This window comes from Muntiacus reevesi, chromosome 8 (assembly GCF_963930625.1).
Source record: "Muntiacus reevesi chromosome 8, mMunRee1.1, whole genome shotgun sequence".
Lineage (NCBI taxonomy): Eukaryota > Metazoa > Chordata > Mammalia > Artiodactyla > Cervidae > Muntiacus > Muntiacus reevesi.
Genome location: NC_089256.1, coordinates 17,415,773 through 18,484,155, shown reverse-complemented (window position 1 = coordinate 18,484,155; position 1,068,383 = coordinate 17,415,773). Strand labels below are relative to the sequence as shown.

The 1,068,383-nt window shown below is 40.3% G+C and overlaps 3 protein-coding genes and 2 pseudogenes across 4 annotated transcripts; 2 read left to right on the top strand and 3 right to left on the bottom strand.

Moving 5' to 3' along the window:
- Window positions 1–11,925: 11,925 nt before the first annotated feature.
- On the top strand, window positions 11,926–13,445 carry NUDT16 (nudix hydrolase 16). 2 transcript variants are annotated; one of them, XM_065942531.1, is made up of 3 exons: window positions 11,926–12,087; window positions 12,182–12,451; window positions 13,121–13,445. In XM_065942531.1, exons 1-3 carry the CDS (start codon window positions 11,950–11,952, stop codon window positions 13,298–13,300), a joined length of 588 nt encoding a protein of 195 aa, XP_065798603.1. In that variant the 5' UTR covers window positions 11,926–11,949; the 3' UTR covers window positions 13,301–13,445. The 2 variants fall into 2 exon arrangements, with proteins under 2 accessions (XP_065798603.1, XP_065798602.1); XM_065942530.1 differs by lacking the exon at window positions 13,121–13,445 and having other exon boundaries at window positions 12,182–12,786.
- Window positions 13,446–114,210: 100,765 nt separating this feature from the next.
- MRPL3 (mitochondrial ribosomal protein L3) lies at window positions 114,211–163,040 on the bottom strand. Its single transcript, XM_065942950.1, has 10 exons — window positions 162,808–163,040; window positions 161,603–161,787; window positions 160,579–160,670; window positions 158,605–158,703; window positions 145,682–145,781; window positions 144,028–144,088; window positions 129,745–129,853; window positions 127,694–127,771; window positions 125,460–125,537; window positions 114,211–114,539 (listed from the first exon to the last, which is right to left on the bottom strand). Exons 1-10 carry the CDS (start codon window positions 162,897–162,899, stop codon window positions 114,387–114,389), a joined length of 1,047 nt encoding a protein of 348 aa, XP_065799022.1. The 5' UTR covers window positions 162,900–163,040; the 3' UTR covers window positions 114,211–114,386.
- On the top strand, window positions 136,568–138,819 carry LOC136173434 (ATP synthase subunit d, mitochondrial pseudogene; annotated as a pseudogene).
- A 32,331-nt stretch (window positions 163,041–195,371) lies between the features above and the next one.
- On the bottom strand, window positions 195,372–849,357 carry CPNE4 (copine 4). Its single transcript, XM_065942642.1, has 16 exons — window positions 849,284–849,357; window positions 702,740–702,920; window positions 418,837–419,016; window positions 373,578–373,649; window positions 370,843–370,917; window positions 351,453–351,536; window positions 348,003–348,092; window positions 248,331–248,429; window positions 236,496–236,582; window positions 232,529–232,588; window positions 218,965–219,098; window positions 211,834–211,888; window positions 208,786–208,837; window positions 206,252–206,385; window positions 200,622–200,858; window positions 195,372–195,905 (listed from the first exon to the last, which is right to left on the bottom strand). Exons 2-16 carry the CDS (start codon window positions 702,917–702,919, stop codon window positions 195,771–195,773), a joined length of 1,674 nt encoding a protein of 557 aa, XP_065798714.1. The 5' UTR covers window position 702,920; window positions 849,284–849,357; the 3' UTR covers window positions 195,372–195,770.
- Window positions 657,299–700,726, bottom strand: LOC136173512 (activity-dependent neuroprotector homeobox protein-like; annotated as a pseudogene).
- Window positions 849,358–1,068,383: the final 219,026 nt, after the last annotated feature.

Genomic DNA, 1,068,383 nt, shown 5'->3' with positions numbered 1-1,068,383 from the left:
CGTGAAGACATACCCCACGTCCAAGGTAAGAGAAACCCCAGTAAGACAGTAGGCACTGAGAGAGGGCATCAGATGGCAGACAGACTGAAACTACAATCACAGAAAACTAGCCAATCTGATCACATGGACCACAGCCTCGTCTAACTCAGTGAAAGTAAGCCATCCTGTGTAGGGCCACCCAAGACAGGTGGGTCATGGTGGAGAGTTCTGACAAAATGTGGTCCACTGGAGAAGGGAATGGCAAACCACTTCAGTATTCTTGCCTTGAGAACCCCATGAACAATATGATGTGAAATAGTGGAAACAGTGTCTGAGTTTATTTTTGGGAGGTCTAAAATCACTGCAGATGGTGACTACAGCCATGAAATTAAAACACACTTACTCCTTGGAAAGAAAGTTATGACCAACCTAGACAGCATATTAAAAAGCAGAGACATTACTTACCCAACAAAGGTCTGTCTAGTCAAGGCTATCGTTTTTCCAGTGGTCATGTATGGATGTGAGAGTAGGACCACAAAGAAAGCTGAGCACTGAAGAATTGATGCTTTTGAACTGTGGTGTTGGAGAAGACTCTTGAGAGTCCCTTGGACTGCAAGGCGATCCAATCAGTCCATCCTAAGGGAGATCAGCCCTGAGTGTTCATTGGAAGGACTGATGTTGAAACTGAAACTCCAATACTTTGGCCACCTGATGCGAAGAGCTGACTCATTTGAAAAGACCCTGATGCTGGGAAAGATTGAGGGTGGGGGGAGAAGGGGATGACAGAGGATGAGATAGTTGGATGGCATCATGGACTCAACGGACATGAGTTTGGGTAAACTCCAGGAGTTGGTGATAGACAGGGAGGCCTGGCGTGCTGCGGTCCATGGGATCACAAAGAGTTGGATAGGACTGAGTGACTGAACTGAACTTACCCTCTTAGGTTCTGTAGCTGTAGTCTTCAAAGTAAACTGACCACAAACAGTAGAAGAAAAAGGATACACATTTTATTTGATTTAATGTTTTAACATGGCATATGTGTGGGGGGGGCGGGGTTCTTTTTAGAAAGAAGTGAAACTGCCAAAGAAACAGGCCTGACAAGTTAAACACTATTTTGACGAAAGAGCAGGGATCAATATGTGGAGATGTGACAAAACAGAGGGAAAAGAGATTTGAGCTCCAAGGAGGGTGAATTCTGGGGCTGTGACAAGAAGACATACGGAACTGGTGGCAGATATGGGGTGAGTTAGGAGTCTGCACAGATCCATCTCGGCATCAGTGTCCCATCTCCAGTGATAAAAATGTTATCCTTTCCCCAGTCCAGGGAGGGTGCTTTTTTCATGTGAAATGATGCTTTTAACAGAGCTCTTCCTGCATCTGCTGTTTCTTAATTACTTTCAGCTCAAAATAATCCTTATTGCCAAAGTGGCATATTTGGAGGTGGCCTATTCTTGTCCCCTACAATGTCTAGGAAGACAGGTGCAGAAGGAAAACATATTATCCCCCAGGATTTATGCTGTGCACTCTATCAGTCATCACAGAAAGGAAAGCTAGGAAGAAATACCATCTTGGATCAGAGCTCCATGTCTTATAAAAGAAGCTCACTTTGCTTACTTTCCAGCTGGTTTACTGGGAATGGCAGCACAGACTTAAAATGACTAGAAAGTTCCTTTTGGATTTTATCATTGGGAAAATGCTTTGTCCCTCAGCCATACTCAGTGTGGGCATTAATCACTGACCAGATTGCAAGATGGTGAGTGGAAATTGGCTTAGCAATTGGAGAGCCAGGAAGCTGCTTGTTATGAATCAGTCACAGGAATGAAGGAATAAAGAAGCCCTGCTAGTGCGTGGCTTTGTAAAATACATATATATTTCAGAAATGCCAACTGACCTCTCTGCTTCCTCTTTATGCAGGGGAAATGCCACCAGCTATTCTGGGTGATGTAGAAATAAGGTGCACAAAGGAGAGTGATGGGAATTAATTATTTAATGTATTTGGGGCTGGGGCCAAAGTGAAAGCTCTCAGTCCATTATATGGGCTCAGGATAAAGGAGGCAAGCAACTTAGATAGCAGCTCAAGGAGGGAAGATACTCCACTCTTCTTTCAAGATGGTGGGGCAACTCATGTGCCTTAACTACTGTGTCAGAAGGGAAGGGGGCCAGGCCATCAACATGATAAAGGAGGAAAAATGAAAAATGGAAGAGAAGAAGAAAGGGGTGAGAGAGAGGCAGAGACAGAGAGAGGGGAGGGGAGAGGGACAGGAGTGACCACACAGCAAAGAATATTTTAAAATGATCTTCCTGGGTCTTCCCTGGCAGTCTAGTGGTTAAGAATCTGCCTTCCAATACAGGGGGTGCAAGTTCAATCCCTGGTTGGGGAGCTAAGATCTCACATGCCTTGTGGCAAAAAAACCCTAAAATATGAAACAGAAACAGTACTGCAGCAAATTCAAAAGACTTTAAAAATGGTCCACATAAAAAAATAGTGATCTTTGCTTGCATAAGGAAAACAATTGAACTTGCTTCTAGATGATTTCCCTCATAGCTCAGTTGGTAAATAATCTGCCTGCAATGCAGGAGACCTGGATTTGATTCATGGATTGGAAAGATCCCCTGGAGAAGGAAATAGCAACCCCCTCCAGTAGTCTTGGCTGAAGAATCCCAGGGACAGAGGAGCCTGGCAGGCTACAGTCCATGGGTACAGGCTACAAAGAGTCGGACACGACTTAGCAACTAAACCACCAACCACCACCCAGATGTCTAGGACTCTGGACCCACTCTCACCATGTACTGTGAGATCAAGCACAAGTCATTTCCTTGGAAGCTCAGCTTCCTGCCTTTGCCTGAAGAGTGACATAAAAAATAAGCAAGATAATGTCGCATGTTGAATCATGGGGAATTGCTCATGGGGCTCATATGGACATGCTTTAAATGCTGTTAAGATGCTCTTGACTTTGGAGGAGGAATTATTAATTTTATTATCAGGCTGCCTGATATCCCACCATTGGAGATTCATCCCTGAAGTCCTCCTTAGGTGGTTAAAGTTCTAGTACTGACATCCAAACACACCCCAAAAGTCAACACTTTAAGCCATTTTCAGTCAGCTCTTTGATTAGGAATTTGCTTACAGTCAGTTGAGAGCTGAGAGGCTGGGAAGAAAGCAGCTCTGGGAAGGCCTTCGAGTGGTGCCAAGGACCAGCTCCACGTCCTGCCCAGGCCTCAACACACTTCACATGCAGGAACCCACAACATGAGCTGCATCCCCAGGGCCCTCAGAACAGTCAGCTCTCCCCCAACTTCAGAAGGAAATTCAGAAATGTAGTCCAACAAATAAATCTTATGAAATAATATATCCGTAAATACTCATCAGGAGGGCTGTGCTGCGTTTAGTTGCTCGGTGGTGTCCCAACTCTTTGTGATCCCATGGACTGCAGCCCACCAGGCTCCTCTATCCACAGGGATTCTCCCGGAGCCATTAAGATCTACGCAGAAAACAAAGCTTAATGCTAATAGAGTATTTGCAAAGCAGATTTGTCAGTTTAGCTGGGAAACAATCATTCAGCAACTAGAATTTTTTCCTCCCAAAATATTACGCTTTTTCCTGCTCTTAAAGATTGAATTTTTGGCTCCAGCTCACCCCTCCCTGGACCCTTGACTGCTCTTTAACTTCTTAGTTCTTCCACTACCATTGGAGGGGGGTATTTTCCTATCCCCAGACTCTGAGTTTGGCCACAGAACTGTTCTGGCTGTGTTATCACTCAGGAGCAGGAAACTTACAGGGACAGTTGGTTAAAGGGCACGATGTTTCAGTTATATGCAGTGAGTAAGTTCTAGAGATTTTATGTACATGAGGACTGTAGTTAACAAAACTGTATTATTGTAGACTTACAATTTGCCAAGAAATAAATCTTAAGTATTCTCACCACACACACACATAAAATAGTAACTATGTGAGGTGATGAGATACATTAATTAGCCTGACTGTAGTAATTTCACAATGTAAATGTCTAGCAAATACATCAAATCATCATGTTGTACCCCTCAAATACATACAATTTTTCTTGGCCAATTATACCTCAATAAAGCTGGGGACACGACTGAGTGACTGAACTGAACTGAAAGCTGAGGGAAAATTCAGGTAAGTAAGAAGGAGACAAAGATCTTACAGGCATGAAGAACATGCTATCTTTCCAGGCTATTAGTTCGTCGAGTGTGAGGGTGACCACGGCAGGTTTGAGTGGAAGGTGTGCGGCTGGTCTCCAAGACACCCACAGTGGTCCCTCACCTCTGGGAGGCATCCTGCTCTGTCTGAGCAGCTGCATCTCACGTGGCATCAGGGATGGCCTCGTGGTCAGGAGGATCCTGTAGAAGTAGTGTATGACTTCTGACACTAGACCTAAAAGATATGGATCCCACGTTGCTTTCCCTTGGGTGCCTCACTCTGAAAGAAGCCAGCCGCTGTCATGGGGTCACTCAAGCAACCCCATGGTGAGATCTATGTGGCGTGAAACAGAGGCTTCTGCTGCCAGCTCTAACTTCCAGTCAAAACAGTGAGTCACCTGAGAAGCAAATTCTTCTGCCCTAGTCAAGCCTTCATCTGACGCAGCCCCTGCTGACTGCTTGACTAAAACAGCATGAGAAACTCTGAGCCAGACCATCTAGGGAGCCATTCTGGAATTCCTGAGCATCAGCCACTGTGAGATGTGTTTATTGTTAAGTCACTACCTTTTACAGTACATTTCAGCAACAGATCACCAATACAGAAGGCAAAGTTCACACGTGAGCTGTTTTTTAATTCATTTATTTTCATTTCTATTTTTGACCATATAGCACAGCATGTGGGATCTTAGTTCCCTGACCTGATGAAACCCATGCCCCCTTCATTGGAAGCACAGAATCTTAACCTCTGCTCCACCAGGGAAGTAGGTTCCTAAACACTACTTTTTGGCCATGTCACACAGCTTGTGGGATCTCAGCTTTCCAAGCAGGGACTGAATCCTGGCCACGGCAGTGAATGGCCAGAACCCTAACCACTAGGAACCACAGAACTCCACACGTAAGCTGTTGTTTACTCTGCTGAATCCCTAGAAATGCACAGCCCCTGAGGAGGACATGGCTTTGAGCTGTAACTTAAGACTGTGTGGAGGGCAGGTTTGAAAATGTCTCAGATAAAGCAATATTTGGCTGATCCAGGTGCAAAGATGAAGCCTGATGCCATGTGATGAGTCTGAGCATCGAGGGTGGAGACCAGGAGGGAGCTGAGGAGTGAGGGCTGCCTGGGGTGGGCAAAGGCGCAGGGTGTTGGGGAGGCTCCTAGGTTTCCAGAAGTCGGGCTGGACAGGCATTCACAGAGGTGAGGGTATAAGAGACGCAGGTAGGGGAGAAGTAGCTCATTCCTGGGTATGCTGGATTTGAGGCATTTGTGGGGTATTCAGCGGGGAGAGGTCCAGATATGAAGCTGGAAGTATCTGAAAAATTCTGTCCTCTAACTGAAATGGACCCACCTGATGAGCTCCAGATAACACAGCTGTAGATATTTTTGATGCTGTGCCTGCAAATAATCAAGAAAAGAGCTGGCTTCTGTAGAATGCCACCTCCTTGAAGGCTGCTGGATGTAACTGCAGGTATGTGAATGCCTAAAAATTAATAATAACAGCAGCAGCATCTAGCCCTTTCAGTAAGTACTGCTGGATAAACCTCAATGGGCTCCTGCTGGTAGCTCTCTGTAGGTGGCACCTCCTCTCACTCCCTCCTCCTCCCATCCTATAGTCTTCAAAATCAGCGGTTCTTAATCTTGGTTCTATATTTGAAACACCTGGCAACTTTTATGAGGATTAAATAGGATGGTGTAAAGTTTTCTGACAAATGGGTGATACTTGTAGTCTTCTTTTGCCTAAAAAGTAAAACCAAACTCATACCTCTCTCTCCCCCTCTGCTGGACCAAAAGAGATCCTCTCTGTGAAAGGGTTTTGTGAAATGCAAAGCTTTATTCAAATGTAAATTATAACCTTTACCTTTAACTTCATGAGAAGTCAAAGAGCTTTTTAACTTTTTACTATGAAAAACATCAAACTATATACAAAGTAAAGAGAATAATATAGTATACCTTAGGGAACTATCCCTCAGCTTCAGAAATAATCAATTTGTGGCCAATCTTGATTTTATTTATAGTCTCACCATTACTCCCTTGCTGGTTACTTTTTTTTATTATTCATAAATATTTCAGCATGTATCTCTAAAAGATAAAGAATCTTTTTTTTTTGTAGAAAGCCACACTACTATTATTACACTTAAAAGTGTTAGTCGCTAGTCGTGTCTGGCACTTTGTGACCCCAGGGACTGTAGCCCACCAGGCTCCTGTGTCCATGGAATTCTCCAGGCAAGAATAGTGGAGTGGGTTGCCGTTTCCTTATCCAATTACACTTACAACATGATCAATAATTCCTATATATCAAATATCCACTCAGTATTCACATCTCCCCCACAGTCTTTGTTTCTTCAGATTAGGATCTAAATAATCCCTTCACTAGATATGTTTCCTCAATCTCTCTTAATGTATGGATTCTGCCCCCACCTCCTCTTCCCTTGTAATTAATTTACTGAAGAAACCAGCTCATTTCTTTTGTAGAGTTTCCTTCAGTCTAGATTGCATCATTCTGAATTAAAAAAAAAACAAAACTTTATTTTTTAGAAGTATTAGATTTACAGAAAAATTGTGAAGACAGCACAGAGATCCCAGATAGTTCACGCAGTCACCCCTATAATCACCATCATACCACGAGTGACGTACCACAGTTGATGCTGCTCTGGACCGCCTGGCAGAGGTGCAGAGGTAATAGTGTCAGGTCTCCCCACAGTTACAGAGCCCTCACCCTCGCGGTTCTAAGTGCTCACAGCCCACACTGGAGAAGCGGCAGTTTTACGTACCCCTTCAGGGCAGAGCCTCTATATAAATTATTTTAACTACTACCAAGTAAGAGATTTGTTTCTTTTCTATTTATGTACTTTTTCATAATTTATATCAGTGTAAACCTGTGGAGATTTATTTCATCTTTGGGTTATAACCCAACAGAGCTTTATTTTCTTGCCCAGACTGTTTCAACTTTGGTTGTAGGGAGTTCTTTCAGTTGGCTCCTGTGTTCCTATCACTTTGACAAACTCCCATCAGTATGGTGGTTTTTCTTTTTTCCCATCATTGATTGATTGATGAATTTTTAGTGTACTTCCTAACTTTCCGGTGTCACAAGATGCTCTGAGCTCATTATCTATCTACTGTGTATATTTCCTGGCCCAGCACTTGAATCAGCATTTCTCCAAGGAGTCCTGGTTCCTTTTACTGGGAAATAGTAACAGAAATCAAGATCTGCGCACTGGGTGTGCCTGTTGCTCCCAGGGAATCACTTCATTTAGGCCCTCCCAGCTGACAGAGCAAGGACATTTGTATGTATACTAACTGTATATTATCCAAAAATGTTTCTGTATATAACCCTCAACATTTAAACTAAACAAATTCTTAACTGATGTTTCCAATTCTAATCCACTACTACCTGGATCACCCTAGCTTCTTCCTGATATTTGAAAAAGTATTTTTTTTTTGTAGTTCTTATAATATGGTAGCTAGATTCAAATTCATTTTTGGGTCAAGAATATTTCATAGGTGGGACATTTTTCTATCATTTTAATGATGTTGGCAGCCATTGATGATCATTTCCTAGGATCTCTTAATTCTTTAAAGTTTAAAAAACAGCAAAGTTTTAATTGACTTCATCTTTCTTCTGGAGAAGGCAATGGCACCCCACTCCAGTACTCTTGCCTGGAGAATCCCATGGACAGAGGGGCCTGGTAGGCTGCAATCCTTGGGATCACTAAGAGTCAGACATGACTAAGCAACTTCAGTTTCACTTTTCACTTTCCTGCATTGGAGAAGGAAATGGCAACCCACTCCAGTGTTCTTGCCTGGAGAATCCCAGGGACAGGGGAGCCTGGTGGGCTGCCGTCTATGGGGTCACACAGAGTCGGACACGATTGAAGCGATTTAGCAGCAGCAGCAGCATCTTTCTTCTCTGAATAACTGGAATTCTCTATAGAAAGAAAAACCTGTTTTTTCCAGTAGTCATGTATGGATGTGAAAGTTGGACCATCAAGTGCTAAGCGCTGAAGAATTGATTGCTTTTTAGCTGTGGTGTTGGAGAAGACTGTTGAGAATCCCTTGGACTGCAAGGAGATCAAGTCAGTCAATCCTCAAAGAAATCAGTCCTGAATATTCATTGGAAGGACTGATGCTGAAGCTGAAGCTCCAATACTGTGGCCACCTAATTGGAAGAGCTGACTCATTTAAAGAGACCCTGATGCTGGGAAAGATTGAAGGCGGGAGGAGAAGGGGACGACAGAGGTTGAGATGGTTGGATGGCATCACCGACTGAATGGACATGAGTCTGAGCAAACCCTGGGAGGTACTGAAGGACAGAGAAGCCTGGCATGCTACAGTCCATGCAAAGAGTCGGACACAACTGGGCAACTGAACAACAATAACATCAACTATTTGGTTGCCTGAGGTAGAGCTCTTTTCTCATTTACTTAAAAATCATGAATAAGTTCCCTAGCAGTCTCTGAGGCTGAACACTGAGCTATTTTTGCTATTGAACTGGGAGCATCCCTGGAGGCACGTGGCTCGGCTCTGGACCTTTAGCCCCCACTGCTGGGCAATCAGCCTCAGGAGGTGGACAAGGAGAGGTGGGGTAGGGGCTGGGCTCCCTCAGCAGAGGCCGAGAGCAGTTTGGAAAGGCAGGCCAGGCCGGACGGTCTTGATGGCTTCCATGTTCATCCATCCTGAAAAAGCTCCGGTCTCCAGTCATGTTCTTGTAGAGCTATTCTCTTGGTTTCATAGTTGTTCACATTGCTATAGAAATAGCTAAATTAAAAGTCTCTTTCAAGCAACCATTAAAGAATAAGAATACAATCTCTCGAAGCCCGGGAAAAGGTATGTTCAACCCTAAATCCCCAACGAAGCCCTTCTAGAGAGAAACCAAGTCACCTTTAGAGTGTTAGGGGTAAGGGTTAAGTTTAGGGCACAGTTTTTAGCCCTGGTTCCTTACCAAGAGTCACCTCAAACACATATAAAAACCACTTATGGGACTTCCCTGGTGGTCCAATGGTCAAGAGTCTGCCTGCCAGTGCTAGGGACGTGGTTCAGTCCCTGGTCCGGGAAGGTCCTACATGCAGTGGGGCATCTGAGCCTGTGTCACAACTACTAGCCTATGCTCTGGAGCCTGTGTACTGCAACAAGAGAAACCACCACCAGAGTAGTCCCCACTCACTGCAACTAAAGAAAGCCCAAGTGCAGCAATGAAGACCCAGCACAGCCAAAAATAAATAAATAGCTGAAAAAAAAAAATCCACTTACGCCTCAGTGCCACCTCTGGAGATTCTGAATCCCTTTGTCTGGGGTGGAATCTTGGAATTGGCAAGGTTTTTCCTTTTATTATATTTTTGTTATTGATGTATAGTTGACATGTAATATTATACAAATTACAGGTATATAATATAGTGATTCTTAAGTTTTAAAGCTTATACTCCATTTAGTTATTATAAAATGTTTGCTATATTCTCCATGTTGTACAACATATACTTGTAGTTTATTTCATACCTAATATTTGTACCTCATAGTCCCCTGCCCCTCTATTGCCACTCCCCTTTCCCTCTCCCCACTCGTAACCACTGGTTTGTTCTCTAAATTGGTGAGTCTGCCTCTTTTTTGTTATATTCACTAGTTTATGGCATTTTTATTAGATTCTATAAAGTGGTATAATACAGTATTTGTCTCTGTTTGACTCATTTCACTTAACACAACACCCTCCAAGTCATTCTTTTTTATGGCTGAGTAGTATCCCACTGTATTTATACCACATCTTTATTCATTTGTCTGTCAGTGGACATTCTGGTTGCTTGCCAATTGTAAATAGTGCTTCCACAAATACTGGAGTGCATGTATCTCTTTCAGTTTCAATAAGTGTTTTTTTGTTTGTCTTTGCCTTCTTTTTGGATATATACCCAGGAGTGGAATTGTTGGGTCATATGGTAGCTCTATTTTCAGTTTTTTGAGAAAACATCATACTGTCTTCCTCAGTGGCTACACCAATTTACCTTCTGGAATTGGCAGTTTTTGAGCTTTTTGCAAAGTTTAATCATTTAACCTTGGCAATTTCCAGACCCCTGGAAATTTCTTAGATTTTTCTAGAACTCTAAGAGGGGAATGACTTATATCACACATACAGTCTCAACACTTTGATTCACTTGCCTCTGTCAGTAGATGCCATCTGTGCCATTTATTAAGAAGACTAAGCTAGAAAAGACGATTCCTGGGACACCTCACTCCATCCCCACCCTCTACCCCACCCCGCCCCAGGCTGAGGCCTGGTGAGCTCCAAGTGCCGGCCTTTACACAGCTCTCTGGCTCACCCTGAACTCCAAAGATAGCTACATTTACTGTGCCTAGCACTGTTCTGAGTGCTCTAAGTCTCTTAATATCCCTAATAGGTTGGTATGTGCCTACCTGCTCAGTGTCAGGCTCTTTGCCTGACATGGACTGCAGTCTGCCAGCCATCTCTGTCCATGGGATTATCCTGGCAAGGATACTGGCGTAGGTTACCATGCCCTCCTTCATGGGATCTTCCACACCCAGGGATCAAACCTGCATCTCTTGTGTCCCCTGCATTGGCAAGTAGATTCTTTATCGCTGAACCATCTAGGAAGCCCAATAGGTTGGTATACGCTCTACTTAACAGAGAAAGAGTTGACTGACTTTTGCTAAAGCCAGCCTGTGCTTGGGAGGATTTTTCTTACCACATGCTGTCATTTAAAGGCTGTGACTCCAAGCCCAGCCTCTCTCAAGAAGCTGACTCCTCCTATCCTTTGTGTAACAAATACTGACTGCTGATGAAGAGAGAACCTACATAGAATGCAGGGCCTGAAAAAAAGGTGGGGAGGTTTAGGATGAGGGATCCTGAACCCCTGTTCCTCACTCAGCATCAGGCCCTGAGGAGCCCCCAGTTCTGGGGGTGCGCTGTTCCCCACCTTCCTTCTTTCAATGGTCTGAGCCTGGAAAGCCTTGGACACTTCTACCTATGACTGACTTTGGCTCTGTCTCCTTCCTGCGCCCACAGGGTTTCAAGCACAGCCCTCTCCTCACCCTTTCTGGGAAAATCTTGGGGTCCTGTCCATTCTATCCACCACTAACCGCCACCCCCAAGTCTTAACCAGAACTACACCCCCACACCCCATCCTATGATACCCATCCCAGAAAGTGACAGCGCCATCCATCCAGGCCGGAAACCCTGCCATCACCCTGGCAAAGTATCCCTCCCCACCCACTCAATCAGCTACTGAGTCCCTCAGTTCCACCCTCAGGATGGCTCTTGAACCCATCTCTGTCCCCACTGCACAGGATAGGTCGAGGCTCTGGGCCAATTCTGCTCTATTTCCTTCCCACCGCAGGCCAGGGGAACCATCTAGACTAACCAGGTGTGGTTCCCAGGACGCATCCCTGTCCCTAATTAGATACTTAAACTCTACTCAGGCAGAAAACCTCTGCGCACGACTCAGCAATCCCAACACTGGTGAAGTACCCTGAAGGCAGACTGTGACTGCAGCACTATCACGGTGGCGGGGCAGAGGGGGAGACTCCCGCGTCCAGGATCGCGCCACTCTGCAGCCCCCGCCCCGGCCCGGTGCCACTTTCCCGACGCTCCACCGGGCCTTCGCCTTCCCCGCAGGTCCCACTCTGATTGGCTGCCGCCGCTTCCGCGTCCCGCCCCCCCCCCCGAGCCCCGCAGGGATTGGCCCTGGCCGCCGGGCCCTGCAGGGATTGGTCCGTGCCACCGCACCCCGCCCCGGGCCCTGCAGGGATTGGTTCTGGTGGCCCACGCCTGCCCACCTGGGCCTTCCGCACCGCAGAGCTGGGGAAGGCAGGCCATGGCCGGCATGCGTAGGCTTGAGCTGGCGGAGGCCCTGCAACTGGGGCCGGGCTGGCGGCACGCGTGCCACGCGCTGCTCTACGCACCGGACCCAGGGCTGCTCTTTGGTCGCATTCCGCTACGCTACGCAGTGCTGGTGAGGAGGGGGCGCTCCTGGCCCCCGCCCGCCCCCGCCCCACGGCCAAGCCGCCTTGGGCGTCCCCGGGCATCCCAGCTTCCCTCTTCCACAGATGCAGATGCGCTTTGATGGGCGTCTGGGCTTCCCTGGCGGCTTCGTGGACTTGCGCGACGGCAGCTTGGAGGACGGGCTGAATCGCGAGTTGTGCGAGGAGCTGGGCGAGGCTGCGGCCGCCTTTCGCGTGGAGCGCGCTGACTACCGCAGCTCCCACGCTGGGTCCCGGCCGCGCGTTGTGGCGCACTTCTACACTAAGCTCCTGTCCCTGGAGCAGCTGACTGCGGTGGAGATAGGCGCGCCGCGCGCCCGAGACCACGGGCTGGAGGTGGGGCCAACCCAGGACCCCACCCCGTCTCCTCCAGCCCCGGAAGGCCTTTCCTCGTGTATTGGGGTCTGGGTGATTAGTTACAGCCATCCTGGCCGCCCTGCAAAGATCTTGCCCTCTCCCAAGTTTGCAGGCCTCTGCATCGCCTTTCTAAAACTCAGCCACCCAAGTCACTCTTCTGCTACCACTTTATAATGGCAGACTTGGCACTTTAGGCCCTAGTTTTTCTTGCCTGTTTTTTGGAAAACTTTGGCACTTAGGCTAGGGGAGAGAGGGATAGATTGTATATGCTAATCAGGATCATCTAAGAGGCTTATTAAAACAGTGATTATTGACCCCACTCCCATAATTGCTCAGCTGGGGAGGGGAGAAAGACATGAGAATTTGAATTTTTCAGAAGTTCCTAAATAGTGCTAATGTGGCTGCTTTGGGTACCAAATTTTGAGAACTACTGGTGTAGCATGCGTTTTGGAGGTGGGAGCCACTAAGGTGGTGTGGGAAGGGTTGGCATTTGTGAGATGTATATAGCATGACCTGGGTTATTTGTCTGCAAAGACCTGTGCCCTCTACGTCCCCAGAGGTGTGCATGCTCAGGCCTCTGATCTAGAAAGATCTGGCTGGGATGAGCTCCCTGAATTTCCAGAGTCTCCTGTCTCCTTCCTTTCCCAGGTGCTGGGCCTGGTGCGGGTGCCCCTGTATACCCTGCGGGATGGTGTGGGAGGCCTGCCTGCCTTCCTGGAGAATACCTTTATTGGAAATGCACGGGAACAGCTGCTGGAAGCCATCCAGAACTTGGGACTGCTGGAACCTGGCTCTTTTGCACGCCTTAAGATTTCAGCTCCTCCCTAGAGGCACCCCTCCATGGACCCATGAAACCTGCCTGAGATCAGGGCCTTTGTACTGGGGAGGCAGGGAGGAAAAAAGGAATGTTTTCTCTTCTGGGCCTGGGCTTGATGGATGATAACAGATTAAAAGAGTATGTAATGTGTTCTAAGCAGAGGACCCCGTGGTGACTCATGGCATCAATGGCAAAAATCTGCAGCTCATCCCGGGGGCCTGGCTGCTTCTCAGAGCCTGCCTCTTTTCTTTATATTTGTGCACACGCTTCCCTGGTGGCTCAGACAGAAAAAATCCGCGGGCAATGTGGGAGACCTGGGTTCTATCTTTGGGTTGGTAAGATCCCCTGGAGGACAGCATGGCAACCCACTCTAGTGTTCTTGGCTGGAGAATCCCCATGGACAGAGGAACCTGGTGGGCTACAGTCCATGGGGTCACAAAGCGTCGGACACAGCTGGGCCACTAAGGACACACATAAGCTGATGCCTCCCCCATCCCTTGTGATGTCCAGTTTAAGCAGGAAGTGGCATATCAGCATACCCACTTCCTTGCTCGGGAGGAGCTTCTGAACCAGGGAAAGTCTTTCTCCATATTCCTACATGACTGTTCCCAGGGTCTAGTCCAGCCCATACTTGTCAGAGAAAGCAGAGAAGAGGGACCTGTTTTTCCCCGTGAAAGTATGGTCTCATCCTTGCCTAAGGGGTTGGTCAGAGCAGTATCCCCCAAAAGGTGGTAGAGGCCCTAACCTACCCCCTGTCCTCTTCTGAACCTGAGCAGAAGGGATGAGGAAAGTGTTTGGCCTCCTTGGACTGACCTTGGACTTAAGACTCCTGGGTTCTGGTGCATCTCCTCCAGGGTTTTCACTTGGGACCCCTTAGACTCTGAGGACAGTGAAGGGAGCTGGCCATGCCCTGCTGCAACATCCCCCTAGTAAAGAAGGGCTATAGCCAGGCTTCAGAGTTCTTCAATCCCTTCAACCAATTAACTATATTGGGTACTGTTGATCTAAGGATGAAAGAGCCAAATATTTTACTCTCTGTGCAGCCAGGATATTTAAAGAGCCAAATGATAGGTATCTGAGGCTGGGTAGGATCCATGGCATTTGTAGCAACTGCATAACTGCCATGGCAGAAGTAGCAATGGACAATGGGTGTGACTGTTTCAGTAAAACCGTTTAAAAAAACCATTTAAAAAGGTGTGGGCCACAGTTTGCCAACCCCTGCTCTAGAGAGGAAGATACAATAAATTATGATGCTTATTTGCTTGTTTTATTTATGTCTGTGTATCAAACCAGTCAATCTTAAGGGAACTCAACCCTGAATACTCAGAAGGACTGATGCTGAAACTGAAGCTCCAGTCTTTTGGTCATCTGATACGCACAGTTGTCTCATTGGAAATGTCCCTGATGCTGGGAAAGATTGAGGGCAGAAGAAGAGGGCTTCAGAGGATGAGATGGCTGGATGGCATCACTGATGCAATAGACATGAAATTGGACAAACTTTGGGAGAGGGTGAGGGACAGGGTGGCCTGGTGTGTTGCAGTCCATGAGGTCACACAGTCTGACATGACTGGGCAACTGAACAACATTAAGAAGGAAATAAAGGCCAGCTGCAGGTTCCACCTTGTTATTTTCACTTTTAGTTGAGGTGATCTGGAAGGGCCTCTGAAGAGCATTTAGGTTGAAGGATGGAGCCAGAGAGGAGTGTTGGGAGAGGCTTCTGGATATTAAGGCCCTGAGGAGGAAGGAATCTTGGCAAATTATCCTAAAACAAAGGTAGGAAATGAAACTCCACTTCTCAATTGAGGGTAGCAGGGGGTGATGCCAAGAATTTGCAGCCTTCTTTACCAGAACATGGTCTGGGGAATTGAAAGGACCAGTATAATTAGACTAAAGTATGCAAGGGGAGGGGCCTCCCTGGTGGTCCAGTGGGTGGGAATCACCAGTCAATGCAGGGGACTCAAGTTTGAACCTTGGTCCAGGAAGATCCCACATGCTGCATGGAAGCTAAGCCCAAGTGCCACAATGAAAGATCCCACATGCTGGAACTAAGAACTGATACAGCCAAATAAATACTTAAAAAATAAAGAAATAAAGTAAGCAAGGGAAAGTAAAGCAGGAACCAGACGTGCAGAGGCCCACAGTCTGTGGTCATGGGTAAGGAGTGTGGAACGAGGCCTGGAGAGGGTGGGAGGGGTGTGGGAAGTGGTGCTGATCTGGGCCCGGATGACAGAGGAGATGGAGAAGTGGGGATGCTTGAGAGATGGCAGCAGCATTAACAAGCCCTTGATGGGCTGGCTGGAGGACAGAGAGAGGACTCGGGTGACTTTTCAGTTGGTGTCTTAAGTTGTTCAAATTATTGTTCAGTCACCAAGTCGTGTCTGGCTGCGACCTCATGAACTGCAGCATGTCAGGCTTCCCCGTCCTTCACTATCTTCCTGAGTTTGCTCAAACTCATGTCCTTTGAGTCAGTAATTCCATTCAACCTTGTTCTCTGTCACCACCTTCTCTCCTTGCCCTCAATCTTTCCCAGCATCAGGGTCTTTTCCAATGAGTCAGCTCTTCACATCAGGTGGCCAAAGTATTGAAGCTTCTGCTTCAGCATCAGTCCTTCCAATGAATATTCAGGGTTGATTTCCTTTAGGATTGACTGGTTTGACCTTGCTGTCCAAAGGACTCTCAACAATCTTATCCAGCACCACAGTTCCAAAGCATCAATTTTTTGGCACTCAGCCAAAGAATCCACCTGCAATACAGGAGACCCTGGTTTGATTCCTGAGTTGGGAAGATCCCCTGGAGAAGGAATAGTCTACCCACTCCAGTATTCCTGGGCTTTCCTGATGGCTCAGATGGTAAAGAAGTCACCTGCAATGCAGGAGACCTGGGTTTGATCCTTGTGTTGGGAAGATCCCCTGGAGGAGGGCATGGCAACCCATTCCAGTATTCTTGCCTGGAGGATCCACATGGACAGAGGAGCCTGGCAGTCTATGGGGTTGCAGAGTCAGACAAGACTGAGTGACTAAACGCACACACACTTCTTTATGGTCCAACTCTCATATCTGTACATGACACTGGAAAAGCTATAGCTTTGACTGTGCGGTTGAAATTATGGATTAAGGAGAAGCCCGGCAGAGCTGAAAGGGAATCACATGAGCTTTTGGAGGGGGTGGAATCAAGGTAATTTTGGATGTGTTGAGACCTAAATTTGAGTCATTTGCAGAAACATGGTGCGATCAAGTTTTTGGTACAGCTGCTGCTTTGATCAGAAATGTTTGAGGAGAGTGCCCGCCACCTTCCTGGTTGCTCAGCCCAAAGGCTTCTGAGTGAACCAGACCAGGGCAGACACGCAGATGTGGGAAGAGGTGCCTGTGACTTTAATGGCACAGGGTACTTTTTCCCCTCAAACACTTTCCTCCACACAGAAAAAGGAACAGGAGAAAAAAAAAAACTAGAGAAACTGATGAAATTAGTGAATGGCAACAGAATTTGAGCCCAACTAATGAATGCTGGACTTTGACCTGCCTTAGAGATGGGTAGAGAGCAGGAGGTGGGGGATTATACCTAAACCACATTCACTTCTGAGGAGGAAGGACATGGCATAGAGAAACACCCACCGTGGCCTTAAGGTCACAGAAAACTCCCAGGAAGAGAAATCGCATGGCCTCGTCCCTTCCCCCCCCCCCCCCCCCCCATTCCCCTACTTCTATCTGATTCTGAGGGAGGCGGATGCAGGAAAGGGAAAGTTCAGATTCCCTCCAGGTAAAGGCAGCCGGGCAGAAGCCTGAAAGCAGAGAAAGGAGGCTGTCTTGTGGGCATCTCACCCCTGCTACCCACCAGGTTCTGTTACTCTCCACAGGCATTCCTAGCAGAGACAGTGGCAAGGGTTTCTCTCCTTCCACTCAGATGACTTTGGTGGGGTTTTCAGTAAAACAAAACAAAACAACAACAACAACAACAAAAAACAGCCTTTGGAAAAACTTCAGGGAGGGCAACTTACCCATAGCCCTGGACCCTCAGGCTCTTCTGTCTGCTGAAGGACAGACTGATCAGTTCACAACATCCAGTTGTCCAGGACTCGTTCCAGGTAAGGATATAGGTAGAGTTGGGGTTAACAGGGAGGGGAGAGCAGATGAGTGAACCTGTGCTTGTTTGAGGGCAAAGGAGTGAAAAAATCACCTCTAATTCACTGAAGTAAACAGGAGATAACACGCATCTGTTCATAAAGGCGCACAAACACCGGCAGTAAATAAGAAAGAGCCTGCTCCAGAAAACTGATCCCAACCCACAGAGGCAGTTTTGCTCAGGAAATTTGAGGAAAACATGGACTAAGAGGAAAGATGGGGTAAGACACAAATAGCTGGCAGCGTGGAGGAAAGTGTTTAAGGGGCTAGATTTCCATCAGCTTGAAATTACACAAGGATTCTTTAATTACGATTTTATGCACTATGATCCCATGAATTTCAGATTGCATACAGAAAATCTATGGAAAATACAAGGAGAAATCAACAGGAAATGACTGGGAAGCCACAAACCCAGTTCCTTAATCCTTGGCAGACAAAATTCCATTTAAGTACAGAATCTAGGATATAAAAATAATGACCATGATGGCAACAATTAAGCATGCTTACTGTGTAAGCACTTACTGTGTTGCGGACACTATTCCCAGCTCTTTTCATGTATTAACATCTGTAACTTAGCCCAGCCACATCAGATAGAGACACTATTATGTTGTCTCCATATTCCAGATAAAAAACTTTGGCACAAAGTCCGACAGAATAATATACTTTGCCTAAAAGAGAAATTCTGAACTCTGTTGACTGTGGGAGAGAATCTACCTTTAAACATTTACCAAATTAGCCCATCAGCAGAGGAATGGATAAGGAAGCTATGGTACATATACACAATGGAATATTACTCAGCCATTAAAAAGAATTCATTTGAATCAGTTCTAATGAGGTGGATGAAACTGGAGCCCATTATACAGAGTGAAGTAAGCCAGAAAGATAAAGACCAATACAGTATACTAACGCACATATATGGAATTTAAAATGATGATAACGATAACCCTATATGCAAAACAGAAAAAGAGACACAGATGTACAGAACAGACTTTGGGACTCTGTGGGAGAAGGGAGGGTGGGATGTTCAGAGAGAACAGCATTGAAACAAGTATACTATCAAGGGTGAAACAGATCACCAGCCCAGGTTGGATGCATGAGATGGGTGCTCAGGGCTGGTGCACTGGGAAGAACCAGAGGGATGGGATGGAGAGGGAGGTGGGAGGGGGGATCAGGATGGGGAACACATGTAAATCCATGGCTGATTCACGTCAATGTATGGCAAAAACCACTACAATATTGTAAAGTAATTAGCCTCCAACTAATAAAAAGAAATGAAAAAAAGAAAAAGAAAATAATAAATAAATAAATAAACATTTACCAAATTACTCATTGATTGGGCCTTAGAAAACCTCCAGTAAATCCTATCCAGTCTGTAACACCTCTGAAATGACAGAGTACACGTCATGTTCTCTGAGCACTACGTGGTAAAACTGGAATAAATGACAGAGAGCAACCCTCTGAATCTTTCTTCTTTACCTGAACCTTCTAAAATGTGTATGCATTTTGCTTATAAAGTGACCGGTTAAAGTAATAAGAGCGAAACTGCTTTTTTTCTTGTGAGTTTACAGAAACGGGACCCAAATAAGTCTAAAGAAACAAGGAAAGGATTGAGGGCGGGCACAGGACCCATGCCAGGAAGAATGCTGGGTCCGCTTGCTGAGCCGAGGGGGGACGGAAGTTCTTCAGTCCCAAATGTGAAAGTCACGTGCTCACCTGGCCCCTCCCGGCGGCACCTGGACTGAGAACCCGACCGGCGGCCTGGCTCCCGGGCTTCGCAGTGGCTGGGCGGGAGGGGACGCAGCAGGTTCCCGGGGAGGGGGCAGGGATGCTGTGCCGCGCAAACAGTCCACGCCCCCCACAGGTGGGAAAAAGGACTAGGGACTCAAACTTACTCTTTGTTCCACTAGGGACCTTGTTGGTGAGATTCCACAATTCTTCACGTGGCTGTACTTTCCTGTAGAAATTCATTTTCCCCCTGCAATTTTCCCCCAAGGTTTTGCTCCATGTTGCTGCGTAGACCCCGCAGAATCCCTTTTAATGGCTGCATAATGTTCCATGGAGGTATTTCCCCTGCATTTTGATCACCTCCTCTCTCGTTTTTCATCCTCTGACGCACCAGAGATCAGAAAGCCATTTCCACCTCAGGCTTCTTACAGTGGGACCCGCTTCCCCGGGCCATGCCCCTTCCCATCCCTCCACCCCTGCCCCAGCTCCGCCTCCTACCTGCACATTTTGCCTCATTAACTTCAATCCTTTCTTATTTTTAATGTCACTCCCTAATGGAAGCAGTCTCTAGTCCTGATCTTCTGGACTAGGTGAATTTACCATACACTGTGTAGAAAATAATAGTATAAAATGGAATAAAGGGATATCCACCCTCCTATAAGTAGGAAAGAATACTATAAAAGCATGTCAGGTGATTAACTCATATTTTTTTTCCCCTAGATTTTGTCATGTTTGTGATATTTTTTAGCTTTTTAAAGTTATAATTGGTTGTGCTTTTGCATCCTATATCAATATCTCCTTTGGTTTTCTTTTTATAATTTTGGTTTCTTTTTTTATCTAAAGAACATTCCCCAAGTTGCATAAGATTCAGATCCCAAGAGGCTGGGTCCTGCCTTATGTTGCTGTCTGGACACTCTTGCTATTTTAGTGGTGGAAGCCAGGCAGGGCTTGTCACCACCTCCTACCCGCTAAAGCCCCCAATCCCAGGATGGTGGAACCCAAAGTGAAGGCCAGGGTTTAATTACATAGGGTATGAGCTTTCATCCGTTTGACCTTTTTAAGCTTCTAGTGCTAGCTCAAATTATTCCCTTTGTATGCAATAGATGACAAGTGATCTAAATTTTCCATCCTGGGACTTAGGAGTGATGAAGAGAAGAAGGAATGGAGAGGGTCACTGAAGCTCTGTGAGCAGGAAGCAACTGAAAATAGTGGTCACTGAGCTCCAAGTCTTTCCCTGGTGTCACTGTTCTTGGTGGTCATAAGTTCAGTTCAGCTCAGTTCGGTCACTCAGTCGTGTCTGACTCTTTGCGACCCTGTGGACTGCAGCACACCAGGCTTCCCTGTCCATCACCAACTCCTGGAGTTTAATCAAACTCATGTCCATTGAATCAATGATGCCATCCAGCCATCTCATCCTCTGTCATCCCCTTCTCCTACCTTCGGTCTTTCCCAGCATCAGGGTCTTTTCCAAGGAGTCAGTTCTTTGCATCAGGTGGCCAAAGTATTGGAGTTTCAACTTTAGCATCAGTCCTTCCAATGAATATTCAGGACTGATCTCCTTCAGGATGGACTGGTTGGATCTCCTTGCAGTCCAAGGGACTCTCAAGAATCTTCTCCAATACCACATCAAAAGCATCAATTGTTTGGTGCTCAGCTTTCTTTATAGTCCAGCTCTCACATCTGAACATGACTACTGAAAAAACCACAGCCTTGACTAGATGAACTCTCATTGGCAACTATGGTGGTCATGTGGAGGCCTTAATGGCTCTAGGCTAGTCACTCCCCTGTGCAATGGCACTCCATTTCCAAAGGGTGGTTCCGTTTGCTACAGTCATGTAACAAATCATCCCCAAATGCAGTGGCTTAGAGGAAAAGCAGTTGCTTTCTCTTTCATGACTGGGGTCAACTCCAGTCTGAATTTGAGCAGCTGAGGGCTGGCCAGGCCTCTCTTCCCCCACACAGTCTCAGGCTTTTTTATGGCAACTGTCTTGGGCTCCTCTGTGGTCACCTCAGGGTGGTCGGATTGCTTACCTGGCCATCAGGGCTCTAGCAAGCCAAATGGAAGTCACACAGCCTTGTCTGAAGTAGCCTCAAAAGTCAACTTCATTTCTGCCATGTTCTACTTGTCACAAATAAGACAAAACTCACATAGATTTGAGTGGTGGGGAGACTGACTCCAATCTCTGAATAAGAGAGTAACCAATCTCTAGAAGATCATGTGAGGCAGATAGCTTTGCAGCCATCTTTGGTGTCTAGAAGTGTTGATTATAAAAAGAGGATATTGGTGTGAGGACTCTCCTTGTGGGCCTACCCTACTCAGCATGCAGCTCCAGGAACTCTTCAGAGGGATCCAGGTGTGAATTTGACAGGGTTGAAATCAGAGTTCTTGCTCCCAGAACTCTGGGAACTCTGGCACCAACTGCTGTAATGCCAGTTCTGAAGCTCATTCTTCTCCCTCTGGGGCAGGCATGATAGGAATGAGGCTGCCAGGAAAAGCCAGTCACATCTGAGACCAGGGGTCTCCAACCCCCAGGCCATGGACCACAGTACTGTTTTGTGGCCTGTTGGGAGCTGGACTGCACAGCAGGAAGTGAGCAGGGGGTCAGCTAGCCAAGATTCATCTGTTTTTACAGCCCCTCCTCACCATTCTCTCATCACCCCCAGATGTGACATTCTAGTTGCTGGAAAACAAGCTCATGACTCCCCCTTATTCTGCATTATGGTGAGTTGTATTAATATGTTTATTTCATTATTATAATATTAGAAATAAAGTACACAATAAATGTAATGCTCTTGAATCATCCTGAAACTATCTCCTTACCCTCACCCCGGTCCGTGGAAAAGTTGTCTTCCATGAAACCAGTCCCTGGTTGCCAAAAAGATTGGGGGCCACTGGCTTCAACATCTCCAGAGAGGCACAGAGGGTGGTGCCTTGTCAAAAGGCTGAGGAGCCAAGTTCAGTTCCTGGACTGTTCCCCTGGCGAGTTTTGCAGCAGTGATTGTCTGCAGAGGACAGAAGTCTGACTTCCCCTTGCTTCCATTATTCTAAGACTTACATTAAACTCTCTGAAGTCAGGATGGGTCTTACAACTGATGTCAGGCAGTGGCCTTGATATGGCTGTCACCTGCTACATGTGGCCTGAAAAGTTGTGGGATAAATGTCAGCAGCCTGGGAGGAAATCCCAGAGACTCAGGTGGAGAACTCTTCAGAAACATTGCTCTGGATGCACAGAGATAGATGTTTTGTAGAAAAACATGAACACCCATGACCTCAAGATGAAAAATTATTCAAAAGAGTTGGACACTCTGCAGAAGTTTTAGGAATATTTAAATCATTTTGTGTGTGTGTTAGTGGCTCAGTCGTGTCCAACTTTGTGATCCCACGGAGTGTAGCCCACCAGGCTCCGTGCATGGGATTCTCTGGTCAAGAATACTGGAGTGGGTTGCTATTCCCTTCTCCAGGGAGTCTTCCTGACCCAGGGATTGAACCCAGGTCTCTTGCATTGCAGGCAGATTCTGTATGGCCTGAACTACCAGGGAAGCCTCATAAAACCATATCTTAGTTCTTAAGCTATGTGATACAGTTTAACAAAGTCAGTTTAGATGGCTGCTGGGAGGTATCCTAGCAACTTATTACCATGGCAATATCATACTTGCTAGTCTTCAAATATAGGTACTCTCTGAGATCAGCTAACCTAGTATTTACATTGAGGTTTGGAACTCAAGACCAGCCTTGCTGATTGCTATGTGATAAGGTTTTAGTGGTCCCTAGGGATATGCCTCAGATTCTCCTCCCCTTATCAAATGATATGAAGGGCTTTATGCTCTTCAAGAAGCATAGAATATTTTTTTAAAAAAACAGTGTCCAGTATCAGAACAAACATCTTTGTGTACTGGCTGCATGGAACTTTTAAAGACAACACTGGTGAGTTGAGATGTCATATTGCTTCAGTTTCATGATATTATTTTCAGGGAATTAAAGTCACATATCATTGTTTCGGGTCTGCAGCATGACAGCTGGTGGCAATTTTTCAGACTGCAGGATAGGTCTCCAAGTGCATTCATTATAGGTAATTGTAATTACACTAAGATCTAAGCTATTTATAGAAAGCATGACTTCCGTACATTTTAACAGATAAATGAAGCTGAATGATAGATTTTTAGGTATGATTTGATATGACTGAAAACCTGCTAGCTCAGCTTGCGGTCTGCCATCTTATCCTTTCCAGCTAGAATATTCTGGGCTTTGTAAGAACAGACTTTTAAAAGTTACTAGAATTATCCACTTGTTACTGCCTTCATATTTATTTTTATTCATATCTGGGCACCTGAATGATTCTGACTGAGTTTCTTACGAGAAGAAGCAAACTTACTTCATAGCTTTAATTTAGGGAGATTGTAATTAAATGCTGCTTACTAATCATGTGAAACCAAACAAGATGGACAGGTAGAAAAGGGCAGGTAAATCTGCTGGTAAACTTCATCCAACAGCAAAGATGAGAAGCCTTTTGAGGCTGGCCAACAGAGGCTGTGGGCACCTCCTATGTTTCTGCTGACCCACTCATTGGCTAATGGATGTTAAGGTGCTTTGCCTGTCTGATTGCCTCATTGATGCTGAACCAACCAGGCAGTTTCCAGATCTAATTCAGGTTTTGCATGACTTTCTGAGCTTTTACTAATCAGAGGCAGTTAGAATGTGCAGTGCTTACTTACAAACAAGCTGCAATATTAGGATACATAGTCTACTTCAGATGTGAAAAAAAATCATTTGGCATAAGTAAAATTGTCTACCTTGATTATGCACTCCACTTAAGGAATTTGGGGCTGGGATGAAATGCAGGAAGTCAAATATAGTTTTGGAAATGCATATACATTATCATCTGCTGATGGGCATATATTATTTATGAGGTTTTGGGTTGTAACAGAAGCTCCAATTTAAGCCATATTAGCTCATATATCTGGAAATCTGAGAAGTATATAGATTTCAGGAATAGTTGATCCAAAGTCTCAGTGACTTAGTTTTATTCTCTTTCTCTCTCTACACTGTACTACTCTAGTGAGGGCTGCATCTCAAGGTTGGTTCCCCTTATTTGTATCCAAAGCAAGAGTTATGAGCTTTGCCATGGTTGATCAGCCCTGCCCAACCCCTGTGGTCAAAGGATTGAGAGGGTAACAGGCAGGAAGGCCAGGGGTCTCCAAATGGAGGAAATAGGCTGCGAGTGTGAGACATTTCTTATCTCTCCCTTAAGTGGCAGGAGGAATCAAACTACAAGTGTCAGATTTTTTTTCCTTCTCCATACTAAATTAAAAGCAGGTTTCTCTATGCTCTCTATGGAAATGTTTTTCTTAAGCTATGTTAGTGAAACTACGTATATGCTTTGGAATTTGCCTTTCTTCAAAATGGTTCCCCCTAACTTTTTTTTCTTTTATCAAATCTTGGGCTAATAATAGCTCAACAAACCAGTTTTCATATCAGTTGTTTTGTGGCTACATGATGGTGATGACAGACCTCGTGCCATCCTGTCTCAAAAATGCATATTGTGAGATAGGGGCCTGGTGAAACTCTGTCCGCCTTGAGGTGTCTCTCTTATCTAATTAATAACTTTCTAACAGGCATAAAACAGCTTGCTAAAACTAGCATGGGGCATTCTCTGTCTCCCTTCTGATGTCTATGTCAGAAGCTTTCCCTGTCCCTTTTTATATTTTAATAAAACTCTGCTATACAAAAGCTCTTGAGTGATCAAGCCTGGCCCCTGGTCCCAAAGCTAAATCTTCTTTGGAGATCAAGAATCCGACACCGTTCACCAATCAGGATGACCATGAAGTTTGGTTTTAGAGGCCTCAGTGACTGTGCCCAAGTGAATAGGCTTAAGTGAGGGTCAGTGCTATTCACATCTCATGACTACTATTCAATGAGGGAGGAAAGAAAATCACAAATGTCCAAACAGCCAGTAATGGTACCATGGGAGACAGAACATTATCCCTGAATAAGTATATAATTATTTCTGTCAGTCGAAGTGGAAAGGGGATACCAAGGAAACTTGTATTGTTCTGCCTGATTTCAAACAATTCCTTGTAATTGAAGAATTTATGTAAAACCATTGGCTCTCTGGCAGCTTTCCCAATTCCGTCCCATATTCAATTAGAGACTGAAGTCAGAAATGGATTTTGTAGCTTATTTACTATGAAAACTAGAGGCCGCAGCTAATCTTGTATCCTAGCTTTCCTTGTTTAGAATGCTTGAGCGGAAAGAGTGAAATGACCTGTCCTTTGTCTGAAACAAGCATTCTTGCTCTAAGTCAGAGCAGAATAGTCAAGCCTCAGCGGGAACATTTCAAATGGCCAATTTAGAAAAATTACTCACAAATTAGGCTGTTCTCCAAAGTGTGTCTCGAAACATTTATTTGCTCAAGTGACTATAAAATCAGTAATATGGTTAGGACTCAAATTAATGAGCTGGCATAGCCTTTCGAGTTTATTTCAAAGGCTCTACTTGGCCAGAACATTTTGCACTGATTCTCACCATCCTTAATGCCAATATGTTGCAATGAACAAAGCACCACCCTCCTTCCTCTGGAAATACAGAATTAAGACAGTCACCCTCGAGTCTCTGGAGATGATGTGAGTGTGTACGTGTGTGTGTGTATGTGTACCCAATGTGTTCCCTTATGAACAGAGAATTGTGTCTACTATGTACAAGCACTTAATTGAAATCATTTTACTTCATCTGCAGAGTCACTGTATTAAGTATGAGTCCCATTTCACGGGCAAGGAAACAGCTCAGTATTGGACCCACCGAGCTCCACTGTCTCAATCTTTCTCTAGGACTTGAATTAAGTTACAGATTTTTTACTTTCCTTTTAGCTTTGCCTCCTTCCCTGCCCTGTCAAACTCTGTATTCATTGACTAGATACTGACTGAGCACCTCCCATAAGCCAGATGCTATTTCAGGAGACATAGCAGCGAACACTGCAGACAGAAGTCCTCCTTATTGGAGCTTGCGTTTTATAAAAAATAAGCTCAGTTGTCTGGGTCCTGCTCTCCCAGATTTTCACTCTAACAATCCTTTTTCCTTTCAATAGTAAATTCCAATAAGGAATTCAATAAACTCAGGGCCTCTTTCCCAAAAGCTACTTGCCCTGAAATATGATCAACATTTCAGATTCATAAGGGCAGTGGGAATTTGTTTAGTCTTGATCCAGGTTACTCAGCTGCCCCATTGTTTTGGCTTCAGAGGAGACATTGGCCCTGAATTGGCTGCTTGCTCAGTGGCACATGGGTATAGGAGCACTGGAGGGACTGGTGCTTCAAGAGATGGGTGTTTGGACTTAATGTTGTGGATCCAGTTTCCAGGGGAGCAGGTCATGAGCCAGAGATTTTCAGGTAAGAAGTTGGTTGAGATGGGTTTTCAGGCACAAACTGGTCAGAGGGACCTGTTGGACTGCTGTGCACCTACTAGACTTTCAACTGGCTACCTCATTTTGGTGATACCAGAGACATTTATTAGACTGACTTCTGTTTGTGTAGTTCCTTTTTCTCTTAAGGACTATGATATTATTTTGCTTAATTGTAGTTAACATTTGGACCTCAAGTTATGCAGATGATCTTCTTTATGCCTCTAAACCACCCCATGAGATAGATGTCACCATCCCCATTTAACAGAGGAAAAGACTGAGGCACAGAGATGTTTTGGAATATCCACATGGTTACACTACGGGGTGGCAGAACTGATATCTGAACCCAAGTCTACCTAACACTGGGTCCCGAGCTCTTACCACGGAGCTACCCTGCCTCTCCCCATTTCTCAAGGTTGGCCTGAGTCTCCTCCAGGTTTATTGTTTATTTATTTTGGTTGTGCTACATCTTCGCTGCGGCACACAGGCTTCTCTAGTCATGGCGCATGGGCTTAGTTGTCACGCAACATGTGGAATCTTAGTTCCCTGATCCTAATTGAACCTGTGTTCCATATATTGGAAGGTGGGTTCTTAACCGCTCAACTACCAGGGAAGTCCCTCCTCTAAGTTTGGTAGTTAAGATATACTCTTGGACTGCTGATTTATTTATCAAATTATTCAACAAGCGCATGATATTCTGGACAGTGTCCAGGGCACCAGAGCTATGATATATAAGACAGATCTTTAGAATACCTCACAGGATGGTGAGGGGCTTCAGAGACGTAAAAAGTCACTTAGGTGATGGAGTATAGGTGCTGAGCTGTGGGAAGTTCTGTGTACAACGTGGTACATAGGAGGGGAGCCTCACAGTCATGGGGTAGGGAGATGCTGGGCAGGAGTACATAGGAGGTACATAGGAGGGGATGTCTGGGCAGGAGCCTAAAGCAGGTATCGGGTAAATATGTGTGCACATGCAGAATTGGGTGCAAGTGGGATGTTCCAAGAAGCAGAGTATTGCACATGATTGGAGTGGAGCCAGGAATTGGGAGAAATTGAAGATATCTGGGGCCCCATGAGAAGTTGGACATGGTAAGAGTTGCATTGAGATCAGCAGAGCCAGATCAGGAAAGCCTTCCAAATCGCATTATAGACTGGGTTTTTCCCTGAGAGTACTGGGAAACCACTGCAGGGTGTTAAATAGGGTGACATTATCCAATTTGCTTTTTGTTTTGTCAATATGTTTTTATTTCCTTTTCTTTTTAACAGTTTTATTGTGATAAAATTGACACATAATAAACTATACATATTTAAGTATCCAGTTGGGTGAGTTTCTACATACATATATTCTACTGAAACCATAAACACCATCAGGAGAGGGAACATGTCTATCATCCCAAGCATTTTCTCCTGCCCCTTTTTAAATACTCTGTCCCTTTTAAAATGCTTCTAGTCCCAGACAACTGCTGATCTGCATTCTGTCAGTGGAGATTAGTTTTTATTTTCTAGAGCTTTACATAAATGGAATCAAAATGCATATGACTATATTCCAAAGAGTACACATTTTAAAAAATTATTTTAGCAAGATTGTGGAGACTGCCAAATCAAAAGTGGACAAGAAGAAAAGAAGCTTTAGCCAGTGAATTATTAGCTTAAGTAACGCCTTCAGAAAGGGGCTCTTTGTGAAATCGCTCTGTTCATTGCATCACAAAGTGGCAGAACTAAAAGCAGGGTTAGTGATGTCTAGTCCTACCCTCTGTCCCATCCCCTCTTAGGTCCCTGTCTGTAAACTGTCTATCGTGTGTATGCATGTGTGTGTGTGCACACACACGCACACACACACACACACACACATGCACGCACACAGGATTTTATTGGCACATGCCATTGGGAAGTTCATCAGTGGTTGGCTTTAGCTGTTGATGCTCAGACGACCTGATTAGGACTTGGTTTTTCCTGATCACTTAGCTCACTTCTCCTTCACCTCCCACAACCACCGTTTCTGTTGCTGTTGTTGTGAGAACATTTAAGATCTCATAACAACTTTTAAGTACACAACCCAGTGCTGTTAACTATAGTCATCAGGTGATACACTAGCTCCTTGAACCTTATTCATCTTGTAACTGGAAGTTTGTCCCTTTGGCCATAATTCTCACCTTTTCCCCAACCTCCAGCCCTGTAGAGAATATTTGTTGTGCTTATTTAAGTTTTGCCCCATGAGTTCCAATCAATGTCTGTTGTTCTGTTTGTCATCCTTAGGTGCACTGTTATTTTGCCCGGGGAATTCATGTTACTGTTTTAAGCTACTCTAGTTTTGAAGAAGAGTCAGATTTCTCCAGGGCAGCGTAATGACATGGGAAGGGATGAGCCCCCTGGCAGACTGCTCTGGACCCCAGAGAACTCTGTAAACTATGACTTTGGTGTCACGCTGCCAGGTCCTTCCTGTGATCAGGGGTCTCTTAGGCTAGAATCCCTCTTCCTGGGAAGCTTGAAGGGGGAGAGGTGAGTGAATGAATGCTAAATATTCGCTGTCAGTCCTGTTTTTTATCAGACCCTCACCCCCGCAGGGCTTCACATTCCCTGACAACACTGGCTACCTGCTTAGATACTACAGGTTTCTGTAGTCAAAGGCCACGCTGACTCAAAGGCTCAAGCTCAGGCCGTGGAGAGGCAAGAGAATTGAGTCTTTCCTCCACCCTTGCCATCCATCTGCTCTGCCCTCCCGCTGCCTCCCTGCAACACGTCTGCCTTCTCCCCAGGGGCATCTCACACTTTGGAGGTGTTTTTAATAGTTTTTTCAGATCCATGATTCCATCTGTTTCTGTGGCTTTTCTAGGGTACATCTGGGTGGAGGGAGCCAGAAAGGTGGTCAGTATACTACCTTAACAGAAATAGGAAAAGGCCTGGACACACGTCTCATTTCACAGAGCAGTCGGTCTGCCTCTGAGCACCTCCTCTCTCAGAAGGAGTGAGGGGGAGGGCAGCCCAGGAAACAGGACCAAGGACCAGTATGTTTTAAGGAAGAAGAAAAATATTATATTTGAACCATTTATTTTCTCCTCAAATTAAACCCAAGGGAAATCTTCTTTTAGGTAATGACTCAGACACTCTGAAAAAGGATTAATAATAGCTCTTGGTGATTCATATGAATATTTTACTCTGAAGTTGCTTGTATTTGAGGAATGTTTGCTGTGAAACTTTTGCTCCCAGGAAGTTGAGGTGAAGGTCTAAGTACTCACTGCTTTGTGAAGTGGTTATGATAATAGCAATTAATAATTGTATTTCTCTTTGCTCTGCCAAAGCATTTAGGCATTGCAGAAGCACTTTATAATAAAGCAATAAATAGATAAGTAGTTAAAACTTTAATTAAACTGCTTAAAATAAAGTACTATTTCATTGCCTTTTTTTACCCCCCGAGTCTACAAACTTTAAAAAATAGTGTTTTTTGCTTCAGTAGATAACAAAGATTATCACTTGCAGAAGTACAAAATAAAACTCTGAGATTCTAAAATGCATTTGATAACAATGCTTCAATATGAGGCAAAACGTTTTTCTAATGATAGACTCAAGAGAGTTTTCAGTCCGACAGCTTTAGGCCTCCTCTGCCACCAGCTAGTTGTGTGACCCAATGCAAGTCACTTACCTCTGAGCCTCAGTTTCCTCATCTGTTAAATGAGGTAACTGGAATAAATCTCTTAGACTCTTTACTGCTTTAGAATTCATTCAGTTCACTTCAGTTCAGTCGCTGAGTCATGTCCGACTCTTTGCGACCCCATGAATCGCAGCACGCCAGACCTCCCTCCCTGTCCATCACAAACTCCCGGAGTTTACTCAAACTCATGCCCATCGAGTCAGTGATGCCATCCAGCCATCTCATCCTCTGTCGTCCCCTTCTCCTCCTGCCCCCAATCCCTCCAAGCATCAAGGTCTTTTCCAATGAGTCAACTCTTCGCATGAGATGGCCAAAGTATTGGAGTTTCAGCTTCAGCATCAGTCCTTCCAATGAACACCCAGGAATGATCTCCTTTAGGATGGAATGATTGGATCTCTTTGCAGTCCAAGGGACTCTCAAGAGTCTTCTCCAACACCACAGTTCAAAAGCATCAATTCTTCAATGCTCAGCTTTCTTCAGAGTCCAACTCTCACATCCATACATAACCACTGGAAAAACCATAGCGTTGACTAAATGGACCTTTGTTGCCAAAGTAATGTCTCTGCTATTTAATAGACTATCTAGGTTCATCATAACTTTGCTTCCAAGGAATAAGCGTCTTTTAATTTCATGGCTGCAATCACCTTCTGCAGTGATTTTGGAGCCCAAAAAATAAAGTCTGACACTGCTTCCACTGTTTCCCCATCTATTTGGCATGAAGTGATGGGAACAGATGCCATGATCTTAGTTTTCTGAATGTTGAGCTTTAAGCCAACTTTTTCACGCTCCTCTTTCACTTTCATCAAGAGGCTTTTTAGTTCCTCTTCACTTTCTGCCATAAGGATGGTGTCATCTGCATATCTGAGGTTATTGATATTTCTCCTGGCAATCTTGATTCCAGCTTGTGCCTCTTCCAGCCCAGCATTTCTCATGATGTACTCTGCATATAAGTTAAATAAACAGGGTGACAATATACAGCCTTGATGTACTCCTTTTCCTATTTGGAACCAGTCTGTTGTTCCATGTCCAGTTCTAACTGTTGCTTCCTGACCTGCATACAGATTTCTCAAGAGGCAGATCAGGTGGTCTGGTATTCCCATCTCTTTCAGAATTTCTCACAGTTTATTGTGATCCACACAGTCAAAGACTTTGGCATAGTCAAAGCAGAAATACATGTTTTTCTGGAACTCTTGCTTTTTTGATGATCCAGTGGATGTTGGCAATTTGATGTCTGGTTCCTCTACCTTTTCTAAAACCAGCTTGAACATCTGGAAGTTCATGGTTTGTGTATTGCTGAAGCCTGGCTTGGAGAATTTGAGCATTACTTTACTAGCGTGTGAGATGAGTGCAATTGTGCGGTAGTTTGAGCATTCTTTGGCATTGCCTTTCTTTGAGACTGGAATGAAAACTGTCCTTTTCCAGTCCTGTGGCCACTGCTGAGTTTTCCAAATTTGCTGGCTCAATAGAGTGCAGCACTTTCACAGCATCATCTTTTAGGATTTGAAATAGCTCAACTGGAATTCCATCACCTCCACTAGCTTTGTTCATAGTGATGCTTTCTAAGACCCACCTGACTTCACATTCCAGGATGTCAGGCTCTAGGTGAGTGATCACACCATCGTGATTATCTGGATCATGAAGATCTTTTTTGTACAGTTCTTCTGTGTTTTCTTGCCACCTCTTCTTAATATCTTCTTTTTCTCTTAGGTCCATACCATTTCTGTCCTTTATCGAACCCATCTTTGCATGAAATGTTCCCTTGGTATCTCTAATTTTCTTGAAGAGATCTCTAGTCTTTCCCATTCTGTTTTTTTCCTCTATTTCTTTGCATTGATCTCTGAGGAAGGCTTTCTTATCTCTCCTTGCTATTCTTTGGAACTCTGCATTCAGATGGGAGTATCTTTCCTTTTCTCCTTTGTTTTTCACTTCTCTTCTTTTCACAGCTATTTGTAAGGCCTCCTCAGACAACCATTTTGCCTTTTTGCATTTCTTTTCCATGGGGATGGTCTTGATCCCTGTCTCCTGTACAATGTCACGAACCTCCATCCATAGTTCATCAGGCACTCTGTCTATCAGATCTAGTCCCTTAAATCTATTTCTTACTTCCTCTGTATAGTCATAAGGGATTTGATTTAGGTCATAACTGAATGGTCTAGTAGTTTTCCCCACTTTCTTCAATTTAAGTCTGAATTTGGCAATAAGAAGTTCATGATCTGAGCCACAGTCACCTCCTGATCTTGTTTTTGCTGACTGTATAGAGCTTCTCCATCTTTGGCTGTGAAGAATATGATCAATCTGATTTCGGTGTTGACCATGTGATGATGTCCATGTGTAGAGTCTTCTCTTGTGTTGTTGGAAGAAGGTATTTGCTATGACCAGTGTGTTCTCTTGGCAGAATTCTATTAGCCTTTTCCTTGCTTCATTCTGTCCTCCAAGGCCAAATTTGTCTGTTACTCCAGGTGTTTCTTGACTTCCTACTTTTGAATTCCAGTCCCCTATAATGAAAAGGATGTCTTTTTTGGGTGTTCTAAAAGGTCTTGTAGGTCTTCATAGAACCGTTCAACTTCAGCTTCTTCAGTGTTACTGGTTGGGATATAGGCTTGAATTACCGTGATAGTGAATGGTTTGCCTTGGAAACGAGTCCAAGAGATGCTCAAGAGTCCCCTCCAACACCACAGTTCAAAAGCATCAATTCTTTGGTGCTCAGCTTTCTTTATAGTCCAACTCTCACATCCATACATGACTACCCTACCCTGAGTACAGTCAACTATTTATATAAATTGCCCACATGTTTTCTCTAACATTTTGCTATAAAAAGTTTCAAGCATAAATAAAAATTTAAAGAATTGTACAGAAGGTAGCCAAATACCCATTATCTAGATTTTACTACTGAGATTTTCCTTTATTTGTTCTATGACATTTGCAGTCATCTATCCTTCCCTTTATCCAGACATCATTTCATCATATTTTGTGATATAATTAGACGTAATGTGCGGATGCCAGCATACTCTACCCTAAATGGTTCAGAACACATAGTACTAGCAGGTAGAGGTTCAATATTATTTTTTTTAAATGAAGCTTATGTACTATGAAATGTGTCAGTCTTTTCTTTTTCTTTTTTTTAAACCAGTTTTTAAAAAAACTGAAGTAAACTTAAAATGTTGTGTTGGTTTCAGGTGTACCATTTAAGAGTGCTGTCTCTGTTCAACCCAGGCCTTTGGGGCTGCTGAAGTTAAACCTGGGCGATGGTGAAGGACAGGGAGGCCTGGTGTGCTGCAGTCCATGGAGTTGCAAAGAGTTGGACATGACTGAGCAAATGAACAACTGGGGGCTGGCCTTCCTGCTGCAGAACCCCTGGGCTGGGGACAGCTCAGAACTCTCCTTCCTCTGGAATAACCTACACACTATATTGATTCTCACTTGTGGATCCCGCCCCTGGGGGTACTGGACTTGACGGCATATTGAATGTACCCCCCTTCCCTATCTTGTTGTGGTTCCTTTCTTGTGTTTTACTGTAGAAAATCTTCCCTGGTAATTTCTGATCTTTTTCATTGATGTCCTGTGAATAACTGTGATTTTCATATACTCATGAGAAGAAGTAAGCTCAGTTCTTTCTACTCTGCCAGTTTGGCTGATCTCTCCTGAATTATGTTTTGAATAATTCGGGAGGTGGCTGAGAATCCATTTTGGTTCCTCGAGTTGAGGTTAGAGGTTTCTCTGGGCTTCCTCACTTCTCCCTTATCTTTGGGTCAGAGAAGTAGTAGAAACTGGTGGCATGTCTATTTCCCAGGGACTGGAACCTGTTCCTTCATCTCGCACATAGAGGTCCCATAGCCCTTTCATCTTCGAATTTCCTTCAATGCCTGGATAGGTGTCTGGAACCATGGTGAAGGAAAGCGTCAGGTAGCGTGTTGGCCTGTGGTCCCCTGTTCACATGTGATAGTGAGGATTTTTAAGTCACTGCCGATGCCTGTGGCAACAAGACCCTGATTGAGGAGTGGAGGGAAGGAGAAACAGCATTTTCACCTAATGAATGGTGTGGGAGCTGGGGTAGGTGGTGTGGTGCTGTTCCCCGGAAGGAAGTAATCTCCAACATTTCCAGCTGGATGGTAACTCCTCTTGGAGAAGGTCAGGAAGGAAGACAGGAACTGGGCTTCCCTGGGGAAAGGGTAGAGTGCCCTCCAGAGCTCTGCTCTGTCAAGAAGCCTCAGACACTCGCTGCTGCCATGAGGGGAGCCAGCTCTGTCTCCCAGCTTCGATATGCCACCAACCCCATCCAGGAGGAGATTGAAATGCCTACAAAGTAGGTTTGATCACCCCCATTTTAGAAGTGAAGTGGCAGAGACAATAATGGTGAAGAGACTGGCACAAGTTTCACTGTTGTAAAAAGTGGGAGAGCTAAGGCTCCAGTCAGATTTCTGGCCCCAACTCCAGGGCTCTCACATCTGTAATTCAGCTTGGAGGCTTGGAAAGCTCTTCTACTTTAGTATTTGTAGGGCCTTGGACAAGGCACTTGAGATTATAGTACAGATGATGTGTAAGTGTCTGCCACAGTGCTAGCAGTGATAGGAGCTCAATAAATGTGCTAGGTGTGGTGGATGGGAGTGGGGGAGGTTAAAACAAGAATAACACTGGGTCTTGGCCCTGAGGAAGTTTATAGTTATGAGCAGTTAGGCTCATGACCTGGTTTTGAAGCATGACTTACTATGAAGCTATTTCACTTTGGGAAAGTTGCTTATTCTCTCTGTACCTTTGTTTCCTCATCTGTAAACTGGGCCTAATTGCAGTGTCTTCTTCCATAGGTTATTGTGGAGATTAAATGAGTGAATGCATGTTTGTTCTGCTTTGGTCAGTGCCTGATACACAGAAGGTTTGTGATACAGGGTAGTTGTCAGTACTATTTTATAAATATGCAAAAATATAAACAAAAGATTTAGGTAACAAGTCAACAAAAACAATAGAAGGAAAAGTACAAGAGAAAAATGGGAACTTTTCAAGTATGTTCTAAGGAGAGAATTTGCTACTATGTTTGGAAGCATCTGCAGGTGCAATTCATGACCAGATGGGATGGCAAATGATCTTGTTCTTAGCTGATCACAAAGCAGAATCCAGAGGATGATGCCCAATCTTTCTTTAAAAAGAACAAAACAAACAAAAAAAACAAACACCCTGTTGCTCTTGGTTCATTCTGAGCATCTTCTGCAAGGTCAAGTCATCTGAACTTTCATGGATCATCTGGAGAAAGTCTTCAGTATAAAGAGCATTGTATTCTTTTATGGTTCATACTGTAACTAATCAGTGTGAAGCTAGTGACTTTAAGCAACACAGATTTACCAACTTATAGTTCCAGAGGTCAGAAGTCAAAAATCAAGGGTGCATTCCTTCTGGAGGCTTAAAGGAGACTCTATTTTTTTTTTTTTTTTTTTGCATGTACCAGCTTCTACGGGCTGCCTCCATCCTTTGACTCACAGTCCCTCCTTTCATCTTCAAAGTCATCACTGTAGCATCTTCCCTCCTCTCTGACCTCCTGCCTACCTCTTATGAAGATTCTGATGATTATACTGGCCCATGAGGATAATCCAGGATAATCTTCCTATCTCAAGGTCCTTAACTTAATCACACCTACCTTATTTATATATATATATGGTAACATATTCACCAGGTTCTGGTGAATCCCCAGGCTCTGGGAATTAACATGGGACGTCTTTCAAAGGTCATTATTCAGGCCTATCACAAGTGTCTCTAAGCCAAACACATCCTTCTCTTGTTAACATGGGTGATCTTGCTTAGAATAACCAGCAGGATCTATTATGTAAATTCTTCAACCCACCATGTGTAAAGAGAGAAAAAATGCCAATGGTAAAGGGGAAGTAGGAATCCTGTCCTAGTACTTACCAGTATAAAACTTGTTCTGTGAATTCTGGCGAGAGCAGTAAGTAAGGGCAGTCTTTTTTATTGGGAACAAAATTTTTTAAATATCTTGAGGAAGGAGCCAGTCCAATGAAATTTTTATTTACCTGTCAAAACACTTTTATAGAACTTGATGTATGGCTAGGCACTGCTCTAAGTGCTTCAGATATGACCATGCAATCTGCTAACAACTTCATGATAATAGAAGAACATTCTATTAACATGACCCTCATTCTATAGATGAGGAAACTGAGACACAGCCAAGGTTTAAGGGTGAGCCCAAGTTCACAGTGCTAGAAGTAGTAGCTCCTCAAAAAGTGTTATTGCATGACTGTGAACAGCAGAGCCCCTGTTTCCAATGACCTTGGACACTCACCACTCAGGACTTTATGTGTCCTTGAACCCACATTCTGAGTGTCCCATCTGGGTGGCTTTTTGTGTAGACGGTACAGCACAAACATGGTGAGAAGTAGATTTCACCTACTGGAATATTTTTGTCTCACTTCTGAAAGGGCTTCCCCCAGATAGCGCTAGTGGTAAAGAATCCACCTACCAACGCAGGAGACACAAGAGATGTGGGTTCATTCCCTGGTCAGGAAGATTGCTTTGAGGAGGGTTTGGCTATGCACTCCTGTATTCTTGCCTAGAGAACCCCATGGACAGAGGAGGGCTGGGCTATTGTCAGGTGGGCTATGGTCCACAAGGTCACAAAGAGTCAGACACAACTGAAGCAACTTAGTACGCACCCTTGCACTCCCATCATAGAGCCACCTCCCTGACAGAAGCTGAATTAACAAGATAGAGGACTTGCTAGTACAGATTCCCTTCAGCCAGGGCTCTGGCCCAGACTCATGATCTAGGATATGTCAACCTGATGCATTCGACAGGACTTTCACTTGGGAACCAACGATGAAACAGAGCAGGGCCCTATGTTCCTCCCCTCACCCCTCGATGTCCGCTGCCTGCCTTATATCTGTGGAAAGACTTCAGCCAAAGAAAAAGTTTAACCAGAGAAGTGAGAACATGCAAAAACAAAGGAAGACAAAATAATAATTAGGCACAATCAAGGACATTTAATTCTTTCTCAAGGGCTATAGATTATCAGCTCAGTTCAGTTCAGTTGCTCAGTAGTGCTGATTCTTTGTGATCTCATGGACTGCAGCACACCAGGCTTCCCCATCCATCACCAACTCACGGAGCTTGCTCAAACTCATGTCCATTGAGTCAGTGATGCCATTCAACGATCTCATTCTCTGCTCTCCCCTTCTCCTCCTGCCTTCAATCTTTCCCAACATCAGAGCCTTTTCCAAGGAGTTATTCTCATCTCATGGCCAAAGTATTGGAGCTTCAGCATCAGTCCTTCCAATGAATATTCAGGACTGATTTCCTTTAGGATTGATTGGTTGGATCTCCTTGCAGTCCAAGGGACTCTCAAGAGTCTTCTCCAACACCACAGTTCAAAAGCATCAGTTCTTCGGCCCACAGCTTTCTTTATAGTCCAGCTCTCACATCCGAACATGACTACTGGAAAAACCATGGCTTTGACTATATGGATCTTTGTTGGTAAAGTAATATCTCTGCTTTTTAATATGCTGTCTAGGTTGGTAATAGTTTTTCTATAGATTTTGAGCCATATCCTGTGAGCTGCCTTATAGATACTGAAACTCCCAGGTAGAAGAAGTTAACTAAATGATGACCAGACTGTAGCCATGACATAAGCTGCCACTATTCTGAGAACTGACCTTGAGAAAATGGGAACAAACTTACCCTGGAACTTAAGATTAGCTGTACCTAAAACAATCAAGGTGATGCTGGTTAGACCGCTGATGACCAATTTCAAGATGACAGTTAGAGCTGACTGTGCTCTTTCTGCCTGTAGCCCCTGCCTTCAGCCTAGAAAAGCTCTTATCCACTGACTGTCAGGGGCAGAGGAGGGTGGTCAGCCTTTGGACAGGAACTGTTCCCCCTCCCCCACATTGCCAGCATCCAAATAATGCAAACTTTCCCTTCCAACAACATTGCTCTTTCAGGGCTTTTTAAGGCAATGGCACCCCACTCCAGTACTCTTGCCTGGAAAATCCCATGGACGAAGGAGCCTGGTAGGCTGCAGTCCATGGGGTCGCAAAGAGTCAGACATGACTGAGCGACTTCACTTTCACTTTTCACTTTTATGCATTAGAGAAGGAAATGGCAACCCACTCCAGTGTTCTTGCCTGGAGAATCCCAGGGATGGGGTTGCATAGAGTCAGACACAATTGAAGTGACTTGGCAGTAGCAGCAGCTGAACCCTACTTTTGGTTACAAAGGGAAGCAATGGCCCCCGACCACTTAGGTTGGTATCAGAACAGCAGTGAGGCATCAGTTCCTGGGCTTGACACCTGGTCCTCCAGACATCTCAACATTTTTGCAAGCCAACAAGTATCCAATTAGTACATCCTTTAGCCAGAGTCTCCTACCACTTGCAACTAAACCCTTGGTAATACTGATGTGAAGAACTGACTCATTGAAAAAGACCTTGATGTTGGGAAGGATTGAAGGCAGGAGGAGGAAGAGATGACAGAGGATGAGATGGTTGGATGGCATCACCGACTTGATGCACATGAGTTTGAACAAGCTCTGGGAGTTGGTGGTGGACAGGGAAGCCCGGCGTGCTGTAGTCCATGGGGTCGCAAAGAGTTGGACACAACTGAGTGACAGAACTGAATACTTACATTTGCAAATACTTAACAAATATTATGTACCAGGAGTTGGTCTTAAAACCTCCTCATGTACAGACTCACTTCACCCTCACAGTAATCCCATGAGGTAGGTACTATGATTATGCCCATTTTACTGGTGAGGAGACTGAGGCATAGTAGAGAAAGTAATTTGAGGCTAAGTCATTTGCCTCAAATGATAAGCAATGAAGTCACAAGGCTAGGATTTGAACCAAGCTGTGTGGACCTAAATCTGAACTCTTAATCACCACACATATTGCTTCTCTACAGGTTTTTAAGTTTATTTATTTATTTATTTAATTGATTACATAATAGTTTCATCATAGAACCATTCATACACTATAGAAGAGTAGAAAAAAGAAAATAGGACTTCCCTGGTGGTCCAATTGTTAAGAATCTGCCTGCCAGGTGAGATGCATGAGACAAGTGCTCGGGCCTGGTGCACTGGGAAGACCCAGAGGAGTCGGGTGGAGCGGGAGGTGGGAGGGGGGATCGGGATGGGGAATACATGTAAATCCATGGCTGATTCATGTCAATGTATGACAAAACTCACTGAAATGTTGTGAAGTAATTAGCCTCCAACTAATAAAAAAATAAAATAAGATAAAATAAAATCTCCAACTATAAAAAAATAAAAAGTTAAAAAAAAAAAAAGAATCTGCCTGCCAATGCAGGGGACACAGGTTTGATTGCTGGTCCGGGAAGGTTACACATGCTGTGGGGCAATGAACCTAAATGCCACAACTACTGAAGCCCTTATGCCCTAGAGCCTGTATTCCACAAGAGAAGCCACGACAATCAGAATTCTGCAGACTGCAACTATTGAAAGCCCTCATGCAGTGTCAAGGACCCAGCACAACTGAAAATAACTAAGTTTCTTTAAAAAGCAGCTGTATTGTTGATGGTAAACCATTGTCTATAAATGTATTAACTTCTTAAATTTAATTAAAATTAAATATATTAAAGATTTGGTTCCTTGGTCACACTCACCACATTTCACAGGTTCAGTAGCCACATGCATCTCCTGGCTACTGGTTTGGATGACAAAGCACAAACAGAAAATGTTTTCATCATCACAGAAAGTTCTGATTGGTAGCCCTGAGTAACTTGGCCTTTTTTCCCACAGGTCTCTGAGACAGTGAACATGCAATTTTATATAAAAGGAATGTTTTACATGCTGTTTTTGTTATCTTCTTGTCTATGGCTCATTTTCTGGCTTTGACATCTCCCCTCTCTCACTGGGATAATCCAGGTGTGTAGGAGCCATTCTGGCCCTTCCCCTGTGCTATCACCCTCATGGGAAGTTTCATAGCACATGTAGAAAGGCTTGTGGTTGGTAAACACTAGCTTTTTAATAAAACATTGTGGAAATACTTCTGAGTCAATCAATCCAGATCTAACTTATTCTTGTTTGTGGCCTTGTGGAATTTCACTGTTCAGATGTAAGACAATATTTTGAGGTGCCTTCAGCTTCTTTCCCCAGAGAAGGCAATGGCACCCCACTCCAGTACTCTTGCCTGGAAAATCCCATGGACAGAGGAGCCTGGTAGGCTGCAGTCCATGGGGTCGCTACAAGTCGGAAACGACTGAGTGACTTCACTTTCACTTTTCACTTTCTTGCCTTGGAGGAGGAAATGGCAACCCTCGCCAGTATTCTTGCCTGGAGAATCCCAGGGACGGGGTAGCCTGGTGGGCTGCCGTCTATGGGGTCTCACAGAGTCAGACACAACTGAAGCGACTTAGCAGCAGCAGCAGCAACTTCTTTCCCAGGGGTAGGGTGATTGGATTGAAAAGCATTTTTATGTTTAATTTTCATAGATATTACCAGATTCCAGCCCAAAGGTGAGACTGACCCCCATTTTCTCCAGTAATGAGTGAGTATATTCTGCCTTTCCCCAGTGTCCCCAGACACTCCACATTCTGATCCAGCATTAGGTGCTATTGATAGCTTATGGTGAACAGATTCAAATTCATGATCTTCGAAGAAGAAGTTTTAGCTTCGGGACCAGGGTCCAGGATTGCTCACTAAAGAGCTTTTGTATCATTTCAGTTCAGTTCAGTTCACTCGCTCAGTCGTGTCCGACTCTTTGAGACCCCATGAACTGTAGCACGCCAAGCCTCCATGTCCATCACCAACTCCTGGAGCCTACCTAAACTCTTGTCCATTGAGTCAGTGATGCCGTTCAACAATCTCATGCTCTGTCATCCCCTTCTCCTCCTGCCCTCAATCTTTCCCAGCATCAGTGTCTTTTCGAATGAGTCAGCTCTCTGCATCAGGTAGCCAAAATATTGGAGTTTCAGCTTCAACTTTAGTCTTTCCAATGAACACCCAAGCATGATCTCTTTTAGGATGGACTGGTTGGATCTCCTTGCAGTTCAAGGGACTCTCAAGAGTCTTCTCCAACATCACAGTTCAAAAGCATCAATTCCTTAGCACTCAGCTTTCTTTATAGTCCAACTCTCACATCCATACATGACTACTGTAAAAACCATAGCTTTGACGAGGTGGACCTTTGTTGGCAAAGTAATGTCTCTGCTTTTTAATATGCTATCTAGGTTGGTCATAACTTTCCTTCCAAGGAGTAAGCATCTTTTAATTTCATTTCATGGCTGCAATCACCATCTGCAGTGATTTTGGAGCCCCCCAAAATAAAGTCAGCCATGGTTTCAACTGTTTGCCCATCTATTTGCCATGAAGTAATGGGACCAGATGCCATGATCTTCGTTTTCTGAATGTTGAGCTTTAAGCCAACTTTTTCACTCTCCTCTTTCAACAAGAGGCTCATTAGTTCTTCTTCACTTTCTGCCATAAGGGTGGTGTCATTTGCATATCTGAGGTTATTGATATTTCTCTCAGTAATCTTGATTCCAGCTTGAGCTTCATCCAACCCAGTGTTTCTCATGATGTACTCTGCATATAAGTTAAATAAGCAGGGTGACAGTATACAGCCTTCACATACTCCTTTGCCTATTTGGAACCAGTCTGTTGTTCCATGTCCAGTTCTAACTGTTGCTTACAGATTTCTCAAGAGGCAGGTCAGGTGGTCTGGTATGCCCATCTCTTTCAGAATTTTCAACAGTTTATTGTGATCCATACAGTCAAAAGCTATGGCATAGTCAATAAAGCAGAAATAGATGTTTTTCTGGAACTCTCTTGCTTTTTCGATGATCCAGCAGATGTTGGCAATTTGATCTCTGGTTCCTCTGCCTTTTCTAAAACCAGCTTGAACATCTGGAAGTTCACAGTTCACATATTGCTGAAGCCTGGCTTGGAGAATTTTGAGCATTACTTGGCTAGCGTGTGAAACGAGTGCAATTGTGTGGTGGTTTGAGCATTCTTTGGCGTTTCCTCTCTTTGGGGTTGACATGAAAACTGACCTTTTCCAGTCCTGTGGCTACTGCTGAGTTTTCCAAATTTGCTGGCATATTGAGTGCACCACTTTCACAGCATCATCTTTTAAGGTTTGAAATAGCTCAACTGGAATTCCATCACCTCTACTAGCTTTGTTCATAGTGATGCTTCCGTTTTTTTTTTAATTGGGGCTGCTCCTCCGCCGGCGGGTACTCGGCCTTCCTCCGGCGGGACACGGCGGCGGTGGCGGCCGCGGCGGCGCGGCCCCGGTCCCGGCCTCCCCTCAGCACGCGGCTGCTGGGGGCCCCCGCCTCAAGGGGCTGTGGCTGGGGCTCCGCCGCCGCCGGCCCCCATCCCTGGTCCTGCCGCTCCGGGGGTCGCGGCTCTTCCGTCTCCCCCGGTATCGGGACGAGTCCGCCCCCCCACCCCCTGGTCCCGGCGGCAGCGGCGGCCGCGGCGCTGCTCCCCCCGCCCCCCGGAGCGGCCGGCTCACTCACTCTGCGCGCCTCTCTTCCCCCCTCCCCTCCGCCGGGCTCCAATAGTGATGCTTCCTAAGGCCCACCTGACTTCACATTCCAGGATGTTTGACTCTAGGTGAATTATCACATTATTGTGATTAACTGGGTCATGAAGATCTTTTATGTATAGTTCTTCTGTGTATTCTTGCCACCTCTTCTTAACATCTTCTGCTTCTGTCAGGTTCATACCATTTCTGTTCTTTATTGAGCCCATCTTTGCATGAAATGTTCCCTTGGTATCTCTAATTTTCTTGAAGAGATCTCTAGGCTTTCCCATTCTATTGTCTTCCTCTATTTCTTTGCATTGATCTCTGAGGAAGGCTTTCTTATGTCTCCTTGTTATTCTTTGGAACTGTGCATTGAAATGGGTATATTTTCCCCTTTCTCCTTTGCTTTTGACTTCTCTTCTTTTCTCAGCTATTTGTGAGGCCTCCTCAGACAGTCATTTTGCTTTTTTGCATATCTTTTTCTTGGGAATACTGTTGATCCCTGTCTCCTGTACAATGTCACAAACCTCTGTCCATAGTTCCATGAGACACTCTGTCTATCAGATCTAGTCCCTTAAATCTATTTTCTTCTTCCACTGTATAATCATAAAGGATTTGATTTAGGTCATACCTAAATGGTTTAGTGGTTTTCCCCACTTTCTTCAATTTAAGTCTAAATTTGGCCATAAGGAGTTCATGATCTGAGCCACTGCCAGCTCCCGGTCTTGTTTTTGCTGACTGTATAGAGCTTCTCCACCTTTGGCTGAAAAGAATATAATCAATCTGATTTCGGTGTTGACCATCTGGTGATGTCCATGTGTAGAGTCTTCTCTTGTGTTGTTGGAAGAGGGTGTTTGCTGTGACCAGTGCATTCTCTTGGCAAAACTCTATTAGCCTTTGCCCTGCTTCATTCTGTACTCCAAGGCCAAATTTGCCTTTTACTCCAGGTGTTTCTTGACTTCCTACTTTTGCATTCCAGTCCCCTATAATGAAAAGAACATCTTTTTGTGGTGTTATTTTTAAAAGGTCTTGTAGGTCTTCGTAGAACTGTTCAACTTCAGCCTCTTCAGCATTACTGGTCGGGGCATAACCTTGGATTACCATTATATTGTATGGTTTGCCTTGGCAATGAACAGAGATCATTCTGTTGTTTCTGAGATTGCATCCAAGTACTGCATTTCAGACTCTTTTGTTGACTATGATGGCTACTCCATTTCTTCTAAGGGATTCCTGCCCACAGTAGTAGATATAATGGTCATCTGAGTAAAATTCACCCATTCTGCTTTTGTGTAGCAGAGTTTTATTAAAGTGAGAAGGGAGAGAGAAAGGTTCTGACCTAGACATCAGAAGGGAGCTGGAGAATTCTCGCCCCCCCCCCGCCCCCCGCCCCGCTAGTTTTATCAAGGTGTTTTATGTCTGTTAGAAAGCCATTAATCAGATAAGAGAGACATCTCAACACTGACGGAGTTTCACCAGGCCCCTCTCCCGCAATATGCATTTTTGAGACTTGATGGCATGAGGTATTTCATCCTCCAGCCATAAAACAATTAATATGAATACTGGTTTGTTCAGTTATTATTAACCCAAGGTTTGAGAAATGAAAAAAAGTTAGTCTTAGGTGGTACCATTTTGAAGAAAGGCAAATTCCAAAGCAAACACATGGTTTCATTAACATAGCTTAAGAAAGCATTTCCGTAGAGAAACCTCCTTTTAATTTTGTATGGAGAAGAAAAAAAAATCTGACACTTGTAGTTTGTTTCCTCCTGCCAATTAGGGGAGAGATAAAAAATGTCTGATGCTTGCAGCCTATTTCCTCTGTTTGGAGACCCCTGGCCTTCCTGCCTGTTACCCTTTCACTATCGCCCCTCTGGACTTTTTTCAGAATTATGATTAAAAGTGGTTTATCTCAACAATGGCAAACTGACTCCTGTGAGCGTTGTTGCCAAGGTACAGGCAGTGAAAGATCGAAAACAGGGTCAGTTTGCCTTTAGCAATCACCACATGTAGGCCGTTATAACAATGTTAGTGCTAATGTACTCCTCTCTCAAAAATCTTCTGTTGCTGTTGGTGGGAACATAAACTGGTGCAGCCACCATGCAAAACAGTATGGAGGTTCCTCAAAAAAGTAAAAGTAGAGTTGCAATACACTCCAGCAGCCCCACTCCCAGGCATATATCCAGAAAAAATGATAATTCAAAAAGATAAATGTACCCCTATGCTCATAGCACTATTCATTATAACCAAGATACGGAAAGAACCTAAGTGTCCATGGACAGATGAATGGATAAAGAAGATGTGGTGCTGGGACTTCCCTGGTAGTCCAGTGGTTGAGAATCTGCCTTCCGATGCAGGGGACCCAGGTTCCATTCCTGGTCAGGTAACTGAGATCCCACATGCCGCAGGGCAGCTAAGCCCATGTGACACAACTACTGAGCCCACATGCTCTATAGCCTGCACTCCACAACCAAAGAAAACCACACACTGCAACAACGACCCAGCACAGCCAAAAAAGAGAAAAGATGTGGTACATATACACAATGGAATAGTACTCAGCCATAAAAAAGATGGAAATAATGCCATTTACAGCAAGATGAATGGACCTAGAGATGATCATGCTAAGTGAAGTAAGTCAGAAAGAGGAAGACAAGTACCATATCAAACACCATATGATATCACTTATTTGTGAAATGTAAAATATGACACAAATGAATTTATGTACAAAATAGAAACAGACTGTCAGACATAGAGAACAGACTGGTTGTCAAGGGGGAGCTGGTTGGGGAAATGAGGGATTGGGAGTTTGGGATTAACAGATGCAAACTATTATATATAGAATGAACAAACAGCTAAGTTCTACTGTATGGCACAGGGAACTATATTCAATATCCCGTGATAAATCATAATGGAAAAGAAAGTGAAAGAATTTTTATGTATAACTGAACAACTTTGCAGTATAGTGGAAATTAACACAGCACTGTAAATCAACACTTCAATAACATAAATGTTAAAAATCTTTTTGGCCTACCTTCTAAACTATTGCTGTGGGTACTGTTGAGTTTTGATAATACATGTAAACATCATATCCCAGCTACACAATTGGCATCAAATGCACATGAATTCAGCCACACATATTTGTTTCAAACTTGGATTATGATGGTTCTCAATAATCTTAGTGCAATTCAGTTGTGGCTTTTGCCTTCAGCCCCTGCAGTACCACACATTGAAGAGTTCAGTTCAGTTCAGTTGCTCAGTTTTGTCTGACTCTCTGTGACCTCATGAGATGCAGCATGACAGACTTCCCTATCCATCACCAACTCCCAGACTTTACTCAAACTCATGTCCACTGAGTCGGTGATGCCATTCAACCATCTCATCCTCTGTCATCCCCTTTTCTTCCCACCTTCAGTCTTTCCCAGAATCAGGGTCTTTTCCAATGAGTCAGTTCTTCACATCAGGTGACCAAAGGATTGGAGTTTCAGCTTCAGCATCAGTGCTTCCAATGAATATTCAGGACTGATTTCCTTTAGGATTGACTCCTTGACTCCTTGCAGTTCAAGGGACTCTCAAGAGTCTTCCCCAACACCACAGTTCAAAAGCATCAATTCTCCAGCATTCAGCTTTCTTTATAGTTCAACGTTCACATCCATACATGACTACTGGAAAAACCATAGCTTTGACTAGATGGACCTTTGTCGACAAAATAATGTCTCTGCCTTTTAACATGCTGTCTAGGTTGGTCATAGCTTTTCTTTCAAGGAGCAAGTGTCTTTTAATTTCATGGCTGCAGTCACCATCTTCAGTGATTTTGGAGCCTAAGAAAATAAAGTCTTTCACAGTTTCCTTTGTTTCTCCATCCGTTTGCCATGACGTGATGGGACTGGGTGCCATGATCTTTGTTTTCTTAATGTTGATTTTTAAGCCAACTTTTTCACTCTCCTCTTTCACTTTCATCAAGAGGCTCTTTAGTTCCTCTTCGCTTTCTGCCATAAGGGTGGTGTCATCTGCATATCTGAGGTTATTCATATTTCTCCTAGCAATCTTGATTCCAGCTTGTGCTTCATCCAGCCCAACATTTCACATGATGTGCAGGGTGACAATATACAGACTTGAAGTATTCCTTTCCCGAATTGGTACCAGTCTGTTGTTCCATGTCCAATTCTAACTGTTGCTTCTTGACCTGCATACAGATTTCTCAAGAGGCTGGTAAGGTGGTCTGGTATTCCCCTCTCTTTAAGGATTTTCCATAGTTTGTTGTGATCTACACAGTCAAAGGCTTTGGTATAGTCAATGAAGCAGATGTAGATGTTTTTCTGGAACTCTCTTGCTTTTTCAATTATCCAATGGAAGTTAAAGAGTACACAACAATTTTTTCAAATAGAATGGATTTGAATCACATATTCTGAAGCACCAAGCTTTAACATTGTTCTTCAAGGGTCAGGGCACAGAAACTGTGCAGAAGGTTAGGGGCAATGCAACAACAATGCAAGTAAGGAAACAGACAATCCATGGAAAATAGAGTCAAATTTTGAAGAAGAATGTCAGGAAACATGATGAAAGTGTGGTCTTTTGTTGCCAAAAGAAATTAGAAGGACAGTTTTTGAACACCTGAATCATTTTTACCAGCAACAAGACACTCATTCTAAAGAAATGGATCAAATAATGTCAGTGTTTGCTCTTTAGTCATTTTCTCTAAATTCAGTATAAGAGGAAAATCTTTAGAGATCTTACTAAATGTAATAGAATTGTGGGCTTCCCAGGTGGTGCTAGGGGTAAAGAAACTGCCTGACAATGCAGGACACCTAAGAGATGCAGTTTCAATCCTTGAGCCAGGAAGATCCCTTGGAGGAGGGCTTGGCAACTCGCTCCAATATTCTTGCCTGGAAATCCCATGGACAGAGGAGCCTGGCTGGATACAGTCTATAGGGTCACAAAGAGTTGGACCCGACTGAAGCTATTTAGCACACACGCACACACACAATAGCAACTTATTGATAGCTTATGGTGAATGGTGTTGGATTCCTGATCTTCAAAGGAGAGAATTTTGCTTTGGGACTCAGTCACTCAGTCACTCAGAGCTTTATGGGGCAAAAGTTTTATTACAGTGAAAAAGGGACAGAGAAAGCTTCTGACAGACATCAGAAGGGGGCAGAGAGTGCCCCCCTCACAAGTTTGGGTAGGGCTTTATATACTTTTCCAATTGTGTGAAAGTCGGTCAGTCATATAGGACTGTTTGTGATCCCATGATCTATACAGTCCATGGAATTCTTCACACCAGAACACTGGAGTAGATAGCTGTTCTCCTCTCCAGGGGTTTTTCCCAACCCAGGGATTAACCCAGATCTCCCACATTGCAGACTGATTCTTTTTTTTTTTTTTTTTTTATTAGTTGGAGGCTAATTACTTCACAACATTTCAGTGGGCAGGCTGATTCTTTACCAACTCAGCCGTCAAGGAAGTCCACTTTTTCAGTTGGTTACAAACAATAGATCAAATGAATATCTCAAGTTTGTAAAGGTCTTACCAGGCTCACTCCCACAACACACATCTTATGATAACAGGATTAGTCAGAAGATTTTTGTTAAGAAGGGGAAACACATCCTTGAGCAAGATACACTGTTGTTGAAAAATTATTAGTACAGAGCTTAAGGAAAAACATACTCTTGAGCAAGATGTGTTGTTTTGCTGTGTTATATTTAAAGTTAAGTCACTCAGTCCTGTCCGACTCTTTTCGACCCCGTGGACTGTAGCCCACCAGGCTCCTCTGTCCATGAGATTCTCCAGGCAAGAATACTGGAGTGGGTTGCCATTTCCTTCTCCAGGGGATCTTCCCGACCCAGGGATCGAACCCAGGTCTCCCACATTGCAGTCAGACGCTTTAACTTCTGAGCCACCACTCTGGGCTTAAAGAAAGTTAGTCTTAGGCAAAATAGATTGTTGCCATAACTCAGAGCTTAAGAAAAAAAGTCTTGGGTGATTAAGATGAAGGAATGTAGAGAAAAAAAAAATGTTTTCCCCTTCCTCCTCCTCAAGGGCCCTGGTCTTCTTATCAATCTACCTAAGAATGAGCTCTCTCACTTATGATGAATCTTCTGCTGAAACTCTTTCAAGGGAAATGTTTCAGCTACAGAGACATATGAAAACCACTGAGAACAATCCTGAAGAAATAAAGATGTGGTGAATGCTGCAGTTTCTGAAATTCATTGTAAATTAAGGTTTTTTATGAGTCAGTCAAATTTATCTTTAAGACTTTTTAAATGATTTGAATAACTTACTTCAGGTGAAAGAAAAATTTCAGAATTAAGATGAATAAACCTGGGACTTCCCTGGCAGTCCAGTGGTTAAGACTTCACCTCCTAGTGCAGTAAGTGTGGGTTTGATCCTTGGTTGAGCGCTAAGACCTCACATGTGTAGGAGCCAAAAAACCAAAACATAAATAAACCAGAGCAATGTTGTAACAAATTCAAAAAAGGCTTTACCAAAGGTTCACATCAAAAAATCTTTTAAAAAAATTAATAAAAACTGTCTTCTGTGAACTGTAAATGAAGAGATTGGTAGACAAATCTGGATATTCTATTTAACATGAAGATGCAAATTTTGACCAACTCGTTGACATTTTCATAAGTTAGGGTTTAAGCACAAGAACTATAATGTTATTTCACCATTGAGATGGACTAGGTAATTTTTTCTTTTTCAAAAATTGCACCAATGTGTTTTAAAATATTATCTTTTATCTTTTGTAATATAATCCTTCATTGGTTTAAAATGTATTTACTGACATAATTATGCATGTGCAATTCAACAACAGAAACATTTACTGTTAGAAACATTCTGCATTTCCCTTCTGATCATTATCATCATCAGTTTCATTTCATAGTTATCACTGAAAATCCTTTTGCTATAGAGAGGAGGTAGGATGTTACAAAATGAATCAAAAGATAGAAAATATTTTCAAACAGCTAGAATTGGCCTTGAATTATATCCTGATACACTGAGCTTTATAATTGTTCCTTGAAGGCTGGTGCACAGAAAACATGCAGCCAGTGGGCACTTGTTGGTGGGATTAGTGCTAGGGTGGCCACGGATGCCAAGCAGCAGAGGCCAGCCATCAAAGCAGCCATAACTGATTGATTGACCCATTTTGTTATAGCCATGCTTTCTGGGAAACAAACTCACTCAGAAGGACAATGTAGATAAGTGGAGTGCAGTTTATTACACCGGCGGGCCCAAAGCAGAGTCTCCTCTTAGCCAAGGACCCCGACCAGCATTTGTGAAAAATCTTTTATACCCCATGTGTACGTGTCCAAACCCACCAGCCCAAATTCTTTGAGGCTTACATAAACTAAGGAAGGGTAGACACAATCACAATAACCCCATCATTCACGTGTTATGTGTTCAAACAGTTAATAATCAATAAGCCTGCGGTTACATTCTGATAGATACTGTCCGGAGGCAGGGGTGATTAGTGTCTGTTTTCTCTTAACCTGGATGTGATCTTCAAGATTCCCCTGCCCAGAGGGGGTCTTATCCTTCCATTGTCATTCCCACAGGCGCTAAGCACAGAGTTCAGAGTCCACTGGAGAGGTGGCCGCGCACAACCAGCATGGACAGGCCTGAGATGGAGTCCAGGCCCTATGAATTCCTTCTTCAATCTGCAGCTTTGCTGCACCACCTCAAGTCCTTGAATCCACTTGGCTTATCTTTGAAATAAACCCATTTCACATGCATTTCCCTGACTGCAGTTAAATTGAGCCATTTTTCATTTTTATTGGACATCTAACAACCTTCTTCTGCAAATTCCTCATCACCTGGGATGGTGATGCTCAAGCTGTTTGGGTCAGAGATCCCTTTGAGAACATGATGAAGCTTTTGCATCCTTTTTTGAGAAAAATACACACACGTTAACTTGGTCAGACCTTCACATTCAACTTCAGGGGGCTCAGAAACCCCCTCTTTCTCATTTTACAGATATAGAAACTCAGGCCCAAGATCTCAGACTAACTGGGAGCAAATTCCATGCCCTGGGAGGCTCAGTTTTCTCCTCTGCAGAATGGGAAAGCTCTCACTTATCCTAATAGGACTAATGCTAAGAATGGCTTAATGTCTAAACACACTAGTCTAGAAGTTTCAAGATTACTGCAAGGGTACTGCAAAGGGTTGACCTCGTTTTTTCTTTTCTGCTCCCCTACCCCCTGTCTTGGAGGGTTTTTTTTTTTTTTTTTCCCGTTTAGTATGAATTAGTCCCAATGTTTAAAAATGAGTGTTCTCACACTTAAAATAAATCCATCTTAGAAAACTGTAAGCTGTAGCAGTACTGTCATGAGTGAGGGAGGGGTTTGGCTGGAGAAGCAGCATGCTCTTGCTAACAAAGCAATAGCACAGGTTGCAGTTTATCCTCTGCAAGAGTATTGGCATCACTCATTCACTTTACCTACCAGGCTGGGTGGTCCCTTGGACTGGGAACTCTTGCCCTGGGCACGTTCCCCTGCACATACCTTTGGTCAGGTTTCAGTCAAATTAGTCACACAAAGGTGATAAGGCTTGATACAGATTGAGGTGATGCTATCTTTCTCTGGGAAATTGTCATTCTAATGGGATTTAGCAGCAGGACTGTCCTAATCCTATCACTCCTTGGCCATGAAAAATTCCAGTAATGATGTGAGAACTTTCTTGCACTCTTGGCCAGGGACTAAAGCCCCTTCACATTCAGTTTGTTCCTCTCCATCACCACTTTCTGAGATGCTGAAAGCTGGATCAAGAGTTCAGTTTTGGAGAAATGTATTGGAGTTGAAAGGCTTCCCTCATAGCTCAGTCAGTAAAGAATTTGCTTGCAATGCAGGAGACCTGGGACCGATTCCTGGGTTGGAAATATGCCCTAGAGAAGGAAATGGCAACCCACTCCATTCTTGCCTAGAGAATCCCAGGGACAGGGGAGCCTGGTGGACTACTATTTATGGGGTCGCATAGAGTCAGACAGGACTGAAGCGACTTAGCAGCATCAGTCACAGCAAGTTTGAGAACTACTGTTCTTGAGTATCACTGCAAATCTGAAGCCTGAAAGAACACTAGAACCCAGGGAGGTAAGAAGGATGCTTGAAAGGGGGGTCAGAGGCAGAGGAAAATGGTGAAGGATGAGCAGCTCCGTGTGTAAATCTGTAAGCAGCTAGAATAGGGGATCCCAAGGAAGGCGAACCAGGCATTACTTTCTTGATGTAACAGAGGCGATTTTGGTATCCAAGCCATTTTGGAATCTGAGCCTGACTTCAAAGCTTGCCCCTGAATAGATTTCAGTAATTAGTGATCTTAAGGGAACAAAAGAACAAAGACTGTTATCAGGCAAGAGGGGTAACAAGAGCAAAGAAAATAAATTAGGTGTAAAGTTTCCCACTTCTGTTTCAAAGATAAAAATTTGTCTGAAGCTTAACCACCCAGATCAACTGGACCTAAGGGATGATGATGTTGACCTTTCCTGACCCTCCTCACTGTAATCAATTATCGCTTAGACTCTGTTGACCTTTGCCCTAACTTTGTGCTGATTCTCTTCTGCCCAAGCATCTTCATGAATGTGTGTACACCACCCAAACCCCTTCAGTTCAGTTCAGTTCAGCCTCTGAGTCAAGTCTGACTCTTTGTGACCCCATGAACTGTAGCATGCCAGGCCTCCCTGTTCATCACCAACTCCTGGAGTTCACCCAAACCCATGTCCATCGTGTTGGTGATGCCATCCAACCATCTCATCCTCTGTCGTCCCCTTCTCCTCCTGCCCTCAATCTTTCCCAGCATCAGGGTCTTTTCAAATGAATCAGCTTTCAGCATCAGGTGGCCAAAGTATTAGAGTTTCAGCTTCAACGTCAGTCCCTACAAGGAACAAACAAGACTGATCTCCTTTAGGATGGACTGGTTGGATCTCCTTGCAGTCTAAGGGACTCTCAAGAGTCTTCTCCAACACCACAGTTCAAAAGCATCAAATCTGTGGTGCTCAGCTTTCTTTATAGTCCAACTCTCAGATCCATACATGATTAGTGGAAAAACCATAGCCTTGATGAGACGGACCTTTGTTGCCAAAGTAACGTCTGCGTTTTAATATGCTGTCTAGTTTGGTCATAACTTTCCTTCCAAGAAGAAAACATCTTTTAATTTCATGGCTGCAATCACCACCTGCACTTATTTTGGAGCCCAGAAAAATAAAGTCAGCCACTGTTTCCACTGTTTTCCCATCTATTTGCTATGAAGTGATGGGACTAGATGTTATGATCTTAGTTTTCTGAATGTTGAGTTTTAAGCCAACTTTTTCACTCTCCTCTTTCACTTTCTTCGAGAGGCTCTTTAGTTCTTCATTTTCTGCCATACGGGTGGTGTCATCTGCATATCTGAGGTTATTGATATTCTTCCTGGCAATCTTGATTCCGGCTTGTGCTTCATCCAGCTCAGGGTTCCTCATGATGTATTCTGCATATAAGTTAAATAAGCAGGGTGACAATATACAGCCTTGACGTACTCCTTTTCCTATTTGGTACCAGTCTTGTGTTCCATGTCCAGTTCTAACTACTTCTTCCTGACCTGCATACAGGTTTCTCAAGAGGCAGTTCAGGTGGTCTGGTATGCCCATCTCTTTCAGAATTTTCCACAGTTTATTGTGATCCACACAGTCGAAGTCTTTGGCATAGTCAATACAGCAGAAATAGATATTTTTCTGGAACTCTTGCATTTTCAATGATCCAGTAAATGTTGACAATTTGATCTCTGGTTCCTCTGCCTTTTCTAAAACCAGCTTGAACATCTGGAAGTTCATGGTTTGTGTATTGCTGAAGCCTGGCTTGGAGAATTTTGAGCATGGCTTTACTAGTGTGTGAGATGAGTGCAATTGTGAGGTAGTTTGAGCATTCTTTGGCATTTCCTTTCTTTGGGATTGAAATGAAAACTGACCTTTTCCAGTCCTGTGGCTACTGCTGAGTTTTACAAATTTGCTGGCATATTGAGTGCACCACTGTCACAGCATCATCTTTTAAGGTTTGAAATAGCTCAACTGAGATTCCATCACCTCTATTAGCTTTGTTCATAGTGATGCTTCCTAAGGCCCACTTGACTTCACATTCCAGGAGGTCTGGCTCTAGGTGTGTGATCACACCATCGTGATTAACTGGGTCATGACGACCTTTTTTGTACAGTTCTTCTGTGTATTCTTGCCACCTCTTCTTAATGTCTTCTGCTTCTGTCAGGTCCATACCATTTCTATTCTTTATTGAGCCCATCTTTGCATTAAATGTTCCCTTGATATCTCTAATTTTCTTGAAGAGATCTCTAGTCTTTCCCATTCTATTGTTTTCCTCTATTTCTTTGCATTGATCGCTGAGGAAGACTTTGTTATCTCTCCCTGCTATTCTTTGGAACTCTGCATTCAAATGGGTATATATTTCCTTTTCTTCTTTGCTTTTCACTTCTTTTCTTTTTACAGCTATTTGTAAGCCCTCCTCAGACAGCCATTTTGCTTTTTGCATTTCTTTTTCTTGGGGGCGGTCTTGATCCCTGTCTCCTGTACACTGTCACGAACCTGCGTCCATATTTCATCAGGCACTCTGTCTATCAGATCTAGTCCCTTAAATCTATTACTCAGTTCCACTGTATAGTCATAAGGGATTTTATTTGGGTCATACTTGAATGGTCTAGTGCTTTTCCCCACTTTCTTCAATTGAAGTCTGAATTTGGCAATAAGGAGCTCATGATCTGAGCCACAGTCCGCTCCCAGTCTTGTTTTTGCTGACTGTATAGAGCTTCTTCATCTTTGGCTGCAAAGGATATAATCAATCTGATTTTGGTGTTGACCATCTGTGATGTCCATGTGTAGAGCCTTCTCTTGTGTTGTTGGAAGAGGGTGTTTGCTATGACCAGTGCATGCTCTTGGCAAAACTCTATTAGCCTTTGCCTTGTTTCATTCTGTCCTCCAAGGCCAAATTTGTCTGTTACTACAGGTGTTTCTTGACTTCTTCCTTTTGCATTCCAGTCCCCTGTAATGAAAAGGACATCTTTTTTGGATGGTAGTTCTGAAGGTCTTGTAGGTCTTCTTAGAACTGTTCAGCTTCTTCAGAGTTACTGGTCAGGGCATAGACTTGCATTACCGTGATTTTGAATGGTTTGCCTTGGAAATGAACAGAGATCATTCTGTTGTTTTTGAGATTGCATCCAAGTACTGCATTTTGGACACTTTTGTTGACTATATTGGCTACTCCATTTCTTCTAAGGGATTCCTGCCTACAGTAGTAGATATAATGGTCATCTGAGTTAAATTCACCTATTCCAGTCCATCTTAGTTCACTGATTCCTAGAATGTCCATGTTCACTCTTGCCATCTCCTGTTTGACCACTTCCAATTTGCCTTGATTCATGGACCTAACATTCCAGGTTCCTATGCAATATTGCTCTTTACAGCATCAAATCATGCTTCTATCACCAGTCCCATGCAGAACTTGGTGTTGGTTTGCTTTGGCTCCATCCCTTCATTCTTTCTGCAGTTATTTCTCCACTGATCTTCAGTAGTGTATTGGGTACCCACTGACCTGGGGAGTTCATCTTTCAATGTCCTATCTTTTTGCCTTTTCATACTGTTTATGGGGTTCTCAAGGCAAGAATACTGAAGTGGTTTGCCATTCCCTTCTCCAGTGGACCACATTCTGTCAGACCTCTCCACCATGACTTGTCTGTCTCGGGTGGCCCCACACGGCATGGCTCAGTTTCATTGAGTTAGAGAAAGTTGTGGTTCATGTGATCAGATTGGCTAGTTGTCTGTGATTGTGGTTTCAGTCTGTCTGCCCTCTAATGCCCTCTCTCAGCGCCTACCGTCTTACCTGGGTTTCTCTTACCTTGGACATGGGGTATCTCTTCACGGCGGCTGTGCCGCCGCTCCATACCTTGGAAGTGGGGTAGCTCCTCACGGCCGCTGCCCCACCCTTCAAAGTCCTTCATGAATATGCAAATACATTTAGCTTAAAACTTCCCTAAGTTTGCTGTTCAGGGTGACACTACTTTGGGAAAGATTTCAGGTGATCTCTTTACTTGCTACAAGTAATACGTCCTTCTTTCTTCTGCTCTTTGGCTTGGCTGTGTCTTTTGGCTCAACACTCACCAAGAGGTGAGCTCAGTTTGGGGGTAATATATCCACAGATTACAGCATTTCTCCAAGTATAATTCCCCAACTGAACGGGGAGTTAGCCTCTTCCAAACACAAGTCCATGTGCCTAATGCTCAGTGAGGCCAAACAAACCGAAACATCAGAGGTTTAAACAGAACAAGGTTTATTGCAGGGCCATAAAAGGATGTGTGACTCATGTCTCTCAAAATCCCAAAGTCCTTAAAGGGTTTCAGCAAGGCAGGGTTCTAGGGTATGTGATCAGCTCCTGCATGATTGTTTGAATCGTTGATTTTGAGATAACAGAGCAGTTAACATTATCAATCCATAGGTGCCAGTAGGTCTGGGGCCTCCATTAATATTTATTTTTATTTATTTTATTTGTTTGGCTGTGCTAGGTCTAAGTTGTGACATGTGGGATCTTTTAGTTGCGGCATGTGAAATCTGGTTCTCTGACCAGGGATCAAATCCAGATCCCCTGCATTGGGAGCACAGAGTCTTGGCCACTGGACCATCAGGGAAGTCCCCACTAGTTTTTTCCTTTTGTTAGGGAAAGCACACTGACTGAAGCCTCCCGCCCTGACCAGGTGCCATAGTAATCATTTGTGTGAGTTATTTTATGACAGGAGGTCCTAGTAAGGAACATGGAACTAACAAGCCACCACCAATCAAAGAGTTTGGGAAAGGTCAACAGGAGATGCCATGTGCCCTTCCACCTCCCAGAATCCCTCTCATTGACATCAATCTTGGCTGAGCAATGTATATACCACCATGAAGGACCTTGAGTCATAATGACTGGCCAAAGATAACCCAGAAACTAATCCCATCACCATAAAACCCAAGGCTTCAAGCCATGCAGCAGAGCAGCTCTCCTGGGTTCCCTCACCCTACTGCTTTCTGCCCAGGAGCCCCTTTCCCAATAAAGGGGTACTTTGTCAGCATGCATGTCTCCTTGGACAATTCATTTCTGAGTGTTAGATAGGAGCCTGATTTCGGGCCTGGGAAAGAGATCCCCCTTCCTGCAACACTTTTGGGTGTGGTTTTTAGGATCTGTAAAACTCAGGATATATGCATGAGATACTGTTATCTGGGCACTTTGGAAAAGAGCCATGGCACAGGATGTGGCAAAGGGGTGTGTTCAGGGAAGGCCCTGAAGGGTCCTGCTTGGTTACAAGCCTTGTTCCACCGGTATTGAAGACAACTGTAGTTAAATTTTTATCACCACCTGAAATTTCTCGTGACTCAATGTGTTCCCAAAACCACATTTGATCTGGTTCTATTCCATCCCAGAGATGAACAGTGACCTGTTTGTGATTGGTTTTCAAGTATCTCCTGCAGAGAGATTTGAGCCTCCCCACTTTCTTTCCTCATTTACATGCAGAGTATCTTTTAATGAAGATGATTCAGGTTTCCAGCATTTGGCCTCTTCCCTCCCCTCCCGTCTGCTTCCCCACACTGTAAGCTGCAATGCTAAATAACACCCAAAGGGAGCACATTAAATGCACAGAGAAGTAATGACATGAAGGCAAGCAGGAGTCCCAACCAATCTCATTTTGCTTGTAATTGACACATTATACAATCTTAAAAAACAAAACTGCCAATATCTAACTGCCTTTATTGCCAAACACTAATGAGTCCAGACTCCTGAGACCCTTCAATATATTCCAAAGCCATATCACCTAAATCTAGGACTGCAACAGAACTCAATAGTGATAGAATATAATCAGAAAAAAATTTGGTTTCTGAAAGAACAATGTTAAGAGAGAGGAGCCTGTCTTAATCTGTAGGAAATACATTGAATCACTTGGTTCAGAATTTCTGCAGGATTGCAGCCTGGGCTTTTGGTGCCCTAAAGGCTGCTTACTGGGAAGGCTTGTGACTTTGCTTGAGCATTTCTGTCTGGAGGAGGGAGCCATGTGCAGAGCAGCTGCAAGTGTCAGGAGACAATGTCCACAGAAGCAACACTCAACTTAAGTAACAGATGGGGAATCAGTCAATAAATACCCACCATGTTCTCACCTCCTGGTTGGGACAGCTCTGAAGGCAGTCTTCTCTTCCTCAGGACACCCAGTAGACGCTATCTACAGTTGTTATGGAATCAGATCCCACAGATTCTCTTGCTCCTTGCTCTTTACAAAATCAGTACTCACAGATGATGGTAGAGAGGAAAGTTACCTTTAATCAGAAACCTGGCTATCTGGGGAGATGGTGGCCACAGGGTCCCCCAAAACCATCTCTGAAGATTCTGCTCAGCCATGAAAGCGTCTAAAGAGAAACTAGGAAGTAATCTCAGTTACTCATTGAGATGGAGGGAGAGACATCACCATCCCCTATTGTGTGCAGGCTTATTGACTTCTCCTGATCTTTCTTCGGACGTTATTTCCCTCACTTTCTTCATGAGAATATTGACAGGGAAGCTGAGGAAGAGATCTGGTCATCTGTTAATTCCTTATTCTTTCTACTTTTTTGATCTACAGAAAGAGCTAATAAGTTAGGCAAAGTATTTATTGTGTGATCAAAATATTTGAAAAGTATGCTAGAGCCAGAGATGAGTAGATGGGGGTGTCTGATTTAAGATTAGTGAAGAGAAAAGGGGCCTGTTACAGGGAACTCTTTCCTACAGAGTTTTTTTTTTTTCTGCCAAAATTTGCTTACAAATCCCCACTTCTCAGAACATCATTTTGTTTCTATGGAAAAATGGGTGAAAATCTGTTTTCTGTAACTTTATGCTGACACAGATTGCCATATTCTTAGACTGGAAAATGTCGAGGTGAAAGTGAAAGCCGATTCTTTGCGACCCCATGGACTGTAAAGTCCATGAAATTCTCCAGACAAGAATACTGGAGTGCGTAGCCTTTCCCTTCTTCAGGGGATCTTCCCAACCCAGGGATAGAACCCAGGTCTCCTGCATTGCAGGCAGATTCTTTACCAGCTGAGCCACCAGGGAAGCCCAGGAATACTGGAATGTGTAGTCTATCCCTTCTCCAGTGGATCTTCCTAACCCAGGAATTGAACTGGGGTTTCTTGCACTGCAGCTGGATTCTTTACCAGCTGAGCTACCACCTGCAGCATCTCTTTGCTGACAGTGCCCACTTACATATACAGGGAGAACAGGCTACATTATTTTGGCGCTCACAAAGATATAGATTATTATGAGTAATAGTGTTAACCCCACTCTCCTAAGGTTAGTTCTTGGAATTGTACTAGCCATGGATTCTGTACTTCTCAAGATGGAGCAGCTTAAGTCATAGCTATAGTCTGGTTATCATGCAGTTAGCTTTTCCTCTCTGGTGGGCAGTTACAGGATCTGCAAGACAACACAGGAATATTCATCAGACCCTGAGTCTGTGACTCTAATGTCCTAATTATTAGCTGGTTGAACCTGCTCTTTTGTGACTTAAAGAGGCATGGGAGACTTCAGCTTTTCAAGAAACATGGAGAGGCCTTTGTACTTTAGGGGATGGGGTGTGGGGTTCTGTTTTGGATCCACAGCTATTACCATGGGAACTGGCTTCATGACATACCCTCTGTCACACTGCTCTCTTACTGCTTTGCTGGAGTTTTCTCAGATCATTTCTCAAACTACTGATCCCTGAATCCCTGTCTTGGGCTCTACACCTGGGGAAAGCCAAATGAGAAATACTTTAGGTGGGATACCCAATAAAGGAAAGGGACAACAGCTTTTACTCTTAACAGCAGAAAGTAAGCCATTATATGCAGGTAAATGATATTAATGAATTTAATTATCCATTTGTTACCAAACATTAATTAGGTACCTACTGTCTTCCTGAAGTCAAGGATAGATCTAGAGAGGTTGAGGTATGATTGTAAGAGGCCTGGGATACCAATCTAATGCATTTGAACCTTCTTGCATCAAGAGGAGGCAACTATTGAAGAGTCTTAAACATGGGGGTCATATAGCCCAAGCTAGACAATGGAAAGCTTAATCTGTCTCCATGGTATGGACTGGAGCTTAAGATTGGGCAAAGGAGACACATTAAAAAAACCACTGGAATATTTTTAATGCATGTGTGATGCAGAAACCTGGCCTCTGTGCAACCAGCACCAAATTGAATCTCAAAGACACAGTTTTGGATGATGTAAAATGAATAGTTTTATTGTTTTGCCAGGCAAAGGGGGCTGCAGCAGGCTAATGCCCTCAAAACTGTGTCCCAACCGGGGGTGGAATAAGCGGATTGTGAGGAGTCTTGTAGTAAGAGGGAGAGGGGCTGATAAGGATCAGGGTGCATGCAGGGCCTTCACTCCTTCAATCTAGAGATCATCTGGCATCAGGTGGTCTTGTGAAGGGTTCAATGGTTCTCAAGGTTATTGAATGGTGACCTTGTCTCTGGAATAAAGAATATTTCACCAAGTAGTTAGCATCTTCCATTTTGGTGAGGGTTTTAGTTCTGCTCAAAGATATTGTTATGTATACCCCTTGAGGAGGAAACAGGACCCTGCCCCAAGCTCGCACTACTTTTAACCTTTTCTTACTCCTCCTTTGCTTCTGCATCTGCTCTCTTCCCTGTTTGTAACTCAGGGAAGTTCAAGGAGGCTGAATGAAACCTATTTCCTACAAACAAGAAACGGGACACAGAAAGGATTTGTATCCAGGAGAACCACAGGATCTGCTTCATTTCAACATGAGCTACTATGCTCATTTTAATTGTTTAAAAAGCTCTATTCTCTCTGCCTAGGATTGTGAGTAGATGTGTTTATATGAAAATTAAATCATAAGTCATATTTTGAGTAGAGAGAATAGAGCTTCCATGTAGAGCTGTGCAGCAGCCCCCAGAACCTGCACATGTAGGATCTTACAAGTCTTTGCTATTCACACAGACCTAGGAAGGAACAAGAACTCCAGCAAGTTTTAGGACTAGTCCCAAATGCTGAATATGCTTCCAGGTGGTAGCTTAAATAGCAGTGAGCAAGGAGTGTTGAAAGGAGAGACTTGGGAACTGGTCATTTGAAGAGACAGGTCAAAGATCCTCAGCCATGTTCCAGCAATTTCACAACCTCAACTGCAGGAAGTCAGTGTATATTTGCAACCTGATCTGTGCTTCGGAAAAAGAAACGAGTGATATACCATCAAAGGAATTGTGGTTTGAATTCTCTCTGGATGTACATTTATTTCTTTTATCTGGGATGCATCTGTATACACCTTGTTGTGAAACAGCATAATTAACCACTGGGTTTCAGAGAGAGAGAGAGGTGATCATCTGCACTTTTTTCCAGATCATTTTCAGCCCAAATTTTAGCTTGAAAATGCTTTTTCTTCTCCCTTTGGCAGCAGCTTTCAAAAGTGGATTTTGCTGGAAGTTTTCTATTTTCATCACTCTGATTGCTTTATTTATGTTGCAAATCACTGATTTGGTGTTTGAGAAATTGCCATGTTTGGGGCAGCAAAGCTTTTAGTTAATGGATTGATAAGTTTTAAATTTGTTTATAATTTTTTTTAATACAGACTCTTAAAGTTCCACTCATCATGCCTTACATTCAGGATAGTAATAAACAATAACCTCTTGCCATTGACTTCAACACTTGGTACTGGAACTGTGTAACTCAGGTGGGACTTGAACCTAGCCAAAGTCCAGCTTGAAACTTGAAACTCATGCTGTTTTAATTTGATCACTTGCCTGGTGTCTGGATTTACTGAGGCTCAGGTGCTTTATGAAAAGAAATAGAGGAAAACAATAAAATGGGAAAGACTAGAGATCTCTTCAAGAAAATTAGAGATACCAAGGGAACATTTCACACAAAGATGGGCTCAATAAAGGACAGAAATGGTATGGACCTAACAGAAAAAGAAGATATTAAGAAGAGGTGGCAAGAATACACAGAAGAGCTATACAAAAAAGATCTTCATGACCCAGATAATCATAATGGTGTGATCACTCACCTAGAGCTAGACATCCTGGAATGTGAAGTCAAGTGGGCCTTAGGAAGCATCACTATGAACAAATCTAGTGGAGGTGATGGAATTCCAGTTGAGCTATTTCAAATCCTAAAAGGTGATGCTGTGAAAGTGGTGCACTCAATATGCCAGCAAATTTGTAAAACTCAGCAGTAGCCACAGGACTGGGAAAGGTCAGTTTTCATTTCAATCCCAAAGAAGGACAATGCCAAAGAATGCTCAAACTACTGCACAATTGCACTTATCTCACATCTCAAAATTCTCCAAGTCAGGCTTCAACAATACGTGAACCATGAACTTCCAGATGCTCAAGCTGGTTTTAGAAAAGGCAGAGGAACCAGACATGAAAATGCCAACATCTGCTGGATCATCGAAAAAGGAAGAGCGTTCCAGAAAAATATCTATTTCTGCTTTATTGACTATGCCAAAGCCTTTGACTGTGTGGATCACAACAAACTATGGAAAATTCTGAAAGAGAGGGGTATATCAGACCACCTGATCTGCCTCTTGAGAAAGCTGTAAGCAGATCAGAAAGCAACAGTTAGAACTGGACATGGAACAACAGACTGGTTCCAAATAGGAAAAGGAATATGTCAAGGCTGTATGTTGTCACCCTGCTTATTTAACTTATATGCAGAGTACATCATGAGAAACGCTGGGCTGGATGAAGCACAAGCTGGAATCAAGGTTGTTGGGAGAAATATCAATAACCTCAGATATGCAGATGACACCACCCTTATGGCAGAAAGTGAAGAAAAATTAAAGAACCTCTTGTTGAAAGTGAAAGAGGTGAGTGAAAAACCTGATTTAAAACTCAACATTCAAAAAAACAAAGATCATGGCATACAGTCCCATCATTTCATGGCAAATAGAAGGGGATACAGTGGAAACAGTGACAGACTTTATTTTTTGGGCTCCCAAATCACTGCAGATGGTGACTGCAGTCATGAAATTAAAAGATGCTTACTCCTTGGAAGGAAAGTTATGACCAACATAGACAGCATATTAAAAAGCAGAGACATTACTTTGGCAAAAAAGGTCCATCTACTCAAGGCTATGGTTTTTCCAGTGGTCATGTATGGATGTGAGAGATTTACCACGAAGAAAGCTGAGTGTCGAAGAATTGATGCTTTTGAACTGTGGTGTTGGAGAAGACTCTTGAGACTCCCTTGGAATACAAAGAGATCCAACCAGTCCATCTTAAAGGAAATCAGCCCTGAATATTCACTGGAAAGATTGATGTTGAATTTGAAACTCCACCTGATGGGAAGGACTGACTCATTTGCAAAGACCCTGATGCTGGGAAAGATTGAAGGTGGGTGGAGAAGGTGATGACAGAGGATGAGATGGTTGGATGGCATCACTGACTCGATGGACATGGGTTTGAGTAATCTCTGGGAGTTGGTGATGGACAGGGATGCCTGGCATGCTGCAGTCCATGGGGTCACAAAAGAGTCAGACAAAACTGAGCGACTGAACTGAACTGAACTGAACTGAGGTGCTTTGTTTCTCTTCGCAGAAAGAATTCAGTGAGAGATAAAGTGTCGGGTAAAAAGTGGATTTATGCTTCCCTCATAGCTCAGTTGGTAAAGAATCTGCCTGCAATGCAGGAGACCCGGGTTTGATTTCTGGATTGGAAAGATCCCCTGGAGAAGGAAGTGGTAACCCACTCCAGTATGCTTGCCTGGAGAATCCCGTGGACAAAGGAGCCTGACAGGCTACAGTCCATGTGGTCACAAGAGTTGGACATGACTTAGTGACTAAAGAGAGTGACACTCCACAGACAGATTGTAATTGTACTTAATGGCTTGCCTGGAAGACACTGTAAGAAGACACCTCTGCTTGACTGTAAACTAAAGCATTTTTAGTTTGTCCCTGCCCACCTGTGAATAGAAGAAATTAACACACCTCTTCGGAGAAGGAAATGGCATTCCACTCCGGTATTCTTGCCTGGAGAATCCCATGGACAGAGGAGCCTGGCAGGCTACAGTCCATGGGGTCGCAAAGAGTTGGACACGACTGGGTGACTAAGCACATACACCCAACACAGCCCTTCCAAAGGCTTGCTAATCCCTTGCAGATGTTTTGCAAGACTGAAAACCCTTTCATTTTAGTTCCCCACTGCTTCTCCCTCTCTATTCTGCTTTTTGACTTTAGTTCCTCACTGCTTCTTTATGATCTATAAAAAGGTGGCATCCAGACCTCAATAAGATGGTTATTTTGAGGTGCTAGCCTGCCATCTTCTCAGTCATCTCGCTTTCCAAATAAAGGCATTTCCCTTGCCTCAACACCTCGTTGCTGGGAATCATTGGCCCATCGTGCAGTGAGCAGAGTGAGCTTGGATTCAGTAAAAAGTGGGATGAGATGGTTGGATGCCATCACTGACTCAATGGACATGAGTTGGAGCAAACTCCGGGAGATGGTGAAGGACAGGAAAACCTAGCATGCTGTAGTCCATGGGGTCCCAGAGAGTGAGACATGACTGAGCGACTGGACAACAACAACAAAAAGTGGTAGGATTATTTCAATTATTTTGGGGTGGAGATTTCCAGGAATTGGGTAACCACCCATTTCTGACCTTTATGCTTGGCCTCAGAACTGTCGTGGCATCTGATGGCATGTCACTGTTTGCTGATGTGCTATGATGAGCGTATATTGAGGTTCAAGGTCTAGTGGAAATTGACTTGTCTCTCTTGGACTCATTTGGTTCTAATGAGCTTATGTGTGTCCTTGAGGTTTGTCATTCTTTTAAAGTTTGTGCCCTGCTCTCTTCCCTCCTGTTTTAAACTGAAGACCAGACTTATCTAACCTTCTCTCATGAACATCTTGGTACCTGTTTTCTCAACCAGGGTGGATAAATCAGTCTTCTCCCTCAACCAAACTCTGAATACCTTGTTACCCAATATCTGATCTTGTTGAATGGGATGGAATAAAGTAGTCATGGAAATCCTATGCTGGTTTGTCTGTGCCTTGACTTGATTATGTCAAACGAAATATTTCCTGCCATATCAGTGGGCAAGAAATGTCACAGTCATCAGTGATTTCTGCCCTCCAAATGTGAATGGGGGCTCCCAAAAGGGAACATAATACTTGTGATCCAGCAGCTGCCGCCACTCCCACGGTGATTGCTGAGGAACACAGGGGAATGCAAGAAGCAGCCATCTGCCACAGTTGCCACCCCTTACAGTGAACAATGACTTTTTTGTTGCTCAGTCATGTCCCACTCTGCAACTCCACAGACTTTAGTATGCCAGGCTCCTATGTCCATGGAATTCTTCAGGCAAGAATAGCCATTCCTTTCTCCAGGGGTTCTTCCCAACCCAGGGATGAAACCTAGCTCTCCTGCATTGCAGGCAGGTTCTTTACCATCTGAGCCACCAGGGAAGCCCATAAACAATGAAGAAACAGGATTTGGCCCCAGATAACTGAGATGCATATGAAAGGAATGAATTTAGTAAGCCCAGAGGCTTGCATCTTCCCATACATCTTTCTCATTCAGTGACTCAGTCTTGTCCTCCTCTTTGTGATCCCATGGATTGTAGCAAGCCAGGCTTCCCTGTCCTTCACCATCTCCCAGAACTTGCTTAAATTTATGTCTACTGAGTCAGTGATGCCATCCAAACATCTTGTCCTGTCGTCCCCTTCTCCTCCTGCCCTCAATCTTTCCCAGCATCAAGAACTTTTCAAATGAGTTGGCTCTTTGTATCAGGTGGCCAAAGTGTTGGAGCTTCCACTTCAGCATTAGTCCTTCCAATGAATGTTCAGGATTGATTTCTTTTATGATTGACTGGTTTGATCTCCTTGCAGTTCAAGGGACTCTCAAGAGTCTGCTCCAACACCACAGTTCAAAAGCATCAATCCTCTGGTGTTCAGCCTTCTTTATGGTTCAACTCTTACATCCATGCATGACTACTGGAAAAACCATAGCTTTGACTAGATGGACTTTTGTCAGTAAAGTAATGTCTCTGATTTTTAATATGCTGTCTAGGTTGGTCATAGCTTTTCTTCCAGGGAGCAAGTGTCTTTTAATTTCATGGCTGCAGTCACCATCTGCAGTAATTTTGGAGCCCAAGAAAATAAGTCTGTCACTGTTTCCATTGTTTCCCCATCTGCCACGAAGTGATGGGACCAGATGCCACGACCTTCATTTTTTGAATGTTGAGTTTTAAGCCAGTTTTTTCACTCTCCTCTTGCACTTTCATCAAGAGGCTCTTTAGTTCTTTTCTGCTTTCTGCCATAAGGGTGGTGTCATCTGCATATCTGAGGTTATTGATATTTCTCCCAGCAATCTTGATTCCAGCTTGTGCTTCATCCAGCCCAGCATTTTGCATGATGTACTCTGCATATAAGTTAAATAAGCAGGGTGACAATATATGGCCTTGATGTACTCCTTTCCCAATTTTGAACCAGTCTGTTGTTCCATGTCCAGTTCTAACTGTTGCTCCTTGACCTGCATACAGGTTTTGCAGGAGGCAGGTAAAGTGGTATGGTATTCCTGTCTCTTTAAGAATTTTCCACAGTTTGTTGTGGTCTCCACACAGTCAAAGGCTTTAGTGTAGTCAATGAAGCAAAGGTAGATGTTTTTCTGGAATTCTCTTGCTTTTTCTATGATCCAGTGGATGTTGGCAATTTGATCTCAGGTTCCTCTGCCTTTTCTAAATCCAGCTTGAACATCTGGAAGTTCTCAGAGTAATCACTCACCTAGAGCCAGATATCCTGGAGTGCAAAGTGAAGTGGGCCTTAGGAAGCAGCACTACTAACAACGCTGGAGGAGGTGATGGAATTCCAGCTGAGCTATTTCAAATCCTAAAATATTATGCTGTTAAAGTTCTGCACTCAATATACCAGGAAATTTGGGAAACTCAGTGGTGGTCACAGGACTGGAAAAAGTCAGTTTTTGTTCTAACCCAAAAGAAAGGCAATACCAACGAATGTTCAAGCTTTCCATACATAGAAGAATACTAAGTTTCTTAGCTTGATATCTGGTCTTCCTTACTACTTAATAATAATCTTTGATGTTCAGACTGCCTTCCCTGTTTGTTGTAAACTTCTGAATAGCCTAACTCCCTCTCCTGCCTCCTCGGAGAAGTTTTCTCAGAGCTACTGAGATGCTGTGCCCTGGGCTCAGAGTTCTTAAAATTTACACCAAATAAAATAACCTCTATTTACAGGTTGTAACTAATATTTTTTAGTCAACAGTTATGTCACCATATCTTGATCTTTCTTGGTTCTAATTCTAATTAGTGAATTAAGAAAGTTGTGTTACATGTAAATGTCTGTTGACGGATGAATGGATAAAGAAGTTGTCATACAAACACAATGGAATATTACTCAGCCATAAAAGGAAAGCATTTGAGTCAGTTCTAATGAGGTGGATGAACCTAGAGCCTATTATACAGAGTGAAGTAAGCAGAATGAGAAAGATAAATATCATATACTAATGCATATATATGGAACCTAGAAAGATGGTACTGAAAAATTTATTTGCAGTGCAACAATGGAAAAACAGACATAGAGAACAGCCTTATGGACATGGGGAGAGGGTGAGATGTATGGAGAGAGTAACATGGAAACTTACATTATCATATGTAAAATAGATAACAAACAGGAATATGCTGTATGTCTTAGGAAACGCAAACAGGGGCTCTGTATCAATCTAGAAGAGTGGGATGGGGAGGGAGATGGGAGGGAGGTTCAAGAGGGAGGGGATATATGTACACCTAAGGCTGATTCATGCTGAAGCTTGAGAAAAAAACAGCAAAATTCTGTAAAGCAATTATCCTTCAATTAAAAAATAAATTAATTAAAAAAAAGAAAGTTGGGTTACATGAATACTTTGCAAAGTTTCTTTGTTTGGTATTGTTTTCTTTCATGCAACAGAGTTCTTCAGAGAGTTCTTCAAGAAAAATTTTACTTGGACTTTTGATGTATAAAATCATTTATTGGTTTTTTTATTACTGCTAAACATATCTCCCCAATACTTTAGTGACCTAAAGCAAGTAATAATTTATGATGCCTCACAGTGTTACAGAACCAAACCAAAACATGGAAACGTTTGAGTTTGGAACAGAGTAATGATTATTGCAGGGCTATGCAAGGAGACAGGTGACTTGTATTAAAAAATCACAAACTCCTAGATAGTTTTTGGGAAAAAGATTTTATAGGCAAATATGTGGTGAGAGTTGCAGAATGTTTGATTGGTTGCTGGTAAGGTAACAGGGTGGTTCTCCAGGAATCTTGTGCTGAGTCTAAAGTTACCATCCTCCACCTGGGTGGGGGCCTTAATTCTGTAGAAGAACTCAAAGATACTATTATGTATATCCCTCAAGGAGGAACCAAGATTTTTGCCCCAAAGTTGCACTACTGTTTCTTGACTGCTCCACCCTAGTTTCTGTATCTCCTCCTTTCCCTGATCAGCAACTGTTATCAGTTCAGTCAGTTCAGTCACTCAGTGTGACTGACTATTTGCGACCCAATGGACTGCAGCACGCCAGGCCTCCCTGTCCATCACCAACTCCCAGAGCTTACTCAAACTCATGCCCATTGAGTCAGTGATGCCATCCAACCATCTCATCCGCTGTTGTCCCCTTCACCTCCTGCCTTCAATGTTTTCCAGCATCAGGGTTTTTCAAATGAGTCACTTCTTCACACCAGGTGGCCAAAGTATTGGAGTTTCAGCTTCAATATCAGTACTTCCACTGAATATTCAGGACTGATTTCCTTTAGGATTGACTGGTTGGATGTCCTTGCAGTCCAAGGGACTCTCAAGAGTCTTCTCCAACACCACAGTTCAAAAGCATCAATTCTTCGGTGCTCAGCTTTCTTTATGGTAAAGCTCTCACATCCATGCATGACCACTGGAGAAACCATAGCCTTGACTAGATGGACCTTTGTTGGCAGAATAATGTCTCTGCTTTTTAATATGCTGTCTAGTTGGTCATAACTTTTCTGTTTTAGCCTGTCTTTTGGAATTCAGGGAAGGTCAGGAGGTTGAATGAACACTATTTTCTACAAACAAGAAATTGATGCTGAGCAGGGCCCTGTGGGATTCCAGGGCTCAGAAGCTTCCCGCCAGCCACCCCCCCCCCCCCCCCCCGGCACACACCGCCCATTCCTCATAAGCATGGAGGATTCCAGCCTCCATGATCTTCTCTGTGTTCCAAAGGGCAGAACAGTTGCTAATCAAGGGAGAAGCAGCAACGAAACCAACTGAGGCAGAGGCTCATCAAGACTAGGGTATAGACCACCTGGGATCCTTGCTGCTGTTCAGTTGCTTGGTCGTGTCTGACTCTTTGCGACTCCATGGACTGAAGCATGCAAGGCGTCCCTGTCCTTCAGTATTTCCCAGAGTCTCCTCAAACTCATGACCATTAAGTCGGTGATGCCATCCAACCATCTCATCCTCTGTTGTCCCTTTCTCCTCCTGTCTTCAATCTTTCCCAGCACCAGGGGCTTTCCCAATGAGTTAACTGTTCACATCAGATGACTAAAGTATTGGAACTTCAGTTTCAGTCCTTCCAATGAATATTCAGGGTTGAAACCTAGGATTCTGTGTACACGCTAACTTGTCAGCAACCTCGTCCTTTTGCAACTGCAGAAGTATAGAGGACTATTCCTGCCTTGATTCTTATCACACACTCCTGTATAACTATATAACCTTCCCCTACTCACCAGGGATGGAGTGGCACAGTTCTCAAGGTGCTAGCCTACTGTGTTCCCACTTTGCCTGGCAAAGTAATAAAAACAGTCTTTTTTTCTCCTCCAGAACTCTGTCTTGATACTTCTGTTTGTCACTGATGCACAGGGAGCCAAGATTTTGGCAGTGGAACTGGGTAAACAGAAAGGATTTGTACCAGAGAAGGCCCCACAGGGTCCTGGTTGGTTTTAACTCCCATGGGTGAAGAATTTGGGACCAAATTGACTGGATGGTTTAGCGTGGTATTTCTTATGAGGTCAAAATCAGTTGTTAACCAAATGCTGCTTGGGTAGCATTTCTAAGGTGTATTACTCATATAGCTGGCAAGGACATGCTGGCTCTTGAGGCCACAGAGGTTGGGGTGGAGGTGGGGGGCTGTTGGTGGTGGTGAAAGTGAAAGTGAAAATTGCTCAGTTGTGTCTGACTGTTTGTGACTCCATTGACTATTCAATCTATGGAATTCTCCTGACCAGAATACTGGAGTGGGTAGCCTTTCCCTTCTCTAGGGGATCTTCCCAATCCAGGGGTCAAACCCAGGTCTCCTGCATTGCAGGCAGATTCTTTACCAGCTATCAGGGAAGCCCATTGGTGGTGGTGTCAACTTAAAAAAAATGCACAATATCAGAGTTGTGAGTTAAGTTTTATTTGGGGGCAAAATGGGGACTGTAGTCCAGGAGACAGCACCTAAGATAGCTCTGAGAAATTGCAACATGAGGGAAAGGGGCAGGGCACAACTTTTGAAAGAATGACATAGCCGAAGGAGACAACATAAACTGATTAGAATCAAATGGAACCAAGATGGAAGACAAGACTAGATCTTATCCTCAATCAGCAAGTGAAATGACATACTCAGAGGTGCCATGACAGTTCCAAGGCACTGCTAAAAGACCAAGGAGTGGGCAGTGGTCCAAATTCTGGAAATCTCCACTCCTTCCCCAAAATAGTTGAATAATCCTCCCACTCACTAGTATATGAAATTACCCAGCCTACAAAAACTAACCACACCGCATTTCGCGTCTGCACTTGTCCTCTGCAATGGCCCACACTCTGTGGAGTATGCTTCTCTCTGAATCTGAATAAATCCACTTATTACCTATCACTTTGTCTCTCACTGAATTCTTTCTGTGATGAGACAGCAAGAACTTGAGCTTCCTTAGATCCTGAAACCAGGTACCATGGGTTTTGGCTGAGTTTGAGACTCAGCCATGTGGGTTTGAGTCCCAAGCAGGGTTTCAGCTGGATTTGAGTCCCTGTCACATGGGTTCAAGTCCCAAGCAGGGTTTTGGCTGGGTCAGAGCCCTAGCCATGTGGGTTCAAGTCTCAAGCAGGGTTTTGGCTGGGTTTGAGTACCAACCAGCACATGGGTTCAATTCCCAATCTGTGGTAAACAGTTTCAAAATTGCACCAAAATGGTAGGGAGGGAAGGTCAATAGATGTGATTGTGGTGAAGGGGAAGTTCTTGTGATCAAGTACTTATCTAACAAAACTAAGTGAAAGTTGCTCAGTCAGGTCTGACTCTTTGTGATCCCATGGTTATAGAGTCCATGGAATTCTCCAGGCCAGAATACTGGAGTGGGTAGCCTTTCCCTTCTCCAGGGGATCTTCCCAACCCAGGGATCGAACCCAGGTCTCCTGCATTGCAGGCAGACTCTTTACCAGCTGAGCCACATAAGGAGCTGATGTACCCATAAAGAGATTTAGTGCTTTTCTAGATATGAGGAGATACAAGGCCTGGACTATAAAATCAGTTCCTGAAAATATTTAACTATCTAAGACTTTTTCTGTTAGGGGAAACACACTGACTGAAAACACCCACCCTGGCTAGGCACCATAGTAACCATTTGCATGAGTTTTGGATGCATGTGAGTTACTAGGATGACAAGAGGTCTTAGTAAGGAACAAGGAACTAATAAGCTACCACTAATTGGAAGAGTTCAGAAAAAGTCAAAGAGAGACACCACATGTATGACTACCTCCCAGAATCCTTTTGGATGGCATCCATCTAGGCTGAGCAATGCATGCAACACAAGAAAGGACTCTTGAGTCAGAATGATTGGCCAAAGACAACCTGGAAACTAATCCCATTACCATAAAACCCGAGACTGCAAGTCAGGTGGCAGAGCAGTTCTCCTAAGTTCCCTTACCCTACTGCTCTCTGCCTGTGTGCCCTTTCCAATAAAATCTCTTGCTTTCTCAGCTCATATGTCTCCTCAGACAATTCATTTCTGAGTCCACTCTTGGGCCCTAGAAGGGGTCCCCTTTCCTGCAACAGTTCCACTGCCTGATGTCTGAATCCCCGAGCGGGAAGAGAGGAAGGCCTTCAAGACAATGCAACTCGCAAAAAGGGAAGTTTATTGCTGACTCGAGTCAAGGCTCCTGCCGCATCCAACGCAGTGGTGTGGGGTCAGAGAGCCCTGAGCCCAAGCTGTTACACAAATTTATAGGGTGAGCACATGCCGTTGGTAGTTGGTTTAAGCGAATTGCAAAGCAATTTCATTGGTCAAAACTTTCGCGTGCGTGGGACTTTCCCGGGGGTTTCCGCCCCGTTCCTAATTGGCAAACAGCGGTCATTGTTAAGTGAAAGCTGATCCAGGTGGCCTGATAATCTTACCACCCAGAAGTAGGAAGGCCTACTCCTAATCTAAGCTGCCTGTCATGGCATTACTTCTGCTCGCCTCACATCACCAGTTTTCCTAGAGCACAAAGTGCCTTATTCTTGCTCTCCACATGAACTTCCTTCAGGGTGTGTTGTAGGTCAACAGTTGCATCAGCACAAGATTTGGTCCCCACAGAGGCAGATGGCAAATGCCCTTGGCAAGTGCCAGTTTGCAGTTGACAGGGGAGTAGAGTGGGGAGACGGCTCAGTTTTTCTTTACAAGAGCCTCTCCAGAGGGCTGGTTGAGTGTTTTCACAGAGCAGCAGCTCCCTTCCCCCAAGACAGGTTTCTGTCCTTTAAGCTACAGTAGAATTTTTCTTCCATCCTTCCTCCATATATATGGATCTTTGTACCCTGGAGGCAGGAAGCTCTGCTGCCCCTCAGCCAGCAGTGTAAGGCTTTTGTTTTGTAGGAAACTCTGGTTCAAGGAGAGACTGGAGCCTTTTGCCTGCTCCCACTCCCAGTTATTGTAAGACAATGAGGTCAGTTCAATGAGGCCAGCAGTTTGCACCCCATTTCATTCTCTCTTGATTTCCTCCAGAAGGTCAAGAGACTGGGAGCAGAGATGGGCTCTGCTCTAAGCTTTGTACATCATCCTGAGCAAACCCTTTGTCGTTTTCAGCTTTTCTCTCTTGGAAAATAAAGGGCCACAGGTTGGGTTTGGGAGTGGGACATGAAGGGGACAGGGCACAACCTCTAAAAGAATAACACAGCCCAAGGATAGGACATGAACTCAGTTCAGTTCAGTCGCTCAGTCATGTCCAACTCTTTGCAATCCCATGGACTGCAGCATGCCAGGCTTCCCTGTCCATCACCAACTCCCGGAGCTTGCTCAAACTCATGTCCATCGAGTTGGTGATGCCATCCGACATTTTCATCCTCTGTTGTCCCCTTCTCCTCCCACTTTCAATCTTTCCCAGAATCAAGGTCTTTTCCAATGAATCAGTTCTTCTCATCAAGTGGCCAAAGTGTTGGCGTTTCAGCTTCAACATCAGTCCTTCCAATGAATATTCAAGACTGATTTCCCCTAGGATTGACTAGTTAAATCTCCTTGCAGTCCAAGGGACTCTCAAGAGTCTTCTCCAACACCACAGTTCAAAAGCATCCATTCTTCGACACTCAGCTTTCTTTATACTCCTACTCTCACATCCATATATGATTACTGGAAAAACCATAGCTTTGACTAGATGGACCTTTGTTGGCAAAGTAATGCCTCTGCTTTTTAATATGCTGTCTAGGTTAGTCATAACTTTCCTTCCAAGGAGTAAATGTCTTTTAACTTCATGGCTGCAGTCACCACGTGCAGTGATTTTAGAACCCAGAAAAATAAAGTCTCTCACTGATTCCAGTGTTTCCTCATCTATTTGCCATGAAGTGCTGGGACCAGATGCCATGATCTTCATTTTTCGAATGCTGAGTTTTAAGCCAGCTTTTTCACTCTCCTCTTTCACTTTCATCAAGAGGCTCTTTAGTTTCTTCACTTTCTGCCATAAGGGTGGTGTCATCTGGTTATCTGGGGTTATTGATATTTCTCCTGGAAATCTTGATTCCTGCTTGTGTCTCATCCAGCTCGGCATTTCACATGATGTACCCTGCATATAAGTTAAATAAGCAAGGTGACAAAAATACAGCTTTGACATACTCCTTTCCTGATTTGGAACCAGTCTGTTGTTTCATGTCCTGTTCTAACTGCTGCCTCCTGATCTGCATACAGGTTTCTCAGGAGGCAGATCAGGTGGTCTGGTATTCCCATCTCTTGAAGAATTTTCCGCAGTTTATTGTGATCCACACAAAGACTTTGGCATCGTCAATAAAGAAGAAACAGATGTTTTTCTGGAACTCTCTTGCTTTTTGATGATTCAATGGATGTTGGCAATTTGATGTCTGGTTCCTCTGCCTTTTCTAAAACCAGCTTGAACATCTGGAAGTTCACAGTTCACATACTGTTGAAGCCTGGCGTGAAGAATTTTGAGCATTACTTTGCTAGCATGTGAGATGAGTGCAATTGTGCAGTAGTTTGAGCATTGTTTGGCGTTGCCTTTCCTTGGGATTGGAATGCAGTCCTCTGGCCACTGCTGAGTTTTACAAATTTGCTGGCATATTGAGTGCAGTACTTTCACAGCATCATCTTTTAGGACTTGAAGTAGCTCAACTGGAATTCCATCACCTCCACTAGATTTGTGGATGCTAAGCTCCACTAGCATGTCGTGATGCTTCCTAAGGCCCGCTTGACTTTGCATTCCAGGATGTCTGGCTCTAGGTGAATTATCACACCATTGTGGTTATCTGGGTCATGAAGATCTTTTTTGTATAGTTCTTCTGTGTATTCTTGCCACCTCTTCTTAATATCTTCTGCTTCTGTTAGGTCCATACAGTTTCTGTCTTTCATTGTGCCCATCTTTGCATGAAATGTTCCCTTGGTATCTCTAATTTTCTTGAAGTGATCTCTAGTCTTTCCCATTCTATTATTTTCCTCTATTTCTTAGCATTGATCACCGAGGAAGGCTTCCTTATCTCTCCTTGCTCTTCTTTGGAACTCCGCATTCAAATTAGTATATCTTTCCCTTTCTCCCATTTTGCCTTTTTGCATTCCTTTTTCTTGGGGATGGTCTTGATCACTGCCACTTGTACAGTGGCATGAACCTCCATCCATAGCTCTTCAGGCACTCTGTCTATCAGATCTAACCTCTTGAATCTCTTTGTCACCTCTACGGTATAATCATAAGGGATTTGATTTAGGTCATACCTGAATGGTCTACTGGTTTTGCCTACTTTCTTCAATTGAAGTCTGAATTTGGCAATAAGGGGTTTATGATCTGAGCCACAGTCAGCTCCCAGTCTTGTTTTTGCTGACTGTATAGAGCTTCTCCATCTTTGGCTGCAAAGAATATAATCAATCTGATTTCAGTATTTACCATCTGGTGATGTCCATGTGTAGAGTCTTCTCTTGTGTTGTTGGAAGAGGGTTTAAACCTCTGGTTTAAGAGGGACATAAACTGATTATAATCAAATAAGTCCAAGATGATGGATGAATCAACTTCCCCTTGACTCTGAGCCTCAGCACATACTTGTAACACATCGGCACTCTAAATAACACACCTATAGATGCCATGACTATAAAGGTAAAACTGGGTGGTGGCCCAATTCCTGGAAATCTCCACCCCCCTCCTCAAAATAGCTGGAATAATCTATCCACTCTTTAATGTATAAAATTATCTACCCCTATAAAAACTGACAACCCCATACCTTAGAGCCTCTTACCTTCTAAGATGGCCCACACTTTATGAAACGTGTATCTCCCTGAATACATCTTTCACTTTACTATGGTTCCTTCTCAAATTCTTTCCTGCAAAAAGCCAAAAACCCACACTTGGTGGCCTGTCCCAGAGACTTGGACGCACTTTATTCCCCACAACAGGAGGGTGGGCTTCTTGATCCCATCCCACACACACCTGTTTTGTTAGGAAGCTTTTTTGTTAGTAAGGTTCACAGCCTGTACTTAAAGCTCAACATTCATAAACTAAAATCATGGCATCCAGTCCCATTACTTCATGGCAAATAGATGGGAAAAAATGGAAACAGTGACAGATTTAATTTTCTTAGGGTCCAAAATCACTGCAAATGGTGACTGCAGCCATGAAATTAAAAGACGCTTGCTCCTTGGAAGAAAAGCTATGATACACCTAGACAGTATATTAACAAGCAGAGACATTACTTTACCAACAAAGATCCGTCTAGTCAAAACTATGGTTTTTCCAGTAGTCGTGTATGGATGTGAGAGTTGGACCATAAAGAAGGCTGAGGGCTGAAGCATAGATGCTTTTGAATTGTGGTGTTAGAGATGACTCTTGGACTGCAAGGAGATCAAACCAGTCAATCCTAAAAGAAATCAATCCTGAATATTCATTGGGAGGGCTAATGCTGAAATGGAAGCTCCAATACTTTGGCCACCTGATGCGAAGAGCCGACTCATTAGAAACGTCCTTGATGCTAGGAAAGATTGAAGGCAGGAGGAAAAGGGGACAACAGGATGAGATGGTTGGATGGCATCACCGAGTCAATGGACATGAGTTTGAGCAAACTCTGGGAAATAGTGAAGGACAGGGAAGCCTGGCATGCCTGTAAAGAATGGGGTTGTAAAGAATCGGACATGACTGAGCGACTGAACAACAGCCTGTGCAATTCATGGTGTATGCTTGCAAACACTGACTTTCCTTCATGTCAAATGATGACCCTCTATTGCCTTTTCAAGTTGACTTGGGGGAAAGAGTAAGTGGTGGGGAAGACTTTGGGTCTTCCATAGAAAATATAAACTGCTATCTGCTGAGCACCAGCTCTGCTCCAGGCATGTCATGTTCACAATCTTATCCTTAGAGCCCCACTGTGAGAACAGGATTGAGTGGGAGGGAAACTTCCCTTCTTCTTTTCTAGATCATTTGGCTGGTCTAACAGTTAAATTGACATAAGTCAGACTGAGAGTGGGGGAAAAGAAATTTAGTTTACTATGTGTAGGAGTCCCATAAAAACATGAGGCTCAAAGAAGTGACCAAAGCAGGAGGCTTTTGTACATTTTAGACAAAGAAATAATATATTTGTGAAGAATTGACAAGACAAGGGGTTTGGGCTTGGGGCAGTGAAGTGGTGAAGAAGTAACAGGTTTGTTCATACAGACTACTGGGCCCTGTATTCCCTACTTGTGGTGATGAGGGTGCCTTCTGCCTTACTGGCACTGGGAGGGTACATTTGACGTGGAAGATTCAGAGTGTCTTTTACTGGCTGCCTCTCAAATATCTTTAATTCAGAATTATCAATATGCCCAAATGGTATGTTTTGAGGTGAGATATTCTGAACTCCCACAACCACTATTTCTACTGGTGAGGAAACGGGCATCAGGAGTTGCTGCTTTCACAATGCCTCCCATCTCTCAGGCGCTGGGCCAGGTATGCACCCCAGGCTGTCCAGTCTTCCTGCTCCAGGCTGCTGCCTCCTAGCCTGGGAAGGCCGGATCCAGGCAGGATTAGCTTTGTGCGTGCTGTGGAAGTGGTATGGACCCTGCCACAGCTGCTTTTCCTTCTTGCCTCTCCAGGCCACTATATACGTTGGGGGAAGAGGCAGGTAGAACAGGGGTGTCTGGTTTGATGAAGGGGATGGCCAGGAGAGGGTCAGGTCTCTGTCCCCTTACCCGCCTGCTTTCTGCCGCACAGAAGAACTTAGCAGGCTCTCTTCTGGGTGGTGTGTGAGGGCTTCCCACAGGGCCTTTGAGGGAAGCGGTCTGGCAGGTGGATAGCTGATAAGTCCCCATGTATTTCTCCCTCCAGGTGGCTCCTCTGCAGAGGTGTTCATTGGCAGGCAAGGCCTAGTCCTATTAATGGCAGGAGCATTTACTTTTACAGTGGCTGGAGAAGGGAAAATGTTAGGTCCTGGCAGGGCCCACTCATAGGCGTGATTCCCTTAAGCCCTCAGCAGCCCTCTTTCTGCAGTTCCCCCTCCTCAGCACTTGAAGGTTTAGCCCAAGGGGAGGGGAAGGCAGGGTCAACTCCAGTCCCAGAAAATCCTTCTTGCCCCTACACACACACACACACAACACACACACACATGTGGAATCACACTTGCACTCTCTTTCTCTCAGGTAACTTGGGATGGGGCACCATCTCTCTTTCCAATTAGGATTCTTGAAGGGACCTGTTCAGAGGACATCTCGGCTCTGCCGTTGCAGAAGCAGCAGATGCTGAGCTGGAGGCATCCAGCCAGTTTCCAGTCAGTCTGACCTAGTGCCCCCTGGATGTGTCAAGCCCAAGATCTTGGCCTCCTTAGCATCTGGGGGAGACTCTTAGAGGCACGTGTTTCTCCTACTTCTCACTTATTCTGATTTCCTGTTTTTGCTCATTTCTGGATCCCACTCTGTCTTTTGTGGCCATTCCTACTTTTGGATGTGCTCGACCCCCCAAACACCAGCACCCGCCTCCTTTCCCTGCTGCCTCCCAAACCACCCACACCACCATGAAGTCTCTGCCACCAACACTTTGCAGATCACTGTGGGGCTGGGCACCTGGGTCAGACCAGCAGGTCAGTAAACACCAGATACCAGGGATCTCTGTTCTTACAAGTCCCCCAGCACAGCGGCTGCCTGGGCTCTGCCCCTCACTGTCCCTTCTGGCTCCCACTGTCCCGTCCAGTTTGACCTGCACCCTGTTCCTCCTCCCCTTTCTCTGTATTTCCAGCCCCTTCACTCCCTCCCGCTGGGGTACGCAGAGGAGCTTCACTTGAGAGCAGTTGCACTCTTCAGTCATGCCCTAGTTTGATTGAGAGCATGTGTTGAGGATTATCTTTTCCAAGCCAAAATCAATAAATATAGATAATAGAAGCAGATACCGATCTGTATCTGCATCCTCCCTGAGGCTTTCCCTGCCTAGCATCAAACTAGCAATCATCATTTCAGTCCCTGCTACTTTGGGGAGGGATTGATACAGAGACAGAGCCAGGGGCATGGGGGCTGTGCAGCAAAGTGGTCAGCCTCTGAGGTTTGTCCAGGATGGGCACACGCTGAGCTTCTTGCTCCCCACACAGAACACTTTGCTTCGGACACTTCTGGTCCCCAAGTGTCTGGGCATATTTTCCTTCACCAAGTAATTCTCTGCAACCTGTTGAGTGTTCCACAATTCAGTTCAAGTCTGACCCTAATTGGAGTTAGCACAGACCCCGCAGATTAGGGGCTAAGTTCCACATGACTGTCCCCTGAATGTTAGATGCCAGTCACAAGCAGTAGGTCCCCAGGTGACACACAACTTCTATTCAACTTGCTTACAAATTGAATGCTTGCACAGTCCCTTCCTTGGATTCCATAATTGGCTAGAACAGCTCACAGAACCAACTGAGCACCCAAACCTAACTTTGTCTTGTTAATTCCTTTCAAATTTACTGTTTCTTTGTCTAAAAAGTACAAAAGCTGTCTGCTTTGCAGGTACCCTTTCTATGAGACCTTCCTGCTCACCATTTAAACTGTTTCTTTTCCTCCTGTTAATCTGTCCTGTGTTAATTTCATTATTAGTCCAGCTGCAAGAACCCATGAGAGGTAGGGTGGGGGGAAGTTCTTCCTCCCTGACAGGTGTGCAAATAGCCCAGTACCTGGATGAGTTTGCTAACCCAGAAGCTCCCCATATGTACTATTCAGATTTTTATGAAACCTCATCACATAGTAAAGTAATGCTCAAAATTCTCCAAGCCAGTCTTCAATAATACATGAACTGTGAACTTCCAGATGTTCAAGCTGGTTTTCGAAAAGGCAGGGGAACCAGAGATCAAATTGCCAACATCCATTGGATCATCAAAAAAGCAAGACAGTTCCAGAAAAACATCTATTTCTGCTTTATTTACTATGCCAAAACCTTTGACTGTGTGGATCACAATGAACTGTGGAAAATTCTGAAAGAGATGGGAATACCAGACCACCTGACCTGCCTCTTGAGAAATCTGTATGCAGGTCAGGAAGCAACAGTTAGAACTGGACATGGAACAACAGACTGATTTCAAATAGGAAAAGGAGTATGTCAAGGCTGTATTTTGCCACCCTGCTTATTTAACTTATATGCAGAGTACATCATGAGAAATGCTGGGCTGGATAAAGCACAAGCTGGAATCAAGATTTCTGGGAGAAATATCAATAACCTCATTATGCAGATGATACCACCCTTATGGCAGAAAGTGAAGAAGAACTAAATAGACTCTTGATGAAAGTGAAAGAGGAGAGTGAAAAAGTTGGCTTAAAGCTCAACATTCAGAAAACTAAGATCATGGCATCTGGTCCCATCACTTCATGGCAAATAGATGGGAAAACAGTGGAAACAGTGACTGACTTTATTTTTTTGGGCTTCCAAATCACTGCAGATGGTGACTGCAGTCATGAAATTAAAAGATCCTTGCTCCTTGCAAGAAAAAATTATGACCAACCTAGACAGTATATTAAAATGCAGAGGCATTACTTTGGCAACAAAGGTCCATCTAGTCAAGGCTATGGTTTTTCCAGTAGTCATGTATGGATGTGAGAGTTGGACTATAAAGAAAGCTGAACATCGAAGAACTGATGCTTTTGAACTGTGGTGTTGGAGAAGGCTCTTGAGACTCCTTTGGACTGTAAGGAGATCCAACCAGTCCATCCTAAAGGAAATCAGTCCTGAATATTCATTGGAAGCACTGATGTTGAAGCTGAAACTCCAGTGCTTTGGTCACCTGATGTGAAGAACTGACTCATTTGAAAAGACCCTGATTCTGCGAAAGATTGAAGGTGGGAGGAGAGGATGACAGAGGATGAGATGGTTGGATGGCATCACTGACTCATTGGACATGAGTTTGTGTAAGCTCCGGGAGTTGGTGATGGACAGGGATGCCTGGCGTGCTGCAGTCCACGGGGTCGAAAAGAGTCGAACATGACTGAGCAACTGAACTGAATTGAACATCACATAGCCATGATCAATTAGGAATTCTGATTTCAGCTCCTCTCTGCTCTTTGGAGAATGAAGAGAGGGGCTGAAAGTTCCAAGCCTCTAGTCATGTCTTGGTCTTCCCTGTGATCAGACCTCATCCAAGAGCCCACACAGAGTCACCTTATTTAAACAAAAGATGTTCTTACCTCACAGGAAATTCCAGGGGATTTAGAAACTCAGTATCAGGAACAAGGGTCAAAAAGACTAAATATTAGAACTAAAGATTCTCCCAGCCACCCTATCTATGAGGATTTTAGGAACTCTGTGTTAGAATCTTGAAGCAGAGACCAGTACATGTATTTCTTATTATTTTGCACTCTGGACACACAGAGACCCAGATTTGAATCTCGGCTGCATGACTTACGGGCTTTGTGAGCTCGGGCAAGTTACTCAATCTCTCTGAACCTCAAGTTTTGCATCTGTAAAATGGAGATATTAATGGCAACCAGCTTGTAAGTTTCCCAGGAAGATTAAATGGGAAAATACACATAAATCCTAGTGTTTGTTGCTTCATGTACCCTTGTTAAGGAGATCTTTTATGGGAATCACTGTGTGAAGTTGAAAGGACAGGAGGCTTTTGCCAAAGGAAGAGTTATAATAATGTTATTAGCCTATGCCCTTCTTTTGGCCAGGCACTCCACATGCATTTGCTTAGTTAATCCATACAATAACTGTCTAAAAACCACAAAATGCAAGTGGTGTGTTGCAGGGCCATGCAAAGAGAAGGTAGCTCATGTCCCCCAAACCCAGAACTCCCTGTAGGGTTTCAACAAAGTATTTCTTAAGGCAAGGAAAGGGAGGGACCTGATCAGCTGTTACTAACTTCTTGGTGTTGGAATCCTTTGTTCTTACATCATGTAGGTCAGGTCATGATGTTCCTGTAAACCTCCAACAAATGTTATTCTTTTTTCTGCAAATTTTACTTCTGACTCTTAAAGGTCAGCACCCTGAGAATAGGCTCTCCTCTATATTTCAGGCTAGAGACAACATTCTTTTACAAAAGGTGCAGAGCAGTGTGACTAAGCACAGGCAACACAGCACAAAGTTTAAAGTAACAGGAATGCATCTAAATCTCACTCCTGGGCATACACCCAGACAACACCATAATTCAAAAGATACATGCATCCTGATGTTCATGCAGCACTATTCACAATAGCCAAGATGTGGAAACAAGCTAAATGTCCATCAACAGATGAGTGGATAAAGAAGATGTGAGATATATACATAATGGAATACTACTCAGCCATAAAAAGAATGAAATAATGCCATTTGTAGCAACATGGATGGACCTAGAGATTATCCTGCTAAGTGAAGTAAGTCAGAAAGACAAAGATAAATATCATGATATCGTTTATTTGTGGAACATAAAAGAATCACAAATGTCCACTGATTTGTGGATGCCAAGGGGGAGGGGTGGTGGGGGAGGGAAGGATTAGGAATTCAGGGTTAGCAGATGCAAACCAGTGTTTCTGATCCAACCAATGTTACCCCAGGATGGAGGTCAGTACTAAGGGAGGTGTGTCAGGACCAGTTTTGGCTAAGTATCAGAGATCACTCTAACCTCACAAGACAAATGAGGGACTGAATTTTTCTCTCACACGAAGGATACCTGGCTATCACCACCTCTATAGTACACTTCATGATGTGACCAGGGAAACTTCTCTTTGTGTTTAGTGCCTAGTCCCCATTCTCAAAGTGCCTTCAATTCTAAGACAGTTGCTGAAGCTCCAGTCATTACATCCACATTCAGAGAGAAAGTAAAGGAAGCAGGGAAAAGTAAAAAATTCACCCCCTGATAGAGGTGACTTTGAAGGACTATCTTAAAAGCATCACTAGCAGGTTTGTCAAAAAAAAGTAAACACAGAATTGCCAAATGATCAAGTAATTCCACTTCTCGGTATAGACCCAGAATAATGGAAAGAGGGATCTGAACACATATTTGTACACTAATAGTCATAATAGAATTGTTCACAATAACTAAAAGGTAGAAACAATTCAAATATATATCGACAGACGAATCAATGAAAAAAATGTGGTATATACACATGCTATGTGTAACCTTCCTTCATGGATCTCAACCTTGTCACGGAGAAGGGGCTTGTGTAACTCAATGAAGCTGTGCAGGGTCACCTAAGACGGACAGGTCATAGTGAAGAGTTCTGACAAATTGTGGTCCCTTGGAAATGGAAATGGCAACCCCCTCTAGTATTCTTGTTGTAAGAACTCCATGAACAATATGAAAAGGCAAAAAGATATGACACCAGAAGATGAGCGCCAGCTTTGCAGCCAAGATGGAGAAGCTTTATACCACCAACAAAAATAAGACCTGGAGCTGACTGTGGCTCAGATCATGAGTTTCTTATTAAAAAAAAAAATGGAGTTTAAATTGAAGAAAGTAGGGAAAACCACTAGGTCATTCAGATACAACCTAAATCAAATCCCTCATGATGTTACAGTGGAGGTGATGAATAGATTCAAGGGATTAGATCTGGTAGACAGAGTGCCTAAATAACTATGGACAGAAGTTTGTAACACTGTACAAGAGGCAATGACCAAGACCAAATCCAAAGGAAAGGAAATGCAAGAAGGCAAAGTGGTTGTCTGAGAAGGCTTTATAAATAACTGAGGGAAGGAGAGAAGTGAAAGTCAAGGGAGAAAGGGAAAGATATCCAACCAAATGCAGATCTCCAGAGAATAGCAAGAAGAGATAAGGAGACCTTCATGAATTAACAATGCAAAGAAATAGAGGAAATCAACAGGCCAGGAAAGACTACAGATCTTTCAAGAAAATTGGAGCTATAAAGGGAATATTTCACGCAAGGATGGGCATGATAAAAGAAATAGTAAGGACCTAACAGAAGCAGAAGATATTAAGAAGGGGTGACAAGAATACACAGAAGAACTATACAAGAAAGATCTTAATGACCCAGATAATCATGATGGTGTGGTCACTCACCTAGAGCCAGTCATGCTGGAGTGTGAAGTCAAGGAGACCTTAGGAAGAATTACAATGAACAAAGCTAGTGGAGATGATGGAATTCCAGCTGAACGATTTCAAATCCTAAAAGATGATGCTATAAAGTGCTGCACACAATACGTCAGCAAATTTGGAAAACTCAGCAGTGATCACAGGACTGGAAAAGGTCAGTTTTCATTCCAATCCCAAAGAAAGGCAATGACAACGAATGTTCCAACTACCACACAATTGTTCATTTCACATGCTAAAAATGTTTTGCTCAGAATCCTTCAAGCTAGGCCTCAACAGTATGTGAATTGAGAAATTCCAAATGTACAAGCTGGATTTTGAAGAGGCAGAGAAACCAGAGATCAAAAGGCCAACATTCATTGGCTCATAGGGAAGGCAGGAAATTCTAGAAAAACATCTACTTCTGCTTCATTGACTACACTGAAACCTTTGACTGTGTGGATCACAAAAAAATCTGTGGAAAATTCTTTTTTTTTTTCATTTATTTTTTTTAGTTGGAGGCTAATTACTTTACAATATTGTAGTGGTTTATGCCATACATTGACATGAATCAGCCATAGATTTACATCTGGGAAAATTCTTAAATAGATGGAAATACCAGGTCACCTTACCTTCCTCCTGAGAAAACTGTATGCAAGACAAGAAGCAACAGTTAGAACTGGACATGAAACAACAGACTGGTTCAAAATCGGGAAAGGAGTATATCAAGGTTGTATATTGCCACCTTCCTTATTGAACATATTCAGAGTACATCCTATCACTTCATGGCAAATAGATGGGGAAACAATGGGAACAGTCACAGACTCTATTTTTGGGGGCTCCAAAATCACTGTAGATTGTGACCACAGCCATGAAATTAAAAGACACTTGCTCTTTGGAAGAAAAGCTATGACAAATCTAGACAGCATATTAAAAAGCAGAGACATTATTTTACTGACAAAGTTGTCTATCTAGTCAAAGCTACGGTTTTTCCAGTAGTCATGTATGGATGTAGGAGTTGGACCATAAAGAAAGCTGAGTGCCAAAAAATTGATGCTTTTGAACTGTGGTGTTGGAGAAGACTCTTGAGAGTCTTTTGGACTGCAAGGAGATCGAACCAGTCAATCCTAGGGGAAATCAGTCCTGAATATTCATTGGAATGACTGATATTGAAGTTGAAACTCCAATACTTTGGCCACCTGATGTGAAGAACTGACTCATTGGGAAAGACTCTGATGCTGGGAAAGATTGAAGGCAGGAGGAGAAGGGCATGACAGAGGATGAGATTGTTGGATGACATCACCAACTCGATGGACATAAGTTTGAGCAAGCTCTGGGAATTGGTGAAGGACAGGGAAACCTGGCATGCTGAAGTCCATGAGGCTGCAAAGAGTTGGACATGACTGAGCAACTGAACAGAACTGAGAGTACATCATGTGAAATTCTTGGCTGGTTGAACAAGCAGGATTCAAGATTGCCAGGAGATATATCAAAAACCTCAGATATGCAGATGATACCACCCTAATGGCAGAAAGTGAAGAGGAACTAAAGAGCCTCTTGATGAAGGTGGAAGAGGAGAGTGAAAAAGCTGGCTTAAAATTCAGTGTTCAAGAAACTAAGCTCATGGCATTCAGTCCCATTATTTCATGGCAAATAGAAGGGGAAAATGTGGAAACAATAACAGACTTTATTTCCTTGTGCTCCAAAATCATTGCTGCCATGAAATTAAAAGATGCTTGCTCTTTGCAAGGAAAGCTGTTGCAAACCTAGACAGCATATTCAAAAGCAGGGACATCACTTTGTTAACAATGGTCCGTATAGTCAAAGCTATGGTTTTTCAGTTGTCATGTACGGATGTGAGAGTTGGACCATAAAGAAGGCTGAGCCCACAGAATTGATGCTTTTGAACTGTGGTGCTGGAGAAGACTTGAGAGTTCCTTGGACTGCAAAGAGATCAAGCCAGTCAATACTAAGGGAAATCAACCCCGAATATTCATTGGAAGGACTGATGCTGAAGGTGAAGTTCCAGCACTTCAGCTGCCTGATGTGAAGAGCCATCTCACTGGAAAGACCATGATGCTGAGAAAGACTGAAGTCAGGAGGAGAAGGGAGAATGAGGATGCCATCACCAACTCAATGGACGTGGGTTTGAGCAAACTTCGGAAGATGGTGAAGGATAGGGAAGTCTGGTGTGCTATAGTCCACGAGGTTTCAAAGTGTCAGACGTGACTTAGAGGCTGCACAACAACATTGCATATAGTTCCCTGTATGTACAACTTTCCTGGTGGCTCAGATGGTAAAGAGTTTGTCTGCAATGCAGGAGACCTGAGTTCGATCCCTGGGTCAGGAAGATTACCTGGAGAAGGAAATGGTAACCCACTCCAGTATTCTTGCCTGGGCAATCCCATGCACAAAGGAGTCTGGCAGGCTATAGCCCATGGGGTTGCAAAGAGTCTGACATGACTGAGTGACTAACACATTCATTCACATGTACAACAGGTACTTGCTGTTTATCCATTCTATATATAGTAGTTTGCATCTGCTACCTCCAAACTTTCAAGCTCTCCAGCCCCCATCCTGGTCTATTTTCCCTGTCCGTGACTTCATTTCATAAATAAGCTCATTTGTGTCATGTTTTGGATTCTACATATGAATGATATCATATGGTTATTTGTCTTTGTCTGACCTACTTCACTTAGTATCATAATCCCTAGGTCCCTCCATGCTGCTGCAAATAGCATTATTTCATTTTTTATGGCTGAATAATATTCCACTGTGTATATGTACCATATCTTCTTTGTCCATTCATCTATCAATGGACATTTAGGCAGTTTCTATGTCCTGGCTATTGTAACTAGTGCTGTTATGAACATAGGGGTACATGTATCTTTTCAAATTAGAATTTTCGCCTGATATATGCCCAGGAGTGGGACTGCAGGATCATATGCCAACTCTATTTTTAGTTTTTTGTTTTTTTTTTTTAACGGAAAGAATTTTTTAAAAGGTGTCTAATTGAATCTTGTTATTCGTGGTCATGATGTTATACAAAGCTGCCGTGGACACTGGATTCATGAACCTGGAACCACCCCCACCCTCCACCCACCGCTGGTAGAAATACAGGATTAGAGTCCTGTAGGTCTGTAGTCTGTAGTAGTCCTGTAGGTCCTGTAGGTCTTCTGGTCGTAGTGTTTTGTCAATCGATTGATACACACTTTGTTTACTGTGTGTTTCTGTCTAAAGACACCTTTTAATATATTTGGTTGATTCATAAGGGTTGAACTCATGGCCAACAGCACTAGAACTTATTCTGGCATGAAGTTTACCCAACACGTGCATTTTCTCTGTAAGATTCATTACAGCCTTCTGCATTTGGGATCCTAGACAGCACTTTAGCACTAGGCTCAGAAAACAGCAACATCACCGACACATAGTGCAAACATGTACAAATACAGCACCAAATAGAACTCAGAAAGACCCTTGTTTACAGGAGGACCTGAAGCAAGGAGGTAGTTTCACTTTGTGTGACCTCAGCTGGGAATGTGTAGCAGAGTCTCAAGGTTTTCACTCCTTCCTGGGTGTCTGTAAATGACCCCAGGCCCATGAGTATTGATTGTCAGGTTACAGAGGAAGTTTGGTATGTAGGTGAATTCACAAATCCAAGAACAACGAGAATCAACTGTATAAAGTCAGTGTTTTCACTTTTGCCACTTGCATTTAACATTACCAACGAATACCATTTATCCAAATTGAGCTTAATTTTGCTTTGGCAGTCTATACCAACTTTCAGTCCCCTTCTCCTTGTCCCTTCTCCCTACAATGTCTGTGACTGGGCTGCAGGTGAGTGTTCCAAAAGATGATGTGGGCTACAAGGAACATAAAAATAGAAGTGACAGGTAACTGTCTCAGAGTGGGTGGTCAGGTGCAAGCTCTCAGAATTTGAGAATCTAGTCCTCTCTGATTGTAGTTTTCTAAAATCAAAGAACAATGCTCTGGAAGAGGGAAATACTCTGAAATCCCACCAGCGTATAGGTGCATTAGAGAGATGGGTGTGTGATTTTTTCCCCTTCTAGTCCCTATTTTACAAATTTTCTGTAAGATGCTTATATATTTTAATTTTGAAAAGTAACTATCAAGAGAAAGAAGCATCGGTTTAAGAGATCCCAGATTCTTTGGGGAACAGCATAGCTCACAGACCCCCAAAGGGATTATTTTTTGCCATTCACACTAGCCTGGGAAAGGGTAGGTCTGAAAAGCTAGAAACATTTTTATTCATTGAAAGTTTTTAGTTCCTCAGTTCCTGCTGGGCAACACTGCGTTTAGGTGAACTAAGGAAAGGAAGCAGTTTTCTGCACACAGTTTCAGCCGCTGGTGCTTCCAGTCCCTTTTAAACCAACAGCCCTCATTAGCATCAGCTTATCCTGTGCCTTCCTCTCCTGCCACAGAGCTCTTCATTTTCCAAACTGAACACTGGGAGTTTGCACAGGCCATGACATTTCAAGAAAGGTCACCTCCCTGAAGGCATTCCCTTAAACTCTTTCTATTCAAAAAAAAATTTTTTTTTTCTCCCCCAAAAGAAGCTGACTTGTAGCTGAGGACTTCTGGTTCATCTGAAGTAATGGACTTTCTGCCTCTTGTTGGGAAGAAACCTTCATTGCTAGGGACAGGTTAAGAACAGAAACAAACACTTCAGCTGGAAACCCTTTGCTGCTCTGCACACATTTCTTTGTCTTTTTGTGTCTGATGCCCATTCTCGGCTCCAGGCAGGCTGCTCCCCAGCTTGCTGACAGAGTTGGGGCTGCCTCTAGAGGAAGCCACAGCTGAGGCAGGAGATGGGGACGTGGGACCTCCCTGCACTGGTTTCCTAGGGTGGCCGTGACAAATTATCACAATCTCGGTGGCTCAGAGAGAAATATATTCTCTCCAGTTTAGGGGGCAGAGGTTTATATTAAGGTGTCAGCCTGTTGGGCTTCCTCTGGGGTCTCCAGGTGTGAATCCATTCCTGCCTCTTCCAGCCTCTGGGGGCTGTGGGTCTTCCTTGTTGTGTGACTGCACTCCTGTAACCCCTCCCTCCATCCTCACTCTGCTTCTCTTCTGCCTGTCATCTCTTTGCCTCCATCCTGGGAGGATACATGTGATTGCATTTAGGCTTCACTCCCATTATCCAGAACAATCTCCTCATCTCGAAATCCTGAACTTCATCACTTCTTAAAGTTCTGCTTTGCCAGATAAGGTTTAACTTTCACAGATTCCAGGGATTAGAACAGTATATCTTTGGGGGCCTGTTTTCAGTCTACCACACTCTGTAAGAAAGAATGCCTTCCTACTGCCATATATGGGCATCGCCACTAGATGCTCTGTGACTGTGGTTTGAGAAGAATTGTTTATTTTTTTTTTAATTAACACTGGGGTGTCTTTGGGAAAGAGGCAGGTGACTGGAGAATTTGAAAGGAGAAGCCTCTAGAGTGGCCCAAATTAAGAGAAGAGATATTCTAAGTCCCAGATGAGCTGGGAGTAGAGGATGGCACATGGGATGAGGCAGAGGGCTTGTGGATTGAGGGGGGCGATTCCAGGCTGGCTAGTGCTATGGGGTAGCCACAACAGTGGGCTCTCCAGAGACGAGGTGCTATGAGACTCTCTGCCCCTGTGAACAACGGCAGCACTAAGCAAGTTGCTAGTGCTTTTTTTTTTTTTAATTAAACAAACTTCTTTCTAAAATATATAACGGGTTTATGTAAAAGGGCTTATGAATGGGACGGTTAGGATTTTGGAGGATGAAGGGTAAAAGGTCACACTTCCAAAAGGAATTTTTTCTTTCTATGTAAGTGTTATTTTCTTCCACTGGAAGCCAGTGTTTCTGAAAATGACCCCTCACTCCTGATCCCCTTTCCTCCCTGTATTCTCCCCCTGGAAACTTTCTCTTCTATCTCAAACCCCTCTTCCCTTCTCTCGAGGTTGAAGAACTCAAATCACTCTGGGGAAATCACCTGCCTGGTATGTCACACAGTCTGAAAGCACATGGGAGTATCAGTAGTCATCCTGCCAGTGAGCCTAAGGTGAGGCAACTCAATTGATGCTCTGAGCTTCTCCAGTCTCCCAGTGGCAGAGGCCAGGCCTGGGGAAGGTGAAAAACCTGGCTTTGTATCTGTAAGATCCATGCATCTGAGATCAGGCCAGAAGAATGGAAAGTGGTGGTCCAAGAAGAGGATTTGTGGAATCAGATATTAGGAGATTCATTCCACAATTAGATCCTGAGTGGCTGGGAGATGTATGTGCTGGGAGAATTCTGTGATTGTATACCCAAGTAATCTCACCTAGAGGTGTGGAGGAAAAGCCCAAGGCTGATGTTTGGAAAACCAGGATAGGGAACATCGGTCAGTTTATGATTTGGATGATGATCACAACTTGTCTGTGTTCAGACATGATCATAGGGTGGTCTTGTTTTCGTCTCTATCCATCAACGTCACAGAATGGCCTCGTCTGATGCTGATGGTCTGTGTAAGTATTAAGCTCCACTAGAGGACCACAGCCCAGCAGAGAGCACCAAGCCAGCTCCCAGATGTCAAAGACAACTTTTCTCTTTTTCACCTTACACAACTGACCAGGCACGGAGGGCAAGAAAACCCCATCTTTCATTAAATTGGCTCTGTTGGTATAACATCCAGGAGAAACAAAAAAGGCAGGGTTATCAAATTCCCCATCTTCCAGCAGCAGACATACAATGTTTTTTGAAGACTAATTAAAATTTCATGTCAAAATCATTAAATGCAAGAGCAGTAAACATAGTTGAATTTCAGTTAGGTACAGTCTAGAAACACATAGCCCAGAGTTTGACCTACTTTAAAAGTGTGATAATCTTTAGGGGAATTCTTTCATGGATGCTAAATAATTTACATTGAAATTCCATTACATTTGCTGTGATGTTTTAAAAATGACAACATTTTCGATTTTCATGACCTTGAATATATTGTATTTTCTTTTCCCCATGTTATAGTTGTCTTAGTGAAAAAAAAAAAAAAAAAGAAAGCCTCTGGAATAAATATATGCTTCCCAAATTCATACTATTCAGGAGAAAATCAAATAATAAAATATTGATGCTGCAAGGAAGTTACCAGGGCCTGACCATCACAAGGGTGCAAGCTAGAGGGGAAGAGTAGGGGCTGACCGTGGGTCAGGCAGATGACAAGACCCTGCCCTCAGTCCTGAGAAAGTCAGCTCGGGGGGCGGGGGGGGGGGGGGGGCAGAAACATCTATCTGGTTTCCTGCTGGATTCCTCAGAGCCAAGCATGATGTTGATGAATCATAGGTGCTCAATAAATAAACAAAGGTACTTTTCTGAATGAATAGAGATACAAAACACATTTCTGGAAAGTCAGCGCTTTGGAGGTGTTCAGTTCAGTCGCTCAGTCATGTCTGATCCTTTGCGACCCCATGGACTGCAGCACGCCAGGCCTCCCTGTCCATCTCCAACTTCTGGAGTTTACTCAAACTCATGTCCATCGAGTTGGTGATGACATCCAACCATCTCATCCTCTGCCATTCCTTTCTTCCACCTTCAATCTTTCCTAACATCAGGGTCTTTTCAAATGAGTCAGCTCTTCGCATCAGGTGGCCAAAGCATTGGAGTTTCAGCTTCAGCATCAGTCCTTCCAATGAATATTCAGGACTGAGTTCCTTTAGGATGGACTGATTGGATTTCTTTCTGTTCAAGGAACTCAAGAGTTTTCCCCAACGCCACAGTTCGAAAGCATCAATTTTCGGTGCTCAGTTTTCTTTATAGTCCAAATCTAACATTCATACATGACTACTGGAAAAACCATAGCTCTAACTAGATAGACTTTTGTTGGCAAAGTAATGTCTCTGCTTTCTAATAAGCTATCTAGGTTGGTCATAGCTTTTCTTCCAACGAGCAAGCGTCTTTTAATTTCATGGCTGCAGTCACCATCTGCAGTGATTTTGGAGTCCAAGAAAATAAAGTCTGCCACTGTTTCCATTGTTTCCTCATCTATTTGCCATGAAGTGATGGGACTGGATGCCTTGATCTTCGTTTTCTGAATGTTGAGTTTTAAGCCAGCTTTTTCACTCTCCTCTTTCACTTTCATCAAGAGGCTCTTTAGTTCTTCGCTTTCTGCCATAAGAGTGGTGTCATCTGCATATCTGAGGTTACTGATATTTCTCCCAGCAATCTTGATTCCAACTTGTGCTTCGTCCAGTCTGGCATTTCACATGATGTAATCTGCATATAAATTAAATAAACAGGGTGACAATACACAGCCTTGATGTACTCCTTCCCCTATTTGCGTTCAGTCCACTGTTCCATGTCTAGTTCTAACTGTTGCTTCCTGGACTGCATACAGATTTCTCAGGAGGCAGGTCAGGTGCTCCAGTATTCCCATCTTTTGAAGAATATTCCACAGTTTGTTGTGATACACACAGTCAAAGGCTTTAGGGTAGTCAATGAAGCAGATGTTTTTCTGGAATTCTCTGGCTTTTTATATGATCCAACGGGTGCTGGCAATTTGATCTCTGGTTCCTCTGACTTTTCTAACACCAGCTAGAACATCTGGAAGTTCATGGTTCATGTACTGTTGAAGCCTGGCTTGTAGAATTTTGAGCATTACTTTGCTAGCATGTGAAGTGAGTGCAATTGTGCAGTAGTTTGAGCATTTTTTGGCATTGCCTTTCTTTGGGATTGGAATGAAAACTAACCTTTTCCAGTCCTGTGGCCACTGCTGAGTTTTCAAAATTACTGGCTATTAAGTGCAGTACTTTAACATCATTTATGATTTGAAATAGTTCAGCTGGAATTCCATCACCTCCTCTAGTGTTGTTCGTAGTGCTGCTTCCTAAGGCCCACTTGACTTTGCACTCCAGGATATGTGGCTCTAGGTGAATGATCACACCATTGTTATCTGGGTCATGAAGGTCTTTTTTGAACAGTTCTTCTGTGTATTCTTGCCACCTCCTCTTAATATCTTCTGCTTCTGTTAGGCCCATACCGCTTCTGTCATTTATTGTGCTCATCTTTGCATGAAATGTTCCCTTGGTATCTCTAATTTTCTTGAAGAGTTCTCTAATCTTTCCCATTCTGTTGTTTTCCTCTATTTCTTCACAATGATCACTTAGGAAGGCTTTCTTATCTCTCTTTGCTATTCTTTGGAACTCTGCTTTCAAATGGATATATCTTTCCTATTCTCCTTTGGCTTTCACCTCTCTTCTTTTCTCAGCTATTTGTAAGGTCTCCTCAGACAATTATATTGCCATTTTGCATTTCTTTTTCTTGGAGATGGTTTTGATCACCGTCTTCTGTACAGTGTTAACCTCCGAACCTCCGTAATTCTGCAGGCACTCTCTATCAGATCTAATCCCTTTATCTATTTGTCACTTCCACTGTATAATCATAGGTATTTTGGGAGAGAGCATAAAGGCTTCCCATTGGTAAAGAATCTGCCTGTCAATGCAAGAGATACAAGAGACTCAGGTTGGATTCTTGGGTCGTGAAGATCACCTGGAGAAGAGAATGGCTACCCACTCCAGGATTCTTGCCTGAAGAATTCCATAGACAGAGGACCTGGTGGGCTAAAGTCCATGGGGTCACAAGAGTGGCAAATGACTTAGCAGCTAAACAGCAGCAACAGCATAGGGGGAAAGAATCTAGAAAAGAATATACAAATACATAAATACATAGGTGTGTATAATCATATAATTGGCTGTACACCTGAAATTAACATTGTAAATCAACTATATTAAAATAAAACAAAAAATAAAGCCCATGTTCCAGTTTTACCAATTGCCCCAGTAATGTTCTCTCTTGAACCCTTCCCACCTCTTCCTCCTCCTATACAGGATCTAGTTCAGGATCAGGTATTATATTTGGTTGTCATGTCTCTAATATCTTTTAACCTAGTATCTACACCCAGTCTTTTTTGTTTTAATGCACTTGACATTTTTTTGAAAGCATTCAGTCTCTTTTTCCTTTGGGGGGAATTGCCTGACATTCCTAAATGATTACATTCAAATTATACATTCCAGCTGGGATATGGCAGAAGTGACATTTTGTCTCAATGTATTATACCTGGTTTCACAATATTCATTTGGCCCTCAGTGGTGCTATTAATTTTGATCACCTGGTAATTACTGTATAGTTAGCACTTTCCCCTTTTAATTAATAAGCAATCCATGGTGGGGGGCACTTTGTTTTTCTCAATTAAATGTAAAAAAAATAAACAACAAAGTTGGATATACAGTGGGACCTTGTTATTTATCCATTCTACACATAATAGTTTGCATCTGTTAACTCCTAACTCCCAATTCCTTCCCCGCCACCCTAACAACCACAAGCCTGTTCTGTGTGTCTGTGAGTCTGTTTTTGTTTTGAAGCTCATTTGTGTCAAATTTTGGATTTCACATATAAGTGCTATCCTATGGTATTTGTCTTACTCTGTTTGACTTGAAAAGTGAAAATTGCTCAGTCGTGTCCAACTCTTTGCAACCCCATTGACTGCATATATAATCCATGGAATTCTCCAGGCCAGAATACTGGAGTGGGTATCCTTTCCCTTCCCCAGGGGATCTTCCCAACCCAGGGATTGAACCCAGGTCTTTCACATTGCATGTGGATTCTTTACCAGCTGAGCCACAGGGAAGCCCAAGAACACTGGAGTGGGTAACCTATCCCTTCTTCAGCGGATCTTCCCAACTGAGGAATCGGGCTGAGATCTCCTACATTGCAGGCAGATTCTTTACTAACTGAGCTATCAGGGAAGCTTATTTCACTTAATATGATAATCTCCAGGCCCATCCATGTTGTTGCCTGGGGGACCAGTTACTCTTGTGTTCCACAGAGGAGACTTTGAGCACATGTAACTTGGTACAGTCTTCCTATTCCACATCTTTGATTCAGTCATTTCCCTTTCAGTAATTTACTTAAGAACAATTAATGATGTCCACAAAGGTTTAGCTATAAGGATGCCCATCATAGGCCTGTTTCCAACTGAAAAAACAAAAGCCCTCAAACTTTAAGACACTGAAAGATGAATTATCTACTGATAAAATACTATGAAATAGCTTTCACAGCATAATCTTATATATTACACAAATTTACACATACATAGGCACAGAAGTTCTAGAAGATGTTAACATTCTTAGTAACACTACAAGGTAGGATCATGAAGTGCTTTTCTCTTTAAAAAAATTTTTTTGTAATAAAATATTTTATACTACAGTCTATTTTTAAGTTTTAAATATAGTTATTCCTTTTCTTTTGTGTCCTCTTATGTGGTCAAACAGGAGATGGCAAGAGTGAACATCAACATCTTAGGAATCAGTGAACTAAGATGGATGGGAATAGGTGAATTTAATTCAGATGACCATTATATATACTATCGTGGGCAAGAATTTCTTGAAGAAATGGAGTAGCCCTCATAGTCAACAAAAGAGTCCAAAATGCAGTAGTTGGATGTAACCTCAAAAATGACAGAATGATCTCAGTTTCTTTCCAAGGCAAATCATTCAATATCACAGTAATCCAAGCCTATGCCCCAACAACTGATGCTGAAGAAACTGAAGCTGACTGGATCTATGAAGACCTACAACACCTTCTAGAACTAACACCAAAAAAAGATGTTCTTTTCATCATAGTGGATTGGAATGCAAAAGTACGAAGTCAAGAGATAACAGGCAAGTTTGGCCTTGGAGTACAAAATGAAGCAGGGCAAAGTCTAACAAACAGTTTTGTCAAATGAACATGCTGGTCATAACAAACATCCTTTTCCAACAACCCAAGAGACGACTCTACACATGGACATCACAAGGTGATCAATGCCAAAATCAGATTAATTATGTTCTTTGCATCCAAAGATGGAGAAGCTCTATGTTGCCAGTTAAAACAATTTGAAACTGATTGTGAGCACCTTGTTGCAAAATTCAGACTTAAATTGAAGACAGTGGGGAAAACCACTAGGCTATTCAGTTATGACTAAATCAAATCACTTATGATTATACAGTGGAGGTGATGAACAGATTCAAGGTATTGGATTTGGTAGACAGAGTGCCTGAAAAACTATGGACAGAGGTTCATAACACTGTACATGAGTCAGTGACCAAAATCATCCCAAAGAAACAGAAATGCAAAATGGCAAAGTGATTGTATGAGGAGGCTTTCCAAATAGCTGAGGAAAGAAGAGAAGCAAAAGGCAAGGGAGAAAAGGAAAGATATATCCATCTGAATGAAGAGTTCCAGAGAATAGCAAGGAGAGATAAGCAAGTCTTCTGAAGTGAACAATGCAAAAAAATAGAGGAAAACAACAAGATGGGAAAGACTAATGATCTCATCAAGAAAATCGGAGATATCAAAGGAGTATTTCCTGAAAGGATGGGCACAATAAAGGAAAGAAATGGTAAGGACTTAGCAGAAGCAGAAGAAATTAAGAAGAGGTGGCAAGAGTACACAGAAGAACTATATAAAAAGATCTTCATGACCCAGATAACCACGATGGTGTGATCACTCACCTAGAACCAGACATCCTGAAATGTGAAGTCAAATGGACCTTAGTAAGCATTACTATGAACAAAGCTAATGGAAGTGATAGAATCATAGCTGAGCTATTTAAAATCCTAAAAGGTGATGCTGTTAAAGTGCTGCACTCAATATGTCAGCAAATTTGGAAATGTCAGCAGTGGCCACTGGAAAAGGTTAGTTTTCATTCCAATCCCAAAGAAGGGCGATGCCAACAAATGTTCCAACTACTGTACCACTGTGTTCTTTTCACATGTTAGCAAGGTTATGTTCAGAATCCTTCAAGCTAGGTTCAGTAGTATGTGAACCAAGAACTTCTTATGTACAAGTTTGATTTAAAAGGCAGAGGAACCAGAGATCAAATTGCCAACATTCTTTGGGTCACAGAGAAAGCGAGGGAATTCCAGAAAAACATCTACTTCTGCTTCATGGACTATCTAAACACTTTGATGGTGTGGATCACAACAAACTGTGAAAAAATTTTTTCTTAAAGAGATAGAAATACCAGATCACCTTACCTGTCTCCTAAGAAACCTATATGCAGATCAAGAAGGAACAATTAGAACTGGACATGGAACAATTGACTGGTTCAAAGTTGGGAAAGGAGTATGACAAGACTGGATATTGTCACCGTGCTTATTACACTTCTATGCAGAGTACATCATGTGAAGTGCTGGGCTGAATTAATCACAAGCTGGAATCAAAATTGCCGGGAAAAATATCAATAACCTCAGATATGTAGATGATACCACTCTAGTGGCAGAAAGTGAAGAGGAACTAAGGAGCCTCTTGATAAAGATGAAAAAGGAAAGTGAGAAATCTGGCTTAAAGCTCAAAATTAAAAACAAAACAAAACAAAACCTAAGATCACAGCATCCAGTACCATTACTTCAAGGCAATTAGAAGGAGAAAAAGTGGAAGCAGTGACAAATTTTATTTTCTTGGGTTCCAAAATCACTGTGGACTGTGACTGAAATGAAATTAAAAGACACTTGTTCTTTGGAAGGAAAGCTATGACAGACCTAGACAATGTATTAAAAAGCAACAGCACTACTTTGGTGACAAAGGTCTGTGTAGTCAAAGGTATGGTTTTTCCAGTAGTTATGTATGGATGTGAGAGTTGGACCATAAAGAAGGCTGAGCACTGAAAAATTGATGCTTTTGAATTGTGGTGCTGGAGAAGACTCTTGAGAGTCGCTTGGAATGTAAGGAGATCCAATAAATCAATCTTAAAGGAAATCATCCTTGAATATTCATTGGAAGGACTGATGTTGAAACTAAAGCGCCAATACTTTGGCCACCAAAAGGGAAGAGCTGATTCATTAGAAAAGATCCTGATGCTGGGAAAAATTGAGGGCAAGAAGAGAAGGAAGCAACAGAAGATATGACGGTTGGATGACATCACTGACTCAAAGGACATGAGTTTGAGCCAACTCCTGGAGATAGTTAAGGACAGGGAAGCCTGACATGCTGCAGCCCATGAGGTCACAAAGAGTCAGACAGGACCAAGTGACTGAATAACAACAACAAAATCCAACTGGATGATTGACCTATATTGATTTTTTCCCCTAATTTTTATTTATACAGTCAGTGGGTTCTCTCAACTTCTCTATAATTTCAATGAGAATAAGAAATACCCGTATCTCAAGGTAGAATCAACACACCAAGAGCTTAGGAGGTAACAAAGAAGAACCACTCCCCTCACCATTGTCAGACAAATACACACAGAGACAAGCAAATAAGAAATGATGGAGCTTCCCTGGTGGTCCAGTGGTTAAGAGTCTGCCTGCCAATGCAGAAGACATGGGTTCTATCCCTGTTCTGGGAGGATCCATATGCTGAGGGGCAGCTAAGCCCATGCACCACAACTCCTGAAACCCACTCTCTCTAGAACCTGTGCTCTGCAATGAGAGAAGATACCACAAAGAGAAATCCTCGTACCCCAACTAGAGAGTAACTGCCATTCTCTGTAACTATGGAAAGCCCACTTGCAACAATTAAGCCTCAGGGCACCCATAAATAAATATTTTGTAAAAAAGGAAATGGTGGGGGGTCTTCCCTGGTGGCCCAGTGGTTAACAATAAACCTTCAATATAAGGGACATGGGTTCCATTCCTGGTTGGGGAACTATGATCCCACATGTCTCAGGACAACTAAGTATGAGCACTGCAACTAAGACCTGAAGCAGTCAAAAAGAAAATAAAGAAAGAAATGTTAAAAAAAAAAAGTAGGATCCATGCCTGGGAGCGTCACAGTCCTTTTAGGACACTTTTCTGATTGATAGTGAAATAGAAGGGTCACTAGATGATTCCTCAAATTCGGTCTGATTTTAACCTTCTGTGCCTCATAATTAGGTCAACCTAACTTATTCAACATTCAGAAAACTAAGATCATGGCATCTGTTTCCATCACTTCATGCCAAATAGATGGGGAAACAGTGGAAACAGTGCCAGAACTTTATTTTGGGGGGCTCCAAAATCACTGCAGATGGTGACTGCAGCCATGAAATTAAAAGATGCTTACTCCTTGGAAGGAAAGTTATGACCAACCTAGATAGCATATTAAAAAGCAGAGACATTACTTTGCCAACAAAGGTCCATCTAGTCAAGGCTATGGTTTTTCCAGTGGTCATGTATGGATGTGAGAGTTGGACTGTGAAGAAAGCTGAGCACCGAAAAATTGATGCTTTTGAACTGTGGTGTTGGAGAAGACTCTTGAGAGTCCCTTGGACTGCAAGGAGATCCAACCAGTCCATCCTGAAGGAGATCAGTCCTGGCTGTTCATTGGAAGGACTGATGCTGAAGCTGAAACTCCAATACTTTGGCCACCTCATGTGAAGACTTGACTCACTAGAAAAGACCCTGATGCTGGGAGGGATTGGGGGCAGGAGAAGAAGGGGACAACAGAGGATGAGATGGCTGGATGGCATCACTGACTCGATGGACATGAGTTTGAGTCAACTCCGGGAGTTGGTGATTGACAGGGAGACCTGGCATGCTGCGATTCATGGGGTCGCAAAGAGTCGGACATGACTGAACGACTGAACTGAACTGAACTGAACTTATTCCATAAACAGGTTTGACTAATCCATACATTCTTCATAGGCCACCCAGGCATGAAAAGGCAGAGGCCAAGGGCGCCTATCTGTCCTGTCCAGTGTCCTACTCCCCTCATTAGATGGAGAGAAAATTGGGAAGACACCCTTAAAAAGCTGCAAGTGTTCTCTATTCAATGACATTTTGAATCAATGCTCATTTTTAAAGAAGTTGGTTCAGCAGTTTTAGCTGGTATGACCGCTAGTATTCTAGAACTTCAGGGTTTTATAAAGTTTTACTACCTGAAGCTGTTTTGCAGGTCTAATCAATATCTGTTAGTCAGGCTTAAGACCTCTCAGGTGAAAACAGTAATTTTAGAGTTGATCAAGAGGGTGCTGTAACTATTTTGACTTATGACATGGAGTGTTACATTATCACGTATTCACCACCATCTGCATCTGACTCCTCAGATGCATATTCAGCCCTCTTGCTCTTTGAAGATGGAAAGCTCAGGTAGCCCTGCCATGAGAGCTCAGTTGTAAATATGAGTGGTGTCAACCAGAGCTCCGGTCTAGCAGTAGGTGATCCCACACACAAGGCCTTCTTACACTCACTCCCACACAGGTCTCATCAGGCCTGGCTCTTGTGAACCAGTCTTCTTTCCACTCTCTTCCCATCTCAAGTGATGGGAGAAGAGGTGATAAGTGGTGAATTTAAGAGACATGACACCCACTGTTTATTCTGCACACTTGGGAGAAACTGCCTTCCAGAAAATTTGTCTAAAGTATGTCAACAGGTATGGCCAGGGGAAAGGAACTCCCTCTCTCCACAGCTGAAGAGAAGGCTTTTCCACCAGAATGATTACAAAGCCGGGGCCCTGCCCAGAATGCAGGGCCACGAGTCCACAGGTAAGTGGCCTTCAGCTCTCAGCCCAGCTTGGCCATTCACTGGATATTTGATTTGGAGATGACATAGTCTCTGAGTCACAAATCCTCATCTATAAGTAGAGGTGGTAACAACGGACTCGCAGGGTGGTTGAGGATTAAATGAGAGGCTGTGTGAAAAACAGCTGACATTGGTGAGTTCAGTAAATGCCATGCAGTTATTACCTTTGAGTCCTGAGGGAGAGAAGCCCTGATGAGGCCTGAGAGAGGGACTCACTGATCAGTCAGTCAGCTTCATCCCCACCCAAAACCTTCCACTTCCACATCTATTCCAATTTGCATCCAAAGAAACTAACTTCATAAAGTTCTCTCTGTTTCCATTTTTCCTCTCAGTAGTTTTTCCTAAACCTCTGATACTTGCTGCAAGTGCAGGACAAGTGAAACAAACACAATTGCAAATATTACAAAAACAGTAACCAAACTTTGAAAACTTCAGATGAGCTAAAATTGAGCTTGTCTCACTCATGACCTTATCATGTAGACACTGAAGCAACATATTTCTAAGGCAACTTAGAGCAATTTTTAATACATGCTTGCATATGAGGCTAGGTCACAGCTCATAATAGAGGAAACCAAATGTGTCAGTCTTTTAGGGAGATCTTCTGACTAAAAGAGTCAGGAGTCAGGAGATAATCCTGACTCCCAGGTTGTCACAGGAAAGTCAGGGGCCCAATTCTGGTACAAGGTCTGCCAACACTTGTTTGCTGAGACCCTGACCTCGTCCCAGGCCCATTATTCCTTACTGATCAAACAGGCTGATTACATCTTATTTACTTATTTTTTGGCTGCGAGGCATGTGAGAGCTTAGTTCCCTGACCAGCGACTGACCCCTTGTTTCCTACAGTGGAAGCACAGAGTCTTAACCACTTAACCCCGGGGAAGTCCCATACTGACTACACCTAACATGTGTATAGTTTTAAGCCTATTCCTGGGGGGCACTCTCACAAGGACGTAAAAACACTTTATAATATAAAGTAGTACTGTGTACATATACACGTTACTATTACTACATTTTTGTGGCATGCTGGATCTTCAGTTGCAGTATGTGTGCTCTGGTTCTCTTACCAGGGATCAAACCCAGTTCCCCTACACTGGGAGAATGGAACCTTAGCCACTGGACCACCAGGAAAGTCCCTATTACTACATTTTAATAAAATTTTCTCCACCGTGACTTGCTCTAGGGAGGTTCCCCAATAACTGGCAGAGGTGTCCTACATGACTTGCCTGTCTGTGCATCGTGCTAGGGGTTTTGAATCTCCACTGTCCATTGTATTACCCGAGACTTAAGAAACACTGGCATCTGGCGACCAGCCCCAGAGATTCTGAGGACACTGGGTTTTAGAAGCTCCCTGTGTGGTTCTAAGGTGCAGCCAACATTGACAAGCAATGTGTCAGGTGAAGGTAAAACTTGCCTTTGTAAACCATAGTGAGCATTTCTTTTGTTTGACATAGTTTGGATGAGCCTCATCATAAAAACACACCTTGATGTTTCCTGGGGAACAGATTCTTGAACCTCTCTTTTTATGAGAAATGGCATTGAAAACTATGTATTTATTTGGCTGCATAGGGTTTCATTGCATCACACGGGCTCTCTGGTTGCAGTGCAGGGGCTTAGCTGCCCCATAACAAATGGGATCTTAGTTCCCCCATCAGGGATCAAACCTGTGTCCTCGGCACTGGAAGGTGGATTCTTAACCACGAATGACCAGGGAAGTCCTAGGAAGTGGCATTTAACAAAGAACTTTGGTTCATTAAATCACAATATTATTCCCATGGTAAGGGCATCCTCACGGTTATGGACTAGAGAAAAGGAACCATGTACACGGGGAGGAGATGCTGCTTGTTCTAATTTTACAGTCAGAAAAGGTCTACAGTATTTATAGATCTTTTCCTTATTTACTTCCTTTTCATCAGTTCTTTGTCCTTTGCCTACTTCCTCTGCTTTGACTCATGTTTTTCTAAATAGCCATGTCCTCTGTGCATACTATAACTCAGTTCTTCCTTAAGATGACATTTTTAGCATCAGGCTGGCTGTTATTGGCAGCTGGTAAAACTCTCTGTTGGAGGAGGGGACGGGCCCCCTCCTCACAATTCCCAGTACTCCTTTATAAGATGAAACATCACATTCAATGTTTCTGCAGTTAACAGATAAAAACGGACAATCAACAGTTCTGATGCCATCTTTGCTTAATCATCTCAACACACCATTTTAGATAAGGACCTCTTTGTCGGATACCCAAGAAAATCATTTATTATTACTTATTCTGATGAGTGGATTAATACAGAATCCATGTATTTTTGTTGGGACTTTTGTGATGCAGTGTTTAGTTCCTTCTCAAATAAAGCAGTGACAGAACTTGATGGACATCTTATCCTTTTTCTTTAAAAATAACAACAAACTTTCTAAATGTCTTGACACATACTTGATGTTCATAAAAAATGTTTTAGGAGAAGCAAGATCACAACTGTCACTTTCACTCTTTCTGTCAAATGTCAAGAAAGAACAATTAGGCAACTCCCATGCCAGGCAAGTGGAGTTAAAGTCATTTATTTACTTTTATGGTGTTGTGAGTTGCATTCATTGAGATTAATTTGGCTCATCTAACTTGAGCAGGCTACCTCATTAATTTAAAAACAATGAAAAACAATGCATGACAGGGACTGCTGTAAGTTCTTTGAAAGCAAAATTTAAAAGCAGGAAAGCAAATGATGGGGTAGAGGCTGGCAATCATGCACAACTAGGGCTTTGGCTGTTTTCCAAAGTGACACTTCTGTTGGGTCCTCTCACTTCAGGGGAGCCTGGGCAGTTGCTAGAGGCAGGATGTGTATAGTGGCTGTCTTGTACCATATGCTTTGAGGGATCATTGTTGTTTGTACCATATGCTTTGAGGGATCATTGTTGTTTTGGGGGGCTAGTTCCTATTAGTCCTCAGGAGTTATGACTGAAAACTGGCAGATGTGGCTCTATAGCAGATACAGCAGTAGTAACACTGGATGCTGAAGGGGAAAGGTCTCACATTACAGAAGAGTCAACCTGACAGAAAATCCCTGAAAGCAGGGGAAACTTCATTCATCATCAGTCAAGTAAACTTTTCTGTGAAGAACTAGTTCCTGTACAGAAGATAGGAAGCCAACAAGTGACATGTGATTACAAAGTTCCCAACTAAAGATGTCTGCCTAAGGGGGCTTCACAGCACAAGACTTACTTCTGTCTGTGTTTACCTGCTTTAGAGATGGCACTTCAGCAACACCAGTATCAGTAATGTTCCCCCCCCCATCACAAAAGTGCTTCATTATGAAACAAATTATAGAAACCAGGTCACCACAAGCCCATTCTCCTGCCATACCTCCTGCAAGAGTGTGGGGACGGGACTTCCAAAGCAGTGACTTTCAGCCAAAATTCACACTTATGGGCATTAAAAAAATTTTCTTGAAATATAGCTGATTTACAATGTTCTGTTAATTTCTTCAGTACAGGAACATAATTCAGGTATATATACTCTTCTCCACTATGTTTTATCACAGGATATTGTTCCTTGTGCTATATAGGACCTTGTTGTCTATGTATTCTATATACAATAGTTTGCATCTGATAATCCCAAACTCCCAATCCATCCCTCCCCTGCCTCTCCTCCCCCTTGGCAACCACAGGTCTGTTTTCTATGTCTCTTCCTGTTTTGTAAATCAGTTCGTGTCACATTTTAGATTCCACACATAAGTGATATTGTATGGTATTTGTCTTACTCTTTCTGACTTATTTTGCTTGGTATTACAGTCTCTAGTTGCATCCAGTTCAGTTCAGTCACTCAGTCGTGTCCGACTCTTTGTGACCTCATGCACTGCAGCACGCCAGGCTACCCTGTCTTTCACTATGTCCCAGAGCTTGCTCAAACTCATGTCCATTGAGTTGGTGATGCCATCCAACCATCTCATCCTCTGTCATCCCCTTCTCGTCCTGCCTTCAATCTTTCCCAGCATCAGTGTTTTGCCCAATGAGTCAATTTTTCGAATCAGGTGGGGAGCTTCAGTTTCAGCATCAGTCCTTTCGATGAATATTCAGGATTGCTTTCCTTTGGGATTGGCTGGTTTGATTTCCTTGCAATCCAGGGGACTCTCAAGAGTCTTCTCCAACACCACAGTTCAAAAGCATCAATTCTTCGGTGCTCAGCTTTCTTTATGGTCCAACTCTCAAATCCATACATAACTACTAGGAAAACCATAGTTTTGACTACACAGACCTTTGTTGGTGAAGTAATGTCTCTGCTTTTTAATATGCTATCTAGGTTTGTCATAGCTTTTCTTCCAAGGAGCGAGCGTCTTTTAATTTCATGGCTGCAGTTGCATCCATGTTGCTGCAAATGGCATTATTTCATTCTTTTTTATGGCTGAACAGTATTCTCTGTGTGTGTGTGTATCTTCTTTATCCATTCCTCTGTCAATGGACATTTAGGTTTTCTTATCTTGGCTATTGTGAATAATGTAAAGCAGGTTGTGTTTTGACCAACTGGCCTTCCTGAGCCTTTCAGAATTTATAGAAGGTCCAGTATTTACCAATTTTATAACTAATAGCTAGTACCAACTAAGGAAGAAACGTCTAATCTGAAAGAAGTTTGGTTACAGAAAGTTCCCTCATTTCAAGACAAAATCTAAAACAGTAGATCAAGTCCAAGCCCACTTGAACTCCATGTCTTCCCACCTACCCAGCAGCCAACACAGCTCATGAGCTGGTCACTGTTACTGCATGGGCTCCAAACAGAAAGGCAAGTGAATGGCCTGTGTCCAGACCATGTACTGCTTATCTATAGCAGGTAGAGTTCTGTTTTCCTCAAGTTGAATATTGGATTAAAAAAGCTGGAGCTGGAAATGGTGACCCAAGTTTCTTAGCAGATTATATCTGTTTTCCTTAGTGTCTGTTCGACCAGGCAGATATGGGCTTTTGTATCCCGTAAGGGTAGAGAAGGCATCCTCCTCTACCACCTGGCTCAGTAGAACTCATGTCACTTCTAAGCAACTGAAATATTCTGCAGGAATGGGGCCTGATCTTCTTCAAAGATAGGTACCTGTACAAGGTGCTGGTGGTGGAGAGTGGGGTGGAGTGGATGCTCTGCTCTCTGGCTGTAAGTGGCAGGGCTCACATTTGGGATCCTAAGAGGTGATCAGAAAATTTCTCCTTCAAACTCAAATGCTGACACACAGTCCATCTGCAGTTGTAGTGGGGAACCTTTGTATTTGTATTTGACTTTGTATTTGTATTAAACCTTTGTATTTGACTATGAGTTAATCACCAAAGGCATGTTGCCTATAAGTTTATATTTTACATAACGGCCCCTCTTTGGGAACCCTGACTCCCAGGAAATGAGCACTAAGGTAAAACACCTTTGTTTGGAGTACACTTTTGGAGGGACAAAGAGTTGTTAGACTTCTTCTCGCTTTGTGAACTGGTTTATTTGTTTCTTTGAATGCTAGTATTTGTATATGCCATTCGTGTTTTGTCTTGAATTTCTGTCTTAAAAAAGAGGAATATTTCAACTATTCCTTAGAGAAAAGTCCTCTCAGGTGGATTTTGGATAAGTGATCTTAATTTCTGATTATATAAATTAGCCCATGAGTGAGAAGAAGATGATATTTTATTGTAAAAATATGTGGCCAGAGTACCTGTTAGGATCTCCACGATGGGTTTAGGTAGGGTTATCTTGGAAGCCTGTGCACCATGCTCTGCTAACCTTGCTGGGTTAATTACATCATTTATGGTCTCCAATGTCATTGTACATGTAAAACCCCAAGACCAAACTTAAGGGTTGTCTGTCCTCTGGGTTCTTTGTTTCATTTTGTTTGCTAAAGCTTCTCCATTTACAGCGGAGTCAATTTTGTGATGTTTAAAAATTGTACTGATGTCAAATGAAAGAAAGAAACAGAAGATTCCACTTCATTCCTATAATCACCAAAAGCCTCAACTCAGAATCAGCTCTGTTGGTGGAGGCCAAGACAAAAAGGCATCCTGTGAAAGGTTAGAGGTGATCAATAGATATTTATGGTTTTATGGTGGCTATTCCGTGAAGAAGCAGATAAGACTGATGATCACATCCTGGGCCATAAATCTAGCCTTAGTAAATTTTAAAAAAATGAAATCATTTCAAGAATCTTTTCTCATCACAATACAGAAAGATTAGATGTAAACTAAAGGAAAAAAAAAAACCAAACTATTAAAAACACGAACATATGGAGACTAAACAACACACTTCTGAATAATCAACAGATCATGGAAGAAATCAAAAGGAAATGGAAATATGCATAAAAACAAATGAAAATGGAAACACAATAATCTGAAACCAATGGAATTCAGTAAAAGCAATACTAAGAGCAATACAAAGTTCATAGCAATAGAAGCCTACCTCAAGAAACAAGAGAAACATCAAATAAACAACCTAACTCTACACCTAACGCAACTAGAAAAAGAAGAAAAGAAACCCCAAAGTTAGTAGAAGGAATGAAATCATAAAAATGAGAGTAGAAATAAATGAAAAGAAATGAAAGAGACTATAGCAAAAATCAACAAAACTAAAAGCTGGTTCTTTGAGAAGATAAATAAAATAGACAAACCATTAGCCAGACTCATCAAAAAAAGGTGTGGGGGGGAGAAGAATCAAATCAATAAAATTAGAAATGAAAATGAAGAAATCTAAGTCAGTGTTCCCTGAAAGATCTCATGAACCCATGTTAGGTCTGGTGTGCTATTATTTGGAGACAGGAGCCCTGAGACTCTAGGCAAAGGGAGGGGGGTGGTGTGTAATATATGGGTCTTGTCGCCTCTAACCATCCGTGTAGAGTTTTTCCTTTCCTTGATGGCAGTAGAAAGACCTCACTTCCATAACATACTACTCTTGATACTTTCTTTAAAGCTACTTTTTCATTGAAGATTTCTCTCATGAGGTATTTAACCCGGGAGCCGGGAGGCTAAGGCGCTCAGGTCCTGGCTCTTCAGTGAATTTAACTGTGTGACCTTGGGCAAGTCACTTAACCTCTGTGTGCTTCAGTCTCCCTATCTTGTAAAATGGGAGCAATACCTACCTCACAGGGTTGTTGTGGGGGTTAATTAGATACAATGTCTGTAAAGCATCTAAGGTTCTTGAAGAAGGCGCTATATAAATACAAAATAATATCTATTAAAGTTGGTCTATTTGTGCCTGAAAAAAAAAAAAAAAGAAAATGAAGAAATCACAACAGACAACACAGAAATACAAAAGATCATAAGAGACCACTATGAGCAATTATATGCCCCCAAAATGGACAATTAGGAAGAAATGGACAAAGTTCACTTCCAGAACTGAACCAGGAAAAGTAGAAAATCTTAACAGACTCATCTCAAGGATGGAAATCGAAACTGAATAAAAAATCTTCCAACAAACAAAAGCCCAGGACCAGAAGGCTTCACAGGTGAAACCTACCAAAAATTTAGAGAAAAGCTGGCACATATCCTACTCAAAATCTTCCAGGAAACTGCGGAGGAAGGTAAACTGCCAAACTCATTCTATGAGGCCACCGTCACCCTGATACCAAAGCCAGACAAAGATGCCACAAAAAAAAGAAACTTTACAGGCCAATATCACTGATGAACATATGTGCAAAAATCCTCAACAAAATTCTAGCAAACACAATCCAACAACACATTAAAAAGATCATACATATATCATGACCAAGTGGGCTTTATCCCAGAGATGCAAGGATTCTTCAATATCTGCAATTCAATCAAGGTGATACACCATATTAACAAACTGAAAGATAAAAACCATATGATTATCTCAATAGATGCAGAGAAAGCCTTTGACAAAATTCAACACCGATTTACAATAAAAATTTCCAGAACGCAGACAAAGAAGGAACATACCACAACATAATAGAAGCCACATACGACAAACCCATAGCAAACATTATCCTCAGTGGCGAAAAATTGAAAGCATTTCCTCTAAAATCAGGAATAAGACAAGGGTGCCCACTCTCACCACACTATCCAACATAGTTTTGGAAGTCCTAGCCACAGCAATCAGAGAAGAAAAAGAAATAAAAGGAATCCAGATTGGAAAAGAAGTAAACTCTCACTGTTTGCAGAAGACCTGATCCTCTACATAGAAAACCCTAAAGACACTACCAGAAAATTACTAGAGCTAATCAATGAAAATAGTAAAGTTGCAGGATATAAAATTAATACACAGAACTCCCTTGCATTTCTATATACTAACAATGAAAAAACAGAAAGAAATTAAGGAAACAATGCCATTCACCATTGCAATGTAAAGAATAAAATACTTAGGAAAAAATTTACCTAAAGAAATGAAAGACCTACATGTAGAAAACAATAAAACACTGATGAAAGAAATCAAAGATGACACAAATAGATGGAGACATATACCATGTTCATGGATTGGAAGAATCAATATAGTAAAAATGAGTTTACTACTCAAAGCAATCTATAGATTCAATGCAATCCCTACAGAGCCACCAATGGCATTTTTCACAGAACTTGAACAAATAATTTCACAATTTGTATGGAAACACAAAAAAACTTTCGATAGCAAAATCAATCTTGAGAAAGAAGAATGGAACTGGAGGAATCAACCTTCCTGACTTCAGACTATACCACAAAGCTACAGTTATCAAGATGGTATGGTACAGGCACAAAGACAGAAATATAGATCAATGGAATATAGAAAGCCCAGAGATAAATCCACGCACCTATGGACAACTTATCTTTGACAAAGGAGGCAAAAATATACAATGGAGAAAAGGCAATCTCTTTAACAAGTGGTGCTGGGAAAACTGGTCAACCACCTGTAAAACAATGAAACCAGAACACTTTCTAACATCATACATAAAAATAAACTCAAAATGGTCTAAAGATTTAACTGTAAGACCAGAAACTATAAACCCCTTAGAGGAAAACAGGCAGAATATTCTCCAACATAAATCACAGCAAGATCCTCTATGACCCACTTTCCAGAGTAATGGAAATAAAAACAAAAACAAACAAGTGGGACCTAATTAAACTTTTTTGCACAACAAAGTAAACTGTAATTAAGGTGAAAGGCAGCCTTCAGAATGGGAGAACATAGTAGCAAATGAAACAACTGACAAAGAATTAATATCCAAAATATACAAACAGCTCATGCAGCTCAATACCAGAAAAATAAACCAATCAATCAAAAAGTGGGCCAAAAAACTAAACAGACATTTCCCCAAAGAGATATACAGAAGGCTGAGAAACAATGAGAAGAGGCTCAACATCACTCATTATCAGAGAAATGCAAATCAAAACCACAATGAGGTACCATCTCATGCCAGTCAGAATGGCTGCTATCAAAAAGTCAACAAACAACAAATGCTGGAAAGGGTGTGGAGAAAAGGAAACCCTCTTACACTGTTGGTGGGAATGAAAAATAGTACAGCCACTATGGAGAACAGTGCAGAGATTCCTTAAAAAACTGGAAATACAACTGCCATAAGACCCAGCAATCCCACTTCTGGGCATACACACTGAGGAAACCAGAATTGAAATAGACAGATGTACTCCAATGTTCATGGCAGCACTGTTTACAATAGCTAGGACGTGGAAGCAACCTAGATGCCCATCAGCACACGAATGGGTAAGGAAGTAGTGGCACATAAACACAATGGAATATTACTCAGCTATAAAAAAGAACACATTTGAGTCAGTTCTAATGAGGTGGATAAAACTGGAGCCTATTACACAAAGTGAAGTATATCAGAAACAGAAACACCAATACAGCATATTATACATATATATGCAATTTAGAAAGATGGTGATGACCCTATATGCAAGACAGCAAGAGACACAGATGTAAAGAACAGACTTTTGGACTCTGTGGGAGAAGATGAGGGTGGGATGATTTGTGAATAGCACTGAGACATGTATATTACCACATATAAAATAGATGACCAGCGCAAACTGTTGCATGAAGAGGGCGCTCAAAGCTGGTGCTCTGGGACAACCCAAAGCGATGGGGTGGAGAGGGAGGTAGGAGGGAGGGCTCAGGAATGGGGGGACACATGTACACCCATGGCTGATTCATGTTGATGAATGGCAAAAAAAAAATCACAATATTGTAAAGCAATTAGCCTCCAATTAAAATAAACAAAAAAACAAACAAACAAACAATAAAACTAAGATCACAGCATCTGTTCCTATCACTTCCTGGCAAACAGAAGGGAAAAAGTAGACGTAGTGATAGATTTTACTTTTTGGGGCTCCCAAATCACTGCAGACGTTGATTGCAGTCATGATATTCAGACACTTGTTCCTTGGAAAGATCGCTATAGAAATCTAGATTAAATATTAAAAAGCAGAGACATCACTTTGCTGACAAAGTTCCATGTAGTTAATGCTATGGTATTCCCAGTAATCATGTACAGATGCGAGAATTGGTCCATAAAGAAGGCTGAGTGCTGAAGAATTGATGCTTTTGAATTGTGGTGCTGGAGAAAACTCTTGAGAGTTCCTTGTACTACAAACAGATCAAATCAGTCAATCCTAAAGGATATCAACCCTGAATATTCATTGGAAGGACTGTTGCTAAAGGTGAAGTTCCAAAACTTTGGTCACCTGATGTGAAGAGCTAACTCATTAGAAAAGACCCTGATGCTACGAAAGATTAAGGGCAGGAGAAGACAGGGACGACAGAGGAAAAGATGTTTAGATAGCATCACTGACTCAATGGCTATGAATTTGGGAGAATGAATGAATCTGGGAGACAGTGGAGGACAGATGTACCTGGCATGCTGCAGTCCATGGGGTCGCAAAGAGTCAGGCATGACTTAGCGACTGAACAATGACAACAAGGCTTGCGGCGGATCAGTTGCTCTCAGAAACTGGATTAAATTACGTCCCTTTGAAATACTGTATGGTTGTCTTTTCTAAGCATCTACCTGGATGGGATAAATCTATAAATGAAAGACCTAGAAGTTGACAATTATATTAAAACTTTGCACATTATACTAAACATTCCTCATGAATTTGCCTCCAACAGGTCTGCCTACTCAACTGAAGTAAATGGTAATTTCATTATGGCTGGAGAGGAGTCAATGTATTTGTTTTATTTTATAGCATAGGCATTTAGTATATATGTATTGAGAACTGGAGCCTGAGTCCATCCCTATGTCCAACCCTATGTTCAATTACAAATTAGAAACAAAGAGCTAAGAGTTTCCATCAGGTCTAAATAGTTGTAGATAATAAAGGAAAGACGATTTTACTACTAAAGATTCTAAAGAATATTCATTGCCCCTGTTGAGCAGGAAGTAGACACAACTGTCTTTATCCCTTTTCTCAAGGGAATGGATGCTGATTATAGGGAATTTTAATGGGTAAGAAACTGTATTCTGTTACAAGTTAATCACTAACTAACTAACGCTGCCTATAAGGTTAAATTTTCCTGCCTCGCAGTAAGCTAAAATACCTCTGTTTAGCTCAGAGGAAACACAGTAACCAGGCCCATCTGTGAATGACTGAAGGAAGGAAGAAATTAAAACATCCTCTCAAGAGTCTGACCAGAACCTGGGTGGGGGTTTTTGACTTTACTCCCTATCCTTTTAGTATAAAAGAAACTTGAATTCTAATTCAGGCAACATTACTTTTTTGGGACATGAGCCCAGCATCTTCTTGGTCTGCTGGGCTTCCTTGCCCCAACTCATCTCCTGATTTGCTGGCCTGTTGTGGGGTGAGCAGTACAAGGTTGGACTGGGTAACACAGACTCTGGTGAAAGATGATGATGGTTATGGGGCAGGTTCTCTGGTATAGAGGATTTCCTGACTTCTTCAAAAGGCCACATATTCTGCCCTTCTGTCATCTGGCTGCTTTCAGATGATATGATTAGTTTCCTGCACTGTGTAAAGTATCCTTTCTGAGTAATGATTTCCCCCATCAATGCCTTCTGGGAAATTAAACAGTTTTTCATTCAGAAGAGCCTGGGGACTCCTGATACAAACCTCAGCAAATACCTTATTCAGAAACAAGATTTTATGTTCTCCAGCAATAACTGTTCATTTGTCTTGTAGGTTAACAACTACTTCCCATCATTTCATCAGCAACCTTGATACATCTATAAGTTTACTAAAATCTTTTCATCAAATGCAGTTAAAGGAGTGAACTGACGTACACAATATTCTGAGTTTCAAAATTAAATAGATATAAACAATCCCTAAACAAACAATGGGGCAAACCTAATGAATGGGTACCATTTTAAGTTTTGGTTATTCTTGAATTTATGCATTTGTTCCAATTTTACAATCAGTTTGTATGGTAAGTCATATTGAAATTTAAAAAATAGGATTAAGCTAAATTCTTTACAATATTACATCTTCACATTCATAACTTAAATAATAGAGAGGACCATCATAGTTTTCTTTCATGTTCTTCAACTACATTTTTAGTTCTCCAGTAAGACCTTAGAATACGTTAGGCTTCTTTCCTCAGTAACTTTTAAAAAAATTGCTGCTGGTGGATGGTATTCACTTCCATACCATAGAATTTCCTAATATTGCTATTATATGTTTGTATACAGTGTGTTAGTCACTCAGTTATTTATACTTTGTGACCCATGGACTGTAGCCCACTAGGCTCCTCTGTTCATGTTTGTATGTTGATGCTGTATTTAGTCACCAGAACTGTCTTCATTGGTTCTGACAGCTTATCAGTTGACTGTCTTAAATCTTCTAGGTAGATCATATTTCTTACAAATGAGATTTATTCTCATTTCCCTGTATCACTACTCTTTCTTGTTTTACTGCATTGGCTAAGATCTCCAAAACCATTGTTGTCTAGAAGTAGTAAAGGATAGCCTTATTTGATCTCTGACAAGAATGTGTCTAATATTTTACCCTGGAATATGTTTATTTTTAACAAGTTCAGATATTTCTAGTTTGATAAATTATTTTTAATAAAAAATAATGTGCTAAACAAGATTTACTGCAGTTTAAAATGACTCCTCTTGAGGACCTCGTAATTAAAGAGAAACATGGAACAAATCAATGTTATTTGTTTTCAGCCTGCTCAACTGTATTATATTGGCACCATTCCTTCTCAACTCCCCACCAATACTAATTTATATCATCCTACATGTTTTCCCCTTACTTTACTATTTTAATGCATGGCTCTGTCAACTACCACAAATCTTTAATAAAAAAGAGATGAAGTATAAATGAAAACTTTAAGAGAGATGTGACTTCAGCTGGATTTAAAATTAAGAATAAGAAACGCAATGTGGACCTGAAAATACTGGTAGGTCTTTGTGTGATTTCCTGATAACTAATGAATTTGTTATTAAAAGGTGTAACACTGTGGTTAGTAAGTCTCTTGGGTGGTTATGTGCATCAAGTCTTAGAAGACACCTGAAGTTTAAAAAGTTAAAATTCTGTGTATCCTCAGGAATCTAGTCCAGAGGAAATCCAGTAGTTAAGTAAGGCCTGCTTCTAGTTACATTGGCCTGGAGCATGGCTCAGAGGTAAAGAATCTGCTTGCCAATTCAAGAGATGCAAGAGACTCGGGTTTGATCTCTGGGTTGGGAATATCCCCTGGAACAGGAAATGGTAACCCACTCCAGTATCCTTGCCTGGAAAATTCCATAGACAGAGGAGCCTGGCAGTCTACATCCATGAAATTGCAAAGAGTCGGACATGACTGAACAACTGAACATGAGCATGATACTAACATTGTTAGGCTTAATTATCTGTCATAAGTAGCCATTAGTAAATATTTTCATTTCATACAATGAAGAGAAACCTAGGAGCTATTAACATTTTGAGTAACAGGTGGTTAATAAATTTGTTGAATGCACACCCAGGTTGTTTCAAATTCCTTTTGGAAGACATCAAGGAAAAATGATTACAAGACTTCCCTGGTGATTCAGTGCAGAGCCTTAACCACTGTATGCTGTGAGACACAGCAAAAAAAAAAGTTATAGTTGAGTGATCAAGCTAAAAAATAACTATACCTCCCAACACAATTATAATATATAAGACCCATAATTTGTGATTTTATTATGAGTCAGGCCTTTAACTATGACATAAATATTTCTATAGTTTAGATAAAGATCTGAATTCCCCTGCTTTTGAGGTTCAAGAAATGGTTTTCTATTTTCTTTAATCTAGGTAAGTTATCTAGTCTCCATATGACTTGACACCATTCAACAACCACCTTTTCACAAAGACAGACAAATCTTTAGTAGAAGTTAAATTTATAAACATTTAAGATAATTTGAGAAATACACAGCTTAAAAGATAACCAGTGTGGTATGTTGTAACTAAGGAAAAAACCCCCATAATTCCTGGTTATATTACTGTTCTGGCTCATCAGAATTCACCGCATATGTGGGGTTCTCTCATGGCCAATGAGGTCAAGCAAATGTAATAGAAGGTGCTCCAGGCTGACACACTTCTTCATCATACAAATCTTCTGGTAGCTCCTTTTCGTCCTCATCAGGAAAATATGTTGGAAATGGTAGATTTTTACAGAAATCCTTATATGCAGGCAGTATAGAATCTTTGATCTGTGGGGTGAGGGAAGCAAAGATCTTATTAATAAGTTATTTAAAGATGGTCTGGTTTACTTATTCATAATCCTAGAATATCTGTTCTCTCATTTTGTTTTTCTTTGTTTTTTGTTTCTACATTTTCTAATGTGAATAATATAGCTGTTATACACTGAGTTCCTCTTACTTTATATATATGTATATGTATATTTATTCCAATAAACTTAACTAATCCAAAGGCACAGAAACATAGACTTCCTCAAGTTAATCAACTACCTCGTGAGAATTCCATGGATAGAGGAGGCTGCTGGGCTACAGTCCATAGGATTGCAGAGTCGGACACAACTGAAGTGACTGAGCACAAATGCACACAAGTGCTGAGAATCATCTTATGGGGAAAAAATGAACTGAACCAACTTTTTTGCCAACCAACATTATTATTATTCTATATTCTACCACAGAATTTTTTGAGCTCAGATTAAAGAAAATAAAATTTATCCAGTACTTTTGTTAGTCTTAATTTTAAAAAATAACCCCGAATTCTAACACATAACCCCAAATGACAAGTTTTATTAAGGAAATTAGCATATGTTTAACAAGTAGTGTTCTCTCTGAGTAGCTAAGGATAGAGTAGTATTTAACAAAAACAATAATAAACCCAGAGTTTCTAAATTAGCTCTATTAACTAATCTTTATATTCTAAAAATATTCTAATTACATTTGTGAATTCATAAACTGAGGAATAGTACAGATATTGATATGATATAAAATGTGGTTACATTTTTGGAAAATATTATTGGATTCTTTAAAGCTTCTGACTCATTCCACAACCTCCATTCAGAGATAAATAAAAATTACATGTTAATTATACACACAGATTAAAATAAGACATTTTGGCAATAAGAAATGAATAATTTGGTTGACGTTAGTACACAGCTGCTAGGAATAGCAAAGTACAGGAAAACATCTATATTCATTTCTCTTATTAAAATTGTTAGAAATTATCAGTCAGTTGCCCAAAAGGAAACACTTGTTTTAATTTTTTTTCCAATTCACCAGTCCTGGGTTCAACTTTAACTTGGAAAAGAAAAAGTTATTCTTACCAGTTAAACTGGCTCAGAATTTATAAAAGAAAACCCAAGCAAATACACAATAAAGTGAACAACAAAACTTTCTGTGGCAACTTACTGCATGATATTGAGTATACTTCCTTTTGCCATACAGTAGGTCCTTGTTGGTTATCTGTTTTGATATTTAGTAGTCTGCATCTGCTAGTTCCAAACTACTAATTTATCCCTCTCCTACTTGTTTCCCCTTTGGTAACCACAAGTTTGTGTTCTATGTTTGTGAGTCTATTTCTGTTTTTGTAAATAAGTTCATTTATATAATATTTTTAGATGCCACATATAAGTGACATATGATATTTCTCTTTGAGTGGTAATCTCTAGGTTCACCCATGTTGCTGCAAATGGCATTTTCTTTTTTTATAGCTGAGTAATATTTCACTGTGGGCTTCCCAGGTGGTACAGTGGTAAAGAATTCTCCTGTCAATGCAGGAGACACAGATTTGATCCCAGGATTGGGAAGATCCCCTGGAGTAGGAAATGGCAACCCACTCCAGTATTCTTGCCTGGAAAACGCCATGGACAGAGGAGCCTGGTGGGTTATAGTACATGGGATTGCAAAGAGTTGGACATGACTGAGTAACTGAGTGCGCGCACACACACACACACACACACACACACACACACACACACACACACACACACACACACACACACACACACACACACACACAATTTTCCACTGTATAAATGTACCATGGATTCTTTATATCTTTTTCTATGGACATTTAGGTTGTTTCCATGTCTTGGCTACTGTAAATAGGGTTGTGATGAACAATGGCAAGCATGTACCTCTTCGAATTATCATTTTCTCTGGTTATACATCCAGCAGTCAGACTGCTGGGCTATATGGTAACTCAGATTTTTAGTTTAAGGAATTTTCATACTGTTTCCTATAGTAGCTGCACCAATTTACATTCCCACCAACAGTGTAGGAGGGTTCCCTTATCTCCATACCAACTCCAGCATTTATTACTGACAGACATTTTAATGATGGTCATTCTGACTGGTATGAGGTGATTTTCTTACTGTAGTTTTGATTTGCATTTCTCTACTAATTAACGACGTTGAGCATTTTTTTTTTTCATATGCCTTTTAGCTATCTGTATGTCTTCTTTGGAGAAATGCCTACTTAGATCTTTTGCCTTTTATTTGATTGGGCTGTTCGTTTTTTTGAAGTTGAGCTGTATGAACTGTTTATATATTTTGGAAATTATTCCCTGTTGGTAGCACCATTTGCTAATATTTTCTTCCATTCTCCAGGTTGTTTTTTCACTTTGTTTATGGCTTCCTTTGTTGTGAAAAGCTTTTAAGTTTCATTAGGTTCCATTTGTTTATTTTTGTATCTCCATTACTCTATGAGATGGATCAAAAAAGATATTGCTGTGATTTATGTCAGAGTGTTTTGCCTCTTTTCCTCTAAAAGTTTATAGCATCCCATATTATTTTTAGATCTTTAATCCAATTCATTTCTGTAAATGGTGTCAGCGAATGCTCTAATCTTATATATACAACTGTCCAGTTCTACCAGCACTACTTATTGAAAAGACTATCTTTCTTCATTGTATATTATTGTCTCTTTTATGTAGGTTAGCTGACCATAGGTATGTGCCTTTATTTTGGGGCTTTCTATCCTACTCTGTTGATCTATACGTGTCTTTGTGCCAGTACCAAACTGTTTGGATTACTGTAACTTTGTAGTATGAAGTCAGGTAACCTGATTCCCTCAGCTCTGTACTTTCTTCTTAAGATTGAATTTGCCTATACTGGATTTTGTGTTTCCATACAAAATTTAAAATTTCTAGTTCTGTGAAAAATGTCATTGTAGATTTCATAGGAATACACTGAGTCTATAGATTGCCTTGGACAGTATGATCATTTTAATAATGTTGATACCTCCAATCCAAGAACACGGTATATCTTTTCATCTGTTTGTGTCTTCTTCAATTTTCTTCATCAGCATCTCAATTTTCTGAGTATAGGTATTTTGCCTCCTTAAGTAGGTTTGTTCCTAAATATTTTATTCTTTCTGATGTGATAATAAATGGGATTATTTCCATAATTTTATCATTTGATTTTTGTTATTAGTGTGAAGAAGTACAACAGACTTCTGTGTATTAATTTTGTATCTTGTAATTTTACTAACTTCATTGACGAGATCTAGTAGTTTTCTGATAGCATCTTCAGGATTTTCTATGTATAGTCTCATTTCATCTGCAAACAGTGACAATTTTATTACGTCTTTTGCAATCTGGATTCTTTTTCTTCTGATTGTTGTGGCCAGAAGTTCCAAAACTATGTTGAATAGAAGTGGCAAGACTGGGTATTTGTCTTCTACCTGATCTTAGAGGAAATGCTTTCAGCTTTTTGCTGTTGATTATGATGCTAGCTGTGGGTTTGTCATATATGGCCTTTATTATGTTGAGGCAGTTTCCCTCAATGGCTGCTTTCTGGAGAGTTTTTACCATAAATGGATGTTGAATTTTATCAAAAGCTTTTTCTGCACATATTGAGATGACCATATTGTTTTTATTCTTCAACTTGTTAATGTGCTGTATGACACTAATTGATTTGCAGATACTGAAAAATCATTGGGATAAATACCACTTGATTGTGGTGTATGATCCTTTTAATGTATTTTTTGATTCAGCTGGCTAGATTTTTTTTTTTTTTAATTTTATGTGGGAGTTTTACACCTATGATCATCAGTGATATTGGCCTGTAATTTTCTTTTTGTGTAATTATCTTTGACTTTGGTATCAGGGTGATGGTGCATGTGTGCTAAGTTGTTTCACTCATCTCAGACTCTGTATGACCCTATGGACTTGTAGCCTGCCAGCTCCTCTGTCTATGGAATTCTCCAGTCAAGAGTACTGGAGTGGGTTGCCATGTCCTTCTCCAGGGGATCTTCCCAACTCAGGGACTGAACCTGTGTCTCGTGTCTCCTGCACTGGCAGGTTAGTTCTTTACCACCAGCACCACCTGGGAAGCCCAGGGTGATGGTAGCTTCATAGAATGAGTTCAAAAGTGCTCCTTCCTCTGCAATTTTCTGAAACTCCTTCAGAAGGATAGGTGTTAACTCTTCTTTCAATGTTTGATAGAATTTTTCTGTAAAGTTATCTGGTTCTGGACTTCTGCCTGTTCAGTTTTTAAATTACTGCTTCAATTTCAATATTGGTAATTGGTCTGTTCATATTCTCTGTTTCTTCCTTGCTTAGTCTTGGGAGACTGCACCTTCTTAAGAATTTGTCCATTTCTTCCAGGTTCTCCATTTTATGGTTACATACTTGCTTGTGGTGGTGGTGGTTTAGTCGCTAATTCATGTCCAACTCTTGCAACCCCATGGACGCACACCAGGCTCCCCCATCCATGGGATTCTGCATGCCAGAATACTCAAGTGAGTTGCCATTTACCTCTGTAATACTTGCTTGTAGCAGCCTCTTATGATCTTTTGTATTTCTGTGGTATAGGCTTTAACTTCTGCTTTTTCATTTCTGATTTGGGTCCTTCTGTTTTTTTTCCATAGTGAATCTAGCTAAAAGTTTATCAATTTTATCTTTTTAAGAATCAGCTTTTAGTTTCATTGATCTTTTCTACTATTTTTTTGTTTTTAGTGTCTATTTCATTTATTTCTGCTCTGATCTTCATGATTTCTTACTTTCTACTATCTTTGGATTTCAATTGTTTTTCTTTCTCTAGTTGCTTTAGGTGTAAAGCTATGTCGATATTTTTCCTATTTCCTACAGCAAGTTTGTACTGCTATAGATTTCCTTCTTAGAACTGCTTTTGTTCAATAGGTTTTCAATTATTGTGATTTCATTTTCATTTTTCTCTAGTTATTTTTTTATTTCTTCAGTGACCCATTGGTCGTTTAGTAGCATATTGTTTAGCTTTCATGTGTTTCTGTTTTTTGATTTTTTTCTTGTGGTTGTTTTCTTTTTCATTGTCTGTACCAAACAGCTTGTGGGATATTAGTTCCACCATGGCCAAGGAATGAATCCACATCCTCAGCAGAGAAAGTGCTGAGTCCTAACCACTGGGTCACTAGGGAATTCCCTGGTTGCTTTCTAATCTCATAGCATTGTGATCAGAAAAGATGCTTGATGCAATTTCAGTTTTCTTAACTTTACCAAGGCTTGCTTTGTGACCCAACACATGACCAAACCTGAAGAATGTTACATGTGCCCTTGACATGTATATTTCCATCTGGTCTAGTGTGTCATTTAAGCCTGTGTTTCCTTAGTGATTTTTCTGTCTGGATGATCTGTCCATTGATGTAAGTGAGGCATTAAAGTTCCCCACTAGTATTACTGTAAATTTCCACTTTTATGTCTATTAATATCTGCCTTGTTGCGGTGATCCTATGTTGGGAGTGTATATACTCATGATTGTTACATCTTCTTGCTTGACAATTATGTAATGTCTTTGTCTCTTTCAACATTTCTTTATTTTTAAAAGTGGTCTTATATGAATATCGCTACTCCAGCTTTCTTTTAATTTCCATTTACATGGATTGACTTTTTCCATCCTACTGCTTTCAGTCTGTATGTCTCTAGAACTGAAGTGGGTCTCCTCTAGACAACACACATACATGTCTAGTTTCTGTATCCATTTAGCCAGTCTACGCCTTCCGATTAAAGCAATTAATCCCCTTCAGTTCAGTTCAGTCGCTCAGTTGTGTCTGACTCTTTGCGACCCCATGGACTGCTGCACACCAGGCATCCCTGTCCATCACCAACTCCTGGAGTTTACACAAACTCGTGTCCACTGAGTCGGTGATGTCAACAACAATCTCATCCTCTGTCATCCCCTTCCCCTCCTGTCTTCAATCTTTCCCAGCATCAGGGTCTTTTCACATCAGGTGGCCAAAGTATTGGAGTTTCAGGTTCAATATCAGTCCTTCCAATGAATATTTAGGACTGATTCTCTTTAGGATGGACTGGTTGGATCTCCTTGCAGTTCAAGGGACACTCAAGAGTCTTCTCCAACACCACAGTTCAAAAGCATCAATTCTTCAGCACTCAGCTTTCTTTATGGTCCAACTCTCATATCCGTATGTGACTACTGGAAAAACCATAGCTTTTACTAGACCTTTGTTGGCAAAGTAATGTCTCTGCTTTTTAATATGCTGTCTAGGTTGGTCATAGCTTTTCTTCCAAGAAGCCAAGTGTCTTTTAATTTCATGGCTGCAGTCACCATCTGCAGTGATTTTGGAGCCCCCAAAATAAAGTCTGTCACTGTTTCCCTTGGTTCCCCACCTATATGCCATGAAGTGATGGGACCAGATGCCATGATCTTAGTTTTCTGAATGTTGAGCTTTAAGCCAACTTTTTCACTCTCCTCTTTTACTTTCATCAAGAGGCTCTTTAGTTCTTCACTTTCTGCTATAAGTGTGGTGTCATCTGCATATCTGTGGTTATTGATAATTCTCCCAGCAATCCTGATTAGAGAACTTCTTTTAGGATTTGCTATAAAGCTGGTTTGATGCTGAAATGAAATCTGTATCTTTTGCTCGTTAGTAAAACTTCTGAGTTCTCCATTAAATTTGAATGCGAGTCTTGCTGGCTATTTTTGGTTGTAGATTTTTTCATCACTTTAACTATATCATGTCATTCTTTTCTGGCCTGCAGAATTTCTGTTCAAAAATCAGCCGACAGTCTTATGGGAGTTCCCTTGCATGTTATAGTTTTTCCCTTGTAGCTGTTAATATTTTATCTATCTTTAATTATTGTCAATTTGATTCTTATGTGTCCTGGTGTGTCCCCTTTCTGGATTAATCCTATATGAGACTTTCTTCACCTCTTGGACTTGGGTGATTGTTTCCTTTCCCAGGTTATAGAAATTTTCAGCTATTATCTCTTCAAATATTTTCTCATGCCCTTTCTCTCTTCTATGATCCCTATAATAAGAATTTTAGTGTGCCTGATGTTGTACCAAAGGTCTCTTCAACTGTCCTCATTATTCATCTCTGCTTGCTTGTTTTCTATTTTCTGACTCTGTTAAAAACTTCTAACTTCTTGCTCTGCATATCGATTCTTTTTCTAAGTTCTTGGATCATCTTTCAATCATTACTTTGAACTCCTTGAATACAATGCCTAAATTTCACTTCACTTAGTTGTTCTTCAGGGGTTTTATCTTGTTCCTCCATCTGAAACATACTCCTCTGTTGCCTCATTTGTCTAAATTTCTACTTGTATTTTTATGTGTGTGGTAGGTTAGTTAGGTTTCTCAATCTTGGAGAAGTGACCCTCTATATTCGATGTCCTGTATATACCAGCAGTACAGTTCTAGCTTATCATCGAAGGCTCAGGGACCAGTTGGTCCCAGCGGGTGGTCTGATTTGTTTGCAGACTCAGTTCCATAGGCTGTGTGATTTAGTTTTCTTGTTTCTGGTATCTGTCCCCTGCTGGATGGGGCTGCTCTATAAACTTGTGCAGGCTTCTTGGAGGGAGAGGGGTTGGTGACTGCTCACTGATGGGTAGAGCTGGTTCTTGGCCCTCTGGTGGGTAGGTGTGTCAAGAGGTGTGTCCAAAGGTGGCTATGGGCTCAGAAAGTCTTTAGGTAGCCTGTCTGTTGATGGATGCAGCGGTGTCTTTGCCCACTTGGTTGCTTGGCCCCCAGGTGTCCTAGCACTGGAGCCTACAGGCTGTTGGATGGGGCCAGGTCTTTGTACTAAAGACCCAAGCAAGACATCAGCCTCCAATGAGAATTCATGATGAATATTCCCTAATATATCTGCCACTGGTTTTTACATCCCCAGGTTGAACCACAGCTGCCTGACAACTTCCAGGAAATCCTCCAAGACCACCAGGTAGGTCTGACCCAGGCTCCTATGAAATCACTGCTTTTGCCATGGTTCCAGGTGCACATGAGATTTTGCATGTTTCCTTCAAGAATAAGGTCTCTGCTTCCCCCAGTTCTGTGGAGCTCCTGCTATCTAGCTCTGCTGGCCTTCAAAGCCAAATGCTCTCTCTGGGAGCTTCTCTTTCTGATGTCAGGCCTCCCCAGGCCTGACATTAGGTTCAGAACTCACTCCTGTGGGAGAACTTCTGTGATATACTCATTCTCCAGTTTGTGGGTAGCCAGGTGGTAAAGGATTTGATTATATCACAAGTGCACTCTCTACCATCTCATTGTGGTTTCTTCTTTATATCATTGGATGTAGAGTATCTTTTTTGGGAGGATCCAGTCTTTTTTTTTTTTTAATTGATGTTTGGTCAGCAGTTAGCTGTGATTTTGGTATGCTCATAAGAGGTGAACTCAAGGTCCCTCTACTCCACCATCTTTTGCCAAAGTTCCTGGTACATGTTTTTGTGTACTGAATCTTACCACTGGCTTTATTATTTCCCTGCCTTCAGGATTCTCTCTTTCATTCTTTTATATTTATGTATAATGGCAAACCAGTTCAAATCCTTTTTAGGAAAGCTGGAGGTAGAACACACACACGAAACAGGCAAAAATAAACAGGAAAATAAACTCACATTATAAATCAGGATATAGGGACAAGCACACATGCATAGTAAGTACATTATGTTGTAAAAAACTGTTCTTTAGGCTCTCTTAATACAGTTAGCGAATTCCAACAACAAAAAGCTTACATTAATTAAACAGGTTTTATTATCCCTAAGATACTTACTAACTTTAGAATGAAAAAAAAAAGTTATTGGCAGCCTAGCACTCTGTATTCTGATGGGGCCAAAAGCTCCAGTGGAGTGAGTGGATTAATGAGGCTGCCAGTCCAGCAAGAAGAACCTCAACCCCCAAGGACAAGGGGCTTATACACCTGCTATGGAATCACTGGGAAGAATGGACAGAGTGGGGTGAATATTTTCAGAAGATTTACCAAACTTTTGACCTTTAAAGCACAAGCCCACAAAACACTCCCCTAAACCCACACTTTAATATTTGGGATGGACATTTAAGGTTATAAAAGACAGTTAAAGGATACTATATTTCAAAGACTTTTTTCAAGATCAGTTCTGTTATCAAAATCTGTTTGTTGGAAATATATTCACTCATGTGCTAACACTTCAAAGTGGCCAGACATTTCTCTGATGGTACAGTTTCTCAAAATGTATTTGGATTCCTCTTTTGGAATTGCCTTCAGTGTACTTTCTGAACATCTTTAGAGGTAGCTAGCCACCAGTCATTAAGTGGATTGAGTTTTTGGAGGCAATCTTTGTTGAAGTGGATGGAAAATCTAAGTAGTAAGTGTTGTTGATTCTAAATTGTTTATAACAACCAGATCTAAACCCTGCACATATGGTATTTCAAGGTAGTTGACCTTTTCATCCTTGTTGGTGTCAAGGACAATACTGAGGTAAACCTGAGCAGCTCTTAGCTGGAAGCTAGCCTAGAACTGTATGCAGCAAATGGAGAGAAAAGGAGGATTTGGTAATGTTTAAAATTTCATCTGCTATCCAGTATAATTTATTATGAAAAATGATCATTTTCCTTTTTTCTCTTTTATTAGGTTGTGATATTTAAAATGATGTACTAAAATCTGGAGATAGAAATGCATTGAATTCTGAGGTCAAAATGTTAGGAGAAGCACAATGACAATCTGCTGGCTTCCAGTACCAGTATGACTTGGGTGACCTGGAGCTTGGAAGCACTTAAACCTAAAAACCTGAAAACAAACAAACAAAAAAAAAACAAACAACCAAACAAACAAAAAGCAAAAACCCACCCAAATCTTGCAATAATCAATCAAATGCATTTTCCTTAAAGAAAAAAAAACAAATGAGAATTCAATCAAAGAAGTGAAGAGCTCCAGAAAAGTGAAAGTTTTAGTCACTTAGTCATGCCCAGCTCTTTGTGACCTTTTGAACTGCAGCCTGCCAGGCTCCTCCATCCATGGGATTCTCTAGGCAAGAATACTGGAGTGGGTTGCCATGCCCTCCTCCAGGGATCTTTCCAACTCAGGGATCGAACACAAGGTGCCTGCATTGCAGGTGGATTCTTTACCATCTGAGCTGCCTGAGAAGCCAGAAAGTGAATTTTAATTACTGTAAGACTGAAACAAATTTGGTACCTTATGCTAGTAATGCAACCTATTTGACCTGACTGGAAAAATCTGGGATTTAAGTTTCAGCCTATTTTGTTGTTCTTGTTAGAAAATTAATGAAGAGTCTATTTCTGGGAACTGCAGACACACTTCTACTACAAGTTGATTTTTCAGAATGGACGATTCAAAATTCAAAAGTGATCTCTCATTTTGTATTATGTTGACTTAAATTCCAGGTTGAATGTTTATTTTGTTTTTATTTGATGGAAAAAAAAAGTCTCTAAGAGCTTAAGAACTTTTTTCAAGTCTATCTTGTATGAAATGTTTTCTTCTCTTCATGTTTGAACATAAAAATGCGTTTTCAAGGAAAAGACAGAGCAATGGTAGTGATAATAATAAATCTCTCAAAATGTCCACTTCAAACCACCTTTTTTGTTGACTTTTATTTAACTTTCACCTCACATAATTCCAGTTCCCATGTCAAAGTACTCTTAAAAAATGAAAAAGTTTTTGGAAGGACGGAGATATATTGGTATTTTTTATAAGTAGTTTTGCTAATAACCTTTTTGTATTTCTAAAGAGCCTCTTAACAGACCTACCCTTTGTGTGCGTCTATGGTTTTAGAGACATAACCTATAGGTTACTTTATGCAATTTTCTCACTCAGGTGCTACTACTTAGTAGAAAAATTAGCAAAGAACACGTGGGGCAACGGCTACTTATTTTCAAGTCACACATGGGTAAAAAGAGAACTTATGGCACACATCCACATCTCTGAACAAGAGAAAATAAGGACAGTTATACATACCTTTACTAAGCAGTTTTTGTGTCCGGGTACAGAACCATTGACATAGATTATATTGTGCTTTGTGTTTATTCGCCACACCTAAAGTAGAAATAAAATCAAACTTTAAGAGTTGAAAGTATGACAATATACTTACATTAATACAAACAAAAGTTGAGGCTATAAGTAGCCTGGAGTCAGAATCATGTTAGCAACTCAAAATATTGAATGAGAATAAAAAAATCCTATGGATGACTTGTGTTATAATACCACAACATGTGTCTCATATAAGTGGTAGAAAACTCTCATTTTAAATATAAATGTGACTGAACAATCAAGACAACTAGGATATCTCAATATTCTGCTGGCACCATTAAGAGTAACAAGTGGAAATTTAAGTTTATTTTTAGTTAATATGAGTTTGCAACTAGAAACTGGGGAGCCATCATCTCTCTGGGTCTAATTTTTTAAAAAAGTGTGCTGAGCAGATGGTCTTCAAACAGATCTTTACACGGGGACATTTACACAAGTGAGAATAGTCAAGAAATAGTACTGAGAAAGGGTTTGGGGGAAAATCCAGCTTGACCCACACCTCATGGGTAAATGTTAAAAACTAGGGAAACTGAAATCTCTCCTGTCCCACACATGCATACACGAAAAGAAAATACACAGAGTAGATACAAATAGATGTCTGTGTAAAGAGGAGAGTGAAGAAGTTGACTTAAAACTCAACATTCAGAAAATGAAGATAATGGCATCCGGTCCCATCACTTCATGGCAAATACATGAGGAAACAATGGAAATAGTGAGAGTATTTTCTTGGGCTCCAGAATTACTGCAGATAGTGACTGCAGCCATGAAATTAAAAGATGCTAGCTCCATGGAAGAAAAGCTATGACCAACCCACACAGCATATTAAAAAGCAGATTTGTCGACAAAGGTCCATCTAGTCAAAGCTATGGTTTTTCTAATAGTCATGTATGGATGTGAGAGTTGGACTATAAAGAAAGCTGAGTGCCGAAGAATTGATGCTTTTGACCTGTGGTGTTGGAGAAGACTCTTCAGAGTCTCTTGGACTGCAAGGAGATCCAACCAGTCCATCCTAGAGGAAATCAGTCCTGAATATACATTGGAAGGACTGATGCTGAAGCTGAAACCTCTAATATTTTGGCCACCTGATGTGAAGAACTGACTCATTGGAAAAGACCTTGATGCTGGGAAAGAGTGAAGGTGGGAAGAGAAGGGGACGACAGAGGGTGAGATGGTTGGATGGCATCACCAACTTGATAGACATAAGTCTGAGTAAGCTCTGGGAGCTGGTGATAGACAGGGAAGCCTGGCATGCTGCAGTTCATGGGGTCACAAAGAGTTGGACACGACTGAGAGACTGAACTGAACTGGCACATATAAAAGTACCAGAAGAAGAAAAATAATCTTATATTTAATTATATGAAATTTAAAAAACTTCTGCTGGTTAAAATTTATAAATAACATATATGTAGAACAAGAATGAAAGAATGTACACCAAAATGTTACCAATGATTATCTTCGGAGGTGGTTCTTTTGAATGGCTTATTTTCTTCTTTGTACTTTCTATGTGTTTCATACATATACACAGATTAGTTGTTTTAACAAAAATATAATTATATGGCACCTATTATCTACAACTCATTTTTACTTAGATATTACATATATTCCTCAAGTTCAAAGAGAGTGAATTTAACTCCCCCCTTTTAAATATATAATTACTTTACAACAATGGATGCAGAGCACAATGCTTTTTTAGTACTTTTTCCCTTAACCTGATTGTCTCTATTGTCTCCCTCTCTTTTCCTCACCCACATCCACCCACACATTTGACATTTAATAAAAAATAATCTGGTATATAACCATCTACTCTGTGTTTACATGGCGTGGCAACATATATGTAGGAAGCTTATGTTTATTATAAGAGTATTACATATAATGTTCTGAATATTTATTTTTTCACATAACACCTTGTGGAAATCTTCCAGGTCAAATAATAGATAATTAACTTTTTCTTTTTAATGACTGCATTTTCCATGGCTTGGATGTTAAATGAATATATATGATAGCAACTCCAACGCATGCACACACACACACGCACACACAGCTCATGTAGTCCCACCCCTCGATAACTGTAAAACCATACACTGACACATGTTAAAATACATATACTGGTATATTTGCATTTAGGCATTAATTTATTCCTAAAAAGAGTCACTCCAGAAACTTACTTTTAGTCCAAATGCTGTCCTATCCACATTCCCCAATTGTCCAGGCATTTTAGTTCCAGGCCAGACTCTGGCAACATCCTAAAGAAGAGAACCCAAATTAGCATTTTTCAAGTAGTGCCTCTCAATTTCAAACAGTACCAATCAAACCAAAATGCAAATAAGAAATAAGTCATAAAAATATTCCACGCCTTCTCCCCCATTTTGCTAGGTCCCAGTAAAAAACTAAACATGGATTTAGTCACATTTACCCCTAGAAAATTCCCTTTCTAAATTAGAACAATAAAAACACAGAGAGAGAGAACATCTTTAGGAGAAAACTTCAGTAACAAGAGAGCAGCAAACGAGCTGGTAAGAAGGACATACAAACATACATCTCACTATCATTCAAAGAAAAAATGTGGACTGCCTGGCCTGTTTTCATGAATCTTCTGTAATAACTGACTTGAACTCCATCCATTCACTGCAGCTGGAATGGTCCTACTCTCCCACCCCTGCTTTTGATGTTACTATCTTTCTGCAGAGTGACTGAAGGACAGACTCAGTCACCTCCAACTGTGAGAAACTTGGCTTCCATTATCAATATATTTATTCATCTGGTCAGTCCTACAGTTCACAGAAAATTATCTCAGAATGTCTAATTAACACTACTTCAAAAAACATAATTAGAACTCAATACTTGCACAAAGAACATTTTAAATTTAGTTTCTGGGTATACAGCCAACAACTGTGTTCACAAGTTACTTGAGTTAGTCCACTCCAGTCCTCCACTTTAGTGAGAGTCTGTTACTCATCTGAAACAGGTTCATTTTCTAATTATATTCCATTATGGATCCCTCCACCCCTGTTTTTATTTTACTTTGAATATGTAAAACATTAACATGGTTCCAAAGTAAAAAGTGTAATAAAAAAATACATCTTCAGCTTCACTCCTGCCACTACTGAGTTCTTCAACGCTGTTCTAACTCATAATTAGTAGGTAATCCATCTCATTAGTTTCTGGTTTGTCTTTTCTGTTCTTCTTTTTGCAAAAATAAGCAGGTAACATGTGCATTTGTTATATGCTGGAAATCATGTCATTGTTTCACAATGACCTTGCTGTTTGTTTTTCAGGAGCATAGTATTCCACTATACCTGGGAGTTCAGATGAGTTCATCCAAACTCCCAGGTATGGACATTTATGCTTACAAATTAGAAATAATGTTACAATGACTAATTTTGTACAACTGCATCTTTATATTTTTGGGAGAATATCTTCAGGGTAAATTCTGAGAAGTAGGATTGCTGTGTCAAAAGCAAATACATGGGTAGTTTGTTAGATATCACCACATTTCCCCCCATAAAGAATACACTCTTTTATATTTCCATCAGCAATGGATGAGAGAACATCCTTGTCAAGAGAGTGGAAAAAATTAAACAGCTTGACAGCACAATCTGCTAGGTGAGAAATTAACTCAAGAGTGTTTTTAAACTGCATCTCTCTTGTAAGAAGTAGAATTGCACTGCATCCTCTGATGCGCCAAAGAGTAACATTCCCGCAGGTTCTTTAGGCTATACCTTTGGGAGGTGTTCACTAGGGCTGAATTAGTAGTAGGAAACTCCTTCTCTTCTTCCTATGCACCTATTGTCTATTTCTCATTTCTTTCTCTACTACTTTCCCCTTTATCATTATATTGTCCTTGACAACTTTTACCAATGGTCTCTTTTAGGGCAGAAACAAACCTGTTAAGGAACCAGTGAGGCCAGATGGAAGAGCACTGATTCCTGATCCCTTTAGCAGACTTCAGAGCATAGCATGGGAGGCAGAGATGGGAAAGAAAGTAGGCAGACAGTACTGAAAACATTGGCTGTAAGTACATAGGATATAACCAGATAATTCACATCTGGCTTTGGCAAGTAATAAAGGCCAGAACCCATGGAAGTGTGACTTTTACTAGGACCCACCTGAAATAATATTCAAATTATGTGACTTGATCCTAAAGACAGACCAAAGCACCATATACACAAAAGCTGAATGTTCACCACTAAAAAGAGGATCACTAAGTTATACTTACACCAGTTGAAATAGCTCCAGGCCTCCTGTGGGTTTTTGTTTGACCATGAGTAGCCGGCTGGCCTTTAAATCCCCATCTTTTCATGACACCTTGAAAACCTTTACCAATACTGAGCAAGATAAATGGGTTACAATTTACATAATGAAGAGAGGTAAAATATCCCCAACTGCATACTTTGACAGTATTTTAGAATTTCAGCAAAGTTCCTTATCTAAATAACTAGAAAAGGCCATATAAGCAAAATTGCAAAAGAACATGCCTTTATCTTTCTCCTGATTGCACCACTTCCTGGAGTCTCATTCTATATAAAGATTGTAAGACAATAGCAAGTTAAGCAGAAGTTCTACCATCCTAATCCTATGTAACAACACAGTAAAAGTGGGACATTTTAGAAGTTCATTGCAAGAGATGCAGCAGGCAACCATTAGGATTCCCACCTCCTATAAAGCAACTGTACGCCAATAAAAATTAAAAAAGCAAAACAAAATAAAAAAATCCCCTACCTCCCAGTATGCATGCCCCTGTATGATCAATCACCTCCCCTTGAGTCTGTGTAGACCAGCAACTCACCTCTAAGCAATAAACTATGGCAGAAGTGATAAACATCACTTCTGACTCTACATTGCAAAGAGACTGGCTTCATCTCTGTGCTCTCGGCTCTGAAAGAAGCCAGGTGCCATAACATAAGCTATCCTATTGAGAGTCATGCAGCAAAGATTTCTGTAGCCAACAACTGTGGGCCTGATGCTCACCAGTGGCCACATTAATGAGCTTGTAGGCAATTCTCCCCAAGTTGAACTTGGAGATGACTGCAGTCTTGAGTGATGCGTCAGTTGCAGCTTCGTGAGAGACCCTGAGCCAGAGACACCCAGCTAAGCTGTACTGGGAGCCATGATCACAGAAACTGTGAGGTAATAAATGCTTATTGTTTCAGGCAATTGTGTTTTAAAACTCCAGGCAGGAATATACAATAGAACATGAAATAAAATATTAATAATGCCCTAAATGCTCAGCAAGATGAGAAGTTGGATCTTGGCTTCAAGGTCTGAATCAGAAGCCAATGGAGAAATAAAATCAGACACTAACAATTTCTTAAAAGTCTAGTATTTCAATTTTTAAACAAAACCATTCTATTTTCAAATTCTGCTAACTAGAGAAACAATATGCAATGTAGACAGAAACAATATTAAGGTTCAAAAAGTATTAAAGTTTGTCTCTGATTGTCAAATATATCAGGACGAATGATACAAAGAAATGCCTAGAATGAGCTGTAAGACTCTATCAGGTATATTTTATAGACCTTTAAGATAAAAACAATTTCTCTACCTTTCATTAGATATTAATAATATGTCAACCTTTTTAAATGTTATGTTCCCTTAATTTAACAAAGCTATCACTAAATAAATAATCATCAGAGAGTAACGAGTTGAAGTAAACAAGCTCACCTGACTTAAGACGACTTGTTTTAGACAAATGAAGATGATATCAACATAAAAACAATACAAATATGTATAGGATATAACAGCTAAATATTACCAAATCACAGCTCAAAGCTATTTGTATATGAATAATTTAAATGTAGCTTTTTTACACATTAATCAACTAACACATCACTTATGGTATACACTGACCAGCATACTTTGTTTTATTGGGCTCCACAGATACTGTGGATTTTACAATTTGAAAGGCTGTGGCAACCTTGTGTGATCAAATGATGGTTTCTTTTTAAAAAGCCATGAAGTATTTTTAAATTAAGGTACATACATTGTTTTTTTAGACATAATGCTATTGCACACTTAACAGACTATAGTACAGTGTAAACATAACTTCTACATGCACTAGGAAACGAAAAAATCTGTTTGACTTGCTTTACCACAGTGGTCTGGAACTGAACTGTAATATATCCAAGGCGTGCCTGTACATAATTCTTTTTGGCCTCAAGAACTCAAAATAATGCTTATCATTGATCAAAGAGGTAAAGTAGAAATTTAATAAATTTCAATATTCACTGAAAAGTCACCATAAACTTTGGAAGATTAGAATCTAGGAAGTAAATAATAAGATATTTTACTGCAGTTTAGGTTCAGAAACTTAACACTGAATTTTAGAATGTATTTGAAAAATAAATACTTTGCAATTTAAAAATAGAAAAGTACCTAAAAAGCCACTTGAACTTATGATACTGTTCAGCAAATAACACTTTAAAGAAAAAAAGGGAAGGGAGTGGCAATGCCAAATCTACAGTGAGCATGGTTTCAAAATACTAACAGTGGTCATTCTTGGTAGAAAGTTTGTTGGTACCTTCTGAGTTCTCAAACTGATTCAGCCCCTGCTTACAGAGAGAGCATGCATGTGTGCACTGGTTAAAAAAAAAAAAAAAACATTCTGGGTAAATTTCAGAAGATAATTTAGCTCATTTTACCAGCAGATGATTACAAAATCAAAGTGGTATCCTGAAAGTGTTAATTACTGTCAGCTAATTACAGACTGTTTTTCAATCTAGTTCTAGAACACATCATGCTGTTATACTGCATACAATGGGAGCCTCTTCAATAAATAACCTTTAAACAAAAGGATAAGACACATATGATGTGACAAATCACTGGCTGAATTGAGACCGTAGAGAACAAAAGGCACCTGTTGCTCCAGGGTGGGGGGTAGGGGTGCAGAACAGGTGTCTATTCCTTTGTTTCTCTCAGTTGTCACCCAACTGGAGAACAAAAACAAAACAAAAGCAGGAAATGAAGGAATATACACTTAGTATACCCATGCACAGTTCCAACATAGGATTTTCACAGGTCGCATAAAATAAAACCTTCATCTCACTAAAAGGGATACAAACTACATAATATGCTTTAGTCTCACCCACCCCTTTTTTGCTGCCATTTTTAATGACAGTGGAATAAATGAAATAAAGGAAAATTCAAATCAGCTAAGAACACAACATTAAGGTCCAAATCTAGTGAAACATATATGAAAATTAGGAAAACAAAAAGTGTACTTTATTTCAGCATTCATACTTGCGAAAACAAAATGTCAAAAAATCTCAGAGATACAATTTAAATTTAGACTTTATTCTCCTTGTTTCTTGGTGTTTTTCCTCACTATACTTTAAGTTCATGAAGCACAGGGATTGTGCAGCATCTAAAAGTAGTGCCCTACCTAACAGAACTCAGAGTAACTCTGTTACTGGCTTTAACTGTGTCTGGAAGAAATAATTATTTCCTTGATTTGGTTCTATAGTTTCCAAATGCTGTATATAACAGGCTTTTTAATAAAAGTTTAAGAAGACTGTATTAAGAAAAGGGGAGGAAGGGCGTGAAGGTCTGACTATTAAGAACTTTGCAGAAGACAATGCATAATTTAGTGTTTCTAACTGTATTTCATAAATCTCCAGAGATTACTACTATGAATTTCATTTCCCTGTCACAGTCTGATAAACACCTAAATGTCTACCAGCAGATATAAAGATTTAATACACATCCATCAAATATTTCCCTACTTAGTGGGTTCAGTTCAGTTCAGTTCAGTCACTCAGTTGTGTCTGACTCTTTGTGACCCCACCAATTGCAGCACGCCAGGCCTCCCTGTCCATTACCAATTCCCGAAGTCTACCCAAACCCATGTCCATCGAGTCGGTGATGCCATCCAGCCACCTCATCCTCTGTCGTCCCCTTCTCCTCCTGCCCCCAATCCCTCCCAGCATCAGGGTCTTTTCCAATGAGTCAACTCTTCACATGAGCTGGCCAAAGTACTGGAGTTTCAGCTTCAACATCAGTCCTTCCAATGAACACCCAGGAATGATCTCCTTTAGGATGAACTGGTTGGATCTTCTTGCAGTGCAAGGGACTCTGAAGAGTCTTCTCCAACACCACAGTTCAAAAGCATCAATTCTTCGGTGCTCAGCTTTCTTCACTGTCCAACTCTCACATCCATACATGACTACTGGAAAAACCATAGCCTTGACTAGACGGACCTTTGGTAACTACCTTTGACTGTATAGTTCTGGATACACTTGTATATGAGGACAAAATAAAAGATCTATAGGTGAGTAGTACTCTTAGGTCCATCCATTCTGAGTCCTCTGAGGAATTTTGAAGGAATTTCACCAAGTCTTGCCCTGGCCACTGAAGACCCCTGTAAATGTCTGAAGTCAGTTTCCACCCAATGCAGCATTCTTGTCTAATCCTATTCAATCAGAGATGTAAAACAGCTCCTGAGCACACAGGTAAGTCACCGTGGAATGTTTCAGGTGCTCTGTGTTTCATCACACACAAGGTAAAAGCTAGCATGGAAGATCTGTTTGGTTGTTACTCTCCAGGATGATTTTGAGACAGCATGACCTGAACAGGAGGTATTCTGTTTCTGTAGAAAAACTATAAAGCTCCCATCAATATCTGGGCATATTTTTATCAACAACTGACTGCTAAGTGTGCCCTACTTACAGTTTTCTGACATTAGATCTAGATCATTCATTAGTTGTTGTTTAAGTTGCTAAGTTGTGTCCGACTCATTGGCGACCCTATGGATTGTATCCTGCCAGGCTCCCCTGTCCATGGGATTCTCCAGGCAAGAATACTAGAGTGGGTTGCCACTCCTTCTCCGGGGATCTTCCCGACACAGGGATTGAACCTGCATCTCCTGCATTGCAGGCAGATTCTTTACCATTTGAGTCACCAGGGAAGTCCCTCATTCAGTAGGACAAAGAGCCAAATGTGCAGTGATTCTTTTCGGCCCTTTTATAGAAGGGAACATTTTCTGGCTGTCCTAATTAAACCCAGACACCATGTTTGCTGTCCTAAGTTCAATCTGTTCTTCTCCAAACAGAAAACTCAAATAATTTAAGTAAGATCATGAAAAGACAAAACAGTTTTCTGAGTATTACTTTTTCATTAATATAGAAAACAGTGAATTACGCCACTCGGGAAATTGAGGGATTATTTTTTGGAAACAGATTTATATAACTGAAAGGAACTTAGAAATATGTAGAATCTAAAAATAAAAACTCTAATACAAATGAACTTATTTAAAAAACAGAAACAGACTCACAGATACAGAACACAAACGTACGGTTACTGAAGGGGAAAAGGGTAGGAGAGGGATAAATTGGCAGTTTGGGATTAGCAGACACAAACTACTATGTATACAACAGATAACCAACAAAGTCCGACCATACAGTACAGGGAACTATACTCAGTATCTTGTGATAAACCATGATGAAAAAGAATATGAAAAAGGATGCATATGTATAACGCAATCACCTTGCTGTACACCTGAAACTAACATAATATTGTCAATTGACTGTACTTTAAAAAAAAAACTAAATAAAACTTTTTAAAAAAACCCAAAACCCACATTTAAAAAAAAAAAGAAGAAACTTAGAAACCATTTAATCCTAAACCTTTATGTTAAAGATAATGAAATGTATCCAGAGAAGTTAAGTCACTTGTCCAAGGTTAAATCCCTGGTAAACGAAAGCATCTGGTTATGCTTTCAACCCAGGTCACACTGCCTCCTGATAAACAGAGTAAAGCAAAAATAAAGCAGCATATCAGAGAAGCATGGAGCTATTTCAAGGGCATCCTCATTACACTGTAAATTCTAAATGTGGCAGGTATTATGTATTCTTAAAATTACCTAGAGTGCTTTGTAAGATTACTACTTGGCTATACAAAACAGTTTAAGAGGCAATAACTTGATGTATCAGAAAACACCACAATCGAATTCTAAATAACTTAATGTAGTTAATTCATTTTAAAAGATATTTCCTATTGAGGAAAACATAGATTTTTCCTTTAAAATTTTGAAACCAAAACACAATATTTGAAACAAATGAAAAAACAGTAATAGTGACAGCAGCCAATACTTTCGAGCATTTACTACATCCCAGATCTTGAGCTAAGAGCCTTATGTGCATTATTTCATTCACTCTTAACACTAGGAGGCTATGAGGCAGGTAGTATGATTAGTCTCATGTTAAAGATGAGGCTCTTGATGAAAGTGAAAGAGGTGAGTGAAAAAGCTGGCTTAAAACTCAACATTCAAAAAAACAGATCATGGCATCCAGTCCCATCACTTCATGGCAAACACAACAGAGAAAAAATGAAAACAGTGAGAGACTTTATTTTCTTGGGCTCCAAAATCACTGCAGATGGTGACTGCAGTCATGAAATTAAAAGACGCTTGCTGCTTGGAAGGAAAGTTATGACCAATCTAGACAGCATATGAAAACAGGAGAATTATCACTTTGCCAATAAAAGTCCATATAGTCAAAGCTATGGTTTCTCCAGCAGTCATGTATGGATGTGAGAGTTGGACCATAAAGAAGGCTGAGCGCTGAAGAATTGATGCTTTCTAACTGTGATGCTAGAGAAGACTCTTGAGAGTCCTGTGGACAGCAAGGAGATCAAATCAGTCAATCCTAAAGGAAATCAATCCTGAATATTCACTGGAAGGACTGATGCTGAAGCTCCAATACTTTGGCCACCTGATGCGAAGAGACAACTCATTGGAAAGGACCCTGATGCTGGGAAAGACTGACGGCAAGAGAAGGGGGAGACAGAGGATGAGATGGTTGGATGGCATCACTGATTCAATGGACATGAGTTTGAGCAAACTCCAGGAGACAATGAAGGACAGGGAAGCCTGGTGTGCTGCAGTCTGTGGGGTGGCAAAGAGTCGGACATAACTAAGCAACTGAACAACAACAAAGATGAGTTGACAGAGAGGTTAAGAAAGCTGTCTAGGTCACAGAGCTGCTGAGAAGCAGAGCCATACTTTAACCACGCTCCCTAGACCACCTCACTTTGACTGACTGAGAAAATAGTTTTTTCACAGAGACTATTTCCCTCTATAGTTTATTCATTTAGAAATTTTTTTCACTAGTATACTTAAAATTTTACTGTTTTGAATAACCAGTAAGTAAAGTAACTTATTAAAATGTGCAAGGCTGGAGAACAATTGTTCCCTGAAGGCAGCATGTATCTTGTTTTCCCTCGAGCTTCTGAGAGCGTGGAAGCACCCTTCTCTGGACAGTATGTAGGACTGAGCACACAGCTCAAAACAGTCTCCATTTTGTTAGGACCTACCTAGCTTTTTAATCACCTGAAGGCTCTGCTGAACAATATTTCTGTATATATTTTGATGTTTTAATGAAAGAACCCAAATTAACTCTTCCCTACTCCTTTCATTTTTACTACCAGTGGCAACATTATCAAAGTAAGTACCCTATCTGTCTCTCCTGGCAGCTGCTTCTCTTTGGGCTTCCCAGGTGGCTCAGTGGTAAAGAATCTGCCTGCCAATGCAGGAGACACAAGAGATGTGGGTTCGATCCCTGGGTCAGGAAGACCCCTTGGAGAAGGAAATGGCAACCCATTTCAGTATTCTTGCCTGGGAAATCCCATGGACAGAGGAGCCTGGTGGGCTACAGTCCACTGCGTCACAGAGTCGAACATGACTGAGCATACATACATATTTTTCTACTTTGAGCCAAAGGGTAATGAGGATTTAAAGGACACTGATAACTTCAAAAATTCTAAGATTATGTCAGAAATTGCTATTTAAGTAATAAGATTATCCCTGAAAACATATGGGCTGTTTTCATTAGCCCAGACTCATAGACAAGATTTTTAGATGATCTTAACATACAGAAAGAAAAAAATATTTTAAGTAACTGAATGACCTGTTTTCTAATTTCAATCTGAGATTTGAGAAATTACTTCAGGCATGCCACTGTCATGAATTCAAAGTTCAGTAAGACACCTGACAGGAAAGTGTCCCATGCCCACCAGTATGGGCTCATCACTATCACCAGTGTCTTCCAAGTTCTTTAAGAGAGACCTAACATTTTTCTCCTAAACAATGCAGAATGTGTATTTACAGCTTTCTTTTTGTTTATCTTACTTTCATTCTTTCCTGAGTTTTCTCCTTTAAAAAAAAAAAAAAAAGAAAAAAGAAAAACTCAAAAGTTAAAATAAGCACTGCTAAAATTCAACAGAAAACAATGGACTAAACATCGTATGTTAAGGGTAGAATCAACAGTCATATTTTATCTTAGTGACTCTTTCTACATTATCTAGATATGTTTCCTCCTCAAAATTGAGAGAGAAAGAAAAGGAAAAACATTGAACTTCCAAACCCATCATGTTAGAAATTACAGTGGAATATAATCGCCATCACAGAACAAGAATATAGTCTTTAAAAGGGTCCTAGTACACCAGGTAGTACCACTACCTAGTGGCAGTCGTGGTAGAGTGGGGAACGAGTCATTATATATGTTAGACTTTAATTAGAATAAGTTACATAAAACTGATACTTATTATCCATTTATAGAATAAAGAAAACTGAAAAATTATTCTGATAGAATAGTTTTATATATTAGGTGTTAAGGATCTTTCCCACATAATCTAAATAGAATTTGTATTCTCAGACTCTAGATAAAAAACTATTTCTGGTTTAAAAATACAGCACAGGTAAACACAAAGTTTTTTTTCAATGTAAGCAGATTTTCCAACATAATCATTAAGAGGGGAACATTTTAAAAATGCAGGGAAGCCTGTTGTGGACTGTGGGCCCCGGGTCAATAAAGGTCCTCAAGATAGCTGGGTGGAAACTTGCTCTAAAAGCCATTGACGGGGTAGCTTTCAGGGAGATTATCTCCCAAAGGCCACTGCTAATTCCTTGAAATTCTGGAATGAGACCCTCACCTCCAGGTTGGCTAACCTGCCTGAGAAACCACCTGCCGTTGACTGGGCTTACAAGGCCAATGTGGCAAAGGCTGGCTTGAAAGATGACTTTGAGAAGAAGTTAATGCCCCGAAGGTTCCTATGCCAGAGGATAAATACACTGCCCAGGTAGACACTGAAGAAAAAGAAGATGTGAAAAGTTATGCTGAGTTTCTGTCTCTCTCAAAGACCAGAATTGAGGAATATGAGAAAGAGCTGGAGAAGATGAGGAACATAATAACACTTGATCAGATGACCACTGAGGACCTTCTTGAATGAAGTTTTCCCAGAAACCATATTAGACAAGAAAAAGTACTCCTATTAGCCTCACAAGTCAAACGAGAATTTATAAATTTCAGTCTGGGAGAAAGCTCTGGCCCCTGAATTATAAACTCTGGACATTACAGATAATTACATAGTGAAAAGACAATTTATGGAAGTCTTCAAGAAGAGACTCCAAGCCATAAAAAGGAATACATTTGAGCCAGTTCTAATGAGGCAGATGAACCTAGAGCCTATTATGCAGAATGAAGTAAGTCAGAAAGAGAAAAACAAATATTGTATATTAATGCATATATATGGAATGTAGAAAGACGGTACTGATGAACCTATTTGCAGAGCAGCAATGGAGATGCAGACATAGAGAACAGATTTGGAGACACAGTGGGCGAAGGAGACGGTGGGACAAATGGAGAGAGTAGCATGAAAATATATACATTTACCATATGTAAAACAGATAGCCAGTGGGAATTTGCTGTATGACGCATGGAACTCGAGCTGGGGCTTTGTGACAACCTAGAGGGGTGAGCTAGAGGTTCAAAAGGGAAGGGACGTATGTATGCCTATGGCTGATTCATGTTGATGCATGGCAGAAATCAATGCAATACTGTAAAGCGATTATCTTCCAATTAAAAATAAATAATTTTTTTTTAAATGTTAAAAAGAGGGGGTTGCTAGTGTTGGTTACTGGTCACTTAAAAGACAATGTCTGTGGACAATTTTGTTCTTCAAGTAGATAGATTCTATTAACACTATATTTTCTTAAATTAGTATTTTTCTATTTTAAATTTTTCTTAAGGTATTTCTAACATATATTTAATCCAGTAATTAAAACTGAAAATATATGGTAAAAAATTTGAAATACTCAAAATATAAGTGTACACTTAATAATTAAGTGTAGTTATTACAACATGAGAAAAGTAAATTTCAATTAGAAACAAGTCTCAAATTAATTTCTAATGGAAAGGAGATGATGAAGCCAGTTACTAAAGAGACCAGTTTTCAGTTTCATGCTAACTAAAATGCAGGTGATACACAGGCTTGCTATTACTGCAATGTTATTTGAAATCAGATTGATTAGACTTGTGTACTTTAAAACAGATGTCCATATGTTATCATTTGAGTTCAGTTCAGTTCAGTTCCTCAGTTGTGTCCGACCCCATGTAGTGCAGCACACCAGGCTTCCCTGCCCATCACCAAGCTTGCTCAAACACATGTCCATAGAGTTGGTGATGCCACCTAACCATCTCATCATCTGTCACCCCCTTCTTCTGCCTTCAATCTTTCCCAGCATCAGTGTCTTTCCCAATGGGTCAGCTCTTCACATCAGGTGGCCAAAGTACTGGAACTTCAGCTTCAGCATCAGTCCTTCCACTGAATATTCAGGACTGATTTCCTTTAGGACGGACTGGTTGGATCTCCTTGCAGTCCAAGGGACTCTCAAGAATCTTCTCCAACACCACATTTCAAAAGCATCAATTCTTTCGTGCTCAGCTTTCTTTATGATCCAACTCTCACATCCATACATGACTACTGGAAAAACCATAGCTTTGACTAGATGGACCTTTGTGGGTCAAGAAATGTTCCTGCTTTTTAAGATGTTGTCTAGGTTGGTCATAGCTTTTATTCCAACGAGCAAGCATTTTTTAATTTCATGGCTGCAGTCACCATCTGCAGTGATTTTGGAGCCCCCAAAAAATAAAGTCTGCCACTGTTTCCATTGTTTCCCCATCTAATTGCCATGTAGTGATGGGACTGGATGCTATGATCTTTGTTTTTTGAATGCTGAGTTTTAAGCCAACTTGTTTACTCTCCTCTTTCACTTTCATCAAGAGGTTCTTTAGTTCTTCTTCACTTTCTACCATAAGGATGGTGTCATCTGCATATCTGAGGTTATTGGTATTTCTCCTGGCAATCCTGATTCCAGCTTGTGCTTCATCCAGCTCAGCATTTCACATGATTTACTCTGCATATAATTTAAATAAGCAGGGTGACAATATTCAGCCTTGACATACTCCTTTCCCAATTTGGAACCAGTCTGTTGTTCCATGTCTGGTTCTAGCTGCTGCTTCTTGACCTACATACAGATTTCTCAGGACTAATTTGAGTAGAGCTGAGAAAAGGCCGGCGCTGGGACTCCATGCTGGGTAATGGAGCATAGAAAAGCAAGTTCACTGATGAGCTCCTGACTGTTCTTCAGTCCAGTGGTTCTCAGGGTGGCCCCTGGACTAGCAGCATCCACACAACCTGGGAACTTGCTGGAAATGCAAATTCTCAGGTACTTCCCCAGATCTAATGAATCTGAAGACAGGCAGGAGATAGAAGATTGTGTAACAAGCCTTCTTGGAGATGCTGAAGCCCAATCAAGCATGGGAACTGATACTCCAGGCTATGAACCCTTGTCCCTCATCTGACCCAGCTATGTCAGTGCAACACTTTTTCTCCAGTGTGTACATCTGTAACATCATTAATAATCAAGATGATGGAGCCCAGAAGTTTCAAAATATTAAAACAGGGGCTGCAAAAGGAAGACAAAGTACAAAAAAGGAGGACAAAGTTGACTGCCACAACTTGGAGCCTATGTCCAAAAGATAATGGTTCCGTTTATAGTCAACAAGGAAAAAACATTCTCACTGGCTGTAAAGGACTAAAACTCCAAGCTGGGGGAACTGTTCAAAAAGAGAGAAGCATCATGGAAGGAGACAGAAGAATTTAAAGAGCAGAAAGAAAAGCAAGCAGATTCATGTGTGCGTACATGGACACAGGTACACACATATATGGGGAAAGTCAATGGCAGTGACAGCTGCCACTAGAACCGTGTGTAGCTTAGATGCAAGCCTGCTCAGGAGAAATCCAAAACACCTCCACATGAGGAGGACACAGTTCTGTAAATCTGAAAGCACTTACAAGCACCCTGAGGCCATAATAACACGCCAGCTATGAAAACTACAGCTATCAGCAGCATTCAGCGAAAGATCAGTCTGTTTCACTTTGATCTCAGGTAACACCCCCAAAAGGTACACACTCTAGACTACCGTGCACACATTACACAGTCAGACAGAAGGCAGTACAACAGCCGCACAACAAACGTAGATCCCCATTCTCCACAGTTTAAAGCCCAAGGCTAGTTCCTCTCTCAGTTCTCATCAGTTGTTTAGTCCTGAGGCTGAAACACACATGGCTGTACACACTCTTGTCTTCTAGATACATGCTCTTAAAACACAAAACCAACACACTCTCACAAGAAGGCTGAAGTTTTAAAAACAGCTTCTGAGAAGCTAAGGAATGGGGGGAGGGGAGGGAGGCTCGAGAGGGAAGTGATGTATGTGTAACTCTGGCTGATTTGCACTGCTGTACGGCAGAAACCAACATGACATGGTAGAGCAATTTTCCTTCAATTAAAAAAAAAAAGTCAAAGAAACCCAACAACAGCATATGAAATAAAAGCATCTACTGAACACAGACACTAAAAAGGCCAGGCTCCAATCCAAGCTAGTCACCAACACTGCCATAAGGCATCTGCTAACAAAGGAAACTGATTTTGTGGGGCTTCCTGAATATCTCATTTATCCTACAACATATGCAGTGGAAAGCATACATTATTAACTATAGGTTAACAAATTACCATGAAGTATTTTATTATAAGTAATAATTTAGTAATTTAAAAAATAAAACCATCTGATTCATAACACATGTCTCCCTATCTACCCAAACCAAAGTTTTATAATTCCAATATTTTGACTTCTTCACAAGGGTATGCAGGACAAACGTTACCATGAGACCAGTAATTTCAGAGGCCCCAGGGAGTAGGAATGAGTTCACAACAATCAGGAAGAAGGGAGAAGAGGACGGTTCACAGTCTCTTTAAAGCCTTACTCTCCTCTCCAGGCCAAACCCCCTCCATTTCTAAACAGCTAATCAAAACCTAAGGTCCCTAGGACCTGTGTGCCATGGCCCATATTTGAAAGTAGGCAGTAATAATGAGGAAGTGAAGAAGTATCACACTGCATTTAGGAAACTGACACTAGATTTATCTGGTTTCCGTGGACACAAGCAGCAGCTCTGGCTCAGTCACTATGATCTAAGGTTATACCAGAGCACCTCGAGGCTATTTTCATTTTCAAACGGTTCTCAGTCAGAATATTCCTGGAACACAGGCTGCATACCTTGTGAAATGACAAAAGGAAAACTGAGACACGCAAAGCAGTGAAACTCTCGTCAATGTTAATAGAACAAGAAATAAGAGTGAATGAGAGCTTGGGAATTCCCTGGCAGTCCAGTAGTTAGGACTACGCGCTTTCACTACCATGGATTGGGGGTTCAATCCCTGTAGGGGAACTTAAGATCTCACAAGCCTTACGGCATGGCCAAACAAAAGAATGGACGAGAGCTGATATCTGGAGTTAAGCTTAGCCTAGATCATATGGATTGTAAGAAATGGTACTGAAAAGGGCTTGGTGACTTTATTCCATAGTGAGTTAGCATCAACTCATTTTTTAAAATGTTTAACTGGACAATAACTGCTTTACAATGTTGTAAAGCATTCACACTCACACAATGTGAATTAGCCGAAGTACAGATATATCCCTTCCACTTGAGCCTCCCCTGTCCTTCCCATTCCATTCCTCTAGGTTGTCACAACTGATTTTTAAAAAACTACCTCTATACGTTCTAAAGTTTCCTGGAGATTATCTAGCCAGTGCTGAACTTAAAGTATGATACAAAGTCAGCATTTCTATTAGAGTGACAAATAAGTGTTCATTTCTACCAAATCTGAACTCTTCTTTATGTATGACAAAATATTTTGTCCCTTCTAGTGCCAAAAGATGATGTCATGCTACTGAAGAGGCCTAAGGTGTGATTCTGTTTTCTTCTCCCAGTTTCTAATGGGATTTTAACACAGTTCCAAAAATGCTCTACAATACTAGATGTTTGTAATTTAACTACTTCCTGTATCTTTTACCAACATAATATATGCAGCCTTTTGTCTTCAAATAGATGTGGGCCTAGCCCACAAGGAACTTGAATAATGTAACCTTTCTTAGTCCCATCTCAAGAAGCACACATCTCAATTTAAAATGTAAACTCTTCAGGCACAACTAATTCGGTGCAATTTAAAAACTGGTACCATCAGTTACATTAAAGATTAGAATTATGAATGAGAATAATGATTACTTATCTTTTATTCACTGACTCTGAAAGACTGCACGTCTTTCACTCACTCTGCTGTTTTTTAATGTACAAGGAAAACAAAATGAAAAAACCTGTTATGTGGACCTACGTTTTGGCTGTGACATCCACATATTGTCCTGGGCGAAAGTGAGCAGCATAAAGAGGAGTGCCTTTATGAAAAGAAAACAAAAAATCAATATGAAATTTGTCAGCTCAGGAACAACTTCATTAAACAAACTAGACAGGAAGCTTTCTAGCTACCAGATTTCAAAATGTCAGGATAGTCTCTTCTGCAATTTTAATGATTAGAAACATCAATAATAAAATCATAAAACTGCTCAATAAATGCATTTTAATGGACAGTGCGGAGGCTGAAGCATGGGGCACAGGGTGCTCGAGTGGGCAGCAAAAGCCACAGCCACTGACGTGCTCGTGCACTCAGAGGCCACTGCGATACTGGGTGAAGCAGGCAACTCCTGTGACAGCATTGTTCCTGCTGGTAAATACATGAGATTCTCTGTTTTTTTCTTGTGAGTAACAATATATTAAGATGTATTTCCCATTTCTAATAAGAAAAATAAAAATAAGAGAATGACTAAAAAAACGTAGGATATCAAAGGCTTTTCTTTTTTTCCTACTGGAGGTAAGTTATCCAAAAATAGGAATCAACATTAACATCACTCAGTAAGACTTCAAAAAAAAAAAAAAACTGCAACCAATGTAGTAGACAATATAATCAAAAGCTAATTTGTGTTTGCTTTAAAACAAGGAGTAAAGTGCTGCAGGGTTTCAGAGGATAGGGTCCTTTAAGTAGGACCCAACGTGGATTTATATGGGCAGAGAAAAACCTTGAATTAAGAAAAAATAGAGAGATTGAAAATGATCAAATTTCTATGAGGCTGAATCACCTGAATTGATATTTCGCCATTTTTCATCCACAAAAAAACCCAGTATCATACAGTCTGAGCTATAGCAAAAGTTAATGCAGACTTCATGTTTATACTAGTTAACTCCATTTACTTTACCTCAAAGATGAAAAATTTGCACTTAAAAAAAAAACCTTCAATTCTAGCTTTTATCAAGGTTGACTCTATCACCCCAATTAACAAGGCCTACTGCAACTGTATTCTATCTCAAGAAATTCAGTTCAGGTAGTAAAATATCAAATCTTAAAACATCCTTCTACAGTCCACTTCTCAAGAACCCAAGTTCAAGACATTAGGAAGCTTTTCTAAAGTTCAAAGACATCAAAATGCCATTAACTAATATAATCATATTGCCAAATGTGACTTTTTGATATTCCATGGAGTAGGTAAAATACTTTGGAATTTTTAAGTAAGAATCTTTACATCAAGGTGTCATGGTCAGTCACTTTTCTGTTTCTGGCTATATTTTCTTATTCTATCGCAGTGAGAATCTATTCCTCACTTAATAAAATACCAGCCTACAAACAGTGAACTTCACATCTTAAAAGTTCACTTACTTATTTGGAGAGGCTTTTCCAAATGTGAAACACTCTGTACATTAAAAACAAAAGCGTTCCTCCTCCTTTCATGGAAAACAAAGAGTTCTCTACAGTTCCTTCCACTTAAAAAAGAAAAAGACCTGTTTGTCCCTAGTGATTAAATCAGACACGGTTTTATATTTAAAAATAAATGTTTGGGACTTTGTATTGTGAACTCAGCTTTATTGAAAGGGCTGACATTAAACAAATCACATATTTGGGTATTTTTACCTCCCTCCTCTCCCCGATCTCAGATTACCTGGCTTAATAACAGCATTATCTGTTACGTTAAACATTTTAACTTTCTGCTTTGGTGGCAATCCAAGTTCCTGGTAAAATTCCAATATAGATGTAGATTTCTAGAGGAAAAACAGCACATATAAACAACACATTAAATATGCAGAATTTAATGCATAGAAAATTTAATAAAAAGGTGGAATTTAATGCACAGAAATCTAAATTACTAACAGCCCAGAAAACAAATCAGAGTGCACTCTGCTTCGCTAATGAACAAACAGTACCTCATTCCCCTTATTTAAGGGAGGTGTGAGTTTCATCCATCACACTCTTCCCTTCTCCTCCCCGCTTTGAGCTGATAATGTTGCTTCTCACTTCACTGAAAAAAGAAAACTGAGAGACCTTCCCCAAGCTTTTTCACCAAGCTGATCAAACTGCCTGCATCAGCCTTACACACTGTCATCCTCCCACCCCTCTCCAGGTGCCAAGAGGCACAGAGGGAGCTCTCAGAGAACACCAGTGCCAGGGCCTCAGCTTGGAGCCTAATCACTGGTCTGGGGGGCAGCCAGGCAGCAGTGTGTTTTCAGCATTCCCTATGTTTCTGATGTGAATCTGGGGCTGGGAACCACAATGACAGATGAACTGTCATTAAATGCTCTCATTAAAGCCAAATCCTCCACTGTGGACTAATTCTTAAGCCCTCTCACCATCAGTGGCTTTACTCCTGAAATCATCCCCACCACCATCTAAATCAATAATTTCCCCCTTTCCACTGAAACTTTCCTATCAGCATATAAAGAATCACAATAACTCACATTAAAACAAAAACTTTTCTTCAGCCACAAACACGCCTCCGTTTCTCAGACCCACTTTCACCAAGGGCTTCTAGCCCCTGTGAAACATGCTGGTTAAAAATCACCAGACACTGGTAAACGTGAGGAAAAATTGGCACAGGCAGTCACTCTCTCCTTGGAAGGCCTCCACTTGACTTCCAGCTACTACCCTCTGGTTTTTGGACAAGTTAATGACCCACTTCTCCAATATCCATCCCAAATTCTACTCTGAACTACAGATTCTTCTGCCCTACTACCAAGGCAACATTTCACTTTGATATTATAGAACAACTCAAGTTCAACACATCTTAAACTTGAACTCAACATGCCTCCTACCCTATGAGGTCCGCTCACCTCTTCTGAGTCTCAACAGCAGCTCTGTACTTCTGTTTAGACCAAACAGAAGTACACCTACAACTCCTGTCGTCACCTACAACTCCTCTCTTCTGCACATCTCATGTCCATCCAACAGCCATTCCTGTAGCCTCTATTTAAACACACAGGCCACATCAGCCACTTCTCACCCCCATCCCAGCCAGTTGTATATTGTCTGGATTATTTCAGTAGCCTCCTATTAGTTCTCCAACTTCCATAATCCTGACTGACTCCCTGGTCTATTTTCCATTCACAGGCTGGTACAATCCTAAACTCAAGCTACATCAATCTCCACAATGGTGTGCATCTTATGCAGAATCAAGTCTTAACTGCTCACCACGGTTTACAAGGTTCTAACACCACCTACTCTCCCAACCTGCCCTGCCTCAGGGACAATGTGCTCCTTACCAGTCTAAGAACTCACTAAACAACCACCTCAGGTCCTCCACACCTACTGGCCCTCTGCCTAGAAGGCCATTCTGCCAGATTTGTTTTCCCCTTTCCTTTTCTTCTTCAAAGTCTTAAACTGCCTATCCTATTTACAGCTGTGGAAAATGTCTGCCTCACTATTTTAAAAAAGGGCAAGAAGGAAACATTTTCTATGCTTTTCCAGGATTTCAGTCTTCTCCCCCGGTAGACTATGGATTCTATATGAATTCTATATGTTATGCAAATTTAACATGTCTGTTCTTTTTAAGTTTGTACCACTTCTATCCACTGTAGACAGGAGATTTACTTTCTTTTAATTTAGGAGTACACTTTTGTTAAGGAAAATTTCAAACATATGCATGAATGCTGACATTCAGAGTCAATAATTATCAAAATCTGGTCCATTTGTTTCTATTTTTCCTTCCAGTTTTACTGAGATGTAACTGACATACCATACTGTGTAAGTTTAAGGTCTACAGAACAATGATCTGACTTACACACATCACAGAATGCTTATCACAGTAAGTTTAGTGACCAGCCATCATCTCACGTAGATAAAAAATTAAAGGAAAACAAATGTTTTCTTTTTGATGAAAACTGTTAGAAGATTAGCTTACACATGTAATGCACCGTAGCGTTAATTATACTTATCATATTGTACATTTTAACCCTGGTATTTATTTACCTTATAACTGAAAACTTGTATCTTTTGACCGACTTCATCCAATTCCCCTTTCCACTATCGCCTGCCTCTGGTAACCACAAATCGGGAAACTTTTTCTATGAATTTGTTTGTTAAAGTATAACTGACCTATAACACTATTAGTTCCTGGTATAAAACAAAGTGATGCAATATTCCTATACATTACATAAGGATCAGTATGATAAGCCTGGTTACCATCTGTCACATACAAAGATATTACATAATTACTGACTGTCTTCCCCACACTGTACATTTCATACTCATGACTCATTTATTTTGCAACTGGAAGTCTGTACCTCTTAACCTCCCTCACTTTATGTCTCTCCTCATGCCTCTGCCAGATTTTGGTATGATATGCTCCCCCATTTTATTCAGGTCTCCACCCAAATATCAATCTACCTTTCCTAATTATTTTACCTAAAACAGATGGCACCATTTTCTGTCTCTTGCAATATCCTGAACTCACTTTAATAAACTTCAAAGCACTTCCCTCCATCTGTCATAATATATATTTCTGAGTTGTTTATTTTCTGTATAATAGCTTCTGACTCACACCCAACTACACCAAAATGTACGCTTCCAGAGAGCAGACACTAATGGCTGTTCCATCCCCAGCTCCTGGTAGGTCCTGCTGTCTGCTCTTCCCTCCACTCTCACTTTTTTGTGTGTGCTATTGTGAATACTCTTGAACAGAAGATTTTATGGACAACTTATTTCCTTAACATAATGTCCTATCTTTTTAAATTAACACTATTGACATAGATTGCTGTAAGACTTACCCAAAAATTGTACCACTTTACACCCCCTGATGTGAAGAGCCTCTTTCATGAGAATATGATCAACAGTATTTGTCTTCCTGCTGTTTCCTCTCCCTCAGCTTCCCCCCTGATCCTACACAAAGCACTTGCAGGGCCCTGGTGAGCCAGAGTACTCTATATATGCCTACCTGTGCCTGCCTGTCCCAGTCTCTTGGTCCATAATCTCCTCCCTCTATGTATCACTTTCTGTTAAATACATGCCCAGAAAAGTTTACTGCAAGTCTGTTAAATTCATGTCCAGTTCCAGCTCCAGTGATAAGCCACTCTTATCTGAAGAACATGTATTTGAATATGCAGCAAACTTAAGGTACTTGCTAATTTCAGTTTGAAATATGAACAGTGCCCCTTTATAACTTACTGAGCAGGCTGCCCTTAGGTGACATGAAATCGGGGGGCACTGGCCTGAGGGCAGAGAACTTTGGTTTTGGATCGGTCCCCACACCACCCCCCTCCCCAGCCTGAGAATCCCCCTGGAGCCCCCACACTGAGACCACGTAACAAATACTGAGCAGTTCTGCTCTGGATGTCCACAGAAGACTGTTTTCTACCTCAAAGGCCCCTCGGAAGCTGTCCTTTCCTCCAAGAGTGATAATATACATTCATTCCTGTCACTCTCTATGGTTTCACTTCCCATATGCTGAAACCTAAGACTGATATTCAACATCACCAAGGACCCTGCTTTCCATCTTCAATCATACTCAATTCTTCTATGAAAGCAAACATAAAAGTTTTCATTTAAAAATATAGCTCCTTGAAAGAGAAATAAAAGGAATCCAGACAGGAAAGGAAGAAGTAAAACTATCACTGTTGGGAGATGGCATAATACTATATATGGAAAAATTTTTAAAAACTTTTAGAAAAAATGAATTCAGTAAAGAGGCAGCAAACAAAATTAACATACAGAAATCTGTTGTTTTTCTATATACTAACAATGAACAGAAAGAAAAATTAAGAAAACAAATTCCATATGCAATTGTACCCAAACTTGGACAACTAAAAGACACTGATGAAAGAAACTGAAGATGACACAAAGAAATGGAAAGATATACTGTGCTAATGGACTGAAAGAATACTGTTAAGATAATCATACTACCCCAGGAGTGATGGTGCACTGTGCAGCGCCAAAGCAGCCAAGAGGAGATACCCCACATCCAAGGTCAGGAGAGGCGGCCCAGAGGAGATACCCCGCGTCCAAGGTCGGGAGCGGCAGCTTTTGAGAAGATACCCCACGTCCAAGGTAACGAGGAAGGGCGGCACTTTGCTGGAGCAGCCATGAAGAGATATTCCACATCCAAGGTAAGAGAAACCCCAGTAAGACAGTAGGTGCTGAGAGAGGGCGTCAGAGGGCATAGACTGAAACCACAATCACAGAAAACTGGCCAATCTGATCACATGGACCACAGCCTTGTCTAACTCAATGAAACGAAGCCACTCCGTGTAGGGCCATCCAAGATGGATGGGTCACAGTGGAGAATTCTGACAAAATGTGGTCCACTGGAGAAGGGAATGGCAAACCACTTCAGTATTCTTGCCTTGAGAATCCCATGATCAGTATGAAAAGGCAAAAAGATATGACACTGAAAGATGAACTCCCCAGTTTGGTAGGTGCCCAATATGCTACTGGAGATCAGCAGAGAAAGAACTCCAGAAAGAATGAAGGGACGGAGCCAAAGCAAAAAGAACACCCAGTTGTGGATAGGACTGGTGATAGAAGCAAGGTCCAATGATGCAAAGAGCAATATTACGCAGGAACCTGGAATGTTAGGTCCATGAATCAAGGCAAATTGGAAGTGGTCAAACAGGAGATGGCAAGAGTGAAAGTCGACATTCTAGGAATCAGCAAACTAAAATGGACTGGAATAGGTGAATTTAACTCAGATGACCATTATATCTACTACCATGGGCAGGAATCCCTTAGAAGAAATGAAGTAGCCATCATAGTCAACAAGAGTCCGAAATGCAGTACCTGGATGCAACCTTAAAACGACAGAATGATCTCTGCTCGTTTTCAAGGCAAACCATTCAATATCATGGTAATCCAAGTCTATGCCCAACCAGTAATGATGAAGCAGCTGAAGTTGAAAGGTTCTATGAAGACCTACAAGACCTTTTAGAACCAACACCCAAAAAAGATGTCCTTTTCATTATAGGGGGCTGGAATGTAAAGGTAGGAAGTCAAGAAACACCTGGAGTAACAGGCAAATTTGACCTTGGAGTACAGAAAGAAGCAGGGCAAAGGCTAACAGAGTTCTTCCAGGAGAACGCACTGGTCATAGCAAACACCCTCTTCCAACAACATAAGAGAAGACTCTACACATGGACATCACCAGATGGCCAACATTGAAATTAAGATTCATTATATTCTTTGCAGCCAAAGATGGAAAAGCTCTATAAAGTCAGCAAAAACAAGATCAGGAGCTGACTGTGGCTCAGATCATAAACCCCTTATTGCCAAATTCAGACTTAAATTGAAGAAAGTGGGGAAAAGCCCTAGACCATTCAGGTATGACCTAAATCAAACCCCTTATGACTCTATAGAGTGGAAGTGAGAAATAGATTTAAGGGACTAGATCTGATAGACAGAGTGCCTGATGAATTATGGATGGAGGTCCACGACATTGTACAGGAGACAGCAATCAAGACCATCCCCAAGAAAAAGAACTCAAGAAAAGCAAAATGGCTGTCTGAGGAGGCCTTACAAATAGCTGTGAAAAGAGAAGCGAAAAGCAAAGGAGAAAAGGAAAGATATACGCATTTGAATGCAGAGTTCCAAAGAACAGCAAGGAGAGATAAGAAAGCCTTCTTCAGCGATGAAAGCAAAGAAATAGAGGAAAACAATAGAATGGGAAAGACTAGAGATCTCTTCAAGAAAATTAGAGATAACAAGGGTTCATTGCATGCAAAGATGGGCTCAATAAAGGACAGAAATGGTAGGGACCTAACAGAAGCAGAAGATATTAAGAAGAGGTGGCAAGAATACACCGAAGAACTGTACAAAAAAAGATCTTCATGACCCAAATAATCACGATGGTCTGATCACTTACCTAGAGCCAGACAGCTTGGAATGTGAAGTCAAGAGGGCCTTAGGAAGCGTCACTATGAACAAAGCTAGCGGAGGTGATGGAATTCCAGTTGAGCTATTTCAAATCCTGAAAGATGATGCTGTGAAAGTGCTGCACTCAATATGCCAGCAAATTTGGAAAACTCAGCAGTGGCCACAGAACTGGAAAAGGTCAGTTTTCATTCCAATCCCAAAGAAAGTTAATGCCAAAGAATGCTCAAACTATTGCACAATTGCACTCATCTCACATGCTAGCAAAGTAATGCTCAAAATTCTCCAAGCCAGGCTTCAGCAATACGTGAACCATGAACCACCAGATGTTCAAGCTGGTTTTAGAAAAGCCAGAGGAACCAGAGATAAATTGCCAACATCCACTGGATCATTGAAAAAGCAAGAGAGTTCCAGAAAAATATCTATTTCTGCTGTATTGACTATGCCAAAGCTTTTGACTGTATGGATCACAATAAACTGTGGAAAATTCTGAAAGAGATGGGAACACCAGACCATTTGACCTGCCTCTTGACAAATCTGTATGCAGGTCAGGAAGCAACAGTTAGAACTGGACATGGAACAACAGACTGGTTCCAAATAGGAAAAGGAGTATGTCAAGGCTGTATAATGTCACCCTGCTTATTTAACTTATATGCAGAGTGCATCATGAGAAACGCTGGGATGGAGGAAGCACAAGCTAGAATGAAGATTGCCAGGAGAAACATCAATAACCTCAGATATGCAGATGACACCACCCTTATGGCAGAAAGTGAAGAACTAAAGAGCCTCTTTACTTCTCTGATGAAAGTGAAAGAGGAGAGTGTAAAAGTTGGCTTAAAGCTCAACATTCAGAAAACTAAGATTAAGGCATCTGGTCCCATCATTTCATGGGAAATAGATGGGGAAATAGTGGAAACAGTGGCTGACTTTATTTTTTTGGGCTCCAAAATTACTGCAGATGGTGACTGCAGCCATGAAATTAAAAGATGCTTACTCCTTGGAAGGAAAGTTATGACCAACCTAGATAGCATATTAAAATGCAGAGACATTACTTTGCCAACAAAGGTCCATCTAGTCAAGGCTATGGTTTTTCCAGTGGTCATGCATGGATGTGAGAGTTGGACTGTGAAGCAAGGTGAGCGCCGAAGAATTGATGATTTGAACTGTGGTGTTGGAGAAGACTCTTGAGAGTCCCTTGGACTGCAGGGAGATCCAACCAGTCCATCCTGAAGGAGATCAGTCCTGGGTGTTCATTGGAAGGACTGATGCTGAAGCTGAAACTCCAATACTTTGGCCACCTTATGAGAAGAGTTGACTCATTGGAAAAGACCCTGATGCTGGGAGGGATTGGGGGCAGGAGGAAAAGGGGACGACAGAGGATGAGATGGCTGGATGGCATCACCGACTTGATGGACATGAGTTTGAGTAAACTCTGGGAGTTGGTGATGGACAGGGAGGCCTGGCGTGCTACAATTCATGGGGGTGCAAAGAGTAGGATAGGAGTGAGCCACTGAACTGAACTGCACACATACACACACACACACACACACACACACACACACACACACACACACACACAGACAAAATGGAGTATTACTCAGCCATGAAAAAAGAATATCTTGCCATTTGCAACAACATGTATGGGTCTAGAGGATATTATGCGAAGTGAAGTAAGTCAGATGGAGAAAGACAAATACCATATGATTTCACTTATATGCAGAATCTAAAAAACAAATGAATGGAAGGTAACAAAACAGAAATAGACTCATAGATACAGAGAACAAACAGGTGGTTGCCAGATGGGAGAGGTGGGGGCATGAATGAAATAGTGAGGGCAGTTAAGAGGTAAACTTCCAGTTACAAAAGAAATGAGTGTTGAGGATGAAACGTATAGCATGGAGGATATAGTCAACAATATTATAATAACTTTGAATGGCAACATATGGTAACTATACTGATCATGGGAATCATTTTGTAATGTACAGAAATACTGAATCAGTATGTTGCACATCTGTAACTAACAGTGTTTTAGATCAATTTAACTTCAATAAAACATCTAAAAATGTGGATACTTAAAATTATTTCCGTGATGTGTCAGATTTAGATTTATTAAATTTTAGAACAGAATTTCAATTTTATATTTGACCTTCACATATTCTACTTGGCAATTTAAAAAACATATTTTATTAATATCAGTTTTTAAGTATTCCAGGAGGCTAATGAGAAAAATCTTGTTTTTTAGTAATACAAAATGGACAAGACAAACATCCTAAGTAACTCTACACTGAGACATAAGGAGGAGAAAGGTAATACATACTTCCTGATTATCTTCCAATTTCACTAAAGTTAAATCATTTTTTATTTTAAATAAAAATACCATAAAACTAATCAGGCATCTGTCCTGAGAAAAACCAAATGTTCAAGCTGAGCTGAAGTCAACTGTAGTGTTACAGAGGGTTTTTTCCCTAACTTCCAAATACATGATTTCAAAAGGCAATTTAAAAGACTGACAGCAGTGTCACACTTGGATAATCCCATCTACAAGGTTCCATTTTTTTCTCCCTCTCCAATTATCCTTCTCACAATGAAAATGCTTCTCTGCCCCAAATATGAATTGATTTAATCAACTTGTAAGGCCACTTAAACTTCTTTATTCAAAAACATTATGTACCACATCAGTTTTTATTTATAATATGGTACACAAATAGTAAAAGCCAAGTAGCCTAATTTCTTGGAGGCATAAATTCTTTACAGATTAAGAAAAATAACATTCTAGCCTTAGTATAAATAAAACTGATTTAATCAACTCATTAAAAAATGCTAAACTATTTAATATTCATAGATCTCTCTCTTCTCTCTCTCTCTCTCTCTCAGATCCTCTAAAATCAATCTACTTGCAGTTTCACTGAGGATTACAATGTGCAAATGAAAGTTTGAAGTTTGTATACATTGAATTTCAAAAATCTTTCTTTCTAAACCAAAATGCTTTACTTCTGAAGAATTCTAGAACTTCATTTTCACATCCTATTATGACAAAATGTCATTCAAAGACCAAACTTGTTTCTTAATATTGCAATACATGACCTCTAGACCTAGAAAATTAATATTTGAAGAATGGGCCTCTGAAGAACTTCCTATACCACAGTAGTGAATAGTTTAAAAAATTCATGTCAGTTATGTGTTTAAAATTCACTACAGTATAAGAGTCAGCATCCAAATCGGCATCCTGCTGTGCTATACATTCACTGGTGAGATAAAATTTAAGGTATGAAGACCAGTCTCTAGTACAAAAGCAGAAATAAAAGTACTAACATTTCTCTAATAGTTTAGTTATCAAGATTTTATCAATAAGACTGTCTTCATCATTAAGGAAAATAAATAAATTGAGCTGGCAAGTAGGAGGGGAACTTTTTTTTGTTAAAAATGAAAGTATTTGAGAATCAATGTGAAACTTCTAGAACTGGGAAGGAATTCAGAGACCATCAAGTCCAATTGCTTGTTTTGGTGGGTAAGAAAATGGATGTTCTGAAAGGTGGAGTAAAGGAGCTAATAGCAGCCACAGAAACAGAACTCAGCTCTTCTGATGCCATGCCCACTCATTTCCCACTATCTCATAGTCCTGAGGAAGTAATGTTCACAAATCTGCTACTGCAGAATGGATTACCCCAACATGATACCTGATTTACAAATATGGAGGCTATAGAGCCAGAAACTTACAAAATTGGTAATGAAATAAAGATGACAGTGCTAGCCCTAACAAAAACACAGAAATATAATCAATTAGAAAACAGTGGTATCTAGCAAACTAAAGAATTGTTCATATGATTCACAGGAGGTCTGGCAAATATTTACACTTAAAAATTCAAACATTTATGACATTTTTTAAAAAAGTTTCCAAAAATATCACACTGTACTTTTAACTACATTATCTGAACTCCATAATTATTAGTCAATAAACTGTCAAGAGCAGCAGATATTACTATGAAGTCTTAATGAAAAATAAGCTAACCATACTACCATAATATGCAAAAATAAGTCCTCTAATACTTATGAGATAGGCCTATTAAACCATAGGACTTCAACCATTGCCAATTTACTGATCAGTATATCCCCTGTGGCGCTAGTGGTAAAGTATCCGCCTGCCAATGCAAGAGACATAAGAGATTCTATCCCTGGGTCCGGGAGATCTCATGGAGGAGTCATGACAACCCACGCTCAGTATTCTTGCCTGAGAATCTCCATGGACAGAGGACCCTGATGGGCTGTAGTCCTTGGGGTCACGAACAGTCGAACACGACTGAAGTGACTTAGCACACATACCCCACTACCTATAGGACAGTTCCACCTGGTTTTTCTGTAAACTCTTTACATCTTTCCTCCAAAGCAATCCGTTCCTTGTCTCTGTCCCAGGTCACAGCATCAGCACTGACCTGCTGGGTCCTGTCCCACCAGATCATCCAAACCTGGTTTTATAATGCTTGCCTCTCCCAAGTCCAAAGCAACTGCTCCAGGGCAAAAGACTTTTATGAACTCTCACAGAGGGCTCACCCCTTAAGTGTCCTCCCAGCATGGGGGATTTTCTAATTTAGTTAACCATGATAACAATATGACTACAGTTCAGTTTAGTCGCTCAGTCGTGTCTGACTTTTTGCAGCCCCGTGGACTGCAGCACACCAGGCCTTCCTGTCCATCACCAACTCCTGAAGTTTACTCAAAGTCATGTCCATTGAGTTGGGATGCCATCCAAACACCTTATCTTCTGTCATCCCCTTCCCCTCCTGTCTTCAATCTTTCTCAGCATCAGAGTCTTTTCCAATGAGTCAGCTCTTTACATCAGGTGGCCATATACTGTTGCTTCAGCTTTAGCATCAGTCCTTTCAGTGAGTATTCAGGGTTGATTTCCCTTAAGATTGACTGGTTTGATCTCCTTGCTGTCCAAGGGACTCTCAGGAGTCTTCTCCAGATCACAGTTTGAAGACATCAATTCTTTGGTGCTCTGTCTGTCTGCTTTACAGGCCAGCTCTCACAACCGCATGTGACCATTGAAAAGACTATAGCCTTGATATACTAATCTTTGTCAGCACAGTTATGTTTTGGCTTTTCAGCACACTGCCTACATTTGTCATAGCTCTTCCGCCAAGAAGCAAACATCTTCTGATTTGGCTGCAGTCACCATCCAGTGATTTTAGAGCCCAAGAGGAGGAAATCTGTCACTACTTCCACTTTTTCCCCTTCTATTTACCATGAAGTAATGGGGCTGATGCCAAGATCTTAGTGTGTTTTTTCCCTAATATTTAGTTTAAGCCTGCTCTTTCACTCTCCTCCTTCACCCTCATCAAGAGGCTCTTTGGTTCCTTTTCACTTTCTGCCATTAGAGTGGTACCATCTGCATATCTGAGGTTGTTGATGTTTCTCCTGCCTATCTTGATTCCAGCTTGTACCTCATCCAGCCCAGCATTTCTCATGCTGTGCTCAGTATGAGTTAAACAAACAGGGTGACAGCAGACAGCCCTGTCGCACTCCTTTCTCAATCCTGAGCCAATCAGTTGTTCCATACAGGATTCTAACTGTTGCTCCTGACCCGCACACAGGTTTCTCAGGAGACAGGTAAGATGGTCTAGTATTCCCATCTCTTTAAAAGCTTTCCACAGTTTGTTATGATCCACACAGCCAAAGGCGAAGTTAGTGAAACAGAGTAGATGTTTCTCTGGAATTCCCTTGCTTTCTCTATGATCCAGCAAACGTTGGCAATTTGATCTCTGGTTCCCCTGCCTTTTCTAAACCCAGCCTGGACATCTGGAAGTTCTTGGTTCGCATGATACTAAAGCCTGGCATGCAAGATTTTAAGCATGACCTTACTAGCATGAGAGATGAGTGGAACTGTCAGATGGTTAGAACATTCTTTATTACTTTAGTACTAAAGTACTAAACATGCTTTAGTCCCATCCCTTCTTGGGAATTGGGGTGAGGACTGGCCTTTTCCAGTCCTGTGGCCACTGCTAAGTCTTCCAGATTTGCTGACATATTCAGTGCAACACTTTGATGGCATCATTCTTTAGGGTTCTGAATAGCTCTACTGGAATTCCATTGCATCCACTAGCTTTATTCACAGCAGTGCTTCCTAAGGACCACTTGACTTCATACTCCAGAATGCCTAGCTCTGGGTAATATGAACTAGTTATTCAGTTCACTAAGATCATTTTGGACAGTCCTTCTGTGTGTTCTTTCCATCTCTTCTTGATCTCTTCAGCATCTACTAGATCTCTACCACTTCTGTCCTTTATTGTGCCCAACTATGGGTGAAATGTTCCCTTGGTATTTCCAATTTTCCAGAAGAGATCTCTAGTCTTTCTCCTTCTGTTGTTTTCCTCTATTTTTTTTTTTCCCTCTCTTTTTATGCACTGTTCATTGAAGAAGGCCTTCTTGTCTCTCCTTGGCTTCTCTGTCTATGGAATTCTCCAGGCAAGAATATTGGAGTGGGTTGCCATTCCCTTCTCTAGGGGATCTTCCCAATCCAGGGACTGAATCCAGGTCTCCTGCATCGCAGGCAGATTCTTTACCATCTGAGCCAACAGGGAAGCCCCTCTATCAGACTGTCTTCCCCCAAATCCACAGTTTACCTCCAGGACAAGTTTATGACTATGGGATAGCCTCAAAACTTAATTCAGAATTTCAAAGAATTCAGATCTAAAGCTAATGAAATGCTGTGTTCTAGGAATGAAAATGCATCCTTACATGGAAACGTGACACAGTTTTTCCTCCTACAGTCAGGGCTGCCATTTTTCCATTATGATTTTCCTTTGGAGTATATTTTAGGACATGACAGTCTTGTACCTAGAAAACAAAAACACACACAAAAAATCAATGTGCTGGAATACATGTTAATATTACATACCAGCCACATTGAGTCCCTAGGACAGTTAGGAATTCTCTAAAGTTTCTGATCTCATCCCTCTAAAACCAATCACAATCTAAAAAAACTATTAACCACAGTACACAACATGCATAAAACACAAATATAAAACAAAATGGAGTATTTACAAAGAAAATATGCGTATAACCACTACCCATATCAAAAACCCCCCAAACCTCTGTGTCTCTTCCCAATCCCCACCTCACACCCATTCCTCCCTGTCCTTTTTACCCCTTGGGCAGTGGTTCTTAAAGTGTGGTCCCTAGACAAGCAGCATCAGCATTACCTGGGAACTCAGGCCCCTGTCAGAACCCACTACAACAGAACCTGTGTTTTCTGAGCCTCCCAGGTGATTCTGAGGTACAGAAAAGTTTGAGATGCACTGCCCCTCAAATAAATAACCATCCCTCTTGACACTGTGATAATAATTCATTTAACTTTTCATTATAATTACTGCCTTTGAAAGCACTGCTTAATCCTATAGTTTAGTGCTATCTGTTGAAACTTCATGCAAGTCATCAGACCACATAGACTTCTCCAAATTTTCCTGCTTTTGCTCAAGATTCTATTGGTAAGGTTCACCCACACTGCTTTTTGCAGCTCCATTCTGTACATTTTCACTGCCACCCAGCACTTTATCATGTAAATATACCATGATTTCTTTATCCATTCTACCACGATGGAAACATGAGTTATTTCTATTTTCGGAGTATTAAGAATAATGCTGCTATAACTCGTCTGTTTGAGTTTTCTAGTAACACTCAGGAGTGAAACTGGAAGACCATAGGTTCACCTACCTCAACTTTCCCTAATGCTAAGCTATTTCCTGAAGTAGCTGTTCCAATTTACAATCCTACCCATCATTCCCGAAAGTTCCCAAAGTTCTGTAGAGTTCTAGAAACTATTGATATAATTCTTTCCTTGATCATTCAGAGTCAGTAAAAACTTATTAAGGGCTTGCAGGCCACCTATGCCTGACAGTACTGGAAGCACTTCCATGTATGGGCTCTCACTTTAATCTCCATTACTTGCCTAATCACTTGTTCAAGGCTTAACTCCAAAGATGAAGCGAGCAGTTCAAAGTGATCTGGAGAATGATGGTCTCAACTTACCAGTGATTTTTGTAATAATGATAAAGACAACAACAGCTAATGCTGGATGGACACTGAACATTGTTTTAAATTTTAAGTGCCTGACATTTATCATCTTGTGCAAGCCTCACAGTAACCCTTTGAGGGAGGTCATAGTGATTTCTCCTGAAGAATAAAATCCTATCTTTTACAGATGAGGCAGTGCTTCAAAAAACACAGCTAGGAAATGGCATAACCAAGATATGAGATATTCAGGTTCCAGGGCCTACATTCTTAACCATTAACCTTATTTTAGACAACAAAATGCTGCTTCTCCAGGTAAGTGTTACACTATGAGGTAGTAAAGAGATGAAAATTACAACTTGGAATTGAAAGAACTGCATAAATGAAAATAAGATGGGACTGAGACTTTTTCCTGACTGTGAGTTAAACTAGTAGATCTGTAAGAAGTTAGGTTACACATTTTTTTTTTTTTAATTTATTGCTCCAGTTATCCCAACACCAGTATCAAGAAAGCCACCACTCAGGTATGAGTAAGAACATTCACGGACATCCTCAGAAGTAAACCTCTTTCACAGAATTTATGCTCCATTCTACCTCTTCTTCACATGTTTCAGGACACAAATATTGTCTATTGTGTAACAGGTTTGCACAAAAAGATAGCACACACAACAGATTTGTTATTATCTTCTATTTCTTTCTCACCTGAAGTAATGTGACCACATGCTTCTTACCATCTTTGGTCCATAAAGGCATCATGCCTAACTTCAGTGCAATAAGGCCCACTCTAGAGGAACCTGGCGATTAAAGACAAATCAGTATTCACACAGTTTTTTCAACATTTTTCAACTTGATACTACAGGATTTCCTAAATTTTGGTTTCATATAAGGAGTAGGTAGATAACTAACATGCTGATATATCCATAGAGTAAAATACAACTATTCCTTTCAGATATAAGTGCCTTCAACCATGCCTGACATAGTATTACTCAATAAACCTCTGTAAAACAAAAAATATAAGACAACTATACAAAATAAAGAAAACAGTTAAAGTGATATATCCAACCTCATTAATCAGGAAATATCTACTACTCAAACTCTAAGAAGTTAGCTGGAGTTACAGAGATGACATAAGTGGTTTTGTGGCTAAAAAATGTTAGCATCAACCATACCACTCAGTCTGTTGTATAAATTGATGAAGTTGCTTCACTAAGATGTCTAGCCATTAAACAATTTGACAGCCACAATAACTCCCAATCAAAGACAACACCCTCAACAGGAAAGGTCTTATGCTTTTTGGTCTGGCCACAGATGGATATAGCACTCTGTGTGGCACTAAGAGCTGATTCTGGGGTTATGCTTGGCAGGCATTGAGTGCTAGAACACCTCAAAAGCAAATCTCTGAGTGATACATTTTAGTTCACCACACTCTTCCAGCTTTTCTTTTCTATTTTATTTTTTATCTGAAGAAAATAAGAAAACATTTGCAGAATGATTCTCTTTTCACCTACTATGCAATTTCTTGAGGAAGTTTTGATGATCATCAGATATTCACTAACAATAGACTAGGATGCTGGAAATATACTTGCAAACCAAACCACAATGAAACAGACTCAGTTATTTCATGAAAAACAGAAATGACAAATTTATCCAGAAGTCACTATGACTTTAAATGTGCCAGTCAGACAGTAATCAGGCAATGAGAACACAACATACACAAAATAACCACCTGGTTCCCAAGGATGTATAGGCCACGGCTCATCTTTCAGAGGACAGAGTTTACTTGCTAATTGGGCTTTATTTTCATCAGAGACCAATTGCTTAACAAAGGAAACATTCTCTTCAGAAAGATGCTCATCCCACCAAGTACCACTCTTGCCATGGAGACTTCTAACCAAAACCCAGATGTCTGTTCTGTAAAAATAAAATTAGAGAACAAAGCACAATTCAAAAGTTTCCCCATTTAATGTACAGGAGGTTACATGAGCTGGAAAGTATAGTCAGGGCCTTAGGAAAAGGTTTGCATCCTGTTCCAGTTTTTTTCACTGACATTCCTCATGAAAATAATGGGGCTCATATTTTAACTGTTAATACATATCCTGGAGGAAAAGTTCTCCCTTTCTCCTCTGGGATAAACAGATTTCCAACAGGGTAGTCCTATGTAGACAAAAGAAGTCACAGGTCCATCTGAACATGTACCTTAACAGTTTACATCCAGTGGCGGTGACAGAATGTGGGCTTACTGATATTTTTCTGATAAACTCACCTCGTATCTGTAACGACATGGCCTAGGCTCAGAATGGTGAAAAAATGGAGTGTGCAAATTCTAAAAATCCATAAAAGACCTGAACTCTATTAGTTGAACACCCCAAGAAAGACTTTAGGGGACGGAGGTCAGGAAAGAGGTGTATAATTCTCGAGAGGAGGGTCAGAAAAGAAGTAAAGCTTTCTGAGGTCTATCTCTTTTGTAGACAGGAAGATATATATCCAGGATACAGTCTCAATTCTGCACTTATTAGTTAAGTGACCTTGGGCAAAGCGCTTGTCTCTTTAAGACTCTTCATCTGTAATACTGAATAATGATAGGACGGAATAATGGTGGCATCTGTAAAACGGATGATAACAGCTCTCATAAAGCTACATGAGCCAAGGCGCCTAATGTTTCTAACAGAACATTTATTAGAGAGTAAACGCTCACTAACTGGAAGATAGTATCATTGCTGTTGGTACTGCTTGCTGCCAGTCGCTGGCTCATCAGCATTAAAAATAAAAAACCTACCCCTTCAACCCTTCAAAGGGCACGTACTTTGAGTAGTGATTCTTAACGCTTCAGGCCTGGACGGTGCTCCCTCCTACCCTGGGCCGGGCCAGACCACAGCCCGTGAACGCGAGTGCAAGGATAATCCCCCACGCCCGTCTCTCCCCAGCACCCACCTGTTTCCCGAGCCCAGGGCAGTGCCCAGGCCACCCGTGCCGCGGTCCAGCACCCGGGCGCCGGCCCAAGCCAGCAGCCTCCAACTGGGCATGGTGAGGCCGGGAGAACGCAGCCCCTTCACCCTCGGGCGCCCTGCCGCTCAGCTTGGCTTTCACGGCGCCCCAGAGACCATGTCCCAGTCCTGTGAACCGTCCGGAGCTGTCCCGCAGCCTCTCACACTGCCTTCCCGGACGAGAAAGAACTGCCAGAGCCTTTTCCGGTCCGCTCGCAAAGCGCGCCGGTGCCGGGGTCGGATCCAAGAACTAGAGTTCCGCCTCCGAAATAGTCCTAACTTTGGCTCTGAGTGGGGTGTGGACGGTGGGATCTGGCTCTCCATGGGATGGAAAAAAAAAACTGAATTTAAACTTTAGGAGAATGAGGCAAACTAGGGACAGGCTTCTTAAGGAAGCGAAGTCACTTCTAAGTAGTGCCCCTTGTGGGGCGGCTCATTGTACTAAGCAGCTCTTGATATTCTTATATTGGGTTATGTTCAAAACATCCCTGAACGAAGGTCGTTACTTTTATATTACAAATGAAGGAATACAGACAGTGCTGGTCCAGAACAGATGGAAGAATTGGTACTGAAACAGGACTGACATGTGCTAGTAGAATATGGCCAAGTTGATATGGTATGACCTCCAGGGGTGGATCCTAAAATGTATTTGCTAGTGTGTCTTGGGCTCTTGGACGGCTCTCTATGAGGGAAGCCATTAGTCTTGTCCTGCAGGCACTCAAACATCCCTGTGGAGGGGCCCATGTGAAGAGGAACCATCTTTCCAACTAGGAATTAACCACTTAGGAAGGGATTCCTCTGGTTCCAGGCAACATCTCCAATGACTGCAGTCATGAAAGACTGGGTCTGAACCACTCAGCCAAGAAACTCCTGGGTTCCTGACCAGGAGAAACTCCTGGAGAGAGTAAATGATTACTAAATTATTTTGCGCAAGCATTTATTCCTAATATACTTTCAGTACAAATAAACCCTTGTCCTGGGTTCCAGAGTCAGCCTAATCACCATGTGTGATCTTGAGTATTCATTCTATTACTTCGTTTCCTTCTTTATCAAATGAGTGCTTGTAGAAATTCAGAAATAAAAAGACTTAAGCTATTTCAAGACCCTCTTTTATCTGAGATATGGCTATGCTGGCTTAAGAAGTCCAGGCCATGGTCAATTCCTGATAACTACTTGAACTGTTCTGTAGAGATAAAAGAAAACAAAGAATGTTCTCAAAATCTTTGTTTGCTTATGCTAGCCTGGCTTCCCAGTTATTTGAGAATAGCCCTTTACTGAACAAGCATGTCTTGAGGTATGCTGTATACAAGAAGCTGGGAATAAAAAGACTTGCCTACAACTGCCAATGGCTAGCATTTCTTGAGCATATAATATGGGGTGAGTATTGTGGAAGCCCTGGAAATCTCAGTCAGAGACTACCAGGAGCAAACTTGAATTCATAAGTTTAAGTTTCACTAGCTTCCTGCAGTGAGAGAGAGCATACACCTACAAATGAGTTGTAATATTTGGACTTACACTGGGTAGTATGAAGGAAACAGACTTCTTTTGAAATGGATACTATTCAGCAAAAGTTCAGCATTTGGGCATCACAGTAATTTTGTTGGAGGTAGGAAGGACAACGTGAAACTAGGGATAATGATGGTGAGGGAGCAGATCTGTTTTGAGGATAAGATGTTTTGAGGAAAGAAGTGTTTTGTAACTGGAGTGTGGCCTTGGGTGTGGTCTGTTAGAAGTATTGTGTTGACATTCCATTATAAATTAAACACAAGTCTGATTCCTAACAGAATTCATGTTCACTCTTCAGTGTATTTCCTCATTTGATCTTTATAATAACCCCATATGATAATACAATAATTATCTCCATTTTACAGTTTAGAAGATAAACACAGAGAGACTACATGACTTAAGTTTATTTGACTAGTTAGGGCCAAGATTTAAATCTCAGCAGTATGATCACAGAGCCTGTGTTCCTAGCCATTCTGTTTCTTTGATTCTCTAAGACAAGTATGTTATTACCCTTGCATTGGAATTCCTATATTGCTGAGAGGAAAATTGGTAAGTACTCATATCACACATGGCAGTCTGTGAGGCCTGAGGAGGCAGCCAGTCAGTCTAACCTTTGCTTCTAGTGCCAAAACTCTCCTAGCCCATGATGGCAACCTTGAGCAAAGAAATCGTTAGCAGACAACATTGCTAAACCAAATCAAAGCAAAACATGCTCTGTCTGCTGTCACATATTTCCTGATTGACAGCTGGGTCTGGGAAGTATTAATTTCATCACTACAGTATACTGCTAATCGACAAGAACCAATCCAGTTCTTGAGGGACCTAGCCAGGGCTTCTCTAGGGCACTGATCTCCAGCTTCCAGCATTTCTGACATCATCCTTCAGAGAGTACCATGGGCCCTTGGACCCCAAGACCATTTTGCGTCTCTGGGACTTCAGTTTCTCACTGGAAAAAAGATAACCCTGTTATCTTCTTTTAACGCTTTGCTGTCATTGTTCAGTCACTAAGTCATGTCTGACTCCTAGTGACTTAATGCCAGCCTCCTCTGTCCTCCACTATCTCCCAGAGTTTGCTTCAAGTCTATTGAGTTGGTGATGCTATCTAACCACCTTATCCTCTGCCACTCCTTCTCCTTTTGCCTTCAATCTTTCCCAACATCAGTGTCTTTTCCAATGAGTCGACTCTACCATTAGGTGACCAAAGTTTTGGAGCTTCAGCTTCAACATCAGTCCTTCCAGTCAATATACAGGGTTGATTTCCTTTAGGATTGACTGGTTTGATCCCCGTGTATTCCAAGGGACTCTCAGGAGTCTTCTCCAGCACTACGATTCAGAAGTTAGTGCTTACTCTTCCTTATGGTCCAACTCCCACATCTGTACATGACTACTGGAAAAACCATAGCTTTGACTATCCCAACCTTTGTTGGCAAAGTGATGTTTCTGTTTTTTTAATACACTGTTTAGGTTTGTCAAGCTTCCTTTCCAAGGAACAAACATCTTTTAATTTCATGGCTACAGTCACTGTCTACAGTTATTTTGGAGTCCAAGAAAAGAAAATCTGTCACTGCTTCCACTTTTTCCCTTTCTATTTGCCATGAAGTGATGGGACCATGTGCCATAAACTTAGTTTTTCTATTATTTTTTTCATGTATAATTTTATTTTTAATTTTTAAATAAATTTATTCATTTTAATTGGAGGCTAATTACTTTACAATATTATAGTAGTTTTGCCATACATTGACATGGATCAGCCACGGGTGTACATGTGTTCCCCATCCTGAAGCCCCCTCCCACCACCCTCCCCATCTCATCCCTCTGGGTCATCCCAGTGCACCAGCCCCAAGCACCCTGTCTCATGCATCAAACCTGGACTGGTGATCCATTTCACATATGATAATATTCATGTTTCAATGCCATTCTCTCGAATCATCTCACCCTCACCCTCTCCCACAGAGTCCAAAAGACTGTTCTATACATCTGTGTCTCTTTTGCTGTCTCGCATATAGGGTTATGGTTATCTAATTTCTAGTTTTATTAATTTTGAGTTTTAAACCAGCTTTTTCACTCTACTCTTTCACCCTCATCAAGAGGCTCTTTAGTTCCTCTTCACTTTCTGCATTACAATGGTATCATCTGTGTATCTGAGGTTGTTGATGTTTCTCCTGGCAATCTTAATTCTTGCTTGTGATTCATCCAGTCCAGCATTTCACATAGAAGTGAAATAATCAGCCTTGTCATATATGTTTCCCAATTTTGAACCAGTCTGTTGTCCCACATCCGGTTCTAACTATTGTTTCTTGACCTGCATACAGTTTTCTCAGGAGACGAGTAAGGGATCTGGTACTCCCATCTCTTTAAGAACTTTCCACAGTTTGTTGTGATCCACACAGTCAAAGGCTTTAGAATAGTCAGTGAAGTAAGTGTTTTTCTGAAATTCCCTTGCTTTCTCTGTGATCCAATTGATGTTGGCAATTTGACCTTTGGTTCCTCTACTGCTTTGAAACCCAGCTTGTACATCTGGAAGTTCTTGGTTCATGTAATGGTGAAGGCTAGCTTGAAGGATTTTGAGCATAACCTTGTTAGCATGTGAATTCAGTGCAAGTGTGTGATGGTTTGAACATTCTTTGGCATTACCTTTCTTCAGAGTTGGAATGAAAACTGGTATTTTCCAGTCCTATGGCCCCTGCTGAGTTTTCCAAATTTGCTGCCATATTGAGTGCAGCACTTCCACAGCATGATCTTTCAGAATTTTGAATAGCTCATCTGGAATTCTGTTACTTCCACTGGCTTTGAGTGTAGTAATAATTCCTAAGATCCACTGGACTTCACACTCCAGGATTTCTGGCTCTAGGTGAATGAGCACACCATCATGGTTATCCAGATCATAAAGGCTTTTGGGGTATACGTCTGTGTATTCTTGCCACCTCTTCTTAATCTCTTCTTCTGGTTTAGGTCTTTACCATGTCTGTCCTTTATCGAGCCCATCTTTGCATGAAGTGTTCCCTTATATCTCAATTTTCTTGAAGAGATCTCTAGTCTTTCCCATTCTATTGTTTTCCTCTATTTCTTAGCATTGTTCATTGAAAAAGGCCTTCTTATCTCTCCTTACTATTCTCTGGAACTCTGCATTCAGTTCAGTGATGTCTTTCCCTTTCTCTAAATCATCACAAACTTTTTGGCATAGAATAATTTCTCTTACTTTTTGCATGCTTTCTGTTGGTCAGGAATTCAGAAAGGGCATAGTGAGGACAACTTTTTTCTGCTTCGTTATGTTTTGGAGCTCTGCTGAGATGATGGAAGACTGGGGGTAATGTCAGCTATGGGGCTGAAGTATTTTGAAGGCTTCTTCACTTCACATCTGGTGTCTGATGCTACGTGTCAGTCAGGACCTCTACTAGGCTGTTCTCTGGAACATCTGTAAGTGGTCCTGTCATGTGGTTGCTTGGGGTTCCTCATAACATGAGCATTGGATCCCAAGAACAAGCATCCCAAGAAAACCAGATATAATCTGTGTTACCTTTTATGACCTAAGCTTAGAAATCACATCACTACTTCACTTCAGATACACACTGGCCCAGATTTGAAGAAGATAGATCCATGCCTCAATGTGAGCATTGAGTTGAATTGTTGAAGAGCACGAGATGGAAGACATGGTTACTGCCATCTTTAGAAAGCACTGTTGCTCACAAACACTATGTGCATCCACGTGAAAGGGTAGAATGGCACCTAGGCAATTGCAGGGATTGATCAATTGCTGGTCAATTGTTGATTGACCAATACCATGACAGGTGTCCTCTGTGAAAAAGCTTCAGATTATGTCTGACTACACATAATCTGGCTGGAAAGAGAATAAGATTCATTCAAGATTTTCTCCTGCTTCCTAGTGCAACTTCTTGGTAAATATCTAGTGTTTCCTCTATTTGGGGAGAAGGCAATGGCACCCCACTCCAGTACTCTTGCCTGGAAAATCCCATGAATGGAGGAGCCTGGGAGGCTGCAGTCCATTGGGTCACGAAGAGTCGGATACGACTGAGCGACTTCACTTTCACTTTTCACTTTCATGCATTGGAGAAGGAAATGACAACCCACTCCAGTGTTCTTACCTGGAGAATCCCAGGGACGGGGGAGCCTGGTGGGCTGCTGTCTATGGGGTCGCACAGAGCCAGACACGACTGAAGCGACTTAGCAGCAGCAGCAGCAGCCTCTATTTGGAGAGACAAAGGCCAGGCTTGAGGGACTCTGAGCATTCAGGAAGACTTGAATATGACTCAGCATGAACAGCACATTCTGGGACGCAAGAGGAGACTGGCCATCGAACAGGTTGAGCTACTGACCCTTGAATGCCCACAGCCACGCCTGTGCCTGCTAGTGGCAAGGACTGTGCAGCAGAGGTGGGTCCAGGAGGAGTGACTGGCTGCAGGGGTGGGGAGGACACTGCCAAGCTGCTCAGGGGTCAGGCAGTGACAGCATTTCCTACCTCTGTGGTATTTAGACTCCAACCAGGCCTAGCAGGATTGTCATGGCAACTCGCCTGTCTCCACCACTGAGCTGAGACAGGATTCTCTTAGTAACTGAGAAGCCCAGGAGATGATGCTTAAAATAATCTTTTATGCCCAGGCAGAATTGCCTTTGCAGTTTTGTTAACCATGAAGCATCGTGGGGCATGACTTTCACTCCCACTTTATTTCAAAATGGAACAAAATGGCTTTTTAAAGCAGGAATTTCCACTAAGAGCCAAATGCTGTCTTTGCTCTGCAAAACATACATCCTGCTGAAACCAACGAGCATCACATCCTAGTTTCTGAGAGGAGCTGCTGGTCACTATTATATAAATTACCTTCAAATAGGCCAGGCCATCTCTGGCTGATATCAATGGTCTTCATCTCATCTCTTTTCTATTTCCTATTGCAGTCCCAGCTAGTCTCTCAGTAGGGCAAATAGTTAGCTTGGCAAGAGTTTAACACTTTGGCTGTTTAGACTGACAGTTTCTTGCATCTGATGCCCTCCTGCTCACACCACTTCTCCATTTTTCCTCATCTCCAAGGCCTGCCCCCCCACTGAAGACTCCCTTATCATCACTAGCCCTGCCTGTTAATTCTTCTCTCTTAGCATTTTATGTATTACAATCCTATACAATATTGTTCTCTTTTATTATAAGTAGTGAGTAGCCTTAAGTTTACAAGCCATTGCAAACTTTTTCAAGGCAGGGTAATATATTTCCTCAGTTCTCCCAGAAATCTTATATTTATAATAAGATCTCCAGGGGAGTTCCCTGGCAGTTCAGTCATTAAGACTCCATACTTTCACTGCCAAGGGTGCAGGTTCCATTCCTGGTTGGCGAATTAAGATCCTGCAAGCCACGTGGCACCTCGCCATATCATTAAAAAAGGAAAAAAATATATATAATAAGAGCTCCAGAAACACTTGAAAATTTTAGTGGTGATGGTGGCACAACTTTGTGAATATACTAAAAACCACTGAGGTATACACTTTGAAAGGGAGGATTTGAAGTATGTGAGTTATGCCTCAGTAACAAATACTTGAATCTGATGTGAAAAATCAAAAGTAGTCAGAACCATCACCCCAACAGAAATAGACACAACTCTAGAACAATAGCTTGGGTGAAAGGGCCTGAACTTGGGTGACCAAATGACCAACAAAAGGAAAAGAGTCTGTCTTGCTCACCAACATGCTTCTTTTGTCTCCTCCACCAACATCAGGGGCAAAGGATTTGGTCTACTCACATAATACCTACCAGATCCTGTGTCTCTACTATTTCCATGCACCTGGAGGAATCGCTTAGTTTCTTTGAGTTTCCTCATCTATAAAATCAGGAAAAAAAAAAAAAAAAAACCCCTCTCGAGGCAACAATACAGGGGAAATGATGCATGGAAAATGCTTAACACAGTAGTGGGCATATAGTAATAACCAAAAGGAAAAAGTCAGCTACTCTTACTATTAATAATATTTACATTTACTTTCTGTTAGATACTGCAATAATAACGAAAAGTCTCGGCTTATCCTTTTCAAACTTTCTCATTAATATTTTCTTCATGAACAAATTCATCTTGATCCAATCAGACAAGATTCCTAACAGGTGTTAGATCTCTTTGTCCTTGATTTGCCTACGCCATGTTTGCTGATCTCCTTCCAATACTACAGAAATACAACAAATGAAAGGACAGTATTTTTGTTGTTTAAAAGCATCACCATTAAAAAAAATAAAAATAAAAAGATAAAAGCATCACCATTATCATAGTCATAGTTATTTTATTACCTGCAGCAGCAGCACTACCACCATCACCACCATTATCAGCCTTATCACCATAACCACCACCTTCTTTATCATCTTTATTATAATCACCACAATCTTCATCATCATCTTTATTATCATCATCATCACACTACCATCAAAGAGCCTGGGCTCCTTTTTGGACAAGGTGTAGTATGCTAAGCCTATTCCTTCCTCTCTCTTCCTTCCATTTCTTTATTTACTCTTGGACTCCACGTTCTCTAGTCTAGGAACAGTGCAGAGAATGCCAGATGTGGGTCAGCAAACTTTGCCTTAAAGTTTCCTTCAAATGCATCAGTCATTATGGGAGCAGTAATTTGTACAACAGAATATGAGTATTCTGGAAAACAAACCACTTATATCGCAGCAATACTAATAGTAGTAGTGAAAAGGCTCATAGTAATTTTTTGAATCACTTATATAGTGTTGGGTGCAATGTTAAATGTTTTGCAAATATTACTTCATTTAATTCCTGCAATAATCTATGGAGAAAGTACTGTGACTGGAGAGGTTAGATAAATTGTCCAAGATGGACAATAGGACAAACATGGACAAACATCCAAGGAAAGCCTTGTACCTAGCCCAGTCAGCTTTAAAACCAGGTGTCTTAATTCCTGTTCTATTTCACCACTTTATATGTTGCTGTGCCCTTGGGTTTGCTGTTTTAGGTGACTGAAAACAGAAGTTATGCCAGTAGAAAAGCGGGGAGGGATGATCTTTAAAATGAAATATCAGCTAGATTGGAACTAATGTAAAATGTCATTCTGAGTAGGCAAGGTTTCTGCAAAAGGGAGTTTGAGATTTGGTCACAAACAAAATAAAATATATCAGAAATTGATTCTTGGGGAAATTAACTTTGCCACCAAAACTTGGCTCTTCCTTCCATGAACAGAGGGGAGCATCCTGTCACTGGAAAGTTGGCGGTCTCAGGTAGCAGAAAGATGCCAGTCCTGATGGATGCTTTCTTGGACTTCAAAACAGAGTGGCTTTTCTTGAGAAGGAAAAAGAGGCTAGGCCATGGACAAGGAGCCATTCTCCCAGTTTCCCCCCTTGAACGTCTAGCAAATTTAGAATGTCCTTCCTGCTTTCAAGGATGTGAGAAAGATTTTAATCTCTTCCTTGTTTCTGAATTATCTTATTCCATATCCTGAAATGAGAAGTGTAATGGGCCATCATATAATAAACACCAAGATAAATAGTAAGAGGTGGTAGATATAGAATGTTAAGAAGGAATATGGTGGGTTCCTGTAGGCAGAGGACAGGAAGACTTTGTTCTTTCCCTGCAGTGACAACTTTCATGATTTGGTCCATTCCAGAAACAAGTTGTATATCCTCTGTTTCTTTTCTGTCTCACACAAGGGAGAGGTCCTGATGAATGGGCAACATATCTGTTTCATTCAATGAACATGGAAGGACTTCTTTTGTTTCACATTCCACCTGCTATCTTTATGCGAAATCCTTCAGGGACAGAGCCTGTTCTCCAGAGTCCAAAGGCAGAAGACCTACAACAAAATATTAATAGATGAGTAATTCTTATTAAGTTAGATACTTCTCATCCTTGCAAGGGTTCAGCAACCAGAAAGAAGTGAGGGGAATGGGTTCCATTCATGGCTAGTGAGAGAAGGAATAGCCATGTAGCACCACCTCCCTCCACTGCTTCCCTGCCGGCTTTCCTCTCTGCCCAAAGTTGAGTTCCATCTCTGGTTGTGAGCAACAGAAGTCCAACTTCAACCAGACTAGGTGAAAGGATAACTAAGGGCTTTGATTGTTGAGAATTCCAGGGGCAAGTTTGTATCCAGAGCCTGGCTGAAGTCATTCCTTTCCCCTTTTCACCTCTTCCTTCTGCACTGGACTCATTCCCATGAGGCAGTGAGGATGCTTCTGTACCTGCAGGATCATGTCCTTACAGAGCAGCAGCATCAAGGCACGGTTACTCTCTCCTGGGAGCTCCAGTCAAAGTCCTGGGTTTGGAATTTTTGGCCTGGTTCTGGTCACATGTTTATCCTTGAGTCAGTCACTGTGAGAAGGACCATCAAATGCTATAGTTTTGTGCTTACTTGAATAAGTTTTTAGCCACCTTTTTGTCTTTCAGGCTACACATCTGGCCCATTATGCTACAAATACTTACTTAGAGACTGCTTATTAGATGCCATGTATCAAGATCAATATTTTAAAGATATTATTTCCTGGAGTGTTCACAACGACTCTTAGAGACAGTATCATTTCCACTTTAGAGATGAGAAATCTGAGGATCAGAGAAGATAACTAAATTTATATTCTCCACAAAATATATTTGGGCCTGACACCAAAAGTCTTGCTCATAACCATCAGAAGTCAGCCTTCTTCAAGAGGGTTGGACCAGCTTCTTAACTCCTCTCTCTCGAATGATGCATATTCCAGAATAAATTGAGACCTGAAGGATGGCATATCAGTTCAGTTCGGTCGCTCAGTCATGTCCAATTCTTTGTGACCCATGAACTGCAGCACACCAGGCCTCACTGTCCATCACCAACTCCCGGAGCCTACCCAAACCCATGTCTGTCGAGTCAGTGATGCCATCCAACCATCTCATCCTCTGTTGTCCCCTTCTCCTCCTGCCCTCAATCTTCCCCAGCATCAGGATCTTTTCAAATGAGTTACCTCTTCACATCAGGTGACCAAAGGATTGAAGTTTCAGCTTCAACATCAGTCCTTTCAATGAACACCCAGGACTGATCTTCTTTAGGATGGACTGGTTGGATCTCCTTGCAATCCTAGGGACTCTCAAGAGTCTTCACCAACACCACAGTTCAAAAGCATCAATTCTTCATCACTCAGCTTTCTTTATAGTCCAACTCTCACATCCATGCATGACCACTGGAAAAACCATAGCCTTGACTAGATGGATCTTTATTGGCAAAGTAATGTCTATGCTTTTTAATATGCTGTCTAGGTTGGTCATAACTTTCCTTCCAAGAAGTAAGTGTCTTTTAATTTCATGGCTGCAATCACCATCTGCAGTGATTTTGGAGGCCAGAAAAATAAAGTCAGCCACTGTTTCCACTGTTTTCCTATCTATTTGCCATGAAGTGGTGGGACTGGATGCCATGATCTTAGTTTTCTGAATGTTGAGCTTTAAGCCAACTTTTTCACTCTCTTCTTTCACTTTCATCAAGAGTCTCTTTAGTTCTTCTTCACTTTCTGCCATAAGTTCATTCTGATCCTGAAGTTATTAAATAAAGTGTTGGTGGAAGTGTGTAATTTCCTTGGTTCTATCTTGCCACAGCAAAAATTTGAAATGGCAGACCAGTGTTACAGTTTGGTTACAGCTCAGTTTTATTTGGCAAGCAAAGGAAAATACATCTTCAAGTCATGAAGGCAGGCTGACTCAAAAGAGCAGAAGGGCTCAATTTTGGCTCCTCTTATATGTCTCTTCTCCTCCCTCTGAGCCTTCCCTATGTAGATTGGACTAGCCAGGAGGGCTGTTTGTTTCACCTGAGGTTCTTACTCCAGTCCTTGGACCTTTCTTTGTTCCATTTTTATGGGCTTCTCTTTTCTTTGTCTTTTATCCACCACCATTTTGGACTCTTTTTCCTATTCTAACTATCTAACATTCCCCCCTCAAGAGATGGAAGGCCCAATTCTTTGGGAGTAGGGGCATTGAGGTTTCTCTGGCTACTTCCTTCTGAGCTGAGATGGTGAGGGGCATTTGGCCTCCCCTTTTGCTAGTCTCAAGCCTCAGAGTCTTTATAGTGGTGTCCATCTAAGGGTGAATGATATTTTCTGTGGTTGGGTGTAGTTTCATATATCCTTGTTGAACTGGCATTGCATGTTGTAGCTTGTTGACCTGGGCAAGACAAAATGGGTTAGACAATTGATAATATGTGGAGTGATCATAAGCAGCATCAATATGGTGATAACAGGGATTAGTAGGGGCATTAGCCAACTCCAAATTCCCCCTTGCTAGGAGAAGGAGCCCCCAAAGAAAGATTGTAGCCATCCTGAGAACTCTCCAGCTCATTCTTTGAGATCCTGTAGGATCTGAATGCTTTTCTTGAGGACTGTGAGGCTTTCTTTAACTTAGCTGGAAGTATTTATCCAGAAACAACATGTCTCACTCGAGATGCCCCAAGTCCCTCCTTGTTCAGGGGTTGGGAGATCTATCTCCTGTCTATTTTGGAGTACAACCCCTACCAAGCTATGTTGGCTTTTTAGAGCTATTCTGAGAAATCTTACCTCCAGAAATTTAATTTTGGGGGTGTTCATTAGAATGGTGCTCATTTGTAGTCCTGAATAGGTATCTGAGATCTCCCAAGGGCTCACAGATGTATTGAATGTCCTCTTCTGCTTTCTTCCACAGCTTGACTCCTGAGTAGGGAATCCAGGAGTCATGTCCTGGTACCTTGGCTGTTGTGGAGGTAGAAAGTATTACAGGGTAGGGGCCCTTCCATGTGAGCTGGGATTGAACCTTTGGAGACCCATCTTTCCAGACTTTAATTAGAACTTGAGTCCCTGGAGCATATAGTGGTAGTTCTTTAGACACTTTTGGGTCCTGGTTGACACCCCACAAGTGTATATCCTTTTGGAATTGCCCAATGGCCATGGTATAAGACTGGAGGGTCTGAGCCTCTGGATCTAAGAAGAGGTCATTGACATAAACAAAAGGTCTCCCATATAGCATTTCATAAGGACTAAAACCAGCCTGTTTCTTAGGGGCAATATGGGTGCAGAGGAGAGCTATTGGTAAAGCCTCCTTTCATCCCAGGGAGGTCTCCTGGGTTATCTTTGGCTTTATCTACTTTTCTTGAAGACTGAGGCCTCCAGGCACAATGGAGGTAATAAGTAATGCCCAATGCTTTAGAGACCCCTTGGGTGACCCTAGAAGAAAATAATGTCCCATTGTCATTTTGTAATGACCTGGGTAGACCAAATGTCAGAATGAATTCATGGAGCTGTTTCTTTACCACTCTCTCAGCCTTCTCAGTCTGGATGGGAAAGCCTTCAACCCACCCTGTGAATGTATTGGTCATAACTAGTAGGTCTTTATACCCTTAAGAAACTGACATCTGGGTGAAGTCCATCTGCCAGCCCTCTCCTGAGTAGATCCCACACTGTTGGGCATGCTGGACAAGCTGGAGTCTTCGAGCTCCTTAGGGGTTGTTTAATTGGCAAGTGGGACAGGAGGAGACCACTTGCCTTATATTCTTTTGAGGCCTGTTCCTCTGAAAGTCCTTTCCAGTAATCTTTGGAGGGTCTTCTCCCTTAAATGAGCGGTGGCATGTAAGGAGTTTACCAACTTCCACTGGAGGTTCCCAGGCAGAAAAAGGAGTCCCTCATTTTGGAACCACCCCATAGGATCCTCTTGAAAGCCCTCACTCTTAGCTTTAAGAGTCTCACCTTCAGTATATGAAGCAGTTTCTGGCAAATTAGTCTGTGGAACTAAGGTAGCAACTCCTATTAGGTCATGGTCCTGTAATGTTTCTCTCTTAGTTGCCTGATCAGCTGCTTGGTTCCCTCGTGCCACTTCCGAGCTCCCTTTCTGGTGTCCTTTACAATGGGAGACTGAAACCTCAGTGGGCAGATGGACTGCCTCCAAGAGCCTAAGAATTTGATCACCGTTTTTGATTGGGGACCCTCGGGTGGTCAAGTGTCCTCTTTCTTTCCAAATAGCTGCATGTGCATGTAGCACCAGAAAGGCATATTTGGATTCAGTGTAAATGGCTGCTCTTTTTCCTTTTCCCAGCTCTAAAGCTTGAGTCAGGGTTAGGAGCTCAGCCAACTGGGCTGAAGTACCTGGTGTCAAAGACTTAGCCTCTATGGTCTTGAAATTGGAGACTACTGCATATCTGGCTCTTCTTTTTCCATCTAAGACAAAGCTGCTTCCATCAGAGTACCAAATTTCCTTAGAATTGGTCAGAGGAACTTCTGACAACTCCTCTTGGGGTTTTGTCCAATGGTCCAAAGTTTCTTGGCAAGAGTGAAAGGGGAGAGAGCCCTCGGGTAAGTAGGAGGGTAGCTGGGTTAAGAATCTCACAAGGGGATATAGTCAGGCCCGGATTTTTCATCAGCACTACTTGATATCTGAGGATCCTTTGATCAGACTTCCATAAATGGCTTCTCGCATTCAAGAGTTTTTTCACTTGGTGGCTGGTAAAAATAGTTAGTTTGCCCCCAAAGGAGAGTTTCAAAGCATCTTCTATCAGGATTGCAGTAGCTGCAAGATTTCAAAGGCAGGGGAAAATCTCTTCCCAATGAGAGAGTAGGACACTCAGGGACCACCAGAAACTGGGGAGAAAATATTTGTCCATCCCAACAGCAAAGTGCTCAGGTGAATCTTTTTCTAATTATTTTTCTTGTAGCAACCAAAATGGTACAGGTTTGGGAGGAGAAGACTCTGGAGCAGGAGGTCAGGACAGAGTAGGTAGCCCCTGTGTCAAACAAGAAATTCTCAGACCTACCTGCCACATTCAGTTGCACCCTTGGCTCCAGTCCCATGATGGCTATCCAGGCGGGCTGGCTGGAGTGGGCCACTTCAGTTCTGTTGAACCATCATGAGTGAAGGCTTGGCACTTGACCTTGGGGCTCTTGGGTCCTGAGGGCAGAGTGCCACCCAATGTCCCAATTGATGGCATTTGTAGCAAGCCATTTTAGGAGACTTACCATGGTTTGGACACTTCTGGGCCCAATGTCCCACCTATCTAGATTTGGCATTTTCCTCATGCCTTGTCCTTCAAGGAAGCTATAGGCCTTCCTTGGAGGGTGGCCAGCAACTGGGCATGCCTTGTCTCTTTGCTTTTCTCCTTTTCCTGGGCACTGGTCTTCCTCTCTTATTCTGTTATAAAAAGTATTGGTGGCTGTGTGGACCATCTCATCTTAAGAGGCAGCGGGGTCCTGCTGCTGTAGCTGTTGTAACCTTATCCTGAAATCTGAGGTATATTGGGATAGGAATTTGTCCTTTAAAACTACCTGTCCCTCGTAAGAATCTAAGTCCAGTTTAGTAAACTTTTGGAGGGCCTCTTTTAGACTTTCCAGAAAGGCAGTGGGGTTCTCATTGGACTCCTGAGTTATTGCTAAGAACAGTCACAGTCCCACAACTAATAGGCTTCCATCTATTTCCATGGGTGGACTTTCTTAAGGTGAGTCTTTCTGAAGCTTATCCTTCCCAGTACTGTTGCAACCAGAGAGCCAGGTGTCCCCAGGTCAGGGTGCAGATCCCCAGGCAGGCTGAGGCATTACAGCCTCCTGGAGATTGAATCCCCCGGCAGGTCAAGGCATGTCAGCCTCCTGAGAATTGAGTCCCTGGGTAGGTCAAGGCATGTCAGCCTCCTGGAACCCCTGTACTGGTGGATCCCCAAGCAGGTTTAGGCATGACAACCTCCCAAGGACCTGATCCTAGGCAGGTCGAAGCAGGTTGAGTTCCTGGGATCCCGGGCTGGTGGATCCCTGAGCAGGCTGAGGTGTGACAATCTTCCAGGAACCAGATCCCTAGGCAGGTTGAGGCAGATTGACCTCCTAGGACCCCAGGCTGGAGTTGGGCATCCCCAGGCCCTCTAGCATGACTAGTGTTGGGTAGGATTAAGGCATTGTAATCTTACATCATTGCTGGCTTGTCCACCGTGGATGGGAATAGATACCATGATGTAAAGCAATGCAAACCTGTGCCCTGAGACTGGGAACCTGGCTAAACAGCCATAAGCCTTATCATTTTAATGCTGTGAAGGAATGCAAGTCACTGATTTCTTCCCTTAATCCTCCACAAGAGCAGTTTAGGGTGTTTCCAATGGTAAACATTTCATTGTCATGGGCTCCCTCTAAGTAATAACAGAAGTAATGACAAAAGAGTGGGTTATCTGGTCCTGTTGGGGCATTAACAGTATTTTAATAATAAGTGGGGTGGAGTGAAGTTGCCTACAAGGGGGCAGGGTCCTAGTCATAGGAGTTAGTAAGTGGCTTAAGGACAAATTGATAAGAGGCAACAGACCAGATGTTACATAAAAGTGGAGTGGAGATTTGATCCAGGGGTATGTTTGTAACTTTAGGAGAAGAGTGGTAAGGGTTTGGGCCCAAATGGCCTGCAGGCCTAACTCTCGAGGTGGCAAACACCATCCCCAGAAGCCCAATTGCCCTTGAGGGGATGCCACCAACAGATGGACTTCTAGCAGGGATTGTGTGCCTGTCACCTGCTGTAGCAGGTTCACTGAGAGATGCTGTTGTTGCACATGTTGTAGGAAACATGGAAGATGAAGGCCTGAATATAATATCTAGAGGGATTGGATATTATACAGTATTTCCCTCCCAAGGGCCAGCTACTTTCTGGTTGTCCCTCCAAAAGATTATAGAGGCAACACTGTGGGTCTCCACAGAACTCAGGAAAAGAGCATGAAACAGGAACAAAGGGGTCAGGGCACAGCTTTTGAAAGAATGAGACAGCCCAAGGGCATAACATAAACTGATTAAAATCAAATGGGTCCAAAATGACAGACAAGTCAAATTCAACTAAACCTTGCTTCTCAATCTGCAAGCTAAATGACACACCCAGAAGCACCATGATAGTTCCAAAGCACTATCAAAAGACCAAGGAGTGGGTGGTTCCCCAATTGTTGGAATGATCTTCCCACTCATTAGCATAGAAATCACCCAGCTCAGGAAAACACCACATTTCATGGCCTCCGGATACACCCTCTGTGATGGTATATACTCTGTGAACTGTGCTTCTCTCTGAATCCGAACAAATCTACCTCTTACCTATCACTGTGCCTCTCACTGAATTTTTTTGCAATGAGACATCAAAAACCTGAACTTCATTAGGTCCTGAAACCAGGCATTGTGGGTTTAGGCCAGGCTCAAGTCCCAGTTGAATATGACTAAATGACTAAGCATAGCAGAGTCCCTGCCACGTGGGTTTGAGTCTCAATCTTAGGTAAACAATTTCAAACACAACTTTCAGAAATGGGAAGATTATGAGCTGCCCAATACTTTGGAAGCAGTGGAATAGATGGAGAGAGGAGCTGAAGGACAAGAGGAAAAAGCAGTGGGAAAAACATGTTGAGGAATCCCTTTCATAACCTGTTGGAAAATCTGCTTAATGCCTGACCTGTGCCCACAATTTTCATTGACCTGATCCTTGGCACAAAGGAGGTTAAGGACAGAAGAACCCTCACCCACTTGGGCAACAGCTACTAGGTCATAGTAGATAGTGGAGCCTTCAGGACACACTGGGGAGTAGCCCCTGCCAGAGTTCTTCAGTTGCACCCACTGCTGCTCACCTGTTCACAGGGGGTTCAAGGAAATAAGAAACAAGAGATTGTAAAGGAACTAAGATTTTGTTAGCCATATGTCCTTCCAGCCATAGGAGCAAGGACCTCCTACCTTAACCAGAGGTCTTCTGGAATCAGAGACTGAGCTGCATGAGCCCTCTGCTGAGTTTGTTTTTGCTGTCCCTGTTTCCAGCATGCTGGGCTTCTTATCACTTCCACTGCACTGCGTTTTCTTTGCGTTCAGCTTCCACTTCACCAGCTTTCACCGAGTTGGGCTTCTGCTGTGCTTGGCCACCGCCTTACGGGGGCCAAGTCAAGGTTGTTTCAGCCAGGTGAAATCCGAGAAATGGCACCAGATATGTCGGGGGAGTGTGTAATTTTCTTGGTTCTGTCTCACCGCAATAAAAATTTGAAACAGTGGACCAGTATTACAGCTCTGTTACAGCTCAGTTTTATTTGGCAAGCAAAGGAAAATACATCCTTGAGGTGTTCCAAAAGAAGAGAGGGGCTCAATTTTGGCTCCTTAGATGTGTTTTTTCTCCTCTCCCTGAACCTGCCCTATGTAAACTGGGCCAGCCAGCATGACTGTTTGTTTTACCTGAGGTTCTCACTCTAGTCCTCAGACCTTCCTTTGTTCCACTTTTTGTGTGCTTCTCCCTTCTTTGTCTTTTATTCACCGCCGTTTTGGACTCCTTTTTTCCTCTTCTAACTACCTAACAAAAGAAACTTAAACTGAACATGATGTTAATTTTTGGACCGTGGTTATATTTGATGATATTTTTAATCACCTCTAATTAATTTGATTTGTATTCAACTCTAAATGAATTAGTTTAGATTATGAAATTATTTTCTCAGGCTAATTCAGTCCCTGTGGGTATACATATTTTTCGTATCCTGCACTCCAGTCCACCTGAGTTTGACTTTGGTGGCTTTCTGTAATGCAGGGATTGCAGTCTCAGTGGGTCCCAGTTGCCAAAGATTTACCTGTGGATTGTTAATGTATGCAGAAGGTCCTCTTTAGCATTTTATGTCACTTAGAAAAATCATTCAATATGCAAGAGGGAAGAAAAGATCTTTCTTTTGAAGTATGCCATGTCTTTTAATCATCTGTGAAAAAAATTCCTTTCTTAGAAATCTCATAATGGCCATCAGGATGGGGTGATAATGGGGGAAGTCCTGTCTGTTTATATTAGAGGGAATTCAGCCAACCTTCAGCTCTGCTTTAAATTTTACAAAGTGAAAGCTAATGACTACATGTGCATATGTGTACATAGATGTATAAAAGAAAAAAGCACTCCATATACTATAAGAAAACAATGTATGCTTGAATCTGTTTTATTTTTCTTTTAGAAATTTTTGGGCAAAACTAGAGAAATTATTCATGCCATCTGAACTTGAAGCTGTGTTTACGTTCTGGGGAAAGGTTTTTCATTCCATCAACACAACTGCAACTTTAGGACCCTTTTGTGTTCTCAGGAGTCACAGAAACAGGCAGGAATGAAATGGCAGACTGGTATTCCTTTGTGAATCCACCCTGGGCTATTAAAATTAGAAATCACTAATTTTAATTTTAACTTTTAATTTTAATTTTAACTAAAGTTTCACCAAATTGGAACCACGTTTGAAACAGCAACGGTCTTGGGTAAACTGCAGAATTATATTATCTGCCCTCAAGACCTCAAAAGGTCAAGGTCCGAAGCAGTTACAAATCTCAATATTTATTCCTGATGTTCTGCTTACATATAGGGCTTCCCAAGTGGCACTAGTGGTAAAGAATCTGCCAGCCAACGCAGGAGACTCAAGAAATGTGGGTTCGATCCCTGTGTTGGGAGGAGACCCAGGAGTAGGAAATAGCAACCCACTTCAGTATGCTTGCCTGGAAAATTTCAGCCACAGAAGAGACTGGAAAACTACAGTCCATAGGGCCAAAGAGAATCAGACAAGACTAAGCGACTAAGCAGTAGCTTACTTGTAAGTAGCAGGAGCACATCACAATGTGAAGAAGGCTTAGATGCATTTTGACTATGAAGAAGAAAGAAGAATGGGATTGTGGGGATGAATGTGTGCTCTTATGGGCAAATGTGAAATTCTTGTAAATATTTTATGGTGTTTCTTTTTCTCCTCAGAGTTATTAGATAAATGATTTATCTTGTAATCCATGAGTTCTAAGAGCAAACAGTGCATTCCCCTTAAAAACGTATCTCCATCATATTAAAAATGTTCTTTGTTCAGTACAAACATTTAGGAAAGCTTTGCTGAGTGCTGTTCTCTTCTTGGCTATATTTTGGAAAATTAAGCATGACTGTGTCCATGGTGGTGATGGTGGTGGTTATTGCACCAGAATCTGATATGGGCTTGGCAGTTGTGTTTCTCAAAAGACTGTGGGGAGGTCTGTCACTGACAAGAAGGGCACCTCCTCTTACTGGTTTAGCCCTGCACACTCTGATATTGTATCTGTGCTGACATTAGGACCCGAGGGTTCTACTCTCTGGGAGAAACTCAGGTCCTAGTTGGAGAGAGTTCTGACAGAGTCATGCCCAGATGAAAAGGGAACTGGTAGGAAGAATACTTAGCTACGACTTGGTTTGGGAGGGCTTCTGAGAGGAGTTGTCACCTTAGCTGAGAACTGAAAGATAAGCAGAAGCCAACTAAGTGAACAGAAGAGTGGGGGAAACTTCAACAAATGGCGTGTGAAGAGGTGATTAGGTAGCAGAGAGATGGTTGAGGTAGGTGGGGAAAGTGGGCAAAGATCAGATGGAAATGTCACGTACATATTATGTTCAAGGTCACTTTAAAGTGAGCTATTTTATTCTGAAGTTGGTGGGGAGCAACTGGAGGTTTTAAGCAGGGTGGTGAGAGGCTTAGCTTATAATCATCACTCTGGAAGGGTATGGAGGACAGGTCTGAGGGAGACAATGTAAATGAGGAAAAGCAGTTAGGAGGCTCTTTTATATTCCAGACAAGAGATGATGAAGACTTAAACTGAGTCAGGGCAGTGACTATGAAAAGAAGGATTAAAATGCTGCTGACAATTAAAATAGTAAGTGTTACAATATGATACATAATTGCGATAGGCCAGGTGTCATGGGTGTTGTGCTGTGCAACTCAGATTTCCCCTCCAGGATTGAAGGATTTGACTCCAAACCACCTCTCATCTTGAGGCAGCTCACATCACTGTCTGGTCTATAAGGGAGTATAAAGACCTGGCTGTCTTGCCCCACCTCGAGGTAACTTGGAAAGACTATCCCAGCTTCAAATCCACCTGTTGCAACCCAACATTTCCTCTGTCCAGGATCACTTACTTCTCTCTCCTTCCACAGGTCTTACTTCCAAGAATTTTCTCTTAACAGCACTTAATAACCTACCTGCACACTAATCTTATTCTTTGAGTTCATTTCTTGGGAAACATGCAATAGGATTCTAAGTGCTTACACACATTATCTCACACCCTACGGAAACATGTCAAGGTAGAAATTATTCTCACATCTCCCATTTCACAGATGGGAAAGTTGAGGCTCAGAGATATCAACCAGCTCTCCAGTACTATGGAACAAAGCGCTGTATCCAAATTGGGGAAGGAGTACATCAAGGCTGTATATTGTCACCCTACTATTTAACTTATATGTAGAGTACATCATGAGAAATATTGGACTGGATGATACACAAGCTGGAATCAAGATTGCCACGAGAAATATCAATAACTTCAGATACACAGATGACACCACCCTTATGGCAGAAAGGGAAGAGGAACTAAAGAGCCTCTTGGTGAGGGTGAAAGAGGAGAACGAAAAAGCTGGCATAAAACTCAACATTCAGAAAATGAAGATCATGGCGTCTGGTCCCATCATTTCATGGCAAATAGATGGTGAAACAATGGAAACAGTGACAGACTTTATTTTCTTGTGCTCCAAAATCATTGTGAATGGTGACTGCAGCCATGAAATTAAAAGAGGCTTGCTCCTTGGAAGAAAAGTTATGGCAAACTTGGACAGCATATTAAAAAACAGAGAGATTACTTTGTAGACGAAGGTCCATATAGTCAAAGCTATGATTCTTCCACTAGTCACGTATGGATGTGACAGTTGGACCATAAAACAGGCTGAGTACCAAAGAATGGATGCTTTTGAACTGTGGTGTTGGAGAAGACTCTTGAGAGTCCCTTGGACTGCAAGGAAATCAAACCAGTCAGTTTTAAAGGATATTCATAGGAAGGACTGATGCTGAAGCTGAAGTTCCAATATTTTGGCCACCTGATGCAAAATTGCATCAGAAGCACGGCGGCTGCGATGGCACAGAAGCGCTGCCGAGAGGAGCTACCCCATGTCCAAGGTCAGGGGCAGTGGCTGAGAGGAGCTACCCCACGTCCAAGGTAACGAGCAGCGGCTGTGCTTGACTGGAGCAGCCATGAAGAGATACCCCACGTCCAAGGTAAGAGAAACACAAGTAAGATGGTAGGCATTGAGAGAGGGCATCAGAGGGCAGACAGAATGAAACCACAATCACAAACAACTAGCCAATCTAATCATACAGGCCACAGCCTTGTTTAACTCAATGAAACAGCCATGCCGTGTGGGGCAACCCAAGACAGACACTACATGGTAGAGAAGTCTGACAGAATATGGTCCACTGGAGGAGGGAATGGTAAACCACTTCAGTATTCTTGCCTTGAGAACTGGATGAACAGTATGAAAAGGCAAAAGGACAGGACATTGAAAGATGAACTTCTCAGGTCGGTAAGTTCCCAATATGCTACTGGAGATCAGTGGAGAAATAAATCCAGAAAGAATGAAGGAATGCAGCCAAAGCAAAAACAACACCCAGTTGTGGATGGGACTGGTGATAGAAGCAAGGTCCGATGCTGTAAAGAACAATATTGTATAGGAACCTGGAATGTTAGGTCCATGAATCAAGGCAAATTGGAAGTGGTCAAACAGGAGATGGCAAGAGTGAATGTGGCCATTCTAGGAATCAGCGAACTAATATGCACTGGAATAGGTGAATTTAACTCAGATGACCATTATATCTACTACTGTGGGCAGGAATCCCTTAGAAGAAATGGAGTAGCCATCACAGTCATCAAAAGAGTCCAAAATACAGTACTTGTATGCAATCTCAAAAATGAGAGAATGATCTCTGTTTGTTTCCAAGGCAAACCATTCAATATCATGGTAATCCAAGTCTATGCCCTGACCAGTGATGTTGAAGAAGCTGAAGTTGAACAGTTCTATGAAGACCTACAGATGTCCTTTTCATTATAGGGGACTGGAATGCAAAAGTAAGAAGTCAAGAAACACCTGGAGTAACAGGAAAATTTGGCCTTGGGGTACAGAATGAAGCAGGGCAAAGGCTAACAGAGTTCTTCCAGGAGAACGCACTGGTCATAGCAAACACCCTCTTCGAAAAACACAAGAGAAGATTCTACACATGGACATCACCAGATGGTCGACTCCAAAATCAGATTCATTATATTGCTTGGAACCAAAGATGGAGAAGCTCTAATCTGTCAGCAAAAACAAGACTGGGAATTGACTGTGGCTCAGATCATGAACTCCTTATTGCCAAATTCAGACTGAAATTGAAGAAAGTGGAGAAAACCACTAGACCATGCAGGTGTGATCTAAGTCAAATCCCTTATAACTCTAGAGTGGAAGTGAGAAATAGATTTAAGGGACTAGATCTGATAGACAGAGTGCCTGATGAACTATGGACAGAGGTTCATGACATTGTACACGAGACAGGAATCAAGACAACCCCAAGAAAAAGAACTGCAAAAAAGCAAAATGGCTGTCTGAGGAGGCCTTACAAATAGCTGTGAAAAGGAGAAAAGAAAAGATATACCCATTTGAATGCACAGTACCAAAGAATATCAAGGAGAGATAAGAAAGTCTTCCTCAGTGATCAATGCAAAGAAATAGAGGAAAACAATAGAATTGGAAAGACTAGAGATCTCTTCAAGAAAATTAGAGATACCAAGGGAATATGTAATGCAAAGAAGGGCTCAATAAAGGACAGAATGGTAGGGACCTAAGAGAAGCAGAAGATATTAAGAAGAGGTGGCAATAATACACAGAAGAACTGTACAAAAAAAGATCTTCACAACCCAGATAATCACGATGGTGTGATCACTCACCTAGAGTCAGACACCTTAGAATGTTAAGTCAAGTGGGCCTTAGGAAGCATCACTACGAAGAGGTGATGGAATTCCTAGTAGAGGTGATGGAATTCCAGTTGAGCTATTTAAAGTCCTGAAAGATGATGCTGTTAAAGGGCTGTACTCAATAAGCCAGCAAATTTGGAAAACTCAGCAGTGGTCACAGAACTGGAAAAGGTCAGTTTTCATTCCAATCCCAAAGAAAGGCAATGCCAAAGAATGCTCAAACTACCACACAATTGTACTTATCTCACACACTAGTAAAGTAATGCTCAAAATTCTCCAAGCCAGGCTTCAGCAATACATGAACTGTGAACTTGCAGATGTTCAGTCTGGTTTTAGAAAAGGCAGAGGAACCAGAGATCAAATTGCCAACATCAACCGGATCATCGAAAAAGCAAGAGAGTTCCAGAAAAACATCTATTTCTGCTTTATTGACTATGCCAAAGCTTTTGACTGTATGGATCACAATAAACTGTGGAAAATTCTGAAAGAGATGGGCATACCAGAACACCTGACCTGCCTCTTGAGAAACCTGTATGTAGGCCAGGAAGCTACAATTAGAACTGGACATGGAACAACAGACTGGTTCCAAATAGGAAAAGGAGTACGTCAAGGTTGTATATTGTCACCCTGCTTATTTAACTTATATGCAGAGTACATCATGAGAAACCCTGGACTGGATGAAGCACAAGCTGGAATCAAGATTGCTGGGAGAAATATCAATAACCTCAGATATGCAGATGACACCACCCTTATGGCAGAAAGTGAAGAACTAAAGAGCCTCTTGGTGAAAGTGAAAGAGGAGAGTGAAAAAGTTGGGTTAAAGCTCAATATTCAGAAAACTAAGATCTTGGCACCTGGCCCCATCACTTCATGGCAAATAGATGGGGAAATAGTGGAAACAGTGGCTGACTTTATTTTTTTGGGCTCCAAAATCACTGCAGATGGTGATTGCAGCCATGAAATTAAAAGATGCTTGCTTCTTGGAAGGAAAGTTATGACCAACCTAGACAGCATATTAAAAAGAAGAAACTTTACTTTGTCAATAAAGGTCTGTCTAGTCAAGGTTATGGTTTTTCATGTGGTCATGTATGGGTGTTGGAGTTGGACTAGAAAGAAAGCTGAGCACTGAAGAATTGATATTTTTGAACTGTGGTGTTGGAGAAGACTCTTGAGGGTTCCTTGGACTGCAAGGAGATCCAACTAGTCTATCCTAAAGGAGATCAGTCCTGGGTGTTCATTGGAAGGAGTGATGTTGAAGACGAAACTCCAATACTATGGCCACCTGATGCGAAGAGTTGACTCATTGGAAAAGACCCTGATGCTGGGAGGGATTGGGGGCAGGAGGAGAAGGGGACGACAGAGGATGAGATGGTTGGATGGCATCACCAATCTTTGGACTTGGGTTTGGGTGGACCATGGGAGTTGGTTATGGACAGGGAGGCCTGGCGTGTTGAGGTTCATGGGGTCGCAAAGAATCGGACATGACTGAGCGACTGAACTGAACTGAACTGATGCAAAGAGATGGCTCATTGGAAAAGACCCTGATGCTGGGAAAGGTTGAAGGCAGGAGGAAAAGGGGATGACAGAGGATGAGATGGTTGGATGGCATCACTGACTCAATGGACATGAGTTTGATCAAACTCTAGGAGATAGTGAAGGACAGGGAAGCGTGGTGTGCTCCAGTTCATGGAGTCACAAAGAGTCTGACACTACTGAGCATCTGAAGAAGAATAAGACACTCTCAATGTATGTGAAATAAGCAAGGTGGCAACATACAACCTTGTCATTCTCCTTTCCTAATTTTGAACCAGTCACCTGTTCCATGTCTGGTTCTAACTGTTGCTTCTTTACCTGCATATAGGTTTCTCAGGAGACAAGCATGGTGATCTGGTATTCTCATCTCTTTAGGAATATTCCGGTTTGTTTTGATTGACACAGTCAAAGCGTTTATTGTAGTCAATGAGGCAGAAGTAGGTGTTTTTCTGGAATTTCCTTGTTTTCTCTATGATCCAATGAACATTGACAATTTGATCTCTGGTTCCTCTCCCTCTTCGACACCTAGCTTGTACATCTGGATGTTCCCCGGTTCACATATTGCTGAAGCCTAGCTTGAAGGATTTTGAGCCTAACCTTGCTAGCGTGTTGTATGGTGGTTTGAACATTCTTTAGTATTACCCTTCTTTGAGACTGGGGTGAAAACTGGCCTTTTCCAGTCCTGTGGCCACTGTTGAGTTTTCCAAATTTGCTGGCATACTGAGTGCAGCACTTTAACAGCATGATCTTTTAGGTCTTTAAATAGCTCAGCTGGAATCCCATCATCTCCACTAGCTTTGTTCCTAGTAGTGCTTCCTAACCCTCACTTGATATCACATTCCAGGATGCCTGGCTCTAGGTAAGTGACCACACCATTGTGGTTATCTGAGTCATTAAGACCTGTTTTGTAGAAGTCTTCTGTGTATCCTTGCCACCTCTTCTTAACCTCTTCTGCTTCTGTTAGGTCTTTACTATATGTGTCTTTTATTGTGCTCATCTTTCTATGAAAATTATAATTTTTTTTCAGAACTGATTTGAAGGTCTGTCTCATGCTGGGGCAGGGAGGAGGAGGATCATGAGAATGGTTGGTCAGCCTCATGTTTCCTCTCACATGTGTCCCCACCTATCTCCTTCCACTACTCTTCTCCTTTTAATATTTAAGAGGATCTTCATGAGAAAGTCCTTAAATATTGTGTGTTTTAATGTTAAGTCATGTACGGTATGTCTAGCAGGACCCAAAGCCATAGAATAAGCAGTTCTGGGTTGGGAGCTCCTCTGGACACAGAGATCATGTATTTCCTCTGCTTCCTTTATTCCTAACTGCTCCCTTCTACATGCCCATCCCCACTCCCAAACTTAGTACAGGATGGTATTTAACAAGTGATGGAAAGCCTGAAGCAAGATGTTTAAACAGACGCAGAGGAAGCTCTCCTGGGCAGCAATGTGGAATCAATGTATATTTTTACCATCATTCCTTGTCTTTGTCTGGATTCTCTTTCTTTTTCCTGGGAGCCTTTTTACAGTTCTTGAAAACCCAATGTTTCCTTATAGAGTCATCTGGCAATATCCTGTGCTCCCTCTGGGATAGGCAGAATAGCCCTCCAAAGATGTCCAGGCCTTACTCTTTAGAAGCTTTAAACATGTTATATCCATGACATCAGGGACTTTGCAGGTGTTATTGAGGTTATAGATTTTCAGATAGTGAATCCTGGATTATCCAATATTTCCTTATAGAGTCATCTGGCAATACCCTGCGCTCCCTCTGGGATAAGCAGAATGGCCCCCCAAAGATGTCCAGGCTTTACTCTTTAGAAGCTTTAAACATGTTATATCCATGACATCAGGGACTTTGCAGGTGTTATTAAGGTTATAGATTTTCGGATAGTGAATCCTGGATTATCTGGTGGTTCAATGTGATCACATGAACCTTAAAGGCAGAGAAATTTCTTTTGCTGGAGTAAGAGGGATGCTGCAGAAGAAGTGAGGGAGTGTCAGTGTTTCAGAGGAGTTTGACACACCAATGCAAGGCTGGACGGGCACGTGGGAACAGATAAGGGGGATCAGGGGCCTCTAGGAGTAAAGACCACTCCCCTCCACCCCCACCTCCCAGCTGACAGCTAGTGAGGAAATGGGACTTCAACCTGAATGAGCCAGGAAGCAGATTTTTTTCTCTGGGCATTCAGTGAGGAATGCAGTCCCATTGACACCTTGATTTCAGCCTTAGGAGGCTGAGAGGACCCAGCTGATTCTGCCTGGACTATTTTTTTCTTTAATTTTTTATTTTATATGAGAATATAACTAATTAACAATGTTGTTTCATGTGGACAGCAAAGGGACTCAGCCATACATAGACATGTGTTCATTCTCCTTCAGATTCCCTTCCCATCCAGGCTGCCATATAACATTGAACAGTTTCCTGGCTACCCTGTATAGCCAAGTCCTGTTGGTTCTGTTGGTTATCCAGTGTACGCATGTCCATCCCTGACTCCCTAATTATCCCTTTCCCTATCCATCCCCCTGGCAACCGTATGGTTATTCTCTAAGTCTGTGAATCTGTTTCTGTTTTGTAAATAAGTTCATTTGCATCATCACTTTTTAGATTCTGCATGTAAGCGATGTCCTATTTTTCCCTCTCTGAGTTAATTTACTCAGTAAGGCAATCTCTAGGTCCATCCCTGTAGCTCCAAATGACATGATTTCTTTCTCTTTAATGGCTGAGTACTATTCTAGTGTGCATATGTACCACACCTTTATTCATTCCTCTAGAGCAAGCACTTCTTAAAGTGTGATTCCTGAAGGTCCCTCAGACTCTCTCAGAAAGTCTGTGGAGGGAAGATGATTTTCACAGTAACACTAAGATGTTATTTGCCTTTTTCACGTTGTTGACATTTGCACCAGTAGTGCAAAAGCATCGATGGGGAAAACCACTGGTGTCTTGGCTCATGTCAAGGCAGCATCACTTTACCAGTGGTCATTCTGGTTTTGCCAGCACAACCTTGAAGGAAAGAACATGAAGTTTCACTTAAGGATGCTCTTAAGGAGCAGAAAAATTCTTAGTGTTATTAAATGGATATAAGTTTGAGCAAACTCCGAGAGACAGTGAAGGATAGGGAAGCCTGGCATGCTGCAGTCAATGGGGTCGCAGAGTCGGACATGACTGAGCTACTGAACAGAACAAAACAAATTAAATCTTGACCCTTAAATCCATGTCTTCTCCATATGCTGGGTGATGAAAGCGCCAGAAAGTGCCTTGAAGACAGTGCCTTTTCTTTCATGGAACATCATTTTTATTTAACAAAAGACTGACACAGAAATGAGAGTTACTCAGACATGGGTATTCAGGAGATATTTTCTTGAAAATGAATGAAGTGAGCCTGCTACTTCAAGAAAAACAACTGACAGTATGTAGTTTCCGATGACAGTATTTGAGCTTTCAAGCAAAGAATAGAATTTTGGAAAATCTGAGTCTGCCGCTGGAATTTGACTGATCCTCAATACTCAGACTATCTGATGAGATCAACTGTGATATTGCACAGCAAAAGAGTGTGATTTCTTTTTTAGACTGTAAAATAAAGTGTGTAAGGATTTGCAGCATGTGAATAACAGTAGGTCATTATTTTCCAAATGACCAATGTTACAGAATCATGCATGGGTAAAGGAACCATGGAAAATGCCAGAAGTGTTTATTGATATGCTTCCATATTCCAAATTGCAACTAACCTTTAAGAAACTTGTTGAGTTTTGTTGTGGTAAAAAGAAGAATAGCACAATTATCTTAAAAATATTCCTCCCCTTACCAACTACAAAGCCACATGAGGCTAGATTTGCTTCATTGTACATTAGCCAAGACCTCATTTCACAACAGGTTGAATGCAGAGGCAGAAATAAGAATCCAGCGGTCTTTTGTTAAGCAAGAGACACAATGCATCTTGTCTCACTAATTTTTGGTTTTGAAAATATAGATTTTTTCTAAAAATATTTTATGTTAATATATAATGGGTTCATTATTGATATAAATGAATCAATCAATTAATTATAATTTCTGTTTCAACTTCAAATAGTGCAAATATTAATAGACAGAAATAAAATCTTTTTGGAGTCCTCAGAAATTTTAGAGTGGATGGTATCTACTGAGGCTTGCTGGAGGACAGGCCACACATGTATGTAACTCAATAGTTCCAAATTTGCACTTCCAGAGCCAATGTAAAACCAGAGTACTTTTCATTTGACTTTAGCCCTTTTACTATGTAAGACAATTGTTGAATTTTGAATGAGTTTTCTCTATTTACAAATTGGCAGTTTTTATGTGAAATATCACATTTTTCAGTTGTCTTGAAAAACTGAATGGCCTGGCTTTACTGGGTCCACATCCTGTCTGGCCCCTGCAGTTGGGTGGAGTAGCCTTCCTCTGCATGCATGCCTTCCAGGGTCCCTCCATTCTTACCACATCCCATTCTTTACATTCCTCCCTTTAAACCCGCTCCTCCTCAGTTGTCCACACGGTTTCTCAGGTCCTAGAAACATCTGTGTTTGAAATATCTCATTTACATGGTATCCTCAGTAGCAAGAAGCTGGGAAGACCTGGGTGTGTCGAGACTCTTCCACTGCTCCTTGGGGAATGTTATATATCACAAGATGCCAAGAGCCCATGAAGAGAAGATAAGATCACCAGATGAGACAGGGATTTTTTTTTTTTTTTTTAGAGACAGGGATTTTTGAAATGGAGGCAAAAGTCATATTTTAAGACTCATTTTCTCAAATATCTTTATAACCTGCTGCTGAATATGGCAAGTGGATGGGTAAGGTGTCAGGAGAGTAGCTGAAATGGGGGTTTAAAAATGAGTTTGTGCTCAAGAGCCAGAGCATTTGTGTTCAAATCCTGGTTATAAACCTTTTGATAGTCGTGTGACCTTGGATGAGTTATCCAAACTCTGTGTGTTTAGTTTCAATAAATAAATAAATGAAAAACGAGACTCATATTATCTACCTCATTGGGTTATTGGAAAAATTAAATGAGGCAGTATGTGACAGGCACTTAGAATAGTGGCTGGCACAAAAGAGGCTTTCAATGATTGTTAGCTGTTATTTTCATTATTCTTTTGAGCTGGGCCCGAGTCTGGCTATGAAAGGGAAAGTCGGCTGCCTTAGGTTCTGCCAGAAAACCTGGACTTTGTCCTTTCCATCCTACCTCCCAGATCCCAGGCATCCTGATATGAATGCAGTGGATCCCAAAAGATATTTGAGAATGACATGGTGACTCATCTTGATTGACAGGCACAGTTATTCAATTCATACCTGTTAAATCTACAGTGGATTTGGCAGAAGTACCTAAATAGACATTTCTCCAAAGAAGACATACAGATGGCCAACAGGTACATGAAAAGACATTCAACACCACTAATTATTAGAGAAATGCAAATCAAAATTACAATGAGCTGTCACTTCAATCAGTCAGAATGGAAATCAGCAAAATAATCCACAAAGGAGAGGGTAAGGAGAAAAGGGAACCCTCCTGCACTGTTGGTGGAAATGTAAATTGGTGCAGTCACTATGGAGAACAGTACGGAGGTTTCTCAAAAAATTAAAAATAGAGCTACTATTTATCAGTAGCATTATGCTTAGTTGCTCAGTCATGTTTGACTCTTTGCGACCCATTGGACTGTAGCCCTTCAGAGTCTTCTGTTCATGAAATTCCCCAGACAAGAATACTGGAGTTGTTGTCATTTCCTTCTCCAGGGGATCTTCCCGACCCAGAGACTGAACCTGCATCTCCTGTGTCTCCTGCATTGCAGGCAGATTCTTTACCTGCTGAATATGATTCAGCAATCCAACTCCTGGGCATGTATCTAGAGAAACCATAAATCAAAAAGATATATACACCACAATTTCACTGCAGGACTATTGGCAATAGCCAAGTCATGGAAACAGCCTAACTGTCCATCGACAGCTGAATGGATAAAGAAGACGTGGCACATACATATGAAACGAAATAATGCCATTTGCAGCAACATGGATGAACCTAGAGATGATCACACCAAGTGAAGTAAGCCAGACAGAGAGAACTACCACATGATACTGCTTATATGTGGAATCTAAAAAATGATACAAATGAGCTTATTTACAAGACAGAAACAGACTGATAGACATGGAAAGCAAACTTATGATCACCAAAGGAGAAAGGGAGGAATGGAGAGATAAATTAGGAGTTTGGGACTAGAACATGCACACTCCTATATAGAAAATAGATAGTAAGCAAGGACCTACTCTATGGCACAGAGGAACTATACTCAATATCTTGTAATAATTTATAATGGGAAAGAATCTAAAAAGGAATATATATATTATATATATATATATATATATAAAGCTAAATCACTTTGCTGTATGCCTGAAACTAACACAATATTGTAAATCAACTATACTTCAATAAAATTTAAAACAATTAAAAAAAATCTATAGTGGATTTGATGTTGCTCATGAGGCATGTTAATAAGTCCATTCATTTGTTCTTTCATGCATTTACCCAGTTGATTAGCATTCTATTTATTCTTTAAGCATCAATCTATTGGATTTATTTTTTTTATTCATTTTTTATTCATTAAACATATTGCTTACTATGTTCCTGGCATATAGACATGGAAGCTCATGTCCTTGTTTTAGGTTAGAAACAACCACCAGCTATTTCTGGTGAACAGGGTCTAAGTATTTTAATTCCTTGTCTGTTACAAACAACGATCCACATGTTTCTATGGGACTGTTGAAAGATTTATTCCTAACCTGAGACCAGGTAACATACTTGAAATAAATCACTTGTTCAGAAACAGCCTTGAAAAGATAAACAAGACTATAACTCTTAGAAAAAATTCTGTAAGTACCCAATTTATTCATAAAATAATACACTTTCAATATTTATGATTTTTTTTCAGTCATATATTTACCATCATTCCCAAATATGCTTTTGGCCGACATATATTTGTAAGGTTAAGATCTATATTTATAATACTGGAAATCGTACAAGGCATTTGATTTGCACGTTAAATACTACCCCCCCTTATCAAACAACAAACAGATCTATTGTGCCTTGTCATTTACCTTCCTGTACCTCTGAACAAAAGTAGGCTTCTTCCCCTAGGGCATTTTATACTTGCAAAAAGCTTGCCAATTTCTCTGTAAGACGATTATACAAGTGAAACATTCATTCTTTAGGTTCAAGGGTGGCCAGGTTATATCAAAACAAAACACCTCTACCCAAAACAGTCCCAAGCATTTGTGTTGATGATTCAATTTGCTCTCAGGAGTGATAAGAAGCACAAAGAATCCCAAGACTAAGCTTAAAGATCAGTCTGGTGGGCCACCTCTCTGAGGAGCCACACCCCATGGCCATTTTCTGTGGACAAGTCTCCACTGTCACGGGTCTATTGAAGACTCTTCGAGGTCACATCTAAGGATTGACATAAACATGGGGCCTGAATTGGCATCACCTGGGATTCTGTTACAGCTGCTTGGATCTTGGGCTCACACAGACCTATTGTATTACAGTCTAAATTTTAACAAGATCCTCTGTTGAACTGTATACACAAGGAAGTCTAAGAAGTGCTGGACTGGGTACCCCAGCCCCACTTTAAGAAGATCACCTCTAGCTGGATAAACCTCTTCTTCAGGGGAGACACCATTCCTAGCAGGGAGGAATTATAGATGACAACTGCAAAAACAGTATGGGTTTTTTTTTTTTTATTTTAAACATGCAAAATACAGTCCATGCATCTGCCATTTTAAAAAGTCTCTCATCCTGTAGCAGATAAAACCAAATATGTTTTGGCTATCAACATTCAAGAAATGTTTCAAAATGCTTTACAGTGTAAAGATAATAAGAAATTTAGCAAAATTTCAACAAACCTGTATAAAAAACAGATACAGATAACTTTTTATTTCAAGGCAACATGCTGTAATGTAAAGAGTAAGTTATAATTATCTGTGTTTCTTTGTAAAAAGTCTTTAACAATACAAGGGATTAACAGATCCAGGCCTCAGGGCTACACATGCAAAAAAAATTGTCAGTTAGTTAAAAATCACCAAACGTGCTATTTTTAAATGTGTATTTGTGTGTCTTTTTAAGTACAGGAGTAATAGAAGTATTAAATATTACCAGGAATAGTATCTGAGAACTCAGTAAAAGTGTGTACAGTTCATGGAGCCAGTGTCCGGGAAGATTCATACATTTCTGATGAACATTTTGGCTTAATCCCTTTGCCATTGTAATAGTCCACGACTTGGTTTGGGACTTCAGCCAACACGCTCTTTGCCAGGGCAGCTGGAGATGCCTGCAGGGAAGAAGAAATCAGCATGACTCCGGCACCTGGTTGAACTAATCTGACCCAAATCAGCCTAAAACACTTGAATCCTGCTCTGAACAGCAGGTTTCATTCACTCATTCATTCATTCCGTACTTGTCAGCATCTACTCCAAGCAAGAGTTGTCAGATTGTTGGAAAGTGAGCTTTTAATTTCATAACTGTGATTTTTTCATATCTGTCTCAAAATAAGGAACTATTCACATCTGAGGATGGGTGAACATTGGATGGCAGAAAGAACTGCCTTGCAGTTTTGTGTTTGAATTACATTCAAATCCAGACACCTATTTATGTTCCAGGCACTCTGGGAATGTTCATAGTGTCTGTGGTTCTTGCCATTAGGGAAGTTGCGAAGGATTTTCTTGGTGGCTTGCTGCTGCTGCTAAGTCGCACCAGTCGTGTCCGACTTTGTGCGACCCCATAGACGGCAGCCCACCAGGCTCCTCCATCCCTGGGATTCTCCAGGCAAGAACCCTGGAGTGGGTTGCCATTGCCTTCTCCCTCCTTGGTGGCTTAGACGTTAAAGAATATGATAGCCATGTAGGAGATGCAGGTTTTATCCCTGGGTTTGGGAAGATCCTCTGGGGGAGGAAATAGCAACCCACTCCAGTATTCTTGCTTGGAGAATTCCATGGACAGAGGAGTCTGGTAGGTTACAGTCCATGGGGTAACAAAGAGACACAACTGAGTGACTAACACACATGCACACACACACACACAGAGTCATGTGAGGGGAGCCTGGTGGGGCCGAAATAAACCCTCCCATGAGGCAGAACACGATCCATGCCACAGAGCAGCAGATCACATCACATGTGAACTTATTAGAAGCTAAGATCCTTAAACCCATCCCAGAGCTAATGAATCAGAATCTGAGTTTTAACTCAATGCCTAGGTGACTCCTATGCATATTGAAATTTAAGAAGCACTGCCCTAGGGAGTCACAAACACTGTGTGACCAGAGCACAGAAAATCAATAGAGTAAGTCATCTAAGAGATCACAGCAGGCTTCCAAGAAGAGATAGCATTTAAGTTGGGTATGTTTTGAAACAGGGAGGAGAGGACTGGCGTTTGATCATTCTAGGGACAGTGAGTCATCTGATGGGGCTCTGAAGGAAGTGTATATTAGGGATGCAGGATTCGCTGTGCATTCGGCTGGAAAATGAGCTCGTGTCTGAGTGACGGAATGTCTTGAATACTGCGCTAGTTTCTGTAGCCTTTCTTCTATCAGCATTATAGACTCTAAGCCTTGGGGCAGAGGAAGGTGGAGGCTGATATTCTGCATGGACTCTGGACTCATGCAGAGCTGGGCCTGACCTCTGACCCTGGCACTCTTATTAACTGCCCAGCCCCTGGGCAAGTAAGATTGCCTGAATCTCATTGTTAGCAGTTACTGCAGAGGTTGAGAACTTGAGGCTGAGTGAAACGTTTGAAGTCCCTCAGGAAAAATCCTGAAGGAAAGAGGGCTGGCCTAAATGCCAGGTGACGAGGTTTCTAGCTCTTGCCTTCCTTGTCACTCAGCCATTCAACCTTGCTAAGCCCTGATGTTTTGAGACAAGAAAGGAAAGAATAGGAATTCATTCTACCTCAAATATTCTAGGTGGCTCAAAATGCAAGAAATCTTAAAAATTTCAAAAACAATCTGAAAATACTGTGCTTCTAAAGTGACTGCTCACATTTTGAAGATGTCAGTATGCTGGCCATTGGCATCCATTAATACTCTTTTATTTTATAAATAACTGCTCAGGTGTTAGATCATGGCCAACTTGTACACTGGGGAAAACACGAGTCATTTCCTCCCTTTTCTCTCTGGTTGTTGCTCACACAAAGGTTAGAAAGATAAAGACTTGATTTTCCAGTCTTCCTGGCATGTAGGGATGCCATGTGACCCAATTTCATTATTTGAGACCCAAGTGAAGTTTCCTGGGGGTGTTTCTTGGAAAGCTCTTCAATAGGCATCATCAGTTCTATATCTCTTTCCCCTTCCTTTTTACCTTGAATTAGAATGTGATTTCTAGCGCTTTGGCAACCATTTTATCATTATGAGGGAATAGCAAAAAGAATCTCCAAGTGGTACTGACACTATTGAATCATTGAAAAAACTAGCCAGTAACCACTAGCCCCTAATATTTAGTTACATGAGAAAAGAAAAGTATATTTGTACTTATATAATCAATTGTGGCACTATTTCTATTTTGCTATACTAGATATGCTTGATTATTTTTCATGTGGGGACTATTCCTCTGGAAGAGGACTATTCCTCTTATAAGCATAGGATGCTTACAAGCCTCTCTGGCCTCTGCCTATTGGATGCAAGTAGCCGTCAAAAATGTCTCTAGCCATTGCCAAGTTTTTCTGGGGAGAAAAATCATCCTTGGTTAAGAACAACTCATGTGATCCACTATGATATGGGTTTGCTGTTATTTTAAGACAAAAATATTCCTGACCAGTGTGTCAAATAGAACTTGCTTGGGTGATAAAAGTATTCTGTATCTATGCTGTCCAATGTGGTAGTCACCAGACACATGGTGTCTCTGAGCTCCTGTGATATGGCTAGTATGACTGAAAAACTAATTTTTAAATTTTAATGAATTTAAATAACCACATGTGGCCCTTTGCTACTGTGTTGGATGGCACAGCTCCCAGTGATTCTCCTGCCCTTTGCATATCTGTACTGGTGGTTCTGGTGAGCAAAGACTGCTTAGAGGTCCTTAGGTTGGGAAAAGGAAAAAAAATATGAAAGTATCTGGCAACAACAGTAATAACAGCTGCATTTATTAACCTCCTACATGCACCAGGCACTGTGCTGAGCTTTATATAGGCCCTTCCTCTAATCTTCCAAAGTGTGTATCATTTACCCCATTTTACAAATGAAAGTCTGTGACACAGAGAGGTTAAGTAAATTGCCTTGAGTCACAACAGCCCACAGCCTCTGCCTGTCTGAAGGTCTGAGTTACTTTGCAGAGCAGAAAAAGAGAGGCAATTCATGGGTTCCTGGCTGTATGAAATGATATCAGCACCTCATCTTGTGCTTTATTTATGGTTTATTGAATTCAGAGTAGATTAGTTTGGATAATGAAATGGTTCTCAGAATCTAATTTGAAATTCAGGAAGATAAGATGGGTGTTGAGCTCCTGGTGCTCTGCTCTGCGGTCCACAGGAAGCTAGGGCCCTGGGGCAGAGGGACAGCCAGCACACCCCCTTCCTGGCCCCATGAGGCACTTCCTTATTGCAGGTGTCCCTCTTCCCCTCCCGCCACCCCACCAAGGTCTGCCCCCTTCATGTCCCAACTCCACCAAGGTCTGCCTCCTTCATGTCCCAACTCCGGCCACGTCTCTGAAGTTTTGTAGTGACAGGGTAGCCCTCCTCAACCACCCATGGATCACTTAAGTGGACACCTGTGTTCCAACTGGGCAATTCTCCAGTCAGTTCCTGGAGGAGGTTGGGCCCATGGCTCCTTATCTCCCTGTGGTCCCAGTGCAAGCACGCAGCAGGCAGTCTGTAAGTGTGTGAGGGGGAGCAGGGGCTGGAGCAAAGGCTGCAGCCCTACATGGCAATGAGGCATGTTTGTGTGTGCTTGTGTGTGTGTGTGTGTGTGTGTGAGCGTGTGTCTGCAGCGGGTAGGCAGAGGGTGGTTTGGGGAAACTCCTGGACCCCTCATCACTCAGGCAATATTGCGGGTGGTGGTCACTCCTATGGTACTTCTGTCAGCTGACAAGATGAGGCAGGACATTATGGTCTGAAAGAACACTCTCTCCCACTTTGGCATCACCCTAGCAACTAGCTTCATTGATGGACACAACTGTAGGGGCTTCAGTTCCAGCACACCCCGACTTGACAAAGATGCCCCTCCTTGCTTTCCTGTGCAGACACTTTGGGGGCTTGAAACCTCCTTTTGGGCAAGTTGAAGACAGACTATGGTAGCCGAGGGACCCTTCCCCCAGGCTTACTGCCCACACTTGTGGCAGCTTTCACAAGGGGCATGGAATGAAAGAACACAGGGGACTATAACCCAGCAGGGCTCTTCAGGGCCACCACCAACCCAGAGGGAAACTTCGTGTGAGTCAGAAAAAAAAAACACATTTCTTTTTAAACTCATTGGTCATGAACCAGTTTTGAGTCTACCTTGGCAAACCGATTCCAGCATTTTCCCCGACTGATCACAATCAACTGTTTAATATTATCCTTTAAACTAACTTTGTCATCTTGCTGGTTCTTTCACTACTGAATTAAATAAATCTCTGATACTGCTTACTATATATTTATAGAGGATTTAGGATTCTATCATTTTGAAAACATACTTTGCCAAGGCAGACACAGGTCTCTGCCAGGGCACATGGCTTGACAAGGAAAACTGAGGCTGCATTTCAGCTCCTCTTTACTACTTCAGCCGGGCACCCTTGAGCAGGAAACAACCTGTCCAACTGTATATGCCAGCCTTGGGAACACTGAAGACCTTAAATTATGTAGACGAGGCCAGGTTCCAATGAAAGTTTTGGCTACATAGTTAGCATGACTCCTCATCCATAACTTGCGGCATACATCTTTCTCCAATGAGTCAAGCTTTACATGTTCTAGCTGGGAGTTGGCCTGGCCCAGGCCGGTACGGCTGGCATTGCTTCACTACCAACACTGGTAGAAAAATGGGGTGTTTCTGCTCTCCCAAGGGAAGCCCCCAAAATATGCGTACGTGTTTGAAGTTCCTGAAGGGCACGAACTGGACGATGTCACGGAGGACAGGCTCTCCCTTGGGTGATCTCAGAATCCCATCATCACCGTCCAGCATCTGCATGTCGCTGAAGTCTGCGTTGCCTACTCCCACGATGATGACTGACATGGGGAGGTGGGAGGCATGGACGATGGCCTCCCGCGTGTCGGCCATGTCTGTGATGACGCCGTCAGTCAGGATCAGCAGGATGAAATATTGCTGCCATAGCCGGACATCAGGGGACAACAGGGACAGGGAGGTGGGGGAGGCAAGGACAAAGCCAGTTACACACTCAGGTGGCTCCAGTGCACACCGACCGCAGCAAAAGTGATGACTACCTTTTCCCGAATGCCTCAGTGTACAGCCCTAAACACCAAAGACTTAGGGTGAATGGAGCTTAAAGGCCGGCTCAGTAATTGCAAGTAAATCCAAATAATCACCTTAGTGCTGTTTATAAAGACAGAATAGTAGAGGAGTCAGGGGGCTGGTTTCAAAGCCTCATTCTCTGAGATGGTGGAATTTTCCCCTGAATCCTCTGGGTCTCACCCTTTTCATCTCTCAAGTGAGTGGTGGAGCTGGATCATTCATAGGCTCCTCTTCAGCTTGGAAATTTGCAAGTCTAAAGTGGAGCTGTCTAATTTAGCCAACAGCTCCTTGTGACTACTGAGGGCTTGAAATGCCATGCAAGCAATGGAGAAACAGAATTTTAAATTTTATCTCATTCAAATAAATTAAAATTTAACTTAAAAAATGATTGATTTACTGGAAATCTTTTTAAGTATATTTGCACAACTATAAATATGTGAATCTAGGGAACATATGTATACCTATGTCTGATTCTTGTTGATGTTTGACAGAAAACAACAAAATTCTGTAAAGCAATTATCCTTCGATTAAAAAATAAATTTAAAAATATGTGAATATACTTTTTCAATTATCAATGTATTGAATCTATATAAGGATCAAGTATTTTTGATGATAATTTAGCATCCAAATTGAGATGATATAAGGATAAAATACACACTAGATTTTGAAGACTTAGTACAAAAAATAACTTAAAATACTTTATTAATAATTTTTATATGGAGTACCTCTTAAGATGGTGGTTTTAGTTATGCTGGGTTAAATAAAATATGTTACTAAAATGAATTCCCCTGTTTCTGTTCAGCTTTAAACTGTGACTACTGGAGAATTAAAAATTTCTGCACACCTCCCACTCTATTTCTAGAGGATGGCACTGCACTAAAGCCCAAGGAGAGGTGAGGATTGTGGGCTCTCCTTCTTTAGGTCGTGTGCCCTGGACTGGTGAATGGTCTGCTGGTGGCTGCCCTTCTCCGAGGATGGGGGCCGAAGGCTCTTACTGCTCTGTTATGGCTGAACAGGCTTGTGGGAGTCTCATCTGAGACGGAGATGGGCAGGAGGCTCCATACTCACCAGCACACGGAGGGCTAGGGAAGGGCTATGGGGTCTGAAGAGGGAACGTTCAGGAAGGACCTCATTGTCCTTAGTTGATAGATGCATCATGACAGCCTCTCGGATGAGAGGGGATTCAGAAATGAGGTTAATGAGATGCTGCTCACACCAAACTCTAAAGAACTTTTAATGTAACCTTCGCAATATGCTCATCTACAGGGAATAAATGTGGGATGGTGAAATCACTCCAAGTTGCCACATTTCAAAGGAGAAAGACTAGATAGAAAAATCACATGTTGAACACATCTGGTTTTGAGAATCACACTTAAAAGGTTGCACATAGGGCTGGCAGTGCTAGAGAGTTCCCATTTTTCTCTGTGAGTCTGAAAAAAATATTTTTTAAACAAAACAACCCGGTCAAAATACAATTGGAGAGAAGAGAAATTCATACTATGGTGAAGACAGACATGTGTCCTCAATGCTTTTCATACAGTTTAATATAGAGGCAAATTCTGTTCCATGTCTGCTATTTACCCACCCCTAGTTCTAACTGAACAATTTTAAATTCATTTGAGTTATCAATTTTCATCCATACTGATGCTTTTGGAGTCTTATATATTCACAGAGAAAGTGGCCTGGGAGTTTGGAGGAAGGTTTTAATCAGGGAAAGTGATGGAGGAGCTAGGGAGGTGCAGGGAGAAGGGGCCAAAGGAGGCAACTTGGTGCCTTAGGGATGGATGGATATGATGTAGGAAATACCAGAGCCATAAATGACTCTTTGCAGGGTGCGTCTTGGAGGCTATAACAGGTACCAAATCTGGTTGGAGACTTCTCCTGATCCCTGAGCAGGTGGCCTTGTGAGTGAATCACACTTCTGCACCCCCACCATTCACTCCTCACCCTTCCCTAATTCCTGTCTGATCTGATCTTCATGGTTCAGGGCATGGATCTCCCCTACCTGTCCCCTACAATACCTCTAGGAGCAAACAACCTGACAATCACACCACCATATGGAGGAATTTAGAGTTGTCACCATCTAGATGGGGCGTTGGGAAAATATTTTCTGTAAAGGGGCTATAGTAAATACTTTAGGCTCTGTGGGCCATGATCATGTCCATGGCAATGACCTAACTCTGCCGGTTAGAATGAAAATAGCCATAGATATTACTTAACAGGAATGTGCATGGCTGTGTTCCAATAAAACTTTATTGAGGGACACAAGTTTGAATGTCATATAACTTTTGCGTGTCATGAAATATGATTCTCCTTTTGATTTTTTTTCAACCATTTAAAACTGTAGAAGCCATTCTAGCTAACTGAAAAACAGATTCCAGAATGCTGCTGGCTTTTCATTTAGAGCAGGGATTCCTTTTTTTCCCGTAGTATTATTTATTCATTCTTTACTTCTCTCTCATTTGCCTTGATTTCATTTTTTTTAATTTATTTTTTTTAACTGAAGGACAATTGCTATACAGATTTTTTTTTGTTTCTGCCAAACATCAGGATGAAGCAGCCATAGGTATACATATGTGACAACCTAGAGAGGTGGGATGGTGAGGGAGATGGGAGGAAGGTTCAAGAGGTAGAGCAGGAATTCTTAACTTGGGCTTGCAGACTGTTGAATTGAAATAATTTCAGGCCATCTGCATAGTTGGGGTAAATTAAAGTTCTGTTTTCACTTACCTTTAACTAAAAATGTATCATTTTTCAATTCTGAGTATAATCAACAAATGGTTCTAACTGTACTTATGACTGAGTCACCAATAGAAATCACAGAATATGTTCCTGTTATAATAGAGTGTATCATTTACATTCAGTATTACTTAGAAATAACAGAATTATTAGGCCAGCCACTAATTCTCATAATTTAAATTTATTGCTATATTTATGATGCTTCTATGTCACATTTAAAAATATTTAGTTAACTGCATTTCAACATAATTGGTTTATTTTATAACATATAAAGTAATGTTCATTTAAAGGCCATTCTGAGGAGGGAGTCCATGGGCTTCACCAGCTGCTAATGGTGTCCATGGATCAAAAAGGGTTAAGAAGCTCTGGTCTGAAGAGACTGTCAAGATTCTAGGCCTGATCCTTCCAGGTTTAATCTAGCTGAAGGTAGTAGGCTGCAGACTGCTGGATCGAAACCCTGATGGAAATTCCCAATAAAGCTCGCAGTAACAGTTGCTTCCAAAGTCAGGCTAGGAAAATGCTCATGGGTGAAACATTATGGTCTGAATGTACTTCAGGTCCTGTTTAAATAAGGAGGGGATTTTTTTTTTTGTTTCTAGAAGAGTTTCATAAAACTGGGGAGAAAATCCTATAGCCACAGACTTCCTGACACCACTTGCCTACAAGGTTCAAGGTTAGGGCACTTAGCAATCAGTGATAACAAGGGGCCCTGCACCACACTCTGTTAATAAGATAACAGAAACTCTGGGGGAAAGCATCAGAGTTCCTGGAATACAGGAATGAGTTATTTGAGAAGATGTGGATTAGATCCTTCCAGTACTGTTTTCTGATCTGTCCTTTCAGAGCAGATCCACCTGATCCTGGAGGAGTAAGTGATGCCAAAACCTCATTCTGGTTTCTATTAATCCAGAACGCACACTTATGTCAGATTCTCTTTACTCCTGTGAGTGTTGGTACCCTAGAGAGGCTGAGATAACTCAGTTCTCAAACTGGGCTCCATGGAGCCCTAGGGATGCCTTGGATCCTCTTAAGGATAAAGCAGCTAAGGAAAATAGACAAGTGTGGACCCCACCCCTTAGGCCAGATTCAGTCAGAACAGTCTGTTTTCTTAAAATCTATATGTTTGGTTTCTAAACAAGATATGATTTGAAGAACTTGAGGTTCTGGTGATTTAAAAGGGGTTAAAATAAATGAAATACTGATCGTGTCCAGCCCTATCCCTAAACCTTGCATCTGTGAGGATTCAAAATTTCTCCAAGGCCTCTTGGGTTTGGTAAGACGGAGCTGCTACTGACTTTGACAAGTGTGGTTTTCAGAGTGGTGTCAGGAGCAAAGTTTGGGTGGTATGGGTAGAGGCACCAGTGGAAAGAGAGATGGAGATGGTGAGTATGGGCAGTTCTTTCAATGAATTTTGCTCAGAAAGAGTAAAATAAGGGACAGTAACTGAAGGGCAGAGTGGTGTCAAGGGAGAGCTTTGAACTTAAGAGATATTACAACATGTTTTGTTTGCTAATAGGAGTGAGTCTTCAGTAGAAAGAGAAATAGACGATAAGGAGAAGTGTTCTTTACACAAATCCAGTGGTGTGGAACCCAGGATAAAATCATAAAGAAAATGTCAGACATCATTAATATTCTGCTAAATCTGAAAAAAATTTCATAAAACCATAAAAAGGGACACAATGATGGTATTGAAAAAAGATACATAGAAAAATTATTATATTATGGTAATATATGTAACTCTAATGTAATTGGGTGGCACTTCCCAGGTGGTGCTAGTATTAAAGAACCTGTGCAGGAGATGTAAGAGACACAAGTTTGATCCCTGGGTTGGGAAGATCCCTTGGAAAAGGGCATGGCAATCCATTCCAGTATTCTTGTTTGGAGAATCTCATGGACAGACAGTCTGGCAGGCTACAGTCCATGAGGTCACAAAGAGTCAGACAAAACTGAAGTGACTTAGCATGCACACCACATATTAGGAAAAAAACCAAACTCTGGCCTTTCAGCTTTGGTTTGCATTTTTCTTAAGAAAACCACCAATAGGACCTCAAACAAATCTTCCCCATGATGTTGTGTGCTACCTCACTTGACTACTAGGTAGAAGAATAACCCATCATTTTATTTCACTTCCATCTGTAGTCTGGATACCCTGGAAGTTAAGCTTAGTTTTGGACAGTTTTTCTTTTCTTTCCCAGGAACTGAAGTTGGGTTGAGCATTGTGACGTAGACCTACACTCCAGAGAGTATAAAGGCTTCCCTTGTTCGGTGCCTCCTGCGTTCAGGTAATGTTGAAGACATTTGAGTTGTGTCATCCCTAAACCTCATGTTAACGCAGCAGATTATCCCCATTTTTCAGATGAGGAGACTGAGGACTGGGTTAACTGGTTTATTCAAACTTATGCAGGTAAAAGTACAAATTCATTGTCAGAGTGAGGTGGGTGCTATGGCCAGTATCCAGGGGAGGAAGGGTAGGTACCGACTAGCAGGTAGACCACCCGTCTCCTTACCGACGCCTCCTTGGTGTTGGTCTCCTCTGATGCTGACTTGGCCACCTTCTGGATGATAGGAGCGATGTTGGTGGGGCCGTAGAGCTGGAGTTTGGGAAGGCAGCTCTGATAGGCTTCCACAACTCCTTGAATCCCTGAGGTAAAATCGGCAAAGATCAATAGTTAGTCTTCTGAATATATTTAAATTCAAACACACACACACACACACACACACGAAACATTAACTTCTCTCAAAGAGTCCTTATCAACAGCACATTTATGTCCTTAAGATAAAAAAGAAAACATCACATCTGGGCTGGTGTTACTGCCTCCATTCCACTAAAATCATCCTCTTTATGCATTTTTTGAAATTGGTTTGAGAAGAATTTATTAATGAATGATTGTGTTTCCTACAGAATACGACCAAGTTTTTTTTATGACAAAAAGAATATTCTAGACCCAGTTAAAAAAAATGTCAGTTACAAACCTATGTATTCCCAAAACTTTTCTACACTTTCAAAAATAAGGGGTTCATGCTGGGGATATTTTGCAACCCTACAACTTAAAACTCAGAGAAATTTTTTGGTCAGAACTCATCCTCTTAAAAGGTTCACGTCAAAAGCGATCCTTTTTACAGGTGAAGAAACTGAGGCTCAGAGAGGTTTGTTGCAGACTCAAGATTCACACCAGGTGTGTTTGGCTCTAAGGGCCAGGCTCAAGGCTTTAACATTTCTCCAGTTCTTGGACCACCCTGTTGACTGTAGTACACCCACCCCCGGCCACCTATGTGAGTAATGCGTACACACAGCCGTCTCTCCAGAGCCTAAAGTCTTTGTGGGCAGGAATTGCACCTTCCTCTCTCATCAGCTCAAGGCATGTCAGGCACATAGTAGTTGCTCCCTAAATGTGTGATGGACGAGGAAAATGACTGCTACTGTTATCTGTTGGGGACTGTAATACAGACAAGTGACACTCATCACCATAGGCACCCCTCATTTAAGGGGGCTTCCACCCAAACATCATGACAGGTAGGCTTTGTTTGTGGAGCTTCTCCCAGCCTGAGTCTTGACTGCACAGTGAAGGTTCTAATCATGATCCCACAGTGACACAGTCCCGTTACCAGTGATTTTTGTTCAAAGGGTCCTGTCCATGCCTGTGCCTCTGTTCCCTCTTCCTTCCCCTGTTTCATCTCATCCTCCTAAAGCCCTCTGTACCCTAAAACAGCATACTGGTCCTGTTTCAGGCCAGAGAGATTCACAAAGTCCCTCCTGTGATTGTTTTCTGTCCATATCTTTTCTAACCAACTTTTGGGCATCTTGGATGTAGCTGTATTCTGTTTTACCTTTATACACACGCATGTAACAAATGTGTATGAAAATGACTGAAAGTGTTCCATTCTCTTTAGTCTGCCATTCTAAAGACAGATACCAAATCAATATACACAGCCTGATTTTGAAGTTAAGTGATACTGAATAGAAGTTCTTTATCTTTTTTGGCCCTTGAGTTTTTGCTTAAGATAAGCAAGTTTGAATTCTCTTTCAAAGGTAGCAGGCAGATAAATTCTAACATGTGAAACAGGTTAACATGGGATATGTCCTTCACTCTGCTTTGATGGAAAATCACTGTTACAGTTGAAGAGTAGGGATGGTTCCAGATGAGGGAAGCTTAAATTGTAATAAACTTGGCATGAAGGATGGTGAAAGGGAATAAGAGCTGAATGGAGATCTGGTCTCAGAGGTCGTTCTGTGCAGATCTGGGGATACTGATGTCATGTTCTTGGACAGTTAGTGCCAGATTTGTGAAAGAAACTGCAGAAAGTTTCTTTCTGCAGATGCAGATGCAGAAAGACATCCCCCACAGGATCTGAATGAACTCTGTTCTGGGTTCCTCCTTGACAGGAAGGAGGAGAGACACGAACATTTCCACCAGCCCACTGTAAAAATGTCTTACCATTTTCATAGCAACAGGTGTGCTTGGCTCTATTTATCAATTAGAAACCAGGGAAAATGATTCTAGGATACAATTTATCATCATAGTCATCATCATTATTTTGTGGAATGTGTTGGAGACTCTCCAGCTGGAAATAACAGAATAGGGATCAAAGCCTTTGAGGAGCTCTTTCTGGCACAAAACCATTGAAACGACTCCATTACCAATATGGTAAGATTGTCATATGATGCCCATACTTCCCCCTCTTCTTATTACTACACAGGAAGCTGTGAAAAATAAATACTTGAGAACAACTTGGAAAGCAGAAAGGGGGTTACCTCATCACTGCCCATCAGGTGACCCTTCCCTCAAGTGGTGTTTTTTTTTTTTTTTGGCCGGAGGAATCCAGAATTGGGATTGATATTCTTGCTCTAAGCTCGAGACCTCTTCTGCATTCTGTCTTTTCCAGCTCTTATACGTCTGCTCTGTTGTTATTTGGGTCCAGGGAGCCTAATTCTCTGCTGCGGGCAATCATCACTGACATACTGTATCAGGAGAAACTAAGACGGGAAAAGGGGGAAGGGGAGGGCTGTGGGACCCTGGCTTCGTTTCACATCATGATTTACCTGCACATTCCGGGTTGTCTTCATTAAAGTTGATGGCGAAATCATGAGAGACCTGGACACCAATTAAAATTTACAAAAGGAAGACAGGAGAATGACAACATTAATCCAGTCAGGAGGCACTGGGGTTAGAGTCTGCAAACAGACGCTCATTACATTCATTTTGTGTCAAGCAGCAGGAACCACTTTAAGCCTTTACAGAATCTCTCTGAGATGGAGGGTGGATTCTAAGCTCCCTGTGGAGTTGAGGTGACAGAGAGATTTTCTAGAACCAGATAAATGCTGGCAGGGGAGGGACAATAAGGTATATGAAAAAAAAAGTACAAGGAAAGATTTCAGAAAAATATTAACTCCAAATAGCTTCAAGAGAGAAATGGCCTCAGAACAGAGGCTAGATTTGGCTGAATTCTATTTGGACCAAGTGATTAAAAAATGATAACTCAATAACCCAAGCTGTCTGCTGGAGATGGCTATGCTTACAAAGGCTCCAGCTAAGCTGTTGACATTTACGACTCATTCTAACATAATATATAGAACTGCTGGGCCAGAGGATTTTCACATACATACAGGTAAAAATAGATTCTAGCTTTTGGAAAAGTAATAAAGTAACATAATTTGGAAACTTCCAACACAGATTCCTCTACCTGGTGGGACCTACATATAAGGTCAAATAATACGTGGCTTATTTTTTTCTTTCTAAAACTTGAGGTGTGCCCTGGCATCTAGACATTTTTATTGGGTCACATGGAATTTTACTGAGGTTTCCATTTCAAAGGCTATTTCCCAAAGCACTGACTCTCTGGGGCCTAGAAAATAGGTCATTGTGGTAAAAATCCGTTTTTTCTGAGTATGGGTGAGAGCTGATACTATTGGTGCCTTACCCACATTCCCTTGCCCTTGGCTCTTCCAGGTAACTCAATCAACTGTCAGTCATCTTACCTGGTTTATTTACCTTAAGTTTTTCTTGGGCTTCCAGAGCTGGTGTGGCTTACCCAAGTGACAGGCAAAAAGTGTTGGGGAATTAATGTCCCCTGAGAGTAATGTCCCTAGAGAGTAGCTCTTCATCATGGGCTGTCAGGAGGCTGTGAATCAGTATCCCAGTCCTCTAATCCCTTGGGGTCTGTGTGTACTCTGCTCTGTCTCCCAGGATTTGGCTTTGTCTGTCCATGCTGGTAATGACTTGTTAGTAAACCCTGTGTTGACTTCTTCCCATTTCCCCTCTGTCTACTGAGGCTGTCTACACCTCTCAAACAAACTGCTTGGATCCTAATCCTTGCTGCAAGGTCCCTGGAGAGTGCAAACTAAGACAGAGGTGATTGTGACTCAGTTTCAATGCAAACTGAGATTTTATCCTGAAGAAGTAAGTCATGGTAACCTTATATAAATTCTCTGGGGGCACCTGAGTTGCTGAGACCATCAGGGCCTGTCTGGGGCAGAGGGGAGATGAGGCATGGAGATGAGGCATGGCAAAGGGGTATCTGAATGGCTTTGAAGGAATAGAGTGAAGATGCATGAGGGATGCCTGGTAGGGTAGCAGGAAGAAGAAGTTAGCTGTCAGGCAGAGTGGATCAGGATGGGGATCAGGACTTTAGCTAACAGCTAGAAGAAGAAGTTGCTTTAGGAGGAGGACCAGGCGGATGTCAGGGATGAGGACAGGAAGGCTTGGAGCCAGGTATGCTGCGCACCTCTATCCTCAGCCCCACTGGGTCAAGGCTACCTAGGGGAATTGGGGAGTATGCTTACGCATCTCAGGGCAGCTGGACTGGTGGTTGTTCAGGTTCAATTCCAGGCTACTGGCTTAGCAGTTCTGTGAGGAAGGTGGGCACCCACCTGCCCACATCCTGGAACTGATACCCCCTCTGAAGGGGACTGCATCTCCTGGGCTCTGGTTAATTCTTTTATGTATGATCTTATAATTTTAGTATTGCCAGGCCTTTCAGTTTTTCTAGAGAAGCCAGAAATCTGACATTTTCATGAAATTGTCTAATTCTTTAAAAAAAAAACAACCAAAACTATATGTCGAATATATTTGTGGCCTGATTAACATCTATAAGCCAACAGTTGACAACACTTGATCTATATTCTTCCCCCACCATGTGCTCCATTTCCAACAAATGCTTCCAGAATTCTGTAGCATGGCCAGCAGGGAGAACAGTGTGGGCCATAGGCAAACAAGGAGGAGGACAGGTCATGGAGACAGTTTACTCCATCACTGCTCACTCCAGCAGGAAAAGGAAGGTGGACTCCTTTTTTCCTGAAGGGCCTTTGGTCTGACTGCTGTGGGGTGGGAGCAAAAGTTGGCATCTGCCTCTTGATGTGCAGCTCAGATTAGGTCAGTAAAAGAGAAATTGATGGCTGGATAGTATTGCTTGCATTTATCTGGGACCTCAGAGGCCTCCTGAGGAACAGAAGACCCTGCTTCTCCCCAAGATTCTCCCACGCGGGCCATCTGGTATACCATAGGAGAGTGCCTCAGCCCCACTGCAGCACAAATCTCTCCATATACAGTCTTTACCTTCTTTGTGTTATGAGAAATCAGCATCAAGGTCCAATAGGATTCCAGTGTTTTTACAGTAGCCTTTCAGCTCCAAATTCTTTGAACCCAAGTAGCTCTTTCCTCAGGATTTCTATGTTTCTCCCACACAAGGCTGGTACTTATGAACTTGGGGTGAGGGAGTCTGTAGACTTCACTGTTATGGACTTTCACTGTCAGAATGGTCAATAGGGTCTTTCTCCAGGGGAGAGCTGAATAGATGGGCTCTGAGCCATTGAAGATCAACTTCCAAGTGTTTCCACTTGGAAGTGTCTCTGACTTGTCTGTATGAAGCTAAACAATGGAAGTTTTCATTTGGAATTGACTCTGAGACAGCCCATCAAGAACCCCAGGTGAAGGGGTGGCATCTACACACAAGCTCAAGGAGCTAACCTCACTGGTTGTAAAGATCATTTCTGACTATGGGCCTTTACATAGTTATGCTAAAGGTTGAAACTGTGAGACTCCTGGGAGGGAAACCCATGCCATCCTTTGTTTATAGTAAAACACCCACTCACCGTGTACTCTGGGGGTATCCTGGCACCGAACCCAAAGGCTGGGAACATCTTGTCACTGCAATTAAAAAAAGAAGTTGCTGCATTTTTTCATCTAATGAGAAAGAAAAACATAACCCTGCATTGCCTCCCTGGAACAGGTCACTATGCCAAATGCTAACTCATGCTTTTTGATAGCCTGTGATAACAGGGCACAGCAATAGAGTGGAAAACTGAAATAAAGAAATAATCCCCAAAGCTCATCACTTTACTGCTTTTCTATACTATAAGTGAGAAGTGAGTAGGAGAAGAATGAACATTGATTGGCACTACAATACACCAGATATGATGCTAGGCCAAGTCTATACTTAGTTAATTTTCATACAACATTTGAAGGTACACCTACTTTTTATTCCTATTTTACTGATGAATAAACTGAGTCTCAGAAAGTCTAACAAAGTGAACTAAGGTGTTTACCAGCAAGCACTGTCTAATTCCAAAGCCTATGAATTTTCTATTATACCACCAAAACTTAATGAATATGTACAGCATTAAATGTGGTTTCCTCTTGTGCTTTCTGTAACTGGGCCCCTGATCAGACCACAAACAAAACACTTCTTAAGTGAATTTTGTGTTGCCAGGGGACTGTTGCAGTGGAGCTCAGGAATATTGCTCTTTGAAGAGGGCATGTCCTTCTCAGGACACCTACTTTTTATTTTCTCTCCCATTAAAGGCTCATTTGAGATTTGTTCTTGGAACAATTCCTTCATTTCTCAATTCTTGCAGAGTCAGTCAGGGAGAAGAAGAAATTCAGATAAGGGCTCACTGTCCCTGGAATGTCTCTGGAAGCAAAAGGGGAGCCCCAGGCTGAGAAGTCAAAGGATCAAAGTCAGACTGTCACTCATCACCATCTACTGATTTAGATAGAGGTCACTGGTAGCCAAAGATGGCTTTGATAGAACTTCACCAAAATACATTCAATTTGACCAAATTTGGGGCAGGTGTTGGGAGATTCAGGGAAATCAGAATTCTTTGAAATCAGAGGCTAAATTTGTCAGAAAATTACCAGTTCCTCCTTTCCCTTTCTGTTATAATAGATATGGACTTTGCATACATCTAGAAGGTATCTAGGGCTTCCCTGGTGGCTCAGATGGTAAAGCGTCTGCCTGCAGTGTGGGAGACCTGGGTTCAATCCAGGTTGGGAAGGTCCCTTGGAGAAGGAAATGGCAACCCACTCCAGTACTCTTGCCTGGAAAATTCCTTGGACTGAGGAGCCTGGTAGGCTATATAGTCCATGGTGTCGCAAAGAGTCGGACACGACTGAGCGACTTCACTTTCACTTTCAGAAGGTATTAGGGTATTAATGATGATAAACAGAAAATCATAAAAGCTTATAAACGATTAGACACAGGTCTGAAAGACTTCTGGGCCTTGGAAATATTGAAATGCTTTGTTTCAGAGATTCCTTCTTAGCTGTGGTAAGGGTGATTAATGTGAGGGAGTTTTTAGAGGTACTTTCTAGTTAGGTCTGGAAGAAAGCTGTTCTGGGTGGAGGATGGGTCCAGCTTCTTCCAACTCAGATGGCTCAGAAGTCAAAGCAGAGAAAATTAGGAAGCTCCACACCTTTTATTTTCTTTGATGAGTTTAAGAGAGGTGAGATCTAGTATTCTGTTTCTAATCAGCAAACCAGTGTTTCAGATTTTATACCTTCAAGCCACCCTTGGGGATTTGAAGTTTACTGAGCATGAGGCACTGTTACACAATTGAGTTTCAACAGCAGGAAGGTAGGGAAAATGTCTCACCTACAAGGGGAATAATTAATGAGTCATGAGGGTGTCAATTCTTTGAAGTTAACTACCACACAGACTCTAATAAGCATACTAAAGAAATAAAAAAATCAAGCCTAAGGACAATAGATTTAAGCATTCACTTTCCCTGATTAAAAATAAAACTAGACAGAGAAAGGGAAGGCAAGGTGAGCACACAGGCAGTAAAGGCTTGCCAACACATCAGAGAACTTGAAAACGAGACCTACCAGCACTTATAAAGGGGCCGTTTAGAAACTACTGAGATGACTGGTGGAACCTCCCAACCTGGAAACTTCAAGGCAGATTGAATTTTCTGAAGGTAGTATTTCTTACTATTGGAATAAAATAGTATAAAATACGATCAAAGAGCCCAGGATTTTCAGTGGCAATGAACTTGCGGTCTTGAACTTAGGGAAAGACCTTGGTCAGATGATCTGCCAATGGGAGATGCATTTTTATCTTCCCAGGTAAGGAAGAGGGGGCTAAAGCAAGAGATGATTCAAAGGAAAGACTGTCCCTAAGGAAATGGAGATGAACTCAGTAAAATCGCATTTTTAGAACAGCTAGACATTAAATAAAGGCTGTTCTCTAAAGCGGTGGTCTTCATGTTGGGGTTATGTGGAGGTGCAAAGCCCTTCTATAGAAATAAGAGCATGACTTCTTTTAAAGGAAATCAACATTCAGCTCCTTTACCTCTCCATGTATTTTTTGCTGAAATTGATCTTCTGGGAATGTCTGTGATTGAAGTATCTGCTCTTCATCCACACCTCCCCTTTCCCAGTTGCCCTCTGCTCACCCACTCAGAATCTCAGGCACTGTGTGCACTGCTCCCCTTTGTAGAAGCTCCACAGCAGAATACAAAGGGACATTTCCTGATGAGAATGACTTGCTAGCAAACAAATCCTTTTGTGAGTCAGGTAGTTGCCAGTTTTTACTTAAAAGAATTGTTGGAAGAGCTGGTAGACCATTAAAAACATCTTTTAATGATAGATATGTAATTTTTTATATAAAACTTTGAATTGAAAGAAATGCATAACACTGCTAGGCAAACTCTTTTCGTTACCATGGACTTATAAAAACAAGCTTTCTTAGTATTTACATTGATAAAACAAAAAATTGAATTAGAATTGATGCTGGACTTTTCCATTCTGGTCAGAGGTGGCAGTAACCAACAGATATGTAAACTAACTGAGGAAAAAACCTAGTATCTGTTTCATTAAGATTTTAAAAAAGTTTTTATAGGCAATAATCAGTTACTGAAATTTCCCAAATATTTATGATCAATTAGGCAACAATAATGATTATAATAAAAACTAAACCAGAAGATATTTTTAAATGCTTCAAATCTTTTCATTACAGTAAATTTTAGAAATTGGAAATTTAAAAATTTATATTCATATTTTAATTAAAGAATAATATAGTGATCAATTAAGGATTTTCAAAGCAAATTTTAAAGATACATTGGGATGAAATTCTATAGGAGAAGGGAATGAAAATATGACCTCATGAAAAAGAAGAAACAGAATTCTCAACTCAAACTGATGAACTTGTTCATGCAGTTTTTAAATGGATGATGGTGGGTATCAAGCAGTGTTTAGTTCTGCTGTATGCATTCAATAGAGTTATGTAAGAGTTTTATTTTTAAATGTCTGTATTTACATTATATTAGAATTTTCATTCTTTGTCACTATTTAAACTCATGATGGAAAATGTTAGATTTCAATGTAATAGGGTGTGAAGGTTATATATTTAAACATTCTTTTTAGGGGTATGTGAGCCAAAAATTAAAGGTCATTGGTCCAAAACGACTTTTAGGTCTGACACTATTGTTCTTTCCCCTTTGTGTCAGTTGCTGTTTTAAGTAAAGAGTATAAGCCTCTATCACTTAATAAGCCTTTATTATTTATTAAGAATGTACAAAAGGCAGAACTTTTATATCTAATTCTTACAACTACTCTGCAGGGGAAGTTAGCTGAATCTTTCACTTGCTGTCAGGGAAACAAGGCCCAAGGAGTTACCTCAGGATATGCACCAGACTAATTAAATCTGGGGATAGGGCCCAGGCACTAGCCTGCGTCAAGGCTTCCCTAGTGGTTCCAAAGTGGAGCCAAGAGAACAATGGATTGGTGTCTGCAGAGTAAAAAAGACAGCACTGTGATGTGACTTCTGACTTCTAACCCAATCCTCTGCATTCCAGCCTGTTTCAGTTCTAACTGTCCCTCGCAGCACCCTACCCAGCACGCTTTGGAAGAGACGCTTGTCAGAGACTCACATCTCTGCCGAGCCCTAGGAATCGATGCCTCCCTGGCCTTGAGCAGCCTAAAGAGACCACGTTGCTTGTAGGAGCTGGGGGGAGGGCTACAACCGACTGGGAACAGATGAGCTCGTTTGTGGGGTGCACACTTGGGGAGCTGGAGGAGACAGAAGGCAGGGGTCTCTCTCTCAGAAGCACAGAGAAAACGGGCTCGCAGACCTGCCTTCCAGGCTTAGGAGCTGAGCCTCCCCTCAAGACTGCCCTGAGAACGCTGAGCTTCACGCGTCTCTCAAGCTGTTCAGCTTCATGGATCAGCTCGTCACGACCCATGAGCAGTGAATGTACAAGGCAGGAAGAAAACTCTTGGCTGTCAGAGGCTGAGAGGAATTTCAAGGTTCCTGGGGATTAAATGCCTCTGTGTCGCTGCAGGTGGGCAAATGGAGCCTTCTGTCAGTTTTTACTCAACTGTTTCTTTTTCAGCAGCAACCTCTCTGACTTTGATGCAAGAATAAATTAATTCCAAAGCCCCTACTTGCAATGTCCTGACTGTCTGTCTATTGTCTTTCCACCCACACAGAGAAGCGAGGGAAACTTGTCAGTTTTCATGAAGTGATTAGTGTGCTGATTTCAATGCTGAGGTGCTTTCTTTACATGAAAAATAAAAATGCTCCACTGAGTTGAAGAAATCTGATTTTCTTGGCCAGTTGGGACCAACAACTTTGGTATTTTCCTTTAAAATTTTTTAAAAAATTTATTTATTTGAATTGGAGAATATTTTGATGGTTTTTGCCACATATAACATGAATCAGTTTTTTCAAAGAATCATCTAAGATGATTCTTTACGTAACCCGAAGGTGTCATCTCTTACTTTTATCTGTACTTTTGAGGAAATACAAAAATCCTCCCCAGGTTTGTCTGGCTCATATTATAAAGGGATAATAGCTCCAAAAGATGTGTGGGTCCCTCTGACTGTCTTATCTGCATTTGGAGTTTGAGGTAATCAGGAAACAGAAGCTCTGTAGCCTGTCCAATAAATCTGCTGCAGAACCACAGCAAGGGCTCTGGGTGTTGGCACCTTAATTTCTGGCCAAGCCGCCAATTTGCTCTTTGGAATTCATTACTAGGCTGCCTTGTGTCTGCAGAGTCAGTCAAGGTCAACTTTACTGACTCAACTAAGTGTCTGTTGTGTTGTATTAAGTGCTTTCACCTACTTTACTTTATGAGCATTTCAATATTTAAAAGTTGTTAAGAATCCTGAAGAAGTTCTAACTATTTTTCTCTTAAATGGACACATTATGACACTAGATAACATTTTGTGTATTTGGGGGGGGGGGCAGGGTAGAGAGAAAGAGAAAGAAAGAAAGGAAGGAATTACTGTGGTGGTATTTTGGGGGCTATTTGGAGGAGTTTCCAACACTGGGAATTGCAATCTGTCTGTTTTTTTCCCTCTTAGTAAAAATCTCCACATGACTTGAGACTTCTAAGAATCCTTCCTGAATTGGGGCCTGAAGAAATCAGAGCTGAAATTCAAGTTGCCCTCACAGACAATATTTCAAGGTTAAGTACAAGTATCATTTCAACAGGGTAATTTAAAATGCTATTACTGCTCTCTGTTCCAAACGTGGAGGGGAAGTGTTGGCAAGGGCCTCAGGTTTAGCACTGTCTGATTTGACTGCATCTGTTAGTTCATCCCCAGCGAGCTTCGTACACATCTGAGTTACTGGTGACGACCAATTCGAATCCAGAGACTCGCCAGTGGGAGGGACACTCATGCACCTTCTGGTCACTAGGTTGTGTCACTCCCTAAGTGCCTGGGTACCAGGTTTTTAATATGGTTATCACCAATTATGAGACTAGAAAGAATAGAAATCAGGCTACTTCATGAAATCTCTCTGAAAGTGGAGGACAGAGTCACTTCCTTTATTTTCCTGGTCAATTAGTTACAGCTTGGGCTTCCCTGGTGGCTCAGCTGGTAAAGAATCTGCCTGCAATGCAGGAGACCTGGGTTCAATTCCTGGGTTGGGAAGATCCCCTGGAGAAGGGAAAGGCTACCCACTCCAGTATTCTGGCCTGGAGAATTCCATGGATGGTATAGTCCATGGGGTCGCAAAGAGTTGGACATGACTGAGCAACTTTCACGTCACTTAGTTACTGCTTATTACTAACTAGTCATGTTTTACAATCACATCAGGCTGTCAAGTGAGATTTACCCATAATATATTTACACTGGTTCTATTTCAAAGAGCTGTCTTAATCAAACAAGTGAACAACTTCACCTCAATCTAGAAATACTGGAAAGGCAAAATAAATTCAGTTCAATGTAGTTTATGTAAATCACTTCTTACAAGGAATTCTCTTGGTGGGCAAGGTCAATGTTTGCCAACAAGTAAAAATAAATATAATACCGATCTGAACTCAAAATTGTGTTTTCTATACAGGCATACAAACACATATAAACACTGTCGTGGGCACACACACACCCTCTGCTAAAGTTACCAATAGCTCCTGAGGTCAGTGAAATCCCATGATTACGAGCTTATGCTGTGGAAGGAGCTGACTCTGGGTTTAAATCCTGCCCTTGGCTGTAGGTCAGGGTACACACCACTTCCTCTCCCTGCACAGTTTTCCTCTTCGGTTAAACAACACCCATGACAGAAGGGTTAGTATGAGGACCATAAAGAATAGTGCCCAATAAACCGGTGCTTCTCAAATCTCAAATTGCACATAAATCATCTGGGAATCATGTTAGAGTGCAGATGCTGACTTAGATGTTCAAGTGGAGCTTGATGTTCTGTGACATTATGTTGCTAGTCAATGCACCCAACTTTGCAAGTTTCTGTATGTAGTAAGGCACATAATGAAACTTCACAAAAGAGAAACCAAAATCTCTATCCAGTGGTCCTGCCAGCCAAGTAAGAGAAGAAAGGATTTTTTGGTGGCCAATGTGAGGTTGGCATGAACTCAGTTCCTCCAGAGGTGAAGAGCCAGGCTTTATTTTGTCCCCTCATGAGCCTCAGCATAACTTCATTTCCATTATTCTGCCCAGGATCAGTTAGGGGCCATAAGAACCCCCAGAGATGGGAAGTCTCATACCTGTCATAGTCTTGGCAAATCTCTCCCACTGCCACCAAAGCCTTCAGGTACTCATTGGGCTGGTAGGGGTGGATGTAGTGCAGGGAACAGCTGTTCCTGGGGTCCCCATTTGAGGCCGTGAAATCTATAGCTACCTGGAAGAAAAGATAGGAGAGTGGGTGGATTTAAAGTGAACATATTTCATTTAACCTTGACAGTGATGCAGCCTGAGGGAGGGGGAAAGTGGTATGTTACACATCCTGCTGACAAGCAGAGTTAGAGAAGAAATTCATTAGCTTTAAAAACTAGTTGTTCAAATGTTGGAGAGGATGTGGCGAGAAGGGCACCCTCCTATACTCTTGGCAGGAATGTAAATTGGTGCAGCCACTATGGAAAACAGTATGGAGGTTCCTCAGAATACTAAAAATAGAGTTACCATATGATCTAGCAATCCCACTCCTGAGCATATATCCAGACAAAACTTTATTTCAAAAAGATACATGCACCCTCTATGTTCATAGCAGTGGTATTCACAATAGCCATGACAGGGAATCAACCTAAATGTCCATCCACAGATAAAAGGATAAAGAAGATATGGTACATATATACAGTGGAATACTAATTGACCATAAAAAGAATGAAATAATGCATTTGTAGCAACATGGATGCAACTAGAGATTCTCATACTAAGCAAAAAGTTAAGTCAGAAAGAGAAAGACAAATATTATCACTTACATGTGGAATCTTAAATATGACACAGATGAGCTTATGTACAAACAGAAACATACTCAGAGGCATGGGGAACAGACTTGTGGTTACCAAGGGGGAGAGGGTGTGGGGGAAGGATGGAGTGGGAGTTTGGGGTTTGCAGCTGTAAACTAAAGGACGTCAACCCTGGATGTTCACTGGAAGGACGGATGCTGAAGCTGAAGCTCCAACACTGATGTGAAGAGCCAACTCATTGGAAAAGACACTGATGATGGGAAAGATTGAGGGCAGGAGAAAGGGGCAACAGGATGAGACAGTTGGATGGCATCACTGACTCAATGGACATGAGTTTGAGCAACCTCCGGGAGATAGTGAAGGACAGGGAAGTCTGGTGTGCTAGAGTCCATGGGATTGTAGAGAGTCGGACACAACTTGATGACTCAACAACAACAAACTGGAAACCATTGTATATAGACTGGATAAACAGCAAGGTCCTACTGTATATTGCAGATGACTGTATTCAGTATCCTATGATAAACTGTAATGGAAAATAATATTTTAAAAAAGAATGTATATATATGCATAACTGAATTACTTTACTATAGAGTAGAAATTAAAACAACATTGTAAATCAACTATAATTCAATAAAAACATTAAAATAAAATAATTTTTAAAAAGAAAAAAAACAGTGCGATAATAGATGACTGAGGATGATTGGGAGTGACCTAAAAGGACCAGTGAAATCCAATATCTTCTGAGATAGACTTCATCCCAAAGGTGAAAGCCAAGCCAGTGAAAAGAGAGAGGAAGACAACATGAACTGTGGTGAAAAGTTACTTGGGGGTGGGGAGTCTACATGCATTTTGCAATCAAAGGGCATTCTAGGTCACACCTATGGGACACCAATCAGACAAATGTCCAGATACATTCAGACAATCCCTGGAAATTTTCTCCAAGGAAGACACTCGAAAGGTACCCAAGAGACAGGATTTGGAAAAATCAAGCATCTCAGGCCTCCTAGATTTGCTAAGCTTCAACACATACCCACCACTCTTGACTTCTGTCCTGACAAGAAACACTTAAGAGATCATGGCACCTCACAGGTGTACACAGTGTATAAAAAATAAAAATAGTGCTGGGAAGGCTAGAAGTAAAACATCTTTATCTTTCCTACTGTGGAAAGCACTTTAGAACTGTAGAAAATTCTAGAAACTGCAAGGATGTTGCAGAGATAAACTTGATTCTCAGATAGCGTTAGTGGTAAAGAACCCGCCTGCCAATGCAGGAAACATAAGAGATGTGGGTTCGATCCGTGGGTCAGGAAGATCACCTGGAGAAGGAAATGGCAACTCACTCCAGTGTTCTTGCCTGGAATATCCCATGGACAGAGGAGCCTGGTGGGCTATAGTCCATAGGGTCACAGAGCCAGACATGACTGAAGTGACAACACACACACACAAACTTGATTCTGCTCTGATTTATCAGCATCACTGCAAATATTGCAAATCACTGACATTCCAATCTACCTGTGTTTTTAAATACTGCAGTTGTCCCATGTGTGTTGATTACCTGATTGTCAAGGGTGTCTCATGATGACAAAAACATGCTGGTATTCTGATGGCAAACCAGAGAACGAAATAAGATAAATCAGATAATATAAAGAATAGAGGGGAAAACCTCCATAAAGAAAAATGGCAATTCAAGAAACATAATTGAACATCTAATCCTCCTAAGCACGGGTGAGATGCTCCAAGCATGTAGGTACCAAGAGGCAGCATTTGAGCCCAGGTGTATCACATGGATGAGTCCCTGTGGTGTGGGAAGAAGTGTATGTAACATCTGGATGAGCGTTAAAAATTTTGGCAACAACTATATTAAATTTTGAAAAAAATCATAGGGCTGGGATTAGGGTAAGACAAGAGAAGTGACTAGGGCATAAACTCAGGAAGGGACTCATTTGAGCTGATCCTACACTTGCCCAATTCAAGTGATGCCTCCTTAAATTTTGCATCCTAGGAGCCTTCCTCTCTTTCTTCATTCTGGTCCCAGTGCTCTACATCTTTTCATTTCTATTAACTCTTCCCTCTTAGGCTTGGAATAATTCCCTTATGCTTAACAAACTAGGGGGAGGCAGAGATGGTGGTGAGAAGAGGATTGTGATGGAATATATTAAGCATGGAACAGAAATAGGATATTCATTGACTGATTCTGAAGTTGGATGCCAGTTAGGGAAGGGAGTGGCCAGATCTCCTTGGGGATGGAGGAGATTATGAAGGGGGGTAACTTGAAGTTCAAGGTTAGTAGGCAGTATTGAGCTGCCTGTTCCTGGTGGTGCTGTAGAGAAAAACATGCCCAATGGAAATTGCTTTTTATTTTTCTGCAGGCCTCTGGGGTTTGCACTCTTTCTGTGGGGATGGCCCCCTTATTTATGACAACCACAGAGGCTAGTCAAGCTCAGGAGATGCTGATGAAACTTTGAGGAAGTGTATTAACCTAAAATTATCTGACAAAAAAAGGAAATAAAATAATGATCCCTATCACATGCTGCTTTCTATAGTTCCCTCTGCTCATAAAAATATTTTATCATTTGTTGTTGTTGTTCCACTCAGTTGTGTCCAATTCTTTGCGACTCCATGAACTCCAGTATGGCAGGCTTCCCTGTCCTTTATCAACTCCTAGAGCTTGCTCAAACTCATGTCCATGAGTCAGTGATGCCATCCAACCATCTCATCCTTTGTCGTCCCCTTCTCTTCTTGCCTTCAATCTTTCCCAGCATCAGGGTCTTTTCTAATGAGTTAGCTCTTCACATCAGGTGGCCAAAATATTGGAGCGTCAGCTTCAGCATCAGTCCTTCTGATGAATATTCAGGGTTGATTTCCTTTAGGATTGACTGGTTTGATCTCCTCGCAGTCCAAGGGACTCTCAGGAGTTTTCTCCAGCACCACAGTTCAAAGGCATCAATCCTTCGGCACTCAGCTTTCTTTATAGTCCAACTCTCACATCTATACATGACTACTGGAAAAACCATAGCTTTGACTAGACAGACCTTTGTTGGCAAAGTAATGTCTCTGCTTTTTAACATGCTGTCTAGGTTGGTCATAGCTTTTCTTCCAAGGAGCAAGCATCTTTTAATTTCATGGCTGTAGTCAACACCTGCAGTGATTTTGAAGCCCAAGAAAATAAAGACTTTCACTGTTTCCATTTTTTCCCCCATCTATTTGCCATGAAGTGATGGGGCCAGATGCCATGATATTAGTTTTTTGAAAGTTGAGGTTTAAGCCAGCTTTTCCACTCTCCTTTTTCACCTTCATCAAGAGGCTCTTTAGTGTTCCTCTTTGCTTTCTGTCATAAGGGTGGTGTCATCTGCATATCTGAGATTATTCATATTTCTCCTGGGAATCTTGATTCCAGCTTGTGCTTCATTCAGCCCAGCATTTTGCATGATGTACTCTGCATGGAAGTTAAATAAGCCAGGTGACAATATACAGCCCTGATGTACTCTTTTCCTAATTTGGAACCAGTCTGTTGTTCCATGTCTGGTTCTAACAGTTGCTTCTTGACCTGCATGCAGGTTTCAGGAGTCAGGTAAGTGGCCTGGTACTCCCATCTCCTGAAGAATTTTCCACAGTTTGTTGTGATCCACAAAGTCAGAGGTTTTAGCGTAGTCAATGAAGCAGAAGTAGATAAGTTTCTGGAATTCTCTTGCTTTTTCAATGATCCAAAGGATGTTGGCAATTTGATCTCTGGTTCCTCTGCCTTTTCTAAATCCAGTTTGAACATCTGGAAGTTCTCGGTTCACATACTCTTGACGCCTAGCTTGGAGAATTTTGAGCATTACTTTACTAGTGTGTGAGATGAATGCAATTGTGTAATAGCTTTAACTTTCCTTGGCATTACCTTTCTCTGGGATTGGAATGAAAACTGACCTTTTCCAGTCCTGTGGCCACTGCTGAGTTTTCCAAATTTGCTGGTATAATGAGTGCAGCACTTTCACAGCATCATCTTTTAGGATTTGAAATAGCTCAACTGGAATTCCATCGCCTCCACTAGCTTTGTTTGTAGTGATGCTTCCTAAGGCCCACTTGACTTCACACTTCCTCCAAGATGTCTGGCTCTAGATGAGTGATCACACCATCGTGGTTATCTGGGTCATTAAGATCTTTTTATATAGTTCTCGGCTACCTCGTCTCACTTTATCATTTGACTTTACAGTAAATAGACAGTCTCAGGTACATGGCAGCTCAAAGGTTTTTCCCCCCCCCCCCTGGCAAGTGATGGCTCCTAAAGTCTCCCTGATGAAGCTGGAGATAAGAATTTTGTCTTTAGGAGGTGGTCTTCTACCATGAATTCTCTGTGCTCTTTAAGTTAGCATGAGTGCAAAGAGAACAGCGAGAAAGGTTAGATTTATTTTAAAAAGCAACAGGGAGGCTGTGAAAGATGGGACTAAGTTGAGAAATAAAGGCAAGAAAATGACTGAAAAATGCCAATTTGTGGAGGAGGCTCTTGATTCCTGGCTTCCTGAATGTGGCAGGCTTGCAGAGCTACTGTTTTCATCTTCTGCTATGAAGCATTTAGGAAAGCCTGTGGTTTTGGTGTGCACGCCCATCTTCCCAGTGGGCAGCCCCAGAGCAGGCCTCCTTTGTCTCCCCTTCTGTCCAGGAGGCCTCGCTGTTCATTAAGCAGAGCCATGGAGCGGTTTTGCAAAATCTTGTAAAGTATGAGAGCAAAGTGCTTACTTTCTCTATGCTGCCAAGTCCCCAGTGTGAGGAACTGCTTCCGAAAAAGGCTGGATGCTAACAATGTTATCTTTCCTTGGATATTTTTAGCTTCTTACCTGAGCTGAGCCCATGCCTCAGATCCATTCCCTGTTTCTAACAATTGGGCCATTTGAGACCCACCTGGATGTTTTTTTGGGGAAAGCTGCTGTGAACCCATCTCCGGTTAGTTGTCTTATCTCTCTGAAACCTTTGTGATATCATCTGCTATAGGGCAGCTGTTCATTTTTCTTTTTAAGTCTGTATATAGTTTGGGCCTATACAATGAACCTTATAGGTGGTGATACTGTTCAGTTTGGACCATTTCTTAAATAACACATATAATTCTTGTGCTTTTCTGCTTCCTCAAAACTCCATAGCAGGAAAGAAATAGGAACCAAGACAAGATGAGAAAGAACCTGGATGTTGTCTGGTTCACTTCCTGGGATGTGCAAAACATTCTCCTCTTCAACCCAGGACTCAGTCTCACGTCTCAGAGGTCTACACAAGAGTCCCTCACTATTTAGCCTGGCATTTAAAATCAGGATTTAAAACTAAACTGAGACACAGTGTGGGCATAGGATATCCTAAGTGTATTAAGGTCAGAAAAGATGACATGAGAGGACGTTTAATAGGTGATCTTTTCTTAGGTTTGAAGGCTAATCTTCAAGCTTAGCCACATTTAGCTTGTTATATCATATTATTAAAAAATAGATAATGAAATCAGAGATAATGAAAAGTGATACTCGCCCTTTTTAAGACTTTTTTGATGTGGGCCATTTTTAAAGCCTTTATTGAATTTGTAACAATATTGTTTCTGTTTTATGCTTTGGTTCCCTGGCTGCAAGGCATGTGGCATCTAAGCTTCCTGACCAGGGATTGAACCCCCACCCCCTGCATTGGAAGGCAAAGTCCCAACCACTGGACCACCAGGGAAGTCCTAGCAATACCCCTTTTAATTTAAAAATATTACAAATAATAAAAAGGATCATCTGAATATAATAAGAGAAAAATGACCACTCAGGATTCTACTAGTTCAGTAAGTCATATTTTTCCTTTTGAGTCTTACATATATATAAATACAAAATATTTAAAAATTTTATATGTAATATATATATATATATAATACATAAAGACATTTAACATAGTTGTAATCATAGGGTAGCTTTGCTTTATATTCTCTTTTTCTTCACTTAATATTATGACATTAACATATCCCCATGTGATTACGAATCATTATAATTATCTCTTAAAATGGCTTTATCATAGTCCACCTAAATGAGCTATTATGATTTATATAGCCGTTACCTCATTGTTGGACGCTTGTGTTGCTTACAACCTGATTCAGTGAAAATCCATTTTACAGTGAACGTTTTTTTGCATCTGGAAAGGCAGTAACTTTCAAAAGAAAGATTTAACTCTCCTACCATTGCCTTCCCAGATATCTTAGGAGCCTGGTCTCATCTGTGCTGTCTACAGCTGTGGACTGTAGGTGAAATTCTAGTGTCTGGTTTCCTTTCGGCTGCTGTGCTTTGTGCCGAATGCAGGGAACCCAATCTCTCTCCCTCAATCTCTGCTATCCCTCTTTCCAGCTCTTCCAAGACCACGACATGACTGCTGCTCCAGAGTCCTTATGACTCAAGAATTCACACAAGGAACAAAGGTTCCTCATGGGTGTCCTTGACATCCTGTAGCTGTGTGTGGGGTGGAGTGTGTGCACTTTCCAGTGAGAGGGTATAGACCTTGTGTCAGATTTCAAGTGGTCCATGGGACTGAAAAAGGGGAAGAATCATTGATGGGGGCTCTTTTTAGCATCCTTTATCTGCTTCCCTCCCTGGGATCTTTTCTGCTTCTTTTATTACTTAAAATCCCCCTCTTCTCATCCTCAGGTTGGCAACAACTTTCTGCCTCTTGTCTTTCCTTCACCGTCGGCTGTCTTGAACGAGTAGCTATACCCACTGTGTTCATGTCCTCACTGTCTGTTGCACCCCAACACCTGGGCCTCCTATTTCATTCTGCTGAAGTTGCTCTTCTGAAGATGACTTGTGCTTACTCATCACATGGCCCAGTCACTGATTTTCATTCTTCACTTTATCTTTTCTTTAGCATATGAGATTATTGCCCTTGATCCTATAAGACTTTCTCCTGATCATCTGAGTTACCGTCTCCTCTGGGACTTTTTCCTCTGGTGTATCCTATCTTACTGTTGGTTCCTCTTTCCCCTGTTGCTGAATGCAGATTTTCCAAAACATTCTGTTACCAGGCCCCCTATCTTTCTGTCTTCTTCTCTTTAGCTGTCTCCTCCAGACCTATATATGTGCAGCTTCCACCTTTCTCCTGAAACCAACGCCCATATTTATAAATGCCATCTCACTGGGATGCCTGAAAACACCCCCATCACATCTGCGGGGAAGTTCATTCTGCTGTCTGGCAGCTAATCTTGAGTTCTATATTTCTGTGAATGGGGCTGACATGCTTTGTCTTCAGGCACAAAACATTTGAGTCATCCTGGACTCACTTCCTCTGTTCTGCCCATATCCACACAAGGAAGCCCTCTTCTCATTTCTTATCCCTCTGCAATGTTCCTTTCATTTTGCCAGATGGCTTCAATGAAATGACTGGGCAGATAATAAATACTTAGAGGCCAAATTAAGTAAGGCAGGTCAATTTTTATTAATAGTTTGCATTACAGCTGATCATTTACATTAGCTGGCAATGCTTGAGTAATAAGAAATTATTGACTTAATTTTAGAGAAAATGACAGTGAGGTGGTTCTTAAGCTTTCTTTAACAGAAACCTCAAAATAGAACCTAGCACCTTCTCCTGCATCCCTGGCCTGGAGCCCTCCAGGAGGAAGGGCTTTGTTTTAGGCACTGCTTATGGTCTGGCCCCTTCTCCTTGGCATTTATCTGCACCTGCTCTCCTTCTTCAGAGGTCTTGCTCCTCACTCACTGCAGACTTCCTGCAGGTCCCTCTGTGGACCCTGGAGGGCTGAGAAGTGGAGGCTGGGGAAGTGGTGGTGATAACTGCTGAGGTGGTCCCTCCAAGTTGGGGAAGATCAGCAAAAGTGAGAAGGATGGGGCATCTGGTGATCCGGTGGTTTAGTATCTGCCTGCCAATGCAGGGGACGCAGGTTTGATCCCTGCTCCAGGAAGATTCCGCACGCAACTAAGCCTGTTCTCTAGAGCCTGCTAGCCACAACTACTGAAGCCACAACAATGAGAAATCTGTGCACTGCAATGAAGAGTAACCCCTACTTGCCACAACTAGAGAAAGCCCACATGTAGCAACAAAGACCCAGTGCAGCCAAAATAAATAGAGTTAAAAAATAAAAAAGTTAATTGGCAAGTAACTAGTTTTAAAAAACAGGTTTCTTATTACTCAAGCACTTTTTTTAAAAGTGAGAAGGAGGGGAGAGCAATGACAGAAGGATAATCTCCTTGGGTCAGGGGGACCACACGACCTCCTCTGTGAGCCAGGGTGTAGAGCTGGAAACCCTCTGGGCTCAAACTTCCAGTTTTCACTGGGGCTGATTCTTTGTAGCCCAGCTCCAAGGGCAAAGCAAGTCCCTGAAGGTTGACTAAAGGGTTGTTCAAAATCTTGGGATCTATAGAACCGAAAACAGACCCAAATCAATAGAGCTTTCACTTGAAAATCTATAAATAGTTTCCTGAAACCAGCCCTTTGCCTAAGATCATGGGACACTGTCTCCTCTGTGACATTGCTGGCTCCTCCACCTCCAAGAGCCCAGGACAGACAGGGGTCGGGGTGTTTGCCCACAATGTACATGGTTGCTACCTTCTAAACAAGCCAGTGTATATGGGGGTAGGATGCTCCATGGGTGTGACTTTAGAGACCCTTAAATTTTAAAGAAATGACCATAATCTATAATTAACTCCTATAAGTATTCAGTGGCAAATGAACAATGACCTGAGTTTAGGCAGGACATAGGTAGACCCCTCTGAGCTTACAGCAAACGCCCAGCCTCTATCTAGGGAGAGGCCTTATTTCATCCCATTGGAGAACCTCCCTCTAATCCTTTGGGTTCCACTATCTTTAGTCTTCAGTGCGGGGCCATCCAAGATGGATGGGTCATGGTGGAGAGGTCTGACAGAATGCGGTCCACTGGAGAAGGGAATGGCAAACCATTTCAGTATTCTTGCCTTGAGAACCCCATGAACAGTATGAAAAGGCAAAAAGATAGGACACTGAAAGATGAACTCCCCAGGTCAGTAGGTGCCCAATATGATACTGGAGATCATTGGAGAAATAACTTAAAGAATGAAGGGATGGAGCCAAAGCAAAAACAACACCCAGTTGTGGATGGGACTGGTGATAGAAGTATGATTTGATGCTGTAAAGAGCAATATTGCATAGGAACCTGGAATGTTAGGTCCATGAATCAAGGCAAATTGGAAGGGGTCAAACAGGAGATGGCAAGAGTGAATGTGGAAATTCTAGGAATCAGCGAACTAAAATGAACTGGAATGGGTGAGTTTAACTCAGATGACCATTATATCTACTACTGTGGATAGGAATCCCTTAGAAGAAATGGAGTAGCCATCATAGTCAACAAAAGAGTCTGAAATGCAGTACTTCGATGCAATCTCAAAAATGACAGATTGATCTCTGTTTGTTTCCAAGGCAAACCATTCAATATCACGGTAATCCAAGTCTATGCCCCAACCAGTAATGTTGAAGAAGCTGAAGTTGAACGGTTCTATGAAGACCTACAAGACCTTTTAGTTCTAAAAGATGTCCTTTTCATTATAGGGGACTGGAATGCAAAAGTAGGAAGTCAGAAAACACCTGGAGTAACAGGCAAATTTGGCCTTGGAGTACAGAATGAAACAGGACAAAGGCTATTAGAGTTTTGCCAAGAGAACACATTGGTCATAGCAAACACCCTCTTCCAACAACACAAGAGAAGACTCTACACATGGACATCACCAGCTGGCCAACACGGAAATCTGATTATATTCTTTGCAGCCAAAGATGGAGAAGCTCTATACAGTCAGCAAAAACAAGACCAGGAGCAGACTGTGGCTGAGATCATGAACTCCTTATTGCCAAATTCAGACTGAAATTGAAGAAAGTAGGGAAAACCACTAGACCATTCGGGTATGACCTAAATCAAATCTTTTATGATTATACAGTGGAAGTGAGAAATAGATTTAAGGGACTAGATCTGATAGACAGAGTGCCTCATGAACCATGGATGGAGATTCATGATATTGTACAGGAAATAGGGATCAAGACCATTCCCAGGATAAAGAAACACAAAAAAGCAAAATGGCTTTTCACAAATAGCTGTGAAAAGAAGAGAAGTGAAAAGCAAAGGAGAAAAGGAAAGATAGACCTATTTGAATGCAGAGTTCCAAAGAATAGCAAGGAGAGATAAGAAAGCCTTCTTCAGCGATGAATGCAAAGAAATAGAGGGAAACAATAGAATGGGAAAGACTAGAGATCTCTTTAAGAAAATTTGAGATACCAAGGGAACATTTCATGCAAAGATGGGCTCAATAAAGGACAGAAATGGTATGGACCTGACAGAAGCAGAAGATATTAAGAAGAGGTGGCAAAAATACACAAAAGAACTGTACAAAAAAGATCTTCACGACCCAATTAATCACAGTGGTGTGATCATTCACCTAGAGCCAGACATCCTGGAATGCGAAGTCAAGTGGGCCTTAGGAAGCATCGCTGCAAACAAAGCTAGTGGAGGTGATGGAATTCCAGTTGAGCTATTTCAAATCCTAAAAGACAATGCTGTGAAAGTGCTGCAGTCCATGCACCAGCAAATTTGGAAAACTCACCAGAGGCCACAGGACTGGAAAAGGTCAATTTTCATTCCATTCCCAAAGAAAGGCAAAGCCAAAGAATGCTCAAACTACAGCACAATTGTACTCATCTCACATGCTAGCAAAGTAATGCTCAAAATTCTCCAAGCCAGGCTTCAGTAATACATGAACTGTGAACTTCCAGATGTTCAAGCTGGTTTTAGAAAAGGCAGAGGAACCAGAGATCAAATTGACAACATCCGTTGGATCTTCAAAAAAGCAAGAGTTCCAGAAAAACATCTATTTCTGCTTTACTGACTATGCCAAAGTCTTCGACTGTGTGGATCACCATATACTGTGGAAAATTCTGAAAGAGATGGGAATACTGGGCCACCTGACATGCCCCATAAAAAACCTGTATGCAGGTCAGGAAGCAACAGTTAGAACTGGACATGGAACAACAGACTGGTTCCAAATAGGAAAAGGAGTATGTCAAGGCTGAATATTGTCACCCTACTTATTTAACTTATATGCAGAGTACATCATGAGAAATGCTGGGCTGGTGGAAGCACAAGTTGGAATCAAGATTGCCAGGAGAAATATCAATAACTTCAGATATACAGATGACACCACCCTAATGGCAGAAAGTGAAGAAGAACTAAAGAGCCTCTTGGTGAAACTGAAAGAGGACACTAAAAATGTTGGCTTGAAGTTCAACATTCAGAAAACTAAGGTCATGGCATCTGGTCCCATCACTTCATGGCAAATAGATGGGGAAACAGTGGAAATAGTGAGAGATTGTATTTTTGGGGGCTCCAAAATCACTGCAGATTGTGATTGCAGCCATGAAATTAAAAGACACTTGCTCCTTGGAAGGAAAGTTATGACCAACTTAGACAGCATATTAAAAAGCAGAGACCTTACTTTGTTGACAATGGTCCATCTAGTCAAGGCTATGGTTTCTCCAGTGGTCATATATGCATGTGAGAGTTGGACTATAAAGAAAGCTGAGGGCCGAAGAATTGATACTTTTGAACTGTGGTTTTGGAGAAGACTCTTGAGAGTCCCTTGGCCTGCAAGGAGAACCAACCAGTCCATCCTAAAGGGGATCAGTCCTGGGTGTTGATTGGAATGTTTGATATTGAAGCTGAAACTCCAATACTTTGGCCACCTGATGCGAAGAGCTGACTTATTGGAAAAGACCCTGATGCTGGGAAAGTTTGAGGGCAGGAGGAAAAGGGGATGAGAGAGGATGAGATGGTTGGATGGCATCTCCGACTCAATGGACATGAGTCTGGGTGGGCTCCGGGAGTCGGTGTTGGATAGGGAGGCCTGCGTGCTGCAGATTATGGGGTTGCAAAGAGTCGGACACGACTGAGAGACTGAACTGAACTGACCTTTAGTCTCAGGAGCACATTGGTCCAGTTGACTCTCTTGGGCTCAAACTATTCTCTTTTTCTGCCTCACATGATTGAGCCCATCTAGGGAGCTAAATAGGGCTGAACTTCACAAGTACCCTTCTGTAAGATGGGGCACAGATGCTGCACAACTTGTTTATATCCACATGACTTTCCCACAGGTTTTAACTGATTTATTTCTTGTCATCTGGGTATTCTCTCTTTGCAGGTCATGTCTGCTGGAAACTAGGAGGATTTTGAATATGTAGCCACTGAGAGCAAATTGTGCCAGGGCAGGTGGACTTACAATCTTGGCCCACCCAGACACTTAACAAAGACCCAGCCCACCACCAAATACATTATTAGGAGTATACAAATCCCATGGGCTCACAGAGAAGATCCTTAGTCCACTCATTAATTTTATTTCTCAACATTGACAGACTGGTTCTCCAGTCTTTTGGAATTCACTTTTTCATTGCCCAGTGAATCATCTGGATGGCTTACTCTTGGCACTGACCATTGGGCTTGACATGTGAGCTTTTGTTCTGTCTACATGAACACAACCAAGATGTCAGCCATGGTTCAGTGGGACGTTTTAGCACGATTCACTCCTCCCTCAGCCCTTTTCGCCCAGTGATGGAATCTGGCAACCCACCCACTGCCTCCTGCCTCCTGCAGTTACTGAAGGAATGGAAAGCATAATAGACTGGTTCCCCAGCCCTCCCAAGGTTAAATGGCATGCATTTCCTGATAGGATGCTGAAAAAATAGTCATGGGGAAAACAGAAGTGTGACCCATTGCAAAGACATGTTACTGTATGATATTTCAGCAGTGAAACCTGAGCAAAGCCAGCCCAGGGTCTTAACAGACTGTGGGTCCTTGTGCCCCACACCCAGTACTGACCCCCAACCTCGCTCCCTGAGTAAGAACAAACAAACAACTCACTGTAAACTGGATTTGGCAGCCACCCATGATGTAGTCCAAGAAAGAATGCATCTTGTGGATCTGCAGGGGAGGAGAGGAAGCTCTATTAGAACAGTGTGATCCAAGTACTTACACATTAGAGGCCTAAACATGGGGTTTGCTGACCTAGAGGGAAGAGCAGAGAAAGTTCTGTGGGGAAAAGATGAGTCAGCTGATTATCTTTCATGAGAGGAGAGAAAGAAAACAGATGGGCCTGTGAGGGCTGCAACCATCCATCCTCTTTCTCACTCTTCTTGGGTTTACATGATTTTAATCAGCCTCTGCCTCTGGAGTGAGACTGGTACTGTGTTTTCATGGGTCACCACTGGTTTGAAATACATGAAGTCTCATGCTTAGCTTCAGTCTTGCTGCCCGTGTCTAAGTCCCAGTTCTGGTAACGTTCCTAACACCACAGTGAAAAAGACGAGCAGCTTCAAGGTCAAAATTGTCCAAGAAGCTCTCCACTGTGAGCTGCCAGTGAGTGAGATTCCTCCCTTGCCATGAAGAACAAGGATTAATATTTACTGAGCACTAAGTGTATGCCAAGCTCTTAACATACATGATCTCATTTAATTCTTAGAATGAGCCTGTGAAGGTGATGCTATGATTATTATTGTGTCCATTTTATCCACGAGGAAACTGAGGATAAGATCACCTATCTAGATGGTGGAGGTGGGATGCAAATGCATCCTTTTAACCTCTGGACTGGAAGTCAATAGTCTTCCTGCTTCCTGCCCCACCCCTAGCTTCTGTGTTCTCACACACTTTACTGATTTCTAGTCTTCATTTCTGCTAAATTATGATTCTGCTGCTTGAGTCTTGGTGACATTCATCTACGCAGTTATTTGACAAGGATTGATTGAGCCTCCACCATGCCCTGCATGCTAAGGATACAGGGAGAAGAGAAACAGGCATGGTACCTGCAGTTATAGAGCTCACGATCTGGATCGTTTTACTGGTGCAACCATCAGCTGATTTTTGACGCTGACTTCTCATATTCCATCTGAGGCTCAGGGCAGCTTCTCAAAGACCCGCAAAACCCCGTGGTGGCATTTCCAGGCATCACCTCCAGGTGGCACACATCTATCAGCAGACTTGTCTCAGGGCTGATGTTTCCTGGGCCCTCAGAGCAGTGCCTGCTCCCGGCTTCCTTATGGGGATGCTTTGCCTGATAGTTGAGATGTTGTGTTGTACCTAGTCACTCAGTCGTGTCTGACTCTTTGCAGCCTCATGGACTGTAGCCCACCAGGCTCCTCTGTCCATGGGGATTCTCCAGGCAAGAATACTGGAGTGGGTTGCCATGCCCTCCTTCAGAGGATCTTCCCAACCCAGGGATCAAACCCAGAACTCCCCCAGTGCAGGCAGATTCTTTACTGTCTGAGCCACCATGGAAACCCAAGAATGCTGGAGTGGGTGGCCCTTCTACTATATCCCTACCAATAATATGTCCTCTGAGTGCCAGACTCTTAGATCGAAACTGTTATATGCACAGTCACCTTACAGACAGGGACAGTTGAACTGACTCATCTGGATCGTCTTTTCTCCTGCTTCTATGGGCACAGGACTGTTCTGAATACACCAGGATTTGGTCTGTATATGTAGGTAGGTAATATGACCAGAGACAATTGCCTTTGAAAGAAGAGTTTATTATTCACAGCTCTCCAAAGGACTGAAGGCATGTCCTGCCACACAAGGGGGCCACATGGGGTAGCACTGGGTTAGTCAGGAGGCAGGAGGCATGCAGGGGAAGCACAGACAAAAGTCACTATGGTGGTTTTTGTTGGGAGGAATGAGTGAGGCAAGGTAAGCAGTTAAACAGGTTTAGGATTGAATAGTGAGTGATTCTGGAGGCTCTGGGCAATAGGGATGGTCTCTAATTGTCTGAAGCTGGCTCTGGGGTGACACAGGGCAGGGGGAATATTGGCTTGGTGTGTGAGAGCTCAGGAAAGGGGGTGGCTAGGGATACAGGCTCTGGATTGCTCTGTCTGCATGTCAAAGATGGGCTCATAGGCACGCTGATTGCTATCTCGAGGAATTAGCTAAACCTAAGAGGGGTAGTTCCTATCAGTATGCAAGTCCCCAAGATATCAAAGCATCATAAATTCAGCAAACATTATCAAAACAATGACCCCAGATGGCCAATTGTAAGCATTGTTATTGTCTAGTTCCGCTGATTAATTCACAAGATAGCCTCTGACTTAAGCTAGACCCATCAGTCTTTTCCCCAACTCTTCCGTTATGTGAGAATGGGCTCCTACAGCCCCTGGCAGCCAGGAATGCCAACTCTGAGAAAAGGAACCTGATATATTTAGATAGAGACTGGATGGCATGGAAGTCTTACATCATGGAGTCAGACAGACAGAGATTAAAATCTCAGCTCTTGCCATGTGTGTGACAATGAACTAGTTACAATCACATTCGAAGGTAGAAATCTCAGAATTGTGGTAAGAATAACAGAATGTATTGTAGTTATTTTTACCATAGTAAGTACTCAACCGGTGGCAAAATTATTCTCAAAGGGGATTTTCTGCAAAGTTAGAGCCCTCTGGGAGAAATTTTTAGGTGCTTTACTCATCCCCCATGTCTTGTTTTCATGGTATCGCTTCAGTATGGAGGAGGTGCCACATACAAAGCATTAAGTGGTAAGTACTAGTGATTATCACTTTGTGTGATAAGCACAGAGTAGGTGATTTAGAATGTGTCTAAAAGTGACACTTTAGAAAGTGTCAGCAGGAAGGAAAGTGTCTTCCAGAGACAGAGGTGGCACGCAGAATATACATAAGGAAGATAAATCTTTAAGTCTGAGTATGCCTGTGGTTACGGAAGAGGAAATGGAGAATGAAAGTTTTAGTGAAACAGAGTTCACAGCACCCAAGAGGAGAAGAAAACATAGAACAAAAAAGCCTGGTGTAGAGTACTTAATATTGAGCTCTCTGACAAGAAAAGATTTATATTGGTGTGTATTGAACAGGACGACTGCCAGTATTAAAACTAGTTCTTCTGGGAAGCTGTAGATGTTTCTTTGAAATGGCAATACTTTAATGTAGTTATGGAATAAAAGTACAAAAAAATAAGAGTAAAAATTTACTCTAAAACTTAATATTAGTGTTTTCTTTTGTGAAATATACATAAGTGAAGATAAAATTTGAATTTAGAATATAATAGAAATAATCCTGTTATTGGCAGATTATTGCTATTTTCCATAACTTTTTATGGTATTACATTGTCTTGGCAAGGTTCTGGTAATATTAACTATTATATTTAAAATCTTTTTTTGTTAAAAACTTAGTGCTTATTACATGTAAATGGGGGCTTCCATTTAGCAGCTGGTAAAGAATCTGCCTGCAATGCAGGAGACCCTGGTTTGATTCCTGGGTCAGGAAGATCCCCTGAAGAAGGGAAGGGCTACCCACTCCAGTATTCTTGGGCTTTCCTGGTGGTTCAGCTGGTGAGAAATTCGCCTGCAATGCAGGAGACCTGTGTTCGATTCCTGGGTTGGAATGATCCTCTGAAGAAGGGGACAGCTACCCACTCCAGTATTCTGGCCTGGAGAATTCCATGGACTGTATAGTCCATGGGGTTGCAAAGAGTTGGACTCAACTGAACGACTTTCACTCACTCACTCAGGTGCTTTAGAAATGTTGGTTGCCCCCATCTGGGGACCTCCCTCTGGTGTTGTCCTGGGCAGAGAAGAACCTGACTTGTGACCAAGACTCTGTTATTTTGGGGCAGGACTGTCTTTGTTGAGGTGATGGAGGCATTGGCCTACCAGAGCTCCAAAGCCACCCAAACATATACTGTATGTCCACTAATACCTTGAATTTCTGATTTTTTTATTTTAAAAAGATCATATCTTCTTGACATTCTCTCTTTCTGTGCAGACAACCTGGGCCTTCCTCCCAGACAGCCTTAGTTTCATACTCCTGGAAGACAGGGGCTATGTTTATACCTTGCACTGATTCAAAATCACAATGCCCGAGTTCTTATAATTCTTCTTCTTGGCTTTGTACTTGGGGTTGATACACTCCCACTGCACCTGCAATAAGAAAGGTTATTCTATGATTGCCAGCTCAGGAAGAAGTAGAGTCATTAATGAGGAGGACCCTGGCTGCTGTTGCGGGTGGTCTGAGGGCTGACACCTGCTCTCTAGCTTATCCCCTTGCATCTGGAGGGGAAGAAAGGAGAAGCGGTGAGAGGAAGACTCTGATATCGTCTGCCTGGTTTGAAACCCAGCTCCTCACTTTCCAGCTGTGTGACCTTTGACAAATGACTCGATTCACTCACACCTTGCATATTGCCTCTGTAAAATGGAGCCCATAATTATAGCTATCTCATAGGGTTACTTGTGAGGATTGAATGAGTAGCCCCTATAATACATTTAGAACTGTGCCTGACACTTATAAATGCTTGCTATGAATGGGATCAAATCAAAAAGCAGAGGGAAGGAGAGATCTTGGGATACATAGCTGAGTAACCCAAATGCTGAGTCTTAGTGTCTGGGAATGGACTTAAGAGGCAGGAAAACTGAGGAACGTTGAATACCGGTTATAGGAAGCTGATGGGGATAATGAGTTTGCTTAACTTCGCAGAGGACTAAAATGATGGATTGATACATGTCACAATGGTGGCACTTTCTCCAGACGGGCTTCTGTGAGGGATAGAATCAGAACTGAGGAGGTAGTTGAAAGTTAATGGGTGAACAGAGCTCAACCTTTCTACACAAGACTTCATGGGACAAAGCTAACTGCATTTTGACCACTGACAAAGTCAAACATCCAAGAGTCACCAAATTGCTCCTGCCCACTGTCCTACAGGAGTCATCCTTGGATTTCCACTCAGAAGACAAATTTTCACCCCCTGACAACTGGAAGTGTCTGAAAACAAAGACATTTCTGAGGCAGATGTTCGTGGATAGGCTGATACAGCACTGTCCGCAATGACCCATTCTTCCCAGCGCACAATGACTCTGAACTTCGTCAGGTGACTTGTTCTGACCGATGGGACATTAACAAACGTGATATGAGCAGAGGTTTCACAAGTGCCCGTGTACTGGGGCTTGCCCTGCTCTTGCTGACTGGATGTTTCACCACCATGTGAAATTAGCCTAGGCTGGTGTCCCAGAGGACGAAAGAGCACGTTGAGAAACATCTCAGCTACCCCAGCTGCAGAGGCACTAATGCAGGAGTCAGTCCTCTTGGCATTGTTTGGAGCCGAGAGGCGTTTCCCAGAGGAACTCAGCCCAGATTGCTGACCTCTTGTCCTGCCTATAGCTGTGGCTTCCTGAAATATCTCCCTGCCTCACTCTCATCTCATTATAACTGATTCTCTATACAATAGCCAGAGTAATCTTGAAAAAAATTAATGTCATTCTCCAGTCTTTTCATTCTCCAGCCTAGACTCCTTCATAGCATTGCCCAATAAAACTTTCTATAATAATGAGAAGATTCCACATCTGTACAAACCAATGTGAAAGACACTAGCCACATGAGCACTTGATATGCGTGTGTATGTGTGTGTGTGAGTGAGAGAGAGAGAATTGAAATTTAACTGAATTTAACTTAAAACTTATTAAAACTGAGAGAGGTGTATATAGGTAGTGGCTGCTAAATTGGAGAGTCTTCAGTGTGCTCTCAACACATTTATAGGAAAATATAAACTCTTTTCTCCAAGCTATCAGAACCTTCTTTTCTTGGCCTCTGCCTCTGTCCTTGATCACATCTCATGCATGGCTCCCTCACCCTCTCTGCTACAGATAAACTGGTCTCTTTACAGATCCTTAAACACACCAAACTCTTTTCTGAGTCAGTAATTTGCAAAGTTCCCTCTACCTGAAACACTATTTCTTTGCTTTTTACATGGTTGACATTTCATTTTTAAGGGCCCTCATGTTCAGTTTCATTTTTTTTCAGGTGATCTCTTTTACGTTACATCTTTATAACTAAAATGGCTCAGTTTTTTAAATAACATTTGTCACAATGTATAATTACAGTTTTTGTTTTGTTGTTGTTCAGTCATTAAGTCATGTTTGACACTTTACAATTCCATGGACTGTAGCACCCACTCGGGGCTCCTCTGTCCTCCACTACGTCCTGGAGCTTGAATAGACTCCCGTCCATTGAGTTGTCGATGTTATCTAACCACCTCATCCTCTGCCACCCCTTCTCTTTTGCCTTCAATGTTTCCCAGCATCAGGGTATTTTCCATTGAGTCTGCTCTTTGCATCAGGTGGCCAAACTATTGGAGCTTAAGCTTCACCATCAGTCTTTCCAATGAATAGTCAGGGTTGACTTCCTTTTTCGGGATTGACTGGTTTGATCTCCTTGTAGTGCAAGAAACTCTCAAGGGTCTTCTCAGAACCAAAATTCCAAACTATCAATTCTTCTAGACTCAGACACTTCTTTACTATTCAAGTCTCACATCCACATATGACTACTGGCAAAACCAAAGCATTACCTATACTGACCTTTGTCAGCAAAGTGATACCTCTGCCTTTTAATATGCTAGGTTTGTCACAGCTTTCCTTACAAGGAGCAGGGTCTTTTAATTCCATGGCTGCAATAACCTCCACAGTGACTTTTGGAAGCCAAGGAAAGAAAATCTGCCACTGCTTCCACTTTCCCCCCTTCTGTTTGCCATGAAGTGATGGAACTGCATGCCATGATATTAGTTTTTGAAATGCTGCATTTCAAGCCAACTTTTTCATTCTCCTCTTTCACCTTCATCAAGAGGCTCTTTAATTCCTCTTCACTTTCTGCCACTAGAATGGTATCATCTGCATACTGAGGTTGTTGATATTTCTCTTGGCAATCGTGATTACAGCTTGTGATTCATCTAGTCCAGCATTCATATAATGTACTCTGCATATATTAATAAGTGAAAGAAGTAGGGTAACAATATACAGCCTTGAAGTACTCCGTTCCCATTTTTTAACCAGTCAATTGTTCCAAGTCCAGTTCAAATTGTTGCTTCTTGACCCACACACAGGTTTCTCAGGAGACAGGTAAGGTGGTCTGGTACTCCCATCTCTTTAAGAATTTACTACATTTTGTTGTGATTCATACAGTCAAAGGATTTAGTGTAGTCAATGAAGCAGAAGTAGGTGTTTTTCTGGAACACCCATGATCTAATGAATGGCCTCAATTTGATCTCCGGTATCTCTGCCTCTTGGAAACCCAAATCATACATCTGGAAGATCTTGGCTGACATACTGCTGAAGCCTAGCTTGAAGGATTTTGAGCATAACCCTGTTAGCATATGAAATGAATGCAATTGTACAGTAGTTTGAACATTCCTTGGCATTGCCCTTTGGGATTGGAATGAAAACTGACCTTTTCCAGTTCCGTGGCCACTGCTGTGCAGTGTTGCTGTGCTTAGCCTCTCAGTCGTGTCTACTCTTTACCACCCCAGTAGCCTGCCAGGCTCCTTTGTCCATGGGGATTCTCCAGGCAAGAGTACTGGAGTGGGTTGCCATACCCTTCTCCAGGGGATCTTCCAACCCTGGGATCAAACCCAGGTCTCCCGCATTGCAGGTAGATTCTATACCAGCTAAGCCACAAGGAAGCCTGAGAATACTGGAGTGGGTAGCCTATCCCTTCTCCAGGGCAATTTTCCAACCCAGGAATCAAACTGGGGTCTCCTGCACCGCAGGCAGATTCTTTACCAGTGGCCACTGTTGAGTTTTCCAAATTTGCTGACATATTGAGTGCAGCACTTTAACAGCATCATCTTTTATGATTTTAAATAGCTCAGATGGAATTTCATCACCTCTACCAGCTTTGTTTGTAGTAATGTTTTCTTGACTTCTTACTCTAGGATGTCCAGCTCAGGAAGAGGGAGCACACCATCATTGTTTTCTGGGTCATTAAGATCTTAATTGTACAATTTTTCTGTTTATTCTTGCCACCTCTTCTTAATCTCTCCTGCTTCTTTAGGTCCTTGCTGTTTCTGTCCTTTATTATACCCATCCCTGCATGAAAATTTCCCTTGATATCTCCACTTTTCTTGAAGAGGTTTTTAGTCTTTCCCATTCTATTGTTTCCCCCTATTTCTTTTATTGTTCATTTAAGAAGGCCTTCTTATCTTTCCTTGCTATTCTCTGCAACTCTGCATTCAGTTTGGTATATCTATCCCTCTCTCCCTTGCTTTTTGCTTTTCTTCTTTCCTCAAGTATTTGTAAAGCCTCCTCAGACAACCACTTTGCCCTTGAGCATTCCTTTTTCTTGGGGATGGTTTTGGTCACTGACTCCTGTACAGTGTTACAAACTTCTGTCCCCAGTTCTTCAAGTACTCTGCCTACCAGATCTAATCCCTTGAATCTATTTGTCACCTCCATTGTAAAATCATAAGGGATTTGATTTAGGTCATATCTGAATGGCCTAGTGGTTTTCCCTACTTTCTTCAATTTAAGCCTGAATTTTGCAATAAGCAGTTTATGATCTGAGCCACAGTTAGCACCAAGATCTTGTTTTTACTGACTGTATAGAGATTCTCCACCTTTGGCTGCAAAGAACATAGTCAATCTGATTTTGATTTTGACCATCTGATGATGTCCATTTGTAGAGACATCTCTAGTGTTGTTGGCAAAGGGTATATGCTATGATCAGCCTGTTCTCTTGACAAAAGTCTGTTAGCCTTTGCCCTGCTTTATTTTGTACCCAAAGGCCAAACTTCCATGTTAATCTGGGTATCTCTCGACTTCCTACTTTTGCATTCCAATCCATAATGATGAAAAGGACACCTTTTTTGAGTGTTAGTTCTAGAAGTTGTTGTAGGTCTTCATAGAACTGGTCAACTTCAGCTCGGCATCAGTTGTTGGGGTATAGATATGGATTACTGTGATGTTGAATGGTTTGCTTGGGAAAAAAAAATCAAGATCATTCTGTTGTTTTTGAGATTGCACCCAAGTACTGCATTTTAGATTCTCTTATTGGGCTTCCATGGTAGCTCAGTCGGTAAAGAATCTGCCTGCAGTGCAGGAGACCCTGATTTGAATCCTGGGTTGTGAAGATTGCCTGGAGAAGGGATAGGCTACCCACTCCAGTGTTCTTGGGCTTCCCTGGTAGCTCAGATGGTAAATAATCCTCCTGCAATGTGGGAGATCTGGGTTCGATTCCTGGGTTGGGAAGATCCCCTGGAGGAGGTCATGACAACCCACTCCCGTATTCTTGCCTGGAGAATCCCCATGGACAGAGGAGCCTGGCAGGCTGCAGTCCATGGGGTCACAAAAAGTCAGACATGACTGAGCAACTGAGCACACAGTACATTGACTGTGAGGGCTACTCTTTCTTCTAAAGGATTGTTGCCCACAGTAGGCGATGTAATGGTCATGTGAATTAAACTCACCCATTCCCATCCACTTTAGTTCATTTAGTTCTAAGATGTTAGTGTTCAATCTTGCTGTCTCCTGCTTGACCACATCCAATTCATGGACCTAACATTTCAGGTGCCTATGCAGCATTTTTCTTTACTGCATTGGATTTTACTTTGACCTAGTGGTTACACATCCACAACTGAGTGTTGTTTCTGTTTTGGCCCAGCCTCTTCATTCTTTCTGGAGCTATTTCTCCACTCTTCCCCACAGCATACTTACTGACCTGGGGGTGGGGTGGGAGTGTGGGCTCATCTTCAGGTGTCATATATTTTTGTCTTTTCATACTATTCATGGGTTTCTTGAGGCAAGAACACTAATGTGATTTGCCATTCCCTTCTCCAGTGAACCACATTTTGTCAGAATTCTCCACTATGACCTGTCCATCTTGAGTGGCCCTGGATGGCCTGGTCATAGCTTCATTGAGTTACACAAGGATGTGATCCATGTAATCGCTTTGGTTAGCTTTCTGTGATATTTGCTTTCATTCCAAAGGCAGTGGTATTGTAGTTCTTGCTTATTCTGTCTGCCTTCTGATGGATGAGGATAAAAGGCAAGCTTCCTGATGGGAGAGATTGACTGTGGGGAAAACTGGGTCTTACTCTGGTAGAAGAGACAAATAGATTCAAGGGGTTAGATATGGGATACAGAGTGCCTGAAGAACTATGGACAGCATTTCATAACATTGTAGAGGAGGTGGTGACCAAAACCATCTCAAAGAAAAAGAAATGCCAAGAAGGCAAAATGGTTGCCTGAGGAGGCCTTATAAATAGCTGAGAAAAGAAGAGAAACACAAGGCAAGGAGAAAGGGAAAGATATACTCAACTGAATGCATAGTTCTAGAGAATAGCAAGGAGACATTAGAAAACTTCTTAAGTGAATAATGCAAAGAAACAGAGGAAAATAATAGAATGGGAAAGACTAGTGATCTCTTCAAGCAAATTGGAGATACCAAGGGAACATTTCTTACAAGGGTGGGGCACAATGAAGGACAGAAATGGCAAGGAATTAACAGAAGCAGAAGAGATTAAAAGAGATTCTGGCAAGAATACACAGAAAAACTATATATATATAAAAAAAAAAGCCTTAATGACCTGGATAACCATGGTGGTGTGGAAACTCACCTGGACCAGGCATCTTGGAGTGTGAAGTCAAGTGGGCCTTAGGAAGCATTACTACAAACAAAGCTAGTGGAGGTGATGGAATTCCAGTTGAGTTATTTAAAATCCTAAAAAAATGATGCTGTTAAAGTACTGCACTCATTATGAAAGCAAATTTAGAAAACTTAGCAGTGGCCACAGGGCTGAAAAAATTCAGTTTTCATTCCAATCTTAAAGAAAGCAATGCCAAAGAATGTTCAAACTACTGTATAATTGCACTTATCTCACCTCAAGATAATGCTCAAAATCCTTCAAGTTAGGCTTCAACACTACGTGAACTGAGAACTTCCGATATACAAGCTGGAATAGAAAAGGCAGAGGAAGCAGAGATCAAATTGCCAAAATCCATTGGATCACAGAAAAAGGGAATTACAGAAAAAATCCACTGCCGCTTCATTGACTAGGTGAAAGCTTTTGTGTGGATCACAACAAACTGTGGAAAATTCTTCAAGAAATGGAAATACTACACCACCTTTACCTGTCTCCTGAGAAACTGGAGGTTAAGAATGTCAAGAAGTAACAGTTCAAACTAGACATCAAACAATGTACTGGGGTCCAGATTGGGAAAGGAGTATGTCAAGGCTGTATATTGTCACCCTGCTTATTTAACTTATATACAGAGTACATCATGCAAAAATGCTGGGCTAGATGAAGCACAAGCTGGAATCAAGATTCCCAGGAGAAATATCAACAACCTCAGATATGCAGATGATAGCACTCTAATGGCAGAAAGCAAAGAGGAATTAAAGGGCCTCTTGATGAGGGTGAAAGAGGAGAGTGAAAAGCTGGCTTAAAACTCAATATTGAAAAGACTAATTCATGGCATCCAGTCATCACTTCATGGCTAATAGAAGGGGAAAAGTGTAGAACCACTGGCAGATTTCCTCTTCCTAGGCTCCAAAATCAGTGGATACCATGACTGAGCCATGAAATTAAATGATGCTTGCTCCTTTGAAGAAAAGATATGACAAATCTAGTTCAGTTCAGTTCAGTTGATCAGTCATGTCCGACTCTTTGCGATCCCATGGACTGCAGCACGCCAAGCTTCCCTATCCATTACCAACTCCTGGAGCTTGCTCAAACTCATGTCCATTGAGTCGGTGATGCCATCCAACCATCTCATCCTATGTCGTCCCCTTCTCCTCCCGTCTTCAGTCTTTTCCAGCATCAGGGTCTTTTCCAGTGAGTCAGTTCTTCACATCAGGTGGCCAAAGTATTAGAGATTCATCTTCAGCATCAGTCCTTACAATGAATATTCAGAACTGATTTTCTTTAGGATGGACTGGTTGGATTTCATTGCAGTCAAAGGGACTGTCAAGAGTCTTCTCCAACACCACAGTTCAAACCTAGACAGCGTATTAAAAAAGGAGAGACATCACTTTGCCAACAAGGGTCCACATAGTAAAAGCTATGGTTTTTCCAGTAGTCACGTACAGATTCACATCTCATGAGTTGGACCATAGAGAAGGGGCTGAGTGCTGAAGAATTGATGCTTTCAAATTGTGGTGTTGGAAAAGACTTCTGAGAGTCCCTTGGGCAGCAAGGAGATCAAACCAGTCAATCCTGAGGGAAATCAACCCTGAATATTCATTTGAAGGACTGATACTGAAGCTGAATCTCCAGTACTTTAGCCACCTGATGCGAAGAGTCAACTCATTGGAAAACACTCTGATACTGGGAAGGATTGAGGTCAGGAGGAAAAGGGAATGACAGAAGATGAGATGGTTTGATGGCATCACTGACTAAATGGACATGAGCTTGAACAAACTCAGGGAGATAGTGAAAGACTGGGAAGCCTGGCATGCTGCAGTCCTTGGGGTTGCAGAGATTTGGACACATCTTAATGCCTGAACAAGAACATATGATTCATTTCCTCAGAGGCACTTAAAGACTCTTTCTTGTTTGTTTTAAAACATCAGACTTCAGTATGTTTCCATTTTGATGTATGGTATAATCTTACTTTTAATATGTTCCCAGCATTCTAAAGATGTAATATTTCCCATGTTTATTGGTTTGTTTATTTCTCTTTGGAAAGGAGAACAAGGCAAAACTGTATAACTATTTAAAACTCCAGAGGGAGATGTGGATAACTGTCATTAATTTATTAACTCAAAGGGGCCTTGTCTTGTGCATTCAAAGAACCAACAACATCTGTGGATAAATTCCTAGTTATTTGGCGAGTCACTTTATTTATAGCTTACTGTTGGTTTTAATTATAGTCCTGAAACTCAGAAAGCCTGCTCATGGGTGAAGGCCTCTGTGTATCTGAAAAATTTCTTGCAATGCTGGGTGTACAACAGTATATAGAGTGGGTTGTGGAAGCTATGTGGAGAACTGCCCTTGACTTCTCAGGCCAATGGAAGGTATTCAACAAATGGTCTGATTCTGATTAAGCCTCTGATCCTAAAGGATATTAATTTATGTCCATCCAGGCTGGTTATATGTTGACGTAATATCTGAAAGGAGAGACTTGAACAATGAGTTGGGACATTTTCCCTAAGCAATAATTCTGAGCAGACCAGGCACAGTCTTATCTCTTACAGAAAAAGTCTTTCTTTGCTATCATTCTTTTCTGGTCTATGGGTCTCATGGTCCCAGAGTAAGGATGGCAGGTATCTTGGTTTGAGTTTTTCCAGAAGCTAATGCTGAAGCAAAGATTTAAGTTCAAGTAGTTGAGCTATTTAAAATCCTAAAAGATGATGCTGTTAAAGTGTTGTACTCAATATGCCAGCAAATTTGGAAAAACTCAGCAGTGGCTATAGGACTGGAAAAGGTCAGCTTTCATTCCAATCCCAAAGGAGGTCAATGTCAAAGAATGTTCAAACTAACACAAAATTGTGATTTGACATGCTAACAAAGTTAAGCTCAAAATTCTTCAAGTTAGGCTTCAGCAGTATGTGAACTGATAATTTCCAGATATACAATCTGGGTTTTGAAGAAGAGTAGAGATCAAATTGCCAACATTCATTGGATCTTGGGGGAAGCAAGGGAGTTCCCAAAAAACAGTTACTTCTGCTTCATTGACTGTGCTAAAACCTTTGAATGTGTGAACCACAACAAACTATGGAAGTTCTTAAAGAGATAGGAGAACCAGACCACCTTATCTGTCTCCTGAGAAACCTGTGTGTGGGTCAAGAAGCACAGTTCAAACTGGACATGGAACAATGGACTGGTTCAGAACTGGGAAGGGAGTATGACAAGGCTGTATATTGTCACCCTGCTTATTTCACTTACATGCAGAGTACATCATGTGAAATGCTGGGCTAGATGAATTACAAGCTGTAATCAAGACTGCCAGGAGAAATATCAACAACCCAAGATATGCAGATGATATCACTCTAGTGATCAAAAGTGAAGAGGAACTAAAGAGCCTTTTGATGAAGGTGAAAGAGGAGAGTGAAAAAGCTGGTTTAGAACTCAACGTTCAAAAATGAAGATCATGGCATCTGGTCTCATCACTTCATGGCAAATAGAAGGGGAAAAGTAGAGACAGTGACAGATTTCATTTTCTTGGTCTCCAAAATCACTGTGGATGGTGACTGTACCTATGAAATTAAATGATGCTTGCTCCTTGTAAGGAAAGTTATGACAAACCTAGACTGTGTATTAAAAAGCTGAAACACCACTTTGCCAACAAAGGTCAATATAGTCAAAACTATTGTTTATCCAGTAGTCATAAATAGATGTGAGAGCTGGACCATAAAGAAGGGGTTGAGCCCCGAAGAATAGGTGCTTTTGGTTTGTGGTACTGGAGAAGACTCTTGAGAGTTCCTTGGATGACAAGGAGATCAAACCAGTCAATCCTGAAGGAAATCAACCCTGAATGTTCATTGGAAAGACTGGTACTGAAGCTGAAGCTTCAGTACTTTGGCCACCTGATATGAAGAGCTGATTCACTGGAAAAGACTTTGATGTTGGGAAAGATTGAAGGCAAAAGGAGAAAGTGGTGGCAGAAGATGAGATGGTTAGATAGCATCACCGACTCAATAGACATGAATTTGAGCAAGCTCCAGGAGATAGTGGAAGACAGAGGAGCCTGGTGTGCTGCTGCTGCCATCCATGGGGTCACAAAGAGTCACATATGACTTAGCAACTGCACAACAACAACAAGAACAATTCATCTAGTCGGTATTTCCAGGAAACAACAGTAGAAGAGTGGGGAACTGGGAGAGGGAAGCAGCCAAAAAGGAGTGTGTGATCAAGTCAGGGATGCCATTGTCAGCCAGGGCCACTCCCTGATGGTGAGCTGTGGGCAGCTGCTCAGAGCACACCTCAGAGTTCTGCCGCCTGAAGGGCAATAGAGATGGGCTGTTATATTCTGCTTACCACTAGCTAGTTTTTGAGGGCAGCTGTCTGAAATACGTACATCTTCCCCGACACATTCAGCCTGCTGTTGGCAGGTGCAGAGCAGGATTCAGCAGCCAGAAAAAGCTCTCAAGCAAAGAGATTCAGGTTCTGTAGCTGAAGCTGAGCAGGCGAACCCTGAACAGGTCACAGCAGAAGTTACATGGTCAGGGTCCAGATGACAGCAACTAAATAATAGATGCATGTATGTATCTATCAAAGTACAGATGCCTGAAAGATACACAGAGAAGGGGCAGGCTTCTGCATGATGCAATGAAATCCCTATGTGCCCCTGTGGTATGTGGTAGTGTTCAGATTTGTGTCTTGGTATCAAGAGCATAAGAATGAAATGGTGAGACTAGATGAAAATCTGGTGCCCAAAATTCAAACTTGAAGGAATCAATTTATCCAAAGCATTAAATGTGTAATTAATGCTATCAGGTTATGGAAATGTAGATCTGGAAAGAGTACTGATACTAGATAATAGCAATAGTACATATTTTGTAAGTGCCAGATATCCTGCCAAATGCAAATCATGAATTATCTCATTTAGTCTTCACAGGTAGGTACCATTATCACCTTAATTTTTTTAAGTGAGAAAGCTGAGGCACAGAGAGACTCAGTAACCTGTCCAGGGCTACACAGCTAAAGAATATTTGAACCATCCTTATTTGACTTCTCCACTTTGCCAGTGGAGGAATGGTTTCACAATGGGCAGGGTCCTATCCAAAGTCACACTATTTGCTGCAGGCTGGGTTGGCACTAGAACCTGGGTTTTGGATCCCTCCATGCTCCCTCCTGGCCTCATTTAATTATACACTAATATTTCACCTCTAGCTGCTCTGTCTGGGTGCTAACGAGGCACCGTGACAGGCGAGTCTTGGAGAAATACCACAGGGTGCTCACCACGTACCTGTTTGCCTTCCATTGCTCCTCTCATCTCCTTGAAGGTTGAAGTGAATTCTCCAATGAAGTCGTGTTTGCCATTGGAGTCCCAGTCCCATACTATGCACTGCAATAGAAAAGAAGGTTTTTGTTTTTTTTTTTAAACTTAAGAATGTGTCCACAGCAGCTGAAGACAATGAAAACTTTCTGGGTCAAAAGCCTAAGATCGCAGCCTGTGGGATGATGTATGCCTTTGGTTTCCACTGGCTTTACTTAGCATTTTTGCTATGATCTCCAGAAGCCCTGTTCTGCAACAGTGACTAATAATTTGCCCATTTTTCAGATAAGGCCAGTAAGACCTAAAGGAGATAAGTGACTTGCCAAAGGTACCACGCAGTGAATGAAAAGTCTGGGATTTGAAAGTAGGTATCCTGACTCCAACTCTATTGCTTTTCCCACAGCGGAGCCTCTGTGGTTTGCAGGTGGAACCAGGTGCCTGAGTTCATGCCTGTAGCTTCCACAGTGGCAGCAATGATTTGATCATATGAATCACATGTTCTTTTTCTTTTTTTCCTGCAGGCAAAAGAGCGATGCTAACAAAAATGAGTAAGAGAGCCAAAAAGTGAAATCATTAATTATACCCAAGCAAAAAATGAGTGAAAAACAGAGGTGAGTTACATTGGTTAAAAAGCAGGGATCCACCAGTTAAGACACGACCTTCCAACAGGAGGGCTCCATCTAATAGTGCTAATGCTATCTTCTGGGGTCCCAAGTAACACTTTGCAGAGTAATGCAGGTTTAATCAATAGCCACCCCTTTGCTTGGTCACATGCTCTTAGATAAAGAGGGAGTCCCCATATTTTCTAGTGTGGAGGTTGGACTAGGATCTCAAGCACTTCAAATATCACTTCTACATCTTAAACCAGGGATTTGCAATCAGGAACCCCAGACCTCAGGTAAGCTCAAGGGAGTAAATGAGACATTTACCTCAGAGGTTTTCCCTGGAATATTGGGGTACATGGGGCATCCTGGCTTTTTCTTGGAATGAAGAACATGCTGGTCATTCCTTCCTGGCAAACTTGATGTGTGAATATATTTTCTGACTCTGTGGGACACTGCACAGACCTAAAATGAAACACTGCCCCAAACAAAACATAATCTCCCCGCTAAACTTATTCCTGGGCTTCCCTTGTGGCTCAGATGGTAAAGAATCTGCATGCAACGCAGAAGACCTGGATTCAACCCCTGGGTTGGGAAGATCTCCTGGAGACGGGAAAGGCTACCCACTCCAGTATTCTGGCCTGGAGAATTCCATGGACTGTATAGTCCTTGAGGTCGCAAAGAGTCAGACACGACTGAGCAACTTTCACTTTCTTTTCTTTCAAATTTATTCCTACTCATTTATTTTCTGTCACAGTGGATTTATCAACCTCCATCCAGTGGGTAACATCACTCAGGAAGCGCTCTGTGAACCGCACACTGTCAAACACTTGTCCACTGATCTCAGCTACTCACCACAGGGGTTTTTCTCTCTCTCTGTCAGCTCCTGCCCACTGACCCTGGCACTCACACAGTCATTGCCTGGAGCCAGAAGCAAAGGAAAGCTTGTCCAGCTTGGACACAGAAAGAGAAGGAAGTGTGTTCCTGGGGCTCTTTCTTTTAGGCTCTTAACTTTGCCCAGGAGTGAATTCAGCCCTGGGACACCTGAGTCTGTTGGCCAGATACCCAGTCTTCTGTCTTGGGGAGAAGCAGATAAAAATGCAAAGGGGTCAAAACCAGTAAGTGAAGAGAAGAGAAAGCAGACTATTCTACACTCCCTTGTGTCTTACTGTGTTTCTTTTTAACTCTTCCCTAAGATACAGGAAAAACAGGAGAGTAGGATTGACATATGTATACACTACCATGTGTAAAATAGCTAGCTAGTGGGAAGCTGCTGTGTATATAGCACAGGGACCTCAGCCTTGTGTTCTGTGATGACCTAGGTGGGTGGGGTAGGGAGGGCAGAGGTCCAAGAGGGTGGAGATATATGTATACTTACGGCTGATTTCACTTTGTTGTATAGCAGAAACTGACACGTCATTGTAAAGCAATTATCTGAGAGAATAGCTTTGAAACATGTATATTATCAAGTGTGAAACAGATCACCAGTCCAGGCTGGATGTTTGAGACAAGTGCTCAGGGCTGGTGCACTAGGATGACCCAGAGGGATGGGGTGGGGAGGGAGGTGGGGGGGGGGTTCAGGATGGGGAACACATGTAAATCCATGGCTGATTCATATCAATGTATGGCAAAAACCACTACAATATTGTAAAGTAATTAGCCTCCAACTAATATAAATAAATGAAACAAAAACAAAAACAAACAAAGAAGAATATAGGCAAAGCAGGAGAGAATGTATATAATACTTTGGTTTGTCACTGAATCTGAAGTAAAACTATCACTTCTTCTCTGCCCTGTCTTAGGTTTCCAATCATGCTTCCGTTAGTTACTGCCCTTCTTCCATCTGCTGCCTTAACGTTCAAGACGTTTGCTCTCTTTAGGGGCAGAACCCCCATGGGGTGGAGGATGAGTCAGGCCCAGCAGGGCTCCAGGCCCTGCCTCGTTGGGCGGGCACAACTGCTTACATAGACTCTGCTTCTTCAATCAGTGTCATTTCTCATCAGGGCAGTTGCAGAATTCTGTTTTGACCTTTTTCAGAAGGGATCCCAGAGGAAGGAAGACACAGTGAGGCATAAACATAAAAACACTATTTTCCTCTCTCTCCCTGCCATGAAGCTGGCTTATATGACAGCTCTGATGCAACTGACAGAGGAATGCATCTTGGTGAAGAGTAAACAGATCAACTGCTCTGCAGAAAAGTTGAGACAGAGGCAGGGTTCTTGTTGTAAATCAATAAGGAAACCTTGACAGACTGGTGAGAGAGTAGCAGCTCAAAACTATCTACAAGCCAGGAGGTCTTCTCGAGTTCTTAAGCTCACAGTGGAGTTTATCATCTTAAAATGTCTAAGCTTGATAGATGGTCTTATCAATGCCCTTGTTTACCAGGAAGGAAATTAATGAAAGAGAAGGGAAGTGACTCCTACAAGTTCATCCAGTACAGGATGGAGATGGAGTCCAGGTTTCCTACCTACCTAATTTCCACCCGGTCACAAAACATCAAATTACAATAATTACAACACATATAGTGCTTACTATGTGCCAGAAACTGTTCTGAATACTTTACCCATATTCACGTATTACCCAGAACAATTTTCATTATGCCCATTTTACAGATGAGGAAACCAAGGCACAGATAGGTGAAGTAAGTTTTCTAAACTACATATCTAACAATAGGTAATCTTTGAATGAACAGAAGTTAAACTTTAGAGTTTGATCTAACTGATCATTTCATATGAACCCAAGCAATTCGTTTTTATGGTCTCTAATCCTGTACATTAATCTTCAAGTGACAATATTATTGTTATCATTTACAGATATCAGTCACAGGGTTCAGTTCAGTTCACTTCAGTCACTCAGTCATGTCTGACTTTTTGTGACCCCATGGACTGAGCAGGTCAGGCTTCCCTGTCCATCACTAACTCCCAAAGCTTGCTCAAACTCACATGTATCAAGTTGGTGATGCCATCCAACCATCTCATCCTCTGTAGTCTCTTTCTCTTCCTGCCTTCAATCTTTCCCAGCATCAGGGTCTTTTCAAGGAGTCAGTTCTTTGCATCAAGGGCCAAAGGATTGGAGTTTCAGCTTCAGCATCAGTCCTTCCAAAGAATATTCAGGACTGATTTCCTTTAGGATGGACTGTTTGGATCTCTTTGCAGTCCAAGGGACTCTCAAAAGCATCAATTCTTCAGTGCTCAACTTTCTTTATAGTCCAACTCTCACATCCACACATGACCATTGGAAAACCCATAGATTTAACTAGATGGACCTTTGTCGGCAAAGTAATGTTTCCACTTTTTAACATGTTGACTAGGTTGGTCATAGCTTTTTTTTTCAAGGAGCAAGCCCCTTTTAATTTTATGGCTGCAGTCACCATCTGCAGTCATTTTGGAGCCTTCAAAAATAAAATCTCTCACTGTTTCCACTGTTTCCCCATCTATTTGCCATGAAGTGATGGGACCAGATGTCATGATCTTAGTTTTTTGAATGCTGAGTTTTAAGCCAGCTTTTCCACTCTTCTCTTTCACTTTCACTTCTCTTTCAAGAGGCTCTTTAGGTCCTCTTCACTTTCTGCCATAAGGGTGGTGTCATGTGCATATCTGAGGTTATTGGTATTTCTCCCCAAAATCTTGATTCCAGTTTGTGTTTCACCCAGTCTGACATTTCACATGATATACTCTGCATATAAGCTAAATAAGCAGGGTGACAATATACAGCCTTGATGTACTCCTTTCCCAATTTGGAACCAGTCTGTTGTTCCATGTCTGGTTCTAACTATTCCTTCTTGACCTACATACAGATTACTCAGAAGTCCTGTAAGGTGGTCTGGTATTTCCGTTCCTTGTAGAATTTTCCACAGTTTATTGTCATCCACACAGTCAAAGGCTTTGGCATAAAATAAATAAATAAAGCAGAAATAGATGCTTTTCTGGAACTCTCTTGCTTTTTCGATGATCCAGCAGATGTTGGCAATTTGATCTCTGATTCCTCTGCCTTTTCTAAACCAGCTTGAACATCTGGAAGTTCACAGTTCACATATTGCTGAAGCCTGGCTTGGAGAATTTTGAGCATTACTTTACTAGCGTGTGAGATGAATGCAATTGTGTGGTAGTTTGAACATTCTTTGGCATTGTCTTTATTTGGGATTGGAATGAAAACCGACCTTTTCCACTTCTGTGGCCACTGCTGAGTTTTCCAAATTTGCTGACATATTAAGTGCAGCACTTTACCAGTATCATCTTTTAGGATTTGAAATAACTCAACTAGAATTCCATCACATCCTCTAGCTTTTTCGGTAGTGGTGCTTCCTAAGGTCCACTTGACTTTGCATTCCAGGATGTCTGGTTCTAGGTGAGTGATCACACCATGGCGGTTATCTGGGTCATGATCTTTTTTGTATAGTTCTTGTGTGTATTCTTGCCACCTCTTCTTCATATCTTCTGCTTTTGTTAGGTCCATACCATTTCTGTCCTTTATTGAGCCCATCTTTGCATGAAATATTCCTTTTGTATCTCTACTTTTCTGGAAGAGATCTCTAGTCTTTCCCAGTCTATTGTTTTCCTCTGTTTCTTTGCATTGATCACTTATGAAGGCTTTCTTAACTATCCTTGCTATTCTTTGGAACTCTGCATTCAAATGGGTATATCTTTCCTTTTCTCCTTTGCCTTTAGCTCCTCTTCTTTTCTCAGCTATTTGTAAGGCCTCCTCAGACAACCATTTTGGCTTTTTCCATTTCTTTTTTCTTGCGGATGGTCTTGATTACTACCTCCTACACAAAGTTATCAACCTCCACCCATAGTCCTTCAGGCACTGTCTATCAGATATAATTCCTTGAATCTATTTGTCACTTCCACTGTATAATTGTAAGGGATTTGATTTACATCATATCTGAATGATTTAGTGGTTTTCCCTACTTCCTTCAAGTCAAGTCTGAATTTTACAATAAAGAGTTCATGATCTCAGCCACAGTCAGCTCCTGGTCTTTTTTTTGCTGATGTATAGAGCTTCTCCATCTTTGGCTGCAAAGAATATAATCAAACTGATTTCAATATTGACCATCTGGTGAGGTCCTTGTGTAGAGTCTTCTCTTGTGATGTTGGAAGAGGGTGTTTGCTATGATCAGTGTGTTCTCTTGGTAAAACTCCATTAGGCTTTGGCCTGCTTCATTTTTTATCCCACGGCCAAATTTGCCTTTTACTCCAGGTGTCTCTTGACTTCCTATTTTTGCATTCCAGTCCTTTGTGATGAAACGGACATCTTTTGGGGGTGTTAATTCTAGAAGGTCTTGTAGGTCTTCATAGAACTGTCAGCATTACTGATGGGCATAGACTTGGATTACTGCAATATTGAATGACTTGACTTGGAAATGAACAGAGATCATTCTGTTCCTGTTGGGAGAGCTTCCCTTTGGGAGAGACTGACTATAGGGTATAGAGTCTTGTTCTGATGGGCAGGGCCATGCTCAGTAAATCTTTAATCCAATTTTCTGTTGATGGTTGGGCCTGTGTTCCCTCCCTGTTGTTTGACCTGAGACCAAACTATGGTGGAAGTTACCACGATAATGGTGACCTCCTTCAAAAGATTCCATACATGTACTGCCACACTCAGTGCCCCAACCCTGCAGCAGACCACTGCCAACCCACGCCAGAGACTCCTGGACCCTCACAGGCAAGTCTGGCTCAATCTCTTGTAGGGTCACTGCTCCTCCCTCCTGGGTCCTGGTGTACACAAGGTTTTTTTGTGCTCTCCAAGAGTCTGTTTCCCCAGTCCTGTATAAGTTCTGTAATCAAATCCCAGTGACCTCCAAAGTCAAATTCGCTAGGGGTTCTCAGTCCCTTTGCCAGATCCCCAGGTGGCGAAATCTGTTGTGGGTCTTAGAACTTTCTTAACAGTGAGAGAATTTCTTTCATATAATTGTTCTGCAGTTTGTGGGCCATCTGCTCGGTGGCTCTGTGGTGGGGTTAATGGTGACTTCCTCCAAGAGGGCTTATGCCACAGGATGTGTGACCAGGTCAGAGCCCTTGCCGCTGTGTCAAGCCGCTGCTGACCTGTAGTTCCACGGGAGACACTCAAACATATTTCTGGCTCAGTCGTTGTGGGGTCTCTGGGTCCTGGTGCACACAAGGTTTTGTTTGAGCCCTCTGAGCATCTCTGGTGCATATGGGGTTTGATTTTCAATGTGATTTCACCCCTCCTTCCATCTTGCTGGGGCTTCTCCTTTGCCCTTGGGTGTGGGGTATCTTTTTTGGTGGGATCCAACAGTCTCCTGTTGATGGTTGTTCAGCAGTGAGTTTTAATTTTGGAGTTCTCACAGGAGAAGATGAGTGCATGTCCTTCTACTCAGCCATCTTAGACTCCACATTGGTCACAGGCTTAGAGAGATTAAAGACTTGACTAGACATATAGAAAGTGAAAAGATGGATTTTATTTCTTGTTCTTGTCCAGTTGCTCTGACATGGACTTTCAGCATTATGTTGAAAAGAAGGGGCAAGAGCAGGCATTCTTGTCTCATTTCTAATCTTGGAGAAAAAGCTTTAACATTTTCACAGTTGAGTAAGATATTAGCTGTGGGCTTGTCATATGCAGCCTTTATTATGTTGAAGTAATCTCTAATTTTTTGAGCATTTTTACCATGAAAAGTTGTTTAATTCTGTCGACACAGAATTGCTAAAGCAATCGAGAGAAAGAATGAGGCTGAAGATGTCACTTCCTGATTTCAAAATATATTACAAAGCCATAGGAATTAAAACATCATGGTACTCCCATAAAGACAGATCTGTAGGCCAATGGAACAGAATAGATAGCCCAGAAATAGTCATGCATATATGGTCAGCTGATATTTGATAAGGTGTCATAAATACACAGTGGGGAAAATGTAGTCCCTTTAAGAGGTGATTTTTTGAAAATTGAATATCCCCATGCCAAAAAAATGAAATTGAATCCCTACCTTACATCATACATAAAAATCAACTCAAAATGGATTGAAGGCTTAATCATGAGACTTGAAACTGTAAAACTCCTAGAAAAAAAAAAACAGGGGGGAAAATATTCTTGATGTTTGCCTAGGCAATGATTTCTTGGCTATGATACCAAAAGCACACGCAACAAAAGCAAAAATAGACAAGTGAGACTACATCAAACTCCTACAGGAACTATAAAAATCTTCTGCATAGCAAAGGAAACCATCAATAAAGTGAAAAGTCATCCTACAGAATGGGAGAAGATATTTTCAAACTGTATGTCTAATAAGGGATTAATTTCCAAAATATATAAGGAAATCCTACAACTCATTACCAAAAAATTCCCCAATAACCTGATTTAAAAATTGACAAAGAACTTGAACATGTTTCTCCAAAGAAGATATACAAATGGCCAACAGGTAGATGAAAATATGCTCACAGTCATTAACTATTAGGAAATGCAAACCAAAATGACAATGAGATACAACCTCATATTTATTAGGATAACTGTTATGCAAAAGATAACAATTGTTGACAAAGATATGGAAAAATTCAAGCCATTGTAACTGTTGGTGGGAATATAAAACAATGCAGCATCCAAGGAAAAGAGTACAGTGGTAGTTCCTTAAAAAATTAAAAATAGAACCACTATGTGATCCAACAATCTCATTTTTGTGTATATATTCAAAGAACTGAAGTCAAGATCTCAAAAAGATACCTTCATTCCCAAGCTAACTTCAGCAGCATTATTCATGACAGCTAAGATATGATAACAACCCATGTATAACTAAAGAAAATGTGGTATACCTGTACAATAGAATATTATTTAGCCTTAGAGATTGACTCAAGATGGCAGAATAGAAGGATGTGCACTCATCTGCTCCTGTGAAAGCACCAAAATTGCAACTTTTGAACAACTATTGACAGAAGGATGCTGGAACCCACCAGAAAAGATACCCCGTGTCCAAAGACAAAGGAGAAACTGCAGTGAGATGGTAGGAGGGGGTGCAATCATGGTAAAATCAAATCCCAAGTATGCTGAGTAGGTAACCTACAAACTGTAGAACAATAATACCAAAAAAGTTCTCCCACTGTTGTGAGGGTTCTGAGCCCCACCTCTGGCTTCCCAGCCTAGAGATCTGGCAAAGAGGCTAGGAGTCCCCAGAGAATCTGACTTTGAAGGCCAGTGGGATTTGATTACAGACCTTTCAAAGGACCAAGGGAAACAGAGATTCCACTTTTGAGGGGCATAAACAAAATCTTATGTGCACCAGGTCCCAGGGGAACGGAGTAGTGAACCCACAGGAGACTAAACCAGACCTACCTTCTAGGGTTGTAGAGTCTTCTGTGGAGGCATGCATCAGTGGTGGCTCACTGTGGGGATGGGGGCACTGGCAGCAGCAGCTCTGGGAGGTGCCCCTTGGCATAAGCCCTCTTAGAGGTCACCATTAACTCTACCATAGAGCCTGTAGACCTCAGGGTTGGGTCACCTCAGGCAAAACAACTAACAGGGAAGGAGTACAGCCCCACCCATCAGCAGACAACCAGATTGAAGTTTTACTGAGCATTGCCCTACCCACCAGAGCAAGACCCAATTTTCCCTACCACTAGGTCCTCCCATCAGGAAGCTTACACAAGGCCCTTAGCCTCATCCACCAAAGGACAGATAGAAGAAGCAAGAATTACAATTTTCCTTTTACCAGAAGAAAACCACATCACAGAAAGTTAATCAAAATGAAAAAGCAACAGATTATTTCCCAGATGAAGGGACAAGATAAAGCATCAGAAAAACAACTAAATGAAGTAAAGATAGGCAACCTTCCAGAAAAGAAAATCAGAAAAATGATAGTGAAAATGATCCAGAATCTTGGAAAAAGAATAGAGAAGATGCAAGGAGTGTTTATCAAAGACTTAGAAGAACCAAAGAACAAACAGACAGATGAACAATACTCTGGAAGGAATCAGTAGCAGAATAATTGAGGCAGAAGAATGGATATGTTACTTGGAAGACAGAATGGTAGAAATCACTGCCACAAAACAGAATATAGAAAAAGGAATGAAAGAAAAAAGACTGTAGACAGTCTTAAGAGACCTCTGGGACAACATTAAATACATCAATATCTGCATTATAGGGGTCCCAGGAGGAGAAGAGAGGGAGAAAAGACCTGAGAAAATATTTGAAGTGATAGTAGTTGAAAACTTCCCTAACATGGGAGAGGAAATAGTCAACCAACCCCAAGAAATGCAGAGTGTCTCAGGCAGGATAAACCCAAGGAGGAATATACCAAGACACATTGTAATCAAATTGCCAAAATTAAAGACAGAGATAAAATATTAAAAACAAGGGAAAATGATAAAATAACATACAAAGGAACTCCCACAAGTTTATCAGCTGATTTCTCAGTAGAAGCTCTACAAGCCAGAAGAGAATAGTATGATATACTTAAAGGGATGAAAGGGAAGAACCTACAACCAAAAATACTTTACCCAGCAAGACTCTTATTCTGATTTGACAAGAGAAACTAAAGGCTTTACAGACAAGCCAAAGTTAAGAGAATTTGGCACCACCAAACCAGCTTTATCACCAATCGTGATAGAACTTCTCTAAGAAGTAGACCTATAAAAGTAAACAAGAGAAGGAAATGACCTATAAAAGTAAACTCTGAACAATTAAGAAAATAGTAATAGGACCTTACATATTGATAATTACCTTAAATGTAAATGGATTAAATGCACCAACCAAAATACCTAGATGGGCCACGTGGATGAAAACATGTATATGTATGCATTTCTACTTATCATATCACTCTCCTTAACCCCCTAAATTGTATGAAATTATTTTATGTTGTTGGAGAAGGAAATGTAACCCATTCCAGTGTCCCTGCCTGGAAAATCCTATGGGCAGAGTAGCCTGGAAGGCTGCAGTCCAGGGGGTCACAAGAGTTGGACACGACTTAGCAACTAAACATCGCCACCATTTTATATTGTTAGGTTAATCATGCTTCCATTATGGCTCAGAATTGTAATTATCTCTTATTTTTTCTCATATTATTGATTGTGAAAACTGATAAGCATTTTTTAATACTGTGATTTTGTAACTATCACGATTGGTCAACAGAAAATAATAGACTTCTATATCAATAAAAGTATCATTTAATAGAAAAACCTGTAGTCACTTTTAAAAATCCAGATGCACATTAGAATTATCTTGGAATTTTTTGAAAAATGCAAGTGCCCAGGTATTTTTTTTTTTCTTCCAAAGCTCCAGATGTGATTCTAATGAGCATGGTGTTTTTTTAAAAGTATCTTTGATATTAATTTCTAATATTGATATTAGTTCCTCATTTATAAGCTTTCTTCTCTGCAATCACCCTCTGTGTCTTTTCAGTCTTTTAAATTTATTGAGGCTTTCAATAGCTAAGTCAAGGTCTTTCTTGGTAAATGTCACATTGTACTTGAAAATATGTGGGTTATTCTCAAGTATCTTATGATATTGATTTCTAACATAATTCCACAGTAATAGAACAGATTCTGTATAATTTCAATACCTTTAAACCATGAAAGTTTTGCACTTTGTTTTATGTCCCTGGATGTGTTCCTGTGTCTCCTGGTTTATAGTCTATAAGAACTAGAGTAGAATTTGTATACTGCTGTTGTGTGAAAATTATATAACTCTTATGTTCAACTGGTTCATAGTGCTTTTCAGATCTACTATATCCTTCTACTTTTCTGTATTGAGTCTATTAATTTTTGAGAGTTTGATATTGAAACTATAGCTAAAAATCTTAATTTATCTACTTAAAAATAATTATATAGTGGAGCTATATGTAACTTTTTTCTATATTTTCCAAGTCACTTGTAAATGTGTTACCATAGTTTTGTAATTAAAAAAAAATTTTTAAAGAGTATTATTCAGCCTTAAAGAAGAAAATCTTGCCATTTGTAACACGGATGGACATTATGTTAACTGAAATAAGCCAGTTACTGATGGATGATAGTGCCTGATTCCACTTTTATGAGGCATCTATAACAGTCAAACTCATAGAAGCAGATAATACAGTAGAGGCTGCTGAGTGGTGGGGGAAATTGGGTGCTATTGTAGTGTGTACAAAGTTTTAGTCACTCAAGTTAATTAGCTCTAGAGACCTGCTGTACAGCACTGTGCCTATGGCTTATAACATAGTGCTGTGCACTTCAAAACTTGTTAAGAGTATAGATCTCATGTCACATGTTTATATCACGAAACAAGCCAAAAAGACATAAAGAAACATTGGGATGTGTAGGATCTGTCTGTTACCTTGATTCTGGTGATGGTTTCACAGGTCCAAATTCATAAAATCATATGATTAAATATGTATAATTCTTTATATGTCAACTAAATAAAGCTGTCAAAGAATCTCAAATAGAGATTTTCCTCAACAATCTGGGTGGGTCTGATATAATCGGTTGAAAGCCTTAAGAGCAGAATGAGGCTTCCCTGAGGGAGGAGAAATTTTGCCTTGGGATCATAACTTAACTTTAGTTCCACTGGAGGGTACCAGTCTGACCTTCCTGAGGGGCTGCTCTAGGGATTTCAGACTTGTGCAGCTAGCCCCCCACAACAGCATAAGCCAGTTCCTTGCAATAAATCTATTAATGTCTATCATCCACTGGTTCTGTTTCTCTGGTTAATCTGACCTACGCATTTCCCCTCACCTTCTGCCTTGACATTCATAAATTCATGTGAGTTTTCAGTGACAATTGGTCCTCTTGCACTGATATGCCAATGTCTGTTGAACCCTTAACTTTGTCCTGGGCATTGTTCTAAGCTCTGATACTTAATCTTCACAGTAACACCATTAGTGGTACACTATTATTGTCATCTCCACTTTACAGATAGGAAGTTTAGACACAGAGAGAAGTCATCTACTGTTATGGAATATTTTGGTGTTTAAACTACAACTGGCTTTGAGATCAAAGCTCTTGGGATCTGAATGTGATTCATTTCCTGGAAGGCCAGGACAAGTTAGCTACCCAAACTGTGTTTATGAAACTACATAACTGAAGCTCATCACTGCAGAGTCCTTATAGTAAAATGGAATCTATTCTTCTTCCCTTGCTTTTTAAATTTTTACATATGTTTAACATTGTAACCTGTCATTTGTCCAGGTAAAGTAGGGTTCACTGTTGACTTTCTCTAGGCTCCTTGGTTATACCATCCCCAAAGCTTCCAGTGCAATCTGTTTATATGTGCTTTGACATGTCTCTGGCTACATGGTCACCACTGGTCTATATCCACGGCTTGAAGGAAACTTCTGAGTACTGAGCTTTCTATCAGATTTAGCTAAGTTCTTGGTCACTAGCAAGAACTCAGATAAATCTGTGATGAGTTCATGAAAAAGGTCTTTCTCCTTAAGTTAAGTGGATGGCAGTTCTCAAATCGGTCCAGTTGCCACACTGCAAAGGGAAGGTATCAAAATCAACTGGTTAATTTTTATTAAAAGAGATGATATGATTAAACTAGGTAATATGTTTTGAAATAGTTATTTATTTTGGCTATGCTGAATCTTTGCTGTTATGTGCAGTCTTTCTTTAGTTATGGTGAGTGGGAGTTACTCTCTAGTTGTGGTGGGCAGGCTTATTGTGGTGGCTTTGGTAATTGTGGCATGTGGGCTGTAGAGGGTGGGCTCAGTAGTTGTGGCACAGGTTTAGTTGCCCTGAGGCAAGTGGGATCTTCTCAGACCAGAGATCAAACTTGTGTCCCCTGCATTGCCAGGAGGATTCTTAACCACTGGACCAGCAGGGAAGTCCTTTATTCCTTTTGCAATTTTCTGTTCCAAAGTCTGAGATGATCATATTAAACTTATAAAATTATTAACTATCTGATTAATGTAACACTACTGCCTTTATTGTATTTGCAAGGTATCTTTACACCCCTTGAACAATTGAAATTCAATTATTAATCTTCTCATGGTGATCCTCACAAGAGCATCATGACATGGCAGGTCCATTTTCACAGGTGATGTTGCTAAAATGCAATAACACAACTAAAAGTGGCCTATTCTCAAGAATTGAATTAGCCTGTGGACCTGGGTTTATTTCTCCATATCCAGGGTCCTTTTCATTACACAACATAGCTTCATAATATACTCATGCCAGGTGCCTTTTCAATGGCAGGCTTTTCTTCTTCCTTTTTTATTCCTTTCTTTTTAAATTAAAAAAAATTTTTTTTAAACTGGAGGCTAATTACTTTACAATATTGTAGTGGTTTTTGCCATACATTGACATGAATCAGCCATGGGTGTACATGTGTTCCCCATCTTGAACCCCCCCCACCTCCCTCCCCATGCTATCCCTCTGGGTCATCCCAGTGCGCCAGCCCTGAGCATCCTGTCTCATGCATCAAACCTGGACTGGTGATCTGTTTCACACATGATAATATACATGTTTCAATGCTATTCTCTCAGATCATCCTACCCTCGCCTTCTCCCACAGAGTCCAAAAGACTGTTCTATACATCTGTGTCTCTTTTGCTGTCTAGCATATAGGCTTATCAGTACTATGTTTCTAAATTCCATATATGTGTGTTAGTATACGGTGTTGGTATTTTTCTTTCTGACTTACTTCGCTCTGTATAACAGGCTCCACTTTCATCCACCTCGTTAGAACTGACTCAAATGTGTTCTTTTTAATGGCTGAGTAATACTCCATTGTATATATGTATTATAGCTTTCTTATTCATTCGTCTGCTAAGACATCTAGGTTACTTCCATGTCCTGGATATTACAAACAGTGCTGTGATAAACAGTGGAGTACACGTGTCTCTCTCTCTCTCTTTTTTTTTTACGTGTCTCTTTTAATTCTAGTTTCCTTGGTGTGCATGCCCAGCAGTGGGATTGCTGGATCATATGGCAGTTCTATTCCCAGTTTTTTAAGGAATCTCCACACAATTCTCCATAGTGGCTGTACTAGTTTGCATTCCCACCAACAGTGTAAGAGGGTTCCCTTTTCTCCACACCCTCTCCAGCGTTTATTGCTTGTAGTGTTTTTGGATAACACCCATTCTGACTGGCGTGAGATGGTACCTCATTGTGGTTTTGATTTGCGTTTCTCTGATAATGAGTGATGTTTCATGTGTTTGTTAGCCATCTGTATGTCTTTGGAGAAATCCCTGTTTGTTCTTTGGCCCATTTTTTTTGATTGGGTTGTTTATTTTTCTGGAATTGAGCTGCAGGAGTTGCTTGTATATTTTTGAGATTAATTGTTTGTCAGTTGCTTCATTTGTTATTATTTTCTCCCATTCTGAAGGCTGTCTTTTCCCCTTGCTTATAGTTTCCTTCCTTGTGCAAAAGCTTCTAAGTTTAATTAGGTCCCATTTGTTTATTTTTGCTTTCATTCCCATTACTCTGGGAGGTGGGTCATAGAGGATCCTGCTGTGATATATGTCGGAGAGTGTTTTGCCTATGTTTTCCTCTAGGAGTTTTATAGTTTCTGGTCTTATGTTTAGATCTTTAATCCATTTTGAGATTATTTTTGCATATGATGTTAGAAAGTGTTCTAGCTTCATTCTTTTACAAGTGGTTGACCAGTTTTCCCAGCACCACTTGTTAAAGAGATTATCTTTTCTCCATCATATATTCTTGCCTCCTTTGTCAAGATAAAGTGTCCATAGGTGCATGGATTCATCTCTGTGCTTTCTATTTTGTTCCATTGATCTATATTTCTGTCTTTGTGCCAATCCCATACTGTCCTGATGACTGTGGCTTTGTAGTAGAGACTGAAGTCAGGCAGGTTGATTCCTCCAGTTCCATTCTTCTTTCTCAAGATTACTTTGGCTATTCGAGATTTTTTGTATTTCCATACAAATTGTGAAATTATTTGTTCTAGTTCTGTGAAAAATACCGTTGGTAGCTTGATAGGGATTGTACTGAATCTATAGACTGCTTTGGGTAGTACACTCGTTTTCACTATATTGATGCTTCCAATCCATGAACACGGAACATTTCTCCATCTATTTGTGTCCTCTTTGATTTCTTTCATCAGTGTTTTATAGTTTTCTATATATAGGTCTTTCGTTTCTTTAGGTAGATATACTCCTAAGTATTTTATTCTTTTTGTTGCAATGGTGAATGGCATTGTTTCCTTAATTTCTCTTTCTGTTTTCTCATTGTTAGTGTATAGGAATGCAAGGGATTTCTGTGTGTTAATTTTATATCCTGCAACTTTACTATATTCATTGATTAGCTCTAGTAATTTTCTGGTGGAGTGTTTAGGGTTTTCTATGTAGAAGATCATGTCATCTGCAAACAGCGAGAGTTTTACTTCTTCTTTTCTTATCTGGATTCCTTTTATTTCTTTTTCTGCTCTGATTGCTGTGGCCAACACTTCCAAAACAATGTTGAATAGTAGTGGTGAGAGTGGGCACCCTTGTCTTGTTCCTGACTTTAAGGGAGATGTTTTTAACTTCTCACCATTGAGGATAATGTTTGCTGTGTGTTTCTCATACATAGCTTTTATTATGTTGAGGTATGTTCCTTCTATTTCTGCTTTCTGGAGAGTTTTTATCGTAAATGGGTGCTGAATTTTGTCAAAGGCTTTCTCTGGATCTATTGAGATAATCATATGCTTTTTATCTTTCAATTTGTTAATGTGGTGTATTACATTGATTGACTTGCGGATATTAAAGAATCCTTGCATTCCTGGGATAAAGCCCACTTTGTCATGATGTATGATCTTTTTAATATGTTGTTGGATTCTGTTTGCTAGAATTTTGTTAAGGATTTTTGCATCTATGTTCATCAGTGATATTGGCCTGTAGTTTTCTTTTTTCTGTGGCATCTTTGTCTAGTTTTGGTATTAGGGTGATGGTGGCCTCATAGAATGAGTTTGGAAGTTTGCCTTCTTCTGCAATTTTCCAGAAGAGTTTGAGTAAGATAGGTGTTAGCTCTTCTTTAAATTTTTGGTAGAATTCAGCTGTGAAGCCATCTGGTCCTGGGCTTTTGTTTACTGGTCAACCACTTGTAAAAGAATGAAACTAGAACACTTTCTAACACCATACACAAAAATAAACTCAAAATGGATTAAAGATCTAAACATAAGACCAGAAACTATAAAACTCCTAGAGGAGAACATAGGCCAAACACCCTCCGACATAAATCACAGCAGGATCCTCTATGACCCACTTCCCAAAATATTGGAAATAAAAGCAAAAATAAACAAATGAGGCCTAATTAAACTTAAAAGCTTTTGCACAACAAAGGAACCTATAAGCAAGGCGAAAAGACAGCCCTCAGATTGGGAGAAAATAATAGCAAACGAAGCAACAGTAAAAGGATTAATATAAAAAAAATACAAGCAACTCCTGCAACTCAATTCCAGAAAAAAGTCATGACCCAATCAAAAAATGGGCCAAAGATCTAAACAGACATATCTCCAAAGAAGACATACAGATGGCTAACAAACATGAGAAAAGATGCTCAATATCACTCATTATCAGAGAAATGCAAATCAAAACCACAATGAGGTACCATTACACGCCAGTCAGGATGGCTGCTATCCAAAAGTCTACAAGCAATAAATGCTGGAGAGGGTGTGGAGAAAAGGGAGCCCTCTTACACTGATGGTGGGAATGCAAACTAGTACAGCCACTATGGAGAATAGTGTGGAGATTCCTTAAAAAACTGGAAATAGAACTGCCATATGACCCAGCATTACCACTCCTGGGCATCCACACTGAGGAAACTAGATCTGAAAGAGACACATGCACCCCAATGTTCATTGCAGTACTGTTTATAATAGCCAGGACATGGAAGCAACCTAGATGCCCATCAGCAGACGAATGGGTAAGGAAGCTATGGTACATATACACAATGGAATATTACTCAGCCATTGAAAAGAATTCATTTGAATCAATTCTAATGAGATGGATGAAACTGGAGCCCATTATACAGAGTGAAGTAAACCAGAAAGATAAAGACCAATACAGTATACTAACGCATATATGTGAATTTTAAAAAGATGGTAACGTTAACCCTATATGCAAAACAGAAAAAGAGACACAGATGTACACAACAGACTTTGGGACTCTGTGGGAGAAGGTGAGGGTGGGATGTTCTGAGAGAATATCATTGAAACAAGTATATTATCAAGGGTGAAGCAGACTACCAGCCCAGGTTGGATGCATGAGACAAGTGCTCAGGCCTGGTGCACTGGGAAGACCCAGAGGGATGGGATGGGGAGGGAGGTGGGAAGGGGGGATCGGGATGGGAAATACATGTAAATCCATGCTGATTCATGTCAATGTATGGCAAAAACCACTACAATATTGTAAAGTAATTAGTCTCCAACTAATAAAAATAAGTGAAAATAAATAAATAAATAGAGACCATTAAAATTAAATGCTAACAGAATCAGTAATATAGGAATCAGACTGTGTTTTCATATTACTTAGTCCAGACCAGTCTCCTAACTGCAACTTTTTGGAAATCAGTCAATGCTCTGTCATTTTAAGGATTTTTAGGCAAATATACACAACTGTATTTCAGGAGAGTATGACTAAGCATTTGGGAGAATTTCATTCATAGTTTAGTACTTGAAATGTCTTCTTTTTTGTTAAAATTCAATGACAACCCTTACCATAAAATTGGTTTAATGATTTACACAGGACTGTAAACATCTATTAAAAGGAGTATTAAATGTCTGTTTATTTGGTGGTTGTGACGTGGACACAGACAGACCTAGGTGAGGTATGTCCATGAGAAGAGGGTCCACACTCCTTTGATTATTTTATCATTACTTGGTTGTTTTTTACTTACTGCAGACTTGGTAGTAACTTTCCAACATCAATTCAGTTACTAGGATGGGAGTTAAAGTAGTTTCTCCATTTGTAATGTGAACACTCTGATTTGGATCTCTGAGTTTGGCAGGACAGGCTGCATAAGGAGTTAAGAAAGAAATCTTCCCAATAGAGCAGGGATGAAGCCTAACCCTGGGAGATGGGCACATGCAGCATCTGCATGGAGGGAAGAGTCTCTCAAATGAACATACTGTAGGGATAGCCACAGGAATGCGGCAGGGCTGGGGCCTCAGCCATCTGCATCTCTGGAGTCACCTTTGCTGGGCTGGTGGGCAGGACTAGTGGCCGTCTGTCTATCTGAGAGCCTGACTATCTTCTGCGGACTCAACCTAAGGGGAAGAGAGAGTAGGACAACAAGATGGGCCCAGAAACAAAGAACTGTTTTTTCAACAATTCGGCAAGGCTGCACAGAATTTGGTGACCATCACTCAGAATTTTCCATAAGTTTAACCCCATAGATTCATGTCTGAGTTCTAGGGAGGGAGTTGTAAGTAGAAAGGTTGTCTGAGCAGTTTTCACAAAATAGCAGGGTCATATGTAGGTCGGGAGAAGAGAGGGAGTTAGATGCACGAAGAGGCCCAGATTTGAGCATGCTGAAGACTCAGTGTATCTACATGCAGGGTATGTGCTGCTGGGGGCTGAGGGCAGGGGGATGGCAGGGCAGACATAGCAGGGTGGTCTGGCAGCTTAGAGAGCACAGTCTGGGCCTCCACACACTCAGGCACCTAGGTACCAAGGCAGGAGCAGTAGCAGTGGAGAGAAAATGTTGCTGAAATCTTAGGTATCCATGGAAGATGACTCCCTTTGGTCTGGGGGGCTAATACTTCCCATGAGCTTCTGATACAGTGAGAATGGGGAAGGGCCCTCAGTGGGCTTCAGGGGAGGCAGAAGCAGGAGGTGACACACAGGAAGAGGCATGGCCCAAGCTAGAGGTAGCAGAAATGACATGTGGGTGAATATATGCAAGAACCAGCTTGAAAAATTCAAGAAATAGTTGAAGGGTGGCCTTTAAAGGGAAGGGGAGGTCAGAGATCCTGCTTTAGTTGATGGAGCAAGACAAAGAAAAATGTAGTTTCTACCACCAGTCTTTATTTTCAAATCCATACTAAATATTTGATACATCAACTTGTCTTAACTCAGATGCAGACCCTTACATGAGTCTGTGCACAGTCATCCACCACCTGTTTTCCCTGCCCAGCCTGCCCTCACTTGCTGACTCCACCTCAAGAGGAAATACAGAGTGTCTGGGACATGCAGTACAGCAGCAATGGGGAGGTGCGCTGTGTCCATCCCGGGGGTACACCACCTTCCCTGTCAGTGCCCTGTGTCCAGACTGATGGGGATTCCTCTAATCCTGAAAATGAACTCAGGTATTCAGTGGGAGAAGCAGTCCAAAGCACAAGTCTCCCTGCAGACTTGGGTCAGAGCCATGTACCTCAACCTGCTCCTTAGGTCTTGATCTTCAGGTTCCAGACTCTACTGCTGTCGACTTCATTGCTTTTTCTTTTAAATATGCTCTTGATTTATATTTTGCATTTGCCTCACTACCTTTCCAAAGTGGGGCACAGTTTCCTTTTCTAAATTATAGAGTTGTTGGTTAAAAACTTACATGCCTCCAAGGGAGGAAATACCTTGATCTTGGGAGGAATTTGCTAGTGGAATCATTCAGAATTTGATTCAAATCTCCTCTCTTTCCCTAGACAATTGTGTAATCATTCCCAGGTCACGCTGTCTCCCTCCCCCTGCCATCAGTTTACTCATCTCTAAGGTAGGGATGATAACTCCTCTCCACTCGCTAGGTTGTAGTGAGGACTTATTAGACATTTACATGTTCTTTATTCACCACCAACCATAGACATTTACATGTTACTTATTTATCACCTACCATGGATCTTCACAACCCAGATAATCACAATGGTGTGATAACTCACCTAGGATCAGACATCCTAGAATGTGAAGTCAAGTGGGCTTTAGGAAGCATCACTATGAGCAAAGCTAGTGAGGTGATGGAATTCCAGTTGAGCTATTTCAAGTCCTGAAAGATGATGCTGTGAAAGTGCTGCAGTCAGTATGACAGCAAATATGGAAATCTCAGCAGTAGCCACAGGACTGGAAAAGGTCAGTTTTCATTCCAATCCCAAAGAAAGACAATGCCAAAGAATGTTCCAACTACCACACAATTGCACTCATCGCACACGCTAGTAAAGTAATGCTCAAAACTCTCCAATCCAGGCTTCAGCAAAACATGAACCATGAACTTCCAGATGTTCAAGCTGGTTTAGAAAAGGCAGAGGAATCAGAGATCAAGTTGCCAACATCTGCTGGATCATCAAAAAAGCAAGAGAGTTCCAGAAAAATATCTATTTATGCTTTATTGACTATGCCAAAGCATTTGACTGTGTGGATCACAATAAACTGTGGAAAATTCTGAAAGAGATGGGCATACCAGAACACCTTACCTGCCTCTTGAGAAACCTGTATACAGGTCAGGAAGCAACAGTAAGAACTGGACATGAAACAACAGACTGGTTCCAAATAGGAAAAGGAGTACGTCAAGGCTGTATATGGTCACCCTGCTTACTTAACTTATATGCAGAATACATTATGAGAAACGCTGGGCTGGAGGAATCGCAAGCTGGAATCAAGATTGCTGGGAGAAATATCAATAACTTCAGATATGCAGATGACACTACCTTAATGGCAGAAAGTGAAGAAGAACTAAAGAGCCGCTTGATGAAAGTGAAAGAGGAGAGTGAAAATGTTGGCTTAAAGGTCAACATTCAGAAAACTAAGATCAAGGCATCCGGTCCCATCACTTCATGGCAGATAGATGGGGAAACAGTGGAAACAGTGGCTGACTTTATTTTTCTGGGCTCCAAAATTACTGCAGATGGTGATTGCAGCCATGAAATTAAAAGATGCTTGCTCCTTGGAAGGAAAGTTATGACCAACCTAGATAGCATTTTAAAAAGCAGAGACATTACTTTGCCAACAAAGGTCTGTCTAGTCAAGGCTATGGTTTTTCCAGTGGTCATGTATGGATGTGAGAGTTGGACAGGAAAGAAAGCTTAGCAATGAAGAATTGGTGCTTTTGAACTGTGGTTTTGGGGAAGACGCTTGAGAGTCCCTTGAGCTGCAAGGAGATCCAACCAGTCCATCCTGAAGGAGATCAGTCCTGGGTATTCACTGGAAGGACTGATGTTGAAGCTGAAATTCCAATACTTTGGCCAACTGATGTGAGGAGCTGACTCATTGGAAAAGACCCTGATGCTGGGAAAGATTGAGGGCAGGAGGAGAAGGGGATGACAGAGGATGAGATGGTTGGATGGCATCATAGACTCAATGGACATGGGTTTGGGTGGACTCCGGGAGTTGGTGATGGACAGGGAGGCCTGGCATGCTGCGATTCATGGGGTCGCAAAGAGTCGGACATGACTGAGTGACTGAATTGAACTGAACCATGGACAAGTAATCACGCTGGCAATGGGGAAAAGAAATGAGGGGCTTAGCTCCTGTTCTCAAGATGCTGATGATGTTGTGCAGGAAATGAATGTGCAAATAGAGCAGAAATGGCCAAACTGGAGGTTTACACCAAGTCTGGGAGTCTTCACTGAGGACAGGCAAGTCAGAGAACAAATCAGAAAAGAGCCCTCAGAGAACAGCATATGGAAGCATGAAGGGGTCTTGATCTCATCCACACAGAAAGGCAAATAACTAAAATCAGACCTTTCTGTGGGGCAGGGACAGACACAGCAGGGGAGCATCTGCCTGATGGGACCAGTGGAGGATGCAGAGGTACTTTCTTCCTCCTCTTGTTCACACTCAAGCCTGCATGCAACAGGAATGTGACCGAAGTGAGTCTCTCCTCCTCCCTCAAATTACACGTCCCAGCAAAAGGACAAGGCTGTCAGAACGCATCTCTGCAGGACATTGTACTATGCTATGATGAATGTCCCAAGATGTGGGTCCTGTGATGCTAATATCTGGGAGATATTGGGCAGGTCATTCCATCTCCCTGGGTTTCAGTTCTCATTGTTAGAATGACTATCTTGTATTGGAGGAAGAGTGATATAATTTTTATGCCTATGATTTTAATATGTCTCAGTCAGTTCAGTTCAGTTGCTCAGTTGTGACCCCATGGACTGCAGTATGCCAGGCTTCCCTGTCCATCACTAACTCCAGAGTTTACTCAAACTCATGTCCATCGAGTTGGTGATGCCATCCAACTATCTCATCTTCTGTCATCCTCTTCTCCTCTTGCCTTCAATCTTTCCCAGCATCAGGGTCTTTTCCAAGGAGTCAGTTCTTTGCATCAGGTGGTGAAAGTATTGGAATTTCAGCTTCAGCATGAGTCCTTCCAATGAATATTCAGGACTGCTTTCCTTTTGGATGGACTGGTTGGATCTCCTTGCAGTTCAAGGGACTCTCAAGAGTCTTCTCCAACATCACATTTCAAAAGAATCAATTCTTCGGCACTCAGCTTTCTTTCTAGTCCAACTCTCACATCCATAAATGACTACTGGAAAAACCATAGCCTTGACTAGATGGACCTTAGTTGGCAAAGTAACGTCTCTGCTTTTTAATATGCTGTCTAGGTTGGTCATAGCTTTTCTTCTAAGGAGCAAGTGTCTTTTAATTTCATGGCTGCAGTCATCATCTGCAGTGATTTTGGAGCCCAAGAAAATAAAGTCTCTCACTGTTTCCATTGTTTTCCCATCTATTTGCCATGAAGTGATGGGACCAGATACCATGATCTTAGTTTTCTGAATGTTGAGCTTTAAGCCAGCTTTTTCACTCTCCTCTTTCACTTTCATCAAGAGGTTCTTTAGTTCTTAGCTTTCTGCCATAAAGGTAATGTCATCTGCATATCTGAGGTTATTGATACTTCTCCAGGCAATCTTGACTTCAGCCTGAGCTCCACCCAGCCCGGCATTTTGCATGATGTACTCTGCATATAATTTAAATAAGCAGGGTGACAATACACAGCCTTGATGCACTGCTTTCCCTGTTTGAAACCAGTCTATTGTTTCATGTACAGCTCTAACTTGTTTCCTGACCTGCAACGGTCAAGAGTCAACTCTTTAATATTTCTAAGGAGAGCTTATTAATTTTCAGATTTCTGGAATTTACCTTCAGAGATTCTGATTCAGTTTTCTGGAGGAGGGCCCTAAGAACCTGATTTAGAAGCAAACAATTTGTCAGTTCGGATGTATGTAGTCTCTGGACACATTGGGAAACACTGGACAGAAAATTCAGGAGTCCATGGCTTGTGAAAATGGTGGCAGTAATTACAATTATATCCTTATAAAAGACCCTGATACTGGGAAAGGTTGAAGGCAGAAGGATAAGAGGATGACAGGATAAGAAGGTTGGATGGCATCACAGATTTAATGGACATGAACTTGGGCAAACTCCAGGAGATGGTGAGGGACAGGGAAGCCTGGCATGCTGCAGTCCATGGGGTTGCAAAAAGTCAGACACAACTTGTTGACTTAACAACAACATTCTGGCTTACACTCTGTTTTCTTCAAATCAATAAGAAACCTGATCGCAGATGGAAAACAATATTCAAGGGCCATCCTCATTCCTTAAGGGTCATTCAATGTAGCACCACTCTAAATAGGCAGCGAAAAATCATGAAATGCTATGCTCATGAGAGCTGGACTGAGAGATGCCCAGGAGGAAGGGCCATGCACCTGTCTGTTTATCTTGCTAGTGCATACATCTCTTCTCTTCTGGACTGCAGCCAAGCCTGGAGACAGTCAACAGTGAGGTGTGTCACCCTTGGAAGCTTGGAAATGTATGACTTTGGGAGATTTGATTAGTTCAGATAAGCTTCAGGGGCCTCCAAATGCTTGTTCAAACCATTTTAACTTCACACCTCACGAGTCTTTAGGAAGATTGAAAGCCCTAGAGTTGTGTGGGTGGAGTGAAGAGGCCAGCTTTGATAGTGACTTGTGTCCCAAGCTTTTGTCAGGAACTCCAACTCCATGATTTGTTACTTTGTGTTGGCTCAACCTGTTCTATACTTCTACCAAATTTACAGGTGTTAGATCTATCTGAGAAACTGATAGTCAATAAGAGGACTGATGAGTTGTTGAACCTAGGAAACTTCCTTGGGTGAACTGCAAATTTGAATATAATCCCTACTCAAAAAACAGATATTTGATAATACCAGGCAGTCCAGTGGGCTGTTGCAGTATGATGCATACTCTTCTGAACATCTGATGAAGCACTTCTGTCCTCAAGGAATTCTGAAATTGCAAGTGTCTCTCCTTTCTCTCTTTGGTCCCTCTGCCTATTATATCTATATCTCCATCCTCTCTATGTATTTCCTGAGACCTATGTTGGATGAATTTGATGTATTCTATAATAGGAGGTGAAAAAATAAGTTTCATTTTTCCTATCTGACGGTTTCCTTTCATTCATTATCAAACCTTTATTGACTACTTCTAATGTGTCAGGAAATGAACTAGATGTAGTCCATGGAGCAACACATGGGACAGATAGATGAACTGGTCTCTACCTATTTAACATTCACAGCCTAGCATGGAAGGAACCATGCGAAATGTCCATCAACAGATGAATGAATAAAAAAAAAGTGTGGTACATTTTTCAATGGAATATTACTCAGCCATAAAAAGGAACAAAATTGGGTTATTTGTAGTGATGTGGATGAATCTAGGGTCTGTTGTACAGGGTGAAGTAAGACAGAAAGAGAAAAACAAATACCATATATATGAAGAAAAATGGCACAGATAAACCTATTTGCAGGACAGGAATAGAGACACAGATATAGAGAACAGATGAGTGAACACAGGGTTGGATGGAGAGGGTGGGAAAATTGAGAGAGTAACACTGACATATATACACTATCATGTGATCGTGTATAGAGAACTAGTGGGAATCTGCTGTATAGAACAATGAGCTCAGCTCAGTGCTCTGTAGTGATGTAGAGGAGTGGGATGGAGTGGGAGGAAGAGTGAAGAGGGAGGGGATATATGTATACATACAGCAGATTCACTTCATTGTACAGTAGCAACCAACACTATATTGTAAAAAAAAAATTATACTACAATTAAAAAAAAATCTCACAGTCCAGTGGTAAAAGCAGACATTAATCACATATAGAAAAAAATGTAAAATTAAAGTGAGTATATCATTGGGTCTCAGTAAGAGTTGGCTAGATAAACGAATGTGTAATGACACCAACATTCAAAGGAGATCTTTTATTTAAGGATCTGGGAGAACTTCACAAATGCTAAGCCATAATTCCCTCCAAATATTTTGGAGGATCAGTGGGATCCGGTACAAAACCACTTTCATTTAGAATTCAGATTAGGTACATAACCCACAGCCTCAACCTGAACCTCAGAGTTTTAAGACAGAAAAGCCATCCTAGGACTCCAAGGTCAGATATAGTATCCACAATATGTGCTGTGTTAGATTCTTTAGCTCTGTTCAAAAAGCCCAGTTTGTAGCTGCATGATGAGCCTTGAGTAAGTGCTCTCTGTGCAATGTAGGTTTTAAGTCCTGCAGGTCAGAGGTCACAACTCCCCCATTTCCTTGTAAAGTACCCTATATGCTGCTGCTGCTGCTAAGTCGCTTCAGTCGTGTCCGACTCTGTACCACCCCAAAGATGGCAGCCCACCAGGCTCTGCTGTCTGTGAGATTCTCCAGGCAAGAACACTGGAGTGGGTTGCCATTTCCTTCTCCAATGCATGAAAGTGAAAAGTGAAAGGGAAGTCACTCAGTCGTGTCCGACTCTTAGAGACCCTATGGACTGCAGCCCATCAGGCTCCTCTGTCCATGGGATTTTCCAGGCAAGAGTACTGTAGTGGGGTGCCATTGCCTAGGTGATGCCTAATGGATACATGCTTATTGCCCTGTTAGTTTATCTGTTTTATAATACAATTGGTGTTTGAGTTATTTCTAAGCACCAGGCACTCACTGACCAAGTCCTCTAAGTACATCTCATTTAATCCTCATAACAAACCTATTAGGCAAGAGTTGATAACAACATTTGAAGAAAACTGAAGCCCAGTGACATAAGGTAATTTTCCAGAGGTCACTCAGCTAGAAAGTGATAAAGTTGAGGTTTGAACCCTGATCTCTTGGGAAATACCCCATGCTTTTTCGTATACCATATTGCATTTTTACTCATCATTAAATGGATATTTATTAACTGTTGTGTTTTCTGTAACTTTCTGGGAACATTACAATTGAGACAGGATGCCATTCACTATTTTTATGAAGTCTATCCACCCTAGCATTTATCAAGTCCCAGAGAATCCTATAGAATTCCTTAGCTGCAGGCGAGTCTGAGATGTAAACTATTTTTAAAAAATTTTTTTCATTTATTTATATTAGTTGGAAGTGAATTACTTTACAATATTGTAGTGGTTTTGCCATACATTGATATGAATCGGCCTTGGATTTACATGTGTTCCCCATCCTGAACCCCCCCCCCCCACCTCCCTCCCCATCCCATCCCTCTGGGTCATCCTAATGCACCAGCCCTGAGCACTTGTCTCATGCATCAAACCTGGACTGGTGATCTGTTGTAAACTATTCTAAACAGGGGAATGACATAATCAGACTAGAAGTGCAGAGAAAGTATTGTGACTGCCAAGTGGAGTAAGAATAAAAGGAGTGGGGGCTAGAAGTCCAGAGATGGCCTGCAGTAAATACGGCATGGGAACAGAGGTATTACAGAAGTGGCAGCTATGGGTCTCAATCTCTAAGTAGAGGTTGGAGTTGAGCGAGAAGAAAAAGAAGAAATTGATATTACATGCAAGCTGCTGGTCTGAGCGATCCAATGTACCATTCACCTGAGTGCCAGTCACTGGCAGGCCCAAGGGGTGGTTTAGTATTTGGCTTTGTCGAATGTAGACTCCCACGTTTCTGACCTCTAATAAACACCATGAATCTCTGTACTCGAGACAGGTAATCATTGTTTCTTCTAGAAAAATGCCTGTGTCTCTCTTTCTAAATGAGCCATGCTGCTCATGGTTTATTGATTGCTCTAATTTAATGCCTGGAGGCAACCTCCTATTGGTCCCTGAGGAGGAAAAGGCACTTGAAGACCAGAAAAGAACAGATGACTCCATTCATATGGCTTAATCAGTCTGGAAACCACAAGCTGGCAGCATGGGGCTCACTGACAGCCAGGAGCGAGTTTTGGCTCAGCCAGGCAACTTCATTACTGTGTGCTTCCCACGTAAGCTCATTTACTCACTTCTCTTGTTTAATTATTGCCCTTGGAACCATCACAGTGAAGTGAAAGTCACTCAGTTGTGTCTGACTGTTTGCGACCCCATGAACTATAGAATCCATGGGATTCTCCAGGCCAGAATACTGGAGTGGGTAGCCCTTCCTTTCTCCAGGGGGTCTTCCCAGCCAAGGAATCAAACTCAGGGCTCCCACATTGCAGACAAATTCTTTACCAGCTGAGCCATGAGGGAAACCCTTGGGACCATCATAGATGTTCAAGATTTGGAGGTTTTAAAACAAGGGGACATCCTACCCTAGCCTCCCACAGAGTCCAAAATCTGTTCTATACATCTGTGTCTCTTTTTCTGTTTTGCATATAGGGTTATATTATCAAGGGTGAAACAGATCACCAACCCAGGTTGGATGCATGAGACAAGTGCTAGGGGCTGGTGCACTGGGAAGACCTAGAGGGATGGGCTGGGGAGGCAGGCAGAAGGGGGGTCGGGATGGGGAACACATGTAAATCCATGGCTGATTCATGTCAATGTATGGCAAAAACAACTACAATATTGTAAAGTAATTAGCCTCCAACTAATAAAAATAAATGAAAAAGCATAAAACAAGGAGACAAAATTTAGAACCTAAAATCATGGAGATGGGAGCCGTTCCTAACCAATCCCAAGAAATGATTTATGGAAAACAGTTTTGTGGCTGCCACATCCAAGCCAATTCTGGGAGTTTGAATTCAACTGAAAATGGAAACAGTGGCAGATTTACTTTCTTGGGCTCCAAAATCACTGTGGACAGTTACTGCAGTCATGAAATAAAAAGTTGCTTTCTCCTTGGAAGGAAAGTTATGATAAACATAGATAGTGTATTAAAAAGCAGAGACATCACTTTGCTGACAAAGGTACATATAGTCAAAGCTATGGTTTCTCCAGTAGTCACACATGGATGTGAGAATTGGACCATAAAGAAGGCTGAGAGCTGAAGAACTGATGCTTTTGAACTGTGGTGCTGGAGAAGACTCTTGAGAGTCCCTTGGACAGCAAGAAGATCCAATCAGTCCATCCTAAAGGAAATCAACCCTGAATATTCATTGGAAGGACTGTTGCTGAAGCTGAAGCTCCAATACTTTGGCTACCTGATGCGAAAAGCCAAATCATTGTAAAAGACCCTGATGCTGGGAAAGACTGAGGGCAGGAGGAGGAGGGGGCAACAGAGGATGAGATGGTTGAATGGCATCACTGACTCAATGGACATGAATTTAAGCAAACGTTGGGAAATGGTGAAGGACAGGGAAGACTGGTGTGCTGCAGTCCAGGAGGTTTCAAAGAGTTAGACATGATTTAGTGACTGAACAACACCAATCTATCCATGCTGCTGCTTCTGCTAAGTCGCTTCAGTCGTGTCCGACTCTGTGCAACCCCATAGACAGCAGCCCAGCAGGCTCCACTGTCCCTGGGATTCTCCAGGCAAAAACACTGGAGTGGTTTGCCATTTCCTTCTACAATGCATGAAAGTGAAAAGTGAAAGTGAAGTCACTCAGTCGTGTCCGACTCTTCATGACCCCATGAACTGCAGCCTACCAGGCTCCTTCGTCCATGGGATTTTCCAGGCAAGAGTACTGGAATGGGTTGCCATTGCCTTCTCCATAGACAGTATAAAATATCTCAGGCATCCCAGTCAGATTCACAAATATTGTTCTGGATTCTCCTGCCTTATCACCACCACAGACTGGCCCATGCTATGTCCTTGTGTTTTTAATGTTTCCTTGGCTTCTTTGGGCATCCTAATTTATCCTTTGGGCCCCCATGCATGGCTCATCTCTTCAGGTTCTGACTCCACCTTGGGACACTCTCACCCAGGTCTCTTGTGGGCAGACATCACATCTGACCTTGGTGTGGCTCCTGAGTACTCATCCAGGAATTGACTTTTTTTTTTTTTTTAATATTATTTTATTAGTTGGAGGCCAATCACTTTACAACATTTCAGTGGGTCTTGTCATACATTGACATGAATCAGCCATATAGTTACACGTATTCCCCATCCCGATCCCCCCTCCCACCTCCCTCCCCACCCGACTCCTCAGGGTCCTCCCAGTGCACCAGGCCCGAGCACCTGACTCATGTATCCCACCTGGGCTGGTGGTCCGCTTCACCATAGATAATATACAGGAATTGACTTTTGACTGAAGTCTTGTTAAGATTTACTCCAACACCTTTGAAACCAAGCTTCAGTTCAGTTCAGTTCAGTTTAGTCGCTCAGTCATGTCCGACTCTTTGTGACCCCATGAATCACAGCACACCAGACCTCCCTGTCCATCACCAACTCCCAGAGTCCACTCAAACTCATGTCCATTGAGTCGGTGATGCCATCCAGCCATCTCATCCTCTGTTGTCCCCTTCTCCTCCTGCCTTCAATCCCTCCGAGCATCAGGGTCTTTTCCAATGAGTCAAGTCTTCACATGAGGTGGCCAAAGTATTGGAGTTTCAGCTTCAGCATCAGTCCTTCCAATGAACACCCAGGACTGATCTCCTTTAGGATGAACTGGTTGGATCACCTTGCAGTCCAAGGGACTCTCAAGAGTCTTCTCCAACACCACAGTTCAAAAGCATCAATTCTTCGATGCTCAGCTTTCCTCACAGTCCAACTCTCACATCCATACATGACCACTGGAAAAACCATAGCCTTGACCAGACGAACCTTTGTGGGTAAAGTAATGTCTCTGCTTTTTAATATGCTATCGAGGTTGGTCATCACTTTCCTTCCAAGGAGTAAGCGTCTTTTAATTTCATGGCTGCAATCACCATCTGCAGTGATTTTGGAGCCCAAGAAAATAAAGTCTGACACTGTTTCAATTGTCTCCCCATCTACTTCCCATGAAGTGATGGGACCAGATGCCATGATCTTAGTTTTCTGAATGTTGAACTTTAAGCCAACTTTTTCACTCTCCTCTTTCACTTTCATCAAGAGGCTCTTTAGTTCCTCTTCACTTTCTGCCATAAGTGTGGTGTCATCTGCATATCTGAGCTTATTGATATTTCTCCTGGCAATCTTGATTCCAGCTTCTTCCAGCCCAGCATTTCTCATATGAGAAACCAAGCTTAGGGAAATCCAAAACTTTGGTTTCAGTTTCATTTAGTTCCTTGTGAAGAGGTTCCTCTGTCACTCAGCCTTTCTACATAGTTTTTTCTTTCTACATAGCTGTTCCTGGTCAATCTGTGCCTCTCTGAGCAACGCTGCCTAGTAAGTGAATGTTAAGGAGAAGAGTATGGAGTTCCAGGATGAAACAAGAAAACCAAACAATGGTACTAAGTAGCTAGCTTACATTGGCTACTGGTGAAACTCTCCTGGCCAGAGAGAATCATTTTTCCTCTTCTAAGCAGTAATTATTATAGACATACTTTTGAGTTGAACACTTCCCTGAGAGATAGGAGGGCTTGATTCTGAATTATCCAAGAAGAAACCCTATTTTTTCATCTGGATGAAGTCAGAAACACATTTGGAAGATGGACAAGCGAAAGCTGAGATTTTGACAGTGTTAAGCAGGGCCACTGACCTATCTTATCAAGCTTATTTCCCAAGTAATTGAACCTTTTTTCTTCTCATTCCATTTCTATCACCAAACAGACCAATAGTTTTATTTGTCTCTGGGGAGGTGACATAGAATTTCTTCACCTGGAAGTGTAAATTTGTCCATTCACTGATGGGAAGGCCCTCCTAGTAACAGGGTCATCAATAACTACTTTAAAAGCCAGGAAAAGTAGTGGAAACCAGTTAGATTTCTTTCTGGCTTTCATAATAGCACATTTTCAATGGTGGTATTTGATAAATGGACCCAAGTTTTCATCTAAATTCCATTCTCCACATTAAGGTTATTATTTTAAAGAGCAGAAATCAAAATCTATACGGTAGCAAAGCATTTTAAAAGTTCATTTCATAGAGGACCTATTTTATGGGAGGTTAATAAGGTATCAACGAAAAAGGGCTGAATCCTCAAATAATCTTGGGTTATCAAGTTAAACAGTTTTCCCTGTTTTGCAGACTTTGAAATGCGAGCATGAGGCTAACCAGTCAACAAGGGCACAAAATTTAAGGAAGCACTTGGTCTTAGGGCACCATAAACACAGGGTTGTCACTTGCATGAAGCTGAGAAAGAGTTCTTCCTTAAATTTTGCATCAATACTCCTTTTGTCTTCTCTTACTCCACATCCTACTAATTTGTATTGTGAATAACTTCCAAGATTAGGGCATATATGCAGTATATAATACACAACTTACTTGGTCAAGGAACTTGGATATGTATTTGTGGAATAGGTAGAAAAGAAGGATGTCCTTGGCAGGTGGACAGCACATTCTGGAGAAGCTGTGCTTGGGTGCAAATTCTTTCTCCTGAATCCATCTTATTTTTACTGTTTTGGAAATTTTATGGTGAGCTCACATTTTCTGTAACCTCTGTGTCAGCGATGCAAAAATCCCTGTTTCCTCATGAGCAGCATTTATTAGATTTCTTTTTTTAAAAAATGTATTTGTTTCTTCTTTGTTGATGGATTTATTGCCTGTATCAGTGTGAATGATGCCTTGGCAAAAATGGGAGCGGGATAGCCCATTAGACATAGGGATACAAATTATCCTTGATAGAGAAAATCCCTGTTCATCAATACTGATGCTGCATCATCAATTTCATAGCTGAATGTGAAGGACCATTAAACCTAGCTGTGCTTGCCATATCATTATTTATAATAGTGTCCAAGAATAACATGTACTTAACTCCATGACTGATTGACATAACAAACTGCATGGTGATCAATCATATTTTATAAACACTTGTTACCAGGCTACATGTGGAATGTGAAGGTTGACTTGTGGTATTTCAGTGCTTCCCTATCTAGACTGTTCCTCTGGGTTGGTGTGGGGCCACCACTGAAGGGAACTTTATTCTTAGATCCAGAGTCAAAGCTGGTAGTTATACTTTGATATTCAGTATCATCTTGCCATCTAGCTTATTTAGGTCCCCACCAACTCATGAGTTTTTCCTTTGCTCATGAATCTCTGCTTTTACTGTTTTCCTTTTGCCATTCACCTTTAAAGCAATCAATTTCCACTCTTCTCCAAGTTTCCCCTCACTGCAGCTATTTCATGTTTCCCTTCACTAGAGCTATTTTTTAACTTGTCCTTCTCTTTAAGCTGATCAGGAACAACTTCACCATGAGCAAGGGTAGAGGAGACTGTGTCAGAGTTTCCCTCCCATGCAGGAACTGTTTTGTAAAGTTTAGTTACCCTGCGGGGTTAGCCCTCTGCCTGTGACAGTTACTTGTAACTTAGAAATTCCATATCTTGTGGGGCCAGAAGAAAGACTGAGATAGTTATTGAGAGTTATTCCAGAGAGAAAAACGTCTGATGGAAAGATATGCCTCTCCCATCAGAATGAGTTTTTTTTTTTTTTTTTCCTGTGTGAATACTGAGGCTGATATGCAAGAATCTGACAAGGATGCCTATAGAAACTGGACCCTGTGCTTAGGTGGAGTCTTCCCTGAAATGCAGAGGCATTATTTCAAATATCAATAATAGAAGAAGAGACAGGTCCTCAGAGTGGAGAGAGAGAGGATTCTATACCTCCGTTTTGGCATTTCTTTCTTAGGTCTTGGTCAGGATGGCAAATACCTGGCACGGACATAGCATTCCCCTACTACTCCCTGTCCATCCTCTTATCCTCACCCATTGCAGACATCACCAATCAATCATTATACTTTCCTCACTCAGACTCTTCCTCAATCCAGCATCCCAGGCAGTCCTTATCTATTATTCATTGTTGGACTATAAGATTAAAACCTTTTTCCTGTTGTCAGTTTCAAGTTTGATGAGTCAGGATGCATGTTTGTAGGGTGGTTTCTAGGAGGAAAGGAACTACCTGAATGTCATTGTCTTACTCATTGAAGCAGGGATAGAAGCCCTGAAGAGTGAGCCATATCTTGTAAACCACATCATTTTCACATAACTGTACTCACTGGGTTTATTTTCTTTGTTCCTACCTGCCTTTTAGCAACATGTGGTTTGAATAATTTGACTTTGTCATAGCTAGACCACATAACACCCAGAGGAGAAGCGTATAGCCATGCTTGGGTCAGAGTTAAGTGGGAAGCTGGTTACCTTGAGACTACTAATTAATATACACTCCTAGGAAATGTAGGTCCTATAGTTCAGCTGCTTTTCCTTGCTCTTTGATTCTTCCTCCTACTGACAACTTTAGTGATCCATAGTGTTCTATTTTATTAAAGAAAGTAGCTTTCATTTTTGCCACCTTGACAAGACTCAAGAATCATAATGAGGCAGCAAAAAAATATTTCTTTCACAGAAATTACCATCCTATCCATCTTCTTCCCACCTCTCATTTTCACAGAGTCATGTGTTTTCCATGACAAGTCCTTCTAATTTTAGGTCAGGTACCAAATCTCAGAGCTCCCTAATGACTCAAGACCCAACATCCAATGGATATAGTATTGATGATGATGATTTCCCTGGCATGAGTTTCTAAGAGAACCACAGGAAACTTGTCTTCTTCTCCTGTTCTACTCAAAAGGTTAGCTTTTAAGATGCTCTCTGGAGCGTTGATCTATGAAGAGGTGAACAAATTGGCACATGTAGACTTTTTATTATTCATATTCACAAGCAATTACCTTGGCAAGCAAGTATGTGCTCTCTAAGCCTAAGCACTGATTTGACATGTGAATCAAAGGAGAATTTGTAAGCTACCTCCAGGCAGGTACTCTTGGAAAGTTCAGTTTGGCGTGTAATCTAGGTCTCTTAAAAGATTTGGACACATAATAACTACTAAATGGACCATCATTCTCCTCTGTGTCTCTCTGGTTTTATACAAATCATTCATTTGGCAGGATCTTTGTAATTCCACTAATTAAGGGCAAACTGTTGGTCTTTTTGGCCCTGAGTCAGGATTCTACAAAATTTTTCTTCAAAGCCCAAACATCATCACAACCAAAAGCACAGGGTGGAATTAAGATACAGATTTAAGATACATTTTTTAAACTTTTAATTGGCATTTGACCTGATGTCTAACTTGGCACTTCTTGGTATTCCCCTCCCCTCTGCAGCTCAGAACTGAGAAACATGAATTCACTTTCATTCAAACGAGTTGTCTTTGGGATTTTATTGGTTTCATACCCTAGGTAAGAGTCAATCAAAGGACTGATGAAGAAAAGACAGAGAGATTCACTATGAAGGTGCTAAGTCCACTCTGTGCACATCTATACTATTGTTTCAACCATTACCTCATTCATTCAAGTCAATAACATCCCCTAACACATTCCTCCACAGTCTGCCAAGAAACACAAAATGTACAAAGTGAGTTTAAAACTGTGTCACTGGCCTCAAGGAGCTTGCTATCTAGTAGGGAAGCTGAAACACATATTGGAAGTAAGCTAAAACCAGAGTGAAGTTGTCTGGCAGTTTATTAGGAACTGTGGAGAAAGGTCAGAGTGAAAGCAACAGAAGCATGTTGTGTTGTGGGTTCTCACTGCACATGAGAACAGGGACAAAGTCTCTTCTTTGAAATGTGTGCCAGGAAAAAAAGTAAGTGTATTTAATAAATACTTGATGAATGCAACTGAGAGGAAACATGGAAGATTCTTGAAGGAGATCTTTTTTGAAGCAGAACTTGAAGGAAATATGGAGGTTGGGTCAACAAAGAGGAAGGAGGAGAAATTCTATGTAGGAAACTGAAGGAGCTTAGAAATAGTGAGCTGCTGGAGCTGAAGGGAAGGACAGAGAATACAGAAAGAGAAACAGCGTACATTGGTGACACTGATCTTTGGTTTGGACTTCTCCCCAAATCTGACCCCAGTCAGAAGTACTTAGAGAAACAATACATGCTCTTGTTCCTAACCACATGATGAGGATGTTGTGCTGTTCTCATGTCTTCCTGGGGGTCTTTTGGAGCTCACAAAAGTCTTAGCTCAGCATTCTCAAATGTTAGTATACACAAGAATCTTTCGGAAGGATTGTTAAAACATAGATTTCTGGGTCCCATCAACAAAATTTCTGACTCAGCACATTTGGGGTAAGGCATGAGGATTTGTACTTCTAACACATCCTCTGGTGATGCCGATCTGCTGGATCTGGGACCACAGTTTGAAAACCACTGTTTTAGATAAATACACAGCTATCTTTCCCTCATATTTACACCATTCCCCAAGACATAGAATCAAATGCCATAAGATATCTGTGATGATCAGACCTTTTAAAAATGTTTGCTGAAGGCAGTTGTTTCAAAGTTGCTCAGATGGTGTAAGATTTCTGGAATAAAACTGCATTGATTTTCAATGTATAAATGGTTGTAACTCAGAAATTCCTGCTGTTAATTGGATGCTAGGAATTCAGAACAACAAAGTTAAATAGTATTTAGGTCTCCAGGTCACCATAAAAGCCCAGGTCACCTGAAATATAGCTAATGCACTCAGTTCTTAATGGAAAATCACAAAAAATAACACCATGGCCAAACCACCAGTTAAATCAAACACAATCTTGAACATGTGTGCTTCACTCTATCTGACAGATTGATACTAAGAAGTTACATACCACTAAGTTTAGATAAATTTATTTCAGTACATTGGGAACTTAACTAATTGAATGATCTTTAACCAAAGAATAATAGAGTAGCATGGCATAAAAATAATGAAATTGTGCATAAAGGAGTTCTTAGAGTCTTTGTGCCTTTTAAGTTGGATTTATACTGAAGGCTGGGCTTCAAAACATCTGCTTCTTGTATATATCTCTTCTGAGGGCTTCTGTCCACAGAAGTTGCCACAATGGTAGAGCATGAGAATAGGTATTTGTGAACTCCTGTTGCTTAGGAGGTTGACCAGGTGACTCAGTCACTTTTGCCACTCTGAATTCTGAATGATTTATTGAGTCTTGAACTATTTAGTAAGTTCTGTGAGACCTGGTAGTTTAGCAGTTCCCAGAATCCTGAGACTGTAGCAAAACCCATACTATCTTCTTCCTTTTATTCAGGTGAATTCCTACTTAACTCACCCAAACTAAAGGCCATCAAAATTCCTTTTAATAAAAGTAGCCTAAATGACATAAACGCCAATGGAAATCCCCTAGTGACAGATTTGGCACATAGTTGCAGAATTGGGATAGTTATTTCTCTCTTCTCCCCGCTGATCACTGCAACTGATGGATGGGGACATTAAAATCCTCAGAGCTTTGAATTCATCAGAACTGAAGGCACATCAAAATGCAAGGAATTAAGGCACAGACAGTATATAAAAGAGAAATGAAGAATGGGAATCAGGAGATCAGCCCTCAACACAAAAGAAGGTGCAAAGCGTTGATGAGTTGCATCTAGAAATAATTAGCTCTGCCAGCCTCTGTGAGGCTTTGGCCAATTGGTCCAGGCCCACTAGGGATAATGAGGGCTAGGACTGCTGCCAACAAGCTCAGTTATAACATGAGCCAGAGGACAGTGTGTTCCAGATACTTACTCTGCACTCATGTAATGTAGATTTATAGGGTCTGCGCACTGTTCTGAGGAGTTCTGATATTCTTAGATTCATTGAATGGGGACTTACTCACCATGCCTGTCTCAAGTGTCACCAGAATTTTAGTAGTTCAATAGTAATTTGGGGATCATTGCATTAGGACTCTCTAATTTTAAGGATAAGAAAATGAGAGCAAACATCACTAAATTTATTCATGATAGTATTGTTTTAAAGTCTTGTTCTACTTATTCTTAGCTCAAAGGAAGTAAAAACTTCATCTTAACAATCTATTCAGTCACTTAATTTGTGGGGCCATTTATAATATCTCCCCACAGTCACTCTTCCACACCAGCAGCTACACTTGTAAGTTTTAAAATAGCTGTCATATATCTTATCTCATTTGCTCCTTTCAACCACCCTTTGAGATGGGCAGAGGTATCATTTCCATTTTACAGTTGAAGAGGATAAAGCTGAGAAAGGCTAGGCCAGTTTTCTGAAACCCAGATTTTCTGATGTGTAGTCCAGATGCCTTTCCAATGGAGAACATATTTGAAAACAATTTGTAAACTAAAATTTGAAATAGAAATGCTAGTCTTTATTACAGCCCTCACCTTAAGCCCCATGTTATATTCTCTGGACTACTGCAAAGGTCCATCCTTAGATGGAGTGTCTTAGATGGAGAAGACAGTGTCTTCTTTGCATCTTCAGTTCTCTGCACACTTTGAAATTACAGGGATTTTCCACAAATTAAGTCAGAATCTCCACTGGATTATAAATAAGATCCTTTGGAATGTTGGTGACTTTAAAAATTTCTCCCAAAACCATTCTGAGTCTTGGTTAAATCACTGTGACCATTTTCTTCAGATACTTCTTTTTGACACCAGCATTAACCTACCACCACCAAAACCATTTGTTTATTCATCCATTCATCATTTTGTAGGCAACTACTATGTGCCAGACACTGTATTAAAGGCTGAAGATACAAAGATGACAGGCAGAATACCTCTTTTCCTAGGAGGTTATAATTTACTGCAATTTAGGGAGGTGAGGTGCTAAGTGGAGGAGGGGGAAAAACGTGAGACAGGAAACTACACCAACAATGAAAATATCTTTGCTATAGTAAAGGTGAGGACAGGATACTGTGAAAACACAGAAGGTTCTAAATCAGAAAGAGGGGTCAGAGAAGGCATTTTGGAGAAGATAACACTCTTCCTGGGAACAAGCCCTCTGTAAGGACCACCTGCCTTTCTGAATCTGCAGGAGAGCTCTTGGTGCAAGTCAAGATGGCTACAGATGGCAGGGAATGCTTTTTTATAGCTCTATATTCTACCGTATGAGGGAAACTTCTATGGCAAAAGGGGAAGGATCAAGGAGGAATAATAATGAAGTCTTGCTGATATCTCAGCCTAAAGTTATATTAAGTTATATAACTTTTTTTCTTTTTTTTAAAAAAAATTTTATTTAGTTATTTTTTTTCCAGTGGGTTTTGTCATACATTGATATAGTTTATAAAAGTTATATAACTTTTCTTAAAAGTGTTTTGTCCAAGGATTCATTTTACAGATAAGCAGACACTCATTGAAATTAAGTGAGTACCCCAAAGACAGGCAGTCATTGACTGGGATAACTCAAGCCCAAGTCTCAGGCTTCCCTGGTGGCTCAGATGGTAAAGACTCTGCCTGCAATGTGGAAAGACCTGGTTCGATTCCTGGGTTGGGAAGATCCCCTGTAGGAGGGCATGGCAACCCACCCCAATATTCTTGCCTTGAGAATTCCATGGACAGAGGAGCCTGGTGGACTACACTTCAGTTCAGTCACTCAGTTGTGTCTGACTCTTTGCAACCCCATGGACTGCAGCTCATCAGGCCTCCCTGTCCATCACCGGAGCTTGCTCAAACTCATGTCCATCAAGTTGGTGAGACCATCCAACCATCTTATCTTCTGTCATCCCCTTCTCCTCCTGCCTTCAATTTTTCCTAGCATCAGGGTCTTTTCCAGTGAGTCACTTCTTCTTTGGACTGTGTGAAGCCCAAACTTATTCCTTTTGGCCTGTCAGTGTGCACAGAAAACAAAGACAAAAGAGCCTATTTCTAATTTAAAGAAAAACATATTTGGGGAGGGGGCAGCAGTGCTCAGGATATTTAGTGATAGTGATAATGTTGGTCTCTCAGTCATGTCCGACTTGTTGTGATCCCATGAAGTGTCTCTTGAGAAATCTGTATGCAGGTCAAGAACCAAAAGCTAGAGCTGGACATGGAACAACAGACAAAGTATTGGAATTTCAGCTTCAGCATCAATCCTTCCAATGAATATTCAGCACTGATTTCCTTTAGGACTGACTAGCTGGATCTCCTTGCAGTCCAAGGGACTCTCAAGGGTCTTCTCCACACCACAGTTCAAAAGCATCAATTCTTTGGCGCTCAGCTTTCTTTATAGTACGACTCTTACATCCATACATTACTACTGGAAAAACTATAGCTTTGATTAGATGGACCTATGTTGGCAAAGCAATGTCTGTGCTTTTTAATATGCTGTCTAGGTTGGTCATAGATTTTATTTCAAGGAGCAAGCATCTTTTAATTTCATGGTTTCAGTTACCATCTGCAGTGATTTTGGAGCCCCCCAAAATAAAATTTCTCATGGTTTCCACTATTTTCCCAACTATTTGCCATGAAGTGATGGGACTGGATGCAATGATCTTTGTTTTTTGAATGTTGAGTTTAAAGTCAGCTTTTTCACTCTCCTCTTTCACTTTCATCAAGAGGCTCTTTAGTTCTTCGCTTTCTGTCATAAGGGTGGTGTCAATTGCACATCTGAGGTTATTGATATTTCTCCCGGCAACCTTGATTCCAGCTTGTGCTTCATCCAGCCTGGCACTTTGCATGATATACTCTGTATATCTCTATTACATACATATTATATATATTATGTTATTATATATTATATATAATTATGTTATTATATATTATATATGTACATATATATTATAAATTATATACTCTATAATTTAAATAAGCAGGGTGACAATATACAGCCTTGATGTATTCCTTTCCCAATTTGGAACCAGTCTATTGTTCCATGTCTGGTTCTAACTGTTGCTTCTTGACCTGCATACAGATTTCTTAGGAGACACTTCATGGGGTCACACAGAGTCGAACACTACTGATAGACTAACGCTATCCTTATCACTAAGTATCCTGAGCACTGCTGCACCCTCCTCAAATATGTTTCTCTTTAAATTAGAAATAGGCTCTTCTATCTTTATTTTCTGTGTGCACTGACAGGTCAAAAGGAATAAGATTGAGCTTCATACAGTCCTGAGCTATTTAACTGCACAGTAATTTGGGAGAATAAGCTTCTCTTGGTCTTATGATCTTACATAAATACAGAAAAGACCTGTCTGATAGGTTCAAATGAGCATTCCCCAAGGATTCCTCTGCTTCTAAAATATTTCTCTCTAAATATTTAGAGATAAAGATTTAGAGATGGCCAAAGTGTCCACCATAAGTGGGGCAAAGTTTAATGGCAGAACTTCTGATAAGAGCACAGTCTATTTGTCACAACCTTACAGTTCATTATTTTATCAATTATGAGCAGCTTTGTCACCACCAAAAACTGTAAGAGAACTGAGACATCAACTTGGAGTTGGGTAAAAAAAAAGGTAAAAAATAAATCCTGGATCTATAGGGAATTTCTGAAGGGGTTAATAATCAGAGACTTTGAGTAACTCTAAGGGGCTTGGGGGTGAGTACATAGATGATTTGGGAGGACAGAGCCAATGCTAAAAGTGTAGTAAGGGATGACACTCAAGATATCTCTGCTTTTACTGTCCTATGTGCTTCTGAGAACTATATTGGTTTTCCACCTGTATGTACTGTAGTATCTGGGACTTCTTGGAGCATTTCAAGGATATTCTTGGAGAAAGTGCCATTATGGCAGAATGCATTTTCTTCCCTTGTTCTAAACTTCCAGGAACCTGTTCTATTTTCTATCATTGTAGTTCATTCACTCAGTCATGTCCGACTCTTTGTGACTCCATGGACTGCAGCACACCAGACTTCCCTGTCCTTCACTGTCTCCTGGAGTTTGCTCAGACTCATGTCCATTGAGTTGATGGTGCCATCCAACTGTCTCATCCTCTGTCACCACCTTATCCTCCTACCCTCCATCTTTCCCAGCATCAGGGTCTTTTCAGTGAGCTGGCTCTTTGCATCAGGTAGCCAAAGTATTGGAACTTCAGTTCAGTATCATCCTTTCAAGGGGTATTTGGGTTGATTTCATTTAGGATTGACTGGTTTGATTTCTTCACAGTCCAAGGGACTCTCAAGAATCTTCTCCAGCACCACAGTTCAAAGGCATCAATTTTTGGAACTCAGCCTTCTTTATGGTCCAACTCCTAGATGTCCAAGTATGTCTACATTAGAAAAGACATTTCCCAAATACTTGAGTACCCATCAAAACCCTATATGTTCATGGGATATCCATTACTGGGGCAAGGGAAGAAGAGGCCCCTGTCCCCAAGGAGGGAGACCTCATTGGCCTATGACCACTGGCTGAGCGAGCAATAAACGATGGTTCACATCCAAGGGTTTGTGTGTAACCCAGGATTAGGGACCACTGACTTTACCCTAGGGAGGCTGGGGAAGGTCTTATGGCAAACAGTAAAGTTTGAACTTGAAGAACAAGCAGTGTGGCCAGTGAAAGGGTAGGAAGCATTGCAGATGAGCTTGTGAAGTGGCTGCCCACATAATAGGGGCGGGGGGGATAATCTTTCTGAGCAAAGAGAGCTTGGAAGAAAGGAATTGTTGGGCAAGGGAGTTGCAACTATAGGTAAAATATGGAGAGTATAAGGAAGGCTGGGCTTAAAAGACCCAGAAAGGACTTCCTAACAGGGCTGGAAAAAGTCCCAAGTTTCCACAGTTGTGTACAGAACTTTACACAAGGCATCCCTCCAGAAATTCCCTAGTGACATCTTCTACCACCTCTGCCCTTGCTCATTCTGCTCCACATATGGTTCCTCCTATCCCCCCAAAGCTGTTTGGAACATGCTTGTCTCATGGACTTGGTGCTTGCATTCGCTCATCCTAACACATTTTCCTCACAGATTGTGTGTGGCCTGCTCCCTTCCCTCCTGGTTTGTGTTAACATGTCACTTCCCCTGAGACCTTCTCTGACCATCCTAGTGACAACTGTCCTCCCCTCTGCTCCTCTTATTTGTCTTGCCTGTTTAATTTGTCTCTGTAAGACTTGTTGCCATCTGACATGCCACATATTCTGCTTAATTATTTGTTTTCTGTCTTCCTTACTAGAATTCAAGGACCATGAAGGCAGAATTTTTTTTGGTGTTTTATTAATGCTGTACTCTGAGCTTATACAAATGCCTGGACTTAATATGTACCCAACAAAAATTTATTGCTGAAAGAAAGTAAAGAAGGAGGAGAGAAAGAAGGAAAGAAAAGGAAGAAACGCATGTTTACTTTCATGTGGTAGAGAGATTGATGGGGAAGACCCACAGCATTTTTAAAAATTCTTATTTATTTGTTTATTTTTGGATTTTTGGCTGCACTGGGTCTTCATTACTGTGCAGGCTTTCTCTAGTTGTGGTGCATAGGCTTAGTTGCCCCACAGCATGTGGAATCTTCCTGGATCAGGAATTGAACCCATGTTCCCTGCATTGGTAGGTGGATTCTTAGCCACTGGATCACCAGGGAAGTCCCCCATAGCACATTATATGGAGCAATTGGTTTCCACCTGTCCTCTCTTCAAGACTCCTCAGTATAAAGGAGCTCAGTCTGTTGATTGTCACCACTCCACCCCCATTTCCTTGATTCATTTGTGGTAATCATGTTAATGATGAGCAGAAAGTCTTCAAGTGTGATGGAGAGTCAAGAAAAGGAGAAACAGAGGGAGAGCAAAGGGAAAGAACATGGGTCTTGTGAGAAGGGCATATTCATGGTTTCAAGAAGCATCTCTACCATCACTCACTGTGAGACTTTACACAATTCACTTCCTTTCCCTGGGCCTCGGTTTCCTCCCCTAAAATCCTGGGCTATGGGTAGTCTACATTGGTAAAGCTTATGTAGGGCACTTCGCTGCCACTTTCCCTTATAACCTCAATAGTACCCACCAGTAACTGCCAGATTTACTAACTGAACTTGGACAAGACTTCAGAATACCATTGGCAGTCTAAGTAGCTTACTACCAGTGGCTCAGAACTCACAACTGAGACATCACTGCCACATTTGGCTTAGATTATCTCTCAGGTGATTTCCAGTTTAGCTTTTTGTGCCTTAAAGTTTGGGGAGGTGGGTATGGAGAATGAGATAGTGGCCCATGTACATGGGGTGGGAGAAAAGGGAAGTAAAATGAGATCAGTTGGAATGGTGGGGAGGATTCCTAAGCATTCTGTGGAGACATTGGTGGCATTCCAAGCTACTAAAAGCAAGCTATATTGTAAAGGTGCTTTCAGGAGATGGCTGATAGGAAATGGCTACAGGATGACGAACCTCAAACTAGAGAGCATGTGAATCACCTAAGGCTTTTCTAAAAATTTATTTTGATTGGAGAATAATTACTTTACAATATTGTGGTGGTTTTTGCCACACATCGACATGAATTGGCCACAGGTATACATATGTCCCCCCATCCTGACACCTAGGGCTTTTAAAGTGCAGATCTTTGAACCTCATTCTCAGAATTTCTGACTCAGCAGATCTGGGGTATAGCCCAAATTTGCATTTCTAACAAGTACTCAGGTAATGCTGCTGGCCTAGAGGCTAACTTTGACACTTTGTAGTGTCAGGAGTGGGAAATATAGAGAGAAAGAGATATCAGTGATTTGGGGAAGAATTTCTCAAAAAACTAAAAATAGAACTACCATATGGCCAAGCAATTCCACTCCTGAGTATATAATGGGAAAAAAACAAAAACACTAATTTGAAAATGTTCATAGAAGCATTATTTACAATAGTCAAGGTATGGAGGCAGCCTAAGTGTCCATCAACAGATGGGATGAATGGATAAAGAAGATATGGTACATATATACAATGGAATCCTACATACATATGTGCATATGTAGTCATGTTTGACACTTTGCAACCCTATAGATTGTAGCCCACAAGGCTCCTCTGTCCTTGGTACTTCCCAGGCAAGAATACTGGAATGAATTGCCATTTCCTCCTCCAAGTAATCTTCCTGACCAAGGGATTGAATCCGCATCTCCTGAGTCTCCTGCATTGCAGGCAAATTCTTTACCACTGTACCACCTGGGAAGCACTGATAGAATCTTACTCAGCTATAAAAAAGAATTAAATTTTGCCATTTACAACAACACACGTGGATTTGTAGGGTATTATGCTAAATGAAATAAATCAGACAGAGAAAGAGGAATACTGTATGATATCACTTATATGTGGAATATAAAAAATACAACAAACTAGTGAATATAACAAAAAAAAAGGAGCAGATTCATAGGTACAGAGAACAAACCAGTGGTTATGAGTGGGGAGAGGGTGAGGGGCAATATAGGGGTGGGGGTTAAGAGATACAAACTACTATAAGAGTGTGATCATCACTCTGTACCCATTGCTATAACTTTAAGAATAAAAAGAAAATTGAGATAAGTGGTTAAAAAAAAAAGGATAAAAGAGCACCAGTCATCATATACTCCTAAGATTCTTTGGAGCCACTAAAAAATAAAATTGCTCCCTCATTCATACCAAGCCTAAAATTGCCAAAAATAAAATGGGAATGGTACTTAAAAACTGAGCTGATTCTACAGCATATGCTAAATGTATATATCACAGCAGCATGTGGCCTGTGGCTTGTGACATACATTCTTAATGCAGGGAGACATGAAACTTTGGGAATGGTAAAGAAACTCTCCAGCCAACAGGTGCCCCTGTCTAGGGTCCATTCCTAGTCTCAGCCTGCTGAGGAGTAAAACTGTATTGATTCTTTCTCTTGAAGAATAAAAGTCAAGCACTTCCTGGAGACAATTCCTAGAACTATGAAGCTGGTTGACTAAGAATGACACAGCTATGGGGGAATATTAGCTTTCTTTGGGTACTGTGAAGAAAGGGGAATCTTTGTGGACATTTCCTTGTAGACTAGAGGAAGCTTTATGGCAGGGAAACCTCTGAAAGCCCATGTAATTATACCATAATGTTGATAACTGGGTAGTGTAGGGAGGTTCCTGGCAAAAAGATTAACCAAGTGTTGCTCATTGTCATTTTTGACATTTGCAGAGTCAGCCAACATCTCTCAGCTATGAAAATCACCATATGGCAGGCACTGAGGGGGAGAGGCATGAAGGGCAGGGAAAGAAGATAATTCACAATTATTAAACTCTGGGCTCTGTGTTCAGTGAAATGTGCACATGATTCTATCAAATTATCCAAATAACCTGTGAACTCTTCACTGTACAGGTTCTGGGAAGCTTAAATAACTTGCCCAAGTTCACCAGTTTGAGGAACATTAAAAAAAAAATGTGCCTGATTTCTTGGCTCAGGGTGGAAATGCATCTTGCCCATTCTAGCCAGATAATAAGAATTGCTTGCAAATTCCAAGCCCCCTGCAAGAGTTAGAATCAGATTTTCTAAGTGGAGTGTCTGGGATGTTTTATACACATCCTAGGCATTTTGTAAGATCAGGTCATTTGGGAGAAGTCTTACAATGTATCACATTGCCTTGACAAGTGGCATGAGTTTGGAGAGGAAGCGGGATGGCATAGAGAGAGATTGTGCTGTGCTGTGCTTAGCTGTTCAGTCACATCCAACTCTTTGCGACCTCATGGACTGTAGCCCGCCAGACTCCTCTGCTCATGGGGATTCTCCAGGCAAGGATACTGGAGTGGGTTGCCATGCCCTCCTCCAGGCGACCTTCCCAACCCAGGGATCGAACCTAGGTGTCCCACATTGCAGGCGGATTCTTTACTGTCTGAGCCAAGCAGGGAAGCCCAAGAATCCTGGAGTGGGTAGCTTATCCTTTCTCCAGGGAATCTTCCTGACCAGGAATCGGACTTAGATCTCCTGCCTTGCAGGTGGATTCTTTGCCAGGTGAGCTACCAGAGAAGCCCAGAAAGAGATTAAGAAGGTAGAACTGTCTGATTGGACTGTGACTGTAAGAAAGCAAAGTCTCCAATAACTCATCAACATGTTCTGTGGGCTCTAAGTCCCTGCCTCCCACCCACATCCTTCTCTGAGCAGGACAAAAGCAGAGAATGGCCCTGCCACATTCCCCTGAGTGTGAGCCCTCAAGAGAGCTTCAGCCAGAGCATAGTAGCATGCAGGTGTACATGTCTGGAGATGATATTCATCATACTCATAAGTGGAAAGCAATGTAAGAGGGTTTTGGGAGAGTAGCCAACTATCATGTCCATGTTTTCAGAACACAAAAATTACTGTAATTGTTTGGTTGATTTAGAAACTAATGATGATGATGTATTGCAATGAGATGATTTGAAGAGAGAGTTTCTTGGAGCAAGAAATAACGTAAGTTTTAAAAGGTTTTAAATTGACCAAATTGTACCAGGGTAAATCCTTTTCCTTTTGGCACAGCAGGTTGTTTTCCCTGAGGCCTTGGGTCCAGAGTTACCAGCTACTTGAAGATCAGATTAATATTTGCTAATTTTTGGGGGGCTTCAGTGAAGATATCACCATCTTCAGTGAAGGTATCTTCAGTGAAGACAGGCAAAGTAATGGTTCCTCAAAATACCTACATCCTAACCCCTGGAACCTGTGAATATGTTACTTTATAAGGCAATAGGGAATTTGCAGATGTGATGAAGTTAAAAATATTGAGATGGGAAGATCCCTCTAGATTATCCTGGTAAGACCAATGTAACCTAAAGTGTCCTTAAAAGAGGGAGGCAAGAGGGTCAGAATCAGAGAAGAAGATGTGATGATGGAAGCAGAGGTCAGAGTGATGTGAGTGCTGGAAAGAGGCCATGAACCAAGGGGTACAGGCATCCTCCAGAAGCTGAAAAAGGCAACGAAACATATCCTTCCCTTGAGACTTCATAAGAGATACAGCTCTGATGGCACTTAGTTTAGCCTACAGAGAGACTCATTTTAGATTTCAGATCTCCAGAACTGTAAAATAATAGATTTGTGTTGTGTTAAACCACCAAGTTTGTAGTACTTTGTTACAGAAGAAATAGGAAACTAATACACCATCAGGCTTTTGTTCGTTATTTCCATGTTGACTAGGAAGGCTCTTGAGGCCAAGTGGGATCCTTAGGAAAAGCCAGCATGGGGGTCAAATTAAGCCTCAAGTTCGAAGTCCATGGCATTGACTCTGACTTAGAACCACTATTGGGCAAAAAGCCCCAATTTCCTCCCTCAACTACAAGATCCATGGGGTTTTTAGTCTTTTTAAAAAATTTATTATTATTATTATTTTGGCTGTGCTGGGTCTTTGCTGCTGCATGCAGGGTTTCTCTAGTTGCAGTGCATGGGCTTCTCATTTTGGTGGCCTCTCTTGCTGTGGAGCATGGGCTCTGAGACATGCAGGGCTCAGTAGCTATGGCACACGGGCTTAGTTTGCTCTGAGGCATGTGGAATCTTCCTGGACTGGGGATCAATGTTCTCTGCGTCGGCAAGTGGATTTTTAACCACTAAACAACCAGGAAAGTCCCAGTGCTTTTATTCTGTATGGCTACTAGTGACAGTGTCCCATCTCAAGACTTTCCCTATGGCCACCTACTCTTACTTCTCCGGATGCTGCCACTTCAGGTGTCCCCTAGGCCATTATCCCTTTGAAACTGCAGTGCTCATGGCCAGCTTCAGAAAATCTTTCCCATTGACCATTTCAGTCTGCAAATCTCATTCTGAGGAAATTAAATGTTTGCTAGAAACAAGGCAATTTGTGTCTAGGTGTCTCATTCTAATGTGTCCTTTCCTAGTTATAATCAACAGCTCCCTTAGCTGAGACCTATGTCTCATGACTCTCTGTAAGTCAGAGAGTTTCTTATATGTAGTCATCAGCACTAATTTTGGTTTTTGTCTTCTGCCTGGTTTCACCACTCTCAGGAACCTTTTTTAACTTCACTTTCTTAGTGGGGTGCATGCAGTAATCCCCTGCTCTAAAGGGGATTTCACATGCTATACTATACTAAGAAGAGTGGCAGGTTGATTTTGTTCAGTTTGTAAATGGATTAGAATATCTAAGTACCCACACACGACCTTAAGATTGTTGTGCTGTGAAACATGTCATTGATTGTCACAAAGTGTGCCTCAAGTAAAAGTCTTGAAGACCATCTCCTGCTCCAACGTACATGAGCAGATGTCATCTGACAGCTAATAGCTGAGACACCAAAGCAGAGTAGACAATCAGTATTAAACAGTCTATGAGCTAGTGATGCATCCTGGAAAACTTGTTTGACATATGAATGCCTAATTCCTGGAATTAAAATGGCAAAGTCTGCCCATGGGAAAAGGAGTATGTTGTCTTATATGCATAAGCATAGCAGGGAACAGTCATATAAAGAATGGGAACATGATTGGCAGGGAAGGTGTGAACTTGATAGGGCAGGTCAGAAGTGACTGTGCTCTGCACAGTGTCAAGAGGGTCAAGATGCTCTGAAAGCCTCATACTGAAATCAGAGTTGTATGTTCACCGGGATTTGCCTCTGTCCCTGGTGCGGAAGTTGCTGATCGCAGAACACAGGATTTCATCGCAGTCAATTTGGGGTTGATTCTGCACCACTGCTTGGAATTGTTGCTTTGTAGCCACACCTAGGGTCATCTATTAGAGATGAAGGTATTCTCCAAGTTATCTTTAAGCCCAGATTGCATGCTATAGTCCACATAAGACAATAGGTATGAGGTAAAGGAGGGACCAGTAAATGGGAGACTAGAGAGTTCATGTGACAATTCTCTGTCTGCAGTGTCTACAGCTTCCCATTTCTATCCTTTTGCTACACACACAACTCTATATCAGCTTTCTTTGTCACTAAACTCCACAGTAGTGATATACTCAAACTAAAGAAAATAAACCTGAGGTTTTACTTTTACGCAGTAAGATAGGTGGGGCATGCTGAAATAAACTCCATCATTGGGTAATGACTTCTGTCAGGTTCTGAAAAATTGTAATGGCTACAGTGGATAAGCCATTTTACAAATTTTGCACTCCTCCAAATCTGCATGTATCAATATAATTCTGGACCACCATGGTATCCTCTTTCTGGGCACAAGGCTGTTGGCAGCCACTGTCCCAGGAAAGTTCCCCAAATCATTCTATTCAGAAATTGTTATTCTTGTCCAAACTTGACTTCCTTACTCCTGGAAAATACTTTCCTTATTTCCACTTGCAGTCTTTCTTGCAATAGATTTCTGTCTTAACAAAAAGCTAATACAAGTTGCTGAGTTGAGTCAAGGCCCTTAATATTCAAATTATGGGGTGAATAAGTGTATCTGTGGATCAGGAGCATTATAGTCACAGGTGCAGTCACACTTAGGCCCCACCCCAGACTTACCCCAGGCACCCTGGGAGATCCCTGAGTGATATGTGTGCACATTAAAGTTCGAGAAACTTTAGGCTTCTCAATTTAGACTGTTAGTTGGTTGAATTAGAAAAGTCAGTTTTCAGTATCCTGTTTCTGGGTTTATGCATTCATTTAGTAGTGGGTCTCTACTCTATATTAGGCACTTCCCTAGGTTCTATGGATAAAAGGTAGAGAGGGTACAGTTCCTTTTCTTTCTATTTGCTATGACATTTGTTCACTACCTTGCCCTGTCATTTGGCTCTGATTTGCCTTCCCCTTCCCATTCTCTTTAATTTTGGGTTTCTGACCCGGCTTTATTCTCTGCGACATGTATTTTTCTAAAACTTTCCTGATAATTTGACTGTTTTTCTCTTTTGTGCTGTCATGAATCCATCTGAATTTTCTGATTATAATTTGTGACACCTTTCTGATCATCATGTTCTGCCTTATTTACCAAGTTTCTTGAGGCTCTCTTCTCTGTGCCCATGTGCCGTTGTTACATCTGGCCTTGGGACATAACTTTCTCATTAAAAAAAAAAAATCATTTACTTGTTTATTTTGACTGCACTGGGTCTTCATTGCCACGCACAGGCATTCCTCTAGTTGTGGCGAGCAGACTCTACTCTCTAGCTGTGGTGGGTGGGCTTCTCACTGTGTGGCTTCTCTTGTGGAGCACAGGTTCAAGGGCACAGGCTCAGTAGCTGTGGCACATGGGCCTCGTTGCCCCATGGCATGTGGGGTCTTCTTGGACCAGGGATTGAAGCCGTGTCCCTTGCATTGGCAAGCAGATTCTTAACAAGTGGACCACCAGAGAAGTCCAACTTTCTCACTTTTAACTATGAGACATATACTATCCTAGCTGCTACTGAGATCTGTGTCCAGGTTCTAGGAATTGTGGCTGTCCCTAGAGACTTTTAGCAACATACCTTTGGGAGAAGTAACCTGCCCTTGACAGGGAGACAAAAAGCTTTATTTTCCAACCACACAAAGTAGATCCTTTTTCCAGAGCTGCTTTTTGTCCCTTCTCTAATTTAAGTGTTTCTTTCCAATAGTAGAGTAATGAGCCACAACTGGAATAGCAAATAGGTCTAGTTTTTAGAAAGCCTGTTAACTTTCCACATCCTTTTCATTCTCTTTTATCACTGACAGAACTTACTGTATATTCAATTCAACCCCAAATACATGTAGATTCAATAAGTTGATAGAGTTGGACTCACAACTACAGATTTTAATTTGGAGTAATTTTTCAGGTGAGCATCATTTGTGCTTTTTACTCTCTTTAATGGAATAATATTTCACCAAAGATGACAGAAGCCATAAAATTAAAAGATACTTGCTCCTTGGAAGAAAATCTATCACAAACCTAGACAGTGCATTAAAAAGCAGAGAAATCATTTTGCTGACAAAGTCCATATAGTCAAAGCTATGTTTTTTCCAGTAGTCAAGTATGGATGTAAGAGTTGAACCATAAAGAAGGCTGAGAGCCCAAGAATTGATGCTTTTGAACTATGGTATGGGAGAAGATTCTTGAGAGTTCCTTGGACAGTGAGGAGATTAAACCAGTCAATCCGAAAGGAAATCAACCCTGAATATACATTGAAAGGAATGATGCTGAAGCTGAAGTTCTAGTACTTTGGCTACCTGATTCAAAGAGTTGACACATTGGAAAAGACCCTGATGCTGGGAAAGATTGAAGATGGAAGGGGAAAGGGGCAACAGAGGATGAGATGGTCGGATGGCATCACTGACTCAATGGAAATGAGTTTGAGCAACCTCCAGGAGATGGTGAAGGACAGGGAAGCTTGGTGTGTCTCAATCCATGGGGTTGAAATGAGTTGGACACAACTTAGCAACTGAGCAACAACATAGAGGGGCTCTGTTTAAAACATACTCTTTCCCTCCTACATTCATATAGGACTTTACTGAATTTCTATTGTCTCATTTGATGACATTACAGAAATTTTGAAGTCTCATAGGAGTGTATCATATCCTATTTTCAGATGAGGATCTCATAGTTGGCAAGTTAAGTGAATTCACTGTACCTTTGACAGAATTGACTCAAATTCAAGTCTCAACCCAAAGCTTGTGCTGTCTGTCTATAATGCCTGATATGCCCTAGTGGAGACAAAGGATTGTTACTTCGATGCCCAACAACCCAGATGCCAAAAATGGACTCTGCAAAAATTCTGGTCTTATGTCTTGGGCCCACAGGCTTACAACTTTCCAGTAATCCTCAAATGGGTTTCCCAGTTTTTGCATTTGCTGGATAAAATCTGAATGAATCAGACAAAAAGGGACATACACATTTTCCTCCACAATTTCAATTTCAGCCTTGGGAATAGATAACTACACTTTTTCCTTTATTTTCCTTCTCTCATGATCTGAATATACGAGTTCTCATCCTCTCCTCAACTGAAGTGAGATTACATAAATATTATGAACTAAAATCTTTCTGGGTCTTCCCAGGTGGCTCAGTGGTAAAGAATTTGCCTGCAATGCAGGAGCTGTGGGTTTGGTCCCTTGGTCAGGAAGATCCCCTGGAGAAGAAAATGGCAACCCACTCCAGTATTCTTGCCTGGGAAATCCCATGGGCAGAGGAGACTTGCAGACTACAGTACATGGGGCTGCAAAGAGTCAGACATGACAGTGACTAAACAACAACAACAGAAAAATCTTTCTGTCAATGAGTACATGTGTTCAAGCATAAATGATGGTAATTTGCAGAGTTACATAGTCACCCTCATACCCCAAGTATCTTAGAGAGTCTTCAGTTACATACAGAAGCCAACCTGTCCAGTCACATCCCCATGGGGTATGGTCACGTTTCTTCCTTTTTTGTTCAGCCTCCTCCTTAGTCACTTTGGATTGCCTTGTGATTACAGCTGTCATTGGCATCCAGAATGATGCCTCCATGAAGGAGAAGTGAAAGTGTTAGTCATTCAGTCTTGTCTGACTCTTTGCGACCCCATGAACTGTAGCCCACCAGGTTCTTCTGTCCATAGAACTCTCCAGGAAAGAATACTGGAGTGGATTGCCATGTCCTTCTCCAGGGGATCATCCCGGTCCAGAGACTGAACCTGGGTCTCCCATACTGCAGGCAGATTCTTTACCATCTAAGCCACCAGGGAAACGCCCATCAAGGAAAGTGGCCCTCAAAGTTCTCTAAGCTCCAAGACATGGCAGGTCAGCACCCAGAAGGATGGATTTTGCATAAGTAAAGAGGAACCCCTGCTTGCACCCTGCACTTGTGAGCCCCAAATTTGTGCTTCTTACACACAGAAGCTTATAAAGATGCTCATGAAACAGTGTCTTTAGCTTCCAGTCTCCCCCTGTGCAAACAGAGCTCCAGCTCAGTTCAAGAAACCAGGCCAGGGTGATGCTGTCTCATTTCCCTGTTGTGTACCAACTCTTTGTTGCCTGGACTCTGACTGATACATTAAGTATTAACTTTTCTCTTTCCTGTACCCTATAAGAAAGAAAGAAAAGAAAGTGAAGCCACTCAGTCATGTCCGATTCTTTGTGACCCCATGGACTGCAGCCTACCAGGCTCCTCAGTCCATGGAATTTTCCAGGCAAGAGTACTGGAGTGGGTTTCCATTCCCTTCTCCAGGGGATCTTCCTGACCTAGGAATTGAGCCTAGGTCTCCTGCATTGCAGGCAGACACTTTACCATCTGAGCCACCAGAGAAGCGTTGTACCCTATAAGGATTCTATATACATACTCTCTCTCCAATTTCTCTCTTTTTTATTCAAACAGAAGTTAACAGTGCATTTAACACCTCCTTTCTTTAAAACAGCTAGGTGGTCACAGAACCATCACTTTTAGAAACAAATTCTGTGACCAAATATGGTCTTCCCTTGCTCTTCTCTCTCTCTCTCTCTCTCACACACACACACACACATCCCAAGACTTATTTATTTTAGAACTAGAAAATCACACTTCTGGATTCCCTTCATCCATTTTATTTACCTCCAATCCCACTGCTGGCAAACACCAATTTGTTCTCTGTATCTTTAAGCTTGTTTTTGTGTGTTTTTGTTTTGTTTCTATATTCCACTTATAAATGAGATCATATGGTATTTTCTTTCCCTGTCCAACTTATTTCATTTAGCATAATGCTGACAGAGTTAACTTAGGCAGGTTGATAGGGAGTCCAAGGTCCCTTTCAGGAGGAGGTGAACATTCTTTCTTTTTCACATTCTTTTGCCTTAGTCACATAGGCCTTGTAAGCAATATCTCTTCCTTAAGGACATGCTTTTATTAAGCTCAAGATGTATGTTATGGGAAAAGACATTTGATGAAACTTTCACAACTTTGAGATTTTTTTTAATCTATTCTCAGCAGCCAGTTGAAAAGTATATAATGTTCTGCTGAAACTAGAGAGGCAGGTACTCTTTCTACCCTCTTCTGCTGTCTATGTCAGAAGTTTTTTCTATCACTTTCACTTTAATAAAATCTACACAAAGCTCTGAGTGACTAAGATTGTGTCTTTGGCCCAAGAGTGAGATATTCTCCTTCAGAGACCACAAATCTAGCACCATTCACCAAACACTGTATCACTATCAATGCCCTCAAGGTCCAACCATCTGGTCACAAATGACAGTATTTCTTTCTTTATTATGGCTGAATAGTATTCCATGTGTATTCTTCCTTATCCATTCATACACCAGTGGACATTTAGGTTTTTCCCATAGCTTGGCTATTGTAAATGGGGATGCGTACATGTTTTTGAATTAATGTTTTCATTTTCTTTGGATGTACCCGTAAGTGGGATTGCTAGATTATATGGTAGTTCTTTTCTCAATTTTTTGAGGAAAAAAATTGCCATACTATTTTCCATAGTGGCTACACCAATTTACATTCTCACTAAAGGTGCACAAGTATTCCCTTCTCTCTACATCCTCAACAAGATTTGTTATTTCTTGTCTTTTTGATAATAGCCATTCTAACAGGTGTGAAGTGACATCACATCATTGTTTTGATTTCCATTTCCTTGATGATTAGTAATGCTGAACATCTTTTCACGTGCCTATTGGCCATATGTGTATCTTTGGGAAAATGTCTGTTCAGTTTCTCTGACCATTTAAAAATGAGATTTTTTGATATCGAGTTGTGTAAGTTCTTTATACATTTTGGATATTAATCCCTGCTCAGGTATATAATTTGCAAATATTTTCTCTTACTTAATAGGTTGCTTTTTATTTTGTTACTGTTTTCCTTTGCTGTATGCCTTTTCTCTTTAAATATCTATTAAGCTTCTACTATCCATCAGAAATTATATTACTATATTTCATTTGTTCTTAGTTATTACTGGTTGAAAGAAGCATCATTGATTTGGTTTCAATATGAAACTAAAAAAATCCATGATATTTTTTAATAGTAAATTATTTCTGCATGTTGGAACTCAAGGGCCACTCTCTGAGGGTAGGAGCAAATGAGTACAAAAATAAGCCCACCATGCAGGAAGGGATGGCAGGAAAATTTACATATGTCAATACTGGCACTGCTTAAATGGAGGAAAAGAAAAATCCCCTCTGAGAATTTCAGCCAAACCTGGTATTTACTCAGGGCCATGATCTGAAATTGTGCCACCAGAGTAGTGCAAAAAAGCCTCAAGCAGAGAATTTAATTTAAAAGACTCTCAAGCTCATCATTCCTCCAGTGTGTAGAAGAAACAAATGTAAATACTCCTTAGAAGAATTCAACTTGACTTGTGTTGTCCAATATGGTGGCCACTAGCCCCATGTGGCTATTTAAATTCAAAACAATGAAAATTAAATAAAATTTAAAATTCACTTATTCAATTGCACCAGCTACATTTCAAGTGTTCAAAAGCTATGAGTGACTAATGGTGTTCATATTAGATAGAACAAACCAGCAGCATTTGAATAATTCCAACATAGAAAGTGTTCTTTTGGACAGGACAGACCAACAGCAACGGTAAAAGCCATTGATTGTATGATATACTCTGATTTCTGAGACAAGAATTTGAGAAAAGTGTGCTCCTTGAGACTCAGTGGAGTACAGGAGGTGCAGAAGTAGAGAGATGATTGAAAGCTTTGCTTTGAGGAACTGGCAGATATGAGAATCAGGCTGCCTGAGAATCACTTGGAACTGAGTCCAGGTATCCAGAACTTCCAAATCATGGAGAATTCCTCTTCAGTTTTCTGAGTTTCTGGAGCAGTCAGGAGCCACTTGGGCTGACAGCTATTGTTTGTATTGGGCTGGGAGTTAGCACAAAGTCTCATTACTTGGATGACCTTCCAGGGACCTTAGTTCTGTGAAAATTAGAATTGAATACAGAATAACAACTTTTTGGATAGTTTTTTTCCACAGTATAGCTACCTTTGACCTCTTGAAATTCAATTCATTTTTGTAAAGTTATTATGCAGTCATTAGAGTGATATAATTATTTTCCAAGTCCCAAGAGAAAAAATATCAGTGGGAGTTTCTAGAGTAAAAGGTTTTAAAGAGTGAATATCCACCTTTCTAGATTTCCCCCAATCTCCATCCTTTGACATCTCTCTGGGGGGGGGGGGGGGTTATTTTGACTGTGAGTTTGAAATATAAGAGTTTTATGTGAGGAAAATGTGTGAAGCTATAAGTAGACTTAGAAAATGGGGTTACTGTTTCAGGCTTGCACAGTTCCAAAACCTGAGACTTCATACATAATGCAACTTAACAAGAGAATGCTTAAATTCATGAAAAATTACTTTGTGATTATCTATATTTTCAAATTGCTGCCTGGTTCTCTCAGTACACTTTATCACCTTATACAGAAAACCTGAAGTTATTAACACATTTCTTTTTCTTTGATTCATGATAGATAATTGAAATATAGTTCCTATCATAAAGTGTGTTTCAATGCAAGAACTGCCTCTTGTAATACTATAGTGTGTGATAAAACACTGAAGCAGTGGATTTGTATGTGAGTGTAGAGGTGCAGAAGGATAGAAGTTGGAAATGATGCAAAAATTGTGGAAGAAGATCTTACATTTCCTGAGTACCTACTTGGTGCCAATTCTGAGCTGGTGCTTTACATACCTTGTTTACATCATCTCATGCAACTCTGTGATATAGGCAATTATTTTCATCTTATAAGTGAGGAAACTAAAACTTAGAGAGGCTAAGTAGTTTGCCCAAGGTCACTCAATGAACTTTTGCTAATATCACTCTGGTAAACTACTCTTGTCAACGTGCGGGTCTTGTTAATGACACTATGATGAAAAATTCAATGGCTGATTTTCAGTCCTCATCTTTCTTGACTTATCTTAAGCATTTGATATAGCTGATCACTTTCTACTCTGTAATAGACTTTCTAGATGTGGTTTCTAGTGTATGGACATAAACCCACCCATTCCTTTGACTGTTTCTCATCTTCTTGAATGCCTAGGAAGGAGTACCCCAGAGTTGCGTCTCTAAGTAGCTCCTCTTCTCCAGCTATGCTCATGTTCTCATTTCCCAGGGTCGTGTTTTATCAACCTTGGGAGTACTGACGTCTGGGCCAGATAATTCTCTTTTTAAAAATTAATAACTCGATTTTATTTGTTTTTTAAAATTAAAAAATATTTTTAATTGAAAAATAATTGCTTTACAATATTGTATTAATTTCTGCCATGCATCAGTATGAATCAGCCATAGGTATACATATGTCCCCTCTCTCTTGAACCTTCCTCCCACCTCTCACCCCATCTCACTCTTCTAGGTTGTCACAGAGCCGCAGTTTGAGCTCCCTAAGTCACAGAGCAAATTCCCACTATCTGTTTTACATATGATGATGTATATGTTTCCATGCTCCTTTCTCCATTTGTCCCACCCTCTCATTCCCCACTCTGTGTCCAAGGTCTGTTCTCTATGTCTGCGCCTACACTGCTGCCCTGCAAATAGGTTCATCAGTACCATATTTCTAGACTTCATATACATGCATTAATATACAATGTTTGTTTTTCTCTTTCCAACTGAATTCACTTCGGATGATAGGCTCTAGGTTCATCTACCTCATTAGAACTGACTCAAATGCACTCATTTTTATAGCTGAGTAATCCTGTGGACAGAGGAGCCTAGTGGGCTACAGTCCATCAGGTCGCAAAGAGTCGGACACGACTGAAGTGACTGAGCATGAGCATGAATATTCCATTGTGTATATGTACCACAACTTCTTTATCCATTCATCTGTCAGTGGACATCTAGGTTGTTTCCATGATCTAACTATTGTAAATATTGCTGCAATGAACATTGGGGTACATGTGCCTTTTTCAATTCTGGTTTCCTGAGAGTAGCAGTATTTCTGGATCAAATGGTAATTTTGGTCCTAGTTTTTTTTTTAAGGAATCTCCATACTCTTCTCCATATTGGCTGTATCAATTTGCATTCCCACCAAGAGGGTTGCTTTTTCTCCACACCCTCTCCAGCATTTATTATTTGTAGACTTTTTGGTGATCGCCATTCTGACTGGTGTGCGAAGGTATCTACGTGTAGTTCTGATTTCTCTAATAATAAGCAATGTTGAGCATATTTTCATATGTTTATTAGCCATATGTATGTCTTCTTTGGAGAAATGTCTATTTAGGTCTTCTGGGCCAGATATTTCCTTGTTATGATGGGACAATCCAGTGCTTTAACAGGATGTTTAGCAGCATGCATGCTTGCAAGCTAAGTTGCTTCAGTTGCATCCAACTTTTTGAGACCCTATGGACTGTAGCCTGCCAGGCTCCTCTGTCCACGGGATTCTTCAGGCAAGAATTCTGGAATGTGTTGCCACATCCTCCTCCAGGGGATCTGCCTCACCCAGGGATCGAACCTGCATCTCTTATGACTCCTGCATTGGCAAGTGGGTTCTTTACCACTAGCCCCATTTGGGAAGCCCTGTTTAGCAGCATTCCATCCCTTCTAGTGGAATCATTCCATTTCAGTAGCAACCACCTCAGTCACTCCCAGTTGAAAACCATTGTCCTAGGTATTCTCAGCTAATTTTATGGCTTTAAAAACCACCAGCAAGTGCAAAATACCCAAGCTTATATTCCAAGTTTGAATCTTCAGTTCAGACCTCTCCTCTGCCTCCTCGACCTCTCAATCTGGGTGTGTAATATGAACTCTCCTTGAGTCTTTGACCCTAAATCAGTTCCACCTATGGTCCAATCCATTTCAGTTGCTCAGGCAAGACTTTTCTCTCCCACATTCAGTCCTTTAGGAAATTCTGCTTGGTTTTACTTTGAAAATGCATCCATAATCCAGTTGCATCTCATCACTTCCACTACTCACTTCCTGGTCCAAGCCACCATTTTAAAATCATAATAGCCTCCTAACTTGTCTCTTTCCTTCCATGCTTTCCCCTTTCTAATTCTATCACCTCCCCACAATCATTTCCACTCTACCATAGGAATACCTTCCATGTTGAGGAATCATACTCTTCTCAAGTGCACATGAAATATTTATGAAAATTGACCTCTGGCTCAAAAAGTCAAAGAATCAGTACAAGCAGATTTGTTCTGTCTTATTACTTATCTGTATTATACTTATGTCTTTTCTTGTGGCTTTAAAACATTTACTTTTTTTTTTTTTTACTTTTTCATAGTACACATATTTATATTTTATTGAAGTATAGTTGACTTAATATTTCAGGTACACTTTCAGTTATACATATACACATGTATTATTTTTCAGATTATTTTCCATTACAGGTTATTACAAGATATCGACTATAGCTCCTTGTGTTATACCGTAAGTATTTGTTGCTTGTTATATATCTATTTTTTAAATTAGAAATCTAGCATTCAACTCATACTAAGTCAAACAAGTGGAGTCAAAGTGTCATAAATTTTTTAGTTAGGCAAAAATTCAGAAGTTTTCTTAAGATAAATTATATATATATTTATATATATATATACACATACACACACACACACACAAGCTTTTATACTATGCTTGATAAAGGTTTGAGAAAGAACATCAAAAAATAAGAAGAGATGGAAAATTGGAAAACATAAACTAAATGAAATGAAAGCAGTGAATATATAATAGAAAACGTGAAACAAACTAGATAAAAGTATAAGATCATCATATAATCCAGTTGGTTTTAAATATGACTGCTCATTAGAAACATATCTGGAGCTGTGGAGGAAAAAAACAGTATCTGGGCATTTATATTTTGCAAAACATTCCAAGATAGTTCTGATATGTCCCTGGATTTTAAAAAGTGATTACATGTTTTTCTATTAAATGGTAGTTTTGGTGATATAAGATTCTATTATTTTTCCATTGACCAGTCATGATACAATGGTATTAAGTAAGTAACAGTTACAAAATCACAACAGTAAAAGATGCTTATCAATTTTCACAATCAATAGCCAGATAAAAAATAAAAGATAATTACAGTTGCAAGCCATAATGGGAACATGATTAATCTAACAATAGAATATAATTATGTACAGTTTGGGTGTCAAGCAGAGTGATGTGGTAAGTAGAAGTGCATACATGCACATGTTTTCATCTACCCAGCCAGTCTATGTCTTTTGGTTGGTGCATTTAATCCATTTATATTTAAGGTAATTATCAATATGTATGATCCTACTCCCATCTTCATAATTGTTTGGGGTTTCTTTTCTGTAGGGCTTTTCCTTCCTGTTTCCTGCCTAGAGAAATTCCTTTAGCATTTGTTGCAAAGCTGGTTTGGTGGTGCTGAATTCTCTTAACATTTGCTTGTCTGGAAAGCTTTTGATCTCTCCATCAGATCTGAAGGAGAGTCTTACTGGGTATAATGTTCTTGGTTGTAGGTTCTTGCTTTTCATCACTTAAAACGTATCATGCCATTCCTTTCTGGTTTGTAGAGTTTCTGTTGAGAAATCAGTTGATAGACTGAAAGGAGTTCCCTTGTATGTTATCTGTCATTTTCCCCTTGTTTCTTTTAATATTTTATCTCTGTCTTTAATTTTTGTAAGTTTGATTACTATGTGTCTTGGTGTGTTCCTCCTTGGGTTTATCCTGCCTGAGACTCTCTGTACTTCCTGGACTTAGTTGACTATTTCCTTTCCCATACTCAGGAAGTTTTCAGCTATTATCTCTTCAAATATTTTCTCAGATCCTTTCTCTCTTCCTTCTCCTTACAGGACTCCTATAATGCAAATGTTGGTGCATTTAATGTTGTCCCAGAGGTCTCTTAGGCTTCCTTCATTTCTTTTCATTCTTTTTTCTATTTTCTGTTCTGTGGCAGTGATTTCCACTATTCTGTTCTCCAGGTCATTCATCCATTCTTCTGCCTCAGTTATTCTGCTACTGATTCCTTCTAGTATATTAGTCATCTGTGTTGGTTCTCTAGTTCTTGTAGGCCTTTGGTAAACATTTACTACATCTTCTCCATTGTTTTCCTGAGATCATGACATCTTCACTATCATTATTCTCAATTCTTTTTCTGAAAAATTGCCTATCTACACTTCATTTAGTTGTTTTTCTGGGGGAATCTTAAAGACAAAGAAGAATCCACAGCAAGATGGTAGGAGGGGCACAATCATGATAAAATCAAATCCCATACCTGCTGGGTGGGTGACCCACAAACTGCAGAACAATAATACTAAAAAAGTTCTCCCACTTTTGTAAAGGGGAGAAATGATCCCTTCATCTGGGGTATAATTTTCTGCTTTTTCATCCTGATTAATGTTCTGTAATGTGGTTTTGCTCTAGCTGTGGGATTGTGGTTCTTCCTGCTTCTTCTGTCTGATTTCTCATGGAGGAGGCTAAGAAGCTTGTGTAAGCTTCTTGACGGGATGGACTGGCAGTGGGAAAAAGCTGGGTCTTGCTCTGGTGGGCAAGACCTTGCTCAGTGAAGTTTTAATCCAATTATCTGTTGATGGGTGGGGTTGTGCTTCCTCCCTGTTAGTTGTTTGGCCTGAGGTGACCCAGCCCTGGGATCTAAGGCTCTATGGCAGGGTTAATGGTGACCTCCAAGAGGGCTTATGCCAAGTGAGACCTTCCAGGACTGCTGCTGCCAGTGCCCCCATCCCTGTGGTGAGCCCCTGCTGACCCACACCTCCACAGGAGACCCTCCAACACTAGCAGATAGTTTGGATCAGTTTCCTGTGGACTCACTGCTCCTTCCCTCTGGGTCTTTTCAAGATTTTGTTTGTGTCCTCCAAGACTGGTCTTTGTTTCCCCTGGTCCTATGAAGTCCTATAAGCAAATCCTGCTGGTCTTCAAGGTCAGATGCCCTGTACTGGGATTCCCAGTCCCTTTGTCAAATCCATAGGCTGGGAAGCCTGACATGCAGTTCAGAATCTTTACAACAGTTGGAGAATTTTTAGTATTATTGTTCTGCAGTTTGTGGGTCATCCACCCTGTGGGTATGGAAATTGATTTTATCATGATTGTGCCCCTCCTGCCATCTTTCTGTGGCTTCTTTATTTTCTTTGAATGTAGGGTAAATTTTTCTGATGGGTTACAGCATCCTCCTGTTGATAGCTGTTCAACAGCTAATTGCAACTTTGGTGCTTTCACAGGAGGAGATGAGCGCACATCCTTCTACTCTGCCATCTTGAACCAGAAGCCTCTTTCTGATATTTATGTCTTACTTATTACTACTAAGTTAAAACTTGATTTTAAAACACAACTACATCTTCAGATTCTAATTTTAAAATAAATTTTATTAATCAATATAGTTCATGAAAAAAGAAGTAATAATGATAGCTGAAAATAACTCAGAACTAGATAGCAATGAAGATACTAAATATCAGAATTTGTACAATGTGGTTAAATTTTCCTTCAATGAAAATTTAAAGCCTTAAATATTTATATTATTGATAAAGAGGACTTCCCTGGTGGCTTCTGCCTCCCTAAGTCTTGGGTGGAGCATGAGATTCTGAATTTCTAACAAGTTCCTCACTGGTGCTGATGCTACTGGTTAGAGGATCACACTTTGAGAAATACTAGCTTCTTGTTAATGCTTGCTAATCATTATTTTTAACTTAGGCCATTTCCCATGTCCAGTTTGGAGTTCTGAGTCACATTCATGTTTATGGAAGAAAGGATCATCCACATAGAAAGTAAAATGATTCTAAAATGATGAATTAGGAGTTCTTGCTTCTTGTTTCAGCCTGGGGATTGAATCTTTGATTTCAAGTAAGCCATACAATCCTCTTGACCATAGGAGGTTTAAGGTCTAAGGATGATATGAACTCTAGATAAAATTAGCATGAATGGAAGAGAGGCAAAATAAAAAAAAAAGTCAAGAATAGTTGGGAACAATTTAAAGTTTAAAAGGCTTTCTGGTAATGGACAGAAAAAAGAAACAGCAAACAAATTATTCCAGCTTTATATAATCCAACCACAGCTCAATATAAAACAGCTTGCAGATAAGGGAAGAGACGGAGAGTGATACTGAACTAATGATTTGCCTCTGATGAACCAGGCCTGGGAATCTATTGCCAAGAGAGATGCTTGAGGTACCAAACCATCATTGCCTGGAAGAGGAAACAGGAAAAAGTTGGAAGGCTGAAATCACCTTGGGAAGTCCTCCAACTTAAAGGACACAGTTGACTTAAATCACATTTCTGTGTTGTTAGCCATCCAATATTGCATAGGCACCTGGAATGTTAGGTCCATGAATCAAGGCAAATTGGAAATAGTCAAACAGGAGATGGCAAGAGTGAATGTCGACATTTTAGGAATCAGTGAACTAAAATGGACTGGAATGGGTGATTTTAACTCAGATGACCATTATATCTACTACTGTGGGCAAGAATTCCTTAGAAGAATTGGAGTAGCCATCATAGTAAACAAAATACTCTGAAATGCAGTACTTGGATGCAATCTCAAAAACGACAGAACGATCTCTGTTTGTTTCCAAGGCAAATCATTCAGTAGCAAGGTAATCCAAGTCTATGCCCTGACTAGTAATGCTGAAGAAGCTGAAGTTGAATGATTCTATGAAGATTTACAAGACCTTTTAGAATTAACACCCCCAAAAGATGTACTTTTCATTATGGGGGACTGGAATGCAAAAGTAGGAAGTCAAGAAACACCTGGAATAACAGGCAAATTTGGCCTTGGAGTACAGAACGAAGCAGGGCAAAGGCTAATAGAGTTTTGCCAAGAGAACACACTGGTCATAGCAAATACCCTCTTCCAACAACATAAGAGAAGACTCTACACATGGACGTCACCAGAGAGCCAACACCGAAATAAGGTTGATTATATTCTTTGCAGCCAAAGATGGAGAACCTCTATACAGTCAGCAAAAACAAGACCAGGAGCAGACTGTGGCTCAGATCATGAACTCCTTATTGCCAAATTCAGACTGAAATTGAAGAAAGTGGAGAAAACCACTAGACCATTCAGGTATGACCTAAGTCAAATCCCTTATGACTCTAGAGTGGAAGTGAGAAATAGATTTAAGGGACTAGATCTGATAGACAGAGTGCCTGATGAACTATGGACAGAGGTTCATGACATTGTACAGGAGACAGGGATCAAGACTATCTATCCCCAAGAAAAAGAAATGCAAAAAAGCAAAATGGCTGTCTGAGGAGGCCATACAAATAGCTGTGAAAAGAAGAGAAGTGAAGAGCAAAGGAGAAAAGGAAAGATATACCAATCTGAATGCACAGTTCCAAAGAATAGCAAGAAGAGATAAGAAAGCCTTCTTCAGTGATCAGTGCAAAGAAATAGAGGGAAACAATAGAGTGGGAAAGACTAGAGACCTCTTCAAGAAAATTAGAGATACCAAAGGAATATTTCATGCAAAGACGGGCTCAATAAAGGACAGAAATGGTATGGATCTAACAGAAGCAGAAGATATTAAAAATAGGTGGCAAGAATACACAGAACTGTACAAGAAAGATCTTCACTATCCATATAATCAGGATAGTGTGATCACTCACCTAGAGCCAGACATCCTGGAATGTGAAGTCAAGTGGGCTTTAGGAAGCATCACTATAAACAAAGCAATTGGAGGTGATGGAATTCCAGCTGAACTATTTCAAATTCTAAAAGATGATGATGCTGTGAAAGTGCTGCACTCAATATGCCAGCAAATTTGGAAAACTCAGCAGAGGCCACAGGACTGGAAAAGGTCAGTTTTCATTCCAATTCCAAAGAAAGGCAATGCTAAAGAATGCTCAAACTACCGCACAATTGCACTCTCATCTCACACGCTAGTAAAGTAATGCTCAAAATTCTCCAAGCCAGGCTTCAATAGTACGTGGCCTGAGAAGTTCCAGATGTTCAAGCTGGATTTAGAAAAGGCAGAGGAACCAGAGATCAAATTGCCAACATCCGTTGGATCATTGAAAAAGCAAGAGTTCCAGAGAAACATCTACTTCTGCTTTATCGACTATGCCAAAGCCTTTGACTGTGTATATCACAGTAAACTGTGGAAAATTCTTCAAGAGATAGAAATACTGGATCACCTGACCTACCTCTTGAGAAATCTGTATGCAGGTCAGGAAGCAACAGAACTGGAAATTGAACAACAGACTGGTTCCAAATAGGGAAAGGAGTACGTCAAGGCTGTATATTGTCACCCTGCTTATTTAAATTATATGCAGAGTACATCATGAGAAATGCTGGGCTGGGTGAAGCACAGCTGGAATCAAGAATGCCAGGAGAAATATGAATATCCTCAGATATGCAGATGACACCACCCTTATGGCACAAAGTGAAGAACTAAAGAGCCTCTTGATGAAAGTGAAAGAGGAGAGTTAAAAAGTTGGGTTAAAGCTCAACATTCAGAAAACTAAGATCATGGGACCTGGTCTCATCATTTCATGGCAAATAGATGGGGAAACCGTGGAAACAGTGGCTGACTTTAATTTTTGGGGCTCCAAAATCACTGCAGATAATGACTGCAGCCATGAAATTAGAAGACACTTACCCCTTGGAAGGAAAGTTATGACCAACCTAGACAGCATATTAAAAAGCAGAGACATTACTTTGCCAAGAAAGGTCCGTCTAGTCAAGGCTATGGTTTTTCCAGCAGTCATGTTTGGATGTAAGATTTGGACTATAAAGATAGCTGAGCACCAAAGATTTGATGCTTTTGAACTGTGTTGTTGGAGAAGACTCTTGAGAGTTCCTTTGACTGCAAGGAGATCCAACCAGTCCATCCTAAAGGAGATCATTCTTGAGTGTTCATTGGAAGGGCTGATGTTGAAGCTGAAACTCTAATACTGTGGCCACCTAATGTGAAGAGCTGACTCATTTGAAAAGACCCTGATGCTGGGAAAGATTGAAGGCAGGAGGAGAAGGGGACAACTGAGGATTAGATGGTTGGATGGTATCACCAACTCAACAGACATGAATTTCGATAAACTCTGGGAGTTGGTGATGGACAGGGAGGCCTGACATTCTGCGGTCCATGGGATTGAGAAGGGTCAGACATGACTGAGCAACTGAACTGACTGACTGACTGATCCATCCACTGTCCATCTGTAATGTTCAAACTAACACTGCATATACCTTGAGAGGAGATGAGGTCTTCACCATTAAGAGCTGGAGTTATCTACACAGATGCCTTCTTGGTGACCAGTTACAGATAGTATTGCTACATCTTTCAGGATTAGCCATATTTTTTCTTGGAAATCCTGACACTGTTTGTGGCAGTGGCTGCTGGTACCTCAGAGAACATAGGTACATTTGATTTTATTTGGCCCCTGGCCAATAAAACATCTTAATGAGTGATCTGTCATAACATATAATACAGGTAATGTAGCCTATGTTTCCTGAGCACTTATATGCTGCGTGAGTTGTCTGCATTTCTTCCTTTAATCTGACAACATCTCTACAAAGCAGGTACTATTTTATGCCAATGATGAAAGTTGAGAGAAGTATCTGCCTGGTTATAAATTAAATAAGTCCAAACTTTCAAGTATAGAGTTTGGATAAAGTGATCTATGAGCTCGGTTTTCATTATTTGAAGTCTCAGCATTTGAGCCTTTGTGGCATCTGTCTGACTGTCCCGGCTGCTAATAAAGCATTTCTAAAATAGGTCCCATAGAGCAATCCAAGTGCTTTCAGACTTTCTCATTGACTGAAAAAAATTGGGATGGGGTGGGGGGCAGACATTATCATCTTTCTTTTGTAGGCGATGCAATTTAAGCACAAGAAAGCTATTAATCCAAAGTCAGTAAGGAGAGTTTCAGAATTGTGAGTGGAAATCAGACCTTGACTTGGAGAGGACTCAGGAAACTGCCCATAAAAGACCTCTTTTCAACAGCTGCAGAATATCCAGTTTCTAACATAGGAGGTTACTGTGCCCAGAAAGAAGTCAGAATCACTCTTTGTGACTAACTAAGAATACAAACTCTGCTGCAAAAAGGGTGACAAACCACATACAAATAGAAGGAAAATAAAAGAAAACCTTTTGGTGCATATCAGGCTAAAATGCTGAAGAGTTCTGGTTACATTTCTCTTAAAACTTACAGTGCCCCAAGAATTAAGAGTTAAGCCAAAGGATTTCCCCCCCATCCATAGCAATGTATTTCTTATTATAAAATGGAATGAAATTATCTAAATGTTTTAGATAATTGTATTGATGACTTTCATTGAAACCACCTACTCTGTGAAACAAGGAAAATTCCTCTCCTACTATGACAGCAGAAGAGTTCACAAGTTAGAATTCTGTCCTCAGTAAATTTCCTCAAAAACCCTCTCCCAGGTCTCCAAAGGCTCAACAAATGCCACAGGCTAAATTCAGAGAGTGAGTCCTGCCAAGGACACCTACAGTGTGTCCAGTATTAGAAACCCATCTCAAATCTGGGCTACTAGCATTATTTGATATTTTCATTGGCAATTTGGAGCAGTAGTAAATAGACAAGTTGAAGAAGAGAAATGAGACACATCGGGATGAGGAAAAAGGCGGAGCAGCCAGTGAGCTCTGTTACTGCTAGGTAACATCTTTGCTACCTTGGAAATCATTGATGATGCAGAACTTCAGTCCACAGATGACACCATCCTGTCATTTGAACCATTAGCCCCCAGTCTTTGGGAGCAGAGCATCATGGAAAAGATGGAGAAAGAAAGCCTTTCCACTCTGCCCCCAGAAATTTTAAAACTGCTGTGCAGATCCAGAGGAAACTCTGAAGGCTAAAATGGCTCCCATCCACTTGTCAAGATACTGCTTTGGCCAGAAAGAAAATTCTGCCTTGCATGTGACAACTGGAGTGAGGATGGAGCCTAAGAATGCTGGTAAGCAAACAGCAAACGAGAGTTTCTTGATTCTCGTCTCTTAAACCATTCCCTTTGGTGCACATTAGATATCCCCAAACCTGGTAATGCTGTGAGAAACCCCATCAAATTGACTGTCAGGGGACACTACAGAGACTGACTGTGTTGATTCCTATAGAGAGGACCAGGTTATCAGGAGGGCCCTGAGCTCCAAGAATCATGCATCTGCTGGTAGAGAAGAGAGGTGGGGAAGGGACTCAGATGATGGAAGGGAGATAAGACTGGTTAGCAGCCCCACATGTCTCCTTCCCTCTGTCATCTCCAATCCTGCCATACCCTTTCTTTTCCCTTGTCGCATCTAATGGTCCAGGGAGCAGACTTCTGAATCTAAGAAGAGGGTTTCATGGAAAGACTGATAAGAAGATCCTGGAGGGGGATGGGTTTGTAGTACAAAAACATGTGCTTTGGAATCAGGCTGTGGGTATGAATCTTGGCCCTGACCTTACTAGCTACTTGATCTTGAGGCTCTGAGTAAAATGCTAATAAGAATACCTACCCTGTAGGGCTGATGAGGGGAATTAATAAGATTACTCAAGCAAGAAATCAGAGAGGAATACTAGTCCCCCTTCCCTTTCTCTTCTTCCCCATGTGATATCAAGGTCGTCATAGTTTACTGTAAAACATACTATCTAGTCTCCAAAAGACTACTTTGCTCTCTTACACTCAACATTGCTGCACTGCAGGACCTCTATCTCTTGCCTGGACCACAGAAACACAATTGCTTTTTTTCTTGTTCAAGTTCAGGGAGTCAGATTAACTATCAGAAATGCGAACCTGACTACAGTTGCCATGTCTCATGTCCCATCTCAGGATGGGTGTCCTATAGATTTTTCTTTTTCTGGTATCTCTGCACTTTAAAGATATATCTGTCTGCTTATATGCTGTGATCAAGTTTCCTCATCACACTCATTGAACTCTCTACTTCCAGAAACTGGCATGGTGCTTCACAGAGAGGAGATCTCTCTCTCTCTCTCTCTTTTTTTTGATTTGCAATGTTGTGTTAGTTTCAGGTTTATAGCAAAGTCATTTGTGTGTGTGTGTGTGTGTGTGTGTGTGTGTGTATTAGTTGTTCAGTCCTGTTCGACTCTTTGTGACCTCATGGACTATAGCCTACTAGGCTCCTCTGTCCATGTGATTCTCCAGGCAGGAATACTGGAGTGGGTAAGGAAATAGCAACCCAGGGATTGAACCCATGTCTCTTGCATCTTCTGCACTGCAAGCCAATTCTTTATAGCTGGGCCACCAGGGAAGCTCTATATATACATATATACATATATGTGTGTGTGTGTGTGTGTGTGTGTGTGTGTGTATGTATGTGTATATACATATATATACAAATATACCTTTTCAGATTATTTTTCCTTATAGGTTATTACAAAATATTGAGTATATTCCCTAGTGCTATACAGATCCTTGCTGGTTATCTAGTTTGTATATAGTAGTGTGTTTATGTTATGCCAAACTCCTAATTTATCCCTGCACCCCCATTTCCCCTTTGATAACCTTAAGCTTCTTTTCTATGTCTGTGGGTCTATTTCTGTTTTGTATAGAAGTTCATTTGTATTATTTTTTAGATTCTACTTATAAGTAATATCTGTCTTTCTATATCTGATTTACTTTACTTGTTATGATAATCTCTAGGTCCATCCATGTTGCTGCAAATGATATTAGTTCATTCTTTCTTATATTTATGAGTAATTTGATTATGATTATAATTTGACTATATTTGAGTAATTTGAGTAATTATGATTATATTTACGAGTAATATTCCACTGTGTGTGTATATATATGTATATATGAAATCTTTATAGGGCTTGAATGGAAACATATATAATTAAATAAATGATCACACATTTAATGTATTAAAAAGCTGGCACTTAAAGCTATTCAGCAAATGATTATCACTTTCAGGGACTAAATGGTTTGAATACTTAAAATTGAGATGGTTCTGAAAATGCTGGTTTTGCTCCTTTTTTTCAAAATAATTTATTTATTTGTTTGTTTATTTTTGGTAACGCTGGATCTTTGAGATTGTGCGGGCCTTTCTCTAGTTGCGGCGAGCAGGGCCTACTCCCTATTGCAGTGCCTGGGCTTCTCACTGTGGGGCCTGCTCTTGCTGCAGAGCATGGGCTCTACCAGTTTCTAGTAGTGCAGGCTCCAGTAGTTTCTGCCTGTGGGCTCATTAGTAGTTGCAGCTCCCAGGCTCCAGAGCACAGGCTCAGTAGTTGTAGTGCATGGGCTTAGTTGCTCTATGGCACATGGGATCTTCCTGGACCAGGGATCAATATGTACTTCCCGCACTGGCAGGCAGATTCTTCGGCACTGAGGCACCAGAGAAGCACTGGTTTTGCTACTTGATGACAATTTTTTTTTTTCATGTGAATTGTTAAGACTGTCTAGGGGATCCAAGATTTGTTGAATGAATGAATGAATCCTCTGGAATAAGGGAAAGGACTATTATCTCCATTTGACTGAGGAAGAGAGTAAGGCTTAGCCTAGATAAATTGCTGCTAAGCTTTGGGACATGTCCAAGGAGGCCCATCACGTGGAAGTAGGTGGCAGGGCCTGAACTAAGGGCTGATGGCTGGCCTGCCACTATGTTCTGCAAAAGTCCTTCCTCACCAGAACACAATGTAACCAGCTGGGCAAGTATGGAAATGAAGAATTTTTCTCAGTTCTTTTAAGTCACTCAGTCATGTTTGACTCTTTGCGACCCCATGGACTGCAGCAGGCCAGGTTTCCCTGTCCATCACCAACCCCCAGAGCTTGTTCAAACTCATGTCCATTGAGTCAGTGATCCCATCCAACCATCTCATCCTCTGTCGTCCCCTTCTCCTCCTGCCTTCAATCTTTCCCAGCATCAGGGTCTTTTCCAAGGAGTCAGTTCTTCACATCAGGTGGCCAAAGTATTGGAGTTTCAGCTTCAGCATCAGTCCTTCAAAAGAATATTCAGGACTGATTTCCTTTAGGATTGACTGGTTTGAACTCCTTGCACTTCAAGGGACTCTCAAGAGTCTTCTCCAACATCACAGTTCAAAAGCATCAATTCTTCAGCACTCAGCTTTCTTTATAGTCCAAATTTCACATCCATACATGACTACTGGAAAAACCATAGCTTTGACTAGATGGACCTTTGTTAGCAAAGTAATGTCTCTGCTTTTTAATATGCTGTCTAGGTTGGTCACAGCTTTTCTTCCAAGAAGCAAATGTCTTTTAAAGTCAAGGCTGCAGTCACCATCTGCAGTGATTTTGAAGCACAGGAAAGTAAAGGCTGTCACTGTTTTCATTGTTTCCCCCATCTATTTTCCATGAAGGGATGGGACTTGGTGCCATGATCTTCATTTTTTGAATGTTGAGTTTTAAGCCAGCTTTAAGGTAGAATACCAGACCACCTTACCTGCCTCCTGAGAAATCTTTATGCAGGTCAAGAGGCAACAGTTTGAACTGGACATGGAACAACAGACTGCTTCCAAGTTGGGAAAGGACTGCCATATGACCCAGCAATCCCACTGCTGGGCATCCACACAGAAGAAACCAGAATTGAAAGAGACATGTGTACCCCAGTGTTCATCACAGCACTGTTTACAATAGCCGGGGCATGGAAGCAACCAAGATGTACATTCGCAGATGAATGGATAAGAAAGCTGTGATACATATACAGAATGGAATATTACCCAGTCATTAAAAAGAATACATTTGAATCAGTTCTAATGAGGTGGATGAAACCGGAGACTATTATACAGAGTGAAGTAAGTCAGAAAGAAAAACACCAATACAGTATACTAACACATATATATGGAATTTAGAAAGAAAGATGGTAACAATAACCCTATATGAAAGACAGCAAAAGAGACACAGATGTAAAGAACAGACTTTTGGACTCTGTGGGAGAAGGACAGAGTGGGATGATTTGAGAGAATAGCATTGAAACATGTATATTATCATATGTGAAACAGATCACCAGTCAAGGTTCAATGAATGAGACAGGGTGTTCAGGGTTGGTGAACTGGGATGACCCTGAGGGATGGGATGGGGAAGGAGGATCGGGATGGGGAACACATGTACATCCATGGCTGATTCATGTCAATGTATGGCAAAAACCACTATAATATTGTAATTAGCCTCCAATTAAATAAATTAAAAAAATAACAAATTGAGAAAGGAGTATGTCAAGGCTGTATGTTGTCACCCTGCTTATTTAACTTATATACAGAGTATATCATGTGAAATGCTGGGCTGGATGAAGCACAAGCTGGAATCAAGATTGCCAGGGGAAATATCAGTAATCTCAAATATGAAGATGACACTACCCTTATGGCAGAAAATGAAGAGGACCTAAAAAGCCTCTTGATGAATGTGAAAGAATTTTCCTACCTTGCTCTATTTTCTTGGTGTTGATTAGTGATGGATTTGCAAGGTTTGGAACATGGAAATGCAGAAACAGCAGCTGCTAGGATAGCTGTTGACAGGTGAAAAGCTGATTTGCAGTAAACAGCAGTTTGGGGCACATTGTTCTATTTTATCAACACATCACAATAGAATGAAAGGGAGGTCATATCAAATTGTTTCCAAGAGCTCCAAGCCCCATTGATACTCAATCATTCAACTGTTTGAACTTCCCACCTCAATATATTTTTTGGCCTGGACAGATGGTTCTCACACAGACCCATTCTCATGAGTAACTACTACATACAGAGCCCGTTGATGCAAGTGAAGCGTTTTGGACACACAATGCATCAGTGCTACAATAAATTTATTCAGGACAGAGTGAATAGCATGAATGGAAATCCAGTAGAAAAGCTAGTGAAAGGCTGACTCCCTTCCTATAATAGGAAGCACCATCAGGAGAGGGGAGTATCAGGGCATCTACTTCTGCTCCCTCCCTGCCATGCTGAGGTTGTGGTGGGACCTGTGTTTTTTTGTTGCTACAGCTCCTGGGTGTGGGGAAAGGAGATGAGTTCTACAGCTTCACTCTCTCGTAACATAATCCCCTGTCCTTGTTCCTTTAGACCTGGGATGGTAAAAGCTTCCTGCTATTGTTATTCCTGGACACTTAAACATCTCTCATTTTACATCTGTAGAGTAGTCCTTCATTAAATGCTCTGTCAGCATCCTGAAAGGTACAGAGGAGAAAATAGTTTTCAGCTCTCTCCTTAAGAGAACAAGCTGCTAGCTCGGCCCTAGAAAAATGTGGAAAGAAAACACACTGCCAGAGACTTAGTATTAAAACATGTTTGTGAGACTCACAGACTTAGAGAATGAACTTATGGTTGCTAGGGAGAAGGACAGCAGAAAGGACAGCTGGGAGTTTGGGGCCAACACATACACACTGCTATGTTTAAAATGGATAACCAACAAGAACCTACTGTATAGCACAGAGAACTCTGCTCAATGTAACATGGCAGCCTGGATGGGAAAAGAGTTTGGGAGAGAATGGATACATGTGTATCTATAGCTGAGTCCCTTTGCTGTTCACCTGAAACTCACATTGTTAATCAGCTATATTGCAATATAAAATAGAAACTTTAGAAGCAAAAAAAAAAAAAAAAAAAAAAAAAAAAGATGGTTGCGGACTAGATCCTTTAAGTGATAAACATTTTGTTGTTATTCTTTTAGCCACATTGTGGGCAAAAATGGGTGGTCTGGCATGTGTAAATTTTCATATTTAGTGTAGTTGAACATGATCAGCATTTCACGAGTAGACAAAGCTGTGGGAAATAAGTTTACCATTGTTGTCTTCTGTAATGTCATCTGGATGCAACAGATGGAGGGAAGAGAGTAACTGGCTTTATTCTCAGCTCCAAGCTGAGGGTCATGACCCTTGACTTTCATTTCTGACTGTGGAAGATTGCTTAATCCTACTGATTTCGGATTTAGCACTCCCAACTAGGTACAGAAATACTAACTCCTTAAGGTAGGGAGGATTAAATGACATCTTACAGGTAAAGTGCTGAGCAGAATGCCTAGAGCTCGGTGCTCAGATTTTTTAATTGAAAATAAATTCTACAAAAACAAGGGGGTGCAGAGACCACCCTCTGGTGTATTCATCTGATGTCATTGTGTAACAAATTACTACAACATAGTGACTTATGACACACACTTGCTATCTCACAATATCTGTGTATCAGGAGTCCAGACACATCTTAGCTGCGTCCTTGCTAAGGCTCTCACAGGCTGAGGTCTAGGTGTGGGCTGGGCTGCATTATCATCTGGATGCTTGACTAGGGAGAATTTGTGGCTGTAGAATTCATAGCAGTTTGTTTCTTGAAAGACAGAAACAGAGATATGGGGTGTCTGCTACTTGAAGTCTCTGATTGCAGGGAAGGCACAGGCCCTCTTTTAAAGGGCTTATAATTAGATCAGGTTCACGAGGATAATCTACCTTCTGAGCAATTAATGTCAACTGATTAGGGATCTTAATGACACTTTCACCTTTGCCATATAATGTAACACAACCACAAGAATAATGTCCCACCACCTTTGATATATTTACTGGCTAGAAGGTCACAGGTCCTGCCCACACTCAAGGGGAGGCAAATACACAAAGACATGGATACTGGAGGGTGGCAATCACCATATCCTGGTTGTTCACAACTGGAGTCAATGGGGAAAATATTAGCACTTGCATTTGTATTCATTTTTATCATAGCCTTGAAAATTCTATTATTGTATACAATTTAAAGTGTGCATACTGTATTTGTATAAGAGAAAAGGTGTATAATTAATAAACTATGTATATATTAAAAGTGCTTTTATAGATAGAAATACATCATAAAAAATTATAAATGATTTCAAGCAACAGATCTTTCCCCACTGTCTCTTCTCACTTTTGCTAATTATCTGTGATATCCTATGCAAATTACTTAACCTACGACTCAGCTTCTTCATGTGCAGAAATGGGAATAATAATTCCGGCCTTGTCTACTTCCCTGATGAGGTCCTGAAGAGAAAATGTTGGGAAACATTTGGAAATAGACACAATACATACAAAGTAGGCAGAAAAGCAGAAAACCTAAAAGTAGGTTATAATCTCTAAATTTACACTAAGGAAAGCAAGAAAGAACTGTTCAAGATGCATCTCCTTTCTGGCTATACTTGATTTCTCCAACATATATACAGAGTTCCCCCCAGGAGATTGAAAATACCATAGGGCTCTCCGGGATTTTACAAAAAGCTTACAAAATCCCTTTAGGTTCCTGTTTCCTGGCTGTTTGCTGCAAGGGCACTTCACCTGATATGTGATGGGTGATATTAAGTTGCAGGAAAGTTTTTGGCATTTCTCCTCTTCCCTCGTCCTTTAATCATCGACAATGATGGGAAAATAAATCTCCTATTTTGTTTTTTCTCCTTCCTTGAAGACAGCAGTTGAACCCGTTTTTCCATTTCTCCCAGGCATCAGTTCAGTTCAGTTCAGTTCAGTTCAGTCGCTCGGTAGTGTCTGACTCTTTGCGACCCCAGGGACTGCAGCATGCCAGGCTTCCCTGTCCATCATCAACTCCCAGAGCTTATTCAAACTCATGTCCATTGAGTCGGTGATGCCATCCAACCATGTCATTCTCTATTGTCCCCTTCTCCTTCTCCTTCTGCCTTCAATCTTCAGAATAAGAAATATAAAAGAAGGACCTCTGGAAAACTTCAGGAAGTATCAGATAGACTTTGGAATCAATCAGATCTGGGCTCGGGTCTTAAGAGATCTGTGAATTTTGAGGGGATTGTTCAACTCTCTGAGCTTTAGCTTCCCTCTTTGTTAGCCTTGAAATTTTGTGTGGATTAGAGGGAATGGAAAGTGGGAAAGTACCTGGCATGGTTCCTGGCATACACTAGGCACACAGTAGTGGCTTAATGCTCTTTTCTCTTCTGTTAAGTCCAGGTTCAAGTCATGATTTGGCTTCTAATGAGCCATGTGGTCCAGGGCCAGTACTTTCTCCTCACTGGGGCTCTATTCCATCATTCTAAGGAGCACCAGGTTCAAACAGCACTGCTGCATGAGATCCCACAAGATCCGGGACAAGTCATGGCAGTGTCCTCCATGTTATCCTCCTCATTTCAGTGTCATCATTCCCAGTCCACTGATTTTAAAGAACAATTGATGAAATCTGTGGTCACACAGCTTGTGCAGAAGTTAGATGCTGTAGCTACAGTTTCAAATGCACACTCAGTCCTCAGAATAGGTTGTGGTCAAGACTGAAGAATGCAGAAATGGGGTAAAGACAAACCCATTTCAGAAAACTAACACAAGTATAGAGGGACAGTACTTTTCTTGTGTGAGTTTGTGTCACCAGATAATCACTCTATATTGCCAGATTTCTCTAACCCTAAGAAGACAATGGAATTTAAGAGAAGATAAGCTACATTGATTTATAGTCTATTTCCTAATTTTGTATAAGGTATGCAAAATTATACAAAGATAAGGCATAAATACAGAAACAAATTTTGTATACAAAAATAAGGTATGTTTGCCTATCACTAGGAAAACCCTCAGGGATTTTAAAAATAATTACTTCAAATTTTACTTTTTTAATAGGAAGTAAAAAGGACTAAGCAAATAGACAGTGTTGGCATGGATACTAAAAATTGTGTGTGTATTTTAAACTGGTCTTGTCTTCATTACCCTCAATGGTGAAAAATTGAAAGCATTTCCCCTAAAATCAGGAACAAGACAAGGGTGCCCACTCTCACCACTACTATTCAACATAGTGTTGGAAGTTTTGGCAGCAATCAGAGCAGAAAAAGAAGTAAAAGTAATCCAGATAGGAAAAGAAGTGAAACTCTTGCTGTTTGCAGATGACATGATCCTCTACATAGAAAACCCTAAAGACTCTACCAGAAAATTACTAGAGCTAATCAACAAATATAGTAAAGTTGCAGGATATAAAATTAACACACAGAAATCCCTTGCATTCCTATACACTAGGAATGAGAAAACAGAAAGAGAAATTAAGGAAACAATGCCTTTCACCATTGCAACAAAAAGAATAAAATACTTAGGAGTATATCTACCTAAAGAAACAAAAGACCTATACATAGAAAACTATAAAACACTGATGAAAGAAATCAAAGAGGACACAAACAGATGGAGAAACATACCGTGTTCATGGATTGGAAGAATCAATATTGTCAAAATGGCTATTCTATCCAAAGCAATCTATAGATTCAATGCAATCCCTATTAAACTACCAACGGTATTTTTCACAGAACTAGAACAAATAATTTCACAATTTGTATGGAAATACAAAAAACCTCGAATAGCCAAAGTAATCTTGAGAAAGAAGAACGGAACTGGAGGAATCAAGCTGCCTGATTTCAGACTCTACTACAAAGCCACAGTCATCAAGACAGTATGCTACTGGCACAAAGACAGAAATATAGATCAATGGAACAGAATAGAAAGCACAGAGATAAATCCATGAACCTATGGACACCTTATCTTCGACAAAGGAGGCAAGGATATACAATGGAAAAAATACAACCTCTTTAACAAGTGGTGCTGGGAAAACTGGTCAATCACTTGTAAAAGAATGAAACTAGAACACTTTCTAACACCATACACAAAAATAAACTGAAAATGGATTAAAGATCTAAATGTAAGACCAGAAACTATACAACTCCTAGAGGAGAACATAGGCAAAACACTCTCCGACATGAATCACAGCAGAATCCTCTATGACCCACCTCCCAGAATATTGGAAATAAAAGCAAAAATAAACAGATGGGACCTAATGAAACTTAAAAGCTTTTGCACAACAAAGGAAACTATAAGCAAGGTGAAAAGACAGCCCTCAGATTGGGAGAAAATAATAGCAAACGAAGCAACAGACAAAGGATTAATCTCAAAAATATACAAGTAAAACCTGCAGCTCAATTCCAGAAAAATAAATGAACCAATCAAAAAATGGGCCAAAGAAGTAAACAGACATTTCTCCAAAGAAGACATACAGATGGCTAACAAACACATGAAAAGATGCTCAACATCACTCATTATCAGAGAAATGCAAATCAAAACCACAATGAGGTACCATTACACGCCAGTCAGGATGGCTGCTATCCAAAAGTCTACAAGCAATAAATGCTGGAGAGGGTGTGGAGAAAAGGGAACCCTCTTACACTGTTGGTGGGAATGCAAACTAGTACAGCCACTATGGAGAACAGTGTGGAGATTTCTTAAAAAACTGGAAATAGAACTGCCATATGACCCAGCAATCCCACTTCTGGGCATATACACTGAGGAAACCAGATCTGAAAGAGACATGTGCACCCCAATGTTCATCGCAGCACTGTTTATAATAGCCAGGACATGGAAGCAACCTAGATGCCCATCAGCAGATGAATGGATAAGGAAGCCGTTGTACATATACACCATGGAATATTACTCAGCCGTTAAAAAGAATTCATTTGAAGCAGTTCTAATGAGATGGATGAAACTGGAGCCCATTATACAGAGTGAAGTAAGCCAGAAAGATAAAGAACATTACAGCATACTAACACATATATATGGAATTTAGAAAGATGGTAATGATAACCCTATATGCAAAACAGAAAAAGAGACACAGACGTACAGAACAGACTTTTGGACTCTATGGGAGAATTGAGGGTGGGATGTTTCAAGAGGGCAGCATTGAAACATGTATATTATCTAGGGTGAAACAGATCACCAGCCCAGGTTGCATCCATGAGACAAGTGCTTGGGCCTGGTGCACTGGGAAGACCCAGAGGGATCGGGTAGAGAGGGAGGTGGGAGGGGGGATCGGGATGGGGAACACAAGTAAATCCATGGCTGATTCATGTCAATGTATGACAAAACCCACTGCAATATTGTAAAGTAATTAGTCTCCAACTAATAAAAATAAATGAAAAAAAAACTGGTCTGGTCTTTTTCCTTGTTGCAATTCTTAAGGTAGAATATTTTTTTAATTCTTAAAAATTGCTTTATTTATTCAGTCACTGAATAATATGGACTGTTAACATCATTTTGATGTGTTTCCTTCTAATCATATGCACATGTGTACTTCACACATGCTCACACACACACACACACAGAGCCACAGACACCATCTATTCATTAACAACTCTTATATTCAGCCAGCTTTCTCTTCTGAGAGTCAAACTCACCTAGATATCTGCCAGGTCCAAGTGTCCTGGTTTGCCTAAGACCAGTGATGAAACCAGACAGGGATGATAAGACTTGGTACCAGATTGGCTGTTGGATGGAGAAACAGGACGAACAAGGCTTCAAGCATCAGTCTCTAACTCTTGGCTTAGTCACATGGATGGAAAATGGTACCAGTGCATAGAAACTCCAGTGCCTCCCATTGCTCTCGGGATAACAATACAAAAGTAGTTTCCTAGGATGCAGAACTTTCTGTGCTAAAACTGGGACAACCTTGGGCCAACTGTCACTGGATGACCCATACATACCTCAAGCTTATCAGGTACAAAACAGAGCTCATCATTCCCACCTTAAAACTCCTGTTCCTTTGATGGTCAGATCTCAAGGAATGATACTATTTTCCATCCACTGGACCATGCCAGGAGTTAGGAACTGATGCTTGAGGCCTTCTTCTTCCTGTCTCTCCATCCAACAGCCAATCTGGTATCAAGTCTCATCATCCCTGTCTGGTAAGTAACTCTTACCTAGATGACTGCTGTGACTTCCAACTAGAAGTTCTGCTTCAAGCCTTCCTCCTTCAATCCAAATTCCACAAATAGGCAGAGTACTGATCCCAAGAATTCAAATATGATCATGTAACTCTCCTGTATAGACACTCCAGTGCCTCTCAGTGCTCTCAGGATAAAAATCCAAATTCCTTAACGTGACCCATAGGGTTCTGTTTGCCCACCTCGAATCCTCCCCTGGGCCCTCTTCCTCAACACATTAAAATATTGAAGCATTGGGCCTATTAACAATGAACTTCTGTGTTTTTTTAATATATCTTCAAGGTCCTGACTTAGATGCTCTACTCTCACATGAAGCCTGCTTTGAAGCCTGTAAATATTTTATGCTCCTTATAATAAATTTAAGTTACATGGCAGCAGAAGTTTGAAGACTAGTTGACTAAAAAAGACTTACAAAACTTCCTGGGAGATCTTGTATCAGACTGTTCTCTCTTCATTACCTTTAAGATATAACCAACCAGGGACTCTGGTTAAAGCAGTGGTCCTCCACCTTGGGTGGACATTAGAATCACTTTGGCAGCTTTTCAAAATTTCTGATGCTCTGGGCGCATACCCAGAAATTACTTAATTAGTCTGAAGTGGGATCAATACTTTTTAAAGGTCCCCAGGTGATTTCAGTATGTATCCATAAAAAAGAATGAAATAATGCCATTTGCAGCAACATGGATGAAACTAGAGATTATCATACTAAGTGAAGTACGTCAGAAAGAGAAAGACAAATACCATATGAACTTTCCTACAGAAACAGACTCAGAGACACAGAGAACAAACTTGGTTTGTGGTTCCCAAGGGGGAGGGGACTAGTGGAGGGATGGATTGTGAGTTTGGGATTAGTAGATGCAAACTGTTATATGTAGAATGGATAAACAGCAAGGTCCTACTGATGGCACAGAGAACTATATTCAATATCCTGTGATAAAACATAATGGTAAAGAATATTAAAAAGAATACATGTACATGTGTAACTAAATCACTTTGCTCCACAGAAGAAATTAACACAACATTGTAAATAAGCTTTACTTTAAATAAATTTTAAAAATACTTATATCAATGACTAGCCATGGAAGAGTCCTTGAGTATTATGAGAAACTAGAGTGAATAAATGAATAAGAGTTTTGGCAAGAAGGAAACAATGGATGCAGATATTGAGAAAGTTTAAGGTGGAGATGGATGACTTGAAGGAAATGTTGTTGAGGTTGTCTCTGAACTGCTGCTTCAATGTTAGTGATTCTCTGAATGTGAACCCTGGACCAGCAGCATCAGCATACCATGGTAAATGTGAGAAATAGAAATTCTTTGGCTCTACCCTGGAGGGACTGAGTCAGAAACTCTGGGGTTAGAACCCAGATATGTGTATTTTAACAAGCCCTCCAGGAGATTCTGATGCATGCCCAAGTTTGACAACACTGTTCTAGATCATATCAGTTCAGTTCAGTTGCTCAGTTGTGTCCAACTCTTTGCCACCCCATGGACTGCAGATCATATGTTGACCTGTAAAAAGGTCTGTTCTGGTTTGGCCTCCAAGAGTTGGTTTCATTATAGGGAGCAGCACAGGTTAGTGAATTGTAAGAGAGCGTATGAAGAGGACCAGCTGGTCTGCAGGGGAGATGAGCTGGAGGTAATGCTTCCTGACAAGTCCATTTAGTGATTTTACTCTTTCGTGGGATAGCTGTCATAACATATTTTAAATGAGTGCAGCCAGGCATCTGGATGGTCAACAGCAATAAAATTTGGATAGATGTTTAATTGCCAAGGGAAATACAAATAAAAAAAAGAAAATGAAATTATAGAAAAAGTTCTGAGAATCAGAATATAGAAGATGGTCCTTTCTTTTCTCACCTACTCTGGGGGACTTAATTGAATCCTGCTTGTTTCATTCACCCTACCTCTGTCTCCTGACTTTTTCCATTGAAAATCTTACTGCTTACAGATGAGCTAGAATTTTTCATTCCCAGTCCTAGATTTGGTCCCTGCTATTTGAGAGATTGTCTGAGACTTAGCATTTGGAAAATTCACAAGGCTACTTTCCTTACCTTTCTTTTCTGAGAGGAATTTTGGCCCCACTGGCCTCCAAGAGCTATGCCGTGAGAGCTAGCTGAGGCCAAGATCTAGTTTATCGTCTTTGTGGCTTTCATTCTAGCTCTTCCTCCTGAAGGAGTGTCTTTTCCTCTTTGTTTCCCCTTCATTCAGACTGCCCTCTTCCTTTCTTTCCTTCTTGCAATCCTACATGCCTGGTAGAAGGAAAGACGTGTTTAAATTTAAGGGAGAAACTATCAGGAGAGGGACATGATGGTAAATGGGCTGTAGTAGGGTGTTCTCCAAGACATTGGCAATGAGGAAGGAATGTTTCTGTAATGCATTTAGACTTGCCTTACATAAAAGGAAGTGTTCCAGGTCAAAGTGATGGATGGCAATAAGAAGTTAATAGTGTCAATATATGTGGGAGTAAGAGTAAGTAAGTGGATGAGAGGAGTGTTTTTCTTGGAACTCTTAAAAGGGTAGACCAAAGAGCAAAAACTTGCAGAATGCTTCCAAAAGATCTTGCTAGTGTAACTGTGGGCATGCATATACATCATCTATCCATGCATTAATCCATGCATGCCTGCATCCATCCATTAGGCAAATATTTATCAAGCATCAACTATAATGCTCAGTACTGCTTTAGGAGCTAAGGATATAAAGGTGATTTAGATAGGCCAATTCCTTTCCCTTGGACTTTGGTACATGCATTTCAGGATAGGAGACAGACAATAAACATGTAAACAAGTAAACATGAGGATGACAGATGATGATAAGTGCCATCAGAAAGATTAATAGGGTGGTGAGACAGACAGTACTTGAACAAATGTATGTATGAACCCCTCAGACATTTCTGAGTGGCTGGGTTTTGAGCTGACATCTGAAAGTTAAGAATGTTACAGTCATTCGGAGATGGAGAGGGGGCGAAGGAGGACAGACAGAAATTTCAAGCATATATCAAGTTCCAGAAATGTGCACTAGGGGGCCAATGAATTAAAAAAAAATTATCCATAACCTGGAAACACATCAAGAGTGACTCTGCAAGTCCTTTCAAAGGTATACTGAAGCTTTGTTTAACAGGTCCAAGGATGATTGATTTTTCTACAAGAATGTACCATCGCAAGATTTTGCTATTTATTACTTATTAATTGAGAGCTCAGACTCTGCAAAGTTGTATATGTTAAACTTATATATGATGCAGTGATTTCTATATAAGAGCAAAGATAACCTTGAAATTTATGATTTGTTGCTGTGAGGAACACTGACCAATTTTGTGTTTAGAAATTTTAGTCTAGTCATGTTTAAATAAAAAGACTGTGTAAACCCTATTCCTCTTAGAAAATAGTGTATCATCATATTGGTTTCCTCAACAATGAATGAGTTGATTAAAATTTTTGATATGTGATCACTGATAGTCAAATGAGTCATGCTTTTAACTTTTGGAAAATTATATTTTGACAAGACTCTCCATAGCTCAGCCCAGGGCTCTGGGCCAGAGATCAGCCTTAATGAGTATGTGTAGCCCTGAAATTGTCTGCATTTTAAAAGGCAAATATTCTATTACTCAGACTCTCCAAGGGGGTTTTTTCTGTCCACTGCTAAGCACAGTAGTATCTCTCAAGATTCCTCATATGCCCTGGCCTTGATTTTTCAAGCAATGTTCTGATGGCTAACTCTGCTTCTTAAAGTTTTAGATATCAGGAAATGAGTACCTTGTGTGGAGCATGGAGATTATAGTTTTGTTAAATTATTGAATACTTTATAAATTCATATATTGGTCTCCTGAGGTATGCATCTAATTTTAACTGGGGTCACTTCTTCCAGGACCCATCAAGTCTGAGTGGCTGTCTAAAAAAAGAAGCTAGAGACAGACCACAGCAGGTGGACAGGGGCCCGGCTGGAGTTGTTTAGCTGAGCGGCCAATCTAGGCAACACGAAAAGCATCTCACTTGTTACTAACTTGTTGGGTAGAGGTGGGGTGATGATCATTCTAGCTTTATTTTCCTCATTGGGATGGACATCTGCAATCTTTGTCATGAGTTTAAGGTCACAGGAAGGAAGGAACTCACATGCTCCCAGGGGACAAATATTTTATTTCTTATGATGTCAGTCAGTCTGCTCTCCCCTGACAATTGTTTCATGTACTTCCCACAGACAAAATCTTAGCCTTCTCCAACCCTTTTTTAGAAGCCTGAGCACCTTTTAGCAGCTGGGATTTCATGAGCACAGTGGTTATGAAGAGATGTTGCCACCTCCTCCAGCTCCTGAGAAGGAAGGCCTGTGGACCCTCAGCACCTGTGAAAAGGTTATTTATCTAGGCCTCAATAACTCTCTATAAAAGTTATCCTTCCTCATAAAAGAGAGCTCTGTTAATGTTTTATTTGAAATTCTATTGAAAAGACTTTTCACAAGAAACACCCAGGATGGCTGCAGATTGCAATCCTTATTTATTTAAACCTACATTCCTCTTTAATGTTTAAAATTTTGGAGAGTAGCTGAATGCCCTACGGAAATGGACTCAATATAATGGTCTCAGGATGTCAACCCAGTTTATGAAAACTTTCCTATTGACAAGGCTACATTTAAAAACGTTTTCGAAAGTACAAACATGAAAATTGAGATCTTGAGGCAACAACTTTTTCAGCTTCAACGCTAACACAGTGGTACAATGAGCGATGAACAGTGACCTAAATAAATACAAACACATGAGCAAACAAGAGCAACCAGCATAAGGGAAATGCCCATGTCACCCTCAGACAGCATCATTCATTGGAGCAGGGAGCCCCGTCGGGTTGAATTGTGCCTGAAGGCTGTAGAGAGCATCCCCATAGTTAGTGCATTCCTTCCTTGCCTTCATTCAGCAACTTGGTCCAGCTGCCTAGTTCTCCCTACGCATCTTCCCAGGAGTTAGTTAGTTATCTTAATTTTCAGTGAAGATGCAGGAATTGATGGGTTAAATAATGTGAGGAAATTGCTTCTCATCAGAGCAATAAATTACAATTTATTGAAATAGATGTTCTCTCTAGTGGGAAATGTCCACCGTGGATGGCAAGAGGGCTCCCTCTTTACTTTACATGAGAGATCTCACCAGGGCACTGATTAGTGTTTATTTGGTTTTCTTAGTTCAGAACGTCAAAGTATTTTCCAAAGGTAGTTTCCTCAAAAATCTTTTTTGAGTTAACTGGAGCATAACCATTGACAATTATCCCCACAAAACAGTTGGGCTAGATCGTGCCAACTCTTCTACCGTTTTCACTCATAATGTGGCAAGGAAGGACCTCCCCTACACCCCACAAGGGTTTCTGAGAGGGAAAGGGAAGAGTCTGGGGGTCTGAGGAGTTGCCACACCCTCATCTCAGGTTACTGTGCAAGCAAGAGCCATCCTAGGTGCGGTGTCCCAGTGTGGGCAGCACTCAAATGCTCTTTAGTACAGTAATGCCAAGCAGGTGTTTCACAAGCAGCAAGTTCTAAGTCACATCAGCAGGAAGAAGATTCTTTTTTTTTTTTTTTTTAAGAAGATTCTTTTTTTGCACACATTTTTTTTCCATTGTAGAAAAAGCTAAATAACACAAAATCTACTTTTAACCATTTTAAGTGCATAGCTCTGTGGCATTAGGTATATTCACACTGCTGTGTACCCATCACCACCATCCATCTTCAAACTTTTTCATCTTCCCCACTGAAAATGTATACCCATTAAGTATTAAGCACTAACTTGCAAGGTTCCTTTTTTATGGAAGACCAGATGGTATAGCTTCCTAGGGGAGGAACACAGCACTTTGAAAAGGTGTTCTCTTTTCTTAGATATTGAGGAAATCAGACTTGATTCCCCATGATGAAAAAATTATCTTTGCATTGAAGTACCTACTTTTGACCTGATTTTCAGGACACCCATTTCTCCCCATTTGGAATCATTGGAGACTGGGCAGAGAATGTCTCCCATGAACAGTGAGTACTCAACACATGAAGAGGGGGAAATTTTCTCCTGGGATGGTGTTTTTTGGAGAAGAAAGAATGGGTTCCCAGGATGGGATGAGTGGATATAGGAAGGCTTCTTGAAGAGAAAGAGAGGAGAGGGTGAGAGAGGATTGCTCTGGCCCCATATGGGCAGTGGCTACTTTCTTGATCATCACACATACAAAATATTCCGTCACAGAGAGTTTTATCGGACAGAGTCAGACAGACACGATTCTGGTTATGTCTCTTCCAAGTTCTGTGAATTGAGTCAAATGATTTCCCTTTTCCAAGCCTCAGTTTTCTCATCTGCAAAATGGGGATATTGAGTGTCACCCTGTGGAAAAGCCAGCTCACTAGCCATCAAAAAACCACACAAAATCCAACTAGACCACATTTCTCAGTCTCTACTGTAGTTCAGTGTGGCCATTTGACTGAGCTCTAATCATTGGAATATAGGCAGCAGGGCCAAGTGCTGTTTTCCCCTAAAACTTCTACAGAGTGTACTCTCCCCGTTTTTTACCTTTCTTCCTGTCAATGCAAGTAACACTGAGGCCCTAGAGTCTGGAGGGGCCACAAGACAGAAGCAACTTGGGTTCTGAATCACTGCACAGAGGACAGGCTTTCTAATCAGACACTGATTAGAAAGTTCTAGTTCTAATTGTTATGTGAGCAAGACATAAGCTTATATTGCATGGAGGCTCTTTGTTACTGCAGCATTATTTAACCTAAGATAATTATAGGCTTAAATGAGATAATTTAAGCAGTGTCCAACATAGCACCCGGGAGCTGGTGGGTGCATGCTCAGTGAATATTAACTGTCCTTTAACGGTGAAGAACCACAATGATACAGCATGTGAGACCTGGTTTTAAACTAAGGCTGTACTTAGTTTGCTAAGTAATCTTAAGCAATTTCCTCAAACAGACTTTTAAATTACTGATCTATAAAAAGGGAAATAATATTAATGAAAAGGAAAAATATTATTAAAATTAAGAGAATGTGTAGTTTTTCTCTCATTCAGAAACCTCTCTTCCTGCATGATTGAACATTCCTTAAGCTAGCTGTTGCTTTTTCTTGCTGCAGTACTGTATTGATTACAGATCTCAGGAGGGGCAGCCTGCTGGGCTCAGGTGCCATTTACTTAAAGTAGCATTGAGAATTCTTGAGCCAGGGCTGATCCAATACAGAGACACCTGGGTGAGTGCAGTCTTCTGGTAATTGCAGGGCATCTAGGTTAAGCAGGTTATCGACAGGCATAAAACCAGCAGCCCTAGAGTCCAAAGGCCATCAAGAAAGCACTTACATTTTATTTTATTTTTTTTAAGAAAGCACTTACATTTTAACAGATATTGAGAAAGCTTCCCAGGACCCTGAGCCACCCCCCAATTTTCCCCTTTCTATTATCAGGTAGGCAGAGAAGAAAGCGAACTTACTTCCCAACTGCCTGGGAATGTCAGGTTCTTTATTAGGGGGGTTTCCAGCAACACTGAACATAGTGATGAACCTCTCAGTTCCAACTTGCTCTGTTTTTTACCAAGAATAAGGAAATGCTGGTGTAAGCCATGGGTTTTCTAATGATTAAAACCCCTTCTATGAGTTTGGGGCAACTATGGGGCTGAATTGGGGCCACTGCCAAGGATTGAGATCCTGGGGTTGGAGCAGGGGTGGCGTTTCTTCCTTTCCAAGCAGTAAGAAGTGGGGTTTGTTAAGGATGAAAAAAATATGGCAACTAAATCCAAAAGTTCAGCAACACTTAGGGTCCGGGAGTAAGGAGTCACATGGGGGTTGGGAATAAAGGGGGAATGTTCTGGGCAAACTCCAGGAGCATACTCCAGGAGTCCAATCCATTAAGCAGTTGTGTGACAGTCTGACTCAGAGAGTCCAAAGCAAAAACATGGATTTTGTGGAGTAGATGGCCTAGTCACACGTGAGAAGAGAGGACAGGAACAGCTGGATAGAAGCCAAGGATGAATGCTCAGATTGCCTATAGAGGAGGAGCAAACATTAGCTTTGCAGTGAGGTGGCAGGAAAAACCCTGAGCTACCTAAGAGAAGTACCAGGAAGCCAGCTTAATTTGGAGATTCAGTAAGAAGACTGTTTATCCACGTATGCTTGGCAAATGGCCTGCACCAGCACTGCTTAGGAAAACCTTTACACTGAAACTTCTGGGACCACTGGGATTCTGATTCCACAGAGCACTTTGCTGACTGACCAGGAATCTGACTTTGAGGTGTTAGGAGGGAGCTTGTAAACATGCTACTTTAAATCACCCAGGCATGGCTGCAGAAGAGGGAGGGTGTGAAGAAAGAGCAAGATGAGCAGTGGGTGAAGATGCCATTGTATGCCAAGATGCCATTGCTTTAGATGTGTGTCCAGGCCTCCTCTCAACCCTCAGGGTTTCCTGGGATTCTCGCTCTGCTTTGACTTTGGGGGCCTGCTTCTCTTTCTTTTCCACTACTTATGTCTCCTGGTTCTGCCTAGCTTGTGGCCACACCACCATGACCTCAGTTAATAACCTGGGCCTCTCTGCTGAATAAGGCTGGGTGGCAAGTTTATACAGAAACAACTGGTCTTCATCACCCTAGATGCCTCTTCAAAGCAACTAGCTTCTATCAGTTATCCTCAGAGGATGCCTGATAAACTCACTAGGGGAAAATCTACAAGTTACCTGTACAGTTTGAGCACCAGAGAACAGGACAGGAAATGGCCTCAGGGTGCTTACACGGTATTTGGGTTGCTCTGCATGGTCTCTCCCCCAGTGTTAGGGTGTTAATAATACTTGCCGGTGGTCTCCTTTCCCTCTCTTCCTCTTTAAGATTCTCTTCTGTAAGAATCTATTCTAAATACCAGCAGTGTCTCCTAACAAATATATACTAGATATTAATCATGTGTTGATAAAATCAAAGGAAATGATTCATATCATATTTCACAGGATCAAAGAGACACATATTAATTTTCTTAACAACCCACAAATTGGTAGGAAAGCACTGTGTTATAGCTTCACTGAGAGTGTTTTCTCTCCCTTTAGTGGTATAGTGAATAGTTGATAGCTTCTCAGATTTTATGAAATATGTTACATAGAGACAAGTCTTTCTATTAAATATTTGAATGATGATAAACATTTTGGTTGGGTGAGAGTAATGGGATATGGATATAATGATATTATAAAGTAAGGATGATTTGTTTTATAAGAAATACAACAAAATATAGGCAGTACAATTCAACAAAAAGCATGAAATTTGGCATTTGAATGCACGGGATTTTGAGCCTTAGTTTTTTTCATCTGTAAAATGAACACATGGAATCTACCTCATAATTTGGTTAGAAGTAAATGAAGTTGTGATTTTGATGGTTTTTCCAGTAGTCATATATGGATGTGAGAGTTGGACTGTGAAGAAAGCTGAGCACTGAAGATTTGATGCTTTTGAACTGTGGTGTTGGAGAAGACTCTTGAGAGTCCCTTGGACTGCAAGGAGATCCAAGCAGTCCATCCTAAAGGAAATCAGTCCAGAATATTCATTGGAAGGACTGATGCTGAAGCTGAAACTCCAATATTTTGGCTAGCTGATGCGAAGAAATGACTCATTGGAAAAGACCCTGATGCTGGGAAAAATTGAAGGTGGGAGGAGAAGGGAATGACAGAGGATGAGATGGTTGGATGGCATCACCAACTTGATGGACATGAGTCTGAGTAATCTCTGGGAGTTGGTGATGGACAGGGAGGCCTGGCATGCTACAGTCCATGGGGTTTCAAAAAGCTAGACATGACTGAGTTACTGAACTGAACAGAACCAATATGCCATAGAAATCATGGATAATTTCATTCAATTGCTAATGTTAAATATATTTCACTGAATAGCTAATATAAAATATGAATTTCATTAAATAACTAATATCAATTATTAAACATATTTCATTAAATAGGTAGTATTAGATATTAAATACATCAGTTCAGTTTTAGGGCTTCACTCCAGGCTTCCCTGTCCATCACTGACTCCTGCACCTTGCTCAAACTCATGTCAATCAAGTCGGTGATCCCATCCAACCATCTCAACCTCTGTTGTCCCCTTCTTCTGCTGCCTTCGATCTTTCCCAGCATCAGAGTCTTTTCCAAGGAGTCAGTTCTTTGTATCAGGTGGCCAAAGCTTCAGTTTCAGCATCAGTCCTTCCAATGAATATTCTGGACTGATTTCCTTTAGGATGGACTGGTTGGATCTCCTTGCAGTTCAAGGGACTCTCAAGAGTCTTCTCCAACACCACAGTTCAAAAGCATCAATTCTTTGGTGCTCAGCTTTCTTTGTGGTCCAACTCTCACATCTATACATGACTACTAGAATACTTTGTTAAATCAATAATATTAAGTGTAACCCTAAATCTACTCAGGAAGTGGTGCAAAGTCTTTTACATACTTCAGAAGACATTTCAGCTGGTTGCAGCATCGTCTCTTGAGTTACCAAGAAAGAATCTTCTATGAATCCTACCACAGGTATTTAGGGCTCAGTAGACATGGTTGAGAAAATTCTAAGTCTCTGACACCTTCACAATTACTTTAGAAAATTAACCTCTCAGAATTAATAGGGAAACACCAGAGGTTTTTCCATTATAGTGATGGATAAGGCTAACGAGGATGCCCTCCATTCTCTACTACTATTTAACACTGTGTTGGGAGCACTGGTCCACAAAATAAAGAAATAAGGAGAATCACTAGGTAAGTAAGTAGGGGCAAAACTATCACTATTTCCAGATGAAATATATTTTTAAAACTCCAAAAAGTTACAGAAAATTACTATAAACAACAATAAAACAGTAAAACAGTAATTTGAGAAAACAATTCAATAGCTTTTATGTTTACAAACAATAGTCTGAAGGAGTAATGGAAGAGAAAGAAAGACACACACAAATAAACTAGGCATAAATTTAAAGATTCTAAATGTCTAAGAGGAACACAAGTGCTCTTGCAAACACAAAAGGAGACTTGAGGGAACTGGAAGAAAAGTCATGTTCTGGGCTGGGAATACAGCATTAGAATAGATTTCCTTTGCAATTTCAATAAAAATACTGTCAGTTTTTGCCTTCTGGTACTAGTTGCTTATATCAGCAAATTTGGAAAACCCGGCAGTGTCCACAGGACTGGAAAAGGTCTATCCTCATTCCAATTCTCAAGAAGGGCGGTGCTGTACTAAAGAATGTTCAAACCACTGGACAATTGCACTCATCTCCCATGCTAGTAAGCTTATGCTCGATATCCTGCAGGTTAGGCTTCAGCATTAAATGAACCAAAACTTACAGATGTCCAAGATGGGTTTCAAAAAGACAGGGGAAACAGAGATCAAATTGCCAACATTTGCTGGATCATAGAGAAAGCAAGGGAAATCCAGAAAAAACCTCTACCTTTGTTTCATTGACTATGCTAAAGCCTTTGACTGTGTGGATAATAACAAACTGTGGAAAACTCTTAAAGAGATGGGAATTCCAGATCATCTTACCTGTCTCCTGAGAAACCTGTATGCAGGTCAAGAAGCAACTATTAGAACTCTGTATGGAACAACTGACTGGTTCAGGATTGAGAAAGGAGTATGACAAATCTGCTTATTGTCACCATGTTTATTTAACTTACACACAGAGCACATGATGAGAAATGCCAGGCTGGATGAGTTATAAGCTGGACTCAAGATTGCCGGGAGAAATATCAACAACCTCAGTGACATGCAGATGATACCACTCTAATGGCAGAAAGTGAAGAGGAACTAAAGAACTTCTTGATGAGGGTAAAGGAGGAGGTGATAAAGCCAGCTTAAAACTAAATATTAAAAAAATAAGATCATGGCATCTGGTCCCATCACTTCATGGCAAATAGAAGGGGAAAGGTGGCAGCAGTGACAGATTTCCCTTCTTGGACTCTAAAATCACTGTGGATGGTGACTGCAGTTATTAAATTAGAATATGGTTGCTTCTCGGCAGGAATATTATGCAAAGCTAGATAGCGTGTCACTCTTCCGACAAAGGTCAATATAGGCAAGGCTGTGGTCTTTCCAGTAGTCATGTGTGGATGTGAGAACTGGACCACAAAGAAGGCAGAGCACCAAAGAATTGATGCTTTCTAACTGTGGTGCTGGAGAAGACTCTTGAGAGTCCACTGGACAGCAAGGAGATCAAACCAGTCAAATTTAAAGGAAATCAACATTGAATACTCATTGAGAGGACTGATGCTGAAGCTGAAGCTCTAATACTTTGGCCACCTGATGTGAAGAGCTGACTCACTGGAAAAGACCTTGTTGCTGGGAAAGATTGAAGGCAGATGGAGAAGAGGGTGACAGAGGATGCGATGGTCAGATGGCATCACCAATTCAGTGGGACATGAACTTGAGCAGACTCTGGGAGATGGTGATGGATAGAGAGGCCTGGCATGCTGCAGTCTCTGGGGTCACGAAGAGTCAGACATGGCTAGGTGACTGAACAACTAGTTGCTTATAAATGCAATGAAAGAACTGACTGGAAAGAGTAACAAGAAAATATTCTATCATACATCAACATGAATCAGCCATAGGATACATATGTCCCGTCCCACTTGAACCTCCCTCCCACCCCCTACCCTATTCAAATTACTAAGCTTACATCAAAAGAACTCAAGAGACAATTTAAAGAGGTTTTAACCGATGAAACATGGAACGATATAAGATTTCAAAGGAATAATATTAACTGAAATAGATTGAAACACTAGAATACATTAAAAAATCATGAATTTTTGATAATATGAGGGATCCCATTAGTCACCAATGAAGGATGCTAGAATAGAAACGTGTTATTCTGAAAATTATTTTTAAAAAAGAAAGAATAAAGAATTTTCCTGTCTTTCTTATACAAATCACACCTCTGGGAACCAAATAGGTGTTGAACTGTTAACCAAACAGTTTTTCTGTAAAGAACTCTAAATAATAAAGAAGGAATAACAGAATTAGAGAACTACCATTTTGGAAATTCTAATCAAATAATGTATCTAGGCAATATGCCTTAGTGACTGTTAAGATCATAAAAGAGCATCATCCCTTGTAAAACATTCTTGCTACAAAACAATCCCTGAAACTGATCAAACCCAGCTAGTTATTTACAGGGTACACAGAAAAAAACAGGCTGGTTTCTTCAGTAAGTTGCAAGGATAAAAAAGAGGGAGAGAGACTGAAAGAGAATGGAGACATTTCAGTCAAATGCAATGCTTGAACCTTGTTCACATATCAATTTGAAAAAATACCCCACAAACCCCAAATTTAGCATTCCTGCCTTGAGAACCCCATGGACAGTATGGAAAGGCAAAAAGATATGACACTGCAAGATGAGCCCCTCAGGTTGGTAGGTGACCAATATGCTACAGGGGAAGAGCAGAAAAATAACTCCAGAAAGAACGAAGAAGTTGAGCCAAAGTGGAAACAACAATACCCAGTTAAGGATGTGTCTAATCGTGAAAGTAAATTCCAAAGCTGTAAAGAACAATATTGCATAGGAACCTGGAATGTTAGGTCCATGAATCGAGGTAAATTGAACTTGGTGAAACAGGAGATGACAAGAGTGAACATTGACATTTTAGGAGTGAATTAAAATGGACAGGAATGGGTGAATTTAATTCACATGACCATTATGTCTGCTACTGTGGGTAAGAATCCTTTGGAAGAAATGGAGTAGCCCTCATAGTCAACAAAAGAGTCCAAAATGCACTAATTTGGTGCAATCTCAAAAGCAACAGAATGATATTGGATTATTTCCAAGCAAAACATTCAACATTACAGTAATCCAAGTCTATGCCCCAACCACTAGTGCCAAAGAAGCTGAAGCTGAGTGGTTCTATGATGACCTGAAAGACTTTCTAGAACTAACACCAATAGAAGATGTCCTTTTCATCCTAGGGGACTGGAATGCAAAAGTAGGAAGTCAAGAGACACCTGGAGTAATGGGCAAGTTTGGCCTTGGAGTACAGAATGAAGTGGGTCAAAGACTAACAGAGTTTTGCCAATAGAATGCATTGGTCATAGCAAAGACCCTCTTCCAACAACACAAGAGACAATTCTACACAGGAACGTCACTAGATGGTTAATACCAAAATCATATTGTTTATATTCTTTGTAGCTGAAGATGGAGAAGTTCTATACAGTCTGCAAAAACAAGACCTGGAGTTGACTGTGGCTCAGATCATGAGCTCCTTATTGCAAAATTCAGACATAACTTGAAGAAAGTAGGGAAAACCACTAAGCCATTCTGGTGTGACCTAAACCAAATGCCTTATGATTATACAGTAAAAGTGACAAATAGATTCAAGGGATTAGATCTGATAGATAGAGTGCCTGAAGAACTATGGACAGAGGTTTATACGGGAGACAGTGACCAAAACAATCCCCAAGAAAAAGAAATGCAAAAAGGTAAAATGGTTGTCTGAGGAGGCCTTACAAATAGCTGAGAAAAAAAGAGAAGCAAAAGGCAAAGGAAAAAAGGAGAGATATACCCAACTGAATGCAGAGTTCCAGAGAATAGCAAGGAGAGATAAGAATGCCTCCTTAAGTGAACAGTACAAAGAAATAGAGAAAATGATAGAATGGGAAAGACTATAGATCCCTTTAAGAAAATTGGAGATATCAAGGGGACATTTCATGCAAAGATGGGCACAATAAAGGACAGAAATGGTAAGGACCTAACAGAAGCAGAAGAGACTAAGAAGAAGTGGCAAGGATACACAGATGAGCTGTACAAGAAAAGTCTTAATGACCCAGATAACTATGACGGTTTGGCCACTCACCCAGAACCAGACATCCTGTAGTGTGAAGTCAAGTCGTCTTAGGAACCATTACTATGAACAAAGCTAGAGGAGGTGATGGAACTCCAACTGAGTTATTTCAAATATCAAAAAATGATGCTGTTAAAGTGCTGCACTCAATGGAAAACTCAGCAGTGGCCACAGGACTGGAAAAAGTCAGTTTTCATTCCAGTCCCAAAGAAGGGCAATGCCAAAGGATGTTCAAACTACTGCCCAATTGCACTCATTTCACATGCTAGCAAGGTAATGCTCAAAATCCTTCAAGCTAGACTTCAACAGTACATGAACTGAGAACTTCCAGTTGCACAAGCTGGATTTAGAAAAGGCAGAAGAACCAGAGATCAAATTGCCAACATTTGTTCAATCATATATAAGGGAAGAGAATTCCAGAAAAAAATGTACTTCTGCTTCATTGACTATGCTAATACCTTTGATTATGTGGATTACAACAAACTGGAAAATTCTTAAAGAGATGGGAATGCCCGAACACCTGTCTCCTGAGAAACCTGTATGCAGGATAAGGAGCAACAATTAGAACTGGACATGGAACAACAGATTCAAAATTGGGAAACGAGTATGTCAAAGCTGTTGTCACCCTGCTTATTTAACTTCTATATAGAGTACATCATGTGAAATGCTGGGCTGAATGAGTCATAAACTGGAATCAACATTGCCAGGAGAAATATCAATAACCTCAGATACACAGATGAAACAACCCTTATTACAGAAAGCGAAGAGGAAATAAAGAGCCTCTTGATGAAAGTAAAAGAGGAAAAAAACTGGCTTAAAACTCAACATTCAAAAAACTAAGATCATGGTATTCAGCCCCATCACTTCATGGCAAATAGGGAAACAATGGAAACAGTGACAGACTTTATTATCTTGGGCTCCAAAATCACTGCAGATGGTGATTAAAGCAATGAAATTAAAGATACTTGCACCTTGGAAGAAAAACTATGATAAACCTAGACAGTGTATTAAAAAGCAGAAACATCACTCTGTGCCAAAGTTCTGTATAGTCAGAGGTAATGCTTTTCTAGTAGTCATGCATGGATGTGAGAGTTGGACAATAAAAGGCTGAGCACCAAAGAATTGATGCCTTGAAACTGTGGTGCTGGGGAAGTCTCTTGAGAGTCTCTTGAACCGCAAGGAAATGAAACCAGTCAATCCTAAAGGAAATCAACACTGAATATTCATTGGAAAGATTGATGCTGAAGCTCCAATACTTTGGCCACCTGATGTGAAGAACCATCTTATTGGAAAGACCGTGATGCTGGGAAAGATTAAGGGTGAGAGGAATATAGCTGAGTAACAATGTTGTAACAGTTTCAGTGGACAGCAAAGGGACTTAACTATGCATATACATGTGTCCAATCTCTCTCAAACTCCCCTCTTATCCAGCCTGCCACATAACATTGATCAGAATTCCTTGTACTATACAGTAGGTCATTGCTGGTTATCTATTTTAAACATAATAGTGTGTACATGTCCATGTTCTCATCCATTCCAAACTCCCTAACTATCTCTATTCCCTATTCTTCCTACCTGGCAACCATAAATTCATTTTCTAAGTCTATGAGTCTTTCTGTTTTGTAAATAAGTTCATTTGTATCATTTCTTTTTAGATTCTGCATAAAAGAGGTGTCATACAATATTTCTCCTTCTCTGTCTCACTTACTTCACTCAGCATGATAATCCCCAGGTATTTCCATGTTGCTACAAATGGCATTATCTCATTATTTTTTTAGGTTGAGTAGTATTCCATTGTCTATATGCACCACATCTTTTTTTATCCATTCCTCTGTTGATGGACATTAAGTTTGCATCCATGTCTTGGCTATTGTAAACAGATAACTCACTACTTTTATGGATGTTTAAAATTTTTCATAATAAATAAATCAAAACATTAATTTCTGAAAAATACTTATTTGCTTAATTTTTTTTCCCCACAAAGGAGGAATAGGAAAAATAAAACAAAAGAAAACCCTGGCTTTACTTCAACTTGGTGTTACTGTGACCCTGAATAAATGAGAGCTAAAGATATCAAGTCTCATTTGGGACCAAGATCTCATTGTTAGAGTTTTTCTAAGACTGAGAATATAAATGGACAGAGGGCTTAAAACTTTTTTTAATTTAAAAGTTCACTTTCTTTTTTTTAAATTTTATGGTGGCAAGGAGGTGCTGCCTTCCAACATGTCATATGGCACCATTTTATATTAGGGAAAGCTAAAGGGGAACAACACTATCAGGATTTCACAATGGCATTTGTGACAAAATAATGAATACAAATAAAGAATAATATAGGAAGTCTCTCCTGCCTCTCAAAAAAGCTGCAGGTGAGTGATGATATTGGGTTGGTCACCTAGGGAGCTCAGCACACCTGGGTATCCCTTCTCGCCCAGTGGGGTGCTGTCAACCTTTTAGCACCTCCCTGTTCTCCATCCATTCCCTCTAGAAACAGCTTCTGTGTATCCCCTGTGCCAAGCACTGGGCTGGATGCTTGGATATGCGTGGAAAGAAACATGGTCCTCATGCTGCAGGAGCAATCCAGGAATGAGTCACCTGCTCAGGAAAGAGACGGAAACAGAAAGGTTCTAAACAAGTGGAGAGGTGTCTCCCTGAGGTGCTGCAGAGAACTGGAGGGCACCCTTAGAAGATAAAGACATCAGGGAAAGTTTCTGGAAGTGGAGGGACATTGAAGAGACCTGAAGGAAAGTAGCAGATGATGATAATCCAAGAAAAGTAGGAGAGTGAGGAAAGCATCCCAGGCAGGGAGAGGCATGTGCCCAGTCCTGAAGGCCTGGGGAGGACAGGGTGGGCATGAGTGCCGGGCAGAGAAAAGATTGTGGAGGGGAGACTGGGTGGTGGAAAGTGGTGGGGGGCAGTGAGCTGAGGAAGGGCTATAATGAAGGAGAAATGTCTGTACCGGGGGTCTCAGTGTGGTCTGGGGCCAGCAACATTAGCATCACCCAGGAAGTTCTAGAATGCAAATTCTCAGGCTCAACCCAGACCTGCTTAATCAGAAACCCTGTGGGTAATGCCCAAGAATCTGCTTTAACTAGCCTTCTAGGTGATTCTCCAAACGATTTTATCCTCCATGGGACATTTAGTAGTGTCTGAATACACTTTGGTCTGTATGATTGATGGGGCTACTAGTGTTTAGTAGCCTGGATGATGCTAAACATCCTACAGTGCACAGGACAACCTCCCCCCACCCCGCCCCGCCCCTGCCAAAAAAATCCAAATGTCAATGGTGCGGCTGCTGAGAAATCCCGATCCTCCCTTTCTCTGTCTGTGTCTTCCTTCCTTCTTGTCTCTTTTTTATTCCCACTTGTCCTTTACAGACAGACAGCAGAGCACTCAAAAAACCACCAAATGCCCCTTTTCCACATTTTTGTTATTTACTCAGTTACAGATAACCATCTCCTTTTATTGAATTAGCAATTCCCCATGACTAAGTTGACCTGTGGTTAATAGAGGCATTATCTTATTTTTGCCCCAAAGGGCCCATTTCTCTTCCTAGGAGTGGATGGGGTGGCTCAGAGTATAGGTGACAGGCTCCACCTCAGACCTGAAGCTGTAGGTCTTGGCCACCCTGCACATAAGCTTACACCTGAGGCCCAAAAACCAGGAATCTTGATTTTGGCACAAAAGACAGTTGCAGTGAAATTGGAGGCTTCCACAAGAGATATCAGGGGTAACTCTGAACTCTTCCTCAAGACCACAGAAGTAAGCATGTCCACAGATAGTACAAAGTCCATACAGAATGTTTTTAGGCAAAGATGTAAAGTCACATGAAGAGTCTGGGAGTAACTGACAGATAGGATTCTGATCTGAAGGATAACATTGACAAATCCAATAATTATATATCCAATAAACCACTAGAAGAAGGTTTACAGGGCAAAAAGAGTAAGGAAAGTGTAAAGTTACAAATATAGGCATTAGCAGTGCCCATCCAACATTTTCCAGGGGAGCTGGTGCCTCCAATATGAATGTTTCATCTGCTTATTATTATTCCACCGTGGTAGTAGGTGCCCCAGGATTTTAAAGTCTGAAGCCATTAACCATTTCCATTGTCCAGCTTCCTTGGCTCTGTTTTCAGGCTCTCACACCACCCCCTAATAACCGTCCTCTCCATAGTTAACCCACATGGAGAAAATGACCTGATAAAGCTGATACGAATGTTGAGTCTGCTTGAGGGTTTTTCACTAAACATGAACCAACTGGTCTTTTGGTTTATAGCTCTGGCCTCTATTGAATCTACTTAGTCATCCTGATAGATAGAATAACTTCTGGGACCCTGACAACATGGAGTTCTGGACTTCCAAGGTAGAGTGAAAGCCAGACCAAGAACCAAAAGGAACGCCTCTGGGCATTTGCTTCTGGCACTTTATTTTTCTTTTTTTAATTGTCCTCTTTGGTCATCCTGATTGTCATAACACATCTTTTCTTCCAACTTCTACATTCCCACGATACTCAAAAAACATGTGTGGTAGATTGAAAAAAGTGGCCACCATACTCTGCAGCTCCATGTCCTATTTCCTCATCCCTGAATCTCAGATGGCCATGTGACTGGCCAGTAGAACACAGAGGAAGTGACCTCATATGAATCTGAGACTGGGTCTCAAGACATGTGCATCTTCTGTCCTGGATCCTTTGGACCTTAAAGTTGCTTAGTGTATCAGTCCAAGCTAACCTGCTGAATGATGAGAAACAAATGTGCCCACCACCTTGATCATTCCAGAGGATAGCCAGACAAACCCCAGGAAGAGAGGCATTCTGCTTGGTACAGCTGACTGCATGTATATGAGGAAGTCTACCCGAGACCAAGAGAAGATCCTCTTGTGGCATGGTGTGCATGTGCTCAGTCATGTCCAGCTCTTTGTGACCCCATAGACTATAGCCCACCAGACTCCTCTGTCCATGAGAGTTTCTAGGCAAGAGATAGTGGAGTGGGTTGCCATTGCCTTTCTCCAGAAAAGCCTCTTAGATGAACTCAGCTTGCCAATGCACAGAATCATAAGCTAAATAAATGGCTATAGTTTTAAATATTAAATTTTGGAGTAGTATTTTATGCAGCAGTAGATAACTGACAACAACAGTATTTGTGTTTATAATAACTCCTAATTAGTCCTTGAACTTATTGCCACATTTCTCTCTGAGAAGCCATGGGATTTGCCTCTCAACCTAACACAACTGGGATTTATCTCTTATTATCTCAGGAGCCTCAAAGGCTCTAGCAGAAGGAAACCCCTTGTTTTTTTCCATCAAAATGCTAAGAGATCTAGGTAAAAGCTACAGAAAATTTTGAGTCTGCCAACATTCACTTGAGGAGAAACAGGAGGATTAAATATGTAAAACTGCATTTCTTAGACATAGACAGATTTCTGACCTTCAGCCGGCGGTCGGGATCTCCACTGCATAGAGAGTTTACAGATACTTTGAATGATTTCCAGGCTGGGCTTAAGTTATTCATCACAACCTGAGGAAAAAAGAAAGGAGTGGTGGGTAGGAGAGGAAATGCTTGACAATTTCACTTTCTTTTTTTTTTTTTTTTTTTTTTTTTTTTTTTTTTTTTTTTTTTTATTTTTTTTATTTTTTTTATTTTTTTTTTTTTAATTTTTTTTTTTAATATTATTTTATTAGTTGGAGGCCAATCACTTTACAACATTTCAGTGGGTTTTGTCATACATTGACATGAATCAGCCATATAGTTACATGTATTCCCCATCCCGATCCCCCCTCCCACCTCCCTCCCCACCCGACTCCTCAGGGTCCTCCCAGTGCACCAGGCCCGAGCACCTGACTCATGTATCCCACCTGGGCTGGTGGTCCGTTTCACCATAGATAATATACATGCTGTTCTTTCAAAACATCCCACCCTCACGTTCTCCCCCAGAGTTCAAAAGTCTGTTCTGTATTTCTGTGTCTCTTTTTCTGTTTTGCATATAGGGTTATCGCCACCATCTATCTAAATTCCGTATATATGTGTTAGTATACTGTAATGTTCTTTATCTTTCTGACAATTTCACTTTCAACATAAAAACTACTTGAGAAGCATTGAAAGCTTGAGAAGCTTATGAAACAGACAATTGTCTGCAACAGGTGCCTTAATGAAAACTTGAAGAAGTAAACCTTTGACAGCTGCTCACTAAGTGAACATTATGGGCAGAACTCCTGTGATCACTAGCCTGGATGCTGTTAATAATAACAATAATATTGTACAGTATGTGGGTGTTGGAGATGACCCCTTCTGTATCAAAAGAGGGTAGGATTAAGGAGATGGGCTGCCTCTGCCTCTGGTAAAGGATCAGCTCAGTGCTATGGCATAAATTCCCTTCTACTGAGGTCAGCATATATAAAGCCTATAGGTGGGAAATTCTATTGCTGAAGTTGAGTGATCTTTGGTGGCCCGTGACCTTGGTTAGATCAGATTGCAAGTCAGAAGAAAAATCCTAGGAGTATGCTTGGAAGGCATGAAGGTAGATCTTCAGAATTTCAGGATCACAAACTAAGACTATAATGGAGTGTAATCCTTTTAAAAGCAGTTTACTGATCATGAACTTGGTTAAATCCTGCCTGAGGGTCCATTGGAGTCAAGTCTTATTCTGCCATCAAGTGATTCAAATAATTCATTTTGGTTTAGAATGTGTGAGTATTTGCTCTGTATCTAGGATTGTACTGTATGCTCTGGGGGCGCATCCCAAAATGTGATTCTTGGAACTTCAGGAACTTGTTAAATACAAATTCCTAGGTTTCAACCAGATATACTGACAGAAACTCCCTAGGTGGGTCATTAGGTGATCCTGATGCATGATATTTGAGAACCACTGTTCCAGGGGACATACAAATGAAGTTAAATGGAATTCTGTCATATTGATTTCTCTTCATAAGAAGTTTTTAGTTAGCAGAAATCTTAGTATTGTAAAAAAAATTAATTCTCTATCCAACATAATTATTTTATAAGTGATTCCCTCTTCTTCTGAATTTCTTAATATAATGATGAATTATTGAGTATACTGCAGGCTCATTATTCAATTTCCTGTAGTGCATTAAAGAGTAGAAAAATAATGTTCCTGTGTGACTTTGCTTTTTGTTCTCATTCCTTGAATGATCAAAGTGATAGTGAGAAGAAAAGTTAGATAAAATTATTTTGGTTAAATCTCTCACCTTTATAGAAATATTAAGAGTAAAGATGTTTTATTGCAACAGTTATGTAAAACTCAATAGCAAATCAAAATTTCTACTAGAAATTTCCTCTGAAATTAAAATCTGTATGTGTGTGTGTGCACATGTGCTTACCCAGGGAGAATAGTATTGCTTGGTTATTTTCTATCTATTGAGTAAGAAAGAGGAAAAAGCAATGTTATGTTGATTGATTCACTGGAAACTTTACAATCACATTTCTGTGAGACTCTAGGATCCCCTCACAATGGGGTATGCGGAAGTGTTAGAGACTCTAGGAACAGCGGAATTTACCAGCGTTAAAACTGAGAGGAGGGCCGCTGTCAGAATAGAAGTCTAATATGATGCCACCCCTCTTCCTTCTCCCCGTACATTCAAGTCCCCGTGCACTGGCTGGGCAAAGGCATGAATGGCTACCACTTCTGATTCTCTCCAACATTTAGTTACTTCTTCTGAAAGAACTTTGTTCCATCAAAGGAACCTTTATGTGGGGAAAAAGTTCTACTTGGTGGTGGTAATGAGGTGCCACTCAGGGTGACCATCCAAGTTGCATTTGAAACTATTCCCTAGGGAATAGTTTGTGACTGTCCAAAGAGTCACACTGTACTATTACAGGGACTGGACATACTATCTATATTCAACTCCATTCATGTATTCTTTCTTTTATTAAATGCTAACCATGTACCAAACGACATTCACAGACTAGCCTGTCCAAGATTATTCGGTTTTTGCTTACCTTATATATGACATGAAATGTGCCCCTAATGCTACGTGCAACTCTACCACTTCAGGAAAAAGGAACTGGATTTCCAGTGTGAGGTGTGGGAACACAGCCCCCGCTATAACCCTGTAGGAGGCATGACAGTCCCTTCCTCCTCTACCCTATCCTGCAAGCGCAACAGTCCTCTCAGCTCCAACCATCTCTCCTCACCCCAGCAAGTCTCTCTCTTGAACTAGCTTATACGTAAAATACAATACAAAGTGGAGTCTAGGGTTGGTTGTGAAGTGGGTGTGTGGTGACGGGCAATGGTGGGTGGGACACTGAAGGATGAGGTTCACAGACATGTGGCGAGAAGGTGGGAGTACGCAAGCGAGATACAGCCAGATCAAGTGCCTGCTGACACAGGGCAGCTGTTCATATGCAGACCTGACATCAGTACTGTGTGTGGACTTCCCCGGGGAGGCTGACTGGCTTCTCAATTACAGCAAAACTCAGGGTCAAACACACATAATTCAAACCTTAGCTCTGCCTCTTGCTCACTATGAGAACTGGAAGGTGAACTAACCTCCTCAGAGTTCAGCTTCTTCATCTGTAATATGCGGTAATAATAACCATGTCAGGGCATAGTTGTGAGAAGTAAATAAAATGACGTATGTAAAATCACTTGGTAGATTGCTTGGCACCTAGTCACGCTCCTTAAATGTTAATTAGGATTCATATTTTTATTATTAATAAGTTGCTGGCTTTCTGTATTAAAGGTCAGTAGTGGAGAATATGGGTGAGAAAGGGTCTCCTCTTATAACACCCACATTCAGAAGAAAGAGAGGACTGGGAGGACCGCAGGTCTTGGGGGAGAGCTACAGACATTAAGAAAGGTAAGGTCAGTGTATCATCTTAAGGAAATGAGATGGCAAAACTGAAGATGGCACTTCTCACCTCGGTTCGGTGCACAAGCTGCTGAGTTGCATCATCATTCATTCGAAAAATTTCCAGAAATGGGTCAGATTTACTGAAGAAATCCTAAAACAGATAAGCAAAAATGAGTTTTTTTCTCTCCCCCTTGCACAAACTCATTCAGTACAGCCCTGGATAAAATACCACTGAATTTGACCCTTCCTTGCTTTTGTCTTCATCACCTTTGGCTAGAAGGAGCTGTATCTGAACCCCCAAGTTCTTTGAGAAGAAAGGACTTGGTTGATTGAAGTCCCAAGCAGTCTTCAAAGATCAGCTCAAATGCCAGTTCTCTAAGAAGCAGTGTATCTGCTGTCTTAAACAGGTTCGTCCTAGTTATTGTAAAGCCTGTGTCTGATGTTTGAAACAGAGTATTTCTTGCCATAGTAAACAAGGATGTCACAGTCATCAGCTACTCTGAGCCTCTAAATTTAATTTCTAGGCCCGGGGGGCACCGAGGAAGAGCAATGCCTCCAATCTGGCAGCCATTAAGCTGCTGCCACAAGCTGCCCCACTCCCTATGGTGAATGAGGAACTAAGGATGTGAAAAATCAAGTTGCAGGATGCTGGCCCCAGTAGCTGAGATGCATATTAAAGGAATGATTGCATTAAGTACAGACTCTTGCATCTTCCTATACATAGAAAAGCACTAAATTTCTTAACTCAAAAGATCTAAAGAAATATTTCCTTAATAAATTATAAGGAAATAATTGTCCTTAATTAACAATAATCTTCTTTGTTCAGACTACCTGCCCCTAGTGGCAAACTTCTTTATAACCTGACACCCCAGCCCACCTGACTCCGTGAAACAGATGGAGAGACCCTCCATCTCTCAGGGTCATGTGAGATGCTGTCTCCCAGGCTTGAAATCCTTAAAATTCCCACAAAATAAAACATAATTCTCAAATTTAAGGTTTTGGCTATTTTTTAAGTTGACAATGACTACAGATACTGTGGGTCTGCTATTATCTGTTTCTCTGTTCTGCCTCTTGTTATGCTTGTTAATTTTTATTTAATACTAGACAGTTCAGTTCAGCCACTCAGTCATGTCTGACTCTTTCTGATCCCATGGACTGCGGCACACCAGGCTTCCCTTTCCATCACCAACTCCCAGAGATTACTCAAACTTATGTCCATCAAGTCGGTGATGCCATCCAACCATCTCATCCTCTTTCGTCCCCTTCTTCTGCCTTCAATCTTTTCCAGCATCAGGGTCTTTTCCAAGGAATCAGTTCTTTTCATCAGGTGGCCAAAGGATTGGAGATTCAGCTTCAAGACCAGTCCTTCCAATGAATATTCAGGGCTGATTTCCTTTAGGATTGACTAGTTCGATCTCCTTGCAGTCCAAGGGACTCTCAAGAGTCTTCTCCAAAACCACAGTTCAAAAGCATCAGTTCTTCAGCGCTCAACTTTCTTTATATTCCAACTCTCGCATCCATACATGACTACTGGAAAAACCATAGCTTTGACTATATGGACCTTTGTTGGCAAAGTAATGTCTCTGTTATGCTGTCTAGGTTGGTCAGCTTTTCTTCCAAGGAGCAAGTATGTTTTAATTTCATGGCTACAGTCACCATCTGCAGTGATTTTGGAGCCCCCAAAAATAAACTCTCTCACTTATCCATTGTTTCCCCATCTATTTGCATGAAGTGATGAGACCAGATGCCATGATCTTAGTTTTTTGAATGTTGAGTTTTAAATCAGGTTTTTACTCTCCTCTTTCACTTTCATCAAGAGGCTCTTTAGTTCTTTGCTTTCTGCCATAAGGGTGGTATCATCTGCATATCTGAGATTATTGATATTTCTCCCAGCAATCTTCATTCCAGCTTGTGCTTCATCCATTCTAGTGTTTCTCATGATGTACTCTGCATATAAGTTAAATAAGCAGGGTGACAATATACAGCCTTGACATACTCCTTTCCCAATTTGGAGCCAGTCTGTTGTTCCATGTCCAGTTCTAACTGTTGCTTCGTGACCTGCATACAGATTTCTCAAGAGGCAGGTCGAGTGGTCTGGTATTCCCATCTCTTTCAGAATTTTCCACAGTTTGTTGTGATCCACACAGTCAAAGGCTTTGTCACAGTCAATAAAGCAGAAGTAGATGTTTTTCTGGAACTCTCTCGCTTTTTCGATGATCCAGTGGATGTTGGCAATTTGATCTCTGGTTCTTCTGCCTTTTCTGAAACCAGCTTGAACATCTGAAAGTTCATGGTTCATGTATTGTTGAAGCCTAGCTTGGAGAATTTTGAGCATTACTTTACTAGTGTGAGATGAGTGCAACTGTGTGGTAGTTTGAGCATTCTTTGGCATTTCCTTTCTTTGGGATTGGAAAGAAAATTGACCTTTTCCAGTCTGGCCACTGCTGAGTTTTCCAAATTTGCTGGCATACTGAGTGCAGCACTTTCACAGCATCACCTTTTAGGATTTGAAATAGCTCAACTGGAATTCCATCACCTCCAGTAGCTTTGTTCGTAGTGATGTTTCTTAAGGCCCACTTGACTTCACATTCCAGAATGTCTGGATCTAGGTGAGTGATCACAGCATCGTGGTTATCTGGGTCATGAAGATCTTTTATGCATAGTTCTTCTGTGTATTCTTGCCACCTCTTCTTAATATCTTCTGCTTCTGTTAGGTAGACATCGTGTAATACTAGATACCATATAAAACACTTATAAAGGTTTTAGATGAGAGTTTAGCTCTAATAAGCTGTTAGAAGGGGGCAGTCACCTGATTCCAATTAGGATTGAGTTCTTTAGGGGTTGGTTTTTTCGAAAGTCTTTAGAAGTCCGAGGTAGTTCTGATTTCTTTATTCCTTATGTATAGTCCTTTAAGACTCTCATTCAAAAACTCATTGTTTATGAGGGATGCTTCTCCTTGAAAAGCCATCAATACTCATTTTTGTTTGTGAGAGTCTCTGAAAGACTGTTTATTTCTGTTATTTCTTTTATTCTCTTTTACTTAAAAAAACTTCTTAAATTGGAGGATAATTCCTTTACAGTGTTGTACTGATTTCTGCCATACAACAATGTGAATCAGCCATAAGTATATATATGTATATGTACATGAGTATATGTATATGTATATAAGTATATATACACACACACACATATATATTCCCCTCCCTCTTGAGCCTTCCTTCTACCCCTCCTCCATCCCACCCCTCTAGGTCATCACAGAGCACCAGGCTGGGCTCCCTGTGTTATAAAGCAGTTTCCCACTAGCTGTTTTACACATGGTAGTGTATATGTCAATGCTACTCTCTCAGTTCACCCTACCCTATCCTTCCCCATACTGTGTCCCCAAGTCTGTCTGTTCTCTATGTCTGTGTTTCTATTCCTTCCCTGCAAATAGGTTCATTTGTACCATTTTTCTAGATTTCATGTATATGTGTTATTTGTTTTTCTCTTTCTGACGTACTTCACTCTGTATAACAGGCTCTAGGCCATAATCTCTTGGCTCCACTGTTCTTGGTTCAGTTTCTCTCTAAGTTGCTATTTGCTAATTAGTGAATGCCCTGAGAGAGTAAGTCACTCCAACTGTTGGGCTGCTTCCCTCCTCTGAAGCCTCTACAAATAACCCAAGCTGTCCCTGTAACCCTGAGTTCCAGCTTTGCTTCCCCAAGCCCATGAGACTATCAAAACCACGGCTCAGTTTCTTATTTCTTAGTAATTGTTTTCTGCTAGGCTTCCCAGGTTCTCCATCCCTAGGTTTTATGACTCAGTCTTATGGAATTGCCTTGATTGGAAAATCTGCACAGACTATCTGAATCATCTCAATGGATTTCTTTTCTTCCCAGCTTCTCCACTCCTAAATCTTGACTGCCTTTAAAGACTCCCAAAGAGACATCCCTTGTATCTTGCTCAATATTTATAGTTGTTTTCAGTGGCAGAATAACATAAAACAAACAGGCATTTTAATACTGGAAGTAGCATACCTTTCTTTTAAGTTTGCTTTTTACCCCAATAGATTATAAACTCTTCAGAGAAGAGGAATTATGACTTATTTTCCTTTATATTTCTACATTTTCCTTAGCATCTTCTATAGCATCCAGTTTTTAGTGGCAGACATATTTACTGGATATATGAATGAATACATAGGTGAATGAATGAGTGACATGAACACTGTGTATATAATAGGAGGTTATCTGAGAAGCAGCTTTAGTCATCACATTCTTACTATGTATTTCACTAGGTTATTCCCTGTCCCAGAAATCCAGGTGGCAGCAAAGTAGAATAAAGCCTACAGCCATCTTAGTCATTAGGTAAAAAAAAAATACTCTCAGCAAATATACTGATCATGGAAACTTGTGCTTGATATCAAGATTCAAAGAAGGGTAAAAACTTTTCTCAGCCTTCCAACGTGTTATCTAGTTTGGTGCTGAGTATACACATAAACATCACCAAGGGTTAAGTATGAATGAATGAATGAACAGCAGAGAAGAGGGCAAGTTGACGGATTGTGACTATAAAATATGGTTTTGAGAAAAGGAAAACAAAGGATGTCACAGTCATCAGCAGTTGCAGCCACCAGGGATGGTGAGCTGGTGAACCCTGAGGGGACTCATGAAGGTAAGAATACTAGCCATCTCGTAGCCATCAGACCACAGCCACTCTCTGCAGTGAACCCTGAGGAAACTCAGGATGAGAAAACAGAGGATACTGGTCCCAGATAGCTGAGGTGCATATCAAAGAGATTATTTCAGTGAGCCCAGACTCCTTCATCTTCCCATACATAGAAAAGTATTTAGTTCCTTAACTTGGGATATCTGTTTTCTTTAATTAACAATAATCTTTTGATGTTAAGACTACCTGGACTTTGTAGAAAACTTCTATATACTTGGCTCCTCTCCAGGGCTTGAAGTCCTAAAACTTTTCACCAAATAAAACATAACTCTTAACTTTTAGGTTATGAATATTAAGTACACAGTTGTGAGGAGGATGTTTCTAGGGAGGGAATAGACTGACTGAAGGTGTAAAAGAGAAAAGACACACCAAATAGCTAAATTATGCTGCAGCCTAAGGTTGTGTAGGGGAGGAGTTGGAGGCAATACTGGTGGAGCAGCTCCATGAAGTGGAGGACCTTACAGGTGCATCCCAAGTGTTTGCATTCACCTGAGCGGCAGTGGGGAGCCACTGGAGGATTTTGAGCGGGGAAGTAATGTGATTGGCTCTATAGTGAAAACTTTGTAGGATACTTTAGAAAGAGGAGGGAGGTGGGGATATCTGCCTTCCAACCCAACCAGGACCAAATGCCCAGAGTCTGGAAAATACCCTTCCTCTCTATTTTTGAAGGTGCCTGATTGACACTTGCGTTCATCAGTAAGTCTGCCCTGCAAACCGTGTCTCTCCACAGAAACAACTCCTGCCTCCTCCCAGACACATTTCTATCTGATGGCCACCTCTGTGTAATTGAGCAGGATTCTATGGGGCCTTTCTGAGACAAACCCTTCCACCACATCCTGTACTTTAGCTCCTCTCTGAAGTACCCAGATAATAGTATTTGATGCACATGTTCTGAGTTGTTCCACAGATGTGAAAACCTTCCACCCAACAGAAGACGTGAACTACAGAATGACCTTCAGCACGTAGCACCCAGGCCTCCTGGAACCCAAGGATTGATCATGTTAACCCCTGTGACACCTTCCTGTTATCTCACCACCATCAACCAATCCGAGAATTGTGCATGAGCTGATTGCATACCTGGGACCCTCTTCCTTCACCTGGCATTTTAAAAATGCTTTGCTGAGGAAATTCCCTGGTGGTGCAGTGTGTGCAGCGGTTAGGGCTCCGGGTTTTCACTGTCAATGGTACGAGTTCAATTCCTGGTCAGGGGACTAAGATTCTACAAGCTAAGTGGTGTAGCCAAAAAAAAAAAAAGTTTTGTCAAACTTTAGAGCATAAGCCACCCATCTCTCCTTGTTTGGCCCTGAAAGAAATCTTTCTCTGCTCCAAACTCCAATGTTTTGGTTTGTTTGGCCTCTCTGTGCAGGGACACACAAACATGCATCTGCTCAAGACATTCACCCCTCAAGTCTATTTGTGTTTCATCCCTTATGTTAAAGAACTGGAGCCCCCTCCCCACTTCCTAGTATGGACACACTAGCATGTTCTGCGTGCCCTTGGGGCCCTCCTCCAGGGGGGACAGACTGTTGGTCCCTAATATATTGGAGGAACTCTTATCAGTGATTTCTATTTTTCCTTTTATTGATCATTTTAAACTTTTTGCTATCATTATTTTAAAAAATAGAAAATATATATAAAAATAGAAACATATACACAATGGGATATTATTACTGAGCCATTAAAAAGAAATTCATTTGAATCAGTTCTAATGAGAAGGATGAAACTGGAGCCCATTATACAGAGTGAAGTAAGCCAGAAAGATAAAGACCAATACAGTATACTAACTCATATATATGGAATTTAAAAAGATGGTAACGATAACTCTATATGCAAAACAGAAAAAGAGACACCGAAGTACAGAATAGACTTTGGGACTGTGGGAGAAGGCTAGGGTGGGATGTTCTGAGAGAACAGCATTGAAACAGTATACTATCAAGGGTGAAACAGATCACCAGCCCAGGTTGGATGCATGAGACAAGTGCTCAGGGCTGGTGCACTCGGAAGACCCAGAGGGATGGGGTGGGGAGGGAGGTGGGAGGGGGGATCGGGATGGGGAATATATGTAAATTCATGGCTGATTCATGTCAATGTATGGCGAAAACCACTACAATATTGTAAAGTAATTAGCCTCCAACTAATAAAAATAAATGAAAAGAAAAGAAAATAGAAATATGAGAAAAATAGAAGGAAAAAAGGTCCATAATCTCACCCATAATACCAAAACTATCAATAACAGTTTGATAATTTTTTCTAGAATCTACATATAATTTTCTTTTTTTTCTTATTAAAAAATACTTGTAACTGTACTCTATATTCACTTTAGTATCTTATTTTTCCTAATGGAAGCATATTGTAATCTTTTTTAACTTCATTTCATATTCTTTTAAGATACTATTTAGGATTGGCATGGAATTGTCAGAAGGAGGTACGATAAATCAAGAAAAGAAAGATCAGATACAATCTTCACCTTCAAGCAACTAAAAATCTAATGTGTAGTGCACTGTCTTTCAAATCCTGATTCCACCATATACAATTGGGATGATCTAGAACAGGATATTTAGTTTTTTCACATCTCAGTTTTCTTATCCATTAATTGGAGAGGATAGCAGCCTTTCCTCATAGCAATGCAGAAGGATTAGAGGAAGTGATGCACATAAAGTTTTGAGTCCAGTGCCTGGCACATGATCAGTGCTCAGAAAGCATTACGGCTATTTATTATTACCAATAAAAGATAGAATACATGAGGACACTTAGAAAAGCACTATACAAATACCAGGGATATTTACTATTAAGAATTTAGCAGTACTTCCATCTGATTTCTGGAAATAAAACTAGTTATACGCAGCTCAAAAGCATCTCAAATGTACATTCAGAGATTCATAGCTAAAAACAACAAATCTGCATCTAATTGTATAGTTACTTGACCACAATCTGGAATTTTCAGCTTTCTTGTTTTGACCATCAGTATTAAGAAGGCCTTTAGGGCAGTTCAGTACAATGAAAATTAATGATAGAGGCATTTTACTAAAGTTTTGCTATAGTGAAATGTTCACAGTGAAATAACTTGGAGGCTATATGCCCTTCCTCTTTTAGTCCAATATGAAAGAAATTTAGTTAAGAGAGATGTCAGTTGAGGTTTGAAAGAGAAAAAAGGAAGCAGTGCACTGCCATGACAGTGACCATGAAAATAGAATATTGGAACTGGAAAGGACTGAATGATTTGGGGTCATATTCAGACACTGTGACTTCTTCACCTTGGGAAAATTGTTTGGCCTCACTGTGCTTCATCTGTAGACTGGAAATAATAAGACCCATTGTTAAGAATATGGTTATGTTTTGGGAGTGATGCAGGCTGACGCCTGACACCTGGTATACTGTAGATGCTCACGAATGAAAATTTGTATCACTAATGTAGGTGGATTAGTGTTCAGGCAGGCATATTTGAACATAGTAAAATCACAGCACAGCATGACAGTTACCATTGCTATAGAACAGGGGTCAGCAAACTATGGCATATGGCCCAAATTCAGCCCACTGCTTGTTTTGTAAATAAAGCTTATTGGAACATTGTCATGCTCATCCACTCGTGCATTGTCATGACTGAGCAATGAAGCACAGCACAGGACATGGCTGTTTTCATGTTGCGAAAGCAAAGATGCGTTGTTGGGACAGAGACCATAAAATCTGCAAAGTCTAAACTATTCACCATCTGGTCCTCTATAGGAAAAGTTTACCAACCTCTACTTTAGAGACATTTAGCTGCTTATATAGCACCCCATCAAACTAGCATCATGGCAACATTAAAAAAATGCAACATATAATGATCATGATTACAGATGTGAAGAGCACCAGTGCAAGAATCAGTTCTCACATACCAACAAGAATACTTTCTCAGGAAAGAGAGGGGAAAGAACACTTTGTCAGCTTGAATGTTCCAAAGTAATTCAATTCATATCGCTACTTGTTAGATTAATCACCAACTAACTGCTAATGTAATGAGGAGTTTTAGGAGTTAAAAAGTCCATCTAAGTGAATTACATTAAGTGAATTACACTTAGTGTGGAATGTAATTCACTCCACTAAGTGAATTACATTAACATTATACTAAAACCATTATTTCCTGCAAACCTCACTTATTTTATGTGTGAATCTCATGAAGCCTACTGGATTTCTGTCTTGAGTAGATAGCTGCTGGTCTGGACAGCATTGGAAAGGACTTATCAGGCACTAGTGAGGGATCTCTGGCAGACAGCCTGCCGGGAAGAGTCCCAGAGGGGACCAGGTACCAGGAAGTGGGGGGTGAGGGAAGGTCCAGGCCAGAGGACCAGAGACAGAGGGGCTGCTGGGGGTGGGGGAGCAGTTGGGGCTCGGGGAACATCTGGGTGCCAGGAGCTGCTTAGGTGCCTTTGGGTGCCTGCAGCAGTGTGCCTGCTTGGCTGGGAGAGGGGAAGCAGTTTGGGTGCAGAAGCCATCGGGCACATTGGGAGAGGTTTGGGAGCCCTTGGGTGCCAAGAGCAGCACGCCTGCTCGGCCGGGAGGGGGAGGGATCCTCAAGGGTTGGAGAAAGCCCGTGGGGTTTCCCTTTCATTCCAACAGAAGGAGTGCAGGGCTGCTGGGGGATGGGAAGAGGTTTGGGCGACAAGCTGGGAATGGTTTGGGTGCCTTTGGGCATCCAGAGCAGCGTGCCTGCTCGACTGGAGGAGGAGGGACCCCTGGGAGGGCTGGAGGATCCAGTGGGGAACCCTCCTGGGGTTCCCGTTGCACTTGACCCCAGGGAGTCTTCTAGGGCCAGGGGTCAGGGTATCTGCCTTCTGGGAGCTCCTCTGCCCTCCGTGGCCCTCTCTACTCTCCCACTGAGCCATCTTCCCTTTGTTCTCTGGGGTGACTTGCTCTTCAGGGATTCCCCACCCCCACTGCTTACCCCCAACACATGTGGGTCATCTGCATATGAGGAGTGCGGAGGCTCCTGTGGGCTTCCAGGAATAGGGAACTGCCCTGTGGACCCCTGCCCATGGGCCCTGGGAAGCTTCCTAAGGCCCCCAGGCTGACCTTTCTGCCCTTTGGGACCACTTCTGCCCTCCAGGGCCCAGGTCACCTTCCAAGGACTTCTCCAGGCCTCCCTCTGCTCTCCACCTTCCATTTTCCTCCCTCCCTCTGGGAACCCCCTGGGGTTCCCCTCTACCCTTGAAGGCCCTTCCCCCTCTCTCAGGCACCGTCATCCCTCCAGGCTGAGCCCTCAGCCATACAGGACACCCCCCTCCACCCTCCAGAGTCCTTCTCTGTTCTCCATGTTCTTCTTCCCTCCAGGGTTCCTGTCCTCTGTGGGTCTCTCACCCCTCCAAGGGCCCTGACTGCCCTCTGGACCTGGCTCTCCACCATCTGGGACCCCCTTAAACCCTCTGGTTCCCTCCTCCATCCAGGGGGCACCCCCTCCATCCTCCAGGGCCCCTCTCCCTCTGACCTCCCCTCTGCTTTCCAGGCTGAGCCCTCTGCCCTCTGGGGATCCATCTCCATTCTCTGGGGCCCCCTCTGTCCTTCAGAGCCACTGTCAAGGGCACACACTGCCCACATAGGGCCTGCAGGTGCAGGAGAGAGGGAAGACAGAACAGGGCCAGCAGAGAAGGGGGTCCCTGCAGGTGTGGAGGAAAGGGGAATCCATCTGGTGTTCCACCACCCACTCAGCCCTGGGAGCCTCCTGTGACCTGGACCTTATCTTCTACTCCCCAAAGCCAAAGGCAATGCAGAGGCCACCTCAGTTGCGTGGAGCCTGGGTCTCCCTCCATCCCCATCCAGGGCCTTTTCTGGAGGCTTGGGTCCTGAGTCAGGACCTCACCCTCATGTGACTCCTACCTCCACCTAAAAACTGTCACCCCTTAAGCCATTCCCCACCTAAGCCCCGCCCTTTACAGCCAAGGTTTGTTCTGCCTTTTGGTTTTTATTATCTTTACTATTTACCAGTGGAGCTTGGTTTTACTCTCCAGTAGTTGTTTCATATATATATACTTAATTTTTCTACTATTTCTGTTAGTTTTCTAAACTTATTTTAGTACATTTTAGTCTTTGTTATTATTCTGCCCCCCCTTATTTATACATGTATATATATATATTTTTTCCCCCCCTTTTTTTCTTCTCTGTCTTTAATAATGAAATACATTTTTACCTTTGGGGGTTTGCTATTTTTTGTTATTTTCTGCCCCCACCTTTTTTGTAAATTTTTTTCCCCACAGCTCATGGCTTGTGGGATCCCAGTTCACTGGCCAGAGATTAGGCCTGAGCCTCTGAGGTGGAAGCACTGAGTTTGAACTGCTGAAATAATAGAGAATGTCAGGCCCAGAGAATATTCATCAGAGTGAGGGATGTCAGAGGTCTACATCTCAACACTAAGACCCAGATCTATCCAACTGCTTGCAAACTCCACTTCTGGAAACCTCAGGTCAAACAACTAGTAAGACAGGAACACAGTTCCACTCATCAAAAAGGAAAATGAAATGACAAAAAAAAAAAAAAGTTACAGATGAACGAGTAAGGGAAAAAACTACAAGACCAAATAAATGAAGAGGAAATAGGCAACCTATCTGAAAAATAATTTCGAGTAATGATAGTAAAGAATTTTCAAAATATTGAAAATAAAATGGAGAAAATGCAAGAGACATTTAAAACATTTAACAAAGACCTAGAAGAAATAAAGAATAAACAGTGAAGAAGAACACATTCATTGAAATTAAAAATGCTCTATTGATAGCAGAGTAACTGAGGCAGAACGGATAAGTGAGCTGGAAATTAGAATGACAGAAATAGCTGCCAAGGAGCAGGGTAAAGAAAAAAGAATGAAAAGAATTTAGGACAGTCTTAGAGACCGCTGGGACAATATTAAATGTACCAACACTCAAATTATAGAGGTCCCAGAAGAAGAGTAAAAGAAAGGGTATGAGAAAATATTTGAGGAGATTATTGTTGAAAACTTCCTTAACATGGAAAAGGAAATAGCCACCCAGATCCAGGAAGCCCAGAGAGTCCCATAAGGGATAAATCCAAAAAGAAGTACACCAAGACAATATTAATAAAACTACCAAAAAATAAACATAAGAAGCTACAAGTGAAAAGCAAAAGGAATCCCCATACAAACATACAAAGGAATCTCCATAAGGCTAATAGCGAATTTTTCAACAGAAAATCTGCAGGCCAGAAGTGAGTGGCAGAATATATTTAAACTCATTCTACGAGGCCAATAGCACCATGATACCAAAACCAGACAAATATACCACAAAAATATATATGCCAATATCACTGATGGACATAGATGCAAAAATTCTCAAAAAAATTCTAGCAAACAGAATCCAACAATGCATAAAAGGATTGTACACCATGGTTAAGTGGGATTTATCCAGAGATGCAAGAATTCTTCAATATACATAAATCAATCAGTGTGACGTATCATATCAACAAACTGAAAGATAAAAGTCATATGATCTTCTCGATACATACAGATAAATCTTTTGATAAAATTCAATGCCCATGTATGATAAAAGCTCTCCAGAAAGTGGGCATAGAAGGAACCTACCTTAATCAAGGCCATATAAAACAAACCCAGAGCAAACACTATTCTCAATAATGAAAAACTGAAAACATTTCCTCTAAGATCAGAAATAAGACAGGGGTGCCCAGTCTCACCACTATCATTCAATATAGTTTTGGAATTCCTAGCCACAGAAATCAGAGAAGAAATAAAAGGAATCATAACTGGAAAAGAAGTAAAACACACACAGTTTGCTGATGACATGATTCCCTACATAGAAAACCCTAAAGATTCTGCCAGAAAATTACTAGAGTTAATCAGTGAATATAGTAAAGTTTCAGGATATAAAATTAATACACAGAAATCCCTTGTATTCCTTTACACTAACATTGAAATTTCAGAAATACACATTAAGGAAATATTATCATTGACCATTGTAACAAAGAGAATATACTTAGGAATAAACCCACCTAAAGAGAAAAAAAGCCCTGTATGCAAAAAACTATAAGACACTGATAAAAGAAATCAAAGATGATACAAACAGATGGAGAGATATACCACATTCTTGGATTGGAAGAATCAATACTGTGATATACTACCCAAAGCAATCTACAGATTCAATGCAACCCCTATCAAACTACCAATGATATATATTTTTTAACAGAACTAGAACAAAAAATTTCACAATTTGTATGGAAACACAAAAGACCCCAAATAGCCAAGGCAATCTTGAGAAAGAAGAATACAACTGGAGGACTCAACCTTCCTGACTTCAGACTATCCTACAAAGCTACAGTCATCAAGACAGTATGATACTGGCACAGAAACAGAAATATAGACCAATGGAACAAAATGGAAAGCTCAAAGATAAACCCACACACCTATGGGCAGCTTATCTTTGACAAAGGATGCAAGAATATACAATGGAGAAAAGACAGCCTCTTTAATAAGTAGTTCTGGGAAAACTGGACAGCTACATGCAAAAGAATGAAACTAGAACACTTCCTAACACCCTATACAAAATAAACTCAAAATAAGTTAAAGACTTAAATTTAAATGTAAGGCCAGAAACATAAAGCTCTTAGTGTAAAACATAGGCAGTACACTCTTCAACATACATCAATCACAGCAATGACCCACCTCATTGGGTCATTGTAATGGAAATAAAAACAAACATAAACAAATGGGACCTAATTAAACTTCAAAGCTCTTGCACAATGAAGGAAACTATAAACAAGGTGAAAAGACAACCCTCAGAATGGGAGGAAATAACTGCAAGTTGAAACAACTGACAAATGATTAATCTCCAGAATATACAAGCAGATCATGCAGCTGAATACCAGGAAAACAAACAACCCAATTAAAAAAAAAATTATGTGGCAGATCTAAGCAGACATTTCTCTAAAGAAGAGATACAGATGACCAACAAACACATGAAAAGATGCTCTTCATCACTCATTATTAGAGAAATGCAAATCAAAACTAAAATGAAGTATCACCTCACACCTGTCAAAAAGGCCATCATTAAAAAACCTACAAAGAATAAATATTGGAGAAGATGTGGAGAAATGGGAATCCTCTTGCACCGTTGGTAAGAATGTAAAATGATACAGCCACTTTGGAGAACAGTATGGCAATTCCTTAAAAATTAGGAATAGAACTATCATATGACCCAACAATCCCGCTACTGCTCATATACCCTGAGGAAACCATAACTGAAAAAGACACATGTACTCTAATGTTCACTACAGTACTATTTACAATAGATATGACATGGAAGCAAGTAGATGTCTATTAACAGATAAATGGATAAAAAAAATTGTGGTACATATATACAATGGAGTATTTCTCAGCCATAACAAGGAAAACATTTGATTCAATTCTAATAAGGTGGATAAACTTAGAGCCTGTTATACAGAGTGAAGTAAGTCAGAAAAAGAAAGAAATATTGCATATTAACACATATATAGCTACATTCCATGGGGTTGCAAAGAGTTAGACATGACTAAGCACACACACACACATAGAATCTAGAAAGATGCTACTGATGAAAATATTTGCAGGGCAACAATAGAGACACACACATAGAGAACAGATATGTGGACATGGAGGGTAGGATTAATTCAGAGAGTAGCATTTAAACATATACATTACCATATATAAAATTAGATAGCCAGTGGAAATTTTTGTATGACCCATGGAGCTCAAATCTGGTGTTCTGTGACAACCTAGTGGGATGGCATGGAGTGGGAGGTGGGAGGAAGGGTCAGGAAGGAGGGGACATGTGTGTACCTATGGCTGATACATGTTGATGTATGGAAGAAACCAACACAATATTGTAAAGCCATTACAAGTTCTGAAAAAATGAATGATTCTCATCTGCCATTTTTTTCTTTTTAAACTACTTCTATCAAAAGAAAAGAGACATTTACTTGTCTTCGTGGTTTGCAAAAGTAATATACTCAAACTTTTTGGTCTTAGGACCGTTTTATACACTTAAATTATTGAGGACACCAAGGAGCTTTTGTTTATGTGGATAATATCTAACAATATTTTACCATATTATAAGCTAAAGCTGAGAAATTTTAAAAATATTCATTTGTCATATCATTTTTAAAATAATAAAGATAAATCCATCATATCATAATAAAATAGCATTTTAATGGAATATAATTATATTTTCCAAATGTATAAAATTTTCAGAAGAATGCCATTATGTTACATCTTTGTAAATTAATTTAATGATTGGATCAGTAGAAGGCAGTGGGATTCTCATATCTGCTGCTGCATTTAATCTCTTGTGATACTAGGCATCAAGTAATTTCTGGAAAATCACTGTACACATGTGATAGAATGAGAATGAAGATAGAAAATAATGTCCTAGCATTGCTATGAAAATGGTTTTGACCTTATACATTCTTCTGAAAGGGTCTTGGGACCTGGGACCACACCTTGAGGACTGCTGCCTAATAGCATACATACCCTCATCTTCCTCTTCCCTGAATCCCCTCTTCCCTGAAATACATGGGAATATAACCAAGTTCTCCACAGCCCAAGACCAGTCTAACCTGTCTTCATTAAGTCTCTGCCCCAAAAAAAAGATTTTCAGGCAAACTGATTGGGTCCCTCTCTGTCATTGATTGTGCATGTGGGTGTAAGCGTCTGTGACCTTGGGTAAGTCATTTCACATCCCTAAACTTTGACATTTTCATATGTAAAAGAAGGCTATTTGCATTAGGCCAGAGTTTTCAACCAGAGGTATGTGGATAACTGGAGAATTACTTCAAGGAGACTGGGGGCCCAGATGTCCATAACTATTCTGAATTGGATATAGCATATTCATACTGCAATTTTTCAAATGTAGGTAGAAATTAGTTGCTCTCATGATGCTACTTAGCAAAATGTTTTAAATTAAGAGATCTGTTTACCTCTGTGGCTTTTAGTCATGGTCTGTTTTCTCAATTAATAGACATAAGCTTAACTGTTAACATGAAGGGGGCGACAACCTAATTTGGTGCTAAGGCTAGAAGGAGGTCTTCCTTGAGAACCACTGGGAACTATTTTACTAGCTGTGACATGAAATAATTGTCCTCTCTTATTCTGATTCTGTCACAAAAATACTGTGGCAGGTTGCATTTTCCACTACAACATCCACACGCTTTGTTATGCATTATGATTTTGCCACACCCCGACCAAGACATGGAGTCATTTTCCTCCCCTCGACTCTGGGCAGCCTTATGACTCACTTGCAACCAACAGAAGCAGCAGAAGGGCTAATGCATGACTTTCAAGGCTAGGTCAGAAAAGGCCATACACATGACAGTGTTTTTATGTCAGTGCAACTTTCTCAGTCCGTCCTACCATCTCCTTCCCCTGCTGTGTACAGCAGAAACTAACACGACACTGTAAAGCAATTATCCTTGAAATAAAAAATTAAAAAAAGGAAAGAGCACATGGCTTTCAGTGGCTTCTCTTGGAATGATATCTCAAGCTAGCCACCATATAGAAAATGTGATAAACCTAAGACCACCATGAAGGCACTCCGACTGACCAACCTGGTGGAGCCCAGCCTTCCAGCAATCCTATGTGCCAAGCATGCAAGTAAAGCTCTTCCACCAGCTGAATATAACTGAGTGACCTCTTTTTAATTTTATTAGTTATTTATTTTTGACTAGGTCTTCGTTGCTGGGCACATGCTTCCTCTAGTTTTAGCAAGCAGGGGCTACTCTCTACTTATGGTGGGCAGACTTCTCAAGGCAGTAGCTTATCATGTTGTGGAGCACGAGCTCCAGGGTGCATGGGTTTCAGTAGCTGTGGTTCACAGGCTCTAGAGTTCAGGCTCCATAATTGTGGTGCATGGGCTTAGTTGCCCCACAGAATGTGGAATCTTCTTAGACAAGGGATTGAACCCACATCCCCTGCGTTGGCAGGTGAACTGGGAACAATCGGGAACAATTCAACAAGGGAAGTCCTTAACTGAGTGACTTCTGTCAATGTCATAAGGAACAGAAGAATTGCCCAGTTGAACCCTGCCTGAATTTCTGACCCTCAAAATGATGACATATAAAAAAGTAGCTGTTAATCAAAGTCACCAGGTTTGAGGTAGTTTGTGACACAGTAATAAATAACCAGACAGCAGTGTCTTGGTGCTAATCATCAGGCCTTGCTGAGCCTCTGCTTGCTGAAGAGGTTGTGTGAGCTGATCATCATGGTATTATCTTGCTCCTCATCTCTACAATCTCTATCCATCTGAGACCATTCACCTCCTAGTCCACACTGGAGCAATGGCTTCTACTTTGTTATGAACAGGGCCCACTCCTCTCTGGGTGACTGAGTCTGGGAAAGACCCCACCTCATTATAGAGGACCTGTGGTCTGTGGCTCCAGGGCATTGGGGTCTCAGTAATGAGCAATCTACACAGTCCAAGGTGGGCACAGCCATCGAGAACCATGGCAGGTGTGGATGGGATCTTTCAGTTCTGTGAGCAAGTGCTCATTTGGATAAAGGGAAACTGCTTATACACCTTAGAGCTGATGGGCCCACTGACAAACCCCCCATGTCCTCTAGCTCTGTAACATAAATCAGTTGGGGTGCAAGACTAAGTGGAAAGAAGTCATGAGAAGCCATGAAGTGAGTAGTTTAAAACTGCTACACATTGACCCAGTGGCTTATAATGTTCCCAGGCAAGATACTACAAAGGAGTCTGGTAAATTATTCTGAAACTTGAAGATGATAGAGAGAAAGAGCCTGATAAGCACAGGAAGTGAGTGGTAAGATCTTATACTCCATTGACACCATTGCACTCTATAGTTCCCAGTACCTCATTCAGCTAATGTCAAAAGGTGACAGTGTGTGAAAGTGTCACATAATCCACTCAGGATAACAAGAAAATTCAACTATAATTTCTTCTTAAGAACAAAGTTTTTCCTATTATTCCAAGGCAGAATGGATTACCCTTTTCAGGACACTCTGATTTTGAATCATCCTCTTATAGCTTTAGTATCATGTCATTTGTTGTTTAAATTGATGTGTCACTTGGATGGTGAATTACAGGTTTTGGATATAAGAATGGTTCCTGGGATGCCCATTTCCCACCAATGGATGCATGACAACTACACGACAAAGATTTGGTAAATGAATGATGAAGGAGTGAATAAATGAACAGATAGGAGAGTGAATTAATGAACACATAATTAGGCTGAGTACTATTGGTGTGTGAAAATGAGCTATGCCAGGATATGAGCTGCTGCTTAATACTATGGGGAGCTGTGAAAAAAGTTTTTCCTTTTTCTAACTCCTACAAGCAATTGTTTGAAAAAGTAGCGCCACATCCCCAAATTGCCTCTTTAGTTGTATGCTAGGAAAATGGAGTCCTCTGTGAATACACTGGTGGATATGATGTTATGGTTGTGAATGAGTGAAGTCACTCAGTCGTGTCTGACTCTTTGTGACCCCATGGATTGTAGCCTATCAGGCTCCTACATCCATGGAATTTTCCAGGCAAGAGTACTGGAGTGGGTTGCCATTTCCTTCTCCAGGGGATCTTCCCAACCCAGGGATGGAACCCAGGTCTTCTGCATTGCAGGTGGATGCTTTTACTGTCTGAGCCACCAGGGATGCTGATGTTATGGTTGGAGAGGAAACATTTTTTTAAAGGGGTGGAGTCTATAGGATTTTTTCTGTATATACAAGACTAACATGACCTGTGACTGCATGGAAGCTTCGAGATATAACCAGAAGAGTACAGATGGAAGTCAGGCTGACTGGGGACTGAGTCCTCAGAGTTACCACCAACTAGCACTTTGGCACGTGCTTTGCAGACCTCCCACTTAGGAAATGTAACTGAGTGCTTTTGTACTCTGAAATCTGGTCCTGCCCTCATTCCAAGGCCAGGCTGCACATGGCTGCTCCTAGCCATTGCTGTGTGTGTAGGGGCTATAAAGGCACTCATGGGAGACACACAGGACTCCTTGTTGGCTTTGTAGAACCTTCCTTAGACTACGTGGTGTTGCAGAAACTGCCACCTCTTTCCCTCTCTTCCTTACTTATATTCATACTTGCACTGTGGTCTGTCAGCTCTCCTAGATTTCCTTCCTGTGTTCCCTACACAGGCATTTCTCCTAATAAAATCCTTCTTGCATCATTAACTCTTCCTTGGTGTCTATTTCTTGGATTATTTGGACTAACACATGGAGTGACTTTAGACAATTACTTCATCTTTCAATCTGTTACTTCACCTGTAAAACAGAGTTAATATACCTGTTACAAGGGTGCCATAAGAATGATTAACTATGATCACGCTTGAAAGGCTCTTAACCCCATGCCTGCAAATACGACGCTTAAAAAATGTCACTTTTCTTCCCTTTCCCATCTTCTTTTTTCCTTTGAAAAGTTCCTAGCAATGGGTTTAAATCGCATTCTCCTATGCCATGTGACCTGTAGCATTTGGGAACAAATGAAGTCTTAGTGTAATAAAATTGTCTTAATTATAAATTAAATTAATTATAATTATTAATTATAAACTTAATTATAAAATTGTTTTAATTATAGTCCTTCCTTCTTCTCATTAACTGCCTCTCAATTGGGAGGAAGTCTTACTTTCCATCCTCTCTGAAATCATTGATCTGTTTAATAACGTGAGTTGAAAGGGAAAAAATAGCTGTGAGGGGAAATCTTATTAAGCTTTGTGTGCTAGCTTTATTACTTTCTTCAATAAGGCTGATGCCAAACACTTTACCTTATCATCCAGTTTCCGTGCATTGAAGGCAAGTTCCACATAGTCATCATTACCAGATAATTCCTCAGCAATCACCTAAAGGAAAAAATGCATTCATCAGATGCAGTGGCAGTTGGACCACTCAACCCAGGGATTCATGAACAATTTAGCTCATGTTTGATCCAAAAATCAACAAAGACTGACACCTGGCATGGAGTTTCCCATAATCCAGTGAATGTGGCGCAGCATCTCCAAGTGTACAAGGGAACTCCCTAGAACAGACCACAGGAGATAAGTAGACCTCACTGGTGCTGAGCATGAGAACATGAAAATATGGGGTGTAAGCTGGAGGAAGAAGTTTTAGAGGAGTAATTAGTAAGAGCTTCTCCTTCAAAGGCCACACAGCACTGAACAGCACATCCATAAATAATTATATGTATTTTCTTCTTTGGGAAGTGGTCAAAAAATGAGGAGCAGGCAACAATATTCCTCCACTGTTTTCAACCAGACCCACAAAGGATTGTGAAATAAACTGGTCTGTATGGCTCTTCCAGACCAAAGGTTATAAGGTTATCAAAGAAAAAGTTCTAATTACAATGCTTCAAAAAAGACTGTCCCTGGGCTTTTTGAGATGGAGAGAGAAAGAGGAGGGGGGAGAGGGAAGAAGGAGAACAAGGATCTAAACCCTTAACTCCAAAGAAAAGAATTCTTGACAACAACTTTGACATAAGCAAAGAGACAATAGTATCTAAAAGCCTGTTTCATAAAAAGATCACTTCCTAATATTGAATAATGATTCTTAAACCCTTAAAGCAGAAATTGATGGGAAAAGAAGGAGAAAAACAATGACAACAATCAAATATGGGACCAATATAGTTGCATACAGGTTAAACTGCTTCTAAGTCATGTTAAGACTTCACTATGCATTCAGAGGCCATAGTGCCTCTGACCTGGTGGACACCCTTATCAAAGTTATTATGTGAAGACACTGAGTTTTAATTCAATTTTATCTCCATTCTATCTGAGCTAAACTGTTTCATTATGAGTTGCATTCATCTGTTCTGAGTACACATTAGTAGCCTCTGGAAAATTTTATTTTATGCATAAAATTAAAGCTAAAAGAGCTATCTAAAGAGGGAAGGACCCTTCCAAAGGTATAAGCACCCAAGGAGTAGAGAACATGGGTCCAGACAAAACTCAAAAACTCAAGTTTTACAGCAAAAACTCAAGAATAACTTGATAAACCAGGAATGACCATATTTAGGTTGCTCATTTGATTCTCTTTTGTCCTTTAATGCCTCTTATACTCCACTTGAGCTATGGTCTTCAACTATCCTGTGTTATAGACACCTTTGTAAAGATGATGAAAGTTATGACTTTCATCTGCAAAGCCTAGAAAAATTTGCACTTATTTTCAAGTGTTTTCCAGAAGCTATGGAAGTTGTTCTGACCCAAGGATCCAAAATCAAGAGGAGTTTTTAAATATTTAAACTTAGGAAGGAGATTGAGTTTTTATGGGCTGTGTAGAGAAAGGAAATTCCCAATACTTCTTAGAGAAAAGGTGGGCAGATGAGCTTTTGTTTTCCTGGGAAGGAACTGTGGCAGATTTCATAAGTGGGTTCACCATCCCAAGTCTTTTCTAGGACCGTGGGCTTTGGGTGTGAGATTTTTAGAGCACTAGTGGCATCGTCAAAGACCATTTGAACCACTTGTTCATGATCGAAAATGGTAGTCAAGAAACAGATCTGATATGACTGCTCATTTAAAATATCCAAACCAACAAACTCAGCTAAGTTCTTGTGAGAACAGTCCTAACTTTCACCAGTAGAAATAAAATATTTTAAAATTCTTCCTTAAAAAATGGCTTAATTTTTTTTAATGAATCAGTCACTTTTGAGTTAAAAAGGAATGTTCAAAGAACTTAGGTTTTCCTCCTAAGGCAATTTGCCTTGCGAGCAGCTCAAATCCTTCTGGCACTTTTTTAACCTATTATTGTTTTTTGCCCACACAACTAAATGGTTAGACTACTTTATCTTTCTCAAGAACTTCGATATAAGATGCCAAAGTTTTAAATCTTGGAGTTTGTCTTGAACATTGTATGTTTTATTTAGAAATACTTCCAGTTTTGCCCAAGAGAACATTCTGTAATGACAGAAATGTTCTGTAATCTGCACTGTCCAGTATATGGATCTACTGAGCACTTGATACGTGGCCAGTGTAAGGAATGACTATTTGCTCTTATTTAATTTTAAATAATTTTAAGTTGAAAAAATCACATGGCTACCAAATAGAACAATGCAGCTCCAAACTATCATATTAAAAAGAAGAGTTAAATGCTGGGCTCTCTGATCATTAGGCAACAGACCAAACCTTGGACTAAATGCTATTAGATATTTTTTCTCAAGAAACTGAGAAGCTGGGATAGGTAGTTTTGATAATTTGAAAATGCCAGGCAATTCCATAGTCTTACTATGATCAATAACTTCTTTCTTTGTTCCCTGTTAAAACCTATATTTAAATATAGAAGTGCTAGTTGAAGTGAATGGCCTCACTTTCAAATCCTTTTTCCTACAGTGAAAAGGTCAAAATTGTATTATTAGGAAGGAGAAAGATTGAAAAAAAAAGAGGCGACTGGTATAACTGAGCAGTTATGGGATCAACCCTAACATCGAGAGGGTCAGCTCCCCATGAGGCTGGGTTAGACCAGCAGGCTCCATCTGGGCACCTGAGCAGGTGACTGCTGAGGGAGGGCTCACCGTGATGGAAGATTTCCCTGCCGTGTTCCCGTGCTTCAATAAGGATTTGGACAGCTTTCTCTGGGAAACAATCTGTATGAAGGAAACACAAGGTGGAGATACTAGTCATATACTTGCAGGTATGCACTTCAGTATTTTTCTTACAGAATTCTACATTTACAGTTCTCCTTTAAATTAAGACATCAATGTTCACTTATTTTCCAAAGTTTTTCCACAAACCTCTGCTAAATACAGGTCACTCTCTCCTTCCCTCTTACAGCCTGAGCTGTGTGAGTGAAGGATTATGGATAATTTAGTCACTTAGGAGGTGGCTTAATCATTGCTGAGACATTTATATTAAAATTAGACAAAACATGTTGGGTATGTAAATTAAGATAAAGAAGATGAAATTTCAGAATGATCTCAAATTAGCACTAAAACCTCTGTGCAGAGTGGGGGATGGGGTGAGGGGAGGAAAGAAAGTCAAGGTCTAAATCTATATCTATAACCTCTAGAGTTCTATTTTTAATATATTCATTATGAAGCTACAAAGCAAGTCATCAGGAGACTGATGTTCAGACAAGCCAAAAGGAGTAATTGGGGTCCTCTCCGCAATTCAGTATCAACTAAAAGTATCAGACCACTGGCAGTTATTCTCATTAGAACCCACCCCATCTTGTTTTCTTGAACAAGAAAACGAGAATAGAACCCACCCTCTTGTTTTCTTTTCTGGAAGGGAAAGATGGCAAGGCATTGAGGCCCAGATGTACCCAGTGATTCCTAAAGGAAACAAGGTTTAAAAGACTTGAGCGAAAGCCATGCTCTCAGGAGGGAGAAGACCCCGGTTGCAGGTGGTGCTTTCTATCTGCAATGGCCCCAGTGATCCTTGCTTCCTGGAGTTCTTGCCTTTGTATAATTCCCTCTCCCGAGTGTTGGGTGGATCCAGTGATTTGCTGGATTCTGTTAGAATCCAGCTAGATTTTTTTTGCTAGAAAGTGAACAGAATACCACAAAAGTGATGGGATATCACTTTGAAGATTAGTTTCTGAAATCACCATGACTTCTTTCTTGCTCACCATCTCTCTCTGTCTCAGAATCTTTGCTCTGGGGAATGCAGGCTGCTAGGTTGTGAAGAGCCCTCTAAGAGCAGCCCGCATGACCAGGAATTTATGTCCCCACTCAATAGCCAGTGAGAACAAGAAGCTGATCTGCAGCCACATAGGTAAGCAAGGAGTAGGTCCTCCCCACAGACGAGCTTTGAGATAACTGTACCTTGACAATAGCCCGTGAGAGACACTGGTCCAGAGGACCATTGCTGCAACTCCTGACACACAAAAACTGTGAGATAATAAATGTTTGTTTTTAAGCTTTCAAGTTTTGGGGTAATCTTTGATGCAGTAATTGGTAAAAGTACACATCAGATAGGGAAGGAGATCACTGTGAAAAGTGGGGGCATAACCTTATTCTCTGAAATCCTTATTTCGTCTCTGTGTTAGAGCAATGTCAGGAGTGTGCTAATATCCAATGCAAAAAAGTTCAGAGAACTTCCCTAGGCCAAGCAGATTGAAATATCCTAATGTTCAGTTTGCTATCCTCTGAAGAGGAAGGAGTGTTTCTGTAAAAAATCACCACTGATGATGATGATGATGATGATGACATCAAGGAAAACAACGGGAGCTCCCATGTAAGAACACAGATTATGTGGCAGATGCCTTATTCATCCCAAAAATAATTATCTAGCCCCTATTGTATGACAAACTTGGTGCTACGCCCTAAGAATAGAGTGGTAAGCAAAGTCAGATACAATCTCTGACCTCATGGAGCTTACATTTTTAGCAGAGGAGATAGCAATAAACCAGGGCTTCCCAGGTGAAGCTAGTGGTAAATAAGCTGCCAATGCAGGAGGTGTAAGAGATGAGGGTTTGATCCCTGGGTCGGGAAGATCCCCTGGAAGAGGAAACAGCAACCCTCTCTAGTATTCTTGCCTAGAGAATCCCATAGACAGAGGAACCTGGCAGACTACTGTCCAAGGGTCACAAAGAGTCAGACATGACTGAAGCGACTCAGCACAAGCACAAGTAACAAACCAAATGGTCAAACAAATATAACTTGTCACAAAGGAGAGATGTACTGGCCATGGTGGGGATGGTGAATGGGATAATTGAAGGTGAACCATTTATAAATCTCTGGCAACAGGCCAGGTGAGAGGTAACAGTGACTGTGGAGATGAGGGAAAAGACTGGACCTATGAGATAAATGTAAAATAGTCAAAATTTGGAAATGGATTGAATATGGAGACAATGGAAGGCATCCTAAAGGCATCATTGAATCAGACAGAAATGCCCTTCATTGAGTTGAGTCAACGAAAGAGGATATTAAGTTGGAAGGCAAAGAACAAAGTTTGAGGCAGAAAACACACTGGAGTAAGTTGATGAGAAAAAGAGGAAGGGAATGAATAAGAAGATAATTCTTTCAATAAGTTTTGCTATAAAGTGGAGAAGAGAGAATAGACCCTGATGGGAAGGAGAAATTCACTAAGGTTTTTGTCTTAGTGGTCACTTTGTTGCTAACTTTACAGCCCTACAAATTTGGTATTATTAGTTTCTTTTGATAGAGGAGCAAAGTTGGACACAGAGAGTTTAAGTAACTCTCCTAAGGTTATAGAGATAAGAGGGAATGTAGCTGGGATTTGAACCTGGGTCTGACTCCAGAAACTGATCTCCAGTTACATTATGACTGGTAAGGAAACTCCTAAAAGAGATTCAGAAAATGTTCACAGTGGGGTTTGTACTACATGTGTTTGCTTTTAAGCCCTAGATCTCATGTTAGTGCTTAAGTCTCAATGTTTAAGCATGGAGAAGATGGTAACGAAATAATTAAGTTAAACCTTAAGAATGAAGTAATCTAAAGGCACTGGCTTTGGTTAAGCTGACTGTGGCATAAGACTAAGAACATAGGTCTTCCATTGTAAATATGTAACATATTTTCTTTATCCACTCATCTATTGATGGATATATATGTATATATATATATATATATATATTATATATATTTAATATATATAATGGAATATTACTCAGCCATTAAAAGGAATTAAATTGGGTCATTTGTAGTTACCTAGATGGACCTAGAATCTGTCATATGGAGTGAAGTAAGTCAGAAAGAGTAAAAATAAATATTAACACACATATATAGAACCTAGAATAATGATTCAGATGAAACTATTTGCAGCTTAGGAGTAGAGACACAGATGTAGAGATTGGACATGTGTACACAGGGTGGGAAGGAGAGAGTGGGATGAACTGAGAGAGTAGCACTGACATATATACACTATCATGTGCAAAATATATAGCTAGTGGGAAGCTGCTATATAATACAGAGAGCTCAGCTCAGTGCTCTGTGATGACCTAGAGGGGTGGGATATGGGGATGGGGTGGGAGGGAGGCTCAAGAGGGAGGGAATATATGTGTACATATAGCTGATTCACTTTGTTATTCAGCACAAACTAATAAAACATTGTAAAACAATTATATTTCAAAAAAAAAAGAACAGGATTTTTATGTATAGCTATCAATAAAATGACATGAAAAATTAAGATGATAAAGGAATTGGCTTTCCTTCCCAAAGTTAATTTTGAACCCAAACTCCTCACCTTTCCCACCCTATCATTAGAATATTTCAATGTTTTTAGTCTTATTGGCAAAATCATTATCCCCCTTACCTCATTCCCAGATTATCACTCATTGTAGAAAAGCTACCATTTCCTAGAATAATGTAGACATTATTTTTTAAACTTGAAATAAACCAAAGCACAGAACACAAACAGTAAAACAACATTAGGAAGACTTTCTCTCCAGGGGCTTTTAAGTAGGGGGGTAGAGGGGAAGACACACAAATAGACGACAAAACAAGAGTCATTGATAAGAAGTAGCCAGGTCAATATCTGTCTAAAGAAAGGCAATATTATTCCCTTTTTCCAAATAAATCTGGTCTCAGGAATACTTTGGTTAGGACTTCCCTGTAGTCCAATGGTTAAAAATCCACCTTGCAAAGCAGGGGATGCAGGTTCAATTCCTGGTTGGGGAACTAAGATCTCACATGTCACGGAGCAACTAAGTTCAGATGCTGCAACTACTAAGCCCATGCACTCCAGAGGCCATGCACCACAACTAGAGATTCTGTGTGCCTCAATGAAAGAACACACATGAAGCAACAAAGAACCCATGTGATGCAACTAAGATATGACATGATAAAATAAATTTCAAAAAATAATTTGGTCCAGTGTTATTGTGTTCCATCTGCATCCAATAGCTCCAAATGACCCCAACAATCCTCTCAGCACTGAGATGATCCATGCATTAGATTACCACATGTTGGTAGATTGCCTTTACAGATTGTGTCTTCCAAGATCCACAATCTCTTCAAGGAAGGTCAATTATGGTCTTAGGTCTCTCTTCTCACTCTTACTTAGCCAGTAAGTCAGTTCAGTAACTCAGTTGTGTCAGACTCTTTGCTACCCTTTGGACTGCAGCACACCAGGCTTCCCTATCCATCACCAACTCCCACAGTTTACTCACCCTCATGTCCATCAAGTCGGTGATACCAGGCAACAATTTCATCCTCTGTCATCCCCTTATCCTTCTGCCTTCCATCTTTCCCAGCATCAGAGTCAGTTCCAATGAGTCACTTCTTCACATCAGGTGGACAAAGTATTGGAATTTCAGCTTCAGTATCAGTCCTTCCAGTGAATATTCAGGACTGATTTCCTTTAGGATTTACTGGTTGGATCTGCTTGCAGAAGACTCTCAGGAGTGTTCTCCAAAACCACAGTTCAAAAGCAACAATTCTTTGGCACTCAGCTTTCTTTATAGCCCAACTCTCACATCCATACATGACCACCAGAAAAACCATAGCTTTGACTAGATGGATCTTTGTTGTCAAAGTAATGTCTCTGCTTTTTAATATGCTGCCTAAGTTGGTCATAGCTTTTCTTCCAAGGAGCAAGCATTTTTTAATTTCATGGCTGCAGTCACCATCTGCAGTGATTTTGGAGCCCAAGAAAATAAAGTCTGTCACTGTTTCCACTGTTTCCCCATCTATTTGCCATGAAGCGATGGGACCAGATGCCATGATCTTAGTTTTCTGAATGCTGAGTTTTAAGCCAACATTTTCACTCTCCTCTTTCACTTTCATCAAGAGGCTCTTTTGTTCTTCTTCACTTTCTGCCATAAGGGTGATGTCATCTGCATATCTGAGGTTATTGATATTTCTCCCGGCAATCTTGATTCCATCTTGTGTTTCATCCAGCCCAGTATTTCCCATGATGTACTCTATGTATAGGTTAAATAAACAGGGTGACATTATACAGCCTTGACATACTCCTTTCCCAATTTGAAAACAGCCTGTTGTTCCATGTCCAGTTCTACCTGTTGCTTCCTGACCTGCATACATATTTCTCAGGAGGCAGGTCGGATGGTCTGGTATTCCCATCTCTTTCAGAATTTTCCACAGTTTGTTGTGATCCACACAGTCAAAGGCTTTGGCATATTTAATAAAGCAGAAGTAGATGTTTTTCTGGAACTCTCTTGGGTTTTCAATGATACAACAGATGTTGGCAATTTGATCTCTGGTTCCTCAACCTTTTCTAAATCTAGCTTGAACATTTGGAAGTTCACAGTTCATGTACAGTTGAAACCTGACTTGGAGAATTTTGAGCATTACTTTGCTAGCCTGTGAGATAAGTGCAACTGTGTAGTAGTTTGAACATTCTTTGGCATTGCCTTTCCTTGGGACTGGAATGAAAACTGATCTTTTCCAGTCCTGTGGTCACTGCTGAGTTTTCCAAATTTGCTGGCATACTGAGTGCAGAACATTTACAGCATCATCTTTTAGGATTTGAAAGAGCTCAACTGGAATTCCATCACCTCCACTAGCTTCATTCATAGTGATGTTTCCTAAGATCCACTAGACTTTGCATTCCAGGATGTCTGGCTCTAGGTGAGTGATCACACCATCATGGTTATCTGGGTTATGAAGATCTTTTCTGGGTCTGGGTCAGAAGTTCTTCTGTATATTCTTGCCACCTCTTCTTACTATCTTCTGCTTCTGTTAGGTCCATACCATTTCTGTTCTTTATTGTGCCCATCGTTGTATGAAATGTTCCCTTGGTGTCTCAAATTTTCTTGAAGAGATCTCTAGTCTTTCCCATTCTATTGTTTTCCTCTATTTCTTTGCATTGATCACTGAGGAAGACTTTCTTATCTCTCCTTCCTATTCTTTGAAACTCTGCATTGAAATGGGTATATCTTTCCTTTTCTCCTTTGCCTTTAACTTCTCTTCTTTTCTCATCTATTTGTAAGGCCTCCTCAGACAATCATTTTGCCTTTCTTTTTCTTAGAGATGGTCTTGATCATTGCCTACCATACACTGTCATGAACCTCCATCCATAGTCTTCAAGTTCTCTGTCAGATCTAATCCCTTGAATCTATTTGTCCTTTCCACTGTATAGTTGTAAGTCATTTGATTTAGGTCATACCTGGATATTCCAGTGGTTTTCCCTACTTCCTTCAATTTAAGTCTGAATGTGGCAATAAGGAGTTCATGATGTGAGTCACAGTCAGCTCCCAGTCTTGTTCTTGCTGACTGTATAGAGCTTCTAAAACTTTGGCTGCAAAGAATATAATCAATCTGATTTCGGTGTTGACCATCTGGTGATGTCCATGTGTGGAGCCTTCTCTTGTGTTGTTGGAAGAGGGTGTTTGCTAGGGCCAGTGTGTTCTCTTGGCAAAACGCTGTTAGCCTTTCCCCTGCTTCATTTTGTACTTCAAAGTCAAATTTGCGTGTTACTCCAGGTATCTCTTGACTTCCTACTTTTGCATTCCATTGCCCTATAATGAAATGGATATCTTTTTTTGGTGTTAGTTCTAGAAGGTCTTGTAGGCCTTCACAGAATCATTCAACTTCAGCGTCTTCAGCATTACTGGTTGGGGAATAGACTTGGATTATTGTGCTGTTGAATGATTTGCCTTGGAAATGAACAGAGATCATTATATCATTTTTGAGATTGCATACAAGTACTGCATTTTAGACTCTTTTGTTGACTCTGACTATGAAGGCTACTCCATTTCTTTGAAGGGATTCTTGCCCATCGTAGTGTATCTAATGGTCATCTGAGTTAAATTCACTGATTCCAGTCTATTTTAGTTCACTGATTCCTAAAATGTTGATATTCACTCTTGCTATGTCGTGTTTGACCACTTAAAATTTGCCTTGATTCATGGACTTAACAATCCAGGTTCCTATGGGTATTGCTCTTTACAGCATCAGACTTTACTTCCATCACCAGTCACATCCACAACTGGGTGTTGTTTTTGCTGTGGCTCTGTCTCTTCATTCTTTCTGGAGTTATTTCTCCACTGATCTCCAGTAGCGTATTGGGCACCTACCGACATGGGGAGTTCATCTTTCAATATCCTATATTTTTTGCCTTTTCATGCTGTTCATGGGGTTCTCAAAGCAATAATACTGAAGTGGTTTGCCATTCTCTTCTCCAGTGGACCATGTTTTGTCAAAACTGTCCACTATGACCTGTCCATCTTGAGTGGCCCTATGCGGCATGGCTCATAGTTTCACTGAGTTAGACAAGGCTGTGGTCCATGTGATCAGTTTGGTTAGTTTTCTGTGATTGTGGTTTTCATTCTCTCTACCCTCTGATGTATAAGGATAAGAGGCTTATGGAAGCTTCCTGATGGGAGAGACTGACTGAGGGGGAAACTGGGTCTTGTTCTGATGGGCCAGGCTATGCTTAGTAAATCTTTAATCCAATTTTCTGTTGATGGGCTGGGATGTGTTCCCTCCCTGTTGTTTGACCTGAGGCCAAACTATGATGGAGGTACCTCCTTCAAAATGTCCCATGCATGCACTGCTGAACTCAGTGCCCCCGACCCTGCAGCAGGACACCGTTGACCCATGCCTCTGCCAGAGACTTCTGGACACTCAAGGGCAAGTCTGGGTCTGTCTCTTGTGGGGTCACTGCTCCTCTCTCCTGGGTCCTGAAGTACACAAGGTTCTGTTTGTGCCCTTTAAGAGTCTGTTTCCCCAGTCTGCAGCGTTCTTTTCAGGCCCTACCAATGGAAATGTTAGCATGTCTAAATAAGTTCTTCTTCTCCTGCGAGAACTCCAAAACAACAGCTTGCTGCTGAACAACCGTCTGCTAGAAATCTGCGGCTCAAAGGTGGGATTAATGGCGATGTCCTCCAAGAGGGCTTATGTCATACCCAAGTCTGTTGCACCTGGAGCCCCTGCCTCTGCGGCAGGCACTGCTGACCCGCACCCTCACAGGTAACACTCAAGCACAGTCCTGGCTCAGTCTCTGTGGGGTCTCTGGCTCCTGGTGCACACAAGGTGGTTTGAACCCTCTGAGCGTCTCTGGTGGGTAAGGGGTTTGTTTGATTCTAAATATGATTTCACCCTTCCTACTATCATGCTGGGGGTTCTCCTTTGCCCTTGGACATGGGATATCTTTTTTTTTTTGGTGGGATCCAACATTCTCTAGTAGACAGTTGTTCAGCAGCAAATTGTTGTTTTGGAGTTCTCGCAGGAGAAGAAGAAGAATTTATTTCAAAATGCTAACATTTCCATTAGTAGGGCCTGAAAAGAATGCTACCATGTACCACCTCCTGCCTTTTATGAATGCTAGGAAGACAAGCAATATCCCAGAAAATATTCCTTCTTAAGAAATGGGCCTTTGAGTACATAAGTGGCTAATCAAGCAGGTATTCAAAAAAACATATTTTACAGTTCCAGGCCTCCATCTTAGCTCCAAAAAATGAGTAACAATTAAAGTCTCAAATCTCTCATTGTAATAATGATTGACAATGAGTTCCCATTGGCACTGCTGTTTTTGGGCATTTGGGCAAGAACAGTAGGATACCCAGCTGGAGCAGTGATCTTTGAAGAAAAGCCTATTCATGCCAATCCCCATCTCACGCAGGCTTTGTTGCAACTGAAGCAACTGCATCGGGCTGAAGAAAAACCTTTTCTCTTGTCAGAGGATGAGGGGATTTGAATGACAAGGACTCACCCTCGTCCCAGCTGACATTGATGCCAATAAATAGGCAGTATTTAGCACTGGGCTGAAGGGGATACACTTGTCAGAAGTCCTCTCATTTGATTCTTCTCACCCTAGAGTGGGGTCGCAGCTGCAATCCTGAGAAAGGTGAAGTATAGGGGGAGCAAACACTCTTATTAGCAAAGTCAGATCAGAGGGACACTACCACCGTTAAGTCTCTGATCTGCATTCACACATGAATCTATAGAGGAAATGCTTCTCTCCTTCTGAAGTGAACAGTATTCTAAGAGCAGGCATCCTCATTTTTTAGGCAAGTCCACTGTTTCACTTAGATAAATGGAAAAAAATCCAGGTGAATAAAAAACATTTTGGTCAATATTTTAACATGTATATTCAGCTGGATTTGCATACAAAGGCTTTCAAAGCAGTCATTTTGGGGACTAGACAGTTGCTTTTCATGAGCTCCTTTTACTGAAAATATCTCCAGATCATTTCTGGAAATTCCTTTAGGAATTTATTGCAAAGCAAACATTTATTGAACATCTTTTCTGTGCTGGATGCTGCTCTGAGACAACAGAGGTGGACAGATGAGAACATATTTACAATACAGGACAATCACACTTCTGTTGGCCAGAGCTGAGAATGCCCAAAGCATGCGTTGGCTTCCCCAGTAGCTTTACTACTCCCAGGTAAAAAAGAATCTTCCTGCCAATGCTGGATTTGTCCTTTCCACTGTATAGCTCCTGATTCAATCCCTGGATCAGGAAGATCCCCTGCAGAAGGAAATGGCAACCGACTCCAGTATTCTCAACTGGAAAATCCCATGGACAGAGGAGACTGGCAGGCTACAGTTCATGGGGTTGCAAAAGATTCAGACACAACTTAGTGACTCAACAATAACAACAGCAAAGCATATGTCAGAGAACATTCATCCCTTAAAAGGTAAGTAAATATTGTATGAGAAAGTCTTTGTGTAGATAAGTTTGGAAATCATAGGATTATTACAAAGCTTGACATCTTAACCGAAGGACATCCACAGAGCTCTAGTTTTGAATCACCCTGAGCACAGCCATGGTAGGAGTATTCTTTACACTTTTTTGGCCCCAGAACCTTTTGTCAAGGAGCATCCCTGATGCTCTGTAAAGTAGCAGTTACTACTCCCATCACTACAGTGTATAACCAAGCATTCCTGATGGCTCCTATAGCAACAGAAGGGGACAGTCCCAGGTCCCCTCAGGCTGGATTCTTGCAGGGCTGGCTGGGCTCCCAACATCCCAACAGCATCCCAACAGATGCTGACAATGGCATCTCTTTGCCTGCAGGTTCCCCTGGAGTCTGTGTCCACTGTCCACTGGCTCAGAAAGCTGCAAATGGAGGGGATTAACACCCTTGGGAGCAGACAGAAACACCCCAGCTCCTTTCGCCCAGGTATGGGGGTAACTCTGTGGTGTTTGCTCTCCACAGAAGCTGTTTCCCCCGTGGATGTAGCTCCAGTTACTCCCAGTGGTGATTCCTTAGACATCACAGCCTTTGCTTTATTGACTCCTCCTCCTTTCCTGCCACTTCTCTACTCCCTTTCTAGTGTTTCTTTTACTTTCCAAATAATCTTTTCTCAATGCTTGTCTGCTTCTGGGAGACACTACTGACATTCTACTCTGTCAGATAATGTGCTGAGTGTTTCACATACATGATATCATTTACTGTCATTTAATGAGCAAAATGTTAAATCCGCCTGCAACGCAGGAAACCCCAGTTCTATTCCTGGGTTGGGAAGATCCCCTGGAGGAGGACATGGCAACCCACTCCAGTCTTCTTGCCTGGAGAATCCCTGTTGACAAAGGAGCCTGGCAGGTTATAGTCTATGGCGTCGCAAAGAGTTGGACACGACTGAGCAACTCAGCACAATGCACAAAATTCTCTCTTGCCCAGACAAACAGGGATGAGAGAAGTAAGACTTTGAGAAATTAGGGTGTTAATCTAAGTTCACAGAGCATTATGGACTGAACTGTGTCCCTTCCCACAATGTATTTGAAGACAGGGCTTATAATGGAGATAACCGAGGTTAAATGAGGTCATAAGTGTGGGGCCCTAATCCAATAGGACTAGTGTCCTTATAAAAGAGAATGATATATTAGAAGTCCCTCTTTCTCTGTCTCTCTCTATGTATGTGCACAGAGGAAAAGGTTTATGAGGAGACCATGAGAAGGCAGGAGAGGCCTCACCATGAATTCACCCTGCTGTCACCTTGATCTTGGAATTCCAGGCTCCAGAAATATGATAAATAAATTGCAGTTGTTGAAGTCACTAGTGTGTGATGTTTTGTTATGGCAGTTCTAACAGACTAATACACAAAGCTATAAGATTTGAGGCCAAGGTTTGCTCCTTCACTGAACATCCTATTTATTGAGTATCTATCATGTGCTGGATATTGAGAATAACATGATGGCACAAGGCAGGCACGCACTGCTCTCTAGAGATAGCAACACAAAGCACGTGTCAAATTCCGACTCTGCAAGAAGCAATGCCATGCCATGAGAGGAGGCTCACCTGAACCAGAAAGTCAGGTGAGGCACTTCTGAAGAAATTGCTCCTGACCTGAAGGCTCCTGGATGACAACTGAGGAGACAAAGAGGAGAGGGAATGGTAGCTACCAAGGCCATGTATGAATACGAGGATCAGGGTGAATATACAAGGCAGAAAAGAAGACTTTTCATTTATTTCTACAGACCAGGTTCCTGGCAGTGTTGTCCTCTGACTGACACTAGGTACTTTAGCAATGTTGGCTGGGGTAGGTTAAAAATGACCCCTTAAAGATATCCATGGGGGTCCCAAGTGGCTCAGTAGTAAAGAATCTGCCTGCCAATGCAGGAGATGTGGATTCAATCCCTAGGTCTGGAATATCCCCTGGAAGAGGAAATGGCAATCTACTCTAGTATTTTTGCCTGGAAAATCCGAAGGACAGAGGAGCCTGGTGCTACAGTCCAGGGTGTCACAAAGAGTCAGACACAACTAAACACAAAGATATCCATACCCTAAATCACTGAAACCTGTGTGTATTACTTAATATGGCAAAAAAGTCATTATAGATATAATTAAGTTAAGGATCTTAAAATGTGGAGATAATCCTGGATTATCTGGGTGGACTCTAAATGTAATCTAAGGAATCAGAAGGAGATATGATAACATACACTTAGAAAGGACAGAAATATGAAGACAGAGCAGAGAAATATTTGAAGATGATGGACAAGGCAAAGAATGGATTCTCCCCTAAAGCCTTCAGAAGGAGCATGGCCCTGCTCACACCCTGATTTTGGACTTATTCCCCCAGAATTGTGAGAGAATAAATTTTTTGTTTCAAGCCACCAAGCTCGTGATCATTTGTAACAGTAAACACAGGGAACTAATACTGACCTAGCCCATGACCAGGTTCAAAGTCCCAGGAAAAGATGTGATGATGGCTTTGATGATGACTGATTTTAGGGAAATCCCTACCTTCTCATTTCCCTCCCAAGACTGCTGGGCAATAGAACTTCACCTAGTAGACATCAGACTTGCTAAGATAAATATGCCTGAAGGCCCTAGCCTTTACACTCTCCCTCCCTTTTCTGGTCACCTGGCTTCTACAACTGACCCAGAGGAGCCACAATCCTATCTGAACACAGAATAATGCCTGAGAAACTTGGCATCTTGTATGCACTACCAGTAAAGGGAAACTTTACCATTGTTTTAAAGATCATTTTAAAATAGCCTTTGAAGAGCTATGCTTTTTCTTATGCTGTTCCCTTTCCCCTCAATTGGCAAATTTCATTCATTTTTATGATCCTCATTAGGAGCTTGGAGTGGTTGCTGTGATAGGAGGGATGTGAACTCACCCGTAGGAGAGAGAATTATTCCTTCTCCCCTCACTTGTCCTCCCCTCCTCATCCTAGCTGGCTACTAACCAGGTGCAGCAGCACAGCCTGCATGGCTAGAAAGGCAGACTCTCAGGGCCCACTGCAGACCTACTGAGCCAGAATCTTCATTTTGATGAGGTCGCCAGGTGACCTGCATGTACATTAAAAGTGATAAGCACTGAGCTAAAAGTGAGAATTACATGTCGACATTTCATGTCAAATTTCAGTACAGTATGATCAGATTTAAAGAATTTTTAGAAAAGCGTTTTAAAATGAATCCATTCTGCTGATTTAGACTTTGATTAAGAGTAAAGTTATAGTAGCTTAGAAGCTTTCTCAGATATTCAGGAGTGAGAATGGCAACACATGTGTGCATGCACGTTTTACATAAACTCAGTCTGGTCCCCAGCTCCCCAATGGAGACCTACGTGGACCAGCCCAGTAAGAATGATTTCAAGTGACAGGCATGATGGGTAATCTGCTCGCTTGGGCTTCCTGTCTCCGGCTTTCTATTAAGCAGTGTTCTAATTACTTCCAGTGTAATTACAGGCTTTTACCCTTTCTCTGACTTCATTAGTAAGGGATGGAGAGATGTTTAGAGAAGGATTTAAGGACTGCCTGTGTATTCTGCACCTTTGCCTCCTCATCACCAATGATCTGGCCCAGAGGCCATCTGCCCACCCCAAGCTGAGGAATACCACACGGCGATCAGGAGAAAGAGGAAGAGCTGCATCTCCAAGCAGCCGCTGCCCAGGGGAGGGCCTCGTGTCAGGTCAAGGGCACAAAGCAGCTTTTCAACCATCCTCACCTTTGGCAGGGGGTGACTCATCACTGAGGTTGGCAAGTAGGTACTAGTAGTCTACAGGAAGAGAAGGATGGGAGAAATCCTTGGACTACTTTTAAGTGAAGGATGCAAATTCCAACTTTCAGGTTATTAGATCAAGTATTTTTATTATCAGTTAACAGGTGAAGAGACCGGAAGCTCAGAGATAATTAAGTCACACAACTGTCAAAGTGTAATAATCCTACTGCAGGAAGAGCCCTTAATGTGTGCCAGCCACTCTCTGTAGTGACTTAAGTGTATTGATTAATTTAATTCTCATAACAGCCCTATAAAGTAAGTATTATGCCCATTTGCAGATAAGAAAACAAAGTATAAAGAGTGTATTGGTTTGCTAGGGCTGCTATAACAAATTACCATAAATTGACATAAAAAAACAGAACCATCTTCTCTCATGGTTTTAAGGGCAGAGTTTGAAATCAAGGTGTCTGTGGGGGCCATGCTCCCTCCAGGGGCTCTGAAGGTGGTTTCTATTTCTTGTCCCTGTTCCAGAGTCCGGTGCCTGCCACTGTCCCCTGGCCTGTGGCTGCATCACTCCACCTCCTTCCTGTGGCCTTCTCCTGTCTGTGGGCTTCCTCTGTGGTTCCTTTGTATGGACACTTGTTATTGGAATTATCCCACATGGATAACTCAGGATGACCTCTGCATGTTGCTAACCCTTACTTAACTAGATCTGCAGAGACTTTTTGTCCAAATAAGGTCACATTCACAGACTGCAGGGTTGATAATGCAGACATATTTTGGGGGTGGCCACGATTCAGCCCACTATACAGAGGCTAGGTGACTTGCTCAAGGTTCCACAGCCAGAGATTTGAATCCAGTCAGTCCAGCCAGAGTCCATCCCTTCTCTGCTGCCTCCTGTAAATGACAGAGGCTAGACTTGATCCTGCACTGAACCCTGCCAGATGTATGCAGTAATTCATACTCACTCCTCACCTCAGAGGGGTGTTCCCTCTCCCTCAGACCACTGCAGAAGCCACTTAACTTGTGCCCTAGCTTCATGCTTCACTCTTGCTATATAATGTTGAGTAAGAAACATGGAGGGGCCTAGAGATTATCTTACTAAGTGAAATCAGACAGAGAAAGACAAATAATATATGATGCCACTTATATGTGGAATCTAAAAAAATGATACAAATAAACTTATTTATAAAACAGGAACAGACTTACAGACATAAAAACAAGCTTATGGTTACCAAAGAGGAAAGGGGAGAGGGACAAATTGGGAGTTTGAGATTAACATATAGACACTACTACATATAAAATAGATAACCAATAAGGTCCTATTGTATAGCACACGGAACTATATTCAATATCTTATAATAATCTATAAGGGAAAAATCTGAAAAAAAGGATATATAATGAATCACTTTGCTACACACTTGAAGTTAACACACTATTCTAAATCAACTATATTTCAATTAAAAATGAAGATACATTAATCTTAAAAAGAATCACACATGAGGCTCCAAATGCTGAACCTGGTGTAGGGCAAGCAGGGTAACCTCCTCAAGCCTCAGTTTTCTTTTCTGTGAAATGGTGACAATACTATCCACTCCATTGGTTTATTATCATGTGCACAATGAGTACCAATAAAGTTCCAGCATCAGGTACATGAGATGCTAAGGAAATGCTCTTTCCTCTTCTTTTCTCTCCCATCTAATCAATTCCCACAAAGAGATGATTATAGTCATTGACTAGCTTGGACTGGGGTCCTGGAGGTAGACTGGAAAAAGAGGAAGAGAGTAAAGATATTTAAGACACTGAGTTGATCTCAGTGTGGATAACAATGGGCATTGGGAAAGTGGAATGGGTGGGCTGTGGGGCAGAGGGAGTGAGTGGCACAAGGGAAGGCTCCCAGTGTGTTGTTCTTCCTAATCCATCTACTACAGGCCTGGCCCCAGATCAAAGATTCCTGCTTGCCTATGGCTTGATTGGTGAACCTGGGACATGGAGAGTTAAACTTTCCAAATTTATGGGCCTTGAGGGTCCTTAACTTATCCATTATTAGTGCTCCAAGCCCACTAGGGTCTCTTCTATAATCAAAAATATGTAACAAAGGTCAGAACCAGATGCAGAATAAGATGGATGATGCAGGCTTTACAGAGGTTGCTTCATGGTCAACCTCTAAATCTTGTGTTGAAAGCCTGGTGGGTGTCACCCACAGGCAAAGACAAAGAAGTGCCCAGGAGCTGCAGTGGAGACATCATCTGGGTGTCTGGGTTTATCTTCACCCACTTGAAAACGGCTTGCATTTAAGTAAGTCACTTCAAGGTTTGGGTGTTTAGCAGAAAATGTGAAAATATGGCACTTTCCCCTCAGGGATTCTGTTAGAATGAAATGAGATGGTTGGTTGGCACAGTTTTCAGCATAGGGCAGTATGTATGGGTGGTTACTGTGCTCTCTGCCTGGACTGCTTTCCTATAATTCTCTGCATGGATTATGCCCATACTTTATTCTGATCTCAGCTCAGAAAGGGCCTCCCAGAACCCTTATTTAAATTAGCACCCATCCTTCCCATCACTCTTTATTCCTTACACTGCCAAGATTTTTTCCTTCATCGGACTATCGCTGTTGTTATTTTATGTAGCAACAGGTAAACTCCATGATAACAGGGCTTTGTATCCTTTGTTCACAGCTGATGCTCCAGAGTCTAGAGGAGAGTCTGGCATATAGTAAGGGCTCAATAAACGAATGAATAGATACATATTTATTTGAATGAGTGAATAAATATATATTAGCTTACTATTATTATTGTTTGCATTGAATGTGTTATTCACTGAATGGATGAATAAATGAATATATATCAGCTATTTTTATCTGATTGTTATCCATATCTGGTACATGAACAAAAGGTCTGTGCCCAGGAAACGGTGAGGCCTGAATACTGTAAGTGGCTCAGATTCTGTGGTCCAGGAGTATTGAAGATAAACACTTACAGATGGATGTCTAAGGTTTTCCTGAGCTGGGAAAAAGATACAGAAGTCAATTTATTAACATACGGAAAGGGTCGCTTTCTTCCTGACCTCACTGAGCAGTTATTGCAGTTTACATTTAGTGAGAATTAGTCTCCAGTTTTTCCAATTTGCAAAGAGTTGTAGAAACTGAATGCAACGGGGATAGGAAAATGGTATACTGGGAAGGCAAGTAGCGATACCAGGTCTACTTGGGTTTGAATTTTAGTTCCACAACTTGCTGTCAACATGAGTGCAGATGAATTAATTGAGCTCTCAGAGCCCAGTTCTTGATTTATCAGGTAACAGAGCACCTGATATATGCAAGGCCCTCAGATATCATTCAGTCTCCTCCCTCAACTGAGCACTTAAGAGAAAGTCAGTGGTGTGGACATCTGGAGAGAGATATGGATGTTTTTCTTTAGGTATACAAAACAGAAGTTCAGAGGTAGTGAAGTTTAGAGATAAGAGAGGAAGAACTTAGGGCTCTGACTCTGAATACAGAAGCCAGCTATTACATCTTGACTCTGACTCAGGAGGTGTGGATCTTGGTCTGGTGATGATGATGATGATCTGTGATGAACTATGATGATGGTGTTGACAGCACCAAGCTCATGAATGCCTGGCATATGATCAACATTTGATAAATATCAGCTATGAAAATGATTTATTATAATGAACGGACTGTAAAATATATTGTCCTAATTTGGACACTTGAAAATGAAAGAGAACAGTGTTAGTAATAAAACCATAATATAGTAAAGTCACAGGATATAAAATTAACACACAGAAATCCCTTGCATTCCTATATACTAACAATGAGAAAACAGAAGGAGAAATTAAGGAAACAATACCATTCACCATTGCAACAAAAAGAATAAAATACTTAGGAGTATATCTACCTAAAGAAACAAAAGACCTATACATAGAAAACTATAAAAACACTGATGAAAGAATTCAAAGAGGACATAAACAAATGGAGAAACATACCGTGTTCATGGATTGGAAGAATCAATATTGTCAAAATGGCTATACTACCCAAAGCAGTCTATAGATTCAATGCAATCCCTATCAAGCTACCAACGGTATTTTTCACAGAACTAGAACAAATAATTTCACAATTTGTATGGAAATACAAAAAACCTCGAATAGCCAAAGTAATCTTGAGAAAGAAGAACGGAACTGGAGGAATCAACCTGCCTGATTTCAGACTCTACTACAAAGCCACAGTCATCAAGACAGTGTGCTATTGGCACAAAGACAGAAATATAGATCAATGGAACAGAATAGAAAGCCCAGAGATAAATCCACGAACCTATGAACACCTTATCTTTGACAAAGGAGGCAAGGATATACAATGGAAAAAAGACAACCTTTTTAACAAGTGGTGCTAGGAAAACAGGTCAACCACTTGTAAAAGAATGAAACTAGAACACTTTCTAACATCATACACAAAAATAAACTCAAAATGGATTAAAGATCTAAATGTAAGACCAGAAACTATACAACTCCTAGAGGAGAACATAGGCAAAACACTCTCCGACATGAATCACAGCAGAATCCTCTATGACCCACCTCCCAGAATATTGGAAATAAAAGCAAAAATAAACAAATGGGACCTAATGAAACTTAATAGCTTTTGCACAACAAAGGAAACTATAAGCAAGGTGAAAAGACAGCCCTCAGATTGGGAGAAAATAATAGCAAACGAAGCAACAGACAAAGGATTAATCTCAAAAATATACAAGCAACTCCTGAAGCTCAATTCCAGAAAAATAAATGACCCAATCAAAAAATGGGCCAAAGAATTAAACAGACATTTCTCCAAAGAAGACATACAGATGGCTAACAAACACATGAAAAGATGCTCAACATCACTCATTATCAGAGAAATGCAAATCAAAACCACATTGAGGTACCATTACACGCCAGTCAGGATGGCTGCTATCCAAAAGTCTACAAGCAATAAATGCTGGAGAGGATGTGGAGAAAAGGGAACCCTCTTACACTGTTGGCGGGAATGCAAACTAGTATAGCCACTATGGAGAACAGTGTGGAGATTTCTTAAAAAACTGGAAATAGAACTTCCATATGACCCAGCAATCCCACTTCTGGGCATACACACTGAGGAAACCAGATCTGAAAGAGACACGTGCACCCCAATGTTCATCACAGCACTGTTTATAATAGCCAGGACATGGAAGTAACCTAGATGCCCATCAGCAGACGAATGGATAAGGAAGCTGTGGTACATACACACCATGGAATATTACTCAGCTGTTAAAAAGAATTCATTTGAATCAGTTCCAATGAGATGAATGAAAGTGGAGCCCATTATACAGAGTGAAGTAAGCCAGAAAGACAAAGACCAATACAACATACTAACACATATATATGGAATTTAGAAAGATGGTAACGATAACCCTATATGCAAAACAGAAAAAGAGACACAGATGTACAGAACAGACTTTTGAACTCTGTGGGAGAAGGCGAGGGTGGGATGTTTCGAGAGAATAGCATGTATATTATCTATGGTGAAACAGATCACCAGCCCAGGTGGGATGCATGAGACAAGTGCTCGGGTCTGGTGCACTGGGAAGACCCAGAGGAATCGGGTGGAGAGGGAGATGGGAGGGGGGATCGGGATGGGGAATACATGTAACTCCATGGCTGATTCATGTCAACGTATGACAAAACCCACTGCAATGTTGTGAAGTAATTAGCCTCCAAATAATAAAAATAAATGAAAAAAAATAATAATTAAACCATGACAATAGGTGTGAACCAAGATGGCCTAGGGCAAATGGAATCTAGGTTACCATATCCTTATGGGATACCTTACAGTAAGGATGAATTCCCCTCCTTGGAAGTACTTAAGCTGAAGCCAGGAGCATGAGGGCTGACACCTGCATAATGCTGTCTGAACCCAAGCTGGACTTTGGTCTTCCTCCCAATTTCAAGCTTTTCTGATTCCACTGGAACTATGTCTGCAAGTTCACCATAGTGTTAGTTTTCCTGGTTCAAGTCTCATTGTGGGGAGACAGGTCTGAATGATTTCCATTCATTTGTTGCTGAAAACTGGCTTGGGAGTATGTGATGCCCTCAGTCTCCTGGTGGGCAGATGCCAGGAAAGAGTGGTGAGCACTATAATCAGTTCACTTGAGGCCTCACCTGACCTGCCCAGGAGGACAGAGGAACCTCAAAGGCTCACATTCCATCCAAAACAAAGTTAACGAATTCATACTTGGCCTCATTTTGCCCTTGAATCTGAACCCAAGACTCTTGGGAATGATTTTGTAACCCAAGCAGTTATTGTTTTCTCTCCCTTTAAACTTTATTAGTTTAATTCAAAATAAAATATTCTCTTTTTCAAATTAGGCTTGAACTGGAGTTTGGGGGAATGTCAGAACCTCTTTGCGATTCTAATGAAGCTTGCTTAACTTATTTCTTACTAGTTCTCCAAGTCCTCTTGGGTCTCTTCTGTAATCAAAAGCAATACTATGAAAGATCAGAAACAGATTACCCAAGGAAAACATCCTCCCTGTGGGCAGTGGCGTGGGAATCAAGGCTTTACCTGCAGCACCTGCAAAATTCTTTCTCAAAAAGCTAACAAAAAGGACAGCCTCATCATAAAAAAGTACACAAGTAACAAATCCTGAAGTGGGCTGTGCAGAAAAAGGAACCCTCCTACACTGTTGGTGAAGATATATGTTGGTGCAGCCACTATGGAGAGCAATATAGAGGTTCCTTAAAAAACTAAAAATAAGAGTTACCATACATTCCTGCAATCACACTCCTGGGTGGATATCTGGATAAAACTCTAATTTTAAAAGATTCACGAATGCCAATGTTCAAACACAGAAAACTAACCATCTAATCACATGGATCACTGCCTTGTCTAACTCAATGAAACTATAAGCCATGTTGTGTAGGGCCATCCAGGACGGACGGGTAATGGTAGAGAGTTCTGAGAAAATGTAGTCCACTGGAAAGGGAATGGAAAACCACTTCAATATTCTTGCCTTGAGAATCCATGAACAGCATGAAAAGGCAAAAAGTTTAGGACAGTGAAAGATGAAATCCCCAGGTCAGTAAGGTGCCCTATGCTATGGGAGATTGGTGGAGGAATAACTCCAGAAAGAATGAAGAGACAGAACCAAAGCAAAAACACCCAGTTGTGAATGTGACTGGTGATGGAAGCAAGGTCTGATGCTGTAAGAGCAATATTGCATAGGAACCTGGAATGTTAGGTCTAGGAGATGACAAGAGTGAACATCGACATTCTAGGAATCAGCGAACTAAGATGGACTGGACTGGGTGAATTTAACTCAGATGACCATTACATCTACTACTGGGGGCAAGAATCCCTTAGAAAAAAATGGAGTTTCCCTCATAAGTCAATAAAATAATGCAAAATGCAGTACTTGGATGCATTCTCAAAAACGACAGAATGATCTCTGTTCATTTCCAAGGCAAACCATTCAATATCACAGTAATACAAGTCTATGCCCTGACCAGTAATGCTGAAGCTCAAGTTGAACGCTTCTATGAAGACCTACAAGACTTTCTAGGAATAACACCCAAAAAGGATGTCCTTTTCATTATAGGGGACTGGAATGCAAAAGTAGGAAGTCAAGAGATACCTGGAGTAACAGGCAAATTTGGCCCTTGAGTACAGAATGAAGCAGGGTAAAGGCTATTAGAGTTTTGCCAAGAGATGCACTGATCATAGCAAACACCCTCTTCAAATGACACAGGAGAAGACTCTACACATGGACATCACCAGATGGTCAACACTGAAATCAGACTGATTATATTATTTGCAGCCAAAGTTGTAGAAGCTCTATACAGTCAGCAAAAACAAGACTAGGAGCTGACTGTGGCTCAGATCATGAACTCCTTACTGCCAAATTCAGACTTAAATTGAAGAAAGTAGGGAAAATCACTAGACCATTCATGTATAACCTAAATCAAATCCCTTACGATTAAACAGTGGAAGTGAGAAGTAAATTTAAGGGACTAGATCTGATACACAGAGTGCCTGATAAACTATGGAGGGAGGTTCATGACATTGTACAGGAGACAGTGATCAAGACCATCCCAAGCAAACTGGCTGTCTGAGGAGGCCTTACAAATAGCCATGAAGAGAAGAGAAGTGAAAAGCAAAAAAGAAAAGGAAAGATATACCCATTTGAATGCAGACTTCCAAAGAATAGCAAGGAGAGGTAAAAAAGCCTTCCTCAGTGATCAGTGCAAAGAAATAGAGGAAAACAATAGGATGGGAAAGACTAGAGATCTCTTCAAGAAAATTAGAGATACCAAGGGAACATTTCATGCAAAGATGGGCACAATAAAGTACAGAAATGGTATGGACCCACAGAAAAAGAAGATATTAAGGAGAGGTGGCAAGAATACACAGAACTGTACAAAAATGATCTTCATGACTCAGATAATCACGATGGTGTGATCGCTCACCTAGAACAAACATCCTGGAATGTGAAGTCAAGTGGACCTTAGGAAGCATCACTATGAACAAAGCTAGTGGAGGTGATGTAATTCCAGTTGAGCTATTTCAAATCCTAAAAGACAATGCTGTGAAAGTGCTGCAGTCCATGTACCAGCAAATTTGGAAAACTCAGCAGTGGCCACAGGACTGGAAAAGGTCAGTTTCATTCCAACCCCAAAGAAAGGCAATGCCAAAGAATGCTCAAACTACTGCACAATTGCACTCATCTCACACTCTAGTAAAGTAATGCTCAAAATTCTCCAAGCCAGGCTTCAGCAATACATGAACCATGAACTTCCAGATGTTCAAGCTGGTTTTATAAAAGGCAGAGGAACAAGACGCCAAATTGCCAACATCTGCTGGATCATCAAAAAAGCAAGAGAGTTCCAGAAAAAACATCTATTTCTGCTTTATTGACTATGCCAAAGCCTTTGACTGTGTGGATCACCATAAAGTGTGGAAAATTCTGAAAGAGATGGGTATACCAGACCACCTGACCAGCCTCTTGAGAAACCTATATGCAGGTCAGGAAGCAACAGTTAGAACTGGACATGGAACAACAGACTGGTTCCAAATAGGAAAAGGAGAACGTCAAAGTTGTATATTGTCACCCTGCTTATTTAACTTACATGCAGAGTACATCATGAGAAACGCTGGAATGGATGAAGCACAAGCTGGAATCAAGATTGCCAGGAGAAATATTAATAACCTCAGATATGCAGATAACACCACCCTTATGGCAGAAAGTGGAGAAGAACTAAACAGCCTCTTGATGAAAGTGAAAGAGGTGAGTGAAAAACCTGATTTAAAACTCAACATTCAAAAAACAAAGATCATGGCATACAGTCCCATCATTTCATGGCAAATAGTTGGGAAACAGTGGAAACAGTTGCTGACTTTATTTTTCTGGGCTCCAAAATCACTGCAGATGGTGACTGCAGCCTCCTTGGAAGGAAAGTTATGACCAACCTAGGCAGCATGTTAAAAAGCAAGGACATTACTTTGCCAAGAAAGGTCTGTCTAGTCTAGGCTATGGTTTTTCCAGTGATCATGTATGAATGTGAGAGTTGAACTATAAAGAAAGTTGAGCACCAAAGAATTGATGCTTTTGAACTGTGGTGTTGGAGAAGACTCCTGAGAGTCCCTTGGACTGCAAGGAGATCTAACCTGTCCATCTTAAATGAAATCAGTCCTGAATATTCATTCGAAGGACTGATGTTGAAGCTGAAACTCCAATACTTTGGCCACCTGATTCGAAGAGGTGACTCATCTGAAAAGACCCTGATGCTGGGAAAGATTGAAGGTGGGTGGAGAATGGGAAGACAGAGGATGAGATGGTTGGATGGCATCATCAGTTCAATGGACATGAATTTGAGCAAACTCTAGGAATTAGGTGATGCACAGGGAGGCCTGGTGTGCTGCAGTTCATGCGGTCGCAAAGAGTTGGACATGACTGAACAACTGAACTGAACTGAATATTCATAGCAAGCACTGTTTAAAATATCTATGACATGGAAGCAACCTAAATGTCCATCAGCAGAGGAATGGATAAAGATGTGCGATATATATAACAAATGGAACATTGGATGGACTGAGAGTTTACTATACTAAGTAAAGTAAGCCAGAAAGAGAAAGATAAGTACCATATTATACCACTTACATGTGGAATAAAAAAAAAAAGATACAAATAAACTTATTTACAAAACAGACCACAGACTTAGAAAACAAATTTATGGCGAGGAAAATAAATTAGGAGGTTAAGATCAACATATACATACTACTATATATAAAATAGGGTTTTCTTGGTGGTTTGGTGGTAGAGAATCCCCCTCCAGTGCAGGAGATTAAGGTTTGATCTGTGGGTTGGGACCATCCCCTGGAATCCCCCAGAGAAGGAAATAGTAACCCACTCAAGTATTCTTGCCTGGGAAACCCTGTGGACAAAAGAGTCTGGCAGGCTACAGTCTGTGGTGTTGCAAGAGTTTGACATGACTTTGCAACCAAACAACAACATATACAAAATAGATAACCAACAAGAATCTACAAATAGCTTGGGGAACTATGCTTGATATTTTGTAATAACTTATAAGGGAAAAGAATCTGAAAAAGAATATATATCTATAGATTGCTATCTCAGTCACTGTGGCATATATACCTAAAATAAGACAACATTGTAAATCAACCATACTTCAACAAAAATATACATAAACATAAAGCACAAACTCAGCAGATAGCTCACTCAAAAGCATTTCTGATCAATTCCCTAAATTAAGCACCTTTACACATTTTAAGTTATTCAAAATTTGAAATTTATACAATACTAGGTGTCATATTTTTCTGTGTGAATATGAATTCTTCCAAGGCATCATGCAGGCCTGGCTTTTTAAAAAAAATTACTATGTTTTTACTAATATTCATTGTAATTTTTTTCCTGATTATAAAGGTGATAAATATTCTTTTTAGAAAATATAAAAAATTATGGAGGTGACACTAAAAATCACTCATAACCCTACACTCCACATTTTCATTCTTGTCATTTAAAATTGACAAGTCATAGTCCTTTGGCCTATGAAGAAATTAGGACTTTAAGAGCTAGTAACATCCCCACCCCCCCCTGCCCCATGCACACATTTTAGAGAGAAGACCAAGAAGAGTTCCTCTTCTGATGGCTACATTTAATGTTCAGGGGAGTTTATGGTAACTGATAACTAAGTTTCATAAGCAGCCAAGCTAAAAAAAATTCAGTAATCTTCTCAAGTTTTAAAATAATGTCAATAAAACACAAATATATTAAAAACTATTTTTGCTAAATAAAAATATTTGGTAGAGAATTAATTTGGGGGCTACTATATTATTTGGTGGATTGACTTTCTGGTTATTTGACTTCAGCAAATTGGCCATTTGGCATATTGAAGATTTGGTTCATAGTGTTGTAGTGTCTCAGCCTTAAGAGTTGAGACAAGTCTAGGACACTTTTGTTTAAGGTGCTCAGAATGCTGATAATTGAGAAGGTGTATCCAGACATCGCTGAGAATATAGGCCAGGCCCACATAGTGAAGCAAGCCTGTGTGAATACCGAAAAGACAGGGTCAGGGTGGGTTTTTACAGTCAGTAGTTGTGTTGGGTGGAAGACTGATTGGAATGAAGGCTAGCTGGGAATAAGCAGAAGTGGTAAGTCTGGTCCCAGTAGCTGCCTTCAAACCCAGCTGGTACTTGTGGCTCCCCGTATGCGTACACAGGCCCAGGGCACCCTGACCAGGTAGGCTGAAGGTTGAGTGCCTGCACTGGCCGATTTCAACGTGTTGAGACCAGGTCAAACACGTGGAGCTGCTTTTCAGCAGTAATATGTCAGATCTTGCAATTCTCACTCAGTTTCAGGTCACTTGCCCTCCTCTCTTTTACTTATATTGAGATAGGAGAGGTATCATATTCCTGTGAATGTGTGTGGGAGAGGGCCTGTATACACAGACTCAGTTTAATTGTCACTAAATATATCTTTTGAAAGTTATCTTTGAAATTAAGTAGACACGAGGAGCTGCTTCCCGGGGGGCACTCATGTGGGAGAGACAATATGTGGCTGAATGACGTCTGTGATTGGCAGGGTCAGTCCTGGATGAGAAGAGAAGCGTTGGGGTGGGGAGTTGAGGGAAAGTGAGCAGAGAGCACCCTGCAAAGGGATGAGGGGGCAGGGAGGGATGCTTTACTTTCAGAAACAAGGGGGAGATAAGAGATGAGTGAGAATCACTTACTAGTAGAACTGGAAGGAACTTGGAGATTAATCAATACAAAACCTTCCCTCTACAGATGAGGTCTAGTCAATGCTATGGCTTTTCCAGTAGTCATGTATGGATGTGAGAGTTGGACCATAAAGAACACTCACCAATGAGGAACTGTGCTGTTGGAGAAGACGCTTGAAAGTCCCTTGCACAGCCAGGAGATCAAACCAGTCAATCCTAAAGGAAATCAGTCCTGAATATTCACTGGAAAGACTGATGCTGAAGCTGAAACTCCAATACTTTGACCACCTGCTGGGAAGAACTGACTCATTGGAAAAGACCCTGATGCTGGGAAAGATTGAAGGCAGGAAGAGAATGGAACGACAGAGGATGAGATGGTTGGATGGCATCATCAGTTCAATGAATATGAGTTTGAGTAAACTCGGAGATAGTGAAGGACAGGGAAGCCTGGTGTGACGCAGTCCATGGGATGGCAAAGAGTTGGACATGACTGAGCAACGTAACAACAACAACAACAACAACAACAGATGAGGTCACTACATCACTAAGATCCCACAGGGGCTTGGTGGCAGATCCAGGCCTGGGCTTATGATGCCAGTCTAGGAGACCATAGAGGAGATTTAAAGGTACAAAAGTAGACTCTAGAGAAAGCAGAGGGGTTTCCCTAGTAGTCAAATGTAAGAAGACTACTTGCTGGGCAAAGATAGCAAAGAAAAAGGCAAGAATTAGTTTTCTTCTTCTTGGAGATCTGAGGTGTGCTCACTCACAATTCCACTATGTGAATCCCACAGTCAGCATGGAAGCAGCACTGCTTCCCAAGATTTCTCAACTGGTCCATGAGAGCCAAGATAGTGACATTTATTGATGACATTATCACTCATGTGGCTTCTGCTTGCAGCAATTCTGCAAAATTAGAGAAAGCTTTCTATGTGAGCAGCAGAAGGAAAATGAGCTGCCTACCTTAAACTGTAAATTTGACTTCCCGGGGCCATCAGTTTTATGTCATGAGGATACTGCATGTTATGTAGCAAAGAGTCAACCTTGGGAATCTCACTTTGGACTTTACATTGAGTTTGCATAGCACCCTATGTACCATTAAACCTCCACAGTGCCCACTGATTGAGCCCATCCCAGCCTGAAACCAAATGCATGTAGATCGTTGACAGCTTGTGGTCTAAAATCCTTTCAGGGGTCACTGTAGCTTATCTAAGCCTAGCATTCACTTGTGTCAGGAGAGGAACCAATAGTCTAAATAACAGGTCCATTCAACTACATTGAGTGGTTAGGAGAAACAAACTTCAGAAATCAAGATTCACCCAAAGCCAAATGCATGCTTCTTTGGGTGACTGAACACTTCATGAAGTAATTTTTTTTCCTGCTCTCCAGATGCTTTCTTTATTCTCCTTAATTTCTCTAGATAATTGCCCCCAGACATTAGTTCTTTTGCTATTATGAGATGGACATTTCTTCAAGTTAGCATTCTTCCCCCAAGACTCTGGGGCAGTGATTCTCAAAGTGTGACCAGCAGCCTCTCCATCACCTGGGAACTCAGAAAGGCAAATCACTTGTGTTCTTGCTAAAGCTTCTGAATCAGAAACTCTGAGAGTGGGTCCCATACTCCATGTTTTAATAAGCCTCCAGGTGACTCTGGTAAGTTCAAGTTTGAGGACCCCTGCTTTGTGGGAAGATGGCACATGATTCTTCTTTCATGAGTAAGAGTCAGAGTCCCCAGAGAGTCTCAGACTCCTCTGAGGGGTTAAAGATTTCCTGCTCACTTATGATGACAGGGAGTTCTTGGTGTTAACATGTGTTCTCTGACATTTAGAGGAGAAATATACAAAGAACAGTCACAGGACAATGAGGAGAGGACTCCACACAGAGTAACTGTCCTCCCAGCCATGAGGAGAGAAAGTGCCTGCAAAAACAGCAATGATGAAATTCAGGGCAAGCACTGAAGTTGGATAATGGGCTTATACAACATTGTTGAGGGTGAAAAGACCAGGAAGGACCACCTCTGGGTACTGAATTTGTAAGGTTGTTGTTTTGTGAGGTTAACACACTATATAAGAAGTCAGTCAGTTCAGTCGTGTCTGACTCTTTTCAACCCCATGGACTGCAGCACACCAGGCTTCCCTGTCCCTCACCAAACTCCTGGAGCTTGCTCAAACTCACGTCCATCGAGTCGGTGATGCCATCCAACCATCTGATTCTCTGTTATCCCTTCTCCTCCTGCCTTCAATATTTCCCAGCATCAGGGTCTTTTCAAGGAGTCAGTTCTTTGCATCAGTGGCCAAAGTATTGGAGTTTCAGCTTCAACATCAGTCCTTCCAAAGAATATTCAGGACTGATTTCCTTTAGGATGGACTGGTTGGATCTCCTTGCAGTTCAAGGGACTCTCAGGAGTTTTCTCCAACACCACAGTTCAAAAGCATCAATTCTTTGGTGCTCAGCTTTCTTTATAGTCCAACCCTCTCATCCATAAATGACTACTGGAAAAACCATAGCTTTGATTAGATGGATCTTTGTTGGCAAAGTAACGTCTCTGCTTTTTAATATACTGTCTAGATTGGTCATAGCTTTTCTTCCAAGGTGCAAGTGTCTTTTAATTTCATGGCTGCAGTCACCATCTGCAGTGATTTGGGGGCCCATGAAAATAAAATCTGTCACTGTTTCCATTGTTTCCCCATCTATTTGCCATGAAGTAATGGAACCAGATGCCATGATCTTAGTTTTCTTCATGTTGAGTTTTAAGCCAGCTTTTTCACTCTCTTCTTTCACTTTCATCAAGAGGCTATTCAGTTCCTGTTCACCTTCTGCCATAAGGGTGGTATCATCTGCATTTCTGAAGTTATTGATATTTCTCCTGGCAATCTTGATTTCAGCTTGTGCTTCAACTGTTAAAGTGCTGCACTGAATATGCCAGCAAATTTGGAAAATTCAGCAGTGGCCACAGGACTGGAAAAAGGTCAGTTTTCATTCCAATCCCAAAGAAAGGCAATGCCAAAGAATGTTCAAACTACTGCACAATTGCGCTCCTCTCACATGCTAAGAAAGTAATGCACAGAATTCTCCAAGCTAGGCTTCAACGTATGTGACCCGAGAACTTCCAGATGTTCATGCTGGATTTAGAAAAGGCAGAGGGACCAGAGATCAAATTGCCAACATCCATTGGATCATTGAAAAAGCAAGAGTTCCAGAAAAACATCTACTTCTGCTTTATTGAGTATGCTGAAGACTTTGACTGTGTGGATCACATCAAACTGTGGAAAATTCTTAAAGAGATGGGAATACCAGACCACCTTACCTGCCTCCTGAGAAATCTGTATGCAGGTCAAGAAACACCTGTTAGAAATGGATATGGAATGACAGACTGGTTCTATATTGGGAAAGGAGTATGTCAAGGCTATATACTGTCACCCTGCTTATTTAACTTATATGCAGAGCACATTATGAAAAACTTAAGAAGTCATGTTATATTTAAAGTGAATTCAATGTGCAAATCTTGAGGAGAGATAACCAAAGCTATTTTTCATCCCAAGAAGATTCCTATATTGCCTCTATCAATTTTGCACAAGACAAACAAACTAAAAAAAAAAACAAAAACAAACAAACAAAAAGAAAAAAAAAAAACCAAAAAACAAACCAGCAAGGTAAACTCCAATATGGATTTGCATTAATAGCCATTATATCATAATTTATAGTAGTTAGTGATAAGTTATTAGGTAAATATAAAAGACCCTGGGGGTCTTAGGAGCCCAAAGAGATCTGTATTCAGATTCCAGCTAGACCCCTCAGCAGCTACATGACTTTGAAGAACCTACCAAGCTTTACTGTATCAGCTTCCTCAAATGGAAGTAGAGATAATGGTAGTGTCTACCTTGCAGGGATGCTGTGCTGATCAATGAGTTGAAGTCTAGTGAGTACCCAGGCCAGTGGCTGGTAAATAAAAATGCTTCCCAGGTGGCGCTTGTGGTAAAGAACCTACCCACCAATGCAGGTAACATAAGAGATGCCTGCTCAATCCCTGGGTCCTGGGTCAGGAAGATCCCCTGGAGAAGGGCATAGTAATCCACTCCAGTATTCTTGCCTGGAGAATCCCCTGGACAGAGGAGCCTTGCAGGCTACAATTCATGGGGTTGCAAGAGTCAGACACAACTTAGTGACTAAACCACCACAGAGAAAGTTGGCTGCTATGCTTATTATTTTTATTATTTCTGACTCACTGTCCACTGTATAGGTGCATGACAGAGTGGAGGAATATGGGGATGAATGAATGAGTTTATAAGCAGTGACAGAAAATGAAAGCATCACATTAAAGTTCAGCTTGGATAATTGAGAACAAGATGGCAGAGGAGTAGGTAGACATGGAGTACATCTCTCTGCAAGGATATATCAGTAATATACTTTCAGACACAGAAGATCTTGAAGAACACCAGTTGAGAGTGGGCAGGAATATCTGACCACTGGAAAAGAATATATAGACTGATGCAAAAACTCAGTAGGATAAAGGAAGGAAGGGAAAAAAGAAGAGGAGGGTGAGCAGGACAGGATCTGCACCTGGGGCGGGAGTAGGATGGGGGAACTGAAGTAGGGGTCAGTCCCCATATCAGGGCAATTATTTGGGACAGAAGAGAAGCATTTGAGGCTGTTGGAGAGTGAAGCAGCTGATCTGTGACAGTTTGAATGGAATGAGAATCACACAGACAATCCTTGTCACAGTCCTACATACCCTGGGCATGCAAGTCCCCTAAAAAGTGCAGTTCTTGGGACCTGGAGTGTAGGGATTGAAGAGCAATCCCAGGGCAAGGGCTGCTGTTGACTACCAGGAGACTGCACGAGGGGATGTGAGGGAGGAGACTGGTGGGAAATGCCTGTGGAGGAAAATCAGGCAGCCACAGAGGCAAAGTGATACTACGGAGTCAAGTTCAGGGGGTGGAGCCACACAATAGCCACACCAGCACTGACAGCTGAACAATAAAGAAGAACCCACAGAGGGTGGTCCTTTAAGTGCCTAACTCGTGGAGCAATAGTGGAGGACCACAGGAGACCTGGGTTCGATCCCTGGGTTGGGAAGATTCCCTGGAGTAAGGAATGGCTACCCACTCCAGTATTCTTGCCTGAAGAATTCCATGGACAGAGGAGCCTGGGGTCCACGGGGTCACAAAGAGTCAAACACAACTGGATGACTAACAGTTTCACATTTGGGCTTCCCTCACAGCTCAGTTGCTAAAGAATCTGCCTGCAATACAGGAGAACTGGGTTGGAGTCCTGGGTCGAGAAGATCCCCTGGAGAAGGAAATGGCAACCCACTCCAGTATTCTTGCCTGGAGAATGGCATGGACAGAGCAGCCTGACAGGCTACAGTCCATGGGATTGCAAGGGTTGGATACAACTTAGCGACTAAACTACCACCAGTCAGCTGGCCATTTAAGTGCCTGAAGTGCCAAGCAATAGCAAAGGACCCCAGCCAGGGTAGCCATTTAAATGCCTGATGTGCCAAACAACAGAGAAGGACCAGCTAAAGAGGCCCTCTGATTGCCAGCTACCAGAGGCTATGAAAAGACTCTATAAGGCCATAGCTCCTATGGCTGAGGCAGTCAGTGTCTCTGGACATTTGGCACCACCAGGGTCCCCATGAACCAAGCAGCTGTGCTATCTCCACACTCAATCCTCACTAGGGCAGATCTGTCAGAGGCCAGGAAAAAAACCCCTAATAGCACCATATCTTCTGTGATAATAGAGGCCCTTGCCCCTGTGTACCAGGCATTGCCAGGGTCCCTGTGACCCAAGCAATCACACCACCTTCACAGTGGATTCTGACTGGGACAGAGCTGCCAGAGACTAGCAAAAAAATCCCATAAGAGCACCATATTTTCTGCTTCCCTAGCTGCCAGCTCCCTTACATACCTAGTGCTGTCATGGCCCCTGTGATCTAAGCAGCTGTGCCACTTCCACACCTGGTCCTCACTGGGGCATGCCCAAGTCCTCCAGGGCAACCTCAGGAGCAAATCCCTGTGGATGACTCATATACAGAGGCGGATATAAAAACACAATTGAAACTCAGGGGCGGTGTGGCTAAGAAAGAGGACCCAAAACTTTCCCACCAGCTATACAAGCTGCAGATTAAATCCACATGATCAACTAGGCAGAGTGTCTATGGAATATGTAAAAGGACAATGAGAGTTCCCACATAAGAAAACTCACTAGCTCTGGCAGCTGTGGACACTGGAGGCAAGAACATGCAGAAATAAGACCAGATTAGAGTTTGAGCTGCCCCCACAGCAGGTCTGAGGCCAGTGCAGCACTGGATGGCATCCTAGGGAGGTGAGGTAGAAAGTGACTCAAAGCAAGGGAAAGGACTCTGACAGCTGAGATCCAAGAAAAACAGTTTATTATTATTCTTATGTTTTGACTTGTTCTGTAGCTGCTTCTGGATTTTCTTCTTTTTCTTTCTTTTTCCCCCCTCTGTGACTGTATTTGTTGATTTTATTAGTACTATTAAATCTATTTAAGCTTTGGAAATTTTTTTATATTACAATTTTTATTTCCTTTATTTGCTTCTGCCTCTATATTGGCTTTTTGTGGTTCTGTGGGGTTTTTTCCTTTAAAAAATGTATTTTTTAAAATATTTATTCTTTTGTTTACTTTTCTTATTGATCTTTACTGCTGCAGTTATTCTTTAATATATATAAACCTTTTTTTATCTACCTCTATTTAATCTTGATTTTCTATTCTTTCTTTTCTTCCTTTTTCTCACTATGTTTATTAGTTTGTTTTGTTTTTGCTGCTTTTCCTCCAGTTGGTACCTTGCTTTGGTTTTGCTTTCCTGTGTGTTTTAGTTAGTTTTGTTTTTAACTGATTGATATCATTTTTAGTTTCTTTTGTTTGCTGGGTCAATCTCTTGTACTTTATTCTTTTGGGATGTTTTGGTTTTGTTTATGTGTGTACATGTGTGTGTATATTCTATTATTTTTGTTATTATTTGCTTGATTTTGTATTTGCCATTTGTCTAGGGTTCATTTTTGTTTCTTGTTTTTTTTTTTCTTTTTTCTGTGTGTGTTTTAATCCCCTTTAATGCCATAACAAACCACTTGTGGAATCTCAGTTCCCCAGCCAGAGTTTAGGCTGTGAGCCCTTGGAGTAGGCGTTTTGATGCAAAACCTTAGGCTGACAGAGAACTTCTAAACACAGGGAGTTTTAATAAGAGAGAACTCCCCAAAAGGCCTCCACCTGTATGCAAGACCAGGACCACCCAACTGCCCAATGAAAGATGCCTCACCTAAACAATAAACAAGGAAAAAACACAAACCAATCATCAGCAGGCAGGGTTACCACCTCACACAGCCCTGCACATCAGAGGGGGAGAAAATACCCACCACCTCCTCCCACAAGCACAAGTCACACCCAACACATAGCCTACACAAACCACTGAGCCAAACCTACCCACCGAGAGCAGAAACCAAAAGGAAGAAGGAATTTGACCTTGAACCCTGGGAAAAGGAGACCTCAAACACAATAAGATAAAAAAAGAAAACAAAAGGCAGAAAAATATTGTGAAAATGAAGGGACAAGCTAGAAACACACAAGACCAAATAAACAAAGAGGAAATAGGCAAACTACCTGAAAAAGAATTCAGAATAATGATAGTAAAGATGATCCAAAACCTCAAAAATAGAATGGAGAAAATGCAAGAATCAATTAACACATTTAACAAGGACTCAGAATAAATAAAGTATAAACAGAGATGAACAACACAATTACTGAAATTAAAAATACTCTGGAAGGAATCAATAGCAGAATATACAAGGCAGAAGAATCCATAAGTGGGCCAGAAGACAGAATGGTGGAAATAACTGCTGAAGAGCAGAATAAAGGAAAAAGAATGAAAAGGACTGAGGATAGCCTCAGAGACCCCTGGGACAATATTAAATTCACCAACATTCAAATTACATGGGTCCCAGAAGAAGAGAAAAAGAAAGGGTCTGAGAGAAATGTTGAAGAGAGTATAATTAAAAATTTTCCCAACATGGGAAAGGAAATGATTAATCAAGTCCAAGAAGTGCAGAGAGTCCCATACAGGATAAATTCAAGTAGAAACATGCCAAGATACATACTAATCAAACTAACAAAGATTAAACACAAAGAAAGACTATTAAAAGCAGCAAGGGAAAAGCAACAAGTAACATACAAAGGAAACCCCATATGATTAACAAAGGGTCTTTCAGCAAAAACTCTGCAAGCCAGAAGGGAACGACAGGATATACTTAAAGTAGTAAAAGTGAAAAATCTACAACCAAGATTACTCTACCCAGTAAGGATTTCATTCAAAATTGATGGAGAAATCAAAAACTTTATAGGCAAGCAAAAGTGAATTTAGTACCACCAAACTGCTTGACAACAGATACTAAAGAGATTTATATGGACAGGAAACACAAGAGAAGGAAAATACCTACAAAAACAAACCCTAAACAACTAAGAAAATGGCAACAGGAATACAAATATCAATAATTACTTTAAATGTAAATGGTTTAAATGCTCCAGTCAAAAGACACAGACTGCCTGAATGGATACAAAAATAAGACCCATATATACGCTATCTATGAGACCCACTTCAGACCTAGAGACACGTACAGACTGAAAGTGAGAGGATGGAAGAAAACATTTCATGCAAATGGAAATCAAAAGAAAGTCAGAGTAACCATCCTCTTATCAGACAAAATAGGCCTTAAAATAAAGAGTATTACAAGAGATAAGGAAGGACACTACATAATGATCAAGGGATCAATCCAAGAGGAAGACATAACAACTGTAATCATCTATGCACCCAACATAGGAGTACCTCAATGCATAAGATAAACACTAACAGAATAAAAGAAGAAATTTACAGTAACACAATAAAGGTAGTGGACTTTAACACCCCACTTACACCAATGGACAAATCACCAAAACAGAAAATTAGTAAGGAAAAACTAGTCTTAAACGACACATTATATCAAAAGGATCTAATTGATATCTTCAGGACATTCCATCCAAATACAAAAGAATATGCTTTCTTCTCAAATACACATGGAACATTCTCCAGGATAGACCATATCACATATCAAACCTCAGTAAATCTAAGAAAATTAATCATATGAAGCATCATTTCTGACCAAAATGCTATGACACTAGATATAAATTACAGGGGGAAAAAAAACTGTAAAAAACACAAACAAACAGAGATTAAATAATATATTTCTAAATAACAAACAGGTTACTAAAGAAGTCAAAAGGGAAATAAAAAATTCCTAGAAACAAATGACAATAAAAGCATGACAACTCAAAAGCTATGGGGAGCAGCAAAAGCAGTTCTAAGAGTAAAGTTTATAGTGATACAACTATACTGCAAGAAACAAGAAAAACATCAAACATACAAACTAACTTTACATCTAAAACAAGTGAAAGAAGAAGGACATGAATCCCTAAAGTTAGTAGAAGAAAAAAAAATCATAAAGCTCAGAGTGGAAATAGTAAAGATTAATAAAACTAAAAGCTGGTTCTTTGAGAATATAAACAAAATTGAGAAACCATTAGCCAGACTCATCAAGAAAAAAGGGAGAAGAATCAAATCAACAAAATTATAAACAAAAGGGAGAGGTTACAACAGACAATGCAGAAATACAAAGGATCATTAGAGACTATTACAAACAACTACATGCCAATAAAATGGAAAACCTGGAAGAAATAGACAGATACTTAGAAAACTTCAAACTTCCAAGACTGATCCAGGAAGAAAGAGAAATCATGAACAAGCCAACTACAAGCATTGAAATTGAAACTATGATAAAAAAAAAATTCCCAAAAAACAAAAACCCAGGGCCACATGGCTTTAAAGCTGAATTCTGCCATACATTTAGAGAAAAGCTGATTTCTATTCTTCTAAAACTCTTGCAAAAAATTTCAGAGGAAGAAACACTTCTAAACTCGTTCTGTGAGGCCACTATCACCCTGATACAAAAACCAGAGAGAGACAAGGCACAAAAAAGAAAATTATAGGCCAAAATAACTGATGAAAATAGATGCAAAAATCCTCAACAAAATCCTAGCAAACAGAATTCAACAACACATTAAAAAGATCATACACCATGGTCAAGTTGAGCTTAGCCCAGGGATGCAAGGGTTCTTCAGTATATACAAATCAATCAATATGATACACCATATTAATGAGTTGGAAGATAAAAACCATATGATCATTTCAATAGATGCAGAAAAAGTGTTTGACAAAATTCAGTACCAATTTATGATAAAAACTCTTAAAAAATGGGCATAGAAGGAACCTACCTTAACTAATACAGGCCATATGTGATAAAACCACATCAAACATTATTCTCAATGCTGAAAAACTTAAGGCATTCCCTGTAACATCAGGAACAAAAAAAGTGCATCCACTCTCACCACGATTACTCAACAAAGTTTTGAAAGTCCTAGCCACCGCATTTAGAGAAGAAAAAGAAATAAAAGGAAATCAGATTGGAAACGAAGAAATAAAACTCTGTTTGCATATACATGATAATATACATAGAAAACCATAAATATATTATCAGAAAATAACTAGAGCTAATCAGTAAATTCAGCACAGTTGAGGGTACAAAATCAATACATAGAAATCACTTGCATTCCTATGCACTAACAATGAAAAAGCAGAAAGAGAAACTAAGGATTCAATCTCATTTACCATTGCAATAAAAAGAACAAAATGCCTAGGAATAAACCTACCTAAGGAGACAAAAGAGCTGTATACAGAAAATTATAAAACACTGATAAAAAAATCAAAGACAACATAACCAAATGGAGAGATATCCCATGTTCCTGGGTTGGAAGAATCAATGTTGTGAAAATGACTATACTACCTAATGCAATCTACAGGTTCAGTGTGATGTCTGTCAAATTACCCATGATATTTCCCACAGAACTAGAACAAAAACTCTCACATTTCATAAGGAAGCATATAAGACCATAAAGAGCCAAAGTAATCTTGAGAAAGAAGAATGGAGCTGGAGGAATCAACCTTCCTGACTTCAGACTACACTACAGATATACAGTCATCAAGACAGTAAGTTAATGGCATAAAAACAGAAACATAGACCAGTGGAATAAGATAGAAAGACCAGAGATAAATTCACACACCTATGGGTACCTTAATTTTGACAAAGTGGGGCAAAGATATCAAGTCTCCTCAAGAAGTGCTGCTGGGAAAACTGGAAAGCTACATGTAAAAGAATGAAATCAGAACACTTCCTAACACCATATACAAAGATAATCTCAAAATGGATTAAAGGCCTAAATGTAAGACCAGAAACTATAAAACTAGGAAAACATTGTTAGTGCATAGGAATGCAAGTTATTTCTGTGTAGGACAACATAGGCAGAATACTCTATGACATAAATCACAGCAAGACCCTCTATGACTCACCTCCTAGAGCAATGGAAATAAAAATAAAAACAAACAAGTGGGACTTAATTAAACTTAAAAGTTTTTGCACAGCAAAGGAAACTATTAACAAGGTAAAAAGACAGTCCTTGGAATGTGAGAAAATGATAGCAAATGAAACAACTGACAAAGGATTAATTTCCAAAATATACAAGCAGTTCATACAACTCAATACCAGAGAAACAAAGAAACAATCAAAAAGCAGGCAAAAGACCTAAGCAGACATTTCTCCAAGAAAGACATACAGATGGCTAACAAACACATGAAAAGATGCTCAACTTTGCTCATGAGAAATGCAAATCAAACTACACTGGATATCACCTCACACCAGTTAGAATGACCATCATAAAAAGTCTCCAAACATTAAATGCTGGAGAGGGTGTGGAGAAAAGGGAACCCTCTGTACTGTTGGTGGGAATATAAACTGATACAGCCACTATGAAAGACAAATGGAGATTCCTTAAAAAATGAGGAATAAAACCAGCACATGACCCAGTAATCTCACTACTAGGCTTATACCCTCAGGAAACCAAAACTGTAAAAGGCACATGTACCCCAATGTTTATTGCAGCACAATTAACAATGGTAGAACACGGAGGTAGCCTAGATGTCCATCGGCAGATGAATGGATGAAGAAGCTGTGGTATATATATATAACACACACACACACACACACACACACATACATATATAATGGAATATTTCTCAGCCATAAAATGGAACACATTTGAGTCAGTTCTAATCAGATGGATGAACCTACAGCCTCTTATACAGAATGAAGTAAGTAAAAAAGAGAAAAATATTGTATGTTAACGCATATGTGTGGAATCTAGAAATGAACCTATTTGTATTGTATAAATGGAGGCACAGACAATGAGAATAGACATATGGACAGGGTTGGGAGGAGGAGAGAGTGGGTGGGATAATGGCGTGAGTAACATGGAAACATATACATTACCATATGTAAAACAGACAGCCAATGGGAATTTGCTGAATGACTCAGGGAATTCAAACCTGTGCTCTGTAACAACCTAGAGGGGTGGGATGGGGAGTGAAGTGAAAGGCAGGTTCAGAAGGAGGGGGCATAGATATACATATGGCTAATTCATCTTGACGTTTGGCAGAAACCAACACAATGTTGAAAGCCATTATATTTCAATTAAGAATAAATACATTTATATAAAATAATAAAGAAATAAAGTAAAATAAAAAAGAAGGTTGGCTTGCTGTTCGAGATGATAAGGGGTCGAGTTTCTCCCTAGCATGCCCTCTGGTGGGTGCAGCAGGAGCAGGGTTTAGTTTCTGGTCTTCTTTCAGCCAACAGCAACCCAAGGAAGGTCTCCACACTGACACAGAAGGCATACACAGCTTTCTGAACACCCTGCATCTATGATTCACCCTCTCCATTCATCTGCTGAGAACACACAGTTCTGCCTTGACTGCTTTTAGAGGACATGAAGCCTCATCTGGCACCACCACTCACTGGGTACTTGCACTGCTGGTACCCAATGTTATGGCCAATGCCAGTTTCTAGCATGCTGAGGGCTGCTATTTTCCCTTCCCAAATACCATAAGCCCTGCTGATTCACATGGCAGAATGGAAATGTGACAAATTTAGACAGAGTAGGTACTTGAGAGGCTCTGAATGTGTGACTTTCTGGATGGGTTCTGGTAAGTCATTTTATCTTTTGTCTTGGGCTTCAGTTGTGGAAGACAGGATCAGGAACATATGTCCCAAATTATTTCAGAGAAACTATTTTTTTACTAAAAGTAGCATGATAAGAGTAAATATTACACACACTGAATCTTTAACTATATAAATTATGCAACAATCTTAAGGCAAAATTATAAGTTCAGTTTTACTAATTGCCCAGGACATGGGTTCTATCATAATGTTTTCACTTTTTTTTTCCTTCCACATTTACTCCTGAAACAATGTTGGTCCTTACCAGTGTCCATAGTGGTATCTCCTTAACAACAGGTTTCAGATGCTGAAAGCCAGGGACGCTGCTTAGCACCTTATATGTATTTTTTTCATTTGATCTTCACACTCTTTCTTGAGGTCAGAACTATTATAATCACTGTGCAAATGAAGAGACTGAGGTTTAAATGGCTGCAGGAGTTTGCCTCTGGACATACAACTGAGCATGGCTGAGCTGGGATCTGACACTAGTCTACTCAGCTCCGTGGTGCAGCATCATGAAACTGCAACTTGGGCCCCCACCACACTGTTCCTACAGCTCCCATGTCCACCATTCCCTGCCCAACTAAGCAGTGCAAGGAAAAGGAATCTTCTCTCACTGCTGAAGTTACAAAGAAGGAAAATGCTGATTTTTTTTTTTTTTTTTTTTATGCTTGATCACATTAGAGAGAATAATTTGGAAAAAGTGACAAAATTCCCATTCTCACCAAAGGGTAACAAACTGTCAAACTGTAAAGAGTGAAGGAGGTCTGCTTACCCTTTGCAGAGCTCTCATGACAAATGCATTTGTCTGTTGTGTTAGCCACTAAGTCGTGTCTGACTCTTGTGACCCCATGGACTGTAGCCTTCCAGGCTCTTCTGTCCATGGGATTCTCCAGGGAAGAATACTGGAGTGGGTTGCCATTTACTTCTCCAGGGGATCTTCCTGAACCATGAATCTAACCCAGGTCTCCTGCATTGCAGGCAAATTCTTTACCTATTGAGCTATGAGGGAAGCCCCCTTTATGTAGTATAGCAATATCAAATCTTGTTTTAATCACATGACTGTTTTACTTATCCGATTCTAAATAACCATCAAAAGAACTCTACATATAGAAAAGGATTTTGACTTTCTGCTACCAACTACCACATGTAGGGAGTCAGCTTCCAAATCTGTGTCATCATCAGATCCATGTGGTAAAGCCACCAAGTGGCAACTTCCTCTGGACTTTTCACAGACATCCTGAGCTTAAGGTGTTGGCACCACATCCTACTCCCCATCTCATTCCTCAATCTGATTCCCCTCAATGACAGCAAGTTGCTCCTACAGTAAACTTTTTCAGATGCCAGAAGACCCTGCATTCCTCACCCAGGTTCGAAAACTTGTTGGTTGTGCTCTCAGACACATTCCCCTCTGTACCTCCTCTTCTCAACTTTCATCATGACTTTCCTCCCCAACTCTTCTTTATTGTTTTAACAGCCTTCTAACTTGCTTATCTGCCTCCACATCAGTCCTCTCCCATCCACCATTTACAGGAATACCATAGTGATCTTTCCAGTACACACATTCAGTCCTGACCCTCCCCTTGTTAAAGCCCCTCAGGGCCTTTTGTGCATCCAGTCCAAGCTCTCCAAACTTTAATGAAAAGCTCATAAAAGCATGTGGTCAGCTCAGCTCACCTTCTCCTGTCTGGCCTCTTTTATCCCTTTCCCAACTCACTTGCCCATCCCACCAAGCTGATTCACTCAGAGTTCTCTGACATTCTCATACTGCTGTGCATTGATGTATACCAGTCATTTTGCCCAGAGAGTCCTTATTTCTTTTCTCTGCTGGTGAATCCCTACTCACTCTTTGAGACTCAGGTCCAGACTGAGACAATTTTCTTGTAAGACCTCCTCGATTGCCTTTAGGCAGAGGTAAGTCTTTCCCTCAGAGCCCTTGAAGCACAACTCATTATGTAGCACTTAGTAATATGCATTTTGATGATTTCTTTATTAGTCTGTATCTCCTACCTAATTATAAGCTCTTCTGGAACAGGGCCCCTGTTTTTTTCATCTTTGTGCCTGTAGCACCTAGCATGGTATTTTTTTATGCCTGGGGTCCTTCCTAAATATTTGCTGAAAAAAATGAATACATAAAAGAATTAAATTTATCATGTCAAAGTATAAGTTCATACTGATCTGAAATTTTCAAAATTAACTGATCAATAAATTTGACTTGAGCACATGATATATAAAGCATGATATTACTTTAGACCCAAAGAAGTGCTGAATGTGGCCTGCGGCCTCTGGCTCTAAAAACTTGTAATCTGGGGATGGACCAGGTAACTATAACAAAAAGTGCTAATTAAGAGAGAAATTATTTTAGTGAACTGATAAAAAGAAACTTCTCAGTGCAATGTAGAATGATTTACATGAATGAAATAAAGTTGGGTTATAGGAGTTTGGAGTTTAAAGAGATCACTATGGTCTGGGAAAGGGGTTCTGTGGAACATAATTCAATATATTAGACTTCACTTTGCAAGCGGCAAAATGAATTAGCCTATAGTGGTTCAAACAGCAAAGAGAAGATAATGGTTGAAATTTTGAGGACAGGCTGGCTTCAGACAGACTCTATCTAGGATGCAAAGAACACCATTCAGTTTCTCTCTTTTTCTCCAACAGCACCTACATTTTTCTTTTGCAGGGTCCATTTCCACCTCACAACCCTACCTTTTCTTTCTTATAAGGCTCCGGCCAATATATATTTACATCTCATTATGCCTGATGAGTTACATAGCTTCCCTGAATCAATCACGGTTGCCACAAAATTGAGACATTCTGATTGGTTTAAGTCAGTGGCATCCCAAAGTGTTGGCCAGGTCAATAGCACCAATCACATGGCTGATATTATGAGAGGGTGGTTGTTTAAAAATATACAGGATACCCAGTCAGGCCAGCAAATCACCAGGGGGTGCAGTAGTATGGCTCAGGAAGCATGGCTGACTTGCTGCTCATGTCTTTTTTTCCTCCTAAGCCACCATGTCAACAAAATTTCTCACAACATGCAGCCTCCCTGCATTATCCTTTCCTAAATCATGGCAGAAGAAAGAGCTTTGAATTAAAGATAAAGAGCTCTTGACTTCTGGTCTTGGCTCTGTCAAGGCATGGAATCTTTCTGATTCTTAGTTTTCTCAACTCAGATGCAAACTAGCATATATAAGATAGATAAAGAACAAGGCCCTATTGTATATCACAGGGAACTATATTCAACACCTTGTGATAAACCAGAATGGAAAAGAATATGAAAAAGAATGTATATACATGTACAGCTGAGTCCCTTTGCCATACAGCAGAAATTAACACAACATTGTAACTCAACTATACTTCAAAAAAAAATTTTTTTTTTTTTTAAAGCCAAGAGAAATGATCAGTTTGAAAGCCCTTTCAAAAGCATCACAGTATACTTAGGAAGGACTATTGGTAATTCACTTTAAGTGCTCAGGTCTACATATGTCTCATCTCGACAGATTAAGAAGATTGCGTGAATGAACCCCTCAGTTTCTCTGTTTCTCCCACTCTAGGCCCTCTGGCCATTTCTCCATATCAACCCTGATGCTTTTCACTTGAGTAATGGGAAACCTCATCCCAAAGGGCTTTGACAGCAGGACACCTTATTCCCTCCTGAGAAGTCCACAAGAAGGTGGGTTCCAGGGATGTTCTCCATCATATATTACATAATCATCATTGTATATCTCTCTCGTTACTTTTGGAAAGAGTCAAGAGCACGTAGTTCTTGATAGGTACAGTGCACTAAAAGTAGGCAATGAATGAATGAATGAATAGTGGATTTGAGGTGAAATTCTGTAATGTATAAATAAACTTCAGTTCAGTTCAGTTCAGTTACTCAGTTGTGTCTGACTCTTTGCGACACCATGAACCACAGCACGCCAGGCCTCCTCGTCCATCACCAACTCCCGGAGTCCACCCAAACCCATGTCCATTGAGTCACTGATGCCAACCAACCATCTCATCCTCTGTCATCCCCTTCTCTTCCTGCCCTAAATCTTTCCCAGCACCAGGGTCTTTTCCAATAAGTCAGCTCTTTGCATCAGGTGGCCAAAGTATTGGAGTTTCAGCTTCAACATCAGCCCTTCCAACTTAAGTAAACTTAAATAAATAATAAATAAACTTAAAAGGTGATTAAAATGGCATTTTGCAGATATAAAGGAACCATTTTAAGATTCTCACTTAGCAATGAGCATCCCACCTATGCATAAAAGTTATATGCTATCCTAAGAAGTAACTGTAGATCCACTAAGTCACGTGAATAAAAGATCTTGTTTATCCAAAGCTTTCACAATTTTGTCTGTGTGAATGATCCTCAAAACTACCTCTTTTGTAAGGCTTATCTTCCCATGTCCAAACAGTTCTTGACCCTCTACCTCATGCCAGGCAGTGTGCCAGGGGCCAGGGACATTGTCTTTGCCTTCAAACAGCTCACAACTAGTTGGGGATAAAGATGTAAAACAAATAATTACACAAATAAATCACAGCCATTCTTAGGGAGAAGCACAGAAGAGGAAGCAAACATTGACAGGATCGTATCAAGCAGACAAGAGTTCAGAGAAGGCTTCCAGAAAGAAGTGACATTTCCACTGAATTTGGGAAGGGAGCATGAGTGTGAGCAGGGAAAGGAAGCACATTCTGAGCAGATGGGAACACTGCATACAGTCTGGATTCAGGAAGGAGTTTGGCATATGCTGCAGAGTATCTTTGCTTGGATTTACCAAAAAACTGACTCTGAGACTGAAAGTCAAAGAAGGTGAAGGAAGCACCACAGTGGAGTAGAGAAGTGAGGCAGGAAGAGGAGTGCAGCTTTCTAGTCCAACCCTCACATCCATACATGAACACTGGAAAAACCATAGCTTTGACTAGATGGACCTTTGCTGGCATAGTAATCTCTCTGCTTTTTAATATGCTGTCTAGGTTGGTCATAACTTTTCTTCCAAGGAGCAAGTGTGTTTTAATCTCATGGCTGCAGTAAACATCTGCAGTGATACTGGAGAACCCCCCCCCCCCCCCCCAAATAAAGTCTGTCACTGTTTCCATTGTTTCCCCACCTATTTGCCATGAAGTGATGGGACTGGATGCCATGATCTTAAGTTTTCTGAATGTTGAGTTTTAAGACAACTTAAACTCTTTCTTACTAGTCCCTAAACAAGATCCTTACCTCTACATAGGATTAATGCAGGTTTTGTGAGGCTTGAGGCTTATATAATTTGGAATCTTTCTTTGTGGAAAAAGTACAACACTACAAATAAAAACATGATATAGAACTTTGGAAGTGTCTACATAAGTGAAGTTCTCTGAATTTTAAGCTGCACTAGTTTCCCAGTAAATCAGCCTCTGACCTTGATTAAGGGTGGCTGGTCCTCTCAACCCTTAGCTCTGCATGGTTGCTATGACCTCTATGCCTTGTTTGCATTGCCTTTTTACCTGAAGACATCCCTCCTCCTTCTTCAACCCCTGGACCATATTTTTTCAAAGTTTGGTTCCACAATGCCTTTTGTCATTCTCCCCAGCAGAAAGCTCTCCCTTCCCTGCAGGCCCATAACCGTATATAGCTCCCAGGATGAGTTCTCATGAGAGCTTAGAGCACATCATGAGTGGCTCAGTTTGAGGGGCATGCACTGAGCCTTCTCCAATTAGTCTTGAGCACAGGGACTATTTCCACTTAGATCCCACCTCAGCACTTATTCGAGTTCTGGGTACAGCAAGAAGGAAGGGAAAAAGGAAAGGAAGATTATGATGTATCAGGATAAGGCAATAGCAGACATACAACTGGAGCAGAGCAGGTGCTCCATAAATAGTTGTTAAATAAATGATTGACAGAATGAAGGAATTCAGAAACAAAAATGATTAACTGTGCAAAATAAGTGACACCTGACATATCTGCAACCATCATCCACATGAAAGTGTAACACTGAATATAATGGACATGGCAGTGCATGTCACACAATGCTACCTGTTAAAGGAAATAAATCAACAGGAGAAAGAAAGCAAAGACTGAATGAGGGGAGAGGGGAAAAAAGGAGGGTGAAAGGCCCTCAGAAGGCTAAAGGGGAGGGAGGGTGTCACGGACCCACCTGGCCAAGCGTGCACTCCATGCTGCCCAGAAAGTCGGCCTCCTTCAGCCCATTGTGGGTGCTGCTGATGTCATGGACCTCAAACCGCAGGCGCTGCACCTCCTCGAAGTAAAAGTCCACTGTGAACAGTTTTGAATAGACTGGGTTGATGCAGGTGCGAATCACCTCTGTTCTGTCAACCTGCGGGACAGAGGAAGAGAAAACCCATCAGGGGATCAAGGCCTTGTATTGTTATCCTTCAGGAAGCTTCATTTTATGGTGCTCTGTCTCCTTCCAAACTGTCAGTGCCCTCCACCAAGTCACCAGGGTGAGCAGTCTGGACATCTTCAAGGATACACCTTCTGAGAATGAGTCATGGTTCGAGGAGGAAAATCACAGAATCATCTGAGCTTTATGTCTAAGGGGTTTAGAGCACCTTGTATTGTTAAGTAATAGGGCAAGAAGATGGATTGATTATTAGGGGCCACCTGGAGCCTCAGGAAAAAGTCTGAGGGCATGTTTTGGTTCAGGAGGAAAAAAATTCACACTCAATTCCTGATGTCTTAGGGGCACAGTTGGGCAAATAACCTCATAGATGTGCCTTTTAGCCAACCCTCTTCTAGCGTTAGAGTCATATGAATCCCGGTGTCATATTGATTCCTGTGGTCTCAAGTGTGCCTCTTATTGGGTTTACACACGTTGACTCAGTAGTTCAGTCCCTCTGTCCCAGTCCCCTCATCAACCAGTGAGGGCTAGAGGATTAGGGCAGTGGTCCCCATTCTGTCACCAGGGACTGGTTTCCTGGAAGACAATTTTTCCACAGACCAGGGTAAGGGGGAGGGGGCTTGGGGATGATTCAGATACATTACATTTACTGTGCATTCTACTTCTATTATTATTATATTGTGATATATGATGAAATAAACATACAACTCACTATAATGCAGAATACGTGGGAGCCCTGAGTTTCTTTTCCTGCAATTAGACAGTCCCATCTAGGGGGATGTGAGCAATGGAGAGTAGTGGTAAGTATGGATGAAACTTTGCTCACTTACCTGCCATTCACCTCCTGTGTGGCTCAGTTCTTTACATGCCATGGGCTGGTACCAGTTCATGGCCTGGGTATTGGGGACCTCTATATTAGAGGTTGAAAGACCCTTAGTCTCTAATGTTCCAGGAGTGAAGATTTCCCCAACCTTATGAGATAATAACTCTCATTTCTCTCTCACTCTCTGCCCCACTCTGTGCCCTAGGAGACTGACTGGCCTCTATGGATTCCTGGGTTCCCTGGACCTCTGGGTGTCAGAGGAGGGAGGAAGCCTGAGGGGGACTTGGCAGGAGATCAGAAGGACATGGGCAGTGTCTCTGCACCTCTCTACACAGTCTGCTAGCAACTCCGTTCCATAGAGGGAGCTACCACCAGGATCTGGTGACACGGACCTGACCTTCAGATCAAGGGGTGGTGATGGCTTTCTGCAGCTGCCACAGCATCCTTGGTTGACTCCCTTATCCCATGCCCATGCAAAGAGTTTCTGTGTGAAGGGTTCAGCCTTTTGAGGGAAACTCTGGGAATGTCAATAGGTTACTCTGCTCTCTGCTAGTACCCCAACCACTAAAGTTTAACTCTTCCACATCTGTCCCAAACGAGAATACCCAACACCACTTATATTCTGTAAAGTCTTAGAAGACCAAGTTACAGATAACCCAAGATCCTACAGTAGTTCTCAACTGGAGATATCCATCACTCACATTTCATAGGTCAATTGGACCTTACAAGTACTCTCAGATTTCAAACAGAAACATCATTTTGTGAATGAAAAATATTGTCTGTCATACCAGCAAACAAAGGATGTTGCAGCCACCAAGCCATCACAATACAGTCACCCTGATGGTGAGCCCTGAGGGAACTCAGGATGGAGAAAAATGGACTGCCAGCTGCCAAGCCTTCAGCCACTGCAGCAGCCCCATGGGGTACCCTGAGGGGACTCAGGATGGAGAGAAGCAGTGTTCTGGCCCCAGGTAGCTGAAGTGTATATCAAAGGAGTGGCTTCAGTGAGCCCCGACTGTTGCATCTTCCCATACATAGGAAAGTGCTAAATTTCATTAGCTTGAGATAGCTGTTTTTCTTTAATTAATAGTTATCTTTTGATGTTCCCACTACCTGGTCTTTGTTGCAAAAACTCCTGTATATACTGGCTCCTCACGTTGCTTCTTGGGAGCAGTTTCTCAGAGTTATTTGAGATGTTATTTCTCAGGTTTGAAGTGCTCAGAATGTCCTCTGAATAAAACATAATTCTCAACATTTATGTTGTGCAATTTTTTTCAGTTGACAGTTTATTGGATACTTCCCAAGAGTCATTCATTAGCACCAACTGTGAAAACACCTCCCCACTTTCATTACAGTTCAAAGAGAGTTTCTCAACAAAATGAGGGAAGTCATTTTTGACCATATCATGCAGGTACATGTTATCCAGCAAAGAAAAAATATGATACACTCTTGATCTTGGGGTTTGATCCCTGGCCCCATTTCTTCCTATGCAGGGCCCTGTGTGAGATAGGGCTACCCTGTAAGGAGTACCTTCTGCTATTTCTGGTGGGATGGATGATCCTGGTTGTGAGGAGAAGGAGAATATGGTTCTTTTACATCCTGCTGCAAGAGACAGAAAACCAAACCTCAATCCACTGCCGATTAGGATTCAACAACAAGCTACTGTTCGGACCAATGGTTATTTGATTCTTTCCATGAAGAGTCAGCTATTTGAGCTTAATTTATATTCTTTAAAATGTTCATTATAGGAGGTAGAATTGTATATGTTATTGACTGATTATGTGTGTACAAGATTTATTATATTGGTATACTTTTCTTGTTGTTATTAAGAGATTGTACTTTTGAATAATAGTAAGAATAAGAGGCCTATAAGTTCACAGTGACCTGGAGGTGTTTCATTCATTCCACTTAAAAGTAGTTTTCAGCCTCTCCTTTGGCGTCGGCCTGCCCTTGTGCCTTGCTGCTGCTGCTGCTGCTAAGTCACTTCAGTCGTGTTCGACTCTGTGTGACCCCACAGACGGCAGCCCACCATGCACCCCAATCCCTGTGATTTCCTTCTCCAATGCATGAAAGTGAAAAGTGAAAGAGAAGTCACTCAGTCATGTCTGACCCTCAGCGACCCCATGGACTGCAGCCTTCTAGGCTCCTCTATCCATGGGATTTTCCAGGCAAGAGTACTGGAGTAGGGTGCTATTGCCTTCTCCTCTTGTGCCCTGAGTTTTTCCTAATAAAACTGAGCTGCAACCCAGCTGTAAAACTGGTCTGCCATTTCAAATCTTTCCTGTGGTGAGACAGAATCAGGAAATTACCCACTCCTCCGACATATATGGTGCCATTTCTCGGATCTAATCTGTCTGAAACAACCTTGGCTCGGCCTCTGTGAAGCAGAGGCCAAGCACAGCAGAAGCCCAACTTAGTGAAATCTCACGCAGTGGAAGCTGAACACAAAGAAAACATAGTCCAGTGGAAATAACAAGAAGCCCAGAAGGCTGAAGACCAGGACAGCAAAAACAAACTGGGCAGAAAGCTCATGCAACTCAGTCTCAGATTCCAGAAGACCTGCAGTTAAGAAACCTTGGACCACTGGACAAAACCCAGAGAGGGACTGTCAGAAGATCCTTTGACCAATCCTGAGGAAATCTGCTACACTGATGGAAGCAGCTTTGTCTTAGATGGAAAAAGAAGAATTGGATATGCAGTAGCCTCCAATTTTGAGATCATAGAGGCCAAACTTTTGCCACCGGGTACTTCAGCCCAATTGGCTGAGCTCATAGCCCTGACTCAAGCTTAAGAGCTGGGAAAAGGAAAAGGAATAGCCATTTACACTGAATCCAAGTATGCCTTTCTGGTGCTACATGCACATGCTGCTATTTGGAAAGAAAGGGGCCACTTGACCACCCAAGGGTCCACAATCAAATATGATGATCAAATCCTTAGGCTCTTGGAAGCAGTCCATCTGCCTGCTGAGGTTTCAGTCTCTCATTGAAAAGGACACCAAAACGGGAGCACAGAAGTGGCACGAGGGAACCAAGCAGACAATCAGGCAGCTAAGAGAGCAGCATTACAGAACAATGACCTAATAGGGGTTGCCACCTTAGTTTCACAGACTAATTTGCCAGAAACTCCTTCATATACTGAAGGTGATACTTTTAAAGCTAAGAGTGAGGACTTTTAAGAAGATCATATGAGGTGGTTCCAAAAGGAGGGACTCCGTTTTCTGCATGGGAACCTTCAGTGGAAGTTGGTTAACTCCTTACATGCCACCACTCATTTAGGGGAGAAGGCCCTCCAAAGATTACTAGAAAGGTCCTTCAGAGGAACAGGCCTGCAGATGACTATAAGGCAAATGGTTTCCCCTTGTCTCACTTGCCAATTAAACAACCCCCAGGGAGCTTGAAGACCCCAGCTGGCCCAGCCCATCCGAAGGGGTAGGACCTACTCAGGAGAGGACTGGCAGATGGACTTCACCCAGATGTCAGTTTCTCAAGGGTATAAATACCTATTAGTTATGATAGATACATTCACAGGATGGATTGAAGGCTTTCCCACCCAGACTGAGAAGGCTGAGGAGGTGGTAAAACAACAACAACAACAACAACAACAACAACAACAACAACAAAACAAGCAAAAAACTGCTCCATGAAATAATTCCGAGATTTGGTCTGTGCAAGTCATAACAAAGTGACAACGGGGCATCATTTTCTTCTAAGGTCACCCAAGGGGTCTCTAAAGCATTGGGCATTACTTATTACCTCCATTGTGCCAGGAGGCCTCAGTCTTTAGGAAAAGTAGAAAGAGGCAACCAATTCTTAAAATCAGCGATAAAAAAGATAACCCAGGAGACCTCCCTGGGATAGAAGGCGGCTTTACCAATAGCTCTCATCTGCATCCATATTGCCCCTAAGGAACTAGTTGGTCTTAGTCCTTATGAAATGGTATATAGGAGACCTTTTGCTTATGCCAATGACCTCTTCCTAGATCCAGAGGCTCACACCCTCCAGTCTTATACTATGGCCATTGGGCAACTCCAATGAAATATACAGTTGCGGGTGTCAACTAGGACCCAAAAGATTCTAAAGAGCTATCACTATATGCTCCAGGGACTCAAGTCCTAATTAAAGTCTGGAAAGATGGGTCCACAAAGGCTCAGCTCCAGCCCAAATGGAAGGGCCCCTACCCTGTAATACTTTCTACCCCCAAAGCAATCAAGGTACCAGGACACAACTCCTGGATTCCCTACTCATGAGTCAATCTGTGGAAGAAAACAGAAGACGACACTCAATACACCTGTGAGCCCCTGGGAGATTCAGAACTACAAATGAGTGTCATTCTAATGAAAACTCCCAAAATTAAGTTTCTGGAGATAAGATCTCTCAGGCTAGCTCTAAACAGCCAAAACAGCTTGCAGGGGTGGTACTCCAAAATAGACAGGAGATAGATCTCCTGATCCCTGAAAATGGAGGGACTTGAACCACCCTGAATGAGACATATTGTTTCTGGGTAAATACCTCCAGTTAAGTTGAAGAAAGTCTTACAGACCTCAAGAAAAACATTCAGATCCTACAGGATCTCCAAGAATGAGCTGGAGAGTTCTTGGGGTGGCTACAACCTCTCTTTGGGGGATCTTTCTCCTGGCAAAGGGGAATTTGGAGTTGGCTAATGCGCCTACTAATCCCTGTTATCACCATATTGATGCTGCTTATGATTACTCCATATATTATCAATTGTCTAACCCATTTTGTCTCTGCCCAGGTCAACAAGCTACAACATGCTACGCCAGTTCAACAAGGATATATGAAACTACACCCAACCACAGAAAATATCATTCACCCTTAGATGGACATTGCTATAAGGACTCTGAGGCTTGAGACTAGCAAGAGGGGGAGGCCCAATGGCCCTCGCTGTCCCAGCTCAGCAGGAAGTAGCCAGAGAGACCATGGCACTCCATTGCCAAAGAATTGGGCCTCCCATCTCTTGAGGGGGGAATGTTAGGTAGTTAGAATAGGAAAAGGGAGTCTAAAATGGCAGTGGCTAAAAGACAAAAAAAGGAAAAAGTCCGCGAAAGTGGAACAGAAGGAAATCGGTGGATGGGAGTGAGAACTTCAGGTGAAACAAACACTCCCCCTTCTTGGCTAGCCCAGTTTGCAAAGGGCAGGCTCAGGGGGGAGGAGTATAAAAAGAAGAAGCCTAGAAGGATCGAGCCCTCTCCTCGGCCCGCCCTCACTCCTCGTGGGTGTACTATCCTTTGTTTTTCCCAATAAAACTGAGCTGTCACCAAAAAAAAAAAAAAAAAAAAAAAAAAGTAGTTTTCCCTTAATTTGCCAACAGAACAGAAGTACTATTTCTATTGCCCTACCTTTGGGAGATAAAAAAAAAAAAAAAAAAAAAACAGATTATCTGGCAACCTGGGGCTGGATTTGTACATGGAAACCAATTGGGGGCTGCCCCATTCAGATGGACATTCTTTCTCCATTTTCCAAGCACTTAATCTTCAATGAATTCTCCCATCTGACTCCTAGAGGCATTGTTGCAACACTTGGTCAAACTTCATAGAATCATGAACCATATGATAAGAGATTTAACTGCATTCATGTAGTGCCTGTCAATAGAGGGTTTTCAAACAACAATCCCCAAGAAGTAACTTATAGGTGGATTCTCAAGATACAGAAAAGATTCTTTTCTTGTGGCTGAAGGAATAGAGTCCCCGGACAGGTTTAGCTTATAAGAGATAGGAGATGGAAACTCAGGTCTTTATTGCTCTGCTTTAACCACCCTAAATGGCACAAATGACTGATGTGCATCAGTCCTGCTGGTTTTCTTCTCACTTCTTGATTTTCAAATGCTGATTCCACACAAACATCACACCACACCTCAGATGGACCATCCAAGGCAATACTGAATGACTTCATTTTGTGAGGGAAAGGACTGATTTGGAAAGAAGTTAAGTAACACACATTTGCATTACCAACATAGATAATTACAAGGGTAATCTCAGGACCAGTGAGACTCCTGAGTGTGGTGCTCAGGACCAGAAGGAGAATGGTGATGGGGAAATGCTTGTAACACTTGCTGATGTTTTAAAACATCTGGCATTCCTAGTCTTTATGGGAGGTATATTATCTTTTCTGGAGACTGAAGTCAGGTTTAACCTGAGCAACACAGCCTAGGATGGCTGTTGTTTCTCATTGAGAGGCCTCAAGGTCAAGGCAGTTGTTTCCAAAGGACCACCCTTTGACTGGTGCTGCCAGTTGCATCAGAATCACTGGGGCAGTTTTCCTTACACTCGATTCATGATCCCTACACTTGGGGTTCTGATTCAATAAGAGTAGGGGATCCTAGAAATGTGTATTTTAAAGGTGTCCTAGGCAATCTGAACACGAGAATATCAGAGTAAAAGAATTGAAGAGATGGAGGGTCTAGCTCTTGCTCTTATGTGGGGTTTTGTTTTGTTTTTTTGGTCAAGGTTTTAAAAATTTTGCTTTCTTTCTGTTACCGAGTCTACAAAACTGTCAACACTTCTCTCTGCTTCTTTCCTCTGCAGTTGTAATGACTGATATCCTAGTGTTGCTTATGGTTTGCAGAACATATTCACACCCATTTTTGCTTGATTCTTAGAACAACTGTATGCTGTAGATTTATATTATTTTATATAAGAGTAAAATCAAGGTCAGACATCAGGACAAAGTACTGGATGACAGAATGGGCAATGAGCTCGGGCCTTTTGACTGTAAAGTCTGGACTATTTTCTTAATTCATCTTTATTCATAAGCATCCCTAGAAGGAAAGAAAAAATGTAGCTGTGTTATGATATCATGATGATAGAATTAATCATTGAATATTGCTTTTGATGAGATACTCTTTTAAAGACTTTCATCTAAAACATTTTTCAGTATACCAGTAAAGTTTATGATAACTAATGTTTATGGAAGGCCTGGTGTGTCACAGGCACTCACTTTTAAAAAATGCATTATTGCGGTATAATTTACATAAAATAAACCACATCTATTTAAAGTATGCAATTCAGTAAGGTTTGATATGTGAAACCATCCCCACAAGCAAGTGAAGGCACCATGACCCCCTACAGTGTCTTCATGTCCCCTTAAAACCTTCCTCTCACCCCTCCCTGCCTTTGTTCCCAAGCAACTACCAATCTGTTCTGTTACCATAATCAGTTTGTATCCTCTATCCTGGCCTATAAATTAATTGCACATTGTGTATGTAGTCTTTTTGCCTTTATTCTCTCATTCACTGTAATTATTTTGAAATTTATTCATTGTGCATCAGTGGTTCATCTTTTTTATTTCAGAATAATATTTCATTGATGAACTGTTTCCAGTTTGGCCATTACACATAAAACTGCCACAAATATTCATTTAAAAAATTTGTATGGACTTTATATTTCTTCCCTCTAGGAGTGAAATAGGTATATGTTTCACTTCTAAAGTACTAACTGGTGTGTAGTGGTATCACATTGTGGTTTTAATCTGTGTTTTCCTAGTAACTCATGAGGGCTGTAATAGCATCTTTTCAAGTGCTTATTTGCTATCTGTCTCTTTTGGTGAAGTGTATGTTCAAATCTTCTGACTCTCTTTTCATCCTTATGACAACATTGTGATGTAGGTACTATTATCATCCCCTATCCTGAGAGGTAGAGAGATCCCCATACCTTTCCCAATTTCATACAGCTTATGAGAGGGAGGATTTTTCATCTTTATCTTAAACAGTCATGCAAATTTGAAGCTTTTTCACCTAAATCCTCTTGTACAAAATAAACAACAGACATGGGTATGGAACTAATGGGGAAAGTTAGTGAATGAGGCTGTAGTTGGGTCTCTAGTTTGTCTGCTGGCATATTGGAGATACAATGGGGGCCCCACACACTGCCCAGGGAATTGTGTATGAGACAAGCTCAGTCTGTCATCAAATATAATTCAACACAGATAATGGCCATCTGCTCCCTGAGGCCCCCAAGGGCTGGGACTGACAGAGGCAAAGGAGGTGAGGGGACTGAGAGGTGAGCACTAAACAATGTGATGCTATTAATGGGGAAAAACTAAAGCCAGGAGTCAAAACTGATGTCTCACTGAATGGTCTAAGGTTTCCTGGAGAAGTACAAGTCTTTATCCCAAGGATAACAGGGCTGGAGAAGAGTGATATCATGTGCCAGAGAGAGACATAACCTAACCCCTAGGGCAGGCTTATAATTAGATATTATTTAAAACTTATATTCCTTAAATATTTTCTCAATATTTATTTAGTGAGGGTGAGGAGAAACTAACTTTCTCTGAATAAAGAAAGGATAATGTTAGGAACAAAGGATTGATCAATCCTAGAGGATTGATTACACACAGTTTTTCAAAGCATGGAACTTCCAAAGGGACATATTAAACCACATAGAATTTAGATATTAAGATAAGTCACCGAGTCACAGGAATTAGCATTATTCAGCTTCAGATGCTTTCAAGTGCTGGCTGTGGGGTCAGTGGGCTTGCCCTACAGCTGCAGGAAACACATCATTGGTCTTGAAAATCACTCAACAGGGGGAGATAGGTTGGTGCTGGTGAGATATGGCTTTTATTTTCATTGTAGTGGGTTTTCTACTTGAACAGGACTAACACTCTGTAACATTTTGCTGGTTGCGTAAGAAGTCACACATGGGAACCCGAGTTTCCTGATGCCATTTTTGCGCTGTCTTTGTGCTTGCATCCTCCTGGCGGCTTGCCGCATGGATGGTTCCTGCTCACTAGGAATGAAAATACGCCTGAGTATTTGTCAGCCTTTGCTTCTCCCTCACTTATAATATCCTGGGCGAAAGCTGACCTTGCACCTGGACATATATGGTCCTCAGTGGGGGCAATAATCACTTTCCTAGGGAGCATGTGGAAATGCATAGAGGTGTCTGGAGTTGTCACAATTATGGGGTAACATCACTGGATGCCAAATATCCTACAATGTGGAGATTAGTTCTAGTCAACCCAGAACTAAACACTCTCCAAAGCTAGTGGTATCTTCTATTTGTCCAACCCACTTTCAACTCCAACTAAACAAATAAAGAAACTTATCCAAGGGTGTTTGGGCCTCAGAACCAAGATTATGAGTGGACTTACTAGCCAAGAGAGGAATAAAGATATATAATTGTATAATTATAAAATAATTACAATTTTATTAAATAAATTATGTTTTATTTATATATTATATGAAATATATATTATAAATAATATATAATTATAAAATAATTATAATTTTATTATATAAATTATATTTTATTTATATATAATTATATATAATTATACTATTTTATTTATTATAAAATTGTAATATAAATTATATTTATTTATTATAAAATTGTAATATAAGTTATATTATTTATAATTATATATAAATAATAATAATTATATGTTTATTATTTAACCAATAAATCTATTAAAGCATCATCCTTATTTTGCAGGTGACAAAATAAAACTGAATCAGAAAAGCATTGCTAAAGGAAAGGATCAAACTCAGTTTGTCCAACTAAAAAAATATATGCTATTTCTACCTGAAGATTTATTATGGGTTGAATTACGTCCCTCAAAGTTCATATGTTGAGTACATCAGAATGTGATCTTATTTGAAGATACAGTTGTTACTGAAGTTAGAAGTTAGGGTGAAGTCATACTAGAATAGGGAGGAGCCCTGATGTTATATGACTGGTGTCCTATAAATAGGGATATTCAGATATGAATACAGGGAGATGCCATTTGGACATGAAGGAAGAGATTGGAGTGATGCACTTACAACCAATGAAACAACAATGATGGCCAGCAAACTACTGGAAGCCAGAAGAGACATATAGAGCAGATTCTCCCTAATGCCCTCAGAAGGATCAAAACCTGGTTATACCTTGATCTTGGACTTCTAGCCTCCAGAACTGTGAGACAACAAGTTTCTGTCTTCTAAGCCACCCAGTTTATAGTAATTTCTTACTACAGTCCTATTAAAATAGACGTCATTCTACCTATCTCAAGAAATGTAAATTGATATAGCAACTGTGGAGAACAATATGGAGAGCCTTTAAAAAGTAAACATAGAACAACCATATGATCCAGAAAACCATAATTCAAAAGGATACATGTACTTCAATGTTCAGTGCAGTAACATTTACAATAGCCAGGTCATGTATATTTACAATATTATAATACCAGAACATGGCCATGGATCTCTTGCCTCGAGAACCCCATGAACAGTATGAAAAGGCAAAATGATATGACACCAGAAGGTGTCATATTGCTGTAACCCCCTAGGTCAGTAGGTGTCCAGTATGCTATGGGGAAGAGGGGAGAAATAGTTCCAGGAAGAATGAAGAGGATGGGCCAAAGCTGAAACAATGCTCAGTGGTGGATGTGTCTGGTGGTGAAAGCATAATCTGATGTTGTAAAGAATAATACTGCATAGGCACCTCGAGTATTTGGTCCATGAATCAAGGTAAATTGGATGTGATCAAGGAGGAGATGGTAAAATTGAACATCAACATCTTAGGAATCAATGAACTAAAATGGATGGGAATGGTGAGTTTAACTAACATGACCATTTTACCTAATACTGTGGGCAAAAAGCCCTAGAAGAAATGAAACAGCCTTCATAGTCAATAAGGGAGTTTACAATGCAGTACTTGGGTGCAGTCTCAAAAATGACAGTAATCTCAGTTCATTTCCAAGGCAAACCATTCAACATCACATAATCCAAGTCTATGCCCCAACCATTAATGCCAAAGAAGGTGAGGTTGAATGGTTCTATGAAGACCTACAACAGCTTCTAGAACTAACACCAAAAAAAGATGTTTTTCATCATAGAGGATTGGAATGCAAAAGTAGGAAGTCAACAGATACCTGGAGTAACAGGCAGGTATGGCCTTGGAGTACACAATGAAGCAGGGCAAAGGCTAACAGAGTTTAGTCAAGAGAATGCACTGGTCATAGCAAACACCCTCTTCCATGTGATGTCCACACAAGGACATCACCAGATGGTCAATACTGAAATCAGATTGATTATATTCTTTGCAGCCAAAGATGGAGAAGATCTATACAGTCAGCAAAAACAAGACTTGGAATAGCTGTGGCTCAGATCATGAGCTCCTTATTGCAAAATCCAGGATTAAAATGAAGAAAGCAGGGAAAACCAGTAGGCCATTCTGGTATGACTTAAATCAAATCCCTCATGATTATACAGTGGAGGTGAGGAATAGATTCAAGGGATTAGATCTGGTAGATGGAATATTGTACAGGAGGCAGGGACCAAAACTAACCCAAAGAAAAAGAAATGCAAGAAGGCAAAGTGTCTTAGGAGGCCTTACAAATAGATGAGAAAAGGAAAGAAGTGAAAGGCACAGGAGATAAGAGAAGATATATCCATCTGAATGCAGAGTTCCAAAGAAGAGTGAGATAAGAAAGCCTTCTTAACAGCATGTATATTATCTGTGGTGAAACAGACCACCAGCCCAGGTGGGAGGCATGAGTCAAGTGCTCAGGCCTGTTGGGCTGGGAAGATCCAGAGGAATCGGGTGGAGAGGGAGGTGGGATGGGAGACCGGGATGGGGAATTCGTGTAACTCTATGGCTGATTCACATCAATGTATGACAAAACCCACTGAAAAAAAAAAAAAAAAAAAAAGAAAGCCTTCTTAGGTGAACAATGCAAAGAAATAGAGGAAAACAATAGAGTGGTAAAAGACTAGAGATCTCTTAAAGGAAACTGGAGATACCATGGGAACATTTCATGCAAGAATGAACGTGATAAAGAATAGAAATGGCAAGGACCTAACAGAAGCAGAAGATATTATGAAGAGGTGGCAAGAATACACAGAAGAACTGTACAAAAAAGATATTCATGACCCAGATAACCATGATAGTGTGGTCACTCACCTAGAGCCAGATATCCTGGAGTGTGAAGTCAAGTAGGCCTCAGGAAGCATTACTTTGAACAAAGCTAGTGGAGGTGATAAAATTCTATCTGAGCTATTTAAAATCCTAAAAAATGATACTGTTAAAGTGTTACATTCAATATGCCAGCAAATTTAGAAGACTTGGCAGTGGCCACAGGACTGGAAAAGGTCAGTTTTCATTTCAGTCCCAAAGAAGGGAAATGCCAAAGAATGTTCAAACTACCATACAATTGTACTCATTTCACATGCTAGCAAAGTAATGCTCAAAAAAATACTTCAGGCTAGATTTCACCAGTATGTGAAATGAGAAATTCCAGATGTACAAGCTGGATTTAGAAAAGAGATTAAATTGCCAATATCCTTTGGATCATAGAGAAAGTATGGGAATTCCAGAAATATATCTACTTCTGCTTCACTGACTATGCTAAAGCCTTTGACTGTGTGGATCACAACCAACTGTGGAAAATTCTTAAAGAGATGGGAATCCCACACCACCTTACCTATCTTCTGAGAAACCTGTATGCAGGTCAAGAAATAACAACTAGAACTGGGCATGGAGGAATGGGCTGGTTCCAAATTGGGAAAGGAGTACGTCAAGGCTGTATATGGTCACCGTGCTTATTTAACTTATATGCAGAGTATACTGTGTGAAGGCCAAGCTGGATGACTCACAAGCTGGAATCAAGATTGCCAGGAGAAGTATCAACAACCTCAGATATGCAGATGATATCACTAATGGCAGAAAGCTAAGAGGAACGAAAGAGCCTTTTGATGAGGGTGAAAGAGGAGAGTGAAAAAGTTGGCTTAAAATTCAACATTCAAAAAAATGAAAATCATGGCAACTGGTCCCATCACTTCATCACAAATAGAAGGAGAAAAGGGAACAGTGGCAGACTTTATTGTCTTGGGCTCCAAACTCACTGTGGATGGTGACTGTAGCCATGAAATTAAAAGACGTTTGCTCCTTGGAAGGAGAGCAATGACAAATCTAGAAAGCATATTAAAAAGCAGTGGCATCACTTGGCTGAAAAAGTTCTTCATAGTCAAAGCTATGGTTTTTCCAGTAGTCATGAACAGATATGAGCTGGACGATAAAGAAGCTGAGTGCCAAAGAATTGATGCTTTGGAGCTGTGGTGTTGGAGAAGACTCTTGTGAGTCCCTTGGACAGTAAGGAGATCAAACCAGTTAACCCCAAAGGAAATCAACTCTGAATTATCATTATAAGGACTGATGCTGAAGCTGAGTGCCAATACTTTGGCCACCTGATGTGAAGAGCCAAATCGTTGGAAAAAATCCTGGTTCTAGGAAATATTAAGGGCAGAAAATAAGGGGGTGACAGAGGATAAGATGCTTGGATGGCATTAATGACTCAATGGACTTGAGTTAGAGAAAACTACAGGAGATAGTGAAGAACAGAAAAGCCTGGCATGGTGCAGTCCCTAGGGTCACAAAGAGTTGGACACAACTTAGGCACTGAACAACATCAAGAGAACGGAAACAATCTAAATATCCAATAAAAGATGAATGGATAAAGATGATGTGATACGTATATACAGGCTTCCAAAATGGTGCTAATGGTAAAGAACCCACACGCCAATGCAGGAGATATAAGAGATGTGGGTTCAGTCTCTGGGTTGGGAAGATCCCCTTGAGGAGAGCACAGCAACCCACTCCAGTATTGTTGCCTGGAGAGAATCCCATGGATAGAGTAGCCTCACCAGCCACAGTCCATAGGGTCACAAAGAGTCAGACACGACTGAAGTGACTTAGCGTGTGTGCACGTGGTACATATATACAATGGAATATAGTCACTAAAAGGAATGACATTGAATCATTTGGAGTGATGTGAAAGAACACAGAGTCTGTTGTACAGACTGAAGTAAGTCAGAAAGAGAAAAACAAATGTATATTAACACATATACATGGAATCTCTCTAACTGGTACAGATAAACCTATTTGCAGGCAGGAATAGAGATACAGACATAGAGAATTGACTTGTAGACATGGGAGGGGGGGAAAGCAGGAGGGACAAATTGGGAGTGTGGCACTGACATATACACTACTACATGTGAAATAGTTAGCGGGAAGCTTCTGTATCACACAGGGAGCTCAGCTCGGTGCTCTGTGGTGACCTAGAGGGGTGGGATGGGGGTGAGGTGGAGGGAGACTCAAGAGGAAGGGGATATCTGTATACACATACCTGATTCACAATGCTATCCAGTAGAAACTAACACAACATTGTAAAGCAATTTTAGTCCAATTAAAAAAAGATTAATCTCTGAAAAGGCATTCCTCACCCACCCCACAGAAAAATCTTCAAATGTTCTAGATTAAATTGAGTGAATTTAATCTAGAATTACCAAAGTAAATTCATTGCCAATCCCCACCCCACCCCACCCCACCCCCAACACACACATCATTTATCTTTCTGCTCTGCACATCGTCTTCCTCTCAAGGAACAGAGTTCCTTGTGTGAGCTGGGTTCTCTTTATGCAGCCCGTGGGATTAGCCTGCTGGAGGACCTGGTGTGAGGCAGTCCTTTAACCATTAGTCTCAGCTGGGTTTGTACTGCTCAGAGTAAACATTGGAGCCACATCACCTGATTGAAGAGTGTAGCTCAGAAATGAATGAAATGAGAATCACCTAGAAGCACCTTCAGAGAGGTCTCAAGGGCCACAGGCAGGGTTCCTGGGTCTTCCTCTTCCTTTGCTGGCCTCCTCAGCCCCTATTGGCAGGGGTCCCAAGTATCCACCTCTGCATCCTCATCAGGTGTTCCTGTCCCCAATATGAGTGCCCAGTGTGTGTGCCTTAGTTTCCATGGTCAAAAATTCCTATTTAAAAGAGAAGTCCCAGTGTGACGTTATTAGGAAACGGGGCTTTGTGGAGGTAATTAAGTCATGAGGGTGGAATGCTCACAAATGGGATTACTGCCCTTAAAAAAAGAGCCCCCAAAGAGCTCCCTTGCCCCTTCTGCAACATGAAGACATGGCAAGAAGACACCTCAGTGTTTAGTAGCCAGGAAGCAGGCTCTCACCAGACACCAAATCTGCTGATGCCTTGATTTGGACTTCCAGTCTCCAGAACTGTAAGAAACAAATTTCTTTTGTTTACAAATTGTCCAGTCTATGGTATTCTGCTATAGCAGCCCTAACAGACTAAGACACAAGGTGATCTTTAAACTTTTTATGTAACTAAAATTATGTAATTACATAATTTAGAAATCTTAACCAATGCACAGTTAAGTTTGAGAACTAGTAGTATTACATTGTCAGGTGCTATGGCTCAGCTCCAAGATCATGGGGACCAGAAGGTACCACGTGATCTACTCTGAGCACCCCCACCTCCTGGTCAATTGTGTGTTGGCACATTTCTGCTTTCTTGGGAGCTGCCATGTTGACTGCTGCTCATTGTGCTACAGGATATGAAGACTGAAGGAAATAACTGTGAGCTGATTTAGTTGAAGGTTTATCCATTCACGCACTCCATTAACTGGAACACTCTGAGTTTGTGAGATGACTTAGTGAATGTGGTGATTAGCCTCCTTTGCATCCACAGATTTTCTGCTCTACTCTATGCCCCCAGCAGACTGGATGCATGAATTGCTTTGTTAGGATTTCTTTGCCAGCTTGCCTCCTTCAGCCAGTGGGAGATTAGAAAGGGGGAGGAAAGAGAGGTCAGTGTGTTTTTCTTGTCCCTCTCCCTGTCCCCCACTACAACTGTACAGTGACTATTCTTCCCATCCCACAGTCCTCTGCTAGTAGCCTGCCTGCAAGGTTCTAGCTCTCACTGGGTTCTAGTAACACTGCCATCTCCACCTGCCCATCAAGCCTAGTGGCACCTTCCCACTATTGCTATTCCCAGAGCATCTCAGCATCCCTTGCTGATCCCTTTAACTCTGCACACACATCCCTATGTGTGTCATAACATGTCTTCTGAAAGAACCTTCAGAATCCCAAGGGCAGGCAAAATTGAGTCCAGTCTGGTGGCTCACGATGAATGCATTATATGCTCTTTTAAGAGTCTGAAAACTGGTGATCAATATATGATTCATGTGGTAACTTCCTCTTAGCCTCAACGTCTATTCCTCAACCAGGTTCTGTAATAGATCACAAGGAACATTGCTGAACACTTAATATGCCACAGGCATTTTTCTAACCAATTCACAAGTATTATCCCATTAGTCCTCCCAACAACCATATAGTAGTACCACTATCACTATTTTACACATGAGAAAACATAGGGCCAAGGGGTTAACCTGCCACAGTCACCCAGGTGTAAGTGATTAAGCCATGTGGAATTTCCTTTAAAGCTTTTCCCTGGGACATGACCATCTTTCTTGAAGAGGACACATCTCTTCAGGTACCTTCTGAACATAATGGTTTCAAGCAGAGTTCATCCCAACACTCCAGACTCTAAATATTCTTTGAAAGGAAAAAAATCTCTACCGTCTTAAGCTGGGTGACAGACCCAGAAAAGATTTCTTGATGTGACTGTGAGGGTGTCCAGCATGCCTCTCCCTGTCTTCAAACCTTCTCTTCCCCCTCCTTTATATTTTGCTCTTCCACTTAGCTCATTTCCCTTGAGGACGGTTCAGGAGAAATCTGGATGCTTTAAGTGGATAGGACTTAAGAAGAGTCTATAACATGAATGATGTTTTCAATCCTAAACTAACTGCCTTCTATTGGACTCCAGCTATAAGCTGGCACATGAATATCAAACAATCAGAAACTCCCTTACAAGACTCATACCTGTCTTCTAAAGTGAGTTAGACCCTGCTGAGACAGGAATGGGAAGGGGATGGATTGCAGGCCACTCTGAGTTTGCAGCTCCTGTCAGATCCTCCTCATAAGGGAGCTTGAAGGTTAAGCCCACACAAGTGGAAAGAAATTTGCACTACACTCAGATGCTGGTTATAAACAGAATGGTCCCATCATCTCATCTCTCTACCACAGTTCTAGAGACCTTGGGAAAGGTCATCCAAGGCTGGAGAGCATTAGCTTTCTTATTGACTGACGTGAAATAGTGAACAGAAACTCATCTGCAGGATGCTGCATATGCGTGCCAAGTCCCACATGTGCACCAACTAGCTGACTATGCAGGTGGGCTCTAGAGGCTGCCTCCTCATCCTTACAACAGGGGCCCACATGCAGGAATGAAGCAGTGGGGGTGGTCCTGTGGCTTGGGGTCAACCTTCTAGGCTCCAGCTCCTCCTCCCCTGACTCCTTTAGAATAATCAACATCCACTCTGCTTTTAAGTCAGCTCTTGACTGCCCAGATTGTGAAATGATCCAAATGGACCTTCTCTGAATGCCAATGACGAGGGAGGAGCAGATCATCCTATGCCTGAGGTTCTTCCCCACAGTGCTCCCCCATTCACTGGGGGCACTCATCTCTCCTTGGCTTTTCTCAGAAAGTAGATGTTGTTGATAGTGATAATCTCAGATCTTAGTATTCATCCAGTCCGACGATGGCAGCAGCTAATGAGAGATAGGTTGCTCAGACGGTAAAGCGTCTGCTTACAACGTGGGAGACTCGGGTTCGATCCCTGGGTCGGGAAGATCTTCTGGAGAAGGAAATGGCAACCCACTCCAGTAGTCTTGCCTGGAAAATACCATGGACAGAGGAGCATGGTAGGCTACAGTCCATGGGGTCTCAAAGAGTCTGTCTCGAGTGAGGGACTTCACTTTCACTTTTCAGTCTTCCTCTTGGTTCTGAGTGGTTGGTGGGAATAGTGTACTGCAAAAGTGCCTGATGCCATCTCTATGTTTACAAGGAAGATGGTTACTTAGCAACGTCGGCCCTAGGTGTGGGAGGGGTAGGATGGCTCAGGTGTCAAATATGTGTCATTCTTCTTCTACTCTGGTGATTCAACTTGTAACAGAGGAAACTGAGGCCCACAGATAGTAAAACAATATTTGCAAACTCCTAAAGCTATAGACTGATAGGTAGGCATGTGGATAAACTAGGTTCCCTGCCTGCTGGTTCAGCACTTGGTCTCCCCACGCCAAACTGCTTATTTCACAACTACCTACACAGCTACACAGATGCTTATGGGTCCCAGGCCCCAGCATTTTGACTTCAAAGTTCAAAACAAACACTGACATATTCAATCATTTTTTGTGGTTTTGGTTAATGAGGGCTAATCCCACAACATCTGAAACAACGTTCTAAAATCCAGGTTCCCTAAAGGGGACAACACTATGGAATCAGGCCATGCCAGGGAATGCAATCTTAGGAAATGAGCTAAACCACTCCAGATGCCTCTCAACCCAAGCATCATTCAGAGGTGACCATGCAGCCAGATAGATTAGGATGCTTGGTTAACAGAGCAGTGCCCAGCCAGGCATCCTGCCTACCCCAAATGGGATGATCAGTGCTTTATTATTATTATTTAACTTATTCTTTTGTTGCACTGCACAGCATCAGTTCAGTTCAGTCGCTCATTGTATCTGACTCTTTCCAACCCCATGGACTGCAGCATGTCAGGCTACCCTACAAACAACAACTCTTGAAGCTTGCTCAAACTCATGTCCATTGAGTTGGTGATGCCATCCAAAAATCTCATCCTCTTTGTCCCCTTCTCCTCCTGCCTTCAATCTTTCCCAGCATCAGGGTCTTATCCAAGCAGTCAGTTCTTTGCATCAGGTAACCAAAGTATTGGAGTTTCAGCTTCAGGATCAGTCCTTCCAATGAATATTCAGGACTGATTTCTTTAGGATTCACTGGTTTGATCTCCTTTCAGTCCAGTGGGCTCTCAAGAGTCTTCCCCAACACCACAGTTCAAAAGCATCAATAAACACTTTGACACTCAGCTTTCTTTATAGTCCAACTCTCACATCAATTCATGATTACTTGAAAAACCACAGCTTTGACTAGATAGACCTTTGTTGGCAAAGTAGTGTCTCTGCTTTTTAATATACTGTCTAGGTTGGTCATAGGTTTTCTTCCGAGGATAAAGTGAAGTGAAGTTTGCTCAGTCGTGTCCGACTCTTTGCAACTCCATGGACTATACAGTCCATGGAATTCTCCAGGCCAGAATACTGGAGTGGGTAGCCATTCCCTTCTCCAGGGGACCTTACCAACCCAGGGATCGAACCCAGGTCTCCTACATTGCAGGTGAATTCTTTACCAGCTGAGCCACAAGGGAAGCCCTCCAGGGATAAAGCATCTTTTAATTTCATGGCTGCAGTCAACATCTGCAGTGATTTTGGAGCACAAGAAAATAAAGTCTGTCACTGTTTCCATTGTTTCTCCATCTATTTGCCATGAAATGATGGGACTATATGCCATGATCTTTTTTTTTTTTGAATGTTGAGTTTTAAATCAGGTTTTTCACTATCCTCTTTCACTTTCATCAAGAGGTTCTTTAGTTCTTTTTCACTTTCTGCCATAAGGGTGGTGTCATCTGCATATCTGAGGTTATTGGTATTTCTCCCAGCAATTTTGATTTCAGCTTGTGCTTCATCCAGCCCAGAATTTTGCATGATATAATCTTCATATAAGTTAAATAAGCAAGGTGACAATATACAGCCTTGACATACTCCTTTCCCTATTTGGAACCACTGCTGTTCCATGTTCAGTTCTAACTGTTGCTTCTGGACCTGCATACAGATTTTTCAGGGGGCAGGTAAGGTGGTTGGGTATTCTTATCTCTTGAAAAATTTTCCACTGTTTGTTGTGATCCACATAGTCAAAGGCATTGGCATATCAATAAGGCAGAAGTAGATGTTTTTCTGGAACTCTCTTGCTTTTTTCATGATCCAATGGATGCTGGCAATTTGATGTCTGGTTCCCCTACATTTTCTAAGTTGGATTGGAAATCTGGAAGTTCATTGTTCATGTACTGTTGAAGCCTGGCTTGGAGAATTTTCAGCATTACTTTGCTAGCGTTTGAGATGAGTGCAATCGTGTACATTCTTTGGCATGGACTTTCTTTGGGATTAGAATGCAAGTCAATCTTTTCCAGTCCTGTGGCCACTGCTGAATTTTCCAAATTGGCTGGCATATTGAAGGCAGCACTCTCACAGCATCCTCTTTTAAGATTTGAAATAGCTCAACTTGAATTCTATCACCTCTACTAGCTTTGCTCGTAGTGATGCTTCCTAAGGCCCACTTGACTTCACATTCCAGGATGTCTGCCTCTAGGTGAGTGAGCACACCATCGTGGTTATCTGGGTCATGAAGATTTTTTTTTGCATAGTTCTTCTGTGTATTCTTGCCACCTCTTCTTAATATCCTCTGCTTCTGTTAGGTTCATACTCTTTCTGTCCTTTATTGAGCCCATCTTTGGATGAAATCTTCCCTTGGTATCTCTAATTTTCTTGAAGAGATCTGTAGTCTTTCCCATTCTATTGTTTCCCTCTATTTCTTTGCATTGATGACTGAGGAAGGCTTTCTTACCTCTCCTTGCTATTCTTTGGAACTCTGCATTCAAATGGGTTTATCTTTCCTTTTCTCCTTTGCCTTTAGCTTCTCTTCTTTTCTGATCTATTTATAAGGCCTCCTCAGTCAACCATTTTGCCTGTTTGCATTTCCTTTTCTTGGGGATGGTCTTGATCACTGCCTCCAGTACAATGTCAAAAACCTCTGTTCATAGTTCTTCATGCACTCTGTTTGTCAGATCTAATTCCTTGAACCTGTTTATTACTTTCACTGTATAATCATAAGGGATGTGATTTAGGTCCTAAGTGAATGGTCTAATGGTTTTCCCTACTTTCTTCAATCTAAGTCTGAATTTTGCAACAAGGAGTTCATGATCTGAGCCACAGATCTTGTTTTTCCTGACTGTATCTTTGGCTGCAAAGAATATAATCAATGTGATTTCTGTATTGATCATCTGGTGATGTCCATGTATAGAGTCTTCTCTTGTGTTGTTGGAAGAGGGTGTTTGCTATGCCCAGTATGTTCTCTTGGTAAAACTCTGTTAGCCTTTGTCCTACTTTGTTTTGTACTCCTAGGCCAAATTTTCCTGTTACCCAGGTATCTTTTTACTTTCTACTTTTGCACTCCAGTCCCCTATAATGAAAATGATATCTATATTTGTGGTTAGTTCTAGAAGGTCTTGTAGGTCTTCATAGAACCATTCAACTTCAGCTTCTTGAGTTTACTGATTGGGGCACAGACTTGAATTACTGTGATATTGAAGGGTTTGCCTTGGAAACAAACAGAGATCATTCTGTCATTTTTGAGATTGCACCCAAGTACTGCATTTTGGACTCTTGTTGACTATGAGGGCTGTTCCATTTCTTCAAAGGGTTTCTTACCCACAGTAGTAGATATAATGGTCTTCTGAATTAAATTCACTGATTCCAGTCAATTTTAGTTCACTGACTTCTAAAATGTTGATGTCCACTCTTGCCATCTCCCATTTGACTACTTTCAATTTACCTTGATTAATGGACCTAACATTCCAGGTTCTTATGCAATATTGTTCTTTACAGCGTCGGACTTTACTTCCATCACCAGTCACATCCACAACTTGGTGTTGTTTTCCCTTTGGCTCCATCTCTTCATTCTTTCTGGTGTTATTTCTCCACTGATCTCCAGTAGCATATTGGGCACCTACAGACGAGGGAATTCATCTTTCAATGTCATATCTTTCTGCCTTTTCATACTGTTCATGGGATTCTCAAGGCAAGAATACTGAAGTGGTTTGCCATTCCCTTCTCCAGTGGACCACATTTTGTCAGAACTCTCCACCATGACCCGTTCATCTTGTGTGGCCCTACACAGCATGGCTTATAGTTTCATGAGTTAGACAAGGCTGTGGTCCATGTGATCAGTTTTATTAGTTTTCTGTGATTGTAGTTTTCATTCCGTTTGCCTTCTGAGGTATAAGGATAATAGCATCTTATCCCTGCACAGCATATGAGATCATAATTCCCCAACCAGGGAAATAACCCGTGTCCTCTCAGTGGAAGCACAGAGTCTTAACCACTAGACAACCAGGGAAATTCCTGATCAGAACTTCACAGCAGAATCCACACAGAAGCGTGCTATACAACATTGAGTTCAACAAGCACCTCCTAGATATAAGGCATCTGCAGTCAAAAGAATTTTGGAAGTCTTGTCCACTGTTTTAGTCTCTCAGTCATGTCTGACTCTTTGTGACAGCATGGACTGTAGTCCACCAGACTCCTCTACCCATGAAATTCTCTGGGCAAGAATACTGGTGACTCAGATGGTAAAGAATCTACCTGCAGTGCAGGAGACACAGGTTCAATCCCTGCATTGGGAAGATTCCGTGGAGAAGGGAATGGCAACCCACTCCCGAATTCCTGCCTGAAGAATTCCATGGACAGAGGAGCCTGTCAATCTATAGTCCATGGGGTTGCAAAGAGTCAGACATGACTGAGCGACTAACACTGTCACTTTATACTTCACTGTCCACTGTACCCTTTTTTTAGAAAGTTGTCATGTATAGTGTAGTATGTTACAGGCTCCTGAGGGATTCTGCTGTAATTAATGTGTTAACTTGCCTAAAATTTTCCAAGTGTACTTAACCCTCCTTTCCCCTTTTCCCAAAATATATATATTAATATCCAACAAAACACACTTGAAGGAGTTTGCACTGAAGTATTAAGAAAATAGATATCTTTTACTTTCTCTAAGGGCAAAGAAGTTACAACACAAGTAAGATGTGTTGACTTACATGCTCCACACAGGCACAGTGCCAAACACAAACTGTTTGCTCAGTATTTATTAAATTAATGATACATAATAAACCACTGAGTGTGTTCAATGTTTTGCAGTTTCTGTGGTCCTTGCCTCTCATCTTGCCTGAAGTTTGTCTTGATCAGCTTCTCTCTCCAAGCTCCTCTTTAAAGGGTTGAACTTCTACCTGAAGCAAAACCCAAGTTACCATAAGTTGTTATCATCATGAAACTCTAGCTCAGTTACTAGAAGACAGTAGGAGAGCTGAGTTTCTTCTCAGCCTAGGGTGGATCCTGACATGTGTCACAGCTCCCTGCCTTCTTGCCACACTCAATTCAGATCAAACAGCTTTGTTTAGACACAGGCCACACCCGGTGACAAGTCTGGGAGATGTCTGTCAGTCCAGCCATTCAACCAGGTTCTCCTTCCACTGAGACTCAACAATCAGCCTCCCCTCACCACCCCCCGCCTTCTTTTTGTCCCATTTCCACATATTTTACTTTTCATTTTACCAGTCCCTGAAAGACTTCTTTTAGAATCCAAGAAATTGGATTCATTATATTATGAGAAAGCTGAAGGTCCAACACTTTGGTCACCTCATTGGAAAAGATGCTGATGCTGGGAAAGATTGAAGGCAAAAGGAGAAGGGAGTGGCAGAGGATGACATGGTTAGATAGCATCACCAACTCAGTGGACATGAATTTGAGCATGGGAAACTCTGGGACATAGTGGAGGACAGAGGAGACTGGTGTGCTGCAGTCCATGGGAACACAAAGAGTCGGACACAACTTAGTGACTGAATATATTTACTGTATTAATTAATTTAAAAGTTGAAGCTGCCGACACAGGGCTGAGAGAGAACATGGTGGGACGGACACCCAGAGTGTAGGAGGTACATTCTCCTTGTCAAGTCCTGAGTCTACCCTACGGTAAGCTGAATACTGGAATGTTCAAGGCCAATGTGGATGGTGACTGCTCTGGCATCACCCCAGAAGATTCAAGCCACTCCACATACCACAAAGCTCTTTAATTGTATATATATTTCCCCCTATTCCTATATTTCCTTGTAAATGACACAGAGAGATTCTGATAAATGAAAAGGACTGGTAATCCTAAAATTAATCTAAATGGATTTTTAAATTTACTGCCAACCACTTGGGCAGACTGATTCTTTTTTTTTTTTTAATAAAAATATTTTTCAATGAGGACCATTTTAAAATTTTATTTATTTATTTATTTTTGGCTGTGCTGGGTCTTTGCTGTTGCACAGGCTTTTCTCTAGTTGTGACAAGTGGGGGTTACTCTTCGTTACAGCGCTCAGGCTTCTCACTGTGGTGGCTTCTCTTGTGGCAGAGCAAGGGCTCTAGGGCCTGTGGGGTTTAGTAGTTGCAGTGCATGGACTCAATAATTGTGGTTCCCAGGCTCTAGAGAATAGGCTCAAGAGCTGAGGCACACAGGTTTAGTTGCTCATGTAGGATCTTCTTGGACCAGGGACTGAATCTGTGTCTCTTGCCTTGGCAGGCAGATTCTTTACCACAGAGACACCAGGGAAGACCCCAGACTGATTCTTTATGATCACTTTATGACCACAGTTATTCTAAGACTGTCACAAGATAACATCAGAAGAGGTAAAAATAATCAATCGCTTTCTTTTTATCTTTCACATTCTCAAACATCTACTTCCTCTAACTTTAAATAAACATATATATACAGCATACATCACTTCTTTACAAAGCACAAGTCTCTCTTAGAGGCATCTTCTAGAGATGCTGTGACACCCCTCTTATTTGTCACTAATTATGTTGACACTGAAAAGCTTACATTGCTGGGTCCTTCACTATGTACAAGCACTATCAGGAGTGGAGTCACACTCTCATCACCATCAGCATCATTCAAATGATCATCCGTGACTAATATTTATTGTATGCCTACATTTTATAAGCATAGGGGTTAGACACTCTTATGATTACAGCTGGCCCTTGAACAATACGGGTTTGAAATGCAAGGGTGTCAGGGAATGTTTAACAGTAGGATTCCTGTGTGCTGTTTCCTATCTCTCTTGAGCCCTCTCTTCCTTATCAGTCCCTATCAGGGGCGAGAGGAGCTGGCAAGCCACTCCCAGGACTGAGATCATAGAGATGGGATGCTTGCATAGCATTTCTGTCATTAGCTTTTCCATTTGGTGATAGGGATTATTTATAACCCTCTTTTGATATGGATTGCCTTTTGGCCTTATGGCCTCTATTGCTCCTTGTTTCCTTGGTAACTTGTAAAATCGGGTCTTTTGATCTTTATCTGAAGCAGCTACCTTGTGATATGTTATATATACTCTTACAGAATTCAATAAAGCACCCTTGCTCCACCAGAGACTTGGGTCCCCGTGTCCTTCTCTCTCTCTCTCTTTACTTCTGACTGATTCCCTGGAGTGCGAAGGCTGGCTGTGTAACCCAGGGAACATTAGCCTCTTTCCTTCTTTCATTTTCTTATCGTCAACTCCAGACCACCAGGTTCCGGTCCATTAAAAGACCCCAACAAGTGGCGCCCAGAACAGGGGCCTGGTATACGTGGCACTTTGGACGGAGTGACTCAGGGCCTATTGAGGTCGGTAAGTACAAGGACATGGGTCAAATGGCTGGAAAGCCCCATCACTTTTCTACTTTACTTCATCACTTATTTAAAGTTCAGGGACTTTTGGTTTCATGCCAGCGAATAGAGGTTTGCCTTCAAACAATAGTTGAACATAATCCCTGATTCCCTGATGAAGGCAGTTTTGATTTAGAAATTTGGCACCGGGTCAAAGAGAATGTTGAACAACACCAGACGGGGAAAAAATATTCCAATTGATTTCTGGCCCCTGTGGGCTCTCATTAAAGCTGCAATTCTGCCATTTCAAGGCAATTCTAGCCCTCCCAATATTCGACAACAGAGAGAGCTTATTACATGAATATGAATTAGATGATGTAACTTTACAAAAGGCCCAATTAGAACAACATAAAATATTTCAGAATTTTCCTACAAGCTCTGCCCCGGCTGCTCCAAATGCTCCTCCTCTGCCAACAGGCGTGAATCCAAAAGTCTCTCCTTTACTAGAACCTAACAACGACTCTCCTGAAACACTTTTTTACACCAAAACTGGCAATACTTTTCTGGATAACAATGATAAGTCCTTAGCACAAACTCATATTTGCAAAAAATTGCTACCTACTCACTCTCCTTCGCGACAGAGGCTCTCTGAATTGCTGACTTTGCAATCACATGTCTCTGAAGCTGATGGTTTTTCCACTTTCCAGTTTTAAGAAATGCTGACGCTCAAGGGCAAATAATACCTCAATATGAAGGTATTAACTTTTTTCACATGCAACAAATGAAAAATGCTGTAACTATGTATGGCCCACATTCACCTTTTACTAGAGAGATTCTAAATGCTATGGTGTCTTCTATTGGAACCTTTATTCCCTATGATTGGCAATTTTAATAAAAGCTCTCCTTAAACTGGAGAATATCTTCAGTGGACAATGCGGTTTCAAGATATAGCCAGAGATCGTGCTAACAAAAATGCTCGAGCTGGTGCTCCCCAAAATCAAATTACTTTTGAAATGTTAACTGGCACCGGACAACTTGATGCTATAGAAACTCAAATACAATGCCCTCCTTTGTTGCATGAACAATTAAAAACAGTGGCCCTTGAAGCCTGGGGTCGAATTACTCCTCAAGGGGAACCTACAGGTAGCTACACTAAAATATTGCTAGGACCTAATGAAATTTATGCTGATTTTTTAGCTAGATTAGAAACTGCTATTTCCCATACTATAATTGGAGAAGAAGCTAAAAGGCAGCTAGAGAAATTACTTGCTTATGAAAATGTAAATCAGGAATTTCAAAAGGCTCTAGCCCCAATTCGTGAGACAGGGATTATTATTGATTATTTGAGGGCTTTTTGCAATCTAGGATCAGAAACTCAAAAAATGCAAATGCTAGCTGAAACAATGGCTGCTTGCTTTAAAAGAGAAATGAGGGATGTTTTATATGCAGGGAAAAGAACCATTTAAAAAGGGACTGCCCTAAGAAAGCTAATAAAAAACCTACAAAAGTCTGCCCCCACTGTCGTAGGGGAATGCATTGGGCCAAAGAGTGCAAATTTAAAATTGATATTGTAGGAAAGCCTATATTGGGAAACTCCAAGCAAGGGATCCCCCAGGCCCCCTTCAACAAAAACCAGGGGGCAAAATCTATCTTTTCCCTCAAAACCTCAACATCTGGCAGCGCTGCTGCCAGCCTAAATGATTTTCTCCTTCACCCTCAAGCAGTCCCTTCTAGAATATCTACAGGACTTTTTGGGCCCCTGTGCCCACAAACCTTTGGTCTTTTACTTGGCCGATCTAGTTTGACTTCTAAAGGGATTACTGTTCACCCTGGAGTAAGTGATTCAGATTATAAAAGAGAAATTCAAATTATGATGTCATCTCAGATTTTTGGCAACTCAAAATGGGGGACAAAATTGCTCAGCTACTCCTTTTACCTTACATTTCTATTAACTCCTCTAATGATGTACAGACAGGTGGATTCGGCAATACAGATCAAAAACAGTCCTTACAGACATCATTGATATCTGAATTTGCCTGACTGAATATAAATATCAAAATTAATGGTAAAAGACTTTCTGGTCTCCTCGATACTGGATCTGCTACTACTATTATATACAAACATTTATGGCCCAAACCCTGCCTATACAAAAAATCTCTTGCCAAATTGCAGGAATCTCTCAAACCAAAATACAAAAGTTTATCAAAGTGTTCAAATCTACCCATGTGAGGGACCAAAAGGCCAACCTACAACATTAAAACCTTATGTGATAGATGCACCCCTTAATTTAATAGAAAGGGATTTACTTATGCAATGGCAAACTCAGATTTACGTTCCACATTTTTCCTAGGGGCCACTGCTCATTTAACAAATAATCATTAAAATAACTTGGAAGTACGATGAGCTCATTTGGACAGAGCAGTGGCCCCTTACGAAAGAGAAACTACAGGCTGCTAAAGAACTTATAGATATACCATTAGAATTGAAACATATCGAGAAATCTTGCTCTCCTTGAAACTCTCCTATTTTTGTTGTAAAAAAGAAATTTAACAAATGGCATCTCTTAATAGACCTTGGAAAAGTTAGTGCATCTATAATACCTATGGGTGTATTACAACCAGGAATCCCCTCACCTACCACTATTCCTCAAAATTATTATTGATTTGCAAGACTGCTTTTTAAATATACCTCTACACCCTTTAGACCGAGAGAGATTCACTTTCTCTCTCCTTTATCCTAATCATATTGGGCCTCATAAACGATACCAATGGACTGTACTGCCTCAAGGAATGATGAATTCTCCCACCATGTGTCAGTACTATGTAGCTAAAGCCCTTGAGCCTGTGAGAAAACAATTTCCTGACTTTCTTGTTATCCATTATACGGATGATATCTTGTTTTCGGCTCCATTCATTTTAGAAACTCAACACATGTTTGATATAGCTCAACAATGCTTAGAAAACTCTGGATTAATTATTGCTCCTGAAAAAATCCAAACCTCTCCTCCTTATCATTACTTAAGATTTGTTGTTAATAGACAACGTATTATTCCCCAAGTAACTCAGATTCGTACTGATAAATTATCACCATTAAATGATTTTCAGAAACTCTTAGGTGATATAAATTGGATTAGACCCTCTTTAGGCATTGCTAATTAACAACTGACTCATCTATTTAATACTTTGGGAAAGAGATCCTGATTTAAATAGCCCCGGAGCACTTTCTCAAGAGGCACTCTATTTGGTACAAAATAAATTATAAAAGTAATTTCTTACTCACATTAAACTAGATTTACCATTAGAACTATTTGTACTCCCCTCTCTTCATTCTCCCACAGGGCTTCTTGCCCAAAAAGAACACCCAATAGAATGGATCTATACTTATTTTAGAGGAATAAAGTCACTTACACCCTACCTTGATTTAATTGCTGTAATCATTATCAATGGAAGAAATAGGATTAAAACTCTAATTGGCTCCATCCCCATAAAATTGTGATACCTGTCAATAAATCTCAATTCGAGAAAGCCTTACAAACTTCTACTGATTTCCAAATAGCTTTCCCGGGATATTTTGAAGAAATTTCATTTCATTATCCCTCTAACAAGCTATGGAATTTCTTCAAAAATACTGAATTTATTATTTCCCGCATCGTCAGCTCACAGTCAATACCTCAAGCTGAAGTTTTCTATATAGATGGGACTAAGAACGCTAAAGCCTCAATTTGGTCTCTCACAGAATATAAAGTTTTTTACACTAAATTCCACTTTGCTCACCAAAACGAATTATATGCTCTTATTCACATCACACACTAAAATTGCAAATAAAAAAAATTAAAAAGGGGGAATATACTGGAACATTGCTACCTTCCCTTTCTAAAGCAGACTGTACTATATTCCAACATAAGATATTCTCTAAACCTATAACTATTGTTAATACAGCTTTATTTGTTTTAATTTTTTTAAACTTACCACAAGCAGATATCTTGACAAGAGCAGAAAAACATTTCGAGGAATTGAAGGACAGTTCTCTTCCTCTGCCCATTCGGTAACAAGACGGGTTCAATAAACAATGGAAATATAGAAAATTAATCTTACAGGGAAAGGCATATGCTTGTATTTCCCCAGATGGATCCAACGAACTCACATGGCTTCCTCTTCGGAAGATTCGACCCAAGGGGGCCCACGGCATTCAAAATGAAGATGAAACAACAAAAACTCCAGGAGGAAGAAATTCCAATATGGGCCATATTGGCTCTAAAGATCTCCAGGAAGCACGGCCCTCAGCGACATCAACATTATGACCTCCCCTCTTGGGGACAGATAAAAACCCTTACTAATCAAGCTGAAAATCTGGTTTCTCAACAGGGAATGCCTCCGAGTCCTGAAAACCTTCTTATCCCTATGCTTGCTCTGTTGAACCCGCTTAAGCCAGATTAACTAATCACATTTACTGGGCTTACTTACCCCCCCCCCCTTACTGCAGGTCATAGAATGGATGGAAAAACGACCAATCGTATGAACCAATGACTCCAGAGACCCTCACGCCCTGGGGAGGAGGGAAAACTAATTAACATTTCTTTAGGCTATGAAGTCCTTTCATTGTGCCTGGGCTCAGGTGTATTATGCATAAATGTCAGCCGACAAACTTGGGCTTTCATCCTGCCTCCAAAAGAAAACTTTCGGACATTGCTTGGATTATTTACTGCCCTTTCTTTGTCTGTGAACCATGTTTATACTACTGAAACTTTAGGGAAAGAGTTAGGGAAAGAACAAAGAATATTATGTAAGGGGTTCACTTATAAGAACTTTAAATATAGTCCTGTTCATTGGGCCAAATGTCAAGCCAAATCAGGAAAACTAATATTTGTGGCTAGCCACACCACTGTCAATTGGGGACCCCATGGTATGTGGTTGTCTAACTGCTCAAATGATATTAACAGCACTGTGTGTGATTATGCTACTCAAATGGCTTGGAAAGTTACTAACACTACGGTGGAACATTACCATGACAAGGACTTCTTGGCTGGCTTGACAGTGGAATGGCAACCCTTTTTCCTCAGATCATCCTCGGTAAACAAATTGGGCCTGAACAATGGGACTTGTGGAAACTTGCTGCAAGCACCGAAGAAGAACTTGGAACTTCGACTGGCCATTTTACAGGAACCAGTCATAGTCATAGTAATTATTTCTTTTGCTTTAATCAGTCATATTTCATACAAGCTTGTAGTCCCCTTCCTTTTGTTTTAGTTAAAGGAAACTTACAATTTAATAAGACTTTGTGTTCTGTAACTTGTATAAATTGCAAAAGGACTCTATACATGGACATCACCAGATGGTCAACACCGAAATCAGATTGATTATATTCCTTGCAGCCAAAGATGGAGAAGCTCTATACAGTCAGCAAAAACAAGACCGGGAGCTGATTATGGCTCAGATCATGAACTCCTTATTGCCAAATTCAGACTTTAACTGAAAAAAAATAGGGGAAACCACTAGACCATTCAGGTATGACCTAAATCAAATTCCTGATTTGATACAGTGGAAGTGAGAAATAGATTTAAGGGACTGGATCTGATAGACAGAGAGCCTGATGAACTATGGATGGAGGTTTGTGACATTGTACAGGAGACAGGGATCAAGACCATCCCCATGAAAAAGAAATGCAAAAAGGCAAAATGGTTGTCTGAGGAGAACTTACAAATAGCTGTGAAAAGAAGAGAAGCAAAAAGCAAAGGAGAAAAGGAAAGATATTCCCATTTGAATGCAGAGTTCCAAACAATAGCCAAGAGAGATAAGAAAGCCTTCCTTAGTGATCAATGCAAAGAAATAGAGGGAAACAACAGAATGGGAAAGACTAGAGACCTCTTCAAGAAAATTAGAGATATCAAGTGAATATTTCATGCAAACATGGGTTCGATAAAGGACAGAAATGGTATGGATGTAACAGAAGCAGAAGATATTAAGAAGAGGTGGCAAGAATACACAAAAGAACTGTACAAAAAATATCTTCACGACCCAGATAATCACAATGGTGTGATCACTCCTCTAGAGCCAGACATCCTGGAATGTGAAGTCAAGTGGGCCTTAGAAAGCATCACTAAGAACAAAGCCAGTGGATGTGATGGAATTCCAGTTGAGCTATTTCAAATTCTGAAAGATGATATTGTGAAATCAATATGCCAGCAAAATTGGAAAACTCAGCAGTGGCCACAGGATTGGAAAAGGTCAGTTTTCATTTCAATCCCTAAGAAAGGCAATTCCAAAGAATGCTCAAACTACTACACAGTTGCACTCATCTCACATGCTAGTAAAGTAATGCTCAAAATTCTCCAAGCCAGGCTTCAGCAATACATGAACCAAGTACTTCCAGATGTTCAAGCTGGTTTTGAAAAGGCAGAGGAACCAGAGATCAAATTGCCAACATCCACTGGATCATCAAAAAGCAAGAGAGTTCCAGAAAACATCTATTTCTGCTCTATTGACTATGCCAAAGCCTTTGACTGTATGGATCACAATAAACTATGGAAAATTCTGAAAGAGATGGGCATACCAAACCACCTGACCTGCCTCTTGAGAAACCTGTATGTAGGTCAGGAAGCAACAGTTAGAACTGGACATGGAACAACAGACTGGTTCCAAATAGGAAAAGTAGTACGTCAAGGCTGTATATTGTCACCCTGCTTATTTAACTTGTATGCTGAGTACATCATGAGAAACACTGGGCTGGAAGAAGCACAAGATGGAATCAAGATTTCTGGGAGAAATATTAATAACCTCAGATATGCAGATGACACCACCCTTACGGCAGACAGAGAAGAGGAACTAAAAACTCTCTTGATGAAAGTGAAAGAGGAGAGTTAAAAAGTTGGCTTAAAGCCTAACATTCAGAAAACTAAGATTACTGCATCTGGTCCCATCACTTCATGGGAAATAGATGGGAAGACAGTGGAAACAGTGTCAGACTTTATTTTTTTGGGTTCCAAAATCACTGCAGATGGTGATTGCAGTCATGAAATTAAAAGACGCTTACTCCTTGGAAGGAAAGTTATGACCAATCTAGACAGCATATTAAAAAGCAGAGACATTACTTTGCCAACAAAGGTCCGTCTAGTCAAGGCTATGGTTTTTCCAGTGGTCATGTATGGATGTGAGAGTTGGACTATAAAGAAAGCTGAGCACCGAAAAATTGATGCTTTTGAACTGTAGTGTTGGAGAAGACTCTTGAGAGTCCCTTGGACTGCAAGGAGATCCAGCCAGTCCATCCTAAAGGAGATCAGTCCTGGGTGTTCATTGGAAGGACTGATGCTGAAGCCGAAACTCCAATACTTTGGCCACCTCATGAGAAGAGTTGACTCATTGGTAAAGACCCTGATGCTGGGAGGGATTGGGGGCAGGAGGAGAAGGGGACGACAGAGGACGAGATGGTTGGATGGCATCACTGACTCGATGGACATGGGTTTGAGTAAACCCCGGGAGTTGGTGATGGACAGGGAGACCTGGCATGCTGCGATTCATGGGGTTGCAAAGAGTCAGACACGACTGAGTGGCTGATCTGACCCGAACTGATACCTGTCTTAACTCTTCTATTTCCTTAAGAAATGAATCCCTTTTGATTCTTCAATCTCTACGTAATTTGTGGTTACCAGTAAATCTCCAACGGCCCTGGGAAGAAGGTCCCAAGGCTGGGCTTGCTTCCTGGTTACTTACTAAATTACTTCGATGATCTAAACGATTCACTGGATGGCTGATTCTTGGCATTTTGGGATTAATAGCTATTTGCATCACTGCTGCCCTCACTTGTGTTGCTTTACAAACCTCAATTCAAATACATAAGTCTATCCACAATTGTACTAAAGATGCTCATACTATGTGGGCCACTCATGTTCAGATAGATGAGGATATTCAAGGTGAAACAGAGGAACTAAAAACAGCCATCAGATGGGTTGGAGATCAATTACTAGATGTACAAAAACAAGTGATACTAAAATGTGATTGGAATTCTACTCAATTTTGTGTTACTCTTGTTGAATTCAATCATAGTGCCTATAACTGGGGGCAAATCAAATTTCATTTACAAAATATACATGATAATGCCTCTCTGAATGTACAATTATTGCAAAAAGAAATCTTTGAAACCTTCTCTAAAAGTCTGCCCTCATCCACCAATCTGAAAATTTTAGCTGAACAACTAGCTGATCAATTATCTGGGCTAGACCCACGAGGATGGTTTCAAAGCATCATCCACAGCATCGGGTCTGAAACTCTAGCAATTTTCTTGGCAATCATATTTGTTTTTTACCATTGCCTTTCTGCAAAAACCGTTAAAACTAAACAAATTCAAATGGTCAGAACCTTTTCTACAAATATAATAAAATAGGGGGAACTATCAGAGCATGTTTAAGAGTAGGATTCCTGTGTGCTGTTTCCTATCTCTCTTGAGCCCTCTCTTCCTTATCAGTCCCTATCAGGGGTGAGAGGAGCTGGCAAGCCACTCCCAGGACTGAGATCATAGAGATGGGATGCTTGCATAGATTTCCTTTATTAGCTTTTCCATTTGGTGATAGGGATTATTTACAACCCTCTTTGGATATGGATTGCCTTTTGGCCTTATGGCCTCTATTGCTCCTTGTTTCCTTGGTAACTTGTAAAGTCGGGTCTTTTGATCTTTATCTGAAGAAGCTGCCTTGTAATATGGTATACATACTCTTACAGAATTCAATAAAGTACCCTTGCTCCACCAGAGACTTGGGTCCCAGTGTCCTTCTCTCTCTCTCTCTTCATCTCTCTATCTCTGGATAATTCCCTGGAGCATGAAGGCTGGCTGTGTAACCCAGGGAACATTAGCCTCTTTCCTTCTTTCACTTTCTTATCGTCAACTCCAGACCACCAGGTTCCGGTCCATTAAAGAACTCCAACACAAGGGTCCACTTATAAGTGGATTTTTTTCAATAAATATATTGGAAAATATTTTGAAGATCTGTGACAATTTGGAAAACTCACATACTGCACGATCTAGAAATATTGGAAAAAATAAGGAAAAGTTAGATATGTCATTAATGCATAAAATATATGTAGATACTAGTCTATTTCATTATTTACCACCATAAAACATATACAAATCTAATCTAAAAAGTTAAAATTTGTCAAAAGTTACATACAGAAACACTTTCAGACCATCATGCTGCCATTCTCAGTTGAGAGAAATATAAACAAATGTACAGATGGAGTATTCAGTCATATCTGCAGAAAGTGATCTGTAGTACATACTGCGCTACTATAATAATTTGTAGTCTTCTGTTGCTATTGTGATGAGCTCAAGTGTTTTCAAGTATCTGCTTAAGATGCCATGTTATGCTAGTCATCTCCATGTGAATAGTTTGTCTCTAGTAAATTGCACATGGCAGTAGAAAGTGACCCCTTGCAGTTGTTGAGTATTTTTCATCATGTTTATTAGTTCAATGACATGAACCTTAGCACCTATGGGGCCCACAGAAAGTGCCACTGGTGATGCTGGCAGTGCTCTCAAGTAGCAGAGAAAGTCATGGCATTACAAGGAAAAGTTCAGTTGCTTGATATGTACCCTAGATTGAGGCCTGCAACTGTGATTACCATCTCTCAAGATGAATGAATCCAGTGTAAAGTGCAAGTTGCTCAGTCGTGTTTGACTCTTTGCAACCCCATGGATAGGTCCATGGAACTCTCCAGGCCAGAATATTGGAGTGGGTAGACGTTTCCTTCTCCAGGGGATCTTCCCAACCCAGGGATCGAACCCAGGTCTCCCACATTACAGGTGGATTCTTTGCCAGCTGAGCCACAAGGGAAGCCCAAATCCAGTGTAAGGACCATTGTAAAAAAAGAAAAGGAAATTTGTGAAGCGATTGCTTCTGCTACATCAGCAGCTGTGAAAATCTTGCACTTTTTGGGAAATAGCATTTAATTTTTTGAGAAAAGGCAGCATCTGGATGCATATATAGAGAATCTGGGAAAACAGTACTGATGAACCTATTTGCGGGGCAGGAATAGAGATGCAGATGTAGAGAATGGACTTATAGACACAGAGGGGGAAGGAGAGAGTGGGTTGAACTGGGAGAGTAGCATTGACATATATACACTACCATGTATAAAACAGATAGCTAGTGGGAAGCTACTGTATAGCACAAGGAGCTCAGCTCGGGGCTCTGTGATCGTCTAGATGCATGGGATGGGGGAGGTGGGAGGGAGGTCCAAAAGGGAGGGATATACGTATACATGTAGCTTATTAACTTCATTGTACAGCAGACACTGGCACAACATTGTAAAGCAAATGTTCTCCAATAAAAATATAAAAATAAAAGAGAAGCCACTGTAATGAGAAGGCTGCAAATCACAACTAGAGAGTGCCACAGAGAAAGCCCATGTGCAGCAATGAAGACCTAGCACAGCCAAAAATAAAATAAAATAAATAGGTAAAAATTTTAAAAGAGAGGTACACCTAAGACTGCAATATGATTTGAGAAAACACAAAATCATTATATGACAACTTAAAATAAATGGAAGATGAAGAATTTAAAACTGGAGAATTTAATGCCAATAAAGGACGGATTGATAATTTTAGAAAGAGGCTTGGTTTTAAAAATGTCGACATAACAGTAGAAGCAAATTCTGCCAACCAAGAGACCACAGATAAGTGTCCAGTGACCATTAAGAAAATCACTGAGGGACTTCCCTGGTGGTCCACTGATTAAGAATCCACCTGATGGGAAGATTTCACATATCATGGGATAACTAAGTCCCTGCACCCCAACTACTGAGCCTGTGCTCTAAAGGAGGTGGTGATCAAAACCATCCTCAAGAAAATTAAATGCAAGAAAAGAAAAATGGTTGTGTGAGGAGACCTTACAAATAGTTGAGAAGAAGGGAAGCAAAAGGCAAAGGAGAAAAGGAAAAATATCTGAATGCAGAGTTCCAAAGAATAGCAAGGAGATATAAGAAAGCTTCCTCAGTGATTAATGCAAAGAAATAGAGGAAAACAATAGAATGGGAAAGACTAGAGACTCTTCAAGAAAATTAGAGATACCAAGGGAACATTTCAAGCAAAGATGGGCTCAATAAAGGACAGAAACAGTATGGACCTAACAGAAGCAGAAGATATTAAGAAGAGGTGGCAAGAATACACAGAAGAACTATACAAAAAAGATCTTCATGAACCAGCTAACCACGATGGTGTGGTCACTCACATAGAGTCAGACACCCTGGAGTGTTAAGTCAAGTGAGCCTTAGGAAGGGTCACTACAAGCAAAGCTAGTGGAGGTGGTGGAATTCCAGTTGAGCTATTTCAAATCCTAAAAGATGATGCTGTGAAAGTGCTGCACTGGATATGCCAGCCAATTTGGAAAATTCAACAGTGGCCACAGGACTGGAAAGGTCAGTTTTCATTCCAATTCCAAAGAAAGTCCATGTCAAAGAATGTTCAAACTACTGCACAATTGTACTCATTTCACATGCTAGCAAAGTAATGCTCAAAATTCTCCAAGCTATGTTTCAACAGAATGTGAATTGAGAAAGCACAGATGTTCAATCTGGATTTAGAAAAGGCAGAGGAACCAGCGATCCAATTGCCAACATCTGTTGGATCATCAAAAAAGCAAAAGAGTTCCAGAAAAACATTTACTTCTGCTTCATTGACTACGATAAAGCCTTTGACTGTGTGGATCACAACAAACTGGAAAATTCTGAAAGAGATGGGAATACCTGACTACCTTACCTGCCACCTGAGGAATCTGATGCGGGTCAAAAAGCAACAGCTAGAAACTAGGAAAGGAGTCTGTCAAGGCTGTATGTTGTCACCTTGCTTATTTAATTTATATACAGCATACATCACGCAAAATGCCAGCCTGCATAAAGTACAAGGTGGAATCAAGGTTGCCGGGAGAAATATCAATGATCTGAAATACGCAGAGGACACCACCCTTATGGCAGAAAGGGAACAGCAACTGAATAGCCTCTTGATGAAAGTGAAAGAGGAAAGTGAAAAAGTTGACTTAAAGCTCAACTTTCAAAAAACAAAGATCATAGCATCTGGTCCCATCACTTCATGGCTAATAGATGGGGAACAACGGAAACGGTGACAGACTTTACTCTTGGGCTCCAAAGTCACTGCAGATGGTGACTGCAGCCATGAAATTAAAAGACGCTTGCTCCTTGGAAAAAAATCTATGACCAACCTAGATAGCGTATTAAAAAGCAGAGAGATTACTTTGCCAACAAAAGTCCACCTAGTCAAAGCTATGGATTTTCCAGTAGTCATGTATGGATGTGAGAGTTGGACTATAAAGAAAGCTGAGCACAGAAGAATTGATGCTTTTGAACTGTGGTGTTGGAGAAGACCCTTGAGAGTCTCTTGGAGTGCAAGGAGATCCAACCAGTCCATCCTAAATGAAATCACTCCTGAATATTCATTGGAAGGACTCATGCTGAGGCTGAAACTCCAATACTTTGGCCACCTGATGTGAAGAACTGACTCCTTGGGAAAGGCCATGATTATGGGAAAGACTGACAGCAGGAGGAGAAGGGGATGATGGAGGATGAGATGGTTGGATGGCATCACCAACTCGATGGACACGAGTTTGAGCAAGCTCCGGGAGTTGGTGATGGACACGGAAGCCTGGAATGTTGCAGTCCATGGGGTCACAACAAGTTGGGTGTGACTGAGTGACAGAACTGAACTGAGAAAAGTCAGAAGCTATGATGTATTTCTATATGATCTGTAATATACATATAAACTATGATGTATAAGTTTACACTCAGTGTGGCTGCCTCCTGTCTGCACTTCCACCGCCTTCACCTCTGCCACCCAAGCAGGACAGCAAGACCAATGCCTTCTCCTCCCACTCAGCTCACTCAGTGTGCACACATGAGATAAAGATGATCCACTTTCACAAAATGAATAGTAAATAATTATCATGTCATACAGTTGATAAACTTACCTGCCAGGAGTACGTATGCGTTTTGGTGTGAACTCTAATAACTATTCAGCAAGAACGGTATAGGCATTTTTGTATTATCATTGTCACCATCTCCTAAGTGTTCATCATGTAGAACACTGTGTATAAGACTTGTATTGAAGTGGATAACCTATCATTACATAAGCACTAGGTGAGTAGTATGGAATATAAAGTTGATAATATGCTAGTTTTTTTTTTTTTTTTTTTTTTTACTGTTTTACAACTTTGCTTTCAAAGAATTATGTTACTGTACAGTATACCTCTTTCTCTGTCTCATAGTTGGAGAAACTGCATATCAGCCTATCATCATAGGTAGTAAGTTTTTTTTAAAATGCACTAATATGTTTCCAATACTGTATTATGAATATGATTGTAATACTGTATGCCACAAACATTTTATAACAATTCATTCTTAGGTGACCATGAAGAAATATTTCTACTGCTTCTCTATTATCGATGAATGATTCGTTATACCTGTATCTAAATATAACTTGCTTTTTCAAATCATCTTTTCATTTTTGATGCCTAGTGGTAGTAATACATTTAACAGCTACAATCTTTTATATCGTATAAGACAATATTGATATAGGTACTAACAGATTATTCATTTTGCAAAGAGATGATGTAGTTTACAGTTTAATACTGTACTGTAAATGTATTTTCTCTTCTTTATAATTTTTAACATTTTATTTTCTCTAGCTTACTTTATTTTAATAATAGTAGATAATACATGTAACATACAAAATATGTGTTAATTGACTGTTTATGTTATTGGTAAGGCTTCCAGTCAACAGTAGGCTATTAGTAGTTCAGTTTTAGTCAAAAGTTATATGTTACTTTTTGGTTGCATGCAGGGGTTGGCACCCCCAACCCCCAAGTTGTTCAAGAGTCCCCTGTATACAGAAGTAGCAAATCAACAATAGCTGGAGTGCTTTGACTATTCATCATGGGCTCTGTGCAAAGTTTCTAATGCTCATTCTTTCTTTAAAGCTAAACAACAATCTTCTATGTCGGCCTTCACTCAACAGGTGAGAAAACCTAATAAAATTAGATAGCCAGTGGAAATTTGTTGTATTATGCAGGGAGCTCAAATCTAGTCTTCTGTGACAGCCTAGAGGGGTGAGATGGGGTGGGAGGGAGGTTCAAGAGGGGGGAAAGCATAGCCACACACCTATGTCTGATTCATGGTGATATATGGCAGAAACCCACACAATATTGCAAAGCAATTATCCTCCAACTAAAAATAAATAAATTTAAATTTAAAAAGAATATATTGCCTTCTTGGAGCAACACTAGTGATTTCAGTGCCTAACTTCGGTTCCCTGGAGGACTGCTTTTTCCTTCTATTAGCAACCCAAAGCTTCTTTTCTTGTTTTACTTATTTGCAATGCCTTTGATTAGCACTTCATATTCATTTCCATGTATCCTCTCATTCACTCGATGAAGATGTTTTTAGCTGCATTGAGCATGCGAGATCTTAGCTCCCCCACCAGGGTTCAAACCCACGCCCCCTGCAATGGAAGCACAACTCGATGAAGATTTAATGAGCACCTGTGATTTTTCCAGCACTTAGCTAGACCTTAGGGATTCAGCATTAAACTATACACCATACCTCTCAAAGTCAAGACTTCAATTTATAATACAGGTGTCCTACTCAATGTCCCATCTGTTCTGTGGGAAGGAAACTTTATGTAGCAGTGGCTATTGGCAACACCCTGGGGTTCCCTACAGTGGACATTTTCCTGCCCCACTCAGAGAAAGAAAATACAAGTGTCCTTTGTCAGTTCCACAAGCTCACTACACATAGTTTGATCCGGCAGTTATTCAGGGGGCTGGGCCGAGTGTTTTTTTGTGTTTGTACAGAAAGTCATCAGGCTTTTAGGAATTAATAGGCCAAGGACAAAGCAAAGCAAATCTTGGCTCCATAAAGAGAGGAATTTTACTTACAGTCAGAAAAACCTGAAGGAGGTTTTTCAGGTTTTTTTCATGCCACCTTAGCAGAAACGGGGGCTTCCCTGGTGGCTCAGATGGTAAAGTTTCTGCCTGCAATGCGGGAGACCCGGGTTTGATCCCTGGGTCAGGAAGATCCTCTGGGGAAGGAAATGGCAAGCCACTCCAGTACTGTTGCCTGGAAAATCCCATGGATGGAGGAGCCTTGTAGGCTACAGTCCATGAGTTTGCAGAGTCAGACATGACTGAGTGACTTCACTTTCACTTTTGCAGAAATAAGGAAGAGATTAAACAACAGGTGTGGGTGTGGGGGAGGAACAGATTAATTCTTAAGTTTTATTCTAGCTCTGCAGTTCTAATCTTATCCCTAAATCTAAATATGGACTTTTTAAAAACTGGCTTTGATATCCAGAGAATGGATAGTTTTAATTACCTCAAGAATAATTTAGTGTTATGGATTCTCCCTGATTTTGCTTGCTCCAACATAAGACCTATTTTTTTCTTGGTCCAGCAAATATGCACAAACATAAATGAAACAGAATATGTGTATTAATTGTGACATCTTTTTTTCTACGTTTTTATGCTTTGACACCTTGGTCCTCGCTGACCCTGGAGAGACTGTCCTTGTCAGGACTGGCCAATTCTGAGAGAGTAAGAAACCTGGACAGCACACTTTCACATGCAAACCAACCAACCCAGAGCCTCCCCCACCCCCATCACCTCCTTATCCAGCTTTCTCACTCTCCACCATGACTCCCCTGCCCTGATCACTCCAGAACCATGATTCAGACAACTAGGAACAGCCCCTATTGGCTGGTATTCATTTGACATTTTTCAAACCAGCCAATCCTAAACCTGCTTACCCCTGTGTCCATTCTTTCTTATGAAAACTACAATAAAGGCTCCTCCTGCCTCTGTTTGCCTCAGGCTCCCTCTGCCTTCTGACTGAACCCAGTGCCGTTCCATGTGCCCCGTGTGCCAGGCTGTTCCTCCTGTTTCTAGCGAAATGTGAGTACAGACTTCCCCCTTTATAAAAATCATTTTGTGTCTTCATGTTTTACTATGCCTGCTTGAAATAACTCCTTAAAGCATCCTTCAGTTACCCTTAAAAACAATGTAGCTATAGGAAGGTAGACAGCTTGATAAAGAAAGAATAGCATTCAGAAATTCAGAGATTACTTTGTGGATTTAAGTAGCTTTTCTGTGGCCTCTGAAGTCAGTAAAGGAAACAAGGCGACATTTATTAAGCACTTACTGCATGTTACTGCACTTACATTACATTACTTAGGTCTCAGAAAGTGATAGCATTGCAAGGTAGAGACGATAAATATTGGGGAAACTGACACCTGAGGAAGTTAAGTAACTTGCCCCTGGTGGTGTTGAGTCCAGGTTTTAATTATTTATTTTTACCATATTCCAGTTACCTTTTTCTAAACCAAATATGAATGTCATAGCAGCCTGCCTTGATTTTTTTCAAGGTCACAAACACAGAATGGGAAAGGACTCCGTTCATCTACTACAAGTAGAGTCAGTTGTATTCTTGAGACAATAGCATAAACTAGACTTGGTGAATGGAAAACATGTTTATAACCAAGTGGTATGGGTACAGGATGAGACACAAAAGGTATGGAACTCAGTCTGTCCCCTGTGGCTTGAGATGGAGCTGGCCCATGGCTACTGAACCAAGGTTTCCTGGCCCTGGTCTCAGGCAGGAAACCCTTCATCTATTCATAGCTAAATGCCTTAGCCTAGCCCTACAAGAGGGCATGAGCCAAGACTTAATTCTTCAATTGCTCTTATTTCCCTCTACACAGCTAATCTAACCTCATGGTTTTAAATAAAATTGATAAACTGATGACTTCCATCCCTACTGACATCTCAAAGCTAGATGAACTTCTTCCCTGAAGCTCAGATGTTGAAACGTGAACCCCAGCCCACCTTGGTACAACAGCACAGAGGTTCTGCCCAAGTTGGGAGGAACCTTAAGGAAGAGAGCTCTGGTGGAGGGAGCTGACTTTACTTGCAACAAAGCCTGGAAAAGTTCTGTTTAAATGCCTTGATGTTAAATATCATGGAGATCTTGGTGGAGAGCAATTAAGAAAGGGTTAGTAATCATGATACTAGTAGCAACAGGCTACCTGGTAGAACAGCAAGAAATTTAACACTGAGAACCAGGGAAAAAGTCAGACAAGAAAAACCCTTCTGGGGGTCAGGAAGGCTGTGGACATTCACTGGGCTGCACCTATTCAGAAACATTCAGAGCAGAAAATGGAATAGACTCAAATGCATGTTCCTAGTCACATTCAATTCATCAGCAAATACAGGGGCCTTATGAGCTCAAGGCGATTAAGAACAAATTCAGACCAACCTTAGATGAATATTAAGCTATGCTGACCCAGAGATGACTCCAAGGAAGCCAGGCTTTCAAAATAAAATCACACATACCCCTAATGGTCTGAGAAACTGGGCATACTCAAGGATGAGCCCTCTCAGGTCACCCTGGAGATATGGCCTCAGAGCTACTGCCTTGTGGTTGAAAAGGAGGCAAAACTGAAACTTCCTGAACTCTATAGGCAGTCTCCAAGCCCCTGCCCTGCTTAATGTTTTGCAGGCATTTCAAACTTTGCATTCCTAAACAGAGTTCCTGATAACCACTCCTGATTTTTCTAAGAAAAATAAGGAAACAATTTTACCAAATTGATGAAGAGAAATGAGTAGCAACTTTATCATATGAGTAAAAACAAAGAAAATAAACAAGAAGAAATAAAAATGTAAAATATAGGGTTATCATTACCATCTTTCTAAATTCCATATATATGTGTTAGTATGCTGTAATGTTCTTTATCTTTCTGGCTTACTTCACTCTGTATAATGGGCTCCAGTTTCATCCATCTTGTTAGAACTGATTCAAATGAATTCTTTTTAATGGCTGAGTAATATTCCATGGTGTATATGTACCACAGCTTCCTTATCCATTCGTCTACTGATGGGCATCTAGGTTGCTTCCATGTCCTGGCTATTATAAACAGTGCTGCAATGAACATTGGGGTGCACGTGTCTCTTTCAGATCTGGTTTCCTCGGTGTGTATGCCCAGAAGTGGGATTGCTAGGTCATATGGCAGTTCTATTTCCAGTTTTTAAAGAAATCTCCACACTGTTCTCCACAGTGGCTGTACTAGTTTGCATTCCCACCAACAGTGTAAGAGGGTTCCCTTTTCTTCACACCCTCTCCAGCATTTATTGCTTGTAGACTTTTGGATAGCAGCCATCCTGACTGGCGTGTAATGGTACCTCATTGTGGTTTAACTACTACTAATAAAAAAAATTAAAAAAAAATAAAATTCAAAAAAAAGTAAAATAATAAATCAAGATAAAAGAAAAAAATAAGCATAAAAATCAATGAATAGATGTAAACAGATTTATTTCTCCAGTTAAAATACAAAGACCATATTACTGCTTAAAAAGAAAACAGTTTGAATGCAGTTTACAAGAAACACAAAGAAAATAATAAAGATTAAACATAGAGAAGGAAGTCAGTAAAATAAAAACCTAAAGAAAGCAGGATTGCCAGTATTGATAGCAAATAAGATGGACAGAGTAAACAGGTGCTGTGTAATTATGTTGCATAATTTGTGAAAAAGATATGTGCTATAAACCTGAATGCACACACACATAAAGATCACCCATATATTAAAACAAAACCTATGCAAGAGAATGCTGCAAAAATGGAATTACTATTGGATTCTTCAATACACAAGCCTCAGAAAGAGCTGATTTATTAGATAATAAGTAAAGCCACAGAGGTATTTGTTATATATACAAAGAATAACTGTATATATATATATATATATATATATATATATATATATATATACACACACACATACACACTTGTATGCATGTATATTTGTGAATATATACACATGCATACACATACAGACATACGTGTTGTTATATATATATAGGCCTTATCCTTATTGAATAGAAGGTTATTTTTCTTTACGTCTATGGAACATTTATGCAAATTGGCTTTATAATTATCCACCAACTGAAACTTAGTAAGAAGAAATGGTACATTTATACAACGGAACATTACTCAGCCATAAAAATGAACAAAATTGGGTTATTTGCAAAACTACGATGAGATACCATCTCACATCAGTCAGAATGGCTGCCATCAAAGTCTACAAGCAATAAATGCTGGAGAGGATGTGCAGAAAAGAGAACCCTCCTACACTGTTGGTGGGAATGCAAACTATATACAGCCACTATGGAGAACAGTGTGGAGATTCCTTAAAAACCTTGAAATAGAACTGCCATATGACCCAGCAATCACACTGCTGGGCATACACACCGAGGAAACCAGAATTGAAAGAGGCACATATATCCCAATGTACACTGTAGCCCTGTTCACAATAGCTAGGACATGAAAGCAACCTAGAGGTCCATTTGCAGACAAATGGATAATGAAGTTGTGGTACATATACACAATGGAATGTTACTCAGCTAAAACAAAGAATGCATTTGAGTCAGTTCTAATGAGGTGGAAGAAACTGGAGCCTATTATACAGAGTGAAGTAAACCAGAAAGAAAAACACCAATACAGTATACTACTGCATATATATGGAATTTAGAAAGACAGTAACGATGACCCTATATGCAAGTCAGCAAATGAGACACAGATGTAAAGAACAGATTTTTGGACTCTGTGGGAGAAGGAGAGGGTGGGACAATATGAGAGAATAGCACTGAAACATGTATAATACCATATGTAAAATAGATCAACAGTACAAATTCAATGCATGAAGCGGGGCACCCAAAGTCGGTACACTGGAACAACATAGAGGGATGGGGTGGGGAGGGAGGTGGGAGGGGGTTTCAGGATGGTGGAAGACATGTACACCTGTGGCTGATTCATGGTGATACATGGCAAAGACCACCACAATATCATAAAGCAATTAGCCACCAATTAAAATAAATAAATAAATTTTAAAAATTGGGTCATTGGTAGAGACATGGATAAACCTAGAGACTGTCATACAGAGTGAAGTCAGAAAGATAAAAACAAATTAATTAATATTAACACATATATGTGGAATACAGAAAAATGATATAGATGATCTTATTTGCAAAGCAGAAATAGAGACTCAGATGTAGAGAACAAGCATATGGACACCAAGGTGGGAAGGGGAGGTGGAATGGATTGGAAAATAAGTATGAAACAGATAGCTATTGAGAATCTACCGATAGCTCAGGAACCCTATTCAGTGCTCTATGGTGACTCAGATGGAAAGGAAATAAAAAAAGAGGGGATATATGTATACTTACAGCTGACCCACTTCGTTCTACAACAGAAGCTAACACAATGTTATAAGCAAATATACTCCAATAAAAATTAATTCAGAAAATGTAAACAGTAAAGACTCTATAGACACATTCTCTGAGCCAACTCCAACAAAAATAAAAGTAAAAAAATGAAAATGTGACCAAAAATCTTACTTACTTTGAAAGTTAGAAACAAATGAAAAAAAGAAAGTTAGAAACAAAATTTATAGACATGTATATGTTAAGAGGAAATAAATAGAAATTTCAAACATTCTAGAAAGCAACTAAATGAATAATCAAAACTTATGGGACTCTGAAAATTTTACTCTTTGGAAAAAATTTAGCCTTAAATGCTTTTACCACCAAAGAATAAAAAAATTTCTTAGAAACTTGGTACCACTCATCTTAAGAAACTAGAAGAATAAAATAAATCAGAAGAAACTAGGAGAAGGAACTAATGAAAATGGGAGCTTATGTCAACAAAACAGAAAATAAGGCAATACAAATATTAGAAAGGATAAACAAATTTGAGAGACAGCTCTTTGGAAAACAATGTAAAGTAAAACAGACCAACACCTAGCAGCCTAATTATAGATACAAGAGAAAGAACAATCACAGACACAAAAGGATTAAAGGAATATTAAGAAGACTAAAACAATACTTAATATTAAATATTTCCAAGAGGAAATTATTTTATAGCAAAATATAAATTACTCAAACTTATCTAAGAAGAAATGGAAAACCTGAATAGACTAGCAAATATAGACAAGCTTGTGAAGGTGGTTAGAGATCTAACATTGAGGAGGGCACTGGGACCAGATGGGATCACAGCTGAGATTGAGCTAAACTTTATAGAATAATTATAATGCTACTTTAACTCTTCCAGGCTATAGAAAAAAGTACACAGCTCCCCAATTAATTTTATGGAACAAGCACAAATGTCATACTAAAATCTGAGAAGGAATAGTAGAAAAACAGAAAAATATACACTAACCTCATTTGGAATATTGTGAAAATTATAAATCAAATATTGGCAAAAGAATCCAGCATGTACACAAAAATACATTATGACCACATAATTTATTCCTGTGATACAAATGAAGGATTAGGAAATTTATTAATGTAATTAATTATATCAAAACATCAAATGGAGGAAACCATGTGATCAGATCTATAGAAGCTGAAAACAATGTTACTAAGTAAAAGAGGAATGGCTGAAAACTACTTTAAAAAGCAGAAACAAATCAAATCTAAATAGAATAAATAAAAATAAAAGCCATTTAACAACATCTATTTTTAAAAAATTAATGTGAACATGTCCTTCAGCACAACAATTCTACACCTAAGAATGTAACCCTTAGAAATAAAACCACTGAGTATGTGAGAAAATATGAACAAAGTTGTGGACTGTAGAGCTGTTTTAGGGCTGGATAAACTGAAAACATGGTGAATGCTCATTAACAAGAGCATGGCTGGATACACTGTCATCCACACCATGGGATATTATACAGCCATTTGAAAAAATAAGTTAACATATCAAGCAACCTGGCACTTTGCATTTAAAAATGCAAGACACAAGAGACAGTGTATATATAAATGCACATAACGTAAAACTTACTCTGTTAGTAATTTTCAGGTGTATAATTTAGAAATATTAAGTATAGTCACTTTGTTGGGCAACCATCACCAATCCAACTCTATAACTCTTCTAAACTTGTGACACTGAAATTTTCTGCCCATTAAACAATAACCTACAAAGTACTTTCTCACATGTTATTTTATATTCCAGGCTCTTCTCTATAGCCTTGCAAGTCTGAGGGAAGGTGTTATTTTTTTCTTTGGACTTTTTGTTGTGTATTGAAGTGTAGCTGACTGACACTGTTGTGATGGTTTTGGGTGGGCAGTGAGGGGACTCAATCATGCATATACATGTATCCATTCTCCCCCAAGAATATAAAAAAACAAACAGAAACCCATATATATATATATATATATATATATATATATCCATCATGTAAATCAATGATTAGTGTCCATATCACTGTGTTTGTCAACACAGTGTTTAAGATTACATGAAAAAAGAGAAAAATCTAAAAGCTTATAAGCTAAGTTGTTTATATCAGAGTAAGAACACACATTGAAAGACTGAAGAAGATGATGGTGAAATCAAGCAAAAAAGTACAAGAAAAAGAGAGATTGTTCTTATAAGGTAAAGATAGGCTCTCACTTGTACATTTATATAAAACTATATACACATTTGTGTGTATAAATATCATGTAATTTTTTTTTATTTTTTATTTTTTGCATGATAATGAAACTTGAATGCCTTTATTTCTTGTTTTCAAGTAAAATGGAACAATCAGGTGATTACATACTGGAAGCCAAAACATCATCCTACCAATAAGATTATAATAGTAAAATTTACTACTGAAAAATAAAAAATTTAAAAAAATAAAAAAATAAAAAAAAATAAAAGAAGAAAAATAAGTTACCAGAAGCATATAGCAATGCTGCATTATATAGAACACTTATAACAACTTATATTGCATTCAAACTTGTAATTAAAGTGTTAAATATGCTCATGTGATTAAAGGTTATTAAAATGTGCATATCACCAATTAGCATGTAATTTTTTTAAGTTTAAAAATTTTAAAAATACCCAAATTACCCATAAAATATAGACATAACCTTTCAGTATATCCAAAGCAATTAACTTTTCTGCCCATGTTGGAATAGACTCTGATTCTTTGTGTGAGGTAAGTTGAATTAGTTGATTTACATTTGTAGACGATGCTGTATTAAAAATATGTAACTGTGAAAAAAAAATATGTAACTTTGAACACAGGAATAGCTTTTAGCAGCAAGGGAGGCTACAGTAGTCCCCTGTTATGTGTGGTTTGCTTTCTACAGTTTCAGTTACCTACTATCAACCGTGGTCCAAAAATATTAAATGGAAAATCCCAGAAATAAACAATCAGTTTTAATTTGCTTTATGTGGTTCTGAGCAGAGTGATGAAATCTCATGCCATACTGTTCTGTCCCACCTGGGATCCCCCACCACTGATATCATCTACTCCTGACGTCCAACCATTAACTCACGGCTCCATAAAACAGGATCACCCAAGCAGGCGATGCTCCTTGGGACACACTGGCAGAATTTCAATAGCAGCCTAAAGCTATTTCATAATGTCTATGTCATTCACCTTACTTCAGCTCATAAAGGAGGCATTTTATCATCTCACACCATCACAAGAGGAAGGCTGAGTATATAGTACAATAAGATATTTTGATAAAGAGACCACATTCACATAACTGATTACAGTATTATAACTTCTATTTAATTATCAGTTACTGTTGTTACTCTTTAAAATCTCTATAAATCTCTAATTTTTTTCCCATTTATTTTTATTAGTTGGAGGCTAATTACTCTACAATATTGTAGTGGTGTTTGTACACAATGGACCAGCTAGACCTAACTGATATCTATATGACATTTCACCCCAAAACAATCAACGTCACCTTTTTCTCAAGTGCACATGGAACCTTTTCCAGAATATATCACATCTTGGGCCATAAATCTAGCCTTGGTAAATTCAAAAAAATTGAAATCATTCCAGTTATCTTTTCTGACCACAGTGCAGTAAGATTAGACCTCAATTACAAGAAAAAAATTATTAAAAATTCAAACATATGGAGGCTAAATAACTCGCTTCTGAATAACCAACAAATCATAGAAGAAATCAAAAAAGAAATCAAAATATGCATAGAAACAAATCAAAATGAAAACACAACAACCCAAAACCTATGGGACACTGTAAAAGCAGTGCTAAGGGGAAGGTTCATAGCATTACAGGCTTACCTAAAGAAGCAAGAAAAAAGTCAAATAAAATCTCTATAAATCTCTAATTTATAAAATAAACTTTACCATAGACATGTATGCTTCCTGGTGGCTCAGATGATAAAGCATCTGCCTGCAATGAAGGAGATCCAGGTTTGATCCCTGGGTGGGGAAGATCCCCTGGAGAAGGAAATGGGGGGGGGGGGTGCAATCCACTCAAGTACTCTTGCCTGGAAAATTCCATGGACAGAGAAGCCTGGTGGGCTACAGTCCGTGGGGTTGCAAAGAGTTGGACACGACAGCGACTTCACTTCACTTTAGATATATATGCATAGGAAAAAACATAGTATATATTGGGTTCAGTACTGTCCGTGGTTTCAGACTTCCCTTGTAGCTCAGTCAGAAAAGCATCTGCCTGCAATAAAGAAGACCTAGGTTTGATTTCTAGGTCGGGAAGATCCTCTGCAGAAGGAAGTGGCAACCGACTCCAGTATTCTTGCCTGAAAAATCCCATGGGCAGAGGAGTCTGGAGGGCTACAGTTCCTGGGGTCACAAGAGTCGGACATGACTCAGCGACTAAACCACCACCTGAAGGTCTTAGAACATATGACCCATAGATAAGAGGGAGATACTGGAGTTGAATTTATATAAGTAAGGTGCTCCTGCAACACGAATCTATGCGTTATGGCTCCAAACTGTGTACATCATGGCACCCAGGGTATTACAGTGAGCTCACAGCAACATATATTTTCAAGAGAAGTACAGGGACATTTGATATCTGATATCTGATGGATATCTTGCAGACTTTAAGTAGTTTACATTTTCAACATTAAATCAACTTTACTATATTTCTTTCAAAGTCATGATATCCTTGTGAAACTAGGTGCTTTGGCAGTTGCTAAAATGTGAAACAGGAAATAAGAGTGGTGTGGTCTGACAGCATTTCAAGGTCTAAAAATGTGTGCCCAAAGGTCACATACATTCTGCTATCGAGTATCTATGATTACTAAAGAATACAATTTTGAATATTTTTTCTTTCAATTTATGTGTATTACTTTTTCAAATACCTTGTTTAGTTGCTTGGACCTAATTACTTAATAGATGGAACTGGTATTTCTTTCAGCCTAGATACATTGTAAGAAATTTATTTTTAGTTGCTAAGTCGTTTTGGACTCTTTGCAACCTGTAGGCTGTAGCCTGCTAGGCTCCTTTGTCCATAGGATTTCCCAGGTAAGAATACTGGAGTGGGTTGCCATTTCCTTCTCCAGGGCATCTTCCCGACCCTCAGATCGAACTGTGTCGCCTTCATTTGCAGGTGGATTCTTTCCCACTGAACCACCAGAGAAGCTCATAAGAAAATTACTGAGCCACTAAAAAGGCTGTGAGAGCATCCCCTGCTACAAGATGATAGAGATGAAGCTAAGCAACTCAAACCTCCACAAGGAAGGAGGCCAATGGTGGCAACTGCTATGAAGATCATTAATGGGCCTGGGATGGATGATCACTACTAAAATACAATAAAGTCTTTCCTCTATAAATCTGTTAAAAGAATTCTTTTAATGCTAAATGTGCTGACACTGACTTTACTCATATTAACCCCCAAAAGTTAACTGCTATTCCATTTACTGTCTCCATTACAACCTGTAGGGAGAAAAGAATACCAAACAATTACGAATTGATTACTGTTACATTGGGTTTTCAGGCACCATAAATCTGAGCACTGCCTTGCTAGGAGACACAGTAAGTTTGACAAGTTTCTCAATATTCAGAAACCAGGTGTCAGATCTCTTCAGAGTTTGCATATTCTAGTGTTTGATTACTTCCTCTGTGTGTTTTATAATGGGATTTGTTAAATATAAAGGCTGCATGCCCACCTTATTATATCATTATTAAATAAATCATATTAGAATCATCTGCCCCCTTACATTAGGCACTCATCCTGGAGACTGTCAGGGTTGCTAGTATTGTGAAGCATTTTCTGAGAGATTCTGCAAATCAATTTCCAAAAGCAAAACCAATTTCTAAAAGCCCTGACACAGCCCAAAGAAATCTTGACAGCGTGCTTCCATAAATTCTCTATTTCACCCTGAAAGAAGGTGAGTAAACTCATCTAAGTTCTCCTGATCCAATAATCATCCTACCACCAAGAACAAGTGTGTGCCAAGGGTCATGCTAGGGCTTTATGGGTGGCCATAAAGAGACAGTGGGTAGAAAATGCCAAGAAGATTTGGTGTCCAAAACACTTTGATATCTCTTTGGCCAAACATAAGAAGCATTGATACATATTGGTAATTAGACCCACTTACTCATTAGTGCTAAAGTAAAAATGATTTCATAAAATTAACAACTGTATATTTACTCTGTTCAGTACTCCTTTGTAAGATGCTGAAAAAAACTAGGTTTTTCTCAAGGGTATTTATTCTTAGCTCAAGTTTCAATTTTCACCTCATAAATTCTAAACGTTCAGCATCCACCAGACCCACACAGGAACCCACCAGACTCTGGCACTATCTCTAACCAGGGCCAAATTTAAAGTACCATTAGAGGGCAGAGCTTATGCTACTATGCTGATACCCTCTTATCCCAAAATGCCTTCTCCTAGAAAGTTAAATTCCATTATCATCATCCATGATGTCCTTGGGATGAAAAGAATGAGCAGAAGGTGGCAGCTGGTAGCCCACCTTTGACCAAGAGATGGCAGGAGAGAGTATCTCATGGAGAAGGCAGATCCTTCTGGGGTCCCTTTTGGGACTGGGCCATTAGTTATAGTTTTGGGGGATTTAGCAACTCAATAGCAAAGACTTGAGTTGAAGGCCTGGAATTGAGGGCTGAAAAGGGTCTAACTCAAAGAGAAAACCAAGCAGGTTAGGACACCAGTGGGATTCTAGTCAGATAATAGGGACAGCAGAAAGTGGACGAAGTCAAGCAAGAAGAAAAGAACAAGTCAGGAAACAGTCAGTGTAAGTCACTGGGCAGCAAGGAACAGCTCAAATCAGCACCATCCTTCCTATAAACGGGAATAAATCTATAAGGCACATTGCTAGTTGTTCTAAAGACTACACTCTAATATAGATTAGGTGCTGTGGCTTGCAGATAGTTGTCAATATTATGGCTTTGCCAAGTGTCTATTTTATAGGAATGACTTTAAGCAGCTTTGCACTTCTGAAACAGTACATCCTTCAGTATAAAGAAAATGCCTTGGTCACTATGATATCCAAGAATGAAATGACTTACAATGAAGTCCATATAAATTATAACTGTAGGATTTTTTTTCTGACTTAAGGGAGGGAATTATGAGCCTGGCATTTTTTCTGACCTTCTTGTGTATTTATAGAACTTAATCCTCATAGCATCCCTGTAAAGTGGGCATCCTCCTTACTATTGTACAAATGAGAGAAAAGAGGCTCAGGGAGGGTTTATAACTGGCTCAAGGATGCCTACCTGTTAAGTTGCAGATTTGAATCTGACCCTTTTCTTAAAGTTAACTGTTAAAACACACACACACACACACACACGCACACACGAACACAAAAAAATGCTGTCTGTTCCTTTTCACTAATCAAACCCAGGTTCCCATGTGACATGTTTCTAAACTTCACTTTGAAAGTGAAAGTGAAAGTCGCTCGGTTGTATCTGACTTTTTGGGATCCCATGGACTGTAGCCTGCCAGGTTCATCTGTCCATGGAATTCTCCAGGCCAGAATACTGGAGTGGATAGCCTATCCCTTCTCCAGAGGATCTTCCCAACCCAGGAATCAAACCAGGGTCTCCTGCATTGCAGGTAAATTCTTTACCAGCTGAGCTACCCACTTTAGAGAGCTTAAATCTTAGGCCCAAATGTAGCAGAAAGCCTGCACTTTTCTCCATTTCCATCTCCTGAAACACTGTGTCACCCTTGAGGTGCAGGGTACATGCCTATTTGCATATTTCATGGGATGGGATAAATCCTTTTGCTCTTGAGGATGATTTGCTAAGCAAAGCTTTGGAAGTTCACATATACATTCCCAATGTCAAGATCAAGGTCAGGGTCCTGTTCATTCTCATGTTTTTGGGTGGTGACTGGGCCAACAGGACAACAAATTATATGGAGTTATGAACTTGGTTCAGGCAAGAAAAGGAGATTCAGGTGATGATTTCATTTTCTTGGCAGTTAATCCAAGAAGATAAATGCCTTCCATGGGAAGATACATGCCTTCCTTGTTGAGTAGGTGCCCAAATAAGTCCATTTTGGGATAGAATCTGAACCTTCAGGGCCAGAATGAGGATAAAATTTTTTAGCCTGAGACTTGGGGTAGCATTTGTTTTTTTCCCTCCAAAGAGGGAGAAGCCAGTAAGGGAGAGAGAGACAGGGAAAAGAGTAGAGCAGAAAAACTGAGGAAAGGGCTCTTTGATTATGAAGTAATTCCACATCATTTCCCAGCCTCCTTCCTAATCAGATTACCAAAGAAAGTCACAAAACACTTGATAAAAAGAAATACTAAATCACAAAAAGCCTGGGCACATTGTCTGGAATGACAGATTGGTACTACAGGAGAAAACTGGTGGTTATGGAGGCAGAGTTCAAAGGAAGTAAGGAAATAAGCTTCTGAGAATGTCTATCCACTGGCAGGGAACAGGGTGTGGCTCCCACAGCTATGAAAAGCTTGGGCCAAGTTCACCCAGATTCTCACGGAAGCCTTCAGCTGCACTGGTAACTTTACAACTCTGTATTCTTGATTTCTCATTCTCTTTGCCTCTCTGAGAACACTGGGACTCTCACCACCACCCCACAATGAAATCTTGAGTGAACTTTGGTCAACTGAAAGATGAAGAAGAAGCAAAAATTGATGTAGAAATGGAAGCAGGTAGAATTCTGGACATTTCTCAAAAACAAATAAACAAAAAATAGACCTGCCAAACCATGATTCTCTAGCAGAGAGGAGATGAAACTCTGCATTAGCACTGCTTTAAGGCTCTCATGAGCAAATTAGTAGGCTTTTTTCTGAGTGGAAATAAATGATTGAAATACTATTTATAGTCAATCAATTAGGGAGCAGATGACAGCACTCAAATGAGGTTTCCCTCCTCAGCGAAATACATACAGTGACTCATCCACGCGTCCATTTTATTAAGGATCTTTCTAGTAACTTTGTTGTTCACTTCAAAAGGAACTCTGTTTTTAAAATAAGTCGCTCCTGTCCCTTTCATTAAATCCTTGCTCTCCCTTTGTTGCTGTTGTTCAGTCACTCAATAATGTCCAACTCTTGGTGACTTCATGGACTGCAGCACGCCAGTCTTCCCTGTCCTTCACTATCTCCCAGAGCTTCCTCAAGCTCATGTCCATTGAATCAGTGATGCTACCCAGCCTTCTCATTCTCTGTTGTCTCCTTCTCCACCCGCCCTCAATCTTTCCCAACCTCAGGATCTTTCCCAATGAGTCAGCCCCTCGCATTAGGTGGCCAAAGTATTGGAGCTTCAGCTTCAGCATCAGTCCTCCAATGAAAATTCAGGGTTGATTTCCTTTAGGGTTGACTGATTTGATCTCCTTGCAGTTCAAGGGACTCTCAAGAGTCTTCTCCAGCACCACAATTCAAAAGCATCAATTCTTTGGCGCTCAGCCCTCCTTATGGTCCAACTCTCACATCCATACATGACTACTGGAAAAACCATAACTGACTATTCATGACTTTATAGGCAAAGTGATGCCTCTCCTTTTTAATATGCAGTCTACATTTGTCAGAGCTTTTCTTCCAAGGAGCAAGTGTCTTTTAATTTCATGATTTACCCCAGGTTTATTCTCCTTCCTCCTCTGACCTCATCCTTTCCTTCTTTCTTCTTTCCTTCCTTCCTTTCTATAACTATTTATAGAGTTCTTACTATGTGTCACACACTATACTAGTTGACGAAGATTGTAACAGTGAACACAATAGAAAAAAATCCCTGGACACATGGAATTCATAAACAAGTGGGAGTTACAGACAATAAACTAAACATGGAAGATATAAAATATATGAAATGATTATGTCATCATAGAGAAAAATACAGCAATAATAGGTGATTAAATGTATTAGGGGGTTGCAGTTTTAAGTAAGATAGACAGAGAAGGCCTTATTGAAGTAACTAGTAGGTTACATAGGGCAGGATTCTTTGCTGTTCCTCTTATTAAAAGCAGGGTGCTATTGACAACCTTCTAGAACCTGGGTTGTTCAGTGTCTATGTAATTTGTCTATGTAATTTTTACCAAATGTAGCAGTATTTGGTAGAAGTTATGCTGTGCCTAGTTGCTGGAGCAGCTTCAGGATGACCGGCAGCCTCCACTTGGTCTCATTTTTCTCTGAGCTGCTACGCAAGAACTACTTTAGGGGTATCGTGCTAAAAGGAAACCCAGGCTATGCACAGCAAGAAATGTGGAGGGAGAGAGCCATCCCCAAGCTGTTCCTATCTTCATCTATGTAAGTCATCCCAGCTGAGGCCCCAGAATTTGGGGTTCAGAAACAAATTTCCTCTGTTCTGCCTTATTTTCTGCAGAATCAACCATTTGTAACAGTAATTAATCATTGTTATTTACACCACTAATTTTGGGGGCTCTTTCCTACATAGTGATTGATAACCAGAAGGAAAGTGACTTTTGGGTAATGGCACAAACAGGGTTAGAGAGCAAGTTGTTTTAGAAAGAGCATTTTAGGCAGAGGGAACAGACTTTCAGAGGCCCTGAGTAGACCTGGAGGGCTCAAGGAATGATGAGGCCACTGTGGCTGCAGCAGACTCAATGAAGGGGAGAGCAAAAGTGCATCAAGTTAGAGAGATGTGTGACTCTGCAGGCCAGTCACGGTAAACACTTTTAAAAATAAATGCAATACATTTTAAAGTCTTTATTGAATTTTATTACAACATCAGTTCTGGTTTCTGGCCACAGGGCATGTGGGATCTTAGCTCTCTGACCAGGGATCAAACCCACACCTCCTGCATTGGAAGGACTAAGTTATTTTTGTTTGTTTTGTTTTCTCTTTGATATTTTTATGTATTCAATTTGTTTTTAACCAATATTTAACATTGTAGATGAAAGAGAATATCCTAAGAGGACCTGTCAGTTTAGGTCAACATTCAAAATTCAAAATCCTTAATTTCCATCAACTGTGTGTACGTGTGGGTGTGTACTCCGTCTCGGTCATGTCCGACTCTTTGCGACCCCATGGACTGTAGCCTGCCAGGCTCCTCTCTCCATGGGATTTTCCTGGCAAGAATACTGGAGTGCATTGCCATTTACTTCTCCACTGTAAGCACTGGAGGGTTGGAATGGGGGGAAAATATATGGACGCTTCCATAAGTATTATGGAAAAACCCAAATTTTGGTTAATCCAATATATAATGTATAATATGTCATATTTTATTGTTCCTAGGTGGCTCAGTGGTAAAGAATCTGCCTGCAAATGCAGGACACGCAGGTTCAATTCCTGGGTTAGGAAGACCCCCTGGAGAGGGAAATGGCAGTTTGCTCTAGTATTCTTGCCTGGAAAATTCCATGGACAGAGAAGACTGGCAGGTTCCAGTCCATGGGGTTACAAAAAATTGGACATGACTGAGCACATATGAAATATATCATATGTGTATGCTTGACTATTATTCCTTAATGGTCTGTAAGCCAAAAGTGGATATATGCTACTGAGCAAAACCATCTTAGACACGGCCCTCATTAACTTAAAAAGCTCAGCAGTCAAGTGACAGAACCAGGTATGATCAGGGCTTCATGTCTCCACCAAAGGCTGTGTCTTTGATCACTGTGTCTGGTCACATCAGTGACTGATAAGCTTCTCTACCACATCTCATCCTCATCTAAGGTTCAGTATCTTACAATCTTTTGCTTAGGACAAACAAGGAATGACTTGATTTTTTAACTGAAGTTGAGAATTAATATTGAGTAATATTAAAATGTAGGAAAAAAAGAAACCAGAGGAGAAACTATCAGCTAGAGTTCAAGTTTTGGCCACTGTGTGAGGATTATTGTTAAAGTACTGCTATAACAGCTTAAGTTTAAGATTTATATTGGTGGGACTAAGTGCCAATTCTACCTCAAAATCTCTGTGAGGTTGAGAAAGTTGCTTAGCCACTCTGGGTCTCTCATATCTCACCAGTACAGTGAAGAATATTTTCCAAATGTGCTTTATGGAACATTAACTGAAAATGTATTATTTTTTTTTAATTATGCCTGTTTTGGGGATATATATATATATATATATATATATATATATATATATATATATTTGTGTGTGTGTGTGTGCATGTGTGTGTGTGTGTATGTGTAGGGGGGGAAGGTATGCAAGAGAGCTGGAAAATTCTGAATATTATGTCCCATTCTTAAAGATACACAATACTAACTAGCAAGTTGAAGACTCTGATAAGTTCTGCAATATACCTGGAGACCAACTACAATTAACTAAAACACCTGTGGCTTTTATGGACCTGGATGATGCATTTCATATCTGCCAGGCCAGGATATTTTCCTACCTTATCTCACTGCTGTGGGCTGAGGTTAAGTCATTTGCCACATATTAGCAAGTCTAGTCTGTAATTGATGTTCAACATATGTTGGTTAGAATCTTGTCTCATCTTTTTCTGATCTTAGTCAAAACACACAACTTTCTAGACCTTCGTTTCCTGAATAACAGAGTGAGTCATACATGCTCTGAATACTGTAAATGACAGTCACTCATAAGCAGTCACTATCTGTATGATGTGAGGGAAGAAATGTGTCAGGGATAGAGATTATTCAGCCACCTCATGCACCCCAAGAGCTTCAACCTCCTCTTCAAACTTCTCTCCAGAGCAGCCTAAGAAGGACAATATGGGAACTTCCCTGGTGGTCCAGTAGTTGAGAATCTGCCTTCTAGTGCAGGGATCATGGGTTTGATCCCTGGTCAGGGAACTAAGATCCTACATGCCATAGGCAACTAAGCCTGCACAATGCAACGATGACTCAGCACAGACAAAAAAGACAGAGTGATGACATACATATTCTAGCTTTTTTCTCATGGATTAACAAGTTAATAATCAGGCACATGACCCAAAGAGGATAACCAGAAATGAGGGGAGCTGATTTCCAAACAAGAGTAAACAAGAACTAGATAGCCACTCCTTGGAATATAAAGATATGATAAATACAGTTTAATTCCTTTTGGTGGGAAAACTCAGGTAATAAAATAAAAAAATCAACTGTTTCCCCCTTACTTTAGGTATACATTTTTTTTTCCTTGACCAAGTTACAGTGGGCAAAAGCTCATGATCTTTTCAATATTACAAATAAACTTGTACCTGTCAAGGCAGGAAAAAAAACCACATACACAGAAGTGACTAGAAAATCCCACTGAAATTCTGATGCTGAAGGAGATAAGGCAAGAAAGAATGTATATATCACAAAAATTTTTTTTCCAGAAAATAAAACTATCTTTTCAACCCAGACATGACCATCTAGAATCTCCTTCAAATTCAACAATGTATATTCCTCAAAGAAATTCTATTGTACATGCATACTTAATTATGATAAAGAAGCTGGTGTTTGATTCTCTTTGCAATTCGTTTTTCCTCTTTAATCTGGACAAGTAATAAGGATTCATGATAAATGTGATTTACCAACTGACTTAATACCTGAGACAACATGAACCACATCTGCCACGTCAAGCAGTCTTTGTCAGATGAGGCTGATCTGAAGCCCACGCTTTGAAGTCCCGATTGTGGTGAGCCTGCCCACCCAGTGCTCTCTGTGGGCATATGGAGCTGTAATAGATTACACTGTTATTCCTTCAAGTTTTCCACTTGCTTCTGGAGTTGTCTCCTTGTAATTTAGTTCAAGCTAATGATAACCCTAACTGCAATATTACCAGTTACTATTTCTCACTTTAAAAGGTGCCTAAAGGGTGAATTTTCCCCGCTTTAGGTAGAGTCTAGGTCAGCTAAAGAGGAGATCATGATGGGCAGAACAGAGAGGCCACAGGAAATTGCACTTCTGGCTCTTAAGTCAGCTCATGTTTACCTTCCAGACTTTGCCTTTCTCAAGTAGGCAAAGAATATAAAGGACACTTGTTGCTAACATCAGGGAAGAAATTGCACTCTCCTATATATACTACTCATATAGGAGAGAGATATCAACAACCTCAGGTATGCAGATGATACCACTTTAATGGCAGAAAGTGAAGAGGAACTAGAGATACTTTTGAAGATGAAAGAGGAGCATGAAAAATCTGGCTTAAAACTCAGCATTCAAAAAACGAAGATCATGGCATCTGGTCCCATCACTTCATGGCAAATAGGTGGGGAAAAAATGGAAACAGTGACAGATTTTATTTTCTTGGACTCTAAAATCAGTGCAGACAGTAACTGCAGCCATGAAGTTAAACGACGCTTGTTCCTTGGAAGGAAAGCTATGACCAACCTAGAAAACATTTTAAAAAGCAAGTCCATGCAAAGGTCCATATAGTCAAAGCTATGGCTTTTCCAGTAGTCAGGTACAGATGTGAGAATTGGACCATAAAGAAGGTTGAGCACTGAAGAATTGATGCTTTCAAACTGTGGCGCTGGAGAAGACTCTTGAGAGTCCCTTGGACTGCAAGGAGATCAAACCAGTCAATACTATAGGAAATCAACTCTGAATATTTATTAGAAGGACTGATGCTGAAGCTGAAGCTTCAACTCTTTGGCCACCTGATGCAAAGAGCCGATTCTTAGGAAAAGACCCTGATGCTGAGAAAGAATGATAGCAAGAGGAGAAGGGGGTAACAGAAGATGAGAAGGTTGAATAGTATCACTGACTCAATGGACATGAGTTTGAGAAAACTTAGGGAGATACTGAAGGACAGGGAAGCCTGGCATGCTGTAATGCATGGGGTCATAAAGACTCAGACATGACTTAGCAACTGGACAATAACAATACTATTTATGAGATATGCTTTTTGAAGGAAAGTTAACAATATGTAATAAAAGCCTTAAATAGGCATGTATTCTTTGACCAAGTAATTTAATATTCAGGAATTCATTACAGCATTTTCTGTAACAGAAGAAAAAAGAAAACAGCTGAAATGTCCAATAATATAGTTTGGTGAATTATTTATTTCATACCCAATGTTGTTTCCAGGAAACAGGCACATAGTGTTTCAGACTGAGTATTGCATGTTTTGACTTATTTAATTTCAAAAACAACCCTATGAAGCAATACTATCAAGATCCCTATTTCACAAGTGAATAAACTGAGTCACAAGTATATAAATAGCCTAGTCATGGTTACACAGCTTCCACATCGCTAACCTGGCACTTCAATCCAGCAGCTGGGCACTGCCTTTTAGTACTAATATCCCCAAAAGATGTCCTTTTCATCATAGGGGACTGGAATGAAAAGTAGGAAGTCAAGAGATCCCTGGAGCAACAGGCAAGTTTGTCCTTGGAGTACAAAATGGAGCAGGACAAAGTCTAACAGAGTTTTGCCAAGAGAATGCACTGTTCATAGCAAACAGCTGCTTCCAACAACACAAGAGAAGACTCTACACAAGGACATTACCAGATAGTCAATACTGATTTCAGGTGGATTGTATTATTTGCAGCCAAAGATGGAGAAGCTCTAGCAAGAAGAAGACTGGGAGCTGACTGTGGCTCAGTTCATGAACTCTTTATTGCAAAATTCAGACTTAAATTGAGGAAAGTACAGAAAACAACTAAACCATTCTGGTATGACCGAAATCAAATGCCTGACAATTATACAGTGGAAGTGAAAATAGATTCAAGGGATTAGATTTGATAGAGTGCCTGAAGAACTATGGACAGAGGTTTGTGACATCGTACAGGAGGCAATGGCCAAGACCATCCCCAAGAAAAAGAAATACAAAAAGGCAAAATGGTTGTCTGCAGAGGTCTTACAAATAGCTGTGAAAAGAAGAGAAGCAAAAGGCAAAGGAGAAAAGGAAAAATATTCATTTGAATGCAGAGTTCCAAAGAGTAGCAAGGAGAGATAAGAAAGCCTTCCTCAGTGATCAATGCAAAGAAATAGAGGAAAGCAATAGAATGGGAAATACTAGACATCTCTTCAAGAATATTAGAGATACCAAGGGAACATCTTATGCAAAGATGGGCACAATAAAGAACAGAAATGGTATGGACCTAACAGAAGCAGAAGATACTATGAAGAGGTGGCAAAATACACAGAACTATACAAAAAAGATCTTTATGACCCAGGTAAACACGATGGTGTGATCACTCACCTAGAGCCAGACATTCTGGAATGAGAACCCAAGTAGGCCTTAGGAAGCATCACTATGAACAAAGCTAGTGGAGGTGATGGAATTCCAGTTGAGCTATTTCAAATCCTAAAAGATGATGCTATGAAACTGCTGCACTCATTATGCCATCAAATTTGGAAAATACAGCAGTGGGCACAGGACTGGAAAAGATCAGTTTTCATTCCAATTCCAAAAAAAGGCAATGCCAAAGAATGTTCAAACTACTACACAATTGCACTCATCTCACACGCTAACAAAGTAATGCTTAACATTCTCCAAGCCAGGCTTCAACAGTACATGAACCATGAACTCCCGGATTTTCAAGCTGAATTTAGAAAAAAGAGGAATGAGAGATCAAATTTCTAACATCCGTTGGAACATCGGAAAAGCAAGAGAGTACAAGTAAAACAGCTACTTCTGCTTTATTGATACGTCAAAACATTTGACTGTGTGGACCACAACAAACTGTGGGAAATTCTTTAAGCAATGAGAATACCAGACCTTCTTCCCTGCTTCATGGAAAATCTGTATTCAGGTCAAGAAGCAACAGTTAGAACTGGACCTGGAAAAATGGACTGGTTCCAAATTGGGAAAGGAGTATGTCAAGGCTGTATATTGTCACCCTGCCTATATAACTTATATGCAGAATACATCATGCGGAATGCCAGACTGGATGAAGCATAAGCTGGAATCAAGATTGCCGGGAGAAATATCAATAACCTCAGATACGCAGAGGACACCACCCTTATGGCAGAAAGTGAGGCAGAACTAAAGAGCCTTTTGATGAAAGTGAAAGAGGAGAGAGAAAAATCTAGCTTTAAACTCAACATTCAAAAAACTAAGATTATGGCATCCATTTCCATCACCTCATGGCAAATAGATGGGGAAACAATGGAAACAGTGACAGATTTTAATTTTGGGGACTCCAAAATGACTGCAGATCATGACTGCAGCCATTAAATTTAAACACTACTTGGAAAGAATTTCCATGAAATTAAAAGGCTCCTTGGAAGAAAAGCTATGACCAACCTAGACAACATATTAAAAAGCAGAGACATTATTTTACTGACAAAGGCCCATCTTGTCAAAGCTATGACTTTTCCAGTAGTCAAGTATGGATGTGAGAGTTGGACTATAATGAAAGCTGAGTGCCAAAGAATTGATGCTTTTGAACTGTGTTGTTGGAGAAGACTCTTGAGAGTCTCTTGGACTGCAAGGCAATCCAACCAGTCCATCCTAAAGGAGATCAGTCCTGGGTGTTCATTGGAAGCACTGATGTTGAAGCTGAAACTCCAATACTTTGGCTACCTGATGCAAAGAGCTGACTCATTGGAAAAGACCCTGATGCTGGGAACGATTGAAGGCAGGAGGAGAAGGGAACGACAGAGGATGAGATGGTTGGATGGCGTCACCAACTGATGGACACAAATTTGAGCAAGCTCTGGGAGTTGGTGATGGACAGGGAAGCCTGGCATGCTTTAGTCCGTGGGGTCACAAAGAGTCAGAAACGACTGAGTGCCTGAACTGAACTGGGCACTATGGTCCGTATTCTTAATCATCACTTAACACTGCCTCACAACAATGAGATAATGTTCCATTGGCAGTGTTGGTGTTAGGGCGACGTGCCATTTCATGAAAAAGTGTTAGAATATGGAGGTTAGTAAAAAAAAAAAAAAAAAAACCAAACAAAAAAACAGGTTGTAAAATAGGTTGAACAGTGTGACCCTGTTTTCACAGAAAAAAGAAGAGAGTATTTGTAGAAAGAAATAAACCCAAAGATCTTTTATAACCAACTGTATGACAGTGGTTTCTTTGGGGAAGCATGTTTAGATACTTCTGAAATTTTCTCTTTGCTTCTCTCTTAGTTCTAATCATTGTTACAAAGAGCATGTGTTTAAATGTTAAGCACCTTAGAAGTCAAACACATTGAAATTTAAGTACAAGAAATAATAGTATAATTATAGTATATATGTTTTGAACCATAAAATGTAATGTCAACCATATTGTGGTGAAAACAATTCGATCATGCACTGCTGCTCACAGTATAAATTGTTACGAACCTCTATAGAAAGTAAGCTGGCAATGAAAACCATTCATGAAAATGTTCATTTCCTGTTAACCCTGTGGTCCCACTTGTGGACATTTTCTTATGATTACAACTCAGAAGAAGAAAACTGCTTTATGCACATAGTAAAAAATACAAAACTGAAATATTTAATTTGTGTGTCTACTAGGAGAACCCTGAGAGGCTGGCAGGCTACTAGGCCCCCTCTTTGCACAGCTTTCCAATGGGTGTATGAGGGAAGACACTGACCAGACATATGGAAGGAAACTGCATGGTCGACCAAAATCTCCTATCAAAGTCCTGTTGTCCTAAAGGCCAGGAAACCCACCCGGAAAAAGCACAGATTAGACTTAACTCCAGGAATGCCAGTGGCTTGTAAGAGAGATGGCCTTCAGAGATCCTGTCACCTGTCTGGGCTTCAGGGATATGATCAGGCTTCTACCAATCCATTGGGATCACAAAGCACAGATGCAGAAAGTGCCTATTCCTCCTGAGAACTAAAATTTCACTTTTATCTCTCTGATAAACAATACTGGGAGCAAATGTATTTCCCTTTTGTGTCCTAAACCCAGTATTGGGAACTCACACAAGCAACTTGCTTAATTGCTCTGGGAAGTGCTTGCAGTGAGAAGAAGACAACATGAACCACAGGAGAGCTTATTGATGAGGATTAGTGGCTGGCTGCAGATCAGGAGTGGTTTTAGGTGATCCCTGACTGTGCCCACAAACCAAAAGCCTGTAAAGTCTCCCCAATCCTGACTAGTTCCTTGCCTCCAAAGACCTACCTTGAATCACGGAGCCCAGACCCTGAAGACTTTGAATATCCTCTCATTTCCCTGAGAAACTCCTAAGACTGTCCAGGTGGCCTTGCCCTTCACTGAAGCAAATTTAACAAACTCTGCTTTCCTTACCAGCAGGATTTCAGGGTCTTTGGGCATACCCCTCTCAGGTCCTCTCAAGCGAAGGAACAGGAGGAGAAACTGGAAGTGAGAGGAATGGGTGAGGTGGTGGCAGTGATGTTGCTGAAGTGGAAGAAAACCCTAGAGCCCTGAGAAGGATGAGCCACAGTATCTGGAAGGCAGGGAAAGAAGACCTTTGAGAAAAACATCAGAAACCCTGAGAATGGAGAAGCTGAATCAATTCACAGAGTGCCGGAACCAGATGGTGCAAGGAAGACAGAAGAGAACAAGCAGATCTGGCCCCAGCAGCTTCAGGGCAGCCAAGGACAGAGTGAACCCTTGTGTGAGCTTGTGATGGGGTAGGGGAGGGAGCTGGCTGGCTTGGGCTTCAGAGAGTCTGTTTGTTGGGGACCAGAGTCAGACTCTCAGGAATCCTTTTGACCTCACTGTGAATTTGGAGGGTGACCTCTGGCTTCAGACTGCCTGCACTCTGTCCCTGCCACTCACTAGTTGTGTAATGCTTGACTGTTATCTAAACAGTTCTAAAAGCCTCAGTCTTCTCATCTGTAAAGTGAATTACAAATAATTCCTAATTTGATGTAGGATATTAGAAGATGGATAAATAAGGTAGCTGACATGGTATCCGGTTTAGTAAGCACTCAGGAAAAGTTAGTGTTTACTTATTACTACTAAATTATCATTATCCCCTGAGCAGAATTATTCCAGATGTAGAATAAGAAAAAATTGGGATGCTTAGTCAATAATTATGGTATTACATATAATAGGGAAAGTTTTAGAAATGAGTAGCGGAGTGCTAGTAAACTGGTCCTATCTGCCAACTTTCATGGTGTAGAAGTTCCTATCATGGCCAATTCGAAGACACCAACCTGAAGTCTCTGAAGCCGGGGTAGGGATGAGATATGAATGAGGGACCCCTTGAGCTGGCACAAGCACTGCTCACCATTGTGGGGAGGCTTAAATATCTGTGGAAGAATAGTCCCTTGATAACATATGTTATGGAAATTAGAATTATAAAGACTAGATACAGCCCTACAAAAAGCTTACCATAATAAAAAGTCTAGATTCAAAACAATATCACCAGCCCAGGTGGGATACATGAGTCAAGTGCTCAGGCCTGGTGAGCTGGGAAGACCCAGAGGAATCGGGTGGAGAGGGAGGTGGGTGGGGGGATTGGGATGGGGAATACGTGTAACTCTATGGCTGATTCATATCAATGTATGACAAAACCCACTGAAAAAAAAATAAAATTAAATTAAAAAAAAATAAAATCAAACTGCTATTTAAAAAATAAATAAATAAATAAAAGGAAACAGTAAAAAAACAAAACAAAACAAAACAATATCTGTAATGAAATGGTAACCCACAGGATTCCTTGATTCTTATTGATTTATTTTTGGCTGCTCTGGGTCTTTGCTGTTGCAGGCAGGTTTTCTCTAGCTGTGGTGAGCAGGGGCTACTATCTTGTGGTGCACAGGCTCTAGAGCCCATGGACTTCAGTAGTTGTGACGCATGGGCTTAGTTGTGCCGTGGCATATGGGATTCTAGTTCCCGGACGAGGGATCAAACTCCTGTCCCCTGCATTGGACTGCTGGGCCACGAGAGAAGTCCCTTCCTTGATTCTAAGATGCATGGTTTTCAGAGTTCTGCTGATTTTCTGTAGTCACTGTTCATCTTAAATCTCCACTTAACATTGTTCCATGTATTTGTTGTTTTTCTGAAAAGCAGTTATTTCATCAATGGTGCCCCACATAAGCTATGCTTCTCTAGAATCAACAGTAAAGGACAGATAAATTGACGCCAACATTGGGATGGGGACAGGAAAAGAGTAAAGTGAACACCGTTTGATTTGTTGTTGAAGGAATCCCATAATGGAATTCTTCCATTCATTTGGATGCCTGTTCATGCTGTACAAACAATAAATCAATGAAACTTTAAAATAGAGTATTAACCTGGACATAAAAGCATGTGTGCAAGAAAGGGGAAAAGCCCATCCTTCCTCCCACCTTCCTTCCTTCCTTTATTTTTGGTCTGTAACTTTATCTAAGACATCTGATTATGGGGTAATAAAAGCACAAAGTGTGGAAAGTGTTAGATGTGTGCATGTGTGTGGTGTGTGCATGTGTATTGTATTCAGATATTTAGTAAACACACACACACTCAAAACCTACATCACTTCTCATCATAGTTTAACCTCTAACCCAAAGTGAGAAACCCACTCCTGGGCATATATCTGGACAAAAACGTGATCCAGAAGGATATACACACCCGTGTTGAATGCAGCACTGTTTACAATAGCCAAGACATGGAATCAACCTAAATATCCATCAACAGAGGAATGGGTAAAGAAGATGTGGTACATATATACAATGGAATATTACTCAGCCATGAAAAATAATGAAATAATGCCATTTGAAGCAACATGGATGGACCTAGACAGGTTCATATTGAGTGAAGTAAGTAAGACAGAAAAGGAGAAATATTGTATGACATCCCTTATACATGGGACCTAAAAAAAAATGGTACAAATGAACTTACTTACAAAACAGAAAAAGACTCACAGACTTAGAAAATGTATGGTTGCTAGGGGGAAGGGATAGTTAAGGACCTTGAGAAGGTCATGTACACACTACTGAACTTAAAATGGATAGCCAACAAAGACATGGAACTCTGCTCAATATTATGTGCCAGCCTGGATAGAAGGAGAAGTTGGGAGAAAATGGATACATGTATATACATGGCTGAGTGCCTTCACTCTTCACCTGAAACTACCACAACGTTGTTAATCAGCTATACCCCAATACAAAAGAAAAAGCTTAAAGTTTGGGGAAAAAAACAACAGCAAAGTGATAAGCCACACTGAGACATATATTTAGAGCTGGCCCCTAAAAGAAAAGTTGAAGGAAACTAGTTTGGATTGTTTAAAAAAAAACACAGGACTCAATAATGAAGGGGTGGACCCATTGGGATCCAGTGAGTGGCTTTTTTTTTTTTTTTTTTTTTTTAAAACAAAGAGCCACGTTGGCTCCCTTCAGCTGGACTAGGGCACTGATGGGGACTGCGGGTAGCCGTGACCCCTATCTCCTTTAGGCAAGGAAAGAGTGCTGCTCATACTTTGTCAGACTTGAGAGGGAAAAAAACAATCACAGTTGTAATTTCCCCTCTGCCACCTCAGTGAGTATTTCTTCAAAACAAGAGCTTCAGATCCAATCTGCCTACCAAGGAGTGAACTTTCTAGAAGGATTTTTTTTTTCAGTTCCCCAAACCCCCTCCCCAAACACCCACATTCAGATTTCACAGGTATTAGGAGAAATATGTTTTGAGTGCTTGTATCCAGAAAATAAAAAACCAAGCCGATACCCTTATCAAACTGAACCTGCACCCTATTATTTTATTTGGAAACCAGTTTGTGGACTTTTGGGGTTTTAGGCTTTTCTGTTATCTTGCTTTATTTGTCCTCCCAGGTCTGGTTAAGGAGAAGACAGGGAAAGAAAGACCATTCCCTGTAGCTATTGGCCAGGATATCTGGAATTCCAAAGCATGGTGGAAGAGGAGGCTACAACTTGTGATTGTTATCAAGCTGAAGCCAGTTTGCATGTATTGGAAGTTTCAATGTTTCTGCAGAAAACCACAGGCTGGTCTTGAGGATGCTTCTACTCACTTATTCTATTAGAACCCAGGGCTTTCCTGGTGGCTCATTGGTAAAGAATTCACTTGGCAATACAGGAGACACAGGAGATGAGGGTTCAATCCCTCGGTCAGGAAGACCTCCCGGAGATGGAAATGGCAACCCACTCCAGTATTCTTGCCTGGAAAATTCCATGGAGAAGCCTATCAGGCTATGGTCTATGGGATCACATAAGAGTTGGACATGACTTAGCAACTAAACAACAATAACAAGTTCTAGAACCCAACTCTGTGTTCCAGTGGCTTGTACAGTCGCTAAGGATGCCCAGTAAGAGAGATTCCATCAGGACCCAGGAGTTTCAATTCCTAGCTTTGCAAGGAAAGGTGGAAGTGAAGACAGACCACTAGGAAGGCTAAACTGGGTTCAGGAGAGACTTGAAAAAGTCCTACTGCAAATGTAATATCCTGAGCCCAGAATGAGTCCATCCATTGGGATAGAAATTGAATCAGAAACTCTCCTTTGTGTAAATGTCCTTCATGGTGATCTATTCTTTCCTCTCAGTGCTGTGGTGGTATCAAATAGGATCTCTCAATTTTGAGAAATTGCAGCACTTTTAGGACTTTGAACTGGCTGAGATTTAGCTAACACTATCTGCAAAACCCACTTTAATTAGAGGGAAGTCTGCTGAACAACTTCATCTTAAGCAGGATGGGGACTGGCTCCCACTGATCAGCTGTTGAAAGGCCTGGGACAAACAGAATTGCTTCTGCTGTTGAAGATGATTTTGCCTTGTTTTCTATTATCCATGAATTTAATGCCAGACTTCCCTGCAGTACAACCAGACTGGACATGAATACTGAATGAATCTCCTGGAAGTAAACTTGAGTCCCAAAACTGGACCAGCTAGAAAGAAAGGCTGCTTGTACCCCACTCAAAGCAATTTGCTTACTCAGGGAAAATTCTAGTTTTTTTATAGCTTGACTATGCTACAAAAAGACATTCCAAACATTTCTTAGCCCTGAGGACTGCCAGGGCACATAGTTATTATATTTAGGTATATGCTGGTGTAAGTAGGTGGATTTCCATCAACTATCTACAAAGCTTGACCTCACCCAACCAGTGTTCACCCGTTGGTGCTGGCAAACATTCCCACGGTCTGTTGCCCATGGAATTTTCCAGTGCTGTGCTGTGCTGTGTCTCTTACTAGTGTCCATCTCTGTGCGACCCCAGGGACTGTAGCCCGCCAGGCTCCTCTGCCCATGGGATTTTTCAGGCAAGAATACTGGAGTGGGTTGCCATGCCCTCCTCCAGGGGATCTTCCCAACCCAGGGATTGAACCCAGGTCTCCCGCATTGCAGGCAGATTCTTTAACATCTGAGTCACCAAAAAAGTCCAGTGCTAATGGAATCCATAGAGTTAGATGAGGTGATGTTGGCTCAGTGACCCTCGTCTGGAATTAGTATCATCATGCAAGCTCAGGGACAGGTTTTGGGTACTCTAAAATCAAGTTAGTAAACAGTGAAAACAGAGAAACACAACTGGTGGGGGTATCTCTCAGGGTTGTGGCAAGATGTGAAGAAAACTTAAGTGCCAGGTTCCCTTTTACTTCTTCTTTTCTTAAAAAAGGGCAACACATTTTTAAGTCTTTATTTAATTTATTACAATGTTGCTTCTGTTTTATGTTTTGGATTTTTGTCCCCAAAGTGTATGGATGGGATTTTAGCTTTCCAACCCCCTCCACTGGAAGGAGAAGTCTTAACTATTGGACCACCAAGAAAGCCCCATAGGACTTGGCTGTCTGTAAATGAGGATGCACACTTGTGTGAAGAATATGTACATATTGAATCTAACATTTGCTTTTGTAGATGATATAGCTGACAGTAGTTGATTGGTCTGTGTTGAAAAAGAAACAATCAAGCTTTTCCGTATGATAAATTAGTAAGAAGTTGAGATGTGAATTATGTCCAGAAAGGAATGGTAACCTGAGACTCCCCAAGCCACAGTGTCAATGACTCCTGTTTGGGGAGTCAACAAGACTGTTTAAGAAGCTTCTTTCTTCCTTCGTATCTGCTCTCTTCCTCCTGCTGCTCCTTCCTGAATGATCAATTTGACTGGTCCTAGGATTTAGAGGGCAATGGGGGCCATCCTTTGGCCACTACTGATGGGAGGGAGTTCTCTCCTTTCCCTAGTAACTGAACTATGAATAATGGTTTCTGTGCCTTATCTCTTAAACAGACTTCTGTAAAAATCAAATAAATAAAACTGCATTATGATATGAACATTGCTTACTTGCATACTGTTCATGGGGTTTTCAAGGCAGGAATACTGAAGTGATTTGCCATTCCCTTCTCCAGTGGACTATGTTGTTGTGTCACTCAGACACAACTGAGTGACTGAACGGAACTAACTGATTGTTTATTCCCCCTTACCTATATATTTTTTGCCAAATAGGGCCAAAGATAATCTTTGATTCTTTCTCTGAGCTAAATTACTCTTGGTCTGGGCCCCAAAACACTCAATCAGTTCATGATGCATTTACAAAGCATGAATCTTGAGCTTTTGAATGATTTTAAGATACTCCATTTCTAAATGTATGTGAGTTTCTTTGTTTGTTTGATAATTTTCATAGCACAAAATGTGTTCTGAGCACTGACCCAGCTATCATGTGGATTCACAAGATGTTGGTTGGCTTTAGGTTTGTGTTGGTGTGTTACACATGTGAAGGAACTTTAAATGGAGCTTCTCCTATTACCCTGGAATTACCTCCAGCTGAGAACACAAACATCAGTTACTTCATCTTTTAAAGAGTGGGATAAATTGGGAGCCAAACACCTCTCTGACACGACCGAACCCATAACCATCAGTGCCTCCAATTTAAGCTTATGATTAAGGAAGGAAGGTAGGGCCAAGAAGGGCTGGATTTCTTCTTATGGGCTGATGGCCAGTGTGGGGACTGCCATCTCCTCCGTCAAGGTAGGTAAATCTTCCCTCTGCAAAGTTAGGGGAGCAGAGTTCCTGCAGGAGAACTCTCCTCAGAAACTGAGAGGGCTAGCAGGAAGGGGATCCTTGGTTGGCCACCTGCTTATGCAGTGGCTTGCTAATCTTTCCTTGGCACCAATATGAGCAGTGAAAAAAGAGAGTTGGCAAGTTGGCTAATGAATCTACCATTTGGTGTGACAAAGATGGGTGTTATTTCTGTTGGTCACATGATATCCAAGAAGTCAGGCATCACTGAACTGCCTTGGATGAATCCTACTATTGAGGGTCAACTGAGGCTCCAGAAGTTCCAGGAAATCATGGGATAATCCTCTAAAGGCAAGAGTGAAGAGGGCTGGGAGCTCTGCCCAGTGCTGTGACTACCTGCTGGCATTTAATCCTAGAGCAATTTATAAAGCTGATATCCTGAGATTTCTGCCACCCTGGAACCAGTTTAAGCTGGGCTGCCACCAGAAGTTCTTATCTTGGAAAACTTCACTGACTTACTTATCTGAGTTATAGGTCATGGATGGACCCTTGAATCTAAATTCCTGAAGCCTTCCCACCCATCACAAGACATTTACTAGACTTGTCTGGCTGCAAATATGGAGAGATCACATGTTTTTTTTTTCATAAATTGGATGTTTCATTTTATTGACCAAATCAGAACACATGAAAATTTGCTTATGAAAGTAATGACTAGCTCACACACCTATGGTCAATTACTTCTCAACAAAGGAAGCAAGAATATAAAATGAGGGAAAGACAATCTCTTCAGCAAGTGCTGCTGGGAAAGTTGGACACCTGCACGTAAATCAATGAAGTTAGAATACACCCTCACACCATACACAAAAATAAACTCAAAGTGTCTTAAAGACTTAAACATAATGCATGGCACTTAAAACTTTTAGAAGAGAGTACAGGAAAAATATTCTTTGACAAAAATCATACCAATATTTTCTTAGGTCAGTCTACTGAGGAAATGGAAATAAAACCAAAAATAAGCAAATGAGATATAATCAAGGTTAAAAGCTTTTGCACAGTGAAGGAAACAAAAAAAGAATCTACAGAATGGGAGAGGATACTTGCAAATGATGTGAGAGGGGCTTAATCTCCAAAACATACAAACAGCTCATACAACTCAACAACAACAAAAGCCAAACAACCCAATTGAAAGAGCAGCAGAATATCTTAACAGATATTTCTCCAAAGAACACATACAGATGGCCACTACATGGAAAGATGCTCAACATTACTAACTATTCAGTTCAGTTCAGGTCAGTCGCTCGGTCGTGTCTGACTCTTTGCAACCCCATGAACCGCAGCACGCCAGGCCTCCCTGTCCAACCCCAACTCCCGGAGTTTACCCAAACTCATGTCCACTGAGTCGGTGATGCCATCCAACTACCTCATTCCCTCATCCCCTTCTCCTCCTGCTTTCAATCGTTCCCAGCATCAGGGTCTTATAAATGAGTCAGCTCTTTGCATCAGGTGGCCAAAGTATTGGAGTTTCAGCTTCAGCATCAGTCCTTCCAAGGAATACCCAGGACTGATCTCCTTTAGGATGGACTGGTTGGATCTCCTTGCAGTTCAAGAGACTCTCAAGAGTCTTCTCCAACACCACAGTTCAAAAGCATCAATTCTTTGGTGCTCAGCTTTCTTTATAGTCCAACTCTCACATCCATACATGATTACTAGAAAAACCATAGCCTTGGTTAGATGGACCTTTGTTGACAAAGTAATGTCTCTGTTTGCTTTTTAATATGCTATCTAGGTTGGTCATAACTTTCCTTTCAAGGAGTGTCTTTTAATTTCATGGCTGCAGTCACCATCTGCAGTGATTCTGGAGCCAAAAAAATAAAGTCAGCCACTGTTTCCACTGTTTCCCCATCTATTTGCCATGAAGTGATGGGACCAGATGCCATGATCTTAGTTTTCTGAATGTTGAGCTTTAAGCCAACTTTTTCACTCTCCTCTTTCAGTTTCATCAAGAGGCTCTTTAGTTCTTCATGTTCGGCCAAAGGGTGGTGTCATCTGCATATCTGAGGTTATTGATATTTCTCCTGGCAATCTTGATTCCACCTTGTGCTTCCTCCAGTCCAGCATTTCTCATGATGTATTCTGCATATAAGTTAAATAAGCAGGGTGACAATATACAGCCTTGACGTACTCCTTTTCCTATTTGGAACCAGTCTGTTGTTCCATGTTCAGTTCTAACTGTTGCTTCCTGAGCTGCATACAGATTTCTCAAGAGGCAGGTCAGGTGTTCTGGTATTCCCATCTCTTTCAGAATTTTCCACAGTTTATTGTGATCTACACAATCAAATGCTTCGGCATTGTCAATAAAGCAGAAATAGATATTTTTCTGGAACTCTTGCTTTTTCGATGATCCAGCGGATGCTGGCAATTTGATCTCTGGTTCCTCTGCCTTTTCTAAAACCAGCTTGAACATCTGGAAGTTCACAATTCACGTATTGCTGAAGCCTGGCTTGGAGAATTTTGAGCATTACCTTACTAGCATGTGAGATGAGTGCAATTGTGGGGTAGACTGAGCGTTCTTCGGCATTGCCTTTCTTTGGGATTGGAATGAGAACTGACATTTTGCAGTCCTGTGGCCACTGCTGAGTTTTCCAAATTTGCTGGCATATTGAGTGCAGCACTTTCACAGCATAATCTTTTAGGACTTGAAATAGCTCAACTGGAATTCCATCACCTCCACTAGCTTTGTACATAGTGATGCTTCCTAAGGCTCTCTTGACTTCACATTCCAAGATGTCTGGTTCTAGGTAAGTGATCACACCATCATGATTATCTGGGTCATGAAGATCTTTTTTCTTTTTTGTACAGTTCTTCTGTGTATTATTGCCACCTCTTCTTAATATCTTCTGCTTCTGTTAGGTCCATACCATTTCTGTCCTTTATTGAGGTCATATTTGCATGAAATGTTCCCTTAGTATCTCTAATTTTCCTAAAGAGATCTTTTGTCTTTCCCATTCTATTGCTTTCCTCTATTTCTTTGCATTGATCACTGAGGAAGACTTTCTTATCTGTCTTTGCTATTCTTTGGAAGTCTGCATTCAAATGGCTACATATTTCTTTTTCTCCTTTGCTTTTCCCTTCTCTTCTTTTCACAGCTATTTTCAAGGCCTCCTCAGACAGCCATTTTGCTTTTTTTCATTTCCTTTTCTTGGGGATGGTCTTCATCCCTGTCTCCTGTATAATGTTATGAACCTCCGTCCATAGTTCATCAGGCACCATGTCTATCAGATCTAGTCCCTTAAATCTATTTCTCACTTACACTATGTAATCATAAGGAATTTGATTTAGGTCATACCTGAATGGTCTAGCGGTTTTCCCCACTTTCTTCAATTTAAGTTTGAATTTGGCAATAAGGAGTTCATGATCTGGGTCACAGTCAGCTCCTGGTCATGTTTTTGCTGACTGTAGAGAGCTTCTCCATCTTTGGCTGCACAGATAAATGCAAATCAAAACTACAATGAGGTACCACCTCATACTGGTGAGAATGACAATCATTAAAAAGTCTACAAAAATAATAATAAAAAGTCTACAAATAGAAATTTTGGAGAAGGTGTGGAGAAAAGGAAACCCTTCTACACTGTTGGTGGGAGTGTAAATTGGTGCATCCACTATGGAAAATATGGAGATACCTTAGAAAAGCAAAAATTGTATTATCATATGATCCAGTAATCCCACCTTTGGGTATATATTCAGGCAGCGCTATAATTAAAAAAGATACATGCACCCCTAAATTCATGGCAGCATTGTTCAAAATAGCCAAAACATGGGAAAAACCATCAGCAGAGGAATGGATGAAGATGCCATAAATTTACACAATGGAATACTACTTGGCCATAAAGAGGAATTAAATAATGTCATTTACAACAACATGAATCCTACTAGAGATTATCATACTAAATAATTCAGAAAGAGACAAATATATGATATTACTCCCATGTAGAAGCTAAAATATGGCACAAATGGATCTATCTACAAAACAAAAAGGTTCACTGACATACAAGGTCCTAATGTACAGCACAGGGAACTAAACACAATATCCTGTGATAAATGATAATGAAAAAGAATGTGTGTATGTGTGTGTGTGTGTGTGTGACTGAAGTTCTTTTTTGTGCAGTAGAGATTGGTACAACACTGTAAATCTACTATACTTAATAAAAAGGTGAAAGTAATGGCTAAATGTAATGTCTGATAATCATTATATTCTTCTTCTTGATTGTAATTCCTTATTTCTACATGTCTGTTTGTTAAAGTTTGCCCCCACCAAGTTGTGAGCCCCATGAAAATGAGAAGCACTTCTAATCCTTTGATGCTGTCGCCCTCAGTGTCTATGGCAAAATATGCCACATAATAGATGTTTAACAAATACTTGAAGAAACAGTAAATGAACTTTATAATGCCTCAAACAGACATATCCCAGCTATAAGGAATTTATTTATTTATACCAGACATAAAGAAATTGGGTCTGGAATCCATATTGAATTTTCAAAATCCCCATTCTGAAGAAGTCAATACTATCTGAAAATGGTTCCATGTGCTCCTGACTCCTTCTCAGATGCCTGAGGCACAGTTTGGGGTTAGCATTAGGTTTGATTTTTTTTTTCCAACACACAAATTTTCAGATACAGCCATTCCTGTCTCTGAGTCTACATGAAGGTCAACTAGTTAAGATGAACAATCGCTAGCATCCCTCACAATCAGCAAGCAAATAACCAAAAAACAGAAGAGAGGCCACAGGAATCTCCTGAAAGGAATCTCCACATGGTGTCCCAGGAATTGACCATGTTTATTGTCCCAAAGCAGGCTCTGCATTCTACCACGGGAGTTGGGCCACAAGGGGCAGCAACATCACAGGTTTGGGGGAACTATCTTCATTGAGACAGAGAGGAAGGGATTGATAGAGAAAGTAAAGCTAAGTGGCCTGTACCTACCTCACACTAAGAACAGTGCCCAGTGCGGAGCAGGTGGCCAACAAGGGTATGTTACATGAAGGAACAGATGCGATACATGTTAATATAAGTGCTCATTGGCATTAGGAAGGAACTACAGAGTGAGACTTCAAGAGCTTTGCTACCCTCCCGCTCCTGGGAATATATCTGGACAAAACTCTAATTAGAAAATATACATGCACCCCTATGTTCATAGCAGCACTGTGTACAAGAGCCAAGACATGTAAACAACCTAAGTATCCACTGAGAGATGAATGGATAAAGAAGATCTGGTACATATACAAAATGGACCACCACTCAGTCATAAGGGAGAATGAGATAAGGCAGCAATATGGGTCAACTAGAGATGATCATATTAAGTAATTCAGAAAGAGAAACACAAATGTCAAATTATATCAGTTATATGTAGAATCTAAAATATGACACAAATGAACTTATTTACAAAACAGAAACAGATTCACAGACCTAGAGAATAAACTTAAGATTATCAAAGGGGATAGGGGAGGAGGAATAAATTAGGAGTTTGGGATTAGCAGATATGAATTATTATAGCCAGAATGGTTAAATGAAAAAGTCCTATTGTATAGTGCAGGGAACTATATTCAGTATAGCTCCCTGCACTATATAATAATCTATAATGGAAACAATAGGCTACTGTAATAATCTATAATGTAAAAGAATCTAAAAACTATATATTTGTATGACTTCCCACGTGGCACCAGTGGTAAAGAACCTGCCTGTCAATGCAAGAGACGTAAGGGATGTGGGTTCAATCCCTGGGTTGGAAAGATCCCCACAGGAGGGCAGGGCAACCCACTTCAGTATTCTTGCCTGGAGAATCCCATGGACAGAGGAGCCTGGCGGGCTACAGTCCATAGGGTTACAAAGAGTCAGACATGACTGAAGTGACTGAGCACACACATATATCACTGAATCACATTGCTATACAGCAGAAACTGTACATGATGCTGTAACACAACACTGTAAGTCAACTATACTTCAGTTAAAACAAAACCTCTTTAAAAAAGAGTCTTGCTGCCCAAGTATGGTTATGGAAGGTCTGTTGAGAGTGTCCATGTGGGCACGTGAGCTACGAGGCAGCATCACCATATTAGACATGTGCAACGGAATCCCCTCAAAGCATCAGAATCACTACATGCATCTCTTCCCCCACAGACTTATCAGGCTGCTGCAGGCACAGAAGTCATAATTTTTTCTTTGGAACTTAACTTATTAATGTGAAGTCCCTGGTCTTTCTACTAAGATTTGTGAAACACAGATCGCTTTGTAACATCCTGTCAACAGAAAGGAACAAGAGCAGTGGAGAGGGATGCGGAGGCACCCGAGACCTTACTGCATGTGAGTCAATGTCAACACAGTCCTTCCATTCTGTTCCTGTTGGAATTTTGCTCTTTTTTGAGAACACGGGATTTGTAGGCTCATTGTGAATGTGTTTGGGGGCACCTGTGAGCTCCATCCACTGAAGGCTGGCTACCCCTGGCCTGTGCTGCCTTATCTATCACTAACAGATCCACAGGGGAGATGGGCCCTCACCCTGAGCTGGAGCATGACTGGTCAAAACTCAAAATGGTAACCTCATTCTCTTTGATCAGTGATTCATCTAGAGGTGAGCCTCTGTCTAGTCAAGCCAAAAATATAGCAGGAACGTCTGTTGAAGACCTCTGCTACATGTTTTCTACCCGTAAAAAAAGGAGAGAGGCAGAGCAAAAGAACGTCTTTTCTTCCCGTGGACATAGCAGAGTGAGAGCATAATGTCTGAGCTACGGACGCCAACTTACAGTACTGCAGAAACAGCCTGAATGTGATGCCGACATGTTCTGGATGGAGGAGAGAATAGGAGGAAAAGTCCTGGGTTTGTAGGACATTAATTATTAATAATAGCTATCAAATAACTGAGTATTCTTCTACTTGTAATCAAGAGCATTCTAGCTGGAAGAGTGACAGAAATGAGATCTTTAAACACAGGCCTGACTGAGTACAAAGCTCAAACCTTGTGCCTCCGAAGTGTTGGCAAGAACAAGGGAGGAGCTATACTGGAGAGACCTCCTCCCCTGCCCCCTCCTCCACTTCACTGTTTAACATGTAGAAGTTCAGAGTTAGATACTGTTCTTAGAAAGTTTTTCCTGATTAAAAATAATGGAGAACCATTTCATCACTCTATGCAGCCTCTTTGAAGACAGATTTTTTTTTTTCCTTCAAGCTAATTCTAAACAGATGGTTTTCTTCTGCTTAAGAAGACTATCCTTAAAATCATGGTCTAAATTTTGCTTCAGTGATTTTTGCTGATAAGGTATGGGGCAGAAAGGAAGGAAAGATGAAATCCAAAGGCAATTCAGAAATCATTCCTTAACTGAATTGATCTAACGTCTTCTTTCTTATCTAGATCTCTCTTCCTCTGAGCTATTAAATAGTTAAAATCACTTTGCTTTCTGTTCTAAGCATCCTCTTCTTTTCCCTTGTACTTTTCACCTGTTAGGGAAGGTATTGAAGAGGAGTGAAATGACCACAGTTCCTGTAGAAAAGAGAGAGTTCATGAGGCAGTAGCATCTGACTGTACTGTGGAAACAACCAGAGCATATGTTCTTTAAAACTTTAGATTCCTCCTGAGACAGATTTTGGTGACTATTTTCTTTTGTTCCAGAGGAATTAACCACCTCTGGGGGCGTGGAACTTTGGTTCATACACAATATATGTCTAAAGGACGCTAGAGAAAGAGATAGATTGTGGGAAGGGGCAGAGTGAGGTAGAATGTTCCAATAACCTCTCCCATCAGTTTAAATGCCATTTTGGAGGGACTTCCCTGATGGTCCAGTGGTTAAGAATCTGACTGCCAATGCATGGGTTCAATCCTTGGTCTAGGAGGTTTCCACATGCTGCGAAGCAACTAAGCTCATGCTCCACAACAAGAAAGAAGCCAGTACACTACAACTAGAGAAAGCAACAAAGGCCCAGCACAGTCAAAAATAAATAAAGGAAGAAATTTGAAAGTACTCTTAAAGATGCCATTGGAGCCATCCCACTTCTTTGGGAGGCTGGAACCTGAATTGTCCAGGTTTTCAAGAGAGAGATGGACATGATGTCTGAAAGCCCTGATTCTTCAGATTTTGTTTTCTCTGGACTAGGTTTCCCGATAGCCACTTGCACAGGGTCAGAGAGCAAATTGCGGGAAAAAAAGAAAAAAAGAAAAATATTCCAGCTGGGAAACAAGGAAATTTCAGGGCTCTCCTTTTTCTTTTTCTTCTTTATTTACCTCAATCCAAAATCTCAGACTTCAGAATTAAAAGGTGAGGGAAACAGTGCAGATGTCGTGTCTTCACTGTGTTTGGGAGAATGTCAGGATATTCAGATAGGAGAGGCCTTTGTGGGCCAGCATGAAAGTAAGTGCAAAATAAATGCACCAGCCCAGACAGGCTGACCTGTCCTCCCTCAGCCTCTATGCACAGTGTGATCCAGGAGAAGGTAAATGTGTGTGCATGCTCAGTTGTGTTTCAGTCTGATTCTTTGTGACCCCATGGACTATAGCTAGCCAGGCTCCTCTGTCCATGGGATTATGCTGGCAAGAATACTGGAGTGGGTTGTCATTTTCTATGCCAGGGCATGTTTCTGACCCAGGGATAGAACCTACATCTCCTATAGCTCCTGTAGGAGAAGAGGCAAGCAGATTCTTTACCACTGCACCACTTGGGAAGCCCAGGTAAGTCCAAACCCAACCTCTCACTAGCTTTCCAATAAGCTTCCCAAACCAACCTAGCATCTTAGATGATCAGATGTCGGCCTCTTCGTGTATTTGTCATGTAGGTGACTACATGATATCAATGTAGGTGATTCCAATCCCCTCCAGTAAAACTGTTTCCCTTCTCATAAGTCAGGAAGCCAAGGATCAGAAATTTTGACATTTTCTGATTTTCACTTATAGCAAGTGGGAGGCCAGGATTCCAACTGGGTGACTCTTTTCACTGGCTCAGGACATTTCAAAGTCCTAGTCAGAGGATTCCAGAAGTTGAAGCCTGAACAGGAGAGAGAGGAGGATGCTAGCATCATGGTTGGACGTTTTTCACCTCAGCACCCTGCCGCCATCCACCAGAGACGAGGAGAGAGTGGAATGATGGGAACTTTACAAACCCATTCCAGTCAGCTTCAAACTGAGGCACTGAAGCCAAGCGAGAGAGATAACCCCAATGCCAATTTAGGGAAAGCGCTGGACAAAAGCACTCAGACGAGAAGTAATCAATATCTTTAAAAGCCAACCTAGTTTACACAAAACACCGAGGACGAGGCCACCTCGCCTAACACACTGCTTTGTCACATCTTGCTGGACAATGGCCTTTTATTCATCAGAAGCTGACAGCTGATTAAGGACCTATCTTTAGGGAGAAAGCAACTCCTTCCTCATCTTCTACCTGGTACACACAGATTTAGGGCAAACTGTTCAACATTAAGAAGTACATTGAAGCAAGTGTACAGATTGAATTAAAGAGTGATAGGGTAATTCATCAAGCTTTACATCAGTTAAAGATACACCTGTCCCCTGGTACATAGGAAAGCTGGCCAGAAGCTGCTGAGTTTTTACACTTTCCAGCTGGAGAGGCCATGCTCCTCCATCCTCAGAGCACAGCCATTGGACCACACCTCACCTACAGACTTGCCTGGTCCAAGATGTATTCTAAATACATACATTAATCTTCCCCAAAGAGGGGCTCTTCTTACAGTAAATATATCTTTCATGTGGAAGTGCTTCTTTTTTTCTCTTGGGAGGTTGTGGGGTGAGGTGTCATTATTAGAGTAACTGTGTTAGTCTTTCCCTGGTAAGATAAGAACTTGAACCCGACCTATCCCAGCACTCACAAAGCAGGAGGAGCATTCAACATATCCTGCTCTCAGGTACATCTGAAATGGTAGACATGAAGACAGAAAAATATGTGATGTGTGCTTACCTTTGAGTTTTTAAGTAGAAGTTTGGACCAGAGATGACAGCATTTCCAGATTTTTTTTTTTTTTTTTAGTTTCAAGAACCCAGAAATTTCAAATAACAAAAGCAAGCCTTTTTATAAATAATTAGGAGAAACAACGGGAGAGCAGGAAGACCTCCCCAGAGGGTAGATGAGAGCTGTTTCACTGGATTATGGATCACACTGGGGACCCAGGCTGAGAGGGACCCAGGAGGAGACTCCTGGCTCACTGCTCATCAGAAGGTACAGAGGCTGTTCTCCCTGGGGAGGGTGTCTTATTGACAGCAGCTGCTGGGACTCAGTATGCACCCCAGGATTTCATGCAATCCTAGGCGGTCCCAGCCTTTATGGGCAGCACTTATCCACATTCCAGGGGAACCTTAAAACCCCCTCCCCCAAGACCAAGGGTGGTGGTTTGGTGCCCGAAAGGAGCTAGGGAGTGGAATAGAAAGCATTTGACACCTATCCTTGGGCAAAGTTGAAGGAAACATGCAGAGATCTTCTCCTGAGCAGGTCTGGAGGTAAAACACATCCCTTTATTGAGGTTGCTACTTAGTAATGATGTGTTGAGGGAGTTTCATAGCTGTCTTCAGGAAAGGGCTTCATACTGGTTCTGTAAGACTCTGGCCCAACTGTCAAATCCAGTTCTCCCAGCAGGACTGGCTTTTGCTCTCCGGTGACTGCACTCCTCATGCAAAGGGTCCTGCCTTATCCTCTGGATTAGAGTGTGGCTGACCTCAAGCATCAGGCTTATCCCTGGGGGCCAAAGACAGAACTCACAAGGCTTGCTCTACCCCTACATTCTTCCTTTAGGGATGATGCACTGCCTTGGGGCCAGCTGCTTGCCCGATGTACTTCCTGAACACCCACTGCCCCCACTCTCCATCAGGCACTCCTTCCAGAAGCGCCTGTCTAGTTCAATCTGGTGAGATGCAGCCTGTTTTGCACAGAGTATGGGTTTGGAGTAAGGCTCAAATCCTGTCACTTGCAAATGATATGACATTGGACAAGTCATATAACCTTCTTGAAACTCAGTTTCATTTCCTGAAAAGTGGGGATTATAATCACTGCCACACAGGAAGTACATGTAAAGTGCAGTCTGCATGCAGCATAGAGAATACAGAATAGAGGATGGCAGATCCTCAATAAATGGCAGCTATATCTGCTTCCTCCACAGTTGGCCTCCCTGTTCAAATACCAAGGGTGATTGATTAGAAAGAGCATCTATGACATAGCATGCTGAGAAAATCCCCAACATGACCAGACACAGTGGAGAGCAAGTAATGCTCTCCCACACCCATCTTATCTCCCCTCTTTGGAGTTGGGGAGGTTGGACTGGATGGCTTATTGAGCTAGAGGGTAATACAAAATCAAGGGAGGAATACTCAGGAGCAAATGAGAAAAGATACGCCTGCCATCAGGTCCAGGAGGGTGCATGTGAACCTGAACTGATGTCAAACAGATGAACGGAGGTTGGGAGGCTGCAAAAGGACAGGCCATGATCTTGGCTGTGGTGAGAATCAGTTTGCTCAAGCACTCCCTGACAATTGCATGAGTGAATCCAACTCAATGTTTCTCTGAAGTAGGGGACAGAAGGAGACAAAATTCCCTCTGAATAAATATGTCCCTGCCATTGGTAAACTGAGGTGATGATAAAATGAAATTTGGTCTAACTTTGACTCCACTTTTACCAAGAAGTTGAGCAAAATTTTTAAGAAAGCAGCAAAGATAAGGAATATTTCACTGAGTTCTTATACCAGTTGCCTGAATAAGGCTAGAGGCAGACAATTTTCATGAACAAATATGTTAAAAGAGCAGAAAATTGTTGGAAATCTAGCCTGCCCCCCCCCCCTTTTTTTTAGCCTGCCTTTCAGTCATGTCTGACTCTTTGTGACCCTGTGGCCTGTACCCTGCCAGGCTCCTCTGTTCATGGGATTCTCCAGGCAAAAATACTGGAGTGGGTTGCCATGCCCTCCTCCAGGGGACCTTTCTGACCCAGGGATCAAACCTGGATCTCTTGCGACTTTTGCTTTGAGGTGGATTCTTTACTGCTGAGCCACCAGGGGAATCCTCTCCGTAAGGATGAGGAGGACATCATCAAACTGGACCCCATCTTGTGTTAATCCGAGTTAAAGCTTCCAGCTGTATCCTAGTCATTTGAATATCTAAGATGAAGAAAGCAATGCACAATAAACATGCAGAGGCCATTCAGAATCTTCACGGCACAGCAGAGTACAGCTCAGTTCAGTCGCTCAGTCGTGTCCGACTCTTTGCAACCCCATGAAGCGCAGCACGCCAGGCCTCCCTGTCCATCACCAACTCCTGGAGTTTACTCAAACTCAAGTCCATCGAGTCAGTGATGCCATCCAGCCATCTCATCCTCTGTCATCCCCTTCTCCTCCTGCCCCAAATCCCTCCCAGCATCAGGGTCTTTTCAAATGAGTCAACTTTTCGCATGAGGTGGCCAAAGTATTGGAGTTTCGGCTTCAGCATCAGTCCTTCCAATGAACACCCAGGACTCATCTCCTTTAGGAAGGACTGGTTGGATCTCCTTGTAGTCCAAGAGACTCTCAAGAGTCTTCTCCAATATCACAGTTCAAAAGCATCAATTTTTCAGCACTCAGCTTTCTTCACAGTCCAACTCTCACATCCATACATGACCACTGGAAAAACCATAGCCTTGACCAGACGGACCTTTGTTGGCAAAGTAATGTCTCTGCTTTTTAATATGCTGTCTAGGTTGGTCATAACTTTCCTTCCAAGGAGGAAGTGTCTTTTAATTGCATGGCTGCAGTCACCATCTGCAGTGATTTTGGAGCCCCCCCAAAAAAAGTCTGACACTGCTTCCACTGTTTCCCCATCTATTTCCCATGAAGTGATGGGACCAGATGCCATGAACTTAGTTTTCTGAATGTTGACCTTTAAGCCAACTTTTTCTCTCTCCTCTTTCACTTTCATCAAGAGGCTTTCTAGTTCCTCTTCACTTTCTGCCATAAAGGTGGTGTCATCTGCATATCTGAGGTTATTGATATTTCTCCCGGTGACCTTCATTCCAGCTTGTGCTTCTTCCAGCCCAGTGTTTCTCATGATGTACTCTGCATATAAGTTAAATAAGCAGGGTGACAATATACAGCCTTGATGTACTCCTTTTCCTACCTGGAACTAGTCCGTTGGTCCATGTCCAGTCCTAACTATTGCTTCCTGACCTGCATATAGGTTTCTCAAGAGGTGGGTCAGGTGGTCTGGTATTCCCATCTCTTTCAGAATTGTCTACAGTTTATTGTGATCCACACAGTCAAAGTTCAGTACAAAGTGCAAAGCAGAGTACAGGGTCCTTCTAAATAAGATACTGAAAAATTAAATTTAAAACATATGTAGCTAAGATATGCAGAGGAGTGCAAAGTTAAGTGAAGTAAAAAAACAAAAACAAAAACAAAAACATTCCCTGAAGTGAGGATATGTAAGTGGAAATTCTCACATATTCTGTTCTACTATTTTCCCACTGGGTCAGATCTGGCTCAGAAATCAACATTCTAGGTCTAAATGCCAAGTGAAACTGTTATTAAATGTATCATCTTAAAAAAAAAAAAGCTTCTTGCTTAAGCTCGAGACATGTTTAAAATTTTAGCCCTTTCAAATACTAACAACCTATTCTCTTGGGTAAATGGTTTCATCTCTAGTCTCATCCCCTCATCACACAGGACCTCACCATGCATGCCAGAACCCTGCTACCAGAGTTTCTTGAAGTAGAGATAGGTTTTTTGAATCTTTACCTCCAAGTGCCTGGCACTGATTCTGGCACATAGAGGGTTCAGTAGTTACAGTCTGTTAAAATCACTGAGTAGATGAGGATAAGAGCTAAATAATATGGAAATACTTTGAAATGGTTAAATGACTTAAAAATAAACTATTTCTGCCATTCTTCATTTCTCCCTTCCAATAATCAGATCTCTCCTGAATATTTATTATGCTCTTAAGCATCCTCAAAATTAAAAGCAGATGAGTACATCACACCAAGGAGATCAAACTTTGTAATATCAATTTGGTCAACTCTGAAAATAACAGTTTCTAAAATTCATAATAAAATAGAATATCTTAGTGAAAAGAGACCTCCAACACAAAAGATTTTCATATACTATTACTGTCTCATCTCTTCAAACAGATTTAATGGTCCCTAACACGTCTTGTCATAGGCCTCAGTAGTACGTGAACTAAGAACTTCCAGATATACAAGCTGGATTTAGAAAAGAACCTGAGATCAACAATATCCTTTGGATCATAGAAAAACCAAGGGAATTCCAGAAAAACATCTACTTCTGTTTCATTAGCTATGCTAATGCCTTTGACTGTATGGATCACAATAAACGGGAAAAATCTTTAAGAGATGGGAATACCAGACCATCTTACCTGTCTCCTGAGAAACTTGTGTGAGGGTCAAGAAGCAACAGTTAGAACCAGATGTGGAACAACAGACTTGTTCAAAATTAGGAAAGGAATATGACAAAGCTGTATGTTGTCACCCTGCTTATTTCACTTATATGCAGAGGACATCATACTAAATGCCTGGCTGGAAGAAGCACAAACTGGAATCAAGACTGCCAGGAGAAACATCAACACCCTCAGATATGCATATGGTACCACCCTACTGGCAGAAAGTGAAAGGAACTAAAGAGCCTCTTGATGAGGGTAAAAGAGGGGAGTGGAAAAGCTGACTTAAAACTCAACATTCAAAAAACTAAGATCAGGCCATTTGGTCCCATAACTTCATGGCAAATAGAACGGGAAAAAAATGGAAGCAGTGATAGATTTTATTTTCTTGGGTTCCAAAATCACTGCAGACAGTGACTGCAGCCAGGAAATTAAAAGGCACTTGCTCTCTGAAAGAAAAGCTACAGCAAACCTAGACCGCATATTAAAAAACAGAGATATTACTTTGCCGACAAATGTCTACATAGTCAAAGCTATGGTTTTTCCAGTAGTCAGTTAGATGTGAGAATTGGACTATAAAGAAGGCTGACTGCCAAAGAATTGATGCTTTCTAATTGTGGTGCTGGAGAGGACTATTGAGACTCCCTTGGACAGTAAAGAGATCAAATCAGTCAATCCTAAAGGAAATCAACCCTGAATATTCATTGGAAGGACTGACGCTAAAGCTCCAATACTTTGGCCACCTGATGCAAAAAGTCGACTCATTGGAATAGACCCTGACACTGAGAAAGATTGAAGGCAAAAGGAGACATGAACAACAGAGGATGAGATGGTTGGATAGGATCACCAACTGAATGAATATGAATCTTAGCAAACTCCAGGAGATAGTGAAGGACAGGGGAGCCGGCATATTGCGATCCGTGGTGTGGTAAAGTCAGACGTGACTTAGCAACTGAACAACAATAACAACAAACATGTCATATCTTATAAATAACTTATAACTATATTGAAATTATTATTAATTTAATTTAAACCCTTCCACTATTTGACGCACTTTGAATATATCTGAATAATTTCAGCTTGGTTTATCTCATTTAAGTACAATATACACATACATGCAAACACATAGTTCATTTGTTCCTAGTTATTTTGAAAAGATTAATTTTATTCCAAAAAGGCCATACATGGTTTTTGAAATTAGGCAACTAGATTTAAAATATTTTTTAAAAGAATGTGATATATTGTGAAAGAGCTAGCAGCTGGGGGCTGGGATCAGAGATTCTAGGTCCCTTTGATAGGGAACAATGGGTGAAAATGTAGATCTCTAAGTATTTCATTCATTGCTGATATTTTCTCTAGAAGGAAAGAGCAAAGGATCTGGACTTTATCTGAAGCTGTGGGAGCCCATCTGGAGGCGGCCTAGATGTGTGGTGAGTACAACTCCCTTGAGTGACCTTAACCAGCCTCCCACACTTTGGAGGGACAGCTCTGAGATGCATGCTACACAATTCCTCAGAAAGTCCTTAGTATAAGGGGGCCCCATCTGCCCATTCTAGAAGAGCCTTTACTGTCTTTTTCTCTTTCCAGTCTCCTTCTCCAAATTCCTTCATGACTACTTCTTGGCATCTCCTCCCAAATAAAGATGTGGTACATATATACAATGAAATGTTAGTCAGTCATAAAAAAGAAGGAACCTGGGTCATTTGTAGAGATGTGGATGACCCTAGAATCTGTCATACAGAGTGAAGTAAGTCAGAAAGAGAAAGGCAAATATTGCATATATGTGAAATCTAAAAACATGGTACTAATGAACCTATTTGCAAGGCAGGAATAAAGCTGCATATGTAGAGAAAACTTGTGGACACAGTGGTGGAAGGAGAGGGTGGGACAAATTGAGAGAGCAGCATTGACATATATACACTATCATGTGTAAAAGAGATAGCTGGTAGGAAGCTGCCATATAGCACAGGGAACTCATTGATGACCTAGAGTGGTGTGACTGGAGTGGCATGGGAGGGAGACTTAAGAGGGAGGGGATACATGTACATATATAGCCATATGTTTACATATATGTATGTATGTATACATATAACTGACTCACTTTGTGGTACAGTAGAAACTAACACAACATTGTAAAGCAATTATATTACAATTTTTTAAAAAATTAAAAATTAAATAAATGAAAAAAAACTATATCCAAATCTCAGAGTCCTGTGCTAAGTACACATCTTACAATATGCATGACTTTGGCCAGGTGCTTATACCTTCTAAGGAAACTGAGGGTGATGATAATGTTCAGTGTGAAGATCAGAAAGTGCCTAGTTCAGAGGCCTGAAGTGGGCGCTGTCCTCTCAGGCCACAAGTTTCCTGCTCTGGAGGCTCTTCTAACAGAATGTATCCATGCAAACTCTCTGTAGCTGCTGAAAAGGAGACTGAGGCACAGAAAAAGGAAGTGATTGTCCAACGTTATGAGAGAGACCAAGCCCTGAGCCTTTGGAGGGGGAGCACTGATGCCAAGACCCCAGACTACCAGAGAACTAACCCTAGGGGGTATCAAATAGTGAGAACTCACACAAAGGAAACCACTGTAATACAAGATCCAGCATCACCTAACTACCAATAGCACCCTATGCAGGATGCCTCATCTAAACAACAAACAAAACAAAAATACAAACTTAGTCATCAGGAGACAGGATTACCACCTCACTCAGCCTTGCCCATCAGAGGAAAAGCAAACAAATGAAAACTCAGCATAAACCTCACCCTATAAGAAGCTTACACAAACCACTGGACCAAACTTAGAGGACAGAAACCAAAAGGAAGTAAGAATTCAACCTTGAAGCCTGGGAAAAGGAGACCTCAAACACAATAAGTAAAAAAAAAAAAAAAAAAAGAAAAGAAAAGGCAGAGAAGTACTACACAAATGAAGGGACAGACTAGAAACACAGAACTCCAAATAAATAAAGAGGAAATAGGCAAATTTACCTGAAAAAAAATTAAGAATAATGATAGTAAAGATGATTGAAAACCTTGAAAGCAAAATGGAGAAAATGCAATAATTAATTAACAAAGACCTTGAAGAATTAAAGAATAAACATGCAGAGACAAACAACACAATTACTGAAATGAAAAATACTCTAGAAGGAATCAATAGCAGAATATCTGAAGCAGAAGAACAAATCAGTGAGCTGGAAGATAAAATGGTGGAAATAACTCCTGAAGAGCAGAATAAAGTAAAAAGAATGAAAAGAACTGAGTATAGTCTCAGAGACCTCTGAGACTATATCAAACACACCAACATTCAAATTATAGGGGTCCCAGAAGAAGACGAGAAAAAGAAAGGGTATTAGAAATTTTTTGAAAAGATTATAACTGAAAATTTCCCCCAAATGGAAAAGGAAATAGTCAATCAAGGCCAAGAAGCACAAAGAGTCCCATACAGGATAAACCCAAAGAGAAACACACCAAGACACATCCTAATCAAACTAACAAAGACTAAACACAAAGAAAGAATATTAAAAAGCATCAAGAGAGAAGCAACAAGTAACATACAAGGGAAACCCAATACGCTTAACAGCTGATCTTTCAGAAGGAACTCTGCAGGTCAGAAGGGAATGGCAGGATATCTTTAAAGTACTGAAAGGGAAAAATCTACAACCAAGATTACTCTACCTGGCAAGGATCTCATTCAAAATTGATGAAGAAATAAAAAGCTTTCCAGACAAGCAAAAGTTAAGAGAATTCAGTACCACCAAACCAGCTTCACAACAAATGTTAAATGGACTTATATAGTCAAGAAATGAAAAAAAAAGAAGAAAGAAATACAAGAGAATAAAAAAGAACTACAAAATCAACCCTAAACCATTAAGAAAATGGCAGTAGGAACATATATATCAATAATCACTTTAAGTGTAAATGGATTAAATGCTCCAACCAAAAGACACATACTGGCTGAATGTATACAAAAACAAGACCCATATATATGCTGTCTACAAGAAACCCACTTCAGATCTAAACACACATATAGACTGAAAGTGAGAGGATGGGAAAATATATTCCATGCAAAGGGGAAGCAAAAGAAAGCTGGAGTAGCAATTCTCATATCAGACAAAATAGACCTTAAAATAAGGAAGATTACAAGAGATAAGGTAGGACACTACATAATGATCAAGGATCAATCCAAGAGGAAGACATAACAGCTGTAAATATATGCATCCAAAATAGAAGCACCTCAGTATATAAGACAAACACTAACACACATAAAAGCAGAAATGAACAGTAACACAATAATAATAGGAGACTTTAACACCTCACTCACACCAATGGACAGATCATCAAAAAAGAAAATTAATAAGGAAACACAAGTCTTAAATGATCCATTAGATGAGATGGATCTCCTTGATATCTTCAGGGCATTCCATCCAAATGCAGAAGAATATATCTTCTTTTCAAGTGCACATTCCCAGCATAGACCACATCTTGGGTCACAAATCAAACCTCAGTAAATTTCTGAAAATTGAAATCGTATCAAGCATCTTCTCCTACCACATCACTATGAGACTAGATATCAATTAAAAGAAAAAAAAAAAACTGTAAGAAACACAAACACATGGAGATTAAACAACATGTTTCTAAATAACCAACAGGTTGCTGAAGAAATCAAAAGTGAAATAAAAAAATTTCTAGAAATAAATGACAATGAAAACACAACAACTCAAAACCTACGGGATGCAGCAAAAGCAGTTTTAAGAGGAAGGTTTATAGCAGTACAATCTTACCTCAAGAAACAATAAAAATAGCAAATGAGGAAACAGACAAAGGATTAATCTCAAAAATATACAAGCAACTCCTGAAGCTCAATTCCAGAAAAATAAATGACCCAATCAAAAAATGGGCCAAAGAACTAAACAGACATTTCTCCAAAGAAGACATACAGATGGCTAACAAACACATGAAAAGATGCTCCACATCACTCATTATCAGAGAAATGCAAATCAAAACCACAATGAGGTACCATGACACGCCAGTCAGGATGGCTGCTATCCAAAAGTCTACAAGCAATAAATGCTGGAGAGGGTGTGGAGAAAAGGGAACCCTCTTACACTGTTGGTGGGAATGCAAACTAGTACAGCCGCTATGGAAAACAGTGTGGAGATTTCTTAAAAAACTGGAAATAGAACTGCCATATGACCCAGCAATCCCACTTCTGGGCATACACGCTGAGGAATCCAGATCTGAAAGAGACACGTGCACCCCAATGTTCATCGCAGCACTGTTTATAATAGCCAGGACATGGAAGCAATCTAGATGCCCATCAGCAGATGAATGGATAAGGAAGCTGTGGTACATATACACCATGGAATATTACTCAGCTGTTAAAAAGAATTCATTTGAATCAGTTCTAATGAGATGGATGAAAGTGGAGCCCATTATACAGAGTGAAGTAAGCCAGAAAGATAAAGAACATTACAGTATACTAACACATATATACGGAATTTAGAAAGATGGTAACGATAACCCTATATGCAGGGCAGAAGAAGAGACGCAGAAGTACAGAACAGACTTTTGAACTCTGTGGGAGAAGGTGAGGGTGGGATGTTTCAAAAGAACAGCATGTATATTATCTGTGGTGAAACAGACCACCAGCCCAGGTGGGATGCATGAGTCAAGTGCTCGGGCCTGGTGGGCTGGGAAGACCCAGAGGAATCGGGTGGAGAGGGAGGTGGGATGGGGGACCGGGATGGGGAATACATGTAACTCTATGGCTGATTCATATCAATGTATGACAAAATCCACTGAAAAAAAAAGTGGTTAATGATGTAGTGATATGATGGTCTTATGGTTGTCATTCATTAAAATCCAAAGAGAGGTTGAAAAAAAAAAATCTTTTGCACAGCAAAGGAAACTAAAAAAACAAGGTGAAAAGACAACCTTCAGAATGGGAGAAAATAATAGCAAATGAAACAATGGACAAAGGATTAATTTCCAAAATATACAAGCAGCTTGGACAACTCAAAACCAGGAAAACAAACAACCCAATCAAAAAGTGGGAAAAAGAGCTAAACAGATATTTCTCCAAAGAAGACATACAGATGGCTAACAAACACATGAAAAGATGCTCAACATTGCTCATTATTAGAGAAATGCAAATCAAAATCATAATGAGATATCACCTCACACTGGTCAGAATGGCCATCATCATAAAGTCTATGAACAATAAATGCTTGAGAGGGTGTGGTGAAAAGGGAAAACTCTTGCACTGTTGGTGGGAATGTCAATTGATGCAGCCACTACAGAAAATGATATGGGGATTCCTTAAAAAACTAGGAATAAAACCACCATATGACCCAGCAATCCCACTCCTAGGCACATATCCTGAGGAAACCAGGGTTGGAAAACACACATGTATCCCATTGTTCACTACAGCACTATTTACAATAGCTAGAACATGGAATCAACCTAGATGTCCATCAACAGATGAATGGGTAAAGAAGTTGTGGTACATATACACAATGGAATATTACTCAGCCATAAAAAGGAACACATTTGAATCAGTTCTGATGAGGTGGATGAACCTATTATAAAGAATGACGTGAGTCAGAAAGAGAAAGATAAATATTGTATTCTAAAGCACATATATGGAATCTAGAAAAATGGGTCTGAAGAATTTATTTTCAGTGCAGCAATGTAGAAACAGACATAGATAATAGACTTATGGACAAGGGGAGAGGGTAGGAGAGGGTGAGATGTATGGAAAGAGTAACATGGAAACTTACATTACCCTATGTAAAATAGATAGCCAACAGGAATTTGCTGTATGGCTCAGGAAACTTACACAGGGGCTCTGTATCAACCTAGAGGGGTGGGATGGGGAGGGAGATTGAAAAGAGGGGATATATGTACACCTATGGCTGATTCATGTTCAGTTTTGACAGGAAAAAAACCAACATTCTGTAAATCAATTATCCTTCAGCACTGGGATGACCCAGAGGGATGGGATGGGGAGGGAGGTTGGAGGGGGGATGAGGATGGGGAACACATGTAAATCCATGGCTGATTCATGTCAATGTATGGCAAAACCACTACAATATTGTTAAGTAATTAGCCTCCAACTAATAAAAATAAAAGAAAAAAAAAAAAGAAGAAGAAAGTGCCTATTTCAGTGCTTGTACATGGTGTACTCTGTAAATGTTACTGCTATCACACAGCACCCATTTAGAAATCATGCTTGTATTGTGCAGGGAAAGTGAATATCCTCTCTGTGAATATGAGTCAATGAGTCTATGCTTCTTTCATCAGATCCTAAAAAGTTAGCACCAGCACATGTTTCTGACTGCCAGGTGGTTGCCTGTACACCTTCTGGGAACATATCAGTTATTACCAGCTTGAACTTCTGCCTCTCTTTTGTATCTTCACACATTTTAAGTTCATAGTGCTTGCTAATTGATGCTGATGCACTCATTTCCTGGCACACTGAAGTCATTTGTAAGGTTTCCCCTTGATATCCAGAATTAAGTTTCTATGGATGCCTTGGAAGGCTTGATTAGCCCCCTTTGGTCCAGGGTGATGCTCAGGAGGAGGGAGAATCTATAGTTATGGAGTCGAGAAGCAGATGTTGAAGTTGGTTTATCAAGGATTAACTCCTATGAGAGGAAGCAGGGGAAAGGCAGATTTGGCAGAGGAAGAAGATGAATGGCAATGCAGGGATGATAAAGTGTTGGCCAATTCGTGGGGAGCTCTGGAGCAAATACTGCCTGTCAGGGTCACCCTACATTAAGTCCAGACAGCTTGGTGTTTACAACTGGCCTCACCTAGGCACCAGATGCTTTGGAAAGGGCATGTTCTTGGGTGAGCATTCTTCTGCACCCAGGCAACCCTGAAGGCTATGGCAGTTTAAGGTTCTCTGATGACTGTCCCTCCCCACTGCTGAGTATCAAGCTTCCTTGAAGGAGGTCAGGGTGGTGAATCTCTACAACTTCTGCATGGATGTTGAAACTAGGCCTGAGATTTCATCAATATTCTAAAGAAAACCTGGAGGCCTTGACCAAAATGATCACTCGTCTTCCTTCTCTCTTGTGCAGGAGTTAATTCAATAACTTGACCTTCCCCATGGTGTTACACATTCCTAGAGGACAGAAGCTAGGGATTACTCATCTGAAGATCCCACAACACATAGGATCCCCTCTTTATATAACAAGGAAGATGTAGATGTCGTTAAGTACAAAACTGGGGGAGAATTCTCCCAAGGGCCATGGGAAAAAGGACGGCTCAGTAGATCATTATTGATGTTGTTGTTGTTCAGTCGCCCAGTCATGTGCAACTCTTTGTGATCGCATGGACGGCAACACACCAGGCCTCCCTGCCCCTCACTATTTTCTGGAGTTTGTCAAAGTTCATGTTCATTGCAACAGTGGTACCATCTAGCCCTCTCATCCTCTGATGTCCTCTTCTCCTTCTGCCCTCAAGTTTTCCCAGCATCAGGGACTTATCCAATGAGTCTATGTGCAACAAATGACCAAAATACTGGCGCTTCAGCTTTAGCATCAGTCCTTCCATGAATATTCAGGGTTGATCCCCCTTAAGATTGACTGGTTTGATCCCCTTGCTGTCCAAGGGACTCCCAGGAGTCTTTTCCAGCACCACAGTTTGAAGGCATCAATTCTTTGGCATTCTGCCTTCTTTAAAGTCCAGCTCTCACAACCGTATGTGACAACTGGGAAGACCACAGCCTTGACTACATGGATATTTGTCAGTAAATAATTATTGAACAATTGTTTAATTGTGAAAAAGAAAAGATTAATTGGCACTTATATCATATCATGTACCAAAATGAATGGCAAATGTATCAAAGTATAACTATAAAAATAAATCCTAAAAGATAATCCTGTGAAGATATCGAATCCTCGATATGCCAGAAAATCTGGAAAACTAAGCAGTGGCCACAGGACTGGAAAATGACAGTTTTCATTCCAATGTCAAAGAAAGGAATGCCAAAGAAACGTTCAAACTACCACACAGTTGTACTCATCTCACACACTAGCAAAGCAATGCTCAAAATTCTCCAAGCCAGGTTTCAACAGTACATGAACCAAGAACTTCCAGATGTTCAAACTGGATTTAGAAAAGGCAGAGGAACAAAAGATCAAATTGCCAACATCCATTAGATCATCAAAAAAGCAAGAGAATTCCAGAAAAACATCTACTGCTGGTATATTGACTATGCCAAAGTCTTTGTGTGGATCACAACAAACTGAAAAATGCTTCAAGAGATGGGGATACCAGAGATGGGAATAGGTGTTATCTGCCTCCTGAGAAATCTGTATGCAGGTAAAGAAGGAACAGTTAGAACTGGACATGGAACAACAGACTCGTTCCAAATAGCGAAAGGACTGTGTCAAAGCTGTATATTGTCACCCTGCTTATTTAACTTATATGCAGAGTACCTTATGCGAAATGCTGGGCTGGATGAAGCACAAGCTGGAATCAAGGTTGCTGGGAGAAATATCAATAGCCTCACATATGCAGATGACACTACCCTTACAGCAGAAAGTGAAGAAGAACTAAAGAGCCTCTTGATGAAAGTGAGAGAGGAGAGTGAAAAAGTTGGCTTAAAACTCAACATTTATAAAACTAAGATCATAGCATCTGGTCCCATTACTTCATGACAAATAGATGGGGAAACAGTGGAAACAGTAAGAGACTTTATTTTGGGGGGTTCCAAAATCAGTGCAGATGTGACTGCAGTCATGAAATTAAAAGATGCTTACTCCTTGGAAGAAAAGTTATGACCAACCTAGACAGCATATTAACAAGCAGAGACATTGCTTTACTGCAAAGGTCCATCTGGTCAAAGCTATAGTTTTTCCACTAGTCATGTATGGATGTGAGAATTGGATTATAAAGAAAGTTGAGCGTTGAAGAATTGGTGCTTTTGAACTGTGGTATTAGAGAAGACTCTTGAGAGTCCCTTGCACAGCAAGGAGATCAAACTAGTCAATCCTAAAGGAAATTGGTCCTGAATATTCATTGGAAGAACTGATGCTGAAGCTGAAACTCCAATACTTTGGTCACTGATGGGAAGAATTGACTCACTGGAAAAGACCCTAATGCTGGGAAAGATTGAAGGTGGTAGGAGAAGGGGATGACAGAGGATGAGATGGTTGGATGGCATCACCGACTCAATGGATATGAGTTTGAGCATGACATGGACTCATGGACATGAGTTTTAATATGCTGTCTGGTTACGGACAGGGAAGCCTGGCATGCTGCAGTCCATGGGGTTTCTATGAGTTGTACATGACTGAGTGACTGAATTGAATGGGTAAAAACTGAAACCACAGTGTAAGAAAACAGGTATATCTGAAAAGTCACTGTATGACACAGTAATACCACATCTAGGCATAAACTCTGAGGAAACCAAAACTGAAAAAGACACATATACCCCAGTGTTCATTGCAGCACCATTTACAATAGCTAGGACATGAAAGCAACCTAGCTGTCCATCGACAGATGAATGGATACAGAAACTGTGGTACATATATATAATGGAATATTATCCAGCTATAAAAAGGAATGCATTTGAGTCATTTATAAAGAGGTGAATAAACCGAGAGCCTATTATACAGAGTGAAGTAAGTCAGAAAGAGGAAAACAAATACCATATATTAATACATATATATATGGAATCTAGAAAGATGCTGCTAATGAAATTATTTGCATGTCAGCAATGAAGACACAGAAATAGAGAGCAGACTTAAGGAAAAGGGTGGGGGAGAGGAAGGAGAGGGTGAGATGAATGGAGAGAGTATCATGGAAGCATATAAACTAACACATGTAGAACAGAGAGCCAGTGGAGATTTTCTGTATGACTCAGAGAACTCAGACGGGCTTTGTAATAACCTGATGGGGGAGAGGGTGGGAGGTGGAAGGCGGGTTCAAGAGAGAGGGGACATATGCACACCTATGGCTAATTCATGTTGATGTATGACAGAAATGAAACCAATATCGTTACACAATCATCAGTCAATTAAAAATAAATAAATATAATAATAAAGAAAGCACAGACATATGATTTTGATATTTTCAAATTTTAGAAGCAAAGAAAGAAATCCCAAAGCAAATTCAGAGTTTGCTTTCATAATGTTTAAACTTCCATATGCAAAAAGCAAGAAAAAAATTAAAGAAAATAATTTGGAAAATATTTGTAACAGATAAAGTCTTCCTTTTAATAAGAGTTCAGAAAATGTAAGTAAGATGATAAAAATATACTAATGGGGAAAAAATGGTATGAAAGGACTTTTCCAAAAAGAAGAAATACAATGACCAAGAAGTATACAGAAAACATCTAACCACTTTATAATAATCAAATGGCTGCAATTTTAAAACTGAAGAAAAAGTTTTTTAATCTATCCAACTACAAATTTTGAAAAGATAATACTGTAGACAAAGATTGGGGAGATGAGATTTACATATAGATTGGGAGGAAAAGTAAATTTATACCATCTTTGTTAAGGATATTTTCTGTGTCCATAAAAAGTCTGCGATCCAACTATTCTAACTTTAAAATTTTTCTGTAAAATTATCTGAGATGTAAACACTGATAAACGTCCACAAATAGAGGAATTAGGATTAAATAATGATTTATCCACTTACTGTGAAGCTATTAAAAAGCACCTAATTGAAGAATGATTAATGAAATTAGAAAGTGCTTAGGTTATAATGTTAAGTGTAAAAAGTCACAAAAACATTGTAAGCCTAAATTCACTTATAAATATATTTATTTACATACATACATATACATACTTGGAGGAGGAAATGGCAACCCACTCAAGTATTCTTGCCCAGAGAATCCCAGAGACAGAGGAGCCTGGTGGGCTGCCATCTGTGAGGTCGCACAGAGTCGGACAAGACTTAAGCGACTTAGCAGCAGCAGCAGCATATACATACTAGATGCATAGAAGTTAGTAGTGATTATGTCAGGAGGGTGGAATGGTAATGATGGCTTTTTTTATTCATTTCTTTCTGTTTTCAAAACTTTTACACTTTGTGTATTTCAGATAACTCAACACACACACTTTTAAATAGGAAGCTAATAACAGAGGAAGTTAAGTCTGCTCCTGCTCTTTCACTAGCCACCCATCTTCAGCTACTCACTCTAGATTCGTGAAGAAATGACAGCTTCACCTTCTCAGCATCTTTAGTCAAAACACTTGAGATGACTGTCCAGAGCTGAGAGTGTGCAGATTGCTGTGGAGTGTAAGAGACACAACTTTGGAATTGCACGAGTTTGAATGTGAACCTCAGGCTAGGCAATTACAAGCTGTGTCTCTTGGGCAGCTCTCTTATAAATGTGTTCTGTGAGACTTACTTTAATTCTTCATAAAGCAAGTTTACATGGTTATAAATATCTACCCAACACTAATGTGACAAGAATAGGATGGGAATAACTGCTCAACTGGTTCAAAGCACAAACTCAGGAATCAGGCTGCCTCAGTTCAAATCCCAGCTTGGTTACCTGCTAACTGTGGGACCAGGCCAAGTTATTTAACCTTTATGAGATGTGGTGGCTGCCTATTTAATGGGAGATAATAAGAGTGTCCGCTTTACAGGGTTTTAGGAGAAGCATATGGGTTAAGAAACACTTAGATCCTTCCTGGCACATGGTGCACACTAAGCCCATGCTTTCCATAATAATTCAATGAGGCATCAGGTGTAAAACATGGTTAAAGAGATGCAATTCAGTTAATCCAGAATCTGAATATCTACTATGTGCCAAGTCCTTCTAAGGAATCCACAATAGCAGAATATATAACCTCTGCTTTTGGGAAAGTCATGATTTTGAGAAGGAGGCACACATAGAAAGAAAAAAAAAAGTTCCCAAATAGAATAAAGTAAATCAGGTTGGAGTCTGTACAGGGCACTTTAGGGGCACAAAAAGGGGCTTTTAATCCATCTAGTCTAAGACTTCAGAGAAGGAAGTGATACTGATTATGATGCACACAGTAGGTATCTCACACATGTCCATTTCTTCCTTTATTCCACTCTGCTAATTATCTCTTCTTGTCAATCCTATGAGGAGACTAGGTAATAAGAAACAGGAGAGGGAATGAGGAACAGACATGCTTGCTTTTCTTCCAGTTCACTTTCCTACACCCACTGTAGGTAAGTGGTAGTTCACTACAGATCTGCACTCATTTTTGTCATGTATTTGCCATTTCCAGGCTGTTTCTCCTGCTCTTGCCAGATATGGGAGTTCTGTACTTCCCCTCTGTGGGTTGGGTTGACCTTTAGAGAAAGGCTATGCTAACCCTTCTGCTCACAAAGCAGTAAATACCCATGTCTTGCTGTCACAGAGTTTTAGGAACACAGGACGTCTGAAAATTAACTAAGCCGCTTAGTCAATATCCAACATCCCCAGGGGTACTTCTTTGTTCTTCAGGCCAAACAGGACCTGTCTGGATACTCCCTACTCCAAAACAGCTGATTTTGTTTTCCAGTCACTCCATGCCTGCCTCTAACTGGTACCTTTCTTAGGAGTCTAATTTAGAAGTTCAAATCTCTCCAGTGCAGGTCAAGAATGGGCCAAGCCTAGGGAGAGCTCTTTGGAAAGGCCAGCTGCTCCCTCTGGCTAGAAATCCTGTCCTTCTCTCCACCATGCTGATTCCTTATGTCTGCTGAGTCTCAACTATGGCAACACCCCTTCTGAAACCCATTCTCTGACTCTGCTTCCTGGCTCAGTTAGGTCCCATCAGCCACAGCACCAATCCCACCAGTAACATTTAGAATTATCTTTCCTACTTTAAACCATGAATTTTTGTAAGTGTGGTTCTTATATCTTTTACCTGTAATCCAGTGCCAGCATGGTGGTGACATGGCATATAACAGGTGTCCAATCAGCATTTGATGACTGAATAATAAATGAGTGAATGAAAAAGTGAACTTTTCATACAAATCAGGTATACAACTTAGTGTAAGATAACAGAGCAAATCTTGGGCAGAAATGCATCCTTACCGACTCCTGCTAGGACTCTCAGGGCTTCACAGAGGACCACCTTAGTCATGTAAAGCTGAACATATAGTTTATTATCCTCAATAAAAGGCCTTCAAACTCTCCCTTGTTTTATATTTTACCACATAAGGAATACATGATTGTTACAGGCTTTTTTTAATGCAGAAAAATAAAACAAAGAGCCCAGCCACGGATAATACTTTAAAAATGAAATTCTTTCCAAGACCTGAATGCTAGGAGGTATCTCACATCAGACTTAAATGGCAGTACAGAGCAAACAGAATTCTCAGTCAGAACTACACAGAAACTAAGGTGCAAATTCTTATTTGCTGAATTCTCTCTCAGAAAACACCAACAAAATACAAAATCACTGATGGTAAAGATTTGAGGTGCTAAATATTTTTTAAAATACATGTTTTCATAGTGGTGAAGGACACACAACAGTGTGAATGTACTTAGTATCACAGAATTGTGCATTTGAAGATAGTTAAAATGGTAAACTTTGTGTTATGTATATTGTCTGTCTGTCTATATCCCCCCAGTGGTCACTTTGAAATTGTCCTGAGCTAAGACTGCAACGCCAAGGCTCAATGACCTGAGAGTGGCCATTTAAAATGAGGATTTGTAGGGAGAAAGGGGGTAGTTAGGGAGTATAGAATGGACATGTACACACGGCTATATTTAAAATGGATAACCAACAAGGACATACTGTGTAGCACAGAGAACTCTGCTCAATGTCATGTGGCAGCCTTGATGGGAAGGGAGTTGGGGGAGAATGGATACATGTATATGTACGGCTAAGTCCTGTTGCTGTCCAACTGAAATTACCACAACGTAACAACCACAACAACTGGCTATACTCCAATAAAATAAAAACCTAAAAAAAAATTGAATGAAGATTTGTGTCCCTGGCATCAGAGGAACCTAAACAACCTGTGTGAAGATATATCACATGCTCTGAGAGTCACCTTCTACCTTTGTGCTTAGTTCAGTTCAGTTCAGTCACTCAGTCCAGTCTGACTCTTTGCGAACCCATGAATCACAGAACACCAGGCGTCCCTGTCCATCACCAACTCCCAGAGTTTACTCAAACTCAAATCCATCGAGTCAATGATGCCATTCAGCCATCTCATCCTCTAGATTCCCCCTTAAGAGAAGTTTGAAAAGCCGTGAATCCACTAAAACACTTCTAAGTTGGCACCTGAAATATTTCATCACCAGCTCTCATAACATATAGCATTCAGAGTATTTTGATACACTGCCATCTTAAAATTGTTTGAACTCTCAAGAGTAGAAATTTGATGCCATGGTGACTTAATGTTACTATCTATTGAAAAATACATGGACAAGTTCTTCATTAACAAATTTTACAAAGTTCCTTGGGCCCCTTCAAATTTATTTTCCCTTTTATTTTCCTCATAAAATTTTATCTCATGAAATACAATTTTATGTGTTAAATTGTCTTACTCATTGGTCTCTAATATTTTTTTGTGGCAGAAATATGTTTATAAATGTAAATATTTTAAAAAAGTTTTCTGTAACCCTAAGTGTTAAAGATTTTAATTTGGATTGAGTTATCATTACAATTATGAGTATCAGTACAGTCACTCAGTCATGTCCAAATCTTTGCAACCCTATGGACTGCAGCACGCCAGGTTTCCATGTCCATCACCAACTCCCAAAGCTTGCTCAAACTCATGTTCATTGATTCGGTGATGCCATCCAACCATCTCATCCTCTGTCTTCCATTTCTCCTCCTGCCCTCAATCTTTCCCAGCATCAGGGTCTTTTCAAATGAGCCAGCTCTTCGCATTAGGTGGCCAAAGTAATGGAGTTTCCGCTTCAGCATCAGTACTTCCAGTGAATATTCAGGGTTGATTTTCTTTAGCAACGACTGATTTGATCTCCTTGTACTCCAAGGGACTTTCAAGGGTCTTCTCCAACACCACACTTCAAAAGCATCAATTCTTCAGTGCTCAACTTTCTTTATAGTCCAACTCTCACATCCATATATGACTACTGGAAAAACCAGAGCTTTGACTAGATGGATCATTGTCTCTGCTTTTTAATATGCTGTCTAGGTTGGTCATAGCTTTCCTCCAAGGAGGAAGTGTCTTTTAATTTCATGGCTGCAGTCACCATCTGCAGTGATTTTGGAGTCCCCCCCAAAAATAAAGTCTTTCACTGTTTCCATTGTTTCCCCATCTATTTGCCATGAAATGATGGGCAGGTGTCATGACCATAGTTATGAGTCTTGAGTTTTAAGCCAACATTTTCACTCTCCTCTTTCACTTTCATCAAGAGGCTCTTTAGTTCTTCTTTCTGCCATAAGGGTAGTGTCATCTGCGTATCTGAGGTTATTGATATTTCTCCCAGCGATCTTGATTCCAGCTTGTGCTTCATCCAGTCTAGCAATTCTCATGATGCATTATGCATATAAATTAAATAAGCAGGGTGACAATATATGGCCTTGATGTACTCCTTTAGCTATTTGGAACGAGTCTGCTGGTCCATGTCTAATTCTAACTGTTGCCTCTTGACCTGCATGTGCATCCCTGGTGGCTAAGATGTTAAAGCATCTGTCTGCAATTCAGGAGTCCTGGGTTTGATCCCTGGGTTGGGAAGATCCTCTGGAGAAGGAAATGGCAACCCACTCCAGTACTCTTGCCTGGAAAATCCCATGGACGGAGGAGCCTGGTAGGCTATAGCCCATGGGGTCGCAAAGAGTTAGACATGACTGAGTGACTTCATTTTCTTTCTTGACCTGCAAACAGATTCCTCAGGAGGCAGGTCAGGTGGACTGGTATTCCCATTTCTTTCAGAATATTCCACTGTTTATTGTGATCCACACAGTCAAAGGCTCTGGAATAGTCAATAAAGCAGAAGTAGATGTTCTTCTGGAACTCTCTTGCTTTTTTGATGATCCAACAGATGTTGGCAGTTTGATGTCTGGTTCCTCTGCCTTTTCTAAATCCAGTTTGAACATCTGGAAGTTCATGTACTGTTGAAGCCTGGCTTGGAGAACTTTCAGCATTACTTTGCTAGTGTATGAGATGAGTGCAACTGTGTGGTAGCTTGAACATTCTTTGGCATTACCTTTCTTTCGGATGAGAATGAAAACTGTCATTTTCCAGTCCTGTGGCCACTGCTGAGTTTTCCAAATTTGCTAGAATATTCAGTGCAGCACTTTCACAGCATCATCTTTTAGGACTTGAAATAGCTCAACTGGAATTCCATCCTCTCCACTAGCTTTATTCATAATGATGCTTCCTAAGGCCCACTTTACTTTGCATTCTAGGATGATTGGCTCTAGGTGAGTGATCACACTATTGTGGTTATCTGGGTCATAAAGATCATTTTTGTATAGTTCTTCTGTGTATTACTGCCACCTCTTCTTGTATCTTCTGCTTCTGTTACGTCCATACCATTTCTGTCCTTTATTGTGTACATCTTTGCATGAAATGTTCCTCTATCTCTAATTTTCTAAATGTATCTCTAATTTTCTTGACAAGTCCTCTAGTCTTTCCCATTCTATTGTTTCCCTCTATTTCTTTAGATTGATCATTTAGGAAGGCTTTCTTATTACTCCTTGCTATTCTTTGGAACTGTGCATTCAAATGGGTATATCCTTCCTTCTCTCCTTTGCCTTTAGCTTCTCTTCTTTTCTCAGCTATTTGTAAGGCTTTCTGAAACAACCATTTTGCCTTTTGCATTTCTTTTTCTTGGGGATGGTCTTGATCACTGCCTCCTGTACAATGTCACAAACTTCTGTTCATAGTTTTTCAGGCACGTGGTCTATCAGATCTAATCACGTGAATCTACTTGTCACTTCCTCTGTATAATCATAAAGGAGTTGATTTAGGTCAAAACTGAATTTTTCCATACTAGGAAAATTTAGGTCACAACTAGAAGTTTTCCATACTTTCTTCAATTTAAGTCTGAATTTTGCAAAAAGGTGCTCATGATCTGAGCCACAGTCAGCTCCCAATATTGTTTTTACTGACTGTACAGAACTTCTCCATCACTGGCTGCAAAGAATATCACCAATATGATTTTGGTCAAAGATGGGTTCAATAAAGGACAGAAATGGTATGGATCTAACAGAAGCAGAAGATATTAAGAAGAGGTGGCAAGAATACACAGAAGAACTGTACAAAAAAGATCTTCACAATTCAGATAATCATGATGGTGCGATCACTCACCTAGAGCCAGACATCCTGGAATGTGAAGTCAAGTGGGCCTTAGGAAGCATCACTACAAACAAAGCTAGTGGAGGTGATGGAATTCCAGTTGAGCTATTTCAAGTCCTAAAAGATGATGCTGTGAAAGTACTGCACTGAATATTCCAGCAAATTTGGAAAACTCAGCAGTGGCCACGGGACTGGAAAACATTAGTTTTCATTCCAACCTCAAAGAAAGGCAATGCCAAAGAATGCTTAAACTACCCTACAACTGCACTCATCTCACATGCTAGTTAAGTAATGCTTAAAATTCTCCAAGCCAGGTTCAGTAATATGTGAACCGTGAACTTCCAGATGTTCAAGCTGGTTTTAAAAAAGGCAGAGGAACCAGAGATCAAATTGCCAACATCTGCTGGATCATCGAAAACGCAAGAGAGTTCCAGAAAAACATCTATTTCTGCTTTATTGACTATGCCAAAGCCTTTGACTCTGTGGATCACAATAAACTGTGGAAAATTCTGAAAGAGATGGGAATACCAGACCACCTGACCTGCCTCCTGAGGAATCTGTATGCAGGTCAAGAGGCAACAGTTAGAACTGGAAAGGGAACAACATGGACGTGAATTGTTCCTATTTGAAACAGACTGGTTCCAAATAGGAAAAGTAGTACATCAAGGCTGTATATTGTCACCCTGCTTATTTAACTTATATGCAGAATACATCATGAGAGATGCTGGGCTGGATGAAGCACAAGTTAGAATCAAGATTTGTTGGGAGAAATATCAATAACCTCAGATATGCAGATGACACCACTTTTATGGCAGAAATTGAAGAAGAATTAAAGAGCCTCTTGGTGAAAGTGAAAGAGCAGAGTGAAAAAGTTGACTTAAAGCTCAACATTCAGAAAACTAAGATCATGGCATCTGGTCCCATCCCTTCATGGCAAGTAGATGGGGAACCAGTGGAAATCGTGGCAGACTTTATTTTGGGGGGGCTCCAAAATCACTGCAGATGGTGACTACAGTCATTAAATTAAAAGACGCTTGCTCCCCTAGATGCCCATCAGCAGATGAATGGATAAGGAAGCTGTGGTACATACACACCATGGACTATTACTCAGTCATTAAAAAGAATTCATTTGAATCAGTTCTAATGAGATGGATGAAACTGGAGCCCATTATACAGAGTGAAGTAAGCCAGAAAGATAAAGAACATTACAGCATACTAGCACATATATATGGAATTTAGAAAGATGGTAATGATAACCCTATATGCAAAACAGAAAAAGAGACACAGATGTACAGAACAGACTTTTGGACTCTGTGGGAGAAGGCAAGGGTGGGATGTTTCGAGAGAACAGCATGTATATTATCTATAGGGAAACAGATCACCAGCCCTGGTGGGATGCATGAGACAAGTGCTTGGGCCTGGTGCACTGGGAAGACCCAGAGGAATCGGGTGGAGAGGGAGGTGGGAGGGGGGATTGGGATGGGGAACACATGTAACTCCATGGCTGATTCATGTCAATGTATGACAAAACCCACTGCAATATTGTAAAGTAATTAGTCTCCAACTAATAAAAATAAATGAAAAAAAAAAAAAAAAAAGACGCTTGCTCCTTGGAAGGCAAGTTATGACCAAGCTAGACAGCATATTCAAAAGCATTACTTTACCAACAAAGGTCCATCTAGTCAAAGCTATGGTTTTTCCAGTAGTCATGTATGGATGTGAGAGTTGGACTCTAAAGAAAGTTGCTTGCCAAAGAATTCATGGTTTTGAATTGTGGTGTTGGAGAAGACTCTGAGTGTTCCTTGGACTGCAAGGAGATCTAACCTGTCCATCATAAACAAGATCAGTTCTGAGTGTTCATTGGAAGGACTGATGTTGAAGCTGAAACTCTAATATTTTGGCCACATGAGGCAAAGAGTTGACTCATTTGAAAAGACCCTGATGCTGGGAAAGATTGAAGGCAGGAGGAGAAGGGGACGACAGAGGATGAGATGGCTGAATGGCATCACCAACTCAATGGACATGAGTTTGGGTAAACTTTGGGAGTTGGTGATGGACAGGGAGGCCTGGCATGCGGCAGTCCATGGGGTCACAAGAGTCGGACAGGACTAAGCAACTGAACTGAAGTGAACTGAACTGATTTTGGTGTTGACCAGCTGGTGATGTCCATGTGTAGAGTCTTCTCTTGTTTTGTTGGAAGAGAGTGTTTGCTATGACCAGTGTGTTCTCTTGGCAAAACTCTGTTAGCCTTTGAGTTGCTTCATTTTGTAATCCCAGGCCAATGTTGCCTGTTAGTAGTGGTATCTCTTGACTTCCTGCTATTGTATCCCAGTGCCCAATGATAAAAAGGACAACCTTATTTGATGTTAGTTCCAGAATATCTTGTAGGTCTTCATAGACCTGTTCAATTTCAGCTTATTCAGCATTACTGGTTGGGCTATAGACTTGGATTACTGTGATATTGAAAGGTGTTCCTTGGAAACAAAGAGAGATCATTCTGTCGTTTTTGAGATTGAACCCAGGTACTGCATTTCGGACTCTTTTTTTGACTATAAGGGCTGCTCCATCTTCAATGGGATTCTTGCCTATTGTATTAGATATAATGGTCATCTGAGTCAAATTCACTGTTTCCAGTCCGTTTTAGTTTACTGATTCCTGAAATGCTGATGTTCACTCTTGCCATCTCCCATTTGACCACTTCTAATTTACCTTGATTCATGGACCTAACGTTTCAGGTTCCTATGCATATTGTCCTTAATAGCATTGGACTTACTTCTATCACTAGTCACATCCACAACTTGGTGTTCTTTTTCCTTTGGCTCTGTCTCTTCATTCTTTCTGGTGTTATTTCTCCACTCTTCTCCCACAGCATTTTGGGCACCTACTGACCGGGGGAGTTCATCATCATATCTTTTTGCCTTTTCATACTCTTCATGAGCTTCTCAAGGCAAGAATACTGTAGTTGTTTGCCATTCCCTTCTCCAGTGGACCACATTTTATTAGAACTCTCCACTATGACCCATTCATCTTGTGTGGCCCTACATGGCATGACTCACAGTTTCATTGAGTTAGACAAGGCTGTGGCCATGTGATCAGTTTGATTAATTTTCTGTGATTGTGATTTTCCTTCTGTCTGCCCTCTGACAGATAAGGATAAGAGAATTATGAATATAGCATTGATCAAAACAATGAAATATACTCTAAATTATGATTAATAATTATTAGTTAAAATTATAATTCAAAATGCATTTCTTAGTGAGATGAATGATAATTACCTCATATATAAATGAATAAATATAACCAATCTCTAGCATAAATCAGATTCCGTCTCCATTGCATTCCTTTTTATTTTTATAAATGTTTAGAACTGAGCATATACCAACATACATTGTATCATAGAAAAAGTAAGAAAATTGCAAAAAAAAAAAAATACTTCTGTTTCATTGACTATGCTAAAGCCTTTGACTGTGGATCACAAAAAATTGTGGGATATTCTCTGTGAGATGAGAATACCAGACCACAATACCTGACTCCTGAGAAACCTGTATGCAGGACGAGAAGCAACAAGGACATTGAACAATGGACTGGTTCTAAATTGGGAAAGGAGTACTTTAAAGCTGTATATTGTCACTCTGCTGATTTAACTTATATGCACAGTGCCTCATGCAAAATGCTGGGCTTGATGAATCACAAGCTGGAATCAAGATTGCCAGGAGAAATAGCAACAATCTCAGACATGCATATGATTCCACTTTAATGGCAGAAAGTAAAGAGGAACTAAAAAGCATCTTATTGAAGGTGAAAGAGGAGAGTGAAAAAGCTGGCTTAAAACTCAACATTCAAAAAATGAAGATCATGGTATCTGGTCCTATCACTTCATGGCAAAGAAATGGTGAAAATGTGAAAACAGTGTCAGATTTTATTTCCCTGGGCTCCAGAATCAATGTGGATGGTAGCTGTAGCTATGACTTTAAAAGACATTTGCTCCTTGGAAGAATAGCTATGACAAACCTAGACAGCATATTAAAAAGCAGAGACATCGCCTTGCCAACAAAAGTCCATGTAGTCAAAGCTATGGTTTTTCCAGTAGTCATGTATGGATTTTGAGAATTAGATTATAAAGAAGGCTAAGCACTGAAGAATTGATGCTTTCAAACTGTGGTGTTGGAGAAGACTCTTGAGAGCCCCTTGGACTACAAGGAGATCAAACCTCTGGAATCAAAGCTATTGTCACTGAAAAGTTTATTCCTGCCCCACCCTCATGTCATCTCATAACCTAGTTTCATTTCTTTCTATAGAGAAATCTGACCAACACAGGGCTTATTTAAAATACAACCAACTCTTTAGTTTCATCTTCCACTTCAGATTCTCTTATTTCTTCAAGAAATATTTTAACACCAATACAAGAATGCTCTGCACAGATCCATTATTCTCAATTTTAATTCACACACACACAAAAGCACCCAGTTGCCTTAGATCTGCTAAACATTGCCACACCCCCTCACTCTCCACATTTGAATGCAAGGAAATTTCAACCTATAGCTTGATGTACCATACAAACTCACAATTTTCTATGCAAAGTCTGTATCTCTCCCCTAAATTCCTATTGTGAATCAACATGTGGTCTCAACATAACACTCCAGGATGGAAGTTTTTATTTCACTCCTCATCCTCCAAAAGATGTGCTTCTCCTCAGGGTATCCTATTTCTGTAAATGGCACCACAACGCACTGAATTTCTAAAAAATCTGTTGGTCATTCATCTTTTCCATTCTCCAAATCCAATCCATCAGCACACAAATATCTTATAAAGTGTGTAGGACAAACCTCCATGCTTCCTCTCTCCATTCAGCTCTTCTTCTAATAGACCAAGGTTCCACAGATATTGGCAATGGACTTCTAAGAGTTTCTCTCATTCTTGCCTCTTTTAATTAGTTCTCTACACAAGGGCAAGAATGACATTTTCAACACGGAAATCATATCATGTCACCTCCCTGCTTAAAATCCTTTGTGGTTTTTTAAAAAAATTGTTCCTCAAATAAAATCCAAACTTTTAGAAGAACCTATAAGGCTCCTCATCAGTGATTTTTCACCTGTGATTTTAATCACCTGGAGACATAAAATAACCACAAGAGCAGGAACAGCCACAACAACGAAAACAAGAATCAAACAGTAATGCCCCATCCTAGACTACCTCTGTGGGAATCAATGCAGGTAGAGTGCCTACATTTATGATACACAGTGATGGGTAACAACCACTGTCCAACATGATAAGACTTCTGTCTCCTGCCCTGACCATTTGTTCTATCACGGCCTCTCTCACTCACTAAAATCCAAGCATACTGATTCAAATCTCTTTTTGAATGCACCAAATCTGTGCTAGCCCCAGGATCTTTGCACTAGCTGTTTCCTCTCTCTGGAATGCTTTATATCCAGATTTTCCTATTGGCTGGTTCCGGGTCACCTTTCAGTTCTCTGCTCAAATATCACCTCTTCAAAGAAGAGAGTCACAGAGAACTGGGCAACAGACTTGTAAACCTCCATGTCTGTGTACATGAGATCAAAGTCCTTTCTGAGGATTTACCAGTGTGCGTGCCCCAGTGACAGCTGTATCTTGGGTCCTGTTTCTATGAGCTCATTGCCATGGGCTGCCCTCTTGTTTCCTTGCCTATGGTGCACAGACTTCCTGAGATGCCATCAGGATTATCACTAGGAAGCTACTTTTTCAGAGATGCAGTTGACTGGGGTATAAAGCTCTCAGGAGTAGAATGAGCTTCAACTTAGATGCCCAAGTACAATTTGGCTATAAAAGGGCATACCTGTCATACACCACTTTCAGTATCTTAAAGGACTCACACTGATTAAGAGCATAACATCTTTCAAAGAAATCATATAGATGTTTTTTCTGACGGAATCATGAAAACCTCAGAGGAGGCCTGGTACCAAATTTTCTGCATCCAAATATGTACTGTCCAAGATTACTGAATCAAAGCCATTTTGTGAGACAACTTCTGCCACATTTTGGATGAAGTCAGGTGTCCCAACCCTGACTATTCAGACACATTCATCTATTTTGGACCTGCTCCCTCAGGTCAAGAACAAGAACTACCCCATAGCTTTCTGCTGAAAGACATGCTTCCCAAGCTTTGTCCCTGAAGTCTTGTAGGAAGGCTGGAAAGCAACTATTCTTTAAGTCAGTTCATTGCCACACATCCATCTGCCCCTTCCTCTCCTGCTCCTCACCTTTATCCCCAGGCCCTCCAACAGTACATGGATTTAACCTTATCTGCTGCTCTCTAGGAAGAATGCATTCACCCACAAGTTTCCCAAGGTGCTTCTGTTTCTGGCACAAAAAGCTGAAAATATCAAATGAACAGAAACCTCCCACTCAAAGAGCATCAGTGGCATTGCAGTTCACAGAGGTAGACCACAAGAGTCTTCCTCTTCAAGCCACTGCTTTGTTGTAAGAATAATGCATATATATTCTTTTCCTCTAATGATGTTGGACAAGTTTAACTTTCTTTGCAAAAGTAACAGCTCTGTGCCTCCAACCAGAATACTGATCTTTCTTTGGAGAGGGGTATGAGTGGTTTCTATTAACTCCAGATGGCACTGGTCAGTGCCAGCCTCTGACAGGAGTTTACTTAGGTTTCATTCATTCCACACTGTATGATTACACTCTGCAGGTCACAATGGCTCTGGTTTTATTAAGCTATGGAAATCTGAATTCTGGATTGAAATGCTGGCCACATCAACAGCATCTTCTTGTCATTCTCATTTGTCAAGGACAGTTCTGCTGAAAGCAGGATACTTCAGACCCCTCATCATTTGCAATGACCTGCTTTCTTGGATTTAGTATTTCCAAAGCAAGTATCCCCAAACTGGCAAAGGGAGGGAGCTGAGGAGGGTAACACAGGACACATTCAACTCACTGTGTATCTGCTCATGATATCTCAAGCATGAATGGACCATGATGTAGCTAACTTCATGCCAGTGGCTAATCAAGACTGATTGGTTTATCCTATCACAGGGATTCCTCCCAAAGTGTAGGAAAGTTTAGATTTCACTACAAATTTTCCAAATTAACACACTAGAGGGGTCCAACTATCAGGACACCTATTATTTGTTTTTGTTTTATTCTGTAGGAAACAGGAACATGGAAGCAAAGGGGCTCTATTACATACCTTACAATACTTTACAGTCTATAGATAGTGGGGTAAGTATTTTACTTATATTAGGAATGGCAGTATTTGTGTCAGTGATGTTCTGAGATAGACTAACTTTCTGGTTCAGACACAACACATCAATGCTTCTTACAAACAAAACTTCCTGAATGAGTCATGTCAAGTAGCAAAACTTCCCACTGAGTGGACATGAGAACTCTGATGCTCTGCCACTGAACCAATGATAAAATTATGAGAAGAGTGCTCCTCAAAGCCTCAGTCACAGGCTTCTGCCAACTAAGATTAGTCTATGGACATGTACAGTAATTCACTGAATCACCATCAAGTACCTACACTGTACCAAGACAATAATAAGCAGGGCACAGCTTCCACCCTCAGGAATACCACAATATGAGAGACACATAAACAGATACTAATAAATATATTAAACAGATACAGATTAAATAGTCTAAGTGTGACGTTTAAAGTGTCTCCCTTGGTGGTTCAGTTATAAAGAATCTGCCTACCAATGCAGGAGACACAAGAGATGCAGGTTCTATTCCTGGATCAGTAGGATCTTCTGGAAATGGCAAACCACTCTAGTAATCTCATCTGGAAAATTCCAGGGACAGAGCATCCTGGAAGGCTAGAGTTCCTGGGGTCACAAAGAACCAGACAATGACTGAGCATACACCCAGCACAGTGCCTTTTTAAATGCCCTAATTCAGCTGTAAAAATTATTTGATCAGGCTGAGAAAGAGACTAAGAGGTAACTGCTTTCTTTCTTCCAAACACATACCTTGCTGTTGTTCAGTCGTTCAGTCATGTCTGACTCTTTGCAATCCCATGAACTACACCATGCCAGACCTCCCTGTCCTTCCCCAACTCCCAGAGCTTGCTCAAACTCATGTCCATTGTGTTAGAGATGCCATCATCTGTTATCCTCTTCTCCTCCTGCCTTCAATCTTTCCCAGTATCATGGACTGTACTACTGAGTCGACACTTTCCATTAGATTGCCAAAATACTGGAGCGTCAGCTTCAGCATCAGTCCTCCTAATAAATTTTCAGGACTGCTTTCCTTTAGGATTGACTGGTTTGATCTCCTTGCAGTCCAACGGACTCTCAAGAGTCTTCTCCAACACCACAGTTCAAAAGCACCAATTCTTTGGCATTCAGCCTTCTTTATGGTCCAACTCTCCTATCCATACATGGCTACTGGAAAAACCATAATTTTGCTATATGGACCTTCGTCAGCAAACTGATGTCTCTACTTTTTAATATGCTGTCTAGTTTAGTCATAGCTTTTCTTGCAAGAAGCAAGTACCTTTTAATTTCACAGCTGCAGTCACCATCTGCAGTGATTCTGGAGCTCAAGAAACTAGACGCCATCACTGTTTCCATTGTTTCCCCATCTATTTACCATGAAGTGATGGGACCAGATATCATTATCTTAGCTTTTTGAATGTTGAGTTTTAAGCCAACTTTTTCACTCTCCTCTTTCACTTTCATCAAGAGGCTCTTTAGTTCCTCTTTGCTTTCTGTCATAAGGGTGGCGTCATCTGCATATCTGAGGTTATTGATATTTCTCCCAACAATCTTGATTCCAGTTTGTGCTTCATCCAGCACAGTATTTTGCATGATGCACTCTGAATATAAGTTAAGTAAGAAGGGTGACAATATACAGCCTTGACGTATTCCTTTCCTGATTTGGAACCAGTCTGTGTTCCATGTCCAGTTATAACTGTTGCTTCTTGACCTGCATACAGATTTCTCAAGAGGCACGTAAGGTGGTCTGGTATTCCCACCTCTTTCAGAATTTTCCACAGTTTGTTGTGATCCACACAGTCTCAGTTGGTAAAGAATCCGCCTGCAGTGCAGGAGACCCCAGTTTGATTCCTGGGTCAGGAAGATCCGATGGAGAAGGGATAGGCTACCCGCTCCAGTATTCTTGGGCTTCCCTTGTGGCTCAGCTAGAAAAGAATCTGCCTGCAGTGTGGGAGACCTGGGTTTGATCTCTGGATTGGGAAGATCCCCTGAAGAAGGGAAAGGCTACTCACTCTAGCATTCTGGCCTGGAAATGTCCATGGACTATACAGTCCATGGGGTCACAAAGAATCAGACATGACTGAGCAACTTTCACTACTACTACTACACAGTCAAAGGCTATAGAGTAGTCAATGAAGCAGAAGTATATGTTTTTCTGGAACTCTCTTGCTTTTTCCATGATCCAATGGATATTGACAATTCAATCTCTGGTTCCTCTGCCTTTTCTAAATCCAGTTTGAACATCTGGAAGTTCTCATACTGTTGAAGCCTGGCTTGGAGAATTTTGAGCATTATTTTGCTAGCATGTGAAATGAGTGCAGTTGTGCAGTAGTTTGAACATTCTTTGGCATTGCACTTCTCTGGGATTGGAAAGGGCTTCCCATGTAGCTAAGTTGGCAAAGAATCTGCCTGCAATGCTGGAGATCTATGTTCGATTCCTGGGGTGGGAGGATCCCCTGGAGAAGGAAATGGCAGCCCACTCCAGTATTCTTGCCTGGAGACTCCCTTGGACAGAGGAGACTGGCAGGCTACCATCCATAGGGTCGCAAGAGTTGGACACGGATTAGAATGAAAACTCACCTTTTCCAGTCCTGTGGCCACTGCTGAATTATCTATATTTGCAGGAATATTGAGTGCAGAACTTTCACAGCATCATCTTTTAGGATTTGAAATAGATTAGTTGGAATTCCATCCTCTCCACTAGCTTTATTCATAATGATGCTTCCTAAGGCCCACTTGATTTTGGACTTGAGGATGTCTGGCTTTAGGTGAGTGATCACACCATCGTGGTTATCTGGGTCATGAAGACCTTTATTGTACAGTTCTGTTTATTCTTGCTATCTCATCTTAATATCTTCTGCTTCTGTTAGGTCCATACTGTTTCTGTCCTTTATTGTGCCCATCTTTGCATGAAATATTCCTTTGGTATCTCTAATTTTTTTGAAGAGATCTCTCGTCTTGCCCATTCTATTGTTTTCCTCTATTTCTTTGCATTGTTCACTTTAGTTCGGTTCCGTTCAGTTGTGCAGTCATGTCTGACTCTTTGTGACCCCATTAACTGTAGCATGCCAGGCTTCCCTATCCATCACCAACTCCTGGATTTCACCCAAATCCATGACCATTGAGTCAGTGATGCCATCCAACCATCTCATCCTCTGTCATCCCCTTCTGCTACTGCCCTCAATCTTTCCCAGCATCAGGGTTTTTTCCAATGAGTCAGTTCTTCGCATCAGGTGGCCAAAGTATTGGAGTTTCAGCTTCATACATCAGTCCTTCCAATGAACACCCAGGACTGATCTCCTTTAGGGTGGACTGGTTGGATCACCTTGCAGTCCAAGGGACTCTCAAGAGTCTTCTCCAACACCATAGTTCAAAAGCATCAATTCTTCAGTGATTGTTCCCTTAGGAAGACTTTCTTATCCCTCCTTGCTATTCTTTGGAACTCTGTATTCAGATGGTTATCTTTCTTTTCTCCTTTGCCTTTAGCTTCTCTTGTTTTCTCAGCTATTTATAAGGCCTCCTGAGACACCATTTTGCCTTTTTACATTTCTTTTTCTTGAGGATGGTTTTGACCACCACCTCCTGTACAATGTCACGAACCTCTATTCATAGTTCTTCAGGCACTTTATCAGATCTAATCCCTTGAATCTATTTGTCATTTCTACTGTATGTATAAGGGATTTGATTTAGGTCAAACCTTAATGGCTTGGGCTTTCCTGGTGGCTCAAATGGAAAGAATCTGACTGCTACGCAGGCTATCCAGGTTCAATCCCTTGGTCAGGAATATCCCCTGAAGGGAAAAGCAACCCATTCCAGTATTCTTGCCTGGAGAATCCCATGAAAAGGGGAGCCTGGTGGTCTACAGTCCATGGGGTCCCAAAGGTTGGACACAACTGGGTAACTAACTTTCTTTCTTTAATGGCCTAGTGGTTCTCCCTACTTTCTTCAATTGAAGTGAATGTTGCATAGGAACCTGGATGTTAGGTTCATGAATCAAGGTAAATTAGAAGTGGTTAAATGGGAGATGGCAAGAGTGAGCATTGACATTTTAAGAATCAGTGTCCTAAAATGGACTGAAATAGGTGGATTTAATTCAGATGACCCTTATATCTACTATTGTGGGCAAGAATCCCTTAGAAGAAATGGAGTAGCCCTCATAGTAAACAAAAAAAGGCTGAAATGCAGTACTTGGGTGCAATCTCAAAAATGACAGAATGATCTCTGTTTGTTTCCAAGGCAAACCATTCAATATCATAGTAATCCAAGTCTATGCCCCAACCAGTAATGCTGAATAAGCTGAAGTTGAACAGGTCTATGAAGACTTACAAGACCTTCTGGAACTAACAGCAAAAAAGGTTGTCATTTTTATCACTGGGAACTGGGATGCAATAGCAGGAAGTCAAGAGATACTTTTACTAACAGTAGAAGTTTGGTCTAGGAGTACAAAATGAAGCAGCCCAAAGCCTAACAGTTTTGCCAAGAGAATGCACTGGTCATAGCAAACACCCTCTTCCAACAACATAAGACAAGACTCTACACATGGACAGTACCAGATGGTCAATACTGAAATCAGATTCATTATATGCTTTGCAGCCAAAGATGGAGAAGCTCTATACAGTCAGTAAAAACAACATTGGGAGCTGACTGTGGATCAGATAATAAACTTCTTATTGCAAAATTCAGACTTAAACACATATCTAGTTGAAAGAGAATTGGAAGGTTGAGAAACTTCTTCCTCAGACTTCCAACCATCTCAGAAAACTCTTATCTCTCACTCAGCTCAACTTCCTATCACCCTTCATAGGTCAGGTTAGATTATGCTACTGCATGTGATTTTTTATATCACTCTATGCATGGACAGAAGCTACAGTCCATGGGGTCACAGAGTCAGATGTGACTGAGCAACTAACACTTCCACTTACATTAACACTTACGCTAACACTTCACATGCATTTCTTTAACATTGTTGTTGTTGCTTAGTCACTAAGTCATGTCTAACCCTTTTGCAATCCAATGGACTGTGTAGCCTGCCAGGCCACTCTGTCCATGGAGTTTCCAGACAGCAATACTGGAGTGGGTTGCCTTTCCTTCTCCAGTGGATCTTACTAATCCAGGCATAGAACCCACATCTCCTGCATTGGCAGGTGGACTCTTGACCACTGAGCCACCATGGAAGTCACTTTAAACATCACACTTAAGACTATTTAATCTGTATCTGTTTAAAATATTTACTAAGTATCTGTTTATGTCTCTCTCTTATATAGTGATATTCCTGCTTATCCTCCTATTATCTTGCATAAGCCATGGTACAAAATAGGTCCTTGATGGTGATTCAATGAACTATTGTGTACCTGTCCATAGACCGATCTTAATTGGCAGAAGCCTGTGACTGAAGCTTTTGAGGAGTGTTCATCTCATAATTATATTATTGGTTCAGTGGCAGAGCATCTGAGTTCTCATGTCCACTCAGTGGGCAGTTTTTCTGCTCAACTGGTCACTTCGGGCAAGCCTTGACATGACTCATTCAGGGAATTTTGTTGTAAGAGGCATTGATGTGCTGTGTCTGAACACTGCAGTCTGTCTATTTCAGAACATCGCTGACACAAATACTGTCATTCTTAATGTAAGTAAAATACTTAACCCACTTTCTATAGCTATTGACTGTGAAGTATTGACAAGGTGGTAGAAAACTGGCAATGTTTTGTTAATATGGCATTAATACTACTAACATCATAGCTTGAATTTCACACACAAAAAATAATTGCTTGGATGTTTTTATTTCTTCTACTTTTCAATCTAAAAACATAGAATAAAATAAGATAAAATTGTGCAAGTTTCAATTCCATTGCACCTTAGAAAATTTAAATTGAACTTGTTATGCCCCACAGTCAACTAAAGGCACTTTTCTCTAAATTCTCTGACATTTCCAAAGAGCTTAAGATGTATTTGCTCACCTTGTGGGGTTTTGAAAACTGGCTCTGAAAGAAAAAAAAAATGTTATAATCACTACTGTGGATACATTTTTAACTTTAAGAGTTATCTCATGAGAGACTGGGCATAATTGATTTAGAAAAGACACAGACAGCTGGACCAGGACTTGCTCCTGTGGTAAAAATAAACTTATTAAAGGTTTAAATTCTATCCAGTGTCTTTAAGACCAATGCATGAAGTGGAGCTACAATACTGAATGGGGCCATCATCATAATCTTATCCAAGGTGCTGAACTGAGCTCAGAATTCTCCCATGAGAGCCTTCAGGGGTGTATTCAGTCCCATCTCACTGAGTCCTTACTACAAGCAAGAATGAGTCATAGAATAGTTACATATGATAAGAAGAGATCATTATTTTCTACCTGCTCTTGGGTTTTGTTTCATTTTCTTTTCTTTTCTAATATTTTGCTGTTACTCCTCAGTCTCCAAATTGAGTTATGAAAAGAACTGGAATAATTTTCTTCCATGATCTCCTCTCTTTCTCCCACCTTTCGGCTCCTACAAATGATGCTCCAGCATTGACACAAGAGTCAAATATAATCATCATTTTCAGTGGTAGCCTAGATTCCCTCCCCCTAGTATGACTACTGGTGAAACATACCTGGAATGATAATTCAGTGTCCTGCAGGTCATCCTAAGGTTAGTGAAGCAATGGCCAGTGCCAGCAGCTAGAGTTACTGCCTTCTCTATATTGTTGTGGAAAAAATGTAAAGTTTAGGACTGGAGTGGGCTTTGGTATCCAAGAGCCCTAGACACCAGGTCTTAGGCTTCAAATGGACTGTTCATTGTATATGTGTGTATTTCATATGTCTCCTTCCAGAAGCCTTCCCTAACCTCCCCAGGAGTTTGTGCTCCCTCTGTAACCATAAAGAGTGTTTTAGCAGCTCTCATAACCTAATAATATAGCTCTGCTTACAGGTCTCCATCACTATCACATGGTTAGATGCTTGAAGACAGGGTCCATTTATCTTAAGGATGTATATCTTCAACTGGTCTATATCAACTACTGAGCATATAGTAGTTGCTCTATGGTAGATAAGTGGTGGAATGTCTTTGGGGTTGTAGTCTCACAATAAAGTGACAGAAGAAATAGTTTTTCACAAATCCTGATAGTTTTGTCACATTCAATTAATCCATTACTGGCATAAAAGGAAACAATATTTAGGATTTTGATCCTAAATGTACCAATATTTTAATTTTATGGACACTTAAAATGCCAAGGTTAGAATGGAGCCAAGACATTACTTGTGTTAATATTTGATGGGTAATAAAAGGAGGGCCTCTTTCAATCCTGCTGCAGCCCTTCCACCATGTACTTCTCACTAGGGTTGCCCAAGAGTGGCATGGGAAGGTCTGGGTGAAGATAACACAGAAAAGAAACACGGGGGTTACAACTGGGAAGCTTTCAATGTTAGCTTAAGTGTGCAGCCTTAATTTCAGGATAAAGTTCTGAACAAATGAGAGATACTACTGGATGGATGCTTGGGATAAGTGACAGGGTTGATATATATTGTGGAACTACCCCTGGCAGTGACAGGAGAAGGCTGGAGACAAAGGTGGACATGCCTAACTGGCAGCCACTCCATCTTTTATGAGAAGTGAAGAAGACTCCATGAGAGTGTGAGGTTGAGAGCTATCATAGGAGCGAACTCACCATATCACCCCAGAAAGAAATCATCTAGAATGACTTCCAAGGGGCTCATTCAAAACGCCAGCAGGGGCTTATATATCAAGTGGAATCAGTATCCAGATGCTGCGGCACGGTCATGGACATGTATTTCCTCAGTGGCGCCTCTAGGAAGCCTCTATCATTTGTCCTGGAGACTGGGAGGAGTGACCTGCTTCTATCAGCAATGCCCACAGCAGGCCAATCAGTCACTATGCAGGTGGTGCCTGGAATTTTCTAAAAAGCTCACACTGCTTTTCTGACTGAAATGGGGTCAGGTTTATTTTTGTACTTAACTGTATTTTACAATAACTTTCTGTCCCACCACTCCAAACCATTTAGATCACTGTAGAAAAGATAAATCTGTACAATACAGGCCAAAAAAAAAAAAAAGTTGCCTGTGTCGTTAAACAGGCATCAGACAATATCTGGAATCCAATCCACACATTCCATCGGCTCAGCTCTCTGCCAGAAATTTGTGTCAACAGGGGAGAAACAAGGGGGACTCTGGGCTATGACTTCTTACCAAACACAGGACTCGACCACTGATGCACTCTTCAAATACAGGGCATCGCTGTGTAAAAAGTTCTGGGATATAAAATGTAGTGTACTTCATGAGTGTTTTCTCAGGCTTGGGAGGGCTGATAGGTACTTGGTAAATGCCCAGTGTCAGGACCTAGTCTGGGTACATTGACTAGTGACCCTGAGCTCAAAAGAAACTAAGCCAGAAGCCAACAGGACTGAAGAGAAAGTGAGAGTCTCATTGCTAGAATTCCCAGAGGAGACGGCAAGAGTCAGATGGGCAGTCAAGACAGAATATTCAGCGTTATAGACACTGAAAAATATGCTGCTTTGCTCCTGATAACTTGCAGAGACTAGGTTATAATAACACAGAGCCACAGCAGAATAGGTCAGCACTCACAGTGAAAGCCAGCCCTGAATGAGTACTTCAAGTCTTGGCATCCTGGCCTTAGTCTGAAAACTTTGATGAACACAGGACTGGAATTATAAGTTTCCAAGGTTGACTTCAAACATTTTCTACCTTATAATTCCAAATTGGCTTCCAGAGGAGTAGTGAATGGTAAAATTAAAAAATATTTTGAAATCAGACAAATGTGAATTCAAATGTGGCTCTGCTGTTAGCTTGCTGGATGGCCTTGGAATTGGACAAGTTGCATAATCTCCTGGAGGTTTGGATATGGGCATGACTTCACCCACATCTTGGTTGTCATGAAGATGATGATGATGATGCAGCACCATGCTTCGCACAGTGCCGGGCATGTGACAGGTGAAAGGAAACCTGAAGTCTCTTCCCATTCTTTGTCCACTCAGCTCTAGGTAAGTTTAGTCCCCCTTCCCCCCACCAAAAGCAAAAGTATTGAGGAGGTTTTGCTGATAATTGCTTCTATAAAGTTCTTCAATGACACAAAAACTGAGTATGTGATTTGTTCTGGTCCTTAAAGGTAATATTTGGATAAGAACACTTTGAAGATATAGACATCTGGTAATCTTTTCCAAAAAAGAATTTAAAATATGAGGAAAGATATTTTAAAAATATTGTTAGTCACCTACTCTGTGCCAGGCACTGTTCTAGGCACTAGAGATATAAAGATGAACAATTCTCAGATCTCCTGACACTTACACACAAGTTGGGGAGAACATAACTCTGCTCAGAAATGTTTATTGCAACATTATTTATAATAATAAGAAACCAGACACAATATAAATACTTAACAACAGGTAGATGTACTTCTAATTGCTGGAGCATTATGCAGTGACCACATGATGGTTGTGAAAAGAATGGACAACTATAAATAAGAACCATCTTCTTACTGAATAAGAAATTCAGGTTCTTGTTAATGTGCGACTCCATCCCTGAGCATCTGTAAGATAGACTTCTTGACACAGCACACTTCAGCTCTTTTTCCTCAACTTGTTTTATCATTTGCAGTACCTAGATTCAACCTATGTCTTTCTGTATCTCTGTTTCTGTCTGTCTGTCTCTCTCTCTCACGCACACACCCATGCACGCGTATGCGTGATCAGTCACTTCAGTCATGTCTGACTCTTTGCGACCGCATGAACTGTAGTCCACCAGGCTCTTCTATCTGTGGAATTCTCGGGCAAGAATACTGGAGTGGGTTGCCATGTTCTCTTTCAGGGGATCTTGGAGCCATAGAAATTGAAGGGATTGAAGCCACATCTTCACTCAGGGATTAAAGCCACATCTCTTGTGTCTCCTACTTTGGCAAGTGGGTTCTTTACCACCAGCACCACCTGGGAAGCCCCTCACACACACATACACACACACTCGTATATTAATTAATCTATCCCAACAGAGTTGAAGTGGAAATTTCCTCTGAGCACTGACAGTTTGAGATTCTTTGATTCAACCATCATGTACAAATTCTGAGAGTTGTTACTATTTCTGCCTTCCCTACCCATTCACATTTTATCATCATCAGTATTTACACCTCTGTGGAACCCAGTTGCTGGCCCTAAGAAGAATTCACATGATTTAGCCAAATGCAGTTGGGGAAATGTTAATGTCAAGAAGTGGGCAAGTATTACCAAAACACAAATGGTAAATATCTACTGAATATGTGATTTGAAAATGCCTTTCAAACAGGAAGGTATATCTCTCCTGAGTATGACCACAGCCTTAAGAATCAATGGTAAGCACCTGGCTCTTTTTCATTCTTAGACTGCCCTCCTTAGCCTTATCCATAGAACTAGCACAAAGATTTTTACTACTGGTCAATCAAGGCCAGGACTAAGTGATTGCAAAATGAATATATACACATACATACATACATATATACATATATATGTACATATGCATACATACACACACACACACACACACACATATATATATATAACACACACGCACACACACACACACACATATATATATATAACACACACGCACACACACACACACACACACATATATATATATATATATATATATATATATATATATATATATATATATATATATAACACCATTCTCCATGGCCCACATCTTTACAATGTGACTCTTCAACTCATCTCAACAACATGTACAGTGTATTTCCCCATCTTCTGCTTCTGGGCTAGCCTTGTGACTTGCTTTAGCCAGTGGGATGTGGCAGAAGTATTGTTGACAATTCTAAGCCTAGCTGTAAGACATTTGCTGGCTTCTGCTCTTTCTCTTGGAGCTAAACCACTGCCATGTGACTGATCCCAGGCTACACTGCAGAAAAGTAAGGGAACATGTGGGCCGATCACTCCCATTATCTTTTCCATTAGCTAAGCCTTAATGTGGTTTGAGACATACAGATGAGAAAGTTCATCTGAGACCAGAATGCTCAGCTAAGCACAGCACACACTGCTGCCCACATACTGAATTAAATAAATGGTGGTTGTTTTAAGCCACTATATTTTGGATGGTTTATTACTTAAGGGAAACAGAAGCAAACTAGATTCCAAAATGAGCAGAATTCTGGGCACTTCCCAGATTCATCTACCATGAGTCCAGCCAGAATTCTAGTTTCCCATTTGTGAGTTTTCTTTCCTCATTCCTTTTTCTCAATCCATAAATGAATCACACAGTAAAACCTAGAGAGGTGCATTGTCTTACTTGCCTTGTGCCTTGGGGAGATACATTATTCTGGATACCTGATCTGAAGAATAATTTTACAGAGATGTATATGACAGGGAGCACCCATGGTTTACAAGTATTTATGGCAAGATAAACAGGTGAACGGAAGAAGATTAACATCTAGAGCTACAGTGAGACCACAAGCAGATGATTCCACCAACTTTGACACCTTTAGTTCAGGGCGTTTTTGTCCCTGGGCCAACGTGCTATTCTAGTTTCTTGTAACTGTCTGGGAAAAAAAAAATCCTAATTGTAACAGTATAGGAAAAAAAATAATCACTTATTATTATTCTCTCTTACGGTTCTGGGCTCAACTATGTGATTCTCAACTGGGATCTCTCCTGAAGCTGCAGCCCAATTAGAAGTGGCAATGAAGTCACCTTGAACATTCTCCACTCACCTGGCTGGTGGCTCATGCCAGCTGGACAGTCTACAAGTGGGCTCTTTACGTGGTTTGGGGTTCTTCACAGCAGGGTGACTGGGTACCAAGAATAAATGCTCTGAGGAACAGCTAGGGAGAAGTTGCAACTCCTTTAATGCCTCAGGAGTCACAGTATCACTTCTACTGTGAAATTGACACTATGATCTGTTGAACGGTACTCAGTCAAAAAGGTATGCCTAGGTGCAAGAAAAAGGGACATAGATTCTACCTCTAGGACTCATGGATCTGGAAAGGTCACATTTAAAGAAAAACATGTAGGGTGGGAGATGTTATTACAGCCTTCAGTGGAAAATAAAACTTTCCAGATGTGAAGATAAATAATAGGAAATCAGGAAATTTCTGAGTCAGTTTTCCTTGCCCTAAGCCATACATTTTATTAACAGGCAGTTAGAATCCTACTAATGATTTAGACATTAAATACTGTATGGCCACATTCAGCCAGGTCTTGACTAGAACTTGAAACTTGCCTGATCTGAGTCTGCCTAAAAGCATCTTGAAAGTTGATGAGAACCTTTCTGTTGGCTGGATACCATCTTTACACACACAAGTAAATGATATTTAATTTAAAAATATGAATTTTTCTATAAAGTATTAACTTTAGAACACAGTAATTTTACTGTTGTCAGCCTCTGCCTGGATTAAAAAAAAAAAGCCAAACCACAGCCAACTTGGTCAACTAAATTAAATCCCAGGTGCAGGGAAAAGGTTCAACAACAACATCAAAAGACTCTTAGACACTTTATGAAGCCACAAACTACAGCAAAGTTATTGTTGCATTTCCTTACTTTGATTTGTCATAGGTGGTCTACTCCAGTTCCCCTGCCTCTGAAGGATGTGGTGGGGGTAAGGGTGAGTGAATTACTTGCAAGTCTTCCCAGATGTGTTTTCAAAAACCTAGCATCTATCCAGGGGATGAGAAAGGAGTAAGTTTGTAGTTTTCACAAAAATTCTCAAATGAATCAGGAGGTGAAAAAATTCTGCTTATAACCAGAGATTTCCCAAGGTTAGGAGGAAGAGAGAAGAGAAGAAAAAAGGCATGCATAACAGGAGAGCAAGGGAACATGCATCCTGGCAAGGCCATGGAAATTCAGAGAGATGTGGGAGAGCTTAGAGATCAGTAACTGGTGATCTAGGCTGCCAGTGATTTAAGGTGCTAGAGAGAAGGGGGGCACACAAATCCATGAGGAGCAATGGTTATGGTGGGTATGGGGGGGGAGGTGCCATTTTGAACAAAAGTACCCTCGCTCCAACCAGACACAGAAACCTCATACAGTCACAAGACCTCAAGGCCATGTAGCAAAGGACATGTCAGGTACCTTTCTGGGTTACATGGTCCATGTTTCTTGCCCAACTCTGAAACCATATAGCTAGAATAAGATGGGTTCAGGGAGTCACAGGAAAAACAGATGCTGAAGCTTCCCATTAGCTTGGTGAGACTATGATCGTAAATATTAAATTGTAGTTATATTTAACATTAATGAAAATGAAGCAAGTTATATTTCTCACTCACCAGTTTGGAGACTAAACTTCATAACTACTGCATTGTTATTTGAGAAATAAATATTTTTGTAGTTACCATTTTCTTAATTTCAAGAAAATTAATTTTACATTAGTGGTCAGAAAATTAGAGAAGGAGGAAATATCTTTCATCCCAGTTTAGTAGAAAGAATACCTGGGGACAGGTAGTTTTGGGTTCAAATCCTGATGATCCTACTGACTGGGTGTGTATTATGAGCATTTCATTTAATCTCAATTTTGTCATCCATGATATGAAACAAAGCATACTTCTGTACAGGACTCTTGAACAGTTTAATTATGACAAATGTGCAAAGGTCGCTATGAAGTAGCATCCAGATGTATTAGTTTTCACTTCCTATCTATGCATATTATAGGCAATCATGAAAGACTGGGCAATTTGAATATAATTAAGTTGAAGGCCAACAAAGGTCCATCTAGTCAAAGCTATGGTTTTTCCAGTAGTCATGTGAGAGTTGGACTATAAAGAAGGTTGGACACCAAAGAATTTATGCTTTTGAACTGTGGTGTTGGAGAAGACTCTTAAGAATCCCTTGGATAGCAAGGAGATAAAACCAATCAATCCTAAAGGAAATCAACCTTGAATATTCATTGAAATGACTGATGCTAAAGCTGAAGCTCCAATACTTTGGCTACCTGATGCAAAGAGCTAACTCATTGGAAAAGACCCTGATGCTGGGAAAGATTGAGGGTAAGAGGAGAAGGGAGTGACAGAGGATAAGATTGTTGGGTGGTATCACCAACTCAATGGAAGAGTTTGAGCAAACTCCAGAAGTTAGTGAAGGACAGGGAAGCCTGGTATGCTGCAGTCCATGGGATCCCAAGGAGCTGGATGTGACTTAGCAACTGAACAACAACAACTTGAAGGAAAAATCATGGGAAAAAATTCCATTCTTATTTACTGATGTATCATAAAATGTGATGGAATTGGAAATCACTTTCCTTGTCTGCTCTAGTCTGTCCACCTCTTCCTTCAGATATGTGGCTTAAAAAGTTGGAAAATAATTCTGTGATAGTCAATACCCAAGATAGTTTCCAGTGATTCCCATTTCCTATGTAGCTCCCTCTCACTCTGAATGGGGCCAGCCTGCACAATCAATAGAGGTGTGGCTTCTGAGGTCAGGTGAGTGTTCACCTTGCTCCCTCTTGTGTGACTTGCTTTAGGGGAAACAACTAATAAACATGAGGGCAATCAGACACTCCTATGGACAGGTCCCTGTGGTGAGAAGCTGAGGCCTTCTGCCTAGAGCCAGCACTGACTCACCATCCACATAAATGGACCATCTTAGAAGCAATTGCTTCAAACCTGGCCAAGCTTCCAGGATACTGCAGCCATGGCCACTATCTGACTGTAATCTCATGAGAGACCTTCAGCCAGAACCAACCAGCAACTCTGCTCTCAGTTTCCTGACCTACAGAAACAGGAAGAGACCAAAAACCCTTACTGTTTATGCCATTAAGTTTTGGGATAAGCTGCTAAAATAAAGCTCCATGAAAGCATTTGTCTACTTCACAGCCCATATTTTATTTTTCTCAGCCAGTTCTCTTTAGCCATAACACTTCCTGTTAGAACTTAAGTTGTACTCATGTATCAAGTTTCAGGGGTACATTTGCTAACTTGATTATTAAGCTTAAAAATACAAGTCCAAGATTGCTTTCACTTTTGTTTTTTAACAAAGTGTTTCTGTATAATTTCAGAATTAGAAAAGACTTTCAAGTTATGTGGTACAATTATCTGTCTATTCAATTAAGGAATTCATGAGGATCCAGTTTCTTAACGAATATCTGAATAGTGGATTCATGAGGAACTCCTCTTCCTCTCCCCAGCATTATTAAAATTTATCTGATATGTCCCTAAGCAGTTATTTCAACTATTCATCATTCAACATCATTTTCAAAGTCTGGGTTTTCTAAAAAGTATCAGATTACATATATCATTTCATACCTTTTAAAAATATTAGGCCATTACTTATAGACCCACCCTACTGTATCTTTTTGCAGATTATTTCATAATCTGGACACAAAATAGAATACATTCTCCTATTGACAGATATTTTCTTCCCCAATTTTTCCCTAAAATAACACCACAGTGAATGTTCCTGTGATAATCTCTTTGTGACCAAGTTCATGTATCTCTCTAGAGAAAATAAAGAAATTCCTGGGTCATAGGGAATGCATTTTTTAAGGTATATAATTTTAGTCTTGACTAATTATCTTCTAAAGTGGATGTAGTAATTAGTATCTTAATCTGCAAAATATGAGATAACTTGCTTCTCCACATTTTCATATATATACATAAAAACAATATTTAAAAATTTATGATGAATTTCAAGAGCAAAGGAAATATTAGAAAATGTCCAAATGTATCCTCCAAGAAAGCAAGAAAATTTCCTGTCTTTAATTTTATATGCATATAAATTAGAACTCTTCCTGGTACATAATAGAAGATATTTAATTAGGATTACTTGATGAATGATTGAATAAATGAACTAACCATAACAAGAAAATGGAAGAAGAAGTTAATCTTTCTCAAATCTTTTGGAAGTAAGGATTTCTGTCTACAATGTTCATAGCTGGAAAGAGCACTGCTTCTACTCTAACAATCAGAAAAAGCCAACTAATCTAAATATTCACAACTTTTCTTAAACCAGACCAAGGTCACAGGGTACAAAGCAGCCTGAAGTCTAAAGGAAAGTGTCTGCAAGGGAAGATGGAGTACAGAGCATGACAGGAAGACAAGGCCACCCAAGTGTAGGTAAGGAGAACTGAGTTAGTATGGTTTGAGTGTAAAAACAGAGCAAAAGCAGAATCAAGAAGCCAGATATAAACTGATGTATATATGGTCAAGTGGTTTACAACAAAGGAGCCAAGAACCTACAATAAGTAAAGGACTGATTTTCTAGTAAATGGTTTTGGAAAATTGGGCAACCAAATAAAAGAGAATGCAATTAAACCACTATATTAATGCAAATACATAAAATTAACTCAGAATGAATTAAAGACTTGAATGTGAGACCTGAAACCATAAAATTCTTAGAAGAAAACAAGTGATAAGCTCCTTGACACCAGTCTTGGCAATAACTTTTTGGATCTAACTCCAAAAGCAAAGGCAATAAAAGCAAAAATGAACAAATGAGACTAAATCAAATGAAAAACTTCTGCACAGCTAAGGAAATCATCAACCAAATGAAAAGGCAACCTACAACATGGAAGAAAATATTTTCAAATCATATCCCTGAAAAGGGCCAATATCAAAAATATATAAAGAACCCATACAATGAATAGCAAAAAACCAAACAGGCCAGTTAAAAATTGGGACTTTTTTATTCTTGTTTTTATTCTTTTTTCCCTCTCTTTTCTCTCTTCTTTTCTCTTTATAACTGTATGAGTTTCTTTGGGTGTTTCTGCCTGTTGAGTGTTGCTTTCACCATTTTCTTGGGGTTTTGTCTTCTGTGCTGTGTGGCTTGTGGAGCCTTGGTGTTACAGTAAGGAGTTGGGCCTAAACCTCAGAAGTGAGAGATCCAAGTCCAGAGCTTTGGACTGCCAGAGAACTCCCAATGCCATGGATCATTAAGAGAACTCTCCCTAAGGCCTCAACACTGACACCAGGCCCCCATCAAAGACCAGTAAGCTCCAGTGCCAAATGCCTTATGCCAATCTTCAGCAAAATAGGAACATAAACCTGCACAATAGCAGACAGGCTGCCCAAAGCCATACCAAACCCATAGATACTCGAAAACACACACTAATGAACACGGCACTGCCCTTCAGAGAGACAAAATCCAGCTCCATCCACTAGAACACAGGCACAAGTCTCCGCAACCAGGAAACCATCAAAAGGCACTGGTCCAACCCCACCCATGGGAAAAGACTCCATAAATAAGAACATATATCCACAATTACCTTAAATATAAATGCATTAAATGCTTCAACCAAAAGACACAGACTGACTGAACAGATACAAAAATAAGATGCATATATATTCTGTCTACAAGAGGTCCACTTCAAACCTATGGACACACACAGACTGAAAGTGAGGGATGGTGAAAAGATATTCCATGAAAATGGAAATCAAAAGAAAGCAGGAGGAGCAACATTCATACCAGACAAAATAGACTTTAAAATAAAGACTGTTGCAAGATACAGAAAAGGACAGCACATAATGATCAGTGGGTCAGTCCAAGAAGAAGACATAAGAATGATAAATATATATGTACCCAAATATAGGAGCATCTCAATACGTAAGGGAAATACTAACAACTATTAAAGTAACAGTAACACAATAATAATTTGGGACTTTAACACCCCACTCACACCAATGGACAGGTCATCCAAACAGGAAATTAATAAGGAAATGCAAGCTTTAAACTATACATGAGACCTTTGGACTTAATTGATATCTACAGAGCATTTCATCCAAAAACAGTAGATTTCACTTTTTTTCTCAAGTGTGCATGGAATATTCTCCAAAACAGATCACATCTTTGGTCACAAATCAGGCCTTGGTAAATTTTTAAAAATTGAAATTATTTCAAACATAGTTTCTGACCATAACACTAAGAGATTAGATATCAACTACAGAGAAAAAATGGTAAAAAACACAAACACATGGAAGCTAAGCACTATGTTCCTGAATACTCAAGAAGTCACTGAAGAAATCAAAGAGAGAATAAAAAAACACCTATAAACACATGATGATGAAAACATAACTCAAAACTGATGCTGTAAAAGCAGTGCTAAGAGAGAAGTTTAAAGCAATACAAGCCTACCTCAAGAAACAAGAGAGACAACAAATAAAAAACCTAACCTTACACTTAAAGCATCTAGAAAAAGAAGAACACAAAAACCCTAAAGTTTGTACAAGGAAAGAAATCATAAAGGTCAGATAAATAATAAATGAAAAAGCTGAAGGAGACAAAAGAAAAGATCAATACAACTGAAACATGGTTCTCCGAGAAGATAAACAAAATTGACAACCCATTAGCCAGACCCATCAAGGGAGAAAAAAGAAGACTCAATCAATAAAATTAGAAATGAAAAAGGAGAAGTTAGAACAGACAATACAGATATATAAAAGATCATAAAAGACTACTATGAGGAACTATATACCAATAAAATGGACAACATGGAAGAAATGGGCAAATTCTTAAAAAGAATAACCTTCCAAGACTGAATCAGGAAGAAATAGACAATACGAACAGACCAATAACAAGCAAAGGAATCAAAACTCTAATCAAAATCTTCCAAAAAACAAAGCACAGGGCTAGATGGCTTCACAGATGAATTCTACCAAAAGTTTAGAGAAGCGCTAACACCTATCAAACTCAAAATCTTCCAGAAAATTGCAGAGGAAGGAAAACTCCCAAACTCATTCTACAAGCCACCAGCATCCTGATACCAAAACCAGACAAAGATACTACACACACACAAAAAAAAAAAAAAAAAAAAGAAAGAAAAAAAATTACAGGCCAACATCACCGCTGAACATAGAAGCAAAAATCCTCAACAAAAATTCTAGCAAAGAGAAGCCAATAACACATTAAAAGGATCATACATCATGATCAAGTGGGTTTCATCCCAGGGATGAACGCCTGGGATACATTCTTCACTATATACAAATCAATCAATTTGATATTAAGAAACTGAAAGATAAAAATGATATTATCATCTCAATAGATGAATAGAAAACTTTTGACAAAATTCAACACCCATTTATGATAAAAACTCTCCAGAAAGTAGGCATAGGATGAACATACCTCAACATAATAAAGGCCATATATGAAAAACCCACAGAAAACATTATTATCAATGCTGAAAAGCAAAGCATTTCCTCTATAATCAGGAACAAGACTAGGGTGCTCACTCTTGCCATTATTACTCAGTATAGTTTTGGAAGTCCTAGCCACAGTAATCAGAGAAGAAAAATAAACAAAAGAAACCCAGATTGGAAAAAAAGAAGTAAAACTCTGTTTGCAGATGACATGCTATTATACATAAAAAAACCCTAAAGAAAATAAATTTACTAGAGCGAGTTAGTGAATACAGTAAAGTTGCAGGATATAAAATTGATACACAGAAATCTCTTGTACTCCTATATATTAGTAATGAAAAATCAGAAGAGAAGTTAAGGAAACAACTTCATTCACCATTGCAACAAAAAGAATAAAATACCTAGGAATAAACCTACCTAAAGAGACACAAAATGTGTATGCAGAAAACCATAAGACACTGATGAAAGAAATCAAAGAAGACACAAACATAAGGAGAGATAAATCATGTTCTCGGAAGAATTAATATTGTGAAAATGACTATATTAACAAAAGATTTAATGCAATCCCTATCAAACTATTAATACCAATGGTATTTTTCACAGAACTAGAACAAAAATTTCACAATTTGTATGGAAAGACAAAAGACCCTGAATAGCCAAAGAAATCATGAGAAAGAAAACAGAGCTGGAGTAATTAGCCTTCCTGACTTTAGACTATACTACAAAGCTACTGTCATGAAGATAGTATGGTACTAACACAAAAACAGAAATATAAACCAATGGAACAAGAGAGAAAGTCTAGAGATAAGCCCATATACATATGAGTACCTTATCTTTGATGAAGAAGGAAAAGAACATTCAGTGGAGAAAAGACAGCCTCTTTAATAAGTGGTCCTGGGAAAATGGGAGAGTAAACATGTAAAGAATGAAACTAGAACATTACCTAGCACCACACACAAAAATAAACAAAATATGAATTACAGACTTAAATGTAATGTCAGAAACTATAAAGCTCTTAGACAAAAACATAGGCAGTACACTCCTTGACATAAATCACAGCAAGATCCTCTTTGATCCACCTCCTAGAGTAACGGAAATAAAAACAAAAATAAACAAATGGTATCTTATTAAACTTAAAAGATTTTGCACAGCAAAGAAAACAATAAAGAAGATTAAAAGACAATCCTCAGAATAGGAGAAAATAATTGCAAATGAAACAACTGACAAAAGGACTAATCTCCAAAATATATATGCTGCACATACAGCTCAATATCACAAAAATGAGCAGCTCAATCAAAAAATTGGCAGAAGTTGTAAACAGGCATTTCTCCAAAGACTCACAGGCGGTCAATAAACACAAGAAAAGATCCTCAACATCAGTAAGTATTAGAGAACACAAATCAAAACTACAATGAGGTATCACCTCACACCAGTCAGAAAATCTACAAACACGGAAGAATGTATGGAGAAAAGGGAACCCTTTTACACTGTTGATGGGAATGTAAACAGACACAGTCATTATGGAGAACATTATGGAGATTCCTTAAAAAATCTAGGAATAAGTTTTCTACAATGTTCACTGTTTAGTCACTAAGTTATGTCCAATTCTTTGGGACCCCATAGACTGAAGCATGCCAGGCTTCACTGTTCTTCACTATCTTCAGGATTTGCTCAAACTCATGTCCATTGAGTCGGTGATGTCATCCAACCATCTCATTCTCTGTCGCCCCCTTCTCCTCCTGCCTTCAATCTTTCCCAGCATCAGGGTCTTTTCAAATGAGTCAGCGCTTCACATCAGTGGCCAAAGTATTGGAGTTTCAGCTTCAGCATCAGTCCTTTCAATGAATATTCAGGACTGATTTTCCTTTAGGATGGACTGGTTTGATCTCTTGCTGTCCAAGGGACTCTCAAGAGTCTTCTCCAACACCACAGTTCAAAAGCATCAATTCTTTGGTGCTCAGCTTTCTTTATAGTTCAAATCTCACATCCATAGATGACTACTGGAAAAATCATAGCTTTGACTAGATGGACCTTTGTTGGCAAAGTAATGTCTCTGCTTTTTAATATGCTGTCTAGTTTAGTCACAGCTTTTCCTCTAAGGAATAAGCATCCTTTAATTTCATGGCTGCAGTCACCATCTGCAGTGATGTTGGATAAAGTCTGTCACAGTTTCCACTGCTTCCCCATCTATTTGCCATGAAGTGATGGGACCAGATACCATGATCTTCATTTTCTGAATGTTGTTTTAAGTCAACGTTTTCACTCTTCTCTCTTACCCTCTTCAAGAGGCTTTTCAGGTCCTCTTCACTTTCTGCCATTACAGTGGTATCATCTAAATATCTGAGGTTGCTGATATTTCTCCCGGCAATCTTGATTCCAGCTTGTGAATCATACCGCCTGGCATATCATGTGATGTACTCTGCATTTATTAATAAGTTAAATAAACAGGTGACAACATATAGCTTTGACATACTTCATTAATTTTGAACCAGTCAGTTGTTTCATGCCCAGTTCTAACTGTTGCTTCTTGACCTGCATACAGGTTTCTCAGGAGGCAGGTAGGGTGGTTTGGAATTCCCATCTCTTTAAGAGTGTTTCACAGTTTGTTGTGATCCACACAGGCAAAGGATTTAGTGTAGTCAATGAAGCAGAAGTAGATGTTTTTCTGGAATTCCCTTGATTTTTCTAAGATCCAAAGATTGCTGTTTATCTGTGCTTCCTCTCTGTCTTTTTTAAATCCAGCTTGTACATCTGGATGTTCTTGGTTGATATACTGTTGAAGCCTAGTTTGATGGATTTTGAGCATTACCTTGCTAGCACATGAAACAAGTGCAATTGTATGGTAGCTTGAACATTCTTTGGCACTGGTTTTCTTTGGTAGTGGAATGAAAACTGACCTTTTCCAGTCCTGTGACCACTGTTGAGTTTCCAAGTTTGCTGCCATATTGAGTGTAGCACTTTCACAGCATCATCTTTTAGGATTTGAAATAGCTCAGCTGGAGTTTCATTACCTCCACTAACTTCGTTTGTATCGCTTCCTATAGCCCACTTGACTTCACACTCCAGCATGTCTGGCTCTAGGTAAGTGATCACACCATCATGGTTATCCAAGTCATTAAAACCTTTTTTGTACAGTTCTTCTGTGTATTCTTGTAGGTCTTTGCTGTTTCTATCCTTTATTGAATTCGTCTTTGCATGAAATGCTCCATTGGTATCCCTAATTTCCTTGAAGAAATCTCTAGTCTTTCCCATTCTATTGTTTTCCTCTTTTTTTTTTTTTTTTGCATTGTTTGCTTAAGAAGACTTTCTTATCTCTCTTTGCTATTCTCTGGAAGTCTACATACAGTTGACTATATCTTTTCTTTTCTCCTTTGACTTTTGCATCTCTTCTTATCTCAGGTATTTGTAAAGGCCTCCTCAGATAATCATTTTGCCTTTTGTCTTCTTTTTCTTTGGGATGGTTTTGGTCACCATACAACCCAGGAATCCTGCTACTGGCAATATACCCTGATAAAATGACAATCCTAAAAGACACATGTACCCCAATGTTCATTCTAGCACTATTTACAATAGCTAGGACATGGAAACATCCTAGATGGACATCTACAGATGAGTGGATAAAGCAGAGGTGGTACATTTATACAATTGAGTATTACTTAACCATAAAAAAAGAATGAATTTGAGTCAGTTCTAGTGAGGTGGATGAACCTGGAACTTGTTAGAGTGAAGTTAGGAAGAGAAAAACAAATAGTGAAGTTAGAAAGAGAAAAATAAATATCATATATTGATACATATATATGGAATCTAGAATGATAATCCTATTTCCATGGAAGTAGTGGAGACACAGATATAGAGAGTGGACTTGTGCACACAATGGGGGAAGGATAGATTGGGAAAGATGGAGCAAACAGCACTGACATATATATATTATCATGTGTAATACAGATAGGTGACGAGAAGTTGCTACATAACAAAGGGAGCTCAGCCTCCAGCCTTGTGCTCTGTCATGACCTAGATGGGTCAGATGGGGGCAGGGGAGGGAGGTTTTAGAGGGAGGGGATATGTGTACATTTATGGCTTATTTGCATTGTAGTACAGCAGAAACCAATACAAAATTGTAAAACTACTTGTCTCCAACTAAAAAATACGTTAAAAATTGGCAGAAAATCTGAATAGACAGTTTTCCAAAACAGAAAACACATATGGGCAACAGATACATGAAAAGATGCTCAACATCACTGATTATCAGGAAAATTCAAATTAAAACAATGTGATATCACCACATACTCATTAAAATGGCAATTATCAAAACAAAAACAAAAAATAACAAGTGTTAGAGAGGACATCGAGATAAAAACAGGCAGATTATCTTGGATTATTCAGGTGGGTCCAATGTAAACACAAGTGTCTTTAAAAGTAGAATAGGAAGGACTTCCCCAGTGATCCACAGGTTAGGAATCTGCCTGCTAAAGCAGGAACACAGGTTCAATTCCTGGTCCAGGAAGAGATCACATGCTGTGAAATAACTAAGCCCATCCACCACAACTACTGAAGCCCGAGTGCTCTATAGTCCAAGCCCCTCTACATGAGAAGCCACCAACATGAGTAGCCCGCATGCTGCAATGAAGACTCAGCACAGTAAAAAAAAAATTAAAAAAATAAAAAATAAAAGTTTTAAGAAGAGGGAAGTCAAACAGTAGGTCAGAGTACTCTAAAATGTGAAAAATTCAACTAAACATTACTGGTTTTAAGATGGAAGAAGGGTCATGAAATGTAGGTGGCCTCTAGAAGCTAAAGAAGAAAGGAAATTGACTCTCTTTTCAAGGCTTCCAGAAGAGAGCACAGCTCTGCCCTCATCCTGGTTTTAGTCATTCAGACTCATGTCAGATTTATAGAGACTGTAAGCTAAATGTGTGTTGTTTCAAGTCATTAAGTTTGTGGTAATTTGTTACAATAGCAAATGAATACGCACTCTCCATTCATCCACACAGCTTCAATAAATACCTAGGAACTGTGTGGTGATAAAACATGGATGAGATTGACAATATGTGCATCAGGGTTAGTGAGAAACTAGGGGAATGTGGGCAAACAAGTAACCAAATATAGACAAACACCCATAAGCCACAATGTTCACGTATAAGAGTGGACAGATCATAATTATCTGATATATTATTGCAGAAATTTGCAAATTTAATATAAAGAAGGAGTAAATAACTTCAAAGTCAAGTGGGTCTTAGGAAGCATCACTATGAACAAAGCTAGTAGAGGTGATGAAATTCCAGTTGAGCTATTTCAAATCCTAAAAGATGACGCAATTAAAGTGTTGCCCTCAACATGCTAGCAAATTTGGAAAACTCAACTCCAGGCCACAGGACTGGAACAGGTTAAGTTTTCATTCTAGTTCCAAAAAAAGGCAATGCCAAAGAATGTTCAAACAACTGCATAATTGTACTCATCTCACACAAAGTAATGCTCAAAATTCTCTAAGCCAGGTTTCAACATGAACCATGAACTTCCAGATATTCAAGCTGGATTTAGAAAAGGCAGAGGAACCAGAGATCAAATTACCAACATCCATTGGATCATTGAAAAAGCAAGAGAGTTCCAGAAAAACATCTACTTCTGCTTTATTGACTATGCCAAATTCTTTGACTGTATAGACCACAAAAAATTGTGGAAAATACGTCAAGAGGTGGGAATACCAGACCATATTACCTGCCTCCTGAGAAATCTGTATGCAGGTCAAGAAGCAGCAGTTAGATCTGGACTCTAATATGCTGTCTAGATTGGTCATAATTTTTCCTCCAAGGAGCAAGAGTCTTTTAACTTCATGGCTGCAGTCACCATCTGCAGTGATTTTGGAGTCCAAAAAAATAAAGTCTGTCATTGTTTCCCCATCTATTTGCCATGAGGTGATGGGACTGGATGCCATGATCTTAATTTTAGAAAATGTTGAGTTTTAATCCAACAAAGGTCCATCTGGTCAAAGCTTTGATTTTTCCAGTATTCATGTATAGATGTGAGAGTTGGACTATAAAGAAAGCTGAATGCCAAAGAATTGATGCTTTTGAACTGTGGTGTTGGAGAAGACTCTTGAGAGTCCTTTGGACAGCAAGGATATCCAACCAGTTCACCCTAAAGGAAATCAGTCCTGAATATTCATTGGAAGGACTCATGCTGAGGCTAAAACTCCAATACTTTGGCCACCTGATGCAAAGAACTGACTCATTTGAAAAGACCCTGATGCTGGGAAAGATTGAAGGCAGGAGGAGAAGGGGATGACAGAGGATGAGACCATTAGATGGCATCATCGACTCGGTGGACATGAGTTTGAGTAAACTCTGAGAGTTAGTGATGGACAGGGAGGCCTGGCGTGCTATAGTCCATGGGGTTGCAAAGAGTTGGACACGACTGAGCAACTGAACTGAACTGAATTAAGTTCAAATAGGTTAAAAGACAAACAGTGCTTCCTCAGTCATTGAATATCTTTGATTTATTTAAATAAGCAGATTACATCCCTACATGGGGATACATGAGGGAAAAATTTGAAAATGAGTCAAAGGAAGAGGAGAATAAGGGGAAGGAAGAAAAGAAAGAAGTAGAAGAGACATAAAAGTATAAAGATGTTGATCCTGGAAATAACCTAAATATGACAGGTTGGAACTGGGACCTGGAGAGAGGACTGGTGGGAAGACAGTTAGGTCACCGGCTTCAATTCAGGAGGACAGCTGTCTGGTATCAACTGGAATTTCTGCTGTGCATTCAAAGTTCTCTCATGAGATTCTACCTCTCTGTGGTTCTCTTCTGCCTCAAACTTCAAACTTGTCTCTAATTCTTTCTCTGAGAATGTTATTCAAATTAGCCTTTATATAAAAGTTCTTAATTTTCTAAGTGTCCCAGAGGAAGGGCACCATGTGGACTTTCTCAAATTAACAGTTAGTATAGTGAACCAAAAGGAACATGGTCCCAAATGAAGAGGACATCAATACTGATAACTGATGTCATGTTAGGCACCATGTTAGAAGTTTAGCTATTAAATCCATTACCTCATTTAACCCTCTCAACTTTATGTGGCAGTTTATAACTATCCTGATCAGGAAACTGGATCTTTTCAAAGGTCACATGGGTAACAGTCAGCAAAGGGGGAAACATAGTTTTTCAGAAAGGCAGAAGGATACTGCTTGATATTGCAGTAAAAGAGGGTGAACTGTCCATGTGCAAGGGCATGGAAATCAACAGTCCTTGCTAGAAATCCCAGTATGCCCCCTGCTTGAATGTCTTTGGGTATAAAGAATAAATTAGGCAATTTTATTCCTGTACCCTAACTGATGCTCAAATCATTGAGGACTCTAATTAGAAATCAGTGAGTGTACTTCCCAAGAGGAAACAGTCACTCTGAAAGGGAATCAGTCCTGAATATTCATTGGGAGGACTGATGCTGAAGCTGGAGCTCCAATACTTTGCCCAGCTGATGCAAAGAACTGACTCCCACCCTGATGCTGGGAAAGATTGAAGGCAGGAGGAGAAGGGGATGACAGAAGATGAGATATCTGGAGGGCATCATCGACTTGATGGACATGAGTTTGAGCAAGCTCCGGGAGTTGGTGATGGACAAGGAAGCCTGGCATGTTGCAATTCATGGAGTCTCAAAGAGATGGACATGACTGAGAGAGTGGACTGAACTGAAGAGAAAATAAGGAAGATAGAAATTAAGTTGGCCAAACTGAGAGGGAAAAGCCCACAAAGTCTGAACCACAATTCTATTCAAAAAATCAATAAAGTTAGGGACAGAAAGATGAAAGTAAAGCACACATATTTAGTACAGTCTGATGGAAAGCCAGTTGAAGGTCAAGTCAAGGTAGCAATCAAGGTTTAGGGACAAAAACAAAGATACCGGAGGCTGCTATTTTATCAGTTAGCCCAAAACCCACTTCACCCTTACTCAAATAAAACTGAAAGAATCTGAGTTTCCCTGAGTTCTGCCTTAGATCAACAGCCTTGGCAATAAATATTGAACTCACATGGAAATGTTAGGTACCCGGGTTGCTCAAATTTGGTTTGTTCCATTCCACAAATGTACATTGAGCATTAACTGTATCCCAAGTACTGTTGACAGCATTAGTGGCCTATAGGACAGTAAGATGCAGCACAGAAGCTAGAGGCCAAGAAGGCAGACTGGTAGACTAAACATTTCAAGATCTACAGAATAGACAGTGCTTCAGAATAGGCGCAGTACTGCTGGGGGAGTCAAGAATACTGGACCCCTTCACAAACAGGGAGCAATTTGAGTTGGATCTCAAAATATACATAGGAACTTGTCAGAGAAAAACAAAGAAAAAATAAACATCTTATTCAGTAAGACAATATCTGGGAATAAATGCCAAGAAACATTTTAAATAAATGTATGAAAATATTGGGACTTCCCTGGTGGCTCAGATAGTAAAGAATCTACCTGCAATGGAGGAGACCTGGGTTTGATCCCTGGGTTGAGAAGACTTCCTGGAGAAGGGAATGGCTACCCACTCCAGTATTCTTGCCTGGAGAATCCCAATGGAGAGAGGAACCTGGAGGGCTAAAGTCCATGGGTTTGCAAAGAGTCAGACATGACTAAGCAACGAAGCACAGCACATGAAGACACTGAAACAAGATTTACTCTGAAATTCAAACATGGAAACAATCAACATGTTCAATCACTGAAGAATAGTTTCACATTATTTAACCCAATGGAATTTCAGTCTAACAGTAGTTATTCCATTGAAAATGGCAGAAAATCTGTGAAGACTATGTAGAAACAGAGAAAAGAATTCATAAAATGACAGGTAAAATACAAACAACAAATATTCCACATATAACATAAATTCAAGAATGTAAAATGTTTCTGTGTTGACAATGATGAAAAAGAAAACTGAAATGAGAATAACTGTTGTAACAGCACAGCAGATGTAATGAGAATATTAAAAATCCATTCATATTAATTTATACATATGTGTATATAATATAGCCATCTATGCATACACATAAGTACGTACAGATTTAAATTCAGGTGAACCAAAGTGATAGCAGAATCCTTTAAAAGTGGTTTAGTTGCTTTTCTAAAATATTCCATTTAGTCTAAGTCTGAAAGAAACACATTAACCTATTTTTTTTTCCCCAGGGAAACAAGAAGTTCACTGTTTCCATTCTTAAATCAAGAAGTTCCATTGTTCAACAGAAATATGGAATAGCAGTCAACTGAAGTGGGAGTGATTCCCATGCTATGAAGCTGCAGGTTTTGGGAAGAAAAGTTCCAGAAAACTTACTTATTCCTGCTGCTGTCACAGTATCTGGATCTGAGATGTGATGTGCTTAATTACACCCAAGATGGCTTTGCAATAAGATATGGGGGGTGCCTAAGTTTTTTGTATCTTGAGTCTTTGGCAAGATGTTCCATTTGTGTCATTGCTTTGGACCTGATTTCTCTATGACTGATAAATGGTAAGGGTCTAAGTGAAGGCTTCAACTAAATATTAACTGCATCCAAAAGAGATTTGCTATATCCACAAACAAAACTGCACTGTAACAGGTTGCTAGGTATGACACAGACCTCTCTACATATGGAGCAACTCAGGGCATCTATTAGAGTTGTATCAGTCAGCAGAGGTTAGGTTATTCTGCAGTGACAAACAGCCCTCCCACCTCAGAGGCTTAAAACAATGAAAGTATATTCTTTGTTCTTGTTGCATGGATAGCATAGGTTGGCAGGGTGGGGATGGGTGTCTCAACTCACTTCTGTAACTCAAGGAATCGGGCTATCAAAGCAGCCACTATCTTCTTTATTAAAATGTAGTTGATTTACAATCCAACTAATAAAAATAAAGTAAAAAAAAAGTATAATTGATTTACAATGTTGTATTAATTTCTGCTTTACAGCAAAATTATTCATCTATACACATAAATATATTCTCTTTCACATCCTTTACCATCATGGTTTATCACAGGTTATTGAATATACTTCCCTGTGCTATACAGTAGGACCTGTTATTTATCCATTCTATATGCAATGGTTTGCATTGAGCAATCACTACCCTGAACACTGGCAGACACTTTTCCTGAGAGAAGACAGTACTCAAGGGTCTTGCTGGCCTGGAAGTGTTTCATTACTCATAATGCAGTTCCCAAAATTGGTCACAAGTTTCTAACAATGACAAGGGCCCAGGAAGTGAAATCCTACTGCATGTTCAGAAGGCAAAGAACTGGATAAATATTGTTAATGGTTGCCATAAAAATCTTCCTTTCTCCACTGTTTACTATTATTATTTTTTAGAGAAGGATTTATCACTTGCAGCAAGTAAGAAGAACAGTTGCTTCCCCAAAGCAGTGTCTCCACTGTTTATTTTTAACAGAGTCAGGATTCACTGAGATGTGCCTTCAAACACCATCTCCGAGAGACAGCCTACAGGGTCACAGGGCAGCAGGAGGTCTCAAAAAGTGCAAAACAATTTTAAGAGACTGGTGGGTCTGGTGGATAAAGGAAGATTAGAAGAATTAAATATGTATAGTTTGGCTGAGCCTACTCAGTGGGGAGCAACAGTAGGTGGTGGAGGTGGATGGGTAGCAATCTAAAAATATCCACCAGATGTAAAGGACCAGAGGGAGAATTATTGAGCATGAAAATCAGAAAGTATAACTAGGCATTCTAGAGAGCTATATAAGGAAATAGGCTCTGGGATCATGAAATTGGACAGTACTAATGATATAAATAAAGTGAAAGAGACAGAAGCACTTTGAATACTTTTTCCTTGTGAAGACAGGAAAAAAAAAAACTAATGGATAAGAACTGAGGAGGGTTGAAGCCATCCAGGATGAAAATGGAGGGCCCCAAATTCATGTAAGAAGTTCCTGACTGCTAGTCAGATTTCAACTTGAAGGGGTGAGAAGGAAGCTTATACCATCCTCTTGATAACAATATTGAGAGTTTAGAGCAACTGAGGCTTTTAAAAAAAACTTATACAGAGATTTACTAAAATCGATTTTTTTTTTCTTTTTAAAAAATAAATTAATTTATTCTAATTGAAGGATAGTTACTTTACAATACTGTGGTGGTTTTTGCCATACATCCACTCCTGGGCATACACACTGAGGAAGCCAGAATTGAAAGAGACACATGTACCCCAATGTTCACTGCAGCACTGTTTACAATAGCTAGTGCATGGAAGCAACCTAGTTGTCCATCGATAGATGAATGGATAAGACTGACTTTTAATGAGATTAAGGGTAAGTGATTACACTACACTATGGGCTCCCCAGATTCTGATCACTTGCTTACCCTTTATTATTACCTGCATAGCTCTTAACTGTTTTGCAAAGTGCTATTGTAGCTGTTATTTATTTAGATCTTCATAAGAACACTGCACATTAAGATGCTTTTACTTCAATTTTGGTGCACTTTATAAAGAACCCTTCCTCTATTCCACTATGGGAAGATTCCAGAACCTGCCTATGTACCAGGGGTCCCAGGCAGTGCTAGTGGTAAAGAACCTACCTGCCAACGCAAGAGACATAGAGACACAGGTCCAATCCCTGGGTTGGGAAGAACCCCTGGAGGAGGGCATGGCAACCCACTCCAGTATTCTTGCCTGGACAATCCCCACGGACAGAGGAACCTGGAGCGCTACAGCCCATAGGGTCGCAAAAAGTCAGACATGACTGAAGTGACTTAGCACGCACATTCACCTCAAACGCTGGGATCTAATGCCTGATGATCTGAGGTAGAGCTGATATAATAATAATAGACATAAACTACACAATATATGTAATGTGCTTGAATCAGTCTGAAATCATTCCCCATCCCCTGCCAAGAAAAAATTGTCTTTCACGAAACTGGTCCCTGGCACCAAAAAGGCTGGGGGCTGCTGCTATACTTAATACTTGCAGAATGTTTGGGAGAAAGTCCTAGTATCTACATTAATTAGAGTTATTTAAGATGTCTATTTCAAATCCTGAAAGATGATGCTGTGAAAGTGCTGCACTCAATATGTCAGAAAATTTGGAAAACTCGGCAGTGGCCACAGGACTGGAAAAGGTCAGCTTTCATTCCAATCGCAAAGAAAGGCAATGCCAAAGAATGCTCAAACTACTGCATAATTGCACTCATCTCACATGCTAGTAAAGTAATGCTCAAAATTCTCCAAGCCAGGCTTTAGCAATACGTGAACTGTGAACTTCCAGATGTTCAAGCTGGTTTTAGAAAAGGCAGAGGAACCAGAGATCAAATTGCCAACACCTGCTGGATCATCAAAAAAGCAAGAGAGTTCCAGAAAAAACATATATTTCTGCTTTATTGACTATGACAAAGCCTTTGACTGTGTGGATCACAATAAACTGTGGAAAATTCTGAAAAAGATGGGAATACCAGACCACCTGACCTGTCTCTTGAGAAACCTGTATGCAGGTCAGGAAGAATACAGTTAGAACTGGACATGGAACAACAGACTGGTTCCAAATAGGAAAAGGAGTATGTCAAGGCTGTATATTGTCACCCTGCTTATTTAACTTCTATGCAGAGTACATCATGAGAAACACTGGGCTGGATGAAGCACAAGCTGGAATCAAGATGGCTGGGAGAAATATCAATAACCTCAGATATGCAGATGACACCACCCTTATGGCAGAAAGTGAAGAAGAACTAAAAAGACTCTTGATGAAAGTGAAAGAGGAGAGTGAAAAAGTTGGCTTAAAGCTCAACATTCAGAAAACTAAGATCATGGCATCCAGTTCCATCACATCATGGCAAATAGATGGGGAAACAGTGGAAACCATGGCTGACTTTATTTTTCTGGGCTCCAAAATCACTGCAGATGGTGATTGCAGCCACGAAATTAAAAGATGCTTGCTCCTTGGAAGGGAAGTTATGACCAACCTAGATAACATATTAAAAAGAAGAGACATTACTTTGTCAACAAAGGCCCATCTAGTCAAAGCTATGGTTTTTCCAGTGGTCATGCATGGATGTGAGAGTTGGACTATAAAGAAAACTGAGCGCCAAAGAATTGATGCTTTTGAACTGTGGTATTGGAGAAGACTCTTGAGAGTCCCTTGGATTGCAAAGATATCCAACCAGTCCATCCTAAAGGAGATCAGCCCTGGGTGTTCATTGGAAGGACTGATGTTGAAGTTGAAACTCTAATACTTTGGCCACCTGATGCGAAGAGCTGACTCATTTGAAAAGACTCTGATGCTGGGAAAGATTGAGGGCAGGAGGAGAAGAGGAAGACAGGATGAGATGGTTGGATTGCATCACTGACTCAATGGACATTGGTTTGGGTGAACTCTGGGAGTTGGTGATGGACAGGGAGGCCTGGCGTGCTGCAGTTCATGGAGTCGCAAAAAGTCGGACACGACTGAGCGACTGAACTGAACTGAAGATGTTTCTATGGACTTACCTCTATGGTCAGAGGGTAAAGAACCTGCCTGCAATGCAGGAGGCCTGAGTTTGTTACCTGAGTTGGGAAGACCCTCTGAAGAAGGAAACAGCAACCCATTCCAGTATTCTTGCCTGGAGAATTTCATGGATAGAGGAGCCTGGTGGGCTATAGTCCATGTAGTCGTAAAGAGTCTAACACGACTGAGCGACTAACACTGTTTGATGGATAAAGATACTTCTGTAAACATTTTAATTCTTTTTCAAGTCTAGAACCAAAGGTTTTAATATGTCCAGGACTAATATCAATACTCAGGTACTGACAGTGTTTTTCAAACCTTCCGTGCTGTCATGGCAGCTGTTTCAGAGATGGTAGAATTTAGACTTATATCTTTCCTTTACTTCCTTGCATCCTCATAACAAAGATTTGTTTGACTCATTTTGAAAAGTTGAAAACTGAAATTGGGCTGAGCAGGGAGAATGGTCATCTTTAGATACCTGAGTGTGTACATCTGGGGAGTTTGCTAGCTGTTCTCCTGTTGGTTGTTTCCTGTATTACAACAAGAAAGTTCAATAATTTACCTTTTCTCAGCTTGTTTTTCAACCAAGAAAGATAAAAGGTTGTGTTTGTTTCTGTTTTTGTTTATCCAAGAGAAAACTATGTTTTCAGAGTGATGAGTTCTAATCCACACCATCTTTATAGGAATGCAACAGGGATCAATTCACTTTAGAAAATAATAAAATTAAGCTGACCTGAAAATTTCTAATCTTTGGGTTTCTGAGAGTCACTCTGCAAATAAAAGAAGAGTCAGCAGGGACAATGCAGATCTATAAACACCAAATATTTGCTCTTATCATTCAAAGCCAGAGGGAGTGATTCACATGATATATGTTTGTACTGACTTCTTTGTCCCCACTATTTCTAAGGAAGAAACTTATCTTCCTAAATGCCAGCTGCTACATCTACCCTATAATATCCCCACTTCACACCCAACCCATGTGATGAAAGGAACAGTTACATCCTCTTTTTTAAAAATCAACTTCATTAAAGTAGTTGGATGAGTTTTGACAAATGTGTACACCTGTGTAGCTACCATCAAAATCAAGACACACAAAAGCCTGAACTTTTCTTGAGGAAAAATTATTTCTGCTGTTTCTGAAGACAGATTTGCCTTTGGTGGGGGAAAAGGAATTTTCAAAGCAAATCAGTAATGTTGAGAGTGGGAGAGGGAGTGAGGAGTGTTTTCTACTGGAATTGCAGTTTATTGCACAGGAACAGAAGGTTATAGCCCTATGGAAAAAAAGGAAAAGGAAAGAGGGTAACCGGATCAGGAATGGTGGAGTGGGGGTGGCCTTAATTTGCAGTCTGTAATTTAAATGAGTAAATCAGGCAAGCCTTCACTGAGAAGGTATGCCTCGAAGGAGGGGAGAGAGTTAACTCAGGCGAAAGAGTTCCAAGCAAAGGGGGCAGCTATGGCAACAATCCAGCACTGATGCTGGAATATACCTCACACAGTCAGGGAACACCAAGGAGGCCATGACTGGAGCGTGAGAAGTGAGGAGTGAATAGGAGGATTGCAGACAAGAGAGATCATGGTGGAATTAAACCAAGCTGGCTGCAGATGACCACTGGAGGACTCTGGTTATTACTCTGGTTATTTTACCATGTGGTATGGTTGTGTGGTTAGGCCAGCAGGGGTCAGCAGAGTCATCAGCTAAGGGGAAGGTGGCAGGTATGTTTTGGTCCTGGTCCAAGTATGGATCAGATGTATTCCTTTCTGACCTTTGCTGCTTCATCCTGGATCAAAAGGATAGAGCAGCAAGAGATACAAACTTCAAAAGGGCAGGCCAGAAAGACACAGAAGTTCTAGGAAAGAAGCCAAGAAGCCCAGGAGGTGGGAAACTATGATGATGTCCATGGTAGACATTAAATAGAGACGTATTTCCTTGAGCCACTGACAAAGGAAGGTGGAAAAGTCCTTTCCTAACCCTTTCAAAGAAGAAGCAATTTACCATCTCCCCTAAATAAAGTGTATAAATAAAAGAAATACCACCTACCCACATCTAAAAGGTTGCCAACTCCTGTTTTGTAAGAATCCCTGGATCTTTTCAGCAAGAGGTTGCCTTCTAATCTTAAAAAACTCAGTGCTGTGTTGCACAACCTCAACCACTTAGGTCCCCCACGCCTTTGAGTCACAATCACGTTTCAAGTGAACACCATGAGTTCAATTTAAAAAAAAACCAAGAAACTAGTCACCTGATGGGCCAATTGAAAGAGAAGATTTCTCAACAGCTTACTGTCAAGAAAGTGGTTTCTCTTCAACAAAATACAAAAGTGCTTTATTAGCTGAGCAGATAGAAACACCACAGAATTTATGTTCTTTCCTCCACATGTCTGGGTAACTCCCATTAGTAGCAGTAGGAGTTACCACAGCCCACATAAGGGAAAAACAGAATCTTTAGAAGGGAAGGCCACTCATGGCAGAGACACCCACTGGCATCCTCTTGGTGACAGTCTGCTTGCCCATGCCTCTGTTTCTCCATCTGGCTGGTGGGTGTGAATTTTGTTCTCTTCTGTCCAAAAGGTATTGGGTAACAAATTAAGAGTTAGTGCTAATAGCTACATACGCACTTACCTCTTACTCTGTGTCCAGCGTCATGTACACTCTTACTCCTCACAGTGTGAGCCATAGGCCAGCAGCAGCATCAGATGGGAGCCAGTTAGACATGGACTTTGGACCCCAAACCTAACCAGCTGAATCAGAATCTGCCATTTAACAAGAGCTCCATCTTGCACATTAAAGTTTGAGAAGCATGGTGCTAAGTTTACTTAACATACAATTTAATCTTTGCAACAACTCCAAGTGGTAGATAAAATCATTCCCATTTCATCAATTAAGGAGTTGAAATTCAGTCCTGACCTGATTTGGCTCCAAGTCAATTAAGTTACAAAACCAGAAGTCAGACTCAGGTATATCTGATTCTAACAGGTAATATGCTGTCTCCAGCTCCTAAAACATGTGTCCAAGAGGAGAAGGCTAGGGGATGAAATGAGAGGACATCTTCATGCTTTCCTCACCAAGATGTTTAAAACAAAAGAAAAAGGCCGCCATTTGCATGAACGAAAATTCACTCAGGTGTGTAAGAGAGAAGTATGATCTCAATATAGGTCAGATCTAGTTAGGAAAAACTGCAATTAAGAAGGAAAGAGAAGTCTTTTTCTAGAAGACTACAAACCAAGACCCTTCGCCCATGTATCTTATATAGTAAAAGGACACACACACACACCACACCACACTTTCCGTAAGAAAATCAAATCCTGCTTGGCATGAATACGTATAATTAGATGTTCCCTGCAAGCGAGGGGTAGTAATTAATTCAGTGTTAAACATCACAATCTATTACTTGAACTCCATAGCAACTGTGGTTGCCAACAGAGAGAAAACAAAATTTCAGCACCTATTTTTAAATGATTACGTTGACATTTTTGAAAATGTGTAGAAACTGACACTTGCTATTTTTAAGCTAAACAATAGACATTAACTCAGGGAACAAAAGAGGAATGCAAACTAATAAAGGCAAAAGGAAAGGGAATCTCATCTGAAACAACCTAGACAGTCATGTGGACAGAATGATTCTGACCAAGCACTGAGCCCAGCTGCTCACTCCGGGAGAGAAAACTGTTTCTTCAGGCCAAGAAAAGATATATTAATAATTTCTTGAAACACAGTCCTTATAGCCAAACTGAACTAGATTTGGATGCCAGCTTGGTCACGTAACGTGTTTCCTGAGACAAGCTGCTGACTTCACTGAGCTTCAATTCCTTCATCTGTTACAGTGGGGAAAGAAGAGATGTTTCAGAAGGTTTCTTGCAAGAATTCAGTGTAAAATAAATGCCCAACCAAGGGTGTTGTAGATTAAGTTCCTTCTGAAGCAGGTTCTGAGTTTACCTTCCAGTAGACGTGTTAGGGAATACCCTCGGGGCCAAAACATCTGTGGAAGGGAAGGAAAAGGAGCAGAAGGGACAGAAGGAGAAGCTGCAGTGAGCCCCAATGATAGAATTGGCTGACCTCATAACCCCGGAGCTTCCATGGCCTGACACAACTGTCTGGCAGTGGGTTGAAACAGCCAGATAGTTATCCCACACCCATCAGTCAGTCAATAGAGATGGGCAGCTCAGGGAAGAACATGACCTCGGGTGAGGGGGTTCTCTGCAGCCAAGTCAATCCCTGAAGGGGCAGACAGCACTCTCGGCAGCACAGTGACAAACCCCTTCACAGGGGATTTGGGTGCTGCATCTCTTCATCCAACACACGCTCTGCAAGTCATGTTTATTTCCTGTCCTTTGCTTACACAATCCTTAAAAACTTCTTTTACAGAGATTCTGGTGTCCAGAAAGATGCTATTATGATTAACATCTTATCAATTTTGGTTCTCTGTTTTTAAAAATAGCTTTTAGTCCTTTGTTAGGTCCTGGGCCCCGGGCTTTTGAAACCCATACTCATGTCATTTAAACTTCTCAATAACTCCATGAGATAAAGTTCATTTATATCTTACAGTTGAAGACACAAGTGTAGACAGTAAGTAGAACTAGTTCTGATGAGTGGTTGAGAGTGAAAGGACATGATATTGGACAGGTTTTTAATGGCACTTCTTCCTACACCATTGATGTGCCTGTCCAACCTCAGCTCAACCCATCAACAGTTGAACAACAAAGGTTCAAGGGAACTGTGTTCCCTTTCTTCCTGTTTGTTGAGAAAGGTGACACGTGTATCTTGCCAACTCACTTAATGTTTATGTCACGATGTTCCCTTTATGTTACAATGATTACATTGTAAAGTATAATAAACCCATGCCTCATCTCCCCACTGCCCCCAAGAACTACAGAAGGTGATTGGATTACAGCACCACTAGGACCCCTTTGGACTTGAGAATTCTCCACTGATAATCCAGCATATTAATAGGTGGAGTGTAATATAATTTGAGACAAGCTTAGAACACAGGTCTAGATCAGTTATGCTTGCATGCTATAAAAACTAGCTTTGGTTAAGTTATGCAAAAGAATACTTTGGAGAATGCTAAGAGTTTAGGGAGTCAGTGGAACTGGCAGAACTATGCAGTCCCTGGGGACTGGCAATCAGGAAGCCAGGTGCCTGCTCATTGCAAGAAGCCTGGACAGGTGCTATCCATGGTGTTAGCGTAGCCACAGAAAAATGACCCCCAAGTACTCCTTCCACCCTTTGTCACTCACCCAGAATGGGAAGTCTGAAGAGAAATCATCTGCTAAGCTGTCCCATAATATACCAGGTGAGGACAGAGAGGCCACAAGCCCTTTCATTTCCCCTGTAGGTGAGGACACAAGGAATTTTTCTCCCACAAAATCATTACAAATTTGGGGAGATTTTACTTCACAAAAGGAAACCAGGGTATATTTGGAAAGGGAATGTGACTGGTATTGCAATACGAATCCCCACACTTAGTGCAAGGTTGCTTCCTCAGACTTATGTCCAGGAAGCAAATCAACTTCTTTGTATTCTGAAGTTGTCCAAATCATCTCAGGACTCTGCTTGCCAGGCCCTATGTCTCTCCGGGGGTTCTTATGCTTTCCATTTATATCTGATAAACTCCTTTGGAAAATAGGAAAACTGGACAAATCAACCCTGAGTAGTTCTTCAAGGGATTGCTTATTCCCTTTTTACCAAGAGAACTGTAATGTTAAATAATATTTACAGGTATAAGAAGGACTTGGTAAATATTCCAACTATCTGGGGAAATTGTTATTTTATATATACTCCTGATAACTGAGGAAGAAGAAGCCATTTAATTCCCAAATTCTAGAAATTCAGTGAAACTGTATTTTCAAGACAAAGGCAATGGTGCTGACGAACCAGCTGATTATGTGAAATAGAACTCTTTTTCAGGTTGCAAGTAAACTACTTAAAATTTTAACTTCTAGTCAGGCTACAACAAAATGTATTTGGTTATGCCTTTGTAGAAAGATGTGGAATTTGGTTCTTTGTTCTGAAATCCCAAAGAGGGATTTTTATATGCTAAATACACTGACTGCTCTGATACTTAGACCAGCACAGACCAGTGATTGTAATTCCAGCCTTAGCACAAGTGGGTGATATTCCAAAGGAATGAACGAACAAGTGTTAGAAAATAATTGATATATTCTTTTCTCCTTAAATATCCACCCTACTCCTAAATCCCCATGTAATTCCAGATGCACTAATTTAACATGTGGAGAGAATTTGGCGGAGTTTGTTATTCAGCCATCCAAGTTAATGTTCTTGCCTGCTTGGGGAGTGAACTGGCTTTTTTACCTGTACAGGGAACCAAATGCCTGTCTAGACATAGCTTTATGGAGTCAGGAAGTACGTTGTTCACATAAAGGTAACACCTATCAAGGTCATTGCCTCACTACTGCAATCCCAGAAAAACCCATCCACTTATGATCATTTGGGAAGTATTCCTGTTTCATATGCTTCAACTTGCTATTTGTGTCCAGTATGAGATCTCTAAAATAATTTCCCCACTTCTCAGGAAGGAGGCAGAAATAAATGGCAAGTCACACATCATCTCAATTTTTTTTTTTTTTTTTAATGCAAGAGAAGTGGGGAGAAATCTATCATTTATTGAAAGCTTTCTATGTGCCAGGCATTGCTAGATGCCTTGTGTATCATTCTGTCCTCATCACAACCCTGCAGGATGCTGGGTTATATTCACTGAATGGACATTTGGAAATGTTAGCAACTTGCTCGAGATTCCACAGTTTATAACTGGCAAGTCTGCATTTGACTGTAACAACAGCACTTGTGAGCTTTCCACTATGACACTGCCAGCAAGACGTAAGTGTGATGTGCCATAGTTCAAAAATCACCTCGTCACATCACTACAGACACCACCATGGTGAGCTGAAGTGTATCACCTGTTGATATGTTGGAACTGAAGTGTATCACCTGCTCAGAAGAGAGTGTCAAAACTTTCATTTTCACTGAGTGCATGACAATTAAATACCTTCCTGAAAGCAAATGATGGAGGGTGAACGTTGAAGCACCACTGAAGCACTTTCTAATGAATACAAAAATTACCAGAGTTGCAATATCATGTAGCAATCACACCCTCCTTAAAGGTTAGGAATGAAGACCAAGTTACTTTCATCAGCCATACTGCATATTTATGTAAAGACAAGAACACGTTGTGGGATTTAAATAAGATCATACATCAAATCTATATTTTGTTTTCAGTCTGATATCAAGGGTAGCAAGCCAGATATTTCTTCTCTTCAATAATTTAAATGAAAAAAAAAAAAGAAAGAAAGAAACAGAGGCACTGGTATGCATATTGGAACTTAGAACAAGAATGTAAGACTGTTTCATGAGACTGTGAAGAACTGTTTCATGATTCTTCGGAGCCGTTTTATCACCTAGCCCAGAAAAGATCTATAACAAAGCCGTGTTGAATGAATAAATGAATGAGAGTCTGATTCCTTATTTTCAAGACTGAGAATCTTTAATACGTTGATCTTTCAGAGAATTAAAAACACTAGTATGGATAATAGAAAGCCTGATTCCTACAGCTGATTAGTTCGGTAAAGTCATTTAAATTTTCTTTAGTATTTTGCTGGAGCCTATTTACAGAATGAAGTAAGTCAGAAAGAGAGAGACAAATGCTGCATATTAATGCATATATATGGAATTTAGAAAGACAATACCAATGATCCTACATGCAGGGCAGCAAAGGAGACACAGATGTAAATAACAGACTTTTAGACTCAGTGTGAGAAGGAGAGGGTGGGGTGATTTGAGAGAATAGCATTGAAACACGTACATTACCATATGTAAAACAGATGACCAGTGCAAGTTCAACGCATGAAGCAGGGCACCCAAGGCCATTGCTTTGGGACAACCCAGAGGGATAGGGTGGGGAGGGAGGTGGGAGACACATGTATACCTGTGGCCTATTCGTGTTGATGTATGGCAAAAACCATCACAATATTTTAACTATCAATTAAAATTATCAATTAAAAAAAAAGATGTGGTAGATATACACAATGGAATATTCCTCAGCCATTAAAATGAATGAAATAATAACATTTGGGGCAACATGGATGGACCTAGAGAGTGTCATACTAAGTAAAGTAAGCCAGACAGAGAAGAAGAAATATCGTATGACATCCCTTACAAGTGGAATATAAAAAGAAACAATACAAATGAGCTTGCTTACAAAACAGAAAGAGACTCACAGAAAACAAAATTATGGTTATTGGGTAGGGGGAAGGGATAGTTAGGGACTTTGGGAAGGTCATATACACAATGTTATTAATATTTTTAAATGGATGACCAACAAGAACCTACTGTATAACACATGGAACTTGCTCAATGTTATGTACCAGCCTGGATGGGAAGGGGGTTTAGGGGGTTTGGGGGGAGAATGAATACATGTATATGTATGATTGAGTCCCTTCGCTGTTTGCCTAGAATGTTTACAACATTGTTAATAGGCTATACACCAATACAAAATAAAAAGTTTAAAGTTTAAAAAAAAGAAAGGCTCCAGCTAACAATATGACTCTGATTCTATAAATCAAAACCCAGTTATTCAGCTCACACATACTCTCTGTTAACTTTCTGGCTACCCAATAACATAGGAATTTAACATAAACATGGCTTAGAAAGAAATGTAGAAATCAGAGTTTAAAAAGAACTGCTTTTTAGGAGGCAGCTTACTTTAAGGGTTCTCAAGTATGTTGTCCAAAGATACTGGATGATGATGACTTTGCAAATGTGACAGGACCTAGTCTAATGTGTGACGAGACCAGTCTAATTCTTTAGTTGGGATGATGGGGGAAAAGGCAGAACTGTTGAAGCTAATAATACCAGTCAGGGGTCTGCTCAGGTTTTTTAATGTCTCTGGGTTTCAGTTTTATCAGTATTTAAACAGATAAGCCTGTGTAAACTTCTCCCACTGGGAAGAACAGGTTGTTTGAGTGAAAGCAGATTAAGCATAGGAACCTCCTCAGAAGGAGAATGTTCCCCATTTTTTTGGTGTGTCTGTTCCCTTCTCCTCATGAGTAGAACAAGAGAAGGGATAACTAGAGAATGGAGGCAACATTTTCTTGCTCTCATTTCTAGGGCACCTTGGATTTGCAGAGCAACTCTGGTAAAGGTCCTGGAGAGGACAGCATATTAGGGAGTAGGAAGTAAGACAGGCTGATATTCTTGAAAATTCCCCATAGCAGCACAGAATTTTGAAGTCCTGAAGGGACCATACAAGCAACCATATAACTGGACATTCAGTCTTCTTTTCATGGAGTGCGACCTGAACTTCCACCATCAATGGAATAATTGAAGCAAGACCCAGTGAGGAACCCAGGAGTTTCAGGAACCATAGGAATCTGTCCAAATTACTGCAAATGTAATTAATACTGTGAAATAGGAACCATGTGAATGGTTCTTATAGCATATGCTTAAGAGTAATCTTCAGAAATGACAGCTAAAACTTGGCAAAACAATTTTCACTGTTGGAGGCCCAATCAACAAATAAAACCATGGTAACTTTTGTGAGTAGTCATTTCTAAGGTAGAACTTCATCCTAGAAGAATATCAGAATGAAGAAACATACTCATTCCCAACCAGTGTCAGCTGCTTCTTGGTCACGTCCTAAGGTCCTGAGTGTAATAAATTGAGTGCACAAAGTTCAAGGCAAGTAAGAATATATCTGGTTTCCCAGGTGGTGCCAGTGGTAAAAAACTTGCCTGCCAGTGAAGGATACTCAAGAGACACAGGTTCAATCCCCGGGTCCTGGAGATCCCCTGGAAGGGGCACAGCAACCCACTCCAGTATTCTTGCCTGAAGAATCCCATGGACAGATAAGCCTGGCAGGCTACAATCTATGGGGTCACCAGAGTCGGACACGACTGATGAGACTTAGCACAGCACAAGAATACATCTTCTCTGTGCAGGTTTAGATTGAAAGTGGTCATAAAATCCTTCCACAGGCTGATGACTATGATTCAGGCCACCAGAAAGAGGCCCAACCAAGGTCCCTGGGCTTCATAAAGTCTACAACACATGATGAACTCTTGGTCATCTCATTCAATACTGCTGCCTCCAAAGCAGACTGACAGCACAGGCCATCTGTTTCTAGTACAGAGGATGATAAGCAAAGCCCAGACCCTATGCCCCAGGTCTTGATCAGCATTGTGTGAAGGCAAAAGTGGACAAAACAAAAGAGAAAGGGCTCCATAAAAGCTTCTGATAAAACAGAGAACTCTACAAAAGTTTTGGTGGACTATTTTCACTTCTGAAGGAAAGAAAATGCCTGAATTAATATTTTGTAGACACTAGGGACACCCCAAATCCCAGCACAGAGACAAGTATATAGTGTTTGATACAAATTCTGGTCACATGAATAAATAAGTGAAATTAGTATTTCAGGAGCTGAAGCAAAATAAGAGGGGAGATTATGAGCCCTGGAGTCTAGTTCTGACTTACATAAGCTAAATATTGGGTAAATCATTTAATTTCTGTACACCTCTATCCCCCCAACCCAAATATAGGATAAATAATGCCTATTTAATGTGATTGTGGGTGAGGATAAGGTAAAATTGCCTGTGTGTGTGTTTGTATGTGTACATGTGTATGCACGCACATGGGCCTACAGTAAGTAGGTAAAAAAAATCAAAAAGTTTGTTTATGCTCTTCATGATCTAAAGGTATTCCAGTGTATCTGGGGATCTTCTGGGTAAGAGTAATGCAAATAGTTAAAGAATGCAAACTAAACCACCTGAGGACAGTTGGGTGACTTGGAAAGAAAAGGTTTAAGGTAGTTTCATACCTGAGAAAGGTTTTAGCAAGAGTCACAGAAAGTCACAGTGAACTGGAAGGAAACTTAGAGAACCTTTATTTTTCCTATTACCAAAAGGGCTTGGGGACAAAGATGTATTTGCCTAAGACAATGTGGGACTGAACACAGTTCTTGTGACTCTGTTCTGTGACTTTTAACACTAAGCAGGCTTCCCACTGCAGGGCTTTATGAAGGCCACTCTTCATCCATTCCCTTACAACATAAAGGTCAGAACAAAAGGAAAACAGTAAGATGGACCTGGGAAGAGGAAAATAATTTCTCAGGGAAGATTCCCATCCAACTTTTGGGTTCAGTGTATCTTTGTTCTTCCAGCTCCCATGTGAGATGGGCTCCCTTGTACCAGGTCACTCAGGCTGAGGGAGACAAAGTAAATTAAAAAATTTAGGGTCATTTGTTCTTTAAGCTAACATCCTTCCCTAAATCTCATCCTTAAACATTGTTTTTATTCCACAGGCCATTCACTGAGGTCTTCACAGCCGCTCCTACCTTGTGAATGTAAACACACAGATGTACTATACACTCTATCACAAAAACTCTCTTTTTCTTAGTTACTAAAATCCAATGAGCTTTTTGTCTCCATAGGCATCCTGAGTTTTTCTTTCTTACTGTTCTATTTTTTAAAAAAATGTTTTAATTAGTAAAGTCATATATAGTTATCATAGGTTATTTTGATGATGTACTTGTTAAATCTTTACTTTTTCATATTTTTAATTGGAGGATAATTGCTTTACAATATTGTGTTGGTTTTTGCCATATATCAACATGAATCAGTCACAAGTATACATATGCCCGCTCCCTCTTGAACCTGCATCCCACCTCATCCCACCCCTCTTAATCGTCCCTTTTCTATGAAGATTGTTCCATGTGATTTGAAGTTACAAAATACATCATACCTCACTTTCAAAGTGGGAGAATTTGAATTATCTTGAGGAATTTTTATGGGATTAAAAAAAGATGCATCTAAAATTTTAGTGTCAAAGATACATATTTGGGAGGAAAAAGGAAAATGTTTCAGGATGACATGTGAAAATAAATACCATAAAACCTCATCAACCCAGTTCCCAATTGTTCCTATGTCCAACCACAGATAATAAATTACCTAAAATGTGTTCTAGGAAGAAGTCAGACTTTGCATTATGAAAATGAACTATTTATTTTAAGGTTTCTTGGCTTTGCCAGTAACGGAAACCTTCCTCACTACACACGTGACTTGAATGTGCATATACTCAAGGATGAGGCAAGACACAATAATCTGTGGGCTCATCACAGCAGTAGCCTCTGGCTTTATTATATTTGTAGAAAACAGCAGCAATAGACAAATAGGATACAACTGACAGCATAGCAAAATATAAAGCATTTTATGATTTAAACAACATAGTCATAAATAAAAAACTGCAGCCTAAAGAAGAGTAAGGCAAATCCACTCGTGAATTCTCACATTTTTGCCACAATAACTGTCATGTCTTAGAGTACCTGATTTCAGTCTTTACCCTTATTTCATTATATCAAAAGGAAAAGTGTTGAGTTGGGGCTGAAGTATAGGAAAGGGATAGCTCTTCAGGTTGAATTTGTAGCAGAAACAAACAGGAAGTTAATAAGATAAAACAATAGGAATAAACATGGGGCTGATCTGGATCAAGCAAGGCACAAGCACAAACCTTGGTATCTTGGATGGTTTTCTTTGGCTGAGGCCATGAAATTTGAAGAAAATACTCTGTGGCATGCATTATGCTCTTCATTACAATAAAACAGAGACTAATGAGTTTATATCTCAATGAAGGAGAAAGAATTAGGAGCCATAGTTAAAATAGTAATTCATTAATATGGTAATGGTAACGCTGTCAGTCTAGGACAAGTCAGTATAGCACTGTATTACTTCAATCCTAAATTTACTTGATATAATCTTCTAATTGTTTCATCTTCATATGTTATCCATTATCTCTAGTCTTTCCTTATTGAGGTATAATTTATCAGCATTAAAATGCACAGATTTCAGGAGCACAGTTCAATGAGTTTTGGCAACTTTATATACTAGTGCAACCAGTACCATAATCAAAATGGTACATTTCCATAACACAAGCAAGTCCTTTCCTATACTGATTTCTATCATCCTAGCTTTTATTTGCTTATTTTTGGTTCATATACATAGAATCATACAGTATGTACTCCTCTACATTTGAAAATGTCAGTCTCTCAGTCGTGTTCAACTCTTTGTGACCCCATGGACTGTAGCCTGCCAGGCTCCTCTGTCCATGGGATTCTCCAAGCAAGAATACTGGAGTGGGTTGCCATTTCCTTCTCCAGGGGATCTTCCCGACCCAGGGCTGCAACTGGGATCTCCTGCACTGGCAGGCAGATTCTTTGCCATCTGAGCCACCAGGGAAGATCTTTTATGTTTGCTTTCCTTCAATTAAAGAAAATTTATGAGATTTATCCATTATTATATGAATTGTATTTTTCTTTTTATTGCTGTGTTGTGTTCCATTGTATGAATATATTACAATTTATTTATTCATTCTCAAATTGAAGAAATTTATATTGCCTCCAGTAAGGGCTATTATAAATAAAGCTGTAATGAACATTCTTACATGTCTTTATATGTATATATCTTTCTTCTTGGATGAATACAAATAGGGGGATAATTGACTTCACACATTTTATTCTCAGACTCTTGTTTTGATTAATCTTTTGGTAATCAGGGTCACATATTAGAATGCTGGAAAGTTTGGTAAGCATTATGTATCTTAAAAAATGGTGTATTTCTTGAAAACTTATGTAAAATATCTTTTTAATATATATATACATGGATGACACACTTTTCAAATCCATTTCCTCTCTCATCAACTATCAATGTCATTGCTTTAAACTAGGTCTTATCATCATTCATCTGGAATACTCCACCTTGAGGTAGGGATGGTATGTATCTTTTCATCATTATGATCCCAGTGCCTGGCACATGGCCAGAAGTTAGTATTTTTCAAATAAAATGTGTGCTTCTCCTGAGTCACTCAAATTTAACTTCACTGATGCAGTTTAGTTATTCCCTCTTATCCACAAACCAACTTCATCAGTGCAAGGTGAAAAGTTACAAGAGCAAGAAATTAACATCCAAATACTAGACGGAGCTGATGAGATAGTAAAGACAAAAAGGATACTCAGAACATTAACCAGATGATTCTATAAAATGATACTATAACTACACTAAAAAAAAAAAAAAAAAAACCAAGGAGTAACAAGTCCAAATGGGACATTACTTGACAAGTGTTGAAGATATTAAACTTGAATAAATCAGAAGCAACACCCCTTCACAAAAGGACACCGAGAAATGTGTTGGATTTATATATGTCATTGATTATTGAAATAACTTTATACATATCACTGTCACCAAGACTATTCACCAGTAGAATGTGGTACTGCATTTCAATCAAGCCACTAGGTGATAGTTTTTAGGTGGAAACTGGAAAGACCCTACATGCATGCAAACACACCTCCAAAAGTTAACACTGGAAGATTCTTACAAGAAGCGGTGATCATCATTTAGATGTACACAGCTCTACAGGCAAAAATCAAGCATGTTATGGGTCTCTTCTCTTAAATTCACTCTTTGGAGCTTATAAAATTTCATTACAATGTGGCTGCTCAAGGACCATATTCTCCTCTGAATTTATGCCTTTGCTACTATTCTCTCTCCCAGATATACCATTCTGTGCTGCCCTCTTGTTGACAAGTTCTTTCTTTTTATTCTTTTTTATATTTATTTATTTTTTAATTAACTAATTAATTAATTTTACTTTGCAACATTTTATTGGTTTTGCCATACATTGACTTGAATCTGCCATGGGTGTACATGTGTTCCCCATCCTGAACCCCGCTCCCACCTCCCTCTCCATCCCATCCCTCTGGGTCATCCCAGTGCACCAGCCCCGAGCACCCTGTATCATGCATCAAACCTGGACTGGCAATTCGTTTCACATATGATAATTTACATGTTTCAGTGCCATTCTCCCATATCATCCCGCCCTCACCCTCTCCCACAGAGTCCAAAAGACTGTTCAATACATCTGTGTCTCTCTTGCTGTCTCGCATACAGGGTTATGGTTACCATCTTTCTAAATTCTATATATATGCATTAGTATACTGTATTGGTGTTTTTCTTTCTGACTTACTTCACTCTGTATAATAGGATCCAGTTTCATCCACCTTATTAGAACTGATTCAATGTATTCTTTTTAATGGCTGAGTAACATCCCATTGTGTATATGTACCATAGATTTCTTATCCATTCATTTGCTGATGTACAAGTTCTTTCACACTCTACATCCAACTCATTGAGAAATCCATTGACATTCAGCATACATCCAGAAAATGACTAGTTTTCTGCACCTCTTCCCTAGTCCAAGTCATCACAAGGTCTCACCTATATGACTACAATACCATTCTGCCTGGGCTCCTGATTTCATTCTTGTTCTTCAACAGCTCAACAGCTTATTCCCAAGCTGACAGCATGATTCTTCTAAGACATAAGATGGATCATTGTTACTCTGTTTTCTTCCAAATTCTTCACCTCCTTTCATTCCACTTCTTTACATCCCACACTATTGTGACTCAGGCTTCCTTAATATTCCTAAAACATTCCTGGATATCCTTATTCTCTACAACTGCAATGGTATTTCCTCCTCCTTACCTCTTATTTACCACCTTCAAGTCTTTGTTCAAATATTCCCTTTCAGTAAAGCCTGCTCAGATCCCCTAATGAAATTCCAACCCCTGCTCCCTTCCCAATCCTCACACCATAGTCTTTGCCACATTTTTAGACTCACCTCTTATATATGTTATCTATTGTCTATTTTCCCTAACTATCTTCACAAAGGCGGGATCTACAAATTCTTATATATTTTGTTCACTGATATATCCCAAGTATATGCTTAGCATAAAATATGTACTCAAAAAACATTTGTTGAACAAATGAAAAATTTGCATTTGATGCTTTTGTTAATGAAGGCCTTCCCTGAAGTTGACTTCACTATGGAAAATTTAGAAAATATATTGAGAGATAGTGTTAGATTTATTGTTGAGGGCCAATTTTTATATTACATGTATTTTTATATTACATGTAGAATCTCGGGTAAAAGTTATTGTACCCAGAAGTGGAGGAGGGCTTTGAAAGGAAGAAAAAAAAAATGCAATTCGTCTAGCATTATAATATTGTTAGGAATGTCTCAAAATGGAGAATAATACGTTTTTCTTTATTCTGTAAGAAAAATACTTTTGTGTTCTGGCACTGACATTTCTCATATCCAGTGGCATATTTGGATGAATGTGGGCCCTAGAGTAAGGGAGCATACATCACATTGTTCAAGCACTGAAATTATCCTAAGAATTTATAGTATCATACCTAAAATAAAATATGTGTTTTCCACATATTAGTCTTTCATATACTACTCATACTTGCATTTAAATACTACTTTCCTTTATTTTTTATTTTATTTTATTTTTTTAATTTTTTATTTTTCAGTGGGTTTTGTTATACATTGATATGAATCAGCCATAGAGTTACACGTATTCACTATCCCGGTCCCCCATCCCACCTCCCTCTCCACCCGATTCCTCTGGGTCTTCCCAGCCCACCAGACCCGAGCACTTGACTCATGCATCCCACTTGGGCTGGTGGTCTGTTTCACCACAGATAATATACATCCTTTAAATTGACATGTTAAAAAATTAAGTATATTGATCCAAACAAGTGAAGCTTTACATCACTACCATACATGGAAAATTTTCAATAATTTAAATTTTTAAATTTAAAATAAAATTTTAATAAATATTTAAAATAAAATTTAAATAAAATAATAGATAAATAAATACAGACAAAAATAAAAGAGAAAAATAAAAAAATATATAATGAAAGCAAATAAATAAATTCTAGCCAGATACTTTTGTTGGTCCAGTACTTTGGGTCTGAGATCTTCACTTTCTTTATTGTAAATGGAGGACATAAAATGTTAAAAAGATATGAAAATGTACAACACCAAAACAAAACTTTTTGGACAGCACCAGAAGAAAAGAAAGAGAATTTAGAAGGGCTAACTGTTTCACCATGTGATTCAGGATTACTTAATTCTGCATCCAGATTCCCCCTAAAATCATCTCTGTGTCCCTAGAACCTTAGAGTAGTTTAGTGTTGGCTCTGGAGTCCAAAACACAGATTTAAATGCCAAGTCCATCACTTACCAACTCTGAAAACTTGAGCTGGAGCCATAATCTCTCCAAGTTTCATTTTCCCTCATCTGTGAATTGGGGCCAATAGTGACTATTTTGAAGACTGATGTGACAGAAAGTAGAATATGAGAAACTGCTGAGCAAACGCTCTTAAATACTGGTACTCTTCTGGTCCCACTATAGGAATAGCCGAGCAGATAACCCATAAACTGGAGAACAATTATACCAAAGAAGTTCTTGCACTGTGAAAAGTCAAGTGGGACTTAAGAAGCATTAGCATAAATAAAGCTAGTGGAGGTGATGGAATTCCAGCTGAGCTATTTCAAATATTAAAAGATGATGATACTAAAGTGTTGCACTCAATATGCCAGTAAATTTGGAAGACTCAGCAGTGGTCACAGAACTGAAAAAGGTCAGTTTTCATTCCAATCCTGAAGAAGCATAATGCCAAAGAATGTTCAAACTACCACACAATTGCACTCTTTATCACATGCTAGCAAAGTAATGCTCAAAATTCTCCAAGATAGGCTTCAACAGTACATGAACCAAGAGGTCCCAGATGTTCAAGCTGGATTTAGAAAAAGCAGAAGAATCAGAGATCAAACTGCCAACATCCATTGGATCATAGAAAAAGCAAAGATATTCCAGAAAAACATCTACTTCTGCTATATTGACTATGCTAAAGCCTTTGACTGGGTGGATCAGAATACAATGTGGAAAATTCTTCAAGAGATGGGAATACAAGACCACCTGACCTGCCTCCTGAGAAATTTGTATGTAGGTCAAGAAGCAACAGTTAGAACCGGACATGGGACAACAGACTGGTTCCAAATTGGGAAAGGAGTACGTCAAGGCTGTATATTGTCACCTTCCTTATTTAACTTATATGCAGAGTACATCATGTGAAATGTTGGGCTGGATGAAGCAAAGGCAGGAATCAAGATTGCCAGGAGAAATATCTAACTTCAGATATGCAGATGACACCAATCTCATGGCAGAAATAGAAGATGAACTAAAGAGTTTCTTGATGAAAGTGAAAGAGGAGTGAAAAAGCTGGTTTAAAACTCAACATTTAAAAAATGAAGATGATGGCATCCAGTCCCATCACTTCATGGCAAATAAATGGGGAAACAAAGGAAACAGGAACAGACTTTATTGTCTTGGGCTCCAAAATCACTCTGGTTGGTGACTGCAGTCATGAAATTAAAGATGCTTGCTCCTTGGAGGAAAATCTATGACCAATCTAGATAGTATATTAAAAAGAAGAGACGTTACTTTACCAACAAAGGTCTGTCTATCAAAGCTATGATTTTTCCAGTAGTTATGTATGGATGTGAGAGTTGGACTAAAAAGAAATCTGAGCATCGAAGAACTGATGCTTTTGAACTGTGGTGTTGAAGAAGACTCTTGAGAGTCCCTTGGACAGCAAGGAGATCCAACCAGTCCATCCTAAAGGAAATCAGTCCTGAATATTCATTGGAAGGACTCATGCTGAAGCTGAAAGTCCAATACTTTAGCCACCTGAAGCAAAGAACTGACTCCTTGGAAAAGACCCTGATGCTGGGAAAGATTGAAGGCAGGAGGAGAAGGGGATGACAGAGGATGAGATGATTGGATGGCATCACCGACTCAATAGACATGGGTTTGAGCGAGCTCAGAGAGTTGGTGATTGACAGAGAAGCATGGTGTGCTGCAATCCATTGGGTTGCAAAGAGATGGAAACAACTGAGCAACTGAAGTGAACTGAACTAAAATGCTGGAGAGAGTGTGGAGAAAAGGGAACCTTCCTCTACTGTTGGTGGGAATGTAAATTGGTATAGCCATTATGGAGAACAGATGGTTGGATGGCATCATCGACTTGAGGGACATAAGTTTGAGCAAGTTCCGGAAGACAGTAAAGGACAGGGAAGCCTGGCGTTCTGCAGTCCATGGGGTTGTAAAGACCAGACACTACTGACTGAATAACAAGAACTCTTCTGATAAAAAAAGAGTCTTGGACGTTAGTATCAATGACTAAAATCCTGTTCAGGCCATGCTTGTGTCCTCACTGTCAAGGGCTCAAAGTTCTATTTGATGGGCTTATGGCTTATATTGTATAATTGACATTTATGTCAATATGTCATCATAGTCTGGTGGTTTGAGTGGAGTATGACAGGAAATGCTAGGTCAAGTGAGTCTGTTTGGGGAACAAAGATGATATCTCAGCCTTTACTGTTAAAAATGTTATCTCTGCCAGAAGAGGGCTGGCTCAGAGTATTCAAGATATAAAACTTGGCTTGGCTGACTTGCTCAAGAATAGTTCATTGAACTGAGGTAATTTGCAAAGGTCACCACTGATTCATCAAAAATATTCACCATTTCCTCTTCTTTACCATACATTTCACCATGATTCCTTCCTTTACCGAGTAATATGCATCCCAGCAAGAGGAAACTCAGATTTTGGGTATATTTTCCCCATCTGAATAAAAGCAGGGGCAATTGAGGGCTGTGATATACCTCTAAATTCATTTAACTATTAAAATGGCCAATTAAAATTATTTGAATAACTCAAAAAATTAAACAGGAAAAGCAGAAATGTCTACAAACTAAAATACAATTGTTTTACTTCTCTATGAAACATCAATTTTAATTCCACATTTTGAAAAGATGGTAATAAATGTTCAAGTTTTTCATTTTTAAAAAGGCAGTAGCTAGGAGGAAAATGCAGACTACAGTGAAAGCCTATGGTTTAAATTCTCTTTTTAGATTTTATAATAATCTTTATCTTTCTGTATTTTCCTTTATTAATATCACAGGACAGCCAGATTTAATTATCTTCTTTTAAATTCCTCTTATTCCTTTGTTTGGCTCATTTACTTGTTTATCTCTTTAATGTGAACTGGTATGTGGGGAGTAGAGAAGAGAAGACAAGGAGATTCTTTCTATGTTACCTTTTATGAGAGAAGTTAGATTATGTTTTATTATTTTGATTCAAAAAGAGAGTTTATTGGGCTTGAAAGTGTGGGTGGCAAAGAAATTCTTCTTTGAAGGAAAAAGGGTTTATTCATTCAATAATTACATCTGTTAGTAGAGAAAAAGGATCACTAAATAAAGAAAGATGCTGAGACAATTATTTGGAAGAAAGATCAAGTTACATCACTTCTCACAAAAGACTAAAAATAAATTTGTTGGTGATCAAGATGGAGAAGTAGCAGAACGTAAAGCTCACTTCCTCCCACAAATATATCAAAAATACATCTACACATGGAATGATTCACAAAATATGTCTACTGAAGACTGGGAGAAGACCTTAGACTTCTGAAAAGGCAAGAAATCCTCCATGTGACTTGGTAGGAGAAAAGAAAAAGAAAATAAGAAAATAATCTGGATGGAAGCTGTGCCCCTGGGCAGGAGCTGTAAAAGAGGAAACGTTCCCACACGCTGGGACGTCCCTCATCATCAGGGAGATCAGCAAGGACAGACTGGGAGCTTCAGAGCCTCAGAGAACACAGCAACTGCTTTGTGGCAGCCAGAATGAAGAGAGACCTGCACAGATGGTCAGTGCCACCACCCCACACTCTCCAGCCTGAGACACCCATCTGCTGTTTCAGGTGGGGGCTGGGTGCTGAAGCACAGACTTCAGAGATCAAACCTAGGGGAGAACATCCGGGTTGGTTGCACAAAACAGCCTGAAGAAGCTGGAGTCTGGTATGGCTGCAATTGAGAGCATACGTGGAGGAAGCCTGGACTGCCTTAGAGGCCAGGTGCTACTGTTAGGAGGTGCACATGGGGAGGGCTGGGACCCACCGCTGCAGCCTTTTCCCCTGTGAATGCTGTCAGGTGGCAGGGCATGACCTATACAAGATCTAGGAGTAGCTATGAGCTGCTGCTGCCACGTCCTGAGCTTCAGGAGCGGTCACAAGCTACTTCTTCCTTAATTGTATGCTCTGGGAGGCATGTGAACCACCACTGCTGCTGAGAACTCCAGGACCAGACACCAATGACCACATCTGTACACTCCCTACCAAGGAGATAATGACCAGCACACACTGAGGGAAGAGGCAACAGGCATCCATACTAAACATAAAACACTTCCACAAAAAAATATTAAAACCACACGAGCTACACAGAGATATTCCTACATAAACAGCCCTCCAAGAACACAGTAGATAACTGCTTCTCCAAACCTCTCAAAGTAAGGAAAAGAAAATTAAAATGAAGAAGCAGAGGAACTACTCCCAGTTAAAGGACCAAGAGACGGAATTCCCTGGTGGTCCAGTGGCTAAGACTCCACATTCCCAATGCAGGGAGCCCAGGTTTGATTCCTGGTCAAGGAACTAGATCCCACATGCCACAACTATGAGTCTGTATGCTGCAACTAAAAGGTCCCTCATGCTGCAACAAAGATTGAAGATCCCTCATGCTACAGCTAAGACCTGGCATAACCAAATAAATAAATTAAAAACAAACAAACAACAACAACAAAAAAAACAAGAGAATTCCCCTGAAAAAGCACAATGAAACAGATCTTTTGAGTCCAATGACATGGATTTCTAAAAGTAGATAATGAAAATACTGAAAGGTTATATAAACAGAGATGAAGACTACTGTAAAAAGGGACTAGAAATTATAAAGGGGAACCAGGAAAATTAGAAAACTCACTTGCTGGACTTCCCTGGTGGCTGTGACGGTAAAGTGTCTGCCTACAATGTGAGAGACTGGGGTTCAATCCCTGGGTTAGAAAGATCTCCTGGAGAAGGAAATGGCAACCCACTCCAGTATTCTTGCCTTGAAAATCCAATGGACAGAGAAGCCTGGTAGGCCATAGTCCATGGGGTTGCAAAGAGTCAGACACGACTGAGTGACTTCACTTTCACTTTTTACTTGCTGAGACAAAAGCTGAGCTAAAGGCAATAAATAGCAGAATGAATAATGCAGAAGAATGAATAAGTGATCTGGTAGATAGAATAATAGAAACTACCCAATCAGTACGGCAGACAGAAAGTCAAATGGAAAAAAAAAAAAGAAAAGCAATACAAGTCCTACGGAATAACATAAAAGTGTGCCAATCTATGCGTAATAGGGATTCCAGAAGGGGAAAAAAGAGAAAAGGGAATGGAAAATATATTTGAAGAAATTATGGCTGAAAACTTTCCAAACCTAAAGAAGGAAACAGATATCCAGGTACAGGAAGCATAGAGGGTCCCAAACAAAATAAAACCAAACAGACATACACCAAGACATACTATGATTAAAATTAAAGATAAAGAGAAGATTCTAAAGGCAACAAGAGAAAAACAAAAGAGTTAATTACAAAGGAACCCCCCATAAGGCTATAAGCTGATTTCTCTACAGAAACACTGCAGGCCAGAAGAGAGCAGCAAGATATATTCAAAGTCTTGAAAGTGAAAATTTTGCAACCTGGGATACTCTAACCAGCAAGGTTATCATTTAGAACAGAAGGAGAGAGAAAGAATTTCTCAGACAAGCAAAACTAAAAACAAAATAGAGCTATACTAACCCATCCTAAATGAAATATTGAAAATTCTTCTCTAAATAGAAAAGAAGTAAGAATCTATAGGAAAAATGAAAATCACAATTGGAAAGTATTAATGCTTTCCTGGTAACTCAATTGGTAAAGAATCTGCCTGCAATGCAGGAGATCCCGGTTTGATACCTGGGTCAGGAAGATCCCCTGGAAAAGGGATAGGCTACCCACTCCAGTATTCTTGGGCTTCCCTTGTGGTTTAGCTGGTAAAGAAGCCACCTGCAACTCAGGAGACCTGGGTTCGATCCCTGGGTTGGGAAGATCCCCCGGAGAAGGGAAAGACTACCCACTCCAGTATTCTGGTCTAGAGAATTCCATGGACTGTATAGTCCATGGGGTCTCAAATAGTTGGACATGACTGAACAACTTTCACTTCATACAGATTAAAAAAGTTAAAGAACTTTTTTAATGAACAGCAAAGAATGAAAAGCAAAAGAATGAACATGAAAATGTAAAAGAGGATATCAAAATTATAAAACATAAGGGAGTAAGCATAATGTCAAAGAAAATCATCAAACAACAAAAGAGGGGAAAAGGGGGATAAAGAAAAAATATAAAAATCAATGGGAAAACTAGGCTTAAAATGACAATAAGTACATATCTATCAATAATTACCCTTACATGGCAAGGACTAAATATTCCAATCAAAAGACACAGAGTGGGAGATTGGATTAAACAAACAAACAAAAAGAGGCCTACAATATGCTGTCTATAAGAGACCCACAGTAAACAGTGCTGCAATGAACATCAGCAGATGAATGGATAAGGAAGCTGTGGTACATATACACCATGGAATATTACTCAGCCATTAAAAAGAATTCATTTGAATCAATTCTAATGAGATGGATGAAACTGGAGCCCATTATACAGAGTGAAGTAAGCCAGAAAGATAAAGAACATTACAGCATACTAACACATATATATGGAATTTAGAAAGATGGTAACAATAACCCTATATGCAAAACAGAAAAAGAGACACAGAAGTACAGAACAGACTTTTGGACTCTGTGGGAGAAGGTGAGGGTGGGATGTTTCGAAAGAACAGCATGTATATTATCTATAGTGAAACAGATCACCAGCCCAGGTGGGATGCATGAGACAAGTGCTCGGGCCTGGTGCACTGGGAGGACCCTGAGGAGTCGAGTGGAGAGGGAGGTGGGAGGGGGGATCGGGATGGGGAATACGTGTAACTCTATGGCTGATTCATAGCAATGTATGACAAAACCCACTGAAATGTTGTGAAGTAACTAGCCTCCAAATAATAAAAAATTTAAAAAAAAAAAGAGAGAGACCCACAGTAGGGCAAAGGACACACATAGATTGAAAGTGAGGGAATGGAGACATATATTTCATATGAATGGAAATGACACAAAAGTGGGCATCACAATACTCATGTCAGACAAAATAGATTTCAAAACAAAGACCATAAAGGAAGATATAGAAGGATACTATATAATGATAAAAGGATCAACACAAGAAGAGGCTATTGCACTCGTCAAAATATAAACACCTAATACAGGATCACTCAGATACATAAAACAAATACAAACAAAACAGATTAGTATTTGTTAGTATTTAAAGGGAGAAATTGACAAGAATACAATAATAGTAGGAGATTTTAACACCTCACTCATATTAATGAACAAATCTTTGAGACAGAAAATCAGTAAGGCAACAGAAATCCTACGTGATACAACAGAACAGTTAGACTTAATTGATATTTTCAAGACTTTACAGTAAGCCCTATATACAAACCTTCAAGTCGAGAACTTTCAAAGATGTGAACATGTGTTTGCATGTGCAATAATGTTAGTTCATGTGTCTGGTGTACCCTGTCACGTGCCTGCACCCTTTACAAGCGGTTATGCTTTTGTGTACTTTACTGTACAGTACTGTATAGAGGTAGTAGTACAGTATCTTAAGCTCACGGTTAGTTCAGTTCAGTTGCTCAGTTGTGTCTAACTCTTTGCGATCCCATGGACTGCAGCATGCCAGGCCTCCCTATCCATCACCAACTCCTGGAGTTGACTCAAACTCATGTCCATTGAGTCGGTGATGCCAACCAACCATCTCATCCTCTGTCATACCCTTCTCTTCCCGCCTTCAATCTTTCCCAGCACCAGGGGCTTTTCCAATGAGCCAGTTCTTAGCATAAGGTGGACAAAGTATTGCAAGTTCAGCTTCAACATCAGTCATTCCAATGAATATTAAGGACTGATTTCCTTTACGATGGACTGGTTGGATCTCCTTGCAGCCCAAGGGAATCTCAAAAGTCTTCTCCGACACTGTAGTTCAAAAGCATTAATTCTTCAGTGCTCAGCCTTCTTTATAATCCAACTCGCATATCCATACATGACTAATGGAAAAACCATAGCCTTTACTAGATGGACCTTTGTTGGCAAAGTAATGTCTCTGCTTTTTAATATGCTATCTAGGTTGGTCATAACTTTCCTTCCAAGGAGTAAACATCTTTTAATTTCATGGCTGCCGTCACCATCTGCAATGATTTTGGAGCCCAGAAAAATAAACTCAGCCACTCTTTCCCTTGTTTCCCAATCTATTTGTCATGAAGTGATGGGACCAGATGCCATGATCTTAGTTTTCTGAATGTTGAGCTTTAAGACAGTTTTTTCACTTTCCTCTTTCACTTTCATCAAGAGGCTTTTTAGTTCCTCTTCACTTTCTGCCATAAGGGTGGTGTCATCTGCATATCTGAGGTTATTGATATTTCTCCTGGCAATCTTGATTCCAGTTTGTGCTTCCTCCAGTCCAGTGTTTCTCATGCTGTACTCTGCATATAAGTTAGATAAGCAGGGTGACAATATACAGCCTTGACATACTCCTTTCCTGATTTGGAACCAGTCTGTTGTTTCATGTACGGTTCTAACTGTTGCTTCCTGACTTGCATATAGGTTTCTCAAGAGGCAGGTCACGTGGTCTGGTATTTCTATCTCTTTCAGAATTTTCCACAGTTTATTGTGATCCACCCAGTCAAAGGTTTTGGCATAGTCAATAAAGCAGAAATAGATATTTTTCTGGAACTCTCTTGCTTTTTTGATGATCCAGCAGATATTGGCAATTTGATCTCTGGTTCCTCTGCCTTTTCTAAAACCAGCTTGAACATCTGGAAGTTCACGGTTCACATATTGCTGAAGCCTGGCTTGGAGAATTTTGAGCATTACTTTACTAGTGTGTGAGTGAGTGCAATTATGCAGTAGTTTGAGCATTCTTTGGCATTGCCTTTCTTTGGGATTGGAATGAAAACTGACCCTTTCAGTCCTGTGGCCACTAAATAACCTTAGTGCAGTTATCAATATCAGCCGTTTGACACTGGTATAAGAGTATTACCTGAGTGACAAGTATAATGTGGATTTCATCAGTGTTTTTTTCCCCATACTCTTTCCCTTTGTTATTTTGCAGTGGGGGCATATATTCTATTACTTTTTTACATGTGTAAATTTGTGTCACCAGTCTCATAGTTACAGAGCTGTTCCATCACCTCTCACAAACACTGAGCTGTCCGTTCCAGTCAATCCCTCCCTATCATAACCCCAGTGGCAATCACTAATTTATTCACCATCACTAAGATCTTGTCATAGTGTATTTAATTTTATGTAAAGTGAAATCACACCATATAGTCATTTGAGATTGGCCTTTTTTCCCTCAGGGTAATGCTCTTGAAGCCATGCCCGTTGTTGTGTGTATCTGGAGTGTGGCCTTCTTTAGGGCTGCAGTTAGTGTTCCACGGTACAAACATCCAACAGCTTGTTTATCTATTCACCTCATGCAGGACGGTGAGGTTGTTTACAGTTTTAGGCTATGAGCATATGTACAAGTGTTTGTGTAAATGCAAATCTTTGTACTATATGGTAAACGCTCAGAAAACTACCGGACGTTTCCTAGGATGGCGGCACCCTTTTACATTCTGACCAGCAGTGTATGAGAGATCTAGAGGCTCTGTTCTCTTGTGAATGCCTACTATTTCAAGCCTTTTGTTACTTTAGCCATTCTAATAGATGTGTAGTGGTATCCCATTGTGACTTTAATTTGCATATTCCTAAGGTCTAGTGATGTTGAAATCTTTTCATTTGCTTGTTTTCCATCAGCATATCTGTGGAAGCTTATATTCAAATATATTATCCATTTTTAAACTGGATTACTTAATTTTTACTGTTGAATTCAGAGAATTCTTTATATATTTTGGATACAAGTCCTTTGTTAGACATGTGATTTATAATGTTTTCTCCCAGTCTGTAGCATGTCTTTTCATTCTCTTAACATTGTCTTTAGCCTAGCAAGAGTGGTTTTGTTTTGTTTTGCTTTGTTTTGATAAAGTCTACTCGATCAGCTCTATTATGAATTATTTTTTTGATGGTATATCTAAGTATTCTTTGCCTCACCCCTGGTCATGAATGGAAATTTTATTTTTTCTTTTCCAAACTCCTTTTTTTTTTTTTTTTGCTTGCTTTATTGCACAGAGTGGAACACCCTTATGTTGAATAAGACTGGTGAAAGTAGACACACTTGTCTTAGACTTCTGGAGAAACATTCAGTCTGCTACATCGAATACAATGTGAGCTACTGTTGTTTTGTAGATACGTTTTATCATGTTGAAGTTTCTATTTCTACTTTGCTGGGAGGTTTTAGCATGAGTGGGTATTAAATTTTCTCAAAAGACATTTATGCCTCAATCAATACGATCATGTGGGTTTTTTCCTTTTAGTTTGCATGGCAGTTTGCATTCATTCATTTTTGAGTTTTGAAACAACTTTGACCCATTTGGTCATGATGTTTTATTCCTTTACATATCTACAAATATTTGTTAAAACTTTTTGAATCTATGACCAGGAGATCTGTGGTTCAAATGCCAATTATATTTTAAAACCTTTGCAATTCCAATTCTGGTCCTATGTAGAGGCTAACCTAAAACCTGGGTAATGTTTTATAATTCAGTTCTCAAAGCATTCACTGTGTTCGTTCATGGTCAGTTTTATGTATAGGCCACTTCAGGCTGAGCCTGGGACTCCAGACATAGATCCAAAGGGTCTCTTTCTCTCGCCTGTCTTCTCAGTGATCCCCCCAGTCTCTAGTTAGGGGAAGCACAGACAGACAAGATGCTCCCTCTCCTGCATTTGCTCGGTGAAGGGATGGAACTCTATCACTGTATATGCAGCAGTGATGCCAGGTCAGGGTGTGAGGATGGGGAGAGGGTACCACTTCCTTGCCGTCATTTGTTCAGTAAAAAGGAGTGCTTTGATGGGGGCTACACTCCAAGACTCTTTCAGTATAAGCAAAAAAAAGGGGCTCTGCCCAGAGCTGCCTCTTCTGAGGTGCTAGAGGGCAAAGTAGGGTTAAAAGGATGTCATCAAAGAGCTTCCTCCTCTCAGTCTTTTGGATGGAGGGAGCAGGCTTCTCCTGGGAATAGCTGATTTTTTTTTTTTTTTTTTATTGTGTCCCATGGAGATTCTGAGTTCCAGGACATTCTAGCACCCAGACAAGGATATAAATGAGAAATAAAGAAAGAAAGCTCAGGGAATTCACCATAAATCTTTCTTCTTCCTTGGCTTTCTTAGTTTCACCTTTTAAAATCTTCTGATAATTGCTTTCTGTGGGTCCAGGGTTTTAGTTATAATTAACAGAAGTAGCATAAAATGTATTTATTCCATCTTGATGAGATAGAGAAACTCCTATCATTTTATTTTCATTACTAGTGAGATTGATTTTGTTTTCAATATTTGTTAATTTTTATTTCTTCTTCTTTGAATAACATTCATATCCTTTGCTCAACCTCAAATGATATTTAAATGTTTTTCTATTATTTAATATGAATGCTTTATATATATGAATTGCTTATAATACTTTAATTTACTATAAAATTTCTCCATAATTTTTGTCTTTTTATATGAATTTGACATATAGTTTTGACAAAACTATAGTTTTTTCCTTATTGAAAAATTCAGGCTTAAATTGAAGAAAGTAGGGAAAACCACTAGCTCATTCAGTTATGACCTAAATAAAATGCCATATGATTGTACAATGAAAGTAAAAAACAGATTCAAGAATTAGATCTGATAGACAGAGTGCCTGAAGAACTATGGACAGAGGTTCCTAATATTGTACAGGAGACGGTGATCAAAACCATCCCCAAGAAAACAGAAATGCAAAAAGGCAAAATGGTAATCTGAGGAGGCCTTACAAATAGCTGAGGAAAAGAAGAGAAGTGAAAGGCAAAGGAGAAAAGGAAAGATATACCCATTTGAATGCAGAGTTCCAAAGAACAGCAAGGAGAGACAAGAAAGCCTTCCTTACCCTGATCAATGCAAATAAATAGAGGGAAACAATAGAGTGAGAAAGACTAGAGATCTCATCAACAAAATTAAAGATACCAAGGGAACATTTCATGCAAGGATGAGCACAATAAAGGATAGAAACAGCAAGGACCTAACAGAAGCAGAAGATATTAAGAAGAAGTGGCAAGAATACACAGAAAAACTGCACAAAAAGTTCTTAATGACTCGGATAACCCTGATGGTGTGATCACTCACCTAGAACCAGACATCCTGGAGTGTGAAGTTAATTGGGCCTTAGGAAACATTAGTATGAACAAAGCTAGTGGAGGTGATGGAATTCCAGTTGAGCTATTTCAAACCCGAAAAGATAATGCTGTGAAAGTGCTGCACTCATTACATCAGCAAATTTGGAAAATTCAGCAGTGGCCACAGGACTGGAAAAGGTCAGTTTTCATTCCAATCCCAAATAAAGACAATGCCAAAGAATGTTCAAACTACTGCATAATTGCATTCACTTCACATACTAGCAAGGTAATGTTCAAAATCCGAAGCGAGGCTTCAACAGTACATGAACTGAGAACTTCCAACTGTTTAAGTTGGATTTAGAAAGGGCAGAAGAACCAAAGATCAACTTGCCAACATCTTCCGGATCATAAAAAAAAAAAGGGGGAATTGCAGAAAAACATCTACTTCCTTGACTATGCTAAAATCTTTGACTGTATGGATCCCAACAAACTGAGGAAAATTCTTAAAGAGATAGGAATACCAGATCACCTTCCGTATCTACTGAGAAGATGGTATGCAGGTCAAGAAGCAAGAGTTAGAACTGGATGTAGAATAATAGACTGGTTCAAAATTCGGAAAGTAGTATTTTAAGGCTATTTATTGTCATCCTGCTATTGAACTTATATGTAGAGTAAATCATGCGACATGCTGGGCTAGAAGACTCACAAGCTGGAATCAAGATTGCCAGGAGAAATATCAACAACCTGAGATGTGCAGATGACACCACTCTAATGACAGAAAGTGAAGGGGAACTAAAGAGCTTCTAGATGAGGGTGAAAGAGGAGAGAGAAAAAGCTGGCTTAAAACTCAACATGTTAAAAAACTAAGATCATGGAATCTAGTCCCATTATTTTGTGGCAAATAGATGGGGAAAAAAAGGACACAGTTACAGATTTTCCTTTCAGGAGGGCTCCGAAATCACTGTGGACAGTGACTGCAGCATGAAATTAAAAGAGGCTCATTCCTTGGAAGAAGAGCTATGACAAACCTAGACAGCATATTAAAAAGCAGACACATCATTTTGCCAACAAAGGTCCATCTAGTCAAATCTATGGTTTTTTTTTTTTTTTCAGTAGTCATGTATGGATGTAAGAGTTGGCTGAACACCACACAATTGATTCTTTGGAATTGTGGTGCTGGAAAAGACTCTTGAGAGTCCCTTGTACAGCAAGAAGATCAAACCAGTCAATCCTAAAGGAAGTCAATCCTGAATATTCATGGGAAGGACTGATGCTGAAGCTCCAGTACTTTGGCCACCTGATGGAAAGAAATAATCCTCTCAATTGGTCACTGTCAAATTTTATATATATATATATATATATATATATATATATATATATATATATATATATATATATGGATGATTGCTTTATAGCATTGTGTTGGTTTCTACCAAACATCAACATGAATCAGCCATAGGTTTGCCTATGTCCCTTCCCACTTGAACATCCCTCCCACCTCCCTCTGCATCCCGCTCCTCTAGGTTGTTACTGAACCCCAGTTTGAGTTCCCTGAGTCATAAAGCAAATTGCCATTGACTATCTATTTTACACATGGTAATGTATGTTTCCATATTACTCTCTCCATACATTCCACCCTCTCCTTCCCTCCCTCTCTAGCCATTTCCATAAGTCTGTTCCCTATGTCTGTGTCTCCACTGCTGCTTTGCAAATAGGTTCATCAGTACCATCTTTCTAGTTTCCATATATATATGTTAGTATATGACATTTGTTTTTCTGGCTTAGTTTACTCTGTACAATAGGCTTGAGGCTCATTAGCCTCAATAGAACTGACTCAAATATATTCCTTTTTATGGCTGAGTGATATTTCATTGTATAGATGTACCACAAATTCTTTATCCATTCATCTGTCTGTCAATGATTGGATTCATCTGTCAATGAACGGATTCATCTGTCAATGATAAATGTCTAGGTTGCTTCCATGTCCTAACTATTGAGAATAGAGCCACAGTGAACATTGGGATACATGTGTCTTTTTCAATTTTGCTTTCCGCAGGGTATATGCCTAGGAGTGGGTCATATGGTGGTTTTATTCCCAGTTTTTAAAGGAATCTCCATACTGTTCTCCATAGCGGCTGTATCAATTGACAGCCCTATCAACAGTGCAAGAAGGTTCCCTTATCTCTACACCTTCTCCAGCATTTAGATTTTTTGTAGATTTTTTCATGAGGGCCATTCTGACTGGTGTGACGTGATATCTCATTATAGTTTTGACTTGCATTTCTCTAATAATGTGTGATGTTGAGCATCTTTTCATGTGTTTATTAACATTTGTATGTCTTCTTTGGAGAAATGTCTGTTTAGCTCTTTTTCCCTGTTTTTGAATGGATTGTTTGGTTTTTTGTTATTTACTTATATGAGTTGCTTGTATGTTTTTGATATTAATCCTTTGTCAGTTGTTTCATTTGTTATTATTTTTTCCCATTCTGAGGGTTGTCTTCTCACCTTGTTTATAGTTTCCTTTTCTGTGCAAAAGATTTTATGTTTAATTAGGTCCCACTCATTTATTTTTGTTTTTATTTCCATTACTCTAAGAGGTGGGTCATACAGGATCTTGCTTTATGTCATCGAGTGTTCTGGCTATGTTTTCCTCTAAGAGTTTTATAGTTTCTGGTCTTACATTTAGGTCTTTAATTCATTTTCAGCTTATCTTTGTGTATGGTGTCAGGAAGTGTTCTAATTTCATTCTTTTACATGTAGCTGTCCAGTTTTCCCAGCACCACTTATTGAAGAGGCTGTCTTTGTCCCATTATATAGTCTTGCCTCCTTTCTCAAAAATAAGGTATCCATAGGTGTGTGGGTTTATCTTTATTTCTGGGCTTTCTATCTTGTTCCATTGATCTATATTTCTGTTTTTTTTTTGTGTCAGTACCGTATTGTCTTGATGACTATAGCTTTGTAGTATACTATGAAGTCTGATGGCCAACTAGTGTGCTCCTCATCTTCAAGGATCTCAACTCCTTTGCAAAACTTCTTTAACCACCACTGCATTGTATGCTCGTTAGCCATTCCTGGGCCAAATGCTTTCCTGATGTTGCAAATTGTCTCTACTGCTTTACAACCCATTTGAACTCAAATTAAAAAAAAATATCACTCAAATGTGCTTTTTGTCTAATATCACTTCTATAGTCTACAATAAATACAAAATAAATAGCAATTACTCCTTATTGCAAAATTCAGACATAAATTGAACAAAGTAGGGGGAAGGCCTGATGCTGAAGCTGAAGCTCCATACTTTGTCCACCTGATGCCAAGAACTGACTCATTGGAAAAGACTCTGATGCTGGGAAAGATTGAAGGCAGGAGAAGGGGATGACAAAGGATGAGATGGTTGGATTGCATCACCAACTTGATGGACATAAGCTTGAGCAAGCTTTGAGAGTTGGTGATGCACAGTGAAGCCAGGCGTGCTGTCCATGGAGTTGCAAAGAGTTGGACAGGAGTGAGTGGCTGAACTGAATAATTAGAAAAAAAAAAAAAAAAAACCACAAAGCTAGAAATTTGCATTAAAATGATGTATAACATGATCACATTTAAGTATGTATTTCAATATCATACAGCAAAGTTCAACAATGCAAAACTGCAATTACTTTTGGATCAACCTTACAAAACGTCCCTGTCCTCTTAAAGGAGGAGTGAGTTATGTCATCTCGGAGTTCCTGTTAGGTCTATTATTTTACAGTTCAATTACCTAGAATATGTGAGGCACTACAGAGGGCAAATGAGATGGTTGGATGGTATCATCAACTTGATAGACATGAGTTTGAGCAAGCCCCAGGAGTTGGTGATAGACAAGGAAGCCTGGGATGCTGCAGTCCATGGGGTCGCAGAGTCAGATGTGACTGAGCAACTGAAGTGAACTGATACAAGGCCATGCAAGATGCAAAATGTGAACTGAACCTCAAACACATTACTATCTAGCTAGGGGAAACAATCATGTACATTAAATCCATTGTTCATGAGGGAGAATTTACTGGGAGTCATGATATTTGCAGAGGAGAAGACACATCTCGCAGGTTGAGCAGAAACATTTTCATGAAGGATTTTGCAAAATCAATTGATGTTCCCCTCTATAATTTTCTCAATTGGCTTCCAATTTTATTCCATTAGTTTTTTGGATCTTTATTAGTTCTTATTTCAATTTCCTCTGCAGTGAATCCTGTCAGAAGTGTAAGAGTGACACAGAACCACAAAGATGTTGGCTAAATGCCAGGCTCACTATGAAACAGTCAGCCAAAATATTTATCAATAGGACTTTAATTTTACAGTTTAATTTAAATTTCTGCTCAGCTAAGTATGTGGTATATCTAGCTGGTAAGATTTCTAATCAAAGGACTTTCAAAGCAGCAAGACAAATATTTGTGTGAGTGTTTTGTTGCCAACTTCAGATGGCAATGCTCTTGAACACAGACACCAATCTGAGTCCTTAGCAACCTTTCACAGAGTCCTTTTGGGAGCTTGTTATATGACATTTTACGTCATACCAGTTGAATGTACCTGCATCCCCAAAGTGGGCTTGTAGAACACAGATTCTGGCCTGTTGATGACCTAACCTTCGTAGGAAATGAACCTGGAGTAGTCTGTCCAGTAGTAATTTACAAACAGGCATTCACATTATGGGGTGGGGAACGGGGAGCTTGGATGTGATCATTCATCTGAATGGGGCTACCTGCTGTTTCATTGCTTTGGGGGAACTTCACAAGGAGTGAGGTAGCTTCCTTTCAACCTTTCTGCTGTCTCCTTCCTGCCTTGCACTCATACTCCCTTCTGAAAAGAGTTCTTCCTCAAACCATCACCACCTCCAAAGGAGGATAAATGCTGTCTTTCCAGTTCCTGAAACAATTCATCACAGTAAGTCTTTTTCAGTTGCTCAGTCATGTCCAACTCTTCACACCCCATGGACTGCAGCACACCAGGCTTCCCTATCCTTCGCCATCTCCCAGAGTTTGCTCAAATTCATGTCCACTGAGTCAGTAATGCCACCCAACCATCTCATCCTCTGTCATCGCCGTCTCCTCCTGCCTTCAATCTTTTCCAGCATCAGGGTCTTTTCCAATGAGTCAGCTCTTCACATCAGGTGACCAAAGTATTGCAGCTTCAGCTTCAGCATCAGTCCTTCCAATGAATACTCAGGAGTGATTTCCTTTACGATTGACTGGTTTGATCTCCTTGGTCTCCAAGGGATTCTTAAGAGTCTTCTCCAGCATCATAACTCAAAAGCATCAATTCTTTGGCACTTGCCCTTCTTTATGGTCCAATTCTCACATCCATATATGACTACCAGAGAAATTACAGTTGGAAAAACCACAGTAAGCCTGGAATGGCTAAAAAGGAACCATTGAGCTTCTTTAGCAACAGGGGGAATTAAATAATGTTACATAGGGAAGTACAAGGGGAGAAGAGAGTACAGAAATCAATTTTTGGTTCATATTCCCATTAGAAAGTGACTAGGCCTCCCAAAGGAGCATAAACTTGCCTCCTCCTTTCAATGCAATGAGGCAAAGATTTTCCTACATGAGAAAATAACTTAAGGTATTCAGATGAGCACAGAAAGAAAGACAGCAGTAATTACATCACTTAGCAGAGAAGCCACCATCAGTGTGATGCAATTGGAAATGCACCACCCAGATCCTCCATGGAATTAATTGCTGCCCCAACCTCAGTACCAGCTTCCTCAGGGATCACCTCAGCTGTGCAGTCAGTTATCAACCAGGAGTACCAGACATCAGGATATAAACCTGAAGGTGTTTCCTGCTGCACCGTGAGGAAATAAAAACCGCCTGTGTTAAAGAAACCTAGAGTGAGACTTAGAGAGACAGAGATATGAGTAGTAAGCAGTGAAGATTGAGAGGGTGTGGGGGGAGATCTTATATAAATAACCATGGTGCATTTTCTCTAGCCACAAACTTGCTTTTAAAAGTTCTTCATAATGGCTTCCACATGACACCAACACATATTCTGGATACCGTTCAAGTCACCACACTTGGAAAAGTGGTTACTATGAGCTATAAGTTTCATTGAATCTGCTACTCCCAGTTTATATCTTTGTTATTTAGGAAAGTCACTTTCGTTGTTAGTTCTTTCATACTACATTTCAACATTAGGTGAGATAAAAAGATGTTTTGGAGTAAACAGCTAAAAAAAAAAAAAAAAAACCAAAGAGACTCAGTCAATGTTTTGATTTCATTTATGTATTTTTACTGGGTTTAAGACTTGCTGCCTATTTACAATAGCCAAAGCAGGGAAGCAACCTAAGCGTCCATTGATTAAGGAATTGATAAAGAAGATGTAGTATATATATATACACAATGGAATACTACTCAGCCATAAAAAAGTAGTGAAATAATGCCATTTGTGGCAACACAGATGGACACAGAAATTATAATACAAAGTAAAGTAAGTCAGAAAAGAAAAACAAATATCATTTGATATCACTTGTATGTGGGATTTAAAAACTGAAACAAACTTATGTACAAAACAGAAACAGACTCACAGACATAGAAAGCAAGCTTATGATTACCAAATTGGAAAAGGGGGAGAGATAAATTAGCAGTTTGAGATTAACAGATACACACCACTATATGTAAGATAGATAACCAACAAGAACCTCCTGTATAGCACAGGGAAATATATTCAGTATCCTGTAATTACCTATAGGGAGAAAGAATCTGAAAATGAATATATATATATTCATATCTATATTCATATATATATATGAATTCATATGAATCACTTTGCTCTATACCTAAAACTAACACAACATTGTAAATCAACTACACTTCAATAAAAAAAAGAATCTCAAAAAAACACTTGCTGAAAAGCTTTAGTAGACTGATTTAAATACTGACTCTTCACCATATACAAATAGGTCATCATCATAACCATCAACACCATCGACTTATGTTGAATATTAATTATATACCAGGTACCAGGTTAAACCATTCAAATATATTACCCCACTTAATTTTCACAACTCTATGATATATTAACTCCATTTGACAATGAGGAAAATAAGGTTTAAAAGAGATAATTATTTTACTTGAGGTCACATCCGAGTAGCAACATAGCACTCAAACTCAGCATTCTCTGGCATAAAATATTTTGCTCTTTACCATGCAATATGCCTTCAAAGGTTATACTGCTCAACCATCTAACTGTAGTCAAATCTCCTGAAAGCTAAAGTTAACTGTAACACAATTCCATTAAGCTACTTAACTTTGTCATGAGAAACATGTCGTACCTTTAAGAATCCAGGAAGACAAGAGGTTCAAAGATAGAAGATAGGTCCAATGAAGTTAAAATATGTCTAAAAATATTTTTCTACTACTTTCATGTACTCCCTTTACAATAATAGATGCTTAATATGTATGCTTATTGAATGAACGATCAATGAAGTAATAATTAGGCATCCATAAACTTGTCGGTCCATACCTTTCCTGTTCAAAAACTATGTAGATGCTGTTTGGTTTCTCTTCTGGTATTTAATGAAGCAGGAATTGGAAAATAGCTTGATTTAGATTCCCTTTAGGATATGTTTACAATTCCTGGGTGTTTATATGCTTTGCATTTTTGCTTAGTAAGAAAAATTTAGTTACATTGAGTTGACTGTTTTGTTTAAATTTTTATCTTATATTGTACTCTATTGAATTTACAATGTTGTGTTAGTTTCAGGGGTACAGCAAAGTGACTCAGTTATACATATACCTTTTTTTTTTCCAAATTATTTTCCCATTTAGGTTACTATAGAATATTCCCTATAGGAACTTCCCTGGTGGTTCAGATGGTAAAGAATCTGCCGCAGTGTGGGGGACCTGGGTTTGATGCCACCTGGAGGATGGCATGGCAACCCACTCCAGTATTCTTGCCTGGAGAATCCCGAATGGACAGAGGAGCCTGGGGGGCTACACTCTGTAGGGTCACAAAGAGTCAGACACGACTGAGTGACTAGGTACAACACAGCACACAGAATATTGAGCAGAGGACTGAGTCTTCCTCCCGTTATTTTTATTGAAATGGGACAAAACTTTTAAATTTGCATCCGTGATTCCATTCTCAGTTCTGGAAAGTTAAATGGAATTAAATCAAGCATTTGAAGTCTGATAGAACAGAGGTCAACAGCACTGGGATTAGAGCCAGATTGCCTAAATTTTCACTTTCACAAACCATACAATTTTGGACAAGGCATTTAACCTTTTTGTGCCTATTTCCTATATGTAAAATGGAGGAAATAATGCACTTAATTAATGGAATTATTACGAGTTAATACATGTACATTATTTAGAAGTGCTTGGCACTAAATATATATTTTTCAAGAACATCTAGTATGATTTCTAGGGACCAAGGAGGAGATCAGTCTTGGGTGTTCATTGGAAGGACTGATGCTGAACCTGAAACTCCAATACTTCGGCCACCTGATGCGAAGAGCTGACTTATTTGAAAAGACCCTGATGCTGGGGAAGATTGAGGGCAGAAGGAGAAGGGGATGACAGAGGATGAGATGGTTGGATGGCATCACCGACTAGATGGACATGGGTTGGGTAGACTCCGGGAGTTGGCGATGGACAGGGAGGCCTGGAGTGCTGCGGTTCATGGGGTCACAAAGAGTCGGACATGACTGAATGACTGAATTGAACTGAACTGAAAGAGGCATTTGTTTAGCACAGATCCTCCAGAATGAGCTGATATCTTCCTTCCTTACTGACTATAGCAAGGGTCCCCAACCTCGAAGATCTAACGCCTGATGATCTGAGGTGGAGTTATATAATAATAATAGAAATAAAGTGCACGATAAATGTAATGCATTTGAGTCATTCCAAAACTATTCCCCAACCTGGTCTTTGGTCTGTGGAAAAATTATTTTCCTTCCAACCAGTTTTTGGTTCCAAAGAGGGTGGGTCCACTAGAAACTACCAACTCTCTTGATGAAATAAACTAACAAAAATCTACCCCTCATGTCCAGCTACTTGAGTTCTTTTTTTGTCTTTTAGTTCCTACGCTTTATTGTCAGAAGTCTACCTCTAAAAGTCCTCTGCTTCACCCTAAAGCTTCCCTAGTACAACCCACTTCCTGTTACCCTCCATCTTTTGTCGACAGGGAAAACGTGTCTCAGAATAGAGGTCTAAGGACTTGGCCTTATTCAGGAGGTGGGTAAAGGTAATGAATCAGATTAGAATTTACTAGGAACACATATAGCAGGTGTGGCAAGGATAGAATAAGTGGCTGTTTCCTGAGATCACCCACACAATAAAAAGTTGTTCAGTTTTCTGTCTGGTTCAGACCCTAGTAAGGAAGTAAGAAAGTATTTCCTGCTTCTTTCACAGTGAGGAATGGCTTCAGATGGCAGGCTGCTTATTGAGATTCCCATTTCAGCTCTGTGAGATTTGAAGCATGTGAAAACCCCAACAGTGATAGTCTTTCTTCATATTTGGAGGTGCTGTAGATTTTCTTCTGTGTTTTTGTGATAATGCAGCATAGAGTTACTATAAGCTAAATGTCATTTTTTTTTTTTTTTAATTTTTATTTTTCAGTGGGTTTTGTCATACATTGATATGAATCACCATAGATATACACGAATTCCCCATCCCGGTCTCCCATCCCACCTCCCTCTCCACCCGATTCCTCTGGATCTTCCCAGCCCAACAGGCCCGAGCACTTGACTCATGCCTCCCACCTGGGCTGGTGGTCTGTTTCACCACAGATAATATACATGCTGTTCTTTCGAAACATCCCACCCTCCCCTTCTCCCACAGAGTTCAAAAATCTGTTCTGTACTTCTGCGTCTCTTCTTCTGCCCTGCATATAGGGCCATCGTTACCATCTTCCTAAATTCCGTATATATGTGTTAGTATACTGTAATGTTCTTTATCTTTCTGGCTCACCTCACTCTGTATAATGGGCTCCAGTTTCATCCATCTCATTAGAACTGATTCAAATGAATTCTTTTTAATGGCTGAGTAATATTCCATGGTGTATATGTACCACAGTTTCCTTATCCATTCATCTGCTGATGGGCATCTAGGTTGCTTCCATGTCCTGGCTATTATAAACAGTGCTGCGATGAACATTGGGGTGCACGTGTCTCTTTCAGATCTGGATTCCTCAGTGTGTATGCCCAGAAGTGGTATTGCTGGGTCATATGGCAGTTCTATTTCCAGTTTTTTAAGAAATCTCCACACTGTTTTCCATAATGGCTGTACTAGTTTGCATTCCCACCAACAGTGTAAGAGGGTTCCCTTTTCTCCACACCCTCTCCAGCATTTATTGCTTGTAGACTTTTGGATAGCAGCCATCCTGACTGGCGTGTCATGGTACCTCATTGTGGTTTTGATTTGCATTTCTCTAATAATGAGTGATTTTGAGCATCTTTTCATGTGTTTGTTAGCCATACAAACACATGTCTTCTTTGGAGAAATGTCTGTTTAGTTCTTTGGCCCATTTTTTGATTGGGTCATTTATTTTTCTGGAATTGAGCTTCAGGAGTTGCTTGTATATTTTTGAGATTAATCCTTTGTCTGTTTCTTCATTTGCTATTATTTTCTCCCAATCTGAGGGCTGTCTTTTCACCTTACTTATAGTTTCCTTTGTTGTTTAAAAGCTTTTAAGTTTCATTAGGTCCCATTTGTTTAGTTTTGCTTTTATTTCCAATATTCTGGGAGGTGGGTCATAGAAGATCTTGCTGTGATTTATGTCAGAGAGTGTTTTGCCTATTTCTCCTCTAGGAGTTTTGTAGTTTCTGGTCTTACATTTAGATCTTTAATCCATTTTGAGTTTATTTTTGTGTATGGTGTTAGAAAGTGTTCTAGTTTCATTCTTTTACAAGTGGTTGACCAGTTTTCCCAGCACCACTTGTTAAAGAGATTGTCTTTTTTCCATTGTATATCCTTGCCTCCTTTGTCAAAGATGAGGTGTCCATAGGTTCGTGGATTTATCTCTGGGCTTTCTATTCTGTTCCATTGATCTATATTTCTGTCTTTGTGCCAGTACCATACTGTCTTGATGACTGTGGCTTTGTAGTAGAGTCTGAAGTCAGGCAGGTTGATTCCTCCAGTTCCATTCTTCTTTCTCAAGATTACTTTGGCTATTCGAGGTTTTTTGTATTTCCATACAAATTGTGAAATTATTTGTTCTGGTTCTGTGAAAAATACCGTTGGTAGCTTGATAGGGATTGCATTGAATCTATAGATTGCTTTGGGTAGAATAGCCATTTTGACAATATTGATTCTTCCAATCCATGAACATGGTATGTTTCTCCATCTGTTTGTGTCCTCTTTGATTTCTTTCATCAGTGTTTTATAGTTTTCTGTGTATAGGTCTTTTGTTTCTTTAGGTAGATATACTCCTAAGTATTTTATTCTTTTTGTTGCAATGGTGAATGGTATTGTTTCCTTAATTTCTCTTTCTGTTTTTTCATTGTTAGTATATAGGAATGCAAGGGATTTCTGTGTGTTAATTTTATATCCTGCAACTTTACTATATTCATTGATTAGCTCTAGTAATTTTCTGGAAGAGTCTTTAGGGTTTTCTATGTAGAGGATCATGTCATCTGCAAACAGCGAGAGTTTCACTTCTTCTTTTCCTATCTGGATTCCTTTTACGTCTTTTTCTGCTCTGATTGCTGTGGCCAAAACTTCCAACACTATGTTGAATAGTAGTGGTGAGAGTGGGCATCCTTGTCTTGTTCCTGATTTCAGAGGAAATGCTTTCAATTTTTCACCACTGAGGGTGATGCTTGCTGTGGGTTTGTCATATATAGCTTTTATTATGTTGAGGTATGTTCCTTCTATTCCTGCTTTCTGGAGAGTTTTAATCATAAATGAGTGTTGAATTTTGTCAAAGGCTTTCTCTGCATCTATTGAGATAATCATATGGTTTTTATCTTCCAATTTGTTAATGTGGTGTATTACGTTGACAGATTTGTGGATATTAAAGAATCCTTGCATTCCTGGGATAAAGCCCACTTGGTCATGGTGTATGATTTTTTTAATATGTTGTTGGATTCTGTTTGCTAGAATTTTGTTAAGGATTTTTGCATCTATGTTCATCAGTGATATTGGCCTGTAGTTTTCTTTTTTTGTGGCATCTTTGTCTGGTTTTGGAATTAGGGTGATGGTGGCCTCATAGAATGAGTTTGGAAGTTTACCTTCATCTGCAATTTTCTGGAAGTTTGAGTAAGATGGGTGTTAGCTCTTCTCTAAATTTTTGGTAGAATTCAGCTGTGAAGCCATCTGGTCCTGGGCTTTTGTTTGCTGGAAGATTTTTGATTACAGTTTCGATTTCCTTGCTTGTGATGGTTCTGTTAAGATCTTCTATTTCTTCCTGGTTTAGTTTTGGAAAGTTATACTTTTCTAAGAATTTGTCCATTTCATCCAAGTTGTCCATTTTATTGGCATAGAGCTGCTGGTAGTAGTCTCTTATGATCCTTTGGATTTCAGTGTTGTCTGTTGTGATCTCTCCATTTTCATTTCTAATTTTGTTAATTTGGTTCTTCTCTCTTTGTTTCTTAATGAGTCTTGCTAATGGTTTGTCAATTTTGTTTATTTTTTCAAAAAACCAGCTTTTAGCTTTGTTGATTTTAGATCTCAATTACAGGAAAAAAATTGTTAAAAATTCAAACATATGGAGGCTAAATAACACGCTTCTGAATAACCAACAAATCATAGAAGAAGTCAAAGAAGAAATCAAAATATGTATAGAAACGAATGAAAATGAAAGCACAACAACTCAAAACCTATGGGACACTGTAAAAGCAGTGCTAAGGGGAAGGTTCATAGCATTACAGGCTTACATCAAGAAACAAGAAGAAAGCCAAATAAATAACCTAACTCTACACCTAAAGCAATTAGAGAAGGAAGAAATGAAGAACCCCAGGGTTAGCAGAAGGAAAGAAATCTTAAAAATTAGGGCAGAAATAAATGCAAAAGAAACTAAAGAGACCATAGCAAAAATCAACAAAGCTAAAAGCTGGTTTTCTAAATGTCATTTTTATTTTAGATAATTTTGTTTTTACCCTTCTTTAGCCACATGATTCTAGCCTGTGGGGTCCAGCCTTAACTCTGCACCAAATCCCCAGATTGTGACTCATTTCATTTATGTTTACATCTTCCTATTCCAGTTAGTATCCTCTGTAACACACATCCCAGACACAGTGTGTAGAGCAACCATTTCAATATGCTCATGGATTGTGTGAGCTCCTCACACCATGACTGCTGGGTTTCAAGAGCAAGTGTTGCCCCAAACCAGGCAGAAGTTGTATTTACTCCCATAATCCAGCCTCAGAGGTGCACAAAATTCACTACAGTCACAAGTCTACCCGGATCTCACACCTTGAAAGGAGGGATGTCAAAATCCTATTACAGGAAGAGCATGAAGAAGGGTCTAATTTTCGTAGTCATCTTTGGAAGACACAATCTGCTAAATACCTGCTTCCCTGACTCCAGCTCTCACCCATGGTGTCATCTCATTACTGGCTCTTCACAAGCGTCTGCCTGCCATTCTTCTTGTGGACACTGGTACCCTGAAACTTCCATCTCATCTTCCCCTCATGGCTGTGCCCTGGGCCCTGGTGCCCAACTGGACTTGGTTTTGTTCATCACCACTATTTCCACTCAGGGTCAGTTTTGTCTAATATGAGTTTTACATACATATCCTTTGCCTCTCTGTTTCTCATCCAACAGAGAAGCAAATTCCATTTAGTTTATTGTTAGTCATACCTAGTGTTGAAAGTGAAAAAGTATTAGTCACTCAGTCACATCCGACTCTGTGACCCCATGGACAGTAGCCTGTCAGGCTCCTCTGTCCCTGGAATTCTCCAGGCAAGATACTAGAGTGAGTTGCCATTCCCTTCTCCAAGGGATCTTTCCAACTCAGGGATCAAACCCAGGTCTCCAGCATTGCAGGCAGATTCTTTACCATCTGAATCACCAGGAAAGCCCTATATCTAGTATTACTAGTTCCGGAACCAATGTTCTTAATGATTAATTTCCTCACAATCCTAAGCATATAGAAATAAGTACAATTGAATGCATTGCTGACACTGTATATTCAGAGAATAAATCTAGATATTTTCTGACTTGGGACGGAGCTGGAATAGAATCATAGATCAGTAGAGATTGAATTCAAGGCCACTTTAATTGTGTTAAAAGGCCAGACCAATGGGATTTCACTCAAATCCCACATACCAGGATTTGTCCAAGGGGTTGCAATGAGTGTTAGAAGCCAGCACAGAAATATAAAAATTACACATCCACTTTAGAGACCCAAATGTTTAAAACATCCACTATTTCAAATAGTATATTAAAAATTCAAATGGAGAAACAGATGCTAATTGTAGTAGATGGGCTACTGGATAAGTGGTAATGGAGAAAATGATAACCATGGATTTAAAATTTTTACTTGATTATTGAAGACTATTTGGAATATACCAACATGAATAAAGAGAAAATAAAATCTCTTATTTGCTCACAGCTCAGATAAACGTATGTACCTCTGGTGAATTTTTTCCCGATAATTTTGTGTGATAATATATATAACATATTCTTTCATAATTTTGACAGATATGGGATCATATTACCCTTACACCCTTCTTTTTAAAGTGCTATTTAATTATCTATATTATTAAATATTGCTTCAAAATTTCACTGTTAATAGCTGACCACTATTTAACTGTATGAATATAATTTATGTAATCACTTTCCTATTGTTGTACATATAAGCTGTTTTCATATTTCCACTATTATAACCACCACTGTGAGGAGCAACCTTCTCTATACATAAGGTTCACATACTAATTAGATCCTATTTTCATCAGCAAAAATAAAAAGTTTAGAATATCTCCCCCTTGTACTCTCAAAAACACTTTTTATCATTTTTAAAACTTAAGGGATTACAATAATTTAAAAATTGTACCTTATTTTATATTCATATTTATTCAATTATTAATAGAATAGAATATTTTTATGTGTTTATTAGCCATTTAAGAGTCTGCTTTGGGATTTCTGCTCATAGTTTGTGCACATGTATCTGTTGGCATGTGATGATAATATCTGAAGCAGGAATTTATGTATAAGTCAGGGCTTTTAACTGCAAGGAATAAAGAGAGAAAGAAAGAAGAAGGAAGGAAATAAAGAAAGAAGGAAGAAATACAGTTATGTTAAAAAGATTCGAGGTAGTTCCTAGTGTCTTTGGGAAGGCTTGAAAACTAACCTTGAGGCTAAGCAGCCAGGGAATATGACTAACATCTCCCTTTTCAACTGATTCTGGTCAAGAAACTACTGCTCCTATACAAAAGCCGCGCGCGCGCGAGAGAGAGAAACTCTCGGTTCTTTGTGTCTCATTTCACTTGATTTTGAGTCAAAGTCTGGCACCAGCATGGCCAATTAACTAAGCCTTAGACTCCACAGGAAGGAGGAGGCTTGCATGCACAACTCAACATGTCAGATTGCAAAAAATGTAGTTTCCTCTATTTTCTGTTAATTCATCTCATTTTTTTACTCAATTTTGGAAGAAAATATGCACATACCAATTAAAAGTCACACTCTTCACATTAAAAATATTGTTTTGTTGAGTCGCTCAGTCATCTCTGACTCTTTGTGACCCTATGGTCTGCAGCATGCCAGGCTTCCTTGTCCTTCACCAACTCCCAGAGCTTGCTCAAACTCATGGCCATTGAGTCGGTGATGACATCCAACCATCTTGTCCTCTGTTGTCCCCTTCTTCTCCTGTCTTCACTCTTTCCCAGCATCAGGGCCTTTTCTAATGAATCAGCTCTTCACATCAGGTGGCCAAAATATTGAGCTTCAGCATCAGTCCTTCCAGTGAATATTCAGGGTAGATTTCCTTTAGGATTAACTGGTTTGATCTCCTTGCAGTCCAGGAGTCTTCTCCCATACCATGGTTCAAAAGCATCAGTTCTTCGACACTCAGTCTTCTTTATTGCCCAACTCTCCCATCAGACGGACCTTTGTTGGCAAAGTAATATCTCTGCTTTTTAATATGCTGTCTAGGTTTGTCACAGTTTTTCTTCCAAGGAGCAAGTATCCTTTAATTTCATGGCTCCAGTCACCATCTATGGTGATTTTTGGAGCCCCAGAAGATAAAGTCTGTCTCTATTTCCTTTGTTTCCCCATCCATTTGTCATAAAGTGATGGGACCGGATGCCATGATATTTGTTTTCTCAATGTTGAGTTTTAAGCCAGCTTCTTCACTTTCCTTTCTCACCTTCATCAAGAGGCCCTTTAGTTCCTCTTTGCTTTCTGCCATAATGGTGGTATCATCTACATATCTGAGTTTAATTGATATTTCTTCTGGCAATCTTGATTCCAGCTTGTGCTTCATCCAGCCTGGTATTTTGCATGATGTACTCTGCATATAAGTTAAATAAACAAGGAGACAATATACAGCCTTTATTGACTCCTTTCCCAATTTTGAACCAGCCCATTGTTCCATGCCTGGTTCTAAGTTGTTGCTTCTTGACCTGCATACAGATTTCTCAGGAGGCAGGTAAGGTGGACTGGTATTCCCATCTCTTCAAGAATTTTCCACAGTTTGTTGTGATCCACACAGTCAAAAGGCTTTAGTATAGTCAATTAAGCAGAAGTAGATGTTTTTCTGGAATGCTCTTGCTTTTATATGATCCAACAGATGTCAGCAATTCAATCTTTGGTTCCTCTGTCTTTTCTTAATAGAGCTTAAACATTCGGAAGCAATTGCTTCAGAGACTTTTGAAGCCCAGCATGGAGAATTTTGAGCATTACTTTGCTAGCATGTTAAATGAGTGCAGTTGTGCAGTAGTGTGAACTGCCTTTCTTTGGGATTGGAATAAAAACTAATGTTTTACAGTCCTGTGGCCATTATGAAGTTTTCAAAATTTGCTGGCATATTGAGTGCAGCATTTTAACAGCATCATCTTTTAGGATTTTAAATAGCTCAGCTGGAATTCCATCACCTCCACTAGTTTTGTTCATAGTGATGCTTCCTAAGGCCCACTTGATTTCACACTCCAAGATGTCTAGCTCTAGGAGAGTGATCACAGTACTGCAGTCATGAAGATCTTTTTTGTATAATTCTTCTGTTTATTCTTGCCACCTCTTCTTCATATTTTCTGCTTCTGTTAGGTCCATACTGTTTCTGTCCTTTATTGTGCCCATCTTTGCATGAAATGTTTCCTTGGCATCTCTAATTTTAAAAGTATACATTAGAATTAACTTTCTAGTTATTTCAACTTCTTTGGGCAAGTACTTTGTCAATTTAAGTGTAAAATACCCATCATCAATGGTATTTATCTGTTTTCTTAAAGGATCTCCCCACACAATCACCACCACCCCCCCCCCCCCATCTTTCTATAAGCCTATCTGGGAGTAAGGTGAAGCTCATATCTTGCTGGCAGCAGGGGAAGGGGTGTCCTTCCTCATTGTCCTTGATAAGCTCAAGGCTGAGGACAGCTCACCTCACCAAGGATTTAGGCAGTGGCCCCTGTCCTCAGTGTAACCACTGCTCTCTAGAGTTCAGGTCTCCTGTGGTTGAGGCCTGGGTTCTCCTCCCAATCTCAGCAGCTCACACAGACTTAGCAAATCTCCTGAGCTCTGACCATGATTCCAATTTAACTGCCAGCTTAGTCTGCCCTACTTCAAGCCCTTGGCCACAGAGTCACTTCGGCCAGAACTTGCCAGAGTGTTCTTCAGTTATATACCATATTTTCACTGAGCATAGAGGTTCAGCCTGGTCCTTTCCTTTTTACCACAAACCTTAAGGACAGTGTGGTGGATGTGAGGGAGAAACAGTGTCAAGTTTTCACTCCACATTGAACAATGCCACATCAATCCTACTGTGGTCACCATATATCACCCTGAGGCATCGCAGCCACATCTCTTCCCAGAGTCATAATGAGAAAGCAGATAGAAGCCCTTTCACTGTTGACTTCTTCAACCTAACTGAGATTTCTTACTTCTAAGCTCCCCTGAGTAAATCCAATTCAGTGGAGAAACTGGATTTCTGGATTAGGAACCCATTTCTTGTCACATGGTCCCTTCTTCAAGATTATAGTCTGGATCTTCTCTACACCAGAGTTTACAATAAAATGCTATGATTACAGTCAGATAAGTCAGACTCTTGATATGTAATGGGAAGCATCTATAATTTAGGAAATTCTTGGAATTGTCAAGACACCTGGAATTTGCATACTGACCATCTCTGATTGCCCTGTGGCTTTAATAATACCAATACTCCTTGAGGCAAAGGTTTCTTTTAGTTGATGTGGAGGTCACGAGCACATGCTAAAGGGGAAAAGATTAAGTTCTAAAACATCCTCATTGTATCAACATCACCTTAGTGGTCTCTTATCCCAGACTCCCAATTCCAATAGGTTCCCTCAGGTACTGAGTCTCCCTGCCTTCTTGTATTGCTGGTTCTAGTCTTTCCCACCTAGACTCAGGTGTAAAATCAAATAGCCCTGTTCTAAGGTAGTTCACCTTCAATATGAAACATCTGGGGATCTTGGTGCAAAGTAGCTTATAATCCAAAAGGCAGTTTGGGTCCAAGATTCTCTATTTCTGACAAGTTCGTGGTTGTAGCCCATGCTGGTCCCAAGACAATATTCTGTGGAAGGTTTTCGGAAATTTTGTAATTTTGTTTCACACAGATCAGTTCTGCTCTTCCAGGATCTTAATGCCGAGTTACATTTCCACATCCACTTTTTGCCTTTCTAAACCCAATGTATTGCACAAAACATTGAACTAGTATTTGGTACAATCCACCTTCTTTGACTTCCCTGGTGGCTCAGATGGTAAAGCATCTGCCTACAATGTGGGAGACCTGGGTTCAACCTCTGGGTCAGGAAGATCTGGAGAAGGAAATGGCAACCCACTCCAGTACACTTGCCTGGAAAATCACATGGATGGAAGAGCCTGGTAGGCTACAGTCCATGGGGTCGCAAAGAGTTGGACACGACTGAGAGACTTCACTTTCTTTTCTTTCACCCTCTTTGGAAGATAGCTTCATTTTAAAAACTTCAGATGTTGCTGTTTCCTTTGCATCATGTCTATTAATCTCTAGGTTATTTGTCTATTGCTAAGCAAATATTACCAGTGGCTAATCTTGCTTGTGGCTTCCACCCCATTCATGCCCCCACTCTTCTTTTCCTACTTCATCTCACTCCACCAGTCCCTATCCCCAAATAATCTCATTTAAGAGAGCAATACTTTTAAGCTGACTTTCTTTAAGCCTACATCATGTGGACAAAAAATGACAAACACAGAGACAGGCAAGGACTCCTTGTTGATAAAAATAAAAAGGGAAAGTGGAAAAAACACTAAGCCAATGAAGTAGAATTTTCCAGGAGGGCTTCTAAATTTGGTCTGCTGTGAATTCAAACTGGAACACTGGGAGTTTCATATCTTAGCCACTTTATTAGGTGATTAGTAATTTTAAATGTCTCAAAAAAAAAAAAAAAACTGAATAAAATTTGCATCCAACCTGTATTTGGCTCATCTCAACACAGAAGCACTTGAGAAATATAAAATTCTTTAATAACTCCAAATTGCTCAAGTACAAACCAGGCCAAGAGCGTCAATTGCTTCTAAAATAAGATACAGGTGTTCTGAAAAATCTAAAGCAGTTTGTTCATTTTAAGTTACTCTTCATTCCATGTGACCACAGGGGAGGGAGAATTGAAGAAGGCATTTTCCATCACTAGTAGAATGACAGTGGTGATTCAAAAAAAAAAGATAAGACACAGATGAGATCCAGCCACTTCTTTCTGTCTTAGCTGCTCAACCAAGGCTGGAAGAGCAAATACATAGCAACAAGGGGAATGTGACTAATCTTGAAGGTAAATTGCATCACTGGTCTCCATTTTTCACCCTGCCCAAATCCATGCACTTTGACAAGTGATTTTGAAGTCCTCCCTGTAAAGGTAATGAGTATGTTTCTCCACACATTGATTTTGCTTTGTCCATGTTACTTTCTTTGGCCATTGAATGAAGCGGCAGGAGCAGTATGCTAGCTCTGAGTCCAGCTTTAAGAGGGGTTATGTGATGCATGGGCCTCTTTGGGACTTGTTCCTCTTTGGGACTTTTGCCATCACCACAATAGAACATTCCCCTTTTAGCCCTCTGGTCCCAGGAGGAGGATGAAAAATTCATGGAACAGAGCTGCTTCAACCAAAAAGAATGTGAAGGAGCCCAGTTCAAACCATCTGGCTCTCAGTCAAGCCACAGACACACCTAACTCATCTTTGTGCCACTGAGCTTCTGTGGTTATTTGTTTCACAGAATGATCATAGCTACAGCAGACTCTCACAGTACTATCCAGTAGCTCTGAGAGCTAGCGGTACCCTATCCTTGGTTTGGTGCTATAAGTCCACCTTTCATTGTGAGTACAGTATTCTTGACCAGCATCTCCTCAATACTGAGAGTACCCTTTTGGGTTGCAGCAGTCTGCACAACTCATCACTTCCATTTTCCTAAATTTTAAAACAATTTTTAGCTTTTTGGCTAAGATTTAGAACTCCTCTCAATCGCTTAATGTTAACTATATCTTAAAATGGGGCTTGGTCTTGAAAAAAATGCTCTCTAAGAGTTCTTGGTGTAGGGTTATGACACCTCTAGAAAAAGCGTATCTTCCCCCAATGGGACTGTGCCTATAGAAACTGAAGGCATCCTGCTGTTTGTTCTGGAAGGATATTCATTAGATCAGAAAGTAGACAATGCTGAATTTGAATCATTATCATTAGCTGCATGGCCTCGAACAAGTTACTTAACCTCTCTGAGGCTCAATTATTTAATTGATAAAATGAGATCTCATGGGGCATTAAATGAGGTTAGAAATGTACAATACCCAGCCTGATACCTGACATATGCAAGTAACAGAATAAGTATTTGTTTCTTTTTTATTCTGACTCCCTTCCTATCTTATTCAAGGAGCTACTATGACTATGTGAAAAAAAACAAAACATTTTGGGGCTGAATTACAATTAATAGGATCTCTGAATTTCTAATATGTGCTAAATATAGTGCTTTACTGAGGATACAACATGAGTAAGACATGATTCACAGCTTTAGTGAACTAAAGTGTAGCAGACAACACTCTGGAGTGGGTACTATTTTATCATCTCATTTAATCCCCTTAACAATCTTGTGAGATCTTATCCCCATTTTGCAGAGCAGCCTCCGAGTCGCATCGTTAAGAAGCAGCAGAGCAGAGATTCAAACCTAGGTAGTCTGGATCCAGGGCCCACGCTCTTACTCCTCTGCTATGATGGTATTTATTAAAGTAAATATGCACAAGCTCCATGACAGAGAAATCCTGCTTCCTGCTGGCTCTGCCTGCTCCCGTGTGCAAGACAATGTGTCTAAGAACTTGGTTCACTGCAGAACTGTTTACAATACTGATAAACTGAAACAATACAATGAGGAAAGGTAATGAAAAATGAGCATTGCCAGATGCCATTTGTGTTATGATTTCAGACTTTTTTAGGTACATGTACGTATGTATGTAAATATATGAGAAAAGTTACCACACAGATAACCTCTTGAGAAGTGACCAGGAAACAAGAAGCTGGCTTTTAAAATTAGACTGCATTTATATATTTCTCATTCAATTAAAAATTAATATTTTTAATCCCTTCCTAACAAAAAATTCAGTGAGAAACTCCAAAGGCTGACTGGAAGAATATTCTATGAGCTTAGCATGAGCTGCATAACAGTTTGACGGAGGAAATTTATCAAGCTGAAAAATTAGAGCCAGAAAATCATAAAACATAGATAGGACCATCACTCCCCAGATGAATCATACATACAGAAATGCTGAAAGACACTGAAGGATTAACAGGGCAGTAAGAAAGGGAGTGAGTAATTTAAATATTTTATAATTTTATTAGTCAAGTATACCTTAATTAAGCTAAAAATAGCAGTTTGAGTACTACCCTCATATTAATAGTGAATGGGCATAAAAAAACTTTTACACAATCACTTCCTGGGAATTGGTGATGGAAGAGAGAAAAGTAAACATTCTCTGAACTGAAAAATTTTAGTATAAGTCTTCAAACAGACAGCATGAAACAGTGAGCATTAGAGGAGGAAGACAGAGCTTTGCAGTGGAGGAGACAGCGGCTCAGCCTAAGGAGACCTGGATTCTGTTTTTGGTCTTCCTATAATTCACTGCCACCTTCAGACACGGAATATCTGACACTCAAGGAAGGTCTTAGAGACCCAAGGCCTTTCTCACTTCACAGATGAGGAAATGAAGACAAGGGCAGGAGGTAGATTGCTCAAATTCTCCTGGTAGCAGTTCTCCCGGAGCCCAGGCTGAGACACCAGCAGAACCCTCCTTGATCACCATACACTCAGGGCTGAGTCCTCATTCAAGGATGAAAATGGAGCCACTGGGATGACGTGCACACCACAGACAGCTACAATGTTCACATCGGTATAAGGCACTCAGACCTGTCCAAAGGGGAAGGAGCTGAGCATGAGCTTTCTTATTTCCTTCCCATTTTATTGATCCCATTTTATTGAGATATAATTGATGTAAAGCACTGTGTAAGTGTAAGGTGTACAGCATGATGACTGGACTGACAAACATCATGAAAATATGTCCACAATACATACAGTGAACATCCACATCTCACATACATAGAACATGAAAGAAAGAGAAAAAAATTTTCTTCCCTGTGATGAGAACTCTTAGGACTTACTCTCATATACAATGGTATTAATTATATTTATCATGTGCTACAGTACAAGGATGTTATATATCCCAAGTTTTTATTTAAGTAAAGCCTACTCTTGAAAGAGACATGTGAGAGCAAAGGCATATATACTTATTTATTTATGAATTCATTTATTCCTAAAATAAAACATTTTATATGCACTTGTTGGTCATTAAGAGTATGATATAGTAATGGAAACTTTCACCGATTAGAAATAAATTCCCTTCTCAAGAATTATATCTAATAGGAGAGTATGATGATTTTGTGCCACTGACAATATTAACAATATATAAGCAATATATAAAATCCAGCAATATACAAGAAGGGTAATAGATCATGTGGGATTCATGATCACATTAACATTTGAAAATGAATCATTATAATTCACCACATAACAGAACAAAAGAGAAAAAACATCATAACAAGAAATGTAGAAAAGTCTATTGATACTAAAACCTCTCAGGAAATTGGAAATAGATGGGAGTTTCCTGAGTGTGATAAAGGGCACCTATGAAAAACCTAGAGCTAACATATTTAATGTTGAATTACCAGCCATTTTTACCCAAGATTAGGAAAAAGGTAGAGATTTCCACTTTCTTTACATGTATTCACAAGTGTATTAGAAGTTCTACACAGTTCTGGACAAAAAGAAAAAAGATTAAAAGGAGAATGATCATTACTTTAGACAATATTATTGTGTACTCAGAAATTCCTATGGAATCTAAAAAATAAACTAATAAAGCAAATTATGAAATTCCCAGGATACAAGTCATGTACAAAAATCAATTGTATTTTCATTTAGTAATAATAAATAATTAGAAAATAAGATATAATTTAAAATAGCATAAAAATACATAAAAATAAAATGAACAAAACATGCATAGATCTGTATAGTAAAAATTATTTAAAATTTCTGGGAGGAATTAAAAAAAAATTAAAGAATGATAGCTCATATTAAGATATACATGTTAAATGTCAATTCCCAGACTGATGTAAAATTTAAAGCAATCTCAACAAAATATAAGCCAAAATTTTTGAAGACATTGTTAAGCTGATCTTAAATTTTTGTGAAAATGCACATGGTCTAGAATAGACCAAAACAAAATGTTATAAAACAAAACAAACAGCCAAAACAATCTTGAAAAATAAAAATGTTTGAGGACCCTCAGTATACAAATTTAAGACATGCTATAAAGATACACTAACCAAGAAAGTCTGATACTGTTTTAAGGACAGAAAAGTAGTATACAGAGCAGAGGAAAGTCTGGAAATGAACCGACACAAACACTTTCAAATGATTTTCAACAGAGGCGATTCTAAAAGTTTATTACTCTATACTTCCTAGAGTTTGCTCAAATTCATATCCATTGAGTCAGTGATGCTATCTAGTCATCTCATCCTCTAGCCTCCTTCTCCTTTAAACTGCACTCTTTCCCATCATCAGAGTCCTTTCCAATGAGTTGGAGTAAGATCTGAATAAGTACTGCTGAATCAGTACTACTGAATCAGTACTACTGAATATATATATATATTCACAGCTGAATATAAATAAATTCCATATATAGTGTTAATATACTATACTTGTATTTTCCTTTCTGACTTATTTTACTCTGTATAATATGCTCCAGTTTGACCCACCTCATTAGAACTGACTCTAATGCACTCTTTTTTTTTCATAGCTGAGTAATATTCCACTGTGTATATATACCACAACTTTCTTATCCATTCACCTGCCAATGGACATCTAGTTTGCTCCCATGTCCTAGCTACTGTAAACAGTGGTGCATTGAACATTGGGGTACACATGTTTCTTTCAGTTCTGGTTTCCTCAGTGTGTATGCCCAGCAGTAGGATTGTTGGGTCGTATGGGAGTTCGATTTCCAGTTTTTTAAGGAATCTCCACACTGTTCTCCATAGTGGCTGTATTAGTTTGCATTCCCACCAACAGTATAAGAAGGTTCTGTTTTCTTCACAGTCTCTCCAGCATTTACTGTTTGTAGACATTTTGATGGCAGCCACTAGGACTGGCGTGAGATGGTATCTCATTGTGTTTTGACTTGCATTTCTCTGATAATGAGTGATGTTGAACATCTTTTCATATGTTTATCAGCCATGTTTATGTCTTCCTTGAAGAAATGTCTGTTTAGTTCTTTGGCCCATTTTTTGATTGGATTGTTTATTTTTCTGGTATTGAGCTGCATGTATATTTCGGAGATTGTCAGTTGTTCCGTTTGCTATTATTTTCTCCCATTCTGAAGCCTGACTTTTCACCTTGCTTATAGTTTCCTTCATTGTGCAAAAACTTAAAAGTTTTTGTCCCATTTGTTTATTTCTGCTTTTATTTCCATTACTCTGGGAGGTGGGTCATAGAGGATCTTGCTGTGATTTATGTCAGAGAGCGTTCTACCTCTGTTTTCCTCTAGGAGTTTTACAGTTTCTGGTCTTGCATTTAGATCTTTAATCCATTTTGAGTTTATTTTTGTTAGAAAGTATTCTAGTTTCATTCTGTTACAGGTGGTTGACCAGTTTTCCCAGCACCGCTTGTTAAAGAGATTGTCTTTTCTCCACTGCATATTTTTGCCTCCTATGTCTAAGATAAGGTGTCCATAGGTGCGTAGATTTATCTCTGGTTTTCTACTTTGTTCCACTGATCTATATTTTTGTCTTTGTGCCAGTACCATACTGTCTTGATTAGCTTTGTAGTATAATCTGAAGTCAGGCAGGTTGAGTCCTCCAGTTCCATTCTTCTTTCTCTCCCATACTGCTGCTGCATCGCTTCAGTCGTGTCCGACTCTGTGCGACCCCAGAGATGGCAGCCCACCAGGCTCCTAGGCCCATGGGATTTTCCAGGCAAGAGTACTGGAGTGGTTGCCATTGCCTTCTTCACTCTCCCATACTATCTTCCACCAAATTAAGGATTGATCTCAGTGATTCTCAACCTCTATCTGAGTGGTTCTCACAACACATTAGAAACTGCAGGACAGATTAAATTTTCAAGCACCTCTATAGAGTAGGCAAAAATAAGACCAGACACTGACTGCAGCCCAGATCATGAACTCCTTATTGCAAAATGCAGACTTAAATTAAAGAAGGTAGGGAAAACCACTAGGTCATTCAGGTATGACCTAAATTAAATACATTATGATTATACAGTGAAAGTGACAAATAGATTCAAGGGATTAGATCTGATGGACACAGTGACTGAAGAACTATGGATGGAGGTTCATAACACTGTACAGGAGGTAGTGATCAAAACCTCACCCAATAATGAAATACAAAAAGGCAAAATGGTTGTCAAAGGAGGCCTTACAAATAGTTCAGGAAACAAGGGAAGTAAAACACAAAGGACAAAAGGGAAGATATATGCATCTGAATGCAGAGTTACAAAGAAAAGCAAGAAGGGAAAAGAAAGCCTTTCTGAGTGAACAATGCAAAGAAATAGAGGAAAACAACAGAACAAGAATGACTAGAGATCTCCTCAAGAAAACTGAAGATAACGTGGGAACATTTCATTCAAAGACGGGCACAGTAAAGGACAGAAACAGCAAGAGCCTAACAGAAGCAGAAGATATTAAGAACAGATAGCAAGAATATACAGAAAAACTATACAAAAAAGATTTTCATGACCCACAAAGTCACGATGGTGTGATCAGTCACCTGAACTAGACATCTTAGAGTACAAAGTCAAGTGGGCATTAGGAAGCACTACTACGAACAAAGCTAGTGAGGATGATGGAATTCCAGCTGAGCTATTTCAAATCCTAAAAGATGGTGCTGTGAAAGTACTGCCCTCAATGTGCCAACAAATTTGGAAAACTCAGCAATGGCCACAGGACTGGAAAAGTTCAGTTCTCATTCCAACCCCAAAGATGGGCAATGCCAAAGAACGTTCAAACTAACACACAACTGCACATATTTCACATGCTAGCAAAGTAATGCTCAAGATCCTTCAAGCCAGCCTTCAACAGTATGTGCAGCAAGAACTTCCAGATGCACAAGCTGGATTTAGAAGGTTGAGGAACAAAAGATCAAACTGTCAACATCCACTAGATCATAGAAAAAGCAAGAAAATTCCAGAAAAACACTTACTTCCGCTTCAATGTCTACATCAAGACTTTGAATGTAGAGATCACAACAAACTGTGGAAAATTCTTAAAGAGACCACCTTACCTGCCTCCTGAGAAACCATATGCAAGTCAAGAAGCAACACTTAGAACTGGACATGGAATAATGGACTGGTTCCAAACTGGGAACAGAGTACTTCAAGGTTATATATTTTTACCCTGTTTACTTAACTTATATGCAGAGTGCTGTGCTGTACTTAGTTGCTCAGTCGTGTCCAACTCTTTGTAACCCCATCGACTGTAGTCCGCCAGGCTTCTCTGACTGTGGGGTTTCTCCAGGCAAGAATACTGGAGAGGGTTGCCATGACCTCCTCCAGGGGATCGACCCAACCCAGGACTTGAACCTGGGTCTCTTGCATTGCAGGCAGATTCTTTACCAGCTGAGTTACCAATTGCTGCTGCTGCTAAGTTGCTTTAGTCATGTCCATCTCTGTGTGACCCCATAGACGGCAGCCCACCAGGCTCCCCCATCCCTGGGATTCTCCAGGAAAGAACACTGGAGTGGGTTGCCATTTCCTTCTCCAGTGCACAAAAGTGAAAAGTGAAAGTGAAGTCGCTCAGTCGTATCCAACTCTCAGCGACCCCATGGACTGCAGCCTACCAGGCTCCTCCGTCCATGGGATTTTCCAGGCAAGAGTACTAAAGTAGGTTGCCATTTCCTTCTCCGCTGAGCTACCAGAGAAGCCCTATATGCAGAGTACATCATGCGAAATGCTGGGCTGGATGAAGCACAAGCTGGAATCAAGATTGTTGGGAGAAATATCAATAACCTCAGACATGTAGATGACACTACCCTTATGGCAGAAAGTGAAGAAGAACAAAAAAGCCTCTTGATGAAAGTGAAAGAGGAGAGTGAAAAAGCTGACTTAAATCAACATTCAAAAAACAAAGATCATGGCATCTGGTCCCATCACTTTATGGCAAATAGATGGGGAAAAAATGGAAACAGTGACAGACTTTATTTTCTTGGGCTCCAAAATCACTGCAGATGGTGACTGCAGCCATGAAATTAAAAGATGCTTGCTCCTTAGAAAAAAAGCTATGACAAACCAGGACAGCATATTAATAAGCAGAGATGTTACTTGGCTGACAAAGGTCATACAGTCAAAGCTATGGTTTTTCCAGTAGTCATTTATGGACATGAGAGTTGGACTAGAAAGAAAGCTGAGTGCCAAAGAATCGATGGTTTTGAACTCTTGAGGGTGTTGCAAAAGACTCTTGAGGGTCTTTTCAGCTGCAAGGAGATCAAATCAGTCAATCCTAAAGGAAATCCTAAAGGAAAGTCCTGAATATTCATTAGAAGGACTACTGCTGAAACTGAAACTCTAATACTTTGACCACCTGATGCAAAGAACTGACTCACTGGAAAAGACCCTGATGCTGGGAAAGGCTGAAGGCAGGAGAAGGGGACGACAGAGGATGAGATGTTTGGATGGCATCACTGACTCAATGGACATGAGTTTTAGCAAACTTTGGGAGATGGTGAAGGATAGGGAAGCCTGGTGTGCTACAGTCAATGGGGTTGCAAAGATCTGGACATGATAAAGCAACAGAATAACAACAACAAAGCCACAGTCCAGGTATATAAAACTAGAATCCCTGAGGGTTAAACATAAGGCATCAGACCCAGTACAATCCGGGCAATTACAAAAAGGAGATAATGTTATCCATTGAACTCTGTCCAATCCATAATACTCTCAGTGAGTCCACTGATGTCCAAACTCTTCTATTTCTCAAGAACCTTACAACAAAATGCAAAACTTGTGTCCAATGGGAAAAGATGCACAGAAAAATACTGGTACTGCTAAAAGAAATAATAATGATTTTGATCCACCACAACCTAGGGCATAAACTAACACAGAAAACATCAATGCAAATCCATCCACAGAATGACCTAGTTATCCTATACTTTCTCACTCAGCAATTATTTCCTCATCCCTTTCCTTTATTTCAAACAAATTACCTTCTCCTGGGTTCCATCTCTCGTGTGCACATAATTATATCAAACCCAAGTCATTATTTAGACAAGCTGGGGCACTTGAGCCTTTAACTGTTTGTTATCAGTCAGTTCTTTTGTGTCTATAAAGTGATGCTGGCACATCACCCAACAAAGCATGACAACGAATGCCTCAGAAGTTATTCTGAAGAGACAAAGATGGCCATAATAAAGACTCAATCCACCAGAGTTAGATGTTTCTAAGGCTATAGCCTTACAAAATAAAAGAGTTACTAAGCTACAATAATAACATTTGGAAGCAGATTAGATATTAACTGAGGATTGATTGTGGAAAACATAAGGATAGGAGGGCTAAGATACAAAAAAGTCAAAGACAGACTCATTTAAATGACTGCTATAAACCTCTAAAAGAAATGGCAGGATCTGAAATGGGAAACAGTTGAAACAACGTCTGCATATCCCCCAGCAGTTCCTGATCCTGGCATGGATGATAAACTAAGATAATAAAGAAATCTGAAAATAGTATTTACTTCCCTTTACTTAGGTTATGCATATATTTTTAATGAAGGATTTAATGGAAACAGTGTGCACATATTTTAAAGTGTATAGGACTTTGAGTCAATTTGACTTCAATGTGAATAAGAGATCTAGATTGTGGTGACTAAGTCAGTCAAGTACAAAGAGTCTTTGTTTCCTCATTTGTTAATGGAGGTTATATTGCTTATGTCACAGAAGATGCTGAAAGAATAAAATAATTTGTATCTTCCCTGTGCTAAGCAATGCAAAACAACAAAATAAACCACAGTACTTAGCACACAGAATACTCAAAAGTGAAAGGTGAATCTGTCTTTGAATGAATAACACCAGTTTTATGAGTATGTCTTTAATAACTGATGAAAAAGAACATTGTATGATTTTGCACTAGTATAGCTTTTGAACTGTGGTATTGGAGAAGACTCTTGAGAGTCCCTTGGGCTACAAGGAGATCTAACCAGTCCATCCTAAAGGAGATCAGTCCTGGGTGTTCATTGGAAGGACTGATGCTGAACCTGAAACTCCAGTACTTTGGCCACCTCATGCAAAGAGTTGACACAATGGAAAAGACCCTGATGCTGGGAGGGATTGGGGGCAGGAGGAGAACGGGGAGACAGAGGATGAGATGGCTAGATGGCATCACCAACTCGATGGGCATGAGTTTGAGTAAACTCTGGGAGTTGGTGATGGACAGGAGGGCCTGGCGTGCTGTGATTCATGGGCTCACAAAGAGTCGGACACAACTGAGTGACTGAACTGAACTGATGCACTAGTGTGCATGCTCAATCACTCAGTCATGTTCAATTCGTAGTCTGCCAGGTTCCTCTGTCCATGGGATTTTCCAGGCAAAAATGCTGGAGTAGGTTACCATTTCCTACTACAGAGTGTCTTCCTGACCCGGGGATAAAACCTGCATTTCCTACAGCTACAGCATTGGCAGGCAGATTCTTTACCACTGAGTCACCTGGAAAGCCCCAGAGATTTCTGGACATCAATGCAAATGCTAATTTCCTAGGCAGTTAGTTTCAGTATATGAATCACATCTCCATTATGCGCTGCTGCCTTTGTTATCACTGACTTAGTGAATTTCTATTTACCTGCTATGAAATCACTGACTGTCCTACACCCCAAATTCCTATATTGAAACCAATCTCCAATATGCAAAATTTGCATTCCAATATGGAATGCAAAAGTAGGAAGTCAAGAGATAACTGGATAAACAGGCAAATTTGGCCTTCGAGTGTAAACTGAAGCAGGGCAAAGGCTAACAGAGTTTTGTCAAGAGAACACACTGGTCATAGCAAACAACCCTCTTCCAACAAGACAAGAGAAGACTCTACACATGGACATCACCAGATGGTGAATACCGAAATCAGATTGATTATATTCTTTGCAGGCAAACATGGAGAAGCTCTATACAGTCAGCAAAAAAAAAAAGATCAAAAGATGACTGTGACTTGGATCATGAATTCCTTATTGCCAAATTCAGACTTCATTGAAGAAAGAACAGAAAACCACTAGATTACTCATGTATGACCTAAATCAAACCACTTATGACTATACAGTGGAAGAGATAAATACAAGGGATTAGGTCTGATAGACAGAGTGCCTGAAGAACTATGGAAGGGGGTTTGTGACACTGTACAGGAGGCAGGGATCAATGCCATCCCCAAGACAAAGAAATGCAAAAAGGCAAAATGGTTGTCTGAGGAGGCCTTACAAATAGTTGAGAAAAGAAGAGAAGCTAAAGGGACAGGAGAAGAGGAAAGATATACCCAAAGAATGGCAAGGAGAGATAAGAAAGCCTTCCTTGTGATCACTGCAAAGAAATAGAGGAAAACAATAGAATGGGAAAGACTAGAGATCTCTTCAAGAAAATTAGAGATATCAAGGGAATATTTCAAGCAAAGATGGGCAAAATAAAGAACAGAAATGGTATGAAACTAACAGAAGCAGAAGATATTAAGAAGACGTGGCAGGAATACACAGAAGAACTATACAAAGATCTTCACGGCCCAGATAACCACGATGGTGTGATCACTCACCTAGAGCCAGACGTCCTGGAATGTGAAGTCAAGTGGGCCTTAGGAAGCATCACTACAAACATAGCTAATGGAGGGGATGGAATTCCTGTTGAGCTATATCAAATCCTAAAAGATGATGCTGTGTAAGTGCTGTACTCAATATGCCAGCTAATTTGGAAAACTCAGCAATGCCCACAGGACTAGAAAAGGTCAGTTTTCATTCCAATCCCAACGAAAGGCAATGCCAAAGAATGTTCAAACTACTACACAATTGCACTCATATCACACACTAGAAAAGTAATGCTCAAAATTCTCCAAGCCAGGCTTCAAGAGCCTGTGAACCGTGAAATCCCAGATGGTCAAACTGGATTTAGAAAAGGCAGAGGAACCAGAGATAAAATTGTCAACATATGTTGGATCATCAAAAAAGCAAGAGAATTCCAGATGAACATCTACTTCTGCTTTGTTGACTACATCAAAGCCTTTGACAGTGTGGATCACAGAAAACTGTGGAAAATTTTTTAAGACACTGGAATACCAGACCACCTTACCTGCCTCTTGAGAAATCTGTATGCAGGTCAAGAAGCAACAGTTAGAACTGGACATAGAACAACAGACTGGTTCCAAATAGGAAAAGGAGTATGTCAAGGCTGTATATTGCACCCTGCTTAGTTAACTTGTATGCAGAGTTCATCATGCAAAATGCTGGGCTGGATGAAGTAAAAGTAGGAATCAAGATTGCTGGAAGAAATATCAATAACCTCAGATATGCAGATGGCACCACCCTTATGGAAGAAAGCAAAGAAGAACTAAAGAGCCTCTTGATGAAAGTGAAAGAGGACAGTGAAAAAGTTGGCTTAAAACTCAAATTAATGGAGAAAAGGGAACCCTCTTACACTGTTGGTGGGGATGCAAACTAGTACAGCCATTATGGAGAACAGTGTGGAGATTTCTTTAAAAATTGGAATTAGAACTGCCATGTGACCCAGTAATCCCACTCCTGGGCATACACACTGAGGGAACCAGATCTGAAAGAGACACGTGCACCCCAATGTTCATCACAGCACTGTTTATAATAGCCAGGACATGGAAGCAACCTAGGTTCCCATTAGCAGACAAATGGATAAGGAAGCTGTGGTACATATGTACCATGGAATATTACTCAGCCATTAAAAAGAATTCATTTGAATCAGTTCTAATGAGATGGATGAAACTGGAGCCCATTATACAGAGTGAAGTAAGCCAGAAAGATAAAGACCAATACAGTATACTAATGTATATATATATATGGAATTTAGAAAGATGATAACAATAACCCTATATGCAAAACAGAAAAAGAGACAAAGATGTACAGAACAGACTTTTGGACTCTGTGGGAGAAGGCGAGGGTGGGATGTTTCGAGAGAACAGCATCGAACCATGTATATTATCTAGGGTGAAACAGATCACCAGCCCAGGCTGGATGCATGAGACAAGTGCTCGGGCCTGGTGCACTGGGAAGACCCAGAGGAATCAGGTGGATAGGGAGGTGGGAGGGGGGATCGGGATGGGGAATACATATAAATTCATGGCTGATTCATGTCAATGTATGACAAAAACCACTACAATATTGTAAAGTAATTAGCCTCCAAATAATAAAAATAAATGGAAAAAAAAAGACAAGATTAAAAAAAAAAACAACATTAAGAAATCGAAGATCTGTTTTGACTCTCTGTGGTGGTAAACAAAGATCATTACAAACAAAAGCTGTAGTTTTGTTATCTTTGATTCAATGGAATTTCTTTACTTAAAAAAAATAAAAGACTAAAAATGTGAAAAAAAAAGAAATCTAAAATCTGTACATCTGTGTCTCTTTTTCTGTTTTGCATATAGGGTTATCATTACCATCTTTCTAAATTCCATATATATGTGTTAGTATGCTGTAATGTTCTTTATCTTTCTGGCTTACTTCACTCTGTATAATGGGCTCCAGTTTCATCCACCAACTATTAAAAATAAATGAAAAAAAAAAGAAATCTAAGATCATGGAATCCAATCCCATCACTTTATTGTAAATGGATGGGGAATCAAAGGAAATAGAGACAGACTTTATATTTTTGGACTCCAAAATCACTGCAGATGGTGACTGCAGTCATGAAATTAAAAGACACTTTATCCTTGGAAGAAAACCTATGACAAACCTAGAAAACATAATAAAAGCAGAGATATTACTCTGCCAACAAAAGTCCTTCTAGTCAAAGCTATGGTTTTTCCAGTAGTCATGTGTTGACGTGAGAATTGGAGTATAAAGAAAGCTGAGAGCCAAAGAATTGATGCTTTTGAACTGTGATGTTGGAGAAGACTCTTGAGAGTTCCTTGGACTGCAAGGGGATCCAATAAGCCAATCCTAAAGGAAATCAGTTCTGAGTATTCATTGGAAGGACTAATACTGAAGCTGAAACTCCAATACTTTGGCCACCTGACGCAAAGAACTGACTCACTGGAAAAGACCCTGATGCTGGGAAAGATTGAAGGTGGGAGAAGAAGGGGGCGACAGATGATGAGATGGTTGGGTTGCATCACTGACTCAATGGACATGAGTTTGAGGAAGTTCTGGGAGCTGGTGATGGACAGAGAAGCCTAGTGTGCTGCAGTCCATGGGGTTGCAAACAGTTGGACACAACTGAGTGACTGAACTGAACTGAAGAGGTGAGGCCTTTCAGAAGTGATTATGGCCTTTCAGAAGGTCATGAGGGTGGAGGTTTCATGAATGGGATTAGTGCCTTAATCAAGGAACCCCCAAAGAACTATTCTGTCTCTTCTGCAAAGTAGGGATACAAGAGAGAAGACAGCTGTTTATGAACCAGGAAGTGAATCCTCACCGGACACCAAGTCTGTAGGTGTTTTAATCTTGGACTTCCTAGCCTCCAGGACTGTGAGAAATACATTTTTTGTCATTTTCAAGCCACCCAGTCTATGATATTCTGTTATAGCAGCCTGAAAGACTCAGGTATAACTTCATATAAAAATTTCCAGGTGTCATTGCTGAGTACAAACATAAACATATTGACATTGATGTGGCCTAGACGGCAGAGCAGAAAAACTCTGAGCTTACCTCCTCCCACAGATACACCAAAATTATACCAATTTGCAGAGCTAATATCTTTGGGAATGACCTGCAGACCAGCAGAAGATATTTTCTACAACTGAAGACATAAAGAAGGAGCCACAAAAAGAGGAGTGGAGATGCAGCATAATCAGAACTCACAATTCTGGGTGGGTAACTCAAAAGGATGATCACAGAGGTTCTTCTGAAGCAGTTAGGGGTCCAAGCCCCATATCAGGTTCTGCAAGCCAAGGGTCATTTACCAGGTATAAGAGTGCCCATAACATTTAGCTTTTAAAAGGAAGCAGGGCACCCCTATGAGAGAGCCACAGGGGTGAAGGAAACAGTGACTCTGCTCTCAAAGGATACATGCAAAATTTGGCATAATCCAGTCCTAGCACAAAGGCAGAAGTTGGAAAGGACCCTGAGTAAGACATACCTGCTGATCTTGGAGAGCCTCCCAGAAAGGCAAAAGGCAACTGAGACTGCTCCTGGGGACACAGAGTAGCAGACATTTGGGTGAGTTCAATCTACCATGACACGATGCTGACACACATCATTTTGGAGTGCTTCCTCCCAACCTTTAATAAGCCAGAGGCTTACCTGCCCACCAGTTGGCAAGCATCAGCACCAGCCCACAGGGTTGCATAGCCAGCAGTGCAGTGATGCAGCCCCACTAGTGCACCAGTGGACTGGCACCAACCTGGGACTCAAGAGACAAGCAGCCAGCCCTGCAGAGACCCAGCAACGAATGACCCAAAGTAGGCTGACAAGTGACACATGAGGCAGCTCCTGGAAGCCGACCAGGCCAGATGCCAGCTCTGCTGACCAACACACCCACAGTAATCAGTTACGTCCAACAGAAGGGCCTGTGCAGTGCACATAGGGGGCATGCAGCTCATGTCTTCAGAGGGGAGTATTGCTGGGCCCCAGAGAATTTCTCCTACATAAGGCCACTTCTCTGAGTTTGGGAAACATAACAGACTTATTTATACACAGGGGGGAAAAAACACAGATAAATTAGGTAAAATGAGGAGACAGAGGAATATGTTCCAAATGAGGAAGCAGGCAAAACTCCAGGAGAACTTAGTGAAGAGAAGATAAGCAATCTTCCCATAAACATTTCAAGGAAATGGTCATAGAAGTTCAATAAACTCAGGAGAAGAATTAATAAACACAGTGAGAAGTTTAAGAAAGACTTAAGAAAATATAAAGAAGAAACAACCAGTACTGAAGAATACAATAACGGAAATAAAAACTAGAGTGAGATGGATGGAAAGTTCAGTTCAGTTCAGTTTAGTCGCTCAGTCGTGTCTGACTCTTTCCAACCGCATGAATCGCAGCACTCCAGCCCTCCCTGTCCATCACCAACTCCTGGAGTCTACCCAAATCCATGCCCATCGAGTCGGTGATGCCATCCAGCTATCTCATCTGTCATCCCCTTCTTCTCCTGCCCCCAGTCCCTCCCAGCATCAGGGTCTTTTCCAATGAGTCAACTCTTCTCATGAGGTGGCCAAAGTATTGAAGTTTCAGCTTCAGCATCAGTCCTTCCAATGAACACCCAGGACTGATCTCCTTTAGGATGGGCTGGTTGGATCTCCTTGCAGTCCAAGGGACTCTCAAGAGTTGGAGTTCTCCAACACCATAGATCAAAAGCATCGATTTTTCGGCGCTCAGCTTTCTTCACAGTCCGACTCTCACATCTATATATGACCACTGGAAAAACCATAGCCTTCACCAGACGGACCTTTGTTGACAAAGTAATGTCTCTGTTTTTTAATATGCTATCTAGGTTGGTCATAACTTTCCTTCCAAGGAGTAAGCATCTTTTAATTTCATGGCTGAAGTCACCATCTGCAGTGATTTTGGAGCCCCCCAAAAATAAAGTCTGACACTGTTTCCACTGTCTCCCCATCTATTTCCCATGAGGTGATGGGACTAGATGCCATGATCTTAGCTTTCTGAATATTATGGAAAGTGTAACATGCAAACTTATATTACTATATGTAAAATAGATAGCCAGTGGGAATTTGCTGTATGTCTCAGTAAACTCAAACAGCGACTCTGTATCAACCTAGAGAGGTGGGATGGGCAGGGAGATGTAAGGGAGGTTCAAGAAGGAGGGGACATATGTATAACTATGGCTGATTCATGTTGAGGTTTGACAGAAAACAATAAAATTCTTTAAAGGAATTATCCTTCAAATTAAAAATAAATTAATTTGTAAAATTACACTAGATGGAGTCAATACTAGGTTAGATGTTATGGGAAAATGAATAGTGAAGTGGAAGACAAAGAAGTGGAAATCATCCCAGCTGAACAGAAAAAAGAATTTTTAAAAATGAGGATAGTTTATGAGAACTCTAGAACAATATTAGAGAGATCCAAGAAGGAGAATAAAGAAAGGCACAGAGGAGGAGCCAAGATGGCAGAGGAATAGGACGGGGAGACCATTTTCTCTCCTACAAATTCATCAAAAGAATAACTGAATGCAGAGCAAACTTCACAAAACAACTTCTGATCTCTAGCTGAGGTCATCAGGCACCCAGAAAAGCAGCCCATTGTCTTCGAAAGGAGGTAGGACAAAATATAAAAGATTAAAAGTGAGACAAAAGAGCTAAGGACGGAAATCTGTCCCGAGAAGGGAGTCTTAATAGAGGACGTTCCCAGACACTGGGAAACCCTCGCACTGGCGGGCCTGGGGGAAGTGTTTGAATCTCAGAGGGCAACCTGACTGGGAGAGAAACAATAAATAAAACCCATAGGTTACCAGCCTAAAAGCAACTCCCAGCAGAAAAGTACCCCAGACGCCCACATCCGCCACAAGCAAGTGGGGGCAGAACGGAGAGGAGCTGGCGGCATTACTTGGGGTAGGGTCTGGACCTGCGTGCCCTGAGGACAATCGGAGGGAGCTTTTGTGAGTTCCCAGCTTGAACTGTGGGAGAGCAAAAGAGAGAGAGAAAATTAACCGCCCGAACACACTGCCGGCCGTTCGCAGAACCAAGGAACTGATATTCCGGATGGTCGACATCCACTGGGAGGGTCGCAGCGAGACACAGGGCGCAGGAATCCGACCGGCGCGGGCGGGGACTGGGGCTGGGGACGCGGAGGGCAGAAGGCGCACGCACCGGACTGGCGCCGGCGGAAACTGAGACTGGGACCGCAGAAGGGAGTAGGCCGCCCGCACCCGGGGAGAGTGCGCCCATCAAGCGTCAAGCCCCTGGCTGCCTGGACCGCTCTGACGGGGAAGACACAAAGAGCAGGCGCAGCTCTTTGTTCCGAGCTTTTGTGGAACATCCGAGGGCTGGAACCGCGCACAGCGCGGGGCGCACTCTATATAGAGCAGCCTGGAGCCGGAGCAGCGCCAGCCCCTCCCCGCAGCGCCAGCCCCTCCCCGCAGTGCCAGCCCCTCCCCGCAGCGTGACAAAACTAGCTACCTGAATAAGAGTCCACCTCCACCCGCCTGTGTCAGGGCGGAAATGAGGCACTGAAGAGACCGGCAAACAGAAGCCAAATAAACAAAGGGAACCGCCTCAGAAGGGACTGGTGCAACAGATTAAAATCCCTGTAGAAAACACTGACTAAAAAAAAAAGTAAAGAAAAAGAAAAAAAAGAAAACACTGACTACACCGGAAGGGGCCTGTAGATATCGAGAAGTGTAAGCTGGAACGAAGAGCTAGCTGAAACTGAGTCAAACCCACACTGACCGCAACAGCTCCAGAGAAATTCCTAGATATATTTTTACTTTTTTTTTTTTTAAGTAAGAAAAAAAAAATTTATTTTATTTTTTCCCTTTTATTTTCCTTTAAAATTCCCTATTACTCCCCCATTACTCCTTAACTTTCATTTTCATAAATTTTTATGATTTTTTAATTAGGGAAAATTTTTTTTCTCTTCTTTTTTTTTCCTTCTATTTTCTATTTTTCTTTTTCTCTTATTTCTTTTAAAGTCCTCTAGTACTCCTCTACTACTCCTTAATTTTCATTTTCACTATACACTATAACCTTACAAAAAAAAAAAAAAGGAAAAAAAGAAGAGAAGCTCTATTTTTAAACCAAACCTCATATACATTTCTAAAATTTTTTGGGGGGTCTTTTGGTTTTTGTTTTTAATATAGTATTTTTAAGAGTCTAACCTCTACTCTAGATTTTTTATTTTTGTTTTTCAGTATATGATATAAACTGCGAACATTTAAGAATCCAATATTCAGTTCCCATTTTTATTCAGGAGTGTGTTGATTATTCTCTCCCAATCTTGACTCTCTGTTTTCTACCTCAGAACACCTCTATTTCCTCCTTTCCCCTTCTCTTCTCAATCCAATTGTGTGAATCTCTGTGGGTGTTTGGGCTGTGGAGAACACTCTGGGAACAGAGAACTGTGAAGATCTGTCTCTCTCCTCTTGAGTCTCCCTTTTCTCCTCCTGCTCATCTCTATTTCCCTCCTCCCCATCCTCTTTTTCAGGTAACTCTGTGAACCTCTCTGGGTGTCCCTCACAGCAGAGAATGTTTTCACCATTAATTTAGAAGTTTTATTATCAGTGCAGTAGAGTTGGAGAAGTCTTGAGACTACTGGAAGAATAAAACTGAAATCCAGAGACAGGAGATTTAAGCCCCAAACCTGAGAACACCAGAAAACTCCTGACTACACAGAACATTAAGAAATAAGAGACCTCCAAAAGCCTCCATACCTACACTGAAACCAACCACCACCCAAGAGCCAAAAAGTTTTAGAGCAAGACATACCACGCAAATTCTCCAGCAATGCAGGAACATAGCCCTGAACGTCAACATACAGACTGCCCAAGGTCACACCTAACACATAGACCCATCTCAAAACTCATTACTGGGCACTCCATTGCTCTCCAAAGAGAAGAAATCAAGTTCCATGCTCCAGAACACCAACACAAGCTTCCCTAACCAGGAAACCTTGACAAGCCAATCGTCTAACCCCACCCACTGGGTAAAACTCCACAATAAAAAGGAACCACAGACCTCCAGAATACAGAAAGCCCATTCCAGACACAGCAATCTAAACAAGATGAAAAGGCAGAGAAATACCCAACAGGTAAAGGAACATGACAAGTGCCCACTAAGTCAAACAAAAGAGGAGGAGATAGGGAATCTACCTGAAAAAGAATTCAGAATAATGATAATAAAAATGATCCAAAATCTTGAAAATAAAATGGAGTTACAGATGAATAGCCTGGAGACAAAGATTGAAAAGATGAAAGAAATGTTTAATAAAGACCTAGAAGAAATAAAAAAGAGTCAATTAAAAATGAATAATGCAATGAATGAGATCAAAAACACTTTGGAGGAAACCAAGAGTAGAATAACGGACACAGAAGATAGGATAAGTGAGGTAGAACATAAAATGGGGGCAATAAATGAAGCAGAGAGGAAAAAAGAAAAAAGGATCAAAAGAAATAAGGACAACCTCAGGGACCTCTGGGACAATATGAAACGCCCCAACATTCGAATCATAGGAGTCCCAGAAGAAGAAGACAAAAAGAAAGGCCATGAGAAAATACTCGAGGAGATAATAGCTGAAAACTTCCCTAAAATGGGGAAGGAAATAGCCACCCAAGTCCAAGAAACCCAGAGAGTCCCAAACAGGATAAACCCAAGGCGAAACACCCCAAGACACATATTAATCAAATTAACAAAGATCAAACACAAAGAACAAATACTAAAAGCAGCAAGGGAGAAGCAACAAATAACACACAAAGGGATTCCCATAAGGATAACAGCTGATCTATCAATAGAAACCCTCCAGGCCAGAAGGGAATGGCAGAACATACTGAAAGTAATGAAAGAGAATAACCTACAACCTAGATTACTGTACCCAACAAGGATCTCATTCAGATATGAAGGAGAATTCAAAAGCTTTACAGACAAGCAAAAGCTGAGAGAATTCAGCACCACCAAACCAGCTCTTCAACAAATGCTAAAGGATCTTCTCTAGACAGGAAATGCAGAAAGGTTGTATAAACGTGAACCCAAAACAACAAAGTAAATGGCAACGGGACCACACCTATCAATAATTACCTTAAATGTAAATGGGTTGAATGCCCCAACCAAAAGACAAAGATTGGCTGAATGGATACAAAAACAAGACCCCTATATATGCTGTCTACAAGAGACCCACCTCAAAACAAGAGACACATATAGACTAAAAGTGAAGGGCTGGAAAAAAATATTTCACGCAAACGGAGACCAAAAGAAAGCAGGAGTCGCAATACTCATATCAGATAAAATAGACTTTCAAATAAAGGATATGAAAAGAGACAAAGAAGGACACTACATAATGATCAAAGGATCAATCCAAGAAGAAGATATAACAATTATAAATATATATGCACCCAACATAGGAGCACCGCAATATGTATGGCAAACGCTAACGAGTATGAAAGAGGAAATTAATAGTAGCACAATAATAGTGGGAGACTTTAATACCCCACTCACAACTATGGATAGATCAACTAAACAGAAAATCAACAAGGAAACACAAACCTTAAATGATACAATGGACCAGCTAGACCTAATTGATATCTATAGGACATTTCACCCCAAAACAATCAACTTCACCTTTTTCTCAAGTCCACACGGAACCTTCTCCAGAATAGATCACATCCTGGGCCATAAATCTGGTCTTGGAAAATTCAAAAAAATTGAAATCATTCCAGTCATCTTTTCTGATCACAGTACAGTAAGATTAGATCTCAATTACAGGAAAAAAATTGTTAAACATTACAGCATACTAACACATATATATGGAATTTAGAAAGATAGTAATGATAACCCTATATGCAAAACAGAAAAAGAGACACAGAAGCACAGAACAGACTTTTGAACTCTGTGGGAGAAGGTGAGGGTGGGATGTTTCAAAAGAATAGCATGTATATTATCTATGGTGAAACAGATCACTAGCCCAGGTGAGATGCATGAGACGAGTGCTCGGGCCTGGTGCACTGGGAGGACCCAGACGAGTCAGGTGGAGAGGGAGGTGGGAGGGGGGATCGGGATGGGGAATACGTGTAACTCTATGGCTGATTCGTGTCAATGTATGACAAAACCCACTGAAATGTTGTGAAGTAATTGGCCTCCAACTAATAAAATAAAATTTAAAAAAAATTCAAACATATGGAGGCTAAATAACATGCTTCTGAATAACCAACAAATCATAGAAGAAATCAAAAAAGAAATCAAAATATGTATGGAAACGAATGAAAATGAAAACACAACAACCCAAAACCTATGGGACACTGTAAAAGCAGTGCTAAGGGGAAGGTTCATAGCATTACAGGCTTACATCAAGAAACAAGAAAAGAGCGAAATAAATAACCTAACTCTACACCTAAAGCAATTAGAGAAGGAAGAAATGAAGAACCCCAGGGTTAGCAGAAGGAAAGAAATCTTAAAAATTAGGGCAGAAATAGATGCAAAAGAAACTAAAGAGACCATAGCAAAAATCAACAAAGCTAAAAGCGGTTTTTTTGAAAAAATAAACAAAATTGACAAACCATTAGCAAGACTCATTAAGAAACAAAGAGAGAAGAACCAAACTAAATAAGAAATGAAAAGGGTGAGATCACAACAGACAACACTGAAATCCAAAGCATCATAAGAGACTACTACCAGCAGCTCTATGCCAATAAAATGGACAACTTGGATGAAATGGACAAATTCTTAGAAAAGTATAACTTTCCAAAACTGAACCAGGAAGAAATAGAAGATCTTAACAGAACCATCACAAGCAAGGAAATCGAAACTGTAATCAATAATCTTCCAGCAAACAAAAGCCCAGGACCAGATGGCTTCACAGCTGAATTCTACCAAAAATTTAGAGAAGAGCTAACACCCATCTTACTCAAACTCTTCCAGAAAATTGCAGATGAAGGTAAACTTCCAAACTCATTCTATGAGGCCACCATCACCATAATTCCAAAACCAGACAAAGATGCCACAAAAAAAGAAAACTACAGGCCAATATCACTGATGAACATAGATGCAAAAATCCTTAACAAAATTCTAGCAAACAGAATCCAACAACATATTAAAAAAATCATACACCATGACCAAGTGGGCTTTATCCCAGGAATGCAAGGATTCTTTAATATCCGCAAATCAATCAATGTAATACATCACATTAAAAAATTGAAAGATAAATTCTTTTTAATGGCTGAGTAATATTCCATGGTGTATATGTACCACAGCTTCCTTATCCATTCATCTGTTGATGGGCATCTGGGTTGCTTCCATGTCCTGGCTATTATATTTGAATCAGTTCTAATGAGATGGATGAAACTGGAGCCCATTATACAGAGTGAAGTAAGCCAGAAAGATAAAGAACATTACAGTATACTAACACATATATACGGAATTTAGATAGATGGTGGCGATAACCCTATATGCAAAACAGAAAAAGAGACACAGAAGTACAGAACAGACTTTTGAACTCTGGGGGAGAACGTGAGGGTGGGATGTTTTGAAAGAACAGCATGTATACTATCTATGGTGAAACGGACCACCAGCCCAGGTGGGATACATGAGTCAGGTGCTCGGGCCTGGTGCACTGGGAGGACCCTGAGGAGTCGGGTGGGGAGGGAGGTGGGAGGGGGAATCGGGATGGGGAATACGTGTAACTATATGGCTGATTCATGTCAATGTATGACAAAACCCACTGAAATGTTGTAAAGTGATTGGCCTCCAACTAATAAAATAATATTTAAAAAAAAAAAAAATTGAAAGATAAAAACCATATGATTATCTCAATAGATGCAGAGATAGCCTTTGACAAAATTCAACACTCATTTATGATTAAAACTCTCCAGAAAGCAGGAATAGAAGGAACATACCTCAACATAATAAAAGCTATATATGACAAACCCACAGCAAGCATCACCCTCAATAGTGAAAAATTGAAAGCATTTCCCCTGAAATCAGGAACAAGACAAGGGTGCCCACTCTCACCACTGCTACTCAACATAGTGTTGGAAGTTTTGGCCACAGCAATCAGAGCAGAAAAAGAAGTAAAAGGAATCCAGATAGGAAAAGAAGAAGTGAAACTCTCGCTGTTTGCAGATGACATGATCCTCTACATAGAAAACCCTAAAGACTCTTCCAGAAAATTACTAGAGCTAATCAATGAATATAGTAAAGTTGCAGGATATAAAATTAACACACAGAAATCCCTTGCATTCCTATATACTAACAATGAAAAAACAGAAAGAGAAATTAAGAAAACAATACCATTCACCATTGCAACAAAAAGAATAAAATACTTAGGAGTATATCTACCTAAAGAAATGAAAGACCTATACATAGAAAACTATAAAACACTGATGAAAGAAATCAAAGAGGACACAAACAGATGGAGAAACATACCGTGTTCATGGATTGGAAGAATCAATATTGTCAAAATGGCTATTCTACCCAAAGCAATCTACAGATTCAATGCAATCCCTATCAAGCTACCAACAGTATTTTTCACAGAACTAGAACAAATAATTTCACAATTTGTATGGAAATACAAAAAACCTCTAATAGCCAAAGTAATCTTGAGAAAGAAGAATAGAACTGGAGGAATCAACCTGCCTGACTTCAGACTCTACTACAAAGCCACAGTCATCAAGACAGTATGCTACTGGCACAAAGACAGAAATATAGATCAATGGAACAGAATAGAAAGCCCAGAAATAAATCCACGAACCTATGGACACCTTATCTTTGACAAAGGAGGCAAGGATATACAATGGAAAAAAGACAATCTCTTTAACAAGTGGTGCTGGGAAAACTGGTCAACCACTTGTAAAAGAATGAAACTAGAACCCTTTCTAACACCATACACAAAAATAAACTCAAAATGGATTAAAGATCTAAAGGTAAGACCAGAAACTATAAAACTCCTAGAGGAGAACATAGGCAAAACACTCTCCGACATAAATCTCAGCAAGATCCTCTATGACCCACCTCCCAGAATATTGGAAATAAAAGCAAAACTAAACAAACGGGACCTAATGAAACTTAAAAGCTTCTGCACTACAAAGGATACTATAAGTAAGGTGAAAAGACAGCCGTCAGATTGGGAGAAAATAATAGCAAATGAAGAAACAGACAAAGGATTAATCTCAAAAATATACAAGCAACTCCTGAAGCTCAATTCCAGAAAAATAAATGACCCAATCAAAAAATGGGCCAAAGAACTAAACAGACATTTCTCCAAAGAAGACATACAGATGGCTAATAAACACATGAAAAGATGCTCAAAATCACTCATTATTAGAGAAATGCAAATCAAAACCACAATGAGGTACCATTACACGCCAGTCAGGATGGCTGCTATCCAAAAGTCCACAAGCAATAAATGCTGGAGAGGGTGTGGAGAAAAGGGAACCCTCTTACACTGTTGGTGGGAATGCAAACTAGTACAGTCACTATGGAAAACAGTGTGGAGATTTCTTCAAAAAAACTGGAAATAGAACTGCCATATGACCCAGCAATACCACTTCTGGGCATACACACCGAGAAAACCAGATCTGAAAGAGACACGTGCACCCCAATGTTCATCGCAGCACTGTTTATAATAGCCAGGACATGGAAGCAACCTAGATGACCATCAGCAGATGAATGGATAAGGAAGCTGTGGTACATATACACCATGGAATATTACTCAGCTGTTAAAAAGAATTCATTTGAATCAGTTCTAATGAGATGGATGAAACTGGACCCCATTATACAGAATGAAGTAAGCCAGAAAGATAAAGAACATTACAGCATACTAACACATATATATGGAATTTAGAAAGATGGTAACGATAACCCTATATGCAAACAGAAAAAGAGACACAGAAGTACAGAACAGACCTTTGGACTCTGTGGGAGAAGGTGAGGGTGGGATGTTTTGAAAGAACAGCATGTATATTATCTATGGTGAAACAGATCACTAGCCCAGGTGAGATGCATGAGACAAGTGCTCGGGCCTGGTGCACTGGGAGGACCCAGAGGAGTCGGGTGGATAGGGGAGGTGGGATGGGGGACCGGGATGGGGAATACGTGTAACTCTATGGCTGATTCATGTCAATGTATGACAAAACCCACTGAAATGTTGTGAAGTAATTAGCCCCCAACTAATAAAATAAAATTTAAAAAAAAAAAAGAAAGAAAGAAAGAAAGGCACAGACAATTTATTTAAAGAGACAATAGCTGAAAAGTTCCCTAAACAGGGAAAGAAAACAGACATCTAAGTCCAGGAATCACAGAGAGTCCCAAACAAGATGAACCCGAAGAGGTCCACATCAAGACACATTGAAATTAAAATAGCAAATATTAGAGATAATTTTAAAAGTGGCAAGAGAAAAGTAACCTGTTATATACAAGAAAACTCCCATAAAGGTATCACATGAATTTTCAGTAGAAACTTCACAGGCCAGAAGGGTATGGCATGATATATTCAAAATAATGAAAGCTGAGAATAGTCTATCCAGCAAGGTTATTTTGCAGATTTTAAGGAACTATCAAGAGCTTTACAGACAAGTAAAAGAAAAAGGGTTAAGCAACATTAAATAGGCTTTACAATAATTGTTAAAGGAATTTCTCTAAGCAGAGAAAGCCACAATTAGAAATACGAAAATTATGAAAAAAAAAAATCTCACTGCTAAAAGCAAACAAGCAGTAAAGGTGGTGGATCAATCACTTTTAAAGCTAGTAGGAAGATTAAAAGGTAAGCGTAGTAAAACATCTATATCCACAGTAAGTAGTTAATGGATATACAAAACAAAAAGATATATAATATGACCAAAAACATTAAATGTAGGTGACGGGAGTAAATATATAGGGTTGTTAAAATGCACTTGAACTAAAGAGACTATCAATTTCAAGTAATCATGTATATACACACACAATGTTATATATAAACCTCATGGTAACTGCAACCCAAATACCCTTAATAGATACACACACAAAAAAGAGAATGAAATCCAAAGATAGCACTAAAGATAGGCAGAAAATCATGGAAAGAGAGGAAAATAAGGAGAGAGGAGGAAAAAAAGAAAGAAAACTCCACAAAACAACCAGAAAACAACAAAGCTGGACATAAGTATATGCTTATCAATAATTAAAGTGTAAATGGACTGAATGCTCCAATTCATGGAATATTACTCAGCCATTAAAAAGAATTCATTTGAATCAGTTCTAATGAGATGGATGAAACTGGAGCCCATTATACAGAGTGAAGTAAGCCAGAAAGATGAAGACCAATAAAGTATACTAATGCATATATATGGAATTTAGAAAGATGGTAACGATAACCCTATATGCAAAACAGAAAGAGAAAGTAATTACCCTCCAACTAATAAAAATAAATGGAAAAAAAGAAAAAACAGAGATTGATGAATGGGATAAAAAAAAAAAGACCCATATATATGCCATCAACAACAGACCCACTTCACATCTAGAGATGTAAACAGACTGAAAGTGAGGGAATGGAAAAAGATAATTCCATTCAAATGAAAAAAGAAAAACTGGGGTAACAATTCTTATATCAGACAGAAAACTGGGGTAGCTGTACTTAGACAAAGTAGACTTTAAAAGAAAGACTAGAACAGACAAAGGACATTACATAATGAGATCAACCTAATGAGACATATAGGAATTGAAAATATAAATATGCATTCTAAATAGGATTGGGTGTATAAAAACATAAAGAAATTTTAACAAGCATAAAAAACAAATTGACTGTAACATAACAAAACTAGATGACTCTAACACTCACATCAATGGACAAATATTCAGACATAAAAAAGAAAACACTAGCCATATAAGATACTTTTTAAATTAAGTACAGTTATTAAGATGTACTTAATATTTACAGAACATTCATCTACAAACAGCAGAATATACATTCTTTTCAAGTGCATATGGAATATTCTCCAGGATAGATCACATGTAGGGCACAAAACAAGTCTCAGTAAAATGAAGAAGACTGAAATCACCTCAAACATCTTTTCTGACCTCAACACTAAGATGCTGGAAGTAAACTATTAGGGAAAAAAAAAAAAACAGCACTACTAAATAACCAATGATCACTGATGATATCAAAGAGCAAATAAAAAAATACATTGAAACAAATAAAAATGTAAATATAATGATCTAAATAAAAATCTATGGAGTTCATAAAACAAATTCTAAGAGGGAAGTTTATGGTGACAGATACCTATGCCAGAAAATAAGAAAAATCTCAAACAATATAATTTTATACCTAAAGGAACTTGGAAGAAGAAAAACAGACAAAACTCAAAGTAGAAAGTAAAGTGAAAGTGAAAGTCGCGCAGTCGTGTCCAACTCTGTGAGATCACAGAGACTATACAGTCCATGGAATTCTCCAGGCCAGAGTACTGGAGTGGGTAGCCATTCTCTTCTCCAGGGATCTTCCCAAATCAGGGATGGAACCCAGGTCTCCCATATTGTATGAGGATTCTTTACCAGCTGAACCACCTAAGAAATCAGTAAATATTAGAGTAGAAATAAATGAAACAGACCAAAATAAATAAATAAATAAATAATCAGTGAAACTAACATTCTTTTTTGAAAAGATAAAAAAAAATTTGATAAACCTTTAACCAGACTCATCAGGAAAAAGAGCCCAAATAAATAGAATCAGAGATGAAAGAGGAGTTACATCTGGCACCACAGAAATGCAAACTATCATAAAGATAGCTGTTGCTGTTGCGGTTCAGTCACCCTGTTGTGTCTGACTCTTTGCAACCCCATGGACTAGGCCTTCCTGTCCCTCACCATTTCCCAGAGTTTGCCCAAGTTCATGTTCATTGCATTGGTGATGCCATCCAGCCATCTCATTCTCTGACACCCTCTTCTCCTTCTGCCATCAATCTTTCCCAGCACCAGGGACTTATCCAATGAGTCATCTGTGCACATCAGATGACCAAAATACTGATGCTTCAGCATCAGGCCAACCAGTGAATATTCAGGGTTGATCTCCTTCAAGATTGACTGGTTTGAGCTCCTTGCTGCCCAAGGGACTTTCAAAAGTCTTCTCCAGCACCGCAGTTCATAGGCATCAATTTTTGGCCCTCTGCCTTCTTTATGGTCCAGTTCTCACATCCATATGTGACCACTAGGAACACCATAGCCTAGATTATATGGACCTCTGTCAGCAGGTTAATGTCTCTGCTTTTCAACACACTGTCTAGGTTTGTCATTGTTTTCCTGCCAAGAAACAACCGTCTTCTGATTTCAAGGCTGCAGTAACCATCTGCAGTGATTCTGGAGCCTGGAAAGAGGAAATCTGTCACTACTTCCACCTTTTGCCCATCTTGAACCAACCAGTTGTTCCATATTGGGTTCTAACTGTTGCTTCTTGACCCAAATACAGGTTTCTCAGAAGACAGATAATACGGTCTCATATTCCCATCTCTTTAATAGCTTTCCACAGTTTGTCAGGATCCACACAGTCAAAGCCATTAGCATAATTGATGAAACAGAGATAGATGTTTTTCTGAAATCCCCTTGCTTTCTCTATAACCCAGTGAATGTTGGCAATTTGCTTTCTAATTTCTCTTCCTTTTCTCAACCCAGCTCAGGCATCTGAAAGTTCTTGGTTCACAGAATGCTGAAGTGTCTCATGCAAGATTTTAAACATGACCTTACTAACATAGGAGATGAGTGCAACTGTCTTATTGTTAGCACATTCTTTGGCACTACCCCTCTTGGGAACTGAGATGAGGATTGAACTTTTCCAGTCCTGTGTCCACTGCAGAGTCTTCCAGATTTGCTTTCATAATGAATGCAAAAGCTTGATGGCATCCTCCTTTAGGGATTTGAATAGTTCTGCAGGAATTTCATCACATCCACTAGTTTTATTAACAGCAATGTTGCTTAAGGCTCACTTGACTTCATACTCCAGAATGTCTGGCTCTGGGTGACCAACCACACCATCAGGTTCATTAAGATTTTTTTTTTTTTTAAATAGTTCTTCTAGTTCTTCTGTGTATTCCTTCCATCTCTTCTTGATCTCTTCAGCATCCACTAGGTCTCTACCATCTTTTACCCTATATTGTGTCAATCTTTGGGCAGAATCCTTGATGTTTCCAATTTTCCTGAAGAGATTTCTAGTCTTTCCCCTTTTATTTTCTTCTATTATTAAGCACTGTTCATTGAAGAAGGTCTTCTTGTCTCATCTAGCTATTTTTTGGAACTCTGCATTTAATTGGATGTAATTATCCCTCTCTCCCTTGCTTTTTGCTTATTTTCATTCTTCTGCTATTTGTAAAACCTTGTCAGAAAACCACTTTGCCTTCCTGCTATTCTTTTTCTTTGGGATGATTTTGTTCACCACCTACTGTACAATATTACAGACATCTGTCCATAGTTCTTCAGACAAACGGTTAACTAGATCTAGTCCCTTGAATCTATTCGTTATCTCTACTGTGGATTCATAAGGATTTAAGCCATACCTGGCTGGCCTATTATTTTTCTGGTTTTCTTTAGGTTATGTCTGAATTTTGCTATGAGAAGTTGATGATCTAAGCCACAGTTAGCTTGAGGTCTGATCTTGTTTTTGCTGACTGTATAGAGCTTCTCCATTTTTGGCTGCAAAGAATGTCATCAATTTGATTTTGGTATTGACTATTTGGTGATGTCCATTATCAAGTTGTCTCTTGTGTTGGTGAAAAAGAGTATTTGCTATGACTAGTGCATTCTCTTGGCAGAATTCAGTCAACATTTGCCCTCCTTCATTTTGTTAATTTGTTAAGAGATTACTATAAACAATTATACACTGATGAAACAGATAACCAGAGAAAATGGATAAATTTCTCACTTCAGTTCAGTTGCTCAGTCATGTCCAACTCTTTGTGGCCATATGAACTGCAGGATGCCAGGCTTCCCTGTTGATCAACAACTTCCAAACTTGCTCAAATTCATGCCCATTGGGTTGATGATGCCATCCAACCATATCATCCTCTACTGTCTCCTTCTCCTCCTGCCTTCGATCTTTCCCAGCATCAGGGTCTTTTTCAATGAGTCAGTTTTTCACATCAGTTGGCCAGAGTATTAGAGCTTCAGCTTAAACATCAGTCCTTCCAATGAATCTTCAGGACTTATTTCTTTTAGGATGGATGAGTTTGATCTCCTTGTAGTCCAAGGGACTCTCAAGAGTCTTCTCCAACATCACAGTTGAAAAGCATCAATTCTGTGCTCAGCTTTCTTTATAGTCCAACTCTCACATCCATACATGGCTACTGGAAAAACCATTGCTTTGACTAGACGGACCTTTGTCAGCAAAGTAATGTCTCTGCTTTTTAATATGCTTTCTAGGTTTTTTCATAGTTTTTCTCCCAAGGAACAAGTGTCTTTTAATTTCATGGCTGCAATCTACATCCACAGTGATTTTGGAGTCCAAGAAAATATAGTCTGTCACTGTTTCCATTATTTCCCCATCTATTTGCCATGAAGTGATGGGACTGGATGTCATGATCTTTGTTTTCTGAATATTGAGTTTTAAGCCAGCTTTTTCACTCTCCTCTTTCTCTTTCATCAAGAGGCTCTTTAGTTCCTCGTCGCTTTCTGCCATAAGGGTGGTTATCATCTGCAGATCTGAGGTTATTGATATTTCTCCCAGCAATCTTGATTCCAGCTTGTGTTTCATCCAGCCCAGCATTTCACATGATATACCCTGCATATAAGTTAAATGAGCAAAGTGACAATGTACAGCCTTGATGTACTCCTTTCCTGACTTGCAACCAGTCTTTTGCTTCTTGACCTGCACACACGTTTCTCAGGAGGCAGGTAAGGTGGTCTGGTATCCACATCTCTTTAAGAATTTTCCACAGTTTGTTGTGATCCACACAGTCAAAGGCTTTTGCGTAGTCAATTAAGAGGAAGTATATGCTTTTCTGGACTTCTCTTGCTTTTTCTATGATCCAACAAATGTTGGCAATTTGATCTCTGGATTCTCTGCCCTTTCTAAATTCGGCTTGAATATCTGGAAGTTCTTGGTTCATGTACTTTTGAAGCTTAGCTTGGAGAATTTTGAGTATTTGCTAGTATGTGAGATGAGTGCAATTTCTAGGATAAATTCCTAGAAATACACAATATCCCAAGACTGACTCAGAAAGAAATAGAAAATATGAACAGACTGATTACCAGTATGAAATTGAATAAGTAATTTAAGAAAAAAGAACTTTACCAAACAAAATTCTAGGACCAGAGAGCATCACAGGTAAATCTTATCAAACAATTAAGGAATAATTAACACCTGTCTTTCTCAAACTATTCCAAAAATTTTAAGAGAAAGGGGTGCTTCTGAACTCACTCTATAAGGCTAGCATCACCTTGATACCACATTGCCAAAGGCACCATAAGAAAAGAAAATTGTAGTCAATGTTACTCATGCCCATAGATACAAAAATCCTCAACAAATATTAGCAAACCGAATTCAACAATACATTAAAAGGATAATACACCATGATAAAGTGAGATTTATCCCAGGAATGCAAGAATGGTTCAATATCAAAAAATCAATCAGTGTTATAGGCCACATAATAAACTGAAGAATCAAAATTATATAATCATTTCAGTGATTCAAAAAAAGCTTTTGACAAAATTCAACATCCATTTATGATAAAACCTCTTCAGAAGGTGGGTATAGAAGAAACATAACTCAACATAGTAAAGACTATATATGACAAACATAGAGCCAACAACCATAAATAGCTGAAAGCATTTCTTTTACAATCAGAAACAACACATGGATGCTCACTCTTTTTTTACAATCAGAAACAAGACATGGATGCTCACCACTTTTATTTATTATAGTATTAGAGGTCCTAACCACAGCAATCAGACAAGGAAAAAAAAAAAAAAAAAAGAGAGAGAGAGAGAGATTCAAATTATAAAGGAAGATGTAAAATTGTCATTGTGTGCAGATGACATCCTAAAGACAATACCAAAAAATTACTGGAACTAATAAATGAACTCAGTAAGTTACAGAACACAAATTTAACATACAAAAATCTGTTGTGTTTCTATACACTAAAAAACAAACAAAAAAAACTATCAGAAATTAAAAAAAAAAACCCATTTACATCTGTATCTAAAAGAATAAAACACTTAGGAATAAGCATAATTAAGGAGGCAAAAGTCCTATCCTAATAAAATTATGAGACATTGATGAATGCAACTGGAGACAATACAAACAAATGGAAAGACACACCATGCTCATGGATTACAAGAATTAATGTTAAAATAACAGTATTCCCCAAGGAAATCTACGGATTCAGTGAAATCCCTATGAAATTACCAGTGGCATTTTGCACAGAACTAGAACAAATAAATCAAAATTTGTATAAAAACACAAAAGACAGCAAATAGTCAAAACAAACATTACAGAGAATAACAAAGAGGGAAGTATCATGCACCCTGATTTCAAAATATACTACAGTATCAAAAAAGCTACAGTAATCAAATCAGCTTGGTTCTAACACAAAAAAAGACACAAATCAATGAATCAAAATAGTCAAGAAGTAAACACATGTTTATATGGTCAATTAATCTATGACAAGAATGCAAGAACATACAATGTGGAAAAGTGTTGGGAAGTAACTCTTCAATAAACAGTGTTGGGAAAACTGGACAGCCATACACAAAATAATCAAACTGGACCACTTTCTCACACCATATACAAAAATGAACTCCAAATATTCTAAAGACTTAAATCTAAGAACTGAAACCATTAAAAAAAAAAAAAAAAACTAGAAGAAAACACAAGATAGTATGCTCTTTGACATCAATCTTAGCAAATTTATTTTATTTTTAAGGTTGATTTATTTTAACTGGAGGATAATTACTTTACAACATTGTGATGGATTTCGCCTTACATCAGTATGAATCAGCAACAGCCATACAGATGTACCCTCCCTCCTGAGCTCCACTCCCCACCTCCCTCCCCACCCTATCCCTCCAGGTTGTCACAGAGCACCAGTTTTGGGTGCCCTGCATCATAAATCAAACTTTCACTGGCTGTTTATATATGATACTGTATACATTTCAATGCTATCCTCTCAAATCATCCCACCCTCTACTTTCACTGAGTCCAAAAGTCTGTTCTTTATGTCTGTGTCTCCTTTGCTGCCCTGCACACAGGTCATCAGTACCATCTTTCTAGAATCCATATATATGTGTTAATATATAATATCTTTCATTCTCTTTCTGACTTACTTCAGTCTGTATAATAGGCTCTAGGTTCATGCACTTCATTAGAACTGACTCAAATGCATTCCTTTTTATAGCTGGATAATATTCCATTGTATATATGAACCAGAACTGCCGTATCTATTCATCTGCTGATGGACATCTAGGTTGCTTTGATGTCACAGTTATTGCTCCTATAGCAAATTTATTTTCGATATCTCCTTGGGCAGAAGAAACAAAAGCAAAAACAAACTTGTAGTACCACACCAAACTTGAAAGCTTTTGCACAGCAAAGGAAACTTTCAACAAAATGAAAAGGTAGCCTATTGAATGAGAGAATATATTTGTAAATAACATCTGATAAGGGGTTACTAGACAAAATATACAACAAACTCATACAAATCAGTATAAAAAACCAATTACAACATAGACAGGGAATCTGAATAGACATTTTTTCAAAGAAGACATACAGATGGGTAACAGACACATGAAAAGATGCTTAAAATCACTAATCACCAGGGAAATGCAAATCAAAGACACAGTGAGACATTACCTCAGACCTGTCAGAATGCCTATTGTCAAAAACACACAAAATAACAAGTGTTGATGAAGACGTAAAGAAAAGATAACTATCATGCACTACTGTTGGAAATGCAAATTGGTGTAGCTACTATGGAAAATAGTATGAAGGTTCTAGCCAAAATTAAAGATAGAATTACTATAGGATACAGAAATTCTACTTCTAGGTATTTTTCCAAAGAAAACAAAAACACTAATTTGGAAAGATTATGTACCCTTACATTCTTTGCAGCATTATTCACAGTAGTTGAGATATGGAAGTAACCTAATTATCAAGAGATTAATGGCTAAATTATATATATATATATAGTTGTTTAGTCATTGTCATGTCTCTTTTGCAATCCCATGAATTGTAGCCCACCAGGTTCCTCTGTCCATGGGATTTCCCAGGGAAGAATACTGGAGTGGGTGGTCATTTCTTCTCCAGGGATCTTCCTGCTCCAGGGATTGAACTTGCATCTATTGCATTGGCAGGTGGATTTTTTTGCCACTGAGCCACCAGAGGAGCCTATATACATATATACATGTATGTATGTGTGTGTGTGTATATATATATATATATATATATAACAATATATGTTTCTGTTATAATATATATAACAATATATGTTTCTGTTATAAATATATATATGCTTCCTAGGTGGCACTAGTGGTAAAGAACCTGCCTACCAATGCAGGAGACATTGGTACCTAGGTTGGGAAGATTCCCTGGAGGAGAGCATGGCAACCCACTATAGTATTCTCGCCTGGAGAATCCCATGGACAGAAGATCCTGGCAGGCTCCAGTTCATAGGGTCACAAAGAGTCCGACATAACTGAAGCAACTTGGCATGCATGCAAGCACCCATGTGCATGTGTATGTGTATAAAACAGAACATTATTCAACCATAAAAGAGTGAAACCTTGCCATCTGTGACAACATAGATGAACCTCAAGGTATTATGCTAAGAGAAATAAGTCAGAACAAGACAAATGTCATATGATTTCACTTATTAATAAATGTGATTTCTAAAAGGCAAAAGAAATGAACAAACATAACAAAACATAAAGACTCATAAGAAGATACAAAGAAAAACTGGTGGTTACCAGAGGCAAGGTGGGGAGGGGTATATGTATAAAAAGGTAAGGGAGATTAAGAGGTACAAAATTCCAGTTATAAAACAAGTAATTCTTGAAGATGTAATGTATGGCAAAGAGAACACAGTCTATAATAGTGCAATAATTTTGTATGCTGATGGGCGATCACTAGACTCATCACAGTGATCACTTTATACATTTATTTCTGCTTAAGTCTTTCTGAAACTGGACATATATTTCCATATCTGCATTTGGAGTCAGATAATAACTGCGAAACATCACTTACTGGAAAGAGTCTAAAAGGTTTCACTCAGTTTCATTTGACTCAAATGTTTAGCCATCATCACTCTGCTCAGGATTCAGCATTACTTATTCAGGTCTTATTACTACTCATTGGAAAAGATTCTGATGATGGGAAAGATTGAAAGGAAAAGGAGAAGGGGGCTAGAGGATGAGATGACTAGAGAGCATCACTGACTCAATGGAACACAAATTTGAGTAAACTCTAGGAAATAGTAAAGGACAGAAGAGCCTGCCATGTTGTAGTCCATGGGGTGCAAAGAGTCAGACATGACTTATGACTGAACAACAAATGACGTTTCCCTGGGGTTCTGTCCTTTGCCATTTTTTCTTCTATTCTACATCTTCTTTTTGAACAACATCTCTCAAATATAGGGCTTCAAGTAACACACATACTTCAGTGCATTAGAATCCTACATTTGCTGTTCAGGGATGGTTCTGTGTGTTAGAAATCTATTTCAAGTTGTTTTTTCTAGATATCTTCAAGACCTTAAATCTCTTTTAATCCCTCTTTTGGCTTTTGAGACTACCATAACCACAATTTATAAGCCAAAATTCTCAGTCATCTTTGACTTTCTTACTATCTACATCAATATAGATTACAAGCCCTCTTGATTCCTCTACTCAAATTTCCGAAATCCATCACACCCTCTCTGTACTGACAGTCCTTATCTTAGTTTAGACTCCCATCACTTATTGCCTGGATAAGCTAACAAAGAGCACTTGCTGATTTGCCTAACCCTGATTCTTCCTACATGACCAACAGTCTTTCACATGACCTACAGTTGGTCTTTCATCAGTTCTCAAATTATCATAAAACCTTGACTCTTACAAAGACCAATGAATTGTCAAAGACTTATATAATGTCTTCCACTATCAGGCTTCAAATCACCTGTCTCCCCACCTGCCAGAAAATCATTTGTCTTTTTTAATCATGTCATGCCCTTTCAAGCCATGTGCCTTTTAATGGATACTTTCCCCTTTTTGATGTCCTTTACCTCCTACTTTACATGGTAGGAGGCCTATGTGTGTAGGGTCACTTCAGTCATGTTGGGACTCTGCGACCGTGTAGACTGGCCTGCCAGGCTTCTCATTCAGGGATGGGGGTTCTCCAGGCAAGAATACTGGAGTGTATTGGCCAACATTGGCTACCATACCCTTCTAGAGCGCTGTATTTCCTGCTGTCCTAGCCACCAACCCTGCTGAGTACCTGGTGCTGCCAGAACCCCTGAGACCCAAGCACCTGCACCACCTCCACACCTGGCCCTCACAGGAGCAGACTCAAGTCCTCCAGGGCAGCTTCAGGAGCAATCCCCAGTGGACGACCCACCTGCAGAGGTGGAAATAAAATCCCAATTGAAATCCAGGGGCAGTGTGGCTAACAAAAAAGACCAAAAACCTTCCCACCAGCTATACAAGCTGCAGATTAAATCCACATGATCAATTAGGCAGACTCTGTGTCTATGAAATATATAAAGGGACACTGAGAGCTCCCACAAAAGAAAACACACTAGTTCTGATTGCTGTGGACATTGGAGGCAAGAACATACAGGAGTAGAAACATATGAGAGTCTGAGTTGCCCCCACAGCAGGTCCAGAGACCAGTGCAGTGTTAGAAGGCACCCTAGAGGGGTGAGGTGGACTCTGACTTCCAGCGAGGGTAAGGACTCTGACAGCAGTGACTCAAGAAAAACATTTATTATTCTTATGTTTTGACTTGTTCTGTAGATTCTTTTGGATTTTTTAATTTCTTTTCTCCCCCCCCCCCACGTTGTAGTTTTTGATTTTATTGGCACTGCTGCTGCTGAGCTTTTCTTGTTTTCTTATTGCACAGAAATAAGAAAATTGACTTATTTCTTATTTAAGTCACATTCTTATTGCTGTTATAAACTCCCACCTCTACACTGGGTTTTTGCAATTCTGTGGAGTTTTCTTTTTTTTCTCTCTCTTTTTTAAAATTTTAACTTTTATATTTTAAACCTATTATTATTTTTTATACATTTATTCCTTTATTTGCTTTTCTTGCTGTTCTTTTCCCCTTGTAGTTAATCTTGATTGTATACAAATCTTCTTTATGTATCTCTATTTAACTTTGCATATCTATTCTTTCTTTCTTCACTTTCTCTACTTTCCTCTCAACATATCTGTTAGTTTATTTTCTTTGCTTTAATCCCCAATTGCCACCTTGCTTTAGTTTTGTTTTCCAGTTTGTGCTTTAGTTAGGTTTGTTCTGATAGATATAATTTTTGGTTTCCTTTGTTCACCAGGTCAATCTATAGTACTTTATTTTTGTTGGACTGTTTTGATTTTGCTTATGGGTGTATATTTATATGTATATATTCGGTCTTAATTTTTATTGTCCTTATAAACTTCTGTCTCTACAGTGGGCTTGTGCAGTTCTGTGGAGTTTTCTTTTTAATAAGACTAAAAGCTAAAAGCTCTTAATAAAACAAAAACTAAAACTTGGTTCTTTGAGAAGATACACAAATTTGACAAACCTCTAGCGAGATTCATCAAGAAAAAAGAAGAATCAAATCAACAAAATTAGAAATTAAAAACAAAAGGTTACAAGCGACAATGAAGCAATACAAAGCATTATAAGAGACTATTATGAACAACTATATGACAATAAAATGGATAACCGGGAAGAAATAGACAAATTCTTAGAAAAGTTCAATTTTCCAAGACTGAACCAGGAAGAAATACAAGTTATGAACAACCCAATTACAAGCACTGAAATTGAAGCTGTGATAAAAAAATCTCCCCCAAAAGAAAAGACCAGAACCAGATGGCTTCACTGGAGAATTCTATCAAACATTTAGACAAGAGCTAATGCCTATTCTTCTAAAACTCTTTTTAAAAATTGCAGAAGAAGGAACACTTCCAAACTAATTCTATGAGGCCACTATCAGCCTGATACCAAAACCAGACAAAGACAATATGAAAAAAAGGAAACTACAGGCAAATATCACTGATGAACATAGATGCAAATATCCTCAACAAAATTTTAGCAACCAGAGTTCAGCAACACATCAAAAAGTTCATACACCATGATCAAGTTGGGTTTATTGCAGGGATGCAAGAATTCTTCAATATAAGCAAATCAATCAATGTGATACACCATATTCAAAAACAGAAAGATAAAAACCATATGATCATCTAAATAGATGCAGAAAAAGCCTTTGAAAAAATTCAGCACCCATTTATGATGAAATCTCTTCAAAAAATGGGCATACAAGAAATCTAGCTCAACATAGTAAAGGCCATATATGATAAGATTACAGCAAACATTATGCTCAATGGTGAAAAAATGAAAGTATCCCCCCTAAGATCAGGAACAAGACAAGGGTGCCCACTTATACCACTATTATTCAACATAGTTTTGGAAGTCCTAGCTACAGTAATCAAAGATTTAAAAGAAATAAAAGAATTTCAGATCAGAAAAGAAGAAGTAAAGCTCTCACTGTTTGCAGATGACATGATACTGTACATAGGAAACCCTAAAGATAGTAGCAGAAAATTACTAGAGCTAATCAGTGAATTTAGCAAAGTTGCAGGATACAAAATCAACACACAGTAATCACTTGTATTTCTATATACTAACAATGAAAAATCAGAATGAGAAATGAAGGAATCAATTTCATCACCATTCAAAAAAAAAAATATCTAGGAGACAAATGTCTCCTTTATTTTGTCTCCTTACCTAAGGAGACAAAAGAGCTGTACACAGAAAATTATGACACTAATAAAAGAAATCAAAGATGACATAAACAGATGGAGAGATATTCCATGTTCCTGGGTAGGAAGAATCAATATTGTGAAAATGACTATACTACCAAATGCAACCTACAGATTCAATTCATTCCCTATCAAATTACCAATGGCATTTTTCACAGAACTAGGACAAAAAATTTCACAATTCATATGGAAACCCAAAAGACCCTGAATATCCAAAGCAGTCTTGAGAAAGAAAAATGGAGCTGGAGGAATCAACCTTCCTGACTTCAGATTATACTACAAAGCTACAGTCATGAACATAGTATGGTGCTGGCACAAAAACAGAAATACAGACCAATGGAACAAGATAGAAAGTTCAGAAATAAACCCATGCACCTATGGGTAACTTATTTTTGACAAAGGAGGCAAGAATATACAATGGGGCAAAGACAGCCTCTTCAATAAATGGTGCTGGGAAAACTGGACAGCTACATTAAAAGAATGAAATTAGAACACTTCCTAACACCATATACAAAGATAAACTCAAAATGGATTAAAGACCTAAATGTAAGACCAGAAACTATAAGACCTTTAGAGGAAATCATAGGCAGAATACTCGAAGAGATAAATCAAAGCAAGATTCTGTATGACCCACCTCCTAGAGTAATGGAAATAAAAACAAAAGTAAACAAGTGGGACTTGATTAAACTTAAAAGCTTTTGCACAGCAAAGGAAACTTCAAACAAGGTGAAAAGACAACCCTCAGAATGGGAGAAAATAATAGCAAATGAAACAATGGACAAAGGATTAATTTCCAAAATATACAAGCAGCTCATACAACTCAATACCAGAAAAACAAAGAACCCAATAAAAAAGTGGAGAAAAGACCTAAACAGACATTTCTTCAAAGAAGTTATACAGATGACTAACAAACATATGAAAAGATGCTCAACACTGCTCATTATTCAAGAAATGCAAATGAAAATCACAATGAGATATCACCTCACATTGGTCAGAATGGCCAGCATCAAAAAGTCTACAAACAATAAATGCTGGAGAGGGTGTGAAGAAAAGGGAACACTCTTGCACTGTTGGTGAAAATGTAAATTGATACAGCCAGTATGGCAGACTGTATGGAGATTCCTTAAAAAACTAGAAATAAAACCAACATATGACCCAGCAATCCCACTCCTAGGCATATACACCCTGAGGAAACCAAAATTAAAAGACACATGTATTCCATTGTTCATTGCAGCACTATTTACAATAGTGCTGAACATACAATAGCTAGAACATGGAAGCACCCCAGATGTCCATCGACAGATGAATGGATAAAGAAGTTGTGGTACATATACACAACGGACTATTACTCAGCCATAAAAAGGAACAAATTTGAGTCAGTTCTAATGAGGTGGATGAACCTAGAACATATTATACACAGTGAAATAAGTCAGAAAGAGAAAGATAAATATCATATTCTAACGCATATATATGGAATCTAGGAAAATGGTACTGAAGAATTTATTCATAGGGCAGCAGTGGAGAAACAGACATAGAGAATAGACTTATGGACATGGGGAGAGGTGAGGAGAGGCTGAGATGTATGGAAAGAGTAACATGGAAACTTACATTACCATACGTAAAATAGATAGCCAACGGGAATTTGCTGTATGGCTCAGAAAACTCAAACAGGGGTTCTGTATCAACTTAAAGAGGTGAGATGGGGAGGGAGATGGAAGAGAGGCTCAAAGGGGAGGGGATATATGTATACCTATGGCTGGTTCATGTTGTGTTTTGACAGAAAACAACAAAATTCTGTAAAGCAATTATCTTTTGATAAAAATATTAATTAATTAAAAAATACACATTTAAAGGAGAAACAAGTGACATGTAATAAGATTAGATAACATGGAGACAGGCTAGATTCATAAGGTAATTGTTGTTTTGTAAAGTGACCATTTCCCACTTAGCAAAACACAATTATATGAATTAATTAAGCTTGCCAAAGGAGATTAGGGGAAGAGTTGCACTCAGCTCCTGACACAGCAGAAAACAAATTTCTGCGATAAAGAATCAAAGTCATCTTCAATGAGAGAAAGCAAAGAAAAGAATACAAAGAAAAGGGCAAAATGAGAAAAAGATACCACTAAACATTAAAACAAAACAGCAAGCATAAAACATGAAGCACCAATACCTCAGCAACTAGTCAGCAACATTCAAAATTTAAGGTGACAATTGAGCGAGGCAGCTGGTGCTCCTGGGAGAGAGGGAAGAGTCTGCTGCCTATGTTCATACAAGAAGCTATAACTCACACTCTGAGATAAAAATAGGTTTTCCTGATGCTAGGAAAGAGATGGGAAAAGGGCTGTGACACTCAGGAAGAACTGACACCCCACAGCCCTTGGGGAATGGCTGCTGGTGGAGTAGGTAAGAAAAGCTGTAAGGACAAAGAGCACCGGGAGCTGATAGATTGAGAAACCTTGAATTCAGAAAGTACTTGCCCTCAACCAAAGGACAAGTAAAACATCAAATTTCAAGAAGTGAAAAAGAATGGACCCCCACAGTGTAGTCATGGGGGGCCAAAATCAACTCTGCCACTAAGAAACAAAAGGAAAGGGAGACAATGTTAAATGAGCCACTCATTATTTTAACTCCAGTCCCAAGAAAAACCTGGAGCTGAGGTGACCTGAAGAGGTCCCCTTAGCCAGTCTCAGAAAATTCTAGCAACTTTCCTTGACAGTTTAATCAACCCTCGTTTTACAACTGATTGTCATTTTGGGAAGGTAGGGGTGTACATTGGATAAGATATTTAATATTCTTCAAGAGATCTTGAATTTTAATTTTGGCTCTACCACTAACTAGCTCTATAACCTTGGATAAATAGCATCCCCTCTCTGGATTTCATTTCTTCATCTGTAAAATGAAAGCGATACACCATCCATCTCCCAGTCCCCTCCATCCTTTATGTAGATGGGCAATGAACAACAGGTCTTCCTCAGGGACTCAGCGGTAAAACCAGTAGTGCAGGAGATGCAGAAGACGTGGGTTCGATCCCTGAGTCAGGAAGATCCCCTTGAGGAGGGCATGGTAACCCACTCTAGTATTCTTGCCTGGAGAATCCCACAGTCAGGGGAGACTGTCGGACTGCAGTCTGTAGGGTCACAAAGAGTCGGACGCAACTGAAGCAACTGAGCAGCATGCAATGAACAGTATGTATTTTCCTTATAAAAATGCTTGGAAGGAAAGTTATGACCAACCTAGACAGCATATTAAAAAGCAGAGACATTACTTTGTCAACGAAAGTCTGTCTAGTCAAGGCTATGATTTTTCCAATAGTCATGTATGGATGTGAGAGTTGGACTATAAAAAAAGCTGAGGGCCAGAGAATTGGTACTTTTGAACTGTGGTGTTGGAGAAGACTCTTGAGAGTCCCTTGGACTGCAAGGAGATCCAACCAGATCATCCTAAAGGAGATCAGTCCTGGGTGTTCATTAGAAAGACTGATGTTGATGCTGAAACTCCAATATTTTGGCCACCTGATGTGAAGAACTGACTCATTTGAAAAGATCCTGATGTTGGGAAAGATTGAATGACAGAGGATGAGATGGCTGGATGGCATCACTGACTCAATGGACATGAGTTTGGGTAAATTCCAGGAGTTGGTGATGGACAGGGAAGCCTGGCGTGCTGCAGTTCATGGGGTTGTAAAGAGTCGGACATGACTGGGCGACTGAACTGAACTGAATTGAATGCTTCAAAAACAAATCTCAACATTTACTCTTCAGAATCAGATTCTATCTAGTAATTGTCCTTTTAAGAAGGCAATTCTTTTAACTTCTATTTAGTTTTCTGAATTCCCACCCATGAGAATAGTGCTACTAGTATCTTAAAAACAAAATCTGTCAAGGATACAGGATTTAAGTTTATGAAATGCATTTGTATCATTTAATCTCTACAATATTAAGGTGAGGAGTGGTGGAAAAGGCTTCTAATTGTCCCCCTGTATCCATTCTTTTTGTCCTCAGAGGAATCAGCTCCTGGTTTTTGTTGTAACCTATGACCACACCTGAAATGATGAATGCCTTTCCCAAACTCCTCACACAGCTAGGTGTGATACTCTCTAACTTCTGGCAGAAGCAGTGTTACAATTTCCAGAAAACATCCTTTAAAATAGGTGGCCATGCATTTGTTTCCTCCATCTCCTTCCTGTTGGTTGAGATGCAGACCAGTTGGTAGAAGTCAAGCAACATCTTGGACCAAAGTAGAAACTCCAGGTGAAATACAGCAAAGCAACAGGATTAAATGCCTTGATTCCAAATGACCCCAGAATTTGCTTTAGCAGACCCTGGATAATATGTGAGCAAAATAAACTTGTGTTTTGTATAAATAACTAATACTTTTATTTCCCTTGCAGCCCAAATAATTCCTAAGTGATACAAATGTAGGAATTAACAGCTTTATTTTACAAATTTAATAAGTTGCTGAAAGTTTTGAGAGCTAACATATGAATACAGGACAATATTTTTTAAAGCATATTACAGCAATCTATTTAGATGCTTAAAATGAATACAAAGGGAAATAAAGATCACAAAATTATACATACTACAACAGTGTGTCATATATTAGATGGTATAGATGAATACACTAGGGTGGTGTTTAACAAAAATAAAACTAAACATCCAAAAAGCAGCGCTCATTGGTTTGCTGCTTCAATACAACACATTTCCACACAGATCTAAAAGGTGTCAAAATTAGTAGCTGTAAAGTCAATACTGCATGTGACATTTAGTTTAAAATATTTTAGAAAACATCTGCAATACCAGTTTTTGTTTTTGTCAGCTGTAATGTCAAGTGTATTCAGAACAAGAAAAATTCTATAATACAAGAGAGTCCAGATATATGTCTCATGTGGCTGGTCTCTGCCACAAGATTGTACAAGGTTAGGTGCAAAAACTAAGTCTGTCCTTAAGTCCACACTAGTATAGTTTCAGGCTTTTGGTAGGTCAACCAGATACAATGCTTATTACACAGCAAGGGCAACACTAAAAAAAGACATGAATCTATGATGGGTATACCATAACCATATCATAAGCATCACTTGAATAGGTCTTAAAAGACTGTACAAATATACATTTCAACTATTCAGAATGAATACATGAAAAAAAAAAATGATTTCCCCAAAGTCTACTCTACACATTGGACTGGTAGCTTGCGTGTTGGCCCTACACTGCCATTTTAACCAGGAGAACATTTCTTAAGGACATCTAACCAAACACTGTTTTAGAGAGGGAAAAAAATGTGGAGAAGGCAGATAAAACAAATCTATGCTTTTTCTCGTGTGCATTCATGAGCCACAAGCTTATTGGTTTTTCACATTTAGTTACTGTGTCTGTCACAGAACGTTCTAAAGCAAGATCAGCCAATCATGTGTCACAGACTTAGAAATAACCTTTGGGATTGGCGTGGACACATGTCCCCACTGCCTGATGACCCAGCACTCAAAAGGCAGTACCAGTTGGAACATAGCTTTGCAGTCATAGCTGTAAGGAGAGCAGAGTTCCAGGCTGCAGCATTTGTCACCAATGCCAGAGAACCCGGCCCTTAAGCCTGTTGGCTGCTCAGTTTAACTCCCGTCAAGCTGCCATGCATCAGTTCAGTTATTCCATCAGTCATGTTGTCAAACTGCTCCCCATCCTCACTGTCAATTGTGCTATTCTGCCACTCAATCTGTGGGGTGGATAAGTGCTCATCATTTTCAGTTGCATTCTTCCACCGTGACTGGTCCTTGGACCAAAACCCTTCACCTTTTCCATAGGAACTATTCTTCCATTTCATCAGCTCACAGTAGCCCTTTTTTGGCAGCTGGCTTACTGCTCCTTGCATCTTCACTTTGGGAAGACTCAATGGACCAGGTTCCTGTTTTCATCTCACATGTGTTGTCCTCAAAGTCTGACACTTGTTGGGAACCAGGGCCACTCTCAGATGGAGAAGCACCATCTTTCCACTCAACAATATCATCTTGGCCAACCTCACTATCAGAGGCATCATGCATTAGTTTGGTTGGTTACTCAGTAAAATGAACAGCTTCATATTTTGAACCATCCTACTCCTTTTGGTCTAGCTTCTCAGATCCTAAAGCATCTTCAGAAATTACCTTCAGTATGTGTTCATCTGGGTTATCATTAGGGACTTTAGACTCAACTTTAAAAACAGGGTTAAAAGGTCAATCACTTCCATTGCATTCTTCTTCCAAATTCTCAAGACTGTCTGAAGAACTGTCATCTTCCTTCCCAAGATTGAGCTTTTTGTCTGCTGTTTTACTAGCATTGACTCTGGAATCCTTCTCATCATGGTTTTCAAACAGTCACTCAGCATCAAAATCCATCTATGCTTAACTTTTTAAAAATTCTTTCATGTTGAAGCCCGGTAACACACCAGGCTTGTACTTTTCACAGTCTCAGACACACTTCTTCCTCTTGTTACTAAAATGGAGAGCAATGTCACTCTTCCACAGCCATAGGCTGGCTGCCAGCTTCTCAATTTCACTCCTGGTGGGATAGGGTTGTTTGTTGAAATATTTTGTTAGGAAGCTTTTCCTGGCTTCATAGGAATCATCTTCATGACCCTTAGGGTCTAAAGCTAAAACAACAGGTTCCTCAGGCTCTCTTCAGAGAAGACAGGTGAATCGCTATCTTCACCTAACTTTCACTTCTTCAGCAAAGGAAATTCCATTTGCTCATAAGTGCGCATCACAGGTGCCAGGTCTGGTGACTGGTTAAGCATTTGTCTTGTCTTGGCCACTTTGGGTCTTTCCAGCACCCTTGCAGTGAAGCAGAGGCAGAGTGACAGTCAAGGCATAATGTTGCTGGTATACACACCAAGGCAGTGGATGGACTTGTAGGTGAGCTTTTTCTCCACTGGATGAACCATCTGAATAACTTGGTGCCTCTCTCATAAGTGATGTGCAAGTGCATCAGATACGGGTCCTTTTAGGATTGAAAAGCAAAGAGGGCAAAGGGTTTTTCAAACATGTTTTTTATAGGGCACTGCAGCTTGAGGTGAACTTTTAACAGGGATATCTGCTTTTTCTTTCACTTTTGGCTGTGGCTTTGGAGGGATGGATGGTTATTTTGGGTATGGTAAGCAACAGATTCAGTGGGAGCATCCCTCAGGTTATACATGGTTACAAGCAGATAGATGTTAGTATGACTACCCTGCTGAAGGCCAAATCAAAACTCAGAGTAGAATCTGTTTTAGGTCCCATCTCTTCATTAAAGTGAACCAATCCCACGTGTGCCACCATCTTTTCCATATCATTGAAGGTTGACCAGCAATATGGACATGACAGACCATGAGTTAACATACGGTTGAGCAAAGTGTCTGTGGGCAAATAGTGATTACAGTAGAGGCATTTGCTAGTGAAATTGAGTATTTTCATAATGTAGTTTGCCACTGCTGGGACATTTTCAGCTTTATGTCCTTTTTCCGAAGTGCACGCTATACACATTGTCAGGAAAAAGCTCATTACAGAATGTACATATTTTCCACTTCTGAGTTGAGAAAGTATTGGGTGGTGGAGAGCCAGTGGCAGCTGCAGTCAGCTTGGAGCTGGACTGACCTAATACTCTGGATGCATGTGACTGGGAGAGGAAAGGAGACATTAACTGTCTGAAGAGAAAGATGGGGCATTTGGAGACTGCTGTGAGTATGTTCTGGTACCTGGGTCCTCTGTTCTGACCCAAGACAGTAAGATCATCCATTTCCACTTGGAACAGTTTCACAGACTGAGACTATTGAGGGATGGAAACAGGTGCCTTGCCACCTAGCCCCAGTCTCATTGACTGACCAACACATAGCCCTGGCCTACAGATTTGACTCCATAGTTGTTCTGCTGCAGGTGAACATTGGACATCATGTTGACATCTGTTGAATTAAAGTTAGGCTCTGGTATTGAGTCAATTCACCATCTGCTGTGATCGCAAAGATCTGACTTTTCCAGAAGCTAGGGAACCAATTCTTGATTGGAGTCCCATGACCTTCTTCTCTTGAGGTTTGAGAGCAATTAGCATCAAGGGTTTGGATCCGGGAACCACCACACTTGTGTGGCCAATCATGGCAGTGATGTGATAGCCTGTGTGTTCGTGGTCTTCAAAGACATGTTGTACCAAAGCTCTGTAGGACTTTGGCATAAAAAGGCATCGCTTGCAGTGAATACTACTTTCTTCCCTGGCATTTGCATCTAAAGGGACTGCAGTACTGAATGATTTTTCTCCTGCCCTTGCTATGTAAAGTGCTACCACATGCTGAAAATGTTCCCTATAAATGTACTTCCTAACTATTTCTTAAAGATGATCTCGGTACAGCTTGCTCTACACTGACAACCTGCTTAGGTTTAAGGCCATCACTTTTGCTTTTATCTTTGAATGTGCTGAGGCTACCTGGTGCGCTGGTGTTTGGAGCATGAAATATTTTAATGTGTTTCCAAAGTCTTTTTGTCTGCATTGAATGTACAGTAGGGACAATTAAGGAGAATCCTATTTTCAAAGCCTTCACTATGGACATTCCAGAAATGACTTTTGTAGGCTGAGAAAAACTTTAAAGAAAATAGGCAAGCACTGCAGCAAAAAGGTTTTGTCCAACAGTCCTGCTTTTTTGTAAGCAAAGGATCCCATAGCCTTACATCCTCCCATGTAGTGTTTTTCAAATAAAAGTCTTTAGGCTCAAACTGTTTAAAGTCTTCTATGTGTTCTTCACAGGTCAGTTCAGTTCAGTTCAGTCGCTCAGTCATGTCCAACTCTTTGCCACCCCATGAATCGCAGCACGCCCAAACCCATGCGCATCGAGTCGGTGAAGCCATTCAGCCATCTCATCCTCTGTCGTCCCCTTCTCCTCCTGCCCCCAATCCCTCCCAGCATCAGGGTCTTTTCCAATGAGTCAACTCTTCACATGAGGTGGTCAAAGTACTGGAGTTTCAGCTTCAGCATCAGTCCTTCCAATGAACACCTAGGCTGATCTCCTTTAGGATGAACTGGTTGGATCTCCTTGCAGCCCAAGGGACTTTCAAGAGTCTTCTCCAACACCATAGTTCAAAAGCATCGATTTTTCGGCACTTAGCTTTCTTCACAGTCCAACTCTCACATCCATACATGACCACTGGAAAAACCATAGCCTTGACCAGACGGACCTTTGTTGGCAAAGAAATGTCTCTGCTTTTTAATATGCTATCTAGGTTTGTCATAATTTTCCTTCCAAGGAGTAAGCGTCTTTTGATTTCATGGCTGAACTCACCATCTGCAGTGACTCTGGAGCCCCCCAAAACAAAGTCTGACACTGTTTCCACTGTCTCCGGATGTCAAGATCTTAGTTTTCTGAATGTTGAACTTTAAGCTAACCTTTTCACTCTCCTCTTTCACTTTCATCAAGAGGCTTTTTAGTTCCTCTTCACTTTCTGCCATAAGGGTGGTGTCATCTGCATATCTGAGGTTATTGATATTTCTCCCAGAAATCTTGATTCCAGCTTGTGCTTCATTCAGCCCAGCATTTCTCATGATGTACTCTGCAGATAAGTTAAATAAGCAGGGCGACAATATATAGCCTTGATGTACTCCTTTTCCTATTTAGAACCAGTCTGTTGTTCCATGTTCAGTTCTAACTGTTGCTTCCTGACCTGCATACAGGTTTCTGAAGAGGCAGGTCAGGTGGTCTGGTATTCCCATCTCTCTCAGAATTTTCCACAGTTTATTGTGATCCACACAGTCGAAGGCTTTGGCATAGTCAATATAGCAGAAATAGATGTTTTTCTGGAACTCTCTTGCTTTTTCAATGATCCAGCAGACATTGGCAATTTGATCTCTGGTTCCTCTGTCTTTTCTAAAACCAGCTTGAACATCTGAAAGTTCACAGTTCATGTATTGCTGAAGCCTGGCTTGGAAAATTTTGAGCATTACTTTACTGACCTAAATCGAATCCCATATGGTTATACAGTGGAAGTGAAAAATCAGTTCAGTTCAGTTCAGTTGCTCAGTTGTGTCCGACTCTTTGTGACCCCATGGACCACAGCATGCCAGACCTCCCTGTCCATCACCAACTCCCAGAGGTTACCCAAACTCATGTCAATTGAGTTGGTGATGCCATCCAACCATCTCATCCTCCGTCGTCCCCTTCTCTTCCTGCCCTCAATCTTTCCCAGCATCAGGGTCTTTTCAAATGAGTCAGCTCTTCGCATCAGGTGGTCAAAGTATTGGAGTTTCAGCATCAATATAAGTCCTTCCAATGAACATTCAGGACTGATCCCCTTTAGGATGAACTGGTTAGATCTCCTTGCAGCCCAAAGGACTCTCAAGACCTAAATCAAATCCCATATGATTATACAGTGGAAATGACAAATAGATTCAAGGAATTAGATCTGATAGAGTGCCTGAAGAACTACTGATGTAAGTTCCTAACATTGTACAGGAGGCAGGAATCAAGACCATCCCCAAGAAAAAGAAATACCAAAAGGCAAAATGGTTGTCTGAGGAGACCTTACCAATAGATGAGAAAAGAAAAGCAAAAGGCAAAGGAGAAAAGGAAAGATATACCCATTTGAATGTAGAGTTCCAAAGAATAATAAGGAGAGATAAGAAAGCCTTTTTGACTGAACAATGCAAAGAAATATAGGAAAACAGTAGAGTGAGAATGACTACAGATCTCTTCAAGAAAATTAGAGATGCCAAGGGAACACTTCATGCAAAGATAGGCACAGTAAAGGACAGAAACAGTATGGACCTACCAGAAGCAGAAGATATTAAAAAGAGGTAGCAAGAACACACAGGAGAACTATATAAGAAAGATCTTAATGACCCAGGTAACCATGATGGTGTCATCACTCACCTAGAGCCAAACATCCTGGAATGTGAAGTCAAGTGGGCCTTAGGAAGAATCACTAAGAACAAAGCTAGTGGAGGTGATAGAATTCCAGCTGAGGTATTTCAAATCCTAAAAGATGATGCTGTGAAAGTGCTGCATTCAATATGCCAGAGAATTTGGAAAACTCAGCAGAGGCCACAGGACTGGAAAATGTCAGTTTTCATTTCAGTCCCAAAGAAGGGCAATGCCAAAGAATGCGCAAACTGCCGTGCAGTTGCATTCATTTCACATGCTAGCAGGGTGTTGCTCAGAGTCCTTCAGGCTGATCTGCAGCAGTATGTGAACTGAAAACTTCCAGACATACAAGCTGGATTTAGAAAGGGCAAAGGAATCAGAGATCAAATTGCCAACATCCATTGCATTATAGAAAAAGCTGCAGAATTCCAGAAAAACATCTACTTCTGCTTCTTTGACTATATTAAAGCTATTGATTGTTTGGATCACAACAAAATGTGGAAATTTCTTAGAGAAAGGGAATACCAAACCATCTTACCTGCCTCCTGTGAAGCCTGTGCAGTTCAGGAAGAAGCAGTTGGAGCCAGACACGGAACAGTGGACTGGTTCCGAACTGGGAGCAGCGTGTGTGAGGGCTGAGTATTGTCACCCTGGTTGTTTGACTTACATGCAGAATACATCATGTGAAATGCCAGGCTGGATGAATCACAAGCTGAAATCAAGATTGCCAGGAGAAATGCCAGTAACCTCGGATGTGCACATGACACCACCCTTATGGCAGAAAGTGAAGAGGAAATAGTCTCTTGATGAGGGTGAAGGAGCTGGCTTAAAACTCAACATCTAAAAATGTGAGATCACAGCATCAGACCCCATCACTTCATGGCAAATAGATGAGAAAACAATGAAAACAGTGACAGACTTTTTATTTTCTTGGGCTCCAAAGTCACTGTGGATGGTGACTACAGCCATGAAATTAAAAGATGCTTGCTCCTTGGAAGAAAAGCAATGGCAAACCTAGAGAGTGCATTAAATAGCACAGACATTACTTTGCTGACAAAGGTCCAAATAGTCAAAGGTATTGTTTTTCCAGTAGTCCTGTATGAATATGAGAACTGGACAGTTAAAAAAAAAAAAAAAAAAGCTGAGTGACAAAGATTGATGCATTTGAACTGTGGTGCTGGAGAAGACTCCTGAGAGTTCCTTGGATAGCAGGGAGATCAAACTAGTCAATCCTGAAGAAAAGCAATCCTCAGTGTTCACTGGAGGGACTGATGCTAAAGTTGAAAATCCATTACTTTGGCCTCCAGTGCAAAGAGCTGACCTACAGAGCCTAGAGGGACACATAAGAAATGGTCGCTATCCTCGAGGAGAAACAAAACTTTGTCAACAGAGGCAGTCTGGGCTTAAATTGATGGTTTGAGAGTTGCAGCTGTTAATAATCAATCAAGCATGAACAGGACACAATGTGATCTTTAAAAGACAAGTAGTCTTAATTTTGAGGCTTCCCAGGTGACTCAGTGGTAAAGAATCTGCCTGCCAATGCAAGAGATGCAGGAGAAGCTGGTTTGATCCCTGGGTTGGAAGATCCCCTGGAGGAGCAAATGGCAACCCAGTCCAGTATTCTTTCCTGGAAAATCCCATGGACAGAGGAGGCTGGAGTTGCTAAGAGTCGGACATGACTGAGTATGGTCACGGTCGTAATTCTAAAGAGAGAGGACAAGAAGGCAGTAGGTAAGAGGGTCAAGGGACAGCAAGGAGAAGTCAAAAAGAGGTATGTCTGGTAAACTCTCCATGAGCAGTTAACCAACAAAGGCTGCACGTACTTATCTATTTTATTTCATGTTGCTAACTTTCATGTTTCATTAGTTTTGTGTGGGAGCACATTATTCGTCCAACTAATTTTGCTTAAATGTTCTGATGAATGAATGCTAGTTAATGATGGCGCCAGAAACTGGAAGGTTTCCATCTATAAGTCATTTAGCTCAGCAGCAGACATCACACTGAGCCATGTTTAGAGACATACATGGTGCAGGGCGGTACCTTTGGGAACATCCAGCTTGGGAGCAATTCAGTAAATGCCTCCTAGGAAAAATCAACCAAGTTGAATGGCCTCTGCAAAGAGGTCTTAGTGATGCTAAGTATGGTTGAGAGTGGGAAAAGACAAAGGATTGGGTGACCAATTATTAAACCACCTTAAAAATCTAAGAAGAAAATTCCAAAAGTCTAGAATGAGGACAAAGGAGATATAAAAGAATGAAAGAAGAAAAAAATACTGCAGAGTTTGACTGGATAAAGTAGGGAGAACAAGGGAGAAAGAACTAGCAAGAAGAAGATATTTATAAGGGGTACTTAGAAGCTGATGATAGCTAAGGGCTATATAACTTCGCTGAGTTAAGACAGAACAGGATGACATGTTCCCAGGAGGTGATCTCAGTTAGAAAATAAGGATCAATTGGTATTTTTCCTAATCAGAAGAGTTGAGGGGATTGCAATAAGATATAGCAATAAAAGACTGAAGAGATCTTTAGAAGAAGACTGTATTTTTGGTGTCAGCATCAAGAATTTTTCTGGATTCTTCAGAATGATGCAGAGAGCCAGGTGAGCAGGTTTGGAGTAGGATTGCTGATAGAAGGCATTTCCTTCCCCAGCATTTCACACCTGGGCCCTGTGATACAGTCCTGTGGCAACAGGAAACTGACTACCCAGAGCATCTCAACACTTTTTGTGTGTCCAGACAGAGGAGAAGGGAGGACGAGTATGGACGGAATACCCTCAGAATGCCAGACTCTATTCCTCCCATCATCAGCCTGACTTTCTTCTGAAAGAGAAAGACTTGGCAAACAGAGACTCTACTATTCAAATAAAATTAAACACAATGAACTATAGGCACTTTTCTAGACATAAATCTACCTTAAGTAAGTCCCCTTAATGGGACTTTTTTTTTTTTTAATCTGAAATAACCTTCCTCTCTTTTTCATTGATGAAATCCTTCCGGGTCTTCAGAATCCATCAGGAATGCCATTCCCTCTAAGAATATTTTCTGACTACCTTTTACCCTAACCATGGATTGAGTTAGATACTGTGGCAGATGACATTTTCCAAAGATGCCTGCACTGATATATATCCCACTGCACACGTCCTTCCTTATATCATGACACTGACATTTCTCCATAGAAAGGTGGGAAATTGGTTCCCCTACACTGACCTAAGTAGATCTTTGTCATGTCTCAGAAACATTGTGATGGAAGTACATGGCAGGTGAAACTAGGTCGTAAAAGGCAATGTGGCTTCTGCCTGGCTCTCTCTTGGCATAATTGCCTTAGGAACCCAGATGCCATGTTCTGAAGAAGCTCAGACTGTATGAAGAGACCATATGTTCTGAGCAAGAGCCCCAGCTCGGCCCCCAGCCAACATATCCCACATGTGAGTGAATGAACCTTCAAGTGATTTCAGCCCTTAGCCTTCAAATTTTCTGCTAAAGACTTCAGACATTGTAGAGAGGAGACAAACTCTCCCTGAGGTGCCCTGCCTTAATCCTGTACCAACGGAAAAGGTGAGAGATAATAAATAATTTTTGTTGCCTTAAGCCATCTTTCATGACTCTACAGTACTCATTTTAATGAAATCATTGGTCTTATTACACTATATTATAACTTGATCACTTTATCAATCACAAGATTGGGAAATCTCAAATGGCTGGAATCATGTCGTTTTACTTGTATGTCTCCAAGACCTAGAACAGGGCAATAAATATTTGTTGGGCAGATGAATTTTCAGAGACCCCATCTTATTTCGCTCTATCCACCCCTGAAACCTACCTAGGACCACTGATAGTACGAGGATGAAACTTGATTAAGTATTAGCTGTGGCCAGGATAGGAGCTTAGCTGTCTTATGGAATAATTAAAGACACTAATACTCTGTGACTGACAGCTTGGGGAAGCTAGGTGGGTTTGCCAATTATTAAACTTGTCTCTCAGTTTCACTCACCTTTCTATATTTCTTTGTGATGTCAAAGCTGATAACTCTGAAAACCACTGTCTGTTTTGGCAACCAGACCCCTGTTAGTGCCAAGCAGGGTCCCTTAGAGGTGTGGGAAGAACGGAGAAGTGGAAGGGGCTGGTTCCCACACCCCAGTAGCATCAGCAATCTTCCCTCACCAATACTTCTCACTCCAACAAAGGCATTTCCCTTGGCAGATGTTGAATCTACTTTAAGTTTCTCTAACACTCACAGAACCAGCCTATCACACCCTTCATGGACATGGCACCATCTCCTCCTCAGAGGCCTGGGCTTTAGCCCATTTTCCCCCTTGTTCCTCCAGCTCTAAGGGCTAAGCCTGCTTCCTTCAGATGCTATCATTTGGATACCATAGTGTCTCCTATTTGCTCTTTCACATATTCAATTCCTACTAACCCTACTTAGGAAAAATTTAACCAAGGAGGTGAAAGATCTATAAATTAAAAACTATAAAACAGAACAGATGGCAGAGGGGTAAGTGAATGTGGGTTACATCTCTCTCTACGGATACATGAGGAATACACTTTTAGACACAGTATTGCTTGCAGAACACAGCTGAAAGTGGACAGGAGTACCTGACCAGCAGAAAAGAATTAATGAAGAAACGTACAGAGACAAACAATACAATTGCTGAAATGAAAAACAGTCTAGAAGGAATCAATAGCAGGATGTCTGAAGCAGAAGAATGGATCAGTTAGCTGGAAGATAAAATGGTGGAAATAACTTCTGAAGAGGAGAATAAAGCAAAAAGAATGAAAACTACTGAGGATAGTCTCAGAGTCCTCTGGGACATTATCAAATGCACCAACGTTAGAATTATAGGGGTCCCAGCAGAAGAAGAGAAAAAAAAAAAAGGTATGAGAAAATCTTTGAAGAGATTGTAGCTGAAAATTTCCCCAACATGGAAAAGGAAATAGTCAATCAAATCCAACAGGTACAAAGAGTTCCATACAGGATAAACCCAAGGAGAAACACGCCAAGATACATAATAATCAAACTTACAAAGGCTAAACACAAAGAAAGAATATTAAAAGCAGCAAGGGAGAAGCAACAAGCAACAAGGGAAACTCCATATGCTTAACAGCTGATCTTTCAGCGGAAACTCTGCAGGCCAGAAGGGAATGGCAGGATATCTTTAAAGTACTGAACGAGAAAAATTCACAACCAAGATTACTGTACCTGGCAAGGATCTCATTCAAAATTGATGGGGGGAAAAAAGCTTTTCAGACAAGCAAAGGATAAAAGAATTTAGTACCACCAAACCAGCTTTACAACAAATGTTAAAGGGACTTAGGAAATAGAAGAAAAAGATCTACAAAAACAAACCCGAAACAATTAAGAAAATAGCAATAGTAACATATATATCACTAATTACTTTAAATGTAAATATACTCAATGCTCGAACCGAAAGACAGACTGGCTAAATGGATAAAAAACAAGACATGCTGTCTACAAGAAATGCATTTCAGACCTAAAGACACATACAAAATGAAAGTGAGAGGATGGAAAACTATATTCCATGCAAATGAAAATCAAAAGAAGGCTGGAGTAGCAATCCTCATATCAGACAAAGTAGACCTTAAAATAAGGAAGATTCCAAGAGATAAGGAAGGACACAACATAATGATCAAGGATTGATCCAAGAGGAAGACATAATAATTGTAAAGATCTATGCACCCAACATAGGAGAAACTCAATACATCAGACAAATACTAACAGACATGAAAGGAAAAACTGACAGTAACACAATAATAATAGGAGACTTTAACACCCCAATCACACTAGTGGACAGATCATCAAAACAGAAAATTAATAAGGAAACACAAGTCATAAATGATATATTAGATGAGATGGATCTCATTGATATCTTCAGGACATCCCATCCAAATGCAGAAGAACACACCTTCTTCTCAAGTGCACAAGGAACATTCTTCAGTATAGACCATATCTTGGGTCACAAATAAAACTTCAGTAAATTTAAGAGAATTGAACTCGTATCAAGCATCTTTTCCAACCACGATGGTATGACTAGATATCAACTACAAGAAAAAAAACGATAAAAAACACAAACACATGGAGATAAAACAATACAGTTTTAAATAACAAACAGGTTACTGAAGAAATCAAAAGGGAAATCAAAAAATTCCTAGAAACAAATCACAATGAAAACATGACAACTCAAAACCTATGGGATGCAGCAAAAGCAGTTCTAAGAGGAAACTTTATAGCAATATAATTCTACCTCAAGAAAGAAGAAAAACATCTAGTAGTAACCTAATTTTGTACCTAAAATAGCTAGAAAAAGAAAAAATACCCCCAAAATTAGCAGAAGGAAAGACATCATAAAGATCAGAGCAGAAATAAATGAAAAAGAAATGAAAGAATAGTAAAAATTAATAAAACTAAAAGCTGGTTCTTTGAGAAGATGAACAAAATTGACAAATCTTTAGCCAGACTCGTCAAGGAAAAAAAGAGAGAAGAATCAAATCAACAAAATTAGAAATGAAAAAGGAGAGGTTACAACAGACATTGCAGAAATGCAAAGGAGTATGAGAGACCACTAGGAATTACTATGTAGCAATAAAATGGATAACCTGGAAGAAATGGAAAGATTGTTAGAAAAGTTCAATCATTCAAGACTGAATCAGGAAGAAATAGAACTGATAAACAATCCAATTACAAGCATGGATTTCGAAGCAGTGATCAAAAATTTCCTAAAAAATCAAAGTCCAAGACCAGATGGCTTCACTGGAGAATTCTATCAAACATTCAGACAAGAGCTAATGCCTATCCTTCTAAAACTCTTTCAAAAAATTGCAGAGGAAGGAACACTTCCAAACTCATTCTACAAGGCCACCATCAACCTGATACCAAGACCAAATACAACACACAAAAAAGAAAACTACAGGGCAATATCACTGATGAACATAGATGGAAATATCCTCAACAAAATTTTAGCAAACAGTATTCAACAACACATTAAAATCCTCATACACCATGATCAAGTTGGGTTTATTCCAGGGATGCAAGGATTCTTCAATATATGGAAGTCAATCAATGTGAATACACTATATTAACAAACTGAAGGATAAAAACCATATGATAATCACAATAGATGCAGAAAAAGCCTTTGAAAAAAATTCAGCACCCATTTATGATTAAAACTCTTCAAAAAAATGGGCATTAAAGGAACTTACCCCATCATAGTAAGGACCATATATGATAAGCCTACAGAAACATTACTCTCAATGGTGAAAAAATGAAAGCATTCCCTCTATGATTAGAAACAAGATAAGGGTGTTCACTTTCATCACTATTATTCAACATAGTTTTGGAAGTCCTAGAGACAGCAATCAGAGAAGAAAAAGAAACAAAAGGAATCAAGATTGGAAAAGAAGTAGTAAAGCTGTCACTGTTTGCAGATGACATGGTATTATTCATAGAAAACCCTAAAGATAGTAGCAGAAAATTACTAGAGCTAATCAGTAAGTTTAGCAAAGTCATAGGATATAAAATCCCTATACAGAAATCACTTGCATTCCTATACACTAACAATGAAAAAATCCCATTCACCATTGCAACAAAAAGAATAAAATATTTAGGAATAAACTTACCTAAGGAGACAAAAGAACAGTATACAGAAAATTATAAGACACTGATGAAAGAAATCAAAGAGGACATAAACAGATGGAGAGATATCCCATGTTCCTGTGTAGGAAGGAGCAATATTGTGAAAATGACTATACTACCAAATGCAATCTACAGATTCAGTGTGATCCCTATCAAATTACCACTGGAAATTTTCACAGAACTAGAACAAAAAATTTCACAATTCATAAGGAAACACAAAAGACCCCAAATAGCCAAAGCAGTCTTGAGAAAGAAGAATGGAGCTGGAGGAATCAACCTTCTTGACTTCAGATTATACTACAAAGTTGCAGTCATCAAGACAGTATGGCACTGGCCAAAAACAGAAATAGAGATCAATATAACAAGATAGAAAGCCCAGAAATAAACCCTTGCATCTACGGGTACCTTATTTTTGACAAAGGAGGCAAGAATATACAATGGGGCAAAGACAACATCTTCAGTACGTGTTGCTGGGAAAACAACTGCTACATTGAAAAGAATGAAATTAGAACACTTTCTAACATCATACACAAAGATAAACTCAAAACGGATTAAAGACCTAAATGTAAGACCAGAAACTATAAAACTCTTAAGAGAAAAACATAGGCAGAACACTCAATGACATTAAATCAAAGCAAAATCCTTTATGACCTACCTCCTAGAGTAATGGCAATAAAAACAAAAGTAAACAAATGGGACCTGATTAAACTCTAAAGCTTTTGCACAGCAAAGGAAACTACAAACAAGGTGAGAAGACAATCCTCAGAATGGGAGAAAATAATAGCCAGTGAAACAATGGACAAAGGATTAATTTCCAAAATATACAAGCAGCTCATACAACTCAAAACCAGAAAAACAAAGAACCCAATCAAAAAGTGGGGAAAAGATCTAGACAGACATTTTTCCAAAGAAGACATACAGATGGCTAACAAACACATGAAAAGATACTCAACATCACTCATTATTTGAGAAATGCAAATCAAAACTACACTGAAATATCACCTCACACTGGTCAGAATGGCCATCATCAAAAAGTCTACAAACAGTAAATGCTGGAGAGGTTGTGGAGAAAAGGGAACACTCTTACATGGTTGGTGGGAATGTAAATTGATACAGACGCTATCAAAGACAGTATGGAGATTCTTTAAAAAAAAAAAAAAAAGAAAAAAAAACTAGGTTAAATCCACCATATGACCCAGCAATCCCACTCCTCAGCACATACCCTGAGGAAACCAAAATTGAAAGAGACACATGTATCCCATTGTTCATTGAAGCACTATTTACGATAGCTGAACATGGAAGCAACCTAGTTGCTCATTGATAGATGAATGGTAAAAAAGTCCTGGTACATATACACAATGGGATGTTACTCAGTCATAAAAAGGAACACATTTGAGTCACTTCTAATGAAGTGGATGAACCTAGAGCCTATTATGCAGAGTGAAATAAGTCAGAAAAAGAAAGATAAATATTGTATACTAAGGCATATATCCAGAATCTAGAAAGACGGTACTGAAGAATTTATTTGCAGGGCAGCAATGAAGAATCAGACACATACAACAGACTTATGAAAATGGGGAGAGGGAAGAAGAAGGTGATATATATGGAGAGAGTAACACAGAAACTTACATTACCATATGTTAAATAGATAGCCAATGGGAATTTGCTTTATGCCTCAGGAAAGTCAAACAGGGGTTCTGTATCAACCTAGAGAGGTGGGATGCGGAGGGAGATGGGAGGGAGTTTCAAGAGGGAGGGGATATATGTATACCTATGGCTGACTCATGTTGAGTTTTGACAGAAAACAAGAAAGTTCTGTAAAGCAATTATCCTTCAATTAAAAAATAAATAAATTTTAAAAACAAAAATATTGTAAAGTAATTAGCCTCCACTAATAAAAATAAATGGAAAAAAATGAAAAGGTCAAAACAAACAAACAAAAAATACTATAAGACATTTAAGAAAGAAATTGAGGAAGATATAAATAAATAGAAAAAGATCTCATTTTCATGTATTGGAAGAATTAATATTGCTAAAATGCCCAAAGTATCCAAAACAATCCACATATTCAACGCAATGCCTATCAAAATCCCAATGGCATTTCTCTCTCTCACACACAAAACTCCTAAATCTTGTGTGGAACTACAGAAAACATTAAATAGCTAAAGTAATCTTGTGGAAGAATAACAAAGCTGGAGACATTACACTTCCTGACTTCAAACTCTGATATAAAACTATAATAGTGACAACATCCTGGTACTGTCATAAAGAGAGATTCATAGCCCAAAGAACAGAATAGAGAGCACCAATTTAAAAATAAAACAAAAACACATGTATAAGGTTAACTATTTTTTTGACAAGGATGTCAAGAATACACAATGGAAAAAAGATAGTCTCTTTACTAAGTGAAGATGACAAAACTGTATTCCCAGGTGGAAGAAAATGATACTATACTCTTGTCTCCCACCATACACAAAAATTAACTTGGATTGGATTGGTTAAAGACTTAAATATAAGACTTGAAGTCATAAAGCTTCTAAAAGAAAACATAGGGGGCAAGCATCTTGACTTTGGTCTTGATAACGATTGTTTTAGATTTGACATGAAAAGTGTAGGCAAAAATAAATAAATAAAAATAAACAAGTGAGACTATATAAAACTAAAAAGCTATACAAAACAAAGAAATTATTCCACAAAATGAAAATCAACCTATGGAATTGGATAAAACATTTGCAAACCATATATTGGGTAAGAGGTTAATATCCAAAATGCTTATATTAAGGAATTCATACAACTCAATAGCAAACAAAACAAATAACCTGATTTTTAAAAATGAGCAAAGGACCTGAACAGATATTTTTCAAAGACAACAGGTTTATAAAAGAGTTCTCAATGTAATCATCAGGAAAATGCAGATCTAAATCCACAATGAGATATCATCTCACACATAGAATGACCACTATCAAAAACACAGAAAATAGTAAGTGTTGGCAAGGATGTGGAGAAGAAGGAACCCTCATGCACTATTGCTGGGAAGGTAAATTGGTACAGCCACTATGGAAAGCAGTATGGCAGTTTCTAAAAATTAAAAATAGAGCTACTATATACAGTCATGCAAGCCCATTTCTGGTATACATCCAGAAGAAATGAAGTCAGCAAGAAATATCTGCACTCCTATGTTCACTGTAGCATTATTTACACTATACAAGACATGGAAGCAACTTAAGTATCTATAAATGAATGAATGGATAAAGAAGATTGATAATACATATATGTATACACATAGACACGCACACACACAGACACACACACACACACACACACACACATATAATGGGCTTCTGTGGTGGCTCAGATCATAAAGAATTTGCCTGCAGGAGACTTTGGTTCAATCCCTGGATCGGGAAAATCCCCTGGAGAAGGGAATGGCTACGCACTTCAGTATTCTTGCCTGGAGAATTTCATGGACAAAGGAAGTGGTGGGCTACAGTCCATGGGATCAGAAAGAGTCAGACATGACTGAGCAACTAACAATACACATATGTATGTGGATTCACACACACAATGGATTTATCAAGTCATAGAAAAGAAGGAAAACCTGCTATTATGACAATATGGATAAACCTGGGAGATATTATGCTAAGTGAAATAAGTCAGACACAGAAAAATAAATGCTGTATGATCTCACTTATATGTAGAATTTTAAAAAGTCAAACTCATAGAACCAGTAGAATAGTAGAGGATAGGAAATATGGACATGTTGGTCAATGGGTGCAAACTTTCAGTTATAAGATGAATAATTTCTGGGGATCTAATGTACAGCATGGTGATCATAGTTAATAATACTTCACTGTATACTTGAAATTTGCTAAAAGAGCATGTTTTAAAATACATTTTAAGTGTTCTCATCAAACACTCACATTAAGGTCTACATGAGGTAATGGATGTATTAGTTAATTTGATTGTGGTGATCATTTCACAATATACATGTATTAGATCATCATATTGCACAGCTTAAAATTACCTTGTACAATATAAATAAAGATAACTTTTATTTGTCAACCATACCTCAATAAGGCTAGAAAAGAATTTTATGAATTGAAACCATTTTGCCTCTTACCATAAAAAATTTCACTGAGTTCTTAAAATCTTTAAAACAGGCTGTTGGATTTTTCTGGTTGGTATTTTCATTTTATTTTCTCACTAGTGCAGTTTAAAAAATAAATAATCCACTTTTCCACAGACAAACAAGGTCCCATATTTACCTATAAAAGACAAAAGCAAATAATATTTATCTAGTGTACACAAAACTCCAACGACAACAAAATGGAAGGCAAGGCTTTCTTTTTTTCTTTTTTTTTTTTGTGAGAGTTGTTTATTGCTATGAGATGTTCTTTCCCCCTTTTCGGAGAGATTGTGTGTCTGTGTGTGTTTTATCATCAGTTTTACTAAAGGTTAATCTGTGTGGTAGGTGACAGAAGGTGACAGAGCCTAATGAACCATGTGTGGCATCACTAATCAGGAGGAACAGCTAGGGACAACCTGGCAAGTACTGCCTAAATCAAACTCTGAGCACCAGGTATAAAGTACACAAGCACCAGCAAAGGACATCATCTATCTTTTTAAAAGCCATTCCCGAGCTATATTTTTCAAGGCTAAAGAGGAGTTGATCGTATCATGCTGTTTGTGCTTTCTTTTTTCTAATAATCGACAGTAGATTGTGTATTTTGTTTCCTTGACACCAAAACCACACCTCTCTCTCTTGAATTCTGCTTTTAGGGCTACAGAGTAAACCACTAATCTCAATCTCCCAGCTTGCCTTGCATCTAGTAGTAACAAGTGACATCTTTACCATCAAGTGATCCCTAATATGCAAGCAGATCAGAGTTCTAGAAACAAAACTATGCCCACCAGAAAAGGGTTTTAAACTGGCACAGCCTTCTGTCTACCACCATTTTTCCTGAATGGTAGGAATGTTGGCATCATATTTGGCAATTCAACAACTGACTTGTGTCTAAGAGGCAACAGCTATAGGGAAGAAAATGCATAATTTAACTAAGAGTAGCACAAAGAAAATGCAGAAAAAATCTCAACTTCTGACAGTGATGTGGAGTAACTGACCCAACACAAATAACTTCTTCTTTTATGAGAAAAATGAACCCCTATTTCTTCAAAACCCTCTAGCCTCCTTTTATCAAAACAGAAAGTATTTTTAGCTGGTACAGAGATGTAATGTGGTTTACTATAAAGTCTAATGATGTAATATGGATGATGATAACAATTATGAGTCAAGAATAGCACCTTATTTTTTTTTTTTTAGGAATAGCATTTTAAACAGAGGATATATCAATACTATAAATAGTAATCAATAATATAAACAATTTTAAGTGTGAAGTTCCACAATAAGAGTGATGACAAAAATGACTGTGATAGCTAAGAATTACCCTGTTTATAACAATAATAACTACAATAATAACTATGGTGGGAGTGAATTAAAATAGGTTGAAAAGAGAGTGAATGTTGGGGTTGGAAACATATATGCCCAAGAGAGATACAATTAAAAAAAAAAAAAAACTTTGCCTAACAAATAAATGAAAGAGATTATCTTTTTATTCACCAGGAGCATGCAGATTAAAATCCCAATCTGCTAGGACTATATACTACCTAAATAGCTACGCTTAAAAAGACAGGCAATAATATCAAAGATTGAAGATGTGAAGCAATTAGAACTCCCAACACTACTCATGGGGATGACTTTTATATAACCATTCTGAAAGACTGTTTGGAAATATCTACTAAAGCTCATTCTTTGCTCACCTTAAGACCCAGCAATCATACTCCTAGGTATTTATCCAAGACTAACACATCAATATACTCATTAAAAATCATCCCAAAGAATGTTCATAGCATAATTACTCATAAAAGCCCTAAACTGGAAACTACTCAAATGTCCATTAACAGCTGAATGGATTTATCAACTAGGGCATATCCATACAACAGAATGGTATACAGCAATAAGAATGAACCAGACTACATGCAGTATCAAGAATCTCATAAATATAATGCTCAATGGAAGAAGGTCAACATTAAAGAGTACAAACTGCATGCTCAATTTGTATAAAAGTCAAAGATCAGCAAAAGCTATCGATGCTGTTAGATGTCAGCACAGTGTTTATTCCTGACACAGGTGGAGAGGTAGTAAATAGAAGACACAAGAGGGGCTCTGTGGTTGTGCTGATGTTCTGTTTATTAATCTAGGTGTTGGTTCTACAATTGGATTCGTTTCCTGAAAATACCTTGAGTTGAACACTTGCAACTTGTAAAATTAAGTTTACCTAAAATAATTATTGGAGTATGTTTCCACAAAGGCAAAATAACACAATTTCACATCAGCTATGTGATAATATTGTAAAGTAATTAGCCTCCAACTAATAAAAATAAATGGAAAAAAAAGAAGAAAAAAAAAAAAAGAAAAAAAAAAAAAAAATAACAAAAGGGCATATACTCAACTCATATGCTATCATATGTTCTATTAAGAACAAACATGCTGGGCTTCCAGTTCAAGATGGCGGAGTGGAAGGACATGTGCTCATATCCTCCTGCGAAAGCACCAAAATCACAACTGGCTGTTGAACAACCATTGACAGGAGGACACTGGAATCCACCAAAAAAAGATAGCCCACATCCAAAGACAAAGAAGAAGCCACAGTGAGGTGGTAGGAGGGGTATAATCATGATCAAACTAAATCCCATAACCGCCAGGTGGGTGAGCCACAGACTCGAGAACATTAATACCAAAGAAGTTCTCCCACTATTCTGAAGGTTCTGAATCCCAAATCAGGCTTCCCAGCCTGGGGATCTGACAAAGGGACTGGAAATCCCCAGGGAATCTGGCCTTTAGAGTTATCAGATTTGATTAATGGCCTTCCAGAGGACTGAGGGAAACAGAGACTTCAGTCTTAGAGGGCACAACCAAAATTTTGTGCACACCAAGACCCAGAGGAGAGGACAGTGACCCCACAGGAGACTGAACCAAAACTACCTGCTAGTGTTAGAGGGCCTCCAGTGAAGGTGTGGGTTGGCACGGCTCACCACAGGGATGGGGGCCCCTGGTGTTATCTTGGAGTCCACCATTATCCCTACCCTCATCTCACACGCTAGTAAAGTAATGCTCAAAATTCTCCAAGCCAGGCTTTAGCAATACGTGAACTGAGAACTTCCAGATGTTCAAGCTGGTTTTAGAAAAGGCAGAGGAACCAGAGATCAAATTGCCAATATCTGCTGGATCATCGAAAAAGCAAGACAGTTCCAGAAAAAACATCTATTTCTGTTTTATTGACTACGCCAAAGCCTTCGACTGTGTGGATCACAATAAACTGCTGAAAATTCTGAGAGACATGGGAATATCAGACCACCCGACCTGCCTCTTGAAAAACCTGTATGCAGGTCAGGAAGCAACAGTTAGAACTGGACATGGAACAACAGACTGGTTCTAAATAGGAAAAGGAGTACGTCAAGGCTGTATATTCTCACACTGCTTATTTAACTTATACGCAGAGTACATCATGAGAAACGCTGGGCTGGAGGAAGCACAAGCTGGAATCAAGATTGCCGGGAGAAATATCAGTAACCTCAGATATGCAGATGACACCACCCTTATGGCAGAAAGTGAAGATGAACTAAAAAGCCTCTTGATGAAAGTGAAAGAGGAGAGTGAAAAAGTTGGCTTAAAGCTCAACATTCAGAAAACTAAGATCTTGGCATCTGGTCCCATCACTTCAGGGCAAATAGACAGTGGAAACAGTGTCAGACTTTATTTTTTTTTGGCTCCAAAAAAATGGTGACTTCAGCCATGAAATTAAAAGACGCTTACTCCTTGGAAAGAAAGTTATGACCTATCTAGACAGCATATTAAAAAACAGAGACATTACTTTGCCAACAAATGTCCGTCTGGTCAAGGTTATGGTTTTTCCAGTGGTCATGTATGGATGTGAGAGTTGGACTGTAAAGAAAGCTAAGTGCCAAAAAATTGATGCTTTTGAACTATGGTATTGGAGAAGACTCTTGAGAGTCCCTTGGGCTGCAGGGAGATCCAACCAGTCCATCTGGAAGGAGATAAGTCCTGGATGTTCACTGGTAGGACTGATGCTGAAGCTGAAACTCCAATACTCTGGCCACCTCACACAAAGAGTTGACTCATTGGAAAAGACCCTGATGCTGGGAGCGATTGGGGGCAGGAGGAGAAGGGGACGACAGAGGATGAGATGGCTGGATGGCATCACCGACTCGATGGGCATGAGTTTGAGTAAACTCAGGGAGTTTGTGATGGACAGGGAGGCCTGGCGTGCTGCGATTCATGGGGTCGCAAAGAGTGGGACACGACTGAGCAACTGAACTGAACTGATTATCCCTACCATAGACCTCAGGGTTGAGTTGCCTCAGGGGAGTGCAATACCACCCAAGAGCCGATAATTGGATTAGGTTTTACTGAGCAGGGATCTGTCAACCAGAGCAAGACCTAGTTTTTCCCATTGCCAGTCCCTCCAATCAAGAAGCTTACACAAGCATCTTAGCCTCATCCATCAGAAGCAACACAGAACAGCCAAGAAGAAATACAATCTCACAGCAGCTAAAACAAAAACCGTATTACAGAAAGTTAATCACGATAAAAAAGCAGAAAGTTATGTTCCAGAAGAAAGGACAAGATAAAACCCCAGAAAAACAACTAAATGAAGCAGAGATAGGCAACCTTCCAGAAAAAGAACTCAGAATAATGACAGAGAAGATGATCCAGGATCTCAGGGAAAGAATGGAGGCAAAGATTGAGAAGATGCAAGAAATGTTTACCATTTACCAAAGACCTAGAACAAACAACTAAAAAAGTAAACAACTAAAGAACAAACAAACAGAGGTGAATAATACACTAGAAGGAATCAATAGCAGAATAACTGAGGCAGAAGAATGAATAAACGACCTGGAGGACAGAATGGTGGAAATTACTGCCACAGTACAGAATATAGAAAAAAGAAAAGAAAAGAAATGAAGACAGTCTAAGAGACCTCTGGACCAGCATTAAACACACAAACATTCACATTATAGGGGTCCCAGAAGGAGAAGAGAGAAAAAAAAGGACCTAAGAAAATATCTGAAGAGATGATAGCTGAAAACCTCCCTAACATGGGAAAGGAAATAATCAACCAGGTCCAAGAAACAGAGAGCCCCAAGAAGGATAAACTCAAGGAAGAATACACAAAGCCATATAGTAATCACATTGACAAAAATTAAAGACAGAGATAAAATATTAAAAGCAATCAGGGAAAAATGACAAATAACATACAAGGGAACTCCCATCAGGCTATCAGCTGATTTCTCAACAGTAACTCTACAAGCCAGAAGGGAATGACATGATGTATTTAAAGTGATGACAGAGAAGAAACTACAACCAAGAACACTCTACCCAGCAAGACTCTCCTTCAGATTTGATAGAGGAATCAAAAGCTTTCCAACAAAAGTTAAGAGAATTCAGCAATAGCAAACCAGCTTTAAAACAAATGCTAAAGGAACTCCTCTAGGCAGGAAACACAAGAGAAGGAAAAACGCTACAGAAATTAAACCCCCAACAATCAAGAAAATGGTAATATGATCATACATATTGATAATTGCCTTAAATGTAAATGGAATAAATGCAACAACCAAAAGACATAGACCGAGTGGATGAAAACAGATGCATGTATGCACTTCCACTTAACCACATCACTCTGCTTGACCCCTCTAAAATGTATGTAATTATTTTATATTGTTAAGTTAATCACATTCACATTATGGTTTGCAATTATAATTATCTTTTATTTTTTGCCTGGCTATTGATTGTGACAACTGATAAACATCTTTTACTATTGTGATTATATAACTATTACTCACTTAATACCATTGTATCATGATTGGTCAACAGAAAAATAATAGAACTCTATATCACCAAAACTAGAATCTAAAAGAAAGACCTGTAATCAGTTTTTAAAATCCAGATGCATATCAGAATTATCTCAATTTTTTTTGAAAAATACAAATGTTCAGGTATTGCTTTTTTTCTCCAGAGCTCCATATATGTTTCCAATGAGCAGTCATGTTTAAAAACTACTGGACCATATGTTGATCTTTTTCTTTTATCTAGTTTGTTTCACTTTTTCTACTTTATATTCAGTGCTCCCATTTCATTAGTTTATGTTCTCCAATTTATCCATCTCTTCTTTTTTTTTTTTTTGCTGTTTTTCTCAAGCCTTTATCAAGTGCAGTAAAAAAAGCTTTTGTATACATATATGTATGTATAATATATATATTTCAGAAAACATTGATTTTTGCCTAACTAAAAATATTATGATATTGTGATTCAACTTGTCTGACTTAGTATGAATAGAATGCTAGATTACTAATTAAAAATAGATATAAAAAAAAAAAAAAAAACCCATAAAGGTTTACTGTATAGCATAGGGAACTATAGTCAATATCTTGTAATAACCTATGATGGAAAATAATTTCAAAAATGATATATGTGTATTTGTATAACTGAATCACCTTGCTGTGTACCTGAAACATAGTCAACTATACTTCAATAAAATATACATATATATATATATATATTTTAAAAAAGAACAAACATGCTAAAACTAGACGAGGTTCACTGATCTCTACAGAAGAACTTCTAAATGATCAAATTCAGCAATGATGAACACCAACAATCTCTACAAGGAAGAGAAAACCTCACTCAATTATACATTCAAACATCTGTTTAGTGACTGATAGGTATCAGACACTATTTTAAGAGCTGGAGATTCAGTGATGAGTAAGATAAACGAAAATCTCACCCTTATGGATCTTATGTTGCCTTCCTCTAAGTTCCAGAACAAAAAACATCTAAAAAATTCGCTTGTGTATCCTAGGTAATTCCATCAAAAGTATAGCTGAGGCTGCCTCCTACGTAAAGGCCGTATAGTCAAGACTTCTTGACTCAGTTTCATTTGCTAATAAGGTCACTTAACTCGAGTTAACTATGAATTGGATATAAATGTGTATAATGGTATGTGTGTCTTTGTAAAAAGCACAGACAGACTCAGAGGGTTTGAGTTTGTCACTGATCGTAAACCACATAGAGCATGTGAGATTGTCCAAGAGACAACTTATAATATGATGAAGTAAAGTGAAGGAAGGGAGCGTGGAACACTCTAGGGAATCCATGAGTAAGGGTACATGTAACCAAGGCTGAAATCTTGTGACTAACAGAAATCTACTTCCATTAATGAGTCTTTCCTTAAACTCCCCCATTGTTCCCCAAGATTTAAAAAAAGTTAGCTGTTTCATCTGACATTACCATATCCTGTCTCCTGTGGTATATTCATGGGAAAACCCTAGCTCATGGCTGCATCAAGGTTATTCTCTATTCAAAGTATTAAACCCTCAAAACTGGCCCTGGATCCCTCTTGGAAAATCCCTTCCTTCCCACACTGAGAGTTGTTAAACACCATGTGTTAATAAGGTTCTGTGACTCAAAGCTGTGGACCTCCCAGGATGACTGTGGACTCCTCAAAAAGTCTTTAAAAATAGGAGAGATATCCTCTTCTTGAAGTATAGCTTATGAAGAGCTCTAGTCAAGAAGATGGTCCTTTCCTAAAGTTCTATCAAGAGACATCTATCAAAATTATCCAGGCTTGGTGATTGTAGAGGTTATTTGATGATCCTGTCAAAGTCAATCTTTTGCACATAGCATAATTTTTCCCTTTTTAAGCAATGTTATTCCTTATTTTATCTACATGGTAGACTCATCACCTAAGATCTAATTAAGTCACATCTTCTTAATAAAACCCTCCCTGGTTCCCCTTCTCAATCTAGATTTGAATATACTTGCCTCTGACTCCTCCAAGCTTTGAAAGAATATTTTGGGTCACACATTTTCTTGTCCTTTGAGAACTATGAGTTTTATGAAGACAGGGACCATAATTGCCAATTTTCATGTCCAGTGGCAAGGAGGGTGTACGGCACATGGCAGGTATTCATTAGCCATTTGTTGAATGAATGTCAGTGACCATATGGTGCTTATAAAATTGACCTTCTGGAAAATAACTTCCCCCCAAACATAACTAACTAGAGCTGGCTTAATAAATGTGATAGAAATTAAGCCCTCTATCTCATCTTCAAAAAAATTATCCTGCCCAGATATCTAGTGAAAATGCATGTCCTATCTGATGGGCTGAGGATACAACTTAAAGAGATTTCTAGAGAAAAGATGAGCAGAAACTTGAATGTTTTCACAAGAGCTACTGGGAATTTTCCCTCTAAACAGGGAGATAGAGAAAAAAAGGGAGTGAGTGATAATCGCTCAGTCATGTCTAACTCTTTGTGACCTTATTATCTGTAGCCTGTCAGGCTCCTCTGTCCATGGAATTCTCCAGGCAAGAATACCTGAGTGGGTTGCCATTTCCTTCTCCAGGGAATCTTCCCGACCCAGGTTTGAACACAGGTCTCCTACACTGCAGGCAGATTCTTTACCATCTGAGACACCAGGGAAGCCTATTATTAAGAGACATTTCTAAGTATATAATGGAGACTTAAATATATATACATATTTATGGGATTTTAAAATCTCACATATATATGAGATTTAAACATATATATATATTTTATATGTATATATTTTTACATATTAAGTATTTATATGTTTATATATTATTTTAATATATATAGGAGATTTGAGGTTAAATTGAAGTAATATTAACTTACAGAATCTATATATGTTGAATATCATAACTACAATTTTTTGGATAATAAGGACAGTTGAGACGTAAAAGGTTATTTTATTTGGATTTAAGACTTGTTATGGTTTACATTTTGCTTAGTCAACAAGTTGGTCTATTGTTAAGAATATGATTTTTAAGTAGAACAGCTTAACATTTGAGTTTCACTCTGAGCCAGAGGAAAGCATCCCTTGACATCTCAGTGCTATCAACTTGACTATGGTGTTGCTAGCAGCTGGCCTGGCACTTACAGCTAGGTTTCAGTGTCCTGTGAAACAAAACCCTTTCACAGAACACCAATGTATCACAAGGCCATGATGGAGCAAGGCAAAAACTAGACTACTTCATTATCATGCTGGAGCCATACAAAAACACATACCCTGTCCAAATCACAAAAATGACCAAACATCTCTCATCCTGGTTAAAATGACTAATTGCTGCTTATAGCTTCAGCCTTGGTCTATTCTTCTCTCCTAGATAAAACCTATCATAGTACTCAATTACAGAGTTGTCCTGGCTTCTACCCAATCCAGAAAAAAGTTGTCCTTCCTTAAATTCTCCACAAATCACTGAACAACAGCCCAAGTTCTATAAGTCCTTTCTTAAACTCTCTAAGATGCCTCAGAGTTCCCCAAGGACAGTGTTCTTATGGGGCAAAGAGCAACAAGTCCAGCTTGTTCAACTATAGGTGTCTTTCTGGTGGCTGGAGAGTATTATTCCCATACATTTATCAGTTCACTAATGTACAAACTAAGTTCTCCCAACTGCCAGCATTTACACCAAGACAAAGGTCCCCCAACCAGCAGGCCATGGACTGGTGGACTGTTAGAAACCAGGCCGTATAGCAGGAGGTGAGCATCGGGCATTTGTGAGTGAAGTTTTACCTGTATTTACAGCCACTCTCCATCACTCACAATACTACCTGAACCTTGCCTTCTGCCAGGTCACCTGTGACAGTAGATCCTCACAGGAGCATGAACCCTAAAACCATCCCCTGCTCCCCGGTCCATGGAAAAAAATGTATTCTGTGAAACTGATCCCTGGTGCCAAAAAGGCTGTAGATCATTGCACTAAGATATTAAATTCTCTTGATTAAATTTTATAATTCTATCCTATTATTATCAAAATTTGTTGATATTCTGTCCCACCTAATGTAAATAAAATATTTTAGAAATCCCCAGAGGAAATGATGCTGGGATAAATTATTTTAAGGAATTAGAATAAGAGAAGGAACAATCAGAGTTTCTATTTTCTTACTCCCTTAGATGAGTGAGGGAAATAGCTTTCTATAAAAGAAAGCTCTCTGGCATAGTGGTCACACTTTTTCTATGAAAGCAGTACATTTTACTGAGATCCTCATCTCACCACCATAATTTCTACCAGCATTCTTTGTACAAAGATTTCTCCATGGAGCTGTCATAATATTTTTCTTCCCACTGAGAATACCAGAGCACTTTTTCTTCCCAACTTCTTCTTGTGTTGTATAATGTGACAGATTATTAAATCAATTTCTCTCCCTCTCTTTAAATAAAGCACAGCATCAAGAACAGTGATCTTTCAGAATTAGAGATGACAACCTAGAGATATTTGGATTCAGTCTCCAGTCCTAACATGCACACAAAACCCACATCTCTCTCATTCAAGCTCTCAGTCTCACAAACCCACACTGTATGGTAATAAAAAAGTAGTAACAATTAGTTATGTTTAATCATATTAGTGTTTTATTATATTAGGCATAGTATATTATTATAATAGTTAATATGTATTAATATAATGATACTTTTGGAAGGAGAAGGGCAGAAGTGTGATTAGAACCCCTTATGTGAGCTCAAGTCATGCCAAACTAAAGAAAGCCTCCCTCTGTGACTGGGGCAGGATCGGGCAACAGAGGTCTGGAGAGCCTATATATTAAATGCTAAATATTTTTTAAAAATTTTAAACAAAGAATTGCCTACTTTGCATTTCAGAGTTTGCTGTAAGGAACATATGGATATGATCATTCTAGATAGGGAATTGGATAATTTTAAAGGCTTAATATGTGTGTATATCCTTTGATCCAGCACTTACCCTAAGAAAACAATCTAAGTATTAACAGATTTATGTTTATAATGACACTGATGGCTGGCAGTTAAGTGCTAGGTACTACTATGTATTAAGTCTCCCAAACAACCTGACAATGTAGGTACGTTTATCGTCTCCACTATCAGTTCATTTCAGTTGCTCAGTCATGTCCAACTCGACCCCATGGACTGCAGCACGCCAGCTTTCCCTGTCCATCACCAACTCCTAGAGCTTGCTCAAACGCGTGTCTGTTGAGTTGGTGATGCCATTCAGCCATTCAGCCATGTTGGTGATGCCATTCAGCCATGTCATCCCCTTTTCCTCCTGCCTTCAATATTTCCCAGCATCAGGGTCTCCACTATATAGGTAAGATAATGGATCTAACTGACTTGGGTAAGGGCTTCCCTGGTGGCTCAGAGGGTAAAGAAACTGCCTGAAATGCCAGAGACCTGGGTTCAAGCCCTGGGTCAGAAAGATCCCTGGGTAAGATCTTACAGTAGATAAATAACAGAGCTGGGATTCTAATGTAGATGTTCCTGACTCACACTGTAAATGCACCACCCTGACTCTCACTACTAGAAACATGTTCATCATAGGATTACCATCATACTTCCCCTTTCCCCCAGTATTGTCATCAGTGACCTAGGTGCTTAGAACTCTGGAATCGTGCTTGATTCCTCTCTTCTTCTCACATTCTACATCCAATCCATCAGCAAACTGTATATTCTATTTTTTAAATAGATATCACTTCCAACCACTTCTCATCTCCACGGTTACCAAACTACAATCTCTCTCCCTTAGACAAATGTAGTCTCTGTACACTGGCACAACAAACAGTGTGATCTCTTAAAATCCCAATCACTTCCCTGCCCAAATTTGGCCTTGGAGTACAAAATGAAGCAGGGCAAAGGCTGACACACACAGAGAACACACTAGTCATAGCAAACACCCTCTTCCAGCAACACAAGAGATGACTCTACACAGGGACATGAGCAGATGGTGAATACCAAAATCATATTAATTATATTATTTGCAGCCAAAGATGGAGAAGCTCTATACAGTCAGCAAAAATAATAGTGGGATCTGACTGTGGCTCAGATCATGAACTCCTTATTGCAAAATTCAAAACTTAAATGGAAGAGAATAGGGAAAACCACTAGACCATTCAGGTATTACCTAAATCAAATCACTTATGATTATACAGTAGAAGTGACAAATAGATTCAAGGGATTAGATCTGATAGACACAGTGCCAGAAAATTATGGACAGAGGTTAGTGACACTGAACAGGAGTAGGTGATCAAAGCCATCCCCAAGAAAAAGAAATGCCAAAAGGAAAAATGGTTGTCTGAGGAGGCCTTACAAATAGCTAAAAAAGAAGAGAAGTGAAAGGCAAAGTACAAAAAGAAGGATATATCCATCTGAATGCAGGGTTAAAAAGAATAGCAAGGAGAGATAAAAAAGTCTTCCTAAGTGATCAATGCAAAGAAATAGAGGAAACCAATAGAATGGAAAGACCTAGAGACCTTTTCACAAATATTAGAGATACCAAGGGAACATTTCATGCAAATATGGGCACAATAAAGGACAGAAACAGGACAGACCTAACAGAAGCAGAAGATATTAAGAAGAGGTGGCAAGAATATATAGAACTATACAAAAAAGACCTTAATGACCTGGATAACCATGATGGTGTGATTACTCACCTAGAGCCATTCTGGAATACAAAGTCAAGTAGGCCTTAGAAAGCATCACTGCAAACAAAGCTAGTGGATGTGACAAAATTCCAGCTGATCTATTTCAAATCCTAAAAGATGATGTTGTGAAAGTGTTGCACTCAAATGCCAGCAAATCTGTAAAACTCAGCAGTGGCCACAGCACTGGAAAAGATAAATTTTCACTCCAATCCCAAAGAAAGGCAATGGCAAAGAATGTTCAAACTACTGCACAACTGCATTCATCTCACATGCTAGCAAAGTAATACTCAAAATTCTCCAAGCTAGGTTTCAACAGTATGTGAACCAAGAACTTCCAGATGTTCAAGTTGAATTTTAAAAAGGCAGAGGAACCAGAGATCAAACTACCAAACATCCATGGATCACTGAAAAAGCAAGAGAGTTCCAGAAAAGCATCTACTTCTGCTTCATTGACTATACCAAAGCCTTTGTCTGTGTGGACCACAACACACTGTGGAAAATTCAAAAAGAAATGGGAATACCAAACCATTTTACCTGCCTCTTGAGAAATCTGTATGCAGGTCAAGAAGCAACAGTTAGAACCAGACATGGTACAACGGACTGGTTCCAACTTGGGAAAAAGAGTACGACAAAGCCGCATGTGGTCATCCTGCTTATTTAACTTCTGTGCAGAGCACCTCATGGAAAATCTCGGGCTGGATGAAGCACAAGCTGGAATCAAGATAGCCGGGAGAAATATCAACAACCTCAAATATGAAGATGACACCACCCTTATGGCAGAAAGAAAAGAGGTACTAAAGAGCCTCTTGATGAAAGAGAAAGAGGAGAGTTAAAAAGCCTGCTTAACATGTATATTATCTATGGTGAAACAGATCACCAGCCCAGGTGGGATGCATGAGTCAAGTGCTTGGGCCTGGTGCACTGGGAAGGCCCAGAGGAATCGGGTGGAGAGGGAGGTGGGAGGGGGGATTGGGATGGGGAATACGTGTAACTCTATGGCTGATTCATATCAATGTATGACAAAACCCACTGGGGGGGGGAAAAAAAGCCTGCTTAAAACTCAACATTCTAAAAATGAACGTCATGGCATCCAGTCCCATCATTTCATGGCAAGTATATGGGAAAACAAGGGAAACAGTGACAGACTTTATTTTCTTGGGCTCCAAAATCACTGTAGATGGTGACTGCAGCCATGAAATTTAAAAGATGTTTGCTCCTTGCAACAAAAGCTATGACAAACCTAGACAGCATATGAAAAAGCAGAGACATTACTTTGCTGACAAAGGTCCATCTAGTCAAAGCTATGGTTTCTCCAGTAGTCATGTATGGATGTGAAAGTTGCACCGTAAAGAAAGCTGAGTGCTGAAGAATTGATGTTTTTGAACTGTGGTATTGGAGAAGACTCTTGAGTGTCCCTTGGACAGCAAAGAGGTCAAGCTAGTCAATCCTAAAGGTCGTTAGTCCTGAATACCCATTGGAAGGACTGATGCTTAAGCTGAAGCTCCAATACTCTGACCACCTGATCCAAAGAGCCAACTCACTGGAAAAGCCCCTGATGCTGGGAAAGATTGAAGGCAGGAGGAAAAGGGGACAACAGGATGAGATGATTGGATGGCATTACCAACTCGATGGACATGAGTCTGAGCAAGCTCCAGGAGTTGGTGATGAACAGGGAAGCCTGGCATACTGCAGTCCATGGGGTTGGAAAGAGTCGGAGATGACTGATTGAACTGAACTGAACTCCCTGCCCCAAGCCTTCCATGCCCTCCATGTTGGGGTAAAATTCAGGAACCCCCAGGATCCTTACTGTGGCCTGTAAGTCTCTATAGGACCTAGCCCTTCACTGCCTCCCTACAACCTTCCTCTCACTCCTGCCTTCTAACACCACTGTTCTCTATTCATTCTGCCTCCCTGCTATTCCTTAGAAAGTCTAGCAAACCTGTGTTACCATGGCCTCTGCCCATCCTTCTGTTAGAATACTCTTTACCCATGCACAAGTTAATAGTCAGAGAAGTCTTCCCTAACCATAATTTTTAAGCTGATGATGCTCTCAGCATTCTTCATCCTCTTCCTTGCTTCACTTTTCTTCCCAGTACTGCCACTACCTGACAAGAGGTTATACATTCATTGTTTACTTTCTATTCTCTTTACTTGCACAAAAGGCTGGGGCTGTGTGTAACTACCTGCTGTTCTTCCAGCTCATGGATGGTACAGTGTTTGGCACATAGTAGAAATTCAATAAGTGTTTGCTAAATGAAGAAAAAATGAACCACTTACATGTGTACCATGGTAGGTGAATCATGGCTGACCCATGGGATAAACTGTTCTTTTGCCAGTAAATCAGTGTGGAAGGTATTTACTGGGATTGGAAGATGTAGTTGAGCAAATTTCAAGGCAGCAGGCAGGGAGTGGGCAAGTAAACAATGAAGTGCAAATAGATATAGAGAGTTGTGTTTGGGCTCAAGTGGCTCCCACAGCCATGGGTGTACTGGGTTCTCAGAAAGGGCCAGGATTTGAATGATGAATACTAGTGGGAGAGGATTTATTATGCAACTAAAGAATCCCAAACTTTGAGTCAGATTTTGGAGAGCAGGTACCATATAATAGACTATATGATCTTGGAAATTTTATTATGGGATCTCTGAATCTCAGATTCTCATCTGTAAACTGGCTGTAAAAATAACAGTACTGACTTTCATAGATTGATATGGGGAATCTATGAAAAACTTGTGGAAGGGCTATGCCTTTATTTCTTCTTTATATTTATGTGATAATATTTATGCATTGTTCTTTTTTTCCAGTTTATTTTCAGTGTTCTGCTAGTTTCTGCTGCACAGCCATATGTTTACACATATCCCCTCCTTTCTGGGATTCCCGCCCATCTAGATCACCAGAGACTTCCCTGTGGTATACAACAGGCTCTCACTAGTTACCTATCCCATGCATAGTGATGAATACATGTCAGTCCAAATCTCCCAATTCATCCCACACTTTTTCCTCCTTTGGGGACCATATGTTTGTTCTCTATGTCAGCATCTCTATTTCTTATACATTATTCTTAAAACTGGTGTCAGGAAGCAGAAGAGGGACTTCAGCCTTCATCATCCATATTTAACCAGATAGGAAGCATGCACCACTTTACTTATTTCCCTGAGATCACCATACATAGAAGGTCACATGCAGATGCTCCAGTTGGAAGTCCTAGACTGATATGAGAGTGAAGGGCCTTTAGGTGATTTGAACCCTAGCCTCAAGTCCTGCCATCCTCTCTAGTTTTCCCAGCTGAGGCCCTGGACCCTGGGGGTCAGAGATAAGCCAGCACCACTGGGCCCTGTCTGAGGTCACAGAATCCATCATATTTAAAAAATCGTAGTTTCAAGCTGTTAAAATTTAGGGTGATTGCTATACAGCGGAAGTAATTGGAACAAACTGGAAAAGGAAAGCTTCAAGAAAGGTAGACTTATATTGGTTCTCCTACCACAAATCCCAGTTCCTCAGAAGTTGTTCTGAAAAGGCTAGAATTCCAAGTGAGTATTTAAAAGGTACCAAATTTTCTTGCTTCCAACCTAAATGTCCATTGACAAATGAATGGGTAAAGAAGATATGGTATGTATATACAATGGAATACAACATTATAGAATATTACATATGGAGTATTAGAGGGACACATGTACACCCACAGCTGATTCACGTCGATGTATGACAGAAACCACCACAATATTGTAAAATAATTAGCCTCCAATTAAAATAAATAAATTTTAAAAAAGAAGATATGGTATATATATATATATATATGCACATATACATACATACATATATATATATAATGGAATATTACTCAGCCATAAAAAATGATGCCATTTTCAGCAACATGGATGGATACAGAGATTATCATACTAAGTAAGTCAGATAAAGACAGATCTCATATGATTTCATTTATATTTGGAATCTAGAAAAAAAATGATACAAATGAACTTTGTACAAAACAGAAACAGACTCACAGACTTAGAGAATGAACTTGTAGTTTCCAGGCGGAAGGATGGGGGAAAGGGAGTTTGGGATTGACATATTCACTGCTGTATTTAAAATGGATAACCAACAAGGACCCTCTGTATAGCACAGTGAACTCTGCAGCCTGGATGGGAGGGGACTTTGAGGGCGAATGGATGCATATTTATGTATGGAAGTGTTAGTGGCTCAGTTGTGTCTGACTCTTTGTGACCCCATGGACTGCAGCCCACCAGGCTCCTCTGTCCATGGAATTCTCCAAGCAAGAATACTGGAGTGGGTTGTCATTTCCTTCTCCAGGGGATCTTCCTAACCTAGGGATTGAATGCAGGTCTGCTGCATTGTAGGCAGATTCTTCACAGTCTGAGCCACCAAGGAAGCTTGAGTCCCTTTGTTGTCCACCTGAAACTACCACAACATTGTTAATACAGGGCAGCAAAGGAGACACAGATATGAAGAATGGACTTTGGACTCAGTGGGAGAAGAGGGTGGGATGATTTGAGAGAATAGCATTCAGACATATACATTACCATATGTAAAAAGATGACCAGTGCAAGTTTGATACTTAAGCAGGGCACCCAAAGCCAGTGCACTGTGACAACCTAGAGGGATAGGGTGGGGAGGGAGGTGGGAGCGGGGTTCAGGATGGAGGGGACACATGTATATCTATGGCTGATTCATACTAATGTATGGCAAAACCCATCACAATATTGTAAAGTAAGTATCCTCCAATTTAAATTCATAAATAACTTTCTAAAAATAAAATAAAAAGTTAAAAAAATTCTTATTTATATACAAAGTTCTCAAACTATAATCTTTTAATAAGAACTAGTCTTCACACTCAAGAAGAAACTAAGACTGAATTCTCAAATTGGAAGAAGGTCTTGAAACATCAAGTATTTGAAAACAGACTAGCCAAGACAGGCAGCTGAACATTTCTGAGCTTGAATAGAGATAAAATATTTAATTAGCCTATAAACTGACCCTGAGAACATCTGGAGCTTCCTGAAGGAAGCATTTTCTTGTCACTTCTCTTCTAAGACTGCTGAACAGTGCTAGCTGACATTGGTACAGAAGCAAAGATGGAAAGGCAAGGTTATCAGAACGGCCTCTCTGATTCCCATTCACAGATTAGAGAACGCAGACAAGTAAAATGAAGCTGCTTCAAGACTATTCATCTTCTTCAAGATGCAGGGAGTGCAGGGGAGGAAGAGGCTTAGATAATTCCCTACCAGGAGAGCCAAAACAGATCAATCAAAGTGGTTAGTCAGAGGCTTGGGAGAAACTTAGAGGCCTGTCAAAATTTTTGATTGAAAGTTCTCTTATTTTAACACAAAGAATGGAACCAAAAACACTTGGATGAGGCAGCCAGCAAAAACTTGTTGCTGGCGTTAAACACACCTCATGTAGGTATCCCCTGATAACATCTTCTACATATGGAATCCTACGTAATATATGAACCACGTTAGTTTTGCACACATTATATTCTTTAAGCAAAGTAACATTTAATGTTTATGCCACAGGGGCTCTGTTAAGGATCATTTCATTCTATCCTTACATTAACAGTAAACTCATGGAGCAGGTTTTATTGTTTCCTCCATGTTGTAGATGGAGAGAACGCAGGGCCAGGGAAGGAAAGGCTTCTGTGTAAGTTTACATATGACCCAAATCGTCTAATTGCAGAGCCTATAGCATCAGCACTATCACTATCCTGCCGGCCAATAATAAATTAGGAGGCATTCCAAGGTCACTCCAGCTCCGTGGGCACTGGAGATATGAAGATTTGAATTCAAGTCCCAATACCACTTCTAACTAGCCTTGTGACCTTGGACATGTACCTTTCCTATGTGAGTGTCATTTTTTTTTACCTGTAAAATGAGTAATCAGTTCCTGTCTGCTAACTTTGTTGTGAGAACTCTGTGAATATGTATGTAAAAAATCAGCACATGGCACACAGCAGACACCCAATGACTGGGATGCTTTATTCTCAGAGATGGGCAGTGAAGGGTCCTCGCAGCAGGGTCTGCGGTCAAGCAGTCTGGATTCAATTTGTCACAGCTTCTCCATTTATAACTTGTGTGACCATTGAGCAAGTTGCTTAAATCTTCTGTGCCTCTCTATAAAATATCTACACTTAATATGACAATTTGTAGGGTTGTTTTGATATTTATATAGGGTGACACATGTAAAGTGCTTAAAAAGAGTGCCTTATACATCTCATGATAACTTTCAATATATTTAAGGTATCATCATCAGTAAACCACCATTACAGTTAATAAAAAGATAAGATCAATTGAAATTACAAAGGAAAGATAATTTTAAGATGATTATTATAGTGACTAAATATTAAAATGAATACCCAGAAAAGGTGTTGAAAAATATCTCCTTTGAAATGTTGCAGGTGGTTTGAGCTGCAGACAGAGAGCTTTAAATCACAGATATCTTCTTTCCCTGCCCAGAATCACATTTTCAAACACTCAACATAGGAAATCAAGACACATTACAAAACCCATGACAACCAATGCTGAGTTTCTATCCAGAGTGTACCTTACCAGTTGTTTGAGGTAAGGAGGCAGTGAAACCCCTATCATGGTGCTTTCCTCTTTTCAGGAGGCCTGATATTATCCTTCCAGCTGGTAAATCACCTTCCAGGTCCCCAAGAGAATTAGTAGTAAAAAAAAGTTTCCATCAAATTGGTTTTTTTCTCATTCGCAACCTCAAATTTCTCATATTGTGTCATTCTGCTCTCAGATATCATAACACTGAAAACTTGATTTCAATGATTAAAAAAACTACTTAGTCACATATTACACAATCCAGTAATTTTCCCTTTCATCCAAGAAGCATCATAATTTGAGTGAGGATCACAGCAATGCAGTTCCTAGTCACAGGGATGTAACCACCAGCGGCAGGAAGGAAATATTTTCTGCTTCTAATATTTTGTTTCCTTTCCTATTCAGTGCTCAGGGTAAGGTTTCTAATATCACCAAAATTAATTTCTTTTTTTTTTTAAAGAAAAGAAATTATTCTCATTTAAGGATGTGTTGAGGAGGAGGTGGAAAGCAACATCAAAGGTTTCCCAAATAGCAGTTTGATGTGAAACCAGAGTGGAAACTTTGTGAACAACTGTAGGAAACTTGTTTTTTATCATCCATCATGCTAGGTGTTACCTACTCAAATGCTGCGAGTCAGCAAAGTGTGAACAGAAAATCTTTCAAGAAAGGAGCTTGTTTGTGATATCCAGAGGGAATGCTTTAATTGACTTAATTTTCATTTTTCAGCTCTTGTCTGAGTCCACAACTGAGAGGTTCGCTGTTTCAGAGGCCCAGCCCAGCAGTTGCAGGAGTATGGTCTGAACTCAAACACCTCCAGGGGGCCATTCAAGTCATCCCAGTGAGAGAAGAAGGCATCCTCCAAGTGAGCACAAGGACACACTTGGTCTCTGGATAGGGGGCAGCTGCTGACCATCACTTCACAAGAATTAATGTTACCAGTCTTCCTGACAAAAGGAACAAAAGATCTGGAGTTTTATGAAAAATCTCCTGGTCTTTAAATTTTGTAAACCAGTACAAAACTTGTTGAAACACCATGAAGTTCAAACATGTCTGGAGATTAAATAGAGGTCTTTAGCTTTAAATTCTCGACCTCTGGGAAAACAGAGAGAATGTGGGTTTTGGAGTCAACCAGATTCCAGCTTTACCATTGACTAGCTCTGGAACCTGCTGATTTATTAATTTGGCCCAAGCCTCAGTTTTCTCACTTGGTTAATAAAGTCTGCATTGCAGAGCAGTCATGAGGATTAGAAGGAAAACATGTAAAATGATGGATACATGGCTGGTATTAACAATTAGAGATGATTACTTTATCTTGTTACACCTAAATGTTCACATTGTCTAACCCATTTTCATAAAATTCTAGTACTTCGGAGCAACAGAAAATTGAAAATCTCCAATATACGTGAAACTACTATCTTGGACTATCTCCTGGTTCAATACACAAAAGGATCCTGCCTCACTCTTTACCCAAGCATGAAAGAAACTTGTTCCACAAGTTCCACTCCTCCATGAGCCCTCCAGTCAAGAAAGAACCTCTGAAAACAGTTCATAGCCTGCTTATCTGGGAGTGGGCAAGCCCACCACCATGGACCCATATTTCTCCTGGTGCTGCTGGGTCATGTGGTATATAGACCCTACCTCTGGGTAGGTGGGGAGTGGTGAGAGAAGATGGGAAATAGTGGAGGGATGGAGGAATGATTGATTTTTAGTTCTACCTCAAAGGTAGCCTAGGAGCCCTTGAAATAGACTATCCTCCACACATTCAAGGAAAGGAAGGGGTTTAAGTTAGGACCTTGTTTTGAGCCCCCTTTCTCAAGTTCACCTGACCATCTAAGTCTCCAAAGCCTCTGTCTCTGAGATGGGCTTTGTTCTACTGGACCCTGAAGTCATTGAGGACACAAACCACGTCTTTTTCATAGTACTCAGTTAATGCTAGGGTTAATTTCAATGTCTGTGCCACCTTTTTACAGGGCTATTATGAGAAATAAATGAAGTAATATAAGTAGATGGGTTTTCTGAATGTAAAGTATTATATGCATACTTTATTATTACAAACAACAGTAATCTTGCATTAATATCCACTGATAACGTATTGAATATAACCACATTGATTATTAACAATTATTACCAACAATCTACCAAAGCATGTGACTCATCATAATATCTTTTCATATGGAATTTATCCAAGGGTAATTCATCTTCAGAATTACTTAGAGCTTCCTATGATGGAATTAAATGGAAAATGGAATTAGAGGTGATGGAACAACATTCTAGTAGTGTGGGGGATCATTTGGCTTTTTCCAATGAAGACAAGTACTGTGTTATTTACAAGATCTCTGCCAAGGGCCAGGGTACCAGGAGTGTAGCTCTGTTCCATGGAGAACATCCAGCACGTCCAGGGAAGAGAGGATGTGCTCCTGGAAACTGAATAAAAGTCTCCAGTTCACAAGGGCTCTTGCCTTTCAAATCCCTGAGAAGTGTCAATTTATTCCATTTACATAAGAAGCTTCATTTCTGGGAGTTAGTGAATATCAGCACTCACTAGAAGTCAGAGGGAAATATTTCCATCCTTCATTGGAAGACGAAATGTGTTCTAAATTATCCTCACCACAGTGAACTCTACCATTTACTGTCACAATTACATGTTGAGAAGCAGGAGTGATTTTTAAAATGGGTATGAATTAAATTAGGGAAATTAAATGACAGGCCTGAAATTCTCCATTGGGAATATATTTCCAAGCTACAAGTTTTCCTTTCCATTCCTTTTTGAGAGTTACAATCATGGTCATTAAAGACTTACCAGAAGTTTTAACATCTCATGTTTATACTCTGAGAAGAAACAAAAAGCATCCTTTCCAGCTCCTCAGCCCTCAGACATACACTCCAAACCCTGCTGGTCTGCAAAGAGCGACAGTCTGTTCTACATTTGAGAATAACTGATTCCCAATATTTCAAAGACACAATTTATCTTCAACTCTTTTTTTGAAGTATAATTGATGCACAATATTATATTAGTTTCAGGTTTATAGCAAAGTGATTCAGTAGTTTCATAGATTATACTTTATTTAAAGTTACTACAAAATAATGGCTATAACTCCTTGTACTGTACAATATATCCTAATGAAGTGGTGTATATATATATATATATACACACAATGAAATATTACTCCTCTCCCCCCAAAATTGAAATCCTGCCATTTACAATAACATGGATGGGCCTAGGGAGTATTATGCTTAGCAAAATAAGTCAGAGGAAGACAAATACTGTATGTTATCACTTACAAGTGGAATCTAAAAAATAAAACAAAGGAATGTATATAGCAAAACAGAAACAGACTCACAGATACAGAGAATAAACTAGTGGTTACATGCAGGGAGATGGAAGTGGGGAAGGATAATATAGGGGAGGGGGTTTAAGAGACACAAACTAGTATGTATTCTTATTGACTCAATACCATTAACAGAGAATGAGATGATTAGATAGTATCACTGACTCAATGGGCAAAAATTTGAGCAAACTCCGGAAGACAGTGGAGGACAGAGAAGTCTGGCATGCTGCAGTCCATGGGGTCACAAAGTGTTAACACAACCTAGCAACTGAACAATAACAATGGTTAATAACACAGAAGGTCGGATTGTAGGTCCTCTAGAGTCTGACAATCAGGCTTACATTTTTATGATACACTTCAGAGATCAAATGTTCTCTTCAATTGCAAACAGGCTACAGCCAATTAAAGAGTACTCCCCCTCACCATATATGAGCAGGGCATCTGAAGGTAGTTATAATTATTGCAGTAGTATCTGAACTGTAAATGAGGGCATAACAGGGCCTTTTCTGGATGGAATACTATTACAAAAAGCAAACGGCCAGCAATCACAAGTAATAACAAAGGGATGCCAATCTCTAGGTATATCTCCCCCAAAAGAATTTTAGCTATAAAAACAACATCCTGTGAATATAACATGTTAACAAACTCCCTTTCCTCATCTCCCCACATACCTTAATTCTTTACCACCCAAGGAGACTCTGAAGTCACACCAGCTACTTATTTACCCTCAAATTTATTAAATTTAAGTAATTAAATTTTTCTGTTCCTCAGTTATACACTCCAGCTTTCAACTGCTCAGGAGCCACCTGTGACCAGCAACTACCTCCTGGCCAGTACACATGCAGAACATTCCCATCACTGTAGGAAGTTCTGGTGGACGGTGCTTATCTCCACGGAGTCTCTTTTGCCAAGCTTCAAAATTCTCTGAAACAGAAGTTCTCTCTCTCACCCTGACACCCCCAACAATCTCTTTATTATGCAAGGAAGTTCAGCCTCCCAGGTTTTTTCTTTCTTTCCTCACTTAGTTACCGGATTCCACATAACAAAGACACCCAGGAACTGGCACAGCCAGCGTGAATTATATTCTGCAAGGCATTCTCTGAATTCTGTAGCTCTTCAGGAAGAACAGAGATGTAAATCCAGTCTTGTTCCAAGGGACAGATACAGAAGAATGTGCATCAGTTATGTCCCAGGGCAATGTCCACATTTGCCAGCTTTCACTAAACATAGAATGTAGGAGGTGTGTGATTTAAATAGATTGTCAGGTGCTTCTCACTTTGAGCACTGGACCACCCACTGAACTGGCACTAAAAGGCATGTGTTAGCACTAAATAAATATGTACTACTTCATGACTGAGTGCGTTATTCTCTCACTTACTGAGAGTTGTCAGAAGGTCTATGTGCTAGTCAGTTCAGTTCGCTCAGTCACTCAGTCATGTCCAACTCTTTGAGACCCCATGAACCGCAGCACGCCAGGCCTCCCTGTCCATCACCAACTCCCACAGTTTACTCAAAGTCATGTCCATCGAGTCAGTGATGCCATCCAACCATCTCATCCTCTGTCATCCCCCTCTCCTCCAGTCCTCAATATTTCCCAGCATCAGAGCCGTTTCAAATGAGTCAGCTCTTTGCATCAGGTGGCCAAAGTATTGGAGTTTCAGCTTCAGCATCAGTCCTCCCAATGAACACCCAGGACTGATCTCCTTTAGGATGGACTGGTTAGATCTCCTTGCAGTCCAAGGGACTCTCAAGAGTCTTCTCCAACACCATAGTTCAAAAGCATCAATTCTTCAGCACTCAGCTTTCTTTATAGTCCAACTCTCACATCCATACATAACCACTGGAAAGACCATAGCCTTGACTAGACGGACATTTGTTGGCAAAATAATGTATCTGATTTTTAATATGCTGTGTAGGTTGGTCATAACTTTCCTTCCAAGGAGTAAGCGTCTTTTAATTTCATGGCTGGAATCACCATCTGCAGTGATTTTGGAGCCTCAAAAAATAAAGTTTGCCTCTATTTCCACTGTTTTCCCATCTATTTGCCATGAAGTGATGGGACCGGATGCCATGATCTTTGTTTTCTGAATGTTGAGCTTTAAGCCAACTTTTTCACTCTTTTCTTTCACTTTCAGCAAGAGGCTCTTTAGTTCTTCTTCTCTTTCTGCCATAAGGGTGGTGTCATCTGCATATCTGAGGCTATAGGTATTTTTCCCGGCTAGTCAGCTACCTTGGTATTTTCAAATGTGTTCCAGACTCTTCCTGCAACCTTGGCAACAGGCTTCCACCAGGGGTGTGGTCACTGGAAGACACAGATGGGAGACCTGGGATGCCACTCCTTCCTCACACCCTTTTCTGGCAATGTTTCCAGCACTGCCTGCATTTCCTCTACCTTTCTGGCTCCCATGACACAGGCCCTCCTTCCACAAATCCAGCTTCTGCTGGGTGGTCCAGCTGGTACTAACATTTGTCCCTCTAGCCCAGTGGTAGGCCAGCAAATGCTCAACAACTGGTTCTCCTGATGGGAACTAAAGTTCCGATTTGAAATGTCTGCCAATATCTATGGTATAAATACTTACACCCAGGCTTGCCAAATTTCCTGAAGATTTAACAACTGACTCACAAACCTCTATGAGCTAGCTTCAGCACACCACTGCTCTACCCTAAATCAACCAGCACCTCCTTATTGTTAATCTCTGGGTTTTCACACAGTGCCTACTCACTTTCTCAACATTTCCAATGTTTTTGTTACTAGTTATTTGTATTAAATCTTTTCTATTAGCTACTTGATGTGGGCTCTATTTTCCCAACTATACCCTAAATGTACACTCTTAAGACTAAAATTTAATAGAGAAGTGCTTCTCAAAAGTTCCTAAATATAACTCAATCATGTCACTAAGGATGCTGGAAGTTCAGCTGACACTATTTAAAAAGGAAGAGTTTAGAGATGAAGGAAGCAGTGAATTAGCTTACAGTGTGGCACAAGTTTCTGATTTCACTGTGCACTGGTAACAAAATGTTTGCAAGCTGGTAGCTGTGTGCAAACACACTTCAAGTAACTCTGTAGAAGATTGTTTTGGAAAAGCAATTTGGCAAATGCACCAAAGCCCCCACAGTGTCCTATCCGGTTCCACGAGTTCCACTTTGACAGACTCTCATAGAACTAATCCAAAAGGAAGAGGAAAGCCTTATGCTCAAAGATGGATACTGCAGCATTATTTAAAATAGGGTAATTTTGAAAACAACTAAAAAGTGAAAAAAAATAGAAAAATGATCAAATAAATCTACTTGATGGGAGATAATGCAGGCTTAAAATTAAAATTATGAATATTATAGCAATATGGAGAAAAACATATTCTGCTAGGTAATAAAATCACAAAAGAAAATTTTATGTGCATCATAAATATCATGTAAGAATATGAATGCCAGAAGGAAAAGACTGAAAAGAAATGTATACAAATAAACAAATGATGTAAAGGGAGCCTTAGGAGATGAAGTCTTTTCCTCTAATTTTCCACGAGTCTCTTTTTCCTAATGTAGATATTCCACTTAGTTTTGTTAAACAAAAAATAAAAGACAGGGAAGTCCAACAACAGCCAGGGAGAATATTTAGAAGGGGAAAAAGAGACATTACACATTGAGATTCCTGTGAATGCTATTTTATATTTAAAATATAAGCCCTGGATAAGATGGAGGTTAAAGGAAGATCCCCATTCTGCCATCTGTCATTGATTTCCTCGTGTGTTATTACCTTCTCACCTGCATTTCATCTGCTCACCAACTTCTAACAAACTATTCTTTCAGAGAAGTAAATTTTATCACATATGTACAAGTAAGTAAACCTACTACCTATGAGATCTTCTGAAACTTTTTCTTACTGTGGAGTGAAGACCTTGGCCCCGAAAGAAGCACCTGTCAGCTCCATGCAAACAGATAGAAACAGGACTGAAGCCTGTCCTGAGGGATCCAAGCAAGGTATTTGTGTACACTTGCCCTACTCAGCATGGATCCAAAACCCTCATCCAAATTCTGCTGGTCATCTCGTTCCCTTAGAGATGATAATAATTGCTTCCACAGCTGCATCCCCTATTCCTCCCTATCCCAAATTTCACCTGAGACCAGATCTTTTTAAAACATTCCTAACAGTAGCCATGTATGGAAGTGAGAAGTAGACCATAAAGAAAGCTGAGCGCCGAAGAAAAGATACCTTTGATCGGTGGTGCTGGAGAAGACTCTTGAGAGTCCCTTGGACTGCAAGGAGATCCAACCAGTCCATCCAAAAGGAAAATCAGTCCTGACTATTTATTAGAAGGACTGATGCTGAAGCTGCAGCTCCAATACTTTGACCACCTGATGTGAAGAGTTGATTCATTTGAAAAGACCCTGATGTTGGGAAAGATTGAAGACAGGAGGAGAAGGGGATGACAGAGGATGAGATGGTTGAATAGCATCACCGATTCAATAGACATGAATTTGAGCAAGTTCTGGGAGTTGGTGATGGACAGGGAAGTATGCTGCAGTCCATGAGGTCACAAAGAATTGGACACGACTGAGAGACTAAACTGAACTGAACCAGGTACCTAGAATAAAAAATGGAGAAGGCAATGGCACCCCACTCCAGTACTCTTGCCTGGAAAATCCATGGACGGAGGAGCCTGGTAGGCTGCAGTCCGTGGGGTCGCTAAGAGCCGGATACGACTGGGCGACTTCACTTTCACTTTTCACTTTCATGCATTGGAGAAGGAAATGGCAACCCACTCCAGTGTTCTTGCCTGGAGAGTCCCAGGGACGGGGGGAGCCTGGTGGGCTGCTGTCTATGGGGTCGCCCAGAGTCAGGAACGACTGAAGCGACTTAGCAGCAGCAGCAGCAGCATAACAAAGAAAACAATAACTACCCCCCCAAACTTAAAAACCATTCCTTGTTCAATTTGTTTCAATTTTAAATAAACCAACAAAACCCAACTGCAGAATTCAACATGCTGTATTGCCACACAAAATATCAAAGGCCATACCAATGGGCACTGTAAGTATAAAATAGCAATAAAGAGCTCAGGCCCTGGAGCTTGACTGGGAAATGTTAGCTATTCCACTTATAAACTGGATGATTCTGGGCAAATCCTTAATCTTTCTGTTTCCTCATAGGATTACTGTACAGATGAAATTAGTTGTTTTACATAAAGCACTTAGAACAGTGCCTGATACTTAATAAGCACCCAATAAAGTTTAGCTAATGTTAAGTTTATTCCCCCAAAATAAGTGTGTGATGTGGCCCCAGTAAAGCAGTCCTTGCTGCCCATCCCCAGGAGATACTATATCCACAATGAGCACACAAATTAATGGTAAATGTCAAAATATCCACAGTATTAAAACATCATGACATTGAAGCAACCTAAATGTTCATTGACAGATGAATGGCTAAAGAAGATATGTTACATATACACAGAGGAACACTACTCAACCATAAGAAGAAAGAAATATCGCCATTTGTAGAAACGTGGATGGACCTAGAGATTATCATACTAAGTGAAAAAATTCAGATACCAAACAACAAATATCATATGATATTGCTTATATGTGGAATCTAAAAAAATTATATAAATGAACTTATTTATAGAATAGAAACAGACTCACAGACTTAGAGAATGAATTTATGGTTAGCAGAGGGGGAAGGATGGAGGGGAGGGGTAGATTGGGAGTTTGTGATTAACATATACACACTGCTATATATAAAACAGATAATCAACAAGGACCTACTGCAAAGCACAAGGACCTCTGCTCAATATTTTGTAATAACATAAATGGGAAACTAATTTGAAAAAGAATAGATACATATATACGTATAACTGAATCACTTTGCTCTACACCTGAAACTAATATAACATTGTTAATCAGTTATACTCTAATATAAATTTTTTAATTTAAATATATAAATAAATATATAAATAAAAAAATCATGATACGAGCAGAAATGTGATCATATTCATTTCTAGAATTTTCTGTCTCACCGAAATAAACCACCTGAAGACAGGAAATGCCAAAACATTTTCGAATCTCTCCTCCTGCCATGCTTCTTTCCATTTCACTGGACATGCCTACCTCGAACCACTGCCCGTGGGACTGCATCTTGAGGATGACACAGGGGTCTGGTTTGGAAAGGGCATCTCTGTCGGAAATGCCTTTGCATGCCACACGTAGCTCAACTTTGGTCAGGCAGGGGCTGTTAAAGATTCCCAGTGTATTGGCAGCTGACTCATAAATGTTGCTCATCTTCTTCATTCTGTTTTAGGCAAGAAAAAGAGGAAAACAGACATGCCAATCACTACAGTATTTGTCAAAAGAGAAAGTCTCTCAATCACCCTTCAGGAAAATGTTAAACACACACTTTTGAGTACTGAATATATTATTTATCTGTTAGGGCCAGAGTTCCAGTGAAACAAACAAACAAAACCAAAGAAATAGGTGCTAATGCACTTGGCTAAGAACACTATTTTCTTATATGATTTGCATACATTTGCATAGCAAAATTTTTAGTCTATGAAATTATATTACTGAATTAGTGCAGCAGACTGCAAACCTTAATCAGCTCTCTAGTAAGAGCATGGCTTGTGTGAAATTTTACATAGTTGTTAATTCATCAATTTTAAGACATTCCAAGATATTAAGATTTCCCCCAAATCCAGCTTCTGTGTGATGGCACAGGGAAGGACAATTTTCCTTTCTCCAAACTCTGGCCTCCTTTCCCAAGATGTTTCTGATCTCCTGACTCAAACGCATAAGTCCATTTTCATAAGTCCGTTTCCCTTCCTTGCTCCTGCTGCCATGTCAGAAATGCGACTGTGACCATTTAGGGAGAGCATAAAGCCTAACCTACAGAATCAGCTGCCGCAAGTAATAACTGCAGCCCCCCTTCCTGTCTTCACACGGCCACCTTTCACTGACACTTTGCATGACCGCAGCTCCAGATTATAGGGAACTCTGAGCCCAACAATACTCTCCTCTTCTGAGAAGGGCTGGGCCTGTAGAGATGTTGACAGATCCTCTCCAGGGTAAGATCAATATCCTTCCCATGAAATTCTGCTTCCCTGTAGATTCCTTATGAGAAACAACACTGGAGTCCCACAGTGGAATTTCTTCATCTATAAATGAGGATAATCCATCCTTCTTCCTTCCCTTTCTCAACAAATAGTCAGTGAGTCCCCTTGGTATCTGATACCACAGTAGGCTGGAGTACACTGTAACCTCTTACACATACATGTACCCACACACCTGCAAACACACACACACACACACACACACACACACACACATACACCAGCTGTTTCTCCAAACTTAGCAGCTAGCTCCATGCCAAAAGCCAATTTTTCCAAAGTGACAATGCCTCTCCTTCATAGCAGATATCACTGGAATTTTCTCTCCCAGTCCTGCATCATAAGCCTCTCTACTCTCCCTCCCTTGTATATTCCAAGTCTCTGTGCTGTGCTGTACTTAGCTGCTCAGTCATGTCCAACTCCTTGTGACCCCATGAACTGTACCCACCAGGCTCCTCTGCCCATGAGGGTTCTCCAGGCAAGGATACTGGAGTGGATAGTCATGCCCTCCTCCAGGGGATCTTTCCAATCCAGGGATCGAACCCAGGTCTCCTGCACTGCAGGCAGATTCTTTACCATCTAAGGCATCAGGGAAGCCCAAGAATGCTGGAGTAGGTAACCTATCCCTTCTCCAGGAGATGTTCCTGACCCAGGAATCAAACTGAGGTCTCCTGCATTGTAGGCAGATTCTTTACCAGCTGAGTTACCAGGGAAGCCCTCCAAGTCTCTCATCCCCTATTTTATTTAATTATTGTGAACAGATGGTTTTTCCCATATATGCTGAAGGGAAGTTGAACTGAATCCCAAAAAGTTATGTCCTAGAACAGAAATGGGTAAACTATGGCCTGTGTGCCCAATCTGTCTTGCCACCTGCTTTGATACATAAAGTTTTGTTGGAACACAGGCCTTGTCATGCATTTATATAGTGTATGTGGATATCTTAATAGACAGCAGCTCAGAGTACTTTCAACAGAGCCTGCAAGGCCTGCAAAGCCTGAAATACCTACTCCCTGGCCCTTCCAATTGGAAATGTTCCCCAATCTCTGCTCTAAAATATCAGGTAAGGGGAGCCTGCAGTTGGGAAGAGCTGAGATTCTGTTTCAATATGTGTTATGGGATTAGTTTGAGGGTGAGAATTGCTCTATCCTCTATCATACTGAAAATTATAGGGAATTTGGGGCATTTGCTTTTTATACATGAGGAAATCCAAGCTCAGAGGGGACTGGGTACCTTAACTGTGTCACACAGTTATTCTAACAGCAGAGCTAAGACTAGAATGCCAGTTTTCTCTCTCTTAGCCCACACTAGTATTTATCATATGCGAAATGGTTGACTGAAGAATTGTTTGAGTCTACCAAGCAACAGTGAATATGACAATATCCTTGACTTATTTCAACTTCCATACAGAATCATTCTACTTTTAAATAAATTCTATTCATATGTAGAAAATGCACAAATCAAAAATGCACAGCTTAGTAAATGATGGTTCCTCTATTTTTACAGACTGTGAGCAGACCAATTATTAGAGCAACATAGAAGGCGTAGCATATATGAACTCTGATTTATAAAAAGGCACACAGAGAAAAAATAGCCAAGTATGAACAGGCTTTGTATCAGACAATATTGGAAAAAAAATTATCTATCAACTTTTTGATAAGAACAGATTATCTTTCATGAATTCTGCTTTCCCAAAGCATTAACTGACTCCTTGGATCCACACTGCTCTGCTGAGTTCTGAGTGGCCTCTTCTATCTCTAGGAGGCATTGCTACCTCTTTCTAACTGGCCCTATCCTTATAGACTCATAGCCATGTCCATCCCTTCCAACCCCCCCGCCCCCCCCCCCCCGATTTTTCTTAAACACTGTTTTTTTTTAAGAGCTGTTTTAGGTTCATAACAAAATTGAGAGGAAGGTTCAGGGATATCCCATTTGCCACCTTTTTATCTCCATTATGTTGGTGTTGGTGATGGACAGGGAAGCCTGGTGCGCTGCAGTCCATGGGGTCACAAAAAGTCAGACACAACTGAGCGATTGAACTGAACTGATGTTTGTTACAATCAGTGAACCTCCACTGACACATCATAGTTACCCAAAGTCTACAGTTCACATCAGGGTTAATTCTTGGAGTCGCATGTTCCATGAGTTTGGGCAAATGTATAATAATGTGTACACCCATTACTTTCCTAGATAGCATATTAAAAAGCAGAGACATTACTTTGCCAACAAATGTCCATCTAGTCAAGGCTATGGTTTTTCCAGTGGTCATGTATGGATGTGAGAGTTGGACTATAAAGGAAGCTGAGCACCAAAAAATTGATGCTTTTGAACTATGGTTTTGGAGAAGACTTTTGAGAGTCCCTTGAACTGTAAGGAGATCCAATCAGTCCATCCTAAAGGAGATGAGTCCTGGGTGTTCTTTGGAAGGACTGATGCTGAAGTTGAAACTCCAATACTTTGGCCATCTCATGTGAAGAGTTGACTCATTGGAAAAGACCCTGATGCTGAGAGGGATTGGAGGCAGGAGGAGAAGGGGATGACAGAGGACGAGATGGTTGGATGGTATTACCGACTCGATGGACATGAGTTTGAGTAAACTCCGGGAGTTGGTGATGTACAGGGAGGCCTGGCGTGTTGCAATTCACGGGGTCACAGAGTCAGACACGACTGAGCAACTGAACTGAACTGAACTGAACTTGAACACCCATTGTATTACCATACGGAGTAGTTTCACCACCCTAACAATCCTCTGTGCTCTATTTATTCATACCTCCTAACTCCTGGCAACCACTGATTCTTTTTACTGTCTCCACAGTTTTGCCTTTTCCAGAATGTCACAAAGATGGGAACCTTTTCAGTCTGGCTCCTTTCATCCAGGACTCCTTTCTATATAAAACAAGTGTGGTTATAGAATGGGACACCTACTCTAAGGCTGCGTCTTGGGATGTGATGGAAAAAAGACTGTCAAGACACATAGTTCCTTCCAGGGCCAAATCCTGGCTCCTTCACTTACTATGTAAACTTGAACAGGGTTCTTAACCCCTCTTGGAGTACCTACCTTGAAGCTGATATGAAGGGCAGATGAAATAATACATTCAAAGTGATTAGCACAATGCCAAGCATATAGTGAAAGTGAAAGTTGCTCAGTTGTGTCCAACTCTTCGTGACTCCATGGAATGTAGTCCATGGAATTCTTTAGGCCAGAATACTGGAGTGGGTAGCCTTTCCCTTCTCCAGGGGATCTTCCCAACCACATGGGTCAAACCCAGGTCTCCCGCATTGCAGACAGATTCTTTGCCAGCTGAGCCACAGGGAAGCCCAAGAATACTGGGATGAATAGCTTATCCCTTCTCCAGTGAATCTTCCAGACCCAGGAATCAAACAGGGGTCTCCTGCATCACGGGCAGATTCTTTACCAACTGAGCTATCAGGGAAGCCCAAGTATACAGTAAATGCTCCAAAAATGGAGCTATTATTGTAATTTGACTGCTCTCAAGGTTAAATCACTCATTCTCCCACTGCCAACTGGAAACTCTCTCTGATTTTCTGCTATTACTCTAGGCTCAGGCTTCTACTTGACCCCTTAAATTCATTCTGTCTTTTCAGTCCACAGTCTGGGCATAACACTTTCCACCTAAGAGCACAGAGCTGCCTCTCAAATCAGTAGTTTGTCTGAGGATTCATATACATTGATTAGCTGATAACTCTCACATATTTTGAAGGTAGATAGTAAAACATGTAACAATCTGATCACATAGGCCAAAAGTTGCCTAAAATAATTTAAAACTATTAGGAAAGCTTCTTTTATGCCATAACCATGAATGACATCCTAAGCTATAAGTGTATGTAGTATTCTGAGCTATTCTGAGTATTCTAAGTTGATAGTAAATTTAAATTGTCAATAAGTGAATAAAAAAAAATGAACAGGAGGCACATGTTTAGAGACTTTCTTTTAAACAATTGGGTATATGATCCAAAAACTTTTTAATGAATCATTCTTTTAGGCGATGGTGAAGATTTGGGGGATTGAGAGCTTTGAAAATAGATGATGAAATAATCATTCAAGAAAAATCAATCTAGTGCCAATACAATGGTTGAACTAGAGGAGAAAAAAACTTATGACTGTCTAAGGCTGTATAAGGTCATTATTTATTTCTCCTTTTTTCATTGATTTCCCCCTTCTTCTTTTGTTCAGGGACCTAAGAGACTGATCTCCACTGAATAACAGACCACCGTTGGCTAGCTTCCTGTTGCTATGGTCTGAATGTGCCCCACCCCCAAGGTTGAAATCCTAATCCCTGAAGGTGATGAGATTAGAAGGTGAAGCCTCAAGAGGGTGGAACCCTCATGAATGACATTAGTGCTCTTATAAAAGAGACCCACAGAACTCTCCAGGCCATTTTGCCATGTGAAAACACAGTGGGAAAAGAGCCCTCATCCAACCATGATGGCACTCTGATCATGGGATGTCTAGCCACCAGAAATGTGAGCCAAATCCCAACATGACCCAGTCTTGTAGGGCGACTCCATTTCCATGGCTCTCACAATGCTTTGGGAATACAGGTTCTTTCCTTGGCTCCTTCAGGCTTACAGTTATGCTAGAGTTGGGGAACCATAACCCCTCAGATTTGGTCCTAGTCACCCATGAGCTGAGAGTAATTGGTCAAGTTTCCAGAAAAAGGGCAGCTGTGAGCCATTAGCAGCCAGCACTCACATGTATTGGGCACTGGAGGATAGATGCACTACCTTGATAAAGGGAAACTGGGCAGAGTATCGGCAGGGTCTATTTTACCACAGTGGTTAGTCTACTTTAGGTTAGGGACTACTTCTTATACTTTATTGTATCCCTAATAGTGTTCACCTTGATAATATTTATATACTGATGATGAAACCACTATAGACCCCTACTTTCAAGGGATGGGATATAGGACACACCTATGCACAAGTGAAAGCCATACCTAGATGGACATATTGGAGATCATGAATTCCTTTGGCGGCCCAGATGTAGCAGGAGTCCTGACCTTGACTTTGGAGGTGGTATACAGGTCAGTGAAGTCAGACCGTTTGGCCTTGGCCCAGGTGAAGCTCATGGTTGAAAGGTGATCACAAAATACAGCTCTGTCAACCAGTGATCAGCTACCTCCAGCCCCAGATAAGTGGAGTAAACAAGTAATTTCACACTCTGTTAGAGGACAGGATTAATACGGCCAGATTATCAATACATTTTCCATGGCCTATGTAAATCCGTTTGTTGCCTTCCTTACAATACTCTGGTTTTACAGAGACTAATGTCTGCTGAGAATTATTTTGATGAAAGCTGACTTTTGGCTAATTTTAGCAGCAAATTATAATTGTCCTTTCACTTGGAAAACTTAAGTTATTAAAAAAAAAAAAAAACCACCTCTTCAGCATATATACACTCTTTTAACAGGACAAACTGATCCTGAAACTTAATTAGTTTCTGAATGAGTTGCACACAGCACCAAGAAAATAGAGAGCCCAAGAGAGAAGAGAATCACCTCCAGTTCACAGGGGAACCAGCTGAGCAGAGCTTGTCTTAAAGCTGCATTAAGATTAAGTGCATAATCTCCGTTCTGCTTGCCCTGGCATTATCCAGCCTTTTTAAACGTTGCAGCAGAATGCTACTATGCTGGATGTCTCTATCACACAACATTTTCGTCTCAGTGCAAGAAATATGATGGGGAATCTACTATGTGCCTGTTGCTGCAGTGGGTCCAGAGGCCACAGGCATCATTCACTCAGTTGGTGAGAAAGCAGGTATTATTCCCTCAACTTGTGAATTTATTTCCTATTCAACCTATTTGTAGATTAACAGTAACTCTACTCATAGGCGGCAAGCATGATGATGGATACTAATAAGACAGCCCATCTCCTACATATTCATATCCTGGAGCAGTTTCTCAGGCTATGCATGATCATGGGTCACGTGGAAAGCTTGTTAAGACATAGTTCCTGTTTCAAGAGTCTGGAGTGGGGGGCCTGAGACTGTTCCCAGATGTCACTGATCCCACTGCCTATGGACCACACTTGAGTGGCAAGATTGCTGACTACAAACCAACCATTTATAAAACAAGGCAAACTGCCATTGAGGTTTTTCATCTTACGTATGAGATGCCAATAGTCCCCAACCTTTTTGGTACCAGGGACTGGTTTCATGAAAGACAATTTTTCCACATACCTGGTGGGGATGATTTCAGGATAATTCAAGTACACTAGAATTTATGTTCCTATTAGAATCTAATGGTACCACTGATCTGACAGGAGGCAGAACTCAGGCGGTAATGTGAGTGATGGAGAGCAGCTGTAAATATAGATGAAGCTTCACTCTCTGAAGTGCTACTCACCTCTTGCTACATGGCCTGATTCCTAACAGACCACAGACTGTTATTGGGTACTGGTCCATGGCCTGGTAATTGGTAACTCTGGTATAGAGGACGAGAGTATGGATCCAGCATTAGAATATTTGATGCTAACACAAGCCCTGCTACTCCCTGTGTATGACTTTGGCCAAGTTAACTGACTCCTCTGTACCTCAGTTTTAACATCTGTGGAATGAAAATAATCATAGCTCCTGCCTTATAGAGCTGTACTAAATTAAATGAATTAATCCTCATAATGTCTTCAGAACCGGACATAGAACAACGGACTGGTTCCAAATTGGGAAAGCAGTACATCAAGGCTGCATGCTGCTACCCTGCTTATTTTACTTATATGCAGAGTACATCATGTGAAATGCTGGGTTGGATGCACCACAAGCTGGAATCAAGACTGGGAGAAATATCAATAACCTCAAATATGCAGATGACACCACCTTTATGGCAGAAAGTAAAGAGGAACTAAGGAGCCTCTTGATGAAAGTGAAAGAGGAGAGTGAAAAAGCTGGCTTAAAACTCAATATTCAAAAAACCAAAATCATGGCATCCAGTCCCGTCACTTCATGGCAAATAGATGGGGAAGCAGTGGAAACAATGACAAACTTTATTTTCTTGGGCTTCAAAATCACTGCAGATGGTAAGTGTAGCCATGAAATTAAAAGACGCTTGCTCCTTGGAAGAAAAGCTATGATGAACCTAGACAGCATATTAAAAAGGAGAGACATCATTTGGCCAACGAAGTCCGTGTGTAAAAGCTATGATTTTTTCAGTAGTCATGTATGAATGTGAGAGTTGAACCATAAAGAAGGCTGTGTTTCAAAGAATTGATGCTTTTGAACTGTGGTGTTGGAGAAGACTCTTGAGAGTCCCTTGGATAGCAAGGAGATCAAACCAGTCAATCCTAAAGGAAATAAATCCTGAATATTAATTGGAGGGACTGAGGCTGAGTCTCCAATACTTTGGCCACCTGATATGAACAGCCGACTCATTGGAAAAGATCCTGATCCTGGGTAATACTGAAGGCAGGAAGAGGAAGGGATGACAGAGGATGAAATGGTTAGATGGCCATCACCAACTCAATGGACATGAGTTTGAGCAAGCTCCAGGAGATGGTGAAGGACAGGGAAGCCTGGTGTGCTGCAATCCACGGGGTTGCAAAGAGTTGGACACAACTGAGTGACTGAACAACAACTACCACATTGTTGGTGGGAATGTAAATTGGTGTAGCCACTATGCAGAACAGTATGAAGGTTTTCCATAAAACTAAAAATAGACCTGCCATATGATCCAGCAATCCCACTCCTGGCATGTTTATGGACAAAGCAACAATTCAAAAAATACATACATCCTTATGTTCATAGCAGCACCATTAACAATAGCCAAGATGTGGAAATCCAGCAGATGAATGTATGAAGAAGATGTGATACACACACACACACACACACACACACACACACAAAATAATGGAATACTACTCAACCATAAAAAGAATGAGTAAATGCCATTTTCAGCAACATGGATGGACTTAGAGGTTATCACACTAAATTAAGTCAGACAGAGAAAGAAAAATACTACATGTATCAATTGTATGTGAACTCTAAAATATGACACAAATTAACTTATATGCAAAACAGAAACAGACTCAGAGAGAGAGAACGGACTTGTATTTGCCGAGGGGGCACTGGGGGAGGGATGGATTGGGAGTTTGGGATTAACACATGCAAAGTATTACATATAGAAGGCATAAACAACAAGGTTCTACTGCATAGCACAAGGAACTCTCTATTCAATATTCTGTGATAAACCATAATGGAAAAAAATATGAAAAAGAATGTGTATATGTATAACTGAATCACTCTACTATATAGTAGAAATTAAGACATAAATCAACTATACTTCAATTTAAAAAAAGCTTTTTTTAAAGAAGACTCTCAATAAAAGTGGCAACTGGGGAATTACACTGCACAACACTTCCTCAAACGTTCCTGACTTATCTGATTTTCCTAAGGGTCACACTGCTATGCTCCTCCCTCTTCCTGGATATCCCCTCAACTTCCAGGACCATTCTCTCTCAGTCCTCAAAACTTTTAGATTCCTTATTACTTTTCCTTCATAGAGAGCTCTTTACTTTACAAATTAATCTGCCCTCTAGGTTCCTTTCCTCTCACAACTTTAATCATGCTCAGGCCCCCTTGATTCCTGCTTTCAGTGCATAAACACTGAATCTTCCCATGAGAGCTGAAAAGAGAGAAAAGCTGGAAACATTTATACTTTTTGTTTTTGTGAAGCCTATAATGTTCTAGAAATCTCTTTTAAAAATAGCCTGTTTTCCTAACCACTAATACTAACACTAATAACAAACTGCACAGTGTTTCACATAGTTCTTGAGAAAATCTCTTGAGGTAAGTATTGTCAGCCTCACTTTGTAGATGTAAAAATACGGCTCATGATGGTAAGTCACAGCTGCCAAGTGACGGACTTAGGAATTAAGCCTGGGTCTAATGGACTCCACAATCTGCGTTTCTGATCATTTCTTATAAAATGATTTATACTCTTAGTTAGCTTAACAATTATTTTCCTTCTAGATTATGCAAAGGAAAACTTCAAACTTGTTCCAATTTTAATAAATCTCTAAGGTGTACTGTGAACATTAATGACCTTTTGCTTCAGCAGCCTTGAAAAATTCACTTTTCTTTTCTCCCCTTAATCCCAAGGCAGCCCAGGTCACTTTGGAACTCTTTAACAATAGCATTATCAAGAGGTTGAGGGGTCTGGGAACTCAGGGACCTCATGATTTCATCGATGGGTTACAGATGGTGGGGCTACAACACCAGCAAACCTGGAAATAAAACCACATGAACCTCAAAAGGCCATGGTGCTAACAAATAAGATTCAAAATTGACAACGTGTGAATTTGAATGTTTTTCTTGAAATATACTATGCCAAATCACACAAGTGCAGTAAATTATTATTTCAGAAATTTCCTAACTTTCTAATTTAAGACAACCAAAAAACCAAAAGAAAAAAATCCAGCAGAGATCCTATTTCCTGAAAAAGAGCTTTTTTTGGTTAAATGTACATGAGGAATCAGATATATCAATGTTCTAGGAACTTCCGGGCTCACAGTTGTGTCTCTGACAATGAATCATAAGGATGAAATTTTTCTAGAAAGCAATTATGTCCATTGCATCACATTCATATTAATTTTATAGCACTCAAATGCCACCCAGTTTTAGGAGAACTGGATAGACAAATTTAACTGGATTATTATAAAGGCTGACAGAAAGTTTTAAAAAGGAAACATGAACAAAATGTTAAAGGAAATTGTATGAATGGCTGTCTCTTCCTTTTAACAGCCCTTCCTTCTCCTACCACACGAAAGGCAACTATAGCTTCTGAATAAAAGAGAAAAAGCAAATTTAGATGATGTTTTATTATTTTGGTACTGAAATAATTTCCTCCTGTTTCTCAGGCAACTAAATTTAGCCAACAGAAAAATCAAATCCCAGTCTTCTTTTGTTCGGTTATTTTCCTTTTTCATATAATCACAGGGTGAATTCTTCTACTAATGTCATGTTAACAGGAAGCTGAAGACTCACAAAATGGACTGTGTGTTTCTAGTCTCGTATATGTGGCTAAATTTAAAAGCAAAAAGGAACAACATTATTTTTATGTTCACCCGGAGACACTATAGATAGTATAAGAAGCCAGGAGCAAATTTCCTTGAAAAAGCATCATAATAGATCTACTGATGAGTCTTGTTCCACTCCTACACCTCGTTTAAGACTTGCTTCTGCTTTGAATGACATCCTAGCATTAATAGGCTTTTGCTTAGTTAGCACAGGGCAGTATTTTTTAATGTGGCATTACACTTCATGGCAGATAGATGGGGAAACAGTGGAAACAGTGGGTGACTTTATTTTTCTGGACTACAAAATCACTGCAGATGGCGATTGCAGCAATGAAATTAAAAGACACTTACTCCTTGGAAGGAGAGTTATGACCAATCTAGACAGCATATTAAAAAGTAGAACATTACTTTGCCAACAAATGTCCATCTAGTCAAGGCTATGGTTTTTCCAGTGGTCATGTATGAATTTGAGAGTTGGACTATAAAGAAATCTGAGCACTGAAAAATTGATGCTTTTGAACTGTGGTGTTGGAGAAGACTCTTGAGAGTCCCTTGGACTGCAAGGAGATCCAACCAGTCCATCCTAAAGGAGATGAGTCCTGGGTGTTCATTGGAAGGACTGATCTGCTGAAGCTGAAACTCCAATACTTTGGCCACCTCATGAGAAGAGCTGACTCGTTGAAAAAGACCCTGATGCTGGGAAAGATTGAGGGCAGGAGGAGAAGGGGATGACAGAGGATGAGATGGTTGGATGGCATCATCGACTCGATGGACATAGGTTTGGGTGGACTCTGGGAGTTGTTGATGGACAGGGAGGCCTGGAGTGCTGTGGTTCATGGGGTCGCAAAGAGTCAGACATGACTGACCAACTGAACTGAACTGAACTGAATCGAACTGAACCTTTATGCTTGATGTGTAATGACGTTTCTATAGAAAGTTTCAAAATGGCAAGAAATAAGCTTATGGCCTTGCTAGAGTAGCAACAGATGAAAACAAATAAGAGGTGAGAACTGAGGTATAGGAGTACTATGTAGAGTGGGTGAGATCTGGGAGTGGAGAAAGGACTGCTGGAAAGGCAAGCTGTTCTGGAGGTTATCATCATTAACTGTCTCAGATATCTGCTGTAAGTACAAATCATGATACTTCAAAAGCCGACAGCAGATGTGGAAGGTATGGTATCTGCATGTCAGTGTTCACATGCGGACACATGCACACATTAATTCTCTTCCTCTTTCTCCCAATGAATTTCCAGAGTACCAAGTGGGGCTGTTTTTGCATAACGACGTGAAAAATCTACATTTAGTGGAGGAGTCTGAAAAGGAAAACTACCATTTCCTCATGAGCACTAAGAAACTTCAGGCATCTGCTGGCAGCAGGAAGAGATACTGACTGAATGGATCAAGTTTAAACACCTGGACAAGGCATTTGCAAGACGTGATGAGATGGCAAAGAAACCTGACTGAAGCCATGTGTGTAGGGGCTGGAAGTTCCATAGATTTCCATCCTCACTGACTTTAAGAATAATTATGAACACAGGAAAGCCTACAGGTTCCAGGGTAGGCAGAGACACAGCATAGAAACAAACAAGTGCCACAAGGACAACCACAATAGTACCAATGAAACCAACCACAACTATTCTTGTATATTTGCATGACAGCACTGTTCTCAGTGCTGCCAGTTACACCAGTACATTCAATCTTTTCAATCGCTATGAAGGGTAACTCAGTATTGTTTCAGTTCTACAGATGAGAAAACTGAGAGTCAGAAAATCTAAGTAAATTCCTAGATCACAGGATTCAATCAGATTCTTTTAACTCCAAAGTTACAGGATTCAGCCTGTAATGTTATTTGGCCTTCCCTGTAAACTTTAACATCCCGGTTCAGTTTCTAATTCTATATGAGTTCCTTAAGACAGACAGTCCCAGAGAGTTATATCTCATTCACTCACTCATAAAATATTTATTTAACATTTCAAATATGTGCTGGGAACCATGCTGGGTACTGGCAGATACAAAGAGGAAAGGACATGGTCACTAATCCAAGAAAATTGCAGGCAAATGGGAAATATCAGCTAAGTCTTTTTTTTTTTTTTTTTTTTGCAGTATAGTTGATTTACAATGTTATTTGCTTTTTGCTTTACAACAAAGTGAATCAGTTATACATATATATATATACCCATTCTTTTTTATTTTATTTTCTCATATATGTTACTACAAAGATTTGAGCAGAGTCACCCAAGCTATACAGGGGTCCTCATTAGTTATCATCTATTTTATATACAGTAGTATGTATATGTCAATACCAAACTCTCAATTTATCCCTTCCCCCTGTTCCCTGTTGGTAACCATAATTTATTTTCTAAATCTGTGACTGTATTTTTGTTTTGTAAATAACTTCATTTCTAAAAATTTTCCAGATTTCACATATGAGTGATAGCATATAATATTTATCTTTCTCTTGAGAGTCCCTTGGACTGCAAGGAGATCCAACCAGTTATCCTAAAAGAAATCAGTCCTGAATATTCATTGGAAGGACTGAAGCTGAAGCTGAAACTCCAATACTTTGGCCACCTGATGCGAAGAGCTGACTCTTGAAAAGACCCTGATGCTGGGAAAGATTGAAGGCAGGAGGAGAAGGGGACAACAGGGGATGAGATGGTTGGATGGCATCACTGACTCAATGGGCATGAGTTTGAGTAAACTCCGGGAGTTGGTGATGGACAGGGAGGCCTGGCGTGCTGCAGTCCATGGGGTCACACAGAGTTGGACATGACAGAGTGACTGAACTGAACTGAACTGACTTAACTCCGTATAACAATCTCTAGGTTCATCCATGTTGCTGCAAATAGTATTACTTTATTTTTTATGGCTGAGTAATATTCCATTATAGATATATACCACATCAACTTTATCCATTCCTCTGTCATGGACATTTAGACTGATTCCATGCCCTGGCTATTGCAAACAGTGCTGGCATGAATGTTAGGGTGCATATATCTTTTCAAATTAAAGATTTCTCTGGATACATGCCCAGGAGTGAGACTGCTAGATCATATGGTACCTCTAGTTTTAGTTTTTTATGGAACCTCCACACTCTTTTCCACACTGCCTATAGCAAGTTATATTCCCATTAGCACTATAGGAAGGTTACCTTTTCTCCATCCCTCTCCAGCATTTATTGGTCTGTAGATTTTTTTGATGATGGCCATTCCAACTTGTGTTGAGGTAATTCACCTCACTGTAGTTTTGATTTGCATTTCTCTAATAATTAGTAAGCACCAGGGCTTCCCTGGTAGCTCAGCTAGTAAAGAATCTGCCTGCAATGCAGGAAACCCCAGTTTGATTCCTGGGTCAGGAAGATCTCCTGAAGAAGGGAAAGGCTACCCACTCCAGTATTCTTGGGCTTCCCTCATGGCTCAGCTGGTAAAGAATCTGCCTGCAATGCAGGAGACCTGGGTTCAATCCCTGGGTTAGGGAGATGCCCTGGAGATGGGAACGGCTGCCTACTCCAGTATTCTGGTCTGGATAATTCCATGGTCATTCCATGACCATGTATAGTTCCTGGGGTCACAAAAAGTCAGATATGACTGAGCAACTTTCAACAAATAATAAGTAAAGCTGAGGATTTTTTCATGTACTTTTTGGTTATCTCTATGTCTTCTTTGAGAAATGCCTATTTAGATCATCCACCCATTCTTCAATTGAGTTTTTTTTTTTTTTTTAATATTGAACTATTAAAGAGGCTATCTTTTCTCCATTTATAGTCTTGCCTCCTTTGTCAAAGACAAAGTGCCCATTTGTTGTTCTGTCACTAATTTGTGCCCAACGACTTGTGACCCCATGGACTGCAGCATGCCAGGCCTCCCTGCCTCTCACCATCAACCAGAATTTGCCAAGTTCATGTCCATTGAATCAGTGATGCCATGGTACACTGAGCACTAACTTTGTAACAGTTAATGGGGAAAATTGCAAGTGGCCATCCACTTCTTAAAGTGCCCATAAATGTGTGGTTTTATCTCTGAGTTTGCTATCTTGTTCCATTTATCTATATTTTTGTTTTTGTTCCAGTACCATGTGGTCTTGATTACTGTAGCTTTGTAGTATAGTCTAATTTCAGTGAGCCTGATTCTTCCAGATCCATTTTTCTTTCTCAAAATTGTTTTGGCTATTTGGGTTCTTTTGTATTTCTATACAAATTGTAGAATGGTTTATTCTAATTCTGTGAAAAATACTATTGGTAATTTTAGAGAAATTGCATTGACTCTGTAGATTGCTTTGGGTAGTATAGTCATTTTTACAATATTGATTGTTCCAAACCAAGAACATAGTATGTCTCTCTATCTGTTTGTGTCATCTTTGATTTCTTTCATCAGTATCTTATACTTTTCTGAGTAGAATTCTCTTGTCTCTTTAGGTAGGTTTATTTCTAGGTATTTTACTATTTTTGATGTGATGGTAAACAAGATTGTTTCTTGAATGTCTCTTTCTGATTACTCATTAGAATGTAAGAGATTTTTGTGTAATAATTTTGGCATGCTGCAGCCCATGGAGTCACAAAGAGTCAGATATGACTGAGCAACTGAACTGAACTGAACATTACCAAATTCACTGATGAGCTCTAGTGGCTTTCTGGTGGCATCTATCATGTCATCTGGAAACAGTGACAATTTTCTTCTTTTCCAATTTGGATTTCTTTTCTTTTTCTTTTCTAACTGCCATGGCTAGCACTTCCAAAACTATGTTAAGTTTAGGTAGTGAGAGTGGACATCCATGTCTTGCTCCTGATCTCAAAGGAAAAGCTTTCAATTTTTCACCACTGAGAATAATATTTAGTGCAGGTTTGTCATCTATAAACTTTGTTATGTTGAAGTATGTTCCCTCTAGGCCTACTTTCTGGAAAGTCTTTTTTTTTTTTTTTCCATAAATGTGTGCTGAATTTTGTCAAAACCTTTTTCTGCATCTATTGAGATGATACTATGGTTTTTATTCTTCATTTGCTAATGTACTGTATCCCAGTGATTGATTTATGTATACTGAAGAATCCTTGCATCCCTGGGATAAATTCCACTTGATCATGGTGTGCATGCATGCATGCTTAGTCACTCAGTCGTGTCTGACTCTTTGCAACACTATGGACTGGAGCCCACCAGTCTCCTCTGTCTATGGGATTCTCCAGGCAAGAATACTGGAGTGGGTTGCCATTCTTCCTCCAGAGGGTTGTCCTGCCCAGGGATGGAACCCACTTCTCTTACATTTCCTGCACTGGCAGGTGTTTTTTCTTTTTCCACCAGTAGTACTACCTGGGAAGCCTCTGATCATGATGCATAATCCTTTTAATGTGTTGTCAAATTGGTTTGCTAGAATTTTGAGGATTTTTGCTTCTATGGTCATCAAGATGTTGGACTTTAATTTTCTTTTTTTGTGGTATCTTTGTCTAGTTTTGGTATCAGGGTGATAGTGGCCTCAGAATGAGCTTGGGAGAGTTCCTCTCTCTGCAACTTTTTGGAAGACTTTGAGGATAGGTCTTTTCTAAATGTTTGACAGAATTCACCTGTGAAGTCATCTGATCCTGGACTTCTTTTACTAGAAGATTTTTTTAAAAATCAGTTTCAATTTCATTACTTGTGATTGGTCTGTTCATGCTTCTCAACTCTTCCTGATTCAGTCTTGGAAAGCTGTACTTTTCTAATTTGTCCATTTCTTCTAGGTTGCCCATTTTATTGACAGTTGCTTGTAGTAAGTCTCTTATGATTCTTTGTATTTCTGCAGTGCCAGTTGTAACTTCATTTTTATTTCTAATTTTGATTGAGTCCTCTCCCTCTTTTTTCTTGATGAATTTCACTAAAGGCTTGGCAATGTTGTTTATCTTTTCAAAAAAACAGCTTTTAGTTTCATTGATCTTAGCTCTTATTTTCTACATCTCCATTTCATTTATTTCTGCTCTGATCTTTATTACTTCTTTCCTTCTACTAATTTTGGGGTTTTTTTGTTTTTCTTTCTCTAGCAGCTTTAGATGTAAGGTTAGGTTGTTTATTTGAGATTTTTCTTGTTTCCTGAGGTAAGACTGTACTGCCATAAACTTTCCTCTTAGAACTGCTTTCTTTGAATCTCATCATTTTTGGATCTCGTGCCTTTGTTTTCACAGTCACTAGGTATTTTTTAATTTCTTCTTTGACTTCTTCAGTAATCCATTTGCATTTAGTAGCATATTATTTCGGAGAAGGCAATGGCAACCCACTCTAGTACTCTTGTCTGGACAATCTCATGGACAGAGGAGCCTTGTAGGCTTCAGCCCATTGGGTTGCTGAGTCAGACAGGACTGAGCGACTTCACTTTCACTTTTCACTTTCATGCATTGGAGAAGGAAATAGCAACCCACTCCAGTGTTGTTGTCTGGAAAATTCCAGGGACGGGGGAGCCTGGTGGGCTGCCGTCTATGGGGTCACACAGAGTCGGACATGACTGACGCGAATTAGCCGCTGCCGCAGCAGTAGCAGCATATTGTTTAGCCTCCACGTGTTTGGGTTTGTTTACAGCTTTCCCACCCCCCACCCCCCCCCCCGTAGCTGATTTCTAATCTAATGCTTGTAGTTGATTTCTAATCTAATCTTGTAGCTGATTTCTAATCTAGTGCTGTTTCCAACAGTATTGTGGTGCTGGATATGATTGATATGATGCTTGATATGATTTCAATTTTCTTAAGTTTATGAGGGTTGCTTAGTGGCCCAGAATGTGGTCAATTCTGGGGAATGTTCCATGTGCACTTGAGAAGAATGTTCATTCTGTGGCTTTTGAATGGTATGCTCCATAAATGCCAATTAATTCCATCTGGTCTAATGTGTCATTTAAGGCCTGTGTTTCCTTATTTTCTGCCTGAATGATATGTCCACTGGTGAAAATAGAGTGTTAAAAGTCCCCCATTATTATGTTTTACTATTGATTTCTTCTTTTAGGACTGTTAGTATTTGCCTTATATATTAAAGTGCTCCTATGCTGAGTGCATACATACGTGTTATTGTTGTTCAGTAGCTAAGTCGTGTCCAACTCTTTGCAACCCTGTGGACTGCAGTATGTCAGGCTTCCCTGTCCTTCACTGTGTCCCGGAGTCTGCTCAAACTCATGTTCATCGAGTCAGTGATGCAATAAAACCACCTCATCCTCTGTCATTCCCTTCTCCTCCTGCCTTCAATCGTTCCAGCATCAGAGACCTTTCCACTGAGTTGGCTCTACATCAGGTGGCCAAAGTATTGGAGCTTCAAAGTATTGGAAGTATTGGAGGATATATATTTACAACTGTTATATATTCTTGGATTGATCCCTTGATCATTATGTAATGTTCTTGTCTCCTGCAACAGTCTATTTTAAAGTCTGTTTTGTCTGATATGGATATTGCTACTGCAGCTTCTTTCTGATTTCTATTTGCCTGGAATAACTTATTCCATCCCCTCATGTTCAGTCTATATGTATCCCTAAATCTGAAATGGGTCTTCTGTAGACAGCATATATGATGGTCTTGTTTTTGTATCTATTCAGCCTTTGGTGTCCTTTGGTTTCAGCATTTAATCTGTTTATGTTTAAAGTAATTATCAATCATGTGTTCAGTCACTCACACACACACACACACGCACACAATATTAAAGTTAGTCATCAATCAGCATGAAAAGAGAACAAAAAAGGAAGGGAAGGAAAAAGACATACAAAAACAAAGTGAACACATTTAACAAAATGGCAATTAAAACATACATATAATTATGGGCCAAAGTGGCTCAGTGGTAAAGAATCCACCTGCCAATACAGGAGATACTGGCTCAATCTCTGGATCAGGAAGATCCCCTGGAGGAGGGCATGACAACCTATTCCAGTATTCTCGCCTGGAGAATCCCATGGACAGAGGAACCTTGTGGGCTACAGTCCATAAGGCTGCAAAGAGTCAGACAAGACTGAGTGACTGAGCCTTTTCTTTTCCACCTAGAGAAGTTCCTTTAGCATTTGCTGTGAGGCTGGTCTGGTGGCACTGAGTTCTCTTAGATTTTGCTTGTCTACAAAGCTTTTTATTCCTCCATTGAATTTGAATGAGAGACTTGCTGGGTTCAGTATTCTTGGTTGTAGCCTCTTCCTTTCCATCACTTCAAATGTATCATGCCACTTTTTTCTGGTCTGCAGAGTTTCTGCTGAGAAAACAGATAATATCCTTAAGGGAGTTCTCTTGCACATTAGATGGATATTGCTTTTCCTTTGTAGTTTTAATATTTTTTTCTCACCTTTACTTTTTGTCAGTTTGATTACTAATTATCTCAGTGTGTTCCTCCTTGAGTTATCCTACGTGAAACTCTATACTTCCTGGAGTTTGGTGACTATTTCCTTTCCCATGTTAGTATAATTTTCAGTTATTATCTCTTCAATTATTTTCCCAGATTCTCTCTCTGTTCTCTTTCTAGGGCCCCTATAACGTGAATGTTAGTGTGTTTAAGACTGTCCCAAGGGGATCTCAGACTGTTTTCATTTAATTTCAATTTGTTTTCTTTATTCTGCTCCATGGTAGCAATTTCCACCATTGTCTCTTCCAGGTGACTTCTCCATTCTTCAGCCTCAGTTGTCCTGCTGTTTATCCCTTTTAGTGTATTTTTCATTTCAGTTATTGCCTAGTTCAATGATATTTCTTTATTCTTTAGTTCTTCTAGGTCTTTGTACTAGAATCATTTCTCGTACTTCTTGATCTGTGCCTCTGTTCTTTTTCCAAGATCTTGGGTCATCGTTACTATCAATTCTCTGAATTCTTTTCCTGTAGAATGTATATCTCCTGAGTATCCATTTCTTTTAGTTGTTTTTCTTTGCCTCTATCTTGTTCCTTCATCTGGGACACATTCCTCTGTTCTCTCATTTTGTCTAACTTTCTGTGATTTGCTGTTTCTGTTTCACAGGTTCCTGAGTTACAGTTCTTGCTTCTGGTCTCTGCCCTCTGGTGAAAGAGGCTGTTAAGAGGCTTTACAGGCTTCCCAGTGGGGGGGATTGGTGCCTGCCTATGGGGAGTGGAGGTGTGTCTTGTCCATCTAGTGGGCAGAACCATGTCAGAGTGTGTTTGTCAACCAATTGTGTGCTGAGAGAGACTTTAAAGAGCCTGTCTTCTGATGGGTGAGGCTGTGTTCCTACTCTGTTTTTTGTCTGAAGTGTCCAAGCACTGGAGACTTTAGGTTGTTGTGGGGGGTTGGGGAGGGCAGGTCATGATGAGAAAACAGTGGCCTCCAGGAGGGCTAACGCTGAGGTCACCACCACTGTCCTTGTCCCCACAGTGAGCCACAGCTGTCCCCTGTCTCCACAGAGACCATCCAATACCAGCTAAGTCTTACAATGCTCAAAATTCCCCAGGCCAGGATTCAACAGTATGTGAACCATGAAATTCCAAATGTTCAAGCAGTATTTTAAAAAGGCAGAGGAAACAGAGATCAAATTGCCAACATCCATTGGATCACTGGAAAAGCAAGAGAATTCCAGAAAAACATCTACTTCTGCTTTATTGCCTATGCCAAAGACTTTGACTGTGTGGACCACAACCACCTGGAAAATTCTTAAAGAGATAGGAATATCAGACCACTTACCTGCCTCATAAGAAATCTGTATGCAGGTAAAAAGGCAACAGTTAGAACTGGACTTGGAACAACAGACTGGTTCCAAATCGGGAAAGGAGTATGTCAAGGCTGTATATTGTCACCCTGCTTATTTAACTTACATGCAGAGTACATCAGGAAAAATGTCGGCCCAGATGAAGCACAAGCTGGAACCAAGACTGCCAGGAGAAATATCAGCAACCTCAGATACACAGAAGACACCACTCTTATGGTAGTAAGTGAAGAAGGACTAAAGAGCCTCTTGATGAAAGTGAAAGAGGAGGGTGAAAAAGTTGGCTTAAAACTCAACATTTGGAAAACTAAGATCATGGCATCTGGCCCCATACTTCATGGCAAATAGATGGGGAAACAGTGGAAACAGTGGCTGACTTTATTTTGGGGGGCTCCAAAATCACTGCAGATGGTGACTGCAGCCATGAAATTAAAAGACACATGCTCCTTGGAAGAAAAGCTATGATAAACCTAGATAGCATATTAAAAAGCAGAGGCATTACTTTGCCGAAAAAGGTCTATCTAGTCAAAGGTATGGTTTTTCCAGTAGTCATGTATGGATGTGAGAGTTGGCTTATAAAGAAAGCTGAGTACCAAAGAATTGATGCTTTTGAACTTTGGTGTTGAAGAAGACTCTTGAAGACTCCCTTGGACAGTAAGGAGATCAAACCAGTCAATCCTAAAGGAAATCAGCACTGAATATTCATTGGAAGGCCTGATGCTGAAGCTGCAACTCCAGTACTTTGGCCACCTGATGCAAAGAACTGACTCCTTGGATAAGACACTGATATTGCAAAGAATGAAGGCAGGAATAGAAGGCACAACAGAGGATGAGATGGTTGGACAGCATCACCGACTCGATGGACGTGAGTTTGAGGAAGCTCCTGGAACTGGTGATGGACAGAGAAGCATGGCATGCCAAAATCCATGGCATTGCAAAGAGTCAGATATGACTGAGTGACTGAACTGAACTGAAGTCTTACAAGGTCACCACTTTTTACCCTGTTTCCTGGTGTACTTGAGTTCCTGTATGCACCCTACAAGAGTAGAGTTTCTGCTTCTCCCAGCCCTGTGGAATTCTTGCAATTAAACCCCACTGGCCTTCAAAGCCTGATTCTCTGGGGTCTCCTCCCAATCCCAGGCCCCCAGGCTGGGAAGGCTATGGTGGGCCTCAGGACTTTCACACCAGTGAGATGACATCTGTGGCATAATTATTTTCCAGTTTGTGGGTCTCCCACTTGGAGTGTATGGAATTCATTTTGATCATGATTGCATCCCTTTACTGTCTGGTTGCAGCTTCTTTGTCTTTGAATGTAGGCTAGCTCTTTTGATAGGTTCCAGCGTTTCTTTGTTTTGTTTTGTTTTTTTGTCATTGGTTGTTTCGCAGTTAGCTGTGATTTTGGTACTTCCATAAGAAGAGGTGAGCTTATATCCTTCTGCTCCACCATATTGTCTTCTCTCTTACAACAACCTTACAGGCAGTTACTGTTCCCATTTTACAGAAGACCAGACTGAGGTTTGGAGAATCATGTTTGTTGATTTGCTTGGGTTTCAGTAGTTTTGTTTGCTTTTCAGAGGATTATAGATCTATGTAATATCAAAATCCTGTTTGTTTCCAGTAGGCATCGTGTGCACATGCTCAATTGGTTCTGACTCTTTGCAACCCCATGGACTGTAGCCCACCAGGTTCCTCAGTCCATGGGATTTTCCCAACAATAATACTGGAGTAGGTTGCCATTTCTTTTTCTAGGGGATCTTCCTGACCCAGGGATTGAACCCATGTCTCCTGTGTCTCCTGCACTGGCAGGCGGATTCTTTACCACTGAGCCACCCAGGGATCCCAACAGTGCTAGCCAAAATACAAAAGTGATCATTTAACTCTCCTCTTTACAATCATCCATGTGCTTTAAGGATTAAGAACAAACTACCTAGTATCACGTTAACACAGAGCCCTTCTCCTGCCCCATCTCCTCAAGTACCTCTCCCCATCCACTGCAAATGGCTTGTATTTTCTACACATTCATAACTCAAAGACATCTCATTGTCACTGCTGAATTATTCATCTTGCCCTCTTAAAGGCCAAGGCTGGGTCCTATTTGTATTTTTATCCTATTGCCAAGTCCAATACATGGTTCAAAACGAGGGCTCAATCAATGTTTGCTGAATGGATGAATGAGTCAATCAATCACATCATCTTTGGTTACTATATAAAACAGCCCTCCAAATACATTCTGTATGATATTTGACCCTCTGTTTTGGATAGTAACCAGAGTTTCAATTTTCTCTGCCAGTCCCCACATTCCACCTCCCCACCATGATTTTCTGCTTTTGTCTTTGTAGCAGGAAGTACAGGTGGCTGGGTTATGTCTGAAAGACCATTCATTCAAAGATAATCTTGCCAAGAGGTAAGAAAAGCAATTCTATTTTCTTTTGCCTACATTCTTGATACAAGTTTTATATGTAAAAATCATTCAAAAACATACTAGATGCATGCACTGCATAAAAACACAGAAGAAAATACACTACAATGCTAATCTTAATACATTTCAGAGTAATAGGCTTATAGGTGATTTTAACTTTCAGTGTTTCACATTTTGATATTTCCAAATTGTAGATAATATACATGCATACATGACTTTTATAACAAAAATACAATTAAGTATTACATTTTAAGCATTAAACAAACTCCATACATGAGCTCTTACATTATATCAATGTTCAAAATCTAGAATAAGCATGTAGTAATTATACATACTATATCAGTGAATTAAAGTAGAGATAATTCAAAACTTATAACAGTCTGCTTTTCAAAAAAAATAGTTTGCACATAAAATTGGGATTGTATTTAACACAAAAACTTTATAACACATATTTTAAATATACTCGACTATGAAATCCTAAGGGAATTTTATAATCAAAGCAGCTGAAAGGAAAAAGCCTTTCAAGCTGGTGGCCCCCCACTATTCTCCTCTGCCATTCAGCAACAAGAGGTGCCTATCTGTTATAGACAGAGGTACAAGAGGACAACAGAACCCTGGCAGTGACTGCTTACAGCCTGTGTCCCAAAGTCAACCTCGAGACTTGGAGCTGTGTCCAACTGGGAGTGCCTGAAGTGTGACCACCACAAGGAAACAGGGCCTGTGTCCTTCCGTAACTGTACCTGACAACGCTTGTTAAGGCAACATCCATGAGGGACTACCTGCTCTCCACATTTTCTCTAGGCCTGATTAGAATAGGTGGAAGAATATTGAGCCTCTCAGGCCTAAACCAGGGAAAGCTGTCATGTGAGGTCATGTTTCTTGACACAGTCGTCAAGATACAGAAAAACTGAAGTAAAAAGCAGCAGCTGGCTGATCCAGCATCAAAGCCAGCTTCTGTTATAAACAGTGAGTAAGGAAGTGCTGGACTGTATCCAGCAGAGAAGGCTTGTCCCAGGACCAGCTGAGGGGAAGCAGAGCTGAGCATTTTCCAAACAATGGCTGCAATGAAACTCACTCTAATGCTCATCAAGCCAGAGGAGATGCCTCTGAATCATTAAGATTTTTCAGTTCAGCCTGATTCGTATGTCACACATTCTGACATTCATCTTTCTTCAACAATCACCAGTTCCCAACTTGTGTCCACAAAGAAAGACATGCTGTGTTTGGAGGATACCATTTGAGTTGAAGAGCTGCATACTCCCTGCACATTCATTTGTGCCAGAAAAGAAACCCACACATCACCTTATTATAAACACCAAGCCCATAGGGACCAGAGACACCTAGGAAGGACTGAGATTCAAATGACCTTTGGTATTATCTGGATCTCTGAGTTTCTCAGACTAGTGATTGAGAAGAGAGTAACAGAGATAAATTCTCTGACCTCATGGAGTTTTAAAGCATCTCATTTGATGGCTTCCAGGGAGGTGTGCTCAATAAACACTTATTGAATTAATCAGTAAAGTAACTTTGACCATGGGAATACTGCTTAATGCACAGATGCAGGAAGACCTCAGAGATACAGCAGGTTTGGTTCCAGACACTGCAAAAAAGTGAATATCATAATACAGACAGTCAGAGGAAGTTTTTGGTTTCCTACACACGTAAAAGTTATGTTTATACTAGACTGTAGTTTATTAAGTGTGTAATAGCATTATGCATAAAAATCAATGTGCCTATTTTAACTTAAGAATATTTTATTGTTAAAGAAGGCTAACAATTATCTGAGTCTTCAGCAAATGATAATATCTTTGCTCGTGGAGAGTCTGAACTTGATTTGATGGCTGCTGACTGATCAGGGTGGTGGTTGAGGTGGTTGTGGCGATTTTTAAAGCTAAGACAATGAAGGATGCCACATCAATTTCAGGAGTGATTTCTCTGTAGCATGAAATGCTGTTTGGTGGCATTTTACCCACAGCATAACTTCCTTCAAAAGTATAATCAATCCTCTCAAATCCTGTCACTGCTTTATCAATTAAGTTTAATATTCTAAACCCTTTGTCATTCCAACAATTTTCACAGCATCTTCACCAGAAAAGAGAAACCACTTTTTTTTATCGATAAGCAGCAACTCTCATCCATTTAAGTTTTATCCTGAAAGTATAGTAACTAAGTCCCATCTTCAGGCTCCACTTTTAATTCTAGTTCTCTTGCTATTTCTACCACATCTGCAGTTACTTCCTCCATTGAAGTCTTGAACCCCATAAAGTCAGCCAGGAGGATGGAATAAATTTCTTCCAAATTTCTGATAATGTTGATAGTTTGACCTCTTCTCATGAATCACACTTGTGAATACTTCCCAGGAGGTTTTTATTTTTCCAATATTCATCAGAAGAATAATTATCTATGACAGTTATGGCTTTTTGAAATGTATTTCTTAAATAAGAAGACTTGAAAGTGAAAACAATTCCTGGATCCATTGCCTGAGAATAGATGTTGTGTTAGTAGGCAAGAAAACAATAATAATCTTATTGTACATCTCCACCAGAGCTCTTGAGTAACCAGGTGTCTTGTCAATGAACAGTCATATTTCAAAAGGAATTTTGTTTTCTAGCAATAGGTCTCAGCAGTGGGCTTAAAATAGTCAGAAAACCATGCTGTAAGCAGATATGCCGTCACCTAGGCTTTGTTGTTCTATTTATAGAACACAGGCAGAAAAGATTTAGAGTAATTCTTAGGGGCCCTAAGATTTTAGGACTGATAAATGAGCACTGACTTTATCTCAGTTACCAGCTGCATCAGCCTCTAACAACAGTGAGCCTGTCCTTTGAAGCTTGGAAGGCAGGCATTGACTTCTCCTCTCTAGTTATGGAAGTCCTAGATGGCATCTACTTTCAGTAGAAGCCTGTCTCATCTACACTGAAAAGTTGTTGTTTAATGTAGCCACCTTTAATAATCTTAGCTCAATCTTCTGGATAACCGCTACAGCTTCTTCATCAGCACTCACTGCTCTACCTTGCCTTTTGAAGTCATAGAGATGGCTTCTTTCCTTAAACCTCATGAAGTAACCTCTGCTAGCTTCAAACTTCTTTTCTGCAGCTTCCTCACTTTTTTAGCCTTCATAGACTTAAAGAGAGTTAGGGCCTTTCTCCAGATCAGGCTTTGGTTTAAGGGAATGTGATGGCTGGTTATATCCCCTATCCAGACCACTCAGACTTTCTCCATGTCCATAGTAAGGTTCTTCGCTTTCTTATCATTGGTGTATTCACAGCGGCAGTACTTTTAATTTCCTTCAAGAACTTTTCCTTTGCATTCATTTACAGCTTGACTAACTGTTTAGAGCAAGAGTCCTAGCTTTCAACCTGTTTGGGCTTTCAACATTGTTCACTAAGCTTAATCATTTCTACGTTTTGATTTAAAGACATGAACTCTTCCTTTCACCTAAACACTTAGATGTCATTTTAGAATTGTTAATTGGTCTAATTTTAGTATTGTTGCATCTCAGGGAAGAAGCAGGCCCGGGGATAGGAAGAAATAACATTTAGAATACACAAAACATTTATTAATTTCATCATTCTATATTTTTGATGTTTGTGATGCCCCCAAGTAATTACAATATTAATATAAAAATACCCCTGATGACAGATTACCATAACAAGTACAATAATAATAAAAAAGTTATAAACATTGCAAGAATTATCAAAATACGGCATAGAGAAACAAAGTAAGAAATGCTGTTGGAAAAATGATGCCAATAGATTTGCTTGCCATGGAGTTGCCATAAACTTTCAATTTGTTTAAAAAACAAAACAAAACAAAACACCATCTGCAAAGTGTAATAAAGTAAAGAAAGGCTAATAAAACAAGGTATACCTGCATCAGTCTTCTTCAGCTAAGGGGTTAGTCAGCATCAGTGGGAAGCCAACCTGGACATTGTTCCAAGCCAACTTAAATTCCCACCCCCTTCTCCTGTCTTCCCTCTCCATATACACTTAACATGCTCCACCCCTAATACAGCACAAGCCTTCCTATATGTAATAATCAGTTCTCCAAGCTCTCCTTCACTCTTGAGTTACATGAGAGACTATAAACATTCCCCACCACAAAGCCAACCCATCATACGTTTAGCATGTTGCAGACATTCAAGAAATATTTCTTGAATGGGTGAATAAATAACAAAAGGGATCCAAAATGTGGTTCTGGGTTACACAACCAGAATTAGTTCCAGCCAAACTCAAGTTGGGAAAGTTTTTCTGGCAACCTCTCACCAACTGTTAATAGTCCTTCCTTCCCTTTCTGTGTAACAGCAACAATAATTATGATGGCTAGCATAGCGTGAGCTCTTAGTGTGGGCTAGGAATTGTGCTAAGCACTTAATTTCTTTAACTCTCACAGCAAACCTGGGAGGTGTATAGTAGCAAGAGCAGCAGCAGTAGCAGTACTAGTAGTGGCAGTACTAGCAGCAGCAGTTGCAGTAATAGTAGTAGCGATATCAGAATCTGCTATCAGAGCTTGAGCTTAGCCACTGCTTTCCTTCCAGGGTCCTTCCACCCACTGTATATCACCTCTATCTTTCCATTCCGTCCACTTTCGCCTTATGGCTACAGAGGATGAGACAGAGGTGGCACTTATATAGGCTCCATGGTGTCTTGGTAGCCCCTACCCATAACCCTGCACCTAATTCAAAGGATAAACAACTAAAGAAAGAATGCATCCTCTCAGAAAGTGTGCCAACCTCTCCTGCTCTTGGGATCTCTTTCATGGAGATGCCCTCTAGCCTACTGACTCACTCATGATAATCTGTCTGCCTTGAACTCCACTTCTGCTGAAAATTAAGTAGGAAATCAGAGTGACCTTCATCATGAGGTGAAAAGATTAAACTCTAAGCCAGAACGATGACTGGCCAGAGATCTATAATGATATCATTCAGGGCCAAAAAAAGAACCTCTGAGGGAGGTGGAGATTCCACTTTGTTCCACATCTGTTTTCTAGAACTCCTATGTCTTCCTGCCCACTCCATCAGGTGTGCCCTTGGCCCCCCAGCCCCCCTCACCATCCCGTACACCTGCACAGAGCCGCTATCAACACAGAGTTGTTCTGCATATTCTCTCCCCCTTATCACAGTCAACCCTTTCTGCATTCTATTCTCTCCACCTGGCTATCTTGTTGGAAAGCACACCAAGAAATTAACCATTCTGTCACAAGTGTGTACTCTCTCCCCTGACAGAGCTTTTTAAGTCTTTAACTGAACACTCCTAGATACAAACCTTAGAGCTGTGGAGTGCATATGCATTAATAGCACTGGCTGCCTGACAAGATGCTGGGAGCAGGGGAGCCTTTCCACAGGAAGGACTATTGTAACATGTCTTATTAGGAAATCACTTGAGAATCATATATGGCATGCATATAGACAGCAGGTCTTTTTGGCCACAAGTGCTACTGTAAATGAGCTGTGAAGATTTGCAAGTAAGCAACTAGCATGTACCATCCTGGAGGTCCTTGCCAGAGACTCCACTTAACAGACATTCACATGAAAGTACTAACCCTTTTCAATAGGTATTATCAAGAGAGAGAAATAAGGTAGAAATTGCTAGGCAGTCAGTGTAAGACTCTAAGACTTCATTCTTTTTTTTTTTTTTTCCTTTCAATAAACCTATTACTCCATTAACCTAAAGCCATACCCTTTGTTCCAGTTTCCTGACTTTCAGAGGAATGCTTCTTTGGCCTGTTAGATCATAAAACAACCAGATCCAGCACAGGACAACCATTAACTCCTGGTCCTCTTATTAAAAGAAAAACAATAGGCAGACCATTAACTTTTGGCCGATACCTGGTCCTTTGTGAAGTGGTCAAGGGTCATAAGACAGGGTCACAGGATGGCGACTCAATGTTTGAGGAGACTTAGAAATTGGGGATCAAAAAAGCCATAAAGATGTCAAGTTAAGCACTGAAAACTCATTGGTGAGAAATGACATACGTTAAGGCTAAGCATCAACCAAAAATGTATAGATCAATACGAATAAGGATATAAACTGCTGTAAGTTCCACCTTTTCAGGGCACTTCACCCCCTTTCAGTGTCTATGCTGAGAGCTTTGTGCTTTTCTTTAGAATAAATTCTGCCTGCTTGCTACTGTGAGTGTTTGCATGTTCATGAAGCTCACTCTTCAGCTCCATGAACAAGAACTCAGTTCCTGTTTCGTCTATGGTAAGGACATTAAATTTCTAGTGAGACAGACTTCATCTTGATATCTAGCTTGTATTAGTTAGGGTCTTTACAAGGAAAAAAATGGTACACTCAAATTAGGATAAATGTGATACAGGGAAAATTCAAGGGATAGTACAATAAACAGACAATAGGAGGAGCTAGAATGCAGGGAAAGAGAGTTATATAGGAAAAATGCAATAACCTCAGATATGCAGATGACACCACCTTTATACAGAAAGCAAAGAGGAACTAAAAAGCCTCTTGATGAAAGTGAAAGGGAAGAGTGAAAAATCAGGCTTAAAACTCAACATTCAAAAAATGAAGATTATGGCGTCCAGTCTTATCACTTCATGGCAAACAGATGGGGAAATAATGGAAACACTGACAGATTTTGTTTTCCTGGACTCCAGAATTACTGTGGATGGTGACTGCATCCATGAAATTAAAACATGCTTGCTCTTTGGAAGAAAAGCTATGACAAACCAAGACAGCATATTAAAAAGCAGAGACATTACTTTGCTGACAAAGGTCCAAACAGTCAAAGTTATGGTTTTTTCAGTAGTCATGTATGGATGTGAGAGTTGCACCATAAAGAGAGTTGAGCACTGAAGAATTGATGCTTTTGAACTGTGGTGTTGCAGAAGACTGTTGAGAGTCCCTTGGACTGCAAAGAGATTCAACCAGTCCATCCTAAAGGAGTTCAGTCCTGAATACTAATTAGAAGGACTGATGCTAAAACTGAAGCTCCAATACTTCTGCCACCTGATGGGAAGATCTGCCTCATTAGAAAAAACCCTGATGCTGGGAATGATTGTGGGCAGGAGGAGAAGGGGACGACAGAGGATGAGATGGTTGGATGGCATCACCAACTCGATGGACATGTTTAAGCAAACTCTAGGAATCGTTGACGGACAGCGAAGCTGGGCATACTGCAGCCCATGGGGCTGCAAGAGTCGGACACGACCAAGTGACTGAACTGACTGACTGAGCTTCATACCGCTGGGTTTATAGGATCTGCCACACTACTTTGGCTTAATGACTTGTGAGATCTCCTTCAACACTGAGAGATGCAGAACACGAGCCTTTCCCTCTAATCACAATGATGTTTAAGTTCCCATACCCATTTCATCCCCATCTTCATTCTGCTCTACTTTTTTACAACTCAAAAAACATTCCAAAGGAAACTGATCTAAAGCTGGCATGCACATGAAGTGAACAGTGTGGACAAAGGGGTCTCATAACCATGTGACCTTGGTGAAACCACTTTACTTCTCTGGCCTTCAAATGACTGATTCACACTGTTGTAAATAACACAGCATTGCAAAGCAATTATCCTCTAATTTAAAAAATGCCTGTCCAAAAACAAAGAATCTACTGGATGACATGGGAATGCTACTCAACACTCTGTAATGACATACGGGAATAGAATCTAAAAATGAGTGGATTTATATATGTTTGTGTTTATGTATGACTGACTCACTTTGATGTACAGCAGAAATTAACATAACACTTGTAAATCAACTATACTCCAATAAAATTAATTTAAAAAAGAAAAATGCCATTTGACACACATTGTGGGAAAGGTGTCTAGAGATATAAGGAGCATGGAGGAGGTGCAATATTAGTTTAATGATGATGAAATACCTCAATAAGAAAACATAAACAAGCTATTTTGGCATTATTGACAGCCCAGTTGAAGGATGGTGGTCATGGATTTACAAATCACCACTTTTTACCAATGTGTGATATTCTCAAGAGAACCTGACCTAGCTCTTGGGTGTGGACACATAAGTGGTTTAGCTGAGCTGAGATCAAGCAGCCATAATGATAGAGAGAAGGTCAAAGAACATGAGAGTATTTGCAAAAGAGACATTAAATTGAAGGTCAGGTGGCAGGGAACAAGATGGCAGAGGAGTAGGTGAATGTAGAGTACATCTCTCTCCACGGATACATCAGGACTACACCCTCAGACACAGAAATGCATGCAGAACACCAGCTGAGAGTGGACAGGAGTACCTGACCAGCAGAAAAGAATATATAAAACCATGCAAAACTTGGTAGGATGAAGGAACTAGGGGGGGAAAACAAGAGGGTTGGTAGTACTGGACCTGCCCTCAGTGGGTGGGGGAACTGAAGCAAGGGTCCAAGTCCCAGGTCAGGGCAACTGTCTTGAGATAGAGGAGAAACATTTAAGACTGAGAGTGAAACAGCTGATCTGTGGCAGCCTAAATGGAATGAGAATCAGATAGTCCTTGCCACAGCCATACATACCCTGGACAGGGATGCAGGTCCCCTAGAAGGCACAGTGGCTGGGAGCTGGAGTTTAAGGAATTGGGGAGCTATCCCAGGGTGAGATTACTGTTGACTGCAGAGAGATGGATCAAGGGGATGTGAAGGAGGAGATTGTGGTGGGAAATGCCTGTGAAGGAAACCCAGGCAGCCACAGAAGCAAGGCAATACTGCTGAGTCACGCATAGTGGGTGGAGCCATCACCACAGCCTCTCTCCCCACACGCCAGGATCCGCAGCTGAACAATAGAGAGGCTGGCCCATCAAATGCCTGACGCACTGAACTACAGAGTAGGATCCCGCCAGGGTGCTCCTTTAAGTGACTGATACACTGAACTACAGAGTAGGACCCCACCCAAGATGCCCCTTTAAGTGCCTGATGCACTGAACAGCAGAGAAGGAACCCAGGCAAGGAAGCCCTCTAAGTGCCTGAATAGGCGGAGCTATGGAGAAAGACTGGCCAAAGAGGCCTTCTGATTGCCAGTTACCAGAGGCTTGTAAAAACACTCTGGTAGGCCTATAACTCCTGCAGCTGAGGCAGTCCGTGTCCCTGCACACTTGGCACAGCCAGGGTCCCCATGAACAGAGCAGCTGCGCCACCTTCACGCTCAACCCTCACTGGGGCAGAGCTACAATAGGCAAACAGTCTTGCGTCGATGCACATGGGATCGCTTCGGTCATGTCCAACTCTTTGTGAACCTGAGGACTGCGGCCTGCCAGGCTTCTCTGTCAGTGGGGTTCTCCAGGCAAGAATACTGGAATGTATTGGCCAATACCGGTTGCCATACCCTTCTAAAGTGCTATATTTCCTGCTGCCCTAGTCACCAACTCCCCTGAATATCTGCTGCCAGAAACCCTGTAACCCAAGCAGCACCATCTCCACACCTGGCCCTCACTGGGGCAGACCCAAGTTCTCCAGGGCAGCCTCAGGAGCAAATCCCAGTGGATGACCCACATGCAGAGGTGGAAATAAAACCACAATTGAAACCCAGGGGCAGTGTGGCTAAGGAAGAAGACCCAAGATCTTCCCACCACCTGTACAACCTGCAGATTAAATCCACACGATCAACTAGGCAGACTCTGTGACTATGGAATATACAACAGGGCATTGAGAGCTCCCACAAAAGAAAACATACAAGCTCTGATAGCTGTGGACACTGGAGGCAAGAACACACAGGAGTAGAACCAGATTAAAATCTGAGCTGCTTCCCACAGCAGATCCAGAGACCAGTACAGTTTTGGAGGATAACCTAGGGAGGTGAGGTGACTGTGACTCACAGCAAGGGAAAGGACTCTGACAGCAATGACTCAGGAAAAATATTTAATATTATTATGTTTTGATTGTTATGTAGTATGTTTTGAATTTTTTGACTTTTTTTTTTTTCCGTTTCTTTTCCCTTTTGTTTCCCCCTCTGTCATAGTTGTTGATTTTGTTGGTACTATGAAAACTAATTAAGCTTTGAGCTATTTACTTTTTTTCAATCAAACATTTTATAATTGTTATAAACCTCTGCCTCATGGGCTTTTGCAGTTCTGTGGAGTTTTCCTTTCTTCTTTTCCTTCTTTTTTTTTCCTATCTCCTTTTTTAATATGAATTTTTAATTTTTTTTAAACATGTCATTATTTCTTCTGCATTTATTACTTTGTTGGTTTTTCCCACTGTTCTTTTCCCCTTGAAGTTACTCTTTAATGGATATAAATCTTTATTTACCTCTATTTCACTTTGCATATCTATTCTTTCTTTCTTTCCTTTCCCCTCACCATATTTGCTAGTTTTGTTTTCATTGCTTTATTCCTGACTTAGCACCTTACTTTACTTGTTCTTCTCAGTTTGGACTTATCTAGTCTTGTTCTTAACTGGTAGATATAATTTTTGGATTCCTTTGTTCACCAGGTCAATCTATTGTACTTTATGTGTATTGGACTGTTTTTATTTTGCTTATGGGTGTGTGTGTGTGTGTATATATGTGTGTGTATGTGTTTTCATTCTATTCTTTAAATTATTATTTGCCTGATTTTGTAACTGGCATTTGTCTGGGGTTCATCTTTGGTTTCTCATTTTTGGGTATTAGTTTAATCATACTTAACGTCATAATGAACCACTTGTGGAATCTTCGTTCCTGACCAGAGATCAGCCCTGAGCTGCTGGAGCTAGAGCACTGACTCCAAGACTCTAGACTACCAGAGAACTAACCCTAGGGAGTATCAAATAGTGAGAACTCCCACAAAGGAAACCACTTGAATACAAGACCTGGTATCACCCAACCACCAGTAGAACCCTGAGAAGGATACATCATCCAAACAATAAACAAAATAAAAATACAAACTCAATCATCAGCAGACAGGATTATCACCTCACTCAGTCTTGCCCATCAGAGCGGGGGAAAAAAAAACCTCAGAAAAAATCTCACTCTATAGGAAGCTTAAATAAACCACTGGACCAATCTTAGGAGGGCAGAAACTCAAAGGAAGAAATAGTTAAACCTTGAAACCTGGGAAAAGGAGACCTCAAGCACAATAAGTTTAAAATGAGAAACTAATGAAAAGACAGAGAAATAATGCACAAAAGAAACAAACTAAAAACACAGAAGTCCAAATAAATGAAGAGTAAAGAGGTAAACTACCTGAAAAAGAATTCAGAATAATGATAGTTAAGATGATCAGAAACCTTGAAAAGAGAATGGAGAAAATGCAAGAATCAATTAACAAATACCTACAAGAATTAAAGAAGAAACATACAGAGGCAGACAACACAATTGTTGAAATGAAAAATACGCTAAAAGGAATCAACAGCAGAATATCTGAAGCAGAAGAACAAATCAGTGAACTGCAAGATAAAATAGTGGAAATAACTCCTGAAGAGCAGAATAAAGCAAAAAAGAATGAAAAGAACTGAGGACAGTTTCAGAGACATCTGGGACAATATCAAAGGCACCAACATTCGATTTATACTGTCCCAGAAATAGAAGAGAAAAATAAAGGGTATGAAAAAATTTTTGAAGAGATCATAGTTGAAAATTTCCCCAACATGGAAAAGGAAATAGTCAATCAAGTTCAACAGGTGCAAAGAGTTCCACACATGATAAACTCAAGGAGAAACACACCAAGACACACAATAATCAAACTAACAAAGACTAAACACAAAGAAAGAATATTAAAAGCAGCAAGGGAGAAGCAATAAGTATCATACAAGGGAAACCCAATACGATTAATAGCTGATCTTTCAGCAGAAACTCTGCAGGCCAGAAGGGAATGGCAGGATATACTTAAAGCACTGAAAGGGAAAAATTTGCAACCAAGATTACTTACTCAGCAAGGATCTCATTCTAAATTGATGGAGAAATTAAAAGTTTTTCAGACAAGCAAAAGTTAAGAGAATTCAGTACCACCAAATCAGTTTTACAATAAATGTTAAAGGGGCTTATATAGTCAGGAAATACAAGAGAAGAAAAAACTACTAAATCAAATCCCAAACAATTAAGAAAATGGCAATAGGAACATATATATCACTAATTAATTTAAATGTAAATGGATTAAATGCTCCAACCAAAAGACACAGACTGGCTGAATGGCTAAAAAGACCCATATATGTGCTATCTACAAGAAACGCAGTTCAGACCTAAAGACACATATATACTGAAAGTGAGAGGATGGAAAAATATATCCCATGCAAATGGAAAGCAAAAGAAAGCTGGAGTAGCAATCCTCATGTCAGACAAAACAGACCTTAAAGAAGATTACAAGAGATAAGGAAGGACACTATATAATGATCAAGGGATCAACTCAAGAGGAAAACGTAACAATTGTAAATATCTATGCACCCAACACAGGAGCACCTCAATACATAAGACAAACACTAACAGACATAACAGGAGAAATGGACAGTAACACAATAATAGTAGGAAATTTTAACACCCCACACACACCAACTGACAGATCATCAAAACAGAAAATCAATAAGGAAACACAAGGCTTAAATGATACATTAGATGAGATGGATCTCCTTGATATCTTCAGGACATTCCATCCAAATACAGAAGAATACACCTTCTCAAGTTCACATGGAACATTCTCCAGGATAGGCCACATCTTGAGTCACAAATCAAACCTCAGTAAATTTAAGAAAATTGAAATTGTATCAAATATCTTTTCTGACCACATATTATGACACTAGATATCAATTACAAGGAAAAAAACTATTAAAAACACAAACACATTAAGATCAAATAATATGTTTCTAAATAATGAACAGGCTACTGAAGAAATAAAAAATGAAAGTGAAAGTCACTCAGTCATGTCTGATTCTTTGCAACCCCAAGGACTATACAGTCCGTGGAATTCTTCAGGCCAGAATACTGGAGGGGGTAGCCTTTCTCTTCTCCAGGTGATCTTCCCAACAAAGGAATCGAACCCAGGTCTCCCACATTTCAGGCAATCCTTTACAGGCTGAGCCACAAGGGAAGACCAAAGAAAGAAATCCAAAGAAATCTTTGGTCTTCTTTGGAAGGCCAAAGAAAGACCAAAAGAGAAATAAACAAATTTCTAGAAACAAATGACAATGAAAACATGACAACTCAAAACCTATGGGATGCAGCAAAAGCATTTCTAAGAGGGAAGTTTATAGCAATACAATCTTACCTCAAGAAACAAGAGAGACATCAAATAGACAACCTAAGTATACACCTAAAACAACTGGAAAAATAAAAACAAAAAAAAAATGCCAAAATTAGCAGATGGAAAGAAACCATAAAGTTCAGAGCAGAAATAAATGAAAAAGAAATGAAATAAACAACAGTAAAAATTAATAAAACTAGCTGGTTCATTGAGAAAATAAATAAAATTGACAAAAGTTTAGCTAGCTTCATCAAGAAAAAAAGAGAGAAGAATCAAGTCAACAAAATTAGAAATGAGAAAGAAGAGTTTACAACAGACAGTGCAGAAATAGAAAGGATTATAAGAGACTATTATAAACAACTATATAGCAATAAAATGGATAACCTGGAAGAAATAGACAGATTTTAGAAAGGTTCAATCTCCAAGACTCAACCAGTAAGAAATAGAAATTATAAATAACCCAATTACAAGCACTGATTGAAGCTGTGATCAAAAGTCTCCCATAAAACAAAAGTCCAGGACCAGATGGCTTCACAGAAGAATTCTATCAAACATTTAGACAAGAGTTAATGCCTATCCTTCTAAAACTCTTTCAAAAACTGCAGAGGAAGGAACAGTTCCAAACTCATTTTACAAGGCCACCATCACCGTGATACCAAAACAATACAAAGACAACACAAAAAAAGAAAACTACAGGCCAATATCACTGATGAATATAGGTGCAAATACCCTCAACAAAATTTTACCAAACAGAATTCAATAATACATTAAAAGGTTGGGTTTTATTCCAGGGATGATCAAGTTGGGTTTATTCCAGGGATGCAAGGATTCTTCAATATATGCAAATGAAACAATGTGATATAGCATATTAACAAATTGAAGGATAAAAACCATATGATAATCTCAATAATGCAGAAAAAACCTTTGAAGAAATTTAGCACCCATTTATGATGAAAACACTTCAAAAAATGGGCAGAGAAGGAACTTACCTCAACATAGTAAAGGTCATATATGATAAGCCTACAGCAAACATTACTCTCAATGGTAAAAACCTGGAAGCATTCCCACTAAGATCAAGAACAAGACAAGGGTGTCCACTTTCACCTCTGTAACTCAACGTAGTTTTGGAAGTCCTAGCTACAGTGATCAGAGAAGAAAAAGAAAGAAAAGAAATCCAGATCAGAAAAGAAATAAAGCTCTCATTGTTTGCAGATGACATGATACTGTATTATAAAGAAAACCCTAAATATACTATCAGAAAATTACTACAGCTAATCAGTGAATTTAGCAAAGCTGCAGGATACAAAATCAATACACAGAAATCACTTGCAATTCTATATGCTAACAATGGAAAATCAGAAAGAAAATTAAGGAATCAACCTTATTCATTAGTGCAACAAAAATAATTAAGTATGTAGGAATAAACTTACCTAAGGAGACAAAAGAAATGTACACAGAAAATTATGATACTAATGAAAGAAATCAAAGATGACATAAACAGATGGAGAGATATTCCATATTTCTGGGTAGGAAGAATCAATATTGTGAAAATGACTATATGACTAAATGCAATCTACAGATTTAATGTGATCCCTATCAAATTAACAATATTTTTCAGACTAGAATAAAAAATTTCACAATTCATATGGAAACACAAAAGACCCTGAACAGCCACAGCAGTCTTGAGAAAGAAGAATGGAGCTCTAGGAATCAACCTTCCTGACTTCAAAGCTACAGTAATGAAGACAGTATAGTACTGGCCAAAAGCAGAAATACAGATCAACAGAACAAGACAGAAAGCCCAGAATAAACTCATGCACCTATGAATACCTTGTTTTTGACAAAGGAGGCAAGAATAAACAATGGGGCAAAGATAGCCTCTTCAACAAATGGTGCTTGAAAAAATGGACAGCTACATTAAAAGAATGAAATTAGAACACTTCTTAATACCATACACAAAGATAAAATGAAAATGGATTAAAGACCTAAATGTAAGACTGGAAACTATAAATTTCTTAGAGGAAAACATAGGCAGAACACTTGATGACATAAATTAAAGCAAGATCCTGTATAATCCACTTCCAAGATTAACGGAAATAAAAACAAAAGTAAACAAGTGGGGCTTGATTAAACTTAGCTTTTGCACAGCAAAAGAAACTACAAACTTGGTGAAAAGACAATCCTCAGAATGGGAGAAAATAACAGCAAATGAAACAACAGACACATGATTAACTTCCAAAATATACAAGCAACCATACAACTCAACACCAGAAAAACAATCAACCTAATCAAAAGTGGGGATAAGACATAAACAGACATTTCTCCAAAGAAGACATACAGAAGGCTAACAAACACATAAAAACATGCTCAACATTACTCATCATTCAGTTCAGTTCAGTTCAGTTCGGTCACTCAGTTGTGTCCGACTCTTTGCAACCCCATGAATCGCAGCACACCAGGCCTCCCTGTCCATCACCAACTCCCAGAGTTTACTCAAACTCATGCCCATCGAGTCAGTGATGCCATCCAGCCATCTCATCCGCTGTCATCCCCTTCTCCTCCTGCCCCCAATGCCTCCCAGCATCAGGGTCTTTTCCAATGAGACAACTCTTCGCATGAGGTGGCCAAAGTATTTGGCCAAGTTTCAGCTTCAACATCAGTCCTTCCAGTGAACACCCAGGACTGATCTCCTTTAGGATGGACTGGTTGGATCTCCTTGCAGTCCAAGGGACTCTCAAGAGTCTTCTCCAACACCATAGTTCAAAAGCATCAATTTTTCGGCACTCAGCTTTCTTCACAGTCCAACTCTCACATCCATAATATTCATTATTAGAGAAATGAAAATCAAAACTACAATGAGATATCACCTCATACCAGTCAGAATGGCCATCACCAAAATGTTTACAAACAATTAATGCTGGGGAGGGTGTGAAGAAAAGGGAACACTGTTTCACCATTGGTGGGAATGTCAACTGATACAGCTACTATGGAAGATGGTATAGATTCCTTAAAAAAACTAGGAATAAAACCACCATATGACCCAGCAATCCCACTCCTAGGTATATACCCTGAGGAAACCAAAATTGAAAAAGACTCATGTATCTGATTGTTCACTGAAGCACTATTCACAACAGCTAGATCATGGAAGCAACCTAGATGTCCATCAACAGAAGAATAGATAAAGAAGTTGTGGTGCATATACACAATGGAATATCACTCAGACATAAAAATGAACAAATTTGAGTCAGTTCTGATGAGTTGGATGAACTTAGAACCTACCATACAGAGTGAAGTAAGTCAGAAAGAGAATGATAAATATTGTACATTAACACATATATACAGAATCTAGAAAAAATGGTACTGAAGAACTTATTTATAGGGCAGCAATGGAGAAACAGACATAGAGAATAGACTTATGGACATGGGGAGAGGGGAGGTGACAGTGAAATGTATAGAGAGAGTAACATGGAAACTTACATTACCAAATGTAAAATAGATAGCCAACGAGAATTTGCTCTATGTCTCAGGAAACTCAAACAGGAGCTCTGTATCTACCTAGAGGGGCAGGATGGGGAAGGAGATGGGAGGGAGGCTCAAAAGGGAGGGGCTATTTGTATACCTATGGCTGATTCATGTTGAAGTTTGACAAAAAACAGCAAAATTCTGTAGAGCAATTATCCTTCAATTAAAATAAAATTAATTAAATATAAATATACATATATATAAAATAAATTCAAAAAATCAAGGCCAATAAACTATGATCTGGATAGGATGGAAATAAAACAGGAAGAAGTCAAGAGAGAAATTGGAGATACCAATAGACTGGACATCTTCATGTGGTCACACAATCATCGTGGAGAGATAATTGAACAAATAAGCTGGACAGTGGGTTGAATGAATTAGCAATACTGGAGGAGGGGTACTTTGAATTAATCACCAAAGTCAACAACATAAATAACAGATGAGATCAACAAAGCTGAAGACAACAAAGGGTCACTGGGGATAGAAAAAATTAAAATAAGAAAATGAGAGGCTTGAGCCCTTTGGAGGATGTCCAAGCAGATGTCAATTTTCAAGGATGATAGCTGAAAGCAGGAACTGAGGAAGATTGAGTGAAGCCTTCAGTAATAGAAAGGGTGTAGTAAGGAGACTGGGCATGACAGCATGGCTTTGATAAATAGACTCTGCTTGAGAAGGACACAGAAAAATTGCTGTCTTAGGGATTCAAACATATATTAACCTAGGCAAAGTAGAGGATGGAAATTTTCCATTAGAAGTATAAAAGTTAAAGAAGTTCATTATTTGAAGAATTCTAAGAAACACCAACTAGAAGCAGGTTTTGGAGAGGAGGGGTAGTGTTTAGTGCACTACAGAAAGAAGTATGCACTACAGAAAGAAGTATGTAAAGAAGATGTGTGGATTAGTGGAGGGGTATAAATTTCCTTTTAAAGATTAAAGGCAGGGAAAGCCAATGTAAATTCCATAATTAGGGGCCTCCTACTGCATTTTATGTTGTTTTTGGCAGAAATATTCTTCAGGACTTCCAGTATGATAATAGCTATGTAAGTCTACGTTACTGTTTTCCTCGTGAAAATCATTAAAAAAAGTAATAAAGAAAATAAAAATAAAATCTTCAAACTCTATTTTCGTGAGAAAAGAGACAAATTTAATCCACAGAGAGTCAAAACACGTTACAGCATCTGAGAAGAAGCCTTCTAGGGGGTGAAAAGTGAATAAACAGATAAGGGAACTCAGAATTGAAGGAATAAGCAACAATTCACTTAAAGGTGAGGGCTTCACCTGAAGAGAGCAAGGTATGACTTGTCTCTACAATAATCAGTGTGGGCTGGGTGAGTAGGGCTGCTAGCAGAAGACCTATTCAACTAAGCCTGGTTCAGACAAGATAAGAGGGGATTACACAAGAAACACTAGAATGGGTCTGTGTAGCAGCAGGAAAGGAGAGAATATTTGGACTGGGATGCTTGGAAGTTTACCTTGGACCCATACCACCTCAAAGTGAAACTTTCTACATATAACTAGCTCAGAAAAATCCAACTTTCTTACTTAAGAGTAATAAAAGTTTAATTGTGCCAAAGCAATCTTGAGACAAAAGGAAAAAAGCTGGCAGTATCATGTTCCCTGACTTCAGATTATACTACAAACCTACAGTAACCAAAACAGTATGGCACTGGCACAAAGGCAGACACATAGATCAATGGAACAGAAGAGACAGCCAAGAAACAAACCCACACACTTATGGTCAATTAATCTATGACAAAGGAGGTAAGAACATACAAATGATGAAAAGGCTGGACAGTGGTGCTGGGAAAATTCGACAGCTACATGTAAAAAGAATGAAATTAGAACAGCTCCTCACACCATATACAAAAATAAACTCAAAATGGATTTAGGACTTAATATAAGACTAGAAACCATAAAATTCCTAGAAGAGAACATAGGCAGAACATATTTGACAAAAATCATAACTATATTTTCTGATCTGAAAAAAAGCAAAAATAAACAAATGGGACCTAATTAAATTTAAAATCTTTTACACAGCAAAGGAAACCATAAACAAAACAAAAGACAACCTAAAGAATGGGAAAAAATATTTGCAAATATGATTGACAAGGGGTTAATATCCATAATATATAAATAGCTCACATAGTGCAGTATCAAAAAAGCAAACAAACCAATTTTAAAAATGAACATAAGACCTAAATAGATAGTGAAAGGGTAACAGGCAGGAAGGCCAGGGGTCTCCAAATGAAGGAAATAGGCTGCAAGTGTCAGACATTTTTATCTCTCTTAAGCGGCAGGAGGAAACAAACTAGGGATTTTTTTTCCTTCTCTATACAAATTTAAAAGGAGATTTCTCTTAAAATACTGTGCTGCCATGACATCTGGTTTCACCTGAAGCTAACTATTCTCAAACCTTGAGTTAACCAATACATTTTTCTTATGGAAATGTTTGTCCTAAGCTATGTTAATGTGCTATGCGTTTACCCCAGCCTCTGTCTTCAAGTCGGTTCTGCCTAATGGCTCAGAACCTACTTGACAAACCAGTATGTTATACTCAGATATTGTTCCCCTAATCTATGTAAATGAAACTATTTGTATGGCAATCTGCCCTTCTACAAGATTCAAGTCAATCATTTTATGGCCTGGGATGAATCACCTGGTGCCAAGATTATCCCAAAATGCATCTTATGGACAAGGGGCCTGGTGCCATTCTGAGTTTTAAGACATTCCTTTCTTTTCATTAACAGACTGCTAGTGACTATATAACATCCAGCTGAAGACTAGCAGGGGGTACTCTTTCTACCCCTTTCTGATGCCTATGTCAGAAGCTTTCTCTATCTCCTTTATACTTTAATAAAACTTTATTACAAAAAAGCTCTGAGCAATCCAGCCTCGTCTCTGGCCCCGGATTGAATCATCTCCTCTGGAGGCCAAGAATCCCAGTGTCTTATCGTTCAGTAACAACCTTTCAATATTTTCCAAAAAGATATACACATAGCCAACAGACATATGAAAAAATTACTTAACATCATTAATTATCAGAGGAAAAAAAAACTACAATAAGGTATCACCTCACACCAGTAGAATGGCCATCATTAAAAAGTCTACTAACAATAAATGCTGGAAAGGATGTGAAGAAAAGGAAAACCTCCCACACTGCTGGTGGAAATGTAAATGTAAATTGGTGCAGCCACTACAGAGAACAGTATGGAGGGGCCACAAAAAAATTAAAAACAGAATTACTACTGTTGTTGTTTTGTTTAGTCACTAAGTCATGTTCAACTCTTTCGTGATCCCATGTACTGTAGCCCACCAGTTTCCTCTGTCCTTAGAGGATTTCCTAGGCAAGAAATTGGGAGTAGGTTGCCATTTCCTCCTTCAGGAATCTTCCCAACCCAAGGATCAAATCTACATCTCCTTCATTGACAGGCCAATTTTTTACCACTGAGCCAAGAGGGAAGTTCACAGAACTACTATATGATAGAGTAATTTCACTCGAGGTATATATCTAAAGAAAATGCAAATGCAAATTCAAAAAGACTACATGCATTGCAATTTTCATGGACACCTTATTTACAATAGCCAACAAAGTGAAGCAACTTGTGTCCATCAACAGACAAATGGAAAAAGATTGCATAAATATACAATGGAATATTACTCAGCCATAAAAAGAATGAAATTTTGTCATTTTCAACAACATGGATAAACGGAGAGAACTTAATGAAGTAAGTCACACAGAAAAAGACAAATACTGTATGTTATCACTTATAGGTGGAATCTAAAAATCAAAACAAAAGAATGTATATAGCAAAACAGAAACAGATTCCACAGATATAGAGAATAAACTAGGAGTTACCAGCGGGGAAAAGTAAGAGGGGAGGGGGAAGATGGGGTGGAGGATTAAGAGACATAAACTACGGTGTATAAAGTAAATAAGCAATGAGAATGTATTGTAAGCTTAGGGAAATGTCATTATCTTGCAATACCTTTAAATAGAGTATAATCTATAAAAATACTGAATCACCATGCTGTATATCTGAAACAAAGAGAACACTGTACGCCAACTATACTTCAATGGTTTGAAAGTGAATTGGCACAGACAGGATGCACAGAAAATGTGGAAAAGGGGAGAAAAAACTTGTTAAGACAAAAAACAGACATCAGAAAGTGTCATAGGCATATCAAAACTGTGATTAAAATATTTTACAACAAATCACAATAATTTTAATAAACTAATCTTAGAAAAAAGATGGAAAAAAAACAAGAAAAAATTAACTGGCAGAACCTAGGAAATAAGCAGAGGAAAAAATAATCACAGATGTAAAGATACAATTTGAAAGAACATGAGAAAAGGAGACATCACAGCTAGCACAGGAATGGAACAGACACCAGATATTTAAAAGAAAAAAAAAAAAACAAAACCAAGAATCAAAACTGAAAAAAGCCACAAAAATGAATTAGGGATTAGACAGACAATAAAAATTATATGGGAAAAGGAAAAAAAAAAAAAAAGCCAACTTGCAAATGTTCAGTTCCCCCACTTATAAAACTGGATGAAAACTAAACAAAGACACAAGAAAACTGATTTAAATATGATTAAGAAAAGTTACCTGAAATAAAATGTTTCAATATATTTATCAAAAGTATAGTACATGCACTAGGAAATTTATAAAAAAATAGACAATAAAAATACATATTTGGGGGGGGGGCTCCAAAATCATTGTGCAGCCATGGAATTAAAACACACTTGCTCCTTGAAAGAAAAGCTGTGACAAAGCTAGAGAGCATATTAAAAAGTGGAGACATTTCTTTGCCTACAAAAAATCTGTTTAGTCAAAGCCATGACAAAATTTCATTATTTTTATGGCTGAGTAATATTCCATTGTATATTAATGCAATCTTTATCCATCTGTCTATTGTCACAGACAATAAAAAAGGCTGAGAGCCAAAGAATTGAGGCCTTCAAACTGTGGTGCTGGAGAAGACTCTTCAGAGTCCCTTGGACATAGGAGATCAAACAAATCAATCCTAAAGAAAATCAACCCTGAATATTCACTGGAAGGACTGATGCTGAAGCTGAAGTTCCAATGCTTTGGCCACCTGATATGGAGAGCCAATTCACTGGAAAAGACCTTGATGCTGGGAAAGATTGAAGACAGGAGGTGAAGGGGACAAAACAGGATGAGATGGTTGGATGGCACCACTGACTCAATGGACATGACTTTGAGTAAGCTCCAGAACATGGTGAAGGACAGGGAGGCCTGGCATACTGCAGATCATAGGGTTGCAAAGTTAGACACAACTGAGCGACTAAACAACAACACCAAAGACATATCCCAGTGAAGTTATCACACTTTAAGTAACTATTTGGAAAACTATGTAAAACCACAGAGGATAAATCAGACTGGCATTAGATTTCTCTACAGAGAAATTCTACACTGAACACAACATAGTAGAACTTACAAGGTTTTGAAAGAATGAAATGATGAGCCAAGGATTTCAAATATAGCCAAACTATACTTTAGGTTTCACGAAGGTGTGATCAATCCCACTCACCTAGAGCCGGACATCCTGGAATATGAAGTCAGGTGGGCCTTAGGAAGCATCACTATGAACAAAGCTAGTGGAGGAGATGGAATTCCAGTTGAGCTATTTCAAATCCTAAAAGATGATGCTATTTCAAATCCTAAAAGATGATGGTGCACTCAATATGTCACCAAATTTGGAAAACTTAGCAGCGGCCACAGGACTAGAAAAGGTCAGTTTTCATTCCAATCCCAAAGAAAGGTAATGCCAAAGAATGCTCAAACTACCGCACAATTGCACTCATCTCACACGCTAGTAAAGTAATGCTCAAAATTCTCCAAGCCAGGCTTCAGCAATACGTGAACCATGAACTTCCAGATGTTCAAGCTGGTTTTAGAAAAGTCAGAGGAACCAGAGACCAAATTGCCAATATCCACTGTATCACTGAAAAAGCAAAAAGTTCCAGAAAAACATCTATTTATGCTTTATTGACTATGCCAAAGCCTTTGACTGTGTGGATCACAATAAACTGTGGAAAATTTTGAAAGAGGTGGGCATACCAGACCACCTGACTTGCCTCTTGAGAAACTTATATGCAGGTCAGGAAGCAACAGTTAGAACTGGACATGGAACAACAGACTGGTTCCAATAAGGGAAAGGAGTACATCAAGGCTGTATATTGTCACCCTGCTTATTTAACATATATTCAGAGTACATCATGAGAAATGCTGGGCTGGAGGAAGCACAAGCTAGAATCAAGATGGCCAGGAGAAATATCATTAACCTCAGATATGCAGATGACACCACCCTTATGGCAGAAAGTGAAGAACTAAAGAGCCTCTTGATGAAAGGGAAAGAAGAGAGTAAAAAATCTGGCTTAAAGCTCAAGATTCAGAAAACTAAGATCATGGCATCCAGTTCCATCACTTCATGACAAATAGATGGGGAACAGTGGAAACAGTGGCTGACTTTATTTTCCTGGGCTCCAAAATCACTGCGGATGGTGATTGCAGCCATGGAATTACAAGACACTTGCTCCTTGGAAGGAAAGTTATGACCAACCTAGACGGCATATTAAAAATAAGAGACATTACTTTGCCAACAAATGTCCATCTAGTCAAGGCTACAGTTTTTCCGGTAGTCATGTATGGATCTGAGAGTTGGACTATAAAGAAAACTGAGCCCGGGAGAATTGATGCTTTTGAACTGTGGTGTTGGAGAAGACTCTTGAGAGTCCCTTGGACTGCAAGGAGATCCAACCAGTCCATCCTAAAGGAGAGCAGTCCTGGGTGTTCATTGAAAGGACTGATGTTGAAGCTGAAACTCCAATACTTTGGCCACCTGATGTGGAAAGCAGATCATTTGAAAAGACTGATGCTGGGAAAGATTGAGGTCAGAAGGAGAAAGGGATGGCAGAGGATAAGATGGTTGGATGGCATCACTAGCACAATAGATATGGGTTTGGGTGAACTCTGGGAGTTGGTGATAGACAGGGAGGCCTGGCGTGCTGCAGTTCATGGGGTCGCAAAGAGTCGGACACGACTAAGGAACTGAACTGAACTGATACCTTAGGTGTAAAGGTCATTGACTAGCACTTTGCAACTTCTAGGTATGTTGTACTTCTGAGATTTTGTTGAGGAAATACTAGAAGACAAACCAATTACAAAATGAATGAAGAAACTATGGAAGACAAAAACAAATGCAAGAATTAAGATGCTGAAACAAAATGTATCTTGATTAACATCTTGATCGCATAAGTTAGGTGAATAACAGAAATATGAGGGAGCAAAAAGGAAAGAAATTGGGAGATAAAGAAAATGTGGTATCCAGGACAATCCTGGTGGTCCAGTGGTTAAGAATCCACCAGGAGACACAGACTTGATCCTTGGTCTGGGAAGATTCCACATGCTGTGGAACAACAGAGCCTACATGCTGCAAGCAGAGAGAAGCCCCCACCCCATCCACAACTGGAGAAAGCCTGCATGCTGCAGTGAATGCCCAGACCTAGTTCAGCCGAAATTAAGTGAATGAATAAGTAAAAGTTAGCTGCCTTTAAAACAAAAAACAAACAAACAAAAAAAACTGTTGTCTGCTCTATCGAGCATCTGAGAGAAAAAAAAACATGCCACATGTCATTTAAAACTGATATATCAATTAAGAAAAATAAAGGCATATTTAATAGTACAAAGTTAATAAGAAAGATAATATTAATGATTCAAATAAAGTGATAAAAGAGAAAAGCCAGAAAGAAGGGAAAGAGTCAGTATATTTACTAGTCACTATTAATTGCTTCTGGTGATGGAAATGAAGGACTGACCAAGATGATGATCTAGGAGGGTCCTGACTTAGCCTCCTCCTACAGATGCACTAAATAAACAGCTATACATGGATCACTTCCCTCTGAGGAAAATCCAAAAAGAAGTTGAGTGACTCCTGGGCATCACGCAACTGAGAAAATGCCCACATTGAAATGTGTAGGAAAGACTGAAACACGTTCTCACCATGATCTCTGCCCTAAGCACAATACCATACAGTTGAGAAGGAAGCCGACAGCTTCTCTATGAGAAGCAAAGGGTTTGGGCCACACATGGAGTGTACCAACTTTTAAAGCTGTCACTTGAGGGATGGACAACACAATCACCCAGCTCTGACAGCAAGTGAGGTTTGAATTTCAAAGTCCCACAGGACTGTAGCAAACAAAGAACAGAAGCACTCCTTTTGGACATCCCCTCCAGGTTCAGTGAACATGGAACAAACAAAAACGCCCATCTCCCAGTTTTTCCTTGAAAGAGATTTGATTACAATACTCTCCTAGCTGCCGTCTGAAGGTTCAGCTTCTAATCAGCCTGAATTTTAGGGCTGACTTGATTCTCCTGGGAACCTCAAAGGACACTTTCTCCACCTAGTTTCAACAGCAAAACCAAGGGTCCAAGGAGATTGTCCATACATTTGAAGCTGCCAAACAAGACATGGACCCTCAAATCATCTGGTTCCGATAGCCAATGAGCTCAGCGTTCATGAGTCCCACAGAAACATAATAAACAAAGGGGAAAAAACCCACCCAGTTTTCAAACAGCTGCAAAAGCACTTCCTGAAGCTACCCTCTCCAGATTTACTGAAGAAGGAGAAGGCAAAAATACTCATCTCCCAGTCTTTCCATGGATTGGATTTACTGCATGTTTTCCCAGCTGCTGCCAGAGGCTCGGGCTTCTAATCAGCCTCAATGTGGAAAGAGACTGGGATCCTCCCATGAGCCTGAAACAGCTCATGGGCACATCCCCCACTACCTCTCCTGGTTCACTGCAAGTCAAATCAAGTTTTGAGCTTCTCCCTGGAAGGTGCCTGTCCATACTTGGCACCCCAACTATTACAGCTATCTCTGAGGGACTGGATTACAAACTACCCGGCTCTGGGAGCTATAGGCCTCAGAATTCATGAATCACCCACCACATAAAACAAAGAATCATATGATCATCTCACGTTTGATGAAATCTGACATCCTTTTATAAAAAATTCTCAACAATATAAACAGAAGAAACATACCTCAACATAATAAAGGCCATAAGAAGTCCACAGCTATCACCATACACAACAATGAAAAGCTGGAAGCTTTTCCTCTAGGACCAGGAATAAGACAAAGATGTCCATTCCCAGAACTTCTATTCCATGTGTAACAGAATTCCTAGCCAGCACAATTAGTCCATAAAAACAAATGAAGGGCATCTAAACAAGAAAGGAACAGAAAAACTCTCTTTAAAGATGACATAAGATGCCTGGCTCTTTTCTGTGATGTGCCAATGGAAAGGAGGACACGAGGAAAGAAAGCAAAAGTATGTATTGCACACCCAGAGCTGGCAGATGTGTCTCCACAGACAGCTTTACTGAAAGTTCATGTAGATCCCCGTTCCAGGTACTGGGATAAAAATCTTGTATAACTATACTATTAAATAGAACATGTGTAGGACATGAAGTCAAGCTGGGTTTTAATCTTGCATCTGCTACTCATGAGGTTTGCAACCTTCAGGAAGGTCAGTTTTTTCTCAGCCACAGTTTGCTCACATGTTTGATGGGAAAAGGAAGAACTGCCAATCATTTATATTCACTCCAAATACCTCAACAGTACTTTTACTTATATAATTTTGTCTTCACATAAACCTGTGATGGAAATGACATGAACTCCATTTTGCAAATAAGGTTCAGAGCAATTACAAGACTTTCCCAATATAATGCTATTGGTGGTGGTGGACATGTTGTACTCAGATCTTTCAAGAAAACCTGCTGCAAGAAGGTTTTGGTGGACATTCTCCAGGTGCCTTATACTCAAATATTCAGCAGCATCCATCCCTGAGACCACTCCATCCCAGGGCTGCTCCTGGCCAATGAAAGGGAATAATTCAGGTACAAGAGATGGGCCATTCCATCCTGAGAATTCCTCTGATGGGCAATCTACTCTGGGGATCTTATTGCCTAGATGAGCATTTCTCAGGGCTGCATTGAAGACTGAGGCTTTTCCTCCTCAAGCCCTCTTCCTTTTGGTTCACCTTTCACAGGTATCAGATTTGCATCACACTCTGAAAGCCTTTTCCACCAAATCTGTTTTCTTCCTCCTTTATTCTTTGCAGTTATTTCCCACAAATAAATCTCTCCAATGTCTAATTCCATCTTGGCAACTTCTTATTGGATGACCAAAACTGACACACACATAGCGAATATAATCCACAGAGTCAGGTCCTAGGAGAGTTAAATGAGAACAGGAATGAGATAAGGAGATAATGTTGTGAAAGATCCCAGGACACTGGTGGCATGGAGGCCAAAAGAACACAATCTTTGGTATATATCTGAACCACTAGTGCTATGTTTACAAAACAGAGTTGATACCCATCTCAGACCTACTGGAATCTCTGAGATTGGTCATGACTATAAAAAAGTAATTTATTGGGGTGAAAATCACATTCAATGAAATTAACCATTTTAAAGAGAATAATTCAGTGTCATTTAGTATCTTCAAAGTTTTCTTGAAATCATCTTCTCTATCTAGTTCTAAGACATTTCCATCACTTACAAAACCTCTTATTCATTAAGTGGTTTCTCCCTACTCCCAACTTTCCCCACCCCTTGGTGACCACCAATCTGTAATCTCTCTCTATGAAATTCTCAATTCTAAAGATATCATATTAATGGAATCATACAATATTTGTCATTTTGTGTCTGGTCTCTTGTACTTAACTTGAGGTTTTGGAGGTTCATCTGTTTTGCAGCACATATCAGTATTTAATCCCTTTTTATGACTAAATAACATTCCATTGCATGAATATACCATAATTTGGTATGAAATCATATCTGAACTCTCAATTCTATTCCACTGGACCATAAGTTTATCTTTGTACGAGTACCACACTTTTAACTATTGAAGCTTTGTAGTAAATTTTGAAATCAAGAAGCTGTTTGTCTTTTTCAAGATTTTTTGGGCTATTTGAGGGATATTACAATTCCAAATGAATCTGAAGATCAGCTTATACATTTCTGCCAAAAATGAAATTTTAATAGGGATTACACTGAATCTATAGTTTACTGTGAATCATACTGATATCTGAATAAGTCTTCTAATCCATAAACATAGATGTCTTCCCATTTATATAAGTTTTCTTTAATTTCTTTCAACAATGTTTTATACCACACAGGTCTTTAGCATCTTTGGCTAAGTTCATTCCTGGGTATTGTACTCTTTTTGGGGATAGTAAATGAAACTGATTCCTTAATTTCCTTTTCAGATTGTTCATGGCTGGAGTTTAAAAACACAACTGGTTTTTGTGTGTTGATCGCATGCTGCAACTCTGCTAAATTTATTAGCTCTAAGTTTTCTTGTAGATTCTTTGATATATACAGGATCATGTCATATGCAGATTGAGATAATTTTACTTTTTCCATTTCAATTTCATTGCCTTTTATTTTCCTAAAAAATTTCTCTAACTACAACTTCCAGTACAATGTTGGATATCAGTGATAAAAGTGGGCATCCTTGTCTGTTCCCCACCTTAAGGGGAAAACTTTAAATCTCTCACCACTGAGCATGATGTTAGCTGTGGGTTTTTTTATAAGTGCCTTTTATCATGTTGAGAAGGTCATATTTTTAATAAAGTATTGAAAATAATCAATGTAGGAACTCTAAGTATTTATTAAATTGAAAACAAGAAGTGATTTTTCCCTATATGCTGATGTGCTTTGGCATGGCAATGCTGAGTATAAAATGCCAATGGAGGAAAAAGCAAACAAAAATACATAGACAGTTCTGAACACTCTGATGTGTTTCTAGGAACCAGCACCATTATGTGAAGGAAACAGCAGGTTTTGGTGTTAGACCAACTAGGTTGGAATATCCAGCTCTGCTATGATTCCGGCTGTGTCACATTGAGAAATTTGTATAACCTCTTTGAAACTATTTCCTTTTCTGTAGAAATAATATCAGCCTTGCAGGGTTTTGTTATGATTACATGTGAAGGACTGCACTCTGTACTTAGAATATACTTGCAGCTGACAAATACTAGTTCCCTTGGTTAAGCCCACCCCTACCATCTGCAGAGCTCATGGCAAAAGGAGAAAAAGAGGCTTAGTTAATAAATATATGATTGTTTAAAAAGTACAAATCAAGGTAAACATTGTATTCCCTTCCCCCTCTCAGTTTCGTCATTAGTTCAATTAAAAAACATTTATTGAGTGTTAATTCATGTCAGGCCCAATGCTTCACTTACATTAAAATGTCAGTCAAGGAACTCCAGCTCAGAATGGAGGGAAGCCAGGAAAACCTACAACATTTCTTCCAACTGAAATAATAAAACATGCAAAAAATATGCAAAATTCCTAGAGCACTGAAATGTGGATGTACTGGACATTAACCAAAATCATATTTAGGTGAAATATCAGAGACATTCATTATGTAAACATTCATTCATCCCCTATTACTTGCTAGATTCTGAGCCAGGAGTAAAAAAATGTGCTATCACTAATCATTATTTAATAAATTCTAGAAGCTCTATCTTATGAAATAAGAGAATATCAAATATTAATTACTTTACATTTTTGCAGGAAGGCATTCCTTGGCCACATTATTTAAAATTTCAAAGCAGGACTTGAAATTTTTCTCTACTTAATTTTCCTCCATAGCATGCACTACCTTTTAACAAATTATGTACTTTACATAGTTATTTTGTTTATTGTATGTCTCTCCACCAAAATGCTAGCACCATGAGAGTATTTCATTGCAAGGATATACCATAATGCATTCATCCATTCGCTGCATGGAAGACATCAGCGTCATATCTACATTTTCACCATTACAAATAATGAATGTTCTTTATGTCTTTTTATTCACATATGAGAGCTTCTCTGTGATTTACAGTTGATTCTTGTTATTTGCAGTAGCTGTGTCTTATAAAGTACTGCAAACACTGAATTACCAGATATTGAAGACTCTTGAGAGTCCCTTGGACTGCAAGGAGATCTAACCAGTCCATCCTAAAGGAGATCAGTCCTGGGTGTTCACTGGAAGGACTGATGCTGAGGCTGAAACTCCAATACTTTGACCACCTCATGTGAAGAGGTGACTCATTAGAAAAGACCCTGATGCTGGGAGGGATTGGGGGCAGAAGAAGAAGGGGATGACAGAGGATGAGATGGCTGGATGGCATCACTGACTCGATGGACATGAGTTTGAGTAAACTCTGGGAGTTGGTGATACACAGGGAGGCCTGGTGTGCTGTGATTCATGGGGTCGCAAAGAGTCGGACACGACTGAGTGACTGAACTGAACCGAACTGAACTGTACTTATTGCTCCTAGAGGAAACACAGGGTTAGATCCCTGAAAACCTCTGGTCACAATATTTTTGCCAATCAATTCTTGTTTTCTGTGTATTTCTGTTTCAAGACACCTTATATATGTGCTACTGAATTCACTGACATTGAATTCACAGTCAAAAGCACTGTGAGTCATGGCTAAACAAAGTATATTTAACACAAACAGCCTTCCTGAATTTAGGAACACAAGACAGCACTTTAGCATATACTGGGGGGAGGGGGGAGCATTTTATAAGTGAAATCACCAACAAAATTCACACACACACAAAAAAGACCATGACTGGAAGGACACTCATTTGGAAACAAAACAAGAAGGCTGTGGACTTCAAAAATATTCATAACCTAAAAGCTGAGTTATGTTTTACTCAGTGGAGACTTTTAGGACTTCAAGCCCAGGAGACAGCAACTCAAGTGACCCGAGAGAACTGCTCGAGGAGGCAAGGAGAAGGAGCCAGGTTAAACAGAAATTTTACAACAAAGGGCAGGTAGTCTGAACATCAAAATATTACTGTTAATTAAAGAAAATCAGATATCCCAAGTTAAGGAATTCAGTGCTTTTCTCTGTATGGAAAGATCTAAGAGTCTGTGCTCACTGAAGTCATTCCTTTGATACGTACCTCAGCTAACTGGGGAAACAATCCTGTGTTTTCACAGCATCCTGAGTTCCCACAGGGCTCACCAGCTCACTATCCAAAGTAGCTGTAATTGCTGATGACTAGGACATCCACTGTTTACTGATGCAAAAGGAAATATTCCATTTCTCAAGGCAGAGTGTCACCCTGTTGTGGCCTCAGCTGGGACTGTGCACATGAACGGATGCAAACTCGTGCCGCTCTTCATCTACAAGTGACCGTGAAAGCACTATGGGCCCTGATCTGAGGATTACAAGTGCATTTTAGCAAGCGGGCAAATCTGCAAATCTGGCTAGATATTAACCTATAGCCATCTTCCAGATTTATTAGGTGTTGGCACATTGTTGCTCAAAACAGTTGTACCTCTTTCACTTCCATCACAAGTTGCACCCCATCTAATGTCCCCACATCATTTCCAACCTTTAGTATTGTTACTGTTTTTAGCTTCTGTCAATCCAGGGCACTTAAAATGGCAATTTTTGGTTAGTAACTTAAAGGTGGATTTATCAGATTACTAATAAGATTGAGAACCCCTTTATAAGTTTTGTCCTTTATGAATTGCCCAGATGCTCATTTCTCATTTTCCTATTGTTTGTTGATTGGCTTTTTTTGGTTACTGTTGGATATATACCTCAACATACAAATTTTAGAACAGGTTTGCCCACTTTAAAAAAAAATTCTGTTGGAAAATTTATTAGAATTGCATTGATTTTATAGGTCAGTTTGAGGAGAAATAACATTGTTAAAAAATCTATTACTATCTTCTTTTATGTATTTCAGAGATGTTTTGTGATTTTTCTCTGGAAAAATATTGTACATTTGGGAATTAAACTTATTTCTAGCACTGCATAGTTTTTGTTATAATTTATATATCCCCATAGCATTTTCTAATTGATTACTATTGCTATAGGGCTCATTACTAAAAATTTTCTTACTGAGATATAATTGACATAAACATTGCATTCATTTAAAGCATATAACACATTGATTTGATATACATATATATTGCCAAATGATCATGTCAATAAGTTTAGTTAATATTCATCACCTCACACAGTTATATATTTCTCTTGTGATGAGAACTTTTAAGATCTGCTTTCTTAGCAGCTTAGCACCCGATTCTGAGCCCCCCACCTCTGGTAATGACCCGTCTGCTCTCTGTTTCTACGAGTTTGTTTTTTTAAGATTTCACATATAACTGAGATTAACTTAGGTTTACAGTATTTGTCTTTATTTGTTCACTTGGCATAATGAATTCAAGGTACATCTAGATTATTTTATATGGCAGGATTTCCTTCTTTTTTATGACTGAATCAGTTCAGTTCAGTCACTCAGTCATGTCCAACTCTTTGCGGGCCCATCAATTGCAGTAGGCCAGGCCTCCCTGTCCATCACCAACTCCCAGAGTCCACCCAAACCCATGTCCATCGAGTCAGTGATGTCATCCAACCATCTCATCCTCTGTCGTCCCCTTCTCCTGCCCTCAATCTTTCCCAGCATCAGGGTCTTTTCAAATGAGGCAGCTCTTCGTATCAGGTGGCCAAAGTATTGGAGTTTCTGCTTCAACATCAGTCCTACCAGTGAACACCCAGGACTGATCTCCTTTAGGATGGACTGGATGGATATTCTTGCAGTCCAAGGGACTCTCAAGAGTCTTCTCCAACACCACAGTTCAAAAGCATCAATTCTTCCGCACTCAGTTTTCTTTATAGTTCAACTCTCACATCCATACACGACTACTGGAAAAACCATAGTCTTGACTAGATGGACCTTTGTTGACAAAGTAATGTCTCTGCTTTTCAATATGCTTTCTAGGTTGGTCATAACTTTCCTTCCAAGGAGTAAGCGTCTTTTAATTTCATGGCTGCAGTCACCATCTGCAGTGATTTTGGAGCCCAGAAAAATAGTCAGCCACTGTTTCCACTGTTTCCCCATCTATTTGCCATGAAATGATGGGACTGGATGTCATGATCTTAGTTTTCTGAATGTTGAGCTTTAAGCCAACTTTCTCACTCTTCACTTTTACTTTCATCAAGAGGCTCTTTAGTTCTTCTTCACTTTGTTATGGCTGAATAATAGTTAATTTTTATATATACGTGTGTGTGTGTGTGTGTGTGTGTGTGTGTGTGTGTGTGTATACTGTTGCTGTTGTTCAGTCAATAAGCCATGTCCGACTCTTTGTGACCCCATGGGTCATCCATGGAATTCTCCAGGCCAGAATACTGGAGTGGGTAGCCTTTCCCTTCTCCAAGGTATCTTCCCAACTTAGGGATCAAACCCAGGTCTCCCGATTGCAGGTGGTTTCTTTACCAGCGAGCCACAAGGGAAGCCCAAAAATACTGGAGTGGGTAGCCTATCCCTTCTCCAGCAGATCTTCCTGACCCAGGAATTGAAACAGCATCTCCTGCCTTGCAGGTGGATTCTTTACCACCTGAGATATCAGGGAAGTCCATGTGTATGTGTGTGTGTGTGTGTGTGTGTGTATACATACATATATATATATATACACACACACGCATATATATATATACACACACACACACACACACACACACACACATATATATATATATATATATATATATATATATATATATAGTTGCTATTGTTCAGTCAGTAAGTCGTGCCTGACTCTTTGTGGTCCCATGGACTGCAACATGCTAGGCTTTCCAGCCCTTCATGGTCTCTGGAGTTTGCTCAAACTCATGCCCATTGAGTCTGTGATGGCATCTAACCATCTCATCCTCTGGCCACCCCCTTCTACTCCTGCCCTCAATCTTTTCCAGAGTCAGCTCTTTGTATCACGTGGCTAAAATATTGGAGCTTCAGCATCAGTCTTTTTGATGAATATTCAGGGTTGATTTTCTTTAGGATTGACTGGTTTGATCTCCTTGCTGTTCAAGGAACTCTCAAGAATCCTCTCCAGCACCAGAATTCGAAAACACCAGTTCTTTGGCACTCAGTCTTCTTCATGGTCCAACTCTCACATCCATATATAACTACTGGAAAAATGATAGCATTGACTATCCAAACTTTTATTGGCAAAGTGATGTCTCTGCTTTTTAATACACTATCTAGGTTTCTCATTGCTTTTTTCCCAAGGAACCAATGTTTTAATTTCATGACTGTGGTCACCATCTGCAGCGATTTTCGAACCCAAGACAATAAAATCTGTCACTGTTTCCCCTTTTATTTGCTATGCAGTAACGGGATCAAATGCCATGATTTTAGTTTTTTGAATGCTGTTTTAATCTAGCTTTTTCACTCTCATCTGCCACCTTCACTAAGAGCCTCTTTATTTCCGCTTTGCTTTCTGCCATTAGTGTTATCATCTGCATATGTGAGGTTGTTGATATCTCTCCCAGCAATCCTGATTCCAACTTGTGAGTTATCCAGCCTGGCATTTCGCCCAATATACTCTGCACAGAAGTTAAATAAGTAGGGTGACAATATACAGCCTTGTGACAATATACTCCTTTCCTAATTTTGAACCAGTCCACTGTTTTATATCTGGTTCTAACTGTTGCCTCTTGACCTGCATACAGGTTTCTTAGGAAGCAGGTAAAGTGGCTTCGTATTCCCACCTATTAAAGAATTTTCTACAGTTTGTTGTGATCCACACAGTTAAAGACTTCAGCATAGTCAATGAAGCAGAAATAGAAGTTTATCTGGAATTCCTTTGTTTTTTCTATGATCCAATGGATGTCATCAATTACATTTTATTTATCCATTCATCTGCTGATGGACACAGACCATGGTGTACTTCCATGTTTTGGTTACTGTAAATAATTATACAATGAACATGGGGGTAGCAGAAATATCTCAAGACAGTATTTTAGTTTTCTTTGGATATGTAATGTATCCAGAATTAGAATTGATGGATTCTTCTGGACTCTAAAATCAGTGTGGATAGTGACTACAGGCATGAAATTAAAATAGCCAGCATATTAAAAAGCAGAGACATTACTTTGCTGACAAAGATCCGTATAGTCAAAGCTATGGTTTTTCCAATAGTTATGTGCCAATGTGAGAGCTAGACAATTGAAAATGCTGAGTGCCAAAGAACTGATGCCTTCAAACTGTGGTGCTGGAGAATATTCTTGAAAGTCCCTTGGACTGCAAGATCAAACCAGTAAATCATAAAGGGAATCAACCCTGAATATTCACTGGAAGGACTGGTGCTAAAGCTGAAGCTCTAATACTTTGGCCACCTGATGTGAACAGCCGATTCATCAGAAAAGACCCTGATGCTGGGAAAAGTTGAAGGCAGGAGGAGAAGCGGGGTACAGAGGATGGGATGGTTGGATAGCATCACTGACTCAATGGACGTGAGTTTGAGCAAGCTCCAGTAGATGGCAAAGGACAGGAAAGCCTGTTGTGCTGCAGTCCATGGTGTTGCAAAGAGACACAGCTGAGTGACTGGACAACAACAACAAATGGTAGCTTTAACTGTAATTTATTGAGGAACCGTCATACTGTTTTTCATAATGACTGTACTAATTTACATTCTCACACTACTAAAGCTTTTGTTAATGTTTTATCTGGAACCACTGAGCTCTATTATTTTTGATTATTGTTTGTAGATACTATTGGTACTTTTCCCACATAGATGGGGCAGAAAGTGCTAATTATGGTCCCAGCACCCACTCACCATATTTTCATTTTGGTAAAAGGCCTTCCCCCCAATACACACACCTGCTTTAGCTAAGTACATGGCCAACAGCTAAACATAACATATTTTAGGCTCCCTTGTAATCATGTGATTAAGTTATTGGTTTTCTGTTTTTATTTTTTAAAATACTTATTTATTTGGCTGTGCTGTGTCTTAGTTGCAGTGCGCAAGATATCTAGCTGTGGCATACAAACTCTTCGTTACCTGTGGGATCTACTTCCCTGATCAGAAATCAAACACGCAGCCCCTGAATTGGGAGGGCAGAGTCTTAGCCACTGGACCACCAGGGAAGCCCTCTGCTTTTGTTTTTACTTCAGTTTTTTAAGTGGTAAGGCCATAAAGGGAAAGGGAAAGTTGCTCAGTGGTGTCCAACTCTTTGCAACCCCATGGACTATACAGTCCACAGAATTCTCCAGGCCAGGATACAAGGAGTGGGCAGCCTTTCCCTTCTCCAGGGGATCTTCCCAACCCAGGGATTGAACCCAGGTATCCCACATTGCAGGCAGATTCTTTACCAGCTGAGTCACAAGGGTAAGGCTAGAATCTTCAGTTAAAGATGGAATAGTAGCAGAAAAGTGGGCATCCTTGTCTTATATCTGACTTAATGGAACTATCTCTAAGCTTTTAAAACCTGAAATTTACAAGAGCTTTTTGATAGATATATTGACCATGTTGATGATGACATTTTCCTTTGGTTTTACTTATTTTTATCATAAGTGTTACATCACATCCAGTGTTTCAAGTTGCAGTGCATCTAAAGTTTTTGTGTATCACGTTTCCCTCAGCTGCCTCCTCCTTTGTTGCTCCTCCAACCAGCTGAATCTGCCCTCTGCTCTGGACTTGGATGAAATATCACACAATGGGGCTTATTTAGTTGTCCCCATCTTACCAGGTATAAAAAAGCATCAGGTCTCTGTGGAATAGACCATGACTAATGGGAAACAAAGTCAAGAGGAAGTCAGGCAGATAAATTTACCCTCCCTTTGCTCCTCTATGGATCTGCTCAATGGGGGCACTTCCTTCTTGCAAACCTTTTGTGTAAATTCCCATAAGCTGAAGTCACAAGACTGAATGTCTGTAATCTATTTGGCAGTTGTGGCTAATATGGCAACAGTACAACTACTTCACAACGTTCCTTGCCAGACGTCACCTGTTTTCTCATTCTTCCTGCTGAAATCTGTACCCCCTCAAAGTGTCAACTTTGTAATCTGCACCCCAGGCTCTGCTTTCTAGCAGATCCAGCCTAGGGTACTCAGACTAAAACCTAGCACATCTACTAAGACAGTGGTAACATTTTTCTCTTTTAATCTCTGACATTGATATGCTGATATATACTGATATAAAGACTGATGTCAACCGATCCTTCACCCTCAGGATAAATTCTCCTTGGACATGATATATTTTAAAAATACTGGATTTCATGCACTAGCATTTCATTTAGGAATTATTCATTTATGATCCTAAGTGAAATTAGTCTATAGTAGCCTTTTCTTTAAATTCTGACTATTGGTTGTGGTATCAAGATAATATAGCTTAAAAAATATATATAATTTTCTTTCTTTTTGTGTTCTCTAAAATATGTATAAGATAGAGACTACTAGTTGATGTTTGATGAAACCTGGGTTCAAATTTTAGTGGCCTGATGTAGTTCTTATTCTTTAGAGGTACAGAATTGATGGAGGCATATTTTTAACTACAAAGACTATTTCTTTAATGGATATTGCTCACTGTGGTTTTCTATGTCACCTTCAGTCAATAAAATCTTAAGTATTAAAATGGCTTGCATAAAAAATGTAGTTTGAGATCTATGGAACAGCACAGCACATTCATGCCCTGTGATCCAGTAAAAGTCTACTTTAGTTTACTGACTGAAAGTATCAAAAAGATACACAAAATTTATACATAGGGATGGAAATTCAATACAGTACTTATTATAACACCAATAATTTTGGAAACAATATAAATATTAAAAATTGAGATTGTTTTCAGCAAGGTATCATATCCACTCAATTAAATGCCATACAGCCTACAAAAGCTATATTCTTGAAGAATATTTAGAGAGTATGAGAGAATATTACGGGTTGAAAGGTGAAAAAAGATTATATATTCTATTACTTGTGTCTGCAAATAAGAGAGAAGGAGGGAGGAGGGAAGAGGAGAGACAGAAAGAGAAAGGGAGGGAGAGACAGAGGGAAAGGAAAAGAGGAGAGAGAATAAAAGACTCATAGTGCATATCCCAAAGTTTTAACCTTGCTATATTTTTCATTAAATTGTTACATATATATTTTATCATGAACACGAATGATACTTCTGCCATCAGGAAGAAAACATGTTATAACAGATTTTAAAAATTCATTTTTGTTTTTTAAAGCCACACTGATCCAGGATGGGGTGTTAGCTACACTAATGCAATGCTATGTCCTACTTACTGAGCAGGGATACAAAATAACCCAACACTGCAACTTGAGGAGAAACTGCTGATACCTAAAACTGGTATCAGAACACGTCCCCACTAGAACTTTAGGCTTGTCAGAATACATCTAGGGCAACTTCTAAACTGAAACAAAGCAAACTTTACTGAAGGAGAATGTTGTCCCCATGCCTGTCAGCCTGATCCTGGGACAAATGTGATAGCTTCTTGAATTGAATCATGGGGATTTTGAAAAAGAAAAGTCACCAAAATGGTCACCAGCAAGTCCTGCCTTTTGTTCAGCATCAGATATACAAGGAGACTTATAGTAAAATAAGAAAAGAGGAGCATGCATAGAGCCTTTGGTTACCCGCATTATTATCAAACTACTGAATAGGAAATAATTTGACCTGAGGTGTGTACAGATGTAAAAGAAAAGGCATGCATTTATATTTTTTAAAAATTCAAATTCAAGCCTTTCACTGAGGAAACCAAAACCCACAATGGGAAAATAATCCACCCTAGGTAGCAAGGCTCTTTCTGACCTCATGCCTTCCAGTTCCCTCACTTAGTTATTTACTCACCAGATATGTGTTAGGGTCCTGCTAACAGTGAGAGGCATTGCAGAGGATCAAAGATTTGTTGCACACCACACCTGTCTTCCAGGAGCTTATTCTAGAAGAAAAGTTCTGAAGTCAAATGATTCTACTGCATCTTCTGTGTCAGAAGGTAGCAGAAAACAGTTGGAGATAAAGTTGAGATTGGGAGTTTTATGCTACCCATGTGGTTGCAGAAGCTTCTCAACATTGTACTTTGGATCGGAAGTGAGCCAGGAGAAGTAGTTGTTAAGATGGGGAGAAAGAACACCTCAGAGTCTGACAGAAAACAACATGAGTGCATTAAGCAAATCATAGGACTTCAAGAATAGAAAATGTGATACCTCAGAGCATGAGAAAGACTTGCAGAGTTCTGGCAGAGATATTCAGTAAGAGTGGTAACAATATGAAACTTCACATATCTCAGGCACTCTGTGAACCATTTGGAATGCTTTATTTCATGTCATTCTTGCTATAACTCTCTGAAGCAGGTCTAGAGGAGCAATGAGTATTTCAGAGACCAAGTGATGTTTTACTGCACTTTCCCTTAATTAGTAAAGGAGTCTGTATTTAAATCCAGATAGACTGACTCTAGAAATCCTTTCTTTGTACATTTTTGTTTCCAGTGTCAAACTGGCTGCATGGTCATCACACAGGGTCATACTAGAAATGCAAATTTCCAGGTCCTGTCCCTAACAAGCTGACTAAGAAACTGAGGCTAGGGTCCAGGACACTACTTTTAGCAAGCCCTTCAGGGTTCTGACCCACATGATGCCTGAGAACCATTGCTCTATCCCAGACTCTGAAGTCAGTTATCTGGAATGAAATTCTAGCTCTCCTATTTGTCTCCTATATGTCTAGCTGTGTGATCTTTGACAATCTATATACTTTCCTAAGCTTCAATTCTTCTGTATTAAGAAATGGAGTTAGTAATAAGTAACCCTGTATTCCCCAATCCTAGTGGGTTTTATAATGAATATAATGAGACAAATGCAAGAACCTAGAGCAGTGAAGGCTCCATAAATGATATCTGGATGTAAACTGGCCATAGGCTGTGAATTAAGTAACAATTTTCTGACCAAAGCGAACAAGTTAGCCAAAAAAAAAAAAAGGTTGGAGGGATTGGGATTAACATGTGCAGAGGTACACAGGAGCCAGGCATCCCTGGGCACCAAAGTTCAAAAACATCAAACAGTAGGGAAATGAGTGTAATATTTCAATATCTAGGCAGCAGGGGAACAAGAAGGGTAAGAAAGAAAAGGCAGGCTGCTTCTAATAAAAACCCATAGAAGAGAAAAATCACAAACTCAAACACTGCCCTTTGAGAACAGACGACCAATCACCAAGGCACAGTCACCAGCTTCCTAAACATTGCTAATTACAAACTGGCACTTGCCATCTCCCTCTACAAGGAATACATCATGAGCTGCTGCAGGCTGTGTTCAGGCGCTCTGTGCTCCGGGAAAACTGGCAGAACAGGCCTTGAGACAATTCTTTCATCTCCTCATATCTAGAAAAGCACTAAAATCATTAACAGAGACATCTGCTCCTTGTGACTAGCAGCAAGTCTTTGCCAAAATGTGTGACTACACGTATCCTCCCTCACTAAAATCATATATCACACTGACCTTCCTCTCCATCTCTTTGAAGCAGTTTATCAGTTTATCAGAATTATCTGAAATTCTGTCTTCCAGGCTGTATATCATTTTGCCCCAGATAAAACCTAACTCAAACTCTCATGTTGTGCATTTTTTTTTTCAGTTGACAACATTCTCATTAGAGGACCACTATGAAAGGGGGAAGCTTCCCTGATGGCTCAGCAGTAATCAGCCTGCAGTGCAGGAGACACAAGAGACACGAGTTTGATCCCTGGGTCGGAAAGATCCCCTGGAGTAGGAAATGGCAACCCATTTCAGCATTCTTGTCTGAAAAATTCCATGGACAGAGAAGCCTGGCAGACTTCTGTCCATGGGACCGTAAGGGAGAAAGTGCAATTCCCAATTAAAAAGTCTCTCCTCCCCTCAGTCTAACTTGCCGGTGTAACTGCCTGTAACACCAAAGCATGATGGCACCTTTGCAAAACAATGGAAGGTATAAAGAATGTTTTCCACTCTCAGATGCAATTAAGGCAAAATCTTTTTGCTCCCCTTTACCACCCCTTCCCGCCCACTCTCATATAAAGCCACCTAAATTAAATGTCATACAGTGCCCTGAATTACAATAACAGTGAGCTATGGATATGAATGTCTAAAAGAACTATCTTTGACTGATTAATCCCTTATTTTAAGAAATATATCTTCTGAATACCAAAACCCATAACAAATCAAGTAATATGTCATACTATGTGGTGCTTCTAAAGAGTCAGGTCATTTAAATGACTCAGCCTTGAAAAGAAAAGAATTGTGAGTCTGGCAATATACTGTGTGATCAACCTCTCCTATCCTACCCTTCTTCTCTCGCCAGGTCCTGGATTCAACAGTCCAACTGAAGGACTGTTGCCCGATCTGAGGGTTAGGGCCTGATCACCTTCAGTGGGCAGAGAACTCAAATTCTGGTCTGGTCTTGTAATGGTTTCTGAGGGCTTCTCTGGTGGCTCAATGGTAAAGAATTGATCTGCCAATGCAGGAGACATGGATTCAGTCCCCAGGTTGGGAAGATCCCCTGGAGAAAAAATGGCAACCCACTCCAGTATTCTTGCCTGGGAAATCCCATGGACAGAGAAGTCTAGCTGGCTACAGTCCATTGGGTTGTAAAAGAATCAGACATGACTTAACGACTAAACAACAATCTGGTTTCTGGTAGGGCCAAGTTCCAATCCTCCTTGGAAGCCCAAGGAAAAGTCTTATAATGCCTGGGCATCTGCAGGTGGCAGGAGACAGCCATAAGGCCACTTTTGTCCCCTCCCCTTCCCTTCTTTCAATCTGGCCTTCTTTCCTCCCTTTGAAATCTTTGAGGATTCAAGATATTTCCATTTCCTCTTTGTCAGTTCTTAGCTATGATTCTGTGTGAGATTTCTTTTTTTTTTTTTTTTTTTTGAGAGACTGAAATCTTGTACTGAAGGGAATGTCTGATTAAGACAGCCATGCCTGTCTGTTTTACACCTTGGGTTGTGTGTAGTGTCTTGTGATGGTCATTCTGCACTGTCAAATGGGAAATTCTGGTTCTGTTCCACTGTGGAGCCTTCTTGAACGAATTCTGTGTGACTGGGAAGATTCTAGGTATGACCCCATGTCTAAGAAAGAGGTAGTATTTTATTATGAAAGTGAGTGGCCATCATATTCTTTAGACTTTGGAAAAAACTGGTGTAGGAAAAAGTCTTGAAAATTCCAAAACTGTTTCTTTTGGCATATATAGTTGCCTGTACCTTTGAGATACAATGTCTTACCTGGTCTTCTCAGGAACCCTTATCTCTACCATCTTTTTAAAATGCAAATTTTGCAAAAGGAGGTAAATTATTTGAACTGACTTGCAAGAAGTAGTAGAAACCCTAAGTGTCTTTCCTGTAAATATTACTAAAAAAAGGGTTTAGCCATCTAGACAAATGACCTTGATCTGTTCCATCTGCCAGAAGCCCAATATGAACCCAAACCATTGTAACTGATGGATTTTATGTTGTTGTACCTGACTCAGGGCTGAAATTTTGAAATGAGGACTATGAGGTCTCTCTATGTGTGTGTATGCATGTATCTATGTATGTCGTAGATGTATGGTATAACCAAAAATATAACCAAATTAGGCTCTACTTAATTGGCTTAAAACAAAGCACTTGTATAATCAGAAGTATAAAAATGGCCAGAATAAATTTCAAGTTAAATGAGATCTAGGAAATACTCAACAGAAGTTAAAGGTATCAATTACTAAACAGAGAAACCAGGAGTATTTGGGACTATTAGTTAATATGGTTGGTGCCACCCTGAGAAGTTCTCTATTTTAAAAAACGCTTTTAGAAATTATCATTGGTATTTATGTTTACCAATTTACACAGCACTAATGTAAAAGACAGTTCATAATTGCTTACTTCTTAATTTTCACAAGAAATTAAGTTTTTAAGAGCTGAGGAGTCTAAAATATGTAATTAAAGCTACTAGAAATAATAAAGGAAACATTTCAGTATACAGTAGGAAAGTAGGATGTGTGTTTTAAATAAAGAAGATGTGAGGAATGGAATTGTACTTTATTAAGGGAAAGGAAAGTAAGTAACTACTTTTTTTCTAGATGGAGAAGAGAATGGGGGACAGACTAATTGGATACAGAAAGTGATGGAATGTTTGTGGATGATCAGTGTTGGCCACATTTAGATTGAAGTTAACTGAGTAAATAAATTTAAAAAGTAAACTGGTGACAACTCTACAACAAATTCTTGCAGTCGCTCAGTCATGTCCAACTCTGCGACCCCATGGACTACAGCACACCAGGCTTCCCTGTCTATCTCCAACTCCCAGAGCTTGCTCAAACTCATGTCCATAGTTTTGAGAGAATAAAACCATCCCGCCATCTCATCCTCTGTTATCTCCTTCTCCTCCTGCCTGCTATATTTCCCAGCATCAGGGTCTTTTCCAATGAGTCAGTTCTTCACATCAGGTGGCCAATATATTGGAGCTTCAGTTTCAGTATCAGTCCTTCCAATGAATATTCAAAACAGGACTGATTTCCTTTAGGATTGATTGCTTGGATCTCCCTGCAGGCCAAGGGACACTCAAGAGTCTTTCCAAGCCTTTATCAAATGTAGTAGAAAAATTTTTGATACATCTGTATGTGTGTGTATGTATATATATATATACACATATATATAATATGTAATACATATGCTTTAGAAAACTTATAAAATTTTGCTTAGCTAAATAATTTATGACATTTTGGTTCCACCTGTTTGACTAAGCATAAATAGAATGCTAGACTTTTACATTCACTCAAAACCTTGATATAGTTCCATTTATTCTGGCATCTAGTATTACTGTTAAAAGTCTAGAAAGCTTATTATTTTAGTGATTTTTTTTTTCCAAAAAACTGAATGAGGCTTGAAACATCTAATCCAATTCTGAGACTATAAAGAAATACTATGTTGCAAAAAAAAACCCCAAAATTGGAAATTAATATGTGATACAGTACTATTAAGTACATATTTTATCCAAATCTCACAAAATTTTGTTAATGTCCATTATTTATTTCCATACCTTATTTAAGATTTCACATTGTATTTGTTTTCATTGAGCAGCTTCAGCAGCATGTAACAAATTCTGATAAATACTTTTTTCATTTTTATTCCATTACAAGTATTTTCTAATTTTCCTTGTTATGGCTTCTTAGATACACTCATCATTTAAAAGTGGACCTTTAATATCCAAATACAAGGTATTTTTAAAGCACCTTTGATACTAATTTCTCATTTAGATGCTTTCTTCTTTGCAATCACCCTCTGTGTTTCTTCACTCTTAATTTTATTGAGGCTTCCAATGGTTAAGTAAAAGATCCTCTTGGTAAATGTCACATTGCACTTAAAAATATGTGGGTTATTTTCAAATATCTTTTGACATTGATTTCTAATACACAATTCCACAGTGATAAGAGAACAAATTCTTAATGATTTCAATACCTTTAGACCATGAAATTTCTGCATCATGTTTTATGTCCCTGGGAACTTGAACAGAATTTGAAACCTGCTGTTGTGTGAAAATTGCATTAAATCTTAATTATGTTGAACTGGTTCATACTGCTTTTCAGATCTACTATATTCTTCTACTTTTCTATTCATTCTATTAATTTTTGAGAGTTGGATGTTGAAATTCCAACTAGAAATCTTAATTTATCTACTTAAAACATAATTGCAATACATAGTGGAACTACATGCAACTCTTTTCTAAGTCTTCTGTATTTTCCAAGTCTTCTGTAAATGTATTATTATATGTTCATAATTTAAAACAATTTTTAAATACTAACATAAAAATTATTTTTTCTGAAAAAAAAAAGTAAGCTGGTACAAAACCTGAATGTGGTCTTTCTCTCTGTTAAAAGAACAAGTTTTCTTAAAATGTTAAACTGCTTTTGACAACAGATTTTAAGCTTCTTGACTTTTTAAGTGATCTGTTCTATATTTGCCTTTGAAATTTTTTATTGTCATTGGCTAAGTGAATAACTATTATCTCGCAGTGACCTATGATTCTATCTGACTAAGAGTTCTAAATCCTTTTGATATTTTTTGACAAAAAATTTCCCACATCAAATTCTAATGAAATCCTTTTGATCTTTAGCTACTTCAAAGGGCCCCTAAAACATCCCAAAGAGAGATATTAAGCTAATTAGGTTCATTAGGTACGTTAAATTATATGGGAAATATTGTCAAATGAGTAATAAATCTTAACTTCTACTGTATGATAAGTGTTACTAATATAGGTATTCTAGAAATTATATGGAGTTCCTAAAAATCTCATATGTCTTGGTAAAATGTTATCCATCATAATTCTACTTTTTATCTGAAAGTTGTATGTCATAGAAGTAAACAAGTTACTTTGTCAACTGCATTGTAATCAGACTTAAATGTGTACTCTAAGTGTTTTGCATTATAGACAGTTACGGTTTCACCGTGATGTCTCTGCAAAAATGCTTCCTCTTCAAGAAGATTTATAGAAAGGTTATTGTTCAGTTGCCCCGTCGTGTCTGACTCTTTGAGACCACATGGACTGTATGTAGCAGTCCTCCCTGTTCCTCACCATCTCCCAGCTTTTGCCCAAGTTCATGTTCACTGCATTGGTGTTGCTGTCCAGCCATCTCATTCTCTGATGCCCTCTTCTCCTTATGTCATCAATCTTTCCCAGCATCAAAGACTTTTCCAATGAGTCATCTGTGTGCATCAGATGACCAAAATACCGGAGCTTCAGCTTCAGCATCAGTCCATCCAGTGAATATTCAGGCTTGATTTCCCTTAAGATTGACTGGTTTGAGCTCCTTGTTGGCCAAAGGACTTTCAGGAGTCTTCTCCAGACCACAGTTCAAAGGCATCAATTCTTTGGCGCTCTGCCTTCTTTATGGTCCAGCTCTCACAACCATGCGTGACCAATGGGAAGACCAAAGCCTTGACTAGATGGACCTGTGTTGGCAGAGTAATGTCTCTGCTTTCCAACACACCATCTAGGTTGTCATCACTTTCCTGTCAAGAAGTAAATGTCTTTTAATTTCATGGTTGCAGTCACCAAAATCCAGTGATTTGGGAGCCCAAGAAGAGGAATTCTGTTATTACTTCTACCTTTTTCCCTTCTATTTGCCATGCAGTAATGGGGCCGGATGCCATGATCTTAGTTTCTATATTTAGTCTTAAGTTGGCTCTTTCACTCTCCTTCACCCTGATCAAGAGGCTCTTTGGTTCCTCTTTGCTTTCTGCCATCAGAATGGTATCATCCGAATATCTGAGGTTGTTGATATTTCTCCCAACTATCTTGATTTCATCTTGTCACTCATCCAGCCCAGCATTTCTCATGATGTGCTCAGGCTATAGGTTAAACAAACAGGATGAGAGCAGAAAGCCCAGTCGTACTCCTGTCTCGATCTTGAAACAATCAGTTGTTCTATATAGGGTTCTAACTTTTGCTTCTTGACCCACATACAGGTTTCTCAGGAGACAGGTAAGATGGTTTGGTATTCCCATCTCTTTAAGAGCTTTCCACAGTTTTTCATGATCCACACAGTCAAAGGCTTTAGTGTAGTCAATGAAACAGAGATAGATGTTTTTCTGAAATTCCCTTGACTTTTGCATAAATACGAAATCTAACTTTCAGACCATAACACTGAATTCCATAAGAAATTATTGACTCTTAAAGAAAAACCTGATGGCTTCATAAAAAGTTGATTAAAGTATTAGTTATGGAGTGAACTTGTGAACATGTTTATAATTTTTATGAGTTTTACCTACTCTTGGGTGAAAGATCTGCCCCAGGGCAGCCAGCAGCAGCAGTGATGCCAGGGCCCATCCACTCCTGGGTGTCCTCCAACCCTGTCTCCAGCCTTTCCCCCATCCCCTTCCCATTGACTCCAGCAGGGGCTTTGCCCCGGCCCCTGGGCAGCACGTTGACTGACACCCAGTGGTCAGTGAAGGTTTACACAGTCAATGAGGACCAGCAGTGGGACAACCAGGGTGCCAGGCATGTCATCCGGCTACATGGAGCAGCTGAAGGACATGTCTCTGCTAGTCAGGGCCTGACAAAATGTGGTCCACTCAAGAAGGGAATGCAAGCCACATCAGTACTCTTGCCTTGAGAACCCCATAAATACAATGAAAAGGCAAAAAGATATGACACCAGAAGATGAGCCCCCGAGGTCAGTAGGTGTCCAAAATGGTACTGGCAAAGAGCAAAGAAACAACTCCACTAAGAATGAAGAGGCTGGGATAAAGCAGAAACGTCACTCAGTTGTGGATGTGTCTGGTGGTGAAAAAAAGTCCAATACTGTAAAGAACAATTTTGTTTGGGAACCTGGAATGTTAGATGCATGAATCAAGATGAATTGAATTGGACGTGGTCAAGCAGGAGACGGCAAGACTAAACATCGACATTTTAGGAATCAGTGAACTAAAATGGATGGAAATGGGCACATTTAACTCAGATAAGCATTATATCTATTACTGCAGGCCAGAATCCTCTAAAAGAAATGCAGTAGCCCTCAAAAGACTCTAAAATGCATTACTTGGATGAGATCTCAAAAATGACAGGATGATCTCAGTTCCTTTCCAAGGCAAACCATTCAATATCACACTTACCCAAGTCTATACTCCAATCACTAATGCCAAGGAAGCTGACATTGAATGAAGACATTCTAGAACTAACAACAAAAAAAGATGTTCTTTTCATAATAGGGGATTGGAAGGAAAAAGTAGGAAGTCAAGAGATACCTGGAGGAACAGGCAAGTTTGGCCTAGGACTACAAAATAGGCAGGTAAATGGTTAACAGAGTTTTGCCAAGAGAATGCACTCCTCATAGCAAACACCCTCTTCCAACAACACAAGAGAAGATTCTACACAGAGAAATCACCAGAAAGTCAATATCAAAATCAGATTCATTATATTCTTTGCAGTTGAAGATGGATAGGCTCTATACAGTCAACAAAAACAAGACCAGGAGCTGACTGTGGCTCAGATGATGAGCTTCTCATTGCAAAATTCAAGCTTAACTTGAAGACAGTAGGGAAAACCACTAAGCCATTCAGGTATGACCGAAATCAAATCCCTTATGATTATACAGTGGAGGTGACAAATAGATTCAAGGGATTAGATCTGGTAGACAGAATGCATGAAGAACTAAGACAGAGGCTCTTAACATAGTATAGGAGGTGGTGAGCAAAGCCATCCTCAAGAAAAGGAAAACCAAGAAGGCAAAGTAATTGTCTGAGAAGGCCTTACAAATAGCTGAGAATAGAAGAGAAGCAAAAGGCAAAGGAAAAAGGGAAAGATATATCCAATTGAATGCAGAGTACCAGAGAATAGCAAGGAGAAATAAGAACGCCTTCTTAAGTGAACAATGTAAAGAAACAGGAAAACAACTGAATGGAAAGATTAGAGATCTCTTCAAGAAAGTTGGAGATACAAAGGGAACATTTCATGCAAAGTTGGGCACAATAAAGGACAGAAATAAAGGCAAGGGTTAAAAAGAATTCATTTGAATCAGTTCTAATGAGATGGACGAAACTGGAGCCCATTATACAGAGTGAAGTAAGCCAGAAAGATAAAGAACATTACAGCATACTAACACATATATACGGAATTTAGAAAGATGGTAACGATAACCCTATATGCAAAACAGAAAAAGAAACACAGAAGTACAGAACAGACTTTTGAACTCCGTGGGAGAAGGTGAGGGTGGGATGTTTCAAAAGAACAGCATGTATATTATCTATGGTGAATCAGATCACTAGCCCAGGTGGGATGCATGAGACGAGTGCTCGGGCCTGGTGCACTGGGAGGACCCAGAGGAGTCGGGTGGAGAGGGAGGTGGGAGGGGGGATCGGGATGGGGAATACGTGTAACTCAATGGCTGATTCGTGTCAATGTATGACAAAACCCACTGAAATGTTGTGAAGTAATTGGCCTCCAACTAATAAAATAAAATTAAAAAAAAAAAAAAAAAAAAAAAGAAATAAAGGCAAGGGCAAGAATACACAGAAGAATTATACAAAAAAGGTCTTAATGACCCAGGATAACCATGATGGTTTGGTCACTCAGCTAGAGCCAGACATCCTGTAGTGTAAAGTCAAGTAGGCCTTAGGAAGCATTACTACAAACAAAGTTGGCAGAGGTGATGGAATTCCAGCAGAGCTAACTCAAATCCTAAAAGATGATGCTGTTAAAGTGCTGCACCCAATACACCAGCCAGTTTGGTAAATGTGGCAGTAGCCACAGGACTGGAAAATGTCAGTTTTCACTCCAATCTCAAAGACAGGCAATGCCAAAGAATGTTCAAATTATCATACAACTGCACTCATTTCACCTGCTAGCAAGTTTATGCTCAAAATCCTTCAAGGTAGACTTCAACAGTACATGAACCGAGAACTTCCAGATGTACAAGCTGGATTTTGAAAAGTCACAAGAACCAAAGGTCAAATTGTCAACATACAACTGGATCATTGAAAAAGCTAGGGGATTCATGAAAAACATCTACCTCTGCTCATTGACTACTCTTTTACTGTGTGGACCACAACAAACTGTAGAAAGGTCTTAAAGAGATAGGAATACCAGACTACCTTACCTGTCTCCTGAGAAACTGGCATGCAGATTGAGAAGCAACAGCTAGATCCAGACATGGAATAATGGACTGGTTTAAAATTGGGAAAAGAGTATGTCAAGGCTATATAATTTTACCCTGCTTATTTAAATTCTATACTGAGCACATCTTGTGAAATGCCAGGCTGGATGTCTCACAAGCTGGAATCAAGATTGCTAGGAGAAATATCAACCTGTGACATGCAGATGATACCACTGTAATGATAGAAAGCAAAGAGGAACTAAAGATCTTCTTGATGAAAATGAAAGAGGAAAGTGAAAAAGCTGGCTTAAAACTCAACATTCAAAAACTTAAGATCATGGCATCCAGTCCCATAACTTTATGGCAAATAGATTGGGAAACAATGGAAACAGTGACAGACTTTATTTTCTTGGGCTCCAAAATCACTATGGATGGTGATTGCAACCATGAAATTAAAAGATGCTTGCTCCTTGTAAGACAAACTACAAGAAATCTAGACAGCATCTTAAAAACTAAAGACATCATTTGGCCAACAAAGGTCCATGTGTCAAAGCTATAGTTTTTCCAGTAGTCATGGATGAATGTGAGAGTTCAACCATAAAGAAGGTTGAGTGCCAAAGAACTGATGCTTTTGAATTGTGCTCTGAAAAAGACTCTTGAGATTCCCTTGGACAGCGAGGAGATCAAACCAGTCAATCCTAAAGGAAATCAACCCTAAATATTCAATTGGAAGGACTGATGCTGCAGGTCCAAGACTTTGGCCACCTGATGTGAAGAGCCTACTCATTGAAAAAGACCCTGATGCTGGGAAAGATTGAGGGCAAGAGGAGAAGGGGATGACAGAGAATGAAATGGTTATAATAGCATCACTGACTCAATGCACATGGGTCTGAGCAAACTCCAGGAGATAGTGAAGGACAGGGAAGCCTGGAATGCTTCAGTGCATGTGGTTGCAAAGTGTCAAACACAACTTAGCAAGTGAAAAACAGCAATCTGCTTTTCAAATATAACTAATATAACTCCTCTCAAACTAATTATTACTTACAGCAATTTGGTAAATTATACCTTTATAAGCAGAGTTGAAACAGTTCTGTTTTCTCTTTACCTAATCCTTCCTAAATTCTTAGGTTTCTAGCAATTAAGATAAGTCAGGAATGCTACCTCCTAACAGGTGGGGGAAGCTGAGGGTATTCTGTAGACCTCAAAAAGGGAGGACTTTACCTAAATCTGTGACAAGCCCTTGGTGAGGCTTTCCTGGCCCAGGCAGGCCTTTTATCAATTAATTAAAATTAATTTGTGGAAAAATTAATATTGATTTGACTATATTTGATAAAAATGAGAGCAATTTTAGAGAGAAAGAGATGTTTCAATGGACACCAAAATGTAATTCTGTTTACTAAGGTCTGTATTCACTAAGACTCACTTTTCAGATAGTTCCTTGCTGTTATGTTACATTGTTGTAAGGTTTAATTGGGACTATAAAGAAAGCTGAGCACTGAAGAATTGATGCTTTTGAACTGTTATGTTGGAGAAGACTCTTGAGAGTCCCTTGGACTGCAAGGAGATCCAACTAGTCCATCCTAAAGGAAATCAATCCTGAATATTCACTGGAAAGACTGATGTTCCTAAAGGAAATCAATCCTGAATATTCACTGGAAAGACTGATGTTGAAGCTGAAACTCCAATACTTTGGCCACCTGATATGAAGAAGTGACTCACTGGAAAAGACCCTGATGCTGGGAAAGATTGAGGGTGGGAGGAGAAGGGGACCAGATAGGATGAGATAGTTAGATGGCATCACCGACTCAATGGACATGAGTTTGAGTAAACTCCAGGAGTTGGTGATGGACAGGGAGGTCTGGCGTGCTGCAGTCCACGGGGTCGCAAAGAGTCGGATACGACTAAGCAACTGAACTGAACTGCAGGTTTAACTGAATTATTAAAAGGATACTTTTTAAGTTTGTTTCTGAAGTTTAACTCAGTAATCTATCTTTGGATGAAGATCAGATGCTCCATGATCTACAACCAGGAGGTCAACACCAGACTATGGTTATTTAAATTTGAAGGCTGCCTTATGTTGGAGACAATTAAACCATACTAGGGATAACTAGCCTAGTAACACTAGGAAATTGCACTGGGAAACTTTTGAACAATGTAAATATATAATATTCCTTAAACACAGGATTGACAGTGAGCAGACAAAGCCAGACGATCTAGGATATACTGGGCTGCACCTAATGAAAGTTCTTAAATCCTTACTTATGACCTTACAAATACTGCTAGCTATATTATTTTTTATTTTGCCTATTTTACAAAATTATTTCTTCCATTACCAATGTGAGCCTCCAAAAAAATGATGATATATAGCTTCATATGACATCAATAGTTGTATTAGTATAACCCTAAATATGGGAAGAGGCAACAAGAGGGAATATTTTCCTGGACCGTAAAAGACTAGTAAAACAGGTGGTCCAGAGTCTTTTGGCACTGATAATAAGGCCTAGTCCAATAATAGCACATTGGGTGGCCTATCAGTGAAATCTTTGCCATACCTGGGAATAAGCATTCTGAGCACCATGGGACAAAATGGTAATGAAATACCACCCACAGTATCATGGTCAAGTATATGACCCTGAAGGGGCCCTGCCAACTGAAAATTGGCACCTGCCATCTGCCTCTGCAGGAACTAAGTCAATGCCCACTGCAGCCACTGAACTTCAATACCTTGTGAGAGAATTTAGGGTGGAGATCAGGAACGAGATACTCTGTGCTCTGAGAAAACTTTGCAGAATAAGGCCTTAAAATAGTTATTTTCCAAAGATTTTATGAGCCCAAATTCTTGTATCTTCTCATATCTATTTCCAGGAAGAGAGTGTCAGAACTGAATTGAATTATTGGACACCAGCAGGATGTCCTTGTTGGCATGAGGAAGGACCCTGTCAAACACACACACACACGGGAACTGGACCCAGGAACACCATTTACTCCAAGTCACTCAAGTCCCTGCCGCTGTTCTCACAGTGCATTGTAGGCAGTTGTTCTCTTCTGTTTCATCCACTAGACTAAGGGCCTCTCAAGATCATAATTTTCCCTTTAATTTCTATTTCCTAAGTGCCCATCCCACAAGTGCTTGGTGCTTAGTGGATGCTCAGTCAAGGGTAGATGATGAAATATCTTCTTCCCACAGAATTTGTTACATGTTTCAGCAACAACCCTAACAGCAACTACTCTGACAGTTAAAAATCAATCCATTGCTTTATTCTCCTTTCAGTCATTGATCTTCTCTCAGTTCCATGGGGCCCAATTCTCATGCTATGAACATGAACAACAACAACAAAAATGTTCTAAGATGCCCCAGAGAAAATACAGACCATACTTCTGAGTGACATCCATATAAGGATGAGCATATATTAGAACTACATCTAAATATTCCTTCCTTCTCTTCCCAATCATTCACTTTGATGTACACCCAAAACATTGTAGATCAACTGTACAGTTGATTTAAAATAAATATATTTAATATATGTATATATTTCATATATATATATAGAGAGAGAGAGAGAGAAAGAGACAGAGACAGAGAGCACCTGATATGGGGTAGGTACAGCTTTAGGAACTTAAAAATGTATCAGTTGAGTTCAGTCGCTCAGTCATCTCCGACTCTTTGTGACTCCATGGACTGCAGCATGCCAGGCCTCCCTATCCATCACCAACTCCCAGAGTTTACTCAAACATATGTCCATTGAGTCAGTGATGTCATCCAACCATCTCATCCTCTGTTGTCCCCTTCTCCTCCTGCCTTCAATCTTTCCCAGCATCAGGGTCTTTTCAAATGAGTCAGCTCTTCACATCAGGTGGCCAAAGTACTGGAGTTTCAGCTTCAACATCAGTCCTTCCAATGAATAACTGACTAAATCATGGAGTCTTAAGCAAATGGATGAGCTTCTAGAGGAAAATGCATTTATGGAGATCTAGAAACTGTGAAAAATGTTCAAGTATGCAAATTTACTTTTATAGGAAAGAGAATAGCTTTCAGCACATTAAAAAAATTAAGAACCACTGTTCTAAAATCTGCTTGGAACAACATATATTTATATCTGAGCAAGTTCCACACATATTTGTATAAAAAAGGAATCTTTATTCTTTTAAAGTATGTCTCCTTTTACTAGAGTATAATAAACTCTACAAGGATACTGTGTTCTGATTTCTTTCTTTTGCTTAGTCCAAGAACAGTGCCCTGAAAACAGTGAGGCCTCTATAACTTACCAAGCATCTCAATGTATCTCACAGCATAGGTCAGAGGAGAAGCAAAGTGCCTTATTAAGATGAAAGTTGCTGCAAAATACAAATAATTATCAAATTCTCTCCACTTCCTCTTGTCTGTTCTTGTTCCTCAGTAATATGAATATGCTTGGTTAAGTATCATGTCAAAAAGAGTCTTCCCTTTGGAATCTGATCCAAGGACCCCGGTCTCAGGCTCTCCTTATAAATATCAGCTGTGACCATGAACAGCTTGCTTCACTCCATAGGCCTCTTTTCTACCTATAAAATGGTGTTTTGTTAGAATTCAGTGAGACATGCCTGGTAGAATGCCTGTCCCATAATACACTCTCGTTGTCATAACCAGTGCTCCTCACCAAGGGTTACCCATTCTACTGTCTCCCAGGAGAAGTCCCTGCCCTTTTTAAGCTGGGTGGCACTAGTGGGAAAGAACCCTCCTGCCAGTGAAAGAGGTTTAAGAGATGTGGTTTAGATCCCTAGGTCAGGAAGATCCCCTGGAAGAGGAAATGGCAATCCACTCCAGTACTCTTGCCTGGAGAATCCCATGAACAACAGGAGCCTGGTGGGCTACAGTCCAGAGGGTCACAAAGAGTCAGACATGACTAAAGCAATTTAGCTTGCACCCCCCACCACCACCTATAACTTGCTTTGGCCAGTGAAGTGTGAATGGAAGGTCTCTCTTTTAGTCCAAATTAAGCTTAAAGGACCATATGTGAGCTGCCATTTACCTTTCCTGAAGCTCAGGACACGATGGAAGCATAAACTGTGTGAAGCTCAGTTATTCTGTGTCTCTGAGTAACTTCAATAAATGGAGACAACCCCCCCCCCCCACACACACACACACACACCAACCTGAGTTGGACCTATGGAAGAGCAGGAGAAAAGCTTTACCTGTATAAAGTCGCTGAGATCTGGAGTTTGCTACAGTGGCATAGTCCAGTATATTCTGACCAGTACTTTGTTTACTAATATTCATTCCTTTTCTGATTAGGTCTCACTGCACTGTCCCCAGGGTTCCGTGGTGACTCAGCTGGTGAAGAATCTGCCTGCAATGTGGGAGACCTGGGTTCTATCCCTGGGCTGAAGAAGGGAACAGCTATGCACTCCAGTATTCTGGCCTGGAGAATTCCATGGACTTATAGTCCATGGAGTTGCAAAGAGTTAGACACAACTGAGCACTGTCCCCAGGCCGCACAGGCTAACTGGTGGTGCTGCTCTTTACTGATTTCTCCATTCCCAAAATTCAAAATTCATCCAGAATCAACAGTTTCACATTAGACTCAATTACCTGCCTAGATTGCTGAGAACAGAATTGCAAAATTAAAGTGGTATGTGTTAGTATCTCTGTATATAGGGGTTGGTGGAGGGTCATTGCCAGCCCCTGTTAACAGTGTGGACATAAATGGTAAGGGCATTTCCCAAATATTTATTCCTGCTTAATTAGTTGCCTCAAAACTTAGTGTGTTAAAACAACAATCATTTCATTGTATACCACTGGTTCTGTGAGTGGGAAATTTGGGAAGGGCTCTGCTCAGTAGCATAGATGAGGCCACCTACTGGTGCTTATTGGCGAAGAGGCTGGTCTATCAAGTCCAAGATGTCTTCCCTTACATGTCTGGAACTGTAGTAGGGATGGCTGGAAGACAGGGATTCATCTGATTATGTTAAATCCAGGACCTAGTCCAACATGGTCATCTCAGGAAACTGGATTTCTTAAGAGTGTTTCAAGGTAGAATCTGCAAGGCTTCTTAGGATCTAGCTTTAAAAGTCCCAGAACTTCACTTCTGCTGAGATTTACTGGTAAAAAAAAGGCTATGTCTAGTTGATAGGAAGGGGAATTAAATTCTGCAACTCAGTGCCAGGGCAAACAAAGCATCTGTAATTATATGTATTATACCATGAAAGAGCACCCTCTTGACTGCTTCTCTGATTCCCTAAGATATCATTAGATTAAAAAAAAAATCCCAGTAATAACATTAAGCTTTAATGAGCAAATAGTAATTCCCTATGAGTTTAAATGCTTTCCTTTTGGCCCAAGAGGGTCACCTGGATTCATTTACAAAAGTCCTACTATGCTAGAGTTGTGCTTGCCCCTGCAGGTCCATCTCCATGTTTTACCCTGCAGAGTGTAGAAGTGAATATTCCCAATGGACTCATCCCAGCTCTGTCATTATGAGATCACAGTTCCTAAGAAACCATTGCACAATGAGTTTTACTCTCAAATCTTTCCCTGAACTCAGCCTTCTTATATACTGTAAAAAAAAACAAAAGGAATTAGAAAGTAACAAAGGCCCATAGCAACTTCAGTTTGGTCCCATCTTCTCCCCCTCACATGTACAAATACTCCCTGACTCATCTCCTGGCTCAAAAAACTCCAACTGGTTGTAGTAGCAGAGTGTGACTCAGTATAGAATCTCAGTGCCTCCAGTGGCTTGGAGAAAAAACACTTCTATAACCGATCAGTGGAAAGATGGCTACTTCAAAACTTCAAAAGCTACCAAAATCTGAGTTTAAGAGAAGAAAGAAAAGCTGGAGGTTCTCAGATGTGTTTAAGAAGATTTTCAGGTTATCTCAAAGAATTCCTGAGATTTCAAGCTTCCACTCAGACTCCACTCTAGGAACTTTATTGTCTTTCTTCTCCCTGAATTCATCAAAGTGTAGGATGGAGAAAAACAGTCAAGTCTTCCCAATAAAAACTAAATATGATAATAACAGAAATGTAATGGTGATGGTGATATCTGACATTTATGTAGCCTGTAGTATGGATCAGACATAATTCTAACTGCTTTCTGTATATCAATTAATTTTTCTTCAATACAACCCCAAATGGTAGAGACTATCATCATTCCCAATAGCAGGTAAGAAAGTTGAGGACCAAAAGTTTAAATAATTTTCTCAAGGCCTCCCAGCCAGTAAGTGGCAGAGCTGGGATTCAAACCCAGGTAATTGAACATGAGTCAGTGCTTCCACAACATCTTCCCACATGGGAATCTTGTTCAGAGAAACACAGAAGGAAGGTTTTGAATAGTTATCATCACCATGGAGGAATGAGTGTGACTGTTTATCTCTAAGGTCAATTTAATCTGCAGATCAATTACGTGGGAAAAGCAGACGTGTCTCAAGCACTTGTCAAAAGAAACTGGTTCATACAGCATACCATTGGCAGATATATTTTTTTAACTCTAAGAATTCAGCACAGATTACCAAAATGCCAGGCCACAAATGTGCATTCTCTGGGCTCCTTATTTACCCTGCCTATTTAAAATATATTATCCTAAACTACAGGCCCAGATCAGTTGCTTCAAATTACCATGGCAACCAGTGTCAGTGGAGATGCCCCCATGTAAACAAATAGAAGAAGGGCTGTCATTAAAATCCTGCTTGTGATAGAAAGTGGGTATTTGGAGATAATCTGTCCTGTGGGAGATCTTTCACTTTAGGAAGACAAACATCCTTGCTTTTGTCAGAACTTTCTGTTCTCAAATCTTATTAATGCAGGTGGTTTTTTTCTTTCCTACATGGAAGAGGGTTGAGTGAGTCTTTATCTTCTTCCCTTCACAGCCATACACTGTAACATCAATGTGTGTGCATAGACAGGTCATGTGTATATGACCCATTTGTACACACATATACATATATGTACATGGCATGCATATATATAGCAAATGCATGTCTGTATATATTTATAACATGCACATTCAAATGATGATGGATATTTCCTGACTTCCCATCTTCCTTTCACCACAGTACTCTCAGCTCATGATTCTGAAAGATGCCTGCCCACCTGGAGGCTGAGTTCAGCTGAGAAAGGATACCAAGCAGCATCTTCTCTTCTCTGATCTCCAGGAGAGAAGGGCCCACACAAATGTGATCTGGTTCATTAAGGTCACCACTGCTTCTTCTCCTTCCCCATACTATATCAATAGGGCCAGGCCTGGCTGCCCACTATTCCCCCATCACCTAAGCATCTTCAAATGGGATGCAAAAGAGAGAAAGATGGAGAACCATCATTTTTCCCCCAAAGTTATATTTTAAGATTATATATAGAGATACATATTTTATTGGAATATAACTGCCTTACAATGCTGTATTCATTTATATTGTACAATGAAGTAAATTAGCTATATGTGTACATACATTCCTTCCCTCTCAGACCTCCCTCCCACCCTGCTCATCCTACCCCTCAAGCTCATCACAGAGCACAAAGTTGGGCTCCCTGTGTCTTATAGCAGGTTCCCACTAGCAATCTGTTTTACACACAGTAGTTTTGCACACACATGTCAATCTTCATCTCCCAACTTGTCTCACTCTCCCCTTCCCCTGTACCAAAGTTATATCACTTTTATTTTTTAGCAATGATTTTGAAATTATTATTATTAAACTGAGGTGGGGGCCTTAGAGAAGTTGGCAAAACTCTCTCCTGCAAGACAAAACTGCCTGTCAAATTTTAACTATGTTCTAGAAGTTGAGTGGGATGGTGCTTAAATATCCCTTCAACTGGGTCAAAAGAACCCAGTCAGGGTCACAGGGAGAAATAATAAACAACAGGAGAGTTAGCAAACAAGAAATAGACAAACATGGAGTTTTCCATGGGTAGTAGAAAAAGCCCTGAGTGGATAACTGGGAGGCTCTGCCCCTCACTGGATAAGTGACTCTGGCACGAGAATGACCCTGCCTGGATGTCCAGTTCCTCCACTCAGAGAATGAGGGCTTGGGTTCCACTACCCCATTGTCTCTCCCATGACCAAGAGCCCAGTCTTCTGAACTACAACAAGCATGCCTGCCACTGGCTCCAACCTCTTCAGCCCATTCGTTTCATATCCAGGGGGCATCTACTCATGCTACTTCTGCAGGACTGAACATCTTCACTGTAGAAACACCACCCTGACATCCACATCTATGGAGGGAAAGGCAAGAAAACCTGAAGAATGAGATGGCTCTGTACCTGCTGCCATCCTAAGATACTTTGTAAAGTGAAGAAATAAGGGTGGTGCAGAACTGCTTCTTAATGCTTCTGCTTAAGTATACAAGCAGTTATACCATATTTGCATATGAAGACATTTATGTGTAGCATGCACAGAATTTTATTTGACAAGTATACACAAGGTATAAGGTGTATCAATAAGGGCAATCACTACAGCACGACTTTAACAGTCAAAATAAATGAATGAATGAAATAACTGAAATGTCCACTGATAAAGAATAGCCAAAATAGATTATAACTTATCCATACTATGCAGTTGTGATGAAGCATAAAATAGACTTATGGATGTTGATATAGAGCACAAAGTATGCAGTTGTGATGAAGCATAAAGTAGACTTATGGATGTTGATATAGAGCACAAAGTTGAGCTCTAAAATATATAGTTGATTTAAAAAAAAAAAAAACTTAGGCTGTCACTATTAATCTTTTTAAAAAAGGGAATGCTATCTCTTCCTTTCATTCTTTCCTATCCCCTTTCCCATGTAACATTCAATCCTTGAAGTAGTTCTAGGATCACAAGTAATCCTAACTTAGTGGGGGGAAGGCTCTTTAAAGTTCAAAATATGTAGTAAAGTCTTGCAACTCCTAAGTCTTCTACCTAAGTATTTACCCAGTGACAAGCTGGTCAGTAACTGAAAGCCAATATCTTGTATGCATATACAGCTTAATTCATGAGGTGATGGATATGTTGAAGGCAAAGAAGCTTCTGTCCAAATTCAACATGATCATTCCTGGGATTTGAGAACAAGGAAGAATAAAGTCACATAAGTATTTGTCCTTGATTTTTCTCTTTAATGTCTGAGAAGCCAAGGAAATATTCCAGGATGTCAGACTAATATCAATACTGCCTTCCAGGAGGAAACTGAACAAAGCCATTGCAGCCACACTTTCCACTGAAGCCAAGAGACTCAGAGACTCCTTAGAACCAGTGGATTTACGTAAGTGTGTCTTCCTGTCTCTGGAGAGTCACCATCGTGTCTTTAGGCACAAATCACTGAACTTGGAAATTCACTGATTTGGGGAAAGATAAATCCAATGAGGTAGTTAAAGATGCTACAAAATAACTGCCTCATCTTTCTCTCATGTAAGAAGGCCTATTCGTTGAAATCAGCATATCTATCACTTCAACAGAAGCATCGGGGGTCAGGAGTCTGAGTTGGGACAGAAATACACTGCTATGGGGTTTATTTCTTTCATACTATGACTATGGTTTACTTTTCCAATTAAAAAATGGTTCACATAAAAACCAGCAAACAATAAAAACCCAACACTGACAACAAAAACTTTCAGAGTTTACCTAAGCTATTTTTTCTTTAAGATATCAGCCTATTTGTGGCAGTTGCAGCCTGAGACACTAAGAAAAAGTGTTTTGGTTCTTTGTTTTCTGGCTTTGGTTTTATTTATTTGAGAATGAAGGAGGAGGGCACAAAAAGAAATAAGAAATCTGTCCCCCTAAGTAGTCTTCTGAAATGATTGTCAGAATTTTATCTAGCATCCCAGGCTGCACAATATCTAAAAGGAAGAGTAAATAACGGAAGCTCAGAAGGGAATACTGCATAAATGATGAAGGAAATTATTTCCAAGTTGGCACCAAAGGAAATGACCTGGTTGTGTAATGGCTGGTGAAGGATTTGGCAACTGGCTTCTAAATATCTGAAAGGAATAAACATCCAATACTGAAAAATTAATGGGTAATAAAGAAAAAAGTACTATCATTTCTGATAAAGCTATTTTAGGTGAAATTTACTTTGTTCTTTTCCTCAACACTCTTTGTAAAAATGAAAATCACATATGAACCAATTCTATCCAGTATTCAAGGAAGCTGGACTTGAAGCAAAGGAACCAAAGTGAGAGAGGAATGTGGAGACCACAGTTTCCTGTTACTTACAAGAGCGTGATGGCAGCAGACACCAGATGATAAACACCACTCTCCGCAAAACTGCAGGTCAGCCGTTTAATAAGTTGCTAAGTCCCAGGAAGGAATCTTCACCACATGGACTGATGATTAAATCAAGCAAGATACCATTTTGTTGTGACAGTAATAACAAGATAGAGTAATAATTAGCCACCAGGAAACCTTCTCCTTTCAGGGCTGTGAAAAGTAGCATAAGAATAGAAGCTCACACCTCAGTGAGGACCTGTGATTAAGGTGACATCCTGTGCTGAATATCCAGTCAACCCATATTTGACAATAAATCACCCAAGGAGGAAAATACTTCCTCACTGATCCACCACATAGAAACCACTGCAAAGCTATTTAGCTTCAGGCATCTCCTGTAAATGGGTCTTTAAAATGTCCATTGTTTGATCACTGAAAGCTCTAAAAATTTCTAACTATATATCCCTAAGCTTCATTTACCAATGTAACCTATGAGGTAAATTCTATTATCACTAAGACTTATCTGTTCTGATCTCTTAACAGATTAGTCATTTTAAACAACCAGAAAGTCTTACATAAATAACATGACTTAATAAAAACACTCCAAAAATTTGATGCATTAGGAAGGGCACCCAAAGCCAGAGGGATAGGCTGGGGAGTGATGTGGGAGTGGGGTTCAGGATGGAGGGGACAGATATATACACCTACGGCTGGTTTATGTGAATGTAGGGCAAAAACCATCATAATATTGTAAAGCAACTATCATCCAATTAAAATATATTAATTAATTTAAAAAAACACAAAGATACAAATAAAGTGTCATAGAGATAAGTTAGTGAACACAGTAGAATTCAAAAGTGTCCAATCAGAAAAGGAAACTTCCTACACTGTTGGTGGAAATGTAAATTGATGCAACCACTGGAAAACAGTATGGAGGTTCCTTAAAAACTAAAAATTAGCCATCTGTATGTCTTCTTTGGAGAAGTGTCTGTTGAGGAGGTGGGAGGGGGGATCGGGATGGGGAATACGTGTAACTCTATGGCTGATTCATATCAGTGTATGACAAAACTCACTGAAATGTTGTGAAGTAATTAGCCTCCAACTAATAAATAAATAAATAAATAAAAATTAGAGTTGCCATATGATCCAACAATCATGCTTCTGGGCATAGAACTGGAGAAAACTTGAATTTGAAAAGATACATGCACTCCAACATATACACCCAATAGTGTAGCAGCACTATATGGATGCAACCTAAATGCAACCATTTAGGTTGTAAGATATACATATGTACAATGGAACACAGCGTGCGTGCTCTGTCGTGGCCGACTTTTTATGACCCCATGAACTGTAGCCTGCCAAGCTCTACTGCCCATGAAATTTTCCAGGCAAGAATACTAGACTGTGTTGCCATTCCCTTTTCCAGAGGATCTTCCCAGCCCAGGAACGAATCCATGTCTCCTGCATCTCTTGCACCAGCTGGCAGATTCTTTACCACTGAGGCACCTGGGAAGCCCACAATGGAATATTACTCAGCCATAAAAAAGAATGAAATAATGCCATTTGCAGCCACATGGATGGACCCAAAGATTATCGTCCTAAGTGAAGTCAGGGAAAGACAAATGTATTATAACTGGAATCTTATGATTCCAGTTACAAATGGACTTACAAATGATACAAATGGACTTACTTACAAAACAGAAATGGATTGATAGACACAGCAAACAAATTTAAAATTACCAAAAAAGGAAGCAGAGAGAAGGATAAATGAGGAGTTGGGGATTAGCAAATATAAGCTACTATATATAAAATAGATAACAACAGGGTCCTACTATATAGCAAAGGGATCTATATTCAATATCATATAATAACTTATATGGAAAAGAATCTGAAAAAGAATATATATATATATATATATATATATACATATATACATATATATATCTCCAAGTCACTTTGCTATACACCAGACACTAACATAACATTGTAAATCAACTATACTTCAATTTTTAAAATTACTAAAATAGTCAAAAGAGCCCCATCAATTTGCAGTTATTCAGTGTACAATTTCTATATATTGGATGCAATATGCAGGTCCTTCCACTAACAAAATTGAAGTGTTAGATTTAGAAAGTGAGGTCACATAAAAGGAATAATCAGTCTAGCAAATATAATTATTAAATACTGAATGATTAAAAACAATGTTGTTTTATCCCCTTTGCCATGATTAGAGTTCATGGTTAAAGGAAAATCATAACTTCCACTTTATTTGTATACTTCATTGTTGGGATCATTGGTGGCCTATTATTATTATTTCCTCATAAGAGCTGTTCTTTTGCTCATGTATAAAAAATTCCACTGATAAAAAAAGACCCATATTTATTTTAATTTATATGTGCAATATTCAACAAACTTCTAATTGGCTCATAATAAAGCTATTATACATGTTCTATATAAGAAACTATCTAGAAATATTCTGCATACATTATCTTTCTGGATACTCTGAAATGTATGCTTATGCTGAAGTTACAGATAATGCTGATTTAAACAAGGAAAACCACCTTAAAAAAGGATGATATAATTATTTCCTATGATCTTTAATTTATGTCATCACTTTTACTTTCTAAAACTAATTTTTTTTTTTAGAAATTGAAACTAAAAATATTGTAACTACATTAATTCTGAATAATAGCTTTGGTAAGCATTAGACTTTCCAATTAAAAACTACTAACATAAATATCTAAATTTTCAAGTACTTAAGTTTAGGGACTTGAGAATCAACTCTAGTTAATTCTAGTTTGCTCTATATTTGTCTACATTTATTTTTTTAAAAATAGTGTTTTTTTCCTAACAGTAGGTCCATCGTAAAATGTATATAGTTTTTCACTGCAATTTAAAACATAGAATCTGATGAGATTAATTTACATTTACATTATATTGAGATTCTTTAATTGCTAAAATACTACATTGCATCTTTAAAGTAAATACAAGTTTCTTGCTCCCACATGGAGCTGCAAGAAAAATTTATGTTGGGCAACCTAATTTATAGAAAAGGACCTTTTTAAAGTTCAAAACATGGAATAAAGTCTTACAATTCCAAAGTTTTCCATCTAAATATTTTGTTGTTCAGTTGCTCAGCCATGTCCAACTCTTTGCAACCCCATTGACTACAGCATTCCAGGCTTTCCTGTCTTTCACTATCTCCCAGAGTTTGCTCAAACTCATGTCCATTGAGTCAATTATGTCATCCAACCATCTCATCCTCTGTCGCTCCCTTCTCCTCCTGCCTTCAATCTTTCCCAACATCAGGGTCATTTCCAATGAGGCAATTCTTCGCATCAAGTGGCCAAAGTCTTGGAGATTCAATTTCAGCATCAGTTCTTCCAATGAATATTCAGGGTTGATTTCCTTTAGGACTGACTGGTTTGATCTCCTTGCAGTCCAAGGGATTCTCAAGATTCTTCTCCAGTACCACAGTTTAAAAGCATCAGTTCTTTGGCACTCAGCCTTCTTTATGGTCCAACTCTCACATCTATACATGACAACTGGAAAAACAAAAGCTTTGATTATTTGGACTTTTGTTGGCAAAGTGATGGCTCTGCTTTTTAATACACTGTCTAGATTTGTCATTTCCAGACATTTTATATGAGTGTTATGCTTACTAACTCAGTCATGTCTGACTCTTTGCAACCCTGTGGACTGTAGCCCACCAGGCTCCTCTATCCATGGGGTTTTCCAGGCAAGAATACTGACATGGCTTGCCATTTCCTTCTCCAGGGGATTTTCCTGACCCAGGGATCAAACCAGCATCTCTTGTGTCTCCTCTACTGCAGGCAGATTCTTTACTTGCTGAACCAATAGGGAAGCTTTAAGATTTGTCATAGCTTTTCTCCCAAGGAGCAAGCGTTTTTTAATTTCATGGCTGCAGTCAACATGTGTAGCAATTTTGGAGCCCAAGAAAATAAAGCCTGTCACTGTTTCCATTGCTTCCCCATCTATTTGCCATGAAGTGATGGGACCAGATGTCATGATCTTCATTTTCTGTATGTTGAGTTTTACGCCAGCTTTGTTGCTATCTTCTTTTACTTTCATCAAGAGGCTCTTAAGTTCTTCTTCGTTTTATGTCACTAGAGTGGTATCATCTGCATACCTGAGGTTACTGATATTTCTCCCTGCAATTTTGATTCCAGCTTGAGCTTCATCCAGCCTGGCATGTCACATGAGGTACTCTACATAGAAGTTAAATAAACAGGGTGACAATATATAGCCTTGACATACTCCTTTCCCAATCTGGAACCAGTCAGTTATTCCAAGTCCAGTTCTACCTGTTGCTTCTTGACCTGCATACAGGTTTCTCAGGAGACAGGTAAGGTGCTCTGGTATTCCCAACTCTTTAAGAATTTTCCACAGTTTGTTGTGATCCACACAGTCAAAGGCTTTAGAACATTCAATGAAACAGAAATAGATGTTTTTCTGGAATTTCCTTGCTTTTTCTATGATCCAGCAGATGTTGGCAATTTGATCTATGATTCCTCTGTCATTTCAAAATCCACCTTGGACATCTGGAGGAAATTCTCAGTTCACATCCTACTGAAGCCTAGCCTGAAGAATTTTGAGCATAATCTTGCTAGCATGTGAAATGAGCACAATTATGCGGTAGCTTGAACATTCTTTGGTCCTGTCCTTCTTTGGAACTGGAATGAAAACTGGCCCTTTCCAGTACTGTAGCCATTGCTGAGTTTTCCAAATTTGCCAGCATACTGAGTGCAGCACTTTAACAGCATCATCTTTTAGGATTTGAAATACCTCAGCTGGAATTCCTTCATCTCCACTAGCTTTGTTCATAGCAATGCTTCCTACATTCCACCTGACTTCACATTCTATGATGCCTGGCTATAGGTGAGCGATCACACCATCATGGTTATCTAAGTCATTAAGACTTTTTTTGTACAGTTCTATATATTCTTACCACGTTTTTTTTAATATCTTCTGGTTCTTTTAGGTTCATATCATTTCTGTCCTTTATTGTGCCCATCCTTGCATGAAATGTTCCCTTGGTACCTTGGTATCTCTAAGTTTCTTGAAGAGATCTCTAGTCTTTCCCATTCTAGTGTCTCCTGCATCAGTTGGCATATTCTTTACCACTGAGCAACCTGTTCAATTCAGTTCGGTCGTTCAGTCATGTCTGACTCTTTTCGACCCCATGAACCACAGCACGCCAGGCCTCTCTGTCCATCACCAACTCCTGGAGTCCACCCAAACCCATGTCCATTGAGTCGGTGATGCCATCCAACCATCTCATCCTCTGTTGTCCCCTTCTCCTCCTGCCCTCAATCTTTCCCAGCATCAGGGCCTTCTCAAATGAGTCAGCTCTTCGCATCAGGTGGCCAAAGTATTGGAGTTTCAGCTTCAACATCAGTCCTTCCAATGAACACCCAGGACTGATCTACTTTAGGATGGACTGGTTGGATCTCCTTGCAGTCCAAGGGACTCTTAAGAGTCTTCTCCAACATCACATTTCAAAAGCATCAATTCCTCGGTGCTCAGCTTTATTTATAGTCCAACTCTCACATCCATACATGACTACTGGAAAAACCATAGCCTTGACTAGATGGACATTTGTTGGCAAAGTAATATCTCTGCTTTTCAACATGCTGTCTAGGTTGGTTATAACTTTCCTTCCAAGGAGTAAGCGTCTTTTAATTTCATGGCTGGAATCACCATCTGCAGTGATTTTGGAGCCCAGAAAAATAAAGTCAGCCACTGTTTCCACTGTTTCCCCATCTATTTGCACCCATGAAGTGATGGGACCAGATGTTATGATCTTAGTTTTCTGAATGTTGAACTTTAAGCCAACTTTTTCACTCTCCTCTTTCACTTTCATCAAGAGGCTCTTTAGTTCTTCACTTTCTGCCATAAGGGTGGTGTCATCTGCATATCTGAGGTTATTGATATTTCTCCCAGAAATCTTGATTCCAGTTTGTGCTTCATCCAGTCCAGCATTTCTCATGATGTACTCTGCAGAGAAGTTCAATAAGCAGAGTGACAATATACAGCCTTGATGTACTCCTTTCCCAATTTGGAACCAGTCTATTGTTCCATGTCCATTTCTAACTTTTGCTCCCTGACCTGCATACAGGTTTCTCAAGAGGCAGGTCAGGTGGTCTGGTATTCCCATCTCCTTCAGATTTTCCACAGTTTATTGTGATCCACACCGTCAAAGGCTTTGGCATAGTCAATAAAGCAACCTGGGCGCCCTCTAAATATTTACACAGTGAGAATCGGTTCAGTAATTAAAGACCTTATATGCATACAGAACTTAATTCATAAAGTAATGGACATGTTGAGGGCAAAGAAGCTTCTGTCCAAGTCCAACATGATCATTCCTGGGATTTGAGAACAAGGAAGAATAAAGTTATGTAAGTATTTGTCCTTTTTCTCTTTCATGTCCGAGGAGCCAAGGAAATATTCTAGGATGTCAGACTGATATCAACTCTGTTTTCTAGGAGAAACTAAAGAAAGTTGTTGCAGCCACACCCTCCACTGAAGCCAAGAGACTCACAGAATCCTTGGAACCAGCAGATTTACATCAGGGTGTCTTAGGGTCTCCCAAGTGTCACCATGTCTTTAGGCTACAAATTACTGCAATACTGTGGATACAGGAGAATAACAAGGTAACTCCCAAGCCCTACAGGATTCACGAAGCACCTTGCTCTGATGACTGATAGAGACTTGGCTCCTTTAATATAGACCAGGGCATATAAGACAACCCCTTTTTAAAGCACTATCCTTGTTCTTCTCACCACAAAGAATTAACGGCAGGTAAATTCTTCCCCTTCAGCAGTTTCATGGAAATTTTGCTCCTTTTAAGGACTACAAAAATAGTAAGTGACTGAGTCAAGATTCCACAAAAGCCTCCTAACTCCTCATCGTGTGCTATTACAATGGAGCCACACTGCCTCTAGACAAATATGCTTCAGTATATTACAGCTGAATAGATACTGTTTCCTATCACTACACCAAGAAAAGTAAAACTGTACAAGGGTTTTCTGCATGTGTGAGTGTATGTGTGAATGTGATTTTAATTCAACACCAGCAGTAATGTTTGCGAATACAAAATGAAATTAAGCCAAGAGACTATTTGTGAATAACAGAGCTAGAACAAACCTTAGGAGATGAACTAATGTTCCTCTGGCTACACTATCCTGCCTGTATCAGAGTAATGGATCAGAAAAACAAACTTCTGGTATGGGAAACTTTCCCATACACAGCTATTACTATTGGGTTGATGGATTAATACCACCACTTCCTCTACCTTCTAATGGGACAAACCTGAGTTATGTCTTCTATATCAGGGGTTCTCAACCTCCAGAATCTAATGCCTAATGATCTGAGGTGGAGCTGATATAATAGTAATAGAGATAAAGTACAGAATAAATGTAATGTGTTTGAATAATCCTGAAACCATCGCCCCCCCTCTAGTCCATGCAAAAATTGTCTTCCACAAAACAGATCTCTGGTGACAAAAAGGGTGGGGACCACTGTTTTACATTGTTACTCAGAGTTTCCCAGTAGGATTAAGTTCCAATTGCTAACAGTGTAAAGTGGCTTGACAATGGCACCTTTTATTAGCTTCCAGCTCTTGCTTGTCTTGCTTTCCCACCCTTTACCCACCTATATTTCCTGAGATCACATCTCAAACTACTTACACCCAAGTCCTTATCTTGGGGTCTATTCCTTGGGACCCAACCTAAGACAATGAATAAACTTTGACTATGTGGCAGGTTTGAATCCCAGTGCACTGCCTATTTTACCTTAATTAATCTTCATAACAATTCCACAGTGGATTTTTACATTCATTTTACAGATGAGGAATGAGAAACTTAGAGATGTTATAACAGACCAACCATTGTCCAGTTAGGAGTGCATGAGTCACAATTAATACACAAATCTATCTGACTTAAAAGTCTTGTTTTTAACTACTAAGAACCATAAATCTTTTATCAGTGTTGACCAACAGATATACTTACAAAATGTCTGCAACATATCCTGAATCACTTTGTAATCAGTTGTATCCAATGGTCAATAGAAATCAGAAAAGTCAAATGCTGAACAACTCCAAGAGAATACTAGATGCAATGAAAAATCTTAAGTGAGGTACCGTAATGAATGTTCTCACTGACGTCTGCTTCATTATTCACATACTGATGGCCTAAATAAGGCCAGACAGTAGTGACCCTGGAAGCGTACATCTAGGGATTTCCAACTAAGCTGGATGGAAGAAACATGATAATCATGCCCATCTTCTTATACTCCCAAAGCAGTGGATGCACTGCCAATATTACTGAAACATACGATGAAATGCCAACTGGTAAATTAAGGGTTGGCAGAAGTGAAAGAATGAGTGGACACTGGGAACCACTTGAAAAGTACTTTGCCTACATTAAGGGAATATGTGATGCAAACCAACTCTCCAGGAAGAGACAGGGGAAGAAACAGAACCTGAATGGTCGTGTTTGCCCGTTTCTGTGGTGTAAATAAACTCCCACCATGGCCAATTTTGAGCTGCCAACATGTGGTCCTTTAATGCACACTTGGAAAGAGAAGCACAAAGCTTGCTTTCACAAGCCTGTATGAGCCAGCTCTGGCACACCACTACTCCCATGGAGTGATGAAAACACAAGTCAAGGCTTAAGTGTATCTTCTCTAGGTCCTAGGGAAGATGGGAGGTGAGAAAAGCAGTAAACTGAGAAAGCTGACAAAATCTGCCCTGGGTGATATCTGTTTCATTCAGAGAGGTAATGACTGTTCTTTCCCAGCATGGACTAGAGAGGCAGCGAGCACTGGCTGACATAGGACACAGAGAGCAGTCTTCAATTTTGCTGCAAATTAGAATTCCTTCAGGATTGAAAAAAAAAAAAAAAAAATTTACAGCCTAGGGCTCACCCAAGGCCAATTAAATCCGCATCAGTGAGGGCAGTACCTGGGCACCAATTGACATCAATATGCCGCCAGGGGTAAGAACTAAAGCTCTCTAGAAATACTTCTCAAACTTGAACCTGAATGCAACTCACTTAGGTTTTTTGTGAAAATGCAGATTCTGAAAATGTTAAGTAAAAAAGTGCACCCTGTAAATTCAAGAACATGAAAAGCTAATAAGCTAATTAATAAAGAGAGAAGTAAGACGAGTGGTTACTTCTGAGAGAGTACTGACTGAAATAAGTGTTAGGGAAATTAAATGGAAGTAGCCTTGCTCGGGCTTCAGAGACAAAACAGCAGAGCAGCCCTCTGACCTTGTTTCTGACCTACCCGGACAGTGCCCAGACTACTGCTGTGGGTGTCTGCCACCCCTGCAGTGAGCGTCAGAAGAGAAACAACAGAGAGACAGGGAGTGGATCTTGGAATTTGCTAAGGCACTGGAGAGGGCCTGGCCAATCAAGCCCTGGGCTTAACAACATTCCAAGTTTTACATAACAAAACAAACAACATGAAGGCGAAACCAGAACTGCAGTTTGCTCACAGATTGATATCAGTTTGCATCCCGGGATTATAAATTCAGTTCAGTTCAGTTCAGTCCCTCAGTCATGTCCAACTCTTTGCTACCCCACCGACTGCACCATGCCAGGCTTCCCTGTCCATCACCAACTCCCAGAGTTTACTCAAATTCATGTCCATTGAGTCGGTGATGCCATCCAACCATCTCATCCTTTGTCTTCCCCTTCTCCTCCCGCCTTCAATTGTTCCTAGCATCAGGGGCTTTACAAATGAGTCAGTTCTTCTCATCAGGTGGCCAAAGTATCGGAGTTTCAGCTTCAATATCAGTCCTTCCAATGAACACTCAGGACTGATCTACTTTAGGATGGACTGGTTGGATCTCCTTGCAGTTCAAGGGACTCTCAAGAGTCTTCTCCAACACCACAGTTCAAAAGCATCAATTCTTCGGCGCTTAGCCTTCTTTATAGTCCAACTCCCACATTTATACATAACAACTGGAAGAACCAAAGCCTTGATAAACGGACCGTTGTTGGCAAAGTAATGTCGTTATAACTTTCCTTCCAAAGAGTAAGTGTCTCTTTATTTCATGGCTGCAATCACCATCTGCAGTGATTTTGGAGCCCCCATAAATAAAGTCTGTCACTGTTTTCTCTGTTTCCCCATCTATTTGCCATGGAGTGATGGAACCAAATGCCATGATCTGAGTTTTCTGAATGCTGAACTTTAAGCCAACTTTTTCACTCTCCTCTTTCACTTTCATCAAGAGGCTCTTTAGTTCTTCACTTTCTGCCATAAGGGTGGTGTCATCTGCATATCTGAGGTTATTGATATTTCTCCCAGAAATCTTGATTCCAGCTTGTGCTTCCTCCAGTCCAGCATTTCTCATGATGTACTCTGCATAGAAGTTAAATAAGCAGAATGACAATATACAGCCTTGATGTACTCCTTTCCCTTATTGGAACCAGTCTATTGTTCCATGTCCAGTTCTAACTGTTGCTTCCTGACCTGCATAGAGATTTCTCAGGAGGCAGGTCAGGTGGTATGATATTCCCATCTCTTTCAGAATTTTCCACAGTTTATTGTGATCCACACAGTCAAAGGCTTTGGTATAGTCAATAAAGCAGAAATAGATGTTTTCCTGGAACTCTCTTGCATTTTCGATGATCCAGCGAATATTGGTAATTTGATCTCTGGTTCCTCTGCCTTTTCTAAAAGCAGCTTGAACATCTGGAAGTTCATAGTTCACATATTGTTGAAGCCTGGCTTGGAGACTTTTGAGCATTACTTTGCTGGCTTGTGAGATGAGTACAATTGTGCAGTAGTTTGAACATTCTTTGGCATTGCCTTTCTTAGGATTGGAATAAAAACTGACTTTTCTAGTCCTGTGGCCACTGCTGAGTTTTCCAAATTTGCTGACATATTGAGTGCAGAACTTTCACAGAATCATCTTTTAGGATTTGAAATAGCTCTACTGGAATTCCATCACCTCCATTTGCTTTGTTCGTAGTGATGCTTCCTAAGGCCCACTTGACTTCACATTCCAGGATGTCTGGCTCTAGATGAGTGATCACACCATCGTGATTATCTGGGTCGTGAAGATCTGTTTTGTACAGTTCTTCTGTGTATTCTTGCCACCTCTTCTTAATATCTTCTGCTTGTTAGGTCCATACCATTTCTGTCCTTTATTGAGCCCATCTTTGGGATTGTAAGTGGAACCCCAAATTGCAATCTTTGAAGTCTCACCCACAGAGCAGAGATGCTGCCTGGGACCCTTTCCCAATTGGGACCCGACTCCAGATGTGCCTTGATACGGTACTTCCCTTGGCTGATTAAGGTCGGATGTTGGTCAAAATCCAATTTGGTGATGTACCTTCTGCTCTATTTTACTTCTAATGTTAGTATATTGAAAGTAAGATAGATAATTCTCTAATAAATATTGGTATTATTTACTTGTATACAATGAATGGCTTATTTTTTTTAACAAATCCTTTGAACCTGAGATGAAAGTGAAAACTTTTGGCAAAACAACAGGAAGAAAGAAATCCTCTTGGGTGCTGGGAATGTTCTACCTCTGATCTGAGAAGTGGTAACACATTAAGTCATGCACTGAAGTTTAGTACAATTTACATACTTTATATATGCTACACTTCAACAATTAAACAGTGGGTCGAGGGGGGAAATCAGAACCTGCTTTGGTAAGGCTGGAGAGAATCTGGATCTAATAAGCTCCCAAGCAATGCTGATGATGCTTGTCTGAGTCTTAAGGCTCTCAGCTAGAGTCTTTGTGACTTAAAGGAAATGTGCTACAAATGCTTGCCCAGTGCCCATGTGTGCCAGGTGCAGGGCTGGGCCCAGCTGGTATGAACAACAGGCCCTGGACATGTCTCCAGCATACACTATCCTTGAAGAAGTCACAGTCCAACACTTTTCATACAAAAAATTCACTCACTGAAGAAAGTCAGACAGAGAAGGAGAAATATCATATGACATCTCTTATGTGAGTAATCTAAAAAGATGTAATACAAATGAATTTATTTACAAAACAGAAACAGACACACAGACTTAGAGAACAAATGTATGCTGTCAGGGAAAAGGATGGGAAGTGAAAGGGAGTTTGGGATTGACATGTACACACTGCTATATTTTAAATGGATAAACAAGGTACTAGTATATAGCCAGGGAACTTTGTTCACTGTTATGTGGCAGCCTGGATGGGAAGACAGTGTAGGGAAGAATGGATACATGTATATGTATGTATGGCCGAGTCCTTTTGCTTTCCACCTGAAACTATCACAACGTTATTAATCAGCTATACTCCACTATAAAATAAAAAGTTTAAAAAAAACTCACTAACTGAAAAAAAATCTCAGTGAGTCTCTGTCATTTGCTATGAGCAGGTGCCTGTTTCCCCTCCCCAGAGTTATTAGACCAGAAAATGCTCATCCTAAATATTCACTCATCCAAACTGGCAGAAGTGCTATAAGACCAGTGTAAAACTGAGTTTGCAGAAATAAGTCCAACGTGGCTGGAAAGTCAGGAGTGATGGTCAGCAGTTAAGCAATGGGTTCGCTGATGCAAGCAGCGGCCAGAGTTTGAGAGCCATAGTAAGGATTCTAGTCGTCATCTGAGGAGCACTGGGAAGCCTTTGAAAGGTTTTAAGCTGAGGGATGGCATAATCAGATTTGCATTTTTAAAAAGATCACTGTAACTCCAGTGTGGAGAACCCTTAGAGGGGGGCAGGAGAGAAGCCTAATCTAGTAGACCAGAGGAGAGGTGACTTTACCTTGGACAAGGGTGACAGCTGTAGAGACAGAGATGGTTTAAGGATACTTATCTAGGAACACGAGCAGGTCTTCATGAAAGACTGACAATGAAGCTGTCAAAGATGAGTCTGAGTCTTTTCATTTGCACAACTCTAATAAAACTGGGGGTGTCATTTGCAAAGGTGAAGAACATTATGCTTATTATTTCCATATTTTTAAGGCTTTCCAGGGTACTCCCAATTTCATACAAGTTTATTATTTTCCAGTAAACATAGTTTATCAATATAAGACTTTTCCTAGAAATAAACACACAAAATTAAAAAACAGTTTGACAACAATGGCATCTCTTTTCCAATGGTCAGCACAGCTCTTTCCCTATGGATGTATAGCTCTTTCCACATAACCATGGATCACTGTAATGCCAAGTCCACTTATACTTCACTGTGAATATAAAGCCCCCAAAACTCAAAACCTGGATCCAAATAATCCTTCTCTTTATGTATCCCTTCCTTCTTCCCTCTAGTTCTCATAAATCAGTAGTTGACTACTGTATATGAAGACACACATTTAGGAAATTGCTCATAATTGTGTGTTCTTCTGACTTGCAGTGTGCTGAATTTACTTCCCAGAGTAATGTATTTTTTTAACATGTAAAACTGTGAAGTTCTTACCCAGCTTCATTAAGGTATACTTGACAAATAAAAGCTGTACATTTTTAAAGTATACAGCATGCATTTTTAGTAGATGTGCTGCCAAAGCGAGCACAACAGCATGCATTTTTAATGTACATTCAGAGCCCACTTCCTGGATGACAGCAGGTACCTAACAAAGATGATGATGAACATGACCTCTAGGAGACAAGCCACAGTCCTGGGTTCATTATAGTGCATCCACTTTTGGTGGCTACTGAGATCACATGCAACACAAAAATACGGGAGTTTAGAGTTGCCTGGGGTGTCTAAAGGTAAGTCAACTAAATGCCCCTAGAAGCACACAGGCTTGTTTCAGGCATAAAATGCTCCTCTGGAATCTGGAACATAAACGCTGAATTTCCATCAACCATTTTGGGTGTATCACAAGAGGCTTTGGCTACAAATACACATACTTTTTTTTTTTTTTTAAACTACATTTCGCCAGTGATTCTTAGGCACATTCATCTTTTACAACCATTAATTTCTAGCAGTGGTTCTCAACCCTACATGTACATCTGAATCACACAGAGCTATAAAAATACCCATGCCAATTAGACAAGTGGTTCTCAACCACGGCTGTACTTCAGCATCACCTTGAGGGTTTTCATCAGAATCTCTGGAGTAAGACCCAGGAATCCATGGTTTTTAAAGTTCCCCAGGTGGATCCAGACTGCAATGAAGACTGAGAACTGCTGTTCCATATATTGTGGTTTAATTCACTTGGAGAGAGTCTCAGGCATTAATAACTTCTTGTGGCAATAGCTTTGTTATATACATACATCAATGTATGTACCCCAGATAATGTGTACCCCAGATAATTTTTTAAATAAAATACACTTGTTTTAAGAATGCTTCTTGAGCACCAACAATGGCCAAAACCCAGTGCAAATTTGGGGACACATAAACCAAGAGTCCTATCCTCATGGAAATGTAATTTGTCAGGAGACAGACATGGTAAGAAGAAAGATAACCCAAACAGAATGAAATTAGTGCTACAAAGAGAGAGAAGGAATTTTGGCGAGCTGCAGTTCATGGGGTCATAAAGAGTCAGACATGACTTAGCGACTGAATAACAATGCCAAAGATTTAAAATTGCACATCTTCATTTATCATTTTCTGCTTATCATACAAGCCTCTAGAAACTTACATGACTATATCTCCAAAAGGGAAAAATAATAATCTAATTTCAGGTTTCTTAAAGAAGAAAGAGAGTCAATAGGTTTTATTTTGTAAAAAAGAATTTCAGTATCTAAATTGTGATTTTACATGCCATAGAAAGGTTCTTATTTCCCTAAACACTTCTTGGTTTGAGGGCCGAGATGAGTTTGGGGTTTTACCCAATTTTGTAGCAACTAAGTCCAAATGGCCATTATTGAATAGAGAGAGGATAAATGTTATACTGTTCATGGGGCTATCAAGGCAAGAATACTGAAGTAGTTTACCATTTCCTTCTCCAAGGGACCACATTTTGTCAGAACTCTCCAGCAAGACCTGCCTGTCATAGGTGGACCTACATGGCATGCTCACAGTTTCACTGAGTTAGCCAAGGCTGTGGTCCACGTGATCAGTTTTATTACCTTTCTGCGGTTGTGGTTTTCAATCTGTCTGCCCTCTGACGATAAGGATAAGAAGCTGATGGAAGCTTCCTGCTGGGAGAGACTGATGTCTTGTTCTGGGTCTTGTTCTGATGGGCAGGGCCATGCTCAGTAAATCTTTAATCCAGTTTTCTGTTGATGGGCGGGGCTGTGTTCCCTCTCCCTTGTTTGACCCGAGACCAAACTATGGTGGAGGCAATGAAGATAATGGCAACCTCCTTCAAAAGGTCCCATGCACCCACTGCCACACTCAGTGCCCCGACCCTGCAGCAGGCCACCACCAACCCACTGCCGGAGACTCCTGGACCCTCACAGGCAAGTCTGGGTCAGTCTCTCTGGGGTCACTGCTCCTTTCTCCTGGGTCCTGGTGTGCACAATGTTTTACTCGTGCCCTCCGAGAGTCTGTTTCCCCAGTCCTGTGTAAGCGGTAATCAAATCCCACTGGCTTCCTTTGGAAGGTAATCAAATTCCCTGGGGGTTCTCAGTCCCTTTGCCAGATTCCCAGGTCGGAAAATCTGTTGTGGGTCCTAGAACCTTCTTAACAGTGCAAAAATTTATTTGGTACAATTGTTCTGCAGTTTGTGGGTCGTCTGCTCAGTGGCTCTACAGTGGAGGTAATGGCGACCTCCTCCAAGAGGGCTTATGCCACACGCTGTGTGACCCAGGTCTGCTGCACCCAGAGTCCCTGCCCCTGCGGCAGGCCACTGCTGACCCATGCCTCCACGGGAGACACTCAAACACTCAGAGGCAGGTCTGGCTCAGTCTCTGTGGGGTCTCTGGGTCCTGGGGCACACAAGGTTTTGTTTGAGCCCTCCAAGCCTCTCTGGTGGGTATGGGGTTTGATTCTACATGTGATTTTGCCCCTCCTACTGTTTTGCTGGAGCTTCTCCTTTGCCTTTGGATGTGGGATATCTTATTTTGGCGGGATCCAACATTCTCCTATGAATGGCTGCTCAGCAGTGAGTTGTAATTTTGGGGTTCTCACAGGAGATGATGAGCCCACGTCCTTCTACTCCACCATCTTGCATCACCAACTCCATGGACATGAGTTTGAGCAAGCTCTAGGAGTTGGTGATGGACGGGGAAGCCTGGTGTGCTGTAGTCCACGGGACTGCAAAGAGTCAGACGACTGAGTGACTGAACTGACTGAAATGTCATACATGTGGAATAAATGTTGTCTTAAGTTCCTTTTCCCTTTAAAATCCTCCAGCAAAAACAATAACAATTGTAGGATGCTTTTCAAGGACATATTCAATGAAAAATGCAACAGAAATGTTACTTGACTTTACAACATGATGCCAGTAGAAAGTGAAAATGTGAACAAAGTTGGCCTTCTTATCTTCCTTGATCTCTTATAGTAAATATCTGGTTTGAAAATTTATAGTTCAAAAATAGGTTAAAAAAATCACTAGCGCCCCTTTTGCTCCCAGTGCAACTTCTTTGTCCAGGATATTCACTGATAAAGATATTAATAGAAAAGGAGTACAGAGGGGCTGAAAAGCTGATGAAGGGTAAAGCACAGGAGTTCCCAGTGATGGCTCTGCAGAACCATAAGGGACTGCATCGCTGTGATTTAGGAGATGGTGGGTCCACACAAAACTGTCTGCTCTCTTCTACCTCACCGATGTGAAGGCATCACAGACGATTTTCCAGTTCTGAAGTGAGTACATTATTTGCTGTGTCCTTTGCTATGGAAGCTAAGTAGACTGACACATGCTACCTGGGTTCGGGCCCTTTTTAAAATTAGAGCACGGGAAACTTGTGATTTTTATTTCACATTCAGCAACCATTTGAGAAGGCAGAAAACAATCAGAAAAAGTGCTGTTAGTTAGAGCTATTCAAGTGTGGAATGCCTTGGCAGAAGAAGACACCCCTCTTTTGTGGCAGGAATGGTAAGAGACAGCACAGCTCAGAGACTGAGCGCCAGAGGTCCAGCCATCACCAGCAAGACTTTGTGAAGTGAGGGTGTCTGAGCAAACACTGACATCTCAAGTATAGCAGAAGCAAGAACTAAACTCGGGAAGAGGATGAGTCCTAGAAGGTTTCTAACCCTCTAACAGAGAAGAGTCTCTTTTTGCAGTAACTGAAAAAAATCACCTGAAGATATATTAATAGGCAACAACCCTCAATTTAAGATACCACTCTTAGATCTGCTTTCAGTTCAGTTAAGTCACTCAGTCGTGTCTGACTCTTTGCGACCCCATGAACTGCAGTACTCCAGACTTCCCTGTCCATCACCAACTCCCAGAGCTTACTCAAATTCATGTCCATTGAGTCAGTGATGCCATCCAACCATCTCATCCTCTGTCATCCCCTTCTCCTCTGCTTTAATTATTGCTTAAAATAAAAATAATAGACCTGCTTTAATTATTGCTTAAAATAATATTCCTAGCTTTAAAAAAACTAGTAAGATACTCCTATTCAACATCATATTAGTGATCTTTGCTGGTGTAAAAATGCCAGAAATGAGAAATGGCAAGGCATACAGATTGCATGCTATGTGCTAAGTGCTAAGTCGCTTCAGCAAGAAAGAAATAATGCTGCCTCTGTCCTTGGACAAAATGACTATCTATGTAAGAAATCCCAAAAGTCTACAAAAAAACTATTAGTACTAGCAGTGAGCTTATTAGCAAATTGCCGATCCAAAGACAACATATAAGAAACAACAGCATGTCCATATAATAGCCATGAAATGGAAAAGCAACATTTTTAAAAAGTTACTATTAACAGTGGCACCAAAAACATGAAATTTAAATCTAGATGAATTTTAAATTTAGATAAAGATCTAAATCTAGCAAGATTCTCCGAAGATTATATGCTGAAAAGCACAAAACATTAACAAGAAAAATCAAAGAAGACCTAAATAAATGGAAATATATCAGAAGACTTAATATTGTTGTACACACAGTTCATAGCTCAGTTGGTAAAGAATCTGCCTGCACGGCAGGGGACCCAGTTTCTATTCCTGGGTCAGGAAGATCCCCTGGAGAAGGAAATGGCAATCCACTCCAGTATTCTTGCCTGGAGAATCCCACAGACAGAGGAGCCTGGTGGGCTACAGTCCATGGGGTCACAAGAGTCGGACACGACTTAGGGACTAAAGAGAGAGAGAGACTCAATTCAACACCCATCAAAGTATCAGGAAGGTGAGTTTTGTGGTTAAGTATTATAAAAAATAAACTTAGCTAAGAACAAGTAAAGATAGTTGTAAGCTGCAATTGTGATGGAATCACAGTTTGAAATGCCAGCTCCTTGTTCTCAAAGTGTGGTTCAGGACCAGCAGCAGGGGCACCATAGCCCTGCCCAAGCAGAACCTGCACTGTTAACAAGATGCCCTGGAAGTTCAATCCGTGTACACACTCAAAGAAGCACTGTGTTCCTGACTCCCACCTTCAGCCCTTCCCCAAACTTACCCTCATCCAAAATCTTTCCCCTTATTTAGCAGCAAAGTGTTTACAAAAGAAACAAATTATTTCAAAGACATGTTTGTTTCTTTGGGAGAGCCCTGTGCACTGGGCCCTAAAGCCATCTCTAAGGTCTGAATAAACTGAAGGAAATAATTAGCTTAATTAACACCTACTCCTCCAAAGGACCTAAACTTTGAAAGTGTAGCATATGAGCAAGGGGAGATAAACAAATGAAAACATGTTTTTCTATAATGAAACTCATTTGTAGAGAAAAGCAGCTAATCACTGTTCAAAGAGAAGAAGGGATTTAACAAAAGAACATGCTGCCAAATGATTTTTTAAATAAAAATATAAGTCTGCTCTCCTTGCTGCTCAGTTTTTAAGATGTCACTCTTCCTTCCCTCCTACCTCACTGAGTAACTTCCTCTAAGGCAGTTTTTATTTTATCTGTTCTCAAAGCAGAATTCACACACATACCCTGTTCTTTTGAGAGTTCCAACAGATGGCTATTTCCTGGGGTGAGCCAGGTCTGAGATATTTCTGTAAAATTACCAATATTTTCTTTAGGGTTGTGTGTGTATTTTACTTCTGAATCCAGTACCCAGGCCTTTTCTCTTCATGGGTCTCTGAATGATACCTCGCCCTTCAAGGTTCTGCAGAGCCCCTGGCCTCCCATAAAAGGCTCTGTAGACTTCATCCAGGTTGAAAGACTTTCCTTCAGAAAGTCATTTACAAAGCAGCAGAACAGGAGCCTGGCATAATGGATCCTGATGCCTGCACTTTTTTGACAACATCAGCAAGATGTCTCGGGGTAAGAGAGGACACCATAAAATGAGACCATTTTGGAAGGAACACAGGTAGTTTCTGGAAAGCTGAAGAAGAACTTATACCATGAGGGGAGCCAGTGAGAACCATGCAGCCTGGCAACCACCAGCCTCCTTTGTGGACCCATTCCTGAGACATCCTAAGCTTTCTGAGCACTGACTATTAAAAAGTCCCATAAGCCATCATCTCAACAATGTCTCTAAGAGAATCTCAATTCTCCAGTTCACCAAACAGAGCATTGCTAACGAATGAACTGTTGATAAGGTACATTTAATAAGAAAGAACTCAGATCTGTGATATTTGATAATGTAAATGAAACACTGTAGAGAAACATTCTACAAATCACTGGTCAGTAAACTCTATCACTTTCACATGTGTTACAGTTGGGACTCCAGGGCTCACGCTGCTGAATGTGGGAGGAGCATTGTTCTCATCCAACATCTGACATTCATGAGCACGCTCCATTTTTTTAATTACGCTGTTGACCAAATCAAACCGCAGCTTTCTCTCACTCTGGAAGTAATTGGCTATGACTCATCTATTTGCACAGGACACCACAAAATGCTTTCTGTGTTTTGAAGGAATTAAGTGCCTGATTTAATCCACGTGTCTTCCTTTGGAGTTTTAATTATTCATTTCTCCATGAGAGCAAAAGGTTGGATGCCTTGGGTTATTTATAGCTTAGGGACTGTGGAAGAACACAGAGAGTAGGAGGAGAGAGAAGAGAACCAGAGGAGAAATTCCATTAAAAATAAAATGAACTCAGGCTGGAAGGCAGGAGGACTTGAGATGAAAAAGTCAACAAGTAGGAGGGAAAGGAATCAGTGCACCTGGCAAAGGCAGAAGGAGATGAGCTAGAAGGAGAAGCCCAATGACAGTGTGAAGTGGGGAGGGTAATAAGGAGGGGAGGGGAGTAAGCCCAAGACAACAAGTATACAAGCAAACCTCATATGGTCAGGGAGAGTGTTTAATGCCCCTTGCACTTCAATCATTACCTCTCAGCTCACCTTGCACCTGTCTGCAGAGCCCAGGCGTGAACTGATCAGATCTGTCAGGTGGGTTATGTATGAGAGCAGACCTCATCAGTTGATACTGACTGTGCATCCCCAACCTCCTGGGAGAGCAATGTCACAGATGTACAAGGCACAATCTGGTTTCTGAGTTAGGAGGTGGGATAATAAAGCAATGCCCATACCTTTTTGAAAAGTGTTTCTGTCCAGAAATGGAACAGCCTGAATTTCAGGAAACCTGGAGGGTTTGCACTAGCATTCTTGAAATTAGAGAATTTCAAGAAATTCTAAATGTGCAAAACACTTGCCTCAAGAAGGATTGAGACCTACATGTTGATGATGAGAATGAATGGGTAATACCAAAAACTCGTACACATAAATAATAATACAGGGAGACCTATGGGGTGGGGGGGGGGGGGGCACATAATCCGTGTAGACACTGGCATTATGACCAGAAATGCTTTCAACTCAGTATGGTTAAGGGTCCCCTCCCTCCACCGTGGTTTCAATGGAACCCATTTTCACATCAAGGTCTCTGGATTCTAGCATGCTTTCCAACTTTCTAATTTGCCTCCCTGAAAAAATATTTCCCAATATATTAAAAGTCTGTTTTTCTGGGAAGACCCAGAGGAATCGGGTGGAGAGGGAGGTGGGATGGGGGACCGGGATGGGGAATACGTGTAACTCTATGGCTGATTCATATCAATGTATGACAAAACCCACTGGGAAAAAAAACAAAAAGTCTGTTTTTAACCATCAGTGGAAAGGGCAGGTCACTCAGAAATAAATTTCCAACAGCTGCTGTTATACTAAAGACTGAAACAAACTTTACAGATCGGACTCTGCCCAAATTGTTCCCCTCGCCCACTATCCCCAGTGCACTGACCAATCTTCACAGCTGAATATGCTTAAGGCTACAAGCAGCAGCAGGCAGGGGACTCCTGAGAAACAGTCCTCCTAAGAATGTAACATCTCACATTCATTTAGCTTTCTTCTATTTGGAAGCAACATGACCTTGATCGAGTCCTTAAAATTCTCTGTCTTATTTTTCTATTATATGAATAAAAATGAAAGGTCTGGCTTAGAACAGAAAATGTGCATATTTTATAGATAAAAATAACTGAAGCTTCAAGGACCCATAGCCAGGATTAGTGGAACTAAATCTTTGAGTTTAAGCACAAAGCCAGAGATTTTTTTTTTTTTAATTGACAGCAACTATACGTCAGTTAAAAAAAAAAAAAAAAGCAGAGACATTACTTTGCGGACAAAGATCCATCTTATCAAAGCTATGGTTTTTCCAGTAGTCATGTAAGGATGTGAGAGTTGGACCATAAAGAAATTGATGCTTTTGAACTGTGGTGTTGGAGAAGACTCTTGAGAGTCCGTTGGACTGCAAGGAGATCCAACCAGTCAATCCTAAAGGAAATCAGTCCTGAATATTCATTGGAAGGATTGATGCTGAAGCTGAAGCTCCAATATTTTGGCCACCTGATGTGAAGAACTGAATTCATTAGAAAAGACCCTGATGCTGGGAAAGATTGAAGGCGGGAGGAGAAGGGGACGACAGAGGATGAGATGGATGGCATCACCAACTCAATAGACATGAGTTTGAGCAAGCTCCAGGAGTTGATGATGGACAGGGAAGCCTGGTATGCTGCAGTCCATGGGGTTGCAAAGAGTCAGACATGAATGAGCTGAACTGATAGCTGCTGTACAATACTAGCTAGATCTTCTATTACATGCAATATGCAAAAAAGTTCTCATGTAGGGAAATTCACTTTAGATTGGGATGTCCAGTATGGTCACAGATATGGTCATAGATCAATGACAATAAAATGATGAGATTTGATAGGAACTTGACTGCTAAGCCAAGCTGTTAACATACAAGATCTTGCAAGCAGCAAAGAAAGGCAGAGGTTCCTGAGGAAGAGAATGACAATGAAAATGTTTCATGAAAAGTGATCCGAATTTCTAGAGTAAGTGATATAAGTGACATAAGCAGGAACATGAAGAAAACACTGATTTTGGAAATGACATTGTGAGTCTGACTTGATGCCTGCTGAATCTGAAAAAATGAGTAAGTCCTGCAGAGAGAGACTTCTTTTAGGAAATTTGAGGTATTGAAAGCAGAGGAAAAGGTCATGCCTAGAAATACCAAGTTAGTAATCATATGATTATATGCTACTATTGAAACTGAGAGAACAGATAAGACTTTTATTCAAGAAATATATCAAAGGATGTGAAATCAATCACAGAAGTAAGGGACTTCCTCTCCTCAAGTAAACTGGAAGGCTAATTAGACTGGAAACCAGATCCATGTTCTTATGCTGACTTGTACACTCATTCCTTATGAAACCTTGGTTAACTTATTTGATATTTTTAGTTTCCTAGTCTCTGTAATGTAGTAGTAGAACCAGATAATACAGAAGAGCCATTTGCAGTCTGGAATTCTCAAATAATTCTATTTTCAAGAACTGTCTTCAGTGATACTGGGAAGAAATTTCCTAGGAAGGAATGGTAAGTCTTGTCAGAAAATGCAATCAAAAGACTTTTTCTGTAGTGACAGTATCTGTAGGAGTGCCCATTAGTCTTCTAAGTTCTGACTCAATAAAACAGCTAACATTTCTATATCAATGTAGTCTCAAGCCAGTAATCATCTCTTCTCAGAGAGTTCAACATCAGATATAAAAAAACAGATTTTCCATAGATGTTATTTCTACCATACTCTAGATTCTAGAGCTGCAGAAGACAAGTCTGATGCTAATCTGAGCTTGTCAGTCATTTCTTGATGTTTGGAAGCTTTTGATAGATACATCCATATTTTTGAAATCCAGATGTATATCTTTATAATTAATCCTGTCCAGAACTCAATGAGGACCTTCAGTTTATAGACTCAAGTTTTTCTTCAAAGTAAGGATTTTTTTTCATCATTTTAAAAAATAACTGTCTCTCTACCACTTGTTCTTTTGCAGACCTTCTGAAATGCCTAGTGAGGATCTCAGACTGTCCTCTGGGTCTTTTGGCATCCCTCCTACTTTCATATTTTTATCTCCTTAGTCTCTACTTTGAAATATTTTTTCTCATTCATCTTCCATGCCACTTTTTTTAATAGCAATTATTCTTTCAGTTGAACTACTGCATTTTAAATTTAAAAATAATTTTTAAATCCCAATAACTTTTTTACCTGGTAAGAAAATTTTCCTAAATATCCTTACTAGTCTCATTGTCATTGGTCAGCTTGGATATCCAGTGGTTCAATTTCATTAGGCAACATTCGTTGCCCTCCTCCCACCAGCTGCACTACTGTTTCCTCTGACTAATCATGACTTAGAATCTTCCCACACTTCTCCCACCTTCCAGCAATCAAGTGTTACCTAAGATAACAGGAAACTTGCAGCAGTCACTGGGGGCTGGTGAAGCACTGGTCAGCAACCATCCATTTTCTATTCCTTCTTCCTGAGGAAGCCTCCACATCCAGACCAGCTGAGCTACAAGAGTTGGTTGTCTCCTAGACTTAAGGATTTGAGGATTTCATCCCATCCAATTATCTCCCAGGCAGCTACTCAGGGTCCAGGAAGATCCATCAGGCCCACCATCGAAGACTCTACTTGGACTCCCTCCTTATGGAGGTCCTTTTATCTCTCCTATGCCCATCTCTAACCACTCTTTGCCCCTGGCCTCTCAGTCTCTGTATTTCCTAGAACCTATTTTCTTGGACTCCAAAATCACTGCAGATGGTGACTGCAGTCATGAATTAAAAGACTCTTGCTTCTTTTTAGGAAAGCTATGACAAACCTAGACAGTGTATTAAGAAGAAGACACATCACTTTGCTGACAAAGGTCTGGACAGTCAAAGTCATAGTTTTCCCAGTAGTCATCTACAGATGTGAGAGTTGGACCATAAAGAAGGCTGAGTGCCAAAGAATTGATGCTTCTGAATTGTGATGCTGGAGAAGACTATCAAACCAGTCAATCTTAAAGGAAATCAACCCTGAATACTCGTTGGAAGGACAGATGCTGAAACTGAAGCTCCAATATTTTGGCCATCTGATGTGAAAAGCAGACTCACTGGAAAAGACTCTGATGCTGGGAAGACTGAAAGTAAAAGGAGAAGGGGATGGCAGAAGATGAGATGGTTAGATGGCATCACAGACTCAATGGACATGAATTTGAGCAAACTCCAGGACATGGTGGACGAGAGAGGAGCCTGGTGTGCTACAGTCCATGGGGTTGCAAAGAGTCAGACATGACTTAGCAACTAAACAACAACATCTGGCCCAAAGGTAATAAAGTCCTAAGCTTGCTCCCTTATCCAGAAATCCCAGGAAAAGTGGCCTCAATAATACCTCCAGTGTCAATCCCATCTGCTACTTGGCCCATGAGAAACAGATAATTTGGAATCAAGAGGGACTGACACGAAGGATACACCTTCAAGCTGCATCTTCCCAGAATCCCTTACCACAAATTGTCCCCTGAACTCAAACATTATTCCGGTACAGCTAAAAAGATGAAAGTCCAAGGTTCTAAAGGATATAATGTAGGATGGTTACTCATATTACAGAAAAACTCTGCTTTGCAAAATGTTACATTAAGAGTAGCTGGCACCTCCTTAGAATTACCATAGCCTGATATTTAAAAAACAAAGAAACAAAGAGAACCTTGTGAGTGCTTGGCTATTTCATGGTTATGCCTAGCACAGAAAGAGAAGCCCACGTAAGATTCCCCTCCTCCCTCATCAAGCTGCCCTAGAGTGTCTTGATTTTCCTTTCCCTCAAATGGAGGAATTTAACAGATATGGTTTAGTTCAACTTGGACACTAAGCAAGGCCTTAATATCTGGATCCAGTTCTTTCTGAGAGAGGGATAAATAGTGAAAGACACAGTGGAAGGTGGTTGCTTGAGTCTGATCACATAAGCAGATTCTTTTCTGGCCACTGTGGTAGGGCCAGGGATAAGGGGGTAGCACTGTTTGGGGGGCTATTCACTTCAACCATAACTTCTGCCTTGACTTTTTCATACCTCTGCCTATAATAATGCTCAGGACACACGTACAACAGTGGCCAAGGTAGCAGGAAGCTGATACTGGGAAGATTTTCCTCCACTGTCCACACTGGTTTTCCACTTCTTTGGTGGAGTATTGGAAGATACAAGGACTCTTTCTCAATTTGCAGGATGGGCATGTCCAACTCTTTGCTCCCAGATAGTACAAGGTCAGTCGAACTGAAAAAGGAAGAACCTAGAGGCAGATGTCACCAGGAAGTCTTTCTTTCTTGTCCCTCTCCACCACCTCAGGACTCTATGAGCATAAAATGCTGACTTTTCCTTCCCTCGGACTTCAAAGATCTCCTATTGCTATGGCTGTGGGCATGCTGGATGACAATGCCTGAGCAAGACAAGAAACCCAAGTCCAGTCGCCAACCCCACCGTTTGCACTAACTGCTCTGTAGGCACATAAGTCCTTTCTCCTTCACCCCTACTCCCTGAATCAGGGTAACTCTTAGTAACTAAATTTGGAGGAACATATTTTAGCACCATTAAAAACCAGGTTAGTGAGCCAATATGTTAAAGGCAGCTTATAAATGTGTTTTCCACTTTGCCACCAGAAATATTCTGCCGGATATCAAGACAGACGACAGATACCTCGAATCTCCAGCTGTGAGATATTTTTACCCAGGTTTTGAACATGTTTAAGGAATTGAGTTAACTCCCTTCATGTGACAAGGCATGAAAGAAGATATTTTTCCAGAGTGGCATTTTAGGAGTTTATGATCTACCAAGGAATAGAACTACCCTCAAATAGATGGGGTACACTTGCTACATGCTGGGTACTGAGGATTAAACAATGAACAAGGTGGATGGGGTCCAGCAACTCAGAATTGTGTATTCATCCCTGTATTCACTTCTTCATGAAATGTTTTTTGAGTGCATACTACAGCTTGCTAGGTGGTGCAGTGGTAAAGAATATACCTGCAAATGTAGGAGATGCAAGAGATGGGGTTTCAATCCCTGGGTCGGGAAGATCCCTTGGAGAAGGAAATGCCAACCCACTCCAGTATTCTGGCCTGGAGAATTTCGTGGACAGAGGAGCCTGGAGGTTACATGGTTCCACGGGGTCCCTGGGGTCACAAAGTCCATGGGGTCACAAAGAGTCAGACACAACTGAGTGACTGAACAAAGAACAATGTAAGCTAGGGAAAGGGCCTGTCAGCTTTACTTTTCTCATTCTATAACCTACCTAAAGTGCTCAACAACAGTTTAGGCTTTAATAGTTTTAGATTACTCTGTGGTCAAACTGCGACCCAGTGGACTGCTGCACTCCAGGCTCCTCTATCCTCTACCATCTCCACTGGAGTTTGCTCAGATTCATGTCCATTGAATTGGTGATGCTATCTAACCATCCCATCTTTAACATCTCATGCCTTACATTAGGGGAAAACAAAATTATCACAGGATGAGAAATGCTATGCAGATAATTATAAAAGCATCACGTGCTAAAGAGAGACTACATGATTACTTTAGAATGTCTGTCAGGGGAGCCTATGATCTAAGTGATACAACAGAGTCATGTTACATGAGAATAAGGAGCAAAAGTATTTGATACACAGAACAGCATTCCAAACACAGGAAAGAGTGAATGCCCAAGGTGTTAAGGTAGGGAAAAGCTCGGTATGTCTGAGGACAAACAAGAAAGAGTGTGCTCTATGACCCAGAAATCTCATCTGAGGTGTTTGAAATCCAAGGCATAGAAGATAGCTTTGCACACAAACATACATGGATAGCACCCAAATAGGTCACACCATGCAGCAGCTAGGGCGAGACGAAGTATAGAACTCAGCAGTGAAAAGGAAGGAGCTTATAAGAACATGGATAAATCTTAGGAACACTGTGTTCAGTGAGCAAGCCTCATGCACATGTGAATTTCCATTTATATGATCAACTCCATTTCAATATATGCTGAGCAATTAGGCAGAAATGTACTGATGTCATCAGTTTACTTGCCCACTGCCTCCCCATTTTTCCCGCTAGCTGCTTGTGGGACCTTAGTTCCCTGAGCCCTCAGCAGTGAAACCACGAGTTCTAACAACTGGACTGCCAGGGAATTTCCTATCAATATTTTATTTATTTATTTACTCATTTATTTACTTATCTACTTATCTATGTAGCCATGCTACTTAGGCAGGGATGCTGATCTCAGTTCCCCTGCCAGGGATCAAACCTGTGCCCGCTGAAGGGGACGCACAGTGGAGTCCTGACCACTGGACTGCCAGGGAAGTTCCTTCGTTTTACTTTGAAATGCACCAAAATATATGTTTGATTAATAGGCAGAAGAATGTGATAATGCAACTAGACTAATTTTTTAAATTTTTTATTGTTTTTAATTGGTGGAAAATTGCTTTACAATTTTGTGTTGGTTTCTACTGTACAACAACACGAGTCAGTCATAATTACATATACGTCCCTTCCCTCCTGAACCTCCCTCCCTTCCCCCATTCCCATCCCTCTAGGTCATTACAGAATGTCAGGCTGGGCTCCCTGTGTGTGTGTGTGGTTTTATTTTTTTTGAGGGACAAAGCAGTTTATCTATGATAGGCTTCTTTTCCCTGCATAGTAACACTTGCTATTAGAATATTCCCTAAAGACTCCCTGTGTTTTATAGCAACTTCCCACTAACTATTTTACACATGACATAAAGTAAAATTTTTAATAGTAGAATCTAATTGGTGGGTACTTAGGTATTTACTGTAAAATTCTTTCAACTTTTCTGATATTTAAAATTTTTTACAATGAAAGCTTGGGAAAGACAAGAAGATGGCCAGGGCAGCTAGAGTACCCTAATGTGATGGAGACAAGTATTGATCAAATCACTCACACAAGTAAACGTTTCACCAATGTGATTTTTGGTTGAATGATACTTCTTTCCCTTCATTCAACTGGTGTCATGGTTTTTAGTTAGTAAACAGTAAATTCTGTAGTCACACATCATTTCCTCAATGCAGATTGATACAGCAACAATATTCAGTGACTACTCACTATGCCTTGGGCACTATGCTGAAGCAAATAGGGCAGAAGTAGGAGCTATTTATTCCCCACAAGAAACCTGTCGATACAGTTGACACAATTGGACCAACTCGTATGAAATAATCAGAGAACAAGTTAGGGAAGATAAACAGATAATGCTATCATAAAAACTGGGATTTGGGGACTTCCTGCTTTCTAGTGTGGGTGTGGGTTTGATCCCTTGAGAGGGAACTAAGACCCCATGTGCCTGGTGGCCAAAAAAAAAAAAAAAGAAGAACCAAAACATAAAATAGACATAATATTGTAACAAACTCAATAGAGACTTTTTAAATGGTCTACATAAAAAAAAAAATTCTTTAAAAACTCTTTTTTTAAAAATAAAAAAAGGAATTTAAAGAAAGCAGCTGGCAAGAGGAGGGCATCTGAGTGGACCCAGAAAGAAAGGTGATGGAATTGGATTCAGCTGTGGAGCACAGACAATCAGCAGAAAGAAGGCAGCCACAATGTGATGTTTATTAAGTAGCCACTGTGCTTGAAGCATAGTGTGCATGCTGTGCTAAGCTGCTTCAGCTGTGAATGACTCTTTGCAACCCCATGGACTGCAGCCCACCAGGCTCCTCTGTCCATGGGGATTCTCCAGGCAAGAATGCTGGAGTGGGTGCCATGCACTCCTCCAGGGAATCTTCCAAATTCAGGAATCAAACATGCATATCTTATGTCTCCTGCATTGGCAGGCAAGTTCTTTACCGCTAGCACCACTGGAAAGTCCAAGGCATTGGGTCCCTGGGTCCATTGGGTCACAAAGAGTCAGACACAACCGTATCAACTTAGCATGTACACTATCCATATTTACTTTATCCTCAAGTGCTACAAGTAAAACAGGGTGGTTTGCAGAGAGGGAGTGACAGTCAATAAATAAGATAAATAAACAAAATGCCCAGCTTAATAGTAGTGATAAGATCTAAGACAAAGAATTAACAGAGAAAGAGGATGTGAATTATTGGGCAGGTGACATTGTAGATAAGGCAAACTCATTGAGAAGGGAATTCTTTCTTTAATATTTTATTTATTTAATTAATTATTTATTTGTCTTCTTCAGGTTTTAGTTGCAGCATGCAGAATCTTTTGTTTTCACGCTTGGGCTTCTCTCTAGCTGTGGCTCGTGGGTTCAGTCGTTACGGCACATGGGCTTAGTTGCCACATGGCATGTGGGATCCTAATTCCCCAACCAGGGATTGAACCCAAATCTCCTGCAATGAAAGGCAGATTCTTAACTACTGAACTATCAAGGAAGTCCGAGAAGGGAATTCTTGAGTAAAGACATAAAAGAGTTAGCTGGTGATTAGAGTTTGGGAAGGGAGAACATTCTAGGCAGACAGAACAAATGTTGGAAAAGTGGGGAAGACATTATAATCTCACTTAATTCCACAGTCATAAACTCTATGAGCTATAATAATCCGCATTTGACAGGTGAGTAAAATAAAGCACAGAAACGTCAGGATACACTCAATCCACTCAAAACAAACCCTCAGTAGAATTAGCTGTGATCATGTACCATGCTCTAATGTACAATTAAAGTCTCTGTTCTTTGCTTTGGAGATGCAAGTGTTGCACGGAGAAAAAAGTCTAAGGTTCCAAATATTATAACCTGATCAAGAAAGCAAAGTGAAGCAAATTCAATGAAATTCTGATATCAAATTATTTACTTTGCTGGCTTGAGAGCAAGACAGTTAACTAAGTCAACCGAAAGATTACTCAACTTGAATGGATGAAGATGGTGATCCGTCTTGATTCACAAGAACCGAATAAGACACTTTCATGAAGGGGAAGAGAGGGGAATCTTATCAAAGTATGGTGAGTAGATACTGTTAGCAATGTGGTTGTTTTAATCAACAGACCACAGACAACAAATATGACCTAATCAGAAACTCCAAGCCCACTAGCCCAGACCATAGGAAATACCTGTAGTTCTCAGCATTTAGAAAAACTTCCATCAATGCTTTGAATACGGATGCAAAGCAACAATTCTGAAAAACTTGGATGCAAAGTAACAAGTCCAAAAATACTTTATGCCTGGATAAAGTAGATGGAAGACAGGCTCAACCCTTCTTCCCTCTGCGCACTCCACAAATGAGGATGACATCCAGAGATGTGGGGGCTACATCAAAGCTAAAACCCACATCCTTGGGTCACATCACTGAGTCCCCCAAGTCATGGAGGTTATTTAACTCTTGCTCAGTGCAAGAAATCATTGGATGTTAACTATGGTGACCCACATGCAACTGAGTTCATTTTTCTACCTTCTCTAAGTCAGCTGCTGCTGAATAGAATGTTTTCCCATGTGTGATTCTTTCCAAACAATTTTATTTTTCTTAACCAGGTTATGTTGTTCCCAGCGAGTCTTGAGCTCCTTTCTGAAGGGATGAGATCACTGCAGACACAACTGATACTAGATAATAAAACCCATTAGGCTGCCAATCTCATCATCAGTTCTGGCGCCCATGCCCCATGGCAACAGCCTCCCAGAGCTACTTGTTTGACTTCCTTTATCTGCCCCAATTGTCATCTCACCAGTATACCATGGCATTCAGAACACAGTCTGAGATGGCCAAAAACCAACTGCTATAGAGATGGGGGGGTATTAAATTAAACCTATGCCTCATCAGAAAGCCTCAGAGGGAGCCAGAAAGAAACAGTGAGTGAGAGGGACAAAGTTCTCATCAATGTTTCGCCAACTTGCCACTTTCATGGGAGTCTTGTAAGGAGCTGAAGTCTGATTTAAGCAGGAAGATAAGGCCTGACATTCCAGAGACACTGCTTCAATTTTTCTTGTCATATTTAACTCAAACACCTACATTTTTTTATTCTTTTTATTTTTTGCCCAGATAGATTACGATAAGAAAGTCTTTATTAAGCACCAGTTTGCACAAGTATTGGCCCTTGTTCTCCAGAAGCTTACAACTTAGGGAATTAGGGTTTCAGTATTTAGATGAGGTAATGTGTTCCTCCTCTTGCAGAAAATGAGACCACAGTGCCCATCTAGGCACTTCCATTTCCAACTAAACAAACAACCAGAAAGAAACTCAATCATGAATCAATCCCTTTAAGATCTATTTTTATATCAGAGTGAACTGGTCGCTGAGTCATGTCTGACTCTTTGCGACCCCAAGGACTGTATCCCACCAGATTCCTCTGTCCACAGGATTTCCTGGGCAAGAATATCAGAGTGAGTAGCCATTCCCTATCAAAGGCTACATTAAAACAATCATCCTATACATGTAACTCCATAGCTGATTCATGTCAATGTATGACAAAACCCACTGAAACATTGTGAAGTAATTAGCCTCCAACTAATAAAAAAAAAAAAGTGAAAAAAATATATAAAAAATAAAAATAAAAAAAATAAAACAATCATCCTTTGCAATAGATAAAAATGTATTTATATGTGTTTATTTATGTGATTGATTTATCTGACTGCCGTGGATCTTAGTTGTGGCATGTAGGGTCTTCGCTGCGTAACACAGGCTCTGTGTGTAACATTGGCATGAAGGCTTAGCTGCTCTGTGGCGTGTGGGATCTTATCTCCCTGATCAGGGATCAAACCCACGTGCCCTGCATTTCAAAGCAGATTCTAACTACTGGACCACCAGGAAAGTCCCAGATAAAATTCGAATAGAAGAATGTATCAAGAAGTCAAGCTTTGCCAGTATCCTAATAGTCTGATGGCCGATGAAGACAACTCAAAAGAGAGGTCCTGCAATCTGCAGTCTCAATATCACCTGAAAACCTGCTGCAATGCAGACTCTCAGGCTCCACTTCAGGCCTACTGAGACAGAATCTACATTTTTCAAGATCCCCAGATGATCTGTCTGCACTTTGAGGTTCAAGAGCCTTGAGTCCCATGAGTGAGCTCTCAGGTTTTGAATGGAACTCATCACTGCCAGCACATCCTGCTGGTCAGCCCAGTGCTGGCCACACTGTGAGGCCACCCAGCCACACAGGTCATGCAGATGACAACACAGGTGCTGCTTGAGGGACTCCAAGCAGTTAAGGTGACAAGTAAGGGAAGATGGAGGAGAGGAGGCATCTGTCACAGACCACAACTTCTCAGTCTATTTGTGATGACTCTGAGCTGTCAGTCTGATCAGCCTCTTCAGAAAGTCCTCATCAATCAGCTCATCCTCCACTGATCCCAGCAAGCACCTTGCCTCAGTCATTTGTTCCCAGGGAGCAAGCATGTGGAGGCCATATCCCCTTCCACTCACAACTCAGACAGCAAGGATTAGGATGACCTTAACAGCCATGGGCTGCCTTTCTCTCCTTCTTTCAAGGAAAGCCATCCTCACTTTCTGCTCCCAGGTGGCAGGCCTGATGCTCACCCTCAGGGCTCTGTACCAGGGTGACAAGTCAGTAGGAATCAGGCCCCAGCAGATGCATTATCCTGGCCTTGTACGAACCATCCTAATGCCATCCTTTTAGCATGTTTCCCAACAGGCAAGTGATTAAACTAAAATTCAACTAGTGTCCCTCTTCTCCATCCAAATTCACTAGAATCTGGGGAAGTACAAAGTTACTTGAATAAACAGAGCCATATAGGTCCTAATTGAAAAGACAAGGCTGCTGACACCTAGGAGCCATAGCAGGTGAGATGCTGAAAGTCGCCAGCACCAGCATGCTAACTGCAAGATGACAATCATCAGAAGATACCAGTAACTATCCAGGAACAAAAGAAGAGGAGAGTGATGTGGGGACTGGTTGACCCTAATTAAACTGGATTTCCTGATGCAAATGATATTCTTTTCATCTCTGAATGGCATCTCTCCTTTCCTGTTCTCAACACTGCCTCCAAGTTCTAAATGACTTGAAAAAGGAAACAAGGAATAATCTATGGTGAGCAACCATTGAATTCTGTTCTGTGAGACAGAATAACAAGAAATACATAATCATTCTATATTTATATAAACAAATAAAATGCATTTTTCTAATTATAACATATCTGAGAAAATTATGTTAATTTTTAAAAAGATATTTTGGTATAAAGCTTTTTTTTAACTCCAAAAAGATTGGAAAATATAATAAAAATAATCATTAGGCTCAGATACTATAGCTTTCAATATTTTGATATACTGATTTACAATATGGGTGTGTGTGTGTGTGTGTGTGTGTGTGTGTATAGAAGACAGAGTGACACAGACAACAATTATCAGAGAGACAGAGAAATTTGGAATCATATTATATATAGTTTAATATTTTGTTAGGTTCACTTAGCATTTTGTGAAGGATTTTAACAATCTGTTGGAAAATATTTTTACACTGATGTTTAAAAAAGTTGAGAACTCCAGTTAAGGCATAATTTGAGATATTATCAAGAGAATAGAACAATTTCCTGAGCTAAAACATTTTTGACAGTTTAGAAGAAGTATCTTATCCTTTAAAAAAATTGCATTTACTGGTATAGCCAACATACAAAAATTTAAAATAGCCAGAGTTGGACATGAGTCACTGTGGTTAAACATATGGAATTGAAATTAGTATCATTTGCCAAATGGAACTGCAAATCCATGAAAGTATTCCGAAGAGATATCATAGTATTATAACTGCTACCTTTAACCTTTTCTATACACAGTAGAGGAAATAAAACAAAGCATCAGTACCAGTGGACTAGAGTCTTCAAGATCAATTACATCTAACTTTCCTCTTCTGCGCAGAGGGCAGAATTCCTCCTGTCCACTTTCTTTGCTGTCTAAGGGCAGACAACTAGTTTCAGCTTGATAGGATGTGACCAGTATGATGTATCTCTCTTCAATGACCAGGGCAGGACAGTCCCAGCACCCAGCTGTCCCACTGGGGTGACTATGAAAGGGCTTTGTGTGGACATGCAGAGCCAAAGGTCAAGGCACATCTTACACCACTGAAGATGGGGGACAGGGGCCCTAGAAAGCTGCTCCAAGATACCAATCTGCTGTGGTTATTTGTCAAGTTAGCACAACCTGTATTATCCTGACTAATACAGTCACACACACACAAAAAAAGAATATTCCATTCCTGTCATACATACATATGAGCTGTAAGCCACTATGCTTCAGAGAAGGAAGGAAGGTACAAAGAGTACATAAGTATAAAGACAGAGTGCTTCTAACACCTGTACCACTCTAGGGAATCATCTGCCCCTGAGCTTCAGCTCCATCACTTGTCAAATACGGAAAAACAGTGCCTTCCTCATCAGGAAAATACACCGAGCATAGCGTCTAACATAGCAACTACTCATTAAATACCCATTATTGTTGTTTTTATTTACCTAGAGTAGATATTAGTTAAATCAGAAATGCCCTTCCTTCTATTTAAGAAAACTCCCTCCCTGAGTGCAAAAATAAACATTACTACAGAAAGGGCATGAGCAGTCCAGAGACAAAAAGCTTGAACACACACCCTGGGCCCTGGGACTTCTGAGGACCTCAGTTTCATCAACAGTAAAATTGAGACAATAATATCTCATTGTCAGGACCCTTGAAAGAAATTAAGGAAATCAAGTGCATAACTCAGAAATATAATTCTCTTCCTCCCCTTCTTTCTCTAAGATAACCAGATTAAAGAGGTAAAGCCTTTCTACAACTGTAAATAGATTATCTCTAAGGATCCTACAGGTTCTGGAATTTGAAGAACAGTATAAGAAACAGGATGTTTCCAAAGCAAGAAGACTACATTCCCCTTCAAAAGTCATGCAACTTCTAACCCTCCATTTCCTGAAATTTTAAAATTGTTTTCACTGTTATCTACAACTCTACTTAACCTGCCATAAAGTTTTCTTTCACCTAAGAACTACAATTCTCTAGACTGAACGGATACATTATGAATCTGATGAGAAATAAACTGCGTTTTAAGAGCAACTAGCAATCAGGTGCGGTCAGTCAACCCCCTACTCCTGCCAATTTCCAGGATCACACAGGAGCATGAGGTGCTGAGACTTCAGTGGGCAGTGTGGGGAAGGTCCTGTGAGCTCACAGTCCTGACAGGACACCAATATGGCAGTGCATTATCTAGCTTATTGCTGAGTCAGGAATGGAGAGAGGCTAAACTTATTTATAAAAGAAACAGCACATCTGAGCTAGACGTCATCTCCTGGCCAAGGGGCTGAGTGTCCACTACGATAACAGTGGACATGATAATACTCATCTGGTCCAGTGCTGTCATCTTTTTTATTATTAATTTTGTTAATAATACATATGGTGTATTTACCGCCTCTACTAGATGGGTTTTTATGGGGTCTGGGATCCATGCTTCCCTTAAGGAGAGGATGGAGTGCTTAGAGTGTGATGTGATCACGGTGGAGAAAACAGGGCAAGGGTCTCACTAAGCTTGTGACCTGGAGCCTGAAACCTGGAAAAGCAACCATTTCAGAGTCTCTACTTCTTCTTTTGACCTCAGAGACCCAAGCATTTTGTTCTAAAAGACAAGACCCAAACCATTAAGTTTCCTTTTAAGCTACTCTTTTCTCCTTTTCTCCAAGCAGGAACTCTGGAGTTAAAGGGTCTGGCACACAGTACACACTTCATAAAGGTTCACAGTAGTGAACACAAAACAGGAGACTTTGGAGGCGTTAAGTGAAAAGTCAAGTTCCTGAAAGATCATGTTGTTATTATTGAATGAGAGAGTATTTTGAAATTGAATATATTCATGTCCAGTCCCAAGAGTGAAATGAAGGAAGTAGGACATATAGTAACCTAATTATTGAAGAGATCCAACCAGTCCATCCTAAAGGAGATCAGTCCTGGGTGTTCATTGGAAGGACTGATGTTGAAGCTGAAACCCCAATACTTTGGCCACCTCATGCAAAGAATTGACTCATTGGAAAAGACCCTGATTCTGGGAGGGACTGGGGGCAGGAGGAGAAGGGGACGACAGAGGATGAGATGGCTGGATGGCATCATCGACTCGATGGACGTGGGTTTGGGTGGACTCCGGGAGTTGGTGATGGACAGGGAGGCCTGGCGTGCTGTGGTTCATGGGGTCACAGAAAGTCGGACAAGGCTGAGCGACTGAACTGACTGAACTGAATCTAAGAAATTTAGTTCTACCTTAGACTTGGTATCTTTTCCCTAACAATTCATAACAGGATATTGTGATAGAAACAACAGCATCATTTATTGAGTGTCTTCTACACTTTGTTAACTTCAAACACGTTATTGGTAACCTTCACAACAGTGCCATGGATGTCAGTACAATTATTCCTATTTTAAAGATAAGGAAACAGGCTCAGAGATCATAAGTAACTCATCCATGGGTATATGCAGCAACTGACTTGACCTGGAATGTGAAACAGGCTCATCTGTCCTTAAGCCCCTCATCCTTCACATGGAGACAAGCACATGTGTGCACATGGACGTAAAGGTTCGGGCACGTGTACACCCTACACCTACAGCCAGGGTTCAGGACATGTATATAATCCCTGTGGACTAAGCTTTCAAAGATTTTTCCTGATAACTCTATTTAGCTCCAAAGATTTATGTTCTGGAAAAAAAAAAAAAAGACTATTTTAAAACTCATTTTCAGATCCCATGATGACATCCCGCAGGAAGCATGCTGGTGAAAATTCACAGCCATCACTTTCTGGAACAATAAACCCCTGACCTCACTAACCTTTTACAGCTGAGACTATTAAACTGGGCAGCTGAGCAGCTCAGACACCCTGCTCGGAGACCAATGCCCCAGGCTGTTTACTGGCCTAGAAGTCTCCAAGTGACACCCCACCCTCAGAAGGTTGTGCAGACAGAAGGCAGTGGGTCCCTACTGGTGTGCCCTGACCCCTCCCTTAACAAACGCCTGCCTGGAGCCAAGACGAGGGCTGGTACTGAGCCACTAGGCTGCTCTGCTCTAGGCCTTCCTCTGTGGCAGATGTCAAGGGCTGCAGGGAGTTTAATTAAGGAGCAAAATGCAATGGCTTCAAGGCCTGCAAAGCCTTGGCCTATGTAGAGTCAAGATCTCCAAGGAATCCCAACCCAGCTGCTCCTGGGGAGAGGGGAGTCCCTTCCAAAAGCTTCCAGAGCTCACACAGCCTGTCTCCTTTCCTCCATGCATGTTAGATGCCCAGCATGGTTTTCAGAGGCTGAGTTGATGCCATATGTTCACACCACTGAAGCGTTTTACTGCCAGAGCAGAGGCACTTAGCACAAGGAAGAACACACTGTTTTCATAGCTTGTTGTCTCTTAATACTTCCCCTAGGCGGCTCCAGGCTCAAAGAGAGTGTCTGGACAAAATGCCAGCAAGGTAAAGTGTTCCCAGTGACACAGTTCAGGATGTCAGCCAAGCAGGAAGAAGGGCTCAAGCCCTGAAGGGCAGAATTTTGGTGTAAAAGGGGAAAAAAAGGTAGACAATAAAAGAATTACACATGAGAGATTTTTTTCATTATTGACAAATTAACATGTCAGTGATTCTCACTGGACCAAGATCAGCTTTGTCTCCCAGGGAATACTGAACAAAGTCTGGAGACATCCTGGGTTGTCACAAGTGGGTGGAGACGAGGATGCTACTGGTACCTAGTGGGTGGAGAGTAGGGATGCTGTTAAATTTCCCACAGTGCACCGCAAAGTCCCCCCACCCAAAGAATCCTCTGCCCCAGTGTCAGAGGTGCTGTTAAGGACCCCTGAGTTCTGTTAACTCTGCACAGGTAAGAAAGCTCCCCCTGCTCCTGCAATCTCATTGCACTAGCAATTCCATTAGCCACATTCAAGCCGATGTGGACAGGCATCGGGACATAGCATTTAAAAGCAGTATCATCCAGATGGAAGGTCTGGGTTAGAATTTCAGCTGCAGAACTTTCTAGCTCTATGGCTTTGGGCAGATGATCTACTTCCAGTGAGCCATGGTTGTCTCTTCTGCCAAATGTAGAGAGAACTGGCCACAGCTAACTGTGTGAGGTTTAAATTACATGAGATAATAGGAAATCATTTAGCAACAGGTCCACATCCATCATTATCAACACCCAACAAAGTAGGGGCAACACAGAAGGAAACAAGGTTTTTAAGAAAAATACATTCATCCGCTGATGGACATCTAGGTTGCTTCCATGTCCTGGCTATTATAAACAGTGCCGCGATGAACATTGGGGTACACGTGTCTCTTTCAATTCTGGTTTCCTCAGTGTTTATGCCCAGCAGTGGGATTGCTGGGTCATATGGCAGTTCTATATTTGAATCAGTTCTAATGAGGTGGATGAAACTGGAGTCTATTATACCGAGTGAAGTAAGCCAGAAAGAAAAATACTAATATAGTATACTAACCCATATATATGGAATTTAGAAAGATGGTAATGATAACCCTGTATGCAAGACAGCAAAAGAGACACAGATGTATTGAACAGTCTTTTGGACTCTGTGGGAGATGGTGAGGGCGGGATGATGTGGGAGAATGGCAGTGAAACATGTGTATTATCATATGTGAAACGAATCGCCAGTCCAGATTCGATGCATGAGACAGGGTGCTCAGGGCTGGTGCACTGGGATGACCCAGAGCGATGGGATGGGGAGGGAGGTAGGAGGGGGATTCAGGATGGGGAACACATGTACACCCATGCAGGATTCAAGTCTATGTATGGCAAAACCAATACAATATTGTAAAGTAAAATAAATAAACAAATAAAATTTTTAAAAAAGGAAAATACACCAAACACTTTAGTAACCTAAGAGAACTGGAGTGTGGGTTTGACAAGATCTCAGGAAGCTCAGAGGTGCCTCTTCCCTAGAGGGTCTGAGGCCTCAGTGAGCCTCACCTCTGCGTATACACACCCATAGGGTGCCTGTTCTCTTCCCTATGACTGTCCCTTCGCTCAGCCCAGGCATCTGGTCACTCTGGCATTCAGATCTCTGCTGTCAGACTCCAACCATGGTCTGGACAGGGAGAGAAGACGCTTGGGCACATGCTGCTGTTCTCCCTACACATGGAGCCAGAGCCCCCAGCTTTTCTCCTGCTCTGACGTTGAGAAGATCAGTCCAGGCTTAGCCATATCTGCCTTTGGTCTGGCACCTGAAGCCAGTATTTGCCTTGACACTGTCACGTCCAGTCTCCAGAGCAACCCAACAGCCCTTCTCTTCTCAAGCCCTTGGATTTCCTGGCGCACAGCTTTCCCTGCTGGTTTCAAAGGCACTCCAGGCAGGGAGGCTCCACAGAGCATGAAGGGGAACTTCGCCAGCCACACAGACTCCTCAAAAGGACTACAAATCAAAGAGTTAAGCGATGCCTTGGAAGCCATCTAGCTCAGTTTCCCCAAGCAGGGAACACCGAAGCTCAGAGAGGGGAAGGAACAGGACCCAGGACTGCTGCCAGTGCACAGGATGCCTCGTGCAAGTTGGAAATGGTGGCCATCAGGATGGAGGCAGTCCTGGGCCACAGTGAACAGCCAGCAAGCAGCAGAGATCCCAGGCCAGCAGACAGTCCTGTGAAGAAGCTCTGGGAAGGGGTTGTCACAGAGCTGAGATCAGACTGACAAGCTCTTAGTAGAGATGGAGTCAGTAATATACAGAAAATGAGTGGCTCCTAAGCCACCGCTCTCCTTGCAAAGCAAGATTCGTGGGTCAACAGGACTGGATTTCATACTCTGTCTTCTTGTGGCCCTTTCAATGACAGAAATGGGAAAGGCAGACACTTGGAGTGGTGTGGCTTCCTCGGGGATACTTCACACAGCACTTTCAAAGGAGTGAGGGGGCTCTGGTAGCTGGAAATACAGGAATCTCATTACCCAGTTCTGAGTCAACACAGAAATGTAAGGTCAAATCTCAAAGGGCAGTTTTGTTTGGAGACTGTAACCAGCCATCACAGCAGAGCTGCAGGGAGACAGGGAATCGTGTCACAGACCCAGTACATTTCCCTTCATTGGAGGATTTCATGTGACTCCTGTGGTGAGAAAAACATATGATCGGGGCAACTTCCAGCAGCATTTGATAAGTTGTTACATACCACAGCAGAAGCCTGTATCCAGACAGTTCAGCTTCTACTTCAGCTCCTTGATTCTACAGGCAACTTTCTTACTCTCATCTTATACTTTCTTGTCCTGAATTTCCCTACAGTTGAGCAGTTGTGATCTCTGCCTCCCCATGTGGCCTTGGGAGGACTCCCCCTCTCTCTACATCTAATCTTTAGGTCGAGGATCAGCAGGTTGGACAGGACTTTTTCTAGGTATTGTGGACCATATGGCCTCTCCCAAGTACTACTTAACGCTGCATTTGTAGCACAAAAGCAGTCATAGGTAATATGTCAATTCATGGCTGTGGCTGCGTCTCAATAAAGCTTTATGTATAAAGACTGATGGCAGACTAGATTGGGCTCCTTGGTTAGTTTGCTGACCTCTGCTTGAGGCAGTGCTGAGCATAAAGTGGGCAGAACCTGAGCCCCAGTTCGCTGACAGGAGCCATGAAAGCCACCAAGAGTTGACATTACCAGCCAAACAGAAGTTAGTATCCAAAATGGCAGTGGTGTAAAATCCTTCCCTGAAAAGACTGGCATCACACAATAAGAGGAGGGACTTACTAGAGCATGGAGGCTTCACTCTAAGAGATGCATCTTCTAGGCATTATGAGATTGATAAATTCATACAAGATTCCACAAAATAGACTGGTCTTCCCTCTGCATTTTCCCAGGATACCAAAGGGGCACAATCAAAAAGATGACCTTGAAAACAGTAGCATATTTAAGAATTTACATATATTCTATTTCTTTGGCCAGTTACATGTAGTTATTCCTATGTAACCACTTGCTTTTTATTTTTTTCCTAAAGAGTGAATGAGACCCAGACAGGATTTCTCAGAAGCTAAGATCTGGAAAAAGTAACATGATTAGAGGGCTTAGCTCTTTTGAAAAATAAGGACCCTCTGCTCCATCCATGCTAGATCGCACAGGCAAGGCCAGCAATCCACCCTCAGACATAAAAGTGATCCTTTACTAGACACACAAGGTCATAAGACCAACTTCCAACACATCAACATTTGAATTTTAGAGGTCTCAGAAGAAGAAGAAAAAGAGAAAGGGTCTGAGAAAATATATGAAGAGATTATAGTCGAAAACTTCCCAACCATGGGAAAGGAAACTGTCACCCAAGTCACGGAAGGACAGGGAGCCCCAGGCAGGATAGATGCAAGGAGAAACACACCAAGACACACAGCAATCAAATGAACAAAAATTAAATACAAAGAAAAAATATTAAAAGCAACAAGGGAAAAGCAACAAATAACATACAAGGGAAACCCCATAAGATTATCTGCTGATTTTTCAGCAGAAACTGTAGGTCAGAAGGGAGTGGCAAGATATATTTAAAGTGATGAAAGGGAAAAACCTATAACCAAGATCACTCTACCCAGCAAGGCTCTCATTCAAATTTGACAGAGAAATCAAAAGCTTTACAGACAAGTGAAAACTAAGAGAATTCAGCTCCACTAGACCAGCTTTATAAGACCAAATTCCTTCTTCATGACTGAAAAATGTCCAGTTTCACAGACTACAGCATAATCTGTCCAGGGCAGGGATGGTATTTATACCCTTTCCCAGCATCCATACAGGTTAGAGTAATAATCATCACTAACATCTGAGGAGCCGCTATTCCATGCCAGGCACGATCACAGTGCTTTTCCCTTCTCATTTAAGAACCCCACAACCCACGTCTTGGGATTTATTATCATTATTATTCCACGGCTTCCCTGGTGACTCAGTGGTAAAGAACCTGCCTGCCGATGCAGGAGAGCCAGATTTGATCCCTGGGTCGGGAAGATCTTCTGGCATAGGAAATGGCAACCCATTCCAGTATTCTTGCCTGGCGAATCCCATGGACAGAGGAGCCTGGCAGGCTAAGTCCATAGGGTTGCAAAGAATCAGATACAACTGAGTGACTAAGCACTCACACATCATTATTATTCCATGTTCACAGATAATGAAACTGAGGCCCAGAGAAATTGCAAAACTTGCCCGAAACCATGCGCTACTAAGAGTGGAGTCCAGATACGGGCCCAGGTATTGCAGCTCCAGAGCCAGTGCCCTTCTGCTCTAGTTATACCATAGCTTCCTGACAATGCAACAACACCGGCGGTCAGCACATGTTTGGGGGAGATGACAGTAGTGACTCTGAGAGGAGGAGAGCAAAGGAAGAGATCTGGATTGAAGCTAAACCAAACTGTGCATGACTGCCATGAGCTCACTCTGCACACTCTCCTGGGTGGGGGACCCAGGACTATCTTGAGGGCTCTGCACCCAAACTCAGCTCTAAGAGGGTGGCTGCTACTGGAGGAGCTGAAAGAAGGCCTGCTGCAGCTCATAAAGAAGATCTTTCTTCAGCCACCTCCCAGGCCCGGGATATGTGCCTACAACTGCGAACAGTGCTCTCTCTCTGACCCTCCGAGAGCCTTCCCTGAGGCAACAGAGCACAGAAAATGGCCAGGGTAGTCCCTGCCTCCTCTCCACACCTCCCCAAGATCCTAGTGGAGTACAGGGTCCAGGCATTTCTCAGAGACTGGGGTGAGAATGAGGGGCAGCTGAGAAGGAGAGGTGGGAGGAGGCACCATCAAGCTGGGCTACCAATGATAGCTTTGTTCCTTAGACCATTTGCTTTCTCCTTCCTCAATACCCAAATGATTTTTATTTTTCTTTCCTTTTTCTTTCTTTTTTACTTAAAATATTTTTGATTCAGAAGCTATTTTAATCTCTTCTTTTGTCTAACACTGGCTTCGGGAGCAGGAAATATAGTCTAATTACAGTTTTGACTGCATCCCCTGGTATATGAGAAGACTGCACTTCTAGTATCTTTTAATATATTGTGTACTTGGCTTCTTTCACAAAAACAGTTATTTAATAGTTTTCAAGCAACTGAATAGCTTTTGATTAGCTTAGCACTCTACACCTCCAAAGTCATTATATGGTGTTATAAGAATGTCATGGGCAAGAAGTCTGATTGCTTTTTTTAACCGATAATATTTTTCAAACAGACCCTAAATATCCTAGCAGAAGATCTTTGTATCCTTGAGAAATATTTATCCTCCAATTTAAATTTTTTTTCTGAAACATGCTGTTAAATCACTCCTAATTAAATGTGGCACAAAGCTGTTTCCTTTATTCTGCTGAAAACTATTTATCATTGCTTTCTTTGTCCTACATATTTTGATAACAGGCTGCACAGATTCTGTACATGTAATTATTTCTAACAGTCAGAGAACCTATACTCAGATCCTGGTTTGTCTTTAAATCTGTTGCATCATATTGGCAGAAATCACTTCACATTCCTGGACCTAGGTTTTCCTTTTTGCATAACATGGGGAGCTGAATTAAAACTTTCAAAATTTTCCTCTGACAATAGCATTCTAGGACAGCTTTCAGTTAGGCTTAAATTTACCACCAGGGTCATCATCCCCTTTCCCTTCTGCTCCAAAGTAACCTTTAAAACCAGATTATGAAACAAGAGAAGATCAACTAGATCCTGAGAATCAGCACACTATTCTTGAAAGGAAAAAGAATTTTCTTCACACACACATACACACACACACACACACACACACACACACAACACATGACATATACGATGCCTAAATGTGAACTTTTCAATAATTAAATGTAATGGACCAATGAGAAAATTTCAATTCTGGACAACTAGCAAGTATTCGGTAAAGGAATTATTTCTTTTACTTAGGGGCAAATATCAAAAGCTCATATGCCTAGAAGGATCCCGGCAACCCTCTATCTCCCTAGCAATGTTGCCAAAGAGGCTAAGCCTTGGAAAGGACCCAAAAGAACAATCAAAGAGAAATTCGAGACTCAGAGGGATTAAACTTAGAATCTTCACCTTTCACAGCCCAGGTGTTACCACAGTATATTAGTCAGATTTGACTCAAGTCACCCAGACACCAGGCTAGGTACAAAGCTCATCAGGCATCTTAAAAATCAACTATTTCTTCAAGGACTCAAGATGCTGGAACAAAATAATATGGATTGGCTTCAGCTTATAATACCTATCTACTATGAAAACTTACAAGAACAATGGCTAAATGTACATAAAATGTGCAAGAAAAATGGGAGTATTTCCTGGATTGGACTCAATCACACTGGACAAGTCACATAAAGAATGCCAATCCAAAGCCTTGACTTCAGGTACTCTGAGACTTCCAGCATGTTAAATCATGAGTGCTAAAAGCAGTGCTCTGGTTCCCAGGGGCTGATTAAAAAAAAAAAAAAAAATTACTGTTGGAATTTCAACCACTAAGCTGGGAAAGATGGTTCAACGCCCTCTCTTCAGTTTTAATATCCCCCCCAAGTAGCTCCTTACATGTAGCAGAAAATGACCAGTCTGCTGATCAGGGCAGGAGCTGAGACACGCCAGGTGCTTCCCCTGAGCACATGAACAGCTGAATTTAAGATGTGGGAAAAGATACAGAACTGGAGACAAGATAGCCATGACCAGGAGAGAAAGAGAGGTTCCCTGACTGGAACGTTCCCTTAGAAAATGTAGGAAACCAAAGAAAGAGACCAACACCACTGAGATTTTACCCACGTCATACCCCTTTCCTGGACTGAAATTCTCTTTCTTTTCCAAATATGAAAACCCTATTTGGAACCCCAGTTTACACTCCTTCTCTCTAAAACTTTCCCAAACCCACCTATTCCACAAAAACTACTCAATTCTCCTAACTCAAACATGTCTCGTTTCACTCATCTAAGAATAATGCTCATTCTGTCCTCTGGCATGTGACCTTCTTGTTTGAAGACATCATGTCATTATCCCACTATTATTTAGCTTTTCATATACTTGTACCTCAATTCCTAAATTTGATTTTAATCTTCCTTCCTGAAAGTAAAGTCCATAATCATTTTAGCTTTTCTTCTCTAAAGGCAGCTGTTCAATATATTGATGAAGAAAGGAGCAGGAGAAGGCAACACAGTACAAAAATGCCTGGTAGGAAGAGCTGGACCCAGAAAGGGCACCAAAATTCCACTCCAGCTGAGAACCAACAGACCCAGGCAGATGCCCAAACACATCTTTTGAAAGGAGGGACGGAAAAGAAGAAAAGACTGAAAGAAAGAGTATTGGGAAGAAAGTGAGGAGGGGAAAGAAAAATAGAGAAAGAAGAAGGAGAAAGAGAGGGAAGGAGGAGAGAAGGATGAAAGAAAGGAAGGAAAGAAAGATGGACAGAACAATGGAGGAAGGAGCAGGAGGAAGGAAGAAGGAGTGTGAAAAGGGGGGAGATAAAGGGATGCAGGACACAGCTTACCCTTGAGCTTCCAGGTCCTCCATGTTCATTCTCCTTCCCTCTCTATTTCCAAAGTATCTCTTGGGACCTTACAAGGCACCCAGCACCTAGTTCCAGGCTGCCTGATGTACCTGCATAAAGATGTGTGGGAACCACATCTAAGGCCAATTAGCTTCACTGGTAAGCAGCCACTATCTCCTGTGAGCACAGCAGCCCTGGTCTAGGGAAGCAGGTCCCAGAAACGCTGTGTCTCATGACCCAGGGCTTGGAGCTCTGGAGGCTATCTGGGCAAAAGCCTGGGCGCTGCTGGCCCTCCACCAGGAATGCGGCAGGAGGTCTTCTCCTCTTATTTGTGGCAAGGCATCACATGACGCATTCAACTCACTAGCTTCCTGGGCAGCCCGTCAGGGAATCAAGGCTCCTGGACTTCACAGAGTGGGGGCAGGGAGCGTCCCTGAGGACAATGACTGGCACGCAGCCATGCCTCCCTCACTGCCAACACCCAAGGCACTGCCCTCACCCCTCCTGCACCTGCTTCCTCCAAGCATCCCCAGGAGCTGAGGAGCCAGATGCTCAATGCAGACTGTGCCCCAGACAACACAATGCACAGCTATTTATGGTAATAACATGTCCCCAGTTCTACTGCTCCCTTTCCTCTAAAAGAAACGCTGCCATGTCACAAGTTTAATGTAGGTATTTTTTCAAAGAAATTTACCATGAAGAACACATCCACCGGAAAAACAACGAAGGGGTTCTTGATGGGAAAAGAAAAAGGTCTCAGCCTCAGGAAGAAGGTCTGTAAACTCCTGAAACTGGATGCAGACTTTTGTGTACAAGTAAGTGTGTTCAGTTTTTAGGTGAGAGAATCTATGGCTTTCAGGAGATTCTCAAAGGAAACTGTGACCCAAACAATAGGAAAACTACCGACATATACAAGGAGCTTATCAGTGAAGGGGAAAGGGTTTGGTTATTTGCCAAAAACAATAGAATTTCATGGAGATGCATTTCCTAGAACTAACCAATTTTGCTAAGATGACAACTGAATTTAATCCTAGTTTTTTTAAGGAGTCTCCATACTGTCTTCTATAGTGGCTGAAGACATACTGATGGCTAATAAACACGTGAAAAGATGCTCAACCCCACTGATTATTAGAGAAAGGCAAGACAACTGAATTTTAAAATAAGAGCTTTCTTCCCCTGCCATCCCTCACTCAGAGGTCTTTGGGCCTGTTTGTCTGTCCCCATGAGGCCTGCAGCAGATCTGCTGAGGATGGCAAGGGAAGGCCATCTAAATGTGTGCATGTGCTTGATTAAGTGCATGACTACTGGTTCATCACTGCTCTGGATGAAATTCCAAATGAGCAGACCTTGAAAATACTTTGCCTTCTGTCCATCCAATTGCACTCTCCAGAAATAAAAAGTGGCGGTTATGGTTTTAACATACCACATCATTGTCTTGAAACTTAAAATATACTAGAAGAATAACCATGGAGCTATGTGAAATAGTTAAGTAAGCTCTAACACAGCACTGCTGGGGTATGAAAAAGAATCAGGGTAATGTACTTGAGCAAGCACTGAAACACTAAATAATAGGAAAATCTGCTTTATCATTTTATTTTTAAAAAGCCATTAGCAGACACGACAGCTATTAATCACTTCTCACATATGGCATGGCTGTCACCTTTATGATTCATGTTTTTATCTTGAAAAGATAGTCCTTTATTACCTTTCTTTTTGCACATTCCTTAGGAGTTGTAAAATAAGAAAATAGGAGCTCTGAGATTCTGAGTGCCAGGATCAACATTTAAAAATAAAGCAAGCAAGAAAGTATGTTACAGTTTTAAATTATGTACAATTTTGTGAAGCTGGGTATTAGCATCTTCATTTCCAAGCTTTAGAAAGCATGCCATCTCTTCTACTGTAGGACTTTGCCTCAACTGCACATGAAATCTTCTAAGCCCTAAGTAGTAAGTACCAGCAATACTCAGATAGCTGTTATTTCAGATGAAAGACTTAAGTAACTGGTTCAAAGTAATGGGCATGGTATTGCATCAGTATGTAATACAATATATCTGAAAAATAAATTTGATAAATAAAGGTAAATATACATTCACGGGAAACATGAAGATACACATATAAAGGAAGAAGGAAAGTTTGCAATTAGATACTTACTTTAAAAGATAACAGATCACTAGCCCAGGTGAGATGCATGAGACAAGTGCTCGGGCCTGGTGCACTGGGAGGACCCAGAGGAGTCAGGTGGAGAGGGAGGTGGGAGGGGGGATCGGGATGGGGAATACGTGTAACTCTATGGCTGATTCATATCAATGTATGACAAAACCCACTGAAATATTGTGAAGTAATTAGCCTCCAGCTAATAAAATAAAATTAAAAAAAAATAAAGATAACAGAAGCAACCAATATAAAACTAATGAGAATGTGCTTTAATTTTCTCACTTGACCTAATCATGCAATTTCCTGAACTGCAAATTTAACCACACTTCAGCAGATCAATCCCTCTACCTCCAGTCCTAAGATTAAAAAAATTTCAGAAGTTCTAAGAACTACAAGCTCTCAGAAATTAAAAATCTAGAATGAACAAATTTTGCTCCTCCAGCAGGACTAGGCAGTCTGTCGCTGCAACATGCCTCCTAGCCATGGAGCTTAAAGGAGTCAGAACACAGCACAAACTGTACAGTGCTCCATGCTGGTCCTGTCCTTTCCACCCTTCTCTTCCCAAAGGGTCCTGCACATGAAAGCCAAGAGCCAGTGAGCAGGCCTCCCCTTCCTCAGCCCTGGGCTGCTCACATCCTGCTTGACCTTAGCCTTCAGACCTGCCACAGTGAGTAAGTGTGGGATGGGAGAAGGCAGGGCCACTCAGTTGAACCCCAGGGCTCTCAGGGCTGCAGTTCCTGAAAGGAAAACCCAGGTGCAGCCTGGATACAGATGCAAAGGCTGAGGCCCTGCTGACATATCAGCAGAGGCAGCCTGTCACCCTCCCAAACGAATGAATGAATAAATGATGACCCCACAGTCAACCCTGTGGAGCTAAGCAGATGGAAACTCTGGCTATCTCCTTGGGAAAGGGGATCATAGGAACTCCAGGTCCTAAAGGAAGGAACAGCATAAACTTTGAATCAGTAGTCTGCTGCCAGATCACACAATGGAGCATGAGCCCTTCTCCCCCATAGCACAGTTCACATTTCTCCCTGAGTGGAAGACTAATGCCATCACCTCTCCTTCCCTCCATCCCCCACCACATTATCCATCTACCACTCACCACCCTTTGGACTGTGATTTGGGACATCTGGCACATACTAAAGGTCACACCACGAGCTGCAGAACACAAACAATGCTCCACAAAGCAACTCCAAACATCTATTAAGCATAATTTGGATGCTCTCAACTCTTAACCCTCCTTGTTTCTCTACATATAAGACACTCGATACACAGCAGCAGCAGATGGTCATGCTTTGTGACATTGGCTAATAATTCTGTCACCCTGCTTATTTAACTTATATGCAGAGTACATCATGAGAAACACTGGGCTGGAAGAAGCACAAGCTGGAATCAAGATTGCCAGGAGAAATATCAATAACCTCAGGTATGCAGATGATACCACCCTTATGGCAGAAAGTGAAGAGGAACTAAAAAGCCTCTTGATGAAAGTGAAAGAGGAGAGTGAAAAAGTTGGCTTAAAGCTTAACATTCAGAAAACTAAGATTATGGCATCTGATCCCATCCCCTAATGGGAAATAGATGGGCAGACAGTGGAAACCGTGTCAGACTTTATTTTGGGGGGCTCCAAAATCACTGCAGATGGTGACTTCAGCCATGAAATTAAAAGCTGCTTACTCCTTGGAAGGAAAGTTATGACCAACCTAGATAGCATATTAAAAAGCAGAGACATTACTTTGCCAACAAAGGTCCGTCAAGTCAAGGCTATGGTTTTTCTGGTGGTCATGTATGGATGTGAGAGTTGGACTGTGAAGAAAGCTGGGTGCCGAAAAATTGATGCTTTTGAACTGTGGTGTTGGAGAAGACTCTTGATAGTCCCTTGGACTGCAAGAAGATCCAACCAGTCCATCCTAAAGATCAGTCCTGCGTATTCATTGGAAGGACTGATGCTGAAGCTAAAACTCCAGTACTTTGACCACCTCATGTGAAGAGTGGACTCATTGGAAAAGACCCTGGTGCTGGGAGGGATTGGGGACAGGAAGAGAAGGGGATGACAGAGGATGAGATGGCTGAATGGCCATCACCGACTCGATGGGCATGAGTTTGAGTGAACTCCGAGAGTTGGTGATGGACAGGGAGGCCTGGCATGCAGCGATTCATGGGGTCGCAAAGAGTCGGACACAACTGAGCGACTGAACTGAAATGAACTGAATAACTCTGGTTCATGCTGAATGAACATGACTGATGAGGATTCACGAGGCTGTAGCTGCCACTTTGCAGACTAGGGTGCAAAGCATAAACGTTCACCTCCTCTAATATTTTAAGTCTCCTCCTAAGTAACCACATTGCATGCAATGTGCTCAGTCACTTCAGTCGTGTCTGACTCTTTACAACCCTATGGACTGTAGCACACCAGGGCTCCTCTGTCCATGGTATTCTCCCAACAAGAATATTGGAGTGGGGTGCCATTTCCTACTCCACGGGATCTTCTTGACCCAGGATCAAACCCAAGTCTTTTAAGTCTCCTGTATTGGTAGGCAGGCTCTTTACCACTAGTGTCACCTGGGAAACCTAAGTAACCACACTGCACCTCCGTAAATAAATGCTGTGTCTTCTCCCCAACTTAGGGAAGACAATGTTCCCATGATGTCAGGTGGATTTCCATTATTCCATCCCCATAGATAATAACCCCACCCCTTCCTGCAAGTGTTCGTCGGGCAGAAACTGAGGCTGACTGTTGGCTAGGTAGACACACAACAGACATGGAGGGTCAGTGAGCAGGTCTGGCTTCCCCTGCGCCCCATCCCTGGACAAGGAGGGCTAGTGAGGAGCAGAGGCCCAGCTACCTTTCGTGGTTGTGCCTGCTTTATTTTTATCTTTTTATTTTTTGGCCACATGGTTTGCAGGATCTTAGTTCCCCAACCAAGGATTAAACTCATGCCCTTGGTAGTCCTAATCATTGGACAGACAGGCAATTCCTTGTGCTTGCTTTAGAAAATAGGGGTTCTAGAAAATGGACCTAACAATCTGCAAAGCCAACAGGGTTCATCACTGAGAGCTGCTCACATGAGCCCACGGACTCAGAAACAGAATTCTGGGCAAGAAGCTCATGATTTACAAACAGCAAGAGAAACTTAGCTAAAAGAATTCCCAGGAGATGGCCCCTCAGGGGATGTAACATAGTATCCTGTTTGATGTGATGGTAAAAAGGAGATTCAGCTTGCCTCATGTCTTGGATCTTCCTACAATTGCCTCTTTCCAGGAAAATATTTCCTCTAAAATGTTACAGTCACCAGGCAAAACAGGCCCTCTGCAGAAACGCCATGTGAAGGACTCCATGTTACCTCAGGTCCACCAACAGAGATGCTTGGTGTCAAAATTCAGCCTTTAAGGAAGATGATGAATGATCATCCAGCATCACTCATTTTTTTCATTTACTTGGATTTATCTGTGGAACATGCATGTATGACACAAAATACCTGGATAAAGGTAAAAGTCTGCCCACGAACCAGTGATCCATATGTTTGGTGTCAAGAAGGCCACACAGTCAGATGACTGGAGGTTTCTCTTTCCTGCTTCTCATCCTAGGGTCTGCTACATTTAAATAACTGCACAGGTTTTGCTGGAGAAGCCCCCTCCCCTGCCGCCGGTTCATTGGTTTCTATAAAAATAAAAGGAGACCTGATCTCACTGATCATCCACCAAGAATTGCATTGAGTTATGGCAACTCTGATTTGGTGGTTTTACTCAGTAAAACTCAACAAGGCCATAAAACACTCAGAGTCAGGCAGAGCATTCGTATCTGAAAAACCACAGACCATTACACACAGTGAGTAAGTATCTACTAGGCCATCTCATGCTCATTGGACAATGAATCCAAATGATGGGGAAAGCAGTATTTTAGTCATTAACCCACAATTAAACATGATTCAGCTGCCAACATTACACACAAACTGCCAGACTTGAGTCCAGTCCTCCATCTATTTCTCTCACTGTAACGAGACACCAAGAGGGATCCCACAGTGCTTCTCTGGCCATGGCATTTGCCCCAAGGAACACTGAAGGCAACGCATGTCAGTAACTCGTGTGAACTGTAACTTTTTAAATACCACCGGCTGGGATGGGGACCCTTCGGTGAACAATAAAGCCACAACATCCTGTTTTGTCCTGCAACTGGTCATTTAACTGCTGCTTTTTCTTATCATAAACACACATACATTTATTTCCTTAATTTAATATTTATTTATTTGGCTGTATCAGGTCTTAGTTTTGGCACTCAGAATCTTTAGTTGGGAGCACGTGAGATCTAGTTCCCTGACCAGGGATAGAACCTCGACCTCCTGCATTGGGAATGCAGAGTCTTAGACCCTAGAGCACCAGGGAAGTCCCATAAACACACATTTGTGATCCCAAAGCAGGTCAGCCCTGTCTTTAGGAAGCTATCAGCACTAGAAGTAAAGACTGAGGCCCTTGTGCTTTTAAAAAAAAAGTTTAGGAGAAGTTTCTTATCTTTGATGGCTTACAGAAGTCATTAAAACAAGTCAGGGTTTACAGCATAAGAAAATGGTACTATTCACAGCCTGGTTTAGTGTAACAGTTCTCAAAGTATGAACCACATTGTTTTATATTCTAATACTGTAAATGTTGATAGATTTAACCTAAATAAGCAAAAAAAAAAAAAAAATATTTGAGGTCTTTAATAATTTATGAGAGCATAAAGGTGTCCTGAGACCAAAAATCTAAGAACCTCTGCTTTAGTGGAGGGATTGTACATTTTTGAGTAAAATGATTTTTAAGTTTGTCTCCTTTGTTTCCCACCAGCTGTGTCACCTGAGCCCAGTTACTTAACTCTCCAATCTTCCATTTTCTATGGATCAGACTAATCACCCTCATAATTATCTGCTCATTACCTGATTATGTCTGTGGTGTTGATTCCATACCCCCAGCACCTAGCACTGCACATGGCATGATACACGGCAGGGTCTCAATAAACAATTGTGAATTGACTGGTGGGGCAGTTGTGAGGCTTAAATAGGATAATATGTGTAAAGTGCTACTGAGGTACCTGGAATATGGCAAATGTCACAGGTGCTCAGTAAATGTCAGATCCCTTTCCTCATCATCAATGCTATTCTCAGTCACACCCCACAGGAGAGAAAATGCAGACTGTCCAAATAAAGTGAATGTCTAAGGCACTGGTCCTCAAAGTGTGGTTCCCAAACCAGCAGCATCAGCATCACCTGGGATATTGTCAGAGATACAAATTATTTGACTCTAACACTATACCCTCTAAATCAGAAACTCTGATGGTGGGGCCCATAGATCGGTGTTATAACAAAAAGCCTGCAGGAGTTTCTTGATTCCTTCTCCAGTGTGAGAACCATGGCTTCACAATATGAATGGGGTCTCCCTAAAAAAAAAAGAATATCTTGTGCCAGTAGAATTGTGGATTTGACAGTACAGTGTACCCAATATGCTATCTGTTGCTGGCTGCCCAGAATCTTCTGGGTAAAGATAGAGGAGATATATCCCTGGAGAAGAAAATGGCAACCCATTTCAGTATTCTTGCCTGGAAAATCCCATGGACAGATGAGCCTGGCGGGCTACAGTCCATGGGGTCATAAAGAATCAGACATGACTGAGCAGGTACACACATACACACACAGGAGATATATAAATACAATAAATGTCTAATGTGAAGTCTTGTAGGGCAGAGTGATTCATTGTGTATTCTGGCTGTGTATCTGGGGGCCAGTGCTAAACATACTTTGCATTTGAAGTAAATCTGGAATCAGCAGGCGGTTTTACCTTGGAGAAACCCTAGCATAGTGCTTGAGTCATCTCTGTGGCTAGGCATAAAACTTGTGTGTGGAAACAGAGGTGAGGGGGAATGGAAGGACGATGAATGATTGTGCTAGAAGCTGTGAGAGCATGTACTTTTTTGCTAGTTTTTACTGTACCGTCACATACTTCTAGTTTCCACAACTCCCTGGCAACACAGCAAACCACTGCCTTCAGGGTAATTGCTCCTAAATACTAACCTTTAAGGGATGCCATCAGCCAACAACAATGGTGGTCACTGAGGAATTTCCATGCGCCCACAATGGGATCAGATCTTGGGATGCACACACCTTCCAAGGCTCACAGCAACTGCAGAGCACAGACTCTCACATTATTCTCATTTTACATCTGTAGAAACTGAGCTTCAGGAGATTAAGCAGAGCTGGAATTCAAACTCAGGAACACTAATGAGCCTACCTACCCACACAGAACACAATATAATAGAGCACACTTTAGGGAAGGGCTATGATTCAAAGTCAAAATGATTTTTGAAAAAAATCCCATAAATTGTTCACCAAGTACCTTACATGACACTATGACAGCATACAGTACTATATCTGTACGTCACACATTAGATTATATAATAGAAAGCAAACAATCAAAATGCAATGTGAGTATTTTTAACAAGTAATCGAGGGTGTGGAGTTTATTTTGAGGAAACTAAATGCACACTGCAGTCACTAATAAACCTGACTCAGATGCAGGATGGGTGATAAGGAAACAGGCACAGAAGGAGCACCCTATGTACCAGAAGGTTCTAAGCACTCTGGTCACAGCAAGCAGCACACAGTACAGCCACTACCTGGCAATGCCCATGGTACACGGGGGTGGCAGGCACACGCATGCACACCAGTGTCACACAACTGGGCTAGAGAGCAGCCATTCAGGAGGATGTGAAAAGGGAGGATTCGAGCCTTCTTGAGAGACTCAGACACAGAAGGATAGACGAGATACAAAGACCATATGAAACATGGATTTTAAAAAAACACCCTGGTTGAACCCTCCTACACTGTTGGTGGAAATGTAAATTGGTGCAGCCACTATGGAGAGCAGTACCAAACTAACTAAAAATAGAGCTGCCATATGATCCAGCAGTTCCTCTCCTGGGTATACATCTGGGAAAAATAAAAGACATAATTTGAAAAAATACATGCACCCCAATGTTTACTGCAGCACTGTTTATAATAGCCAGGACGCAGAAGTAACCTAAATGTCCAACAACAGATGAACTGACAAAGAAGATGTGCTACATACATACACAATGAAATATTACTCAGCCATAAAAAAAGATTGAAATGCCATTTGCAGCAACATGGATGGATCTGGAGATGATCACGCCAAGTGAAAAAAGTCAGCCAAAGAAAGGCAAATATTATATGATGTCACTTATATGTAGAGTTCAAAACATGATACAAATGAACTCATCTATCAAATAGAAACAGACTCACAGACATATAGAACAGACTTGTGGTTGCCAAGAGAGAGGGAGTCAGGGAGACGGATTGGGGGTTTGGGATTAGCAGAGGCAAACTATTATATAGAATGGATAAAAAACAAGACCCTACTGTTTAGCATAGGGAACTATAGTCAATATCCTATGGGAATGAAGATGGAAAAAAAAAGAAAAACAATTCTCTGGTCTTGAAAATGGGATGGGGGCATCCTAGGTTTGAGTCTTCTTCCTCCCGTTTCCAGTGCTTTGGCGTTAGTCCAATTATTTATAAAATGGAACTAATATCTAACCCACAGAATATGTATTTGTAGTGATTTCAGGCATTTATATTTCTATAGTGGAATAATCTTTTCTGCAAATGTGTATTATCTGAAAGAAATTAAAACTCCTTTTTAAAAAGCATTATATCTCCCTTTAATCTTCTCTGGGAAGAACACAGCAGGAATGGAAGGCTGAGAAAGACCAGCACTCAGTCCAGGTCCTCTGCTGCCTTACACAGTTTTATCCTCATTTTTACAAATGAGCAAATACAACTTGAAAGATTTAGTAATCTTCCCAAAACCAAACAGCTGCTGAGTGGCAGAAACAGGATCTGAAGCAAGTTTGTTTACCATCTAAACCTAAGCCCTTATCTTAAAAAAACTCAATAAATATTTATCTTTATCAATTATATTACAGCCTAGTGATCCAGAATAAGAGTGAAAGAAAAAGAAATAGCATTATTAATGTAGCTGATCAAACTTTCTGGAGCAGCAGCCAGATGCCTGGCCCTGTTTGGGGTTCAGCAGTGAACAAGACAGGAGGAGTTCTGCCTCCTGGGAAGCATGTAGTTGGGAGGAGAAATGGGTGCAGGTTGAATAATGAATTTCACCTTGCTGGGCCTCTGTTTCCTCAACTGGAAAATGGGAAGAAGTGTTCCTAATTTTATGAGATTCTTCAGCTCTCTCATTCTCTGATTCCATAAGAAGTGTTTGTTTTCCTATCTCTTTAAAATTCAGCCAGGCTATGAAATGTGATGAATGTTGTTAGCTGCTCCCCAAATCAATTGTTTCCACCCTTTTTCTCTGAGCAGGCCTTCCTGCCAACATAATTCACAATCAGTCAAGTCACAGAACCTACAGGGCACCCAGCAGAAGAATGACCACCCTGGTTTTTCCGGAGCGCTGCCATCTACCTGGCCAAGTAAACTGAACTCACCTGGCCCAGGTGGCCATCCCTGGTTTCACATCGACACCATCTCAGACTTCCCTGGTGGTTCAGTAGTTAAGCATGCACCTGCCAATACACTGGATTCGATTCCACGTGCTGCAGAACAGTTAAGCCCATGCGCCACAACTTCTGAGCCTGCACTCTATAGAGCCCGAGACCTGCAACTACTGAAGCCTGTGCACCTAAGGCCAGTGCTCCACAAGGGGTGCTCCACTACAGAAGACTGCACAGCCCAAATAGAGAGCGGCCCTCACTTGCCACAACTAGAGAAAGCCCTCGTGCAGCAACGAAGGCCAAGCACAGCCAAAAACAAATAAAATAAAATTTATAAAACCCCACCACCTCAGGCACAAACCTTGTTTTCCGACTTTGTCTTCAAGTTACTCATTGAAATAACTGCAGAAATGTAACAAAGACATCAAATCAGGCATCCTCTGTCCCCAGTGCCTACTAATAAACAGTTTTTCCCAGTGCTTACTAATAAACAGTTTTCTGTCACTTTAATGATAAAGTATTTCTTGCAACCATTCTGCTGCCCTCATTATTTTTCATTTTTGTCATTTGTATTGACCACATCAGCAATACTTTAAAAACAGAACCCTGATTTAGGTTGTTCCAGACCCAACCTTTAGAACTAAGGATTTTGCTGTTATATTTCTGTTTCCTTTAAAAATCATTTTCCTAAAAAAAATAAAAATAAATAAAAATCATTTTCCTGCTTAAATGAAATTAAGTCTATTATATAGGCATTTATCTTAATGATACTGATGAAAACAACACATAGAGGGCAGGAGTACAGGTTGGTTGGATTTAAGAACCTCTATTAGCACAGTTAAATATATATATATAAACCAAAGCACATGCTGAGAGAGATTTCATCCCCTTTTCCCTCCCTCAGAACTACCCTCTATACACCAGATTCCTTAAAATGCAAGGAGATGAAAAAAAACATGAGTGTAAAGAACCTGAGAGACCATTTCCCGGGGTCTCTGAGACAAAGCAAATGACTCAGTCTCTCTCGACCCACAAGGTTTGTTCATCTCTCTCTCATCTCTCTCTCACCATCTGCCCCTCAAGCCACAACTCCAAACCAGGGGAACTCCGTATTGACTGATTCCAGTACCTAACTCAGCCTAGAGTATAGAGGCTGTGTTCAGCGACTGTTCAACAGATGGATACGTGAGACGCTTCTGCTGAAGGGAGGGGTATGGGGCAGGAGGGAAAGGCTCAGATGGAAAGAGAAGAAGGAAGTTTAGGGAGAACTCTCAAGAGAAAGGTCCCAGGGATGAGGACAAGCCTGCCCACTAAAACACCACTTCTACACACTCCACATTCACCACCACAAGCTTCATTTTCCACAGGCCAACATCCAGGCAGGCCTGCAGCTTGCAAACCTGCAAACCCGAGATTCGAGTCAGGCATTTCTGGGTCTGGAGTCCTGCCTCCAGAGAAACAAAGGGCTGTGAGACTGTAGACAGCATGTCAGGTGTCCAGACACTAGGAGCCGACCAGGCTGGAGCGCCCCATCCGATACTGAAGGCAGATCTCTGTCTCCTCTGTGAAGCCAGGTGGTTTGAGCCAGAGAGTCAGAGGTGCCCCGTAACCAACCCCTCCTCTTTGGGCATCTCCTTGGGGTTCTGTCGCCCCTATCTCCAACCCCACGCCCCAGCCAGGAGGTCGGGCCTGGGAGCCGCAGGTGGGCTCCGCTGGTGCTCCGGCGCCCTCTCGCGGCGGTCCGCTCTAACGCCATCTCTCAGCCCTTCCTCCTCCCTCTCCAGTTCTGGGGGATGCACTCGCCTTGGGCACTAGCCAGCCTGATTTTTTTCCTCTTCTCCAAGTGCGATGAAGTGCCCTACAGAAGTTAGCATCTCTTGAATAAGGAAGCTCTTTTAGTCAATACACCTTAAACCTGAGATGGTTGCTTCTAGAATTCACTTTAAGTACTACATTTTTCTCCTGATGTTTGAAGCTGCAGCTTTAGTTTTCTAAGTCAGAAGAAAGTCAGCAATATGATGTTCTGAGCAAGAGATGGAAAAGCAACATTTTAGAAAGTTTGTTCTTTTTGAAAGGATCTTTCATTTAAGACAGAATAAAGGATTCCCCTGTGGACTTTCTTAAACTGGATACACATAAAATCTCTATTTACTTTATTGACTCAATTGTGACATTTAAAATAGAAAGTTAGGACTGAGCATGAGCAATTCTTCATAAAACATGAACATTAACAGGGATGGCTGCAGACAATGACTTTGTACAACTTTGTACAAATTGAATCACATCTATTGAGTAAATATTGCACTGGCTCCAAGAGAGAGCAGAATATTAAGACTCAAGACAGCCAGTGAAGGTAGGAGAACCCCTCCCCCACCATCACCCCCGACTTGGACTTGGTCAAGATCATCAGTACCCATGGCCGCCACCACAGTAATTATCTCCAGGGAATGTGAGTCTCTTTTCAGAATCAAGAGACTTGCTTAGTAATCAAGAGGGTTGCTTAGTGAGTTCCCTGATCTTGAGCATGTCATCTCTCTGAGGCTCAGTTCCCACATCTGTCAAATCAAACAGCTGGAGTCAACAGATGATCCCCAAGCTCTCTTCTGGTTCTGACAGTCAAAGATTTAAAGTGATAAAATTGTTGTTCACAGTTCAGAGATAAACCCACCACAGCCCAGCTTAGAGGGGCTCCCCAATCCATACAAGGGCACCAAAATCATAGGACAAGGATAAACCTTCCCAAATAAGTCATCCTTATCACGTTCCACTCTTCAAGACTTGCCTTCAGGCCTTCTATGTTTACTCAGTTAAAAAGCTAGTGGTTCTCAAGATGCTTTCCCAAGACTATACCACCAAAGAAAAGACTTCCCAGCATTTGCTAACTTAGGGAAAACATATACTATATGTCATATATATTTAGTAGTTCATAGCGGAAAGCTCCCACATAAATGTGATTTCTAGTACAGAAAAGACTAAAAGTATATGTAGGCATTACTATGTTTTTACTCTGTAGTCACAAGTTTTAGCAGATTGGTTGAATTTAATGCTAACTGAGGTTCTACTATATATTGTCTATTTCAAATAACACAGAAAATATAACATTTTGCCTGACCCATTGATTGGGCTTGATTTTGGACTTACCAACCTCCACAAGAACTTCTCACTCAAAGAAAGGATATGTTACTCCAGCCCCCTTAATTTTGATAACATACTTCCCTCGAAAGAAAGACCATTCTAGAATTTTTAGATCATGCTAAAAAGAATCAAAGTTCTATAATCTGTCTTTACTATCTGCATTCAATCAGAAGAAAGGCAAAGTTAAAGGCAACTCTATTGTCATATGCTGGCAGGTCAGTTTTAATGCACTATAGGATGGTCTTGAACTATGTGACATTTTATTTTAAGTGCATGGAAACTTTTCTGTCTTGATAGATATTTTGTGACTCTAATACACTGGCTACTGTTGCCAAGGAAATATGACTTTGGGTTACTGCAGGGATCCAAAGAGGCTTTTGTTTTTGTTGTTGTTGTTGTTGCTTTTTATTAAATATTAACATGACAAAAATGGAAAAAGTAAATATAGAGAATAAATTCAGCCCCTTTCCTTTTCAAAATGCATGAAATACAGACCCTCTGGTCACATCTCTGATTTAAAAATACAAAGATTTGTGAAGTGACTTTCCAAACTGGTTTAGAGACTTTCTCTCAACCAGTGAGGCTGGTACCATCAGAGTTCTCTCATTTTTTTTGTTCTGGATTGAGGCCCCTGTGAAAGCATGGTACACTGATTATACACAATATTAGCTACTAACCGCCAGTGTGTTTACCTCCAAATGGGAAAATCCTTTCTTTATGAGAATAAAGGTGGTTAAAGGTCCAGTGTATTATATTTCAGAAAACTTGCAAAGAGAAGACAGAGAAATGCACAGTGCAAAGTCTATAAATACCTTCAGCTGAGTTTCAAAAGATTCCAATATAGATGAGAAAAAAGATTTCACCACTGACCCATTTTTTTTTCCCTCTGTGATTCCTTCTAGCTAGTAGAATCTAAAGTTTTTCAGTCATGAAAGTGGACTCAATCATTGGATAATGAGAAGGATACAGCCTCTATTTCCTGGAATACTATATGAAACTACTTTGGAACCATATAACAACTTTGCTTCCCACTAACTAAAGTACAGACAGTATCTTAAAATTAGATGCCCACATGCAGATCAAGAAACCTGTCAGACAAGGCATTTTTTAATCAAAACCTCCAGAAGCAGGGTCTCCTTAAGACAAACCAAGGATTCAAGCAAAATGCCATGCTATTACCTGAGACCTGAAGATAAACAGGAAGTCTGTAACAACCTAGAGGAGTGGGATGGGAAGGGAGATGGGAGGGAGGTTCAAGAGAGTGGGGACATATGGCTGATTCATGTTGATGTTTGGCAGAAACCAACAAAATTCTGCAAAGTAATTATCCTTCAATTTAAAAATAAATAAATAAAAAGAAACACACAAATCTCAGAGCAACTATTTTTAAAGAGATATTCAGCAACTGTAGGAAACTGCTTGTCTTATGCTGGGAAGATCACTGCTCCCAATAAATTATGCCAGGATGAGCACTCACAGGAATGGTATAGGTTAGACGTCCGTGAACCTTTTCACAGGGCAACACATTAGCAGACCTTTGGTTCCATTATAGGAGAGCTCTTCTGATTGATGGTTTCCCTAATGTCTTGGTAGTAAAGAAGACACCTACCAATGCAGGCGACTTAAGGGACGAGGGTTCGAACCCCAGGTTGGGAAGATTCCCTAAAGAAGGAAATGGTAACCCACTCCAGTATTCTTGCCTGGGAAATCCCATGGACAGAGGAGCCTGGTAGGCTAAGTCCATGGGGTTGCAAAAGAATCAGATACAACTTAGTGACTCAACAACTTCTCACTGAACCATTAAAACCAGCCCAGGATTCCACAGCCACTCCCACTATGGAGGGATACTTCTTTTTACTTAAGGCTTAGGGGAAATCACCTAGTTTTCATGTGGTTTGAGTTTGGTCCTATGAAACCCTCAGAAGTTCCCTCCAGAGATAAATAAGGAGATCCTGGCCTTTATTAATATGCACAATGAACATAGGTGTCCTAGCTGTACTTCCCAAACCTATTTTTATCCAACTCCCTACCTTTCATCTGCTCTGAACTCAGACCTATCTATTAGAGTGACTTTGTAGGTCTTTCTTTAAAAATGGACTGATAATAAAATGAATTTAACCTAGAAGCAGCAGTTTAGTTAAGGGAAATGAAAACATCAGAAGTTATCTAATCACAACCACAGCCATCCAGAGCTCTGTCTTATCTGCTGGGTAATAAAACGGAACCTTCCTAAGCTTGAAGAACATCAAATGAAGTAAGCAACATTGTTTGCCTCTGGCTTTTGAGGGGATCTTATGAAGCTTAACCAGTCAGCTAGTTCAGTTGCTCAGTCGTGTCCAACTCTTCGTGACCCCACGAACGGCAGCACGCCAGGCTTCCCTGTCCACACCAACTCCCGGAGCCTACTCAAACTCATGTCCATTGAGTTGGTGATGCCATCCAACCATTTCATCCTCTGTCGTCCCCTTCTCCCGCCTTCAATCTTTCCCAGCATCAGGGGCTTTTCAACCAGTATACATGAAGTACAAAACATTGGCATGGATTTGAAACATCTGTGTTCTAGGAAAGTTTTTGTTGTTGTTGTTATTGTTGCTTTTTTCAGGGGTGGGGGTGGGGGAGTGGGAGAGTGCAGGGTTGGGGGGAGGTTGTTTTAACATAAAGCAAAAAAGCAAAACACAAAACCGGTCCTTGAGAACAGAGATTGTTAAGAGGGCAGTAGAGAGAAGGAATGGGGAGAAAAGAACATCTCCTCTGAAGTGAAGGTAGCTTTTACAAAAGAATAGGGTTTAGTATCAGCTTCAGGAAAACACTTTAAAATACCTTGGACAGCTCAAAACTCCTGGTTAAGGACCCAAAAACCAAGTGAGGCACAGCAGTGCTTTAAAAATCCTGGCAAAGCAGCAAGAGGATGAGGAGCTGGGTTTGCATAATTTTCAATACAGGAGGAAAGAAGCAGAAGCATCAGCTCTGGCATCAATGGGTCAGTTGCAGGGGGCGTGGGCGGAGGGTATTTCTCTCTCAAAGTCTCCCAGGACACTCATCCCTCCCTACACCACCTCACTACCATTCACCCTTCCTCCCTCCACCTCCGGTACCCCGGGGGCAGCACTTTTTATGCTCGAGGCCCTAGGGACCATCTCTGCAGCCTGGATTCTTCCCGGAGCCTGGCAAGTTCGGAGGCTGGAAGTCAGGCTTCCCAGGCCGCTGGAGGCGCGGTGGGACCTGGAGGAAGGGTGAGGCATCTGAAACCTTTAAAGCCCACCCTCGTCCTTCAAGGCGAGGAAGGAACGGATCTTCCTAACAGCACTTTTCAGAGGTCAGCCTCCTACCCAAACGACGGTGATCAATACACACTTGACCCCGCAGGTACCAATTGTCTCCTTCAATTTCACCCTAAGGGTCCTTGGGCTTCTGTGACAGCTTTGGTCCCGACCTCTTTAGTGGGCTGCGGCCAGCGCTTCAGAGGTCCCTCAGTCCCAACCCCGTTCCCTCCCCGTGGCACTTTAACTAATAGAGGAAGGAGTGCAGAGGGATGTGGCTGAATCAAGGAACCTGAGAACCATGGATGAGTTTTAAGCCAGAGAGCCCGAAATACAATTAAGTATTATCGCACCCTATCCTAGGGGGGTTAGGGAGGAGGAGGGGAGGTTAGGAGGCTGAGAGGCTGAGTTTCGCCGCGGCGGTCCAGCCCCGGGACCCCGCACAACCCCCACCCCCATCCTCCTCGCTTTCCCGCCGCCAGGAGGATAGATGCTGCGCCTCCAGGTCCCGACTGCCTCCGGACTGGCAGACCCACCCCCTCCCCAACCCCCGCCAGCCGAGCCCGCCGGGCGGAGGAGAGGGGCGAGGGGAGGGACCGAAGTTCCCCTGGACCAAGAGGCGGCGCGCGGCTCTTCCTAGACAGCAGCGCCGGCTCGGAGCGAAGCCCCGCACCTCAAAAGTTGGTCTTGGTACGCGGCGCAGGGTCCCGACCAACTTACCTGGCGCGGGCCCCGAAGGCGGACTGGGCTTCGGCGGGCGACCTGGACGCAGCTGCGGTGCGGCCGGGGGCGGGGACGCGGTCGGGCTCGGGGGTCGTGCCGCCCTCCCCTCGGGCTCTTAGGCAGCTCAGCAACCGCCGAACGAAGAGGCGCCGAGCTGGGAGTTCGGGCGGCGCGGGGACCCGGGCTCCATGCCGGGGGCGGGGGCGGAGCCGCTCGGCCCTCGGTCACTCCCGGGGAGAGGTGGGGGCGCTGGAGAGGGGGGCGGAGCGGGAGCCGGGAAGCAGGGCGCGACCCCGCGGCGGGGAACTACGGCTCGGCAGAGAGCTTCCACCTTCTGACGAAACCCGCGCGCCCCGCCGCCCGCGCGCAGCCGGCCCTGAGGCCTGGGAGCGAGCGCCCCCTGGGGGCTTCGGAGGAGGGCGCGGCCGGGAGCCGAGGGCGCTGCCCCGCCCTCCGGGAGCGGATCCTGAGCCGCTGTTGAGCCCTGGATAGCGGTCACGCTGGTGGCAGCTGCAGCCCTAGCTCCCCGCGAGGCCCAGACGCTCACCCCGGAGTCCTGGGGTCAAGTCACCCTAGAGACCTCCTCTTCATTTCAGAGGAAATCGGAAATATCTGGAAAGAGGTAGCAGCGATGCTACTTTTTGCACACATTCCTGGAAACTTCTTGGATGGATGCTCATCTGCCACCAAAAGCGGTGACGAGATCGCTCATCTCTGAATCCTCTATGTCTACAAGAGCGCTTGGCGTATGGTAGGAGCCTGGAAGTTATTTTTTAGTAAATAAATGCATGAATAAATGAATGGATATTGAGGCTCTTTTTCATCTCATAATATCTTCCGGAACACATCCACTTTACAAATAATATAAGATAAAGAACTGCTTGGGGAATACCACTGCTTAAAAATAAGTATAAACATGCCGTCTTATGTTAAGAGGTTAACCATGACCACATGTTATGAAGCACTTTAGAAAGAAAGTGACTTTTCTGCTCCAAGCTTAGGTCGAATTCAGGCAAGTGCGTGCTTCAGATGTATACTGTGCACTGCTCTTGATTGTTCCAAAAATAGTAGATAAACTAGACAGTTACGTTCTCTCAGCATGGAGGGTATTGTCAGAACCACACATTGGACTTCAGAATCCATAAGGTTCAGAAAAATCTGTCTCTGTCCGACATTGGAATGACATGGAGGATATTGCACACACTGTGGACCGAGAGACAGGGACATAGCCGGGTCTTCCTCCCCATCTTCTTAAGGCACGTCTAACAAGACCCCTCTTCATTTAAAGAGGTTATCAGCCAAGGACTTTTTACCAACCACAGTGTTCTAAATTTCAAAGGCCAGAAAAGAAATAATTGGATGAGGAACAGGAACCTCACTCGTGGTTCTGTAGAGCCAATTAGGAAGATTTTTGAGAGGCAGAGGAAGATAATATTTCTCTTCCCCCAGGTTACCTCTCAAGTATGCCATTTTGAAGGTCTTGAGACCTTCAGCCACAAAATATCGACCCTAGAAAGAAACTTAGGGAGCTTGTCTGTATAGTAAGTGCCTTTGATTCACTTTGATTGGAGAAACTTGGGTCAGGTGCTTAAGCACAAGTCAATCATTGTGGCCTCACAGGATTCCCTTGATGCTACAGGCCTTCCACAGAGCTAGGGAGCATTCACTGTGCTCTGTTGCACTTCTGGAGCCGAAGTGGAGCTCTGCCTGATCCACAGCAGCTGAGCATGAGACACAGGATGGTCCCCCGAAGGAAATTCATTGTCGTACTACAAGAAAACGAGGGATAGATGCTGTGCAGGCAAAGTCAGCATATGTTTACTGAATATGGAAATACTAAGTAAGAAAATATTCCTTTCCAGTTTAATAAAGAAGTAGCCTTGGAGATAAAGTTGAGCTGGACTGAATTTGCAAAAATGAGGGAAAGAAAAAGGAAAGTGATTATGTATTTCCTTGCATGTTGATTGTGTCCTCTGAAATCTAAGTCCCATGAAGGCAGGTGATAGTCTGTTTTGTTTCTTGTGATCACAACCCTGATCACTGCAATGTCTGTCACTTAGCAGATAGTCAATAAACATTTGTTAAATTTACATTAATGCCTTAGAGTTTACTGAACACAAGCGTCTTATGGGAAAAGGAATTAAGGTGAGAGAAAAGGCATTAAGGTATGTTGATCATGTACTATTTCCAGGCAATCTGTAAGCTACTCTATGGATCACCACCAGTTGCCCACATAGATTTTATTATCTTTACAAAAAGCCCAGGGTTTGGGTGATCAGAATGCACAGACCAGAGAACATAGTGTTGATGGAAGCAGGCTCTGAAAGCACAACTAAAAATGACATACCCAGGAACCACAGGGCAAATTAGACAGAACCACAGGGAGAGTCCAGTATAACCATTGTTAGTCCCTGTGCTAAAGGCACAAACACACAAGCTGAACACAGCGCCACTACTTGTGACAAATACGGTTTCCTCTGCCAGCAGGCTTCAGCTCCCTAATTAGAAACAGTTGCCTGCAAACCAGTGTGCAGAACACACGTGCAACTCTATGCCAGAAATTTGGATTTTTTTCTCAAGGAAAAAAATTTCACTGAAGGTAAACTCAAAGAGGCTCTCTGCCAGGCACAGAAAGCAAAATTCTCTCCCACCTCACCCATGAAACTAACAGTCCAGCCCATCTCTACAAATGAAGATCTATAACCAGCTCATGAACTCAGGTCGCAGTCACTGCAAGTTGCTCATTCGCTGGAGTCCCTTCAACTACTGTTACATCAAAACCCCGGATCGGTATCACTCACCTCCTTCCAACTCTCCTCTTCGTGGATTCTGAGCTGCTGGGCTCTACAGACATCGTTAAAATGATCTAAAGAAAGCCACAGGGTCACGGCGCCACTGGCATTCCCAAGCCGCAAACGGAGCCTCCAGTTCTGTGCAGATCCTTTCACTGGGTCTCTGTTTGATAACATAAGGGGAGGCATTTGCTTACTGTCCTATGCCAATATGAAAGGCACCCCTCCCATCAGTGTGACAAGTGCAATACTGGAACGAAGCCAGAAAATGAAAAGGGAAAAAATGTGGATTCTTACCAATGTAATTGATCCCATTTTTTTAAGGGTGACAGATGATGAAGGGGAAAAACAGGTGGAGAATCAGTGCCCTGTATTGAAAACCTTAGATTCTTCCCTGAATGATTCAGGGTGAGCATTTTGTTTTGAAATTGAATTCCTATTTTCTTTTTTTCTTTCTTTCTTTTTTATCTTTTCTTTTTTGCATCAGTCAAAGAGACTGCTATAAATAACGGAACTTATTTTGGAGACTTTGGATCAGAAAAGAATCTTGCATTCCTCCCCCCAGGGTTATTTATATATATAAAATGTGTTCTTTTTTCTATTTATGTGATTTTGAGAATTGACTGATATGTCTTCCTCTAGTGTTTCTATATATGCTTAAAATGGGTTATGTTACTGGAAAGCAGAGAGGAATGCTCTAAGAAAGTCCTTCTAAGATGCTGAGAGTCAGTGGAGAACTGATATGCACATTCCAAGCTTGTGTTGAGACGATATCTGCTACTTCTGTCATTCTTGTATGTGAAGACCTCAGGCACCTATCCACCAGTCACAATCTCCCAGTCATGAAGGGGTGCCCTATTCTTTCGTCTACCAATAGGTGGCATCAGAATCCCTTTAGCTCTTCATTGCTTTTTAAAAATCATTGGCAGAGAGCGTTTTCTTTCTGAGATTTTATATTTTACCATGGGTGATGCTTTAAAAACATTAAATTATATTATTTCAGAGCAGATTACTCCATTTATCTCTTTTTTTTTTCATTTATTTTTATTAGTTGGAGGCTAATTACTTTACAATATTGTAGTGGCTTTTGCCATACATTGACATGAATCAGTCATGGATTTACATGTGTTCCCCATCCCGATTCCCCCTCCCACCTCCCTCCCCATCCCATCCCTCTGGAATCTTCCCAGTGCACCAGCCCTGAGCACTTATCTCACGCATCCAACCTGGGCTGGTAATCTGTTTCATCCTTGATAGTATACTTGTTTCAATGCTATTCTCACAGAACATCCCACCCTCGCCTTCTCCCATAGAGTCCCAAAGTCTATTCTGTACATCCGTGTCTCTTTTTCTGTTTTGCATATAGGGTTATCGTTACCATCTTTTAAAATTTCATATATATGTGTTAGTATACTGTATTGGTCTTTATCTTTCTGGCTTACTTCACTCTGTATAATGGGCTCCAGTTTCATCCATCTCATTAGAACTGATTCAAACATTATCCTCAATGGTGAAAAATTGAAAGCATTTCCCTTAAAGTCAGGAACAAGACAAGGGTGCCCACTCTCACCACTACTATTCAACATAGTTTTGGAAGTGTTAGCCATAGCAATCAGAGCAGAAAAAGAAATAAAAGGAATCCAGATAGGAAAAGAAGAAGTAAAACACTCACTGTTTGCAGACAACATGATCCTTAACATAGAAAACCCTAAAGACTCTACCAGAAAATTATTAGAGCTAATCGATGAATACAGTAATGTTGCAGGATATAAAATTAACACACAGAAATCCCTTGCATTCCTATACACTAACAATGAGAAAACAGAAAGAGAAATTAAGGAAACAATACCATTCACCATTGCAACAAAAAGAATAAAATACTTAGGAGTATATCTACCTAAAGAAACAAAGACCTATACATAGAAAACTATAAAAACACTGATAAAAGAAATCAAAGAGGACACAAATAGATGGAGAAATATACCGTGTTCATGGATTGGAAGAATCAATATTGTGAAAATGACTATATTACCCAAAGCAATCTATAGATTCAATGCAATCCCTATCAAGCTACCAATGGTATTTTTCACAGAACTAGAACAAATAATTTCACAATTTGTATGGAAATTATTCGAGGAAAAAAACCTCAAATAACCAAAGCAATCTTGAGAAAGAAGAATGGAACTGGAGGCATCAACCTGCCTGACTTCAGACTCTACTACAAAGCCACAGTCATCAAGACAGTATGGTCCTGGCACAAAGACAGAAATATAGATCAATGGAACAGAATAGAAAGCACAGAGATAAATCCATGTGCCTATGGACACCTTATCTTTGACAAAGGAGGCAAGGATATACAATGGAACAAAGACAACCTCTTTAACAAGTGGTGTTGGGAAAACTGGTCAACCACTTGTAAAAGAATGAAACTAAAACACTTTCTAACACCATACACAAAAATAAACTCAAAATGGATTAAAGATCTAAATGTAAGACCAGACACTATAAAACTCCTAGAGGAGAACATAGGCAAAACACTCTCCGACATAAATCACAGCAGGATCCTCTATGACCCACCTCCCAGAATATTGGAAATAAAAGCAAAAATAAACAAATGGGACCTAATGAAACTTAAAAGCTTTTGCACAACAAAGGAAACCATTCATCTCTTTTTTAAAATTTATTTTATTGAAGTTTAGTTGATTTACAGAGTTGTGTTAGTTTCTACTGTACAGCACAATGATTCATCTATATTTTTTCATCTATGGTTTCATATATAATTTTTCCATTATGGTTTATCATAGGATACTGACTACATACTATATTTCTTGTGTGCTATAGTAGGACCTTGTTATTTATCCATCCTATATATAAAATAGTTTTAGTTTGCATTTAATTAGGCCTCTTGGCCAGCTGTCAGTTTCCTCGTTGTAAAAGGAAGATATTTGAATTGATCTTCAGTTCTGGGATTCTGCTTTTCAGCAACATCATGTCTGCTCTGCTACACCACTCCAGAGTGGTAAATACATGAAAACTCCATTCCTTTGGATTTAAGGAATGTCATTGCGCAACTATCACTATGTTGTAGAGACAGCTACTTGCCTATAATATAATGGGAAAACCGGTGAAATACAGTCTAGAGTCTACCTAATAATAATGCACCAGTGTTGATTTCTTAGTTATGACAAATGTCCTATGGTAATATACATGATCTGTTAGCACTAGGGGAAAATGGGTGATAACTGTATGGAAATTCTCTGTGTTGTTCTTTATAACTTTTCCATAAATCTAAAATTATCCTCAATTAAAACTCTATTTTTAAAAAACATACAACTTTTCCACTTGTCTCCTTAAGATAAAGTTAGACTAGTTGAAGTTAAGCCTTTGCAAAATGTTCATGCTCTGGATAAGTTTTGTGAACTTAATGGTTATTTATCTTAAGGCATCATTTTTGCCTACTTTGTCAGCAGAAACCTTACTTTATCTGCTTGGCATCTTCAAGTCAAATGTCTCCTTGGCAAATTCCACAGGAAAACATTTCCCAGTTTTCTCCACAGAACTCAGAGAGAATATTGATAAGAATGGCCAAAGATTTAAGAACCAGCCCAACTTTCCTAGCCTGGTTGGTTCCCATAGGGCAAAGGAATTAAGAAGAAGTGACCAGAAAAAAATAATAAAAAAAAAAAAAAACTTGCGAAACAAGGACAGAAAGTCAGAGGATGTCATTTGTACATAGTCATTTTTCTGATTGCAACTCTGCTTTCTGCATTTTCCCAGCAGCACTGCCTTTAAAGTGAATCACTGGTGATCAAAGGCAGACCAAAATAACACATTGTTCCTCCAGAGAAGAGAAGGTGAAATCCTATCATTCTGAGGGTGTTCTTGGAGGAAAAGAAAAGATGAGCCAGAGAAAGACCACACTGCCTCTTTCTTCTAAAAGTGAGGCCTGTAATTTTGCTCTTTTGAAAATCTTTTTTAAAAACACTTGCCTATTGGGAGAGGCATAAGTAATGCTGAGGCCTATATTAAAAAGTTCATTTGTTTTGTTTCTATCACCTCCTCTGGCAGCAGCATGCAGCAGGGTGATCTCCATTGTGTCTGATCTTGCTGTTGGTATTTATGGGAAGAGAGACATTAGCAGGTCCTGAGCATCTGAAAACAAGGCACTGTACTAGGCCTCTTCAGAAGTGTTCTCATTGATTTTTCCCAACAGTGCAGGGTAACAGAGTGGGAGATTCCAAAAAATGATCACTATTCTTCACCTTCATACATATATGCAAATAAATATGTGGATATATGTGGATGTATCCCTTGTCAGGTGGCTTTACAACTCCTCCAACTGAGTAGAGGGAAGGGGGGTTAAATGTTTTAAATCTAATCTGACCTTGTGTTCAAGAGAAAGCTGCAGAAGTTTGGTGCCAGCTCTGAGCCTAGACTTCTAACAAGGACTGGAATATTTCCACTCAGTCACCAGAAAAAGTCTGGTCCATCCTGTTGGAGGGTGATTAACAGATGAGTGGAGATCAGCTACTGCAATTGAAGCCCAGTCATGTGAGACAACCCAGGCAAGATCAGCAAACTGGCTCTCAGACAGTCCTTGATTGGCTGTAGACACATGAATCAGCCATGCCATAAACAACTGAGTCTGGGCAAAAGATTGAGCTCATAAATGCTTCATATTTTAAGACACTGAGTTTTGAAAGTGGTTCATTATTTATCAAAAGTACAAGGAGATAGTCAACTTTCTTTTTAAGTTAAAAGAAAACTGAGGCATAGAAAGATTGAATAAGGTCTCCAAAGTCACACAGTTAATAAGTGGGGAAAGTCAGGAATCAAACCAAGGACTAAATAAATCCAAGGCCTCTACTGAACCCCTGTCCATGGAATGAAAACAGGAATAAAAAACAACACAACCAAGTGTCACAGTTACTTGAATGTGATAAAACTAGAGTCCCTTCCCTAGCTTTCTGCCATTAGTGAACAGCATGGGTGCATGTATGTACCTTTGTTAAGAATGATGCATTCAATGAAGAGAAGGGTGAGAGACAGCTATTTTTTAACTTCAATAACATAGTCTGAAACAAATGCATTAACCTTGGTGTAAAAATGTAATCACCTCACAATGAGAAATGATTTGCTTTTGGCAAACTGGCCTGTTACGCCTTAAAAGCAAGGCCAATTACCCCTCAGCACTCCTTTCCCCTCTCCCTGTGGGGCTCTTCTATTCATCCCTCCTTTGTGTCTTGTCTCTTTTTCCATACCTTTCTCCTTTTGTGTCCTGTGCATGTTCTTTCACTTTCTATCTGTCACAACACAAATAAAAGTAATTTAATTAATGCCTAATAGCCCCATTCCCCCTAACTCCTATGGGCCAAGAGTATACTCTGAGAAACATGGAGCATAACCTGGGAAGCATTCTTCAGGAACCAGATTCTGGGTCGGAGACGTTTCCTCCAAGCCCTGGCCCCAAGACTCCACCTTTACCCCTGCTGTGGCCCCACCTATGCCCTCAGACTTGGGGCAGCCCAAGAAGTTGCCCCTGACAGGTAATGATAAGAAATAACCCCTGATGAAGCAGTGTGGGTTCTACTCTAACATCCTCAGCCCTGGAAGTTTGAATAAGCTTGGATAAACTTGAGGAAGTGTTGGGGCTCCTGCACGAATCTGAACCTCCTGTGGCAGGCCAACCTTAACAATTTCAACACAAAAGTAAGAACTTTTGACGTTTCTGTAGACCTCAAAGAGAGCCTGGAGCATAAGCTCTTCGGGTCCACTGCCAAGATGCTCACCAGACTACTTACTGCTGCAGACCTATGTCTCAAGGTGAAAGTGCCCTATGTGGTGTTGTAGGTCCAGGGTCCCTGCAAGACTGAGATTGAGAGGAGGAAGCAGCTATACCTGAGCTGGATATCAAGCAACTGCTGGTCAGTGACAGAGTTTGATAACTTCATTGTCCGGCCTTGATCTTATCATTCTTCTAGTTCATTACTTCTTTCTTTGGCTCCAAAAGACAATGAATTAGATCGTGACATTCCTCTGGTTAAAACCCTTCAGTCCTTTTCTATTGTTCGTGGGAGAGTCTGAACTCCTTAACTCAGCAAAGTAGTTCCCACATGACCCAGTTTTTCCTACTTTTCTGACTTGTCTCATACTATGACCTCATACAGCCCCTGACATACACACTTTAGCTAGATTGGACTTATTTCAGGTCCTTTAGCTCCTATTTCTGAGGCTTCCCTCTTGACATATGCTATTGTCTCAAGTGGGAAGTCCTTTGAAGTATGTGAGCACACATACACACATAGACACACACACACATATTTTTTTTAAGTCTTAGAAGAAATTTCCCTTCTGCTGAGAATCTTGCCCTGAATGTCTTAAACAAGATAACACGGTCTCATTATGTTCCCACGAGTAGCCTGTGCTACCCTATGATAGCATTTATCACTCAGTACTGTATTTGCTGGTTTAACTACTCATATCCCTTAACATACTGTCTGTTTTATTTGCCATTGTATACCTAGGACTGTCACAGAGTTTTGCATGTAGTAGACTCTCAGTAAATATTCATTGAATATATGAATTATATGTCATTATTCTTCCTTATGTGTGATTTAACTTCAAGAGAGTTTTCATGGTTTTTAAGACTCAGCATACAAGAAAGCAAAGTTGGAATATTTTTTGGCAATTAGTAAGAGAAAAAGGAACACAAGCTAGCATAAAAAGCCAGGAATTGATTTGCTTAGATATTTGAAAGACAGAATAGGCAGGATAATAATCAGATGATTTTTAACCAGAAACTGGCTGTCTTACAGCTCTAACAGAAAGTGAAGTGAAAGTGAAAGTCACTCAGTCATATCCGACTCTTTGTAACCCCATGGACTTCACAGTCCATGGAATTATCCACCTTAGAATACTGGAGTGGGTAGCCTTTCCCTTCTCCAGGGGATCTTCCCAACCCAGAGATCAAACCCAGGTCTCCTGCATTGCAGGCAGATTTTTTAAAAGCTGAGTCACAAGGGAGGCCCAAGAATACTGGAGTGGGTAGCCATTCCCTTCTCCAGAGGATCTTCCTGACCCAGGAATTGAACTGGGATCTCCTGCATTGCAGGCAGATTCTTTACCAACTGAGCTATCATGTAACTGCTCAGGTTACACATTCACAGATTCAGAGGATGTAAGGAACCACTTTTGTCCAGAAACCCTAAGCAAAAGTTTCTAGGTCTATTATGATTGGATCATTTAGGCCATATAACCATCAAAGGGTCAATGCTTGGAGCAAGATAATGTGAAATGCTGATGGCTTAAGCTTCCCACTCCAAAAATAAGTGGGTTGTGTGGGGAAGTAGTGGCCAATTGAGAAAAGAGTTCATGTGCTCACAGATATAGAGAACAGATTTGTGGTTACCAAGGGCAGGGGGTGGTTACAGTAAGGGATTGATGGATTGAGAATTTGGGATTTGCAAATACAAATTATTATATAGAGAATGGATAAGAAACAAGGTCTTACTTTAGAGCACAGGGAATTATATTCAATATCCTGTGATAACCCATAATGGAAGAAAATATGAAAAAGAATATATATACACATACAAAAGACTGTTCATACAATGTACAAAAAAAGATCTTCATGACCCAGATAATCACGATGGTGTGATCACTCACCTAAAGTCAGAAATCCTGGAATGTGAAGTCAAGTGGGCCTTAGGAAGCATCACTATGAACAAAGCTAGTGGAGGTGGTGGAATTTCAGTTAAGCTATTTCAAATCCTAAATGATGATGCTGTGAAAGTGCTGCCCTCAATATGTGAGCAAATTTGGAAAAACTCAACAGTGGCCACAGGACTGGAAAAGATCAGTTTTCATTCCAATCCCAAAGAAAGGCAAAGCCAAAGAATGCTAATATTACTGCACAATTGCGCTCATCTCACACACTAGTAAAGTAATACTCAAAATTCTCCAAGTCAGGTTTCAGCAATATATGAACCATGAACTTCCAGACGCTCAAGCTGCTTTAGAAAAGGCAGAGGAACCAGACATCAAATTGCCAACATCCTCTGGATCATCAAAAAATCAAGAGAGTTCCAGAAAAACTCTGCTAATTCTGCTTTATTGACTATGCGAAAGCCTTTGACTGTGTGGATCACAACAAACTGTGGAAAATTCTGAGAGATGGGAATATAAGACCACCTGACCTGCCTCTTGAGAAACTTGTATGCAGGTCAGGAAGCAACAGTTAGAACTGGACATGGAACAACACACTGGTTCCAAATAGGAAAAGGAGAACCTCAAGGATTTATATTGTCACCCTGCTTATTGAACTTCTAGCAGAGTACATCATGAGAAGTGCTGGGCTGGAAGAAGCCCAATCTGGAATCAAGATTGCCAGGAGAAATATCAATAACCTCAGATATGCAAACTACACCACCCTTATGGCAGAAAGTGAAGAACTAAAGAGCCTCTTGATGAAGGTGAAAGAGGAGAGTGAAAACGTTGGCTTAAAGTTCAAATTTCAGAAAACTAAGATCATGGTATCCGGTCCCATCACTTCATGGCAAACGGATGGAGAAACAGTGGAAACAGTGAGTTTATTTTGGGGGGCTCCAAAATCACTGCAGATGGTGATTGCAGCCATGAAATTAAAAGACGCTTACTCCTTGGAAGGAAAGTTACGACCAACCTAGATAGCATATTAAAAAGCAGAGACATTACTTTGTCAACAAAGGTCCATCTAGTCAAGGCTATGGTTTTTCCAGTAGTCATGTATGGATGTGAGAGTTGGACTATAAAGAAGACTGAGCGCCAAAGAATTGATGATTTTGAACTGTGGTGTTGGAGAAGACTCTTGAGAGTCCCTTGAACTGCAAGGAGATCCAACCTGTCCATCCTAAGGGAGATCAGTCCTGGGTGTTCATTGGAAGGACTGATGCTGAAGCTGAAACTCCAATACTTTGGCCACCTGATGTGAAGAACTGACTCATTTGAAAAGACCCTGATGCTGGGAAATATTGAGGGCAGGAAGAGAAGGGGACGACGGAGGATGAGATGGTGGATGGCATCACTGACTCAATGGACATGATTTTGGGTAAACTCTGGGAGTTAGTGATGGAAAGGGAGGCCTGGCGTGCCTCCGTGGTGATATCTCATGTTCATCGGATCCCAAAGAGTCAAACTTGACTGAGCGACTGAACTGAACTGAACTGAACATGTACAACTGAATAATTTTCTATACAGCAGAAATAAAATGACATTGTAAATCAACTATACTTCAATAAAATATATTTGAAAAAGAAAATCTTTCTTCATAACAAGTATTAAAAAAAAAGAAGTCATGTGTACCAGGTCTAACTAACAATGACTCTGCATTTGTCACTACATTGTTTTCCATGACTGAATTCATGATGATTCACAGGACATACGTTCTGTGTGTGATCTGATCTCAATATGTCTCACATTATACAAATTCTGCTGAGCTCCATCGCAGCATCATTCTGTGATGGAACAGTGCTCAAAATAGGGCTTCTTTATTATGATTGGCAGAAACTCTATAGCCTCTTGATGGATAATCACTCAAAGTTAACATTTTAAATGCAGAGGCTTCATCAACTATTTCTAAAAAGCAGTTCTTCAAATCTGCTCTACCAGCTCCAGCTGCTGGTTGTTCCTGGCTTTGGGAATGACTTTTCTCTTTTGAGTCTTATTTTTCATTTCTGTATTTTTTTAATTAATTAATTTTTAAATTCAAGGATAATTGCTTGACAAGATTTTGCTATTTTCTGCCAAACATCAACAATAACTATCCATAGGTACACCCATGTCCCCTCCCTCCCAAATCTCCCTCCCATACCTCCCCATCCCACCATTATAGGTTGTTACAGAGCCTCTGTTTGAGTTCCCTGATTCATATAGTAAATTCCCATCAGCTATCTATTTTACATATGGTATTGTAAGTTTCCATGTTACTCTTTCCATACATCTCACCCTCTTCCTCCTGTCCTCACCACCGTGTCCATAAATCTGTTCTCTATGTCTGTTTCTCCATTGCTACCCTGCAAGTAAATTCATCAGTATCATCTTTCTAGATTCCATTTAATATGCATTAGTGTATGATATTTCTCTTTCTCTTTCTGACTTACTTCACTCAGTATTGGAGTAGGAAATGGCAACCCACTACAGTAGGCTTGCCTGAGAAATCCCACGGACAGAGGAGCCTGGCAGACTACAGTCCAAGGAGTCACAAGAATCAGACATGACTTAGCAACTAAACAACAACATGAAAACCCCAGAGTTCCCAAATATTAACTTTTATATTCAGCATCTGCATAGACTTACTTAACATACTTGATTGACTTATGACCATCAGAATTCTTTCATGCCCACCTGTCTTTAGTTTGCTTCCTTATGTTTGTGGCTTGCCTCAGCAATTCCAAACTTACTCTGACATTAGAACATTATTTAAGTGGGCTAATTCTACTGTGCTAAAATTTAATGGGGCTTAATACATTATTGGGCTTCCCTTGTTGCTCACCTGGTAAAGAATCCGCCTGCAATGCAGGAGACCTGGGTTTGACCCCTGGGTTGGGAAGATCCCCTGGAGAAGGGAAAGGCTACCCACTCCAGTATTCTGGCGTGGAGAATTCCATGGACTCTATAACCATGGGGGTAGCAAAGAGTCAGACATAACTGAGTGACTTTCACTCACTGTGTATAACAGGCTCTATTTTCCTCCACCTCATTAGAACTGACTCAAATGTGTTCTTTTTATGGGAGAATAATATTCTGTTGTACATATGTATCACAGCTTCTTTATCCATTCATCTTTTGATGGACATCTAGGTTGCTTCCATGTTTTAGCTATTGTAAATAGTGCTGCAATGAACATTGGGGTACATGTGTCTTTTTCAATTTTGGTTTCCTAAGTGCATATGCCTAGGAGTGGGTTTGCTGGGTCATGTGGTGGTTTTATCCCTAGTTTGTTTTTTTTTTTAAGGAAACTCCATACCGTCTTCCATAATGGCTGTATCAATTTACATTACATACACCAGTAATGCAAGAGTGTTCCCTTTTCTCCATACCCACTCCAGCTTTTATTGTTTGTAGACTTTTTGATGGTGGCCATTTTGACTGGTGCGAGGTGATATCTCATTGTAGTTTTGATTTGCATTTCTCTAATAATTAGTGGTGTTGAACATCTTTGCATATACTTGTTAGAATTCTGTATGTCTTCTTTGGACAAATGTCTGTTTAGATCTTTTTTTCCCACATATTGATTGGATTGTCTGTTTTTCTGGTATTGAGTTGTATGACTGCTTGCATATTTGGGAAATTAATCCTTTTCAGTTGCTTCTTTTGCTATTATTTTCTCCCATTCTGAGGGCTGTCTTTTCACCTTGTTTGCGGTTTCCTTTGCTGCGCAAAAACTTTTAAGTTTAATTCGTTTCCACTTGTTTATTTTTGTTTTTATTTCCATTACTCTAGGAGGTGGATCATACAGGATCTTGCTTTGATTTATGTCATTGAGTGTTCTGCCTATGCTTTCCTCTAAAAGTTTTATAGTTTCCAGTCTCACATTTAGGTCTTTAATCCATTTCAAGTTTATCTTTGTGTATGGGACTAGGACATGTTCTAATTTCATTCTTTTACACATAGCTGTTAAGTTTACCCAGCACCACTGATTGAAGAGGCTATCTTTGCCCAATTGTATATTCTTGCCTTCTATACCAAAAATAAGGTACCCATATGTGTGTGGGTTTATCTCTGGGCTCTCCATCTTATTCTGTTGTTCTATATTTCTGTTTTTGCCCCAGTACCATAACCTGTGTTGATGACTATAGCTTTGTAGCATAGTCTGAAGTCAGGAAGGTTGATTCCTCCAGTTCCACTCTTCTTTCTCAAGACTGCATTGGCTATTCAGGGCCTTTTGTGTTTCCATATGAATTGTGAAATTTTTTGCTCTAGTTCTGTGAAAAATGCCATTGATAATTTGATAGGGATCACATTGAATCTGGGGGCTTCCATGGTAGCTCAGCTGGTAAAGAATCCGCCTGCAATGCAGGAGACACTGGTTTGATTCCTGGGTTGGAAGATCTGCTGGAGAAGGGATAGGCTACCCACTAGGGTATTCCTGGGTTTCCCTTGTGGCTCAGCTGGTAAAGAATCTGCCTGCAATGCAGGAGACCTGGGTCAATCCCTGGGTTGGGAAGATCCCCTGGAGAAGAAATGGCTACCCACTTCAGTATTCTTGCCTGGAGAATTTCATAGTTCATGGGGTCTCAAAGAGTCGGACATGACTGAGTGACTTTTACTTGCATTGAATCTGTAGATTGCATTTGGAAGTATAGTCATTTTCACAATAATGATTCTTCCTACCAGGAACATGGAATATCTCTACATCTGTTTATGTCATCTTTGATTTCTTTCATCAGTGTCTTACAATTTTCTATATACAGTTCTTTTCGGTCTCATATTCCTAGATGTTTTATTCTTTTTGTTGCAATGGTGAATAGGATTGGTTCCTTAATTGCTCTTTCTGATTTTTCATTGTTAGTATATTTTAGGAATGTAAGTGTTTTCTGTGTATTGACCTTGTACCCTGCAACTTTGTTAAATTCACTGATTAGCTCTAGTAATTTTCTGATAGTTTCTTTTGGGTTTTCTATGTATAGTATCATGCCATCTGCAATAGTGAGAGTTTTACTTATTTTCTGGATTCCCCTTTGTTTTTCTTCTCTAAGTGCCATAGTTAAGACTTCCAAAACTACATTGAATAATAGTGGTGAGAGAGGACACCCTTTTATTGTTCCTGATCTTAGAGGGACTGCTTTTAGTTTTTCACCACTGAGAATAATGTTTGCTGTGGACTTATCATAAATTGCCTTTACTATGTTGAGGTAGGTTCTTTCTACGCCATTCTTTTTGAAGTGACTTTTTTTTTCATAAATGGATGCTGAATTTTGTCAAAGGCTTTTTCTGCATCTATTGAAATGATCATATGGTTTTTACCATTAAATTTGTTAATATGGTGTATCATATTGATATATTTGTGTATACTGAAGAACACTTGCATCCCTGAAATAAACTCAACTTGATCATGGTGCATGAACTTTTTCATGTGTTGTTGAATTCTGATTGCTAGAATTTTGTTGAGGATTTTTGCATCTATGTTTACCAGTGATATTGGCCTGTAATTTTCTTTTTTCGTGCTGTCTTTGCCTGGCTTTGTTATCAGGGTGATTATGGCGTCATAGAATGAGTTTGAAAATGTTACTTCCTCTACAATTTCTCTAGGAAGAGTTTCAGAAAAATAGATATTAGCTCTTCTCTAAATGTTTGGTAGAATTCCCCTATGAAGCTGTCGTGGCCCTGGCCTGGACTTTTGCTTTTTGGGAGAGTTTTTTTTTTTTAATCACAGTTTCAATTTCAGTGTTTGTAATTGGCTTGTTCATGATTTTTGTTTCTTCCTGGTTCAGTCTTGTGAGGTTGAACTTTTCTAAGAATCTGTCCATTTCCTCTAGGTTGTCAATTTAATTGGCATATAGTTGCTCATAATATTCTCTTATGTTCCTTTGTATTTCTGTGCTGTTGTAGCCTCTCCTTATCCATTTCTAATTTTGATTTTATTTTTCTCCCTCTTTTTTTTTTTTCTTTTTTTTTTTGTTGAGTCTGGCTAGTGGTTTGTCAATTTTGTTTGTCTTCTCAAAAAAACAGCTTTTAGTTTTATTAATCTTTCTATTTATCCCTTCTTTTCTTTTTCATTTATTTCTGCTCTGGTCTTTATGATTTTTTTTTCTTCTGCTGATTTTGGGTGGTTTTTTTGTTGCTGCTGTTCTTCTTCTTCTTTCTCCAGCTTGCTTTGGATGTAGATATAGGTTGTCAGTTGATGCTTTTCTTGCTTTTTGAGGTAGGATTATATTGCTATAAACTTCCCTCCTAGAACTACTTTTGCTAAATCCCATAGGGTTGGGTCGTCTTGCTTTTGTTGTCATTTGTTTCCAGGAATCTTTTGATTTCTCTTCTTATTTCTTCAGTAACTTCTTCAGTATTTAGTAATGTTTTGTTTAATCTCCATGAGTTTGTGCTTTTGCATTTTTTTTCCTGTAGTTTTTATCTAGTCTCATAGTGCTGTGGTCAGACAAAATACTTGGTATGATTTCAATTTTCTTAAATTTACTGAGGCTTGATTTGTGACCCAAGATGTAGTCTATCTGGGAGAATGTTCCATGTGCACTTGAGAAGAAGGTGTATTCTTCTGCATTTGGATGTAAAGTCCTCAAGATATGAATTAGGCCCATTTGGTCAAATGTTTCATTTAAGGTTTGTGTTTCCTTATTGATTCTCTGTTTTAATGATCTGCCCATTGGTGTAAGCGGAGTGTTAAAGTCCTCTACTATTATTGTGTTACTGTTGATTTCCCCCCTTATCCCTGTTAGTGTTTGCCTTATGTATTGAGGTGCTCCTATGTTGGGAGAATAAATATTTACAATTGTTATGTCTTCTTCTTTTATTGATCCCTTGATCTTTATGTAGTGTCCTTCTTTGTGTTTTATAATATTCTTTATTTTAAAGTCTATTTTGTCTGAAATAAGGATTGCCACTCCAACTTCCTTTTGGTTTCCATTCGCATGGAATATCTTTTTCCATCCTTTTACTTTCAGTCTGTATATGTCTCTAGGTGTGAAGTGGGTCTCTTGTAGGCAGCATATATATGGATCTTTTTTTTTTTTTAATCTTGTTTTTATATCCATTAGTCTGTATCTTTTGGTTGGTGCATTTAATCTGTTTACATTTAAAGTAATTAATGATATATATGTTCCTATTGGCATTTTCTTAATTCTTTTGAGTTTGTTTTTGTAGGTCGTTCATTTCTCTTGCATTTGTTGTAAGGCTGGTTCAGTGGTGCTAAATTCTCTTAACTTTTGCTTGTCTGTGAAACTTCTGATTTCTCCAACAACTTTGAATGAAATATTTTCTGGGTAAAGTAATCTTGGTTGTAGATTTTTTTTTTTTTTTTTCTTTTGTACTTTAAACAAATCCTGCCATTCCCTTCTGGCCTACAGAGTTCTGGTCTGCAGTGTTTCTGCTGAAAGATCTGCTGTTAATCTTATCGGTTTTCCACTATATGCTATTTTGCTGCTTGTAATATTTTTTCTTTGTGTTTAATCTCTGTCAGCTTGATTACCATGTGTCTCGATGTGTTTCTACTTGGGTTTATCCTATAAGGAATTCTCTGTGCTTCTTGGACTTGACGATTTCCTTTCCAATGTCGGGGAAATTTTCAACTATAATTTCTTCAAAAATTTTCTCAGTGTCTTTTTTCTTTCTTCCTCTTCTGGGACCACTATAAATTGAATCTTCATGCATTTAATATTGTCCAAATTGACCCAGAAGTTACTGAGGCTGTCCTTAATTCTTTTCATTCTTTATCCCTTTTTCTGCTCTTCAGCAGTTATTTACACCATTCTCTCTTCCAGCTTATCTATCCATTCTTCTGCCTAAGTTATTTCTGTTATCGGTTCCTTCTCAGTTCAGTTCAGTTCAGTCACTCGATCATGTCCAACTCTTTGCAATCCCATGGACTGCAGCAGGCCAGGCTTCCCTGTCCATCAAAAACTCCCGGAGTTTACTCAAAATCATGTCCATTGAGTCAGTGATGCCATCAAACCATCTCATCCTCTGTTGCCCCCTTCTCCACCTGCCTTCGATCTTTCCCAGCATCAGGGTCTTTTCCAATGAGTCAGTTCTTCACATCAGGTGGCCAAAGTATTGGAGCTTCAGCTTTAGCATCAGTCCTTCCAATGAATAGTCAGGACTGATTTCCTTTAGCATGGACTGGTTGGATCTCCTTGCTGTCCTAGGGACTCCCAAGAGTCTTCTCCAACACCCCAGTTCAAAAGCATCAATTCTTTGGTGCTCAGCTTTCTTTATAGTCCAACTCTCATATCGATACATGACTACTGGGAAAACCATAGCCTTGACTAGATAGACCTTTGTTGGCAAAGTAATGTCTCTGCTTTTTATATGCTGTCTAGGTTGGTCATAGCTTTTCTTCCAAGGAGCAAGCGTCTTTTTAAATTTCATGTCTGCAGTCACCATCTGCAATGATTTTGAAGCCCCCCCTCAAAAATAAAGTCTCTCACTGTTTCCAATGTTTCCTCATCTATTTGCCATGAAGAGATGGGGCCAGATGTCGTGATATTAGTTTTCTGAATGTTGAGTTTTAAACCAACTTTTTCACTCTCCTCTTTCACTTTAATCAAGAGGCTCTTTAGTTCTTCTTCACTTTCTGCCATAAGGGTGGTGTCATCTGCATATCTGATGTTATTGATATTTTCCCCAGCAATCTTGATTCCAACTTGTGCTTCATCCAGTCCAACGTTTCTCATGATGCATTCTGCATATAAGTTAAATAAGCAAGGTGACAATATACAGTCTTGATGTACTCCTTTCCCTATTTGGAACCAGTCTGTTGTTCCATGTCCAGTTCTAACAGTTGCATTTTGACCTGCATACAGATTTCTCAGGAGGTAGGTCAGGTGATCTGGTATTCCCATCTCTTTCAGAATTTTCCACAGTTTGTTGTGGTCCACACAGTCAACGCTTTGGTATAGTCAATAAGGAAGAATTCGATGTTTTTCTGGAACTCTCTTGCTTTTTCGATGATCCAACAGATGTTGGCAATTTGATCTCTGGTTCCTCTGCTTTTTCTAAATCCAGCTTGAACATCTGGAAATTCACAGTTCATGTACTGTTGGAGCCTGGCTTGGTTCCTTCTAGAGTAGTTTTAATTTCAATAATTGTGTTATTCATCTCTGTTTGCTTATTCTTTATTTCGTCTATGTCCTTGGTGATTATAATAACTGTGTTAATCTTTTCTTGAATCTTCTCCATTCTCTTTTCAAGTCCTCGGAGCAGTTTTACTATCATTATTCTGAATTCTTTTTCAGGTAGATTGCTTATTTCCTCTTCGTTTATTTGGTCTTGTGAGTTTCTTGCTTGTTCTTTCATTTGTGCTGTATTTATCTTTATTTTCATAATCTTTTCTCTAACTTGTTCCACTTGAGGTTTCCTTTTCCCAAGTTTTAGGGTTGTATTCCTTCTTCCTTTTGGTTTTTTCCCTTGGAGGGAAAGGTTGGTTAAGTGATTTACACTGACTTCTTGTTAGGGGTGACTTGTGCCTGTGTTCTGCTGGGAGAAGATCAAGTAGATCAAGCAGGTAGTTGCAGAAATAATGGGGCATATAAACACACTTCCACACATACAGTAATAACCAAAGTATTCTAAAGAAAAGAGTACAGGAGATTGACTTGGTGAACAAGGGAAACCAAAAGTGATATTGGCCAATTAAAAGCAGAGTCAACTAACACTCAATCTGGAAATCTGAGCCTGAGCAAATTGCCAACTGGGGAATATAGCAAAGAGAGCACAACAACATAACCTACATGGTGAAAAAATAAAGAGTGAAGGAAAAAAGAGGAGAAAGGAGAGAAAAGAGAAAAGGGGGAGTGGAAGATGGTTTAAAAAAAGAGAGAGAGAAAAAAGGAAAAATAGAAAAGCAAAGATAGACATATGTGAAAGAGATTTATGTACACTCAGGGATAGCAATAGCCAGTAAAAAAAAACAAAAACTATAAGAAAGGCAGTCAAATGTATCAAAAACAAAATCAGAAACACCACAAAAAAGGGGGGGTGGCATGATAAAAAACTTGAAAATAAGTTTTTTAACAAGGAAAGCAAAGAAGAAAACTTCACAGCACTGCAAAAGGCTAAAGTGAACGTAGAAATATGTAAGGGGAATAAACAGTGTGATTTATAAGGAAAAGAAACAATTATTCACGTCATAGTTCTTTTTCATTGTGGAGTCTGCTCTTGTGGATGGGGTTGGATTAGTGTCCTGTGATGTTTTCCTTGTTGGCGGAGCTTGTGCTTGTATGTTGATGGAGCTGGGTCTCATGTCTCTGAAGAACAGTGCAGTGGCCAGTAAGTAGGTTTCGGGTTGTCTATGATTTCAATACATCTCTGGGGAGTCCTTCTGGCTTTGGCCATGTTAGACACATCTATATCTGCAGCCTCATCAAAGTGGCCCTCTCAGCATAACTTCACTGCCGCCAGCCTCATACTGTCCCTGGAATCTTCGCTGGTGCTTCTGTTCCCTGGTCTTGCCGTGCACGGCAAGCCAAAGCTTGCTAGGCAGGGGCTTGTGTGGCAGCTCCCCAGTCCTGCCCCGTGTGTCGTGGAGACTTGTGTGGTCTTCCCTCAGGCCCCTGAGCTCACCCATCATATTGCAGGGCTTGTGTGCGCTTGTCTCAGTTCCCTGGGCCTGCCCTCTATGTTTTGGATATTGAGTGTTCTTCTTCAAGCTACCTGGGCCTACACTCTGCTCCTCGAGTGTCATGTGCACTTGAGAGGTTTGTATACCATGCCTCTCTCGTCTCCCCTCCTCCCCAGGTCCGACCTCTGCATGAGGCTTCTGTGGTCTTCTCTTGGTTCCCCGAGCCTGCCGTCTGGTTGGAGCCACAGTCCACGAGCTGTTCATAGGCTGAGAAGTGCAATTTTCTCTGTTTTCTGCCCCCTAAGTCTCTGCTTTGCCCATCTTTCTGATATTCCACAGCTCCCCTTTGGGCCCCCTGTGAGGGAGCTTCCCAGTGCACCAGAACTCTTCCTGCTTCATGAGTCCCTGCCAGGGCATAAGCTTCCATCCAGAGTTTCTCCCTCTTTTCCTTTTTTATGTCACCATCTTCTCTCGTACCTCACCAGGGAGCTTAGTCTGTCCCGCTGGAGACCTGAGGTCTTCTGCTCTCTCCCAAAGGTTTCTCTGTAGTAGTTATTCTGTATCTTGATGAATTTTTGATGTATTTGTGTGTAGGCTGCTGATCTCCCCATTTTACTCCTCTGCCATCTCCTTCTGCCTCTTTATTTCTGTATTATTCTTATAGGAAGTCTCTGTATTTCACTTTATCTACAACAGTGGAAAAGGATTTGACATTCTGCTCTTTGGGGACAGAAAAAGTAGCTTTCAGTTTGGTTCAGTTCAGTTGCTCAGTCATGTTCACTCTTTGTGACCCCATGAACCAAACCATGCCAGGCTTCCCTGTCCATCACCAACTCTCAGAGTCCATCCAAACCCATGTCCATTGGGTCGGTAATGCCATCCAAACATCTCATCCTCTTGGCCCCTTCTCCTCCTGCCCTTAATCTTTCCCAGCATCAGGGTCTTTTCCAATGAGTCAGCTCTTCACATGAGGTGGCCAAAGTATTGAAGTTTCAGCTTCAACATTAGTCCTTCCAATGAACACCCAAGACCGATCTCCTTTAGGATGGACTGGTTGGATCTCCTTGCAGTCCAGTGAGGCTCAAACTAAAACCAAGTCCCCCAGGAGACACAGGAAATGTATGTTCGATTCCCAGGTCAGGAAGATTCCCTGGAGGAGGAAATGGCAATCCACTCCAGTATTCTTGCCTGGACCATCCCATGGACAGAGGAACCTGGCTACAGTTCATAAAATCACAACGAGTTGGACATGACTGAACAACTAGCACACATGCAGGATAAAGAAAGATGTTGGTCAGGTCATTTAATGGTGTGATTCAGGCCATCAGATTTGTAGAAAGTGATTCAGCACCTCAAAATATCTCTGCTTTTTATAGTCTTCAAAATGACCTTTACTTTGTAAATATTTTTCCATCTATCAGAAATGAGAACAAGGATGGAACAGACACTATGTTTTCACAGCCTCTTATTAGAGTTGCCACAAGAGCATGGCAATTTATTCATGATTCATTTCTTCTTGAATTCAGGGAATAGAGAAGCACAGAATCAAAGGCAAGTGTTAATCATCATTCATTCATTTAGTACTGATGAGCACTTTCTATATGCCAGGTCTTTTTCCTGTCACTGGAGAGATGGGGAAAATAAAATAGACTTGTATGGAGTGATGGTCATAGTCAGATTGATCTAATAAAGCATGGTGAGATTATGGTAGAGAATCTTCAGGACTGCAAGGGAGCATCAGGGTTATGAGAAGTTAACATGATCTAAAGAAACAGAAATGGAAAGATTTCCTTAAGAGGTAAGATTGAGACTTAGACTTGAAGGATTAGCATAAGTTGGTCAGGAAAATGGTATTGAGGGAGGAGGAAAAGGCAGAGAAAGGGTTGTATGTGGAGATAAAATTGGCTGGGGAGAGAGTTGGAAGAAAGAGGCACATTGGCAAGTTAAGGGAGGGGTTGCAGATTGGAAAAAGAGATGGCAAAATATTCAATGAGAATCAAGAGAGGGAAGGGACAGACAATGGGAGATCTTACAAGGCCATTCAAGAGCAAACTTTAAGGAATCATTGCAAAATTTTAAAGGGGGAATAGCATGATTCTCTCCCATCAGGAAGCTTCCATAAGCCTCTTATCCTTTTCCACCAGAGGGCAGACAGAATGAAAAACAGAATAACAAAAAACTAAGCAATCGAATCACATGGTCCACAGCCTTGTAAAACTCAATGAAACTATGAGCCATGGTGTGTTAAGCCCACCCAAGATGGATGGGTCATGATGGAGCTCTGACAAAATGTGGCCCACTGGAGAAGGGAACGGCAAACTACTTCAGTATTCTTGCCTTGAGAACCCCATGAACAGTATGAAAAGGCAAAACGATAGGACATTGAAAGATGAACCCCTCAGGTCGGTAGGTGCCCAAAATGCTTCTGGAGGTCAGTGGAGATATAACTCCAGAAAAAATGAAGAGATGGAGCCAATGCAAAAACAGCACCCAGTTGTGGATGTGACTAGTGATGGAAGTAAAGTCCAATGCTGTAAAGAGCAATATTACATAGGAACCTGGAATATTAGGTCTATGAATCAAGGAAAATTGGAAGTGGTCAAACAGGAGATAGCAAGAGTGAACATCGGCATTTTAGGGAGCAGTGAACTAAAATGCACTGGAATAGGTGAATTTAACTCAGATGACCATTGTACCTACCACTGTGGGCAAGAATCCCTTAGAAGAAATGGAGTAACCATCATAGTCAACAAAAGAGTCCAAAATGCAGTACTTGGATGCAATCTCAAAAGTGACAGAATGATCTCTGTTCATTACCAATGCAAACCATTCAATATTACAGTAATCCAAGTTTATGCCCCAACCAGTAATGCTGAAGAAGCAGAAGTTCAATGGTTCTATGCAGACCTACAAGACTTTTTGGAACTAACACCCCCAAAAAGATGTCCTTTTCATTATAGCGGGCAGGAATGCAAAAGTAGGAAGTCAAGGAACACCTGGAGTAACAGACAAGTTTGGCCTTGGAGTACAAAATGAAGCAGGGAAAAGGCTAACAGAGTTTTGCCAATAGAATGCACTGGTCATAGCAAACACCCTCTTCCAACAACACAAGAGAAGACTCTACACATAGACATTACCAGATGGTAAATACTGAAATCACATTAATTATACTCTTTGCAGCCAAAGATGGAGAAGCTCTATACAGTCAGCAAAAACAAGACCAGGATCTGACTGTGGCTCAGGTCATGAACTCCTTATTTACAAATTTAGACTTAAATTGAAGAAAGTAGGGAAAACCACCAAACCATTCAGGTATGGCCTAAATCAAATCCCTTATGACTATACAGTGGAAGTGACAAATAGATTCAAGTGATTATATCTGAAGAACTATGGATGGAGGTTCGTGACATTGTAGAGGAGACAGGAATCAAGACCACCCCCAAGAAAAAGAAATACAAAAAGGCAAAATGGTTGTCTGAAGAGGCCTTAAAAACAGCTATGAAAAGAAGAAAAGTGAAAGACAAAGGAGGAAAGAAAAGATACACGCATTTGAATGCAGAGTTCCAATGAATAGCAAGGAGAGATAAGAAAGCCTTCCTCAGTGATCAGTGCAAAAAAAAATAGAAGAAAACAATAGAATGGCAAAGACTAGAGATCTCTTCAAGAAAATTAGAGCTACAAAGGAAACTTTTCATGCAAAGATGGGCACAATAAATGAGAGAAATGGTATGGACCTGACAGAAGCAGAAGATATTAAGAATAGGTGGCAAGAATACACAGAAGAACTCTACAAGATCTTCATGACCTAGATAATCACGATGGTGTGACTCATCTAGAGATAGACATCCTGGAATGCGAAGTCAAGTGGGCCTTAGGAAGCATCTACGAACAAAGCTAGTGGAGTTGATGGAATTACAGTTGAGCTATTTCAAGTCCTAAAAGATGATGCTGTGAAAGTGCTGCACTCAATATGCCAGCAAATTTGAAAAACTCAGCAGTGGCCACAGAACTGGAAAAGATCAGTTTTCATTCCAATCTCCAAAGAAAGGCAATGCCAGAGAATGCTCAAACTACCACACAGTTGCACTCATCTCACACACTAGCAAAGTAATGCTCAAAATTCTCCAACCAGGCTTCAACAGTATGTGAACTGTGAACTTCCAGATGTTCAAGCTGGATTTAGAAAAGGCAGAGAAACCAGAGATTTAATTGCCAACATCTGTTGGATCATCAAAAAAGCAAGACAGTTCCAGAAAAACATCTATTTCTGCTTTATTGACTATACCAAAGCCTTTGACTGTGTGGATCACAATAAACTGTGGAAAATTCTGAAAGAGATGGGAATACCAGACCACCTGACCTGCCTCCTGAGAAATTTGTATGCAGGTCAAAAAGCAACAGTTGGAACTGGACATGGAACAACAGACTGGTTCCAAATAGGGAAAGAAATATGTCAAGTTTGTGAACTGTCACCCAGCTTATTTAGCTTATAAACAGTGTACATCATGAGAAACGCTGGACTGGATGAAGCACAAGCTAGAGTCAAGATTGCCAGGAGAAATATCAATAACCTCAGATATGTAGATGACACCACCCTTATGGCAGAAAGTGAAGAAGAACTAAAGAACCTCTTGATTAAAGTGAAAGAGGAGAGTGAAAAAGTTTGCTTGAAACTCAACATTCAGAAAACTAAGATCATGACATCTGATCCCATCACTTCATGGCAAATAGACGAGGAAACATTGGAAACAGTGAGAGACTTTATTTTTGGGGGTTCCAAAATGACTGCAGATGGTGACTGCAGACATGAAATTTAAAAAGACATTTGCTCCTTGAAAGGAAAGTTATGACCAAACTACATAGCATATTAAAAAGCAGAGACATTACTTTGCCAACAAAGGTCCATCTAGTCAAAGCTACGGTTTTTCCAGTAGTCATGTATGGATGTGAGAGTTGGACTATAAAGAAAGTTGAGCACCGAAGAATTGATGCTTTTGAAATGTGGTGTTGGAGAAGACTCTTGGGAGTCCCTAGGACAACAAGGAGATCCAACCAGTCCATGCTAAAGGAAATCAGTCCTGACTATTCATTGGAAGGACTGATGCTAAAGTTGAAGCTCCAGTACTTTGGCCACCTGATGGGAAGAACTGACTCATTTGAAAAGATCATAATGGTGGGAAAGATTGAAGGTGGGAGGAGAAGGGGATGACAGAGGATGAAATGGTTTGATGGCATCACCGGCTCAATGGACATGAGTTTGAGTAAACTCCGGGAGTTGGTGATGGACAGAGAAGCCTGGCATGCTGCAGTCCGTGGGGTCACAAAGAGTCGCACATGACTGAGCGACCTAACTGAATTGAGCATGATTTTATTTCTATGTTAGAAAGCTCCTTCTACCAGTTGGGCGGAGAACTGATTTAAGGTCAAGAGACTGCTTACTTAAGATGGTGGCAGTGATCTGGGGGAAAGATGATGTTGGTGAGAGTGAAGTGAGAAGGCTGAGTAATTCCAGAGATATTCATAAGACAAAAACTGGCTTGGGACCATTTAATGTGGATGCACAATACCTCTGCCCACATCTGAGATTCCCTGCAGACAATTCACACACACACAGTTCTCTGCATTTGTGTCTAGGGGTATTCTGACTACTGGCTGTAAATCAGTGCTTCAGGAGGGACCCTCTACCAAAGAGGAATAGAAGTTTGTAGATGAACACCCTAGTTTACTTGTCTTGGATGAGATGACTCTTGGCATCTTCTCCACAGTCTCTTAGGGCCCCTCATTGAAACCAAGCTCCGGTGAGCCACATTGGTGACCCCTTCATAAATGCATCTTCATCAGCTTTTATACCCTCTAAGTCACTGCCTTATCCCCTCACTTCTGCTTCCTGGAGTCACCTCCCAAATAAACCACTTGTGCCAAAATCCTTGTCTCAGGGTTAGCTTTTGGGGAAACTCAAATTAAGCATTACACTGTCATCAAATTAACTGAAAGAGACTTTGTACTCATATATACCTGTGTAATCCTTTGTCTCTTTCAAATCATTCTTCTCACTCAACAGAGGCAAATGGCCAGATCCCACTCAGGACCATTCCTCTGGAGGGCAGATGAGTAGAATATTAGGTTCTAATCAAGTCATGTTCCTGCCTTCCTTGCCAGGACCTCTATCTTCACCAGTGACTGGGGGCAAGCAGAGGGAGTTATGCCCATTGCAAATCATCTAAAAATTAAACAGCTATGCTATATTAATGTGTTAACCTTTGCTGGGAGAACAAGTAGTTTAGTGTATTTTAGTACTTTACATGCCTTTTTGGACTTTACACAAATTGAAGTTTAAAGGAAAATACACCCACTATCTAGGGATAGGTCAAAAAGCAAAATACTTCCCCACCTGCCCATGACTTGATTTCACCTCATACTCCTTATATTAGATAAGATAATACAAGGCAAGAAAAGCATTGGTGACACATAATATGTGTGTGCCATGATACTAGTTATCCCTCCTCATTTCCTGATGGTTGTGTCTGCAGATCAGAAAGGATAGAGGAGGGCTTTGCTGGGGGAGGGGGAAAAGGAACCACATTTCCCAGCAACAGAGTCATGTCAGATGTAGACCCAGTCCTTTGAATGTGCTATCCCATTGAATCCTCCCCATTAATCTACACAACAAGGGACATTCTTCTCATTCACAGGTGAAGAATCTGAAGTTATGGTGGTTAAATGTCACATAAATGTGTATGATAAAGCTTGGGCATAACTTAGGCCTGTTTGGCTTCAAAGTTCATATTTCTTCACTACACCATTTGATTTCAAGCCATTTTTACTGTTTCGTGTGAATATTCCCCAAAGGCAGAGAAAGCTTTTCCTGGTGGAACTTTCAGTAAGATCATTTCCTAGTATCTGGACAATGTCACATGGGACTATTTCAAGGATACTAGTATTAACCACCACACTCCCCCCCAATGTTCTCCAACTTCAAATTTATACAACATATCAATAAACAATCACTGTTGCTCTAATCAGCCAGTTTGGGGAACCTCTAAGTTTAATAAGAATCTAATAACATAATATATATTAATATAAAATAAATTTAAATTTAAAAAGTCTTCTTTTTTTAATTAATTTATTTTTTTTATTAGTTGAAGGCTAATTACTTCACAACATTTCAGTGGGTTTTGTCATATATTGATATGAATCAGCCATAGAGTTACACGTATTTCCCATCCCGACCCCCCCTCCCACCTCCCTCTCCACCCGATTCCTCTGGGTCTTCCCAGTGCACCAGGCCCGAGCACTTGTCTCATGCATCCCACCTGGGCTGGTGATCTGTTTCACTAAGGATAATATACATGCTGTTATTTCGAAACATCCCACCCTTACCTTCTCGCACAGAGTTCAAAAGTCTGTTCTGTACTTCTGTGTTTCTTTTTCTGTTTTGCATATAGGGTTATCGTTACCATCTTTCTAAATTCCATATATATGTTATAGTATGCTGTAATGTTCTTTATCTTTCTGGCTTACTCCACTCTGTGTAATGGGCTCCAGTTTCATCCATTTCATTAGAACTGATTCAAATGAATTCTTTTTAATGGCTGAGTAATATTTCATGGTGTATATGTACCACAGCTTCCTTATCCATTCGTCTGCTGATGGGCATCTAGGTTGCTTCCATGTCCTGGCTATTATAAACAGTGCTGCGATGAACATTGGGGTGCACATGTCTCTTTCAGATCTGGTTTCCTCAATGTGTATGCCCAGAAGTGGGATTGCTGGGTCATATGGCAGTTCTATTTCCAGTTTTTTAAAAAATCTCCACACTGTTCTCCATAGTGGCTGTACTAGTTTGCATTCCCACCAACAGTGTAAGAGGGTTCCCTTAAAAAGGTCTTCTTGAGATTTGGGTCCTTTTTCAGTTTTGAACAGAGAAGGGAGTTTTCATCCAGGCCTCTCAGAGCACTCTCTCTGTACCCTAGGAGCACATTTTTTGTCTTGTTCTGCTCTCTCTGTTATTGCTGGAAATGGTTAGATCTGGGTAGTTCTAATCATTGTCCTTTTTCTTCTTCTAACTGTGGGAAAGAAAAAGCTATTGAGAAAAGAAGGTTAGTGGGAATGGAGATATGACAATTACTCTGATTAAGTAAGGTCAACACTGACTTGGAGAAAAGACCAAAGAAAGATGCCATCCCTGTCCTCACTCACCTGCACATGAATAGAAACCAGTCAACCAAGTGCAGTGAGATTTGACACAGGACAATTACAAAGCTTTGGAAGGAAGAGAAGTCTCAGATCCTATGAAAGTTGCACATGACCCAAGCTTTTCTCTCCAAGATCCCGCCCACCTCTCCAGGCTATTTTTGAAAATGAGGGGAATTCACAAGCTGCTACACTTCAAAGTAGCTCAGAAGAGAAAGACAAACAAGTCACAGATAGCGCAAGAAAAGGGTCAAGGAAAATATGTCCACATTGTTAGAACCAATAGAAACTCTAGGTAGGGTTGTCCCCATCAGGCACTGAAAATGCAAATAAAAATGTGACCTTAAAAGAAGGCACAGCAGGAGTGAAAGTGAGGGGAGCAAGGAGGGGAGAAGAAGTTCAGAATATGCCAAAACTCTTCCTAAGGCTAATGTGGAAGAAATTCTCTGGCAATGTTTCATGCTATAATTTTTCTATGGACCTCTATGGAAAATGAAATCTATAAAATAAGACCACAAACCAAAGATAATAAAACAAAAGGATGAGATGAAAATTGAGATTGTAATGACAGGCAAAGAAGCCAAAGACCAAAGCAACCCATTGTGGAACAAGGAATGTAATAGACACAGCTAAAACATTTACTAACATGTAAGGACGAAATCACAAGGAATTCGGGGGGGGGGGGGGAGGGGGGGAGGACTCCAAGAATAAAACAGCACCAAAAACAAAACAAAACCCAAGAACCTAAATCAATAAGATTAAAAGGTAATAAATGCAGAAAACGGAAAGGGGGGGGGGGGGAGCCAATTGCCCTCAAAAGGCATATTATTGTTCCAGAAATAGAAAATTCAAATAAATGGGACAAAAATGCATTTAAAAGTTATTGAAGAGATTTTCCTTGAAATTAGGAAAATAATCTACAGACTGAAAGGATATAAAATGTTCCAGGAAAAATTAATGATTGTGAGAGAATTAATGAAATCATCATGAAGTTATTGGGCTCTAAGACTAAAATAAAATTCTTCAGGTATTTAGTAGACAAAAAAGCAAGTCATTAGGAGAAAAAATAGAGTATGTCATCAGACTCTCCACAGCAAAATTTAATGACAGAAGCCAATTATCAATGGCTACAAATTCCTGAGTTCTTCTGACCTGACTATCTTGCAAAATCAAGATGTCTTTCAAATATAGAAGAAACAAAAAAATTGCTTTTACCATGAAGGAGTTAAGGGATTATAATGCCTGAGAAACCTTGAGGGGAAAAAAAAAAAAAAAACCCACAGATGTTCAAAACAAACCAACGGAGAGTTAAAATGAAATACAAAATACAAAAATATAGAAACTGAAGTAAAAGGGACTAATTTCTTTCCATAAATTAGGATTAAACAATTATGGGAACTATAAAAAAATAGAAGTAAATATTATAGATCTTGACAACTTAAACACAACATATAGCTAAAGGAAATTAGGACATAAGGTAAAGGAAAATAGGGGAAAATGTAAATGTGCAAGTTTTTTCGTTTTTCATAATAGAGAAGTAATCAGCATTGCACAGACATGGAACACAGTTAAAAACCATGTAGGACTTGTATCTGTCAACATTTCTACCAACTATTTTCTTATTAGTAGAACAGTGGGTCTCAAATCTTGTGTGTGTGTTTAGTCACTTAGTTGTATCTGACTCGTTGCAATCCCATGGATTGCAATCCACTAGGTTCCTTGACCCACGGAATTTTCCAGGCAAGAATACTAGAGTGCGTTGCCATTTCCTACTCCAGGGGATCTTCCCAACTCAGGGATCCAACCCATGTCTCTTGCATCTCCTACACTGACAGGAAGATTCTTTACCACTGCACCACCTCAGAAGCCCAGGTCTGAAATCTTACTATGCACAAAGTTATCTGGAAGATTTGTTACAATATAGCTTGCTGGGCTCACATGATTTTCCACTTCAGCAGGTTTGAGTTGATGCCCAAGAACCTGCATTTCTAGCAAGTTCTCAGGAATTGTTGATTCTGCTGGTCCAGAGACCATTGTCTTAGTAGGAGCCTTTAGGAGCTAGATTCTCTTGGGAAATCATTATTTTAGTTTACATTTAAGGGGATTTAACAATTTTATGTAAAATGACATATATATAGTATGATCTCTTAATGTAATCATCATTTCCACCTAAACCACCCACTTTTCTTTTTTGTATATATATGGAGAAAGAAAGAGGGAAGAGGAGAGAGAGAGATGTTTTATAATAATGTTCACTTGATGTTGATGATAGTTACTTGTACTTTTTATATTCTTTGAATCTCTTAGGTTGAGTCTGTGAAACATTTTTATAAAATAGTGAGGTCATTAACAACAATAAACTTCCAGTTCAGAAACACAATTTATTTGATTTAGAATTCCATTTCTCAGAGGAACCCCAAGAAATGTGTTTTGAAGGTCATGATGGTCTCCAATGACATCAGCCATATGAGGTCAGCAATTCAGTTCAAACAACCCTCATTTCTACTATCAACTTTGAATGGAGTTTTCACCCATGGATATATCTATATCCTTGCAGAGAAACAGCATTTTCAACTCTGCTACCTTCTGTTACAAATTTTATAAGTTTGCTGTCTCCTGCGTGGAATCATGTCTCTCTTTAGTGATTCCAGAACTGGTTCTCCCAATTTCTTAGGGCTTTTGTTGAACAAACTCATATTAAGACTTCTCATAACCTTTGAGATTTTACAACCTCCAATCTCATCCTGATCCAATGTCACAAAAGACACTTCATTGTTTTTCTCACTCCTTGTTCTGAGACCCCAAATTTTCCCTGAACCACTTTAATTCCCACTCTCTAGGTATGTTTTGCAAATGTCTAACATAATGTTGGGTACATTTAGCTGTTAAATAAAGAAAATCCTTCTCCTACGTGGCTGATGAATACATTTTTATGCATGGTTACAGAGTTGAAAATGAGAAAGAAGCAAAAATATAGTATTTCCAATTCAGTTCAGTTCAGTCTCTCAGTCATGTCCAACTCTTTGTGACCCCATGAACTTCAGCACACCAGGCTTTCCTGTCCATTACCAACTTCCGGAGCTTGCTCAAACTCTATGAGTTGCCAAATTATATCTCAACTTCAGGATAACTTTCCATCAGTGAATGAAACACAGATGATATAACCACCACTGAAGTGAGAGTAAAGCAAAGCACCCAGTGCAATGTGTCCAGCCTCATCTGTTGACCCGTCCTCCTATTCTTGTTTGATTGTAGAAGTTTCACCATGACTTTTCCTAACTGATCTGTTTTTCTAACATGTGGGTCAAGTTCTGGTCTACTGAGCTGAACTGAGCTGAAGTTGCTCAGTCGTGTCCAACTCTTTGCGACCACACGGACTGTAGCCCCCAGGCTTCTCGGTCCATGGGATTTTCTGGACATGAATAATGGAGTGGGTTGCCATTTCCTTCTCCAGGGGATCTTCCCGACCCAGGGATCGAACCCAGGTCTCCTGCATTGTAGGCAGACACTTTACCATCTGAGCTACCAGGGAAGCCCTTCAGACAAATTACAAATGGAAGCCTGGGTAAATGCAGCCTGTAACCCCCAACTCTCTTCTTTGAAATCTTGAGAATGTCACCATTTCATAGCTTTTCCCTTCTAAGTTCATTTTCTATCAAGTCTGCCAAACTTGATGAATCAAAGGATGTATAGCATTTCTATATGGCATACCCAGATGTTCCCAGTCAAAGCATCAAGGTACATACTGGGTTTGGAATTGGAAGACCTGGATCCCAGAACTGTTTTCCACTTCTAACTAGTTGTATAACCTTAGGTATATAGGAACAGCCTGGTTATATCCTGAGTTGAGCACTAGGCTTTCTGTCTTAAATCTAGGTTGACTAGGCATCATCCAAACAGGTAAACACTAACAGCAATGTTCAATGGCCATCCAAATGAGCATCTGATGCATTATCTAAAATGTAGGCAATCCAGGAGCTCCCACATAAACTTCAAATGCATAAGATGGAAAGTCATAGAAAGTTCTAAAGGATATTAGCTTACCTAAGAAATGACATGGAGGGGGAGAAGCAAGAATGAGAGTTCACACAGGCTGATTCCATATAGCTCAGGGCTATGCTTGGGGGTGTCAAGAATCACATCCTAGGGAAACAAAAGCGAAGAGTTATTGCATGGATGATAAAGTGAACACTCAGAGGAAGATGAACAAAACCCACAGGATTCTAAAATAAAAACAGTGTTATGAGTGCAAACACAGTTGAATTCTCAAACGTTAAGTATAGAAGAGATTTAAAAAAAGCATCCATGTTGTCCAACTCTGCATTTTATAGATGAAAAAGCAAAACCTACATTTGAAGTGGTTCTTCAATTTAACTCTTTAACTACTTTCTTCAATTTAACTCTGAATTTGGCAGTAAGAAGTTCGTGATCTGAGTCACAGTCAGCTCATGGTCTTATTTTTGCTGACCGTATAGAGCTTCTCCATCTTTGACTGCAAAGAATATAATCAATCTGACTTCGATGTTGGTCATCTGGTGATGTCCATGTGTAGAGACTTCTTTTGTGTGGTTGGAAGAGGATGTTTGCTATGACCAGTGTGTTCTCTTGGCAAAACTTTTTAACCTTTGCCCTGCTTCATTCTATACTCCAAGGCCAAATTTGTCTGTTACTCCAGGTGTTTCTTGACTTCCTACTTTTGCATTCCTGTCCCCTATAATGAAAAGGACGTCTTTTTTGGGTGTTAGTTCTAAAAGGTCTTGTAGGTCTTCATAGAATCATTCAACTTCAGCTTCTTCAGCATTACTGGTCAAGACATAGACTTAGATTACCGTGATATTGAATGGTTTGCCTTGGAAATGAACAGAGATCATTCTGTCATTTTTGAGATTGCATCCAAGTACTGCATTTCAGACTCCTTTGTTGACTATGAGGGCAACTCCATTTCTTCTAAGGGATTCTTGCCCACAGTAGTAGATATAATGGTGATCTGAGTTAAATTCACCCATTCCAGTCCATTTCAGTTCACAGATTCCTAAAATATCAATGTTCACTCTTGCCATCTCCTGTTTGACCACTTCCAATTTGCCTTGATTCATGGACCTAACATTCCAGGTTCCTATACAATATTGTTCTTTACAGCATTGGACCTTGCTTCTATCACCAGTCACATCCACAACTGGGTGTTGTTTTTGCTTTGGCTCCGTCTCTTCATTCTCTCTGGAGTTATTTCTCCACTGATCTCCTGTAGCATATTGGGCACCTACTGACCTGGGAAGTTCATCTTTCAATGTCTTATTTTTTTGCCTTTACATACTGTTCATGGGGTTCTCAAGGCAAGAATACTGAAGTGATTTGCCATTCCCTTCTCCAGTGGACCACATTTTTTCAGAATTCTCCACCATAACTGGTCCATCATGGGTGACCCTACATGGCATGACTTAGTTTCATTGACTTAGACAAGGCTGTGGTCCATGTGATTAGATTGGTTAGTTTTCTGGGATTGTGGTTTCAGTCTGTCTGCCCTCTGATGCCCTCTCTCAGTGCCTACCATCTTACTGGGGTCTATCTTACCTTGAACGTAGGATAAATTCAGACTTAAATTGAAGAAAGTAGGGAAAACCACTAGACAATTCAGGAATGACCTAAATCAAATCCCTTATGATTATACAGTGGAAGTGAGAAATAGATTTAAGGGACTAGATCTGATAGACAGAGTGCCTGATGAACTACGGATGGAGGTTCATGACATTGTACAAGAGACAGGAATCAAGATCATCCCCAAGAAAAAGAAATGCAAAAAAGCAAAATGGCTATCTGAGGAGACCTTACAAATAACTGTGAAAAAAAGAGAAGTGAAAAGCAAAGGAGAAAAAGAAAATACACCCATTTGATGGCAGAGTTCCAAAGAATAGCAAGGAGAGTTAAGAAAGCCTTCCTCAGTGATCAGTGCAAAGGCATACATAGAGGAAAACAATAGAATGGGAAAGACTAGAGAACTCTTCAAGAAAATTAGAGATACCAAGGGAACACTTCATGCAAAGACGGGCTTGATAAAGGACAGAAATGGTAGAGACCTAACAGAAGCACAAGATATTAAGAAGAGGTAGCAAGAATACACAGAACTGTACAAAAAAGATCTTCATAACCCAGATAATCATGACCGTGTATCACTCACCTAGATCCAAACATCCTGGAATGTGAAGTCAAGTGGGCCTTAGGAAGCATCACTATAAACAAAGTTAGTGGAGGTGATGGAATTCCAGTTGAGCTATTTCAAATCCTGAAAGATGATGCTGTGAAAGTGCTGCACTCAACATGCCAGCAAATTTGGAAAACTCAGCAGTGATCACAGGATTTTAAAAGGCCAGTTTTCATTCCAATCCCAAAGAATCCTTAAGCTACCACACAATTGCACTCATCTCACATGGTAGCAAAGTAATGTTCAAAATTCGCCAAAACAGGCTTCAGCAATATGTGAACCATGAACTTCCAGATGTTCAAGCTGGTTTTAGAAAATGCAGAGGAACCAGACATCAAATTGCCAGCATCTGTTGGATCATTGAAAAAGCAAGAGAGTTCCAGAAAAACATCTGTTTCTGTTTCACTGACTATGCCAAAGCCTTTGACTGTGTGGATCACAATAAACTGTGGAAAATTCTGAAAGAGATGGGAATACCAGACCACCTGACCTGCCTCCTGAGAAATCTGTATGCAGGTCAGGAAGCAACAGTTAGAACTGGACATGGAACAACAGACTGGTTCCAAATAGGGAAAGGAGTACATCAAGGCTGTATATTGTCACCTTGCTTATTTAACTTATATGCAGAATACATCATAGAAACTCTGGACTGGATGAAGCACAAACTGGAATCAAGATGGCCAGGAGAAATATCAATAACCTCAGATATGCAGATGGCACCACCCTTATGGCAGAAAGCGAAGAAATGAAGAAACTCTTGATAAAATTGAAAGAGGTGAGTGAAAAAGGTGGCTTAAAACTCAACAATCAGAAAACTAAGATCATGGCATCTGATCCCACCCCTTCAAGGCAAATAGATGGGGATACAGTGGAAATAGTGAGAGACTTTAGTTTTGTGGGGCTCCAAAATCACTGCAGAAGGTGACAGCAACCATGAAATTGAAAGATGCTTACCTCTTGGAAAGAAAGTTGTGACCAACCTAGAAAGAATATTTAAAAGCAGAGACATTACTTTGCCAACAAAGGTCCATCTAGTCAAGGCTATGGTTTTTCCAGTAGTCATGTATGGATGTGAGAGTTGGGCTATAAAGAAAGCTGAGTGCTGAAGAATTAATGCCTTTGAACTGGAGTGTTGGAGAAGACTCTTGAGAATCCCTTGAACTGCAAGGAGATCTAACCAGTCCATTGTAAAGGAGATCAGTCCTGAGTGTTCATTGGAAGGACTGATGTTGAAGCTGAAATTCCAATACATTGACCACCTGATGCAAAGAATTGACTCCTTTGAAAAGACCCTGATGCTGGGAAAGATTGAAGGCAGGAGGAGAAGTGGATGACAGAGGATGAGATAGTTGGATGACATCACTGACTCAATGGATATGAGTTTGGGTAAACCCCGGGAGTTGGTGATGGACAGGAAGGCCTGGAGTACTGCAATCCATGGAGTCGCAAAGAGTTGGACACAAGTGAGCAACTGAACTGAACTGAACTGAACACTTGAAGTGACCTACCTAATAAAGGTAATGATATGAGGGCATCAGAGGGCAGACAGACTGAAACCATAATCACAGAAAACTAGCCAATCTGATCACATGAACCACAGTCTTGTCTATCTCAGTGAAACTAAGCCATGCCATGTGGGGCCACCCAAGACGGACGGGTTATGGTGGAGAGGTCTGACAGAATGTGGTCCATTGGAGAAGGGAATGTCAAACCACTTCAGCATTCTTGCCTTGAGAACCCCATGAACAGTGTGAAAAGGCAAAATAATAGGATACTGAAAGAGGAACTCCCCAAGTCGGTAGGTGCCCAATATGCTACTGGAGATCAATGGAGAAATAACTCCAGAAAGAACAAAGGGATGGAGCCAAAGCAAAAACAATAGCCAGTTGTGAATGGGGCTGGTGATGGAAGCATTCTTGCCTGGAGAATCCCCATGGACAGAGGAGCCTGTGAGGCTACAGTCCATGGGGTCACAAAGAGTTGGACATGACTGAGTGACTAAGCATTCAGTCACACTTCATTCTCTAGAACATGTGTGTCTTAAAACCAGGTAAAATTTTTTTCACCATTTTGCATAGTAACAGTAGTCAAGACCCAGCTTCATCTGATCCAAATTCCTGTCAAAGGACAGGATGACATAACTTCTCATGGACAAATATTTTTCCACTGGCATACTACAATTACATGTTGCCATGAAAATGATCTTTCATTAGATCTTTTCTTTTGTGTACATATGGAACTTTGATTAATTAAAATAATAGAAACTCTCCTCCATTAGCGTAATGGCACCAGTGCACATCAGTTTTCTCAAGACAATGGGAAAATAGCTCTTAGAATCAGCAATGAAGAAGAAATATTGACAACTTAATATATTCCTATTGCTTAGAGTTAGGAGAGTAACTTAAGGGTTCTCGGTTTGATGGACACCAGTGAGTCAGCAAAAGTAGGACTGAAGGCACTCTGAGCACAGGAGGAGGAGGCAGAAGAATTACAGACAGGGACTGTGTACTCCTGAAGATGAGCAGGGAGGAGAGACAGGACCACAGTCAATTACAGAACAAAGCAAGACTAGTGGGTGAAGAAACAGTGTGGTACAATGTGGAGAAATTTAGGTAGGCTTCTAAGCTGAATATTCATTCATTCTTTCTTTCTTTCATCAGACACTTTGAGTTCATTGCTGTGAGCTGGGGAAAGTCATGGAGAAAAGACAATCAAAACCCAAAATTCTTAAAGCTGTGTCATTAGAAGTCATGTTAAAGTGATTGGAAATGGAGGGGATGTATATATTTAGAGCATTCACAACAGATTTATGAAATGTGTTTGAAGACCCTGAGGCACGGATGTTTAAGAAACAGCCAGGAGAGCATGTTACTGAGATGGAGCAGGAAGAGCAATGAGAGACAAGAAGGGAACGGGTCCCAGTGCCATTTAGAAGAACTTTCTGTGATGATAGAAGTGTTCCATGCCTGTGTTGTCCAAGATAGCCATCAGTCATGTGTGCTGCTGAGCATCTGAGATGGGGCTAGTGTGACTGAAAAACTCAATTATTAATTTTATTTAATTTTCATATGTTTAAAGAACTCCATGGGGCCACCATATTGGGCAGTGAAGGTGAGCCCTTATCAAGATTTTGGTTCTTACTCTGAATAAGAGGGGAATAAACTGGATCAGAGCATATGAGTGACCTGGGTTAAATGATCACTGTAAATAATACAGTGACAACAGCTGTAGGCTCAAGAGTAGGCTTGGAGAAAGTGAGAAATCTGACGCAATTCAAGTAAGAGGTGACAGTGGATTCTGCATGAAACTTCAGATAGTGGTTGCCGCGTCCAGGGCATGAAGATGATGAGAAGTGGCCAAATTCTAGATATAAAATTTGAAAGTGGAGTCCATAGGATTTGCTGCTGGTTTGGCTATGGAATGTTATGAATGCCTCATAGGTGGTCAGAGGGTTTACAGGGAAAGATTCTGAGCACTGCTGGTCAGGAAGTCTCATTTCTTTTGTCCTTGGTAGCCAGGAAAATTCCAAGTTCATTGGCGATTATGCATGTGTCTTGATGTCATCTGAGGTTAAATGAGATCATATATGTGAAGTGTGTAGCATGAGGCTCAGCACATAGTAAGTCCTAGTATATTCATTTTCTTTTCCAAGAAGCCAGCTCACAGACCCTTCTGACAACAAGCACACCATTGATTAGGAGGTGTCAGCACTTTTCCTGTAAAGAGCCAGATACATAGTAAATATTTTTGGCTTTGCAGGCCATAAAGTCTATATCATGACTACTCAACACTGTTGTAGCAAGAGAAACTAGAGACACAAAACATAAATACATAGGCATTGCAAAGTTCCAATAAAATTTTATTTGCAAAACCAGATGGCTGGTTGTTTTTGGCCTATGGGTCATAGTTTGCTAACCCTTGGATTAGAAGAAATATTAATTTACCCTACAGAGTCACTTCAAGGAGATATGTAGGGTGGTCCATATGTCTTGTTTATCAGCAGCAGTCCCAGAAATGTGCTTAGTAACTCAGTCATGTCTGACTCTTTGTGACCCCATGGACTGTAGCCTGGCAGGCACTTCTATCCGTGGGGATTCTCCAGGCAAGAATACTGGAGTCGGTTGCCATGCCCTCCTTCAGGGGATCTTCCCAACCTAGGGATCAAACCCCAGTCTCCCACATTGGAGGCAGATTCTTTACCATCTGAGCCACCCAGAGGAATCCCAAATATCCTCTGTCCCAGCTAATAGTTAATACTAGCTATTTCACTACAAGAGTGTACAAGTTTGACAGATTCACAGACATAGAGAACAGACCTGTCGTTGCCAAGGGGCAAGGGTGTGGGTAGGGGATGGAGTGGGAGTTTGGGATTAGTAGATACAAGCTATTATGTATAGGATTAAATAGCAAGGTCCTACTGTGTAGCACAGGGAACTATATGCAATATCTGTGATAAGCCATGATAGAAAAGAACTTTTGAAAAATTTGAACAATAAACCATGTGGTTGTAGGTATACACTTTATTGTCCTATACAGACAGATGTTGGGTAATGTGAAAATTCCAGCATTCCTTTGGTAGCAATTTATTTTGTCTTAATTTATGAAACAAAGCAAAGTTTTATTGAGTACCTATTCTGTTCAATACTATAAAAAGGACCTAGAGCAGGACCACATAATACCACATGGCATATACCCTACTCTTTCATATCTACAGCAGGCACCACTAATGGTCTGCGGTCATCCAGTCCTGAGTCAGCTTGAATATAGCCCTATCACCTTTACAACACACTGCTCAGGGCAGTTACTACCAATCATACCAAAATGTAATCTTGTTATCCTAGCCTTAGAGTGCGAGCTTGGTCCCTTGCCATTTAGATTTGTACTCAGGCTGATATGGTCAAGTTGCAATATATGAAATTCTAAAGTCATTCTAAAGAATATGATAGGCCATGCAAACCATAGATACGATGAGTTCTTATTGAAAACTTTCATTTTCCAAGTCTCCTATGAAATAATTGCTTTATTTTCCCTAAGAAAAGCACAAGAACTTGCCAAGTGGGTACTTTGTATAGTATTTCAAAGTCTCTTTCTTTTTAGAAGTTGAGGAAATTGAAGCATGTCACCTCAGAGAGGACAAAATGATTGAGTTTAAAAGTTTGGCCCATCAATAAGAATATTCTGAAGGTACATTATACAAGGAACCATTGAACTAAGAATTACAAAAAGACACAAAAGAAGTAAAATAAAAAGAGTGATGACAATGAGATCATGTCTTTTACCTTCAAGGCTCTGGGGCCCACTAGCTAGCAGACAGACAATTTCTCAAGATGAGTGAAGGCTGGTGTTAACTCTCCACTCCCACCTAGGCCAGGTACACAAAAAGTACCTGTCTACACAGTAGCACCACCTGCCAAGGGAGCTATAGCACAGTTGCAGGATAAAACAACACAATCTTAACTGTGATTGAAGCATAATCTAATTGATCCTCTTTTATAAAAGGATCTTAAGTTTGTCTACAAAATGAGTTTACCTCTGATCTGACCTATTTGTGTGTGTCAGCTAGATTACCTCCACTATGCCAGTGTGGAATAGTTTACTGTCCAGAACCAGGGCCACATAACAAGGCTTTCAGGCTCTGTCTTTAGCCTTATGATTTATACAAAAGAGCGCTCTCAAGTACAAATGATGTCTATAAAAGGTATCAGCATTTGTTAATTGCTTTACCTAAGGATTTCCCCACAACCACTACAAACACACAAATCAGCTGTCTCTAGGGGACCTGCATCATCAAGCTTTCAGGGACTCATTTGTCCTTTAATTTTCCAACAGAATCTAAAGTACTTCTCTTAATTTCCTTAGAAAATCCAACACTTACACTCTTCCCTTCTCACTGCCCCCACCCTTGCGATATTTCCAAGGATTCACAAAGGGCTTGATCTGTCCTTCAGTCATCTTATCCTACAGCCAGTGTCCTGCTTCTGCATCCCTCCTCCTGCAACTGCTCTGTCTTCTTGTACATGAGCAAAATCATGCATCTTACTCCAAAATACGTCCTTCCCTCTCACAATCTCTTTCTGGCTGTGTTTGTTCCTTTAGGCTTCCTGCCAATGTAGGGACCACTGGCTGCCTGAACCCTCATTTGGCTATCTCCCCTCTCCTGTCTGGAAAATTCCATGGACAGAGGAGCCTGGGATCGTTCATGGGATAGTTCATGGGATCGCAAGGAATCAGATACAACTGAGCATGCACACATGCAAACACCTCTCCTAGTTTCCTTGCATCTTTACATATCTTAGCTCTTCCTGGGTGGCCCTTAGAAATCCAAAATCCCCCACTCCAGATTTATTAGGCTTACTGTGCAGAGCAATCCTGCTATCCACCCATCTTACTGCTTCTCCCTTAAGTTGATGTCTTATGATGAAAAGCCTTCAGATTCCACCTACAAAGAAACAATCAAGATTGATTCCTAATTCTCCATCTTAATTCTCCACCTCTTTTGATGTAAAATAAAACTCTCCCCAGCTTGAAAAACTGGCTACTTTCATTTTTCTGCTGTTTAAAATGGTAATTTTTCTTTTTGTTTCCTGATTAATATGACTTCTTCCATTCTCTGCATACTGATATTTAGGGAAGCATTTCTTTATTCTGTTGTCCAATGGACCAGTTCTATACATACCTAAAAATAACTGCATGTTTCTGATGCCACAAATATTCATTTTCAGGTAGGAATCTTTTACCTTTCTTGATCAGTGTTATTACATATTCTATTCTCTTGAAATTAGAAAAAATGAGTCCCAATAATATCAGTATCAAAAGAAAGCAGAGCTTCTGAGGAATTAGCATCCAGAAGTTATAATTTGGAATCAGGTGCCATCCCTAGATTGCTGAAGGTGTGTTGAGGGTGGTGGATTTGACTTTGCATTGTGATCTGAAGTTAGAACCAGAAAATGATAAAATTAAAGTGTTTCTTCCTTTGTAAAATGTAAGGTTTCCAGACCCTGCCATCTCACCCTCACAATATGAGCCCAGTAAGACACAAAAAGCTCAGCACAGAACTTTCTGGAGCATTTCATTGTCTACTCTTTGGGAATGGTAGAAGCGTCTTGCCTTCTTAACAATTCAAATTGCAATAAGCCAAACAATGAAGGTGTGCAGGGTAAACAGAACAAAGACAAGGCTCTAGTTGACTTGAAATGTTTCTGTAGTGTCAGGTCACTCAGACTAGGTACACTATTTTGAGGACTTCCTGATTCAAATAGGATTGCTGACTTTTGAGGACTTCCTGATTCAAATAGGATTGCTGACTTACGGAGATGGCGCCAAGGGAACAATTAAAGATGGGGTTGACGGGTGACTCAAGGACTGTTTTTTCTTCCCTTATCAGAAGGATGATACATTTTGCTAGCCTGCATACACCTCCTACTTGCCAAGCTCAGTACTGCTTTATTTGTAAAGTAAATATACATCATTCATCCTTTACAATGGACCCATGTGATAGGCCCTCTGAGGTTCTTTTTTATGTCCATTACCTTGAAAACAATTGGACAAATAACCAAATGAGTTTGAAATAATCTGAATCTAAAGAGCAGTTATGGGTGGAGGGAGTTTTCCTGGAGAGACCCAACAAAGAGACCTGAAGAAGAAACAGGGCCTGGAAAAGAATCAACATTTAGTGAGTATCTACTCCAAAACTGGCAACAATTGTGTGACTTTGTCAACATTATTATCCACATTTTACAAATAAAGAAACTGCCTGCAGAGACCATAGCCATCTTGCCCGTAGCCTTAGAACTAGTTAGTGGGATTTGAACTCAAGTCTGTTTAATTCCATTGTACCAAATATCTAGGAACAGCATTGAAGGAAAACCATAATTCAACAGCTAGTTTTTCTAAATCTTATTTTTGACAATGAAGATTTGCCCAATGAAAAGTGAAAGAATTATATAGCTACTCTGAGATGCGCAAACCTGGTTTGAACCACAAAGATCTAGGATAATGAAAAATATCCCGGGCATGACTTTGTACTCATGAGTAACCTGATTCCAATGTCCTCTATCCCTAGAGGACGTGCCAAGCCTGTCCTGCTCTCTGACTCTATCCCAGAAGCTCACTGGAGCTCCCCACTCTCTTCCAGACCATCCCCAAGAGATAACAGCAGGAGGCCTCAGAGATGGGGATGGAGGTAAGGAATAAGTCCCCAGAAAGTCTATGCCAGGATGAAAATTGAGCTTTGCAATCTTGAGTTCTAACCCTGGTTTCTGATCCCAAGGTGACCCTTTCTGTGGGAGTGTCCTCTTTCTCCCCCAATTCGGACCTCACAGTCATGCCTCCAGCATGGAGGCACCACTTCAGAAGTCGCAAATGCTGCTTTCCAGCTGGCATTATAAATTGCTGTGGGAGAAACAATCTGATTTTATTTTCATTACATAACTTGAAGAAATGGTAGCTCTGAATTTTTTTGGTGGGGGGCTTTCTAGGTGTTGCTAGTGGTAAAGAGCCCACCTGCCATTGTAGGAGACTTAAGAGATGTAGTTCCATCCATAGGTTGGGAAAATGCCCTAGAGGAGGGCATGGCAACCCTCTCCAGCATTCTTGCCTGAGAATCCCATGGACAGAGGATCCTGGCAGGCTACAGTCCATTGGGTTGCAAAGAATCAGACATGACTGAGCAGCTTAGTACACACACATGAGATTTGAGGGGAAGGGTGTGTATGTGCATGTGTACCTGTGTGAGTGTGTGCCTGTATACAATCATCTATGTGTACTTTGGTTCACTGAATTTCTGCCCTCTTTTGGACAGATTTCAGGATTCATTTACCAGATGGTCTGCCATGAGCCTGATAGAGCATACTACACTCCCATGTTAAATGTTTATGGAACCTCTGATCAGAGTGGGAGCAGGGGTAATAAAGATAGCTTAGAAAGCCCCAGAAACAATCAAGACCTTTTATTTAAAATACCAAATCAGAACATTTCTTTGTAGCACTTTGTAGTTTACAAAATGCTTTCATATTCACCATCACATTTGACCTTCCCAACCATCCGTCAATGTATATGTTTATTTCAATTTTATATATAAGGCAAATGTGACTCAGAGAGGAAAAAGGATGGGCCCAAGGCCACATAGTGACTAAATGGAAGGAGGTTCTCTTCACTTCACAACCTGGTGGCTTAAAGTTTCCTGTCCTTCCATCCTTTTACTATCTCACAACACTACCTAGCTCCTCCCTCCAAGAGGCACAAGAAGAATGATGAAAAGGGCACAGAGTCATCCCAGATAGGACTCCAAAGCTTTCAATACACACTTTAAAAAATTAGAATCAGATGTTGTTCTTCCCACGTAGCAACATCTTTCCCCTCTCAAACTGATTTTTAAATACCAAGGACACCTCTAATAGAACAAATCCACAAGGGCAGAATAGTACAGAACAGGTTCATTTGTCAAAGATTTTAAGAAGGCTATCTCTCCCAATCAGGGTACAGCAAGAAGTTAACTATTTGCCTGTGAGAAGCTTTAAAGTAATTCTTTACCAATACATGAATCTTTATTCTGATGATTGCATGTGAGCTGTGAAGATTAGGAAACAGAGCGGATGTGCAGAGTGTATTATTGAGTCTATAACTGTCTCTGTGTGAACTTCAGCTGTATAATTCTCAACCCATGTAATGAAAGTTGGGGGGACAGGAACCTCTGAGTTCCTGTGACCACTGAGTGGGCAATCCAAGAAGAGAATGAAGAATTTACACAAGGATCACATATTCCAGCCATCCCCAACCTTTTTGGCATTAGGGACTGGTTTCATGGAAGAATTTTTCCATGGGCCAGGGATGGGGGATGGTTTCAAGATGATTCAAGCACAGTACATTTATTGTGTACTTTATTTCTATTATAATTACATTGTGAGAGATAATTAAATAAGTATATAGCTCACCATAACACAGAATAAGTGGGAGCCCTAAACTTGTTTTCTTGCAATTCCCATCTGAGGGTGATGGGAGACAGTGACACTCAAAGCATGTTGCTTAGGTCCAGTCTACTCTTTAATCTCATTTTTCTTGTTGTCACTGAAGAAAACCCTGCTTCAAAAAGATAGGATGTTGGAAGTGGAAGCAGACTTTTCAGTGCATTTGTGGCAATCTCAGGATATTCTGCCTTGACTTTAATCCAGAATTTAGGGAGATTTGAAGTTGTCTCAAACATACTTTTAGGGCTACTGTCATTTGCAATTTTAGGCAGTAGGTGGCCATAGTGGTAAAGAATTTGCTTGTCAATGAAGGAGACATAGGAGACGTGGGTTTCATCCCTGTTGGGAAGGTCCCCTGGAGGAGGGCATGGCCACCCACTCAGTATGCTTGACTGGAGAACCTCATGGACAAAGGAACCTTGCAGGCTACAGTCCATAGTGTCTCAAAGAGTTGGACTCAACTGAAGTGACACAGAACAGAGCACAGTGCAAGTAATGGGGAGGAGCTGTAGATACAGATGAAGCTTCTCTCACTTGTCACTACTCAGCTCCTGCTGTGTGGCTTGGTTCCCAACAGGCCACAATGGTTACGGCCTGGGGATTGGGGACCCCTGGCATATTCAATAGACACAGATGGAAATTCAAAGATGATTGATTAGATAACATCTCAAGTCTCTCTCAAGACAGCTGCAGGACTCTACTAATTTCAAAGCTAATGAGGCCCAATGAGTGCTAAATAGCTTCAGTCATGTCTGACTCTGTGACACTATGGACTGTGGCCTGTGAGGTTCCTCTCTCCATGGGATTCTCTGGGCAAGAATGCTAGAGTGGGTTGTCATGGGAGGACTGCCATATCCTCCTCCAGAGGATCTTCCCAACCCAGGGATTGAACTGCGCCTCTTATGTCTCCTGTATTGGTAGGTGGGTTCTTTACCACTAGCACCACCTGGGAAGCGGAGGTCCAAAGAAGAAATAGTAAACTGAGGCAGATCAGGACATGATGAACAGGGTTCTAGGAGGAAAATGTCAGGGAGGAAGCAAAGGTAGAGAAAGACAGAGGGAAAAAGGAATCAGTATGACCAAATTTCATTCCAATCTCAAAGAAAGGCAATGCCAAAGAGTGCTCAAACTACCGCACAGTTGCACTAATCTCACACACTAGCAAAGTGATGCTCAAAATTCTCCAAGCAAGGCTTCAACAGTACGTGAGCCATGAACTTCCAGGTGTTCAAGCTGGATTTAGAAAAGGCAGAGAAACCAGAGATCAAATTGCCAATATCTGCTGGATCATCAAAAAAGCAAGAGAGTTCCCAGAAAAACATCTAATTCTGCTTTATTGACTATGCCAAAACCTTTGACTGTGTGGATCACAATAAACTGTGGAAAATCCTTGGAGATGGGAATACCAGACCACCTGACCTGCCTCCTGAGAAACCTGTTTGCAGGACAAGAAGCAACAGTTAGAACTGGACATGGAACAACAGACTGATTTCAAATAGGAAAAGGAATACATCAAGGCTGTACATTGTCACCCTGCTTATTTAACTTATATGTAGAGTATATCATGAGAAACGCTGGGCCGGATGAAGCACAAGCTGGAATCAAGATTGCCAGGAGAAATATCAATAACCTTAGATATGCAGATGACACCACCCTTATGGCAGAAAGTGAAGAAGAACTAAAGAGCCTCTTGATGAAAGTGAAAGAGGATAGTGAAAAAGTTGGCTTAAAGTTCAACATTCAGAAAACTAAGATCATGGCATCTGATCTCATCACTTCATGGCAAATAGATAGGGAAACAGTGGAAACAGTGAGACACTTTATTTTTGTGGGGACCCAAAATCACTGCAGATGGTGACTGCAGCCATGAAATAAAAAGACACTTGCTCCTTGGAAGAAAAGCTATGACCAACCTAGACAGCATATTAAAAAGCAGAGACATTACTTTGCCAGCAAAGGTCCATCTAGTCAAAACTTTGGTTTTTCCAGTAGTCATGTATGGATGTGCGAGCTGGACTATAAAGAAAGCTGAGTGCCAAAGAATCGATGCTTTTGAACCATGGTGTTGGAGAAGACTCTTGAGAGCCTTTGGACAGCAAGGAGATCCATCCAGTCCATCCTAAAGGAAATAAGTCCTGAATATTCATTGGAAGGACTGATGCTGAAGCTGAAACTCCAATACTTTGGCCACCTCATGAGAAGAACTGACTCATTTGAAAAGATTCTGATGGTGGGAAAGATTGAAGGTGGGAGGAGAAGGGGACAAGAGAGGATGAGATGGTTGGATGGTATCACCACTAAGTGGACATGAGTTTGAGTAAGCACTGGGAGTTGGTGATGGACAGGGAAGACTGGCATGCTATAGTCCATGGGGTCACAAAGAGTCATATACAACTGAGCAACTGAACTGAACTGACTGAACTGATGACCAAACTGATCAATATTGCTTTTGTTCGACACAAAATTTGCTGCTGGGTCACTGAGTCATGAACAAGCTACACCTATTTTTATTGTTGTTGTTCTGTTGCTCAATCATGTCTGCCTCTTTGTAACCCTGTGGACTGCAGCATGCCAGGCTTTCCTGTCCTTAACCATCTCCCAGAGATTGCTCAAACTCATGTCCATTGAGTTGGTGATGCCATCCAACCATCTTGTCCTCTGTCATCCCCTTTTCCTCCTGCCTTCAATCTTTCCCAACATCAGGGTCTTTTCCAGTGAGTCTGCTGTTTGTATTAGGTGGCCAAAATATTGGAGCTCTAGCTTCATCATCATTCCTTCCAATGAATGTTCAGGGTTTATTTCCTTTAGTATTGACTGGGAAAGAGTCAATCCCCAAATGATTGACCCCTTGCCAATCCACAGGATTCTCGAGAGTCTTCTCCAACACCATAGTTCAAAAACATCAATTCTTCCATGCTCAGCCTTCTTTCCAGTCCAACTCTCATATCCATACTTGACTACTGGAAAAACCACAACTTTGACTATATGGACCTTTGTTGGCAAGGTAATGTCTCTGCTTTTTAATATTCTGTCTAGGTTGGCCGTAGCTTTTCTTCCAAGGGGTGAGTGTCTTTTAATTTTGTGGTTGCAGTCACCATCTGTGGTGATTTTGGAGCTCAAGAAAATAAAGTCTCTCACTGTTTCCATTGTTTCCCCATCTATTTGCCATGAAGTGATGGGACCAGATGCCATTATCTTAGTTTTTTGATTGTGTAGTTTTAAGCCAGCTTTTTCTCTCTCCTTTTTCACTTTTGTCAAGAGGTTCTTTAGTTCCTCTTTGCTTTCTGCCATAAGGGTGGTGTCATCTGCATATCTGAGAGTATTGATATTTCTCCCGGCAATCTTGCTTTCAGCTTGTGCTTCATCCAGCCCGACATTTCACATGATGTATTCTGCATATAAGTTAAATGTGCAAAGTGACAATATACTGCCTTGACACACTCCTTTCCCAATTTGGAACCAGTTCATTATTCCATGTTTGGTTCTAACTGTTGCTTCTTGACCTGCCTACAGGTCTCTCAGGAAGCAGGTAAGGTGTTCTAGTATACCCATCTCTTTAAGAATTTTCCACAGTTTGTTGTGATCCACACAGTCAAAGGCTTTAGCATAGTCATTGAAGCCGAGGCAGGTGTTTCTCTGGAATTTCCTTGCTTTTTCGATGATCCAATGGATGATTGCAATTTGATCTCTCGTTCCTCTGCCTTTTTGAAATGCAGCTTATACATCTGGAATTTCTTGGTTGATGTACTGCTGAAGCATATCTTGGAGAATTTTGAGAATTACCTTGATGAAAACTGACCTGTTTCCAAATTTTCTGTCATGTTGAGTGCAAAACTTACACAGCATCATCTTTTAGGATTTGAAATAGCTCAACTGGAATTCCATCCTCTCCACTAGCTTTGTTTGTAGTGATGCTTCCTAAGGCCCAGTTGACTTTGCACTCCACAATATCTGGCTCTAGGTGAGTGATAAAACCATCATGGTTATCTGGGTCACTTAGAATACATAGTTCTTCTGTGTATTCTTGCCACCTCTTCTTAATATCTTCTGCTTCTGTTAGGCCCATACTGTTTCGGTCCTTTATTGTGCTCACCTTTGCATGAAATGTTCCTTTGGTATTCTAATTTTCTTGAAGAGATCTCTAGTCTCTCCCATTCTATTTTGTTCTTCTATTTCTTTGCATTGTTCACTTAGGAAGGTTTTCTTTTCTCTCTTTTCTATTCTTTAGAACTCTCCATTTAGGGGTACTCTTTTGCCCCCTTCTGATGCCTATGTCAGAAGCTTTCTCTATCTCCTTTATACTTTAATAAAACTTTATTACACAAAATCTGAGTGATCCAGCCTCGTCTCTGGCCCCGGATTGAATTCATCTCCTCCGGAGGCCAAGAATTCCACGTCTCATCGTTCAGCAACAACCTTTCCTCTTGGGGGCTCGTCCGGGATCCTTCAGGACAAGATGGGAGCTAACAATGCCAGCCTCACTCCTTTGAACTGTATCCTGAGAAACTGGGATAGATTTGATCCCCAGGGCTTAAAGAAGACACACCTGGCCTTCCTATGTGATACTGCATGGCCGCAGTACCCACTGGAGGACAGCGAACGGTGGCCAGTTGGAGGGTCTCTTAAATGGGCCTGATAATCTATGTGAGTCTACTTCTGCTGACTCCAGAAATCCTGAATCTGCCGTTTGATCCTCAAGACAATGCCTTCCTGTCCTGGGCTCACTCCTATGCTGCATTCCACAATCAGTCTAACTGCTGGGTCGGTGGCGCACTCCCCTCTTCATCAGTGGAAGGCTTCCCGTGGTGGACATCTCCACTTCAAGGAAAAATACTTTCTCCAAGTCTGCAAATACCTTCAACAATCCCATGTGATGCCTCTTCTTAAACTGATGACATCTAACAACCTTAAGATGGACTGATGTAACTATGGACATAATGTGACTTTTCATTTTGATTTTAACTTGGTTTAATGACTATTTTGCCTTACATCTGTAACTGTATAATGGGGTTTTCTAACCGTCTAAAAGCTTTTAATTTACAAATAGTTGTCCGAGCTCCTATGAGTGCCACAGCCTCCTCCAACTATTACTTGGAACCCCTAGATCAGACATGCTCACTATGAGGATTAGGAGAATATGTTGCCTCACCAATTTAGGGACAATGCCCCTTGTCAGCTCGGAAGCAGTTATGGAATGAGAACGACGCCCCTTTTCCTTAGGCAACATAATTCTCCTAAAAGAAAAGGGGGGAATGAGACAGTCATTTCCTAGGCAGGTTGATAAGAAGTCTAGGGGTCCCCAAGGAGAGAGAGGTCTGGGATATTCAAGGAGGAAGAAAGGACAAATTTTTTACTTTTTCTCCTCTACATTCCTTAGGATTATATAACAATAATGACTCCTGCCTGAGGACAGTCTCTGGATTAAACCTTCTGGCTAATCCTGTTATCTTAAAATGTAAATTATGGGAGTGGGTCTGGTGAGGTCTTTGCAACCTCCAGACATTCTTTGGATTCATTGGAGAGTATATAACTCCATTGCTAACGCTAGCAAAGGGGTACTCTTTTGCCCCCTTCTGATGCCTATGTCAGAAGCTTTCTCTATCTCCTTTATACTTTAATAAAACTTTATTACACACACACACACACACACACACACACACACACACACACACACACACAAAGAACTTTCCATTTAGTTGGGTTTGTTTTTTCTTTTCTCCTTTGCCTTTCACTTCTCTTCATTTCTCAGCTATTTGTAAGGTCTCTTCAGACAGCCATTTTGTCTTTTAAAATTTCTTTATCCCAGGGATTGTTTTGATCACTGCCTCATGCCCAATGTTAGGAACCTCCATCCATAGTTCTTCAGGGACTCTGTCTATCAGATCTAATCCCTTGAATCTATTCATACTTCCATGGTATAATTGTATGTGTTTTGATTTAGGTCATACATGAATGGCATATCTTAGTGCCCATGAGAACACTCTGAAGAGAATAACAGGTCATTCTTGTTACAGGGCTTCAGCTCGTTTTTAAAGAAGGTATTTGAGATTAAATGAAAGTCAGATTGTCAAAACATACCAACATGTAACCGAAATCTTACCCAGTTATCAAACTTTTCTAATAATTTCAAAGATGTAGGTAACTACAAGACCCAGACAAAGCAAAGGGAGGCCTGGAGACTTCAGACACTGACTTCTGATCCATCTCACTTCAGGCCCAGACTAATCTATGAGTCTCTGAGCAATATGCACAATTCATATCACTTACACAGAACTGTGAAGAACTCAGCTTACCTCCCATTTCCTAAGGATCTGTGACCTATTAATCTATTAATCCCTAGATACAGGTTTAGGATAAGATCCTATATCTTTTCCTAAGATTTAGATTTAGGATAAAATCCTTGAAACCCTCCAAAAGCATCCTATAGAAAGGACTGAACATATTTTCTAAGAAATCTGTCATTAGCTTCTTTATTAGGAAATTTGATTGTATCTCTTGCTTTCTTTCTTTCCCTGGAGTATCACCCCCAATAAAAAGAGAGTGGATAGAAGGTCTCCTGCTGGTTCTTCCCTTCCTGGCACAGGACTGTGTGTGAGATGGCCCTGTGTGGTCCTGCAGGCTGACCTTAGCTCTGCTGATCTGGGACCTGAGAGCACTGCCCTACTTATCTCCAAGTTCTGACCAGGGTTAAAGTGGGAGGTGGAAAGTCAACTTGAAGGACAGATGACTCATTATTTTACTTGTTCTTTTCACTTAGTAGCTGTCATTTTTATGTAGCACTTTTCACTATGCAGAGCATTTCTACCTGCATTATTCCAACTGAAATGCAAAACAATCCTAGAAGACAGCAAAGAAGAGAAAGGTTTATAATTGAGGAAACTGAGAATCAGTTTCAGGTAAAAAGAGGTGATTTAAGGTCTATTTGGCCCACAAATTTTTGCTCTATCCCCTACATGACACTGCAGATGCTTTGAAACAAAGACAGATGATTTGACCAAGGTGAGGAGAAAAATAACAATATCTATGTTCCTCTTAAATTCAGAGCATTTCCCCCCAAATTCTGCTTGCACAAAACTTTTCTAATTTTGCACAATCATGGTAAGGGCTAAGTGTCCTATGATGGAGGACTGCTCTGGCCCCATGAATCACTTTTTTAAGAACAGTCGAGTGGGAAAAGATGGATGTGCTATTCCTGCAGCCCTCATCTACCTTCTGACAAGTGTGACATTGGTGAGGTTTATTTGATGCACTTTCTTCTCAGGCCTCTCTTTTTTCCTCTTCAACAGAGTGCTAATGATTGACTTCTGGCAGATAAATGAGAAAAGGGAAGATAAGAGGGATGGATGTAACACTGTCTCCTTAATCCATCCATACATTCAAAAGATAAGATATTGTGCTGAGGCCAAACAGGGACATTTAGCATGAAATGCATTATCCATGCCATCTTCCTAGTCTGGACTCAAGCCTTCTTGGCTCTTAATCCCAGCTCAATTGCTTCACCCTGGAAACAGGGTCCCCAGAGGCATCCATTACCAGCCTGTACTAGGACCAAGTCAATTCCAGGCAGGCATATTATCATAAGCTCTTGTCCAACGCCCAGCTTTGCATCTGGGTTGTGAAGCAGTTCTGTACTTAAACTTGAAGTCCCCTTTTCTAAATAAGTTGACAATCTTGTGTGGTAGTCTGGTTACCTGGCCTTCTGCCTAGGATCCCAATCTTTGCAGGTCCTTCAGCCATGTTACTCTCCCAGGAAGATAGGGACTAGGGTTCAGTCCTATATTCATAATGTCTGGACACAAACAAACTTCTGAAAGCCTTGATAGAAATGCTGACCACATTGGCTGGGTCAAAACAGCCATCTACTTTCACACTGTGTTGCACCTACCACTTGGGATGTTCCCATTATTTCCTGTTGAAACCCACGTTGTATATCACCAATTGCCATATTATCTAGTATTTGTTACCATATTATTTAGGTACTATTTTATACACATAGGCTACATTTTTTTCCCAATTTCCACAGTTAGCTCTCTCCTCTAAACTGCCATCTGATCTCAATAAGCAGATAATCCTAGCTCTGGTCTCATCCCAGTCAACTTGACCTCACTATTCTCAGAAAAAGCAAACATGCAAACAAACAAGACTCCACATCCCTAGCTGTGTAAAAGTATTCCACACAGAGGAAAATTCCTGACTGTTAGGGAACTGTTTGCCAATCTTCAGGGAGCTGAGAAACCCCACTTTATTTGTTTGGTTTTATCATACTTTTCTTCCTAAAAAGGTTTTTTTAAGCTAATTTTCAAGGTAAATATATTAAATTACTTTTGGAAAAAAAGATTTTGTGGCGATTTTGTGGCAATTTTGGTTAAAAATGAAAATATCCCTCGGTATTACAAAACCAAAACAGGACTGTGTACTTGAAGTAAAAATTTAAGGCTGAGTCAAAATGCTAAGGTCTTAATAACCTTTCCTTTCCCAGGTCCCAATCAGCAGCTTCAAATTATATCTTACCCCAAGAACATTCTGACTTCTTTATCAGCCAGAATGAGAGGAGAAAAATCATCATATCACTGAGACAAGTGTTCTGAGTGGGGAGAGGTGAAGAGGAACAGGAATCATTTACAACATTTCTTGGCAGCAAGATGAAGGCACATGACAGAAAACAAAAAGTTATGATGACATTGTGGATACCTGCTCAATCGCCTCGTCTTTCCCAGGGAAAGAGTCAGAAAAGGATAATAAACCCTCAAATGCAACAAGTAACTCTTTTTGGCCTCCAACCAATAATGCAACAACTAATTCAATCATAGAAGAATTTTTTAAATGATACACAATATTGGAGACAGTGTGGTTTTTCAATCATCTTTATACTTTGCTGTTGGGATGTATATGGGGACTTTCGGTCTGAAAAACCTTAGTTTTTGTAGTAGGCCTCAAAAATATTAGAAGTTAAAATTCCTAAACTCAGTACTTCTAAGAATCTACCTACAAAAGTAATTAGGGATGCAGGCAAAGAACATTCATAAAAGCACCATTTATGATAAAAAAAATCAATAATATTGTTAAATAAATTAAGACACATTCAAATAATGAAATGTATGTAGCCATTAAAATTATGTGTGTATGTGTGTGTTAGTCACTTAGTTGTGTCTGACTGTAGCCCACCAGGCTCCTCTGCCATGAAATTCTCCAGGCAAGAATATCAGAGTAGGTTGCCATTTCCTTCTCCAGGGGATCTTCCTGGAGACCCTTCAATGCAGGGATTGAACCTGGGTCAATCCTGCACTGCAGGCAAATTCTTTACCATCTCAGCTACACAGTGGCAGTGTTCATATAGAATGATATGGAGGTTCCTTAAAAAACTAAAAATAAAATTATCATATGGTCCTATAAACCAACTCCTGGTTATAAATCTGGAGAAAACCATAATTTGAAAAGATATGTGCACCCCAATGTTATAGCAGAACTGTTTAATAGCCAAAACATGAAAGCAACATAAGTGCCCATTGACAGAGGAATGGATAAAGATGTGGTATATATATACCATGGACTATTACTCAGACACAAAAAGAATGAAATAATTCCTTTTTGTAGCAACATGAGTGGACCTAGAAATGATCATATCAAGTGAAGTAAGTCAGGCAGAGAAAGACCAATACCATATGATATCACTCATATGTAGGATCTAAAATAGGACACAGGACTTTCCTGGTGGGTCAGTGGTGAAGAATCTGCCTGCTAGTGCAGGGAACATAGGTGAGATCCTTGGTCTGGGAGGATTCCACATGCGATAGGGCAACTAAAGCCCAGAGGCTACAACTACTGAGTCTGGCATGCTGTAACTACTGAAGCTGGTGTGCCATAAAGCCTGCGCTCTGCCAGGAGAGAAGCCTGTGCAGCACAGCTGGAGATTGGTTCTTCTCACTGCAACTAGAGAGACTCCTTGCATAGCAATGAAGACCTTAAGCCAAAATAAAGTGGAGCCAAAAATAAAATAAATAATTTTATACCAAATGTATAAGTCAGAAATTCACATAAGTAAAAGAAAACATAAAAAAATAAAACAGAACACAAATCAACCTACCCACAAAACAGAAACACACTTGTGGTTTCTAAGGAGGAGGGTCCTGGGGAGGGATGGATTGAGAATCTGAGATTAGCCAGTACAAACTATCATATACAGAATGGATAAACAATGAGGTCCTACTTTACAGGACAAGGAACTATATTCAATATCAATAAGATATAATGAAAAATAATATGAAGAAGAATGTATATAAAAATATGTATAGATGAATCACTTTGCTATAGAGTAGACGTTAACACAATGTTGTAAATCAACAATAAGTATGTGCTCAGTTGCTCAGTCATGTTGGACTCTGCAGTCCCATGACTATAGCCTGTCAGGTTCCTCTGTCCATGGAACTTTCCAGGCAAGAATACTGCAGGAGGCTTCCATATCCTACTCTGCGGTTCTTCCCAATCCAGGGATTGAACCCACTTTGCTTGTGTCTCCTGCATTAACAAATTCTTTAACACCTGGGAAGCCCTTGGTGGCACTAGTGGTAAAGAATCTGCCGGCCAATGCAATACTTCAATGAAATAAATTTTTAAAAATATATATCCTAGAAATATTTAATGAAGTGGTAAAGTTTTCAAGACATAATGGGAAGCACTTGATACAAATAGCATACATATATCTTGTAACCTTATTTGTACACAAAATTGTGTCAGAAAGTTAAGGTCACAGAAAATATAAAATTCTTTTCTGACTTTTGTACATTTTCTATATGCAGAGAATAGCTCACTCACTGACTAAGCCCGGATTAGAGTCCCTATTCTAACTGTCCCATTCAAGCAAGGCTCTTCTTCCACACAGACTCTATAGCAAAGCCCTTTTGCTTCCTTCACTAGAGCTAAGATTGCACCATGCAGCTGGCTGTTGGGAAAAGAGAGCAAACATAATTGTCCTGGTAAATTCTTAGCCACAGCACAGTTTGGAAGTGGAGACCTCCTGTTCTCACCTTCGTCTAACACATGGTCAAGATTACAATGCTTATTTTTGGAAATCCAGTAGTTGAAGCATTGCATGAAAGCAGAAAAGACGTGTTTTTAAACTGGGTTCCAGGCACATGGCAGATACTTAATAAATGTGTGATGAACAAGAGGATGAATAGCCAAAAGAAGCCATCAATCAGCTTATCAACAACGCTGGATTCTTGTCATACACTCGAGTTATTCAGGGCACCAGGATAAACCTCTAACCTGCCAGATTCCTCTCTTTAACAGGTTTAACAGATTCCTGTTAAAGTCTCCAATGAAAGATAAAAATTCACTAGCTCTTCACCTCAAGTTTCTGATTTCATTTCAATTCTGTTCCCTGCCTTTCATCCCAGCCCTTTCAGACATGGACTCATATACAGGCTACTCTACTGGGTTACTAAATCCTATCAGTGCAGATGTTGAAAAATTTACTTTGTGAGAATGCCTGCATGCCCCTCTTCATCTTACAAGGGACTATGGATGGTACAACTGCTAGTCAGGGTACGTTAACCAGTATGATGAACAATTATATTACAATAAATTCTGAATGGGAAAGGCTATCAAGGTTTAAACAGTAGACAACCCTGCTACAGAACCTTGGATATGAGAACTGGACCATAAAGAAGGCTGAGCACCTAAAAATTGATGCGTTCAATATGGTGCTAAAGACTCTTGAGAGTCCCTTGGACAGCAAGGAGATCAAACCTGTCAATCCTAAAGGAAATCAGCCCTGAATATTCATTGAAAAGACTGATGCTGAAGTTCCAATACTTTGGCCACCTGATATGAAGGGCCAACTCATTGGAAAAGACCCTGATGCTGGGAAAGATTGAGGTCAAGAGGAGAAGGGGGTGACAGAGGATGAGATGGTTGGATGGCATCACTGACTCAATGGACATGATTTGAGCAAACTCTGGGAGATAGTAAAGGACAGGGGAGTCTGCCACGCTGCAGTTCATAGAGTCCCAGAGTTGGACACAGCTTAGCAACTGAACAACACAACAGAACTGTAGATCTGAAGACCAGAAGTGAGGACAAGTTCATGGTTGAAGATGAACTGGGAAATCAGAAGGTGAGTACCAAAGGCTAGAGAAAACCAGGAACAATCAAACGGTCAGGAGCAGAGGTAGGGATAAGCTCCAGGTGGTGGCTACAAGCACACACAGTTGTTTTATTTGGCTTTTTTAAGTATTTGGGAAAACTGGCCTGGCAGAAAGGGCAAGAGGCAGAGAAGACCATACATAATGTGAGAAGAGGAGTTGATCAGGTCCTAATAACTCCCTACTGTGGTGCTGGACACAGTGTGTAGCTCCATGAGATTAAGAACCTCATTCAAAAGAAAAACCCATTCATTCATTCATTCTCATTGTTCAGGCAAAGCCAGAAGTTAGGAGCCAGCTGTGAAGAAGTGAGAAAATCAGAGAAACCCTGAGGAAAGACCCAAGTATATCTCTGTGGCCAAGATAGCTACCTTTTTCTGTTTGTGCACACCGCCTTGCTCACAAGCAACACTCAGGAGAGGCTTGTTGGGGATTGTGTACATGTTTGTGATATTACAATGTTAACTAGGATCTCGGAGAACAGCCCAAATGATTTTATCTTTGAATACATACAGGAGGTTCGGGATTAGGTGAGGATACATTTGACTTGGAACTGCAGGATTTGACAGCACCTTGGCAGCCATGTAGACTGGGTACCTGTCCTCCAGTTCTTAAGCTGTATTCTTCCTCTCTTTCTTTCTCCACCTCTCTCCCTTCTTGTCTCTCCCTCCTTCTTCCCCTCTCATTTTCTCTCCTTCTCTCCCTTTCTCTCTCTTTGTTTCCTGATTTCCAAGAAACAGGACCTGATGGGTCCAGTTCATCTCTGAAGTCAAGGCCATATTATATACAGGTCTCTGGCAAGCCTATGGTTCAACTGAAAAAGGAACAAACTAATATTCACTTTGTAGGAATATTGTAAGGAATTAAACAAGGTGAAAATGAGCAAATGTGTCTAGCATATACGATGATCATATAGACATTCACAAAGATGCTTTATATTCTCTTTTCCTCTCTCTATAGTCACCCAAATTAAATCTTAAGTCTTTAACTTTTCTTCAGAACATAATTCCTAGTCCCTAGTTATAAGAGATGTTTTTAATTCCCTGGCTCTCCCACACCACTTCTTAAAATTGTCCATCTAAAAGCCCATGACACCTCCTTCCCCATTCTCATAACTGTTCAAAATATCTGTTCCTTTTACTGATGAGGAAATTTAGACTTAGAGAGTTTAAATGAATGTTACCACGCAGTCAGTAAATGGCAGAACTGGGATCCAACAAAGCCAAGATCTTTGTTATTTTAGTTGTACCACGAAAAATTGCTTCAAACTGTGGTGAAATGCTAATATTAGAGAAAGAAAACATTCCTCTATCCTGCACAAAAGAGTCAAACCAAAATAATCAGAATCCCTTGTTATTTGATGTTTATGTAAACTTTGTATCCAGGGATAGCTTCTGACAGGAAGGCTGCAGATCTAGGGGCAGCCTCCATGAGAAAGTTGTTGTCTTACGCACACAAGGAAAAACACAAAACCACAGGTTTGATATCAGAATATGGTCCAAACTGAGGGTGTGGCTTGTTGAATCATACCTAGTTCAGCTTGTGGAATTCCTAAGCTTATAAAGCATTACTTTTACCAGGGAGAGTGGTTTAGAGAAGGGATGAAATAACTTATAAGAAAAGGATTTCACTTAACAAGTTTCAAATGTACTATTTTCCTTATTATGAAGGCATATAAAAAAACTTTACAGAACACCCAAATTAATCACTGCCTCACAATTGTTCCACCAAATAAATATAGATAAAAATTGATTCAGCTTCTTTCTTCCCTTTTTTATCTTAATATATATTTTATTGAAGTATGGTTGACTTACAGTGTTTCAGGTGCGCAGCAAAGTGATTCAGTTATACATATACACATACATTGTTTTTGAGATTATTTTCCATTATAGGTCATTACAAGACATTGACTATAGTTTCCTGTGCTATACAGTAAACCTTTGTGGCATGTTGCATATCTATTTTTTTAAAATTAGAAATCTAGCCTTCTATTTATATTAAGTCAAACAAGTGGAATCAAAATATCATAATTTTTTAGTTAGGCAAAAATTAATGACTTCTAAAATATTTATATATTATATATACTATATGCATACAAAAACTTTTCTGCTACACTTGAAAAAGGCTTGAGAAAAACAGCAACAACAACAACAAAAAAAAGATGGAGAAATTGGAAAACAAACTAAATGAAATAGAAGCACTGAATGTGAAATAGAAAAAGTGAAACAAACTAGATAAAAGATCATCGTATAGTCCAGTTGTTTTTAAACATGGCTGTTCATTAGAAACATATCTGGAGCTTTGGAGAAAAAGAGAAATACTTGGGCATTTGTATTTTTCAAAAACTCCAAGATAATTCTGATATGCATCTGGATTTTAAAAAGTGATTACAGGTTGTTCTATGAAGTGGTAGTTTGATGATATAGAATTCTATTACTTTTCTGTTGACCAATCATGATACAATGGTATTAAGTGAGTAATAGTTACCTAATCACAATAGTAAAAGATGTTTATCAGTTTTTGCAGTCAATAGCCAGACAAAAAAAGAAAAGATAATTAAAATTTCAAACTATAATGGGAACATGATTAACCTAACAATATAATATAACTACATACATTTGAGGGGTTCAAGCAGAGTGATGTGATAAGTGGAAATGCATACATGCACATGCTTTAATCTGCCCAGACAGTCTATGTCTTTTGGCTGGTACATTTAATCCATTTACATTTAAGGTAATTATTGATTTATATGATCCTATTACCAAATTCTTAATTATTTTGGGTTTATTTCTGTAAGTCTTTTCCTTCTCTTGTGTTTCCTGCCTAGAGAAGTTCCTTTGGCATTTGCTGTAAAGCTGGTTTGGTGGTACTGAATTCTCTTACTTTTGCTTGTTTGGAAAGCTTTTGATTTCTCTATCAAATCCGAAGGAAAGACTTACTCTTACAGGGTAGAGCATTCTTGATTGTAGGCTCTTCACTTTCATCATTTTAAATATATTGTGGCTCTCCCTTCTGGTTTGTAGAATTTCTGTTGAGAAATCAGCTGATAACCTGATGGGAGTTCCCATCTATGCTATTGGTTGTTTTTCCCTTGTTGCTTTTAATATTTTCTCTTTGTCTTTAATTTTTGTCAGTTTGATTACTATGTGTCTCAGTGTGTTCCTCCTTGGGTTTATCCTGCCTGAGACTCTCTGCTTTTTGGACTTGGTTGACTATTTTCTTTCCCATGTTAGGGAATTTTTCAGCTATCATCTTTTCAAATACTTTATCAGGAACTTTCTCTTTCTTCTCCTTCTGGGACCCCTATAATGCGAATGTTTGTTTTAATGTTGTCCCAGAGGTCTCTTAGGTTGTCTTCATTTCTTTTATTCTTTTTTCTATACTCTGTTCTGTGGCAGTGACTTTCACCATTGTGTCCTCCAGGTCATTTATTCGTTCTTCTGCCTCAATTATCCTGCTATTGATTCATTCTAGTGTTTTATTCATCTCTATTTGTTTGTTCATTAGTTCTTCTAGGTCTTTGGAAAACATTTTTTGCATCTTATCAATCTTTGCCTCTATTTTTTTCCCCAAGATCCTGGGTCATCTTGACTATCATTACTTTTAATTCTTTTTCTGGAAGGTTGCCTATATCCATTTCATTTAGTTGTTTTTCTAGGGTTTTATATTGTCTCTTCATCTGGGACAAAACTTTCTGCTTTTTCACCCTGATTAACTTTCTTTAATGTGATTTTTGTTATAGTTGTGAGACTGTGGTTCTTCTTGCTTCTTCTATCTGCCCTCTGATGGAGGAAGCTAAAAGACTTGTATAAGCTTCCTGATGGGAGGGACTGGCATGGGAAAAGCTGGGTCTTACTCTGATGGGCTTCCCTGGTGGCTCAGAGGTTAAAGTGTCTGCCTCCAATGTGGGAGACCTGGGTTCGATCCCTGGGTTGGGAAGATCCCCTGGAGAAGGAAATGGCAACCCACTCCAGTATTCTTGACTGGAGAATCCCATGTACTGGGGAGCCTAGTAGGCTACAATCCACGGGGTCGCAAAGAGTCAGACACGACTGAGATACTTCACTTCTTCACTTTACTCTGATGGGCACAGCCTTGCTCAGATTATCTGGATTAAGATGGGTGGGTGGGGTTGCACTCTCTCCCTGTTAGTTGTTTGGCCTGGGGCAACCCAGCCCTGGGGTCTATGGACTCTTTGCTAGGATTTATGGTGCATTCCAAGAGGGCTTATGTCAAGGAGGACTTTCTAGGAGTGCTGCTGCCAGTGCCCCCATCCATCTGGTAAACCCCTGCCAATCCATGCCTCCACAGGAGACTCCCTCCCATCACTAGCAGGTAGTTTTGGTTCAGTCTCCTGTGGGGTCACTGCTCCTTTCCTCTGGCTCTTGGTGCATGCAACATTTTGCTTGTGCCCTCCAAGACTGGAGTCTCTATTTTCCCCAGTCCTGTGGAAATCCTATAATCAAATCCCACTGGCCTTCAAGGTCAGATTCCCTGCGGATTCCCAGTCTCTTTTTCAGATCCCCAGGCTGGGAAGCCTGACACAGGGTTCAGAACCTTCACAACAATGGGAGAACTTCTTTGGTATTATTGTTCTCCAACTTGTAGGTCATCCACCTGGGGAGTATGGGATTTGATTATATCATGACTGCACCCCTCCTACCATCTCACTGCAGTGTTTTCTTTGTCTTTGGACTGGAGTATATTTTTGGTGGGTTCTGTTGTTCTCCTGTCTATGATTGTTCAACAATTTTGGTGCACTCTCAAGAGGAGATTGGTGCATGTCCTTCTACTCTGCCATCTTGAACCAGAAGCCTCTCTTGCTTCCATTTTTGAGGTTTTTCCTATACCACTGCCATACTAATTTTGGATTATCTGTAATCTTCTCTAAGTGAGTTTTAAAAAATTATTATAATTTGTGATTATCTTGACCTAATAATTTGACCATTATGACTTGGAAAACTCAGTTACTGTAACCCGGCAGATCTTTATTTATGTCCAGAGAAGAAACATTAGATGTGCCAATGTCCCTTGAGTTGTACCCACTGGGCTAAACCTCTGGTGCTTAAGTAAAGATTATGCAAGTGACATCCATGAATCCTTTGCCACTACTGCCTGAGGAGACAGGCCTGCAATGATGCATACTGAATTTATAGGAAAAAGCCTTCAACAAAACAAAGGATGACCATTGTTTATTCAGAAGAAAAGACAGATGCAGCATATACCTAGTAAATCTGATAACTGTCTGGAGAGCAGAGTTAATTGTTAGCAAATAAAACATTATCCCACCTAAGTGATTTAAGAGAAAATCATATCCATTTCATTATTCTCCTCTATTTAGAGTTTATCCAGTATTTGACCTTGAAGGAATCAGAAGCCCTGAATTATTGTCATATTGAAGCAGTGATGTAATTGATAAGAAGGCTATAAACAGATATAAGTAAAGACTATAATTTGTGGCGGGGGGTTGATCACCATTAATTAAGGTCTTCTGGGCATTACATATGATATGAGAGGCTTTGCAACAGAGTTTTTCAACCTCAACACAATTTATTGACATTTTGGTTCAAATAATTCTTTGCTATCAGGGGCTGTCCTGTACACTGTACTGTGTTAACGGGATCTCTGGCCTCAACCCAATAGATTCAGTAACACCACTCTTCTTCTCAGCTGAAACAACCAAAAATATCTCCGAGTTCAGATCAGTTCAGTTCAGTAGCTCAGTCGTGTCCGACTCTTTGCGACCCCATGAATTGCAGCACGCCAGGCCTCCCTGTCCGTCACCAACTCCCAGAGTTTACCCAAACTCATGTCCATGGAGTTGGTGATGCTCTAGACATTGTCAAATGTCCCCAGGGTGGTGAAACTTCCACTAGTAGAAAACTGCTGCTTTAACAGTACACTAACAGCAAACATTTCCTGAAGGTGTACTACAGATTAACCATTGGTTTAAATTATTTTTTTAAATGCCTTTTATTTCTCAAGTGCACACGGAACCTTCTCCAGAATAGATCACATCCTGGGCCATAAATCTGGTCTTGGAAAATTCAAAAAAATTGAAATCATTCCAGTCATCTTTTCTGACCACAGTGCAGTAAGATTAGATCTCAATTGCAGGAAAAAAATTGTTAAAAATTCAAACATATGGAGGCTAAATAACACGCTTCTGAATAACCAACAAGTCACAGAAGAAATCAAAAAAGAAATCAAAATATGCATAGAAATGAATGAAAATGAAAACACAACAACCCAAAACGTATGGGACACTGTAAAAACAGTGCTAAGGGGAAGGTTCATAGCGTTACAGGCTTACATCAAGAAACAAGAAAAAAACCAAATAAATAACCTAACTCTACACCTAAAGCAATTAGAGAAGGAAGAAATTAAGAACCCCAGGGTTAGCAGAAGGAAAGAAATCTTAAAAATTAGGGCAGAAATAAATGCAAAAGAAACTAAAGAGACCATAGCAAAAATCAACAAAGCTAAAAGCAGGTTTTTTGAAAAAATAAACAAAATTGACAAACCATTAGCAAGACTCATTAAGAAAAAAAAGGGAGAAGAACCAAATTAACAAAATTAGAAATGAAAATGGAGAGATCACAACAGACAACATTGAAATACAAAGGATCATAAGAGACTACTACCAGCAGCTCTATGCCAATAAAATGGACAACTTGGATGAAATGGACAAATTCTTATAAAAGTAAAACTTTCCAAAACTGAATCAGGAAGAAATAGAAGATCTTAACAGAGCCATCACAAGTAAGGAAATCGAAACTGTAATCAGAAATCTTCCAGCAAACAAAAGCCCAGGACCAGATGGCTTCACAGCTGAATTCTACCAAAAATTTAGAGAAGAGCTAACACCTATCTTACTCAAACTCTTCCAGAAAATTGCAGAAGAAGGTAAACTTCCAAACTCATTCTATGAGGCCACCATCACCGTAATTCCAAAACCAGACAAAGATGCCACAAAAAAGAAAACTACAGGCCAATATCACTGATGAACATAGATGCAAAAATCCTTAACAAAATTCTAGCAAACAGAATTCAACAACATATTAAAAAAATCATACACCATGACCAAGTGGGCTTTATCCCAGGAATGCAAGGATTTTTTAATATCCACGAATCAATCAATGTAATACACCACATTAACAAATTGAAAGATAAAAACCATATGATTATCTCAATAGACGCAGAGAAAGCCTTTGACAAAATTCAACACTCATTTATGATTAAAACTCTCCAGAAAGCAGGAATAGAAGGAACATAACTCAACATAATAAAAGCTATATATGACAAACCCACAGCAAGCATCACCCTCAATGGTGAAAAATTGAAAACATTTCCCCTGAAATCAGGAACAAGACAAGGGTGCCCACTCTCACCACTACTATTCAACATAGTGTTGGAAGTTTTGGGCACAGCAATCAGAGCAGAAAAAGAAGTAAAAAGAATCCAGATAGGAAAAGAAGAAGTGAAACTCTCGCTGTTTGCAGATGACATGATCCTCTACGTAGAAAACCCTAAAGACTCTTCCAGAAAATTACTAGAGCTAATCAATGAATATAGTAAAGTTGCAGGATATAAAATTAACACACAGAAATCCCTTGCATTCCTATATACTAACAATGAAAAAACAGAAAGAGAAATTAAGGAAACAATACCATTCACCATTGCAAGAAAAAGAATAAAATACTTAGGAGTACATCTACCTAAAGAAACAGAAGACCTATACATAGAAAACTATAAAACATTGATGAAAGAAATCAAAGAGGACACAAACAGATGGAGAAACATACCGTGTTCATGGATTGGAAGAATCAATATTGTCAAAATGGCTATTCTACCCAAAGCAATCTATAGATTCAATGCAATCCCTATCAAGCTACCAACGGTATTTTTCACAGAACTAGAACAAATAATTTCACAATTTGTATGGAAATACAAAAAACCTCGAATAGCCAAAGTAATCTTGAGAAAGAAGAATGGAACTGGAGGAATCAACCTGCCTGACTTCAGACTCTACTACAAAGTCACAGTCATCAAGAAAATTTGGTACTGGCACAAAGACAGAAATGTAGATCAATGGTACAGAATAGAAAGGCCAGAGAGAAATCCACGAACCTATGGACACCTTATCTTTGACAAAGGAGGCAAGGATATACAATGGAAAAAAGACAACCTCTTTAACAAGTGGTGCTGGGAAAGCTGGTCAACCACTTGTAAAGGAAAGAAACTAGAACACTTTCTAACACCATACACAAAAATAAACTCAAAATGGATTAAAGATCTAAATGTAAGACCAGAAACTATAAAACTCCTAGAGGAGAACATAGGCAAAACACTCTCCGACATAAATCACAGCAGGATCCTCTATGACCCACCTCCCAGAACATTGGAAATAAAAGCAAAACTAAACAAATGGGACCTAACGAAACTTAAAAGCTTTTGCACAACAAAGGAAACTATAACCAAGGTGAAAAGACAGCCCTCAGATTGGGAGAAAATAATAGCAAATGAAGCAACAGGCAAAGGATTAATCTCAAAAACATACAAGCAACTCCTAAAGCTCAATTCCAGAAAAATAAATGACCCAATCAACAATGGGCCAAAGAACTAAACAGACATTTCCCCAAAGAAGATGTACAGATGGCCAATAAACACATGAAAAGGTGCTCAACATCACTCATTATCAGATAAATCCAAATCAAAACCACATTGAGGTACCATTACACGCCAGTCAGGATGGCTGCTATCCAAAAGTCTACAAGCAATAAATGCTGGAGAGGGTGTGGAGAAAAGGGAACCCTCTTACACTGTTGGTGGGAATGCAAACTAGTACAGCCACTGTGGAAAACAGTATGGAGATTTCTTAAAAAACTGGAAATAGAACTGCCATATGACCCAGCAATACCACTCTGGGCATACACACTGAGGAAACCAGATCTGAAAGAGATACGTGCACCCCAATGTTCATCGCAGCACTGTTTATAATAGCCAGGACATGGACGCAACCTAGATGCCCATCAGCAGATGAATGGATAAGGAAGCTGTGGTACATATACACCATGGAATATTTCTCAGCCGTTAAAAAGAATTCATTTGAATCAGTTCTAATGAGATGGATGAAACTGGAGCCCATTATACAGAGTGAAGTAAGCCAGAAAGATAAAGACCATTACAGCATACTAACACATATATATGGAATTTAGAAAGATGGTAACGAGAACCCTATGTGCAAAACAGAAAAAGAGACACAGATGTACAGAACAGACTTTCGGACTCTGTGGGAGAAGGTGAGGGTGGGATGTTTCGAGAGAACAGCATGTATATTATCCTTAGTGAAACAGACCACCAGCCCAGGTGGGATGCATGAGACAAGTGCTCGGGCCTGGTGCACTGGGAAGACCCAGAGGAATCGGGTGGAGAGGGAGGTGGGAGGGAGTGTCGGGATGGGGAATGCATGTAACTCCATGGCTGACTCATGTCAATGTGTGACAAAAACCACTGCAATGTTGTGAAGTAATTAGCCTCCAACTAATAAAAATAAATGAAAAAAAAATTAAAAAATTAGATTCCTAAAAAAAAATAATAAAATAAAATGCCTTTTATAGTCAAATATGTGGCTTCCCAGGTGTCACAGTGATAAAGAATCTGCCTACCAATGCAGAAGATGCAATAGACTCAGGTTTGATCCCTGGTTTTGGAAGATCCCCGGTTTTGGAAGATCCCCTGGAGGAGGAAATGGAAACCCACTCCAGTATTCTTGCCAGAAAACTTCCATGGGCAGAGGATCCTAGTGGGCTATAGTCCATGGGGTCACAAACAGTCAGACATGACCTAGTGACTGAGCACACACACATGGTCAAATATCTTATTCATACAGAGTGGTGGACAAAACAAAAATGCATAGTTCAATAGCTTAGTGGGGGAACATCCACCATCTGGGTTTGGAAAAAAGATGAACATTACCATATTTAGAAACTGTCATTGGACCTCCCCAATCTCTACCACTGCTTTCCCCTCTAGGTAACCATTATCCTAAATTTTTTTTTGTTCTACTTTATAGATTTACTACCCAAACGTGTATCTCTAAAATTATAGTTGACTTTTTAATGCAACATTTCTTGGTATTTTCTGATGGATATGTGTTATTTAAAAGAAAAATAAACTAGAATGAAAAAGGCTTGGGTTCAGGAAACAGGGAAAAACAACACCAGAATCCCCAAACAGTTGTTATCCAGGAAAGAAACCAATCCATCCATACTGGGGCCAGTAAGACAGCTTGAGAATAATTTTCTTGCAGAAAATGAAATTGTATTAATGCCGATGTATATGAATATATATTGAGAGGTGAATTGGATAGCCTATGAAAATTTGGACTGAATTTAGGGAAAGGTACATAGAAAGCAAGGAAACAAGAGGCAATTTCACTGCTGAAAACAAAAAGCAGTGCAAAATAGTTATTCTAGAGCTCAGAATTCATGGCTCAGTTGTAAACTCCTTACATTCACATAGCGTAAACTCCGAGTGTTGCTCTAACTTGTAAATATAGTATGACAGGAGAATGGGAAGTGTGAGTGTTAGGATTACAGGGATTGAGAGAGAGAGTTAAATTCTCATGTTCAGAAGTCAATAGATAATGCCTAATGGGAAAATGTTATTTTAAAATATGACAGTAAATATCAAAAGAATTCACGAATGCTATGAAGCTCCCTCTTAAAAGAAAGAAATCTGGGTAGAGGAGCAGTGCTACTCTTTTTTGTATCAAACTTTATATCACAGTTTGACTTGTTAAATCATCGGCATGTAAATCTTTGATGAAAATGAATACTTTAAAAACTGACTTAAAATGATTTACTTATGATGGAGGTAAATCCGTTAGTAATGCTTGAAGCAAAATGAATAGGAAATAGATTTCCATGTTCATAAACCCAGAGTGAATACAACTTTACCTGAATGACCATTTGCAAATAAATAATGAAATGGTTTGAGATGCTCCAGGGATGAAATGAAATGGCAATCAATGCATGCCATCCCATTCAAGTAAAGATTTTAAGGGGATGTGTCTTCAAGATGCAGAGCATTGAAGTATAGGAAATTGAAGTGTTCAGAAAGAAAGTTTTCCTTTTTAGTGAAATAATCATTCATATTCTGTATTTTAATGTAACCTTTGTTTTCTAGGTCAGACCAGTCAAGAACTGGGTAACTATTTCAATTATCTCAACCCTGAGAATCCCTGACACTCCAAAACTGGAAATCCTTCATTTATCCCAGGAGGGATCTGACATTCCCCAGTAGTCATTCAAAGTTTCCTAGGAAGGACACAAGATACAGAGGAATGATCACAGACTTTTGGATCAGATCAACTTGGTTCAAATACCAGTTCTGCTCTTAATAGATATGTGTTATTGGTAAAATTACTTACTCTTTCTTGATCAGAGCTCTGACATCTAAAATATAACGATAATAGTGCCTATCTTACTTGATGGTTTTTGAGATTATAGAGATTTATTTTTCTAAACTCCTTAGCACATACAGCAGCACATGGTTCTCTAGTAAATTTAGCTAATGTATAATTGTTGTGACTGTTATATTAATAATTATAACAATAGTAGCCATTATTATTGTTGTTGCTGTTACCAATGGAGTTATATCCAATTCAATGCACAGTGGCTTTACACAACAGCTGTTGCTTCCTTCGGCTCCTTCTCCATGGACTCTGATCTTGCTGAGGCCACTGGTGTTATGTATGCCATTTCTGCCAGCTGGGATCAAGGGCTGTAGCCACAGTCACCAGCAGCTTTATAAAGTTTATTGTGAAGTCACAGGCTTCTTAATTTTCTTAGTTCCTTTTCTTCATGAACTTGGAACTGTCCTTGAGGGTTGGGTCAGATGGAATTTAAATGACTTCTTTCTTTTATACAATAAACATTTATTGAGCAGCTACTATGAATTCAACATAGTTCTCCAGGCAAAACATTCAAAAACAGATAAGCTATGGTCTCTGATGTTGAGGCTCAACTCTGGCGGAGGTTATTCATGAACTACACCAGCATTTTCATTCCGTCCCCCCTCTGAAGGATAAGGATAAGAGGCTTCTGGAGGCTACCTGATGGGAGAGACTGTGGAGAAAACTGGGTCTTGTTCTGATGGGCAGGGCCAAGCTTCAGGTCGGTTCAGTTCACTTAAGTTCAGTCGCTCAGTCGTGTCTGACTCTTTGCGACCCCATGGACTGCAGCACACCAGGCCTCCCTGTCCATCACCAACTCCCGGAGTTTACTCAAACTCATGCCCATCGAGTCGGTGATGTCATCCAGCCATCTCATCCTCTGTCGTCCCCTTCTCCTCCTGCCCCCAATCCCTCCCAGCATCGGGGTCTTTTCCAATGAGTCAACTGTTCACATAAAGTGGCCAAAGTATTGGAGTTTCAGCTTCAGCACCAGTCCTTCCAATGAACACCCAACACTTATCTCCATCAGGATGGACTGGTTGGATCTCCTTGCAGTTCAAGGGACTCTCTAAGGGCCAAGCTTAGTAAATCTTTAATCCAATTTTTTGTTGATGAGTGAGGCTCTGTTCCCTCCCTGATTAGAAAAACTAATCAAACTGATCAAATGAACCACAGCCTTGTCTAACTCAATGAAACTATGAGCCATGCCCTGTAGAGTTACATAATATAGATGGGTCATGGTGTAGAGTTCTGACAAAACATGGTCCACTGGAGAAGGGAATGGTAAACCGCTTCAGCATTCTTGCCTTGAGAACCTGTGAACAGTATGACAAGGCAAAAAGATAGGACATTGAAAGACGAACTCCCTCATCAGTAGGTGCCCAATATGCTACTGTAGAAGAGTGGAGAAATAATTTCAGGAAGAATGAAGAGACAGAGTCAAAGAGAAAGCAAAACCCAGTTGTGAATGTGACTGGTGATGGAAGTAAAGTCCGATGCTGTAAAGAACAACATTGCATAGGAACCTGGAATGTTAGGTCCATAAATCAAGGTAAACAAAAAATGGTTAAATAGGAGATGGCAAAAGTGAACATCAGTATTTTAGGAATCAATGAATTAAAATGGTCTCGATCAGGCAAATTTAATTCAGATGACCATTATATCTACTACTGTGGGCAAGAATCCCTTAGAGGAAATGGAGTAGTCCTCATAGTCAACAGAAACTGAAATGCAGTACTTGGGGGCAATCTCAAAAATGACAGAATGATCTCTGTTCACTTCCAAGGAAAACCATTCAATATCACAGTAATCCAAGTCTATGTACCAACCAGTAATGCTGAAGAAGCTGAAGTTGAATGGCTCTATGAAGACTTACAAGACCTTTTAGAACTAACACCCCAAAAAGATGTCCTTTTCATTATAGGGAACTGGAATGCAAAAGTAGGAAGTCAAGAGATACCTGGAGTAACAGGCAAATTTGGCCATGGAGTACACAATGAAGCAGGTCAAAAGCTAACAGAATTTGCCAAGAGAATGCACTGATCAGGGCAAACACCTTTTTTCCAAAACACAAGAGAAGATTCTACACATGGACATCACAAGATGGTCAATACCGAAATCATGCTGATTTTATTATTTGCAGTTGAAGATGGAGAAGCTCTATACAATTAGCAAAAACAACACCAGGAGCTGTCTGTGGCTCAGATCATGAACTCCATATTGCCAATTCTGCTTAAATGGAAGAAAGTAGGGAAAACCATTAGACCATTCAGGTATGACCTAATCAAATCCCTTACAATTAATCAGTGGAAGTAACAAATAGATTCAAAGGATTAGATCTGATAGACAGAGCACCTGAAGAACTATGGATGGGGGTTCGTGACGTTGTACAAGAGGCAGTGATCAAGACCATCACAAGAAAAAAAAGTGCAAAAAGTTTGTCTCAGGAGGCCTTACAAATAGCTGTGAAAAGAAGAGAAGTGAAAGGCAAAGGAGAAAGGGAAAGATATACCCACTTGGATGTAGAGTTCCAGAGAATAGCAAAGGGAGATAAGAAAGCCTTCCTCAGTGATCAATGCAAAGAAATAGAGGAAAACAGTAGAATGGAAAAGACTAGAGATCTCTTCAAGAAAATTAGAGATACCAAATGAATTCTTCATGCAAAGATAAGCACAATAAAGGACAGAAATGGTATGGACCTAACAGAAACAGAAGATACTAAGAATAGGTGGCAAGAATACACAGAAGAACTGTACAAAAAAATCTGCATGGCCCAGAAAACCACCACAGTGTCATCACTCACTAGAGCCAAACACCCTGGAATGTGAAGTCAAGTGGGCCTTAGGAAGCATCACTATGAACAGAGTTAGTGGAGGTGATGGAATTCCAGTTGAGCTATTTCAAATTCTAAAAGATGATACTATTAAAGTGCTGCACTCAGTATGCTAGTAATTTTGGAAAACTCAGCAGTGGCCACAGGACTGGAACAGGTCAGTGTTCATTCCAATCCCAAAGAAAGGCAATGCCAAAGAATGTTCCCACTACTGCACAGTTGCATTCATCTCACATGCTAACAAAGTAATGCTCAAAATTCTCCAACCAGGCTTCAACAGTACATGAACTAAGAACTTCCAGATGTTCAAGCTGGATTTAGAAAAGACAGAGGAATCAGAGATCAAATTGCTAACATCCATTGTATCATTAAAAAAGCAAGAGAATTCCAGTAAAACATCTATTTCTGCTTTATTGTTTATGTAAAAGCCTTTGACTGTATAGATCACAACAAACTGCGGAAAATTCTTCAAGCGATGGGAATACCAGACCATCCTACCTGCCTCCTGAGAAATCTGTTTGCACATCAAGAAGCAACAGAACTGGATATGGAACAACAGACTGGTTCCAAATAGGGAAAGGAGTACATCAAGGCTATATATTGTCACCCTGCTTATTTAACTTATATGCAGAGTATATCATGAGAAATGCCAGACTGGATGAAGCACAAGCTGGAATCAAGATTGCTGGGAGAAATATCAATAACCTCAGATATGCAGATGACACCACTCTTATGGCAGAAAGTGAAGAGGAACTGAGGAGCCTCTTGATGAACATGAAAGAGGAGAGGGAAAAAGCTGGCTTAAATCAACATTCAAAAAACTAAGATCATGGCATCTGGTCCCATCAGTTCAGTTCAGTTCAGGAGCTCAGTCGTGTCCGACTCTTTGCGACCCCATTAACTGCAGCACGGCAGGCCTCCCTGTCCAGCAACAACTCCCAGAGTTTACCCAATCTCATGTCCATTGAGTCGGTGATGCCGTCTAACCATCTCACCCTGTGTCGTCCCCTTCTCCTCCTGCCTTCAATCTTTCCCAACATCAGGGTCTTTTCAAACGAGTCAGCTCTCCGCATTAGGTGGCCAAAGTATTGCACTTTCAGCTTCAATGTCAGTCCTTCCAATGAACACCCAGGACTTATTTCCTTTTGGATGGAGTGGTTGGATCTCCTTGCAGTCCAAAGGACTCTCAAGAGTCTTCAACACCATAGTTCAAAAACATCAATTCTTCTGTGCTCAGCTTTCTTTATAGCCCAGCTCTCACATCCATACATGACTACTGGAAAAACCATAGCCTTGACTAGACGGACCTTTGTTGACAAAGTAATGTCTCTGTTTTTTAATATGCTGTCTAGGTTGGTCATAACTTTCCTTCCAAGGAGTAAGCGTCTTTTAATTTCATGGCTGCAGTCACCATCTACAGTGATTTTGGAGCCCCCCGCTCCCCCACCCCCGCCCGCCAAAAAAACGTCAGTCGGTCCCATCACTTCATGGGAAATGGATGGGGAAACAATGGAAACAGTGAAAAACTTTATTTTCTTAGGCTCCAAAATCACTGTAGATGGTAACTGCAGCCACAAAATTAAAAGACACTCGCTCTTTGAAAGATAAGCTGTGACCAACCTTAGAATGGCATGAAATTTCCCTAAAACCCATTGAGAAATGGGCTGTAATTCTTCTCCCTGAACCCACTATTACAATCATTGATCATACATCAAGCTACACATTTGATCAACTGCTTCAAGTCTAGTCATCATTATTTTCATTGAAGGCTCAGTCATACACTTGGTAATACAAGAAATGATGATCTTATTTGATAATAAAAAGGAAGAACCTTTCTATCAGGTACTCTTAACTAGCTCATACCCAGTGAAATTGAAGGGAAACTGGCTCTTGTGTTAACTCCCACTTCCAAAGGCCCCTAAGCTGGACTGGTCTATAGAGAGGACTACTAACCTCAAACTCACCTTAAAACAATGCTCAAACAGAGGAAACTACACTAGGATGAGAAGAGGATGACATCAGAAGTAGACAGCATGCCCAAGATGCTGATCTGACTTGTAGGATCATTTATAATGTTGTTGATTCCTTGGACCTATGCTTATCAATCAAAGGTTTTCTATCATGGACGTGATTCTATGCTAGTTTAAAATTCAATCCAATTGTTTGGTTGTGGTCAATTACCTGTGTCTAGTACTTCTGGGTTACCTTGGTGGATTTCTGTTCTCTAGGGCTCTGATTGGATACCCTCTAAGGAATTATTTTAGATGAGTGTTCCGTTCTGTTCTATCTTCATGATATTACTAGATGGGATCCTCTCACCTGGCCAGTTAATAATACCTGCTCTGATGCTGGTCATAGAGTTAAGTTCTCTCTTAGGGTCATTAAAACTCAATCAGAGTGAGGAGCTAAGTCTCAAAAAAAAAAAAAAAAAAAAAAAACAAAACACCCTCTCATCTATTAAAAGGAAAATTCCCAGAAACATGGTAACACCAGGCTATGGCCATCTACGTTTAAAATCTTCTGTATGTTGGGAAGGGTTAAATCATAATAAAAATGATCAATCTGGTAATTATGAGACAAGGCTGGGTGCTTTATGAAATATGCTTATTATTACCTTTAGAGAGCGTGATTGGCGTGGAACTCAGTGGATTTGTGGTACTAATTTATGGCTTTCACATCTACAGGGGTGGATATGAAGGTGTAGCCTGGGAATCCCATGAATTTAAGGTCATATATGTTAACAAATTAGAGGTAATCCCAACCAACCTACTATTGGTATGATCCCAGTGGGTCAAAAATCTGTATTCTACTGGCATGACTATTTAGCAGCTGTTTTTGGTGTGTGTGTGTCTTCATTGTGGTTAGAGGATGTAATTGGCCATATCAAAGCCTTAATAACTTTCATAAGCTTTAAATGATAGCAATTGGGCTCTTAGCTTATTGAATTCTGAGATCTCTATGATGAGAAAGGCAGTGTTACACAACTGCAAGGCCCTTGACACCTTATAGCAACTCAGGGAGATATCTGTGCTATAATTCAAAGTGAATGCTATATTTTCATACCTGATAAATCCTTCAATGTAACACATTTGATGAACCACATGAAAAATCATATTTCTGCTTTAAGTGACCCATTCCCTAGTCTTGATGATCTTTAAAAAAAAAAAAAAAAAACTGGTTTGGTGTGGGAGGCTCATGGCTAAAGTATTTACTTTTAATTCCACCAGTGTTATTAACTATACCATTTGTATTTCGCATGTTTCACAGGATATTATTTTATTTTTGTACCTGAATTTTTACCTCCTCTCCCATTTCCACTTCAAGAAAGTAGACAAGCTCTTTTTAATTCCTTGTAATTCGCAGAGAGTGATTACTGAGCAGAAAGCTGAAGTTTCTAGTGATGCATAGAATCTGAAACCTAACCATATAAGAAATGAGGTTTCCAACAAGTTGGACAGAAAGTCACAGACCTGAGGTTGGAAAAAAAAAGGGGGGAGGGGAGATCAATTGTGCCAGGGAGAGGCAAGAACCTGACAGCGTAGGACTAGTAACCAGAGGGGCCTTTGCCTGACAACCTTTAGAAAGGTCTGATTCTCCTGTTTTTTCCGTGAAAATTGCCAAAAGTTAAATTTAATCTACAGTTTAACATTTCCTCTCTGAAAAGAGAAGCTTCCTACACTGTTGGTAGGAATGTAAACTGGTACAGCCACTATGGAAAATAGTACGAAAGTTCCCTAAAAAAATAAAAATAGAGCTACCATATGCTCTTGCAATCCCACTCCTGGGCATATATCTAAGAAAACTCTAATTTAAAAATACATATGTACCCCCAATGTTTAGTGTTTGTAGCAGGACTATTCACCATAACCAAGACAGAAGCAAGGTAAATACCCATCGACAGATGAATGAAGAAGATGTGATACATATATATAATGGAATATAACTCAGCCATAAAAAAGAATGCAATGATGACATTTAGATATTATCATACTAAATGAAATAAACCAGACAAATACCATACAATATCATTTATATGTGGAATCTAAAATATGACACAAATGAACATATCTACAAAACATAAACAGACTCACAGACATAGAGATTTGTATTTGTCAAGGGAGTGGGGAGTAGGGGAAGGAATGATTGGGAGTTTGGGATTAGTATGTGCAAAATATTGTATATAGCATGGATCCTATTGTATAGCACAGGGAACTACATTCAATATCCTGTGATAAGACATAATGGAAAAAATATGAAAAATACATAATTAAAACCGAATGAATTTGCTGTATAGCAGAAATTAACTCAACATTGTAAATCAACTCAACTTCAATAAAATACAGTTTTAAAAACTCTCTCTCTAAACTCTTCAATAAAGAGCAGCAATCCCATGCCTCTTGGAGAGGTGTATGTTGAGGACAGTGTAATTGGGGGTGGGCAGGAAGGAATGTTATCTGTTCCACATCCAGCCTTTGGATGAACCCACAATGAGGTAGCCGTGTCCCTCCAAGGGGGCTGTCCCAGGGAGTTCCACAAGTGAACAATAACAAAGCAAGAGAGGACCCACATCAATTAATCAAGATATCATGTCAGAGGGTGGAGGAACCTAGACTTGAACTCAGTATAGATTCAACAGTGAACACAACCACAAGTCACTCCATGATTTACTGGCAAATGGGACAATGATGCCATGGCACTATCTGTATTGTAGATATGATCTTAGCTCTTTACAATAAAAAATTAAGTCCCCTAAAAACACAAGCGCTTCCTAGACAACATGGGAAAAATATGTTGGTTCCTTAAAATACTAAAAATAGAGCTACCAGATGATGCTGCAATACCACTCCTGGGCATACATGCAGAGAAAACTCCAATTAAAGAAGATGCTGCTGCTGCTGCTAAATCGCTTCAGTCGTGTTCGACTCTGTGCGACCCCATAAACGGCAGCCGACCAGGCTCTCCCATTCCTGGGATTCTCCAGGCAAGAACACTGGAGTGGGTTGCCATTTCCTTCTCCAGTGCATGAAAGTGAAAAGTGAAAGTGAAGTCGCTCAGTCGTGTCCGGCTCTTAGCGACCCCATGGACTGAAGCCTAATAGGCTTCTCCGGTCCATGGGATTTTCCAGGCAAGAGTGCTGGAGTGGATTGCAATTGCCTTCTCTGATTAAAGAAGGTACATGAACCCTAATGTTCATAGCACTGTCACAATAGCCAAGACATGAAAGCAACCTAAATATCTACTAACAGATGAATGAATAAAGAAGACATGGTTCAGTTCAGTTCAGTTCAGTTGCTCAGTCATGTCTGACTGTTTGCGACCCCATGAACTGCAGCACACCAGGCCTCCCTGTCCATCACCAACTCCCTGAGTTTACTCAAACTTAATGTCCATCGAGTTAGCGATGCCATCCAGCCAACTCATCCTCTGTCGTCCCCTTCTCCTCCTGCCCTCAATCCTTCCCAGCATCAGGGTCTTTTCAACTGGATCAGCTCTTTGCATCAGGTGGCCAAAGTACTGGAGTTTCAGCTTCAGCATCAGTCCTTCCAATGAACACCCAGGACTGATATCCTTTAGGATGGACTGGTTGGATCTCCTTGCAGTCCAAGGGACTCTCAAGAGTCTTCTCCAACACCACAGTTCAAAAGCATCAATTTTTTGGTGCTCAGCTTTCTTCACAATCCAACTCTCACATCCATACATGACCACTGGAAAAACCATAGCCTTGATTAGACGGACTTTTGTTGGCAAAGTAATGTCTCTGCTTTTTAACATGCTATCTAGGTTGGTCATCACTTTCCTTCCAAGGAGTAAGCGTCTTTTAATTTCATGGCTGCAGTCACCATCTGCAGTGATTTTGGAGCCCAGAAAAATAAAATCTGACACTGTTTCCACTGTCTCCCCATCTATTTCCCATGAGGTGATGGGACCAGATGCCATGATCTTAGTTTTCTGAATGTTAAGCTTTAAGTCAACTTTTTCACTCTCCTCTTTCACTTTCATCAAGAGGCTTTTTAGTTCCTCTTCACTTTCTGCCATAAGGGTGGTGTCATCTGCATATCTGAGGTTATTGATATTTCTCCTGGCAATCTTGATTCCAGCTTGTGCTTCAGCGTTTCTCATGATGTACTCTACATATAAGTTAAATAAGCAGGGTGACAATATACAGCCTTGACGTACTCCTTTTCCTATTTGGAACCAGTCTGTTGCTCCACGTTCAGTTCTAACTGTTGCTTCCTGACCTGCATACAGGTTTCTCAAGAGGGAGGTTAGGTGGTCTGGTATTCCCATCTCTTGAAGAATTTTCCACAGTTTATTGTGATTCACACAGTCGAAGGCTTTGGCATAGTCAATAGAGCAGAAATAGATGTTTTTCTGGAACTCTCTTGCTTTTTTTATGATCCAGCGGATATTTGGCAATTTGATGTCTGGTTCCTCTGCCTTTTCTAGAACCAGCTTGAACATCTGGAAGTTCACGGTTCACATTTTGCTGAAGCCTAGCCTGGAGAATTTTGAGCATTACTTTACTATTGTGTGAGATGAGTGCAATTGTGCAGTAGCTTGAGCATTCTCTGGGATTGCCTTTCTTAGGGATTGGAATGAAAACTGACCTTTTCCAGGTAAATGTATACAATTGAATATTACTCAGTCTTTAAAAAAAATGAAATAATGCCACTTGCAGCAAAATAGATGGATCTGAAGAGATGATACCCTGATGTTGGGAAAGATTGAAGGCGGGAGGAGAAGGGGGTGGCAGAGGATGAGATGGTTGGATGGCATCACTGACTCAATGAACATGAGTTTGAGTAAACTCCAGGAGTTGGTGATGGACAGGGAGGCCTGGTGTGCTGCAGTCCATGGGGTCATAAAGAGTCAGACATGACTGAGAGACTGAACTGAACTGAAAAGAGATGATAATGAAGTGAGCCATACAAAGATATAGATAGATAGATATAGATATAGATAGATATATAACTTACATGTAGAATCTTAAAAAGAATGATACAAATGCACTTATATACAAAACAGGAATAGACCTGCAGACATAGAAAACAAACTTGTGGTTACCATAGGGGAAAGGGAGGGAGAGATAAATTAGGAGTTTGGGATTAACATATGCACACCACTATATATAAGATAGATAATCAACAACGACCTATTGTATAACACAGGGAACTATACTCAATGTTCTGTAATAATACATAAAGGAAAAGAATCTGGAAAAATATATATATATATCACTTTTCTGTACACCTAAAACTAACACAACATTGTAAATCAACTATACTTCAATTGAAAAATACATTGTAATTGAAATGTGGAAAAAATTAATGCAATCACTTTCTAATCAAACCTCTAAAATGCATTTCTAGTAAGAACCATGGATCTGGATTCACTCAACTATCTTGACCACCTTTAGGCCACTCAACTATCAGAAGTACATTAACACCTTAACGTAACAGGTGAGAGAGAGGCCAACATAATGAAACTGTGAGCCAAAATGCTGTGCCTGAAAAGATTAAAAGCAACCAAACTCATATTGTTGTTTAACCCTCAGAATTTTAAGAAAGGAGAAAAGCTGTTTAGAATAAGGTACCTAGCTATTCTGTTTTCCAGTGAAGGTTTTAACTTCCCACCTGAGATTCACTCTATAAATGCTATATTGTTCTGTCTTGGGTCCCTATGAATACAGACAATGTCCAACCTCTATTGGACCCTGATGCTGGGAAAGATTAAAGGCAGGAGAAGAAAGAGATGACAAAGGACAAGGTGGTTGGATGGCATCACCGACCCAATAGACTTTAGTTTGAGAAAGCTTTGGGATATGGTAAAGGACAGGGAAGCCTGGCATGCTGGAATCCATGGGGTCGCAAAGAGTTGGACATGAACAAGAAGAACTAATCCCTATTACAGGCTCCAAGCCCTCAGCAGGTGTTGAGAATCCTGATGGTATTTGAGGAAGATATATTGACCAACAATCTTTAGCTGATTCATTTGATGGATTTCCTTGGCTTGGATACAGTCTGAAAATGTTACATTATAAAAAAATATTTTTCATCTAGCTCTGAGAAATAATCCAAATTAAATTTCTAGTCAACTAGACTAATGAGAACAGCCTCCCTTGAAAATGAAGTTTGAAACCTATGTGTGGGAGGGAGGCAAACTCAGCTTCACTGCTGAAGTTTGGATTTCTACTCTCTTGTAAAACTCAGCTGTTATTTTTACTGCCCATTTTTAACCATCCTTTGTTGCTTGCTAGGAACAGCGTTGAAGACTTTGGGATGGGTCTGACACCTGATTATTTAATTTATGATACCAACTTGGAACAGGCTCCCTCTTCCTCTAGAATTCACTGAGAAAAATGTTTGTGCCTCCGTTTACATATATCCAGTGCTTGGTGTGTTAGAGACACACAAGAGGAAGCTGGATTAAAGGAAGGGAAGATGGGAGGGATTGAGGGAGGAAAGTAGGAAGAGAAGCGGGGGGAAGCGACAGAGATCATACTCTATTTTTTCAGTCCATTCACTTCCTACCCTTTGAAAGGACTTTCTCACACCTTCTCTCCTCAAACTCTCAAGAAACCTCCCACATTCTTATTTTTAGCTGATTCTCACTTGCTTCTTCCTGGAGAAGTTTGGAAGTATAGAAGTTAGGCAAACCCTACCACCGGTTCTACCTATCTACCATCTCCAAGGCCACCTTTCCTATCTGTTCATCTGCTAACATGTGAATTAACCACAGTCCTGTCTAAAAACCCTTCCTCTATACTTGGTCACACCCACTCTGGTATTGAAAGATGTTTTCCTAGCAATACTCTCCTAACCATTAGTTGCTTTCTCCTGCATGCTTGTGTGCTAAGTGACTTCAGTCGTGTCTGACTCTCTGCAACCCAATGGACTGTAGCCTGCCAGGTTTCTCTGTCCATGGAATTCTCCAGGCAAGAATACTGGAGTGGGTAGCCAGTCCCTTCTTCAGGGGATCTTCCCCACCCAGAGATCAAACCCACATCTCATATGTCTCCTGCATTGGCAGGCACGTTCTTTATCATTAGTGCCACCTGGGAAGCCCCATTCTCTCCCTACATCAGCAAATTTTCACCCTCTTTGAAATTACCAACATCAGTTTACAAACACTTTATATCTTCCATCTTACTAAAAGCTCTCTGTATGGGCCTAGAGATTATCATAAGTGAAGTAAGTCCAAAAGAGAAAGACAAATACCATATGATGACATTTATATATGGAATCTAAAATAGGACACAAATGAACTTATCTATAAAACAGAAGCAGATTCACACATAGAGAACAAAATTGTGGTTGCCAAGGTTGGGGGTTGGGGGGAGGGATGGATTGGGAGTTTGGGATTAGCAGATGCAAACTATTATATATAGAATAAATAAAAAACAAGGTCCTACTATACAACACAGGGAACTATATTCAATATCTTGTGATAAACCATGATGGAAATATAATATTTTATATATATATATATATATATATATATATATCTGACATAAATATAACTGAATCACTTTTCTATACAGTAGAAATTAACAAAACATTGTAAATTAGCTATATACTTCAATGAAAACCCATCTTGTCCACTAGCTCCCACTTTACCTCTAGCTATCTTTCCTTGCAGCAAAACCCTTTGAAAGTGTTGGTCATACAAACTAACTAAAATTCTTTTTTCACCTAAATGCACTCCTCCAACTTCACTTTTTCTATGGTTGCTCCACCAGGACTGCTCATATGAAGGTGTCCTCTGTGGTCTAGTCCTACAGTCAGTGTCCAGTCCTCATCTTTCTCGATTCATCAGCAGCATTTAATGGTTCCTCACTCCCTCCTTCTTAATTACACTTTGTTTACTTGGATCTCAGGACACCACATGCTTGTGCTTCTATCCCCCTAGCAGCACCTTCTTAGTCTCCTGACTTCTCTTATATCTGACCTCTTAGTATTGAGGTTCCTCGGGGCTGAATCCTTGGTCAGCTCTTCTTCTCTGTTTATGCACTCTATCAGACAGTTTAATCTAGTTTCATGGGTTTAATAATGCATAAACAATAGCTACTTCTAAATGTGCATCTTGAGTTCAGAGCTTTCTCCTAGATCCTAATGTCTAGCCGCTTGGATTCCAATAGGCATCTGAAATTCAATGTGTCCAATACTCCTGATTTTCCCTCTCAAACTTACTCAAACTTGCTCCATTTCAATTGATGGCAACTGCATCTTTCTCATCATTCAGTTAAAAACACTGGAGTTAATCATGACTCTTTCTTTCCCTCACTACACTTCAATTCAACAACCTGGCTGTACCTGAAAACTGTACCTAGAATACCCAGAATATCTCATCTGTTTGTCTGAACAAAGAACACTAACTGGACTCCCCGGCTAACCTGGCTTCCAAATCTCAATAAGATGGTTATTCTGAGACATTAGTTTGCCATCTTCTCGGTCAGTGGGCTTTCCAAATAAAGTCATATTCTTTGCCTCAACACTTCATCTCTCAGATTCATTAGGCTGTCATGTGGTGAGCAGAGTGAACTTAGACTCGGTAACAATTTCATGGATATTATTGCTTAGGATAAGGCTAAACGTATTTTTAAGTTTAAAAAATCAGTTTATTAGCAATGATTCCGGGGAATGCTTTTCACAAGAGCACTGCAAGCTGAGCATAAAGTGCAGAGCAAAAGCATGTGGGCACTACTAGCTCATGTGTGTGAAGTGAGGTGGCACCAGGTGAGCTGGTGGGAGCTACTGGTAAAGGCTGTTAGCACACTAGTGGGCTTTGCCACTGAGCCCCCTTTTCTGGGCCAGCATTGGGTCTGAGAAAAGAGCAGTGTCCCCACAAAAGACTGAGCCAGACTTGCCTGAGTGTGTCCGGGAGTCTCCAGTGGAGGCGTGGGTCAACAGTTGCCTGCTGGGGGGTCAGGGACACTGAATGCAAGAGTGTGGGCAGAAGTCGTTTTGAAGGAGGTCGTTATTACCACCATTACACCTACCATAGTTTGGCCTCAGGGCAAACAACAGTGAGGAAACCCATCCCTGCCCATCAACAGAAAATTGGACTAAAGATTTACTGAACAATGGCCCTGTGCTTTGCTGGAGCAGCCGTGAAGAGAGTCCCCACATCCAAGGTAAGAGAAACCCAATTAAGGGCGTAGGCACTGAGAGAGGGGATCAGAGGGCAGACAAACTGAAAGTACAACCACAGACAACTAGCCAATCAGATCACACGGAACAAAGCCTTGTCTAACTCAATGAAACTAAGCCATTCCCTGTGGGGCCACCCAAGACGACTGGGTAGCGGTGGAGAGGTCTGACAGAATGTGGTCCACTGGAGAAGGGAATGGCAAACCACTTCAGCATACTGGCCTTGAGAACCCCATGAACAGTATGAAAAGGCAAAAATATAGAACACTGAAAGATGAACTCCCCAGGTCAGTAGGTGCCCAATATACTACTGGAGATCAATGGAGAAATAACTCCAGAAAGAATGAAGGGATAGAGCCAAAGCAAAAACAACACCCAGTTTTGAATGGGACTGGTGATGGAAGCAGGATTCGATGCTGTAAAGAGCAATATTGCACAGGAACCTGGAATGTTAGGTCCATGAATCAAGGCAAGTTGGAAGTGGTCAAACAGGAGATGACAAGACTGAACATCAACATTCTAGGAATCAGTGAACTAAGATGGTCTGGAATGGGTGAATTTAACTCAGATGACCATTATATCTACTACTGTGGGCAGGAATCCCTTAGAAGAAATGCAGTAGCTATCATAGTCAACAAGAGTCCGAAATGCAGTACTTGGATGCAATCTCAAAAGTGACAGAATGATCTCTGTTTGTTTCCAAGGCAAACCATTCAATATCACGGTAATCCAAGTCTATGCCCTGACCAGTAACACTGAAGAATCTGAAGTTGAGCAGTTCTGTGAAGACCTACAAGACCTTCTAGAACTAACACTCTAAAAATATGTCCTTTTCATTGTAAGGGACTGGAATGCAAAAATAGGAAGTCAAGAAACACCAGGAGTATCATGCAAATTTGACCTTGGAGTACAGAATGAAGCAGGGCAAAGGCTAACAGAGTTCTGCCAAGAGAATGCACTGGTCACAGAAAACACCCTCTTCCAACAACACAAGAGCAGACTCTACACATGGACATCACCAGATGGTCAACACTGAAATCAGATTGATTATATTCTTTTCAGCCAAAGGTGGAGAAGCTCTATACAGTCAGCAAAAACAAGACCGGGAGCTTAGGATGGCTCAGATCATGAATCCCTTATTGCCAATTTCAGACTGAAATTGAAGAAAGTGGGTGGAGAAACCTACTAGACCATTCAAGTGTGACCTAAATCAAATATCTTATGACTCTACAGTGGAAGTGAGAAATAGATTTAAGGGACTAGATTTGATAGAGAGAGTGCCTCATGAACTATGGATGGAGGTATGTGACACTGTAGAGGAGACAGGAATCAGGACCATCCCCAAGAAAAGGAAATGCAAAAGGCAAAATGGCTGTCTGAGGAGGCATTACAAATAGCTGTGAAAAGAAGGGAAGCGAAAAGCAAAGGGGAAAAGGAAAGATACACTCATTTGAATGCAGAGTCCCAAAGAATAGCAACGAGAGATAAGAAAGCCTTCCTCAGCAATCAATGCAAAGAAATAGAGGTAAACAATAGAATGGGAAAGACTAGAGATCTCCTCAAGAAAATTAGAGATACCAAGGGAATATTTCATGCAAAGATGGGATCAATAAAGGGCAGAAATGGCAGGGACCTAACAGAAGCAGAAGATATTAAGAAGAGGTGGCAAGAATACACAGAAGAACTATACAAAGAAGATCTACACGACCCAGATAATCAAGATGGTGTGATCACTCACCTAGAGCCAGACATCCTGGAATGTGAAGTCAAGTGGGTCTTAGGAAGCATCACTATGAACAAAGCTAGTGGAGGTGATGGAATTTCAGTTGAGTTATTTCAAATCCTGAAAGGTGACACTGTGAAAATGCTGCAGTCAATATACCAGGAAATTTGGAAAACTCAGCAGTGGCCACAGGACTGAAAAAGGTCAGTTTTCATTCCAATCCCAAAGAAAGGCAACACCAAAAAATGATCAAAATACCACACAGTTGCACTCATCTCACATGCTAGTAAAGTAATGCTTAAAATTCTCCAAGCCAGTCTTCAGCAATACGTAAACTGTGAACTTCCAGATGTTCAAGCAGGTTTTAGAAAAGACAGAGGAACCAGACATCAAATTGCCAACATCTGCTGGATCATCAAAAAAGCAAGAGAGCTCCAGAAAAACATCTATTTCTGCTTTACTGACTATGCCAAAGCCTTGGACTGTGTGGATCACAATAAACTGTGGGAAATTTTTCAAGAGATGGGAATACCAGACCACCTGACCTCCCTCTTGAGAAACTTGCAGGCAGGTCAGGAAGCAACAGGTAGAACCAGACATGGAACAACAGACTGGTTCCAAATAGGAAAAGGAGTACATCAAGGCTGTATATTGTAACTCTGCTTATTTAACTTATATGTAGAGTACATCATGAAAAACGCTGGGTTGGAGGAAGCACAAGCTGGAATCAAGATTGCCAGGAGAAATATCAATAACCTCAGATATGCAGATGACACCACCCTTATAGCAGAAAGTGAAGAATAGCTAAAGAGCCTGTTGGTGAAAGTGAAGGAGGAGAGTGTGCTGGGACCAGCTGGAAGATTTCAGCGAGCAAAACGACGCGTTCCTTTAGGCTAAGAAATAAAGACACAGAACAGATGGGGTCGAGAGGATCGCTGCAGTCAGCGATGATTCTTTATTTCTCAGGGTTACATTTATACTAAACCAAGAAGAGAATCTTAAGAAGAGAAAATATTTTTCCATAAACATCACTTTGATATAACAATCACCAGAACTCTCTGATAACGTCAAGGGATAAGAAGGGCATCCCGTTTATCTTAAGGGTGGTCGTGAAAGGCTTATCCATCTGCGTCATGTGTGCATTCAAGGCTTACTAGTGTTCTGTTTAACTTTGGATAATAAATTCCAGAGGGGTGGCGGGACAGAGAGTTATGTCCTTGAACAGACCCTTGATAATCAATCAAGGCAGCTCCCAGAGTCAGCTCTTTCAAGCCGCTCCCCGCAAGAGTGAAAAAGTTGGCTTAAACCTCAACATTCAGAAAACTGAGATCATGGCATCTGGCCCCATCACTTCATGGCAAATAGATGGGGAAACAGTGAAAACAATAGCTGACTTTATTTTGGGGGGCTCCAACATCACTGCAGATGGTGATTGCAGCAATGAAATTAAAAGACACTTACTCCTTAGGAGGAAAGTTATGATCAACCTAGACAGCATATTAAAAAGCAGAGACGTTACTTTGCCAACAAAGGTCCACCTAATCAAGGTATGGTTTTTCCAGTGATCATGTATGGATGTGAGAGTTGGACTATAAAGAAAGCTGAGTGCTGAAGAATTGATGCTTTTGAACTGTGGTGTTGGAGAAGACTCTTGAGAGTCCCTTGGACTGCAAAGAGACACAACCATTCCATCCTGAAGGACATCAGTCCTGAGTGTTCATTGGAAGGACTGATGTTGAAGCTGAAACTCCAATACATTGGCACGTGATGCAAAAAGCTGACTCATTGGAAAAGACCCTGATGCTGTGAAAGATTGAGGGCAGGAGGAGAAGGGGACAACAGAGGATGAGATGGTTGGACGGCATCACTGACTCTATGGACATGGGTTTGGGTAGACTCTGGGAGTTGGTGTTGGACAAGGAGGTCTGGTGTGCTTCGGTTCTTGGGGTCGCAAAGAGTTGGACACGACTGAGCAACTGAACTGAACTGAACATAGCCCTGCTCATCAGAACAAGATCCAGATTCCCCCACAATCAGTCTCTCCCATCAGGAAGTTTCCACAAGCCTCTTATCTTATCCATCAGAGGGAAGACAGAATGAAAAACACAATCACAGAAAACCTACCAAACTAATCATGTGTATCACAGTCTGGTCTAACTCAATGAAACTATCAGTCATGCCATATAGGGCCACCCAAGACAGACAGATCATGGTGGAGAGTTCTGACAAAATATGGTCCACTGGAGAGGGGAATGGCAAACCACTTCAGCATTCTTGCCTCGAGAACCCAATGAACAGTATGACAAGGCAAAAAGATATGACACTGGAAGATGAACTCCCCAGGTCAGTAGGTGCCCAATATACTACTGAAGATCATTGGAAAAATAACTCCAGGAAGAAGCCGAAGTGAAAACAATGTCCACTGTGGATGTGACTGGTGGTGGAAGTAAAGTCTGATGTTGTAAGAACAGTACTGCATAGGAACCTGGAAGGTTAGGTCCATGAATCAAGGTAAATTGGAAGTGACAAACAGGAGATGGCAAAAGTGAACACTGACATTTTAGGAATCAGTGAACTAAAATGGACTGGAACAGGAGACTTTAACTCAGATGACCATTGTATCTACTACTGTGGGCAAGAATCCCTTAGAATAAATGGAATAGCCCTCATAGTCAACAAAAGAGTCCGAAATGCAGTCAATCAGTCAGTTCAGTTGCTAAATCGTGACCAACTCTTTGCGAACATATGTATTCCAGCATGCCAGGCTTCCCTGTCCATCACCAACTCCCAGAGATTCTCAAATTCATGTCTGTCAAGTTGGTGATCCCATCCAACCATTTCATCCCCTATCGTCCCCTTCTCCTCCTGCCTTCACTATCTCCCAGCATCAGGGTCTTTTCAAATGCGTTAGTTCTTCACATCAGGTGGCCAAAGATTGGAGTTTCAGATTCAGCATCAGTCCTTCCAATGAATATTCAGGACTGATATCCTTTACGACTGATTGGTTGGATCACCTCGCAGTCCAAGGAATTCTCAAGACTCTCAACACCACAGTTCAAAAGCATCAATTCTTCAGTGCTCAGTTTTCTTTATGGTCAAACTCTCACATCCATACATGACTACTGGAAAAATCACAGTTTTGACCAGATGGACCTTTGTTAGCAAAGTAATGTCTGCTCTTTTTAATATGGTGTCTAGGTTTGTCATAACTTCTATTCTGAAATGAGTACTTGGGTACAATCTCAAAAATGACAGAATGATCTCTGTTCAATTCCAAGGCAAACCATTCAATATCACAACATTCCAAGTCTATGCCCCAATGACTAATGCTGAAAAACTTGAGGTTGAACAGTTCTATGATGACTTAAAAGACCTTCTAGAACTAACACTAAAAAAAGATTTGCTTTTCATCATAGGGGACTAGAACGAAAAAGTAGGAATCAAGAGATACCTGGAGTAACAAGCAACTTTGGCCTTGGAGTACAAAATGAAGCAGGGCAAAGTCTAAGAGAGTTTTGCCAAGGGAATGCACAGGTCATAGCAAACACCCTCTTCCAACAACACAATAGAAAACTCTACACATGGATATCACCAGATAGTCAAGACCAAATTCAGATTGATTATATTCTTTTTAGCCAAAGATGGAGAAGCTCTATATAGTCAGCAAAAACAATACTGGGAGCTGGCTGTGGCTCAGATCATGAACTTCTTATTATAAAGTTCATACTTAAATTGAAGAAAACAGGGAAAACCACTAGACCATTCAGGTATGACCTAGATCAAATCCCTTACAATTAACCAGTGGAAGTGACAGATAGATTCAAGGGATTAGATTTGATAGACATAGTGCCTGAAGAACTATGTAGGTTCATGACATTGTACTAGAGGTGATGAGCAAGACCATCCCCAAGAAAAAGTAATGCAAAAAGGCAAAATGGTTGTATCAGGAGGCCTTACAAATAGCTGAGAAAAGAAGAGAAGCTGAAAGCAAAAGGGAAAAGGAAAGATATGCCTATCTGAAGGCAGAGTTCCAAAGAACAGTAAAGATAGATAAGAAAGCCTTCCTTGGGGATCAATGCAAAGAAATAGGAAAAAAAAAAAAAAAAAGAATGGGAAAGACTAGAGACCTCTCAAGAAAATTAGAGATACAAAGGAAACATTTCATGCAAAGATGGGCTCAATAAAGGACAGAAATGGTAGGGACCTAACAGAAGCAGGAAATATTAAGAAGAGATGGCAAGAATACACAGAAGAACTATACAAAAAAAGATCTTCATGACTCAGATAACCACGATGGTGTGATCACTGAATGCAAAGTAAGTGGGCCTTGACTTGATGTAGGAAGCATCATTACGAACAAATCTAGTGGAGGGGATGGAGTTCCAGTTGAGCTATTTCAAGTCCTTAAAGATGATGCTGTTAAAGTGTTGCACTCAGTATGCCAGCAAATCTGGGAAACTCAGCAGTGGTCACAGAACCAGACCAGGTCCATTTTCATTCCAATCCCAAAGAAAGATAATGCCAAAGAATGTTCAAGCTACCACACAATTGTGTTCATCTACATGCTAGCAAATTAATGTTTAAAATTTTCCAAGCAATGTTTCAATATTACATGAACCAAGAACTTCAAGATGTTCAAGCTGGATTTAGAAATGGCAGAGGAACAAGAAATCAAATTGCCAACATCTATTGGATCATAAAAAAAAGAATCAAGAGAGTTCCCAGAAAACATCTACTTCTGATTTATTGACTGTGGCAAAGACTTTGACTATCTGGATCACAAAAAACTATGGAAAATTCTTCAAGAGATGGGAATACCAGACCACCTTACCTGCCTCTTGAGAAATCTATGTGCACATCAAGAAGTAAGTTAGAACCGGACATGGAACAACGGCCTGTTTCCACATTGGGATAGGAGTGAATCAAGGCTGTATATTGTTGCCCTACTTACTTAAATTATATGCAGAGTACATCATGAGAAATGCCAGGCTGGATGAAGCAAAAGCTGGAGTCAAGATAGCCGACAGAAATATCAGTAACCTCAGATATGCAGATGACACCACCCTTATGGCAGAAAACAAAGAGGAACTAAAGAGCCTATTGATGAAAGTGAAAGAGGAGAGTGAAAAAGCTGGTTTAAAAGTCAACATTCAGAAAACTAAGATCATGGCATCTGGTCTCATCATTCCATGGCGATTAGATGGGAGAAACAATGGAAACAGTGGCTGACTTTATTTCCTTGGGCTCCAAAATCACTGCAGATGGTGACTACAGTCATGAAATTAAAAGTCACTTGCTCCTTGGAAGAAAAGCTATGACAAACCTACACAGCATATTAAAAAGCGAAGACATTACTTTCCTGACAAAAGTCCATCTACTCAAAGCTATGGTTTTTCCAGTAGTCATGTATGGATGTGAGAGTTGGACTATAAACAAAGCTGAATGCTGAAGAATTGATGGTTTTGAACTGTGGTGTTGAAGGAGACTCTTGAGAGCCCCTTGGACTGAAAGGAGATCAAACCAGTTAATCCTAATGGAAACCAGTGCTGAATATTCATTGGAAGGACTGATGCTGAATCTGAAACTCCAATATTTTGGCCACCTCATGAGAAGAACTGACTCATTGAAAATGACCCTGATGCTGGTAAATATTGAAGGCAGGAGGAGAAGGGGTCGACAGAGGATGAGATGGTTGGATGGCATCACCGACTTAATGGACATGAGTTTGAGCAAGCTCTGGGAGTTGGTGACATACAGGGAAGCCTGGCATGCTATAGTCCATGTGGTCGCAGATTCAGACACAACTGAACAACTGAACTGAGCTGAACTGGGTCTAAATGTTGCACCCTGCTATCTCAGGTGTTAAGGGAGAGGTCTTCATGTAGGTCATTATCACTAGTGAATTCTAATTCCGTGAAGTAGCATGCTCCACCCTTCCCCCCAACCCTGGTGCCCCATCCCTTTCTTCCATTCCTAGGCTAAATGAAGATACTTATTCTCTGCCCCTCCTCATTTATACCAACAAAATCAAAGGTGAAGCTTCTCCCCCACCTACCACCCCATGTAAAATGCTCAAGAAGAATCTTTCATGAGGTAGAGCCATGTATACCATTTATACATACCTGCACTTCCAGGGCCCCAGTGCCCAGCGTACCAAATACAGTAGGGACAAGGAGATGGAAGACATGTCATTTGCTGATTGCGGTGTTACTCCTGACCCTGACCCAGCTCCCCTTCTCGAATTCCTCAACTAAATTTTATTATTAATTGGGTAGTAAAGAGGTCATGGGTTCATTTCTTTTCACATGACAGAGATCTGCTTTGGGTGTGTAGCAGCTGTGTTTAAAAGCAGGGCCTGAGGTTTTAGTTACTCACCTTTTCATCTTCTTTATCCTAAGACTGAGCAACAGTTTCCATTTATCACCACACATGTATTGCCTTTTTTAGCTCAGCTGGTAAAGAACCTGCCTGTAATGCAAGAGACCCTGGTTCAATTCATGGGTCTAGAAGATCCCCTGGAGAAGGGATAGGCTACTGAAAGAGTAACAGGTAGGAAGGCCAGAGGCCCCCAAGAGGCAGGAGGAAATAAACTGCGAGTGGCAGATTTTTTTTTCTTCTCTACACAAAATTAAAAAGAGACTTCTTTTAATTTTGTGTTGACAACACCTGGTTCTGCCTTGAGCTAACCAATACCTTTTTCTCAAGCTATGTTCATAAAACTATGTATTTGCTTTGAAATTTACCATTTTTCAAAATGGTTCCACCTGAGACTAACTGTTTTTCTTTTCTCAAACCTAGGGCTGATAATGGCTTAACACACCAGTATTCCTGTCAGTTGTTTTATGCCATCCTATCTCAAAAATGTATATCATGGGAGAGAGGCCTGGTGAAACTCCTTCAGCCTTGAGGTGTCTCTTTTATTTGATTAATAGCTTCCTTTCTTTTCTTTCTTTTTTTTTTAGTTTTAACCATATAATTTATCTATTTATTTTTTCCATTTATTTTTATTAGTTGGAAGCTAATTACATTACAATACTGTAGTGGTTTTTGCCATTCATTGACATGAATCAGCCATGGATTTACATGTGTTCCCCATCCCGATCTCCCCTCCCACCTCCCTCTCCATCCCATCCCTCTGGGTCATCCCAGTGCACCAGCCCTGAGCACTTGTCTCATGCATCCAACCAGGGCTGGTGATCTGTTTCACCCTTGATAGTCTACTTGTTTCAATGCTATTCTCTCAGAATATCCCACCCTCGCCTTCTCACACAGAGTCCAAAAGTCTGTTCTGTACATCTGTGCCTCTTTTTCTATTTTGCATATTGGGTTATCATTGCCATCTTTTAAAATTCCATATATATGCATTAGTATACTGTATTGGTCTTTATCCTTCTGGCTTACTTCACTCTGTATAATGGGTTCCAGTGTGGAGATTCCTTAAAAAACTGGAAATAGAACTGCCATATGACCCAGCAATCCCACTCCTGGGCATACACACCAAGGAAACCAGATCTGAAAGAGACACGTGCACCCCAATGTTCATCGCAGCACTGTTTATAATAGCCAGGACATGGAAGCAACCTAGATGCCATCAGCAGACAAATGGATAAGGAAGCTATGGTACTTATACACTATGGAATATTACTCAGCCATTAAAAATAATTCATTTGAATCAGTTCTAATCAGATGGATGAAACTGCTTAATAGCTTTCTAACAGACATAAAGTGAAGTCACTCAGTCATGTCCGACTGTGACCCCATGAACTGTAGCCCACCAGACTCCTCTGTCCATGGAATTTTCCAGCAAGAGTACTGGAGTGGGTTGCCATTTCCTTATCCAGGGGATCTTCCTGACCCAGAGATCGAACCCAGGTCTCCCACTTTGCAGGCAGATGCTTTACCATCTGAGCCACCAGGGAAGCCTAAGTAGACATAAAACACCTTGCTAAAAACTAGCAAGGGAGCACTCTTTCTGTCCCCTTCTGAGGTCTATGTTAGAAGCTTTCGCTATCTCTGTTATACTTTTAATAAAACTTTGCTACACAAGAAGCTCCAAGTAGTCAAACTTCACCTCTGACCTCAGATGGAAATCCTCTCCTTTGGAGGTCACGAATCCCAGCATAACACATGGCTTCCAGCAGCAACCTGTCACTACCCACTCCAGTATTCTTGGGCTTCCCTTGTGGCTCAGCTGGTAAAGAATCCACCTGAAATATGGGAGACCTGGGTTTGATTCCTAGAGTGGGATGATCCCCTGGAGAAGGGAATGGCTACCAGCTCCAGTATTCTGGCCTAAAGAATTCCATGGACTATATAGACCATGGGGTAGCAAAGAGTCAGACACTACCAAGCAACTTTCATTTTCACTTTTATTAAATAAGTTAAATGTAATATCAAGTTCTTTTTCATATCTCTAAAATGAGTTGGAAGAGGGACTAACCTGCCAGTCCAGTGGTTAAGATTTTGCCTTCCAGTGCAGGGAGTGTGGGTTCAATCCCTGCTCAAGGAGGTAAGCTCACACATGCCTTGAGACCAAAAGAAACCAAACCATAACACAGAAGTGATACTGTAACAAATTCTATAAAGACTTTAAAAATGGTCCACATTAAAAAAAAAATCTTAAAAAATTAAATAGAATAAGCTGGAAGAAAAGAAAACAGAAAAAAAAAAATCTGGACATGCCTTTTAAGCGAATGAGAGAAAACATATCTCCATGTTAGAGTCAATTTTCTCTTTCTAGGTTCAAGATTCTAAAAATAATAAAAGTGAATCTGAGTTAAACAAATGTAAGTTAAATTGATCTAATGAATCAAATGATAATAAGGATGCGTATCTGAACAAGTCAGATAGTTGATTTTCTGACTCTGGATTAAAGAAATATTGGAAAACTTCCTCCTAGTAATAATATCTGTGTGGGCATGCTAAGTCACTTCAGTAGTGTCCAACTCTGTGGGATCCTATGGATTTTAGCCTGCCAGGCTCATCTGTCCATGGGATTCTCCAGGCAAGAATACTGGAGTAGGTTGCCGTGCCCTTCTCCAGGGGATCTTTCTGACCCAGAGATGGAACCCATGTCTCTTACATCTCCTACATTGGCAAGTATGTTCTTTTAACACTAGCCCACCTGGGAAGCCCCCAGTATATCTGAACACTTTTCAATTCTCTTTATTAATGACTTCTGTATTTCCTGAATTCAGAAAACCCTGCTGATTTCTACTATGATTCATTGTAAGAGTGAAATAAAAGAACAGAAATTTCTTGCTGTTCAGTCTCTCAGTCATGGCTGACTTTTTGCAACCCTATGGACTACAGCAGACCAAGCTTCCCTATCCTCCACAATCTCCTGGAGTGTGCTCAAGTTCAAGTCCATTGAGTTGGGGATGTTATCTAACTATCCCATCCTCTGCCACCCTCTTCACCTTTTGTCTTCAATCTGTCCCAGTATCAGGGTCTTTTCCAATGAGTTAGTTCTTTGCATCAGGTGGCCTAGGTATTGGAGCTTCAGGTAGCAACAGCCCTTCCGATGAATAGTCAGGGTTGATTTCCTTTAGCATTGACTGATTTGATCTCCTTGCAGTCCAAGGGACTCTCAGGAGTCTTCTCCAGCACCACAGTTTGAAAGCAACAATTCATCGGTGTTCAGCCTTCTTTATGGTCCAACTCTCACATTCCTACATGACTACTGGAAAAACCATAGCTTTGACTGCATGAGCCTTTGTCATCTAAGTGAAGTCTTTGCTTTTTAATATGCTGTCTAGGTTTGTCATAGCTTTTCTTCCAAGAAGCAAGTGTCTTCTATTTCATGGCTGTAGTCACCATCTGCAGTGATCTTGGATTCCAAGAAAATAAAGTCTGTCACTGCTTCCACTTTTCTCACTTATATGAAGTGATGGGACCAGATGCCATGATTTTAGGTTTCTGAATGTTGAGTTTTAAGCCAACATTTTCACTGTCCTTTTTTCCATCATCAAGAGGCTCTTTACTTCCTCTTGCTTTCTGCCATTAGAATGGTATCATCTCCATATTTGAGGTTATTGATATATCTCCAGAAATCTTGATTTCAGCTTGTGCTTCATCCAGCCTGGCATTTTACATGATGTATTCTGCATTTAAGTTAAATAAGCAGGGTGACTATATACAGTCTTATCATACTCCTTTCCCAATTTTGAACTAGTCAGTTGTTCCATGTAAGGTTCTAACTGTTGCTTCTTGATCTGCATAGGTTTCTCAGGAGGCAGGAAATGTGGTCTGATATCCCCATCTCTTTAAGAATTTCCCACAATTTGTTATGATCCACACAGGAAAGACTTTCTCATAGCCAATGAAGCAGAGGTAGAATTTTTTAATTCCTTTGCTTTATCTATGGTCTAACAAATGCTGGCAATTCTATCTCTGGTTCCTCTGCCTTTCTAAATCCAGCTTTAACATCTGGAAATTCTCAGTAAATGAACAGAGAAGTTTAACTTGAAGGATTTTGAGCATAACCTTACGAGCATGGGAAATGAGCACAATTTTCCAGTGGTCTGTATGTTCTTTGACACTGCCCTTCTTTGAGATTGGAATGAACACTGACCTTTACCAGTCCTGTGGCCACTGCTGTGCTTTCCAAATTTACTGCCCTATCGAGTGCAGCACTTTTACAGCACCATCTTTTAGAATTTGAAATAGCTCAACAGGAATTCCATCACCTCTTCTAGCTTTGTTCATAGTAATGCTTCCTAAGGCCCGCTTGACTTTGCACTCCAGGATGTCTTTCTCTAGGTGAGTGTCCACTCCATCAAGATTATCTGGGTCATTAAGACATTTTTTTGTATATTCTTGCCACCTCTTCTTAATCTCTTCTGCACACCATTTCTGTTCTTTATTGTGCCCATCCTTGCATGAAATGTTCCCTGAATATCTCCAATTTTCTTGAAGAGATCTCTAGTCTCTCCCATTATATAGTTTTCCTCTATTACTTTGCACTGATAATTTAAGCCCTTCTTATCTCTCCTTGTTATTCTGTGGAACTCTGAATTCTGTGGAATTCTGAATTGGGTATATCTTTCCCTTTTTCCTTTGCCTTTCACTTCCCTTTTTTCCTCAGCTATTTGTAAAACCTCCTCAGACAACCAATTTGTTTTCTCGTATTCTTTTCCTTTGGGATAGTTTTGGTCACTGCTTCCTGTACAATGTTATGAGCCCCTGTCTATAGTTCTTCCTTCTCTCTGTGCCAGATCTAATCCCTTGAATCTATTTATCACTTCCACTGCATAATCTTAAGGCATTTGATTTAAGTCATACTTAAGTGGTCTACCAACCTGGGGAGTTCATCTTTTAGTGTCATATCTCTTTGCCTTTTCATACTGTTAATGGGGTTCTCAAGGCAATATTACTGAACAGGTTTGCCATTCCCTTCTCCAGTGGACTACGTTTTGTTCAGAACTCTCTACCAGTTGTGAATGTGACTAGTGAAGGAAGTGAAGTCTGATGCTGTAAAGAACAATATATTGCATAGGAACCTGGAATGCTGGGTCCATGAATCAAGGCAAATTGGAAGTGGTCAAACAGGAGATGGCAAGAGTAAACATTAGCATTTTAGGAATCAGTGAACTAAAATGTCCAGAATGGGTGAATTTAATTTAATTCAGATGACCATTGTATCTACTAATGTGGGAAAGAATTTGTTAGAAGAAATGGAATAGTCTTCATAGTCAACAGAAGAGTCCAAAATAAAGTACATGGGTACAATCTCAAAAATGTCAGAATGATCTCTGTTCGGTTCCAAAGCAAGCCATTCAATATCAAAGTAATCCAATTCTATGCCCCAACAACTAATGCCAAAGAAGCTGAAGTTGAACAGTTCTATGATGACTTAAAAGACCTTCTAGAACTAACACCAAAAAAAAAAAAAAAAAAAAAAAGTCCTCTTCATCATAGGGGACTGGAATGAAAAAGTAGGAAGTCAAGAGATACCTGCAGTAACAGGCAAGTTTGGTCTTGGAATACAAAATGGAGCGGGGCAAAGACTAACAGAGTTTGCCAAGAGAGCATACTGGTCAGAGAAAACACCCTCTTCCAAAACACAAAAGATACTCTACACATGGACATCACCAGATGGTCAATACCAAAATCAGATTGATTTTATTCTTTGTAGCTGAAGATGGAGGGCTCTATACAGTCAGCAAAAACAAGAGCAGCAGCTAACTGTGGCTCAGATCATGAACTCCTTATTGCAAAAATCGGACTTAAAATGAAAAAAAAAAAAAAGTAGGTAAAACCACTGCACCATTTAGGTATGACCTAAATCAAATCCCTTACAATTAATCAGTGGAAGTGACAAATAGATTCAAGAGATTAGATCTGATAGACAGAGTGCGTGAAGAACTATGGAGGTTCATGACATTCTACCAGAGGAGATGAGCAAGACCATTCCCAAGAAAAAATAATGAAAAAAAAAGGCAAAACGGTTGTCTGAAGAGGCCTTACAAATAGCTGAGAAAAGAAGAGAAGCTGAAAACAAAGGAAAAAGGAAAGATATACCCGTATGAAGGCATAGTTCCAAAAAATAACAAGGAGAGATGACAAAGCCTACCTCAGGGATCAGTGCAAAGAAATAGAGGGAAACAATAGGATGGGAAACACTAGAGATCTCTTCAAGAAAAGTAGAGATACTAAGGGAACATTTCATGCAAAGATGGGCACAATAAAGGACATAAAAGGTATGGACCTAACAGAAGCAAAAGATATTAAGAAGAGGTGGCAAGAATACACAGAAGAACTAAACAAAAAAGATCTTCATGATCCAGATAACCACAATGCTGTGATCACTCATGTAGAACCAGACATCCTGGAGTGCAAAGTCAAGTGGGCCTTAGGAAGCATCACTACGAACAAGCTAGTGGAGGTGATGCAATTCCAGTTGAGCTACTTCAAATCCTAAAGATGAGGCTTTGAAAGTGCTGCACTCAACATGTCAGCAAATTTGGAAAACTCAACAGTGGCCACAGGACTGGAACAGGTCAGTGTTCATTTCAATCCCAAAGAAAGGCAATGCCAAAGAATGTTCAAACTACTGCATAATTGCACTCATCTCACATGCTAGCAAAGTAATGCTCAAAATTTTTCAACCAGGCTTCAGCAGTATGTGAACTGAGAACTTCCAAATGTTCAAGCTGGATTTAGAAAAGGCAGAGGAACCAGAGGAAAAATTGCCAACATCTGTTGGGTCATAGAAAAGGCGAGAGTTCTCAGAAAAACATCTACTTCTGATTTATTGACTACGAAAAATTCTTTGACTATATAGATCACAACAAATTGTGGAAATTTTTTAAGTTATGGGAATAACAGTCCACTGACTCCTGAGAAATCTGTATGCACATCAAGAAGAAACAGCTAGAACTGGACATGGAACAAACTGGTTCCAAATTTAGATAGGAGCATGTCAAGGCTGTACATAGTCACCCTGCTTATTTAACTTATATGCAGAGTACATCATGCAAAATGCCAGGCTGGATGAAGTGCAAGCTGGAACCAAGATGCCGGGAGAAATATCAATAACCTCAGATGTGCAGTTGACACCACCTTTATGGCAGAAATCGAAGAAAAACTAAAGAGACTCTTGATGAAAGTGAAAGAGGAGAGTGGAAAAAGTTGGCTTAAAACTCAACATTCAGAAAACTAAGATCGTGGCACCTGGTCCCATCACTTCATGACAAATAGGTGGGGAAACAATGAAAACAGTGACATACTTTTTTTTGGGGGGGGGGGCTCCAAAATCAATGCAGATCATGACTGCAGCCATGAAATTAAAAGACTCTTGCTCCTTGGAAGAGAAGCTATGGCAAACCTAGACAGCATATTAAAAAGCAGAGATATTACTTTGCCTTCAAAAGTCAAAGCTATGGCTTTTCCAGTAGTTATGTATGGATGTGAGAGTTAGACCACAGGAAGACTGAGCTCTGAAGAATTGATGCTTTTGAACTGTGATGTTGGAGAAGATTCTTGAGAGTCCCTTGGACTGCAAGGAAATCCAACCACTCAATCCTAATGGAAACTGGTCCTGAATAATCATTGGTAGGTCTGATGCTGAAGCTGAAACTCCAATACTTTAGCCTGATGCGATGAACTAACGCATTGGAAAAGACCCTACTGCTGGGAAAGATTGAAGGCAAGAGAAGAAGGGGATAACAGAGGACAGACAGTTGGATGGCATCATTGATTGAATGGACATAAGTTTGAGCAAACTCTGGGAGTTGATGATGGATAGGGAAGCCTGGCGTGCTGCAGTCCATGGGGTCGCAAAAAGTCAGAAACGACTGAGTGACTGAACAGAACTGAACTGAATGAGCTCATGGTTTTCCCTAAATTCTTCAACTTAAGCCTGAATTTTGCAGGAAGCAAGTGATGATCTGAGCCAAAGTGAGATCCAGATTTTTTCATTGTTGCTGTTGACTGTGTAGATCCATCTTCGACTGCAAAGAATATAATCAATCTGATTTCGGTATTGACAATTTGATAATGTCCATGTGTAGAGTCTTCTCTGTGTGGTTGCAAAAGGGTGTTTGATATGACTAGCATATTCTCTTGGCAAAATTCTGTTATCTTTTGCCCTGCTCATTTTAAATTCCAAGGCCCCTAGATAATATACATGTTTTGATGCTGATCTCTCGACAGATCCCACCCTCATCTTCTCCCACAGAGTTCAAAATTCTATTCTGTACATCTGTGTCTCTTTTTCTGTTTTGCATATAGGGTTATTATTACCATATTTCTAAATTCCATATATATGTGTTAGTATACTGTAATGGTCATTATCTTTCTGGCTTACTTCACTCTGTATAATGGGCTCCAGTTTCATCCATCTCATTAGAACTGATTCAAATGAATTCTTTTTAATGGCTGAGTAATATTCCATGGTGTATATGTACCACAGCTTCCTTATCCATTCGTCTGCAGATGGGCATCTAGGTTGCTTCCATGTCCTGGCTATTATAAACAGTGCTGTGATGAACACTAGGGTGCATGTGTCTCTTTCAGATCTGGTTTCCTCATGTATATTATCTAGGGAGAAACAGATCACCAGCCCAGGTTGGATGCATGAGACAAGTGCTCGGACCTGGTGCACTGGGAAAACCCAGAAGGATCGGGTAGAGAGGGAGATGGGAGGGGGGATCGGGATGGGGAATACATGTAAATCCATGGTTGATTCATGTCAATGTATGACAAAAACCACTACAATAATGTAAAGTAATTAGCCTCCAACTAATAAAAATAAATGAAAAAAACAAAAACAAAAAAACTCCAAGGCCAAACTAGCTGGTTATTCCAGATATCTCTTGACTTCTTACTTCTGCTTTCCAATTCCCCATAATGAAAAGGATATCTTTTATTGGTGTTAGTTCTAGAGCTTCTTCATAGAATTGGTCAACTTCAGCTTCTTCAGCATCAGTGTTTGGGCATAGGCTTGGATTACTGTGTTGCTGAATGATTTGTCTTTGAAACCAATCAATATCATTCTGTTCTGTCATTTTTGAGCTTGCATACAAGTACTGCTGGACATGGAACAACACATTGGTTCCAAATACAGAAAAGAGTACTTCAAGGCTGTATATTGTCCCCTGCTTATTTAACTTATATGCATAGTACATCATGAGTCATGTATGGATGTATGGATGTATGGATGTGAGAGTTAGACTATAAAGAAAGCTGAGCACAGAAAAACTGATGCTTTTGAGCTGTGGTGTTAGGGAAGACTCTTGAGAGTCCCTTGGACTGCAAGGAGATCCAACCAGTCCATCCTAAAGGTGATCAGTCCTGGGTGTTCATTGGAAAGACTGATGTTGAAGCTGAAACTCCAGTACTTTGGCCACCTGATGCAAAGAGCTGATCCACTTGAAAAGACCCTGATGCTGGGAAAGGTTGAGAGCCGGAGGAGAAAGGGACGACAGAGGATGAGGTGGTTGGATGGCATCACCGACTCAATAGACATGAGTTTGGGTAAACTCCCGGAGTTGGTGATGGACAGGAAGGCCTGGCGTGCTGCGGTTCATGGAGTCGCCAAGAGTTGGATGCAACTGAGCGACAGAAGTGAACTGAACTGAACTGCATTTTGGAATCTTTTGTTGACTATAAGGGCTACTCCATTTCTTCTAAGTGATTCTTGTCCACAGTAGTAGATAAAATGGTCAACTGAAATAAATTCACCCATTCTTGTCCATTTTAGTTCACTGATTCCTAAGATGTCTATGTTCACTCTTGCTATCTCCTGCTTGACCACATCCAGTTTATCTGATTCATGGACCTAATGTTCCAGATTTCTATTCAATACTGTTCTTTCAGTATTGGACATTATTTTCACCGCCAGACACGCCCATCACTGAGCACTGTTTCTGCTTTGGCCCAGTGGCTTCATTGTCTCTGGAGCTATTAGTAATTGCTTTCAACTCTTCCCAAGTAGCATGTTGGACACCTTGAGACCTATGGGACTCATCTTTCAGAGTCATATATTTTTGGCTCTTTGTACTGTTTATGTGGTTCTCATAGCAAGAATACTGGAGTGGTTTGTCATTCCCTACTCCAGTGGACTACATTTTGTGAACTCTCCACTATGACCCGCTGGTCTTGGGTGGCCCTGCAGGGCATGTCTTATGGCTTTATTGAGTTACACAAACCCCTTCACCACAACAAGACTGTGATCTATGAAGGAGTCATTCATTGTGATTCACCCGTGATTCTTTGTATGGCTAGGCTGAGAACACGTAATTTATCTAGTAGATACCAAAATTCTTAGTCATCCTCATCCACTCAGATACATAAGTCCTACATGTTTAAGCTAAGAGAAAGTAAATGATAATTACCAATTTCTTCAAGATTTTGTGCTCCATTTTAGTTCTGGCCTCATTTATAGGACTCTGAATGAGTAACAAAGGCTAAAGTGTTGGCCATATATGCTATAACTGACAAATATTTAAGAGTTTCAGATGGGAAGATTCCTATTAAAGATTTTCTTGAGAGTTCAAGAAGGCTTTTATCAAGCACACTAAAATTATAACCTTTAGGAAGAATCTTAGAATAGAGGCTTGTTTCCTTTCATTCTGCTTGTGAAATTATGGTCACTATCTGCAACAATGATCCATGATTTGATTATTTTCCTGGAAGATTTAAAATGGAGGAGAAAAAGAATAAGGGAATAGGAAATGAATTTTGTAAAACTACCAGACACTAATACATGGCAACTGTTTAATATTACAGTGACCTAAAAAAATATTTTTTCTCCTTTTGTGAGGAAACCAAAGCTTAGATGAATGAAATAACTTGCCCAAAGTCACACAAGCAGTAAATGACAGAGTAAACATTTGAACTCCTATCTGTTTGGAAGATCTCTGCTCACTCCAGCATCAAGTTCTGAAAGTGTGAGCCCCACCCTGTCAGTATCAGCATTACCTGGGAATTTGTCACAAATAAAAATTTGGAGGTCTTGCCCCCAGACTTCTAAATAATAGCTCTGGGAGGGGGACACACAACTTATATTTTATTAGGTTTCTGAGCAACTCTGATGTACACGCAAATTTGAGAACCCCTGCCTTGTGCCAGACTGATTCACAATAAGAGAGGACATAGGCCTATTGTGTACAATGAAAAGGGTGCTGATGGTAGCAGACTCTTCATTAAAAAAAGCACAGACCCTGGACATCTAACTCAGACCCTGGCTCCTACTTCTAACATTTTGAGCATGAAACATAGACAATAATAAGCAGGAATAGCTGATGCCCTAAAGGGAGATTTCCCTGGTGGCTTAGATGGTAAAGAATCTGCCTGCAATGCAGGAGACCTGGGTTCAATCCCTGGGCTGGGAAGATCCCATGGAGTAGGAAATGTTTCTTGCCTAGTGTTCTTGCCTGAAGAATTCCATGGACAGAGGAGCCGGATGAGCCAAAGTCCATGGGGTTGCAAAGAGTTGGACATGACTGAGTGACTAACACTGAAGGGAAATGAACACATTGAGTTCTTCCTTTTTCAGCATTTTAAAGCTGGAAACAGACTAGTCCAGTTATAAGATTCAGAAAAGTTTACTTATTTGCTTCAATCACAAAACTAGTTGGTTAGCACAAAGTCTGCAATAGAACAGGTTTCCCAGTATCTAGTCGTGCTTATTCTTTTGGTCTCCTATTCCTTTGCTGCACTTCACAAGAACCATCAGATATAGAACTGCTGCTTTTTCCTCTTTGGAGACACTATAAGTTTGAGATGATTTTAATTTCCAAATTCTGAAGAGAATTTTAATTTTTAATTCAGCCTTTCTACTTCCTGGGCTTCCCTGGTAACTCAGCTGGTAAAGAAACTGCCTGCAATGCAGGAGATCCCAGTTCAATTCCTAGATCAGGAAGATCCCATGGAGAAAGGATAGGCTACCCACTCCAGTATTCTTGGGCTTCCCTGATGACTCAGATGGTAAAGAATCTACTTGCAAGGCAAGAAATCTGGGTTTGATCCCTGGGTTGGGAAGGTCCCCTGGAGGAGGGCATGGTAACCCACTCCAGTATTCTTACCTGGAGAATCCCCATGGAGAGAGGAGCCTGGCGGGCTATAGTCCATGGGGTTGCAAAGAGTCAGACACAACTGAGTGAATTTTAATTTTTAACTCAGACTTTCTACTTCCTGGCTCTGGGTCAAGGAAGCCAGCCATCAGACTTTTTTTTTTTTTTTTTTTGGCTGTACTAAGTCTTCACTGTTGCATATGGTCTTTCTCTAGTTGCAATGTGTTGGCTTCGTATTGTGGCGGCCTCTCTTAATCCAGAACACGGGTCCTAGGGCACATGGACTTCAGTAGTTGCAGTGTGTGTGCTCAGTAGTTGTGGCTCATGGGCTCTAGGGCACAGGCTTGGCAGTTGTGGTACACAGTTCAGTTACTCTGTGGCATGTGGAATCTTCCTGGGCCAGGGATTGAACCTGCATTCCCTACATTGGCAGGCAGCTCCTTAACCACTGGACCACCAGAGAAGTCCCTGGCAACCAGTTTTTCATCCATTTTTATCAGGTGGAAAAAAACTGAGAGAGACATGCTAACAGTAACCTCTTCCGGAAATGTGGCATAGGGCCCCTGACTAAGGAAGCTGCAGTCAGCAAGGAAATTGTGTATAGCTGGGAGGCAGAAATATGATCAAGAATGAAGACAACAAATGCCTGTTGTCATTTGGATTTTTTCCTTCCCAGGTCTCCCACCACACTATAAGACCTCTCTGTTGAAAGATGCATGATGGAGAAATTGAAAATTAGATGTTAAGCACCAGGAACATTGTTGCCAGGGACAAGAAAATAGAGGACAGAAAATAGGTACAAGGTGGCAAGAAATAATTTACTAAAACCATGGTTGGGTAGGCTCCTGACAGAGTAGGATGGGTGAGCTGAATTCAAATCGCTACACAGATTTTCCACATAAGAAAGAGATAGAGAACAAGGAACAGAATCCATGCAAATCCTGAGAACTGCTGGGTGAATATTAAAAGGGGAGAAAACTGTTTGGGCCCCTGCCAAGCAAAAGCAAGAGAATGAATCAGACTTCCAGATAAGCTGAATGCAAAATGCAATGCCAGTCTGAAAAGTTTGTGTTTGTTATTGATCATTAAAAGATTGAAGGGCGCTATTATTCTGGTTATGGTTTTATTCCAAACAACTGCACTGTGACTTGTAAGATGGTATAAAGATGAGGAGGCAAGTTGATACAAAGTTCCCTGCATGGGTTTGCCCCTTAGTAAGAGCCCAAGGAGGCCCAGGGTCACAAGGAGTAAGGGCATATCAAACAGTGTTGGAACCCAGGTTCAAGATCAAGAAGAGAATTGAAAATAATCCCAAATATTTTCAAGTTAGAAAGATGTACAGAGTTAAAAATAGAGATTTAGGAAGAAAAGAAAACACAGGAGGTGAGCATCAAATCATCAAAAATGTCAGCTAGCATTTGTGGCTTTTTAAATTAAGTGACAGCTGGTTCCATAAAAAGTTTCTGGTTCAGTGGGGTGAGGATCAGAAGTTGGGCAAGTACCAGTTCAGTGGATTTAACAAAGTTCCTCTCTTACAGCCTCAGTCTGCCTATCTACAAAGAGAATGAATTAAGATTTTTTCCTAGGGCTGTACCCGAACTCCCACCACACAATTGTTAAAAAAAAAAGTGATAGATGTAGAAAAGGCTATGAAATTCAAGGGACTTTAAATGCAAGGTGATATTATGGTATCATCATTTCTCTCAAGTGACACTGGCTTCTTGGTTCAGTGAGAAGGTTGGTCTGTTTGTGAGCTGGTTGGTTGCAAGGGAGAAAAACTCAAGAATGATATGCTTGAGACAGAAGCTAAGTCCAAGCAAAGAATACAGTGGAAGTCCCTTTATCTGGAAGGGATTTCTACTAAAAATATTAAAGCCCTCCAACTGTTAGACTAGTGATTCTCTTTACTGATTTCCACTGTAACAACAGAAGGGTTGATTTTTCACTTGCCACATGTAGCATGTACCCCGATTACTGTCTCTGAAATTTACTGCAAAATGAGTGACTATCTCACACTCAAATTATCCTTTAAGATGGACAAAAGTGAAACAGAAAGTCTAGCTTACCTCCAGGACCTTCTGTTGAAGTTGTCTATTGGGTGATAAATTCTGCCTTACTCATTCTGTATGAGCATAAAACAGGGCAGTCTTCTGGGTTTGTGTGAGCAGAAGAGAAAGCACATTGCTAAAACCATGTGATTGGTAAATTCTTGGCATAGACATTGCTAATTATCTATTCATTGGCTATACCCCCCTCTTATCACCCACTCCTTCTATCTTCCCCCTTAGCTCACACTTGCTTCTTCCTTGCTAACCTGATTTGTTCAGCACAGTATTGTACATCTACAATTTACTCCCTTGTAGATAGAAGTAGTCTTACTGCACATGCCTCACTGATTAAATATAGGCTAACATCCATGGATAAAAGAACTAAGCCTTGCTAAAAAGATACCCCACCACCATTCACATTACTTTCTGCAATTGTGAGGCCTAGAGACATAACCACTTCACCATCTTCAACCATTAGGTGACGAGCAGGGGAATGAAGGCTGACCCAGCCAGGATGGAGATAGACCCTGAGTCCCCAGGGCCATCTCTGGGACTGATAACTGCAACATTTCCTTGCTGTTTTTTATTGAGAAAAATCCTTTGTTTCAACTTCTCTCAGCTGATATTTTATTTTCAGATGAACATATTCCTAATTAACAAGAGGAACTTTCTAAGGAATATTGAAGCTATGTAACCCATCAGTTTATTTGAGCCATTTACTGGGAAGATAGTGAAGGCAAGTAAGGATGATAAGGAAATTCTGGAAAGATGGCACACAGTGACTGGTGTTGACTGATATATCATCATTTTTACATAACTAGAAAAGGCTATGACATTTTAAAGGCAAACTGTGGGCATGATTTGCAGGGCTACTCAATTTACTAATCTATAAATATTTACAGAGCCCTGTTCTGCACCCAGCATCTTCTTCACTTAATCCAATCAACCCATGCTCCCCTCTATCCCTGTTTCAAAGTTACTGACACACCGAAGTACTCTGACCCAGAGACAAGGACAAGGCAAGGACTCCTTTTTTTTTTCTTTTAATGCTTCTTTTTTTAATTTTTTTATTTTTCAGTGGATTTTGTCATACATTGATATGAATCAGCCATAGAGTTACACGTATTCCCCATCCCAATCCCCCATTCCACCTCCCTCTCCACCCGATTCCTCTGGGTCTTCCCAGCCCACCAGGCCCGAGCACTTGACTCATGCATCCCACCTGGGCTGGTGATCTGTTTCACCATAGATAATATACATGCTGTTCTTTCGAAACATCCCACCCTAACCTTCTCCCACAGAGTTCAAAAGTCTGTTCTGTACTTCTGTGTCTCTTTTTCTGTTTTGCATATAGGGTTATCGTTACCATCTTTCTAAATTCCATATATATGTGTTAGTATACTGTAATGTTCTTTATCTTTCTGGCTTACTTCACTCTGTATAATGGGCTCCAGTTTCATCCATCTCATTAGAACTGATTCAAATGAATTCTTTTTAACGGCTGAGAAATATTCAATGGTGTATATGTACCACAGCTTCCTTATCCATTCATCTGCTGATGGGCATCTAGGTTGCTTCCATGTCCTGGCTATTATAAACAGTGCTGCGATGAACATTGGGGTGCACGTGTCTCTTTCAGATCTGGATTCCTCAGTGTGTATGCCCAGAAGTGGTATTGCTGGGTCATATGGCAGTTCTATTTCCAGTTTTTTTTTTTTTTTTTTTTTTTTTTTTTTTTTTTTTTAATATTATTTTATTAGTTGGAGGCCAATCACTTTACAACATTTCAGTGGGTTTTGTCATACATTGACATGAATCAGCCATATAGTTACATGTATTCCCCATCCCGATCCCCCCTCCCACCTCCCTCCCCACCCGACTCCTCAGGGTCCTCCCAGTGCACCAGGCCCGAGCACCTGACTCATGTATCCCACCTGGGCTGGTGGTCCGTTTCACCATAGATAATATACATGCTGTTCTTTCAAAACATCCCACCCTCACGTTCTCCCCCAGAGTTCAAAAGTCTGTTCTGTATTTCTGTGTCTCTTTTTCTGTTTTGCATATAGGGTTATCGCCACCATCTATCTAAATTCCGTATATATGTGTTAGTATACTGTAATGTTCTTTATCTTTCTGACTTACTTCACTCTGTATAATGGGCTCCAGTTTCATCCATCTCATTAGAACTGATTCAAATGAATTCTTTTTAACGGCTGAGTAATATTCCATGGTGTATATGTACCACAGCTTCCTTATCCATTCATCTGCTGATGGGCATCTAGGTTGCTTCCATGTCCTGGCTATTATAAACAGTGCTGCGATGAACATTGGGGTGCACGTGTCTCTTTCAGATCTGGATTCCTCAGTGTGTATGCCCAGAAGTGGTATTGCTGGGTCATATGGCAGTTCTATTTCCAGTTTTTTAAGAAATCTCCATACTGAGGGCTGTCTTTTCACCTTACTTATAGTTTCTTTTGTTGTGCAAAAGCTTTTAAGTTTCATTAGGTCCCATTTGTTTAGTTTTGCTTTTATTTCTAATATTCTGGGAGGTGGGTCATAGAGGATCTTGCTGTGATTCATGTCGGAGAGTGTTTTGCCTATGTCCTCCTCTAGGAGTTTTATAGTTTCTGGTCTTACATTTAAATCTTTAATCCATTTTGAGTTTATTTTTGTGTATGGTGTTAGAAAGTGTTCTAGTTTTATTCTTTTACAAGTGGTTGACCAGTTTTCCCAGCACCACTTGTTAAAGAGGTTGTCTTTTTTCCATTGTATTTCCTTGCCTCCTTTGTCAAAGATAAGGTGTCCATAGGTTCGTGGATTTATCTCTGGGCTTTCTATTCTGTTCCATTGATCTATATTTCTGTCTTTGTGCCAGTACCCTACTGTCTAGATGACTGTGGCTTTGTAGTAGAGTCTGAAGTCAGGCAGGTTGATTCCTCCAGTTCCATTCTTCTTTCTCAAGATTACTTTAGCTCTTCGAGGTTTTTTGTATTTCCATACAAATTGTGAAATTATTTGTTCTAGTTCTGTGAAAAATACCGTTGGTAGCTTGATAGGGATTGCATTGAATCTATAGATTGCTTTGGGTAGAATAGCCATTTTGACAATATTGATTCTTCCAATCCATGAACATGGTATATTTCTCCATCTGTTTGTGTCCTCTTTGATTTCTTTCATCAATGTTTTATAGTTTTCTATGTATAGGTCTTTCGTTTCTTTAGGTAGATGTACTCCTAAGTATTTTATTCTTTTTGTTGCAATGGTGAATGGTATTGTTTCCTTAATTTCTCTTTCTGTTTTTCATTGTTAGTATATAGGAATGCAAGGGATTTCTGTGTGTTAATTTTATATCCTGCAACTTTACTATATTTGTTGATTAGCTCTAGTAATTTTCTGACAGAGTCTTTAGGGTTTTATATGTAGAGGATCATGTCATCTGCAAACAGAGAGAGTTTCACTTCTTCTTTTCCTATCTGGATTCCTTTTACTTCTTTTTCTGCTCTGATTGCTGTGGCCAAAACTTCCAACACTATGTTGAATAGTAGTGGTGAGAGTGGGCATCCTTGTCTTGTTCCTGATTTCAGAGGAAATGCTTTCAATTTTTCACCATTGAGGGTGATGCTTGCTGTGGGTTTGTCATATATAGCTTTTATTATGTTGAGGTATGTTACTTCTATTCCTGCTTTCTGGAGAGTTTTAATCATAAATGAGTATTGAATTTTGTCAAAGGCTTTCTCTATTGAGATAATCATATGGTTTTTATCTTCCAATTTGTTAATGTGGTGTATTACGTTGATTGATTTGCGGATATTAAAGAATCCTAAGGCAAGGACTCTTAAACAAGCAAGATTTTCTAGCCATTGGACTGTAAATATGAAAGCATCGTCTGTGTAGTGTTATGTGTCCAGAACTCTTCTAAGTGTTTTACATACATTTGCTCATTTAATTTCCACAAAACTACCCTGTGAGGCAGTTTTTTTTAAAAAATATCTTGTATGTTTTTACAATAAATGCAAAAAGAGCATGCTATTATTATAGTCACCTTTAAGGGGAGGAGTGGAAGTGAGGGGAAGAGAAGTTAAGCACATTAGGATATAGTACATGATAGTATAGGATAAGGATGCTATAGTGTAGGACAAGGGCAGCATAGTATACATCACAGTATAGAGTAAGGACATTATCATATAGGATACAGTGTGTGATAGTGTAGGACAAGGGCATCACAGTATAGGATACAGTACATTATAATACAGAACAAGGACATTATTGTATAGGACAAGTATGCTACAACATAGGATGTACATCCTATACATTATAGAATAGAATAAGGATGTGATAGAACAAGTATGTTTTAGGACAAGATGAGTGACAGATGCATGGTTTGAACCTTGGCAGTCTGGCTCTAGAATCTGGGCTCCTAAGTGCATTGCTCTCCACTCTCTCTCCCAGGACACTGTAGGAATGCTGATGGACCTCAGGTTGAGGCATTCACTGGTTATCCTCTATCTCCCCTCAACTTAGCAGTTTGCACCCTTCTCTGCCTTCCTCTGTGTCCCATAGACTGAACGCTGCCTGCATCACCCAGGTTCCCTTGACCTCAGGATTCTGGCTAGACATTGTAACGGGCTGACATGAGATGAGAGGGAGAGAAGAGGATAATTATTCCCAATTTCCTGCCCTTAATCCTTTGTCCTCCTTACAGTGCCAGCCAAGGTTACTTCCTCATCTGTTCCTGCTGGGCAGCAACTCTCCAGACTGTGATCACAATGTCTCCTCCCTCCACTCTCTAGGCCTGGGCAGTTCACAGCCCTTCTATGTGGCCAATCTCTGAGTGTTTACCCATCCTTCAGGGTTTGCTTTATCTCAATCCACATTAATTAACTTCTCTCCACCTAAAACTTTCAATTGTGTTATCCATTTCCCTCCATGACCATGACCTGACCCATACAAAGGTTCCCCTCTCTGGTCAGGGTGGTCTCAGGAAGGGACATACTAGTGCGACACTTGACTCTGTATCTCTAGGATCATCTCAGATCAAAATAGGTTAATAGGCTAAAGGGGATTTTTAGGATAATAAAGGTGTCAAAGTCAGGAAGATACGGCAATCATAAATGCTACACATCTAATAAAAATTCAAAATGTATGAAACAAAAATTGATGAAACTAAAGAGACAAAAAAACCACTCTAGCCAAAAACTTTAACACAACTCTCTCAAAAGTAGTAGAATAACTAGATAACATCAATAAGTATACTGAACAACTGACCCTGTCTTCATACCATTACCAATCATGCCTGTATCAGGGGACACATCTTCTATAGGTATTTAGAAATAAAATAATTTTAGATACTACCACATTCCTGATACTGTATACCAAGCTAAATGTCAATGAACTATAGAATCCTTTAACAAAAAGGATATGAAAGCTAAAGACTCTTGAAACTTGAAAAGGGAGAACTTATGAAAATCCATGTAAAGGAGAAAGTGGAGGCTCACAAGACAGAATCTGGTTATGATATGATCCATTCACATAAATTCCTAAATTTCATCAATAATGATAGAAGTCTAGACAGTGGCTTCTCTTAGGATAGATCAAGTGGAAGATGGTATAAAGTAGACTTCCAGGATACTGATTAGATTTTGTTAATTCGTCTACATGCTGATTACACTGCTGTGCTCAATTTGTATTAATAAGAACCTTTAAGCTATGGGTGAATTTAACTCAGAAGCCATTATATCTACTACTGTGGGCAGGAATCCCTTAGAAGAGATGGAGTAGTGATCATGGTCAATAAAAGAGTCCAAAATGCAGTACTTGGATGCATTCTCAAAAATGAGAGAATGATCTCTGTTCGTTTCCAAGCAAATCATTCAATATAATGGTAACCCAAGCCTATGCCCCAACAAGTAATGCTGAAGAAGCTGAAATTGATCGGTTCTATGAAGACCTACTAGATCTTTTAGAACGAACACCCAAAAAAGATGTCCTTTTCATTATAGGGGACTGGAACGCAAAAGTACGAAGTCAAGAAACATCTGGAGTAACAGGCAAATTTGGCCTTGGAGTACAGAATGAAGCAGGGCAAAGGCTAATAGAGTTCTGCCAAGAGAATGCACTGGTCATAGCAAACACCCTCTTCCAAAAACACAAGAGAAGACTCTGCACATGGACATCACCATATGGTCAACACTTAAATCAGATTGATTATATTCTTTGCAGCCAAAGATGGAGAAATTCTATACAGGCAGCAAAAACAAGACTGGGAGCTGACTGTGGCTCTGATCATGAACTCCCTATTGCCAAATTCAGACTTAATCTGAAGAAAGTACAGAAAACCACTAGACCATTCAGGTATAACCTAAATCAAATCCCTTATGATTATACAGTGGAAGTGAGAAATAGATTTAAGGGACTAGATCTGATAGAGTGCCTGATGAACTATGGATGGAGGTTTGTGACACTGTACAGGAGACAGGGATCAAGATCATCCCCACGGAAAAGAAATGCAAAAAGGCAAAATGGTTTTCTGAGGAGGCCTTATAAATAGCTGTGAAAAGAATAGAAGGGAAAAGCAAAGGAGAAAAGAAAATATATTCCCATTTGAATGCAGAGTTCCAAAGAATAGCAAGGAGAGATAAGAAAGCCTTCCTCAGCAACCAGCGCAAAGAAATAGAGGAAAAAAACAGAATGGGAAAGACTAGAGATCTCTTCAAGAAAAGTAGAGACACCAAGGGAACATTTCATGCAAAGATGGGTTCGATAAAGGACAGAATGGTATGGACCTAAGAGAAGAAGAAGATACTAAGAAGAGGTGGCAAGAATACACAAAAGAACTGTACAAAAAAGATCTTCATGACCCAGATAATCACGATGGTGTGATCACTCACCTAGAGTCAGAAATCCTGGAATGTGAAGTCAAGTGGGCCTTAGAAAATGTCACTACGAACAAAGCTAGTGGAGGTGATGGAATTCCAGTTGAGCTATTTCAAATCCTGAAAGATGATGCTGTGAAAGTGTTGCACTCAATATGCCAGCAAATTTGGAAATATCAGCAGTGGTCACAGGACTGGAAAAGGTCAGTTTTCATTCCAATCCCTAAGAAAGGTATTCCCAAAGAATGCTCAAACTACTGCACAATTGCACACATCTCACACGCTAGTAAAATAATGCTCAAAATTCTCCAAGTCAGGCTTCAGGAATACGTGAACCATGACTTCCAGATATTCAAACTGGTTTTAGAAAACACAGAGGAACCAGACATCAAATTGCCAACATCTGCTGGATCATCAAAAAAGCAAGAGTTCCAGACAAACATCGATTTCTGCTTTATTGACTATGCCAAAGCCTTCAACTGTGTGGATCACAATAAACTGTGGAAAGTTCTTCAAAAGATGGGAATACCAGACCACTTGACCTGCCTTTTGAGAAACCTGTATGCAGGTCAGGAAGCAACAGTTAGAACTGGACATGGAACAACAGACTGGTTCCAAACAGGAAAAGGAGTATGCCAAGGCGGTATATTGTCACCCTGCTTATTTAACTTATATGCAGAGTACATCATGAGAAATGCTGGGCGGGAAGAAGAACAAGCTGGAATCAAGATTGCTGGGAGAAATATCAATAACCTCAGATATGCAGATTGCACCACCCTTACGGCAGAAGTGAAGAAGAACTAAAAAACCTCTTGATGAAAGTGAAAGAGGAGATTTAAAAAGTTGGCTTAAAGCTTAACATTCAGAAAACTAAGATCATGGCATCTGGTCCCATCCCTTCATGGGAAGTAGATGGGAGACAGTGTAACCAGTGTCATACTTTATTTTGGGGGGCTCCAAAATCACTGCAGATGGTGATTGCAGCCATGAAATTAAAAGATGCTTACTTCTTGGAAGGAATGTTATGACCAACCTCAGTTCAGTTCAGTTCAGTTGCTCAGTCGTGTCCGAATCTTTGCAACCCCATGAATCGCATCGTGCCAGGCCTCCATGTCCATCACCAACTCCCGGCGTTTACTCAAACTCATGCCCATCAAGTCGGTGATGTCATCCAGCCATCTCATTCTCTGTCGTCCCCTTCTCCTCCTGCCCCCAATCCTTCCCAGCATCAGGGTCTTTTCCAATGAGTCAACTCTTCGCATGAAGTGGCCAAAGTACTGGAATTTCAGCTTCAGCATCAGTCCTTCCAATGAACACTCAGGACTGATCTACTTTAGGATGGGCTGGTTGGATCTCCTTGCAGTCCAAGGGACTCTCAAGTGTCTTCTCCAACACCACAGTTCAAAAGCATCAATTTTTCTGGAGCTCAGTTGTCTTTATAGTCCAACTCTCACATCCATACATGACCACTGGAAAAACCATAACCTTGACCACACAGACCTTCGTTGGAAAGTAATGTCTCTGCTTTTCAGTATGCTATCTAGGTTGGTCATAACTTTCCTTCCAAAGAGTAAGCGTCTTTTAATTTCATGACTGCAATAAAACATAGAAACATTACTTTGCCAACAAAGGTCCGTCTAGTCACGGTTATGGTTTTTCCAGTGGTCATGTATGGATGTGAGAGTTGGATTGTGAAGAAAACTGAGCACCAAAAAAATTGATGCTTTTGCACTGTGGTGTTGGAGAAGACTCTTGAGAGTCCCTTGGACTGGAAAGAGATCCAACCAGTCTATCCTAAAGATCAGTCCTGGGTGTTCATTGGATGCTAAAACTCCAGTACTTTGGCCAACTCATGCGAAGAGTTGACTCATTGGAAAAGACCCTGATGCTGGGAGGGATTGGGGGCAGAAGGAGAAGGGAATGACAGAAGATGAGATGGCTGGATGGCATCACCAACTCGATGGACATGAGTTTGAGTAAACTCCGGGAGCTGGTGATGGACATGGAGCACTGGCGTGCTGCGATACATGGGGTTGCAAAGAGTCAGACAGGACTGAATGACTGAACTGAACTGAACTAAAGCTATTGTCATGTATAAGTGTGAGCGTTAGACCATAATGAAGTCTGAGTGCCAAGGAATTAATGCTGTTGAACTGTGGTATTAGAGACTTTTGAGAGTCCCTTGGACTGCAAGATCAAACCAGTCAATCCTATAGAAAATCAACCTGGAATGTTCATTGGAACCACTGATGCTGAAGCTGAAGCTCTAATACTTTGGCCACCTGATGCGAAGAACTGACTCATCTGAAAAGACCCTGATGCTGGGAAAGATTGAGGGCAGGAGGAGAAGGGGAACACAGAAGATGAGATGGTTGGACGGCATTGTAGACTCAACAAACATGAATTTGAGTAAACTCAAGGATATAGTGAAGGACAGGGAAGCCTGGCATGCTGCACTATATGGGGCTGCAAAGAACTGGACATGACTTAGTGACTGAACAACAACTTCAAGCTATGCCCTCATGATGTGTACACTATGTGGAATTTTGGAATGTGTATTAATCATGAGCAACAAATTAATCATTAATCATGAGCAACATTTTTAAAAGAAACTCTAGGAACTTCACTTAATTTCAGTTATGGTTTACCTTCATGAATATTAGTTGGAATGGAGAAATAGCACATATATCTCATATCCCACTCTGGCTGGCATGTGTGTGCTTGAGGGAAACATTAGCCCTCAATGCAGTACCACAAATCACAAAGTAATCTGCTAAGTAAATAAATACAACTTACATTTAATAAAATAGATGGCAAATAGATGGGGAAACAGTGGAAACAATGACTGACTTTATTTTTCTGGGCTCCAAAATCACTGCAGATCGTGATTGCAGCCATGAAATTAAAAGATGCTTGCTCTTTGGAAGGAAAGTTATGACCAACCTAGACAGCATATTAAAAAGCAGAGACATTATTTTGCCAACAAAGGTCCATCTAGTCAAGGCTATGGTTTTTCCAGTAGTCATGTATGGATATGAGAGTTGGACTATAAATAAAGCTGAGCGTTGAGGAATTGATGCTTTTGAACTGTGGTGTTGGAGAAGACCCTTGAGAGTCCCTTGGGCTGCAAGGAGATATAACCAGTCCATCCTAAAGGAGATCAGTCCTGTGTGTTCATTGGAAGGACTGATGTCAAAGCTGAAACTCCAATACTTTAGCCACCTGATGCAGAGAGCTGACACATTTGAAAAGACCCTGATGCTGGGAAGCATTGAGGGCAGGAGGAGAAGGGGACGATAGAGGATGAGATGGCTGGATGGCATCACTGACTCAATGGAGATGAGTTTGAGCAGACTCCGGGAGTTGGTGGTGGACAGGGAGGAGAGGCGTGCTGCGGTTCATGGGGTCACAAGGAGTCGGACACGACTGAGAGACTGAACTGAACTGAACTGAACTGAACTGAACTGAACTGAAAACAGAAAGTCTCCCTGTTAATTCCTGGTAGGAATTGCTGGCCCCAATTCTTCACTCTTCCATATATTCAAGCCCTATGCTATGAGTTTTCAAAAAAAGAAATTTCCTCCTGCCTCCATTGATGGCACACAGTTCTCTAACCTTTGCCTTTGGACTTGATTTTGTTACTTTCTTTATCCAATTATACACAGGCAGGAGTGCCAGTTTCAAGGCTTAACCTTCAGAGGCCACATGTATTTTTATTTTCTGTTTTGTGTCTCTGCTATTGCCTTAAGAAGTAGCTCTTCCTGATCCTAAACCTTAGAACAAAGCACATGCAGCAGCTGGAAGCTCAAATTAAATCAATGACACCCTGACAAAGTGGAAGACATGTAAGCTAACACTTATCCTTAACAACTGAGATTTTTTTATAGTTGTTTGTTAAACAGCAATAGCTAACCACTACACTAGCCAAAAGCCATAAATATGTCATTGAAGCCAGTTATAAAATTCTGCCTGATCCCTTCAAGCTGTAAGACCTACTCATATACAATGTAACCTGTACCAGATCTTAAAATATTACCATTATTGCTACTGTTGTTGCAATGATAATAATGATGATGTCTAGCTTCTGACATTTGTGCATGAGAGGAGCCAAGGGCAAGCCCAGGTCAAAGCTAGAGAAAAGCATTGGATGCCAGCTAAGAAATGCAAAGACAACTTATAAATAGTATAGAGTTCCTGTCTTTCTTTGTTTCTAGTTTTGTGGTCTGTTTACAAATGTTTGCCTTCTGCAGTCGTGAGTAAAGACCTCTACTACTTAGTGAAGCCTTATGGACCATATTCCTTGAAATGGGCTTCACTTTCCTCCTCTTCACCATGGAGTCACACCGTTGTCGTGGATCCTAGGGCTTGGCAACTGGATCCCTGGCACATTGAGCAGAAAGACCCTCCCTATAAGCAAAGGAGGCCACTGTTCCCCATCACACCTAATGAGAGTTAGCACCCTTCTCTTCTCCCTCAAAACTATGTGCTCTGAGCCCATGGTATTGGAACCCCAGCTCAGGTCATGAGTACTACCCTGATCCTCTCACCGTTGCATCCTTATGTCTAACCATGCCTCTCAGGCTACAGTGAGAAAGCTTGAGCCCTGCCTTGGCAAGCTCTTGAAGTTCATTGGTTTCTGAAATTTTAAAAGGTGCTCCAAGAGCTCAGAGCAGTGATGGCAAAAGAGAGCACACTGATATTCTTTGGCAGAAGTGCTACTTCCTGACATTCAGCAGCTGTTGGAGAGGCTTCATTTCTATACTCAGCAGGTCTCAGAATGGTCTTTGTAAATCCAGAATCCAGCCTCTGTCAAAACAAGAATGGAGGTTAGAGCACCTGGCAGGTATCTGAGAAAGAGGCCCAATTTGGAATAAGGCATGAGGTGCCAGGGCACACTGGCTTTCCACTTACAGAACAGCCTACTTTTTCTGTGGCTAAGTGAATCAGAAAGCAAGTAAAATTTCCTAAAGACCTACAGTAGGCCTGCCAAAGTGCTTAGGATTTTCATGCATTAATTTATTTAATCCTTATGGTGGCCCTGCGAGATCTCTTTTTTACTTTTGTAAATTTAAAAAATGGGGCTGAAATAGATTAGACTCGTTCAAGGTCATGTGGCTGGTTAAATTGAGGATGCAAGTTGGAAGATGGACCTACTCCATTGTGTTCTTAGAACCCAAATGATAAATGTGACAACAGGAGAACTTCGATAAGACAACTACCAATGGCAAACATTTTCCAAAAGTCTAAAGCTGCTTCATCTGAATGACAGGGTAGAAATCTGCCCCTAGAATCCAAGCTGGGCTTTTAGTTTCCATCAACCATTGTTAGAGAATGTTGTATTAGGTGAACCCACTTCAGACAGAAACAGAGAGCCCTCTCCCTGGTAGGTTTCTGAATACACTCTGTTTAACAACCTAAACTTAGAACTATTGCTACCCCATAGCAGATGGCACTGTCAGGATGTAAACAGGACGGACCTGCTTCCACAAAAAGGATGGCAAATGTGGCATCTCACCAACATACAAGTGAATACCAAAACAAAACTTTGAGATATTCACCTACATTCTGCCTCAGTACATTTCAGAACTTAGACAAAGGCTAAGGAAGCTCACTGTGATTTTGACACAAATTTGGATTCCAATATAAGAAATATTTGTAAACATTAATTCTGTACCAATCACTGTGCTAGGACTTTCCCCATGAGTTATCTTGTTTATCTTCCTCACCAGCCCTGTGAGTGAGGGATCTCTTTTGCCCGAGAAAAGTGAAATCCATACACATTACATACATACCATGTACAGCACCTCACAACTAAGAATGATAAAGCTGCATGTTAACTCGGCTCTCTTGAAGGGTAGTTCAGAATTCCCAGCTACAAACAGTGGTGGCTGCATGTAGTCACTTGGATTTTTCAATAATTATAAAACAGTAAGAATACCACTATTGGGAAAAAGTGAGAGTTGGACCATAAAGAAAGCTGTTGGACCAAGTGAGAGTTGGACCATAAAGAAAGCTGAGCACCAAAGAATTGATACTTTTGAACTGTGGTGTTGGAGAAGACTCTTGAGAATCTCTTAGACTGCAAGGAGATCAAACCAGTCAATCCTAAAGGAACTCAGTCCATTAGGAAGACTAATGCTGAAAATGAATCCAGTATTTTGGCTACCTGATGTGAAGAACTGACTCATTGGAAAGGACCCTGATGCTGGGAAATATTGAAGGCAGGAGGAGAAGGGGATGACAGAGGATGAGATGGTTGGATGGCATCACCGACTTGATGGACATGAGTTTGAGCAAGCTCCCAGACTTGGTGATGGACAGAGAAGCTTGGCATGCTGCAGTCCATGGGGTTGCAAAGAGTTGGATACAGATGAATGACTGAACTGAACTGAAGAATACCACAATATTTTGAACAATATAGCATCATTGGATAAAAGATGCTACTTCCAAAGGTGGAAATTTGAATGATAACTAAATTGTACATGAGGGAAGAATTCATATCTGATTCTTCTTAATAAATACTCTTAAACAAATGCTTCTTGAAGGAAAGCCAAACCAGGACTTACATATCTAATTTTAACAGCATCACTTACTTTATAGGCACCCAGTGTATCTTTATAATGACCTTCCTTTATGGAGCAATAACATTTCATTGATTAGTCAAGTGGTCAGCCCTAAAGATGCTAAATCCAGGAAAAAAGTACTCTAGGTTTTAGGAAGATTTTAATTCCTTTTAGGGAGTTAAATCCATGACTACCAGATGGGTTTCTAGGAGTTCTTAGAGGTGTGTCATCAGTGTTCTACCCACAAGCATTTGAAAAGGCTAGTGGAAGTTCTCTGTTTATATTAGCATACAACCTTATGAATCAATGGATAAATAAGTCTTATTTTAGCTGGAATGATATCAATTCATTGATTAGAAAGACTGATAGGAAGCCATGGTCAGTAGATGGAAAGATAGGCAGAGCTCTAGGTATAGTGAAATAGGAAAATGATTCATTATTACTCATTTATACCCAACAAAATGCAGTTTGCAATAAAAGATGAAAATACTAATAAAAACAAATGACCAGAAAAATATGAATAGGTAGTTCAAAAAAGTGAAACCCCCAAGCTAATATTACTAATAATCAGAGAAATACAAATCAAAATAAGATGCTACTTCTTGTTCATCACATTAGTAAAAGTAAAAAAAGAAAAAAATTATGTGATACCAAGTATTGGCAAGAACAGGCAGAAATGGGAAACTTGATACACAGCTACTGGAATTATGACCCAGTATAGCCGTTTTGGAAATAAATCTGGTTGTAGATAGTAAAGATAAGTGTGTGCATCCTTGAAATCACAGCATCACCAATCCAAGGCATATTCCCTAAAGAAATCCTTGTCTTGGTCCAAAAGGAGTCAAGGATGTTTGAATCCTTTTTGTGGAAGTAGGAAATTGGAGGCAGTGTGGTTTATTCATTAGGGGAATGAAGAAATCAAATGTAGACCCAAACTGTAGAGTATTTCATTGGAATTAGAAACAATGAACTAGATGTTCAACATGATAAAACAACATAACCACAGCTACAATATTATAAAGTAATTAACTTCCAATTAAAATAAATTAATTAATTAGAAAAAATAACTAAATCTCAGAAAGTTAGTGTCAAGTGATAAAAGTAAAAATCATAATGAAGGTTACAGGTCGTTCAGTGGCTAAGACTCTCCTCTGCCAATGCAGGGGGTTTGGGTTTGATCCCTGGTCAGGGAACTGGATCCCACATGCTGAAACTAAGAGTTTGCATGCCACATCCAAAAAGATCTCACACGCTGCAACTAAATATATCCAGCATGCCACAACAAAGATCGAAGCTCCTGCGTGCCATGACTAAGACCTTGAGCAGTAAAAAATAAATAAATAAATGCAAATTTAAAAAAATAATAATAATAAAGGCTACAACATAAAACCACCCCAAAGAACACACACATTATGTTTTCTAATATGATATGAAATATTTCCTGTATACCTGTAAAGAAGAATCTCACAGCCATCAGGTATTCCAGCCTTTCTAATGTAAGTTTCTGAGCCCAGGAAAACAATACTGCACTATCAGGCAGCCATTAGCCACTTCCCCTTTAGTACTGAGAAGTTAGGGGTGGGGGGAGTGATGTGAGAAAGTGCAAGAGGCAGCCATTTGTTATATGATAAAAGGTGAATGAGGAATTAAGGGTGTGAATAAGCAAGAAGCAGAGTTCAGTTCAGTTCAGTCACTCAGTCATGTCCAACTCTCAGCACGCCAGGCCTCCCTGTCCATCACCAACTCCCGGAGTTTACTCAAATTCATGTCCATCGAGTCGGTGATGCCATCCAGCCATCTCATCCTCTGTCGTCCCCTTCTCCTCCTGCCCCCAATACCTCCCAGCATCAGGGTCTTTTCCAATGAGTCAACTCTTCGCATGAGGTGGCCAAAGTATTGGAGTTTCAGCTTCAGCAGCAGTCCTTCCAACGAACACTCAGGGCTGATCTCCTTTAGGTTGGACTGGTTGGATCTCCTTGCAGTCCAAGGGACTCTCAAGAGTCTTCTTCAACACCACAGCTCAAAAGCATCAATTTTTCGGCACTCAGCTTTCTTCAAAATCCAACTCTCACATCCATACATGACCACTGGAAAAACCATAGCCTTGACTAGACGGACCTTTGTTGGCAAAGTAATATCTCTGCTTTTTAAGCAGACTTTGACCCCAAATAGCTGAAATGCATTTGGTGGTGGTAGCTTAGTCACTAAGTCCTGTCTGACTTTTGACATCCCATGAAAGGAATGAATTCAGTGAGCCCAAATGTTTGCATTTTCCATAAATAGAAGAGTGCTAAGTCCCTTAACAAAAGATAACTGGTTTATTTAACTAATAATAATCTAAAAATTCAGATTACCAGGCTCCTTCCAGATAGCCTGGTTGCTCCCCACCCACCTCCTTGAAAACAAGGTCACCTGAGATGTTGTCTCCTGGGCTTGCAGTCCTCAGAATTCCTGACTTTCAGGTTGTGATCACCATTTTAGACACTAAGAATCCACACAAACTTAAAGATATGCATCTGACACATTAAACAGGCTACCTAGTGAACAACGCACTATAGATAAAGAGTGGGAGAGAGGCTAAGGCATAAAAGAGAAAATAAAAATATAACTAGAGCAGGAAAGATAGCTGGTGGGAAGCTGCTGCATAACATAGGGAGCTCAGCATGGTACTCTGTGATGACCTAGGTGGGTGGGATGGGGGGATAGGAGGGAGGCTCAAGAGGGAGGGGATATATATATAAACATACATATAGCTGACTCACATTGTTGAACAGCAGAAACTAACACAATGTTGTAAAGCAATTATCCTACAATTAAAACAATATATACTATGATAAACCATAATGGAAAAAAATATTTAAAACAGACTGTATATATATATACACACATGTATAAAATCAAATCACTTTGCTGTATAACAGCATTGTTGCTGTTGTTTATTCACTAAGTCATGTCCAACTCTTTTGTGACCCCATGGACTGTAGCCCACCAGGCTTCTCTGTAAATGGGATTTTGCAGGCAAGAATACTGGAATGGGTTGCATTTCCTCCTCTATGGGATCTTCCCAACCCAAGGATTGAAACTGAGTCTCCTTCATTAGCAGGTGCATTCTTTACCACTGTGTCATATACTCAAAAAAAAATTTTTTTTAGTTAAAAAAAAAAAGAGTTGGAACTCTAATGATAGTGCACCATGAACTGAAAAGAATGCTGATCTTAACTCCATGCATGTGAGGTCCAAACAAATACAGTATGTATTGCATAGCAAACAGGGTAATGGGAAAACACTGAGCTTGATAATAATCTTTAGGCTCTTTCAGTCAAGATTCTGCCATTATCATTGGATGAAACCCCCTGAATTCCAGGGAAGGTTGGCAGTTTCTATCATTCAGTTCCAATTCTTCCTCTGTGATTCTGAAGAGCTCTAAGCCACATGAGCTCTTCAGTAAGAGCCCAATTCCATCTTTAGCTTCCAGGAGAAAAGATCAGTACAAATAATGGTTGTGATTACATCTGAACCAGCTTAGTATAAAAATAAATGACTGACACAGACAGAGAGGGAAAAGGTAGATAGTAACTTGTGGGGGAAACACAATGCTAACCCATCCTTCTACCTTTGCAACCAAAGTTGAAACCTTTTTAGCAATGACTCTGCTGTGGCTTCCCAGTTATCTCTCAATTAGGTGAAGAAATTCCAGGAAATAGCCAAATCAGGAAAAGATAATTGGTTGTTCTAAGAAAGATAATTGGAGACAGTTAACCTCCTAAATTACCACCCAGACTGAAGACTCCCTAGTTCCTAATAAACAAGAAAATAAGAAAGCAAATAAAGAAATCAGAAGCAGTTACATTTGCTGCCAGTGAGCAATAAGAAAAAAAAAATAGCTTCAACAAGTAAAAATTATTTTCTAGAGCATAACAAAAGGCACAAGAAAACTGGGAGGAATTCTGTTGAGGTGTGCAAACATTTGTTTAAATATGAATCAGCAGAAGAGTCAGTCATACAGAGTACAGAGTGTACAAGGAAGTAAAAAGTACAACCAACCTAGACAGCATATTAAAAAGCAGAGACATTACTTTGCCAACAAAGGTCTGTCTAGTCAAGGCTATGGTTTTTCCAGTAGTCATGTATGGATGTGAGAGTTGGACTATAAAGAAAGTTGAGTGCTGAAGAATTGATGCTTTTGAGCTGTGGTGTTGGAGAAGACTCTTGAGAGTCCCTTGTACTGCAAAGAGATCCAACCAGTCCATCCTAAAGGAGATCAGTCCTGGGTGTTCATTGGAAGGACTGATGTTGAAGCTGAAACTCCAATAATTTGACCACCTGATGCGAAAAGCTGACTCATTGGAAAAGACCCTGATGCTGGGAAAGATTGAGGGCAGGAGGAGAAGGGGACAACAGAGGATGAGATGGTTGGATGGCATCACCGACTCAATGAAGATGAGTTTGAGCAGACTCCGGGAGTTGGTGATGAACAGGGAAGCCTGGCGTGCTGTGGTCCATGAGGTCGCAAAGAGTTGGACATGACTGAGTGAATGAACTGAAATGAACTGAACATTGCAACAAGAACTTCACATATTGAATAATTACTATTATCCAATTTCATGTTTAAGATAAAATCCCAGACATTCATTTAGCATACAGTCATATGATAGCCAAAAGAAAATCATATTGCTGTGGTAGAACATTTGCAAACATCACTTGAAAAGTCATTTTTCAGGCAATATATTGTACAGTATTAAATATTTTTAAAAAGTGAGGACTATAGTTACACAAAATTGAATCAAATGAAAATTCAAGAGCTTTACTTAAAGTTACCGTCAAATGTTAACTCTAGGAAAATTTCAAGATTTCTAGTATAAAGGAGATGGTAAGATAAATAATTTCTAAATAATTTAGAGGTTTTGAGGATTCTATATTCCATATGTGAATTTATGAAACACATTTTTTTTTTAATAACTGGAAATTTTCTTGTGCCTCAGTCACTCAGTCGTGTCCAAATCTTTGTGTCCTATGGTCCACTGGGCTTCTCTGTCCACGGATTTTTCCAGGCATGAACACTGAAACAGGCTGTCATTTCCTCCTCCAGGGGATCTTCCTGACCCAGGGATCAATCAAACTCCAATCTCTTGCATCTCCTGCACTGGCAAGTGGATTCTTTCCCCTGAACTGCATGGGAAGGCCTGGGAATTTTCTTGAACAACTCCCATCCCCAAACTGTTATATAGTCCCATTTAATGACATTGAAAATTTAGGAATATTTCATATTCTTTTCCAATTGGCTTTCATCTCCTTTAGGTGACAACGGCCCCAACGCTGTTTTTTTTTTGTTGTTGTTGTTTGCTTGTTTGTTTGTTTGTTTCACTGCAGGGCTTGCCAGATCTTATTTCTCAACCAGGGACTGAACCCACACCCTTGGAAGTGAAAGCACTATGGATTTAAAAAATATTCAAAACCTAAAAATTGAAAGTTATGTTTTATTCAGTGGGAATTTTTAGGACTTCACACCCAGAAGACAGCATTTCAAGTAACCCTGAGAGAACTGTTCTGAGAAAGTGAGGGGAGGAGCCAGTTTATATAAAAGTTTTGCAACAAAAGGTAAGTAGTCTGAACATCAAAAGATTACTGTTTACTAAAGAAAACCAGATATCTCAAGTTAAGAAATTTAGCACTTTTCTATGTATGAGAAGATGCAAGAGCCATTCCATACAGTGAGTTTGCTCAGGTCTCACTGCAGGGAGTGACTGAAGTCTGATGGCTGCTAGATGGCAGGTATTCTTTCCTTCCTGAGTTCCCTCAGGGCTCACCAGTTCACCATCTGTGGCGGCTGCAACTGTTGATGACTGTGACATTCTTTGTTTACTGATATGGCAGGAAATACTCAATTTCTGTGTTAAGTCCTAATCACTGGACCACCAGAGAATTCTGCCCTAATACTTTTCAGTCTTTTCTAGACCCTGAGAAATGGAGTACTTCCTGCCATATCAGTAAATAAGGATGTCACAGTTATCAGAAATTCCAGCCCTTCAAATGTGAATTCCTGATTCCTAAGTGCACTTAAATCCACTCCAGTATTCTTGCTTAGAAACTCCCATGGATGCAGGAGCCTGGTAGGCTCACAAAGAGTCAGACACGACTGAGCGACTTTAATTCAATCCATAAAGTGCACTTAGAAAGGAGAAGAATACCTGCGATCTGGCAGCCATCAGGCTGTAACCACTCCCTATGGTAAGCTCTGAGGACCTCAGGATGTGAAAAACAGAGGATACTGACTCCCAGGTAGCTGCAATGAATACAAAAGGAATAATTTCAGTAAGCCCAGACTCTTGCATATTCCCAGACATAGAAATTGCTAAATTCTTTAACTTGGGATATCTGATTTTCTTTAATTCCCCAAAATACTTTTTTTTTAATTCCCCAAAATACTTTTGATGTTCAGACTACCTACCCTTTTTTGCCAGTCTCGTTATAACCTGACTCCTCCCCCGACATCCTCAAAGCAGTTACTTGAGATGCTATCTCCTGGGCTTGAAGTCCTAAAAATTCCTGTTGGGTAAAACATAACTCTCAACTTTTAGGTTGTGACTATTTTTTAAGTTGACACTCCCTTCTAAAAAAGTTTAAAGGAATATGTGATCCTTATAGCTTTTCAGTTCTCTAGGTGAGCTAGAATCAAATGAAATCTAAGTGAATTTTTTACCCCTGAATGTAGAAAAAAATCATTCCTATGCCTTAAAGTGTCTTAGTGTCTAATGGGGAATGAATAAATGTAGAGGGATAAAAGCATATAGTATGATAATATGGTAACAATAATCACAGGATTTTATAGGGAAATACAAACCATACTTAGGAAGAAGAGAAAGAAGGTCAGAACTATATGCCCAGAGGAAGTAATGACCAAGCAAGTACCAGCAAAGTAGATCATAGGGGAAAGGAAAAAACAGTACAGACTGAGTCATGATCATTTCAGCTTTTTACATCCACGTACTTTAATATCCTAGAATGTTTAAGATTAACATGAAATATAAATAGAACTTTATAACAACAGGCCAGTAATTTAAAGTGCTAATGTTGCATGTCTATTTAACTAACACTAGGAGAGTATTAGTTTGCACTACAGAGTTTATTTTGTAGTGATGTCATATGGGGCATCATTGATTTTTAGTTATCTTTCTGGAAATTTCACCCAGCTTTGGTTTGTTCTAAGAAACTGTCATGACTCTCTGTACCCTGGGTCAACATCATATTTTCTAGAATCTAGAAAAGATAATATAGGCAATCAATAGAAATTACAGTCTTTTTCTCTACCTATATCTTCAGTCATAACCTTATTGCATAAAAAAAAAGTACACCTGGATAGAAATCTTTAAAAAACTGGCTTGTGATGATAGTTACACAATTTCATAAATTTACTAAAACCATTCTAAATGGTTATTTTTTAACCATAAATGGTGATTTATAAATGGTGATTCCCACCCCCCCAGTGGATGATCTTCAAGGTATGTAAACTACAACTAAATAAAGCACACCTGAATGTCTAACTTTTTAAACTTACATATTATTTCTTTCAATGCATTTTTATGCATTTCTATATACATTACATATGTTATACTGGCATCAGCCTTACTTCTGCATCCTTGTTCCCACCCACATCAGCTCTGTGAATTCAGCATGCAGCAAACCTCTCTGAAACTCTATTTGCTCACATTAAAGATAAATTTTATTATTATTTACACACCTGTTTCATAGAACAAGTTGGGACACGAATGAGAAAGTATAAGATCAGTGTCAATCAGGGTCCTATTAATTAATAGAAGCTTGATAAATATTCATTTTCTTCCTTCCTTCTCTTTCTTGAAGTATAACATTTGGTAACTAATTTGCACATTGCAACTCTAACACTTCTACCAGGTGACAGTATTCCACAGCAGTGATTTTTCCCCTGCTGTCTTGGCAGAATGCATGCCTCCACCTCTCTGGTCTATAACTGAAAAGAGCAAGACTCTATGGTCCTTGACCCTCATGCCCTCTGCCTGTCTTTTGTCTGTGGAGAAACTTTAGCTAAAGAATAAGTTTAATCAGAGAAGTGAGAAAATTCAGAAGCAAGGGAAAACAGTCAAAGGAGACCAAAGAACAATAGTTTAGTCTTTAAGCATAACCAAGGACTTCCAGTTCCTTCTCAAGGGCTATAGATAACATTCTGAGCCATATTCTGTGAGCTGTCTTATAGACACTGAAATCCCCACCAGATGGAAGAAGTAAACTGCATGATGACCAGACTGTAGGCATGACATTCGTGTATGTGTGGTCAGCCCCTTAAGTCATGTCTGACTCTTTGCAACCCCATGGACTGTAGCCCTCCAGTCTTTTCTGCCCATGGAATTTTCCAGGCAAGAATACTAGAGTGGATGGCCATTTCCTCCTCCAAGGTATCTTCCCAACACAGGGAACAGACCCACATCATTTGCATCTCCTGCATTGGCAGGGAAATTCTTTATCAATGTGCCACCAGGGAAGTCCAGCCATGATATGCTGTGCTTAGTCGTTCAGTTGTGTCCCATTTTTTGGAACCCCATGGACTGTAGCCTGCCAGGCTTCTCTGTCCATGCAGATTCTCCAAACAAGAATTCTGGAGTGGCTTGCCATGCCCTCTGGGGGATCTTCCAAACCCAGGAATCAAACTCAAGTCTCCACATTGCAGACGGATTCTTTACTGTCTGAGCCATGAGGGAAGTCATGACATAAGCAGCCACAATTCTGAGAATTGGCCTTAAAGAAATGGAAACAACTGACTGTGGAGCTGAAGATTAACTATACCTAAAACAATCAAGATGACAGTTGTCAGGCCACAAATGACCAATTTCAAGATGACTGTCAGAACTGACTATTCTGCTTTTACATGTAGAGCCCCTCCCCCCCCCACCCCCGCCGCCGCCAACCTATAAAAGCTCCTTTCCACTGATTGTTCAGACAGAAGGGAGTCAGTTTTCAGACAAATGTCTCTTTCCCACCCCAAGGTTCCTGGAATCCAAAATAAAGCAAACTTTCCACCAACCTGTCCTCTTGAATGGCTTTGAGTGATGAATAACCAAACGTGGGTTTGATAACATAACCTGCCTGCACTTTGGCTTACAGCTCCAGGGAAGCGCCAAGTCCTGCTAGCTTCTCCACTTGCTGGTGCCCTTCTGAAAGTGATATCATCTTGGTTTCTACCTTTCATTTAAGATACTATAGATTATACTAAGCAACATCAGGCTTTCTGGTCTCCGCAGCGCTTGTGCACCGCAACCTCCTCTCTTCGCCCGCGCTGCAACATCAGACTTTCAAAGAGCCTCTAGGATTCTTAATAGTGAGGTCACGAGACAGAGAGAGAGAGAGAATGAGAATTGCCAACCAGAAAAGAATTAGTTAATGTTTTCTGCTAGACACCTAGAGTTCACAGGCTTCCCTTGGCTGTGTAGTTAATGCCTCACCAGGGGACAAGAGGGAATTAAGATGTCTTGAACGAGGAGCAGCTGAGAATGGGAAGCTTTGGCCTTAACACCAATTGCAGCTTAAGATCTGACTGCCAATGTGTATTTCCCTTCTCCCATGTCTCATTTTGGGCAAATGCTAATGAATAACAATCACTCTCCCCATCTCAACAGCCTTAGGTGAGGGCCTGGGATCCTTGCTGCAGCCCTCAGCCCTGTGAGCAGCTCAAAGCAATGCTCCTTCAGGGTGGCGGTGCATGTGTGAAAGTCACTCAGTCGTGTCTGACACTTTGCAACCCCATAGACTATACAGTTCATGGAATTCTCCAGGCCAGAACACTGGAGTGGGTAGCCATTCCCTTCTCCAGAGGATCTTCCCAACCCAGGGATCAATCCCAGGTCTCCTTCATTGCAGGAGGATTCTTTACCAGCTTAGCTACCAGGGAAGCCCAAGAATACTGGAGTGGGTGGCCTATCCCTTCTCCAGGGAATCTTCCCAACTCAGGAATTGAACAAGGGTCTCCTGCATTGCAGGCCAGTTCTTTACCAGCTGAGCTACCAGGATGGGGTGGGAGGATTAAATTAAAGCAAGGTCACTTCCTTCAGGATAAATCTTGGATTTCTTCTCTTTGCCTTCTAATTCTTCAGCCCCTTTGCCCTCTTGGTCTGCTAGACTTTCTCCAGAGACCTTCTGAACACCTGAACCAACCTCATGTGGAAGAGAAAGAATGAGGTGCTTTTCAGGAAAACTCATGTCTCACATTACTTCCCCCCCCCCGCCCCCACCCACCAGCTGCCCAACACCTGGAATTCTACTAAAAATTGTCATTCCTGTAGTCAAGGCTTTCATTCTCAAAACATAATTGTCCAGGTTCAATAATACATGTTAACAGTATTTCAAATGTTTATATCCTCCAATTTATCAACCCCAGTATAACCATTTAGTCTAACAAAACAGAGACATGTAGCAAGATTTTTGCAGGAGGTGTTTACCGCAGCATTGCTTGTCACAGTCAGCCCTCTGTATCTGCATTCAGGATTCAACCAACAGCAGATCAAAAATATGTGGAAAAAATCCAGAAAGTTCCAAAAAGTGAAACTTGAATCTGGCAGGCTTGCAACATTTTACACAACATTCACATTGTATTAGGTAGTATAAGTTATCTAGAGATGATTTAAAGTAATATTAGGATGTATGTGCAAATGCTATATTGTTTTCTATAAGGGACTTGAACATCTGCATATTTTGGGGGGCTGGTCCTAGAGTCAATCCTCCATGGATACTGAAAGACAACCATGTATTTTAAAAAATGAAACTGATGCAAATGCCCCCAAATTAAAATATGAAACAAATTTGGCATGGCCATATGATGGAGTATCAAGTCAACATTGAAAATCTTGATTACAACTTATTTTCTAAGTTAATAAAAAGAACAGGACAGAAACTATAGAGTGATTCTGATCAAAACAACACACATCACAAATATCTCACACAATATTATGTATAGAGAAAATTCTGATACAAAAGGCTCAAAAATATTGACAGTGTTTTTCTTCAGGTGGTGAGATTCTCTGTGACTCTTTGAATTTCCACAGTTCTCTTTATTCCTCATTTAGTGAGCATATGGTACTTTTCTGATGAAAATAAAGACTTCTTAAAATCAACTGGTGAAAATTTCACAATCCTCTAGAGAAGATAGGACTTTGGTATTTTGTTTTCGCCTAGGGTCTCTGGGAATGTCATCAATTATTACAATTCAAGGACTTTTCAGTTTCATATCTTCTAGAGAAGCAATTTTTTTTAAAGATTTTTTGATGTGGACCATGTTAAAGTCTTTATTTAATTTGTGACAATATTGTTCTGTTTTGCATTTTGGTTTTTTGGCCCCAAGTCATGTGGAATCTTAGCCCCCTGATCAGAGATCCAACCTGCACCCCTTGCAGGTGAAGTCTCAACCACTGGACCACCAGGGAGGTCCCGGGGATCAAGTTTGGACTGGGAGGAGGCAAGACTTACATGGCTGAGTGTTGAGTAAAGGGAGAAAAGGAAAAGGCATATTGTCGGCCTACAGTGAGGTGAGAGGATCATAACACACCACTCCCAACCCCATTCACATTGCCCTTTCTGAGACACCTGTAAACCTGGACACAGTATTAAGAAAATTGCTTGTAAGCAGGTAGTGTGGCATAGTGAAATCACTGCATTAGAAGTACCAAGACTTTCATAAAGAAAAAAAGCAGCTACTGACAGCTGCCACAAACTAGCTGGTCAGCACTCACAGGAAAAGCCTGGTATTTTCTAGTTAACTATTTTACAGGACATTAGCATCTAACAGAATGACTTTTTGTCAAAGACAAAACAAAACCTCTCTAGAAGTGCGCAAACTAAAAAGATATCCTATTGCAGTGGCTAAAATGAGTGACTGCTGCCTTTCTATCCCTACACCACTTCTCCCACCTCCTGAATAAAAGTTTTTAGGACACTCAACTGCAGTTATCTACAATTTCCTCCTACCAGCCCTCAATCCAGAATAAAACCATGCTTCCTTGAAGCCTACTCCAATGCTCCTAATCCAAACTCAATCCCATAGCAAGCTTCTCATGCAGAAAGTTCCCTTGTTCCCCATGGTGTATGCCCTACCTTGTTGAAACAAGTGTCAGGAAAGCCAATTTGTTCCATCACAGGCTTGTTCCTTCTGGTTTTTGGCTGGTAAACATCGACATTGCATTTCCTTTTTTATTCTGCCACTTACTGGACATATGTCCTGCAGCAGATCAACTGGCTTTACTGCACACCTTTTTCCTCATGTTTAAAACAGTTACAGGACTTCCTTGGCAGTCCAATTGTTAAGACTTCATCTTCCAGTGGAGGGGTTGTGGGTTTGATTCCTGGTCATGGAGTTAAGATCGCATATGCTTTGTGGCCAAAAATACCAAAACCTAAGCAATACTGTAACAAATTCAATAATGGCTTTTTAAAAAAATGGTCCACATTAAAAAAAAAAAAAACAATAAAAACAAAATTGTTTCAATAAACCCTATATCTATTATCTCTCAGGGCATTTGCATTTTAGTTCTAATAAAGCAACTGATAAAACAAAAATGCGAAGTCTTGGTTGAAAGTAAATTCTAAAGCAATGAATACTGTGATGTAGTTTGGAAAGAGCTATTGATAATTCAATGCAACTGAAGCAGCATTCTGGTTTTTCTATGTGCTTACTATGTGATATTTGGCAAATCGACTAAACTCTCTGAGTGCTAACAATGGGAAAATGATGATCATAATAATATACCCATTTCAGCGAGTCCTTGTGAAGCATAAATGAGAGAATTATGAAAGAGACAGTTCACAGTTTACTAGCTGTGCATAGTAAATACAATAAATACAGCAAGAAAGATGTATAGAGGCTAGGTCTAAAGTTTATTCATCTTGGTTTTCCAGTGCTTGACACTTAGTAGATATCTGAAAAATATTTTAAATGAGTAAATATGAGTGAATTACATTTGGAATTATTTTATCCATTGAACACTTTCTACATGGCATGCCATATTTTATAATCTAAGTTCAGTGATAAATCAACTAGTATCTTTTCCAGTATAGTGAAGGAGATAGATATTAAGTAAACATGCAAATAAACTATACTTATAAGTAGTGATAATTGGTAGATCAGGGTTTCCCAGTATTGGCACCATTGACATTTATAATGGTGGCATTCTTTGGGGAATAAGCCTGTGCCTTGGAGGATGTTTAGCAGCGTCTCTCCTTCAAAATTCACAAAACAACCAATGTGAAAGATAAAAGACAGATAAAGATAAAAACCATATGATTATTTCAACAGAGGCAGAGAAAGCCTGTGACAAAATTCAACACCCATTTATGATAAAAACTCTCGAGAATGTAGGTATAGAAGGAACCTACCTCAACATAATAAAAGCCAAATATGACAAACCCACAGCAAACATTATCCTCATTAGCAAAAAATTGAAAGCATTTCCTCTAAAATCAGGAACAAGACAAGGGTGCCCATTCTTACCACTACTATTCAAAATAGTTCTGGAAGTCCTAGCCATAGCAATCAGAGAAGAAAAAGAAACAAAAAGGATCCAAATTGGAAAAAAGAAGTAAAACTCACTGTTTGCAGATGACATGATGGTCTACATAGAAAACCCTAAAGATGCCATCAGAAACTTACTAGAGCTAATCAATAAATATAGTAAAGTCACAGGATATAAAGTTAATACACAGAAATCCCTTGAAATCCTATATGCTAACAATGAAATATCAGAAGAGAAATTAAGGAAACAATCCCATTCACCATCACAATGAAAAGAATAAAATACTTAGGAATAAATTTACCTAAAGAGACAAAAGGCTTGTATTCAGAAAAGTATAAAACACTGATGAAAGAAACAAAAGATGACACAAATAGATGGAGAAATATACCACGATCTTGGGTTGAAATAATCAATACAGTGAAAATGAGTATACTACCCAAAACAATCTATGGGTTCAATGCAATCTCTATCAAACTACCAATGGTATTTTTCACAGAACTAGAACAAATTATTTCACAATTTGTATGGAAACACAAAAGACCCCAAATAGCCAACACAACCTTGAGAAAGAAGAATGGAACTGGAATAATCAACCTCCCTGACTTCAGACCATACTTCAAAACTACAGTCATCAAGACTTTATGGTACTGGCAGAAAGACAGAAATATAGATCAATGGAACAAAACAGAAAGTCCATAGATAAATCCACTTACCTATGGATACTTTATCTTTGACAAAGGAGGCAAAAATATACAATGGAGAGAAGATAGTCTTTTCAACAAGTGGCACTGGGAAAACTGGTCAACCACATGTAAAAGAATGAAATTAGAACATTTTCTAACACGATACACAAAAATAAACTCAAAATGGATTAAGGACCTAAATGTAAGGCTAGAACTCTCAAACTCTTAGAGGGAAACGTAGGCAGAACACTCTATAACATTAATCACAACAAGAGTCTCTATGGCCCACCTCCCAGAGTAACAGAATAAAACCAAAAATCAACAAATGGGGCCTAGTAAAACTTAAAAGCTTTCGAACTATGAAGGAAACTATAAGCAAGATGAAAATACAGCCCTCAGACAGGGAGAAAATAATAGCAAATGAAACAACTAAGAAAGGATCAATCTCTAAAATATACAAGAAACTCATGTAGCTCAATACCAGAGAAACTAACAACCCAATCAAAAACTGGGCAAAAGAACTAAATAGACATTTCTCCAAAGAAGACATAAAAATGGCTAATAAATACATGAAAAGATGCTAAATATCCCTCATTATTAAAGAAAAGCAAATCAAAATCACAATGAGGTATCATCTCACACTAGTCGGAATGCACATCATCAGAAAGTCTACAAACAATAAATGCTGGAGAGGGTGTGAAGCAAAGGGAGCCCTCTTATACTGTTGGTGGGAATGCAAACTGGTGCAACCACTATGGAGAACAGTGTGGAGATTCCTTAAATAACTGAGAATAGAACTCCCATATGACCCAGCAATCCCACTGCTGGGCATATACCCTGAGGAAACCAGAACCAAAAGAGACACATGTACCCCAATGTTCATTGCAGCACAACTTACAATAGCTAGGACATGGAAGTAACCAAGATGCCCATTGATAGATGAATGGATAAGGAATATGTGGCACATACACACAGTGGAATATTACTTAGCTATAGAAAAGAGTGCATTTGAGTCAGTTCTAATGAGGTGGATGAACCTAAAGCCTACTACACAGAGTGAAGTCAGAAAGAGAAAGCTAAGTGCTGTATATTAACACATATATATGGAATCTAGAATGATGATTCCAACAATCCTATGTACGGGCAGAAAAGGAGACACATAAAGAACAGACTTTTGGACTCAATGGAAGAAGGAGAGGGTGGGATGATTTGAGAGAACAACATCAAAACATATACATTACCATATGTAAAACAGACGACCAGTGTGAGTTTGAAGCATGATCCAGAGCACCCAAAGTCAGAGCTCTGGGACAACCTAGAGGGATACGTGGGGAAGGAGGTGGAAGGGTTGTTCAGGATGAAGGGTGACACATGTATACTTATGATCAATTCATGTTGATGTATAGCAAAAACCTTCACAATATTGTAAAGTAATTATCCTCCAACTAAAATAAATATTTTAAAAAAGGTAACAACCATCGCTAACAACAAATGAATGAATAAACAATTTGTGATATGTCCTGACAAAAGACTATTACTCTGCAACAAAGAGAAACTATTGATACACAAAATATGGATGAAACTCACAGACTCTATAATAAATGAAAGACATAGTGCATATTATATAATTCTGTTTATATAAAATTCTATATAAATCTGCTGTTACTGACAAAAAAAAATACCAGCGGTTCCTGGTATCTAAGAGAAGACTAACCATCAAAGGGCACAAGGGAATTTCAGGAGATGATGGAAATATTCCATATCTTCATTATGGTGATGGTTAAATGGATGTCTATATTTGTAAAAATTCATGGAATTGTACGTTTTAAATGAATGAGTTAATTTTGGCTCCATTAATGGGTAGAGACCCTTTGAAAACCACACTTTATCACTCAGACTCTTTAGATTCAGGTAATACCAAAAGACTTTCTGGAATTCAAGTGATTGATATATTATTCCAAGAGGCTTGTCATGTAATTCATGATTAGATTAAACATGGTGTACAATTAACCATGAGACCTGATACCCAGTAATTCTAATTGGTACAGGTCTTTAGAAGTCTGTTTTCATCCTTACTTATACTACAAATAATAGAGTACTTTGGTGGGACTTTTCTGGTGGTTAAGACTCCAAGCTTTCCACTGCTGAGGTCATAGGTTCAATCTCTGATCAGGGAACCAAAATCCAACATGCCACATGGCACAACCAAAAATTAAATAAATGTTAAAAAATAAAGTACTTTATAGTAAAAATAACTTAACTCTTTGAAGAGAATTTTCACTTATATGTTATCTGGGAAATAATTCAATAAGGCATATGTTTTTATTCTTCCTTCACAGCTGTGGAACTAAGGTTTAGAATCACAGAGCTAGTAAATGGACTAACATTCACTTGTATCTGAATCTATTGTTTTCCCATTACATCACAGATGGCTTTAAGAGTATTGATTAATGGGCTGTTTACTTTAGGTTTTAATTTCTTTAGCAAGCACCAGGAGACATATTTAGTACATCTTATTTGCTCTCAAAAAATAGAGTTTAGTTCTGTTGCTATCATTCTAACCCACAGATCTATACTTTATGTGTTCTATACTATCAAATGGAAGTCACCTTTTAGGAACATTAAAAAAAAAAAAAAAGATGTCCTTTACCTAAATATCTCCATTTTTCTTCCTCCAAAGAAGTGAATGCTCTTTCCTCAACAGATTTGGCTAGTTAATCAAAAAGAAGATATCAAAGAGAGGAGTCTATGACCTCTTTGTCAAGGGAAATCAGATTATTCAATGACAAAAAAGGCTATTTTTATGTCCATCTGATGGTCTGCAGGATTTTTAAAGGTCAGCACCATGGAAGTAAAAGGAGAAATTCAGAAGAGCTCTCACAAATCTCTTTCCTCATAATAGCCTCAAGCCTGATCTTGTCTTATCACTTGCCTTGATAGTTAGAGTGTGGTAACATAAAGAGGACAGGGACTAGTTCTATCCCTGAGGAGGCCGCCTAAACCACTGTTGACATCAGTAGTTGCAATAAAGTCCAGAAAGGTGGGATCTCCCTTAACTCCTGCTGCTACTGGAAACACACATCTGTAGCATCTTTTGAGTAGATAAAGGAAGGAAAAGCATTGATTGTTCACTTAGTTCTTGGAGCACATGAGAGCTGGGTCTCAGGAGTTAAGAAGATTGGGACACATTTAGTTCACATAACACAATCCCTTCAAGTTGCAGGAAAAAATACCTTGCAAAAGCCACTAATTAGCTATATGATCCTGGGAAAATCATTCTGTTTCTCTGAGCTTCTTCTTCATCTAGAAAATGAGAACAATCACTCCCTACCTCACCAAGTTGTGGTGAAGTTTAGATGGGATAAATGTGAAAGACCTGTGGAGATTGGAAAAAGCAGTATAAACATTCAGTCATTCTCTCCTATCTATGTACTTTTTGTTAGAGAAAATTATTTTTGGCTCAATATTTTTATTGATTCATTTAATAAAGGTTTGCTGAGAGCCTGCTATGTGCCAGACAATGGGTTCTGTGTGGAAAATACAGAAGAAATAAAGGAGATCTTGATTCTCAAAAACTATCTAGTCTGTGAGGTGGGGTGGGAAGCATGAGGGAGTGAAGGCAATAGGAAAAGGAGATTAAGCATAATAGATGCTGTGATGTGGCAGCCAAATCCCCCTTTGGTGTCAAAAGACTTATTTCCCTGGTAGTCCAGTGTTTAAGAATCCACCTGACAATGCAGGCGACTTGGGTTCGATTACCTGCCAGGAACTAAGATCCCACATGTCCATCCTAAGAGCAACTAAGCCCGTGCACCACAACTGCTAAAGCCTGCATGCCCTAGAGCCCATGCTCTGCAACAAGAGAAGCCATTGCAATGAGAAGCCCTTGCACTGCAGTTAGAGAGTAGACCCCACTTGCTGCAACTAGAGAAAGCTCCTAAGTGCAACAAAGTGCCAGTGCCACTAAAAATAAAACAAATAATTAAATTTAAAAGAAAAAGACTTATTCCCCCAGCTGCTGCAATTACAGACAGTCCCTTAGAGGTAATGCCTGGATCAAAGAGAACGCCCTTGCCCAAGGTCATGCCCACTTCCTGAGAATTCATAGCCAACATGATCAACTTGAGCATCTAAAGGAATAGTCCCCTTGCTCCAAACTGTGTCACTTCTGAAAGATTGTTCCTCTTTGGAGTTTCCCATAGGTTGGCTGATGCTGGTACTGTATCACAGTTCACCTCCTCCCTCTGACCTCTCCTGCTTCCTCCTCTTCCTTTCCACAATATTGATCCCAGAGAATTCCTTAATAGAACCTCTGCCCACTGATTGATATCCTCTCAGACTCTACTTCCATGACGATTGATTGTCTGTGTCAACTTGACTAGGCTATGGCACCCAGGTTTTGCTCAAACATAGATGAAATGTTCCTATAAAGGTATTTTTCAGATGTGCTTAACAACTTAAACCAGTAGACTTTCAGTATTCCATAATATGGGTGGGCCTCATTCAACCTGTTGAAGACCTTAAGACTGACATCTCCCAAGGAAGAAGGAATTCTGCTTCCAGACTGCCTTAAGACTCAACTTGCAACATCAACTTTTCCCTGGGTTCCCAGCAGACAGACAAACAGATAGGCCTATAGATAGATAGACGGGTCTCTTTGTAGAATCCTAATATGACTTCCAGGAATTCTCCTATAATATCAAGCATTTATGATACATTAATTAATGATCATTAGCACTAGAGCTGCCTTCACAGGTGGATTACCTATGCAGCCACAGAGGGACTTATACTCAGAAGGACTAATTTATATGCTCTACTCTCATGATCTTGAAAATCTTGGTAACTTTATCTTTAAATCTGTATTTTGTAAATGAAATTTTATGGAATGTAGAGCATGTATGAGCAGAGGGAGATACATGTAATATGCATGTTCACTATTCTTTGCTGCTTCATTCATGTACAGCACCTTGATACTCTGACCCATGAATCCCAGTGGACTCACAATGCTTGGGAACTCAGTGAGACTCAGAGTGAGTGCAGGATAAAGTTGTTTTGTCCCCAACTGAGGAAGTAGATGGGAAAGGACAGCTGACATCTCTGAGAAGTCACACTTACAGTTCTAACCCAAAGTCTCATCAAACAATAGAAAAGAAGACAGTGGCATTCTAACAAATACATATGGCCAAAAAACACTATTATATTCTAGTTTATTCATATTACCTCTGTGTATCAGTCAATTACTTATCTTTAGTCCTTTCTTATTCATCAGTAGTTGAAGGTAGAGAGTTCTGGGAAATGTGTATTTATCAAAAAGCAAAACTTAGTGTTGAAATCAGTTCAGTTCAGTTCAGTTGCTCAGTCGTGTCCGACTCTTTGCAACCCCATTTCCTTTTCATACTGTTCATGGGGTTCTCAAGGAAAGAATACTGAAGTGATTTGCCATTTCCTTCTCCAGTGGACCACATTTTGTCAGAACTCTCCACCATGACCTGTCCATCCTGGGTGGCCCTACACAGCATGGCTCATAGTTTCATTGAATTAGACAAGGCTGTGGTCCATGTGATTAGATTGGTTAGTTTTCTGTGATTGTGGTTTTCAGCCTGTCTGCCCTCTGATGGAAAAGGATAAGAGGCTTATGGAAGCTTCCTGGTGGGGGAGACTTACTAAGGGAGAAACTGGGTCTTATTCTAATGGGTCATGCTCAGTAAATCTTTAATCCAATTTTCTGTTGATGGGTGGAGCTATGTTCCCTCCCTGCTTTTTACCAGGGGCCAAACTATGGTGGAGGTAATGTTGAGATACTTTGGTGCATATTTTTCACTGCTTGATAGGAACAAAATATATATGTATGTACAAGCTGTGAAACATCCATTCTGCGAATTTGGTGATCCTGCATATGAGGGAAATGTTCTCATATAAAACTGGCAATGCACACTATAGAGATGAATGATAAAATTCATGCTAACACCACAGAATTTAAACTTTCTTTACTTAGAATGACATTAAATAGCACATAAATAGCAAATAGCAAACATTAAACAACAGGCTATGAAAGAAAAGAAAACTCTTTTTATTGTAGTACTATTAATGGCACTTTTACTCCTACTATTTAGACAAGAGACTCCACATTTTTGTTTTCCACTAGACTCTGCCAGCCACATAACCAACACTGTTAGCAACAAAACTTAGAGGTGGATAAAGTTTGGATTTGAAGGAAATTCAAAAGCTAAGTTCTCAGAGGCTGTTGGAAATAGTTGGGGAAAGTGAGTCAAGGGAAAAGGACGGAGAGGTTCCAGGCAGAGTGAACAGGCTGGACTAAGTCTGATAGTCTAGAGAGAACATGGCTTCTGCAGAAATCTGGAAATCATTTATCTCAATATTAAGTTGGGAGACAAGGGTTGAGGGGTCTGACAAGAGATAAATCAGGCCAGATCATTAGGGTGCTGGTGTGCAGATGATTGGAGTCCAATGGGAGGATTTTATAATAAAACAGTGTCACATGAGGAGATGCCTTTAGAAAGATCTTTAGGACCAGGTTTAATTCCAAGGGTCTGATGCACAGATGGCTCTGTGCTACTGTTGCCCTGTGAGTTCCACACTGTCTACCTCCTAACTTAGAATTTTCTTTCACCCAAACATTACAGTCTTTGTTGTCAAGCAGAGTCCCATGCACTAGTTATCAATCCCAAGAGAGCATAATGCCATGCATTGGTTACCAATCCCAAGAAAGGACTCTAAACCCTCTACCCATGTCAATTTGGTATCAGAGTTGCCAAAGAAAACACAGCACACAGTCAAGAACTGGATGGAGCAACACCTTCCTTAGATAAAGAAGAGACAAAACTAGATCAGTCTCAATAGACAGTATCAGTCCTTCGTGGCCAATAGGACTCTCCTAGCAGCCAGTACGGGACAGTCTGCCTATGTGCACCCTTCTTGTGCTGCAGTGGAAGGAAACCTAACTTTCCTCTTAGAGGACAGATGTAACAGTAGGCTGGCCAGGTGTCACATGACACTCACTTTAGGCAGAAACAAGACTATTCATTGCACCTAAAACAAAGAAAGATATCCTCAGACAAGGGGATAAGCCCAGCACAGGCTCTCTGGGCTCTTTTAGCTCTTGCTAAGACCTAAACCTCATTCTTATGTGACTAAGTGGGAGTTGAAAGAACAGCCTTCCTCAGAACTATATATTCTTCAAAATCCAGAACAAATGCCGTCTCCTCCTCGTCTCTTCTAGGATCATTTTAACAAGTGCAGGGGCAATTGACTGGAGAAATGATAGTTTTGCCAGCAAGTAGTACCACAATTATTGGCTATGTGAAGAAAAAAAACTCTGATACAATCATGCATCTTAAATAAAAACATATGCATGCTTAGCTGATTCACACTGTTGTAGGGCAGAAACCAACACAACATTGTAAAGCAATTATCTTCCAATGAAAAATAAATTTAAAAAATAATTTAAATGGATCACAGACAAATACAGAACTTATAACTAAAAATTCTAAAAGAAGAAGGAGGAGAAAAAAAACTTTGTTATCATGAATTAGGCAAAGATGTCTTAAATAAGATATCAAAATTGTGATCCATAAAAGAAACAATTGATAAATTAGCCTTTACTAAAATTAAAAATGCTTGCCCTTCTAAAACTGTTAGGGTAAGCACACTGATTGAAGCCGCCCACCCTGACCACCCACCATAGTAACTATCTGTGTGGGTTATTTTATAACATGAGGTCCTGGTAAGGAACACAGAATTAATAAGCCACCACCAACCGGAAGCTTCCTGATGGGAGAGACTGACTGAGGGGGAAACTGGGTCTTGTTCTGGTGGGCGGGGCCATGCACAGTAAATCTTTAATCCAATTTTCTGTTGATGGGTGGAGCAGTGTTCCCTCCCTGCTATTTACCTGGGGCCAAATTATGGTGGAGGTAATGAAGATAATCGCAACCTCTTTCAAAAGATCCCATACATGTACTGCTACACTCACTGCCCCCAATCCTGCAGCGGGCCACCACAAACCTATGCCTCTGCTAGAGACTCCTGGACACTCCCGGGCAAGTCTGGGTCAGTCTCTTGTGGGGTCACTGCTCCTTTCTCCTGGGTCCTGGTGCATACAAGGTTTTGTTTGTGCCCTCCAAGTGTCTATTTCCCAGTCCTGTGTAAGTTCTGGCAGCTCTATGGTGGATTTATGGTGACCTCCTCCAAGAGGGCTTATGCCATACCCAAGTCTGCTGCACCCAGAGCCCATGCCCCTGTGGCAGTCCCCTGCAGACCCCTACCACTATAAGAGACACTAACACAGTTCTGTCTCAGTCTCTGTGTGGTCTCTGGGTCCTGGTGCACATAAGGTTTGTTTGAGACTTCAGAGTGTCTCTGGTGGAAATGGGGTTTGATTCTAAATGCAAATTCACCTCTCCTACCATCTTGCTGGGTTTCTCTGACCTTGGATGTGGGGTATCTCCTCATGGCCACTCCAGCGTCATACAGCTGCCGCCCCTAAATCAAATCCCTTATGATTATACAGCGGAAGTGACAAATAGATGCAAGGGATTAGACCTGATAGAAAAAGTGCCTGATGAACTATGGATGCAGGTTTGTGACACTGTACAGGAGCCAGGGATAAAGACCATCTCCAAGAAAAAGAAATGCAAAAAAGCAAAATGGTTGTCTGAGGAGGCCTTGAAAATAGCTGTGAAAAGAAGAGAAGCAAAAAGAAAAGGAATAATATACCCATTTGAATGCAGAGTTCCAGAGAATAGCAAGGAGAGATAAGAAAGCCTTCCTCGGTGATCAGTGCAAAGAAATAGAGGAAAACAATAGAATGAGAAAGACTAGAGATTTCTTCAAGAAAATTAGAGATACCAAGGGAACATTTCATGCAATGATGGGCCCAATAAAGGACAGAAATGGTATGGACTTAACAGAAGCAGAAGATATTAAGAAGAGGTGGCAAGAATACACAGAAGAAGTATACAAAAAAGATCTTCACGACCCAGATAATCACAGTGGTTTGGTCACTCACCTAGAACCAGACATCCTGGAGTACAAAGTTAAATGGCCCTTAGGAAGCATCACGACAAACAAAGCTAGCGGAGGTGATGGAATTCCAGTTGAACTATTTCAAATCCTAAAAGATGACGCTGTTAAAGTGCTGCACTCAGCATGCCAGCAAATTTGGAAAACTCAGCAGTGGCCACAGGCCTGGAAAAAGTCAGTTTTCATTCCAATCCCTAAGAAAGGCAATCCCAAAGAATGCTCAAACTACCACCACACCAAACTGCACTCATCTCACACACTAGTAAAGTAATGCCTGAAATTCTCCAAGCCAGACTTCAACCATACGTGAACCGTGAACTTCCAGATGTTCAAGCTGGTTTTAGAAAAGGCAGAGGAACAAGAGATTGAGTTGTCAACATCCGTTGGATTATTGAAAAAGCAAGAGAAACATCTACTTCTGCTTTATTGACTATGCCAAAGCCTTTGACTCAGTAGATCACCACAAACTGTGGAAAATTCTCCAAGCGATGGGAATACCAGACTACCCTACCTGTCTACTGAGAAATACGTATGCAGGTCAGGAACAAACAGTTGGAACTGGACATGGAACAACAGACTAGTTCCAAATAGGGAAAGGAGTACCTCAAAGCTGTATATTGTTCCCCTGCTTATTTAACTTATATGCAGAGTACATCATGAGAAATGCTGAACTGGATGAAGCACAAGCTGGAATCAAGATTGCTGGGAGAAATATCAATAACCTCAGATATGCAGATGACACCACCCTTATGGCAGAAAGTGAAAAAGAACTAAAGAGCCTGTTGATGAAAGTGAAAGAGGAGAGGGAAAAAGTTGGCTTAAAGCTCAACATTCAGAAAACTAAGATCATGGCATCTGACCCATCACTTCATGGCAAATAAATGGGGAAACAGTGGAAACAGTGGCTGACTTTATTTTCCTGGGCTCCAAAATCACTGCAGATGGTGACTGCAGCCATGAAATTAAAAGATGCTTACTCCTTGGAAGAAAAGTTATGACCAACCTAGACAGCATATTAAAAAGCAGAGACATTACTGTGCCAACAAATTTCCATCTAGTCAAGGCTATGGTTTTTCCAGTAATCATACACAGATGTGAGAGTTGGACTATAAAGAAAGTTGAGCGCTGAAGAATTGATGCTTTTGAACTGTGGTGTTGAAGAAGACTCTTGAGAGTCCCTTGGACAGCAAGGAGATCCATCCAGTCCATCCTAAAGGAGACCAGTCCTGAGTGTTCATTGGAAGAACTGATGTTGAAGCTGAGACCCCAATACTTTGGCCACGTGATGCAAAGAGCTGACTCATTTAAAAAGAACCTGATGCTGGGAAAGATTGAGCAGGTGGAGAAGGTGCCGACAGAGGATGAGATGTTTGGATGGCATCACCAACTCAATGGACATGAGTTTGAGTAAACTCTGGGAGTTGGTGATGGACAGGGAGGCCTGGTGTGCTGCAGTCCATGGGACTGCAAAGAGTCGAACACGACTGAGCGACTGAACTGAACTGAACCAACTGGAAGAGTTCAGGAAAGGTCAAAAGGAGACACCCTGAAACTGACCACATCCGAGAATCCTTCTCGCTGACATCCACCTTGGCTGAGCAATGCATGCACCGCCAGGAAGAACCCTGAATCAGAATGATCAACCAAAGACAACACAGAAACTAATCCCATTACCATAAAACCCAAGACTGTGAGTCACGTGGTAGAGCAGTCCTTCTGGGTTCCCTTACGCTACTATTCTCCGCCTGGATGCCCTTCCCAGTAAAATCTCTTGCTTTGCCAGCATGTGTCTCCTAGGACAATCAATTTCTGAGTGTTAGACAAAAGCCTACTCTCGGGCCCTAGAAAGGGTCCTCCTTTCTACAACAAAACCACCATTAAGAGAATGAAAAGACAAGCCACAGATTGGGAGAAATATTTGTCAAATATATATATGTGATAAAGAATATAAACCCAAGTATTGAAATAACTTTTTATGGTCTTTTTATAGTTATTTAATTTTTATTTAAATTCCAAGAAAACAAACCGCCCAATTTTTAAAAAATCAGGAAAAGGCCTGAATCAACAATTCATCAATGAAGAAATGTGGATGTCAAATAAGCACATTAAAACGATGCTCAATGTATTATAATTTCAATTATAAAGTTGAAAGTAAAATCTCAGATGCCACTGATGTCTATTAGAGTGGCTAAAACTTTAAAAACTGACCATAGCAAATGTCAGAGAGGATATGGAGGAACAGAAACACTCCTGTAGTGCTGGTGGAAATGCAAAATGCTAAAAGTATTTTGGAAGATGGTTTAGCAATTTCTTAAAAGGTTAAACATGCACCTAAGATATGATATAATATCCATTGCGTTAACCACAAAAAAATCTTTGTTGTCTGGAGATCCAGTTCACTATTTTGTGCCCTTTTGTATATGTCTAAGATAATTCAGAATAAAAATTTTAAAAGAAGTACCTTTGTCTTTTTGGTACAACACAATGAGAGTCATGGAACAAGAATTGGCTTAAGATGATGACATATCAATGTCCCTCCCCCACTGGGAGGTAGGCAAGTGTATATAATGCTTAGACATATTATAGCCTCAATTGTGTCACTAGAGTTTTCAAAAGACATGCTGAACTTGCACAAATTTAATTTGACCCCTTTACGAGCCTCATTTATTCCCCTCTACCCTTACTGCCCTGCATCAAGGCAATAACCAAAATCTGTCATTGTGAGCAGTAAAGATTTTCCTATATAGCCTGACTCCCAGGAGAACAGAGGAGCAGAGAAAAATGATGCAGAACTGTTTAATTGCTCAATCATTTGCTATCTCTCTTCTAGGTAGATCTGGCTGATTTAAAGTCAGAAAGGTGCGGAAATAACAATCAGATATGCGTTTCATGCCAGCTCCACTGATAATAATCCACAGCCTTGGGCAAGTCCCTTCACTCTCTGCACTTGCTTCCCTGCAATGTGAGAGACTTGGTCTCAACTATCTCCAAATTCTGTTCCAGGACAGATACCTACAAATGTTCTCCTTCTCTGTTCTATATCCTCACTTAATAATAAACTGCAGGGTGATACTCACCCAAGATTTTATAATATGGGCCCCGGCTATGAATGGTGAGAGCTGGGAAGGAGTGTCTGAAATGGACAGGTCTCATCTGGGTTATACTGTCAAGTTCATTACATTGAAATCTGAATACGCATCTTGTTCAGGCAGGGTTTTTTCAAAAGAATAGAATGATTTAATGTACTTCTCAAGCAAATGGGTGATTTCCTAGAAACTATAGTCGTTTTCACTGTCAACTAAAGAAGATACAGAGATTTCTTAGAACTAAAGTAGACAAAGCAATTAGATCTAATGAGAGACTTAAACCAGGGACCATAAAACCAGTCAGTGTTACCCACCCAGCTTGCCCTCCCCAACTCCTTCCTCTTACTCTGCCTTCACAAAGGCCTTACTCCTGTCTTTCTGCAAAGCAACATTCTGTGTTTCAGCGGCCTATGGTGGGAAATGTCTAATGGTTCCACATGGCTTCTTATCTCAATGTCCAGGACCACCTACTTTGTCTTAGGAATTCCAACCCAGAATTCCAGATTCCCAAGAGGGTAATCCCAATGGAGCCAGCTTACAGTCGTGGATCCAGGGTATAGACAAACTGGTGAGGGAGGGGCAGGGATGTGGGCCATATCTCTGGGGCTAGGGTAAGGGGAGGTCTGAGAATCCAACTTAATGTCCAGGGAACAAGTTTCTTTCCCTAATAAGAACAGAGTTCTTAATTCCTCAGGTCTCTCACACTTTACAGATGAGGGGCTGAGGTCCAAATAGTTGTGGCAGAGTTGGATTTGGAATTCTGGCCACTTGATTTCCAACCCAGGATGTTCTTTTAGGATGAGTTCTGCCAGAAGCTCTCCTCATGTCCAGGGTGGTACTAATGTATTAAGAGTCTAGTAGCAGGAATCGTACCAGTTATGACAAGCACTGCCATTAAATCATCAAAAGGGAATGTGCATTTATGAAAGATTGTGTTTTCCAAAAATGACCACAACATTCTCCCTTATGCTTCATGCCCTTCCTACACTGTGCCTCGATACTTCTCCAGGGGGTGATGAAGCCTGTGTTCCCTCTCTTAAACTTTGGCAGATCTTAGTGGTTTCTTCAAAAAATAGGGCAGTAGGAATGATCCATCTTCTGAGGCTACATCATGAAAATGCCATTGGCATCTACCATGCTCTCTTGGGACACTTCTCTTGGAATCTAGGTACCTTATTTAAAGAAGCTCAAGATAAACTACATAAAGAGAGGCCACCTGTAACTGTTAAGGTGAGAGCCCAATTGAGGTCCCAGCCAACAGCCAGAACTGACTGTCAATCATGTGAGTGAAGGCACCTCCACCTCCAGGTAATTCCAGCCCCCCAAGATATTGAGAGACCCCAGCGTTTGAATCTGAGGACCCAGACCTGAAGGAGCATCAGAGAAGACTGTGCCCTGTCTGAACTCCTGACCCACAAAATCTGTGAATATGAGAAGACAGTTACTTTATGCCATTGAGTCTTGGTCTTGTTTGTTATCACAGTAACTGGAATCACACTGGTAAATCATCTACTAGCAAAATTTTGGGTGTTACAATTTTTCCAGGGTATTTTTATGCTTTCCATTATTTTTAGAAGAAAGTCTTCAATTGTATAACTACTGGCTGCTTAATTTAAAAATAAGACATATGGATTAAACCCATGTCTGGAGTCTGTGGACACTTGTTCCATATACCTGCTGCAGTAACTGGTTAGTGCACAATGCCTGTCAGTATATGATAAGGCAGAATTACCTCATGACCCACAGAAGCAGTCTGAAGTTTGTCTCAACTCCCTATACTTCATTCCATTCTTAGAATCTTCTCGTTTCCATTATTACTATTTCCCCCTCAACTGTGCAAAGCTAAAGATCCAAGTATTTCCTTCACTTGTGCCATGAAAGAAGCTTTGGTACTGGCTCTAGCAAATCCAGGAGGCTCTGATATCTGATTCTGTTGGGTGCAGAAAGCTAGACTCTAGTAGCTTCTCTCTTCACCCTTCTTTGGTCCCATCCTACAGCTGGTTTTCATCTCTATTTTCCCTGGCTCTGGCTTTCATCTCTATTTTCCCGTGACCTCCACTCTGCCTCAAATTCATGTCTATTCCCCAGCACTTCAATTGTGTTCTGACCACTACACATCAATGGAGCCCTTGCTATTATCTGCAGAATAATAGACAGTTATGCCTACAGGAGGGCTTCCACTGTGGCTCAGCTGGCAAAGAATCTGCCTGCAATGTGAGAGACCTGGGTTCAACTCCTGGGTTGGGAAGATCCCCTGAGAAGGGAAAGACTACCCACTCCAGTATTCTGTCCTGGACTGTATAGTCCATGGGGTTGCAAAGAAACAGACACGACTGAGAGACTTTCACTTCACTTGAATGCCTCCAGGAACTGTGCTGAGCAGTGGGATATGAAGGTGAAGGTGATACAGGTCAGGTCCTCAAGAAGCTCACAATCATTACCGCAGAACTTGGCAACTTCTCCCCCATCAGCACCTGCAAAACTCTGTTGCAGAGTTCCGTGCAATTCCTCACCCTCCAATAAATAAATAGCAGCAGAGTTACCACTAACTAACTGTGAGATTTGGGACATATTTCTTAATATTCCTGAGTCTCCATTTCTTCACCTGTACAATAAGGTTGCTACTACATGGTTACATAGATTGTGGGAAAGGTAAAATACATCAGCAGATGCAGAGTTCTAAGTCTAGCAGATCTGAGGAACTCAATAAGTGCTGTTTTTCTCTTTTGCTCTCTATAACTCTAGGTTACTATTTCCCACATCTATTTTGTTTTATGACATGAGTGACTTTTAGACTCCATTCCTCTGACTACCCTTTTCTCTTATTTGGGTGAAATTTCTGTGAAAAAAGGAAATAGTAGAATGAATCAATATGGGCCATTCTGACAGCATGTAAAGAATGATCCAGCCATACCTTCTCATTTTGCAGAGGTAACTTCATGTCCTTTTCCCTTTCATTGATTTATCTAACAGACCTCCTCCCACACACAGTAAATCCAGCCTCTGTGGGGTTTTTTTTGTGTCCCAAGTGAAGAATATCTCTCTTCTGAATTCTCTTCAACTTCTGAGGCCTTTTCACCTGTGATGTACAGATAAATGATGTATCAAGGGAAAGAAGGTAGTAGGAGATGAAGCAGTTATAAGTAAAGGGAGGATGCAGGTAAAGTGTAATTGTTATTATATAATAAAAGATCATATTTTGGGAAAAATGTAAGTTATATTTTAATTCCTGTCATAGTCTTTCTTTTTGCAGAACTGTCCATAATTCTTCACATTTCTCTGTATCCGCCTGCATCTTTTGCATCATGGCTTTGCAGCTCCTTTCATCAAGAAGTAGAGTTTAGACAATCCAAGGAGGCCTGTCCATGTGGCAGGGAATACTGAACTTCCACTGAGTCAAAGATCTCCATTATGTTCTTGTGCACTAGCTTTTGGAACTCAAGTAAAGGCCCTTTCATTTCAGGTGAAATTCCTCTTCATAGTCTTTGGAGAGAGATCAAGCCCTGAACCTTTGCAGTGGGAGCACTGACTCCAAAACCGAGAAAACCAGAGAACTAACCCTAGGGAGCATCATATAATGAGAACTCACACAAGGGAAACCATTTGAACACAAGACCCGGCATCACCCAACCACCAATAGCACCTTGTGCAGGATGCCTTCTAAACAACAAACAAAACAAAAATACAAACCCAATCATCAGCAGACAGGATTACCATCTCACTCAGTCTTGTCCATCAGAGGAAAAACAGGCAAAAACTCAGCACAAATCTCACCCTATACTAAGCTTACACAAATGACAGGAGCAACCTTAGGAGGGAAGAAACCAAAAGAAAGAATTCAACCTTGAAGCCTGGGAAAAGGAGACCTCAAACACAAGCTAAAAAAAAGATAATGAAAAGGCAGAGAAATACTACACAAATGAAAGGACAAACTAGAAACACAGAAGTTCAAACAAATGAAGATGAAATAGGCAAACTAACTGAGAAAAAATTCAGAATAATGATAGTAAAGACGATCAAAAACCTTGAAAACAAAATGGAGAAACATAAGAATCAATTATCAAAGACCTAGAAGAATTAAAGAAATAAACATACAAAAACAAACAATGTAATTACTGAAATGAAAAATACTCTAGAAGGAATCAACAGAATATCTTAAGCAGAAGAATTGATCAGTGAGCTGGAAGATAAAATGGTGGAATAACTTCTGAAAAGCAGGATAAAATAAAAAGGATGAAAAGTACTGATGATAGTCTCAGAGACCTCTGGGACAATATCAAATGCACCAACATTCGAATTATTGGGATCCCAGAAGAAGAAGAGGGGGGAAAAAAGGGTATGAGAAAAATTTTTAAGAGATTATTGTTGAAAATTTCCCCAACATGGGAAAGGAAATAGTCAATCAAGTCCAAGAGGCACAAAGAGTCCCATACAGGATAAACCCAAGGAGAAACACACCACAACATATACTAATCAAACTAACAAAGACTAAACCCAAAGAAAGAATATTAAAAGCAGCAAGGGAGACTTAACAAGTAACATACAAGGGAAACTCCATTGCTTAACAGCTGATCTTTCAGCAGAAACTCCCCAGTCCAGAAGGGGAAACAGGATATACTTAAAGTATTGAAAGGGAAAAATCTACAACCAAGATTATAGTACCCACCAATTCAAAATTGATGGAGAAATAAAATGCTTTTCAGACAAACAAAAGTTAAGAGAATTCATTACCGCCAAACCAGCTTTACAACAAATGTTAAACGGACTTATAAAGTCAAGAAATATAAGCGAAGAAAAAAGACCTACAAAATCAACCCCAAACAGTTAAGAAAATGGCAATAGGAACATATGTATCAATAATTACTTTAAATGTAAATGGCTTAAATGCTCCAACCAAAAGACACAGACTGGCTGAATGGATATGAAAACAAGACCCACATATATGCTGTCTACAAGAACCCACTTCAGACATAAATACACATATAGACTGAAAGTGAGAGGATGGAAATGGGAAGCAAAGTAAAGCTGGAGTAGTAATTCTCATATCAGACAAAATAGACCTTAAAATAAAGAAGATTGCAAGAGATAAGGAAGGACACTACATAATGACCAAGGGATCAATCCAAGAGGAAGTAAATATCTATTTACAATTGTAAATATCTGTTCATCCAATATGGGAGCACCTCAATACATAAGACAAACACTAACAGACATAAAAGGAGAAATTGAAAGTAACACAATAACAGAAGGAGACTTTAACAACCCGTTCACACTAACAGACAGATCATCAAAACAGAAAATTAATAGGGAAACACAAGTCTTAAACGATACATTAGATGAGATGAATCTCATTGATATCTTCAGGACATCCATCCAAATGCAGAAGAATACACCTTTTCAAATGCACATGGAACATTATCCAGGATAAACCACATCTTGGGCCACAAATCAAGCCTCAGTAAATTTAAGAAAACTGAAATTGTATCAAGCATCTTCTCTGATCACAACACTATGAGACTAGATATCAATTACAAGAAAAAAACTGCTAGCAACAAAAACACATGGTGACTAAGCAACACATTTCTTAATAACCAACAGGTTACTGAAGAAATAAAAAGGGAAATAAAAAAAATTTCTAGAAACAAATGACAATGAAAACACGACAACTCAAAACATATGGGATGCAGCAAAAGCAGTTCTAAAGAGGGAAGTTTATAGCAATACAATCCTACCTCAAGAAAGAAGAAAAACATCGAATATACAACTTAACTTTACACCTGAAACAAATGAAAAAAGGAACAAAAACACCCCAAAACTAGTATAAGGAAAGAAATCATAAATATCCAAGCAGAAATAAATGAAAAAGAAACGAAAGAAACAATAGTAAAGATTAATAAAACTAAAAGCTGGTTCTTTGAGAAGATAAACAAAATTGACAAGCCTTTAGCCAGACTCATCAAGAAAAAAAGAGAAGAATCAAATCAACAAAATTTGGAAAAGGAGAGGTTACAACAATGCAGAAATAAAAAGGATTGTAAGAGACTATTATGAACAACCATATGGCAATAAAATGGATAACCTGAAGAAATGGACAGATTCTTAGAAAAGTTCAATCTTCCAAGACTGAACCAGGAAGAAATAGAAATCATGAACAACCCAATTACAAGCACTGAAAATGAAGCTGTGATTTTAAAAAATCTCCCAAAAACCAAAAGCCCAGGACCAGATGGCTTCACAGGAGAATTCTATCAAACATTTAGAGAAGAGCTAATGCCTATCATAAAACTCTTTTCAAAAAGTGCAGAGAAAGGAACACTTCAAAACTCATTTTACAAGGCCACCATCACCCTGATACCAAAATCAGACAAAGACAACACAAGAAAGAAAGCTACAGGCCAACATCACTGATACAAAAATCCTCAACAAAATTTAGCAAACAAAATTCAGCAACACATCAAAAAGCTCATACGCCATGATCAAGTTGGGTTTATTCCAGGAATGAAAGGATTTTTCAATATATGCAAATCAATCAATGTGATACACTATATTAACAAACTGAAAGATAAAAAACATATGATAATCTCAATAGATGCAGGAAAATTCTTTGACAAAATTCAGCAACCATTTATGATTAAAACTCTTCAGAAAATGGGCACAGAGGAACCTAACTCAACATAGTAAAGGCCATATATAATAAGCCTGCAGCAAACATTATTCTCAACGGTGAAAAATTGAAAGCATTCCCCCTAATATCAGGAATAAGGGTGTCCACTTTCACCACTATTATTCAACATCATTCTGGAAGTCTTTTCTACAGCAACCAGAGAAGTAAAAGAAATAAAAGAAATCCAGATGGGAAACGGAGAAGGCAATGGCACCCCATCCCAGTACTCTTGCCTGGAAAATCCCATGGACAGAGGACCCTGGTAGGCTGCAGTCCATGGGGACACTAAGAGTCGGACACGACTGAGTGATTTCCCTTCCACTTTTCACTTTCATGCATTGGAGAAGGAAATGGCAACCCATTCCAGTGTTCTTGCCTGGAGAATCCCAGGGATGGGAGAGCCTGGTGGGCTTCCGTTTATGGGGTCATAAAGAGCTGGACATGACTGAAGTGACTTAGTAGCAGCAGCATCAGATGAGAAAAGAAGAAGTAAAGTTTTCACTGTTTGGAGATGACATGATACTGTACACAGAAAACCCTAAAGATTAATTCAGTTCAGTTCATTTCAGTCACTCAGTGGTGTCCGACTCTTTGCGACCCCATGGACTGCAGCATGCCAGGCTTCCCTGTCCATTACCAACTCCTGGAACTTACTCAGACTTATGGCCATTAGAGTCAGTGATGCCATCCAACAATCTCACCCTCTGTCATCCACTTTATCAGAAAATTACTAGAGCTAATCAGCGAATTTAGCAAAGTTGCAAGATACAAAATCAATACACAGAAATCACCTGCATTTCAATATGCTAACAATGAAAAATCAGAAAGAGAAATTAAGGAATCAATCCCATTAACCATTGCAACAAAAAGAATTAAATACCTAGGAGTAAACTTACCTAAGGAGGAAAAAGAACCGCACACAGAAACTTATAAGACACTAATGAAGGAAATCAAAGATGACATAAGCAGATGGAGAGATATTCCATGTTCCTGGGTAGGAAGAATCAATATTCTGAAAATGACTATACTACCAAATGCAATCTACAGATTCAATGCAACCCCTATCAAATTACCAATGTCATTTTTTTTTTTTTAACAGAAGTAGAACAAAAAACTTCGCAATTCATATGGAAACACAAAAGATCCCAAAGCAGTCTTGAGAAAGAAGAATGGAACTGGAGGAATCAATCTTCCTGACTTCAGATTACCCTACAAAGCTACAGTCATCAAGACAGTATGGTACTGGCACAAAAACAGAAATATAGACCAATAGAACAAGATAGAAAGCCCAGAAATAAGCCCACACACCTATAGGTACCTTATTTTTAACAAAGGAGGCAAGAATATACAATGGGGCAAAGACAGTTTCTTCAATAAATGGTGCTGAGAAAACTGGACTGCTACATGTAAAAGAATTAAATTAGAACACTTCCTAACACCATACACAAAGATAAACTCAAAATAGATTAAAGACTTAAATGTAAGGCCAGAAACTATAAAACTATTAGAGGAAAACATAGGCAGAACACTCAATGACATAAATCAAAACAAGATCCTCTATGAGCCACCTTCTAGAGTAACAAAAACAAAAGTCAACAAACGGGACCTGATTCAACTTAAAAGCTTTTGTGTAGCAAAGGAAACTATAAGCAAGGTGGAGAGGGTGTGGAGGGAAATGGGAGAAAAGGGAATGCTTTTGCACTGTTGGTGGGAGTGTAAATTGATACAGCCACAATGGAAGATGATATGGAGATTCCTTAAAAAACTAGGAATAAACCCACCATATGACCCAGCAATACCACTCCTAAGGATATACCCTGAGGAAACCAAAATTGAAAGAGACACATGTATCCCATTGTTCATTGCAGCACAATTTACAATAGCTAGAACATGGAATCAACCTAGATATCCATTGACAGATGAATGGATAAAGAAGTTGTGATACATATACAAAATGGATTATTACTCAGCCATAAAAAGGAGCACATTTGAGTCAGTTCTGATGAGGTGAATGAGCCTAGAATCTATTATACAGAATGAAGTGAGCCAGAAAGAAAGAGAAATATTGTATTCTAATGTCTGTATAGGGGGTCTAGAAAAATGGTACTGAAGAATTTATTTTCAGAGCAGCAATGGAGAGATAGACATTGAGAATACACTTATGGACATGGGGAAAGGGGTGGAGAGGGTGAGATGTATGGAAAGAGTAACATGGAAACTTACATTAGCATATGTAAAATAGATAGCCAACAGGAATTTGCTGTGTGGCTCAGGAAACTCAAACAGGGGTTCTGTATCAATCTAGAGGGGTGGGATGGGGTGGGAGAGGGGAGGGAGGTTCAAAAGGGAGGGAATATATATATAGCTATGGCTAATTCATGTTGAGATTTGACAGAAAACAACAAAATTCTGTAAAGCAATTATCCTTCAATTGAGAAAAAAAAAGTGGAGTTTATTTTCTCACCCCTTGGATCTGGCCTGTTTTGATGTTTTTCAAGTTCCAAGTCCAGGTCAAGAGGCTTTGCACACTTCTTTTCATTCTCTTAGAATGCTGTCACCATCATATGAATGAGCTGGACTAGCCTGCTAAAGGACAAGGGTCCACCCAGAGGAGGAGAGCTCAGCTCTCCCAGATGAGGACATCCTAGATCAGCCCCAAATCAGCCAATAGCCAGATATGTGAGCACCTGACCCATAGCTGAGAACAGATGCTTGCCTGAGCCCTGCTGAAACACCAACCAGCCCATGGATCTGTGAGCCAAAAGAAACCGCTGTTGCTTGAAGTGACCAAAATTTACTGTTTGTTTTGCTACAAACTGATACTCCTATTTTGTTACCCCTGATACAAGAAATGATAGATAAATAAAACTGAACAAATCTTAGCTGTGGAGTTTCTTGAAGCAGTGGATGAGGTAAGAGTGTCTGCATCTCTGCTGGTTGGAAGAATGAGATCTTGATGTTCTTTATGTTCTTTCCAGGGACTTCCCTAGTGGCCCAGACAGTAAAGAATCTCTCTATAATGCAGAGGACCTGGATTCAATTCCTGGGTTGGGAAGATCCCCTAGAGAAAGAAATGGCACCCCATTCCAGTATTATTGTCTGGAGAATTCCATGGACAGAGGATTCTGGCAGGTAATGCAGGGGACATGGGTTCCATCTCTGGTTAAGGAACTAAGATACCACATGCTGCAGAGAGATCCTACATGCCACAACTAAGACCCAACACAGCCAAACTAATTAATTAAAAAATAAAATTCACCATGTTAAATAAATAAATAAATTGGAGTTGCCAGCTTTCTACCTTGTCTCTTTGGCATCACTGGTCAATCCATAATTGGACACACAATCCCAGCACGCCCTGGGAGAGCTAACACTGTGATGCTGAATTGGCAAAATGTCTGCTATCCCAATGGGGAGTTTGGGGTGTGGTGGAAATTGTCCACTGGAGGAGTCCTACACTGGTTGAAGATGGCTAATTCTTGAACCACATGTCTTGTTTAGTTATTAGCTAGGGGCTGGTTTCAGGATAGCAAGACTCTCACTAGCATGTCTTCAGTCAGTCATTGACTGGTGCTGTTCCCAGAATGGTATGTCCTAGGCTTGAAAGTGTAGGCAGTTTGTGAAAGTGCTTACAGCTGGAAGCTGTTAGTCAAATATTATCCTGCCTGTTGGGCAGTGAGTTTCTTAAACGAGGCTCTGAGTGGTGCTTCCCACCCCTCCCAACACAATCCCTTCATCTGCCTTACCTCCTACCCTGTCTCTGGAGTAGATTAATTAATGAGCCATCACTCTGAATGATGCAGGTCTTGCACACGTCTGAATCATTTATTTTGAATGCTTCCCATCACATCTAATCTTGAAGCTCCCAAGCACATTATACATACCTGGAAATGAACCTGAACCTGCACCTTCATTTTATTTTCTACTGGTACAAATGTTTAGATAGTGTGAGAGGGTAAAAAAAAAAATTACATCTTGTTCACACCTTGAATTACAGAGTCACTGGTCAAATGACTGACCTTCAAGCTGAGATAATTCCTAGCAAAATTCATACCTCTCTAACTTGATCAGCACAAACCACATTTACTTCTTAATCAAGAAACCAACCCTTTAAACTCCACTAGCTTATTGGAAGTTTTGAAGACAGGATTTCTTCAACTTGGTTCAAACTCAAAGATACAAATATTGTTTTGACAGTACAATTCCTATGTAAATAGTCACTAAAGAGAGCTACCAACAATTTCTGAGTTCTTTTGCTCTTGAACCTAGGCTGACCCATGGGTGCTTTGACCAATGTGAGGGAAATTGTGCTTGGAACTTCAGAGCCCAGGCCTTAAGAGAACTAGAAGCTTCTGCTTCCTTTTCAGAAATCCAGCTGCTTTTCCATTAATATCAGATGTCTAAGCCACATGGAGAAGATACAATGGTGACCACAAGAATGAATCTTCTCAGATATTCCAGGGCAGCTGAGTCCTCAGAAAACTGCAGCCTCTGCCTATGACATAATCAGCAGGAGAACTGCCCAGTGGAATCCAGTAAAGCTAGAGTCATGAGAAATAATAAAAATGCCTATTGTTTCTACTAAGTTTGATGGTGGTTTGTTATGCAGTAACAGATAAACAAAGATTTTTAGATATTCTTACTTAAGAAGTAAGAGGAATGTGTGGGGAATTTGAACACTCTCACATACTGCTAATGGGCCTAAAATTCAGTTTATACAAAATGCAAAAGCAAAAAAAAAAAGTATACAAATGCTTTATATAAAAACAGTTAATTTGGAGAGCAATTTGGCAGTATTTATTAACATTTATTAACATTTATTTATGTTAATAAATTAACATTTATTAGTATTTATTATCCTGAGGCACTGTAACTCAGGATCTATTCTAAAAAATCATCCACATGTACACCAAGGAACAAGTATAGTTATTTCAGTATCAAATTAAAAGAGTGAAAAATAGAATATCCATCAGTGTAGGAAAGGCTACACATCTAATATGAATATTTTGTGTCTGCTGAAAGAATAAGGTAGAGCTATATTAAACAACTTAAAACATGTCTCCAGTATATTATTGAGTGAAAATAATAAGTTGCACTACAGTATATACAGTAAAGGAACATCTATGGCAAAAAATTACTCCTTCAGACTTTCAGTGCAATTTGATATATAGGCAATTACAAATACATACTATTGGCCTTGTGATTTTTTGCCATAAGAGCAAAGTTAAGATACGATGGACTATTCTACAATAATAAATAACTCCCAAGATCAAGGTGGTCTTTCTGTGTGGTTTTCCTCCAAATGGTGACTTGAGAATCAGGGCTGCTTCTACCATGTAGTTAGATAATCTTGTATGTGTGGCCTTTGGGGTGTCTGCACTGGGGAAGGGAAGGACCAGGAAGGTACAAAGGCTCTTAACTGCCATGGTCTACAACTGACAACTAGTTCCATTAGCCTAGTTCTAAGGTCTTAACCTTACTACAGTTCCACTTTTGAAATATTTGTATTTATATTTTCATCATTATGGCTCGATAACATTGTTTTTCATGTGCATGTGATAAGCTGAAATTTTCTTTCCATTTAGACTTCATTTTACAGTTTCAAACACATTTCACATCCATTATCTCATTCTAAGCTACATGAAAATTCCATATAATAAGAAAGTGGGGTACAACACTTCTCATTTTGCAATAGAATTGAGGTCTTAAGATTTTTGCCCAAGATCTTGTAGCTGTAAAAGATCTGAGACTCACAAAGAACTCTGTGAGTTCATCCTTTCATTAGAAACATGGTTATCATCATCTGCCCTACATTATATCTTTCAAGATGGCCTCAGAATGGATGAATAAAAGAGACTTAGCCAGAGAATAGATAGAGATTTTGAAGAAATGAAAGAAATAGCTGTTCAGGAATCTGGGTCAGACTGATTTTGAAAAATGTTTGTTTGCACATCTGTCTCCTTGACTAGAATATGATTTGATAAATGGGATTGGGCCACATCCACCTCTGCAATGCCAATATCTGGCACAAGTCTTGATGCATGATGAGCAGCAAATAAATATGTATTGAATGAAAGAATGGTGCCAAAGACACACCTTCTATATTTCCTACCATAAAATCATAGCATTTCAACCTTGAAGAAGCCTAGATCCTGGCTTTTCAAGTGCAATCCCTGAAGCAGCAATATCAGAATCTTGGAAACTGTTAGAAATGAGGAATCTGAGACTTCACTCCATATATCCTGAATCAGAACTTCATTGTAACAAGATCTTGAGATGAATCATAAACATTTTAAAGTTTGAGTTAAACCTTTGGTTGCCACTGGGGACAGCTGGTGAGGGAGGGAAAGATTGGGAGATTGGGATTAGCAAATGTAAACTGTTATACAGGATGGATAGACAAGATCCTTCTATATAGTACAGGGATCTATATTCAGTATCCTTTGATAAACCAGTATGGAAAAATATGAAAAATTATATATATATATATATATATGTATAACTGAGTCACATTGCTATATAGCAGAAATTAACACAACATTGTAAATCAACTCTACTTCAATCAATTGAAAAAAATTAAGTGTGAGTTAACTCAGATGCACTGGCTTTGAGTAAATACTGATGTTGCAGGGAGAAGCCAATTCTGACTCCATGTTGGAAACTGCTTCTTTGTCTTGCTTTTCATTGCTTTTATTATAAGCATACTTAATGGCTGCTGTGGTAGCTCAGACGGTAAAGAATCTGCCTGCAATGAAGGAGAACTGGGTTCAATCCCTGAATCAGGAAGATCACCTGGAGAAGTGAATGGCAACCCATTTCAGTATTCTTATCTGGGAAATCCCATGGACGGAGGAGTCTGATGGGCTACAGTCCGTGTGTTTGCAAAGAGTCGGACGCAACTGAGCAACTGACACTTTCTTTCTCCAATGACTTGCCTGATGTACCCTGACCCTCTGCTTGACTGAAGAAAAGTGCCTTTGTACAGCTCATGGAAAGGTAGTTTGTCCCTGCCCACCCGTGAATAGAAGAGATTAACACACCCTTTCAGAAGACTGGCCATTCCCTTGGAAATGTTTTGCAAAACTGAAGACCCTTGCACTTTACTTCCCCAACTGCCTCTCACACTCTATTCTGTCTTTGATTTTAGTTCCTCATTGCCTCTTTCTCTCTGGTATATAAAAGAACCTGGCACCCAGACCCAAATAAGATGGTTATTTTGAGGCGCTAGCCTGCCGTCTTCTCAGTCTGCCGGCTCCCGGATTAAAGTCTCTTCCTTGCCTCAACACCTCACTCTCTCAGATTCATTGGCCTGTCGTGCAGCAAGCAGAGTGAGCTTGGACTTGGTAACACTTCTATTGTTTAGATAGAGAAGTTCTGTAAGTGCCCAAGTCTTGGGCATAAGCCAAGCTGGAAACATAGTCTCACCCTTTTGATCTCAATGATTTGAAATAAATGCATGATAAGCAGTTTGCTTAAATTCAATACACTTAATGCCTATGTGGGGTTGGGGGACGTAAGGTGATTTTAATAATATAATTCTAGCACCAGTCCTGACGTGGATTTTTTTCCTCACACCAACCAATTCTAACACCAGTGTGGTGTCCTACAACTCAACTCAATTCTGGCACCATCTACCCAGAGATAGCATCAGCTGTCACAGGTAAGGGCTCAGTCCCACAAGACTGCCCCCACTTCAGATGCCAATCTCAAATCCAGGTCATTATCTGTGCTTCTGACCAGCTGGTTACAAATCAGAGGTCCCCATGACCCACTCTTTGTGTTTGATTAATTAAGAAATTAGTTTACTCATTAGATTACTCAGGATATCAAAAGACATGAAACAGCCAGATACACATTGCAAGATCCTGAACAAAGGGGGCTTCTGTGTCCAAGGAATTTAAGGCCCAGCACAACAGCACATAGATGAGTTTAGGTTCACTGAACTGGAAGCTGTCCAAAGCCCTCCCTTTTGGGTTTTTACAGGGGCCTCATTCCATAGGTGTGATTGTTCAAAGCATTGGTCGTTGGTGATTGAACTCAATCTCCAGCCTTTCTCTTTCCAAAGGTTGGGGAGGGACAGGGACTAAAAGTTCCAACCCTCTAATAAAGAGTTGGTTCCCAAGGCAACAGTCCCCTTCCTTAGAGGCTTTCCAAATATAACTTCATTAACATAACAAAAGGCACCTTTATTGCCCTCCTCACAGGAAATTACAAGGGCTTTAGGAGCTCTGTGCTTGGGACAGAACCCAAATGCAAATTCGCTATAAATCACAATAGTACAAATGATACAACCACAGTTAAACTTTGAACAACACAGGTTTGAACTGCACGGATTCACTTATAAAAGGATTCCTTTCAATAAATACAGTACTACAATCCTCTGATGGTTGAATTTGTGGGTATGAAACTGCAATTACTGAGGGCTGACTATAAATTTATATGCAGGCTTTCAACTGTTTGGGGATTTGCACCCCAAACCCTGTGTTGTTCAAGGTTAAATGTAGTACATTGTACTTGTAGAAAAGTTAGAAAATGGAGGAGATTAAGTGGAATTCATGAAGCACTGTCCCAGTGTTTCTGGTGAAACTTTCTTTTTCCCAGCTCTAATGTCTCCTTTCATTTTCCAAGACGTCTAACCCAAGCTTGGTCCTAATTCTCATGTCTCACCATCACTGCATGAAGTCACTAGGGTAGAGCATGTTAAGGACAGCCTGAGACAGGAGGAAGATGCCACCTGCTCTCCCATGCTTGTAAAGCAATTGGAGATTCATTCCCTATTGAGGAAAATTCCATGAAAAGAATAGAAAGACAATTAAGAAAGGAGCCTGGGCCCTGCCCAGACCACATATTTCTCCTTCTCAAAGTCAGGAGACCTCCCTGACCACACATGCACAGAAAGACTCCTTGAAGGCTGACGGGGAGTTATGTTAAGGGAAGTTCTACCCAGACACCTTTTCGATAAAATCCACCTTGGCTGAGATGTGTGCACACACATGGGAGATCTTGAGTCATACCAAATATGGTATATTTGAGTGCAGAGAAAAAAAGAGTGAGTTGGGCAGTCAGGCAAAAAGGGAAATTTATTAGAGGGAAATGATAGGGTGACTGGCCCTTAAGGAGAACTAGTATCCTCCCTTTCTGACAGGGTCTCTCTTATACTCCACCAATGAAAAATTATCTGAAGGGATGGTTAATTTTCATACTGTAGTTGAGTCCTGTGGTCCCATAGCTGGAGGTCTGGTATTTCAGAATCCATTTTCAATCATGGCAAAGAATCTCAGAAGTAGACAGTTGTCTCCAGATAGAAACAAGCTATATTGGGTCTAAACACTCCAAAGTCAAAGAAAATCTCCATTACTTTCTGGGCATGGTAGGATTATCTAGAATTTGGATTCCAGGATTCAGGCTAATGGCTAAGTCCCTATATAAAGCCACTAAAGGCCCAGATACCAAACAAGGCTCTGGAATGGGGAACAGGAAAAGCTTTTAACAATATCAAGCAGGCCCTCACCAGGGCCCTTGCTCAGGGTCTCCTCAATTTATAAAAGCCATTCTTCTTGTTCCTGAGCCTATAGGATACCTGTCCTGGAGGAGGGCATGGCAATCCACTCCAGTGTTCTCACCTGGAGAATCCCCAAGGACAGAGGAGCCTGGTGGGCTACAGTCCATGGGGTCGCAAAGAGTCAGACATGACTGAGTGACTAAGCACAGCGTATTCTTCTTGTACATGGCTGAAAAGCAGGGGACAGCCTTGAGGGTTCTTATACAGAAGTTAGGGAAAGTTCCTGATCCTGTAGGAGACTTTTCCAAGCAACTAGACTCCATGGCACAAGGCTGGCCTGGCTGCTTCTGGGCAGCAGCTGCTGGCCTTTATTGGTGGAAAAAGTTAGCAAGCTTACTTGAAGTCCAGACCCCTTATCAGGTACAAGGGATTCTAGAGATAAAAGGTTAACTGGAGGCCACCTTATCAAGTACAAGTTTTTGCACTTTGACTTCTCAGAGTTAACCCTCAAAACCTGCCACAGTCTTAACCCCACTACCTTAATGCCCACCAGAAGCCCAGAGCTAACACATTCTTGCCTGCAGGTCTGACCTAACAGACCAGGTCATAGAACACTCTGAGGAAGAGTGGTTTACTGCTGGCAGCAATTTCTTTAGAGATGGAGCCAGGAGGACAGGATACGCCACTTTGAATGGTCACAGCATTACAGAAGCAAAATCTTTGCCCACCTAACACCTTGGCCCAAAAGGCTGAACTGACAGCTCTAACCCAAGCCATAATCTGGGGAAGGAAATGTTGTAAATATATTCACAGACTAAAAATATGCCTCTCTTGTCTTACATGCCCATGCAGTTATCTTGAAAGAGAATGAACTGCTAAATGCAAGAAACTCCCCTATAAAGTAGGCAGCTGAGATTTTACATCTCACAGAAGTGGTCCAGAAACCAGAACAGGTAGCAGTCATCCACTGCTACAGGCACCAAAAGGGAAATTCTCAAATTTCCCGAGGAAAAGACAGGGAAGTTTGGGAAGCAAGAAAGCAGCCCTGATGCCTATAACAAAATGGCTCTAATCCCAATCCTTTAATCCTCCTAAAATTATATCCAGGTATGCAATTTATGAAGAAAACTGGGCATGAGACAGGGGGGAACTAAGGGAACAGATGGTTGGTGGCACATGTTGTCCTTTCACTCAGTTGTGTCTAACTCTTTGAGACCCCATGGACTGTCGTACGGCAGGCTTCCCTGTCCTTCACCATCTCCCGGAGCTTGTTCAAACTCACGTCCATTGTGTCAGTGACGCCACCAAACCATCTCATTCTATGTCATCCCTTTCTCCTCCTATCTTCAATCTTTCCCAACATCAGGGTCTTTTCTAATAAGTCAGCTCTTCCCATCAGGTGGTCAAAATTATGGAGCCTCAGCATCAGTCCTTCCAGTGAATACTCAGTACTGATTTCCTCTAGAATTGACTGGTTTGATCTCCCTGCAGTCTAAGAGACTCTCAAGAGTCTTCTCCAACACCACAGTTCAAAAGATTCAATTCTTTGAAACACAGCCTTCTTTATGGTCCAACTCTCACATCCATACATGACTACTGGAAAAACCATAGCTAGAAAAACTAGACAGACCTTTGTCGGCAAAGTAATGTCTCTGCTTTTTAATATGCTATCTAAGTTGGTCATAGCTTTCCTTCCAAGGAGCAAGCATCTTTTAATTGCATGGCTGCAGTCACCATGTGCAGCGATTTTGGAGCCCAGAAAAATAAAGTCTGTCACTGTTTCCATTGTTTCCCTATCTATTTGCCATGAAGTGATGAGACTGGATGCCATGACCTTAGTTTTCTGAATGTTGAGCTTTAAGCCAACTTTTTCTCTTTCTCTTTCTCTTTCACTTTCATCAAGAGGCTCTTTAGTTTCTCTTCACTTTCTGCCATAAGGGTGGTGTCATCTGCGTATCTCAGGTTATTGACATTTCTCCCAGAAATCTTGATTCTAGCTTGTACTTCATCCAGTCTGGCATTTCACATGATGTACTTTGCATGCAAGTTAAATAAGCAGGGTGAGAATATATAGCCTTGATGTACTCCTTTCTCAATTTTGAACCAGTCTGTTGTTCTATGTCCAGTTCTAACTGTTGCTTATTGACCTGCATACAGGTTTCAGGGGAGACAGATAAGGCAGTCTGGTATTTCCATCTCTTGAAGAATTTTCCACAGTTTGTTGTGATCCACACAAGCAAAGGGTTTAGCATTGTCAATGAAGCAGAAATTTCAGAATTTCTTTTGATTTTCTCTTGCTTTTTCTATGATTCAGTGGATGTTGGTAATTTGATCTCTGGTTTCTCTGCCTTTTCTAATTCCAGCTTGAACATCTGAAAGTTCTCAGTTCACATAATATTCAAGCCTGTCTTGGAGAATTTTGAGCATTACTTTGCTAGTGTGTAGATGAGTGCAGTTGTGCAGTACCTTGGGCATTCTTTGGCATTGCCTTTCTTTGGGATTGGAATGAAAACTGACTTTTTCCAGTCCTGTGGCCACTGCTGAGTTTTCCAAATTTGCTGGAAAATTGAGTGCAACACTTTTGCAGCATCATCGTTTAAGATTTTAAATAGCTTAAATGGAATTCCATCACCTCCACTATCTTTGTTTGTAGTGATGCTTCCTAAGGCCCACTTGACTTCTTGCTCCACAATGTCTGTCTTTGGGTGAGTGATCACACCACTGTGGTTATCTGGGTAGTGAAGATCTTTTTTGTGTAGTTCTTCTGTGTCTTTTTGCCCCCTCTTCTTAATATCTTCTGCTTCTGTTAGATTCATACCATTTCTGTCCTTTATTGTGGCACATAGATCAGAAACTGCTCATACTTCTTTCTAACTAATTGAAAATTATTAAAGGGCTACATGATTCTCTTCACCTGGGGAGAGATGCAGTATCTATAATAGTTTTCTGAACTTTTATAAGGAAAAGACTCCTGGAGACAGTTAAAAGAGTAACTTGAATCTGTGCCCTTTGTACCACCTGTAATCCAGGAGGTAATGTCAAGCCTCCCTTTCTTGTTAGCCCAGTCCAGCTATGGAGTTACCATGGAGAGGACTGGCAAATAGATTTCACTCAGATGCCTTCCTTCCAGGGCTTCAAATACTTATTAATCTTTGCAGATACTTTTACTGGATGGATAGAAGCCTTCCCTTCTAGAATAGAGAAGGCAACTGAAGTGCCTAAGACACTCCTAAAGAAAATTCTTCCTCAATTCAGATTGCCCCATCACCTTCAGAGTGACAACGGACTTTTGTTTGTAGCAAAGGTCAAGCAACAGCTTTCATGGGTGTTAGTCTTTCAGTCATGGTCAGCTCTTTGCAACCCCTTGGACTCTAGCCTTCCAGGCTCCTCTGTCCATGGAATTCTCCAGGTAAGAATACTGGAGTGGGTTGCCAGTTCCTTCTCCAGGGGATCTTCCAGATCCTGGGATCTGGCAGATCCTCCAGCAATGTGAGATACCCACGTTTGATCCCTGGCTTGGGAAGATACATTTCCCATTCTGTGAGAATATCTGTAATGTTCATACCTAATTGGTGGCTTTCTCTTTTCTATCAAGATTATTTCCTTAAGAAATCTCTTTCATTACTGTGGTTATGGAAACCATCCATATGCCACTACCCTAAAATTCTCATTTCCAATTCTGACACCATTTCAATTTTGATAGTACATCAAAAATATACACCCAATAACTTATTTGACATCTCCACTTAGATATCAAACAGGCATCTTAATCTTCCCAAAACTCTTCATCATATCTGTATCCAAATTTATTCTACCTTCTTAAATTAGACAGTATATCACCTTTTCCTTGGTTATTCCATCCAAACACTTAAGTTGCCTTGAATCCTCATTTTCTCTCATATCCATGTTTTGTATACCTTTTCTTTTTGTGTTCCTTGTCTAGAGAAGTTCCTTTAGCATTTGTTGTAGAGCTGGTTTTGTGGTGCTGAATTCTCTTAATTTTTTCTTATCTATAAACCTTTTGATTTCTCCTTGGAATCTGAATGATATTCTTTCTGTGCAGAGTATTCTTGGTTGTAGGCTTTCCCCTCTCATCATTTTAAATACATCCTGCCATTCCCTTCTGGCCTGCAGAGCTTCTGCTGGAAGATCAACTGTTAGCCTTGTGGTAATCCCCTTGTATGTTATTTGTTATATATATGTTATATATATGTATGTATGCTTTTCCCTTGTTGTTTTTAATATTCACTCTTTCTGTTTAATTTTTGTTAGTTGGATTAATATGTCTTGGCATGCTTCTCCTTGGGTTTATCCTGTATAGGATACATTGGGCTTCCTGGATTGGGTGGCTATTTTCTTTCTCATTTTAAGGAAGATTTCAACTATAATCCTCTCAAATATTTTCTCATTACCTTTCTTTTTATGTTCTTTTACTGGGACCCCTATGATTTGAATGTTGTTATTCTCAGTGTTGTCCCAGATGTCTCTGAGAGTCTCTTCATTACTTTTTATTCTTTTTCCTTTATTGTATTCTGCTTCAATTCTCTATCATTTTATCTTCCAACTCATTTCTCTCTTCTTCTGCCTTAGTTATTCTAATGTTTGCTCCCTCTTGTGTATTTCTAATCTCAGTTATTGTGTTGATTGCCTTTTCTTAACTCTTCTAAGTCCTTGTTAAACATTTCTTGCATTTTCTCAACCCATGCCTCCAGTCTATTTATCCATGCCTCCTTTTTAATTTCAAGATTTTGGATCATCTTTACTATCATAACTCTGGATTATTTTTCAGGTAGACTGTCCATTTCCTCTTCATTTGTTTGGTCTTGTGGGTTTTTATCTTGTCCCTTCATCTGCTGTATGTTTCTGTCTTTTCATTTTGCTTAATTTACTTTGTTTGTGGTCTCCTTTCTGCAGGTTGGAGGTTGTAGTTTCTCTTAATCTTGAAGTTTGCCCATCATGGGTGGGGTTGATCTTATGAAGGTTTCATAGTGTGGGGAATTTGTGCCTGTGTTCTGGTGGGTGGAGCTGTATCTTGTCTCAAGGGCAATGCAATATCCAGTGTGTGTTTTGGGTTGTCTATGGGTTTGGTACAACTTTGGGCAATCTGCTAATGTGCAGGATTGTGCTCCTGTTTTGTTGAAGGGTTGGCATGGGGCTTCCAGCACTGAAGCTTGTTGACCTTTGGGCGGGGGTTGGTCTTAATATTGAGATGGAGGCCTTTGGGAGGGCTCTTGTCAATTAATGTTTCCTAGGATTGGGAGTTCTATGATAGTTCAAAGTCCTGGACTCCTGTCTCCCACCTCAGGGGTTCAAGGCCAAACCCTAACTGTAGCACTAAGATCTCACAAGCCACAGAGCACAGAAGACAAAACTCTAAGACTGTTGGTGAAGGCAACACTCAACAGCCCAGAACACCCAGATAGACTCACACCAAAGTCCTCCAATATTTATAGGAAGGTCTCTGGACCTGTTGCTTGGTCAGTGTATGAGGTCAGCTCAGTCTCAGATCTGGGCTTACTCCAGGTTGTATCTGTTCCTAAAGTTCACAGTTGCCCCTAGAGTCCACAGTCTGTTCCCTGCCCAGGCATGAGGGAGAGAAGGTTGAGGCCTATTAGGGCTCACTTGTTCCCCTGGGCTAGGGTGAGGGGAGGACAAGGCACCCCAAACTGGGATGTATCAGGGAGTTCCTGTAGTGATGGAGACCTGACAGATGTTGTTACAGTCTGAGGCGAGTCATGTGCTCTCCCAGAGGGATCAGTCCCAGGTCGTGGGTCCCTAGGAAGAGCCAAGATGCTTAAACTACCAGCGAGGTATAGATGGTAGTCTCTACCTGCTCAAAATCTGGTGGTAGCTGCCAACTGTGGGGTCAGGATTGCATCAGTAGCATTTTGCTTGCTGCCTCAAGCACTTTCCCCAGCTTTGGCAGTGGCAGTCATGTCTAAATCCATAGCTGGTACTCTGAATGGTTTTGCTGGTTTTGGCAACCTCAGGTGGGCACTCAGCCACTGTCTATTAGTATAAAGTTAGTGTCCTGGTGACAATGACTTCTTGCTATTCTGGGACACCCAGTCTTTTCTCTGAGCGAAATCTAGTCTGGTCCAGTCTTGTATCCACTTTGTTGAAGTAGCCCTCTCAGAGTATCCTCATGGCTGCCAACCCTGGTCATCTTCCTGGGATCTGACACCCATGCCTGAGCCCCAGCACCCTGCCCCCATCCTCTGCTGTTGGCAGAGGTGTGCACGTTACTTCTTGGCTAGGAAGTGCTGTTTGGCTGTGATTTGTGTTGAATTTTTTCTGCTTTGCCTTCTGAGCCCCTGCTGTTGCACTCCCCTCTGAGCTTCTAAAACTCCCCCCTTGCCCTACTTGTGGAGCTTTTCCTAGTATGTAGAAAATTTTCTTCCTTCATGACTCCCTCCCCAGGGCACAAGTCCTCATCCTGAAATCCTTTGTCTCTTTTATTTTTGTCTTTATCTTTTGCTTGACCTCATTCTAAGGAGATTGGCTTGCCTTTTTGAAAGTTTGGGGTCTTTTGCTAGCATTTAGAAGGTGTTCCGTAGGAGTTGTTCCATATTGAGATGAACTTTGGGGGAGAAAGGTAATCTCCCTGCCTTACTCCCCTGCCATCTTTCCTTTATCTGGTAATGTGTATATGTTAATCCCAAATTTCAAATTCTTTCCTTACCCTTTGGTCAGCATAAGTTTGTTTTCTATGTCTGTGTATCTATTTCTGTTTTGCACATACTCATTTATATCCCTTTCTTTTTTTTTCTTTTAGATTCCAAATGTAAATGATACCATGTGATATTTGTCTTTCTCTGCCTGATTTACTTCACTTATTACGATAATCTCTAGGTCCATCCATGTTGCTGCAGATGGAATTATTTCATTATTTTCTTATGACTGGGTAATATTCCATTGTACATAGGTACCACATCATCCTCATCCATTCATCTGTCAAAAGGACAGTCGGGTTACTTCCATGTCCTGGCTACTGTAATCAGTGCTGTAATCAACAGTGTGGTGTATGTATCATTTTGAATTCTAGCTTTGCTTAGTTATGCCCAGGAGAGGGATTGTTGGATCATACAGCAACTCCCTTTCATTTTTTGAGGAGCCTCCACACTGTTTGGACTTCCCTGGTAGCTCAGTTGGTAAAGAATCCACCTGTAATGCAGGAGACCCTGGTTCAATTTCTGGGTCAGGAAGATCTGCTGGAGAAGAGATAGGCTACCTACTTCAGTATTCTTGGGCTTTCCTGGTGGCTTAGGTGGTAAATAATCTGCCTACAATGAGGGAGACCTGCGTTCAATCCCTGAGTTGGGAAGATTCCCTGGAAAAGGGAAAGGCTACCCACTTCAGTATTCTGGTCTGGAGAATTCCATGGACTGTATAGTCTATGGAGTCACAAAGAGTCAGACACGAATGAGTGACTTTCACTTTTCACACTGTTTGCCAGAGTGGCTATCAACTTACATTCTGACCAACAGTGAGGGTTCCTTTATCTCCACACACTCTCTCTAGTATTTATTATCTTTAGACTTTTTGATTATGGCCATTCTGACCAGAGTGAGGCTGCATTTCACTAATAATTAGTGATATTGAGCATACAATAGCATATTATTAACAGAGCCTTATTGTCTCTTATGTACTTAACACTAAAATTTAACATTCCTGCCCTTGTGAGAATTAGCAAAGAGCTGAGAAGGTACTTTGTGTTAAAATCAGATTGATCAACTGGATCCTAAAATCTTGGGAAACATTTGAGACCTAACCTATGGACCCCATCTCTTCTTAGACCAGATAGGGCCTGACTGTAGAAAGAAATGGTGTCCCATTAGCAATGATAAAGGTGACCCACAGTTTCTAAAAGATTTTTAGTGAATTACTCAGCATCAAAGTTTTCCTTTGATTCTGCTACACCCTGAACTACATTTTTAGCATTTTCTACTTCAAATGTTCCCCTCAGCTATCCTTTATAAAGGATTGCTTGATTGTGGGGCAGCACCTGCCAAAGATAAAACTGTGGCTACTGAGAACTATTGAAGACTTGATTTTGAGGGAAAAGCATCATTTGGTTAGAATAATAATGTATTCCCACAGCCCTGGATGGGGAGAAAGTTCAAGTTTACCTCTGAAAGTGGAACTATCAGTCTTTGTCCATTAAAAAATAACAAAACAATATAAGTGCTCCTGAGATCCCTATGTATAATCCAAGATAAGAAATCACTAAATTACTGGTGCCAGAAGAACTGCTTCAGCCACTGGGTCTCCACTAGGTAAAATATTTCAGAATCCATTTTCAAAAACAATGGGGTAAACACTGCCTAGATTTTACTGAAATCATACTGAGACTCTGACCGCCAGGCACAAGAAGGGTTGAGCAGGCATTTTTAAATATCTCACAACTATTAGTAAAAACACCTGTTTCAAGAAGGGGACTTTGAGTTGTAAGTAAATGATCTCCAAATAGAAACCTCCAGAGGGAGTTCCCTTGTGGCCAACTGACTAGTGCTCAGTGCTTTCACTCCAGTGGCTGTAGGTTTAATTCCTGGCTGGGGATTAAGCCAAAATAAAACAAACCTCTGGGATTGACTTTGAGATTATCATACTAAATGGAATCGGGAATAGAAAGACAAATAACATATAATATGTGAAATCTAAAGTAGGACACAAACAAACTTACCTACAAAACAGAAATAGATTCATAGACATAGAGAACAGACTTTTGGTTGCCAAGGAGTAGGGATGGGAGAGGGATTAGGAGTTTAGGATTAACAGATTCAAACTAGGATGGATAAATTCAGTTCAGTCGCTCAGTCCTGTCTGACTCTTGGCAACCTCATGGACTGCAGCATGCCAGGCTTCCCTGTCCATCACCAACTCCTGGAGCTTACTCAAACTCATGTCCTTTGAGTCAGTGATATCATTCAACCATCACATCTTCTGTCATCCCCTTCTCCTCCCGCCTTCTGTCTTTCCCAGCATCAGAGTCTTTTCAAATGAGTCAATTCTTCACATCAGGTGGGCAAAGTATTGGAGTTTCGGCTTCAGCATCCGTCCTTCCAATGAATATTCAGGACTGATTTCCTTTAGGATGGACTGGTTGGATCTCCTTGCTGTCCAAAGGACTCTTCAACACCACAGTTCAAAAGGATCAATTCTTTGGCACTCAGCTGTCTTTATAGTCCAACTCTCACAGCCATACTAGACTACTGGGAAAACCATGCGAAGTCAAGTGGGCCATTATATAAGTTATATAACTATAATTGTATATTTAAAGCACTACCTATACAGCAGAAATTAATACAACATTGTAAATCAACTATACTTCAATAAAATAAGTAAAAAAAAAAAAAAAAAAAAAATCTGTTCAGGGCGGGGGAGGGGAACAGTCATCCCCTAAGTGGGAATGAAAACAAAGTGGGAATAGACGGAGAAGAATCATTCTCTAGTTGTTTTTATGTTTTTTTCTCTCTGAGCCATGGGAAATGTTAAAGTTAACAAAATTTTTATAAACTGAAGAAAGCAACTTTATAAACGAAGTACTACATTCCCTACTGTCCTTTGAATTCCGATTTCTGAAAGAATGGACTGTGAACCAGGAAATGAGAGGAAATGTATTTTACAAAGCTCTAGTTTTCCAAAAGATTTTAAACTTAAATATAAGCTTTTTGCAGTACTTTTGTAAAAAGTTCTAAGTATAGGTTTGCCAGAAAGTTGCTGATGAGCACCTTCTAGTGGGAATTATGCAAACTGTTGTGGAAAATTTTAATGCACTTTCAGGACTCATTTTGCAAAAGCCCTCATGGTTTATAACAGAAAACTCCTAGAAACCCAGGTGGCCTTCTGGGTTTACTTGAAATTCTTGCTTTGGACCTTTGCATAGCCTCTGGAATAGAATTATAAGTTCATTCTCAGCGGGAAAGATGCAAATTTAGCATCTTAGGAAATAAGGAAGTTCCCAGAATATGTCTACAAGGGGGCTTTGTCTTAGCTCTACAATCTAACAAGGAGGGGAAAGTGTCCAAGAAACCCTCTGCCCTCTTTTCACTGCCTTCACATGACTAGAAAGAAAGGTTCAATTCTTTGAATATCACATTGTTCTAGAAATTCTTTTGTATTTTGTTGTCAGCATAGGATCACAGTATATCCAGTCTGAATTAGGTCCTCCAGTTGACAATGACATCACCAAATGTTCAATATCAAAATCACATTGATTATATTCTTTGCAGTTAAAGACGGAGAGACTCTATAGAGCCAGCAAAAACAAGACCTGGAGCTGACTGTGGCTCAGATCATCAGCTCCTTATAGCAAAATACAGGCTCAAATTGAAAAAAAAAAAAAAGTAAGGAAAACCACAAGACCATTCAGGTGTGACCTAAATCAAATCCCTGCTGATTATACAGTGGAGGTGATGAATAGATTCAAGGGATTAAATCTGGTAGACAGAGGACCTGAAAAACAGAGTGCCTGAAGACAGAGATTCATGACATTGTACAGGAGGCAGTGACCAAAACCATACCAAAGAAAAAGAAATGCAAGAAGGCAAAGTGGTTGTCTGAGGAGGCTTTACAAATAGCTGAGGGAAGAAGATAACCGAAAGGCAAGGGAGAAAGGGAAAGACATACTCAACTGAATGTAAGTTCCAGAAAAAAGCAAGGAAAGATAAGAAGATATTCTTCAATGAAAATTTAACGTAAAACTTGAAGGCAGGAGGAGAAGGGGGTGACAAAGATGAGACGGTTGGATGGCATCACCAACACAATGGACATGAATTTGAACAAACTCCAGGAGACGGTGAAGGACAGGGAAGCCTGGCATGTCTAGTCCACAGGGTTGCAAAGAGTCAAACATGACTTGGTGAATGAACAACAAAAGTAGAGGAAAACAATAGAATGGGGAAGACTAGAGATCTCTTCAAGAAAATTAGAAATATCAAGGGAATATTTCATGCAAGGATGGGCCCCATAAAGGACAGAAACAGTAAGGACCTAACAGAGGCAAAAGAGATTAAGAAGAGATGGCAAGAATACACAGAAGAACTATACAAAAAAGGCCCTTAATGACTGGTATAACCACAATGGTGTGGTCACTCACCAAGAGCCAGACATCCTGGAGTGTGAAGTCAAGTAAGCCTTAGGAAGAATTACTACAAATAAACCTAGTGGAGGTGATAGAATTCCAGCTGAATTATTTAAAATCCTAAAAGATGATGCTGTTAAAGTGCTGCACTTAATATACCAGCAAATTTGGAAAATTCAGCAGTGGCCACAAGACTGGTAAAAGTTGGATTTCATTCCAATAGCATAAAAGGGCAATGCAAAAGAATGTCTAAACTATTGAACAATGGTGTCCATTTCACATGAGTAAGGTTATACTCAAAATCTTTCAAGCTTACAGTCAGCAGTACATGAACCAAGAAATTCTAGATGTTCGAGCTGGGCTTAGAAAAGGCAGAGGAACCAGAGATCAAATTGGCAAGTTTTGTTGGATCATAGAGAAAACAAGGGAATTCTAGAAAAGCATCTATTTCTGCTTCATTGACTACAAGAAAGTCTTTGACTGTGTGGATCACAACAAACTGTAGAAAATCCTTAAAAGAGATGGGAGTACTAGGCCACCTTACCTGTCTCCTGAGAAACCTGTATGCAAGTCAAGAAGCAACAGTTAGAACTTTATGGAACAACAGACTAGTTGAAACTTGGGAAAGAAGTATGACAAGGCTGTATACTATCACTCTGCTTATTTAACTTATATGCAGAGTGCACCATGTGAAATGCAGGCTGGGTGGCTCACAAGCTTCAATCAAGATTGCCAGGAGAAATATCAACAACCTCAGATATGTGCATAATTCCACTCTAGTGGCAGAAAGCAAAGAAGAACTAAAGAGCCTCTTAATGAGGGTGAAACAGGAGAGTGAAAAAGTTGACTTAAAACTCAACATTCAGAAAATCATGGCATCCAGTCCCATCACTTTATGACACATGGATGAGGAAACAATAGAAACAGTGACAGACCTTATTTCTTGGGCTCCAAAATCACTGTGGGCAGAAGGAGAAGGGAGAGGCACATGATGAAATTGTTAGATAGCATCACTGACTCAATGGACATTAATTTGAGCAAACTCAGGGAGATTGTGGAGAATGGGGGAGCCTGATGCGCTGCAGTCCATGGAGTCACAGAAGTGGGACACCAGTTAGCAACTGTGCAATAACAACAATTAGACAATGTACGACTAATAGAGTAATATACATGTGTGTATGGGAAACCATAATAGCTGACCTCTCAAATCCTTGATAAATTACATTTTGGTTGAATCTGCTGACCAAGCATGCCAAAGTCTTGTGAGGTAAATGAAATTATATTTCTGGATTTCCAGAATGAGAGCCTTTTCTGTCTGTGTAATATGGAAGACTTTGCACTATCATTTCTGTTTTCCTCATAAAACCTTTATAATGTGATTGATCCCTGGGATGTTCTTCTGTAGTAAGTGGAAAATTTGGCTCCCACAAAAGAGTTTCATGTAAAAAGGCAGCAGTAGAAACATCCTAGCAAGGGCAGTAGATGGTGGGGGATGAGAGTGAGTAAGTATGATGGGACAATGATACAGTAGAAGGAACATGGATTTGAATTTTCTGCTTACCAGCTGGATCAGTTCAGTTGCTCAGTCATGTCTGACTCATTGCAACCCCATGGACTGTAGTACCCAGGCTTCCCTGTCCATTACCAACTCCCAGAGCTTGCTCAAACTCATGTTCATCAAGTTGGGGATGTCATCCAACCATCTCATCTTCTGTCGTCTCCTTCTCCTCCTGCCTTCAGTCTTTCCCAGCATCAGGGTCTTTTCCAATGGGTCAGTTCTTCACATCAGGTGACCAAAGTATTAAAACTTCAGCTTCAGCATCAGTCCTTTCAATGAATATTCAGGACTGATTTTTTTTTTTAGGATTGATTGACTTGATCTCCTTGCAGTCCAAGGGACTCTCAAGAGTCTTCTCCAGCACCACAGTTCAAAAGCTTCAATTCTTCAAAATTCAGCCTTCTATAAGGTCCAACTCTCACATTCATACATGACTACTGGAAAAACCATACCTTTGGTTTTATGGGCCTTTGTCAGTAATGTCTCTGTTTTTTAATATGCTGTCTAGGTTTATCATAGCTTTTCTTCCAAGGAGCAAGAGTCTTTTAATTTCAAGGCTGCAGTCACCATCTTAAGTGATTTTGGAGCCCAAGAAAATAAAGTCTCTCACTGTTTGCATTGTTTCCTCATCTATTTGCCATGAGGTGATGGGACCAAATGCCACATCTTAGTTTTTTTAATGTTGAGTTTTAAACCAGCTTTTTCACTCTCCTCTTTCACTTTCATCAAGAGGCTCTTTAGTTCCTCTTTACCTAATGCCATAAGGGTGGTGTCATCTGCATATCTGGGGTTATTTATATTTCTCCCTGCAATCTTGAGTCCAGCTTGTGCTTCATCCAGTTCAGCATTTTGCAAGATATACTCTGCTTGTAAGTTAACTAAGCAAGGTGATAATATACAGCCTTGATGTACTCCTTACCCAATTTTGAACCAGTCCATTGTTCCATGTCCAGTTCTAATTATTGCTTCTTGACCTGTATACTGCTTTCTCAGGAGGCAGGTGAGGCAGTCTGGTATTTCCTTTTCTTGAAGAATTTTCCACAGTTTGTTGTGATGCACACAGTCAAAGGTTTTAGTGTAGTCAATGAAGCAGAAGTAGACACCAGGTGGATGACTTGGATTAAATATTAACCTCGAGCTCAGTTTCTCACTCTGTAAAATGGGGCAATATTGATTCATAAAGTTGCAATGAGAGCTAAAAGAAGATCACATTTTTTATGTCACCTGACATATATTGCATATCAGATGGTTTTTCTTTCTCATTTTCCTTTTTATAGGGCCTTTGTAGATCACAGATGTGAGAGCTTTTCCCAGGATGTCTCATCAGAATTCAGAGCAGCTACCTTTCCTTTTCATTCTAAGAATATCTGCAGTGGATTCTTGCAGAGTTAACTCATAAAGTATGCATGAATTCTCTCCAAAATGGATGTTTTTAACCAAGAAATAAGCTGCTTCATGATAGGTGCCTGTAAATTAAATGGGAAGGTTTCATGCACATTTTTGCATGTGCCAAAGGTAAACATCTGCATTTCTCTAGGGAAATGCTGAATAAATATTTAGAGGAAAAACTCACCTGGGCAGTTAAATAAAAAATCCCTAATGCCACCCTAACTAAATCAATTTATACGAAACTGGTAAAAGTTTAAAAAGAAAAATTTTCCCTCTACCACACATTTCTTTTCTTAATTCATGAATTGCAGCCCCAAAGAACTTTATCTCAGACCAGCAAACAAAAAAAAAAAAAAAAAAAAAATGCTGTTATATAGATTAGTAGTTTGCTTAGATAAACATTTGCAAATAATGTTAGCTTTTAATATCAAAATGTTGAAATTTCAATAGCAATGAAATATTTTCCATTGTCCATTCTCTTACTAATTTATAACATAAGCCAGGCAATGTTCCAGTTTCTGAGGATGAAACATAAAGTTATATAAAATTCTCATATTTCTTTGTTATTTTTCTCCCACCCAACACAAAACTCATGTTTGGTAGATGTCCTACAAATGCCTGTGTAAGTTCATAAGGCTGATTATCTTGACCCAGCTTTGTGGTTTTCATGGTGCTAGAAGGAGTAACAAAAATAATATTGGAATGGGTGAAACAAAGATAGTGAATAGAAAAACTATAAATGGACTTGAAATAATTTATTTATGGGTTCAAATCTTACACTAACAGCTGAAAGATATTGGGCAAAATGCTTAACTTTTCTGAACCTTGATTTTCTCATTTGTAAACTAGGAATGATATCCACCTCACTAGAGAGACATGAGATGTTTGGATGATAATATCCAAATTCATCAAAAAACCAAGTAAAGTACTTGTTCATTAGCCTTGACAAAGAATCTTATGCTCTTCTCTCCAATCTTATTATCCCAGGAACTAAAGTGCCAGAAATGTTATCTCATCTTCATTATATCTTTAATATCTTTAAAAGCAACTGACATCACAGGGAAAACTTGAGAACTAGACTTACTGGTATCAAATATATGCATTTCTCTGTTTTTGTTGTAGTTGTTTTCTTCACATAGCCCCAAAATCACTGCAGATGGTGACTGCAGCCATGAAATTAAAAGATGCTTACTCCTTGGAAGAAAAGCTATGACCAACATATATAGCATATTAAAAAGAAGAGACATTACTTTGCAACAAAGGTTCATCTAGTCAAGGCTATGGTTTTTCCAGTAGTCATGTATGGATGTGAGAGTTGGGCTATAAAGAAAGCTGAGCACTGAAAAACTGAAGCTTTTGAACTGTGGTGTTGGAGAAGACTCTTGAGAGTCCCTGGGACTGCAAGGAGATCCAACCAGTCCATCCTAAAGGAGATCAGTCCTGAATATTCATTGGAAGGACTGATATTGAAGCTGAAACTCCAATATTTTGACCACCTGGTACAAACAGCGGACTTATTTGAAAAGACCCTGATATTGAGAAAGATTGAAGGCAGAAGGAGAAGGGGACAACAGAGGATGAGATGGTTGGATGGCATCACTGACTCAATGGACATAAGTTTGGATAAACTCTGGGAGTTGGTGATGGACAGGGAGCCTGGCATGCTGCAGTCCATGGGGTTGCAAAGAATCTGACATGACTGAGCAACTGAACTGAACTGAACTGAATGTTAAAACCCTTTATTTCTAAAATTATATTTGAGAACTTTAGTGAATGAACCTAAAGCTGGTTATACAGAGTGAAGTAAGTCAAAAAGAGAAAAATAAACACAGCATATTAATGCATAAATATGGAATCTAGGGCTTCCTAGGTGGCACTAATGGTAAAGAACCCACCTGCCAATGCAGGAGAGGTAAGAGATGAGGGTTCAGTCTCTGGGTTGGGAAGATGCCCTGGAGGAGGATATGGCAAACCACCCTAGTACACTTGCCTGGAGAATCCCAAGGACAGAGGAGCCTAGCAGGCTAGAGTCCACAGAGTTTCAAAGAGCGGGACATGACTAAAGTGACTTAGCACACAAGCACACTAAAAAATTAAAATAACTCCAGCAGGAAATGCCTCTGACACAAGAGAATTACAACTACTGTAAGAGGCTTTGGCTGAAAAAGAAACACATGCATTTTTTCCAAAGGTGTATCTTTCAGGGAAATGGTTTTTCAATGAAGGCTTTGAAATGAGCAAAGGCTATTGCTTAAAAGGTCAGATGCTTCATCCCAACAGAATATTTCCCCATGTTTTTTAGTGAAGGTCAGTTACTTTCAGACATATCAACAAAATTGCCCCTTCCCTCATGCGTGAGTGCTATGTCACTTCAGTCGTGTCTGACTCTTTGCAACCCTAGACTTTTCTGTCCATGATCCCTTTCCTAAGACCCAGTCAAAACGAAGAATCTTCTTAGCCTCATTTACCCCATGCCTTTGCAGTAGGAAATGGCAACCCACTCCAGTATTCTTGCCTGGGAAATCTCATGGGCAGAGGAACCTGGTGGGTTACAGTCCGTGGGGTCACAAAGAGTCAGACACAACTGAAGAGACTTAGCATGTATGTACTCAGTGCATGGTTTTGTTATTTGCAGTCATTATCCTAATGTTTTGAGGACTCTGAATGCTGAGAAAATACGGCAAAGACCTAAGAACCAGGTGATGGTGACACAGGGTGTAGTTTCAGAGAACTTGTGGAAGCCACAGATTATAACACATTGAAGAAATTGGATTACCTGTACCAAAGGCAGATGCTAAGCCCTCCAGATTACATGTTTTTCCTAGACACACATATCTGTGGAGTAGGCAAAGAAGCAAGTGTTGCTTACCCTTAACATTGGCCTCCTTAGTATCATCTCTGCTCTTCTTGGCCAAGTGCACCTGTAATTACCTCTGTAAACTGAACCTATAACTCCACCACTCCCCATATACCCCTGCCATGGAAAATTGTATTGGCAATTAATTTGTCGGGAAAATGCTAGGGCATGTGAATGCTGGTAATTTTATACCATAGATATTCAAATTAAACTTCAAGCATGAGTGTTTTCAGTGTCAGACTGAAGAATAGTTGCAGAGGAAGAGAAAAACACAAACTTCCTTCTGCTGTCTCCTAATGAGGGGTAGAAAAGGTTGTTCCAAGTGGATATAATAACCTTGGCTCCTTGTAGGTTTGACTTGGGAACATTAAGACAGAAACACACTAATTATGGGTGATGCTTTGTGTGTTCCTCTCCAAGTGAAAGAAGATGAGGTAGTTGTTCTGTATCATTCCTTGAGTGCTGAGAATCTTTTTAATGAAGAAGATAGTGTTAGAAATGGGTAACCCACTTGAGAGAAGAACAGACCAATAAAAAGAGCATCAATATAGCACCAAGTGGAAAGTCCCTTAAACTGTCTTCTGTAGAGAAGGACAGCTTCAGGGTCATTAAAACTGAATCTAAGCAGAAAGCACAAAACTGCAGATTACCCAGTGTCTATGTACTAAGGAGAGCATTCATTATTTCTTATGGCGGCAAAAAGAAAGCCAGTGTTAATTGTCTGCCTCAAGCCAAGAACTGTACATGTAATTCAGTCTTTACATCAAACCCATTAGGAATATGTTAACCAGCATCATTTTACATGTGAGAAAACCAAAGCTTATGAGTTAAGTCTCTACATAACTCAGTCATTGTGTATCCTTTGTGGACTTCCAACTCAAATCACCTGGTCATTTCCATATCCCAAATGACCAAGCTTCTGTGCCAAGGACCCTTAGAAAGGTTGGGTGACATATGGATTAGCTGATGAAATTCTTTCACAGAATTTCCTAATCTGTAACATATATATTTTTAAAGTTTTTAATTGGAAGGAAGTTGCTTTACAATGTTGTGTTGGCTTCTGCCATACAACAACATGAATTAGTCATAACTACATATATGATAAATGTATATATACCATTTTACTCTTATGTTATATATAAATTAAATAAACAGTATCTTTATGCACGCCAATGTTCAGAGCAGCACTATTCACAGTAGCTAAGATGTAGAGGCCACACAAATGTTCACTGACCAATGAATGGATGGGTGAAGATGTGAAATACACACACGTGCACATGCACACACATATGCACACACTGGAATATTACTCAGCCATAAAAAGGAAATGATTAATGCCATTTGCAGCAACACGGACCTAGAGGTGATCACACTAAGTGTAGTAGGCAAGCCACTGCAGCATTTTTGCCTTGAGAACCCCATGAACAGCATAAAAAGGAAAAAGTCATGACACTGAAAGATGAACCGCCCAGGTAGGTAGGTGTTGAATATGCTAATGAAGAACAGAGAAATAGCTCCAGAAAGAATGAAGAGGATGGACCAAAGCAGAAACAATGCCTAATTGTGGATGTGTCTGGTGGTGAAAGTAAAATCTGGTGCTGTAAAGAACAATATTTCATAGGAGCCTGGAATGTTAGGTCCATGTATCCAGGTAAATTGGAAGTGATCAAACAGGAGATGGCAAGAGTGAACATCGAAATTTTAGGAATCAGTGAACTAAAATGAACCAGAATGGGCGAATTTAATTGAGAAGACCATTTTATCTACTACTCTGGGCAAGAATCTCTTAGAAGAAATGGAGTAGCCCTCATAGTCAACGAAAGAGTCTGAAATGCAGTACTTGGATGCAATCTCAAAAATGACAGAATGCTCTCTGCTCATTTCCAAGGCAAAGGCAAACCTTTCAATATCACAGTGATCCAAGTCTATGCCCCAACCACTAACACCGAAGAAGCTGAAGTTGAATGGTTCTATGATGACCTACAAGACCTTCTAGAACTGACACCAAAAAAAGATGTCCTTTTCATCATAGGAGACTGGAATGCAAAAGTAGGAAGTCAAGAGATATCTGCAGTAACAGGCAAGTTTGGCCTTGGAGTACAAAATGAAGCAGGGCAAAGGCTAACAAGAGTTTTGCCAAGAGAACGTGCTGGTCATAGAAAACACCCTCTTCCAACAACACAAGAGACAATTCTACATATAGACATCATCAGATGGTTAAGATTAAAGTCAGATTGATTATATTATTTATAACTGAAGATGGAGAAGCTCTATATAGTCAGCAAAAAACAAGACCAGGAGCTGACTGTGACTCAGATCATGAACTTCTTATTGAACAATTCAAACTTAAATTGAAGAAAGTAGGGAAAACCACTAGACCATTCAGGTATGACCTCAATCAAATCCTTTATGATTGGTTATACAGTGGAAGTGGCAAATAGATTCAAGGAATTAGATCTGATAGACAGAGTGCCTGAAGAACTGTTGACAGAGTTTCATAACATTGTGCAGGAGGTGGTGACCAAAACCATGCCCAAGATAAAGAAATGTAAAAAGGCAAAATGGTTGTCTGAGGAGGCCTTACAAATAGCTGAGAAAAGATGAGAAGCAAAAGGCAAAGGAGAAAAGGAAAGATAGATCCATCTTAAAGCAGAGTTCCTGAGACTAGCAAGGAGAGATAAGAAAGCCTTTTTAAGTGAACAATGCAAAGAAATAGGGGAAAACAGCAAAATGGGAAAGACTAGAGGTCTCTTCAAGAAAATTAGAGATACCAAGGGAATATTTCATGCAAAGATGGGCACAATAAAGGACAGAAACAGTATGGACCTAACAGAAGCCGAAGATATTTAAAAGAGATGGCAAGAATACACAGAAGAACTATACAAAAATGATCCTAATGACCCAGATAACCATGATGGTGTGATCACTCCCCTAGAGACAGACATCTTGGAATGTGAAGTCAAGTGGGCCTTAGGAAACATCACTGTGAATAAAGCTAGTGGAGGAGATGGAATTTCAGCTGACCTTTTCCAAAATCCTAAAAGATGATACTGTTAAGGTGACCCACTCAATATACCAGCAAATTTGGAAAATTCAGCAGTGGCCACGGGACTGGAAAAGGTCAGTTTTTATTCCAATCCCAAAGAAGTGCAACCCCCCAAAAATGTTCAAACTACTGTGCAATTGCACTCATTTCACATGCTTGCAAAGTAACACTCAAAATCCTCAAGCTAGGCTTCAACAGTATGTGAATCAAAAAACTTCCAGATGTACAAGCTGGATTTAATAAAGGCAGAGGAGCCAGAGATCAAATTGCCAACATCCCTTGAATCACAGAAAAGGCAAGAGAATTCCAAAAACATTTACTTCTGTTTCACTGACTACAATAAAGCCTTTGACTGTGTAGATCACAACAATTCTTAAAGAGATAGATAGGAATACTAGACTACTTTTACCTGTTTTCTGGGAAACCTGTTTACAGGCCAAGAAGAAACAGTTAGAACTGGACATGGAACAATGGACTAGTTCCAAATTGGGAAAGAAGTATGTCAAGGCTGGAATATTGTCACCCTGTTTATTTAACTTCTATGCAGAATATGTCATTTGAAATGCTGGACTGAGGCATAAGCTGGAGTCAAGATTGCTCAGAGAAATATCAGTAACTTCAGATATGCAGATAACACCACCCTTATGGCAGAAAGGGAAGAGGAATTAAAGAACCTCTTGATGAAGATAAAAGAGGAAAGTTAAAATGCTGGTTTAAAACTCAACATTCAAAAACCTAAGATCATGGCATCCAGTCCCATCACTTTATGGAAAATAAATGGGGAAACAATGGAAACAGAGATAGACTTTATTTTCTTGGACTCCAAAATCACTCTGGATGGTGACTGCAGCCATGAAATTAAAAGATGCTTGCTCCTTGGTAGAAAAGCAATGCCAAACCTAGATAGCCTACAGAAGGTCTGTTTAGTCAAAGCTATGGTTTTTCCAGCAGTCATATATGGATGTAAGTGCTGCACAATTTAAAAGGCTGAGCACTGAAGAGTTGATACCTTCGAACTGAGCAACAGTTGTAGTAAGTCAAATACTTGAGAAAGACAAATACCGTATGATATCACTGATATATGGAACCTAAAGTATGACACAAAGGAACTTATCTACAAAACAGATTATTTTATGATCTACAAAATAGAAACAGGCTTAAAGACATAGCTATAGTCCATGGGGTCACAAAGATTCACACATGACTGAGCCACTCACTATTACTCACACTGAGCCCTCTTATGATCCAACTTTTTCATGGCTACTGGAAAAACCATAGCTTTGACTATATGGACCTCTGTCAACAAAACATGTCTGTGCTTTTGAATATACTGTCTAGATTTGTCATAGCTTTTCTTCCAAGGAGCAAGCATTTTTTAATTTCAAGCCTGCAGTCACCATCCTTGGTGATTTTGGAGCTCAAGAAAATAAAATCTGTCACTGTTTCCACTTTTCCCCCATCTATTTGCCATGGAGTAGTGGGACCCAATGCCATGATCTTAGTTTTTTAAAGTTGCATTTTAAGCCAACTTTTCCATTCTCCTCTTGCACCCTCATCAATAGGCTCTTTAGTTCCTCTTCACTTTCTGCCAGTAGAATGGTATCATCTACATATCTGAGATTGTTGATATTTCTCCCAGAAATCTTGATTACAGCTTGTGATTCATCCAGCCCAACATTTCACATAATATACTCTGACTCTTTGCAACCCCATCAACTTCATCACCCCAGGCTGCAATCTGCATGTAAGTTAAATAAATAGGGTGACAATATACAGCCTTGTCATACTCCTTTCCCAATTTTGAACCAATCTGCTGTTCCATGTAAGGTTCTAACTGTTGCTTCTTGACCTGCATGCAGGTTTCTTAGGAGACAGGTAAAGTGGTTGGTATTCCCATTTCTTTAAGAATTTTTCATAATATGACGTGATTCTCATCATCAAAGGTTTTTGCATAGTCAATGAAGCAGAAGTAGAAATTTTCTGCAATTTCCTTGCTTTTTCTATGATCCAATGGATGTTGACAATTTGATCTCTGTTTCCTCTGCCTTTTCTTAAACCTAGCTTATACATCTGGAATTCTTGGTTCACATACTGTTGAAGCCTAGCTTGAAGAATTTTGAGCATTACCTTGTTGGCAAGTGAAATGAGTACAATTCTATGATAGTTTAAGCATTCTTTGGCATTGCATTTCTTGAGATTGGAATGAAAACTGACCTTTTCCAGTCCTTTGGCCACTGCCGTTTTCCAAATTTGCTGGCATCTTGAGTGCATCACTTTAACAGAATCATCTTTTAGGATTTAAATAGCTCATCTGTAATTCTATCACTTCCACTAGCTTTGTTTGTAGTAATGCTTCTTAAGGCCCACTTGACTATGCACTCCAGGATGTCTGGTTCTAGGTGACTGAACACACATCATGTTATCTGGGTCATTAAGAGTTTTTTTATATTTTCCTTCTGTGTGTTTTTTGCCACCTCTTCTTAATCTGTTCTGCTTCTGTTAGGGTCTTGCTGTTTCTGTCCTTTATAGTGTCCATCTTTGCATGAAATATTCGCTTGATATCTCCAGTTTTCTTGAAGAGATCTCTAGTCTTTCCCATTCTATTGTCTTCTTTTATTTCTTTGCATTGTTCACTTATCTCACTATTCTCTGAAACTTTGCATTCAGTTGAGTGTATCTTTCCCTTTCTCCCTTGCCTTTTGCTTCTCTTCTTTTCTCAGCTATTTTTAAGGCCTCCTCAGACAACCACTTTGCCTTCTTGTATTTCTTTTTCTTGGGGATGTTTTTGGTCACCACCTCCTGTACAATGTTATGAACTGTACAATATTGCATCTAAATAAAATGCAAAGGATTCATATTAAAGAATAGAGGATGTAAGATCTTGGATATAGTGGTTCTTGTTCCTGGAGAGTGTACACAGCAGACTCTACTGTGCATCAATTTATACGAAGGCAGAGAAATCAAATCAGCAACACAGAATTGTTAATATATCATCAGTTAAAGAGTTTTTCCCTTTATTTGGAGATGTGAGGTTACTTTGCCAAATTAGATTTTAGATATTTTTTTAAATTCTCTATTTCTCCTACTTAATAGAGCACAAATCCAATGTTATTCGTTTATACTGATATATGTAGCCTTTGTCTTTATTGTTGTTCATTTCATTTGTTTTCACATTCAGGCATTCTTTCCTTGATATATGCCCAAGCTGGAAATGGGAGTTTATGCTAATGAGTCTGTTGAGACTACTCTTGTCATGAACAACTAACCATCTTTCGGAGCTTTTAGGGAAATGGAAATTCCAGCATGATGAGAGAGGCAGAACATTGAACTCACAGTCTGGGATGGCTATCTTGAAAGCCAACTTCAGTTCATTGGTACTGAAAAGAGTAGTGTAATTTTGGGGGGGGGGGGGGCTGGACTAGGTCTTTGCTATGGTTCATGAGCTCTTCCTTGCTGCACACAGGCATTGTCTGGTTGCAGTGAGCAGGAGCTACTCTCTAGTTGTGGTGCATGGACTTCTCATTTTGGTGGGTTCTCTTGTTGTGGAGCATGGGCTATAGGTCCTGTGGACTCAGCAGTTGTGGTGCACAAGCTTGGTTGCCTTGCAGTGTGTAGGATCTTCCTGGACCAGGGATCACACCCACACGCCCTGCGTTGGCAGGTGGATTCTTAACCACTGAACCACTAGGGAATCTAGGGTAGTGTGATTGGTTTTGGGCAATGTAGCAGCAACATTCCAGGCACTTGCCATTCTTGCTCATAATAATTCAGTATTTTTCCTGGAAAAGGCTGCTGGTTTAGAGTACCCAAATCAGATAATTCTGGAAATTTTCTCTCTTTCAAATTTACATTTAATGTACAAAACATAACATTCAGAAAGGATGAATTTCCCAAAGCTAAGTAACTGCTTGAAAGGTAGGACCAAAAGCTAGACCTCAGTTTTCTTTTCTGCCCATCTACTTCTCTTTATTATCCTCAGCAATGTTTCACAACAATGAGAGAAGTTCCCTTTAATCTTATCCATATCTGTTACACAGCCTTTGGAAAGAAAACTGAGAAAATCTCCACTATGCCAGGTCAGTGGGGAGTTCTCCCAAACAATGGGTGATGGTCTTTTGTCACCAATATCAAACTGGCCCACAAACCACTAAGAAATAACCCAGAAACATCCAACCCTGGAAGAACCAAACAAGGTTCTGCTCTCCTAAACAGGAATACATTCCCAGGGGAGCTGGGGATAAGGAGATTCATGAGTATGAAGTTGTCTCCTGAAACAGGATAGAAGTGACCACATGCTTCATATTGTGATGTGCTCTTCCCTCTGGAGCCTGCTGAGTGGAGGGATGGAGTCTAGCCCTGCAGGGGTTAAATTCTCCTTCCCAAATGCACTCTAAACTGCACCATGAGAGCTAATAAGTGGAGGGTTCTGTTCCTCCTATGGACTTACACACAGAGATGCTCACAGCTTTACAGATCTCTCACAGTTAGATATGACTCTACAGTCCAGAGGATTGGGTCTAAAAGGAAAATTAGCATCGTAAACTTTTGGGAACCTTCCTTCTCTTGGAACCACTAACTAGTTCCCTTTCATTTCTTTATTCTTTCTTTTTGATGGCTTTATTTACTTATTTTTAAAATTTATATATAATTGATTTCTAATGCTGTGTTAGTTTTGGGTATACAGCAAAGTTGTTCAGATACATATGTTCTTTTTTGGATTTGTTCCACTATAGGTTACTACGAAGTATTGAGTAGAGTTTCCTGTGATGTACAGTAGATCTTTGTTTATCCATTTTGTATACAGTAGTGTGTATATATTAATCCCAAACTCCTAATTTATCCCTCCCCCTTTCCCCTTTGGTAAGCATAAGTTTGCTTTCTATGTCTGTAGGTCTAATTCTGCTTGATATGTAAGTTCACCTGTACCATTTTTTAAATTCCACATAAAAGTGATATCATACAACATTCCTCTCTCTGGTTTACTTCAGTTAGTATGTTAATCTTTAGGTTCACCCATATTGCTGCAAATGGTATTCTTTCCTATTGATAGTTTTTAAAAAGTTTTCTCTTAAAAAAAAATCTTCATAGAATATTCTGACATCTCCAGGGCCATCGTGTTCCATGCAAAGAGCTTTAATCAGACTTATGACAGAACACAAGTGTTGTCTACAGATGAATTATAGGAAGTGAGAGAATGAGATCAGAGTGCCAGAATCAGGGCATGACTGGGGAGGGTCTGTGTTGTGCTACCTTGTGATGCTTGGCAATAGGAAATTGTCCTAAAGAAATATGTCTCATTCTTCAAGCTTAAGTTTTTCCTATTTATAACATCTTCAGTATACCTGGCCAAATACAATTAATTGCCAGGATAAGGGGAAAAGGAGGCAGACAAGAAACCACAACTAGAAGCTCTTGCTAGATTTGCAGGGAGACCCCAGTGGTAGCCCAGATCCTGGCTTGTCTGCGGACATTGTGCAACCTAGAAAAAAGACAAGTTTTGCTTAAAACACTTTACTGCCATCTACTGGAATGCTGTCAAAATAATGATTTATATCTAGGGTGAATGAATGTTCCCCCTGGAGGTGTGTTCTATCATTGCAAAACCCAAACAACTATAAGTTAGGTCAACTTCTGAGGAAATCTAGCCTGGTATTGTACATGCAACCATGATTATGGGCCAGGAATCAGTCTACATCAGGACACCATAGCCTGTAAATCAAAGGAAGGCATAATCCAAGATGAAGCACTCCAAAGGGAGACTGGACTCAAAAAGCCAGGGGGCCATTGCCTTTGGTCATACAGAGGATGACGGAGGCAGAGGGAGTTTGGCAAGTCCAAGACGACCCTCAGCACCAGACAGAGGATACAAGGCAGACTCCAGCTTAGAGGGTCAGCCACAAGTCTTTATAAGGTGATTCAAAGTCTCAAACCCTGAGGAAGAAGCTGAGGCTGCAGTCAGTCATAGCTGTGAAGATAGAAGGGCTGGATAGCCTGGAGTTTTGACAAGGTTCAGTAGTCATTCAACAAACATTTACTGAGTGACTACTATGTGCTAAGCTTTATGCTAGGTAAAGAGACTACAGGGATAAATAAATCATGATCTCTACCTTCAAGAAATCCTTATTCTGATAAAAATTCCCCAAAAAATTTATTTTGGTGAATTTAATAATTCATCAAAAAAGCAATAAATACTTAATGAGTGTCATTGATATGCTTGGCCCCATACTAAGCACAGAGTATGTAATTGAAAACTAGAAACAGTTCTTGTCTAGCATGTGTGGAGAAAAGGGAACCCTCCAACACTGTTGGTGGGAATGTAAATTGGTGCATCCATTATAAAGAATAGTGTAAAGATTCCTCAAAAAACTATTTTGAGTTGTCATATAATCCAGCAATCCCACTCCTGGGCATACATCTGGATGAAACCATAATTCAGAAAAATACTTGCATCCTTATGTTCATAGTATCACTATTCACAATAGCCAAGACACAGAAACAATGTAGATGTCCACCAACAGATGAATGGATAAGGTAGATGTGGTTCATATTTATAACAAAATATTACTCAGCCTTAAAATGAATGAAATAATGCCATTTGCCACATGGATGGACCTCAAGATGATCATACTAAGTGAAGTAAGTCAGAAAGATAAAGACAAATACCATATGATATCACTTTTATGTAGAATCTAAAATAGGACTCAAATGAACTTATCTACAAAACAGGAACAGATTCAGACATGGAGAACAGACTTATGGTTGTCAAGGGGAGGGATGATTTGAGAGTTTGGGATTAGCAGATGCAAACTAGTATATACAAAATGGATTAACAACTAGGTTCTCTTGTATAGTACAGGATATTTAATGTCCTGTAATAAGCCATGATGAAAAATAATTTTTTAAAAAAGAGTCTTGCACATCAAAAGAAAAAGAAGAAAGAAGGAGAAAGAAAGGAAGAGTCCTTGCTGTAAGGAGCCTCGAGACAGGTAAATAAGTAATTGCAATGCAGGAGGTAAGCACTGCCTGACAAGTTAGTGCAGAAGGCTGTAGGAGCACATAAGAGGAGCACTTCACCCAGTCTTGGGGGACCTGGGAAGTGTTCTAGGAAACAAACCAAGGGGAGACCTTCATGGAACACAGTTTCTGCTCTTAAGAGGTTTAAAGCTATCCAATAGAGTTTTCACATATAGCTATTTGAGTGCTTGAAATATGGACAATACAATAAACTAATATTAACTAATATCAATTTTTAAACTGAAGCAATACAAAAATTATTTTTCTGTTTAGCACACTTTATTATTTTGGTAAGAGTATATTTCACTCTAACCATTGCATTTCCTAAGATATTATTGCACTGTAATCTATATGTATTTTCTCCTCTTAGGACATTTTAAATTACACATGGGGCTCTTGTTATATTTCTATTGGGTAGCACTGACCTAGATGAAAGAGATAGTTATGCAATCAGAAAAGTAGAACAAAGCATTCATTATATTTGCTGGGATAGGTTCATCTGCTGTTGCCTGAAAATATTAAAACAAAATGCAAAGACAATCCTAGATGATGGAGTATAGAATACAGATCAAATGAAGATTAATGCAAGCTGAATTTATAAAGATTTGGGTGGCACATACTTAGCCAGAGGGAATAAAGCAATAAATTTTAGCAATATATTTCATATTTAATATGAAGGGTTTGTCTTATATTCAGTTCAGTCACTCAGTCTTGTCCAACTCTTTGTGACCCCATGAACCGCAGCATGCCAGGCCTCCCAGTCCATCACCAACTCCTGGAGTCCACCCAAACACATGTCCGTTGAGTCGGTGATGCCATCCAACCATCTCGTCCTCTGTTGTCCCCTTCTCCTCCTGCCCTCAATCTTTCCCAGCATCAGGGTCTTTTCCAATGAGTCAGCTCTTCGCATCAGGTGGTCAAAGCACTGGAGTTTCAGCTTCAACATCAGTCCTTCCAATGAACACCCAGGACTGATCTCCTTTAGAGTGGACTGGTTGGATCTCTTTGCAGTCCAAGGGACTCTCAAGAATCTTCTTCAACACCACAGTTCAAAAGCATCAATTCTTCATTGCTCAGCTTTCTTTATAGTCCAACTCTCACATCCATACATGACCAATGGAAAAACCATAGATTGTTTGATGGACATTGATGGCGTCTATTGACTAGATGGACATTTGTTGGCAAAGTAATGTTCTGCTTTTTAATATGCTGTCTAGGCTGGTCATAACTTTCCTTCCAAGGAGTAAGTGCTTTTAATTTCATGGCTGCAATCACCATCTGCAGTGATTTTGGAGCCCAAGAAAATAAAATCAGTCACTGTTTCCACTGTTTCCCCATCTATTTGCCATGAAGTGATGGGACTGGATGCCATGATCTTAGTTTTCTGAAAGTTGAGCTTTAAACCAACTTTTTCACTCTCCTCTTTCACTTTCATCAAGAGGCTCTTTAGTTCTTCTTTGCTTTCTGCCATAAGGGTGGTATCATCTGCATATTTGAGGTTACTGGTATTTCTATTAGAAGAGTCTAAAACATTGTCAAGGGGCACTACCAAGATGGTGGAGGAATAGGGTGGGGAGACCACCTTCTCCCCCACAAATTCATCAAAATATCATATGAATGTGGAGCAACCTCCACAAAACAACTTATAAACACTGGTAGAGGACACCAGATATCCAGAAAAACAAACCAGTCTCTTTGAAAGGAGATAGGACAAAATACAAAAGATGAAAAGAGACACAAAGGATTTAGGGAAGGAGACCTATCCTGGAGAGGGAGTCGTGAAGGAGGATAACCTTCCACACAATAGGAAACCCTATTGTGGGGTAAGTGGAAAGTTTTGGAATCTCAGAGGACAACATAACTGGGCGGGAGGGGGGGGGGAGCCAACACCCCAGAATGCAGGCAAAACTGCAGTTATCAGCAGAGAAATGATTCAGATGCTCACATCCATCCAACAGCAGCAAGTGGAGGCTGGGCGCAGAGGCGCAGGCTGCATCATTGGTCCTTAAGGTAAGGACTGGGCTTAAATGCCCTGAGACAATCTGAAGGGGATAATGTGACATAGCAACTCATACTGTGGGAAAGCCAGAGAGACCAAAAAAAAAAAAAAAAAAGAAAGCAAAAAGAAAAAGGACTTTCCTGAGAGAAGGCCCTAACGCTACCGGTAGGTGGTCCTTTGTATGCTCACGGAACAAAAGATTGCGCCCTAGCAAATACCAAATGAGAGCAAGCCTGCTGCCATTTACAACCCTCCCTACCCAAGAGCCAAGAGGCAGATGTGCAACAGCCAGAGGCAGAAGGCAAAGGGCTGCTGCAATCTCAGCCCCAGAGACCACACCTCCCACCGAACCGTGAGCAGGCTGCCAGTTATCAACCGTGTTCTGGAATTGTGGACGGTTCACATTGGCCAGGAGAGTCACAGCCTGAGATCAGCTCCCCAGAGGAGACATATGGCACACCTGAAACTGCCGTCACAGCGCACCACCCTTGGGGAACTGAGCAACTGGGACCTGGGAGGTGCATAAGCGTACCTGGGACAGTGCACTTGCCGAGCACCTGGATGCCTAGAAGGCTTGGACCTGGGAAGGATGCAAAATGCACAGCCCATCTGGGTATGTGCCTGTGTGGAGCACCCGAGAGGTTAAGCAGCTTAGACCTGGGAAGTGCACAAATCACAGAACTCAACTGGGACAGTGCCCTTGTGGAGCACCCAGTCACCTGAGTGGCTTGGACTTGGGAAGAGAGCAAAACACACAGCCCATCTCGGGTGCTCCAAGCAGAGCACCTGAGAGCCTGAGAGGCTTAGATCTGGAAAGTGCACAAAACTCAGGGCCCTCTTGAGACAGTGTACTCACGGAGCACTCAGTAGCCTGAGCAGTGTAGACCTGCGAAGTACACTCCACCTTAGGCTGTGGCATCCCCAGTGTGGTCCATCCACTGCAAGCACACCCCATATACGCTAGAGGTATTTGTAGTGTCCCTCCCTCTTCACAGTATAACTGAGCAAGTGAGCCTGAACAAGTAGCCACCTTCACCCCTGGTGTCAGGGCAGAGATTAGACACTGAAGAAACTTCCAAACAGAGAAAGACAAAATAAGCAAAGAAGGGGGAACCATCCCATAAGTGACAGGTGCAATAGATTCAAACCCTGCAGTTAAGCTGAGACTGTGCATTTGAGGAGCAACTATAGAGTTTGAGAACAAGTACAGCCAGGACAAGGGACTATCTGACACTGAAATGACCCCACACTGCCCACAATGCTCCAGAGAAATTCCTAGATATATTTTTACTATTATCACTTTTTAATTTTTTTTTTAATTTTAGTTCCTTATTACTCCTCTAATTTTAATTTTTATAGCCTACCTTTTTAAAAAAAAAAAAAACTTTTTTTTTCAAAAGAATCCCATACACATATATTTCTTTTAGTTTTTCTGATCGATTTTGTTTTGTATTTTATATATTGCATTTTTGAGAGTCTAATCTCTATACTAGATTTTTGATCTTTGCTTTTTGATATTTGGTATCAATTTTGTACCTTTAAGAATCTAATCTTTACTATGCATTTTCATTTAGGGATTGGAATACTGGCTTGATTGCTCTCTCCCCTTTTGACTTTTCCTTTCCTCTTCCTGGACATCTCTATCTCCCTCGTCCCTCTTCTCTTCTTTATATAACCCTGTGAATCTCTCTGGGTTTTCCTGGCTGTGGAGAGCTGTTTCACCATTAACTAGGGGTTTTTCTCTTCTATGCTGTGTGGATGGAGAAATCTTGAGGATACTGTAAGAGGGAGACCAAAACCCAGACTCCAGAACTTGAGATCATTATAGAACTTCTGACCCCAGGGAACATTAGTAGACAAGAACCCACCCAAAAGACAAGGGTGCCCAATCTCACCTGCATTATTCAACATAGTTTTGAAAGTCCTAACCACAGCAATCAGAGAAGAAAAAATAAATAAATAAAAGAAATCCAGATCAGAAAAGAAGAAGCAAAACTCTCACAGTTTGCAGATGACATGATCTTCTACATAGAAAACCCTAAGGATGCCACCAGAAAATGACTAGAGCTAATCAATGAATATAGTAAATTTGCAGGATATAGGACTAAAACACAGATATCCCTTGCATTTCTATACACAAACAATGAAAAATCAGAAAGAGACATTAAGGAAACAACCACTCACTACTGTAGGGAAAATAAAAATATACTTAGGAAAAAAATTACCTAAAGAAACAAAAGACTTGTATATAAAAAACTATAAAGCACTGGTGAAAGAAATCAAAGATGATACACATAGATGGAGAAATATACTGTGTTCTTGGATAGGAAGAATCAATATAGTGAAATGAGTATACCACCCAAAGTAATCTATAGATTCAATGCAATTCCTATAAAACTACTGAGGTAGAAATTATTAGGAAGCCAGTGTAGAACTCTGAGACCTCGGTCTTGTTTTCAGTAAACATCCTGCTCCATTGTCCTAAATTTATGGAATGTGTCTTTAGTCTAATAAATTATCAGTACTCAGATCTAGGGAAGGACAGTAATTAAATTCTGTCCCATATGTTTTAGGGAAAAACAACTGGTGATCATTAATCTTAAGCCCATACATCTGATCAATGATAAAATGGCCAGAGGCCATGAAAAAGGGTGGTGAGTTAATACAAGGATCAAGAGAAGCCATAAAGATGTTAAGTATCTTGACCTTTAAATTGATTGGTTAGAAATAATCAGATGTTCAAGCTGGATTTAGAAAAGGCAGAGGAACCAGAGATCAAATTGCCAACATCTGCTGGATCATCACAAAAGCAAGAGAGTTCCAGAAAAACATCTACTTCTGCTTTATTGACTATGCCAAAGCCTTTGACTATGTGGATCACAAGAAACTGTGGAAAATTCTGAAAGAGATTGGGAATACCAGACCACCTTACCTGCCTCCTGAGAAATCTGTATGCAGGTCAAGAAGCAACAGTTAGAACTGGACATGGAACAACAGACTGGTTCCAAATAGGAAAAAGAGTACGTCAAGGCTGTATATTGTCACCCTGCTTATTTAATTTCCATGCAGGGTACATCATTCCAAATGCCAGGCTGAATGAAACGAGCTGGGATCAAGATTGCTGGTAGAAATATGAATAACCTCAGATATGCAGATAACACCACCTTTATGGCAGAAACCAAAGGAGAATTAAAGAGACTCTTGATGAAAGTGAAAATGAGAGTGAAAAAGCTCCTTAAAACTCAACGTTCAGAAAACTAAGATCATGGCATCCAGTCCCATCACTTCATGGCAAATAGATGAATGCAAACAATGCAAACAGTAATAGATTTTAATTTGGGGCCTCCAAAATCACTACAAATGGTGACTGCATCCATGAAATTAAAAGACACTTGCTCCTTGGAAGAAAAGCTATGACAAATCTAGACAGCATATTAAAAAGCAGAGACATTACTTTGCTGACAAAGGTCTGTCTAGTCAAGGGTATGGTTTTTCCAATAGACATGTATGGATGTGAGAGTTGGAATATAAAGAAAACTGAGAGCTGAAGAATTGATGCTTTTGAACTGTGGTGTTGGAGAAGACTCTTGAAAGTCCCTTGGACTGCAAGGAGATTCAACCAGTCCATTCTAAAGGAAATCAGTCCTGACTGTTGATTGGAAGGACTGATGCTGAAGCTGAAACTCCAACACTTTGGCGACCTGATGTGAAGAACTGACTCCTTGGAAAAGACCCTGATGCTGGGAAAGATTGAAGGCAGGAGGAGAAAGGGATGACAGAGAATGAGATGGTTGGATTGCATCACTGACATGATGGACATGAGTTTGAGTAAACTCCAGGAGTTGGTGATGGACATGAAGCCTGGTGTACTGCAGTCCATGAGGTCATAAAGAGTCAGACACGATTGAGCAACTGGACTGAACTGAACTGAAAATTAGTGCTATTTAAGGAAGGATATAAACACTGCTGTAAGTCACACTTTGGGGGACCTGTACCCTCTCTGCTGAGAGCTTTGCACTTTCTTCCTCTTTAATAAATCCTATTTGCTTGCTACTGTGATTGTTTGCATGTTTGTGGATTCCACTCTTCAGCTCCGCAGACAAGAATTTGGATTACTGTCTCATTACCAATGGCATTTTTCACAAAAATAGGACAAATAATTTCACAATTATATGAAAACACAAAAACTCTCAAATAGCCAAAGCAATCTTGAGAAAGAAGAATAAAACTGGAGGAATCAACCTACCTGATTTCAGACTATTCTACAAAGCTACAGTCATCAAGACAGTATGGTACTGGCACAAAGACAGAAATATAGATCAATGGAACAGAAAAGAAAGCCCAGAGATAAATCCATGCACCTATGAACACCTTATCTTTGAGAAAAGGAGGTGAAAATATATAATGGTGAAAAGGCGGTCTCTTCAACAAGTGGTGCTGGAAAAACTGGTCAACCACATCTAAGAGAATGAAATTAGAACACTTTCTAACACAATACACAAAAATAAACCCAAAACAGATTAAAGATATAAATGTAATACCAGAAACTATAAAACTCTTAGGAGAAAACATAGGCAGAATACTCTCTGACATAAATCACAGCAAGATCCTCTATGACCCACTTCCTAGATTAATATAAATAAAAGCAAAAATGAACAAATGGAGCCAATTAAACTTAAGAGCTTTTCTACAATGAGAGAAACTATAAGCAAGGTGACAAGACAGCCCTTATGATAGCTTACAGTGAATGATTCCTGATCTCCAAAGAAGATTTAGCTTTGAAATCAGGGGCCAGGTTCAATCACTCAAGAGTTTTTGTGTATGAGCTTTATTAAAGTATGAAAAGGGACAGAGAAAACTTTTGACATAGACATCAGAAGGGGGATGGAGAGTGCCCCCCTCACTAGTCATAGCAAGGGAGATATATACTTTTTCAATTGGTTATTACAGTAAATCTAAAGAATGTCTCAGTGCTGTAAAGGTCTTAACAGACCCTCTCCCACAACACCCATTTTAAGATAATGGGATTAGAGTTAACAATAGGAAGATTTTACCAGTTTACATTTTAAGGTGAGAGGATCGGTCAGAAGGTGCTTATTAGGAAGAAACATGTCCTCAAGCTGGATGCATTGTTGTTATATAATCCTTAGAACAGAGTGTAAGGAAGAACATATCCTTGGGTAAGATGATTTGTTTTGTTGCATAATCATTAGCTCTGAACTTAAAGATAAAAGCATTTTAGGCGACTAAGACAAGGAATGTAGACCAAAAAAGTTTGTCTTTTCTCCTTGAGAACCCCAGGCCCCTATCTCCTCCTTGAGAGTCCCAGAGCCCTTTCCCTCCTTGAGGACCCTGGACTTCTTATCAACCCACCTAAGAATTGACTCTCTCACCCAGAGTGGGAGAAAATAATAGACCAAACAACTGACAAAGAATTAATCTCCAAAATATATGAGCAACTCATGCAGCTCAATACCAGAAAAAGGAACAACCAATCAAAAGGTAGGCAAAAGAACTAAACAGACATTTCTCCAAAGAAGACATACAGATGACTAATATGCTAGTTCCTCAGTGGTGTCCAACACTTTGTGACTCCATGGACTGTAACCCATCAGGTTCCTCTGTCCTTGGAATTCTCCAAGCAACAATACTGGAGTGGGTTGCCATTTCCTTTATACAGATGGCTAATAAACACATGAAAAGATGCTCAACATCACTCATTATTAGAGAAATTCAAATCAAAACCACAATAAGGTATCATCTCATGTCAGTCAAAAAGGCCATCATCAAAAAGTCTACAAACAATAAATTCTGGATAAGGTGTGGAGAAAAGGAAACCTTCTTTACACTCTTGGTGGGAATGAAAACTGGTACAGCCAGTATGGAGAACAGAGTGGAGATTCCTTTTTAAAAATGGAAATATAACTGCCATAAGACCCAGCAATCCCATTGTTGGGCATACACACTGAGGAAACCAGAATTGAAGGAGATACAGGTACCCCAATGGTGATAGGGTGAAGAGGGTGGTGGGAGGGGGCCTCAGGTTGGGGGGACGCATGTATACCCATGGCTGATTCATGTCAATGTATGGCAAAAGTCATCAGAATATTGCAATTATCCTTCAATTAAAATAAATAAAATAATTTTTAAAAAATAAAACATGGTCAAGAGAATACAGTTTGTGGCTTGCTCATGGATATTACATGAAACAGAGCTCCATGAACAACCGTGTTTTAGAAAAAGTCAGAGGGATTTCTCAGCAGGACTTTGCAGCCCCTTTATATTAATAATGCTTATTGGAAATCTCAAAGAAGAATATATAGTTCTGCTGTTATTTTTAGTCACTAAGTAATTAAGTATATTGTTTAGCTGTAAGTCAAGTCCAACTCTTGCAATCCCATGGACTGTAGCCCACTAGGCTCCTCTGTTTATGGGATTTCCCAGGCAAGAATATTGGAGTGGATTGCCATTTTCTTCTCCAGGGGATCTTCCCGATTCAGGATTGAATCTGTGTCGCCTGCATTTCAGGTGGATTCTTTACCACTGAGCCACCTGGGAAGTCCCCATATGGTTCATAACATTCGGCAAACTGGTTGATGAGACCCACCCTTTTAGAACACTTCAGCAAAACACACTTTAGGAAACATGAATATACTGACAAAAATCAATTAAATTTGCTTTCCACTTACAAACTGTATAGCACCAGAGTAAGGTTATAAAAGAAAAACTCAAGTATAACAAATTATATTGTCATCTACTTAACTGCTTTACTCATTTCATCTTTTGTGATTTTTTTTCTTTTTTCAAAATCTATAAGGGCTAACTTTTAAAAAATTTATCTATTTTATAACTGAAAGATAATTGCTTTACAGAATTTTGCTGCTTTCTGTCAAATCTCAACATGAACCAGCCATAGGTATACACATATCCACTCCATTTTTTTTTTCATTAGTTGGAGGCTAATTACTTCACAACATTTCAGTAGGTTATGTCATACATTAACATGAATCAGCCATGGAGTTACACATATTCCCCATCCCGATCGCCCCTCCCACCTCCCTCTTCACCCGATTCCTCTGGGTCTTCCCAGTGCATCAGGCTCGAGCACTTGTCTCATGCATCCCACCTGGGCTGGTGATCTGTTTCACTATAGATAATATACATGCTGTTCTTTTGAAACATCCCACCCTCACCTTCTCCCACAGAGTTTAAAAAAGTCTGTTCTGTACTTCTGTGTCTCTTTTTCTGTTTGCATATAGGGTTATCATTACCATCTTTCTAAATTCCATATATATGTGTTAGTATGCTGTAATGGTCTTTATCTTTCTGGCTTACTTCACTCTGTGTAATGGGCTCCAGTTTCATCCATCTCATTAGAACTGATTCAAATGAATTCTTTTTAATGGCTGAGTAATATTCAATGGTGTATATGTACCACAGCTTCTGCTGATGGGCATCTAGGTTGCTTCCATGTCCTGGCTATTATAAACAGTGCTGCTATGAACATTGGGGTGTACGTGTCTCTTTCAGATCTGGATTCCTCAGTGTGTATGCCCAGAAGTGGGATTGCTGGGTCATATGGCAGTTCTATTTCCAGTTTTTTAAGAAATCTCTACACTGTTTTCCATAGTGGCTGTACTAGTTTGCATTCCCACCAACAGTGTAAGAGGGTTCCATTTTCTCCACACCCTCTCCAGCATTTATTGCTTGTAGACTTTTGGAGAGCAGCCATCCTGACTGGCGTGTAATGGTACCTCCTTGTGGTTTGGATTTGCATTTTTCTGATAATGAGTGATGTTGAGTATCTTTTCATGTGTTTGTTAGCCATCTGTATGTCTTCTTTGGAGAAATGTCTGTTTAGTTCTTTGGCCCAATTTTTGATTGGGTCATTTATTTTTCTGGAATTGAGCTTCAGGAGTTGCTTGTATATTTTTGAGATTAATCCTTTGTCTGTTTCTTCGTTTGCTATTATTTTCTCCCAATCTGAGGGCTGTCTTTTCACCTTACTTATAGTTTCCTTTGTTGTGCAAAAGCTTTTAAGTTTCATTAGGTCCCATTTATTTATTTTTGCTTTTATTTCCAGTATTCTGGGAGGTGGGTCATAGAGGATCTTGCTGTGATTTATGTCGGAGAGTGTTTTGCCTATGTCCTCCTCTAGGAGCTTTATAGCTTCTGGTCTTACATTTAGGTCTTTAATCCATTTTGAGTTTATTTTTGTGTATGGTGTTAGAAAGTGTTCTAGTTTCATTCTTTTACAAGTGGTTGACCAGTTTTCCCAGCACCACTTGTTAAAGAGGTTGTCTTTTTTCCATTGTATATCCTTGCCTCCTTTGTCAAAGATAAGGTGTCCATAGGTTGGTGGATTTATCTCTGGGCTTTCCATTCTGTTCCATTGATCTATATTTCTGTCTTTGTGCCAGTACCATACTGTCTTGATGACTATGGCTTTGTAGTAGAGTCTGAAGTCAGGCAGGTTGATTCCTCCAGTTCCATTCTTCTTTCTCAAGATTACTTTGGCTATTCGAGGTTTTTTTGCATTTCCATACAAATTGTGAAATTATTTGTTCTAGTTCTGTGAAAAATACCGTTGGTAGCTTGATAGGGATTGCATTGAATCTATAGATTGCTTTGGGTAGAATAGCCATTTTGACAATATTGATTCTTTCAATCCATGAACACGATATGTTTCTCCATCTGTTTGTGTCCTCTTTGATGTCTTTCATCAGTGTTTTATAGTTTTCTATGTATAGGTCTTTCGTTTCTTTAGGTAGATATACTCCTAAGTATTTTATTCTTTTTGTTGCAATGGTGAATGGTATTGTTTCCTTAATTTCTCTTTCTGTTTTTCATTGTTAGTATATAGGAATGCAAGGGATTTCTCTGCGTTAATTTTATATCCTGTAACTTTACTATATTCATTGATTAGCTCTAGTAATTTTCTGGAAGAGTCTTTAGGGTTTTCTATGTAGAGGATCATGTCATCTGCAAACAGCGAGAGTTTCACTTCTTCTTTTCCTATCTGGATTCCTTTTACTTCTTTTTCTGCTCTGATTGCTGTGGCAAAAACTTCCAACACTGTGTTGAATAGTAGTGGTGAGAGTGGGCACCCTTGTTTTGTTCCTGATTTCAGGGGAAATGCTTTCAATTTTTCACCATTGAGGGTGATGCTTGCTGTGGGTTTGTCATATATAGCTTTTATTATGTTGAGGTATGTTCCTTCTATTCCTGCTTTCTGTGAGTTTTAATCATAAATGGGTGTTGAATTTTGTCAAAGGCTTTCTCTGCATCTATTGAGATAATCATACGGTTTTTGTTAATGTGGTGTATTATGTTGATTGATTTGTGGATATTAAAGAATCCTTGCATTCCTGGGATAAAGCCCACTTGGTCATGGTGTATGTTTTTTTAATATGTTGTTGGATTCTGTTTGCTAGAATTTTGTTAAGGATTTTTGCATCTATGTTCATCAGTGATATTGGCCTGTAGTTTTCTTTTTTTGTGTCATCTTTGTCTGGTTTTGGAATTAGGGTGATGGTGGCCTCATAGAATGAGTTTGGAAGTTTGCCTTCTTCTGCAATTTTCTGGAAGAGTTTGAGTAGGATAGGTGTTATCTCTTCTCTAAATTTTTGGTAGAATTCAGCTGTGAAGCCATCTGGTCCTGGGCTTTTGTTTGCTGGAAGATTTCTGATTACAGTTTCGATTTCCTTGCTTGTGATGGGTCTGTTAAGATCTTCTATTTCTTCCTTGTTCAGTTTTGGAAAGTTTTATTTTTCTAAGAATTTGTCCATTTCATCCAAGCTGTCCATTTAATTGGCATAGAGCTGCTGGTAGTAGTCTCTTATGATCCTTTGTATTTCAGTGTTGTCTGTTGTGATCTCTCCATTTTCATTTTTAATTTTGTTAATTTGGTTCTTCTCTCTTTGTTTCTTAATGAGTCTTGCTAATGGTTTTTCAATTTTGTTTATTTTTTCAAAAAACCTGCTTTTAGCTTTGTTGATTTTTGCTATGGTCTCTTTAGTTTCTTTTGCATTTATTTCTGCCCTAATTTTTTAAGATTTCTTTCCTTCTGCTAACCCTGGGGTTCTTCATTTCTTCCTTCTCTAATTGCTTTAGGTGTTATCCTCTCCCTTTGAACCTCTCTCTCATCTCCCTCCCTGTCCCACTCCTCTAGGTTGATACAGAGCCCTTGTTTGAGTTTCCTGAGTCATACAGCAAATTCCCATTGGCTATCTATTTTATATATGGTAATGTAAGTTTCCATGTTGTTTTCTCCATACATCTCACCCTTTCTTCCCCAGGGCTAACATTTTAATTTGATTTAATAGCTTTCTCTTTTGCATTTCCTTATACTGAAATTCCCATATCAGAAACATTTATTTCCCTTGATAATGCTAGTGATTATTATATACCTGTGTTTCTCAAACCTTAATGTTAGCTAGAGGGAAAAAAGCAATATATTTTAGAGGAGCACCATAATTCAGGAAGAGATGGGTCCTTGCAAGCAGGTAGGGTCCCTGACTGCTATGGATGTGGAAATTAGACTACTAGTAATGAAAAGTCTCATGGTGGCTTAAACTTTCCATACATTTGTCATTTACCTCACATGTCCAGAGGTGAGGAGCCCATGGCTGGTTCAGAAACTCAGAAGTGTCCTCAAGGATCCAGCAATGGCTATGCTTTCTTCCACCCTTCTAAGGATTTGGTTCTTTAAGCTTATGCTTGTCATCTCAAGGTCCCAAAGCAAAAAGTGATAGGGATGCAAGCAGTCTACTTAGAAAACCTTCCTATTAACTCACTGACACAATTCTACCTCTAGGCCAGGGAGGCAGAGAAAGGAGAACAAGAAAGTCATGATACACTGCACTAATCACAAGTATTCTGTCAAGGCTGGACACACTGCTGCTGGAAAATAAACCGAGGTTCTGTTAACCCTCCTATATTGTTGATGGGATTATAAGTTGGTGCCACCACTATGAAGAATAGTATGGCGGTTCCTCATAAACTAAAAATAGAGCTGTCATGTGACCCAGCAACCCACTCACATAGAGAAAAAACTTGTGGTTGCCAAAGGGGACAGGATTGGGGGAGGGATGGATTCTGAATTTAGGGTTATAGTTGAAATATAATTATTTATAGTTAAATAATTATATAGTTAAATATATAATTATATATATAGTTAAAATATAGCATATTTTAGGATGCAAAGTATTACAAAGAATGGATAAGCAACAGGTACTACTGTATAACACAGGGAATTATATTCAGTATCCTGTGACAAGCCATAATGAAAAAGAATGTATATATTTAAAAAAACTGGAGTTCTTTTAGCCAGGACTAAGGGAAAGTAACTCACAGTGTCTCCCACATATATCAACACAGATACTTTTTGCATATGTAAGTACCCTATATTCTAATTCTTAGCATATAATTTTTTAAAAGACACTCCTTTAGTTAAAAGCACAGGAAATTTTTACCACCATATATGAAGGAATAGAACTATGAAAGCTCTAGGCAAAACAAAGCTGTCAAAACCTAATGGCAATGCCTACAATCTCTTCTTTCCATTTAGGAAAATTAGTGTCATCTTAGGCCATTACGTTCACTGAGAAGGACAAGTGTGGGATTCAGTGACTGAGAAATTGTGTTTGCTGAGAAAATAAATTATTTTTTAGCACTGCTCTGAAGAGATGAGAAAGCTTCAAAGTGTCCAGGCTTCTTGAGCCTAGAACAAGTTGTTTTCCAAATTTCTCTGAGTAATAAGGGTTATAAATTGGACCTGTACACAGTAATTGTTAAGAAAAATTTTATAGAAAAGTAAGCTAATGGGAGCTATAAAGACTAAAGAGTAGAAATTAATAATAAATACCAATAAACTTTGCCACTGTGGGAGAAAAAAAGGACTCTCATTCTGGAACCCACGTGAAAATTTAAATGTACCTCATGAGCTACTTGAACACTGGTCAGTTGCAAGTCCTCACCATCAAGAAAGGCCAAACATCATCTGCAAGGATATGTCAGTTCATGGGAAGGAGTGACATGTTCATAAACCAAGTGGAATTGAATTGCATTTAACCATTAGAAGTACATGTGGGCCCAGAAACAAAAAATAGACTTGTGGTTGCCAGGGGGGAGGAACGGATTGGAAGGTTGGAGTTAGCAGAAGCAAACTATTATATAGAGAAGGAATAAACAATACAGTTCTCTTACTGTATAGCACAGAGAACTATATTCAGTATCCTGCCATAATGGAAAAGAAAATTAAAAAATATATATGTGTGAATCATTTTTCTGTACAGAAGTTAACTCAACATTATAAATCAACTATACTTCAGTAAAATAAATTTTAAAATTAAAAAGGAATACACATGGGCCTATCATTTCAAAAGTTGTTTATTATACTTCTACCCAGTTTTGGACACTGAGGTAGGTCCTGGCAATACAGAAGCAAAGAGAAGCAAGCCCTACCCTCAATAACTGATAGCCTAGTGGAGAGACGAATGGGAAAAGTGATAAAAGCCATTCCTTAGAATGACAGGTCTTTTTCAGCCAAGCAGAGATGTTCAAGGAATCTCTCATGGAGAAGGGTGATGCTTTATCTAGTTCTAAAGATGAGTAGACACTTTCATTTGAAAAGACCCTGATGCTGGGAAAGATTGAAGGCAGGAGGAGAAGGGGACAACTGAGGATGAGATGGTTGGATGGCATCACCGACTCAGTGGGCATGAGCTTGAGTAAACTCCTGGAGTTGGTGATGGATAGGGAGACCTGGTGTGTTGCAGTCCATGGGGTCGCAAAGAGTCGGACATGACTGAGCGACTGAGTTGAACTGACTGAGACACTTTCCAGTGGGGGCAGAAGTTAAACAAGATTCCTGAAGAAGAAAAACAGGCAGCAATTAGAGAAGAATAATGATGTTCAGAGACCAGGCACACAGTTCCCCATGAATGTAACAGCACAGATTAGGATGGCTCTGAGGAGCAGCAAGAAAAAAAGCTGGAAAGACACACAAGAGGTTGTGCTCCATGCAGTGGCGTAGGAGGCATAGAGTCTTGAGGTTGAAAAGACCTTTCTTTTGTCCCATCCCCTTCACTACCAGTTTCCTGATTTGAATAGGATGTTTCCACTTTCTGAGGCTCATTCTCTGCCTCATCTGTAAACTGGGATCATAAGTACATCCCAGGAGTCATATGTGGAGGAAATATAATGATTATACTAAGCACTTGGTGAGCTGCAAAGCAGTACCCTGACATCATGATTATTTTTATTATTATGCATGCATTATTGTTAAGCTGGATATAAATGCAGGGCAACCTGCACTTATAAATATATGCCAACCAGGAAAGAAAAATGGTGTTACTGTTTTCAAGTGAATGAGTGGAAGCAAAAGGAGCAGTAAACTAACTTAAGTTGTGAAAACTCACCTGACAGCCAGAAAAAAATGCTATTTCATTTAACTGCACAGTGATGATATGGCTGAGAGCTATTAAAGAGAACACTGAACATTTCTTAGAGGGTTGATCAATATAATTCAGTGGTGATCTTACAGGAAACTTTATGAAGCTGCTTCATTTCTGTTAGAAACCTGTTTGCTGTTGGACGTGCTCTCTAGTCCTCTCCCCAGGAACAGTGAGGCAGTCTTTTTATTGGAAGTGATGGGGAAATATACTGGCTATAATTTCACCACCATCACCATCTTAATTGTGTCTGGTTACCATGGAACCTGGTTACCAGGACAACTATTCACCCATCCTCCTTAAAGACCTTTCTAAGGGACTCTGGTAGGATATAGGTGGTAACCAAAGCCAGGGCTAGCCCAGATACATAAATCTGAGCTCTGGCCTTAGCTAAGTCATTAAATATTCAATACTCCTAAATATTGAGAAGTGACCTCAGTTTTTCAGGCTCTGATTGCTCTGCACACAGGAAAAGAAGGTTAGTATGCTCTATTTTACCTTTTTAAGGCTACATGAGTTCACTTATTGAAATGAACACTTGCTGAAAGCCTACTGCAATCAGAGACTTTACTAAATGCTCTCCCAGGAGTCCACAGGGCTGTGAGTTGATTCACCAGGTGTTTATAATGGTTTCCTTCAGTCTCTTGTCTTTCTTTTCAACCATCCAAGAAAGTTTCTCAACTAAACTTAAGGCTTTCTAGAAAAATGCAATTACTCTCTTGAAACTTGCTTCTTTAAAAATAAATGGCAATGCCTTTGCAATATTTCTGAAACAGTGAATCTTACTGTCAAAATAATCTCAGACTTTCCAAGGAACTCTAGTACAGGAACTCATGAAACGAACCCCTAGGGCTAATGTGCCAGTAAGTATAAACATCACATATTAGTACATTTAAGTGGGGAAAAGATGGACTTTGCATGGGATGGTCTAGACTCCAAATTTTAATTATTTCATTCATCACATGTATAACTTTGGATAAGTCACTTAATTTCTTGTCTGCAATCATTGCAATAACTAAAAACATCAAGACTACTTCTCAAGGTTATTGTGAAACTCAGATGAGTATATGTAAAAATTCTTTTTAAGAGCTATAAGTTAGTTTCTCATATACCCTTCTTCTAATTCTAAAATGAAAGTATGGCCAACTCCCAGTGAAGGTGTGAGTGATAGGATTGATCTAACAGTTCATGCTGCTTGGACAGGGGAAATGGGATGGTAGCAGCTTACCCACTCAACATACTGGATGAGGAAAAGCAGAAGAAAATAAAATTGATCAGTCTGAAATAAATTAATTAGGCAAAGGAGGAAGGTACTGCTTTCTTCAAATTCTTTAAAGATGACCCCGTGAAAGCAGGGAAAGACTTGTGAAGGAAGGCAGGAAGAGAATGCAAACTTCAGAATGCAGAATTAACTGATTACAAAACATCATAGCAACATGACTAGTAATTTAGGCTTTGGAATCAGACTTAACTTGTGTCAAATTCCCATTCTGTCATTCCTTCTGAATGAGCTTTGGTAGGTTATTTAATTTTGTCAGAGCTTAGTTCTTTTATCAGTATAAATGGAATTAATAATACTACTTGAACAACAAGGTCATACTGAATAGCACAGGGAACGACATTCAATATCTTGTGATGAACCATAATGGAAAATAATATTTTAAAAGTAATATATATATATATATATATATGTATATATATATGTGTGTATATATATATATACACACACACACATATATATAACTGAATCACTTTGCTGTACAGCAGAAATTAACAAAACATTGTGAATCAATAATACTTCCATTTAAAAAATACTGCCTGTCTCATAGGGCAATTATGAGAATTAAAGCTAAAAAGATTCCCCCTGGATAATATCTCCAGCAATGGAGAGGGTACTCTGATACCATCTCAGTTCCCCTGTCTAAGCAGCATAAACTCTGGATGGTGCTCCAAGCCAGTGATCTTTACCAGAAAAATCATATGAGGGTGAAACTGAGTCCTTTCCTTGTTTGAGAACTTGGATGTGTGATGCTGAGGGAGCAACTAAGGAAGCAATGGTACCTTGAATTCATTCAAAATCCCAGATGATATGCAAAAAGATCACCAGGCTACCCATAGCTGTTTAAAGAGGAAGGATCCCAGAAACAGACCAACAATGGAGCCAACAGGGAAGAGGAAGAGAGTTAAAATGTGGAGCCACTCTCATCCATGAGGCAGCTGCTGGGATTCTGTGGATGCATGTGCCCAAGACTATGCAGTGAGGATCCTTGGAGCAAATAAAGGCCCTGCCAGGGCTAGATGCCCTCTTAAGGCATTAGTTTGCAGTCACCAAACATTTTTCTGCAAATTCGAGTGCCCTCCACCAGGAATCCTAAGATGATCTGTCCCTACTGAAAAACTGGGTCTATGTATATTACTTCTCACCCCTTTAGCTCTAATTGTTGTGCAGGTCTATGGATGATAAAATCCCATTCAATTATCTCCTATAGAGTTATTCTTTTTGCATATCTTCTTCTACGCATTTGACCAACATGCATTTATCAAGCACCTGCTATATAGCAGACTTCACTATTTACCAAGGAATATGGCTCCTGTCCTCAAGGAGCCTACAGTCCAGAAATGCTGACGATCCTACATATAATGTGAATGATGAATGCACTCTGACATTTTCTAGTCATCACAGTAACAAATGCAAAACATAAAGGGTGAAATTGTGTGTGAAGATTCATATACTGCTGATAACTCATAAAGCTGTTGTTGTTGTTCAGTCATTAAGTCATATCCAATTCTTTGTGACACCATAGACTGCAGTATACCAGGCTCTTCGGTCCTCTGCTATCTCCTAGAGTTTGATCAATGTCACGTCCATTGAGTCAACAATATCCAACCTTCTCATCCTCTGCCGCTCTCTTCTCCTTTTGCCTTCAATCTTTCCCAGCATCAGGCCCTTTTCCAATCAGTCAGCTCTTAGCATCAGGTAGCCAAAGTATTGGAGTTTCAGTTTCAGGATCAGTTCTTCTAGTGAATATTTGGGGTTGATTTTCTTTAGGATTGACTGGTTTGATCTCCTTGCTATCCACGGGACTCTAAGAGTCTCTTCCAGCATCACAATTCAAAAGCATCAATTCTTTGGCACTTAGTTTTTTTTATGATCCAATTCTCACATCCACATATGCCTAGAAAAACCATAACTTTGGCTGTATGAACTTTTGTTGGCAAAGTAATTTCTCTGGTTTTTAACATGCTGTCTAAGTTTGTCATAGCTCTATTACCAAGGAGCAAGCATCTTTGAATTTCATGGTTGCAGTCACCATCCATAGTGATTTTGGAGTGCAAGAAAATAAAATCTGTCACTGATTCTACTTCTACTCCTTCTATTTGCCATGAAGTGATGGGACCAGTTGCCATGATCTTAGTTTTCTGAATGTTGAGTTTTAAACCAACTTTTTCAATCTCCTCTATTCCCCCCAGAGGCTATTTAGTTCCTCTTCACTTTCTGCCATAAAGTTGGTGTCATCTGTTTATCTGAGGTTACTGATATTTCTCATGGAAATCTTGAGTCCAGCTTGTGATTCATCCAGCCTGGCATTTCACATGATATACTCTGCATATAAGTTAAATAGGCAGTATGACAATATACAGCCTTGTTGTACTCCTTTCCCAATTTTGAACCAGTCAGTTGTCCCATGCCTGGTTCTGACTGTTGCATCCTGACCCACATACAGGTTTCTCAAGAGACAGGAAAGATGATCTGGCATTCTCATCTTTTGAAGAATTTTCCACAGTTTGCAATGATCCACACAGTCAAAGACTTTCTTATTGTCAATGAAGCAAAAGTAGATGTTTTTCTGCAATCCCCTTGCTTTTTCTATGATCCAATGAATGATGGCAATTTGATCTCTGGTTTCTTGTCTTTTCTAAACCAGATTTGCCCATCTGTAAGAGCAGAGGGCAGTTAATGATAGCTCCAGAAAGAATGAAGAGGTAGGCCAAAGTGGAAATGACACTCAGTGGAGGACGTGTCTGGCAGTGAAAGTAAAGTCTGATAAGGTAAAGAATAATATTTCACAGGACTGTTAGGTTTATGAATCAAGGTAAATTGGTTATGGTCAAGCAGGAGATTCTTGCACTCCAAAATCACTGTGGATTGTGACTGCAGCCATGAAATTCAAACATCTTAGGTATCAGTAAGATAAAATGAGTGGGAATAGGCAAATTTAATATCTACTACTGTGGGCAAGAATCCCTTAGAAGAAATTCTGTAGCCCTCATAGTCAACAAAATAGCTCAAAATGCAGTACTTGGGGGCAACCTCAAAAATGACAGAAAGATTTGGGTTCATTTGCAAGGAAAACTATTCAGTATCACAGTAATCCAAGTCTATTCCCCAATCACTGATGCCAAAAGCTGAAGTTATCTGCTTCTAGGAAGACCTACAACACCTTATAGAACTAACACCAAAAAAATGTCCTTTTCATCATAGGGGACTAGAATACAAAAGTTGGAAGTCAAGAGATATCTGGAATAATAGGCAAGCTTGACTGTGGGGTACAAAGTGAAGCAGGGCAAAGACTAACGGTGTTTTGTCAAGAGAACTCATTGGTCATAACAAACACCCTTCTACAACAATGTAAGAGATGCCTCTACACATGAACATCACCAAATGGTCAATACCAAAATCAGATTGAGTACACTCCTTGCAACTGAAGATGAAGAAGTTCTATACAGTCATCAAAAACAATCCCTGGAGCTGACCATGGCTCAGATTGTGAGCTTCTCATTGCAAAATTCAGGCTTAAATTTATAGAAAGCTGGGAAACCCATTAGGCCATTCAGGTATGACCTAAGTCAAATTCCTTATGGTTATACAATGGAGGTGACCAATAGATTCAAGTGATTAGATCTGATAGTGCCTGAAGATTAGATCTGCAGAGTGCCTGAAGAACTATAAACTGAAGTTCATGACATTGTACAGGAAGCAGTGATCAAAACCATTCCAAAGACAAAGAAATCAAGAAGGCAAAGTGATTGCCTGAGGGGGCTTTACAAATAGCTGGGGAAAAAAGAGAAGCAAAAAGCAAAGGAGAAAGAGAAAGATATATCCAACTGAATGCAGAGTTCCAGAGAATAGCAAGGAGAGAAAAGAAGACCTTCTTAAAAGAACAATGTTAATAAATAGAAGAAAACAATAGAATGGAAAAGACTAGAGATCTCTTGAAGAAAATTGGAGATATCAAGGGAAAATTTCATGCAAAGATGGGCAAATATATAAAGGATAGAAATGATAAGGACCTAATAGAAACAGAAGAGATTAAGAATAGGTGGCAAGAATACACAGAAGAATGATATAAAAAAGATTTTATGATCATGGATAACTATGAAGGTGTGATCACTCACCTAGGGTCAGACATCCAGGAGTTTGAAGTCAAGTGGGCCTTAGGAAGCATTACTAGGAGCAAAGTTACTGGAAGTGATGGAATTCCAGCTGAGCTATTTCAAATCCTAAAAGATGAGGCTGTGAAAGTGCTGCACTGGATATGCCAGCAAATTTGGAAGACGTAGAAGTAGCCACAGGACAGGAAAAGATCAGTTTTCATTCCAGTGCCCAAGTAGGACAATGCCAAAGAATGTTCAAAGTGAAAGTGAAAGTGTTAGTTGCTCAATCATGTCCGACTCTTTGCAGTCCCATGGACTACAACCTGCCAGGCTTCTCTTTCCATGGAATTCTCCAGGCAAGAATACTGGAGTGGGTTGCCATTCCCTTCTGCAGAGGATCTTACTGACCCAGGGATCAAACCCAGGTGCCCAGCATTGCAGGAGGATTATTTACTGTCTGAACCACCAGGGAAACCCTGGTTCAAGAATAGTCAAACTACCATACAATGCATTGTATTAAACCAAACATATCCAAGATATTATCATTTCAACATGTAGTCAATAGTTTGATTAATGAGATGTATTTTTCCTATTAAGTCTTGAACATTTGGTGTATATTTTACACTCACAGAACATCTCAGCCCAAACCAGCCACATTTCAAAAGTTCAGAAAACACACATGCCTAGTGTTTCCATTCCAAACTGTGCAGGTACAGTAAGGAAAATTTATTTTAGAAAATAATGACCATATAAATTGATAGAGAAGTCCTGTCCTGTAGGGTTAACAGTGGTATACTGGTAATTGTTTAACTCATTATAGAGGGGTAGACAATTTGTACTATATTCTGAGTTCCATGGTGCCTTAATTGAAATTTGGGGCCAAATGGGAATTATACCTTCTTCTGGAACCATGAAATTGTCTTCAAGTGCTAATGAAGTAGCTTGCCTCTCCTAGAAGGTGACTGCAGAAGGAAGTCAGATATGTAGGGCAGGAATAGAGATGCAGACATAGAGAATCACTTGTGGACACAGTGGGGAAGGAGATGGGGCATGAGTTGAGAGAGTCGCATTGACACATATACACTATCATGTGTAATATAGATAGCAGAAAGCTGTTGTACAACACAGGCAGCTTGGCTCAGTGCCCTGTAATGACCTAGAGGTGTGTGGATGAGTACAAGGGAGGGTCAGGAGGGAAGGGATGTATGTACACACATGGCTGATTCCTGTTTTCATACAGCAGAAACCAACATAATATTGTAAATCAATTACACTCTAATTAAAAATAAATTTAAAATTTTTTTTGAATTTAAAAAGGAAGTAAGATATAATATGCTCTTGCCAATGGTCAGGTGATCTGGATTCTAATCCTGGAAATTTAACTAGCACTTGTTCTTCTGTGAAATGGAGATTTTAGTGATTGCTATGAAGGAACAAGGGCTTCCCTTGGTAGCTCAGATGGTAAAGAATCCACCTGCAATGTGGAATACCTGGGTTCCTTCATGCATTTTTTTTCTCTTTGTTCCTTCATGCTGTGCTGTGCTTAGTCACTCAGTTGTGTCTGACTCTTTGCAACCCCAGGACTGTCAGGCTCCTCTGTCAATGGGGATTCTCCAGGCAAGGATACTAGAACAAAGAGGGGAAAAAAATGCATGAAGAAATCCTGCAAGAATTTCTACAAATGTCTGGTTTTATTACTGGATTTTGCAAACTTCAGTCAATGAGTTTCTATTAATAATTCCAGCTTCCCCACTAAGTCAGGAGAAGCTAAGGGAAGGAAGGTAGGTGGCCTCTTAAAAAGCCCTAAGGAAGATCCAGACTACTGTGTTCATTCTGAAAAGAAGAAGAGCAGCTGCCATACTGAGTTTACCCAGTCCCCAAACACTCCAGCTGCCTGGGAAAAGGAGTTTCCTGGAGAGATCATTAATATATCATTGAAATTTCTACATGTCCATGTGACTATTAATGTAAAGAAGGGGAGAAGCATAGTTTACTCATGATTTCATAATTATCACAAAGCAATGCAGCTTCTCAAATGCATTGTTGTTCTTTAATCTCTAATCATGTCTGACTCTTTTGTGACCCCGTGGACTGTAGCCCATCAGGCTCCTCTGTTAATGGGATTTTCCAGATAAGAATACTGGAGTAGGTTGCCATATCCTTCCCCAGGGGATCTTCCTGACCCAGGGATAAAACCTGCATCTTCTGTGTTGCAAGTGGATTCTTTACCACTGAGTCAACAGGGAGGTCTTCTCAAATATATATTATCAAGTAATTGCCCCCAATCCTACTCCCCAAAGCCCCAGCTGTGATGGACAGGAATTTCCATCAAGACTCCTCACACAGTGGAACTAGAGCAGATGATGCCAAGTGATCAGCAGATCCACTCTGATATGGATCACAATAATTGCTATCATTTACCAAGTGTTTTGGGGTCTAGCTTCAGCCACAAAGGCACATATATTCTGAGCTGCATATTTAAGGACAATGGATTAGGATAATTCTCAAGGTCTGAGCCAGGCAGAAGCCTTCCAGCCAGCATCTCCTCACTGATTAAACAGAGCAGCCTTGATATATGAGCTCTGTAATTCAGGATAACTGCTGATCTTCTGACACAGACAGACAAACTCATTACCAAAATGTCTGGTAAAATGTCTAGAGCAGAAAGCCTGATGGTGCCAGGATCTCAAGAGAAGAGATAGAAGGTTTTATAATTGGATTTATGATTGCCAAACAAAATACAAGATGCTCATGCAATATTTGGTCACTACTCATATTAACAAATTATTAGTTGCTTTTCTGAAATATAAACTTCACTTAGTGTCCTTTATTTTTCTTTGCTACCTCTGGCAACCCTAAGTGTACCTCCTAAGAGAGGAAAGTGGCAACAATTGGCTTATTTGTCCCACTTCAACTAGTGATATCCCTCTTCCCATCCTTTGCACAAGGAAAATAGATTTCTTGTCATAAATATTAATATTCTTATTATTGTATGTTATTTTCAGGTCATACACTTTGAGGCAGGCCTGAGATACCTTCTTTTCTGTCTTTCCTTTGAATTCACAAAAATATTAAAACCCCTTTGAGATGGGTTGAAGATGGTGGAGGAATAAGATGTGGAGATCATCTTCCTCCCCACAAATACATCAAAAATACATCTACATGTGGAACAACTCCTACATAACACCTACTAAACACTGGCAGAAGACCTCAGACTTCCAAAAAGGCAAGCTAAACTCCACATAAAGTGGTAGGGAAAAGCAATAAGACAAAAAAGAGACAAAATAGTACAGGCCCTGAACCTCTGGGAGGGAGTTGTGAAGGAGGAAAAGTTTCATCACACTGGGAAACCTCTTAGAGGCAGGGATGGCGAGGAGCTTCAGAACCTTAGAAGGGAGCACAGCAACAAGTGCATGGAAGACAAAGCAGAGTCAGCACAGAGACCAGTGCTGACCAGTACTTCCCAGCTGAGAAGCTATTTGCACACCTGCCATGACAAGTGGGAACTAGGTACTAAGGCTCAGGCTTCGGGGGTTGGACCCCATGGAGAGGCCTGGTGTTAACTGCATTGAAGATACTCTGATGAGGCTAGTACAACACAGCTGAGGGAATCCAGGGGAAAGCCTGGATCAGCCAGAGAGGTAAGAGACCATTGTCATGGGGACTCTAACTCTGAGTACATGCAGACAACAAGACACAGCTTCTTGATTGCCATAGGTGGAACAAGCTGGCTGCAATCTGCAATCCCAGAGGTGGGCATGCTTGTGAACCTGCTGCTGCCAAGGCTGGCACAAGTGCCAGAGGTAGGGGGTGAGATGGGGCTGTGGTCTGAGATCCCAGAGATGGGCATGATGACCACTAGAGTGGCCACTAAGCTGTGAACAGGTGCAAGTCACTGCCAAAAACTTCCCGGGAGTCTATGAATCTTGACACTTCTGAGGGACCCTCAACCTGGGGCCAATTCCCCTGGGAAAGTGCATGACTCGCCTCAGAATGCAGCAACTACCTACAGGTCCCTACCACCACAGGCACTCCCCACATACTCAAATTGTGGCTGCTATACCCCTCTCTCTCCCCAGCCCAACTGAGCAAGTGAGCCCTAACAAACCTCAGCCCTCACCACCTCTTATCTGTGCAAGGAACAGACACTGGAAGGCAGCCTAGAAGCAGAGGTGAGGCCAAAACAAAAACTGAGCACCAGGGGCTGTGTGAACAAAGAAGAGGAAGGGAATTCACTCCTGCAGCCACAGATGCAGTGAATTAAATCCCTGAAAATTAACTTGAGACTGTGGACTTTGGGAGCAATTGTGAACTAGGAAACAAGAACAAGCTGGAGTAAGGCCGGTAGGAGCTGACCCCACAGTGCCCACACCAGGCCCAGAAACATTCCTAAAAATATTAGAGGACTTTCTGAGTAGGCAGATTGGCTGTAGCTCATGTGGTGAGGACATGTGGTGAGGACAACTGTCTTCACAGGGTAATATTCTTCTTACTTTGTTGCTTAGTTACTAAGTCATTTATGACTCTTTTCCAACCCCATGATCCGACCATGCTCCTCTGTTCATGGAATTTTTCAAGCAAGAATACTAGCGTGGGTTGCCATTTCCTTATCCAAGATATATTCCTAACTCAGAGATTGAACCCAAATCTCCTGCATTGGCAGGTGAATTATTTACCATTGAGCCACCAGAGAAGCCCCTTGCTTCTTACTACCACTGTTTCTCTCTCTCTGCTAGAGAGAGAAATACATACATAGGCTAGAATACATACATACATAATATGTATGTGTGTGATATATATATATATATATATATATATATATATATATATATATATATATGGTTTTTTCTTTTATCATGTTGTTCTATTGTTGTTGCTTTTAGTTAACCCTCTAATTTTTATTTTTACTTACTTTTCCCTTTTTTAATGCTTTTATTTTTTAATAAATTCATTTTATTTTTTCCTATTTCTGCAACAAATTTTTGTTGTATTGCAATTTTTTCCATATTTTTGGCCTTGTATTTTTGCTACTCTAGTTTTTAGCATTTGTTTCATTTATGGGTTTATTTATTGGTTTGATTTCTCTCTTCTTTTTTTTTTTTTTTGGTTTTTCTCTTCATTCTTTCCTTTTTTATTCTTTTTGTGAGTGTGAGTTTTGAGTTTCTTTGTTCCTATCTGATTAGTGTTGCTTTCACCATTTGTCTTGGGGTTTTGTCTGTCTGTTCCTTTGTTTGTATGTTGGTTTGATTCCCCATTTCTTTCCCTCTTTTTCTCTTCTGTGCAGCTTATGGCATCTTGGTGCTCCAGCAAGGGGTCAAGCTTGAACATCCAAGATGGGAGACCAGAGTCCAGGATGTTGGACCACTAAAGAAGTCCTGACCCCATGGAATACTAATCAGCTAGAGCTTTCCCAAAGACCTCCATTTCAACACTAGATCTAGCCCCACCCAGAGGACAGCAATCTCTAGTGCTGAATGCCCCACTCCAAACAACTAGCAAAATAGGAACATAATCCTACACATTAGCAGATAAGCTGCCCAAAGTTGTACTAAGCTCACAAACATGTCATAACACACCACTAGGTATAGCACTGCCCTTTATAGATAAGAGATCCAACTTTACCCACCAAAACACAAGAACTAATTCCCCTTCACCAAGAAATCTTCACAAGGTGCTGTTCAATCCCACACACTGGGGGTAGACTTCACAAGTGAGAAGAACTACAACCTTGCAGCCTCTGAAAAGGAGGCCCAAAACACAGTAAGTGAAAAAAAATGAAAAGACAGAGAAATATTCAGCAGATGAAGGAACATGATAAAAACCCACCAGACTGAACAAATGAAGAGGAAATAGGCAGTCTACCTGAAAGAGAATTAAGAGTAATGATAGTAAAGTTGATTCAAAACCTTGGAAATAAATAGTGATGCAGATAAATAGAATGCATGCCCTGATTGAGAAGATACAAGAAACATTTAACAAGGACCTAGAATAAATAAAGAACAATCAATGAACAACAATGAACCACATAATAACTAAAATAAAAAAGACACTGCTGCTGCTGCTAAGTCACTCCAGTCATGTGAGGTGACTCTGTGTGACCTCATAGATGGCAGCCTACCAGGCTCCCCTGTCCCTGGGATTCTCCAGGCAAGAACACTGGAGTAGGTTGCCATTTCCTTCTCCAATGCATGAAAGTGAAAATTGAAAGTGAAGCCTCTCAGTCGTGTCTGACTCTTAACGACCCCATGGACTGCAGCCTACCAGGCTCTGCAGTTCATGGGATTTTCCAGGCAAGAGTATTGGAGTGGGTTGCCATTGCCTTCTCAAAAAAAAATTAGAGGGGGCCAATAGGTGAATAACTGAGGCAGAAGAATGGATAAGTGAGCTGGAAGATAGAATAGTTGAAAATAACTGAAGCAGAGAAGCATAGAGAAAAAAGAGAAAAATGAAATAAGGACAGTTTCAGAGACCTCTGGGACAACATTAAGTGCATGAACATTCAAATTATAGGAGTGCTGGAAGAAGAAGAAGAGAAAAAGAAAGTATATGAGAAAATATTTGAGGAGATTATATATGAAAAATTCCCTAACTTGGAAAAGGAAATAACCATGAATGTCAAAGAAGCCCAGAGTCCCACACAGGATAAACCCAAAGAGAAATACACTGAGACTCATATTAATCAAGCTAACAAAAATTAAACGCAAAGTGAAATTATTAAAAGCAGCAAGGAAAAAGCAACAAGTAACATATAAGGGAATCCCCATGATGTTAACAGATGATATTTCAGCAGAAACTCTGCAGGCTAGAAGGGAATGACAGGATATACTTACAGTGATAAAAGGGGGAAAACCTACAACAAAGATTACTCTACTCAGCAAGGATATCATTTGGATTTGATGGAGAAATCAGAAGCTCTACAGATAAGTTAAAATTAAGAGAATCCAGCACCACCAAACCAGCTCTACAATAAATGTTAAAAGAACTTCTCTAGTCAGGAAACACAAGAGAAAGAAAAGACAAAACAAACTCCAAACATTAAAGTAAGTGCAAACATCAATAATTACCTTAATATGTAAATGGATCAAATGTCCCAGCCAAAAAGATACAGACTGGCTGAATGGATAGAAAATCAAGACCTTCTATATATGCTATATATAAGAAATCCACTTCAGACCTAGAGACATATACAGACAGAAAGTGAGGGACTGGAAAAAGATATCCCATGAAAATTGAAATCAAAAGAAAGCAGGACAATCAATAATAATATCAGATGAAATAGACTTTAAGATAAAGATCATTACAAGAGACAAGGAAGGATACTACACAATGATTCAGGGATCAATCCAAGAAGATAAAACAATTAAAAACATGTAAATCCATGACTGATTCATGTCAATGTATGGCAAAAACCACTACAATATTGTAAAGTAATTAGCCTCCAACTAATAAAAATAAATGAAAAAAAAAAAATCCCACAATTGGATATAAAACATGAGGCTCAAAGAAAAACATAAATAAATTAATTTAAAAAACTAATAAAAAAACCCTAAAATGGCACATTGAACAAGACAAACCTAATTGATATTTATAGAACATCACATCCAAAAATGGCAGAATACAATTTTTTTTCAAGTGCACATGGAACATTCTCCAGTATAGATCACATCTTTGGTCACAAATCAAGTGTTGGTAAATTTAAGAATATTGAAACTGTATAAAGCATGATTTTTTACCACAATGCTCTAAGATTAGATATCGATTACAGGGGGGTGGAAAAAACTGTAAAAAAACACAAACATACGAAGGTTAAACCACATACTTTTAAATACTCAAGAAGTCACTGAAGAAATCAAAGAGGAAATTTTTAAATATCTAGAAAAAATGACAATGAAAACACATCAAAATCTATGGGATGCAGTAAAGTTGTGCCAAGAGGGAAGTTTGTACCAATACAATTCTACCTCAAGAAATGAGAAAAACATAAAATAAGCAACCTTATCTTAAACCTAAAGTAACTAGAGAAAGGACAAAACCCCCAAAGTCAGTAGAAGGAAAGAAATCACATAGATCAGAGCAGTAATAAGTGAAAAACAAATGAAAGTAACAGTAGCAAATATCAATAAACTGAAAGCTGGTTCTATGAGAATAAACAAAACAGGCAAGCCATTAGGCAGACTCACCAAGAAAAAAGGGGAGAAGAGTAAAATCAATAAAATTAGAAATGAAATAGGAGAAATTACAATAGAGACACAGAAATACAAAAGATCGTAAGAGATTAGTGTGAGCAACCATATGCCAAATAAGTAGATAACCTGGAAGAAATGGAGAAATTCTTAGGAAAGTACAACCTTTCAGGACTGAATCAGGAAGAAATAGAAAATGTGAACAAATCAATCACAAGTACTGAAATTCAAACTGTGATCAAAAATCTTCCAACCAACAAAAGTCAAAGGACAGATTCTAGGTGAATTTTATTCAAAATTCAGGCAAGTTCTATTCAAAATTCAGAGAAGAGCTAACACCAATCCCACTCAAACTGTTCCAAAATATTGTAAAGGGAGAAAAATTCCCAATCTCATTCTCCAAGGCCACCATCACCATGATACCAAAACAGATAAAAATATCACAAAAAAGAAAATTATAGGCCAATGTCACCGAGGATACAGGTGCAAAAATCTTCAACAAAGTTCTACCAAGCAGAATCCAACAGCACATTTAAAGAATTATATACCATAATCAAGTGGGATTTAGCCTAGGGATCCAAAGATTCTTCAACATATGCAAATCAATAAATGTGATACACCATATTAGCAAATTGAAAGATAAAAACCATATGATCATCTCAATAGATACAGAGAAAGCTTTTGACAAAATTCAATACTCATTTATGATTAAAAAAAAAAAAAAAAAACCTCCCAGAAAATCAGCATAGAAGGAACCTACCTCAACATAATAAAGGCCATATGTGACAAACCCAGAACAAACATTCTCAACAATGAAAAACTGAAAACATTTATTCTAAGATCAGGAACAAGACAAAGGTGCCCACTCTCACAGCTAGACTATTTTGCAATCCTAGCCATGGCAATCAGAGAAGAAAAAGAAATAAAGTAATCCAGATTGGAAAAGAAATAACACTTTCACTGTTTGCAGATGACATGATTCTATACATAGAAAACTCTTAAAATGCCACCAAAAACCTGTTAGAACTAATGAATGAATGAATTTAGTAAAATCACAATGTATAAAATTAATACACTGATATGCAGTCCTATACACTAATAATGAGAAATTAGGGGGAAAAATTAAGGAAACAATCCCATTGAAATAAAAAGAATAAAATATGTAGACTAAAACTAACTAAAGAGACAAAAACCTGTATATGCAGAAAACCATAAGACACTGATGAAAGACATCAAAGATGACACAAACAGATGGGGAGATGTACCATGTTCCTGGAGTATAAGAATGAATATTGTTGAAATGACTATGCTACCCAAAGCACTCTACAGATTCAATGCCTATCAAATTACCAAAGGCATTTTTCACAGAGCTAGAACAAAAATATCACAATTTTTATGCAAACATAAAAGATCTCAAATAGCCACAGCAATCTTAAGAAAGAATGGACCTTCTTGACTTCCAATTATACTACAAAGCTACAATCATTAAAACAATATGATACTGGCACAAAAACAGAAATATGGATCAATGGGACAAGATAGAAAGTACAGAGATAAACCCACACACCTATGGACACCTTATCTTTGATAAAGGAGGCAAGAATATACAATGGAGAAAAGACAGTCTGTTCAACAAGTGGTGCTGGGAAAACTCAGCAACTATGTGTAAAAGAATGAAAATAGACTAACACCATACACAAAAATAAACTCAAAATGGATTAAGGGATTAAATGTAAGGCCAAAAACTATAAAGCTCTTATAGGAAAATATAAACTGAACACTCTATGGCATAAATCACAGCAAGTTTTTCTACGACCCACCTCCTAGAGTAATGGAAATAAAAACAAAAGTAAACAAATGGGACCTAATTAAACTTAAAAGCTTTTGCACAGCAAAGGAAACTATAA

Excerpts from the sequence above, each read along its gene's own strand:
- NUDT16 (XM_065942530.1), top strand. The coding sequence starts at position 11,950 with ATGGCCGGCATGCGTAGGCTTGAGCTGGCGGAGGCCCTGCAACTGGGG. Across the intron at positions 12,088-12,181 it reads CGCTACGCTACGCAGTGCTG|ATGCAGATGCGCTTTGATGG; the intron begins GTGAGGAGGGGG and ends CCTCTTCCACAG.
- MRPL3 (XM_065942950.1), bottom strand. The coding sequence starts at position 162,899 with ATGCCCAGTTGGAGGCTGCTGGCTTGGGCCGGCGCCCGGGTGCTGGAC. Across the intron at positions 160,671-161,602 it reads TATACATCCTTGGGAACCAG|GTTCCTCTAGAGTGGGCCTT; the intron begins GTGGTTATTTTG and ends TTTAATCGCCAG. Across the intron at positions 125,538-127,693 it reads GGACAGCATTTGGACTAAAA|GTGTGGCGAATAAACACAAA; the intron begins GTAAGTTTCTGG and ends TTTCTACTTTAG.
- CPNE4 (XM_065942642.1), bottom strand. The coding sequence starts at position 702,919 with ATGAAGAAGATGAGCAACATTTATGAGTCAGCTGCCAATACACTGGGA. Across the intron at positions 373,650-418,836 it reads TGGAGTGCACGCTTGGCCAG|ATTGTTTCCCAGAGAAAGCT; the intron begins GTGGGTCCGTGA and ends TCCTTCATACAG. Across the intron at positions 200,859-206,251 it reads CCAACACCAAGGAGGCGTCG|CAATATTTCATCCTGCTGAT; the intron begins GTAAGGAGACGG and ends CGGCTATGGCAG.